We start from the raw sequence: 1,110,712 nt of genomic DNA, 5'->3' as shown, positions 1-1,110,712 counted from the left end.
ACCTTATCCTCAGAGTTGCCCCAATTCCTTAAGGTCATAGTTCAAGTGTTGGACACCATCTGTCTACCTTCTGCCTAACCAGGACTCTCGCTTTCCTCTACAGAAACACAAAGCCCCCTCCTTGAGGCTCCTGGCAATACTTCTTAGGGGAAAGTCTTACACTGAGTCATAAGCTTGGGGACGTCACCACATTAGCTGCCCAGGCCTCTGGCAAACTCAAGCTTAAAGTCTAGACAGGGAGGCCTACGGCACTGTTGGTAGCATCACAGAAGCAAGGGGGGCCCTTCAGTCTTTGGGACATAGAATCCTTCTGGGGCTGCCTACAGATGTGGACAATGAGACGCAGAGGGACCCGAGGACGCCAGCACAGGTAAGGCTGGCTTCCGGGCATGCTAGTAGAACCCCCTGCCCGATGGGAAGCTCAGGGTGGGCGGGGCAGGAGCAGGTTCCCTGTGATGCCTGCCAAGAGTAGTGTAGAGAATGTAGCACAGGAAAGTGGGGGTCTCAATGCAAGATTCAGTGACACGTCCACAAAACTAGACTGGAAACGGAGCTTTCAGCTGGGCGGGCAGCGGGGACCCAGGGAGGTGTAGGTCAGGCTTGTTCCTGCCTGGGGCCCCCAAGCCTCACATACCAACCTAACTCTCTTTCCTGCCTTATTTTAAAGCCCCTATTAGTTGGGCCTGATAGTATATGGAACATTGAGGAAGATTATGGGTTAGGCTAGCCTGGGCTACATGCAAAGACTGTCCCACGAGCCACAGAATATCCACACAGCCTTTATTAAAGGCAACTGGCTGTGTAAGATGTCTTGCCAGGTTGTGTGTACCAATGACTGCTGCACACACCTTTCTTTGTCCTTTCTGCTCATTCATTCATTCATTCAGTCAAGTCAGTCACTCAACAAACCTCAGACTAGAAGACTCTTCTGTGGATATGCAGGACACACTTAAACACACTGAGTGAAACCAAGACTTGGTCCTGGAACCCCTACCTCAGGGTAGTTCTGGATCAAGGGAATAAGACTCCCCCCCCATTTCCCACCACAGTGGCAGGATCTCTAAGTCCTGTGCTGGGGAGGAGAAAACCTTGCCTGCCCACATTATGCCGTCCCTGCATCCCCACTCCTATCCAGCAGCTCCAGAGACCGCAGCCTGAATGTGGCTCATCTCTGACACAGCCACCTCCACTTGTCCCTGGGGCACTGGTGTGGTCTCTTTGCTTGTGCACCAACCAAAGAAGAACAGTGAAGCTCGTTTTTCTTTGTTTTGAGACAGGGTTCCTCTGTGTTCCTTGGTTGTCCCGGAACTCACTCTGTAGACTAGGCTGGCCTCGAACTCAGAGATCCACACGCCTCTGCCTCCCCAGTGCATGTGGACCTCAGTCTAAAGCTCTTACTAAAGTTCTTAAGTCTCTGAAGCCATCTCTGCCTTACTTCCCACAGAGCAGACCTTCCTGGAAACCACCTTCCCATCCTTCAAAATGTATGACACACCTATGCCATTCCCCTGTGGTGGTTTTTCCTCTAACCAGTCCCCACAGTCCTTGTCCCTCCTGTGACTGACAGCACATAAACCTGCTGTGAACTCCAAATTCTCAAAGGGACCTTCTTTTCTGCAGTCTTAGCAGGGAAGAGGGGTCCTATCTTCCCTCGCAGGCTTTCCCCTGTTTTCCTGGCTACCTACACAGACAGGTTATTTGAAAGCCTCATCTAGGTTCAGGAACCAGGGCAACCGTCCTTCTGCCTGGAGCCTGGGAGCTCTTGACCTCGTGTGAGTTGAACCCTGCAAGCCCGGATGCTGCCCTGCACGCGAAAGCGCTGAGTCACGTTCAGGGAGCAAAAACCCTGGGGACCCTGTCCTTCAGTGCGTGGTGCCGCGTTTGTGTTGCGGGAGCGCCCCAGGGGCTGCACCGGGCTGCAGGAGCATGCCTTGAGGTGCAACTGGGCTGTGGAATCGCGCTGGGAGTTGCAACTGGGCTGTGGGAGTACTCCGGGTATTGCAACTGGGTTGCATCTGGGCAGAGGGAGCATGCCCAGGGTTGTGAGGGCGCGGCAGTCGAGGCCAGAGCTAGCAGCTGGCCTGCTTGCTGCACCGCCCGGACTAGGAGATCCGGGGCAGGCTTCCCGGGCCAGTCTGCAGGCCCACAAGTACTGCCCGGGTTCCCTACGATGTTCCGACTGCCTCGGCTCCGCCTGCACCTCCCTCTCCCGCTACCGGCGCGCGCCCCCTGGTGGTCGGCGTCCAGCTCTCTGCCTCCCTCTCCGGGATGGCCGCCGGGCTCTGAGCTGCTGAGACAGAATAGCGCAGTAGAGTAGTGCCCCCCTTCCCAGAGCCCCCACTGTCCCAGAGCCAGCCTAGGATAGAAGCATAGTGGAAAGGCCGTGGTCTAAAAAGATAGAGGTGTGAGCCAGGGCGCGCGTGTGTGTGAGCACATGAAATGATACATGTGTAAATAAATGTTGTGTATGAGCGGCTGGATGTGCACGTCGTGTGAGCGGACCCCGAATGGAGCGCTGGGCGGGTGGCTGGTGTGTACTTAAAATGATCGATTGTGATGTGTAGGTGCCGGACGTGTGTCTAGTGGCCTCCACTGCGTAGGGATGGTAGGGTAACTCCTGAATGCCTTCTTTCTTTGTGTGAAGCTCTAGAGATTAAAGCTAGGACTTTGGATGTTAGCCGGGCCAGGGTCTCACCATGAAGTCTTGCCTGGCCTGGAACTTCCTATGTGGACCAAGCCAGCCTCCAACTCACAGCGGGTAGCCTGGGGCTGCCTCCTGAGTGTTGGGCTCTAAAGGTGCTTGCCACCACACCTGGCCCTTTCATTCATGAGTACTGTATTTACACCATTCCCACCATCTCCTCCCCCCTTCAACCTCCCCCCAGGGGTGAGACCGTAAGAACTTTCTCACATTGGCATGCCGACCTGTGTCGTCCCGTTGGTCTTGTTTAGGCAGCCATATTGTTGAGATTTCATGGGTATAATGTTCCCTGTCGTGTCTACAATACACTGTCTAGCAGCTGTCTTCCTGGTGCTCAGGTTCTTACAACTGTTCTGTTCCCTCTCTGTGACTTTTCCTGAGGGGGGGGGGTAGGCTGCATTGCAGCTGTACCAGGTTTGGTTGTGCACCCCACAGGCACTAAGTCTCGCACTCAGACACAGGCAATTTGACACAAGCTAGAGTTGAGGAAAGGCCTCCGTGAGAACCAGCTATGTGTCTCTGTAACAGACGCCATCCCCCCCCCCCAAAAAAAAAAAAAAAAAAAAAAACCAAAGCAAAACGAATCATTCTTTGATGAAAAGCGGGAGCCAGGGTCATCTGTTGGTTTAACTATCTAAAAGTGATTTACTTTATGCATGGGTGTCATAAGTGCATGTCTGTCCATCACATGTATGCAGTGCCCATGGAGGCCAGAAGACAGCACTGGACCCCCTGAAAAATCATCGCTATGTGGGTGCTAGGACTAGAACCCGGGTCCTCTGGAAGAGTAAGCAGCCAGCGTTCTTAACCACTGAACCATCTCTTTAGCCCCTGGCCTACACATTTAGAATATAGTTAGAAATTATACTTGTTTAGGAAAACGGCTCTAGTAGGTTATTATTTAGGACCTATGACCATGAACCCATATAGCCTGGTCTTGAAGCCTTGTCCTGGCTGGTTTTGTGTGTCAACTTGACACAAGCTAGAGTCATCAGAGGAAGGAGCCTCATTTGAGGAAAGGCCTCCATGAGACCCAGCCGCAGGGCATTTTCTCTATTAGTGATCAGTGAGGGAGGGCCCAGCCCATTGTGGGTGGTGCCATCCCCTGGGCTTGTGGTTCGGGATTCCAGAAGAAAGCAGGCTGAGCAAGGCATGTAAAGCAGGCCAGTAAGTGGCACCTGCCATGGCCTCTGCACCAGCTCCTGCCTTGGTTCCAGCCCTGCTCTAGTTCCTGTCCTGACTTCTCCCAGTGATGCATTGTAATCTGGAAGCAGAAGGTGAATTCAGTGCTAAGAGCACTGACTGCTCTTCCAGAGGTCCTGAGTTCAAAGCTCAGCAGCCACATGGTGGCTCATAACCATCTGTAATGGGATCTGATGCCCTCTTCTGGTGTGTCTGAGGACAGCTACAATGTATTTTATATATAATAAATAAATCTTAAAAAAAAACTTTAAGTAATCCTCTGTCATTTAATCTCAGTACTCTGGGTGCAGAGAACAAGTGGATCTCTGTGAGTTTGAGGCCACCCTGATCTACATAGCGAGTTCTAGGCCCGTCAAGTTACATGGGGAGACCCTGGCTCAAACAACAACAAAAAGAAGAAACTGGGGCAGGGGCGATGGGTCAGTAGTTGAAGTACTCACCCCGGAAGAGTGAGGACCCACATTCAGATTCCCCAGAACCCACATAAATGCTAGCTGGGCATGGCAGCTGGCCTGTCATTCCAGCCTTCGGAGGCCTAGCTACACTATCCATAACCATGAAGCTCTGGGTTTGATTGAGAATCCTGCCTCAATGATGGCGGCTGAGAGTCAATGGAAGATGGTTCCTTAAGTCAAAAGTGGACCTTCCCAACCACTAGCACCCGTAGACATGGGCTCATGCACACATGCACACTGCACATACATGAAAAGAGAAAAGGGGAAGGGATTAGCCTAGGGTTGGCAGAGATGGTTCAAAGGGTAAAGGTGCTTGCCCCTTAGTGGTCCCTCGGGTTTGAAATAAACAAAGAGATGGCAGGAGCTCATACACTGGCCATTGAGGATCCCAGCTTCCTACCGCGGATGGTACTGCCCACAATTGAGGTTTGCTCTTCCAGAGGACCCAAGCTTCTTCACATAGACAGAAGCAACCAGCTCACCGCCCAGCCTCACATACAAGCTGTAGCCTCTACCAAAATCTGCCCTTGTATGTAATACTCTCCCAGATCACCACAGTTCCGCTTCAAAGCCACAGCATTTTTGTTCCACAGGCCTCCCCTGGATCTACCCTAAGTAAGCATGAAGGGTGAGGACTGTCTGTGTAGGAAGGCACACTGATCTGACATACACTGGACACACATTACTGTTGCTTATGGACTTGTGGTTGATTCTCTTGTCAGAGAGATCCCTGGATGTCTCAAGGGGGCACCCAGACTCCTCTGCCTTCCCTCTCTGGGACACAAATATCCCAGTGGACAGTCCCCGACACCCTCAGATTTAGCTTTTTATGCTTATCTATTAACCATAGATTTATTGAGCACCCTAAATTCCTACAGTGTAGGGTCAAGGCTTGGAGTTAGGAGGCAGCTGGGAAGGCAAGCTGGCTTTTTCTGGTTACCATGGTGACTCCATCAGCCCAGTGGTCTGGCTGACCTCCTCCTTGTGTTGGTCATCTGAGAAGACAGTGACCCTATGCTTGCTTTTGATCTACCCAGCAGGCTCCCACTGGCCTGGCCCCTCCTCATCCCAGCTCTTGCCTGCGAAGCCCAGGGAATTGTTTGCTGCCTTTGTGCCCCCTTCTTGTTGCCACAGCCAAGTCAATATCAGGATCATGGTCAGGCCCACGTGAGGGTTATGATTCATACTCCATCCATCCCTCAAGGAGTCATGATTCTTGTCATGATGTCCCCAACACTTGGACGACCTAATTTCAAACTACTTTGCTCAGAGAGCTCAATTTGTAAATACAAATTTAAAAAAGTTAATTGTACTTATTGTGTGTGTGTGTGTGTGTGTGTGTGTGTGAGAGAGAGAGAGAGAGAGAGAGAGAGAGAGAGAGAAAGAGAGAGAGAGAGAGAGAGTTTGTGTGTGTGTAAACTATATATGTAGAGATCAGAGAACAATTTGCAGGAGTCGGTTCTCTCCTTTCATCGATTCTGTGGACTCTGGGGATCAAACTCAGGTCCTCTGGCTTGACAGCAAGCACCTTTACCCACAGAGCCATCTTGCCTGGCCATAAGCACAAGTTTAAAGTGTACCTGTCCAGCCAGTTTGAACCTACAATCCCAGCAATCTCAAATCTGAGGCAGGAGGATCTCTACTTTGAGGCAGGAGGATAAATTCAAGATTATCCTCAGATACACAGGGAGCTGGAATTTTCAACCCGGGCTACATGAGGTTCTCAGCAATGCTGCTGTGTAATCATGAAGACCAGAGATCAGACCCCAGCGCTGTAACAAGCTGGGCATCTTTGCACACACCTAGAATTCCAGCTCCAGGGAAGAATAGAGACAGGTCACAGGGGCCTGCTAACTTCAGGCCTAGTCAAGAAAATGCAAACCCCAGATTTTGGGTAAGACTCTGCCCCAAAGGGACAGGCAAAGCTAGAGGTGGTGGTGCACATAGGCCTTTAGGCAGAGGTGGTGGGTCTCTGTGGATTTGATACAGCCTGGTATACATAGTGAATATTAGGCTAGCCAGGGCTACACAGCGAGAGCCTGTCACAAACAGGCATGAAAGGGACAGGCAGAGTGGTAGAGGGGACACTAGACATCTCTGGCCTCCAAGGCTGCACCCCAACCATGGACCCCCAGATACACTCACACAAACAAATCAACAAATGAGTAAGTCTTTAAAAACTAAAACTCTAGCAGGGAAAAATTCAGTGACAAAGAAAAACTATTCGTAAAAGGAAGAAAAGCTTTCATATACACTATGATTAATGTCTTTAAGCCTAAAGAATTCTGAATACCAACATGAAAATGTGATTTGTAGTATTAAAAAAGGGGGAGGGACAGAGTTCGTTATCTTACAAATATGAGAAAGAAATAAGATAATCAGGCTTGTTTTTAAATGATGAAAAACAAACGTGGCATTTGAATAATTCAGTTACAGTTTTTTTTTAAAGTTTTTTTTAAGGTCAGCCTGATCTACATAGAGTTTCAGGACCGACAGAGCTACATGGTTATTATTATTATTAGAGACTTATTATTTAAATGTATTTCCACTTTTGCTACAGGGTCAGGAAACATTAATTTGAAGAAATTATACAATTGATTCCCCAGGAAAGACACAGAGCTCACAAGAAGTTAAACTAAAGAACACACCATTGGTGGAGGGACCTCCCCTACCCTTCTTTCTCTCTTCTTCAGGGCCACCCACCTTCTTGAAAGAGACTCTCTGTGAGTCTCATGGTGCTGGAGCTATGCTTGGCGCTTTTGCAAAACTTGGTTTGGGGCGATTGTAATGTAGACTTACAATAGGGCACTGGGGTGAGAGTAATTTAGACCCCTCCACCCCTTTCTGTCCACTTTTGAGTAGTTAGGGTTGTAATGAACATAACCTGTTTTCCAGGACGGACTTTCTCAAAAGCCAGGGGGACGGGACGCTAGCAATCAAATTTCTGCACTATCTAGCTGGGGAGGCAGAGCCTCTGCTGCCCCCTCTCTGAGACAGCTGTGTTGACTTAGGACAACTGAAGGAACCAGCTTCCTCTGCCTCGGAAGGGAAACAGCTGGGCCTGACGCCTGGTTTACCCTAAGGATTACAAGAGATAACGAAAAGATGGCCTTTGTAAGGAGGATATGCAAACAGAAGGCTCTCAGGCTCTTGGTGCTTGGTAGTTGGCTGTCAAGTTACACTTAGACATTGAAGGTGTTTGAGAAATGCACAGAAAGGCTTGCACATCCTTGTTTTGTTATGTTAGGTCCAGAGTAAATATTTATTTAATTTGTGGTAGTCTATTATATCCCAGGCTCTGTTGGCAAGGATAACCCTGAACGTTGTGTATGTTTGTGTGAGTGTGTATATTTGTGTATTTGTGGGGGGGGGGTGGCTTGTATGACACAAATGGTGATCCTTCTACGTGGGAATAGCTTGAGAGACCAGCTGAAGGACAGGGGATAGTCAGACAGAAAAGGCTTTGGATGTTGCAAACGGGTTCCTGATTATGGTATCTAAGGTATACAGGTGACAAGGCTCAACATCTTTATGTCTAGCCCCCTGATTGTAAGAGGGGTAAGTTGAGGAGACATGGATGTCTCTGCAATGAATCATTTTTACTACTTCGTGCTCAGGACTTATTATTACGTGCCACGGGTTCATACGGTTTAGATAGGGATTTATAACATGCTATTACCGTTTAGTTATGCAGTCCAAACTGACTTAAGATGCCTTTCACCTGCTCTTGCAGAGAATCATCTTTAGCTGATTTGGCCACATGGCAGATTTCACACATGTGTTACTATTAAATGTTATTGTGTTACTTTTAAAAGCTGTATGTTTTCAGAGCAAAACAACCAGATGCCAGTGAAGTCAAAGTGGCCCTGATGAGATTCTCCCTCAAGGATGCTGAGATGGGTGCTGACTTGCTGAGACATAAGTTCCAGTATCCTGCCAGGTCCTAGTGTTTCCTCTAAATCTGCATCCAAGACAGCATCAAAGCAGCTAGGCCCAGATGGTCCAGCCTCAGTATGATTCAACCATATATGAGTACACTACAGCTGTCTTCAGACACCAGCAGAGGGCATCAGATCTCATTACAGATGGTTGTGAGCCACCATGTGGTTGCTGGGAATTGAACTCAGGGCCTCTGGGAAGAGCAGTCAGTGCTCTTAACCGCTGAGCCATCTCTTCAGCCCAGTCTTACCCTGCACGTTCTGAGTGGCAGATGACCCCACAGAGCCTGTACACTGAGTGTAACAGCTAGCTCTCCCAGGTCTTGGCCAGCATCCCAGTTTTCTTACAGTCCCAAAGATATTGTTGCTCTCAGACATCAGGAAGCAATCTAAAGAACACAACACCCTCGTTCTTGAGATGTGGGGTGGGTGGTTATTGGTTTCTTGGTGGGTTGTGGATGGTTGTCATTTCGGGGGGTTGGTTACAGGTTGTTAATGGTTACAGTCAAGGAAGAAACAAAGGAAAGTAGATTGGATTCAGGGGTCTTTCATATCTAGGAGAGTTAGAGGGTAAAAATGGAGAAAAAAGAAGGGTGGATTATTACATTATTGCATTTCCTTTTAGACTGAAAGCACATCAAGTCTCAAATATCTTAGAATGGTATGGATTTTTGTATGAGAATACAAATGTGAGGTTATATTTGCTACAACATACTGTATTTATGATTCGACTCTCGTTGAGGGTATATGTGTATATAATTTGAATTCAATTCACTTCAAATGTAACATAAAGCCTAGTCTTAGGAAAGCTACTATTGTAAACTGCAAAAAGACATTTAAGAAATAAATGTAAGCTTTCCGCGCTACCCGGGGACGGGTCCATACGGCGTTGTTCTTGGTTTCCATCGTAACTTAAAAGGGAAACTTACACAATGTCCGGAGCCCTTGATGTCCTGCAGATGAAGGAGGAGGATGTCCTCAAATTCCTTGCTGCAGGAACCCACTTAGGTGGCACCAACCTTGACTTTCAGATGGAGCAGTACATCTACAAAAGGAAAAGTGATGGTATCTACATCATAAATCTGAAGAGGACCTGGGAGAAACTGTTGCTTGCAGCTCGCGCTATTGTTGCCATTGAGAACCCCGCCGATGTCAGTGTCATCTCTTCCAGGAACACTGGCCAGCGAGCTGTGCTGAAGTTTGCTGCTGCCACAGGAGCCACTCCAATTGCTGGCCGCTTCACACCTGGGACCTTCACTAACCAGATCCAAGCGGCCTTCAGGGAGCCACGGCTTCTAGTGGTGACTGATCCCAGGGCTGACCACCAGCCCCTCACAGAGGCCTCTTATGTCAACCTGCCCACCATTGCTCTGTGTAACACAGACTCTCCCCTGCGCTCTGTGGACATTGCCATCCCGTGCAACAACAAGGGAGCTCACTCAGTGGGTCTGATGTGGTGGATGTTGGCCCGGGAGGTACTCCGCATGCGAGGTACCATTTCCCGTGAACACCAATGGGAGGTTATGCCTGATCTTTACTTCTACAGAGATCCAGAGGAGATTGAGAAGGAGGAACAGGCTGCTGCTGAGAAGGCTGTGACCAAGGCGGAATTCCAGGGTGAATGGACCGCACCATCTCCTGAGTTCACTGCTGCTCAGCCTGAGGTGGCTGATTGGTCTGAGGGTGTGCAGGTGCCCTTTGTGCCCATCCAGCAGTTCCCCACAGAAGACTGGAGTGCACAGCCAGCCACTGAGGACTGGTCAGCAGCTCCTACTGCGCAGGCCACTGAGTGGGTTGGAGCCACCACTGAGTGGTCCTGAGCTGCTCAGCAGACACCTGAAGAAAGAAAAAAAAGGTGGAAGGAAAATAAAGTTTCTAACAGAAAAAAAAAAAGAAATAAATGTAAGCTAGGCGTCAGACACCTAGAAATAATCAAATCTTAGTATGTTCAGAACTATACTTGTAGTCATGTTAGGAACTAGGGTAGTTAATTACAGGAATAAGCCTTATTAAGCCCTCTGTTGCATTTTTGAAACAAGTAACGAAAGGTTTTTGTAGTTAGATATGCTTTAGATAGAAAGATGGTCCTCAAATGCCTCAGAGATCTGCAGAATATGCCATTTAACATGTTTTAATAGGGCTGGGGAGATGACTCAGCGGTTAGGAGCCCTGACTGCTCTTCCAGAGGTCCTGAGCTCAATTCCCAGCAACCACATGGTGGCTCACAACCATCTGTAATGGGACCCGATGCCCTCTTCTGGTGTGTCTGAAGACAGCTGTAGTGTAGTCAGATATATGAAATAATAAATATCTTTAGAAAAAGGTGTTTTAATAAAAAAGGGTTTCCATGGTAGAGAGACACATCAGCTCGCACCCCAACCTCCTCCCAAGAAGATGACGGGCAGAGAAGAACACGGCCAGGAGCCTGCGTCAAATGTGGCAGAGCAGCTAGCACTGGGCTACAAACTGTCCCTTATCTCAGCTGTTGACCTCACACTGTGCAAACTGTGGACAGGGAGGACACTGGGGAGGTGACGGCCTCGCTTTGACCAGACAAGGCAGGACTGTCCCCCGAAGTTCCTGCTTCATGGGAAAGTCTGTCAATCTTCTGGCCTAGCAGAGGAAGACAGATGCCCCAACAACCATAGGGGAACCATGAGCGACTATCCAGATGGCCAGTAAGTCTCTTTCATTTTCAAAGAGTCGGAAGCTGCTCAGTCTGCACTTCCTGCTTACTCAGCTGAAATGTATCCTCAGGAGGCTGAAGACTGGATAGTTAATCAGTTTTTTTTTTTTTTTTTTTTTTAGTGACAACCAAGGCTTACACTGATATCTCAGTTATCAAGTTAAAAAAAAAAAAATGCAGGCCACAGGCCTCGCCCTTCTGGAACCATATGTCTGTCTTACAGTTCTCCTTGTTACCAGATTCAGAAAAGAGAGACTCACAAAAGAGGTCTAAGGATCTAAGAAAGTGTTCTTGGGTTGAAGAAGATGCTTTAAGGTCAGCTGATGCAAGTTATGAAGGCTGGAGGGCCTAAGGTGTTTTAAAGTTAGTAAATGCAAATAGGGGATGTAAAAGCTTAAATGGTGATAAGAAAATTACTTAAGGGGGCTGGAGAGTTGGCTCAGTGGTTAAGAGCACTGTCAGCTCTTCCAGAGGTCCTGAGTTCAATTCTCAACAGCCACATGGTTGCTCATAACCATCTATAATGAGGTCTGGTGCCCTCTTCTGGCCTTGCAGGAAGAACATTGTATACATAATACACAAATAAGTCTTTATTAGTAAATGCTGGTCCGGCCTCACCTGCCCAAAAGCAGGGTGGCTAGTGAAGGTCTCACAGCCCTCAGTGCCAAAAGGCAACACAGAGATATGGACTGGGTGCTTTCCTGCTGCTGATTGGCTCAGCCCGGATGAGTAAGGAGTGTGGTCTTTGAGAAATAAAGAGTTGGCACCTTGAACTGGGGCAGGAGGAGCCAGAGAGACGGAAGCAGAAGGCAGGGTGGGGAGGTAGAGCATGGAGAAAGCCACCTACTCAGTGGCAGGGAAGTCGGTTGAGAGGGACTGCCCCAGCAAACAGGCTTATTGTTGGGATTCTGTAAACCCCACCCCTCAATTACCTGGCAGTAGGCAGGTATGCTCCGCCCCAGTGACCTGACATTATAAAAGGGGCTGCTTGACCCCTCCTCTCTCTCGCTCTCTGTTCTTGCTCTTGCCCTTCTCTCTCTTGCTTTCCTACCCTTGCCCCTCCCCCCCCACGTGCTCATGGCCAGCCTCTACTCCTCTACCTCTATTCCTCTTTCTCTCTGCCTCTTCTACCCTCTTAACTCCCCTATGACCTGAATAAACTCTATTCTGTACTATATACTGTCTGTGTGGCTGGTCCCTCAGAGGGAAGGGATTCCCAACATGGGGCCCCCAGAGGCATCTCCCTTGTCCCCAGGCCTCAATGCACCCCCATGGGCCATATTCCCCCTCCATTTCATCCTTTTCCTAACATTGGTGCTGAAACCCGGAACATCATCTTTTAACAACACTTATACTATACAGATGTCTCTGTGTCTTTATTATTAAGCCCCATGTGGGATCCCCAAAAGCCCTTTAGTCTCTATCATGAACCACTCTGTGTGGGATCCTGTCTCCAGACTTGAACTGTTAAGATATGATCTGCGGAAACAAATCTGTCACCTCAGCTAGAGCTTTTATCACAAATCAGGGGTTGGCCAGCTGGAAAGATGGCTCAGCAGTTAAGAGAACTTTCCAGGAGGCATTGGTTAGGGTTAGGGTTCCCAGAACCCACATGGCAGCTCCTAACTGTAACTCCGGTTCTAAGGGCTCGGATAACCTGATCTTCCAGAACACCAGGCATATGACAGCACAGTCACACACGCGGGAAAAACATCTATACACAATTTTTAAAAATCCACATAAATAAATCATGAGCTGGTGAAATAGCTCAGCAGGCCAAGGCACTTGCCTGCAAGCCTGACACCTGAATTCAATCCCTCTGGGACCTACTCTCGGGAAGGAGATAACTGTATACCCTTTGCCTCCGGCCTTCCGCCCCCGCCTTGCTTTTTATCAGGTGAGCTGGGTTTGGTGGAGCACACCTTTCTTTAATCCAGCACACGGTAGGCAGAAGCTAGCCCGGTCTACATAACCTATTCCTGAACAGGATCTCAAAAAAAAAAAAAAAAAAAATTCAGGTATATTCTTGGTTTGTTTGATTTTTGGTTTGGGGAGCAAATCTGACTCTGTAGCCTAGGCTAGGCTGGAATTTACGATGTAACCTAAACTGGCTTCGAATTAGTGAATGGCCTCCTGCCTCAGTTTCCCAGTGTGAGAGTGTGAAGATGTGAGCCAGCATTCTCAGCAAGGGTCTGTCTTTCAAAGAAGCGAGCAAACAAACCAGCCGATGAGGAGGAAGGATCTATGCGTCAGGTGAGCAGCACTTCCAGCCACATTCAAGATGGCTTCGATCCTCAGCCCGTTCGCTAGCAATGGCAGGCACACACTTCCGCCTGCCACTCCCAACATGGCGCCACCGGAGCGTCCGGGGGCGGGGCCGAGGGAGGAAGTGGGTGTGACAGGGACGGAAGCCGAGCAGGGTTTGGAGCTAAGACAGCGGAGAGTGGGAACAGCGCTTTCCGCTGCGATGATTCCCCCGCAGGAGGCTTCCGCTCGGCGGCGGGAGATCGAGGACAAGCTGAAGCAGGTGAAGCTGTGGAGAAAGTGAAGGAAGGGCGCAGGAGCATCGAACCGGGGTGGAAGGGGAGATGGGGTTATGGGTAGGCCGTGGTGCTGGCTGTTGGTGGTGGTCTCCTTTCACCGTCGGCTTGTGGTGATGTCCTCCTCTCCGCTCCTCGCAGGAGGAGGAGACGCTGTCCTTTATCCGAGACAGTCTGGAGAAAAGCGACCAGCTCACTAAGAACATGGTGAGTAGCCCTTCAGCTGGGAGGCTGCAGACAGGCCCCCGGGCGCCAGAGGAGGGGCGTGTGACAGACGTGTCCTGCGCCAGAGTCCAGGGACTTTAGCGTGGGTAGTAAACTGTGGTAATATGTAGGAATCTCTTGGGGCGATGGGTATCTCTGCTCCCCAGTCTCCACTCACTTACTGAGGATACCGCTGGCCTGGACCGGTTACTGTCTGTCCTGCAAACATTAGTGATATCTTGTACATGGTCTGGCTCACGTCATTGTCAGATTCAAGAGATGCATGCTTGCCTGGGAGGTTGATCCAGTGAGATTCCCGAGGTAGAGAAGTCCCAAGGGTCTTTAGAAAGAGAACTAATGGGTCGTAGATCTAGCCCTTGTACCATAGCTTACTTACTTGGATCCTGGTGGGTGGGTAAGGCTTCAGTTATGGTTCATTTATCTGGTAAAACAGACAATGTTAGACTCCCGGTGTGTTTGTGAAGGGGCCTATATTTGCTCAACAGTGTCTGGTATATGAGAGATGCTTTAAAAGTGCTTGCTCTTTTCCTTAGGAAGTTTTGTTTGTTTGTTTGTTTGTTTTGTTTTGGTTTGGTTGTTTTGTTTTAGGTAACAGAAGGTAGTTTGGTACTTTCTGTTCAGTCTAGAAAAATTTCAGAGAGAGCAGAAATTGAGATTTGGCTTTCAAGGGTAGAAAGGAAGCTATCCTGAGGTGATATATATATATATATAGTTCTACTTCATGTTCATGTATGTGGGTACACTGTCACTATCTTCAGACACACCAGAGGAGGGCATCAGATCTCATTACAGATGGTTGTGAGCCACCATGTGGTTACTGGGAATTGAACTCAGGACCTCTGGAATCGCAGTCAGTGCTCTTAACTGCTGAGCCATCTCTCCAGCCTGATTTTTTTTTTAAAGATTTGTTTATTATGTATACTGTACTGGTTGTATGTGTGCCCACACACCAAAAGAGGGCACTAGATCTCATTATAGATGGTTATGAACCACCATGTGGTTGCTGGGCATTGAACTAGGACTTCAGAAGAGCAGCCTTAACCGCTGAGCCATTTCTCCAGCCTGATTTTTATTTTTTTAAAGAAAATTTATTTCATGTGTATGAGTGTTTGTGTGTGTATGTGTGTGTGTGTGTGTGTGTGTGTGTGTACCATGAATGGGCAGTCTCTGCAGAGGTCAGAAGAGGGTGTCAGATCCTCTGGAACTGGAGTTACAGACACTTAGTTGTGAGCTGGCTGATATGCGTGCTGACTAGTCAATACAGGTCCTCTGCAAGAGCAGAATCTTCTCTCCGGGTCCCTGGGAGTAATGATCTTAGGAAGAATTAGTTTAATGTTTATTTTGCCTTAAGATGTAATTTCAACCACATGCCAGGCTAGGGATACAATAGTAGCAAACAAGTGGACTATGTTCCTTCCTGTGTGTAGGTTATTGTCTAGAAAACCTAGAAAAGACAAGAAATGTCTGTGAGTACTTCCAGGGCAGCCCTGAGAACCATGAGCCAGAGGCATTCCTCCCACAGGTGTCTATCCTGTCGTCCTTTGAGAGCCGTCTCATGAAGCTGGAGAACTCCATCATCCCTGTGCACAAGCAGACAGAGAACCTACAGAGGCTGCAGGAGAATGTTGAAAAGACGCTATCCTGCCTGGACCATGTTATCAGCTATTACCACGTGGCCAGCGACACTGAGAAGATCATCAGAGAGGGGTGAGTTTCATGTAGAGGGTCACATAATTAATGTCTCCTGGACCCCTGGCCCTAGTCCTTAGAAGGAAGTAGAACATATTTGAGCGTAGAGCCCCTGGTATGGATTCCCTTCCTCTCCTGCAGACCATGTCTGTAGTCTGTGTATTTAATCCTGTCCTCCAAGGCTGATCCAGCATTTTCTTTTTTCTTTCCCAGCCCTACAGGTAGGCTGGATGAGTACCTGGGAAGTATGGCCAAAATCCAGAAGGCTGTGGAGTACTTTCAGGACAACAGCCCAGATAGCCCAGAGCTCAACAAAGTGGTAAGAAACCTACGGACTAGTGTGAGACAGACAGACGGACATCTTGAGGGACATGTGACAGTTTAAAGAAGTCTGTAGAAGCCAGGTGTAGTGGCTCATGCCTAGAACTTGGGAGTTTGAGGCCAGCCTGGGATATGTGGTATTCCAGTCTAGCCCTGGGTTATATAGTGAAACCATGTCTCAAAATGTTAAGCAAGCACAAAAAACGAGGACGATACATAACATTCAAAATGTACACATTAAATCCTGTGCCTCCAGACTTATAGTTTTTATCATACTATTTCAAATGGAAGTTTAGCGTATGATTTTTAATATATGCATTGGTTTCTTCACTGTGGTAAAAAATACAGGGCTGCAGAGACAGCTCAGTGGTTAAGATCACTGACTGCTCTTCCAGAGGTCCTGAGTTCACTTCCCAGCAACCACATGGTGGCTCACAACCATCTGTAATGAGATCCGATGCCCTCTTCTGGTGTTTCTGAACTCATATACATAAAATAAATAATCTTTAAAAAAAAAAATCCTATACGTAGGCATGGTGCCTCATACCTGTAATTCTTGGACTCAGGAGGGTGAGGCAGGAGAATTGCAGCAAATCCAGAGGGGCCTACATAGTGAGTTCTGGGATGGCTAGAGCTACATTGTAAAACTTAATACACAGACAAATCATATAAAATTAGCCATTTCAGCCAGGCATGATGGAGGGCAAGTACCTGCACTCTTGGAACTTGAGAGGCAGAGGCAGGAGGATTACAGCAAATGTGAGGCCAAGCTGGGCCACATATCATATTTTAGGCCAGAAAGGGCTTAAAAAGCAAAAACAAAACTGCATTCGTCCCTACTGTGACCCTTTGGGGTCATAGTTGGGTGGCATGGACACATCCCACAGTTCCCCTCCAGTGCCTGTCCATCACCAGAACTCAAACTCTGCACCCATTTAACACCAAGAGCCAGCTCGGCCTTCCCTCCAGCATCTAAATGTCCATTCTACATCACTTCTGTTTATAAAGGCTCTGAGAGAGAGAGAGAGAGAGAGAGAGAGAGAGAGAGAGAGAGAGAGAGAGGTGGGTGGGCGCACATATATATGCATGCTTATGCAGAGGCTAGAAGCTAACCAGAGGTATTGTTCCTCAGTAATAATACCTTGGTTTTTGAGACAGGATCTCTTGTTTGGGACCCATGACTCACTGTTTAGGCTAGAGCAGCTAACTACTGAATCCCAAGGATCTACCTGTCTTTATGCCCCCGGAGCAAGAATTAAAAACACCATCCATAAGTCATCCTTAGATTTCCACATATGCCATAGCACACGTGCGTACTTTCAAGACTGGACCCACGTAGAAATCCGTCTGACTCTGTCTCTCAAGTACTGGCACTAAAGGTGTATGCCACCACATCCTGCCTCATTCCTGGCTCTTTTTGTGGGCACCGAGAAGAGAGCGTAGGTTTTCATGTTTGTATGGCAAACAGATTACCGAACTGACCTGTGTTCCTAGGCTGTGGCTTCTTTGTTTTAGAATGAAGATTTTTTTTTTTTTTTTTTTTTTTTTTTTGTATTTTGTATTTTGGGGTTCTGCTTGTTCATTTCAAGACAGGGTTTCTTCCAGCATATGAGAGCCAGAGTCAGGTAGATCTCTGTAGTCTGAGGCCAGTTTAGACAGCCAGGGCTACACAGAGAAATCTGCTCTCAGAACTCTCCCCGACCCCACCCCCCAAAAAAAAGACAGGGTTTCTTTGTGTAGCTCTGTCTGTATTGTGTAGCTCTGCAGACCATGCTAGCATTGAACTCACAGAAATCCACCTGCCTCTGCCTCCCAAGTGCTGAGATTAAAGACGTGTGCTACCACCTTGGACAGCATAATGTTTCTAAGATTCATTGATTCACACCATACCACAACAGTACGGGACTAAATAAATACCTCTTTATTACCAAATAATATCGATATGCCACATTAAGAAATGATTTAAGGTGGAGAGATGACTCAGTGGTTAAGAGCCCTGACTGCTTTTCCAGAGGTCCTGAGTTCAAATCCCAGTAACCATGTGGCAGCTCACAACTGTCCGTCACTCCAAGATCTGACACCCACACACAGACATACATTCAGGCAAGACACCAATAGTGCACAGAAAAGTAAAATAAAAAATTTTTAAAGACTTAAATAAAAGAAAGAAAGCATTCATTCATTTCGTTTGTGTTGTGGACACACATATGCTATAAAAACAACCTACAGGACTTGCCTCTCTCCTTCCCCTGTGACAGTCATTCTCTGAGATCAAACTCAGTAGCTCAGGTGTGGCAGCAGATGCCAAACCCACCGAACCATGGACCATCTTGGCTGATCTAATATCCCACACGCGTCCGGCCATTTATCACCTGATGATCATTTGGGTTGCCTCTGCTTCTTGCCCATTGTGAATACTGCTGCATGAATCTTTGTCTGTATCTTCCATGCATGAAATATTTTCTCAGTCACTTTTTTTACCTTCTTGTGGGTAACATTTGACACTAACTTGCGATACTCCAACTGTCTTAGTCAGGGTTTCCCTTGCTGCAATGAAACACCGTGACCAAAGCAACTTGGGGAGGGAAGGGTTTATTTGGCTTAGGCTTCCACAGCACTGTCTATCTTTGAAGGAAGTCAGGACAGGAATTCAAGCAGGGCAGGACCCTGGAGACAGGAGCTGAAGCAGAGGCCATGGCGGGGTGCTACTTACTGGCTTGTTTATCGTGACTTGCTCAGCCTGCTTTCTTACAGAATCCAAGACCACCAGCCCAGGGATGGCTCCATCCATAGTGGGCTGAGCCCTCCCCCATTGCTCACTAGTTAAGAGAATGTCCTACAACTGGTTCTCATGGAGGCATTTCCTCAATGGAAGTTCCCTCCCTTCAGATGGCTTTAGCCTGTGTCAAGTTGACATAAACTAGCTAGTATACCGACTTACTATTTTCTTCTTTTTCAAATTCATTTCTGACAAGCACACAAATTAACAGTGAAAATGGAAGGAAAAAATTAATGCTTATTACGCCGAGTTTGGCCTGTGAACATCAAGTATTTTTTTGTTGGTTTTTAGGCAGGGCCTCACTGTGTTGTCCTGGCAGGCCTCAAACTCAGAGATCCACCTGCCTCTGCTTCTTCTTTTTTTTTTTTTTTAATTTTTTAAGGATTTATTTATTATATATAAGTACACTCTTACACCAACTACAAAACCACAGTGTACTCACATACATAAAATAAATAAATAAAATAATAAATAAATAAATAAATCTTAAAAAACAAATAAGTATACTGCAGCTGTCTTCAGACACACCAGAAGAGGGCATCAGATCTCATCACAGATGGTTGTGAGCCACCATGTGGTTGCTGGGATTTGAACTCAGGAACTCTGGAAGAACAGTCAGTGCTCTGAACCACTGAGCCATTTCTCCAGTCCCTGCCTCTGCTTCTTGTTTTAGGATTAAGGGTAGGTACTTGCTACCACACTTGGAATGACCATCAGTTTTGAAAAACGGAAGGGAAAGAAATGATTGAGTCAGGCTTTCCAATGTTTCCTCTGTGGGTAAAGGAGCTGCTGGGGCCTGTGGAGGCCCAAGGGCAGGAGAGGGCAAGGGGCCACAGAACAGGGCTTAGCACCAACAACCGGCCTCCTCTCGTCCTTAGAAGCTGCTGTTTGAGCGAGGGAAGGAGTCGCTGGAATCAGAGTTCCGCAGTCTGATGACCCGGCACAGCAAGGTCGTCTCTCCTGTGCTGATCCTGGATCTCATCAGCGGCGACGACGAGCTGGAGGTCCAGGAGGATGTGGTCCTGGAGCACCTGCCCGAGAGCGTGCTCCATGACGTGGTCCGAATCTCCCGCTGGCTGGTGGAATATGGTCGGAACCAAGGTGAGAGGGCTCCCTCTGTCAGAATGGCGTCTTTTCTCCCCTCCCACACCCCCAACCCTTTTCTCTGTATAAAGCTCTGATTGTCCTGGAACTCTGTATGCAAATCAAGCTAGCCACGAACTCATAGATCATGCCTTTGCCTCCCAGGTACTGGGATTATGAGGGTTCAGGGCCACACCCTGCCATTGCTAACGTCTTTTGACAGTTAAATCTGGATGTTGCCTTTGTTTTTGTTGTTTATTTTAGGTTTATTTTCCTTTTGTTTACATGTGTGTTGTGTGTCTGTGTGAATATGTGGCGTACATGTCACATGCATGCAGCTGCCCATAGAGGTCAGATGAGGGTCATGTCCAGGAACTAGAGTTATAGGTGCTTGTGAGCCACCAGCCATGGGTAATGGGGAGCACACCTGTGCGCACACCTTCCCCACCTCCCCCACAGAGAACCACAACAGAACTCAGAACAACAAAAACAAACACAGAAGAGAAGTAAAAGTATGGGTTGGTAGGGCAGGTGGCCTAGCTCTATGGAAAGGTGTTTGCCCGGCATACAGGAAGTCCCGGCTTTGAACCCCGAACCTGACAAAACAACAAAACCAGCGCTCACTCTGTTGGAGGATGGCTTCGTCCTCTGAGACTTCCTTGCTTTGAGATGAGGCCACATGAGTAGCAAGAAGCCAGAGCAGGCGTTAGGAAGAGATTAACCAGAGTCGTCTTCTTGTCGCCGTGGTCTCTGCTGCTGCCTTGTGCAGAAGTGAGGGAGGCGTGGGGCCCTGATGTGCCTTCATTGCTATCTCTCTCCAGATTTCATGAATGTCTACTACCAGATCCGCTCTAGCCAGCTGGACCGCTCCATCAAGGGCCTGAAGGAGCATTTTCGCAAAAGCAGTTCTTCCTCTGGGGTTCCCTACTCCCCCGCCATCCCCAGTAAGAGGAAAGACACACCCACCAAGAAGCCCACCAAGCGGCCAGGTGAGCGCCCACCTTAACGGGTTAAGTGACCAGCAGAGGGGTCCCTGGAGTCTGGATCATCTTGGTCCACTCTGGGGTGAGCACTCAGCCTTCTGTAGCTCATACCTATGAGCTATGTCCCACTCACAGGGACCCAGGATAGAGAGCAAATGTCCCCTACCCAGGAAGGCCCTGTAGAGTTCTTACACCCAGCAGCGGGTGATTTCTATGAAGTGGGGATGGGAGACTCAGGGCCACGTGTATTGCTTAGTTGTCTCTGAGGCAGGGTAGCAGAGGCCATAGGTCATTGGTTCCCTAAATCTCCTTCTCCTCACTGTGTGGTCCCACTGGGTGAGAAGCAGCAGGCACTCTACCTTCCAGAAAGCCAGAGCAGCACAATCTTCCACATAGCTGAGGTGGGTGGCTGTGCTCAGTGAGTCTGCAGTGTGCTGGGAGCAGCCATGCTCACCTCTCCCTTCACATCCACAGTCTGCCAGACTGGCAGACTGCCTCGGGAGAGTCTGACTTAGCTCTAGGAGAGACAGGATGCTCTAGAAGAAAGCTGGTGGGTTTCCAGCTGCCACTCAGATATGTGGGGTGACAAACTCTGCTAGCCGCAGGCCTTGAGCGGAGGTCACACCTCCCTTTCCAGTCCCAGCCCACCCAAGCCCTTCAGAGAGCAGCCAAGTCACTTGCTGCTCCTCAGGCCGTTGCCTTCAGGGCATGGGGGGCACAGCAGGAATTGCATGTCTTCTGTCCTTCAGAGACTGTCCTGAAGAGAACTTGGTACAAACAGTGACTGACTCTACTGACCCTCCCTGGTGGGCTTCATCTGCCTGCATGGCTGGCCATTCCATCTCTGTGCCTTCCTTGTGTGGGGAAGAGCTGTGTCCATGAGGCTGCCCGGGCTGCTCTCTGCTCTCTTCCTCTTCTTGCTGATCCTTTGACAAGGCCACTGAAGGCCCCAGAAGCCTCTTTGCCCCGCTCCAGTATTCATCCATGCAGGTTCTAGCCTTTCAGGAGGAGCGACCTGCAAGCTCACCATGTCCTTGGGGAGATCTAAAGCATTTTGGCTGTGAAGTCCCAGTAGTTTGGTAGGGTTTGGGAACGGGCAGGAGGGAGGGAGTTTAAGGTCCCTCCTTTTAAGTGAAGATGATGGAGTCAGGCCCTTAGGACATCTGTTCTGCTCTGAGGACAGAAGAAATGCTGGTCCTGTGGGTGATAGGCACTGACCTCAGCATCTGCCCTTATAATCTCTTATGATTGGGTACCTGATGGACTCGGTTGCACCAGGTCAGGATCTCCATGTCCTTCCAGCAGTTTGCTGGTCAGGACCCAGTTAAGCCCACAACCCATCTGCTCCTGGGTAGGCTGTGGAGCAGGAAGAACCTGACTGACTCATTACTGGGGTGCTGGTAGAGGAGGGAACACGGAGGGAAGCAATGTGAGCTGGCATGTCAGAAAGTTACCAGTAGCTAATTCCAGTGTGGTACAAAGAGAGACAAGCCAGCTGAAGCCTGCCCCACCCCAAACCCCCCTGCCTGCTGGGTACTGAGGACAAGAGCCTTTCTGGGGTCAGCTATGGTGGTGGGAGTCTCCTGGGTACAGTTTGCTAACTAGAAGCTTCCCTGTGACTGAAACACTGCTTATGTCCCCGCGTTGTGGGCTTTGAGATGTCTTGCTGCAGGAGCTGACTGTCCGGAAGGTCGGCTGCCGGGATTTCATTTGTACTCACCTGTGATACTGTTCTTTTTTCCCCACGACAAGAGCATGTCTTTACTGTGGCTCCCCTTGCAGGTGTTGGTGACTCCTGTTGGCCTCTCTCTAGCTTTTCAGTTTATTACCATTGCTGTGTGGGCTAAGTGACTTCCAGGGTATGGGAGCCTCTGCCTCTGGGTGTGGGAACCTCAATCTTGTTTACAGCTCCCCAGGAAATTTAGATCTTTCTTCAAACCCCGGGGGGCTGCTTACCCTGGACTGCTGTTTAGCTTATGTCCCAACACTGAGCATGCTCAGGGAACTCAGCCTGGGGTCTAGGCTGGTTCCAGAGAACCCACAGGTTTCCCTGTCCTGCCCTGACATAAGAGCTTCCTGTTAGCAAATCTACCCACTCCGTCAAGTGTGCCACTGAGTAGAAGTCAGCAGAACTTTCTGCTTTCCCTGGGGGTCTCTGTGGATCTTATTTTTATCACCTTCTGTCTCTCTTAAAGTGCCTCAGCTCCGTCTTCAAGGGTGTTTGGTGACCCTGGCAGAGCCCGCTGGCGGAGGTGTTAAGGGGCATGCTCGATGTTGGGTGGGAGAGGGTGGGCGCGGGCGGGGCAGGTGGAGGGCTGCTGCTGTTCTCTCTCACTCACTCCCTAGGTCTTCCTCTCTCCTCTCTGTGTGGCTCTGGTGACAGGGACGATCCGTAAGGCTCAGAACCTTCTGAAACAGTATTCCCAGCATGGTCTAGATGGGAAAAAGGGGGGCTCTAACCTCATTCCTCTGGAAGGTAATCACCCTGTGCTCCTTCCCCCCCTCCACTGTGTGTTCGCTCACTCATCGGGCAGGGCAGAGCCTCCTCCAGGAGGGCCATGGGACAGATCCTGAGGGGGCTGGGTGGGAATGGCAAACCCCTGATGCTCCTTGGGCTTCTGCAGGCCCGAGGACAAGTTTTATGGCCCTGATCCTGCCTGGCTCTGCCCTTCCTAAGGCTCCTCCTCCATGTCCCTGTCCTGTGTCCTGTGTAAACTCAGAGAACACTGTCTTGGGGCAGCCCTTTCACGCCCAGATCAGCAGGGCAGGACCAAGTTGGCCCGGGCCTCCTGGCTACCTGCCTCTTTACAAAGAGTACTTCATGTAGCTAAGGGGACAGGCTGCCCGAGGGGCATGTCCCTCCTCTCCTGTCAAGGGAGGGACAGCCAGATCTGCTGACCTGGCTGTCCTCACTCACTCAACAGTGACATTTTCACTGAGTCTCCCAGGGTCAGGAAACACACAGCCACGGGTGGTCCTGAGACTCCCTGAGAGTCAGGCTTGAAACGGCTGTTCCCAGTAGGGTCTGAAGCAGTAGAGGGGCTCAGAGCCCTCCTCAGTGCCCCCTTCCTAGCACCATTTTGTGCTCCGCTCCTGGAGATCAACAGCTTCTTCCCCATACCCAAGGGCAGTTGCCTGGCCCCGGCATAAATGCTGCTTGTGTTTGTGCGGCCAACCTCTTTTAGGTCCCGAGCATGATTTCTGAGTTAAGCACCTGTCGGAGGCCCTGTACAGCACGCACGGGCCACTAGCCAGTGAGTACTGAAGCCCAGCCCCAGGGTGGCCAGACACTGCCTTCAAAGCAGTTCCCCAGATGGCCTGCTCTGCTCTAATGATGGGCCTGGCCTATGGCCTAGCTCCCACTCCAAGCTCCTTTGGGAGCTAGGTCTCCTTGCCTCTTGTGAGATGGGACTACACGCTTGGTTCTTGGGCCCTGGCCAGAGGCGCAGCTGCAGCTTGAACTTGGAAGCAAAGAGGAAGGCAGGTGGCTCCTCTGAGGTCAAGGAGCCTGGATATCGCACTTCCTGAAACCTATCCATGCCACATAAAACCTGACTGTTCTGTCCTGGCACGCCCGCCCATCTTATAAGAGTGGAATTCTGTCTCCTGGGGCAGCTCAACCAGGAGACTCAGAGACTCGATTATCTGTTCTCACGTTGTTCTGTTCTGTTGAGGGAGAGCCTCACTGTGTACTTCAAACTGGCCTTGAACTCAGTCATCACACTCCAGCCACTTGAGTGTTGGGATCATAGTTGTGCGTCACACTTGGCCAACTAATTCTTCCTAGAATTAGCTCTCCTCTATTCACAGAACAGCCAGCCTCAGGCCATTAGCCCAGCACTCCCATACACTTTCAGGGCCCGATGCAGTTGGCAGTGACCTTCATAGGAACCACATCTCCCAGACTGAGGACCACAGTGACTCCCTTCTTAAAATGGGCACTGCCGTCACCTATCCTAGACCCCGCCCTCTTTCAAGCAGTTCAGAATCCTCAGACCTGCAGTCAGACTACCTTATCCAGGAAGTCCGTTTAGGAATTTTCCTTCCTTGGCGCTTTCTCCTGCCACCTCTAGTGTTTAATCTGGGGACATAAATGCTGCCTGTGCTGAGTGGAAAGTGACACCAGGACACTGGACTCAGCACCTGATCTCCAGGTCTGCCAGAACAGTTCTTATGGCTTCCTGTCAGCATAGTCCTCCTCTTCCTGTTTGCTGCCTGCCTGGGCTCAGCCCAGGAGCTGGGGAGAGTCATATCCCCAGTAGAGTGAGTGGTTTCTTCCAGACCAGCCACTCAGAGTCACGAATGTCCCCCTAGGGAGAGATGACATGCTGGATGTGGAGACGGACGCCTACATTCACTGTGTCAGCGCCTTTGTCAAGCTGGCCCAGAGTGAATACCAGCTGCTGATGGACATCATACCTGAGCATCACCAGAAGAAAACCTTTGACTCCTTGATACAGGTCTTACCCCCCCCCCCCATGCTGCTCTGAGCACTGACCCATGTAACTGTTACTGCAGAATTAGAGGGTGGGGCAGGCCTGCTACCCTAAGCCCTCAACTCCATTCAGTGTAGTCCCCTCCCTCATCCTTCACAGCATTCTGGCTTTCCTTCATGCCTCACAAAGTGTCCCACTGCCCCTAGGAACCAACTCTGTCCTCCTCCCTTGTCTAGGATGCCCTAGATGGGCTGATGCTTGAAGGGGAGAACATCGTGTCTGCTGCAAGGAAAGCCATCATCCGCCATGACTTCTCCACGGTGCTCACCGTCTTCCCCATTCTTCGGCACCTCAAGCAAACCAAGCCCGAGTTTGACCAGGTGCTCCAGGTATGTGAGCCGGGAGGTCCTGATGGCCTCTGTGTCTCACACACACACACACCACACAGATATACACCACACAGGCACCATACATATGCACGCACACACTCGAACACACACACACACACACACACACACACACATACACAACGTCCCTTTACTCCCTGCTCACCTACAGCTCTCATGAGTGACTCCCAAGGGGCTTTGGATAAGTCAGGATGCTCCCAAGGTAACAGAAGAGCCGTGGTTAATCTTGACCTGGAGAATTCAGCCTCCAGGCTGAGGGTTGGGAAGGACCTAGAAGGAATTACAGTCAGGGCTTGCTGGGGAGGGCAGTGACCTGGACTCTGATGACTCTGTCAGCCATGTCCTTCCCCAGGGCACAGCAGCCAGCACGAAGAACAAGCTGCCTGGCCTCATCACCTCCATGGAGACCATTGGGGCCAAAGCTCTAGAAGACTTTGCTGATAACATCAAGGTGCCTGCAACACTTTCCCTTCAACAGGCTCAGCTTGCTCACTGAGCTCTGGGGACTCCTCAGAGAGCAGGCCTTCAAGAGAGTCAGGTTTGCTCTTAGAAAAAGGCTCTTGCAGTGCCGGTTCCCTGGGGAGACCCTCTGAGTTCTTCTATTTCCAGACACCCCAGCCTGCTTCCTTGTTGGGGGCATCCTAACACCCATGTGCCAGTAGATGGCGCCATAAGCAGACCGATTAGGGCTCGGAGTGAATCAGAGGCTGTTTTTGTTTGTTTTCCCACAGAATGATCCAGACAAGGAATACAACATGCCTAAAGATGGCACCGTTCATGAGCTCACAAGCAACGTAGGTGTTACTCTCGGAGAGGTGTAAGAAAGCTCTCCAGCTTGGGCTCGGGAGACAGCATCAGTTGGGAACCCTGGCTGGCTGGCCCTGAGCCCCTGGCCTTCAAGAGCAGGCATTGGTGACACCTGATGTTCCTTCCAGTTGTTCTTGTCACTAGGCAGACTTCCCTGCTGCTTGGGAAGGGTACCTGTGGGAAACCATTGCCTGCCCCTGACCCTCTCGTGTGTGTCTCTCCCAGGCCATCCTGTTCCTACAGCAGCTTCTGGACTTCCAGGAGACCGCAGGTGCCATGCTGGCCTCCCAAGGTACACAACACCTGAGCGTGCCTGTGTCTGCTGTCCCCTCTTGCCTAGGGACATGGAGTTAGACTCCTAGGAGGCACTGCCTTGCTCTGGGTGAGGGCAGGGTGCCGTGAGGGGGTCTCCTCCAGCCTGTGGGGGACCCTGAGCGCCACGGACTTTGCAGGAATGAACATAAGGAGGGTCGGTTTGTCGTTCTTACGGGCCCTAACACTATGCTTGCTCCTTTGGCTGTCGGTGCTCTGGGGTGGGCACCGCGGGTGCTCTTCCCGCCCCATACTTCCTCACTCACGCCTGTGTCACCTGCCTACTCTGTCACTCTGTCTCCTCACACCATGCCCCCTGGTGGGACCAGATCCTGGAGGAAGGGGTAGTGTGTAAGGAAGAGTGAGTGCTCTTCTGGGTCATTCCGATCACCGAGGTCCCCAGCACCCCCTGTCTGCTTTTATTTTGGGGACAAGAAGCCAAGAATTGCCTGTTGTCTTGGGCTGCGCTTTGCAGGCGTTTTCTGGTCTTGAGTTAGTTCCACTTGGTGTGTGCCGCTGTCCGTGTCTGGCTGCTCTGGGGGAGAAGTCTGCTTGGCTTGGGGTGACACAGTCATTTCTAACCTGTTTTTTGCACTTTGCATCTTTCTCCCTCCTCTGTTTCCCTCCTCCCCCTCTGTGTGCACTGCCTGTCACTCCGTAGTTCTTGGGGACACATACAATATTCCTTTAGACCCCCGAGGTAAGCAGTGCGTCTCCCCAGTCCCATCCTCCCCTCCAAAACCCGGTGGGTGAGGTTCCCAGGGGACCAACTCTCAGGACCCACTGAGGGAAGGGCAGAAGTGCATGAGTTCCTTAAGGGCGCCCTCATCTCCCCTGGCTCCCTTCACGGCTGTCTTCTGTCTCTAAGCCTTTCCAGGCTGCTCCCTGCTGGGTCCAGCACCCTAGCAACAACCCCTGGCTAGTCTAGTCCCTCCCTCAGCCTTTGGTTTTATATCTGAAGGTCCCTATGCTGGGGGTGGCAAGGTGGCAGGGGTTTGTGAGAAGGTGGAAAGACTGGGTGGGAAGGAGCTGGTACCCCGCACCTCTCCTAACTGCCTACCCGCTACCATGGGCTGGTTCCTCAATCCATTCCTGTAGAGCTCAGCCCTGGGATGCAGAAAGAGGCGAACAGCATTGCTTACTGTGGCTCTGCAGGTGCCCAGCTCACTCTGCCTGAGCTCTCAGCTCTCACCTCAGTCCTGCCTGTCCCAACATTTCCTCCTCTGCCCCTGGGGTGTGGGAAGGGCCATCAAGGGTCTTGCCATTGCCACCATAGTAACAGCACATTTTCTCTCAGAAACCAGCTCTTCGGCCACCAGCTACAGTTCCGAGTTCAGCAAGCGGCTGCTGAGCACCTACATCTGTGAGTCCCCCACCCCCACACGGGGCGGAACCCAATCCAGCTCCTTCCCTTGTCTCTGCTGTCCATCTCTTCCTGCTCCTTTTCCTGGCCAGTTTCGTTTCAGAACCCATGGCTTTGAGAAGAGCTCCAGAGGCCTGGTAGTCAGAACAACAAGGAACAGTTGTCAGGAACTGGTTAGCAGGCCCAGGAGGTCGAGTGTCACAGGATATTTGATCACACTGTGAACCCCAAGATTGTGTCATTACTGAAAAACCCTGTTTCTAGTCATGGTCTGGTTCAGCCTTTAGCTCACGCCTTTAACCGCAGATAATGAGGATAAAGTTAGTTTGTAGAAGGAAGCACCGTGTTTGAAATCAATGTCTAATTGAGTGGCAGAGTGATAAATCAGAGAAAGATTTGACAGACTACGCTATGCCCAACTCATGAGAAGAGAGAGGAAGAGGAGGCTACTTAAGAGAGCATCATAGAGAGAAAGAAGGAAGAGGCAGTTTTATCAGGAGAGTTTTACAGAGATAGGTGACAGAGAGAACAAGCTAAACACAGGTGACACACACAGAAGGAGCCAGAGAAGGAGAAGGAGCCAGATGAGAACAGATTGCCAGAGTTAGTATGAGTTAGGTAGGACAGTTCAGGAGAGACAGACACACACACAGACACACACATACAGACACAGACACACACACAGACACACACATACAGACACACATGCATACAGACACACACAGACATACACACAGATACACACACAGACACACACATACAGACACATACACACAGACACACACACAGACACACATGCATACAGACACACACACAGACATACACAGATACACACAGACACACACAGATACACACGCAGACACAGACACACATGCATACAGACACACACACACAGACACACATGCATACAGATACACACACAGACAGACACACATGCATACAGACACACACACACACACAGACACACACAGAGACAGACATACATACATATACACACACATACACACACAGAGACAGACATACACACATGCATACACACAGACACACATGCAGACACACACACACACACACACACACACAGCAGATTGAATCAGTTAGCTTGGAGAGGAGTTTGAGCAAGGACAGCTGAGTTGACCAGCCAGCCAGAGCTCAGAACAGGAAAGGTGAGCTTACTCAGCAGTGTCTCAGGGGCCGAAACATTCTAGGCTTAGATTAGACTGTATGGAAACTAGAAGCTTCTAGGCCTAGGTTAGCAGACAAAGGCTAAGCCTCTGAGATGAAAATTACATCAGGCCAAATAAAAGGTACTTTTACAGTCGGGTCATTTGGATCAGACACTTTTGGTGGATGTAGCCCCATCTTTCTGTGTAGGCAAAGTCTTGGGTAACCTGCAGCTGAACTTGCTAAGCAAGTCCAAGGTGTATGAGGATCCAGCATTGAGTGCCATCTTCCTGCACAACAACTACAACTACATCCTCAAGTCCCTGGAGAAGTAGGTGGCCTTGCCTCCGTTGGGCAGTTATGGCAGCCTCGGGAGAACGAAGGCTTGGGATGGGAGGCCTCCTTCCCGGTGATGCCGCAAGGCCAAAGACTTCCAGGTCCCTCTTACTTTTCTTTCTTTCACCTTCACCCAGGTCTGAGCTGATTCAGCTTGTGGCTGTGACCCAGAAGACCGCCGAGCGCTCCTACCGGGAGCACATTGAGCAGCAGATCCAGACCTACCAGCGCAGGTAAGCGCCACAGCATTCCTGAACCCACACACTTCCTTCTCAGCCCCTGACTTTGAGCCTCGCAGCTACGGCCCGATCTCATAGGTGATAACCCACTTTTTCTGTCTTTGGAGTTTGTTTTTAGGCCAGGGCTCAAAGTCAGGGCCTTATACAGGCTGAATATGGAGTCTGCCAATGAATTGAGTCCCTAGCATTTTTCTCTTGTCTATTTATTTTTAAAATCTAAGTCATGGGGGAGGAGAGAGAAGCTCTGTCTTCCTTGCTTTGGCAGCTGCTTCCTGGAGACCACAAAGCCTCTTCAGAGTGGTCTGCCAAGCGTCCTGGCTAAGAATAGCTGAAGAGTGAGCTGTCAAGGATGTGAACAGTGTTTAGCCCTAGAGAGCAGCAAGCTCATGAGTGCTCCTGAGCTTGGAAAGGTTCTGGCTGCTTCTCTGGACCTCTGGTTTCCCCAGCCCGTTTCTTTCTGAGTGTCTCCCACTTCCTTCCTGTTTATCTGGCCTCTTTTCCCATCTGTTTCTCTGTTTTAATTTGTCACAATATTGATGTGAGCTGCAGTCGACAGCATTTGTTCAGTTTTACTGAGCACCTTCTGCTTCCTGTTCTTAATTGTCAGAGCGAGCAGCTTAGACACTGTCTGTCCCCAAGGGGAGCATCTCTGTTGTTTTGCTTACTCTTGACCCAGACAATTCCTACTGCCCCCATGTTCAGTAGATTGAGAGATTTGAAAAGCAAGCAAGCAGACTTTAGGGAAGAAGCAGCTGTCTGAAGCTGCCCCTCTCTGTCCTCCCACCCTGCTGTCTGGCAGCTGGTTAAAGGTGACTGACTACATCGCAGAGAAGACTCTACCCGTGTTCCAGCCTGGAGTCAAGGTAGAGCCCAAGGCTTGTGCCAAGGACGGGTGTTGAGCGGATGGGACACTGTATCTTAGGAAAGATGGGCAAGCATCTCTCTGCAACAGAGATGTTTGATGCCATTTGGACAGCAGGAGAGGGTGGGGCACGTAGTGTCTGGGGCAAGAGGGCAGAGTGGTTCTGTCCTGAGCAAAGCTCTCTCTGCTGCCTTCTGCTCTCTGGATCTCCAGCTTCGGGACAAGGAGCGGCAGATGATTAAGGAACGTTTCAAGGTGAGTCACGGTCCTCCCTGCACTGATGGTGGTGGCAGCAGTGGCAACAGAGGTGCAAAGCTTTTGGTTTTTTGAGACAGGGTTTCTCTGTGTATCCCTGGCTGTCCTGGGACTCGCTTTGTAGACCAGGCTGGCCTCGAACTCACAGAGATTCACCTGCCTCTGCCTGTTAAGTGCCGGGATTAAAGGTGGGCACCACCACCACCATACATGGCCTTAACTTTGTCTCCTGGTCCCTCCTTCCTACCTGTTTGGTGCTCAGGGATTCAATGATGGGCTCGAAGAACTGTGCAAGATTCAGAAGGCCTGGGCCATTCCAGACACAGAGCAGAGGGACAAGATTCGACAGGCTCAGAAAAACATTGTCAAGGAGACCTATGGGGCCTTTCTGCACAGGTGAGCCCGTCTTCTCCTTCTGTGCTCACTGGAGGTGGCTCACGTGCTCTTTCTCAGGAAAACAGAGGGGACAGGGTAGACAGCACATTTGGTGCTCTGGGTTTTGGGACTTTATTCAGGCCTACCCAAGCCACCTTAGCAGCAGTCAGAGGTGCCTGAGGTCGAGGGTCAAGACAACCGTCCCCTGACCTCTCGTCACGGTGCCTGGTCAGGTATGGCAGTGTGCCCTTCACCAAAAACCCGGAGAAGTACATCAAGTACCGCGTGGAGCAGGTGGGCGACATGATCGATCGCCTTTTCGACACCTCTGCTTAAGTCTGCCGGTGTTTCCGCCCAGTTCCACCGGCATGCCCAGCATGTCGCCGGACTCATAAACCAGTGCTAACACACTCCGAGCCGGGTGAGTGTGAAGTCCTTCCGAACAGAGACCTGTGTGCCCCACCCAGGAGCCCTGCCCCTGAATAGTCCTGGTGTCTGCATCTTCCCAGCAGACATCATCTCCTGCCACACCAGCACTCACTCAGAGCATCCTTTCATGCCTCGGGTTTCATGATGGAATGCATCCGGCAGGGGCCACAAGATGGTTTCTGAGGCAGAGATTATAAAGAAGACAGACAGACAGACGGGCGCCCCCAGCTGCCATGTGGATACCAAGAATAGGATGGCAGGCTCCACCCTGGTCTGCTTTCACAGCTCACGGATGTGAACGGGATCAAAGAAATTGGCCAAAGCGTAGCCAGCAGACGTAGGGGAAGGCACTCTCTTAAGTATAACATTGTCTGTATGCTGAGCTCTGGGCTGTTCTGACACCTGGGAGGCCACTGGGTGTCAGGGGACTGGATTGCTCTGTCTCTGGTCCCTTTGGATCTGGTACACCTCAAAAAGTGTTTAGAGAAATTCTGAACCACCCTCTGGGGCCAACCACTCAGGCACCTTGTCCCTGGTCCCCAGCTTCTGTGCTCACTGGCCCAGGCCGTACAGCAGTGTTTGAGGAGCTTTAGGCTGAGGTATGAGGGACAGGACCAGGAGGCGAAGCAGAACAATTCTGTATCAAACCAGAGGGTCATGAATGTAAAGTTGGGCCCTGCCACTTAGGGTGACACTGAAGGACTATGACAAGAAGGGCGGAATCCTAACAGTGCACTCGGATGATGTTTTAGTTTTCTTTTCTACACAGAGGGGAGAGTTCAGGATGCATGAGCCTCCTGTTAGAGAAGGGAGCTGGCACCTGTCTCTGAGACACTGTTGTAACCCTCACCTGGCTGTAGGCCTATACTGCAGCCCACTCTGTTACGGACCAGGCTGTCCACCGTGTGCACATACCCTGCCAGGGGCTGCGTCAGACTTGCACATGCTCACATGCAGATGGCCACGCACACGCGCCACATGCATGAGGAAGGGGGTCAGCGGCTGTAGCCCAGTCCCTCCGTGAACTCTTGCCTCCTCCAGGAGCTGCTGTCAGGGAAAGAACTGTTCTTGGCTGTTCCAGAATGTTCTTCCAGAGCAGACTAGTCAAAGACAGGAATTCTTGGTCCAGAGTCTCCCTTCTTTAGATGCTTAACTAATTAAAGTTCCGGTCTGGCCCATCCTAAGCTTCCTCCAGTGTGGGAAACACCCTCTTGGAGAACTTTGCCAGGCATGAGCTTCTCTCAAGCGCCATCTAGGCCTTTAGGGGGATAAATCTATCCTACTTCAAAGCGGCTTCTATGGGAGGACAAAAGGAGGCTAGAACCTGGCCCCAGCAGAGTAAGTGCTGGGGACCTGCAGTACAGCAGCCCAGCCGTCCAAGTCTGCAGCTGTGGGGGTGCCGCTTGTCACGCTGCTGAGTTAAATCTCTCCCTTCCTCGTGGTCCTCCACTACTGGAATGGTCCTTTGGCTTTGCCTACCTTCCATATTAGGCCCTGAGTTCACTCCATTCTCCTCTGGGCACAGGTTTTGGGCTGCTCTTGTCTCTAGGGCTGTATGAGGACAGCAGCCGTGGTGCTGGGGAAAAGCTGCTGCTGACAACACAGTCTGCCTGGGCCCGCCCCGCAGAGCCTTGGTCAGTCAATGAAGCCCAGAGTTGAGGGAGCATCTTAGTGAGCAGAGCCTGCCTGGGGGAGGAGTGGGAGACAGGGTGCCCAGGCAACACTGTCACTTTGTAGGCAACACACTCTGGTTTAGAGGGACAGCACACACATCAATTAGCAGTGCCTCCCTGGGACCCAGCAGCACCAGGATGGACTTGAGCTCTGTGTTCCGGTTCAGCTGAAGAAGAAGAGGTGCTTCCTGGGATGTGGAGGGATCAGATGAGAGAGAGACCACAGTGTGTCTGGGTGTATGTATACCTTGCCCCTCCCCACATCCTCCCAGTTATCTTTCTAGGTAGACCTTGTCACTTGGAGGCAGGGCATAGGTGCTGGGGTTGTAATCTCAAGTCTACCCCATAGGCCTGAAGCTCCATCACTGAAAGGGAAGGGATGCAGAAGGGGAGAACTAGGAAGAGAGATGGGAGCCCACAGAAGCTGCAGGCTTAAGGTAGCCTCTAGGGGCAGGCGGGAGGGGGAAGGAGCTAATCCATAGGTTTTCCCCTAACCTTTATTCATTTTATGTGACACACCAGAAGAGGGCATCAGGTCCCATTACAGATGATTGTGAGTCCCTATGTGGTTGCTGGGAATTGAACTCAGGACCTCTGGAAGAGCAGTCAGTGCTCTTAACAGCTGAGCCATCTCCCCAGCCCCTTCCCTAACTTTGGAAGTACATTAGATGGCTTCCAGTTAAAGAAGGGCCTTAAATTCATAGATGAGTTTTCCTTCAGAAATAAATGCACATGGCAGCACCTTGTGGCAGGGAAGCGACCACAGATCATCTCTGTTCCCCATTTGACACTAGAGACATTAGGGTCCACAGGGCAGCAACTGTGGGTTTCCCGGAAGCACTTTGCCAGTTCAGCTTCTGGTGGATTTGTACATATATGACTGGGTGGCTGCCTCTTCAGGTGCCTTTGGGAATGAGCCTCTGGGGCGAGCACTCCTGGTCCAGACACTGTAGCCTGCCTTGGCTGTGTAGAGCAGTCGATCTGAGGAGAAGACTGGAGTGACAGGAGGCAGCTGCTGGGACGCAGCTGTGAGAGCTGGGGCTGTGACACTGGAGCATCAGGAAGATCTCCTGGTGTCTGGAGATGGAGAGGCCGCTGCTCTGTGTACCATGCAGCTGCGATAGGGCAGAGGGGAACATCCTAGTCTAATAGACCACAATGCTCTGTGCCAGACTGGACTGGAGACCAGCCTCCCCTATGACATCCAGCCCAGTCTCCAACTCCAGGTTCTGTGAGTACCAGTGTTGCTGAAGGGGCAGAAACCGAGGCTACAGTTACTTTAGTCCCTGGGGAAATGGAAGACCTCACAGTTGTAGCTGGTCTCCGTTAGGGCCAGGTTAACTCCACATGACCAGAGCCCAGGCCGTTCTTGTGCTGGGACAAGGGAAGCCCCCAGTTTTGCCAGCCCCACCAGTATTCCAATGAAGCTTGGAATTCCAACTCCAACATATACGTGTCCTCAAACTCTGTGTTCATAAAGATTGGTGCTTTGGAGCATAGCTACACCCCTACATCCCCCAGGTGGGAGCTTACCAGCCTTAGCATCAACACAGAGGACACTAAACTGAAGAAAGTCCTTGGAGAGGGGGACATTGGATTGGATTGGTTACTGTCACAGGCAGCACTAGCAAAGGCTGAGCTCTCTCCCAAGTTCGGTACTAGGTCCTGTGCCTTCCAGCATCATCAGGGGATTGACCACTTTAAACATGGCAGGCACACCAACATGCCGGCCAGCGGTGCTGTGCTCCCAGTGCTCTGGATCTGAATGGTGAGGCCGATAGTCAGGCCCACCACTGGACCCAAACCCTAACACTTAAAACCCTGAGCCCTCTGCTACCAGCTGCTGGGACCCTGGGGAGCTGGACTACAACCTGCGTTCTGCCCATCCAATGGGGAGGCAGCTGCTCTGTGCAAGGACTAATAAGCCTCAGGACAAAGCATGCTTTCTCCCGCCCTTTTGTAGTAGCCTCTCCATCCCACATAAGCCCGTGCAATGAGAACACAAGTCAGTTAATATGAATGCAAAGCAGTGTGCCTAGATTGGGCAGATACTCTGTTCTCTTGCTAAGAAATCCCTTATAACTTGTGCTTCAGCTCTTCCATCTTCTTTCCTCCTCCAGAGAACCCGACTCCCTCTCCTCAACTCTCTGCCTCCACCTTCCCTTCCCCTGCTCAATCTCTGGCTCTCACCTTTATTTTATAAATTAAAACGAGAAGGTTCTGATGAAGTCACCTGGGTACGTGGCTAGGCAGCCCTTCTTGGGAAAGTGGGATTAGCATCGAAATACAAACACTTCTGGGACCATCCACAACACCACGGGTTCTACAAACATCCAAAGACAAGGCTTAGGGTCCAGCCCCAACTACTGCATCTGCCTACATGTCCATTTTTGCTCCATTTCCAGCACCCAGAACACGCTGTGCTGAGACAAGCCTTTATTTCTTTTCTAAATTTTACTTATTTATGCATAAATTGTGTGTGTATGTGTGTGGTACATCGCACTACAGATGGTTGTGAGCCACACTTTGGTTGCTGAGAATTGAACTCGGGACCTCTGGAAGAGCAGCCAGTGTTCTTAACTCCTGAGCCATCTCTCCAGACCCACTTTATCTCTTCATGACTCTAAGTGGAGTTGGGGTGCAGGTGTGTGCTTTGGCCAAAGTCAGCTCACTCCATGATGTGAGATGGAGGTATCTTTGCCCTTTTACTCCCTAAACACTGTTCTGATTTTATGCAAAGTCCCTTGGCTCAAGAACTCAGAGATAGATAGAGACTAACTTGGGGAAACTCATGTTCTGCCAAATTATGGTGCCCCAACCCAAAGGAACTTAGAATCAACCACTGTAGTGTATGAGGAATGGAACTTGCTGGAAGGTGACTTTTTGATCCCAAGAGAAAAGTAAGATGCTGGCTACTTGGTCCTGCCCAGCTGCAGGCAGGGAGGCAAATCCGAGGCCAGGAGTAAAGCACTGATCAGGCAGCCCAAACTTAGGCCCCAGGGAGCAGGAAGCCTACGAGAACCCCCACAACTTGTGCATGGACAAACTAAAACAGAGACACAAGTAAGTCCTGGCCATCTATCAGCTTCCACCCACTCAAATGTGTTGCTTCACTTCATCATATAAATTGGCTGATGACTTAGTAATGTGTGGCCACCTAGCACCTCCCAGTGACCATGTTAGGCATCAGTGAATCCATAGCTGCTAGAATGTAGCCACTCCATTCCAACTGCTGTCTTCCAGTAGTTAAGCTAAGAACCCTGCTCTGAGAAGCCTCCCTCACCCTGCAAAGTCCCAGAGACTTTTTTACCGTGGGGCTTGGGGTTTCACAACAGAAATCCTACACGTACCACAGCATATGAAATGGTTTGAGCTTTCAAAATTTTTTTATTATTGTTCAAACTGGGTCTCAGACCTCAAACTTCATGGCTTCCACTTCCTAGGTGCTAGGATTGAAGGGCTACGTCACCACTCCAGCAATCCATGCAGTTTAAGAGCAGGTTCCCTATAATCCCCAGTCTTTAGCTGCAACCCTGTAACATTCGAGCATAACCCCCATGTATCCTCTGGTCACACTGTCCACAAGCTGTTAGATGCTCTTTGGTCCTTTAACAAGCTGGATCGAAGGTTCTATTAGAGGCTGTGCAGTCGGGAAGTGCGGGTGCTGGGACAAGGGACCCTGCGGCCTCGCTCACCTGTGTCAGGTCTGTGGACTCCTGTTCCAGCATGCTGCCACCATGGTTCCCAGGCGCCAGGATGCACACTCGGCCTGAAGCTCGCCTCGGGGCACGGCGCAGCAGGCCCGCGCAGATTTTGCGGAAACCTTTGCGGAAATGCTTGGAGACCAGAGCGTAAACGATGGGGTTGACACACGAGTTGGCATAAGAAACTAGGTGTGAAAGGATGCGCAGCGCATAAGTGGCACGCGTGAGCGGGAAGCGACCAAACCATACGCAGAGGATAAGCGCGTGGTGGGGCATCCAACAGAGGCAGAAAAGCACAGCCACGATGACGATCATCCGTGTCACCTTGCGCTTGGCGCGCTGGGAACCTGAGCCCGCAGCCACTGGGCCGACAGTGCGCCAGAGGTAGCACAGGGTGCGCGCGTAGGTCAGGCTGAGGACCAGCACTGGCAGCAGGTAGCTAAAGACGAAGGTGCAGAGGTCCATGGCGCGACGTCGAGGTGCGCTCCACGCTGGGTGGCACACTGTCAGGTTGGCCAGCTGCGACTGACGGTAATAGCTCAGATAGGGACCGGAGAAGAGCAGTGCTAGCCCCCAGATGAGCCCGATGGCTCCCAGCGCGTTTCGAGGTGTGCGCAACTCTCGGGAGTGCAGCGGATAGCGGATGGCCAGATACCTGCGGGGACAGTGGAGGGGGGCTGTCAGCTAAGCAAGCTAGGCCATTGCTAACTCTGGGAATGTGGCCACTGACCTACTACGCGCAAAAGGGCATCCCTAAACCACCGAAGACTAAAAGTTGTAGAATCTGGATTTCTGGGGGCAGCGATTGTTATCCTGAGGAAGACCCGAGGCTCTAACAGACAACCCGGAGAAGACTTGGGTCAAAATACAGCAAGGAAACTCCTAAAGAAAGCTGAAATTGTATGCGTCCCTCCAGTGGACTTAGAACGCACACATTGCACTCAGTGGAAAGCGGAGGATGAGGACCACCGTGGCTTCTTCGCTGCTCTTCTATGGGAAGGTTCAAGTGATGTAAAGGGGAGGGAACTAAAGACACAGGACCAGGATTCAAGAGTCTTTTCCAGTCAAGATCCCTCCAGGGCATACCGGAAGTTTCTCTTTCTGGGCCCTTTAGCCAGGGAAGGAGCATCAAACTGCTGGCATCTCTGGGCGGAGAGCCTTGACCTTGAGGGCTTTGGGCTTCAAAGACGAGCTCACGCTCCCTGGGACTTTAGCATGGGTCTTCCCAAAGCACAGCCCAATCCTAAACCGATGGCGCCGGACAACGCTCCAGGTGCTGAGCTTAGTGCCAAGAATCAGACTCTTCTCTGCAGCTCCCAATTAGCATCTAGATCCTGGCAACTTAATTTTGCAAGCCAACTCCGGTCCGAGTACTGCAAGGTTTCATAGAGACGTTTATCTCAAGCCATAATAACGTGAAGACCCCAGGGATCCGATTTCTCGTCGAGGACCAACTTATCGAGGGACATTCTTAGTCACGGAGTCCTAATCCCCCTTCTGCTCGCGTTTCGCGGCCTCGGTGATTTCAGTGTTCTCACCCACTCTGCGCATCCCTTTAGGTCCCTGTGTAATGACTCCAGCCCGAGCCCCTACCTGCGTGCCCAGTTCTCAGACACAACAGAACGTTCACTCACCTATCCAAGGAGACGGCGGCCAGCGTGAAGCTGCTGGCGTGCATAGTGAGGAAGATGAGGAAATGAACGGCCTTGCAGAGCAATGAGCCGAACACCCAGTCGTCCAGGGTGTAGATGGTGGCCTGAAAAGGCACGCAGCACAGGATGAAACACAGGTCGGCCACGCCCAGGTTGAGGATGAACAGGTTGGTGGTGCTGACCGCCTGGCCACCGCGCAGCAGCACTGCCAGCACCAGCGCGTTGCCCACGGTGCCCACGAAGAAGATGAGCGCGAAAAATAGGGGTACGAGGACCGCCTCGGGCTGCCAGCCGCCGCCACCACCTTCCTGGCTAGAGTCCTTCGCCTCCTGGCTGCCTGAGCCATTCATGGTGTCACCAAAGCGGACGCCGCCCCCGGCTCCCGCAGCCGTCCGCGTCTTGGTGAGCGCGCAGCTCCCTCTCAGCAGCGCCCCAGCGAAGACTGCCGAGCTCCAATAGTCAGAGCAGGGGTGCGCGGGGGACTGGAGGAGGAGCGATCACCCAGAGTGTAGGATGGTACCCTGCTTCGGCCTGCAGCTATCGAATGACCCTGGCTCCATTCGCTTCCCGCACTCAAATCCTGGGACTCGCTCTTCTTTAGACTTGAGTCTCACTGGCTTGTCACACTGCCCCTGGAATTGTGGAGGGAGCAGGGTGCATAGGGTTGGGATACCCAGGGGGTGGGGGAGACATGGGGAACCTTAAAGAGATCCACGCCATTCTCTCTCGGAATTAAGAGGCTGACACAGATTACTGGCACCGTGGTTGGTTTCCCCCAAAAGGCCCCCAAAACACACAACTAGCAAAGAGGAATGACCAACCATAATTCTAGGCCTCTCCCGTTTCTAATTCCTTGGAATACCTCACCCTGCCACACTGAAACTCCAGAGGGCAGCCCAGAAAAGGAGAAAAGAGGAGGGCGTTTTGTTGTGGTTTTGAGACTGAGTGTCTTTGTGGAGCCCCCATACTGGTCTCGACTCACCCTCTGCATTGGTGTCTGTGGTGCTGGGATTATAGCCATGGGTCACCATGCCTGGCCAGAATGGAAATTTTCATCTGACAGATATTTTCCCTCCAGCTTAACCAGAAGGTCACTGATTATGCACTATTATCAGCCTGTCTGTGACCCTCACTTCCCTTTCGATGGACTGGCCTCGAAACACTGCCTTCAAAGAAGTATGAGATAAGAAGTATTGCAAGGATTGGAACAAGGCTTGAAACAGTTAAGAACACTTGCTACTCATGCAAAGGGCCCAGGTTCGGTTCCCAGCTCCACATGTCAGCTCTCACTGCTTCCTGGAACTCTGATTCCAGGAGGGAACTTTTATTTTTGAAGCATTATTTATTTATCTCACGTACGAGTCCACCGTAGCTCCTCAGGCACATCAGAAGAGCCAGAAGCCCTAGAGGGAACTCTTAATTAAGAAAATGACTCCAGAGGATTGTCCTGTTGGCAAGAGTGTAGAGCGTTTTTCGACATTAGTGATTAACTTGAGAGGTACCAGCTCACTGGAGATGGTACTGATCTTGAACCATAGAAGAAATGAGCAAAGCCAGTAGGTAGCATTCCTCAGTTCCTGCCGCCAGCTTCCCAGTAAACCTGCCTTTAATATAATCTCAAAAAAAGGGGGGGGAGCTGGAGAGATGGCTCAGTGGTTAAGAGCACTGACTGCTCTTCCAGAGGTCCTGAGTTCAAATCCCAGCAACCACACGGTGGCTCACAGCCATCTGTAATAAGATCTGATGCCCTCTTCTGGTGTGCCTGAAGACAGCTACAGTGTACTTATAAATAAATAAATAAATTAATTAATTAAAAAAAAAAGATTAAATGGCAAGTCATTTTTCCTGCTGAGCCATCTTGATGGCCTATTTTTTGTGTGTGTACACATGTATATGGTGTGTGTGTGTACATGTGCATGGTGTGTGTACATGTGTATGGTGTGTGTACATGAGTGTACACGTGTGTGGTATGTGTGTACATGTATGTGTATGTGTGCATGTTATGGTGTGTATGGTGTGTGCATGTGTATGGTATATATGGTGTGTATGGTATGTGTGTGCATGTGTATGGTGTATGTGCATGTGTATGGTGTGTGTACATGTATATGGTGTGTATGTACATGTGTATGGTGTGTGTATGTGTGTGTGCATGCCGGCTCATGCTTCACATCTCAGTATGTGTGTGGAAGTCAGAGAACAACTTTTTGGAAGTTAGTTTTTGCCTTCTACCTTTTGGAAGCAGTTTGTCTAACTTTTTGTTTCCAAAAATGTTAACCTTCATTTTTATTCTGTTATGACTATGAACGTTCTGTCTACATGGATGACTGTGTACATGCATGTAGTGCACTAAGAGCCCAGAAGAGGGTTGGATCTCCTGGGTCTGAGATTCTAAATGGTTTTGAGCCACGATTTGTGGGCTAAAAATTAAACCTAGATCCTCTTGCAAGAGCAACCAGTATTCCTAACCACTGGGCCATCTGTCCAGGCCCAGTCTCTCTTGATGCTTTTGCTCGAGAATTACATACTCCACACGACCTGAACTCTGAACTCTAATGGGGGTGGGGTGTATTGTAGACATAACTTTTTGCAACCTACTTTAACAACACAAAGAGATAGGCTGAGTTACTCATCCAGCATCTTTGCCCCTACAGCGATTGGCCCAGGACTGAGTCTCTTGGAATGCCCGACCTCAAAGATTCATAAAAGTCATCCTTGGATGGTCACACCAGCTAGACGAGGCCACAGGTCTCAAGCTCCTATTGGGGACATTGCCTTCTGACAGAGGCCAGTGCTTTTCACATCAACCTCAGGGGGAAAAATATGGAAGCAGTTAGTTACACAGAAGCCAGGAGTTCCCTAGAATGAGGAACCTCTTTTTCAGATTTACAATCAGGAATCCGAAGTGTTTAGGCTTTCGCTATTTTTTCCTCAACTCGAGGTAATACTCCAGCTTCAGCCTCCCCGATACTGGAATTAAAGGCGTGCGCTACCACTCTTCGGGTGCAGGGATGCACGAGGTGGGCATCTTTCTCAGGTCCTCCTACCCTTGGTGGATTTGGAGGAAGGCTAATCCAAGGTATAGCCACCAGTGCAACCCGGGACGCGCAGGCGCACACCAACACACCACAAAGGCAAGAGAAAAAAAAAAACCCCGAATCCGCGGCGGAGTCCGTCAGTGTACCGTCGGCCCCGCCAGGAAGGTGCCGCTCTCTCCCGCCGCTGGTCGTCTCGCCTCCTCCATCCCATCCTGCTTTGCGGCCCAGGGGCAAGATGGCTGCTGAGAAGCAGATCCCGGGTGGTGGTAGCGGTGGTGGTGGAAGCGGCGGCGGTGGCAGCGGAGGGAGCGGTGGTGGACGCAGTACCGGAGGAGAAGAGAATAAAGAAAACGAACGCCCTTCAGCCGGATCGAAGGCAAACAAAGAGTTCGGGGATAGCCTGAGTTTGGAGAGTATCCTAGAGCAGTGGCCTAACTCGCAATGACTACGTGTCGCTATGGAGGGCTGGGGGCGGGAGAGGCACCTGGGCTGCGGAGGCCAAGGCGTGTTGTTTCTTTTGCTTTTTACTTTCAGCATTCCCACGTCCATGGTTTGCCTCTCGTCCGGTCTTTCCTCTCAAGCTCCTCACTTTCCAAAGCTTTTCTTCTTCTTCTTCTTCTTCTTCTTCTTTTTTTTTTTTTTTTGCAAGTAGTGCAGAGATGTTGGGCAGGATTCCTTCTGTTGCCCCTCAGATGTCCAGTTGGAGGGCTGAGCTGGCATTGACACTCTGCCCACCCCGCAGAGCTCCTAGTTGGTACCTTGAGCCACCGGACTGTGGAGGGGAAACTGAAGCCTTAACATTTCAGCGTAGGGCTGTTGTCGGACAGCTGTTGTATACTGGTTAATAAAACGGCTAGATGCTTTGATGTTGGAGGTAGAGTGCTCTCCGGAAAAGCTTCTTACCTGTTTTCAATATGTTACTTTAGTTAATATCATGTGTATAGTTTTTTTTTTTTTTAAAGTAGGTTTGTAAGGCATTTTTATCTTGTTGGAGTCTTCAAGAAGAACTGGAGGAAAAATTTGAGTGTACGAGTCCGCGTGGGTGTGGATGTAGGCGCGCGCCTGTGCTGTGTGTGCAGGTCAGAGGTCGTCTTCCTAATTCACTATCTTTAAGACTGGGTTTCTAACCAAAAGTGGAGCTCACTACCTGGGGTAGACTGTATGGCCAGTAGGCTCCAGGAATCTTTCCGTCTCTTGCTATTCCAACGTAGGGATTGCATATGCAAGCAACGGTATGGCCTTTTTACATGAGTTCTGGGGAATCTTAACTTACGACCTCATACTTATACAGCAAGTTTTTTACCAGCTGAGCAGTCTCCCCAACCCTCAGGAATCATTTTCTAGTTTGTGTTAGATTATATATCATTAGTGTGGTTGCAATAGTAGTTAGTATGTGTCTTTATGTTATTTTAAATACTTTAAAATGTTTTTATTTTTCTTTTATGTGTGCCTTTGTCTGCATGCTTGTGTAACACGTGTGCCTGGTACCCACAAAAGCCTGAAGAACATGCAGATCCTTGAGAACTGAACTTACAGATGTTAAGCACCTCCACGTGGGTGCTGGGAGTTGAACCTGAATCCCGTTGGATGAGCAGCAAATGCTGCTAACCACTGAGCCATCTATCTCTCCAGCTGGTTTGTTTGTTTCTGAGACAAAGTTTGTCTGTGTAGCCCAGCCTGGCCTTGAACTGCTTCTCATCTCTGTTCCTTCTGAGTGCTGAGATTAGGCATAAGCCATTGCTGGAGTCCTTTGTGGCTTTTTGAGATGGGTATCAAATGAAAATGATTTAGAGGAATTTCTGAAGTAAAGCATGCAGTTTTTATGTGTGTGTGTAAATTCTCATGGATTCGTACTTTGCTTTTTGCTCTGGTGATATTGTTCTTACTGTGTGTTAGAATGCTCAGGAAGAAGATAGACATGGATTTTTTTTTTAATGGAAATTGACACGTGCTGATCGTATGTTTTGGAAGTGTTAACAGCTGTTGGAAAGTTAAATTTGGCAGGCGCTGTGGGCATATAGCTGTGCAGCTAGCACCTGACATTTATAACTGGAGCCTGCTTGGATGAGTGACGTGTGAGATCCAGGTGGACACCTCAGAGGCAGCATTTACAACACCACAGTTTTGTTTAATCTGCTGGATTTGAGACTCCCTACCAGCACTGGCCTCCCTTTCTGTCTGAAAATAGTAACAGTTGGGACAGTTCACAAAGTATAAACTTAGCCTTGTCCTTTGATAAGGTAACTAACTGTTGGAAAGTTACAGAGGATCCTGTCCCTGGCTAACATCCTCAGGCTCCCACAGGAAGTTGATGTGCTGTCGGTGTGGTGCTGCGCTTGACCTGCTGGGTTCTTGCCTTTGTAAGCTTTTCCTTGATCTTGGCTCTAGTTCTACAGATTATTAAGGAGTCCCAGCAACAGCATGGCTTACGACATGGAGACTTCCAACGGTACAGGTCAGTGTCCTGCACACCTTGTGTGGCAGTAATTGTGGCATTTTCTAACGTAGCTGCTTTTGTTAATCTCCTGATCTCTCTGAATGGGAACATTTACCTAGGTGGTTCAGCGTTATACTGCTTCTTCAAAAGATACAGATTCTAAGTTCACAGTTTTATGAGGGCTGCAGAGGTGGCTCAGTGTGAAAAGCACCAGAGGATCTAGGTTTGATTCCCAACACCCAGGTGGCTCACAACCATGTGTAGGATTCCATTCTCAGAGAGTTGAAAGCTCTCATTGGCCCCTGTCAACGCTCCATGCATGTAGTGTACAGACATCCATCCAGGCAAACACTCACACAAAAAAGAACAAGAATACTGTTACGGTTTGAGTGCTTGCTGAGGTCTGTTTGTCTTTGATTAAGGAGCTTGGCAGAGTCTTTGCTGCAAAGTCATTCATATATATATATATATATATATATATATATATATATATATATTAAACTAAGTATTTTACAAAAAAGAACTTTGAGGGGCTGGAGAGATGGCTCAGTGACTAAGAGCACTGACTGCTCTTCCAGAGTTCCTGAGTTCAACTCCCAGCAACTACATGGTGGCTCACAATCATCTGTAATGAGATCTGATGCCCTCTTCTGGTGTGTCTGCAGACAGCTACTGTGTACATATATATAATAAATAAGTCTTTTTTAAAAAAGCTATACCACCAGCCTACTATAATCTTAAAGAAAGAATGAATTTTGCAAGTCTGTGAATGTGCATTCTTGTTAGGCTCATAGTATGTTCATGTATATTCTGTAGTGTCCAATTGGTTTTATGACATATAAGCTAATATTATTTTGATGCTTAAGTTGATTCAGGCTTGGTCAGCAGAAACCCTTTCATAACCAACCCCAGTCTCCCCTAACAGGTATCCCGTAGTCACTTTTTTGCATATACTGGAATGTGCTTTTTTTCAAATGCAACTTTATTTTTATTGGGATAGAGCCCAGGGTCATTGGGTGTTTGGAAGAACTTATTACTAAGCTACGTTGCACCTCTGAGTGTATCTGTTTTAGATATGGCTTCTGGGTTAGCATCTGTGTCATCTATGCTGACCTCCAGCTTGCTCTCATTACTTGCCAAATGCTCAGTTTACTGGTGGGCACCTGGCTCATGTTTTCATCTTTTGAGAGAGTCTTAAAATATAATTCTGGCTAGCTTCAGAATTGCTATGTAGCCCAAGCTAACCTTAAGTTAGGATCTGCTTAAATTAGCCTGCCACATGGTGGTTATACAGATGTGACTCTCCATGCCTGCCAGTCTCAGGTTGTTTGTTTATTTTGTGGTCCTGAGGGTTGTGCCCAGAACCTTTGACACTTGGGCAAGTGCTCTGCTGTTGTGTGCATCATCCCTAGATCTTGCTTTCTTTAAGGCAGTATCTCATAGTCAGGCTTGGGCTGTCTTCAGAAACTGACTCCTGTAGCTCTGGTTCCAGGGAGTCTGATGCTTTCTTAGGGCAGGTGCCTGTGGAGTATAGAGAAAGGTGTTGGATCCCCTGGAAGAGTTACTGCTAGAGATAGTTCTGAATCACTGAATGAGCTGCTGGGAACTGAACTCCAGACCTCTGGAAGAGCAGAATTTGATCTTAACCACAGAGCCGTCTCTCCAGCCCCTTCTTTCTTAGTATCTTTTTATTTATTTTGTGTTCACATGTGTTTGCATATGGGTACATGCTTGCTGAGGCACACTTGTGGAGGTTGAGGGGACACCTTGAGTAAGTCAGTTTTCCCACCATATAAGTTCCAAAGATAGAACTCAGGTCATCTGCATGGTAGCAGATATCTTTATCCACTGTGCCATCTCCCTGGCCCCAATTTGGGCCTTATTGATGACATCGTAGGAAGAGTCAGTAGGGTCAGAGGTCAAGTAGAATAGAGTGGGGGAGCAGAGAACAAGAAGCTGAGGAAGTTCTATTCTACAGTTACAGGGAGAGTTTGCCTGTGTGCGTGCGTATAGAACACGTGTGTCCTGTCGCAGAATGAGTCTGTGACTCAGGTCTCCTGCACCAACATGACCTGTGAAATGTCTGTGTGTAGCTGCTCAATATTGCAGGAATTTCTTACCTCGCTCTCCCCTTGTTTAGGGCTGTGATTGTTTATTGTTTAGTCACATGACTTGCACATCCAGTTGTTTAATGAGGCGCTGCTTGATGACAGTTGGAGCAGCTCTCCTCCAACAGTTTTCTTGCACATCAGATTTCATGAAAATGTGCCTCCCTAGGCTGGCAGTTGCTAGTAAACATATGCTGATTATTGCTGTCCTTATGTTGGGGACTTGAGCAGCTCTGAACTTGTCTGGCACTGCAACTGCTGCCAACTGCTACCACTCCACAACTGGGCTCTCCTGCAGGCCACACCCCCACAGAGACTGTCTCTCCTGCAGGCCACACCCCCACAGAGACTGTCTCTCCTGCAGGCCACACCCCCACAGAGACTGTCTCTCCTGCAGGCCACACCCCCACAGAGACTGTCTCTCCTGCAGGCCACACCCCCACAGAGACTGTCTCTCCTGCAGGCCACACCCCCACAGAGACTGTCTCTCCTGCAGGCCACACCCCCACAGAGACTGCCCCTCCTGCAGGCCACACCCCCACAGAGACTGTCTCTCCTGCAGGCCACACCCCCACAGAGACTGTCTCTCCTGCAGGCCACACCCCCACAGAGACTGTCTCTCCTGCAGGCCACACCCCCACAGAGACTGCCCCTCCTGCAGGCCACACCCCCACAGAGACTGTCTCTCTTGCAGGTCACACCTCCACAGAGATTGTCTGTCATGCTCTCTTTTCTTTTCCTTCCAGCAATAAAAGTTGAGCTGTCTCTAGTGTGCTATGTAATGTCCGTCTCTTTGGGCAAAGATTGTGTGACACACCCCTTACTTGGTATTTTTCCCAATCGAAGGCTTTGGTCCTGCTGAGATGCTGCAAACCTTTATTAAGAAAGTCTGGGTCCTCATGAAGTCCTACTGTACAGGTTTACCAGGAAATTTGGGTAGGAATGGGGTTAATGACCCTAAAGACTGTGATTCTGGGGCTGGAGAGGTGGTTTAGCAGTTAAGAGCACTGACTGCTCTTCCCGAGGACTCAGGTTTGAGTCCCACCACCCACATGATGGCTCACAGCTGACTCTAACTCCAAGGGATCTGACACCCCTTTTCTGGCCTCACACAAGTGATAGACATACACGTAGGCAAAACACCCGTAAAAAAATTTAAGAAAAAAAAAAGAATCTTTAAAAAAAGACTGATAATATGGCAATACTTAAATATTTGAAGCACGGCATGTGGCTCACACATGTGATCTTAGCAACTGGTAAACAGAGGCAGGTGAATTGCCTTGAAATCTGAGGTGTACCCTGGACTATCTAGTAGGTTCCAGGCCTACTGTGCTGCTGTGTTAGACACCATCTCAGAAAAACCAGAAGCGGGGAAGTATTCTATTATGTCGTATTAGCTGACGTACGGGAGTGTAGAACTCCATAGTTTGCTGCCTGTGTGTGTGTTCGCTGTTAGGCGGATGACCTGATGTCAGTAGTCACTGTGAGCAGAGCTCTGACTTTACCCGTACTTTATTACAGAGTATTCCGTCCAGAGTACTACAGCTTGGCTGAATGGGTCTCATTTTGTATTTCACCTCAGGGGCTACTGTTCTCGAAGACAAAGACGCCTCCGGAAAACACTCAACTTTAAGATGGGGAACAGACACAAATTCACCGGGAAGAAAGTAACTGAGGAGCTCCTGACTGATAACAGGTGCAGGCTCTAAGTCCGTCTTGCTAACAATAGACTGAGTGTAGCGGTAATTATTAAATAGTTCTCTTTATCTGCACCGAGGTCTCACTCGGTGGATGCAGCTCTAGTGGGGAGCCGAGCGCACCTGGACACCATCACAGGCTCCACAAGCTGCCCTCTCCTCTCGGCTCCCTTCCCAGGCAGTTCACTCCGCCCTCTCTAGCTGCTTCCGTCCCAGGTGGCCTATCACTGCCCCAGCGTGTTGTTTTCACTTACTACTTACCAAACAAATTTATATGTTAAATTCTCAATCCATAATCCCTCTGCACAATAAGCTGATAACCAATTGACAAAGGTATAAACTGCACATCTAGATAAGATAAATAGACCCATGGAAAGAAACCATTAGAAATAATTATAACAACCTTATCCATCTAGAGATGGGCCGAGAGAAACATCCACTTCTGCTTCCATGTTGCCTCCTCTTGAATCACTTGCTTTCTCCTTCCGCTTTCCCAGACTTTTCCCCGCCTACCTTTCCTTCTCATCCAGTGATAGGCTCAACCTGCTTTGTTGTATAATGACATCAGAGCAAGACAGCACAGACAGCTCCTGAATCTCTCATATGCCCTCTGAGCAGCTCTGGGATGGCTGCACATATAGGTGAAGAGATATCAGTAGCTTGCTCAAAAGCTGTGCGGGAGTTGGGCTGTAGTTCCATAGGTGCAGCGCCTGTCTCGAATACACAAAAGCTTGGCTGTGATATACAGCAGCACAAAAAGTGGATGTGCTAGCATACACCCGTGTTTTCAACAATCGGGAAATGGAGGCAGGAGGACCAAGAATTTAGGATCATCCTTGGCTACTTAGTTACTTTAAGGGCAACATGAACTCTTCCACACCCTATCTCAAATTGCTCCTCTCTCCACCCAAGAAAAGATCAGTCTATGAAGTAATATGTATTGAGTGTCTCCAGGAAATCAGTTCCTGGAACTCCAGTTTGGCCCAGATGGTTCTCTGTCTGCCTGTTTGTATAAATTAAGTTTGTGGCTAGGGAGATAGCTGGTTGGTAGAGTGCTTGCATGTGAACGTGTGAACTTGAGTTTGCATCCCTGGCACCACAGTGAAAAGCTGGATTGTAACCCAGGACCAGGAAGGTAGAAACAGCATTATCTTTGGGGTTTGTTGGTTGACCATTCTAGCCAAGGTGGTGAGCTCCAGCTTTACCGAGAGATGTATCTCAAAAAGTAAAGTGGAGATAGACTATGGAGATGATACTCAGTGTTGACCTCTGACCTCCAGGTGCATGCACATGTATGTGCACACAGGTGTATATACCACACACACATACACAAATTGAAAGTGCACATTTTTAATCTTAGCACTTGGGCAGCAGAGGGTGGTGGATCTCCATGAGTTAAGGCCAGCCAAAGCTACACAGAGAAACATCTCAAAACAAAACAAAAAAGATTTGTTTAATTCATTTAATTATTCTTTATGTTTTGTTATGATAAACTGGGGTCTCTAGAACCTTAAGCATGAGTTCTTTCCAAAAACGTTCTACAGCCAGGAGTGGTGGAACATGCCTTTTATCTCAGCACAGGAGGCAGAAGCAGGAGGTCCTCTGGAGCCACACAGGAAACTCTGTCTTAACACCACTGTACTTCTTTTTTTAAACATTTATTTATTTTATGTATGTGAGCACACTGTCGCTGTCTTGAGACACACCAGAAGAGGTAGATCCCATTCCAGATGGTTGTGAGCCACCATGTGGTTGCTGGGAATTGAACTCAGGACCTCTAGAAGAGCAGTCAGTGCTCTTAACTGCTGAGCCATCTCTCCATCCCCTGACTACACTTCTTGAGAGAAAAAGAAGTCTTGTCCAAAGTATAGCCAAGGCTGAGCTAGATGCCATGCTGAACACAAGAGGGAGAGGAGGAAAGGCATGTTTCTCACTGAGAGCTCTGGGTCAGATGCAAAACCAGGGAGCACTTCTAAGCATGCCCAGAAGAGGAAACTCACACGGAGGACGACTGTCTTTGACTGGGTTTCAGGGGACAGAGAGCAGCTTGTGAGTCTGAGGGCTGAAGGAATGATGAAGCTCTGAAAGTTGCCCTGTGCTTGGGCGGGGGAGCACCTGGGGGTGGTGCATGGTCAGAAAGCTAGAAGTGGAGACCGTGATAGAAGGACTAGGACAGAACAAAGGAATCCCGGGAGCTCTAGAATTGCTGTTGATGAAGTTTCTTGGTTATTTTTGTGATTTCAGTTTAAACCCAGGGCCATTCTGCCACTTAGCCACTTCAGCCCCACAATCCTTTATTTTGGTTAGACAAGAGTTGTAAAAAGATTAACTAGCCAGGCCAGGTGGAGCAGGCCTGTAATCCCAGCTGTTTGAGAAGCTGGGGCAGAAGGATCTGAGATTGAAGAGTGTGGGCTTCAGAGTCAGGAGGCCTTGATAGCTCCTGCCTCAGTCAGTCAAACAAGCACATTGGTGGCTGGGAACCTACCTCTGCTGTAGAGAACACTTTACCACTAAGTGTAATCTCCATTAGAAGACAGGAAAAAATGAAACTAATACAAAGACTCCTGAGGAGCTGGCTGGAGAGATGGCTCAGTGGTTAAGAGCAGTCACTCTTCCAGAGGTCCTGATTTTAATTCCCAGCAACCACATGGTTGCTCACAACTATTTGTAGTGAGATCCGATGACCTTTTCTGGGGTGTCTGATAGCTACAGTGTACTCACATATAAAAGAAAGAAATCTTAAAAAAAAAAAAAAAAAAAGACTCTTAAGGATTGTGGCCGACTTCAGTGCTGACACCTTGGGAAGTGGTCGCTGTTGATATTAGTGTAGAATGAGGTGCAGAAAGACCAGTGTTCCCCCAGTCACACAGCTGAGTAAAGACACAGGTCCTCCAGTGTGGCCTCCAGTGCAGTGGTTTAACACTCCTCAATGTTAACTGTCTCTCTGAGGTTTTAGTATAGTCTTGTACTTGCTTGCTGTGAGATAGGGTCTCACTCTGTAGCCCAGTCTTTCCTGGAACTTATGATCTTCCTGCCCCAGCCATGGGAGTGCTGGGGTTCGCAGTGAGTGCCACCATGCCCGAAAGGACATGCTACCACTTAAGTACTTGTTTCTAACTGGGTTCCGCTCCTGGGGTGGCCTGATCTGAGGTAGTAGAGACTTTTCACTGAGATATATATATACCCTCTAGTGACTAGAATTGTGAGATATAGCCCTGGATGATGTCAGAGATGCTGACTTGGGGCCTGTTCTGTGAGGAGTCCTGAGGGAGGGGCAGGAGGAAGGAGAAAAGCTAAGAAAGCACATTATGCCTCAGAATGCACTGGGTTGTGTATCCTGGCCTTCATTGACTCCCAGCTCTCTGGTGTAGATACTTGCTGCTGGTTCTGATGGATGCAGAGAGAGCCTGGAGCTATGCCATGCAGCTCAAACAGGAAGCCAACACCGAGCCCCGAAAACGGTTTCACTTGCTGTCTCGCCTTCGAAAAGCCGTGAAGCATGCTGAGGAACTGGAACGCTTGTGTGAGAGCAACCGCGTGGATGCCAAGACCAAGCTAGAGGCTCAGGTCACTGTTCTAACTAACATCAGGTTTACTTCATTGTGGAAATTAGACACATGACTTCACAGACCAGTTTTTTACTAGGCACAAATGTCACTACTGAGCTCTAGTTCTGTTCTTTATTGAAAGCCTAAGGTAATGTATCTTAGTTTTCAGTTTTTTGTTTTTTATTAGTTCTAGTCTTTTAATAAAAATCAGACTTCTTCTAGTGCATAGGTAGAAAGGTGTATATTTTATATCTCAGAAAGTTCTAGGAATATTTTTGGCAATGAGTTTTTTTCAGAGATGATATATAATAAAAATTATGCTCAACTTTTAAGTTACTTGGTGGTGCAGCCTACATGACCGCACTTTCTCCATTTATGCTGAAGGTGAAAGGTGGTAAGGTTTATATTCAACTCGGTTTTGTTTTTAGTGATTTTTTTTAAAAAAAGATTTATTTTATGTATGCATACCAGAAAAAGGCATTGGATTCCATTACAGATGGTTGTGAGCCACCATGTGGTTGCTGGGAATTGAACTCAGGACCTCTGGAAGGGCAGTCAGTGCTCTTACCTACTGAGCAATCTCTGAAGCCCTGTTTTTGATTATTTTATGAGTGGCTATTTTACTTACATGTATGTCTATACACAGCATGCATGTTTGGTACCCCTGGAGGTCAGAAGAGAATGCTGGTTCTGAATTACAGACGGCTGTGAGCATGGCATGTGTGGAGCATTGAGCCTGGGTCCTCTGGAAGAGCAGCCGTCAAGAGTCCAACTCTTAACCACTGAGCCATCATCTCTCCAGCTCTACTTTTGTTTTTTTAAAATGGGCCTTAAATAGTCCAGGCTTAACCTGGACTCCCATAGCCAAGCCTAAATAAGTGCCAAGATTTTCCTCGTGGGAGAGTCCAGGTTTCCCATCCAGGCTGCAGTCAGGCTCACACTCCCCTGCCTCAGACCCTGGATGCTCGAGGATTCTAAGGTGTGCGCTGTCAAGCCTGTCAGTGTTGACGCTTAACAAAAGTGACTGCTGTGTGGTGGGTGTGGAATGACATGTTTGCAACAAAAGGGTTGGGATTTGGGTTCTAGGGATCAAACTGAGGCTCTCCAAGGCCCAGCATTGAACCTCTGATGCCTCTGTGTTGCTCTAGAAACCAGTTACTGTGTGAAATGAACATGTGTCCTTTAGAGTACAGTGCTCTGCCCTGAGCTGTGCCCTGGGAGACCTTTTTTTTTGAAGTTCTTTCCTGGGAAGAAGTGAACCATAAAAATTACCCATGTATCACACTTTAAGTTTTTCTCTTTAAAAGTCAACTTGATGGCGCTGGAGGGGTGGTTCAGTGGTTAGACCACTGGCTGCTCTTCTGGAGGTCCTGCGTTCAATTTTCAGCAACCACATGGCAGCACACTGCTGTCTATAACTTCTGTTCCCGGGGCTCTTATGCTGTCTCTGGGCACCAGTCACACATTTGGTGCACAGACATATGCTGGCAAAACATCCATACACATGTGAATAAGAAAGAAAAGTCAATCTGAGTCCAAAGCAGGGTGGCCACACCTTTTATCCCAGCACTTAAGAGGCAGAGGCAGGTGGAACTCTGAGTTCAAGGCCAGCCTGGTCTTCATAGTGATTTCTAAGCCAGCTAGAGCTGCATGGTGAGAAGCTGCATGTCTCCAGAAAAAGGGAGGGAGGGAAAGAGCCACCATGCACACAGTACCAAAGTTAGAAGCCATTGTGGACATGGGGCCAGAACAGTGGTCCTTTGTGCCAAAGCAGCTCTTTATGGGCTAAGCAGGAAGCTCAGTGGTAGAGCACCTGCCTAGTGTCACACATGTTCTTGCTTAGCAGTTCTTTCCATCCCCTCACAGGCCTACACAGCTTACCTCTCAGGAATGCTGCGCTTTGAACACCAAGAATGGAAAGCCGCCATTGAGGCTTTTAACAAATGCAAGTAAGTCTCAGGTCCACAGTGATGGCGAGTTTCAGTTACAGCCACAGTCAGGCTGCAAAACCCTGGTACTGACTTTGTGGAAGTTAGAGCATTTTCTTTCTCCCTTTTGTCCTTAGAATACTTCCCTCTGGTGGTCAGCAAATACCCTCAAAGTGCTGGGTTTTGATTTTGGCTACATGTTCCTCGTGAGGTTTTTTTTTTTTTTTTTTTTTTCCTTAAAATATGGCTTCCACGTCTTTGCTCGCAGAACTATCTATGAGAAGCTGGCCAGCGCGTTTACAGAGGAGCAGGCTGTGCTGTACAATCAGCGTGTAGAGGAGATCTCGCCCAACATCCGCTACTGTGCATACAATATTGGTGAGCAGGCTCTGGTGTGGTTCCTCACCTCGCTTGGCTTTCTGGGAGGCTTATGTGACTATCCCTGTGTTTCAGCATCTACCCATGGCCTGAGAGTGTTTGATTGTTTTTTTGCTTGTTTGTTTTTGGGTTTCACCATATAGGCAAGGCTGGCCTCACACTCAGAGAGACCCACCCGTCTCTGCCTCCCAAGTGCTAGGATTAAGGGTATACACCACATACTACAGCTGGGTTAGCCTTAGTTTTAATGATAGTAATAGTAGAGCTGTCTAATTTTCACTGTGTTACACACACACACACACACACACACACACACACACACACACACACGGCAATGATGAAGAGCTGTCTTTGACAGCTCCACTCTACTCTACAGACCTTGGCTGTTTGGCTTCAGCCTCCCTCTATCTTCTCCACTCCCCAGGAACAGTTTACAATTTCCAGCCAATGATATCTTTATATTTTTGGAGAAGTATACAGTAAAACTAAGTGAAAGATTAGAGAATCTTCATGTTGTACAAGCTCCCTTCCCCTTGTTTCTCACAGAGTGGAATCTTTTTTAAATGTTAATATTTTGTGTCTGTGTGCTGGCTTGGGTTTATGTGTCCCATGTGCAGGCTAAGGAGGTGAGAGGAGGGAATCAGGTCCCCTGGACCCTCTGTAAGATTCCGTAGGAGCAGTGTGCAGCCTGTGGTAGTGCTGTTGTACAGCAGAGCCTATGGTAATTGCTATAATAGCCATGGTTTCTCACAGTCCACAGTTAATCTTGGGGCTCAGCTTGACAGTGAGTGCTTTAGAACTTAGCCCCGTCAGAGGATGTGTGCCCATGTTAGCAGTGTTCCCACAGCTCCAGTCAGGCCATTTTGATAAGACTCACCTTCAGTGCAGTGTTGCCGAGGGCCCATGGCGGTGTGTTCATTTCACTAACGGGAAAGGAATTATCAGCAAAGCACAAAACCCTAAACGATTCCTCTGTGTCTGTCCCTCAGGTGACCAGTCAGCTATCAATGAGCTCATGCAAATGAGACTGAGATCTGGGGGCACAGAGGGGCTCCTTGCTGAAAAACTTGAGGTAATCTACTAGACAATACATAACCCAGTCTGGGGATGTTTACTATTACTATATGTATATTTATATTTATATCTGTATCTACATTAAGATGTTCCTTCAATATTTTAAGTATTTAACTTAAATGTGTGTTTACTGTCAACTTGCATATATGTGGGGGGGGCTCATTTTATAACTTATGCTGATCTTGAACTCATGGTAGACCTCCTGCCTTAGTCTTGTAAGTGTTGGGATTACAGATGTGAGTCATCATGTCTGCCAACCTATTTCCTCCCTGACCAAGTAACATAGGTTCATAGAAAAAGTAAGAAATTTAAAAACTGGGGGAAGAATTTTGATTTTTCCATCAAAATTCATGATATCAGGGAAAAATTCAAAATTAGGAATTTTGCATGTTTCTAAGTGTGTACTGTGTTGGTTGTAGAGATGGCTGACATTTTCGCTTGTCACTGAGCCACTGTTAGAGCATTAACTAGGACTACTAAAAACTACTTGCAGGCCTTGATCACTCAGACTCGAGCCAAACAGGCGGCGACCATGAGTGAGGTGGAGTGGAGGGGCAGGACGGTTCCCGTGAAGATCGACAAAGTGAGGATCTTCTTACTAGGCCTGGCCGACAATGAAGCCGCTATCGTCCAGGTGAGGAGGGAGGACTCTTGGTGTTCGCCTCTGTGTGAAGTCAGGTATGAAGGACAGTCATGGGGGAAAAGGAGCTTCAAGAGGTTGGCTCACCGCAGAGGGCCCTGTTAGGGCAGCGGGGCAGCTGCTGTCAGGCTCCTGGAGTCTGACCTGCTGTCCCCACCTCCTTGCCCTCAGGGCCACCCCTCATTCCTGGGCCATTGACAAGAGCCTGGGTAAACCAGAATATCGTGTTCTGTCTGTGGTCTGCACGTAATGGCCACGCAGAGCTGTACTTGAAGCTGCTTATTGACATAATTACCTGCTTATGGCTGTGAACAAGCAGATGGAGCCCCAAAAATAGAGATCCCAGAGTTCTCCTGAGGCAGCGGGGAGGCCCTTTAGAGCTCCTCCACAGGAGGTGAAGGGCATCTTTTCAAACAATGAGCTGCTAAAGCCTGGCACTTGCTGGACCCTGCCTTGCGGACTTGTGTTGGTGGGGATGCTGAGCACCCAGACTTAGCAGCCACTTCCCACAGTGGCTGCTGTGGTTCAGAAGCATTTACTCATGTGCTGGCTGTGCCGCATACTGCTCTGCCACCTTTTCCTTTACTTAAAGCCGAGTGATAGAACAGCACCAGAAAGCTCCTTGTTCTTCAACTAGAGGACTGGGGAGCTGACTTAAGTTTTATGTTTGTTTATTTTGTGAATGGAGTTTTGTGACTAAGGGCTGACATCTGGATAGACTCTCCTAAAGCAGCTCAGGAGCTGGGGTGAGGCCATGGGCAGGGAGTGTAATCATGTAGAGACCTCAGATCAGTCCCTAGTACCAGGAGGAAAAGACAGTTCAGGACTGGCCAAGAGTTTGATGATATTGGGAAGAAAAAAGGTAAAGTAACCATATTCCAATGTTGAGAAAATAAAGAAAATCTAGCCAACCACTGTCAGCTCCTTTTGTCTAGAGTTTAACTGTGTGTTTATAGAAGGAAATGAGTGTGTTCTGTTTACTGTCTATCTCATCGAGCGGGTAATAGCAGGTGTGCCTCTCAGCCTGCATGTCATCTGTTATCAGACTCACATTGCACATGGCTCATAGCATCCTAAGTGACAAAGCAGCAAAGCTTTGCTACGTGAAGAGGTTTTGTTGTCTGGTTGGTTCTGGTTCGTAGGGCTGAGGTCAGACCCAGACCCTAAAGCCTGCAAGTCAGCTGCTCTGCGGTGGAGCTCCACCTCAGCCCTGCGTGTTTTGTTTTGTTGGAAATAGGGTCTCATTCTGAAGCTTGGAACTTGCTAAGTAGACCAGGCTGGCCTCGAACTCAAAGAGGCGCGTCTGCCTGTGCCTCCAGCATGCAGGGACTAAGAGGCTTGGGGCACCACACCTGGCTTTCTACCTGCTTTGGGGGGGGGTTGAAACTGGGTTTTGTGTGTGTGTGTGTGTGTGTGTGTGTGTGTGTGTGTGTGTGTAGTTCTGGAACTCTCTTTGTAGACCAGGCTAGCCTTAAACTGCTAGAGACCTCCTTACCTGTCTCTGCCTCCCGAGTGCTGGGATCAAAAGGGTTTTTTTTTTTTTTTTTTTTTTTTTCCTGTCTGTTTTTAATTACTATTGAGAATAGATTTCTCAAACTAAGGACACTGTCTTAAGTTTAAACTTTTTTTTATTGTATTTTATTTTTTTACCATGTATGCAGCTACGTGTACACATGTGAAAGTCAGGGACAACTTCCAAGGAGTTAGTTTCTCCAGTCTCATTTTATATTCTTAATACTTACTCAGTCCTGAGTGGTCACCGGCAGTGGTGGAGGTTATTTTGGGGCATCTTGTTTTGAGAGATTATAAATATTTGCATTCTTGATCATTTATACCCTCATTCAATTCTGGGGGAAAGTCAACCTACCTGTTTCCATTTTGTTTCTTATATTTATTTATTATTACATTTTAAATGTACTTTTGTGGGCATGGGGGAGATGTGTGTGCAACAGAACACAGCTGGTTTCAGAGGACCACTTGAGAAAAAAGTCAGTTCCCTTCTTCCACAGTGCAAGTCCCAGTGATTGAACTCAGTTGTGAGGCTTCCTCTTCTCCAGATGACCTGGCCCAGCTTTTGGAGTCTGAATAGAAAGGAGAGCATTTCCCTTCCCCCACCCCAACCCCTCGTGCCTTTTTTTTTTTAATGAAGTTTTTTGTTTAATTAAAGATTTATTTATTTTATGCATATGAGTACACTGTAGCTGTCTTCAGACACACCAGAAGGGGGCTCAGATCCCATTACAGATGGTTGTGAGCCACCATGTGGTTGCTGGGATTTGAACTCAGGACCTCTGGAAGAGCAGTCGGTGCTCTTAACCACTGAGCCATCTCTCCAGCCCCACTCTCCTTTTCCTTGTGTTCTTTTGGACCTCTCTCTCAGGCTGGGTGGGACTTGATTCCTGTCCCCATGATTCTTCTGTGGGTGTGGTGGATAATGTGGCCAGGCTTGCCTGTTTGTCTCTTAGTCACACACTACCATCTCCCCAAAATTTCTACCAACCAGTGAAAACAATCTAGGAGTGTCAGTAATACTGGAAGACACTGTGGCTCCGTGTCCTCGAACTGGCTGACTTAGCGGCATCACTGGAGAAGAAAGCCTGAAACACACCCTGAACGTTTGGAGTTTCATTGATTGATTCAGACTTTAGTAGGCAGGGCATCGTTTCTAGGCTTCAGACACTGTGCCATTGGGAACAGTGGTCTAGCTGGGCACATGCTTTTATGCAGGAAGTGTGCCATTGTGTCCTGGCTGGGTAGCAGATGTGGCAGGCTGGGATATGGAGTGACTAGTCTTGTCCCTGCATGTTGAAAGGCGTGTCTCCTTTCGGGAGTCATCTTGGCATCAAGCATGGGTTCTGGAGTAAACGAGAGCAGTAAATACAGGAAGACTTCCTGTTTGGAGACATCTTGCCCCAGGCAGGAAGATCCGTGGCAACTTTTCAGATACTGGTGGTCTCTGAGTCACTCAGCAGCGTGGGCAGCACATGGAAAACAACCCACTAAGTCCTTCCCTTCAGACACACCTTTTCCTTGGTTGTTGTGGAATATCTTCTTAATTCCTTACTGAGAACGTGGGGGAAGTTTGTCCTCAGCACTGTGGTGCCGAGGCAGCCGCAGAGGCTGTGCCACGGCTTAGTGTTCTGGTATCTTTTGATCTTTAAATTTGAACATTTCCTACAGATAGGAAGAAGACAGGTCCTCATTTATTGCCCATTGCCAGACAGTTCAACCCCACCCATCCGAAGCAGTGCTGTCATTTATCTGTGGGTTTAGGGCTGACCCCTTCTGTGGTGACTGTCAGGTCGGTCCTTAAATGGCTCCATGGGGTTCACTTATCAGATTTCACAGTTCCACTGAAATCTCAGAGTCCAATTAGGTGATGAAGAGGAATCCTGCTGGAGTCGCAGCAGACAGAACAGCACCTTACCGAGCTTATTCTCTGTAAATTACCATGTTTAGTCCCAGCAGTACCCATGCTGATGCTGATTGTGGACCATGGCTAAGCACTTGTCCTTCCTGCAAGTCTGTTGGACAGCAGGCACTGCTCTGGTGGGAAGTGAGCTGATGGGGCCTTGTTTGCCTTCAAAGTACAGGAGGCCATGGTCCTGATTTGTTTCCCACGTTAGTAAGGGACAGGAAAGTTAGGTGGCCCATAAAGTGGAAGTGTCTATGTGGTATATATTGAGCAACTTATGGAGATTTCTTTACACTAGAAAGTAAGAAAAACATAAGAGATCTTCAAAAAGTTTTATCTGAGCTCCTTCACCCTCGCAGGAGTGGGCGGGTGTTCTGGGCGGTCTTCTGTGGTTCCTGAGAGGCCAGCAGAAGGCTGGTGTTTTTCAGGTTGCCTGTTAGTCCTGTGGAAAGTCAAACAACCGTGGAATGCTGGTGCTTTCACTTGAGTGGGTCTGCCGGTGGCACAGGGCCATCTGCTTTCTGCCTTTTGTGACTTCTCTGCTAGGTCAGATTCTTTAGGTCGGTAACATGGTGTGGCAGGCATTCAGTTAATGAGTCACTTGGTCATTTATCCAAGTGGTGTAGGGAGGGCGACGCCTAGTACTCTGGGAAGACTGTCTCTTCTCTTTTCAACCATTCCTGCCCAGAAGTTGTTCTCAAAGAGTTAGCCGTGTACAACAGTGGACCCAGAATGTCTAGAGAAGACAAGTTAGTCTTATAGTTAGGAGAACTATCTTCCTGGTTGGTTATTGATTAGACATGCCTGTCTCTTGCTCGAATCCAAAGAAAACATTAACTGCAGATTGGCTCGTATTGTAAAGCTGTGCAGACGTAGCCTCTGTGCCATATGACACTTCTTGAGGAGTTTAGCCAGGCCTGCTCACAGATTGTCATAGATGTGCTTGTTGACTGTCCACATTCCCTCATTGAAGGAGGATGCCAGTGGGGTCCTGGGAGCCTCACCTGAGTGTCCAGCTCCCCTCCTAACCAGTTGTCTGCCCTAATGGCGCTGGGTCTTGGGGAAAGGCTCAGGCTTGGAGGAGCCATTGGGTATAGACCTTTCTGCATGGTAGCTTTAAGGTCACCCATCCCTGTCTGTAGCCCCTCACCCATTGCTCTGTAGGTAAAACTGATAAGCTCCTTGGTTCTCCAGAGTGAGCATTGGTAGATCTACATCTGCTGGTCACTGGAATGGGGTAGAGGAGGATGAGGTGGAGGAAGGGGATACATGTTTTCATCCAGGCAAGGAGTTTTAGCAGCAAAAGGACAGTTCTGTTGGCACATAATAGCTTAACAATAGAAAAGAAAAACTTTGCTGCATCAGTGTGAGGAAGTACCATCCTAAGGGGATCTACAGGCTTCTCCAGGGCAGCCCTCAGCAGAGATGGAGTCATTGGAGGTAAGTTGTACAATGGAAGGCACTCAGGGCCCTGGCAGCTGAGGTGTGTGCAGACGTGGCTCTTCTCAGTGTGTTAGTTTTCATTCTTCCCATTGAATGATGGGTGAGAGCATCATATGCACGGTGACTTGTGAAGGGGCTGTAAGGGCTGGAGTTAAGATCAGCTGCCGTTCTGCTCTCACAGGACCCAGGTTCAAATCCTGGCACACTATTGGATGGTTCACAACTCTAACTCCAGGGGACCTGACACCTTATTTTGGCCTCCATGGGCCCCTGTACTCCTGCCCATACACACAGAGCCTTTTAAAGGATCTTGGGGAAGGGGAGCATGTGTGTGTGGGGAGGATGGAGTTACTGCAGTGCCTGCCCTCCTCCACTCTCCTCAAAACAGTCTGTTGCTCCATTTTGCCACTGTGTAGGCTGAAAGTGAAGAAACGAAGGAGCGTCTCTTCGAGACCATGCTCAGTGAGTGCCGGGATGCCCTCCAGGCTGTGAGGGAGGAGCTGAAGCCTGACCAGGTCAGCCCGTCTCCATCCTGCCTTGTGCTGGGTCTCCCCTCCCCCAGTCCAGACTGTGCTGTCCTAGGGGTCTCCAGTTTACACTTCATTCTTCGCACCCTCCTTCCACCATCCATGGTCTCAACGGCCTTTCCTAATGGTGTCATTGCTGAGATCTTTCCAGGCCTCCAGACCAAAAACCTAAGAACCACTTTATACCACACCATGGTGTCTCCCTCATGTAGTGTCCCCTGTACATGACTCTACTGGTTGGTGTTCTGTTGATGCACAATCTTAACTGTGTAGCCCAAGATGGATTCCAATTCATGCCTCCTGCCTCAGTCTGTGAAGTGTTGGGTTTGTAGAAGCTGAAGCCATGGCTGGTTTCCACCTTTTCTTAAATGGCTTTAACTTAAGCAGAGATGGCTGTAAAGATGAGGCGGTGCACAGCTGCAGTTACAGCATTCTGTAGACAGAGGCAGGAACACTTACATATTTACACCTACAATCTGCTACCATGTGCTGGAACATCTCCATAGATACTGGAGGTCAAGGATGCAGATTGCAGGGGGGCTGTAGTCTCAGAGCCTATAGTGGAGCTGTGGTCACAGAGCTGACAGCGGGCCATGGACTCATTGATTTTTGTTTTGATTTGTTTTTTTTGTTTGTTTTTGTGATTCCACATGTTGAACCCAGGGCTTTGTGCATGCTAGGCAAGTCTAATCTGTGGGTCTCTTAAAAAAGTAGTTTGAGCTGAGATCTCACTAAGTTCCCAGACTGTAACCAAACTCGGGCTCTTCCTTTCTCAGTTTCCTCATGGCACTGCAGGGGTGTGCCTGCACCCGCACCTCACGCACCTCACGGGACTGTCTGGTTGATTGTAGAGCTTGAGACAGGGCAGGGAGCCTCAGCCGGCTGTTGTTAACATTCTGTCAGTCAAGGCCAAGTACTGGCTGTCATGGCAACAGGGCAATCTTGTCCTTCTGTTAATTGATATCTGAGGGCATGACGGGCACTTGATAGAATTGTGGCTCCCGGTAGTTGAAAGCTACTGAGAGCCAAGGCCAAGAATTTTACTTCTTACCTTTTGTACTTTTTCAGAAACAGAGAGATTACACCCTCGATGGAGAGTCGGGGAAGGTGTCAAATCTCCAGTACCTTCACAGGTGGGTCTGACTTTTGTGTGTCTCTGTGTGTTGCATTTTTAACTTTATTTTATATATACAGTTGCCTGCACTTATCTGTCCCTGCTGCTTCCTGGGACCAGAAAAGGGTGTTGGTCCCCTGCAACTGGAGTAGCAGTGGTTGTGAGATGTCATGTGGGTACTGGGAATCTAGCCCAGGTCTTCTGTGAGAGCACCCAGTGCTCTTAACCACCGGTTTAACTCTTGAGCCTTTATCTTCCTTTGTGTTTGCTTGTTTATTTGAGGCAGTCTCTCTACCTAACCCTGGCTGTCCTAGAATTCACTGTGTAGATCAGACTAGCTTCAGATTCACAGAGGTCCCCTGTCTCTGCCATCTCCTCCTACATGAGGTGAGAGCACCTTCCCAGCCAGTCTCTCCTCCACCTGGTCTACGGCTCCAGCCTTGCTTTTGGTTTTTTGTTCTTTGCACAAGATCTCACTGTTAGCCTAGGCTGGCCTCAAACTCTAGGGACTCCTTGTGCCTCAGTCTTGAGTGTGGTGAAACTGAGGCAAGAACCGCCACAGCCTCTGGCAGGAACTTTAGAGTCTCCATGTCCTAGAGCTCACTCTCTTCTGCTCCCGGGCTCTGCACCTTTTGTCACTTTTGCATTTAATCATTTCAGCTCAGCTGAGTTCCACCTGCCAGCCTCCATGTCTGCATGGCTTCGTCCCTCGTCTGCCTGGTGGCCAGTTCTCCATCTCTGTGCATTTGCTGCTGCTGCTGCAGTGACACAGTAGTTGTCTTCCCCAGGGTGCTGTGCTTCTCTGCCCATTTGCTGCTTTTCTTCTACATTTTATTTGCTTAATTTTAGAGACAGAGTCTTAGTGTGTGGCCCAGCCTGGCCTGGAACTTGTTGTGCACCCCAGACCTGCCCCTGACCTCCAGCAATCTTTCTGTCTCAGCCTCCCAAGTGCTGGGGCTGCAGGCCTGCGCTGGGTGTTGGCCCTTTGCACTCTTCAGTGTGTGTGTTTAAATCCCCACCAGCTTCGGTGTTCCTTTGAAATGACTCCATTGTTCCGTGTAGTAGTAGGGCACACAAAGCCTTGGCATTTCGGCTCAGAGAGAGGCTCTTTCTTTAACACACTGCAGAGAAATATATTACTTGAGAAAATTCCACCTCCCACCCAGCTTTCCTTTGCATTGACTGTGAAGTGCTAGTGTCTTGCCCACTGCTAATAGAGCCATAAATACCAACCACAGTGGGCTCGTGTAGGTTGTACCTTGGTGCCACCAAACACAAACACACACTCCGTCCTTGTCACATTTGGTCTCCATTCTTGGGAGTTTGGTATTTGTGGATGTCAAACTGGCTGATGACTCAGGCCCTTGGCATATTGTACAGGGTTCACCATAGATGTTATCTGTTTAATCAGCCCGAGGAGAAAGAGGCTCCTAGAGAGTTCTACCTCTGCGTCTGTGGAGTTTAGAGCCCCAGAGTCAGAGGTGAGCTCACCTGACCTAGAGCAGGGCCTCAGTCTGAGGACACGTGGAACACCTTTTCACCTTGGGAGCTGGCTGGTTCAGGGTGTGGCTTTCCACTCTCCTAAGATGCCCATGGTTGAGAGGGCAGCTTTGGGGCAGAAGTGATGAGTCAGAAATCAGGTAGCTTTTGTGTTTTCATGGATGTTGTAAACCTATACCTGCTTGTGTGTAATAGGAAGATCTTTTAGGAACATCTCTCCCATAACCATCACCTGTTTCTCAAATTGAATGTACTCGGTTATTTTAACATTCTTTACATATTTACTTAGCTCTCAAAACGTAGCTGGTTTTGACTTGGTTACTTGTATGCCTAGTGTAGCTGTGGCCTCCCCTGCTCTGCACACACTCCACTGGGCTGTGTTTTCTGTGTGCCTTCTCACTTCTCACCCATGTGTGGTCTCTTAAAGCAACCCCTGTGACTAGTGTGAATGGGGCCACATGGTGACAGCACACTGCCCTGTGCCATAGCCCAGCAGCTGGCCCATCAGAAGTTGGCTGGGGCTTTCTGAAGACTAGCAGTGTCCTCTGAAACTGGGAGCTTGTGGCTTTGGGAAAGGGTGTGAAGGGCCAGATAGTCCTGCTCTGTGACTCTCCGCACCCCACCACCCTTTGTCAGTCTAGTGTTCTTCCCAGAATGAGAGCTTCCTTGAGTGTAACCTGAGCCGGCATGTGGTGTGTTGCAGCTACCTGACCTACATCAAGCTGTCAACCGCAATTAGGAGGAATGAGAACATGGCTAAAGGGTTGCACAGGGCTCTGCTGCAGCAACAACCAGAAGATGACAGCAAACGCTCTCCCAGGCCTCAGGACCTCATCCGGCTCTATGACATCATTCTGCAGGTAACCCTTGGGGACTAGAAAGACAGCTACCCTCTGCCATGTTGAACACAAAATGATTTGGATAGGGAAGGACTTTTGAGAGCCCAGGGTGACTAGTAGATGGTGGAAACCAAGGAAGTCGTGAGGTAACTCACAACCTAGTATTCCGTATTTCAGGCACTCAGAGGTCTAGATGCTTGTGCACCTTCAGGTGTTCTCTTAGTGCTTTCCCCATGTGAGATACTCTACTACAGGGGCAAGGGCGTCCAGAGACCTGAGTCCACGTTGTTCTACCTACTGGTCAGTTAGTAAGCTTGCCTTGTGAAGCCCGGCGTGGTGAGTCGTGCTGTACCCCTTACACGTGGGATCCATGAACCAAGCTGTGCAGTGGGTTCAAGGTCAGCCTGGGCTGTCTAATCTCCTGAAAAGTGAACAGAAGTTAGGGGCTGGGGAGGTGGCTCGGCAGAGGACTTACTATGAGGGCCTGTAATCTCAGCACTAGGGAGGTAAAGACAGGAGGACCCCTGGGACTTGGTGGCCAGTATAGCAAAGTGGGTGAGAGAGTGCCTCGAAAAATAAGGTGAGGGAAGGGTCTAAAGGGCCAGCTGCAGTTAAGAGAGCTGTGAGCTGGGGAGTGGGTCGGTGATTAGAGCATTGTCAGTTCTTGCAGAACAGGAGTCGGGTTCCCAGCACCAGTGTTCACAACTGTGTCACTCCAAGGAGTCCAACATCCTCTTCTGGCCTCCATGAGCCTCCACACACGTGTATATACACACAAATAAAAATAAAATTACTCTTTAACAATAGTGCTGGGCTGGAGAGATGGCTCAGTGGTTAAGAGCACTGACTACTTTTCCAGAAGTCCTGAGTTCAATTCCCAGCAACCACCTTTAGCTCCAGGAGGTTACATCACAACTAGCCCTCGCCTGACTTCCCTTGAATCTGAGGATAAAAGACACCCTCTTCTTGGTTCAAAGAAGATATTGATAGATCAGGAACCACCTTAGCATCAGAGCAGCCCCCTTCACCAGCACCAGTGGGTTCCACTGTCCTCTTCTGGTGTGTGTGAAGACACCCACAGTGTGCTCACATACATGAAATAAATAACTAAACAACAACAGTGCTGAAAACCAGTGCAAAGCATGGTGGCACACCTGTAATCCCTGCAGTCCTGAGGCAGAGGCAGTGGATCTCTGTGCTCTGGGCCAGCCTGGGCTACAGATGGACCGTGCATCCTTGCTCCTCTTTGGAGAACCTGAGCTTGGTTCCCAGACCTCAGGTCAGATGGCTCCCAGTTACCTGAATGCCAGCTCCTGGGGATCGAAAACCCTTTTCTGCTCTCTGGGCACTGTACATGTGGCCAACACATACACACAAGTAAAGAGCATCCTGAAAAGGAAAGATGACACTGGTGTGAGGTGTGTGCCTTTAAATCCCAGCACTGGGGAGGCAGAGGCAGCCCCCGGGGTCTGTCCACATAGTGAGCTCCAGAACAGCCAGGGCTACATTATAGAGAGGCCCTGTCTCAATAGAACAGGAAGAAAGGAAAATTAAGCAAAAACAGTTGAGGAAAATACCCAGTTTTGACCTCTGACCTCCATGTGTATATGCACACATGTACATACATGTAAGTACAAGCATACATACAAGCTGCCTGTCACTGTCAAGTGAGTGGACCAGTCTAAAGTGCAGGTTTTCCATCCATGTTGTCCAGGAAGTCTCTGAAGGTTGGTGAGGTGGGTTGAGTGATAGGTGAGCTTTTGGTGCCGAGAGGGAGGGACAGCGGTAAAGTAGCTGCTGCGCCGCACCTCGCTGTCTTCCAGTCACTTTGACTGTGGACAGTCCTTTTCTCTGCCCTCATCTGTTGAAAGGTCTTCTGACAAGGTCAGTCTGGGGCTTCTCATGGATTTTTTTATTCCATCCACTGTGCAGAACCTGGTGGAATTGCTGCAGCTTCCTGGCTTAGAAGAGGACAGAACCTTTCAGAAAGAGATAAGCCTCAAGACCCTGGTGTTCAAAGCTTACAGGTAACATCCTTCAGGATTACAAGGCTCTGCTCTGACTTTTAGCACTGAGCTTTGTGGCTCCCACAGGTCATTTACAGTTAGCTATGCTGCCTAGCTGTGCAGGGGCTCTTGGCCCATGCTCAGAGGAAAGCCTCAGCATAGATGGCAGCCAGGAGTTTCCAGAGTTCTTCATCTAAGTGTCAGATAGACTCTGGGGTTAGCCCTAGTTTCTGTTTCTTCTTCATTCCAGTAGAGGCTCTGAGAGCCACACGTTGCAAAGGCATTGGTGAAGTAGAGCAGCCAGGTCAGAGAGCCTGAGTTGAACTGGGGTAAAACCAAGCTCCTCAGATCCTCACACCAAGAGCTGAGTCTTGGTGTGGTTCACTTGAAAGTGACTGCTCGCAAGGACAGGGGTCTAGGCGGATGGCAGAGGAGAGTATGCATGTCCTCTCTCTCTCCGTCTCCTGTGGGGGCCCTGTCTTTGCTCATGCCCTCCTGTTATGTCAAGGGCAGCACTAAAGCTCTGTTGGCCCTATAGAATTTTGGTGTGATTTTTTGAAAAGATATGGTTAGAGATGAAAAGATAGTTATGGTGTAGACATGTAGACGGCATCAAGTCGGGTATGTTGGATGTAGCCCGCACTTCTCTCTCACCTGCCTGCAGAGCGTTAGGGTGGGGTTTCGCAGGCAGTGATCCAGAGTTTAGAATCCTGTTTCCAGCTTTAACATTAAGCCTGCCAGCAAGGACAACCCTGGTGTTGAGCAACTGTTGCTTTAGACGGCAACTCTCCCGTCAGGTGCTTCTTCATTGCGCAGTCCTACGTGTTAGTGAAGAAGTGGAGCGAAGCCCTCGTCCTGTATGACAGAGTTCTCAAATACGCGAGTGAAGTGAGTTCTCATGGGGGAGCCTTCAAGAACAGCCTAAAGGTGAGCTGCTGACCCCCCCACCCCCGTGTTTGCAAGCACAAGTGAGGGGTACAGGGACTGAGGGTTCAGCCAGTGGCAGCTTCTAAGGCAGCCCTTCTTCCCTCTTTTCCCCCGAGTCACTGTACTGTAACCTACCCTGCACTGGGCCTGAGGAGGGCTTAGTTACAACCGAAAGCCATTCCAACCATCTCTTGTAGGACACACCCGTAACCCTTGCCCTGAAGAGGCTGAGGCTGCAGAATCAGGAGTTTGAAGCTAGTCTAGTGTACAAAGCAAGCTCAGAGTCACAGCAAAAGCCTGTCTGCAGAAGTAAAGTGGGGAAATGCCACTGCTGGTCGAAAAGAAACAAACCCCACGTATTTCCTCAGAATCACCAAAATCACTAGCAAAATTTAAAAAGCTGTGTCTCCATCTCAGTGCTTCCAGCTAGTGTACGATCCGGAATTGACACTGCGGATTTCACAGTCTGACTCTACACCCACCTTCACTCTTGGGGGTGTGGCTGGCCCAGCCTTTGCTCTCACCATGGTTCAGGGCTCTCATTTGTCAAATGGCAAGTTCAGAGTGGCCACCCCAGATTGCTCATGAAGTTTGAATTAACAGGCGTGTACACTCTGGGTGTCAGCTTGTATTCAGAGCTCAACAGCAGAGTCTTGCTCTCTCAGGCAGTGTTGTTAAGCTGTGTCAGCCTTTTCTGCTTGAAAGAAACCAAGGTAGCGTCGGTATTGGTTCCTGATATTTGTGGGGATAGGGTCTCCAGGTTGGTCTCAAACTCACTGTGTAGCTTAGGCTGGCCTTGAACTATTGGTTCTTTTTGCCACTACCTCCCAAGGGTTAAGATTAACCACCAGACCCAGCATGTGTTGAGTTTTTTGTTTTTCTTTTTTATAGTAGAGACATTTTTTTTTTAAAAATAGAGACTTTTTTTTGTTTCATTTTTTTGAGAGACAGGGGTTTCTCTGTGTAGCCCTGACTGTCCTATCCTGAAACTCTCCTATGGACCAAGCTAGCCTTGAACTTACAAGAGATCTGCCTGTCTCTGCCTCCTGCATTTTTTTTAAGTCTAAAAATATAGGCTGAAACCCCAGTGGGATCAGCTACCCCAAGCCTGTGAGGCTCATTGTTCTGCCTGGCCTGCTGGTGAGTGTGTTCTTTGTTACTGCAGGACCTGCCTGATGTGCAAGAGCTCATCACTCAAGTGCGGTCGGAGAAGTGCTCGCTGCAGGCTGCAGCTATCCTGGGTGAGCCACCTCCCTGGTCTTGGCCATGTCCCCAGACCCCTTTCTGCTATTCTTCCACATCCAACACCACTATTTTACTATAAAAAGCATTGTTTAGGATTGCTATTTCTTAGCCTTATTGCCTGCTGTGCTAGGCACTGAACTACTGTGCTGAGGAATGTGAAAAACTGTCAAACTGTCTCTTCTCCTTAGCATCTTCAAAAAACTGCAGCTCCTGTGGGTTGGCCACAGTGGACTGTGTTCCTACTGACTAGCTTTACTTGGGGTTTAGAGCCCTGTTTACCACTGATGAAAAGCCACATTATGGCAAGAATGTGCAAAGTCCCTGTTCTTACTAAATCCCTGTGGAATTTTTAGATGCAAATGACTCCCATCAAGCAGACACCTCCTCCCAAGTCAAAGACAATACGGTAAGGCCAGCTGTGGAATCTGAGGGCTAAGGGAGTGTAAATATTAAATAGTGATAACCTTTTATCCCGAGCTAGAGCCCCCATTTCTGTGGGGCCACATGGCACTGCAGGGCATCTCTAAATGGCTCCATGCCACCTCTAAGAACTCAGGCGGTTCCCTTCACCCGCCCCTGTATGTCATTTTCACTCGCTTTCTTCCACCACTTAGTACAAACATGACTCCACAATCATTAAGTTATCAAACAAGTTTATATGTTAAATTCTCAATCCACAATCCCTCTACACAATAGGCTTACAACCAGTGGACAAAGATATAAGCTGCCCACCCAGATAAGATAAATTGACCTATGGAAACCCTTAGAAATAATCATAACAACCTTATCAATCTAGAGGTGCTTGGAGAGGAACGTCCACCTCTGCTTCCATCTTGTTTCCCGTTGAATCTCCGCCTCTTTCTCCACCTTTTTCACTTTTCTAGACTTTTCCCCACCTCACTGTACTGTCCAATCATGTATCGCCTTGACATTAACCTACAGGGGAGCATTCTGTCCTTGGGTCTAGGCACCCCTACTTCTTCCTTTTTCTCGTCCAGATACCCACAGACTACTCATGGCTTATTGGTGGTCCATATTCCCTAGGGAAGTAAAGGAAGGTCCCTCCAAGTTACTCCATGCTAGTCACTAATGTAAGACACGGCTGGAGAGATGGCTTAGCAGTTAAGAACACTTGTTGCTCTTGCAAGGGACCCAGGTTTGATTTCAGGTACCCACTGCGGACCTCTGATTAATGTTTTGATCTGTCTTCCAGCCTCTCATTGAACGATTTGAGACCTTTTGCCTGGACCCTTCCCTCGTCACCAAGCAAGCCAACCTTGTGCACTTCCCACCAGGGTTCCAGCCCATCCCTTGCAAGCCTTTGTTCTTTGACCTGGCCCTCAACCATGTGGCCTTCCCACCCCTTGAGGACAAATTGGAGCAGAAGACCAAGAGTGGCCTCACAGGCTACATCAAGGGCATCTTTGGTTTCAGGAGCTAACCAGGCTCCTCCACAGGGGCAGGGAGGTCCTGACTTACTCTGTACTGAGACAGACCCGCGAGTTCCATGGCATTAAACCCAGTTCTGCATTGGCTGGGGCAGAGCTCAGCACCCTCAGCCCTGTGGCCATTCATCTTGTGTGTTTGTGACTTACTTTTGTAGCCTGTCATCTTCCGGGCCCAGAGTCAGGGTCTCTGTGTCCCCTGTGCCTCCTGGGGACTACTGCTGTCTTGCCCTTGTAAGCCATGGCTGATCACTTTTGGTCAGTATGTGTTTGGGGTCTACACCAGGCTTGTGAGGCTTGGGAATGTTTGTCATGTGTCCTCAGTCCCATGGATTTGAAATGACTCCTTGCTGTGAGCGTCCAGAGTCTCCTGAAGTTTGTCAGTGACTGAAACATGGCAGTGTCACCCAGAGTTGTGGTCAGCCTTACCCCGTCTCCGAGAACAAGCAGAGTGCTCTATTTTTAACTATGTTACACTCGTAAATGATGAAACCAAATCTTCTATTAAAAGGCAGAGATGATGGAGACTGTGCCTGTTCTTTGCCTGTCCTCCTCACCCCACCCAGCTCTCCTGGTGCGTGCTGCCAGATGTGGCTGATGCCAGGTATGCCTTAGAGGCAGTTTTCAGTGTCCCTATCAGTGGGTTTAAATGCCGCCACATTTCTTCCATAGTCTTCCTCTTTACCTGTGGCTGTTTGCTTTGGAAATACTTTTCTTTAATTTCCATGACATCTTCAGTAACAGCCATCACAAAAAGCAATGTAAGAAGAATCATCGTAAATACGGGAATGAAGTATTGGTTCCATGTGGTTCAGACCAGAACAGGCTGGTAGTGCAAGGGCAGATGGAGGCTGAGGCTCTACGGGTGTGTTCTGGAGGATGTATGGGAGACATGCTGGGCTAGCCTAGGATGCTCAGAGGATGCCCTCTCCCTGGGGGATTATTGAAGTGTCAAAGCGCTTCACAGCTGTCTAGTACATGGGAGTTCAGCTGTCATGGAGCTTGTTTTAAGTTTTGCCATCTGCCTATGATTTAAGATCCCCCCCCCCCTTTCTCTCTCCTCTGTCCTTCCCAGTGAATACATAGCAAGATGGATAGCTACAGGTTAATAGCTGCATATAGTCCTGAAAGCTCTGGTCAATGTCCCAAGATGGACTGACAGGGTGCTGGGGACATTACTTAATTCATTTGGAATTGGTGACAAAACCCAGGCCTTGCGCATGCTGGGCAGGAAGGAGTTCTAACATCAACTGGTCACTGAAGTGCTGGGTCTTTATTCCTACCCTTCCTCCTACTCTGCCCTTGCAGCCCCCAGGCCACACTGGCTATGGCTCTGCACTGCTGTGCCAGAGTTTTATCACAGTGTGTGCGTGTGTAGAGGGAGAGGTTAGAGAGGTTCCAGCTGTGGAGCAGTTTGCCTCCTCTTCCTAGGAAGCACATCTCACTTCCTACAGCCTCATAGGAAACCACACTCTGAGGGGTCCATCAGTGTCTGCCCTCAGCACCCTGAATAACACCTGCCCATCATCAGCCTCATGCCGACCATGACATGATGTGGAATACTACATTTGGGACACGCATAGATAAGAAAATGGACCTGACAGGTCAGGGCTGAGGTCTCTAGTGAGCTAGGTCAAATGCTTCCAGACAAGCAGGACTCGTGAACGTTAAGGTAGCCTGTATCACAGACCTCAGGGTCAGGAGATGAGCCCTGTCCTGTTGTGGTTCCTGTCCCTCCATGGTAGGATTTCTGTCTCCCGGACTTGAAAGGACTCCAGGAGAGAAACTGCCCCTGTTAGCCAGCACTCACTGGCTTGTTTCTGTTTCTACCTGGTGGGACACCGCAAGAGGCAGTGAGTTCTGCTGGGACAAGGGACACTGGTGTGGGGGGGGGAGCTTTAGAATCCCTGGGTGCTTTTCCCATCATGCCCTCGGGTGGTAAATGTCTCTCCCTTGGTGTTTCATATCAAGAGTGATTTCTTGGAACTTCTGCTTGCCGTGGGATACTGCCAGGCTCGATCTCCGGGTCTTTCTCTGAAGCAGCCGAGGGTCTCACCAGAACAGTAAGCTGACAGCTTGCGATGACCGAGCAACCCTTGTCCCTCAGTGGCCTTGAACCACAGGAAGCACTTCTTCCTAAAAGCTGGGGTGTTGGCTTCATCCTGTCCAGGAGAGAAGGGCCCTGCTCACTCTCAGGCTATGACCATACACAGCTAATTACGCAGGAAAGCTAGTTGATTGCAGGATTCAGAGCAGCCCATTGCTTGCTGCCTGCAACTTGGAACATTCAGAGGGCTAAGAAAATACCCAAAGATAGCAAAGATATGTGCTGCTTTTGATTTATTAGGTGTTTTTTTTTTTTTTTTTTACTTTGAAGACAGTTGTTGCTACAAAGGAGATAGAAGGCAGATTTATCTGTAGAATTCTCTGAAGCTGGAGAAGATAAATTGGAAGCTGCCTGCATCCTGACAGCACAGATTGGAAGTCTAACCTGCTGTTCCTTTAGCATTAAGCACACTTGCCACTTGTGTGATGGCTGCCAGAGGTCTGTAGAGCCTGGGAAAAGCTATGGTCAGGGACACTTCTGGGCACGCCAGAAAACCACCAATCCAGTGTGGATGCATGCCAGACTCCCTCTCGATCATCCTCTGCACCGGGAGGGCTCTGCAAGTATCTACAGAGGGGTTGTTTGCTTGTAGGTTCCAAAACAAAACAAAACAAAAAAATAAAGACCAACCTTATATGACACTTTTAATTGACTCATACTGGGGGAGGGGTGCACACATGCTGTGGTGTAGGTGTGGAGGTAAGAGGACAAATTTCAAGGATCATTCTTCTACCCTGGGTTGGTCTCCTGAGTGCTGGGATTTAAACTCTGCTTCTAGTCCCTCAGTATAGAAGGCCCTAAAGGAAGAGCAGCGTCCGCCCTCCATACACTTCCTATGCTGCCCAGTCAGGAGGGCTGTGCCACCGTTGATTCCTCTGGCATTCCATTTTATGGACACACTGCCAAAAGAACATCCCCCAGGCAGCCATGTGGATTCCTGGGGCCCAACCTTGTGCGTCTGACTAAAGGAAGGAGGCTTCTCTCTCTGACTCCCCCACCTGGTTCTCCTCTCCAGGCCCAGTTAGTGGATGGCTTTGTTGGGGCAGAGAGCACAGGGAAAGGAAGGGCATTCAGGCTGTCCAAGGGTCAGGCTGTGCAAGCCAAAGGCAATTTCCTGCTTCCAAGGGAAAAAAAAAAAAGAATTAATTGCCACCATCTGCTTCCAGGGGCCAAGGAACGCTGAAGGGGTTCGTGAGCTCCGGGAGGCTTGAGGTGAGGCCTGGTATGTTTGCCAAGCGCTCCCCAAGGGTCTAGCTGGTCTTTTACTTAGCTGTGCTATATGGTTCCTCAGATCCCCTGGAACTGGAGTCAGGGAGGGCTTTGAGTCACCACGTGGGTTCTTGGTATTGAACCTGGATCCTTGGTAAGAGCAGCCAGTGCTCTTAACTGCTGAGCCATCTCTCCAGCCCCCTAGTTAGTTGTTTTTAAGACAGGGGCTCCTATAGCTCCAGCTGGTCTCAAACTCAATAAATAGGCAGAGATGGCTTTGAACTCGTGATCTCACCGCCTCTACCGATCCAGTCTGGAATTGTGTCACCATGCTGGGTTTATGCAGCTCTGGATACTGAACCCAGGGCCTCATGAATGCTAGGCTGGTACTCTACCAACTACACTACATCCCCATAGTAAAAGCTAAATTAAAAAGAAAAAGGGTGGGGTGAGGGATGGGAAGGATTAATATATTTAACTCAATATACTCAAAATATCATTGCAATGTATCGTTAATGTTGGGAACGAGTGGACATTTTGCACTTTTCCACCGAAAGCCTTTGACAGCCAATGTAAAATTTTTTGTACATGGAGTGTACATCTCAGTTTGGTTTAGGCTTGTTCAGATGCCGAGCAGCCACAACAAGGCTAGTGGCTGCCATGTGCAGAGAGTCACAGCTACTCCTGGGATTTAGTCCTGGGACCAATGTCACCACCCATCTGAGTGGGAACCCCCTGCTGCAAGGGTTCACTTTAGAGCTAGGAGGGACAGTCACAACAGGAAGTCAGCTCTTGTTTTTTTTTTTTGTTTGTTTGTTTGTTTGTTTTTTTTTTTTTTATTTTTTTATTCTTGCAGTGAGTCAATTAGGCCTTGAGCCTGGGAGCTGAGCTTGGCCCCCACAGTACTGGTCAGTACTGCCTGGAGGGCTTCTGAAGAGGTGTGAAGCCCTGTGGATCAGACCAGTGGCTGTCTGAGTACCTAACACCACCTCACCCCACCCCCATAGCCACTGCCTCCCGGGAAGGGCCCTGTCTCAAAGGTGAAGACAGCTGTGTGGACACCGGCTTGGAAGAGGTGGTAGTTAGTGTGAACCTCTGGGCCATGCAGTCATATAAATAGCCCCTTGGGAGAAGAGCTGATTGCAGGTGTGACAGTGTTTCGGAGGGAATTGTCACTGGGATTGATTGGAGGAGGGCTGGGATGAAGGTTTGTACCACTGATGACATCTCACTAATCAGTTTTTGCCTGGAGCAGTGGACATCATAGGCCACAGTGTTTCCTGTGGCTGTTTGCTCTGTCAGGGCCCCTCTCCACCTTCTTTAACGTGGCCCCACCTCTACACCTCTCCTGGCAGGGCGAGCTATGGGTGGGGGTTCGGTTGACAGTGGACCTCTGTGCAAGGGCCCTAGAGGTTGGTTAACCCCTGCTCTAGGACCCACTGAGCCAGGGCCTGAACATGTGCTTGGGTCAGTCTGGCTCGCGTTGCTCCAGCCTGGCCACTTCCCCATCTGGGTGTGATCGCTGCTCTCTGGCTGGGCATGTGTAACAAGTCCAAACCTCCGTGGGAGTCGTGCGGGCGCCCCGCCCCTGGGCCGTGCCCTCTCCTCCCAGACTGGTTGTGCAGGAGCTGGCTGCGCACGTCGGGGCGGGCGCTGGGGCATGCGCGGGCCGGGCCTGGCAGAGACACTGCACCTGCAGGGAGGAGCCTCCCAGAAACTGCCTTCCCTGACCGCCGCCCCACCTCCCCAGAGCCCGGCTAGTAGCCCGCGAGGACGCGCGTCGTCTTCCCGCCCTCCTTCCAGGAGAGAGAGCCCAGCCTGAGCCGGCACCTGCTTCACCACCATGTTCAAGGGGCTGAGCAAAGGCTCCCAGGGAAAGGGATCCCCCAAGGGCTCCCCAGCCAAGGGGTCCCCCAAGGGTTCCCCCAACAAGCACAGTCGGTGAGCGGGGCCGTGGGTAGCGGTGCTGGGATCAGGGTGGTGCAGGGCCCAGGTATGTTCCAGCTGCCTAGTTTTGGCATTTGGTGTCCTGAGGCCAAGGGCCCAAGGGTGGACTCTCTCCTGCCTGTGGCCCAGGTTGAGCAAGGGTTGACTAGCCTGCTGCCACCCTATTGTCCTGAGGAGGACGGGTGTGGGGGGACACAGGTTTCGGAGGTGCTGGACAGGGTGACTGGGAAGAGCAGAATCTGGCTCCGTTTGTCCTGATGGTCCAGTTGAATTGGCTAAGTCTTGGAGCGAGCGTAGATACAGGGTGGGCAGGAGAAAGGGGCTCAAAGAGGGTTTTTTGAGCTGACCTCCATCCTACCTAAAACCCTTTTCCCCAGCCTTGGCTGTCTCCTTCAAGAGTCAGGAGGCCTTTTTCATGGGGGTGAGAGGAGGTGGTTCCATGCCCCGGGTCAGTAGCTCTCTGCAGAGACTCGACCATGTTCCTTCTGCTCACTGGCCCCAAGCCCTCTCTAGGAGGTGGCAGCCTGCTTGGAGTCAGGTGTCGGGGTGCAGAGGTGTCAAGATAAGAGTAGATGAAAGGCTGAGATCCAGGTACCCATTACCTCGACGGGGATCAGGGTGCCAACCCAGAGGCTGGGCATCTGGGCCAACAGGAAAGACAGTGCTTAAGACTCTCGCTGGAGTGACCTGTCTCCCTGAGGCACGGAGCCCAGCCCAGGGTGGAGTGCATAGTTCCCAACCTGAGGCTGAGTTCTCCCTGGAGCTCCAGAAGCCTCCTGGCCTCCAGTCCCCGACTCCTGTAATTCATTCACACATCCTGCTGAAGGCTCCTTGTTCCCCTCAGAGGTGTCAGCTCTTCTTTATTGAGCACCTGTGGTATGCCCAGACAGCCCTAGCCTCTGGGAATGCCCTGCAAAACGCTGGTGTCCCTACCTTGAAGGTGCTCACTTCCCTACCATAAAAATTAACACATTGCCTTTAATCTCAGCACTCCAAAGGCAGAGAATAGCGGAGTTGGGGCCTAGGCCAGCTAGGCTGAGACTGGGGGGCTGGAACGATGGCTCAGTGGTTAAGAGCACTGGCTGCTCTTGCAGAGGACCTCGGGTTCAATTCCCAACTTCTACATTCACAGCTGTCTGTAACTTCAGGTCTAGGGAATCCTCTTTTGGTCTCCGCTGGCATCAGGCATACACAGGATACACAGACACACATTTAGGCAAAATACCATGCACATAAAAATAAAATGATACACACTGCATGCTATGTAAGAGACACTAAGCTGGGTGAATTAGTTCTTCAAGTACCTAGGAGACCTCTGTGCTCAGGGCCAGGCATGGTGGCGCATGCCTTTAACCCTAGCACTCAAGACTCAGACAGGCAATCGCTATGAATTTGAGGATAGCCTGGCCTATATAGTGAATTTGGGCTAGCCAAGGGTATATAGTGAGAACCTCTCTCAGAAGCAAAACAAGGCCCATGCTGAAGATACTAAAGCCCCATTTAGCCAGGCTTGGTGGCCCAGCCTGAGCAACATAGTACATTCCAGGCCAGCCTGGGCTATAGAATAAGCCTTGGTTGTTGTGGGTTCTTGTTGTTGTTTGTGGGAGGTTTTCTTTGAGGAGCAGTATTGGTTTTTTATTTTGTTTGTTTGTTTATTTGGCACAGGGTTTTCTCTGTGTAGCCCTGGCTGTCCTAGAACTCACTCTGTAGACCAGAATAGCCTCAGACTCACAGAGATGCTCCTGCTTCTGTCTCCCAAGTGCCGGGATTAGAGGTGGGCGCCACCACTGCCCTACCATCGTTTGTCTTTTTAAGGTTAATAAATAAATAAGTAAATCCAGATGTGATAGTATATGCCTGTGGACTCAGCACCTCAGGAGGAGGAGGCAGGGTGGCCAAGCCAACTTGGCTACATACAGAGTACTAGTAAGAACCAGACCTGTCTTGGCCACAGACATCTTCAGAAAGTAGGGGTGGGGAGAAGATGAGGCTGGGGATTTGCCTCTACTCCCTGCCCTCAGTCAGCACAACCGCCTCTCCTGGAGCCATACAGGCTGTTCTTAAGTGATTTGCTTTTTCTCTGGGCCATCTGCCACCACCCTAGGAAGAAGGCAGGCGCTGGGCAGGTACCCAAGGTATACATTAGTAGCCGCACACAGACCTAGACTCTCGCTTTCCAAACCCTCTACAGGGGACAATACCTTCCTCCTCTTCCGTCTAAGGCTGAGACTCTCAGAGCTCAGACCACAGACTCTTCTCTGTAGAAGGCCATGGTGGGAGACAGGGATAGTGGGTCCTACCTGACAGGCACAGGGGGCCTTTCCATAATTGCTGTCCTCTGCCCCTGACAACCCGACCAGGGCTGCAACCCAGGAACTGGCTCTGCTCATCTCCCGCATGCAAGCCAATGCTGACCAGGTGGAAAGGGACATTTTGGAGACTCAGAAGAAGCTGCAGCAGGTAGGGACCCTGCCAGGGCGGGAGGGGAGGGGCAAGGAGAATCAGAGTCAATGCCTGGGAGTCCCCAGAGGGTCTCCTGTAAAGAGAGATGTACAACCTAGTCCTCAACTGTCCACAGCCCTTCTGCACTGTGCTCCCTCATTAGGGGGGTCAAATTGAGGGACATTTTGCTATCTGACCTAGGTGTCCTTGCCACCTGCCACACGGAGGCCTTCTGCTTGGTGATCCCCAAGGTGGCCTGTACAACCAGTCACAGGGCCTGGTGGGGAGTGGTCAGTCCAGCGGGAGAATTGGGAAAAGCGTGAGCCTTTGAGGCCTGCACGTGGGGGTCCTGTCTCACCAGGATCGGCAGAATGCTGAGCAGCACCAGGCCCTGCAGTACCAGCAGGAGACTGGCCGCAACCTGAAGGAGGCGGAGGTGCTCCTCAAAGATCTCTTCCTGGATGTAGACAAGGCTCGGCGGCTCAAGCACCCACAGGCTGAGGAGATTGAGAAAGAGTGAGTGATCTGGGGTCTCACAGTGGAGGTGTGGGGATCCCCAGAGAACCCAGCCCGGGCTCTGACCTGGTGCCTCCTCCCTGGCAGCATCAAGCAGTTGCATGAGCGGGTGACCCAGGAGTGCGCGGAGTATCGTGCTCTGTATGAGAAGATGGTGCTGCCGCCGGACGTGGGGCCCAGGGTCGACTGGACACGTGTGTTGGAGCAGAAACAGGTCAGGGGCAGCCATGCATGGTTGCATTATCAAGGAGCTCAGAACCACAGCTGGTGCGGTCAGAGAGCAAGGCCAAATGGTGTGTCTACTGGAGCTTTAACTTCGAACCTGGGGGCGGGGGGAGGGGTAGCTCAGGGATCCAGGAGGAGTGGAAAGACTTAGCTGGGTCACACAGAGTCTGGAGCTCCTGGGAAGGCAAAGGCTTCCACTGGGAGGACTGAGGTTGGATGAACAGTGGACATACCAAGTCACAGGACACTGAGCAGTTGTGTTTGATGCATTGTGATGGTAACCAGGGACCTTGGGGAAGGGCAGGTCTTGGGTCTGGCTGGACATGTCCAGGTAGCAGTTGCTGGGGCTTGGGCTACAAATAGCACAGAAGCGGAGCGTGAGGCCTGAATTCTGAGAACCAATGGGACTCAGAGCCTTAGTTCTGATGGCCACATGAGAACAGTCATGTCCCCACTATGGAGAGCAGCTGTCATTCACCCAGGCTGCTTACCCGGCCTGTCTTCTCTTTGCCTCTGTGACTAACTCTGCTTCTCCTGCTGTGGGGAGGGCGCAGGTGGCTGTGGGGGTAGGGTGGGGGGTGGGAGGACACAGGTGGGGGTGGGGTGGGAAGGGTTCTCTGGGCTATAGGACACAGACCTCCCTAGTAGGACTGAGGACCTGGCTCTTCTGTAGAAGCTGGTCAGTGAGGGCCACTATGGGCCCGGGATGGCAGAGCTGGAACAGCAGGTGGCCGAGCACAACATCCTGCAGAGGGAAATCGAGGCATACGGGCAGCAGCTGCGGACACTGGTGGGACCGGTGGGTGCCTCCCTGTCCAGCCTGGTGTGGATCCCCCTTTCTCCCATCACAATCAGGCTAAATCTGGCCTTAAAGGGAGAGTCAAAGAAGAGAGATGTCTGTGGGGGTCAGCCTACGTGCGGGGAGCCATCACACTAAGCCCTGTTTCTCTCTTTGGTTGAGGCAGGACGCAAACGCCATCAGGAACCAATACCGTGACCTACTGGTGAGCTGGGGCTGGGTGCTACTGTTGGTGGGACCTCTTTGCCTCAACCCTTCCCAGGGTCACTGTTGCTGAGGCCCTGACACGACCTCTTGCCACCTCCTCCTCTCCTGAGCACAGAAAGCAGCCTCGTGGCGCCGACAGAGTCTGGGCAGCTTGTACACACACCTGCAAGGCTGCACCCGGCAGCTGAGCGCCCTGGCGGATCAACAAGGCCGCATCCTGCAGCAGGACTGGAGCGACCTCATGGCTGACCCCACTGGTGTGAAGCGAGAGTATGAGGTGAGGTCTGTGGGCACAAGCTGGGGCAGTAGGGGCGTCTAGGGCCATCTTCTTGCTCATGGAAGTCCCCGCTTCAATTGTTCCTAGCACTTCAAGCAGCATGAACTACTGGCCCAGGAGCAGAGTATTAACCAGCTGGAGGATGACGCAGAACGCATGATCGAGCTTGGGCACCCGGCCATTGGGCCCATCCAGGTGTGGAGGTCCCACCCCGACCCCCCCGCAATGTCCTTACCCCTGTGCTCCCCAAACAGAATAGTGGGCTGGTGGGTGTAGCAAGATTTCAGTGTTCACCCCGCTGTGCCCCAGGTTCACCAGGAGGCCCTCAAGACGGAGTGGCAGAATTTTCTAAACCTTTGCATCTGTCAGGAGAGCCAGCTGCAACGTGTGGAGGACTACCGAAGCGTGAGCCTGTGGGCTGGGACCCAGGGTGGTGACTTCAGAGGAGTGGGGGAGCGGGATGGGTTCCAAGGGCAACATAGCATATAGGGGCCACTGAAAAGACAGAGCTGGGCTTTATACCTAAGTCGCTTTGGGGGAAATCATGTCGAGAATGACATTCTCTGCAGGGTGGTTTCACCCCCTAGCAAGTGAGTTTATTTATTTTTTCCTTCTAATTTTTAAACTTGGGGAGCAGAGAGCAGAATGGTAAGCGTGAGGGTAGCCTGGGCTACTTACTGAGACTCTATTGCAGAAAAAAAAAAGAAAAAGAAAAGAAAATATCTAGGGGCATAGCTCAGTACTAGAGGATTTGACTGGCGTACACCAGACCCTCAAGTACAAAGCCCAGCATATTGCTTTAGGACACTAAAAGCTATTTCCAGGGAACCAAACATGTCCCATCTGTGGACACCCTCTTTTTAAAAAGGTCTCACTGTCTAGATAGATGTAGTCGGTCTTTGCTTAGCTGGTTGAGATTTAATCTGTTTTGGTTTTTGTTGTTTAAAACTGGTTTGCATGTAGCTGACCTGAGCTTAGCTTCACTTGAATTTTATCCTAGAATGAGTTTAGCCTGGTCTGTCCAAAATCTGGCTACTTTGCAGTGTCAGTGAGGAGGAGGCTGCCCCCGGCTTTGCCCTTGACCACCTCCTGACCTTAGTTCCAGGAAGAGGCGGACTCAGTCAGCCAGACCCTGGCAAAGCTCAGCTCCAACCTGGACAACAAGTATGGCGCTGAGGACTCCTCAGGCTCCCCCACAGAATTCCTGCTACAGCTGGAGGTGAGACAGTCCTACTGGGCCATCTGCATCCTGCTCCTGGGTTGGAGCTTTCTCTCTAGAAAAGAGGTCTCAGTGCAGCCCTAAACCCTAGGAGAAGAGGCTGTTCCCTCAGAAGCCCTGGCCCTCCTACACTTTGGTATGCTATCTTTAACGTGACCCAGGAAGCCTGGGCGAGCTCTGAGGTCCCCACAGCTTCCTCCTGAGAGACCCATGTGGTGTTAGCCAGCATCTGTACCCTCCGTCCATCTACAGTCTGACTTAGCTTCTGCCCTGATGAAGGCCACACTCCTCTTGGGAGATGGAAAGGAGGCAGGTGACTGCTATGGTGGCCTGCCCTGAGCTACTGTTGCCTGGATCCCCAACAGGCAGAGGAGAAGCAGCTGGCCATAGCAGAGAAGGCTGTCCGGGAGCTACAGCAGCGAAGCCAGGAGGTGGCCCCACTGCCACAGCGCAGGAACTCACCCAAGCAGCCCCTGCAAGTGAACAGCATCTGTGACTGGGACTCAGGAGAAGTATGAACTCTGACTGCCCTCCTCACCCGCCCCAGCCTCTGCCTCCCACCTCCCCACACTGCTTCAGTCTCTAACCCACCCCGCCCTGCTCCTCCCTCTCCTCACTCCTTCCCTGACCCAGCCCCACCCCCACTCAAACCAGTCCCACCTCTGATCTGTCCTTGTCTTTACCCCAGCTCCTCCTACCACTTCTCCAGCCTTGTTCCAGCTGCTGTCTCCACCCGGCTTGCCCCTAGCCACCTCTCCAGTCTCCACCCTCGATCCCACACACGAGCCTCTCTCCATCTGCCCCTCAGGTGCAGCTGCTTCGGGGAGAGCGCTACACACTCAAGGATAATGCTGACCCGTACACGTGGGTGGTTCAGGGCCCTGGAGGAGAGACCAAGAGTGCCCCAGCTGCCTGCCTCTGCATCCCAGCACCAGACCCAGAAGCTGTAGCCAAAGCCTCCAGGTGACTCACCCAGGACGCCCACAGGCACCAGGGCCAGTGCTGTCCTCTGAGGCAGTGGGTGCTAGGACTGGATAGGCAGAGAGACACCCTCTTCTTATCCTCCCCAGGCTGGCCGCAGAGCTGCAGACCCTGAAGCAGAAACTGTCTACAGAGAAGAGCCGCCTTAAGGCTGCTGCCGTACAACATTTACAGCCCGGCCAGCAGGGTACCAGAGAGAGGACGGCCAGGGAGGGCACTGATGGGTGGGCCATGCCCGGTAGGAGGTACTACGTTCTTCCCCCAGTTAGGCCCTGCCCATCCTCCAGGTCTTCCACACCCTGCAGGTACCCAGGGAGGGCCCATCTCAGGCAGACTTAAGGTAGGCGTGGACCCTCACTAGTGTTTCTGCTGCCAGCTCCGGCAGGCTCAGCCCCAGCTGACCCACAGGCTCAGAAGCTCCTGTCACAGATGACCCAGCTGGATGGGGATCTGGGGAAGATAGAGAGACAGGTGCTGAGCTGGGTTCGGAGCCCACTGAACAACTCTTCTCCACTGAAGGACCTAGAGGGCCGCATCCAGGGCTGTGAGGTAAGTGAGCGGCCTTGGAAACTTCAGGACAAGAAAGGGCCCTGCCCTGAGGGTGTACACACTCCAGGGGCCATGGACTCAGAAAACAGGGCTCTTCCGGCGGCTGGCCCTGTCACCGTGGACTAGAGGTTTTCTCACCCACATCCTTTGGGCATCCTGGAGGTGAATGTGTGACAGGCTGGCCCACAGTAGAGGCCCGACACATGGACATTTTTTCTAACGAGAGTCGGGAACAGCATGGGAGCCGGGGATATCCCATAGGGAGGAGAGTTCTCAGTGATAGAGGGAGAGCCTTCCTGGAGGGATGGAAACACTATTCAGTGATGACCATGTTCTCTTAACCATGAACCCCGCAGCCTGAAGGTACCGGAGCATTCTAGTTAGCCTTCCAAACTGGTTTTCTGTTCAAATACAGCATACCACTGATGTTTGGTTTTTTAAAAAATGTGAGCCATGTTCATTTACATTGTTGTCTAACCTGTTCTGTTCTGGTCCGTCTACCGTGCAGTGTGGACAGCGGGGGCGGGGAGGGGGCAGCATCCCAGGGAGGAAGGGATATGAGGTCAGGTGCTGCTTGAGGATACTCCTCCGGCAAAAGGGGAGGAAGCTGGGTACTCATTGTAAGGCCTCACAGATGGGACACCGGTGGAAGGAAGGGCGTGGGTCCAGGATGCCAGAGGCTGATGGCTGACCCTGCCACACCAAAATAGGTGAATTAATTGTGATGACAGACGGAAGGTAGCTGCCCTGCGTGAACAGGGCCAGGGTTCTGCCTGCTTAGCCTGAAACAACAGCAAGGTAGCGGGCCTGACAGTGACCAGGACACTGACGGATAATAGCAAGGCCAGGCCACACACATTGTGCCTGGTTCTTGTTGCTAAGGATCTCATTACACACACACACACACACACACACACACACACATCATCCATCATTCTGCAGATGAAGAGGCCTGGTGTGAGTGAGTGGAGACTGAGAAAGGTTGCCTTGCCTTAGGCTATCCACATAGGGACAAGAAGAGGCAGGCCTGGCCCCACACTTGTACCATGCCTTCACAGAGATAGGATTAGGCGACCCAGAAATCCCTGACTGTTCTCTGCCTGCTCCACCCCTGACGCAGGGCACTACACAGCACCTTCAGAGCCTGGGAGCCGAGAAGGAGACAGCCCAGCAGGAGTGTGAGGCGTTTCTGTCTACTAAGCCTACAGGCTCAGCTGCGCTGCAGCTGCCGCTCATCCTCAACAGTGTCAAGAACAAATATGAGGATGTGCATAGTCTGTGCCACCTGTATGGGGAGAAGTGAGTGCTCGGGACGGGGCCATCTGAAGGGCTTCGGAGTGTGTGACTGAGCTCACTGACTGTTGCTTCCTCATCGCAGAGCCAGGGCTGCTCTGGGCCTGGAGAAGCAGATCCAGGAGGCAGACGGGGTCATCCAAGGCTTTGAAGCCGCCCTGGCACAGGAGGGCCCCATCCCTGAGGGCTCCGGGGCACTGCAGGAGAGGGTCAGCGAGCTGCAGGTAGGGTTAAGCGGCAGCTTCCTAGTAGGAGGGAAAGTAAGGAGCGGTCTGGGTATCCAGAGGAGCCTGGAACGTGCTCCCATTTTCTCTCCCTTTCCCACAGCGCCAGCGGAAAGAACTCCTCCAGCAACAGACCTGCGTGCTGGGGCTGCACCGCCAGCTGAAGGCCACTGAGCATGCGTGCGGCGCGCTGCAGAACAATTTCCAAGAGTTCTGCCAAGACCTGCCGCGCCAGCAGCGCCAAGTGCGTGCCCTCACGGACCGTTACCACGCCGTGGGGGACCAGCTGGATTTGAGGTAAGTAGAAGGAATGGGCACCCCCTTCCCCTCCCTAAGGCTCTGGGGCTGTTTCCTTGCCTCTAAAGTGGGGTAACTATACTTTATTTTCTCCCTTATGAGTGCCAGGTAGGCACCGTTCATTGTGTCTCTGAGACACAATCTTCATTACCCGCAGGGCCTGTCGCTCAGGCCTTTGTTTCTGTCTGGGGGCATCCACCAGCCTCCTCTGCACCCCCAACCCTTCTCATGCCTGTATGGAACTCTTGCAGGGAGAAGATACTACAGGACGCCAGCCTCACCTACCAGCAGCTCAAGAACAGCAGGGACAACCTGAGCTCCTGGCTGGAGCAGCTGCCCCACCACCAGGTGCAGCCCAGCGACGGGCCAAGCCAGATTGACTACAAGCTTCGAGCACAGAAGGTGAGGGGCTGGGGCTATGGGGCTGGAACTTACTTACCTTGAATCAGGGCCTGGTCTAGAGCTAGAACCTCCAGCTACCTGTTTCTTTCCAGCCACCACCCCAGCAGGAAAAGCAAGAGGCTTCATAGGTCAGATCAGGAGGTGGTGTGTGTGTGTGTGGTGGGGGTGGCCCTTTCCCCTCCACGGCCTTCCCAACACCGCTTTCCTCTGGTGGTGTTCTCTTCATCCTCCTTAAGGCTGTCAGGGATAAAGCAGTAGTAGAGGGTGCAGAGCCACACCCTCAGGCACTCCACCTGTTGGGAAGTCCATCCCTGCGGCTGGTGAACACTTAGAGACAGGCCAGCCACCGGCTTGTTGTGAGCACCCCCTGGTGGACACATGTGGGAGTGAGGGCAAGTGACCTGTCGGGGGGAAAAAAAGAAAGCCCAGGAGTCAGGGAGATGAGAAATGTCCCCTCAAAGGACTCTGGTCCTGGGGAGGCAGAGACAGACCATCCAGTTTCTTCTAAGACAAGACGGAATCTGGGCTTGGCATTAAAGCATCTGGGGGCCTGGGGGGAGGAGGGTCACCCTCAGATTAAAATCAGATTGAAAGTTGTCTATGGAGGTCTCTGAGGAGCCAGAAGTCCAAGGGCGGGGGCAAGGCCCTTTCCAGAAAATCAGTCTCTCTGTCTCTGTCTTTCTCTCTCTCTCTCTCTCTCTCTCTCTCTCTCTCTCTCTCTCTGTCAGATTTCTGTGTATACCCTGGCTATCCTGGAACTCACTCTGTCGACCAGGCTGGCCTGGAACTCACAGAATCCTTGTCTCTTCCCTACTACTACCTGCCTTATTTGATTTCTTTCCTCCTTCCTTTCTTCCTTCCCCCCCTCTACTTCCTCCTCTTCCTCCTTCTCCCCTTCTTTTAGATTCCAGGTGAATCAGATGCATACCCAGGGTTCAGAATGACTGGATGAGCAGTGGTTTCCAGAGGCTGGTCCCTGGAAGCTTGTCCAAATTGTTCCTTCCCAGGGCTGCAGGGTCGCACTGGGTCGTTGTATCCAGCAGATCTGTGCCCTAACTGCACCAGATATACAGTGCAAGAGGCACTGGGCCAAGACAGACCAACAGGGCCACCAGACAAGGGAGGCATCCCCGTGTGCCGTGTGTACTGGCTGATTGTGGCGCTTTCCCCAGCCCCCCGTGACTCTTGCTTCCTCCTTGGCAGAGGCTGATAGAAGAAATCCTGGGGCGTGAGCAGGACCAGGCCGTGGTGTCCCGCCTCACGCGGGACCTGCAGGAGGCTCTCCAGGTGAGGACCTTTACTTCAGTTCCTCCCTGTTATCCCACTAGCCTCCCTCCCTCTTCCAGCCCCTGATCTCCCATGTCCAGTCTCTGCAAGTGACTTTCCTTCCTGTTCAGGACTATGAGCTGCAAGCAGATACCTACCGAGGCTCCTTGGAGCCCACCTTGGCAGTGTCGGCCCCTAAGAGACTCAGAGTGGTTTCCTTGCAGGAGAGCATCCAGGCTCAGGTGAGGCTGGTCCCGGCAGGGTTTAGCATCTCCTGGCACCAGCTCTACAGCTCCTCAGGCTGGAGCTGACTCCACTGTCCCTCTCCCCACTTGGCTCCCCAGGAGAAGAGCCTGGCTAAGGCTTACACCGAGGTCGCCGCAGCGGAGCAGCAGCAGCTGCACCAGTTGGAGTTCGCTAAAAAGATGCTGGAAAAGGTAAAAAGTCGGTGCCCACCTTGTAGGCACAGCAGCCAACCAAGTCTGGGGTGGACCCGGATGTCACCTTTCTCCCCTGCAGCCTCAGCCTCTGGACAGGCCTGAGCATGAAGATTTCTCCAGAAGTTCATACAGGCTGGGCCTATTTCAGGCTCCAGGCAGGCTCTGGAGGTGCCCTCCAGTCTTTGCTTAGTCATAAGCAGTCCTCTTATGGGGACAAGAGAGCCAAGGAATGCCCCATAGTCCTCAGCCTTAGGACCCGGTCACATTGGCAATAGGTGATCTAGGTCTCTACTGAGGGTTGAACAGAAGCCAGGAACTCTTCATGGTGCCTTTGGCTTGCCAGCTTGTCTCTTCTCCTCTCAGTATCTACTGGAGGTTAGCCCCATCCCCAGGGCGGGACTGGGGAGGCCCAGACACTGCCTTGTATCCTGATAGCATCTGTCTGAGCTCTTCAAAATCCTGTGTCCAAGTGTCCCCAGTCTTCAGCTCCATTGCCCAGGATCTACCAGGAAATCTAAGAAAGTGGGGAGGGGTGCCTGACCTCAGGGGTGGGGTGCAGAAAAATGAAGCTCCAATCTTTTCTCTGCTTACCCCAGGACTGTCTCTCTCTTTCCCGGTCACTACAGAAGGAGCTTAATGAGGACACCCAAGCCATCCACAGCGCAAGACAAGGATCTGGGAGTCCAGCACACGCAAGGACGGAGTCAGAGGTCCTGAAGACCCAGCTCGAGGAAGAGAGGAAGCGGGTGGCTGAGGTACAGCGTGAACTGGAGGAGCAGAGGGAGCAGCTGCTGCAGCTGAGGACCCAGCAGCCTGTGGCGCGGCTGGAGGAGAAGGAAATGGTAGAGTTCTACCGGGACCCCCAGCTGGAGAGTAACGTGTTTCAGGCGTCATCCCAGGTGGAGGAAGAGGCCAAGAAGCGAGCCCGCCTACAGGCCGAGCTGGAGGTGGTGGCCCAGAAGGTTGTCCACTTGGAGGGCAAGAGGAAGACCATGCAGCCTCACCTGTTGACCAAAGAGGTCACCCAAATTGAGAGGGACCCTGGCCTGGACAGCCAGGTTACCCAGCTCCACAATGAGATGCAGCGGCTGCGTGGGGAGAACACGGTCCTTGCAGCCAGGCTGGAAGAGCTGAAGGATGAGTTGCTAGCCCTGGAACAGAAGGAGATAAATGTGAAGGAGAAGGTCGTGGTGAAGGAGGTAGTCAAGGTGGAGAAGGATCTGGAAATGGTGAAGGCGGCCCAGACTCTAAGGCTACAGATCGAGGAAGATGCTGCACGGAGGAAGGGGGCGGAGGAGGCGGTTGCTAAGATACAGGCTCGTATCAAAGACCTGGAGCAGGCCATCAGCTCAGTGGAGCCCAAGGTCATTGTGAAGGAGGTGAAGAGGGTGGAGCAGGACCCTGGCCTTCTCAAGGAAGCCTCCAAGCTGAGGAGCCTCCTGGAGGAGGAGAAGAACAAGAACGTCCTGTTGGCCCGGGAACTGCAGGAGCTGCAGGATAAGTACAGGGTGGTGGAAAAGCAGAAGCCTAAGGTGCAGCTGCAGGAGCGCGTCAGTGAGATCTTCCAGGTGCACCCGGAGACGGAGCAGGAGATCCTGAGGCTCCGCGCCCAGCTGCAGGACACAGGCAGCAAGAAGAGCGGCGTGGAGCGGGAGGTGGAGAAGCTGCTGCCCGAGCTGGAGGTCCTGCGGTCTCAGAAGCCCGTGGTGGAATATAAGGAGGTGACTCGGGAGACGGTGAGGCACGAGAAGAACCCAGAGGTGCTCCGGGAGATCGATCGTCTCAAAGCTCAGCTCAACGAACTGGTCAACACCCACGGACGCTGTCAAGAGCAGCTCATCCGGCTTCAGGGCGAACGGGATGAGTGGAAGCGAGAGAGGTCCAAGGTGGAGACCAAGATGGTGAGCAAAGAAGTCGTAAGGCACGAGAAGGATCCCGTGCTGGAGAAAGAGGCCGAGAGGCTCCGGCAGGAGGTGCGGGAGGCTGTGCAGAAGAGGCGAGCCGCCGAGGATGCCGTCTATGAGCTGCGGAACAAGTATCTGCTGCTGGAGAGGAGGCGCCCCGAGGAGCAGATCGTGGTGCAGGAGGTGGTGGTCACCCAGAAGGACCCGAAGCTGCGTGAGGAGCACAGCCGGCTGAGCCGGAGCTTGGATGAGGAGGTGGGGCGGCGGCGGAAGCTGGAGCTGGAGGTGCGGCAGCTGGGTGCCAGTGTGGAGGAGGAGGAGGCCGTGCTCAGCTTCGAGGAGGACCGCAGCAAGAAGCTGGCTGCCGAGAGGGAGGCGCGGCAACTGACGCTGAAGATCCAGGAGCTGGAGAAGCGGCCTCCTGCCGTGCAGGAAAAGATCATCATGGAGGAGGTGGTCAAGTTAGAGAAGGATCCGGATCTGGAGAGGTCTACGGAAGCTCTGAGGCGAGAGCTGGATCAGGAGAAGAACCGGGTGATCGAGCTACACAGGGAGTGCCAGGGCCTGCAGGTTCAGGTCGATCTCCTTCAGAAAACCAAATCACAAGAGAAGACCATATACAAGGAAGTGATCAGGGTGGAGAAGGACCCGGTGCTGGAGGGCGAGAGGGCCCGAGTGTGGGAGACCCTTCATCGGGAGCGTGCAGCCCGCCAGGGCCGGGAAGAGGATGTCCGGAGCTTGCAGGAGCGCATCAGCCGAGCCGAGGCTCTGAGGAGGTCCTGGTCCCGTGAGGAAACTGAGCTTCAGAAGGCCTGGGACCAGGCCAGCCAGGACTGTGGGCGGCTGCAGAGAGAGCTGAGAGACCTGGAGCAGCAGAAACTGCAGAAAGCCCGGCAGCTACAAGAGGAGGGAAGGCTGCTCAGCCAGAAGAGCGAGAGCGAGCGCCAGAAGGCCGCCCAGCGGAGCCAGGCCCTCTCCCAGCTCGAGGCTGCCATTCTCCACGAAAAGGACAAGATATATGAGAAGGAGAGGACCCTCAGGGACCTGCACACCAAGGTGAGCCGCGAGGAGCTCAACCAGGAAACCCAGACACGGGAGACCAACCTTTCCACCAAGATCTGCATCTTGGAACCGGAGACCGGGAATGACATGTCTCCTTACGAGGCCTACAAGAGGGGAATCATCGACAGAGGCCAGTACCTCCAGCTGCAGGAGCTGGAGTGTGACTGGGAGGAAGTTACCACCTCCAGCCCCTGCGGGGAGGAGTCTGTGCTCTTGGACCGGAAGAGCGGGAAGCAATACTCCATCGAGGCTGCCCTCCGCTGCCGCCGCATCTCCAAAGAAGAATACCACAGGTACAAAGATGGCCGCCTCCCCATCTCCGAGTTTGCTCTGCTCGTGGCAGGGGAGACCAAGCCGAGTTCCTCCCTCTCCATTGGGTCCATCATCTCCAAGTCCCCAGTCTGCTCCCCAGGCCCCCAGAGTACTGGCTTCTTCTCCCCAGGCCTCTCTTTTGGGCTCACGGAGGATAGCTTCCCCATCGCTGGGATTTATGATACAACCACAGACAACAAGTGTAGCATCAAGGCAGCAGTGGCCAAGAGCATGCTCGACCCCATCACCGGGCAGAAGCTATTGGAAGCGCAGGCGGCCACGGGAGGCATTGTAGACCTTCTCAGCCGGGAACGATACTCGGTACACAAGGCGGTGGATCGAGGACTCATTGAGAACACCTCCACTCAGCGGCTGCTCAACGCTCAGAAGGCCTTCACCGGCATCGAGGACCCGGTCACCAGGAAGAGGCTGTCAGTGGGTGAGGCCATCCAGAAGGGCTGGATGCCCCAGGAAAGTGTGCTACCTCACCTGCTGGTACAGCACCTGACTGGGGGCCTCATCGACCCCAAGAGGACGGGACGCATCCCCGTCCCACAAGCCGTGCTCTGCGGGATGATCAGCGAAGACCTGGGCCAGCTCCTGCAAGACGAATCCAGCTACGAGAAGGATTTGACAGACCCCATCACCAAAGAGAGGCTGAGCTACAAGGAGGCCATGGGGCGCTGCCGCAAAGATCCTCTAAGTGGCCTGCTACTACTCCCGGCCATGTTGGAAGGCTATCGCTGCTTCCGCGCAGCCTCCCCGACCCTGCCGCGCTCCTGTGTGCGTTGAGGAGGGCGCTGAAGAGGGGAAGGAAGAATGCTTGCACCAGTCTTGTCCTGGAGCACCCTAATCCGGAGGCAGCGGGTCCTCCTCCTGTCCATCCACCCCACTGCGCAATCACTTGTGGTGTTGGGCTCTGTCCCCAAACATGGGACGCTCTCTTGTTCCTCCCCACCCCGTGCTTCTAATAAATGAATTATCTTAGTTCCGTGTCTTGCTCTAATTTGGGGTTGCAGGGTCGGTATGTCTAGGGTGTGAGCCCAGAAGCAGTGCCGGTTGGGGATTTTTTTTTTTTTTTTCCCAAAAATATGTGTTATGTGGAGTGGATGTGCCTAAGTCACCTGCTTGAGAAGCAGGTCATGAAATGAGGCCTTGGAAACCCCCTGGCTCCTCAGTTCCTACCAAAACTGTCTCTAACCCTCTGTCAAGCTCCCTTCTGTTGTCAAGCCACGTGCCCCCCTCCCCCACCCCCGAAGATTGACACCAGAAAACTCAGGAACAAGTTGCATTTATTTCCCATGAGTCACACTAAAAGGTATCAACAGCCTATTTTCGATGACGGGACTACTTAGAACACCCTCAGGTGCTGTAACCACTCCTAGGATCAGAGAACCGCCCTGCCCTGCTTCCTGTTTAACTAGGTCCTCTGAACTGGAATTCAACTCGGCCAACAGCTTAAAACAAAATCAAGACCAGCAGAGGGCACCCTCTCTCAGGGGCCTGGCTCTTTAGCTGCTTCAGTGAAGGCGAAGGGCTGGGGTCTCTTATCTAACTTGACACCTGGTAACTAACCCCACCCCATGCAGGGACCACCTGCATGCCTTTTGAAAGTGCACCATTAAGTCCAACAAACAATACAGGAACATTCCAACCTGCAGGTGACATGAACCCAAGCCCGTCAGGGTGTGTTATCCCCAGAAAGGCTTTCTTGGGAAGGGGGTGGGAGGCAGCTGGCAAAGGTATGAAGTGGTGGGCCCCACATACATGTTCTCAGTGGTACGCCACTGTACATTGTTGGGGTGGAGAAGAAAGGATGGGTGAGTGCTCAGTAGAGAAAAAGAAATGAGATCTGCTGACTGGGGTCAACTGTTAGAGTTACTGGGGGAGAAAAGACAAAAGACTGTTGGGGGGAATCAGGATAGAGAGGAATTCCCTTCAACAGGTCCCTGTGGGAAGGAGAGCCATGCCCCTGAAAGACTGCTTAACCTCAGAACTTTGTAAAGCTGCTGCCTGCCTCTTGGCTGTGTGTGTTGTGTTTTATAAAAAAAGAAAAAGAAGCCAGAAGCGTGCGGTATGGTGTGGGGAAAGGGGGCCTTTGTGGGCCCATGCTGAGGCACCCCTTCCCCCTGAAGAACCAGCCACACTATATAGGGCATGGGGAGGGGAGTTGAGGGGGTAGTAGAGACAGAGAAAGGGAGGGAGGGAGGGAGGGAAGGAGGGAGGAAGAGAGAGAGAAAGTGAGGAGTACAGGAGTAGAGGCCAGCCATGAACACATGGAGAGAGAGGTAGGGGAATGGGAGAGAAGGGACAAAGAGGAAAGAGAGGGAGTAAGAGAGCAAGAGAGAGGAGGGGGCAAGCAGCCCCTTTTATAGTGAGCTAGGCATACCTGGCTATTGCCAGGTAACTGGGGCAGAGTGTAGATGCAATGCCAATGGAGTGTGTGTGTGTGTGTGTGTGTGTGTGTGTGTGTGTGTGTGGTGTAGGCCAGAAGCATCAGGTCCCCTAGAACTGGAGTTATAGGTGCCTATGAGACACCTGGTATGGGTGCTGGGAACTGAACTCTGCAAGAGCAACCATCTTTCCAGGCCCCAAACAAGGTCTCTTTGCCAGCACTGCATAGGCCAGGCTAGCTGGCCTGTGAGCTCCAGGGATCCTGTCTCAGGTCATCCTGCCCTAGGAGCAGTGGAGTTATAGATTCCTGCTTCTGTGTTCATCTTTAGGTACTGAGATACCCCACCCCCTGGCTGTGTGGTTCTGGAGATCTGAAGTCCTCATGTTTACATGGCAAGCCTGCTGCCAACTGAACCATCTTAGCCTGTGTGTCCCAGCTTTTCAGCCGAGTCTGGGTGCTACCAGAACAGGTGCTACCTGCTCCTGGTTGAGAAGGTGTTTCATGGTAAGCAGCCATCCCTAATCCTGTCCAAAGAGTGTGAACTTGGAGCGGGGCAGGATAGAGCAAGTAAAAGAGGAGCTAACACCCCACAGCCAGGCCTCTGTAGTTCCCTCTCTGCAATCATGTATGTAACCCAGGCGGGATGCCAGGAAACAGCATATGAAAGACAAGGGGCTTAGCAGGAAGTACACGCTAGACAACACATACAGGCCTCTGGAAAGCCAACTATGGCCTCGATGGAGGTCCTGCCCTTTCTTCTGTGGTGCAACACGGGTGAACACAGAAATGGGGATTGCAGGCTTATGAGCAAACAGGGCTGGTTCTGAGGCCCAGTAAGGCAGCTGAAGGATCTGTAGAGCTCCAGAGGTCCAGAAGGTAGGGAAGAGCCTGCTCTGCACAGCCAGTCCTGTGTGAAGACTGGCCAAGGTACTATGGGGAACACTGAGGCAGGAGGGGGTGTGGCCTCCACTGCTCCACCTAGATGGAGCAGGAAGCCCACCAGAGAGTCAGATGTATGACAACTAGGAGAAAGGGATAGCAGCCAGGGCACAAAACCAAAGCTAATCACTTCAGGAGTTTCAAAAGGGAGGATGAACATTGGATTTATCAGGAGAGAGGCTCCTGACTGAACTTATACAGAGACAAGCCAAGTGTGTACAAAGGTCAGAGGAGTCCACTCTAGACTCAGCAAGTTGATGGCTTGAAAGAGGGGCATTCTGGAGCCACAGCTGCTGCTGCTGGGGTGCTGTCCTTGTTGCCTGTACCTTCCAGGAGCAGGTCCTTGCCTTCTGGTCCCAGTCTAGACATAATTTCCTGCAGCCTCTTCCTGTACCATTTGGGGAAGCTACTCTGGTAGTCAGGCAGCTGGGAACTCCCGGCCAAATGGCTTCACTGGGGTCCCCAGGGTACAAAAGATCCGAAAGAGCTGGTTGATCTCCGAGTCACCAGGATACAGAGCTTTGCCAGTCTCCTGGAGCAGGAGAAGTGTGTGTTCTGAATGATACTAGTGACAAAACTGACAACGGAAGAGGCATTTTTCTCGATGGGTGTGTTGGTGCAGATGGAGGAACTGGAGCTCTGAGTTTGAAGCCAGCCTGGTCTAATGGTGAGTTCCCGTCTGGCCAAAGGTACACAGCGAGGCCTTGTCTCAAAATAAACAAAGATGTCTTCTCCAGGGCTATGTTAAAATTCTCATCTTTTCTGGAACAAGACTTGCCTCCCCAGCCAGCCACATAAACTCTTCAACCCACCTCTAATAGAACCTCTATTAACCACAGTAGGATCCTGGTAGGCTGCCCTGGTTCTGTGTAGCCCAGGCTAGCCTTGAACAATAGGAAATCCTCCTGCTTCAGTGCACCCTATTCCCCCTTAACTCCTGGTTTTAATTTTTTTTTGTTTTTGTTTTTGTTGTTGTTGTTTATGCTAGGCAAGTGCTTAGGCTTTTTAGGCTGGCCTTAAACTCCATATTATCTTATCTTTCTAAATGCTCGAGTGACCATGCCCAGTTGGCTCAATTTTGTTGGCTTAAATTTTTTTATTTTTTTACTTATTGATTTAGAGAGAGAGAGAGAGAGAGAGAGAGAGAGAGAGAGAGAGAGAGAGAGAGAGAGAGAGAGAGAGAGCATGAGCGCGCACACATGTGTCACAGTGCATGTGTGGCAGTCAGACAAGAATTTCAGTTCTCTCCTTCCACCATGAGGGTCCTGGGGCTCAAACTCAGGTTGTGTTTTTGTTTTTCGTTGTAGTCTTGGGAATTGAAGCCATGGCTGTCAACAGCTTAGGAGATCACCCTGCCACTGAGACACACCCCTAGCCCAGCTGGCCCCTCTACCATTTCTGCAAAGATACAACCAATGCTCCAGACATCCACAGGGGGCATAGTACCACAGTGTCACCACCTGTGGGGATAAGAACCAGCATCCTTCATGGTGGCTGAGTCAGCTGGTGACAACATTTGGCTGTCCCTCTCATTCCCTGCCCTTCACTACCTCGTGGGCATAGGTGTGCAGGGGAACCCCGAAGGCCCAAGCCAGTCCAAAGTCAGCCAGTTTGATGGCCCCAAACTCATTGATGAACGGGTTCTGCGGCTTCAGGTCTTGGTGAATGACCAGATGGGAATAGCAGAAACTCACCCCCTGCAGCAGCTGGGAGAGGTAGTTCTGTGGGAATGACTAAGAGAAGCCGTGGAACAGAAGGTGGCTGGCAGGGGTCTGGGTTTGGCTTTACCCTGGGCACCCTGACAACTCACAGCAGGAGCTATGAGGTGGGGGTGGAGTCCATGTGCTTCTTCAGGTCTTGCGTTAAGAACTCAAACACCACACACAGCTTCTCTCTGTGGACCACATCCAGCAGTCTGCCAGGACCAGTCTCGGGATATGGCATTTAGGATCCCAACCCCCTACCTTCCTTTCCCAGCTCACTTGACGGTACTGGGGTGCCTCAGTTCTTTCAGCAAGATCTCCCTGATAGCAGTGCTAGGCACCCCCTCAGCCTCCCTGTAGGAAATGTACACAAGGAGTCACTTTTGGCTAGGGTATGCGTGTGTGTGTACCTCACTGCTGTGCTCCCCATTTCTGTACAGAGGGCCTGTCCTAGAGTGGGACCTGTGCTCCTCAACATACTTCACACCCACCAGGCTTTGTGGAGCTGGACCCAGGACAAAGGCTAGTCGGAGGGCAGGGAGGTAGGATGTCCCCTTCGTGGTCACCCTAGGAGTTGGGTGCCAGCCCCAGAGATGAGAACAGGTTTGAGTATTCCCTTGGGAGATAGACAGGGTGTTGGGGAGAGTCCCAACACTCACAGATCCAGCCTGATCTTCTTGAGGGCCACAAGCCGCCCAGTCACTTTGCTCCTGGCCTTACAGACCACCCCACAGGTGCCCTCTCCGATCTTCTCTACCTTCTGGAACACATCCATGTCTGGGGAGCTGCTGGGGGGAAACAGACCACATCTGGACATTTACGTTTCATAGGAGGAATCAATCCCCTCTGCCAGACTCCAGTCTACACATAACACCCACCACAGCCCCAGGCTCTCCCCAAGCACTGCCTGCCACCCATCTTGCTTGGGATGATGGCTCAAGGCTGAGTACTGCTTCTTGCCCAGCCCAGCCTAACCCAGCTCCAGTGCCTGCTTAGAGAATGCAGGAGAGCCCAAACTTCTATCTTGCCCCATGTGTGGATCCAGGCAAATCTACGCTCTGGGGCCACAAGAATCTGCCCATAAAAGCTGTACAGGGGAGGGCTGACAGCATGAAGCAGAGCTTAGAAGTTGGCCAAAGCTCCTGAGACCACAGTCCTACCCTGGGTCACCCTGGGTCACCCTGGGCCTCTGCCTTGTCCATTTAGTGATTCTTAGCCCCCTCTGAGGTCAGAACCTCAGTAATAGCGAGCCCTTTGAGTCCCGAGCTCCAACTCTTCCCCTGGGTCCCTAACATCTTCCCTCAGCTCCCTAGCCCAGAATTCACCAGAAGCCCTCAGCGGGCTGCAGCTTCTCTGTCAGGCAAGCTGTCTGCTTGTGGCGCCCCCTGCTGGCCCCTTCTGGTGGTAACCAGCTCTGCATCAGTGCACACACTATAGGCTCATACTCCTTATTCACGAGGCATCCAACAACCCTTCGTGTCCCTCACAAGCCACAGCTCCAGGGTCCTGAAGGTATCGTTTTATTTATTTATTTTAGAGAGAGGGTGTGTGTGTCATGTAGCTCAGACTGGCTTTAAACTCTGCCTCCTCTGGCCTTTCCTTCCCCAGCACTGGGATTGCAGGCATGGGCCACTTTGGCTGGCTTAGGTGGGCTTTCTGGTCAGTCTAGAGTTTGGGGAAGAGGCACCTGCTCCCTGCTCTCTGGTTCCAGATGAAGGCTGTCGTCACTGGGAGGAGGTTGAGGAGCAGGCGGAGGGTCCTGCAAGGTGCTGGCGTCTTCTATTGGCTGCTGCCTCTTCTGCAGGTGCAGCCTTTGCTCCAAGATGGCTTTTTCTAATAAGGACAGATCCATCCCCTCCACACAGGTGAGAAGTCTGGCCTTCACCACAAAAGCTCCACCTGAAAGACAGATGCCAAGGTGGCATTACAGGGACTTCCTGGGGGATCTGTGACACTTTACTGACCACTCTAGGTGTTTTCAGACTTGTTTACCCCGGAGGCACTAAGAAAGTGGCAATCTGTCTCCAGAAGACTCAGAACCTGGGCCTGCCATGTAGTGCAGGGGGCAGGAAGTTGGACCTCCACACATTCCACCCTCACTATTATTCCTTTGCCTTCCAAAAGCCCAGGGCTGAGAAAATACTGTCTGCCCTGGGAGAAGCCCTCTTTGGCACTCTGGGATCAGTGTCATTGAAATTGGGGTGAAGAGAAACCATGTTTGATAAATCCAAGGGACTGAGCTCCAGCAAGTTTGGCCTTGATGGGATTTGTCACCCCCACATGGTTCGTCACTTACATGCAGCTGCACAGTGTGCATGCAGTTCCCTGACAGGTCAAAAGGGCACTGGATCCCCTGAAAGTGGAGTTTCAGGTGACTGTGAGCCACCATGTGGTTGCTGGGAATTGAACTCAGGACCTCTGGTAGAGCAGTCAGTGCTCTAACCACTGAGCCATCTCTCCAGTCCCCGTACTTACTTATTCAGGTTCAGATTTATTTTATGTGTATGGACACTTTTGCCTGCGTGGAGGCATGTGTGCCCAGTGTCCTTGGATGACAGAAGGGGGTGTCATATCCTTTAGAATTGGAGTTATGGATGGTTCTAAGCCACTATATGAATGTTGGGAATGGAGCCAAAGTCTTCTGCAAAGTCAGTGAGTGCTCTTAATCTCAGAGCCATCTCTCTTGCCCCTCTTAGACAGGGTTTAATACAGTCCAGGCTGTCCTGAAATTTCCTGTGTTCTTAGACTGGTCCAGAACACTTGATCCTTTTGTCTCTACCTCCCTGTGATTATGTACTGTGACTGTGGATGCATGTCACATGCCTGTCTTACTGTGATTGTGGATGCATGTCACATGCCTGTCTTACTGTGATTGTGGATGCATGTTACATCCCTGTCTTTCTGTAACTGTGGATGCATGTCACATGCCTGTCTTACTGTGATTGTGGATGCATGTCACATCCCTGTCTTTCTGTGACTGTGGATGCATGTCTCATCCCTGGCTTAGGAGAACTATCTCCTCGAGTTCTCATTGCTTCCCAGGAACTTCAAGGAATAACTTGGTATTCCAGAGCATCACCACATCTGTTTTGGATGCACTTGAGACATCAGATTTCTGGCTCAAGTCTAGCCTGACTTTTCAAGTTTAGGCCATTTGCTCGTTGCAGCCAGTCTTGGGGCAGAACTTATCATCGAGATGACTAGGTTTCAACCACCTACTTAGGTCACTCATGAGAAAAACAGACTCATTTGAGTCTCAGTTCCTTGGTGCCAGGCTGCAGAGACGCTGCTGCTCACAGAGACATCTGCATCTACTGATGGGTGTTGACGGTGACCCCATTCTTTCAGCTCTTATAAACCCTTTTGAGGAGCTGGAGAGATGGCTCAGTGGATAAGAGCACTGACTGCTCTTCCAGAGGACACAAGTTCAAATCCCAGAAACCACCACATGGTGGCTCACAGCCATCTGTAATGGGATCTGATGCCCTCTTCTGGTGTGTCTGAAGACATCTTCAGTGTGCTAACATAAATCTTATTTTTAAAAAAAAATTGCTGCAAGAACAAGAAAAGAATCAGATGTTTGAAACATCAAAACAGATGGTTGGGGAGGGGTGGCTGGAGAGATGGTTCAGTGGTTAGGGGCACTTGCCCTTCTTCTGAGTTTGACTCCTAGCCCCTATGTCACGTGACTCAGCCCCTATGTCACGTGACTCAGCCCCTATGTCAGGTGACTCAGCCCCTATGTCACGTGACTCAGCCCCTAAGCATTAGAACAATGGGGAAAAAAGAAGCCAGGCGTGATGGTGCACACCTTTCAACCCAACACTGAGGAGTTATGGCTGGAAGAGCTCTGTGAGTTCAAGGACAGCCAGGATGACACAGATAGAGACCCTGTATGAACTGAAACAAAAATGGAGGCTATGGGAGGCATTTGTTGAGAGCCTTTGCTTATTGTGAATGAGGCTTTGATTTGATTGCGACGCTATGGGGGTGTGGCGGGGGACTCCACAATGAGATGTGGGAGACATAACTCAAAACAGGATCCTGTGTCAAATATTTCCAAACTTCTGGTGTGAGGATTTTCTTAAAGATCTGTCTAAATTTCAGAATCTTAAAAAGTGTTTGCTTACATGTTTTAGAAGATTTAAACTTTTAAACTGGGTATAAATGTGTGTGTGTTTCTGTGAAGGTGGGCCTGTGAGAACGGGTGCCTATGGAGAGTCAGAGAGAATACCGGCTCCCCCTGGAGGTACAGCTCCAGGTGGCTGGGAGCTGCCTACGTGGGTGCCGGGAGCCAGGCGTGGGTCCTGTGGAATAGAGGTGAGTGACCTCAGCTGCGGAACCAGCTGTCCTGCTCCTTCATTTCATCGAGATTAGTCATTCATTTCATCGAGATTAGTTGGCTGTATCTTTTATTATCTACAGAGTAGGTGGTCCCCAGAATAGATGGCTTAAGTGGCTCAATCAGGCCATGGCCGGCAGTCCAGGTGCTTCAGCCCGTTCTGGATGGAAGGTGGAAAGATGAGAGTGCATGGGTAACATTTGAGGATGGCAGCTTGTGGCTGCACTTTTAACCGGGGTAGAAGGTATGAGAAAAACTGGGCATGAAGGAGCTTGCCTAGAATCCAAGCCCTTGGCAGGGTGTGGCTGAGCAAAAACCCCATTCGAACAATAGAGTGTTGTCTACATGTGCAAGGACTTGAGTTTGACCTTCAGCACTGCCAAAAGCTTACATTAAAAAAATAAATAAATAAAAAAGAGGGACTGGGAGATGGGTTAGTGGTTAAGAGCACAGCTGCTCTTGCAGAGGACCTGGGTTCAGTTCCCAGCCACCACATCCAACTGCTCACAACCCTTTGACTCCAGCTCCGGGGGATCCGAGGCCTCAGGCTTCTATGGGTACTTACATACAGACAGGAACAGACACATACACACACATTTAAACGTAAAATAAATCTCCAAAAGAAGGGAAGAGACTGGCACGCAGCTTAGCTGGAAGAACACTTGCCTAGCACCCACTCAGCCTAGGGTCTGAGCTCCCTCTAGCACACATAAAACAGACCTGATAGCACATGCCTGTAACCCCAGCACTCAGGAGCTCAAGGTTATCCTCCAATGCACAGCCAGTTTTCAGGGAGTCCATCTAAGAACAGCAAAACACAACCATGTGCCTAGCATGCAGGAGGCCCAGGCTCAGGCCTCGGCAACATGCAATTGTCAGGCACCGCTGCTGCCCTGCTAGACCACAAGCGCTGGCCTGTGCACCTTAGTGGCAGCCACTCGATGACATCAGAGGTGGACCTTGTCTGTCACCCCAAACCCCACCAAGTTCTCCTCCCTGCCCACACTCTGTCCTGTGTCCTTATTATGCCCTCTGTTGGACCGTGTCTCCCTCTTCCAGTGTCTTATGACGTTCTCACCTTTTCTCTGGAACTTGGCCGAAACCTGGCTTTATCCACACCAACAGTCCTCCCACCCCACACTCTCCACTGAGCAGGGGGTGAGTCCAGAGGTTTCATGTCACACGCCTGTCCCCTTCCCACCGATAACCGTGCACAGCACTGTTCACCTCTGCTCCAGTTCTCCCACACCCAGCTTGCACCTTGGACTGGCTGGTCTAGAATCTTCTACCCCTGCTACAGAGACTTTGCTCTCGGTATCTTCCTGACCTCACACACCCACTGCAGCCTTCTTCAGCCTTTGGGTCTCATGGATTCTCTCACCTTCTCTGTCCCTTCAGCTGGCCCTAAGTATCTCCCTGCCATTCTCCTGGTACTGGAGAAATGAACCTTCACCTTCCATCCTGCCTGCTCGGGGCATCCCTACCCTCCACCCTCTAAGGTCACATCCACTGAGGAGAGCAGAAAGGTCCCAGGCCTCTGAACAGATTCATCTAACACAATGACTTCAAAGTCTTATCTCAATGAGCAGTTTCCCTTCTCTGCCTAGAAACTCTCCTGAGGCCTGGCTAGCCTGGCCTCACACTCTGTGACAGTTATACACTCCTTACCAAACATGTAACTCCCCTGCCTCACAACCTGTCTCTCCTAGAAAAATTCCTTTACCTTTGTGTTACCGCCACTGAGCTGTGCCTCCTTTCTCCAGCTTCTTTTCTGTTCTTTATCTTTTCTTTTTTTTTAAGACTTACTTATTTATTATATATAATTACACTGTAGCTGTCTTCAGACACACCAGAAGAGGGCATCAGATCTCATTACAGATGGTTGTGAGCCACCATGTGGTTGCTGGGAATTGAACTCAGGACCTCTGGAAGAGCGGTCAGTGCTCTTAACCACTGAGCCATCTCTCCATTCCTTTCTTTTCTAATCTTAACTTTCTAAGGTTTGGCCTTGCCAAGATATACAGGATGTCTCTGTACCCCTGGTAGGCCTTGAACTTCCTGAGTAGCTAAGATTACAGTCCTGCAACACCAGGCCTAATTGTTGCCAACTACTTGAATATTTTTTTAAAGATTTATTTATTTATTATATATAAGTACACTGTTGCTGTTCTTCGGATAAACTCAAAGAGGGCATGTAATGCCAGCATGAGGGAGGCAGAGACAGGAGGACCACAGTTCTTAGTTTTTCTAAAGATATATTTACCTATGTGTGTGACTATCTGCACGTCCGTGGTCTGTGTGCAAGTCTTGTGCCTGCAGAGATCAAACATATCACATGCTGTGACACTGGAGTTATAGACAGTTATGAGCTGCCATGTGGGTGCTAGAGATATGTATCAGAACAGGCACGGCCATCTGCAAGAACTGTTGAGACATTTTCCAGTTCCAGTCACAAGTCTAAGGCCAGCATGGGCTATACTACTAATTTGAGGCCAGCCCAGGATATATGAGACCCTGTCTCAAAAACAACACAAGTAAACAAATAAAAACAAATTTTAAATGTTTTTTTTTAAAGAAAAACCTTTAATCTTACTTAGAGGCAATTACTGTTACCAAGTTCCCTCCAGTTTTGTTTGAGACAGAATGGCCCATTACATTTCCTGCCCTTCAGCCTGAATCCAGCTGCTCCTTTTGCCTCAGCCTGCTAGGTAACTGGCACCTCAGGTAGTCAGTAGTCCGTTTGTCCGTCTCTCTCAGCAAGCAGCAAGGAGTTTCATTAAATACTTACATTTATTTATTTAAACAGTACAGGAGGCTGGAGAGACGTTTCATCAGTGTAGGGTACATGTTGCTCTCACAGAGGAAGGACCCCAGTTCAGTTCCCAGTACCCACATGAGGCCTCATAGCCATCCATAACACCAGGCCCTGGAGATCTGACAATTTCATCTGGCCTCCATAGGTACTGCATGTATGTGGTACACATGCAGGCAAAACACATGCATAAAAATAACAAAATAAACAAATCTTCAAAAATGACTAAAGAGAGAGAGAGAGAGTACAGGCTTAACTGCCAGGGAGCAGAAGGCCTCTTGGGCCGGAGTGTTCCAGAGTCTTCAGGATGTTTTTCTAGACCATGTCCTTTACGTGGTTAATAAATAGCGCACTGTGTTTTGTGTCTCTGGGTTGTTTTGGTTTTACATGCATGTGCCACTAGGCCTGGCTATGATGAAACCCTCCCTTTTCCTTGCTTTAAGACAGAGTCTCTCACTGTTTAGCCCAGGCTGGCCTTGAATTTGTGATCCTCCTGCCTCTGACTCCAGAGTACCAGGACTTTGCATATGTGTAACCACAGCCAATTTTTAGACCTTTCTTAACATTTTAAAATTGATTTTAGCCGCCAGTCAGTGATGACACACACCTTTAATCCAAGCACTTTAATTAATGTAATTGATCCATTAATTAAGTAGTGCGGATTTTAATTATTTTGGATTTAATAAAAGTTCCTCTCCCACAGATTTAAGATTTGAAGGTCAGAGCTCCTGCCGTAACTGATTTGAGAGACATGAGAGGAGGCACTAAGGTCTCTCTATGTAGCCCTGGGTGCCCTGAACTTACTCTGTAGCCCAGGCTGGCCTTGACCTCACAGAGATCCACCTGCCTCTGCCTCCCAAGTGCTGAGATGAAAGGCACAGGTCCCAGGTCCAGTGCATTCTCAAGTAACAGAAGAGTCCCCTATTCGGAGCCGGGGTGAAGCAGGTTGTAGGTAGCACAGCTTACCTTCTATGCGCTCCAGCTCCCCAAGAACCATGTACAGGAAGTTCACGTGTGCCTCAAAAGGCTCCACCAACTTGGTGCAGACAAGCAGTTGACACTGATCAGGTTTCTGTGGAGCTGCCAGGGTCACCAGGGAGCGTGCCATGTCATAGAGATACAACCTGGAGGGCACAGGAAATGTGATCATTTCTACTCACAGACAAGCCCACCACCAGCAAATACACGGAAGTCCATACTTGGCTTCAGTCTGATCTAAGGAATAAAATATAAACAACAGATCTGAACACATGTTTCCCACTACCATTCAGATGGGGTATCTTTTAAGTTCTCATTCTTGCTTTAAGCTTTTTAACCTTTTTTAAGAGACAAGGTCTAGTATGTATCCGTGGCTGGTCTGGAACTCAATATGTAGACGGAACTGTCCCTGAACTCACCTGCCTCTGCTTCCCAAGTGCTAGAATTAAAGGCATGAGCCACCATGCCCAGCTTATTTTTTTCTCTTTTGAGAAACTCCATTGCCAAGCTACCTAAGCAGGCCTTAAGCCTGAGATCCTCCTGGGGAACAGCATGTCCCATGCTTGGTGTCACTTTACTCTAAGGTAATTTGTGACATAAGGATATACAACTAAGACAGTGTGTATATGTGTTTAATTAGGCAAAATTATATATAACCATTTTAATAGAGTGTTTTAGGAGGGGAGATATTTATCTATCTCCCGCCACACAAAGGGATGAACCTTACCTGCCAAATGTCCGCAGTGTGGTTCCTTCAGGAACTTGGCCATCACTGACTTCCCAGGGAAAGTAATAGATCCCAGGTTTAGGCAGCATTGTTAGCACCAGGATCCAAAGAGTTGGGATGAAATTTTGAAGACTCCTGATAAACCAAGCCAACCACAAGACATGAGAGATTTTCCACATCTGGAAGACTAGGTGTTAGCATTTTTTTTTTTTCTAGGCTCTGCCCCACAGTTACCTGGCAATAGGCTGGTACCTCAGGGGGAAGGGATGCCTCAGCATGTACCCACAGGGGCACCTCCTTCCACCTCACTTCTACCTCACTTCTACCAAACATATCCTGGCTTTATTTATTTATTTTTTATAAAACAGAGCACTAGCCCTAGTAGAAGGGGCTTTGTTTTTGTAATAGGTTCACATGTTAATGTACATGCTTGCATCACACAGACCCATATACATTACACATAAATATAAGCTACAAATCACTGTTCCACTGCAATCTCCATTCTCCATCGATTTCATAAATCAGAGATCTGTAAAGAGGTAGACGTTAGCTGGGTGATGGTGGCATACACCTTTGATGCTAACACTCGGGAGGCAGGGGCAGACTCTGAGTTCGAGGCTAGCTTGATTACCAGAGAAGTTCCAGGACAGCACACAGAGAGGCCATGTCTCAGAAAATAAAACAAAACAAAAGAATGCAGGCATGTATTCCATCTTCATGAATGGGAGGGTCTCTATAGCTGCTCACCTCTACCATATGAGTTTTATTTTTATGTGTATGAGTGTTTGCCTGAATGGGCTTGTACAAGCAAAGACCCGAGGAACCCAGAAGAGAGTAAAGGATCCCCTGGAATTCAAGTTACAGACACTTGTGAGCTGCCATGTGGGTACTGGAAAGCAGCAGAGAGCTTACCTGCCGAGCCATCCAGCACGTATAGATAAAACAGGAACAAAGGAGCCTGACTCATTCTAATCAAACACTGGCTACAACCTGGTGTCCTTGTCATCCTGTGCCTTTAATCACAGCATGTCCTGTCTGCAAGTTACATGTAGCTCAGTTGGATGAATGTGGCCTAGCACGGGCTGGACCTCAGCACTTCAAACACTGGATGTAATCCTTTGCAGAACTCTGTTTTAAAGTTCTGATTTTATTTTTTTTAAGTGTGTATGCTTGTTTTCCTTGCATGTGTATCCTTGTACTGCTTGTGTGCCCATTGTCTGTGGAGGTGAGATGACATCAGATCCCTGGAACTGGAGTTACAGAGAGGTCTGTGAGCAGCTCTGTGAGTGCTGGGAACCTGGGCCTCTTAGAGAACAATAGTGCTCTTAACTACTTAGTTATCACTCTGGCCCTGTAACTTCTTCAAGATCCTATTTTTACTTTGGTGTGTCAGGTCCTCTGCATGAGCAGCAAGTGCTCTTCACTGCTGAGCCAGCTCTGCAGTTCTCGAACATTTTACTTGAAAGACTGGGTTTTACCCTGTGGTCCCACCTGGCTTCTAACTCCCCTCTAGCTCCTTCCCAGTGATAGCTCGCGCTATTACATGAAGCTCTGTGGACATTTTGACCCCAGATTTCCTGCTTTCAGACATGAGCCTATAAATGTCTGTCGTTTAGGTCACCCTGTGGCATTCTGTTGCAACAGCTCGGGGCAGGTAACATAATATTACTTCTGATGTTCGATTAGGTTGGGGTGAGTAAGACATCTGATAAAGGACAGAATCAGTCACAGCAAAGCCATGAAAAAGGAGTAGATCAGGAGCTCAATCAACACTAAGTTATCCTCACTGCAGTCATTCTGGAAATGGCCTTATTTGTAGGGAATGTGTACACATTTATTTGTAGGTAAATAAAGGAAGACTTCGGCAGTTTCCTCAAACAGTTCCAAAATAAAGCTGACCTACAGGTGACAGATAAAGCAACTGACAAATGCTAGCAGATCTGGGTGAAAGGCAAACACCTTAATCCTAGCACTGGGAGGCAGAGGCAGACAAACCTCTTAGTTTGAGGCCAGCCTGGTCCACAGAGAGAGTTTCAGGACAGCCAGGTCTATACAGAGAAACCCTGTCTGAAAACAAAAATGACCAACCAACCAGCTATGTAGCTCCAGCTGGCTTGCAACCCACATTATGTAGTAGACCAGGCTGACTTCGTACAGAGATCATCTGCCTCTGTTGCCCAACAATGGTCTTGTTTAAAAAGATAAACTGCATTTATTATTGCTGTGTGTGCATGTATATGCCTGCTATAGAGCACAAGTGGAGGGCAGAAGACAAGCTCCTGGAGCTGGCTCTCTTCTTTCAAAGCCTTTATGTGGGTTCTGGAGCTGACCTCAGGCCTGTGGGCCTACATCTCAGGAGGCAAGTGCCTTTATCTACTGTGCCGTCACAGAGGTCCAATGTGAACAGCTTGTTTTGTTTTCCAGACGTTCATGGCTCTTCTCTTCCAGGTTTTTTGTTTTTTTAAGATGTATTTATTTATTATATGAGTACAGTTCAGACACACCAGAAGAGGGTTTCAGATCCCATTACAGATGGTTATGAGCCACCATGTGGCTGCTTGGATTTAAACTCAGGACCACTGGAAGAGCAAGCAGTCAGTGCTCTTAACCATTGAGCCACCTCTCCAGCCCATGCCCACCACGTTTGGAGCATTATTAATTATGAATGGATAAATAGGTCCATGAAGAGAATAGAAATCAAGACACCCATCCCACACTTGCTGGGCACTGAGCTCAAGCCATACCTTATAACTACCCATATGAATGTTAAGCTGCCAGAGTCTGCCTTTGTCAGCATGTGTAGCTAGCTCTTCTTGGACTATCCACCCAAGTCAATGGCTTTAATATTAACTGTCAGTCTACCCTTAGAGGCTGTCTGGGTTCCCTCACCTTGCCATTTCCAATTCTGTACTGATTCTTTTGTTGTTTTTTGCTGTTTTTGTTGTTGTTTTGAGACAGGGCCTCAATATATAGCTTTGATTGGCTTGAAACTCACTATGTAGACCAGGATGGCTTGGAACTCACAGAGATCCACCTGCCTTGCCTCATGAGTGGTAGGAATGAAGGCATCACCACCCCCACCCAACGTGAACTGTGATTCTTATACAATTATAATTAAAACTCGTGGTTGAAAGTGTTGCCTTGGGGCTGGAGAGATGGCTCAGTGGTTAAGAGCACTGACTGCTCTTCCAGAGGACCCAAGTTCAATTCCCAGCAACCACGTGGTGGCTCACAACCATCTGTAATGGGATCTGATGCCCTCTTCTGGTGTGTCTGAAGATAGCTACAGTGTACTCACATAAAGTAAATAAACAAATATTTAAAAAAAAAAAAAGAAAGAAAGAAAGTGTTGCCTTAAACCAAAGGAACAGTTCTCTGCAACCCAGGTTGGTCTTGAACTTGTGATCTTCCTGCCTCAGCCTCCTGAGTAACTGAGATACCAGGCCTGTGCCAACAGGCCAGGTCAAACTCACGACTGTCAATAAATCTGACCATACCATTCCCTCTCTGAGACATTGCCAAAGGTTTGCCGTGTAGACTTTTTCCTTTTCCCTAGTAAGCAATAACCTTAGTTTTATGCCATCAATAACCTGCGTTAATTGTATCTGGGATCCAAGCTTTTGCTAAGAGGAATAAAATTCACAATAGCCAAACTAAACAGGATATCAGTGCCTAAGTGTCCTTGAAAATATCCTCAGTAACAGAACCTGGCTCAGGCATATGGAGCCTGAGCCAAAGGTACAATCAACAACGAAGTGGTCTTCATTTAACTTTTCAGAATTTTCCCCTTTCGAACTTATGCATTTTGTGGAGCTAAGGATATAGCTCAGAAGTCTATCTCCTGCATCAAGATAAAAAAAAGTACCTTAAATATTGAATTTGAGGGGCTCCCTTAAATTTTGTATTCAAGATGAAGCCTCCCTTTATTTTACCCATTCTCAGCACTGTTAACGTAAAGGGGTCTCACATATGTTGTTACAAGGGCAAGCTAGAGAGGTAAAGATGAAATGTAGTTCTTCGTGGCATGGAATCAAACAAAGAGAGAGTGCGTTTATCTTAGCAAAGGCTTTTGTTTGTTTTTGTTTTAAGATTTATTCATTTATTTAATGCATGCGAGTCCACTATAGCTGTCTTGAGACACACCAGAAGAGGGCGTCAGAGCCCATTACAGATGGCTGGCTGTGAGCCACCATGTGGTTGTTGGGAGTTGAACTCAGAACCTCTGGGAAGAGCAGTCAGCTCTTAACCTCTGAGCCATCTCTCCAGCCCCCAACTTAAAAGTTTTTTGAAACAGGGCATTATGAAGCCCAGGCTGCCTTCCTTCCGAGTTTATACAGCTGATAAGAAGCTTGGACTTGGAGATCCTCAGACCTCAAAGTTGCAAGTCTGTGCCGCGGTGCCCAGTTTATGTTGTGCTTTGAGTTCAGATTTTGGCTTTAGTGCATGCTAGATATCTCCAGCGCTCTACTTAGCGTTTTTAAAGGAATAAAAACTAAAAAACAAACTGGTGAGAACTGGCTGTCTCTGAGGCTAAGGAACTCCGTTATAAATCCTACACTAGAACTTCTTAGGCATGTGTACGTTTTACATCTTCAATGACGATGATAATGATACCTCAAAGTCTAGATTTCAAAATTTCTAGAACCCGCCCGTTTAGGAGCGAAAAGTCTTGGATTATAAAATGTAGAGAAACGACAATGGTCGGTTTCCCGAGCGTGACCTTTGTCCTGGTTCCCTTTTGCTCCAATTTGGTTAAGTTCCAGTAAAATCAACAACTTTCCCCTATTAGCCTCCTCACCCCGCCGGAGACCCTTGACACCGACTCCCTTCTGGTTTCTGGGGACAGTTTAGCGAGAGGATCCCTCCCCCTACCCCGCACCCCACCCCACCCCACCCCAGTCTACTCCACTCTACTACCCAAGCCTGAAAGTAGGTGAGTCCCACAGCGCAGGCGCAACCCCGCCCCTCAAGGCCCTGGCCAATCCGTTGCGCGCGTCTCCTGGGCTCTTTTCCGCCCGCAAAGATCACGTGAACTTGGAGAAGTGACGTCTGGAAAGAGCCCCACTCCCGTTCCAGTGCCACCCTGGTTTCTTGACCTTCTACCTTGCTCTCCTTGGCGAGGAGCCGCTCAGGGACCTCCCCTGGCCCGCAGCAGGGGATTCGTCCGTCCGGCGGGCGGTACCAGTGTCCGGGACAGCAGCTGGTCACGTGAGGAGTGGCGGCGGGGCGGGGCGGGACCTGCGTGAGGGGGCGGGGCCGAGGGCTGTCTAGCTCAGCTCATAGGGCCCGGGCGCCGCCTGAGCTTCGGACACAGGTTGTTGTTGCTTTTGGTGTCTGTCACTTCTGTCACCACCACCTCTGTCACCAACACTGGTTTCCGTCATGAACCCCGACCTGCGCAAGGAGCGGGCCGCCGCCACCTTCAATCCGGAGTTGATCACGCACATCTTGGATGGCAGTCCGGAGAACACCCGGCGCCGTCGAGAAATCGGTGAGGAGAGTAATCGGTGGAAGACCAGGCCTCTCTCTTCTACTAAACTAGGCGAAAGGTCCCCGTGAATGGGGATTTGGGGCCTTTGGAGTTTAGGGGAAACCGGAACCCCAACTTCAATAGACGTCCGGTGGCAGGATTGGCAGGGGATCGTCCTCCGTTCTAATCTGCTGGGATTCTGGGAGGGTGAATGTCTCTCTTGATGTCATTTAACTCTTGCAGAGAACTTGATTCTGAACGACCCAGACTTCCAGCATGAGGACTATAACTTCCTCACTCGAAGCCAGCGTTATGAGGTGGCTGTTAAGAAGAGCGCCATCATGGTGAAGAAGATGAGGGAATTTGGCATCTCAGACCCCGAAGAAATCATGTGGTTTAAAAAGTAGGTGTACCTTAGCACATTAGTGTATGCCCAAGCTACAGCTGCAGTCTGGGGTGGTCTTTTTAATCTTGCATGGCATTTAAAGGCTTAAATTGAACATTCCATGATTCAATTTTATGTGTGAAAAATAATACTACTTTTGCATCTAGATCTTTTTAGTGGGATAGGGTGGTTTATTTGTAAAATGCCAATAGTGAACGGTTGTGCCCCAAAATGTTTTTAATTAAAAAAAAATTTAAGGGCTGGTAAGGTGGCCACCCTAGCCTAATCATGATTGCAATTCTCAGAACCCACATTGTAGAAAGAGAGTCACCTCCCTCAGATTGTCCTCTGACATTTGCTGGAGGTGGCTTTGTACCCCACACACAATACAATTTAAATTTAATTAAAAAAATTCTTTTTGAACTGGGCCAAGGTGACCCATGGCTTTAATCCCAGCACTCCTGAGGAGGCAGAGGCAGGCTGATCTCTGATTTTGAGACCTGGTCTGCAGAGCCAGTTCCTGTTTGTTCTGTCTGTGCCTGTCTGCAGGACAGCCCAGATTACACTGTGAGGTTGTGAGAGAGAGTGGACCAGGGGCAGAACAAACACCAGTGAAGCCCTGCAGGTCAAGGGCGGAGACGGGCAAGCAAATAATCAAAAAGCCATTTGTTCCAAGCATCCCGGAGAAAGTTAATTAAGTGCAAGGTGAACATGAACTTTGTAAGAAAACTTCCTGATAGCAGGGGTGTGGCTCAGTGGGACACAGGTTGCCTAGTGTCACAAGGCTGTAGGTTTAATGCCCAGCACTGAAGACACACACACACACACACACACACACACACACACACACAAAGATGAGAGTGGATTAGGGGAGAAAGAGACCACTGGTTTTCCAAGGAGCTGTAGTGACAAGGCCAGACATTTAAATGTTTTAGAACATTAGCAGATTCTGTTTTTATGTCATGGGTATTCTGAGTATAGAGTAATAGGAAATGTGAGAGTCTGTGGAGAGCCCGTCAGACCTCAGAATGAGCTTGATATTCTCAGAACCTCACATTGTCGGATGTAATGATGGCAATTCCTCATGGTTGTCCTGCCTGGAAAACCCGCCTTAGTCCTGCTGTGGAGGAAAGCAGCTTTGTCCCGGACACTCGTTCTGTGGCACTTTGCGGTTACATATGAGGGGGCTGGAGACATGGCTCAGGGGTTAAGAACACTGTCTAATCTTCCAGGAGACTCAGGTTCAATTCCTACTACTCACATGTCAGTTCGTAACTGTCTGTAACTCCAGTTCCAGGGGATCTGATACCCTCACAGAGACATACATGCAGGCAAAACACCAGTGCACATAGAATAAATAAATCACTTTTAAAAGAACTTTAAAAATTATGTATAAAGACCCTCCTCAACCCTTAGCCTTTTTAAAAAAAAGCTTTATTTATTATGTATACAGCGTTCAGCCTGCATATATGCCTGCAGGCCAGAAGAGGGCACCAGATCTCATAGGTAGCTGTGAGCCACCATGTGGTTGCTGGTAATTGAACTCAGGACCTCTGGAAGAGCAGACAGTGCTTGCTCTTAACCACTGAGGCATCTCTTAAGCCCAACCCTTAGCCTTAATAGTCATTCTAGCACGGGTCATTGCCTGCAGCGTCTCTGCTGTTCTGAGCACTTCTTTGGGGTTTTTACATAGTAAAGGGACTCTCCAGTAGTTCATTAATAAAGATAAAGTTGGGAGGCTGGAGCTGTACCTCAACAGTAGAGCCCTTGCCTAGGATGCACAAATACCTTAGTTCAAAACCCAGCATAAAAAAATAAATAGATAGAGAGATAGTAAATGGGGTCAGTCAGCTGTTAAGAGCACCAAGACAGCAACTGTTAAGAGACAGGTTAGGAAGCAGCTGTTAAGAGATAGGTTAGTCTTGAAGTCATTACATAGTCCAAGCTAGTCTCTGAGTCCAAATATTCTTTCTGTCTCAGCCTCTTAACTACTGGGGTTACAGATGTGAGTCACCCTGCCTGGCTTAAAAAGATTAAATGCTATTAAGAATATGGTTTCAAGAACTAATATAAATATTGCAAGCCCTGTCCTCCTGTGGTAATGGTTACTTCTTTTTCCTTGGAGCTATAGATGCAATGCATTTACACAATGAAATGGTTTGCTCTGTTCCTTAGGCCTTCCTCAGAACTCCACTTAATCTTACTAATCAGAAATACTAGTTTAACGCATGTTAACTTGTGCCTGTAATCTAAGTACAAGAGAGGTGAGGAGGCAGACCAAAGCCGTCCTTACGCATATCCAGTGTGAGGACAGTTCAAGCCACATATACAAGTTTTAGTTTTTCAGCAGGCCAAATCTGAAGTTTGACACGCCAACTTTCCAATACTTACCTTTGTTTCTAAGGCTTTATGTGGGATTTGAGTAAATCCTAGGAAGGTGTTACGAAATGAACTGAGGTGGGTTCCCAAACAAAAATTGCCAAGATTTTATACCTTCTCAGGACATCATGGAGGAGTGCTGTTTTGTTCGGTAGAGTGGATGACACAGCATGTTTCATAACCCTTGTTACTCCATGACATGCCACCAGACTCAAGTGAGGTCACAGAGACCTAGAACAAAGTCCATCCTTTGGGCTGGGCCTTGTTTTCACATGAAATCCTAGCGAAAAGCTTCGGTGCCCTTTGAAATGAGAGGTGTTCCTAGGATGTGACAGGGACATCTGTTTAAGTTGGGGGAGGAGACCGGAGGTTAGTCTTGGTAGTGACTGCTGTCAAGGCTCTCTGTGAGTATAGAGGCCCATCTGCTTCTGGACCTCTGACTGCAACTCAGCATCAGAATTTTCTGTACCACCAAGAACAACTTAGCATTATTCTTTCTAGCCCAGTTTCTTTTTTTTTTCTTAATTAAAAAAAAAAGATTTATTTATTATATATAAGTACACTGTAGCTGTCTTCAGACACACCAGAAGAGGGCATCAGATCTCATTGCAGATGGTTGTGAGCCACCATGTGGTTGCTGGGATTTGAACTCAGAACATCTGGAAGAGCAGTCAGTGCTTCTGACCACTGAGCCATCTCTCCAGCCCCATCCTCCTTCTTTTAAGGCTTCTTTTTAAAAAATCTGTTCATCTATATTCTGTATATGTTGGTATTTTGCTTGCATGTATGTCTGTGTGAGGGTATTAGATCCCCTGGAACTGGAGTTACAGACACTTGTGAGTTGCCATGTGGGTGCTGGGAATTGAGCCCAGGTCCTCTGTAAAAACATGGAGTGCTCTTAACCACTAAGGCATCTTTCCAGCCTCTACTGTTTCTTTTTAAGACAGGGTCTCTTATGTCTTGTTTGGGGTTTCTCTTCTTTTTTTCAATGTGTTACTTTTACAGAATTGATTTTTTAAATATTTGATGTGAATGGATGTTTGCATGCATGTTTGTTTATATACCACTTTCTTGCCTGGTGCCAGAGGGGCTCAAAAGCATGTGGGGTCCCCTGGAACTGGTGTTACAAATGGTTGTGAACTACCCTGTAAGTACTCGGAACTGAAGCCACGTCTTCTGGAAGAGCAGCCAGAGCTTTTAACTGCTGAGAGTCCTCTTTCACCTGATTTACAGATGGAGTCTTATTTGCAGGTCACGTTATCCTTGGACTTTTGGAAATCCTCTTGCCTCAGCTTATTGAGTGCTTTTTTTTAAAGATTTATTTATTTCATGTATATGAATGCACTCTCCTGTCCTCAGACACACCAGAAGAGGGCGTCGGATCCCATTACAGATGGTTGTGACCCACCGTGTGGGTGCTGGGAATTGAACTCAGGACCTCTGGAAGAGCAGTCACTGCACTTAATCGCTGAGCCATCTCTTATTGAGTGGTTTTGACGTACCATTTGCTCTCAAGTTCAACAAGGGTCGGTTGGGTTTTTAGAACTGATGCATCGAGGCTGGTAAAAGTACACATCAGTTGATGGAGCACTTAGCATTTTTGAGGTCCTGGAGTCTATTCCCAGTTCCTATGTTAATTAATTAAACCTGATTTCTCAACAAGCATCTGCAGGAGGAATTAAGCATTATTAAAATATAAAGTCAGATTTTATTCGTTGTCTTCTTTTCTTTTGATGAGCATAGGGTCTCCCTATGGCAGGACTTTCTTGGATCCAGCAGAGGTGTAAATAGGATGTAGAGACGTCACACGGTTTAAAGCTTAGACCTTTAGGGCAGTCTCCCAGCTACTGTCAACATAACCATCCTGGCCATGACCTGTCAGTCACGTGGCTTGTTCTGTACCTCTTTACTCCACTGTTCCCTCTGTCCATTCTGTGTCTGTTTCCCAGGATCCCTCCTTTCTGCCTACCTCCCCTTGAAGTTCTGCATTCCACTTCCTGCCCAGCTGTTGGCCATCTGCTCTTTATTGCCGCCAATCAGATTCAATTCTAGATTGCCTCAGACTGGTGAGGAAGTATTAATATTTATAAAATATGAGGCCATTGATAGGCCATAGAAATAACAATACCAAGGTCCTGCCTGCATTTAGCTCTTTGCTGGTCCAGAGACACACCTTTGCCCAGTGCGCCCCAACATCTCCCTACGTAGCTTAAGCATTCACTTCCTCCCATCCTCCCACCCCCATCCCAGCTCTAGATGTTTGGATTCTCAGGTGCACACCACCACTCGTAGCTGCAGTTTGTTCTTTGGCTAGATTTCTAGTGGTTTAGAGAAGGGGAAGCAACAAAAATTGTAATTAAAGAAAAACAATAGCATATGTGTCTTATTTGTCTCCTCCTCCTCCCAGTCAGGGTCTCTGCAGGCCTGCCTGGAGCTCACTGTGTAGAACAGGCTGCCTTTGAACTCTTCGGTTGTCTGCCTGCCTCTCTGCCTTCTGAGTACTAGGCTTGTAGAACAGGCTGCCATGCCCAGCTCCTCTCATTTTGCACAGGAGCTTTTGGGTTAATATCTTTATAATTACGTTTTCCAGTTTTCAGAGTATTTTACTGAATTGCTCAGCCTTTTTGGTTCATTCATGGAAATGTGGCTTTATTATGTATTCACCAATTTTGGCTCCTCAATTACTCAATTACACCTTATTTCTTAGAACTTCCTGTGTTTTCTCCATCCATCCATCTATCATCCATCCATCCATCTGCAAGGGAATGGAGAGAATGTGTGTGACTACGTGGTGATTTTAGTGAGACTCAGATACTTTAGGACGCTGTGCGAGTCTTACCTTGGCGGTGATGTAAGCGTCTGTCCCTCTATTGGTGCTTAGCTTCTCTCTCCTCCAGTTTCCCATCTGGTTTTTGCTTTGTAGCCCAGACTGTCTTCAAACTCTAGGTCCTCCTGCCTCAGCGCCTTGCTGCTTTCCTGAGGTTATAAGCAAGTTCCACCCCAGCTTCCAGTTTAAAACAGTTGATGAGATGTTACAGAGATCAGAGACAAAAGGCACTTCATCATTTGGGGCTTTTTATTATCATCTATGTACTGTTTGCTTTGTTTTTCAAGATAGGGTTTCTCTGTGTAGGCCTGCCTGTCCTGGAACTCTCTGTAGACCAGGCTGGCCTCAGACTCACAGAACTCTGCCTGCCTCTACGTCCCAAGTGCTGGGATTAAAGGCAGCTGCGAACTCCCTCTCATCTGTGTACTTAGGTTGGCTACTCAGTTATCTCACCGGCTTTAGGGCGTTTGTGTCCAGCATGCCCGAAAAGTGAGTTATTTGTTTTGCTAGGCAGTGAACACAGTGTCTTCTGCTCGACAGAGCCAGGCAAAGCATCCTGCCCCAGCTGAAAAGTGACCTTTCTGCCCTAACCCCACAACTGAGGCGGCAGAGCAGGGTGGTCGGTCACTGAGCATCATCTGTTAACGGTCCCCAGGACCGAGGAAGCTGCTGAGCTCATTTGTGTTGAGTCAGCATCCATGTCTCGGAGTGGCTGTGTTGATGGAAAGCAGAGTCCAGGGCTGCTTTGTGTGGTGTTTACATCTGAAGTGGAACAGCAGGCAGTTGCTGTGTGTGCTGTTGTTGCTTTACAGCGATGAGCTCCGTGGAGTGACAGCCTTCTCTTCCCACCATAGTCAGTCCAGGCTCTGCTCCTTGTGAAGCCCACTTAGGTGACACATCATTGGTATTTCAAGTTCTCTCGTTGCACAATGGGCGAAAATATAAGGCAGACCCTTAGGGAACCTGTGGGAAGCACGTGACTGGTATGCTTAATTTGTGTCTTCACTGTTTCATGGGTTCTGTTTTCTGAAAAGGCAGTCGAGGGCCAGATTCCAGCATCACGTGCAGTTTCCTTAATGTGAAGCAGTGCTGGCTGGCCACTGCTCACCGTAGATGCCCTGGAGACATTTAAAGATTCGTGATCCTGCCCTGAGATACGTACTTATTCCCCAAGGCACTTGCTTAGGTCACCTGGGCAGAGACTGTTATACTCCTCACATCAGGCCCAATGGTGAGTGCAAGTAACCCCAACGCTTGGGCCTAATGGGTGAGGATTCCCAGGAATATAAGGCTACACTGAGCCATAAAATACATTCTGTGTCAGCCAGGCTTAGGTAGTGAGACCCTGTCTCAAAATTTTATTTTCTTCAAATCGATTATTTTCTGTTTGTTTTTTTTTTTTAACAGCTCTATAAAGAATGTTTTGTGAAGTTCCTTTTTTTCTTTTAAGGTTTATTTATTTACTTATATGAGTACACTGTAGCTGTTATCAGACACACCAGAAGAGTGCATTGAATCGAATTACAGATGGTTATGAGCCACCATGTGGTTGCTGGGATTTGAACTCAGGACCTCTGGAAGAGCAGTTGGTGCTCTTAACCACTGAGCCATCTCTCCAGCCCCCTTTTGGAGTTCCTTAACTTCAAAGCAAGTTAAACCTGAAAGTAACACAAAAGTTAGTCACACTGACTCAGAACAGCAAGCCAGTCAGGCCAGAGGAACAAATGAAGTCCATTGATTTAGATAAGTGTAGAATTTATACAAGACTTCTTCTTAAAAAGCAAAACTAGAAGTCTTGGGTTGTGTCAGGGGTGGAAGTAGACTGAGCCTGCCTGAGATGCTTGGTCCATCCCTAGCACCAGGGAAGAAACAAAAGGAATCTGGCCCTGAGGTGATGGGAGGGCAAAGAGATGCTGCAGGAGATCTTGCTCTTGGCTTGTAAAGTAGTAAATTTTACATTTCATTTAATAGAAGAGGTCTTCAGTTTTCCATCCTGAGGGGCAAGAGTTTTTGTCAAGAATGTGAGGTCAGGGACAAGCAAAGTGGCTCAAGGTGCTTACCACAACGCTTGACAGATCGGGTGGGGTTTCTGGAAAGTAAAGGTGGAAAGACAGCTGTTGTACACAGCTGTCCTCTGCCCTCCACATGTGTGCTGTGGCACACACACGCATACACACACACGTGCACACACACCCTAATAAAGTGATAATAAGAGAATGTGTGGTGGACACAGTCTGTAGCGTGAGGCTGAGACGCTTTTCTTTTCTCTCCTGTAGACTACATTTGGCCAATTTTGTGGAACCTGTTGGCCTCAATTACTCCATGTTTATTCCTACTTTGCTGAATCAGGGCACCACTGCTCAGCAGGAGAAATGGATGCGCCCGTCCCAGGAACTCCAGATAATTGGCACCTACGCTCAGACGGAGATGGGCCACGGTCAGTCCACAGCTGAGGGTCCTGGGGTGACCACTTAACAAGTTCAAGAAAAGTGACTCCTGCCGTTGGATTTTTTTTTCTTCCTCTGTTGCTATGTGTTTGGGATTTTATTTTTTAAATTGTTGCATCAAAATCCAATTTCTCTTTCTGAGCTTATTTCCTCATAAATTAGATCTAGGGCTCTGATGAGAATCTTTAGTGTTGCTCCTTAAAGCTTGTCATTGTCACAGAGACCTACTGTTAACAGCTGCTATGCAGCTTGGAGAGATACTTTAAGGTATCAGAGTACCCAGCTATGTTGGCATGTGTAATTGTGAAGGACTCTGTTGGAAGTTCCTTTGAGTGTTGATGTCTCACCAGTGCCTAGAGGTGACATCATGGCTGTAACGACGCGGTGAAGGCAGGGGACTGTTGCTTGTGCATTGCCTGCTAGCTGCTCTAAGGTTTGTGAAACTAGCTGTTTGTCGTTAGTTCCTCGGTGAACATCTGTGCATCCTTCACTCCCAGTTGGTTAAATCCTTCCTAAACGCTTGGGGATATTCAGCAAGTTGTAGGCTTAGTGTGGAATAGGATTGTTTTCGGAGACAAAACTCATGGTAAGAGTGTATGTTTTAGCGTTTGTTTTTTGCTTTGATTTTTTAAGATGAGGTTGCCCTTGTTAGCCTGGGAAGTCTTCCTCCCTTGGCCTCCCTTGTTTTTCGATGGTTTAAGTTTGCACCACGAGCCCAACAGATGTGAGTGTTTTAGATTTGAGATAGCCTGCCTCATACTTCACTGCCATGGCAGAGGGACTGTGACGAGAAGTGAGTTAGTGAGGCATGGTAGAGCAGTCTTACAGCCCAGCAGGAAGATAGCAAGTTTGAAGTGAACCTGGACTTCAAGGTTAAACCCTCTCAAGAGAACCTTACAGGGTGTGCAGGGGCGGATGCTGAACAAGTCTGCATTATAATGTCCAGGGGACCACAGATGGTGTGTATGATCTATATCACACGCACCCAAGGCTGTATTCAGGATGCCAACACTGAGAGGGCAGGCCAGAGGGGAGAAAGCTATAATATTGTGTCTTCCTTTCTGGAAGTACCGACCTGCATCCTTCATAGGAGGCCTTAGATGTGAAGTACAAGGAAGTTAATGTGTCTTTTTAGTCTTCTTGTTGGCTTAATGTTTCTGCTTTAAGTTTAGAGAGAGGACATACTGAAGACTTGAACTCTTAGCTGAGATGAGAAAGTAAACTCATACTTGTTCTAATTTGGGATATTTTCTTGTGTCTGAGTTAGTTCAGATGCATCTCTATAGAGCGCAGTCAGGGTGCAGTGGTAGAAGATTAAGTTTTGCTTCTTAGTGTTTTGTTCATTTTTGGTCTTTTCCACTCTGTCCTCATTCTGTCCTACAGGTGAAGAGGTCAAATCTATTGGTTAATTTGCATATGACAGTATTACCCAATAAAGAACAGGATAAAACAGTCTTTTCCCATCAAGGAAAAGAGAGATTCCTGTCAGTTTTGTCTTTTCTCTTTATGCCTTCCTGTCACTTCAGATGGACCAGGAAATGTTGACAGACCTGTTCCTAGGTCTGTGAGCCTCAAGCAAGGAGAGGGCTAGGCTAAGGAGGATGCTCTGCAAGGCCCTAGTGTTGAAGACACTGTGGGAATCAGGTCACAAAGCAGGTAGTCAATTGAAGATCCTGCCACTTGATAGGGACTGTGTCTTGTCATATTTCCCATTACTGCTTTGGTCTAAGAGGGTGAAGCCTCTGTAATACAGCGCTATCCTGGAAGACAGCCTGGCAGGCTCCTCTCTGAAGAAGCGTCCTTTCTCCTGTCAAACTTGAAAGATAGTAAAGTTGAGCTCATGAGTCTTTAATCCTCCTGCATTGTGTCTTCACTGCTGTCCCCTTGTCCTAGTCTGAGATGAGTTCCTGGATCCTGTAGGTTCCCATGAGTCCTGTGTCTTGGCTTTGGGTTATTGTAATTTTCTCAGCTTTATTCTGCCAGTCTGTCTGTCATTTGCCTTTGGTGCTGGGATGGAACCCAGTCTTTTTTTCTTTTTTAATATTTTATTTACTTTATGTACTGTATCTGTCTTCAGACACACCAGAAGAGGGCATCAGGTCTCATTACAGATGGTTGTGAGCCACCATGTGGTTACTGGGAATTGAACTCAGGACCTCTGGGAGAGCAGTCAGTGTTTTTAACCACTGAGCCATCTCCAGCCCAGGAACCCAGTCTTCTTCTTCTTCTTTTTCTTCTTTTTCTTCTTCTTCTTCTTCTTCTTCTTCTTCTTCTTCTTATTATTATTATTATTATTATTATTTTATTTATTTATTTATTTATTTATTTATTTTTCTTACAACTTTATTTAAAGAACCTGACGGAACCCAGTCTTAATGCTTGTTAGACAAGCACTTTGCCACTGATTGGAATCGTAGTCCCTCCTTGCTGCCATAACCTAATTTCTCTATAAGAGCAACACTTGCCTAGCACACAGGCCCTCAGTTCAACCCCCAGCACTGTAGTGGAGAAAGAAAGAAACTACATATACATAGATGTGTTCATAAACATATATAGTACTTGGGGTTATGCCTTTTGTCTGTTATCATCAGAAATGAATTACTTCATTGAAATCTTTATTTTTGAGCAGGCAGATTTCTGTAAGGTGGAAGCCAGCCTGGTTTACACAGTAAGTTCCAGGCTGATCAGGGCTACACAGTGAGACCCTGTCTCAAAAACAAAACCACCCAGATTTATTTTTGATTCTTTTGTGTGTGTGCCTGTGCATGCGCGTGCGAGCAGGTGCACGTGTGTGCTTGTGTTTGATTACAAGTGTGTTGGTATCCTCAGGAGTCAGAAAGCCATTCCCTGGAGCTAGAGTTACAGGAGTTGTGAGTCCTGGGTGACCCTGGGTGGTGTCCACATGGGTACTGAGACCTGAGCTCAGGTCTTGACAAAGCAACAAGTGCTCTTTCCAGCTCTCCAGCCTCTCCTTTGCTTTTTGTTTTGGGGAGCAAGCTGGCCTGGAATTCTCATCAGTCCTCACCTCTGCCTCTGCAGTACCTCAAAAGGTATAAACTGGGCTTGCTTCAACCTTTTCTTCCTCCTCCCTCACACAGCATTTGCCCTCCTAGGGTGCTAGCACCAGCCACTAACTTTGAACTCTGATTTCAGTTTGTCATATCCCCCCAAAATACTGCAGGGATTTGAGTTAGGGTTCTGGCAAAGCCTTTTATTTTCTTGGGAAGTAATTCTTTCCTGCTCCTCTCAGGCAGAAACTAGCTAACTTTTTCCTGTTAGTCAGACCTTTTCGAGGAGGGTGCTTGTGGGAGACAGGGCTTGTCACAGTCACTTTGTAGACCATCCTAGTCTCAGACTTGTGGGGCATTTCCTACCTGTTGAGATTATAAGCATGAGTCACCAGGTCTGGTTTTTCTTTGGATGGAACTCGGCTCCGTGCAGACTAGGTAACCAGTGTGCTAAAGGCTCAGCTGTGCTCCCAGCCAGAGCATCTTCCTGCCGATGGCTACCAGCCTGTCCAACTGTAGCCTATGGAAGGAGACTGAGGAGGCCTTGCTACATTAACAGCTGTAAAGAAAATGACTTTAACTTTGCCAAGTGAAGTGCTAATGCTTTATAACTTACAACGGATGACCTCACAGTAGTACGTGTCACTGTTGTGTGTCAGTAGAGAAGCTGTCATACTTTGTACATTCCTAAATGTTATCCACTGTGACGAATACTTAGTTTAGCTACAAGAGACATTCCAACAGTGTCTGCTTCTAGCACTTTCCTGCCTTCTCCAGTGTATTTGATGGCACAAGTGTCGTTCCTTCTGTGGCACCCTACACAGATACAAACGTTCCGAGTCTGAAGGGGATGGCTTCCAGGCTCCTCCTTCACCAGTCTCAGGTTGTTGGCAACACAGAACAGCTCTCCTGAAAGCAGAAAGCAGGGTGCTCCCAGCCCCCAGACTCCCTAGGTCAGGGTTACTGCTCTGGGGACCTGACTTTTTTTTTTTTTTTTTTTTTTTTTTTTTTTTTTTTTAAACTCCTTTTGGGAAGGGAGTGCTGAGAATTAAACCAGGTTCTAAGCCCACTGAGCATGAATTCTACCCTGGGTGTCACCCACACCCTGGTACCCTCCCCATCCCTATTTAAATCCAGGGCCTCCTGTGTGAGTTCTGGGTTTGGGTGTGGGGATTAACAGTGGCTTGGTTGTCTGTTTGTGACAGAACAGACTCAAGGTGCATTGTTTTCCCACTGTGATTCACTGCCATTCCCAGGATGGGCATTTTAAAAGCTTGCAGAGTTGATGAATGAAAAAGGCATCTTGGGGCTGGAGAGATGGCTCAGCAGTTAAGAACACTGGCTGCTCTTCCAGAGGTCCTGAGTTCAATTCCCAGTAACCATATGGTGGCTCTCATCCCTGCCTGTTATTCCAGTTCCAGGGTCTCAGGCACCTTCACACAGATAGTCAAAACACCAATGAACATAAAATAAAAATAAATTAAATATTAAAAAAAAGAAGAAAAAGGCCATTCAAGAATGCAATTTAGTAGGATCAGGGTGGGTGGGGAAAAAAAAAAAAAGAATGCAATTTGGTTGGGTTGGGTTGGCTTTTAAAGATAGGATTTTTCTACATGGCCCAATCCGTTCTTAAACTTGAATCCTTCTGCCTCTGCCTCCTGTGTGCTGGGATTACAGACGTGCACCATCACAACCAGTTCCATTGATTGGTTTCAATGTCTACAAATTCCTAGGGAGTCGCAAAAGCAGCACAAGAGTCTCCACAGACCTTTCACCCGCTCTGCCGCTCTGCCCGTGGCTACCCATTTGGGATTTCCAGTTTCTAAGGAACATGTGGATTTTGGATGTTCTCAACCCATATTGGACTTAAAGATTAAGCTCGATAACCAGAGACCAGAAACAGGACTAGGTTGCAGACCCTTGTCCTGGTCTGCCACCATCATTTTGATGCACATGGCTGTCCATTTTCCTTTATCCCCTATGAAGTGGGGGAGATTCACTGTGTCTCTTGTGAATGTTAGCTTGTGAGTGCAGCAGTTGCCCTGGAGAGGTCCTTGTAAGCCCTACTTGTCTCCTTCCCCCCCCTTAGGTGGAGCAAGCTGAGAGGATGAAAGGTATGTGGTCCAGGCTCATCTATAATAGCATAACAATGAAACACAGAGCCTGTCATTAGCAGCTATTGTGGTCATTGCTAGAAGTTGCTTGTCTTTAATCATTGCCATTATTGGGATGAAGAGCACTGTCAGTTTTTGTGTTAATTTGCTCCAGTAGATCCTGGCTGAATATTTGATCTGGTGAACTTGAATGGGTTGGTTATGTGAAGACTGGGTTTGTCCTACATATTTTCTGAGCGAACAGTATCCCAGTCTAGACCCTTCACTGAAATTGCATCCAGGAGAACCTTAGCCAGGGTTCATTTTTATCACTGTGAGAACTGCCGTGTTCTCCTGTTTCTGCCCCACCCAAGGGCACCTTTGTTCCCGTTCAGATCTCCTTTTCAAAATTATCATTTCCTTTCATTTAATTGCCAGGCCCGAGTCTTGCCATGTGCGTGTTGTTTTGGGCTATGTGGGTCTGGGTCTCCACTGCCCATCCCAGCTGCGTAAGAACAAAGCCACCGTTGGCTCTGCCATTGTAAGAAAGACAAACATTGTTGAGCATCATAAATAATACAGAAAAGGACAGTGCTCCCGTCCGTTATGAAGTGCACCCGATTGATTCATACTCACAGTTTTTTTTTTTCTCCTTCCCTGCTCTATCTGTTCGCTTCTCTGATTCTTACACCTGATGATACTTCCCTCAAATGCCCATCCTTGGTATTTCTTCGAAGCTCTGTGCACCGAGGGCATCCTGAGCCTTTGGACCTTCACTTGGGCATGTTCCTGCCCACCTTGCTTCACCAGGCCACCGCAGAGCAGCAGGAGCGCTTCTTCATGCCAGCTTGGAATTTGGAGATCACGGGCACTTATGCGCAGACAGAGATGGGTCATGGTACAGTGTGTTTAGTCTTCCTTCTGCAGGCCTAGGTGGGGCTGGAGGTGGCGATTTTTTTCATGGTCTCTGAATTGGTGTCTGTCCGCTGTTCATTTGCATCTGTCTGCTTTCTCTGTGTTCTGAGGAGGCCACGTGTGTTCTACCCAGCCTCCTTGATGCCGAATAGTATTTTATAGGTTCCTCAGAAGATGCAGCCTGTAAGGACAGTTCATCTTTACTGTGCTGTCTAATATGGCCCCAGGGGCTTCTTTACAGCAGAGTTTACTGACTGCCGGGTTTCTTCTGCTTTGAAAGCTGTGGCTCACAGACTGTTCATTCTGTAGCTCAGTTTGGAAATTTCTAGATGTTTCAGAGTGTTCAGTGAGGCCTCAAAGGTTCTCAAAGAACTTGTTAAAAAGGTCCTCAGCATTTATTTCAGTGTAGAATGCTACCCCATTTTTTAATAGTTCTTTTTCAAAGAATTACAATGTATAACAGTCCATCTCCAGCAACACAATAAGACTAAACAGAAACTTCCTCACTCATAAGCAACAAGCCCAGAGTGAGCCCAGGCCTTATTGGACCCATAAAATTATTAAAATGTTTTCAAATTCTTAGTTTCCACCTCAGTGGTCACTTTAGCATAAGTTGTATGGATGTGCAGAAAGTCTAACTGGCGTCTGCTTCTGTCACTCTGCTTAATGTCCCCGCAGTGCAGAGGTAAGAGTTCACTAGAGTCAGTGTTGTCAGGTTAAAACTTAGGAATAGGACCTAGTTTGGCAGGGTGGCTCTGTGGAAAGAACCAACTCGGCAGGTGACAGCTGACTCCCACAGATCGCTGTGGCTCATGTGTACACATGTCACAAATGTACACGGAGTAAATGTAGTTTTTGTTTGTTTTTGTTTTTGAGACAGGGTTGGTTTCTCTGTGTAGCCCTGGCTGTCCTGGAACTCACTATATAGACCAGCTGGCCTCGAACTCACAGAGATCCTCCTGCCTCTGCCTCCCAAGCACTGGAGTTAAAGGAGTGTGCCACCACTGCCCAGTGGAAATGTAATTTAAAAAAAAATGTAAAAGAACTGAGTTTAAAGGAAAGTAGGTATCTCTGTTACATAGAGGAACACAAGTTGCCTCTACATTTTTTTTGTGATTAGTCTCAATAAATCTGGCACATCCACTGAGCCACACTTACAAGTAGGATGTTCAGGACACCGCTGTTTTCGGCCTAGCAGGTACTGTCTAATGGAACAGTAACTGCAGTGCCTGTCACTCACATCTTGTATTTTGCTTCCCCTGAGGTCCGCCTGGTCTGTTTTTTTGGTCTTTTCCCTCTGTGTTATACTGTACTGAGGCCATGTGATCTCTTTCCTTAGGAACCCATCTTCGGGGCTTGGAAACCACTGCCACATATGACCCCAAGACCCAAGAGTTCATTCTCAACAGCCCTACTGTGACGTCCATTAAGTGGTGGCCTGGGGGTCGTAAGTGGATTCTTTTTTCTTTGAACATGTTTTGAATGTTTGTTGTTACTGCCTGAACATGTTGAGGACCTACGAGGTTGTGATGGAGATAGAGGGGGTTTATTGAAGAGAAGAAAGGCTTTCCCAGGGAAGGAAGTGAGGTAAAGAACAAAGACAGGTCCAGAACCAAAGTCTATATTGCACCAGAAAGTAGTAGAAATTAAAAAAAAAAAAAATTAAAGGACAAGAACATAACCAAATGTGATACATGCTTGTAATCCAAGTGCTCAGGACTTAGAGCTGGGAAGATCAGGAGGCGAGGCCCTACTTTGAGCAGAAACACACACTTCCTGATCCCTCTTCTTGCTCTTGCAGTTGGGAAGACTTCCAATCATGCAATAGTTCTGGCTCAGCTCATCACACAAGGGGAGTGCTACGGGTTACATGCCTTTGTTGTCCCTATCCGTGAAATTGGGACCCACAAACCCTTGCCAGGTAAGGATTGTTCATCTGATATCAAGGTAAAAATTAAAACTGCAAGGGGCTGGAGAAATGGCTTAACAGTTAAGAACACTGGCTGATCTTCCAGAGGACCAGCGTTCAGTTCCAACATTTACATGGTAGCCCACAACCATCTGTGACTGTAGTTGCAGGGGATTCAACACCCTCTTCTGGCCTCCTGGGGCATCAGGCATGCATGAAAAATACCCCCACATACAACAAATAATGAAAATAGGTGTAAGAAGTATAAGACACAGTTCAGGGAGCAGAGGGAGGCAAGGATTTCACGAGTATCACACTGCTTCCTGTTGTCTGTGGTAGGCATCACTGTCGGAGACATCGGCCCCAAATTCGGTTACGAAGAGATGGATAATGGCTACCTGAAGATGGACAACTACCGTATTCCTAGAGAAAACATGCTGATGAAATATGCCCAGGTCTGTTTGTTTACTTTTTTATTTTATTTTTATCTGGTAGTAGATTGTTATTGTTGAAGCAGGTTTTCACTGCGTATCCCAGATTAGCTAAGCTGAGGTCTGGAACAGTCCTTCCGGCCCAGTTGCAGAAGGTGATGATGGGCTTTTACTTCTGATAGTGACTTAGAAGCAGTTGGGATGTGTGTGTGTGTGTGTGTGTGAAGTCTCACCTACTTGGTGAACCTGTGGTTCTCAAGCCTTTAAGTAACTTAGAATCACCTGAAAGGCCAGTTAGACCTCAGATTATTAGCCAAGTATAGAGTGTACTTGAGAGGCAGGCAGAACTGAGTTCAAAGTCAGCCTGAGATAGCAAGCACATGTCTTTTTTTTTAAGACTTATTTTATTTATATAAGTACACTGTAGCTGTCTTCAGACACATCAGAAGAGAACATCAGATTCCATTACAGATGGTTGTGAGCTGCTGGGATTTGAACTCAGGACCTCTGGAAGAACAGTCAGTGCTCTTAACCACTCTCCAGCCCCAGTCCATGTCTTCAAATCTCTGACTCACAAGATCAGAATTGGGAGCTAAATTTAGTATTTCAGCAGGGTTGCCAGGTCCTAATGAAGCCAGGTTCCTTGCTATTCCAGGAAACACACATGGAGAATCAGTACATGGTCTCTTGGCCTCACAGAAAGACTCTTCAGCCTGTTTGTTTTTCCAGGTGAAGCCTGACGGCACGTATGTAAAACCTTTGAGTAACAAGCTGACATACGGGACCATGGTTTTCGTAAGGTCTTTCCTCGTGGGGAGCGCAGCTCAGAGTCTGTCCAAGGCATGCACCATTGCCATACGATACAGTGCAGTGAGGCGCCAGTCTGAAATCAAACGAAGGTGAGGGTGGGTTCTAAGATCTGCTTAGTGTTGAAGACTTTCCCTGACCCTGTTCCTAAGAGTATTAGGTATTAATCCAGGACCTCATGCACGCCAGGCGTTTTAAGGATATAGCAGTTAGCTTGCATGACAGGAGGAAGTAAGGGCAAGCAGGCTGCCTCTGTCATCTCCAAGATTGTGGTTAGAATGCAGTGTGCTGAGCCTTGTGGTAGGCTGGGCCTTTTATAGCATCCTCTTTACTTGTGAGCAGACCATTGGGTGTCTGGGTAGTTTGGAAATGTAGTTGTCTCAGTCATACTGGAAACACTGTGGCAGTTAGAGCACTGTCCTGATGTCAGTGCAGCAGAGTGAGTCAGAGCGTCACCAAGGGTGTGGTGCATGCCCTCAATCCTGGCATTTGGGAGGCAGAGGTAGGCAGATCTGAGTTTGAGCCAGCCTGGTGTACAGACTGAGTTCCGGGACAGCTGGCCTATGTAGGGAGGTCCTGTTTCAAAAAACAGAGAAAAAAAAAAAAAAAAGAAAAAAGATTATGACCTCACGGAGAGACAAACTGCCATTTTGAGTTGTGTGACTTCAGGCAGATTCCCTCACCTCTCATTTCCCCATTTGTAAGATGACAGCAGCGGGAACAGCATCTCACAGGGAGAGCCTGTGGAGAGGGCCTGTGGAGAGGGCCTGTGGGGAGGGCCTGTGGGGGGAGCATGGGGAGGGCCTGTGGAGAGGGCCTGTGGTGAGGGCCTGTGGGGAGGGCCTGTGGGGGGGGCCTGTGGGAGGGACTGTGGGGAGGGCCTGTGGGGAGGGCCTGTGCTCTTGCTATGTAGAACACTTGAACTGAAACCTGGAATGGTGCAAGTAAATAAACACTTCCTGTTTTTTCTCTGTCAGTGAACCAGAACCACAGATTTTGGATTTTCAAACCCAGCAGTATAAACTCTTCCCACTCCTGGCCACAGCCTATGCCTTCCACTTTGTAGGAAGGTACATGAAGGAGACCTACCTTCGAATCAACGAGAGCATTGGCCAGGGGGACCTGAGTGAGCTGCCTGAGGTATGCACAGGGTGCTTTTCTCACTTGCCCTACTGCCCCAGAGATACCCTTAGGTTTCATGTTTGCCTATGGCAAATGTCCAGAAGCTATCTGTTGGAATTTCCTGAAAGAAATTACATAATCCTGGAACTTTTTTTCATTAAGAGCTGACCAGATATCAAGGTGGGATTGTCATTCATAGAATTTAAAAGGAGGGAGATTACCATTTGTCCAAGTAGAGCCACCGAGAAAGCAGTGTGAGGTTATTACAGAGGGTCAGGTGGCTGCCTCCTGGGTTGTCGAGCACACAGCTTATTCTGACAGTGAGCAGCACACTTAGGACAGGATCTGTCTTCTTCGAAGGTAGGTTTGAAGCCAGGGTTCTCACGGCCTGTGCTTGTCCCGTAGCTTCATGCCCTCACCGCTGGGCTGAAGGCTTTTACTACCTGGACAGCCAATGCTGGTATTGAAGAATGTCGAATGGCCTGCGGTGGTCACGGTTATTCTCACAGCAGCGGGATTCCAAATATTTATGTCACTTTTACCCCTGCCTGCACCTTCGAGGGAGAGAACACGGTCATGATGCTTCAGACAGCCAGGTGAGAGTCACATCACTGGCTCCTCCCTCGCGCCTTCGTCACAGACTTGTGCTTCACTTTCTCACCATGAAAGACAGGCACGGTTTTGCTTCCATCCTGACTCACTTACCTTGTGGCTTGCCTTAGTCAGGGCCACTACTACTGTGATGAGACACCATGAACGGATTTTAAGTCATAACCTGTCCAGTTTCCCCAAGATCTCAGATTAATAGATACTACATATGTGAAACATAATTACAGTTTGAAAGTTCCCAAGTCTTTACCAGTTCAAATACTTTAAAAGTTTAGTCTCAAGCCTGTGAGATGGCTCAGCAGTTAAGAGCACTGACTGCTCTTCCAGAGGACCCAGGTTCAGTTTCCAGTACCCACATGGCAGCTTACAACTGTCTGTCACACCAAGATCTGACATCCTCACACAGACAGACATGCAGGCAAAACACCAATACACAAAATAAAATTTTAAAAAGTTTAGTCTCTGTAAAAATCCAAAATCTCTTAGAAATTCAAAGTCTCCCAACAGTGAGCTCCTATAAAATTGAAAGTAAGCTAAATCCTTTCTTACTAAGGAGGAAGAACCAGGCCATAGTCACAGTCTGAACACAGCAAACACAAGCTCCAGCAGATAAACAGTTTAATGCCCAGTGTCTGGGATTCCCTCAGGCTCTTCTGGGCTCCTCCAAGTGGCTTGGGTCCCTCCAGCTCGTCCCCTGCAGCACACACAGCTGCTCTTCTAGGCTCCAGCTGGCTCCACTCCACTGCTGTTGGCATTCTCTTGGTCATCCCATAGCAGTGGCATCTCCAAAATGTTGGAGTCACTTGCTGAAACTGGGCTGCACCTTCACCATTAGCCTCTCCTGGGCTCTACTCAGGGACTTTAGCTTTGTCACACAGTGCCAGACCTCAGCCGTTCCATGACCCCTTCCTGCCTTCAAAGTCACCACCTGGGTGACTCTTAAACTACCAAGTCAGCTTCCAGCACAAAGCACAGACCAACCCTGAGGAAACACCTCCCAGAAGGTTCACCTCAGTGATGCTGGCCTCTTCTTGATCACAGCTGAGTCTTCAGCCCCAGCTGACCAGACACCACAGACTTTTCTCATACAATGTGTGTAGAGTCTTTGCGTCTCTCCAAACCATCACAAGCTAGGCCTCCGTCGTCCGCCCTGCTCCCCACATCCTCACTGTCCAGGCTCCTACAGAACAGGAGTTCACTGAGCTCTCAACCCTCAATGGCTTTTCTAGATCAAAGTTCCACAATCCTTCTATAATCCTTCCAAAAACACGTGGTCAGATCTCTCACAGCAGTAGCCCACTGTCCTGGTACCACCTTCTTTCCTGGTTAGGGTTTCTGTTGCTGTGATGAGACACCATGACCAAGACAACTTGAGGAAAGGGTTTATTTGGCTTACACTCCCCTTTCACTGTTCATCATCAGAGGTCAGGACAGGAACTCAAGCAGGGCAGGAACCCGGAGGCAGGAGCTGATGCTTTCTTGATCTTTCCTCCTGACTTGCTCGATCTGCTTTCTTTTGTTTTATTTCATTAATCTATTTACTTTACATCCTAATAAAAGTTTCTCTTCTTCTCCTCCCAGTCATTCCCTCTTACCTCCCCTCATCCCTTCTTCCCTTTTTCCTCCTTGGCATAACAAGCTGCAGTAGGACTAGGCACATCTTCTTCTTTTGTAACCTGCTTTCTTATAGAAGCCAGAGGTGACCCCCACAATGGGCTGGGCCCCACATCAATCACTAATTAAGAAAATGCTCTAGAGCAGTGCTTCTCAACCTTCCAAGTGCTGCGACCCTTAAATGCAGTTCCTCGTGCTGTGGTGACCCCACGCATAAAATTATCTTCATCACTACCTTGTAACTAATTTTGCTACAGTTATGAAACATTACACAGATGTGTGTATGCATGTGCATGTACATGTGCATGTGTGTGTGTTTTCCAATCATCTTAGGCCATCCCTGTGAAAGGGCTGTTCAACCCCAAAAGGGTCATGATCCCTAGGTTGAAGACTGCTGTTCTACAAGCTTACCTACAGCCCAGCCTTGTGGAGACATTTTCTAAGTTCCTTTCTTTCAGATGACTCTAGCCTGTATCAAGTTGACATAAATTTAGCCAGCACATGGTCACCCTAGCAAATACCAAGTGTCTGTCATGTAGTGCGAAGTCATTTCAGTAGAGTTGCTAAAAGCGTGTGCTCTGGTGGTTTCTAGGTTCTTGATGAAAATCTATGAGCAGGTGCAGGCAGGGAAGCTGGTGGGTGGCATGGTGTCATACTTGAATGACCTGCCGAGTCAGCGGATCCAGCCACAGCAGGTGGCAGTCTGGCCAGCTGTGGTGGACATCAACATCTTGGACAGCCTGACTGACGCCTACAAGCTCCGTGCAGCCAGGTAAGCCCCCCGTCATGGGCAAGAGGCCGGCTGTGGGGGACCTTCTGGATGGGGCCAGGTAGAGCTGTGACAACCAGGGTTTGCTCAGCTCTCTGCTCTTCTTTCTTGTTTAACAGATTGGTAGAAATTGCTGCAAAAAACCTTCAGACTCACGTGAGTCACAGGAAGAGCAAGGAAGTCGCGTGGAACTTAACTTCTGTCGACCTCGTTCGGGCAAGTGAGGTCAGTGATAGCCTCTTCCCTCACCCCGCTCTGCTGCCCTGCCATAATCCTGGGTCACTGTTCAACCCCCAAAGGGTCATGATCCCTAGCTTCCTTTTGAGACTGGCCGGTCGGAATGCAGCAGGATGCTAACACTGACCTCCAGCTCCTGCGGTTCTGCTTCAGCTTCCCAAACGCTGGAATCAGAGGCATCAGCACCACACCCTCCTTCCCAAGGATTCCCACACCCTCCATTTCCCTTTCTTCTAGGCACACTGCCACTACGTGACCGTTAAGGTCTTTTCAGATAAAATCCCCAAGATTCAAGATAAAGCCGTCCAAGCTGTGCTGAGGAATCTGTGTCTCTTATATTCTCTCTATGGGATCAGTAAGAAAGGAGGAGATTTTCTTGAGGTCAGTGTTTTTGAAACAAGTCTTTGTGTGTGTGCTTGTTGTTGGGTTTAACAGTTGTCTATCTTATAGTCCTCTGTGTGTGATTTGTCTGCTCTCTACTTTTATTCATTCATTTTATTTGTTTTTCTTAGGGGAACATCATCACAGGGGCTCAGCTGTCACAAGTAAACAGTCGGATACTGGAGTTGCTCACACTAATCCGTCCCAATGCTGTTGCTTTGGTGGATGCCTTTGACTTTAAGGACCCAACACTTGGCTCTGTTCTCGGCCGCTATGATGGGAATGTGTATGAAAACTTGTTTGAGTGGGCCAAGAAATCCCCACTGAACAAAACAGAGGTAAGGCTATCAAAAGCATCGTCCAAGCTTCTGAATTTTTTCATTTAATTTTGTGTAGGTGCTAGGCAAAAGACTTTGTATACTCTAACTCCAGGAGATCAAACACTCTTTCTGACTTCCAAGGACACCCAAAGGAACATACTAACAAACAGCCACACACATAAATAAATGGTAACATTTAATACATTTATTTATTTAGATAGTGTCTCAAAACATGATTTCTCTGTGTAGCCATGGCTGTCCTGGAGCTGTCTCTGTAGACCTCCCTCCTGGGTGATAGCATTAAAGGAATACAACAACACCCAGCTTTTAATTTTCTTAAAAATAAAGGCCAGGAACAGTGAGTGGTGCACACCTTTAATTCTAGTGTGTGGGAGGCAGAGGCAGGTGGATCTCTATGAGTTTAAGGACAGCGATGTCTACAGAGTGAGTTCCAGGACAGTCAGGGCTACACAGAGAAACCCTGTCTCAAAAAAAAAAAAAAAGAAAAGAAAAGAAAAAGAAAGAAACACAAAAATATTTGAATTTGTTTTTGTATAAGGCTGATATATTTTTTCAATTAAAAGTTTTGGTTTTTTTTTTAAGAAAAATGTTAATTTACCAAGAACGTACCTTCCTCACAGTCTCCTCTTTCCCTGTAGGTCCACGAATCTTACTACAAGCACTTGAAGCCCCTGCAGTCGAAGCTTTGAAATTTTCCCTGGGACAAGTCTGAGCTCCACAAAGCAGCAGAAAAATCTCTCCTTGATTCACCAATCCTTGTGAAATCGTCATCAAATTTGTGTAGTTATAGAGCAAATGATGGGTTGACCTTTTTCTCTATATAAGTAAAGAGAAATGAACAGACTTTAGAGAAATTGAGCACTTTAAGTGCAGTCACGCAGAGACTTAGGAACTCAGAAGGCTTCAGAGCTGTGGCCTGACTTGGTTTATTTGTACTGCTGCTAATCTCAGTAGGCCTTGACTCTGGGGGATTAACAGAGTTTTAACTACTAAATACTTTATTATTTTCACATTTCTACTGCTAATCACTGGATATATGTTTTTTAAAGCAAAGGTGTTATATAGAATAGGACTTTACTGTCTTTCCTGCCTACCACCTTCTGATCTACCACTAAGAACAGTTTGGGGGCCCGAAACTAATAGAAACCCTGATGTGGGTGTGCGGCTATTACATATGCTGCTGCTGCCTGCTGTGTGAGTGTGTCACCCCTATTAACTGTCACATAGTCAACAAGAGGACTTCTCCAACACGCACCCACCAAGAAACCAGAGCTCTGGATGGGAGGAAGCACCCATTCCAGGCTCAACCTTCCTGGTAGTGGCCTTTGACCCACTTTCTGACACAGTTAAGTCACTTTTCTTTACCTCCAGGCTTCCGGTCATTGCCTGGACTTCAATCATGGTAGCTGAGCTTCCCTTTCTTGCTTGCCTTCTCCTAAAAGAAATGATAGAGACAGTAACCAGTCTTTCCTCATAGATTAAGTATATGCCCTCAGCTATGGTATTACTGTATTTTGGTGACTTTGTTAAGTAAATTTCCTGGGACAATCTGGTTTGGAAGACTCTGTGTTCTTGTTTTCATAAGCTATTAAAATGCTTGGTGATCAACAAAGTATTTGATATAAAAAATAAATCACAAAAAATTAAAATAAAAAAGAAAACCACTCAGAAAAATAAATAAATAAATAAAACAAAACCACTCAGGTCACTTTTCTCACCAGAACTACTAACAGGACAGGCTTGGCCACAGCCATCTGCTGAGTGTTGGTTGAGGAGATACTGAAGCCGGCTGTGGGGAGTTTTTTCTCGCTGAGTGGCGTTTGTGGTAAGCCGCTGGCAGCCTTATAAGGTGGTGAAACAGTCCCTTCAGATGCAGCGCCGCCTCTGTAATCATTCTGAGTTTAAAGGTAGAATACATACCTTTTGTGGTATGTGTGTATAGGGATATGTACCTTTTGTGGTATGTGAGTGTATGCAGTTTTTTTTTTTTTGTGTGTGTGGTGATTTTTTTTTCCCTTGAGACAAGGTCCAGAGTGGCCTTGAACTCTGATCCTCGGTCTCCCAAATGCTGGCGTTGCAGGTGCGCGCCAACATGCCAGCCTAATTGGAACTCTTTGTTCGTAAAAGCACAGTAGGGAGATCACTGAAACCCACTAAGTCTGTATCTGTGGCACTTGCAATGTAAGAACAGTTCTTTTAGAGCAGTTCGGAGCACACAGCATAAATGTAGTGGAAATGATGTTGACGTCTGACATAAAATTAAAAACATCATGTTTGTTGACACAAACCTTAACCTTTCTCCTGGAATGACTGATAATCCCCAAAGATTGACTGTAGGTATCATGTCACCTGGTCTGGGTTTCTATGGACAGTAATTCATAATCTAGAAAATAAATAAATTTAAATGACTGAATCTTGGCTGCTCCATGTAGATTTATTTCTGAATTTAAATACTGTATTCGGAGGTGAATGTTAGCATCTGCTGTGTGAACCCACCCAACGTATCCAGATGCATAGGCCTTGGTTCTTAGCAGGGCTGAAGAGGGGGTCTACACCACAGAACCAGCTCACACTAAACACTGAGTTCTGCTTTAAAAGTAAAAGTGTGAGGGCAGAGACAGGTAGATGTGTGAACTTGAGGCCAGCCATGTTTACGGACTAAGTTCCAAGCAGCCAGAGCTGGTTGTTTTGCCTTCATGTAATTTGTGCACTACATGTTCAGTGTTCTTGGAGGCCAGAGAGCATGATGGACCCCCCGGAACTGGAGTCACAGAGTTGCTAGTCCCCCAGTATGGGCAACTCTAGTTCCTAGGATCTGAGACCCTCTTCTAGCTGGCCTCTAAGGCCACTGCACACACATGGTAAGGAAGAAACCAAATGCTGTTGCTCAGCTCTCTCCACAACAGAATATCCTGCCCAGGAATGGGCCCACCCACTTAAGAAAAGTCTCCCACATCCATTGGCAGTTCCCTCCGGGCATACCCAGACCAGACTTCCAGATGTTTCTAGATTCTGTTAAGCTAACACTAGCTTCACAAGGCCCCTTGGTTTTCACCTTCTGGATTAATCAGCTTGGGTGCTTTGCTTATTGTTATGCCTGCAGGCTTCTCTATAGTTTCACAGTGCTTAGAACCTGCAGTGCTTCCTAGACCCTAAGACTCTAAAAGTCATAGTGGGGTTCTTGGTTTTGGTTTTTTGAGACATGGTTTCTCTATGTCGCCCTGGCTGTCCGCCGCCGTCCAAGGACTGGGATTAGAGGCATGTGCTCACCACCCAGCTTCATGTTTTTGTGGTAATTTCTGGCCTTCCTTCATGGTACAACTTTCAACTTCAGCCTAGTACTTTATAAATTCATCACCTAAGATATCTAAGCAGAAAATGGATTAGGTATAGGACCAGCGGCTTCCTCAGTGACAGATTTCCTCAAAAGGGAAGGATTAGGAGACCAGGACATATAGATGGGAACATTTGGGGTTAGTGTCATCTGTCCACCAGAGAAGACTGCTCAAACATGGGCTTAAGCCAATAGAAAGTCCTTATTAGCTGGCTGGCAACTCCACTGGGTGTTTGGGATCCTAATGTAGCCCTGAGCCTTTCTCAGAATGAACTTTTAAGCACACAAACCATGTTCTGGACTGATAGACTTCAGTTAAGAACAGTCAGAAGCAGAACTACAAGAATCCAAAAAAGCAAGGTTAGTACATTGAAACTTTCCCAGCACTCTGTGGACTTTGATGGAGTAGGTCTTTATTTTAGTGTTGGCAGGTGGTGCTGTATGCTCACTGAGTTTTACAGCCTGAATGGTACCCCTATCATGGAGTCACTTGTACTAAGATCTTGGGGCCTGTAACAGTTTAGAGGTCTTGTCCAAGCTCTGTCTTAACTCATCATCTAACCCAGAGGAAGTCTTCCCAGAGGCCCTATGAAAGGATTTGCAATTTCTTTTCCTTGCTTAGGGGCAGACTTGACAAGATCTGGTCCGAGGCTGTGGCCAGGGACTTGAAAGATTCGGGATTCAGTTTGTGGGAACTTAACTTTTCCCTCCTGAAGAGTCTCAGTTATCAGTCCTAACACTCTCCTGTGTTTGGTCTGTGGTACACCTGAGATAACCTGTGTTCCTTTTATGCAACACTGATTGATTAGCTTTCTGACCATTGTACGGTCCCTTTCTGCTGAATCTAACATTTTCCACTTACAAACTGTGTACAAGATTATTCTCCTCCTCCTCTTCCTTTCCCTCTTCTAAGACAGGTGGGTTGGCCAGTTTTGTGTATCAACTTGACACAAGCTGGAGTCAGAGAGGAAGGAGCCTCAGATGAGGAAATGCCGCCATGAGATCCAGCTGTAAGGCATTTTCTCAATTAGTGATTAATGGTGGAGGGTCCAGCCCATGGTGAATGGTGCCATGCACGGGCTGGTGGTCCCAGATTCTATAAGAAAGCAGGCTGAGAAAGCCATGGGAAGCAAGCCAGTAAGTAGCACCCCTCCATGGTTTCTGCATCAGCTCCTGCCTCCAGGTTCCTGCCCTGTTTGAGAGTTCCTGTCTTAGCATCCTTCAATAATGAACAGCAATATGGAAGTGTAAGCCAAAAAAAAAAAAAAAAAAAAGCCCTTTTTCTCCTCAATTTTGCTTTTTAGTCATGGTGGTTCATCACAGCAATACAAACCCTAACTAAGACAACAGGTATCTCTATATAGCCCTAGAAGTCCTGGAACCCACTCTGTAGATCAGGCTGGCCTTGAATTCACAGAGATCCACCTGCCTCTGCTTCCTGAGTGCTGGGATTAAAGGCATGCACCACCAGGACAGACAGTTTACTAAGCTTTTTTAACAGTCCTATAGTCTATGGTGGTAAAAATACAACAAACTATATTTTTGGTTATAAACTAGTTTTTTAGTGGTTGCAAATTGCTAGATTCTACTGCAGTTTGGTTTAACCATTTAAATTTGGGTTAACTTCATTAAAAGCTTCATTTTGCAATAGATGGCAGTTAATACAGAGACAACTGATCGATGTGCAGAGAGTAAGACACTATGAAAATGCAGTCCTGAATGGACCATCACATGCACACACACACACCCATGCACACACACCAAGGTCAGGGATCTTTATCAAAGTTGGGCAAAGGTAATGGGGAATTCCCTCACAACAGTGCGTTTCAAACGTGACAGGGTTGCGGCACACAGGAGCTCTCAGTGGCTGACTGATCTTTGAAAACCAAGCTTGCCAAGCTTTCAATGTGGTTGAGGAGAGGCTTACATAGTATCACCGCTAGCTGAGGAGCTATTGGCAATTGATGGCTGATGGGAGAGCAAGTGCTCCCCGCCCCCACACCCACACACGAAGAATTCTCCCCGTTAGAGAGCCCGTGTTCCAGTGTACCTGTGTACATACTCGAGGCAGAGTTATTCTCCATGAAGTTGGGAGGGAAAAGGCTATGGAAAGATTTGGCGCAGGTGCAATGGAGGGTGGATTTCATTTAAACACCGGCACATATAAAACAAAATTTAAATCTGTAGAGATTTGGAGCATCTGTGTTGGCAGAGCCACCACCATGCTTCTGGCTAAAGACCTATTTACTCTTTCTTCGGACTGCACCTAAGAAAGTGTGTTAAGTGTAGTTCTGAGACACTACTATGTAGCTGGCCTCAATTTTGTGCTACAGCCAGTTTTGACCTAGAAAAATTTACAGTCTAGGTCCAGCCTAGGTTACAAATGCTATGATTTTCGGAGTGGCACGTCCACTGTGTGCCTTTGTTGATGGTTCTGGGTTTTCTGAGCAGCTTTGACCTTATGATTGACCAAGAAGAAGATCATGGTCACCAATTAGCCCTCCGAGCTTGAGGAACTCGCTTGCACATAGTTGGGAGATGCTTTTCCTGCGTTTCACGGGAGTGACGTTAGGACAGCTCCTAGCGACTCGCGGAGTATCCAACTGACGCCTTGCCTCCGCTGCGAGGCATGCTGGGAGATGTAGTCCTTCCCCGCACCTCCCGTGATTCGGCCCGCTAGTGAACGGGCGGCAGACTACAGTTCCTAGAATCCTCCATGCCACTTTCTATTTGAGGTCGGAGGCGGGCGAGGTGGGAATGTCGCCGGCGCAGAGGTGGTAGGCCTGGCGGAACCTAGCGGACTGAGTGGAGTCGGAGCCCAGGGCTCTGGTTGGGCTGGATTTCTGTGGCCGTGTTTCTGAAAGGACGGCATTTAACAGGGCCCCCATGGACTAGGGAGAAGCCCTGCTGTGCCTGAGTCCAGATGGGATGGGCGCGCGGGGGATGGAACATTGAGGGGCACCAAGCCTGGCCTGGCGCCCGCTTGGCTGAGGGGCAGGCTCGCGAGTTTTAAAATGCCTTCAGGAAGTTGGTTGAATATGTGAAGACGTGACGTTATTCTGGGACACTTTGGCCTTTATAAGTCGCCCCTAGAAAATGTACCCCCGTCTGGGAAACTGCGACAGAATGCATAGGAGATAGCAGAAGTTCTTTGATGTGATACGAGCCAAAACGCGTTTGGACTTGTAGGTCGCTAAAGTAGCCATTGCACAGGAGGAACACAAGCATTCCCCTGTGTCCACAACCCCAGATACACTTTGCATTTTAGTAAGAGGCTAGGCACACCAAGAAGACAGATGAGCGCCGCAGCTGCCTTTCTTCCTAAGCATGTGAAGGTGGGTTTGGGTGAACTGAAAGAGGCAAGAAAGGAAATGCTGTTCCCTGTACGAAACGTTTATCGTCTGTGAAAGGAGAAACCAAAATTCTCTGGCAGGCTTTGTGCTGGATGCTGCTTACAGAGTTTCTTGGCAAGGGATTTGGGCCAGGATGTGGTTTCACTTTCCAAATGGCTTCTCACCACTTCCAGGGTAAAGTATGTGGACCGCTTTTAAAATACTCTCCAAGCCAAGGAGAGCCAATACCTCCCCCCTCCCCCAATCTGTTTCCTGAGACCGGAGCTCACCCAAGCCCAAGAACTCAATACATGGTTAAAGCTGGCCCCTAACTCAGAGATCCTGCTTCAGCCTCCAAGTGCTGGGATTGCAAGTATGAAGCACTGTGCCTAACTTTTTCTTTTTGACTAATTTTAACTTTATGTGTATGGGTGTTTTTTTCTGTGTGTCTGTCTGTGCACCACATGCATGAAATGTTCTGGCCAGTCAAAAAGTGCATCAGATTCATTCACCTATCCCCGATAGGAGTGACGGAGGTTGTAAACCCATGTGGGTGCTGGGAATCCAGTCTAGCTCCTCTGAAAGAGCAATAAGTGCTCAGCTCTGTCTTGTTTTGTTTGCTTGTTGTTTTGTTTGACAGGGTTTCTCTGTGTAGCCCTGGCTTTCCTGGAACTCACTTTATAGACCAGGCTGGCCTCAAACCCAGAGATTCACCTGCCTACCTCTTGAGTGCCACCACCACCTGCAGGCCACTTTTTCTATTACATACCTCAGGTTGGCCTAGAACTTGTGATCTTTCTGCCTCAGCCTCCCATGTTCTAGGGTTGACACTAAGTGTGTATTATCATACCTGTCTCAGGAATCTTTTTTTTTTTTTAACTTCACTTATTCATTTGGGGTAGTGCGGCACACACGCTCATGGAGGTGAAAGGAAAACTTGCAGGAGTCAGTTCTCTACCTCCATCATGTGTGTCCTGGGGGATCCAACTCAGATAGTCAGGCATGATGCCAAAAGCACCTTACTCACGGAATGGCATTCAGTTCAGAAATCCTGGGATTATGGAAATAGGTTTGATCAGTTCCTGGCTGTCCCGGAATTTGCTCCATAGACCAGGCTGGCTTCAAACTCAAGAGATCTGCCTATCTCTACCTGAGTGGCATGCACCACCCCTCCCCCACTGGCTTTTGACCTCTTAAGTGAAAGATCTTGGAGTCAAGCACTGGTAAACTGCATTTATTTGTGTATTTACTTGTTTGTTTGTTTTCGAGACTTAAGTAGCCCAGGCTGGCCTTGAATTTGGTATGTAGCTGAAGATAGCCTTGAATTCCTGGATTTTTTAAAACCTCTTCCCAAGTTCTGGTATTTCAGGATTATGGCACCATGTCCAGCTAAACTACATATTTTTAAAAAGATCTTATTTTTAACTGTATGAATGTATGTGTGCATGTAGATGCCCATGGATGCCAGAGGCCTGGATCCCCCTAGACCTGGAATTCTGGTGTGTGTGTGTGCGTGTGTGTGTGTGTGCGCGCGCGCGTGTGTGCGAGTGTGTGCAGGCGCGAGAGCGCTATCCAGCACAAGTGCTGGGAACCCAGCTCAGGTCCTCTGAAAAACCAGTTTGTGCTCTTGGCTCCTAAGCCCTCTCTCCAGCTTCAGCTTTTTTTTTTTTTTTTTTTTTTTTTAAAGATTTGTTTATTATGTATAAGTACACTGTAGCTGTCTTCAGACACACCAGAAGAGAGCATCGGATCTCATTACAGATGGTTGTGAGCCACCATGTGGTTGCTGGGAATTGAACTCAGGACCTCTGGAAAAACAGTGCTCTTAACTGCTGAGCCATCTCTTCAGCCCCTAGCTTCAGCTTTTAAACAGTCCCTTTAATTTTCTCTGTTAGGAAAGATGAACTTGCTGGTCAAGAGCACACATGACTGGACAGTGCTGTGAGGAGCTGCAGAGAGCCTGAAGCCCAGGATGGTAGGCAGAGTACAGCCCAAGACTCGTGAAGATAGGCACACCCCACTCCACCCGACCCGTCAACATCTTGACTGCATAGAAGTTTTGTGGCAAGGACCAGGAGATGGTCCCATGGTAGGGCAGCATTAGAAAAACTTACGCAGTGAACTGGGCCTTTAATCCCAGAATGTGGAGACAGGGCAAAGGCAGGCAGATCTCTTGTGATTCCAGGCCAGCCTGTTTTGACATGGCAAGCTCCAGACTCCTCCTAGTCCACCCCCTCCCCCACAAAAAAAACCCTTTAATCAGTGAGCAAAGTTTCCCTTGAGCCTCTATTATTGTTGTTTTGTTGAGGCAGGCTCTTGCTGCTGCTGTTTGGCCTAAAATTGCTATGTAGAAGACCAAGTTGACCTGTCATTCATAGAGATCCACCTGCCTCTGAATCCTACATGCTGGAATTAAGCAAGAGCCATGCTGGCCTATATCTTGAGCCTCTGAGACCTCTGAATTTCCTGTCAGAAACATTTTTTTTCATTATTTATTTACTTTATATTCTAATCCCAGGCCCCCCTCCTGGTACCCTCTCTCACACGGCCCCTCCTTCTTGTATCTGAGAAGGGGGAGGTGCCCTATGGGTATCATCACCCCATCCTGTCATACATATCAAGCCACTGCAAGACTAGGCCAGTCCTCTTCCACTGCGGCCAGACAAGGCAGCTCAGTTAGGGAAACAGGACCCACAGACAGGCAACAGATTTAGGGATAGCCCCCCCATCCAGTTGTTGGGGGATACAGAAAGTGTTTTTACACACCCTTCAGACACACAGAACAGAAGAGAAAGTTCTGGTTATTTCATCTGTCTGGGAAGCTTTTATGTGTGGTAACTGTAACTCGGAGGAGAGTTGTGGGTCCACAGCCTGGCTCTGCTGGCTAGTTAGGTCTTTTTCTGTGCTCTGTGTATATTTATTCTCAGAAGCTGCAGGAACACGGAACCGACTTCATCTACAAATGCTCCTTCTTCTGGGGGCCTGGAGAAAGGCAAAGCATATTTCTTGCCCAGTTCTAACACATGCTTATTTGGATTTTGTTGATGTGGTTTTTTTTCCCTCCATTTTAGGCACTGAAAACCAAGAAAGGATTGAAGGGTAAGTGGAATATCACCTGTAATCCAAGTACTCTTCCTTTTCCTCCTCTTCCTTTGTTTTTCCTTTTTTTTTTCTTCTTTTGTCCTAGAACTCACTCTGCAAAGCAGACTAGCTTCAAACTCAAGAGATCTGCCTGCCTCTGTCCAAGTGCAGGGATAAAGTCATCTCCACCTAGCTGAGATTCTTTTTACTTTTCTTTTTTTAACAAACAAAATAAAACAAGCCGGTGAGTAAAACCAGCAAGTAAAGGTGTCTGATGCCACATGACCTCAACCCCTAGGACCTAAGTGGCAGAAGGAGAGAACAACTCCTGCAAACTCTCCTCTGATCTCCACAAGAATGTCATGACACATATTCCTGCTCCAGTTTTAAAAGAAGAAGAGAAGCCGGTGTGTTGGTACATCACTGTGTCCCAGCGCTCAGGTGGAGGCAGGATGGTTTCTATGGGTCAATAAGTCTGCTCTACACAGTTCCAGGACAGCCAGGGCTGTGTAGAGAGACCCTTTCTCATAAAATAAAAGAACAAAAAGCTGGAGAATCAATTTGGCTGAGTCTGATAAAGCAAGACTTTGCTGATACACTCCTCCCAGAAAAAAAGGGGTGGAGAGAGCAGCCCTGACTGGAGAAAGCCACAGGGCTGACTGTACTGCCCAACATTTAAAATCAAGTGAATAAATGAAGTTTTAGAAAAAAATATTTCTCATTGCTCTGAATTCAGGGACATACCGTTTGAAGATAAGGGAGGTCAAAGCAAGTAAAGCTGGCTAGGAAAATCATTTCAAACATGCCTACCCAGTGTCTCCATCAGAAAGTAACTGGAAGGGTGCAGGGGTATGTGGGTGAGCCTGCCTGTGCGCAGATGTCGTCTCAGATCCACGCTGGCCTCCTAGAGGCTGGAAGACTGAGTGCTGGCTTTCGCGTTTTGGATGAGGTGGGTGAAAGGAGAGTTCACGGAAAACATCATTCTTTTGGGAAAGTTATTTTAAACTAGCCGAGTTTGTCAACAAGGTGTCATCGATTGTCACCATTAGAAATCATCTGTTGGCCAGGGAAGGCCAGTGTCAGCCTGAGGCCTGGGACTGGGGAGCTCTGGGACACAGAAGTCTTAGGCCTTCAGGTTTACAAGCACTACTCTTGCTTCCTGAAGTCCTGATGGCCCATTTGTTTTCAGGATCCATTGATGATGTCCTTGGTGACCTCCTGGGAGATGACAACAGTAAGTGCCCCTTGCTCTCCCTGGGCAGGAGGGAAGAGGTTCAGCCAGTGACGGTGCAAGCCTGAATGGTTGAGTCTCTCACAGATTGCCATAGCACTGCAGCACGTGGTACCCTGTTTTAATTTCACAAACTGTCAAATGGCCTCCCACAGCAGCTATGACATTGTATGGCCCACAGGGATGCAAGAAGCTGCTGCTCTGTTCCTGACGGCCAATGCTTATTTCCTGCCTGTTTTATTGTTTGTTTGACTGATTGAGTTGTGGTTTTTTTTTGCTTATTTATTGTTGACCTGGGGATCTACCCCAGGACCTGATTCATGCTAGGTAGCCATTGTAGCACCGAGCAGTGTTTGGCACTCAGACCCTGTTTTTATTATTTTCATTTGTGACATTTTCATTTTTTATTACTTTGTAACGTGGTGCCCATGCTGGTCTTGAACTCACAGTGGCTCAGGGAGCCACTGACTTTTCCATTCTCCTCCCAGAGCAGCTGTGAGCACAGGCTGAGTGTATTCCCATGCGACACTCACGACACTCTGTCATCTTTGCAGACATGTCTGTTCAGAGGCTTTGCTGGTTTGTAAATGGGGCACACAGCTGTGAGAGCCTTCACAGCCTGCCATTTGCACTCTTTTAGGTTTTCTGTACTGCCGGATGGAGTGGAGCTCAGGCCCCTCTGCTCTTTCACTGAGCCACTCCCTCCATCCCTAGGTCCCTTATATAGTCTTCCTTTAGACAGTTTCTTGGGTGTGTCTGTTTGTCTGTTTTTGGAGGGGCAGTGCACTGTCGTGCCCTAGTACACCTGTGAAAGTCAGAGACAACTGCTGTGTGAGCTCCAAGAATTGAACGCAGCCTATCAGACTTGGTGGCAATACCTGCTGAGCCATCCTGTCAGCTAATTCTTTTCTTTGAGGCAAGGTCTCACTTTTTACCCTAGGCTGGCCTCAAGCGCCTGGAAGCCCTCCTGCCTCAGACTCCCTTTCTCAAGCTCTCATGCCCAGCTTAGTGTTTGTGTCCATCCATGGTGCTGCACTGAGGAGCAGGGCTGAGGGCTGAACAGAGCTTCCTGGGCAGTACAAGGCTCCTGTTTCCAGGGAGAACTCCTGTGCTTGAGCCTATGGTTAGAGCTCTGGGAAAGCCTTTGTGTCTCTGCGCTTTCATGTGGCACAGGGAGGGGCTGACCTATCCGTGGCACTCCTGGCATCTGGGCTTAGCTTCCTACTTGGAATTGTACCCTCTTCCACTCATGTTTATCGGGTAGAATCAGGTGGTGCCTGTGGTGCCGACAGGCTGCCCTTTCTGGGGCGAGGTGTAGGAATCAGCTAAGTGGAGGAACCTCCACCTCTGCCTTGTTGCGTTGTTGCTTCCATGACCGAACAGCATGTCTTTTCTTGTTTTCCTTGCTTCAGCAACACTGTTTGAGAAGCCTGTTGAGCCAGCTTCACATGCCAAAGACACAGCAAGCTCACCTCAGTGGCCATCTTCAAAGACAAAGTAAGCATTGTTAGCACAATTCTGTCCAGCCCTCTGTCCCTCAACTGTGCTCTGTCTTGGCCAGTGGCCACAGTTGGTGTTTCGAGTTTCAATGCATCCCTTCATCTCTGATTATCAATGGAATCTGAGAGAGTCAAAGGACTCCAGACCTGGGGGTCTGAAAGCCTGGTTTCTAGTCTTCCATCTGTTTCTTGTGTTGTGCCGGACCTCTCTGAGCCCCCAAATGAGAGGTGGCCTCAGATTTCCCTCTTTCTTGAATATGAACACCCCATCTTTCTACTTCTTTTCCTCTAGGTAGGGTAGGGCTCACCTTTAACCCCAGAAGAGGTAGATGGATGGTTCTCTGAGTTTGAGGCTGGTCTGGTCTACATGGAAATTCCAGACCAGCCAGGGTTATACTGAGACTCTGTCTCAAAAGAAAAGAGACCAAAAATAAATAAATCCTCTCTCTCTTTTTTTTAACTTTGTTTGTTTGTTTTTGCTATTTAGTTTTATTGCTTGTTTTATCTTTGTTTGTTTGTTTGAAGACAGGGTTGTACTGTATAATTATGCCTGGCTTGGTACTAACCATGTTGCCCATAGTGAACTGGCCTCAAACTTGGAGCAATCCTTCTGCCTCAGCCTCCCAAATTCTGGGATTATAGTGTGCCACTGTGCCCAGTTTTAACCATAACTACCTAGTGTGTGTGAGTGTGCTTGTGCTTGTTTGTGTGTGTGCATGTGCATACGGAGCCCAGAGCTGGTCAGTTTTGGGGGGATTTTACACTATGGCTCTCCACCTTTCTTTGAGACATGATCTGCTGTTCTCGCCTCTTAACTAAACTGGTTGGCAGGGAGCTCCAGGGATTCTCCTATTTTCCTGCCCCTCCTCCATCCAGCACCAGGTCTGCACCACCCCAGACAAGACCACACTCCGCTTTTTCACATGGGTGCTGGGGATAGGGGCGATTAAGATGCTGAGAAGGCACTTCACTGACTGAGCCATTCTCTTGGCCTCAATAATTATTCATTTATTAACAACTTATATTTACAGAACTTCACTGCTTTAAAAATAAAAGTTGAAACACAAATTAAGTACAAAATTTTTATACTATGTGGTCTTTTTTTTGTTTTGAGACAGGGTTTCCTTATGTAACCCTGGCTGTCCTGGAACTCACAGAGATCACCTGCCCTTGTCTCTCAAGTGCTAGGATTAAAGGTGTGTGCCGCCGCACGCAGTTGTCTGAGATTCTATCTCCAAATTCATTTTGACTATAAGGTTGATCTACAGCTCTATGAGACAGGGTCTCATGTATTCTAAACTGGCCTAAAATTGGATATATACCTGAGGGTGGCCCTAAGTCATTCTAACCCTTCTGCCTCTACTTCCCAAGTGGTAGGATTACAGGGATGTGCCAGTTACCCGCAGCCTGCCTGCTTGCCTTTCATCTTTCCTTACCTCTTTCCTTTTCTTCTTACCTTCATTTCTTACCATCATCTTCCTTCTTCCTTCCTTTCTCCTCCCTCTTCCTTCATATTCTTCCTTCCTTCCTTGACTCCAGGATTGAACCCAGAGCCTTGCACATGCTAAATGTACACTTCAGTCTTAATTTTTAAAAATCTAGTGGTCTAGGCACAGGGACTGTTGCTGACCTCATCTCTTTGCAGGTTCCTCCCAAAAGACAGTGTTGAAGGACTGGCAGCCGCAGATGCTGAGGTAAGTCTGGTCCATTCCTCAGTCCCTGACCTTTGTAATGTCCTGCAGATAGTGAGCCTGGAGTGGCCTAGAGCTGCTCACAGAAGGGTTTAGGAAAGTCGAGGAGTTGGATCATTTTGTTTCATTCTGAGGTAGATTTTTCACCGTGTGGCCCTAACTTGCCTGTGCTGGAGCCTTCTGCCTCAGCCCCAGACAAGTCCAGGGTTTACAGATGCACAGGCTCAGCCCCAGACAAGATCGGAGATTACAGATGTAAAGCTCACGCACAGCCTGCACCTTCACCCCTTTTTGTTGGTTTAATTTTGTTTTTCAAAACAGGATCTTTCTGTGTAGCCCTGACTGTCCTAGAACTTAATGTATAGACCAGGCTGGTCTCGAACTCAGAGATGCACCTGCCCCTGCCTCCCAAGTGCTGAGATTAAAGGCATGTGCCACTGCCTGGCTCACTTTGTGGCTCTGGCTGGCTTGTGCCATATGCCACTATGCCACCAGCTTTGCATTTGATTCTTAAAGTAGAGCAATGTCCATGGACTGCTAAATGGACCCAAACTACATCCATTTTCTCACCAGAACAATGAGCTAGATTAGATGGTAGAGCCCTCCCAGCCACAGGAGTTGGGAATTGCCTCTTTCTGTAAGAAAGTCCAAGCTGTCTGGCTGCATGAATAGGAAGTAGTCTTCTCTAGTCCTGTGGTGGAAATGGTTTCTGCAGTTGGGAGGAGCAGACAATGGGAGTACTTTCTGGGTGGGTGCAGTTGGGAGGAGAAGCTTTGACTTCAAAGAGCTGGTCCCTGGAGGGTGGGCGTAAGAGACTCCTGTCTCTGCCCATCAATCAGGCTCTGCCTGAGCTCAGCAAAAGCAGAGTGACTAGGGCTGGGGACCCCCCACATGCTCTTGGGTCCTGACTGACATCAGTTCCTGTGTTTTCACTGCCTATGGACTCAGGTCTCCAGCGTCTCAGATGCAGATCCACAGGTCTTCTTGCAGAACATGAAGGTAGCACATAGCTTTGCCTCTTCAAGGCTAGGGTGGGGGTGGGGGATCAGCAGTTCATACCATTTGGAACTTCTTTATAGTTCCTCATGTCTGGACCCTGGAAAATCTATGCCACAGTTCTCTACTGGGAACCAAGAGACTTTCCTAGCTGGGTCTCTGACATCTCCTGCTACCAACTGGAGGCGTGGATATTGATAAAGTCCCCTGTAACATCTGTCCCTTGCCTTTCCTGGGTTTCACTCCAAACATCAGATGGGGCTGGAATGAGTCTTTACACTGGATCAGCACATAGGCTCGCGGTGTCCTGTAGCTTGCCTGCACCTCAGCCCTTCTGGTCCTCACGTCTCTGCCAGCAGCACTCATCCCATCTCACCGTGGTTTCCAGGCCAAGCAGAGCGCCTGGGTCCAGCCTTATGAAGCTCTGTGTCCATTGTCTTCTTGTCTCCATGTCCCCCCAAGGCCAGCTGACCGTGGTGATGGGCAGGACTTGCATGACCTCACATTGCCCTTGTGGTGACCTTGTGTCTCTCTGTAGTCTCATGATCCAGTTTCCATGGCCCACTTGCTTGCCTTTAGCTCCATGTTCATTCCTTTCTCACAAGTTTCCTCTTTTTTTTTTTTTTTTTCTTTCCTGTCCTTTCACAATTCTGTGCCTGGGCACAGCTGCCCTCAGCCCAGAATCCTCCTCCTCCTCTCTAAGGCATTCAGCTTTATGTTGCCACAGCAAAGCACTCCACTACAGATATTTCTTTTGCTTAGTTTGGAGGTTCAGTGTTCAAGATGAGGTTGGGAGCGGGCTTTGGTTTAGCCTTTGATGAGGTGGCAAATGGTAGTAGGGGAGAGAGCGGTTCTACAGTTCTTTTCAAGGGCTGCCACCAATGACCGGGGAGGTTTAGCAGCTCCCACTTCCTAACACCACTGCCCTGAAGCCAACACTTTTCTTAGAGACCTTGGGGCGGTCCCAGACAGGAAAGCACAAGGCCCCTCCCAGACACCAGATGTCACTCTTCCTGCTGCTCTAGGACTTGGACAGCATGGATGACGATCTCTTTGGTCGGATCAAGTCTCACCCACCCTCTGGCAAAGGAACTGCAAAAGGTTCTGGGAAAGAAGTATCTAGCAACCCCAAACCAGCAGACACACTAACAGCTAATGAGAAAGGTATGTGGAAGATAGCTCTTGTGAGTTTTCCATATTGTTTTAGTCAGCATTCTATTGCTGTGAAGAGACACCACGACCAAGGCAATTCTTATAAAAACAAACATTTCCTTGGGGGCTTGCTTACAATTTCAGAAGTTTCATCCATTATCCATTATCATCATGGCAGGGAACACAGAGGCACACATAGTGCTGCCAACATACATGAGAGCTATCCTGACCCACGGGCAGAGACCTACACTGGGCCTGGTGTGGGCTTTTAAGACCCCAAAGCCCACCCCCCTGTGACACCCCAGCAAAGCCACACCTTCTAATCCTTATAATTCTTTCAAATGTATGAGTCTATGGAAGCTGTTCTTAACTAAAACACCACCCATGCCTAGGATGAAGAGGCCAAGGATCAGACTGTACGTGTGTTTTTGTGGAGAAGGGTCTATTCCATTTCTTGTCTTAGTCAGTTCCTATGATGAAACACCATAGCCAAAGCAACTTGAGGAGGAAAGGGTTTATCTTGCTTACACTTCCACATCACTGTTTATCATCAAAGAAAGTCACAACAGGAATTGAAACAGAGCAAGAACCTGGAGGCAGGAGCTGATGCAGAACCTCTGAGGGGGAGCTGCTTACTGGCTTGTTCACAAGGTTTGCTCAACCTGCTTTCTTTTTTTTTTTTTTTTAAAGATTTATTTTTATTTATATGAGTACACTTCAGACACACACCAAAAGAGTGCATCAGATTCCATTACAGATGGTTGTGAACCACCATGTGGTTGCTGGGAATTGAACTTAGGACCTCTGGAAGAGCAGTCAGTGCTCTAACCACTGAGCCATCTCTCTAGCCCTAGCCTGATTTCTTATAGAAACCAGAATCGCTAGCTTAGGAATGACTTCACCCACGAGGTGTTAGGCCCTTGCTCATGGATCACTAAGAAAATGCTCTGCAGCAGTGTTTCTCAACCTGTGGGTCATGACCCTCTTGGGAGGCTAACAGCTCTTTCACAGGGGTTGCGTGTCAGGTAGCCTACATGTTAGATATTAACATTGCAATTCCTAATAGCAGCCAATTACAGTTATAGAGTAGCAATGAAATGGTGTTATGGTCTGGGGTCACCACATCAGGAACTGTATTAAGGCCCACAGCATCAGGGAGGTTGGGAACTGCTGCTCTACCGGCTTGCCTACAGTGCGATCTCATGGAGGCATATTCTCAAGTGTGGGTCCCTCCTCTCATATGACTTTAGCTTGTCTCAAGTTGACTGAGTCTAACATAGGCAGCTTCCAGAGGATCTCTTTTTACTTAAAATGGAAAGTTTGGGCTGAGGAATATAGCCCAGTGACAGAAGGCTTGCCTGTGGGTGGTGTCCTGGGTTCCACTCCTGCACTGTAAAAAGGGAGAGAAGTCTGTTGGCTGCTTGTGAATCTCCCAGGCTGTCTCTAGTGAGCAGTAGTGAGGGGTGGAGGGCGCTGCCAACCTCGTCTCCCCTCCAGGGCCAAGAACCTCAGCTTGTCAAAAGAAAGTGCTCACTGTCCTTGGGGCTCTAATACAAGCTGTGGAGGAAAACATGGAAACCTCAGTCCCTTTCTCTGTTCTTCCTGTAGGGGACACCATTCCCACTAAGAAGCCATCTTCCAGCAAGTTTGGGCTTCAGTACAAGAAGTTTTCCTTTGAAGGTATCAGAGTCCTGTCTCCCCTACCCCCACTTTCTGGAGCACTTGGCTTGAAATTTAAAATCTAAATCTCTGTGTTAAGTCTACAAAGCTGGTCACAATTTAGTCCTCAATAATTCTCAGAGGAACTAAGTGTCTGCTCACTGGAATGTTCGAGGAACTTACTTGCAAAGACTTTGAAGCCAGGAATCAAACTGAAGATTTTCTGGAATATAAGGAAAAATCCCTTTTCTTCACGAATGGATTCATGTTTTAAGGACATGTCTAGGAGTCCCGGAATTCACCCAATTCCCTACCCCCCTTTCAAGCCCTTCTGTGTCTACCGTCTCCCATACACCCTACCCTTGGATGCTCAAGAGCTTGTTAGGCATGAGTTTCCTAAGCAGTTTGATCTCTGTCTTTCTTTCTGGCCCCCAGATTTTGAAGACCCACTAGCTGGACTTCTCTCTGATGAAGAAGAAGAAACTGCCAAGAAGCCTCCTGCAATGGAGAGTAAACTTGCTTCCAAGAGCCCTGGCACAGCTGCAGGCCAAGGTAGGCTAGAGAGGCTTACTTATTCCTGGTCCCTGAGGTCTTGACAGCTTTCTAGTACAGAGCCAGACCTCAGCAGTGCAGGCCCTGGTGTCTTCCTGTCCAGAACCAAGAAATTATCAGGTGCTAGGCGTAAGGAGGTAAATGTGTGAGCCTGGAGCAAGGTTAGGGTCAGGGTCCCTGGACAAACCAGACAATTGTTAACCATTGCCACCACCCACCCCATTCAGTCAGGAGCCTTGGGCCTTGGTTCTCTTTCCTAGGTCCTTCTGTTCCTCTGACTCCTGGGGATACGCCCATCCGGAAGAAAGAACTGCTCTTCGATGAAGGGGATGACATCATGACTACCCTGGGCTTTGAAGACAGCCCCAAAGCAGAGAAGAAGGCAGGAGACCAGTAAGGGTCCTTATGAAGTGCGAACCCCTGACCAGGCTGATACCTAAGGCCCAGGGAAGAGCTCAAAGGTTTGGGCAGCATGGGAACCCCATGTCATGACACATTCCATCTCTAAACCCTGTCCCACAGGGAAGGCCCCCTCCCTGCTCGCTCCAAGCTGGATGAACTGCTGGGCCGAGGCACAGCGTCCAGGCTCCTCACTCGCCCAGGCACTGGGGAACGCAGAGAGTTCAAGTTAGACAAGAAATATCAGAAGCCAGAGGGTGAGGCTTCCAAGAGGGTGGGGGTGTTGGAATCTGTACTGGCTCCTAGGTGACTGCTGTCTCTCTGTGTCTGGCCTCCTGACCCCTTGGGTTTTGTTGTTTTGTCTTGTCTTGTGAAGATAGTGTCTCCCTGGCTAGCCTGGAACTGTTTAGACTAGGCTGGCCTTGAACTCATAAGGATCTGCTTGCCTCTGTTTTCCCAAGTGCTAGGATTAAAGACATGAGTTACCATTCCTGGCTTTTTCCTTTCTTTGAGACAGAATATTACTCTAGGCTAGCTTTGAATTCATGATAATTTTGTGCCAACCTCCCAAGTGCTGGGATAGTAAGTATGAGCAATCAGATCTAACTCAAACTACAGTTTTACCACAGCCTGTAACAAAAGCTTCACTTCCAAACACATGTTGCTGAACACTGTCATGAGATAATCTACCTGTGGGCTGTCTAGTACTCTGGATTTCTGTACCTGCTGTTTGATTTATGGCCACTACTTGTTTCATTGTCTTCCCTGGGCTGCAGACATTGCTCAATGGTAGAACACTTGCCTAGTGTCTGCCAGATCCTGTAAAAGTCTGGCTTCCCTTGTTCTCCATCTTGTCTATGTCCTTTAATTTACAGACAAGGAAGACAGCTGGGATGATGAAATCCTCACCTTTGGGGCTTACCAGCCTACCGTGGCCTCCTCCGAGGGCCGCCAGTCCCGCCGGCAGTCAGTCAGGTAAGTCAGCCTCGAAGACAGGACTGTTCCTGGAGCCTTCCCCAGCCCACCCAGCAGCCATGAGTCTACAGGTGCTAAAGGGAGAGAGGGAGGCCAGAAGCTCCCCATAGTCCAGGCATGGGGGGTAGACCAGCACCTCACTCCACCCCTAAACTCAGGAGCAAAAGGAGGAAGTGGGCCTACTTCTGCTTAACGCCCTGAATGTCATCAAGGCTGTTGCATCACTTGGTTTCTCAGCCCAAGGAGTAAGCACAGCCACCATTCTGCAGCAGCAGTGGTGCCTTCTCCAGGCCTTCCGGGAACCCTGCCTGCCACCGGCCGTGTCCTCACGCACACTCCTCATCTGCCACGGAGACAGACCAATGGCTGGAGTTGTTGTTTAAAAATGTATTTATTTAGTATATAGAAGTACACTACAGCTGTCTTCAGACACACCAGAAGAGGGCATCAGATCCCATTACAGATGGTGTGAGCCACCATGTGGTTGCTGGGAATTGAACTCAGGACCTCTGGAAGAGCAGTCAGTGCTCTAACCACTGAACCATCTCTCCAGTTCCAATGGCTGAATTTGTAATTTTTCTCAGAGTATATATCTTGTTTAAAGATGATTTATTTCATTATTTGTATATGTTTTGCTTGCATGTATGTCTGTGTACTATGCACGTACCTGATGCCTGAGGAGGTCAGAAGAGGATGTCAGATCCTCGTGCTTATGTGACAGCTGACCTGTGTTTTGAGACAGGCTGGCCTCTAACTCACTATATAGTCAAAGATGACCTTGAATTTATTGTCCTCCTGCCTTTCTCCTGAGCACAATGCTGGGTGAGCGGACGTCCAGCTCCGTGCCTGGCTGACTGTGGTGCTGACGATTGAACCCAGAGCTTAACGTATGTTAGACAGGCATCTGCCAGTCGAGATGTGCTCCAGCTGCTGTGGAAGTTTCATTGCCGTTATTCCAATATTTTCATATGGGGTCTTTGTAGCACAGGCTAGCCTTGCGGCAATGCTGCCTCAGTTCCTGGGTGCTGGGATTGTAGGTATGAGCTCTCGTGCCCAGTTTGCTATGGGTCAGATATGCACCCCCTAAAAAGCAGAGAGTAAGGCTGATAGTGGGCTAATGGGATGGGTTTCCTCCCCTGTCCAATACCCTCCTCTTTGCCTTGAAGCAGGTTCTTGGGAGAAGGTGGCCCGGACCCTAAGGGAGAAGCCCTAAGCTTTAAACAGAGCTCTCCACCTGCTTCGAGTCCTATCCACCCCAGGAAAGGAGGAGCTGACTGGTTAGGCCTTAAGGATGATGACCTGGACCTGCTGTCCCCCTCGTCCCTTCAAAAGGCCCAACAGGAAGACTCAGCCATCACACCCACTCTCCTGCCTTCTACAAACCAGCCCTCAGCCCCAGAGCCACACTCTGCCTCAACTGGACTTCCCTCAGCAGCAAAGCCACCAGCCAAGGGTACAAGGCCCTCTGCCAGAGCCAGCCAGACCTCCTCACTGAAAGCTGAGGAGAAAGAAGATGACTGGCTGAGCCGTGCCATGTCTCAGAAGAAATCCCACAATCCAGCCAGAGAAGAGCATGCTGGGCCCTCTAAGGATCTGAGCTCACTGGGGTCACCAGGTCAGACCCCTTCCAGCAGGTATGAGTGTGGGCTATGTTGGTTGACAGAAAGGATTTGGCAGGGTCTGAGGGGCTAGCCTTACCCACCTTACCTGCTCCCTTCTCTGTTAGACATACTGCTCTGGGCACCGATGCCAACTCAGCTGTTTCTCTTCCTTATGTGCATAGAAGAAAGAGTTGCCCAGGTGCAAATAGTCAGGGGCTGGTAAGACTTCACCCTGACTGTCATGGGGACAGGTACTAACTGGATTGGGCAAGAAAAAACAAAAGATGCTTTGTGGCAGCAGGATCCACTGTCCCTTCCTCTGAGCAGAGACCCTGTCCACAGCACCAGTCAAAGTGGCAAAGAGACCCACTGTACCAAGTTCTTCTGTTACCTTGGGTTAAAAGTGGCTAACACATGTGTGAGTGAAGCTTCCTTTGTCCTCTAGGAAACATTTGAGTAAACATGGACGCTGAGGGACACGGGCACTGTAGCTCCTGGGAACTACAAAATGGCAGTCCAGTGAGGGTGGGTGGTGGTGAGTCACCTTTGTAGGCAGGAAGGCAAAGGGGCTGACAAGGCCAAGGTCGGAGGAAGCAGAAACAGCCTCATAGCTAGAACAAGTGAAGGAGATGGTGTGACTTGTAAGGTCCTAGTTTTGGGAGAGCAGCTTTGACTTTGCCTTGAGACGGAGGGGAAAGCTGTGGTTCAGAGAGTGAAGGCAGAAAAGGAGGCAGAAGAGTGACCGCCGCGCTGTGGAGAAGCTGTGACCGCTGCGCTGTGACCGCGGCGCTGTGGAGAAGCTGTGAGCAGCGCGAGTCTAAGGCTGAGCAAAGGTAGACAAGCGTGAACCTACTCCAGTGTGTGTGATGCGCCCACTGTTGCTGTGTCGCTGAACCGTGACGTATACAGCAGCCACAGAAGACAAAGGCCACCCACCAACTCCAGGAGCCCAAGTGGTGGGGACAGGGGCACGGGAAGAGGACTGCCTGAAGCTTTATGCTAGGCACTTGTCTGGGACTGCCTTCTGTAGCTCACATGAGCTTTCTCCTTTTCCATGGACTTTCCTCAGCCTGCCTGTTGCTAGCACTCAGGTCCTTGAGCAGGCCACTGTTGGGGAAGCCTCGAGACCAACTCCACAAGGAACTGCAGCTGCCAGGCCTGGTGTCACAGGGTATGTCCAAAGACAGAACTGAGGGTGTGAGAGGTAGTGGGGCCAGCCCAGGCCTCCTTCCGTGGAGACAGACAGTGGATAGTTGTGCTGGGGCCCAAGATGGCTCATTGACTCTGACATATTGAGCATCTGTGCCTGGTCATCTGATGGCGGTGCTGTCTGAGGGCACATATCATGTTTTTTCCCAAACCACCAGTGCAACACTGGAGTGAAAGACCAGCCCTGCACGGTTGCCCCCAGGTTTCCCAGTGTCCTTTGCTTCCCCTTCCCTGCCTCTATATTACACAGAAGCTATTTAACACACCCTCATCTTTATGTCCCCAGGTCCTCCATGAGTTGGAACGAAGGTACTATTGTTCTCCCTGTAAATGACCCTAAGAGAGGAATGGCCTCTGCCTCTGGGCACTTCTCCAGCAGAGGTTTGTTTCCATCTTTGCTTAGGGTTTAGCCCTGGAGTATGAGGGTACCTTGAGCTCCTTTGGGGACTCTGGAAGATGAGTGACAAGGGACTCCCCCTAGAGCTTCCCTGGCGCCAAGCGAGTCCTGCAGGCCTCTGAGCCTCTTTTCTGTGTTGTGACTTTTAGAGCCTGCAGTTTACATTCCACAATCCCAGGAACCTACGGGGCTGTCTGTGCCTATGCAGGTAGGGAAGTGCATAAGCAGCTATAACAGGTATGGGTCATGGGCCCAGAGAACAATTCCCCTCTCAGAGGCAGCTAAGGACCTGGACCTGGACTTGGACTCTGCCTGAATGTGCAGCTATACCCAGTAGGACAGCACCTCCATTACACTCTGCTGAACATTAGCCTCACTACCCCGAGGGAGTTGGTGTAACTGAGCAGCAGTAGGGAACTATGGCAGCTATGCTGAACGAGCTTGGAATGTTCCAGTGAGAAAGCATCAGTACAAGCTTGGCATGGTGGTGCACTCATGAGGCAGGAAGAGTGCCATACGTTTGAGATCACCCTAAGGCTACATAGTGAGTTCCAACCCAGCCTGGCTTCAAGAATAAGGGATGGTGGTTGTTCCCTAAAGGAAATCTTGCCTGACATGTGCAAGACCCAGGATTCAGTCCCTAGCTTGGAAAAAAAAAAAAAAGAATTCTGTCTTAGTCACTGTTACATTCTGGTCGTCAGGCAGCAGAGAGAGAGAGAGAGAGAGAGAGAGAGAGAGAGAGAGAGAGAGAGAGAGAGAGACAGAGACAGAGACAGAGACAGAGAGAGACAGAGACAGAGAGAGAGAGAGAGAGAGACTGGGCCTGGCATCCTCCAGTGCCATTCATTCTCCAACAAGGCCACATCAACTCCAAAGAAGTTACACCTCCCAATCCTTCCCAAACAGTTCCACTAACCAGGAATTTAGTATATAAATATATGAGCCTTTGAGGGCCATTCTCATTTACGAACCATCATGCTCATTCCACACACCCCTGTAATCTAGTCCAGAAGACTGAGGTAGGAGAAGCAAGTTTGATGCCAGCCTAGGCTATAGTTTTATGCCAGGCCAAGCGAGAGAGAGAGAGAAGAAAGAGGGGTATAGAAACAGGCCTAGCAGGTATGACAGCTAGGAATGTGTCCCTGGGAAGCAATGGGTGAAGGGCAGCTTTTGGAACTGTCAACATAGGCCTTTAGGCCCAACCTAATGGGTTAGGGTCAGAAGCTTTGTCCTAACTGAGACTACAGATATCTCCTCACTGAGGAGGATGTTCTTGGGGAGGGAGGATGCTCAGTTTTCTGACTGGAGCTCAAGGGCACTCTGACTGCTTCCCTGCAAGGCAGAGGACTTGCCCAGGTCCTATCCTGCAGGAGCCACCTATAACAGATGGCTAAAAGGAGAGAACTTGAAGGGGGCAAGGCTCAGCAGGAGTCCTGTCAACTCCACCTCTGAACAGCTCTTATCCTGTCCCACAGACCCTCCTCCCAGAGTCCATGATGCAGAGTCTGCTGCCAGGCTCGGGATACCAGAAGCAGCTTCTGGCTGCCCCAGGGCAACTTCAGAGCAGCACTGCCCAGCTTCAGGTTGAGCTGCTGCAGAGCCAGACCAAGCTGTCAGAACTAGAGGCGCAGGTGAGAGCTGCAGGGCAGCAAGGACCACTTCCTCGTGGGAAGGTTGGAGGCATCACCAGGAGGAAGGGGGACTGGATACACAAGCGTGGAGTCTGGTTGTTGAAGAACCCAGTACCATTGATTCATCCATGCCTAGGTGCGGAAGTTGGAGCTGGAGCGCACCCAGCACAGGATGCTGCTGGAGAGTTTGCAGCAGCGGCACCAGGCAGACCTGGAGCTCATTGAGGACGCACACAGGTACTCACTCCAGCCTCAGGGGCCTGCCTGAGCTCAGGTTCAGATCTCCCTGGACCCAAGAGCATGCCGTTGTGCTCAGTGGGTGGGTGTTCTGTTGACAGAAGCCGTGTCAAGGTGCTAGAAACATCCTACCAGCAGCGGGAGGAGCAGCTCCGCAGAGAGAAGGAGGTGCTATCAGCTCAGCATGCATCATATTGCCGGGAAGCTGAGCAGGCCAGGGCTGAGCTCATAGCCCAGCACCAGCGGCAAATGGCCTTAGCTGAACAGGAGAAGGACCAGGAGGTTGCAAGGCTTCGAGAGCTTCAGCAGTAAGGACAAGAGGCAGGGGAGTGGTTTTGCAAGGACTGGCCAGAGGACAGGATAGGCCTGAGGAGTAGGCTTGTGAGGACTGGCTGACAGACAGCCGTGCCCATGAGACCACAGTGTGGCTCTGCAGCCTGTACACAGACTCACCCTTCCATTCAGCCCATTGAGATAAAGGCTCAAGGCTGAGCACACCAGTCTGTTGCCCCTTATAGGTGGGGTTCTACCCACTCTTCTGGGATGGGAGGGTCTGGGAAGTCATGCATTGAGCCCTTCTGAATGAGAAGGAAACTAAGATACCTAAGGGCTCCAGAGGACAGAGCAGCCCATGGGCCAGCACACATGTTAGGCACAGAGCTTCCTCCGGCCCTGTGAAAGGCATCTTTTGCTGAGCAGTAAGGTAGGTGCCTATGGCAATATATGAAAGAGAAGAGTCAGGGAAACTGAGGCATTTAGGCTATGCCTGAAGGAGGAAGAGGAGACTGTTCTGGTGTCATCCGTCGGGTGGTCCCTCACAGTGACCCTTGGCCTTCCTTGCCTCTGCACCATTTCCTCAGGGCATCCATCCTGGAGATGCGCAAGGACCATGAGCACCAGCTACAGCGGCTGAAGATGCTGAAGGACCAAGAGATCGACGCCGTCACCAGTGCCACCTCCCATACTCGGTATGTGTGCTGCCTGCTGCTGCTACCCAGGGTATCCTGGCCGTCCCCAGGATGAGATGCCATGACGATCCTTCAGGTCCCTGAACGGCATCATCGAGCAGATGGAGAAGTTTTCCAGCAGCTTGAACACGCTGTCCTCCCGTGTGGAGGCCTCCCACCTTACCACCTCACAGGAACGGGAGCTGGGGATCCGGCAGCAAGATGAGCAGTTGCGAGGTAGCCCCCTCTCTGTAACTGGGACTCCCATGTTGCGAAAGAGGGCAGTCAGTGACCACCCTGTGTATTGCCTTCAGCTTTGCAGGAGCGGCTGGGCCGGCAACAGCGAGACATGGAGGAAGAGCGTAGCAGACTACAGGAGGTCATTGGGAAGATGGAGGTGCGCCTGAGTGAGCAGAGCCGGCTCCTGGAACAGGTGAGTCTGTCTTGATGTGCAGGATGTCTGTACTTCAGGGCCACCTGGGACGAGCTCAGCCACTCTGCATTTGATCTTAGCCAAGAGGTCAAACCCATGGTCAGCTGTTCTCTGACATCCACTCAAGCACGCAATGCCCAAGGCCTATTCCTGTCTCTTCCTGCTCTGTTTTCAACCCTGGGTTGGGCCACTTAACACCGGACATCAGCTACCAGCCCCAGGGCCATCCTGCAGACCCCTGCCATCACCGTACCTCTGCCTTCCTCAGACCTGTCACGTCACCTGATACCTGTGGCTCAAGTGTGAGGATGTTTGAACTCTCTACACGTCACTCATGAGGAGTTAAGCATTAGGGTTTTTGATTTTTTGTTTTGTCTTGTTTTTATCTGTCTGCGTTGCTTTGCCTTTAGAGGCCAGAAAAAGGCATCATATCCTCTGCAGCTGGAGTTAGACAGTTGTGAGTCACTCTGGGGTACTAGGAGCTGAACCCCAGTCCCCTGAAGAGTCAGTGCTTTTAACTGCTGAGCAGCGACTCAGCTAAGGCTTAGTGTTTAAGGAAAACTAAACTTTCTGAACTTCTGCCCTCCTGTTGATGGAAACTGGGTTCCTAGCACTTGAGGCTGCTGGGTGATGGGCAGACCTGGTGGTTTAGGGCAGGGCACTCCTGAACTTTCTCCGAGGTGCAGTTTGACCTGAGTACTGGAGCCTCCTAATTCAGAATTGCAGGAGCTGGACCTGGACAATACTCCCCAAGTGCCTGTTGCTTCACAGTTTTTTTGAAATGAGTTTAAGACAGCATGAGAGAAGCCAGATTTGCACAGTCCTCTGGTACAGCCTGGCCTGCTCCCAGAGTGGGAGTCAACCCTCAGCCCTGCCCTGGGTCTTGCAGGAACGCTGGCGGGTGGCTGCTGAGAAGTCCAAGGCAGAGTCAGCCCAACGCACTCTGGAGGAGCAGAGGAAGATCATGGTCCAGCAGATTGCCATGGAGAGGGAGGAGCTGGAGAGAGCCAAGGTGAGTCCACACCCAGCTGCTGAGCCCACTCTTCCTGCCCCAAGACACTCTCTGTCCTCATTGCCCCCACACAGAGCGCCTTGCTAGAGGAGCAGAAGTCGGTCATGAATAAATGTGGGGAGGAGCGGCGGCGCCTGGCAGCAGAGTGGGCCGAGTATTTCACACAGCAGAAGCTGAGTAAGGAACGGGCGGAGCGCGAGGCCGAGAGGGCGATGCACGCAGACTCCCAGCGAGAGGGCACCATCATCAGCCTGACCAAGGTAGGCCCAGAGCCTCCAGGACTGAGCATGGCCAGGGTGTCCTGGACTCCCTCCTACCTGGGTACAAATGTTAGTTCCCAGGCCCAGGAACTAAGAGCACAGCTAAGACATAGTAAGGGTACAGAAATTGGACAGTGGTCAGCACCTCAGGTAGCTTGCCTTTTCTGAGGCACTTCATGCATATTTCTCTTATTTGCCAGCTGGTTCCTTTGACTCTGGTATTTAAGTAAGGAAACTGATACTCAGAGAAGCTGGACATGACAATTCGTGTGGCTTGTGCAGGAGCCTCTCCAAGCATGGCCCCAGGCCATTCTGATTCACATCAGAAGCCCCTTGCTCTACTGTCTACTTCTAGAGGTGGGGGAGGGAGGAGGGGAGGCAGGGACCCCCCAGTGGCTGCATAGGCTTGGTGTAGCTCTGGATCAGTAACTACAGCAATGGTTCTGGATTCTGCAGGAGCAGGCAGAGCTGACAGTTAGGGCCTGTGAGCTCCGGGCCAAGGAGGAGAAGCTGGTTGCCGAGAGGGAGGCTTTGGAGAGAGAGCGCCAAGAGCTCCGACTGGAGAAGGACAGGCTACACAAAGCCAGCCTGCGCCTCCAGGCCCGTGCACAGGAGGTGGAGCACATGAGTAAGGTGTGCCTTGGCAGGGCTGTGGTACAAGCCACCATTTGATTCTAGCCAGCCCTGACCCAGTTGCCTCCCTGCAGGTAGCCTCCAAGAAGTATAAGGAGGGTGAGCAGGCCTTGCAGGAAGCCCAGCAGATGCAGACTGAGCAGCAGGGCCGGCTGCAGGTAGTTCAGCGGCAGCAGGAGTGGCTGCGGCAGCAGGAGCAGCGTGTGCATCAGGCAAGGTTCTAGTCCCCATTCCTGTCCGTCAGGCCCACCTTTGTTCCCTCCCACTGAGTCCATCTCTTTGGTGTTGGCACAGGAACATCTGAGCCTAGCTCAGCAGAGGCTGCAGCTGGACCGTGTGCGGCAGGAAGTGCCTTCCAGCCTTCTAGGGCTGCCCTCCAGAGTCCAGGGCCCAGCAGCCTCCAGCCTGGATGGTAAGTGACTCCAGGAGGCTGGGACACAGCCTGGAACAGGAAGTAGCAGGGCCTCCTCCAGATACTCAATTTAGGGGCTGCCAGAAGCTATAGGTTTGGAGTTTTATTTGAAAATATCATTGTACTTTATTGCCCAGGCTGGGTTCAAAATCGGATCCCCCTGCCTCAGCATTCTGCATGCCAGATTACAGGTGTGTCAACTGTTGAGCCATCTCTCTAGCCCCACCTTCCTTTTTGAGGAGAGTGTATTTGTTTGTTTTGAGACGGATTCATGTATGTAGCCCTGGCAGACCTGGAACTCTCTGTGTAGAACAGGTTGGCCTTAAAGTCACAGAGATTCTCCTGCCTCTGCCTCTTCCTGAGTGTACAGACATTGAGCCACATTGCTTACTGTTGTTTGTTTCTCTGGAGTCTTACCTTGAAAACCAGGCAGGCCTTGAACTCAGAGTAATCCTGCTGCTCTGTCACCCTGTGCTGGGATTACAGGTGTGCTCTGCCACCACAGGCTCCAAGTTTTCTCTCTTCCTTTATCTGTTGTGTGGTTTGTATATGCACCTATGCATATGCAGGGCCCACAGATACTGAGTGTCCTGTGCTAGCACAGTCTGCCTTGTCCCTTTGAAAAGATGCTGCATGTGGGTTCTGTGCGTGGTGCCCACAGAAGCCAGAGGAAGCCATGAGATCCCCTGGACCTGCAGTTACATGGTTGTACTCTTCCACGTGTGTCCTGTGAATGGAACCTGGGTTCTCTGGAAGAGTCTCCAGGGCATTGGGCCTGGCTCCTCTCATGGGCAGTGTGGATGCAGCTCCTACAGAAAAAAGCCAGGCCCCTCAGTTTCCCCCTGACACTGCCTCCTGCCTTTCTCCTCAGCTGTCCAGGCACCTGCTTCCTCCACTCCTCAGTGTAGCCAGACAGCTGCTGCCCAGGTGCCCACACACCTTCTTGCCAAGCTGCTGTTGCTAAAGCATACAGCAGAAGAGGTAGGTAGCCCTGGGCCGGGTCTCACATTTACATTCACAAGCAGACTCCCTCCAAGGCCACAGGGAGCACACACTCTTGTTCATGAAGGGGAAAAATAAAGTAGACAGCTAGGACTGGGAATGTGGTAAACGGTAGAATACCTGTCTAGCTCAGACAGAGCCCTGATTGATACTCCCTGTTGAAAGTTGACTTTGAAGCTGGACATGGTGATGCCTGCCTTTAACCCCAGTGCTCAGGAAGCAAAGGCAGGCAAATCTCTTGTGAGTTCAAGGTCAGCCTGGTCTAAAGAGTTCCGGGACAGCCAGGACTACATAGATAAACCCTGTCTAAAAAAAACAAAAAACAAAAGGCTTTTAAGAGTACATTGTATAACTTTCTTCAGACACACCAGAAGGGGGCATCAGATCTCATTACAGATGGTTGTGAGCCACCATGTGGTTGCTGGGAATTAAACTCATGATCTCTGGAAGAGTAGCCAGTACTTATAACTGCTGAGCCATCTCTCCAACCTGGCTTTGAAATTTGAATTTAAAAAAAAAAAAAAAAAACTAAGCAGACAACCTTAAGCCCAGCACTTGGAGGCAGAGACAAGTGGATATGAGTTTCAGACCATCCTGGTCTACACAGCAAGTTCTAGGTCAGCCAGGGCTACACAGTGAAACCTGCCAGGAAAAAATAAAGCAGAGGAAGCAAACTCTGTGCATGGCTTGTGTGACCTGTTGTAGGCTCAAGAGGTTGCAATTCCCCCTTGAGCTGCAAATGACCTGTGACACAAGTGAGCAGCCCAGGGAACCTGTCCCACATGCTGGGCCCAACACTGAAGATTTCATGCGTCATAAGTGACCTTCTCAGCCCTGTGAGGGTAGCTGTGCCATTGAGGGAGACCCTTAGCGGTTTCTCCTCCCTTTTGTTTTTAGTTTGCTCATTTGGTTGAGATGGGAGTTTCACTCTGTAGCCTAGGCTAGCCCTGGGCTCCTCCTTCTGAGCTCTGGGATTGCAGGTGTGAACCAGCACACACACACAGGAAACTTTCCTATCTCCACTTTCCACACCAAGACACTGGGGCTCAGACACATGAGGTCATTGCTAATAAATTCCAAGGTTCTCAAGTCCTTGCCAAGACTGAGACCACGGCCCTGTCTCCATACCTCAGCTCCCACATAGCCCTCCTGCTTCCCAGTAGAGGGGGCTCCCAAGTGCAGGCTGGTTCTTCCGGTATCAGGAGTTCTGTCAGTGCACAAATGTGTGAGCACTGGTCTGAATCTGCCTCACAGGACCATGACTTCTTGGAGAATGAACAGTTCTTCCTGGAGACTCTGAAGAAAGCACCCTACAATATGGCTTACCATTCTGCCTGAAAATAGCCACTGCCTCCTCAGCGAGCATCTGGCCCTGCAGTTCTCTCCCACTGCTGCCCAGATCCCATCTCCATGAAAAAGGCTCCTAGGAAAGCACTGCACTACCCAGGCTCTGATTACAACCTGTTGTATGGACAGGATATCTGTGTGTTCTTCCCAGGCAGCAGGTGCCTCTCCCGGGGAGCAGAGACAGTAAGGCTATCTTACCACCCATACCCCCTTCCACAGCAGCCGCTGAGGGTCTTTATACCTGGGCTACTTTTGAGGCAGGCACTTATTTCAGGGCAGTAGGGTCATACACCAGGAACAGCCTTTATTTTCCCTGAGAGGGCCTTCACATGGGAATAGGGAGGAGGGTCTTCTAGCTGAGTGAGTGGGAGGTCTGGCCAGGGGCAAGGATGGCACTGCTGGGGAGCACTGTGTCCAGACGGATGCTTCTGGGCTTCATCCAGACTTCATCTCACCCTCTGGTAGCTCACACACAGCCCCATTACTTCCCAGTGACCACCTAACTCAGCCAAAACACTGGCTTCTTCCGCTCCCTCCAGGTCCCCACCAGAGGTGGGGTGGGGAGCTGTAAGAGTAGAGGGGTGTATGGAGAAGCAGAGGAGGAAGGGAGATGGTAAGAGCTAGAGACTCTGCCTGAAGAATAGAAAGGAGCACTGGGGGCTGCTGCTCTTCCAGTATCGAGCATGCCAAGACCCTTTAGCAGGGTGGCAGAGAGAGAGGGGCAGCGGAGCGGAAATGATCCAGCAGACCTAGGACTCAGTCTGCAACACAGACTGCTGTCACTACAGTGGCTTCCACTCAGGAGCACTTCCTCCCTTTCCACGTGAGAGGGCGTGTCCACAGGAGCAGCTGGGAAGAAGAGCACACCAGGGATGGAGCACGGCTGCTCTGCTCTTCAGAACTCTCCTGGAAGGACCCGCAACTTCGAAAACCACCCCATTAAACTGCTGTATACTTTGGAGTTGTTTTGGTTTTGCATTGTTGGGGATCAAACCTGGGGCTGTACACCCTAGAGGTAAATGTCCCTCCCCTGAGTTGTCCCTTCATCTTATCTGCTATGTTCCTAGTGTCTGGATTCTTAGACTTGGCCAGTGCCCCTGGAATGTATGCTTGGTTATTAGAGAAGGGTTGTCCTGCCCCGGTGTGGTGGCTCTCATGTGTGTTCTCTGTACTCAGGACTCTGAGGGAATGACATTGCCCGGGTTCAAGACAAGTTTGACCTACAGGAAGTTCCAAGCCATCAATCTGGCCTACAGAATGAGAGGTTGTGCTCACCTTTAACCCCAGCACGTGGGAGGCAGAGGCCAGCCTGTCAACACAGTGAGTTTTAGGACAGCCAGAGCTATGTAGAGACAGCTTGCTTGCCTCAAAAAGGAAAAAAACAAAAACAATACGGTATTTGCTTTCTGTCCCTGTTATTTGCTGGAAAACAAACTCCATAGAACAGGCAGGCACCTCTAAAGAGAGCTGACCTATTGAAGGACAAGGTGTCTGTGATCTTATGCCCTTTTCTCTGGCACCTTCAGGACACCTGGAGTAGGTAAGTCGCAATCCCTGCTTCAAGGGTGGAAAAGGAGCTTCAAGGATTGCAAACCCTGTAGAAAGGGTTTGAGTTGTGTCCAGGCCAAGATGTCAACCACATCTTCTTGATGTCCCATAGGGGAGAATGTGACACACAAGGCAGGTGTGGTGCCCACCAGGACTTGGTCCTCTTAACACATAAGCAGTCCCAAGTCAAACCTGTGGAGAATTGTGGGTCTAAAAGATCAGCTGGCATTATGGGACCACCTTGCATTTTTGCCATTTCCCGAAGGGAAATTGGGTGACTTCCAGCACATAGGAAGAAAGGCAATGCAAAGGGTCCCCAAAACCTTGGTCTTCCTGAGTAATGAAGCAAGCTTAGACTTAGCTGGGGAGTGGGCGGGGCCAGCTTTGTGTTGTCTTGTAAGAGTCAGTTTAGCTGACTGCTAGTCATACCTGTAATCCCATCACTCAGGCTAGCTGTAGGCTTGAGGGATTCAGGAATCTGAACTACACTGAAAGACTTTGTCTCATAAAAAGAATAAAAGAGATGCCAGGCAGTGGTCATGCATGCCTTTAATCCCAGCACTCAGGCAGCAGAGGCAGGTATATCTCAAGAGTTCATGGCCAGCCTGCTCTACAGAGCAAGTTCCTGGACAGCCAGGGCTACACAGAGAAACCCCGTCTCAAAAACCAATTTGAAAACCCATTGTGGCTGGGAGCAACGGTCCAGATAAGAGGGGCAAGAGTGTGTGTCAGGAGACTGCCGTGTCGGGGAGAGTGTGTGTAGTGAGTGTGTCAGGAGACTGCCGTGCAGGGGAGGGGCAGAGGACAGAACTGCACCTGACAGCATAAGGGGCACTGGAAGTGCTCCCAGGGACCTTAACACATGTCGGGAAGATGTGAAGAGGAACTCAAATCTCTGACATGAGACAGGGTGGTGTCACTACATGCCTGTAATCCCAGCATTTTTGAAGCTAGGGTAAGAGGAAGAGGGGTGTCTCTGGGGCAGGGAGACTGGGAGGAGAGGAGGGAGGGGAAACTGGTTTGGGATGTAATATACGAGAAAAGAATAAAAAGGATTGTCATGAGTTCAAGACTAGCCACACTATGAAAATAAGTGCCAAGGTAGGCAGGGGTATATAGCAAAACCCTAACTCATTTAAATTTAATATTGCTGGAGCCATTGCTTCCAGGCAGGACATGTGTGAATCCTTGTTAGACCTCTCAAGCAGTTGAAATACAAGCAAGACCCTCCCTTCAGAGCGTCCCAGACAGGAAGAATCAGAATGAAGAAGCTAACCTGGCTGAGCCATGAGCCTCCACCCCACTCACTCATGGAGACATCATGACTTTCCAGCAGTACAAGGGCAGAGTAGCAAGCTGGAGAGGCTCAGATAAGCGGTTCAGAAACAAAAGGATAAAACAGCAAGGGAAACCATATAAACCGTGCAGGCGGCCTTCAGGTCACCTAGCCCTCAGCAAGAACCTTCAATCAGCATTGACTCCTCAAGACAACGCTCTGGTGCCCTGACCTGAAACCCCAACACTTGTCAGGCAGTGGGTGCTCACTATTGGAGGAATCAGAAGGGACAGGTTTAGCTGTTTGGGAGCTGTGGCATCTAAGCTCTGGCCTTTTCTGCTGGATATAGAGACCTCGTTGCATTTCCCTGTGAGCTCAAGGGTCAGGCTTTTGCTAGCAGAACAATTAGCTGTCCTTGGCCTGGGTTTGGGAGGGAGCACTTCAGGGCAGCCAGGTCACAGAGGGAATAGACACAACAGCACTGCAGACATGCTGTGATCTGGGGAAAAACTGAGGAAGTAAAAGCTTTGCTATACTGGAATCTTGGGTTCCAGGGCAGAAGGGGCAAAAAGGTACAGATCACTAGAACTATAAATTGGAGATGATCAAGAGATAACAGATACACCAAGGTGCAAATCCTCTGAAGCGAGCACTATCGTTACCTGTTTTATTACCAAGTTTGACTCCAGAATCCTACTCCATCAATCCCTGTGTCAAAGGCAGAGGAAGTGAGATCCCTGGGGTCAAAACCCATAGTTATGGGGCTGGAGAGATGGCTCAGTGGCTAAGAGCACTGACTGCTCTTCCAGAGGTCCTGAGTTCAAATCCCAGCAACCACATGGTGGCTCACAACCATCTGTATTGAGATCAGATGCCCTCTTCTGGTGTGTCTGAAGACAGCTACAGTGTACTTATATATAATAAATAAATAAATCTTTAAAAAAAAAACAAAAAAAAAAAAACCCATAGTTATTCTTGGAGCTGTACGTATGTGCTGTCCCCTAGTGGCAGCTCTCAGCCCCGCAGTAGTCCAACAAGCCTCTTCTCTAGCCGGTGCTACCTGACCTCTTAGGTCCCAAGACTTTCGGAATTACGTCAGCGGCTTGAGTCCGCGGGGCAGGGCGGAGCCTCCCGCAGGGCGGAGCTGGGTGGGGGCGGAGCCTTCCGCGGGGAGCGCAGGCTTCTCTCTAGCCACCTCTGTCTGGGTCCTACCGGCGTCTTTGGCGACCTGGGGACAAGATGGCGGCGCCCTGTTTGCGTGCCGCGTTTTTTGGAATTGGGAGATGCCGGGGCATCAGCACCTCGGGTGAGTGTGGGGTTGTGGAGCTCTTGGGCGTCTCTAGCCCCAGTCACACCCCTAAGCCTGCGTGACTCCCCGATCTGTGCCCGCAGCTTCCCTCAGCCGCCGGACACCCCCGCTCGGGCCCATGCCCAACGAGGACATTGACGTGAGCAACCTGGAGCGGCTGGAGAAGTATCGGAGCTTCGAGCGGTACCGCCGCCGGGCGGAGCAGGAGGCGCGCGCCCCGCACTGGTGGCGGACCTACCGGGAGCATTTCCTGAAGGAGACAGGTGCCGGAGCAACGGGCTCGAAGCTTGGCGAGCTGGGGACCCGCTAGCGTATTCTCGTCAGCTTGTTCACTGTGTGTCCCCGGGACGAGGAGGAGCTGCTTGTCCCCCAGCCGTACAGTCCTGAATTGGCCAAAATCTGAATTTAAACAAACGTCCAAGTGATAATATGCATAGTTTAATCTGTCTGTAAAACAGATTCAGCCAAGTGGTGGAGGCCCATGCCCTTAATCCCAACACGTAAGAGGCAGAGGCGGGTGGAGCTCTTGATTTAGAGGCTAGCCTGATCTACAGCATGAGCTCCAAGACAGTCAGAACTACTAAGAAAAACTCTGTCTTGGGGATGGAGGTGGTAGTATGGAGTATAAGATGCATTTTTAAAAATTTTTGTTGCTTGAGATAGGGTCTTATTAATTAGCCCAGAGTGGCCTTGAACTCTATGTTACGGAAAATGACTTATTTTGCCTCCCAGCTACTGGGATTGCAGCTGTGAACCACCAAGGCCTGGCCAGAGACTATAGTCTCACTATGTAGACCGGGCTGGCCTTGACCCAGCTGCCTCTGCCTCCCAAGTTCTGGAATTAAAAGCATTTGCCACCAACTTGGAGTCCGATTTCCTTAAATCTGCCTGAAACTATTACTAACTCTTCCCAAGATTTAACCTCAGTCGGATTTCTACTCACCTTTGATCATTCAGTTCTTAGAAACAAGACATAAAACCTTAAAAGCACTAGAGCAGGGCAGACATCTACTCTCTATGCGATTATGTCTACGTCCCTGCCAATAACCCCCAGATAGGATGTGCCATGTTTCTCCTTGGTCGCTCTTAACTCCAGCTGGACAGCCCCTCATGGCCAGTTTCACCATCCCTTACCCCATGGCATCTTCTCTGTCTACCTTCTCTCTCTCCCTCCCTGTTAGTCTCCACCTCAGACCCACCCCCCCCCCCCCCAGCCCAGGAGCCAAAATCCCACCTCTCTCTCGCCTGCCCAGCTGCAGGCATCTTTATTCACCAATCAGGGATAACTTGGGGATCAAGGTTACATAGCATCACTTGTGTCTAGGGTCTACATGAGAGTCTTCTCTCTAGGGGCAGTCGGGGCCAACATTTAGCATTTACACACACGGCAACGGATCAAACCTCCATACCCAGCTACCTTTGGATCATTTTAAAGGTGATTCCGACAACCAGTTAGGAAGTCCATCTGCCTCAGTTTCCCATGCCGTGACCCAGTCTGGGGCCCAGCAGCCACGGTTTTTAACCTTATATCTGGTTTGCTTAATAGCTGAGCCCTGTTCAGGTCTGGGAAGCAGACTGCACAAGGTTATTATTAATTAGCCCAGAGTGGCCTTGAACTCTATGTCACCCTGGAGTGTCAGGATGACGGAACTAGAGACCGGCTGCTCAACAAAGATATTTGATTTGCGGCCAGGGGGTTGGACCAGGTCTGCCTGTACCCACCCCACCCTTAGAGCATGAGGACCTGAGTTCGGCTCTTCCATACCCACACAGAAGCCAGGTGTAGTGTCTGCTTCTAACCGAGTTCCATCTCAACACTGGAGTGTACGAACGCTGCTCAGGTAGATGGAAGGGAGGTGTTCGGCTACAAATGCAGCCCAAAATCTCCAGTCAGGCTGAGGTGCAGGAGACAAGGCTTCCCAAACCCCTGGGTGTCTGTCTGGTTGCCACTAGACATGTTATGGAGCTGTGAACAAGGGGCCAAGGGGGTGGTGCAGAGGTGAATCTCCTGCTTATCTGAGGGGTGAGTGTCTGGGGACACAGAGGGACCCTTTGTGGGAAACTTAGGTGGTACAGCTTTGTTTGACAAAGCTTTCCCTCAGGGAGGTTCTTAATGAGAGAGACAGTTCTTGCTTGTCCATACTGTTTGTTGATGGTGAAAATGGATGCAGTCAACTTAGAGTGGACCAGAAATTAAATACCTTTTGCAGGAAGGAATGTCTGGGAAGGTTCATTGGCTAAACCCTTGGGCCCAGCCCATCTAGATACCTCATTAGCACGGAGAACTCTGTGTCCTGTGCTATGTAACTCCTCATGGAGTGTTGTCACATACTCCAGGAACCAGATGGGGAGCAGATGAAACGCTCTCTGGTCTCATATATCACAGCTCCGAGGTTTCTGAATTGGTTCAGTCTTCCCAGTTTCTGTCTGGTGACACAGTTCCACTTGCATCCCACAAGGGGTAGCCTAACACACAGATTTTTGGAGCTCATTGGCCAGCTGGTCTAACAAATCATTAAATTCCAGCTTCAGTGAGAGACCCTGTCGGGGGGGGGGGGGGGGCAACACACCTTTAAACCTAGCACTCAGGATGCAGAGGCAGGCAGATCTCTGAGTTCAAGTCCAGCCTGGCCTACAGAGTGAGTTCCAGGACAGCCAGGGATGGAGGGTGGAGGCAGTGTGGAATGAAGGGCATTAGAGCAAAACACTTCACGTCAGTCTCTTGGTTCCACACAGGACATAGACAGCCACAGCCACACACACATTTAAGGACTCAGATTTAAAGAGAAAGATTTGACCCTGCTTATCCCAACATGTCTTACTTCTCTAGATCCCAAAAACAAAATTGACATTGGGCTGCCTCCGCCCAGAGTCAGTCGGACCCAAAAGCTACTGGAGCGGAAGCACTTTCTCCGGGAGCTTCGTGCCAACGTGGAAGAAGAGCGGGCAGCCCGCCTCCGCACAGGTGAGCCTCCCAGAGGAGGGGTGCCCAGTGCACCCTCTCCACACCGGATCCAAATGATGCTGTTCCTCCCCAGCTAGCTTCCCACTGGAGGCAGTGCGGGCTGAGTGGGAGAGGACGTGTGGTCCCTACCACAAGCAGCGTCTGGCTGAGTACTATGGCCTCTACCGAGACCTGTTCCACGGTGCCACCTTTGTGCCTTGGGTCCCCCTACACGTGACTTATGCCGTGGGAGAAGAGGACCTGATCCCGGTGTATCATGGCAATGAAGTCACTCCAACTGAGGTACTGCTCCGTGCCCTGCTCCCTGCTCCCTGCTTTGTACATACATGAGTACAGCGGTTGCGGGATCGTCACAGGGTCTACGTTTGAAGTTTTGTTACTGTCTGTGACTTCCTAGAAATCAGAGAAATGAAAGTTTTAGAAACAAGACAGAGAACCATCAGTGTCTGTTCTGTGACTGGCCACTGTCGAGGCCTCCCCAACCGTGTCTCTTAGAGTTCAGCTCTCAGGACAGCAGTTCAGCAGGCTTTATGGACATCTCTTTCCTGTCGGTTGTAAGGGGCTGTCAGGGGTCCTGGTTTGGGGATGCACACTCCTTTCTCTAGGCCCCCTGCAAGCTCCATCCCTCTACATAGAAACTGTACCCTGGTGAGGCTGAGCACTCCCTTCATCTCTCCCTGTTAGGCTTCCCGGGCTCCAGAGGTGACCTATGAGGCAGATAAGGATTCCTTGTGGACACTGCTTTTCATCAACTTGGGTAGGTGCACGGGGTCACCTGCCCCCCAGCCTCCCAATCTCCCTGTCGTGAGCCAAGAACTCGGGGATCTGGGCAGGGTGGCATCTGGCTCCTTTGAAAGGTTGTCTCTGTGTTTCTGTGCAGACGGCCACCTGCTGGAGCCAGATGCCGAGTATGTTCATTGGCTGCTGTAAGTATCCGGGTGGGAAGCCAGCTAGGGGTTTCCAGCCGGTCCTGGAAATGTCAGACCCTGGGGTTTACTTATGTATTTAACACAAGTACAGGAGAAAATGGCAGAAGACAGGTGTGGTGTTGCATGCCTTTAATCCTAACACCCTAGAGTCTTAGGCCAGCAGATCTCATCCTCATAAGCCTCTTCATTGAGCTGAGCTATTTTCTGTCCTGTGAAACTGTCGTGATGTTGTCCCATGCTTTACCTGCCTGTGGGTGGGGAGTGTCTGTGTGTGCGCACGCATGGCTGTGACAGTCAGTGGAGAAAGGACCAGGAGCAGCTCGTGGTAGCACCAGTATCTCCAGACACTGGACCCGTGGATGTTGCTGCTCTGAGCAGTCCTTGTTGGCTTCAGCTCTGAGCACAGGCTAGGGGGCAGAGGTCACACAGGTGCCCTGTGCTTTGTAAGCCCCCTGTAATTGAATCTAGTAACTGGGAAGCTGGATTCTGCCTCCCCCTCCCCCCTCAACTACATCAGCCATCATTGAGCAGGGCTCTCTGGGGTAGTGGCAGGTCGGAGGGTACAGTGGCTACTGCAACATCAGGTCCTACAGCATGGAGAGAAAAGCAGCCCAAGGGAAGGGACAGACATCTGCTTCCCTCGATTATCTTGCACGGGGTGGGGGGGGGATGTTATGCCTTTATTTAATCCCAGCACTTGGGAGTTAGAGACAGGCAGACTGTTCTCTGAGTTCTAGGTCAGCCTGGTCTTCAGGGTAAGTTCCAGGACACCCAAGGCTACACAGAGAAATCCTGTCTCAAAAAACAAATATTTCATGTGTACAAGTCTTTTACATGTGCAACACATATGTGCCTGTGGCTTTGGGTTCCCTGGGAACTGCAGGTGGTTATGAACCTCTGTGCTGATGCTAGAAATGGAACCTGGGTCCCCTGAAAGAGTAGTCTTAGCCACAGAGCCATTTCCAGCCCCTCTCTGGTTTCTGAACCACATCTGCCCCCTAATCTGTTTACAGCATGTCCCTGAGGTCCTGGAGGTCGGCCTATGTTTATTGCATGCAAGAGTGTTCAGGGTCTGTCTGGCCCGGGGAGTGACTACCTCGGGGGTGTAACATTGGGGTTCCCCTGCCACTTCATTGGCAACTAATGGGTATTTTCCTCCTACCAGAACCAACATCCCAAGCAACAGGGTGGCTGAAGGACAGGTGACCTGTCCCTACCTTCCCCCGTTCCCTGCTCGAGGCTCTGGCTTTCACCGCTTCGCCTTCTTGCTCTTCAAGCAGGACAAGCCAGTGAACTTCTCTGAGGACACCCGTCCCTCACCCTGGTAAGCTGCACCTCAAGCCAGCTCTCTGGGGTGGTGGCTGCTCCTTCCTCCTTGGTATGGGTCATGTGATTGGCAGCAGTCCTGCATGCTGAGTGGACTCCAGGGGCTTCCCAGGGTTGCCGCCCTGCTCCCTCCCACTCAGATGCTGCCCATCTCCTCATAGCTACCAGCTGGCCCAGAGGACATTCCGCACTTTTGATTTCTACAAGAAACACCAGGAAGCCATGACTCCAGCTGGTCTGGCCTTCTTCCAGTGCCGCTGGGATGACTCGGTCACCCACACTTTCCACCAGCTTCTAGGTAAGGGCTTGGTGGTCAGGCAGGCCTGAGGGCAGAGACCTTTCCTGCCATGCCAGGAGGTGGCCTTTGAAAGCCAAGGCGGGAAATCCCTGGCAGAACTCCAGGCTCAACAGGCAATGAAGGAGGCCCAGGTCAGCAGGAGGCCACCCTGTTCCTTTACTCTTCTTGCAGACATGCGGGAACCTGTGTTTGAATTTGTACGGCCACCCCCTTACCACCCCAAACAGAAGCGCTTCCCCCACAAGCAGCCCCTACGCTATCTGGACCGATACAGGGACAGTCATGAGCCCACCTATGGAATCTACTGAGAGGCATTCATTTCAGAGGGCGAACTGGCAAAGCTGGAAGGTCACATCTCGGAGAGCCATCGGAAGCCAACTGAGACAGTCCTTACAGCTCCTTCCAGTAGACCCAGGGGCTTGTTGTGAAAGTGCTTTGATTGTATGTGAATAAAATCCTTTTTTCCTGAAGTGCTATGGGTAAGAAGAGGGTGCCCTGCAGCCCAGTAGCTGGGGATATAGATGAAAAATGAACCTTTGCCCAGCCTGTAATCTTTCTGAGATAGCCTGGGGTATCAAAACCTCCTTGAGACATTCCTGTCCCCTAGCAACAGTTTATTTGTGACCTTAGCGTAATTTTAGCTCCAGCCAAGGCCTGGAGTTCCCACTGGGAAGCTAGATGTCTTCCCTGTGCCAAAGGAAAGGCCTTCTAGAAACAAGTCAGTTCTGCCTAACAAGTCAGTTAGAAAAGACGTGAGCTCTGATTCCCACTGCCTGAGGAGACCCTGGGACCCCCATCTCTGCTCAAGCTGTAGAGGAGATGATAGTCTTAGGGTTTCACTGCTGTGAGCAGACACCATGACCAAGGCAGCTCTTATAAGGACAACATTTAATTGGGGCTGGCTTACAGGCTCAGAGGTTCAGTCCATCACCATCCTGGTGGAGCATGGCAGTGTCCAGGCAGGCATGGTGCAGGAGCTGAGAGTTCTACATCTTCATCTGAGGGCAGCTAGGACCAGGGTCTTAAATCCTACACCCACAGAAACACACCTCCAACAAAGCCACAACCTCTAAGTAGTGCCTACAAACCATCACATCACACTATGAAATGGGAAACAAAGCAAAAGCTGGCCTGGTGACTTACAAGGGCCTTTGAAGAGGGGGTGTTTTATTCAGGTAGCTGGAGCCAGAGTCTACAGGCCACTAGGAGCTGCCTAGTGAGACCTTATCAAATAAAGGATAAGAGGTGTGTTTAAAAGGTTAGATGGGTTTTAGTAACAGGAAGTTTCCATGTCACTATTTTAAAAGAAGCATAATTACACATTTCCCAGAGAGGAGAGATACACCCCAATGCCTAAATCCTGTTACAGCAAAAAGAAGGGGGAAAAAAACCAAAAACCCACGGCCCTGCTTAGGTACTTCTACCAAGTATTACCAAGCTCCATGCGAGACAACCCTCACTCTGTCCAGGAAAACACGCCAGAGACATTAACGGCTCTGGGCCTGGTGGGGTTCTAGGCTTCTAAGGCCAGAGCTGAGATAAGGGTCTAGAGAAGGAACAGGGGTGGACCGGAGGGAGCCGCGCCCCAGCTCCCAGTGCGTCAGAAGGCGGGCAAGGGTGACTTGGATCCCTGCCAAGGAACACCAGAGCGCCACGCTCCCGGTGTCCTACGCACTCGCGTCGGTGGCCTCGGTCCCTTTAAGAGGCCTGCGCACCGGGCCTCGCTTTCACTATGGCCGCGCAGCTGCTGGAGGAGGACCTGGTGACTTGCTCCATCTGCCTGAGTCTCTACTGCGACCCGGTGACGCTGCTCTGCGGACACAGCTTCTGCATGAACTGTATCCAGAATTCGTGGCGCTGCGGCGAAAAGATCTGCCCTGAGTGTCGCCAGCCCTTCCCCGACGGCACCAAATTGTGCCGCAACGTGACGCTGAGCACCTTGTTGCAGGAGCTGCAGAAGCGGCCGGCCGCCACCCCGAGTCGGGAGTCCGGCACAGGCCACAGCGCTCGCTGCCCGCGCCACGGGAGGCCGCTCGAGTTCTTCTGTCAGACGGAGGGCCTCTGCGTGTGCAGCGCGTGCATGGTGCACGACTGTAGCCACCACGAGCGGGCGCTGCTGGACGTGGAGCGCCGCGTGCGCGAGGTGCGGGAAGGGCCTCTCGGAGGCCCGGCCGGGACTGTTTGTGGCCAGGGCCAGGGGCTGCTGTAGGAGGCTGTGGGTTCCCATATGAACCCCGAGGGCATGTGCACGCAGCTCTCTCCAGGTCCTCTGAATAAAGTAGAGCCAGGGTGTTAGGCCAGGGCTGGCAGCCGCATCCTCCAGGGAGGCCCGCATTCAGTAAGCGAAACTGACGATCTACTCAAGGGTCAGATAGTGTCTCAGCAAAACGTGACTGTCTCATTCTAAAGAGACAGCAGGGCCAGCCCGCTTAAGAGGAATGGGAGATGCTCTTTAGGTGACTCCTCAGGGGTGAGGAAGTGCCAGCCAGAAAAAGAGGAAGCAAGGACAAGCTCCAAGGAGCAGAGATGATGGGCCGGAGACAGGCTCTTGAGGTCTCCAAACAGGTTTTCCAGGCCATCGGGGACCAGACGATGATGGGTAGCATGGTGACCCTCTAGGGATGTGCAGAGCTTTCGCAAGCTTGGAACAGGGTGATGATGTCATCAGACTTCCACTTTCTAGAGGCTGAGCCCCAGCTGGGGTGTGGAGGGGGGTAAAGAGAAGAGGGGTAAGTCACAGCTGCAAAGCAAAAGAAAGGAGAAGTGAGTGGGAACTCGGTGCCCAGTGGAGCCGAGTAAGAAGTAGACACGGCTAGGGACAAGGGTTTCAGCGGGAGACTGGGCAACCGCGTGCTGAGGGTGGGTAGGGAGCGGCTGGTCTGGGGTATGCAGTGTGTGGATGCAGTGGGGCATCTACTGAGAGCTGGGAGGAGATGTAGGCAGTAAGAAGAAAGCCGGAAGTCGCTGTAGTTCCCTAGAAGGAATGGAAATTTGTTGGTCAGGGAGGTCCTGCCCGAGATTACATCCTGACAGCTACAGAGGTGGTGGTCAGGGCACAGGCCGTTACAGGAGGGAGAGTTCTCCAGGCGTTCCATGCTGCTGGGAGGTTTAGTTAAAGGCAAAAGTGACTGTGGAGTTGTGCACCATGGTGGTGGCCTGTGCCCTTGCCCATGGTCATCACAGCCAGGATGTGAGGCTGAGATTAGGAGACAGAGGAGACAAGCAAGCGGACCGGACCGTAGGCCATAGACAAGGAGCCGAGAAGTGACGGAGAAGCCTGAAGGTCCAGGAAGGAGGGAGTGCTAGTGGGGAACCAGCACAGGCCTGCTGGAACCAGTGAGGGATGGAAAGTGGGAATAAGGATAGATGCTTGGGGCGTTTTGGAGCTGGTGACAGGGCCAGGGTGAGACACTGCTGCCCTTGAGTGTAGGAGAGACCAAGCTGGCTACGAAAGTTAGCGTTGGAAGTCAGAATCCCACAGCACGGGGGACACCTCAGCCCGGGGCTCATGCTCTAGGGGACAGAGAGAGGATGTGCGGCACAGGAGGCCCAAGGGCCAGTGATGCTGGCACACAGTGGCAGACAACAAGAGACCCTGTCTCAAGGTAGAAGGCATGGACTGAGACACCTGAGGTTGCCCTCTGACCTTCACACGTGCACGCTGGCATTTGTGCATATACCCACACTCACATAAACACAAATATTAAAAAAAAAAAAAAGTTAGCTGGTGTGGTGGTGCATGCCTTTAATTCCATCACACTAGAAGGCAGGAGTAGGCGGATCTCTAAGTTCAAGATCAGGCTGGTCTATGTGGAAAGTTCCAGGCCAGACAGGGCTACAAAATGGGACACTGTCCTAAAGCAACAATGAGAAGGGGACCTCAACTCAAAATGGTGTTGGAAGGAGTAAAAACAGGTAGTGAAACTCTTAGCCAGGTTAAGCATCGGCTTTGAGCACATTAGGTTACCTCAGCTCCTATAACAACACATGTTGGTCTCCAGGGGAAAATGAACTCAACCAAATGATAATAATAACAGCTTCCCTTTGGGCTCTTAGGAGCTGAACTGATCACTGGTCAGACAGCTCTGGCCAGTCTCCCTTTCTACCCCAAGCTCTATAAGCCAGCGGTACCTCTCTCCTTTGTTGCCTGGGGAAGGCATGAGGTTTGGACCAGAGAAGGTGGGAGCCCTGACTAGGAGTGCAAGAGGCAGGAATGGGACCGGAAGTGGGGTCTTCAACCCAAGACCTCCACATTCCTCATATAGTATCCTGTTCCGAGTAGAGAAAGGTCCCTAGCCAGGCCTTCCTGGGACTCTGACCTGGTTCTGGGATTTTACTAGGCAGTTACCATCAGGGCCATGAGGAGAGTGTCCAGCATCCAGTGGGGGTGACTAGAAGGTTATAACCAATCCTAACCTTTTGTTGCTTGCCCTCTGGACGGGTGCCACAGGACCAGCTGAGAGCTAGGGTAGTGGTTACCCGGCAACAGGTCGCCCAGGCAGAGACCCAGCTTCAGGAGCTGCAGCAGCAAAGCAGTCGGATTGAGGTACTTCACCATGTGCTCATATCCAGCCTCACCATCTGGTCCCTGGACTGCAGGCCACAGATGTGAGCTGCCTGGCAAATGCCTCCCAGGGGCAGGGAGTGGGAAGCTGACCAAGAAGCCAGGCCCCAGTGGGGAAGAGGTTCCGAGGGCTCTAACTAACTCCCCATGTTCCCAGCCTTCAAGCCAAGTGGGTGATTTGAGGGCCTGGCTTGCCTCGTCACAGTGCGGAGACTGGCCACCCTGAGGTTCTTCCTGTACCCATGCAGAGTTCAGCCTGCACCCTGGCCTCGGTGGTCTCCAGGAGATTCAGTAGCCTGCTACAGGTGCTGGAGAGGCAGCAGGCCTCAACACTGAGAGATATAGAGGTAGCCAAGAAGCAGGCGCTGGACCAAGTTCTGAGTGAGAAACAGCGGCTGACTGACCACCTAAAGGCCCTGTCTCAGTATGACCACAGTGTCCAGGATCTCCTGAGGCAGATGGATGATTGCATCTTCTTCCAGGTACCAGGTATCAGGGCAGCAGGGGGCTAGGGCCTTGCTTCCACGCCGTGCACACCACTCACTGCCTCTGTCCCCGGAGCTCAGGAATTACAGCAGCTCTCTGAGCCCATAGAGTCCCTCGGGCCACTGACCTCTCCACAGTGGGATGAAGAGCAGCAGCGGAACAATGTGAACCAGCTGCTTAGCCCACTATGTAAGCTCCTCCTCGAAGAGACAAACCTCCCCAAGGCGGCCGCCAAAGCCGCTGATGCTGGCCCTATGGGTAAGACTGGTTTCTCCTTGCCCTCTGGGCCCGCCCCAAACCCCACTACTTGATAGAAGCATCCATCGAGTCAGGGATAATTCTTATTCCTTAACTCTTTTTTGTTCTTAAGAGGCCTTGGGTCCCCTGGCGCCAGTTCCCAGCACAGTGTGTCCACTGAGGAAGAAGCTCTGGCAGAGTAAGGAGATGCAATGTCGGTGTGTGTGCACGTTGTGTACACATGAGAGTGTATGAATGCATGTGTGTGTTTGTGTATGTATGAGGGGTTCTCTGTCCATGCTCTTCCCCGGTCCCGTCCCCACCTCTGCACACCTGCTGCGGGATGTGAACCTGGTCTAGATCTCCCCTGGGGCAGATGCACCCAGAATGGTGTTTAAAGGCACATTCTGGGGTCCGTCTCATTTCTTCCACTTAATAGTGTGAGAGCTTAACTCTCTGAACCTCAGTTTCCCATCTTGTCACATGGGGCAGGTAGAGGAATTCCAGCTCTGAGGAATTCACCAGCAAGATGGTGCTTGCTGTTCAGCCCACTATGCTGGTAGACATTTGAACCGTCCTTAGATGAAGCCACAGTAACCCTATGCTCTAGGGGGGAAAAAGACACTTTGCCCACCTCTGTTCATCATCTCTCTCCAATAGATTATCGAAATCTGACCTTTGACCCAGAGACTGCCAACCAGTATCTGCACTTGTCTCACAAGGACCAGCAGGTGACACACCATTTCCAGGCCCAGGGCCCGGCCAGGTCAGGCAGCTTTGAGCTGTGGCAGGTGCAGTGCACGCAGAGTTTTCAGACTGGACAACATTACTGGGAGGTACTTGCCTCTGATCACTCCGTCACTCTGGGCGTCACCTACCCAGAGCTGTCACGCCGAAAGCAGGGGACCCAGACGGATAACATCGGCCGTGGACCCCACTCCTGGGGTCTCTGCATCCAGGAGGACAGTGTCCAGGTCTGGCACAAAGGCAAATCTCAGCGCCTGAGTGGGGTACCAGGACGACTCCTGGGCATCGATTTGGACTTGATCTCTGGGTGCCTCACCTTCTATAGCCTGGAGCCACACACGCAGCTACTGTACACTTTCTACGAAGTTTTCAGCCAGCCCCTCTTCCCTGTCTTTTGGCTCCTTGAGGGGAGGACCCTTACTCTTTGCCATCAGCCTGAGGCCAAGCTCCCTCCAAGGCCCCAGAAAGAGGCCACAGAACCCAGCTGAGGAAGGCCCAGACAGGTGCCACCAGGCCTGTGTACCCAAAAGTGGCTCAGCCTCTGGCTTGGATACCAAAGGTCAATCTTCTAAAAGGAACAGCTGCTGGCCTCTCTGTTGACTCAGAGGACAGAGATGGGAGAGGAGCCCTAAATCAAAGTTTACTTTTTACTCACTTTGAAGGGGCCAGGGGCCAGAAAGAAATGAAATAGGAAGTCCCAGCCCTAAGCAAGAACCAAGTTCTTGGCACTGCGTGGACATCTACCTTAGTTACTGTTCTATTGCTGTGAAGAGACACCACGACTAAGGCAACTTTTATAGAAGAAAGCAGTTAACTCAGGGCTTGCTTACAGTTTTAGAATTTTAGTCCATGATCATCATGGCCGGAGGCAGACAGGCATGGTGTTAAAACAATAGCTAGGAGCTTTACATCCAGATCACCAGACACACATACAGGGGGTAGGGTGGGAGGCTTTTGTAACCTTAATATACACCCCAAGTTACACACTTTCCCCAACAAGGTCACACCTCCTAATCCCTCTCAAACAGTTCCACCAAGTGGAGACTAAGCACAGGCTGTAGACAGCCAGTGTGGTGATAGGCAGATGTGAGCTGCTTACCTTTGCTAGGCCCAAATGTGCTTCCATAAGAGTCCTGGATGTTTTTTTTATTTTTTTGCTCACATTTCTAGAAAGTAGAATTTTTTTCTTTATGCTGGATATAGAGCCCAGAGTGTTTTGAGTGCTAGCATTCAAAGTTCTGACCTCTCTCGCTGGTGACCTCTACAGCCTGGTATAATTTGTTTACTTGAGATGCGGCCATGTTGGGATGTTGTCAGTAGTTACAAGGATGCCCACTTTTGTAACATCTTATTCTTTTCCTTCATAATTTCTTAAGCATTTGTTTTGTAGCTCATGGGTCAACATCTCACAATAAAAGACTTTAGGAATTCTTTTGTTTACTTAGTGTGGGACTCCAGGTGGGGTGGCTTGTGTGCGCCATGGGGTTCATATGGAGGTCAGAGGAAGACTTGCAGGAGTCAGACCTCTTCTTCTACCATGTGGGTTCTGAGGTGGAGCCCAGACTGTCATGCTGACAGCAAGCATATTTACCTGCAGAGTTATCCCATTATCTCAACAATAGCAAGTTTGGGGCTTAGAACTATGTAGACCTGGCTAACCACCTCATAAAGATCTGCCTGCCTCCGCCTCCTGTGTGCAGGGACTAAAGTCATGAGCCATCATCAGTGGCCTCTTAAGAGTTTTTAAAGGGTTATATGTGCAATCATATATCCCCTAGGGAAGATGTAAATGTTTTATACAAATGTTTAAGCATTTCTTTCTTTAAATTTTTTTATGTATATATGTATTTTGTCCGCATGTCATGTGTGCACATGCATGAATGCGTGCAATGCCACATAGAGAGACCTGTTTTAAAAACCCAAAACAAAAGAGATTGCTGCTATGCTGGATGTGTGTGCCTATACACTCAGCTACTAAGAAGGTTAAAGCAGGCATTGCCTGGACCATGATTTCCAGGCTGGACCACACAGTGAGACCCTATCTTCTATCCTACTGGACCCATACCTAATAAATATGGCAGCCTGAGTCTTAGGCATCACAGAGATCAGGAGGATATCATAGGTATGGCTCCAACACTGGGTACACACTTACAAATTGTTATCTTTTTTTTGGGTGGCATATCTCACTGTATGGCTCTGATTGATCTGGCACTTGATTTGTACACCAGGCTAGCCCTGAACTCATGGAGACACATCTGCCCCTGCTCCCAAATTCAGGGATTAAAGGTGTGCACCAGAACACTTGCTGTTGCCTATCCCAAGTGGGAACATCTGGTTTCTTTGGAAAGTCAGTTATGTTCAATGATGCCTTGCTGGGGTATGTTGCAGTAACCTCTCCAACCCAAATAAGCCCATGCAAAGAAAATGCAACGCAATCATATAAGTACAAGCTGCACGCCTAGAGTGGGCAGATCCACCACTACACTACTCTATTCCCCTCATAGCTTATGGTTTCTCCAAGCCATGTGCTTCAGCTTCATCTTCCTCCCACCTCCTCCTCCGTCTGCCCCTTTCTCCCTCCTCCCTCCCCAAAACTCTTCGGCTCCACCTTCCCTTCCCCTGCCCTATTACCAGCTCTAGCCTTTATTTTACAAGTTAAAAATGGGGAGAAAGTTCCAATGAAGTCACCTGAGTATGTGATTTACTCCTCACCCTAGGCAGCCCCTCATGGGGAAGTGTAATTAGCATCAAATACAAACAGCATCAGGGCAACCCACAGAGGTAGACAGGTGAAAAGATGTCTTGCTAAAGCAGACATATGAAAGAATGTTTCCCTGCAGCAGACACAGATGAAAGGATGCTTTGCCTTAGCAAACATGTGAAAGGACACATGATGTTCATATGACCCCACAGACAGCGGGAGCTCCAGCACTCGTTCGCTTTGCTCCGCCTGGCTATTCTTCCCTAACAGCACGCATGTATTGATTTGCCTTACGCTGTGCTGTTGAGCTTTGCTTGTGATGACATCATAGAGAGAAACTTGCCAAAGAACTCAGGAGGTTCCTACGGCTTCTTGCCACTTTGGGCGGTTGGTGAGCCTTGTGGTTTCCTCTGGGTTGAACTTCCCTTGCTGGTTCGTGTGTGGTGTCTGCTGAGAGGACTGGACTGCAGCTGCTGATTTGAGTGTGATGTTGCGGTGTTTGCTACTGGACTGAACTCCTAATTTCCTGACAAAGAAGATTGAACTCACCTTCAAAGAACTATTTCTAAACAGGTCTACTTCACCCGTGTCCTAATAATTCTGATGTGTGGTAGGCTAGAGGGAAGGTTGGATACTTATTAAAATAGGTTAAAAAATTTATGTCTACCCACATTCCATTTTGGGGGACAGTCTTACATAGCCCAGGTTAACCTCGAACTTGCTAGTTAGCCATGGATGACCTTGAACTACTGTTTCTTATGCCTGCACTTGCTATTGTCTGGAATTACAGGTGAACACTACCATGACCAACTCTTTCTATATAAATGAAATATGCTACATAGAACTGAGTGACTTCGGAGAGCTCACTGCCTTCTTTAGATGAACACTGCTTTCATTGTCCTCTAGTGTCCAAAGGATTTGCAGTCATCATTATTTAATAAATCTCACTTGGGACTGGAGAGATGGCTCAGTGATTAAGAGGACTGGCTGCTCTTCCAGAGGACCCTGGTTCAATTCCCAGCAAGCACATGGTGGGTCACAACTGCCTACAACTCTAGACCCAGAGAATCAGACACATGCTTCTGAATTCCATGGACACCAACCACACATGTGGTGCCCAGACATACATGCAGGCAAAATATTCATACATACAAAATAATCTTTCTTAGGATTTTACTGCTGAGAACAGTCACCATGACCAAGGCAAGTCTTATAAAGGAAGACATTTAATTGAGATGGCTTACAGGTTCAGAGGTTCAGTCTATTATCATAAAAGTGGAAACATGGCAGTGTCCAGGCAGGCATGGGGCAGGAAGAGCTGAGAGTTCTACATCTTCATCTGAAGGCTGCTAATGGAAGATTGACTTCCAGGCAGCTAGGATGAGGGTCTTAAGCCCATGCCTACAACCTACTCCTACAAGGCCTACACCTTATAATAGGGACACTCCCTGGGCCAAACATATACAAACTATGACATAAACCTAAACAATTTAAAAACAAGGTTCTGGGCTGTAGAACAAATGTGTAAGTCGAGGAAAATTAGGAGTCTGACCATCAACTGTCTTTCAATTAGATGGCTCTGAATAGCTTGAACTGTCTTTAATTAGAATGTGTGTGTGTGCGTGTGTGTGTGTGTCTGTGTGTGTGTGTGTGTATGTGTGTATAACTTATTTATTTTACACTGTAGCTGTCTTCAGACCCACCAGAAGAGGGCATCAGATTCCAGTACAAATGGTTGTGAGCCACCATGTGGGTGCTGGGAATTGAACTCAGGACCTCTGGAAGAGCAGTCAGTGCTCTTAACCACTGAGCCATCTCTCCAGCCCCAGTGGCTAGCTAGTATGTTGCTTCTATATTTTTGCAGTTAGCAAAGTCTGAATTTTTATGCCCTATATTTCTTCCTTATATGTTCTATAAGTTCTTTTTTTTAAAGATTTATTTATTATGTACACAGTGTCCTGCCTGCATGTATGCCTGCACACCAGAAGGGGGCACCAAACCTTATTACAGATGGTTGTAAGCCACCATGTGGTTGCTGGGAATTTAACGCAGGACCTCTGGATGAGTAGCCAGTCCTCTTAACCACTGAGCCATCTTTCCAGCCCTGTTCTTTTTTTTTTTTTTCTTTTTTTCTTTTTTTTTGACCACTCACAACAACCTCATTCTTTTTGTTTTTTAAAGATTTATTTATTTTATTTATATGAATACACTGTAGCTGTCAGACACACCAGAAGAGGACACTGGATTCCATATGGCTGTGAGCCACCATGTGGTTGCTGGGAATTGAACTCAGGACCTCTGGAAGAGCAGCCAATGCTCTTAACCACTGAGCCATCTCTCCAGCCCCCCCCCCTTTTTTGACCCCATCCCTGTTCTATAAGTTCTTAATGTCATCTTTTTAAAAACCCATCTCCTATGTTCTTAAGATATAGTTCTCTCCCTCCCTCTCTCTCTCTCTCTCTTTCTCAAGAACAGTTAAGTAAGCAAGAATCTTTAACCTTAGTGAGTTCCTCCTGCCTAGTCAAGGCAGCTGCAGAGGTGGTCAGGGACCACCAGAGGAACATGTTCCCACAGTGCACTGCAAAAAGGCTTAATTTTCTTGTGGAAACTTTAGAAAAGTTATTAAAGACTCACCCAAGGGGCTTTTGTTCCAGGAAACTCTGATTACAGGCTGACAAAGCCAACTAAGAATTACCATAAGAATAAGCATATTGAGGGCCAGAGAGATGGCTCAGCAGTTAAGAGCACTGACTGCTCTTCCAGAGGTCCCAAGTTCAATTCCCAGCACCACGTGGTGGCTCTTAACTGTCTGTAACTCCTATTCCAGGGGATCTGATACCCTCACACTTGGTATACATGCAGGCAAAACACCAATGCACATGAAATAAAAATAAATTATATATATATATATATATATATATATATATATATATATATATATATATATATATATATATATAACTGTCTCAAAAACAAAGAAAAACAGGTCATTTTCTCATACAGTGTATCCTAATTACAGTTTCCCTTAGTTTTCTTTTAAATATTTATTTATCTATATATATGAATGCTCTGTCTGCATGTATACCTGCAAGATAGAAGAACGCATCAGATCCCAGTATAGGTGGTTGTGAGCCACCATGTGGTTACTGGGAATAGAACTCAGGACTCTGGAAGAACAGCCAGTGCTCTTGACCGCTGAGCCATCCCTCCTGCCCCCTTTCTTATACAGCCTTTAACCACTTGCTCAGGGAATGGTGCCTCCCACAGTGGACAAGTACAACCCCCTATAGATATACCCACAGCCAACCTGATCAAAGTAATTTCTCAATTGAGGCTTTCCTTCCCAGGCTGTGTCAACTTGACAGTCAGTTTAATTAATGTCATGAATTATGAGTCATGTAATGGTATATCAGTATCTACATATGTGATATTAAGATCTAACACATAAAAACTACTTCTACACATGGACATCAAGAGCACAAGCTAATGGTACCAACAACAAATACTACTAAAGGAAAGGATTCTCAACAATGGCATTAAACAAAAGCTTAACTTACAAAAGCCTCCTTTACAGACACATCAAAGCTCCGGAACTTTATCTCTTTTCCTTTGGGTTCTACAGGTGAGAACTTTGGTCCTCACGTGGTTGTACCACAATACTTGAACCACTGAGCTATCTCTCTAGCACTTAAAACTTAAAAGGAGAAAAAGAGAGAGGGGGAAAGGAGAGAAAAGGGAGAAAGGAAGGAGGGAAGAAAGGAAGAAAAGAAAAGTTCCCTTATTTTTTTTGTATGGGTGTGTTTGGCTACTTGTAAGTCGGTGCACAATATGTGTGCAATGCCCAAGGAAGCCAGAAGAGGAACAGCTAATCTTCAGGGACTGGGGTTACCAGATGGTTGTGAACTACCATATGAATGTGGGGGATAAAATCTGGGGACCTATGGAAGAGCAGCCATTGCTCTTAACTGCTGAACCATCTCTCCAGACCCAAGAATTTTAGATATGTTTAGCAATGTCTACCCTGAGCCAGCAAGATACTTCACTGGGTAAGAGTTCTTGCCATGAAAGGCCGATGATCCTGAGTTCAATCTTTGGACTCTGTGTCGGAAACACATGAAACATGTGTGCGCACACACAAACATGGAAAATTTTTTAAATTAAATAATACCAATATTGACAAATCACATCTCCAGGCTTGCCTTCTGGGGGAGCGAAGAGAACAGAGTGCCAGTGTATGAGAACACCAGGGTCACTTGGACACTTCTCTAAGGTCCATCCTCAGCCTACAAACACCTTCCTCCTCTTCAGAACCAGGCAAACCTACCATCTGTGCAAGCCCCAGCCGCCTGGCCACCAAACCACAGAGAAGGGCGGTGCCGCTCAGCCTCCCAGCCACGCCTGGAGCTTGGCAAGCCACAGTCATGATCAGGAGCTCCTGTGGAGGCCAACGTATGGAACTCATTATCTGCTTGCCTGCCAAGCAGGGTCCACCCAGGCCGTCTCCCACACAGTTCCTTCTGTCCAGAAGGCCTCTCCCACCCCTGTCCCTATCCGGCTGAGTCCCGGCAGTTTGTGACCCTGCAGCTCAGATGTCACATCACCAGCCCCACTGTTCTCGCCCAGGTCTCCACAGGAGTCACTGGGCTTCTGTTTTGGCTTTTGCTCCCTACCTAGGAATTATGAATTGAATCACCAACAGCCAGTGGCTCCCAACCACCTATATATATGTAATTCCAGGCCCTGGGGACCAGATGCCCTCTTCTGGCCTCTCCAAGCACGCACAGCATATACTTACCTAGAAACATACACATAAATAAAAACTAATAATAGAGGCTAGAGAGATATTGACCATTTGACAGCACTTCCTGCTCATCTATAATATCAGTTCTTCTTCCAGGAACCAGGGCAGACAGCTAAGAACCACCTTTTACTCCAGCTCCGGGGAGATCCAACATGCAGGTGCCTGCAAGCACCAGTCCTCACAGGCACAGATATGCACATATTCAAAATGGAGGAGGAGGAGGAGAAGGAGGAGAGGAGGAAGAGGAGGAGGCGGCTGTAGAGACAGCTCAGTGATTAAGAGCACTGGCTGCTCTTCAAGAGAATCTGGGTTCATTGAATTCCCAGCACCCACATGGTGACTCACAACTACCTGTAACCCCAGCTTCAGGCCCCCCCCCCCCCGAGGTACCAGGCATGCTCTCGATGCCCAGACATGCAGGCAAGCAAAACATCATACACACAAAATACAAATAAAGTTAAAAAAAAAAAAAAAAAAAAAAAAAAACTTTAGGGGCTGGAGAGATGGCTCAGTGGTTAGACCACTGACTGCTCTTCCAGAGGTCCTGAGTTCAGTTCCCAGCAACCACATGGGTGGCTCACAAGCATCTGTAAGGGATCTGATGCCCTCTACTGGTGGTTCTGAGGACAGCAACCAACAATGTACTCATATACACAAAATAAATAAAATCTTTAAAAAGATATCTGTTGTTGCTGTTATAAAGAAATTACAAAGGCTTTTAATTAAGACAATAATAATTCCAGCATAATGTCATCTGTCTGCAGATCTGGCCCTCCCCAAAGAGCTCAGCCTCCCAACCTCCCCAAACACAGAGCTGTAGTCTGTGAAGCATCCTACTGCGTTCTGTTCCTGTTGCCCTAACTCTTGCAGGCATGGTCTGTGCAACTCATGGCTTACTTCCTGGGGGACTGGCACCCAGCTCTGTGCAGAACATGGATCTAGACAGGCTTTGAAGGGTAAAGTCTTGTTTACACAGGGAAGTGAAGCTGAGGGGACAGTCACCTGCCTTCTCCTGAGATTGGTGGTGGTGGAAGGATAGCTTCCTGTACCAAGGAGAGGGAAAAATGAATAGAGACTTAGCCCTCCGTCGCCACTAGGCAGTGGCTGAGGACAATTTTGACTATAACGAATAGGTGGGTCCACTGTCATCCACTAGGTAGAAGCCAGGGATGTGGCTCACCATCCTATCTTGCCCAAAACAGCTCCAGAGAAATAATCTACTGAATATATATCTTTATCTATCTATCTATCTATCTATCTATCTATCTATTTATTTATTTATTTAGGGTATGAGTACACTGTAGCTATCTTCAGACATACCAGAGAAGGTCATCGAATCCCATTACAGATGGTTGTGAGCCACCATGTGGGTGCTGGAAATTGAACTCAGGACCTCTTGAAGAGCACTCAGTGTTGTTAACTGCTGAGTCATTTCTCCAGCCCCTGTTCTTTTGTTTTTGTTGTTTTTTTTTAATGAAATGTATATATTTTTCTCTTTATCTGAAGCCCTGTTTCCCTACATAGTCAAAACTGGCATTGAACTGGACCACCTATCCTAGCCCCTCCGGTGCTGGCATCACAGACATGTACTGCCACACTTTAACTTTATGCTTTTCTGAGACAGCCTATCATGTAGCCCAGGGTAGTCAGAAAGTCTCTATGTAGCTGAGGTTAGCCTCAAACTCCTGATCCATTTGCCTCTAGCTGACAAGTGCTATAAATTGTTGACCATGCCAGCTCTGGACTGCATGCTTCATTACTTTGTTTCTTTATGTTTGGCTATATGCTTGTGCACACACGTGTGTGCGTGAGGAGGTCAGAGCCAAGGTCAGATGCTTTTCTCCATCGCTCTCCACCTGAGGTTAGGTATGGGGTGTGAGTTTGGCTGCATATGTCTATTCACGTACATATAGTATCTGCAGAGCCAGAAAGGGGTACCAGATCCCTTGGAACTGCAGTTACGGACAGTTGTGAGTTATGTGGGTGCTAGGAGTTGAACTCCAGATTCTCTGGAGTACCAGTGTTGAGAATTAGCAACCATCCATCCATCCCCTCCACCTTATTTTTTGAGACAGGGTCTCTCACTGAATCTGCATCTCATCGGTTGGCTAGACCGAATAGCTAGCAAACTCCCAGGATCCTCTTGTCCCCGTCTCCCAACTCTGAAAAGGTGTGTACTATAGTGCCTGTCTGTTCTTTGGGAATTCAGACTCTCAGGTGATGTCTCCGCCATATTTCTGTAAACAGCAACCTGGAGTTTATTTTAGCTAACATCCATGTTCAATCATCCAGAGAAGTGGGGGCAGGGATGGATGCTGAGGCCATGGAGTGCTGCTTATTGCCTGGTTCTCCATGGTTGTCCAGCCTGTTTTCTCATAGCACCCCAAGACTACCTTCCCAGGGATGACGCCACCACAGTGGGCGGGAATCTCCCACATCAATCACTAATTAAGAAGAATGTACTGCCCGCTGCAGCAGGGCATGGTGATGCACGCTTTAACTCCTGCACTCACGAGGCAGAGGCAGGGGGATGTCTGTGAGCCTGAGGCCAGCATGTAGCCTACAGAGTGAGTTCCAGGACAGCCGGGGCTACACAGAGAAACTCTGTTGGGGGGAGGGGAGGAGGAAGGGAGGGAAAGGAAGAAGATAATGCACAGCAGGCTTTGCCTACAGGCCAGTCTGATGGAGGAGGCATTTTCTCAGTTGAGGTTTCCTCTTCCCAAATGACTCTAGCTTGTGTCACGTTGACATAACCCAGCCAGCACTGGGTGTAACTCAGTGGTAAAGTGCTTGCCTAACACACACAAAGAACTGGCTTCAATCTCCAGCAGGACCAAAAAAAAAGAAAAAAAGAAAAAAAGAAAAGAAAAGAAAAGAAAAAAAAAAAGCCAGCAGGGCAAACTGGGACATGTGTGTGTGTGTGTGTGTGTGTGTGTGTGTGTGTCTGTGTGTCTGTGTGTCTGTGTCTGTGTGTGTGTGTGTGTGTGTGTGTGTGTGTGAAGGGGCCCCGTTCTGTACTGCTTCTGTTTTGTTTATGTTTCCCCTTTGGTTTCTAACTTAAGTACTTACTAAAAATTTCCAACCTGGTCTCAGAAACTGAAGGAAAAAAATTTCATCTCTAAGCACAAGCAGCTGGGGAAACAGAGGTACGGATACAGGTCTGGCTAGAGGAGTGGACACGGAGTTGGGGTGGTGGCTGCAGCATGCCACTGAGATGTGCAAGGCGTGGAGCCCCAGAATAGAGAGAGATGGGAACCTAGGAGACATGAATGGCCACCTCTGGTGCCGCTGCCTTGAGGGGTGGCTCTACACTTTCCCTCAGGAGCACACCATCATGTGCCTCCCATGATGCCCAGGTCCTAACCCTCAAGCCCGGGGCTGGAACATTATTTGGAAATAGGGTCTTGGCCATTGTAATCAAGTTAGAACGAGAACATCCCGGAGTAGGGTGGGCCCTAACTTATTTTCTTGTGTCTATAAATAAAGCAGGATTTATATGGCTTATTTCTTTTTTAAAATGTCCTATTAGTAGAGTTTTTAGTCACAAGTACACATGTGTATGTCTGTATATGTGCATGTGCCTGGGGTTAGAGGCATCCCCTGGAGCTGGCATTATGGGAAGTTATGAGCTGCCTGGTGAGAGTGCGGGGAATTGAACTCAGGTCCTCTGCAGAAACAACACATGTTCTTAACCACTGAGGCAGCTCTTCAGTCCCTATTCATTTCTTTAAGAGGACATTTTAGGCGGGTGACATGGCTCATCAGTTGAAGGTGCTTGCTGAATTCCAGTCCTTGAACCCTCACGCTAAACAAAGGAAAGGGTTAGCACCAGTTGAGAGCACTGGCTGCTCTGCTCTTCCAGAGGCCTGGGCTTTGATTCCCAGCCCCCACATGGGTGCTCAACACTGTTGGTAACTCGGGGATCCAGTGCGTTCTTCTGTGCTGTGCACGTGGGGGAAACGCCCATACACATAGAGATTTTTGTTTGTTTTTGTTTGGTTTTTCCAGAACAGGGTTTCTCTGTGTAGCCCTGGCTGTTCTGAAACGAGCTCTGTAGACCAGGCTGGCCTCGAATTTAAAGAAAGCCACCTTCTTCCAAGTGCTGGGATTAAAGGCGTGCACCAGCCCTGCTCTCAGCATTTGGAGATCACCCAGTGGGAAGAACTACCTCCATGGCTTTACTATGTTAAATAAACTTGTTTTTACTTCTCTTGTGTGCACGAGTCTTTGCCTGCTTGTATTTATGTGCACCGCACTGGCCTCAGAGGCCAGAAGGGGGTGTTGAATTCCCTGAAACTGCAATTACAGATGGTGGTAAGCACAGTGGTGTGGGTGCCATGAACTGAGCCTGAGTCCTCAGTGACTGAGCCTGAGTCCTCAGTGACTGAGCCTGAGTCCTCAGTGACTGAGCCTGAGTCCTCAGTGACTGAGCCTGAGTCCTCAGTGACTAAGCCTGAGTCCTCAGTAAAAGTAACCAGTGTTTGTAACTGATGAGCCTTGTCTACAGCCTTGCAAATGAACATTCTCAGCCAGGTGTATGGTGGCAGTGGCGTAATGGTGACACTTGAGAGGGCATGTGTAGGTACTTGGGCAAGGTAGATCATTTTTCTCCTATCGTCAAAGACTCGTGGCTGACCATGGCTGATGATACCCTGACCAGCTGGGTAAGCTTTGTCAAATTTACCCACCGAGAGAATGCTTGTTCAGTGTCTTTATTATACTTAGCACACAGAGGAGAACCTACGGAAATTATTTGGGATTCCGCTGACGGGAAAGGTATCTACTGGCCCCCACTTATTCATTTACCCAGTTACTTATAACGGTCAGCATGGGCACATAGATGTTTATTCTTTTTAGGAATTATTTATTTATTTTATGTATGTGAGTACACTGTCGCTGTCCTCAGACACACCAGAAGAGGGCTTCGAATCCCATTACAGATGGCTGTGAGCCACCGTGTGGTTGCTGGGAGTTGAACCAGCCCCTGGGTGCTTATTTTTTTATTGAGGGTTATAACAACACTCTTCCACCCACTTTGTTTATTCCTTTCTTTTTGGACACCATGCTCAGCCTTTAACCAGGGGACAGATTCTAACACAGGTCCTCACACTTAACCACTGAGCAGTTATTTTCCCAGCACTGGGCTCCACTCTTTTTTAATGATGATGATGATGATGATGATGATGATGCAGGGGGCTGGAGAAATGACTCAATGGTTAAGAGCACTGACTGCTCTTCAGAGGTCCTGGGTTCAATTCCCAGCAACCACATGGTGGCTCACAACCATCTGTAATGGGATCTGATGCCCTCTTCTGGTGTGTCTGAAGAGAGTGACAGTGTACTCATATACATAAAATAAATAAATAACCATTAAAAGATAATTTTGACAATTTGAATTCTACATATCTTAAAGCTTAACGTTATTGCTTGTCTAAAGTATAGTTTACAATGTCCGTTTATGCGGCATGGTGGCATGCACCTGAACTCAGCACCGGAGAAGTGGAGCCATGAAAACCAAGTGGAGGCATGAGAGAATCAAAGCCAACAGAAGGAGCTCCAGGCTAACCAAGGCTATGTACGAAGAACAGCAGGAGGGTGGGCCGGGAGGGGAAGAAAATCTTGAGTGTAAAAATTTAATTTAAAAAAGAAAGACCCTTTCGTAAAAACAACACGAAGATGCCAGACATACATCATAAGGCTATGGTCCCAACCAGCACTCAGGAGTCTGAGGCGGGAGGAAGAGTTCCATTCACTCTGGGATAGACACAGACTAAATCTCAAACACGAGTCCTTACAACTAGACGTAGTATTCTAAATGCAGAGTTGGGCAGGTCTTAACCAATGCCGCCTTTGAGAGAACTACAGGCACCCGCGAGTGTCCATGAACGGAAGTAAATTCCTCAGACAAGTGATTTGTCAAGTGATGTCAGCTTCCCATTTCAGATCTCGACAAGGCTAGGTTCCCCAGCGCGGGTAAACAGAGTCGCTAAGGGGTCAAAACAGACACATACCAGCAGTAATTTTTCCTATATGTCAGCAACTCGAGAACTTTGCTGTCTGTGCCTGGGAGGGGTCTGGAGGGGAAAGGTGCTGGCTTTGAGGCTGTGCACGCACACCTCTCCCATGGCACTTGGCTGACCAAGGTGGAGGATGGAGGACCCAATGTCCTTTCAGCCTCCTTCCTTTGCATCCCTCGTATCCTCGCTCCCAGTCCTCTCCTTTTCACGACCGCCCACGCCCACGCTAGGTGGAGGGCTCAAGAGGGTCGTTCTCCCCTGGAAGACTGGCCTGCCCCGCGGCGTCGCTGACCTAAGGGTGCGGCGGAGCGAGCAGAGCTGCGGAAGGGTTGGAGGGGGCCGGACCCTTGGCCTGGGTCCCAGGGGGCGGTGCCGGGCGCGAACCGTCCCAGGTCCCTCCCAGGCGGGAGCAGCACAGGCGGTGCCCGGGTAGCGGCGGAGCCATGGACGGCAGCGGGCCTTTCAGCTGCCCCATCTGCCTGGAACCGCTCCGGGAGCCGGTGACACTACCCTGCGGCCACAACTTCTGCCTGGCTTGCCTGGGCGCGCTCTGGCCACACCGGAGCGCGGGCGGCACCGGTGGTTCCGGAGGTCCGGCTCGCTGCCCACTTTGCCAGGAGCCTTTCCCCGACGGCCTGCAGCTCCGCAAGAACCACACGCTGTCCGAGTTGCTGCAGCTCCGCCAGGGCTCGGGCCCAGGACCCATGTCCGCTCCGGCTTCAGGTTCGGCCCGGGGTGCGACGCCCGAGCCCTCCGCACCCAGCGCACCACCTCCGGCTCCGGAGCCATCGGCTCCCTGCGCGCCCGAACCGTGGCTGGCGGGTGAGGAGCCGGTGCGCTGCGACGCGTGCCCCGAGGGCGCCGCCCTGCCCGCCGCGTTCTCCTGCCTCTCCTGCCTCGCCTCCTTCTGTTCCGCGCATCTGGCCCCGCACGAGCGCAGCCCTGCCCTGCGCGGCCACCGCCTGGTGCCCCCGCTACGCCGGCTGGAGGAGAGCCTGTGTCCGCGCCACCTGCGGCCGCTGGAGAGCTACTGTCGCGTGGAGCGTGTGTGCCTTTGCGAGGCCTGTGCCACTCAAGAGCATCGCGGCCACGAGCTCGTGCCGCTGGAGCAGGAGCGCGCGCTTCAGGAGGTGGGGACCTTGAGCCGGCACGTGGAGATGGGTGACAGAGAGGGCAGGGTGGCTATTTAGTCCCTCACTCTAATCGGGGTGTGTCTGTTACATATTTGTTTTATCATTGTGGCTGTGCACTTGGAGATCAAGAAAGCAACTTGGTGGGGTTGGTTCTCTTCTCCCGACTTTACAGGGATTTCATCTCTGGGACTCAATAGGTTCTGCCTTAGTTTCCTCCTCTATCCTGAGGATCTTTGCAACCTCTTCCGGTCTACACTGTCATTTGCTGGGGCTGGTGTGGATGCAAGGGGAGTCAGAAGGGACCAGTGAGTAGATGAAAGAATGTCAAAAAGCCGAAAGTGTGTGTGGTGTGTGCGCGCGCGCGCGTGTACAGAAGCTAGGTTAATGTAGGTGTAAAGCCAGAGAGGGATCTGCATTAGGCCCTTGGAAGCTGTGGGGGGTCAGGAGCCGCTGGGTGCGGGCGGGGCCCCATGGCTGATGCCCTCTTCTTGCTGGTCCCAATTCAGATTTGTCCTGAACTGAGTCAGCCACTTTGGATGGGTGTGGCAGGCACTAGGAGAGTGACGGTGGTTGGGCTGGTCACACAGATCTCCTCTGTCCGAAAGTTCTGGGGCCGTTGGGAGCATGTGCCCAGCGTCCCCGCTACCTCCCGCCCCCAGTTTCCTTTGGCTTCCATCCTTGTCTTGGCGCCTCTGGCTTTGGGATTTTCCGCCTCTCCTGCCTGGAGCTGTGACTCATAAGACCCAAGGGATTTGCCCGGAATCCCCATTTTTCAGAGCTGGATTGGGGGTGAAGGCTCTTTTGAAACGAATCCCCAAAACTATGTAGTGTTCTCTCTCCAGGATCAGTCTCATCCCAAATGGAGAATCATAGGTGGCCCTATACTGGCTTCTCTGGTCAACAGGTAGTCAGATGCCCACAACCTGCTTTCTTGTCAGGCATTTGGAAATGGCACCAGCTTGGGCCAGAGCTGCCTTGGGCATATTCTGGGATATCATAGCTATTCCCAGTCCCTTCATTCACAAGTGTCACTGCCAAGCCCCCCACATTCTGAGATCTGTTGCAGGTCAGGGACCTGTGTCGGATACCAATCTCACAAAGCCTGGTCCACAGGTAGAGCAGTCCAAAGTCTTGAGCGCCGTGGAGGACCGAATGGATGAGCTGGGCGCCGGCATTGCGCAGTCGCGCCGTACCGTGGCCCTCATCAAGGTCAGAGCGCACCCTAATCGCCCTGTGCACCCCTGAAGCAGGCCTCTGAAATCACACATAAGCTTTCACTGTGGAGCCACCACTGTAGACGTGCCCTGATTGAGCGACTGCTCGGCTCAGGTCCAGAGCAGGCTGGGGCTGGTTCTCTGCCCTCCTAGTGGAGTGGGGGAGGGGGGCGGCGCAAGCCTGAGACAGCCGGCAGGCCTGGTCTTTGCCCTCACTGTTGCCCCCCACTGCCCTCTCCTGCAGAGCGCCGCTGTGGCAGAGCGGGAGAGGGTGAGCCAGATGTTTGCAGAGGCCACAGCCACCCTACAGAGTTTCCAGACCGAGGTGCTGGGGTTCATCGAGGAGGGAGAAGCCACTATGTTGGGCCGCTCCCAGGGTGACCTGCGTAGACAAGAGGAGCAGCGCAGCCGCCTAAGCCGGGCTCGCCACAACCTCAGTCAGGTTCCAGAGGCGGATTCGGTCAGCTTTCTCCAGGTGAGGGCGATTGGAGGGATGGGGTGGGGTTGAGAAACGATGGCAGACGATGAGTACCTGGCCTTTCAGGACAGTTGCTCGCTTCCCTGGCTGGGAGATGCTGTGGCTAGCAGACTTATTGGGCATTTGTCTGGCACAGGAACTCCTGGCACTGCGGCTGGCCCTTGAAGAGGGGTGCGGCCCTGGGCCTGGGCCTCCCAGGGAACTCAGCTTTACCAAGTCTTCCCAAGTGGTCAGAGCAGTGAGAGACATTCTTGTCTCAGCCTGTGCCAGCCAGTGGGAGCAGCTGCGGGGGCTGGGCGGTGATGAGGATGAGCTACAGAAACTTGGCTCAGAAGGTGGGTGCCCCTCCACGGATTCTCACTTCCCCCAGATAGGCCACATGGGCCCCCAGATCAGGTGTCCATCCAGGCATGAAGGAGGGAAAGCATCTGGTACTAGGGGAAGGGCCATAATCCTGCCGGGAACTGAAGCTATGCCTCCAGGGGGCAGAGGGCATTCTAGCTCACCCGTGGACTTTATAGAGCATGCAAGAAGGCGGGGAGCGGGGGGGGGGGGGATGTGCTCAAACACCACACATGCATGAGAACTTGGTCCCCTATGGGTGTCTGTCACCAAGTGGCTGGGGGCTTTGGGAGGGAGGAAGGATAGGAAGGAATTACATCCTCAGGCGGGGGTGGAGCACTACCAAGGGTAGGCCTGCAGCCAGCCACAGGTTTTCCAGAGAGATGACTTCCCCACCACCTCTTCTGTAGCTGATGTGGAGTCCCAGGACCCTGACAGCACCAACCTCCTGGAAAGTGAAGCTCCCAGGGATTATTTCCTCAAGTGTAAGTAGCCAGCCTGCAGCTACCAAGGGGCCTCCATTAGCTGCTAGGCTTCAGAAACAGGGCATGGGACCACAGGGCTTGGGAACCCTCTCCTTAGTTTCTGGGGTGAACAAGGTTACCCCCATGGGTGGTCTCCATTAAATCTGAGTCTCACCAGTCCTAAAGAAGGGCCATGGCTGTGTTTGGGGGAGGGTTAGCTGTGGGGGGCGGGGAGGGGAATGATCCTATCTGAGCTTGGCTGTGACCTGTCTCTCTCCCGTCCCTGGGGTCAGTTGCCTACATCGTGGACTTGGACAGCGACACCGCAGACAAGTTCCTGCAGCTTTTTGGAACCAAAGGTGTCAAGAGAGTACTATGTCCCATCAACTACCCAGAGTCACCCACCCGATTCACACACTGCGAGCAGGTGCTAGGGGAAGGTGCCCTGGACCGGGGCACCTACTACTGGGAGGTAGAGATCATAGAAGGATGGGTCAGTGTGGGTGTCATGGCCGAGGGCTTCTCCCCGCAAGAGCCCTATGACCGGGGCCGGCTGGGCCGAAACGCACACTCCTGCTGTCTGCAATGGAATGGGCGTGGGTTCTCCGTCTGGTTCTGCGGGCTGGAGGCCCCACTACCCCACGCCTTTTCGCCTACGGTTGGGGTCTGCCTGGAGTACGCCGACCATGCCCTGGCCTTCTATGCTGTTCGAGAGGGAAAGCTGAGCCTTCTTCGGAGGCTCAAAGCCTCTCGGCCTCGCCGCAGTGGGGCCCTGGCCTCCCCCGCTGATCCTTTCCAGAGTCGCCTGGACAGCCATTTTTCAGGGCTCTTCAGCCACAGGCTCAAGCCTGCCTTCTTCCTGGAGAGCGTGGATGCCCATCTGCAGATTGGACCCCTCAAAAAATCGTGTATATCCGTGCTGAAGAGGAGGTGACACACAGCTGTTTCATCCCGCAGCGGCTTTGCCCATATTTGCTGAGAGAAGGCACTAGCCTCAGAGACCCCCACAATCCTAGCTGCCTTCTCTAGGCTTTTCACTTTGCAAGGCAGGGATCCCCGGCCCCTGCCCCTTGCAGGACTTGTTTTGAGAATATATCTTTAGCTGGGACAATTCCAGTATGCTCCAGGCCCTTCTTTTCCAGGTCTCTAGAACTACCTGACACACAGTAGGTGCTCAATAAACATTTGTTAAATGAACGACTCTCCTTGTCATTCCTCATCTACCAGAAACTCCTATGACCTCTCAGTCTTCAAGATCTGAGAATAGGGGCAGGCAAGATGGCTCTGCCGGGAAAAGTGCTTGTGGCCAAGTTTCAGGACCTGAGTTTGTCTCCTGGATCATACATAGTGGAAAAAGAGAATTGACTTTTGCAACTTGTCCTCTGACTTCCACTTGCATGCCCTGGTGCCACAAACACATCTTACACACATACACAGTAAATAGATACAGATAAATGTAAAGCAAAGCAAAACAGAGCGGGGCTGGGAGACCGCACAGCTAGCTGGTAAAGTCTTGCTATGTAAGATCAAGAGGACCTGAGTTCGAGCCTCCGAGCAGAATCATACCTGTAATGTCCACACTGGAGAGAGACAGACAGACAGGCTACTGGGGCTCCCTGGGTGCTAGCCTAAGGTAATAAATAAATAGGTAAGCTTTGGGTAAGAAATTGTTTCTCAAAAAATAAGGTGGGTATTCGCAGAGGCGTGACATCGGAGACCTCACACACACACACATCAAAACAAACAAAAATAAAACAAACAGAAAAACGGAACAAGAAACCAGAATGAGCAGGTAGAAGAGAGTAGAGCTCCCTGACCCAGGAGGAAAGACCGAAACAGGCTGCCTGCCCCTTCAGCCGTATGCTGGCTCCAGGGAAGGCAGAGAGAGGTGGATTCTCCCAGAATCCAGCGCCACGGTCAGCCACCCCTGTTGCCCACATTTGCTTTAGATGAGGGTATCTCACAAATATTTCTCATCCTTGGTGCCACAGGCCAATTCTGGACCTACTTTGAGTGTATTATATCCAGAATCAAACACAGAAGTCAAGAGCTGAACAGGGTACTTGGGTGTGGGTAAGAGAAATGAATGGAAAAACAACCTGGGCTTCTAACACACACACAAGCACACACACACAAACACACACACAAACACACACACACACACACACACTCCACCCCAGTGTATGCAGAATGAAGACATCTACAGTAAAGTGGTCTGTGTCCTCTGATGTCACACCTGTGACAGCACTGTTCCAATCTCCTGTGCCTCAGGAGAAGCTCTGACTGGTTTCCAGGAAGGCACAGTGCCCTCCCTCCACCACCCCAGAAACTCTCTGCCCTGTCTGGGATAACCTGGGGCTATAGAGGGAGACTGTATTTCCAGGCCAGCTCCCTCTCTAGACTCTTTGTGCCCCAGATGCATCCCAGAGGGCAGGGGGCAGACAGAGAGGCTGCCCTGCGGCTATCCAAGGTCGGACAGGACAATGGGTGAGTTATGCAGTCAGACAGCAAGGCCATACAAGTCCAGCCCCAGCCGCCTGAACTGCTAAAAATAACCCCTCCCACAGAGCCTGCCTGGCCCCAGCAGCCAGGATGTTTTTTTTTTCCGGGTGGGGCCTCCCTGCTCCTGCTGGGTTGTGTTCTCAACCCTGTTCCCATGGCAGCCACAGGTCCCACAGGTCCCCCTGCATCTAACCAAAGGGCTGTCAGGAGGCTGCTCTACTGTCCCATACAGTGAGCAAGCTTGGGCTTCCACAAGTCTTTCCTCACCTGCAAAAAGCCTCCATCTTCCACAGAACCCTGGCATCCCTAGACCACCTATGCTGTCTTCTCTCTGCCCCCAGCCGGGCATGTTCCGCCCCACACATTCTTGTTGCTCCAAGCCTCTGCTCCCCAAGAGCAGGAGGCCCTGGCATGCCCTGGAATGTAAGCATGGCAGACAGGGCCCCCCCCCCCCCCCCCCCCCCGCCGCCAGAGCTTCCCTGGCAGACTCTGGCCCAACCACTCACAGCTATGGTTTCTGCCACTCGTGTGAGTGTCTTACTTGTAGAATGACTTTCAGTTTCCAAAGTCTGTCACGGAAGCCTGAGCTCAGTTGGTAAATGCTGCCAAGCCTGATGTCCTGAGTTTGAGTTCCAGAATCCACACGGTAGAAGAGAATTAAACCCTGATTCCCCATGCCTGGGCTGTGGCATGTGGGTGCCCACACACATGCATGTGCACATGTAACATAAACAGGTGTAAAAAAGGAAAACAAATGAGCCTCGTTATCCCAAGTCCCAGTGCTGCAGCTTTTATAGCTCAAAATGGCTGGCCCATGGCTACACAGGGAGCTGAGAAGCCCCGGGGTTCAGGCCACGTCCCCCCTCATCCCATCTGGAATGTGCTACACAGCTTTGCACTTGAAGCTAATGCCAGTGTGGGTTAGTGTCTGTCTGCATACGTGCATGCATGTCGTGAGTATATGCATATATGTACATGTGTATGTCTGCCTGGTTGAATACTTGTGTAAAGGGGGTGTGTCTAGCCCTGAGAATTTTCCAGCACTCCTCTGTGAATGTTTAGGAAGAAGTCCAGCAATTTGATGAGTCACCACCACCCAAGGCACAGGTAGTATGTCTATCCCTTTACCTGCTAACCAAAGCTTTAATCTGTCTTATTCAAAAAGGCTTGAAGCCCAGAGCAGCTCCCACAAAGAACAGCAGCACTGCAGACACTGGATGCTTGGCGTCTATACCAGCCTGAGCTACAGAGTCAGACCCTATCTTAAACAAAATAAAACGAAAGATTATTTAAAAAAAAAAATGTTTACAATAAGGTCTCACATTGTCTTGGGAATGAGCTATCTGGCCCAAGCTGGCCTCCAGCTCCAGGCAATCCTCCTGCCTCTGACTCCTCAGTGTTGTGACTGTAAAGATACACCACCCTGAGAAAAAAGAAAAGAGAAAAAAGCTAAGGAATTGAGGATCTGGCCCCATTACCTTTTATAAATGAGAAAGCCTGAATACTTAGACACCAGGGCAGGACTCCCTGTCCAGGATACCCCTGGCTCAGGTGAGCCTCACTGCAGAGAAGCTCAGAGGTAGGACAAGGAACCCTTGGGTTAGATCCCTAGCACCCCATGAAGGGAAAAGAAAAACAAAAGGCTTAAACGAAACTGACTCTCTGTGGCCCCAGTTCCCACAGCCCCAGAGCCTTGGCAGAGGTGCCTGTGGGTCTGTGGTCTTAGAGACTCCCACTGGACCCCTAGCCAGTCCCGGACAATGTGGAAGCGTGAAGGTTTGAGGCTATAGCTAATGAACTGAATACAATTCCTTGGAGCCGGGCAAGGAGCCAACTTCTATCCGAGCTTTGTTTCTGTGGGAAAGTAAGCTTCGGAGTCCAAACAACTGACTGAGGACGGCCTTCTGTCGCACTGGTTCTTGGCAACTGCACACTGCCAAGTCCCGCAGTCCTCACAGCCCTCTGGACCTCCTTCCTGGTGCTCCAGAAGGGAAGAGGCCCTCAGTCCTCATGAGCTCCGGGGCACTTGTTTCCCCTCCTCCCAGACAGAGCCTGTGGCTAAGCGACAGGGCCTGGCCAGAAAGAAGGGCTGAGCTGGGTGTGGCTGAGGTTTGCAGGAGAGCTGGACCAGGCTTGCAGCTTGTTGAGAGGCCCAGGAAGAAAAGTAACTTTAAGTTGCAGAGTCACTCACTGTTCCATCCTGCCGTACAGCCAGCACACACGTTCCCACGCAGTGCCAACAATAAGAACAGCTGAGGCTGTTCCTTTTCTGTACAATCATAGCCTTAGAGTGGGAGCCCAGGACCAGCAGGACAGGGCCCCAGGAAGTGGTTCTGATGGAGGATGCTTACCCAGTGTGTAGCATGTCAGAGATTCCATCCCTAGCACAATCGAACAGACAAAAAACCCTAAAGGAGGGCTGGAGAGATGGCTCAGCAATTAGAACCACTTGCTGCTCTCCCAGAGCCCCCTGGTTCAGTTCCCAGGACCCACACAAAGGTATGTAACTCCCATCCCAGAGATTTGAACCCCCTCTCTTCTGGCCTCCTCAGGCACTGCATGAACGTGGTACACAGACAGACACACAGATAAAATAAAAATAAACAAAATAAAAATAAAATAAAAATAAACAAAATCACAGGGTAATGGTGACACATCCCTCTAATCCCAGCACTCAGGAATCAGAGGCAGGCAGAACTCCACGTTCGAGGTCAGCCTGGTCTAGAGTGAGTTCCAGGACAACCAAGGCTACACAGAGAAACCCTGCCTTTAAAACGCCTAAATAAATAAAAGCCTATAGAGAAAGAGAAAAGCAAGAGTCTGTAGGTGTTTTTCTCAGTACAAAAAAAGTGTGGAAGTAGAAAGTCTCCATTCAAGGCAGAATAGATGGCCCAGGCAGCAAAGCATTCAACATGCTAACTACATCAGAAGGGGAGATTGGATCCTAATCGCCACTGAAAAGCCAGTGCTGGGGAGTGCCTGGAACCCCAGCACTGGCAAGATGGAGCCAGGAGATCCTTGGGGCTTGTGATTAATCAGTCTAGCTAAATCAGTGAACCCCAGGCTCAGGGAGAGACCCTGCCACAGAAAACACAAGAAAGCGTGAGGGACAAGGACACCTAATATCAACCTCTGCCCTCAACACATGCATACACTCCTGTGCAAACTTGAGCTCACACATACACACACACACACACACAGAGGACAGAGTCTCACTATCTTACTACATAGCCCAGGCTATCCTTGAATTTGTGGCAACCCTCCCTGATTTGCCCTGACTCTCCAGTAATGGGGTTGGAGCCATCTTTGGGAGTCACTCGCCTCCTTGGATTTTTGGAGCTTGGGGGGAACAGCAACGGAAATACACAGCATAAACACTCCTCCATCAGGAATCACTCAGAACAAACTCTGGCTGTGCCTGGGATTTGGAAGTGGACAGGGGTTCAGGCTGAGAGCCCAAGGGTGGGGCCTCTGTCCATAGCAACCAGAGAGAGCCTGAAACATGTGCCGGCCCTGCCCTCCGATGAAGGAGCAGGGACCTGGTGTTCCTCAAATACATGTGGCCAAAAAAGGCCTTGCCCTGAAATAGCTCAGATCTGCACGGCCATCCCACACGGCAACTGCCGCTCCACCTCAGCTCGGCCAACAGCAAAGGGCACTGTGGAGGCTCTTCCGAGAATTTTCTATTGTTAGCTTATTTGGAAGCTAACTGGCTAGGGAGGGGAAAAAGGAATAATTTCATAGCTCTCAGGTATAAGAGAAATCCAGACAGTAAGGCATCTTGACTCCAACTGAGTTCAACCACTGGAATCGACACGGTGGAAGGCTTCCTCCAACCTCTACATGCACTCTATAGCACCTGTGCACACGTGCACACACACACACATACTCACACACACACACTCACATGCACAAACACATACACAAATGCACAAGTGTACACACAAATGCACACACACAAAACTGTGCACACAAACATACACACACACACACACACACACACACACACACACACCACACAAACTAATTCAATAAAAATCTGCTTTTAGGGGCTGGAGGGATGGCTCAGTGGTTAGAGCACTGACTGCTCTTCCAGAGGTCCTCAGTTCAATTCCCAGCAACCACATGGTGGCTCACAACCATCTTTAATGAGATCCGATGCACTCTTCTGGTGTGTCTGAAGACAGCTACAGTATACTCATATAAATTAAATAAATAAATCTTCCAAAAAAAAAATCTGCTTTTAAGAGAGTTCATTTTGTGGGCTAGGGAAGTTGAGGGCTTGCCTAGGATACACAGACTCTTGGGTTTATCCCAAAGTGGGGCGAGGTATCCATTTTGTCCCCCCCCCCATATAAAAATAAGAGGTGAGCTGAGCACTAGCTTGCATTCCTTGCCCTCTGCTTCCTGATTTCATTGTGATGTAACCTTGACCTTCGAGCTGTCCCCTTGACTTCCTGCCAAGACAGACTACAATTTTTTCCTTGTCCATTTATGTGTGCCTGTGTAAACCTATGTACAAGGAGGTCAGTGTGGAGTTACAGGCAGCTGTGACCTGCCATCTGGGGTCCTGGGAACTGAACACCAGTCTCCTGCAGTAACAAGACATGCTCTAAACCACTAAGCCATCTCGCCAGCCCTGGGGCTATACTCTTGAACTGCGAGCCAGAATAAACTCCTTTTTACTTAAGTTGTTTATGTTAGAGAATTTTATTACAGCAACAGGAGAAGAAACCAAGAAGGCACCTCTTACCAACAGGAAAGGAATTTAAGCCCAGGTATGTTCTTTTGGGGACCATGTCTTCTCCTATGGGATAATAACCTGGGGTTCACATGGTATGGGGGAATTGGCAACAGTTCTCATAGTCTACCCACCAGGCCTGTTTCTTCGGTACCCTCTGTAGGAGCCCAAGAGCCTCTCGCTGGGTTCACTGTCCCACTTCCCTGGGCCAAGGAACAATCCACAACTGGTAGACGGCTTGCTGACCTCACTTGGCAATCCACAATCCTTGGCTCGTTGGTCTCCATCTTGATCTTTGCCTGGAACATTCCCTAGTGAGGAACTGTGTCAAAGGCTCTCTTCTTGGGAAGTGTCTTAGCTTTCCTATTGCTATGGCTGCCTGAGATCTGGAACTCTGGGAAAGGGTGGCTGCTTCCCATCTGAACACTGATTCCCAGGTCTTCACCAGGGCAGGTTCAATTCCCTGGCAGCTGTTGGACCCTGACTCTGCTTTCCTAGCTCCTGTTTATGATACACCCTGGTCAGCATCAGAGACATACCAACACTGGGCGCAGGTGCCTTCTCAGCGCTGGTGTTGGGAGGTGGTTCTGTAAGGAAGGTTCTGTTGCAAGAATTCCAACATCCCCTGTGAGCTTGGGAGTGCTGCCTGTTGTCTTCACAATCCTTAGAACACAATCTGGTTTTTCTATTTTAGTCACCTAAATAGCCCAGGCTGTCCTCAATCTCAGAATCCTCCTGTGTATCCCTATCAAACCCTGGATTGGACGTGTGTGTCATTACCTGCAACCGGTTTCTAGTTAATTCTTTACACAAATTCACCCTGCTCGAATAGCTAGCGGGAAGCTAGGTGTTACAAATGTCAAATCCCCACTGCCTCTCCTCTACCCAGATCCTTTGACATACTGCAAAACGCATCTCAGGGTCCCCCTAGCAAGTATATGCCACTATGTGGGAGCAAGACAGGAGGCTAAACCACTAGTGAGCCCCTAAACTCCTCTCCTGAAGCACTGTTAAACTTTTCCCCCTAAGTCTAGCCTCTTCAGCTATATATATAGGCCTTAGCTCCCAACAAAAGCCTGGACCTGTACACCTACTGAGTTTATGGCAGTCCTAAAGACCCATGAGCTGGCTGCAGAGATGGCTTAGTGGTTAAGAGCACTGGCTGCTCTTTTAGAGGACCCAGGTTCAATTCCTCCCACGTGGTGGCTCACAATTGTCTGTACCTCCTGCTCCAGAAGATGCAACACCCTAACCAAATATATGAAAAGAAAGACAGACCTCATGAAAGGTGAATTCCAACAATTTAACACCAAGGAGACAGAGGAGGGTAGGAGTTTGAGGTTAACCGAAGGCATATACTAAGAACCCATACCTAAAGAAAACGCAGGGGGCTGGAGAGATGGCTCAATGGTTAAGAGCACCGACTACTCTTCCAGAGGTCCTGAGTTCAATTCCAGCAACGAAACAGTGGCTCACAACCATATGTAATGGGATCTGATGCTCTCTCTGGCCTTCGGGTGTACATGCAGATAGAACACTCATATACATAAATATTTTTCAAAATTAAAAAAAAAACTTAAAAACTTACAGGCACACACACACACACACACACACACACACACTAAAAGCTGGTATTGGGCATGGTGGCATGTGCTTGTAACCTTAGTGCTCAGGAAGTGGAAATGAGAGAATCCCAAGTTCAAGGTTATGTTTTAGCTACAGAAGAAATTCTAAGTCAACTTGGGCTACATGAGACCCTGTTTCAAACAAACAAACAAAGGGAAAAAACACAAAAAACCCACAATGAGACAGAAAAGATAACTAGAAAAAGGCTTTATTATTATTGTTATTATTGTTGTTGTTGTTGTTGTTTTCTCTGGTTGTATTAGGGATTTGAACTCAGGGCCCCATACATGGCAAATTAGCACTCTTAACTAAGCTATAATACCATTCCGTTTTATTTTATGTGCCCGATGTCTGTGCACCACAGGTATGCAGTACCCACAGCCGCCATAAGGGGTGCCAGATCCCCTGGAACTGGAGTTACAGATAGCTGTGAGGGCGTGGAACCCAACTCAGGGCGGCTGGAAGGGCAGGAAGTGTCCTTAACCACCAAGCTGTTACTCCAGCCTCAAGATGAGAAAGTCCCATGGAAAGAAAAGTCTTATGACTTATTTTTCCATCCTCTGTAGCCCAAACATGTGTATCTCTTGGTCCTCATTGCATACTCTCCAACCATTCCTTTCCTCTTTTATTTCAAAAGGAACAAACAATGACCAAAAAAACAATTTAACAAACATTTAAAAAACTAGTTCTAGGGGTTGGAGAGAGATGGTTCAGTGGTTAAGAGCACCACCTGCTCTTCCAGAGGTCCTGAGTTCAATTCCAGCGACCACATGGTGGCTCACGACCATCTGTAATGGGATCTTCTGACATGCAGGTGTATATGCAAATAGAGTGTGCTCGTTTGTATTAAATAAATAAATAAAATATTAAAAAAGAAAGAAAGAGCTGGAGAGATGACTCAGTGGTTAAAAAAGAAAGAAAGAAAAAAAATTAGTTCCAAACTTGGCCCAGGGCAACGGTTTTATTGTTTTGCTTTTTAACTGTTGCAATCCATCGTCTCCTTCTGGCAAAAATGACATTCATGATAAAGTGTTGGAATAATTTTAGATAAACTGGAACATGATTACAATTGTTCTAGGAAGTCAGCTTTCCACCCAGCTGTCATTTGGTCAGAAGCCCAGTGACCTCTGGCCTAACTCTGGCTCTCTGACAATTCTCTATTCCTATAAAACATCTTTCCCAGGAGCTGGAGCAATGGCTCAGTGCTTAAGTAGGGGGCCTGGATTTGGTCCCAACACACACACCAACCTGTTCTCAGCCTTGCCTGTAACTTCAGTTCGAGATGATCCAAGATTGTCTTCCAGCCTCGGCGGACTCCTGCACACATAAATTCATGCAGGCTCACACGCATACCCATAAAAACAATCAATCTTTACAACAAAGATGAACAGAAAGAAAGACAGCAGACTTCTGAACAGGGTGTGTTCTGTTCTGTCAGCAATCTAGAGGCTGGGCAGAAGGACTGTTCAAGGACAGGATAGGCTAATAGTAAGGGCTCCAGCTCAAGACCAACCTAGTCTACAAGTGAGTTCCATGACAGCAAGGGCTGCACAGAGAAACCCTGTCTCAAAAACCAACTGTCGAGTCCCCCCTCCCTCCCGCTGCACACAACAGTCAGGTGTGGCGGTGTGAACAGCAGGGCGCAGAATGAATGGGGATCCCACTGAGTTCGAGCCCAGCCTGGTCTACATAGTGAGTTCCAGAACAGCCAGAACTACACAGAGAGACCCAAACAACAACAACAGCACTCTCTCTCTCTCTCTCTCTCTCTCTCTCTCTCTCTCTCACACACACACACACACACACACACACACAAAGGAAACATAGATTAGCAGGGCAGTACATAAAGGCCCTTCTACCAAGCCTGGGACCCTCCAGCCTCTACCTACACTATATACTATATAGTATCATACACACAAATCTAAAGGAATAAAAATTGAAAATGCCATGTGGTGGATAGGCCCTTTTACGAGTGCTCTGTGGCCTTGGGCAGCTTACTCTTCTAGGTCTTTCTTGGTTTTGCTCCCTTGGCTTGGCTCGTAAAGCCAGGCACAGTGGCCCACACCTGCAGTCACAGTTACTCTGGTAGCCAAGGCAAGAGGACACTTTAATCTAGGAGTGTGAAGCAAGTCTTGGCAACACAGCAAGGTCACGTTCCTTGGATAGCAGGGGACAAGGTCTTACACTATTGAAGATGATCACTCTGCCTTTCAGACACTGAGGTTATCCTAGTGGGCTGTAAAGCTCAGCTTGCAGGACCATTTCTCCTCTCCCTCTCTGTCACCTCACTCCTTTGCCCCCTTCATATATATATATATATCATATATATATATATCATATATATATATATGATATATATATATATATGAGCACACTATCGCTGTCTTCAGACACACTGGAAAAGTGCATCAGATCCCATGACAGATGGTTGAGAGCCACCATGTGGTTGCTGGGAATTGAACTCAGCACCTCTGGAAGAATGACCGGTGTTCTTAACCTCTGAGTCACCTCTCCAGCCCCTTGTTTTGTTTTTTTTAATGTGTCACATGGTCATCTTTTTCTCTAAAATTCCCCAAGTTGGTCACATTAGCTGATAAAACTATCTCTAACACCCCAACTTCCTCACCATAACACTTCCCGTGGGGAGGTCCCAGCATGGCTTTGTGACTGTCTCTGTTCAAAGTGCTCTGTGCTCTTAAAAGAGGACCTCCCACCTCTGTGAGCTTGAGGCACACAGAGCCAGGTTCAGCCTCTAACCCTCACTCAGGACAGACTGAGCTGGACACGAGTCCCCGTCCTTTTATAGACATTCTTGCAGAACCATGGCTGAGTGGGCTTCTTCTTCTTTTTGAATTAAATTTATAGTTGGAACTGGGATTACAGAAGATCATGCGTGAGCTACTGTGTGCGTGCTGGGAATCAAACCCAGGTCTTCTGGAAGGGCAGTAACTGCTGAACCATGTGCAATACATACATAATACATATGTATATGGAGTTTTTGTTGTTGTTTTGCTTTTTGTTTTGAGACAGGGTTTCTGTATACAACCCTGGCTGTCCAGAAACTCCCTCTGTAAACTAGGCTGACCTCCAGTGCACAGAGATCTACCTGCTTCTTGTCTACCTGCCTCCTCTGTGCTAGGATTAAACCACCTGGCTACATATGGAGTATTTTAAAGAACTTATAAACAAAAGTGTATATGGTGCTATATGCCTTTAGTTCCAGTACTTGGGAGGCAGAAACAAGCATAAATCTCTAAATTCAAAGGTGACCTGACTGGCTGGGCATGGGAGTGCACATCTTTAATCCCAGCACTTTGGAAGCAGAGGCAGGCAGACCTCTGAGTTCAAAGCCAGCCTGGTCTACAAAGTGAGTTTTAGGACAGCCAGGGCTACATGGAGAAACTATGTCTCAAAAAACCAAAAAAAAATTTTTAAGTGTGTGTGTGTAGAAAAAATGGCACTGGATCAAGTTTGATTCCCAGACCTTCTGGCCTCCATGAACACCAATGAGATACATTGTGTGTGTGTGTGTGTGTGTGTGTGTGTGTGTGTGTGTGTGAAAGCAAAATACATAAAAATAAGAAAATAGGGCTGGGGAGATGGCTCAGTGGTTACGAGCACCAGCTGCTCCTTCAGAGGACCCAGGGTCAATTCCCAGCAACCACATGGCAGCTCACAATCGTCTGTAACTCCAGTTTCAGAGGCACACATGTCGTGCACATATCTGTGCACGCAGGAAAATTACCCATATACATAAAATAAAGTGAATAAATCTCTATAAATAAGGAAACAAAGAAAAATGAGGTAGGATTTCCCTATGTAGCCCTGGCTGTCCCGGAACTCACTCTGTAGACCAGGTTGGTCTGAACTTCAGAGATCCACCTGCCTCTACCTCCTGAGAACCCAGGATGACCACCAACCTGGCACCACAGGTCCCAGACAGGGAGCTAGTCTTAGACGACCACCAATCTGACACTGTACAGACCCGGATGGCCAGGCCACACCAAGACAACCCTGGCTGGTACCACAGTGCTTGAGTAGGGCATAGCATTGCTGAAACCACTCCTGAGACAACCCCAGACACCCAGAAGCCTACAGATGGGTGAACAGGTGGTGGAGAGATGGAAGGGAAGGGTGTGGGCCCAATGAAGAGAGGCAGAACTGTAGACTTGAGGGTAGTGAGGAACAACCTGATGTGAGTAGCTGGTGATGTCACTTAAGGTCGTGGTGAAGTCCTGGCCATGGAGCGCCATATCTGGGCTGTGTGTCCCTGTAACAGCAGGGGTCTGTCCCTGGTCAGGACTGCCATCAGGGTCATGTTGATGTCTGAGGGCTGGCTCCCCTGGGCATTGTGAGACAGCTAGAGCTGAGGGCAGGAGAGCAGGAGAGCTGGCCCCGACCCTCACCAATTGCAGTACTGGGGACAGTGAACCCTGCACCTCACCTGGGCTGCAAAATCAAGCTGGCCCTGGTTACAGGGGTCATGAACCAGATCCATGGGTGTCAGAGCCTTGATTGCTACGGCCTACCCCAACCTCCAGCGGACCCTGCACCTCACCTGGGCAGCAGTTGAGCTGTTCCTGATGGTGTGGGCATGGGCGAGCTATTCAGAGGACATGCAAGCTGGCTCTACCCCTTGCTGACTGTGGCACTGGAAGAGCTATCAGGGCAGTGCTGGAGAGCTCACCCTGGCACTGTGGGATCACCAGCTCAGATGCCTTCCAGGCCCAGACCTGGGGCCTGGGGTCGGTCCACCCCGATGTCTATCCCATCTATGAGTTGCTAGAGCTTGTGAAGGGGCCTGTCTTAAAGCTGCAGAATCCAAAGATGCTTAATCCCCTTGACAAGGGCAGCAGCAGAATATCTAAGAAGAATCCATCGAAACTCCAGTACTGATGGTGTAGCGGAAGACCTTGAACCAGACCAAGGAACATTTGCAAGCAAAAAAAGTGTGGGCAAAAGGGGCCGGATGCATGATGGGGAATTCACAAAGAGCCAATGAAAAGTTAAAAACAAAAGCAGAACAAATAAAACCAACCAGGAGATTAAAAATGAAGGGGAAAAGAAGGTTGAACAGAGCTTATGCACCTTTAGTCCTTGCTTACAGGAGGCAGAGGTAGATGTTTGTGAGTTCAAGACCAGCCTGGTCTAGAAGGTGGGTTCCACACCAGCCAGGGATGCATAACAAGATCCTGTCTCAAACAAAACAAAAGGCATGGTGATTCATGCCTTTAATCCCAACACTCTGGTGTCAAAGACAGTCGGATCTCTGTGAGTTCGAGGCCTGCCTGGTCTACAGATGAGTTCCAGGGCAAGGTCAAGAATGAGCCAGGGCACAGAGAAACCTCTCAAAAATCCGAAATGACAAACAAACAGGGAAGTTTTAAAAAAAGAAAAAGTTGTAACGTTCTTAAGAGGAAGTTGAAATAAAGCAGGTGCCTATGCTACCCTACCCAGAGACATCCTATCTACAAAGAACAGACGTGTTGATCAGGAAACACCAGTCTGGCTAGACCAATCCAACAATCTACTCAAGGAAGCAGGCTTTTGGCTTTATCAAGTCAAGGGGTTGGAAACTGGCCCATACAAAGCTGTTCATAAACTGCCCATTGTAACGTTCAGGTTGAGTCAAAACCAGAGACTTTGGTGAGTCTCAAGCATTGCAAGATATTATCAGTGTAGAAACGTGTTCCTTCTTAAGAGACTCAGGTCCTGAGATGAAATCTGCACTGTCCTGTTACCAAAGCTCTGAGTGTCGGGAAAGAGCTTTAGGCCGCAGGAAAGGATTTCAATTTTTTCTTAGTATTTTTATTTGTGTGTGTGTATGTGTGCGCATGCACGTGCACACAGAGTGCATGAGCTAGTTCATGAGTGTAAGTACCCAAAGAGGCCAGAACAAGATATCAGACTTCCTGCAGAAGAGTTACAGACCATTGTGAACCACCTGGTTTGGGTACTGGGAATTGCTGAGATTAAAGGCTCGTGCCACCAGATCTGGCTATCGATTTTATTTTATGTATTTGTTGTTGCTTCATCACTGTGAGACAGAGTCGCTGGATGGTTTGGGATTGAATACGCACAAGGAGCAGCCGTTCTCTTACCTCTGATTCCCGATTGCTTTGTTACACTCAGCTTGGATTATGCTCTTTAAAAAAAAAAAAAAATGCTGGGGCTACGGGGACATAGTCCAGCTTAGTACAGTGATTTTCATGAGGTGCAAGAATTCTGGAGTCAACTGGTCATCATGACTTTGTAAAGCCAGGCTTGGTGGTACACACTTGTGATCTCAGGAATAGTGGAGCCAGGAGACATGAGTATCCTCAGCTACATTGCCAGTAACTAACCAATAATTACAGTAACTACAGGAGATTCTGTATATTAAACAAACAAACAAACAAACAAGCAAACAAATCTATCCAGGTATGATGGCACAAGCCTGTTCTGAGGCAGGAGGACCAGGAATTCAAGGCCACCCTCAGCTACAAAACAACTTAGAGGGGTGGATGGGCTACAAGAGACTCTTTCTCAAAAACCAACCAACCAAAAATTTGTAGCCATTTGACTTTTATTAGAGTGAACCCAGCCAAAAAAAAAAAAAAATCAAAGAGTACAGAAGTGTCCCTTGCACTGTGAGTCAATAATGTACCCGCCATTTCCCAGAACTGTGTCTTACTCTGTAGCCGAGGCTGGTCTGGAAATCATTACGCAGCCAAAACCAGCCTCAAATTTGTGACAATATTCCAGGCTGCAGGGCACCATGCTGTCTGCTTCAAACCAAACACTGATCTCCTAAGGTTAAGGATAGATAGATATACGCTAAGATGTCACCCAGAAACTGAGGAGCTCTCCTAACCCTCGCCAGCCCTGCAAAAGATTCATCTCAGAGATGGAGTTTAGATTCACTACAGCGCAACGGGGAGACAGCCACTAGCTGAAACGAGTCAGTGGTATTTTAAAAGCCCTACCTGGCCGTTGACCTAGCATTTTGTCGTTCCATTCAATTATTCCAAGTCTTGTTTAAACCCTGCAGTTTAAACCCTGCAACAGGATCCGCTAACTAGATCAGAGTAGGAAGCAGCGCCATCGCGAGGCTGCAGGCGGCAAGTGTTGCGCGGCGAAGAGGGTGGGGAGTCTACCATTCGGTCCCCATAAAGTCACATAATCGGACTCGTGGGGTCTGGGCCTGAGTCGATTGAAGCGACGTGTTTTTCTCGGGCTCTGCCAGTCCACTCTAGAAGGGATTGGCTCTCGCACTGCTCTATAAGTTTGCAAGAAGTACCCAAGTGTAAGCGTGAACTACTCATGACAGTTGCGGAAATGAGGGCGGCTCGTTAAGTGACTTTTAAATGTACCATACACCAAATCATCACATCTAAGTTACATTTCTTCGACTGAATTTGCTTAACACGAGGAGGCCGGGATGAGAGAGGCGTACAGATGTTTAAGTAGTTTTGTAAATATAATCTCGAGCCTGGCCTATAGTATAGACTACAAATTCCAGAATTCACTCGCCACTAAACGCAAGGAGAGGCCGCAGTTGCAGGACCATTGCCTGCCGGGAATTGTAGTTGGCTGCTTGTTTGTGATGCAGGTGCAACTTGGGGGGGGGGGAGCGGGAGTAAACTCTCCCCACGTGACAGTCCAGATCAGGTGGTTGGCCAGCCTACGCGCAGGAGCTATGATTGGCTGAATGTAATCCGAACGACGCCACTAGAGGCGGGTCGAAGGCCAGCGCAAGCGCAGAGCGTTGCGAGTCTCGGGACCCCTGTGGGAGAGACTATGGCGCTCAACAAGAATCACTCAGAGGGCGGCGGAGTGATCGTCAACAACACTGAGAGGTGAAAACACGGCGGAAGGATCCTGGAGACTCGAAGGGCGGGTGTCGGCCACTGTGTGTGGTGGGCGGTGGGATACGGTGGGGAAGGAAACTGATGGAGCGCTGGGGGGAAGGGGTGGTAACGGCCGGAGGCGGGGCTGGAGGGAGTGGGTGGGTCGTGGGGGGAGGGCCGGGGTGCTCATCAGCTGGGGTGCTGGGTGGGGGTGGGGCCGCAGAATGGTGTCAGGGTTTGTTTGGGAAGATGAGTGAGGCCCACGGGTACTTTCTTGAACCTCTTCCCAAACGAAGTCTTAAAAAATAGTTGATGTTTATTAGGCGTTCACTACGTCTTTACCACGCTGCGTCAGTTCTTCAGATAGTACATAATCTGGTGCCGCAGAAACTATTATACACATTTTACGGGTAGGGCAAGTGAGGCCTAGTGAGGTTAAATAACTTTACTTAGATCATAGTGCTGTGAGTAACAGTTGGAAATTGAAGGAAAGTAACTTGGCCCCAAAGTCAATAGGCTTAACTACTACTGTACAGTTTTCTCGTATATTCCAGAATTTCTCAGGTTCCAAAAGAAAGGCTGAGGCCCTCTAGGTGGAACTAAATGTCTTGTCAACTACTTAACCCAGTGACCCTTGTAAAGGCTTGTCTCTGGCCTTGTTCTCTTGAATTCTTAATGTCCTATGTTCCCAGAACAAAGGTCTCTCAACTTAAAGATTCTTTTTTTCTCCATCCTCTCCTGAAGTGCTGGACCTCTCTGTTCTTCTTGTTCCTTGATTGTTGAAAAGTGGACTCTTCCGACTTGCACTATGGGGGCTTGAGTGCCAGGGGAGACATAGTGGAGGTCAGAACCCACACCCAGTGTAGACAGGCACTCATCTTGGCACCTGCCACCTGGGAAGTTTGATGAGTCAGAGAAGGTGTGCAGAGACACAGCCAGGTTCTGCCGACTGTGTGCATAGGTCTTGAGAAGAAGCTGGCCAGCTCAAGTGGGTGGTGACCGTTTTAACCCGAGCAGCCCTCTTTTATTTCACCAAGAAAGGGTATTTGGGACAGGAGACAGACGGATGGAGCCATAGGAACTTGGATGTTTTTATCTTGTAATCGGAGAAACCTTACATGGTTTTCTGGTATACTTTGTCCAGTTCCTTGGCTGAGCCAAGTACTCTGATGCCATTTAATGACTACCTCCACTTCTACCAGACTCTCTGGTTTTTGAGGTATGGTTTCATTCTTGTAGCTCAGGTTGGCCTTGACTTTGAGGCAGTCCTTCTACCTCATGCTTTTGAGGGCAAGAAATTCAAGGATGTGCCACCACAAACCAGGACTATTTAGTTTCAATATTTGGGAGTGATTCCTCTGTTTGTTTTTCCAAGACAGTGTTTCCTGTGTAATAGAGCCCTGACAGTCCAGGCTGGCCTTGAACTCTTAGAGGTTCACTTCTGCCTCCCGAGTACTGGGATTAAAAGCATGTGCTACCTACCATCCCTGGAAGTTTTTTTTGTCTCTTAAACTGAGTCTTAACTGCCCTCCTGGGCCTTAGCACCTGGTTCATAGATCATTGCCCCCAGTAGGATTCTAAGGAATAACTTCAGCCACACTTCTAAAACATGTGTCAGCAATAAATGAAATTAAATTAGAACACTCAAACTTTGGAATTTAAATTAGTAAACATTAATCTTTAATTCACAAACCACTGATAGAGATAAAAGCTGTAAACTTGCCAGAAGGTGGTGAAATAAGCCTTTAGTCCCAGCATTTAAGAGTCAGAGGCAGGCAGATCTCTGTGAGTTGGTCTACTGAGTTCCAGGACATTCAGGGCTCCACAGAGAAACCCTGTCAAAAAAAAAAAGTTGTGAATTCTTCCCAGAGAATTGAGCGCACACACACACACCTACACCTACCACCTCAAGGGCTTTATATATATGCAGAAGTTTGAGGGCTAGAGAGCTGATTCAGCAGTTAGAAATACTTCCAAGTTTAGTTTCTAGCATCCATATGGAACAGCTTACAACCACCCGTAACTCCAGCTTCGGGGGATGCAATGCTAGTATAGTCATGTCTTTAACATTTTATTTTCTGGTACTGGGGATGAACTTAGAGCCTTGACCATACTAGATAATACTGAGCTACACCCCCAAGTCCCCTCTAGACTCTGTTTACATACTAGGTTTTTAATTATTTGGTTTGTGTCTTAGTCAGGGTTTCTATTTCTGCACAAACATTATGACCAAGAAGCAAGTTGGGGAGGAAAGGGTTTATTCATCTTACGCTTCCGTATCGCTGTTCATCACCAGAGGAAGTCAGGACTGGAATTCAAGCAGGTCAGGAAGCCGGAGCTGATGCAGAGGCAATGGAGGGATGTCACTTACTGGCTTGCTTCCCTTGGCTTGCTCAGCCTGCTTTCTTATAGAACCCAGGTCTACCAGCCCAGGGATGGCACCACCCACAATGGGCTGGGCTCTTCCCCACTTGATCACTAGTTGAGAAAATGCCTTTCAGCTGGATTTCATGGAGGCATTTCCTCGACTGAGGCTCCTTTGTCTGTGATAACTCCAGCTTGTGTCAAGTTGACACAAAACCAGCCAGTACAGTTTGAGACTTTTTCTGTGTATCTTTTGCTATCCTGGGACTATCCTGTAGACCAGCTGGCCTCAAACTCAGATCCACCTGCCTCTGCCTCCCCAGGGCTGAGATTAAAGTTGGGCCTCCACCGCCTGGCATAGATTAGGTTTTACAAACACTGACAAAGGAGTAGGTGGAGTGCTTTCATAGCATTCTCACAACCCCTGACTCCAGCCCTAGCACCTCAGGAAACCAGCAGCTTGGGAGGTAGAAGCAGGAGGAACTTAGCAAGCTCAAGACCGGCCTGAGCTGTACAAAGCCCTGCCTCCACAACACCCCCAGCCAGAACCCCACTCATGGGGCTTAAGAGCAAACTAAAGCGCAAGCCCAGGTAATATAATCCAGCTGCAGAGGGGGAGGGGTTTGCCTGGTTATATGGGGCTGCAGAAATAGGGTGTAGGGAGAGTCATAGACCTAGCTTGTTCCTCTGGAATGGGCTGTGTGGATGGTTTAGTCACAGCTCCTACTGAGACACTGTTTTGAGTGACTGTCTCATCTAGAATAACTGATAGGGAATCATCCGGCCCCTTTGCTTTTGTTTTTGTTTTTTCTTTGCAGCATCTTAATGTCCTATGATCATGTGGAGCTTACATTCAACGACATGAGGAATGTGCCAGAGGCCTTCAAAGGGACCAAGAAAGGCACCGTCTACCTTACTCCGTACCGGGTAAGTTGCACAGCAGGACAGTCGGCTTAGTCTCTGTGCTCTCAGAGGGTCATGTGTGTCTCTGCTCCAGCCTTTTGACACCAGTGGCCTCCGAACCCTGGGGACTGTTAGTGCCTTGTTCGGCCTGTTTCTCTGTCACATGATCCTGGATTCTAGAACCACCAGGCCCTTTGTGCCACTCTCCTGACCTGGGCCGTGCAAATTCCACAAAACTCTCTCTGAGGTAGGATCTAGCTGCCAGAGTAGCCCTTGAGACCCAGGCCCCAGAGTGATGAATGTGGTAAACAGGATATGGTAGCAGGGCCGCAACCTCCAGGCTGGGCAGAGAGCCCAGCAGAACCCTTCAGTGAAAGGTGCCAGGCTACAGAATTAGCCTCGTCTGGGAGTGGGCCCTGTGGGCAGTGAGTAATAAAAGCTTTCCACTGGTGGCATGAGGACGGCTGGAAGAAGAGCACACGTGCATGTTTTCATGATGGAACCTCTGAGGGCTGACATTTACATCTTGCATTAGGTTGAGTATCTGGTGGTTTGGAAACCCAGGGGTTGACCCACAAAGTGGAAGGGAGGAACTGACCTCTGACCTCCATATGTGTACTCTGGCATTTGCACACCCACCCACCCACCCACCCACATACAACATAAATTAATGTAATTAGGAGAACGATAAGCCAGGGTTTTCCAGGTATGGGACAGGAAAGTTGTGTGGCTGTCAGTAAAGTGTGGCCTACAGGAAATCGCAAGGATCCCTTCTCCTGGACTCTATGCCCTGTTCCGAATGAGCACAGGCTGTGCCTCCCACCCCCAGGAGCCTCCGCCTGCTCTGCCCTGCACCTAGCACAGAGCACAGGCAGGAGGCTCCTATGTGCACTGCGCCTGCCAACCTGTATCTGGAGGGATGGATGCCAGGGTGTCCTCTCATTCTGCGACCTGCAGGTTCCTTGTGTGCACACCCGAGTCTGGAGTCTCCAGGCTGCACTGAGGCTGTTTGTTTACAGCACTTGGGAGGAGCCACGGATCTGCCAGGGGTAACGCTACCTACTCTGGCACCAAAAAGAGATCGAGCTGAAAGTGTCGGAGCTGAGTGACTGAGCTGCTTCCGGCTCTGCCTCTGACAGCCTGGTCTCTTCTCCCACAGGTCATCTTCCTGTCTAAGGGGAAGGACGCCATGCAGTCCTTCATGATGCCCTTTTACCTGATGAAGGACTGTGAGATCAAGCAGCCAGTGTTTGGTGCGAACTTCATTAAGGGAACAGTGAAGGCTGAAGCAGGAGGTAGGTGACAAGCTCAGCATCTCTGGCTGCTACCTGGAAATATCCTTTTTAGATTCCTTGCCCAAGCCTTCTACTTCCTAGCCAAGATTTTTTTTTTTTAAGATTTATTTATGTACTATGTATATAACCTATATGTATGTCTACACACCAGAAGAGGGCACCATTACAGATGGTTGTGAGCCACCATGTGGTTGCTGGGAATTGAACTCGGGATCTCTGGAAGAGCAGCCAGTGCTCTTAACGTCCAAGTCATCCCTCCAGCTGTGAACTAACTTCTGATACCCAGGCTCATGCTGAGCAGCACATATGGGCTTCAGTTACCAAGAGCTGGGAAGTGCTGGGTTAAATCAGCCTTTTGTTCAGAAAGGGAGCCCAACAGAAAATTAAAAACTGAAGGTGCTCACATTTACCCAGGGAAGGCCCAGGTTTTAGGTTTGGAAAGGAGTTTTGTCCTATATCTGGGATGGGCCTTCCATGAAAGCTAGGGAAAGGCAGCTGCCTCACTAGAGGCTGGCAGTGCCTGGCATTGTGGCCATCTCCCAGGCTCCAGAGGGTTCCATGTGAGCCTCACTCCCCAGCTGGGCTGGAGAACTGTTTTGTCTTCATTCCCTTTACCAGGAGAGTTCTACCCCAGCCTTGATGTCAGTTACCAGGAGGGCTGCCATGTACACGTTAGGGGTGGAGAGCAACCTCCCCACCTCCCCTTGCTGTTAGCCCTTCAATCAACTCTATAGCCTCGGAACTGGGAGGATGAGACCCCCCAGCAGGGGCCAGGCCAGTCTGCAGCACGGTGTTATGTAGGCTCTGGGCAGGAGAGGACAAGTCATCTTTGCACTGAACCTGTTTTCTTCTCACCCGTTCACTGTCCTTGCCCTTCTCAGGTGGCTGGGAAGGCTCCGCCTCCTACAAGTTGACCTTCACAGCAGGGGGCGCCATTGAGTTTGGGCAGCGGATGCTCCAGGTGGCATCTCAAGGTATCCAAGGCCTTAAACACTAGGGGCTAAGGACACATCAATCATACGGGTTTTTTGTTTGTCCTTTTATTTTGTAGCATAAAATATCTGGGCCCAGCTGACAGGACTGGGAAGTTGGGGGAAAGAAACCTGTAATTATCATCTGTGGGCTTCCTCTACCCAGAGCAGGCATGCAACATTCTAGCAGAAATGTTTGGACTAAAAAGCAAACAAAAAACCCAGCTCCTAAAACTACCATCCAACAGCCATTGTCAATCACCCAGTGCTGGGGTCAACATCTATCCCCTCTCGTTCTTCACCTCCCCCCATCCCAACATCCTCCCTCCTCATTCCCTCTCGCCTGTCCTTGACCTCACCATGTTGCCCTTTGGCCTTTTTTTCCCACCCTCTCTTCACGTAGTGACCTAGGCAGACCCTACGGGGTGGGCGGTGGAATGGTGGTAGGGCACATCTGTGGGCACAGTCCTGGGACCCATCAGCCCCTGGGGCAGGTGGCACTCATGTCTCTCCCCTTGTACTTGTAGCCTCCAGAGGTGAAGTCCCCAATGGAGCCTATGGGTACCCCTACATGCCCAGCGGGGCCTATGTCTGTCCCCCGCCAGTCGCCAATGGAATGTACCCCTGCCCTCCTGGCTACCCCTACCCACCGCCCCCACCCGGTGAGTGTGTCCTCTGCTACCCGACTTAGCCTCTCCACCCACCCACTAACCATACCTTCGAGCTGCAGAGGGGAGACAGGCCCTTTCATACTTTAGGCCTAACAGACATTGGAGAGTTTAGAGGGCATCCCAAGGAACTAGATAGGACACTCCGGATGTAGCCTTGCAAGGGAACCAAATGGACTGCTCACTGTCTCTTTCACTCTCTTCCCAAGCAGAGTTCTATCCAGGACCTCCCATGATGGATGGGGCCATGGGATATGTACAGCCCCCGCCACCACCCTATCCTGGGCCCATGGAGCCTCCGGTCAGCGGCCCCAGTGCCCCCCCTACTTCTGCAGGTGAGGCCCCTCAGCTGCTAGCAGTCCTTCAGGACCAGCCCTCTCCTTCCTAAGGCCTTACAGAGAACTCCACACTGAGGTCAGAGACTACTGACCCTCAAATGACAAAGGGCCTCTGGGTTACAGACCACCCAAGGGCACCAGCACAGCGGTAGCTTGGTGGTAAAGAGCTATGTTCCAAGGGCTGGGTGTGGTTCAGTGAGCACTTGCCTGAATGGTCTGGGCCTGGGTTCTATCCCAGCTGCTACAGAATAAATCCAAAGGTACAATGAGATGAAGCCTCTGTGGCTTCTTGGCTTGTGGTGCTCTTTTTGGACCCAGGTGGTCACCCTCTGTGCCTTGTTCTCATCTACAAATGGTCCTAGGGACTCAGGTGAGGGCAGAGGAGGAACTTATCACTGTCACTGTCTCCCCATGTGTTTGCTTTCCCAGCTGAGGCCAAGGCTGCAGAAGCTGCTGCCAGCGCCTATTACAACCCAGGCAACCCACACAATGTCTACATGCCCACGGTGAGTTGGCAGGAGACCGCCTTCACAGTCACGCAGTCTGGGAGCTGGTATTGGAAGCAAGCACAGCTGGTCCTCTCATGTCTCATGTGAGCTTGTTTTTCTCTAGAGCCAGCCTCCACCACCACCCTACTACCCCCCAGAAGACAAGAAGACCCAGTAGACCTGCCCACCTCTTACCGAAGACCCCTTCCTGGGCCTCCCTTGGAGCTGCATCTGGGATTCCAGGACGCCCGGGAGGGCCCTGTTCTTCCCCAGGCCTGAGTATAAAATTAGCAGGAGCTAGCCCTGATAGAAAGGTGGAACTCCTGGCCTCTGAGAGGCACGTCCCAGCTTCCCACCCTAGCTCAGCTCTCGGCTCTGTTCCACCCAGCTTTCCTTTCACCATGTCCGAAGCTCACAGGAACACGGGGTGACCCCTTGTTCCTCATGATAGTAGCCCCCACACACAGAGGGACTCTCTGGCCACTCCTCCACTGCTGCCCAGCCTCATCAGCCTGGTGACCATTGTTCTTCGTCTCTTGGGGTCCAAAGACCAGCCATGCATCTCCCCAACAGGCCCTGCCATGTTCACATTCCTTACCACTGGTGTGTGCCTGGCCCCTGACTCGCTGTCCCAGCACAGTCAGTCCACAGTCACATTTCCCGGCCACCCTTGTTCTTCCTCTTGCTTTCAGGGATCTTACCCTGAGCTTCCAGTGGCTGGCATCAGAGGCAAAGCCACTGTGGCAGAGAGGAAGCTCCTCTGCTAGTACTTCTGAGAATCATTCACCCTCTTCTCCCTTTTACAAGGGGCTTCTCCACAGGAGCCATAGAGAATGCATGTCTGGGGTTGAGGGCCTCCAGCCACGTGACCCAAACCTGCCGTCTGCCCCTCTGTAAGCTTCATTGCCCCCTGGATGCACTAAGAATTGCTCTTGTTCGCTCCTGGTCTAGACACAAAATGAGGAGATGGATATTTAAAGAGAATTCCTATTTATTTGACACAAGAAGTCCAGTTAATATATTAATGTGAAATAAACCCTGTTCGCACCTTGATTTGTTTGCTACAACTGTGAAATAGTAAAAACGAAGTGACTGGATGCTCTCTTGACTCTGAGTGCTGACCTGGGTGAGGTCTTCCGGAGGAGGGGCTAATGGCTGCTCGGGGCGGGGCTAGGGAGCCGGTTTCCTCCTCTGAGTCATACTGTGGCTCCCAGCCTTCCTATAGAGGCCCCCCCACACCTGCCTGGGATGGTGCGAAGTGCCACAAACTACCAGTGGAGGGTAGGACGAGGCCGGTGTCCCATCTGCTTCCAATCCCCTCCTGAGCACAAGCATGCCGGGACTTCTGTGAGGGGGAGTCGCAGGGCTGGCTACCATAGTGTGTACCTTCATGCCACCTGACCTAGGGAAGAAGATGGTGGGATAAAGCAAAGTCCTTAGCCAGACCTGCACCCCACTCACAGTGAGCCAAAGAGCTGTGGGAAATCCCAGTGGCGAAGGATCCTCTCTTAACCAAAATGCTCCCGTGTGTTGAGACTGCTCTAAGGCCTCACTGCCTCTTCCTTCTGCCACTACCCTCAGGGGCTCTCAGGGTTAGTGAAATACCCTGATGTCAGTGGTAGGACAGAGCTTCATGTCCCTTCTGTCCATCCCTGGCTAACACAAAGTGGTTCTGTCCCTCGCCTGGAATGTCTCACCTGTGGGGTGGAGCAATTGGCTGAGGAACGCCTCTCACCTCTAGCCTCTCAGGAGCCACCGCCCTGTGCCTGCCCCACCCTGACCCAGATCTGGGGCTCATTCAGAAAACCCTAGGGTGAGAACACTACAGGTCTCGGTCGGCTTCCTTGGCCCAGGCATAGTTGAGGCAGGCAAGTTGCTTTAGCCTGGCCCTACCCCTTGCCAGGAGCTCTGGACTCTTTCCAGAGCTTCTGTGGGACAGTGGGTGGGGCTTACCCGCCCACTGGGTCCACTTTCTCCTGGCTGAAGAAGATCTGGCAGGGATCAAGGCTGAAGGAAGTTGCTGGGAGACTGGAGAAGGCCCCACCAAGGCTGTGACACCCTGACCCCTCCATCCCTCCACCCTCCTCGGCAGAGTGCACCCTGGGGCTCTTTGCATCACCCTGTGGCTTCCTTGTTTCCACCCGGCAGCCAGGGGGTGGCGGAGAGAAAGGCAGAGCCAACCACCATGGCGACACACCTCTCCCACCCCCATCGGCGCCCTCCACTCTTGCGCCAGGCCATCAAGATAAGGCGCCGCAGGGTCAGAGACCTGCAGGATCCACCACCCCAAGCCACCCCGGAGGTAGGAGGGACTACAGGAAGGGGTGAAGAGCCAACCTCGGGGTGCTCAGCAGTCTCAGGGGCTTAGAAGTGGGAGGTGGGCTATCTGTCCCCACCCACTTGCCCTCTATGGTCCTGGGCATACCCTTGTAGGTGGGCAAAGAGGTCCCCCTATTATTCTGTGAGCCACGGTGGGCTTCTCTAGTCCCTTTTCTTTGGTGGAACTGTTGTACCTCAGGCCCTCCCTGTTCCTCTAGCTTTGAAAGCTCCAGCCCCATGAAACAGAATCTCCAATGACAGTGGGCTACCTAGGGACCCTTCTGAGCTACCCGAGACCTGCCTGCCGTTTCCCCCAAGTCACCCACCTCTGCTACTAGGCCTCACTTCCGCTGCTGGGGTGAGCTGAGCTGGTGGCCGGCTGATAAGCAACGCTGTTTCCTCTGGGGAAGGGGGGCAGGTGCTAAAGAGCCCACAGCTAGGCCAGCTGAACGCCCATGGACCTCAGACATGGCAGGCCAGGGGGTGAGCAAGATGGCCCAGGGGTCAGCCCTTCAGGGAGCCTTATGTTAGAACAGGTGAGGGACATCGGTGGGCCCAGAGGCTGAGGTACTGGGGTTCCAATGTCTTAGGCATGGGCCTTCCTGCCTGGCTGGAGAGGCCTCCAGGGACACCGTGTCCTTCCATCTTGTCCCTAGGTTCAGGTCCAATCTCACCACCTCTCCCCAGAAGAGGTAAGGAGAGGGGTTGGGAGAGTGGGGGGGGGATGTGGGAAGCAGCCCGACATCCTCTCTGGGGGAGGTGCCTCAGCCCCAGAGTCTGAGGATGCAACAGCCTGGTAGAGATCACACTGGATCTCACTCAGCCTTCACTGCACATCTGCCGCTTTGTCCCTTTTCTGGGCCTGAGGTGTGGGTCTCAGAGAGGGCTGTTGGGTGATGATGAGGTGACCCTGCTTTGTCTCAGCGGGACCTGCTGTATGAGGAGGCCCTCTATACTGTCCTGCACCGCCTGGGTCAGCCAGAGCCCAACCATGTGAAGGAGGCCTCAGAGCTGCTGAATTATCTGCAGGAGGTAACCCAGCCTTTACCCTTACCCAACCCCCCACCGCCAAGGCTCAGCCCTCCCTTCCCACCACCTTGTGTCCCCAGCCTCCCACACCTCTGCCCCCTCCAGGCTTTCCAGGTGCAGCCTGAGGAGCACCAGCAGATGCTGCAGCGTGTCCGTGAGCTTGAGGTAAACTGGGCCCGGGTCACCCTGGGCAAGGACGGATAGTGGGAAGCCTGGTCCTCTCAGGAACTCAGGCAGCGCCCCTCCATCCCTACAGAAGCCAATATTTTGTCTGAAGGCAACAGTGAAACAGGCCAAGGGCATCCTGGGCAAGGATGTCAGCGGTGAGTGTGGTTGAGGTGCCCCAGACAACCTCTCCCTATCATAGCCTAGCCTTGAACTCTTCTCCAGAGTTCTTCCAAGGGTCCCCCAGCTGCTAGCCTCTGGCACTTAGATGCTGAGTTTCCAGGGACCTTATCCAGCTGTCTCAGGAGGAGGCTGGGCCCCAATGTGGCCGATGGGAATTCAAGGGAAGCTGGTTGACTCCTTGGAGTCTTGTCTCTTACTCCCTCCTAGGGTTCAGTGATCCCTACTGCCTGCTGGGCATCAAACAGACGGCTGGTGTTGTGCCAGAGGGCAGCCCGGTGTCCCGACGTCGGCAGAAGGCAGTGGTGAGGCATACCATCCCTGAAGAGGAGACCCACCGCACCCAAGTCAAGAGCCAGACACTTAATCCTGTCTGGGACGAGACCTTTATCTTGTACGTGGCCCCATCCCAGCCAACCTCTATTTCCTGCCCCCACCCCAGGCACCTCTGAGTACAAGGTTTCTCTAGATAATAGGGTCAGTGACCTTCCTGGGTTGAGAGACAGCTTAGTCCTTGGTTCTCAGGAGGAGCCGGAGGGAGGCTCATCCTCGCAGGACAGACCCATCACGTAAATACCAATTGTGTATTACCAATCGCGAATTTGCCTGATGTAGTACTACATACCTGTAACCCTAGCTCTCAAGAGGGTAAGGCAGAAAGAGGGCAAGTTCAAGGCTAACCTGGGCTACTTGGCATGACCCTGCCACATAAATATGTTCTACAGTAGCAGTGAGCAGGGAGAGTTGGCCGCTCGGGGTGAGTGATGGCCAGGGGACACTGCAGCCCTTCCTTGACAAAGGTAGTGTTTAGGAAGGAGGAACCGTGCTGGCTGGATTTTTAATCCCAGCAGTGGGGGGAGGGGTGCCGGGGGGTGGGGGAGGTAGATCTCTGTGAGTTTGAGGCCAGCCTTATCTACATATTGAGTCCCAGACCAGCCAAGGCTACATAATAGGATCCTGTACCCATAAGAAAACAATAAAAAGGGAGGAAAAGACCCTGGCAGTGGTGACACACACACCGTAAAGCCCCGTACTCAGGAGGCAGAGACAGGCAGACACTGAGTTCAAGGCCAGCCTGGTCTACACAGAGAAACCCTGTGTGGAAAAACCAAAAAAAGAAAAGAAAAGGGAGGGAGGAAGTAGGCAGGAAGGGCCTACAACTTCATAGTGGGTAATATTGGGGATGGCGTTTCTAGAGGGCAGGCTCTCAGAGCGCAGGCCAACCGTTGTGGCCTGGCCTGACATGGTTGTGCACCAGGCATCCTACCCTGCTAAGGCTCTTATGCATACATTGTGTTGTTTTTCTCCCCCCAAAGGGAGTTTGAGGACATAACCAACACAAACTTTCACCTGGACATGTGGTGAGTGCCCAGCCCTGACCCTGGGCAGGAGGGACAAAACTGGTGAGGTCGCAGGCCCCTCCTCTGCCCCTTGCTTTGGCCCACAGGGACCTGGACACTGTGGAGTCTGTCAGGCAGAAGCTCGGGGAGCTCACGGACCTGCATGGGCTCCGGAGGTGGGTGCAGCAGACTCATGGGGAGGAAGGTCCCTTGCCCTTCCTTGTGCACCCTGGTTTCTGGAAGGTCCGCTCTGCCCTTGGGTGCCCAGGTGGCCGAACCTCCTCCAATCCTGCCTAAAACAGGATCTTTAAAGAAGCTCGGAAGGATAAAGGCCAGGATGACTTTCTGGGGAACGTGGTTCTGAGGTTGCAGGTGAGGGGCCAGGACAGAGGCAAGGGTGGGAGATGAAGGGCCCTGAGGGACTCCAGGTCTGCCCCAACCCAAGCTAGGGACTGCCCCGACTGCTTCCCCATCTCCCCCTCAGCGCCACACACCCTTAATTTCATCGCCACGTGTCTTGCTTGCTCAGGACCTGCGCTGCCGAGAGGACCAGTGGTTCCCGCTAGAGCCCTGCACAGAGACCTACCCAGACCGAGGCCAGTGTCACCTGCAGTTCCAATTCATTCACAAGAGGGTAGGTCCAGGGCCTGGGCTAGTGGCTCTGTCATCCTTGATTGGTGGCCTTCCTTGGTTGGGGAGAACTGGCTGTACCTGGCATAGGGTCCTCCACTAAATCGTCTGCTGACCTCTTTGCAGAGAACCACTGTGGCCAGCCGATCCCAGCCCAGCTACACGGTCCACTTCCACCTACTGCAGCAGCTGGTGTCCCACGAAGTCACACAGCACCAGGTATGGCTGTCTGCCAGAGCCGGACACCACCAGGGCCACCTGTCAGGTCCTGAGATGCATCTACTATTCCTCTTAGGCCGGTAGTACTTCCTGGGATGCGTCGCTGAGCCCCCAGGCTGTCACCATCCTCTTTCTCCACGCCACTCAGAAGGACCTGTCAGATTTCCACCAGTCCATGGCGTGAGTACACTAGTCCTGCTCAGAATCCTGAGGAGACCTCTCTGCCCCCTGCCCGCCCTCCTTCAGGCTGGCATCTCGAAGCACCGCTTTCAAGAGTGTGCTCTGGGGACCAAACTGTGTTTTCCTTTCTTTTCTTTTCTTTTCTTTTTTACATTTGGAGTCAGTTAACAAACTTTCAAATCTGGAGATTTTTGTGCACAACTCAGATTCTAGCGATTCTATGAGCTAGGAGTGCTGGAATTATGTGTCCTTTTTTTGAGCACATCTCCTGACCTGCAGGTCACTCACTGAGCTTGTCTGTGTCTCTTAAGTCCTGGGCTTTTGTATTTACCTCTGTGGCAGCTCCGTTTCCCAAAGTCATAGGCTCATAGCAGCAAACAGCTGACACCCATTAGTTGATATTAAAATGACTTGGTGGCACACGTCTGTAATCAGTCCCAGCATTCAAAGGGCTGAGGCAGGAGAATTACAGCATGTGTGAGGCCCCCTTGGGCTGCACAGTGAAACCATCTTAGAGAACAAAACTCTACAAGTGACAAGTCTGTCAAGAGCCATTATGTTCCCTGGACTATGTCACCTTCTGGGAATGCCTAGAAGGGCCACTCAGGAATGACTGAAATGCAATCCTGTGTGGTGTAGGGAAGAGCAGTCACAGCTGGGTGCTGGGCAGGAGGAGAAAGAACAGAATGCCACCCAGCGCCCGGCTGTGATCTGGTCATGGAGCAAGAAACTGGTGGAGAGAGGAAGGTCACTCTGGGGCTTCGTGTCTTCTGGACTCTTAGGCACATGGGTGTTCCTGAAGAGAAAGCCCGGATAGAGATGAAGCCAGTGAGATATCACACAGTAAGGGGCATCTCATGCAAATAGTAATGTTCCAGGGGAGATCTCCTCCTGTACCTGGTTGATCCCTGCTTTCACCATAACCTCCTCTAGCCAATCACCCCTGTCAGGTCTCCCCTTACAATGTCTGAGGGAACTTCCAGCTGAGGATTGCCGTGTGAGCAAAACTTGAGTCTCTAAACCAGACTTTTCAAAAGAAACAAGACACCCTGAAGTTTTACCCAGGCGTGGTGGTTCACTCTTGTAGTCTTAGCACTTGGGGGGTGGAGGCAGAAGGATCAGGAGTTCATGGTCATCCTCAGCTATCTAGTGAGGAGGAGTGATGTCCACTTGCTCTGTAAACAGTAGGATATGAGTTCAGTCCCCAGTACCCCAACAGGCTGTGGCTTGGCATGCCTGAAATCCTGGGACTGGGCTGCGCTGGTGGTGACAGAATCAGGGGAGTTGGGGATCTTCATGACTGGTTGAAGGAGACCTTTGACCTCTGGCCTTCACACATATGTACACATTTATATGCACACCTTCACAAATATGTGTGGGTACATTCACAAACATCCTAAATTTGTTTTAAGAAGTATTTCATTTATGCATATGTGCCTGTGTGATCACATAACGCATGTGAGCAGGTTTCTCACCAGCCAGAGGAAGGAACTGGATCCTCTGTAGCCTTCGCTGCAGATGGTCGAGAACCTCTTGATGTGGTCACTGGGAACCAAACTCAGGTCTTTTGGGAGAGCAGCCAGTGCTCTTAACTGTTGGGCCATCTCTCCAGTCCCAACTGGTGCAAGCACTTTTACCCACTGAGTCGTTTTACTAGCTCCAGAAATGATGAAGGTTTTTTTTTCGGTTTTGGTTTCATTGATATTTGAGACTAGGTCTCTCTCTGTAGCCCTGGCTGGTCTAGAATGTGCTATGTAGACCAGGCTGACTTCTAACAAAAACAAATCCGCCTGCCTGTGCCTCCCAGGCTGGAGAATTAAAGGTGTGCTTCACCCTGCTCAGCTCTGAGGGTTTTTCCATACAGAGCACAAATTAAGAGCCAGGTAAGGTGGGTTTGGTGGTGCATATCTTTAATCCCAGCACCCGGAGAGGCAGAGAGAGAGAGAGAGAGAGACCCTGTCTTAAAACAACAACAAACAAACAAGACCAGTCAGGCAACTTAAAAAGCATCTGCAGAAACAAGAAGACCCTGTGAGTCTCACTGGCCTCCATCATGTTGGGAGATGCTCCCACTGAGGTCTTCCTGTCTCTGCAGGCAGTGGTTGGCCTACAGCCGTCTCTACCAGAGCTTGGAGTTCCCCAGCAGCTGCCTCCTGCACCCCATCACCAGCATAGAGTACCAGTGGATCCAGGGCCGACTCAAAGCAGAACAGGTGACTGGTGTGAGCCGGGTAGGCGGGGCTCTGGAGAGACATGGCCTGTAACATCTTCCTGGCTCTGCAGCGGGAGGAGCTGGCCACCTCCTTCACATCTCTGTTGGCCTATGGCCTCTCCCTCATCCGGAAGTTCCGCTCTGTCTTTCCCCTGTCTGTCTCGGACTCCCCATCCAGGCTGCAGTCCCTCCTCAGGTCAGTGGCTACCCTTTGGTTCTGCAGGGATGAGTGTGCAGGTGTGGCACCTGCAGGGAGGGGTCAAGAAGGTCAGTTGGGTAGGAGTAGGGTCGCAGACCCCTGGACAGAGTCCTCTCTATCGTCCAGAGTCTTGGTCCAGATGTGCAAGATGAAAGCCTTTGGAGAACTGTGCCCAGACAGTGCCCCACTGCATCAGCTGGTTTCCGAAGCTCTTCGGGTAGGCATCTCCTCCGGGGTGGGGGTAGAGGCATGTGCCTTAGCTCAGCCACCCCTCTTCCTCCCTGCCTGTCTTCCAACAGATGGGCACAGTTGAATGGTTTCACCTAATGCAGCAACACCATCAGCCCATGGTACAGGTAGATTCTGAAACAGGGGTTGGAGGTGGGTATGCAGTATCTGCCTCTGGAGCCCTGCTCAAACACCTGTATCTTCCCCAGGGCATCTTGGAGGCTGGCAAGGCCTTGCTAAGCCTGGTACAGGATGTTTTGGCTGATCTGTATCAGTGCCGTGGCACATGGAACAAGATTTTCCACAAGTGAGCATTTATGGGCCTGGAGCTGAGGGGCCTGTGCAGGACCCTAGTAGGTACCACTGTCACACACGCTGTCTTTCCTCCAGTGTCCTCAAGATAGACCTGTTCTCCATGGCCTTCCTGGAGCTGCAGTGGCTGGTGAGACCCTCTACCATCTCTAGGTAGCATCCCTCCATCCATCTCTACAGCCCTGCCCAACAAACTTTTTCTCATAGGTGGCCAAGAGGGTACAGGACCACACAGCGGCGGTTGGCAACCTTGTTTCTCCAGATACTGGAGAGAGTCTATTTCAGCTGTATGTCAGCCTGAAGGAGCTCTCCCAGCTGGGCCCTGTCCCTTCAGACAGGTGGGCAACAAGTGGCTTGAAGGTGGGCTTCAGGCACGCAGGTGGGAAAAGGTTGACTCACAAGGGCTGAGGCCCGAGGCCGGCCCATGCCTTCCACAGGTTAAGCCTCTGTTCTCCCCAGCCGTGAAGTCCTGGCCCTGGACGGTTTCCACCGCTGGTTTCAGCCCGCCATCCCTTCCTGGCTACAGAAGACTTACAGCATTGCCCTGGAGCGGGTGCAGCGTGCGGTACAGATGGACTCGGTACAGGCAGGGCCCTAGGTTTCGGATAGTGCGGTTGGGTTTCCTGCTGGGACCTCCTGGCTGATAGAAGCCTGTAATGTCTCTCAACATCTCATCGGGGCATTGGTCGGGGCAGCTGGGTGCAAAATATGGCCTCCTGATATCCTAGGGCTTGGTAGGGCTTCCCTGAACTTAGGGTGTCCTACAGGTTGAGGGACAGTGGGCCCAGCCTTGTTTCTGTCCTCTTTGGAACCCCCACTCAGCACTGTGTTTGATAGTGGCCTGCCTGCTCTGAACCTTCCTTTGTAAGCGTTTCCCTTTCCCAGCTGGTACCCCTGGGCGAACTGACCAAGCACAGCACTTCTGCGGTGGATCTGTCCACCTGTTTTGCCCAAATTAGTCACACTGCCCGGCAGCTGGACTGGCCAGACCCAGAGGAGGCCTTCATGATCACGGTCAAGTTTGTGGAGGTACAGCATCCTTTCCTCCCTTCAGGAGAGCCTCCCTTCTGTCCTTCCCGCTTCCTCCCAGACTCTCAAACTACTAGCCGCTCTCAACCCCCTTCATAGCTTGTGTCCTAAATTTAAAGTTTCTGAGACTCCTCTACTTACCCATGAAAGCTCCACCCATCTGTCCATCCGCTGTGATCCTTCCTGCCCTAGGATACCTGCCGGCTAGCCCTGGTCTACTGCAGCCTTATAAAGACCCGGGCCCGAGAGCTGTCTGCAGTTCAGAAGGACCAGGGCCAGGCAGCTGACATGGTAAGACCCAGAGCCGGGGCCGAGGGGCTGGCCAGGGTAAGGGTGGGTCTGATCATCTTGGTGCTTGCTGTTCATGAAACCTGCCTCTCTCTGTGCCTATGGCTGTCCCCAGCTCTGTGTGGTGGTAAATAACATGGAGCAACTCCGGTTGATCATCGACAAGCTGCCCACTCAGCTGGCATGGGAGATATTGGAGCAGCGGGTTGGGGCCGTGTTGGAGCAGGGGCAGCTGCAGAACACGCTACATGCTCAGCTGCAGGGCGCTTTGGCTGGGCTGGGACATGAGATCCGTACTGGTGTCCGTACCCTGGCAGAGCAGGTACTGTCTGACCCCCCCCCCCCCCCCGGAATGTTCCTCAGCAGGGCCTGAGCTGATGTCTCTCCCAAGACCCTAAACCTAAGCTCAAGCTTTAAGCCAACTCTCTGGGTTTCCCTGACTCATTCTATCTTCCTTGGTCTCCCTTGTGTCCCAGTTGGAGGTGGGCATTGCCACGCACATCCAGAAACTCATCGGTGTCAAGGAGTCTGTCCTGCCTGAGGATGTGAGTGACTGTCCTGTTGACCTTCACCTCTGCATCTGGGGTTATGACAGGAGTCAGACAGGAGTTGAAGGCTCTGAGGCTGTCAGAATCAGTCCCTCAACCTGGAGCCACGTGTGATGTCTTCACGGGCTTCAGCAGAATCCTCACTCATAGCACGGACTCTCCTGGCACTGATGGATGGTGTGGGATTACCTGGGGAGGCCCAGCTCCGTTTTGTAGCCCCGCCCTTCACAGCGCTGGTCATCTCTGCTGTCTTGCTGAGATGCAAGCCCGCTGGACCCCAACCTCTCATGTGTCACTGTGCTCTTGATTACTTGGGGGAAAGATGCCCACTAACTCCTGAGTTCACACATTTCGTCACATCCTGAGTAAACATGTTTTAGTTCCAAATACTGACTTAAGCACTGGTACTATAAGTCAGTGTGACCAAAACTGTTCTCGTAGGGCTTCTGCTCAGAGGAAATAAGACAGCTAGGTGCAGAGATATAGCTGACTACAAGCGTGGTGCAGTCTTGTGCGTGCTTGCACACACACTTACAGAGTGCCGGATAATTAGCACTAAAGGGGAAATAAAGCAGAAGGGGCTGGGAAATGTCAGTGTTGTAGTGTTTGAGAGTGGTCAGGGAAAGCCGTATCCTGAGTATGACAGCCGAGTCACGGCCCACAGGAAGCTGGAAAAGGATCTGTGCAGATGCCCGCAGGAGGAACTTGACAGGCAGTGGGATCGGGAGAGGTCCTGAGGAGGCACGTGTGGAGCAGGCAGAGGTGTAGTCAGAGGATGGTGTAGTCAGAGCACACAGACAGAGCAAGACGATGGAAAGACGGGAGGCAGAGAGCAACCGGTGCAGATGTTCTATCCAACACACGAAAGCCATCTTTGTTCCCTTACTCTGGGGAAGGGGACAGCTGGGTGGAACAGAGTGGGTGGGGTCAGGACTGAAACAGACCTGTCTTATGTCCTTCCCGCTCGCTCTCTCTCAGGCCATTCTGCCCCTGATGAAATTCTTGGAGGTGAAGCTTTGTTACATGAATACCAACCTGGTCCAGGAGAACTTCAGCAGGTATTCCGCAGCACCTGCGCTGCGCTCAGGCCCCATGTCTCCAAGGCCCCAGTGCTCACGGGTCAGTGGCATGCTGGGAATCCCTTTGGTGACTTCCTTGGAGGATGTAACCAGCTTCAGGGACAGGGAGGCTCACTGCTTTTCTTAAAGGTCCTTTTGATTCTGCTCAGCTCTGAGCACACAGCCTTTCCCTGTATACCCCAGGCCTGGGCCCGTCTTGAGGGCCTCTGACTGCTTCTCCTTCCTCTGCATAATGCAGACATCTGGGGTGGCCTATAGTCCAGGGTTGGGGGTGGGAGTGGGGTTTGGGGGAGCCTTCTGGTTGGGTTGTTGACACTGTGGGCTCTGAGTGACCTGGGCACGGGCTCCAGCTTCTTAGTTCCTCTTTAGTGGCCTCAAGATGGCCAAGTTTTATCAGTGCCAAAGCTTCTCCTAAGAAGCGAATGAACCACATGAGGAGCTGAGAGCAGGACTGTGTGGGTCCAGAGCCTCGCCTGTCTTCATGTGAAAGCTGAGCCTTCGATTGGCAGCTGGGATCTCCCTCCTAGAGTTCCGTTCTACTGAGCAGCAGGCAGGGCTGCTGGAGGCTTGGACTCCTTCCCATTCTATTTTGCCATTTATTGAACATTTGTTTCATTTTGTTCTGTTTCCCTCCACATAAGCAAGAATGAACTTTCCTAGACAGGAGCTTTGCTCAGGAACGTCTAGAACAGCGCCTGGTGCGCTGTGACCGCTTACATTGGTCTAGCTTTCTTCCCTCTCTTTGGTGGTTTGCCGTGGTCCTACTGAAGAGGGTTCACCACTGCCGCTAAGAGACACCTTGGGTGGAATTGTGTCTCCCTTGGCCTGGCCCCTTTACACTCTAGAAAGCAATCTTTCCTCTGTACATCACCTGCCAGCTCTAATTCAGCCTTACTGTGGACCAGGCGGACCAGGAGGGAGGGTAAGCCTGGGTTCTGGAGGCCTCTCCTCTCTGAAGAGCATCTTTGCTTCCTCCCCTGTCTTTCTGTCCTGTGTCTGGCACCTGTCTGCCTCCGGCCAGCCTTTTGACTCTACTGTGGACCCACACACTTACCGTGCTGGTGGAGGTGGCGGCTTCTCAGCGAAACTCATCCTTGGCTTCTAGCAGGCTGAAGGTCGCTCTTCAGGTAATTGTACCAGCTGTGAGAATAACAACCCCAGGGTGTATGCCAGGAGTCATCTCCCCTCTCTTCCCCAGAACCTGGAGATCTGCTTCCATGCTGAGGGCTGTGGTCTGCCACCAGAAGCCCTGCACACGGACACCTTCCAGGTAAGAGCACTCTTCCTGAGCAGTGCTGAGAATGAACCTCGTTCATTTGGATAAATAAGGGAGGGCCTTGTTAGGGTCTTCTGATGAACCCCTAGTTTGGAGGTCAAGGCAGGGATCCTACTTTGTGTATTCACCTGAATCCAGGACTAGCTACGTAATCCATGAAACCAAGCACAATGTGAAAAGTTAGGCTTCTTATCCAAAATTATTACAGATTTTGTGATTGTGGCAAAAAATAAATAATCCAACTGTGGTGTCCTTCAAAGCATTCCCATAGCAGACCATCTGGTGCCTCTATCTTGGGGTCTTCCGGTGCAACCTCCCCCCCCCCAATTCCATGGCCCCAGCACTTCCTATGGCAAAGCCACACCAAATTCTGAGTGCCTGCTGCCACATAGGCATAGATAGGCATGAAGATACCATTCCAGGCTCTGCAGAGAGACCTGGAGCTGCAGGCGGCCTCCAGCCGGGAGCTCATCCAGAAGTACTTCCATAGCCGAATCCAGCAGCAGGTGAGAAGCCCATCCTGTCCCGGGTCACAGTGGGCCTTGCCCCCGCTGTCCCCCAGCTGATCCCTATGCACGGTCCTGTGCCAGGCTGAAACCACTTCTGAGAGGCTGGGCGCCGTCACAGTCAAGGCGTCCTATCGTGCCTCTGAGCAGAAGCTTCGTGTGGAGCTGCTCAGCGCCTCCAGCCTGCTGCCTCTAGACTCCAATGGTGAGTGGCGGTTGCCCAGGGCCTCTCCCTACTAGGACCCTTGGAAGCTCAGCAGGAGCTTTGAGCACATTTCTTCCAGTTATCAGGAGGGAGCCACCCTACTGCTTAGGTAGGCAGGACAGGGAACATGGGGATGGCTGGAATTCAGTCAGTAAACCCTCCCCTGGGGCCATTTTCTAGGTTCCAGTGACCCCTTTGTTCAGCTGACACTGGAACCCAGACATGAATTCCCTGAACTGGCCCCCCGGGAGACCCAGAAGCACAAGAAGGAACTTCACCCACTCTTTGATGAGACCTTTGAATTGTGAGTGGGACCCTGCCCTTCCCTCAATCTCTCCTCCATCTTTCCCTCCCTGGTTACCCTGTGCTATAAGGAACCCCTGAGATGACCAGAGGGCTTTAAGGATCCTTGGGTTGAGACTTTGCTTCCCTGGGGGAACAGAATGGATTCCCATTACTTTAGAGGCATCCATGGAAGGATGCTGTATCCAAGATACTTGGGTACCTGTTCTTTGTTGAAGATGGACCTGGGGCCACAAGACCCCTTGTAAAATTCAGCCCGTGATCAGAGTGGATGTTATAATGTCACAGAGATCCAACTGCCACAAACCCGTTCTCAGCAAGGGGGTACTCTACATGTTTAAGGGAGGGAAGGTTGATGACACATTTGGGTAAGGCTGTCAACTAACTGAGCCTGACTCCCTGCCAGCCTGGTGCCCGCTGAGCCGTGCCAAAAAGACTGGGCATGCCTCCTGCTCACTGTGCTGGATCACGACACGCTAGGAGCGGATGACCTGGAGGGAGAGGCCTTCTTACCACTCTGCAGGGTACCTGGACTGACAGGCTGTGCAGAGCCTGGGGAAGCACCTCAGATGCGCCTGCCTCTCACATACCCTGCACCCAATGGTAGGCCTGAGTCCCAGGGCTGGCTCTCTGGCAGGGTGTCCAGAGAAATACCTTCTTGGGGGAAGGAAGCCAGTAGAACAAGCACCATGGCTCATGTTGCTGAGTATTTCAGTTCTGGTCTAATGGAGAGACCAGTGGAATTTAAGCTCTGGAAGTGTTGTGACTTCTCCTGGTGGGGAAACCCATTAGTTTCCCTGTGACAAGGGGCCTGGATCTGTGTGTTGGGCACACACTCTGTAGTGCAGATTATGGTGTCAGGAAGGTTCGTATGCCTCTGTCTGCATCTAAGTACCTGAGGGCTGGGTAAGATGGCGGGGCGCACCCTGTGGGCCCAGCACTCAGGGAGGCAGATCTGTCAGTTTGAGGCCAACCAGAGCGCCATAGTTAAGTACCCTGTCTCAAACAAAAACTATGGTACCTCAGATTCTCTCACAACTCTCTAGTGAGGTGGTTTCACCTGGACTGACAGACTATAAGGAACCTGGTGAAGCACCCCAAATAAGCCTGCCTCTCACAACAGTAGGCCTGAGTCCCAGGGTAGGGCTCTCTGGCAAGGTGTTCAGAGAGATGCCTTTTACAGGTAGAGGTGAGTAGGCTGAGACTTGAAGTTAGCTATCCAGCATTAGGTTTTCAAAGACAAAGGGAGCCGAGTCACTACCCAGTACACGTTTCCAAGCCTTGTTTATCAAAACAAATCTTGTGAATTTTGCTGGTCTGTATCCACCAGTTTCTTCAAGGTTGGCACAAGAATGTGGCAGCACTATTTTTTCAACCCAGAGTTTGACCCTCAAACCTTTCTCTCCACAGGGGATCCGATTTTGCGGCTGTTGGAGAGCCGGAAGGGTGATCGAGAGGCCCAGGCCTTTGTAAAGCTGAGGAGGCAGCGAGCCAAGCAGGCCTCCCAGCATGCTCCCACTACAGGGCCATAGCAGCTGAAGCAAAGCCAGAGTTCTGAGTTTGGTTCTTCCTTGTGCAGGGAGGCCCTTCATCCTGGTGTAACACAGGGAGAACCAGCAGGTGGAGGGCCCAGAGTTCTTGACAGAACAGCCCTTGGTGATTGAGTACCGTGACCAGAATTTATCCTTTCTTGTGCCCCGGCTGTGTTCTCTGCCGTATTCCAGAACAGAGGAACATCTGTCTCTGCTCCTCCTCCTCCCCCCAGAAAAGCTGCTTTTGGTAGGGTATCATAGCATCTAGGGCCATCTGCCTTTTGGAACTGCCAGTTCCACCTGCTTGGGGTAGGGCCATCTACTGGGACCAGAGCTGTGGGCACAAACTTGAGAGAGAGGACTCTGTCAAAGCCACCCTGATGCAGGAAGGGGGTGGGAAGAGGAGACTCTGGCTCTGAGGTGAGAGCTGGCAGGAAGCAGGGCAGGCACAGATGGATAGCCGCAGAAGGGAGTTTGGCTGTCTACAGAATAGCCTTCCTCCCTCAGATAACACCTGCCACCTAGAAATGTTCTCAGTGAAAATAAAACATTATCCACTGCCCTCGGAAAAATCTATAGTTGGTTTACAGTGGGCCCAGGAAGATCTGCCAGGCCCTGTGTGCCTCAGAATGAACTGCAGCATGCTCCCCCCATCCCCGGGGTGCATGAACACTACATGGACCTGGGGTGGCCAGCAGTATGTGTGTGCTGGCTTCTCAGGAGCTGGGTCTCCTTTTACACGGGTTCCAGCATCAAACTCTGCTGGTCAGACATGTGCAGCAAGGTCCTTTCCCTGTTGCTCCTCCTTCATGACTCCGAAGACACTTCACCTGGCACCAGTTACTGTGATTGCTGCCCAGGACGGTAACCTGGTGTTAGGGGACCATGAAGCTGACGAGCTGTTCTGGACAGCGAGTGTGTGTGGAGGGTCTCCTGAACAATGGCAGTCAGAGCTTCTGGCCTGGTGGTCTTTCAACTTGACCCTGGAAAGTTAATGCGCACACACTGACAGGGGGAGGGTGACAACTCTTGTGGAGGCCAGGCAGAGCACCCAACTTAGATGTGTTCTCAGGTGGGGAACTTCCTTGGTGACACCTCCCCTCCTTCCTTCTGTGTAAATGACCGGGCAGGACCATTTGTTCACTGCTTAGGGAAACACTGAAGGACCTATTATTACTCTTTGGAAACCATCAGCAAGGAAAGCACTCACAGCAGGTCACAGAGCGCTGAGCAGGAGTCACATGGCCTGGGAGGTCACTGTCTAAGGCTAACAGGCTAGCTGGGTCTGGCTTGGGGGTGCCTGAGTTGCCTTTGCACCTGAGCGATTCTAGGCTGCTTCAGCTGTCTCTTCAACCGTTTCCAGGCCAGAAGCAGAGCTCTCCCCGCGAATGTCCTTGTCCTTAGCTCCCCCACATAAACAAGCCACTGCAAGGTCATAGTTTATTTCCAATAAGTTTGTTGATTTTTGCATTTTTGTAAAAAAGAAGAAAGTTTTCACTTAATTCATTGAAAGCCCTTTCGTGCTGAGCCCAAGGGAGGGGCCTATGCTGGGGCAGATTCTCTGTAGCCCTCTCGAGCCCTCTGGACACCCAGTACTGGGAGCAGGGCTGCCTCCCTTTGCCCACTCTGCTTTCTGGATTCACTGCATCTCTGTACAGAACAATTTTTAAAATTGAAGCTAAACACAATATACATCAGACAGGCACGCACACACATGCACACACGTCTGCCCAGAACGGCAGTACGTCAGCTGCACTCAAAGAGCACCAAGGAATGCATACTACCTCCTCCCAGCTAGAAGGGCAGGGCCTGTGCCCCTTGGTCCTCACACTGCACTCCTCCCAACAATCGCCCTGCTAGCTGCCAGAGGGAGGGAGTTTGCCGGCTCTACAGCCGTGTGCCCGAGGGAAGGAGGTCGGGACAGGTGAGGGCAGTGCCAACCTGACAAGTGACTGTGGGGTCAAAGAGGCTACTGTAGGGATTCCGGAAGGAAATAATCAAGAAGCCCAGGCTTCAAGATCCTGAGGGACAGAACTAGGCCTTGACTCTTGAGGAGCTTCAAGAGCCCAGGTGTGGGAGTGGGGCTAGCCTGTAGCTTCTGCCTCCCTGCTCTGTGGCTGTCCCCAAAGTTAAATACATATTTGGTAAACCCAGGAGCTAGTCTGGTTTAGAGTTTCAGACCTGCCTGAAGCCCTCACAGCTAGGAAATGGGGGCCTGAGTCCACACTGACAGACCCTGGCCTGGAAAGGCAGAGTGAATGGAACCTGCCCTCCAGCTTCCCATCCTTCCCTGCTCTGGCCCCAGGAAGAAGTTAAAAATAGTTAGTTCCTACATAAAAAAAAGAGACAAAAACATATTCACTGTCAAAAGGCCAGTGGGAAAAGAGGGGACGTTGCCTTTGAGCAGAAAGGATGGTGAAGGGACAGGAGAGGACTGCAAAATAGTCTCTTCTTTAAAAAGTGCTTGGTAAGTCTGTTTTAAAGTGTGTGTCTATACCTATGTCCAGATATACACACAGACACTGTGCACGCTGGCACCACGCACACCTGCACACAGAAATGTATACATGTACATAATCATATACATATACATACATACGTACATACATACATACATACATATATATATTTTAAAAAGTCCTAGGTGAAAAGGTCTAGGCCCAGCTGGGCCTGGTCTGCAGGGTCACGACTGGAGGGCATGGGCCCGGCTGGGCTGGCAGACAGGGCACTCACTGCCCTCAGCACAGAGCTCACACAGCACAGCGTGTTGGCACGGCAGCACTGTCCGGGTCTGCTCCTGACACTTAAGGCATTTCACTGACTGCATGTGGAACACAGCCTGCGGGAAATATGACATCACAGTTACTGGAATGTTCTCTGTCACCTGCTTGGTCTAGAGTTGACCAAGCAGCTCTCTTGAGTCTCACTTCAGCATTCTTGGGAGGAGGAACGTTGAGGAACCAAAGCTTAATATTACCAGAGTCCCACTGGCAAATGAGAGTACCTCAGCTCCTGATCCACCTGCTGCCCCAGCTCTAATGGCCTGAAGGGGGCAGCTGGGTGGCAGCTCCCATTCTCAGGACTTTGGTTGGTACAGAGGTTAATGCCTCTTGTCATATTTGATTTTATCCTAGGCACCCAAGAAAAACCAATGAGGCTCAGGGGACATGTCAAGGGGACTGATAGCTGAGACTTTCCAGCTTCTATTAAGCAAGCTACTCCTAGGGACCTTTCTGAAATGTCTGCTGGATTGTGGAGAGCCAGAGAAGGCACTGTGGGCATGTGACAGCTTAGGTTAATAGCACTGGAGTGGACACACTACTGCCTTTCCTCTCATCATCCTCCTCTAACAGACTACCATTATCATCTCATCCTCCCCCAACAGACTAGCATCATTATCAGCTTAGTGGGGCTCCCAGGAAGGTCCAAGCACTAGGATGACTGTGTGTTGTGTGTCCCACCCCATACTTCTGACTGCCAGGGCTGACCTTGTCCACTTGTTCCAGGTGGACCCGCAGCTGCTTCTGGATGGAGTACAGGGTAGAGAGGGAGAGTGCCTCCAGGTCAGGGGCAGCTGGCAGGGTCTGGGCTTCCGGCACCGTGTGCAGCCGCTCCAACTCCTCCTGCAGTTTCTTCACCCGCAGCTCCAGGGCGTCCCGCTGCTCCCGGGCCAGCTCACACTCTGCTCCAGCCGCACTGGCCCGCTCACCAGCCTCCTCTGCTTCCTTCTTCCAGGCATCACAAGCCTGTGGGCCCAATATGGAGCACCTTATCACAATGGCCCCCTGCCCCCGCGCCCTTGCCCTCCCCACCTCTGAGCGAGCATCTCCAGGAGCCAGTGGGACACTCTGTCTACGGGGCCTACTAGGAAGCTGGGCCTGCTGTCTGGGGAGGGGGAAGGGAGAAAGCTGCTGTTGCCTGTGGAGAAGAGAGGTTTCGGGGCCTCAGCAGACCTTCCTTTAAACGACAGGGGCATAAGGCAGGGCTCACAGCTTAGCCTGCATCCCAGTTAGCTGGTGGCAGCTGGAGGTGGCCTAACTCAGAATCTAGAAGCATAGAAAGGCAGGAGGTCCTGGGGCCATTTTAAAAACAATTCCCAAATGGAGTCCCAGGCCTGTAGTGCCAGCCACCATAACATTCTGACTGGCAAGACCAGTCCTCCCATGTTGGGGGAAGGCGAGCACAATTTTGTTCTGTTCTTTAGGCCCCTGCTTCCCCCACCCGAAGCCTACTGTGTAGGATGGGCTTGGGCTTGATGCCACCAGGCACTGGGTACTGCAGGTGGGCGTGGGGCCCGGTACCTGCTTGGCCTGCTTCCAGGACTCCTCCCACTGCTTGATGGTGCCGTTAGCTTCATCTAGCTCTTGCCGAAGCCGGGCCAGCTCAGCAGCCCCTGGCCCTGATAGGAAGGCAGGGGAAGTGCCTGGGGAGAAGCTTCCAGAGGCAAAATGCTCCCAGATGCTGCTGTTCATCCCGTTCAGACCTGCCCCGGGGGGGAGGAACATCAGCTGTGCAGGGCTTAGGCCCAGGCCCTGGCCAGCCCCGCATGGGCTGCCACACGCTGGCTGAACACTGGTGTGTGAAGGTGTCCCTTGGCTGAGTCAGATCTAAACCTTAGTGTTATCTGGCACTACCTGTCAATCTTAGCATGCTTTTCTGTTCAGGGGATTCTTATCATGGCCTTGGGGCTTAGGACTGGGTGGGAGAGTAATTTGTGCCCTATCTTGTTGGACCATTGCATAGGTCTTTGTATCCCAGTGAGAGGTGGCAAAGGGTCCTGACTGACAAGATCAGATAGGACAAAAGCCACCAGCCAGTGCCTCCTGTGATGCTGCTAGAGCAGCAGTGCCAAGTCAGCCTGGGCCATCTCCCTTGTTTTTCAGGCTGGACAAAAACATGTCCTAGCAAGAGCCCCTAACAGAACAGGAGAGCCCGAGCGTCTGACTCCAGGAGCCTCTTTCCTGCCCATTAGCTTTCACAGGCTGCCAGGGCACAGCCTGTCTTCATGATCTCCTTATCTACTGATGGCTGTTCCAGGCACTTCTGCTTGCTCCCCTCCCTGCTAATTGAACCAGATTTCAGACTACCTCACCCCCACACCCCCTCTAAGCAATAGAGGAAAAAAGAAGACACTGGATCGGTGCACACTTCACAGACCTCTGAGCTTTCTTTTTTTAGGGGGGGGGAGGGAGGGAGGGAGAGAGGGAGAGAGAGAGAGAGAGAGAGAGAGAGAGAGAGAGGACACACCTTCAGTGTGCGATGTCTGACCCTGTCTGCTAGTGTGCATGGATCCTGTGTCACTCAGTACACTGTGTGCCCAGCACTGCTGGCAGTACCTGAGATGACACTTGCATTGATACAGCAGAGCTAGAGTCACCCAGCAAGGGGGCAGAGGGAGCCTGTGGGTAGGGCTCCAGAATGTGAGAGTCAAAAAGATACAGCATTTGCTTTTAACTGGATACAACCTTCTAACCCCAGAAGCCTCTTCTATACCGAGGACCAACTGTAAATTCCTGGCTGAGATGGACTCCCTAAGCTGACCAGAACTTCAAGGACTGACTGGAGGTCCGGGATCAGAGAATTGTTCATGAAAGCAGTGGCCTGTGCTGAGTGTTGTATATCTCTTAACTGACTCAGGGAAATCCCCACATAGCCTCCATCTGGGAGCCTTGCTCTTGGTGAGGTGGCCTAGTCTCTAGGTCTCCATGCCGTCCATCCCACCACTAACCCTGGAAAGCACTCGGGCTCTGGCTCCCTCAGTTCAAAGCCTGGGCAGGTTAGATGTCTCTGATGCCTCTCCCTGCTCTAACTGGTTCCCTTGTTCTTTAGTGATTCTCAATAGTGGGACCAGCTGCTAGGAACTCTGGGTAACCGGACAAAAGTGTGTGTGTGTGTGTGTGTGTGTGAGTGTGTGTGTGTGTGTGTGGCCTCTGCTGTGCTCACTAAACTAGTGTGATCAGGCGAAACTGAACTGAAGAGCAGTCCTCCACCCTGGGGCCTGAAGCCACTGCTTCTCCAGGTGCCAGAGTGTCCTAATACATGCCTTAGCAATTCACATTCTCCTCATGGGCACTGCACCCATTCCACAGTACAAGAAGCTAAGACAGAGGCTGGGCTTCTGCCTTCTGGTCCAACCATGTGGATATGGAGAAGCAGCCAGCCTGAAGTCCTGGCTCTAACCTGTAGCTGGGTGATGTGTCATGGGCAGAGCACACAGGAATTTGCTAAAAGACACCAGGTTCTTATCCAGTCCATTTCTTACCCAAAGATCCATGTGATGCTGAGGTCCCCAAAAATGTGTTTTCTGACTGACTCAAGTGGCCCTGGGGTTGCTGCAGAAAATGTGAGGAGAGGCTGACGGGAGGGGATGGAGAAGCGGAGTGGAAGGAGGCTGAGCTGCCTAAGGAGCCAGGGATGTTCACAGGCGCAGAACTCTGCAACAAACTGCCGCCTGTAAGAGAGACCCGGAGGGTGGGCTGTGTGAGGGCCAGGCAAGCCATGTGGGGAACAGGTGAAACCCCAGGGCACCCTTCAGGCCATCCTGGCCTACCCACAGCCAGTACCGATTGTGATGCTGCTAGGGTGGGGCACTGTGCTGTTATCAAAAGTCTTCTCCAGGGCAGCTACTCCAAACTCATTCAGGTCCAGGTCATCCAAGGCAGACTCTAGGGACAGAGACTGGAGTGTGGGCTCCCAAGGAGCATACCCTTGGCTCTGGGCTTCATGGCCCTGACTACCTCATTCATTCCTCAACCCTAAAGAAACCTGTCCAGTCCAGCCCAAGTGCCCCTTCTTTCTGAACTCTTCTTTGATGCCCCTAGGAGGAATCAAGATCCAACCCAGTCCAGTGTGGTTTGGCATGGCAGTAGTCCCTGCATTCTGAAGCCCGAGACCAGAGGACTAGCAGTTCAAGGCCAACCGGGGCTATATAGCAAGACCTCATCTTAAGGAGAAAAACTTGACTGAATTAAGACTGCAGCGCTGTCTACACTGTGAGTTCCAGAAGTGTACTGTGGTCTCTTTAGGCCAGGACACGTGTTCCATTCTGAGTTTCTCAGGGGTAGCACTCTGACCCTGTGAGGCCATGCATATTAGGTACCTGCAAAGGCCAGTCTTTTTGGAACTGGCCTGGTTAGGAGAAGGTACTGCTTCCCTCCTGGATGGCAGAAGCAGTTTGGACATGGGGCTGCCTGCCTCCCCAGTGCCTGGCACAAAGTGGGCACATAAACAACAATAGAAAGGGGCGCTGATTTTTTTTCCTCCTAGAGCTGAGAACCAAACCCAGGGCCTTACATGCTACCATCGAGTTACATCTAGTCTACAGCACTAGCTGCTAACTATCAGCACTCTGAGGATGGATACACAGGCGTTTACTTCCCGAGGATGCCTAGTTAAGGAACTAAGGCTGCACGACAACTTTCCTGAGGGTCTCCACAACCTAGTCTTGGCCCTCCATGATGAACTCATTCTCCTTTGGCTCAGAGGACCTGGGTGTCTGCCCCGACAAGCCAGATGTCTACAGTATGTGGTATGTTTATCCACGTCTCACTTGAGTACACCTTGTGTCTCTGACTCCAGGTCCAGTCCTAGGCTCGCAAACAAACCCTGCCTAGTTACCTATGACCGACTCTACCGTGTCGCTGGTTGGGTAGAAGGGCAGAGCATTTGCATTCATGCCAGGGGCGCTGCTGGTGCCTGCAGGGCTGGGGGGAGTGGCTGCCAAGCTGGAGGTAATACTGGAAGAGATGCTGGAAGTCAGGGGGCTGCCCACAGGGAGGATGCCCAGCACGTCCTGCAAAGAGAGTGGGAAATAGCAATGGGATGCTTGCCTACAGAAGCTTTGGCAGAGGCTAGGAAAGACCAGTTAGGTATAAAGGAATCAGGACTTTATAGGCCTGGGTGCTGTCCCAGGCCCACCCTGTTGAATGGCTATAGATAGAAAAGTGGAACCCGAAGGCCATTAGCTTCTTACCCTTGAGGCTCACAGTAGAGATGGGGATGGAGATGCTCTCCAAACATTACTGCTGAATGGGGAAGTCTCAGCGGAGATGGCTCCAGAGCCTGACCCCCGCCCTTTGTAGACTTGGGGTTGGATGCCCCTTAGTCCTACCTTACTTTGTGGAGAAACTACCTACTTGCTGACACTAGCTGGGGCTCTGGGCCTGTCCTAGCTACAGTGATACCAGAATAGGAGAGAGAGCTCTGTACCTGTTTGGGTTGAAGCAGGGGCTGCTCTTGACTCCTGGGCTCTAGCGAATGGGGTTTTAATTTAGCCTGAGAGAGAAAAATTAGGGAGCAGGAAGTGATTACAGTACCGGGCAGCTTAAAGGTTAGTGTCCACCTAGCCTTGCTATGTCCACTGAGAGGAGGGACAAGGAGTGACAGGGCTGGTCACCTGCCACACAAAACCTTCTCCTCCTCTTCCCAGCTTTCTCTACACATATACCCTCTCCCAGCCCCCTTCTCCGCCTCCTGGTCTGAACAAGAGACTGGTTCCTTCTCTAGGTAACAAGCCCAGGTTTGTCTCCTGCTATTAGAGACTCCTCTGTCCTGGCCTCCAGATCCTGTCTTATTAGGCTTTACAGTTTGGAAGGGAAAGGGGGACAATCTTATATCCAATGACTGGCTTAATGGCTCAAGGGAAGCTATGTAGCCTTTTGCAGAGTGAACACAGCTTCATAAAAGAAAAGTGAGAGATAATCCAGAAGAGGGTGAGGTGCGGTGCTGCCTCCTAGCTTTCAAAGCCTCAGCTGCTCGTCCCATAGGAAAGGCTCAGCTTACTGGTCTCACACCCTGTGCTGCTCCTTTACCTGGCACTTGAAATTCTTCAGGTACTCCGTCCCAACCTGGTCTTCCCTCTCGAAGCCAGGAGCCTTCTTGTAGCTGCCAGGGGCAAGGCTGGACTCCCCAGGGAAGACCAGGCCCTCCAGGTTTGAGGCCTTCCTGCTGGGGCCTGGCGGAGAGCTGCAGAGGTGAGATGGACTGCCCAGGCCACTATTCCTACAGAGGAGCTGCAGAAGAGGACAGGTTGGTGATGGGCAATGGGTACAGTGGGTACAGGGGAATGGCCACCCTCCAACCCTGCTTCAAAGGGCTGTGGTCAGGGGCATCAAAAGCACTCAAGGACCCTGTGCCTCAGAAGGAATTTGACAGACAGGAGTGACAGAGGCTTATCCCAGCCCTGCCTAGGCTGATCACTACTGGCTCTGAAGACACATCCCCACCTCCTTGCCCTTGGCCCCAGGTCAAATAACAGGGCGTCAAGCGCCTGGAGCAAAGAAAGACAGGAGCTGCTCCTGGGCAGGCAAGGTGCCCACCCACTCACTCCCACGACAGGCACGTACGGCGCTGAGGTCAGGGGCATGCGGGCTGGAGGGGCTCACAGGGACCGAGTCTCCGGCAGCAGATGGCATGTACAAAACTGGACCCTGCTGGGTAGGGCTGGATACGGCTGAGGAAGGCTGCACATCATCATTTAAGGGTGGCGCTGCAAGAAAGGATGGGGTCAGCAGGTTCCCCAGCCATGTCTGTCCCTGCGCATGTACCCGAACATCTCCATTGGCATTGTACATTCCACAATTAACTGGAGATACAAGTAATACGATGGGCTTCACTTCTCAGAAAAGAAAACTGAGGTTCGGAAAGGTCAGGTAACGTTCCTGAGATAACAGGGACAGGAGACAGAAGGGCTGGGGTCTCCAGCCCATTCTGAGTAACCCAACTCTTGGTGAACAGTTTCTCTGTACTGCTGCAAATGGTGGTCCCAGTCTCTACAGCCACCAACTACCTCTGAACCCTCCATCTGCTTCCCCTAGAGCTTTCTGTTTATTTTCTCCTCTCAGAGACAGAGCAGAACCTAGAAAGAGGGTGAGAAGATCCTTGATCTGCAAAGGAGAGGTATCAACCCCAGCACCCACTCCATGATGGAAGAGACAGCCTGGAGCACGAATGGTGTCCTAGACTTAGGCTGTTTCACAGTGCAACAGGCCACCTGACACCACTGAGCACCTGAAATGAGCTTACTTACACTGAAATGGGCTGTAAGGGTTAAAATGACTTGGGGAAGATGGCTCTAGGTTAAGAGCACTGGCTGCTCTTCCAGAGGTCCTGAGTTCAATTCCCAGCAACCACATGGTGGCTCACAACCATCTGTAATGGGATCTGGTGTGTCTGAAGACAGACATAGTATATTCATACACATAAAATAAATCTTTTTAAAAAATTATTTTAAAAAGTGACTATCACTTAAGACTCAGCACAAAAACAGTAAACACCTTGATACTTAATTACTTATTAAAACTATACTGGTTTTCAAAAATGAATCAATTAATTAATTAGTTGATTAATTTTGAGGCAGGGTTTCCCTACATAGTAACTCACCACATAGACCAGGCTGGCCTCAAACTTAAAGATAGATACACTTGCCTCTACCCACTCAGAGCTGGTAGTAAAGGCATGTACCAGCATAACCAGCTATGAAATCACTTTATATTCTAATAAGTAAAAATGTTAAAATTAATTTAACCCGTTTTTTCTTTTTTTAAAGAATGCCATATGAGACAACCTTATACTCTGATGGATGGCTCTGCTCAGAAAGACCAAGCAGGCTCACAAGGGAAGACCTCCATGCTCAGGGTAACTGAGCTGGCCGGTTGCTGTAGATGCTTGGTGCCTCACCTTTGCCTGGAATTCAAAACCCAGAAGGACCAGAGTCTCTGAATCTATCTTGGGCTCTTAGAAGCTGCACTAGGGCTTCAAGAGTGAATGGGAGTGAGTTCCAGAGTGACTGGGGAACTGTAACTTCCAGTGGGGATGAGACAAATGAAGTCAGTCCTGTGCACAGGGCACTGCCAGGAACTGGCCCCGTGCCTGAGCCTCAGCAGAGGTGAGGGGAAGGAAAGGAAGACAGGGAACTGCCCAGAGCCATGGGAACTACATACGTTCTATGTGGGCAAAGGCGCAAAAAGGTCCTCGGGGACAGCTGCCCGACTGCTGCATGTCGTTGCACTTGGTAGACTTATAGATCTAAAGCGGGAAAAACAGAGCAGAATCAGGCCAAGTTCAACCACAGGTGACACTTTCACTGAGGCAGGGCTAACTTAGAATCCCTCTCTACTTCAGTCCCTTCTATTCCTGCCTCTACCAACTTCTTTTCAGGGGACAGGGTACCAATACAGCCTATGGCTGCCTTCAACTCAACTGTCCTGCCACACTGTCTCATGCCCTGAGGTGACAGGCACACACCACACACCAAGCTTTTCATTACCAACCTCCTCCTCAGATCTCGGGGTAGCCTACACTACCAATGCCCTCCTTCTGGAGACACAGGTCTCACCAGGCATTACAAGGAGGTAGGCTCCTCTCAGGAGTGACTGCGGTGATTGCTATGAGCATGCCTCCTCATATTAAATGTGCCAAGACCCAGGAAGCACAGTCACATTCAAAACGTCCACCAGGGAACCCGGGCTTGTGAGCTCTATTGGGTTTACCTACACCCCTTGTGATGTCTACAGCCACAGAAACTGTCCTCACATCTGTCTGTCTTGCTGTCCTGGCTCCCACAGATAGGGCAGGCACAGGCACTCCAGAAGCAGGAGTACGATAATACTGTGCAAGTACACTATCCTTCTCTAGGACAGTGCCAGGATGTGCGCTTGTGGTCTCACTTCTGCCCTCCTCTCAGGACCCACCTCTGGGTGGAACTGCTGCTCTGTGCGCGTGTGGCAATACTGGCAGGCATCTCCATTTTCACACTTGCCAGGGTCTCCCCACTCGTCCCCATGCTTGACGTTTGGACACGGAGATGACCTGGTCCAACAAAAAGGGACCATACAACAGCAAGAGTGGAATAGGCTGGTACCTGTACTTGGATCCTGCGTGCCCCACCCCCGCCCCGTCTCCCTGTCTCACAAGTTCAGGTACAGAAATGGGTAAGAACAGCGATGGAGGAAGGGACTCACTGGGTTACTACATCAGGTTGCTCTTCTGGCCCAGGAGGACAGTTTTGTTCCCTTGAGCCAGGCACTAAACTTCTGACAGCCCAAGAAGCAGGCCACAGCCATATCACACTTCCCACACTGGCCTGGCCCTACTCCAGTATACACACCCTGAAGAAATCAGCAATGGATGGGCCTCATGCAAGAACTGGAGAGGGTTCCCACCATCAAGACATCCTTCATATCTCCTCCTTTCATAACGGGGCCCTATAAACCCTGGGGCTTGGCTTCCTGCCTCCTTGAGAACCACAATGGTGGCGGTCTCAGTCATGATTCCTTCCCTGCCACTTTTCCCTCCTATGACTGGCCTCTTAGGGCCAAAGGACCTGTATTTGTGCTTCCGAGGACTCCGGCGCCGGTCCTTGCTGTTGTGGTAGTAGGGACAGGCATAGCCCTGGCGGCACAGCCGAGGGGGCTTCTTGCACGGCTCTGTCTTATAGTTCCCCAGCACATACGCAGTCTCTGCACAGAAGGTCAGAGGGCAGGGGTCAGGGAGTGGAGTTGGAGCATCCCAAGAACAGCAGCAGTAAAGTGTAGGGAAGGCATGGAAGAGCTAATGGGAGGGGATCCCAGAGCTGAGATCCCATGCAAGGCATCAACAGGGCCTCTTCTTTACAGGCTGTGGACATGCATGGTGTGTGTGTGTATGGACGAGAGTGGATGTGGGAAAGCCCAGGGGAATGCAGTCTATCTGGAAACTTCCTTGCAAGCCTTTTGAATGACAGGTCTAATATGAAATGAAGGGGTAGAAATGGCTGAAGAGGGGCTGGAGAGATGGCTCAGTGGTTAAAAGCACTGACTCTTCTTCCAGAGGTCCTGAGTTCAATTCCCAGCACCCACATGGTGGCTCACAGTCATCTGTAATGAGATCGGACGCCCTCTTCTGGTGTGTCTGACGACAGCTACAGTATATTTTTATATATATAAATAAAATAAATAAATCTTTTTAAAGAGAGAAAGAAATGGCTGAAGAAATGGCTCAGCGGTTAAGAGCACTTGCTGTTCCTGCAGAAGACCTGGGTTCAGTTCACAGCACCACCATGGTGACTCACAACCATCCATAAGTATGCACACCGTACACAGAAACACATACAGATCAAACAGTCATAAACATCAAATAAATATTTAAAATGAGACAGTTAAATGGGATGATGAAGGACTAGATTCCTAATAGAAATGGCAGCTTCCACTGGAAAGTCGGACAGTTACCAGTCAAGGCATCGAGTAGCTATGGATAGGGGAGTACAGAAACCACCTGATGCTGCCTGTACCTTGCCACCGGGGTTCCTCGCCGAGGATTTTTTCTATCATGGCATGGCTTGCTGCCCCAGCCGACTGGCCCTCTATGCTGCCCTCTACTGTAGTCTGGCCATTTTGCAAGGCCTCCATGGCCTGGAGCTCCCTGGGAGAAGAGGAAAGGACACAAGGTGGGGAGGAGAAGCACAAGAGAATGGGAGTCACAGTACTGTTAGTTCTTCTGACTTGTTGAGGTGAGCTGCTCCCCTCCCCACAGCTCAGCATCAGCTTACCTGATGTCGTAAACAGGGGAGCGAAGGTCATGTGGGCCGTGGGCAAAAGCGCAGTGCAGGCCATTTTTGGTGCAGTTGCCTTTTGAGTCTGTCTCATGGATGCAGATTCCAGTTTTATAGTAACGGAGGTGGTACCTGCGCTCTGTGTCCCCTGTGGTCCTGTGCAGGAATGGGCACCTGGAACACAGCATCCCAAGTCAGTCAACTCTGCCTCCCAAGGCGCTGAGGGCTGTCACCATGATCCAGAGGATACAGTGGTGATAGACAGAGGAGGAGAAGGATGAGTTCTCTGGCCACAAGGGCTTTGTGTCTGAGTACTAAGATCTGAAGGGTTTGGAGCCCCCAGGCAGATACTTTAGAGGACATACTTCTGGAAGAACACGTTTGGATAACGATACCGCTGTAGGAAAAGCTCAGAATACTATACAGAACCTGGGAGTGCTTCCCAGTATTTTCTGAGAGGTTGTAACAAATGACGAAAAAGGTCAAAAATGGTTCTCCACCTCATTTATTAATGGTATAGCTAATTCCTGAACAGGGGATTATGAAAAGACATTTAAAGTTCTTGAACAAGCTAGGTGTGATGGCACACACCTTTAATCCCAGCCCTTGGGAGGCAGAGGCAGGTGGATCTCTGTGAATTTGAGGCCAGCTTGGTATATGTAATGAGTTCTAGGACAGCAGGATCTTGTTATGAGACCCTGCCTCAAACAACAACAAAGATCATCCAATTGGGAAACTGGTGAGGCAGGCCCTCTGTCTCTGTGTCTCTGTCTCAGCTGCCACCACAATGGGAATTACACAGGATGATGCAGCAGATGGGTACGGGACATGGAAGGTGAAAGAAAACCCAAGGAATCAGCTTTGTCCAAATGTGGTTCTGTGGGCTTAGTGGAAGAAAGGCTGATTTTTGGTTTTCATATAATATAGGCAAAGGAAAATGGAAGCCACTTCCAATGCTGTACCTTTAAGTCAGGGCAAGGATGAGCCCAAGTTTGACTTATAGGTTGTAGCCAGGAACCCAAAACAGCCTTGGCCTAGCTCTCTAAATGTCCCATGCTTATTCTGAGGGCATCTGACCCAGGAGACCTGGGCTCCTCTGAGGGCAGGCAGGGCACTCACTCGTCGCCCTCTGGGCAGAGGCCTGTAGCCTCGTCGTACTTGGTGCAGTAGACATCTGGACTGTAGTTGAATGTGCCATCCCGCCGGCGGATGGAGCGGCGGCGACGCTGGTTCACAAAGTGCCAGTGGAAGCAGGTATAGGGCCGATGCTGTGTGCATTTGTGCTGTACGAAGAGTGGGCACTGCTCTGTGCGGAACTCCTTCAGGTACCTGCAGAGAGACTGTCTATAAGGGGTGGGACAGGAGCAGAGTAAGCTCCTTGTTTCCCTGCAAAAAGTGAGCCACCAAGTCCCAAGGGCCCTGCTCTGGGGTGCCAATTCCACTGGGATAGCAGGAGAGGTCCAGGGCCGAAGCTGGACCTCAGATTTTAGATCTGTCCCAGCATCTAGATTCTACACAGCATGAGCCACAGGCCACAAGAGCCTTGTGTATTGTAGAGGCCAGCAGTAGCTTAGCTGAGTGAGCCATCTGAGGTTTCCCAGGCCCAGCCACTAATCATAGGGAAAGGGTTATTCACAAGAGCATGAACAGCCTCCCTGTGGTTCCTTGCTGCCCCCCAAAACCTGACCATCTGGAGACCTCCCCTATATCAAGAACCACACTGGTACTGTGGACTGAGGGGAGAAATATGGAGACACTGCTTTGGGCCCTGTTTGCAAAATGTTCCTCTGGACAAGCTCTAATCACTCACTGTCCTTGAGATGTCTTCACATCCACACAAATATTGGGAAGGAGGTCACATAGAGGTTCTGACCTTTTCCTTGGACTGAACTGTCCTGTCATCTCACGCAAGACGATAACTGGGGCTGTTCTCTCTCTTCTACCCTCATGTATTAATAGCAGAATGTCAAAAATTCTCTCCCATACTCCACACAGTAGAAGGCTTCATTCTGATGGGGCATTGTGGTTGTTATGCAGGTGAGGGCAAGCACAAGATATGGAAAGGCCTGTGATTGGGCAGTGAAAACGATAGGCGTGGGCAAAGTTCTAAAAGGCAGAGATAGGAGAGGAGGAGAAGAAGCCAAGATGGAGGAGGAAGATGATGATCCACCCCCTGTGGCTTTAAACAGCCACAGGTAGCTATGAATATCTTATAAGGGATGGGTTATTATAGGACAATCTGTCTTATCTAGATGGACAGTTGATACCAATATCAACTGGCTCTGAGTTTACTGTGTAGACTTTTTGTGGAGTGAGAATTCACTGATATAAATCTGACTGACAAATTACAAGTTTCTGGAGTTTTGATTTTTGTCAGGCTAGTGGGAGTTATGACAATAACCACAGGGGGTAGTTGCTGGGAATGTGAGCAGGGTCTGCAGCAGAGAGACTACCAGGGATAGAAAGTAGCTGGGGGTAGCGTTGCATGGTACACTCACTGGGACCATTTGCTGCTTTTATAATTACTACAGGACTGTGATGGTTTATTATATGCTTGGCCCAGGGAGTGGCACTATTTGAAGGTGTGGCCTTGATGGAGTATGTCACTGTGGGTGTGGGCTTAAGACCCTCACCCAACTTTTTGGAAGTCAGTCTTCAACTAATGACCTTCAGATAAAAATGTAGAATTTACAGTTCCTCCTGCACCATGCCTGCCTGGATGCTGCCATGTTCCTACCTTGATGATAATGAACTGAACTTCTGAACCTGTAAGCCAGCCCCAATTAAATGCTGTCCTTTTAAGACTTGCCTTGGTCATGGTGTCTTTTTACAGCAGTAAAACCCTAACTAAGACAAACACATACCTTGGGACAATTTGTTTTCTTTATTTAATCCCACCTAAGGTTTTCCTAGACTGGGGCAGGAACTGTCCTGTTGACTAGGCAGTCAGTGCAGTTTTCTTTAAATATTTCACGGTGTACAGTGTATGTATGGCGGGTGGGAAAGGAACATATGCCACAGCACATGTATGGAAGTCAGAAGACAACTCTGTGGAACTGGCTTTCTCCTTCCACATTCACATGGGTCCCAGGATTGAACTCAGGTCACCAGGTGCTATCTTCAAAACCATTGGCAGGCCATTTTCTTCAGGCACTCTCTCAAACGTAATTATACAGGCAATCAATGGGCTGGGAGGTGAGGAGACATGCAGAGTGCCCAGTGTAGGGAGAGAGACAGAAGCAACCTGATTTGAACTGGCTGTTGTTATTCAAGTGGAGCCTAGATCTGGAGGGCATAGAGATAGGGCTTCTGCCCAAATGCCTGAGGACTAAGCAGACCAATAAAAGCAGGGATCAGATAGAAGTGTCTGGGTCAGGGCCAAGCACTGAGACAGGAGCAGGTGTCTGTCCTGCTTGTGTTTTCATGGGAGAGATATACAGTACACGGGACTGATGGAAAGGTGGAAAGGGATGTAAGGGCTTTGCTCCTGCTATCTTTGGAACTAAGGATCCATCCCTGTGACCCAGGCTGGGATGGAAGAAGGGTTAAAGGGAGGGGTGCTAGCAGACAACAGTTCTGCAGAAAGGAAACAGGAGAGACACATGGTATCCAGTTCCATGAGTGCCATGTTCCTCTATAGGAGTATGTGCAGCAAACTCCACAAGCTGTAGAGCTACTGAGCCCCAAATACATCCTGAGACAATAGAGAAATCGGGGAGGCCATACGACCTGATGCTCTCCTGGTTCTTTGGCATTTAAACAAAAGATCTCTCCTGTTTGCCTGGCTAGAAAGACAACCTGCACACTAAGTTAGGTATACTCATGCTCCAAGCTACTAGGCTGATCCTTTGAGAAATACAATTCTTCCTACTCCTTGGGTCCACTATGTGAACTCATGTAAAAAATGGGGTGAAGAGGAAGGGAGGAAACTGAACCTTGAGCCAGAAGTGCTTAGGGCTAGCAAAGTACATACAGAACACCCACTTAAGTTGGTGCTCCAGATAAACAATGAGTACCTTCCTATATTCCATAGGACATACTAATACTGAAGAACTGAACCACTGTGTATCTGTGAGTCTATCTAGCTGGTATCCAGTATTTTACTATTCTCTTGAGGCTGTTGTTGCCCAAGCTGGCCTCAAAGTCCTAGGCTTAGGTAATCTTTCTGCCTTAAGACTCCCAAATAGCTAGGATTATAGGTGCAAGCCACACTAACCATTAGGGGAACAGGCTGTGTTTTTCTTTGTAAAATAAAATTTTGGTGCTTCTTTAAAAAAAAAGAAGCAAAAAGGAAGTTTGACAAGGTATAATGGCATAGTCTTTAACCCCACCACTTGGCACAGGCACCAGCAGGTTTGGGGTCAGCCTGGTCTATACAGTAAGACCCTGTGTCAGGAAAAAAAAAGCATTTGAGGCTGGGCTTAGTGGTACACACTTTAATCTCAGCATTTAGGTGGTAGAGGAAGATGAATCTCTGTGAACTGGAAACCAGTCTTTACAACATAGAGGATTTCAGGCTAGCCAGGACTATTTAGTGAGGCTCTGTCTCAATAATAACAATAAAACAAAAAGTTTGGTGTCAGCATCTTGGTGAGAACATCGGAGACAGGGAAGGGCACTAATATGTAGTCCCTAGCTTGGGCATAGTTGTTCTGACAAGCAAAAGCTATGCACAGGAGCTTCCATCCTTGGAGCAGAAATGTCTCCAGTGACACATGCATATGGCTCTACACATCCTGCCAGACAGGAATTCCTTAGGTGGGTTAGAGGCAACAAATCATTAAGTCACATGTCCACTGATACTGTCAGGTCCACCCTTTTTATAGGGCTCGTTATTCTTCCTAAAGCCTGGGTAAGCCAACACCACTCAGCCTCCAATTACCATCCATCCAGCAGGCCCACGGTGCTCTTCTGTCTCTTTTGTCTCCTCTTCACTCTGGCCTAACTAAGACAGGGACTGGGGTATTGCTGTGATAGGCCTGACCGTGCTTTTGTTTGGAAGAATGTGGATTTTGGGACTTTGGATTTGGAAAGCTGTGGAAGGTTTTAAATGGGGCTTAATAGGCTATTCTAGAAAGAATATGGAAGACTTTATTACTGAGAGTGATTTGAAATGTGCTGACTTGGATCAAGCGGTTTCAGTGGAGAATTTCAGTATGTGGTGAAGAACAAGGTTGCTTTTTGCCCTTGTCCAAAGAATCTGCCTAAATTTAAGATGAAGAGATTTAGATTAATCACTTTGAAAAGGGAAGTCTCAAAACAGCCTGGTGTAAGGTCTGTTGTGTGGTTACTAAAGTTCACCCTTATGAAGAGCATTTTAATGAAAAGGAACAAGTTGAGAAAGGAAAGATACAAAATATATGTTCGAGTATTAAAGGGACACCAGGAAGTGAAATGGAGCTAAATCCTGTGTTCAAGAATTTTAAATTGGATTATGGATGTAAGGACCTTGAGGCAAAATCCCACCCAGTTACATTAGCTCCAGGCAACTTAGTGCAAACCTTTAATCCCAAGAGTCAAAGACTAGCAGATCTCTATATCCAGGGCCAGCCTAGAACAGAGCAAGTTCTAGGTGAAGAAAAGCTTAAATCCAGGTATGGTGGTACACACCTTTAATCCCAGGAGACTGGCACACAGATCTCTAAATTCAAGGTCAATCTACAGAGAAAGATCCGGGGCAGCCAAGTTTAGGCAGTGAAGGAGTTAGAAAAGAGGAATCTAGTGATAATGTAACAGAACAAGGGGGGCATGTTCCAGCTTCTGCAAGCAGCAGAATTTGGCAGCTTCTGCCATGTGGCTCCGGCCTTATATTTAAGAGGAGAAGGAGACCACTGGGACAATTGATGCTGGTCAGCTGGAGCTAAGAAATCAAGAACAGACAAGCATCACTGAGGTGAAATTTACTGGGAAGTGTTTTCTGAGAGGACAAAACACTGTGTTCCAGAGATAGCCAAGGTTGTACCTCATGCTGCAGCTGTACTTGATAATGTGTAAGAATCACCCAGGTGGTACTGGTTTTGAAGGCACGAAGGCATCATGAAGAACAGCTGAGGCTTGGGACTGTAAGAGGCCATGGAAGGCCATTGGTGAAAGTTCAGCCTCAGTTGTAGTTGACAATTCAGGATGAAGGGGTCATGCAAAGGATTTGAGTCTTGGCACCATGAAGGGAGCCTATGAGAGGCTACTGGTGAAGCCTAGTTGCAACGGAAGACCCCAGTGTATTGGAGATGCCAGTACCATGGGATGATCACCAAGAACAACAGCAAAGGTGTAATGGGTCAACCTGAGCTTGAAGTGCTACAGACGGCAGAGCTGGAGAAGTGAAGCCAGCCCTTGGAGGAGCCCAGATCTTATGTGGATCCCAGACATTGAAACAAGAAGCTATAATATTGAAATTGCCTCAGAGACCCAAAGATGTTAAAGATGCCAGAGCTGCAGGATACCTACCAAGGAAAGCTCCTAACAGGGAGTGGAACCAGCCCAGGAGAAAGAAGTTTGTTGCAGTCAACAAAGATGAAAAAGGAGTTGAATCTGAAGACTGCTTTGACATCAGGCATGGAGATGGCAGAATTTGGAGTTTGCCTGACTTAATCCAAGGATTACAGGTAAGTGATTGGATGGATCTCAGAAGAGACTTTGAACTTTGGACTTTTAACACTGTTGATACTGCTACAGACTATGGGGACTTTGGAAGTTGAACTAAATGCACTTTTTATTATGCGGTGTTTAGGTATGGCCCCCACAGACTCATATGTTTGAACAAGCCTATGGGGCCCAGAGAGTGGAATGTGATGGTTTGTATATGCTTGGCCCAGGGAGTGTCTCTATTAGAAGGTGTAACTTTGTGGGGGAAGTGTGTCATTCTGGGGGTGGGCTTGGAGACACTCCTGCACCATGCCTGCCTGGATGCTGCCATGCTCCTGCCTTGATACTGGACTGAACCTGTAAGCCTGCCCCAATTAAATGTTGTCCTTTATATACTTTATAACTTGCATTGGTCATGATGTCTGTTCACAGCAATAAAACCCTAACTAAAGACACTTAACATCTGTTTAAATCTGGATACACACTAGGCTACCTTGGGAATAAAACATAACTCTATTCATGTTTTACATACATTTTAGAAGTATGAACTAGGCTTGAGAGGTGGCTCAGTGGTTAAGAGCACTGACTGCTCTTCCAGAGGTCCTGAGCTCAAATTCCAGCAACCATATGGTGGCTCAGAACCAACTGTAATAAGATCTGATGCCCTCTTCTGGTGTGTTTGAAGACAGCTACAGTGTACTCATATATAATGAATAGATAAATCTTTAAAAGAAAAAAGTATGAACTCCCGAGTAACCAGAATTATAGGTATGCACATCATACCCAGCCATACCTGTGACCCAGTACACAGAACGAGGAGAGAAACTTCCCACTTGGTTTTAATTTTTCTTTATTTTTGTATTTGCACATGTATGTGTGCATGAGTACATGGTGCACATGTGTGTGGAGGCCACAGTTGATGTTGGGTGTCTTCCTTTTTAGCTCTCCACCTACTTCTTAAGACAAAGGCAATTTGGCTAGACCAGTGAGCCAGCAAACCATCAGGATCTTCCTGTCTCCAATTCAAAGTGCTGAGATTACAGGCATGTGCCACCATGCCTAGCTTTATCTGGATGCTGGGCATTCAAAACCAGGTCCTCATGCTTAGGAGATAAGTGTTTTACTAATGAGACATCAAGCCTGGCCCTCTACTTGGGATGTCATGTCTGTGATCACAGTTCTGTACTTGAGGGTTTTAGGCTAGACCTGAGTTCACAATGCTCTACTATACGTGACTACATAATACTACTAACACCTCATGACAGCACCACGAGGCAGAGCATCCCAGGGAGCACCCAGCCTCGGGCTGTGTGAGATTTGCTAGTGAGTGACTCGGAACTTAGCACTCAGGACTGAATGAGACTGCAGAAAAATTCTCATAGGACAAAAGACCAAACACATAGTTTTTTAAAGGAGAACTTTAAGTCCTACAAGACGGCGCAGCAGGTCAGAGTGGCTGTGCAAGCCTGGTATGAGCATAAGCCCCAGAATTTAAAAAAAAAAAAAAAAAAAAGGCAAGAAGAGACTATTGATGCCACAAAGCTGACCTCTGACAGCCACGTGCCAACCCCCATCAGACACAGACAGACATAAATACACGCATACAAACAATACATTAAAAAAGTAAAGCTACTTTTGAAGGACTGAAGAGATAGCTTAGCAATTAAGAATACTGTCTGCTCTTTCAGAGACCCAGGTTCAAGTCCCAGCACCTACATGGTAGCTTTTAACTTCAGTAACTTTACTCCGGGATATCATATACCCTCTTCTGGCCTTTGCAGGTACCAAGTGTGCACTTGATATACACAAAATGCAGGACACACACACACTTCATACTACTTTTGGAGCTGCTGAGATGGCTCTGTGGACCTGGGTTTGATTCTCAGAACCACATGGTAGGTCACAACCATGCATAACTCCAGTTCCAGGGGATGACTCACACATGGTGCATTCACATACATGCAGGCAAATATTCATACACAATAAACAAATAAATAAACACACAAATAATAAATGCTACTTTTTAACTCACTATAATCAGAGATTTCTAAACTTATGCAAAAGCCATTTACTAATGACCAGAGTAACCTACTGCCTCTGTCCTCTGGACAGACAGGATGACAGATGTGGACCCATCCGACCTTGCGAGAGCTGAGTTTTCAAAGGATATGCACAGCTATGTCCAGTCAGCCCTGGTCCATCTTTGTACTTCAAAAGTCCAAAAGCATTTGGTCGTGGGGCCCAGGACTTTAATCCTGGGCCTCAGGAGGCAGAGGCTAGTGGATCCCTATGAACTGAAGGCTAGCCTTACCTACACAGCAGCTTTAGGTCAGCCAGGGCTTCATAGTGAGATGATGCCTCAAAGAAAAAGAAAAGTTCAAAAAGAACAAGATCTAAGAACTAAATGAATGATGATCCATTTTTCTCAGCCCTCCAGAAATCCAAGACTAAAAGTCAAGGGACACTTCCCTGGCTTCCCAGTTCCTGCAAGGACTGAGAGGAAGCAAGACTCTGGGACTACATTCTTTACACTGTAATCTCCCAGAGCCCCTCACTCAAGGATCCGTAGAAGCCAAGAAGCAGTGATCCACAGGGCACAGGACAACTCAACAAACTACTCAGGCACCTGAGTAAAAAGCCATCACAGCCGGGTAAGGGGTACACATATGTAGTCCCGACTCTTGGAAAGGTAAAAGAGACAGATCACTGAGTTTAAGGCCAGGCCAGCCACAGGCAAAAAGAAGAAAACAATGAACGTTTCACATAGTCACTGTTAGCCTTTAGAAACTTTTCTCCCAGAAATTTTATATACATTTAGTAATCATAATCAATTTGTAAAATGATTAGTGCTCTTCAAACTTAAACCAGATGCATGCACCTACTTAAAGAAAAATAACGCTGATTTATTTTCAACACTCACTGAATTATCTTTATTTTCTAAAACTGGGGGGGGGGTTGAAAGGCAGGCTACAGGCTACATAAAATCTAAATTCAAGGGCTGGAGAGATGTCCCAGCTGATAAGAGAATGTGCTGTTCCTGCAGGGACCAGAGTCACACCCACCTGTAATTTCAAGCTCCAGGGGCTCTAGAGCCTTCTTTTGGCCTCTCTGGGCACTGCACTTACATGGTACACATACACACACACCGCTCTACACACGTACACATAATTTAAAATAATAAGAATAAATTTTAACTCTTCGGGCTTGGGCTCCGGTTCCAGAGACATGGCTAAACACACCAAGAAGGTCGGGATCGTCGGGAAGTACGGGACCCGCCATGGTGCCTCCCTCCGGAAAATGGTGAAGAAAACTGAAATCAGCCAGCACGCCAAGTACACGTGCTCCTTCTGTGGCAAGACCAAGATGAAGAGATGAGTCTTTGGCATCTGGCACTGCAGTTCCAGCATGAAAACAGTGGCAGGCGGGACCTGGACCTACAATACCACTTCTGCAGGAGTCCTACCATCTGAGACTTGCCTGGCCTGCAATAAACGGGTTAGTTTACAGAACAAAAAAAAAAAAAAAAAAAAAAAAAAAACCAAATTTTAAAAATCTAAATTCAATCAGGTGTTGTGGCGCATTCCTTTCACCACTGCACTCATCGGATCTCTGTGACTTCAAGGCCAGCCTGATCTACAAAATCAGTACCACCAGGAAAGCCAGGGCTATACAGACAGAATTCATCTGGGAAAAAAAAACCAAGGAAACAAACAAAGAACCCAGAAATTCAGTCTGGAAAGGCTGAATGGGGAGAAAAGGTGAGCATGATCAAAACAGACGGTATACACGTAAAAAATTTCCCAAAGGAATACACAAAAATATACCAAAACCCAAAACAGGGCCAGCAAAATGGCTTAGTAGCTAAAGGCACCCCCCACCAAGCTTGATAATCTGAGTTCAATCTGTGCTACCTACACAGTAGAAGAAAACAGATTTATGCAAGCTGTCCTCAGTCGCAAATGAACACACATACAAATAGATAAATGTTAGCAGGAACGTGGCCTTACAACAGTGTGTGAAAGGCAGGCAGTCCAATGAGGGTTCTGCAATGCCTGGAGAGCAGATGTACAAAGAGCTGTTCTGTCAAAGACTGACCCACAGGTATCCTATGGACTTAAGACTTTATTTTGGTGTAATGCTGCCAAGGAAGGCGCCTGCTTAGGGCTACTGAATGAGGAAGTGACTTGGGCTGAGCTCAGAACCTAATAAGGGGTCAAGTACAGTGTACCATCCTGAGACTAACAATGTAAGGAGATCCTGTCACAAAACATAAAGCATTTAAAATGTATAAATGCCAGGAACTGCCCTTTGCACTGTGCCATCACCACCTCAGCTCTAGCACTCTAAGCCCCACCTGTATGAGTTCATAGAACCCTTTCAGCAACCTACCCTGTTCAGTAAACTATAGTGTGGCACAGCTGGGCTCACACACAGTAGACACAACCATGAGACAGGCCCTTAATCACCTTACTGACTATTAACCTCACTTAACTGAATCAAAGGAAAACATAAGCAACACCAAACAGGTAGCTGTCAGGCTGCCCTGTGTATGTATCAAGGAGCATTTCTGTCAGAACATACAATACCACAAGTTAATAAAAGGAAACAAGAACAAGGCATATGCCACACACCTTCACTCTCAGCGCTCAGGTGGCACAGGCAAGTGGATCTTTAGGAGTTTGGAGTCAACCTGCTCTACATAGCAAATTTCAGGATAGCAAAACAAGGCTACGTATCCAGACCTAACCTCAAAATGAATGAATGAAGAAAGATAGATGTTACCTTTAAATATGTCTACTAGGTATTTGCCCCCCCCAAGTATTCACTACAAAGGGCTCATATTAATAATAAATTATAAGTTAGTTTTCAAGTAGAAAAGTATTGATCTCTAATTTATATTTAGACAGATTTGATTCACACAGACTTAAACTAGTTAAAACTTTAATAACTCACCATATAAAAAAATTTAACCAACTCTTTTTTTTCTGAATCTATTTCTCTCGTGTGAGAGTTCTATAGATTAGCCATGATGAAACCTGAACCTTCCCATTCCTTGTTAAGAAGCCAATCTTTCAGGACTGATGGTGGCCATATGGGTCAATGTTGAACATGGGACGCACGCAAACTGTGATATAAAAAAGGAGTGGAAATTGAGGGATTTTACAGAAAAATTAAAAATTTGCTGTGGTTACCACAAGGAGTGCAGAGATAGTCATTAGATCAACCTAAGTGCCTGAATCCCATGGGCTGGCTGCCCTACATGCCCATGCAAACCTATAGACATGAGAAGGCCTTGTGCGCTCCTCTATCTTAGCAGACATCCTCTCCTACCCTTTCCAGCCCTGGGAAGGGAGCCCAGCTCATGTCATGAACCCAGTGGAGAAAACAGGCTTCTTCCTTTTAACAGTTGTCAATTTAGAGACAACACTTCTCAAGCTTTCTGTGAATGTCTACTTAGCTCAAAAGCTCTCTGACCTGCCCACATGCGGGCACTCATGGAAGAATTCAGATACTGAAAGGTTGGGGAGCAGGACACCTTGAAGCTTTTTGAAAATCAGTCTTTCCCATATTTGAACAGAAGGCTGCTGAACAGATCATATATGTTCAAAAGCCTCACTATGGAAGTAATCTTTATTTTGAGAAAAAGCCATACAGTTTAATCTCATTAAAGTGTATATTTGGTAGTTTTCAGTATATTTAATCATGTGCAATTCACTGGGCTGAGAATGTTCCTCAGTTGGTCAGGGGCTTGACTTTGGCTAGATGTCCTGGATCACATAAACCACAAATGGTAATGAACCCCTGTAATCTCAGCATGCAGGAGGTAGAGGCAGGAATATTGTAAACTCAAGGTCATACTTGGTAGACTAGCAGATCTGAGGCCAGCCTGAGCTAGCTGAGACAATGCTTGAGAAGGGGGTGCGGGGAGAATCGTAAGAGAGGTAGCAGGGCGGTGAGGGAGATGGGGGGGGGGAGAAACATTAGGATAACTAACATGTGTTGATTAAAAAAATTTTTTTTTAAGCAGAAAAATCAGTGTTGCTGGGCACATGAGGGAGAGGCAGGCAGATCTGTGTGAGTTGCCAGGGCTATGTAAAGTCCCTGTCTCAGAGAAAAACAAAAAAAGATGTAATCATCACAGCTGTCTAATTCTAGAATATTCTCATTGAACAAAAAAATACATCCCATGCTCATGATCACATGTGCTGTTTTACCCATGTTTCTCCAGGTTTCTCTGTTGTTAGGCATACTAAGAAAATTATCTAGGGTGAATCTATAGACCATATGCTATCCTATGGAATGCTGCTCATCTGGATAATACCAAACCAAAAGGCTTAGTGTTTTTAACAATCAGGTTAATATAACTTTATGTATTAGCTAAGGATGGCAGAAATTACATCCAGCATCCACCTTCACATAACTAACTCATTAGTATGCCCCCAAATTCATCCTCGTTAAAGGGGGCAGCAGAGGCCAGGCATGGTGGTGCTTGCCTCTAGCTATTAATCTCGGCACGCAGAGGCAGGAGGATCCCTGTGAGTTTCAGAACAGCCAGGGCTATATGAAGAGAGATCCTGTCTTAAAAATAAGGGGGAGGAAGCAGTAATACTTAGATTAGCCACAACTGTCGATAGTTGCAACTTCAAAATACATTAGATATTCTTGGCCAGTGGGAATACTTCTTTAGGATAAAACACAATTAGATAGCAAAACCTTTAATTATTAAACAAGTACTGTTCAGATTGAAAACATAACTAGAAGTCTTTCTCCTCCACCTCCTTCCACTACTGCAAGCAGAGCTGTAATGGAACCTGCTTTCACAGTTTCTGACCCAGCAGCTTCTAACATAAAATAACAGTCAGGCAAATAAATGCCTATCAAGAAAGCCTGCCTATGCACTTCTCGGGCTGCAGGACTCTAAGTGTGCACACGGCTTCTGAGACTCAGGAGTAGAGACCTCACCTTCGGGTATCAGGGTGTTGGAAGCGGGAAGTAGTAGGTCCACGAGGTTGTCTTGTTTGCTGCACTTACATGGGGTGCTATCTCCAGAGAAGCTCCTTACAGAGTGCCCAAGATGGAGGTCTCTAAGTTGTTCTCAGAGTTGTCCTGCCACCCTTAGCAATAGGTCAGTCTTTGTAGGTTGACAGAGACCACCAGTCAAAGCAGATGCATATGGACTGAGGGAGCCTTCTTAGGTATCTAACACCGCTGGATTAAAACAAAGAGACTTAACCATTGAGCAAATGGTAACTTTAATCACTACTTTAGGTATAACAACAAATGACAAGTAGGTACCAGGCTGAAAAGCCAGTGTCAGCATGGCACTGAATTAATGGAATTTAGTGAGCCTTGACTTGAAGCCACAAGGAGCCCTTCTGTTCTGCAGAAAATTAATTTGATTTGATAAACATGTAAATACAATCCAGAAAGGATTACTCAAGAGATTACTCAACTCTTCCTCTCTGATGCTGCTAAGCAATGAGTTCAGTGAGTGACTTCTGTTGTTCAATAAGCTGCACTCCAGTATGTGTGGCTTTACTGCAGTCTGCAACAATGATTTCAATACATGATTCTTCCAACACAATCAGATGAAATCATGTAAAGTTCATAACAGTAATGTAGAGGGGCTGGAGAGATGGCTCTGAGGTTAAGAGCACTGCCTGCTCTTCCAGAGGTCCTGAGTTCAAATCCCAGCAACTACATGGTGGCTCACAACCATCTGTAATAGGATCTGGTGCCCTCTTCTGGTGTGTCTGAAGACTCATATACATAAAATAAATTAAAATTTTATTTAAAAAAAGTAATCTAGCAACTAAAACTGCCTCAAAATAGCCTCCCTTTTTATACATAGTAGGCAATCATCCTACCAACTAAAGTACATCTGTAACTATGTCATCTTTCCTGAATAAAGTTCAAGAAATCAACCCTGGACTGGGAAGATGGCTAAGAGTTTGTACCTATGGGCAAGTCTAATAACCTAAATTCAATCTGGGAAATCCACATGGTACATAAAGAAAACCCACTCTTACAAACTGTTCTCTGATTTCCCCAGCCCACAAAATATATCCAATGTTACACCTACAACAACAACAAAAACAAAAAAAAACAAAAAAACCAAGGTCTAAATCTAGGAGATGCCTGCACAGACAGGATTATAGAGTATTTCTCTTCTAAGAAATCACCTAGAGGGCAGATATGTTGCATGCCTTTAATCCCTGCACTGGCAAGGAGACAGCTCTGAGTTCAAAAACTACACAATGAGACCTTTAAAAAATAAACAAATAAAATAACTCCAAAACCCTTTCAGTAACTTGAATTTCATTTTCCTGGATCAAGAGCATTAACAAGTCTGAGAATCAAGCAAAGCTGAAAGACTCAAAAACAGGTATGTCTGAAGCATACTTCCTCCTATAGGGGCAAAGTAACACAATGATACCTTCCTCAGCCCATCTGGAGGGAGAGGCAGGCAGATCTCAGCCTGGTCTACAGAGTGAGATCCAGGACAGACAGAACTACATAGTAAGACCCTGCATCTCACAAACAAACTTTCCTCCTGTCCTTTCAAGCAAAGCTGTTTAATATTCTCATTCTTCTCTCTCTCTCTCTCTCTCTCTCTCTCTCTCTCTCTCTCTCTCTCTCTCTGTGTGTGTGTGTGTGTGTGTGTGTGTGTGTGTGTGTATGTGTGTAGTAGGGGTCAGAAACTAGTAGAGAGGATTCTCTTTCCACCTTCCTGTGGGTCCTGAGTCAGGTCATCAGGCTAACCAAATTACTTGTACCCACTGAGCCATCTAGTCAGCCCTCAATTAACTGTCTTTTTTTTTTTTTTTTTTCATTTTTGAGATGGGGTCTCTCCCTGTATTCCTGACTATCCTAGAACTCCAGAGATCTGTGAGTGCTGGGATCAAAGGCACCATACCACACCCAGCCTAACTGCTTGGTTCTTTCTTTTTTTCTTTTCTCTTTGACAGGATCTCATATAATATATCCCAGGCTGTTTTCCAACTCACTGTAAAGACACTCCCAAACATGTGCCTCCTCACTGTGCATCCCAGGCTGCTGTAGGATTTACAACATAACCCAGGTGACTTTGAATCTGCAGCAATCCTCCAGCCTCAGGCTAAGGCCATAAATCTGAGAGTACAATCACTATGCCTGGTTCAACAAATTATTTTAAATTATGTTTTTTTTTCTATGTGAGTAGGTGTTTTGCATGTGCCTGGCGCTTGTGGATACCAGAAAGAGGGCATCAAACACCCCAGAACTGGAGTTGCAGGAAGCTCAGTGAGGATGCTGGGAACTGAACTCAGGCTCCCTGGAAAAACAGCAAATACTCTTAACCACTGAGATATCCCTCCCCAGCCATTGGCAAATTTTCTTGTGTGTGTGAGTGCTTGTGTTTCTTTGAGACAGTGTTTCTCTGTGTGCCCCTGGCTGTCTTGGAACTTACACAATGTAGACCAGGCTGGCTTCCAGCATTTTGCCTGCCTCTGCCTCCTGAGTGCTGGCATTTAAGGTGTGGGACACCACCTGGCCAACTTCTCATTCTTCAATCTGTTTTTCATAAAACTCTTCCAATATACAAAGTAGACTTGCTATAAACAAAGCTGTCTTAAATTTGCCCTTGTCAAGTAAAGAGATACAGGTGGTTCTCACGCTAGAAATGTCAACACATGTCACCATCATTTTCTAATGCTAATCAAATACTTGGAACTACATAACAGACAGAAGTCTAATATAATCATATTTTTCTATAAGGACTGATTCCTCAAGGCTAGCACAAATAACAGCAACCATTTGCTGATTATTTCAATTTTCCTTAATGCAAGATTGTTTAAATAAGAAAGGGCTGAAGAGATGGCTCAGTGGTTAAGAGCACTGACTGCTCTTCCAGAGGTCCTGAGTTCAATTCCCAGCAACCACACACATGGTGGCTCACAACCATCTGTAATGGATTCCAATGCCCTCTTCTGGTGTGTCTGAAGACAGCTACAATGTTATCATATATATATGATATACACACATATATATATACACATACATATACATATACATAGTTACAAAAATCTTAAAAACAACAGCAACAAAAACTTCTAAAATAAGATTAAAGGGAAATATCAACAAAATAACTATCTTTCAAACCATCTTTTCATGAACTTCTGACTACTAGAGTGTTCCAGCCTTCCTGAACACAGGTCTGTAATCCCAGCACATGGGAGGTAGAGGCAGAGGGGTCAGCAGTAACTTGGGGTCATCTTCCACAGAAAACCTTGAGTGAAACTAAAGGAACCTGCAAGTCAAGTGTTGGCAGCAGACACCTCAAAGAAAGATGGGTCCTGAGCTTGAGGCAGGCTGGGCTTGAGAACACTGCCCCAAAACAAACCCCCTTAAAAACAACAGGTCAGAAAGTTTTAAAAAACAAAACATTATGGGACTGGAGAGATAATTCAATGGTTAATAGCACTGACTGCTCTTCCAAAGGATGAGGGTTCAATTTCCAACACCTGCACGACAGCTCACAACTCTCTGTAACTCCAGCACCAAGGGGTCCGACACCCTCACAAATATACATGCAGGCAAAATACCAGTGCACATAAAATAAATATAAGTAAAAACAGCAGCAGCAGCAGCTCGGCATGGAAGCACAGCCTGTAACACCACACTTGAAAGGTAAGTGAAGGCCACGCCTACCTGTGTTATGTATGAAGACTATTCTAAAACCTTCTATCCACTAATCCCGAAGGACAGCAACTGAGTTCACCTTAGTAATAAGATCAGGAGCACCAGGTACGAGTACTTGTTCCACTGTCTCACGCTTGTGTACTTGGGCCTGGTGGATGACTTACTGGGGTCATCAGTTTCTAAGTGCCACAACAAACAGCTGGTTTCTCCATTTTTTGTGTAGATAAAAAGGTATATATACATATACATACATACATACTAGGTGGTGGTACACACCTTTAATCTCAGTACTTGGGAAGCAGAGGCAGGCCTATCTCTGTGCCTGTTCTACAAAGTGAGTTCTAGGACCACCGGGCTACATGGAGAAACCCTGCTTTGAAAAACCTAACGGGGGGGGGGGGGGTGGGGGTGAGAGAACTGGAGAGAGCTCAGTGGTTAAGAGCACTGACTGCTCTTCCAGAGGTCCTGAGTTCAATTCCCAGCAACCACATCCGATGCCCTCTTCTGGTGTGTGTCTGAAGACAGTGTCAGTGTTAGTGTACCCACGTGACATAAATAAATAAATAAATAAATGAAACAAGCAAACAATGACAATTATACTGTGTCCACTCCTTTGTCTGTAATTTCAAAATGATCAGAAAAGCATTCACAGTATCTCATGAAGAAACAGAGGCCACAACTCGTGCTGGCCACCTCCATCATCTCAAGAGCTCTAGAGAGTGAGGAAAAGAAAAGGATTCCCACGGGAGGCCAATCTGAAACACAGTGAGTTCCAGGCCAACCAAAGCAAAAAAAAAAAAAAAAAAAAAAAAAAAAAAAAAAAAAGATGGCTCTGAGTGCTTGCTGCAAGCATTTGGACCTGAGTTTGAATCCTCATCACCATGTATAAAGCCAGGCATGGCCACACTTGCTTATAAACCCAGTGTTGGGAGGGAGGGAGAGTAGATGGCTATATGGGTGTTTTGTCTACATGTGTGCCTGTATACCAGAAGGCGGCATGGGATCCCCATGGACACAGCTATAGACAGCCGTAAGCTGCTGTGTAGGGGCTGGAATTTGAACTCAGAACCTCTGAAAGAGCAGCCAATGCTCTTAACCACAGAGCCATCTCTCTAGCTCCAAAGAATCTATCTTAAGGAAGTTAGGAGGGATAAGACAACTGATGTCCTCCCCTGATCTCCAAATGACAATATGTACATTACACACATATTCTCAAAAAGAAACCAAGATTTATCCCAACTTGTTTGGAATTTTACCTAAAACCATGATCCAAGTAAGCAGAGATCATTAAAAAAATTCCAAAATGAGGCCCAGTGGTACAGATTTGTAATCCCAGCTACTCAGAAATCTGAGGTAGGAGGATGTTCAAGTCCTGTCTGGGTAACAGGAGTTCAAGGCCAGCCTAAACAACTTGGTAAGATCCTAGCTTAAAACAAATGGAGGTATGTGTGAAGATACAGCTCAATGGTAAAGGCGATCCCCAACATGCAAGAGGCCCAGGTCCTGTTAAACACTACAAGTTGGTAAACCACTTGCCAAGCTTAGCCGAATCAATTCCTAGAACCCATATGGTAAAAGGAGAAAACCAATTCCTTCATACTGTTTTGACCTCCACACCTGGGGATGGCATGTGTGTTCACATATAGTCACATAAAAATAAATACATGTAGTTTTTTTTAAAAGTTCCAATAAGTTTACAAATTTGCAAATCAAAACCATTTTTTGTGACCAGATAAAGTGACATTATTCTGATGTTAGACCTTCGTATCAAAAGCAATGGCAAGGCTGTAGAGAGAACTCCAGTAAAAAAGGACCAACAAACTGACGACCATATTTGAAAGGCTAACCTGAGTTATACAGCAGTCAGTCTGGATGGTGTCAGCCAACATTAGCGTCAAAGAAACCAACAGGGCTGGAGAGATGGCTCAACGGTTAGGAGCACTGACTGCTCTTCCAGAGGTCCTGAGTTCAAATCTCAGCGACCATATGGTGGCTCACAACCATCTGTAATGAAATCTGATGCCCTCTTCTGGTGTGTCTTAAGACAGCTACACAGTACTTATATACATTAAATAAATAAATCTTTAAAAAGGAAAAAAAAAAAAAGAGAAACCAAAAGTGTCAAGCCAGAGCTCCTCCTGCCTGACCTTAGTTCTCAGTATTCCCAACAGATGCTCCCTGCTCCTGGCTTGAGTGTTGTTCAACCTCTCAGGTTCTGAAATTTCCACGGGTTGGGATCTCCTAAATAGGCACATCGCTCAGGCACCCAATGGGGATGAGAGGCACTCCTGGCACAGCAGGGAACGGAAACCAACATCACTGGCCTTTGTCTCACAGAATGTAGGCCTACTCGGACCTGACAGCAAGAAGACAGGGACCTAAGCTTGCAGAGCATGCCGCTTTTCCATTTTGACAACCTCATTTACACCAGCCATATGAGACTCCCTTGCCTGCCAGATTCCGAAGGGGCCTCCATCATTTACACCCCGGATGTCGCTGACTCAAGCTGGACAGTAAAGCCTGCAAAGGAGTGATTTCATGTCTGCACGTTTGACTGTTTAAGGGAATTCAAGCATGGGTGATCCTCGTGGGCAAGCTAACAGGCCTTAAAGATACAAAAGACCTCCGGTTCCCAGAGTCTCCTCCCAAGACATCAGCAAAATTTCTAGACAGGTCTAGTGCTGGTTGGTACAGAATTCGACTTGTCATGTCGTGGACTTATCACTCCCAAAGAGCCTGGTACTGTGGTTTTATGTCTGAGGAATAGTCAGGCCTCCAAGGCCTAGCCTGAGAAGTGTAGATTCGGGACCCGAGGTCCTGCCTTTCCAACTCGGAGGCTGAGACCGAGTTTCCAGCCCCACTGCCCGACCAGAGGTTGGTGACAGTAGAAGGAAACTGGGACCGGCCCCAGCAGGTTGGAACCGGTCTGGGCCGAGCCGGAGGAAAGGGGGGGGGGGGGAACAGCCTCGCGCTCTCCCTGCGCGCGTGACTCACGCTGGCCGCTGACGTCAGGCGTGCGCGCGCGGCGGGGGGGGCTCTACGTACGTGTAGTGCTGCGGTTTCTCGGGCTGTGCCTGCAGCACCTGAGCGGTAGCGGCCGGGGGCGCCGAGGAAGCTGCCGAGCCGCCGGGCCCGGGGCCCTTCGACATGGTCCTGTCTTCCTGCCTCTTCGCCGCTCCCCTTTTATTATTCAGTCTGCGCGGTCCGCGCCGAAGACCCACAGCGCCTGCGCCGCGCCACGAGAACGTGAAGACCCCCCGCACGGCAGCAAAGGTTGCTGGGAGTTGTGGTCCTCCTTTCGGGTAAAATTTTACCGTTGGCACAGTGTCGCTGCTAAAGTGCAAGACCACAATACCCAGAGATCTTTGCGGACTGTGTCCCGGATGCTTAGGATCCGGGATGCCTTGTGGTAATTGTAGTCTAGTCACTCTTACTGTTACCAGTGCGTTTTCAGTGTGGTCAGAGGTGAACTCTACCTTGAAAGTGGACCCTCCAGAGGGCAAAGAACCAGTTAGGAAGGCCTGAAAGGATTCCACGGAAAATGTTCCAAATGTAACCATACTGCCAACAGTGCAGTAATTGCCTTGCCTCCGTACCTGTACGTTTGGCGCACCGTTTCTAAAGTCAGCCTAGAGCATTGCCCAACAAGCAAGCAAGTCAGCCAACATCTTCATAATATAGTAGCCGGCTAGCAGACAGTTTGAGGAAGCTTTGTTTGAAAGAAAAAAAAAAAAAAAGCTACAATACACCATATTGTTCCTGGGCTTCATTAACATTTACCAAGCCTGAAACCTGGAACCCCTCCACTTGGGCTCCTTCTGAACTCAGTGGTTGGCCCAAATACCTTGTTTCCAGTAGGTTAAGGTCCAAGGGAGAACTTAATCTCTGTCTAGAGTAGTCTCTCTCTCTCTCTCTCTCTCTCTCTCTCTCTCTCTCTCTGAGTAATCTCTTAAGTACATAAGTTAGTTATAATTCACTCTGGTTCTTTTCTAGGAAAACCTTTTTGTTCGGGGGGGGGGCGGGAATACAAGGCAGTTGCCTCACATTTAGGCATTTGGTTTTATGAAATGATTTCTACAGGCTGGATATAGCTGTACATACCCAAGTGAAGAAAATCACAAGTTCCAGGCCAAGCTAGGCTATATATCAGAACCCTATCTCAAAACAGCACTGTGGCACTCGTCTTGATCCCAACACATAAGAAGCAAAGATCTCTGAGTTCAAAGCCAGGTATATGTAGTTCTAGGTCAGCCAGAACTACTTTGTCTAAAAACCCCCAACAAGAACAATAAAATCATAGGACAAAGATGCATAGGGGTAAAAGTGCTTGATCCCAGGGCTGATGTGCAGGTAGAAGGAGAGTATATATTTTTGGTTTTGATGTAGGATCTTACCTATGTAGTCCTAGCAGGCTTGAAACTTGATAAGTAGATCAGGCTAGACTTGAATTTACATGGACTTGCAGGCCTCTGAGTCCCAAAGACTGGGTTTCCAGGCTTGTACCGCCACACCTAGTCAAATCCATTGTTTTCAAAACCCGCTTGTTTGTTAAATGAGATCCTGTTAGTTTATAATTGCCTCATTAAAGAAATGCAACTGAGCTGGGGATAAACCATTGGTGTAAGCAAGCACAAAGCCCGAGTTAAGTCTGCAGCAGCAAGTACGCTCACAAATCTATAATTCCGGCACTAACACGGGGTGGAAGCATCGGGATCAGGAATCTAGGATCATCTCAGCTATAATGAATCCGAAGCTAGGGCTACAGCAAAACCCTGTGGTTGGTGGAGGGGGGAAGAGAGCCACAGAGCTCAGGGTTAAAGGTACTGGATCCCAAGCATGCCTGAGATCTCAGTTTGATCCCCTGTATGATGGGAGAAGAGACCAGGCTCCATATTTGACCCATGGCACAAATAAATAAATAAAATATAATTTTAAAACCCTTTTGAATCCAGGCAGTGGTGGTGCACACCTTTAATCCCAGTGGTCGGGAGGCAGAGGCAAGTAGATCTCTGGGTTCCAGGCCAGCCTAGTCCACCATGTGAGTTTTAAGACAGCCAAAATGACACAGAGAAACCCTGTCTTGAAAAGCCAAAATAAATAAACAAATACATGTTTGTTTGTTTTTTTAATGAAGCTAGGTGGAGTTGTTGACGAACACCTTTAATCTTAGCAATTGGACACAGAAGACAAGGATCTCTGTGAGTCTGAGGCCAGCCTGGTCTACATAGTAAGTTCCAGGCCAACCAAATGCTATACTGAGACCCTGTCTAAAAAGACACATGGGGAGGAGAGAGAAGCTCATTTCAGAAAACTTTAAGGGTGAGAGCTGGTGGGGGGGGGGGGCACGTGGAAATTGTTGGTGTCCAAGAGTGCCACATCCTTTTTGGTTTGTTTTTTTTTAATCTAGTTCTGTGTAACCTCACACTAGAAGCTGATTTGTCAGTTTACGAAGCCGACAAACCGGTCCTCCCTAAACAGGCCACGTCAAATTGTTTTGCCACTAAAGCTGTTTGAAGATGAACAATTCCAAAAGGACAAATAGAAATGATCATGAACTGCTTTGTTCTTGTGACGAAATCCGAGGAATTGGTTTATGTCTTCCCTTGGAATCCCCAGGTGAAGTCACTGCAGAAACCTCATCTGGTAAATTTAATTTTTAATGATAAGAGTATAACACAGGCTTCCGAACGAGCGTGTGCTGTATAATTAGAAGATGATATCATCCGAATTGCTTAATTTACTAGAGAGGAAATCGAAACCCAGGAAACTTAGGTAACTTGCAGAAAGTTACTCAGGAAGTTCATGAAGGGACAGGACAGGAACAGGACAAAGGCCCAGATGGTGCTGCACTTACTGTTGCTCTTACTGCAGTGAAGCCCTGGGATCAAGCCCAGGGCTTCAACTCACCACCTCAGGCAAGGGCACTGAGCTCCGGACCCTCCCCTCACTTGTACTTTGTGGATCAGACTGTACTTTCAGCTCCTCCCCATTTCCTTTGCAGCTTCCCCTCCCATTGGTCAATTAAGGAAAAAAAAAAAAACCTATAACTATCAACTAATAGACAGATGTGCTTCTCCAGTCTCTGTTAGATGGATGATTAATTACATCTACATCTTTTTCTTTCCAGGGGCAGCTTTAGCTGACTGTTCTTCCAGAGGTCTTGAGTTCAAATCCCAACAACCACATGGTAGCTCACAACCATCTGTAATGGGGTCAGATGTCCTCTCCTGGTGTGTCTGAAGACAGCTACAGTGTACTTATACATAATAAATAAATCTTTAAAAAAATAACTGAGTAATTTTTTTCCACACATACATGTAGTCCTAGCACTAAAACAGAGGCAGGAGGATTGCCACAAGCTGAAGACTATCCTGGACTACTTGTGGTGAAGCCAGGCATAGCAGTGTGTTACTCTAACCCCAGAAGCAGATAGAGCACTGTGAGTCCAGCCATCATGGTGGTGAAGAAAAAAAGAAAAGGAGGAGGAAGGGGAAGGATGAGAAAAGAAAGAAAGAGAGAATAAAGAAAGAAAGAAAATGAATGAATGAATGAATGAATGAAAAAGGAAGGAAGGAAGGTGTGGTAGCATAGACCTTTAATCACAGCACTCAGAGACAGGCAGATCCCTGAGTTTGAGGCCAACCTGGCCTACTACAGAGCCAGTTTCAGTCCTGGCAGGGCTACATAGAGAAACCCTCTGTAGATAGGTAGATAGGTAGGTAGGTAAGTAGGTAGGTAGGTAGATAGATTGATTGATAGATTGATGTCAACCTGAACTACATGAAACCCTATCTCCGAAAACAATAACAAATTAGATATACTAATTAAAGTTGTATGGTACTTGTTAAGAGAACTTCAGAGCAAAGTGTGGTAGATCTCACAATCTCACCCCTCAGAAGACTGAGGCAGGAGGATAGCCACAAAATAAAGATATACTGGAATACATAGTGATTTTCAGGGTAGCCTGGGCTACAGAGCGAGAAGGGATGGAGTCTCAGAGGAAGGAGTGGGCACATGGCCTCACTCACACATCTGAAATCCCAGCACTCTGGAGGCAAAAATCATATCTCTCTTGGCAACATGAGGGGTTCCAGACCAATCTGACCTAATTAAGGAGACCCAGTCTGAAAAACTCAAGGAATCAAGATGTAGCTCAGTAATTAATCACTCAACCTTAAGCTAGGGAGCATTACCAAAAAAAAATCACCATCTAAATTTTTTAAACTTTGGTAGGAATTATCATACCAGAGATTGTGTCAAAGATGCTCCTCCTATCTTTTCAAATTATTCATTTTCTACACCAATACTGTCGGCGTAGCATGGTAGAGCCTGTCACTCACATAACTGATTCTTGAAATTCACCATGTCAAATGTTCAGCTGTTTCTACTGTGAAACAAGGAATGAAAAAGCCAACGGTGTTCATTTCATCCTGTGAGCTTCCGAAGTTAAGAGGACATGCTCTCTCTCTGTCTCTGTCTCTGTCTCTGTCTCTGTCTCTCTCTCTCTCTCTCTCTCTCTCTCTCTTTCTCTCTTTACACAGACCAGACTGGCCTTGAACTCACAAAGATGCCTCTGCCTATGAAGTTCTGGCCTCTGTTGAAAGCCTATGCCTTCAAATGAAGATCCTAACAATCTCAAATTACAGATGTGTAAGAAATTGGCTCTTGGTTCTATTTTCACAGGAAGGAACACTCATGATAATAGACATATGGTTTTAGCTTTGACTCCCCTCTTTCTAGAGTTATTGTTTATGGTTTTCAGACATGTCTGGTTATGGCAGTGCCTTTGAGAGGCTGAGGCAAGATCATGACTATAAGGCCAACCTGGGCCACATGTGAAGATTAAGTCTCGAAAACAAATAAACGAAGCAAAACTTGCAAGTGGTGGTCACATCTGTAAGTCCAGCACTTAAAACACCAAGGCAGTAGGATGGGAACTTGCAGGCTGCCTGTCTCGATTTTCTTGGCTTTGACTGGTATCCCTGAAGCTAGCTTTGGTGTCTTATATTTGAATATTTTAATATTCTGAAGAACCTTCATTAAGCCAGAGTAAAGACTGGGATTTTTCTTTTTTTCTGAGGCAGTGTTTCTTTATACACCCCTGGCTACCCTAGAACTTGCTCTGTAGACCAGGCTGGCTTCAAACTGGAGGATCTGCCTTGGTGCCCTGACACCTTCCCAACCCCTAATCCCTACCCCCAAGAGTAGTTTTTTTTTTTTTTTTAAATACTAGAGACAGAACTCAGCAATTAAGAGTACTCAATGCTTTTGCAGAGGACCTGGGTCCAATTCTCAGCATGGTGGCTCACAACTAACTATAAATTCAGTGCCCTATTCTGACTTCTGTGAGCGCCAGGCAAAACATTCATACACACAAAACAAATAAATCTAGCCAGGCGTGGTGGCATTCTCCTTTAATCCCAGCATTTGGGAGGCAGAAACAGATGAATTCCTAAGTTTTAGGTTAGCCTGGTCTACAGAGCAAGTTCCAGGACAGCCAAGGTTATGCAGATGAATCCTGTCTACAAAAGACAAAACAAAACAATCTAAAATACTAGTGCTTTTAAAATGTTAGGTTTTTGTCAGAAGTAATAATTACGGAGCATTACACAAGGACACCTAGTTTTTAAATTATCTTCTCCTTATGGACACGATGCCCTCTTGAGATTATTGCATCCTCTCCTGGTATATTTAGTTCAGGCAGTCGAATTAAATAGTTCAAGAAATATATAGCCAGGCAATTACATCTTTGGTTGTTTTTCTAGACAGAGCCTCACTAAGGACCTCTGGCTGTTCTGTGATTCCTGTGTAGATTCCTGCCTCTGTCTCCAGGTTGCTGGATTAAAGAAACATGTGTACCATGGTGCCTGACAACTTCTTATTTAACTCTTAAGTACACTGAAATGAAAATATTTTGAAATGGCCTGAATTAAACATGCAAAAAATAGGGCTTTGTTGTTTTGTTTTGAGACACAGCCTTGCTGTGTAGCTTTGGTCCTGCCCTTAAACTCACACGGATTTGCCTGCTGCCAGAGTGCTGGAATTAAAGGAATGATCCAGTTTCTTTTTTTTTTGAAAGTGTTTTATATATCCTGGACTGGCCTTGAACCATGTATCTGTGGGTGACCTTGAGTTTTGGATTCTGCTTCCATCTCCTGATATTACATGTGAGGACCTGGAGCTTGGTTTATGGAGTCCTGGAGGGGAAAACAGAAACAGAATTCATAAAGACAAGATCTCCGAAGGATAGGTATGCTTGCCTTGGAACCCTCCATATGGATCAGGCTGGCCTCATATTCGCAGGAAGCTGCTTACCTCTGAGCCTCCTAAAAGCTAAGACTAAAGGCCCAAACCACCACCCAATTCTGAAATAATTTTTTGAATTTTAATTTTTTTGTATCTATTACATTTCCCCACCAATCAATTGCTCTATGCTTTCAAATGTGTATTTACAGTGCAAAAAAAAAAACCCCACTATATGCTGTAATATGATTGACTGGATTGCATTTCTCATATTATGCTCAATGATCAAAATTACAAAAAGTAAATTATTCAGGAAATAATTTTATTCTGCATTAAAATAATAATTACTATTATATTATATATTTATGAAAAATCTATTTAAAGTGGCCTCTTGATGCAGAAAAGTCGTAGGCTCTTGCCGGCCGGACTTCCTTTAATTCTAGGAGACTAGTGCAATTCATTTGCATTGACTTTCTATTGTAGAGCTTTGGAACCAAGAGAAGGATCCAAACATAGCTCCATTTTATCCAATCAGAAGAGCTGCTTAGTGCTAAACTCTGATTCGTCTATTCCTCTTTGCATCCATCCAATCATGGAGCAACTTTAACAGCCAATCAGTGGCCTAAACACCAGCCAATCAGGAAACGAGCCCGAAGTACGGCCTTTGTGTCGGGAGATGTCAGTGCGTCGGCGAAAGCTCCCGCCAATCGAAAAAGTCGTTGGTGTATGCAAATAAGGGTTCTGTGACGCACTGACGCAGCGTGAAGCGTCTCTATAAATATGGAGGCGTCGGGGGTCTTGGAGCGCAGAGCGGTTTGGTCGTTCGTTGGAGGAGCATCTTCCCGTTCTGCTCGGCGACTGCGGAGCTTGTTCGAGCGCGTACAGCGGCGCGTCAGTCCCAGCAAGGGCCTCAAACTTCGGCTTTGGGTGAGTTCGCGGTTCCGCCGGCCGCTGACGGCTCCTTGGCTTTTGGGGCCGCGGTCCTTGGCAGCCGACGGCCGGATCGGTGAGGCACCCCGGGAGGTCGGGTTCGGCCGAGAGGTTGGGTTCCGCCACCTCCGTCCTGTCTGCTTCCCGGTGGTGACTCACAGGTCCCGACGCCGGGTTCCCGGCCGCCCGTGGAGCGGGAAGTGGCTCCTCCCCGCGCTCCCCCTCCCGGGGGAGGCCGCGGCTCGACGCAGCCTGAGTCATTAGGGGAGGGGGAGGAGGCTGTGGCCATCTGCTGCGGCGAGGAGGGGCGCCTGGCAGCGGGAGCCCGGTGACCTGGGCTTGAACGCCGCTTGTCTCGCAGGTGAAAGAAAATGGCCCGAACCAAGCAGACCGCTAGGAAGTCCACCGGTGGGAAAGCCCCCCGCAAACAACTGGCCACCAAGGCGGCCCGGAAAAGCGCGCCCTCTACCGGTGGGGTGAAGAAACCTCATCGCTACAGGTAGGCAGAGAGCCGGGAACAATGACTTGGCCGCCCTCTTCTGGAGCGGGCGCTATCTCCCTTCTCCCAGTCCGTTGACGCCCTCCTCTGGTGACTTGCAGGCCCGGGACCGTGGCTTTGAGAGAGATCCGTCGCTACCAGAAATCGACTGAGCTGCTCATCCGGAAGCTGCCCTTCCAGAGGTTGGTGAGGGAGATCGCCCAGGATTTCAAGACCGATTTGAGGTTTCAAAGTGCAGCCATCGGTGCCCTTCAGGTAAAGGGGGAGACAAGGCTTGGTGGCACTGGGGGCGGCGGCTTGATTGGTCCAGTGGGAGTGCTAATGCTGTGGCTCTTGTCCTCAACAGGAGGCTAGCGAAGCATACCTTGTGGGGTTGTTTGAAGATACCAATCTGTGTGCCATCCACGCCAAGAGAGTCACCATCATGCCCAAAGACATCCAGTTGGCTCGCCGGATACGGGGGGAGAGAGCTTAAGTTGAGGCGGTTTTTATGGCATTTTGTAGTAAATTCTGTAAAATACTTTGGTTTAATTTGTGACTTTTTTTGTAAGAAATTGTTTATAATATGTTGCATTTGTACTTAAGTCATTCCATCTTTCACTCAGGATGAATGGGAAGAGTGACTGTTCACAGACCTCAGTGATGTGAGCACTGTGGCTCAGGAGTGACAAGTTGCTAATATGCAGAAGGGATGGGTGATACTTCTTGCTTCTCATGCATGTTTCTGTATGTTAATGACTTGTTGGGTAGCTATTAAGGTACTAGAATTGATAAATGTGTACAGGGTCCTTTTGCAATAAAACTGGTTATGACTTGATCCAAGTGTTTAACCATACATCACTGTGATAGAATGTGGGCTTTTTCAAAGGTTAAAGATACAAGTTTTAGCCACAGTGTAACAGTTTTCTTTAAAAAAAAAAAGTAAACCTGGCAGCTATAGAATACACTATGTGCATTTATAATAGCTATTTTATATATTGTAGTGTTCAACATTTTTAAATTAAATGTTTTACATTCACAAGTGGTGGGGAGTCTTGTCATTAAGGTGCGTGTAATTTAGTCCAGTTGGTATTTCCTGACTAGACTGCATTTGTTTTTAACAAAATAGAGAAATGCTATGCGTATTAAACCTTGCATAAGTCCTCATTCTACCACATGTTCACTGACCCCTGACCCTCTGGCTGGGAACAACACTAACGGGGATTTTATTTATAAGGGCTCTAGAGTGAAATAACAAGCTATTCACACCAGCATCATCTGTTACCAATCTAGTTAGTGCAGCTTTTCATTGTGTTTGGTCTTATGCCTAGATTGAGTTCGGTTTTGTTTCTTTTTAATCTTTAAGGGGGGAAAACTGTACAAGGTTTGTTTTTCCTTGTGTAGTTCATAAACACGGCGGTAAGAGTACAGCTTCAGCTTATTTGGACCTCTGCCAATGAAGATGGGTTAGGTTACACCTGGTTACTATCCTGGCAAAAAAATTCTTTTATAGAGATGGCCTTCAAGTGGTTTTTAAAAGTATCCTATTGAAGTTTTTAGGTCAATTATGTATGTTGACTAAATTTACAAATAAACTTGTTTATTCAACTAAGTGTCAAACTTAAATTGAATATACAAAGCTTTTAATACATCTGGTATCTAGCTCTTAGTTTCAACTATTTGGTGGAAAAGAATATTTAAAGTAACTAAAGAAAGCATATGAACAGCCAATATACTAAGAATGCAAACATGTTGGCATGACATAAGTGACAATCCATGTTTGTGGTACATGGGTGGGCTTAATTGCAATACATATGTCTCCATGATGTTAAGTTCTGAAATGGCTTGTTACAGAAATACTTGGAATTTTAGGATTTGCTGTCTTGGGATCTTACAAACTAGTAGGTTCGGATTTTTCTTTTCTTCCCTGGGGAAACAGTTTTCTCTAGCCTTGGCTGTCCTGGAACTCCCTCTGTAGAGCAAGTTGGCTTCAAATTCAAAAGATCTTTATCAGTGGTGTGAGCACTACTTGGTGTGGAATTTTTGTTTACCTAATTTCATAAAGTTGGGTGTCATTTTACTTCATGTTACTCAGAATTGAGCCCCTTCCAACTACTAGTGTAGTTTCTACTATTGATGGTGACTCACTGATAAGCCACATTGTTAAGCAGCTAGTGTGCATTAGTATGAGAATGGACCCGAGTGTCCAGCAGAGCATTTTAGTGAAGCTGTAGTAAAAAAGTGCATGTACCTCAGAGTGGCCTGGACATTCTGCCTCCCCCTAAATACTGGGTACTGGTATCAGTGGGCATGGTCCTGATAGAATTAGTCTGTAAAAAGTCTGAGGCAGTCCTGGGGATTGGTTTATTGAGCTGCTACCTGTAGTAACCAAGTTTCTGGCTTGGAGCTTGTAGGTTATTGGAAAGTCTGAAGGCAAATGCAATTTGTACTTAGGGACTAAGCATAGATTATTTTTGGTCCAAGCCAGGTGCCTATACAGGATATCCTTGGACTGGGATCTAGTGAAAGGGAATGTTAATTTTTTTCTCAGAATGTTCAGAGAAGCTTTGTACCTGTATGTGCAATGCAGTTTGAGCCCTGGGCCTTGTTAGGTAAGCACTCTACCACTGAGTTACATCCCAGCTGTGAAGTTTGCCTTCTGACTCAGAAGAGATGGGCTGGTTGCTGGTTACAGTATACAGTTTGCCCAGGCTAGTGCAGTTGTCTCTTTGATACTCATCTGCCTGTATCTGGCAACTCAGCAGAATAGTAAGCTTTCAATGTAGGGGCAAAGGTCAAAAAAAAAAAAAAGCTGGCTTCAAGGGTTTATATTTGTTGGATGTCTTAGACACACCAGAAGAGGGCATCAGATCCCTATTCAGATGATTGTGAGCCACCATGTGATTACTAGGAATTGAACTCAAGACCTTAGAAAAAAAGCAGTCAGTGCTCTTAACTACTCAGCCATCTCTCTATAGCCCTTGTCCTTTAACATTTTTTATCTTTTTGTCTTTGAAATTTTAACTAGAAATGTTGCCTCAGTGTCTACCAGTAGATGGGAGATAGAAAGGGAGGCAGAAGAGAGACTGGGTGGGGTCTGGTTTCTGGCCTACCACATTTGAGTGCAGATGTTGCCTTCCAAAGGTGTACAAGCTAGGCCCTCCAGCCAAGGGCTAGCTTGCTCAGGACTCTGAATACTTCCTGTCCTCACCCACTCAAACTGGTTTGCCAGTGGCTGGCTTAGAAGTGAGGTACCAATGACCAGTAAAGATGGATGGAGCCATGCCCTTAGCCAAATGTCTGCTCTTCATTTCCTGGGTTCCTTGAAAACACTATTATCTGGTGGTGGTCATCCAGACTTGAGTCTGAAGATCTGGAATGAGGTGGAGGGAGGAGTATGGCAGATCATAGCTGTTAATTAGACAAACCCATGATCTGGTCCTTCTGTTTTTGACTCACTACATATTTAACCTACCACTGAGCAGGGCTGATTCTGGCCCTTCTGCAGCTGGGCATAACCTTCAGGTATCTGCCCTTACCCTTATCTCATGAGCCCCTTGGGTGAAAATATTTGTCACCTCACTAAATAAAACAGTTCTCTTTCTGCATCTTCCTTGGGTCCTCATTGCTTTTCTTCTGCCTTCACTCCAGTGATAGTTAAACCTTCACTGGGTCCCTTTAGAGAGATGTCACTCCCAAGGGCAACTCCATCTGGCTGAGCTGACTTCTGATCAATATTTTGGCATGAACAGTTCCTTACAGTGACTGTCCCATGGGCAAAGTTAGGAGAAAAAGACAACCCGAATCTGTAGCACTCTGGAGAAAAATTGAGGCTGGAATTTTGGTTTTTTTTTTTTTTTTTTTTTTCCAGTTCAAGACAAGGTTTCTCTGTGTAGCCCTGGTTGTCCTGGAACTCACTCTGTAGACCAGGCTGGCCTTAAAGTCAAAGATCTGCCTGCCACCTCCTCCCAAGTGCTTAGATTAAAGGTGTGCACAACCACCACCTGGCTTACCTTCTCTCTCTCTCTCTCTCTCTGTCTCTATCTCTGTGTGTGTGTGCACGTGCACATGTGCTCTAGGAACTTGCACTCTAGACTAGGCTGGCCTAGAACTAACAGAAATTCACCTGCCTCAGCATCCCAAGTGCTAGGATTAAAGGCCACTGCCCAGACAGTTGCGACTGTTCTCATGGGCACTCGACCTAGCGGTTGGTGGCTTTATTTATTTATTTTTTTCCAATGCAAATGCAAGAGGTTTATTTTCCAGCGCCTCGATCCTCAATCAGCCCCTTGTGGTGAGTGACTAGAAAGTGACCCCGAATGGCTATAACAAGCAGTATTTATACTTTTTAGGGGTACAGGTTACATCAGCAAAGGTTAAAGTTTAAACCTATTGACTAAGCATATTGACCTTTGAATCTATTGGCTAGCAAGCAGAGGCAGATTATGGTGGCTTTATATTCTTAACTCCATTCTGTGGGAATGTGGAAACTGCAGCCTAGTGAGTGCTGTGAGAATGTCTGATGGAGGGTCAGAAGATGGCGCTGTCCCTCCTTGTCAAGGTACTGCTGACTGGTCCACAACATACCAGCATGCAAAGGACCAGACCTTCATGTGACTGTGTCTCAGCTTGTCCTATTCTCACTCAAGCACCATGCAACTTAGAGCAATGGCCAGTCTTTTTTTTTTTTTTTTTTTTTTTTTTTACATGAGTACACTGAAACTGTCTTCAGACACACCAGAAGAGGGCATCAGATCTCATTACAGATGGTTGTGAGCCATCATGTGGTTGCTGGGATTTGAACTCAGGACCTCTGGAAGAGCAGGCAGTGCTCTTAACCTCAGAGCCACCTTTTCAGACTGCAATGGCCAGTCTTAACAGACCAGCCTAACTTCAGGGTGGCACTTCCACCACCTGTCCCGAAGAGAACCATTTCTTTTCCCCAGAAAGAAAGCTAGGAGGCTCTGCAGATAACTGTGGGAGAAGCAAGGGGAGAACGCTTCAGTGAGGCTGAACTGCTGGAGGAACTAACTCACCGATGATCTGAAAGGGGGTACAATGGCAGCACAGGGGCCAGCATCAGATCTCACTACTATAGAGAACCAGCCTCTTGGCTTACTGTCCTCTTCCAGATGCAGAACATCCTGTGGGCGCTGGAGCCTATTGTTCTCCACTGAGGGGAGGCTAGCCTTTGCATCTTGGCCATTTTGTAGATAGAGTAAAGGCTGCAGCAGCCTGACAATATTCATGAGACCAGGATGGCAGAGAGAATAGGCTTGGGCTCATGACTCAAGTTCAAACTTCAAAACCCTCTTCTCATTTATGTCTTTTTCTTTTTTTCCTTAATGTATATGAGTACACTGTCACTGTCTTCAGACACACCAGAAGAGGGCATCAGATCCCATTACAGATGGTTGTGAGCCACCATGTGGTTGCTGGAAACTGAACTCAGGACTTCCCGAAAGAGCAGTCAGTGCTTTCGACCGCTGAGCCATCTCTCGAGTCCCTCAGTTATGTATTTATCTGTAAAATTTCTATCCAATAGACTTGCAAGGATTTCATAAAGCAGTTTGTGCAAACTTGGGCACAGGAAGTGCAGGGCACAACTATGAAAGTATTTGATCAAAGAAGTCTGCTGTACTGAACAGAACACAACCCAGGTCTACCCTGTAGGTGCGGCCTAGCTGACTATCAGCCCTTCAGTCTGTGCTGACTTGAATCTTGTGCACCACAGGTGATATAGAAGCCCTTGTTCTACATATCACAGAAGGGCAAAGAGAACTTACCAGGAAATATGGCAACAATACTCTTCCAGAATACATGAAATGGTAGGCTCTTGACAAGGCAAATGTTTTCATGGACATTCATGTGACGGTTAAGGGGCCAAGTCCTATGTGGGGAGGCCAGGCTGTTCCTGTAGGGGAGAAGCCAGACTTAAGCTAAGCACACAGCTCTTTCTGACGAAAAGAAAAAGAAATTAAGTCTATTCTAGAATGATTTGAGGGGCTGGAGATATGGCTCTATACCGATCTATATAACTTCAGCTCCAGAGAATCCAACACCTCTGGCCTCTCTGGGCCCACGCACGTACAAATAGTTGCCCACACCTAAACATTATTCAAAAATGAAAATCTTTTAAAAAGAAAACCCCAAGAGATGCACATTTAGCTTTTGCTTGGAAGGCCAAAGATCTTCCATACAGAAGAGACATCTTTGGAGTGCCTGTCCTAGTCTGGACAAATAATCCTTAGCAACCTCTAGGTTGACATAGTCTATCAGCTAATGTGGACACTGTAGGCAGTGTTTCCATCCTGTGCTGTATGCTCTTGATGAATGGTACTATGTGATCTCACCCCTTAGCTGTGCTAATGTAAGTTCCTTGGCCAGCAGAGCAAAGGCTGTCCTTGGAGATGTAGGATCCAAGTTAAGATGTTACCTTTCTACACAGTACAGTGACATCTGGCAAGGAAATGGGAGGAAGAATCAAAGGTCAAAGCAGACTTCCTTCTGAACAAGTTTCCTGTAACAAGACAATTTTTAAGGCCCTCTCTATGTACACTTGGTTAGCCTGGAAATTCACCATGTAGCTCAGGCTGGCCTCAAACTCTTACCAGTATTACAGGGAATTGAACTTAGGACCCCTGGAAGAGCAGTCAGTGCTCTTAACTGCTGAGCCATCTCTCCAGCTCCCTGTTTTTTTTATTTTTGAGACAGGGTTTCTCTATAGCCCTGGCTGTCCTAAAACTCCCTTTGTTAACTAGGCTGGCCTTGAACTCAGAGATCTGGCTGCCTCTTGCTTCCAGTGCTGTGATTAAAGGCACGTGCTTCCATGCCATGCTCGACTACATATTTTTTTTTCTTTTTTTTAAAAGATTTATTTATTTATTATAAGTACACTATAGCTGTCTTCAGACACACCAAAAGAGGGCATCAGATTCCATTGCAGATGGTTGTGAGCCACCATGTGGTTGCTGGGATTTGAACTCCGGACTTCTGTTAGAGCAGTTAGTGCTCTTAACCACTGAGCCATCTCTCCAGCCCCTCGACTACATATTTTCAAAGCTACTCTCAATGATGTATTTCCTCTGGCTGACTCCACCTCCTAACTTCAGAACCTCCCCCAAATTGTGCAATGGAACTGTGAACAGATATTCAGCTACATGTGTGTATCCTCCATGGAGCAGATGCCTGTAATTCAAGCATTTGGGAAACCCAGGCAGGAAGAACAGGAAGTTCAAAGCCAGCCACGCAGTGGTAGCACAAACCTTTAATTCCAGCATTTAGGAGACTCTCTTGAGTTTGAGACAAACCTGCTCTACAGAGCTAGTTCTAGGGCAGTCAGGGCTACACAGAGAAACTCTGTCTCCTAAAACCCAAATCAACCAACCAACCAAAAAAATAAGAAAAACATAAAAATAAGAACAGACATGATATTTAATCCCATCACTAGGGAGACAGAGGCAGGTGGATGTCTGAATTCTCTGAGACTCAAGGCCAGTTTGGTCTACATAGTGAATTCCAGGTTTGCCAGGAGGACAGATCGACTCTCGAAAGAAGATCAACTCACAAAGATCCACAGGCCACTGCCTCCTGGGTGCTGGAATTCAAGGTGTTTAACACTACACCATACTTTAATTTATTTTATTTATTTGTGTTTGAGACAGGGTCTCACTATTGTAGCCCTGTTAAACAATTTTTTTAAAAAAGTTTTAGGCCAACCTGGGTTACACATTGTGATCCTGCCTAAAAGCTAAGGGCCCCACTCCTTAGCAAGCATAGGGTTTAATTCGATTAGAAGAGGTTGGGTTTGAGATTGTTTGCCTCCTAGCCAGATGCTAGGAGTCTTGAGGCGTCTTATCTTTCTGGCCAGTTGCACAAAAGAGAGTCTAATAATGTGGCTGAATTAATGAAAGTCCGATAATGAGAGCAGACAAACACCTAGGTGCATTGTTGGGCACTTTAGACGGAAAGGAACCAAAAAGAAAATCATGGCCCTGTTGCAGAAATAAGCAGCTGATGTTCGGTCGGGTTGAGCCAGTGACTCAAGGTCCACTGAGCAGAACTGTAGACTGTTGGATTTCGAAATGTGGTGGGCAGAGAATATGAGAAGAGGCCACCGCGTTCAACTCTGCCACAGCAGCATGGTGCCTTGTAGCTGCCCATGGTGGGTTTTTTGTTGTTATTTTGTTTTTGACACAGAGTCTTACCTCATATAAGCTAGTCTGGAATTCTTTATGTAGTTCAATAGAGACCTTGAACTCTAGACCTTCGTGCCTCCAAAGAGATTGGCCTGTCTTTAACTCCTGGGTTCTGGGATTAAAGGTATGTGCCACCATACCTGGCTAGAATTTGATGTTGTTTTGCCTCTTAGGTGCTGGGATTACAGGTATTTACCAAAGTCCTTCAGTTGTCCTGTCTCATCAGTTCTATCCCATTACCCTCCCAATCCCCCTTATCCTCCTTGAGACAGGGTCTCACCGTGTAGCCATAGGTAAGGCACCTTGGTCTTGTATTTGCCATAACCCTGCTTCTGCTTCCTGAGTGCTGGAATTACAAGCCTGTGCTAACATGGCCTGCTTTGTTTTCTTTTCTTTTAAAGATTTATTTATTATATATAAATGCACTGTCACTGTCCTCAGACACACCAGAAGAGGGCATCAGATCTCATTACAGATGGTTGTGAGCCACCATGTGATTGTGGGATTTGAACTCAAGACCTCTAGAAGAGCAGTCAGTGCTCTTAACCACTGAGCCACCTCTGCAGCCCCCTCTTTTGTTTCTTTAGAGACAGGGTTTCCCTTTGTAACCCTGACTGTCCTGGAACTCACTTTGTAGACCAGGCTGGCCTCCAAACTCAGAGATCCTCCTGCCTCTGCCTCTCAAGTGCTGGGACTAAAGGTGTTCACCACTGTACCTGGCTCATACCCTGCTTCCTTTCTTTTTTAAAAAGATTTATTTATTTATTTTATGTATGTGAGTACACTGTTGCTATCTTCAGACACACCAGAAGAGGTCATCATCAGATCTCATTACAGATGGTTGTGAGTCACCATATGGTTGCCGGGATTCGAACTCAGGAAGAGCAGTCAGTGCTCTTATCCACCGAGCCATCTCTCCAGCTCCCCACATTCTGTTTTCTTAATTTACATATCTTTTGATAACACAACCTATTTATTAGTTTTTCAGATGGGATCTTTCTAAGAACCTCAGACTGGTTTCAGACTGGAGCTTCTCCTGCCTGAGTCTCCCTTGTGTTGAGATTTTACACGGACTACTGTGCTTGGCTTGGAAAATATTTATTTTTTTGAAGAAAAATTACATTCATTTATCTTGTGTATTTCTTTGAATGTATGTACTCTCTGCCACTAAGCTACATCTCTCCACTTCAAGGTTACAAAGTCTTAGCCCTGTTTTTGCCTACTAGCTGATCATTTTTTAAAAAAAAATATGGCGTGGGGGTTTGACCTCAGGGACTTGAGCATAGTAAGTTACAGGCTTTTACCTTTGACTTAAATGCCTAGTCCCTAAGCTGCATTTTTTAATGCGATTCTGCAACCTGTGAACAGACTTCTGAGCTGAGCCAAAGTTATAGCCCGAAGTTACAGTTCTCCCTCCATAAAACTCCTACAGTAATCCCAGACAGGCCGCTGTTCTTACATTTTAGTCCTTCTGTTAGGTTTTACACAAGGTGACCAGATACGGACAGGAATCCAGACAAAGATTTGAGCCAGCACGAAGGATTTAGGCAGATGGTCATGTCTCTGAGACCAAGGCTCTCGTGGAGGAAGCAACTGCTGGGGGCCAACAACATAACCCAACTTTTCAGTAGCCTTTGGGTCATTGCAGAGGGCCTGAGCTTGCTTCTGGTCCGGCCATTGGATGAGATGAACTTCAGTTCTTATCGCCAGGAACCAGAAAAGAAGCCTGTAAAAGATGACTTCCCGTCACTTTGAACCTTGGCTCTCCTTGTTTATCTCTAGACTGTGTACCACAGCACCCTGCTAGAGACACAGGATCAAGGACTTAAGACTTAGCATAACTTCGCTCTAAAGACCTGGGAGGCTCCGGCTATTCCTGTTGCTCTGGCTGTTGATGATGATGATGGGGAGTGCATTAAGAGGCTCCAGGTTCAGGGATGGATAGAAAGTTCAGGTCTCCATTCCTGTTAGCTGCTACTCAAGTCCTTTGGGAGTCCCAAAGCCCTGGCTAGGACGTCACTGCTGGAGAGCTGAATTTCACCACCCCCGGGCCCCCCCCCCCCGCTCTGCAGGTGGGATGGGCGGGGCCATCATGGCGTAGGCGGGGCACCGCGAAGTACAGGAATGTAAGTCCGCGCCACGTGGCTCCACCCCCAGCATCCCGCGGGGCGGCGCGCCCAGCTGCAGACGAGCGTCATGGCTGCTTGGAGACCGCCTCGTCTTGAGGAGCTGCTGGCCGAGGCCCGGAGGGCCTTCATGGAGGAGTTTGGAGCCGAGCCGGAGCTGGCGGTGTCGGCGCCTGGCCGCGTCAACCTCATCGGGGAACACACGGACTACAATCAGGGCCTGGTGCTGCCCATGGTGAGGGGCCGCATGGGGGAAGCCTTGTGTGTGCTGGCTCGGCCTGCGGTAGGGGAGGGTTGGCATAGGGGATACGGGAGGGCGGGTACCCTCCGGTGGAAGGCGGAGTGAGGCCGTCTAGCGGATGTGAGGGACCCCGGGACGTGCAGTTGTCCACGTGCGAAGACAGGAAGCCAAAGATGGGGGTGGGGGGTTGCGTTTGTCTTCTCTAGCCCGCCTTCTGAGGGCATCGCCCTCAACTTGAAAGTATAAACTTCTTAAAAATGTGAGGACTAAGGTAGCAATATCAAAGTTTATTAGACATGGTGGCGCGCATTTCTAGTAGTCCAGTACTGGGGAAATTGAGGCAGGAGAATTGCCATGAGTTCAAGATCAGCCTGGACTACAAAGTGAGTTCCAGGATAGTTTGGGCTGTGATTAAGATTCTTTAAACAAGGGTGGGGGGGAAGGAGTCTGTTTAGTCCTCTGACTTTGGTTGGGCCCACAGCAGTGACCTAGACCTATGCAAAGTAAATGTACTCCCCCTGGCCCAGCCCTTGGAATTCACAGAGAAAAAACGGTAGATCCATAGGGCACTAATTGACTCGATCAAAGTCACATAGCCGGTTCTTGGATTGTGACTTTCAGCCTGAGTCTCTGTCAGTGCATGTGCAGCTCCTGAGCTGGCTCCAGGTGGGAGGAAGTCTGGTGCCCCTCTGGGCCTGTTTTTGCCTGAGATCGCTATCTGTCCCCTTTGGCCCACAACTGGAAGCCAGCAAGGGCAGAGTCCAGGTTCCCATTCTTATTGCCACTGGCCCCGCCCTTGAAGACCCAGGAGTCTGTGCTCTAAGCCCCCAAGGCTAGCTCTTAACTGTCCTGTCCTCAAGCTAAGCCTATTCCCTTCACTGTCCCTTGAATCCTGGTTGCTTCAGTTCCCCTGGGGAGACCTAGCAAGTTCTAGAACTTCAAGGGACATGAGTTTTCTATTTGCAATAGGATATTCCACCCGCATACTTTTATTAATCCTAGCATTCTGGAATAGAGGCACGTGGGCCTCTTAGTGTAAGAGTCTACAAAGAGAGTTCCAAGCCAGACAGGACTGTACAATGAGACCCTGTCTTGAAAAACTTTAAAAACAAAAATAAATGTGGCTATGATGTGGCGCTGGATGGACAACTTCTGTCAGGTGGCATAAACTACACGCACCATCTCTTTCCAGGCTCTGGAGCTTGTGACCGTGATCGTTGGGAGCCCCCGGACAGATGGGCTTGTTTCTCTCCTCACCACATCCAAAGATGCAGATGAACCCCAGCGACTGCAATTCCCACTGCCCTCAGCCCAGTGGTCCTTGGAGCCCGGAATCCCACAGTGGGCCAATTATGTCAAGGGAGTGATTCAGTATTACCCAGGTATGGGACTGGGGCTGCCTCTCTAATGTTATTTCACCCCTACACGCCCATTCATACCAGGTCGGAGCATCCCATTGTACAGATAAGGAACTGAGGTCCCAGAGGCTTGGAACTTGCCCTAGGATTCCTATCTATGATTAGAGGAGCCAGAATTCAGTTGCTAGCTTGCTGGTCTCTGCAACCCTAAACTAGGAAGACTTGAGCCAGCACACTCAGAGGGTAGCAGAATGAAGGATGGGTGGGCTCCTTGAGCTCAGCAAGATGGTGAGGCATGTGTTTTTCCTACATCCCCGCTCCCTGCATCCCATCTTTACCAACATCTTTCTTTCCCCTGCAGCTTCCCCGCTCCCTGGCTTCAGCGCGGTGGTGGTCAGCTCAGTGCCTTTGGGGGGTGGGCTTTCCAGCTCAGCTTCTCTGGAAGTGGCCACATACACCTTCCTCCAGCAGCTCTGCCCAGGTATCGCTTAGCCTCCACTTTCCTTCTCAGAGGCCTCTATGGTCAGAGCCTCTTCCTCCACGGGGCTTAGGGAGGAGGGTGGGGAGTCCCTTTGATCGTTGTTGGAGCCCTGCTACTCCAGTGTGGCCACCCCCTATGCCCTCTCCTGGACCCCAGCTTCCCCACCTCACCCTATGCTACAGACTCGGGGCCAATAGCTGCCCGTGCCCAGGTGTGTCAACGGGCTGAGCACAGCTTCGCAGGGGTGCCTTGTGGGATCATGGACCAACTCATCGCGCTGCTGGGGCAGAAAGGCTATGCGTTACTCATTGACTGCAGGTCAGGGGCTCCCCTCGTATCCCACTACCTCACCATCAGCTGCTCCCGAGTGGAGTGTGCCCACTCTTTGGTCTGGGAAGCAGACCCTTGGCTATGACATCTTCCCCGTCCCAACTTCATTCATCCCAGGTCCCTGGAAACTAGCCTGGTGCCACTGTCAGACCCCAAGTTGGCTGTGCTTATCACGAACTCCAATGTCCGCCATTCCCTGGGCTCCAGCGAGTACCCAATCCGTCGGCGCCAATGCGAAGAAGTGGCCCAGGCCCTGGGCAAGGAGAGCCTTCGAGAGGTGCGGATGGAGGAGCTTGAAGGTAAGAGCCAGCTTCCCGTTTTCTGTAGAAAAGGCCAGGCTCCCCACCAGGATGTCCATACAGCGTACAGTCTATTCCCGCAGCCCCAAGTCCAGTATGTTCTGCTCACACACCATACGCGCCCTCCCATCCCCCAGTACAGCAAACCTAGGGTACCAGTTTCAGCGGGGCCACTATTGAAATAGATCTCAGTGTCATGTCAATGAGCCACATCCCTGACTTGTTTCACATCTTAAGTTTTGCCCTTTTAAGTCAGGTGTGGTGGTGCACACCTTAATCCCAGTATTCGGGAGGCAGAGGCAGATGGGTCTCTGAGTTTGAGGCTAGCCCGGTCTACAGGGTCAGTTCTAGGACAGCCTGGACTATGTAGAGAAAGAGTGCTCTTTTCTTTCTTTTTTTTCTTTTTTTTTTTTAGTAGTACAGAATAGAGTTAATTCAGGTCATGGGGGAGTTAAGGGGGTAGTAAAGGCAGAGAGAGAGAGAGAGAGAGAGAAGAGGAAAGAAGAGAAGTAGAGGGGCAGAGGCTGGCCATGAGAGGGGGGAAGGGAATGGGGAGAAGTGGCAGGCGGGGGGGGGGGGGGCAAGAGAGCAAGAGTGCCCTTTCTTGATTTCAAGGCCTGTGCTTTGTCCCATTCATCTTGAAAGTGCCACATGTTAGGGGGCATCATGCTGCTGTGTATTGGTCTCTGTGCTGGTTGCTGTAGGGAGTCTTACAGGTCCTTTCCTGCAATGTTCTGTGGACCTGAAGTGATGGGGAGATGTAGTCCAGTTGTACAGGACAAAGAGAGAGCTCTCAGATGCTCTCCTGAGAAGCCAGTCCTGTCTGCCCCTGCCTTTACTGAGGAGGGCTCAGGGAACAGCTGCTCACGTTTCTCTCCCATACACTGGGGTAACAGGTGGTATGAGGTGGGGCTGCTAAACTCTGTTCCTCCTCAGCCGGCAGGGAGCTGATGAGCAAGGAGGGCTTCCGGCGGGCCCGGCATGTGGTCTGTGAGATCCGGAGAACAGCCCAGGCAGCAGCTGCTCTGAGCCGAGGAGACTACAAGGCCTTTGGGCGTCTCATGGTGGAGAGTCACTATTCACTCAGGTAGGCCTTCCGGGTGGCCCGTGCTTCTTGGGCATAGGCACGTCCCGGGTCTCTGTTCCTCTCACCCCTATATCCTCTTCAGGGATGACTTTGAGGTGAGCTGTCCTGAGCTGGACCAATTGGTGGAGGCCGCGCTCTCTGTGCCTGGGGTGTACGGCAGTCGCATGACAGGTGGCGGCTTTGGTGGCTGCACCGTCACGCTGCTGGAGGCCTCCGTTGCTCCCCTTGTCATGCATCACATACAGGTGGGTGTGCTCCCCAGAGCCCGGGAGGGCAGGCCAGGTGGGTGCCCAGGCCACCCATTCCTCAGCCTCACTTCTCCCGTAGGAACAGTACAGAGGGAAGGTCACCTTCTACCTCACTCAGGCTGCCGAAGGAGCCCAGGTGCTGAGCTTGTGAGGCGCCCCCGTGACTGTGTGACTGACGGACGCACAGGCATAAGGCAGAGGCAGCAGGTGTGTACTGCAGCTCTGCTTTGGGTGTCCTCCTCCTATATCTGGGTGCTTAATAAACGAGTGCCTCTCAATGGTGGTAGCCACCTGCCTCTAGAGGTGGGTATGTGCCCTGGGGGTGTCAAAGAATGGGGACCGTGGGAGTCATTGTTCCTACTGTAGATGGACATCACCCTGGTCTGTAAAAGATGGACAGGAGGCTAAGCAGTAGCAAAGTCTTTTATTAAGTGCAAACCAAGAGGTGGGCCCTTGTGCCGGCTCCGGTTTTTGTTTTTTGGTTACATGTGGGTTTGGATGCAGTCAGGAAGGCCCCGTGTCACCTCTGCCCACTTCACGCTTCCTGGACGGCACCCACCCTCCTCCTCTCCGACTACAAGTGCTGGCTCTGTGGTCAGCATGCAGATGGGTAGAACAGCTGAGGAGAGGGGCCCAGGTTCCTGGGGCGTCTCAGGTTTGGAAGAACTGTTGGTCCGTGTGAGAACTGAGAGAGCCACTAGCCGTCAGGGTCCGGCTCACAAATTCCTGGGTCACATGCCGGGTAAGAGAGCCCGCCACTTCCAGGTGCTGCGTCCCCAGGGTTAGTCCATCTGCAAGGGAAGGAATGAGAAAGGAGGAGGGGTACAGGTCCCAGCTCCTCTCCACACTGGCTATTCCCAGTCAGGGTCCCCTGGGCTTGGTGACTCACCCATGAGGAAGGGCTCCGTGGTGGTGCTGTGAGTGCTGGTGACGCTGCTGTACTCGCTTTGCAGTGGGTTCTGGAAAAGCCCAGGATGGCTGCCCAGCTGTGGGAAGGGCCCTGGAATAGGCAGAGGCAGATCAGTCAGTCGGGATGGTGTTACGCAAGGGCAAGGCCCGAGAGAGAGCAGGGTAAGGACCAGGGACAGCCCACCTCCATCCTGAGATTCAATGGTGATGATGCCCTCTCGCTCTGGCCCGAAGCCCTCAGTTGTCCTGGCCTGCACCTTGAACTTGTAAGGAACGTTCTCACTGAGGCCAGGCACAGTCACCCGGCTCTCAAGGTTGTCTCCATCCACCCGGAAGGTCCTGGCTGGTCCTGCATAGGGAAGATGTCTTCAGACTCCTGTGGTGCTTGCCCATCCCCCCACAATCACCTTATTTCCAGGGCAGGTGGCACCTCCTCCTTGAGCCGTCTCACAGGTCACCAGGTAGCCAAGGATATCTCCATTGGGCCTCCTTGGCCGCTCCCAACTCAGCTGCAGAGATTCTGGGCTTAGGGCAGTGAACACCAGGGGGCCTGGGGCACTGGGGGTGCTCAGGGTGAAGGCTGAGCCTGGAGGCAGCAGAAGGAGAGCGTCAGCGAGTGGGTAGTTGGGTGGGTAGTAGGTGGGTGGGTGGGTAGGTGGGTGGGTGGGTAGGTGGGTGGGTAGTAGGTGGGTGGGTAGTTGGTGAATGAATGGTAGGTGGGTAGTAGGTGGGTAGGTAGTGGGTGGGTAGTTGGTGGGTGGTGAACTAGGCAGCAGCAGGGGCAGATGGCTCACCTGGCAGTGGGCAGAGAGGGCTTTGTGGATGCACCTGGGACTCAATGGTGATGACACCCTCTCGCTCTCGGCCCCAGCCCTCCTGGCTCTGGGCTCGAACCCTGAACACATAGGAATGGTTGGGCAGGAGATCTTCTACCACCACCGAGGTTTGGCCAGCATTAGGGATGTTGAGCCGATGCATCTCGCCTGAGAGGTGGAGTAAGGGCAGGAAACACTGCCTTCACTCCCGGCCCTTGCCTTATCCCTCCTTCCCGTTAGGCTGCCATCGACACCAGGGGTTTGGTACATTGTATTACGGTGGGTTGTTGATTAAAGTGAGTAGGGGGTTATGGGAGTTGCAGCTCAGTGGGTAAAGCCTTAACACATAAGTCCCGCCAGTGTTCTGGTCAGAACCTGTACTCTGGCGACTGTCTGCCCAGGGCTGTTCCATTCCCTTTTTACAAGGTTGTTCCAGTTAGCAGAGGCCCAAGGCAGAAGCCTCATTAAGCAAAACCTTGTTTAAGAAATGGATAGTAAAGGGGGATGGATAAAGCCTCAGCTGGCGTGGAGGGGTCCCAGCCCAGCAGAGATGGCAGTATGCCTGGGAACATGGCAGCCAACAGTCACTATGCCTCACCGCCATTGAGTAGCTGGTATTCCACACTGTAGCCCAGCAGCGCTCGATCACACTGTGGCTCCTGCCAGCTCACCTTCAAAGATGTGGGCCCCAGGGCGGAGAACACCAGCCGTGTGGGCGTGTCGGGTACACCCACAGCCCCATGGGAATCTGGATTATTGAAGGCCACAGTCAGTCCAAGACAGGGTTTGGGGTCTGGGATGAGATATGGTCTACCCCTTGCCTCTCCAGCCATATTCTAACCTGTCCAGGCTGCCCAACACTTCCCACGTGGTCTTGAGGTCCCCTTGAGTCTGCTATACTCCTCAGCCCATCCCCTCCACAACTGGCCCTGTCCCCACCCGCCCACCACTCAGTTCTTTTGCTTTATACCCCAGGAGGGCAGATGTGTTAGGCTTCAGTACTGATGGGGGCAGGCAGGGCAGTGGTTAGCGCCTGTGGGTGGACTGGGGTTCTGAATGCAATGAGGCAGTGCGTGCACGGCACAGGCTGTGATGGTAGCTGGGTGACAAATGAAGCATGACAGCCATGGAGATGTGGTGACTACCCCCTGTACTACCTGTACCCCAGGAGGGTGCTGCTGACTGCCCGGCCAGGATTATAGAGTCTGGTGAACCCCTGGATGCGGGCACACCCTTCATCTGAGCCCGGCTCCAGGACCCAAGGGTCCAGGACAGCGGAAGCCTGCTCCTCCCATCTTCCCAGATAGGAGGGAGGCCTAGGGCAGGACAAAACAAGAATGAGAAAGGTGCGTGTGCTCGCTTTTGTGTGTGTGTGTGTGTGTGGCGGGTGTTCTGACTGGCGGCTGTCTAGTATTAGAGTGTAGGAAGGCCAGCGCGGGTCGCTCACCTTGAGAGGAAAGGGAAATGAGGGTGGAGTAGTCCCGGGGAAGTGTGCCTGAATGAGAGTGCTCCGTGCGAGTCAGAGAGTGGTAGTCCCGGGTAAGGGTAGAGGACGTGCTCAGCACTCGGTGGGACACGTGTGGGCTCAGATGCGTGCCGTAGGCCACGTTGGCTGCAGTCATTCTGTGCAGGGAGTTAGCACTGCCTGGATAGGCAAAGTCCATCCGGCCATTCACCAGGTGCTCTGTGGGGAGAGAGGTCATTCAGTGAGGCCCACAGAGGATGACAGGCCACATGGGGACAGGCCGAAGCCCTGGGGTTGCACAGGGCAGGCTTAATCTCAAACTACCAAAACCCTGGGTTTCCACAGGCGGAAGAGGAGACTACACAGGTCTTCCAATCCTTTCTTGCTCCATGCTGTCCGCCAGCCCAGCTAGGACTCTGGCTCGAGGTTTGCCTTCCAGTTCCTGGAGGTTGTTTCCCTTATCCTTCCTCCCTTGGGGAGAGCCCGAGCGCTTCCCCCTGGCCCCTTTGAGTTTCCGGGGCTTGTCTGGATGCACAGGCAGGAGTCTCTAGTGGGCGGCTTGACCAAAATTGGGAACCCAAAGCAACTCAATTGAACCTAGAACCCGAGAGGCGGTCGGGGAGGCAGTCACCTCCCGGGGGCCGGGGCGTAGCCCCACGGATCCAGCCGCCGCCCTCCCCTTCCACGCCCCCCGCAACGCTGCTGTCTTCGTCGGAGCGCCCGCTGCTGGCGGACAGGCGCGGGATGAGTTCCGGGGGTAGCCGCCACGTGACACGCCGCAGGTCCAGCTCCTCCCCGAGCAGGGGCTCGAACTTCCAGCCGCAGCCTTGGGAACAACGAAGGGCTGCGTTGGCACCGCCGGGGAGGGTCAGGAGGAGGAGGTGGCCTGCGGCACTTAGGCGGAGTCCAGGGGTGTGGTTATCCATTTAGACGACGATTGGGGAAAAAACCGTGCCCAGCTCCAGCCTTTCCAGATAAACTGTGGTTTGGGCCTCTGCTCAGACACAAAAGCCGGTCTGCTGCCAGAAGTCTTGAGAAAGCCTTGTGCTGCCTCCCAGCGTGAAGTTTCCCTGGTTACTAAACAACTCTGAGCCTGTTTCCTCCCTGTACAAAGGAAAGTAATCTCACCCCCGTCTGTTTTCCACGAATAGCTGTAGAAGCCCTAGGGTGCTAGTATCCAAGCAGGGGTTGCTGGTTCTCACAACTGTAACTTTGATACCAGATAGCTGTGGAAAGCAGCTGGCATGCCAACCTCTGCTCACTAGTGACTGCCCATCCTGCCCTTAGACTCAGAAAGGGACTTCTTTCTTCCCGATGGCATTGTGTGGTTTATATCTCATTTCTCAGAAGGCCAGTTAGTTTTGAGATGGACGAGAGACTCAGAGTCATCTAACCACACCATAGCCAGATCGAACCCTTCGGAAGGGTCCCAGCTAAAGCCTCAGCTTGTGAGAAATGAAGGGAATGAAGAAAGACAGTGGCTGTGTCGACCTTACTGGCTCCCCCTCCCTTCTCTGTCAGAGCTGCAGAAGGTGGCCTGAGTGTCCCAACTTAGCACACAGTAGGTGAACCTTCAAGTTGTAAAGCTGTTGTCCATGGGTATACATGCACCGTCCTGGGAATTTCTGTGCCCTGAAGTAGGCGTACACACATGTTGAAACATGTTGACCCAGTTCTGTCCCTTCAAAACCATGGGCTCTGGATACTTGTTTAAGGCTGAGAAGGCACTTTTGTTCTTGGTCTCCACGCCAGCACACACTGGCCTCTTTGATCTCTCTGGATACCAGGGACAGCCCCACCAAGAAACCCCCCCACACACACACACCTTTCTCTGGTGGACCCCACTCACCAGTGTCATCAGAGACGCTGGGCCTCTGGCTGCTGGCTGGGGAGCGCAGAACGTCGTCGCTGTACATGAGGAAGTTTTCGTAGTCTTCTCCACCCTGGGCATCCACTATGGGGATGTCTGGGATAATGGGGACTGCAAGGAGGAAAAAAAGTAAGCCAGGACCCTAGCCATGGCCTCCTGTTCCCCAGCTCTGCCCTTGCCTGTCACTCACTGGACATGGGCCGCTTGGGCTGGGTGGCCAGGTTGATGATAGCCTCTCTCTCTGGTCCCCATCCTGCCCCATTTCTCGCCTTCACTGTGTATCGGTATGGCTGGGATTCTCGCAGATTCTCAATGAGCAGCATCCGGTTCTTGGGGTTGTCCACAAGCACCTTCTTCATAGGTCCAATGGGTCCTGGGAAGAGGGACAGTACTTCAGGGGGACCACCAGGGTTCAGCCTGGTCCCAGATCCAGCCCTGGATCCTAGGGATGCTAGGGAGCATGCAGCTGCTGAGCTCTTGCCTCCTGGTCCCTAACACCATGTGTGAGATGTGTAAGAAAATAGCATCACCAGCTTCTTCAGAGACTCCCTGTTGGGTGGCAGAGCCAGTTATAGATGCAAGGTGAACGGGCGACAGCCCCTAAGGACTGCAGAACACCGGCAACAAGGAAAGCACAAAAGGGAAGTTTCCCAAGATGTTTTGGGAAGGGACAGTTTCGAGGTCCAATGTGCACCCTCAGCAGAAACTGCTCAAGAGGTGACAAGTGCAGGAGCTGGGACAGTGGCCTAGTGGATTATGAACTCGAAACACAACACAAGCCTGATGCCGTTAGTTTGGTCCCCGGAATCCACATGGTGGGAGAGAACTGACTCGGGAAAGTTGTCCTCTGACGTCTACATGTATGTGTGGCATGCATGTGCCTACACAAACACTGGTTTTTCGAGACAGCGTTTCTTTGTGTAGCTCTGGCTGTCCTGGAACTCACTCTAGGCCAGGTTGGTCTTGAACGCAGAGATCCACCAAGTTCTGTCTCCTGAGTGCTGGGCTTAAAGCAGAGTACTGCCACCACCCAGCAATAATTAAAAAAAACTTTTTTGTTTTTAAAGCAAGCAGGGGTAGAGGGGTGGACTAGACAGGGACAAGAGGATTTCTGTGAGTTAAGAGGCCAGCTTGGTCTACCGATCAAGTTCCACATCTGGTGTGGACTATCTGGTGAGACTCTGTTTATAAAGAGAGAGAGAGAGAGAAAGCAGGGCTGGAGAGGTGGTTCAGTAGTTAAGAGCACTGATAGCTCTTCCAGAGGTCCTGAGTTCAAATCCCAGCAACCACATGGTGGCTCACAACCATCTGTGATAGGACCTGATGCCCTCTTCTGGTGTGTCTGAAGACAGCTACAGTGTACTCATATATAATAAATTAAAAAAATAAAAAGAGCAGCAGGTAGTACCATGCATAGAATTACTCAGGAGGCTAAGGCAGAGAGAGGTTGCCCTAAGTTTGAGGCCAGCAAGGGTTAAAGAAAACAGACAACCCCCGAAGATGTCTAGCAACCATGACAGAGCAGCTGTCGCATCTGCATCAGCTCATGAGTGGAGGGAGAAGGGACATCCCAAAGTTCGGACAACCTTAGGTGGGGAGTCGGCAGCCCAGCGCATTCTTAACATAGCTGGGGCCTCAGCAGGCTGGAGCAGAGGAAACCATCAGAGGCGAGCTTTCACCGGGCTGCAGGCTTGGTTCCTGGCTGGTCTGTTTGGTAAGAAATGCCAAGGCAGCACACGCTTTGCCACATCTCTTGGTGGTGGAGGCAGTCCTCCCTCACTGGGCCTGGCCAGCTGACGGTGAGCACTTTTGAGTGAGTCTCTTCCATAGGTGGGCTACTCTCATGGTTTCACGTCGATGGCAGGGACTGTCCAGCCACTGTCTCCCTTCCAGGAACGGTTGCCAGATAATAATATAATAATACTGAAGGAAATCTGGGGTGACAGTGAGGGGAAATACTGGGGAATCGAACCCAGGCCCTTGCGTATGTGAGGCAAACATTTTGCCACTGAGCTACACCCCTAGTCCTTGATGGAGCTATTCTAAAAACGGAAATGTATTTGAAATCTAAGACTTTCTGTGTTTTTTCCTCGTGGTTTCTGGGCCGTCCAGTTTTTGTTTTGTTTCTGAGAAAGGTTCTTGCTACCTTACCAAAGCTCTTCTCAAAACTCTTGGGCTCATATGGCAATCCTGCCTCACATCCTGCTAAATTTGGTAGTTATTCTGGCCCGGAAAGAAGTGTGTAAAAATGAGTCACCTTGGTTCCCTGTACAGAAAGGTAACCCCTGGGCCAGTGACCCTAGGGAATACAGTAGGAAATTGTATTGGAATGCAAGCCAGCAGGAATCGGACCAAAATAGGGGAAAAAAAATTTCAGTGCCTCAGGCTTACTGCTTGACTGAGACAAAGAAGCCCAAATGCCCAGGAATGATCCAGGCCCCACACATCCCTCCGTCTCCATGCCCCTCCTCCTCCAGACAGCCAGGAAAATCTGGTCCTTACGGTTGTCCTCGTTGACCAGTCCATAGCAGACCTCATAGGCTGTGATCTCACCATTGGTCTCAGCTGGTTCCGCCCAGCTCACCTGGGTCACCGTGGAAGATACCACATTGAAAGCCAGCCTTCCTGGCTCGCTGGGTACTGGAAGGGAACAGGAAGAGCCATATTAGAGGGAGGAGGGGGCCGGGCACACTGACAGTAGGGTAGCTAAGTGGATGGAGTCGTCACTAAACTTACCTTCCTGGTGGGTGCGGCAGGACACCAGTGAGCTATAGGGCCCCTCGCCCTGTGCCCCATAGGCACACACTTTCATCTCGTAGTCGCAATAGGGATACAGGTTGGTGAGCTCCACCGAGGGCACCTTGCTGTCCAGCAGGTGGGCTTCAGACTCAGAGTCACCCTGGATCCAGTACTTCACCTGTGAGTGTTCAATGGGAAGCAGCAAGCGCTGGATTTTCCCTTTGTACAAGCGACATGGTGGCTCTCAGCAAAGCCTGGACACAGACCCCATTCCAGGAACGAAGCTGAGGAACTCAGGAACGGGTCTTCCCGCTCTCAGGGTCTCAGATGGTACCAACTGTGCCCTCCCCCCACCCCTGGGACAGTCCACTCACCAGTAGAAGGTGAATGACAGTTCCCCCCATCGCCCCTCACCTTACCCTGTACCCCATTGGCTTGCCAGGAGGGGGCAGCCAGTTGAAATGGATCTTCCTGGACCCGGCAGCCTTGGCATTGGGGTTCTGTGGGGCACCCAGGTCTCCACTGGGTGGTGGCAGCGACGAAAGTGTCTGATTTATGAGACTTCTGTCCATTTCATCTAGTTAAAGGGGTGTGGAGGTTAGGCGGCTGGCTCTGTATGTTACTACCAGAGTGCGCCATTAATTTTGTTAAACATCCCAGGTTCCCCAGCTTGAATTAAGATCAGCTCATTTAGCAGGGTGATGGTGGTGATGGTGGTGGTGGTAGGGGATGGTGGTGGTAGTGATTGTGGTGGAGAGGGTGTTGGTGGTGGTGGGAGGTTGTTGGTTGGTGGTGTGGGCCACTGCCGCCGCAGTGGCCCACACCTTTAATCCCAGCATTCTCTGTGAGCTCAAGGTCTACAGGACAGTCAGGGTTACACAAACAAACCCTGTCTCAAAAAAAAAAAAAAAAAAAAAAAAAAAAAAAAAAATCTGCTTGTCTACCCTCTGGGGGTCTGGTGCAGCAGGGAACAGCCAGGTAGGTGAATGTCCAGAGAACTCTCTGGAAGAGTAAGGAGAAGGGGCTGGTCTGCCTTATTCCTCTCTTAGCAGGCCAGGGAATGTTCCACAGAGAGCATCTGCTCCCCTTTCACTACCCACCTCCCCTGAGTACCTCACTGGTCACTAATAAGGCCAGGAAAGGGGGTGGGGGTTGTTTGGGGCCTACTGGCCACATGACCTCAACCTATGGTTGTCACGAGGGCAGCCGGCTCAGCACAGGATGCTTAGATAAATCTGAGTTCCAGATAATAGTTTTCTCATGGGTCAGCAGTTCAGAGCATGTGCTGCTCTTACAGCTTGGTTTCCAGTACTCAGGTCAGCTCACAACTGCCTGAACCCCAGCTCCAAGGGATCGAGACTTCTGGGCTCAGCAGGTACCAAGCAGTCAGGTGCACATGCCCACGCACAGGCACGTACTTATACACGTAATTTAAAAACAGTAAAATAAAATGATATTAAAAAATAAGTATGGTGCCGGCCAGAAGGGGCACTTGCTGTCATGCCTGACAGCCTGAGCTTAGCCCAGTGCCACATACTGAAGTACACACACAGACACACAGAAACATACACATAGAAGCACACACAGAGACACACACTCGGACATACACACAGAAAGACACAGATACACAGAGATATATACACACATACACGAGCCAAGGCCATATAATGAGACACTCTTTCAAAAGCCAAACCAAGACAAGAATACATATGTTCTAGATATTGCAGGAAGACACCTAGATGCGTATGGCCCTAATGTTGATTAAGTGACACTTGACCCAGTGCCCTGGCTGCGGGTTTGACAAGTGGAGTCTGGTTCGAAGGTCCTCTGGCCTCCCTCTCCACCTGCTTATGCTGACCTTCCTCACCTTGTTCCCCGATGATAACAGTGGCTGTGCTGGGCTGGCCCAGGCGGGCTCCAAACTTAGGGTTGCTGAGTTGGACTTGGAAGCGTCGGACCTGGCGGCCACGCAGGAGGGAGTCGACTTCCTGCAGCTCCAGGAGCTTCACCTGCAGTTCCTTCCAGGTCTCTCCGGGGTGGAACAGCAGCTCACCCTCCACAGGGACATAATCCTGCAACGGGAAGGATTAGAGTCAGAACCAAGCACAAGGAAATGTACAGGAAATCTCTCAGACAGGCAGGAGGTTAGCCCAGGGCAGCTGGGATTGAGGGCATGCCCAGGAGGGAAAGAACTGTCTGTCCCCTATAGTGTGGCACTGAAATCTGAGATTCTGTTGGGCCCTAGCCTGAGCTTTCATTCACCATAGCTTTCATTCACCATAGCTTTCCTATTTTTAAATTTTATTCGTTCTTTCTCTGTTCCCCCTCTGCTCCATGTACCTTCAGAGTGTTTGAGTCTATACTGTGGTGGTGGTGGGCAGTGTGTGATGGCAGAGGCCAGAAAAGAGAGGACATTAGATTTCACCTTCCCAAGCTGGAGTTATAGCCCACCTCATGTGGGTGCTGGGACTCAAATTAATGACTTAGCTATCTTGAAGCCCCCAGAATCTTTATTTTTCAAGACATGTATTTGGCCTGGCTGTCCTCACTTTGTACCAGGCTGGACTCGAACTCACAGAGATCTGCCTGCCTCTAACTCCCATGTGCTTGGGATTAAAGGAGCTCTCCACCACAGCAGGCTCAGCCCCCAGATGTTGATGTGAGCACCTGGGTGTATTTACCCAACTGCATGGGATGAAAAAGAATTTCTCCCAAAAAGCACTAGGTGGCGGTGCAGACTAGTGCTGGCTAGTTCAATTCCATAGTCTGATAGCTAGAGCAGAAAAGGAAGCCTGCAAGTGGGAGAAAAATAGGGAGAGGCAGGCTTGGTGGGACACACCTGTTATTACAGCACTTGGGAGGCTGAGGCAAGGGGTCTGCTAGTGTGAGCCATTCTGGGCTAGTAGCAATCACCCAAACGAAAACAAAAGAACAGAGTAAGAAAATCGATGGTGGTTCATTCGCCTGGGCTGGGTTTACTCTGTGCTGAGCAAACAGACCTGTAGGTCTCATGTAATAATCTTGCACTCCTGATCATTCTGCCTTCTGAATACTGTGACTGTAGTCACCGTGCCCTATTTATGCGGGGCATGAAGATTGAACCCCAGCTTCATGCATGCTAGGTAACCACTCTGCCGACTGAGCGACACCCCCAGCTCCATTTTTAAATTATTTTTAAATTGAGGATTGAATTCATAGCAAGTGCTGTGCAACCAAGCTACATCTAGGCTAGCCTGGGATTCACTGCGTCCAATAGTTGGCCTTTTGCCTTTGCTTTCTGACTGTTGGGTTTAACTGCTTGTACCAGTGCGCCTAACATTTTAAACACATTTATGTTGGGCGTGGTGCCATATGTCTCCAGTTTCTGCACTCAGGAGGCAGAGACAGGAGGCTCTCTGTGGGTTTGACGTCAGCCTGGTCTACATAGAAACTTCCAGGACAGCCAGCACTATGTAGAGAGATCCTGTCTTTAAAAAGCAAAATAAGATGGGGGGGGTGAGGGGGGGTGGGATAACATTTGAAATGTAAATACACAGACTACCCAATAAAAATAAATTTGTGTATGTGTGTGTGTGTGTGTGTGTGTGTGTGTGTGTGTGTGAGAGAGAGAGAGAGAGAGAGAGAGAGAGAGAGAGAGAGAGAAAGAGAGAGAGAGTTGGTTTTCTTCTCCCATGTGGGTCCCAGGGATTTGACCCCACTGAGCGACTTCACATGTCCTTGTTTTGTATTGGTTGGTTTTGTTTTTTGTTTTTCTTCAACACAGGGTTTCTCTGTGTAGTAGCCCTGGCTGTCCTGGAACTGGCTCTGTATACCAGGCTGGCCTTGAACTCAGAGATCTGCCTGCCTCTGCCTCCTGAGTACTGGAATTAAAGGTGCACATCACCACTGTCAACTTTTTTTTTTAATTGTGTGTGTTTATACAGGTCTATGTGTGGTCAGCTGCACCTAGGTGACCATGACTGACCACAGGGGCCGGAGGATCTCGAAACTGAGTCACAGGCTGTAGTAAGTCGCCTGAAGTGGCTTTGCAAGATCGGTGCACATTCTTAATTGTTGAGCTGTCTCCCCAGCCCTTATTTTGTGTTTTGGAGACAGGGTTTTGTTACGTAGCCTGGCATGGCTGGAACTTGTCATTTTCCTGCCCTGGTCTCTGGATCAGTAGATCACAGGCCACGTCCAACTAGATTCAGAATCAAAACTAAGAAAACCTACATGTTCGCCAGTACTGCGTGGCCTTAATCCTTCCCAGTACTGACTAGGGATTGAAGGGATCAGGCCAAGGCCTTCCCTGTTAGGAAGGGCTGCGTAAGCCCAGAGACGTGACAATGACAGAATTGGGGGGTTAGCTCAAGGACACAAGGTTTGTAACTCCATTTTAAGAAGCCCAGAGTATGGTAGCCTACACATTTAATCCCAGCACTCAGAGGGAGAGGCAGGCAGAACTCAAGTCCAGCCTGGTCTACATAGTAAATTTGAGGATAGTCAAAGCTACATATTGAGACATTGTCTTCAAAAATAGGTGTGGAGAGCGAGTGGAGAGATGGCTTGGTGGCTTGCACCACTGACTGCTCTTCCCGAGGACCAGTGTTCAGATCCCAGCACCCAGCACATACGTGGCAGCTCACGACTTTCACTCCAGCCCTAGGAGATCTGATACATTCAGCCGGCTTCCTTGAGCACACATGTGGTACACAGACACGCATACAGACAAAATCCCATGCTCACAAAGATACACAAATTAAAAAGCCCTTAGCTGGGCATGGTGGTGCCTTTAATTCCAGCATTCAGGAGGCAGAGGTAGAGGCTGGATCTCTGTGAGTTTAAGGCCAGCCTCATCTACAAATTAAGTTCTAGTTTGAGATCCTATCTCAAACACACACACATGTATGTATGTATTATGTATGTATATATGTATATATTATGTATGTATAACTACAAAGTCCACTAGATTAAGCAGACAGGTGACTAGGCTATTCTGGGACACTGAAGGGTACAATAAGGATGGTTTCAGTAGGCACCTGGTCCATCCGTGAGAAGTAATCCCCTTGCCCTGAGTTCCTGACAGTAATGGGACCATGCCAGGGTATTAGCACTTTGGGTGAGCCACTTCTCATGGCGGGGCCACCTTTGTCTATGGGCAGTTACCATGGAAACCACTGGATAGACCCTTTTGACTGAGCCTTACCCGGTGTCCATGTGCTGTGTTATCCTGTGTGCTGTAGGAGACCTGGGACTTGCCGTTATCCAGGATGTGCCGGATGACAGGGATGCGGGCCACTTGGTCTCCACGACTCACTGAATATTCCGGTTGCTCAAAGGACACTACCCCGCTAGCTGCAAGGAACCAGGTGCTGGTTAACAGGTCCTGGGCTCAATTCCTTCTTAGCTCCTCCCCTCCCTCCTACCCATCCCAGGCTCCAGAGGAATGGGATGGGAATTTCTTTATAAGGAAGTGAAGGGGTTGAAATAAAACCCAGAAGGCACTGGGAAGTCAGGTAGGGACAGGGACAAGCACCTAAGAGTCGGGGATTCCCACTTGGACTGAGGCTGTAGCTCAGTGGTCTCGACCTGTCATGTTGGGTTTCCACAAAGAAGGAAGAGGAGAGGCTGAGCAGTGGCTACTACTTAGACCAGGTGCTCTGCAAAGGCACAGCTTTGGCCTCTTGCAAAGGCCTGTGCCCATTTTACAGATGGAGATACTAAGGTTCTCAGAGAGAAAGTAAGTGGCCTGTCCCATTTCCACTTGGATATTAGGAGGATCAAGGAACCCAGACCTAGCTCCTCCTTCCCCTGACCAACCTTGTTCCTTGATAATGGTGATGTTTACCAGCCGCCGACCAAGGGTGGCAGTGCCCACAGGGACATCAATGGCCTCCACCAGCAGCTGCTTCTCATCATCATCCTCAGGCCGGATGAAGAGGGGCACACGCACATCCACCAGCTCTACACCCTCCTGGAACTCCACCATGCCCCGGGCATCTGGGGTACAAGTCACACGTAGGTCTCAGGGCCACGTGTGGGGGGAGGGGAACAGAGTGAGAAGCCTGTGAACCTACCCTGCTCGGCCGTGAGGGTGTAGTAGCCAGGGGCCACCTTGAGTTCATGGAAGGACCCCTGCTCCACCTGCTTCTCTGTCAGCTTCAGCAGTGTCTGCTTGGCAGAGCGGGGTGCCACCAACACTGTGTCCACAATGGTGTGGTCTTGCCTGGTTGTGTGTCCAAGTGGAGGAGGAGGGAGAAGATGTGAGTCAGTAGAAGGTGAAGGGTCTTTAGTAACACAACAATGCCAGAAGCTCACACTGGCTCCTCCTCCTCCCTGAAGCTAAACTACTGCTACTCCTGAGGAGGAAGGGGCTTCCGCACCCACCTCGCCAAACAGGGCTACTGATACAAGGGTTGGGTGCGGGACAGCAGGGAGGCTCAGGTCAGGTTCTAGGTTCAAATTCTGACTCTGGTCTTTGACAGCCTGCGGTCAGGGACTTAACCTCTGTGAGTCTGTTTTCTCTTTGGAAAATAGAATCCAAAAAGGTGACACTCCGGCAGTTACTGAGATGGCCAGGCACGTGGAGTCCATTGTGAGCACTCGACAGGTGCTGTTTGGAGCCTGGCCACGTGTGGCCCATCCCAGTTGTGACCAGCTGTAGGGTTCCTTCTCAAATGCCCTCCCCAGGAGCTACAGGACCTGCTGGTCTGTCTCTTTGGTAACCTGCCTGCAACTGAGGCTCAGCATGAGAATCTCTGTCCCTGGGGGAAGAGGGGCAGGGCCATGAGCCGGTGCGTAGGGACTGATTCATGGTAAGTGCATCCTACAAGTAGTTGCTTGATGAATAGCAAGGGAAGGAAGGAATCATGGGACTAGCCAATGGTGGACTTAGGTCCTTCCCTTCCCATGGTGTGATCAGAGGGTTAGAGTGGATAGGTAGGTGGTCAGAGCTCAGGGTGGAGGGAAGGAGGTGGGACTGCCCACCTTGTATTCTTCAACTCACTTTTTTCCGGCATTGGGCTGCTGTCTGTGGGGACAAAGAGGGGACCATGAGCCACACGTCTTTTGGAGTAGGAGCTCGAATGAACAACTCCCATCCAAACCTGAGCATCCGGGCTGCCTGATGGCAGGGCTCAGCGCAGGCAGGCAGCTCACCATCACACATACACCTGACCCGGGGCTCCCCAGGGCTCACCGGAACTTGGTCTGCTGGAGCTTGTGTGCGCCGTTGACCTGTCTGTAGACCTCATTCAGCTGCCAGGCAAGGGAGGAAGGTTAAGAATGAGCCAGAGGCTCTCCAGGTTAGCTGCAGTATGCCTGAGGGGTGAACCCTGAATCCCAGGCTCGGCTGCCACCCAAGATGACCCCATTTGAAGCACATGTCCAAAGAGCTCCTCTCCCTCCTGCCTAGAGAAGTCTGGGTTCTGAGGCTACAGCCCTAGGCTCTCCCACAGGAGGCCACTCAGCTGATTCTGGTCCTCACATTTTCCTCCACCTCCTGGCGTAGCTGATCACACTCCCGGGTGCCAGGCTTCATGAGGTTCTCGGTGCAGAGGCGGCCAAGGCGCAGGGATAGCCCGTAGGGTACTGGGTGGGAAATACGGACATTGTCACCCTGCTGTGCAGAGGGCACTGCAGAGTGTGACGTCTACACACCAGCCTAAGATGGAAGACAACGCTATTGTCTGTGCGCTAGGTACACACAGGCCCTAGAGTCTTGGTGCCATCATGATGGGACGTAAAGGGACCGAGTCCTGGACCTGTACCCAACCCCCAACGAAAGCAGGAATGGGATGACCCTGGGTCGGGGACAGAGATCCTAAGGGTAGTGCCGAGAAGGGCAGCATCCAGCCCTGGCTCTCACCGAGCTCCGTGGGGCTGGTGCTGGCGGCGTGGGCAGCAAAGCCAGGCCGCTGCACATTGTTGGTGATCTTCCAGCGGACTGTGTCTCGTCCCTTGAGGTTCCCACTTCGTAGCATGGGCGTGTCCAGGTGGTCAGAAGCCATCAGGTTCTCCCGGAGCATATAGTGATCTTCCTTAAAGCCCACCATGTGGCCTGCGGGGAAGGGTCCTCAGCACTGGGGACCCTACCTAGGCCTTCACAGCCACAACCCAGGGCCTCCCGCTCTCTCTGCGTCTGGCTCCACCGAACATCCCTCCAGCCCAAAGATAGAGCGGTCAGATACCCAGTGCTCACAGAGTGCCTGGCCCATACCTCGGCTGCAGCAGGGAAGAAGCCCCAGGCAGGCCTAGGAGATAAGGGGTAGAGTGAGGTTAAGATAGTTGTCCCAGGCTAGATAGGCCTCTCCAGGCACCTCCACATCTAGTCCTTTCACTAGAAGTGTGTGAGTGTGCTGTGTGTGTATACACATGTGTATGTGTGTGTAACCCAAACTTGCTATGTAGTTATATAGTTGAGGACAACTCTGAACTTTGGACCCTCCTGCATTCTTATCCCCAGATGACAGGAATATCTCTCCCCTCTTTCCCTCTCCTTCCCCCTACCCTTTGCCCCACCCTCCCTCCCTCTTTCTCCCTCCCTCCCTCCCCCCTCGATAGTGTTTGTTTGAGACAGTCTCATTATGCTGGCCTGGCTCTTGCTATGTAGACCAGGCTATCCTCAAACTCACAAAGATCCCCCTGCCTCTGCCTCCTGACTGCTGAGATTAAAGATGCTCACCTTCATGTCTAGCTATGCCTCAGTTTTGTGGAATGTTTGGGATCGAGTTCAGGGCTTCAGGGCTTCATACATAAGCAAGACCAACATCAACCGAGCTACACTTCCAACCCATTATGTAGACACTTAAAGGCTCTGAGAAACACATATTTCTCTAACGTATTTAACCCGTTTCCATGTATCATACGCACACATCCCACACTGCCATGGTTAGAACAGTGTGGTCTCTGCCCTTACAACCCAGCATCTCATGCTATGCACCCCAGACTGTCAGCTCCTGCCTCCCTGGTTCACAGGGGGCTCATGGGGAGTCGACTCCATGACAAGTACTCTTGGGCTCTGGTCACTGATGTCCCAAAGCACGAGACAGCAGCTCCAGGCAGATGCGGTCCACTCTGCCGTGGAAACTCTGGATCCTCTATAGATCTTCCATCCCAGGAGGGCCCTGGCCGGGGACTTACTTTGCAGCAGGCACAGTATTTCCAGCAGAGCAGCAGAAGCAATGCCAGGAGCAACAGGAGGAAGATGAGCAGGGGGATGAGCCACCAGAAGGAGCCGGGAGGGCAGTCTGCAGGGTCAGAGAAGAGAGGCAAGTGCGCATGTCCGCCCGGGCTGCCAGGGGACACAGGCTGCGTGCGCCCACCTGCCAGCTCACCTTTCTTCTTGTGGACCAGGACAGTGCTGTTGGGCCCAGGGCTGCCATCGCCCTCCACGGTGTAGCTGTAAGTGCAGTCGTCATCCTCGTCCCGGAAGGAGCAGTACTCCACCACCTCTTCCGCTGGACCCACAGACCGTTAGCATGGTACCCTGAACCCAGCCCTCCACTCCGGGGCACCCCAGGGCCCGGAGAAGTATTATCTCCTCCGTGCCCTAGCGTGAGGTCTGGGGAGGAGCTTAAGTGCCCCGCCCCTGACTGCCCTGCCCAGGGCTGGCACCACTAACAGCCTAGTCTGAAAGTTCATCTCCCCCACCTCCCTGCACCGCACACCATCATGAGTATGGTGTCCAGCCAGCAAAGCTGACTTCACAGGAGACAAATAATATCCCATCATCCAACAACATGCCCCGCCTGGGTCTCCCCAGCTGTGCGCATGCCTTGTCGCTCACTCATCCGACCCCTCACTCCCAGTTGCGGCTTCTCCGTTCCCTCCCGGCTGTGTGCTCACCACCAGGCTTCCGTGCCTCTTGCTCCGACTTTGTACCTGTACTAGGCTCAGCTTCCCCAGTCTAGGTCCTGAAGCCTCTCTCGGCTTCACTCACAAACCCAGTCTGGGATGCATGACCTCAAATCAGAGCCCAAGCCTTTTCCCCCCAGAGAGCGACCCCTCCTCCCCGCTGGGTTCTTCCCGCCTAGATTCAGTGGTGAGTCGCTATGTCTCTCAGACCCTTTACCCACCTCTCTCCCTGGAGACAGGGTTTACCCATGCTGCACTGGGACTCATTAAGTAGACCTGCTGCTGTCTCCCAAGTGCTGGTATTTAAGATGTGGGGTACCCTGCTGATGCCCCTACCTTTCTTAAGCTCGTCAACCATCTTGACCTTAAAGCTGCATTCCTCACACGTGCGCCCCTTCTTCTCCCCGGTGCCCCATGCCTGGCACTGCACACAGGAGCGGAGGTCCTCACAGAGGCCCAGGCGTATCTGGGGAGAGGAGAGGAAAATAGACACCATGCTGGGTGGACCGGGCTCCCCTACCCTAGTTCTCTCAGCCAGCTTCTCCTTCCCAGCCTCTGCAGTTCCTGGGCTTCTCTTGCCCACACCCCAGAAACCCTCGTCTCACCGCAGAGTAGTTGATCTCACAGGTGGTGTCTGTGTAGAGCGACTGCTGGTTGCAGTGACAGCGGCCACACTCACAGTAGCCTCTTCCGTTGCAGATGCCCTGAGGCAGGGGAGTCAACAGTGAGCCAAGCTCTAGCCTTGCCTGCCCCCTTTAATGCCCATGCCATCTGCCCTCTGCCCAGGCCTACCCCATTGCTGTCGATGCAGGTGGCATTGCTGAGGGGACAGTCACAGCTGCGGCCTGTCCAGCCAGGCTCACACACACACTCTCCCATGGAGCAGCGACCCCGGTCTGTAAAGAGAGGAGAGAAGGAGGAGAAGAACCATATTTATACATGCCATTCAAGATGGCCACCCGTTACAGTGGGCCTCTGGGAGCTCTGTGACAGAAGCTGCCCCTCAGTTTTTCTGGAATCATCTCCTTTCTATTCTGCCTTCTTCTGAAGGCAGAGTGACCTTCCCCAAACACAAATCTGTTCCTGTGATTTCCTTCTTCAAGGATCTCTAATGGGACAACAGGCTGGGAAAAGGTACGGATATAAATAAATAAGAAAGCAAACTGCAGGGGCTGGTGAGATGGCTCAGAGGGAAGAGGGACTTGCCGGCCCGGAGTGGAGTGTAATCTGAATTCAGTCTCCAGGACACACAAGGTGGGAGGAGAAAGACAACTCACAGGCCTGTTCAGTAGTGTGGGTGGTCCTGCCCCCAGTCAATCAACAATGTCTTCCTAAAGCCAGGAAGGCGGTGACAAAGTATCTAGAGACTCTACCAGTGAATGCTTCGGTTTCACAAGGGAGTATAGCAGGCAGGGTAAACACAAAACCCTAAGTGAAGCTCTCTGCTGACCCCCCAACCCAAGCTGCTTCTACACCACCCCCTACATCCCCCCAAATATCTTCCTCCCCTCCTCAATCCCACCTCTGCCTCTACTGTGTGTTCTTCTCCAGATACACCTACCTAGTTTACCCTTTCATTTCTCCACCACACTCTGGGATGAAGCCCCCAAAGAGAAGAAACAGTAGACAAAAGCCACACGGGGGAAGGGGGGGGGGCGCGTATCAAGCCTGAAAAGCCTGAGGATATGAGTCAATCTCTAGGACCAACAGGATGGAAAGAGAGAGAAGTAGCTCCTTTGATCTCCATCGATATACCACGACACACACACACACCACACTCAGACACACAAAGGGTAATAAAGATTAAAACACAAAAAACAGGATAGATAAAAGTACAGGAAAGCAAGAGCAGTATGCAGCAGGAGTTTAATAAATAGCTAATGGTTGGGTTTTCATTTCTGCGTCTCTAACTACCGCCTTGCCCATGAGCACAGACCTGTATGATCTCAGCACTCACGGCATAGGCAACACCGCGCTACGCCCTTTGGAAATATGGAGGAGACACAAATTTGTGGCTGCCACTAGAAGTTTTGCGTCATTGGAAGAGAAAGACTGTTCTGCCGTGCTCCTACCAGTCATTGGGAGTCCAACGGGACTGCCCCGGGGAAGGGAGTCTTGTGGCTGTCAGGGACCTTGGTCATGGACTTTGCAGATGAGGGGAGGGAGGTCCAGGTTCTGGCTGAACTTGAAGAGTGAGGGGGAGGCTCTGCCTCCACCAAGTACCCTCCCTGCCCATGGGGCTGGTCAGGGCTGCTGATCTCACCATTACACAGGAATCCAGAGGTGCGGGGACACTGGAAGTTGTCGTACTCGCAGAAGTGACCCTCGTAGCGGCCTTCACCGTAGCACACACAGCGTCCACACTGGCACTCACCATGGCCTGAGCATGGTTTGTCCTCACCCTCACGCAGGCAGGGCTGCGTGTCACTCAGAGAGCCGGTGGAGCAGTTGCAGGTTTTGCCGCTCCTGAAGAAGGAACTGGTTACTATTCCACGGCCTGGGAGGAAGCCTGGGATTTTTATGCTCCCATTTTACAGACCACAAAACTGAGGATCCCCAAGGGTGGAGGTAAAATCCAAGTCAGCACAGACAGGCTCAGGGTCCTGTTACCTGCTCACTAAATATCCCTCTTCAATGGTCATCTGTCTCAACTCATGACAGACTTGCTCAGTGTCTCGGGGTGATTTTGCTTGTCTTTGTTTTTTGTTGTGAAACAGTCTTTCTAGGAGGCCCCTGGCTGACTTGGAACTCACTAAGACTAGGCTGGTTCTGTCCAGATCCTCGCTCTGCCTCCCAGTATTGGGATCACAGGCGGGCACCACTGCACCTAGATAGGGTGGATTGGCTGCTTGTTTAAGGTTTCACTGTATTGCTCAGGATTCAAGCTGCTGGGCTTGGAAAATCCTTTTGCCTTAGCTCCCCAAGTCACCAAGTGCTCTGCACACAAATATCACTGTGACCAGCAAGTGTCTCGCAGCTTACCAACCCTTACCAACACTCGAGTACAAGCTGATTTCTTTTCTTTCTGAGTGAGACAGGGTTTCACGACACAGGCCTAGCTGGCCCGGAACTTGCTGTATGTATAGACCAGACTAGTTTCAAAGTCTCAGAGATCCACCTGCCTCTGCCTCCCGGGTGCTGGGAGGTAAGCCATCATATTTGCTACTAAGCTCATTTCAGATTAGGTGGTCTGTGTGTGGTGGAAAAGATTTGACGTGAAAAGTGAGTTAAACCTACCCTCAGCACCTAGTCCTGCCCCTGACAGCCATCTTGTCTTAGCAGAGAGACACCCAGAAATAGCCCATGTGTCCATATGTGGATGCGCCTCAGTTTATGATAGGGTTATGCTCAACAAACCCATTGTAAACTGAACCACATTTTCAGTACCTAAGCCAGTAACAGCTTAGCCCAGTCTGGCCTGCAGCTAGCAATTTTTGCACCATTGTAATTGAAGAAGAGGAGGAGGAGGAAGAAGAGGAGGAAGAGTTGGAGATCAGAGACAGATCTTGTAGCATAGACTCTCAGAACTTGTAAGTCTGAGACAGGATTGCGAGTTTGAGGCCAATCTGCCCTACACAGTAAGACTCAACACAACTCACCATTCAATCAACCAAACACAATGAAACAAGCCCCAAACAGACCAAGCCAGATTCAGTTAAGTAAGGACCATCCCAGATTGTTCTAAACTGGATCCGCCCACCAATCGAGTGTATCCTTCCTTCAGCTCTTTCAAGGACCTGAATACATACAAGCAATACCCCGTGGACAAACGTGTCAGGTTCCCTTCCCCCACTCACCAGCCCTCGTTGCACACACAGTGTCCACACATGAAGTCTCCTTTGTAGTGACAGCGAGGTGACTGAACTTCCTTTTGCTGGAACAAGATCGTGGTGTGTGCATGCACAGAAGGGACGGACAGAGCCACTGGGCACATTTGGTGGGTAGGGGACAAGGTCTCCCAATGCAGCTGAAGCTGGTCTGAAACTCTCTCTCTCTCTCTCTCTCTCTCTCTCTCTCTCTCTCTCTCTCTCTCTCTCTCTCTCTCCTGTTTTGTTTTGTTTTCCTTTTCCAGACTCCTAAACGCTTTAGTCACACCTGTTTCTAGTATGCCTGGTATTGCCACTGGGTATTTCCGCTGCTCTCCGTGGCTTGGGGCAGCCCTCCAGGGATCTGTATCCATAGGAGGTCCCGCATCTTTTACCCAGGGTCCTAGTGCGGGGGCTCAGTTCCTCCCTCCGTGACCCACAGCTGGCTGATTCTTACCAGCTCACAGGGGCACACATCACAGATGACGCCCACATCCATCTGGAGGCCGTCAGAGAAGGAGGGCTTCAGGTGGATATTGCCCTCTTTGTCTTCTTTGGCCAGTTGGCACACATGTGTCCCATCTATGTCCTCCACTGCCCGAAGCTGCACATTGTATGTGCCCTACGGGGATCCCAGTGTCAGCCGAGGCAAACAGTGGTTCAGCCACATTAGCCTGCTCGCTCAACTTAGCAACCTCACGGCTGCGCACTCTTGTTTACTCCCAGTGTATGGACAGGAATGTAGGCAAGCAGAGAAATGTGCCAGAAGAGTGGAACCCCAGGGTCCCTACGTGTCCCTTGTTAGAAGATGCCACTCCTTTAGGAAACCACACCTAACCTCCCATTCTCCTGTGTCCAGAGGAGCATACCACTTCCCCCCGCTTGATGTGAAAGGACCCAGTCTCTGTCTTCTGGAGAGTATCAGAGGTGACCTCTGTCCTCAGGCCTCTTGGGCTGTCCAGAGCCCGGATGTCCAGGTTGGAGCGAATTCGCTGGAGGAAGAGAAATGATCAGTGTTCTGTGGGGAGCCCGGGCTCAGACACCTTGGCCTGGCCTGGCTGTTCTTCACCTGACTGGAATGGAAGACAGATGGGGGTGATCTTGGGGGCACAGTAGCAGGCTCTGTGGGAGCCTGGGCCATTGCCAAGTAGACACTCAGGCTCCAGGGATGGCCAGAGCCCTGCTTCTTTGGATTATCCCAGATTCATCCTTCAACTGCTCGCCCACTCCTTCCTCCCTCCCTGTCTTAGAGGGGCTCAGCCTTTGCCATCCCCGCCTCTGCTCCTCACATAAAAGGCCTCCTCCAGCAGCTCCACGATGTTGGATGAATCCTCCTGCAGGACTCCCAGAGAGGAGACAGGGAAATATTTATGGAGCTTCTGCAAGAGACAACACAGGCCTGTGGGTTAAGCTCCTTCACTTTGTATCTTCCTTAGATACTATCTTACTAGATAGCTATCTTTAGATACTTCTAAGTGCTAAAACCAAGCACCTACTCTCTCTTCTGTCTGAGAGTTCAGGTAGGGGATGGGCAAGAGACCTTCCCATCAGAGCCCACTCCTAGGGACCCAGAAGCTTTGGGAAGGGGGGGTGGATGAAGAGGGAAGAATAAAATGAAGAAAGTTGAGAGGTTCTGTTTTCCACCCCCCTGCACTGCCCAAGGGGTTCAGGCCTCACACCTCGTAGTAGCTGTAAGAGTAGTTGGTGACCGCAAAGATAGGGATAATGTTATGCTTGGCCAGCAGGCGAACCAGTGTGGGCACGGATGGGTAGTCCTGTGTCTTGTATTGGGTGTAGGTGCCCGTGGCGTCCAGGTGGCACTTCTCATCGTTGCGGTTCATGATGCCAGACAGCACGTTGGCACCATCAGCCTCATAGTGGAAGGCAGACTCGGTGGAGAACACTAGCAGGTGGGTGCTGTCAGCCCTCCAGCCAATGTCCCTCTGCAAGGCAAGGAGGGGCCACGCCCACTAAGCAGGCTGCTTGCCGAGGACTGACATTCTTTCATGACCTAGGAAAAGGGAAGCAGTTCCCAACAGGGGGCTGGACGGAAGCCACAGGAGTCACAGCATGTGCTATCATGTGAATGGCAGAGAAGAGTGGGGAAGGGATGATGTGCAGAGTGTGCCCAGTGAGAGGGTCAAACCTGATACCCTGGGCCAGCTCCCCCTGACCCCAAGCCTTCAGCCACACTGTAAGGATAGTTTAGATGTATAGGACAATGTTCACAGCACCATGTTAAGTGAAATGCACAAGTTGAAAGAGATGGGGTGGTGTGGTTATGGTGGTTTCCAGAGGACAGGCTTATCTATCTGACTCAGCATCAGTGAGTGGCACTACATGAGAAGGATAAGGAGGCGTGGCTTGTTGGAGGCTTTGGGGTTTCAGAAGCTTATTCCTAGCCCAGTGTCTCTTCCTCCTGCCTGTGGCTATGGATGAAAACTGTGTTTCCCTGCACACTTCCATGCTTCCTGCCGTAATAATGGGCTAAACCGCTGAGACTGTAAGCAAGGCTCCAATGAAAGAGTTGCTGTGGTCATAGTGTCTCTTCACAGCAATAGAGCACTGACTAAGACAGCAGCAGATGGCAAACAATTTGAAAAATACATAGGTCGTCGTTGTTTTTAAGATAAGGCCTTGCCCTGTAATCCAGGCTGACCTCAGACTGGCCATCTTCTTGCCTTAGCCTCTTGAATGCTGGGGCTGTCGGCACAGACCACCACATCTAACACTATTTGAGAGGATTTTGTTTGTTTGTTTCTTTTTTATTTATTTATTTATCTTGAGACAGGGTTTCTCTATGTAGTCCTCATTGTCCTAGAACTCATTATATAAACCAGGTTGGCTTCAAACTCAGAGATCCTCCTGCCTCTCAAAAGCTGGAACTAAAGGCATATGCCACCACATGAGGCTTAGGCATGTAGCTACTGATGTCTTTGCAAACTCACTTTGTACAAGATCCCCAGCCTCTGCCCGCCCAGCACTGAGATTAAAGACATACTCCCCCAACCTGCAGTCTGTTTCCTTTTTTAGACAGGGTCTCATGTAGCCCATGCTGGTCTTGAACTCACTATGTAGCTGAGGATGTTCTTAGACTCCTGATCACCTTACCTCTACTTCCCAACTGCTGGGATTGTGGATGTGTCTGGCCCTGCCTGACTTTCTACAGAGTGCTTTCAAAAAGTGTGCATTACACAAACGTGCCTGTGATGGCATATTAAGTGAAGAAAAAATAGGCAAAGTGGGAGGGGTCAAGTTTCAGAATTATAGAAAAAAAATCCCACTATGTAAAGTAGGGAAAAGAAAAAAAAAAAAAACACAGACAGGCTATCAAAGGGATAGGTGCTCGTTGATTTTGGAATTATCGGCTATTTCGATCTTTGTTTTCTAATGTACCTGTAGTGTAGATAGATTATTTCCAAAATGCAAAAAAAAAAAAAAAAAAAAAAAAAAGACTGATTCAGGCATAAAAAGAAGTGGCCATTTTAACTGCCAGCCCTGGGCTGGAGAAAGGCTCTGCAGACAATGGTCCTTGTCTTCAAGCCTGATAATCTGAGTTAAACCCGCCCCTCCCCCAGGCATGGGGAAAGGAGAGAACTGACCCTCCAAAAGTTATCTCCTGACCGCTAACATACATAGATAAACAAACAAACAAACAAATAAATAAATAGGGCTGGAGAGAAGGTTCAATGGTTAAGAGCACTGACTGTTCTTCCAGAGGTCCTGAGTTCAATTCCCAGCAATCACATGGTGGCTCACAACCATCTGTAATGGGACCCGATGCCCTCTTCTGGTGTGTCTGAGGATAGATCTGGGAGACAGTCTGGTAGGCTACCGTCAGGGCCTTGAATATTCCAGGGCTACTAGACCCATGTCGGCCTCACTGACCAATATGAACACAGGTTGTGATAACACAGGTACAGACCTGGATTCCCAGCATCAAAACTACTATTGGAATTAGGGGCTGATGGAACATCTGATGATCTTAAGGAATGGGGTCCAAGCCTCTGGGGACTCCCTTCAGGGACTCTGAGCCTAACGGTTGTGGAGCAGGCCAGCAGACGTCTATGTCCTTCCCAGAAAGCTGCAAACCTGGCCTAGGCTGGCAGGGTCCCCTGGCACTCACTGTGCACACGGCTGTCTGCAGGATGGCATCGAAGCCCCCTTCAGGAGCGTCCAGGTTGCCTGAGATGCGTTCTCCTTGCAGTTTGTCCCAGAATTCTTCCACATTCTCTGTTAAGCTGATAACGTTCTTGAAGGAGAATGGGGGGTCGCTGTTGGGCCAGGGCTCCTTCAGCCTGGGCAGAGGTGGAAACAGAGTCAGCGTCAGAAAAGAACCAGGCCCCACATGCTCCAGTGCCTGTGACATACCAGTGAGAGGAGAACTCTCTGTGCCAGTGTGAGAGGACACAGGGCACGCGGCCAGGACCCCTGCCCACCCACACCCATTCAGCCACTCACTTCTCAGGCCTCATGTCTGTCTGAGGGACACTGACTTTGTCCACAAACTTTCCAAATCCAATAGTGTAGTCACTGGTGAGCTGGCGCAGGATCTTGGCTGGGCATCAGGAAGAAAGAAAGACAGTTGGGTGCCAGCATCCCTACAGGGGACCCTATGCTGGTTCAGGAAGGAGGAAGCTAGCAAAGGCAACCTCTTGTGAACAGTATTACACATCAGCTCATGTACTTTTAGCTCTTGTTCCTTTCCTTTTATTTCATGTGTATGGGCATTTGTCAGCATATATGACTGTGTAACATGAGGGTGCGTGGCATAAGGAGGCCCAAGGAGGGATCACGTCTCCCAGAAATGGAGCTACAGATGGTTATGATCTGCCCCATGGATGCTGGGAATTGAACCCAGGTCTTCTGGAAGGGCAGCCGGTGCTCTTAACTGTAGAGGCATGTCTCCAGCCCTCATTGCAGGGTGGGGAACATGGAGCGGAAGGGAACTTAGAATTATGCATTTAGAAACAGTGAGCCAGGGCTGGAGAGATGGCTCAGCGGTTAAGAGCACTGACTGCTCTTCCAGAGGTCCTGAGTTCAATTCCCAGCAACCACATGGTGGCTCACAACCATCTGTAATGGGATCTGATGCCCTCTGCTGGTGTCTGAGGACAGTGACAATGTACAGTGCACTCACAATAAAAACAAATATTCAAAGAGAGAGAGAGAGAGAGAGAGAGAGAGAGAGAGAGAGAGAGAGAGAAGAAATAATAGGACATAGTTTAGCCATGGCCTTGTGGTAAGGGGTTGTGACACGGGGTTGTGGCATGGGGTTCCCTCTTTGTCAGGGCTGGTCATTCGTGAGCCTCCTGTGAAATCTCAAATCTCCCTCTGTGAATGGAGGCTCTGAGGCGTATGTGTGTTGGGGGCTCAGATGTTTCACCTTTCTACTAGAGGTATGTGCAGCTGTCCCGTGCCGCGGCGTGCAGCCTCCTGAGCTAGCGGGGCGAGCCCCCCTCCACTCTCCCTTTACACTGCAGCCGTACCCAGGTTCTGCCCCATCTGCTTGAGGTTGTCCAGATCATCAGACATGGAGTTGGAGAAGTCCATGAGGATATACAGATCCACGGGGCTCTCCAGGGGCTCAAACACCTTGAAGACAAAGTTGCGCTCCTCACCCGGCCGCAGCCGCACGTGCAGACCTTGGGGAGATACCTGGCTGCGGTGCAGGCTGGTGTCAATCTGGGTGTTCTGTGTCCGAGGTAGAGAAGTGGTTTATTAGGAGGTCACTCTGGAGATCTGAAGGGGGTATCCCAGGTCTGCCACGGAGCACCATGGTCCCTTATAACCATCCAGCCTTATGCCCACCCTTCCACCCCACTCCAGGCACCTCTGTGATCTCAAGACTGCTCTCCATGACCAGCACGCTCTCTTCCCGGCAGCCTGCAGACAGAAGCTCTGCCTGGGTGTTGCAACGCCTCTCCTTGAACAGCTATTCAGAAAAGCAGATGGGCTCAGGGCAGGTGACAGCCAACCCTGGGCTGTCCAACTCCTGGTTTATTTCTTTCTGATACTCCCACCCCTCACCTCTTCTCGCATCCCAGGCTAGTCTGAGGCTAGGCTGATGGGATGGCAAGAGTCAAGTTGGCCAGAGCCAGAAGTGGGGCAAGGGGCGGTGGATGGAAGCTCAGGCTGGCCCACAAGTGGGATAAGGGGAGCTCAGGCTGGCCCAGAAAGCCGAGTGGCTGTCGCTCACCTCATCTGTGCAGTAGGCACAGCTCTTGTCCACCCGGATGCACTCTGTACAGCTCTTCACCTGAGCCTTCTTGCAGCGGTTGGCTGGTGAGCAGACGGTACAGGAATGAAGACCTCAGCCTTCCCAGCTGCCACTCTCACCAGGGAGAAGTGTGGCTTCTCACTCCCAAATTTAGAACATTCCCAAACTTAGAGAGGAGAACACGGTCTGTCTGTCTATTCCATACAGCTAGAAACGAGCAGGGCCAGGTCTCAAACCTGGAATCTTCTTTCTTTCTTTCTTTCTTTCTTTCTTTCTTTCTTTCTTTCTTTCTTTCCTTCCTTCCTTCCTTCCTTCCTTCCCTCCTTCCTTCTCTCTCTCTCTTTCTTTTTTTAGATTTATTCATTTATTTATCATATATAAGTACACTGTAGCTGTCCTCAGACATACTAGAGAGGGCATCAGATCTCATTACAGATGGTTGTGAGCCACCATGGGGTTGCTGGGAATTGAACCTCTGGAAGAGCAGTCAGAGCTCTAACCACTGAGCAATCTCTCCAGCCCTGGAACCCTCTTAAGTTGGGAGGATGAATAGAAAGACAAGGATGAAGGTGAAGGAAGGCTTTGCTGGATGGACCACCCTTGCTGCTACACCATCTCTTTAGCCCTCAGGCTCCTGCGACTAAACATAATTGTCAGTGCAGACCAATGCACAATTGTAGACTTAGGGAAAATACCATGAGATTTTTTTTTTTTTTTTTTTTTTTTTTTTTTTTTTTTGGTAACTGACTGCATAGTTCTCAAGCATGAACTTTGTAGACACCATCGCATCTCAGAGTCAAAAGGTTGGCTGTAATTGTTTGGCCCTACAGAAACTCTTCTCTGTCCAGTGTGGCTGTCATCCCTGTGACAAGTCACACCCACCATTCCCTCCCTGTCAGTCCCTCCTCATTATGGCTCGTGCCTCTTATATTGCTTCCAGGGGACTAGTCTGTCCCCTGACCTTCCTCTAATGAAGGGGCTCTGTCTTGTTTACCACAAGAACCTTGTGCCTAATGCTGGGCACACAGTAGGTTCTCAGGAGATGAATGGAATGAAAGACTCAGTTTCCATAGATGCTACTGGGGTTCCCCTTCATTCTAGTTAGTTAGAATCACAATAAGGCCCTACTACCTACACCAGAGCACACAGTAAAGGCTCTCTTAAACTCTAATCTATGGCTCCCTGGTCAGGGTTTAGGAATAGTTTTGATGAGGGAGGGAAGGGAAGCCCTGACTTCCTGTGATTGTCAATTTCTGTGGTGTAAATATTCCCACCACAGTCCTCCACAAATAATGACCATGACCTCACCTGAAGGAAAATGTAATCGGTAGGAGCTATCCTCCCACCAGGCACACTCAAGAGCATAGCTGATATGTCAGCAGTCTCCCAGGGGGGTCCACCAGCATCCTCAGCTCTGCCTCTAGGTAGGTAGCTTGTCTCCCTAGGACGTCTCCTTCCTTTCTACTCCAGGCTAACTCGCAGGGCCTACCGCTATTGGAGGTGAAGGGCATGGGTCCTCGGGTTGTCCATCCTGAGAGATGTACAGTATCATTTGACAGATTGATGCAGGGTCCTGCCTTAAGCTGCCTAGAGCGTGCTACAGGGATGTTCTGACTCACCCATGTTTCCAGGGAGGCTGACACTCAACATTGCTGCCAGCAACAGCTTCACCCACGGGCTGAAACAAGGCCCTGCCATCCTCCCCTTCCTCCTGCAAAACCACAGAGGACACATGATGTCTTTACAGCACTCGTCTGCAGTATGGGCTCCCGTGATCCCCACCAGAGCTCCACAGGTCCGGTGAGACACTCCAGTGTAAGTGTGGAGCCGGAGTCTCCAGCCGCACAAGCATGGTGGATCAATCCTATAATCCCATCACTTGGGAGATGGAAGAGATGATGGCTGTCAAGGGTTAGGTGGCCACTGGGAATGTTCTGCTTGTCAATGGAAGAGACAAGGAGTTTTATACTTGTCTTTTCCACTACTTCTTTCTTGCCATCCCCATAGCAACCACATGCCCTGATACCTTTGTCCTGTCTGAGGAAGAGCTCTCTGGCCTTTGTGGACTCTGGGGTCTGAGGATGATCCAGTACCAGGTCTCTTGGAGCTGGTCTCAGCAAAGGCAGGGTGGGCTTTTATTATTTCTTTGCCTGGCAGTTCCCAGTGGGTGGAGGTATGGTCTCTCAGTAGGTAGGCTTCCTCTACAGGGGCTCTGACTGTAACTGCTGCCCACTCTGTACCAGTTGCCTTGTTCTTTGTGCAGGCAGTGGGACCAAGAAGAGAGGCGCTGGCTTGGGAGTGGCTGCTGTCTGCGTTCTACTCATCCGTGTGGCTTCTAAACACTTTGCACCTAACTACCCCAGAGATCCAGGACACCTGAGCAGGACCCGGGGTTAGTGTAGAAGCCCCTGTTACCCGCTGTCACACAACGGTGGCCATTAGAGCACTGTTAAACTATCTCAGAGCATCAGAAGCCTTCCAGGTCTTTGAAAAGATGGGCAGCCCAAAGCCTTGTCAGGAAAGACCTGGCTCCAAAGCTACCCAGGCCTGCACAGAGGAAGGCAAAGGCCAGGGCTACACCTTTTTGTCTAGGGCCAGAACTTCCAGACAAGGCCACATCCATTGTCCCTCCACCTTGGATTCTTTCTTTGCACCCCTACGTTGTAGGGCAGGGACAGTCCCAGGTTCTGTAAGGCTGAGGCCTTCTGCTCAGAAAAGAACGTAGGCAGGCACTGTCCCCTGCATTCAAGGCATGGTCCCCAAGCAGGCAGACATCAGTCCCCTGCATATCCACAGTCAGAGCCAGCATGGAGAAGCCAACCTAACAGGGTAGTGGCTAGAGGAGAGCCCTGAATCAGCAGAGGCGTGACTCCGAGAAGAAATGAGTTTCTTGTAGCCTTGGGCGTAGGCACCGTACCCACATGCTCCATCATGCAAGCTATAGATTTGGCCTCCCTGGGGGCCCGATTACCTGGGCAGGTATGGGCACCAGAGGGTACCAGCTCTTTCACAGACCCATCATATGGAGCTGTCACAAATGGACAGGACAGTGACACATACCCAGTGCGTCACTTAAGGATTACCAAGGCATCTGCACAGGACTCCAGTGGGAGAGGCTCGCCTGTGTGTGTGGAGCCTCCCAGGCAGCCAGCAGTCAGCACTGGGAGGGGATCTGGGGACAGTGCAGATTACACACACACACACACACACACACACACACACACACACATGCCAATCCTAACCTTTGAGTGTGTGGCCATGGCAGGCTGGGCCAAGCAAACAGGACAGAAGTTCTTGAAGCTGTAACAGCCCTTTGCCTACCCTGTCAGCCATTGGAAATCACAGTTAAGGAGCCTAACGCTCATTTTCGGCTGTCTGTTCTCTCCTCGGCCCCCAGGAGACTCACTTTTCACTTTTAGTTCTGACGAGGACAGAAACAAACCACCTGGGTTGAACCTATGCTCAGGGTGTGGCAAGTCTGTCTCGAAGAAGGAAGAGGTCTGCCCCTAGCCTTGGGAGCCACCTGGAGTCCAGGGCCACAATGACAGCCAGAAGGCTACTCCAAGGACCGTGGGAAAGAGTGTATAGGGGGTGCGAAGGGGTGTCCTCACGGGGCTGCTGGGTGAGATTCTGAAAGCTCCCTGAAAAAAGGTGCCTGGAGCAGGCTTTGGGAAGAAAGCAGGCTGCGGTCCAGCCAAGAGGAAAATCAGGGACTCCCCATGCCAGGCATGCACCGGGTCACCACACAGCAGGTCCTGTCAAGCCAAACAAGAAGGGGGCTTGCTGCAAGGTAGTTGTTTCTCTACCGTCTTAAGATTGATTGCCAAGGAGAGGCAGACATCCAGGGGGCCGGTGAACCCCGCCTCTACTCACTGCTTTTACCCACCTATCCAATGTCTTCCTTTAGCAGGGGCATCTGATAGCCACCATCCGTCCCCTAGATCCCTACCACCCTGTTCCCAGCTGTCCCCTTCCCACATCCTGGCAGGCTTGGCACCTGCTCTGGCAGCATGGGCAGAGGGAGCCAGGGCCTGCCAATCTTCAGGAAAGAGAAGGGAAACAAAAGCCCGGGACAGGAGTGGATATTCACTTTCCTCTCCAGCCCTGCCGTCCTGGTACCCCGGGACAGGCGGCGTGCCCTCGGATATGCAGCGGGAGCTGCACCTACCTTAGTGGGACTTCCTCGGACTTGGGCTGCGTTGGGTCGAGTTGAGCGCGCGGGCGAGCCCGGCGGGGCAGCAGGGCGGGCGGCGGCAGGCGGGAGCCAGCAGCGCTTTATGGACGGGCGGCGCAGGTAGGAAGGAGGCGCTGGTGAGTCAGGCGGGCTGCATTCCTGTACGCTGCGCGCACCTGTCGGGGCAGGAGCCGGGGTGTCGCCGCAGACGCCAGGCCCGCCCCCCGGAAAGGGCTGCGTCTCAAGCGGCGCCGGCCCCGAGCCCCGAGCCGCTGCGGAGGGGGCTGGAGGAGGAGCCACTTTCTCGGCAGCACAGACCGGGGCTCCGGCCTCCCCACCCGTCCAGGTTCCTGGATCGGGTCCCCCGGCTGCTCCGGGTCGCGAGTCCCCTTCTTAATACACAGCCTCTGGGCAGTGAGCCCAGCTGGGCCAGTCCTCGCTGCCTCGACGGTCATCAGGGTCGTGCACCACCCTCTCTGTGTCAGCGAGAGGATGGGTTGTGCCCCGAACCGGTAGGAAGACTTAACGCTCTTGGGCTGCTGGCCCCTGAGCTCTCTCGGCCTCTGCAATGTGACTAGAGGAACCGATAGGCAAGGGCTGGGTTTCTCTGGGTTCCTTTAGGTACTCAACGCTCCTTAACCTGTAATAGTAGCCATCAAGAGGCCATGTGACTTAGCGTGGAGTAGCACTCATGGATTGTTACAGTGTTAGTGACAAGCTGATTCACAAATCGTACTCTTGCTGCAGGTTCTCAAGTGCCAATAAGCCCCGCTTCTGTTTGATAATGAGCCCGTTGAGGCGCTGCAAAGACTCCAACTCGATTTTCCCCCTTTAGTCTCACCGGGTTAACTAATGCTCGGTGGCACTCAACCTTCTCAAACCATGATGGCCTCAAGATTACCAAATGTCAGAGCCATAGAATACAGTCTGAAACTCAGTCCGATTTATCCTTACCCTTGAAGACCCTGGACTAATGTTACAAGATCGTTAGACTTCCTCGGCTTTGTCATATCCTCTGTTGGTTTATTAGTCCGAGAATATTTATTAGTCCGAGAATATGACCTTTTCTCACCCTGTAGCCCAGGCTAGTCTTGAACTTGGGGTAATTCTCCTGCTTCTACCTTGCAAGGGCTGGGGTTAAAGGCATTCGCTACCATGCCTGCTCTTTCATTATTTTCCTTTTGATTCAGTGTTTGTGATAGAACATAGGTCTTCATACATGTCAACCATGTCCTCTTTCACCAAACTAGACCTCTAGACCAGAGTATGGCTTCTTTCTGGCATTTGCTATACTGGTTTGAAATGATCATCCCACTGGACTGTGGACTCTGAGAGCCCATGTTTTCTGCCCCAACCTCGGGTGATCCAAGTCAGGAGAGGTGGAGAGGCCAGTGCGCATGTCTGTGCTAGAGAGAAGGGCGGTTTTTCTCCCAGCCCTGGTGGGTATATAGAAGGAGCTCAAAACAGTGTGACTGGGTGAGACGTCTTAATGGGTCAAGATGCTTGCTGACAAACTTAGTGACCTGAGTTTGATCCCTGGTGGAGCTCATTCTTACAAGTTCTCTGTGGTGTATACATCCATCCCACACTCTCGAACAAACAAACAAACAAACAAACAAACATAAAATACAGCAGTGCCCACTTTTCATCCAAGCACTCAGGAAGCAGAGGCAGGTGGAGCTCTGTGAGTTCGAAGTCAGTCTGGTCTACATGGAGAGTTTCAGGCTAGCCAGACCTACACAGACTTTGCCTCAAAAATAATACTAATAAAAATGAATTTAAAAATACCGTTGGGCTGGAGAAATGGCTCAGAGGCTAAGAGCACTCAATGCTCTTTCAGAGGTCCTGAGTTCAAGTCCCAGCAACCACATGGTGGCTCACAACCATCTGTAATGGGATCTGATGCCCTCCTCTGGTGTGTCTGAAGAGAGTGACAGTGTACTCATATACATAAACTAAATGTTTAAAAATATCTTTAAAAATTTTTAAAAAGACCTTTAAATAGCTCTGTCAGCCCTGCTCAACCACCCGAGAGCTGTTCTGTACAGGCTAGGTGCTCAGAGAGATTTGCTCTTGAATGTAGGGGCCCTGGGGTAGGAGCCCAGTATGCTTTCAGCACTCAGATGTATGAAAAACAAAACCTTTAGCCAGGAGGTGGTGGTACATGCCTTTAATTCCAGCACTTGGGAGACAGAAGCCGTTGGATCTCTCTGAGTTCCAGGGGTACACAGTGAAACACTGTCCCCCCCCCCCCAAAAAAAAAACCCTTTAGCATTGTGTGTTTATGTGTCCATGACAGATGTCTGGCAACAGCAAACATGTGGAGGTCAGAGGGCAACTTTGTGTTGTCATTTCTCTCCTACCATCTTCTGTGGTTTTCTGGGCTGAAACTCAGACCACTAGACTTGAGAGGCAAGTACCTTTACCTGCTGAGCCATCTTGATGGTTCCGCATGTTGGTTTTTATAAAAGTAAAAACCTATGAGGTTTAGTGGTCTACAATCAGCTGCTTGGGAGGCTATTTAGGAGCATGAAAGCTGTAGGCCTGCATGTAGGAAAACATGGCAAGTTTGAGGCTAGCCTGGGCAACATTGGAGACCCCGTCTCACATAAATGAATAATTTTCCTAGAATGCCTTGGCCCAATCCTTAATAATACACATGAGATAAAATTTCTTTAAAACTTACTTGTATGTACGTTGGTGATTTGATTACATGTATGTGTGTGAAGGAACAGGAGTTATAGACAGTTGTGAGCCATGTGGTTGCTGGGAACTGAACACAGGTCCTCTGGGAGAGCAGCCACTGCTCTTAACCACAGAGCCATCTCTCAGCCTCTGCAAAATAAAACTTTATTTACTAGTTCAATTACTTGCTTAGTTTACAAGTGTTTAATGAGCTCCAGTGTGAACTAGACACACCAACTGCCCACAGTGGACCACAAGCTGGATCCTGGCTCTCCGCCATGGTCTGAGCTATATTCTCCAGGGATGTGCTGAACTTTGCCACAGTCTGACCATGTGACCTAGACCCCCAGATCCTATGAAATTCAGGGTGAGGGTGGCAGCCCCTCCTATAGTTTAAGCCTCAGAAGGTGGAGAGAGGGGGTGGATCCTGGAAGCTGCTATCAGCAAGCCTAGCCCTATCAGGGAGCTCGGGGTTCGAGAGGTCCTGCTTTGATAAGTACAGTAGAAGGATGCTTCCTGACACCCACACACATGTAAACCCATACACGTGTAAAAATACGGGTACACACACATACATGTACACACGAATGTAAAAACATGCCAAAGGATGCAAAAAAGATTCTTTTTACCATCTATCCCCAAAAGTATGATTTTTCTACACTGCCATATGTTTATGTGTTTTTTTCCTATATGTCTTTGTGTGTGTGCTTGTCTTAAAAATCTCTATATCTGGGGCTGGAAAGATGGCCCACTGACTGCTCTTCTAGAGGTCCTGAGTTTAATTCCCAGAAACCACATGGTGGCTCACAACCATCTGTAATGGGATGTGATGCCCTCTTCTGGTGTGTCTGAGGACATCTACAGTGGACTCCTATAGGTAGTAAGTAAATATTTTTTTTTTAAAAAATTAAAAAAATAAAACAAAACCTCTGTATCTGTGTGTGCCCTGGTTTGTGGGGGTCAGAGGTCAACTTCAGGTCTTGGTTTTGCCTTCCGACTTGAGATGGTTTCTTCTTGTTTGCCACCGTACATGTCAGGCTAGCTGCTCTGTGAGCTTCTGAGATTTCTTCACCTAGGAGGATTGTGATTACAGACACTACTTCGTCATGCTGGGGGTCTGAACCCAGGTCCTCCTGTCTGCATAGCAGGCACTTTGCCCACATAGGGGGCCTCCTCCCAGCTCTGTACGTTGAACATCTCTCTTAGCATTTCATTCCTCTGTACTTCCGCATGAGCTGAGAAAACCCACTACCACGTCTCAGACTGATTCGCCTGGGAAAACCAACAGCAGTGGCTGTTAGGCAATCTATGACTCAGTCCCTGTTTACACTTTCCTAACTGCCCGGGCTTGTCTGGCATAATGGCTTCCTTTTGAATCCTAATTCCTGTTACACACAACATTTGACCACGTCTCCTTCCTAATCTAGTTTAGCTTTTCATTCTCCACATTGAGTTTTTTTTTTTTTTTTTTTTTTTTTTTTTCCTTCAGGATCAGAGTCTTGGATGAGTCTATTTTTGCCCATGCAAGCATGAGAAATAGTGTTTACAGAAAAGCTGGGGTGCTGGCATGTTCCCATAACCCCAGAACATGGGGGTAGATGGCTAGCCAGTGTAAAATACTGTCTCAAAAAGTGAAGGGCCTATGGACAAAGTTTAATCCTGGAGCTCACATAAAGGTGGAAGGAGAAAACTCGATCCACAAAGCTGCTCTCTGATTTCCACAGGTGTACCATAGTATGTGTGCATACACACACACACACACACACACACACACACACAAACATGCATCTATAGAACCACATGCCAGATCACTACAGAGGGAATTCCCACCATGACTTTCTGAGGACCCAGAACAATCCCTGCTGAGACATACACCTTTATCCCCGACTCCAGTGTGGTCTGCCTTCCACTCCCTGGTCATTTCCTGCTATGAATGTACACTTCTAGTTGTCTGCTTCTTGGAGCAGGGAGTGCCTTCCTCATCCACCTTTGTTGATTGGACCACTTGAGTCTGGGTTTCCCCGGGAGCCCACTTCCATCCTTGAATCTGGAATCAGACAAGCTGCTGTTGCCTCTTCCGTTTTCTTTTGTATCTTAAGCCCCCCCCCCAAACCAAACCACACCAAAACCCTTGAGAAACTGGAGCCAAGTTTTGGAAAGTAAACCCACAGATTCAGCTACTCTTCAGAGGAAATGTTATTAAAGATAATCACCATGGAGACCAACTCCAACGCTTGTTTGCCTGTTCCTCTGAGAAGCACACAGCTTTCCCTCCCGTTTTCTAAGAAGCCAGTTCCCTTCCTGCACATTGACCTCCGAAAAGGTATCTGTTCCTCTGCAGGGCCCCAGCTTAGTTCTTCCGCATGTAGGGATTACTGCTCTAGGACTTCAGGAGTGGATGCTCTCCTTCCACTGTATGGGGTCCTGGAGATCGAACTCAGTTCATCAGGCTTGGTGGGAAGCACCTTTCTAAAAATTTATTATTATTTATATACCATCGTTTTTAATTATCAACTTCAGGATTAGGGTTTGATAGTTTGCAGTTTTTTTTAAACTTTATTGTAAAAAACAAAGATAAAAGAAAAAAATTTTTTAACATTTTTGCATAAATGTATACAAATACAATTGTGTCAGTGCTTGGCTTTATTATTTTTTTTTTTTTTTAAGGTTTGATACTCTGCATTAAGGTCTTACTAGTTACAATGAGCAAAAAGTACATGTAAATAGGATGTAACCTGGAATTAGTCGTTTTCTTGGTGTGTAAGGATTGAACATGACGGGTTCTTTTTGTTTTTGTTTGGTTTTCTTTTTTCTTGAATTTCACACAGTCTGTGAGTTGTTTCTGGGGCAGTCCGAGCCTCTGGGGTTAGCATCCCACTACCAGTGACTGCATGTTATGTCTGTTCTTTTGTGTCTGGGTTATCTCACTCAGGATGATATTCTCTAGATGCAACCGTTTTCTTAAGAATTTGGTTAAGTCATTGTTTCTGATGGCTGAGTAGTACTCCATTATGTAAATGTACCACAATTTTTGTATCCATTCATCTACTGAAGGACATCTGGGTTCTTTCCAGCTTCTGGCTATTATAAATAGAGCTGCTATGTACATTGTGGTGCATGTATCTTTGTTGTATATTGGAGTGTCTCTGGGGTATATGCCCAGAAGTGGAATAGCTGGATTTTCAGGTAGTACTATGTCCAATTTGATAGTTTGCAGTTTTAGCAGTGGCAAATACATACTTCTCCCTCTTTCTCTCTCTCTTTTTTTTTTTAATTTTGTTGTTTTTCAGGGCAGGGTTTCTCTCTCTGTATATCCCTGGCTGTCCTGGAACTTACAGAGATTCCCACTGCCTCAGCCTCCTGAGTGATGCCGGGATTACAGACAGACACATACTTTTCTTTTTGAAAATATCACTACGGAACTGGGGATATGGCTCATGGGTTAAGAGGACTCTGGCTGCTCTTCTGAGGACTGGTGTTTAATTCTCACAGTCACCTGCAACTCCAGTTCCACAGGACCCAAAGCATTCTTTGGCTTCCATGGAGATCAGGTGCCCTCATAGTGCAGAGGCATGTATAAAGGCAAAACACCTTTATATATAATAAAATAAGAACCAAGTGAGAATATGAATAGATTTTTATTTATGCAAGTTTATAATTCATTGCAGTCCTTCCTTCCATTAAAAAAAACTTATTAAGTTTATATGAGTACACTATAGCTATCCTCAGACACACCAGAAGAGAGTATTGGATTCCATTATAGGTGGTTGTGAGCCACCATGTGGATGCTGGAAATTGAACTCAGGACCTCTGGAAGAGCAGTCAGTGCTTTTAACCGCTGAGCCATCATCTCTCCAGCCCTTCCCTTCCGTTCTTTCTTCCTTTTATTTATTTATTTATATTTTTAATTTTTTTCTTGTGAGTGCTGAGATCAAAGGACTGCACTATCATACTGTACAGGCTGGTTTTGTGTCAACTTGACACAAGCTGGAGTTATCACAAAGAATGGAGCCTCAGTTGAGGAAATGCCTTCACGAGATCCAGCTGTAAGGCATTTTCTCAACTAGTAATCAAGGTGGGAGGGCCCAGGCCACTTTGGGTGGTGCCATCCCTGGGCTGGTAGACCTGGGTTCTATAAGAAAGCAGGCTGAGCAAGCCAAGGGAAGCAAGCCAGTAACATCCTCCAGTAAACTGAATAAACCCTTTCCTTCCCAACTTGCTTCTTGGTCATGATGATTTGTGCAGGAATAGGAACCCAGACTAAGATACATACCCAGACCACTTTTACATTGAATAAAGTGAGGCATGTGGAGAAATCTATTCCAAACAGCTGTTTGATCCTGTCTCAACCTTCCCCACTTCTACCTCATCCCAATAACTTTGAGTCCAGCATTAGTACACTGTTGCTATCCTCAGACACACCAGAGGCCATCAGATCTCATTACAGATGGTTGTGAGCCACCATGGGGTTGCTGGGATTTGAACATCTGGGAGAGCAGTCAGTGCCCTTAACCGCTGAGCCACCTCTCCAGCCTAACTGTGATGTTCTTAAGCATCACAAATGCCCAACCCTCAAATGAACACCAGGGACCTTTCTTTCCTGCCTTTTATCTTCCTCTGGGAACTGACGCCAGGGTCTCCTGCTTGTTGAGTGGCATGCCCTGGCAGAGCCACAACCCCAGTCCCTGTTATTCTTCATACTCCTGTGTAACTTTCTTCCAAGGATTTAATCCTAAATTACTTGTGTCTCAGTGTGGACATGTGCGTGTGAATGCAGGTACTTTGGACCAGAGTATACAAAATGGGAACTGGCTCTAAGGGATAGCACACACCTGTAGTCCCAGCTGCTTAGGAAACAGAAGCATCACTTGAACCCAGTTGTTTGGAGCTGACCTTGACTGGTTGTGTGCAGGCATCCGTGTGTGTGTCTGTGTGTGTGTGCGCGCGCGCGTGCGTGCACAGGTGGAGCTTGATGCTGAGATGTTTTCCTCCATTGCTTCCCATCTTAATTTTTGGAGAAGGGGTTTTCTGCCCCCAGCACACTTCTAGCCCAGCTTCTGTGGGTGCTGGGACCCCTGTGCTTATGTGGCAAGTGCTTTAACCACAAGGCCACCTCATTGTCCCAAAACTCTAACTCAAAAAGGCCAAAACCAAAGGCAGGCATGGGTAGGAAGCTTTAATCCCAGCACTTGGAAGGCAGATGGAGGATTTCCTGTTCGATCAAAGCCAGCCTGGTCTACACATCTAGTTCGAGGACAACTAAGGCTGTTACATAGAAAAATCCTGTCTTAACCCCCCCACCCCCCGCCAAAAAAATCCCACCAAACCAAGCCAGATATGGAGGTACACCTGTAATTCCAGCACTTGGTCGGCAGGGGCAGAAAACTCATTTGAGGCTAAGTCTGGGCTATACATGGAAGGAAACACCCCTTCAGAAGGAAGAGGAACTGGGAACCTGGGTTTAGTTCTGTGGCAGAACAGGAAACCCGGGTTTGATTCTAAGCACTACGCTCTGCAACCTTAACATATAAAAGCACAAATTACAACAGCAGCCTGCCCATCTCCTGGCCTACAGCACAGGACCACTGGCAACAGTGGTAGGCCGGCCTTAAGGGAGGCTCGGCAATCCAGTCAGAGTGAACCTGAGGCAAGCAGTGTCAAGCTGTCAGGTGACCACAACTTGAGGTGCTGAACAACCCACACCACTCTGTGATGGTTGGCGCCCAAAGACTGGACTCACAAGCCTTCAGGCACTCCTGTGGGAATCTGTCCAGCTTCTGAGCATGCCCTTAAAAGATTCCCTTAATTAGGTTACCTAGAGGGCACACACCAAATGTGGGCTGCAGCAATCCCTTAGTGTGGATCCTGAACTACAGAAAGGAGAATGTGAACCGGTAGCAGTGACAGTCTGGAGATGCCCAGCCAACAGCCAGGTCCTCACCATCCCATCCCCACAGATCCCTGGTAGAAGGTGGGAATGCAGCTCTCTTGGTGTATGCCTAGCATGCGGGAAGTCCTGGACTCATTCCCTCATACCATATAAACTAAGTGTGATGATTCATGTCCGTAACCCCAGGCCTTAGGAAGCACAGGCAGGAGGACCAGACATTCAAAGCCCTGGTTGCGGGAGACCTTATCTAATTAGCCTGTGGTAGGGATGTGGCTGATCTCATTTTAGCTCTGCAAAGCTTGTGCTTCCTTATCTCAGACCCCTCCCAATGCCCTTAGGGAGTGTTACTGAGGCTCCACAGGACTGGTTCTGGGCTGCTGCAGACTGGACTCCAGAGCCAAGATGCTGGTGCCCTCCCACATCTCCTGAGTCGCCTGCAGGGTGGACCTTTCCAGAGGTGCTCAGGACACATGGAGTCAAGGTCAGAAGGGGACAATGGTGACTGGGTTTTCACTGGCAGCTTGTTAGTCCCCAAGTCACACAAATTCCAAACACCTCAGAGGCTTTGTCTCTATTGGTGCCATGGAAGCAGTGGGATCCTTCACAGCCCACTTCCTCATTTGACACTCAGCTCTTCCGCTAAATGGGAAGGAGAGCTGCCAGAGGGCATGGAAGACAAACTTTCCCTCCGGCGTTGGGCTGGCGAGTCTGTTTGGGCCCCAAGAGTGGCCACTGGTGCTGCCCAGGGGCTGCTGCTGGGTAGAGATAACAACATAGGAAGGGTGCGGTGGCAGAGACGTCCCAAGAGCACAGCCTTCACATAAACAATGAGCTGCTGCCCAGGCCAGAGCAGGAGGTGATTCATCCCCCCCACTGCGTGGATCCTGCTGGCCACACCGGGCACTGAGGGGCTGGGGCAGCCTTGGCCAGGTGCCCACACTTTGCTCCTGCCCTGTGCAGGTTGGGAACCACATCCCAGCCCTCGGTTATCTGGCCGGATTTCAAAAGCCTGGGTGTGTATGAGAAGCAGTGTGAGGAGTGTTTAACTGCACCCAAGAGAACAGCGGCCTCTGCTATTGCCTGAGAATTGCTGAGACCTGGTTTCAGGATCAGGAAAAATAATAGACAACAGGAAAAGATATGTGTCTGGCCCCTCCTTGTACCACCTGTCCACATACACTGGGAGTAACCATGGCAGCTCCCTGGGTACCCCTCTGAGCACTCTCACGGCTTGTCAAGCCATTGTTCATCCTGAGCAATAATCTTGTTACTGAGGGGCACTTGAGCTTCAGGTTTGCTTGAACACAGCGTGGGAGAAGCCAGCGCACCCGACATGCCAGGACCCAAGAAGCAGTACTTTTAATTGGGTGAGACCCAATAGGTGTATGGACAGACTCTGTCCAATGCACACCATTGCCTCTGTTGTAATGTCCTTCTGCTCTGAATGTCACAGAGGCTCCTCTTGGAAGGCATGTGGGAGGGCGTCTCAGTCCTAAACACACAGAGTGGCACCTCCCAGTGGGTGGAAGCTCCTGGGCTGCAGTCCTGGGGTGTTTTCTCTGGTCACTGCTTAGCCTTTTTCACAATTGTGCCCACAGCAGAGATGACAGTGGTCTTGGAGCCACTGGCACTGGTGGTGACAGTGACCACCGCTGGCAGGGTGGCTGTGGTGGTGAGGATGGTGGGCTGCGCTATTGTTGTCACGGGGATGGCCGAGTCCCACTTGCTCTTCCTCTTCTGGGCATCTAGAGGTGATACGAGAGAGGGGTCAAGATCAGCACCAACCAACATGACCCCAAGGGCAGGGCCCCTCTCCTGGCAGGCCAGAGGCAGGCTTAGGTCCAGGGACCCAGAGGCCCTGAGGCAGTGCAGGGACAGGATGAGCAGCCTGTACCTGCAACAGCTGTGCTGGCAGTGCTGCTGGTGGTGCTGGCCGTGGCGTTGGTTGTGGTGCCTTTCTTGGTGCCCGTTACAAACTCAATCTGGAGGGGAGAGAGGACAATGAGACCATTGCAGAGCTGTGTGTCCATTTCCTGTGCCATCTGTCTGTCTGATCCCAGGGCACAGGAGTTTGGCATTACACAAAAGAAGCCCTGAAAACCATCTTGGCTCGGAGCACCTGGAGAGGGGAGGTTCTTGAAGGGGCTTTCATCACGTTTCCAAGAACTTTCCCAGCAGATGTGGGATCCCTCCCAGCATCACAAGTTACTGCACATGCCTGACACCCCTGCCACTGTCCCCCTAAACCAGTTTCCAGGCCTCTCCTCCTCATATCAAGGAGGAGGTGATGCTTTCTGTACAGGGGAAGGACAGCTGTGGTCCCCAGACCTTCGATAAGCCTGGGGTTTGGAGGGAGGGAGAAAGAAAAAGAAGGGAGGAGATTCACTCAATAGTTAAGAATAAGAAACTAGGGCTGGAGAGGTGGCTCAGTGCTTAAGAGCACTGACTGCTCTTCTTCCAGAGTTCAATTCCCAGCAACCACATGGTGGTTCACAACCACCTGGCTCTCTTCTGGTGTGTCTGAAGACAGCTACAGAGTATTCAGATACCTAAAACAAACAAATAATAATAAAAAAAAGAAAAAACAAAACAAAAGAACAAGAAAGTAGGGGCTGGAGAGATGGCTCAGTGGATCTCTTCCAAAGAACCCGAGTTCTGTTCCCAGCACCCACACAGTGGCTTATAACCACCTATAATGAGATCTGATGCCCTCTTCTGTCACATAGGCATATATGCAGTGTACTCAGATACATAAATTACATAATGCAAATTTTGAAAAAGGACGAGAAACCTAGTTTCTTCCCTCACACCACTCCCACATTCTTGGCTACAAAGCCTCAGAGAGGGCCAGCAGCACACCCAGGTCTTGCAGCCCTCAGAGTGGAGGTAAAGGAGTATCTTGTGGGTCACAGCTGCTGTGAGGAATTCAGCCCAAACCAGAGTAGGAGGAGGTGGTGTCCTGATGTCCAGCTAATGGTCTTGGGATCTTGGAGTTAATGTGAAGCTCCTGAAAGACCCTCTCCGATGACACTGCTACAGACGTGGTGTTTGGTTCCAAAATGACGGCTTACGTGGTCTCAAACATGAGATCCACAGGGACCCACACAAGCTGGCTGCAGAAGTCAGCTCTGCAGGCCAAGAAATGCACAAACCAGAGTAGGCCTTAGCCCCACTCTCAGAAGGAATACTAACTTCTAATGGGGAGGCATCCATGAGCCGTATAAGAGGCAAAGCCACCAGGGCTCTGCAAATGGGGGTAAGGAAGGGCACGATGCAGGCAATGCCCAGCCTTCCACAACTGAGCAGTGGAGATTTCTATAGCTGAGTCAGAGGTTGGGCAGAGTCTGCCAAGAGCCTGGGAAGCTTGACTCTTCCACTCAGCCAGCAGAACCTGTGCACCCCACAGCACCTCCACCCAGGGTCAGTCATTACTTACTTTGGTTCGCTCCTTTTTGGCCTTTTCCAATTTGTCCATTTCAATCTTCTGGGCCTTGGCTGTGAAGACAGGCTGCTATGAGCAGTGTGTGACCGAGGAGGTCACTGCCTTGACCTTGTGTTCTTTATACTGGCCTAAAGGGTTGCATGGGCTCAGCAACCTTCTGTATTTGGTGGGATCAAGTACTAACTAGGCCCTGGTCAGCATGGAAGATGAGCCTGGACCAAGGGTCTGGGGGCTGCAATCCTGCTGGGAAGGGTAGGCTGCTCCTGAGCATCACAGTGGGAACTACCATCTACTGACTAAGAAACTCTAGAATCTTATTGCAAACAAAAATAGTGGTAACTAACTCAAAATAAGGCACAATTAGTGTGAGGTCCACATATATTCACACTAAAGAGCCAGAACCTGGTTTACAAACTTCTGGCTTGTGATGAGGACTTCCAGGCTCTGACTCTTGAAATTACTTCCAGTTGTCTGTGCTGTGTTTACTGGCCTTAGAACACATACCTCCTCTGCCGCGAGCATTCTGAGCCCTGCACTTCTCCAAACCTTAGCTCTAAGTCTCCTCAATAGGGCCTCCCCAGTCCTTTGGCCAGGTCAGGGACTCCGCTTGCCAAAGGTTTCTGGCTGTATCACAATTCTGCTCACATTAATTCAGTGCCATGGGTGTGGGAATTACTGTTCCAACTGCCTGTCTTCACTGTGTCCAAGTCTTGCTAGCAAGGGACACAGTCAGTCTTGCCAACAGTAGCCCTGTGGACATGACCTGTCATAGAGACCCTGAGATATGGGTCACCTAAGTCACTGACTGGATGGACAGATAGATGGGTGTCTGGATGAATAAACAGAAAGCTAAGAGAGGTTACCTAATGCCTCATAGTAGGAGTCTTCAGACCAGCCATGGGGATCAAACATATCCTGCAAAGAGGAGGTTAAGCTGCAGTCAGAGAAGCCTTCACAGTGCACGGGCCGAGACATGGAGCTCCCTAGGCCAGGGCCCAGCCCTCCTGAAGGCACAGAGAGCAGAGAAGGAGCATGTGCTCAGCTGGCGGCAGGCCTACTCCTGGCTTCTAATTGGCTGGGACCTAGAAACCAAGCTTGTTATCAGCATCTGCCAGACTACTAGCAGTGCAGCCATGGACCTGTGGCATGCAGTCACACCCACTACAGCAAGCTCCACCACGCTCCAGCCCTTTTGTATGGAACACACCTTTGGGTAGTTGGTGCCCAGCTCATCAATGGCACAGAACTGGATCAGTTTCTCGTAGATGCTAAAAAGGGAACAGAAGAACCCATGAACAGGCTCTGTACTGGTCCCACATTCCTGTATGGAACCAGGACCACCGGCCCCTGGAACGATGACAAAGAGATGAAGCCTTTACATCCAGCTCGCTTGCATCAACACAGCCTCCTGAGGGGACACCTGCCTCCTCCTCACTTCGGAGGCGGTCAAGACAGCATCTGAATGCTGTGTCTAGTGTAGATATTTCTGGCCTTCAGTTAGCACTGGCCTCCACACTCAGACCCACATAACTGGCTAGGATAGGTTCCTGCTGACACAGGGCACATTCTTCCCTGGGAGTTTTACTAGCTTGAACATTTGAAAGAATAAGCCCGGGACACAGCCAGGCCCAGTGATGCACACCTTTAGCAATAACACTCTAGTTCCAGCATCTGGAAGGCAGAGGCAGATGGATTCTGTGAGTTCACGGCCAGACAGGGCTACATAATAGACCCAGACACACTTTGTCCCTAAAACGCTTTACCAACAGGCAAAGCCAAGCGTTCTGAGTTGGAAGAATCTCTGGTGACTATCTGGTTGAATGTCCTCCTTGAGGACCAGGGTGAGGAACAGAACCCAACCAGGCCCCTTAGCCATCTCGGTGGAACCCAACCTGGCCCCTTAGCCATCTCGGTAGAACCCAACCAGGCCCCTTAGCCATCTCGGTAGAACCCAACCAGGCCCCTTAGCCATCTCGGTGGAACCCAACCAGGCCCTTAGCCATCTCTGTGGACTGGTTCACACCTTGAACCTGGTTTTTACGAGTAAATCTCTGGTGTGTCTACCAGGCACCTACTATAAGTGGAAGTCTGGGTGAAGCCACTTTGGGCTCGCCCCGCCTGCCACCTTCACAAGGTTTTCCTGGTCCCCATCTACCAAGCTCATGGGAACCTCACCTGGGGTTCCGGAACTCCTTCTTCCTCTGGATGATGTAGTTCATATCCATCCCCTCCTTTATCTTCCGCTCATAGAGCTTCTGGATCTTATCCTATGGAGGGGACAGAGGTGAGCTCGACAGGGCCTGTCCCCCACCATCCTGCTGTATCCCGCCATCCCACACTGGACTTCAATCACAGTCTAACCTTCCACCTGCCTCTGACCAGAGGTAAGTACAGGCAAATCAAGCCCAAACCCGTCAGTGTAGAGTGGGAGAAAGGTCAAGTCAACAGCCACTGGAAGCCAAGTAACAAGTACACAACTGGTTGTCATCTCCCAGACACAAAGAGGAGTGTAATGTCTTAAGAGCTGACCAGCAGTCTGAGGCTCAGGAGACCTGGGGAAGTGTCATCACCTAGAGGGAGGGAGACTGACTTTGTAGTTGGTCTCAAACTTTCCTAGATGCCTTTAAAAAAAAAATGATGGTGCTTGGGATAGATCTAGGGCCTCACTGTAGGCTAGGTAGATGCTTTGCTGCTGAGTCACACCTTTGGATGTCTTTTGTAAGGTGTCTGAAAGAGCTGGCTCATGTCAGTTAACTGAGGGTCACAAGCCAAGGGTCAGGATCTAATCTCTCACCCAAATCTCTCCATGGATTCCTGGCCTAGGAAAACAAACAAACAAAATCTATTGCCAGCATCTGAGCTGGTGATACAGGCCAAAAAGACAAAGCTGTAACAGATGCTGTGGTGGCTGGGTTTTGTCAGCTTGACACCAACCTAGATATACTTGAGAAGGGGGAAGCTTAATTAAGAAAATGTCTTCATAAGTCTGGCCTGTTTGTTTTTTTGTTTGTTGTTTGTTTTTTTTGAGCCCAGGCTGGCCTCAAACTCAGAGGTCTGCCTGCTTCTGCCTCCTGAGTGCTGGGATTACAGTTGTGAGCTACCAGTGCTCACTTACAGTTTTTTTTAAATCCCAGCAGTAGAATCCTTAAAGTTGATGGCATTAATGTGGCCTGCTGTGGCCAGTGAAGAAGCCCCAGACACTCAGCTCAGGGCGGAGCCTCCTCTGAGAAGAGCGTTCTGAGCCAGGAACATGATTTGTGGTCCAATTCAAGGGCCAACAGCGGTTTCTCTGCAGGGACACTGCCTGCTAGAGGGAAGGGCTAGGTCCTGGTAGTACCCCCAGGCACTTTTTATTAGAGGTGACCACTCCCCTGGTCAGAAGGCCAAATCCAACTTTCTGCTGAGACAGGCATGAGACAGGTTTGCAGGGCAGTTTGTTACAGGGAGTGAGAAGCTGGCAGTGTGAGCTGCTCTCCTTGGTGTTGGTCACCGCAGGGAGCCCTTCCACGGTGTTCGGCACCCTGCCTTACAGTGGCTATGGTCTACCTCAGGTGTTGCCCTCTGTTCAAATGCCACGGTTCCTACCCCCAATAAGAATAAACAAACATCAAGGAAGAAATATTCTGAACCTAGGAGCTCTGAAGGCGGCAGCAGTGGTGCACACCTTTAATCTCAGCACCTGAGAGACGGAGGCAGGTGCTGAGCCTCTGAGTTTGAGGACAGCCTCATCTACAGAGTTCCAGGATAGCCAGGGCTACAGAGAAACCCTGTTTAAAAAAACAAAAAACCAAACCAAAACAACAACAACCACCCCCCCCCCAAAAAAAACCCAAAATCCCATCAAAACAAAACAAAACAGCCGCTCTTGGGGTGGCGGGTTGCTTCTACTTGGCAGGCCTCTGGAATTGTCCTCACAGGCTTGAACTTGTTTGGCATGGAGAGTGACGCCATCCTGGGGGGTAAAGGGATGGGAGGCAACAACTTAGCCAAGGGAGGAGACTTCTGGGAAAGGAAGAAAATCCTTGGTGTGCCCTAGTCCTGCCTCTGGCCCTCTCCTGGACTGCTGCATTCCTCAGCCCTAGGAGCCATTAGTCACCATCCGTTTGGGTGGTGCCATAGGCTTGTTGGACAGCTGGAGGCACCAAAGGCAGGGCAGGTAGAAAAGGTTCACAATTATGTAGCCTCGGGCACCTGTCCTTTTGTTAACTGAAATGTCCCACTCACAGGAGAACTTACAGAGGAACAAGGAGAGACAACCATGTGGGTGAAATCTCAGATGTACTGAGCTCCTATGTCCCGAGTGTCAACTGCACAATCAGCTTCTGTTCTTCAGGCACTTAAAGCCTTGCTTAGGTCAGGGCTGAGGGCAGAAGCTGCTGAATTAGGAGCCCAAAGATGGAACCTGCATCTAAGCGCTGCAAGGTACACGTGTGCAATTTATTTGCACTCTGATGGGTCCTCGTTTCTTGGCAAATTTCCCTGAGAAGTGCCCTGGCTCAGTGAGGCAGATGAGGGACACAAGAGGGCAGCATATGGCAGATGTGGCAATGGCGTCAACTCCTGAGTTCTGGTTTACAGGAAGAATCCAGGACTGCAGGTTCCTGCCCACCTGGCAGTTTGACTTAGTCCCTTTCCCTACCATGGCACAGCAGACAATGTGACCCAGGCTATCTCAGCCGTCAGACCTGCGCTTACTTGTAAGTGATTCGAACATCTGCCAGGCGGTTCTGGTGGAATCTTGATTTCGTCAGGTGACATGTTGCGGACCCTTTCAGAAAAGGAGGCTGTCAAGAAAAGGGGAGATTGTGGTGTTGAGAGGAAAGAGGAGGAGCCACAATCCACTGCATTTGCCAGTTTCTACAGTGTGAATCCCGTCCTAAGCTTATCTCAGTTGCCAATGTGGAAGACACTAAACCCAGGGCTGGAGGAGACATGTGTCAGCCTCCTAGTTGGCACTGACCTTTCTGGTTGGTCTGGGTCTGTCCTGCCTATGAGAAACTGAGTTACTGGTTCCTAATGTTTTGGGCCCCAAATAGTGTGTGCATAGAAAGACCTGAACAAAAGGCCAGATTCTGACCCAAGAACCACAGCTCCCAAGGGCAATCAATCCCCTCAGAGAACCACTGCCCACCCAAGCCTCGCCCCCTCTCTCCTCATTCCCTTCCCTGCAGCCTAGGCCACCCCAGGACCTCGGAGTTGGCTCTGGAGCACACAGACAATGGGCTGATTGTTTTAAGAGTCTGCTGTGCTCTTTTGAAACATTCCTCATGAAAAGAACCATACAATGAGCAGACAGCACAGGGTGGGGCAGGAGAAGGCACACACCAAAACGCCACCACCAATAGCATCTAGCTGGGTTCTCTCTGGGGGACCTACTGTGTGCCAGGCCCTTACCTAACCCTTCCTAGGAACAGCTCTAGGGGCCTAAAGGGGATCTGGGGGAAGGTGCTGGTTGGCATGGCCTTCCTGGTCTTTAGTCCAAAGCTGATTTTTTAAGATCTTACTTTTTAAAAATCACCCACATGTCCATTTGTGGGTTCTTTGCACATGTGAGTGCAACCGCCCTTGGAGTCCTAAGAGAATATCAGATGTCACCCCTGGAGGTGACATTTTCTGGAGCTTGTGACCCCCAGACATGGGTCCTGTCCAGAGAGCAGAATGTGATAGCTGCTGAGCCTCTCCTCCAGTCATATTTTAAAACAATCCCAGGTTTTAAGAGATTAAAACAAAAATGAAAAACTAGGTATGTGTAGGGGGAATGCCTCATTCAGGGCCTCAGGCTGGTCCAGACTCCTGGGCTCAAGCGACTCTCCTGCTTCAGCCTTTTGATTGGCTGGGACTGCAAGTGTACACTGTGCACCTAGCATGGGGTTAAGGTTTTTTTCTTAGCAGATACGGTGCTTTGATCTCTGCATAGTTACCATCACTGTGATGAACCCAGTGCTGAGTAAACCAAAGACTAATGACTTCCAGGTCAGCTACTTCGGATTGGGCCTGTGTACACTATGAACAGGGGTCAGGCCTGAGGCAGTCTGAAAACACAAGTACAGTAGGGCTTCAGCACCACAGTAGGTTGTAACTAGACACACCCTAAGCACAGGCTGAGCAATGGATCAAAGGTTGTGCTGTGGGCCTGAGATGCAACAGCAGCTGAGAACAGTCTCCACAAGGGGAATACACACTTGACACTGCCCCATACCTTTCTGCCACCTCCCAACTTGCCCCCAGGTAGGGCACTACCTAGCTCTGGCAGGTTGTCAAGACAATTCTTGATTTCTTCCTTTTCCCCAGCCCTGGGATAAGCAGAAGGCCTGAGCTCAGACTAGCGGCCAGCTGAGACTGGATTCAGGTGGAAAGAGCTAGTTGGAGCATTTGTGAGCATTCACAACAAAACCAAGAAGGCCTTGGCAGGCGCTGGGCCACAGGCGCTGGGCCACAGAGGGTATATGTGCATGTGACACAGACAAAGAGTGCCCTTTGGCATTTGCCAGGAAAGCTTTTTAGAAAAACAGGGTGTGCCATGGTTACTGTAGCAACCCCTACCCTCTGTGACATAAGAGGCAGAGTATGCCGGGAGGAGGGAGCCCCTTACGCTGGGGTAGGAAGAAGAGTATTTCTGGGAAGTAAATGACAAGAAGGTGACATATTCTGGACAATAAAATAACAGTATACTGCAGAGACCTGAGGACAGACCTGAGTGGCTCTTCCCTGAATTCTAGAATACATCCAGCACAGAGAGAGCAGCCACCCTGCAGAGGGGCCAGAGCTCTAACCTCCTCTGCAAGTGTCAAGCAGTGTCCCTCAAGACACTTCGACAGTGCCTATGCTTAGCTGTGGCCCTGCTCTGCTAGGAGGAGCTGTCAGCATGAGCCACACCCTGCTAATGCCTCTGCCAGAAAACATCTGCAGTATCCAGATGTTTTCCAGGTAGGAATCTGAGCAGAGTAGTAGCTAGTATAACTTAGGCTATGGCGGGGATGGGGTAGGGAGTGGCAGGGACAGAAAGTCCAGTGGGGCTGAGGACGCCTGCAGGATACTTAACTGGCAGTAAGCAGGAGGCTCCTAGTGATGTGAAGAGCACTTTGTATCTAACACAGTTTCAGGCCTGTGGGGCAGGCAGCTGTCAGGAGCTAGCACAGGAGAAGACTGTGAGTTGGCTTTTTGGCTCTTTGCTCATTTTTTTTTTTAAGATTTATTTCTTTATGTATATGAGTACACGGTAGCTGTCTTCAGATACACCAAATCCCATTACAAATGATTGTGAGCCACCATGTGGTTCCTGGAAGGAATTGAACTCAGGACCTCTTGAAGAGCAGTTAGTGCTCTTAACCACTGAGCCATCTCTCCAGCCCTTCTTTGCTTATTCTTTTAAAGCCACTCTGCTAAAGGAAGGGCTGACTTACCACCCACTCCTCAAAGAGAAAAGGGTGCTAATCCTATGCAGATGACAATGTACTGTGTCCACAACCACAGAAGAAATAGACTGTCAGCTACACTGAGAGGTTCCTTAGCCAAAACAGACAAATGTAAAGCAATACCTATGGTCAGCAGTGTGCACGGAACCTACGGAACCTACGGAACCTGCATAAACAGAAAGCCAGGCAGGAAAGCAGCAATCTGCAACAGGCACTCAGCCCTCAAAGGGACACTGGTCAACAGGGAGCAGTTCTGCCTTACATTCTATCAAGCACAGGGATGGCCCTCAGGGCAGAATGACCCAGCCCAAGTGTTTGTCAAAGGGTCTAATTTACATGAAACTGCTAAAATAGGGCTGAATTTACCACAGCACAGGGGGCCTGAGCACCTGGAACCATTAGGTAGGAGGAGGTGTTTGCGTTGGGATTGATTGCTGGAGCAGCTCGAACAGATACCAATGGCACACTCAAACTCACAAGCTTTACTCTTTAAATTACACCTCGTTAATGCTATTTCAAACACATGGCACAGAAACTGAGTTCCTGTAATACCAGATCTAGGAGAGGCTAAGGCAGATGACCAGCCAGGTCAAAGCCAGCCTGGTCTACATAGGAAGAGGACAGCCAGGCCAAAGCTAGTCGAGGCTATGTAGTTTTGAGGCCAGTCTATGCTAGGTATATGAATCTTAAAAAAAAAAAAAAAAAAAAAAAAAAGTCAAAACAAACCCAGAGAAAAAGAGCCAAGCTGGTTATGGGAGAGTTCTGAGTGATGCCTGCACTTGTCTGACACTGCTCATGTGAGCTGAGGGCCAGGCCTCTGACCTCAACCTTGAAGTTTCTCAGTGGTCAACTGCAGGAGTGAAGTGGGACTCATGGAAGAGGCTTCAGCTTCCATGACACCTGGCCGTGTGTCCCCCTGCAGAGGCTGCCGGCTTCCGACTAGATGTGTGCCCCGCCTCCTCTGCCCTTTAAGCTGCCAGTCATATCCCAAGTGTCATTTTCTAAAGAACAAGTTCTAATGTTTAAGGAAGCCCTGGTTTTAACTTACATGTGTCTGCATGTTCCTACTGAGGTCTGACGGAACAGGGCATTGGATTCTCTGTATCTAGAGTTACATGAATGCTGGGAACTGAGCCTGGATCCTTTGCAACTTAGGAGTGGAGTGAGTGGTGCTCTAAAAGGGTTGAGTGCTGAGGCTAGCAGACGGCAGGGATGGAAATGGGTTTCCTGAAAGTTACTCTGCTCTCCAAAGTTACCAAGGGCCACACAGGTCAATGTTGTGAGGCATGTTCCTGCCTGGGGACAAGGCGAAGTGCCAGCAGAGGCCCCATGCTGACTACTTTAGCAACATGAATATGGTAGTGGGGTAAGGGAATATGAAGACATAGAGGTCAGGCCCAGGGCACAAGTGAGAGAAGCAAAGAGCAAGATGAGCTCCAGCTGCCAGGGGCTCTGAACTCCCTTGACAACACTGGCAACCAACCAAAACCCAGAAAAGTGCACACAGAATGCCATTTTCAAAGACTGTTACCCAGAGGTCTCACCCAGTCACCCTAGGAAATGCCAAAGGCCTTGGAGTATGAAAAGAAAATGCTCACAGCAGTGAGATAGATGCCCAAGAGAACAGAGGCTCCACATAAACAAGCCAGCCAGCTTGCTCAGGGCAGGGCTCAGAAGTATGAACTTAGGGTACTCACCTACTAATTCCTGGGGATCCCGCTTCTCTGCTTCTGTAGTATCCTGTGGAGAGAAAGAAGCACGCAAAGGTAAGGCTAGGCTCTTGGGCCACAGTCACTTTCTTCGCCGAGACACCTGAACTGTTCATGGAGGTTGAGCGGTGAGTGCTGGCAGTGTACTAACACTGAGCAGTGCTTCAAGGCTCCAGCATCCCACAACTCTGGTACCCCAGGAGGGAACAGCATTGAGCCATTTGGGTGAGCCACAGGTCGGTGTCTCTGCCACCTGTGTGACTGTTCCCTGCCCATGGCTCCCCTGGGTTGGGAGAGCTTATTCAATCACATCCTTCGGGAGACTCTTCTGTAAAGCCCAACTCTGGAGATCAATTGCTGCTAGGAGTTTGCTCTTGGGAGTTTTTCTATTTTATTTCAAACCTTCAGGGCAGATTTTATCATAAACATTAAGGGTAGCTCAAAGAAGCCCTTCAGTGACTAAATGAAGCAACCGAAACCCCCCAGCATGAGGTGCTCCTCTATGGCTTCTCCTGACCCCTTATCTCTCCTCACACTGGCTTTATATTCGGTCCAGAGAAACACTTAAAAACAAAACAAAACAAACAAACAAAACCCTGAATACAAATGTCTGACTTCACCACTTCTCCTAACCAAACCGAGGTTGAGGCTGACAGCTAAGTTATAGACTTAAAGCTGCACCCTCGCCTCTGCTGACCCACATGTCCAAGAACTCACTAAGATCAGGGATGTTTAGTGCCATGAGGAGATTATGTCTAAATGGCAGAGAAGTTCACTGAAGGTGTCAGGTCTGGTCTCCTTCCTTTGCTTGGTGAGGGAGAGCACATGAGACAATAGTCCTGCACCAGGATCTCCACATGAGAACAGCCAGAGCGGGGGGCACCAAAGAAGGAAAGGGAGGGAGATGGAGAGTCCAAACTCCCTCCCAAGTTAGGCATGGCCCTGTGCCAAGACCAGACCCCTTCCCCAAAAAGTCCCTCCCGATTCTGAGATAGACCCAAAAATCCCCTTTTCTGAACACTGCAGCTATTCATTCAAATTGCAAGGGCACAATGTAGAAGCCAGGCTGCTTAGCAACCTGTCCCTCCTCACCATCCACCTCCTGCCAATCAGGTGGGCAAAGAGGAGGGTTGGGAGGTGGTCCTGGAGGACTGCCACATCAAGTTCAGGCTGGAGTCATAAGTCAACTGTTGTTGAGACAGTGCCAATGTCTCAGAGACCAACAACGATTCCTTTGTAGCAGCAATGGGAGAATTCAACTTTAAGGAACATTTCAGCGGCCAGGCGTGGGACTGTAAAATTCCCTTGTGTTTTTCCACTAGGAGACAGCTTCCCGGGTGCTGATTATAGGAAAACGTCAGCTGGAGCTCTCGCCTTCATCTGCAGACACACAGCCCCACATAGGGGACTGGTCTATGAAGTCTCCACAGAGCTGAGAATAGGCTAGAGAGTCCCTAGAATTCTAGTCCAGTGTCTATCCACAGCAACAGGAAGTAGATCACATTTCTTTAAAGGAAAAAAAAAATTATTTCAGGGCTGCCTAAGAAGCCAGGAGATTCCCTGGGGCTTTTTTGTTATAGCTTTTGTGACCTTGGAGTTGGAGGGGACAACAGGGCAGGTGTGGGTAGGATGAGGGATGGAACCTGCTGTGTATCTTGGGTCTGGCCTAGTCGGTAGTTCAGCCGTGTCTGGGAGAAAAGATGCAATGCGGTTAGAAAGGAGGAACATGGTCTCCCTTTTTCTAGTCGAATGGTCTATGGCTCCTTGGCCTTTCTAAGTCCATCTTTCTGTCCAGTGAGGGACTTGGAGTCACACCAGCTGTTCTTCAGCAGCAGGGAGGGAAGCTAAGTAGGAAAGGGTCTTAGTGTCAACGAGGATCTAGAGCTCAGTGGCAGAGAGCACTGCACATTCCTGAGTTTGATCCCCAGCTGCAAAGGTAAGCAAACAACCAAATCTCCCACTTGCCACTACTCCAAAGTCAGAACTATTTGCAACAAATTATCCTTGAACAAGTTTAATACAACTAGAGACTCCTAAGGAGCCGCCAGTGGTGGGGTGGGCAGGACTGGGGAGGGACGCACATCACACAAAAGCAAAGGTCCAGAGAGACAGCCTCCAGTCATCTGAGTTCCATGACTCTGAACCCAGCACCCATGAACTACGGCCACAGCACCTGAACACAGGTGAGGAACACAGGTGAGGAAGTGCTGCACAGTCGAGGAGACGGAAGCTGACACCGCTAAACAGCAAAAAGGCTAAGAAAGCATCTCTACACACCCACTCACCAACCCTTAAAAGTGCCAGAAGAGGAGGGAGGAGCCACAAGGACACAGGTGGAAACAAGACCCCTCTGTTCTTTCCTTCCCCTAAAGCAGTGTTTCCAAGTGCTCAGGGGATTCCTGTCTGAACTTGTATAACTTTCACCCTCTGGCTTTCAATTAGTCAAAGTTAACTCAGGCGTGAGACCCATTTACCAGACGGTGTTAGCCAGAGCACCTGAAATCCATGGCAGAGACAAGGCCCCTTAGCCTGGGCTCTCACCTCTAAGAAGATGAAAAGATATCACTGTAGCAGCTCTGAGCTCAGTCACCAAGTCTGAATTCAGTGAAGATACAAGGAACCCTACAGCTTTGCAAATGAAGCTAAAGGAGGAAGGGAGGAGAGACTGACTAGGCTCACACGCTGAGCATGTATGTGTAGGCATGGTGGCATAATTGCACAGGCTTGTTGATATGGACAAGGGATCCCAGCATTCCAGAGACTGAGGCAGATGGAGTGAAAATTGTAGGTCAGCTTGAGCTATTTGCGGACATTGTGCCTCAAAACAAAGCAAAACCAACCAAAACCAAAAGCCCAGTATGATAGTGCACACCCAAGAATTTGAGGCAGGCAAGCCAGCATAATTAGTAAGACTCAGTCTGGTCTTAAAAAGAAGAGAGGAAGCCAAGTGTGATGGCACATGTCTTTAAACCCAGTACTTGGGAGGCAGAGGTAAGCGGATATCTATGAGTTCTAATCCAGCCAGGACTACATAGAGATTTAGCAAAACCCTGTCTCAAATAGACAAATAGGGAAGATGGAGGAGAGACTGAATACCAATTCTGAAGCAAGGACCTCTCTTCTGTCTGTATTCTCCCCCTCTCCTCAGCCTTCATCTGAGGCTAATGTCTTAACAGTCACATCAAGAGGTGGCCGCAGAGGCCAGAAAATAAATAGTGCTGTGAAACTGAAGATTGGGACTTTTCCAATGACTTTAATCCCACTTGCAGGTCAATGGAAGAAGCCTTGCTGTCCCCAGGGAATGTGGCTCCCATGCAAAGAATACAGGAACTCGGCCACGGATGGAGCTGACAGGCAGAGGAAGGAAGAGCCTCATGGCCCCACAGAGCTGGAGAGACTGGCATGTGGGCTGAGGATATATGTAAAGCAGCAGGTCCTGGTGAACAGAATGGCAGTTTATATACAGCCAACCTCTATCAGCCCTGTGGGAACCAGTTCCAAGGGGCACGCACAGACCTCCAGCAACAACCTTGAGTCACAGCATACAAAGCCTCAGGCACCTGGATTCTGCCAGTCAAAATGCCTTGTTGTCTTCCCAGCACTGGGAGCATTAAGCACTGAGAAGGCATTCTGAACAGGGCACAGGGCAGCATGCAAGGGGAAGGGGTAGGGCAAGCACACTGTTCCTGGCTGGACAAAGGAACCTGGCAGCTGGGGAGATGGCACCACACAAGCCCCTAAAGTTATAAAGTCCTAATATTCCACCTTATTTAATGAGCAGAGTTGAATTAAAATAACAAAAGCTCACACCTGCAATTCCAGCACTGAAGTAGAGACAGTTGTTGGATTGCTGAGTTCAAGGCTTGTCTAGGCTGACCAAAGCAAACCAAACGAACCATTATCTCCCTCTCCAAATGAAGCTTCACAGTAGCCACAGCCCCTACCAAAGGCCATACTGTCCTTGTCCCCTTTCCACAGGAGGTCTGCTCTCTGCTCTCCCTAATCTAGAAAACACACCCATACAAAGCTCAGACCTTGGCCTGCGAACTGTCCCTGTACCCCTGTCTAGCTGACAAGTGAGGACCTTCCACAACACTCCATGTGCTCTCAACATGTCTGGCCATCACAGGTGCTGCACACAGCAGGAGCTCCACACTGTTCTTCCGTGTGGAGCAGGGTTTCAGGGCTCCCTTCAGCTGCCATGTAATAGCCCAGGTACCAAACACGTCTAGCACTAGCTAGTTCTGATGTCTGGGCTCACTGAAAACATAAGAGGCAGAAGGTAGCTAAAAAGGGGTCCAAGCTTGCAATAAAGGCTGAAGTGGGATTGGGAGAGGCAAGGAGGGGTACTAAAGTTCACTTCTTGCTCTATACCCTTTATGCTTGTCTGAGACAGGGTCTTCTTGCCTTAGCTCAGAACTTCTGAACTTGTGGGCTTTCCCACCTCAGTCTCGGAGTACTGGAACCTCAGGCTTGTACCATGTTCTGCAGCCTGAGACAAAGCAGGGTGGAGGGGGACAGGACACAATTAAGCTGGGTGTGGTGGCACTTGCCAGAAGTCCCACCTACACTAAGAGGCTAGTCACTTTAGCTCAGAAGTAAAGCCAGTCTGGATAACTAGCAAAATCTGGCCTCAAGACAAACATACACAGATAAAGAACAAACCCATAAACAGAAAAAGACAATTACTAGACAGCTAGCTCACTCACTTACTCCATAAATAATTCACTGAAGATTTATTATGTTACAGACAATAGGCCAGGCAGTCTGGCTAAAATTAAAAAAAAAAAAATTGATAGTGGGGAACCGTTTTAGGTTTTATGGTAAGCCCTTCAACTAATGATCTCACTTAATTCTCACAAGAGCCCAGCAAAATGCTCTGAACTACCAGGCCACATGACTGTACTGTGGTGCCACCCTGGGAGCCCTCCTGGGAGTCACAGAACAGCTACAAATCTGTTTGGTGGCACACACCTGTAATCACTGTACTTGGGAGGTAGAGGCAAGAGGATCAGGAGTTCAATGCCAATCTGAGCTCTAAGAGGTCTCGTCTCAACCCTCTCCCCACGAACCCCTGAACCCCCCAAGTCTCCCCAAAGGGCATGATTGGGAATTGTAGAGGACAGCCCTGTGACTTAGTGACGCCACACAAATTGGTATTATTTGAACATTCCCACATGATCCATAGTGGGCCCCCACATAGGAGCGCTCTGAAGTATCATCTGCAGTGTATTTCCTTCACTCGTGTCCTGAGGGCCAGGGCGGGGTCCTTTCAGGGGGACATGGCCCATCCCAGCCAGGGATAGAAACACTGCACTTAGCAGGAAAATGGGCGGAAGCTGGTGGGGCCATTATGGATACACTGGAGTTGCCTTGACTCCAGACAGCTCAGACAGGAAGGCTCAAATAGGCTTCTGCCAATAGAAAGTAAGCCAGCTTCAGCTTGGCCTTGCAGCAAAAAAGCAGGGAAGGGGAAGGAAATGGCTTCTTTCTCTACTAAAAAACCTGATTAAAAACAAAGCTCAGGATCAGCTTGGCAGTATTTGTTCTAACAAATAAAACCTGCTGAAACCAGCCAGGCTTACATGTGAATGTCAAAGTGTGGCCAAGAGCCATTTCCAATGGGGAGGGTGGATACCGGACTGCTCCAAGTATACCTGACAGTTGTCAGGATTTTGTTTCTTGGAATTTGTGAAGGGTGGCTCTTCCTGACTCCTGGAGCAGTATAGGTGCACAGGTTACCTTCCATCAAGGCCTTGGGGGTGAGGCTGTACCACACTTCTTTTCCTTCAAGGCTACCTGTAAGAACAGGGTTTCTAGGCTCTGGGGCCTCGGGGAGACTGGAGCTACAAAAAGACAAAGAAGAGAATGCCTGAGCTAAGTGTGGAGAACTAAAGCCTCAGCCACCATGCTAGGGCCACAAGTCACAAAGCATCTCTAGCCCACCTCACCTGAAGATTGTAAGTTAACAGGAAACAGGCATACCCTAGAGCCCAGAATGATGGAGACCATGCAAACTTTTACCAATATGTATTGGCTGGGAGGGGATTCACTACTCTGGGAACCAGAAAGAAGCCTTATGGTGTGAATGGGAAAAAGGTTACCCAAGTCAAAGGTTAGAAATACAAATTTGCTGTGGGTACACCTTTAATCCCAATACTTGGGAGGCAGAGGCAGGAGGGTCTCTGGGTTTGAGTCTAGTCTCGTGTACCTAGACAGCCCAAACTACATAGGCCTTGTCTCAAAAAAAAAAAAAAAAAAAAAAAAAGGCAAAATCTTTTCAAACTCAGAAAGCACACAGCCAGTCACATTGTAAGGGGCAGGGATAAACAAGAGAACCGAGGCAGAGTGCTGGATTCCCCAGGACAGGCAATTTTCTACATCATATAATTTCAAAAGGATGAATCCCAGCTGGGAAAGGAGGGGCCCAGCCACACCTCAGTTAGCAATCCCCGGCATCTGGCCCTGAAAGAAGGAGGTATGTTGGGGCTTGTATGGCTGATGGGGGCAGACAGGCATGCAGTGGCTTTTTTCCTGGCTGCAGAACCATAGAGAGGGGTGGGGCTCCTAGAGTCTCAGCTTCAGTACACCTGGAGTGAGGGCAGCCAAGGTTCCTGTGGTGGTGTGCTAAAGCCAAGGAGAGGATCAGAGGAAAGCGCCGGGAGTCTCCCGCACCAGTGAGTAAAGTGTGAGTGGACTCAAGCGGAAGGGCTGGTCCTGAAGACTTCATCAATGGGAGATGGCACTGCGGCCCTGACCTTAGTCTAGAGGCTTCCTGAGAACTCACAGAAGAAAGTGCACCCCAAGCTCTACTTAAGGTCTACTCAAAGGCAGATCTGTGTACGGAGTGCAGAGGTCTCCCCCAGCAACCCCACCGGCAGCACTTCACTCAAGGTCAATTGCAGCAATGCCGTCCACTCGGGCCTGTGCAGCTTCCTAACTCACAGCTCAAAAAACTGGTGCATGGAACAGTGGGGGAAGGGTGCTGCTCACGGCAGCCACTGCTTTGTCAGTTTATTTTTACTTGCTGTGTATGAGTATTTTGCCTGTATGTAGTATGCCAAGTTTGTGCAGGAGCCTGCAGAGCACATCAGATCCCGACTGAAATTATGTACAGGCAGTTGTGATCTCAACAAGGGTACTGCTGACTAAACCCAGATCTTAACTACTGAGCCAACTCTCCAGTCCTCTTCTTTCTTAGAAAAACTCTCACGCTGTAGCCCAGGCTGACCCAGTAATTACTCCAGTGTGGTCCATGGCGTCCAGCTTTTTTTAAAAAATAATTTATTTAGAAATGTTTACTGCTCTATTTATTTTACAATTCTGTTTTTTTTTTTAATTTTTAAATTTAAGGTTGTTTCTTTGAGATAGTGCCTCACTCTGTAGACCAGGCTAACCTTTATTTTATTATAGTCCAAGCTGTCCTCTTATTCATAGCAATCCTTTTGCCTCAGCCTCTCGAGTTATGAGATTACAGCCTTGACAGATTTAAGGTCTAAGTCTTAGTTCTCAGAGTTTTCTAAGAGCAAAGCAGCAAAGGACACAAGTGGCCAATGAGGGTAAAGGGAGCACGGTCACAGCTAACCACCCTCCCAGATCACCCTCTGTTAGACTGCAGAGCCCTGACTGGTGTGCAGTAACCACACCGGAGCCCAGCCAGGAAGACCTGTAGCTCTGTAGAGCGCCTGCACAAGCCACAGACCTGGCGGTCTCCACCTGGGTGGTTGACAGAGAACAGACTCCACATTTGGTGCTGTCCCTGTGTAACTGCTGGTAGCTAATGTTCTTCCCATGGTTCAGTTAACAATGAAATCCCAGCAAATAAGCTCTTTACACACCGTTCAAGTCCTAGGTCTTTATTCAGATACCACAAAAGGGCAACAGTCAGGGGCAGGAGAGATGGCCCCAGGGTTATGAGTCTGCACTGTTCTCAAAGAGGATCAGAGTTTGATTTCTAGCACCCACATGCTGGAAACTTCAGCTTCAGGGCACCTAATGCTGCCTTCTGGCCTGCGAGGGTCCTGTGCTCATGAGTCCCCCACACCCTTTGCAATTAAAACTACAATGTGAAGTATCACTGCTTATCAGTAATAACGGGAGAGGAGAATGAATGACTGAGTGAATACTGCCCAATGCTGTCCATCGACAGTCTCGATCCTCAGGAGCGGCAGACCACTGCAGGACGGAGGCAGAGAGCCACTGGCATGGCTGAGCTGGGCCTCCTGAGGGCACCGGGGACTTACATCTCCCTCAGCCCCAATTCCAAGACCATCTACAGCTTCAACCTGTGCAACAAAGCGCCCAGCACCCTATGGCACACAAACACACTACAAGATACCAAAAGCTCTCATGGGAGCCCCCGACATGATACCCCACACGTATCTGTTTTTCAAAGTAGTAGCTGAACAGAGAAGAGTAATACTAAATGTCTGCAGCTAACGACTTAAGACAGAGACCCGTGAAGCACTTCTTTGTCTAAGAGGTATGTGAACAAAAGTCCGTGAGCTGAGAACACATGGCCAACAGGATGTCTCACCCTGTGTAACTAACATGCACAGCACACGACACAGCTACACTGAAGGCCATAATGGCCCCGACGACTCTGTTTCACTCTGGAAGCTCCCCCCTCCCTACTCCATCTCATAAAACCCTGCTGAGCTGGATGAGGTGGTGGGTGTGTGCCTGGGCTCCACAGCTGGAGGAAACCTTTCTTTGCTCACCTACTCCCCCTTCAATCTTGTCATTTTTAATCTTGTGACAGGGTCTGACTGTGAAGTCCCCATTAGCCTGGAACTCACACACCTACCAGCCTTGGCTGGAATTAAAGGTATATGTCATCATGTCCCGCCAAAGCTAAGGCAGGCTTTCACTGTTTAGACCAGTTTGACCTCAAATTTGTAACCCTCCTGCCTTCCCCTTCTACATTAGCCACCACACCCAGCTTGGTCTCTTGAGATTTTAAGAATGTTTTATTTTGATCTAACTGGGATCATACACACCTCTTTCAAAAATGCCATAACAATTTCCCCTACTCAGTGTTAGCACCTAGAAAGGCCAGGATTCTTTCCCTACCACAGAGCCTGGACCAAAGACCTCAGGGAGCTTACAAGCACAGGCCCTCCCTGACAGCTGGCAGCAGGCTGCTTGCCTTTCTTGTTCCAGGTCATCTATCCCGGATTGTTTTCAATGGAAGGGCGTTTCTGGGACAGCAAATGGAAATATCTCTATCCACAGGAACTGCAGGAGTGGAAGAAAAATAAACAAGGGGGAATGTTTCAGAGCTATGGAGGCAAAGCATGGACAGAGGACAGCGGCACTCAGGGGGCTCACGCACCAGGTGCAAATGGACAGAAGGCACAGTGGAGCCACTGGGTGCCTCTGAGGTGAGGTGCTGTCAGGGGACTGCCACAGCTGGTCTGACGGTTTCTAGGACAGCAGCACCACCTTCTGTTGAGTGATCAAAGCGTCTAAAGTCCAGACTGCTTCCCTAGAAGGTGAGACCAGAAACCAAGAGAAAGAAATTTCGGAATAGAAGCATGCCAGCGTTTAGCCTCCCTTGGCATACCGAGTTGCCTCCCCTCTGGCCTCCTCTTTTCTGATTTGTAACTCAGCCCCTTCTATCTCAAACTGATGAAGACCAAAGGCTCCTGTACAGGTGGATCTGGAGTCATTCAAACTCCAACGCAGGAGACTGCACACAAGAGCAACTCCAAGTATCAGGCTGATAAAATTAGGCCACAGTCCTCCAAAAGCTGAGGCAGGAGCATGGGTTAGACTGAGGCCAACCTGTGCTACAGTGAGACCCTGTCTCAGAACAAAGAACAAAAACAAGGGGATAAAGTCCTGGGAAAGAAGACATTTGCTGTTCAAGCTTAACAACCTGCATTCAACCCCCAGGGCATGTGCAGAGGATGAAGGAGAGAAGTGATTCTGAAGTTGTTCTGTGACCTCTGCATGTACACATGACACACACGTGCCCCTCCTCCACAGCTATCCACACATACAATAAATAATAACAATAGTTTAAGATATAAAAAAAGTAGAAAGATAAACAAAAATGGAATTTCTAGTCTTGGTACTTTTTTTTTTGTTTGTTTTTCAAGACAGGTTTCTCTGTGTAGCCCTGGCTGTCCTGGAACTTGCTCTGTAGAGCAGGATTTGCCTCACCTGCCTCTGCCTTCCAGAGTTCTGGAATAAAAGGCATGGGCCCTGGCCTTTTTTTTTGTTTCTTTTACTTTACTTCTTTGGAGACACGGTCTCAAAATGTTTTCTTGCTGTATAGAGCAGACTGGCTCAAACTCATAAAGACCCACCTACTTCTGTTTTCTGAGCCCTGAGACTAAAGGCATGTGTCACAATACTGGCTTGCTGATAACAGCAAGAGAATTCTCAGCCTTGCTCTTTTACCATAACCTCTCCTCTCCAGGGAGTCTTGAACCCTTTGGAGATTTGTCCAATCTCAAAACCCATAAACCAGAACATTAATGATAAGTAGTTTTTACTTTTTTCTTTTGGCTTTTTGAGACAGGGTTTGTGCAGGTCTGGCTGTCCTGGAGCTTGCACTGTAGACCAGGCTTGCTTTACATGCATCTAAAACTCTTTTACAAACAGTGAGAATACTACCTTATGACGAACTCAACCCATTTTGGCTAGAGATAACAGAAAATTCTCCATTATATGACAGTAAACCTCTTCCATGTAGCTCTATGCTGTTCCAGGTCTTCATTTGGCTGCCACTACCCTCCCTCCCAGCTTTTACACACCAGAACATGCCCGCCTGCTCTTTCCAAGCCCTCCCTCCCAGCTTCCTTTAGTACCCTCACCTTCATGCCTGGTCCTCTAACCACACTGAGGCTCCAAGCACAGGCCTCACTATTCTGTGGTCAACGACATTGGCCGACTAGCCTGGGAAGTGAGCAGAGGCACTGGCAGTTGTGCTGGGCAGCTGCTGTCTCTGATTGTAAGCACCCAGCACTGTTTTAAGCACTTCACTTTAACCCTCATCAAATGAAAGAGGCAGACTTCATTATAACACCCACCTCCCAGAGAGAAACCGAGGCTCGTAGATGTCTCAAGGAAAGCTAGATCTGAAGCCATGCTGGGGTGTATTGTGTTGCTCTGGATAGCCTAACCCCTGCACCCCAGCCATTGGCCCCAGGAACTCAAGACACCAAAGGGGGCCTGTGGAACTGACTTTCACAGAACGGTAAAAGCAACACAAAGCACTATTTGCTGTCACTGACCCATAGATTGCTTTAGAACAGGGATTCTCACAGCTGGTCTGCAGGTCAGAGACCAAGGTTGGAGCACCACTGTACACTGAAGGCCATACAGCAAGACATCAAACAAATGAAAACCACACAAGTGGATCCGTAGCCCTCGGGAATCTGCAGTTCACACTATCCCAACAGCAGCCAGTATTTGCTGTTTTGTTGGTCTTTGGTTTTTCAGAACAGGGTTTCTCTGTGTAGTCCTGGCTGACCTGAACTCACTCTGTAGACCAGGCTGTCCTCTAACTCAGAGATCCACCTGCCTCTGCCTCCTGAGAGCTGAGATTATGGTATGATCCATTGGGGGGAAAAAGCCAAATTTCATTTAAGAACACCCTTCACCAAGCCATAAAAATAATTCATTTTATTAATTCAACCTTTGAGAACTAATCTATTCACCACGTGTGATGACCTGAGGGTAAATCAAACACGTGGACGGTTCATCCCAACAGCTGTCTCAAGGAAAAGCACATACTGTGACTTGAAGTCCACATGGAAACAGCTGGTTTTTTCACTGTGATACCACTTTACATGAAAGACTGACTGGCATTCTGGTTATGCCCTCTTGATTCTCCAGACATTTTATCAGAAGTGAAGAACAGCACTTACTGGCAATAAGATCAAAGCCCCCCAGGGGAACTCACGAGAAACATCAATGTAAACCCGATAGCTTTCTAGTGTCTAACAACCTGTCAGATGACTCTGGTAATCAGGAACAAATGCAGTTTGGGGCTATTCCAGAACAGTATGTGTCAACACTAAAAACAATCTGTGAAGCTCAGAGGTTTTCCAGTTTCTGTCTGATCTGGTGGTGTGAAATCATGTATGGTAAAAGTTCTACTGAAAGTGTTTAGAGATACATTGTGGCTTGCCTTGGGAAGCTGAGGCAGGAGGATTACTGAGAATCTGAGAGCAGCCTGGTCATATAGGGCATTCCAGGCCAGCCTGGGCTTCAGTTGAGTAATGGTGCTCGTTTTTAATCCCAGCAGAGATAGAGGCAGGCAGATCTGCTCTACAGAGTGAGTTCCAAAACAGCCAGGGCTACAGAGACAGCCTGTTTTGCAGGACACACACACACACACACACACACACACACACACACTCACACTCACACTAGAATAGAGCAACTATTTTAGCAAACTACCAGTTGAGTTTTGAGTGTTCACGTGGTTGCATGCATGCGTGTTGTGAGTTTGCATGTGCTCCTGTGTGGTGCCTGCACATGTGTGCATGGAGGTCATAGGTGGGAGTCTGGGATCCTCCTACACGCTCTCCACCTGGCTTCCTGAGATAAGGCCTTTCATTGAACCTGGAGCTCACTAAGTGGCTACACTGACTGGCCGGTGAGCTCTCAGTCACCATCCTACCCAGTGCTGAGGGCAGAGTCTGCATTTTAGTTTAGCTTCTAAGATATCAATATATAAAATGAGCAGAAGCTCCTTGGGATCTGCATTTCCAAGTTGTGTCATGAAACCAAATGTGTGGAGATCCCCTACACAAGGAGTTAAAAACAGACCCTGAAAAGAAGTAGAGAGTTCCATCTAGTGGACAGACGGCCATAACACAACTCACATAAACTAAAAGGCCTGCTCTAGCAGTATGTCCTCTTAGAATTATTCAGATCAAAAACTTAGAATAAACTCCTCTCATATAAATTTAAATAAGATTTAAGTCCAACAGAGCTGGAAAGATGGCTGAGAGGTTAAAAGCACTTGCTGTTCTTGCAGAGGACCCAACTCCCAGCTCACAACCGCTGTAACTCTAGTTCCAGAAAGTGACACCTCTCTTCTGGCATCAGTGGGCACCCAAGAGTGTGTGTGTGTGTGTGTGTCCCATTTTTTATTACCTGCTCTTACAAAAAGCAGTAAGTCTTTTGTGTTCCACAGGGGTCCCTCTCTCACAGGATGTATCTTTCCTCAAGAATCTGTTGTTGGGATCGTAGCAGTATAGAAAGGGTGATAGCCAAGTGCATGCCAACTGCTCTAGGTGGCCTTCAGTCCTAAGCCATAAGTCTGCCTCATACTCTCCTGCCAGGCCAGTTCTTAGCGTGGGTTTTATACTCTGCACAGAAAGCAGTTGGCACCTAGTTTCTGGGCTCCACATTGTCTACTCTTGCATCCTCAGTAAAACCTTTCTCAGTTCATGCCAATGGCTCTACAGCTACATCTGATGATGGAATGGCACGTGCTATGTACTCAGCAGACACACTGCCCTCTTTTATATTTCACATCTACAAATTCAAACAGCCATGGGCTTAATTTCTTTTTTTAAATTGCATCTGCATTGAACATGAGTTTTTTTTTTTTTTTAGATTTATTTATTATATATAAGTATACTGTAGCTGTACTCAGACACACCAGAAGAGCATCAGATCCCATTCCAGATGGCTGTGAACCACCATATGGCTGCTGAGAATTGAACTTGGGACCTCTGGAAGAGCAGCCAGTGCTCTTAACCACTGAGTCATGTCTTTAGCCCTGAACATGAGATTTTTAAAAATCATTTTCTGAAAAACACAGTATATCAATAATTTGAGGTAACCTGGAACTAGCAGGGGGAGATACATATACATATATATGTATAATATATGTATATATATATAATATGTAAATATACCATTTTAAATAAAGGCTATAAGAAGCTCTGAATTTGCCTATCTATAGGGTGTGAAGGTGGGGTGTCCTGAATGAAACCCCAATCATGCATAGATCATGAGAGACTTCTGTTTTATGTTACAACCAGGTGTAAGCCTCCTAAATTTCACTTATGCAACCTTGAAGGTTTTGGCTCATTTCAGCGTAGTTTGTAACTGTGAAATGTGGCATCCATTCCTCCAAGGGGGATGTTTGCCTTGCAAAGCACAATTCTGCAGAAAGTACATTTCTAATATCAAGCACCTGGCCTTCGTTACCACAGGATCATTAGGACTGTGACAAGAGCCACCACTAATTATTCTCAGCTGCTACTAGAACAACCTATGAGAAGGAATGCTGCTTCAAAAAAGACCATGTACATGCTTGACTGGCACATACCTGGGATAACGGGCCTGGACTTAAGTGTGTACGGATTATTGGACCCAGACAGGCCTCTTGTGTTTTTATTTCAAGACTTAGAAAATCCCTAGTGATCTTAAGGGTCTTCATTAAACTGGCTTTATCCCAGGAAACGTCCACGTTCTGTGTGCTAGTGGGACAGATCCTGACCCCACATTTGACCTGAGTCAGAACGTTAAAAGCCTTGATTGAATCCAGCCACCCACCACAGCCAACACCAAATACCTTTGGGTCATCAGCCTCAGGTTTTTCAGTCTCTGAATCGTCATCTTCCTACAAGACAAAGAATTTAGAGGATTAAACTTAAAAGGATTGGGCCTGGGGAGACTCACATACACAACCAATGGCTGGAGTAAACAGGCTTCCCTAGCAGGAGTTACCCCACCAAGAATCCTTCCCTACCACACAACCCAGAACTAGAGAAAGAAAGGAAAAGGAGACGGTCTGGAGGGGGTGGGGGATCAGCAGCTCAAAATCAGTGTGTCATCATCTACATCGATGAAAATTCCTGAAGGAAACTGTAAACTGTAAAGAGAGGGAAGATGCAACATGCCCCACAGCTGCCAGGTCAGGCTGCAGTTATTAGAGCTAGGGTTATGAATTCTCTTACCACTTCTTCCACATTCACACCCACAACCATCACACTGCCCAGCACCTAGGTGCCGGCACCTCAAGCCAGCAGCACTGACACACTGGAAGGGAGGGCATCAAATCACCAGACCAAGTGACCCGGAGAGGGGAAAACTAAAGGGTGAGGGTCAGCCTTTTGGGGTGCTCACATTACACTCACTGTTCTCAGCCCTCTTCCTTACCCAAAGGAGGTCTGCCTTGGTCAAAACCATGGGAGTACTGAATTGTCTAATGCAAGCCCACAATTCCATGGGGTCAAAAGCTAAGAAGCAGATGTGAACCATTTATACACTGTAACCCAAACATGCCACGGCACTGCAGATGTTAATGCAAACAAACTCCTCGAAGGTTTTTAGACAAGTAACCTAGACGGTGCCAGGGGAGCAGAAACTTGCGATACCACCTTCACAGCTCTCTCAGAATAAAACCAACCTCACAGTCAAAGATGGAACTTGGCAGAATGCTCATAGTCCCCAATATACACATTGTGGTCTGAAGAAAGGTTAAAAGAAAAAAACTAAACTAAAATTATCATACATCATTTGAATATGACAGACAGCAGATGTAGGTTAGTATTTTAAAAACACGAATGCAAATACATGTGTGCACACTCGAACTTGTGCACACACACACACACACACACACACACACACACACACACACACACGAGGAAATCCAAAGAACTTTACAAAGCTTCCTTCCTTCCTTCTAGCTATGAATGACCTTGAACTTCTAATCCTCATTCTTTCATGCTGGGGTTTCAGGTCATGAACCACAACTAATTTCTGTGGTTGATGCTGGGGAACAACCCTTGGCTTCAACCCTGCTACACACAAACACTCTGGTTTCCACACACATTTTCTTAGCAATTTTACTCAACTTTGTATTATCACTAATGGGTGGGATAAAGGCAAGAAAAATTCTCAAAAGAGAATACAGAATACACCTGTGAAATATTTTCTTTGCTGTTGTTTTATGTGGTGTGGGGATCAAACCCAGGGTCCTGTGAATGTTAGGTCATCTCTGTACCGCTGAGCTCCATCGTCTTTAATTTTACTTATTTGAGACAGAAATACACTCTTGAATCTTCAATCTTCTTGCTTTAGCACCCTGAATGCTAAAATTGCAGGACATGGGCCATTACACCTAGTTTAAAAAGCATTCTAATGCTAACATTTATATATCAACATAGAACAAAAAATTCCAACGACAACAAAATAAGGCTTGTTGTGAGTGTTTCAATCAACAATGCTTCTAAGTGGCTAGATTCAATAACCAATAGCCTGAATTTCCTTGCCCCTTTCCCTTCCAGACTTTAAAATTCCAAGTTGCACTGTTCATGTGGCTACGTGCCATAAATGCTTCTGTCTTGATGACGAGGACACAGTCCTCTTTCATTGTTACCTACACCTACTTCCAGGAAGTTTTTGTGATCAAGAACCAGGGGACTCTGACAAAAACACCAAGTGGAATATAACAAAGAGTCAAAATGGATGATAATGAGAAAATGTCCCTTCCTTACCTTGTTAGAAAGTAAAGCATTTGAATAAACCCCAACCAAGATTAATGCAAAGTTGATTACAGATACATAAATGCCACACTAAATTAGGATGAATATTTATACAAGTGGGAAGATTAGTTAAGCTCACAAAGCAACATAAAATACCCATGGACACTTAAGGTTACAAAAGGTAACCGAACTAGACATAGTGCAGCATGCTTATATCCCCAGCTCTCGAGAGGCTGACACACAAAAGAAAACAAAAGACTGCCCCCCCCCAAAGTTCAATTCAAAAGCTAATAATATATGGTCCATGTTGGGGGGAGAAACCTAACTTTTTTTTTTCAATTTAATTTACAAAAAGAACTTCTACTACCCAACTAATTTAACTTTTCTCTTCTTTTGTGGTGCTGGGGATCAAGCCCTTGACAGGCTTCTGCAAAGCAGTCTCCCATGAGCCACATCCCCAACTGGTACCAACTGATTCCAAACCAAAAGGGAAAAGGGACAGAGTTAACCATGCAATGGAATAGTGTTTGAACAGCTCTGGATCTGGAAGATTTACCCACCGACTGTTTACTGTTCTCATCCTCCTCTTCTTCATAACCATCCTCATCACCCCCTGGTCGAGAGAAGTCATCTTCTCCATAGGCGTCAGATACCAAGCCACCTTTCTCCTCTGAAAAAAAGAGCAGAGGGAGAGAGAGGGAGGAGGGAATAAAAACATGTTCCTGAAAATTGGATGGCCAAGATTATTTCTGAAGATAAAAAAGGGACCTAAGTCTCAGGAAAATGACTACAGGCCCAGATTAGCTTTTGTACTTAGGAAGAACAGTTTTAGACCTGGGGTGGTACCATGAGTGGTGGCGCATATTTCTGAACCCAGCACCTGGGAGCAGACACAGGAGGGTCTCTGTGAATTCTAGGCCAGCCTGGTCTACAGACTGAGTTCCAGGACAGCCAGGACAAGAGAGATCCTGTCTCAAAACAAACAAGAACAGGAGTATTGGAGGATGGCTCTTATACTTGTGCATAATGTGCAGGGTTTGGTGCCTGCACATTAATCCCAGCACTCAGGAGACAGAGCCAGGCAAATCTCTGAGTTTGACAAATTTGGTTTCCAGTACCCACAACAGATAGCTCACAAATGCCAGTTTCAGAAGAGCTGATGCCTCCCTCTGCTCACCTTGGGCAGAACTCACATACATGGCCCACTTCCTATGTATCATTGTATATGGAAGAAAAATCAAACATTAAATTCATATTCTGGTATTTTTAGTATGGGCTGTGGAAGCAACAAAGTAGTGGGGTGGTTTCCTAACATGTGTCAGGCCCTGGGCTTGATTCCCAACAGTTCAAGGGGTGGGGTCTATTATATGCGGTGGGTCTATTATATGCGGTTGGTCTATTAGGCCAGTTAAAGCCTTCCCCTCTTTGAACCAGCCCAGTCAGTTGCTTAAACTCCTGCTTTGACATACCATACACATCTCTGTCTTGTGTCATATGCAACCTCAAAACTGCCTTCTATGAGCAAGACTGTTTTCCTCATTGTTTTACCCCCACTTTCCAGCTGAGAAGACCCAAAGCTCCTGTTTATTAGGTAATTGGCTCCCTCTATTCATTCCTTCAAGAAATCTGTTCCCATTGTGGTTTGCAGTCTGAGGGGAACAGGGTTACTGACAGGCTTTGAAAACTCACAAAGCAACAGAATCACCCTAGAGCCTTAAAAGGCTGTCCAGCACATTCTACAAAAAAATATCTACAGAATTAAGTTATCAATTTAACGAAACACAAACAACGGGACTGTGATGTCTCGACAAGACACTGATGGTCCATTCTCTGGTCAGCATGATGCCTTGTCCAGAGGATCGCAGAAAGAGAGATCATTCGTACCAGAGACTCTAACGCTATGTCTGACCTAGGACATCCACTGCGCTTTGGGGTTCCAGGATCTGATACCTGGAGCACAATGAGCATCGTTTCTTTCCAAACCCCGCTAAGAGAAGAGAAGCAGCATTTTTTTAACCATAGCAGATACCAATCCCCCTTTCCAGTTCAAGTCTCACCAGCTGCACCGCCCACAGCGTCGACTCCAGTTTCGCCATCAGATTCAGGGTCTGAATATTCCGCATAAATTGCTAGAGACGACAAAACATTCTTCTTCCCCGCCATCTTATTCCCACAGCACGGTGTGGCTCACACCTATGACTCATAAGCCGATTTAGGTACGTGAAATCCAACTTCTTCCGGATCCCAGGAGACCCCGCGCCCGAGTGAAAACCAATCAAAGAGCCGCGTCTGGGCGAGGCTCCGCCCCTTACGCTCAGCTCTTGAAAACGTCATCGGCACGGGACGGAAGTAAGGGTTTTGCGGCTTCTACTTCACTGAATTCTCAGGCAGTTTGGCTTCTGAGTTAGAGTTAGGGACTAGTGTTCTTTAAAAAGCCGCAGAGCCAGCCGAAAAGACTCTGGAGTCAGACATTTTGGGGAGCATTTGACTGGCGAAGGGCGATACCTGTTAACTTGGGGGCTCAAAGGAGGAAGGGGGGGTCGGCCTCTTGGAGGGAAGAATGGTCTCTATGGCTTTGCTTCTAGAACAAGGACCCTAGGGAAAAAAATTCCAAGTTCTCCAGTCGGGGTTGAAGACGTTTGTGGGCTTTGTTGTGGTCCAGTTTCAAGTTCTGTTCTCCTAGCCTGGAAAGTTCATTGTTTCTATTTTCTTCATTAAGGGGAGAAGTAATGTTAATTACTCAGGGATGTATTGTGTGAAGCCACTTAACCTTCACTTTTACTGTTTGAGACTGATATATTTAAATGCAACATAGCAGATTATACTGCAAAAGGAATATAGGCTGTATTTTAAAGTGGAGAAGAGGGTTTTTCGGGATAGCCGTTGACCGCCTTTGCGTTAATCTCTTGGCTGCTGCTTTTTGCAAAGATGAGCGCCCGTCCTTTCTCCACTCCCTTCGACCGGGAGCGGCGAGTCCGGAGCACCCTGAAGAAAGTCTTTGGGTTTGATTCTTTTAAAACACCTTTACAAGAGAGTGCGACCATGGCTGTAGTGAAAGGTAACATATCAAGCTACCTGTTTGGCAGATTGCAGGTTGACTCTATACTTCCTCACCCTGTATCCATTACTGGTTTGGAAATTTTTCACAAGTAAAGCTAGGGGGTGTTTATTGGTGGTAGGTATATATTTGTTTATTTATTGATAGTCTTTGAAGCCCTGGCTGGTTTGGAATTCTCTGTATACATCAAGTTGGCCTCAAACTTGAGCCAGTCCTTCTGCTCTTGGATTACTAAGTACTGGTATTACAGGTGTGGGCTTTCGTAACCTGCTACCAGTTTTGGACAGAACCACTCACACTTGTTCTGTTTTGTTTTTGTTTTTCCATAGCCAGACCCACAGATTGTCATTGACGTCTGTGTCTAGACTCCCGTTCTCGTTCCTGTGCAAAGTAATAGCAGGGGTGGCAGTAATGCTTAATCTTGTCAGTGACCTAGGTAATCCTCTTACATACAGATTGAGTAGCTTGAGTTCCAGGCAGAAAAGAAGGGACTAATACTACTGTAAGCTAGAGATAGGGTGACTGAAGTTGTCCAGATGGGAGCAACAGTGTCCTACCAATAACAGGCTTATTGACAGACTTCAGAGTGGTAAATAGCCTTGGATATCTACCCCTGGTGTGCCCAGTACTTTGCTTTCCTGGATGTTTAATACGAACACTCATATCCTAGCAGCTCAAGACTACTAAAGCCATGTTTGGTTTGTTTTTTGAAATCTGTTCTCATTATGCAGCTTTGGCTGCTTGTCCAGCCTAGAACTAGCTATGTAGACCAGGCTGCTCAAATTTCCAGAGCTCTGTCTTCCTCTACCTATACCTCCTGAATGCTTTCTTACTTTTTAATTTTTTGAGATATAGTTTCTCTCTGTAGCCTTGGCTGTGCTGGAATTCACTTTGTAAACCAGGCTGGCCTGAAACTCAGATCCACCCACCTCCGCCTCCTGAGTGATGGGATAAAAGGTGTGTGCCACCACACTCAGTGCTTTGTTTAAAATTTTTTTTTGTTTCCTTCTTATTACCCTAATTTTTTTTTTGTACTGTTAAGAAGTTCAAGACTACCATAAAAGACTCCCAGACTCCATTTAGATTGTAATTAGCCAAATTTAGTAAAGCTGACAGGGCCGCAGTCTCTAACCCAAATCAAGGACGTGCTGCCCAGAGGTGGGTGAAGTAAGTAAGGGCTTTTAAAGGCAAAATCCACAAAAACTATTTTGCTCTGCCAAGATTAGATCCACTTGTACCTTAATAGCTCTGTAGCACAGCACCCTCAAGGTGGCCTCTAAATAGTCCTTGAATGCCTGCATATGCAAGACACAGAAGCCACAGTCAGCAGCTAGTCAATACAGAACAAGCAAATGGTCACAGCTGCATGTTTCTGAGTTGGGGGTCTAGGAGTCAAGGTTTCGGGGAACTTATCTTCCAGGAACTTGAGTCAGAGACAGATGGGTATCTAGCACAAAATGGAGTTTCTTTAGCTGCCTTGGTATCACTGTTAGGAGCAGTTTTTTCCAAATGTCTAGGTCTCCCGAGGTCCTTTACATAGAAAGGGTTGGGAAGGGAATAAATGGAAGCAAAAGTTATACCAAGACATTCCCAAGTGCAAATGCTCTGCTAGAGGCTTTCCCTACATTCTCCTCTGATTTACAACAACCAGGGCCAGGCTTAGCAGTACAGGCCTGTAATCCCAGCTTTTGGAAGGCAGAGTCAGGAGGATCAAGTTCAAAGCCAGCTCAGTCAACAGAGCAAATTCCAAGCCAGCTGTGGTTAAGTAGTCAAAATTCTTCCAAAAAAGAAAGGAAGTAAAAAAAAAAAAAAAAAGCCAGGTGTGGTAGTGCATTAATCCTAGCATTCAGAAGGCAGGCAGATCTTGGGGTTTGAGGCCAGCCTGGTCTACAAATTGAGCTCCAGGACTGCCAAGGCTGCTACACAAAGAACCCCTGTCTCAAAGAAAAAAACCGAAATAAATAAATAATAACAAAGGAAACAAATTCCTCCTTCAAAGGCGTTAATGCAAGAGGCAGTCAGGATCTATTGAAATGTTCTCTGCTGTCTTTGCAGGTGACAAGGATGTGTTTGTGTGCATGCCCACAGGGGCAGGGAAATCTCTGTGCTATCAGCTCCCTGCCCTGTTGGCCAAAGGGATCACCATTGTAGTCTCTCCTCTCATTGCCTTGATTCAGGTGAGTCTTGCAGGGAGTGTACATGAAACCCCAAAAAGATCATGAGGGACGGGAGTGTTTTGCTTGTTTGCTTTGGCCATCTTCTTCCCCAGTTTTCAGATAAGCATGTGGAGCACATCCTCTTCCCTGCTCCCTGCTCTTGTCCTTCCCTCCTGTTAGTTCACTGTGTCCCCTGCTAATTTTACTTTCAATTTATTTCAGTGTGCTTTACTCATATACCATTACCTACAGATCCATCTTATTGGCATCATTTTTTAAGGCCTAGGCTGCCTTTGGACTTCCATTCTTGTCATCTACCTCAGGAACGCTAGGATTATGGGTGTGTAAAGTTTCCAGCTATAAAATCCCAGTTCTAGCTTGAAGAGAAAGGATTTTACAGCTGGAAATTTCACTATCTTGGGCTAGAGAGTTGGCTCACTATATAAGTGCACTTGTTGTTCTTGTAAAGGATCAGGGTTCACTTCCTAGCACCCACATGAAGGCTCACCACCTCAGGCACCAGGCCTCAGTACGGTACACCGACTTAAATACAAGCAAAACACACATACAAGTTAAAGAAATTTCACTTCTTTGTTTCGTCTTTGCCTCTTCTCTGATTTGCCTAGGTAACTATATTGAGTTTCTCTACTGCCCAATTGTAGAGTTCTTCACTAGTGCATATCACTGTGGTGAGTCACAGTAAGTTACTGCCATTTCGTTTTTCTTTTTTAAAGATTATTTATATATGCATATGAGTATACCATAGCTGTCCTCAGACACACCAGAAAAGGGCATCAGATCTCATTACAGATGGTTGTGAACCACCGTGTGGTTTCTGGGAATTGAACTCAGAACCTCTGGAAGAGCAGTCAGTTCTTTCTCTTAACCGCTGAAACATCTTGCCAGCCCCGTTTTTCTTTTTTTGAGATAGGATATTATCGTGCAGCCCTGGCTGGCCTTTGAGTTGCACATATAAGCTAGCTTTGAACTCACAAGAGATTCTCCTGCCTGTGCCTCCCGAGTGCTGGCTTAAAGGCATGTGCTGCTGCATCTGGTTTGAGGTTCCTTCCTTCTGCTATTGTTCAAAAAAGGATTGAGCCATATCTGTGCGTGCATATATTTCCTCCTGTGTGTACTCAACAGGAGAGAGGGTATGGGTGGACAGCTGGTGAGTTGATATGGGGACCATCTGGTGTTCCGTTCTATTGTGGCACAGTACAGGATGTGCAGCAGAAACGAGGTGGAGAGAAACTGAAACTCATCAGTGTCTGTCCTGCAGATGAGTTGGTAGGATCGGGGGAAGCACAGCCATGTGGGTAAGGGCCATGTACACACAGGTAGAGAGATTGAGAACAGCAATAACACTTTAATACTTAGTGGGTATTCACTACAGCAAGGCTTTGTGCCAAGAGTGTATGTGCACCCACTTCACTCATTTTTCTTTTTCTTTTTCTTTTCCCCAAGACAGGATCTCTCTGTGTAGCTTTAGCTGTCCTGGAAGTCACATATAGCCCAGGCTAGCCTCAAACTCAAGCAATCCACCTGCTTCTGCCTCCTGAGTTTAAAGGCATATGCCACCATTTTCACCCTTATTCTGTTCTTTTTTAAAAAAATTTTGAGGCAAGGTCATATATAGCCCAGGCTAGCCTCAAACTCAAGCAATCCACCTGCTTCTGCCTCCTGAGTTTAAAGGCATATGCCATCATTTTCACCCTTATTCTGTTCTTTTTTAAAAAAATTTTGAGGCAAGGTCATATATAGCCCAGGCTGGCCTCAAACTTAACATGTAGGTAGGGCTGGCCTCAGACTCCTGGTCCTCTCGTTTCTGTATCTGAAGTGCTAAGACACGAAGCCTATTCCATCATCTTCCATCTCACCTTTGAGGAGAAAAGCCTCATTTCATTCCATCTCATGTCAGGTAGTTACTGTGTGGGCAGCGGTGTGAGTGTGGTGAATGAGAAGGAACGGAGTCTCAGCATTTGGCAGTTAAATGAGCCAACTATAGGTCCAGGTCCTCTGACCCCAGAGCCTGTCCTCCCATCCATTTTGCCACCCTTTCTCCTGGCCAGAGAGGGTATTGGAGGGTAAATGGGGGCCATTATGGTCCATGTTTGAGATGCTGTGCTGATTGCCTGGTCCTGAGGGTTAATGTTGGTCCACTGCATGTTCTTCTCCACTCTCAGGACCAGGTAGACCACTTGCTGGCCTTGAAAGTACAAGTTTGTTCCCTGAACTCAAAGCTCTCGGTACAGGAGAGGAAGGAGCTGCTGTCTGACCTGGAGCAAGAAAAGCCTCGGACCAAACTTTTGTACATCACCCCGGAGATGGCAGCTTCAGCCTCCTTCCAGCCCACCCTGAATTCCCTCATGTCCCGGAACTTGGTCTCCTACTTGGTGGTGGATGAAGCTCATTGCGTTTCCCAGTGGGGACATGACTTCCGTCCTGACTATTTACGTCTGGGTGCCCTACGTTCCTGCTTGGCACACATCCCATGCGTGGCTCTGACGGCTACAGCCACCCCTCAGGTTCAAGAGGATGTGTTTGCTGCCCTGCACTTGAAGCAGCCAGTGGCCTCTTTCAAGACTCCCTGCTTCCGAGCCAACCTCTTCTATGATGTGCAGTTCAAAGAACTGATTCCTGACCTCTATGGCAATCTGAGGGACTTCTGCCTTAAGGCTCTTGGACAGAAGGCTGATAACGGGGTGAGGTGCTGGGGTGCAGAGGCCAAAGTGCTGTCTGAAGCACAGACACAGTTACTGTTTTCTAGATCTCTTAGCTAGACTCCTTAAAAGTTGTATACAGAGATATTTTTCCCCCTCTTTATTAAACGTAGCATTTACTTTCTTCACTGGGATTCTCTGGTCCCGGATCCTACTGTGAGAGGCAGGTGAACAGTTCTTGCATGTTTGGTAGGCCTACACAGGGTTTTCAGAGAGAGGTGTTATGGAAACCCCTAATTTAGATCAGGTTGGCTTTGAACTCAGAGATCTACCTTGTCCCTGTTGCTGGGATTAAAGGCATACACCACTATGCCAGGATTGGTCCTGCTTTTTTTTTTAAAGTGATGAGCCCTGTTGTCTGTCCAGCCTTAGAGAAGATAGGGACATTGGTGAGGGAAAGTGTGGAGCTTTTCAAGAGGGCTGTGCTCTAGTGAGTGGGCTGTTTGTTCCATCCTCCCCTGACTGACACTCTCCCACCTCTGATGCTCAGTCATCATCTGGCTGTGGCATTGTCTACTGCAGAACTAGAGAAGCTTGTGAACAACTGGCCATTGAGCTCAGCAGCAGGGGTGTGAACGCCAAGGCTTACCACGCAGGTAAGGGGTACACCCGACCTCTTGATCCTCTTCACTGTCCCATGCTTCTTAGAATTTCTTATGGATTCTGAATATCAGGTGATCTGTCACCTATTCCTAGGTACTCATATAGAGCTAACGTGATATACTTAATCCACTAAAAAGTAGAAGCTCTGAATTCTTCTTGTCCTGTGCAGAACAGCAGCAGACAAAGCTTTTGTTTTTATGTGAGTGCCTGTGTGCCTGCTTGTCTGTATACCACGTGCATGCTTAGTATGCACAGAGACCAGAGGAGGGCATTGGATCCCTCGGGATTGGAGTTAGAAAGTTGAGCACTGTAATGTGGGTGCTGGGAATCAAAACCTGGTCCTTTGGAAGAGCAGCTGTAGCCACAGGTGATTTTTTTTTTTTTTTTTTTTGTGGGCCCAGGTATTATTAAAAAATTAAATCTAGACCACAGACTTTTGAGACCTATGGACGTTAAGTTCTTAGGTCTCATTTTTATTAAATATTCTTTTCCAGTCATGGGCTGAGGTCTTTTAAAACAAGGTCTAACTATGTATCTCTGGCTGTCCTAGAACTCACTATGTAGACCAGGCGGGCTTTGAGCTCACAGAGACCCTCTTGTCTCTGCTTCCTAAGTAGTGGAATTAAACATGTACCACCATGCCAGGCTGTCTTAGTTAAGGTTCTGTGAGGTTTAGTGTCTATTATAATGTCATATAGATACGAAGTGATGGATTCAGGCAATATATTAAGTGTCCAGGACACTACCACACCCAGAATAACTCCAATGATAAACCCATGGGAAATGAGAGTTTTCCTCTGCCTTCCCCTCCCTTCCAGGCCTGAAGGCTTCTGACAGAACACAGGTACAGAATGAGTGGATGGAGGAGAAGGTCCCTGTAATTGTGGCAACGATCAGCTTTGGGATGGGAGTGGACAAAGCTAATGTCCGGTAAGCTCTGGTTCTTGCCTTTGTTCCCAGTTGGGGCTTGCCTAGTCCTGTGTACAAAGTCCCAAGTCCATGTGTATGCCTAGTGCCACTGAGGAGGGAAGCCTCCTGGGGAAATCCCTAGAATGCTGCCTGAATGCTTACAGTTTCTGAGCGTCGTGGTTCTCCTCCCCAGGGAACCGGGCTGCATGCTATCAGGTTGTTTATTAACAGAGTCTGGTTGACTCCATCCTTCAGGTAGAATTGCCAGGGGACTGGAGTAAGTAACTGTCCCCACCTTTCCCTATGGAGAGTCAAAGGTGAAGGTTCCCTTAACCGATTACTGACCGTCCCTAAGAGCTGGGGCTCAGCCGAGCCTCTGAGGTTCACTCTGGCAACTCTGGGGGAGGGTTGTTTTTTTCCACCCACGGTCTGACTTTGGGAAACTTTAGATGACTGCCCGAAGCTCTCTATCCTAGTGCCATCAATAAGGCCTTTATGGTTTTTGCACAGCATTTCTGCATATGTGCCATTAGGCCTCACCATGTCACCGGACAGGAAGAACTTGTACACTTGAAAAATCACAGGTTATGGAATCAGGAGTCGAGCCCCAGTTGGCTACGGCTTGTTAGGAGCAAACTTTGATCTCAGACACACTTAGACTCAGATCCTAGCTCTGTTCTTCCTTCCCTGGGTGTTCTTATGCAGACTTCTCTCTCCAGCTCCTTCACCATCTGTAGAGTCAGGTGATGCTAACAAGTTAAACGGATGTAGTAACTGATGCACTAGTACTTCATAATAAGATACAACTGAGGAGCAACAATTTTACCTTTTTTAGACTTTTATTTTTATCTTGTGGCGTTTGTGTGCACGTGTGTGAATGCAGTACGAGCAGAGGCCAGAAATGTCGGATCTGGATCTGGAGTGAGCCACTCAACATGGGTACTAATAATTAAACCTCGGGATGTCTATAAGTGAAGTACAGTTCTTAACAGCTGAACTACCTCTCTGGCCTCTGATCTTTATTTATTGAGACAGGGTCTAACTGTGTATCCCTAGCTAGCCTGGACCACCTCATGTAGACGAGGCTGGCTTCAAACTTTCAGATTCACCTCCTGAATACTCTAGAGGGTTTTAGAACACACCCAGCCTGTTCTTAATTTATTATTTGTTCTGGCCTCTGGCTTTAAGGGGTTTATTGTTTTTCCATTTTATTTTTTGTGTATGGGTATTTTGCCTGCATGTGTGTCTCTGTACCGCTGGTGTGCCTGGTACCTGCAGAGACCAAAAAAGATTCAATTTCCTGTATCTGGAGTTAGAGAAGGCTGTGAGCTGCCATGTGGGTGTTAGGAGTAAAACCCTGTATTCTGGAAGAGAAGCCAGTGCTCTTCACCACAGGATCCCTTCAGTCCTGGCTGTGAGCTTTTTAAATTTCCATTTTTACTAGAATTTTCCCATACTTTGTGCCATGGCCTCTTAAGTTGGGCTGCTCTATGGCAGAGAGGCCTGTGATGTACCACAGTTGTCTCACCCAGATGACTCTGGTTTACTTCAGAATCTGTCTCTCACTTGTTAGTTCCCTGTAGCTGACCACGATGGAGCAAACTCTTCTGACAGAATCACTGCTCCCAGAACACAGCTCTTCCATCATCATCATGTCCTTTTGAATCCTACAGGTTTGTTGCTCATTGGAATATTGCCAAGTCCATAGCTGGCTATTACCAGGAGTCTGGCCGTGCTGGCAGGGATGGTAAACCATCTTGGTGCCGCCTGTATTACTCTAGGAATGACCGAGACCAAGTCAGCTTCCTTATCAAGAAAGAACTAGCCAAACTCCAGGTAAGTCACCAGTGCATTTCATATAGCTCATTGCTGACCCCAGAGAGAGCTTGTGTAAGCTAGAGGAGGAATCCCAGCCAGGAACCCGTATCTGTGGGGAAATGGTGTGGAGGGTGAGTAGGCTGCTGGTGACAAGCTCGGTTAGATATGTCAGCATTCAGCTTAGCTGTCTACCATTGAGTGTGGGTGCTGCTAAATGTAGCCAAAATCATTCTTGCCTTCATTTAGTGAGCTTTGTTACATAAGTGTTTTCCCATGTTCTCTGGTTTTTCTTTAGCTATTGTCTTACTCAGGGTTTCCATTCCTGCACAAAACATTGTGACCAAGAAGCAAGTTGGGGAGGAAAGGGTTTATTCAGCTTACACTTCCACAATGCTGTTCATCACCAGAGGAAGTCAGGACTGGAACTCAAGCAGGTCAGGAAGCAGGAGCTGATGCAGAGGCTGTGGAAGTATGTTACTTACTGGCTTGCTCAGCCTACTTTCCTATAGTACCCAAGACCACCAGCCCAGGGATGGCACCACCCACAATGGGTGCACCAACACCTTTAATTATTTGGTGACTTTTTAAATGTACATTGGTGTGGTGGGATCACCACTGAATGCGTGTGGACGTCAGGACAGCTTGCAAGAGTCAGTTCTCTCGTTCCACCAAGTAGGTCCTGAGGGTCCATCTCATTTTGTCGGCTTTGAAGGCAATCAAGTCACATTTACCTGCTAAGCCATCTTGTCAGCACACATTTCAAGATTTTTAAGCAAAAGCCAGCAGGGCATGTTGGTGAACACCTGTAATTCTGAGCTCAGGAGATTGAGGGGTCAAAATCAACCAAGTAGTGAGTTCCTGGTCAACCTAGGCCTCAGAGCAAGGTCTTGTCTCAAAAAACTAAAGGACTGGGATGGCCACTGGCAGAGTTCATACTGCACATTTGTAACGACAAATTCAGTTCCCACACCACGGTAAACAAACAAGCAAATAAAACAAAGAACAAATCAGAAACCAAGACCAGTCTGTGTGCACTTATCTCAAGAAGGAATGAAGCATAAATCATGGTGGCAGCTTTGAAGAGAAGAGCAGTAAGATGACAATGTACGGAGGGGGCCGGAGCCAGGAGGTCCTGGGGCTCCCTGGTTAGCCAGAGTGATAGAGTAGACACTGCATTGACTTCTGCCATGCTTCTGTTGACTGAATGCAAGCCTATTACCTGATATATGTGTATGAAAAATCACAAACTTGTCATTATTTATAATAAATATATGCTAATTTTAAAAAGAAAAGCAAAAATGGGCTGTCGAGTTGGCCGAGAGTGCTTGCTGTTCTTGCAAAGACTTAAGTTTTTATCTCAGCACCCATGTCAGGCCGGTCACAACCATCTGTAACTTCACCTCCAGAGGGTCCAACCTCTTAAATAGTTACAAATTGAACACGTTTCTGATTCCCACCCAAATGTAAGGGGCTGACACAGGAGGATTGCTGTAAGTTATAGGCCAGCTTGTGATGAATTCAAGGCCAACCTAGAAGGTTGAATCATACTTTATCTCAAAAAAAAAAAAAAAAATTTAAAAACCCAACAAAATAAACCAAGAGAGAAAGAAAACGCAAATGTCTGCATAGAAAACTCCAATTTGCAAAGACTTCATTGAAAGACAAAGTGGGGGTCAGGGGAAGGCTGGAGAGATGGCTCAGTGGTTAAGAGCACTGACTGCTCTTTCAGAGGTCCTGAGTTCAAACCCCAGCACCCACATGGTGGCTCACAACCATCTGTCATGGGATCTGATGCCCTCTTTAGGTGTGTCCGAGGATAGCTATAGTGAACTCATACATAAAGTAAATAAATCTTTAAAAAACAAAACATACAGCAACAAAACAAAGCCTAGGGTGAGGCACTGCAGAGATGACTGCGTAACTTAAGTCCCAAGAGATTCAGCGCCCTCTTCCGGTCCCCTTGGGACAAAGTACAAAGAAATAGGTGCAGGCAAAACATCCATATACATTAAAAACAAAAAAGTAACACTCATAAACAAACGAATCTTTAGAAGATACATATACAAACACACATACACACAATCACACATATACACAAAGAACACTCACAACCCCCCCCCCCCACACACACACACACAGGGAGCTGTGAGAGGGCTCAGTACTTAGGGCACTTGCTGCTCTTGAAGAAGACCCAGGTTTAATACCCAGCATCCACATGGCAGCTCACAACTCCACGTTCAGACAAACGATGTAAGTGGTGCACTGGCCTGGAGCAGAATCCTAGATGCTTAGTTGGGGGCAGGAACTAGAGACTCAAGAATGTTTTAAAAAAATCAAATTGACCTGACAGCTTGAGGTCTTGTGAAATTGGTTATGTCACACTGAGATCTAAAGAAGTCAGGCAGGAGAAGCAACTGTTGTTCAGAGGAAACAAAGCTGTAACAAAAAGGAAATGTGATTGTGGCAAATGTAAGACTGTAACCATGTGGTTCAACTTGGAACTCTGTTGACATCGCCATAAGGAGGAAAAGACTGTTAGCACAAGACCTTGCAGTTTGGGGCCAGAGGGACCACTGTAGTACAACTGGTGCCTAATATGCATGGACAAGGCCCAAGTCGACAACCTAGCACTGCACATGAATAGTAATTAATATTGCTGGATTCTCATATGTGCTAGGCAAGCCCATGTCACTATTCTTGATCCCTAGCTAACATTCTTAAAAAAAAAAAAAAAAATCAGCAAGCTGAGAGGTGGTGGTGCCCACACCTTTAATACCAGGACTCAGGAGACAGAGGCCCGTGGATCATTGTGAGTCTGAGACAGGCTGGTCTTCAGAGTTTCAGGATAGCCAGGGCTACACAGAAAAACCCTGTCTCAAAAAAAGAAGACGACTCAGGCGGCTGCCGAAGATGGCGGAGGGGCAGGTTCTAATACTGAATGGCCAAGGCCATCTTCTGGGCTGTCTGGCGGTCACTGCCAAGCAAGTACTGCTGGGCCGGAAGGTGATGGTTGTACCCTGTGAGGGCACCAACATTTCTGGAAATTTCTACAGAAACAAGTTAAAGTATCTAGCCTTTCTCCAAAATGAACACTAACCCCTCTCGAAGCCCCTACCACTTCTGAGCTCCGAGCCGCATTTTTTTTGGCTCACTGTGCGAGACATGCTGCCCCACAAGACTCAAGAGAGGCCAGGCTGCCCTGGAATGTCTCAAGGTGTTGGATGGTGGTCCCTGCTGCCCTCAAGGTTGTGTGGCTGAAGCCTACCAGAAAGTTTGCTTACCTGGGTCGTCTGGCTCATGAGGTCGGGTGGAAGTACCAGGCAGTGACCGCCACTCTAGAGGAGAAACGGAAGGAAAAGGCCAAGATCCACTATCGGAAGAAGAAGCTCTTGAGGCTACAGAAACAGGCAGAAAAGAATGTGGAGAAGAAAATCTGCACGTTCACAGAGATCCTTAAGACCAATAGACTACTGGTGTGAACCCAATAAAGACTGTGCCTCAAAAAAAAAAAAAAAAAAAAAAGAAGAAGAAGAAGAAGAAGAAGAAGGAAGGAAAGAAGAAGAAAAGAATAACCACAAACCTGGGGCTGGAGAGATGGCTTAGTCATATTAGGGGTGTGGCTGCTCTAGCAGAGAACTAAGTTTGAGTCCTAACACCACCTGGCAGCTCACAGGTCTCTGTAACTCCACTCTGAGGGGAACTGATGTCCTCTTCTGGCCTCTGTGGGCATACAAATGGTGCACCAACATACGTGCAGACAAAACACTTACACAAAACTGTTTTGTTTTTAAGATTAATGTGTATGAGTACTGTAGCTGTCTTCAGACACACCAGCAGAGGGCATAGGATCTCATTACAGAAGGTTGTGAGCCACCATGTGGTTGCTGGGACTTGAACTCAGGACCTCTGGAAGAGCAGTCAGTGCTCTTAACTCTCCAGCCCTTAAGTTGCTGTTTTTATGTATATGAATGTTTTGCCTGATTGACTGTATATTTGGTCTTTTGCTGGCCTGAAGTGGGTATCAGATCTCCTGGAATTACAGTTACAGATGGTTGTGAGACATCATGAGGCTGATGAGAACTGAACTTTGGGTCTTCCACAAGAACAGCAAATGCTCTTAACACTGAGCCATCTCTCTGACCCTCTAGTCCTTTTTTGAAGATGAGCATCCAACTGAGTTTCATTATTACTTTATATGTTCAATCACAGCCTTTGCTTTCATACTCCTAGTGTTTTTATTGTTGCCTGTCCTGACAAAGTATACATTTGTATGTTGGGATGAATGACCTAAAAGCAAAAAGTTAGTATTGTCTCAGATACATATTTTATGTATTTCTTCCCCTGAGATCAGCTTTCTGGGCCTGTCTGTCCTGAAACTCTCTGTAGACCATGCAGGCCTGGAACTCGGAGCTCTACCTGCCTCTGCCTCCTGAGTGCTGGGAAGTTTTAAAATATTATTTGATATTCATGAGTATTTATTTGCATGTATGTATGTGTAGCACACGTGTGCCTGCTGCTCATGGAGGTCAGGAGAGGAATAGATCCCTTAGAACTGGGGTTACAGAACTGGAGAGATAGCTCAGTGGTTAGAGCACTGACTGCTCTTTCAAAGGTCCTGAGTTCAAATCCCAGCAACCACATGGTGGCTCACAACCATCTGTAATGAGATCTGTTGCCCTCTGCTGGTGTGTCTGATGACAGCTACAGTGTACACTTATATAAGAAATAAATCTTAAAAAAAAAAAAAAAAACTGGGGTTACAGGTGGTTTGAGTCACCATGTGGGTGCTGGAGAGAGAACTCTCGTCCTCTGTAAGAGCAGCCAGTGCTCTTAACCTCTGAACCATCTCTCCAGCATCTCTTGAGAATTTTTTCTTATATTTATTGCAGGTGAGCACAAATGTGCACATGCCCACTGAGCACATGTGGGGGTGAGAGAACAACTGTAGGAGTCAGTTCTCTCTTTCCACCATGTAGGTCCTGGGGTTTAAACTCAAAACCTCAGGCTTAGTAGCAAGTACCTTTACCTAGTAAGCCTCTCTCTGACTCTAAGTTGATCATTTTTAAAAGAAACTTTGGTAATATAGAAGAGGCCAATAATGCATAAACTTATTTGGTAGGGGCTAGCAGTTTAGTCTATCCTTTTATATGTACATTGACATATATGTTCATTCATATATATATATTTGTAAGAACCCAAAGCTTGTACATGTATTTACTGTATAGAACTTGGATAAGATCATAGTTTCCCATATGTCAGTCCGGGACCATTGCATGAGAACTGCCTGAGGATCCTTTTGGAAATGTTAGCTCTCAACTGCCCATTGAGAAAGTCCAACTCATATTATAGAGATGCTGACACGGTGTCTGGCCTAGGCCCCGGCTTGGGACCTGGCTTCAGTGGTGTCCTTTCACATTTTTTCTTCATTACTGACTGTGACAGCACTTTCTATGATTGTGGAGGACTAAGTGATCCTTTTCTCTCTCCAGGAAAAGAGGGGGAACAAACCATCTGATAAGGCCACCCTGCTAGCCTTTGATGCCCTGGTGACCTTCTGTGAAGAAGTGGGGTAAGTGCGGCTAGGAATGTGACATAGCCACTCGCTGGTGGAGCATTTGTCTGGCAGGAGCAGGCTCCTGCAGTTAATCCTAGCATTGTCTCCCTGCTCCTCAAAGGGAAGAAAGGTCAGTGACATGTTGGATGTGGAAGAGTGTCAGATCATGTCCTGTCCTAGCAGCCCTCACTTTATCGCTAACACACGTTAGCCCTTGGGCCACCAAGGGACCCCTGCTTGCAAAGCTTTTTCCTGGAGTCCACTGAAGCTCTGGCTCTCATGTGTGAGGATTTCTTCCATACTAGGATAGCCATCCACTCCCCTGCCTACTTCATGGCTACCTGGCTGTATGAGCAATTCCCTCCAGAGCAATGGGATCTCATCTCTACCACTTGAGTAAAGTCATGCTGTTTTGTTTGCTTGTGAGATGAAGTCTCCTGTAACCTAAGCTGGCCTCCAACTTGCCACGTATCAGAGGCTGGCCTTTGACTTCAGGTTATCCTGACTGCTTCCTCCTTCCAAATGTTAGGATCACAGGCATGTGTCACCACACCTAATGAGCTGTTCTCACTCGTAAACAGAGCCCAGACAGAAGCTTGGGGCCCACATATCTCTGGTGGTAGTAGTAGGGGGGTCGCACATGCTTTACTAAATCAGCTTTTCTAACAATACACCAGCCTGCGTACGTGGAACCTACTTAGCTATTTGTCTACATCTGTGGCAATGGGACAGGAGCTATAGGCCAGCCATGGAGAGCGACTGTTAGCTGTTCAGTGATAGGCTGTGGCTGGGCAAGTAGTCGTTAGAATCCTGTGTGAAGGATGCCCAAGAGGAGTCAGTGTGGAAAAATACATTCTTTCTGTTATGTGGAAAAATCCAGAGAGCTGACAAGGCCTTTGGCTCAGACTCCGAGATGAATAAGCTAAGCCCCAGATAGGTCATGGTCACAGAACTCATGACAGAACTAAACTTGGGCTTTTTGATTATCACACTGAGTATTCTTTTCATACATGTGTTATCTTGGGTTTTGTAAGACTAGTGTCTTTGGGTGAAGAGGGGATGTTTGCTTTTGTGCTGTTAGGGATTGAACCGGGAACTCGCACATGGTATATTAAAACCCTCTACCATTGAGTTACGTTCCTACCACAAATATTCTCACCTTGAAGCAGAGTGCCAATGACCAAGTACATAGAACTAGTGTCTACAAGGTGTACTTAGGCTCTCCTGCCAAGAGGGAAGTAGTCCTGCTTCTCTGGGTTCTATATTTGGATGCTCAACTTCCTCCTATTCATTGATTGAACTATTCTGGAAATGGCATCCTCATTTGGTCTCTGTAGCCAGACCACATGCCAGAAAGTGGTGGTTGCTGTGCAAGGCCTACCCATGGTTAAGGCCATACCACCAAAGCCCCTTCTTGCCACTGGTACATGCTAAATTCAGCCTCCTCAGGCTCTGAGCAGGGAGCTCTTTATGGTGAGGAAAGAAAGAACGGAGTGTTCAAGCTGTCATTCTTCTCTGAAAAAATCTTAGTAGGTTCTTGTCTGAGACCAGAGTGCTAACACCTGCCACAACATAGAACAGATCCAATGTGAGGCTCTGCCTTTTTTTACTCTGGCTCTTCTCAGTGCCTTGGTAAGCCAGTGGGTTGTACATCTGTGGGGCTGAGAAGTCCTGGCGATGCATCCCCAGTGTTCAGGCTCACACCTCCTAACCTGATGGCTACAGGGGAGGTTCTGGAGGCTGAAATTCCCAGGTCTTGGGTGCAGTAACCCTTGCTGATACATCTCTGTCACCACTGTTCTTTAAATGAAAGAGGATGTTCATTGTGTGGACAGTATATGCATGAAGGAAGAAAGTCCCTTCAGTAGAAGGTTGTTCCTTTTCTAAGAATAGTTCTGGTTTGAGGCTGAGCTGAGGTGGCACCAGCATCCCTTAAGGCAGGCACCTGGCAGGGAGGGATAAAGACCAGTGGGGTAAGCACAGCTACGTGGGTACATTTCTAAAAGGAAGCTGTTGTAGGGGTGTGTAGGGTGGGATATCGGCACTGGGCTGGGATACCAGAGAAGGTATTCAGGTTCTTTTCAAATGAGGCCAGGGTGGGGCAGCCAGTGGTTTTTAGCATGTCTCCTCCATGTAGCCATTTTCTCTGAGCTGCAGCCACAGAGAAACCTATTGGTGGTAGAACTTTAACCTTGCAGTTATTAGGCAGGAGGAGATTTCCATGGGACTGTGCGGAGCTGACTTGTGGGAGCTCTGCACTCAGGAGCTTAGCTGCTCAGCATCATCCAGTTTGTCGCTCCTGTGCCTTCACTGGCTCTGTCAAGCGCACTGACGGTGGGCTTGTCTCCTCGAGGATGTATAATCACATAAAATCTCTCACTGGTGCACTTTGAAGACTTTTTCTTTTTAAAAATGTTGTATTTGGATGTTTTGCCCGCATGTATATCTTAGTGCCACATGTGTGCCTGATGCCCACAGAGGCTGTAAGAAGGCATCAGCTCCTCAGCAACTGGAGTTACAAATAGCTGTAAGCCACCACATGGGTGCCACGGATTGAACCCGAGTCTTCTGCCAGAGCTGCCAGGGCTCTTAGCTGGTGAGCCATCTCCCTAGCCCTGTATGGTATTGTTTTGAGGGTAACAGAATGCCCTATCTCAGTCTCTGGGGTCAGAGGCAGGGAGAATGTATTTGGAAAGTCGGGTTTGGACTGAGATTTTAAAGGACAAGGAAGCATTATTCAAGCCACAGAGTGTGAGGTGTGAGACAAAGTATCCTAGGGAAGGAGAATATATGGGAAAGCCTCAAGGTCCTGCTGCAGAGCAGTGGAGGAACTGAGTCCTGTGGTGAACCTAGGGGCACATGTCAAACAGCTCATGAGAATGAGACTGATTTGCTGTTTTACAGGGTCAGACCCGTCTAGGACTTGTAGGTCTTAGTGAGGTTGCTAGAGAAGCTAGCATAGAGAAGAACCATGTCTGCATAAAAAATGAGCTCCCGTTAGTGGATTTGAAAAGGAATTTTTACTTCATTTGACATTTGTGTCCTTCTCTGTCAAGGACTTGAAAACAGCTGCTTGGGCAAGGACCCTTATCTTGTTAGCCATTGCTGCTCACCTGAGGTAGAGCAGAGCTCCTCTCCATGTGCTTACAGTGTTCAGCTGGCGACAGGGAGTGAGAGCCAGAGATGGTGTCACACCAGCCTTCCCACCTGGCTAACTGACCAGTCCCTAAGCAAGGTCCAGTGGTTCCCATAGATTCTTTCTTGAGCCTGAGGGACTGGAAGCTCACTGCTGGTAGCAGGTGAGCAGGTCAGTCTGTCTGTCTCTGCTGCCTTCTAGACTCCTCTTCACACATAGCCCTTTTCCACGCAGCCTTTTCCACACACCCAAACACAATAGCAAATAAGATGAAGAGCAGGAACGTGGAGGTGAACAAGCCAACCACTATCAGGCCCCCCACATCCCAGGGGTTCTTCCAGAAGTCTTCTTTCTGGATGGTCTTTGGGGCTACCATTTGGCCCATGGAAATCTGGAAGAGAGGAGACAGAGGCCCTGAGTGCAGAGAGCTCTGAAGGCCTTATCCCCAGTGGTACTCTCCATGACACCTCCCTGAACAACTGGGCACAGCTAGCCGACACTGCGAGGCGGTGAGTCTTCGGAGTCAAAATCTCTAACATCAAGAAATGGAAACTGGGATTTTCTGCTTGGAAGCCGCTGGGGGCTACCTCCTGAGTCTCTGGTTCATTCTTGAGAAAGTCTGCTATGAGCTAGAATATTTCTCCTGTCCCTGCGGGCTTCCTACCTAGAACCTAGAATGCACACCTATAGTTCTCTTATTCTTATTGTTCCAATTCTCACATGTTTAGGAGGCATTTTGAGAGCTCGGTATAGTGGCCTAGCTGGGTGATGGTGTATTTAGGTCTCAGCTCCTCAGAAGGCTGAATTCCTGCTTGAAACCAGGAATCTAATCCAGATGGGAACAGCAAAATCCTATTTCACAGAAAATAAATAAATAAATAAAAGTAGGGCTGGAGACACAGCCCAACAGTTCAGAGCACTGGCTGCTCAGATCACAGTCTTCTGTAATGCCAGTTTCGGGGCACCTGACAACATTTTTAGCCTCTGAGAATACCAGGAATGCATGTGTGGATATGTGTACGTGTAAGAACATACACATAAGTCTTTTTTTTTTTAATGTGGTGGCAGTGGATTGGGACAAAGCGTGGCTGAGGCAGTCAGTGTCCTTAGAGACAGCCGGGAGCAGGAGGCCTTACCATGTTAGGGAAGTAGAGCTGGTATCAGTGGGGCTGCAGCCATTTGAGGAATGGGGGAAGAAGAAAGATGTCATTACCTGGTTCATCTGCTAATAGTCTTGAGTCTTCTGAGGGCAAGGCAAGTCAGGCTGTCCTTCCGGCCTCAGACTTTGGGGTTCCTGGGTGGAAGAGGCTGCAAGGTGACCACAGCTGTGCACCAGCTCAAAGAAATTACTGTTGGCAGCCTAAGGTGTTGCCAAATACTCTGACCACACCTTTGCTGCCGCCACCAGAGCAAACAAGGGTGGGCTAGACTGGTTGCCTGGCAACTGCCACTCCCTCCCTCGTTCCCTCCATCAGTGTTCTGCCCTTCTGTGATGGCATTATAGGTCTTAAGTTTTAAGTCCTTGAGAGAGGTCAGTCTGAGTTAGGGTGGGAAAAGAGATTGGGTCTGTGCCCCAGGCTACCAGTCAGCCTCGCTGATGTGAGCTGGGTCATAGATCTCCATCTAGAGCTCTCAGAACTCACTGGGAGCATTCCTTCCTTCCTATGGCTTAGGTGAATGATTAACTGAAGTTCTGGCAGGAGCCTCCTGGAACAGGTTTCTGGGTAAGGTGGGGGTGCTTATCACACGGAGCCTTTCCCCTCAGTATCTGCCTCAGGCATGGCCTTAGCTGTTTCTGTGATTAGAGAGAGAAGCTGGAGGGGGATAACCACACATGCCTTGCTTGGAACTTGGCAGCCACTGTTGACTTCTCTCAAAGCTATGGCATGTGGATCTGCCATGGCCAGAGTTAGGGCCCACTGTAAGATGAGAGAGATGGGCCTTTCTCTCCGAAGGGCTTCTGTTCTAGTCCACAGCTCAGCAATCCTACTATCAGTTTCTGGGATGCCAGGGTGTCTATCATCCTAATCCTCTGGGGTATAACCTGTTGCTGACAGGCGATGAGCAGGTTCAGGGAAGTGTTGTTCTTTGTGGGGCTGAACTGACCCGTGGATCACCTGCCACTTGCCATTTTTTTGTGTAGAGCTCACTGGCTTCCTGACTGCCCAGTGCACCCGGCTAGGCGCTGCACACCCTGGCATGTTTGTGCCCTCAGTTCAGTCAGGTCTATCAAGAGTCAGCTGTTTGTTCCCAGACTGGTTTGTAGCAGTCGTGCTTGTTTCTATGGTCACATTGAATGTGACATCAAATAAACAGACGAGGCAGTGATGACAGCCACAACTTCAGCTCTATAGACAGAGAACAGACAGGTTCAGCAACTCAAGGTTGTGCAGCTGTTGCAGTTGGAGTTTGGAGCCAGCTGTGTGGCCTCAGCTTTAGGGCCCTATAGCTTAGAGCAGACAGCTGTTGTCACTATGAATATACCTCTGTGACCACTTTAGTATCACTCCATATTCCCATCGAAACAAGTAGAAACATAACTTTGGAACATCTTGTAAAACTCGTAAATGACATTAAATTTTGTGTTTGTGTGTATGCGTGTGTGCGCACACGAGTATATGCCATGGCCTCTGTGTGTATGGGGTGGAGGGGTAGTGGAAAACTTGTGGAAGCAGGTTCTTGGAACTGAACCTTTAGTTTGGTGGCAAGTACGTTTACCCACTGAGCCATCTTGCTGGCCCCTCTCTGATGACATTTTACACTGTTTCTTTTGCAGGTGTGTTCAAATAAAACAAACACTACAAGATAAAGACTCTAGCTCATTTCAGAGACTCTAACCCCCCTTCTGACCTCAGATTCCAGGTGTGCATGTGGAAGGCTTACAGGAATGTAGGCAACATCCATATAAAAACAAAGTTAAAAATAAGAGAGGACTTGAGGTGGGGACAGCATTCCATGGTATGAACCAAGGCCCAACGAAGAGGAGAACATTTTCTAGGACAAAATCTATGCACATATTTTATGATATGAAATTTGTAGTACTTATTTGTGTATGACAGTTTTTGTTATAAATTTCTGTGAAAATATTTCACAAAATTTGTCTGTGCTCTGCCAAGTGCTGCTGCTGCTGTGGTTGTTGTTTGTTTTGTAATCAGGCATAAAATTCAGGCAATGAAATGTGCAGGTCTCATCCTTCTGAGGAACTGAGGACAGCTACTGTTAGAACAGAGGCCATGTGAGAGGGAAGGTCATGGGGAAGCTAGTGAGGCCACTGTGCACTGAGGCGGCTTGCTCTTGAGTGGCATAGGATAGTGACAGTCAATTGGATCTTCCCTAAGTTTGATGCAGTCTGATAGGTGCATCTTCTGTGGCTACCAGCAATCTTATGACAGCCCAGCTTGGCGGGACTGTTTCTGTCTCCCACAGTAGAAGACATCTCCCTCCTCGCCAGTTAAGTGAACAGTCTGTTTGTCCATCCCTGAGTATGTCAGGCTGCTGTTGGTTATTTTAAGTATGGGCTGTCCTAGCATGGGACAGGAATGTGCTTTTTTAAATGTATATGAGTACACTGAAGCTGTCTTCAGACACACCAGAAGAGGGCATCAGATCTCATTACAGATGGTTGTGAGCCGTGATGTGGTTGCTGAGAATTGAACTCAGGTCCTCTGGAAGAGCAGTCAATACACTTAACCACTGAGCCATGTCTTGAGTGACTTGTGAACTGAGAACTGGCTTCTTGTGGTGTGTTTAGGGTCTCCATGGTACCCACTGCTCTGCAGCTAGACTAGGAACCAGAATCTTCTAGCAAAGAAGAGGCCTCAGTCTTAGCCACCTTACAGGAAGGCTATTGATAATGCTAATGAAATCCTGCTTAAAGAAGAGTCTAGAAGGAACTGGGCTGCTGCTCCTGAACCAAGGGCTTCTAGGGACTTGCAGTCAGCAGTATTTGGGAGTGAAGAATTTGGGGTTTCCAGTCCCTTCCCCTTTTCCTGGGGTTTTCTTCTGATGCCTGGTTGAGCCCTGTATCAGTCCTTAGGGGCTAGAGTCCCACCTACTCACACAGAAGCAATTTTGAGACAGCTTTGGTGTGAGAATTTTGATGTTGTTGATTAGTGGAGATAATAGAGTTAGAACCTTCTATCTCGTATCCCAGAAGCCTTGAGCCCTGGGTGTGGTGAGCAGGGGCATTGGAGCTGGGTAGGCTGGCTTTGCCACTTTTCAGCTGGCTGCTCAAATTATCTAGTATCACTCAGACTGAACTTCCTGTCTGTCAATGGAGCAATGATGGCATCCACAGGACTGAAGTATCATGACAGTTAAATGAACATCTGTAACAAAATGCTCAAGACAAGCAGGGTATGGTGGAGCATGCCTGTAATCCCAGCACTGCAGAAACAGAACAGCCAGGTATTAGGTGCCGAAGGATTCTGCATCTTGAGTTCCAGCCAGGGCTACTTAGTCAGATTGTTTAAAAAACAACACAAGAACAACAAAACCAAAAAAACAAGGGGCTGGAGAGATGCTCTTCCAGAGGACCCAGATTCAATTCCCAGCTCCCCACACGTGGTACTTAACAATAATCTGTAACACTCTAGTCCCAGGGGATCCAACACCCTTACACAGACATGTATGTTGGCAAAACACCAATGAGAGAGAGACAGAGAGAGAGAGACAAAGAAGAGTTTCCAGTTTCTTTAAAAAATAAATAAATAAATAAAAGCAGGGCGTGGCTAGTGGTGGCGCACAACTTTAGCCCCAGAACTCAGGAGGTAGAGGCAGACAGACCTCTGAGTTTGAGACCAGCCTGGACTATAGAGTGAGTTTCTGGGAAGCCAGGGACAGCTAGGGCTATATACACAGAAATCCTATCTGGAGAAAAGCAAAAAATAAATGATAAATAGAAACAAAGCAAAAGCTCAAGACAAGCTGGGCACATTTCCTGTAATCCTCACACTTGAGAGGTCACTGTGGGCTTCATGAATTGGAGCCTGGCTTAAGGCAACCTCTAGGGCCTGGGATGTGGCTCAGGGGTAAGGCACCTGCTTAGTTCTCACAATCATCTGGGCTGCTGCATGGCACCACAGAAAGGTTTTAAAGGCAGCATGATGAATTTTAGCTTCTCCATCATTCAGGCTTTGGTGGTGGTGGTTTGTGTTTGTTTTTGAGAAAAGGTCTTACATAGCCCTGGCCAATTGGAGCTCACATAGGTTGACCTGCCTCTGCCTCCCAGTGCTGGGATTAAAGTAAGGGCTTGTTTGAATCCCAATCTTTTGGGCCCAAGGACAAGTGGATAATTATGATGTTCTAAAACATGCCCTGCACTGTTAGACTGGGCTGTCTTGCTCTGTACTGCTAGCACACCCAGGAAGCAGGTGCCACGATTAATCATCTCACCAGAAGGAAACCTAGCTTAAGAGAATTGGGTCACAAAGCTAGCAAGTGTCAGCTGAGGGTGTGTGTGCCGAGTCCAGACAGCACACAAATAGGAACAGGTGTGATACAGAGTACCTAGAGCCTTTCTTCAACTGCAGAAATCCGGGAGGATCCATCCACCTGAGGCTGCTAGTGTGAGGTATACAGACAGATGTTAAGACAGCAGGAAAGGTTAAGAGGCATTCCTGGGCCCAGGACAACAACCTCTGTCACTCAACAGAGTAGGAGTCTGGAAGCCGGCACGTGATGGATGATCCAAAACAGGAATGTTGCCAGTGCCCCTCCTCTGGTTCCATGGCCTTTGCCCCTGTGGCATTTCTCCTGTGTGACTTTCCAGCTTTCACGGGCACACAAAGAGCAGTAGCCCGGAAAGAACAATCAATGGCCATGCCCCTGGAATTCTGGCACTGCCCTCCTGGTGCACAGAGCCCAGCCAAACCTCCTAAACACATAATCAAAGTGTTTCATTGGAAATAAGCAGACAAATTTCAACTAGAATACTGATATGTTCCTCCCCCTCAGCAGGAGGTTTGGAGTCTAATGAATTGCACAAAGTCCCTGATTAGCTTAACTTCTCTTTGGCATAAGTCAGCAGAGCCCCAAGAGCCAGCTCCCAACAAGTATGAGCTGTTCCTGATTGAAGTATGGGGCCCTCAAAAGGGTCAGCTTAGCAGAGCACCCAGGGGATGTTCTGAGTGTGAAACAGTCAGCTCCAACTAAGACTGTTCACTGGTAGACTGAGCAACACTTGTTTCCTTGATAAGGCTCCAGATGTCAGTCCTGTCACCTGGCAATGCCAGAACGAGGCCAAGGAACCTTTGTCTGGAAGAGTAAGTGGCATGGTGATAGCCTGTGCCACAGCACTGGAGGGCTCCTGTTCGGTTTCTCTTAAGGCATCTCACTGGTCCCTCATCTGGGTTTTCTGGGCCGCACTGGGATCTTCTGGTCTCTCCTCTCAGAGGAGCAGCAGCAGTGAGCACAGCAGCAGCTGCAGGCTATCAGCAGCAGCACCAGGACAGTAGCTAGAGGAAGAGAATGGCCTAGAGCTGAAAAGCCAGGGAAAGAAGTGATGCCCACCCTCCTCCTGGAGAACCTCCCCTGGTCTGGTACAGTGGTCAGAGGGAGAGACAGAGGGTCCTGTTCTCTCTCCACTGCCCCTTGACTGCTTTCGATAAATAGCTGCCACCTGGTGGTTTCCAGTTCCCAGCACTGCCTAGCAACTTAGGCGATGTCAGAGGATAACTTATCTAAAGGAGACTCGCCAGCCTTCCAGCTTGCACCATGGTTTGGTCTCCCATGTGTTGGGAAGAGCCTATGGGACACTGAGGGGACAGAGCTAGAGTTAGAGGACAGATGTCCCACTTACCTGTGAAAAGAACAATGATGGAGAAGGCCACAAGCTCCACGGGCTCCGCCTTGGGGAGTTCTTGCAGTTTCAGCAGCAGCCTCTCTCCCACAGAGCGAATCTCCTCCACAAAGTCTGTGGCTGCCATGTTGGTAGGGCTCCTGCCGGTCTATAAGAATGCAGAGACAGTGAGAAGCCTAGAGTCCCTGCCAAGCTGCTCCCTCTCTGGGAGGAAGCTCCAATGAACCAACCTCTCCCACCATAGCCTGCAGAACAGGTTTGTCTGTCTCAGCCCTGTATCACGGGTGCATCCCAGGCAGAGAGACAGGGAGTCATGGAAGTCTGCTCAGTGGTAACCTCAGCCCACACCTGGCTGGAACTACACCGGGAAAGGAAACCTTGTGATAACCATGACCTGGGGAGAGCTCTGAGCTCTGGACTATCAGGCAAGACTGCAGTGAAGCTTCCGACCATCAGATGTCATGACTATACTGTTACATTCCTTTCTCTTGAGACACTAGCACCAGGTTTTGCTGGGGTGCCTCAGCTGACACAGCTCCCTGGCCTGCCTCTGGTTTTCTCAGGTGCCTCCCTTAGATGCCCTCAGGGGGACAAGACAGGCCTTAGGATTCTGAGTAGGAGAGTCAGACTCCAAGAACAGGTTCATGAGGACTGTAGCTGGAATCAGCTGTAGTTAAAAACTGAGGGAGGGATTGTAGCTTGAAGGAGATGAAGCTGAGTCCCCAAGAGACCCTTCCCCTTCTCCTTTCAGGCCAATGTCTTCACTCATAGTACTGTCCTGTAAGCAAGAAAGGACCACACAGTAGTCTCTGGAGGCCTCATTTATCCAGATGGGTGCAGGAGTTCTAGAACTGGCTCAACCAACTCTTCCCCTCCTGACCTGGACCTGTTCTGTTGTAACCAGAAAAGGCCTGTGTGCAGAGCAGTGAGGTTCAGGGCTCCTGGAGAGAGATTAGGCAGAGTTCTCAGCAGAGTTTACGTTGGGGAACATTGAACATGTCTCCTCCCCTTACATCTGTCCTGTGAGTGAGAAGAACAGGGACAGCCTTGTGCCAGTGTGTCCAAACTGGTTCTTCCTGAGGAATGGGGGCAGGTGACCATGGGTGTGTGTCTTTGATGATTGCCACCTTGGCCCTGGTCTCAACCAGGTGGTTCCTTCTGCTATGGTATGTGACACTGGCCACTCCCAGCACTCCTGCCTGGCACATAGTCAGTCTAAACTACCCTGAAGGTCATGTGATAGGGTCATCCTACACATGTGCTCTCGCCCGTGTGCTGTGCAGCCTCTGAGAGTGAGAGGCCTGGCTGCCGATAGCTGCCCAGTACAGAAGGCCAGGTCCTTTCGAACCTCCACCAAGTCCTCCCCTAACAGTTCCTCAGGAACTGACCACAACTGTCAAACATTTGAATTTCCTTCCTATAAAGTATGTGGTGCCATCTCTGAATTTGTTGTCTATTTAGTTCAGTTTCCATTTTTGTGCTATTGGGTAGTGGACTTTGGGACCTTTCTTATGCTAGGCAAATACTCTACATCCCAGTCATGTGATACCTTCTCTAACTTCATCCTCCCTTCTCTGAACTGTTCCCACCGTGCTGTCTCAGTCCACCCCCTCCTGTGCCGTGGACAGGTCCTTTATCTCTGCTGTGGTGGACATGAGAAGCCCTAAGGAGGGGTTTTCTCAGGGTGGGGCCTGACAAGTGGCAGGAAAGACAAGGATGGGCCTAGCCAGTGTCCCTTCCCACTGCCCATATGCTCTTGATAGAGGCCTGCCTGACGTTGTGCGAGAACCAGGGTGTAGCTGTTTGGAAGCAGTTCATCACCACTAGCGTGGGGCACATCAGGCTTTTTGAGAACTGCATGTGTTATCACTAAAAACACAGATCCATGTGTCCTGCTGTATGAACCTAAGATCATTTGTTCTGGGGAGACCAAAGGAGATGCTGTAGTATATTTGCTCTCCTGCCCTGGGAGCTCTGTAACATTCCTACTCCCCAGAAATAGTGTACACTGGGTTCAGGACCAGAGCTGTTGTTTCTTACCCTCCCTCTTCATCTATGTTTGGTCTGGCTTGTTCAGCCTGACTGGCACTGTGCCCACATTGCCTCATGAGCCCAATGGAGACACTCCTTAAAAGCAGAAGCAGGCAGGAGGTTGGTGGTCAGGAGAGCTTTCTCACTTGTGTGCCACACCCTAAGCCCTAAACAGAGAGACAGTAGTTAGGGGAAAAGAGGCACCAGCTTTGTCAGGGTTGGTGGGGTTGGAACCCTAGGGCTAGCTGATCGGTCTAGCAATGTCTAATTCCCAGAGCAAGAAGGCAGTAGGCTGGGGCTGGGCCTGCTGTGCAGGGTAGTCAAGATTTATTGATCAGAAGGTCCAGCTATCAGGGTTACTTTGGCTTCTCTCATGTTTCCCCTCATGCCTTTCTTCTTATTCCCTGCATTCTGCATGGCTTGTGGAGTTGGAGAGATGCAGGCTTGTACCCCATGCACCCGAGCTCTTCTTTGTAAGAATGTGGACCACCCAGTGTGGGCAACCTCACAACTCTGTGCCCAGGGCTTCTACAGTCAGCCCCACTGGATGCTAGGCAAGACATGGCCACCTGTGCCAGCCTTGAGATGTGACCTGGGGCGTTGGGTCTTGTCTGCTTTACCAGCAGAAGTGGGCTGCAGAGTACGGCTCTGTGCCCTCACAGGGCTGAAGAGGAGCCCTCTTTGCTTGGCAGTTGATGTTATTTTAAGCTCTGACCCAACATAAAAAGCACATCTCAGAGGGGGAGCAAAGGGGTCTTGTTCTTCAGAGAGGAAAGGCACATTCCAGCAGGTCTCCAGGCATCTTCCCAGTGGTCTATTTAAAGCAGAGCCAACAGGCACTTGGTGCCCAGTATAACCAGGGTTGTCAGGTGACCTTGTTCCCCAGCTATGGTCGGGGGAGAGGGAGCTCTGGAGCTGGTCCCTGTTGACTGGATGCCGTGTGGGTTTGGGTGAAGCCAAGCAAAGGCACTGTTTGGTTTTCCAAAACACAAAAAGGTAATTTTGTGTTTCCTGGATGATCGGTCCCAGGTTCACCAGGTTCATAACCATACTTTATGCCCCCCAAACTGGGGGGAGGGGAGCCGGTCCTCTCTTAACGTCATGTTTGGTAGAGCAAATGGTAGCTTCCTCTGGTCCAGGAAATGGGGACAGGCTTGCTGCCACCGAGGCCTACCTGTTGTCCAGGCTGCTTGTGCAGCAGATTTGGAGCCTTCTGTGGATGCTTCATGAGCAGGGGACAGAGACATAGCCCAACAGAGAATGAAACTGGCCAAGCTAGGGGAACTGGTTGGTGTTCCTGAGTGTGGCAGGTGGCATAGAGGTTCTTGTTGTACAGTTAGTGGCTGTCCTGTAGGCCAGACAGCTGCAACTTGGTAACATAGCTTCTCTGCTTCCTCTTTGTAAACATGACAGTCCATCTCAGCTCCCCGTGTTGATGAGGGCAGGCAGTGTGTCCGTGCCTGATAAGAATGTCCCCAATGGCTTGTTCTACCTTGTCATTTTTTCATGGGGGGATCTCAGCCATTTTTGTCCTGTTTTGTCCTGTTGAGGAGCATCTCGAATGAAACAAAGCAGATGTGAGAGACCTGAGAAGTCAGAGGCCTGACCAGCAGGGCAGAGATGCCCACTGTGTACCCTCCTGAGTATTTGAGCAACTCTGTCTCTGCTGGGGCTCCAGTTTGAAGTCAAAAGTAGGTGCTTGAAGCCTTGGTGGTTCTGCTGCCCTGGCCTCCAAGCTTTCCAAACAATGGAGAGGACTTCCTGCTCTGGTGGCCATAAGAAACTAAGCGAGCTTCTCTCCTACAGCCAAGAAGCTGGGCCTCCCTCTCAGCTCAGAGACTGCTGAGGCCTCTGTTTCCCAGTTGTGGCTCAGCTGCAGGCCAGTCCCTGTTGCACACTTGTCAGTGTCACCACAGGAATTAGCTTCCCAGCCCCGCACAAGCCATAGTGCACTCCCTCTGCTGAGCCAAAGACAGTTGGTTTCCAAACCTGAATGATGTTTTTCTTTCTTACTGGATAACAGCGTGTTTGCTTTGGAAGGAAGGTCTCCCGGGGACTTGAACCCCAGTGTGAGGACAGGAGGCAGGAGGGGTGAGCAGCCTGCCCTTGTGAGGCTCTGCTCAAGAAGGTTGTGCTTGTGCTGCCCAAAGAATGAGCCGGAGAACTATCTTGGGGCAACCATTATAACGGAGGAGAGTCCCGGGCCCTTTCCCAAAACTCATTCATGCAGTCACAAACCCCTCTCCACACCTGGCTTTTGAACTAGGGGTGCATGTCCCTGATTCAGTTTTCAGAGATCATTGCCAGAGGAGGATCCAGGGGTCCTAAGAATCTAAGTGGGTGCAGAGGCTCCTCCCTAGGCTGATCCTGAGCTGAAAGCACATGGCAATGAGCAGGGCAGAACTCCGAAAGACATGGAAGCTGCTGCTTCTGTCCAGCACCCAAGGAGGCAATTCTGCTGCTTCCAATAGCTCCTGGGGCCAGAAGCCACTGAACAGGCTGGGCATACCTTGTCCTGAGCCTTGAGAACCAGAGAGGGCTCAACCCTAATCCTTGGGGAAATGGAGGCTGAGCAAGCATGGGGGCCCTATTTTAAACTCGCTAAATAGAAAAGATTTAAATTGATGTGTGTGTCAGCAGCCCCCATCCCCTGAGCTACAGAGTAAGTAGCAGTCCAGTTAGTACTGGGTCCCAGGGGAAGAGCGCTCAGGTGTACACAGGAGGTGACTAAATTCCCATAGGACAGGGGCCCACTGTATCCCCCAAGACATTCCTCTTTGAATATATGCTAAGCTGTGGCTCCTCACCTGAGGTATGAGACCCTGGCTGCCCTTTCTCTCCTTTCCTGATCCTGTTACCTCTAGCCAGAATGTCTTACCTGGAAGTTCAGATCTGGGGAACCACGAAGTGCCCAGTACCGAGCCTCTATGCACCTCCTTGAAGTCCTTTGACTTCTTCACCAGCGCTGCCACTTTCCTCCTGGCAGTGTGGCTCCTCACTCAGGCACCTCCTGGTTCCTGCTAGCTCCCGGTTGCTGACAGCCAGCTGCTGTCCAGCTTCAGCACTTTTTGTTGTTGGTTGTCCTAGAGATCTAGGTGTCAAATTACAATTGTGAGGAGGAGCCCTCTGCTGAGCCTGACTTGCCCTTCACACCCAGTGCCCTTCCCTGCCTCGGAGGTTCACTCTGCTCTCTAGATCCCCCAATGGCTCCCTCTCCTACTCTTCCTCCTGTTCTGCCCTCCTCCTGCCTTTGAGCCAGGGTGTAGGCGGAGAAAACTGGGGCTGGGCTAATGACAGAAGTGGTTGGCTGTGGTTCCCTGTGGAAATAACCCCAGGGGGCTCCCTCCATCTGAGGTTACCAGAGGAAGAGGGTGGAGTGACTCCCTCTTAAGTGCCCCGCCGCCCTCTGGATGGCCTTTTTGGCTTGTGTCCCTGACCACCCTAGCCTGTCTCCTGGGCCACTCTCTGGCTGCTCCCTCTGGCCTCTCCCAGAGGGGTTACAGGACCACCCAAGCACGTCAGCAAGCTTTCAGGCAGCCCTCTGTGGTGTTCTGCCATCAGTACCCAGGGGCATCTGAGGGGAATAGGAGGAGCCTAGCTATCTTTAAAGCAGCCTGCTTGTTTTGGTGAGGGGCCTTGTGTCCTTCTAAGAGAAAAGTCACTGCTCAGCTGTCTCCATGCTCCTGGCTCTGTCGGTCCATTAATGTTTGTCGGTCTTGCCACCTAGCAGACCAGGCTGCAGAGGGAAAACTGACCTCAGCTCTGCAGTCAATGGAGCCCTTTGAATCTGAGCACAAAACCCCAGTGAGCCAGAGCTTGGGGGCAGGGTGTAGACAACCATATGGCCACAGTGCCTAGATGCCAAAGCTTCTCAGAGACAGGACAGGCCACCACTGTACAGGCAACAGCCTTGAGCAGAGGGAACTAACACTGAATATCCATTTGTCATGGATATTCAGTGTTAGTGGGAGCTGGCTGCAAGAGCGCCCCCGGTGGCTGTCTCTTGCCACTGCTATGCAGTTTGAGGACTCTTCACTTTGCTGGAGGAACCCTAGATTAGAAGGCTTTGTTGCAATTTGCTTTCATTACATTAACCTACTGTTTGGGGTCAGATCTCCAACCAGTATTCAGACTAAGAAAACCCAATGTTCCGAAACTGTTAGTGACAGCTAGTCCTAAGACTGGGCACCCAAACTGCCCTGCCTTTGGCATCTTTCCTCTTGCTCCCAACCCCGTACCACTCTCTAGCACTAGAAATGACTGTTTGTAAGGATCCTGATAGAACAGTGGCCTCTCCCAGGGCCTCAGCCTGGGGATCAGAAAAGAGACAGGCCTCCCACACCAGGAGGCCGTCCTGCAATCCTGCAATCCGGGGGGAATATCTGGAGTTAGAAGGTGAGAGGGAGACTCTAGTGAGGCTGGATCTCCCTGGCTACGTGGACTCCTAGTGACTAGGCATGAGGGCCACCCTCAGCATTGCTATGCCTCTAGCACAGTGGCTCTCAGCCTTCCTAACACTGTGACCTTTAACACTGGTCCCCATGCTGTGGTGACCCCAGCCATTAACAGTCTATTACCACTTCATAACTGTGATTTTGCTACTGTTATAGTGGATAGTCTTAGGTAGACCCTATGAATGAGTCATTCCCCCAGGGGGCTTGAGAGCCATAGGTTGAGAATCAACTGCTTTAGGAGCTATGCCAGGTACAGCCCTCAGCCTAGGGCAAACGAGTTCATAGTGGGGGCTGAGGGAAGCTAGAGGTCTCTAAGGAAAGATCAAGATACAAGCAAGAATTGTTTGTGGGAGCTCATGCCTACAATTTGAGGACTCAGGAATCTGAAACCAGAAGCTCATGAGTTCAAGGCCACCCTGAATTGTAGTGAGACCTATCTTAAAAACAAATAAAAAAAACTAGGTGTGGTTATAGAGGCATATTTCTTTTTTTTTAAAGATTTATTTATTATATATAAGTACACTATAGTTGTCTTCAGACACACTAGAGAGGGTGTCGGATTCCATTACAGATGGTTGTGAGCCACTCTGTGGTTGCTGGGATTTGAACTCATGATTTCTGGAAGAGCAGTCAGTGCTTTTAACCACTGAGCCATCTCCCCTGCTCCCCTGGAAGATTTCTGAGTTCTGAGGCCATCTTAGTCTATTGTGATGAATATTCAGTAAGCTCTGGGCCAGCCCTGGCTATATAGTGAATTCTTGTCTCTAAATAAATAACTGGGAAGAAAAAGAGACAAAGTATTAAAGACAGTTGTATTAGGGTTCTCTAGAGTCACAGAACTTATGGGTAGTCTCTCTATAGTAAGGAATTTGTTGGTGACTTACAGTCTGTTGTCCAACTCCCTAACAATGGTTGGCAGCAGCTGTGAATGGAAGTCCAAGGATCTAGCAGATGCTCAGTCCCACAAGGCAAGAGAGAGAGCCTTCCTTCTTCCAATGTCCTTATGCAGGTCTCCAGCAGAAGGTGTGCCCCGGATTAAAGGTCTGAACCATCACACCTGGATCTGGAACTTGCTTTGTCCCAGGTGACCTTGAGCTCAGAGATCAGGATGGCCTCCCAACTCTGGGTTGTGGTTCATTCCAGACAGTCACGTTGACGACCAGGAATAGCCACTACAACAGGGTAGGCCCTCTCCTGTCCTTCCCTCTCTCCCACAGTGAGGAACACTTGAGTAAAACATGTCATCAGTGCTCACAGCCTGACAGTGCCTTCATGCTCCACTGTACACTGCCCCACCACTGCAGAAGAGAGGCCATGGCATTCAAGGTCAAACGCCTGCCTGATGTAGCCTGGGTGGCAGGCTACCTGGGCAAAGGAAAGAGCAGGGCCCTAGAGCTCACAGGGAACCAGACAGAACGAGGGTCACATCCTGAATCCCAGCCACCCAGTGTGTTAACATGACTGTTGGGAAACTGCTTCATCTCATGGACCCCAGCTCTGCAATGGGCAGCACCAGATGATGCTTCCCAAACCCTTTGGAAAGAAGGGTACAGGATGGGACTGGAGAGATGGCTCAGAGGTTGAGAGAGTATGCGTACTCATAGAGGACCCTAGGTTCAGTTCTCAGCACCTCATGGTGGCTCACAGCCATCCATAACAAATTCCAGGTGATCCGACACTGTTGACCTCCTCAGGCACTACGGACCCTGATACACATAAAATAAACCTAAAAGGGCTTTTGAAAGCTATGAAGACTGGGTGAGCAAACACTGCCCCCTTAGCCCCTCAGCCCCTCTGCACTGCCTGTTCTAGGTGCCGCCATGCTGCCATTGCTAAGTACTTTGGGGATGCACCACCCGCCTGCGCCAAAGGCTGTGACTACTGCCAGAGTCCTGCAGCCATAAGGAAGAAGCTCGATGCCCTGGAGCACAGCAGCAGCTGGAGCAAGACCTGCATCCGGCCCTTCCAGGGGAATGGCTTTGATCCCGAGCTGTATGAGGGAGGCCGCAGGGGCTATGGGGGCTTCAGCAGGTGAGGAGCCATGAAATGGATAGTCATTCACTAGCAGGTCAAAGGTGGCCTTCCTGCTGTTTGCCACATGATTTTCCTGGGGCCAGCACATCACTGTCCCATCAAGCGGCATCAGTGGGGAAGAGCAGAGCCCCGACTGTGGCTGCTCTCACCCAGCCTGTCCTCTAGGTATGATGAAGATTCTGGAGGTAGCGGTGATGAGGGCAGAGATGAGGCCCACAAGCGGGAATGGAATCTTTTCTATCAGAAACAGATGAGCCTACGCAAGGTAAAAGGGGCAGAGGCCTTGATGGGGCTCAGTGGCTCAATTTGGTTACTGTTGCTATGAGAAAACACCATGTGTGACCAAAAGTGACATAGGAAGGAAAGGGTTTATTTGGCTGACACAGTCCAGCATCGGGGGAAGTCAGGGCAGGAACTCAAGCAGGAACCTGAAGCCAGAACTGAGGCAGAGACCATGGAAGAATGCTGCTCCCTTGCTCGGTTTGCTGTTCATACAACACAGAACCATTTTATACAACCCACATTCATTTAAAAAAATGTCCCCAGACCAATCTGTGGGAGGCAGTTCCTCAACTGAGGTTCCATCTTCTAGTTTCTGTCAAGTTAGCAAAAAACCTATGCCAGCATGGTGGCACATGACTTTAATCCTAGAATTTAGGAGGCAGAGGCCGGAGTACAAGGCCAGGGACTGCCGACATAGCGAAACTCTTGTCTGAAATGCACTGTCCCCCCCCCCTCAAAAAAAAAAAAATGAAAACAAAAAACCAAAAAACAGCACACAGTGGCCCATGCAGGGTCCTGGATGGTCCTCTGAGCACCACCTTTCAGTCCCTTCTCTAGCCTTGCAGCAGGATAGATGTCTCATGTCCTTCCTGCTGTCTGTCTTCCAGGGCAAAGAGCCCAAGATAGAAGAATTCACACCCCCAGGTTGGTACAGAAATGCTCCCGGGGCTTGGTGAGGGTTGGAGGAGCTGGTCAGATGGAAAGCCTTTCCTACCCTTTTCTCAGATGAAGACTGTCCCCTGAAAGATGCTTCAAGCAGGAAGATCCCTAAGCTCACAGTGAAGGTAAGAGAGGGGCAGCTCTTCTCCTGCCCTCAGGGCCCCTCTCTGCTCCTGAGTGGGGATGACCACGACTTCACTCTCACAGGCCCGTGAGCACTGCCTGAGGCTTCTGGAAGAGGCTCTGAACAGTAACCACCAGGCTGCAGGGTCCACTCATGGGTGAGCATTCTGAGATCACCAGGGTATAGGGGCCAAGGCTTACTCCCTCAGAGAATGCCTTTGTACAGTCGATGCTCATCATACTCCATGAGTCCCAGTCCTTACAGCCCTACTGGGTGTGCACCAGAGGCTACTAAAGGACAGTAAGCCGCAAGGCACTTAGAATCCTCATCAGAGTCCATGTGCCCATCCTCACTAGCCCCGTCTGTTCTCAGGTTCCTGTTTCTTTCCACAGAGCTGACCTGCAGGCCAAGGCTGTGGAACTGGAGCATGAGACATTCCGAAATGCCAAGATGGTCAATCTCTACAAGGCCAGCGTTCTGAAGAAGGTAAGCCAAGGGTGCAAGCCAGGTAGGTACATGCTCATGGGCTTAGGATAAGGCAGGGCAGCCTCTTTGTACTCAGAGCCTGCTGGCCTTGGAGCCACTGATACCAGTAAAGCTCATCATTGGCTGGCTGAAGGTGTCACCATCACAGTGAGAGCTCATGCGTCCCCAGCATCCCCCCACCCCTGGCCGTGCTGCGCTGTGCATGAGCACAGCAGACCTGGAGGATTATGATTGGGTTAAGCAGTAGCTTGTGAGTGCCATGGTCTCTGCTGTTCCTCTTTAGGTGGCTGAGATCCACAAGGCCTCCAAGGATGGTCAGCTCTATGACATGGGAAGTGGCAGCAAGAGCTGTGAAGCCATGGCTGAGCCCTCAGAGCCCAGTGACTATGACATCCCACCAACCTCACATGTGTACTCGGTGAGCAGCGCAGGGACCCGCTGCCCGCCTAGGTTCATGGAAGGCTCCACTGCCCCATTGCCCTCTGGTGGAACAGACTTCTCTCCTGGCATCCAGCCCTGCCCAACCCAGATGTCAGGAAGGGTCACAGGGCAGCGGGGCTCTGCGTCTTGTGTATCGTCTGTCAGTCAGTTGAGCCTCTTCTCCCATCAGCCTGATCCCCAGTGCATCCTGTTCAGCTTCTCACATTCCTGAGAACCTCTCACCACAGCCATAGCTGTCCTTGAGAAGGTTTGGGGTTCTAAGTCTTGTGATTTCTTTCTCCTCACAGCTCAAACCCAAGAGAGTCGGAGCTGGCTTCTCCAAAGACCCCTGCCCATTCCAGACAGCCACAGAACTGTTGTGGAAGTCTCAGACCCAGAAGCAAGTCCCAGAGGCTGCGCTGGAGAGTGAACAGGAGCCCTCAGGCTGGGTCTGTGACCTTCAAGATGAGGACAGGAACAAGCCCTGCCTTGGGTACCAAGAAGAGGCTCCTGGAAGCAGTGTTAATTGTGGGGATCCCTTGCCTGAGAAGAGGACAAAAGGCTCTTCTCAGGGCCGTGCCAGGGCTAAAGCCAGCAAGAAACAGCAGCTCCTAGCCACAGCAGCCCGCAAGGATTCCCAGAGCATCACTCGATTCCTCTGTCAAAGAACAGAATGCCCACCTGTCCCTGCTTCGGTCCCAAGATCAGAAGATGCCAGCCCTTCCTGTGGGGATGTCCCAGGGAAGTGCACAGAAGAAGTTGGAGCCCAGGGACATTTAGTTGCTGTTTTTCAGACTGAGTGTCCCAGGGAGAGGCTAAGGTAAGAGTTTAGGTGTCAGGGAAGCCTCATAGTTCTTATGGCAGCATCTGACCCGTGCTGCCTGGCCTGTGACGCTCGCTCCACAGTGGGCCCTGCTGGGATGCCTGGCCTGAGAGAGTGGCTACACCCAGACTTCTGATGCCATCTTTCCTCTGACCAGCACCTGCTCACTCGGAGACCAGAGCTTCCCTGAAGGTCAGCCTAGCCCTCTAAAGGAAACCCAGGCAGACAAGAGGCCCAGACCACAGCAGGTACTGTAGGGCTGGGAGCACAGACGAAAGAGGAGACTGGCAGGGAGGTGGGGAGCTACCCTGCCCTGGTAAAGGGCTCAGGGAAAAAAATTTCTCATACTCTAGCCGCAGTTGGGATGGGCTGGAGAAAGGCACATGGTGCTAAGGTGTAGGCTTCCTTCAAGAAGAGGGGGTAGGGCTAGTAAAAAGGACCCTAAAAATGACCCCATGTAATGTGGCTCTATACAGGGGAACCAAGAAAGGAGGGCTCAGAAGAAGCTTCGCCACTCAACCAAGTCCTCCATCTTGACTGAGGCCAAGGGCAGTGCCTTGGCCAGTGACCCCAGCACAGAGAACAAAGTGCCTCAAGAACCTAGCCAGCTTTCAGCTCCTAGCATCTCCCTGAAAGAGGCTGCAGACATTGTGGTCAGGTACCTGACCCCCTTCTACAAGGAGGGCAGGTTTATGTCCAAGGTAGGGTGAGTGAACCTGGGGTACTTGGGTCAGTCAAGGGGAGTTGGGGGTGGCAAGGACTGTGTACCCCTGTATGAAGTAAGGCAGAGTAGCTGCCTTACCCATGAGGCAAGTAGCTCAGGCTCCCCTTCCTTTGCCTTCCAGGACTTGTTTAAGGGCTTTGCCCGCCACCTCTCACATTTGCTGGTTCAGAAGCTCTCTCCTGGAAGGAGTGGTGAGTGCCACTGGGCACTGTGGAGAGAGGTGGATGCTGCCCAGAGACTGGTCCTTACCTTCTGTGTCCCTTACCCACATCTGCAGTGAAAGAAGAGGCCCAGAGCCTTATCAAGCAGTTCTTCCACAATCGTGCCCGGTGTGAGAGGGAAGCTGACTGGCATGGCCTGTGTGGCCCACAGCGATGACCTGCAGCCGCCTAAGTAGTGCCTGCATCTCCCTGCGCCAACCGTGCCATAGGCACCAGCTTTCTCAGGGTCTTTCCCCCTGACCAAACCTCACCCCGCCTTCCTACTTAAGACCCTCCTGGTCCTCTCTTGGCCAGCCTTCATGGCCACTGCCAAAGGGGGTGGGGGGGGGCAATGGTCTTCCTGTCTTGTACCTAAGTTCCCTACCAGGGTGGGGCCCATTCTGGTCCTCCACTGCCCTCTTCCATGATATGCCAGCCTGTAGACCTTGTCCTAGCTGGGCTCACTGGGAGAGAAGCCATTCTCCAAGCCCTGAGCTCTGCTGGTCAGGAAGGCCAGGCCCGAGTGAGATGTTTTCCAGAATAAAGTCCTCCTTGTGGAGACACATGCTCACACACAGTCCTTTTCTTGGATATTTTACTTGTGCTGCTTTATTGAGAACTGAGTGAGCATTTTCCCCATGCTGGACATCAGATGCCCATACCCAGTTGTCCAGCCCACCTCAGGGAATGTGTCTGCTTTCCCAGGTGAAGTCACAACCCCTGCCTTATAGCCTCCACTTGGGGTTGTGCTGTAGTTTCTGAGCAGGACCAAGGCAGATGACCCGGTGAGAGGCTGCTGCCTTCTCTCTACTCTCCTCAGAGGAGACCTGGCCACTGAGTGGACATGCTGCCCAGCAGGAAGACGATGGTGTGATGCAACTCCTGGGCCTGCAGGCAAAGATAGCTCAGTGCAGCTCCACACATACCCATACACACCTCAGCTGAATAGACACACTTCCTTTCTAGGGACTACAGACGGCTTGGTCACTCACCTGTGGCAGCTCCAACCAGATGGTCTGGGGGTTGTCAGCAGAGCCATAGTTGAGTTCCAGGCCAGGAGGCCCATTCTCCTCCAGTGGGCTCAGCAAGTGGAGCTGCTGAAGGTCTTTTAGTGTGATGGAGCAGCAGAGTTTCTGGGGCAGCAATGGATTGTGTGAGGAATGGCCAGGGGTCCCAGCCAGTACGAGACCAAGAACTCTGCCTACCTGAGAGCTGGGGTCCATGAGGACAAGGTGTTGGCGGTTCAGCCCCAGGAGGACCGGCCCAGGGAGGACCAGCTTACTCACTCTCAGCACCACATACACAGTGTGGCCAAAGAGGGGCAGCTGGGTCGTGGTCTCTGTGGGTAGAGGAGGAACAGGGGCAAGGGTCTTGACTGCTGATCTCTGGGACCTGCCCCACTTTGCAAGATAGAGGCCTTCTCACCTTCCCATCTTCACCCCTACCCTCCTGGGCCTTGACACAGACCTACCGATAAAGCCAATCTGTGCTTTCTGCTTGCCGTACCCTTGCATCTGCCTCAGCTCCTGGTCCACCAAGCTCTTTATGTTGGCTGTGTTCACCTGCCGTTGCAGTGGCTTGGGAATGTAAGACAGCAGCTCTTGCCTAGGATGCACAGCCAGGGTCACTTGGGCCTGTACTCATGGACCACCTGGTGCAGGGTGGAGCATGTGGTGCCCGATAAAGACTGGCACCTCGGGAGCAGGTTGGGGAGGGGCAGGAAGAGGGGCATTCACTACTCCAGGTTAGTCTGGTCAGGATCAGGACAGGCTAAGTGAGAAGTGGTCTTGGCTCTGAAGGTGGTAGGCAGGAGCCGCCCTTCGGTTTGGGGAGGGGTTGAGCTGAGTTCACTCACTCTGATGGAGGACTAGTATTGTCTTTGTTGAGGTGTTGAAGGGCAGCAAGCTGAGCAAGTAGAGCCTCTTCCTGGGCACTGACTATCAGCTTCCCTTGCAGGTAGTCCCGTAGGACCTGGGTGGGAGGTCTGAGTCACAACCTCCCCAGCAGCTAGCGGCATTTTCTTGTCACAAAGCGTCATTGTGGAGAAGGGGAGCCTAGAGGTTGCCCAGACAGGAGCTCCCTGCTCTTAGCAGTGGGACCGCACAGCAGCTCCGGGCAGGGGGCTGACCTGGCCATAGTGGATTTCGATGTAGGTGGGGTTATCGAAGTGCAGTGGAGTCTCCCAACCCAGCCGCCGGCTATGTAGGCTTATGTCCTGGTCTTTCACCACATTGTTGATGTACTCGTGGGTCGACAGTGGCCGAACCAGCTCACCTGTATAGGGGACCCGTGCCAGCACTGACCACAGACACAGCACAGGATCTACATGTGGCCTGGGAAGATAAGGCTATCCCTCATCCTGGGCTCACCTTCCCCCTTGATGAGGAAGAGGGCAAATTCCTGCACTTCCTCCGAGTCTGTGATGCCCATCTGTCCACACAGTTCCTCTAGCACTTCCCCTGCCACCTGGGCACATGGACAGGACGTGATGATGGAAACTGGAGCCCAGGGCGTAGACAGGAAGCCCCTGTCCTTGGTAGCCCTCACTTACTGTGAATGTCTGTGAGTTCGTCCTATAGTCCACACCCCCAGGCAGGTGAATTAGAAGCAAACGAACTGTCTGCCCTTTCTGTCAATAAGTCATAAGGTCAGTATTCAGCAGCCAGAGGCCCCCGCTCCCATCAGCACTGCCTCCCCACCCATTACAGACGCGTCCCGAAAGGCCCATCTGTCCGCTCCTAGTACCAGAAAAGTGTGCATTTCACCAGGTAACGGCAGCTGCTGGCGTCCTCCATATTTAACCGTGCGCTGGAGGTTCTCCTGGCTCTTCCTGGCCAGCTCTGCAGAGAGCCAGAATGGTGGAGGTGACGGGTGTGTCCAAGCCTTCTATCTGGCAGGGCATTCTCAACCCTGGACATCCCTCTTCCCATCCCAGGCACCTTGGCTGGGGCTGGAATCTTGCAGGAACTTGGTCACATAGGGCATCAGAGTGGTAGATGGTGCAAATAAGCCTGTGAAGAGGCTGAGGATGCTCCAGCCCAGAGCACAGTGCTTTCTGTAGGGCAGAGCTGGGTCTCAGGCTGGCCAACTGCAGTGCTGTTCCCACCTGAGTCACTACCCCACAAGCCCCACTCACGGCTGGGGGTGTCCTGTGACTTGCTTGATGACCTGGCAATACATCTCGTCCCTGAGGTCCTCTTGGCACAGCTGTGCAGATGGGAAGAGTGTGTGGGTAAGGCAGGGAGGGGTGGGCCCACAGAGCCAGGGGGGGTGCAGCTGGGAATGATGACTGTCTGGGGCCTGAATGAAGGTGACATCCCAGGAGTCACCTCGTCCCTTCGCCCTCAACAGCTGCCAGCTTCTGCCCAGCCCAGTTGGTCACTTATGTCTTGCACTACACTGGAGATGAAACCCAGAACCTTCAGAATATTAGACAGTGGGGCTGGAGAGAGGGTGCAGAAGGCTTGAGTTCAGTCCCCAATACCCATGTCAAGCAGACCACCTAGAACTCCAGCTTCCGGGGCTCTAACACCCTCTCTTCCAGCCTCTGCAGTCACCTGCACATACATTACATGATTAAATCTTTACAAGAATGCTAGACAGGAGCTGGCAAAACAGCTCAGTGGGTGTGAGGACATTCCTGGCCAATTCCTGTGCTGCAGTTCACATGGTGGAGTGAGAGAACAGACCCTCCACAGGTTTTCCTGTAGCCTTGGAGCACGCAGAAGAAACACAATTTTAACAGTTCTAACCAAGTGCTCTCCAGCGCCACAGTAAAAGAGGCAGCCGTGACCACTGCCTTTTAACCTGCTTCTCTAAATGCTCCCTCCCCATCTCTGCTGCTCCCTGTGGCCTCTACAGCTCTCCTGCCTGGTTCGGTCCTACCTTTAGTCTAGAGTCTCTCTTGGGTCCCAGGCCACCCCCCATCCCCCCCACCCCCCACCGCTCAGAAATCAGGAACTTTAGACTTCCCGTGTCTAAAACAGGTCCTCTGCCAGCCCAGACTTGGTTGGTAAGGCTCTCTGCTCTCTGGCTTCACACCCACCCCTGCCCAGGCTAGCACCTTCCCTCACCTGGGGTCCTCATAATAACTTCCTGTCCTCTAAGTCCCTAGAATGCCTAGCAACAGCCAGAGTTATCCTGAGATAGAGCAGCGATTCCCATCAAGACAGATTTGACTGGAAAATCAAATCCCATGTAGTGGCCTGAGCCCCTCCCACCCCCAAAAACACACACACACTCATACACACACATATGCTCTCGTACATATAAAACGTATGAGTAGAGCTGGCACAGATGCCAGCGATGTGAACTCAGGAGCTAGGAGCCACATTAATTTGTTGCTATAGAAACTCCTTGGATATTGGCTTTAGTTGGACTTTGACTTTCAATCTAGTACACAAACTAAAGAGTGCACCCCTCAGCTCTTAGGCAGGCGTCTGCAGTTTGCATACTAGAATAGCCAGAAGAGTAGTGTCGAGAGCTGCTTTGAAGATAAAGTACTTTGAGAAACTGGTTGGAGGTGGGGAGGGCCGGGAGAGTCCCATTCAGGCCCAGGCAGGAAGGCAGGAAGGGTGTTCCGGGTCTTGGCGCACAGCTCTTGCTTACCTTCAGCAGCTCATAGAGCAGAGCTAGCTCATCCTTGCCCCGGGGCTTAGGCTGGTCCCCCATAAACTGCATCAGAGCTGCAGGCAGGATGTGGAGCAGAGTTAACAGGGCCATCCTGACTGGTGCCACCTCACAAGTCCCCTGCCATCTGGTGCCTCACTCCCCAAACACACCAGGCAGGACAGTTATCTCTAACTTGGTTGAAGAGGAAACAGACTCAGGGAAACCTCAAGGGTGCCAGTATCAGCAGGCCACCCCAGATGCCACACAGCCCATGGGGTGGAAACAGAGGCTGGTGGGGCAAACTTCCTAAATTGGCAGATGGACAGATCCAGGGAGAGCCCAAAGTGAGAGGGGAACCAGGCCCAAAGCACTTGCACATGGGGACCAAGGCTGCCTGCAGCTACTCACCCTTGAAGCCAGCCACAGCCTTAATGTTTTCGTCTTCACTGCAGGAGCTGATGAGGGATTCCTGGATGGGGTCCTATGGCCAGAGAACCTTAGCTGTCATCTAGGGTGCTGGAGTTAGAAGGCAGATCCTAGAGCCAGACTCCTCCCCCACTGGCCCCTTGCCTTAGTGTACTGGATCAGGTTGGCTACAGCCTTCTCTTTGGTGCCTCCATTCATCTGGGCCATCCTGTAGAGGGCAGAGGAAAAGACAGCCCCATTTGCTTGGTTCCGCCCTTGTCCCAGGTCTTGAAGCCCAAGGTAAGCCCAATGGCCTGGTGGCTCCACGGGACTTTTATTGGGGAGAGCTGAGGACAGACAGGCCCAGGGATGGGCTCAGGGCACTCACCAGGTATGAGGCTTCCGGAAGTAGCACAAGGCAAATTCCTGCATGGTATAGTTGCAGGAGTTAGCCGACAAAGAGCTGTAGGTTGTAAAGGAGGTGGCCTCCGAGTCTTCACCGGGTTCTTGTTTCCTGGGATGGGTGGGGCGCTGGGAGCACAGGAAATTTGGTACCACCCCAGTGCCCACTGTCTAACCCAGAGGCCCTGTCCCCACTCACTCCCTGGTCCCCATACACCCATTAGACCCAAGAGGAGTGATACCAGAAGCCAGGAAAGCCAAGGTTATTTATTAAGCATCCTCTATGGAGACACCGGACTAAGTACCAGAGTTAGAGGGTGTGGCTTACAGTCTCACGTGGCAAAGAGTCAGGAGATGGTAAAGGATAGGCACACACTGAGTACTGGTCACCAGGCCACAGGAAGCGGGCAGCACCCGAGGCAACCCTGCTCTTTCCTTCTGAGACTCCAAGTTAGGCGTTTTATCAGTTCACCTCTTCTGTCTTCCTCACCTCCTGAGCTGGCCCTGGCTTACTCTTGCGCTGCCAGCTGTTTCTCTTTCCCAGGGAAAAGGAGAGGTCGGGGGCGGCAGCAGGCTGCACCATGTCAGCAGGAAAGAGTCCGGAGCGGCCCCCGGCAGAGCCGAACTGCCAGCCTAAAAGGCGTTTGAAAAATGATGGTTCATCTACCTCGCCCCTCTGCCCCATGGCAGCCTCCCTCTGCCAGCCCTGGGGATACCTGGTTCCAGAGCAGCCACTGGCAGTAGCCTAATGATGTCCCCGCGGTGGAAACTGAGGAGGCTGTTGTCATCGGTGATGTAGCTGCGCAGGGCGATGACGTAGCCGGAGTCCTGCAGGCAGGAGGGTGAGCCACTACCTGCCTGGACATCCTCCCACCAAGTAGCCCAGGAGACTTAACTCCTCAACCCAGGGAAGCCAGGAAGCACCAGACAGCCCACACTTGCCTTCCTGAGCTCACTCAGGAACTGCTCCACCATGGCCTTGATGGCCCTCGCCCTGGTCGTGTGCAACATCAGCTGCTCATTCTTCAGTGACAGCTCCAGGGTCGAGGGGCTCCTACACTGCACAGCTAGCACCTCGGCATAGCTGTGTAACAGCCAGAGTGTGAGCTAGAGACCGATCCCAGGCCCCCCCCCCCCCCGGGTCCAGGCTCTGCACCAGCTCACCTGTAGGAGCAGAGTGTCTTCAGCTGGTCCAGGTGGAAGCTCGGGCCTTGGGTCACCTTCAGCAGCCTCAGTCCCCGGTGAGACACACCCAGCAGCTGCACATCACTGCCGCTCTCGCCCTGTCAGGAAGGCAAGTGGGTCAGCTCCAAGGTGTCTGGAGCCCCTGAGCACAGCGTTCCACAGCTGAGCTGAGTCACACTCCTGAAACCCGAGTCACTGACCGAGACTGGGAAGATGCGTGAGAAGTAATTGTCCCAGTTGTCCCGAGCAGCAACCACAATGCGTTTTTTGATGCTGTCTTCAGCAATGTCGAGGGAGTCCAGGCCTACCTCCAAGTCTCCTGTGGGCATCAGTGTCCGTGACATCCTTGATCCTGTCACTTTCCCTCAAAGGCAGGCCCAGTTCCCATACCCCAGCTCCAAGAACCCATACCTAGAAGGCCTTTCATTCTGTGCCGCTCATCCTGTGAGATCCGGGTGCAGGACTCTGTGAAGGTGTCCTGCAGGATCTGCGGGCAGAGCAAGGTGGTCAGCACCAGGTCCAGAGACCAGAACTCACTATAGCAGCTATGGGTGTGCAATGCACGACAGCCCAGTAGTGGCACATACATTCCCAGCAGTGCTGGCTGAGTCCAGCTAGAGACACAGGTGGGACAGGCAGAGGGATGGGGACAATGCGGAAGGCTTCCATAGCCCAGGATCATGTCTAAACCAGAGCTCTCCCTTACCCACCCCACATCCTCCACACTCTCTCCTCTGGCACCATGATCTGCTGCCGTTGGCACAGTGTAATCAGCTGAGATACACCGCCCTGCCAGAAGTAACCAACTAATGACCATTTATGAAGCACTTAGTGCGTGCTACAGCCTGGGCCATGTACACTTTGGCCTCTCATTGGTAAAACTACATTAGTCACTGTGCCTGTTTTGTAAGGAGCCTGTGAGGAGCTCTGCACAGAGGCAGTGCCCTCGGAGTGCCTGACTTACTATAGTCCTCACAGGCCGTTAACTAGACCCAGGTTTGAGCAAGGGTTCCTGGGATGCAGTAGATCCGTGTGGCGGGTGGCGGGTTGGTGGGTTGGTGGGTGTGGTGGGTTGGTGGGAGTGGCCAATCTCACCTGCTGGCAGAGCAGATTGAGGTAATAGGGATGACTGAAGTTCTCTCGGGGGTAGAACACCTAAGGCACAGTGAAAAGAGCCGAGATCACACCAGGCTGTGTCCTCCCATGCCTTCCCCTGCCCTGCCATGCCTCCCTCTGCCCTCCCATGCCTTCCCCTATCCTCCCATGCCTACCCCTGCCCTCCCATGCCTACCCCTGCCCTCCCATCCCTATCCCTGCCCTCCCATGCCTTCCCCTACCCTCCCATGCCTTCCCCTGCCCTCCCATGCCTTCCCCTGCCCTCCCATGCCTTCCCCTGCCCTCCCATGTCTACCCCTGCCCTCCCATGTCTACCCCTGCCCTCCCATGCCTACCCCTGCCCTCCCATGCCTACCCCTGCCCTCCCATGCCTTCCCCTGCCCTCCCATGCCTTCCCCTGCCCTCCCATGCCTTCCCCTGCCCTCCCATGCCTACCCCTGCCCTCCCATGCCTACCCCTGCCCTCCCATGTCTACCCCTGCCCTCCCATGCCTACCCCTGCCCTCCCATGCCTACCCCTGCCCTCCCATGCCTTCCCCTGCCCTCCCATGCCTTCCCCTGCCCTCCCATGCCTACCCCTGCCCTCCCATGCCTTCCCCTGCCCTCCCATGTCTACCCCTGCCCTCCCATGTCTACCCCTGCCCTCCCATGCCTACCCCTGCCCTCCCATGCCTTCCCCTGCCCTCCCATGCCTACCCCTGTCCTCCCAGGCCCAGCCATAAAAACCAGATTTGGAAAAGTGGTTCATGTGAAAGGGGATGCGCTGAGCTTTTGGGTCAGGATCTCACAGAGTTTGCCACTGCCCTGCCAGCCCCAAGAAGCCTGAGGCCCCACCCCTGTGCCCACCTCCTTTCTTAAGAACAACTTCCAGGGTGCATTGGCGTAGGAGAAGCACACGCTTCCAGAGGGTACAAGGAGCTTTGTGGAGATGCCCTTGTCCTCCATGGGCTCTGTCAAGGCTGCCAGTGGGAAGAGTGGAGACCCTTAAGATGAGGACCAATGAAGCCGGGACTGAGGTGCCAGAGACCCTCAGTTGGGCCTGTTTTCTTCACTCTCCAACCACTTCATCTGTGGCTCCTGGCATTATCTCCTCCTTCATTTCTGGTCCTGAGTTTTTCCTAGTGTCCCTGATCTTGCTACCTATAGCCATGAAGTCTCCACCCCACCCCCCAAAACACATCTACCTGGTCTACATCAAGGACAACACCCTATAAAGGTCAGTCCTTTGGTACCAGACAGGATCCAAGGTGCCTCTGCCCTACCCTAGATAGGAATGAGGAATCCAGGCCTCTAAGGCTCCAAAGTCCAGATGCCCAAACAGCTGGCCTCAGCCAAGTGGGAATGACTCCCGTCATGAATCCCAAGAAACTGTCATGAATGCTGCCACCAACCCAAAGAGGCTCAACACTGGTAAACGGATCCCTCACCAAGAGACTCTACTGAAGGGGTCTTGGGCTCCCCAGGCAGCGGCAGTGGGAGAGCTGGTGGAGGCAGGGGTGCTGGAGCTGTAGATGGGTTCGGACTACATGGGCCAAACAAGTCCCGCAGGGGTCCCTGCTTTTCCTGGATGGATAAAGAGGGCTCAAGGCGCTGTCGAGACTTGGGTCGAGGAGCCACGACTGGCGGAGAGCTCTTCCCTAGGTTGGGTGATGCCTGCAGGAGAGGTACAAACCTATGGTCAAGGCCACGTTTACCCTGAAAGCCCAGGACTCCTGAGCGAATCAGCCCATGCCCTGGAGAAGATGGATGGTTGGGTGGGGGAGGGTCTCACCAGTGGGGGCGGGTGGGCGCCATTTATTCCTAACTTTGCCAACGCCTCATCCTTAGGGTCGTTTTTCTTCTGAAAAGTTTTAACGGGCCTCATGGAAAAGAGAGAAAGTTAGTAATGCACTTAGGGCGATTCCCTGAGGAGAGAAACAGCTCTGGCCACATACCCCCCAGGGCTACCTGGTGGGTTGTACAGGCACAGGCACGGGCCCTGGGCGGCTCTGGTACATGCGGATGATGTTGCGAATTTCCCTGCTGGGTTGCGGGCGCTCGGGCGTGGAGTTGGAGCTCCGCACTGTGGGAGCCCCGCCCCGGGTCGGTGTCGGCACTTCCTCCTGTGCGGGTTCCACATCGTCGTCCTTTATAGCTTTGGGCTTACTTTGTTTCGGTGGCTTCTTCACAACTGGGGGAGCAGGAGGGGACAGCTCTGCCAGGAAGAGAGAAGACGATTGAACACTATGGTCCACAGGAGGCTCGGGACCACGAGAGCCACAGGCCACCACACCTACCCGGTGTTTCCTCCTCATCCTCCTTTACAGCTTTGGTCCTACTTTGTTTTGGTGGCTTCTTCACAACTGGGGGAGGAGGAGGGGACAGCTCTGCGAGGAAGAGAGGAGACACTTGAACATTGTACACGCACATACACACTACGGGAACAGCCACAGCCCACCACGCTTACCTGCTGTTTCCTCTTCATCCTCCTCTGACTCCTCCTGGGGGATCTGAACCTTGGCTGGAGGCTTCACCGTCTTCACTTTGATCGGCTCTTGCCCTGAAAATGCCGGACTGTCACCTGTGTCTGCTTCCCTGGGCTCCTGGTCACACTGGCAGAGGAGCAGAGTGTGCGGCCTCCCCGCCCTGGGCTACGGGCATCGGTTACATTACATGGCTGCCACACTTACCCATCTTCTGGAAATAGTCCCGTTTCTGTTGGAAGCTCCTGGGGCGCTGAGGCCTGCTTTCGGCCTCTTCTGGAGTGTCCTCCTGACAGAAGGAAGAAATGAAGAACAGCTCCCAGACAGCCATGCCCCCATCCTCACAACGCCACCTTCTGGTAGCCTCTTGAACCCATCCTGCCTACCTTCCCGAACCCAGCAAACAACAGACCAGACCTGACCCAGAGCTCTGCCTAGCCTAGGTTTCTTACTCTAGAGCAAACAGCCAAAGGTTCCGGGTCACTCTCTGGCTTCTCTTGGGGTGCGGGAGGCTTCTTGGCCTTGGGGGTGATGGTTGAGGATGGAGCCTGGGAGGTGACCCCAGAGGCCTGAGCTTGGTGCTGGTGTCTCTGATTCTGCCGCTCCAGGGACAGGCTCATGGCCTGCGCGGTCATCTGCTGGGCCTTGGGAGAAGAGACAAGTCCAATAAGAGCTGGGGCTGGCCCCACCCCCATGTCCCCACTGCTGGTTCTTACCAGAATCATCGCCTGCTGGTTGATGAAGTTTTGCTGCTCTACTGCCAGCCTCCTTGAGTCCAGGCTGGGTATCAGAGGCTGTGGCTGCGGTGGTACCATCATGGCTGTAAAGAACAGCAGAGGTCCGGAGCAGGTAAGTACCATGGCCGGATTTGAATTTCTTGGTCCTATGTACCAATCTGGACTCCCAGCAGGACCCTTCCCAACACCTTTAGTCCAGAGAGCTTCTCTCCTAGTTCCCTTAACCCAGCCTCACCTGGCATGGTTGGGACTGTGCCCATGGCTGGCATCATGGGCATAGGTGCCGGTACCATCGCTGGCTGGTAGCTGGGTGCCTGCACCATACCTGGGTACACTAAGGGAACAGGGTGTCTCAGGTCTGGACCTCTTTGATCCCCACATACCTCCTTCTCCCTCCAGCCCCAGGCATAGAGAACATCATTGGCTGCTGGGGACCTGGCCAGAGCTCCCACCTCAGCTGTCTGCGGAGATTCAGAGCGTCCTTGCCTGTGCTGCGGGGCCCGGGAGGCCCTAGAGAGGCACCATCTCTACTCACCCATGGGGTAGCCCTGCTGGGTGGGCCCAATAGAGCCTCCTCCCTTCATGCGTCTGCTCAGGGCCCAGCCCTGTTCCAGATCCTGAGGGGACAATGTGCAATGTCAGAGCTAGAACCCAACCCCAGTCCTGGCCCCAGCCCCACAGCAAAGGGGATGATGGGTAGACCACTCACACTAACGCCCGGAGAAAAGACTGGCTCAAAGATGTGGTCCAAGAAACCTTCTAAGTTTCCAGGCCTACTGGCCTCACCTGGTGGGCAAGAGTAAGTTCCTGTTTCTATCAGGGTGAGGGCCCCCCTTGAGCCTGTTCCCAGCACTCTGGCAACCTCAGTGTGCCTTACCTGGAGAGCGGCTGCTGGGCAGTATTGGGGCTGGACCTGGGGGGAGTCCTGGGGGTAAGGGGGGAGCCTGGACACCAGGGGCTGGAGGGATGTTCTCGGCTCTGTGGGAAAGATGGGGCTTAGCTAAGGAACTGCTGTGGGAGTCACCTCCAAGAGGAGTGCAGACTGTCAGGTGAGAGGCTTTCGACATCTATGGGCCACATGATGGCAGGGGGCTGTGAGGGTTATCAGCCAGGAACAGGGCAGAGGGGTGGTACATACAAACCAAAAGGAGTGATGGGGTAATTCTGGGGACCAGCTGGGTCTCCCAAGTCCTCGGTTTGGCCTATCAGGTCCAACACAAAGTCACAGCCAGGCATGTCTCTCCAAGCATCCCCAGAATGCAGTGACACAGACCAGCCACGAGGGGGCGCCTCCAGGCCTCTGGGTGTGAGAGAGACAGGGAGGTGATAGGGAATAGGCAGGTGACAACCCTTCAGGAATGGAGGGCAGTCTCTTAGGGCGGGAGCCCTTCCTAATGATGTCCCCACACGTGAACCAGGAGCTCCACCTCAGAAGTCTCAGACTGAGACTCCTACTTGTATCTCAAAACCCTTCTGTTTGTTTGAGGCTCTAATACCCATTTGCTTTCCTATGGAGTTAGGATCTGGGTTTTGTGCTGTCATTTAGAATCTGTTTTCTCTCTGGAACCTACAGTGGGAGCCCATTCACCCTAAAACCTTTTCTTTCTATTTACTGAGGAACAGCATCCATTCTTGGGCCCTAGCGGACATGCAGGGGAGCAGCAGTCAGTGGTCAGTCTGCTGTACTGTCCTACCCTGAGCTCCCCATACCTGCTCTGTAGAATCCACCCTGCCAACTGCTCTCCCGTGGTCCAGGATTCCACTTCCGCAGAATAGCTTTCCTCTGCAGAGGGGCGGTTAGAGGGAGGGTAAGACACGGGGCTCCACCCTGACAGTAAGTAGTTACTGTCCCCACACCAAACAGAGGACATGAGGGTCACAAATGGCGGAGGCAGGAGGAGATCAGGGAGCCAGGGCCGGGCTGGCTTCACTGGCTGAGGGAGGCGGGCCTCACCGTTGAACGTGAACACATCCAGCGTCATGCGGCCCCGCCGCAATCCAGCCTTCCACTCAAGTTGTGTGGGTGGGTGGGACCTTGAGGCCATGGGAGCCAGCGGTGTCTGCTCCAGGGCACCTAACAGCTTGTGCTGGCACAGGGCTGCCATGCCACTGGGGGCCTGGTCAGATACGAATCTGTGGGGACAACACAGGGCTGCTGCCAACCTGGTGGGGTAGCTGGTCCTATTCACAGGGCCCTACCCACTAGGCTTCTTACTTGAGCAATGGCTTCTCCAGGGCAGGTGTAGGGGGGAAGGAACTGAGCAGGATTGCCATTAGGGCCCAGCCACGCTGACTCTGCTGCTCATCCAGGTTGCGCCACAGCTGGGCCACCAGCTGGCTGAAGAGCTCATCTCTAAGTCCCGGCCGGCGCTGTGCCTGCTGCACCAGGAACGTGCCCATGGTTTGCTCTTGCCAGGACTGCAGGGATCCTTCCCCCAGAAGCCGCAGCATCTGTTGACACAAAAGCCAGAGCAGGAAGCACAGAGCTCCCCTGTGCCTTTTCTGTCCTTACAGTGGCCACCCTGTCCCTCCTGGAAGAGTCACTCACCACCCTATTGATCTCCAGAGCCTGCTGAGGGTTCTCGCCATCCATCCATGTCAGGGGCTCATCCAGTAGCTGCCCTGGTTTAGGCAGAAATGGCTTCTGAAGGGAAGAAGGATGACATAGTGTCTGTCTTCTGAGTTGACCAGAGAAACCACTCCTCAAGGACCCCCCCACAGGAGTGTGTACCCTGAGAGGAGGAAAGGCATGTATGTGTGTGTGTTACATGGACATGCATGTGCAGGTGTGCTCCAGAAGAATACCAGTCATCTTCCTTGCCCTGAGATCGAGTCTGTCACGGAACTGAAAGGTTTGCCATTTGCATAGGCCAACTGGCCAGCAAATTCCAGGGATTCATCTACATCTGCTTCCTAATACTAGGGTTACAGACATGCTTGATCATACCTGGCTTTTTACATGGGTGCTAGAAGATTTGCATTCAAGAGTGCTCAGGAAGCACTTTTGCCCAAAGAGAAGCTCCTCACCCTTTCTTTAACTGCTCTTTCATTAACTGACACTTAGCCAGGTGGAGAGCCCTGTGTCTTTAATCCCAGCACTTGGGAGGCAGGGGCAGGCAGATCTCTAAATTTGAGGCCAGTCTGGTCTTCAGAGTGAGTTCCAGGAAAATAGGCTATATGTGAGACCCCGTCTCAATAAATGAATTAATCAAAACAAATTTGTAAATAAAGTAATACAAGAATCTTCTTGTACGTGCTGCTGTGAACATTGCTTTTGTATTTAATCCTCTGACATGGAAGTTTCCCTGGTTGTTGAACCTTCTTTAAGGACACAACTCTAATGTAGGGCAATGCCACAGGTACAGTAAAAGGTGTGGCCGAAATAAGTCTGTGTCAGAGACCTCTGTGTAAGGACTGTCTTCCCGGCAGCTCTGCTGACAACAGGGATGGCCTGAGAGAAGGTAGAGGCCTGTTTCTGCCTGGTGGGTGTTACACAGGAGCTTCTGAATGCAGGAAGCCCAGAGAGGCCTCACCTGGAAGCTGGTGGACACAAAACTGGAGAAGGGAAACTGGTCAATATCCGGAGGGAGAGTCAGGCTGGGCCGGGCAGGAACCTCGGGTGGCAGAGACTCTGTGATGCTCCCGGTCAGCATGGCCTGGTGGTCTGGAAAGGAACACAAGAGGCAGCCTAGGACACTCAAGACTGCAGCTCTTCCTGTCAGGTTGCCAACCACCACGGGCAGAGTGCTCGTGAGTAGCTCAGGGAAAGAGGCAGGTGGGGCCAGCCAAGCAGCATAAGAGACCCATCTCTACACTAAGAGGACTCACCTTCTGCCCTCTCCAGCAGAGCAGCCAGCTGGGCTGGGATCTCCAAGCGCCCCAGGTCCTGGTGGAGTGAACCAATTATCAGGAACTAAAGGACAGCTGAGAAGGACTGGGTGCACCTCCCTCCCCAAATCTCCAGAATGATAAGTGTCCCTAAAGAACAAGGACATGCCCTGGGAACAGATGAACAGGTCTCCAGAGCCTCTGAGGAAAACGGAGAGAGTCCCAGTCTTCTGCTGAGGTGGCAAATAAGGGACAGGACCCCAATGGCATGTGACATGTCATACTCTTCCCCGTACTATACCAGGCTCACACCACATGGGACCCCCACTTCCAAGATCACTCACCATACTTGACATTTCCCCCTGGGGCTCCCCACTCTGCAGGCCACGGGAACGCTGTGGGAGAGATCCAGCAAGGGTTGATGTCCCCACTAGCACAGTGTCCCCCTCGTGTCCCCAGAAGACAGGATGGTAGCAAAGAAATGTCATAGACCCAAAAAGGGACAATCCCCTGACCTCACCCACCTCAACCCCCTCTCCAAGCTCACCGTCACCAGGCTGTGGGTGTCACTGTGTGTCTGTTAGGGCACCAGGAAGAGGTAAAGAAGAAGGGAACAAATGGTCTCAGAGGACAAAGTCCAGCTTGGGAGGAGTCAGGGAGGGGGGGCAGAATGTGGGCATTGACCTTTGAGCAGCTTTATGGCCCTCACATAGGAGTCATCAGGCAAGAGGGAGAGTAGAAGGGGGCCACGGGGGCCTAGAGAGAATAGGAGAAACTGGGGCTAAAAGGAAGAGGAAGGCCTGGTGGTGCAGGGGGCAGCAAGATGAACTAAGACATCAGCCACAGGGTCCCTCAGCCAGAACAGAAATTCAGGTAGTCAGCAAGCAGCATGTTCTGATATTTCAGTCCTTGCAAGTCCAGGTTGTCAGGATTCTGCCCACGTGGCTAGCCAGGGTCACCTGGCTTCTATCCTGAGCTTCCCACACTCCATAAACACTTCCAAACCCCTCTTACCTGTAGCTTACCTGTCGTCTCTGGAGCAGGGGCTGAGCCACCAGGAGGATGGTGTTCAGCTGTCCCAGAGCTGACCTCCGCCGGAGATACCGCTTCCTGGAGGCCATAGGAGTGATGGGGGCAGGACCCAAAACATAAGCTTTTCTTCTGGTACCTGAACCCTCTCTAAACCTAGACCTTGGTGTGAAAGAGAACTTGGATCGGTGAATCCCCTGATATTCAACAGCAAAGAACAGAATGCTCTGGCAAACCAGGAAACGTCTTGTTTTCAGACCATTTCACTACGTACACCAAGCTGGCCCTAAACCTGCCGCTGCCCCCCTATAGGCATGTGCCGCCATTTCCAGCTTTTAGGATTTTTATTTTCAATTATGCATATGTGTGTGGGTCTGTCTACATGCATGTGAGTGCAGGATTCATAGGTGGCCAGAAGAGGGCACTAGATCTCTGAGGTTGGAGTTATAGGCTGTTAAAGTGCCCTGACATAGGTGCTGGGAACTGGCCCCTGGTCCTCTGTAAGAACAACAAATGCTCTTAACTACTGAGCGATGTCTCTAGATCCCTAGGTTTATTTTTAATACTTATTCTGCTTGGGACTCCTTCATTGAGAAACTGATCTTCTCACAGCTTGGAAATTCTCAAAGTCATTCTGTTTGCATGTTCCTTTGGCCTCCAAGGGCTCCAGGCACACTTATTGTACAAAGCACGTACAATAAGTAAATAAAAATAAGCCTTGGGGCCAGGAAGATGACTTAGCCTGCAAAGTGCTTGCTGCACAAACGTGAGGAGCTGAGTTCCAGACCCCATCGTCTGCACACATAAAAGCCAGATGAGGCAGCACATCAGAGACCTCAGTGTCTGCAACCTCAGTGCCATGGAGGTAGAGGCAGACAGATGCTTGGAGCTCACTGGCTACCCAGACTAGCCAAGTCAGCCAATTCTAGGTCTGGTCTCATGAAAGAAAGGAAGAAAGAAAGAGAGGGGGAGAGAGAGAGAGAGAGAGAGAGAGCAAGGGAGGGAGGGAAGGAGGGAGAGGGTGGAAAAGGAAAGGACAGACAGAAAAAGAAAGTGCAGAATATTGTGTTCCAGCACATTCGACAGGACTGGAAGTGTGTGGCGCAGCTCACTTGCTGAGTCCTTCCCATCATGCTCAAGTGTGTGGGTTTGATCCCAGCACAAAAAAGTTCAATCCATTGACCAACCAACCCAGCAGTCAGTCCAGAACTTTCGTGTTCCGGAGGACGGTAAGAAGAAGGTAAGAAGACAATGCTCAGAACAGAAAACCTCCAAGTCACATGCTTAGTAGTAGCCTGATATTTAGAAAATACGGAGAATTCTTGCAGCTTATAAACAGAGACAGGGGAGGGGTGGGAGGGGTGGCTCTGTGGTTCAGAGCACCTGTTTTTGCAGAGGACTGGGATTTAGTTTCTGGTACCCACATAATGGTTCCCAGCCATCCGTAACTCTGGTATCGGGGAAGCCAATGCCCTCCTTTGAACAACGCGGGTGTCAGGCACGCACACAGTGCATATATACACAGGCAACACCCATAATCTAAAAAGTAAAGTAGCAGCCAGTAAGAGAGCTGTGTGTGGTAGATGTCCATAGTTCCAGGGCTCAAGAGGCTGAGACAAGAGGATGGTTGTGATTCCATGGCCAGCCTGGGCTACACAGCAAGATCCCGTCTCAAGAGCAAGCAAGCAAGAGCCTCGAGAATACTGGCTGCTCCTACAGAGGTCCGGGTTCCCAGAACTCACATGGTGGCTCACAACCACCTGTAACTAGTTCCAGGGGATGTGCTTCCTTCTTCAAACCTCCAAGAATAATAAAGACACATGCTGCCCAAACACTCAGGAAAATCACGCACAACACATAAAATAAAATACACTTTTCCAAAATGCCAGTGAAACAAAACAGCAGGCCATGGCTTAGAACAGACATTTCCATGAACTCGTGAGACTCACATGAAAATATGCTCAGAATGGCAAGTGGTTAGAGAAATCGAGTCAGAAACAACCCGAGCCGGGTTGGAGGCGCACAAATTTAATCCCAGCACTTAGGAGGCAGAGGCAGGTGGGTCTTTGAGTTCAAGGCCAGCCTGGCCTACAGAGTCAGTTCCAGGCCAGCCGAAGCTACACAGTGAAACTGTTTCAGAAAACAAAACCTGAAGTGTATTAGCAAAGATGTGTGGAACTCTTTACATTGGCAGCTGGAATACAGACTGAACACCGTGAGAGCCAGGGAGGCAGATCCTCAAAGAGCTTAACAGAGAATGACAGCATGACCGGGCAGTTCACTCCTAAGTGCAGACCCAACAGGGAAGGACAGAAAACCCAACAGATACTTCTAGAAGCCACCTTCATAAGGGATGGGAGCAACCCATGCAGCCATCAGCAAGAAGCTATGAACAGTGGAACATTACTCAGCCACAGAAAGCAGATGAAGTTCTGGTCCACTCTGCAACACAAACTCTGAAGGCATTAAAAGCTAAGTAAATTAGTCCAGCATAAGGGGAACAGACCTGTAAGATGGCTTACAGGAAATACTTAGAATAGGCAAATCTAGAGACAGAAAACATACTGGGGTTACTAGAAGCTGGCGGCTGTGTGGAGAGTCAGGAGTTACCGCTTCATGGTCACTGTGCCTCAGGTTATGTGATGAAAGTGTTTGGGGCACATGGTAGTGCTGGATGGTGGCACTACAAGCCTTTGATCCCAGCACTCAGAAGGCATTGGGATTTCTGTGGATCTCTGTGAGTTCAAGGCCAGCCTGGTCTACAAAGAAAGTTCCAGGGCAGCCAGGACTATTACACAGAGAAACCCAGTCTCAAAAAATACCAAACAAACAAACAAAAAGAAAAAAGAAAAAAAAGAAAAGATAGTAGCAATGGTTGCCCGTGATGGTATTCCTCAACATGGTGCTTGCTTCATCTTATTCTTACTCCTCAAGTTTGCCTTGGGCCAATGGCAGTATTGCTTTCCGACCCCTTCCCTGCAACTAGACCAAGAGGCCAAATCCCTGCATCTGGCCAGGATGGACGGAGTAGTTCTGGATGCCAGGTGTGGTGGTGGGCGGATATAATCTCAGATCCAGAAGGCTGAGGCAGGAGAATCATGGGTTTAAAGCCAGCCTGGGCTCCCCAGCCTCACCTTCCCACTTTGGTCCTGGCTCCAGTATCTGCTCACCTGGCCTGGAGTCCACGCACACGAGCCTGCATCCGGGGCAGGAGGCGTAGGCGCTGACGGGTGATGCAGGCTCGGAGGCCACGGTGCAGAGTGAGCAGGGCCTGTGAGCGCCGCTGGGCCCACAGCTGTTCTAGCTGCTGCCAGCCCTGCTCCTGCAGTAGGACCTGTGGGCAGAGGAAGGCTTTGGGAAGTGGGGGTGAGGTAGGGGGTGGAGTGGGGGAAGTAGACTGGGCATGCCTGCTCTTCTCCTCTGGCCTCAGCCTCCCCACATCTGGCCACACACTATTCTAGGGGAACCCTGGGTAGCCTGGTAGCCAGCCCCACTCCCACTGAAAAGGACGACCCAATGCAGAGTCGTCCTTGGATAGCCCAGCAGGGGTCTTTTCACGCATGCCTGTCCCACACACACTCACATGTACCTGTGTGGATCCAACATGATAGAGTGGTGACTCTGGCCCTAGCACATTGCTGAGGATGGCACCACACCTCTCCTGGTCAGAGGCAGCTTTCTGTGTCCCTGACCCCAGGGCACGGAACCTGTCCAGAAGCCACAGAAGAGCAAGGACTGTTGTTGTTGTTGTTGTTGTTGCTGCTGCTGCTGCTGTTGTTTCAGACACTTGATTCACAGCTGAATGTGAACACACTGATAATCACTCAATTTCTGGGTCAATCAACTTGGGAATTCCTGTGTTCTAGTTTCTGTTGCTGGGATAGAACACCCTGACACAAAGCAACTTAGGGAAGAAGGGGTTTATTTGGCTTCAATTCCGGTTCCAGTGCAGGAGGTCAAGGTAGGAACTTAAAGTCTCTGGTCACATCACACACAGTCAGAAGCAGAGAGCCAGGGATGCCCGCACTCAGGACTCCCTACCCAGGGAAAGGTGCCGCTAGGCAGGCCAGGTCTCCCTACGTTAATTAACAATCAAGAACAGTCGTCCACGGACATCACCACAGGGCCGGTGATCTGAAGACTATCATCCAGCTGGGTGGAGGGCAGTGCACACGCCTTTAATCCCAGCAGAGGCAGGCAGATCTCTGAGTTTGAGGCCAGCCTGGTCTATAGAGAGAGTTCCAGAACAGCCAGGGCTACAACAGAGAAAAAAAAAAAAAAACCAACAACAAGAAAAAACAAACAAACAAAACCCCAACAATCTTCCAGAGCTAGAGAGATGGCTCAGTGGTTAGGAGGACACGGGTTCAGTTCCCAGCACCCATGACTCAACTTACAATTGCCTATAACTACTGTTCTAGGGGATCCGCCATTTTAGGGGATCCAACTCCCCTGTTCTGGCCTATGCAAGAATGCTCATGGTGCACATACCCCCACCCCCGTCTGTCTTTCTCTCTGTCTCTCACACACACCCATAACAAAACACAAGTCACTTTCCAGCTGATTCTAGGGCGTTTCATGTTGACAGTGGAGTCACTTGGCTAGAGCCGGGTAGGGTGCTGACTTCGGGCAGAGAGCAGGGCAGGTGAGACCTCGGCAGGTAGGTGTTGCCAGGAGACAAGGCTAGAGAAGCAACCGGTGTGACCCAGTGGCTCTCTGGGATGCCAGATACTCATGAACACAGGAGGCTTAACACATGACTTCGGGGACAGGGCAGGGCAGGGCATCAAGAGGCCCAGACAAGGCTGGGAAGACAATGTCCTCCACAATCCAGAGCTCAGAGCTTCCTGGAAGAGGTGACGGTCATTGATTTGGCAACTGTCCCAGGGCAAGGGCTGCACCTTCTCACCTGTTACTATCTTTCCTTTGCTTAAGGACAAACACTACACTCATGTACTGCCAGCTTCAGGCTCCACCCCTCAGTCAGGCTGTCCCCATGCTAAGACAGTCACCAGCATGCTAAGGCAGAGGGTGGCTAGAGCCATGAGGGGAAGCCTCAGAGGGTGGCGAGAGGTGGGTCCAAGCCAAGGCCAAATAGGCCTCACATTCAGTCACCAGCTTTCCTGGGTGCTTCTGAGCTCTTCCTCAAACGCTGCTACACCCTCACCGTACCCCACAACCCGCCTGCTCCCCATACCTGCCCCTGCCCCTGCTATCCCTTAGTAATCTTAGAGGCTCTGCTAACTGTGTGCATCATCTGACTGATTCAGTCGCAGCCTCATGATCCTGGCTGTGCCCAGTCGGCTGCACGGTAAGGTCCCAGGGCAAGCAGGACCCAGGTCATCTCCAGCAGGGCATTAGCACTGAGATGAGGCAAACACAGAAAGGAGTGTGAGCGAGCGTGTGTGTGTGTGTGTGTGTGTGTGTGAGAGAGAGAGAGAGAGAGAGAGAGAGAGAGAGAGAGACAGAGACAGAGAGAGAGACAGAGAGAAGCAGGTGTGTGAGCGAGCTCGTGTGTGAGTGAGCGGGTATGTGTGTAAGGAATGGTGAAGGGAAGGCTGTTGAAAATCAGGCACACGGTCAATTCTCTGCCAGGACCACCTACCTGGAATTGTCCCTGTCAGGTGTTGGCTTCCGATACCTCACCATGGAATCCTACCTTGCCAGAAAGACTTGGAAGGGCACTCGTACAGGGAAGTGGGTACTTCGGGTGCCTACAATCTCCAGAATGCCAGCCTGATGCAGCTGCTCTGCCACATGTCCCACGTCCAAGAGGCCTGGGCTCTGGGAGCCAGAGGAGAGCTGGAGTCAGGAAAAGGGCTGAGGGGAGAGGGTCCCACGGGAGGCTGGGGGGGGGGCAGGGGTGAGGTTGAGGAAAGGGAGCTCACCTTTGCAGGGGTGGGGTTGAGACAGTGGATGACGTAGATGTGGCTCCTGATGAGTGGAAGGGAGTCAGATCAGACTACCCTCCCTCCCTTCCTCTGGGCTCCAGTGGAAGGGCGCAGCCCTCACCTGCCTAGCCGAGCTAGCAAGTCATCCAGGGACTGCTGGAATCGAGAGGCCAATGTGGGTTTGCTTTGCTCCGTCCCAGCCTGGGGCTCTGCTTCCTGGAACAGGCTGCCCATGAGCTGTGTGGGGTGAGATGGGTCTCAGCTGTTTCTATCCTGGGCCTGTCCACCCACAGCACAGACCCCTCCCCGGGGAGCAGGTAGCCCTAAACACCGACCCACCCCCACACTCATTCCTCCATCCAGGTGCCAAGGACTAGCCCCTCAGAGCTTGGTGGCCACCTGAAAGGAAGGTTAGGTCACCTGCAACTGGCTCTGCCTCAGCATCTCCAGCATGGCAAAGTCCAGCTGGTCCCTGTTTCTGTTTATGAACTTGTGCACCTGCAAGAGAGGAGGCCTCTGGGACAACCCTGCGGGGGTTGGGGGGGTCTGAGTGTGCACCATGCCTCAGAAACTGACAGGCCTTCTCGGTTTTGCATTCCTGCACCCTTTGCCACAATTCCATCTCAAGGGAAAGGCCAATGTGTCTGCGTCCCAGTGCGTCAGATGCATGCAGGCAAAACTCTCATACACAAAATGAAATTTGTTTGAAGGAGGAAGTGTTTTGTTAAGGGACAGGCGAGATGGTTCCACTGGTAAGAGAGCAAATTGCATAATAAACTGGGCCAGTAAGACACCTGCTGCTGAGTCTGAGGCCCCAAGTTGTCCTCTGACCTCTACATGTGTACACACTCACCCCCCCCACCATTAAACAAAAACACATGTAAAAAAAATTCCAGCAAGGATGGGAGGGGCTCACAAGGCCCCATCCTTAGCTGAGGAGCTATTAAAAATAATGAATGCTCAGAACTGGGTGTGGCCTGAGGCTCATGTGGAGATACAGTGCCACGTCTTGGAAGGGATCTCTCTGACGTTGTCATCTGGTAGGTGACTCAGCTTGGGAGGGACAGACACTAGAATGACATGACCTTACTGATTCACCTCATTCTGTGCCCAAGGACAAATACCTGGTAGGTGACTGTCCCAGCATAGTGCCGCACCGTGAAGATTGGCAGGGGCAGCTGAGGCTTGGCGTAGCTTGGGTGGTCACCATGGTGATAGTGGCACTTCTGGAGGAAGGTGTGGTCCGTGGCCTGGTAAGGAAGGAACCACACTTTCTCAGGCTCTGTACATACTTGCTGTTCACTGAATTCACCCTGCTCCTTCCTGAAGACCTCAGGCCCACACAACCTAGACATGGGGAGATTTGACTCCCCAAATCTCTTCCTCAGACAGGGAGAGCAGTCAGTTTAGTCTTCAGCAGAGTCTCTACAGTGTCCCTTTCTCCACCACTGTATGTTTTGAACGGCCAGGTGTCTATTTAAAGTCAGGACCACCTCATGCCCAGAAGCCACCTCCACCAAGCCCTAGATGTTGTTATCTCTGAGGAAGCCTAAAGGAACCAAAAGAAAATCGATTTGAAGGCTTTGACACAGATGTCAAACACCCTCTCCACAAGCTGTTACAGGTCACTTTATAACCCTATGGCGTGGCAAGATGGACCAGTGGTTACAAGCATCGGCTGTTCTGCCGGAGAACCCGGGTTCAGTTCTCAGCCCTCACACGGATGGTGGCTCCCAGTTTAACTCCAGGGGGTCCAGTGCCCTTTTCTGGCCTCCTCAGGACCAGGCACACACATAGTGCTCAGACAAATGCAAAAGAAAAATTAAAACAAAAACAAAACACCCATACACACAAAACAGATTTTTAAAAAAATGTGAACCTGTGAGGGACTTCTCTCATTTTGTTTTGGGGACAGTTCCCTAGGAAGACCAGGCTGGCTTTGACTTCACCTACATCTGCACCCAGAATTAAAGGTTGGGTTAAAGACACCAGGAACCACTACCCATGGCTGGTTTGTTTTGTTTGAGATACAGTTCCAACTCACTGTGTAGCTGAGGATGACCCTCCTTGCCTCTACCTCTAACGTGCTGGGACCACAGGTGTGCACCCTTTTCACAATCCCTTCTCAAGTGAAGAGCCACAATGGCTGTGTCCCGGTATATGCTCCTGTCTTACCACAAATGCACAGATGAGGCCCTCTCCCCTAGTCTTCCCTGGCTTATAAATGCAATTTTTTGGCCAGGCTGCAGGCAGTGGGGGCCAAGATCTTGTGACCCTCTCCACCCCTCTATGAGGAAATGTAAACAATTAACCGTCCACCTGGGGATGTTCTTTGCAAGGAGGCACAGCTGAACTCCCAAGACTAGTGCTTTGGCTTGGATTGTTCTGTAGAACAGCGTCACCACGCCTGATTTTTTTATACTATGCTGGGGATCGAACCTGGGGCTCTGTGCCTGCTAGGCAAGCCCCTCCTCTAACTGAGCCATATCAGCATCCCAGGGTCACTTTATTTTTGGTGCCCACCCTGCAACCTCAGTTCCCAAAGGTCTGGGTCTTACACGTGTTCCTGTGACTCCACAAAGCTGCCCACCAGATATCTGCCTGGGTCAGCCTGGTCTGTCTGTCTGTCTGTCTTACATCAGGCTGTGCTGGCTTCAAACTTGTTCTTCCACTGCTTCTGCCTTGTGAGTGCTGATAGACAGGTGTTTATCACTACATCAGGTGCACTTTATATTAGAACCTAGATAGTGAAATCATTATCCTTTTTTCTTCAGTTTTTGTTGTTGGTTTTTGTTTTTTTTTTTTTTGTTGTTGTTGTTGTTTTTGTTTTGTTTTTGTTTTTTTGAGACAGGTTTCTCTGTGTAGCTCTGGCTGTCCTGGAACTCACTTCATAGACCAGGCTGGCCTTGAACTAAGAGATCTGCCTCCTCTCAGATTAAGACACCACTGCCCAGACTGAATCCACTGCCTTACACGTAGCAGGCAAATGCTCTACCACTGAACATACACTACCCACCCACTACGAACAGGCTCCTCTCTCTGTCTCTGTCTGTCTGTCTCTCTCTGTCTCTCTGTATCATTCTTTCTTTGTTGTTGTTTTGAGACAGGGTCTCTCTGTGAAGCCCTGGCTAAACCAGAACTCACTCTATATAAACCATGCTGGCCTTGAAGTCTAAGAGATCCTCCTGCCTCTGCCTCTCAAATGCTAGGATTAAAGGCTTGCACCACCACATCCAGCCTAAATTTTTTAAATTAATCATTTACATGTATTTTCTTTTTAATGTGTGCATGTGATTTGCTTGCACACCTGTGTGTGCCCCACATGGGTGGCTGATGCCCATGGATGTCAGAAAAAGTCATCAGAGCTCTTGAAACTGGGGTCATATTAATGGCTGTGAGCCACCATGTGGATGCTGGGAACTGAACTTGGGTCCTCTGCTCTAACCCTCTAAGCCATCTCTCCAGCCTTTACCATTTCTTTCCCACTCTCCTGGGCTCCAGGAAGGGAAGAACTGAATCTTTCGTCTTGGACTTTTCCCCTCAGAATATGTGCTACACATAAATCCATCCCTCGAGGCCAGTACACCTCGGGTAGAGCTGGAGTCCTGTGATCAGGCCCAGACTGTCTGCTGCTCAGTCTAATGTAGAGAGGTAAAGTCACACTGACTGCCCCCGACAGTCAAGACTGCTCTCTCCAGGAGTTCAAATATAAAGAGGCAGATGCTGATGTGTAACAGGGAGTATTTACTCGTGATAGCCCATTACCAACCCAAGAAGCATTTTTAGCGTGTGTTGGTGGAGAGCATGCCTGTAATCCCAGCACTTGGAATGTGAAGGCGTATGGGTCAGGCGTTTAAGACCAGCCCAGGGCCTGGAGAGATGGCTCAGCAGTTAAGAGCACTGTTTTTCCAGAGGTCCTGAGTTCAATTCCCAGCAACCACATGGTGGCTCACAACCATCTGTAATGGGATCTGATGCCCTCTTCTGGTGTGTCTGAAGACAGCTGCAGTGTACTCATATACATTAAATAAATAATATAATTTTTTTAAAAAGGCAAGCCTAGACAACATATATAACTTTCTGTCTCAACCAAACAAAACACCAAAGGGGATAGAGAGATGGCTCTGTGATTAAGAGCATTTGCTGCTCTTCCAGAGGACCCAGGCTTTGCTCCCCACACCCACGTGCATGCACACATAACATGTAGGCAAAACACCTGGGCATATAATATTAAATGTTTCTAAAGTGCTCGGAGGGAGTATAGGGCGTCGCAGACTATGCAGAATGCTGCGTCTCTGACCCTATAGCCTCCTGGTCTCACAGGAAGTCCTGCTGGATTCATCCTGGTGACTTGGGCCCCATTCCTTATCCCTGACCCTGAGTGTCACTGACTGCTCTCACCTGGGATAGCCAGGTCTGCGTGTCCAGGATGTTTAGGAGGCTATGGGGCAGGCCCACCAGGAGATCCAGGCAGGACTCCCTTGGAGGCTGGGGAATGGACACCCATTTCAGCAGCTCCCGTTGGCACGCCTCCTAGGAACAACCAGTATTCGATAACTAACAGCCCACGTTTGCTGGGGCTGGGTGAGATCTCAGAGCTCCACAAGAGAGTATCCTCTTATATGTGTAAAGGGAGGTTAGGGACTGAGCCCTTCCCACCCACCAAGGAAAGGAGGCTTTGGGCGGCCTTCCCGGGAACCACTTCGGCCTCTGTTCAAGGCAGTGATCCGTGTCACCTGTGACATCTGAGTTCCACTCCGTACCTCCTCCTGGGCCAGCAGCCTCTGGCTGGAGAAGAGCTGCAGGCGCTCGCTGGCTAGATTGCTGCAGAGCTGTTCCAAGCCGTTCACCCTCAGTGCCTAGGACAAGTGAAAAGGAGGGGGATCTGCACAGGAGGTGGGGGGCTGGTAAATAGGGCTGCCCCTCCCTTGTCTCCCAGGACTCTAGAAGGAATGATATCCCAGAGCTGAGGCTGCAGCCAAGAAGGACAAGTCAAAAGGACCTGGTGCAGTCTATATAGACCATCATGGACCCGCCCTTAGCCATACATGAGCCCCCCTTTCGGGTCTCCACAGCCTTGCCCTCTGCTCCAATTATGAGCCTTTCGAGCTCTGATCACACCCATCCGGAGAGGGTCTGCAGGGTGCCACTTCCTTGATGGTACCCAGAATCCCATAGTTTCATGTTGCTGCTGCCTCCAGGAAGCCTTCCAGCCTGCCTCTGGTGTTCTCCTCCAAAGCCTCAGCACACAACCACAAGGCCAGAAGGCCTTAGCACAGCTGTGCACACCCACAAATGCACACCAAAGCAGATGTGCATACAACCCTTGCCTTCCGGAGCAGAGTAGTCACCGAAGACATTTAAAGAAGGGCGGGATGTATGGGGCAGTGAACAGTGCCCATCCAGGAACTGGGGGTGGGGATATCCAAGCTCAATTAGCCATTCTCATAAAGGGGGTAACACCTAGAAAAGGGGTGCACAGCTGTGACCATTCTAGAAGATCTGAGAGGCCCCATTTCTTTCCTCCTTCGTATGTGGAAGGTGACAAACCCAGTCCAGGGTGGTGGCCCTGTGTGTCTATAAAGCCAAGCGGGACAGAACTCTCTGAAGCCATGTCTCTGTGGGGTGCAAGGTCTGCTGACATTGCCTCCTGTCCTGCTGGGGACACTGACCTCAGAAGGACTAATTAGCTGTGCGAGGTCACACAGCCAGCAAGGGACTTGTGGTGGGCTCCAGATCCTCCCAGCGGGGAAAGCATTGAAGTCATCTTTCTCCCAGGAACATGCAGATGAGTCAGGTAGACAGACAGCCCCAAGATTCCCTGCCAGCCTCAACCAGACTCTAAAGACCCAAGATACAGGACCTGGTCCCTTTCCATTTCTACCCAGGGACACCCAACCCAGATTCCCCTCAGAAGCCCCAGAAGGAGCCAGCAAAGACGCAAGTCAGACAGGCATCTTAGGGAGATGCTGGAATGAGATGGGCCTGCCTTGCCCCTCCCCCTCTCGAGGGGTGACCTCAAAGCCAAAGGCATCCACGACAGCAATGGTGGTCACGCTGTCTGCCTCCCTCGGTGGGGACAGCTGCACATTGATCTGCTTCAGAAGCCAGGAGAACAGCCTCGTGTACAGGGTCTTGGCCAGGGCATCCCTGTGGGGACCATAAGTGAGCCTCGTCCGCAGAGCGCCACACCTGGCTCCACTCTCTGGTCCCCAAGACTACCTGGCATCAACGGCACCTTCCACTGGCAGAGGCCTGGAGACTGGGCCATAGGGTGTGTCCTGGAGACCAGAGAAATGCTCAGTGTTGGGCAGGTGCTCCAGGTTGCTCCTCCCACCTTCCCAGCACTCTTCGGACTCACCACGACCCTCTTGGTGACTGCCCCCTCTAGGCGCTCTGGTGGCACCTGTAGCAGTTGGGCTGCCACATGGATTTCAGCCCAGCTAGACACAGCAGCCACCTCTTGGGACTCCCGCTAGACAGAGAAGGGGCAGAAAGACCTTTGCTTGTGCGGTGGCAATCGTCCTCAAACAGGGACAGGAAGGGCTTTATCTAGCCATCTGCCCATTACTCAAAGGGCCAGCACAGGCCTTTAATCCCAGCCCTTGGGAAACAGAGGCAGGTGGATCTCTGTGAATTCCAAGCCGACCTGCACTGCACAGTAAATGTCTGCTTCAAAGTCAATAAAGAAATGAAGGAGCAAGAGCCTATGAAGTGCTCTGGACTGCAGTGAGCCAGCCTCTGCGGCTGATGGCCCCGAGTGTGTGACCTGACTGTCTTTTCTTAGTAGCTGAGCAGTTCTGACTAGTTGGACCCTCTGCTGTTTATTGCTAGGGGGGAAACACTACCTGTGGGACATAGTGTTATCGTGAGAATTAAATTTTTGTTTTTGTTTGTTTTAAAAATTTATTTCTCATATATAAGTAAATCATAGCTATCCTCAGACACACCAGAAGAGGGCGTCGGATCCCATTACAGGTGGTTGTGAGCCACCATGTGGTTGCTGGGATTTGAACTCAGAACCTCTGGAAGAGCAGTCAGGGTTCTTAACCTCTGAGCCATCTCTCCAGCTAGTACTCATAAGCCAGTAGCTTCTTGGTTAGCTCCAGGTGCTCTCCTTAGGGGTTACAGGCAAATACAAAGGGGGTATAAGGGGTGCAGAAGGGCTGGGGCTCACTGTCCTCATCTACGAAATAGGGGTCCGCCGGCTTTCAGAGGCAGCCCAGAGCACACCCAGTGGCTTGACATCATCATTGTCCTGACAGTGCAAATCATCACTGCCCATCCTGTGTGCTCCATGGTCCCACCCACGAGGGAGCCCACCTCCGAAGAAGAGAAGCAGATGTTGCCTAGATGCAGGACGGTGGCCAGCACAGCCCAGACTGCAGTCAGCTCCTCTGCGCACAACCCCAGCACCCTCAGGGCCTTCACCAGTCCTTTGAAGTCCTGGGCATCCTCCTTGCCCTGTAGCCTACAGGCTCGGCCCTGCAGAGAACAGCAGGCTTGTGGAGGGACAATGCCTGGCACCCCACAGAGTCCTGAAAGCCATGCCTGAGTCTGGGCACGCTATCTGTGAGCGCCTAGGCCCTACCTGGTTGAGGTAGTAGTAGGCCTCAGGTCCCTGCAGAGAGAGCTGCTCACGTTCCGTAGGATCCAACCCTGCCAGCAGCTCATAAAATACATGGAAGCTTCTCTCAGCCTGGGCCTTGGGTAGAGAAACTGGCTTGGTGGGGAGCAGGGTTTGAGGACTATGCCCCGTTCTCTTTCCCACCTTCAGAGCTGGGGAGGCTGGTCATTACCTGAAACACTACTCTGGAGGTCTCAAGCAGATAGTGGGACACAGAGGCTCCTACAATAACGTCCCTGGGGGGGAAAGAAACAGGATAAGCAAATACCCAGAAGGGCAGTCCAGGGGCTGAGGCTAAAGAGAGTATCCCTGCTCCCAAGAAGAGTAAGCCCATCACAGGCGCCATTGAGCCTACTGGTCCCGTCACTCACTGCTGCAGGCAGAGGCTTATCTCCTGGCCGAAGCGGCTGGCATTGGCATTGAGGATGGTCTTGGCATGACCAAAGCTGGTGAGTACGAGCATTATGTCCTCTAGCTGTAGGAGGGTTTGGAAGACTCATGGTATTCCTAAGATGGCCTTGACACCTGCCACCCACCGAGAGCCCCCCATACCGCTGGCTGTGTTAGCACCCTCCTGTGGTTCCTATCAGAACCCCACCCCCCAAATTCAAAGGGTTGAGGGTGTAGCTCAATTTGTGGAGCTGCTCATATTACATTCATGAGGCTCTGGGCTCAGTACCATATGAAACCGAGCATGGTGATGCCCGCTGTAGTCCTAGTAACGGGGGAATGTGCAGGCAAACAGGAGAGTCAGAGGTTTAAACTCATTCTCAACTACATAGGAAGTTCTAGGCCATCCAGGGCTACATGAATTGCTGCTTTTAAAAAGTAAAATAAAATATTGAGGCATGGTGGCACATGCCTTTAATCCCGGAACTCTGGAAGTAGAGGCAGGTAGATCTTTGAGTTTGAGGCCAGCCTTGGTCTACAGAATGAGTTCCGAGACAGCCAGGGCTATCAGAGAAAACCCATCTTTTTTTTTTTTTTTTTTTTTTTAAGACAATAAAAAACAAATAAAATAAAAAGGCCTAACCCCACTCCCTTGCATTAGGAAAACCGTGGGGGCTGACCCATGAGAAGCTATAGGCTTGGGGAAATGGCCTGAGAAATGTCCAGTTGCCGGCAGCCAGACCTCACCTGAGCCCCGTTGGTCCCCATTAGCTTCTGTCCTATGCTGCTTAGGAACTCCAAAATCTTCTTGGCAGCCTCAGTCTTCCCTGAGCCACTGTGGCCCCTGCAGGAGGGAGGGGCTAAGGATGGGAGGAAGCACACAGGACTGCCCCGCTGAGCCTGGGAAGTGGGGATATACCATATGAAAGTGATTCCTAAAATATAGAGGATAGACCTGGTTCATGGAGATGAACCAGAAAGAAGTGCTACCCAAGATGGCCTCAGTCCTGAGGATGTCCTCCTGAACTGCTGCCCAGGGTATCCTGTGGGCTCAGGCAAGTAAGTTAGCCAGGACTCACCCCAGGAGGATGCAGGAATCCTGTCCAGAGCTCTGAGACAGGCTATAGGCTGCTACCCCGATGGCAAAGATGTGTCTGGAGATGGGGAGAACATCAGAGAAGTGAGAAGGTGCCAGAGATGGTTGTCTGCGGCCTCCTAGGAGTCAGTGATGTGCCCCACAGGCCCTAGCACTCATTTAGTTAAGACAAATATTCAGGGAGTTAATCACAGAGTCAAAGGGGCCAAGTCACATACGGTGTGGTGTTTGGGGCCTTCCTGGGATGGTAGCTGGCCATGACATCTGATGAGAAGAGAGGCAGGGGCTGGTGGGGGTTCAGAGCAAGCAGGAGGGGACCCCCGAAAGTCTGATAAAGAAAGCAGAGACTCTCATGAGGAGGTGGGAGAATATAAATGGGGGTTCTGCTGCACCCCAAACCAGCCTATCATGCATGTCTTGTGGGGACCCAGGTAGAGTGACTTTACACCCAGTTTGAAGAGAGGCCTCAGGGATGCCAGGGAGCTCCTGACCCATGGGGAATCTGGCCCACAACCCTTCCCTGTGGTCCCCCTTACATAGATGCGGCCCAGGTGGAACCTCTTCTTGAGGCATAGCAGCACAGAGCTGTCACACACCAGCCTGTAGGGACAGCCAGGTAGAGGGCGAAGTTGCTGGGAAGCCCTAGGCAAGCTGTGCAGCTTCCAGCAGGGCTCTCCTGTTGTCCCCCACTCCCTGGGGGGATGCCTGTAATACCAACGACTTGGGAGGCTGAGATAAGTGTACCACATGTTCAACTCCTGATGGGCAACCTGGTGAAGATCTTTGACAACTTAAAAGGTAAAAACTTGCTTGGGGCAGGGAGCAAGATGCCCAGGAGGGTACAAAAATTCCCTGCAAATCCTGTGACAACCACTGTGAACCTCAAAAATACAGGGTAGCAGGATGGGCGGGTCAATGTCTGCAAGTGGTCCTCTGACCTCTGCATGTGTACATGGGGCTCAAGACTTTGCACACCCCTCCCACACACGAAAAGTCCTGGCTGTGGTTGGAATACATGCCTTTAATTCCAGCACTTGGGAGACAGAGGGAGAGGCAGACTGATCTCTAAACTGGAAGCCAGCCTGGTACACAGAGCCAATTCCTGGACAGCCAGGGCTACACAGAGAAACCCTACCTCAAACAACAAAACAAACAAACAAAAAAACAAACAAACAAACCCCCCCCAAAAAAACAAAAAACAAAACAATCACCCCCAAACCAGAAACCAAAATAAATAAATAAATAATAAAAAGGGCTGGGGTTATATAGATCAAGACTAACATGCAAGAGATAACCCTGTGTTCAATCCACAGTAAGCAGCGGGGCTGGATATTTGGAAGGCACCTTAACAAAAATCTGTTGATTCAGTAAGGGTTCACACGATTTTAAAGGGCCTGAGGGCGGGATGAAGTATGAGAAACTATGAACCAGAGGCAGCAGATTTGGCATTGTGCCCCTCACCGCAGCCTGGCGAGGTCCTCAATGTCTTCCAGGCCCACTGGGAGACTCCTGGTTTTAGCACCCAGAAAGGGTGCCATCTCTAGGTTCCTCTGGAGGCTCAACTCCAGGTCCCTTTCCAGCGCTGCCTCAGTGTCATCCTCTGGCTCCCACTTCTCCCTTGGTGACCTGCAGGGGCTATTCTGCCGCAGGCGAGTCTCTAGGGTGAGCTGAGGCAGCAGAGTGTCAGCGTCAAGCTCAGGGTCTTCGCACGGATTAGAGTCCTGTGCCCAGTGCACCCCAGTCATAGCTCCCAAGGTCTCTGGCTCTGCTGCGCTACGGCTCTCGTCCGGTGGGGTCCCATTGGGGGCAGACGGGAAAAAGCAGGGAGCCTGACAGGACCTGACCACCTCTTCTCCATTAGCCTCTTGCTCTTCCCTATCCTCTGAAGCCCCAGCAGGAGTCGAAACGCGGCCTTCTCCAGTGGGTGCGTCCGCGGATGCTCCTGAACTGCTGCTGCCCGACTCCTTCCCTGCATTATGGATCCGGGGGAAGACCACCGCGAATTTGGGATCTGGAGCTGGATCTTCGATGGCTGATGCATCATCAGAGACTGAGCTGCTCAGAGCCTGCGGAGGGCTGTGACGACCGCCAGAGGGAGCCCTCGGCGTCCCCCGGAGCCCCACCAGGCGACAGGCCAGGCGAAGGGCCCGCCAGCGCCGTGGCCCGCCTCGCGCCTCGAGCGCCCTCTCGCGGCCTCGCTCCTCGCGCTCCCGCGGGTTCGCGCCGCGCGCCTCCGCTCGACGTCGCTCCACCCGCAGTCGCAGCCAGCGCAGGAAGCTCAGGGCCTGCGCCACGCGCTGCAGCCGCGCCTTGAGACCCACGCGGACGCCACCCGCGAGCTGGGGAGACGCTCCAACTGGGAGCTTCGGGCGTAGCCTGCGGAGCACCACGAGCGTGGCCAGCGGCGTCCGGTCCCGGGGTCCTGGGTCCCCTGCACTTACTCGTTCTCTGGTTCCCACATCTCTCTCGCCTGCAACCACCTGCACCTTCCTCGCCACCTCTCCGACCTGGAGACGCTGAGCCCCCGGAGCCTCCGCTGTCTCATGCTCAGTCCCCGGCAGCTCAGTCTTTGGCTGCACCCCGACGGCGCTGGTGGTGTCTACGATCGCGCTAGAGTCCTGAGGACTCTGAGAGTCTTTGGAGACGCTGGAGGCTGCAGCTTCCCCGCCCAGGTCTAGCTCCTGGGACTCAGGGATGCAGCTTGAGGTTCCTGGGATCTTCTCTGGGAGACATCTGTGCCCAGCCCACCCAGGGCTCGAGTCTGTATCTGTCCGGGAATCATCACTCTCTCTCTGAGGCCCTGTTCCCGACGACCCTTCCCTGCTCTGGAGCTCCAAGGCGTGTCCTTCGCTGCCTGGATGGTTGCTGCCAGGACATTTGCCTTGTACCAGAGTTAAGCTGGGTCCTATGATTGGGGCGCCTTCCGAGGTGGTATCCGAAGGCTCCATCTTGTGTGGGCGATCCGGGGCTCCACCACCCTGGCTGCTGCTGTCCTGGGCCTCGCGGGCTTCACTGTCTAAGCACGAGCTGCCACCATCCCCGCTCGACGTGTCCCCATTCCTGCCAGGAGTCTTTCCATGGCCTCGTCGAGTCGAAGGTCCCCGATCCTTTCCTTTCCTGCGGCGGCCGCGCTTGACTGTCCTCTCTTCTTCCCCGGGGATTCTCTGTTCCTCCGTGTGCTCCCCACAACTGTTCCCGGACTCACGGGTCTCCGTGGGTCCGTGTCCCAGACGCTGCGAGGTGCCCTGCCTCTCCTGTGACGTCCCAATTTCTGCACTTCTGCAGCCGTGGTCCCCCTCTCCGGTGGGCTTCCGGTGGCCTCCAGCGGTCCCCCTGTCTCCGGCGGGCTTGGTCTTGCGGGCTTTGCCGAGGGCAGGCCTGTGGTTCTGGCTTGGGGCGCAGTCAGCGCTGGCGGACCCGGACTCCCGCTCAGCTGAGGCTGGTCTTCCGGGTCTAGCCTGGCGCTGGGGCGCTTTGCCCTTCCTTCCGCCCATGTCTGTCTTCCCGGTGGGTGTCCTGATCCTTTTGCCTTCTGATCTCACTGCCCACGAGTGCCCTGAGGTCTCTGTTGCTAGACGCTCTCTGCTCCTGCAGGGTTATGGGCTCAATCTGTCTCCCTTCTGAGGTCTGCCCTCCTGGACAGCAGCATCAATAATGCAGGAGGCAGAGTCCTGACCCCCTTAGCCAATAATGGAGAGGAAGCAGAGGAAAGAGGAGACGCTGCAGCTGTGGACAAAGGCCGTGGACAGGGCAACGACACCAGGCCTCCCTGCCAGACAGGTCAGCCTGGCACTAGGCCAGACTGAGACCAGGCTCTACTTCAGCCTCACCACCGGCCTGGCACGAGGGGCGGAGCAAAGCTGTTGTACATGGGGGCTTCTCCAGGAGACGGGGCTTGTGGCTCTGGGACTGGGCAGGGGACACTTGGGTGTTCTTTTCTTTGTGAAATACAACTTACTAAAAAGTGGGTTGTGATGAGTATACACCTCGAACCACGGTAAAGCCTGTGCACCCTTTTGGAGTCACGGATCGAGACTAGACTCAAGGTGGGTAGGAATCAAATCTCTGTCCCCTAGAAGAGAAGCCAGTGTTGTCCAGCACTGTCGTGGCCTGCTCACTAGCCCCCAGAGCTACTTACTATCAGTGTTAGGAGACCTTCGTGGGGAGAGCCCTGTGGATTCCAAGCAAGTCCTCTGCTAATCAACACATGCCTAGTTCTCCCCACTGCTTTTCCAATTAGCAATAATCATGTCTTCGATAAACCTCATTGGCTATGACACTGCCAATAATTGCTATTTTATTCAAGTGGTTTGCCTAGGAGGTATTTATGTATGTATGTACATAAGTATGTATGTAAGTATTTCAATACAGGGTTTTGAAACTCTGAACTCAGAGATCTGCCTGCCTCTGCCTCCCAAATGCTGGCATGAAAGGCCTCCCCACCACTGCCTGTTCCTGAAGTTTTATTACACATGTAGAGCATCTCTCCTCTGCCGTCAGTCAGCCAGATGAATCCATGCACTTAACCAGTTGTTACTGATTTTGTTTTCTTTTACATTTTTAAATATTTACTTTATGACTGTCTTCAGATTCACCAGAAGAGGGCGTCTGATCCCATTACTGCCTCCTGAGTTCTGGGATCAAAAGCTTCCACCCTCATGACCTGGTTAGTGGTAGGTTTTTAGTTGTATTAGTGTGTGTGTGTATGTGTGTGTGTGTGTGAGTGTGATCAGAGGGCAGCCAGCTTGCAGGAGTCAGCTCTTTCCTTCTGCCCTGTGTGGCCTGGGGAATTGAACCCAAGCTTTCAGGCTTGGTGGCAAGTGCCACTGAGTTATGTATCTTGTAGGTTCTTTAGTGGATATTTATTTATTTACATATTTTTAATTAATTTATTTTATAAAATATTATTATAGATCACAAAATTTGTTACATAATACATAAAGAAGGCTTCCACATTTTGGCCTTCTTTTTGAGCTTCATATGGTCTGAGAGTTGTTTCTTGGGTATTCATAGCTTTCTAGGGCTAGTATCCAATTATCAGTGAGTGCATACTGTGTGTGTTCTTTTGTGACTGGGTTACCTCACTCAGGATGATATTCTCTAGTTCTATCCATTTGCCTAGGAATTTCGTAAAGTCATTGTTTCTAACAGCTGAGTAGTACTCCATTGTGTAAATGTACCACACTTTCTGTATCCATTCCTCTACTGAAGGACATCTGGGCTCTTTCCAGCTTCTGGCTATTATAAATAAGGCTGCTTATGAACACGGTGGAGGATGTGTCCTTATATGTTGGTACTTTTTTTTTTTTTTTTTTTTTTTTTTTTGAGATAGGGTCTCTTTACATAGCACTGGCTGTCCTAGAACTTAGGATGTAGACCAGGCTGGCCTGGACTGCCTCCCAAGTGAGTGCTGGGACTAAAAAGCCTGTGCTACCAAGCTAGTTCTGATGGACTTCTATCCATCCATCCATCCATCCATCCATCCATCCATCCATCCATCCATCCATCCACCTACCTACCCACCCATCCATCCATCCATCCCTTCCTAAAACTGAAGTTTCTGGGCTGTGGTGGTGGCACATGCCAACAATCCCAGCACTCAGAGGCAGAGGCAGGTAGATCTGAGTCCTGGCAGGCTGGTCTGCAGAGTGAGTCCTAGGACAGCCAGATCTAACTTGGCACCGGTGGGGCATGAGATCCTGCCGCCAGCTGTGCCTTAATGCACGTGACCTGAGGGAGGGGATCTCCCCCTCCCCCCCAGAGTGTATCACTACAGAGAAGTTCTCATCCCTTCTGGGTAAAGACTTTTCAGGCGTGGCGTGGTGAGGGGAGGTTACCCCTTACCTGTGTTTATTAGGAAGTCCAATAAAGCCATTTGTCCCCCCAGGATGAACTCTGGCAGACCATGCCTCAGTTTGTTACTGGGACCTTAGGGGGAGGGGTAGATACTGTTTATCCACCCGAGAGAGTTCTCTGAACATCTCTCTCTCTCTCTCTCTCTCTCTCTCTCTCTCTCTCTCTCTCTCTCTCTCTCTGAGGCTGGAGATGGACCAGAACCACTAAAAAAACGCAGGTCCTCAGGTCGCTCCAGTGAAGACGAAACAAGGTGCTTATTAAAAACTCAGCTTTACTCAGAGGCAGTTAAAATTTATAATTTAAAACCCAGCCCACTACAAAAGGGGTGGAAATAAAAACTGTGCAACATTGATAAAAGTTTCAAGACAGACAGGGCCCAGGAGGGGCGGCGGTCCAGGTGGGAGCTCCCCTGTCCCGAAGCCTGGAGCAGCAACAGGAAGGTGGCCAAGGCACTGGCAGCCCCTGGCCGGCTCGGGCTGGAAAAGCCCTCAGTAGTGTGTGTTCATCCCACAGCCTGGATGCTGTCCCGTTCACTCTGCTGTGGAAGGACGAGAAGACAGATCAAGGTCATCCTGGGCAGGGAAGGTGCCTTAGTCATCCACTCTGTACCACTGGTAATCTCCAGGGCTCCGATGGCCCCGGAGGCCTGCTGGGCCCTGGAGGGACGGCAGTGATCATCTTCCCGTCCCTCCCTGGCAGCAGGCCCTCCCCTCCTCTGGAGTGCCCACAGTCCTACCTTCCCCATTGCTGAGCCTGCAACCCACAGCGACGTGGTGAGAACGCCAATTGCCGTAGCTCCTGAGATGGGGAAAGACAGGGAGTCACCACACATGGATGGCCTCATCCTCCAGGTCCCCACATCTTCACAGTGCTGCAGTGACTTACCCCTGGTCCCCCTCCAGTGTGCTCTGGATTTCCTTTAGGACCCCTGCTGGGTAGGAGAGACCCAGTGAGGCCTTCGGAGGTGAGGCCAGACACTTTCTCTTTTACCTATGGGGTTCCAGGCAGGCTTATCCCTGGCCCACAAAAATCATTCCTGGCTTCCTCTGGCTTTCGAGCTTTCCTCTGTACCTTCAGACATGCTCCTCCTCCCTCACGTGAGCCTCACCAACCCCCATACTGACTCACAGGCGTCACTGAGCAGAGCGTGTTCCATCACTGGGCCAGGCTTCTTCTCTGGAAGGCAGGGTGGTCAGGTGGGCCTGTCCTGGGCCCTCTGCCCAGCCCTCTCATTACAGGGGTTAAGGGAGTGAGTGCTGGAAGCCAGAGCCTCAGATGCAGGAAACCATTCATTCCTGCTCCCAGCCTATCTTCCCTCTCATTCACCCTTTTACCCCAGGCTAGCCAGCTGTGTCCCAGGGGTGCCCCACAGAGCAGCCTGAGAGGACATCTTACCATCTCCTTCACTCTGGCTCCTCGAATTCCTGTGGAGGGGCAGATGATGAGGGTTAGGGACCACTAGGTTCTGAAAATCTGTGAGGAATGAGTGAGGCCAACCTGTCTGACTAGGTCTGCGCAGACGGGTTGGAGGTCTAGACTGGCAGCTGGCATGGAAACGAGGGCATCTTGGCCAGTTAGCAGACGCCTCAGAAGGAGCAAGGCTGTGGAAAGGCCTCTGGGACTTCGTCCTCACCTGACTTGGCCTGAGGTCCTTTTGGGGCCCGTGCCATTGCCATTACTGGGCTGGTTGTGGGTCTTGGCTTTGGTTGAATCCACCAAACACCGGGGCTCAACCAGCCACTTGGTGGAGAGAGAAAAGCGCTCGAACTCCGACGGAGATATCAGATAGAAACCTGAGGAGAGGCAGAAGAGCCCTGAGTAAAACCCAGTCAAGGCTCCTGGGCCCCATGGCTGTGACAGGGCCTCCCTCCCAGGGGGCTGGAGACAGAGCCTGCCAGGCAGAGCTCCATCCCTGGCGGTGCCCGAGAGACCCTTTCACCTTACCCCAACCTCACCGAGGCACTAGTCCGTGCCCACACACCTTGGCCATATTTGGTGAAGACGCAGGAGGCTATGCCGCTGACGTCCTCCCGGCGGATGCAGCTGTACCGTACCTGGGGCTTGAGCAGCGGCATTGAGACCACCTGGATGTCACCCAAGTTGGTGAGCACTGCCAGATGGTGCTCCCCATAGTCCTCAGCCCTGCAGCTGCCGAAGTGGGCAACGCCGACTCGTCGAACCCGAGAGCCTTCCAGGGCTGTCAGCTTCAGCTTCAGCTTGGCGCTCACCTTGGGCAGTGTGAATACCTGGGCACACATGGCATCTGGACGTGAGTTGCATCCTAACCAACAATGGGTTTCCCCAGCCATTCTGACCACTGGGACCTCGTCCTCTAGCAGATGCCGCAGGCTGTCCTGCAGGCGCATCTGGGTCTTAATGCTCCCCAGCCCTGAGATGCAGCTCTTGGGTTAGGAGGATGCAAAGCCACCGTCATCCGGTCTGGGCATTCTGTACCTCCTACGGGCTCAGGTCCTGCCTCGGTGTTCCCACCTCTGACCTTTGGGTCTAACTAAAGTTGACACATACAATATCCCTTCCTTATTTCCTGTGACCCCCGTGGCCCTTACTCCACCTCAAACCCAGTTAACACTATTTGTGTCCACCCAGGGTCTGAACTGTACCGATGTCTTTGGGACATCCGGGGGACCCTGTTATGTGGCACCTTGAATTGCTCCTCTGACACCACAAGCAACTGGTGGCTCCCTTGCATGTCTGGGCTCTTCGACAGGTCATGGGCGACTTCCAGGGGCTCAGGAAGGGGTACGTTGTGTCCGTCGAGCACCAGGATGCCCACCACAGGTGCACGATGCATTAGCTGGATCTCCTTGGCTACGGAGGAGGCAGGTTGGGGAAGAAGCAGGTTGGGGACAGGGCTGTGATGGCTGGCTCGGTGACACCACACTCCCCAACCCAAGTAGATCGGGACCCTCTGTCTTTTCTATTCACTACTTACCCTGCTCTGCCCGGACAGGTTCATCGGTTCTCCTTTCTGCAGGAGGCACACGCAGGGAAAAGGCATACACGGTGCCTCCGTTGGTGCCAGCCCACAGCGAGGGACAGTGGCGGGAGTCTGCCGGAAGAGGAAAGGTTTGGGAATCTAAGCCCTGTCCCTGGAAGGTGAGCAGAGCTGGCAACCCGGGCTTCCACCCAGCCTTGCTCCCGAAACTTGGCGAGCTTCTAATTTCAGCTTCAGTTCCCTCCTCTAAAAAAAGATGTGCCGTGGGCCTCGCGGCCTCCCGGGAAAGAGCTCCTACAGTCTCACGAGGCTCCACACTCTGGTGATCCTGAACCCAGCTCAGCCCTTGCAGGAACACGGCCGGCACCACTCCCAGCCAACAGGGAAGACCCAGGCAGGGATTTAACACTTCTACATGCTGTCTGGGTGGCAACATACAACTGAGGGCCAGAAAGGTTAGGCGACCTGTCTAAGCCCATACTTCTAGCAAGCAGAGGAGCTTGACTATCATACTAGGCAGCCTGACGGGCAAGCCCAGGGGGAGGGGGGGAAAAAGCAGGTGTTGGCTTGATTTCTGTCTTTGCAATGGAATGAGAACCCCTCTGAGGGCCCCAGGCAGCAGCACTGTCCACCTGATTTCACACTGGGGGTACCCATCTAGCCGTTTCCTCATGTCAGAGGGCCCATCTATCCGTGGCTTCATACCATGGGTGTCTCCCACCAGGGATGTGCTCTACAGCCCCAACCTCAGGCTGACTACTCACTGTCCTTCAGGTAGGTATCAGCGAAGTAGAGCGTCCGAACAAAGCCGGTGAAGGAGTCCTCTGCTGAGCGGGCCTCAATCTTCCGCTGCACAGGTGCCAACTCCATGTTCTGCAGGCCTGTCCGCTCAACCTTGGTGTTCACCGCCTGGGCCTGGGCCTGCAGGAAGTTGGGCTGGGCCTCAGGGTGGGCTCTTGTCTCTGCTCCTCAGAACAATGACTCGATCAAGGGAAGGGCTGGCCATAACCATGCCAATCTGACTGCTTGGACCCCAGAGGACTTTGTTCAAGTAAGAGATTCCCTGAGGAGAACTTGTCTGACTTCCCAGCATTTCATGGAGGGAAAGGGACAGAAAAATACGAAGACAATTGTGCTGGCTAATTTTATGTCAACTTGACACAGGTGAGAGTCATCTGAGAGGAGGGAACCCCAGTTGAGAAAATGCCTCCATAAGATTGATTGGTAGGCAAGTCCACAGAGAATTTTCTTAGTGACTGATAAGGGAGACTGTGGGCAGCGCCATCCCCTGGGCAGGTGATCCTGGATTCTATAAGAAAGCAGGCTGAGCAAGCCATGAGGAGCAAGCCAGTAAGCAGCACCCTCCATGGCCTTTACATCAGCTCCTGCCCTGTTTGGGTTCCTGTCTTTACCTCCTTTAATTATATGAAAGTGTAGGTCAAATAAGCCTTTCCTCCTTTAGTCATGGTGTTCATCACAGGAATAGAAACCATGACTAAGGGGGCTAGAGAGATGGTTCAGTGGTTAAGAGCACTGACTGCTCTTCCAGAGGTCCTGAGTTCAAATCTCAGCAACCACATGGTGGCTCACAGCCATCTGTAATGAGATCTGATGCCCTCTTCTGGTGTGTCTAAAGACAACTACAGTGTACTTATGTGTAATAAATAAATCTAAAAAAAAAAAAAGAAACCATGACTAAGATACCAGACTTCCTCCAATTCTATGGGCTGTTATTTTATTTATTTATTTGTGTGGTAGGGGGCAGTGTAAACCAAATAAACCCTCTCCTCCACACACGCTTTTGTCACAGTGTTTCATCTCAGTAAGGGTGACCCTAAGACAGCAATTGTGCATATTTGCTTGGGACTTGCCTCTAACCTAAGTCTCACAGCTATGGCTTTCTGGATGTAGGAAACTGAGCCACCATGGTAGTATGGCATATGTAAGGTCACTTGGTAGGTGGTGAACCTACTTGATCTGGATTCAGATCCTGAACTAACAACCTAAAGAGGAAGAGCTGTATGATCCTGCCCGGGGCCTCACCTCGCCTGTGGGGCCACCAGGCCGCCGTTTATGACTAGACACCCTGCTGCGGCGCATTCGACGGAATGACTGACGTAGAGACTTCTTGAGGGACTTCACTCGAGACAGTGGGCCCTCCAAGGCCAGCTGGTCACTGGGGTGAAGTGTGCACCTTGAGGAAACGGGAAGTCATGTCACGCTATGGGACCCGAGGTCCTCACAAGGTCCCAGACCCAAGCCCCAGATGCCCTGCTCACTTGACAAAGACCTGCCGCCGCTGCTGGTGATCGAAGAGGCCGAAACCATGGCTGGTGCCAAAGGCCACAAGCCGCCACTCAGAGTGCAGAGCTAAGGAGGTGACCACAGCTGGGGGCTGGCACTGCACCAACACAAAGGGCTGAAAGCCCGCCTCAAAGCACACGGACCCGGAGCGGGCGGGGAGGCGCTCGTGGCCCTTCCAGCGGTAGCCCTCCTGGTCCTGCAGCAGGTCAGCCTCCACCTGCTCCACAGCATGCTCTGCCGCCTCATCGTTCAGCTCCAGCACCAGCACCTGAGGCGGGGGCGGCAGAGAGCTCAGAGGGCTAGACAACAAGCCCAAAGGATCCAGGGGCCAAGCCAGAGTCCAAAGCCTCTCGGTCTGACTCTGGAGGCTAAACAGTAGTCACCCTGGGGTCCCTCGATAATGGAACTGAGCGTTCTGCATCCTCTGGGTAAAGCTCCTAAAGATGCTCTCGGACAGGGGTTCCTGTCCCCCCACCCCACAAAGCCACCCAACCCCTCTGCCCTCACCACCACCCTGCCCAGCCTGCTACCTGCCCTGCCGTGCCTGCCACAGCCAGGTAACCACTGTATTTACAGAGGAAAATCTTCTGGATGCCCAGCCGAGGATCATCACTGTAGGGATCAAAGGAGCCCACCTGCCAGGGAAAGGGGATGCCTGTGAACGCCCCCGTCCTTGCTTGGTTCCCCGCACTCCTGGTTCCCAGGCTCCTGGCCTCACCTTGCGGAGTGGTGGCCACTCATCCTCACCCTGGGCACTGAGGTTCTCACTGAGGTCTGTGTCTGTGAGGAACACCCTCACGGTGCTGAGTTTGTACAGCAGCCGTAAGCAGACACCCGAGGCATCCCAGAACCGCACTGTGCCATCCTCGTGCCTGCGGGCAGAGCCTGGTGAGGTCTACGTCAGCCAAAGGTGCCTGGGGTCTGGAGTGCTCAACCCAGGGTTCCGCTCTCACTACCATGTCCTTCTTGGAAAAGGGAAAGTAGCCACTAAAGTCACCTACCCTGTGAGCAGCAAGTCCCTCTGGGGTGGAGGTGGGGCCAGGCTGGTGCCGCCATCTACGGGCCACTCCTAGAAGAAGAGAGCAGGAAGTCCAAGAGAACCTGGGCCCAAGACAGGAGCGGGCTCGGGGCTCGGGCTGGTCCTACCATGGTGGAGAAGTGTGAGCTCTGGCGGCTGCCTGCGGCAATGATTCGTTCCCACAGCTTCAGGGGGATGTTGGAGACGTGATGGGAGCAGGTAATGGCGGAACAGTGCAGGGAAGCCAGGTAGGGCAGCTGGACTGGTGGCCAGCCTGGTGTCTGTAGGTCAATCACCACCAGTTCCTCCTCGGCTAGCACCACCAGGGCGTAGGGGTCATCAAAGGCTGGAGGACAGGTAAACAGTCAGGGCTAGGAAGGGGCAGCCGCCCCATCTGGCCTGTAGACAAAGCTCCAGGCAGGCAGCTGGATCCATCAACCCGAACTGCTTGTCTTGTGCAAAATAAGACCCGAGGCTGCTGCACAGATACCAGTGACCCTCGGAGCCGAACAAGAGGCCCCCAGTTCAGTCAGAAATGGGAGCAGCTACAAGTCGCTGGCAAATTCTTCCTAACGTTTGGCTTTGACTGACACCCTGATGTCAAGGGAGGGACGGTATTTTCTCTGCCATAGGGCACCTTGGTTTGTCCTGTAGGCCCAAAGCAAGGACAGGCGGCCAGTTAGAGAGTATGTCTGTGTCCCCACAGAGCGGCCTCCACCTGTGAAATGCTTATCAAGGACGAGATGAGAGGGGTAGCTCTAGGTAGCCAGAGCAAGAAGAGGGGAGGAGAGGCTGAGAAAGAAGGAAACACGGGCCTAGGGTCTCCCTGGGAGTAGGAAGCTCAGTAGGAAGATGGCACCTCCTAATCCCTGGACAGATGACCGGTGTCCCTGTCTCTACACCAAGACCCTAGCTGGTCTTGTCTGTTTTCTCATTTATGAGGCTGACTCAGGGCTGGCCCCATATGGCCACCTGCGACCTCACCCACATCTAAGCCATGACCCTCTTGCCAAGCTGGACTGGCATAAATCCAGTAATACAGATCTGCCCGAGGTGGGCCAAATCCCTTAAAGAGAGGTTGGGACAGGCAAGAGGTGTGGCCTGGAAGGATGGCATTCCAGACCGGGTCCCCACCTGGGAGAATAGCAAGGGAGGCAGAACAGGCTTCACAGATGTCATTGGCCTTACAGAGAAGGATATAATAAGGTCAAGGGACCCGGAAGGGTGGCAGGTTTGGGAACATCTACCCAGCACCCCAACTTCCAATGCTCTCCTACCCGCCGCAGGGTCGGCCTCGGTGAGAACAGTGAAGTCGATGACGCGAGAGGTGAAGTCGAAGGCCGTCTGTTGGCCATTGTGGACCACTGAGATGCAGTGGCGGTCCCCATAACTGGCCCGTGGCATGCCGCCCTGGAAGATGGTGAAAGCCAACCTGTAGGCACAGGAGAAAGGTGGGCTGGGGCTTCTGTACAACTCCAGACAAGAGCTGCGTTGGCATCTGAGACCTGATGGAGCACACAGGGGAAAGTCCCAGCCTTTGTGGCAGGTTCGGAGGCCAGTCTCCAGCATGACTTAGAAGGGCAGAGTAGACTCGCAGTGAGGGGGGACACCCTGGCTAGGAGCCTTGGGCTTCTGCAGCCAGCCCTGCTTTTGCACAGTGGCCTCCAAAACTGTCCCCACATCAGGCCTCAGTACATACAATTCTTTCTACAGAAATGAGGCTGTGGCTGTGGCCACAACAAGAGTCCAGAACTCCAGTTGACAGCATCTCTCTGGGAAGGTTGGAAGAAGGGATGGGAAGGGATTTTGCAGAAACCATCCACTGAGAGGTCTAACGAATAACCAATCTGGCCCCACCCGGGACCAAGATCCTGGAAGGTCCTCAGTAGGCACTGTCTCCCTGGACAGGAGTCTGGGGATGTTTCTAGGGAGGCCATCTATACACAGCGGGAGGGATAAGTACCAGCACTTACCCTTGCCTGGTGGTAAGCCAGAAGATTTTGGTTATAGCTTTGCAGGGAAAGGGACCTAGAAGAAAAGGTGTAACCTTGAGCAGGTCTTCCACAAGGCCTAGATCCCTTACTTTAACCACAAGTCAGCCTGTAACAGGGAGGATTTCACTGTGTTGTTCCCCGAGGCAGCCACAGTGCGTACCAGAAAGCCAGCTGTGTGGCTTTGGACTAAGCCCTGAATCTCTCTGGGCCCAGATTCTACTTCTATGAGCTAAGCAGCCCATGCCTGAGCCCAGGAAAACAGATGCTTCTCAGGCAGAAGACAGGGTCAGACCCTCTACACAGAAGCACTCACCGTAAGGTATAGAGCTGCGCAGAGGCTCTGGGTTCTGGGCGTCACTGGACACGGGCCACTGGCAGTGGCTGCCGTCGGAGTGGCAGGTGACAATGAGGCAGCCATCCCGCTGCCAGCTAACATTCTCCAGTTGCTTTGGAGGAAGAGAGGAAGCGATCAGAGGCTGGGACCAGAGCTGCGGTCTGCACATGCGCCTGCCTGGGAGAGCCATTCTTCCAGACGGCACCCACCTGGCTGCTGAGGAAATAGTTGAGCACTCGACTGCCCCGAAGGTCCCAGATGACGACGAGGCCTCGGCTGTAGCCAATGAGGATTTGGTTTGGGTCACGGGGGTGTTCCTGCAGAGCCTCAACCATCTCGAACACTCGCCGGTGGCGGGCCTCCTCTGGCAACCTAGGCAAGGGAGTACCATGAACCCATGCAACAGTGGGACCTCACATGCAGGCCTGGGAAGATGGTGGGGCTGGCCGCATCACAGTGGGGGTCATAGAACAAGATATGGTATTTATATATTACACACACACACACACACACACACACACACACACACACAGACACACACACAGACACACACACACACACACACACACACACACACACATGAAAACTCAAGGGGCAGGTATGACAACAGACACTATAATCCCCAAACTTAGGAGGTAGAAAAACCAGCAGCTGTATACAAGTTCGAGGCCAGTCTGGGCCACAAGAAGCTCCACTCTTCACAGATAAGTTGAAAGTAGCTGAGTGTGGTGGTACACGCCTTTGATCCCAGCACTGGGAGGCAGAGGCAGGAGGATGGATCTCTGTAAGTTCAAGGCCAGCCTGGTCTATTTAGCAAGGTCTGAGACAGTCAGAGTTGTATAGAGAGATATAAACCCTGTCTCAACCCACACCCGTAAGAAGATAATTTTATTGTTTTTGATCATGCATACACGTGTGTGCCCGTGTGTAGGCATGTGCACATGACCTCAGGTGTTCTGCCCTAGCCTCATCCTGCCCTGCAGTCAGAAGACCCCACCGTACACAGGAATCCTAAGCCAGCATGGGGAAACTAGAAGAGTCTGGTCCATGGCTCCAAGGGCTGAGTCCTAGCCCACTGGCCAACTACCTTGGAAGTGTAGAGCACGTTCCACCATTGTCAAAGTGGTCTGACAAGCTCTTGTCCAATTCCATTGTCCCAGATTCCTGTCCCTCTCTACATCCGAATTCCTCTCTGAGGCAGATCTTGTCATCAAGAAGTGATGTTAACAAACCTCCAGCCACGGCACAGTGCCCCAAGCCTTTGTCAGCTGGAGCCAGTTTGATACAGTACGTTTGAGCCTGGGCTCCCTCATGGAACAAAGTCTTCAGAGCTTTGAGATTTGTGGTCCTGTGAGTTGCTGACACACTGGAATTTTGGCCTCACTTCCCTTACTTACTACTACTACTACTACTACTATTATTATTATTATTTTATGTCTGGGTGTTTTGCCTTCATGAATGTCTATGCACCATATATATACAGTACCTCTGGAGGCCAGAAGAGGGTAATAGATCCCCTAAGACTGGAGTTACAGACAAGGTTGTGAGCCATTAAGTGGAGATGAAACCCTGGTCCTCTGAAAGATTATCCAGTACTCTTAACCCCTGAGTCATGGCTTTAGCCCATTTTCTGTTTTGGTTTGAGACAGGGTTTCTCTGTGTAGCCCTGGCTATCCTAGAACTCACCCTGTAGACCAGGCTGGCCTTGAACAGAGATCTACCTACCTCTGCCTCATGAATGCTGGCATTAAAAGCCATGCACCGCCACTTCCAGCCACTTCCCTCACCTTTAAATGAGTTGACAAAATCACTTAAGGGTCACCATGTTAACAGATATGGGGTTGACTGAGACACGGTTGGGGAACAGGTGAAAAATGGAGGGTTTTACTTGGAAGCCCCTTATACTTCTTAGGATAGAGATGGCAACTAGCCCTTACTGGGGCCCAAAAGGAGAAGGCCATGGCCCACACTTGAGGCTCTGGGTAGCTCACCACTGCAGCACCGCGTCTGAACTGATGGTCCTGTTTTCCAGTGCACGGAACCCCGGTATCTGCACCACAAACACAGTGCCGGTCTCCGTGCCTAGGTAGAGCAGCTCTCCCAAGGAGTGAGGTAGGATCTCAGTGATCTGCGTGGCACTGGGGGCAGCCCTGCAACAGGGACAGCTGCTGGTGAGCTGTCAGCTGTCCGGAAAGGGAGGACCCCAGGGGTGCAATGTCTTTACCAGCCCCGGGAATAGCCTTGTCTAGGGAAGCCAGGCCACTGAAGGCCTTGGCTGGCTTCAGAGCATCCCGAACTATGACATAACCATTTTATGCCCTACCAAGGTGAGAGACGGGTGGCAGGGAGCTGAACTGGGAGTGGAGGGAAGGGCATGGCACTCTTATGCACAGGAAGACGTGGGTATGGGAAGGGCACAGCCATCACTGCCTAAGGGAGCCAGAGCATGAGACACAGCTTTAGCTCCATATAGAACTGAGGGAGGATAAGATAAGGTGAGCCCGGGGAAGAAAGGGGGCCACTACGCTCTTACCCTGGGGAAGAAAGGGGGCCACTACGCTCTTACCCTGGGGGGCCACGTAATGTGAAACTCTCTTCTTCCTGCAGCTCTGACACCCCACCCTTGACCTTCAGGCTCCACAGGTGCAGGCTGTTGTCATCCAGCAGGGTGACCAGCTGACACTGGGGGAGAGAATGGGGACAGGAACTTGCTAGCTTGCAGGGCCTTTAAGTCCCCAGGAGGCCCAGCAGGTGTTGGCTTTTTCAAGGAGCCCCAGGACAAAAGCCCCTCTTTGGTTCTCAGGGTGGACTGTGAGCTTCTAGGTCAAGGGAAGGAGTCCAGCCCCCCCCACTATTCCTTCTAGAAGATAGGAGGGTTAAGAAGGCAGCAGGGGGGCCCCTCCCTGAGCAGGTGCTCACCTGACCAGGCAGGAAGTGGATCTGCAACACAGCGTTGTTCTCCTTGTGAAGCCCCATGAACTCTACCCCGGGGGCACCATATCTGGAAGGCTCAGGAAAACCTCAGAAGGCTGATAGCAATCCTCCCCAACCTTAGTGTGGTCTGTGGCCTGGGCAGCAAGTAGCCCACCCAGACAAGCATCTGTGCACCCATGTCCAGGGGTATGGGGTGGAGGTAGATAGAAGTAGTCATGGCTGGGTCAGCAACCTGACCCTGGGAAGAGTTGCCCCAGCAGAACAGGTGTGTGTGCTGGGGGTTGTGGGGGGCAAGGGGAGGCAATTAGCAACTGTTAGGCTGTCACCCTTCACACCACCCCTGCAACTTGAGCTGTAACAACAGGCCTATCACCTGCCACCTGGTGGCACCTATGAGAACATGGAGCATGGCAGGGGGGCACCTCCAGCAGCCTTGCCCTGAGAGTTGGCACCAGCAACTGGCAACCAGGATGTGATCCTGGCTGGTAATGATTAACCAGCGGTCCTGGCTGGTAATGGTTAACCAGCTGGAGAAAGGCTGGACTATAATAACAAGGCTTTTGCCAGGGGCCTCCTGTGTACACACCAGCCCCGCCCACCCAGTTGTCACTCATGCTGGCTCAGAGTAGCAGGAGCCCAGGGGGAGAACTCTGGGAGGAGGTCTCAGCTCAGCTACCCAGGGTGGTCCCCTGTCTCCCAACTTCTCTAGGCTTCTTAGCAGTGGGTGTAGGTTAGACATCAGGAATGCCAGACGTTTTCTAGGACTCAGGGCCCAGCTTGTCCAAGGTTAGCTGGAGGAGTTGTCCCAGGGTGGGGCTTCCCTGCTGAAACCACCTGTATCCCAGTTATCCACGGCTGTGGACAAAAGACTATACAACTAGGTAATGTCTGGTTATAGGTCAGGGAGGGCCTGTCTCTGCCAAGCAATGTCCCCTTTGGCAGAGATGGGGGGGGGTAGCTAGCCCCTGATGCCTGCCTAAGACCATCCCACCTTCACCTGTGGGTCCAGAGCGCAGGGCTAGTGTGCCCCAACTCTTATGGGGGAGGGAGGTAAACAATGAAAACACACCATTACCTCTAGTCACTGCCTAAGAGAAGACGTCTGAGTGGATGCACGTCTGTGTCAGTCCCAGGGACAAGATTGGTCACATGACACTTGCATCAAAGGAACAGAACCCCGGCCTCCCTAGAGACATGCCCACCAGGGTTTGAGATATCGCATGAGTGCTGCTACCCCCACAGCCTGAGTGGCATATTGGGAAGGCATCCTCAGTTCCCCACTGGTCACCTTTTTACACAGCGATTGGACACAGCCTTCTTTGGGACTACTCCTTCAGCGTAGCCCTCTAAACCAGTTTCTAAACTCATCTGGACAAAGTGGGGAACATGAGTAGCCAGAGAAGAGAAAATAAACCCACTCCCTTCTCTAAAGGACACAGAGTTCACCATGCTAAGCGCTCTCCCTGCTTTTGGACCAAGTGGCCAAGAAGAAGCAGGGTAGGACAGGCCCTCTCTGGAGCTCACCTACCTCATCCCCCAGAGACCACCTTGGTCTCTCCCATGGCAATAGGCACTGGAAAGGATACAGTTTGACGGCTCCAGAGCGGGTACCGATGGCCAGGATGCGCAGTGAAGGACTGTAACCAAGGGCACTGGGCTGGTGTGGGAAGCCATGCTCCACTGTCTGCAAGGAGAGGCATTTGGGCTGGGCCTATAGATGTCCCTCAAGTCCCCATTTCCCCATAGGGTTGGGGCTAGGCTGTGGTGTTCAATCAGGAAAAGGGGCCCTGAGCTCTGCACCTCTTCAGCTTGGAGTGAAAACAGGACTCACTCATTTCTGTAGTCCATAGCTCTAGATGTCCTCTGACCACTACACATACACCTACACGCAAGCACACACTATATAACTATACACGCACATACATATAAACTGCACACATATAATTTTGAGGGGTGGGGAGACAGGGACTGTATTTTATGTAGCTGTGGCTGCCCTGGAACTCACTATGTAGGTTATCAGGCCGGTGAGAGGTCCACTACCACTGCCTCCCTAATGCTGGGATTAAAGGGTGTGCTGCTACACCCGGTTATACACAATTTTTGAAGAAAGACAGAGCCATCAGGAACACCCCCAAGTCCGTCCACCCCCCACATACAGCTTTCCAGGTTGTTCATCTGTGTGCAGTCACCCAATGGCTAAAGGCTTTAGAAGGAGCTGAAAAAGGCTGAAGAACATTCCTGACGGGTCACTGCCTCCCTCCCAGGGTTCCCAATGCCAGCCACCCTGGTGATCAGGTCTAGACTTCTGTCCCTGCCTACAGCTCTGGGTCTTTTTCACTATAGGTGTGTGAGGAGCTGCAGATCGGAGGTGTGGGTACAAACAGCAGATCCCTCAGGAGATTTGGGGTTCTGCTTCCCAGTCAGCCACTGACCTCACCGGGCACGGACTCTGCTGAAATAGGTTAAAGCCGGGTGCACTGCCAACCAGTTGCCTTTGAAGTTACTTACTAAATGTGCAGCGGGGAGAAGAGTGAAGAGGCGGCCGGCGGGCTCTTGTCAGACCGCTCTATCACACCGCCCTCAGTACAAAGATAAGCCCTGGCGACATCGGAAACAAACTCAAGGGCCACACCTCCCCACAGTCCAGCCCAGTGGCTCATGGGAGGAGGTCGGGCCAGGGAGGACAGCTCTAGCAAATGCCTCCTTGGGGAGATCACTGAGGCCAACTGGGTGGGTGGATGGGGCAGGAACATAGTCTGCCTTACAAGTGGCCATACCTGGATGGTCAGCCAGGAATGCAGGACCCCAGGCGGAGGGGCCCAGCCAGCCCCGGTTTCTGTTCAGCTATGTGAAAAATGCAGAGCCTGAAAGGGCTTGGGTAGATAGCTGAGTGTCTGGAATGCAAACATTCCCCAGAAAAAGGAGAGCAGAGAACTCACACAGGTTGTGTGGGACAAGCTTTTGAGGGGCCCTGCTAGGCCTTGGCTGATCCCAGGCCACTAAATCCTGGAGAAGGCCAGGAATAAGCTCCAAGCTCCTGAAATTAGTATTTTCCTGGTACCACCAGCAAGGGTAGCTCAGGCCAAAGCGGTGGAGTTGGAGGGATAAACTCTCAGGAGCTAGAAGCCCAGTAGGAGGCCCTACACCTTGAGCTGCCAGGACAGTGGCCATGTGTGACCATGGCTCACTTGTAGTGTGACAGCTACCACACCAAGGAGATATTTAAAGTTTTTTTTATTTCAACCAATTTAAACATATGAATGGATACTCAGACTGTGTGTAGGTTCCCACCTGTAATCCCAGCACTAAGAGTTAGAAGTTCAAGGGCAGACTTGGTTATACAGTAAATTCCAGGCCTGGGCTACAGGAGACCTTGCCTCAAAAAACAAAACAAAACAAAACAAACCCCAAAATCAAAACAGGAAAAGAAAGTACATCCTGTTCTGTCACAAGGAAATGTTTCAGGTGTAGTTACCGAAACAACCTGAAGGGGAGGCCAACCTCAGGCCTCACCTGAGAGCCACAGTCTCCAAACTCTTTAAAACAGAGCTTTTCAAAGAGTTTATTTTACAACTGAGAAAACTACCAGAATTTAGAGACTTAGTATCAACAAAACAAATCAAACCAGAGGCTGGAGTGATGGCTAGGCAGTTAAGACACTGGATGGCCTTGCAGAGGACCTGGGTTCAATTCCCAGCACCCACATGGTGGCTCATACCTCTCTGACTCCAGTTCTGGAGGATACAGCGTCCTCTTCTGGCCTCTGTGGGCAGTGTATGCATATGGTACCCAGACACACACCTAAAAAACTCATACACATAAAAAAAAATCCTTCCCCAAACACACATAAATCAAAACATCTTACTAATAACTGTACTGTCTACATGTAAAGATAATATTTTGAGTATATTAAGCAAAATTCTTATCCAAGTTAATTCTGATTATTTAATGCTAGAAATGTTAAATTATATACATGGCTCCTATTATATTCTTTCTTTGTTAGTTTGTCTTTCAAGACAGTTTCTCTGCATAGCCCTGGCTGTCCTGAAACTCACTCTGTAGACCAGGCTGTCCTGAAACTTACAGAGATCCTCCTGCTTCTGCCTTCCAGGTGCTGTGATTAAAGGTGTACACAGCTCAGCCTCCCATTGTATTCTTACTGGACCAACATACTATCCCAGATGGTTTTGACTTCTTATCATCAGTGAAGTCAAAGAGAGACAGATCGGCAGCTTTTCTTGGACTCTGAGCACATGCCGCCCCATGAACTCTCAAGCACTCCTGCAATCCCACTTGAACCCTTCCTGCTGCAAAGGTTGGGTAGCCCCATCTCCTGCAGGTACTCCTCACGTCCTTCAGGATCTGGTAGACACTGGCCAGTTGAGAACAGGCACTCAGTCAGGCTCACTAGGCCTCACCAGAATGACAACCATGATGCCCTGAGCAGTGTGTCCTTGCACTGAACACGAGGCATCTTGGGAATAAGGACAGAGTGTGAGTTCTCATTGCTCACCTCAGTGTGGGAACAACTGTCCCCAGGCTGGCTGGCTGCTAGGTTCCTCAGTTTTCTGCAGTGTCCCCCCACCCCCAGGGCATCTTGTCTAGCTGATAACACTGAGGGACCAAGGCTCCCTCAAAAGCAAATTAAGGGACATAATTAGGACTTTCCCCAGACAGGGCACACGTGAGCAGTGACTGCTCGGGTTGGTGGTGTTTCCGTGAAGAGGCAAAGCCAGGCCTGATCCCTGTGGGAAGGGGCACATGGAAAGCTCAGTGGCCCTTACTGGGACAGGGAGGAAGAATGTGGTTTAGAGCCAAGGGAAGAAACAGGGAGGAACTAAGAAGCCTGGGTGTGTCCTGGGGAAAGCAGGTAAAGGAAGGAGCGTCTGTCCCAACCATCCTGTCCCTAAGTGCCCTGCCCACACTGGCTGTCCCTTCCGCAACAGCTAAGCCTCCTGTAAACTTTGGAGCTTTGGAGTCCCCTGAGTGTAAGTTCTACAAGATGGTAATTCCCCACCTTAGCTAGGTCCCTGGAAGGGAGAGATGGCCTTTTCAAAGGAGGCGCCCACAGGGTCCCAGCCACAGAGCATGTGGACAGCAGGTACAGCCTCGGGGACACCTGGAGCACAAGATTCCCAGACCCCAGAGATTCAGGGTAAACGAGAAGGTGGGCCAAAGCTCAGCAGCTCTCCCTAGGTCTCCTCAGCCCCTGTCCTGTCCTGCTACCTGGGCTCAGGTGACCTCTGCCAAGGGAGAAGAGAACAATGAGCTCTTTTGACAGGGAAAGGAGAGCAAAGATGAACAGAAGCCGCCAGACTGTAATATTAGCCCAAGTCCCTGTCAGACTGTGAGACATGGGGGTGGGTGGGTAGGGCTTGTCGTCCTTCATTCGGTACTCAGCTGGGAAGGAAGGACTCTCCTCAAGACCAAGGCAATCTGTAGTGTCTGGGGTGGGGGGCTGAAAAGAGAGCCCCTGGAAGCTGCTTAGGGTCACAGGAGGAGGGAGGAGGGGCACATCCACCTGACCGAGGTGGCTTTACCAGATACTGGGTGTGGTGAGTTCAGATTCCTGGCCCAAGCAACTTGGGCTCTCTGTGAGGTTGTCATCTGACACTGGTGCCCATGTAGGCAAAAGCCACAACAAAAGATGTGGTCTGGGCTGGGCAACCGGTCAGGAACACGCCATTTATTGGGGGCGGGGGAGGGGAGACAGCTAGGTCTGCTCAAACCCGGGTGTGGCTATTGTCCGGTGCCCCGGTTTCACCAGAGGAGCAAACAGGCCCTAAGCAATGTTCAAAGAGCAGAGAGGGTTTCACTTTGACTAGAAAGTGAAGCCCCTGAGGTAGTCCCTGTTCCCTTAGCTAGTCTTCAGTGGCTAAGCTGTCTTACAAGGTTTGAGGTAAATGTGGTAAAAGGTCAACACAAGTCGTAAACGGCAGGCAAAGACATTGAGCTCCAAGAGGTGAAGTCAGCACCCTCAGGCCACCTAAGCAGTAAGCTGATGGGACAAGACCTTAATCATCCCTGGGAGATGCCCTAGGGGATATGCTTAGGCTGCCAATCACTGAAGACCTTGGTTTCCTTACCTGTGCAGTGGGGACCATCGTGAGTACTTGTGAGAAAGAACTGAACGTGCTACGCAATGCTACCCACAAGAAGGGATTAAACACGGGGCTGGAGAGATGGCTCAGCCGTTAAAAGCCCTGGCTGCTCTTGCAGAGGTCACAGAATTAGTTCCCAGCATCCACATGATGGGACACAACCATCCCTAACTCCAGTTCCAGGAGCTGCCTGCCCTCTTCTGACTTCTGGAGGTACCAGGCACTCGGGTGGTGCCCATACATACATGCAGGTAATGCATGCATACATATAGGGAAAAAAAACTAAGATAAATAAATAAAGCAATTAAACTTGTTCACTACACCAGCCTCCATTAGGGTGTTTAGCAATGTCCACTTCATGGAAGAGAAAACTGAGGAACAGGCAGAATAATCAATGTCTACACAGTCAACATGGTAAGAGATGAGTCAGAACCCAGGCCCAGGCGGTATGGCTCCTAATCCCTGCCCTAACCACTGTAACACCCAGCCCTGATGCCAGGCACCTAGCTCTTGACCTAGACTGGGTCCTCTGGCAGCCAGCCCTTTTTCTGGTTACAGTCACGACTCCTGCCCAAGCACAGAAAACCCTCATGGTCCTAGGGCAACGTTCATCCCTGTTTTGTGTGACATCTTGCTGGCACTGGTATAAAGGAGTTTGGCTGGAAGAGGCTGGAAGGAAAGGCCTAGAACTGGTTTAGAAGCCAGAATCTGTCAGCTGTTTGGGCGTTAGGCTTGTTGCACCCTAAGCCCACAACAGGCTGCCTGACAGCCTGACCTTCAGGGTGGTGCTCCCAGACGTGACCACACTGTGAGTAGCCACAGTGCAGGAACGGCCCCTAACCTATACATGAAGAATTCCTGTGTGTAGTCTGACAAGCAGACCGTGCTCCGTTTGATTCTGTGGCCTTTAGCCATGTACTCTGTGGACACGTGTGTACAGCCCTTCACATCACACTGGATCGGTTTACTTCTCACTCAACCCAGATCTAAATCTAAAATCCTCTCCACTCTAGAGATGCATTGCCTGCCAAGGCCTCACAGAGAGTGGGTGGGGCCAGCAGGAGCTAGGTCAATACTCACTGTTGGAGCAGATGCTTCTCCATTCGGTTCTAATCAAAATGTCCAGTGACCGTGCATGGTGGGGTACACTTTAATCTTAGTATCTGGGAGGGCTAGGGCTAGGGTTAGGCAGAGGCAGGCAGATCTCTGAACTGAAGGCCAGTCTGTCTGGTCTACATAGCAAGCTCCAGGCTAGCCAAGGCTATACAATGAGATCCTGTCTTCAGAAGCGTCCAGGTGCAGCACTCCCCTAAGTGGATCCTTACTGCTCCTGGCCGAGACCCCACCATCCTCCTGGATGCCCACTTCCCTTCTGTATCTGCCTCCCCCCCCCTTACACTGCACCCTCCCATTCTAGCTTTTCTTAACCAAGAACAACTGGAAGCCCTGGTGTCAATTGACAATGGCTGGAGACACTATGTGGTCACTTCCGGGCAGAGGCGTGAGACTGGCATCTAGTCAGAACCAGGGTGCTGCTGACTACAATGCCCAGGCCGGTCCTCTCAGCACAACTGGCCCCCGACATCACAAGTGAGGAGAATGAGAAACTCTGTTCAGGTCATCCTCTGACCGGAGAGAAGAAAACCTGGCTTACCTTTTCTAAACTATCACAGGACGCCTGCTGACATGATCAAAGCCACTTGGAGGGTATAGTATCCCCCTGGACCACGGGCAGGTGGTCACCATGGTTATGACTTCAGTCTCAAGTCTTCCAGAATCTGACTTTACTTTCAAAGCCCACCCAGCTTGGTGTATCCAGTTTCTCCCTCTTATTTACCCCCTAGACAGAGAAGCTGAGGCCATCAGCCCTTCCCGTCCCTAAGTGTGAAGGGCAAAGGCCTTATCAATTCAAGTCTTACAGAGCTAGGCCTTGGGCTGTATAGATCGAAGGTTGTTAAGTTAGAGTAGGTGGAGGAGGGAAGAATTCCAGCCCACTCCCACAATGCCCTGGGATCCAGGAGTCGCATTATTTGGGGACCACCCATGGGGTATATTAGAGGTAGGGGTAAGATTCCTTTACCCTAGCCCCACCCTAGCCTCACCCACAGCACACAGGAACTGAGGCCTGGGTTTATCCCTTTGCTAAGCCAGTCTGTCTGGTTTCTGCTGGAATTGGCTACCTTTTCCGAGTGAGAGATCCTAGCATCACCAAGGACAATAGTGGCACCTGGGGGTCACTCAGGACAGCTGACAGGTACTGGCTTTATGTCCCACCCAGCACCCGTGACCCATTCCCTTAGGAATGTGGGCAGCAAAGCCCAGGTGTCACTCTGCTCCTAACACCTACACCAGCTGATGACCTGTGGCTTCAAAGCCAGCCACTGAAAAAGGCACTAACTTAGAAGGCCTGCTTCTAGGGGCAGGCGTCACCACAAACTCCAAGGTGACACCCCCACAAGTGAGCTGGGACCCTACACCCAACTTCTGGACACAGATCTAGGAGGCGCCCACCAGCAAACAAAACACAGCAGCTAAGTTTCCTGAAGCACCATGCTAACCACAAAGCTGTCCTATTCTGGGACACTGTATTCAAGCCCTCTGCATAGGTGACAGATGACATTCTCCTGGTTCATAAGCAGAAAAGATGTCTTTGGATCTGGGTAAGCCAATTTCTATAGTTCTCAAATGGGAAAAGTAGTACAGAACCCAGAAAGGAGGGTTCTTCATTCACTAGCTCCTTTCGGGGTGAGAGGAAGCCCAAACCGAAGCCCCAGTAAAAGGCACAATTCCTGGCTGGGACTGAAGCTCATTGGTGGAGGGCTTGGTTACTTAGATGGCTTGGGCTCAATCCTCAGTACCAGAGTCAGATTTCCACCTATAGACATGCCCTGGAGATTCGGACCCCCAGGGGAAAGGATCATGCGTGCTGTCCCCTACCTATAGTCTACTTCGGACATAGATCAAAGCAGAGGAGAAGGCTAATTACCCCCAAGCAGCTCCAGATTGCTGGGTGTAGGGAGTTGGGAGCTAATGAGCCCTGTCACACACACTCTTTAGCCTTCAGAGGCCCAACTTCCTTGGGCAAGCCAGTAGCGCTCCTAGGGTTTCAGATGCCACTCTGTCCCCCTCCCTCAGATGCTGGTCCCCTCAGGCTGAATGCAGCCCGTGTAGCCTGCAGGGAAAGCCAGTATCAATAGGAACAGCCCTTGAGGCCGCAGGGACCACAGCGTCAGCATCTCAGGACTCAATGTGCTTTCATCTCTTCTGTCCCTTAGCCTCCTTGGCAGCCCTGTGACAAAGCAGGTAGGACTGACTGTTTTGAGCCTGTCATAGGTAGAAAGACAGGGACTTGGTGAGGTAACTCTCAGAGTCATTTGTAGCCAGGGAGAGATCTGGAACAAGGAATTCCAATTCCCAGGCCCAAATGTCATTTCTAGATAGCATGGTGACACAGACATGTCGATCCCAACACTCAAGAGACAGAGGCAGGTGGATCTCTGTGAGTTTCAGGTCAGCCAGGGCTACAGGGTGAGCTACACTGTGAGACCCTGTCTCACAAACAAACAATAACAATATAACTCTACCTAGGAACTGTCACTCTGTTTCCCAGTTAAGATTCCCAGGGGGCTTTTCAGATAGTGTCATTCCCCAGCCACAGCTCCTGGGGAGGAGCTCAGGCCAGGGTTCTCCCCCACCCCTGCCCTGCCCCCAACCCCTTACCTTGTTAAACTGGAATAGATCCCGCTTAAGCCTTTCCCGGGCGGGATCATGTCCAGTTCTCAGGAACCGCCTCATCTTGCTTAGTGTGCGGCCCTCACCACAGACCTGCAGAAACCAAAAGTGCCCTTGAGCCCAGGCCCACAATTGTCCAGGCCCAACATCACCTAGACCCAGAGCTTCCCAGGGCCAGGATCGCCCAGAACACAAGTGTCCAAGGCCCAAGATCACCCAGGCCCAGGCCCACTCAAGGCCAAGATCATCCAGAACCAGCTGCTAAGGCCCCGGTCCAGAACCACCCCTGCCAGGCAGCCACCAGCCTCTCTTAAGTCCACCTGCACTTTCCTGAACTTCCTCCACTGCAAGGGTCCAGGACAGGAAGTAAGCGAGGCCCTGGTTCCTGGAGGCCTGGGCCTGGCTCTCTCCCTGGCTGATGCTCTAATGCCACCAGTTACCATAATGGGAGCAGGAGAAACTGGGGGAAGCCATTTAGCCCAGTTTTACAGGATGAACAAAGAAGACCAGCAGGCCCTAAGGTTAATTAGCTTAATTGTTAACCTGTTTTCTAGGAAAAAAAAAAAAAACCCATAAAAATCCAGAAAGAGAAACTTCACAAGCCTCCCTCAGAGCCGATGGTCAGTGGGAGTGGGGCTGTCCTGTGGAATTCCTTGGTCAGTGCCTCAACTGGACAAGCGGGGGAAGGACCTGGGGCAGTTTTAGCAGAAATACCCAGGAAGGGGTAAAATCAGCACAGTAGGACCAGCTCTTCAGGAAGACTATCAAAGACTCATTTAGTTAAGCCCATAGTGCTGGGGACACAGGTGTGGGTCTGTGAGGCTGCTGGGGTCTCTAGGTTAATCCTAGCTCTACCTCCTAGCTCTACCTCATTGTTAATCCCATCAGCTACCTGAACTCTGATTGGGTGCCTAGAAGGAAGGGCTCCTTTTCAGATGTGCGAGGTGCCACACATGTAACCCAATTGATTGGGGAGATAGAGAATCAAAAGTTCAAAGCTGTTACGGGGTACAAAATGAGATCCTATTTCCTGCTACCCCCTAAAGAGGCCTCCTTTCTCAGGGGCCCCAGTGGAGCCCAAATCAAGAGAAGACATCTATCTGTACTTAATAAAGAAAACAGCTCGAAGGCCCTAAACCACCCACCTACCAGAGAAAGCATTCCCAGTCCAAAGGGGAAGCTATTTCTGTACTCTCCTTGGGGGAGGGGACATGAGTGGGTGACTGACTTTCGGCGCCCAGTAGCAGCAGCCTCTATTGACCATCTCTGGCACTAGGCATGTTCCTGGGAACACAGGGGCTCAGGCCCATTACAGAAGTGGCTTCCTTCTTTCCAGTCTAGATGAAAAGAGAGAGCAAACCTAGCCAGCCCTTTTTATCGAGGAGCTCACTGAGGGTAGGGTCAGATAGACAGACAGACAGGCCAACAAAGTGTGCTAAGTACTTAAACTGGAGCAGGGACACCCAGCCTCAGCTGGGGGAGGGGAGGCACTTCCTATCTAAGTTGAGGCCTGAACATTGGGGGTGGGGGTGGATATAGTTTAGTGGTAGAGCACTTGGCAGCAGCACACAAGGCCCTTGATCCTCAGCTCTGTAATCAATTAAATGGCCAGGACTTTGCTTATGAAAGGACCCTGTGGATTTAAGACTGGGACTCCCTAGTTGCTGGAGGCAAATTTCCACGGCCTCTGGGGACAAGACAGTGTTTTGTGTGTTTGTGTGTATGTGTGTGTGTGTGTGTGTGTGTGTGTGTGTGCACGAGAGCTCGAACATGTGCGTGCATGTGTGTAACTAGGGCTTGCCACATTGGGTAAAGTCACATCACAATTAAGCTGTGAAAGAAGGGTAGAGCTGTATCCCCTGCAAATGCAAAGTTCAGCAGGACATGTCACTTCCAAACCAAACACCAGGAACCAGTCCCTGGGGAACTATCACCCTCTGGGGACAATCAAAAGGGCATGGTTTGCAGTGGGGGTGGGGGGATAGAGAAGAAAGACCACTGCAGAGCCTCTCACTCTTGGGGTGGAGGGGGTGGGGGTGGGGATTGGGGGTTGGTGGGAAAGTCTGGGAATCTACCTGAGGCCCCACAACAAGCCAGAGAACAAGCACGGAGCATCAAGTACTAGGGGCTCCTGGGACTGGAAGGAAAACAGGCCCCAGACTTTGGCCATCTCTGCTTCTGAACAGACAGCTGAGCTGGCTAGCTGACATTCCAGCTGTGGGGGAGGGTGGTGCAAGCTCGTAACTCAGCAGCTACCGCTCCTGGGGTGCAGGCTCTCCCCTCCCCAGCCGAGGTCACTGGGTCAGAAGGCACAGGAAGCTGGGAATGACTCCCTGGGAAAGGAAAGAGACTAGCAGACTCCAAGGAAGGGACAGAAGGAACCAGGGCCATCTGTGCTAAGGACCCCATAGGAGCTCAAAGTGACACAGCAAGGCATTGAGTGGCAGGGGAGAGGGGGCGTGCCCCACTCAGTGCTCGCTACCTACCCAAGCGCCCCTCTGAGCACTTGCTGTTTACTAGATCTGAATGTACCTGTTGCTATGTTTTAAAATTTTTTGTTCAAGTTGTCTTGAACATCAAACCACTCACAGAGGATGAATCCTCCTCCGGAGGACTTCGTACTATGTGGGTACAGGTTCTGACCACCTCTGCCCTGTTGTTTGTGAGCTCAGGGTAAACACTACACATCAACTCAAGCGGAATCCACCTGTGAGGCCAAGCAGAACCTGACAGAAGAAGCCAGGCCTCGACTAAGCAACTTACCCAAGGTCACAGCTACATAGGAAGCGGCAGAACTCAGATCTGACCCCAAGCATGACTAACACCGGAATCGAGGGGCTTAGGAAGGCGTCGATGAGGGATGGCTATTCCAGGAGAGCAGATGCCTAATTATAAGGCTGCAGTTAAAAGGCAGGGACACGAGTACGCACTCCCAGAGGCGTGAGCTCAAAGCTAACCAAGCAGTTTGGAACCAAATGCTTGGTCACGGCTTTCAGTGTTCATAAGAACTAGCTGGCAGGGCCCAGCGACCTTGCACGGGACCTGCTGCTCATCTCGGCACCCCATAGCCCAGGGAGACAGAAGAATGACCTAGGAGCTGGGTCCAAAGTAGAGGTAGAACAGGCTTGGGCCAGTGTAACTGCCCCAAGAGAAGGCATAAAAATATAGCACCACTGCTTAGAGGAGGACAGGTTCCTGGCCTGGCTAGGCTCAGTTCAGGAAGCCCCTCCCCCACCCCAGGCCATTTACCTCAGATAAGCATGTGCTCCTGAGGAGCCTAGACGTCAGGCTGGGGCTGTGAAGTCTGATGGGAGGTATGGGGGGGGGGGTGTAGATCCTGCCTAGCCTACGGCTGGAAAATGGGGAGGTAAAAGGCTAAATGCAAACCTACAGCCCCCAAGTGTGCTGACTCCCTAGGCAGACAGGCCATGAGAAATGCCCTCTGGAAGGAGGGAGTGTAAAGTGGGAAGGAGAAAACAAAGCAAGATGCTGAGGTCAAGGGGCCTGGGGGTGGGAAAGCCTGCTGACTGTCAATGGTCAGTGAGCATCTTCGCATTATGCATACACAGTACTCTCTTACCCGGGACACTTTGCTAGGGTACACCCACACAAATGCTCCCTCACCCCAGTCTAAAGCTGTCCCCTCCCTGCTATTGTCTCTTCATGTCCCCTACTCAGGACCTCGGTGACAGGCATTATTGGCCACATAAGGTGTGGGGCAGGGCTAAGGGTCAGGCGGGTGGAAAAGGCAGGGTGTCCTGCGCCAGGACAAGGAGCACATTCCAGGAGCAGTGGGGCAAGTCCAGGCTGAGATCATGGAGAGACTCCCACAGCACCGCACAGCATGGATACCGGAAAGACAAATAGGACAGCCAGAGGCAGGGCCTCAGGGAAGAACGTTCCAAAAGGTCCCACCACACCACAGCCTCCTTTCTCCTTCTGCCCCTTACTGGATCCTCTGGTTCCCATTGCTCTGTCTGAAGTATCTTCTCAACCCTCTAGCAAAAGAATTCAAAAAAGCCTTCCTCAACTTGACCCCGTCCAGATCGTAAATACTTAAAGTGATCATATTTTAGGCTGGGGCGCAGCTCAGCCAGAAAGGCAGCTGTCTTGCAAGTCTGAGGACTGGTGCCTGACCTCCAAAGCCCCGGGGAGGTGTGCGCCTGTAATCTCAGCGCAGAGGTGGAGAGAGGAGGGTCCCTGGGGCTCACTGCACAGTCTAACGTATGGTGACTTCCAGGTCACTGAGAGATCCTGTTTCAAAACAAACCAAGGTGGCCGGTACCAGAGGAATGACACCTGACCTGCCACCCTCCCACCCGAATGTGCACATACATCTAAAAATTAATAAAATAAAGTTTCTTAGAACCACACGGGTGGGTCAGCCATCCATCTCTAGCATTAGTCAGCTCTCAGGAGAATAAGAAGCAACCTTAAAAGAGCAGTGACAAGGAGCCGGTGAAGGAGGCTCAGCCCTGCAACAGAAGGTTTGCTGTGAACAGAAGTCTACTTAGTGAGAAAGCAGTGTACAGGGTTTTGAAGCCAGGTAGCATATACTGGAAATATTGAGACATGTGGTTAGCACGTCAAAAAGGTTATGACATTAGCATTTGGTTTATCTGCAGGCTACATAGGATCAAAGGGAAGAGATAGACCCCCCCCCCCAGAAGAGTGTCTCCATGCTGGTTCAGGATCTCCCTAGGGTCAAGGAGCCCTCAGACCCCTACATCAGCCACCAAGAAGGAACTGAGTCACCACGTGGCTATTCGAGACTGGGTTTCTGCAGGGAAACAGCTCCTCCACCCCAGCTTCTAAAGTCTCAATCCTTGCTGGTCACACCCTCTGTCCAAAACCAGACCAGCCTGTGAACCATCTCCCTATTCTGATCCTACGGGGGCAGAGTCGGGACTCAGGGTAGCTCATGGGAGTTTGGCTGACCATTTTCCACACAGATCTACACTCTGTGTGTGAAACCAGCCTGAGAGCTACCTATGAGTAGTGATCTGGTCGTTTCCTCTTCTTACCACAATCAGTCCCCATAATTCCCCTGTCAGGAGAACATTCCTGGGCCCAAGATTGTTCTAATCCACCTCTTGACACTTGCCTGAGAAAAAAAGAAAAAAAAAGACTTGAAGACTCCCCCTTTCTTTCTCATTTTCTGCTCTACCCCCACAGGGCTATACACTGGCCTTTGCACGCTTCCATCCTAACAGGAAGCAGTGAACGTGTGGAAAGAGCAACTACACATGGGTACCCGTCCCATGTGGCAGATCTGACCATGCCTGGAGATCTCCAGGTTAAACAGCTGATGGTCCCCTGAGCTAATCTGTCCCCCATGCAAACAAGGTGTGGCCAAGCTGGGCCTGTCCTGGAGCCGTGGACAGGACAGTCCTCTAGAAGAGAGGCTTTAAATAGCTCAGGCACTTAACCGATCTGCTTGGATGTCCTCACACTGCTGTGTACTATGCGTTGGCCTAAGGGACAGAAGGTGCTAGAACCATGCCCAGTGACCCTCCTGCATTCTAGGAGCATAACGGTGGAACCCAAGCTTTCCTCTCCTGTCCCCACTGCTTGGGCTTCCCAAACACTGATCTGGTGACTGCCCCGCCTCCTTCCCCAACATCCTGTGTGAGGCCAGTGTTTGTGTGGCTTTAGCCTCCTGAGTGGCGGATGTGAGACCACCCCTGCACCTCCCACAGCTTGAGTGACAGGGCAGGGCCCTAAGACTCCTCAGCAGCTGCTTTTGTCTGTGCCAACTCAGATGTCTGTGGCTACTTTGCAAAGGCCCCTGGCAGGTCTGACTCACCAGCAAACCCCAAATAAAGGATACTTTTCATGTAGATGGGACCTAGGAGGTCATGGGGTGGAGTCAGGTAGCTGTTGTCAGGTCAAGAAAGGGAGAGAGCTACTAGCTATGGCTAGATGCTACTAAGCCCCTCCCCTCCTGTCCTGTTTGGTTCCTGCAATTACTGACATAGGACTGATTCAGAACTGTATCAAGTTCCAAAGACTAGGAGCCTGAGTCCTAATTCGTCTAGACTCTGATCCTACTCTGACTCTAGAAACACCTGCTCACTTTCAGCTACTTTTCCAGGATGCTGGGGATGGGAAGTCGGGGGTGGGGTGAGTCAAGCTTGGGCTTGGCCTCCAGTCCTACCTTCATCTTACCTGGTCCCACAACCCTGAGATGAACCCAGGATCCTTTGGGTGTTCTACCCAGTGCCCATGAAGGGGCCCCTGAAAGCACAGGAAGCCTAAACATAAAACCTCCCAGATGCCCACTTAACCCTCTTCTGCCATCTAAAACCAGGCTCCCCAGAAATGCAGTAAAAATGCACCAGAAACAGACAGGCAGCTTGACTGAGTTACTTGACTCCAGGCCAACCTCACCCTAGGGCCTCCTACCAGCCCTTAAACATGAACAGTGCCCAGCAGTTAGTGACAGGAAGAGGGGACCATGCCGGTATCATCCAGCTGTAGCCCCAGGGCCACACGTTGAGGTGCTCCAATTTTATTCTCAGAACTGTCTTGCCTTCTGGAGTCTTTAGCTCCTCTCTTGGCAAGTCTAACCTCATCGAGTGATACTCAGCTCTATCCCATGACAGCATATCCCAACCTCCTATTTGGTTCTTCTTACCCTACAACTGGTGTCATCTGCTAATGCATGATTATTAGCTATGGTATTTCATGCCACTCAGGATCTCCTAACCTTTTGAAAGGAGGAAAATGCCATGGCAGAGACCTTGCTTTCAAGCTATACATCCAGTACCCAGGACCAAGACACAATAAGAACCTTCTGTTTAATCAACGATTAAACAGATGGACATCCAGGGATTAGCTAGGCATGGCATTCTAGTCACTGACCTTAAAGATGCTGAGGTGTAATCTACATGGTCCTAAGAGAATGTCCCTATCCAGCTCTCAAAACTTGGGTGAGGACCACGCAGATGGCATATACAACATCCTCTGAGGTAGCTCTCGAGTCCTGCCTCAGACTGTGGCTTCAGGATATCCAACTCCTTGACAAGATCCCAGAATAATATTATTAAATATTAATACTATTTACCCAGAGAATCCCAAGCCAAGTCCCTTAAGAGAAGGCTCTAGTCTCTTGCTGAATTCCTAAAGAGTAGAGTCAGGTACCTCTTAGCTTCCCTGTCCCCACACCCAAAGGAGCCTCTCCTAGCTCAAGAATTCTTCGTGGTTCCTGGGAAGGGCAAGTGACTCTTCAAAGGGCCAGTTTTCTCTGAGGCAGGGCAGACAGAGAAAGCCATCTCAAAGAAAGCTGGGCACAGCTACTGAGTGGAGACTGGGGAGGGCAGGCAGTAGAGGAGGCTGATGGGTAACGCCCATCTCCTCTCCATCCCCTGCCTAAACTGTATCTGGGCAGAGGGAAACAAAAAGTTGCCAAGCAGACCTGGCATGCTGGGGCTCAGGAGGAGGGAGAGAGCAGTATCACAGGAGATAAGAGGGCCCCTGGGAACCAGAGCAGGGCTAGCTGCCAGAGCTGCTCTGAGGAGCCACCCTGCAGAGGCTCCAGCCTCCTGTGGTACCCAACTCAGGTGCCTCCACAGCTGCCCCTGGTTGTCTTAAAAAACTAGGAAGCTAAGTCTCCCCCACAAGGTCCCAGAGGGTCTGTCAGACCTACTCCGGTTCTTCTCCAGGATGCCAAGTGGCTACCAGCTGAAGACTCCAAACACCCCTTGTACTCCTTTTTCTCCCAGAGCATGCAGGAGAGGGGAGAGAGGGAGGGAGACCTCCAAGTGTGACTGGGCTTGTATGAGAAAGGGCAGAGCTGCACTGCAATGTCTCACTTCCCTGCCCTGCCCTACCCCTACACAGGGTGCAGAGTGGATAGAGTAAGCCTGGGTGGAGAGCAGAAACAGATCAGGTTCTATACTCAGAAGACACAGACAGACAGACAGACAGACAGAGACTCTCAACCCTTAACCCCAGCTTTCCCAAAGAATAAGGAAAATTTCAAGTGTCAGGGAAAGAGGATGTTAAAGCTAGAAGAGACAACACCCCTTCCATCCTTCCCCACCGCAGGCATGGCCTCGGATAAAATTCTGATCTTCAGCTTCGGTGACTTCAAAAGGTCACAAAGTCATGACAGCACTGATTTTTCAAGTCCCCTCCTAAGAGCCTACATGGGGCTAATTGGGCCCTTTTCATGCTTCTAGGGAAATTAACAAATTCTGCATTGTGGATGCCTGCTATGTACTAGGTCATCTGAGCTCATGACTTTATTTATGTTCTCAGCAACTCTGGGAAGCCCAGGCCCAGCGTGGTTAAGTGACAGGCCTCAGGCTATTTAGCAAGACCTGTAAGGTAAGGCTCAGTCATCTGATGCCAGGGATGAGGTACTGAGTGAAGAAACAGACAAAAGAGAGGATCTCTTTCTGCCTTGCTTCCCACCTTCTGAGTGCGTTTGTTTTTATAATTATAGGTTTCCATTCCCTCTTGTTTTTGAAAAAGGGTCTTGGGGCTGGGAGATGGCTCAACAGTTAAGACCATTTGAAACTTTTCCAGAAGACTCAAGTTCCAGTCCTAGCACCCACGGTGTCTGTGGCTCGGATGCCTTTGTCAGGTCTCTGGAGGCACCTGCACACATGTGGCACACGCTCACACACACACAGGAATTTAGAAGAAAATATGATCTAGAGGCTTGTCTTGTAGGCCTGTTTGGCCTCCCGGTTTGTAGGAATCTTCCTGCCTCAGTCTCAGGAGTGTTGGGAGCATGGGTGTGAGCCACACAACTCCACGTCTTACCAAACAGGGATCATTTGAGCCTTCCCTTTATTTATTTTTTCTGATACGGATGTTGGTTCAAGCCTCAAGGTCTGCACGGCGGAAAGAAAGCACTCCCCCAACCTGTCCCTTGGCCTACACAAATACACACACTATATATAACACGCACATTCCCACGAACATACCCATGCACACACACAAAATAAAATCTAAATGTAATAAAAGAGACTAAATTCTGTCTTGTTTTTTTTTTCGACACAGGGTTTCTCTTTGTGTACCGCTGGATGTCCTGGAACTCATTCTGTAGATCTGCCTGCCTCTGCCTCCTGAGTGTTGAGATTAAAAGCATGTGCCACCACTGCCCGGCTGAGACTAAATCATTTAATGTGATTAAAATTATACCAATCTGTAACCAAAGAGGAGCCACTGTTGCCTCAATTAAGAAGAGTAGAGATACAAAATACCCTAAGGAGGAAATGCTCTCCAGGGAAGTGGTCCAAGCTGATCAGAGAACAGAAAGAGTCCTATCAAATATTCTGTGTGCATATGACTCAAGAAAACTACTTGAGGGGGGACAAAATACTCACAGGAGGAAATATGGAGACAACGTGTGGAGCAGAGACTGAAGGAAAGGCCATCCAGAGACTTCCCCACCTGGGGATCCATCCCATATACAGTCACCAAACCCAGACACTATTGCAGATGACAAGAAATGCATATATCTGACAGGAGCCTGATATAGCTGTCTCCTGAGAGGCTCTGCCAGAGCCTGAAAAATACAGAGGTAGATGCTCACAGCCAAACATTGGGCTGAATTCAGGGACCCCAATGGAGGAATTAGGGGAAGGACTGAAGAAGCTGAAGGGGTTTGCAACCCCATAGGAAGAACAACAGTATCAACCAACTGGACTCCCCCCCCCCAAAGCTTCTAGGAATTAAACCACCAACCAAAGAGTACACACCCGTGGCTCTAGCTGCATATGTAGCAGAGGATGGCCTCATCAGGATCAATGGGAGGAGAGGCCCTTAGTCCTGTGAAGGCTGGATGCCCCAGTGTAGGGGAATGCCAGGGCGGGGACGAGGGCAGAGTGGGTGGGTGGGTGAGCACTCTCATAGAAGCAAGGGGTAGGGAGGGATGGGATAGGTGGTTTTAGGAGAGGAAACCAGGAAAGGGAATAACATTTGAAATGTAAACAAAAATATCCAAAAGTTAAAAAAAAAAATAAGAAAGAAAGAAAAGAAAACTACCTGAGCCCGGTGTCAGCGAGGAGGGTGGGGTGTCGTGGTGAGGAGGGGTGGAAGCAGCAGTTTAGCACACCTTTAAGCTCAGCACTTGGGAAGCAGAGGCAAAGTGGATCTCTGTGAGTTCAAAGCCAGCCTAGTTTACGAGTGAGTTCAGGACATTTAGTGCTACACAGAGAATCCCCGATCAACCAATAAACAAATAAGTAAGTAAATCATTTAAAGAGAAAAGAATATTACCCGATTCATTTGTTGAGACATCTTTCCTTCCATCCTCCTCCTGCCGCGCACTGACTTACACGGACCCAGGAGATATCCTTCCAGAGGCGCTCTAACTTTGCCTTCTTTTAGGCAGACCACAGTTCAGCTCTGTTCTTCCACAAATATTTCCTTGTTACCCTGACACACCTAGCTCAGAATGGACTTTACAAAGGGTCTCCAGGGGCTACATCGACATAAGGGTCCCCGTGGGAAGGGACGCGGTATCTAAGCCCCGCCCCTCCTTACCGGAAGTTCACCTGTTTCAGGCGAAAACCCTCTAAGAGCTACAGCGCGGTTACCCCAGTTATGGCCACGTCCCACAGCTAAGGCCCAGTGTGTCCACCAACTGTCCAAACCGAGCAAAAAACCATAGCACACTTTCTTTGGCCAGAATTTCCAACTCTTTGCCAAGTTTCACAGTACAACCCCCACCCATCGGTGTGCAAAAGAGACTGGGTCTCAATACCATCTCCTAAAGGTGTCCAAAGTCGCTCCGGGAATATAATGCGCACCCCCCGCCTTCTTCGAGAGAACCAAGTCCCCACTCGCGGACTTCCTGGGTCGGAGGATTAGGAGGCACAAGGGCGGGCAGGGAGAGTGCCCAGATGGCAGAGGTAAGAGCTAAGCCGCCAAGGTAACGCGCTCCAGACGCCGGGTCACAGGAAGCCGGGTCTCCGGGCTCTGCGTCGAGGCGCCTCGCACAAGGGTTCGGGAACCACCGGTGTGTCTGTTCACTGTATCCCCCGCACCCAGCCACGCCAGACACCTGTTCCCTGCTCCCGAAAGCCAACACGATTGTGCAAACCCGAGTCCCAAGTTTGGTAATCCGGGGGGCGGAACAGGAAAAGACAAGTTCTCAGCGCCACTTTCTACAGGTGTCTTTCTCCGGGTCGAGCCAAGCGTTGACGATCTGGGCGAGCAGGGCAGACCTGGGCGCTGCCCTCTCCGACCCGCCTGGGAAACCTTGAGGACTCGGATCCTCGCGAGCCGCGCCTCCCCTAGTGGTCCGCACCCCCAAAAGATCCTGTAAAGCCAGGTGGACTCACCTGCAATCGCGGGCCCGGCCCTGCCCGAGGCCTCGGCGTCCCTCAGCGGCCGTCACCCACCACTACGGTTCCCTGCTCCGGCCCACGGGCTGCCGGGCGTCAGCCTGCTTCCTGCTCACCTCCGGCGCGGCGAGCGGGGGGAGGCGGAACCGCCTGGATTTACATACAGGACAAGCCTGCTGAGCAGTCGCCCCGCCCCGGTCCCGCCTCCTAGGCTGAGCCGACGGGGCGGGAGCGCATCCTGGGAGTCGTCGAGGGCGGGGGCCGCCCTCCAGCCAATCACGGCCCCAGTAGTGTGGGGCGGGGCACCGATGAGAAGCCGCACCTAGCGCAGCGTGCGGGCCTTCACCTGTGCGCACCTGGTCACAGGACTGATCACAGCTCTAGGTGTCCCACCGCCTCTGGGAAGAGGAAATAGTTCCTGGGTGCTTTCCAGGATGGACGCGACTCAGTGTAGGCAGTGGACTTGAAAGCACAAAAGCCAAGCAAGAGCGCATGGGACAAGGCTTCACTCCCCTCCCGTGGCTGTCTAGTGAGGGGCATAGCTAGGCCGGATTCTCAAGAGAGCTTTCCATACAAATAAAATGACCGGCAGATGCAGATTTCAAACCCACGAATAAAGTGGTATGGGAAAGAAGACATAATGGCGAATCCCCTAACCACTACTCAAAAGCCCCCGACTTCTGTCTAGCAGGGGCTGCTGGAGCCTGAGATAGGGGGCAGGGGTGGGGGGTTGGGAGGGATTAGCCCCTGCAGCCAAGCTAGTTTTTGGCTCAAACTAGGGAGGAGGGGCTTAAAGAGCTGGGGACTAACCTAACCGTGGGTGTTAACCTCAGTGTTTGGGGTATAATCCAACTGATTCAGGACTCTCAGCCACCCTCCTACCATTCAGCTGTCGGTCCTCACAGCAGGACCAACAGATTGGACTCTTGTCGCATTGGTATTCTCAGAAGTCCATCAACTCTGTGTTCAAAGTCCTGGGCATGCTCTCCCATGGTCCACTAGGGCTCTCCTCCCCAGGAATGGACAAATGAGGAATGAAGGGAAGGGGTAGTCCAGTAAGTATATTCAACCACCGCAGGAAAAAAAAATTTAATGGCTTTGGCTTTATGGCATGAAGCAAGCACCCCCTTGAATAAAGGCACAGAGTCCTCTCTTCTAACCCAACACCTGGGCCTCTGAAAACAAGTCCTGAGTTCCAAGGGGGAGTCACTACCAGGCAGCACTTCCAGGCAGTGAGCTTGAAAGCACAATAGCCAGGCAAGAGGGCGTGCACTTCCCCACAAACAGAAGACACCTGGGACCACAGACCCCAATGGCCTGGACAGTTCCAGGTGAGTCCTGTACGAGAGACAGCTGACACGGTTCCTGAGAGCAGTCCAGGTACCCCAGAGAAAGCCATCTCCAGAGCTGTATTCAGTGCTCCAGATCCCTGGGCAGTGTGAAGTCTCTGAAGCTGTAGAAGGAAATGTCACCGTGATCCACCAGAGCAAAGATCAGGGGAACATCCCCACTCTGGTAGGTCAACCGCTTGAGGCTGCAGAGGTCTGGGACGGGTTCATCAAACCTGTGACAATAAAGGTTAGACTGAGACCTAGTCATAGCCCATCCATGGCCTTCCAGGGCAGGGATACAAGAATTCTGAGCTCTGCTTTCTGCAAACTCCACGGCTGTGAAGTTCAGAAGAGCCCAGAAGAGGGATAGGAGGTACGGGTTCTTGCCACTCTTAGCCAGTAAACCCCTCCCAATCAATTCCTTTCTGCTGAGTGAGTCAGGACTAAGGTAGAAGAGGAGAAAGACTACTCCAAAAAGCTAGTAACATGGAACCATGGATGGGGAATCTTGGGTTCCCATGACACCGGCCAGCCGTATGGCCTTAGATAGGGGCACTTAACCCCTGTGGGCCTCAGATTCTTCCCAGGGACTGGCAAACTGGTGGCAGGGGTCAATCATTTCATACCCACTAATGCACATTCGCACATAGGGTTTGCCAGGGCTGTTTTTCCGGAACGTAGCCACAGCGTCAGCCTGGTAAACGTCGAAGCTGATCTCCAAGCCTCCGGACTTCTCCAGCAGCCTGCAAGCCAAGTGAGAAACTTTAAGACAGGGACTCTCCTCTCCCACCCCAAACACTGAAACTTATTAATCATTCTACAAAGCAGCGTCACCAGGGATATAGCCACCATCTAGTCATTCTTCCCTGTCCCCTGTCACTGGGAGCTAAGTATGTAGGCAGGTTTCCCAGGGGTGATCCTCTGACTCACACCCAACTCCAGGGATCAATCCCCAGCTGTTGCTCCACCTGGCAGCCAGTGTCATGGAGACAGTGAGCAGGGCTGAAACTCACCTGTAACCTCCGTCAGCAAGGTGTGTTGTCTGCAGGACAGAGAGATGGTGCAGGGCCGCGGCTACGAGATGTTGAGGAAGGGAGTCAACCTTCTACCCACTCCTGTGATACTGACAGATCTGCTTACCCAGGTTAGGATCACCAGGTTAAGTAATGCTCCGCACAGTGGCAGTACTTAGGACATGTTTATCTGGTAACTCTACTCAACTCACCTACCATCTACCATGTTCCCATGATGCCTTTACAGAGTTCTGTGTCTGCTGCTACACTTAGCTCAGGCCCCATACTTAGTTCCATGTCTTTCTAACCAAGAGCAGACAGTGAGCTTTTCTATTATTTGATTAGGGCTTCTCACTGTGGTGTCACCACTTTCTGGCTAACAGGCTGTTAACCAGAACTGTTAACGAGGGGAGGCCCAGAACTGGTTGCTGGCAAAGCCATTCAGCAATCTTGGGTACAGTCTTAAGGATGCAGGCGCAACTTTCATCTCCCACTGGGCAATGACTCATCAGGAAACTGTCCCAAGTGGCTGCTGCCACCACCTACACAATAGCCAGTGTAGGTCCCTCTCCACTGCACAACCTTCTCCCACACCTCAGGCCTTAGCCAGCCCTGGTCTAACCATCCACTTTCAGTCTCTCTCTCTGCTCCCAATAGTGAGGGGATACCTGGAGAAGCAGCTTTATCAGGGTTCAGCAAGGGGGTAACGGCCTGATCCCACAGGTGTGGAGGTCGGGGATGGCTCTTCTGCATAAGCCGTTTCTGCAACAGTGCCTTGTACTCCCGCCAACTGGAGCAGCCCTGCACCTCGGGATCTGCATTAACATCCTCCCGGAACTGCTGGGCCTCTGCTTGCTGTTCCTGGTCTCGCCGGGAAAGCTTCTCCCTCCGCTGGTTCAGCTTTTGGCACCAGGACTCAGCATCTGTCCCTCGCCCAATGACATTGGCTGGGAGCAGCTCTGGGGCTGGAGCAGGCAGGAGTGTGTGGCGACTATCTGAGGCCATGTTGGGGAATGAGATCCTCTCGAAGTCCCAGCGTAGCTTAGGGGTCCCCTTGGCACCATTCTCTGTTCTGTCACTCTCCTGGCCACACCCCACATCTTCCCTGGCCAGATCAGGGCACGGTTCTGAGGACTCCAGAAACTGCAAGGGGAGCTCTGAGGCCTGTCTGGGGCTTGAGTCCGGAGGCTTCTCCTCTGGGTATTGGCTACTCTGGTCACAGGCAGGTGGGCTGGAAGCTGCCAGACTGTCAGGCAGCAGGGAGTTCTGCAGGGCCTTGACCTTCTTATTAACAGACCTTAGAGACACAGGAGGAAAAGCAGCACATTTGCCCCTTGTTATTGTCCCCAAGACATGTATGTACCACTGGAACTGAGGTAAAACCTCTGCTGTCTCCTCAAGTCTGTGTGAGAGCCCCTCAGGACCCTTCTTAACCCATGTACATCCTGTGGTCAGGACACTCCCTGGGGGTTGCAATAGCAGGTGCATTACCGACAGCTAGAACTCCTCTTCCTCTTGCCAGACCCGTCCTCCAGACACTGGGCATAGCCATCCAGGTTGAGCTGCCGCTCATAAGGTGACACGACAGAGCTGTGGGTGAGAACAGGAGGCGGGCAACAGGTCCGTTCTCTCAGTTTGCCGCTGCCACAGATAGGATTTGGGAGGGCTTGGCCAAGAGGACGAGGCAAAGGTCAGAGGCAGAGCCATACCAGAAGGAAGGGTACCTGGGAACAGCCACTAGGGCCTAGTCACGCACCTTTTCTCAGGTCCCTAACTGTCACAAATAGTGTCTCTGACCAGATGCTCCTGAAGAGCTGACAGTACATGACTCACAGGGAGAGCTTTTGCCTTGGAGCTGCAAGGCCCTGGCTTCCATCCCCAGCGTCACAGAAGACAAATTATTAAATCATTGGTAAGAAAAACGTGGAAAATACAAAAAAAGCTAAGATGAAAATAAACACCTTGAGGCAGGTGATGGAGGTTCACGCCTTTAATCTCAGGAGGCAGGGCAGGTGGGGCTCCTAAATTTGAGAGAGTTCCAGGCCAGCTAGGACTACACTGAGAAACCCTGTCTCAAAACAAGAAGAAGCCAAAACAAAAAGGAAAAAGTAAAAGAGGAGAAGGAGGAGGAGGGAGAGGAGAATGAAGAAAGGAAAACAAAACAAAACCACTTGGATTTCCACAGGTTACTTTTATTTTTTGACTTTTTTTTTTCAGGGTCTCACTGTATAGGACTCTGTCTGTCCTGGAACCAGAATGACCTTGAACTCACAGAAATCCCCCTGCCTCTGCCTCCCAAATGTCAAATGTTTCGATTAAAGATGTGTGCACTACTCCCAATAACTTTTTATTTCTTGCACTCACTTACTACGACTGTTTCTCTGTACGTTTTCTTCCCCCTGAAAAAGCTGACACTGTACTGACATGCTGTTTTCAAGTCTTTTGTCCCCCGCTCGGTCACACAGTATGGTCTCAGACCCTTACCACTCACCACCATAGCATTCTTCCCTGCCATGAGGTAGGAAAGAGGGTGTGTGACAGAGAGGAAGCACGTGCAAGTGGGCCTTGGGAGCTGTCAATCTTGTTTATTAAGACAGGGTCTCCAGTTGGCTTGCAGCTCACTGATTAGGCTGGGCTGGCTGGCTGCTGATCCCCAGGGATCTACCTGTCTCTGCCTCGCCAGCACTGGGAATACGGAGATGAACACATAGTGTCTGAGGGACTGAACACAGGACCTTTGTGCTTGCAGTGACAGGACTGAGCTCCCCTTCCCCACCACTGTGAATTTTTATAGCTCCCAGTGCTGCAGGGTTCGGGTGTGGTACAGCTAAGTGTCCATTCACATTATGTCTAAGTCAGTTAAAATTATGAAGTGAAACTTTCGGTCCTGTTGTCACAGAACCTCACCCACCGGACAGCACAGTACATCTTTTTTGTTAGCATTCTGGGGCGGAGCTTAGACAGAATGCTAGCATTTTTACTACAGCAAGTTCTGTGTGATGGCACTACTTTAAGGGAGAAACCAGTTTGTGTGGGTAGGCCTCTATGGCTGAGCCTTGAAGCTTTCCAAATACCAATCTTGCAAAGTGATGCTATTTTGTGGGTGTTCCTTACTACATAAAAGGTGGGTAGAGGCTGCAATTCAGCTCTGGTCTTCCTCAGCCATGAGGTCAGGGCCTAGCTCAGGAGGAACATCTATACACAGCCATGCCTGTTCCCCTAGGATAGATCCCACTTTTGGGAACTTGGTGTAATTGTATAGGCTACACCAGTCTCTAAGTCTGAAGGTGGCTGTGGCATTCAACAATGCTGGACTGCTGAGGTATTGAGGGGATGTCTAGCCCAGCACAAGAAATGTGAAACCACCTCAACTGTCTCTCACTCATGCCGGTGCTTCCCAAACTGACCTGCAATCTGCACACCGCCCGATGGCTATTCCGGTTCTCTGCCTCTGTGCTCTGTGAGCTGAAGGGACCTGGTCATTAGCTGAGCTGGGCTCCAGTTTAACGACCCGGGCGAAAATGGCAGTAATGTAATTCGTCCCCACACACCTCTCTACTGATCGCCTCTAGCTCCAGGGAGCTGCACTCAAGCCAAAGGTCCCAGGACCACAGTGAATGGGAATCAGGGGAAGGGACTTACCTTAACTGGAATCGACGAACCACATAGCCCAGTCTCTTCAGGTGGCTGAAGACCTTAAGAGGAGAAAAAGGGAGATCTTAGATGTCCTTTCTGTTTGTATGTTCTTTGAGAGGCTCTTGGCCATGCAGCCCTAGTTATCCTGGAACGATGCACGCCAGATCCACCTCAAAACTACTTAGGAATAGTTTTTCTCCCTCTCCCTTTAAGCACTACAATCATAACACAAGTCACCATGCCTGCAGAGATGTCCCCTCACTAAAATTAATAGTTTCTTTAAATACAAGTTGTAGTGATGATTCTGGAATTTTGGCCTTAAAAAAAAAAAAAAAAAACCATAAGAATATTATGGTATGGGGATACAGGGCTGCTTCAGACCAGCCACAGCAGCTATGGTTTGCTTGGGGCTCTAGCAGAGGCGTGGTTTTGCCAGCTGCAGACAGCTTCCACAGTTCTGTGATACTTGGAATTCTGGGAACTTTACAGCGCACAGACAAATGCTAGGGCTCCAAGAAGTGAGGGGTTGGTGGTTGTTGATCATTCAGGGAGATTGGATGCAGTTTGTCAGTAATGCTCAAAGAAGAAACGAGAGAAAAATTACAAGCAGAGATCTGTCCTTCTCCCCTATCTAGTGGAAAAAAGAACCAACAAAGTAGCAAAGACATTCTACATGAAGTCATTTTGTCTACACCCTCCCCTCCAAACCTCCCTTCTATATAACCCCAGGTTCCAAACCTTGGCACCACTTGGACTACATTCCATTATAAATACTATCCTCACCAGGTCTGTTGGTTCAAGCTCGTCATCCCAGCTACTGGAGAGGTTACAGCAGGAGGATCACAAACTAATGACCAGCCTGAGATACAGAGTGAATTCAAGGACAGCCTGTGCAATGTGGAAAGTCCCTGCCTCAGAATATAAACAGGGTAGGGGCTACAGCTCAGTGCAAGAGTGTTTCCAGCAGCACTAAAAATAAATAAAGCAAACTCGGTCTTCCAGGGAGAGTTCACTTGTCAGTTCCGTCTTCTATCCTGGACATGTGTGTCCTTTAATAATTGGACAATACAAATCCCCCAGACCTCAGTCTCCATCAGAATATAAGCCCAGGCTGTCTCTGCTATAGCCCTTGTATGTGGCTCTGTGCTTGCAGCCTCAATGGTACCTGTCAGTACTCACTGACTTGGCAAATGGGAGGCACCTTGGGAGGCAAATGATACCTGATATTGCAGGAAACTCAAGGTGTCCTCGGTCAGCAGCAGCTGATAGGCTTCTTGGATAGACAGTGGTAGGTCTTGGTAGAAGAGCTGAATCGAGCCCTGGAAGTGGACCAAGAGCTTAGCTGTGTACCCTTCCTGCAGTGCCCAAGCCAAACAGGGTCAACGTCTTGGCTCCAAGCATCTCTCCATACACCTAGGCATCACTGCATGACCATGACTAACAACGAGAGGATTAGAATCCCTGCTGCCGGTGGGATTTTCTGTTCTCAAAGTCTGCCTTTGACTCTGAATTCTTCCTGGTTCACCAAACTGTATCCTTCCCGTTCCTTAGTCGGAATCCATTTCCCACGTCTCCAGGACCCCACTCACACACTCCAGCAGATACAAGGCCTCTTCGGGGTGAAGCCGCTGCCGTCCTTCCTCTGAGTAACCCATGGTCTGCCAGAATTTCCCCTGTGCAGTGGCAGACCAAGTGTCACAAGGTAGTTAATGGGACAGAGAAAGGAGGTTCCCCCAGCCATGGAGATGCCCGTGCCGCTCACCGCAGGAGACGTCAACTCCACAAAGCCTTCTTCTGGTCTCCATTCCGCGGCCACCAAGCTGCCCCTGGCGATGAGTGGGGAAGGGGCGTCTCGGTCTGCACGGGCTCTCCCCGGCCTCCGCCCACCCGGCCCGGCCCGGCCCAGCCCCTCTCACAGGCGCTCCACGCGCTCCTCCGCCAGCAGCTGCCACAACTCCTGGCGACACAGGCGCAGCCGCTCGGCCTGGGCCTCCGAGCCGTCGGGGAGGAAGTCCTTGGGGCCATGCGACCGCTGGGGCAGCTTCTGGGACCGCGAGCGCGCCGCGCGGAGCTCCGAGGCGCTGGGGAGAGCCGGGGACACGTGGTCAGCACCGAGGCCACCCCGCTAGGTCCCGGGTCCCACGCACCCCACGCTATCTCCAGGGCCGGGCAGCACCTGAGCACACGCCCCGCGGGAACCTCCACAGACGCGGGTTCGGGTTCGGGCTCCATCTGGCCGCCCTCTGCGGCTGCGCGCGCACCGAGAAGCCCCGCCCACTCCCGGCACTCCGCGCGGTCCTAGCGCCCGCGTACTGAACCCGCGCGCTACTCCGGATCATAAACCCACCCTCGAGCCTCGCGCCTTCCTCCCTGTCCTGTGTGTGTCCTAACACCTGTCTGCACACAGGGACCTCGGGCCGCGGGAACCAGTTCGACGTGCAGGTTTCCAGATGTGCAAAAACTCACCTATTCTGTTTCCAGCGCTTCTGGGAGCTCCTCTTTAGTAAAACTTTACCTGGGATCTGGATGTAGTATGAATAAACAAATACGTGACTCTCATCTCTGCAGCTCTGAATAGCTTTGTATCCTACCACCAGCAGGAAAGAGAGATGCATAGAGACCAGTGCGCCCTAAAATACCAGCTTTGCAAACTGGAGGCCATATGGGAATGTTAGCAGTGGTCCAGAGACTTTCGGAGTTCCTTCACGGTGGGCCAAAAAGAAAAAAGAAAAAAAAATCCCTTCTGAGGTGCTCGGAAGCAGGGGTTCAAAGGCCAGGGGTGGGAGCGCTGTCCGGCTCATGCTGGTGCTGAATCGCCACCCCAGCCTCCGAAAGCACCTCCTCGAGGTTGGGGTCCTCACCGTGACATCGTGGGTCGCTCTGATGTTCACCACTAGGTGGCACCGTTGCTCCAGCCAGCAGCTATGGGTCTCTGAGCGCGGTCGAAGGTCGCTGCGGGCAACCCGGGAAAGGATGGGGCAAAAAGGAAGTGATTCCCCGCCCCTAGTGGGGGTCTTCAGGTTCAACTGCCAAAACATCCCATTTTCTCTCCTATACATTCACACCTCATCTTTTGGTCTAGACCAAAGCCCAGCTCTCTCAAGATCCCCAGACAGGACACAGCAGCACGAAGCCTCATTCACCTCCCCCCTTTCACCCGCCACTTTGCAGCTTCACCTGCGCGCATGCGCTGATCCAACCAGTGGCTCAGATCTGGACTGGCTGGCGAGGGCGGGGCCTAATGAACATGGGGCGTGCACCAGGGCGCTGATTGACAATCCAACTGTGCGGCCCGGACGGTCCCCAGCTCCCGATCCGGCGGGAGGGAGGGGGGAGGGGCGGGATTTCCTGCGGGAGGCGCCGAGCCGGCCCTGGAAAGGAGGAGAAAGGGGTTGAGGGGGACAGTGGAAGCCAGAGTCCAGAGTGCCTGGGACTGAGCACAGCCAGCCGGACCCCCAGCAGGGCGGCCGGGAGAGGTGAGACTGCGGGGTCCGGGCCAGGGTTCAAAAACCTTGAGAGCAGACACAAACTAACTTTTCTTGTCCGATCGGCGGGCTCCTCCATCTCTCTGCTCCTTCCGCCTTCCTCGAGCCCCCCTTTTCGTTCTCCTCTATCTATGCTTCGGACTCCGGACTCTCCGGGTCCCTCTTGCCGCTTTGTTCCCGGGGCCGGCCGTGGCTGGGCTTAGCTGCGGGGAGCTGCGCGGCGCTAGAGGGGCATTCCGAGGGGCGGGGGAGCCGGCCGACCCCAGGCACTGCCTGGAGCACTCTCTCCCGGTGCGGGTCGCGGGCTTTGAGGGGGAGTGCCCTCCGGCTTGGACTTGGAACTTAGGAGGAATGAGTGGTTCCCCACCTGGGCCCCAGGCCTGCACGAGTCTCATACCACAAGATTCTGGCAACAAAATCACCGCCACTGAGAAAACTGAATCACCGTCACTGAGAAAAAGGTTTTGTGCGGGAAGTTGGGGTTTTAGGTTTTAGTTTGGGAGGTAGCTGGCTAGCCTGTCCTGGATCTCTCTCTATCCAGCTGCTCTCTCACTGCACAGAAGCAGAGAGGAAGGGTTATTAGCAACAGGTGCTGTAGAGCTATCCTACCCAACAGGTAGATTTCCCCAGAAAGTGAGGGACATAAGCACCCAGCCCATAAGTACCCTCTAGGTACCTCATAGTGAGAAGTGTGTCCTGCAGACACCTTGGACAGGGAGTGACCCCTGCCATCTGCCTGCGCCACTCTTTCAGGCCCTACCTCTTGGCCCCGCCTGTTGTCTGTGGGTGTCAGAGCCTGGGGCTGTGGAGAATGGGCTGCTGGCCCTGCCTACCCCAGTGTCTCCTGCTGCCAGGGCCCCTCCTGCTCAAGGTTGAGGTGCTGCCCAGTGCCATGGGGCATAGGCAACCCAGCCTCTTCCTCCTTGACTGCCATCCCTCTCCTCTTTGCCTGTATCTATTCCTCTCAAGTACAGCAACTTTCACCCCTCCCTGAGTGGCTTAGACCTTCCACGACTCCTAGGGTGTCTAGGGTGGTTTGGGGCTCCCTAGAGGTTCCATCTTGCTCATCTGGTTCCTGGCCGTAACCCAGCTTTTCAGCAGAGGACATGTACCTTTTCCAGACCCCCAGGATTTGTCCATGGCTGCTGCCTCATGCCAGAAGGAATGCTGACTGCTCTCTGGGTGGACATTGGTGCTTCTGAACTAACCCAGGAAGACTGGCGGGCCCCAGTCCCAGCCCAGTTCAGGGCTGTCGGAAGCTGCAGGCTGATCTCAGTCCAGATTTCCACACAGCCTCCACCCCACCAGGGACCGGCTTTCCTGCCTGTGGTGGCAGCTCCCAGAGCACCTTGAGGGACTATATCTCCGCCTGACAAGGAGCCTATTGCCTGAGACACCAGTCTTGTTCCTCCAAGACCAAGAGTCCTCCAAAGCATTGAGGCATGGCGAACTGACACTTGACTGGGCCGGTCCCCTTGTTTCTTCCTGAACGCTGAAGTCCAGAGCCTGGCCCGGTCGTCAGAATGGGTCGTGAACAGGACCTTATCCTTGCTGTCAAGAATGGAGACGTGACCTGCGTGCAGAAACTGGTGGCTAAAGTGAAGGCTGCAAAAACAAGTGAGTCCTCAGTGGGGTGGCCATCTAGCTGAGGGCCTGGGCCTTCTGAGTACTGAGGTGACAGAGAGAGGCTGGGGGGAGGTGGACGCGGAGGCTCACTTTGATTTGCAGGCTTGAGGAAGAAGGACTGTCCTGTTGTAGACAAGAAGTGCTTCTGTATAAGAGAGCCAGGGAGAAAAAAGGGTCCCTTCTAGCTCTGTGTTTCCAGGCAAGTCACTTAACAGCTCTGAGTCACAGAGCCCTTGCCTACAAAGTGACCACATTGAAACACATTCAGCTTCTGCTTTTATTGTTTGCCAGGCTCTCTGTCCTAAGCTCTGGACCAGAGCAGAGAGCAAAGCCAACCAATGCAATAGCCCCGGAGGTTGCCTGTCAGGAGGCAGATTTGCGGATGGGTCGGGACAGTGCGTGACCACCCCCAGTCCCATCCACATACTCGCTTCCCTGTACTTAAGCCTGCACTTTGTGAGGATATCTGTAAAACCTCCTTTGAAGCAGTGGTTGAGTTTCTGGTGGTGGTGGTTGGTTTGGGGTTCTCCGAGGCTTAGAACCCCAGATCTCGCTCTTGCTGCACAAGTTGCTTTACCATTGCTGGTGGCATAGCCCCTGTTTCCCAGGAAATCTCTACACTTCGACTGTTAACTAAAGCCCTTTTCTCCCCAATTCATATTCTTGCATTCCTTGGGAGGTTGTAGCTAAAGCTAATTTTCTAGAGGTTTCCGCAGCCTGAGGACTGTATCCCTGATAGGACAGTCAGGGCTGGAGGCATAGATGGCTACTTAGCCCCATCTCTTAGGACCCTCTGTGGTAAGAGGACCTCTCACACCCACTCCAGGAAAATAAACCTCTGGACTCAAGGGCAAGCTCCCTGGGCTCTTCTAGACCTTGAAGCTGTCTTCTCCAGGTCTAAAATCAGCAGGTGGTTCTTTCAGCTCCTCTGGGGATAAAGAAAGCGTTCCCCAAGGAGAGGGTCTCCTTTTGAGCATTGGTACTTTAACTCCAAGACACACCTGGGTCTTGTACACAGGACTCCCCAGGCTACTTGGAGACATCTTATCCCCACCCACACCTTAGTGTGCCGGTGCCAAAAGGAAAGACGTTAATGGCGTGCACCCACCTGCACAGCAGGGTGGAGACCCAGGCATGAGGTGGAGCTGGGCTCCTAGGTCCTTGTGTCCTAGAGAAGTGAATGAGGGCGAGCCAGATAGAAGGAAGGTACTGAGGCGGTCGCCAGGAAAGGGCCCGATGGTCTAAGTGTAAGCCACCCTCCTCCCCCTCACCTCTCTGTTGCTTTTGGCCACCTGCCCGGTGGGGCCTTGGTCACACTGCTGCTGGCCTCACAGCCCTGGCTGCCTCAGAGAGTGAGGCCCACTGGAGGGTAGGAGGGGTTGGCTGATGGCGGGAACCTCACAGCTAGGTGCGTAGGCTCCAGAAAAGGACTAATATGTCCAGTGGTGAAGTCTCTCGGGAGATCAAGTTTATTCCCTCAGTCCAAGGTGGGACTCATAGCATACAGGTGGACACTGGGTGAGAGGCCTAAGCCTTCTTAGGAAATGCCCGCACTGTACCTCCTTTCTTTGTCCTCTTTGAGAAGCCAGAAAGGCTGGTGACAAGGACAAGGTCCCAGGTGACCTTTGTAAACCTTGGAGTTTATGAAATATTGCAACCCCTTGCTTCCTGTCAGATCCATTATGAAGATAAAGAAAGTGACACTCAGAGGTTAGTGACTTGCCCAAGGTCACACAGCCGTCGTCGGGTCAGTTGAGAAATAAACCCTTGCGTCCTCCTCTGGGTTCCCATGGTAACCTCCACCGGTTTCTGTTCGTATCAGAACATCCAGGGGTCGTTCGAGAAGCATAGAGTCCCCGAAATTAAAACTATGAGAGTCTGGAGCTCCGTGGATGATCTCAGAGAGGAATGGAGGGGCCTGTGCACCATTGAAAGGGAGGCATTGGGGTGCCTGTTTTTTCCTCTTGCTGTGCTGACTGGAAGCCTCTAGCTGATGCTTCTTTCCTTTGGCCTCCTGATAATCCAGACCACATACTCCCCCTCCCCGGTCCTCTTCATGAGCTGGCGCCTGGGAGGGGTGCCTAGGAGGGGTTGCCATGGGCCTTGCCCCTTCCCTCTGCCCCTCCCCATCCATCTCCTCTTTCTGAGGTCTCCTTCCTTGGCCAGAGGAAATGGATGGGCTGAGGTGACCAGCTGAACTCACATCCTTTGCTTGGGCCTGTGACAGGGGTGATCCTTCCAGCCCCAGAACCCAGCTGGGGAAGAAGGTTAGGCCACAGCGGAAGCTCCTGGAGCCCCTGCCAGGAACCCGGACCCTCCGCCCTCCCTCCCACCAGGGCCCCCCAGCCTAGTTTCTGGGCCTCTCCTCTACCACCTTTCCGGCTATTGTTCTGGAAAGAACAGAGCCACCTATCTTGCCCTGCCCCTGTTCCTGTGCTCCTCTTGTCAGATTGTCAACCCCTCCCTAGAGAGGACACAGCCAGCCACCCAGCTGCCCCATCCCAGACTCTCCCAAGTGGACAGCCCAGCGAAGGGAAGGCTCCCTGCCGGACAATGGTTCTCTTCTCTTGGGACCTTGCTGTCTGCACTGAGGCTTAGAGAGGCACCTTGGTGGCCAAGGTCATGCAGCCCAGGAAAGGCAAAACAGCCTCTGAACCGTGAACTTCCTGCTTCTGTAGCTCCAGCCCCACCCCCAACCCCCTCAAAATGGTTCAGTGTTACAAGAACTGTCAGAGGGGATGAGGGGGAGGCTGAGAGTTCCATGTTTTCCTCCCAGCAGCCCCCCTCCCACACACACACACACACACACACACACACACACACACATTCCCTCCACTGCCCCACCTCTTCTGTATTTACCTGTTAAATGTGGAGTCTGTCAGCTCCACCCATCAGTCTTCCCCCTCCCTGTCCCTTGCTTCCCACCCTGATGGAATGAGGCTGTGTCTTTTCCCAGGCTGCTGGGGTATTTGGGGGCCCACCAGGGCCTGGGGGGCAGGCCTGGACCAGCATGTTTGGCACCCTGCCCAGCCTGGGCTGAGCTAGGCGCCCTCCTTCCCGGCAGGGTGGGTTCCAGCAGGAGGCAGGGGCGGCTTGTAACAAGGCTTCTCCTTTCTCAACACCTCAAGGACCTCCCGACATGGTCAGACTGCTACTGGGCTCCCACCCATATGTATCTTGTCCCAAGGAAGTGTTCACTGCTTCTCTAGTGAAGTCTGAATAGCCCAGTCAGAGCCTGTGGGTATCAAGTCAGCAGGTGGGCTAACGGAAATCCCAGGAGACAGTTTGGGTATGGCACCTCAGTGTAAGGGGTGCCCAGTGGTTATGGTTGCCATTCCATGTTCACAAGGGACAGACCCTGTCCTGGCAACTTCTAGGGGGCAGATCCTGTGGTCAGCCTGTTTTCGAGGAGGAGACAAAAGTCCTGTAGGTCAGATGATCTGCGCAAATTGGTAGGGCTGGCAGATGGAGCCGGGGCCAGTGTCAGTATATCCAATATGGCTTTGCCCACCAGGTCCAGCTGAGGGAATCTCAGAGCCTTGTCAACCTTCTCTCTGCCCTTGGATACTTAAGCTCCCACCCTGCTTTGCATGTCTGTTCCCCTTGGCCCAATTGGACAATATGACTCCCATTCAGGCAGGAATGCCAACCATGCACCCCGTGGGCCTGTCCTATTGAAGGCATGTCAGGCCGATACCCATTCCCGCCCCCTTTGGCTCTATAAACAAGCTGGGCAGGGGCTTTGGGGGAGGCAGGCCACTGCTGCAGTGGCTTCATGTGCTCCGTGCCCTCCAGCTGTAGGAACAGAACCTGTCAGGGGCCATGGGGCAGGTGCTTTTCTGTGCACCGAAAGGTTGGTTGGGGCCTTGGAGGTGGAGTGGGGTGCCAGGTGAGGGAATGAACAGGGCAGTTGGTGGCATGTGCCCTGATGTCCCCTACCCTGTCTCCACAGAGCTCCTTGGTTCCACCAAGAGACTCAACATCAACTACCAGGATGCTGACGGGTATGTGCTGCTTGGGAAGGAGTGAAGTCCTGGGGAGGGGTAAACAGAAAGGCCCCGGGCTCCACACTGTGCTCTCTTTTAGTAGGTCCTCCAAGTGTGTTTGCCTAAAACTCTGGGTCCTGCCTGTGTAGGGCCAGAGGGAGGGGGTCCTGCCCACCCACCCACCTGCCTGTGGAGTTAGCCCTGAGCAAGAGAAGGGGCCGGGCCCCCTTGGGTCAGATTCTTCCTGGGCCCCTTTCCTCCCTGGAGGGTAGGAACCCTCGGGCTTCTGCTCCCACGGCCCCCTCCTCTGGGCAGGCTGGGTGGGGGATGCTAGACAAATGAGCCTCTCAGCCAAGACACTGAGTCCTTTCATGCTGTGGTCCGGCTGCTGTGCGCGCTCCCACGGCAGGGCTGGCAGGCATGGGGGGGGGGACTCATCACTGCTGGCCCCCAAAATGAGTTTGGGGGTGGAAGACTACTCATTGATACCCCTATTTTGCGTCCCCCATGCTAGATTCTCTGCTCTCCACCATGCGGCCTTGGGGGGCAGCCTGGAACTCATAGCCTTACTGCTGGAGGCTCAAGCCACTGTGGACATCAAGGACAGCAATGGTGAGAGCCCAGTGTATCAGTGGGGAAGGTAGGGCCCCTACTGAGGCCCTTGTGACCAGAAATCCTTCCCTGGATATATAATCTAATAAGTTAGAATATACTTATGGGTGCTCCGGTTGCTTCTCGAGACTGTGTAGTTCAGATTTCCCGTTGTCTAGACAAGGATGCTCAAAGAGTTTTTAGCACCATCTTGGGGGGCGGGGGTGGACACAGTGAGAACTCTGACTTTCTGACCCAACCGGGATGAAGTTAGTACCGTTCGCCATGTAGATCCCCGTGACCTCTCTCAGAACTTCTTCCTCCCGTCAGGCATGCGTCCCCTACACTACGCGGCCTGGCAGGGCCGGCTGGAGCCCGTGAGACTTCTGCTTAGGGCTTCCGCGGCCGTCAATGCTGCCTCGCTGGACGGTCAGATCCCCCTGCACCTAGCTGCACAGTACGGGCATTATGAGGTGGTAAGTGAACCAGCCTGAGGGGCTGGGGGCCCGAGGAGCCGGGGCGTGGCTGGCAGGCTCCCTTACTTGGCTCTCCCCCCCAGTCAGAGATGCTTCTCCAACACCAGTCTAACCCATGCCTCGTCAACAAGTTGAAGAAGACACCCCTAGACCTAGCCTGTGAATTTGGGCGGCTCAAGGTGAGGCCTACAGCCCCACAGGGTGCTGGATGCTAGGTGCTGGGTGCTAGATTCTGTTCGGTCTCAGGAGGAACCTCTAACTGGGTGCTGCGTACTGTAGGTGGCCCAGCTGCTTCTGAACAGCCACTTATGTGTGGCATTGCTCGAGGGAGAGGCAAAGGACCCATGTGACCCCAACTACACCACACCCCTGCACTTGGCTGCCAAGAATGGCCACAGAGAAGTCATCAGGTACCCCGATGGGCCTACCCACTGCCTCAGCCTCCTCCTGCAGGACCATTAGATTCTAATCAGCACCTCCTTGCTGCTTTTGAAGAAATAATGCATATGTTCTGTGGCGGGGCTGTTGTCCCCGGGAGTGATGCATCTGTTGGGGGTGCTCGTGAGTGACGCATGTGTTCTGTGGTAGGGTGTATGTGCATTTGAGCGATGCATGTGTTCTGTGTGTAGAGCATATGTGCATGTGAGTGATGTATGTATCTGGAGGGGTATGTGCACATGAGTGATACATGTGTTCTATGGAAGTTGTGTGCATGTGAGTGATGCATGTGTTCTGGGGGGTTATGTGCATGTGAATGATACATGTGTTCTGTGGGGGGTATGTGCACACGAGTGATTGAGTGATACATGTGTTCTGAGGGTATGTGCACATGAGTGATACATGTGTTCTATGGAAGTTGTGTGCATGTGAGTGATGCATGTGTTCTGTGGGGAGTATGTACATGTGAGTGATACATGTGTTCTATGGAAGTTGTGTGCATGTGAGTGATGCATGTGTTCTGTGGGGAGTATGTACATGTGAGTGATACATGTGTTCTATGGAAGTTGTGTGCACGTGAGTGATGCATGTGTTCTGGGGGTATGTGCACATGAGTGATACGTACAAGTGTTGGGACTGGTGTGTGTGCCTGAGCGCAGTTCCCTGCAGAGGCAGTAGAGCTGGAGATGTGGCTGTGAGCTGCTGGGGGTTGAACTGGGGCTCTGAGAGCAGCACACTCAGGTCCACTGCTGCCGTTTCATTCTTGCTTTCAGGGTCCCAGTCCCCACTCCGCTCACTGCCCGCTTCTTCCCCTAACCCTCCACCTCACAACTCCCGCCCTCCGCAGGCAGCTCTTGAAAGCTGGTATTGAGATCAATCGCCAGACCAAGACAGGCACTGCGCTTCACGAGGCTGCACTTTACGGCAAGACCGAGGTGGTGCGGCTGCTCCTGGAGGTGGGTGTGGGCACAAAGGGCCCACTGTTACATGCTGAGGGCAACGTGGAAGGCCATGGTGTTCTGTGGGTCTCACTTGTTCTGCATGGTGCTAAGGGCTTATGGCTGGAGTGCAGACCTGTCTGGCTTAGACAGAAAAGTCTGCCTCTTACTAGTTCATTCTTGACCTGATGTCTGAAACTTGATGCTTCTCATCTCTGAGGCCTGAAAGCATCTGCCTGGGCTGTAGGGAGGACTGAGGAGAAATGCCAAGCAAAACGCTTGGGACACACCTCTGTGCTGCTGTGTACTCCAGGGAGGCGTGGACGTGAATATCCGGAACACATATAACCAGACGGCGCTGGACATAGTGAACCAGTTCACCACCTCCCAGGCCAGCCGGGAGATCAAGCAGCTACTCCGGGGTGAGTGGGAAGAAGACCTAGCCAGGGGCTGGCAGAGACACCTTTCCAGTAGATCCCAGAGCGTGGCGGAGAGTCAGCTGAGGCGTTCACATTCCATAACTGACATCTGCTCATCCTGTTCTCAGAGGCTTCAGGGATCTTGAAGGTCCGAGCGCTTAAGGATTTCTGGAATCTTCATGACCCAACGGCTCTCAACGTCCGAGCAGGAGATATCATCACGGTGAGAGGCCCACACAGACATTCCTTTAGAAGACAAGCAGTTGCAATGACTTATTTGGGCATAATAGTCTTGCATACATCTCATTCTTTTCCAACTCGAGGGTTCATAGGTTTTATTAGGTTTTTCTTTGTTTTTTTTTTTTAAAGCATAACAAAGTTGAGGCTTAGAGAAATTAAACTGAGTTGCCGGGTCACATACCAGCGAACAGTAGAGACTAGAGCATCCTCTGTATGCCCTGTAGTGCACGGAGACTGGGCTGGCATTGGTGGCCGAACTTGGATAGAAGTATGCTTCGTGGACTAGAGGTGGACCAGCCCTGCTGGACTGTTACTACAGAGACAGTCACGGCCACTTGCTAGATATAACAAGTGACTGTCCTTTCTGCCCCTGCCGTTACAACAGGTGCTTGAACAGCATCCAGATGGCCGCTGGAAGGGCCACATCCATGAGAGCCAAAGGGGCACAGACCGTGTCGGCTACTTCCCCCCGGGCATCGTTGAGGTGGTCAGCAAGCGGGTGGGCATACCGGTGACCCGTCTCCCCTCCGCCCCCACCCTGCTGCGACCAAGCTTCTCCCGAATATCACAGCCCTCGGCTGATGGTCCCCTGCCATCTCTCACCTACGGCCAGCTTCCTCGGGTGGGCCTCAGCCCAGACAGCCCAGGTACGTCATCCCAGAAGGCACCATGGGGCACTGGGTGCTGGCAAGTTTCCAGTCAGCTGTTAGCAGTGCCAACTCTGATCTTTGTGCTTCTGCCCCTCCCCCCGCAGCAGGTGACAGGAATAGCGTGGGCAGCGAGGGTAGTGTGGGCAGCATCCGCAGCGCTGGCAGCGGGCAGAGCTCTGAAGGCACTAATGGTCATGGCACTGGCCTCCTGATCGAGAATGCTCAGGTAGGAGGGGGATACCTGGGCCTGCTTGGGGCCTGCCTACTGCCAGTTTTCTATGAGCTGAGTAGGTTCTTTTTCTGTCTCTAGCCACTACCCTCTGCCAGTGAGAACCAGGTACTGCCAGGCCTACATGCCCCATCCCCAGCAGGTGAGAAGGGTAAATGACATCGGCTTGGTCAGTACAGGTGGGGATGGTGGCCGTGAGGGCTTGCCCCCGTCCATCTCTCCTCCAACCACGTCTGATACCATTTGTCTCCCTCTTTGCAGACAACCTGAGCCACCGCCCTCTGGCCAGTTACCGCTCTAGGGAGATCTTCACTCAAGATGTGAGACCAGAGCAGCTGCTGGAAGGCAAGGTGAGGTCTCCAAGGGATGTACACGGCAGGCCTTGGCCCAAAGTGGAGGGCTTTCGTCTCCACTGAGACCTCGTGTCTCCATCCCACCTCTCTCCCTGCCCCAGGACGCACAGGCCATCCATAACTGGTTAAGTGAATTCCAGCTAGAGGGCTACACTGCCCACTTCCTGCAGGCTGGCTATGATGTGCCAACCATCAGTCGGATGACACCTGAGGTAGGTACTGCATCAGGGGAAGGGAAGGAAGGCCAAGCGGACAGAGGATGGCCCTGATGCCCGTGCCATATGTAACAGGATCTGACGGCCATCGGGGTCACCAAGCCTGGACACAGGAAGAAGATCGCCTCAGAGATTGCCCAGCTTAGCATCGCTGAGTGGCTTCCCAACTATATCCCGGTGAGCCGGTGTCCAGGATGGGGCCTCTGACTCTCCCTCGGGACTGTGGCTTTCGGAGGCGGGATGCTTCCTTTCCAGCACGGGGCAAACCTGGTTTGACGGTGGCGCTCTTCCAGGTGGACTTGTTGGAGTGGCTGTGTGCCCTGGGGCTGCCACAGTACCACAAGCAGCTGGTGAGCAGCGGTTATGACTCTATGGGGCTGGTGGCCGATCTCACCTGGGAGGAGCTGCAGGAGATAGGCGTGAACAAGCTGGGTGAGGATTACTTTCAGGCCCCCTGGCTGCTCCTGACTCCAGATACCTCTAGCCTCTCTGAGAGAAGAGAAAAAGGAGTCTATCCAGGGCAGACGGATGACCCGTCCTAGACCCGGCTAACCTCTCTGATTCTGTCCACCCTTCCAGGGCATCAGAAGAAGCTTATGTTGGGTGTGAAGCGGCTGGCAGAACTCCGGCGGGGCCTGTTGCATGGCGAAGCCCTAGGTGAAGGAGGACAGCGGATGACCAGGGGTCCGGAGCTGATGGCCATCGAAGGCCTGGAGAATGGGGAAGGTCCAGCTATGGCTGGCCCTCGCCTCCTTACCTTTCAGGGCAGTGAGCTGAGCCCAGAGCTACAGGCAGCCATGGCAGGGGGTGGTCCAGAACCACTACCCCTGCCCCCTGCCCGTTCTCCTAGCCAGGAGAGCATTGGCGCACGTTCACGGGGATCTGGTCACTCACAGGAACAGCCTGTTTCCCAGCCCAGTGTTGGGGACCCCAGTGCCCCCCAGGAGAGAAACCTTCCAGAGGGTACAGAGCGCCCCTTTAAGCCTTGTTCCCCACTCCCTGGTCAAGGACCTGCCCCTTATGTCTTTATGTGCCCACAGAGCTTACCCTCTAGCCCAGCCCCAGCACCACCTCCTGGTGTTCCCCGGGCCTTCTCCTACTTGGCCGGCTCTCCTGCCGCTCCTCCAGACCCACCTCGACCGAAACGCCGGTCTCACAGCCTGAGCCGCCCTGGCCCTGCTGAGGGGGAAGCTGAAGGGGAGGCTGAAGGGCCAGTGGGCAGTGCCTTGGGCAGTTATGCCACACTTACTCGAAGACCAGGACGCAGCACCCTTACCCGGACTAGTCCTAACCTGACCCCAACTCGAGGGACTCCCCGAAGCCAGTCCTTTGCCCTCTGTGCCCGTCGTAAAGGTCCCCCACCCCCACCCCCAAAGCGCCTCAGTTCTGTCTCTGGCCCCACTGAGCCGACTTCACTAGATGGAACCCCAGGGCCCAAGGAAGGGACTGCAGGTCCCCGGAGGAGAACACTGAGTGAACCAACTGGACCCTCAGAGTCCCCTGGTCCTTCTGCACCAACTGGCCCTGTGTCGGACACAGAAGAGGAACCTGGCCCTGAGGGAACACCCCCATCTCGGGGCAGCTCAGGGGAAGGGTTGCCATTCGCAGAGGAGGGGAACCTGACTATCAAGCAGCGGCCGAAGCCAGCTGGTCCCCCCGCCCGTGAGACACCTGTGCCCCCTGGCCTTGACTTCAACCTCACAGAGTCAGATACTGTCAAACGCAGGCCCAAATGCAAGGAGAGAGAGCCACTACAGACTGCACTGTTGGCCTTTGGGGTAGTGGGCAGTGACACCCCTAGTCCCTCCACTCCCCCGTCCTCCCAGGCCCCGTGTGAATCTCCTTCAGCTTCCTCTAACCCTCCACGGTCAGAGCCTAGCAGCCTCCCATCTCAAGAAACTCCAGCCCCTTCTCTCAACCCCAAGACTCAGCCCCCTGGGAACCCGGGGCCCTGTGCCGCACCAGCTCTAGAAAACTCAACAGGCAGTAGGCCGAGTGTGGAGACGGAGCCTCCAGCTCCTCCTGCTGCCCTCCTCAAAGTGCCCGGAGCAGGTAAGAAGTTAGGCCTGCAGAAGAAAGGTGCTGTGGGCAGGGTCACACATACCACTTCTCATGGTAACCTTTTGTCTCTGAAGGAACGGCTCCCAAGCCTGTGTCTGTGGCCTGCACTCAGTTGGCATTTTCTGGCCCAAAGCTGGCTCCCCGGCTCGGCCCCCGCCCAGTACCCCCTCCGAGGCCTGAGAATACCGGGCCTGTGTGTCCAGGTCGGGCCCAACAGAGACTGGAGCAGACCAGCTCATCCTTGGAAGCCGCACTGAGGGCAGCTGAGAAGAGCATTGGCACTGAGGAGCGAGACGGGTAAGCTGGGAGACGGGAGGGGAGATGGTGGGGGAGGAGGGAGAGAAGGCTGTGCTTGGGAGCACTGGAAGGAGATACTGCGCAAAGCATCTTGAGCTATGGAGGCCTCAGTGGGACCTAGGTTTTAGAGCAGCCTATGGAGACAACTGGTGACTGTCACAGGCACATTGATTTGGGTAACTCCTTGTCCCTGAGCCTCTGAGCTCATCTGTAAGGGAAGGACAGTAAGCCCCACCGCTGGGAGGTTGTCAACAGTAAGATATGAGGCACACAGTGTTTGACAGGAGACGGGAGTGCAGCGGGCTGCGGACCTACTCGCCCATCTCAAGGTTTCTTTCCCTTGACGTAGCCCCACAGGGACGTCTACGAAGCACATTCTGGACGACATTAGCACCATGTTTGATGCCCTGGCTGACCAGCTGGATGCCATGCTGGACTGAGCGGAACGTGGCCTGACTCTCCCTCCTTCCGCAGCAGAGGCCTCCTATGGCTCCAGGCAGTGGCTGGCAGTCCCAGAGAGGCTAAGGACTTGTCAGAACCTGACTGAAGGGCCTCCGCTGTGTGGGAGGAAAGCCTTCCGTGTGCAGCCAACTGCACAGCCATGGCCCCTGAACAGGGACCCTTGTAGAGAGCATTCTCCTCTAGGAGGAGGTGGTGACAGGAATTTGGGGGGTGTGCCTCCTTGCCCTTTCTAAAGTTCTTGTGGTCTGGGAATTTGTCTGGCTACCCACTGGGTTATCCTAGGGCTCTGTGCTTGGCCAGTCCCCTCCATGCAAGTGTCCATAGGTCATGTAAATACGCAGTAGGGGCGTGCCTTCCTGCCGGTGGCCTTATCTTCTGCTCCTGTCTGGCCATCCCACGCTGGGAGGCAGTGCTGGCCAGGATCAGGGGCAGTGAGAGTAACAGATCCAGTGTCCAGACTCTTATAAATGTACATATTTTTGAAGCAGAGAGAAAGGCATATATTTTAAATGAAATTTATTCTGTCTATCAACTGCCTGAGAGGATGTAGTAGGGGAAGGCCTTCGGGCCACAGAAGAACCCACCTCCTGCTGGAGGACCCAGTTGGTCTAGCCTGGGCTCTGTAACTATTAACCTCTTCCCCCAACTAACACCAATGAAAGAGTCATTCCATGTGACTGGGCTGTGTTTGCATCTGTGGGCAGATCTCTAATCCAGGGATATCCCTTCGCCCAGACCTGGGGCTCTCATTGGTGGAGTGCCAAGGGCTACAGACTTAGGAGGGGAGCCTTCCCTGGCTGGCTTATGGATCCACCACAGGATGTTTTTTAAGCAATTTACAATTTTAATATAAACCAGTTGACACTCATTCCCCCCAAAGGCTCATTTTTCCAGTAAAAAAAAAAAGTTAAAAATGTCTCCCAAAACAAGGACAAGGGGCCACAGTGCCTGGCCAGGGTCCTCTGGATGACTATGGTTAGCTGATAAGGGGCCCCAGGTGAGGTGGAGCATTCCCATCTTCAAGGTTAGAGGAAAGGGAGGTAATTCAGACTGCAGCCAGGCCCTTTCCCAGGAAGATGGGATATGAGGCAGGAGAACACAGCGTCTTGTACGGCGGCAGCCATTGCTTTCCCAGCAAAGACTGAGAGGCTGCTGTAGGTGCAAGAGCAGAGGGTGCCAAGAGGAGACCCCTAAGAAGGGAACCCATGGGGGATGGGGACTAAGGATCCCTTTACCAAGGGCCTGAGGTTATACATTCAAGAGTGCCCCGGCAAGGCCAGGGGAGAGCCAAAGCAGTCTCTCAAACCATGGCTACAACCCGTTGGCTTCTTCATGAAAAGCCCCAGAGACAGGAAGACAGTAGTCTCCAGTGCCCACAGCTGAGTCTCCGATGCCGTGAGGCACTAGGACAAACCCTGAAACGTTTGTGATATCAGCTTCCCAGTAGGTCTGGCTCTAGCCCTGCTAGACGACTATGGCCGCCATGGCCAGTGGCTCAGAAAGGAGAGTTCATGCCCAGCTTAGTCTCAAACTGCAGCTTCTGGCGCTTCTGGTAGCGGACACGGACCCTGGTAAAATAGATGAAGACACAGTTGACTACTTGAAGGCTAAGGCAGGAGGATTATGAGATAAAGACCTATCTAGGTTACTTAGTAAAGAGTACCAGGGCTATAGCTGGGGCAGAGTTATTGTGGGAGCTGGCTCAGTCCAGTGCCAGGAAAACAAACAGGCTGGTGTACACCTTCAGACGAGAGGACTGAACAGGGTGCCAACACTGAGGTGACAGGTTCAGGGACAGACAGCCCAGTGGAGCTACAAGCTCACCGAATCTCATGTAGCTTTACGATCTCATTGGTGACAACCACAAGGACCAGGGACAGGCAGCCCAGGAGCCATGTTAGCAGGGGCACATCTTCTAGGCCAAAGTGGATTCGTGAGTCCCTGTGTGTCCATAGCTGCAGGTCCACCACTGTCTGGACCACCTGACCAAGCAGCCTATGGAAGGAAACAGCACTGTGTGACCCCAGAGTCCCCTTGCTTTCTTCTCTGCTTTCCCAATACTTCTAGTTGAAGGGGGCTGTCAGACTCATCTTCCTCCCACCTGTGACCCCAGCACTGCCCCACAGCCCCCATTGAACACTACTCACACCACAGGTACGGTCACCGCCCACCAGAGGTTTGTCAAAGGGCTCTTTCTCCACAGAGGCTTGGTGCGGTGTACATGGGTGATGGAGATAAAGACTAGAAAGAGTGGCCAATGGGGTGTCAAGGCTTCCCAAAGTCTTGCCTCCCACCTTGAGGCCTCCCCGTTCACAGCAGCCTGCATGATGCAGTCCTTACCAGTGTGCAAAACAATCAGGGCAGCTGTGAGCTTCTGAGCCGATAGCAACCCGTTGGCAAAATCCTCAAACCAGGCTGGAGCTCTGTCATCATTGCTGCCAAAGGAAGACAAAGGCTCGGCCTCCTGAGGGCCCACAGCCGGGCGGGGTGGTGAGGAGCAGATCCCTAAGACCCACCTGCAAAGCATGACTGAGGAGCAGTTGGTGAGGTTGCGGGCCCGGGCACTGTCACAGAAGCTCTGCAGTGTGAAGCCAAAGCAGATGAGGCACGAGCTGATGGTAAGGCTGAACTTGAGCAAGAAGCAGAGCAGGAAGTAGTGCTGTGTCTGTGGCGTACGAGAGGACAGTCATTCCTATGGTGGGTGGCCTTTCTGCTGGCTACAAGGCAGGCAGGCCTGGCCCCTGTTCATCTTTTCTAAATGTTTAGCAAGCCCAAATGGTCACGCATTGGTGGGGTGCGGGGGTTTGGGGGGGGATACAGCCCAGGGACCACATTCCCAGTAAGGCTCTTTCTCGGTTTTGGCCACCACCTCTCTAGATGCCTGACCTACTCCCAGCCACAATGCTCAGCCCCTCTGAGAAGCCCCAGTGACCAGGGCCTGCCTTGCTTACCTTCTTAGGGATGGACTGAAGGTTTTTGCCTGTTGCCATAGACATGATGGAGCTATGTGGTGGTTTCCCCAATAGAGAGATGCTGAAATTAAGTGTGGGTAAAGGGACAGTGGTTACTACCTGTCTTCCCAACTCTCAGAGGGAACGCCTACAGGCAATCTTGGCAGTGAGATAAAATCAAAGGGACCTTGCATCAGTGCCTCCTTGCGCCAGAGGTGAGCCCTGAGCCATCCTGCCAGAAAGCTCTGGGCTCCATGAGATGCCTACTGACACCCCAAGCTCACTAGCCAGACACAGAGGGGCTTCCGGCCTCTCACCTGAGCAGAGGGTAACAAAAGCAGGACAGCCATAAGATGTCTGTGGTACTCAGAAGCGGTGGCAGCTGGACCAGACAAGAAAGGAACTAAAGCAGGAAAGAAAATGTCACCAAATTTGTAGACCCCAAGGCTATCCACATTGCCCTGGCCCAACAGACTCAACATCTTGACCCAGACAGAGGACCAGGAACAAGAGGACACTTAAACAAGTTGGGTCATCTCAAAGGCTAAGGGTTACACAGGCTCCTGACTACACTGCACCCCCAGACTCCTCAGACTTGTCACTGTCCCTTATGAAGAGGGGCAGTGCCTGTACAGGCACTGGCTCACCTGAATGACCACGAGCGTCAGCTGGCACTGCAACAGGAAGAGGAAGCACTTACGGATACCATAGGTAGCATGCCGAGCCTGAGGATCAAGGGGGACAGATTGTGATCTGGGTATGCCTGGCCCCTCAGCCCTACAACAAACAACCCTCAGCTAAGAGCCACGTGCCCATGATGCTCTCATAAGGAAGAAGCAGAGAAAGAGTCAAGTGCCTTGGGAAGATTCTCTTGTCCCTCCAACACAGGCCACCGAGGCAGGAGGCATGAGGTCTGGAGGGCCCAGAATTATCATGTTCTGCTTTCAGGGCCACTCCACAGGGCCCTGTGCCACCCCCGATACCTACTGAGACCCACCTGCTCAATGAGCCGGATGATGCTGATGGTTTCTTCTTGGCGAAAGGTCAGGGAGCAAGGCAGGCTGTTGAGCTGCCCCGACAGCTGCAGGGGGGAAAGGCCATCCGAGGCCTGGGCCATGGTGGTGCTGGTGGCATAGCCAAAGGTCTCCCAGGAGCAGCGGGATGGGTACAAGGGATCCAGGGCAATGCTGCTCAGTGGAGGGAAAATCCACCCATGAACTATACTCTACAACTGTACCACAAGATGGGAGCATCCCATTCCTCTTCCCCCAGCAGACCCAGGTCCCTGGATTGGAACCAAGGCAAGCCCCTAGCTACATGCATGCCTTCCACCCAGGGTCTGAGAAGCAGAGCTTGGCCCACAGTCCCAGTGTCTATCCCTCACCTGACATCGCTCTGGAGGAAGAGGCAGCTGTTCCGCAGGTTGGCCGAGCTGCCCAGGCAGCAAGTCACCTCCCCATACTCCTGCATGATCTTTATCATCTCACACATGGCTGCGGGCAGTAAGAGTCACAAGAGTCAGGCAAGCGGAGCCCGGAGCAGGTGCCACTAGAAATCCACAGGCCAAAGCGATAGGGAACGAAGGAGAGCAGAGCCCTCTTTGGAGCGATCCTACCCAGGAGCATGCACGGCGGGCTGCCAGAGATGCCCACGGCATCACCCCACTGGATCCCCAGCCAGTCTCAGCCCAGACTCCTCCACTCTACTCTCTGAGGGAGGGGTGGCACAGCACTCACTGTCAGGGGTACAGTCGGTGAAGAGGGGCACCAACAGCGGTACGTTGTCGATGTTCTGTAGGTGGGGCCGTACCTGGTGGATGCCCCGGGGAAGCTTGGCCTGGAGGAAGCGGAGATGTCAGTAGACTGAAGACAGGAAGCAGAAAATCACCTCTCCTGCCACTGCTGCCACTGCCTCCTCCTCCTCCTCCTCCTGCCCTTTTCTTCCTCAATCAGGTCAGCCCACTTCAGGGACAAGGGACCGAGCCCACCGTCTTACCCGGTTGCAGTCCTCCAGGAAGCTGGGGATATCACTGTCGGTGGGCTGGAAGCTGATGAGGTCTGAGTGACCCTCCTCCTCTAAGAGGAGAAGACCTTCTGCGTCATCTCGGGACACTGTGGGGAAGAAAGCCAATTCTAACCTTGGGACAGCCTTCTAGAAGGCTGAGCCATGCCCGGCAAATGGTACGCAGCCTCTTCCTCCAGCTCTCTGCCTGAAATAGCCCACAGTCACTGCCCACAGGGATGTTGGGGCTATTTCTTGAGGGAGTGCTTACAGAAGGGATCTATGCACGTTTCTATTCAGTGTACTTCCCAACAAGGGGCTCTTTCCACTCTCCCCGTCCCTGACACAAGCCTTTGCCCTCACCCTGATTCAGGTCATCATGGAGAGAACCAGCATGGCTGGGGCTGGAGGGAGGGATCTCAGAGCCAGGCATGTCACCGTTGGGCGTGAGGGAGATGTGGCAGTTCCAGCCTGTCTCCAGGCCCATCTTTTCTGCAAACACCTGTGAAAGCAGATGTCAGTGAGTGGAAGGCCTCACAGTGACCAGGGGGACAAACAGGAAGGCTCTCCCCACCTTGCTCCTGAGCTCATCCTCCAAAGAGAAGTAGACAAAGCGGATACAGGCGTTGACCAGCCCATCGATGAGGCGCACGATGTCCAGCCGGGCCTGGTACTGGGAGGACACCATGCCCATGAAGATCTGACCGCTCAGGGCCTGCATGCAGTCTTCCTTCTCCAGCACCTCCCCGATCCCTTCTTCAGGCAGGCACAAGACACAACCAGGACACAGCCCAGTCAGGACGTGGAGGAACCAGCAGATTCCAAGAGGCAGCCCAGGGCCACACACATAGAGACCGCACCCAAATCAATGAACAGAAGGGCCCCAGGGGACCACACACATAGTCGCACAGGTGCACACAGAGCCAGAATACATAAAGAGCCAATGCACATAAGAGAAAAGACAGGAAGTACTCATCAATGAGGTGACCAGACTGGGGAGCCTGGCTCAGCTTCAGCCCAGCCACCTAGTCCTGGAGCATGGTCTCCTAGGCTTGTAAGACATGGCCAAATGTGTGTGCCTGGGGATGTGACTTCAAGTCTATGCCGCTCTGTTCTAACAGTTTGTATCTAATGCCAGTTTACAGCATTCTAAGAAAACACCTTTATATGCATTAATCCTCTTGAATATCTTAAGAAACCCATGAGGAAGGGAGAGAAGGCACCTAGTTTTAGTTGAGGAGAAACTGAAGAATTCCCCATATCACAAGCTAGTGAGTGCCATGCTGGCATCGAGATTCCTGTGACTGCCCATGGCACTGTTTGCTGAGTGACGCCATGGCCCTCTGAAGCCCCAGGAAACCCCGTGCCAATCCCGTTGAGACAGATGGGAGTGCACAGTACCATCAGAGCTCCAGCTGCTGCGGCGGATGTTTGGCTTGATGGGGACAGTGCTGGGCAGCTCGCACATGGTGGATATGCTGCTCTGGCCGGGGACCTGCACCAACTCGATGCACTTGCCATTGAGCTGAGAGGACAGCGTGCAATTCATGGGCTTGTAGGCAAAGGCAGAGCAATAACCAGAGAGGCAGGCTCTCTGGTAGAAATCCAGCACTTTCTTTCTGTCAGACAAGTAGGGAAGGAGTAGGCCAAGTGGTCTTGAGAGGCCCATGACTGTCAGATAGGCAAGCAAAGCGGCCAGGCCCTTCCCTCACCTGTCCGAACCCGACAGAGGGTAGATGTCAGCGCCATCCCAGAAGTCTGTGCAGGCCTCCACGACCACATCGGCACTGCCGTGGGACAGCATCTGCTCTGTGCCTGTGGTGGGGAATGGACCCCATGAGGTCACACACCGTCTCCTGCCTTCCCCGGACCTAGCACCTTACAGTCCGTCCGTACAGAGGACACAAAGGTATTCCTGACGGAGGGAGGAACACTGACTGACTAGGAAAGTAGGCACTACCACCCATATCTTTTGGAGAATCCCATTCCCTGTAACTCTAGGCTCCAAGCCCAGTCCCTACCACGTCAGAGGACTTGGAGAGTGGTCTGGCGTCACCTGACTTAGCCTCCCTCCCCTGAATACCTGGGATAAGGTATGCTCTCCTGCATACCAAACCTTGGAAGGTTTGTCTAGATGCCAGCTGAGCTGAGGTGAAGCTTACTGGTGGCAGTGTCTTTGATGAAGAGGCTGATCATGTGGCTGAGTGGGGGACGCCGCTTGGTGACACAGGAGGGCCGCCCCAGTGACGTCTCCTTCACAGTCTCGGCACTGGGGAGGCGGTAGAGCGCCAGGTGGTTCTCCTGCTTGAAGAGCTCCTTGGCCCCTGGAGTGAAGCCTGTGAACAAGGACAGCACTCAGGCTCTCTGGCCACCACACCGGGGGACAGGTAGAAGGACAGAACCTAGCTGGCCTGGCCAGCTCCTCACATCTTTATATCCCAACAATGACACATCTTGCCTGATGAGAAAGTAAGAGTGGCCAATGCTCATAACAAAGGAATGTCATGCCAGGGACAGTCAGTGCCAGGCCTGTTCTGAAAGGTCAGCAGTCACTCAGGTGGCCCCACCCCAACACCTCAGTGCCGTACCAATGAGACGGGCCAGCTCGCAGAGGCCCCACGGCACATGCACAGGCAGCACAGCGCTGTGGCTCTCCTGAAGGGCGATGTTGCACAGGTGGTCGGAAAAGCGGCACAGGCGCTCGGTGACGCTGGCGTTACACAGGTTCAGCAGCACATTGAGGCCCAGGGGCTTGAGGGAGGTAAGGTGTAACTGCCAGTTGGAGTCATCGAACTGGATGCAGGAGGGGTTCTGTTGGTCTTGGGACAGGCTCAGCATCTCCAAGTGGTAGTCACACACGAAGTCCTCGGCCTCATAGGGATCACCCTCTGTCCCAGGCTGGGCCTGGTGGAAATGTGAGGTTAAGGAAAGCCCCAAGCTGGGAGGAAGTGGGGGAAGGCTCTGATACCCAAACAGGCCCAGAATTAGCCTCGCAAGAAAGCTCATCATTCTCAGAAGGGGGCTGGTGCCTACACTCTTCTGTGGCTGCTGAGGGCCTTGCTGTGGCCTGCGGCTTCTATTGAGGATCAGTACCAATTCTTTCTGGCCTTTTGGTTCAGACCAACAGTAAGACCTACATCCAACAATCCCGGCAGTGGTGATACAGAGAGAGGACAAAGGGTCTGTGTTAACCAGGGATGACACCTGACAGGGACTTACAACTCCATGTGTTTAGAAAATCCAAACTAGGAAGCTGCTAACCTGGGGAAGAACTGGGTGGGGAAAAGCCCCATCCCAGAGAAGTCTCCATCAGACCTCAGGGATCAGTCATCCCGCTGACCAGGCCTGAAGCTACAGGAAGAAGGCTTCCCCACCCTGTCTCCCTCCTCGCACCTTGCTGGGCTCTTCCTCTCTGCCTTCAGTGTCCCTGCTGAAGCTCACGTTGGAACCAGACGGGTGTTTGCTGCGGCCATGTCCTTTGTGATGACAGTAGGGTTCAGAGGGCTTGGGACCATCGCCAGGCCAGTCACCATGCTCCTGCTCGTTGGAAAGGTGCAGGGTATTGTTCAGGGAGCCAGCAAGCAGGGCATCGCGTTCATGGGGCTGAGGAGAACAGGAGCACAGGTCTAGGGCCAGAGTCCCATGGCTCCCTAGGACCAGGGAGGTGCGAGGGGCAATTCTGGGCTTCTTGCTGTCTTAGCCTTCATGATTTTTTTTTTTTTTTTTTTTTGAGGCAGGGTTTACTTTGGAAACCACTGGCTGTCCTGGAACTCACTGTGTAGAACATGCTGGCCTTGAATTTAGAAATCCTCCTGCCTCTGCCTCCTGAGTGCTATGATTAAAGCCCTGCGCCACACCCTTCATTTTAAGCAGGCGGAAGAAGCGGCCAGGAATCCTGAGATTCCTTTTCCCTCCTAAACCTCACTCCCAAGGCCACAGGCCTAGTTCTCAGGCTAAACAGCCCAACCTAAACACATGAGAGCTGGTCATACCTCCTCCTCTACCTCAGGATGGCAGAAGGAGCGGGTAGACAGGTCATCTGTGAGGTCCTCGTGGCTGCTGTGAGGGGGCTCCACCTTCCCACTGAAGAAGAGTACAGTCTCTGGGCTGGGATTTGGCCATGACAGAATCCCCTGTTTATCTACACAGCACAGTACCTATAGGGAGAGAAGCAGGATTAGAAAGACTCAGTGTCAGTCTAACTGCCCAGTGGCCACACGCATAAGAGATGAACAGTCCAGACCCAGCCCAAAGGTCTAGTGCAGCAGGACAGCCTCCCAGCAGAGCCCACTCACCGTGACAGAGCCCAGGCTATGCAGCAGACTGGCACTGTGGCTCAGTGTTGGCGATGTGCCCTGGATCACCCTCAGAAAGTGACCCCAAATGCAGCGTAGCATTTCCTGGTGGGAGACAAGACAGTCTGTGAGGCTATTGGGGGCTCAGCCTCATTTCCCTGGAGATAGCCCACAGGGTCCATATTAAGAAAAGGGGGATGCTGGCAAGTGGGGTTCTAGGACAAGATATTAATATAGGATCAGGCCTAGGCCATGGCCAACATGGAGGATCAAGGCCACAAGCAGAATCACAGAGATCCAAGGAGGACACAGTACTTCATGCCTGCAGGGCCCGGAGGAAACATCTATCTCAGCAGTTTACCTGCGAGGACACGGCTTCAGTATAGCTGCTCAGAGTGTCCTCTGAGAACTTGGCCAGCTGCAGAGACAGGGTGAGCATCAGTGAGGAAAACCTGCCTTCACACAGACCTCTGCACCTATCACCTTGCACTAGCGAGGCTCCTGACCTTCTGGTAAGAGCATCAAGCAATCCCCACTCCCCATGGATGGGATCTACACCTAGGCCTGGCCTGGAACCCAGCTGGTAACAGAAAGTACCTGACTGAACCCACACCGGGCTTCCCAGAAACTCAGCATGCTAGAAACAAGGGGCAACTGGACTCCTGCCCCACCTGCTGGCACAGCCAGTTAACTGTTTTTGTTCCTGACACTGTCCTCCAGATGCTTTGGAACAACCTACCAGGGAGCTGGGGGAAGCCTTGCTCATTTGGGCCAGGACACGAGCTTCTCCACAGGCGGTAGCCAGGACCCAGAGGACTGGGAAGAGCAGAGGGAGGATGGGCAACATGCCATTTACCTGAGAAAGAGTGAACCATACCCAGGGATCCTAAGGAGCTGCTGTCGCAAACTGGGGAAGAAGGGGAGGGAAGCCCTGCTACACAGCCATCCCCCGGGGAGAAAGAAACAGCCATTCAGCTAGTTCTTGGAGCTGAAAGGAAGGGAGGCAAAGCCAGAATGGCTCAGCAGGGAGAGGACCATCCTTGCCTGGAGCTGGAGAAGGGTATACTGCCAGGAAGTGACCCCAGGTGCCTTGAACATGAAGCGCAGGGCATTGGTGATGAGAAAGCCAGCCTGTGATGGGGACAGGGTGGGCACGGTCTCAATGCCTTCCCCCAGGGAGGCTCTGAGCTGTAGGTCTTTCCTTTGCTGCTCACACTGCTGGCTCACACACCCTTCTACATGAACTCTCTCCTGGACTGGGGCTCACCCATGCTGCCCTCTCCCCTGCCCTGCAGCCCCTCACACACCAGGACCACGGGCACGGCATAGTGAAGCATCACCGACTGTACTGTGAACCTTTCATTGTCCAGAGCAGTGACCGGGCGGGACAGGGCTGTGTCCAGGCACCACCTGTAAGAGACAACCCCCAGGCTCTCTTCAGGAGGATGCCTGACAGCGACAGCTCAAAAGGGTTCTGGGCCTCCCTCCTGGACAAGCTTTACCAAATACCTCCAGGTCTTGTCATTCCCTAGTTGGCCTTGGCCCCAGCCTGGACCATACAGTGCCCTGAGAGAGGGGATATGACCACCTCCATAGGCATCCCTTCAATCTAAAAATGCTCACAAGAGGCCGAGGAGGAGCCTGTTATTGGCAGGGCCAGGAATAAACGAGGCTCCTTCCTTGTCATGGGAAGCACTAGAGAAGACAGCAGGACAAAGAAAGTGACAGAACTACCTGATGTTGTCAATCACGGGCGTCTCCAGGACTCGGAAGAGCCGGTATTGCTGGGGGTTCTGTGGCCCTTTCTTTACTTCTCCCCGGGGTGAGGGTGGTGGAGAGAAGGGGGGGAACAGGTCTCCTGGCTCCAAGACAATGTGCTCGTCATCCTGTGAGCATTGATGTGGAGTGGAAGGGGTCCATCAGAGTGCGTTGGGATGGACTGTTTAGTTTCGGGTTTCTTGAGACAGTCTCACTGTGTGGCTCATACTACCCAGGAACTCTCAGTCCTGCCTCAGCCTCCACAGTGTTAGAATTACAAGTGTGTACCACCATGGTTGGTATGCACCACCATGGTTGGCAAGATCACGATTTCTAGACAGTGCCAGCTAAGTAGCAATGGCTCCCAAGGTCAGCTAACTTGCAATGAGGCTGCTGGGTTGGACCCTATGGGACTTGGTTTCTAGGGCTTAAAAATCCAGGAAAAGACAGAGCAGCGGAAAGAGGCGGTTCTAGTCCTGCCCAGGTGCCCTTGTGAACCCCCAAGCTGGCCAGGAAGATTCAAGATCTAGCCTAAGGACTCCTAATTAATTTTAGGTACTCCCCCAGCTGTTTCCACTACCTTGATACCTCTCAGGGAGGCAAAGGACTCCTGGCCAGGCCTCAGGGCTATGATGTCACCTTCTACCAGCAGGCTAACTGGCAGGTTCACTAGGTGTCCATCTCTGTAAGCCCAGTGCAGGGACCAGGAAGGTGCAAAGGGCATATGGAGGTCTGGATACATGGAGTTAGGCCACTTGATCTCTTTTCCATCCTTGAGAGCATCTGATAAAAACAGAAGCAACAGCCCCAGGTCTGTACAACCTATTCTATGCATGCACATACACCCCATATTTCAACAATGCCTTCCCTGAGCATCCTTCCCTAGTGCCAAGTACAACAAGAATTACTCCAGCACTGTGGGAGGGAGAAAGGAAGACTAAACCTGTGTGCAGGCAACGAGAGATGGGAACAGGGGTGGAGGGACAGCATGGGGACAGGCATGGAGGGACAGACATGGAGGGGCAGCATGGGGACAGGCATGGAGGGGCAGCATGGGGACAGGCATGGAGGGACAGACATGGAGGGGCAGCATGGGGACAGGCATGGAGGGGCAGCATGGGGACAGGCATGGAGGGGCAGCATGGGGACCAACATGGAGGGACAGCATGGAGTTGAATGTCCATCTGGAATGTTCTGGAGAAGGAGGAGGGAGCCACAAAAGGCACCTGACTCACTGGGTCTAGACTGTTCATCTGTTACCTGTGTAGCCACTAGGTAACCGGATCAATGGCGAGCCTCTTTCTAATCCTGCCTCTCTCCCTACTGGTGCTCCACTGTATAGACAAGGTGAGGATCCTATCATAGTCAAAAAACTAGGCTGGGGACTGTGCTTCTGAGCAAGAGAGACTGAGCTCACAGAGAACACAGCCCATCTCTCTTCGTTCCCTTGTATTGCTGGTGCCAGGTACATGGTTACGTACAACTAATTCATCATGTCGGAACACATAAGTAAACAAATAAGTTCTTGCCGAGCACTTATCAACAGCCTGTGCATTTCAGAGAACAACGCACAGAGAGCAAGTGCTGCAGCTTCTCTGACATCATCACATGCCCCCTGGGGAGCAGAAGCCACAGTCTCTCCAAACAAAGCCTTGAGCTACAGCCAGACTCAGTACATGATGTCTGGACAGAGCATGGGCAGTACCCTCTCCTTTACAACACTCCTTTGCTTGAGTGTTGACTGCTCATCTTTGGGCCCCAGCTCTCTGCTCATCCCTGTTTCCAATGGGCACTGTAGCTCCTCACTCCTGTGGGCCAGTACCAGAGACAAGACAGATGTAGGGGGAGGAGAGACCTCTCGACTTCCCTCTCACCAAAGACAGGGTGCTCTCTACCAGTCTCCCAGTGTCACCATCACTTCCCACCTGCCCATGTCGCTGCCTGATAGATAGCTATCCCACAGTCCTCCCCATCCTGCGCACAAGGGCAGGACTATCCTCCAGCTCCCAGTGGTCACGTGACGGCCTGAAGGTGCTCTGACACATCACAGGGCATCTTTCCTCCAGACTGATCTGACCCTCGGCCTCACCTTGGATTTGGTCAATGATCCCCCGGAGCCTGCGCTCCACCTCCTGGCGCTTCAGCCGATCTTGCCGCCCAATAAGGATGAGGTTGAGAAGCAGCAACAGGAATAGAGCAGAGGCATTTACCAGCTCCACTCCACGGCTGGTGATGAGGGACACAGAGAACACCATGTGTTTTCCATGGAGAAAGCCTCCCAGACAGCTCCACATCCCAAGAGGCCCCATTCCTTAAGCCACGTTTGAAAGCAGTCTAGGTTGCTTCCTGACTCTAGGCAGGTCTCTGACCCCGTCAAGGGAGAGGGTATTCTTCTATACCCAGGTCAGTACAGCCCCCTCAGAGCCCTGGAATAGCCTAGGGGTTGGAACAGCACTTACAGAAGTCATGGCCCCTGCTTACCTCCCAGCTGGCTGGCCCCCACAGCAACACAACAGCAGCAGCACAGCCAGCAGCATGAGGGAAGCCCCCGGCCAGTGGAAACAGGAGCAGCGGTTATTAAGGTGCAGGAAGCTGCTTCTCCATGCCTCCTAGAGTGGTATGACAGACAAGCAGGCACTGAGCATCCCAGCCAGCCCCAATCCACCTCTCATGCCTTGGGCCTGCCAATATCTTATGGCCACCTCCAGCAAGTAGAGTGGGACATCACTCCCAGCAAGCTGGACCTTCAGACTGTGTGAAGTCTCAGTTGAGTCTTCCCAATTCAGGGAGCAAGCACATCACATCCATGACAAGGCTCCCTGCTTCTCTGCCTATCCAGCCAAGCTCCAGCCACCCCTCCCCACCACCACCCTCCACCCCCGAGGAAGCTTTACCTTCCAAGTAAGACATTTCTTCCGTTCTTTGAGGTGTTTCTCCAATACAGCCTCCAGCTGCTCCTTCAGGACACTGAGGGCCTTCCGGGTAGACAGGCCCAGGGCCAAGGGGGTCTCTCCCTGCAGGGAATCCCAAGCAGTCAGCATCTCCCCAGGGCCTTGCTCAGACCTTTGACCTCAGGTTCCCCCTGCAGACCCCTACACTTCTTAAAGCCATATTATGAATAAAAGAAAAAAAAAAAGACTTTCAAGTTAAGTTTCAAACCCTGGGACAAATGGCTAGGAGCCTATTTAACATACCAAAGCAAACCTGGCAGCCAGATTCTCCTAGCATCTCTCAGCCCACACCTGTTACAGGATCCTCCTGGCCTGCATACCCTGCCCATACCCTCCCAATTTTGATTACTTGCCCCTTTTATACCTTTGCCCTCCCAGCTGTAGCATCTGGTTCTCCTCTCTCCCCTTTCCCTTTCCCTCCCCGTTCTCCTCATGTGACTCTGGACATGTCCACTCTGGACTGTACCACATGTCTCTGCCTCTGCCTGTGCTCTCTCTTTGATCTATAATAAACTTTCTCCTCCACCACACCTAGGAGCAGCTGTGCCCTTCCTTTTATTTCTTTTTTTCATTCACTCTGTCCACTCAGTCTGCTCATTTAGTCCTTGACCCACTGAGCTGGACAGTCTTCCTGCCTCATCAGACTCTTCTTGCTCCCACCCCCATTGAGGTAATTATTAAAAAAGAATCTGTGGCTACTGATCCCACACACTCTTACTCAGTGCGGATCTGTGGGAGCCGCTCCAGCGGGAAGCCGCGGGCCACCAAGCCAGATCTGCTCGGCTGTTTCTCCCCGGTTTTCTCCACAACATAGTCTGCAAGCCTCCCCCTCCCAGCTGTCTCCCTGCCAGCCAGGAACTTAGCTCACATTCTCTACAACCAGGTAAAATCATGATTCAATAATCAATAATTTAACAATCAGATTTATATGTTAAGTTCTCAATCCACAATACATCCACACAATAAGCTTGGAACCAGTTGACAAAGATATAAACCACCCACCTAAATAAAACAAGCTGACCCATAGAAATCCTTAGAAATAATCATATCTACCTATTGCCAAGTAAAACCACTTGGTCCTGGAATCTCCTCCTCTGGCTCCATCTTGATTTTCCTTCCTTCCCCCTCTCTCACACCTTACAAAAACTTTTGTCCTCGCCCTACTCTCTACTGTTCAATCATGTATCACCTTGATATCAACCCACACATCACCCTGTTTACTTTAAAGAAAAAAAAAACCTTCCCTCAACTATAAGCTGTGCACAAATATTACCATCTGAAAATCATATAAATGACTATGCTTTCTCAAAGTTAATTAGCTTGAGTAGGCTATAAGACAAAAATTAGTCTTCAACTCCATCAGAAATCTAAGAATGACCAAGTATCTATAAACACAGGAAGCCTAACACAGCTTCTAGAACTGAGACAGGTTGTAGAGACAAATCTCCACTAGCACAGTCCCGTTAGCAACATGTGAGAGCAGGTCTTCAGCCTTCTGGCCCAGGATAAACTAACAGACCTTTAAAATGCAGAAAATTTGAAGGGCTGATAATTCTGGCTCAGCAAACATTACCAGTCGACTATTCTGCAATGTGTCCCTTTGTGGACAGAAGTAGGCTGAGGATGAAATAGGCAGTTTCTGCCCAGGGGCTGCTTAACCACAAGGTATAACCTCACCTGGAGGTAGAGATGATCAATATTTTCGTTAAATCCACCAAAGGGGAACTTTTAGGACCAGATATGTCTCAACAAAAGATAAATAAGAATAAATGTAATCATTTGTGAATTTCTGACATTTTTGAGAACCATCTCTCTATATAAGGTAATCTGGACTGTTGTCAGTTAACTATTCTCAGCTATCTCTGATGAGAATATTTTAAAGTACCCTAACTATGAACTAGGAGCCATGAATTTGTTATTTGACCCCCCCCCCCAATTCCTATATTTACTCAACTCAGAAGTTTGCAATGACATCAACAGAAGGACTGGGTCCAACCCTTGTATTTTTAAATATTTTCTAACAAATAAGTTCTATACCAATGTAAAGATACTACTTTAGCTTAGTTACCATCAGTCTTTCAAAGGCCAAAATCTCTCTATTTCTTTTTTGTTGTTGTTGGTTTTGTTCTGTTTGTCTCTCCATGTATTCGTGGCTGTCCTGGAACTCAGAGTGTAGATTAGGCTGGCTGTGAGCTCACAGAGCTTCCTAAGTGCTCGGATCTCACAGGTGCGCATCTCATACCCTGTGACATCTACTCCTCTAAGAGAACTAATTCAGAGCTTTAGTTAACTGTTTCTGGAGGAGGCATTTAAGAACTCAGAGCTGGTGAAATGGCTCTGCCAGGCCAGCTAAGCATGATGACCTGAGTCACTTGTGGATTCACCAACCACCTATGTGCTTCCAAGTCTACTTCTCACCCATGACCAGTCCCGTCCTAGATACAAGCCAGTCAGTCTACTGACCTGCTTCACGGGACACAGTAAATATCCAAAGCCCCAAACTCACCCCAACCCTCCCTGCCAGAATCCCCTCTGCAACATCCCAGACTCGAACCTTCCTCTGCCTACACACATCCCTTTCCCTCCCACCTTGCCTTTAACCTTCTGCAAACCACAGCCATACCCCAGCCAGAGAAAGAGCCTTCAACAGCTGACTCCCTGTATGTTTCCATTTGGATTATGTTTAATAGATTGTATCAAAGGACAACTTTTAGGGGTCAGTTCTCTCCTTCTGTAACATGGGTTCCAGGGACCTAGCTTGAGTCATCAGCTTGATGGCAGGCACCCTTATCCCCTGAGTTACCTCTCTAGCCTACTCTCCTTTGCTATTAAAACCCACTCCACACCCTTGTGCCTGCTCTGGGAGGCCTTAGGCTCTGTAGCCACCCAGCATCTCCAGTCTGCAGTCCTTGCTCCTGTAGCTCACAAGCAAAGGCCTTTGTGTACTTCCTAGCCAAGGGCGTCCTTGCCATAGACAAGTTCAAATTTAAGACAATTCAAATATCACCTCCTGTGGGCAGGGCAACTCCTTAAAGCCCAGGGCTTCACTTCAGCTCTGTACTCTGGTAGCAATGGCACGGCATGGTGCTCAGCCTGCAAGTCTGGCTCTACTACTGTACCTTAAATTCCTTGAAAATAGGTACTGAATTCTCTCGTTTCCACAAGCCTCCCCACTGAAGCACAGCAGAGGGTACTAACTCACACCTGTTGGATGGATGTGAGCATGGATGACCACACAGGTAGTTTCATCAACCCCAGTGACACCTTAGTCAGGGATGTCAACACAAAACCTGTATCAGTACCTGCACCTATCTGAGATACACCTGTCCAGGCAGTACCCTGACCCCAGTAAGACGGAGAAAAACCTCTGAGGAGAAGCCAGAGAACCGGAAAGGCATCCCTCCTCTAGCCAGGCCTGCAGCCCATTCATTGGCTCCCTGGGCTACATGGTGGCTACCCTGACGTCGCTGCCTCCTTCTCTGCAGCCCCATGCTCAGGATGTGTGTACAATCATCCCTTGGTTTTCCTGTCCCAGGTAAGGCAGGCATGGTCAGAGGGTAACAGATGTCCCCTGGACAGGACACCCTCCAGAGCTGTCTGCACATTTCTGCCCCCACATGTTGTGTCTGGCTGGGGGCACCAACTCCAGACAGAGGATTAAAGACAGTGCAGCAAAGGGAAAATAAGCTATTCTGTAATTACATGCTGCCTAAAGGAAGTGCCTGCCCACACAGGCTGGCCTTGTGGTAAGGATGCGGCCTTCTGAGCGAGTCTACTCCCCAGATTTCAACCATGTCAACTGCTAAGCCTATTCAGCTCACCTCTCGGTGGCAGATGGGCCGGAGTAAAGGGTCAAATTTCTATTTCCCTCATTGTGTCTTAGCTTTTCCAGAGCCAAGGAGCTCAATGGGAAACCATACTTTCTGAAGGAGATACAGAACAGGTTGGAAAGGAGCAGGCAGGCAGATCGAACTTCTTAGCAGAGGGAGACAGGGTACTCCATGTTCCTGAGCACCTTGAAGAGACTGCAGGAAGTTCCTATTATCCAAACAATAAACAACCTAAGTCAACACAGGCTACATACGGTCTGTTTCTCTTTACCTGCTGAGGTTGAAAGGGTGAGGAACATTTTGATGTGCCTTAATTACGTTCCCACGACTAACGAGATCTCTCCTGCTTCTTAGATGCTAAAACCTCACAGCTTTCCCTGTTGCTGGCACCTCTGGACAAATTGTTGGGGCCAGGAGTGAGGCTTCCAGCCCAGCGCAACCAGGACAGAAGGACAGTGAAGTCTTTCAGGCAAAACCAGTCTTTTCCACTATTGGAGCTCACATTCAGACAGAGCAAAGGGAAACCGATCTGAGCCAAAAAGGCAGGGTTTGGTTTGGTTTGGTTTGGTTGAGTTTTCCAGACGAGGTCTCACTCTGTAGCTCAGGCTGGCCTGGAACTCACTATGTAGATCATGTTGACCTCAAAGTCAGAGATCTGCCTGCCTCTGTCTCCTAAGCACTGAGATTTGCCCACCATGCCGGGCAAAAAGGAAGTCTTTGCTCAGGGGAGGCTAGCTGCCATCACAAGCGGGGCTGCTCCTCTGTTTCTCGGCTAAAGTACTAACTGGACTTAGCATTCGTGGGGACGATGGCAGTAAGACGACTCACAACTCACCAACAGTAACCTAGTGCTGAGCAGGACCCCAGTGCCAAGGTGGATCAAGTTGTCTAATGAGTAATGAGCCTTCCAATAGCTGGGCACTGGGGTTCTTTCTTTTTTCACCCACCTCACGGAGAAGCCCCCAGCACCTCGCCTGTGTCCCTGCAGAGCACACCCGAGGTTCTCTCCACACATTAACTGTTCTTCCTACTCTACCTGTCTCAGAAGCAACACAATCATGGGCTTACATTCAGGCAGGCAGGTTACAAATTTAGACCTTGACTGGTAACCTTGACAACAGGATGACCACCAGCTATAGTTTAGCTGGACCCCCTTCACCAGGCCACCCCATCACAGCTTCTTTAATCAGTACGGATGGAGAGGAGTCAAAGTTGAGCTCAGCACAACCCCGAGACCCTGAAGTATAGTCAGCCACTCCCCATCCCTCTGAGTCTGGCTGGACTCATTTGTAGCCTGGTACTCTTTCTCACACCAACTCACCTACCTCAGCAGCCACCAAAACCCAGAAGAAACCATCCCAACCCTGGCCCCTGACTCTGTTACCTGAGTGATCCAGCAGAAAAAAAAGTCCCCTCACTATAGAGAAGTAATGGCATCCAGGCCCTGAGTTTTTGTTATATATACATATACATACGGGGGAGGGGTGGGGGGAGGGAAAGCGCCTTGGGTCCTAGTATCCTTTGGCAGGTCTTAGCATCCTTTTCTCCTCTGGGAAACTCAATCCCCAAAGCTGCTCTGGGTAACTTGAAAACCTCGCTGGCCATTCCAAGACATGCTAGCTTTTTTTGGCACTCAGTCCCAATCTCCTTCCAGAGACCTGGCTGTCTCAGGCTCAGTCTAGCTGCCTCCTGTTCTGCAGCATCTTCAGGACTCCACCGGCAACCACGACCAAAGACGCTTTCGCTTTCGTAAGCAGGGAAGAAGGCATTGTTAGAACTCACCGTGCTGTGCTTGCCCTGCTGTGGTATCCATAGCTCTGCCTGCCTGAAGAGCATGGGGCAGAGCCTGAGGAACAAGCAACCAGGTACAGTAAAGCAGAGAGGAGGAGAGAGCAAGAAGAGGGAGACTGGGAAAGACAAGAGGGGGGAGGGCCGTAAGGTGTGTGAGCGTTGAGGCTGGTGCTGCAGAGAATTGGGCACAGCAGAGCAGAGCTTCAATCTGCTGATTAATTCAGCCTCTTTCCAGTCACGCTGCAGATTCAGAGAGGGAGGAGGAGGCAGCAGCAGGCAGCAACAGCAGCCCTGAGAGGGAGGGAGGGAGGGAGGGAGGGAGGGAGGAAGAGAGGGAGGGAGGGAAGAGAGAAAGGAGATGTCCCTTCGAAAGAGGCCAATGCAGGGCGAGCACAGAGGCAGGCGAGATGCAGCTAGAGGACAGCCAGATGGATGGAGGGGCATTTGGGCAGATGAAAGAAGCTGTCAAGGGCTTGGGACCCTTCGAGGGCAAATGCTGCCTGCCATCCAAGTACCATGAGGGACACAAACACTGGCTCTCTTCCCAAACTACCTGTTCACTGAGGCCCACATCACTGGGCAAGGTTGGGAGCCCCACTGTGACTGAGCGTATCATCCACCAGAGTCCCCTGCCAACCCAGTCAACAGCAGCTTCTCCCCATGCTGAGAGCTGCAGGAAGGAGGGCAAGGAACCAGCAGGGACTTCTAGGAGGCTCAGGAGTTTGACGGGAGGAAGAACCCAGTAGCCTCTCAAGAGCCAGATAAAAGGGTTTCATAGGATTTCAACACCTTTCTTCCAGGTAACATGGAGATCCACTAAGGGCAACCCTGCACTGAGGTACACCAGGGATCTGAGGGTACCTGGATCTTTTCTTGGTTTGATTTGCTTGTTTGTTTGTTTGTTTGTTTGTTTGAAACAGAGTCTTTCTATATAGCTCTGGCTGTTTTGAAAACAAAAAACCAAAAAGCTATATATGGAGACCAGGTTGGCCTCAAACTCAAGTGACCTGCCTGACTCCTGAGTGCTGAGGTTAAAGGAGTGTGTCACCAAGCTCAGACACAGGCAAAAGCAGGGCCTAGGTGACTAGGGCTCTAAAAACATGGCTCTGGGCCGCTAGTTTGATATAAAAGAAGTCAGCACAGGTACTTGGGTGAAGAAAGAGGTAAGGCACTAGGAGGGGGTTGGACATTCCTCTGCTAATGGGCAGGCCATCTTCAGTATGACACTATGAATAACAGTCCATGGAGTGGGGACAACCTAATGGGTCCCTTGGCTTGAGAGCAGGCTGGAGGCTGAGCGTGTTTCTCCAGGGCCCTCTGTCTCCTAGACTACACCCTCTCCAGCTGCTAGAAGGGAACAGAGAGCCTCCCAGCTCAGGCCAGCCTCTCCCCTCCCCCAGCAGGCCTGTGTACCTCCCTGCGGGGGTGGGGGGGGATGCCAAACCGTTGAATGGGGACAGAAAGGAGGGGCTGGGCAGTCCAGAGGTTAAGGGCAGGAAGTCTTTGTTGGGAGCAGGAAAGAGGGATGGGCAGGGTCGGCTTCTGTGCCAGTCTCTGTGAGGACTGTCAGCTGAAGCCACTGAGAAAGAAGTCACTGCCAGTGTGGAAAGTGCACAGGCAAAGCTCTCCCAGCTCCACAGCACACCTCAGAGGGCACCGACACAGTGCTTTTCCCGCTTCACCCACTGTCCCTGCTGACTACAGACCACCCGAGCAACAAATGTCACCATATAAGCTCTTCCTAACCCCTTTCTCTAAGGTTCTTCCTGGGCTGGCAGGACTTCTCAGTGATAAAGTACTCCACTCACCATTTATATCTGATGACCCAAGTTTAATTCCCAGAACCTAAGCAAAGAAGAAAGAAGAGAACCAACTCCACAAAGTTGTCCTCCGACCTCTACCTGCATGCTGTGGCCCTCCACACACCATTACATGCGTATTCATAATGAAGAAAGAAATTTAAAAACCTCAACTAGACTGCAATCCTCTACAAGCTGGGAGCCATCTTCCCAGCTTCTAAGGCCAATGGTCTATAAACATGGCTGTGCTGGTATGTGGCTTTCTAGTCCAGGACTCATGTGCTCGTAAATTCCCTAGGGGAATGATCTGGTGAACAGGTATCAGTAGGATACCCTATGGGAGTTGGGGGGAGAGTCTTAGCCATAGGAGAGAAATATTCTAAGTCTACTTCCGTCCAAAGACTGTGCCCCTGTGTAGGGTCAGACTTCAAGGCTGGCTGGTTTAAGGGGCAGAGAGACGACCCACAAAGTTGTCAAAGGCAGCCTTGAACTCACTTTGTAGTCCAGACAGGTCCTGAATTTGCAATTTTCCTGCCTCAGCCTCAGCCTCTAGAGTAAGTGGAATTACAGACCTGCACCACTAGACCTAGCTCAATCCTGTTGATTAACACACAGCTGTGTTTGGAATCTGATGAGGTGCTTGTTCCTAACCACAGACAGGGTGCCCAACAGTCTTCAACACGGCCAGGCAGGTTGGGGCACAGCCCTAGCACAGCACAAACAAACCAAATTACACAGCTCTGGGCAAGTCTGGCTTGGGATCAAACCCAATCAGAAAGCCTGCTGTCATGCAGCTGTGTTAACTAGGCCACCTTTAAACCCTGTTCATCCCAGCCAGACAATGCTAAATGTAAGAAGGGGTCATAGTTGTATCCCTGACAATTTTTAGAGCTCCCTGCCTCCCACTCACTGTAAAACCCTGAGCTGAAGGTCTCCCAGCAAACCTAGGTGAGGAGAACCCAATAGAGATACCCCCACAACAGTCACAGGGCAACAGAGCAGGGGCCCACCAGATGCTTCTCCTTCAGGTCCATGGGCCCAGGGTACTTCAGACATGCCCAGATGAATGTGGTCACACCTGGAAGGAAGATTCCTCCCCAACATGGACAAACCCCGGTGAGTGTGTCACAGTCACAGCATCTGGGGGAAAAGTGGAAAGAAATCCTGTAAGTGAGGTCACAGGGCTAAGAGACTGTTGTGTAACACCTCAACTATGCCACAGCCCACCAGCACCCCTCTGGCCTGGCCCTCCCTCCAGCAGCACCCCTCAGGCCTCAGCCCTGGGTGGGAGAGCCAGTCCTTGTCTTTCAACCTTCCTTTTCAGAGGCATTGGCTCCCTGTGTGCTCTGAATCACTGACACCCGGCAGACAGGTGGAGCATTCATAAGAATATCAGTCTTAACACTGGGGTTGAAGTCAGTAGTAATGTCATCCAGAGTCTAACACGAGTCAGGTAATCAGGGACACTGCAGGGCAGGGGATGAAAAGAGACCTCACAGAAGCAGGCACACTTTCCACGTGCACAGACACAACTGACAGCACACACACATGCCCCTAGGTCTTCTGAGCCTCTTGTGTAGGTGACAGAGACACCATGGGCAAAAGTCTGCAAGGAACAAGCAAGCCACCCTGACAACCAGTGTGACAAATGTCAAGCAGGTATTTGGGCATACACATGTGACAGAAGGCATGCTGAGCATGTGCTGTGCCCTGGGTTTGATCCTCAGCAGCCTGCCCCACCTGAGCCCCGACCCTCACTCTTCATCCTGGCAGCCAACACAACTTGCGTAACCTCAGAGCAGGGCATGTCCTCAGTAAAAAGTGGTACTGAGTAATCTGGTTTGGAGCCAGAAGCCTCCTCTCGGAGAAAGCGCTAACCTGCTGATGAGGGCAGTTCTCTCTGGGGCCTGCAGCCAGCCTTATTACGAGAAAACCAGAGGCCCAGGAAAGCTGACCCATAAAAGAGCTGTCGAGAAACAATTAAAAATCTACGTCCAGAGGGCCAGCCGGGAAGCTCAGGTCTGAAGCCACCAACTTCACTCCCAAGTCCCACCCAATTCTTCAAGGCGGGACCCAAGCCGATGTCACCTGCCAGGCTGCCAAATCTCTCCCTACCCCTTCCTTTCAGCCTGGCCCTTCAATCAAAGCTGAGCCATCCCCTCAGGGTCAGAGATAGTGACGCTGGACATGGCCTCACAAAGCAGTGACATTCAATCTTTGGCAGCTAACTAAAACTGGATCCTTAGAGGCCACACCACTACTCCCCAAGGCCACCCTGACCAGGCAGCCTGAACCATGGTCACAGCTATGGCTGAGGTCCCCATACCGCTCCACCCCTCTAGGGGCTGATGAAGGTATGAAACGCAGAGAGTCACTAGGATCCAGAAGGGGATTGTTCCTATTACCTTCTGCCAACACAACCAGAGGGAAATAACTGTGGCCAGCTGGAACCACAGCAGTGCAGAGGGCAGCCAGGAACATGACATTTTTCTAAGAGTCTCTGTATTCCCATCACTCCATACATGGGATTCTGGAAGACTGTTCTTAACATCTGACCTGAAATCAGGAGCAGAATCCTTAAAGGGCCATCCCTGCCTACAGCTCACTGTGAAAAAACATAAGTGTCAAACTAAAGGAGCGCATGTGGGTTCAAATCTCGGCTCCAACACGTATCAAACGCTGAATGATTTTGGTAACTGGTTTGTCCCTCTCAGCTTCCACTACTTGTCCTTAGGATGGATGTGGTAATGTTTCACAGCAGTGTCGTGAGAATTGTGTAAAAATAGTACATGTAAGGGGCACAATAATTTGGTACTTGATAAATAGTAGCTATTACTCTCATTAGCAACAAGAAATGACGATCAAGTCCACCTAGGTTAGGAATAAAGACTCACACTGTCAAACCTGAGTCTGAACCCTGGAACCCACATGATGGAAGGAGAGAACCAACTTCTATGAATTGTCCTCTGTCCTCCATGTGTGCACGGTGGCCATGAGTGAACACGCACACACGTGCACACACACATACAACACATACACACAAACTTGATAAACGAGTACGTATTAAGTTATCTAACAAGAAAAAATAAGAACTCAAAGCCAAGGTGGAATGAGATAAACAGAAGGTGTGAAGACTGGCTTGAAATGTCTCCTTGTGACTGATGGAGGCCATTCTGGAAAACGGCAACAGATCCAAATGCAGAGAACTAGTATCCTGAGACAGATGTGGTGCGGCTTCCACACCCCGGGCTCGGGGCTCACAGCGGATCAGTGGGTGAACCGTTATAAGACCAAAGAAACAGGAAGTTCGCTGTGAGGTTTCATCTCTTGGGAATGTCAGGGAAGTTGCACCCATGATGCCTCACCAACATGACTTCCTAAGCAAGACCTGATCACGGACACCAGTAATAGACATGCTAACATGGAAAGGGGAGATCTCACGGGGGCCCAGCCCTAGAACTGTAGGAGACTAAGGATCTCTGAGAGTGAGAGAAACAGTATTCCCCAGGGAAGAATCCCCAGACTGGTCATCCGATACCAAATAGCCCTAAAATTATTTACATACAAGTAAACTGAGCAGGTTATATGTATTTAGGAATGCATATTCCCATGTCTATACTGTGTGTGTGTGTAACAACAATTTGAAGAAAAAAAAGGCTTTATTGTGAAGCATGGCTTTCATCCAAGTACTAAGGTTGTTGAGGCAGGTGGGTCTCCATGAGTTTGAAGATGGTCTGGTCCACATAGTGAGTTCCAGTCTAGACAGGGCCACACAGTGAAATCCTGTCTCAAATAAAACAAAACCAACAAACCAATAAAGGAGGGTATGAATTTGAGAGAGATTGAGGAAGGGTACATAGGAAGGGTTGGAGGGAGGAATAGGAAAGGGGAAAATGATGTAATTATATTTTAATTTCAAAAATATTTTTTTAAAGGAAGACCGCCTCTGTGGTGGATTGAATATGCCCGGCCCAGGGGAAGTGGCACCATTAGGGGGTGTGTCCCTATTAGAATAGGTGTGGCCTTATTGGAGGAAGGTTGGCACTGTGGAGGTGAGCTTTGAGGTCCTGTGCTCAAGTTCTGCCCAGTACAGAAGTAAGACCCTCCTCCTGGCTGTCTGCAAAAGATAGTCCTCTCCTGGCTGACCATGGATCAAGATGTAGAATTCTCAGCTCCTCCAGCACCATGTCTGCTGGATGCTGTCATGCTTCCCACCATGACGATAATGAACTGAACCTCTGAACCTGTAAGCCAGCCCCAATTAAATGGTGCCCTTTATAATAGTTGCCTTAGTCATGGTGTCTTTTCACAGCAATTAAACCCAAATTAAGACACTGTTTACAGAATAAATAATACAGAAAATGGCAAGGAATCTACAAGTACAAAGTTGTAAGGATAAAATAAAAATTAGGTTTCTGCAGCCACCAAACCCATGCACTATTGCTGATGCCAAAAAGTGCTTACTGGCAGAAGCCTGATATGGATGCCTCCTCAGAGGCTCTGCCAGAGCCATACTGATACAGATGAGGATGCTTGCAGCCAACCATTGAACTGAACACAGGGACCCCAATGAAGGAGCTAGAGAAAGGACTGAAGGAGCTGAAAGGGTCTGCAACCCCAGGGGAAAAACAACATTATCAACCAACCAAACCCTCCAGAGCTCCCATGGACTAAAACACTAACCAATGAGTACACATGGAGAGACCCATGGCTCCAGGTGCATATGTAGCAGAGGATACCATTGTCTGGCATCAATGGGAGGAGAGGCCTTTGGTCCAGTGAAGGTTCATTTTCCCAGTGTAGGGAAATATCAAGGCGCTGAGGTGAGAGAGGGTGGTTGAAAAAGGGAGCACTTTCCTGGAAGCAAGGGCAGGGTGTGGGGGATGGGAGTGGGGAGGGAGGGATTAACATTTGAAATGTAACTACAGAGAAAAATCCAAGAAAAAAAAAAAAAAGAAATTAGGTTTCTAGCCAGCCAGATGGCTCAGTGGATGGAGGGCCCTTGCTTCGAAGGCTGGTGAGCTAAGTTCAGTGTCTGCTACCCACATATAAAAGGGGAACGGACTACTTTTACTGTAAGCTGTCCTCTGACTACCATAGTTCGATTCCCGGCACCCATATGGTGGCTCAGAGCTGTTCTTAACTCCAGCTCCGGATCAAGCACCCTCTCTTGATCCCCAAGAGTACATACATACACATAAGCAAAACATTTCTGCATAAAAAAAATCCATAAGTCTTCAAAATGTAAGTGTAAAAAATTTTTTTCCAAAGGGAGCAGGAGAAATGGCTCAGCAGTAAAGAACACCTGCTGTTTTAACAGAAGAGCCAGGTTCAGGTCCCAGCACCTTCATGGGGCAGCTCACAAACACCTGTAATGTAGTTCTAGGGGAACAAACTCCTTGTGGTATCCGCAGGCACCTCCGTACATATGGCACATTCAGGCACAGTAAATAAATGAATAAATAAATCTTTAGAAGTTAAGTTGGTTGGTTGAGTTTATGTTTATGAGTTTTCCTGCATGTGTGGAAGTGTATTATGAGTATACTTAGTGCACTAGGAAGTCAGAAGATTCCCTGGACTGGAGTTAGGATAATTGGGAGCCACCATGTGGGTGCTGGGACCCAAACTCTGACTCCCTAGAAGACCAACAGGTGCTCTGAACCATTTTGCCATCTTTCCAGACCCAAATCCTTAAAACAACAAAGCAGACATGGCAGGGAGATGTCTCAGGTTAAGTACCATGTAAGTGTGAGCTGGAGTCCTGACCCTCAGGATCCACTTAGATGCCCAGGTGAATGTGGCAACCCACCTGTGACCCTGGCACTTGGAAGGCAGAGACAGAGACTCGTCAGAACAAGCTGGCTAGCTAGACTAGTCAAACAGCCATGCTTTCGGCTCGGTGAGAAACTCCTCTTCACTATGTAAGGTGAAAACTGGGTGGTGTACATCTTTAATCCCAGCACTTGGGAGGCAGAAGCAGGCAGATCTCTGTAAGCTCAAGGCTAGCTTGGTCTACAGAGTGGGTAGGATGAGTTCCAGGACAGCCAGGGCTAAACAGAGAGACCTTGTCTTGAAGACACTCAACATCAACCTCTGGTACACACACATGTGTGTATGAATATACACATGCTCTCACACAGATGAGAGCATCCATATACACATGCACACACACACAGATATGCAAAATAGTTACCTTAATTTTTATTCAAAATAGCCCCAAACCAGTTCAAGTGTCCATTCACAGGAGGGTGGATGAACAAATTCAGTCTCCTGATGTAGGAGAACTACCCTGTGGTAAGGTGGAAGGCAGAACTGAGTGGTTAATACTCAATGGCTTAACCGAGTCTCAAGGCACAAGGCAGACATAAAGGAGGACCTCGGATAAGAGTCCATCCGTGAAACCACGAGCCACAAAGAAACCTTCTCTCTATTCCAGCAACAGGAAGCAAACAACATAGGAAAGTCCATGAGGATAAGGGATGGTGGCTTCCAAAGTCTAAGACATAACATCTCTTCCTCAGGAAAGAGAGCTGCTTGGTTTGGTTCAGTTTCTCAGGGGCTTGGGAATGTGAGCACATGTTCCCACACACAGGGTCACACAGAAAGCATCAAACTCAACCCTCCATTCTTGGCCTCCCAAACGGATGGGACAATGAGCATGAGCCACAGAGAAATTTACGATATAAACAGTTTGGGGGCCACTAGAAAAACAGATCAGTAAGGGCTAGTGAGATGGCTCAGCTGATAAGGAACCTGCTGGCTAACCTAAGGACCTGAGGACCTTCGTGGTAGGAGAGAGCTGTCCCACAAGTTGTTCTCTGACTTCTACGTGCACCATGATACTCATGCATACATACACATGCATAGAAAGTCAACAGATAAAAGTGTAATTTAAAAGACCAGGAAGGCCTCTTCGAAGGACTGAGGCTGAGCCTCCCAGGAAGCCTTGAGGAATCGCTGACAGTTACTAAGGTGACTCCCAAGATTTTTCAGAGTTTAAAGAAGAAAGAAAGATGAGAGGAAGAAAGGGAAGACATGACAAGCAAGAGAGTTAGAAGACAGTGATAACATTTTGAGGTAATAAAATTGTAACGTATGAAATTGTTGGTTTGCCACACAAGCAGCAAAAAACAAAAACAACAACAAAAACAACAACAAAAAGCAAACAGAGCTGCAGCAAGAGCCAAGGGAAAAAAGATGGTTGTTCTTGCTACTGAGCTCAGAACCAAGGCCACAAAACCAAGTCAGGTCCAAGGCTCTAGTTGAATGTGATGTAGGAAGTTGTCTGTCCATCTAGACCCTTCTAACATAATCTCCATTAGCTAGGCTTGCACAGTGGCTTTGCTCAGCACACCAATCAACATTTGATGGGCCTATATTTAATTAAATATCAGTAAACAAAGGGAACTAATTGGTGTGTTAACGCTATAGCGAATCTAGGTTTTCAACAGCAAGCTATCACGGTTTATCCTTTGCATTCTAGTCAACATTTTTGCCAATGGCTTAAGTAAGGAATCAGATGGTATGGTAGTCAAGTTCTTAGAGAACATACATAACCCTGGGAAAAACGTCGAAGTCCACATCCAAGGAAGGCTCAACAGGTTGCAAAGATGAGCCAGATCTGATAGGGTCAGGTTAACCGGGAAGAGTATTAAGTCCTCAGCACAGGCTTGAAAACCACTGGACAGAACTACCACAGATGACTTAGTCAAGTGCAATTCCAGTATGTGAGCCTAGCTACCCAAAATTCATTATCATTCAGTCTATATAACAGACTTGTCTTCTTCCCAACAAGAAAGAAAGATATCCGACCTCTGTCTATAGCACAGCGTGCCTGGAATGCTTTGTTCAGTTGCACAACACACATCTATTTGCTTTCTAGTTTTGTTTTTGAGACAGCACTGGCTGGCCTAAAACTTGCAGCCATTCACCTGCCCCTCCACCCAAGTGCTGGGATTAAAGGCACGGGTTGTCATTCCTAGCTATGACAGACATGCATGACATACACTTGGAGGTCAGGACACCAGGCAGGAGTTCACTCTATCTTTCCATCATGTGGGGCAGGAATTCAAATCTGGTGGCTGGGCTTGAGAGAAAAGCTCCTTACCTGATGAACTGTCTCACTAGCCCCCACGACACAGAACAGAGAACAAGGCAGATCTGGTGGTTTACCTCTATAATCTCAGCACTAAGGAGCCTGAAGCAAGAGGATCGCCATGTGTTCAAAGACAACCTGTTCTGCATTACAAGGTTCAGGCCAGCCTGGGCTGCAGAGTGATACCTTGGCCAACAAAGACATTTCAAAAAAAATGGGGAGGGGGAGAACAGGATGATACAACAGGCTTCCAAAGAGCAGCAACCAGATGTGGAAACATGAGAAGCAGAAAGAGAGACCAGCCTCATCTATCAAGTGAGACTGAGACTCAGAGGAGCAGAAAAGGAAGAAAGTCAGAGGAGGAGAAGAGGAGATGTGGGATGGGGGAGAGTGAAGGAGAGGGAGGAAAAGCACACAAAAGTTCCAGGAGCCCTCCTTACGTCAAGGACTGTAACACTACAGTACTCAAAGCATTGTGGTATTGGCTTGGTATTTCAGAGTCCCAAAAATAGATCCAGACATTTCTGGACGATTGATTTTTCAAGAAAAGTACAAAGAGAATTCAGTAGAGAAAGGAAAGCTGTCTTTACCAAAGGCGACCAAATATTCCAATGCAGAATTTTTTTTTTAAAAAAAAAAAAAGGATGCCAGCAATCACACAAGGGACCTCATGACCTTCAAAGGCCCTTGTGCAGAAAAGACAACACTAAATGGAATAAAAGACAAGCTTGAGGAACAGGAGAGGAATCTTTGCTAGCTAGGCCTCAGACAGAACATTAACATAGAGAATATACAAAGAACTCAAAAATCTAGCCAACAGGAAACCAAACCACCAAGCCAATGAAAGGCTTACAAAACAGACAGCTAGTTCTCTAAAGATAGGATGCAGATACCCAATAAACATACGGAAAACTAACCATCAGAGAAACGCAAACCAAAACTAGATTGAGACTCCATCTCTCCTGAATCAGAGTGGCAGTTGTTCGGAAAGTAAGTGACGGGGAATGCTGACCAAGACATGGACAAGGAACCGACATCCACTGCTGGGGGATAAAAACCACTCAGCCACTAAGGAAATCCACTATGGAAGCCTGTCAAAAGATTGGAAATGGCCAGGCCAGCTGTAGTGGCAGTGCCTTTTATCCAAGTACTGAGGAGGCAGAGACAGGCAAGTCTCTGAGTCTGAGGCCAACCGGGTCTAGAGTAAGTCTCAGGGCAGCCTAGAGCTACAGAGAGACCCTGCCTTGAAAAACAAAAAACAAAACAAACAAAAACCTCAAAACGGATCTAACACGTGGGCCAGCTAGATGGTATTTTATCCTGAAAGACTCCAAGTCAAGACCAAGGGCACTTGCATGTCCCCGTTGACCAGCACTGTTCAAAACAGCTGAGTTAAGGGACCAGCCTCGGTGGCCAACAGCAGGAGGAGGGAGAAGGAAACTGCGCTATGTAGACACCAGGGGTTTTTTTGTTTTGTTTTTTTTTTTTTTCAGCTGTGAAGAACAAAGTTATTTTGCTTGCAGGAAAATGGATAAAATGGATATAACTAGAGAGAATCGTATTAACTGAATCCAGCCTGTCTCAAATACTGTATTTTTCTCTTGTTCTTAGCTCCTAAATTTTGCAGATGCAAAAAAAAAAAAAAAAAAAAATCACGTGAGGAATTGTATTAAAGGGCCGCAGCATGAGGAAGGTTGAGAACCACTGCTCTAGAGGATAAGGAAGAGAAATGAGAGAGGGATGGGGTAGGGTGGGGTAGGGGGTTGCTCAAATCTATGACAGACACAGACATTTATGTGAGCTCACCCTTATGTGACACAGATTAGGTACAATGAATTTATATTTTTTTTTTCTTTTTGGTTTTTCAAGACAGGGTCTCTCTCTGTAGCCCTGGCTGTTCTGGAACTTGCTTTCTAAACCAGGCTGGCCTCGAACTCACAGAGATCTGTCTGCCTCTGCCTCCCAAGTAGTGGGATTAAAGGCATAACCACCACCACCCAGTTTCCAGTGAAAACTAAAAATGTCAAAGTCTCCTAGATGAGTTTTCCAGAACATTGAAAAACAACAGAGACAGAAAGTGTAAGGCAAGTTGCCAAAGGGTAGGAACAGTGGCAAGTAGAGAGTTAGAATTCAATGGTAATTTCAGGCTAAGAAAATAAAGACATTCTAGAAATGGGTGGTCGTGATGGTAGTACAAGAATCCAAATGTGCCAAACAGACCTTGTGCTAAATCTCACGAAATGTATATTTTGCCACCACTAAAAAACAAACAAACAAACAAACAAAAACCCACAGCAAACTCTAGCTCTGCCTAACATTACCAAAGTGGTGCTGTCTATTGAGTCTGCTGCAGCTCAGAGCAGGTTTATGGTCTGGTGTTCACTGCTGTGTCTCTCTCCAAGAACATCTTTCCTTGTTTCCTGGTAGGTTTTTTTTTTTTTTTTTTAGAACCTCCTTTAAAGGCTGCATATCACAAGAGACTTCTTCAAATGGATCCCGAAATTATAGAACCGTGGTCACACAGTTACATTAAAACTCCACCGGTGAAATTTACCAGAGTGAGGAAGGATCGTCAAGATTGGGTGGAAATCTGGCCCTTAGTCTTCTTCCCACACCACGTGACCAGCACTGTTTACTACCAACCGGGCAGCCACAGGTCAGGCTGATTAGTAAACAAACCCCTGACCACCAAACCACACCAGCTGAGTCTTCATGAAGGAAAACATTCCAGTTTCAGCCATGGCCTAACCTTTACTTCACCTAGGCCTGCTGGCAAACTAGACTTTCAGACCATTTGAAAGAAACCTATCATTTCAGCCATGGATAACCCTGCTGGGAACAGAACAGACACAACAGCAACAGAACGAGAAACACCAACATTGGGTTACCGGTTACCTGAAGGTGCCGGGGGGAGACCAGGGGAGCCCTCTCACTTGGAAATCAGGGATGTCCTTAGAGGCCCTGCAGGTCTTTCCAGCTTACACCTGACTGGCCAGGATGGGTTAAATAAATACCTTGGGTGTAGGCAGTAAGCATTTGAGTGATGTATAGAAATTGGTTCTGAAGTCCAATTTAGGGGAAAGTAGCAGGGAGGAGCCAAGGACTGTGACCTTTACTGTTAAGGTAAGCCTTCCAAATGGTTGATCCCAGGGAACTGGCACTGCCTCGTCACTTAAAATAGAAGTGCTTTCTGGTTTCTCTCCATCTCCCTGCCTGGTCAGCCTCTTGTCTGTCTTCTAATCCTCATCTGTGAGGTCTTCTACCAAATGGAAATGAGCAGAGGTGGACACTCAAGGCCAGTTACCTCTCTAACGACCTGGGGGACTGGTTATCAAAGGGGTGACTTGTTAACGCAGCCTTAGTCAGAATCTAGGTTTCCCCGCTTGTAATTCTGCCAAGAGAGAACCTAACAGAAATGACGGCCCCTAAGAAGCGGGTGAAATTACCCTGCAGAGTGTCCGTGGAACCTGTCTGAACTGCTCCAGGATGCGCCTACATTGTACAATGGTCTGATTCTGGAAGCGATTGTCAAACTTGTTTTTTTCCCTCCCTCACTCTTATTTGACGTTATAGAAAACTAGGCTTTTGACTTTAGGGTTTCCAAGTAAGGAAAAAAAGAAAAGAAGAGGGCTTAACAAGGAAATTGCTTTAACAGAACTGCAAATGCTGTGGTGCCATGCATGTTTCCGAAGCATCTTTATGTGACTCTAAAAGCAGGGGGGCGGGGAGCACACCCCAACTGCAACATCGCAGCCTTGCAATGAACTGGAAGTCCCTCACAGTGTCTAGCAGGGCGGGCAGGCGGGCGCAAAGACTCTGTCAGCTCGGGGCGGCGAGCACAGCACGTGCTGTGCGAGAAAACTGTCTTTATTTGGGCCGGGGACACCCAGAGGCCTACAAATAAACACTCATGGCATCAGGACCCGCAGCCCTCTGGCCCGAGGCCCAGCCACAGCGAACCTGGGCCAAGGATTCTTTGTTGGACACAACCTTTATTTCTGAGGAGGGACGCCGGCAACCAGCAAGCCAGGACAGAGAGGGGAAATAAGAAAACAAAACAAAACAAAAAAACCCGTGAGGACCTGAGGGAAGGAGCCCAACAGGAGTTGGAGGCAGGCGCCGGCCGGCCCCTCCACTCCACCATAGAGGGACACCCCCCTTTGGTGCCACTTGCTAGGTGCACACCCCAGACGCTCCTCGCCTTGGGTAAGTACTCAGAGGGCGCATCAGGCCGAGCCCCACGCCCCCTTGCTCCCCACTTCGGACCGCGGGCCTTCTCGTACTTACCCGGGCCCCCTCGGACGGTCTTCCTCGCCCGCGTCCTTTCCCCTCCCTGCCCCCTCCTCACTTCACATCCCCGCCTCCAAGGGCCGCAGCCATGTCCGTTGTGGGCAACGCTGAAGAGGCTTGCCGTCTTCCCCCAGCAACAGACGCGCCGGCCAACCAGCCAAAGTTCCCGAAGCTGATTGGTTGAAATTTGAGGTGGGAGAAACTTTCTGATTTGTTATTGGCTTCTTGGTGCGCTCAGCTGTAACTTCAACAGGTCCTCTGGGAGCCTGGCGGAATTGTGTGATTATTACTCTATAAAGTGATAAGGGGAAGCCTGGGTCCTATCGACGTTCCCGCGTTTTCAGTTCTAGAAAACCTGACTATAGGTGATCACACAATGTCCTTTCCATTAGTTACCCACTAAATTTCTCTAAAGCAGGTGCTACTTCCTCCTTTTTTTATTTTTTAATAAGTCCCTTGCAAAATCGCCTTATCTGTATTTTCTTTAGTTCTTCCTTATTTTTAAAAGTCCCTCACGACTTACACTATGTACAAGCCAAAGGTGGAGAATCTAAAGCAAGACTGTTATTTCACCCTTAGTTCATTTGAAATCTAAAAGGAAAAGCAAGCTTCAAAACAATTTTTTTTTCCTAGACTAATTAGAGAAATCGCTTGGGAACCCTCTCTTGGGAAAACAAAATAAGCCTGTGTCAGTATTTACTTCCATTTTCCCAGAGATCTAAGTCTGGAAGAACTGCTTTTTAAAAAAAGAAAAAAATTTTTTTTCTGTTTATGAAGTCAGAAAGGGTCATAACTGGCCCTGGGAAGGAAGGGCCCTTTCTTTATATTAATGAATTTAATCATGTAATTTAAAATTCCTCTTTTCACCCAGACAAGAAGCCATTTTACTGACTTAACTGTTTAAACTAGTTCAGCTGCTACCTTAAACACTCACAGAAAGACGTTACCTTCCTTCAACACAAACATCTGCAGTTTATCATTACAGATGGAGAAGTCCAAATGTCTCCACCACAGATGCTCAGACATCATGGAGACATGTATCCATTTTCAGGCCTCACTACCCCAATGAATTCACTACAGTCTTAAAGATGCTGGAGAGCTTTGTTCAGTAGCTCTGGGGGCTTTTCCTGTCTGAAAGTTTGCCCCTAGCACTCCCTTCCCAACACTACTTCCCTGTTGGTTAAACAGAACTGGTTAATTACCTGTGTCTTAGGTCTTTCTACTTCATTCCACAAAACATGGAGGAAAGGCTTGATTCAGCTTACACTTCCATATCACAGCATCATCAAGGAAGTGAAGATAAGAGCCCAGTCAGCACAAGAACTCAGACTGAGCAGGAACCTGGTGTCGGGAGCTGATGCAGAAGCCATAAGGAGGTGCCACTTACTGGCTAGCTCCCTATGGCTTTCTCAGCCTTTCTTATAGAAGCCAGGCCCAGGGATGGCCCCACCCACAGTAGGCCCACCTTCTCCAAATGTCCTACAGGCTTACCACTTACCTACGCCCAGAACTTATGGGGCTATTTTCTCACTTAAGGTTCCCTTCTTTCTGATGACTCTAGCTTGTATCAAGTTGACATAAAACTAGCTCATAGGGCTAGAGAAATGGCTTGGTGGTTAAGAGCACTAACTACTCTTCCAGAGGAACTGAGTTCAATTCCCAGCAACCACATGGTGGCTCACAACCATCTGTAATAAGATCTGATGCCCTCTTCTGATGTGTCTGAAGACAGCTACAGTGTACTCATAACTATAATAAATCTTTAAAAAAAAAACCTATCCCATATAACTGATCCCTTGTCAGTTTGACAGACAAATATCACTTTTGTTTATCCCCAAGATGACATGTTACCAATATCAAAATATAAAACAAATTATCTCCAAAATAAATAAATACACTCTTCCTTCACGGGGGAAGAACCAGGGCCCAGGCACAATCTGAACAAAGCAAAAACAAACTCCAATACTATAAATAACTCAGAGTCCAATTATCTGGGATTCACTCGGGCTCTTCCAAAGCGCGTGGGTCAATTCTCCAGTTCTGGCCCTGCAGTACAAACGGCTTCTTCTAGGCTCAGACTGGCTCCACTCCACCGCTGCTGCTCTTCTCGGTGGTCACGGCACCGGCATCTCCAAAATGCTGGGGTCTGCACGACAACAGAGATGCACCTTCACCAATAGCCTCTCCTGGGCTTTCTCCCTGGTGCCAAGTTGCAACTTCTCCATAGGACCCTTTCAATCCTGCGCCTTTAACTACCACTGAGGCTGGTGCAGCCTCAGAAGCCTCTCTAAACCTCTCACGGTGCCAAACCTCGGCTGCTTTCCACGACCCCTTTGTGCTTTCAAAACCAGTACCACCTGGGTGACTTAATACTAGAAAGTCCAGCTCTTGTGTTCCTGCTTTTTACTCTCCCGCTCTCCCTCCCCTTCTCTCTCTTTACCCTCCACGTGCTCATAGCCCCCTCTCCTTCTCTACTCTCTTCTCTCTCTGCCCCTAACTCCCCTCCTCATGCCCTGAATAAACTTTATTCTGTACTTAAAAAAAAAAAAAAAATCCTAGCAAGTCCAGCTGCCAGCACAAGGTACGACCTGGGCTGCTTCTGGAGCACAGCTTCTGTGTTCTCTCTGGAAACACTTCACAGAAGATTTCAACCTAACGGCATTAGTCTCTTCTTAATCACATCTGATTCCTCAGCCCCAGATGATCAGCATCCATTGTCCCAACAAAGCAAAGGTCTTACTTTAGTGGTTCTGCTCCCTTGTCAATCACAGCTGATTCCTCAGCCCCAGCTAAGCAAACACCACAGATTCTTCATACCAAAGACCCCAAAGTCTTTGCTTCCCTCCAAACTGTCACAAGCCAGGCCTCTGTTGTCCGCACTGCTCTCCACATTTTCACCGTGGGCTCCTACAGGACAGCTCACTAAGCTCTCAACCCCCAATGGCTTTTCTAGCCCAAGTTCCAAAGTCATCCTTCCCAGGCCTCTCAAAAACATGTTCAGGTCTGTCATAGAAATACCCCACTTCTGATACCAGCTTGTTTTAATTAGAGGGTTTTTTTTTTTTAATTTAAGATTGATTTATTTATGTATATGTGAGTATTCTTTAGCTTCTTCAGACACACTAGAAGAGGGCATCAGATCCCATTACAGATGATTGTGAGCCACCATGTGGTTGCTGGGAATTGAACTGAGGACCTCTGGAAGAGTAGTCAGTGTTCTTCTGAGCCATCTCTCCAGCCTCTTACTTAGAATTATTATAGCTGTAATAAAACTCATGACCAAAATAACTTGAGAAGAAAGGGTTTAATCGGCTTCCACTTCCACATCACAGTTCATCATCAAAGGAAGTCAGGACAGGAACTCAATTAGGGCAGGGACCTAGAGGCAGGAACTAACGTAGAAGCCATGGAGAAGTACTACTTACTGGCTTAATTCTCATGGCTTGCTCAGCCTGCTTCTTTATAGACGCCAAGACCACCAGCCCAGCGACAGCTCCAGGCACAATGGGTTGGGCCCTCCCCCATCAATCACTAAGAAAATGCCCTCTAGTCTTGCATACAGCCTGATCTTATGAAGGCATTTTCTCAACAGAGACTCCCTCCGCTCTGATGACTCTAGCTATGTCACATTAGCATAAAACTAGCCAATACATTACTCTACTTCATACTGTTTTGTTTTGTTTGAGATAGGTTCACTATGTAGCCCTAGTTAGCCTCGAACTCACTATGTAGACCAGGCTGGCTTCAGACTCACCATGATTCACCTGCCTCTGCCCTTCAAGGGCTGAGACTAAAGGTGTGCACCACCACGCCCAGCCTCACTTCCTATTGCATCGTGGCCCCTCTGAGCCATGTATGTCTCTGGGCACCATTTACAGACTTTTTGAATATTGCTTCAGTGAACTTGAACTGAGTGTCTGCCAGTTTAAAGGTCTGGGAGATACTCCTTTGCTCCTGACATTCTCCCCAGGTCAGTCTCTCCCGCCCCAAAAGACATTGCTGAAAAAGTAAATGACTCATGCTCAAACCTGCCAATGACTCCAGAGCACCCTGGACAGCCTTCCCAAGGCCTTTTAGCCATTCAAAGCGGCTAGCTATGCAATCCTTCATTTTTCTAAAGCATCTTCCGTCTCTCCAAAATGGCCCCGGAAATTGGCCTGAGGCCTTCCACCACCTGTCTCTCTTTTTCTCCCTCAGTGTTCTGATGAGGAGGAGCCATCACTGTGTCCTTAGTTTCTTGCTTGCCAACCTCATGGGCTACTGCTGTCATCTTGAGGTCTTGGCTGACCTTGTCTCTGAAATGCACTTCCTGCCCTCCTGACTTCCCGATTGGTTCCTTATCACCCTTTCAGATCAAGTAGGCCTCTTCCCTCTGTCTTCTCACAACTGCCTGTGGATAATTGTATCACCTTGCTCACCGCCTGGGTTATACTTTGACAGAAAACAATATTAATAATTCATGAATGTACAGTCTCTTTCCCTCCGCCCACCTGCTGGGGACACTGTTGCCAGGGCCAGGTCAGGAGAGAGGCAGAACTGAGGAGGGTTGTCCCTGGAACCTTCCTCAGTTCTGACTGACCTGGGAAAGGATAGACAGCTACTAGCCGGTAGGATGCCTGCAGTTTTCGAGTGGTTAGTTTCCAGAGCTGTGAACATTCTTTAGGGTTTTGATGTGGTGATGATGATTTCTGGTTTTGTTTTGTTGGTGGTGGTCTGGTTTTTAAAGACAGGATCTCACCGTGTAGCTTTGGCTGTCGAGGCACTGACTTATAGACCAGGCTAGCCTCAAACTCCTAGAGATCCACCTGCCTCCTGAATGCTGGGATTAAAGGCGTGCACCTCCCGCCCTACTGGTGGTGATTTTTAAAATTTAGTTGGTTATTATTTGGGGTGCTCATGAACTCCATAGTACATGTTCTAAATTAAAATAAATAACATAACACAACAAGGAATCGGTTGTCTCATACTACCGTGGGTTTGAGAACTGAACTCAGGTTATCAGGCTTGCCTTGTAGGTTTGGGTTTTTGTTGCTGGTAGTGGGTTTTTGTTATTGTTGGTTTTTGTCTTTGAGAAAGGGTATCTCTATGTAGCTTTGGATGTCCTGAAATTTGCCTTGCAGACCAGACTGGCATTGAGATCTACCGGTCTCTGCCTCCTGGGTAGTAGAATTAATACGCCACACCACCACACACACTCATTGTTTTTCTTACTTTTTATTTTTGTTTCAGTTTCATAGCATAGCTCAGGCTGGCCTCTTATTTACTATGCCTAAGATGACTGTGAATTCCTCATCTTCCTGCCGCCATTTGCAAAGGCTGGGACAAGTATGTGCAGCCAAACAAGAAAAGGATGTCCCTTAAAAGAAGGAAGAGGGCTGTGGGCATAGCTCAGTTGGTAGAGTGCTTGCCTAGAATGACCGAAGCCTGCGTTTTGTCCACCCCCACCCCATTCCCATCCCATCCCCATCCCCACCCCCACCACAGAAGCCCATAGTGCTGGGGCAGATCTGTGATACTAGCAGTTGAATCAGAAGACATGATCATCCTTCAGTGACACAGTGAGTTAGAGGCCAGCCTGAGCTACGTGAGATCTACCTCAGAGAGAGAGGGAGAGGAAAGAAAGAAAGACAGAAGAAAGGAAGAAGAGTGAGGGGAAAAGAAGTAGGAAGAAAAGGGGCCAGAATGCTCTGAGTTGGAGGAAGTTTGGAGGGAGAGAAAGAACAACTTTAGGACAGAGTGGATAAGTATTCTGACCAGGAAGTGGAGAGATGGCTCAGCACTTAAGAGCACTTAAGCTCTTCCAAAGGACCCAGGTTCAATTCCCAGCACCACATGACAACTCACAAGTGTTTGAAACTTCAGCTCCAGGGGATTTGACACCCTCACACAGACATATATGCACTAAAAACATCAGCGTACATAAAATAAAAATAATAAAGCATTTTTTAAAAAGCATTCTGGCCGATTAGATTAGGTGAGATAAAATTTCTTTCAGATGCCTCTCTGCTGCTGTTAATTTGAGAACCAAGCAGGTTAGGATGGCTCAGTGGTTAAGTCCTTGCTGATCTCACAGAGGACCAGGGAATCAGATCCCAGCATCCACATGACAATTCCCACCTCCAGCTAGAGAGATGGCTCAGCGGTTGAGAGCACTGACTGCTCTTCCAGAGGTCCTGAGTTCAATTCCCAGCAACCACATGGTGGCTCACAACCATCTGAATGGGATCTGATGCCCTCTTCTGGTGTGTCTGAAGACAGCTACAGTCCTCTTCTGGTGTGTCTGAAGACAGCTACAGTGTACATGAAATAAATAAACAATTCTTTAAAAAAAAAAAAAAAGAAAAACACCTCATGTAACATGTAACTTCAGCTCCAATCCCTCTTCTAACCTCCTTAAATGCGTACACACACACACAATTTTAAAAGAGACAGGGAAAAATAGAATTCCTTTCAGGTAGAGCAGCATGTGTCATTAATCCCAGCACTGGAGAAGTAGAGGCAGGTGCATCTCTGTGAGTTCCAGGCCAGCAAGGGCTACATGAGATAGAAATAAAAAAGAAAGGACTTTTCTTAGAATGGGGAGAGAAGAAATGAAGTACAGAATTTTTGTTGTTGTGTTTGGTTTGGTTTTTTTCAGGACATGGCTTCTCTGTGTAGTTCTGGCTATCCTAGAACTCTAGACTAGGCTGGCCTCAGACTCAGAGATCTGCCTGCCCCTGTCTCCTGAGTGCTGCGATTCAAGGCATGGTTCTGTGTAGGGACCGGTAGGGTCCAGTTGGTGCCCATTCCGGCATCTCTAGTTCCTTCATGTCCACTGGGTATTTCTCCCTAAATATAGAAACATCCACAGATCTTCTCTCCCCCTAAAACAAAGGAGAGCAGAAAGAAGAGTGGGAATGTGGGAGGTAGAAGAGGAAAAGACCCTTGGGAATCACATGATCTGGTCCAGGTGACATGCCTCTGTCGGACTAGCCAGCTGGGCACCCAACAACTTCAGCTCAGTTTGCTAAACAGAGACCTGCTGCTTTCTCCATTGGGTGTCCTGGTGCTCACAGGATATGTTTGGAAAATAAGTGTCTCATGACTTCAGAACATGTGGCTCAAATGCTGGTAAATCAGTGGAATGACCCTTTCAAAATCGACCTGTGGAGGCTGTGAGTAGAGGTGAGTTTGTGCCTCTGCATGCAGAGGTTCAAACCCCAGGGACTCACACCACCCAAAACATATACAAGAGGCTAGAGAAATGGCTCGGAAGTTAGGAGCACTTGCTGTTCTCCAGAGACAGAGTTTGGTTCCCAGCACTCACATCGGATGGCTCACCACTGCCTTTAACTTAGCTCCAGGGGCTCTGATCCTATCTTCTGGCCTCTGTGGGAAGGTGAATGAATGCATACACACACCACCACTACCATCACCACCACCTCCACTAGCAATAATAATAATTATCATTATTTTTAAAGAAGTATACATAAAGCTGATTAATAATAGCTGGGGTGTGGCTCAGGAGTTAAACCCTCTCTGTTCCATCCCTAGCACTGAAAGAAACCTAATGACAGACTTCCTTGTTGTTCCACCTGACAGTCCCTAGGAAGTGCCAGCAATAGGCTAGACACTGGGAATCCAGTAGTGAACAAACTGAGAGGCACTCTATTGTCTGATTATTAATATTCTGGTGGAAACGACAGTCCCTTAAGCAGACCAATATTCTGCCATAGCAAGTGTCCAGAACGCTGCAAAGAAGCCACAGAAACAGCCTTCTCCCGATTTTGAAGACCCTGTCTCCAGAAAAAGGACAGTTAGGTTAGAGAGATGGCATCCAGTGGGAATCTCTGTGCTGGGATGTGCTAGCCACACTAGTAGTTGACCCAGGTTCAATTCCCAGAACCCAGGTAAAAAGCTGGATGCTATGGTGCACTGACTGTAAGCTTAGCAACCCTCCAGGAATATAGGAGGAAGAGGCAGGAAAATTGCCCAGAGGCTGGTGAACCAGCTGGCCTGGAATTCACAGCTCAACAGAAAAAAGAGAAAACCAACCTCCGCACCGTGGAGATGGGAACGGATTCCCCGGGCATCCATATTTGTGCTACGGAACGTGCGATGGGCTAAAAGAGTAAGAACATGTCTCAAAAAGAAATGGTAAGCAGTGAGTGCATCAGGTAGACAACACCCTTGGTAAAGACCACACCACAGGGAGTTAAGAAGTGAGTCAGAAAACACGAGTGATTCAGGCCTGATTCAGAGATTTTTAGCAAGGATCGACACGCTGAGCCACCTGCAAGCTGGAACAAGCCCCGCCCCCTCCCCCCGCCCACCGGAGCATCCTTCATCATTGCGCCATCTTTTCCACCTAGTCATTTGCCTAAACGTAACAGGAGGGATGGTTTAATATCTTTGCGCTGCAGGACTGTAAAAACGGCACGGCAGGGCACGTAAGAGCATTTGTCTTCCAGGGGTCCTGAGAGGTGGCTCCCAACCACCTGTAACTCCAGCCTCGGAGTATCCAACACCCTCTTCAAGGGCACTGAGACACACAAAGACACATTCATAAATAAAAATAAATTTTTGTTTATGTTAAAGATCTTCATGCTGAAATGCTTTTAATTCAGCTGAGCTAAAACGACGAGATCCCTGGTCAGAAACAGCCGGGTGAGGATCCACGTGCCCCGAATCGCTGATACTGTGCCCTATTGTCACAGTCGACGTTTCAGGCACTTTCTGGCTCTTAAAAAAAAAAAAAAAAAAAATCAAATATCAAAGGACAAGTAGACAGCTGAGAAGAAAGCAAATGTAAGGAGTTTTTTTGGAGGAAGAAAAGGTTTTATTTTCCTAGCAAACGAAGAACATTGAACTGGAAAGACCTCAGAGTTCGTTTCCCATCTCTTCAGTCACATGAAATAATAAAACTGAACAGTGCCGAGGCCTCGGTGAAAATGGTACATTAACACGTGACTCTCGGAAGGCAGTGTGCAGTGTGAGGATTTCTGTACTGGGCCAGATGACATCAGATAACAAAACACAGAGTGATTAACTCTTTGTCACGACTACCATTCCTTATGGTAATACAACTCCAGGAAAGAAATCCAAAGCTCTGTGTGTGCAGAGAGTATTGTGCACAGCCGTGAGTAAGTAGATAAACATCCGAAGGGGCCTGGGGAGATGGCTCAGTGGGTTAAAATACTTGCCACCAAGACAGGGAGTCAATTTCCTGGACCACATGGTAGGAGAGAACCAATATCCACAAGTTGTCTCCTGACCTCCACATGTGCAAAAGTGTGCTCAAATACACACGCATAATAAAAAGTGCAAAAAGAACAAATAAAAAAATAAAAATCAATTCCTCTCAGGTACCGGAGAGATGACTCAACAGTTCAGAGCACTTGTTGCTCTTGCAGAAGAACCAGGTTGGGTTCCCAGCACTTACGAGATGGCTCACAACCACCTAACCCTAACCCTAACCCTAACCCTAACCCTAACTCTAACCCTAACCCTAACCCTAATCCTAACTCCTGTCCCAGAAGATCCAGTGTCCTCTTCTGGCTTTAACAGGCACCAGGCATGCATGTGGTACATACAGACATGGACACCAGGCATGCATGATGGTAATATAAACATGCAAGCAAAACACTCATACATGAAATAATCTAGAAATAAATACATCTAATTAAACATTTTATTGTTTTATTTTGATTCTTGGGACAGGATTGCTCTGGGTAGACCTGGCTGTCCTCAACCTCACTCTGCAGACAAGGCTAGACTTGAACTTGAGATCTGCCTGCCTCTGCCTCTGGAGTGCTGGGATCAATGCTGTGTGTGCAGTCACTGCTTGGACTACCATCACCAGACTCACCTAAAATTTTAATGGGAAGAGAGGAAAGAGAAAGGGAAGCTATGGACTGTAGGAGAAATTTGGAGTCTCAAACATGTAAATGGCAGAGGCCTTTAGAGCAAAATTCTCTGACGTGGAATTTAAAACTTCTTGGGGGGGGGGGCTAGAGAACCAGCTGCTCTTCCAGAGGTTCTCCCAGCAACTACATGGTGGCTCACAATCATCTACAATTGGGGGTCTGACACCCTCTTCTGGTATGCAGGTATACATGCAGATAGAGCACTCAGATACATTAAACAAACAAAAATAAATCTTTTTTTAAAACCTGCTTCTGTTTCTTCTGTGTAAATCCTTGCATCTCCCTGCTCTGTAGAGATGGTCACTTAAGCAGGCTCCTTGTGTAAGCAGCTGGGTTTATTGAAAAGAGATGCAGGGATGTATGTATCCCATATCTCGATCAATACTGTTGGACCAGTAACTGCATCAGAGGGGTTGTGAGAGAATCCCTAAAGCATCCAATTTAGCTGGGAGCCAGGACCTGTCATGAGTACCAAAGACCCTTCAAAGATATCTTTGGAAAGAAAGAAACAAACAAAACATAAAAAACCAAGGGATTTCCCCTGTGCTATCAAAACTGTTTTTTTTTTTTTTGTACAGTTGTCACTAAGAATAGGGCCTCTAAAACTGAGTTGGTCTGACTTGGTAGATGTGTGCTCACTGGAAGAGGTAGTGAGCTTCCTGCCAGTCCAATGGAACACTGAGTCATCTATAAAGGGAGACATGCTAGTCAAAACAGGATGGAAGACATCAAAGGGACAAAGAAACATCCTGCTGCGGAGTGCTCTTTGTCCGTGAATTATCTGGTCCATGCAGAACAACAGCTACAGTTTCTGCAACCAAAACCATTATTTTGGGACAGAGGAAGATGGGAAGATCGGGTCTCACAAGCGGAGGGAGGGAGGGAGAGAGCCTCAGCTGAGAAAAATGCCTGGGCTGTGTGGGTAGGCCTGTAAGACATTTTCTTTATTAGTGATTAATGAAGGAGGGCTCACACCATTGTGGGTGGTGTCATCCCTGACCTGGTGGTCTTGGGGTGTACGAGAAAGCAAGCTGTGTTAGCCACGGGAAGCAAGCCGTAAGCACACCCTTCCATAGCTTCTGTATCAGCTCCTGCTCCATGTTCCTACCCTGCCTCAGTGCTTCAAGTCCAGCCCTGATTTTCCTCAGAGATGAACTGTGCGGAATTAACCCATTCCTCCCCGTGGGGTTACATTACCGCAATGGAAACCATGACTACGCTCACTCCTCTCCCTCTTAGAAAATACTTTCTCTGTTGGGTGTGCCCATGCATACCTGTAATCCCATCACTTGGGAAGCTGAGGCAGGAGTATTGCCAGGAATTCAGCCTGGGTGGTATAGGACTTGTTAAATTAGGAAGGGTTACAGATTGAGACATTGTCTCAATTGGTTTATGAGGGAGAGTTTTTTTAGATTACTCCACTCCTGCCACCTGGCTGTGTGTGTGTGTGTGTGTGTGTGTGTGTGTGTGTGTGTGTGTGTGTGTGTGTGTGCAGGAGCCTGTAGAGGTCAGATCACCTAGAGCTGGAGTCAGAGGTGACCCTGAGCTCTCCACTATGGTGCTGGGAACTGAACCTGGGTCCCAAGCAAGAGTCGATTGCTATCTTAACCACTGAGCCATCTCTCTAGCCCCAGCTTTTCTGTGTTTCTGTGTGGAGGTGTCTGCCTGCGGGTGGAGGGCAGAGGAGAACCTCTCATGTTCCTCCATCCCTCTATCACCACCATCTAGGTTTGTGTTTGGTTGTCTCTCCCTGGCCTGGAGCTACAGGCCAAGCTACACTGGCCCTGGGGCAGGGGTCTGCTTACCTCCCTATCACTGCCAGGTTTATATGCACACGTAATCATGCCCAGGTTTTGTTTTTGGTTTTTGTTTTAAAAAAAAAAAAAAAAAACAAGGTTCTAGGGGTTGAATTCTGGTCTCCATTGCCAAACACTTGACCAACTGAACTATGACCCTAGCCCTGGTTTTAGCTTCTGGGTACCACTTACCCTCCCCCCTCCCCCCTCTCCATGATATGAGCATACTCCAGGCCCCTCTTGTCTGCTGCCATCTCTCTTATTGAATAAATCTACTCTCACGGCGTTTATAAGTGTTTATTTTGGAGACAGGAATGTGTGTGTGTGTGTCTCACTCTGTAAACTAGGTTAGCCTAGAATGCCCTACGTAGCCCAGGCTGGCTTCAAAATCATAGCAATCCTCCTGCCTCAGCATTCCCAGTGCTGGGATTACAGGTGTGAGCCAGCACATCTTGTTTTTAGTCCCCCGCTCTTCAGATGGTGAGCTGCATATTCTTGGGTCCTGTGTTCTGTCCTGCAGCCCAGATCCCCACGTGTCCAGCTACTCCTCATGTGTCCAGCTACTCCTCACGTGTTCAGCTACTCCTCACATGTCCAGATGCTCCTCACATGTCTAGCTGCTCCTCATGTGTCCAGATGCTCCTTTGACATCTCCTCTTGCATGTCTTAACCAAGCAGATAAAGCTCTCACACACAATCCACAGCTTCTTCCCTGGAAGAGCTCCTTCCAGTTCTCCCCTTTGCACAAATGGCACTGTGAACGCCCAGCCCTGAAGATGAAACATGACATCTTAGGTACCTTTCCTTCATTCATTTAAAAAAAAAAGAAAAGTAAAAACAAAAGACAAAAACCCAGGTGTAATAGTGTGTTTATAATCCCCAAGCTGAGGAGTCAAAGACAGCTGGATTCCTGGAACTCTTGGCTAACCAGTCAGTCTGGCCTGTTAGGTTGAGTTCCAGGGTGTTGAGAAACCTTGTCTTTAAAAAAAAAAAAAAAAAAAAAAAAAAAAAAAGAAGGCAGATGGCACCAGAGGAACAAATGACCCCAGAGGTTGTCCTCTGACCTTCACATGTACACTCGTGCTCAAGTGCATGCAATCACATGTGTGTGTGCACACAGATACACACACACACACACACACACACACACACTGACATGAACGCATACAAAAGATCAAGGCACAGTGGCACATGCCTATAAGCCCAACAATGCAGAGATGAAAACAAGAAGCTCAGAAGCTCAAAGCCAGCCTCAGCTCTCTAGGGAGTTTGTTTGTGATCAGCCTGGGCTACATGAGACCCTGTCTCAGAACAAAAGCCAAATAATAAGATGTTAGCAGGGCTGTAGTTATCTGAATGCTCCTCCTGAAAAATAAAAAAGTAAGGTGTATTTTATGTGTCTCTGTGCCCCGTGCGTACATCAGATCCCTTGGAACTGGAGCTCTAGGCAGTTGTGAACCACCGAGGGTGGGTGCTGGGAATCCACCCTGGGTGTTCTGTAAGGAGCAGTAAGCACTGTTAACCACTTAGTCATGTTTCCAGCCCCAGCCGGAAAGCTTGTAGAGGCTGGAAAAGCCAGTTAAAATCCATATGGAATGCAGTTAGATGACCAGAAGCCTCTGTTCCCATTCATGGCCCCTCTGTAGAGTTGTCTGACCCCAGGACAGAGCTACAGGCTCCTCTGAGAATCCATCGAGTGAGGGAGAGCAAAGCAGGAAGTCAGGGTATCTTAGGATCTACCCTAAGGAATTACACTCTGTCATTGGATGCGATGCAGAACTATCCCTACTGGTGCAGTGGAGGACCCACTCATGGGTACCCAGAGGCACTGTCTTGGAGGATACTCCAGCCCCCAGGCCTGGCTGTGTTTCCACACTTCCTGCCCACCCTCCCTCAGCTCACGTTTCCAGCCACCGGCTCGTTTCCTTTTTTGTAGCAGTTACTCCGATGACCATCGCTGCCTCCCCTGGGAGTTTTTCATCTCAGAATTCCCCCTTCTCTGAGAGGCCTCCCCTGACCTCCTGCCTCACACATTCCCAGTCACCCCAGTCTCCCTAAGGCTAACCTTTTCTTTTCCAGAACCCTGATCTCCGCTTGCCACGCGTTTTTTTGTGTATTCCCGAGATCCGAGCTTCGTATGAACAGGAAATTGCAAGCATTTTAGTGATTGCTGTTTCCCAGCATGCAGAGCGGTGCCGGGCACAGTCACAGTGCCCAGCACACTCATATAGCTTTGGCAAGCGTGGTTTTCTAAGGTTGGATGCAAACGAAATCTACATGGTGGCTAATTCCTATAATCTAAACACTTGGGAGACTAAGGCAGGAGGATTACTATGAGTTCCAGGACAGCCTGGGTCATATAGTGACTTCCAGACCAGTGCGGGCTACAGAGTAAGCTCCTGTTTCAAAAACAAATAATAAACAAATTCCAAAACAATGCCCCCTGCTAACAACCAAATGTTGAGACAAGTGTGCAGGCACCCTACATCCAATCCATACTGTCACCAATCTTGCGTTCCTCTCTTCTCCTTGGTCATTCGCAATGATCACTCTTCCACGCTCAGACCAACTTGGCTTTCACTGTGGCATACGGCATTTGTCTCTCTGTAAGTAACCAGCTTATTTCAGTTAGCGCACTGTCCTCTACCTCAACGACGAGGCAAATACCAGGATTGTATTCTTTACAGTTAAATAAGAACCCGCTAGCGTAACTACAGCACATTTTATCTGTCAGTGGGTATGAGGCTGATTCAGTATCTCAACCCTGCATAGTTTAACCCTTATTCTGGGTTACCAGGTACTCACGCCATGCTCCAAGTGTCTACAAAACCACTGTCATCCTCATTTCAGAGATGAGAAGATGGAAGTTCAGTAAGTGTAGAAGCACACTCCATGCATCGTGTGACAGGACTCAGAGTGGTCAGTGTGATGTGAAAGGCCAGGGCTATTCACATGGACCGTGTGGCTGTCTATGGGCCTGTAAAATACCTTTATTGAGGGGCTGGAGAGATGACTCAGAGGTCCTTAGTTCAATTCCCAGCAACCACATGGTGGCTCACCACCATTTGTAACAGGATCCGATGCCCTCTTCTGGTGTGTCTGAAGATATCGACAGTGTACTCATACATAAAATAAATAAATAAATCTTTATTTAAAAAAACAAAAAACAAAAAAGGTTAATCGCAAGAAGCCCAAGAGCCAGGACATCTACCTGTGGCTGCCAGTCAAGCCGTACAGGTTTCTGGACAGACGGACCAACTCTGCCTTCAGTCAGGTTGTATGAAAAGGTTATTTGTGAGCTGCATTAGCCCTAACCTCTGTCCCTGTCCTGAATAATCTGATAGATGAAGCTTCCTGACTGAGAGAACAAAACCGCTGTGGCTGTGGGGACCGTCACAGATGATGTCTGGATTCTGGAAGTGCCCAAGCTGAAGGTGTGTGCGCTGCTGGCCCCGAACTCCCATCCTCAAGGATGGGGATAAGATTCTCACCTTTGACCAGCCGGCCCTGGAGTGTCCCAAGGGCCGAGGCACTGTGCTCCTGTCTGGTCCTCGGAAGGGCCAAGAGGTGTACTGACTCTTTGGCAAAGCCCCAGGAACTCCACACAGCCACACCAAACCCTATGTCCGTTCCAAACGCCGGAAGTTCGAGCTTGCCGAAGACCAAAGGGCCAGCTGAGGCTACAAAAGCTAACCCTGGGTCTTACTGTTAATATAAAAGCTTTGGATGTTGAAAAAAAAAAAAAAAAAACAAAAAACAAAACAAAACAGGACATTTATTTTATGATGAGCCAAAATCCTCAAGATGAACTGGGCACTGCAGCTGTTACCCTCTTGAGTTTAGGTGTTCCGTCACAGAGTCGATGAGTGACAGGTGTTATATATTCCACTGGCCCGGGTGGCCTCAGTAAGAGTGTCATTTACCACAAGCTGACCTCTGAAAGTGGCTGCAGGGTACATGCAGTTGACACTTCCTAAGGGATGACATTTCCTGTCACGTTGCTTCTGCCTCAGGACCAAAAAAGCCTTCCCTAGGATTTGTTCATTAGGGTTCATTTATTTTGAGGTAATACATGTGTGTCAGTGGAGGCCAGAAGAGGTTGTCGGATTCCTGTGACCTGGAGATGCATACCTGTGACCTGCCTAATATGAGTGCTGGGAACTGAATTCCAGCCCTCTGCCAGAGCAGCGCTTGCTCTTAACTGTAGAGTCGTCTCTCCAGAGATTTCTTGAGTAGCACAGTCAGCCCCTCCTTGGTCCAGGAGTCCTGCCAACTTCTAGTGCACCAAGTAGTGAGGAATGATCTCTGAGACTTGGTGGGTGATGCCTCCCAACAGAGGAGAAACTGTTGCCAGTGGCAGCCTGTATCAAAGCTCATTCCTAGTACTTCCTCTTTTCCTAAGAGAGCCAGTCAGTGCATCCATCTGTCACCTGCACCATTTTGCCCTGCAGGACTTCTAATCAAGGGTGGGAATTTTCAAGGGGACAGGTTGGTGGCTAGAGGTGTCCTCAGTACCTAGCGTTATGATATGCTTATTGAAAACAATTAGGATTTCAGAAGTCAAGCAAACAGAGGGCTAATTAATACCTTTCCCAACCCTTCAACTGTTGCAAAGTCTTGCTTTCGGGTTGAGTCTACATCCTGTCATAGGGATGGGTCCCTCCTCCCAGAGGCCTTTTTACCTTCCAGATACAGGGCACATAGACTGGAAATTGGCTTGGGAATCTGCAGGACCAGAGAGTCTCAGAACAGGGGCAGGAAGCTGAGAGAGGGACCTGTTCTGAGGACAGGTTTGAGGACAGTACCTGAGACCTCTCAAGTTCTTAAGGTTGTCCTGTTTATATTTTGACAACCCCTTGCCAGGTTGATTGTGTCAGATGTCCAAATTGTCACTATTTTCTCTACCCTTGCCACTTTCTCCCACAAAAGGGCTGGACCCAAGGGCCACTTGGCAAAGTCCTGGCTGTATGATCAGTGTCAGTAGTAAACAAGGGAGTTAGGCTGGGAGACCAGAGCACCCGTGCAGTGCATACTCCTGTCCTTGGGAGGAGACGACAGCCAGGCAGTTTTCTTAGGTGAGAAGGCCAACAAACACGCTTGTTGCCGTGGTTTTGTTTTGATTTTATCATGGGGTGTGGCCAGCACGTTCAGAACCACAGGAACTTTACAACTCCTGAGTGACTTTATTGGGCTGAAGTTCAGGTCTGTTTACAATTCTCAGACTAAATCCCGGAATTGACACTCATTTCGTTAAGATCCTCCAAGGCTCTTTGCCAAAGCCGGCCCCTCGTCTTTCGCCCATCAGTGAGCTGCAGATTAGTGACATTGTATCTGCTTTCTAGCAGGCAGGAATGTGGGGCAGATAGGCAAAGGGCTTTACTCGGGTTCACGAAAGAAGTGGACCTTGGGCTGAAAATAAACTCTAAACCCATCATTCATCAATCCCTTCACTATGGGAGAGATGAGGAGTTGATTTCTGTGTGTCTGGGTTTATAAAGGAAGGACATTGCAATTTAGAGAACGGGTGCCTACCACACCCACCCTGGATAATCCTAGAGGATTCAAATGTTACCATTCTGACTCACCGGCTATGAAGGGAAAGCCAAGCTTATCTTGAAGGTACAAGACTTCACCTTCCTTCTTTCCTTCCTTCCTTTCTTCCTTTTAAAAGGTTTGTTTATTAATATATATGAGTCCCCTATCTGCGTGTATACCTGCAGGCCAAAAGAGGGCATCAGATCCCATGATAGATGGTTGTGAGCCACCATGTGGTTGCTGGGATTTGAACTCAGGACCTCTAGAAGAGCAGTCAGTGCTCTTAACCGCTGAGTCATCTCTCCAGCCCAACACTTTGCTTTCTTATCCTTGGTAAACAGTTGGGTCAGTCCAGGGTTGTAGAAGAGACTCTTCAGCAAAGATGTCTGTATCACTTGTCTTTTGCTACTTGGTAGGTTCTTCTTTCTTCCACCCTTATCCACCCATTTCTTCCACTCTTCCAACTCCCTAACACTAGATGAGAGAGAAAAAGTATAGAGAGGAAAAGAAAGAGATCCCTGAATAAAGCCCAGGGGCAATGTTATCCTTAGACTACTTCCTGTTGATTAGGGGTGTCGAGTTCCTTGAGGCAAGTTTGATCTTAGCTGTCAGGATATCTAATTTCTTCTTTTTCTCCTTCGAGCAAGACTACTTAACAAACTGTGACCAGTAACAACCAACAACCCACCCACACCACCTATTGGGGATCTAGCATTTATACCCTCTGAAAAGTTCCCAGAGTTCCAAATGGCAAAATGGCAAAAATACGCCTCTGGTGGTGCACGAAGCAAATCATAGTCAGCTGACACGGAACATGGGAAGCAGCCCCGCACCCCCACACATAGAATTAAAACAAAAGCACATTCTTATAATATTTCTGTGTTTTTCAAAGAAACCAAAATTCCAGAATTCTCACTATATGTCTGTCTGTAGGTGCCAAAGTAATTGAGCTTTTGTTGGCAGTGTCTACCCCAGAACCTGCCTGACCGTAAATTCTCTGGTATATATATATATGCCCCGCTGGTATCCTCTGGTGGATTTATTGGAAAAGGGGAGCATATGTTAACATCAGAATGAAACCAGTGAGCTCCAATCTGAAGATTCATTTAGTTTTATGTATATAGGGGTTTTACCTGCATGTATGCATATGTACCATGTGAGTGCCTGGTATTCAGAGAGGCCAGAAGAGAGCTCTGTATTCCCTGGAACTGGAGTTATGAATAGTTATGACCTGCCATGTAGGAGCTAGTATCCAAACTCAGGTCCTATACAAGAGTACTGGGTACTTTTAAGCACTGAGCCATCTCTCCAGACCCAGTGAAGTAAATTTTAAAGAAATTCCTCATGGTGGTGCGGTGCACATCTTAGTCCCAGCACTCGGGAGGTCGATCTCTGTGAGTTCGAGGCCTGCTCGTCTACATAGTGAGTTCATGGTCTTCTGGACCCCAAAGTGAGACCCTGTCTCAGAACAACAAACCTAAATGAAGAAAAGACCAAATTACTTAGTTATAAGCATATTACTTAGGAATAAGGGGAAAGTTACTAAATAAAATATTCTTACACTCAACCAATGGACAGAACCAATGGTGACCCCTGTGGTTGAATTAGGGAAAAGCTGGAAGAAGCTGAGGAGGAGAGTGATCCTGTAGGAGGACCAGCAGTCTCAACTAACCTGGATCCCCAGGATCTCTCCGATACTGAGCTACCAACCAAGCAGCATACACCAACTGATGAGGCCCCCAACACATATACAGCAGAGGACTGCCAGGTCTGAACTCAGTCAGAGAAGATGCACCTAACTCTGAAGAGACTTGGGGTCTCAAGGTGTAGGGAGGTCTGGTTGAGTGGTGGAGTAGATATCCTGTTGGAGACAGGAGAGGGTGAAGGTGTGAGATGTGGAATAGTCGGAGGGTGGACCAGGATAGGGTTAAAGTCTAGACTGTAATAAAGATTAAAGAATAAAAGTTTTAAAAAGAAAAATGGGGGCTGGAGAGATGGCTCAGTGGTTAAGGTCACTGATTGTTCTTTCGAAGGTCCTGAGTTCAAATCCCAGCAACCACATGGTGGCTCACAACCATCTGTAATGGGATCTGGTGTGTCTGAAGACAGCTACAGTGTACTTATAAAATAAGTAAATCTAAAAAAACAAAAGAGAAAGAAAAAATTCAAAACAATACTGGATTTGTTTTTTTGTTTGTTTGTTTTGTTTGTTTAGTTTGGTTTTGTATGACTCATAATTTTTGAATTAAGAATAATGTGTGTTTGGGGGGCTGCATATGTACCTCAGTTGGTAAATGCTAGCATATACAGGATCTGAGCCCCAGCACCCCATAAACCAAGCTTGGATGTGTGTGTTTGGAATAATAATACTCAGGAAAGTAGAGGAAGAGATACCCAATGTTCAAGGTAATCTCTTAACTATTTAGAGAGTCCAGGCTATCCTGGGCTGCATGAGACCTTGTTGGCTAGATAAATAGCTCAGAGGTTAAGAGCACTGGCTGCTCTTCCAGAGGTCCTGAGTTCAATTCCCAGCAACCATGTGGTGGCTCACAATCATCTGTAATCAGATATGCTGCCCTCTTCTGGCTGCAGGAGCACATGCAGGCAGAACACTATACATAATAAATAGATCTTCAAAAAGAGACCTGGTCAAGAAAGAAAGCAAGAACAGGGGGAGGGGGAGGGGCTGAGTAGGGGGTATAGTTCAGTAGTAAAGGTCTTCCATGCTTACAAAGGAAGAGGAGAAGATGGCCACCTGTCTGTTTGTACTGGTAGCTGGTTTTATGTCAACACAGGCTAGAGTCATTGGAGAGGAGAAACCCTAAACTGAGAAAATACCTCCATAAGATCTGGCTGTACACAAGCTTGTAGGGCATTTTCTTAATTTGTGATTGATGGGGAAGGCCCGAGACCATTGTAGGAGATACCATCCTTGGGCTGGTGGTCCTAGGTTCTGTAAGAAAGTAGGCTGACAAGCCATGGGGAGCAAGCCAATGAGAAGCACCCCTCCATGGCCTCTGCATCAGCTCCTGCCTCCAGGTTCCTTGTTTGAGCTCCTGTCCTGACTTCCCTCAGTAGTGGACTGTGATGTGGAAGTGTAAGCCAAATAGACCCGTTCCTTCCCCAGTTGCTTTGGTCATGGTGTTTCATCACAGCGATAACTACCCTAACTAAGACACCATCTAAGATGACAAAGTGGATTCCCTGAAGACAAATATTTGAACTTCTTCTAATATACACATTCTTAATAAGAGAAATATTAACCATTAAAAAGAGAAAAAAGTGGGCTGGAGAGATGGCTCAGCAGTTAAGAACACTGACTACTCTTCCAGGTCCTGAGTTCAAGTCCCAGCAACTACATGGTGGCTCACAACAATCTGTAATGGGATCTGATGCCCTCTTCTGGTGTGTCTGAAGACAGCTACAGTGTACTTATATATACAAAATAGAGAAGCTGTATTATATTTAGAGAGAGAGAGAGAGAGAGAGAGAGAGAGAGAGAGAGAGAGAAGCTATTCTGAGAAGATAAAAGCGTCCTAGACAGTTCAGTAGCTTGTGGCCCTCCAAAAGTCACTACTTTCTCGTTTCTTAGCAATTAATTTGAACACAATGTGCTTTTTTTTTTTTTTTCTCCTTGAGGGAAGTTTTTTTTTTTGTTTTGTTTTGTTTTGTTTTTTGTTTTTTTTTTAAGTATGAAAGCTTAAATAAAAAAAGAAACCTTGACGTATGAGCTAGTCTTGATTCATCAAAGAAAGTCTGTCAGCCATTATGGACCTGAACTCAAATGTCTGGAAGTCCATGTATATGGGCAGTGGGATGGCACAGCCAGCAAGGAAAGGTGCTTGCTGTTAACCCTGACATCTGCAGTACAGTCCCCAAAACCTACACGTGGGGAGCAGAGAACTGACTCTCAAACTCTGTTCTCTGACCTCCCCAGTTTCTCTCTCTGACCCTGTCCCTGTCTCTCTGCTATCTCTTTGTCTTTCTCTGTCTCTGTCTCTCTGTCTTTCTCTCTTTCTCTCTCTCTGTCTCTCTGTCTCTCTCTCTGTCTCTCTCTCTGTCTCTCTCTCTCTCTCTCTCTCTCACACACACACACACATACACGCACACACAAAAACAGACTTAAGCTGTGACTTGAAAGCCAGATATCCAGGGTCATGAGAATGGCAGTGTCTGGAGGTGGAGATTTACTGTCTGGGGACAGGTGGGCACTTGTACAGAACATAACTCCCATCCCATGCACATCTCACCCACCTAGCCCATGCAAATGGCTGCTTGTGCTAGGATGTAGTTAATTCTCTCTCTCTCTCTGTGCCTGTGTAAGAGAAAGAATGTTCAGAGCCCAGAGGAGCACATCAGATGTCTTTCATAGCTTTCCACCTTTGTATTTTACTTTAAAATTTTTTATATATATTAAGTACATCATAGTTGTCTTCAGACACACAGGAAGAAGGCATTAGATCTCATTACAGATGGTTGTGAGCCATCACATGGTTGCTGGGATTTGAACTCAGGACCTCTGGAAGAGCAGTCAGTGCTCTTAACCGCTGAGCCATCTCTCCAGCCCCCTGTATTTTACTTTTTAATAGACTCTCACCAAACCTAACGCTTACCAGTTCAGCTGGGCTAGCTGGCCTGTGGAAACTGGGGTTGCAGGAATGTGTAGCCACCCCAGCTTTCACACAAATGTGTATTTGACCTTAGATCCTATTGTTTTCTTTTTAAAAAAAATGTTTTTCAAGTCAGGGTTTTTCTGTGTAGCCCTAACTATCCTGGAACTCACTTTGTAGACCAGGATGGCTTCAAACTCCAAACTCACAAAGATCCCATAGCTTTTAACAGTAAGCACTTTTGTTAGCCATCTTGCTAGCCTGTATATGGTTCATCCCCCCCCCCCCACTTTTGTGTGTGTGTTGTATGCAAGTGCTCGAAAGTTTTGTGTATGTGTGTCAGGAACCACCCTGATTACTCTACCATCTTACTCGCTGAGACAGAGTCTTTCAGTCAACTAGAGACCCACGGATGTGGCTAGTCTAGCCAGCTTGCTTTGGGGAGTCCCTGTGTCCACCTCCTTGAGGCTGGAATTATAAGAGGCCTGCCTCGCTTTTACGTGGATTCTAGAGATCTGAAGTCTGCCCCTTATGCAAGCAGTTAACCTCTGAGCCATTTCTCCGCCCCAAATCTTTGTAGTTAACTTTAGCACAATATGCAGAACTGGAGAGATGGTGCGGCCACCAGGAGCTGCCTGTTCTCCCAGAGGACCTGGGTTGGATTCCTAGCACCCACTTGGTTACTCACGATGTTTATAACTTGAGTCCCAGGACATCAGATGGCATCTCCTGGCCTCTGTGGGCACTGCATACACATGCTGCAAAACCACAGGCAGTCAAAATACCAATAATAATAATAATAATAATAATAATAATAACAACAACAACAACAATAATAGTAATTCATGAACATTCTGAATACAAATGTGGAAAGGATGGTAGACAAAATCTCTCTCATCTTTTATTCTGAATTGCTATGATTAGTTTTTGTTTTGTTTTGTTGAGACAGGGTCTTACTATGTTTCCCTGGCCAGCCTAAAACTCAATATGGAGACTAAGCTAGCCTCAAATTCACAGAGACCTGCCTGCCTCTGCCCCTCTACCCCTCTGCCCCCTGCCCCCTGTCCCTCTGCCCCCTGCCCCTCTGCCCCCTGCCCCCCTGCCCCCCTGCCCCCTGCCCCCCTGCCCCCTGCCCCCCTGCCCCCTTCCCCTCTGCCCCCTTCCCCCCTGCTCCCTGACCCTCTGCCCCTGTCCCTGCCTCTGCCTCCTGCTGGGATTAAAGGTGTGAGTCACCACACCTGGCCTGGCTTACTAAGACTGTTTCAGCTCAAGTGTGTGTCCTCTAACACTCTACTCTGGACAGAGCCTACTGACCTAGAACCCTCTCCCTTGCTTCCTGGGTCTGCTCTTCAAAGGCAGCTTCCCTCCCCAAGATGCTTGGTAAGGACCTGTGCTGAGAGAGGTTATATCTGACAGCCAGACGGGGCCGGGGGTGGTGTTCAGCCCTTGCCTGCTCTGTGCATGTGGCAAAGCTTTAGAAATAGTAAAGTTTATCAGGGACATTCTAATAAAGCGTCCCCCTGGCAGTGAGAGCAATCTCCATGAAGGAGGGGACAGGTTTATTTAAAGATAATTTCTAGATTCCTGCCTGGGTTGTCACCAGGGGGAAAAAAAGCTGATGTGATTGAGGCCTGTTGATAAAATGCCCTTTCTATCTTGGGGTAGCAGGGGCTTTGTGAGAACGCATGGCAGACCGTCAGCTGTTACTCCACCTGGCCTACCCTGATCTCATCTCAAATTGCAGGCTTCGTGGTTATTTCTTTCTTGTAATCCTGTCCTTTCTTCTTGTGTCCATAGCAACAACCAGGAACGCTTGTTCTGTGTGGGGTCCCTGGGAGTCTCACAGCTTTTCTCTGAGCCCTTAAACCAGACCCACCCGGGGCTGGCAGGTCTCTGGGTGGTGTCTTCAAGCTAAATCCAAAGGTCCCTCTGCCATTGATTATGGCTTCCAGTGTATTCCCCTGAGAAGGCCATGCTCAGGGTGCACTTCTACAGGGGTCAAAGGCCCCATTCTTCTACAGACTATGCAGCAAACCCTGGCTTTGTCATCATGCCTTAAATAACGTGTTTCACAATTTTAATGCTCTTTTGTTGCTGTCCTATTGAGATGGAGTCTCGCTGCACAGCCCTGGCGGTCCTGAAACTTGCTAGGTAAACCACACCGGCTTCAAACTCACAAAGATCCAACTGCCCCTTCCTCCCGAGTACTGGGATTAAAGGCATCCACCACTGCACCTGGCTTTAATGCTTCTTTAAAAAGATTTTATCTTTATTTTATGGGTCTGAGCATTTTGCCCGTGTTCATATAAATATACCACATGTGTGCCTGGTGCCCAAGAAGGCCAGAAGAGGGCATCAGAGCCCCTAGCACTGGACTTGCAGACAGCTGTGAGCTGCCATGTAGGGTGGGAATCAAATCCAGATCCTCCGAAAGAGCAGTTAGTGTTCCTAACCACTGGGCAATCTCTCCTTAGTGCTTTTAGAGGTTTGGTAGATAAATACATGCACCTAATTTTGTGAGGAGCTCCCCAGTATAGTTAATAAAATGTGTTCTTATAACTTAGCTTCAGCTAAGCAGATCTGAGTCTGGATTTTAGGCAGGATATTCCTATGTGGCATCTTCCTAAGGCTCCAGTTCCTTTTAGGTAAGATCCTGGGTGACGATAGGGCCTATGGTACTGTTCAATAAGATTCTCATCACCTAGTCAGTGGTCAGCAAAGGATGTGTTGTGGTGACTAGTAAAGCAAGGGGCTAGAGGTAAGGAAGGAACAAAGTAGGGGAGGAAAGGAAGGAGGGAGGGAGAGAGGAAGGAAGGTATGGAGAGAGGAAGGGAAGGAGGGAGGGAGAGAGGAGGGAAGGTATGGAGAGAGAAAGGGAAGGAGGGAGGGAGAGAGGAAGGGATGGAGGGAGGAATGGAAGGAGGGAGAGAGAAAGGAAGGGATGAAGGGAGGAATGGAAGGAGGGAGGGAGAGAGAGGGGAGAGACTAGCCTGGTAGAAAAAGAGCTAAACTAGATTTCACACAGAGTTTTACAAGTATCAGAAGATGTAGAAGACAGTGAAGACAGTTGTACATGGCTGCTGAGGTGCTTTGTGAAGAAAGGCGTTAGCATGAAGCCTGATCGTCTGAGTTCAGTTTTCAGGATCTACGTGGTAGAAAGAGAGGAGGCAACATACTCCTGCAAGTTATAGTCTGACCTTCACACACACACACACACACACACACACTCACATACTCACACACACACTCACACACTCACACATACTCACACACTCACACACTCACACACTCACACACACTCACACACTCACACACACTCACACACACACTCACAACTCACACACACACTCACACATACACACTCACACACACTCACACACACACACACACTCTCACACACACTCACACACTCACACACACACACTCACACACTCACACACATACACACTCACACACTCACACACTCACACACACACTCACACACACACTCACACACACACACACACACACACACTCACACACCAATAAATAAATGTAATTTTAAATGTATCACTTATTTTGGAATAAATACGTTAAATTTATTTTAAACTAAATATTTTATTTACTGAATAATAATAAATCAAATAAATAGTAATAATAAAATATTAAAGTTAAGTATTTAAAAAATAGAAAGATTGGCCAGCTAGTGACGGCGCTTGCCTATAATCCCAGGCCTCAAAGGCAGAGGCAGGCAGATTTCTGAGTTTGAGGCTATCAAGTCTACCTAGCAAGTTCCAGGACAGTCAAAGCTACAAAGAGACACCTTGTCTCAAGAAAAATAAGATAAAATAAAATAAATTTTAAAAAAGTAAAAGATTGGTCCCCTCCTGTCCCCTGTCCCCGAGTTCTTCATCTCTGTCTCCTGGGGCTTGTCACAAATATACATTTCCTGAGTGTCCTTCCAGAAATTCTCATTAAATTTTGTTTTGTTTTTTTTAAGACAGAGTTTCTCTTTATAGTCCTGTCTGTCCCGGAACTTGCTGTGTAGACCAGGCTGGCCTTGAACTCACAGAGATCCCCTTTCCTCTGGCTCCTGAGCACTGGGATTAAAGATATGTACTGTCTGTCACCTTCACCACACCATCTGGCTTCCATTAAGTTTTTTAAAAGCATACCATGCTAAAAGTTGGAAGCCCCAAACTGCCCATCAACTGAGAGTTTGTCAAATGAACCACAGAAATCTAACCCTCTACTTAATGAGTTCTCTGTGACTACTGAAAAAAGATTTCCACTTGGGAAAAGATTCACAATATACCACATCAAATCAGTGAGTTTTTTTAAAAAATCATCTTTGGAAGGAACTTACTGTTGAAGAGCACTGGATAGGAGTTTCCTCCCAAATACTCTGCTCCAAGGCCTGTAGTCTCAGCTATTTTCGGAGCTGAAGCAGGAGGATCTCAAGTTCAAGGTTGGCTTGGGCTACAGAGCGGGTTCCAGGCCATCCTGGGCAAATTAAAGAGATACTACCTCAAAAATAATAAGTAAAAAGACATTTGGGGTTATAACTCAGTGGCAGAGTACTTGCCAACCGTACCCAAGGCCATGGGTTCCACCCCCTGTAACAGAAAAACAAAGGCACAAACAAAATGCCTCGCCAAGCATATGGTTGAGTGGTTTGATAATAAAAACAGCTGACTCTGCAGTCCCATTGGGTCCTATGTATAGGGAGTATTTTGACAGTATGTTTGCTTCGCTGCAGCCTCTGCAAGACTGGATGAAATCTTTCTAGCTATAATAAGACACATGGGCTCAGAAAAGCAATATGATTCAGAAGCAGAAATCATAACTCCCAAAGCAACGAGCCCCTCTCAGGGAGTCTCCTAGCTTCATCTTTCACGAAGGGTGTCAGGGAGGGGCCAAGGCAAGCTTGCAGATCTGAACTCTGGACCGCAGCTCATTCCCAACATTCCCCCCTCGCCAAGCCCACATTGTCTACATTCTCCTCCATTTAGGTTCTCTCTTGCCTTCTGAGGTCACATAGTGTCTCCTTCAGCTGCTTGAGGGTCCCAAGGAGAGGGTAGAGGGGACAATAATTGGAGAACTTATAAAAACCCAAGGGTTCATTCCTTGGCTGTCTGGGTCCATTTCTGCTGGGCAGAATGCAGTTTGTTGAGATTTTTTTTTTTTAATGTGTGTATGTGTGTGTTTGTGTGTGCTTGTGTGTGTGAGTATGTGTGTGTGCTTGTGCATGTGTGTGTGTTTGTGTATGCTTTTGTGTGTGTGTGTGTGTGTGTGTGTGTGTGTGTGTGTACCATCATCACAGCATGTGTAGAAAGGTCAAAGGACAACTCAGGTGACCTGGCTCTCTCCTGCCGTGGTAGGAACTGAACGCAGGTTATCAGGTTTGGTGAAGAGCACCGTTATTCAGTGAAGCGCCCTGCTGGCTTCAGAGTGCAGATCTTAATTCTGGATGGACTTGGTGAACTTAACCAGCTCAGCCCTAAGGACACATGTTTACTGGACGAACAGGGCTATGTGCTGTCATGCTGTTAACGGGACAACTGCATGCATGTGTACAGGAAGCTAAGAGAGTTCACGTGTCTCCAGCGTTCTGCCAAGCAAACAGGTATCTAATTACCCCAATGAAAGAGGATCTGCTACTGCAGAAACATACTTCAGTATTCAACATTTATATTTTAAAAAAGAAAGGGGTGGGCAGCTATGGTACATGCATGCACACAAACATGTGCATACATGTGCACACACCAATAATAAATTTAAAAAAAAAGTCTCCCCAAACAAAATCCTCCGTAGAGCTGCCTTAACCCACTGAGATAGAATATGTCCAGATCCCAATAAGAAATAGGCTGGTTGGCAGTGGTCCACACCTTTAGTCCTAGTACTTGGGAGGACAGCTAAGGCTACATAGAGAGACCCTGTCTCCAAACCAAAAACAAAGAAACAGTGCTGACCCTCTTTACCAACTACTCATACACAGACATGCTCATTAAAGCTTTGTCCATTCATTCATGTGTGTGTATGTGTGTGTGTGTGTGTACATGTAAGCCACAGGTTAATGCTAAATGCCTGCTTTTTTCTTCCTGTTCTGGAGCTCACTAGACCAGGCTGGCCTTGAACTCACAGAGATCTAGCTGCCTCTGCCTCCAGAGCTGGAATTAAAGGCATGCACCACCACACTGGCCAATGCCTTTTTTAGGTTGCTCTCCACCTTCTTTTTTTGAGAGACAGAACCCAAGGTGAACGATTGGACTAGCCTGCTCAACCAGCAAGCCTCAAGGCTCTTCCCGTCCCTGCTTCTCCAGATATGAGGTGATAGGTGTGCGGTTCCTTGCCTGGATTTTTATATGTGATCTAAACTCAGGTCCTCTTTTTTGTATGGCAAGCCCTTTTTAGGAGCTGGGCTATCTCCCCAGTGCACCCTTTCCCTTTAATACAAAACGACATCCCATCCAGCTCTTCCGTCCTTCATGGATGGTCTTGTCTAACTCCTAACTCTAACTCTGTGGTTCAGTCCTCTTCTCCATATCTCTCTCCTTCCTTCTTTCCTTCCTTTGTTCTATCTCCAGAATATCCTGCATTCATTCTATAGCATATCCCAAACACACACACACACACACACACACACACACACACACACACACTACAGTATCATTGGCACCAGGCAGAATGCTCAGTGGTTAAGAGCACTTGCTGCTCTTGCAGAGGATCTGGGTTCCGTTTCTAGCTCACACATAGTGGCTCACAACCATCTGTAAGTTCTTTTCTTTCTTTCTTCCTTTCTTTGTTCATTTTTGTTATTGTTTTTGAAACACGATTCTCTGTGTGGCCTTGGCTGTCCTGGAACTTGCTCTGTAGAACAAACTGACCTCACTCAGGGATCCCCCTGCCTCTGCCTCCTGAGTGCACCACCACCCAGGTTCATCTGTAATATTAATTCCAGGAGATCTGGAGCCTCTTCTAACCTCTGCAGACGCCAAGCAAGCAGGTGGTGCACAGACAGATGCACAGGCAAAACACTCACGAGTAAAATAAAAATTAGTTAATCTAAAATATCGAATTATACATCCCAGGCCAACCTCAAACTTGCAGCAATCCTCCTGCTGCAGCATCCCAAATGATAGAATTTTAGATGGAAGACACGATGCCTGCCTCAGAAGTAAGGGCTTCCACTTGTCCAGAGGATTTTCATTATTCGACCAAGAACTGCTTCTCACCTCCCAAGTCCTCAACTTCATATACATTAAACTTAGTAAAGCCTCGGTTCTTTGAGATACGGATTCTTCGGTGTTCGGAGAACTTGAACTTGGTTCTACAAATCGTGTGTTCCTTTGTCTTCAGCTCAGTTCGGATGGGTTTGATGACCTGGCCCAAACACCATGCCCCAGAGCTTCCCAGAGACCCTGAATACCTGTCTAGAATCTAAATTAGGACATTGTGATCCTAATTTCAGAGATATGAATGTCCACCAAACTACAAAGGCCCCTTAGGACAACTTAGAAAGACAGCTGCCCACACTACCGAGGAGGTTGCTGTTTGTAGACCACGGCACACCAGGACCCCACGAGGAAAGGAGCCTGGAGGCCTCATTGGCTGCAGACGTGGACTGTGGCTGTCTCATCTGTCATCTTCCGAGTATGGAAGGAAGCTGCTTGCCCAGTACATCTTTGCTCGTGTGTCCGTAAGCGCGGCTATATAAAGGGAAAGGCTTCTCCCGTCTGCCACACATAAATATCAGGGTGAGTAATGCTGTCTCTGGTTGCCAGGCAGTTCTGGTATTTATATCGATTTTCAGCTCATGATACTTAAGAGAGATTTAATTATCCCCCAAATCTAATGTTCGTGTTAATTTGGGAGAGGATGGCGGTTTCTTTTCTCAAGCAGAGCCAAACATTCGAGACCTGCTTGATTTGTAGCTGCAGAGAAACTGCCAGCAAAAGCCTAGAGAGAACTGTTCTACCCTTGCAGCTCGAGGCAGAACGGAGCGGGGACTTCTGCCTTCCCAAAGGCATGTGGGGTCTCCTAAGATACCTAACATATTTAGCTAGATAAAAACCAGAGGGTTAGAAAAGCATAAAACCATGGAGCCAAGAGGTAAGCAAGCCTTCGATTGTTGAATTCCTAATCCCCCAGCCTCTATCCCTCATCTCTAGTTTATTTTCAGATGAAACAAACCTACAAATCAACCAACCAACCAACCAACCAACCAACCAACTAATCAACCAAAGAGTCTGGACAAGGCGACCAACCAACCAACCAACCAACCAACCTACCAAAGAGTCTGGACAAGGCGACCAACCAACCAACCAACCAACCAACCTATCAAAGAGTCTGGACAAGGCGACCAACCAACCAACCAACCAACCAACCTACCAAAGAGTCTGGACAAGGCGACCAACCAACCAACCAACCAACCAACCTATCAAAGAGTCTGGACAAGGCGACCAACCAACCAACCAACCAACCAACCAACCTACCAAAGAGTCTGGACAAGGTGTCCTGCCTTTAATCCCAGCACTCTTAGAGTCAGACACAGGTACATCTCTGCGAGTTCGAAGGCAGCCTAACCTATATAACAGCTTTCAGACCAGCCAGGGCTACCATGTGAGACTCTCAAGGGTTTAAAAACAAGCAAACTGGTGAACAGGCTCAGCAGTTAAGCAGTTAAGAACACTTGCTGCTCTTTCGGAGGATCTGGGTTTTGGTCCCAGAATTCACATGGCGGCTCCCAACTGTCTGTAATTCCAGTCTGTCACTCCAGGGGATCCAATGTTCTCTTCTGCATGCTGAAGGTTTCAGGAATGCATGTGCAGGCAAAACATTCACACACATAACACAAATATAATTGTAAAATTAAAAAAAAAAACCCACCCCACACATAGAACCTGATATAGTTAGTTCACTCCCTAACGGCACTGTGGCCGTAAGGACAGTTACAGGCCCCACGTTATGGGCTTGACGTTCTAGCTGCTGATTCAAGCCTTTAGCCATCGTCTTATATAAAGCCCAGCCAATAAACCGAGTCTGTCACCACCAAAGTGATTGGTTTTCCTTATGTCCCATCTGTTTCTGTGACCAATCTGCTCGGGCAAGCGTGAGTCCTAGCGAAGGCCTGGTTCAGGTTGCTTGGTTTCCTCAAGATCCTGACTGACCACGTCATGCCGTGACCTACTTGTAATAATAATGAGGTGATTTTTTTTTTAAATTGAGGCTCCTCCCTTTTTGTAGACAAGGGTCTATTTATTCCAGGCTGGCCCTTAAACCAGTTGCAAAACCAAGGATGGCCTTGAACTTCTGATCTTCTTGTCTCTACCTCTTGAACACTGGGATTATAGGCCTGTGCTGTAATGGCTAGGTTTGTGGTGCTGGGGATAAAAACCAGGCAAGCAATCAACTGAAGCATATGAGATGCCACGAACAGTTTTTCAAGAACTTATATTGGGTCAGGGTCGGTCCCTAAATGAACGTCAAAATATGTATTATTTCAGTTTATCATAAAACCTTCAGACATTGAAAAACCTTGCCAGATAAAAGGACACTAGTCATGGTGGTACTGGCCTCTGATCCCAGTTCTTGGGAGACCCCGCCAGACAGCAACCACTTCCACGGAGAGAAACTACAAATTTGAGGTCAGTTTGTGTGTGTGTGTGTGTGTGTGTGTGTGTGTGTGTGTGTGTGAATAAATATAGAGAGACTTTTCTCAAAAGAAGAGGAGGAAGAGAATGACAGACAGGCAGGCAGGCAGACAGGCAGACATGCAGGGAAGGAAAAGGACACTAGATGTATATCTCACCACTGTGGTTTCTAGAACCTGTAACGACTGAGACTCAGTCCCGCTCTGGGGCTGAAAGCCAGAAAGACCAAACAAAGCCGTGTTTCATTCGCTCCCGCAGGCAGGGAAAATGCAGCCCCGGAGCTTATTAAATAAATGGGGGAAACATTAGTTCTGTTCTTTAGGAACCACAAACTATTGAAGCTGTGGTGAACAAAGATTCCGAGGTGAGGAGAGCAAGAGGGGAGGGCCGTTCATCTCGTTTCTGTTTTGGTTCCAGGGAAATCGGGTTTCCATTGCATGGGATGCAACTGGATATTTCCTCCGTCCTCCGTGGCCGGGACCTGGCAAACACTGTTTCCTGGCACTCGAAGGGCGGCAAGTTCCAGCAGCGAGGTCAAATCCATTTTTGGAGCCAAAGAACAGCATTCCTTTACAGTTAGTTAGCGTTACAACCGCCAAGGCCGCTCCTGCCCACCTGGTCTAGAGCGACATCTACTGGCAACAAAGGGAACTGTCCCAATTGCCCAGGCCTGCGAAGATTCCGTGTTCTTACAAATTGTATCTCTCACTAATTACACTCTAATTGATGACGCTTTTGGGTTTCTATGGCCTCGCTGAAGCATCATGACCAAAAGGCAAGTTATGGAGGAAAGGGTTTAATTGGCTCACACTTCCACATCACTGTTCATCACCGAAGCAAGCCAAGACATGAACTCAAGCAACTCAGGAATCCGAAGGCAGGAGCTGACACAGAGGCCAGGGAGGGGGCTGTTTACTGGTTTGTTCTCCATGCTTTCTTATAGAAAGGACCACTAGCCCGGGGTGGGGCACCTCAGTGAGCTGGTTTCTCCTCCTTCAGTCATGAATTAAGAAAACTCCCAGCTGGAGGTGGTGGTTCACTCTCTAATCCCAACACTTGGGAGGCAGAGACAGACATCTCTCTGAGTTCAAGACCAGCCTGGTCTACAGAGCAAGTTCCAGGACAGTTAAGGTTATGCAGAGAAACCTTGTTTTGAAAGAAATACAAAACAAAGAAACAAAATAAAGGCAAAAAACCAAAAAACAAAAAACAGAGAGAGAGAGGAGAGAGATGTCCTACAGCCCTGTTTATAGCTCAATTGTATGAAGACATTTCTTTATTTACGGTCTTGCCTCTCTAACTTGTGTCAAACTGACATAAAACTGTCTAGCACCGTGAGCATCTTTTTTTAAAAAAAATGTTTATTTTATTTTATGTGTGTGAGTGCATTGTAGCTGTCCTCAGACACACCAGAAGAGGGCATCAGATCCCATTAGAGATGGTTGTGAGCCACCATGTGGTTGCTGGGATTTGAACTCAGGACCTCTGGAAGGCAGTCAGTGCTCTAACCACTGAGCAATCTCTCCAACTCCCACTGTGAGCATCTTGAAATTGTTCCTCTAGTACTTCTGGAGGGGCCAGGAATGTAGCTAACTGGAAGACTCTTGTCACACATGCCTGCCTTCGGACCTCAACACTGACAAACAAAAAATGTATTGTCAGGTGTGGTGGCACATGCCTGTAATCCCAGCACTTGAGAGGCTGTGGCAGGAGGGTCATGAGTTTGAGGCTAGCCTTGGTTACCTAGTGAGAGTTTGTCTCAATAAAAGAAGAAACAACAAGAAAAGCTGTTGCTTTGAAATGTGTGCTTTTAAAAGTGTGCTTTAAAATGTTTCTGTTTGTTTGTTTGTTTGTTTGAGAAAGGGTTTCTCTGTGTAGCCCTGGCTGTCCTAGAACTCTCTCTGTAGACTGGGGTGGCCTTGAACTGACAGAGATCCACCTACTCCTGCCTCCAAAGTGCTAGAATTAATGGTGTGCACTAGGACATCCACAACATAGGGAAATGCTTTGTTTGTTTGAAGACAGGGTTTCTCTGGGTACTTGCTGTTATAGCTACCCTAGACTCACTGTGTAGACCAGGCTAGCCTCAAACTCAAAGATCTGCCTGCCTCTGCCTCCTGAGTGCTGGGCTCAAAGGTGTGCATTACCCGACCACAACCCGGCTTAAATTTTTTTATTACTTTATGTGTATGAGTGTTTTGACTGCATGTATGTCTGTGTTTCATGTGTGTGCAGTGCTCTCAGAACACAGAAGAAGGAGTCCGAACCCCCTGATGCTGTAGGTATAGACTGTTTTGAGTCCCATGTGGGTGCTGGGAATCAAACCCAGGTCTTCTGGAAGAGCAGCCAGTGCCACCCCCCCGAGTCAGCTCTCTAGCCCAGAAAAGTGTTTGTATATAACTCACGAAACGAGACGCACCTAACTCCAGGTGAGTTGCTTGTCTGTCAGGAGCGGGTTGCTTGGCTATGGGTGGGCAGTGGATGGTGTCCTCTCAGAGGGACATGGGAAAATAATAAGAAATAATGGAGCTTTGAATGGTGCTTTAATGAAGTGCTTTAATCCCAGCACATGGGATGCAGAGGCTTCCCAATCTGTGTTCTAGGTCAGCCTAATCTATTTAGTGAGACTGTGTCTAAAAACAAACAGCAGCCAAAAAGATAAAGGATAAAGAAAAGTAAAAGACATAAAGAATGGGGTGCCTGGTGAGGTGTCTCAGGGGGTAGAGGAACTTGCAGCCAGGTTTGATCCCTGAGACCACATGATAGGAGAGAACCAGTTCCTGCAAGTTGGTCTTTGACCTACACTTGCACTGTAAATAAATACTGCTAAAAAAAAAAAAAAAAAAAAAAAAAAAAAAAAAAAAGGAAAATAGAGGGCTGGAGAGATCGCTCAGAGGTTAAGAGCATTGACTGCTCTTCCAGAGGTCCCGAGTTCAATTCCCAGCAACCACATGGTGGCTCATAACCATCTGTACATCTGTAATGAGATCTGGCACCCTCTTCTGGCCTGCAGGCATACATTCAGGCAGAATGCTGTATACATAATAAATAAATGGGCAATCCTAAATTAGCACACAGAAAGTTCTAGTTCTATTCCCAGCACCAAAATAGCAACAACAATGGAGAGATGGCTCAGTGGTTCAGAGCTCTGACTGGTCTTCCAGAGGGCCTGAGTTCAAATTCCCGCAACCACATGGTGACTCACAACCATCTGTAATGGGATCTGATGCCCTCTTCTGGTGTGTCTGAAGACAGTGTACTCATACATAAAATCTTTTTTAAAGATTTAAGAGATAAAAGTCTGAGCTATCACCTGTACTTTCTTAGTTTATTTTATCACATTTTATCTATGTGTCTGTGCATATGTGCTCCTACATGTGGGCTTGCGCCCATGCCACAACATTAATGCAGAAATCAGAGCTTAGCAAAGTATTCCATGAACATATCCTCCTGTGGATGATGAAAATATATCCAGGCTAGTAGTCTAGTGCCGTCTTCTGGCCTGAAGACACGGATGCAGGCAGAACTGTATACACGATAAATAAATCTTAAAAAAAAATTTTTTTGATTCCTGTAATGGGAGACACACAAGGATTCCCAAGAGTCACGTACTCAGAAGGCACTGCCATTCAGAGGAGGCTCCAAAGGCGACAAGCCCGAGCCACCTGAAGCTACTTGTTTAAGTTCATATTGCTGGGACCTCCTCAGAACTAATGCCTGGAAATCTCTAGGATCCTGGGACCTCAAACAAATCGCAGCCTACACTCTCCATTGGAGATTTATTGTTGGTCCTTCTCTCCACCTTAGATGCTTACTGCTTTATCTAGAGGGGCTCCAGCCTGGCTCTTCCTGTGGCTACACTTGCTATTCTAAACGATTCAGACACCATCTCCTCTACAGAGCCTTCACAATCTCTCTTTCTCTTTTTAAAGATTTATTTATTTACTATATATAGGTGCACTGTAGCTGTCTTCAGACACACCAGAAGAGGGCATCAGATCTCATTTCAGATGGTTGTGAGCCACCATGTGTTTCTGGGATTTGAACTCTGGATCTCTGGAAGAGCAGTCAGTGCTCTTGACCTCTGAGCCATCTCTCCAGCCCCCTTTCTCTCTTTTTCCTTCTCTATGCTTTGTTTTGTTGTTTGGTTGATTTTGGTTTTTCAAATCATGGTTTCTCTGTATAGCCCAGGCTGCCTGGCACACTCACTCTGTGGACCGGGCTGTCCTTGAACTCAGAGACCCACCTGCCTCTGCCTTATGAGGGCTGAATTAAAGACGTGCACCACCACTATACCTGGCTCCTTCTCTCTGTTTTTATTAATTTCTTCTGAGACCTGGTCTCAGTGTGTAGCCCTGGCTGTCCTGGAACTTACTTCGTAGACCAGGTTGGCTTCAATCAGACTACCTCTGCCTCCTGAGTGCTGGGATTAAAGGTGTGCATGCATTTCTGACTTCTACCCGTCCAGGGCTCCTAACACTTTGCTCTGGTATATCCCACTGTTTAGCAGTGAGACTTTATTACAACTACCGTTAGTTTATAAAGCAATTGGGAACAGTGACTTATTCAAAAGCAGGAGGGTCTGAGTTCGAATCTCCATCCAGCAGCCATGTGAAACCTGGGCATAGCTTTGTGTGTCTGTAAGTCCAGCTTTGGGGAGTAGAGACAGACAGAGCCCTCGAACTCACTGGCCATCCAGCCTAGCCGTAACCTTCAGGTTCAGTGAAGTAAGGAGAAGAAACAGAAAGGAAGAATGGGGGGGGAGTGGGTGAGGATGAGCTTCCAGCGTCAGCTGGGCAAATGCGAGCAGAATTCTGAACAAACCACTAAGGAGAAGCAAGGTGATATGGTTGATTCAGGGGATGCCTGGTGCAATGCCGGCAGCAAAATAGTAAATTTCAGGGCAATGCCCAGGTCTCACCTGCAGGTGGCAGTATGACCGCTCATAAAAGTCACAGAAACCTTTCCTGTCCTCTAAAAGTTACGATGTCCCCCCCCCAACAGTAACAACAGGGGTGGGTGTTGCCCCGAAGCTGGAGGGCATGAGGGACGCACCAGACACACTTCTGGTGATTAATTTACACCAGAAGTGGTTGATTTGGTCAGCAATTCCTGCTACAGTTTCCGTGCGGGATCTTGGCACAATTACTATTCCTTTAGAATATTATTTTCCAGATCTGATATACTTAGATGTATTTTTACAGAAACTGATTTTACACTCAGAGTATGTTTTTTTTTTCTTTAAATCACAACTACAGCTGGAACAGACATATGTAAGGTTTTTGTTTGTTTGTTTTTCTTAAAATCTTTTCCAGGGGCTGGAAAGATGGCCCAGGGATGAAGATCACCGAGTGCTCTTCCCCGGTTCAATTCCCAACACCCGCATGACAGCTCACAACTGTCTGTAACTTCAAGATCTGACAGCGTCTCACGTAGACATTCGCGCAGGCAAAACACCAGCGAAAAATAAGATAAAAGGAAATTGGGCTGGAGAGATGACTCAGAGGTTAAGAGCACTGACTGCTCTTCCAGAGGTCCGATGGCCTCTTCTGGTGTGTCTGAAGACAGCTACAGTGTACTCACAGACATAAAATAAATAAATAAATCTTTTAAAAAAAGATAAAAGGAAATTTTAAAAACCTACTGTTTTTCTGAGCTCTCCTTCATCCACCTCCTTAGCTCTGATTATTGCCACAAAAAAGCAGCCACGTGCTTTTTTTTTTTTTTTTTTTTTTTAGCAGCCACATTTTTACCTCCATTTATCTGCCTAGCCACTTATTTACTTCATAATGGGCACCAAGAAGACCACCAAGGACATGTGGAATTGTGCCTGTCCCAAAGTTCTGGACCATGTCAAGTTAATGAGACCAGAAGTATAATGGCGACCCCACTTTTAATTTTATTTTGTTTTTAATTATGTGTGTGTACTGGATGTATACATGTGAGTGCGTGTCTGTGGAAGTCAGAGTCTTCATGTACCCGTGAAGCTGGAGTTGCAGGATGCTCTGAGCCGTCCTATATGAATGCTGGGACTCAAACTCGGTTTCTTTACAAGAGCAGTTCACACTCTTAACCAATGGACTATCTGCCCAGATCCCCACCTCGTTTTACTTCTGAGAAAGGGTCTGATATAGCCCAGGTTGGCCCTGGACTTGCTATGTAGCACAGGATGACTTGACCTCCCCGACTACCCCCTTTATGTACTTGAATTATAGGTGTGCACAGCCACACCTGGGTGTAGCAAGAATTTTGGAGAAAACACCGACGTGGGGACCTAAACATAGGGGAAAAGACCAACTGAATAGAGGAAATTGCATTAGCGAAGATATGGATGTTCAAAAGATACGGCACCTTCCGGAAACCACAATGGCTCAGTATTAAGGGAGTGGGTGCTAGCCATAAACTGAGAGGGGAGAGCTTACAGGAAGCAACTGATCCCTAAAAGCCTTGCAAAAGACTTTAAACATCATCTTGTAGATGATAAATATCTTGGTTCTAATCGGCTTTCTACTCTGCACTTGCACTGATAAGGTAGTTAGACGATGAAAATCAGGCTGAGGCGCGTTTTTGGTACACCAGAGAGCGGAATGCCCCAGGGCTTCTCCAACAGTCTCAACCCCCATACTGCATACTTCTTTATCCTAGACCCCTCACTTCCTCTTCGGCTAACCAGAGTCCCCACAGAAGCCTCGGTTCCTCTGCCTTCTTTGGTTCTGGAAGAAGTTCCCAGTGGTTGCGTGCTCCCAAAGCCACCAGCACAGCCTGTGTCATATTTTTAGAACTATGTCTTTTACATTTCGGTGTCACTGAAGAAAGATACTTAGTTCATGTCCACAGAGGACAGACAGACACATTTTGGATGTCGTTCTACAGTATTGCTTTCTCCACTCGAAAGTCAGCTCACTATCACTTCTTCCCCTCTCCCCGCCCCCTCTTCCCTGTACCACCCACCCACTCAGAGACTTCTTTTTTCCTCTAACATCCTCTTTGACTGTTTGGCAGTACAGTCTGCTATAAGCGTAATTGCAAACATTTGCCTAGACAGAAGAGAAGTTAATGCTCAAGTACTGATTGGAACCATGATTTTTTCTTGTTTATTGCTTGGAACAGGGTATTTTATTTTATTTTATTTTATTTTATGTATGTGAGTACACTGTTGCTATCTTCAGACACACCAGAAGAGGGCATCAGATCTCACCACAGATGGTTGTGAGCCACCATGTGGTTGCTGGGAACTGAACTCAGGACCTCTGGAAGAGCAAGCAGTCAGTGCTCTTAACCGCTGAGCCATCTCTCCAGCCCGGAATAGGGTCTTATGTTGCCCAGGCTGGCTTTGTATATCCTATGTATCTGAGGATGGCCTTGAACTACTGATTCTCTTGACTCTACTACCTGGGTGTTGGGATGATAGGAATGTACCACCACAGCTGGCTATTTATTATCATCAGTTTATTTTATGTATATATGTGTTTTATTTGCATGTATGTGTGTGTAATTCGTGTATGCTTTGGAGGTCAAAGAGGGTGTTAGATCCTCTGGAACTGGAGCTAGAGAACAATGAACCACACGTGGGTGCTGGGGATTGAGCCCAGGTTCTCTGAAAGAGCAGAGTGTGCTCTTTACCTCTGTCACCTTTCCAGACTCTGTTCTTATTAATATTTAATTTTTAGTATGTGTGTGTCCATGTGTCTGTATGTCTTCCAGTGTGAGTGTGTAAGTGAGCAGGTATGTGTATATGTAAATGTGTGTGTGTGTGTGTAGATGGGTGGGTATGTGTGTGTAAATGTGTATGTAAATAGGTGGGTATGTGTGTGTAAATGTGTGTGTAAATGGGTGGGTATGTGTGTGTAAATGGGTGTGTAAATGGGTGGGTATGTGTATGTAAATGTGTGTGTAAATGGGTGGGTTTGTGTGTGTAAATGTGTGTGTAAATGGGTGTGAGTGTGTATGTAAATGGGTGTGTGTATAGATGTGTGTGTATGCTGATACGTATGTGCATGTATGAGTGTGTGTGTGTATAGATGAGTAAGGTTGTGTGTGTGTGTATTTGTAGCTCTCAGAGATCAAGGGCATTGTATCTTCCTAGAGTTGGAATCCCAGGTTGCTGTGAGCTGCCTACTGTGAATGGTGGGAACCAAATTCAGACTCTTTACGGGAGCAGTGTGCATTCTGGGTCATTTCTCTAGACCTATTCATTCATTTAGATACAGGGTCTCCTTATTTAGCTCTGGTGATCCTGTGACTTACTATATAGACCAGATTGACCTCAAACTCATAGAAATCTACTTACCTCTGCCTCCTGAGTGCTAGTACCACAGTTGGCTCTATTTATTTATATTTATTTTACATATATACATTTTATTTTATATATATATATATATATATATATATATATATATATATATATATTAGAGGATGACTTTGAACTCTTGATCTTTCTGCTCTGACTTCCCCATGCAGTCACAGCTACTATGCCCAGATAAGTACACACGTGGTCTCATCTCCTCCCTTTCAATGTCCGAGGTAGAGCTAGGATCTAGGGTCTTACACTTGCCAGTCCAGTTGGCTGTTATACCACTGAGCTCTCTCCAGTTCCGCCTCCCATATTCTGTCCTACAAACGTTTGTCCTCTAAGTCCGCATGGTGGTGTTGCTTTACAAATGACATCATGGGATCCAGCAATGGACGGGCAGGCGGGATGGCAGTGTGCAGGTTTCCAGGGTTCTCGCTCTGTAAATATGGTCTGGTCACGCCGACCATTTAGAATGTCTTGAATATGAGGGGTCCTAACATGACAGTGTTGTGTGAGAATCTACGCGTTCCCAAGCCGTTGCTCTTACCATTGCTCTTACGTGACAGATTTCCACGTTGCTCTTTGGCACCCAGGCACACTTAACAGATTAAAACTGACTCTTTGTTCCTTCCCCTCCTTTCTGTTGAGCAGTGAGTTCGTCCTTCTCCTCCTTAAAGATGTATTTACTTATGCATATATGGGTACTTTTCTGTATGCACATCTGCACACCAGAAGACAGTTGTGAGCTGCTTTGTTGATGCTGGGAACTGAACTCAAGGGCCTTGGGAAGAGCAGCGAGTGCCCCTAACCACTGAGATATCCCTCCAGCCCTAATTCCTTCTCCTTCAACTCTGTCTCCCTCCTGCTCCTGCCCCCAATTAGAATAAAGTGGAGAAAGAAAATTGAGTTTTAGAGCAAAGAAGGACTGGGTTAATTTTGGGCATACTATATTTTGTATTCCTTATTAACATCTTTTCTTCCAAATTTTTTTTTTTTTTTTTTTTTTTAGTAACAGGGTTTTGCTATATAGCTCAGGATAGACCCAATGTCCCTTTAAAATGATCTTTTATTTTATCTGTATGAATGTTTTGCCTACAAGTATATATGTGTACCATGTGTGTGCATGGCGTCAGAAATGGCCTTGGATTCCCCGGAACTGGGGTTATAGATGATTGTTGATGCTGAGGAGATCCTGGGAACGAAGCCCAGGTCTTTTGCACGTGCTCTTAACCACTGAGCCATCTCTCCAGTTTTATGGCCTCAAAAGTCTTAATCCTCTTGCTTCTGAACTCCTGGTGAAGGGCTAGCAAGTGGTGGGGCACCACATCTGTCTTCTCACTGTATCTAAGAATGAAATGAGGGCTGGAGAGATGGCTCAGCAATTAAAAGCACTGACTGCTCTTCCCAGAGGTCCTGAGTGTAAATCCCAGCAACCACATGGTGGCTCACAACCATCTGTAATGAGATCTGATGCCCTCTTCTGGTGTGTCTGAAGACAGATACAGTGTACTTACATATAATAAATAAATAAATCTTAAAAAAAAAAAAGAATGAAATGAAGACATTAGCTGTCCCGTGGAGTCGCTGAGACTCTGGTATTCCGGTGGTATATTGTCACTTCCTACAGATATCTACTCCCAAGCCTTCCAGGTCACAACATCACCTGACACTGAAACCTAAGATGAGCATCCTGGCTTCACCTCTCATTGTTCCAGCACCAAATGATGTCCCGTCCTCTGTAACTGGTCATTCTAATTAACTAGGTCCCTGATACTCAGGGCCAGTGTTCTTCTCTTCGAAACTAAGTAACTCTATCTAGATTGCAAACTGCTGGAATCTGCGGCTCGGAAAGGCACTCTCGATGCAAATGACGTTCAGCAAACATTGGTGAGAGAACAGCTCACTTTCCTCATTTTAGTGGACCCTTTTCCTCTATTGTAGCAGAGGCTTGGGCACTCTTAGCTGTCTTTCCTTGGTTTCTAGAGCATGCCTTACCAGTAGATGTGTTCGTGCTCTCCTGTAATTGGAAAGAGCTTTTGGAACTGAGAGGCGCTTCTCCAAGCTCCATCTACCACTCCCCCATAACCGGCAGCCCTGCATAGGAATCTATGTACTCTGCACACGGAACACGACTTTCTCACGCCTCCTCCATCCATCCCTCTGTTCTTCTGTGCCATTCCGGTTGCCGGCTATGCGCTTACCCTGGCTCCTGTGCTGCGGAACTCCTACTCACCCTCTAGTACTCAGCTCCAAATCACCTTCTTTGTTAAGTCTTTTATGCAGTGGGCAGAGGAACAGAGCAAGCATTTCTCCATCTTTTTGGCTTCCTCAGCATTCCCCCAGAGAGAGCTATGTGTAAGTGTTACAGTTGTGTGTGTGTGTGTGCAGGTGAATGCTGATGCCCTCAGAGGCAGGATGCACTAAGTCTCCTGGAACTGGGGATACAGACAGTTGTGAGCCATCTGGTGTGGGTGCTGGGACCCGAACGCAGGTCCTCTAGAAGAGCAGCAAGCATTTTTTTTTTTTTTTTTTTTTTTTTTTTTTTAAATCTCTGAGAGGTCTCTCCAGCCCAAGACATTACTTGTTTACTATTCTGGTGCTTCTCTGGACTGAACCGCTTGAAGGCCAGGATCTCGGCTTCTCGGTTCATCTTCTTTTCCTAGCGCAGTGCTTACCTACGCTAGGTACCTGGTTTACTAGGTAAACAGACTAATCAGAGTTCATCGAACACTGCAGGTTGTACGAGCCAGATTCCCAAACGTTTCTAGAACTGGTCCTCTATTTGGGTTGAGCCATCCTCAGATCTCTCCCTCCTCCTCGAGGCCTCTTTGCTTTGCTTCGGTAGAAAGAACGTGACTGGAAAGTATGGAAAGCGGTATTCCTCTAGAGCTGAGCTGTAATTCACTCGCTCCGGCACGCAGAGGGTTACAATGGCCCAGGGGCGGAGCCGAGTCCGTGCCACCTGCTGCGGGGCGAGCTGACGCATGCGCGAGGCCCCCCTCTAGACTACCTGCCGGCGGAGCGGAGGAGAAGCGCTTGCGCTCTGGTCCTTTTCCGCCGGGGCGTGGGGGGGGGAGTGGGAGGGGAAAGTCTCGCGGGGGCGGGGCGCGGCGGGGCGGGGCCGCGTGGGGAAGTTCTCGCGGGACCCTGGCGAGGAGCGGAAGCTAGGCTGCTGTGCTGCTTCTGCGATCGGGCGGCGGCGGCGCGAGGGAGGCTGCGGCGGGGTCGGCGGTCGGGGCAGCGGGCGCCGCAGTCGGGGAGCTGCAGCGAGGTTGGCGGCCGCGGGAGGCAGCGCAGGGCGGGCGGGGCCGGGCGACGGAGCGGACGGCGCGTCACGGTGAGTGCAGGAGAGCGGGCGGGAAGTGAGCGGGAGCTCCGTGGTCCCCAGCGCCGCGGCTAGCAGCTCGGGCCCGGTCTGCTCGGGGCTACCGGGGCGGGCCGCTCGCGGGCCGGGGAAGGCTCGGACCCGAACGCAGCGGCTGCGCAGCCGTCTCCTCGTTTCCCCTTTTGGGGCGCTTCCTTCCTGGTGCCGGTCTTCCTCCCGCTCGGGGAAGAGACCCGGTTCGCCGGTGAGTTCTGGTGCGGCGGTCGTCTGGCTGGACGCAGAGGAGCCCAGAGCTGCCGAGAGGCACAGGGTGCTGCTCTGAGTCAGGCTGACTGAGCCCGGGAGGCGGGGGATTCGGTGCCGGCTGCTAACGTGGTGATTGATGCTTTTTTGACCTGCAAGGCAACCACGTCACCGTCTCTTGGCTTCTTGCGGTCGAATTGTGTGCGGGAATCCACCGTGACTTAGAATGATTGTTACCCGGACCCATCGACGGGTCTTTGTGACAGAGTTGGGCGCTTCGTTTTTAGAAGTACTTGAGAAATAAAATACTTGTGTGTGGGGGGGGGGCAGCAGCAGCTGATGGGAATGATGTGGAAGGAAGGATTTTTTGCGGAGAGAGCCCTGCTGGTTCATGACCGTTTGCAACGTTCTTAGGTCGTGTGGGTTTGTAAGAAAGTGATTTTAGGGTGTCTTCAAAAGCTGCAGCAGTGCAGTTTGCTGGGGAGCCGAAGCGCATTCAACGTCCGACCTTTGATGGTGTTGACACTCAAAAAGAGGCTAGAGAAATTGGTTTTCTTTACCTCTCTTTCACTTTGCTCTGTAGTTTTTTGTCTTCTCAGTCTCCATTCCACTCTACTAGGGACACAAAGTGCATTTGTAACGTCAGCCACTGGTCCCTCCACCCCCCCTTTAAAAAATAATCTACTTCCCCTTCTTGCTGTTCCTCCGCTATAATTTTCGAAGTTTCTGCCGGTTTGGGCACTGTTAAATTTCTCCGTCATTCTTAGACCCCCTTTTCTGTTTGCATTCCTTTTAAACGTCTACTGTATTCTTCAGCCAGCCAGAAGGGAGGGGGGTTTAAGTTCTCCCCTTGGGAACTAGGGAACTCAAAGGACTGAATTCATTTCTAAGTAATCGATAATGCCATCAGATCCCAAGTAGATTTGCCTGTTTGCTTGTTTTATTTGTATTTTGGTGTTTTCTTCATAGACCATGTTTTGTGTGCCTACTATTTTCCTTCTTTCTCCCTCCTGTCTGTCTCTCTTCTCTGTTAGTAAGGGAGATTGAGCCAGTTTGGGAGCTGAAAGACTTTAAGTTTTTAGGGAGGTCAACTATTATTAAATGAGAAATTGTCCGTGGAGTTTGTGAAGTAAGATAGCTTGAAATATAAGAGAGGAGAACTCTGGATTTGTGGATATTAACATCTATCCTAATGATGTAGTCCTAACCAGGCTTTTAAAATGATTGTTACTTTTTTAATGTGCTTGAGTGTATTTTGCTTGCATGTATATATTATGTGCAGCGTATGCATGCCTGGTGCCCTCAGAGGCTAAAGGAGGACAAAACCCTTGAACAGGAGTTACAGAGGGTTGTGAGCAGCCACATATATGGGTGTTGGGAGTTGAACCCAGGTCCTAGAAGAGCAGCCAGGGCTCTTTAACAGCCTGAGCTGTTACTCTCTACAGTCCAGTAGTTGGGTTTTAAGCACTGCTTACTGGTGGTCCTGAGGGTTTTCTCCATGATTCCATTATGTTGCATGTGTACAGCAGCCCTTGTGGAGGATTATGGACTTACTTAAGAGACAGCACAACAGAGCTGCCCCTCTTCCGAGGTGTTAGTGGTAGTTGCCTGCTGAACTCAGGAGCACTACACCTGTGGCCACGGTTATCCAGATTTATTGTTTTGTGTAAAGTTGATTTTCCTCTGAGTTGTGCCAAGTCTAATATACATCATTTTCATTTTGCTCAGACATAGCGCACTATCTGAAATGCAAATTTTAAAATTTGCTTAGTGCTTCCTCATTTTAGCAGTGATTCTTAAAATTTATATGTATAGACATAACCTGCCAATTAAAAAATTATCCAATTTTTTTTTTTAACTTTTACTGGCAGTTAATATTTTTTAAGGATTTATTTATTTATTTCATGTATGAGTACACTGTAGCTGTCTTCAGACACACCAGAAGAGGGCATCAGATCTCATTACAGATGGCTGTGAGCCACCATGTGGTTGCTGGGAATTGAACTCAGAACCTTGGGAAGACCAGTCAGTGCTCTTAACCCCTGAGCCATCTCTCTAGCCCCAATTTTTTTTTTTTTTTTTTTTTTTTTTTTTTTTTTTTGAGACAAGGTCTTGTTATATTGTGCAGGTTGGCCTTAAACTATTTCTTTATTAATTTATTTTGAGGCAGGTTCTGTTTAGTTCTGGCTTTCCTGGAACTGTATCTGTAGGCTACATAAGCTGGTCTTAAACTCACAGAGGTTTTCCTGTCTCTGCTTTCCAAGTGCTGAGATTAATGGTGCGCACCAACATTAGCCCTGGTTTCACTTTGAGTCATCCTGCTTCAGTGTCACCCCAGTGCTTCTGCTACCATACTTGGTAGGGGATCCTTTTACAGTTAAGTAGTGGCACAACTCCAACAAGATTGTATAATGTGAATGAAACAACTCAACTAGCTGCAGGAAGTCCCTAAAACTGACCAGATTCACTAGGCCCCCTCCCTACCAGACTAAGCAATGAAAGCTGAGTCTCTCCAAGTTGTGAAGAAGATTCTCAGACCAGCAAAACTTCAGAGAAGATTTAAGACCAGGCCACCTGTTTGGAAGGAGCAGAAACCAGGCCACCTGTTTGGAAGGAGCTTCTTGAGAGGTTTATACTAGAGTCACTTTGAAAAGGCACTGGCTAAGCTGTTGAGCTGCCTGCAGGCTGTGCAGTGAGCTCCAAGTTTTCCAGCTTTTGTGAGCTGTCACCCAAGCTGGAGTGGAATTTGGTTGATGCAGCTGTCTTTGAGTCATTTCTGCTCCTGTAAATAACCCCTCACCCACATTCCTGTAACTCACTCCAGTAAAACTCTTTGGTTCACCAAGTTGGACTTTGGTGGGCTCCCTGTCTGGGATGAGTACAGGTGTCTTCCCAAGAAAAGTTTTGTCATACAACGAGCAGGCACCCAACAATAAATTAGTGCCTGAATAGGCTGATTGAAAAATAGGTTTGCATACAAATACTTGGATTTAGCACTACCCCCTTCCCCAGGAGTTGAACTAGAACCCTATACATGATGGTGAAGCTCATATTCTCCTTGGAACCAGCTCCCATAACAATGGCTGCATCTCATTCTAGTTCTGGGGAGTGGTCTTCGGGCCTTTCACATGGTAGATAGATTCTATACCACTGTGCTATATACCTCAAGCCCATGTTCAGCTTTTGGGGCTCTATTATCTTCCTGTCCATTAATTTATCTTCTAAAACCCAGCTAGTTTCAACATCATGTGGGTTGAGTGTGACCTTGAATTTCTGATCCTTTGCTTCTACCTCCTGAAGTGCCAGGATTGCAAATGTAAGCCACCACACCCTGTTTACATAATGCTGGGAATCAAAATCAGAGCTTTGTGCATTCTAGGCAAGTACTCCACCAACCTGGCTACATTTCCAGCCCCCATAATTAGTTCTTATGCATGTAAAGTAGTATTAACTTTGAGGTGAAGTGTTTTAACTTTAAAACATGTATGCTTCCCTGGTGCTATGATGGAGTGAAGCCTCAAACATAGATCATGCTAAGGAATACTTTACCACTCTCCCTTAAACTTGCTGTGTAGCTTAGACTGAGGCTGACCTCTCCTGGTGCTGAGATTACAGGCATATGCCTTCACATCTTGAACTCAGGGCCTTAAGTATGATAGGCAAGTACTTTACTGAGGAGTGTTATCAACAACTCCATGCTCAGCCCTAGTTTGTAATTAATAGGGTTGTTAATGTATCTGTCATAGAGTTCTGAGTTCATATATGTGGGTACCAGTTCTAGATTTACTGTCACATGTAGACTTCATATTTGAAAAGGAACCCATGATACTAACTAGCATCTTAATCATCAAGGTGGTTTATTAGGTAGGTGCTTGTTAGCCTTATTTTTCAGTTGAGGTGTTAACTAGGATTTAGAAAATGTAAGTTGCTTCTCATGCCTCACCTTTTTTTTTTTTTTTTTTTTTTTTTTTTGGCAAATGCAAAAGAGATAGTTGGATCTGAGCCTTATACCAAAGTATCTATAGGTTTGTGATCTCAATATAAAGGTATCTTAGGGTTTCCATTGCTGCAAAGAGACACCATGACTGAGGCAACCTTTATATAGGACAACATTTATTGGGGTTGGCTTACAGGTTCAGAGGTCCAGTTCATTATCATCATGGCAGGAAGCATGGCAGTGTCCAGGTAGACATGGTGCTGGAGGAGCTGAGAGTTCTACATCTTGTTCTGAAGGCAAATAGGAGAAGACTGGCTTCTAGGAGCCTAGGAGAAGGGTCTCAAGGCCCACCCCCAAAGCCGTACACTTCTTCCAACAAGGACACACCTCCTAATAGTGCCACTCCCTGGGCCAGGCATATTCAAGCCATCACAAAAGTAATATCTGCTTACTGCTTACTGAAAGAACAGTGAGGGTAATGCACAGAAAGTAATAGTATTCTGTTGTATATTAAAAGAATAATTGTCAGTATCTATTCATGTTGCTTTATACAAATTGGATGAAGAGCTAGGATCTTATTGTTGTCTTTGAAAAGTAGGAATCAATAAAACTAAAAAAAAACCAAAAACCTGTCTTTGTCAAAATACCATGTAGCAGAATAGCATGCACTTGATGTCAATCAGAACCTGAGACAGACACCTCCAGCACAACTGTGCAGCTGTAGATAAAGCACAGGACCAGGTTTGTTAGTACATACCCTGTGTGCCAAGTGTTTAAGGGCCCTAGATTGGATCCCTGCACTACTTTAACAGGGTGTGGTGATGCAAGCCTGTAATCCCAGCACTGAGATTATGTATCATCCTCTGATACAGAGTCAGAAGCTAGCCTGGGCTACAAGAGATGCTATGTCTCAACACAAACAAAGGCAAGGTAGTTCTCAGTATTTGGCACCACATTCAACTCAATTTGTGGTAGGTCCTGAGTAGTCTTGCTAACACTAAGCACTGTGGTTTATACTTGTAGTCCTAGCACCTAAGAGGATAAGGCTGGGGATTGACCTGAGTTCAGGACCAGCACAAGCCACAGTACAAGCTGGTCTTAAAAGACAATTCAAATATCTAAACTAAATGTAGACAGTTTAAGTAGTCGATCACATGCAGAAAATCAAAGCAGAGGCTATTGAGAAAGCTCAGCAGGTAAGAGTGCTTGCTGCCGAGCCTGGTCACCTGAGTTCCATCCCCAGAGCCTTTGTGGTAGGATTGAGAACCGACTCCCAGACATTGTCCTGACCTCGTGTAGGTGGGCATATGTGTGCAAACACACAGATAAATGTGAGAAAATTAAATCAATACTTCCAAGTATGTGACAGATAAGAGTTAGCATTTCACTTAGAAAACCTGAAGGGATTAGGTTATCCATAACAAAGGAATTCCAATCTTCTATCAAAGATGACAACGAAAATCCTACGATATACATTGTTAAAGAAATGATCTGAAGGTGAGCGTGTACATGATTTTCACACACACACACACACACACACACACACACACACACACACACACGCCCTCTGATGACTGAGCCAGGGTCCAGTGTTTAAGTACATACTTTCCCACTGAGCTGTTGCTCCAGCTCCTATATAGCTGACAGTGCTGTGCTCCCTAAGAAGACAAAGTGACACTGGGAGCACTAACAGCTCCCAGTGAGAGCTCTGAGCTGTGTAGCACACATGTGTGAAGTCTAAGAAAATTGTTTTAATTGTTGATGTGATAGGGGAATTATATCTGAAAAGTAGCCTAAAGGAGTTTATAAGATTGGATTCTCGTTTTCTCTAACTTCTCATAGTCTTTTTCTGTCTCCCTCTCCCAATTTCTCCCTCTCCTCATGGAATTAGGCCAGTGTAGCTAATGTTGAGTCTTCGTGGTGTAGGAAGACAGGAGAGATGCCATTCGTTCAATATTCTATCTGTTACACCTCTAATACTGAGTACGCCTTTTAAACAAGACCCACTTTTCTAACCAGAAAAATGTTATTAGCCAGCGTCTAAGATACTCTGAGCATTAAATTATATATGTGTATCACATATACATAAATATTTGTTACTTTTGTGAGTGCACATGTGTGCTTGCCTCTGTGTGTGTGTGAGAGAGAGAGAGAAGGAGGGAGAGGGAGAGACTGGAAGTTTAAAAAAAGAAGTGCAAATCAAAGCGATGAGGTATCAGGACTGGAGAAACAGTAGGAGGTTAAGAGCGCTCATTAATTCTTCTAGGAGACTCATGTGTGGATCCCAGCATTTATGTAAGACATCTTACAGACACCTTTGATTTTAACTCCAGGGGATATAGCAGCCTCTCTGGTCTCCTAGGGCACCAGGTATGCACTTGGTGCCCAGATGCACAATGCACTCAAAGGATCCAGATATATTAGAATTTTTTTTAGAAAATTGTAGATATAATTTAGTATCTATCAAAAATAACCACAGAAAGCATATTGGGAATTTAAGGATACTGGGGCACACTTTTGTATTTAATACTAGTATTTAGTACTAGGACTTTCTCTTTCTCTTGAGAGGTGGTACCACATAGAATATCTGAGGCCATGAAGAACAAGGCACAGTGTGGTTTATTGGGATAATAGTCTTCAGACTTTGCTAAAGGACTTCTACCTTTGACAACATTCATGCTACCGAATACTCCAGGGTTTGCTGCTTAGCCTATTTGCAGTTATGCTTGATGAATGCCCCAAATGTTAACTTTAGAACAAACGAGTAATAGTCACCCATGCCCCTCAAATGAGCTGCTAATGTAGTAGTAATTATCCATAAAAGGTGCCACTATAAATAATCTGCTCCCATTCTGCTGGGGCCCTGTTGTCTACCTATGTTTAGATTGTATGAGAACTGTCTGCAAACAAGAATGGGGCCTCATTTTCCCCTAGGTATGCCCCTGCCCATGATCTCACTGTCCCAGTTCAGTGTCACTGGATACACCATGGAGGAAAGCGAGTTGTCCACCTACCGCTTACTTGGTGTAGGACTCTCCTGACTGAGGAAAGCAGTCGTGTGAAGGGAACTGGATGAGGCTGGGTGTGACCATCCGGCACCAGCCTATATTTACCTGTCCCCAGAGAAGATACTTGAGGCGGGAGACTTGATATGTATGTACTACTTGTCTCAGCACTCCAGGGGCGAACTGAGCGAATCACCTCAAATTCTAGGGAGTCTGGTGTACTTACAAGGAGTTCCGGGCCATTGTGAAACCCATCCCCTTAAAAAAAAATGACAGCTCAGATTCACTGAAACAGATTCCTTTTAAATATAAATGAGGATTTCAGACTTGTTCTTGTGCTGTGTAAAAATCATGCAGAGACAGGCTATTCCTGGATGTTAAACTCGGGCCATCCATTTGAAAAACTAAGCAGACCCGGAGAGTCTTAGGTGTCTTGTACAGGAGTGGATTTCCTCCACCCTCCAGCAAAGAGCTCCGAGCTGTCTTTCTCTGACCAGCTGACCGGTCGGGTGTGAGTGAAGCTGGTGCTCATTGTATTCCAGTCAGTGGAGTTAAAAAGGTTCCAGGCTTGCTCTCTCATCTCCTCCTAAGAACAGATCAAGGTTTAGTTTTAATAAAGAGTAGAGCTGCTCAAGACCCAAGTCCTGCATGGTTTCTGACAGGAGGTGGGATCATCCTGGTTCTCAGGACGCCAGCTGGTGGCAAGGGGCAGGAAGGAGTGTAACCACCTCCAGGGGCCCGCCTTTAAGTGGATTTCAGGGACTGACTTGGGTACAGGATGTGTGAAGGGCTGCTGGAGGGAAGGCTGAGACTGAAGGAGGCTCTTCCAGCTCCTGAGTTTACACCCTGCGGGAAGGAAGAGGAAGTGTATTCTGACATAGTTTAGGCAGCTGCTGCTATTGGCTGCTGGGTCTGTCAGTCGCCTGGGGCTGAGGTTGAAAAGAGGAAGGAGAGCTGTTGCCTGGAAGGGAGAAGGAGGGGGCCGAGCCCTGCAGAGCCAGGGGGCGTGGGGGCTGGGAGTGTAGGCCAATTGGCAGGGCGGGGCTGCCTTCGATCTGGTCACTTCTCTTAATCATCGCTCTTCTGATCCAGGGTGGCATTGTGTGTCCCAGTGTGCAAGAATAGCCACAGAAGAGGGAAGGCTGAGCCCAGAGCTCTTCAGCAGGGAAGATTCCCTTCCCCCTGCTTCAGGCTGCTGAGCACTGAGCGGCGCTCAGAATGGAAGCCATCGCCAAATATGACTTCAAAGCTACTGCTGACGATGAGCTGAGCTTCAAAAGGGGGGACATCCTTAAGGTAAGAGCTCATGTGGTTGCTTCTTGTGCTTGGCTGCCTTCCCTCACCGTGGTAACACACAAAGAAGCTGTGCTTGCTCTTTTGTCAGTGCACACTTTCAACATTTGTCACCAGGTCTGATTGGATAGCTTGCAGTAGATGCTGGGGGGATTATTAAATGTGACATAAGAGAGTTGCTGTGATGTGTTGTCCTTAACTGCCTTTGTGTGAATGTCTGTTTTTCTGTTGATTCAGAAAGTCAAAGGAAAGGAACAGAGTGGCAGGCTTTACCTTGTGAAGTTGCATTAAAAATAAAAACATGGGATTTAAAAAAATCCTAAATGTGAATTATTGATGTAAGAGCATTCCTCTCCTCTTGAAATTGTGCATAGCCAGAAGAGTCTGCATTTTGTGGTCGATCCTAGTGGATTAGAAGATGCTTAGAGAGGTTGGGAGTATATGCTCAACTCACTGAAGAGTTCGGTATCTTAGTTCTGAAAAAAACTAATAGTGTTTAACTTGCCCTTATACAAGTCAGATTTTGGCTTTCTTTAGAGGAGCTTGAGCAATTACTGCACATTGAAATCTAACTGCATAAAAAATTGATCCAGTTTAGAAGTGAGTCACTTCACAGTTTGCAGCATCTTGAGCCCTGCACTGACATGAACGTTGGCTCCCCACCTGCACATGGTGGTTTACCCAATTGGCTGGAGCAGGTCGCCCTTCTGGCTGTCATTTTTCTTTATAGGGGTGAATGTTGTCTAAGTGTGTGAATTTAGGTGAAGAAAAAAACGTACTGTGTGCTGCCTGTGTCTCTGTTTTGCTGTTCTTCCTCTGAGCCTCAGCCTGTGTTGGGACTTGCCGGCTCTTTACTCCCCTGACTGATGCTCTTCTATTTATGGAGGAAGAAAGGGAAGACATGATTTTATACTTTAGGAAGAAGAATAAAGATTCATGTGAACCTATCAATAGTTAATGTTTGCCCTCAGTGCTCAGAGTGAGAGAGTGTTGTGTGACAAAGCTTTTCCAGGAGCTGCAACACACAGCCACTCAGCTCGGATAGGGAGCTCACAACAGACTAAAGTATGGACACTGTAAAGTTCAACTTAGTGAGCCAGTGGGTTTTACTGGAGTGAGTTACAGGAATGTGGGTGAGGGGTTACTTACAGTAGCAGAAATGACTCAAAGACAGCTGTGTCATCAGGTCCTACCCCAGCATGGGTGACAGCTCACAACAGCTGGGAAACCTGGAGCTCACTGCACAGCCTGCAGGCAGCTCAATAACAGGTTGAAGAGTGTGTTTTCAAAGTGACTCTGGTCTAAACCTCTTCTAGGCAGCTGGTCTGGTCTCAGTCTTTTTACAGCTCTTCTTCCTTGAACCTTTTCTTGACTGCTCAGCTTGAATCTCTGAGAGGGGATGTTGAGATTTTATTGCCAGGGAGGGGCCTAGTGAATCTGGTCAGTTTCAGGGACTTCCTGCAGCTATTTTGAATGGTTTACTTTCTGTCTAAAGAGCTGATCGATGAGATGTTTCAGGTTCAGTTCCCACTCCAGGGAATGGGGCTCTGAAACTTACAAATTAGGGAGCTTGACTTTGACGTCGTCCCCCCCCCCCGTGATTAGACTGATCCAGTCATTCTAACTGCATTAGAAATGTCAGTTGAACTTCACATAAGGTAGTGCTGGAGGGCTGTTCCCAGAGTAGAAACCTTGGTTGTGACACAAAGCTCTTTGAGTTTCAGAACTTGAGAGTCAGTCATGGTTTTAGAGCACCAGTGTCCTTTGTTGCTGGCTTCTTAGAGCAGTAGACCTTGGAGGGGAACGCTGGCCATGAAGTGATTGTGCCATTGGTACAGAGGTCAATTGCTCTGTGGTTACTGTGTACAGTAGATAATCCACTTGTGCTATCTCATAATGAGGCTGTTTACTCAGGCATGCAACATTTGAGCCTGTACAAAAACTCTTTAGAACCAGTTTTTTGTTTATTTGGTTTGGTTTTTTTGGAGACAGGATCTCTGTAGCCCAGGACTGCTTAGAACTCACTATATAGCCCAAGATGATAGGTGAGGCCCACCATGGCTGACACTGTTTTTGTTTTAAATGCATAAAGGCCCCACTTAACTTACTCTATAACTTGAGCCTGCGTAGCTGGCAGTTTATATTCTTGTTAGTGTATTCCATTGCCTGTTAACACTGGATCAACACATTAAAACAAAACCAGGGACTCTAAGTAACAGCACTCCCTGATGACTGTCTGATAAGTTGACAAGTTGATCGTGTCCTCCTGGGAGTGTTTATGATGAACAAGGTGAAGCAAAATGTTCACATTTACTTTCACATTCTATTTGGGGAGAGAAACCCATACATTTGAGTCTTTCCAATTTGGTAGATAACTGGGATATGAAGTCATAATGCCAGTATTGCTTTTGAACAGTGGCCATTAGCTGTTTGTTAGTAATCTTGTGGCTTTATTCCAAAAAGTGAGAGAGTGAGAGTGAATATGAATGTGTGTGCTGGTACAGTGCTTGCCCTTTGTCTTAGTTCTGAAACAGCTTGGTGAAGAGGAGGGAGATGCACTGGGAAGCGTTGTTGGTAAAACAAGCAGTTTTCTCCTTTCTGTGTGCAGTAAGCCAGCTTCATCACTGTATGCCATTTGACAGCTTGTGAGCCCAGACACATTTAAAGGTGGCTGGAGGGGTATGGGTCCCTTTAACTTCGGTTGAAATAAGAAGACAGTCTCCCCCCCCCCCCCCTTGTGTCTTTGCTTGCTCTGTTTTGAGATTATATCTCTGTTGCCCAGGCAGGTTTCAAATTCATCTGTCTTTCTTGTCCTTTTATGAAAGTTTATGTTTTGCTTGCAGAGCAGGAGTACTGGGGCTTAAAAATGAAAGGACTGTTCTTGGAACTTGCAAACTTCAAGCCCTCATACGATTGAATGAATGCACTTACATTTCCCATTGTTGTGCAGAGGTTTGGAATAGCCCTGAGTAAGGGACTGGGGTTGTAGCTCAGTGGTAGTGTACATGCTAGGTGTGTGCAAAACTTTGTATGTTATAGTTTTGACCTTGACCCACATAAAACTGCCATGTTGGGATGTGTAAGTATGTACCTCAGGTACTGTTGCATTGGGATCCAAGAGTCATTTTAAGCCCACACACCTTTGAATTCTGTTAGAGTTGCTTCCTCGCCTTCATTAGTTCTAGAAGGGAACTTGCATTCACTCACTACCTTTACTGTCTTCCGGAACCACTTGAGAAATAGGTTTTGGGTTCACTTTCTATTCTTTGAGCTTGTATGGTTTAGTGTCACATTTATTGAGCATGTCTTGAACCAGAATCTCTCTGGGTTGGTTGCCTTTGCTGTTGGGGAAGAAACAAACTGTATTTCCTCTCTTCAGCAACTCTGAAAGAAAAGTGCATTACTGTGTGCTAAGGTACTCAGCAGCCCAGGGTTGTCAAGTTACAGGGATTGAGAAGAAGGAAAAGCTCTTTAAAAACCTCTTCACTTAGATTTTTGTTTTTACATTGTTTATTTGTGTGTGTTGTTGGAGGTGGGTATGTGAGTCACAGCACACACGTGAAGGTCAGTCATTTTCTCTGTTGTGTGGGTCCTGGTGCTCGAGCTCAGGTTAACAAGTGTGTGTGTGTGTGTGTGTGTGAGAGAGAGAGAGAGAGAGAGAGAGAGAGAGAGAGAGAGAGAGGAATATTTACCTGTGAAGACATGTCATCAGCCCCAACATCTGCTTTTATTAGGGGAGGTGTAGAGACCCAAACCTGGAATCCTCCAGTCTTCTTTGTGTGAGCTAAGTACCTGTGTTAGGGGTGTTTGGCTGTTAGGAGTGGAGGGGATGAAATGAGAGACCAAAGGGAAAATCGTGGGCTTTCTGCCTGGCGTCTAATGGTGTCTGCATCTGTTGTGTGGTATTTGAATAAAAGTTATAAAGAAATAGAAAGTAGAGCTGCTTTAAATTCTGTGTTGGTATACTGAGAAACCCACCTTCGGGTAGAGTGTTGTGCTTTAAGTACTTTTTTTGTTCTTCAAAAGATTGTAAACCAGGTGGTGGTGCAGGTCTTTAATCCCAACGATTGGGAGGCAGAGGCAGGTGGATTTCTGAGTTTTAGACTAGCCGGGTCTACAGAATGAGTTAAGGCACAAACAAACAAACAAAAAAACAAATAAAAAGATCTTTTTTGTACCTGTCTTTATTATTATACAGTGTAATGGAAGGCTGTTCTTGTGCATGTATAGACTGTACCTTGAGCATATTTCCTCCCTTAGTGTGTTCTTTGTTACTTTTATGTTATAAGTATATATTTATGTGGGTATATGGTTTTTATGTTTCTCTAAAGTTAGAATCCACAAATGAGAGAAAACACTTGGTATTTGACTTTCTGACACTGACTTAATTCCTTTAATATAATTACCTACAGTTACACCCATTTTCCTGCAAACCATATAACTTCTTTGGTTGAAAAAACAATTTGTGTGTGTGTGTGTGTGTGTGTGTGTGTGTGTGTGCGCGCATGTGTATTCACAAGCTATTTTTTCTTGATTCTGTTATTAGACATCTACATTGGTTCCATGGCTTAGCTGTTATGGCTAGTGTTGTGGTAAACACTAATCAGAGGTCCAAGTGTGGGGGTGTGTTGTGAACATGTCACAGCATGCGTGTGAGTCAGAAGACATTTGTTGCTATTGGTTTGCTTCTTCTGTCATGTGAGTCCTGGGGATTGCATTTGGGTCGTTGAGCTTGATGGTTAGAGCTTTACCCACTGAGTCGTCTCATTGGCTTCGTCCCTAGTTTTAAAGGAATGCCCACACTGGTTTCCATAGTGGCCGGAGTAGTTTGCAGTCCCATCAAAAGTGTATGAAGGGTTTTCCTTTTTTTAAAAATCCCTAAGTATTTATTGTTACGTCTTTTTTAGATTTTTAATTTAATTTTTATTTTCTGTATATGAGTGTTTTACCTGCATGGGTGTCTTTGCACCACATGTACATACAGTGCTTCTTGAGGCCGGAAGAGGACTGTCATTCCGACAGCTGTGAGGTGGAATCCCTAGTTTTAATTTTCATTTCTCTGATGGCCGGTGAGGTTGAATACTAGTTGTTCATATTTTTATTGACCATTTGGGAGTTATTTCTGTCATCTTTTGAGAACCATTTGCTCATTTTTGTTGGCCCATTTGTTGACCAAGGAAGTTGTTAACGTTTTGCTTTTTTTTTTTTTTTAAATTAAGCTATGTGTCGGATCCTCCAGAACTGGAGTTACAGACTGTTGTGAGTGCCCACGTGGGTGCTGGGAATCGAACCTGGGTCCTCTGGAAGAGCAGCCAGTGCTCTTAACCTCCAAGCCATCTCTCCAGCTCGAGAAGCAAAATTTTCACTGTACAAATATCCTGTGATCCATATACAGTCCTCTTTTGGAAGGAAGAGTCCATTACTTTAGAACCATGAATCAGTTCTCACACAGTCTCAATTACAGCAGCAATTTCCTTGAACTGTCTGTAGAAATTCTGAAACTGTGGAATTGTCATTTCCATGGACTTGCAGTTTACTTGGCTAGCATGATCTGTCACCTTTAGCATCACTGCCATGTAAAGATACTTGAGAGAACTCACAGCCATGCCCAGTTTCCACTGAAAATCCATAAGCTGGCCGGTGACCTCCAACTTGGTGTCCAGCACGGGTTCCATGACCAGAGACTTCTCCATGGCCAGAGTGGAAATCCAACCTTTTGCATCTTAATTTTGCTTTTGTTTTTAGGTATGAGAAAAGGTCTCATTCTGGGATCTAGCTTGGCCTGGAACTCAGGATAGTGCAGGTAGCCTTGAACTTGAGGTTTTCCTCTTGTGTTAGCCTTCTGAGTACTGGATCCCATATGTGAAGTACCTGGATGTGAACTGTGCCTTTTTTCCTTCTTTTATTTTTTTATTTGAGACACTGCCTTATTTTGTAGTCTAGGCTGTTACAGAAATCACTGTGTAGTCAGTCTGGCCTCAAACTCACGGGTAATCCTCCTGCCTCAGCCTGTTAGGAATTCAGATATGAGCCACTGTGCTCAGCTTAGTTTTTAAGTTACCAGTTTGTCATTTGAGCTCTTTCAAGGCAAGTAGACTCCTGACCCTTATGTTCACTTTGTCAGCTGAATGTCACTTTCCACATCAATGCTGAGAAAGAACTTTCAGTTCCTACATGTCTTGAGGAGCTGGGAGAGAGATCCACTTCCCTCTTCTGGGAAAAGAGATGACTACCAACCTGTACTGTTCCCCTACGGCTTCACAGCCTGCCTCTGACAGTAGGTTGAACTTGCTGTTAGCAGACCATTCGTGAAGCTCTTGCTGGATGTCTTGACCTTAAGAACTTTTCCAGTGTTTCCTGCTCTGTGAACGACTGTCCCATCATATAGGAGCAGAAGTAGCTCAGAAACCACGGCCAAATAGGATGCTGCTTTCTCTAGAGCTGTGAACCAACACTCTGGTTATTAGGAAGAGCAGTCCACACTCTAGAGCAGAGCCATCTCTCCAGCCCTGGTTTGAAAACTTTTGGGCGAGAGTACACCATAGTCTGTGCTTCGTATCAAAACTTTGAGACCTTAAAAAAATCAAAAAAACAAAAAATCAAATGACTGAAGAAAGTCTTGCTCTACTTGGCAGATACTCTCTGATTTCACCACCTCCTGCATGTGGAATGAAAAACAACAGTTTCTCTGTATTCTAAAGAGTTAGACTCCAGGCTAGCTTCTGAATCGTAGTTCTTCTACTAACTAGCCAATAGGACTTGTGATCGTGGACAGTTTGCTTAGCAATTTTGCATTTTGGTTATATCTCATCTGTAAAATGTGAGTAACAATACCTGCCTTTGTAGGGCCACCATAAAGTTTAAAAGAGCTCACACATTAGTGTGCTCAAAGCAATGACTAACATACACAGACAGTAATTGGCTAGCTGCTGTTAATTTTACTAATATTCAGGACCATAGGCAGTGTTGGGGAACTCCTAAATCCTGTGCCTCTACCCACTGAACTGGTAAATGCTTGTTTGCAGGATTGCAAAACCCTGTCCAAGAGCTCAGCTGAAATATGGATATTTATTTGATTTTAGTTTTGGCTTGTTTGAGTGTGGGTCTCACTATGTAGCTCTGGATGTTCTGGAACTCTGTGTAGACCAGGCTGGCCTTGAACTCACAGAGATCCATGATACTTGAGTTTTTTCTGCCTCCCAAGTGCTGGGGTTAGAGGCTTGTGCTACCACACCCAGCACATTTAAACTTATTTTATTGTACATTATTTGGGTGAAAAAAATAGGAAACTTCAAATGCTATATAAATCCCTTTTAGTATTACTGTTTTAGAAATATTCTAAGTTTTATTACTGCACAGTTTAGCCTGTTGAGATGGCTGCATGGGTAAAGGTGCTTGCTGTAAAACCTGGTGAGCTGAGATCTGTTCTTGGAACCAACATGGTAGAAGACTGACTCCTGAAAGTTGTCCTCTGACCTTTACCTGTGAACCTTGCTTGGCAAGCACGTGTATGCATGTGTGTGTATGCATGTATATATGTTTATATGTATGTAAAACATACTTGAACAGGGAGCTGAATATGTAGCTAAGGGGCAGAGTGCGTATCTTGACATGCAGAGTTTGTGTGCCTAATTTCCAGAACCCTGTATGTAGTCTCTCTACAACACCTGGGGGAAAAACACCACAAATACATTTATTTATTTATGGTTTTTTAGGTGGGGTTTCTCTATGTAGCCTTGGCTGTGCTTGAACTCCCTCTGTAGACCAGGCTGGCCTTGAACTCAGAGATCTGCCTACCTTTGTCTCTCGAGCATCAGGGCCAAGGGCATGGGCCTGGCTAAAACACATGAGTTGGTATTTTCCATATTTTACTAATTATTTTTAGTGGTTACATAATACATCAAGATAGTGTTCTATAATTGACTTTCCTAGTTCCCTGTTGCTCAGTTTCTTGATTGTTTCTATTAATAATTTAGTTCTTATTCTCATGGGGGGAACATTTGATACTATGTTGTTCTGTTGTCTGATGCCTGGACTGATGATTACCTACTTTAAGACAGTTCCAGAGAATGACCCCTAAATTCTCAGCCAGAATAGATCTAACAGCACCTCACCCTGCTCATTCTTAGCTCTGGATAACAGTAAGGCATTATTTCAGAATTTGCCAGTGTGTTATGGGACTACGATAATCAGATTTGTCGAATGTGTAAACAGCTTTTGAGATCTAAAATACTTGTTTCCTGAGGCATGTTTTATTTTCTGCTGTTGTTTAAAGTGATTATTCACCTTCATAGCTCTGTCATTAAGTTAACAAGTAATTATGATACTAGAGGATTTTTCTAGATACACTGTAGTTGTTTTTTGAGACAAGGTCTTTCGATTATATACCTGGTTGGCTTGACCCCAACCATGTAGATCAGGCTGACCCTAACTCAGAGATCTGCCTCTGCCTCCCCAGTGCTGGGACTGAAGGTGGGTGGGTACCAGTGCTCACTCTCTCTGTTCTGTAGTTTTATGTTTTCCTTCTTTGAAGCAGATGAATCTCTTCTGACAGATTCCTAGCTCATGTCTAGAAAAAGATAGAAAAACAAACTAGGTTAAGTTTATACTGCAAATGTGCTTTTAAGTTCCAGATCTGTGCTAGAGGATTTTGAGAAACCTCATTTTCATGTACTCGAATTTCCAGTAGTCTGGGTGCTGGCAGAGGGGGGTGGGGGGACTTTTACTCTTCATGGCCAGCTTTCTAACAGTAGGTGTGGTGTATTTGTGGATATAACTTGTAATCTTAAAAGGCATAAAGTGACAGTTTTCCAGACAGTAGTAGTTCACTAATAACTTTTATTTATTTATTTTAAGAAAAGATGTTTCTGTGTTGCCCTCTCTTGTAATCCTCTCTAGATCAAAAGTTACATACTCCTGCCTCAGCTTCCCAAGGGCTAGAAACATAGGCATGTGTGCCAGTTAGAGCCCAACTGGTTCTACTAATAATTCAGAGATTTCTTTATCCTATTTTGGGGTCAGTTTTTAGTTCTAATCAAGCCTCTGGTTTACTGTATGTCAATTTTTGCAGAATGTTTGACTTTGAAATGTAATTCGATGATTTGGAATGATGTACAGCTCCTTTTTAAAAAGATTTTTAAATTATATATACATATATATATGTATACACACACATATACATATATATGATGAATACACTGTCACTGTCTTCAAACACACCAGAAGACAACCTTAGATCCTACTACAGATGGTTGTGAGCCACCATGTGGTTACTGGGAATTGAACTCAGGATGTCTGGAAGTGCTCTTAACCACTGAGCCATCTCTCCAGCGCCCCTCCCCCATACAGCTTCTTAACAATATGTTTAGAATCAAATGATTTTATTATTTTTAGAATGGTTATTAAAATAATTTAATTGGAAAATGTAAGGAAAGTGAAGCTATACTCCCTCCTGTGGCCAGATAACTTTTTTGAAATTAAGTAAGTAAATCTCAAGTCCTCACTGAGAAGTTTATAAGAGCCCCACCCACCTCATCAGTGTTTCTGTTTCTAGAGCTTTTCAGGAAAAAGCATTTAGTGTGTACAGCCTCCATTGCTCTTCACTATGTGCCATCACAGTTACTGTGCTTTCTGAAAGGGCAGTCATGAAAATACCAATTAAACTGAATTCCAAATACATGAAAAGAAAGTAAACAGGTTCTTCATCACTGAGTCTTTTACCTCTCTAGAACATGATGGTTTAGTGACAGTCAGGTTGTTAGAGATGATCACACATGAGATTTGTCAAAAGTTGCTATAATGTCATCTACATCAGACACCTATGCCAAGTGAGTCCATGACTGAGGGCCTCCGCTAATACCAAAGTCCAAACTGATAGACCTGATGAATCTTACTCTGAAGTTAATTACTTACCTGCAGGAGAACCACCTGTGCTTTCAGTTGTCCCTGGAGTTGGGAAGGGGAAGTAACACTCAGTCCTCACCTGTGCCTCAGTCTCCCTGTTGCTTGCTGTGTTGCAGCCTGTAGAAAAGCAAAAGGCCCAGCAGGAAGGAATTGCTCCTCAATTGCGTGTCCTCAGGTGTCCCAATTGCAATGGAATCTTGATGTACTATTTAGATTGCCTTCCTGGTAACTTCAGTACCCCCACATTTGCCACCCTACCTGGCTTTTGGAACCTTTGTTTTTGTTTTCTGTTTTGAGGTATACTCTTACTTTACATCTCAGGCTAGTCTCAATTCTTGGTTATACTTTTGCTTCAACAGTGCTGAAATTGTTGGTGTATTTTTTAGTTTTTGAGACAGGGTCTCACTGTGTATCCCAGTCTGGTCTGAAACTCACCAACTACACCAGGCTACTCTTGAACTCACATTTCATCTGCCTTTGCCTCTTTGAGGATTGAAGGTGAACAGTACTATATCTGTCTTCAACTTTTTTTTTTTTTTTTTTTTTTTTTGGCGATGTGCTGTTTGAGATATGGTCTTACTATGTATAACTGGGTTGCCTGGCTCTCACACTATAGACCAGATTGGCCTGGAACTCAACTGCCACATGCCTCTTCTCCTGAGTGCTATGCTTAGGGTTGTGTGCCACTACACTCCTTTCTTAAAAGAAAGGCATAGCCCAGGCTGACCTTGAATTCACCACCTTTCTCAGCCTGCAAGTGCTAGGATCACACCCATGTTGCACTGAGCCCAGTCTGCACCCAGCTTTGGAACAGCAGCACCCTGAGGGTCTAGGCAGGTAAATGAAGCCATCGTGTCTTCTGGTTCTTCTGTTTTTATTTAATTTTTGGTTGTTGGGATAGTTTGTATATACTTGGCCCAGGGAGTAGCACTATTAGAAGGTGTGACTTTGTTGGAGTAGGGGTGGCCTTCTTGGAGAAAGTGTGTCATTGGGGTGGGGGTGGACTTGGAGGCCCTCCTCCTAGCTGCCTGGAAACTGTCTGTTCCTGGCTTCCTTTGGATGACAATGTAGAACTCTCAACGCCGCCAGCACCATGTCTGCTTGTGTGCTGATGTGCTTCCTGCCATGATAATTACAAACTGAATCCCAGAACCTGCAAGCCAGCCCCAATTAAATGTTGTCCTTATAAGAGTTGCCTTTGTCATGGTATCCCAACAGTGGAAACCCTAACTGAGACAGTTGTGTAGCTGAGGACAGCCCTGAACAACTGATCCTCCTGCCTTTCCTCTCCAGTGTTAGGACCACAGGAATGTAACAGTATGGCTAACTGGATTGTCCATATTCTCTTTTAAAAAATACTTAGTTTTTGCTAGGTGGTGGTGATAGTGTCATCGGTGGCCCACAACTTTAATCCCAGCACTCGGGGCAGAGGCAGGTGGGTCTCTTAAGTTCAGGGCCAGCTTGGTCTACAGAGGGGGTTCTAGGATAGCCAGAGCTACACAGGAAAACTTGTCTTTAAAAAAATTGATTTTGATTATGGTGTGTGTACATGTGCATGTGTGTGTACACATACAGGCACCTTCAGAGTCCAGAAAGTGTCAGATACTTGTAGCTAGATCTGGAGCTGTGACTCAGACATAGGTCCTCTACAAAAGCAGTGTGTACATGCAAGACCAAAGGTGTGGACTGACGTCAGAGCACAACTTGCTAAAGTTTATTCTCTTTTTCAACCTTGTGTTCTGGGATTCTAACCCAGTTCTCTGGTCTTGGTGGCAAGTACCTTCCCTGCTTGAAACCATCTCATTGGCCCCTGGTTTTATTCTCATCTCAAATTATTTTCTCATTTCTATATCTTCTTTTTTAATTCTGTGTTGGCTGTTACACATTTTGTATGGCTTTACTCTGTGTAGATTATTGAAGTTGTTTTGTGATTTATATAACCTGACCTTTGTGACTGAGGAGTGTCTACTCTGGTGACTGAGGTCTCCTGTAGATGACTTCACCTCAGTAATAGCTGGCTTAATACTTTTCTTTTCTTATATACTTGGGTTCTATTCTAGCATTTTGGTGAATTCTTAAAATTACCTACCTTGATAAATTATATCTACAAATACCAATAGATTATAGAGCTGATGAGATTCATAAAGGCAATGTTGCTAAATCTGACCACCTGCGTTTGATCCCTGGGGCCTATGTGGCCAGGAGAGAACTGACTCCTGTAAGGTGTCCTGTGCTAACGTGGCACATGGGCTGTGGCTTTCGTACACATTGAACAATGTTTTCTTAAAAAGGCTTTAAAGAAATCATTGGGCACTTCTTAAACGTGTTCTGTGTTTAGTGCTAAGATTGATACAAAGACCAGGTTTCAAGTTCTAAATAATATTTAATGCCCTGTTGTAAGAACTTACTGAAGATAGTTGGATATTTTCAATGGAACAGATTTTTGAGTTAATTTAGAAGTGCTCATGACTGCATTTTGGCTGCCTAGCTGTCCATGACTTACTAAGGACTTGCTTCTAAATTTAGCAAAGCCCTGAAGTGTTACTGGAGCTGTCCTAGAACACTTCAACTTGGAGTTATCTTGGAGAAGTGTATTTGGTGGTTATGAAAGTAGGTATGAGGGCTGGAGAGATGGCTCAGTGGCTAAGAGCATGGGCTGCTCTTCAGAGGTCCTGAGTTCAAATCCCAGCAACCACATGGTGGCTCACAACCATCTGTAATGAGATCTGATTCCCTCTTCTGGTGTGTCTGATGATAGCTACAGTGTACCTATATGTAATAAATAAATCTTTAAAAAAAAAAAAAAGAAAGTAGGTATGAGCCATTGATAGCATTATGGAACACCCAAAAGCCTTGAACTTACTATGTTTCTGAGAAATACTTCAGTTCAGTGTCTTTAAATTCCTTGCATAAATTTCCTTCCTCTCTTTAAGGAAATGCTTTATGAAACGACTCTATATAGAAAATGTAGATTAGGACTGGACTGTGGGTCTGCACTTGCTTTGTGAGCCACACAACCTAGGTTCCATCTCTATACCCTGCTGTTAGGAGAGAGCCAATTCTGAAGACCTTGGCATATACATATCCACCCTCCCATCCCACGTACTTTCATACAAATTCATACATTCTTTTGAGAGAAGAAAGTTTGGGATAGATGCTTTGGTGGGACTACTAGTTATTTATTCACTTATTCAATAGTGTGTCACTGGGGATAAGATTGAAGCCCTGCACATGCTGGGCAAACGCTAAATGCTCGATTTACCAGTGAGTTACATCTCCAGCCCTGGAGCTGCTTTTAAAAACTAGAATTCTCTTTATGTTATAAATATCCCGGACCAGGCATGGTAACATAAGCCTTTAGTCTTAGCACTTGGGGAGGCAGTTTGAATTTTAGGCCAGCTTGGTCTACATAGTGAGTTCCAGGTCAGCCAGGGCTGGGTAGTGAGACTGTGTCTCAGACAGACAGACAAACAAAACCCAACAAGCAAACAAACAAAATAAAAATAGCCTGAACTTCCTTGGAACCCCCCCCCCTTAGTATTTTCTTATCTCTCTTTTCTTTGCTAAAAATAAATAAATACTAATAGACTTAGCTTCACCACCAATGTTTTAGTAACTTCAGAAATCTAAAGGGGTAAGTAAGCCTTTATTTCCTTTATCACTAGAATGTTCCTCTATTTTAGAAGTGTGGGCATAGACCAGAGTGGTTTAAAAACTAAGTCTGCTACCTGCTGATAGGTGATAGTACCCCCTTCCTCCCTCTTCTTCTCTCCTATCCCCCCCCCTTTTTTTTAAAAATAAGGTGTCACTCTCCTGAAATCACAGCATCCTCCTACTTCAGCTTCCTGGGTATATGAGCCTCTGCTACTCCTGGCTAGATATGATTTTCAAAATTGAGATCAGTGGCAGTGGAGGTGAGATCATGGGTGTGATCAGGGTGAAGCATGCCTGGTTCATATGTGCAAGGTTCTGTTTTTTTTTTTTTCTTTCTCTCTTTTTTTATTATATCTATTTATTATGTATATCATACAGCTTTCTGCCTTCATGTATGCCTGCAGGCCAGAGAGGGCACAAGATTCCATTACAGATGGTGGCTCACTGAGCCATCTCTCCTGCCCAAGGCCCTGGTTTCTATCCTCAGCATTGTAAGGCAGAAATTGGTCAGAGTTCATAAAAACTAAACATATTTGCTAAGATAATGCTATTTATTTATCATATATAAAGCACTCATCTTCCAAGACCGTGGCTGATCTAGGACTGAGTTACTTAGCAGTCACCCAGGTTCCCCTCAACAGAAATTAGCATGTCATCAGAGGACTGTTGGGAAGGAGAACATCCAGAGTCTTGCCACATGGTAAGTACATGTTTTACCACTGATCACTTCTCACAGTCTCTGACATAGGTTTGTTTTTTTGCTTTGAGATAGGGTCTCTCTGTGTAGTCCTGGCTATCGGAGAACTCAGAGATCCTCTGCCTCCTGAGCAAACCCCACCACACATAGATGAACCTAGAGTTTTAAATTTTAATTTGCTCTAATGTGTGTGTGCTCACATACAGGAGAGCATGTGTCATGGCAGGTGTGGGGAGACTAGAGGACAGTTGTCCATCCACAGCTCCTTTCATCCATTCTGGTCCAGTCCCAAGCCCAGGATGTTAGCTTACAGAGGAAGAGCTCTGTACCCATGGAGCCATCTTTCTTGTCAGGCCCTGAGCACATGTGGACTTAAACGTGTTTATTTTTGAGGCAGGATCTCACTATGTTGCCCTGTCTGGCCTTGAATCCACAGAAGTCTGTCTGTTTTTGCCTCATTTTTAAGGAGAAACTTTATCTTCAAACATTTAGTTTTGGTAAAGTCAATTGCAGTTTTGTGTACCTTATGCCAAGCTTCCTGTTATTAGCCTCTTAGATTAGTGTGACCCCTTTGACATAATGAATGAGCCAGTGTTGATGCATATCCTTTTCAGACTTTCTTAGTTTGTATGTGTATGAAGGGTGTGGTGTGTGTCTGTGTGGGTGAGGTGTGATATGGGGGTGGGGGTGTGTGGGGAATTTGTATGTGGTGGGAAGGGGTTAGAAACCAGAGGTCAACATCAGGTGTATCTTCCCCAATAATGCTCTCCACCGTATTTATTGATACAGGGCCTCTCACAGACTCTGAAGCTTGCTATGTTGACTAAACTGAATAACCAGCTAGCCCCTGAAATGCACCCATCTTTGCTCTAGCAGGAGACATAGCCACACCTAGCTTGATTATCAGTCAATTTATCTATCTAGATAATTACTTATTTACTTATTTATTTTATTTTATGAATACACTGTAGCTGTCTTCAGACACACCAGAAGAGGGCATCAGATCTCGTTACAGATGGTTGTGAGCCACCATGTGGTTGCTGGGAATTGAACTCAGGACCTCTTAACCACTGAGCCATCTCTCCAGCTCCACACCTAGCTTACATGGCACAGCATGGGTTCTAGCTCAGGTCCTTCTGCTTGCATAGCACACACTTTACCCACTGCGTAGCCCAGCTTCCTTTACCTTGTTGCTTGCTTGCTTTTTTGCTTCTTTTTTCTTCCTTCCTTCCTGTTTTTCTTTTTTTAGACAAGAAGTCTATTGTGTAGTCCTGGGTGACCTGAACTCACTCTGTAGGCCAGGCTGGCCTCAAACTCAGAGATCCACCTGCCTCTGCCTCCTGAGTGCTGGCATTAAAGGGGTGCAGCCACCACTGCTCAGTCTTTTCCCATTTAAAGTGTCACATTGTTGAGTTATGTCCCTCCAGGCTAAGCAGTGACAGCTGTGCATTCAGGCTTTAACTGCTGTGTGTTTTAATTGTAGCCGGGCCTGCAGTGACACAAGCCTGTATGCAGCTGGGAAGTTGAGGCAGGATTATTAAGAGGACTCCCTGGCCTCCATTGAGTTGATGGGGGTGGCTTGGGCAACAAACTATAAATGGGAGTTGGGAGAAGGCTTAGTACTTTTTTTTTTTTTTTTAAGCCTTGGCTATCCTGCTACTTGCCCTATTGACCAGGCTGGCCTCGAACTGACAGAGATCTGCTTGTCTGTGTCTCCCCAGGGCTAGAATTGTGCCACCACTGCCCACTGTGCAGCCATGCTTGCTGTTTTTTGCAGAGGACCTGTTTTCTGTTCCCAGCACCCACATAGAAAGCTCATAAGAGTCTCTAGCTCCAGTGCTCAGGGCTCATACTTCCTCTTGGCTGCCTGGCACCAGGCTTGCATGTGGTACACAGACATACATTTAAGCAAAATATTTATACAGATAAAATAAAAATTAGTTCTTTAGTCATGCTGGCTGAATTGCCAGTGCTTGATAGCTGGGTGGCTCTGGCTGTGGTAACACGTACTGCAGAGCCCTGTTGGTGGTTTGTAGACTTGGAGGTGTTGCTGTGGACTGGGTGGAGAATAGAGATTTATTTCTTCTTTCTTGTAGGTCTGTTCTTGTCCACACTCCTTGCCTTTGGACATTGAATTTCTCATACCCTCCTCTCAACAGTGCTGCTCCTCTCTTGCCTGCAGCCTGTTCAGAGGCTGGTATGAAAACTCACCATCACCTAGCCCTGTATCTTCACCACCAAATAAAGTGGCAAGACCAGCGAGTCTCCCCGTGGCCCTCTTTGGTTGCTCCCTGTGCAGTCCTCCTGGAGTGGCCTGAGAGGGCTGCTGCTTCTCAGGTGGTTGTGTCCCAGCCTGTGTAATGTCCTGAGCTGAATGTGCAGACAGCAGCATCTGAGGCTCATCCAGAGAGCAGAGGCAGCATTTCTTTGAATTCACCAAAACCATAATTACTGTGTTTTCATTCCAGAACTATCTCACAAAAGCAAGGCACAACCTTACCCTTACTGTAGACTTGTTTAGAGTGGGGTTCAACATGCATCCAAAATTTGCAGTTTCATATTCTCAGTCACAGTTTCATATTCATATTCACTAGTCACTCTAGTTTTTCACCAATTAACACCTTTGTCAGTAATTCAGAAATGGTGTGTCCAGTGATACACAGCACATGCTCACAGTTAGTGCTTAGTTTCCTGGTTCACCAAGTGATCTCACAATCGTGGTCTTCAGCTGTGTTGCTCTTTGTCTGTGCAGCTTTTCAAAGTGTCCTGTATGTTGTAAGCTTAGCCCATCCACACAGCCAACTGTGACTAACTGTATCTCATCCTTCACTCAAAACTGGACCTCAGCCAAGCTCCCAGTGGCCTCTACAGGATTTCTCTACTGCTCCAGTACAGGCATCCCTCTTGCCATTACATGGGTTCCTTTTCACTGGATGAGCAAGGTCCTGTATCTGGAAGCCTTGTTAGATGCTTTTTAGCATAGTAGTTTAACCTCTGGAGGGAAGGAGGAAATCTGTTCATATCCGCCCGGCTCATCCAACCAGCATGAGTGACTGTGGAGTTGACACCATCCTTTTGTCATGCAGTGTTGCTGGCCAGAATTTGGGTTTGGTTTGAATGGTAGCAGATAGAAAATAAGAATTCTTTGGGTGCAGTGGTTCACCTCTTTAATTCTAGCACTTAAGAGGAAAGTAGATCTCTGTAAGTTCAAGGCTAACCAAGTCTGCATAGTGAATTCCAAGACAGCCAGGGCTATGTAGAGACCTCATCTTACCCTACTTCCCCCAGGTCCCCCAAAATAAAATAAGAACTCTTGAATTCTCAGTAGAAGATTTGGGTCGGCCGGTTGCTTTTGAAAGTGGGTCTCATTCTGAAGCATAGGGATCCCACAGCAGTCTTGACTTTGCCCCTGAGTACTAGGGTTACAGACATTGGAATTTGTTACCATTTTTGTTGTTAATACCACAGTTACCTTCTTAGCTACTTTTCATCTTAATTTTTATTTTTTTTAAATAAAATTCAAGTATACTTCACACTATTAATTACTAACCACATCAGGAGCACAAGTTTATCAATTCTAGGTCATGTAATTATATATCAATTATATAACTAATACTAGGCCAGCCCCACCTTTGACACCTCTGGCCTTTGTGGTCACTGCATTCACATGGGTGCATAGGCATGCATACAGGCAAAACACCATACATACATATAAAATAAAAGTAAAGGCTAAAACATTTTAAATAAGCTTTAAAAATAAATATCTATATCTGTGTGTCTGTGTGAGAGCTGATGCCCCCAGAGGCTGGAGGCATTGGATTTCTGGGTCTGGAGTTACAGAGGGTTGGGAGCTACTCAGCATGGATGCTGGGAACAGAATTGGGTCCTCTGCAAGAACAGTACGTCTTTCTAAAAGCCTCTTGAGTTTTAAAATGATTATGTATATGGGTGCTCTATCTGCATGTACACCTCCAGGCCAGCAGAGGGCATCAGATCCCATTCCAGATGGTTGCGACACATCACGTGGGTGCGGGATTGATCTCAGGACCCTGGAAGAGCAGCCAGCTCTCAGCTGCTGAGCCATATCTCCCCTTGATTTTTTTTTTAAGTTGTTACTTCCTTAATAAACACCCCAAATTTTCGTCCATTTTTATTTTGGACAATGATCCAAAATAGCGGCAGCATTTTACTTCAGTTCTCTTCCAGCATGGATGAGAAAATACCACTGTAAAACAAGTGTCTAGGATTTAGCACCCCACTCAGCCCCCATCAGTTTCTTCCTTTTATTCCTTAGGTGTAAACAAATGAGAACAGTCCCAGGTGGTTCCAGAAGCTCTGATGACTTGTGTGATGCAGCCCATGGCCTTGGGAAAGAGCAGCTTTGCTGGAGACTGGGTTGAGGGAAGAGGAGTCTGCTCTTGTGTTCTGTTGTTTACTTCACTGCTTTAAGTGAGATGGGTTGAAGGGAAGAATTTCCCCCCATGTTTCTCAGGCCTTGCCAGAGTGCCAAGGTTAGTTGACAGCTGTGTGAACTCTGAGTTGTGTCCCCGCTTGCATGCGTGCTCTTTGACCTCTTACTGATGTGACTAGCATTGCATGGTCTGTGGTGCCAAACATAGCGTAGTCAGCCTGGACCGTGTCTGTATGAAACAAGAAAGGACGGGTGGTGTACGCTCTGTCTTGGTCAGACTCATGACATCTTCAGTGACTGTCACAGAGGAAGGTCTGATGTGCTTTTCAAAACCTGTGTGTGGAAAAACTTGGGTTTGGATTCCACAAGACAGACTTCAGGCTACAGGATGCTTTCGTTTCTACTAGGAGCCAGTTCTTGGAGTGAATGTGTTTTGCTGATAAGGTTGGAGCTTGGGTGCTTTACTTCCATGTGGTGATCAGCAGCTGTAGAAGGAATTAAATTCTGATTACAGGAGTCAGTGTAAGCAGCTGTGTGGTGCATTGCTTTAACTATCTGGACTTTGTTCAAACTGTGTTGGTCTATGCTCTATCTAATGCCAGGGCTGACCTTGACTGGCCTCAAGTTCCTTTTTGTTTCAGCCTTTTGAGTAGCTGGGGCTCTTTTTAAGTTTTTAATTTTGGCTCTTGGCCTTGTGATATAAAGAAACCTTGAGTTTTACTTTTAACTTTGCAGTCCTTTTTCTAGCTAAACTATTTCAGTGGATTAGCCTTGGTATATGTTCTCTCACCTCAAGATTGAGCTGAAGCCTCACATAGGTTTTCTGTGCTCAGCTGTAGCCCCAGTGGCTATGTTGAACTCTTGACAAGTTGATGTGATCTCAGTCATTGCATCCACACTTCTAAAGTGCTTTCTATGAGTCAGTCAGCAAGCTTTGGGTCTGCTGTGAAGACCAGGCTAGTCTGCTAGGAATTTGGAGAGCCACTATGGCAGTGTGACAAAAACTTTAAAGGCAGAGCTCACTCAAATACCTACTACCTGTCCCTACTTCGGTGTATGACTTACACTAAAGATTATAAAACTTGGTATTTTCTTAGAAAACTTTGATTTTATTGTCACACCTCCTTACAAAACTCCTTGGGGTTTTAGAACATGGTGCATATAAGAGCTCTGTCTGCAAAGAGTTAGGTGATTGTAACGTAGCAACTTTTGAGATTTGATATTAGTATTGCGTGAGGCCTTAGTTTCTGCCTTCTGCTCTCCATGGACTTCTCCAGTTCCAGCATGAGCATCTGGATAGGCAGCAGATGGCGCTGCAGTGGGATGGATTGGTGTCAGACACCTGGCAGCTTGTGAGGCTCACACACTTATAGCCCCTGCTACTAGAACTGCCAGAGAATGTACAAAATAAAGATGGCCAATAGAGAGGAAAAGCCAACATTAGTTTGATCCTTCTTCATGATCTGCTGTGAGAAGTGTTAGATACAGGCACAAATCTGCCAAGAATGGCAGAAAAGCTGGGGTTGCAGCTCACTCATGAGAGTGCTTGCCCAGCATCCGTGAAGGACTGAATTCAGGCCCAGCACTGCATGAGCCGTCAGTGCTGTAAGTGGAAATGTTGCTTTGATTTCCTCAGATGATGTGAGGAGATGAGAGCTGAGCCCAGGGCGTTTCTCTCTATCCCTAGGCTGAGGCCTGGCTTGTGGCCTCCACACCGTCTAATTGTCTCCAAGCCCCAACTTTGGAGGTTTTAATTTCCAGCCTCTTTGTTAATGTTTCAGCCTCCAATAACTTGCTGTAAATTCACTCTAGCTCTTTCTGAACTCTGGCTGGCTGGTTCAACTCAGCTGTTCTGGGTCAAACTCCTCTCCAAACTGACTGATTCAAATTGTCTTCTCTTGGCTTCTGGCTGAATTGCTCCAGTCTGCTTTGGAAAGACTGAATTCCATGCCATTGCCTCCCTCTCTTACACTGCTCGTTAAGTAACCTCTTTCCCGTCTGTTCTCATGAGAGGGGCATATCCTGTCTCTGATTCATCACTTTATGTGCCTCTCAATTAAATGTCATTGGTTGGGATTCTGGCCAGAGGATTAAAGGTGTGTGCATTCCAGCTGGATCACATCATTTGCCAGAGCAGCCATGTTGCTGGATTAAAATTTCTCTACACAGTGGTTCCTGGGAAAAAGAAAACACAAAATACTAATTGTGATACATTTAGACTGATTTGCCTTCCAGAAAGTAAAAAAAGTACTCCCTTTTCAGGTTGGGCCTGAATAAATGATATATATGTGTCACACACATGCACACCTGTGACTCTCAAAAATATAAAACTACCAGAAAACTAGCCAGGAGATGTTCCCTGTGGACAACAGTCTTCAGGGACAGGATAGGTGGAGGGACTGTGACAGTGGCTGCGAACCATGGGCTCTGGATACAGATCTTGGTCCCCATCTGCCTCGCCCATTTACAAGTTACTGGGCCTCTCTGGAAGAAGTTTCTGTTCCTTCTTTCTTTTTCTTGTTGCTTTTTACTTATGTGTCTCTCCCTTTGCACACGCACAGATGCACATAGCACAGCCCATAGTAGAGGTCACAAGACTGAACTCAGGTTATCAAGTTATCTTCACCTGTTGAACCATCTAACCTGCCCCAAAGAACTTTAGATTCTTCATCTGTAGAAACAGGATGCTACTGCTCACTTTACAGAGCCTTGAGGATGCAACTGCCTAAAATGTCATGAGTTCTGCTCATGATAAAAATAAATGGTGTTTCTGTTTGGTTCGAGACAGTATTTCATACTATAGCTGCTAGCCAAATGTGTAGCCATGGTTACTCCCAAACTTAAATTTTTATGTCATAGTTTTAAGTGCTGGGATTACAGTGTGTACCACCGTGCACAGTATAAATTATATTCTTTATTACAAGAGAAACCAATTCATTCTTCTAAACTGCGTATGATTAGGTAAAGAGCACTGTGGAGAATGACTGCGGTGCAGTTGGGTTGACTTCACTGACTGTGGTACGTGTGGGCTCTGAAAGGGAGAAGTGATAGTGGGTGGTGGGACTGAACAAACACCAAAAAGAGCAGCATTCTAGGTGGAGATGCCAAGGTGCAGATAAGACCACGGGCTGTGTCTTTAGGAAAGCAGCTGCAGTTGGAGAGGCAGGAAGTTTACCATCTGGGTCCCAGGAAGAGTTCTTTTGTTTGTTGTGTTCTGTTGCCAAGTGGGCCTTCAGTTTTGTTCTCCTGCTTCCCAAGTGTTAGGATTTTAAGCTTGCTTCATGGTACCCACTGCCCCCCACTTTAAGAAAAGGTCTCACTGTAGTCTGGGTGCCTCTGCCTTAGAGGGATGCAGTCATCAGCAGGAGTCACTGCACCTAGCTGGGACCTGACTCTTTAAAGGTGAAGTGTGAATTGAAGAATTTTAAGTATAGAAATGATAACACACATATTTAAAGAAAACACACACTTATATTTTAAGTAAGAAATTGTCACAGCAGAATGATAGGGGCAGGAAACTACTAAGAATGATGTGTTCTTCCTGTGGAGACTGGTCATCTACTTGCAGGATAAAAGGGATCAGTCTTGGAAGGGGTCAAGGGAGACTGGCAAAGACTATGAATTCAGAAAGGCATTTGGAGAGGGATTCTTTGGAATGTCATGCTTTCTGATTGGTTGCAGTTAAACTTGAGCTGCTTGTCAAACAGGAACAATGCATGCATACGTGCTTGTTGGTTTGAGCTGGAGAGATTTAGGCATATTTATATGGAGTGTAAACAATAAGGGATGGTTGTAAATGGCTGAGCCTTTTCCTGTGTGTGTGTGTGTGTGTGTGTGTGTCTATCTGTGTCTGTCTGTGTGAACTGTAAGTTTCACCTGACCCACCTTGCTGAGTATAAGCATGTGCTCCCCATCACACCTGGCTAAAGTGAAATCACAGAGCAAGAGTGATACCCAAGAGAGAATCTGGGGTTGGTCATGTGGCTCAGCAGAAGAGCCTCTGTCAAGTGTGAGGCCTGGACTTACAAGATAAGGGACGTGTCCAGAAGAGGTGAGGGCGCCATGGAACGTTCCTCCTTACCCTCATATAGAAGTAGATCATGTGACTTCGTTGTGTCATCACAACACCCCTCATAGGACAAACTCAACAGAAATTCATACCTGTGATTTTATAAGATCAAGATGTAGTAAAATGTTTTGCAAAAGTAATTCCTGTATTGATTGTACTTTGGGATTCCTAGAACAATGGCCAAGCGGTTCTCCTGCCTTCCTTTCTCTCTCTGTCCTCACCACAGCACATGCAGTGCCTAAGTGGAGGCTGTACTGCAGCTAATGGCTTGGTGGTGAAGAGCACTGGCTGCTCTCCCCGAGGACAAGAGTTCAATTACCAGTACCCACTTGGCAGCACACCACCGTCTGTAAATAGTTCCAAGGACCGTGCACTCTCTTTTGAATACCAAGGCACTGAGCATGCATGTGGTGCACAGACATTCATGCAGGCAAAACTCGCATATACATAAAAAAGCACAAAACAAAAAAAAAAAAAAAAAAATGCAGAAGTGCTTCTGCAGGGAGACCAGTGACTTCCCCTTTGTCACTGGTTTAGAGTTTACCTGAAATCACATGTTTATGGCTGAGCATTAGGGTATACTTTGACCAGATGGGAAAATTTATTTGAGGCAGTATGCTTAAAATATTTGCAAGTGTCTCTTGACTCTTGAATTAGAAAACCACCTCTGGGGCTGGAGAGAAGGTGCATTGGTTAAGAGCACTGACTGTTCTTCCAGAGGTCCTGAGTTCAATTCCCAGCAACCACATGGTGGCTCACAAGCATCTGTAATGAAATCTGATGCCTTCTTCTGGTGTGTCTCACATAAAATAAATAAATTGTTTTTAAAAAGCAAAGAAACTACCTCTGTGCCTGGAAAGTATTTTCTCTGTTCCCTAAGAACCTGTTTTATGTGAGGGTAGAGTATGGATTGAGCTGTCCTGGACACGCCCACCAGGCTTTTAAAGGGGAACAGCGCTGCACTTCCTGTTGGGCACAGAGCAATCACTGTATCACTTCTCCCTGCTGTCTTTTATTATCTATCTCAAACAGCTCTGGTTTCCTCCATCCCCTAGACTTACTATTTTTTCCTTCCTCTACCCTCTATGTGGGGAGCAGTTAGCATTTAATTGTGGTACTTCAGGCTTCAGCAGTTGTCACATTAGTAACTGGGTGAGCCCAACTGGAGGTGGGGGGCTGTTCTGCCCTTTGATGATCGGCCCCCTCACCACTGTACTTAGGTACCCACGCTGAAGCAGAGGCAACTGGCTGCATCCTGAACTCAGACGTTTGATGATGTGCGTGGGGGCAAGCGTAGTTTAGAATATTTAAATTCAGGACAAAGCCTGTGCACCTGATAGGCCAGTAGAACAGAGGCAGACAGAGCTTTTGTTCCTGTTCCCTTGGTCTTCACACCCAGCAAGTTATTTATTCTGCTTGTAAAATAAAAAAGTGTTCAATACTTGTATCTATAGCATCTTGGTCAAATCAACATGTTTAAAAATATCTATAGGAATGCTTCCTGACTGTGTTCTGAGTAATTTGGCAGTGAGTGAGTTGGAGCTTGCCTTCTTGGCGAGGGTTGATTTCTTCACTAAGGGGTGAAATCTGCTTCTTAGAGTTTGGAGATGGGAAAAAAAAGATTCATAAGCAACGTATTCAGCAGTATATAAATAGATCAGTAGTATACTTTGATAGCTGATTTTTATGAGATGGTGTAAGCCCAACAGTCAGTAGGTAGAAGCATGCAGATCTGAGTTCAAGGCCAGCCAAGGTTACATAGTCAGACCTTGTCTTTAAAAATAAAACAAGGCCCAGGTGGTGGTGGCACTTGTATTTAATCCCATCACTCGGGAGGCAGAGAGCATGTAACTCTCCGTGAGTCCAAGGCCAGCCTGGTCTACAGAGTGAGTTCTAGGACAGCCAGGGCTACACAGAGAAACCCTGTCTTGTAAAAACCAAATTGAATGAAAGAATGGACAGGAAAAATGTAGCTCAGAGAAGACCTGGGTTGGATGCCAGCACCAACCACATGGCAGCTCACTACTACCTGGAATTCGAATTGCAAGGGAGCCGGTAGCTTCTTATAAGGGAGCAGGCACCCTTGTGTTGGACATACATACATCCATGCAGACAAAACACTCACACACATAAGTAGATATAAAAAACAAACTTAAAGGTGCTCTCCTTTTCATCTGTGAAAATAAGAAAGATGAAAAACACCATAAGCTGGAAGTGAGGGTTGGTCACCTCGTTGTAATCATTCGTTTGCTTTTGTCCTGTGCTTTGGCGGTATTAAGCTGGAAGTCAGCATTGGTCACTGTATTGTAATTCTTTGTTTTTGCTTACTTGCTTTTGGGGTGTTTGTGAATGTGTGTGGCAGTGGGAAAACTTTAGGGCTCTCTCACCTTCCTTCATGTTGGTTCCAGGGATTTGAGCTCAAGTCTTCAGGCTTGGCATCGAGCGCCTTTACTCAGTGAGCCATCTCACCAGCCCCTAACTCTAGTCATCTTTATAGATAGATTGCTTGGTTCATGGCAGACTTAGGATGGTTGGCTCTTAGACAATTGAGCACATCCATGTTATGTGAGCCTTGACCTGCATGGGAAGCGGTGGCAGTTCTTCCTGATAATCAGGCGCTGGTAATAAACTGAACTGTGTGGGCATCTTACAACTGTAATCCTACATTCTGGAGACTGAGGCAAGAGGATTGTTTTGAGCTCAAAGCCAGCCTGGGCTACAGAGTGACTGTCTCAAAAAGAAAGAAAAGAAACCTGGGGGTGGAGAGATTGCTCAGTGGTTAGAGCACTGACTGCTCTTCCAGAGGTCCTGAGTTCAATTCCCAGCAACCACATGGTGGCTCATAACCATCTACAATGCGATCTGATGCCTTCTTCTGGTGTGTCTGAAGACAGCTACAGTGTATTCATATATAAGAAAGAAATCTTAGAGAGGGAGAGAGAGGGAGGAAGGCCCAACAAAGTCAAGTTCTCTGGCCCGTTCACTTCCCTGCTCCTTCTTCCCATGACACAGGCATCCCTTTGTCCTGGCCCCTTAACAGCTTAGTTTGTTTTCTCCTTTAAAAAAAAAAAAGTTTACTTTTGTGTGGTAGGCATTCACCTGCATATATTTATGTGCACCAGGTACATGCCATGCCTAGTGCCTGAGGAAATCAGAAAAGGGCATGGATCCCAAGACTGCAGTCACAGACAGTGCTGAGCTGTGTTGATGCTAGGAACCAGAACTGTGTCCAGCCCCTTTCTCCTCTTTACATGAAGCCAGTTAGCAGACTTAGTTTGAGGCATGGTCTGGTTATGTAAGTTCCTGCCTCATCCCCAGAGCCTTCCTGCTGCCCACTCTGGCAGGTGTCCTGTGCCCATCCAAAACAGTCCTTTCATGTATGTACATTCATGCAAGAATTTAAAGTGGTCCTGTGTGGGGGCCACAGAACAGCCTCTGGTTCTACTTACTGTTTCTTTGTGGTTTTGTCGTTGTTGAGACTTTCGTGAAGAATCTTTACATTTTTTTCTAGATATATTTGTGTGTGTGCTGTGAGTGTTGAGAGTGTGTGTGCTGTGAGTGTTGAGAGTGTGTGTGCTGTGAGTGTTGAGGTGGTGTCTTTATGTAGCTCCCATTGGCTTTGAACTTACGGTGGTGATCCTCTTGCTTCAGCCTCACTATGTTGCAGGATATTTGATCACACGGAACCCAAGACTGTTATTTACTGAGGGAAAAAAACCTGTTTTTAGTTGTGGTGTAGCTCATCACATAGCACATCCTTTTTCTTTTTTTAAAGATTTATTTTTTTACATATATGTAAATACACTGTAACTGTCTTCAGACACACCAGAAGAGGACATTGGATCCCATTACAGATGGTTGTGATCCACCACGTGGTTGCTGGGAATTGAACTCAGGACCAGAGACAGGTGAAGAGACTAAACACAGGTGAAGACAGAAATATGCTCGCGCTCACGTGTGCACACACTCAGAGAAACAGACAGAGACAGACACCAGATTGAATCAGTCAGCTTGGAGAGGATTTTGAGCCAGAACAGCTGAATAGAACCAGCCAGCCAGAGCTCAGAAAGAACAAGAAAGGGTGAACTTATTCAGCAGTTGGTCTCAGGGGCCAAAAACAGACTAAGTCTAGGTTAGCAGACAATTGCTTCAAGTGAATAGAAATTAAATTTAACATCCCAAGACATTATACTCCCTACCTGAAAACTGTAATAGCTTGAGAATATAAGGCCAGAAAAGAAATGGCCATTGAAATCTTAGAGCACAGAAGGTCGTGGAAGCACAATTTAAAAAAACAGATTAACTCTTTCCCTCTCAGTGCTGTAGGCTATAAGCCTAATGATGAATATTGAACTAAGTCTCCTAAAAATAGATATTCATTACACAAAACCTCCTTCTGTCTGGAGGAAGGGCTACAAAGGCTGAGTGGTTCTGTTCTAAGCAGCTGGACACAATAGTCACATCTTAGTTGGTCATACTGTATCTGATCCCTATAATTTGGGAAACTACTTGTTATTTGGGTCAAGAGAGTGAATTACTAGTGCTGGTCATCCTTTGCTTTTTCAGGCCTTGTGGCTGTTCTGTTGAGCACTGTAGCCCACCCAGAGAATGGAATGGCACAAACAGTTCCCTTTCAGACCCACAGAGATCAGGGCATTGTTCTTGTGGCCTAGAATTGAGGTTCTAACACACCATTGTTTGCATTAACACCTCCTGTTATTAGTGTTTCTAATCCTTGTCTTCTCTGTGGGTTGTGACATTTCTGTGCACCCAAAGTGCTGATTTTCTCCACTTCCCAGTGTGTAGGTGCTCGGAGAGAACTATAGGCTGAGCAGAGATGCTAGTTGTATCTGGGACGTGCCAAGTGCAATGTGGTCCTCTGGAGTCCCTGCCCCCAGCCCTGTCAGGAACTTTGTTCTTTCTAAGCCTTCTGGCCCTGCAGCTGCCTGCAGGAGGCCCTAAATGTGGTAATTAGCAGGACTGCCTCCACTTCAGCAATAAAAGGAGGTGTAATTTAACCTGCCTAGCAGTACTTATATTTGTCTACAGTCCCACCAGAGACACTGGGAGGAAGGGTTGTAACAGTCTGATTTCTTATACCTGTTACATTCATTGAAAAGGGTTTGTGCTCATGATCTTCTTACAAGCCTTGAGTGACCTTTTTTGGAAACAGACTATTTGACAAGATACAATGTGAATTAGGGTGTGCTCAAGGGGAGCATTCCAGAGATATATTTTAAAGGTGTTTCAAAGCATGCTATGTCTTTTTTAAAAAATGCTTTAAAGCAGTGTCAGAAGGCTGGAGAGATGACTCAGTGGTTAAGAACCCCTGTTTTTGCAGGGGTCCTGGGGTTGGTTCCAAGTACCCAAATGAAGGCTCATTCATAACTGTTGGTAACTCCAGTTCCAGGGGGCTCTGATGCCCTTATCTGACCTCCTTTGGCACTGTAAATACACATGCATACATACGTATATACATAGGTGCAGGCGAAGCACTCATACATATAAGTAAATAGGAGAGGATGTATGGGTGTAATGGGAAGGGTTCATACTGCCCACTGTTCCTTGAGGCTTTATGTGAATGGTCGCTAAGGAGGGAGAGACATTCTCTTCATTGCTGTGGGCCTTGACAGGTATCCAGGCTCCTGTGAACCAATACCAATGAAACACACTGGGTCACACCCACACCCTCAGACAAAAAATGAAAGTAGGATTGGGGTTAGTTGGTGTCGTGGGTAGTGTCATTTGTCAGCTTGACATACCTGAGAAGAGGAGAGCCCAGTGAGGTTGTCCTGTGACCCGGCCTGTATGAGCAAGCCAGTAAGCAGTGGTCCTCATTCCTCTGCTTCACTTCCCTTTACCATGGACCCTCTTCCCAAATTGCTTTAAGTCAGTGTTTTCTCTTAGCAAGAGGAAGCAAACTAGGCCAGGGGAGGAAGAGGGGGCTCAGCAGGAGTAGGAGAGAAACGAGAGGAGGGGTGCTGGATATGCCAGAATATATCGTGCACATGGGAAGATGCATGTAGAATCCATTACTGTACATAATTAATATTCCAGTTTGTTTTCTGAAGTGTGGTGTGTTAAAGCACAGAGGAGAACACTGGGCATGCAGCTCAGCAGCAGAGCAGGTGTCAGTGTGTCCATGGCCCAGCACACTGTCCTCATTATAGGTAGGTGTGTTGGGTTGTTGGGGAGAGAGAAGCAAATTTAGATTCTTTAAACACTGCATATATGTTTTTAGTGTTAACTGTGGAGACTTAAAAACAGGTAGAGTGGCCTCTGCCTGGTCAATTTCTCATTTAAAAAACCTTATTTATATTTTGTCTACATATATGCATGTGTACCATGATGTGCCCACTACACTCAAGAGTTTGTCAGATGCTCTGAGACTGGAATTACACAGGGTTGTAAACTACCATGTAGGTGCTGGCAACTGAGCCTGGGTCCTCTGGAAGAGCAAGCAGCCAGTGAGATCTCTCTCTTGCCTAGTTTGCTGCCGTGGACGCTTACCTAATAACCTGGACTTCCTAATGCCCTCCTGGCCCCCAGGTCTGTGGGCCGTACGCCAGCCAGGGGCATCATAAATGCTGAGTCTTCACTGTCTTTCTGTTCCCTGGGAGTTCCTCTTGCTGCCTGCTCACTTAGATTTACCATTTCAGTCCCTAGGCTGTGCCACTGTGTAACCCTCTTACTGCCGAGAGACTTTTACTTGGTCTATTCCTCGGTAAGACTGTTCTCATTGCTCTCACTTAATTCTCTGTCCGTGTTGCCAGACTAAACTACATAAGTCATCCCCACAGCATCTGCCCTGGAGAGATTTCTTTGGACTCCCACCTTTGTGTGTGATTAGGTCTAAAGTTCTCCACCACTCCCTGACTTTCTCATCACAGAGTTCATTATACCTGAAGGTTTCTTTATTCTTTTACTAATTATTACTTGGGAGATGGTGTGTGGGTGCGAGCCAGCAATCGTCCACTTCATGTGCATTTCAGGGGATAGCATTGTAGCTATAGGGCTTGCAGTGGGAGGACTCTCTTACAGCTCTCTCTGGCTTCTGAAGTTGTGATTTGTTTATTTTTTGTGTGTAGATGTTTGGCCTCCAGGTCTGTCTGTACACCACATGCATTGACTGATGCCCTCAGAACCATAAAAGAGCTTTAGATCCCCTGGGACACTTATAGTTACAATTATGAGCTGCCATGTGGGTACTGAGGAATTGAACCTGGGACTTCCAGAACAACAGCCAGTGCTCTTAACCACCAACTTCTAATGAGCCCCATCTAAATAACTTTCCATAAACTTAAATACTGCACACTCACATTTTTTAATTTGCGTGAGCTGGAGAGATGGTCCAGCAGTTAAGAGCATCTATTTCAGGTGATTCACAATTTAGTTCTAGAGGATCCAGTTTCCTCTTTTGGACTCAAAAGATACCACATACACATGGGAAATACACCTATAAATAAAAACACATTTGAAAGTGTGTGTGTGTGTGTGTGCGCGCGCGCGTGCGTGCGCACATGCATGTGTACTCACATGCTATGATACACAAGTCAGAGTCAGAGGACAGCTTACAGAAATGTTCCTTTCCTTCCACAGTGGGGGTCTGGGCATCAAACAAGTCTTGAGACCTGACAACAAACATGTCCACCGAGCTCACTGGCCCTCATAACACTTGCCTTGCTACTGACTATTGATTTATTTTCCCGTTTGCCTGTATCATCACCTGGGGACAAGTCTCTCAGATGTCTGTGTGGTGGAGACAGATCTGAAGTGAGCTCCTTTATCCAGATGTAGGAGATGGTGCCTTGTGGTGGGTGCAAGGTGGACAGCCTGTCTGTTAGGCAGGAGCCTCTGCAGTGGAGTGACATTACCAGCTTTATTTGTGAGAGATGCTGGCTGCTTGATCCAGTCACAGCCAGCTGTCCAATGGCAGGTACTCAGTATTTGTCATTTAAACCCCGAGTGGCTCTGTCACGGGAGGGCTGTGTAGCCTGTGTAGCAGCAAACAGAGTGTGGTCAGGCATCTGTTGTTTCTGCACCAGAGCAGCAGCTCTCAACCTGCGGGTGGTGACCCTTTCACAGGGGTTACCTAAGACTGGCAGGAAACACAGGTATTTACATATTTATTCCTATCAGTAGCGAAAATATAGTTATAAACTAGCAACAAGAATCATTTTATGGTTGGTGCCCAGCACAACATGAGATGTGTGTTAAAGGGTCACAGTGTTAGGAAGGTTAAGGATGCTAGAGGGGTGACTGTTTAGCCTCCTGGACTCCCCACTCACTGAGCTGCCCTGCCTCTGTCCTGCTCTGGTTTGGACTACTTCTAGTTGTTCCTGCATGTGGCTGATTTGGTGTCATTAATCAGAATTCATATTCAGCTCAGATTCAGTAACTCCTTTATCTCGTTGTTTATTCTTTTATTTTTCCATGTTCGTGAGTACTGAGATCAAGGGTTAGCTTTTCTTCTTCCTCATTTGCATTGTAGCTTCCTAAACATATAGTTAGTTCAAAGGAGATGGCTAATGGAATCGTTACGTAATGTAGCCGTCCATTAATAGTTGGGTTACACTTTCCAAGGCTTTGTACCCTCACCCACTTACCAACCTGACTTCTGATTTTGGTGTGTCTGAAGACAGCTACAGTGTACTCATATAAATAAGTAAATAAATAAATAAATATTTAAACAAAAAAAATTTGGGGAACCTCAGGGTTTTTTTTTTAAAGACTCCTTTTCTCAAGTGCCCCCCACCCCAAAAAAGCTTTTGCTACTATCCTCTCCCTTGGGCAGTGACTATAGTGCCTACATATTAACCTCACAGCAGAAGCTGTGTTTGAGGATGCAAAGCTCATGGCCCTCCTGGGTGACTTACCCACGCTTGAACTCTCTCAGCTCACTAGGGTAGGTTCTTGGTTTGTAACCATGACCCACATTTGTACTTGAGGGTTGACTTTCCCTGCTAACCATCTGCTTTCATCTCCACCCCGGGAGAGGGGCTAGATACCCACCAGTAGCTCTCTTTGCTAGTACCGTGACCACAGGAAGCCTGCACTGATTACACTATCCTGCTTCAGCAGTAGCCCAGGCTGGCCCGGGATTTACGACCTCTCTCCCTTTGTTGTGAATGATGGCTGTCTGCTGTTTGGGCTTTAAACCCTGGTTGAGTTTCTCATTGTAAATCAATGACTGAATGGACCATTTCTGTTGTTGTGGGAGGGTTCTGCAGGGTAGAGGGAGTAATTGACAGATGAGGTTGTCAGAGTCAGAAAATGTGTGCTTGCTCACCTTTTACCTTAGTTTTAAGACCCAGAAAGGTTTGCATAAGACGAAAGCCTTGTGTTTGAGAGCAAGATGAAAAAGAGCAGTAGCTAAAAATAGGATGTTTAAAAACCAGACATGGTAGAGGCAGGCAGATCTCAGAGTTTGAGGCCAACCTGGTCTACATAGTTATCTATAGGACAGTCAGGGCCACACAGAGAGACCTTGTTTCAAAAACAAACAAACAAACAGAAATGCTATTGAAGAGTTAAACTGTGGTTATTTTGGTGCCCCCCACCCCCAGCATTTAGGAAGGTCTTGATGCCATTCATTAAGGAAACTTTGCTGCTAACTTTGGCCAAGAGGTCTGTCCTTCCACTTGCTTGACAGCAAGCTAAGTCTGCACATTACTTCCACGCTGTGTCTTTGCACGGACTGAGCAGAACAGCAGTTGAGGTTTTGTGGAGGTTTGGGGTGGACTTTCTTTGTGGCCATGGCAACCATTACTGTACCACCCTACCTGGTACACTTGGCAGCATGTGATTCTAGAGCCCTGGGAGGGTGTCCCTCCTGTCAGTTCACCTCAGTCTCACATGACATTGGGGTTGTGCAGAGCTTGTCTAGTACGAGCTGTGGCAAGATTGACTTTCAATTTTTGAGTATTGAAGATTGAACAAAGGGTCTGGAACATTCTAGGCAGCCAGTCTTTGACTGAGCTCTGTAGCTCCAGCACCCAGGGGTTCATTTTGTCCTCCTGAAACTCCCAGATTTTTCTGTTTGTTGCTGTCTCCTTTGTGTGTTGCTCCCCTTTGTCCCGACCCCCGACCTCCACTGCTGCAGTTGAAGTTCTAATATTATGAGAACAATCTACACAAATATCAGGCCCTTCATGTGTTTAAAGAGCAAGAAACAACAAAAAAGAACCACACCACTTTAAGTGGAAACTGTTTGTAAAAGGTCTGTTCTGTGTTGTTTGAGCATCTGGGTTTCACTGTCTGCAGAATTGTCTGTGTAAACTAAAATCACCTAAATGTGAGCCATTTTCCTGTTTTGTCAAGTATCATGAGCAGCTATCCTACATGACAGCTGAATTGGGAGGAGTAGAGGGAGATGGCAGTTTATATTTTGAGTACTAAACTGTTTCTTGGAGAAAGAAATATTCTGTAGTACACTGATTTGGCGATTTTTTTTCCTGTTAGGTTTATTTTAGCGATACCGTAAAACTCAGACGAGAAGTCTGCAGGGTCCTTGGGCTCAGCAGCTGTTAGAGGCCCAGGGCCAGCTTGGTACAGCACAAGGCACTCACAGGGACACAAGCTATTTCAGACAGCTCAGAGACAGCAAGAATGTGTCTCATTAGTGCCCTAACCCAACACACACTGTCCTCATGAATCTTCCAGTAATAGTAACTCTTAATTGTTCAACTCTGACATCTTTAATCTTCTTTTGTTGATATTATTGTTTTGTTTGTTTTACAGACAGGTTTCTCTGTGTAGCCCTTGTCCTGAAACTCATTCTATAGACCAGGCTGGCCTTGAACTCAGAGATCTACCCTTTTCTGCTTCCCGAATGCTGGGATCACCACTGGCTGTCTTTGAACTACTTAAGGGGCTCTTAGATTCCAAAGCTGCCTGTGTGGTCCTGGTTTCTAATGTGACTGTGGGTATCTGAAGCACTTACAATTCAGTGGAAGAATAAAAGCTCCAGAGTCTTTCAGACTGTTGATGGAGGCAGCCAGCCTGTGTGTGGCCCCCTAACACTGAAAAACTGCAAAAGCTAGTCACAGGCTACACTTGCCCATAGAAGATGGCATCTTCAGATGTCCAGGAAGCACCCTGCCCCAGAAGGAAGTGGGATTAGGATTCTGGTAGAAGCCGGCACACTTCCTCTGCCCTGAGCTACTCAAAGCACTGCTTCTCTATCTATGTTGTGGTCACCTGTTCTTACCATTCTCACATCTCCATCTAGAAACCTTTCTGTCACAGAGACAGTGCACGCGAGCAGGTATGTAACATAATTCTGTGTCCTCCCACTTGGAGGTACATGGTGACCTTTTGAGTGACAGCAGGCTGATTACCTGACTGTCTCTTTATTTTACCTCGCTCTCTGTGGAACAAATATAGGAGAGCTGTTTTCTTTCTAGGATGTAAGAGGTTCTGCTGGCCCTGTGGCCCTGCACCTAGGAGAACGAGGCCGGAAAAGTGCTGTGAGTTTAGGGCCAGCCTGGGCCATATAGCAAGACTCTGTCTTCCACCCACCTACCCACCCCTGCTCCCAGAAAAGCGATTGTTGTTTCTTGTCAACTAGTGAAGAGTATGTGCTGATCTTCTGGTAACCCATGGGTCCCTCTGCTCTTTGTGCTGTGGGCACCACTCAGAACAAAGCCCATATATACACCGTCACTACCTCAAAACACACCATATGCCATTTTGAGAGGAACCCAGTTGAGCATTGAGTGTTGAGCGCTAGCTTCAAGACACTGACAGGTAGTTTGAGAGGGGCCATGGCCTGCCAATACACATTACGGAGAAGTAGTACATGAGACATTCTAAACAATCGTGTTGTTACTGACTAATCCTTAACTAAAACTGTAAAACTATAAAGCTGAGAGAGGAGGCTAGCTAATGTTTTATGTGCTCTGAAATGAGTCTAGATAAGAGCAAGGAAGCCACACCACAGGACGAAATGAAGGTGCTGTGTGCTTGCAGATTGAGTTACCTGGTTTGCCTGAACCAAGGATTGATTCTTTTGGAGAGTTAGTGGGTAAAATGCTGTGAAGAGACACTATGACCACAGCAACTCTTACAGGAAAGCTTTTAATTGGGTTTGACTTACAGCTTCAGAGATATAGTTCATTATCATGGTGGAAACCATGGCAACAGGGAGACTTGGTGCTGGAGGAGCTGAGAGGTCAGCATTGGACATGATCCAGAAGCAGCGGAAACCAGGGCAACACTGGGCTTGGTTTGAGCCTTTGAAACCTCAAAGCCTACCCCCAGTACCCCATTTCCAAAAGGTTACACCTCCTAATTCTTCTCAAATAGTGCTACTCCCTAAACACCAAGCATTCACATAGATGAGCCTGTGGGGCCAGTTCAGTCTTGCACCTTGATGCCTGAACATTGGTGGGCCTTGCTGAACTGAATCCAGCTAAGTGGGCTGCTTAGGAAGTTGATGGTTATGGGGGAAACACCGAAAATGATTTTAACAGTAAGAGTTTGGGGGTTCTTTCTGGGCTCTCTTTCTTTATTATTGGATGACATTGCATAATTAACCCGTTTTAGTGAATAAGTTACTAAAAATTGTTTAGTAAAACAACATAGTTTGGGAGAAAAACTACCAAAGTTACATAAATTTAATTTTATCAATACCACAGTCAGGATAGGTTGGGGTTTATGTCTGTTTATTATTATTTAATTTCATGAAAGGTCTGACCTAACTGAGAAGCTGAACCCTGCATCTTCTCATAGGGCTGTGGACTTGCAGGTCAGACTGGAGGTGTTGACCTTTGTGTTTAGTAAGCACACAGATGCTTCTGTGAAACCTGGAACCTTTCTTTCCCAGTTTTTCTAAGTTCATCATCACCTGATGCTCCAAAGTGAACCACAGTGTTGTGAACTATGCTTGAACATTTAATCCTAGCACTAGGGCACAGAGACAACAGGGTCTTGAGTTCAAAGCTTATCTGTGATACATAGCAGTACTGTCTTGGAGGGCTGGGGGGACAAGGGGAGGAAAGAGAAAAAAACAGAAAAGGTTCATAATGACTTATCTGCAATGTGGGTGTTTTTCATGGTTTGGCACCAAGATATTTCTCCTACTGAGCAAAACCTGGAGCAGATGGATATGGTGATTGCAAGGCACTTACTCAGTGTTGGTAGTGAATCAGTGTGGCTCAGGACTGAGTCAGTGCCCGTGCTGTGGAGCTTGGTGAGCATTCCCACCGTTTCTATGTAAGATGTGACAGCAACGGAAAGGAACTCATTTTTAATAGCTCTCGGAACTTTTACTTTTGAGAAGAGCCTATAGAGATTGCAAGGGTAAAAATCTTTACAAAGCTGTTTGTGTTCTGTTGAATGTATGCTAGGTGAGGCTGGGGAGGTGACTCAGTGGGTAAGAGTGCTTGTTTGCAAGCCCAAGGACCTGCGTTCAAATCCCATTGCTCATATAAAAGGTTAGGCATGGCTGTGTGTGCCTAGAACCCAGCACTGGTCAACAGCAACTAAGATCAGGGCCTTGCTGGCCCCACTTCCACTACAGTGAGGCCCCTTTCTAAAAGGAATCAGAGGACAACAACAGTAATGCCTTCCTCACCTCCACATGTCTGTGAGTGTGAGCATATGTGTGCACAAAAGCATGTGTGCGTACAAACATACAATAAGTGTCTCTAGATGTCATGGTAGTCAGTATTCTTCTGTTGAGGTTGCTTGATTGGTTGGTTGGCTTATAAATACCTAGATTGAACTTCTGATGTTAAGTTTCTGCAATTCAAGGACTTGCTGTATCTGTTTGGTTTTTTTGTTTGTTTTGGGGTTTTTTTGTTTGTTTGTTTGTTTGTTTTTTGGTGTTTGATTTTTTTTTTTTGGTTAAGATTTATTTATTTTATGATTACACTGCTGCTGTCTTCAGACACACCAAAAGAGGGCATTGGATCCCATTAAAGATGGTTGTGAGCCACCATGTGGTTGCTGGGAATTGAACTCAGGACCTTTGGAAGAGCTTCAGTGCTCTTAACCATAAGCCACCTCTTCGGCCCTGTATCTTTGGTTTGATTTTTTTGAGACAGGGTTTTTCTGTGTAGCCCTGACTGTCCTGGAACTCTAGACCATGCCTGCCTCTGCCTCCCACGCTTCTGTTGAGCTAAAGTGTGTGTGTGTGTGTGTGTGTGTGTGTGTGTGTGTGTGTGTGAAGTCATAAGTTAAAGCAGTGCAGAGGTTAGACTAGTGCAGCCATGGCTACTGCCAGACAGACTCCCTGGAATAGGCACATTGGAGCTAAGTGTAGCTGCTGAGATATCCTGTTGAGGAGATAGATGAGCCATCCCTAAGTGCCTTCTGCAGGGAAAGAGTGGGAGAGACAGTTCTTACTTTTGGAGCTCAGAACAAGCCTTTAAAGAACAGACTTTATCTGTAAGGGCTCCAGTCTAGTTGAAACTTGTTCACCTTGTAGCCTTTGCTAGTGTATTTATTCAAATTTTGGATAAAAGTTAATTTGGAGCTGGGTGTGGTATAAGGTACCTTTTTTTGAAGCCAGTTTAGTCTGCAGATAAGTTCCAGGCAACCAGGGCTATGTAGAGTCTCTTTCTCAAAAAATAAACAAACAAAAGCTAATCTGGGGAGACTAGAGAAATGGCTCAGCAGCCAAGAGTATTGCTCTTTCAGAGTGCAGTTTGATCCATTCACATTGGGCTGTTCACAACTGCCTGTATGTAACTCCAGCTCTAGAGGATACAACCTGATCCAACATCTTCTGGTCTCTACTGCCACCTGCACTTAAACACATACCCACACATCTAAAAGATGAAATCTCTCTCCCCCCTCCCCCCCCCATTTGTTCGTTTCTTCATTCGTTCCTTTGTTTATGCATGATTGGCCTGCATGTGTGTCTGTGCTCCACATTTATACCTGGTGACATCATCTAGGTGGCATTAGATCCCCTAGAACTGGAGTTACCGACTTGTGAACATCCTTGTGGGTATTGGGAATAGAACACAGTCCTTTGAAAGAGCAGCCACTGGTCATAAATACAGAGTCATCTGTCCGTGACTAACATGTTGCTTTTTGAGTTAATGTTATTCTGATGTCCAGCTTCCCTGGGAAAGCTATTACTTGCTTAAAGCAGGAAGTCCTGACCTGTCTCCCAGTGACTTCTGTCCCCCCATCCCTGCACAGCCAGCTGGTCTTAGATTCTAGAGTGCACGCAGAGTAGTACCCTGGTAGTTTGGTGTTTCCAGACAACTGAAATTGTAATTATTCATGTGCTAAGCTTCATATTTCCCTGCCATCTGGGCGACAGAGGTGTAATAACACCAAGAGACAGTCGGTGCTCTAGAGAACTGTGGCTGCAAGTTGTCTCCAGATCTGGGAGTTGCCTTGGTATCTCATGCTTCAGCAGGGTACTTTTTAGGGGACTGGCCTCTTTATCTTGGTAAAGGTGGCAATAAGAACACGTAGCTTTGGGGACTCTTGGCATGTCATAGATGTCTTAATGTTGTTTGTTTGTTGGTTTTGCAAGGCTTTCAGGTGCAGTCAGACTGGCCTTTGCTAAGTGAATCCCTTACTCTGATGATGGATAGACAGATGACAGTCAGTGCCTTGTCAGCCTGACTTATCTGCTTTCCCCAACTCCAGAGTGTGGGTTCACCCCAGCAGCTCTTGCCAAACCTTGTATACTGCTTTGTCATTACCAGACAAGCCCTTATTTTTTTGGTTGATAATAGTACTGGCCTAAAGCAACTTTTAAAAAAAAGAAAAGAAAGTAGTGCCTCTCTTGGTGGGCTTCAGAGACCTCTGTGTTTCGTAGATGGCTGCTGTGGTCTGGAGCCTTTGGTCTCTAACCCTGTATTCAGTGTACCTGTTCAAGCAGCAAAACATGCTTCTGCTGGCCGTTGTATAGGTCGGTGTTTGCTACTGAAGGCTTTTAAATTATGCATGTGCAGAATACAGTGCTTTATCCCAATCTTTAATAAAATGGAAATGATTGTTTTAAAGATGTTATTTTATGTGTGTGTCTGGGTGTGTGTGCATGTTCCACACACATACAAATGCTCTTGGAGGCCAGAAGAAGAGTTCAAATCCCCCAGAACTAGAGTTACAGGCAGTACGGGAGCTGCCCAGTGTGGATGTTGGGAATCAAACATCCTCTTTAAGAGAAGCGGGTGTTCACTCTAACTGCTGAACCATCTGTCCAGCCGTTTCCCTCTCCCCTCTTTTATTCACAGGATTTCTCTGTGTAGTCCTGGCTGTCCTGGAATTTGAGTATAGACCAGGCTGGCCTCAAATTCAGAGATTCACCTGCCTCTGCCTCCTAAGTGATGGGGTTAAAGGCGTACACCACCACACCATGCGTAGCCAACCCCTGTTCCTGATCTTTAGTATTGTGTCTGTGTGGAAGTGGTTGTGTGTATAGAGAAAAGCTATAGGTATTTGTTTCTCTCATTTTCATTTTTTGGTTTTGGTTTTGTTGTTGTTATTTTGGTTTGTTTGTTTTGAGACTGGGTCTCTATGTTGTCTATAAACGAGGCTGACCTTTAACCTACAGAGCTCCGCCTGTCTCTGACTCCAGTGCCATTCTGTTCTGGAGCTCCAACTCATCAGGTTTGCATGGCAACTACTCTCACCCATTGACCATCTCCCCAGCTCATGAATGAATGAATGAAGGTCTGACTGTTTTAAATTTGGTGTAGTCGCTTATACTTCTAATTCCAGTGTACAGGATGGCGACATAATACCCCCTTAAGACCAGCCTGAGGTTCATAGTTCAAGGCCAGCCTGGGCTATAAACCCCTGTGGAATAAAATAAGGTGGTAATGTGTCACTATTGCACTGTGGAGTGTGACACTGCAGTGCAACCACGTTAAGCTTATTCCTGACTAGCTTACAATGAGTGAGACTTGGACTATGGTTATTCAGTTTTGACAATTACTGGGGGATCACCCCTGATAATTCTGTAACTGCTGGCCTGGTACCTCCCCAGCAATGTACCCCAGATATTTGTTATTTCCCCTGGCCATATGCTTATGGTACATCTCATAGTAGCTTCCTTCTCCTCCTTCTCTTTTTCCTCCTCTTCTCCTTCTCCTGATCTCTCTTCTTTTCCCAAACCTGGTAACTCAAAACCCACTGATCTCTAATCTATACAGTAATTAGTTATAGTCAATTTCATTTACCCAATAGTTTTAAATTAAGGAACAAGGTTTGTACAACAAAAACTTGTAAATGTGAGGATTCACTTGTAGGCTGAGACCTTCAGATACAGAATTTGAGGCTCTCTCATTGAGTTGGGTGATTATTGTTAATTTATTAATGTTTGCAAAATTGTCCATGTGAGTTTTGTTTTTTGGGACAAAGAGCTATGTAGCTCTGGCTGGCCACAAACTCCTAGAAATCGCCATGCCTCTGCCTTCTGAGAGCCTGTGCTGCCATGCCTGGCCCTTGTTGGCATTTACACAAGCAAAAAGCCAGTGGCTGTCTCTGTGACTAGAAGCTGGCCAGCATGGCACACGGGCAGCAGCTCCTTGGCTTGCCACCTTTGATGTGCATGGTGTTGCAGCTGACAGCTGTTCCCTTTGATGTTTTATGTCACTTTAAAATGTCACATGCAAATATCAGCTAGGTTAAAGTTTCTGATTTCTAACTTAACTGATGTTCAGCATCCCAAAGTCACTTTGTTTTTTTAAAAAAAAAAATCTTACCAACTTCCTTTTGGAACGTAATGGTTTGTAGCAACCACCACTGTTTACAAGTTTCCTTTGCTCCCATTTGGAGTGGAACTCACACTGGTGTTTTCTCTTCCTCCACTCTTTTGCCTCAGAACTTGCAGCAAACTGACTACTTCTACTCTTCATTTCTATAATTAGAGGTGGAAGACACACACGCGAGTGCGCGTGCACACACACAGAGACAGTAGCCCTGGTTGTCCTCACACTCACAGAGATCCTCTTTCCTCTGCCTCTGCAGTGCTGGGGTTAAAGGTGAGCGCCATCACCACCAAGTTCCAGTTTCTTTCTTAATACCAACTTTAAACCAAGCATGCGGTACAAACCTGTAATCCTAGAATTTGGGAGGGTGAGGATGGGGAGTTCTAATCAGCCTGGTCTACAAGGCAAACCTTAATCTCAAAAAACAACCCAACAGTTTGTGGTCATAGCACTTGGGAGATGGAGGCAGCAGGATCAGAAACTCAAGGTCACCTCTACCAGGTTCCAGTTTAACCTAGGCTGTCTTTAAAAAAAAAAAAAAAAAAAAAAAAAAATCAAAAAGCTAGCCTTCCTTTCACTTTCTGCCTCTCTTGGAAGTCTAGACTTTGCCTTGAACCTTGAGCCTGAGTTCTGATGGTTGCTCTGCCTCCAGGAGCACCTGACCTGAGCACAGGGTTGTAGGATTTGCTTGCCTGCTCATTTGAATAGTTTACTATACATCTGTGAACGGCAGCATTTGGAGCTGCTTGGTGGGAGACCATGGAGAAGCTGCTGGGAACCTGGTGTTGGGAATTTTGTGCTTGGCTCAGGCTCCCTCTGCTCTCTTGACACTAGCTTCTCTGTCTACTAGAGCAGCCTCCTTAAGAAACACTGATCCTTCTGCCTTCCCATTGAGGGTTTAATTCTAGGTGTTGAGAGTAAAGCCTGACCTTTCATTTCCAGAGTTTCTTTTTCTGTAACTTAAACAGTTTAACTTAATGCTGGCTGTTGAAGTTTAAAAAAATTCTGATACTCAAATAACCCTTCCACAAACCCAGACAACATAGTTGTCTCTAACAGTACAATGACTGATTTCTTTTCTTCTCTTATTATTTTTCAGGTTTTGAATGAAGAATGTGATCAGAACTGGTATAAGGCAGAACTCAATGGGAAAGATGGCTTCATTCCCAAGAATTACATAGAAATGAAACCACATCCGTAAGTCAGACTCTGCTTTCCCTGAGCAAGGGCTTACCTGCTTGTCTCAGTACTGCTTCGATTTGGGTTTTTGTGGGAGATGATGGAGAGAGGGTCTCACTATGTAACCATTGTTGCTCCTAAGCGTGTACTGTAGACCAGGCAGACCCACCTGCCTCCACCTCCCTACTGTTCCAGCATGCCTGGGTTGTTTGGTTTTGTGAGACAGGCTTAAAGTCTTAACAAGTCAAAATCAGTTCAAATGGCAAAAACATGTTAGGTTACTGAACCTCTGTCATTGGTTAAGAATGCCCCTTGCCTGAGGTCTCTGCAGCCTAAGATTGGGGGCCAATGTACAGCCAGTCCAGGTTACTCAGAGGCAGACTCCAATGGGAATAAACCTGGAGAAGTTTTGAGACTCCAAGCATGAAGTCCTTACAGCGTCCTGTGGTGTGAATGCACCCATTTCACATTTCTGTGGCCATTTAGTTGGGTTTTTTCCTTCTTTCTTTCTTTCTTTTTTTTCCTTCAGGAAGTTTTGTGGGTTTTTACAGACAAAACAATTACATGCTGGTGAGGAAGCATGGAGCAGTGGGGACCACCCCTTGGATCAGGTCACAGCCTATCCATCCCACCAAGGAATCCCTGTACTTGTGCTTGCTTCTCCCGTGTTCAACAAAGCCTCTGCACTACTTAGTAGCACACACCGTGTCCCACGAGCAGAGGCAGGCAGATCCCCAGCAGTTGAGACCAGTCTTGTCTGTAGTATTGAGATTAGGGGTGTATAGTGAGATCCTGTCTCTCTCTCTCTCTCTCTCTCTCTTTTTTTTTTTTTTTTTTTTTTAATATGGACTGGAAGGAAGGAGGGAGGGAGAATATGGGAATAGACCACAGGCTGGAGAGAGAGCACTGGTTAAGAGCATTGGCTGCTCTTCCGTAGAATTTGGGTTTGATTGAGTCCCAGCACCAACATCATGGCTCACAGTCATCTGTAATTTAAGTTCTAGGGGACCCAAGTCCTTTTCTGACCACCAAAGTCATCCAGGTACTAGCTACAAGCACACATGCAGGCATAACGCTCATGTAAATAAGATTTTTTTTTTAATAAGAAAGACAGACAGAAGGTCAGTAGATACGTAAGGATGAAGGTTTTCTTTCTTTTCTGTCCACCCCTCCCCCTTGTTTCTCTTACTTTTTTGTCAAGGCATGACTATGGGGATCTGTTGACCATGCTTGGCCTTAAACTCAAAGATCTGCCTGCCTCTGCCTTCCAAGTGTTTGTATTGTTAAAGATCCATGACAACTCGTGACCTCCTTTCTTTTAAAAAGTAAACTGTGACCAGGCAGCAGTGGCCACAGCTTTAATCCCAGTGCTCGGGAGGCAGAGGCAGGTAGACAGTCCAGGATACACAAACAAACCCTATCTTGAAAACAACAAACAGTACATTGTGTATATGTGTCTCTGTGTGTTTCGAGTGCACGAGCCCACAGACATCAAAAGGCGACATCATCCCTCTAGAAGTGGAGTTTAGGTGGTTGTGAGCCACCAGTGTGGGCAATGGGAACTGAACCCAGGTCCTCTAAAAGAGCATTAGGTGTTCTTAAACACTTGGCCATTTCTTTACCTGCTCTCTTCTTTTTCTTCTCCCTTCCTTTCTTTCCACCCCTTCCTGGAACTTGAATAGTAAGTGTTTATCATTGGACCATACACAATCCCTGAAAATTCATGTTGCAATGATCCATTAAGGCCGAGCTTGCTTCAGCATGCACAAAGCCCTGGATTCTACCTTAGCACCATAAGAAAAAAAATAGTTTTTAAAAATAAATAAAAACTGTAAAGGGATGTGGTTTCATGGTAGAATGCTTGCCTCAACTTCATGAGGCCCTCGATTCCCAGCACTAGAGGAGAGAAGATGGTGCAGTAGAGAGAGCTTCTATCTCTTGGCATTCCACAAATGCTGGGCCAGCCTGGGGGCTTACAGGCCTGACAGCTGAACTACAATTCTTGAACCAGGGTAGATAGAAGAGGGAACTGAATCTCAAAAGTTGTCCTCTGACTTCCACAAGCACTTCGTGTCATCTGAGTACCTGTGTATGTGCATCCATATACAATAATAAATTTTTAAAAAGGGCAGCCTCAAATTAAACAGTTGGTGGACATTAACAAATGGGGTACATTTAATCTGGGAGCCATGGTTTGTTTTCTGGCTGCTGCTCAGGCATAGCCGTTTCCCCTTTACATAAAGAGTTTTGGGGTAGGAGTATATTTGGGGTGGGGTATATTTGGGGTAGGGGTATATGTAACTATGATTCTGTCACTTGAGGTTGAGGTCATTTGGGGCTAGCCTCTACTATTGGAAGGGCCTGGGAGTGTTAGCTCAGTGCTAGAACACTAAGCCCTGGAGTCGGCCCCTCCCTGCTCTCAGAAAGTAACTAAGCAGGAAGCTCAGTCGTCTGGCTGAAGGACAGTCGTGGGCTCCATTCCCACTCTGAACTCTGCAGAAGAAAGTTGAACACTCAGGAGCCTTTTTCCAGGTCACACTGCTGTGAAGGCCGCTGCTTCTGATTGTTTCTGTGACTTCACAGGCTCAGCTCCTACTCTGGATCTGCCATGTGCTCTAATAATGTACGTGTTGCTTAGTGTGACGCCACAGTGCAGTGAGGCCAGCCACCTCATGATGCACTTGAGTCCAATGGAAGCCAGCTGCAGTGGCTGCCATTGCAGTGCTGCAGTGGGAGTCATGTGTGCCCAGCAGAGACACACACGCTTCATAGTAAGTGCATGCGGGCGGGGCCTGTGACATGCTATAAATACTGCATTGGAAAATACATCTCTTCTACCCTTGGTGTCCTTGCTTGCTATTTCTAGGGTAGTACACACCAGTCCAGTCATTTTTAAAGATGAGCAGAACATTTGTCTGTGGGCATGCAGTCATAAATATCATCACTAAAGAAACCTGTTGGGCTCGGAGTATAGCCTGGTGGTAGAGAGAGAACTGGCCTAGTCTGCACAAGGCCTTGGCTCTGCCGCTAACACTGGTTTGTAACTAGCCTGTGGAAGAGTGTTGGGACCAGATGCTGGGTGCTGCTCCTCCTGCTGCTGCAGAGTCAGACTGTGTGCACTTGGTGAGCCAGGAGCAGGCAGGCAAAGTTTTCATCTGTGAAATGGTTTACAAACTAGTGGGTTTTTCTGTCTTAGTTTTTGAGACAGGGCTTTACTGTGCAACTCAGACAGGCCTTGAAGTTACAGTAATCCTTCTGCCTCTTCCTTCTCAGCACTAGAATTACAGGTATAATTCTAAGAACTAAAATTTTTAAATTGAAAATAAAAATTTTCTGATTCCTGAGTTGGGAATTAGAAATCACTGGGGATAACACAATGTAGGATTCATGTCCATGGGGAAAGGTCTAGCTGTGCACACTGCCTGTCGCCAGCAGTTTCTGCCAAAGGACTGGGACTGAGGGAAAGTGGTCCTTCCCATCTCCTTAATGCACATTGAGGCCACATTAATTTAAGTCCACTGCTTTATAGCTTAAGTATGTGCTGGACTGGAGAGGTGGCTCAGTAGTTAAGAGCACTGACTGCTCTTCCAGAGGTCCAGAGTTCAATTCCCAGTAATCACATATTAGCTCACAACCATCTGTAATAGGATCCAGTTCCCTCTTCTGGTGTGTCTGTATACAGCTACAGTGTACTCATACATGAAGTAAATAAGTCTTTAAGAATAAATAAATAAAAAGTATATGCTGGTAGTCTGGGAAGGGTGAGGAACATTATTGGGAACATTGGCCCTGCCCTGGTGAGTGTGGAGGTGAGGGAGCTGTCACTGGGGATTATCCTGTGGCCATGGCAAGATGCTGCTGTACCGTATGTACAATGATCCCTTAAGAGTACCAGAGACCACAAAAACTGGGCTGTATCCTCAAAGCTTCTCTGGTCTCCTTTGAGGTGGTTCTGTCTGTTATTAGGGAACTTCCTTTGTGTAGTCTGCTTCCTGGGCACTGTAGGCTTCATTCTTAAGCATCTGTAGAAACAGGAAGGTGAGTCTCCACAGCCTGGCATCAAAGATGCAAAATGAGAAAGACTTGAAACCTAGATTTGGGTGTGTTTAGATTCATTCGGCAGTTTCTGGGTCATCCCTCCTAACAACTTCATGTCTTCTACCTGGATTTTAGTTCTAATCTGGTAGAATTGTTTTCAATACTTTGCAGGATAGTTGTTTACTAAGATACCCATGAGCTCTGCCTGTGGCCAGTGCCCATAATTCTCAGTACTTGTGGACCAGACACAAAACCCTGTCTCAAAACAAACATCAGCCTTGGTGGCTTACTCTTAAAAATCCTACCTCTTGGATAGCTAAGCAGGAGTGGGAGAATTCCAAGCCAGCCAGATTGGACCACAGACTTCCAGGACAACATGGGCTACCACGTGAGGATGGGCCCTGCCTCAGAGTAGTGTAAAAGATAACAGTCAGACCAAAAAGGCTTTCAGCAAGCAAAGCTCTTGTCACACAAGCCAGATAACCTGAATTTGGCCCCTGGAACTCACAAAAAGCTGTAAAGATACAAGTGACTCCCCAAGATTGTCTGCTTACTCCCACTTAGATATATGATGGTTTCAGAAAATGAAAAGATGATTATAAAGTTAGCTTTAGGTGGCAGTAATAGCAAATAACCTTTAAAACGTTATTATTTTATGTATATAGGTGTCTTGCAAGTGCTGAGCTGTTTTTCTAGCCTAAAATAAACAATATGATTTTGAATGTTAGGTGTATGCTCTGTTGAGATTATCATGTGCATGTTAAAGAATTCCAGATACCATAAAATAAGGTAGGTAGGCCTTTGGTTTTTCAGGACAGTTTCACTATATAGCTCTGATTGTCCTGAAACTGTAGACTAGGCTGACCTTGAACCACAGAAATCCACCTTTGCCTCCTGGGTGCTGGGAATAAAGGCACGCACCACTGTCACAACCCAGAGTTACTGTCTCACAATCCTAGCCTCTCTCTGTGCCAAGTCATAGGCCTTCTCAGCCTTCCCAGCCTTCCCCTGCACTCCTGTTATGAAATGGCTTTGAAAGGCTGTTTCCACCTCTGCCCTCATCCGGGTGTCAGGGCTTTCCTAGGTCCCCTGATGAGTGAGCGAGAGGCAGGAGGGCTTTGGCCTCTTAGCCGGTTTCAGATTGCCTGTTGGCAATGGTCTCCTGTGGACTGAAGAGTGGTCTGTGTTGCTGCCTTGATCATGGTCTGGACGGTGGAGTGGGCGAAGCTATTTGAAAGCTCCATCACTCAGGAAGGCCCTGAGCCAGACAATATAGCCCCAGGGAGCCTCAGGCTAGAGGCTGGCAGGTAAAGCTCCGCCCTCTGTCTGATCTCAGTGCGCTGCTCATTTACACGTCGGGCTGGGCGTCCTGTTCCTTTGTGGGGAAGCAGATGTTGACCAGCTTGCCTTCCTTCCTTAGGTGGTTTTTTGGCAAAATCCCCAGAGCTAAAGCAGAAGAAATGCTTAGCAAACAGCGGCATGATGGGGCCTTCCTAATCCGAGAGAGCGAGAGTGCTCCTGGGGACTTCTCCCTGTCTGTCAAGTAAGTATTTCCTGCTGGAATTGCTGGAGAAGCTGCTGCCATTGACTGGACTGTAAGGCTGCTGGGAAGATGTTAGCCTATCTTTTCCTGTGGAAATCTTAGTGTTTGCTCTAAGGTCTAGTTGTAGCAGATGTGGGCTTTAGGCTCACATTGTCATGAATCTAAGGGAACTGACTGCACCCCTGATCCCACCGCGCCTCCATCCCTCCCTGCTGTCACTGCAGTGCTGCTATGCTAATGATAAACTGTGTGCATCTTCCCACCCACTGGTCATCTGGACCCGACACTTGGTTTCCATCTCAATACTCCACGTAGGAATTGGACATAATGTCACATGCCTTTAATCTCAGCACTTGAGAGGCAAAGACAGGCAGATCTCTGAGTTCCAGGCCAGCCAGAATTACACAGTGAGATCCTGTCTAAAAGAAAGAATGACTTTGCATATCTATCTGACTGATGATCCTTTCCTAGTTACTGTATTACTGCAAAAGCCCACCCCAAAACATTTTTTTCAATCACAGACGCTTCTCTGCACCCCAGGTTGTCCAGGAACTTGCTAGGTAGCAGAAACTGCCCTCAAATTGATGGCAGTGCCTGTCTCTGGCTTCTGAGTACTGGGATTACAGGCACAGGCAGCTACATCCTCCTTCATTGTTAATATGTAACGAGGTTAGGGAAGTGAGGGGTAGACTGCCAGGAGTCTGATTGCTTTCTCTGCTGCCTTGTGGGGCTGAGGTTTAAACCCCAACTTGTCAGGCCTGAGCTCGAGGGTCTCTGCCCACTAAACAGCCCCAGCAGTCCTGGCTGTTGTCTTTTAAACACACCAGGCAGGGTCTCACTGACTGCCACACTGGGAGCTCAGGTGTAGCACATTGAGGGACCTGGCTTCCATCACTAGCACCACAACAAGTGAGTCTTCAAATGAAGTGAACTACCCTGACCAGCCTTGAACTCGAGTTCAAGACGGAAGGAATGACAGGCCTTCAGCACTAGGTACCAGAACCAAGGTGTACTCTCCGTCTGAGGGCAGAGACAAGAGCTTTGAGTGAGGTTTGATGCCTCAGAAGGTTTGTAGTACTTTTCTTTATCCTTTTTTGGTTTGTTAAGACAAGATTTCTTGTGTTGGCCTGGCTGTCTTGGAACTTTTAAACACATGTAAGTAAGGGTCACACAGAGCATCCTCATCTGGGTTTGTAGAATTAACATTTTTAGGCTTCTCAGTAGCTTGTATGTCATCTGCTTTCCTTTGCCTGAATTGCTCCAAATAGCAGTAAAACAGCTCAGGAAGGGGAGAGACGTGATTGGTCAGTAGGTAGTGGACAGACCCCTGGGCAATGCTGGGCTGAAGACCAGCCTGTGGTCAGCACCAGTACATGTACCCATGCACCTGCTGTGATGTGATGAAGACATGTGGAAGGCCGGCTATTCCTTCCGTCAAAGAAAACCTTGTAGGGATGGAGCCCTAGGACATCAGGTAGAATGCTTGCTTAGCGTGCGTGAGGTCTGAGGTTCCATTTCTAGCACAAGCACTGCCAACAACTGAGTGAAATCTCAGCACTTAGGAGGTTGAAGCAGGAGGATTATAAGTTCTGGATCATTCTTGGCTACATAGGGAGTTCAAAGTCAGCCTGAGCTACCTGAGACCCTTGCTAATGACATAGCTCAGTGGGTAAAGGTACATGACCTGTGTTTGATTTACAGGAGTCCGTCTGAACCTTCCCAGTGCCCACCACACCACATGCATTCCTAGAGAAATGTAATTTTAAAGTCAAACAAAACATTTAAGATACTAATATGTCATCACTTTAGGAATAAAATAGAAGGTTGGTAACTACCATGCAAACAAGGGGACCTGAGTTAGGCTCCACCGTGCAGAGGCTGTAGGAGAGAGAGGGAGATCCTGGAGCTGTGGCCAGCTAGCCTCATCAGTGAGCTCCAGTTCAGTGAGAGACATACTTTAGACATCCAGTCCTGACATTAGGTTTCCACACACATGCACATTACATGTGCATTCACACCCCATGGACAGGGTACACAAGGAAAACATAAACATCTGCACAGAGGGCTTTGGTCAGCACCAGACTCTAAGGTAGTGTACTAGCTCCAGTCTTGGGAGTCTGCTGGGAAGATGTGGTAGAGGGACGCTGCACTCCAGAAGCAGGTACATCACAGAAGGCTGCTGGGCCTTTGGAGCTGGACAGGACCTTTGGATCCTGAGCCACAGTCCTCTTGAAACCACCTCCATTGCTTCTCAGGGAAACATGAAGTTGCTGTCCGCTTTGGTCTTGCTTTCTTCCATTTCAGTTACCGCAGGCCAGCTGGAAGTTCCAGAAATAACTCCTGGATTTTAGATAACTTTTCTGATGGCATATTGTTGTAATTGTTTCAGTGAAAACAAACTGAATCGGATTATATTTGTCTATAGGGGGAAACAGTGCATCTGGAGTTTGGTATCTGGTTTCAAACTTGCCCTGGGTGTTTGGAAGCACTAGGGCCTTACAATCCCCAGCTGGAAGCTCCGTGCTGCCATCTGCTGGTTCGTCTTAGAACTCCTTTACCTTCTTTAAGCCTTAAGACTGAAGAAGAGGTTTGGCAGTGAACAGGAAGCAGGGTTCTGTCCATATGTCACCAGGGCAGAACCACCCAGCACCAATCAGTCACATTGGACAGTCCTGCTGACCGGTGTAAAAGAGCGTGTTGTTCCATGATGGAGCATTTGTTTCTTGATACTAAGTCTTGTTACTGTGAGAAAGAAAAATGATATGAAAATTCCTCAGTGAAAAACATGCCTTTGACATAGCTGTAATCCCAGCAGTAGAGGGCTGACTAAGGAAGATCACCATGAGCAGCTTAGATTCTAGAGCAGCTTAGACAGTTAGCTCAAAGTCAACCTGAGCTAGTGTTTGGATACCACACTACTTTCTGATGCAGATAAAGCTGTAGCTTCATAGGTGGGGTGTGTTAGATCCACAGATGTGTCTGAGTTAGACTAGTGGGTGGACTTCCACTCTCTGAGTGCTAGTTCTGTAACTAGTGACCAGCAGTCAGGAGGGGTTCAGGGGAGGCTCCTGGGATGGTCCCCATTCTCTCCAGCTGTACACTCAAGGTGCTGTGCAGCTGTTGTGTCCCCAAGCTCTGAAAACCTACGCTAGACTGCAGAGCCCCGTGGCTACCTCATGCCTGTTACTCCGTCCTCAGGTTTGGAAATGATGTGCAGCACTTCAAGGTGCTCCGTGACGGAGCCGGGAAGTATTTCCTGTGGGTGGTGAAGTTTAACTCTTTGAATGAGCTGGTAGATTACCACAGATCCACATCCGTGTCCAGGAACCAGCAGATATTTCTACGGGACATAGAACAGGTGCCACAGGTAAGCAGAAGGCAAGTGTGAAGGCCCAGGCATGGCCACCACAGCAACTTCCTATGTGTTCAGGCCAGCCTCTTGGCGGTGATTGTGTCCCCAGACAGCCTGTGGGGGATGCTGTCTGCATTCATTCCTCCTTACATACAAGCAGGAGTTCTGCTTAGGACTGCCTCACTTACAGCCTGAGTGACTGGAACACAAACCTGTTAAGAACTCTGGCTCACCCAGCCCAAAGTGTTTGCTGCTCCCCATTAGCCAATATTAGCTATTCATAGTGACATAGATGTATATACCCCTGTAGGTTTTAAATATTAATAAAGCATTCCTCTAAGTCCATGTCAGAGTGGAGGGAGTGAGATGGGAGGCTGCTTTGGGAAGGGGGCGGGTTTGAGCATGCCTGCCCCTTGCTAGGAGTCGGCTTACAAGGCAGCGGGCAGCATGAGAAATACCGCTTCCCTGCTCTCTCTTGCAGCAGCCAACGTATGTCCAGGCGCTCTTTGACTTTGACCCCCAGGAGGATGGCGAGCTGGGCTTTCGCAGAGGAGACTTCATTCATGTCATGGATAACTCAGATCCCAATTGGTGGAAAGGGGCCTGCCATGGGCAGACCGGCATGTTTCCCCGCAATTATGTCACCCCAGTGAACCGGAACGTCTAAGAAGCAAAAGAGATTATTTAAAGAAAGTGAAGATTTGAGACCATTCACAAGAATTACACCCACATGCTGCCTGTCACAGCCTGTGAGGGAACACAGAACACCTGGCTGGGTCCCACAGGTGACCCTATCACTTGGGTCGCAACTTTGGGGGGTGGGAAGGGGTGTTTGATTTCATAATGCCAAACCTTAACCTATTGAATGAATTACAATTTTTATTACGAATCTCGCCACTATTCCTATTCCCCTCCTATGTCCTTTTTCTTGTTCTTTCTTTCCTGTCCAGTGCATGATGTTTAAGGCCACATATAGTCCAGCTGATGCCAATAATAAAAGACAAGAAACCAAGTGGGCTGGTATTTTCTCTATGCAAAATGTCTGTGGAGATAGATGGACTAAAGGAGCCGGATTTTTCACATACAGGGGCAGCCAGTGTATCTGGGGCCCTTGGTTGGGGTTCACTGGAGATACCCAAGGGCATCTGCCTCCAGCCTCAGACCTGGAGCATTCCATCAGAGTTGGAACTAGGGGACAGAGGCCTGCTGCCCATCCATGGTTTCCTGAGAGTCGGACTGCAGACCTGTCCCTCCCCCACTGCTTCCCTTCAGGTGTCTTAAGACGTTGTTTTCATAGTGCCTTTGTCTGATTTCAAGGGTGTTCATGAGTGGTGTTTTTCTTTCTTCTTTTTTTTTTTTAATAAGTTAAAAACAGTCCAGAGCTTTTCAGTTGATTAGTCTTCTATCCTGTGTAAATACTTTCCTCTCAGGACAGGGGAAAGAGGACAGAAAGGAGCAGGTAAAAGCAGAGGATGTATTTCCCATCTTGAATGGGCCAGAGGTCTGGAAGGTTCAGCTTTTACGTTGTGAGCTGCAACACTTGCTTCAGCTCAGAGTCTTGCCCTCCAGGTCTCGGTTGCAGTCTGCCCTTTCTATGCCTGGAGCCACTGAGCGTCAGAACACAAGACGGGCAGAGGCGGGTGGCACCCTTCGCTCTCATGGGCCTACGCGCAGATGGGAGTTGAAAATACTGGCCTTTAATTTTTCTTGCTCTTTACAATTAAGTCCTTGTTCTCAACTGTATATTTTCCCACCTGTCTAAGAGCGCAGACAGCAGGATTGTGGGGTCGGTGGTATCTCCTCACTGGTTGTTAGCAGCTGCTCTGCTGTCCCGTCCCATGAAGCCTTTCGGAGGCAGGAAAGGCCAATGCAAAGCTTTTTAAACCTTGTCTCCTGTGAGCTCTCGGTTTCTGTAGTCGTGTGCCTGTACACCGTCTCTCCACGCGGCCTCCTCCCCAAGCAGAAACAAGGCTACTCCCAGACTCTTGCGGGTGGGGGTCTCCCCGGACTCTGTTTTGTGAGATGGACTCAGCTCGGAGCACCCCTAAGGCCCCGAAGACGGCCTTCTGGGTGGAGTGTGTTCCCACCCCTCCTGGTTCTGCTGCTGCTTTCCCTGCTGATGATAAAAGTAATCTCTGGAGTTACACCTGGGCCATTTGATTGTTTTATTTTGAAATTGGTGTATATCATGAAGCCTTGCTGAACTAAGTTTTGTGTGTATATATTTAAAGACCAGTGTTTAAATAAAAACAAAAAACAAACAAAAAAAAAAAAACAAACTATGTACTTACTCCTCTAACTTCTGCGGATAGCAATTTGGTAGGTAGTGATTAACTGTGAATAAACATACAGTGACTTCTTAACTGTGTATCTTCATTTCTCCCTGATGACGTTTTGCTTTTAATTTATAGACAGGGTCTCACATGTTGCTCTGGCTGCTCTGAAACTCACAGGTCCGCCTGCCTCTGTCTCCCAAATGCTGGGATGAAAGGCTTGGAGTGTGTTAACACCGGTTGGCATATCCAGACCCTAGGATGAGTGATGTTGTTCCCTATCTGGAAAATAGACAAGAACTTTGGAGAACCCAGAGTTGGGATTACGGGGCTCCTCCTCCATGCTGAGGAGGAGGAAAGGCTAATCTCTGAGGAAGTAGCTGAGGCAGCTGCATGACACAGTCCTGACAGCACTTTTTAGGGTGAGGCAAAGCTGCTAACTACACAGTACTGGCTGTGACGCAGTAAAGGGTAAAGCTTGAATGAAAGAATTACACTGAGCAAACCACCTCAGCTGTTGCAGCTAGGAAGCTTCCAGGTGCCACCTCCTTCCCCTCCCAGGGATGTGTATGCAAGAGGGAGCTGTGGTCGTCTCAGCCAAGCTGCAGAAGTTCCAAATTGACTTTGAACTCCATTTGTGTCCTTGGTCAGTTTAACCTTTTCCCGATTTGGGGGGATTCATTTTGTTCCCCAGTGCTGAGAACCCAGGGCTTTCCACTTGCTACCTGAGCCCCTTTTGTCCTTCAGCTAGTCATTGTGTATCACAGATTTCCTGATGTGTGTATCCCTGCTCGTCCATGGGTCAGATTTCTAGTGAGGTGCCCAGGGCCAGCTCAAATATCGTGATGAAGGCTAGACTATGTAAGACCTCGAGAGTACCAGTAGCCAACCTGGTCCATCATAGTGGCCCTGCTGGTCCCTCCTAGTCCTAAGACTTCAGCAGCAGGAGCCAGGTGTAGAGTGAGGTTGTAGATGCAGAGATGGACAGATAAATGCCTCTAGGTCATCTTACAGCACCAGCCAACTGTGTGAGCACACTGTCACTGTCTTCAAATACCAGAAAAGGGCGTCAGGTCCCATTACAGATGGTTGTGAGCCACCACGTGGTTGCTGGGAATTGAACTCTGGACCTCTGGAAGAGTAATCAGTGCTCTTAACTCCTTAGCCATCTTTTCAGCCCCCTAGACCCAAATATTTTATTTGGGAAAGTTCCTAGATGGGTAGGGGAAAGTGTAAGTGGGTTCCTGTGAATGTGTCTTCAAAATCCTGAGAATTTCCCAGGTCTGAGCCTGTTTGTCCTCAAAAAAGGGTATTGGAGGGCTTCCGTATACCTTCTTTAAGGAGCAATTGGGGGCTTTGCTTTTATTTTTTATATTTTTTGTCTTTATTATTTCATGTATATTTAACTTTCTGGTTTTGTTTTCAATTTTTTGGATATTTTTTAAAGAATTGTTTATTTTATGTGGATGAGTGTTAGAATATATGTGTGTGAGTATGGTGCCTGCCCGAGAAGATCAGACCTAAAACATGTTACAGAAGCTTGTAGGCTGCCACATGGGTCCTGGGAACTGAAAGGGTCCTCTGGAAGAGGGCCAGCACTCTTAACCACTGAGCCATCTCTCTACATCCTGACCTGTGTTTTGAGTGAAGGTGTCACATAGTACAGGCTGGCTATGTACTTGCTATGTAGCTGAGCCTTGCCTTGGATCCCTGTTCCTGTTACCTTCCTTCCCCAGGTGCTGGGATTATATCCATGGACTACTATGAGCACCTCATATAAGAGCCCCAACCTCACCCCAAATAGTTTTTTTTTTCTTTCTATAGGGAAGTAGGTATATATGATGTTGGCTCATGTGTCCCGGGCCAGGCTTCAGACTAACTAAGCAACCAAGGCTGGCCTTGAACTCCTGAACCTTCTGCCTCCACTTCCTAAGAGCCAGGACTACAGGCCTATACTGTGAGGCCCAGTGTGGAATCCTGGGGTCCCTTCATCCTCTCTGATGGTTACCATTACAAGCCTAAGAAAAACAGGGAATGGCTGTTCAACCCAGCACTCCAAAGGCTGAGGCAGGAGGATCAGGTTACGTTCCAGGTCACTCTGGGCTACAAAACTGAGATACTCCCTTGTCTCCTGCAAATATTTAAGGGAGGAAGTTGGTGGTGGTTGAGATGGTATTCTCGTGTGCCAGGGACTCTGATTACTGGTGTTGGCCAGCCCATTTACAATTGGGCCCAGTTGAGTTGGCTGGGCAGGTGAAGGTACTTGTTACCAGACCTTCAGAACTACCTGATGGGAGGTGGGAACTGTCACATGTTGACCTCCGACTCTTATATACTACGACGCTCATGTGCCCCATACAAAAAACACACTCTTAAAGTAAAATACAAGATTTCCAGACAGGATGACTCACACCTTGAAGCACAGTAGTCCAGAGACAAAGGCCAGTGGAATCCCTGAGTTCAAGTCCAGCCTGCTCCCTTTGTCCATCTCCAGGCCAGCCAGAGTTACACAGTGAGACCTTGTCTACAAGTAAAGGTTAGAGGAGCTAGGGGAGATGGTACTTGCTGATAATCCCAGTACTGAGCAGGATGGAGATTTCTAGGCCAGCCTGGGCTACATGAAGTTTCAAAAGCACAATTTAGCAAGCCAGTTTATAAAACATACTGTACCCTGTTCAAATAGAGACCACTGAGACTGGACGCCTGCCCTGCTGTAAGCATGGTTTGGGGTTCCTGAAAGTCTTTTCAGTATGCTTGGCATGGGGTTTCGAAAGCACAGTACTCTCAGTCTGAGTCAGCATCTCAACCTGTCTGCCTCCACTTCCCTTCCCTGTGCTGCCCAAGGCGAAAGGACCTGACATGCATCAGCTTCTCCCATCTCCTCAGGGCATCTTCAGGACTCCTGGTGATGGTGTCCTCCGTGGGGAAAGGCCTCTTCTGCTCTGGATCTAGGGGACATGCCCCTATGAGGAACAGGCTGAGGAGAGCCACGTTCATCCCCCACAGATGAGCAGCCTCCTCCACTTCTGTCCTTCAGACGTCACTGAGTCATCCTAAGACTGGAAATTACCACATTTGGGTCTTTGACGGCACCGCCAGAGAGGTCTTCTTTACTCAGGTTCTTAAACCGTGTGAGCCTGAGCTGCGTGAATTCAGACAGGAAGTGGGGGATGCAAATGGGGTTAGGATGGGTGGTTAGGGAAGAAGACACCATCAGATCAATCTGTTGGTATAGTTACTTGGACAGTTACTAGTAGGTGGAGCTGGAGATTTAACTTGGTGGAACACATGCTTAGTGTAGGCAAAGCCCCGAGTCCCATGCCCAGCACCAAACAGACAACAGACCCACAGAGCTGGTGGGGGTGTGCAGGTGAAAAGGCTGAGTGCCTTGGACTGGCTCAGAAGTGTCCTGAGCTGCCCTGTGCAGGGCAGACTGTCTGGCTGGGGCAGTGGAGCTGTGATCTCAGCTGCCCTGTGTCTATCCTGTGCACACCAGAGGCTTCCTCTGTCCTGAGAAAGTGACGTCAGAAGTGACATCAAGATGAAAGCTGAGTTCTAGAACACCGGCTTACAACAGTTCACAGAATAAAGTTAGGGAAGCCCACACGATGCCAAAGGTGGCATTCGCTTAGGATGTAGGGAGGGAGGGAGGACTGCCTGTCTCCTGGCTTGGTTGTCTCTCTTGGATAGTCAGGCTGGACTGCACACTTGGCCTTGTGGGTTCTGAGTGGCAATGTCCTGGGGTGCTGGTTGTCCCCCAATGTTTTGGGGGAAGTGCTAACCATGTGACACTCTACTCCTGCTTGTGACTGAACTCAGGAGAGCTAGCCCAAGACAGATTACCTCTGGGGCATTCCATTATTCTTCTCAGTGCCTTTGTGTGATAGTAGCTACCTTGTCTTAACTGTCCAGGGGCCACATGAGGAAGAGGTGGGAGAAGCCTGAGAGGTTCCTTCACAAACAGTAGATGCTAAGCCAGGTATCAGGGCTAGAGATGGCTCAGTGGTGAAGAACATCAGCTGCTCTTGCAAAGACCCACGTTCGAATCCAAGTACATGGTGGCTCACAACCACCGTAAGTCCAGTTCCAGGGAATCCAACACCCTCTCTGATCTCTGCAGGCGCTAGGCACACAAGTAGTGCACCGATGTACATACAGGCATCAGGAGTTCAAGACCAGTTTCATTTTCATGGCAAGGAAAAGGAGATTGGGGGGCTGGGAGCTGAGATAACTTGGTGGTAGCACAATTAACTAGCATGTTTAATGTTTAAGGCCATAGGTTTAAAAACAAAATAATCAAAACCAAAACTCTGTAAGTGTGGTGGTGGTTTATGCCTATAATCTAGGAAGCTGAGGCAGGAGGATTGCTAATTTGAGGCCAGGCCAAATTACATAGTAAGATGGAGATCAGCCTAGGTTGCAGTGTGAAGCCTTGTCTCAAGAAGGTGAGGGCTGGTTTGTCAGCATCTTGGTCTGGTATACAGACATGTAGCTTACATGCCATAAAAGGAGGCCATCTTGGCATTCAGTCAGTACCTGGACCAATTCTCCCTCCATCTCTCACTGCCAAGTCCTTCTGAGGCCTAGGCTTCAGCAGCCTCACCTGTCTCTCAGATCCTGTCTCACTGACCCTTAAGCTCCTCCCACCTGCTCATCTACAGATGCCTAACCTGTTAGGAGACCTTACTCTGCAAAGATCATCTGAGAACCCTACCACATCAGACTCCAGAGAATTGTCCCCTGCAGCCTCCAGACCCCAGGACATGTGCCATACCCCTCACAGCTGTGTGTGTCTCTATCAACTTCAGGGCCCTGCCTGACCTGTGTCCTCTGCGCTCTTGCTCCCAGAGCCCTTTGCCCTGCATCAGCAGTCTTTCTTTATCTGCAGCTAGGAGCCATTGCAAAGGAGCCACGCCCCAGCCTCAGCCATGCCCGAGGCAGGTTGCTTCCTGGTTTAGTGCTGGGCCTGTAGCCTTGGGTGGCTGACAAAGTCACACAGCATAAGTCCTGTGATGTGACTGGCTAAAGATGGGCTCATTTCTGCTGGTGCCTACATTTGGTAACTCACCCTAAATCTAAACCTATCACCCAAACTTTATTTTCTTATATTGATTTGTTGATCCTGGGGATCAAGGATGGCTTCGAATGCGGTAAGCAGCGTATGCTCTAACTATCTCTGAGCTACAGCCCAGCCCATATTGGTTTTGGTTTTTGAAACTGGGTCTCACTATGTAGTCCTGGTTATGTTGACCAGGCTAGCCTTGAACTCAGAGATCCTCCTGCCTCTGCCCCCTGAATGCTGGGATTAAAGGCACATAGCACCACACTGGCACTATTTGTTTTTACTGCTTAGATCTTTGCTCTAGCTGGGAGTGGCAATTCTAGCACTCAGAAGACAGAGCAGGAGAGTCTAGGCTAGCCTGTTGTACTTGGCGAAGATCCAGGCTAGCCAGAGCTCAGACTGTCTCAAAAACAAAACCGAAAACCAGGCCAAGTGAGACACACAGTTTTAATCCCAGTACTCAGGAGGCAGAAGTGGGTGGAGCTCTGTAGTCCCGAGGCCAGCCTACAGAAAAGAACTCCAGGCTAGCCAGGGCTACACAGTGAGACCCTGTCTAAAAAAATACAGAAAACCAGCCTGACCCAGGCATGGTGGCTCATGGCTCTAATTCCAGCTCTTCAGAAGCTAAGGAGAAGTGTGAGACACTGTTTCAGGAAATAAAATTGAATAGCCAGACTGGTCCGCACACCTATCTAAGCTTAGCACCTGGGAGGCTGCAGAGAGAACCCCCCGTCGGCTGCACGGCCAGGTGTAGCCTTTAAATACGTACAAAGCAAAGGTAACCCACAGGGAGGTGTGTGCTTGGGACACAGGGTGCTGGGGACTCCGGGGAGCTTGAATTCTTGAGGCTTCCCTGCAAGTTTGGGTGGCAGTACAGGCGTCCTCTCTCTTCTCAGAGTTTCCCTGGCTCAGTGTGTTCACGTTGTCAATATAAATGTTCGTCTTGTTCCAGGAAAAAAAATCAAACAAGCCCTCTACATGCTTTTGTTTGGATCCTGTGAAATTTATAAACTGTGTTCAGGAGTGTGGGGAACTTCCCAAAGCTGGGTCATGGCCTTTGGGGCTCAGTCACTCTGCCAGAGAGCTTGTATGTTTCTGATGCTCCCAGATGTCTAATCTGCTTTGTCAGGTTGTTTTTTTTTTTTTTTTCTTTCTATCGTCTGGGACAGGGATTCATGTAGCCCAGGCTAGCCTTGAACTCCTGACTTTCCTACCTTCACCTCCCAGGGCTTCGAGCAGTCTGCTGCTCTCCGATAGAAGTACATTCTGAATGAGGTGTCCAGTGAGTTCTGGAAGCTTCTCCACTGCCTTAGCCCTCCCTGTAACGACAATGCTGACAGAATTCTATTAAGCTATGCTCACAGCCCTGTAAGGAAATTGTTTAAAGCTCATAAAAAATCTGACAGGCCAGGCAATGGTGACACATACCTTTAATCCTAGCATGTCGAAGGCAGAGACAGCCAGATGTCTGAGTCAGAGGCCAGCCTGGTCTACAGAGAGAGTTCCAAGACAGCCAGGGCTACACAGAGAAACCTTGTCTATCACAAACTTCCCCCGTCCCAAGTCTGACAAAAAAAAAAAATTTTTTTTCCTAGAAGGGATATACATCCTCTTTTAAGAGAATTCATTTTGTGGGTGGAGATTACATCACAAGCTTATGCCGCAGTCTACCCATAAAAGAGGTCAGATGACAGCTCTCAGGGGTCAGTTTTCTCTTCCGACCTTGCTGGTCCCAGGGATTGAACTCAGGTAAAACAAAGAAAACATCTGAGCATGTGGTCAGATGTGGTGAGGCACACCTTTAGTCCCAGCACTCAGAAGGCAGAGGCAGGCGGATTGCTGTGAGTTCAAAGCCTTGCTCGTCTACAGAGTGAGTTCCAGGTCAGGCATGGCTATACAGAGAAACCCTGTCTCAAGAAAAAACAAAACAAAACAAAACAAAACAAAAAAAAAACAAAAAAAAAAAACAAAATCTGGGCATGGTGATATACACCTATAGTCCCAGTCCTTGGGAAATGGAGGAGGAGTTCAAGGGCATCTTTTCTATGTAGTGAGATGAAGGCCAGTCTAGGTTATATTATATGAGTTCCTGCTCTCTATGTATATGTGTGTGTGTGTGTGTGTGTGTGTGTGTGTATAACATAAAACACTTGCTATTTCAATCATTTATCCACTTCTGTTTTATTTGTTTTTGACATAGTACCTCACTGCGTGACCATGCCGTCCTTGAACTCGGTATTCTGCCTCAGCCTCTTGAGGAGACATACTGGACAAACATCTTTACCCACTGAGCCATCTTGCTGTCTTCCAAAGACATGCATTCAATCCCTGGAACCCACATAGTAGAAAGAGAGAAAGGATTTGGCAGATTGCTCTTTGCCCTCTGTACTAAAAGTGAGTCAGTTAATCAAATCAATAATTTTAAGCTGAGTGTGGTGATGTGTGGCCCTTGAGTGGCAGAGGCAGGGGGATTACCAGATGTTCAGAGCCAGATAGGGCCATGTCTCAAGCAATAAATAGACAAAGTTGTTTTTTTTTTTTTTTTTTTTTTCAAATCCAAGTAGACTGAGCCTGACCCCTCCCCAGGAGATCTAAGTGAAGGAAGCTGGACTCTCAATAAACCAACTCTTCCAGGGCTTCCTTGCCAGATGCTGCAAGAAAGTTCAGCAATGTTGTGGGAAATGCTAACCAGCAGTGCTCTCCAGATGTGTGTACACAGCTGGGAAGCCAAGAAAAGGTCAGCTGACCCAGCCAAAGGGAAATGGGGAAGGGGCTGACATGAGAGACTGATGGAGGAGGCCAGGGCGAGTCTGATGGAAGGGTCCAGGGAGAGACTGATGGAGGAGGCCAGGGAGAGATTGATGGAGGGAGCCAGGGAAGGACTGATGGAGAGGCCCGTTTTCTGGAGGAGAAAAATCCCCTGTTTTAGGAAGAAAGGATTCCTTCATCTACCAAGGTTTCAGGAGCTTCCAGGCCTTGCCCTCTCCACCTCTGTGTGTGTGATGTTCTTTGGCTGTATACTCCACAGACCCTGCACGAGGGCCAGAGAGTCAGGTCTCAGGTGTAGACAGCAAGTACCCTCACCAGTTGAGCCACCTCACCCTTTTCTCAGAGTCTCTTTACCTCATGCTGGACTTGGATTTGTTTGCTCTGTAGCCAGAAAAGACCCTGACCTTCTGATCCTCCTGTGTCTAACACCTCCCAAGTACTAGGATTTAAGGTCTGTGCCATCATCCCTGGTTTATGAGATCTTGGCCTCAAACCCAGGCAAGCCCTCTGCCCACCAAGCTATATAGCCAGACTGTCTTTTCCAAAGCTGTTTTCTCTGTCCCTCTCTGTCCCAAGATTCTCCCAACACTCCCTGCCCTCCATCCCCTTAGAGTTTCCTGGAAATATGGCAGTAGCTACAAGCCGTGATCTTAGGTTGGGAACACCTCAAAGCAGGTCTTGATATGTGGGGAGAAGTAGGAAAGAAGACATGGTCTGCAGCTGCACTGGGCAGGACAACACCCCCATATACCCCTCCCTGGTCCCAGCACTGCCTGAGACAGGGCTCTACTGCCCTTCCTCTGTGCCAGCAGCGTGGAGACTGTTCCTACAGGGACCAGAAAACAGTTTAGGGACCCAGAAATGGTGATGGGAAGGTGCTGTTACCCAAAGGCAGATGCCAGAACCCTGGGAACCGTGACACCCTTCCCCTTTCCCACTGGCTGCCATCATCTGCTCTTGAGGGTTACTGGACAGTGACTCCCCTTTTCTTTTCCTTTATCTAGTGTCTGGGTTTGCAGATATGTGCTGAGTGAACCTGAGAAAAGGAACCATAAGAATCACCAGTGTCGGCTCTGGTGCCCATGAGAACTTCCTCTAGAATATTTCGAAAGTGTTGGTTTTTTTTTTTTTTTTTTTTTTTTTTTTTCATGAGTTTCTCAGTAAAAACACCAAACGTCTGAAACAAACAAACAAAATAAATAAATAAAAAAAATACACACAACCGTGCAAACGCCTGTGCATGAAGGTTTATTCACAGTGACATTTTTTTTTATGTTTGTATATGTGCCATGCTACACATTGTGGAGTCAAAGGGCAACCTGCAGAAGCTGTTCTCTCCTTCACCTTGTGCGGCTCAGAAATTGAACTCAGGTCATCGGCTTGATCACAGGCGCCTTTGCCCACTGAGCCATCTGTTCAACCCAGAAACGTTCCTGGTAAACACTGAAACCTGCAAACAGCCAAGACGGGCTAGACCATCCGGGTGGGGAGTCACACATAACTTTGTGTGTTTGCTTGTACTGCGCTTGTGCGCATGTGCGTGATCAGCTCCTAGGTCACGCCCCAGCCACGCAGGTAGACGCCAGTCATTCCCGGGAGAAGCTAAGGAAGGGTTTTAGAAGCACCTTGCTGAGTGGAAGAGAACTCCAATAGGGAGTTGCTATATCCCAGGGTCTGAAACAGGGGTCAAAACAGAGATCAGCAGGTGACTCTGATCTCGTGGTGACTTCGAGAAGAAAAGCTGAGCACAAGGAACATAAGATACAAGGCTATCATCGCACTCTGACTTAGATGAAAACACAGACGGGACGGCCCGGCAGCCTGAGCCTGAAGTCCCTGCCCTCAGAAAGCAGTAGCTGAAGAATTACCATGGAACAGAATCTAACTTGATCTACATAGTCAGGCCAGACTAGTCAAGGCTCCAGTGACAACCTGTCCCAAAACAAACACAAATACAAATTCAGAGGCTGGAGGGCTGGCCATGCATCACAGGGTTGTCTATAGGCTGGAGAGATGGCTCAGCAGTTACCAGCACTGGCTGTTCTGGAGGCTCCGGGTTCAATTCTTATAACCCACATGGCAGCTCACAGTTCCAGGGGACCTGATATCCTCACACAGACTTACATGCAGGCAACATATAAATGCACGTAAAATACAAATAGTAAAATTAAAAAAAAAAATTAAAAGTGTATTGCTCTTGCAAGTTTAAACTTTCAAGAACCCACATTCAATTCCTGGTCCGTCTAAGGGCAGCTCACCACGACCTGTAATTCCAGCTTCAAGACATCCAGTGCCCTCTTCTGGACTGGCTGGGAACTGCACCCATATGTGCACACTGTCCTCCCTGCCCAACAAATACATCTAATCACAAAACAGTTCTTAGCTGGGTGGTGGTGCCGCACACCTTTAGTCCCAGCAGTTGGGAGTCAGAGGCAGGCGATCTCTGAGTTCCAGGACAGCCAGCTCTACAGAGTGAGTTCCAGGACAGCCAGGACTACACAGAAAAACCTTGCCTCAAAGGGAGGGGGAGGGGAGAAGGCAGCTTTTAAGTATTGGCCTAGGCTGACAGGTTTTTGTCTATGCGTGGATCTCCAGAGGCAGCGTGGAGAGCACCCTGAAGTCTACCTTCTTCATCGCACTAGATGGAGAAAGTGAAGCCTGAACTCCCTTTCATCAAGCTCTTTCTGGCATCTCACTGGGAGCAGATTGCTGGGGGCCAGCTCCCCTCCCCCAGAGCGGCTCAGCTGTGAGCGAGCAAACCTATTTGTTCAAGACCATGGAGACAAAATTGACTCCAAGGAGGTGGGGGAAGTCCAGAAGAAGTCTTAAGCGGTCGGTTTTGGGTGTGATGAGGTCACAGAAGGCTTCACTTCCCCAAGCTGACGGGAACTAGCTTTTTTTTTTTTTTTTTTTTTTTTGGTGTATTTTTTCACATGACTGGCTTTACTAAATATATTGAACTTAAATGACCAGATTGTGAATATGCAGAAGTCAGAACTGGAGAACATGCCCCAAGAATCCTGGCACCTGTTCTGGTAGTGTGTGTGTGTGTGTGTGTGTGTGTGTGTGTGGTCTGTGTATACAGTGCTTATCCACACATATTGAGTGAAGACAGCGGAATCAAACTGTACACACATGCAAACTGTCTTAACAGGTGGAAAAGGGGACAAACACACCTGAGAGAAATAGATTCTTCAACAGTAGTAACAGTCCATCTGCTGAAATAACTTCTAAACCAGGGGTTGGGGCAGAGCTTCAATCTATGCCTCATAAACACAAAACCTAACTCACACTGGGGCTGAGAAGATGGCTCAGGGGCTGGAGAGATGCCTCAGAGGTTATAAGCATTGCCTGCTCTTCCAGAGATCCTGAGTTCAATTCCCAGCAACCACATGGTGGCTCACAACCATCTGTAATGGGATCCGATGCCCTCTTCTGGTGTGTCTGAGGACAACTATAGTGTACTCATGTACATAAAATGAATAAATAATTCTTTTTTAAAAAGATGGCTCAGTGGGTAAGAATACTGACAGATATGAGGACATGAATTAAAATCCCCATCACTCAGTAAAAGCTGCCTGGCTATGCTGATGGAGGAGAACCAGGAGGACAGGACAGAAATAGGTGGGTTCTGGGAGCTCAGTGGCCAGTTAGCATAACCAAAGAACAGCAAGATAACCCCGAGAGACTCTGACTCACCGCAATAAGGGAGGGAAACACCCTTTCTCGGGCCCTCATATGTACACAAAGATGTACACGCCTGAGGAGGCACCTGTAGGCAAAACACGCAACATACACCCAACTCAAATTGGATCAAAGACATAGGTGCATAAAACCACAGTACATGCATTAGAAAATATAGTAGGAAAGAAGGGTTTGACCACAGAATCAGTTATATGGGCCAAATTGGAATTCAATCTGAACTTGAGGTTTTCCTGTTTCTGAGTGCTGGGATTCGAGGAAGATCACAGCATGCCTGCCTGGAGAAAGTTTTTAAAGATTTATTTATTATATATAAGTACACTGTAGCTGTCAAGACACTCCAGAAGAGAGCACCAGATCCCATTACAGATGGTTGTGAGCCACCATGTGGTTGCTGGGATTTCGACTCTGGACCTCTGGAAGTGTAGTCAGTGCTCTTAACTGCTGAGCCATCTCTCCAGCCCAAGAAAATTGTGTGAACCTTTGCCTAGGCATGACCCACTCCTCCCACCCAAGCAATTTGACTAGAGTTCATTAAAAGTAAAATCTTCTAGGCTAGGCATGATGGCTCAGACCAGAAGAAGGGACAATCAGAAGTGATGGATCATCCACGGCCACGTAAAAAGTTTGATGCTACTTTTTTTTTTTGTTTGTTTGTTTCTGAAAAATTTAATTCCCAATACTCGAAGATGTTTTGAAGATGTTCTGGAGATGACTCAGTGGATTGTGAACCACGTTCACACACACACACACACACACACACACACACACACACACACACACACTTCTTTTAAAAACTCATGCCATTTCTGCTACTTGGAGAACAAACAGAAAAGCTATCTAGAGATTCATTACTGCCCAGCCAGCTGTCTCTTGAGGTGTATTTAAAAACAAAAAACAAAAACAGGCTGGAAAGATGGCTCAATGGTTAAGAGCACTTCCAGAGGTCCTGAGTTCAATTCCCACAACCACATGGTGGCTCACAACCATCTATAATGAGATCTGATGCCCTCTTCTGGTGTGTCTGAAGGCAGCTACAGTGTACTTATATACATAAAATAAATACATCTTTTTAAAAAGAAGTGTGACAAATAAACCATTGATTGAAAAGCATGTAAGAAATGGTACGTTAAGAGATTGCAGCAAATGATTTAGATCTCAGTTCAGATAAACTTGTTTGTTTTAGGGGACAGGGTCTCACATAGCTTAGGCTGGCCTTCAACTCTATAGGAGGGGATGACGTTGAACTACTGATCGTCCTTCTGGTGCCTGTTTCCTAAGGGGTACAACCCCCTTAAAGGTTCTTTTCCCAAAGAACCCATCTAACCTCGACGCAACTCCAGTCCTCCAGGATAATAATACCAGGCTTCCTGCCATCTTTTCCAAGTTTAAATTATATGGATTCTAAGACTACATTGATTTGGGGGGGTGGGGAGGGATCAAGTTCAGCGAGCCTTAACGTTCCATAACCTGGCTGACTTCAAAGGATCGCGCCAATGGTAGAGGCCACCTAGAAAGTCGTAAAGGCCAGTCTCGCCATCCTCTTTTACGACGTCGGGAATGCGCACGCGCTGTAGAACTACACCTCCCAGGAGTCTCTTCGCTGCTTCTTAGGGGGTGGGGCTTAGAAGCGGAAGACTACATTACCCAGAAGTACCTCGGAGGTGACATTAGATGGGCCCTCCGACCTGCAACAATTCATCTAGAGGCGGTCAGAAGCTGCGCAGTGATTGGCCCAGAAGCCCGTCAGTTACTGGCAAGTGCAGTTAAGTTTTGCTGTTGGGCTACATTGAGAGGGAGAGAACTGAGCTTGAGGAACCCAGCCGAGCCTCAAGTGTCAGGTGAGTTAACCTCTGGCTTTGCTTTCTTTCTGGTTCTCTCGGGGGGCCGGTACCCCGACTCCGTGTGTCCGAACACAGAAGGGCAGGTATCCACGGGGGCTGTGACGGATGCTCACATGGCACATCTAACCCCAGGAGCATCTTCAGAAACTCGGAAGGCGAATCCTTCCCACCACCGCAACCATCGTAGGCATTTGCACATGGGGTGTCCTCTGTCCTGGAGTCACGGAGAAGCCGTCCTCACCCCACCCCACCCCCGGTACGCCTGGACAGTGTACTCTCGCGGGGCCGTCAGCAGAGCTCCTCACCAGAGCACATGTGGAGCCTGATGTAGAAAAGGGGCAGGCAGGGTGAAGAAACTCGCTTGCACCCCATCACTGCCGCTCAGGTCAGCAACCGACCTGCCTCAATCCCGCATTTGTATTTATTTATATCATAAGAAATTTTTATCTGTTTAGATATCAAGACTATTAGTGCACGAAGATTTTTTTTTAATAAACAGGAGATTAATTTCCCCCTTACTTATTTTTGTTATTGGTTTGCGGCCGTGTGACCCAGGCTAGACTCGAACTTGTTGTGTTATTAAGGATGACCTTGAACTCCTGGTCCTCCGGCTTCCAACCTCCCAAGTGCTGGGATTACAGACCTACACTGCCATGCTGGTTTGTGCTTCTTGTGGGGACTGAACCCAAATGTAATACTTTTCTAGTCCGGGTTGTAACGATGTTTGTGTTTTTGTAGTTTTCTGGAAGACAAAGACTTTATACTTGTATTTTGCTGTGACTGAGCGTTCGGCCTGCGTGTATTTCGCCACATGAAATGGCCAGAAAGAGTTTCAGATCCCCAGAGGCTGGAATGAAGACTTCTATGAGCCTTCTGTGGGTACAGGTTAAAAACCTAGGTCCTTAGTAAGAGCAACAGCCAAAGAGCCTAGTGGTGGTGGTGGTGGCACATGCGTTTAATCCCAGAACTCACGTAACAACCCAGAGACAGGTGGTCCTCCGAGTTCAAGCCATCACTCCAGACCTGGAGCTGGTATTTGAAAAGCTGCTTGTAGTTTGTGGGAAAGCCTAGACTTGAACACCAGTTTTATTTTATTTACATTTATTTACTTGTGTGTGCGTGCGCTTGCTCACACACATACGGCCACACACATAGCACTCGGAGCATGTAAAGATCAGAGAGAGCCGGTTCTGTCCTTTCACCATGTGGGTCCCAGGGAAGGTTCTCAGGTCTTCCGGCTTGGCAGCAGGTCCCCTCACACCTTCTGTAGATACAGGTTTGTGTGTGTGTGTGTGTGTGACAATGGGTTTATAAACTCAGGGCTTTGTGCATAAAAGGACTCTACCCCCGAGCTATGCCACGATCAAACACACACCCTTCCCCTTGTGGTGCTGGGGAGTGGAACCCAGGGCCTGGGACATGCTCAACTAGAACTTTGCTTTTTGTCTGAATTTCTTGGAATGAGGTCTTTTATAGCCCAGGCTGGCTCCTGGTCCTCTTGCCTTTGCCTCCAGTGTGCTAGGTTACAGCTGTGAGCCACAGCTTTCCTCTTACCCTTTATGCTAAGACAGGGCCGCACTGTGGTCCTTCTGCCTCAGTCTCCCTAGCAGTCAAAATCCAGTCTTGCAGATGGACTCACTGTCTTTTCAGCTTCTGTGGACAATGGCCAGGACGCCTGTCTCCCAGACTGCAGGACCGCCCTGGTTTAACCCGATTCTCCCAGGAGAACCTTCTGGAAAGGTTTCAGGGTGGATGAGAGGAGGGGAACCTTCTGGTCACTGTGCTTGTTGTTGCAGCCGAGGGTTAGGTTGATGGTCTTTCTAAAAACTTCCCTTTGTGGGTGTTTTGTTTGTTTCTTTTGTCTCTGCTGTGAAGTGACACCATGAGCACAGCTGCTTGTTTTGTGTTTCAAGTGATTTCTCCATGGAGCCTTGGTGTGTGTGTGTGTCTGTGTGTGTGTGTGTGTGTGTGTGTGTATGTCTGTGTGTGTGTATGTCTGTGTGTGTCTGTGTGTGTGTGTGTCTGTGTGTGTGTCTGTCTATGTGTCTGTGTGTGTGTATGTCTGTGTGTCTGTGTGTGTGTGTCTGTGTGTGTGTGTATGTCTGTGTGTGTGTCTCTCTGTGTGTGTGTCTGTGTGTGTGTATGTGTGTCTGTGTGTGTGTGTATGTGTGTGTGTGTGTGTGTGTATGTGTCTGTGTGTGTGTGTATGTCTGTGTGTGTGTCTGTGTGTGTGTGTGTCTGTGTGTGTGTATGTGTGTCTGTGTGTGTATGTCTGTGTGTGTGTCTCTGTGTGTGTGTGTGTGTGTGTGTCTGTGTGTGTATGTGTGTCTGTGTGTGTGTGTATGTGTGTGTGTGTATGTGTGTCTGTGTGTCTGTGTAGGGGAGGTGATTAAAGCCATGTGCTGGGACTCATAGCAACTCTTATAAAGGGAAACATTTAGTTGGGGCTGGCTTACAGTTCAGAGGTTCAGTCCATTGCCATCGTGGTGAGAAGCATGGCAGTGTGCAGACAGATATGGTGCTGGAGAAAGGAGCCCAGAGTTCTACATCTGGATCAGCAGGCAGCAGAGAGAGACAGACAGAGACAGACAGTGAGACAGAGAGGAGGAAAGGGACAGAGGCTGACTGGTCTTGGCTTGAGTTCCCCAAGTGATACACTTCCTCCATCCGACAAGGTCACACCTACTCCGTCAGGGTCACACACCTCCTAATAGTGCCACTCACTGTGGGTCTTTGGGTGTCATTTTCATTCAGAGCACCACAGGAGCGTGTGTTTGCTACATTAGTTGTTGCTGGCCTAGAATTTTCTATGTAAACCAGGATGACCTTGAATTTGCAATGATCCTCCTGCCTCTGTCTCAGGTGCTGGGTGGGATTACAGTTGAAGGAAACATGAAGCAGGTAGTGACTTTGGATAGTAGCAGCTTGTTGAAGACTGGATTAAGATTTTAATTTAATAAAAGATTTACATTTATTTATTTCATGCATATGAATGTTTAGCTCACATACCATCTTCATGCCTGTTGCCTGTGGCGGTCAGGGGAGGGTATAGGAAGACCCAGGATTGGAGTTACGGATAGTTGTGAGCCACAATGTGGGTGCTTGGAATCCAACCAGGTCCTCTGCAAGAGTAACAAGTGTTTTTAATCTCTAGGCCATCTCTCCAGCCCTAATTTTTAATTTTGTGTGTGTGAGAGAGAGAGAGAGAGAGGAGAGAAAGAGAGTTCCTGCACAAACATATGTGCAGGAACCCTCAGAGGCCAGAAGGGCGCTGGATCTCTTGGCGCTAGAGTTACAGGTGTTTGAACCATGGGGACACTGGGATCTGAATTCCAGTGATTAAGCAGCAAATGTTTTTAACTGAGCCACCATCCTTGGTTTATGATTGATCTTGTCTGTTACTGGTTGTAGAAGGTACAATGTTTAAATAAAGGTCATGGGCTGGAGAGATGGCTCAGCAGTTACGAGCACTGTCTGTTCTTCCAGAGGTCCTAAGTTCAATTCCCAGCAACCACATGGTGGCTCACAACCATCTGTAATGGGATTCAATGCTCCTTTGTATGTCTGAAGAGAACAACAGTACTCAAATACGTAAAATAAATAACTATGTCTTTAATAAAGGCCATGTTTCCACAGGCTTGCATGGGGGGAGGGGGTTGGAGGGGAGAGGGAGTTTTTGGGTTTTTTTGTTTGTTTGTTTGTTTTTGAGACACGGTTGCTCTGTGTAGTCCTGGTCATTCTGGAATCTGTCTTTGCCTCCCAAGTTCTGAGGGTGTGTCCCAGCACTGTCCTGCTGCACAGACCTCAATTCTGATTGTGGAGGACAAGGAGCAGCAATCCCAAAGGGATGAGGCTGGGCAGGGAGGGCTGCAGCGAGGCAGTCCCTGAGAAGAGGCCCTAAGGAGGTGTCTTTCTCTGTGGCCTTTACACTTAGCTTGACACTCATGGACGTTGGACGGACCAGAGGCAGGGATGGTTGGCTATGATGCCGAAGGAGATGTCAGGAATAACTCCAAGTTGGAGGTGGCGGTGGCGGGATCAGTGTCAGGATTGGTCACTCGTGCCCTGATCAGCCCTTTAGACGTCATCAAGATCCGTTTCCAGGTACCCTTTCCCTACTATTCCTCGTAATGGGCTGGGGGCAGGGTTAGTCCCAGCAGAGACAGTTCTTAACACTTGAGATTCTGTCAAGGTGAAATATTTCTTTTCCTTCAGTTTCCTCTTGCCAGTTACTCCACCCCCCATCCCTGACCTTTTACACTTCAATCCTTAGCTCCAGATTGAACGTCTGTGTTCGAGTGACCCCAATGCCAAATACCATGGAATCTTCCAGGCGGCCAAGCAGATTCTGCAAGAGGAGGGCCCAAGAGCGTTCTGGAAAGGACACGTTCCAGCCCAGATTCTGTCCATAGGCTACGGAGCTGTCCAAGTAGGTATTGGGGAGCCTAACCTGGTCTGGTCCTTGGGGTCACATTGGCAATGCCTACTCTGCCCATCTGCCTTCATGGGAAATCTGTTCTGACACCTGAGGACATTATCAGTTAGCTACACCGTAGGCCTTCCCTCCCCACATCCTCTTGGATTTCCCCTCTCCTGACCCTGTCCCAAGTGGCACTAAGTGGTACTCCATTTTTCCTCTTTAAAGTTCAGACTGCTGTTTGTTTATTTCTTCAGGGGCTAAGCATGGAGGCAGGCTTGCTAAACAATTCCTGCCAGGGGGGCAGAGGGCAATTTACAGGAGTCCAATTCTTCTTCCACCCCTCTGTCTCTCTCCTTCATCCTGTGAGGCAGAGCCTATTGTCTTTCTGATTCTCCAGAAGAGAAAGCTATGACAGAACAGGTCCTGGGGTTCACTAGGGTTTTTGTTTGTTTGTTTGTTTGTTTGTTTGTTTTTGTTTCGTTGGAGACAGGTTTTCTCTGAGTAGCCCCGTGTATTCTGGAACTCTATGTAGATCAGGTTAGCCTACAACTCACCGAGATCTTTCTGCCTCTGCCTCCCACGCTCTGGAATTAAAGGCATTCAGCACTGTGCCTGGTTAGGATCCAGGGCTTCAAATTCAGGTCTTCAGGCTTAGCTGCAAGCACCTTTACCCACTGATTCATTCGGTTTTGGAAATAGCACCTTCTCCGGATGCTCCACTTGCCTCACTGGAACACAACAGGGACATCAGCAGGTACCACAAGGATTGCAGGACAGCTGCCATGACCTGGCGGCTCATGGGGAGGTGAAGAGCAACACACGGCTTGTCACTTCTGACCCTCCGCAGTTTAGCCAAGCACCCTGTATGTCATGGTGTCCGTGGGAAGGTTTGGCAGGAAGGACAATTGCTTTTCATCTCAGCCTGTGGGCCCATCCTATGAGGTAGATCTTATTGTCTCTGCGTTTCTACAGAAGAGGCTGTGACTGAGGCTGTGTCAGCCTCAGGGAGATGACAGATGGATGGTCTTGTCTGTGTTGTCCCAGGTTCTTATCTGACTCACAATTAGACATGGCACCCTGTGCAGGAAGTCAGCATCATGGTCTCAGGAAGCCTGGCTGAATGACGGTGTTAGGGGAGACTGTGGTCTGAGGGAATGCACTGTCAACAGAGACGAGCGCAATTGTGCCACAAATCACATAGCTCTTCCTAGGTTGCAGTGGATTAGTGGAGTTTCCTGTATCTTCCAAGCCTGGCATCATGGCACATACCTGTAATCCTAGTGTTTGGGGACTGAGGGAGAAGGAGCAAAGTAAATCCAAGGCCATAGCTCTATATAGCAAGCTCCGGCCAGCTAGGCCTCCTCCTCAGTGAGGCCCTAACTCAGAAAGTGACAATAAAGCAGTTCTGGGTATTTTCCTTCTTTCTCTCTGTGGTGTGTGTGTGTGCATCTGTGTGTGTGTCTGTATGTCTGGGTATATTTGTAGGCCAGAGATTTGCACCGATCCACCTGCCTCCGCCATCCCAGTGCTGGGGTGAAAGGTGTGCGCCACCACCTGACTGTCTACTGTATTTGTTTGTGTTTTGGGTTTTCAAGGCAGGGTTTCTCTGTGTAACAAGTCCTGATTGTCCTAGACTCAATTTGTAGACCAGGCTGGCCTAAAACTCCCAGAGATTTGCCTGCTTCTATCTCTGCCTTCCAAATGCTGGGATTAGTGCACCGCTATGCCCGGCTCTCTGCTGTAGTTTTTGAAACAGGGCTTCGCCCTAAACCTGGAGCTCACTGACTTGGTTAGACTGTCAGCCCAGCAAGCCATGTGGATCCTTCTGTCTCTGTCTTCGTAACCACTGGCACTGCAGGCATGCACTGTGGCACCCTGCTTTATTATTTTTTTAAATTAATGTTTATTTATATGAATACACTGTAGCTGTCCTCAGACACACCAGAAGGGAGCATCAGATCTCATCACAGACGGTTGTGAGCCACCATGTGGTTGCTGGGATTTGAATTCAGGACCTCTGGAAGAGCAGCTTAACCGCTGAGCCATCTCTCCAGCCCGGCACCCTGCTTTATATATTTAAAGCTCCTGAATGCTGGAGCTTTACCAAGTAAGCTGCTGGTGTTGTTGCTGTTGCTGTTGTTGTTGTTGTTGTTTGTTATGATAGAGGAGATGGTGCTCACAGCCTGTGGTGGCAAGTGATCTCCTACTGAATCTCATCTTAGGCTGGTCCACATCTTCTCTCTCTCTTCTTTTTTTCCCCACGTGGAGAGGTTTAATAGAACAACAAGACAGGGGTCAGGGTTGAGAGAAGAGAAGAGGAGAGAGAGTGCTCTTTCTTTCATTTTTAAAGATTTTTCGACTATGTGTATGTGGGTGGTGTGTGTTCGTGTGAGTGCTGATACCTACAGAGACATCAGGTCCCCTGGAGCTGGAGTTACAGGCAGTGGTGAGTTTCCAGATGTGGGTACTCGGAACTGAACTCTGCTCTTAAGTGCTGAGCCATCTTTCCAGTCCCCTAGACTGAATACTTGGCTTGACTCAAGTGGCAGGAACTGCATCTTTCTAATTCTGCCCACTAGGTGAAGGTAAGGCATCTGAGCACACAGAATGGTGCGATTCTCCTTCCAGGGGGCTGTTTCCCCGGCATGTCCTCACTGGCTTTCTGTTTACTTCTGCAGTTCTTGGCATTTGAAGAACTGACTGAGCTGCTTTACCGAGCCAACTTGTATCAAACCCACCAATTCACAGCGCACTTTGTATGTGGTGGCTTGTCTGCTGGTACGGCCACCCTCGCCGTGCACCCCGTGGATGTCCTGCGCACCCGCCTTGCAGCTCAGGGTGAACCCAAGGTGAGCAGTCAGGACCAGATGGGGGTGGGGGGTGGAGGGTGGGGAGGCTAGATACGGAGAGTGCTCAGAAGTTGGGGCTCCTGTCCTTTAGGAAGCAAAGCTGGGGCGCCTTGCATTCTCAGCACAGCAGTTAGTTTGCACGGCTTGTAAATAATCTGCAAGGTGCTCTGAGTCCAGCTCTCCCATAGCTCATAGTCTTCCTGGGGAGATACAGCCAGCAGGGCCAAAACAGGACAAGTAAATGTCCAGCCCTGGGCCGAATGAAGGCAGGCATCTGGGGCTGGGACTCAGGAAAAGGCCATAATGACCTCAGGGTTTCCTCACTGGGTTGAAGGAGATGGTGTGGCTGAGTGAGTGTCTAGGAAGAACTTACTGACAGCATCAGGTCACGCCTTATGACCTAGGGAACGTTTCCTCTTGCTGTGACCAAATACTCGGACAAAAGCAACTTAGAGGAGAAAGGGCTCATCATGGCTCACAGCTGGAGGGTGCCGTCCATCCTGGTGGAGAACCCTGTTGCTCTTGTCCTCTGACCACCACGTGTGTACAAAGTGTGCCTAGGCCCCGACACAGGAAATAAGCACAGTGGCTGCAAAGATGACCTAATGGTTTCGAGCCACTGGCTGCTGTCCTAGAGGGCTCAGGTTCAGTTCCCAGCACCCACAGACATTTCACAAACATCTGGAACTCCTGTCTCTGGGGATCCAAAGCCACTTTCTGGCTTCTGCAGGTCCTGCATGTGAGACAGAAATACCTAGAGGCAAAACACCTGTCTCAGCCTTCTGTTGCTGCAGTGAACCCCATGACCAAAAGCAAGGTGTGGAGGAAAGGGCTTATGTGTCCTGTATTTCTACTGCACTGTTCATCACTGAGGGAAGTCAGGGCAGGAACCTGGAGGCAGGAGCTGATGTAGAAGCCATGGAGGGGTGCTGCTTACTAACTTGCTACCCCTGACTTGCTGAGCCTGTTTTATAATAGAACCAAGGACCACCAGGGATGGCCCCACCCACAACAGGCTGGGCCATCCCCATCAGTCACCAAAAAAAAAAAAAAAAAAAAAAATGCCTACGGCCTGATCTTTTCTCCATGGAGGTCCCCTCCTTTCAGATAACTCTAGTTATCTAGTGTGTAAAGTAAACATAAGACCAGCTAGCACAACATAAAGTCAAAACTGTAAAAGTTTAGAAATACTGGTATGGCTGTATTGGCGGCAAGAGGACATTTTGTTTAGAAATGGTTCTGGTTTTGCCTGGCCTTCGTGTTACTCAGGATGGAGACTCTGGTTGGAAAACATTCTGATAATATTTTGGTTGCAAAGCAAAGTCCTGTAGGAATAGCCTGTAAGACAAGGGTTGGGTTAGAAGAGCCAGACAGACTTATCCATATGATAAGTCAATGGAGCCTTGGAGGTTGGGGTGACTGCCCTGGGGGAGAAACGGGGTGAGGGTTGAGTTGGTCTCAGCAGTGTGGTGGCTCCTGGGCTAGAGGGAAGGTGGGTGATGACAACCCAGCTTGTCCCGTACTTCCTGTTACTTCCTGACTTTTGGTGAAAGATCATAGAAAGAAAAAGGTGGCCACAGTATCAGGCAGGAGATCGGCGCAGTACCTCCGCTAATTAAACACAGGGCGTCATTCTGGGCTGACCTGCTCTGAGCCCCAGCTGAGAAGCAGAGTCACACAGAAGGCCTGAGTCACCAAATTCTCAAACAGGCCGCCTTCCCCTGGCGTGTCCTGCAGTCCTCTCCCAGAGTAACTTGATGCTGGCCTTTGGGGCATCTGTCAGTCTTCACCCTGCTCGCTACCTTACTGGGAAGGATTTTGAAATGAACCACCCACTCTTGTGTTGTTATTGTGATGTCCGTGGGAGACCTGGGCAGGTCTTTGTTGCCAGGCTTTCTCTTGGGGCCTGGCACAGTGACCTCCAGAATTCAGCTGGCTCCCTTTGAGATTATTTTATTTTATGTGTATGTGTATTTTATGCCCGTGCATTTATGTGTGTTGTGCCCGCACACTGGGCTCTGGAACAGGTGAGCTGCCATTCGGGTTCTGGGAACTGAACCTTGGTGCTCTCCAAGAGCAGAAAGTGCTCTTTTCTGCTTGCTTGGATACAGGGCACATCTGTTTATATGCACATGAGAAAATAACAACCATGGAACTTTCTAGAAGGGAAGTTGTCAGAAAGCCACAACTTTTTAATTGCTTTGTTCAGTTTGGAGGCAGGGTTTCCCTAAATTGCCTTCTTCCCTTTCTTCTTCCTCTTCTTCTTCTCCTCCTCCTCCCCCTCCTCTTTCTTTTTTCTCCTCCTCCTCCATTTTCTTCTTTTAAGACAAGGTCTTGTTATATAGGCCTTGCTGGCCTAGAACTTACTAGGTGGACCAGGCTGGCCTTGAACTCTTAGAGCTCTACCCGCCTCAGCCTTTGACTGCTGGGATTAAAGGTGTACACTACCAGCTATGCTCAACTGGCCTCAAACTTTTTTCTTTAAGACTATGTTTGTGTGTATGGATGTTTTACCCACATGTATGTCCATGTACTGTGTACATGCAATATTCACAGAGGCCAGAAGGGGTTGTTGGGTACCCTGGAACTGGAGTTAATAGACAGTTGTTAGCTGCTATGGTGGTTGCTGGGAACCAGACCTGGATCCTCTGGAAGAGCAGCAAGTTCTCTTAATCAGTGATCTGTCTCTCCAGTCCCTGGCCTCAAACGCCAGATTCTCCATCCTCCTGCGTCAGTCTACTAAGTGCTTGGACTATGGCATTTGTCACCATACCCGGCTGTCCTTTTGAAGTTTTGTCTTGAGATCGGGTCTCATTTAGTCCAGGCTGCCCTTAAACTCCTGATCCTCCTGCCTCCGCCCGTCAAATGCTAGGACAACAGCATGCACCATTACACCCCACCCCACCCCCTTCCTCTTATCTTCAGTTTTCCTAGACTGAATCGGAAAAGTTACGCTCCGGGAAGCTGGGTTTTAGATAAGAAAAAGATGCATTTGGGCTGTTCTTGGGCAGAAAGCATCTCACAAGGTTCACTCACACTGTGTATGGGCAGATCTATAGCAATCTTCGAGCGGCCATACGGACCATGTATAGGACCGAGGGCCCCTTCGTCTTCTACAAAGGCTTGAGTCCCACCGTGATCGCCATCTTCCCCTATGCGGGCCTGCAGTTCTCTTGCTATCGCTCCTTGAAACACGCCTACGACTGGGTCATACCGCCAGACCGGAAGCAAACAGGTGAGATGCCCCACAGCCAGGCCTGGGACTCAGCTTCCGGGAGCCTTAAAGCAATGCGGTTCCTGTCGGAAGCTGAGGCCAACTGTCAACCCCTGGCTCTGCGGCCGAGCTGGCAGAGCAGGTAAGTCCTGCAGCAAAGAGGGAGCTTCCTTCAGGCTTTCCACAGCTCCCCTGGTCTTCCGGAGGCAAGCGTACTTCCAGTGAATAGTCCTGCTTTCCTGCTGTCCAGTTTTTTTTGTCAGAAGCCCAACTTACAAATTGTGGGTTTTTTGGTTTTGTATTTTACTTTTTATTTCGGAGGTTCTTGTCTGGTGGGGAGAGGGGCACAGTGTCCCACTCTCATTTTGGGACTCACAGGCTTGTGCCTCCTGGTGAGAGTGACTGCACAGCGGACAGCTCCCAAACTGCTGCAGTGCCTGTTGTCTTGCTGCAGTGCCTGTTGTCTTGCTGCAGTGGCTGTTGTCTTGCTGCAGTGCCTGTTGTCTTGCTGCAGTGCCTGGTGTCTTGCTGCAGTGGCTGTTGTCTTGCTGCAGTGGCTGTTGTCTTGCTGCAGTGCCTGTTGTCTTGCTGCAGTGCCTGTTGTCTTGCTGCAGTGGCTGTCTGGTCTGATCTGGCCTGGCAGTGCTCAGGCTCTTTGAGAAGCAAGAGCAGAGCGCTGTGAGGTTCCATTCTGTGATGGAGTGTGTGCGTGTGTGCGAGTGTGTGTGTGTGTGTGTGTGTGTGGTAGGGTACCCAAGGAGGCCGAAAGATCCCCTGGAGTTGTAGTTACAAGCAGTTGTGAGCTGCTTGATGTCAGTGCTGGGAACAGAACTTGATTTTTCTGGAAAAGCAGTAGGTGCCCTAAAACCAGCAGTGCCCCCGTCCCTGGCCCTCCCCACCCTTCTTCCCCTATCCCTGTCTCTGTCCCTTGCTCTGTCACCCTTCTTCTCAACATGGTGTCTTTGGTTCAGGGAACCTTAAAAACCTGCTTTGTGGCTGTGGATCTGGAGTCATCAGCAAGACCCTTACGTATCCCCTGGACCTCTTCAAGAAGCGCCTGCAGGTGGGCGGGTTTGAACACGCCCGATCTGCCTTTGGCCAGGTAAGCCGTCCCGTGCGCTGGGCTCTGGGGGAACTGGCAGTAGTGACCTGTCCCTGCTCTGGTCCCTGTAGCTTTATTTCTTTGCATAAACACACCTGCACAGATTTATAAAAACAAGGTTAGCCTGGTGGTGGAGGTGCGCACCTTTAATCCCAGCCCTTGGAAGACAGAGGCAGGATTTTGAAGCCAGCCTGGTCTACAGAGCAAGTTCTAGGACAATCAGTGCTATGCAGAGAAACCATGTCTCAGGGGGGAAAAAAATTAAAACTAAAGTTACACAATGTGAGGTTTTGTAACCTTATTTTCCATTTACTAGTGTGTCCTGAAGAGAACATTTGAATTTAGATTGGTAGAAATGGCAAGAGCCCAGGACAGAGGCCCTTTTCCTGCTGGAAACTAGTGTGATCTGGCTGGCTGGAGGGAGGGGGGGCCATGGAAGACCAGTGGGAGCCAAATGTTGAAATGCCTTGAACTTGGACATGATGCTGGATATTGTCCTCATTAGATGCTCTTGGAGCACAGCACAGGGAGGGCTTTGTCCTGGGGACATAGGCCAGGCTAGAAGTGGACACTGATCAGGGAAGCCCTAGTGCTGGCCCTATTCAGACCTGCTGCCCAAGGGGAGCAAGATAATGAGGTAAAGACGGTCCAGAGCTAACACTGCACCCACGGGAACCAGTCAGGTATGTCCTTATCGGGAAGGAGAACTCCCCGTCTGCTGGCCCCGGGCCCTGCATCAGTTGCAGCATGCACTAGAAAGAATGAAGAACTCCCTCATCCAGGGCCTCTTTAATCCAGCAAGCAGTTGCCCGGAGTTGCCTTGCGCCAGGCAGTCCTTGTTTTAGTTACTGCTTCCTCCTCAACCTTCACCTTCCTCTCCCCAGGTCCGGAGCTACAGGGGCCTCCTAGACCTCATCCAGCAGGTGCTACAAGAAGAAGGCACCCAGGGCTTCTTCAAGGGCCTGACCCCCAGCCTGATGAAGGCTGCACTCTCCACTGGCTTCATGTTCTTCTGGTACGAGCTCTTCTGTAACCTCTTCCATTGCATAAGGAGGGAAGACAGATAGTTGTGAGGCAGGAGGGGCCTAAGGTCTGCACTGGAGGCACCTCCCCCAACAGGACTTGGCTCTGAGCTCATCCTGAACAATGGCTGTTGCCTGGTCGGCCCTCTAAGCCAGCTGCCGTGAGCATGAAGGGTCATCCAGAGCTGAAGGCAGAAGGCGGCAAGGGCCTTTGCTTGAGCAGCAGGAAGAGAGAAGGGAGTGCTTGCACTGAAGAAAGAAGGTCCTGGGGAAGGAGCCTGGTGCGTCTCACCTCTGACCAGCCCAACCCAGAAGGAATTGCCCATCTTGTTTTGTAGTCCTGGTTTTGGAGAGAACACTCCTAGTCCTGGTAGGACCACACTGGAGTGCAGACAGAGGGGGCTGGGCTCTTTGCAGAATTTGTTCCTCCACAACTTGGTCTGCTTCTCCGGCCAACTTATTTAATAGACATTAAAGTACAAGGTGTGTTCCTTGTGTCACTCCTGTAGCTTAGGAACCACATCCCAGCTGGGGGAGGATGATGGGAGGGACCTTTCTGGCTTGCAGTCCTGAGGTAGACAGCTTAGGGGAGAACCCTGCCATGTGGGTAGCTTCTGAACTCCCAGGCCCAGACCTTTGTTCCCGTGAGGATCTAGGACAGGTCAGGAAGGAAACAGACAGAACCAGCTTCTAGGCAGAAGGCACGAAGTGAAGGGGATGTGCTGAGCAGCAAACGGGTGGGAAAGTGCCAGCCCTGATCCTCAGTCTAGTCAGGCCCCCTCACTGGGCGTGGTTGGCTCTGCTGGAGTGCAGGGTGCTCAGGGCTGGGGCCGTCAGCAGCTCTGCGTGCATCACACTGTGCCCTCTAACCCCAGATGGGCCTCAGCCCCAGAGCATGGGGATGTCAGATAGCCTGATGAGACATGGTTGGCACCTGTTAGCAGAGCCAGGGATCCAGATGAAGAAGGGACATGGAAGAAGAAACATGTGACTGCCGATTTTTCCATGCTCCTGCCTAGCAGTGGGGTTGGTCTAGAGAGGGAAGGGAGGAGAGAGTTCTCCTCTCTGTGGGACTCCAGCCTCTCCACCATAAATTGAACTGGAATGCCTGCTGGAAATGGGCTGGTCACAGGAACTGGAACTCTGTCCGTCCACTCTCTGCCTCTGGCCCACTGTAACCCTCCCCTCCTGGTTGAACATTTTCTGACCTTGGGTCCTGATTCTGAAGGTCCCAGGGTCGCTTTGGAGGACTTCTGAGGTGGGTGGGCTGTTGGCTTCCTGGGTTTGGAGCAGCAGGAGTGTTTTGTGACCCTATTCCTGAAGAGGTGTGAATAATATATACCAGACCATTGTAAGGACCTGTCTTAGGGCCTCTACTGCTGTGATAAACATTGTTACCAAAAAGCAAGTTGGAGAGAAAAGGGTTTATTTCCATCACATGGAGTGGGAGTGGTGCTGCTTACTGGCTAGTTCAGCCTGTTTTTGTTTGTTTTTTAATAGAACCCAGGACCACCAGCTCAGGGATGGCCCCACTCACAATGGGGTGGATCCTTCCCCATCAATCACAAATTAAGAAAATGCTCTACAGGCATGCTTGCCTGCAGCAGGATCTTAGAGAGGCGTTTTCTTAGTTGAGGTCTCCTCCTCTCAAATGACTTTAGTTTGTGTCAACGACATAAAACTACCCAGCACACTACCAAAGTCCAACTTGGTGAGCCGATGAGGTTCCTTGGGGTTACTTACAGGAGCAGAAATGACGCAAAGACAGCTGCATCACCCAAAGCCCAGCACGGCCTGCCGAGCTCATGAAAGCTGGAATCTTGGCGCACACCGTGCAGTCAGTCTGCAGGCAGCCCAACAGATTGGAGGGTCCTCCAGGCAGCTCTGTTGGGCTGAGCTTTTTCGGAGCAACTTGGGCAGTCTCAAGAGTGTGCTGGGCAGCCCAGCTCAGGGTGCTGCTTCCACAGGGGTGTGCTGGCCCTTTAGGCCACTCAGCTCGTCTGAGTTATTCACTTCCCCTACGTAGAACATCCTGTATCTTCCTGTGCTTCCTTCGTGGTGGGATGTTGTTTCTCCTTTATCTTAACCTGGAAGATTCAGAGTCCGCTGCCTGAATCCCCCCAACCCCCCACCTCGGAAGAGACCCAGGCTACTACATCTTGACTGCCCCTTTGACGTTAAACTTATTTTGCCCTAGAGGCAGCAGAGGGAGTTGCCAGGGTGTGCCCCAGGCCTTACTCAAGGCTTAAACAGAACAAACCCCAGACGGCTACGCCCCTCCTCCTGGGAAGGCCACGCCTCCCCGAGGCTCCTCCCACGCTGCACGTCCGGGGAGTCTCTGACCCAGTTCACCTGAGCCCGGCAAGGGACATGGTGACCCCGGCGTGGAGTGCGACCTGGCAAAACCAAGAACTTCATTCGACGCGCAGGGTAGGTCCGGCCCAGCGCTCCGAGACTTTCGCAGTCAGAAACAAGGTGGAGGTGCGCTGGGTGAGAAGGGGACGGGGCCGGTGAGCTGGCGGCGGTGCCGGTGTCGCAGTTGTCGGGTGCTAATCTGTCTCCGCACCAAGTGAGGGAGCGGCCCGGGGCGGCGGCGGGGTGCGGAGGCGAGGGCGGGCCGTGGCCGGTAGGCGGCTCTAGCGAGTCGCCCAGGCGCTGCAACGCGAGAAGAGCTCCGCCGCCGCGCGGTACCCCCGGCGCAGCGCCCGAGACGCAGGCGCCCTTCCACGCAAGCCAGCCCTGTCCCAACGGCTGCAGGGTGGGCTTTGTGGGCTAAAAGAACTGGCAGACGTTGGGAGAGAGGGGCTCGGAGCCCTGCTGGTATCAGGATCTGCGGCTTGGACTGAGCCAGCATCCTCCATGCTGGATGATACGGGCGAGTCTGACATTCACCTCTCTCCACACCCAGTTCAGTATTTGCTCCCTTAAGTTTACCCGGATACTGACTGCTAATAACCCAGATCCTGCTGCGACCGTAGGTGAAATATGTAATCCCAGAAGCTTGGGTTTCCTTCAGCTGAGCAGCAGGTGCCTACTTGGTGCCCAAGTCGTCCACCCGAAGCCAAGCTTGGTGGGAACTCAGCCTACCACTAAACGTGACAGAAAGTCCAGTCCCACCCGTCCCAAGACCTGGTCTGCCGGGCCCAGTGCCTGCAGGACTAGAATCCGGAGCTTTGTGATTCACACTTGAAGCCTCAACCGTCTTTGCTTCTCAGGTGCTGACATTAGTTTCAGGCCAGTGAAAAACTCTGAGGCTAGACCACCATGGGCGAGGCCAGTAGAGATGAATATAAAATCCAGTCTTTCGATGGAGAGACCCAGCAGCTGCTGAAGACCGCGCTCAAAGGTGAGCCTACCACCTACCACTTAATTTGTGTCAAGTTAACCTAAAACTGTCCAGCACACTACCAAAGGCCAACTTGGTGAGAGCCAGTGAGGTTCCCAAACGCATGTTCTGTCTGGGTAAGAGCTGCAGGAGGGCCAAGGCCCAGAGCCAGGCAATGCCCAAGATCTTCCTTGGCTCTCAGAGAGTAATTCACAATCTAATCTTTGATCTGGAAGACACGCTACGTTTATGCTAGTATTTTGGAGAATGAATCACAGTTATGTCTAAGATCATAAAGCTTTTAAGTACCCATTAAAGAGAACAAACACTGCTTTCTTCTTAAAGTTTGCATCTGGTGCCGTCAGTACCCTTGAATGGACAGAGGTTGGAGGATTGTGTAATTAATTGCCTGGCCCTTCCCTTGTAACACTCAGGGCAGAAATTTGACAGATCAGGTGCTAAGTCTGTACAACTACTCATGTCTGGAGCCTCTGTGTTTTGAGAGCACACAAGCCGTGGTCGCAGTGCATGCTCGTAATCCCAGCAGATTACAGAGGCCGGAGGATCCGCACCAATTCAAGGCCAAACTGCTCTACACAGAGAGTGCCTGGGGGAGGGGAATGGCCCATTTGTGTGCAGTACTCTAACCCCAACAGTCAGGAGGCAGAGGCAGGTGGATCTGAGTTCCAGTATAGCTGGGGCTACATACTGAGATGCTGTCACCAAAACAAAACAAAGCAGAAAACCAGAGAGAACACTTGCAGAGGACCTTGAGAGGTTTAAGACCCTTGGTAACTCAGTTCACTTCCCAGAATCCCGTGCGGTCTTCTGACCTGATACCAGGCAAACACATGGTGTGCATACATACATGCAAGCAAAACATTCACACATAACACATGAATGAACCTTAAAAAAAATAATGTTGAGCTCCAGGCCAGCCAAAGCTAAATAGCAAGACAAGACTACAAAAAAAAAAAAAAAAAAAAAAAAAAAAAAAAAGTCTTGGCATTCAATGACATCCACCAAGGTAATGACAGAAAATAAAAGATGTGTAGCCTAAGAAAAAGATAATACGCCTGTACTTTGGTCTCCTGCAGCCTCCCAATCCCACATTCCTTTATTTATTGGCACAGGATCTCTCCCTGGCTGGCCTACAACTCAGAGATTAGCCTGCCCCTTCTACCTAAATATTGGGATAAAAGGGTTGCACCATTCCCAGAAGAATACAAATGCATTTTGTTTATGTGCATACCTACTTGTCTACATGTGAACCCCACATATGCTGTGCCTGTGGAGGCAAAGAAGGTGTCAGGTCCTCTGGAACTGAAGTTCTAGGCACAGCGCAGAAGCTGGGAATCAAACCTGGGTTCCCCGAAAAAGCAAGTGCTCTGACCCACTAAGAACATTGCTTCAACTCTCCCTTTTCTGATTGGGCAGCCAGGGTCCTGACGGAACTGCCCTGGGCATGCTTACAACCACCTTCTCTGGAGAATATATTTTTAGTGGTTTGGTTGCTTTGTCTCCGATCTCTGATCTTCACATTGTGGGCATAGTGCTTGATCCCTTAACACCTTCAACTTTGAATTTTATTTTTTAGATAGGATCTCGCTATGTAGCACTGGCTGACCTGGAACTTGCTATGTAGACCAGGCTGGCCTATCTCTGCCTCTTAGATCATAGGATTATATAGGTGCACACTACTCAACTCAGTTCCTTTCTTTTGAGACAGCCACATATAGCCCAGACTATCCTGGAACTCTTGTTTTTAGCCAAGGATAACCCTAATATCTTGGTAATTCTTGCTTCAATCTCTTGAATGCCTTCTGGATGGTTTTCCCTTTATCTCTTAAGCATGTGATGGGAGTGCTCTATTTATTACAAATATCTCCAGGCCTTGGATGTGGGAGTGTGTGACTTCATTCCCAGTACCCAGGCTGCAGAGGCAGGTGGATTTCTGTGGGTTTGAGGACTGGTCTACATAGTGTGCCAGGCTGGCCAAGGCTACATGGTGAGACCCTGTCTCAAAGGAAAACATAACCCACTTCAATCCTTAGCAGATGGAGGTAGATGTGATTAATCAGGCAGCTGTAGACTCCCCACCTGTCTCTTATCAGATCCAGCTGCTGTGGACTTGGAGAGAGTAGCCAACGTGATTGTGGACCATTCTCTGCAGGATTGCATATTCAGCAAGGAAGCAGGACGGATGTGCTATGCCATCATTCAGGTTGGGGGTCTGGCAGAGAGGGAGGCTTCCCTGAGGATGCTACCTCAGGGTCAGGCACAGGCTGGCCAGCAGAAGACACAGAGACTGGCCAGGGCCCTGCTTACTATCCTTTCTTCTGGCTCACAGGCAGAGAGTAAGCAAACAGGCCAGAGCGTCTTCCGTCGTGGGCTTCTCAACCGGCTGCAGAAGGAATATGATGCCCGGGAGCAGCTTCGAGCATGCTCCCTGCAGGGCTGGGTCTGCTATGTCACCTTTATCTGCAACGTCTTTGACTACCTGAGGGTGAGGCAAGGGAAGTCACCAGCGCAGCAATGAAGGCCTGTGTCCCAAGGCCAAGGTTGGATCGCTCCCCACCGTCACCAATGCGGCTTCCCTGCTGCTTTTGCTCTTCCCACAGGTGAACAACATGCCCATGATGGCGCTGGTTAACCCTGTCTATGACTGTCTCTTCCAGCTGGCCCAGCCTGAAAGTCTGAGCAGGGAAGAGGAGGTGAGTGGCCATTGACAAGGCCTTGGAGGGCACTGCTCCTCAGCCAAGACCCCAGCAGGGGCATGTAAGGCCTGTAGACAAATTACAGTGGCTGGAATTTATCCACAACACAGAGCAGCCAAGGCTCCCATATTGGAGCCTAGTGCTAGGAATGGCAAAAGCTGTGGCCAGCTGTGGGTACAGATGGCCCAGAAACCATCTGTGAGTCAGGGGTATACAGAAGAGGCAGGTTAAGAAAGTTTGTGGAGATAGGCCTGGTTTGGAGTTCAGCCTGGTCAGAATGTTGTGGACAAGTTCCTTTTGGTAAGATCTGGGACATGCCCACTGGTGTCAGAATGAGGCAAGGAGCAAAAGCACAGTAACTCAGCGGGTGCTGTCACCTCCATGTGCTATGCTGGCCCCCCTCTGGCTGACCAGGCCTTCCCGCTGCCCCTGCAGGTGGACTGCCTGGTGCTGCAGCTGCACCGGGTTGGGGAGCAGCTGGAGAAGATGAATGGGCAGCGCATGGATGAACTCTTCATCCTAATCCGGGACGGCTTCCTGCTCCCCATAGACCTTAGCTCCCTGGCCCGGCTGCTGCTGCTGGAGATCATTGAGTTCCGGGCAGCCGGCTGGAAGACCACGCCTGCTGCCCATAAGTATTATTACAGCGAGGTGTCTGGCTAGGCTCCACAGGTGCCCATAGCTGCACACATCTTCCTGTGACCCTTTCAAGCTGGCACCAGAACCCTTGCTTCAGTCTCTCCTAGACTTTCCTGACTGCTGCGGCTCTGCCCTCGTCCCTCACTCTGGAGTATGAGGGAACCAGACTTGTCTCCTGGCTGAAGACCATCCTGTCTTCCTCTGCCTTCAAGTCCTTTTAGCTTCCCACTACCTTCCACCTGGGCTGGGCGGGGAAAATCAACTAACAGCCACTGAAGTGCGTAACCACTGGTGCAACCTTGGTGCCTCAGTTTTCCCATCTGTAAAAATGGGCAGTTATAGCCATTGGTGGAATGCTTTGGGATGTTAAGGGCAAGTTACAAGAGAAATGGTGTTTTATATATTTTATAGATGTTTATGGAGATAAGCCTATTTCCTCCAGTCTGTTTTCTGAGTGTCTGCCTCACCAGGTTGGGGTGAGGGTTTTCTAATAAATCTTTCCTGAAACCAAACTGCATGTTTCCATAGCATCCAAAGGTGTGCCCCAAGATGAAGGAAGAGGTCTTTATTTTAATCCAGATAGGATCTGAGTTTCTTGAAGAAAATTTCTAAGGAGACATGTTCTGTCTTTATGGAAGTGTGGAGCAGGGGAACCAATTTAGATTACAGCGCAATACATAATCCTGAGTGTGTCACACTATGTGATAGGCAGCTTCACTCAAGTTTTAGCCACCAACTTCTAGCCGGTATGGGTCAAAGAGCTTCACAGGATGGAGGATCACATTACAGTGTTCTCCATCCTTAACTTCCTCCCAGAACTTTCCAATAGGACCGCAGCTCAAGTGTTTAACATTTATTAGTGGTACTATATGTATAGATGCTTTGTCTGCACATATGTCTGTATACCATGTGCATGCCTGGTGCCCACAGTGGAAAGGTGTCTTTGGAACAGGAGTTACAGGCGGTGAGCGAGCCTCCACAGGGGTGCTGGCAATCAGAGCAGGTCCTTTGGAAAGAGCAGGACTTTTAACCACTGAGCCATCTCTCCAGCCCCTCAGTGGTTTCTTGTGGTAGTGTCCTTTGCCCACCGCTCCTTTCCTGCTACACCAGCGGTAGCTACCACCAGCGGTAGTGGGCCAGGGCACGGTTGGCCTCTGCCATCTTATGCATGTTGTGCTTCCTCTTGATCACGGGACCCCTGTTATGAAAAGCCTCCAGCAGCTCATGTGACAGCTTCTCTGGCATCAGCGTCCGCCGAGGTTTATTCTCTCGGCACTCTGTGATCATCCATTTCATGGCAAGGAAGCGCCGACGCCGGTCAGCCAGAGGCACAGGGACCTGGATTGAGAGGCAAGCAAAAGCTGAGTTGAGCCTAACAGTGTGAAGGCCATCTCCTTCCAGAAGTTATGGTGTACTGTCTCTGGACTATTCCTGGGATGGGCCCTGAGGACAGAAACCTGTCTCGTCTCAGACTTTTCTTGTCTCAGGGAACTGTGACTAAGAACATCCACGTAGTAAACAACAGAAGATGCTTTGTCAAGTTGACATAAGCACCAACAGGAAACCCCGATACCCAAGCAAAGCCAGCTACTTCAGACCAAGGTGCCTAAAGATGCGGCTTTCTGTACAAGAACCACTTGCCTGGCACCCACTTCATGCCACACACCAAAGACACAGTGAAAAAAATCCCCTGGTCTTAGGAGCTGATACTGAAGGGATAATAACCTAATATAAAGTAGTTAACTGCTGAGATAGGGACCTCTACTTCTGTTCAGTAAGGATGAATGGTTCTGGGTTAAGGATTATTCCAGACAGTGGCAAGTTAAGCACAGTCAAGAGTTCATAGTTTAGGCTACACAGGACACTGGACAATTTGTCCTCTTGCCTGTGGCATTTACACTTTGAGCCTCAGACAAGCAGATTCAGACTCTAGGATTATTACACGCGCCCAACTCTGGACACTCGCCCTCCGACCTGCCTCCCATGCGGGCTGCCCTGCTTTACGGACCACTCACCTGGTAGAAATGGCCCCCTTTGAGGATAGGCACCAACCCAATCACAGGCTCACAGTTTTTCAGGGCCTCATGGAAAATCCTGTAGGGGTTCCGTTCAATGGTGGCCTGTTCCTCTGCGGAGGCAGCATGGTACTTTTCAAACTGCTTCCTTTTCACAGCTTCCAGAGTCTGCAAAGAGATGCAAGAGGCTACTTTGGCGCTAAGTCTGCCCAGCTCACTTGAGAGTGGTGCCGCACACCTATGACTGCACTTGAAAGTTGGAGGCAGGAGAATCAAGACTTGAAGGTTATCCTCAGGTGAATGGCAAGGCCCAGGCTAGACTGTGCTCCATGAGACCCTCTTTCAGAAAAAAAGTGGCTGCCTCTTGCTTTGCTAGACCATAATAACAAGAACAGGCTGATATTATCTTTTCTTGTTTTGAGGCAAGGTTTCCCTGTGTAGTCCTGGATATCCTGGAATTTACTGTGCAGATCAGACTGGCCTCAAACTCACAGAGATCCACCTGCCTCTGCTTCCTATGTGCTGGAATTAAAGGTGTGAACCACCATAGCCCAGCCAAAAATTTTTTTTAATGTCAGAATGGCAAATTCTGGAGGGAGGACTTTGTGTACCTCTGGCCGGGGTGAAACTAGCTTTTGACTATCCTGACCTCAAACTTTTCCTGACTCTGCTTTTTTTGTTAGGTTGTGTCCCTCCCCACACCCCTACTCCCAGGAATGGGTCTCACTATATAGCTCTGGCTATCCTGAAATTCGGATCTGCCTACCTCTGGCTGTTTTTTATTTGTTTTCAAGACAGGAGGATCTCACTATATAGCTCTGTTCTAGAACTCACTCTGTACTTCAAGCTGGCCTTGAACTAAAGAGATCTGACTTGTCTCTGCCTCTTGAGTGCTAGAATCAACCGCCTCTCCAGTGATGGGATTTGAGGTGGGCACTATCAACCCCAGATCTTGGAAATTTTAATGACAGGAATAGAAACCTGTTCTCTAGTTTCGAAGACACAGAACAAAGCCAGAGGGAGAAGAAAAGCCAAAGAGGAAGAAGCGGGCTCACCTGGGCCATGAGGGATCGGGCCAGAACTTTGTTGCCTCCTTTCATCATCATGTTGGTGAATTTGCTTCAAGAAGAAAAACATGCTTAGCTTTCGAAGGCTGGACTACGGGTCCCTCAGCAGAAACCTTCCCCGGGCTAGTTCCATCCCAGAGAAGAGAAGCATTTGCACCTCACCTGATGAGAGGGTCTGCAAACACCGAGCTAGTTTCAGTCGCAGCCGCAGCTTTGAAGAGCTGGGTTTTCTTGAGTTCCTGGTCATACTTCTCCTCTTCGGTGAGTTCCGCCACCGGCTTGCGGTAATATTCCTTGTCAATCAAGGGATCCTTGAATTCGGGGGCATAGCGGCTCCACCGCACCTGTGTGATCCTGGGAGTGGGAAAAGGAGGAAGCAGACAAGAGAACTCTAGAGATGAATTTGTGACTCCACAAAAGTGAACAACCTTGACTTAACAGTAAGCCTGTGACTGTTTGCCATCACGTTGACGAGGGACAGTAGTGCTGGGACCTCAAGCTAAATCTGACAGCAGTTTTGACTCTTGTCCCAAGAGGTAGGAAGCTCTCTCCGAAACGAAACTTGTTCCTTTGCATGCTCTACTTTAAGAGTCGGTTCTCCCCCAACCGCCTAGGCAATCCCATTTCTGAGATCTCTAGCATGGCCGCACTTTCGGCTCTGGGTAGAACCGGTCTAGGTTAAACCAGCCTGTCAGGCAAAGGGCAAGCTACTAAACTCAACCGGCCCGATTAATGGCTTGAGTCCGCCATCTCGGTGTCCCGAGTTAGTGCTCTGGCTTGACAGGACTCTGCGCGGCTTGTCTATGGCTCTTTTCCTTTCCCCAGGTCCTCCCGTAAAGGCCCGAGCGGCAGTCCCGACTACGCGCGGCCTTCTCACCCAGGAAGGTTCCAGACAGCACACCTCACCCCCAGGGCCAGCCCAGACCACCGACGCGCTGCGCGCACTGCGGGCGCAGCCATCTTGGCCGCTCTCAGGACCTTGGAGGGCTGTCCACAGAGCGCCTGAGTGACGGGATACGGATGAAAACTTGCACAATTTGCTCAAGTGTGGGTTTTACGTCAGGGGTTCTCTCGGGGAAAGAAGCAAGAAAAAATTCTCGTCCTTCCGGTATCCGACACAATCTGGTGCACCTGAAAACCGCCACACTCAGCTCTCTCAGGTCCCCATGCAGGCCCCGCCCCGGACCTGCTCGCGCAGAATCTCGCGAGATTTGAGGGCTCAGAGCCTGACCGGGCGGCTTCAATATGGCGGAGGCGGAAGGGGAGAGCCTGGAGTCCTGGCTGAGTGAGTATCCGGGGCTGACTCTGCCTGACCTCCAACCACCGGCCGCCCTCCTCCCTCCCTCCGCCATCCCCTCTGCGGCGGCGGCGGCCTGTGGCTGTCCGCGCCCGGCGTAGTCTAGCCGCGAGCATCCTGCGTTCACACCCCTTAGCGAGCAGGGGCGCTTCCCTGCTGCGCGTCCTCAAGCTCCCGCGGATGACACCTGCAGCTCCAGATCTAGCAGGCCCGGGAAAGCGACCCCCGGGGTCTTCGGGCTGACAGGCGGGCGCGTTGGGGAGGTTGAGGTGGGACTGCTCCCAACCTGTGCTCTGGGACCTTGTGCCCCCTAATTTGGGAAAGCTCTGGATTTGGGCTGGTCCCTCCAGGAATGTTGAGTGATGCTACGCGCGCGCGCGCACACACAGCTGGCAGCTCCAGGATTGTGACCGTGGACTAGATATACCCGATTTCCTCAGCCAGGGTGCTTTGAAGTGAGAATTATTTTCCAAAGCGCGACCACAGGGAACAGTACCACATGGCTTGCTAAATATGTATTGAAGGGATACACAAACACAGTCATTTTAATGAGATAACTAGCTCTTGAGGAAATCAAAGCAGTGAATCTGTTGCTAGCCTTACTAACCTATACATTGCTGCGAAGGAGTAAGGTTTAACATTAGCAGACAGTTCATACTATTTATGTTTAGTAAGGGTTAATCACGCCTTATCAAGGGTTAATAAGTTAACTTTACTAAGGGCTAGCCTCTGGGGAGCCTCTTAAGTGGAGACAGAAATTAGATAAGATGCCTTTGTAGAGCCTTGAGTTAGAGATCCTTGGCTGAATACAGTTGCCTCTTTGATGTCTTGCATGGCCTTCCTTAAGAAATATCCTCCAGGAGATTGAAATTAAGCTTTAAGGGGAGCTTAAGAAGAAAAGTAAGAGCACATTTGCAATGACTGATGTTTGCAGGCAGGCCACAGAGCCATCTCCCTATATGGAACAGTTCTCTGAGGAGTACATGGTGCTGGATGATAGGCATTGGTTAAAATTATGTACCCAGGGAGCCCAGTATAGAGTCAGCTGAATAGTCCCAACTGTTGTGGGCGGTAAGCCAACACTAAATGAGTCAAATATTAGACCCTCTCTCTGAAAGTGAAAATGCTGACTAGAGGTCACTGTAGAGCACCAGACTCTCCTGGAACCCTCCTCGTAGACCAGCCTGGCCTTGAATTCAGAGATCCTCTTGCCTCTGCCTCCCCAGTGCTAAGATTAAAAGTGTACACCATCAGGCCTGGCTCCCAGTCCCCTTCTTGAAAGATGAAAATAATTAAAATTGTGGACCAAGTATCTCACCTAACAAAACAGGTTCTGTTGCCACAATTCAAAGAGGACATTCTGACTCTACTCATTGTTTTCCTAGAACCATGCAACTGGGTAATAGCCAGAGCAGAATTGCTTAACTGCACAGATGGTAACAGGAAAATTGGAGTAATTTAAGTGACCTAAGCTGGGCTGAGTAGGGTTGATTTAGTTGTTTTGTTTTGGTGAGACAGAGTCTCAGGAAGCCTAGGCTGCCCTCAAACTTGCTATAGACCTGAGACTGGCCTTAAATACCTGCTCTTTCTGCTCTGTCTTGAACTGCTGGGGTTTCAGATGTGCTACTTTTATAGTTCTGACTAACTGAGTGATATAACTTTTACCGATCCATTGAACCAGTCAGTGCCATCTTAGTGAAGGTCTTTGTTACCTATGGTTTGCCTGAATTACTGCAGCAGCCTTTCCTTGGTCTCCTAAGAGAGCAGTTGCAGTTTATCACTATTCCAGGGCTGCCAAACCTACTACCCTTCTTCCAGTCTGTCTCTGGCCATTACTCCCCTTATTCTTTGATGGCCTTCTGATGTTTTTCTCACCAGCACACACTGTTATCATTAATCCTGAAGCCCTTCTCCCCTTGCTTAGTTATATGCTTCAAACCTATCTCAGAATATTTTTCATTACAGTCCATCTCTTGATGATTTCAGCCCCTCTTTGAGCCTCTTGACACATTCAGCTAGTGTTTAGTAAGTATGGAGAAGTTTATTTTAGCCAGGCATAGTGGTGCATCTAATCCCAGCACTTGGAAGGCAGAAGCAGGCGGATCTCTGTAAGTTCAAAGCTAGCATGGTCTACAGAGTGTGTTGCAGGACAGCTAGAACTACATGGTGAAACCTGTTTGGAAAAGGTGGGGAGGCGGGGCAGCATTTCATGAATTTGTCATCTTTGCAAAGGGACAGTGCTAATCTTTTCTGTATCGTTCAAGTTTTAGTGTATGAGCTGGTGAAATGAACACAAGAACAACAAAAGTTTAAACACTTGTTCCTGTGGTTTTTTTTTTTTTTTTTTAACTTATTTCGTGTATGAGTACACTGTAGCTATCCTCAGACACACCAGAAGAGGGCATCAGATCCCATTACAGATGGCTGTGAGCCACCATGTGGTTGGTGGGATTTGAACTCAGGATCTCTGGAAGAGCAGTCAATGCTCTAACCACTGAGCCATCTCTCCAGCCCTCCTGTGGGCTTCTTACTTAACATGTGCAAGGCACTGGGTTCCATGCTAGCCTTACAAAACAGAAACGAAGCAGAAAGGAAACTCAAGCAGTCTTTGCCTTAGTTTGATGGTTCTAAGTGACAGCCTAAGTACTGGTTCCGTAGGTAACCGCAGAAGGGGAAGTGGAGCATGACATAAGACAGAAGACGGCATTAGCTAGGCCTTAAGGAAAGTGGGAACCCGCCAGGAGAATGCTGGGTGGCTTCATGGAGAGCACACCAGCTAACAGCTGTAGGAGCTTGCACATCAGGGCATCTGAGACATGGGCATTTTAACTTGACAGCAGTTAGCAGGCCCCCATTCTTCACCTGATGAGACCGTCCTGGGAGGAGGATTGGTGGAGGACTCAGGATGATGAGAGTTAGCTGAGTGTGGTAGCTCACCTCTACTGTCCCAGCACTTGGAGGGTGAGGCAGGAGACCTCCCCAAATTGAGGCAAGCTAGGATACATAAAAAATTAGTGCCATTAAGGGTTTCAGGGTGAGACCATTTCCAAAACCAGACAAACCAAACAACATAGGCAAGCTGGCTCAGAGCACACTTCCCGAGCTAGCCTGGCTGCACGTGAGTCCATCCACCAGAGCCATGTAAATGTAGAGGAGAGAAGCTCCCCGTGCGTGTTGTGGCATCCATGTGATACAATGTGAGATATGTGAAGTGGGGTAGAGGAGAAGTTCTGGGAGGGCATGACTGAAAGATTCATGAGGAGACACGGATTAGAAAGGTGACTCCAGAGGCTGAGATGGTTCAGCAGGTAAGTCACTTGCTACTGAGCCTTAGGACCTGAGTTTGATCCTGGAGAACCACATGGTGGAAAGAGAACCGACTATCACGTTGTCATTTGACTTTCACACTTGTGACATGCCACACATCTCCCTTCTTACCCCCTTCCCACATAGAACAGTAAGCAGATATGTGCTAAAAATTGAAGGTGTGGTGAACTCCGGAATGGGTAAGGAAAGGGAAGGACAGCAGTAAGGTTTTAAGACCTGGGGCCCCTGAGCAGATGCCAAGTAGTGGCTCTGTATGTGGAAATAGGGAAGTTAGTAAGGAGTGTGGGTCCTCAGGCTTATTTTTGTATCAAAGTAACATAGAAACAGTCTTGCTTAGGAGCTGATTTCTTCCTCACATGCTCACACAGAAGCACAACTTCTCACAGACTGAGGCAGTTTTGTACTTTGTAGTTCCTCCAGCGAGATAGGTGCAAGCTTGAAGCATCTCAGACAACTGCAGTGGTTACAGCATTCATTTTCCACAGGTGTCTCTTCCAGCAATTTGGAGGCAGAGGCAAGTAGATGCCTGTGAGTTCGAGGCCAGGCTGATCTATAGACACAGAGCTGGTTCTAGGACAGCCATGACTGTACAAAAAAAAACCCTCACAAAAGGCAGAACAGCAGCATCACAGGTTAACCTTAATCCTTCCTTTGCTCTGCCCTTGGGTCTGCTTACTTACAGTCATTGCTGTGTGCAGCTTGAAACCTTGGAGAGGCGCAAGCCATGAGGTGTTAAAGTAGTCAGGGCTGGTTATCTTCATCCTTACCTTCTGATGTCCTGTAGGAGTTGAGGCTATCTGGTTAAGCAGAAGAGAGGGGTAGGAAATCTTGGGGGATGGGAGCAGCAGAGAATGAGGCTTCTACCAGAGACCCAAAATAGACAAACTGTGAGTCAGAGCAGGACCCAAATGGGTGGTTCAGGGCCAGGTTTGCAGAAGAGAGCTCCATTGTTGCTAGTCCTCTGAGATAAGGAAGAGTGTGGAGTGGGTGGAGGTACTGGGCACTTGGAGAGCTAGAGTCACCTTGTGCCACCCTCAGGAGTTGGTGTGGGTGATAGGTGTGCCATGTGAGCTACCCACTGGAAGGTGGCACTATGTCTGCCCAGTTGTATTTTGTGCCCTGTGCAGGCTGCGTTCCTACACACACAGTGAAAGAAAAGAAGGGAAGTGCTGTAAGAAGTTGAGCAAGCTTGTAAGAGAGTTTGCTTTGCAGGCATGTTTTGTGGAAAGAGTCTTTATGTTACTTTGGAAGATTGTTTTCCATTGTCCACAGTGTTAAGTTTTGTGACAGTTAAGAAGAGAAGCACTGGGTATGGGACAGGTTTCTTTGTGTCTTGCTTTTGAGTCCTATAGCTTCTTGGTGTCTTGAAACATCCCAAATGATAGGGATTAGCACAGCAAAGCCAAGTGGACACTTAAGAAGAGTCAGAATCTTGGGTTGGGGGAGACCTTGGTTTCATCTAGTGATAACTAGCCATTTATTTTTTTCTTTTTTGTTGTTTGTTTTCCAAAACTGGGTTTCTCCATCTGTAGCCCTGGCTGTCCTGGAACTTGCTTTTGTAGGTCAGGCTGGCCTCGAACTCCAGATATCTACCTGCCTTATATCTTAAGTGCTGGGATTAAAGATGTGTGCCACCAAACCCAGCTGGTCAACCATTTCTTGACCAGTGGACACTGTTGAATAGAATGATCCCATAATCCCTCTTCTTTTTTGGTTGGTTTTTTTTTTTTTTTTTTTTTTTTTTTTGTTGTTTTTCAAAACAGTTTCTGTGTAGATGTGGCTGTCCTGAAACTCACTCTATAGACCAAGCTGGCCTCGAACTCACTGAGATCTACTTGCCTCTGCTTCCCAAGTGCTGGGTTTAAAAGTATGCACTACTACTGCCTGCCCAAGTGGTGATTTTTAAAGTTAAGAAGACACAGCTTAGTGTGGTGATGCATACCCACAATTTTAGTGCTTGAGATTCCAAGGTAGAAGGGATGCTTGCCAACAAGTCTGAGATTCATTTTCAGAACTCAAATGATAAAGAGAGAACCAGTTCCTTTAGGTTGTCCTTGGACTTTAATCTTCACAGCACTTGAGCTCCACTGCCATCCCCCAAATAAAACAATGTAAAGAAGAGAACAGTCACATTTAGAACCAAAATCCAGAAAGTTGGGAGGTTAGCCCATGTAGTGATAGCCAGGTCTGTCCGGAGAAGGTGTGTGCCTCGGGCTTTTGTTTTTGTCTGAGCCTGAAGCCCTAAGTAGCAGGATTGGATTTCTGTCAGACCAGAAGCCATTTCACCTCCCTCAGCTGGGCCGTCTTCCTTCAGCACAGGTGCCAGAGTAGCAGAGAAGGCCAGAACACATGTAACTGGGCTTTACCTTTAGTGCTGGAATTCTAGAACCCCACACTCCTCAGGATGCTCTCAGCATCTGTCTGCACTTGACCATTGAAGGCCATTTACACCTGAGGGCGCTGAGGTCACTGGTCAGAGCTCTGTTTATGCAGGAGAAGATTGCACAAGATTGGAAGATGTTTCATTGCGGCTGAATGCATTTGTAGAGGGTCCTGTGCAACTTCAAACGTCTTTAAAGAATTAAAGATTTGGTCTTGAAAACCTTTATGAGGGACCCGTAGAAAATACTCATTTTAACTTTGTTTCTGACCTAATTCTGCCTATCTCCAGCTTCTCAGACACTTGCTGACCCCCAGCTCCATTTGTTAGCAGTGGCTGTGTAGTGCATGCTTCTTGAAGTGTCGCAGCTACTTGGGCCATTTTTTAAAAATGAAACTTTAAAGCAGAATATTTGCTTGAATTTACATATGAGTGCATTATAGCTGTCTTCAGACACCAGAAGAGGGCATCGGATATCATTACAGATGGTGTGAGCTACCATGTGGTTGCTGGGGATTGAACTCTGGAACCTTTAAAGTGTCATTGAGAACTCTGATCATTCAAGTTTGTGTTTGTCCTCTGGATCCCGATGTGCTCTGACCTCCATGAGCTTTTTCTTTTTTTATTGAAATTTCCAAAAATATTGGGCAGAAAACAAGATTTGTATTTGCTATCTGAGTGAATTCTGGAGGTATAGTTATGAAACAGATTTGTAAGTAAACTTTTGTTTAAAAATTGAGATGGATATCCTTGTGTTATGAGTTGCTCTTTTAACAGTCAGTTGGCCTTTGTGTTTTGTTCTAAGATAAAGCTACCAATCCTTCCAACCGCCAGGAAGACTGGGAATATATCATTGGCTTCTGTGATCAGATCAACAAAGAGCTTGAAGGGTGAGTCCCAGAGACAGGGAGAGGGAAAGAGAGAGAACTGGCTAAGGAAATCTGGCCAGTTGGCTGTCCATCTTCAGATTGACTATAGTGTGCTTGTCTACCAGGCCCCAGATTGCTGTGCGACTCCTGGCCCACAAGATCCAGTCTCCACAGGAATGGGAGGCAGTGCAGGCCCTCACGGTAGGTCTTTGCTATCAGAGATGACAGCAGCAGGTGTTGGCTTGCTCAAGACTTTCCTCTCACACACATTAGGCCATATACAGAGTTTGGTAGGAAGTCCCTGATATAAGTTGGGTGTGTCTAGAGCATTGTAGTCAGCTGGTCCACAAATACTCACACTTCCAGAGCTAGCGTGAAGCCTGCACAGGTCCCTGAGGGATGCCAGTGCAGAGCTCAGAGAGAACCTAAGTAGTCCTGACGCTTAAAAAAGTGTGACACTACAGTGTGTGGTATAGCTGGAACCACTGCCTGTACTGTGAAGGTGCCATGCTTATAGTCACAACCACAAGGGCAGAGGTAAGTATTTATTCAGACAGTGAAAGGAACATTCAGGTGCTTCCTTGCTCCTCAGACAACAGCCAAGTGTAGAGGACTCAGGCAATCTGTTCTGAACCTGATTTAATTTGGTTCCTAGAGACAGAAGAGCAGTGGAGCTTAGAGGCTAGGTGCACTGCTCCTCCATTTTAGATCCAGGACCTCTAAAATGGGGATTTTTCCCCCCAAGGGCAACCAGGCCCATTGGTTGTTTTTGGTTTCATTTAAAAAAAAAATTTTTTTTAAAGATGTTTTGATTCTTTTGTCTTCATCTCTAAAGTATTAATACTAAGGCGTGTGCCACCATAGCTGCCTTGCAGGGGACAGTCTTGGTCTCCAGAAGACATTTAATAATGTCTAGAGATGCTTTTATTGTTGGGGGTGGTGTGACAGTGGTGACTAGAGAGTAGTAGCCAGTACTGCAGCTAAATGTCCTTGGATACACAGGAGAGCCCCACAGCAAAGAGGGGATAGTCCAAAATGTCCACCAGCTGCAGTTGAGAAGCCTCACTTTAAAGGAACCACGTATTGGAATTTGGGGAAGATGTTTCATAGTTAAGAGCACTGGTCACTCTTCCAGGGGGCCTGGGTTCAATTCCCAGCACCCACATGGAGGGATTCCCAGAACCACATGGAGGTGTGAACCATCATTGATTCTTGTTCCATTCATTCTATTTATTTGTTTATTGTTTTTTAAGGCAGGATTTGTTTGTGTCCCTGGCTGTCCTGGAACTCGCTTTGTAGATCAGGCTAGAATTCTGTATCCCGAGTGCTGGTATTAAAGATGTGTGCCACCACGCCTGGCATCACAATTATCTTTAACTCAGGTTTCAGGGTATCCCATGTTCTCTTCTGGGTTCCTTCAGCACTGAACATATGTGGTATACAGATGTGCAGATAGACAAACACACCTATAGACATAAAATTCTTCCCTATGTATGTGTGTTTATTTTGAAACCACTGGGCATGTTCACACATGCTATTTGTCTCAGCACGTAATTAGACACTTAACCCCAGCACTCTGTATACAGAGGCAGGCTGATCTCGGGTGGTAATCTGCTTTGCAAGCATGAGGCCTGAGTTCAGTCCCTGGGTTCTACATAAAAAGCCAAATGTGACTCTGGATGGCCAAAAAAAACAAAAGGCAGATTCCTGAGTCTTATTGGTCAGCTAGCATAAGCAGGCCAGTGAGAATTCCTATCTCCAAACAAGGTGGAGTTGCTTACAGGAAGAGAAGCAGGGTATCTGAGGTTAACTAGGCATGAACACCATGTATTCATACCTGAATGTGCTGTGTATAAGCTGAATGAATGATGGGGCCCTTAGCAGCATAGAAGCATGCCAACCAAAGGAAGCAAGAGAAATGTCATCATCTAAACAAAAACAAAAACAATAGATTTAGATGTCTCCTACACCTGCAGAAGTGACAATTTGTGGAAAGGACTTGGGACCATCTAGGACTCAGAGGAACTTTCTCTTTGGACTTTCATTTTCCTCCTAAGGTTCCAAGACAGAATCAGGTCTGGCAGCAAACTTCCTGGTGTCTGGGACTCAGCTTTCTACTCTAACCTGTGTATAGCAGTCTCTATGGAGCATGCCATTAGGAGGGTTTTGTGATGACTGCTTCTGTGGGTGAACCTCTTCTCTAGGGGAGTGCACCAAATAGTGAATCCCTTTACTTGGAACTGGTTTCTTAATATTTGGTCGGGACCAGGGTCTTGTTCTATAGCCCCCATCAAGAACTGCCTCTCTGCCTGCAGGTGCTGGAGGCATGTATGAAGAACTGTGGCAGGAGACTTCATAATGAAGTGGGCAAGTTCCGCTTTTTGAATGAATTAATCAAAGTCGTGTCTCCAAAGGTCAGTTGGTGGCAGTTTCTGCTGTTCTCTTATCTCTCATAGAGATAGCTCTGTGTGTCTTGTACTTGTAAAGCTGGTTCCTAGCCTGGCTGTGTGTGTCCAGGGAGAGTGTGGGCAGCTGTGCTCTGTGTCCCTAGCCCCTATCAGCTAAGGAGTTTGCTTGTTTGCTCTGCTGGCCAGAGTCAGTTGGATAGCTCTAGACAGAGGGAAGCAGTTCTTACACTGCTGGCATTCTCAGGTCCTCAAAGAAAATGTGCACATGGGGCCGGAGACATGGCTGGGGTGGGGCATGGGGAGTAAAAGTACTTGCTGCTTTTACAGAGTACAGCGCTGACAGGATCCAGTACCAACTTCTGGCCCCTAGAGGCACCCACACATATATGGTGGACACTCACATAAATAAAATAAGTCTTTATCATATTTGCTTTTTAATGTCTCGGCAGCTTCTGCATGGAAGCACAGGATGCAGCCTTGGCCTGCTCTGGCTTCAGGCTCTGTCATTCCCTCCCCGCTCGGTCACACTGGAGGGTGTGCTGGGTTTGATTGTGTAGCGTGGGCCCTGGCATGAGGGCACACGCTGTGAAGAACTCGATCCTTCCTTGGTGTCTCAGATATTAGACTCTTATTTCATTTTACCTCCTAGTACTTGGGAGACAGGGTGTCTGAAAAGGTGAAGACTAAGGTCATCGAGTTGCTTTTTAGCTGGACACTAGCCTTGCCGGAAGAAGCAAAGATCAAAGATGCCTACCATATGTTGAAGAGACAAGGTATGTGTTTACCTCTCCATTAACCTCAGGGTGGCAATGAAGGTGGAAAGGTAAGGCAAAGAAGACAATGCCGGGAGTCTCCAGGGTCCTGCCAAGGTCTTTTCCTGTAGAGTGGATTTGTCATGAGGGCTCAGCTAGGGTTCTAGTGGGTAAAGATGAGACTAGCCTGCCCTTTTTTCTGCTCATCATGGGGATTTGGCCCTTGTTCTGTGAAGGACAAGGTGACCATTGCCTGAGCACATGCTCTGTCATTTGTGTCTCCTCTCAGGCATAGTGCAGTCGGACCCCCCAATCCCCATGGACAGAACGCTGATCCCCTCTCCCCCACCTCGTCCCAAAAACCCTGTTTTTGATGATGAGGAGAAATCCAAGGTAAAGTGCATCTTGGAGTTGAAGTTTTTAGATGAGCAGTTGCAAGTGGAATGTGTGGGGGGATGAAATCGGAGGGTGGGTGCCTTTTGTCTTTCAGTTTTTGAGGCAGTCTCTCACTCTAACCTTAGCTGACCTTGCACCTGACTTCTTCCTGCCTCTGTTGCCTAAGTGGTGCTATTGTAGGCATGAGCCACCCTGCCAGGTGTGAAGTGGGTTCTTGCTTGGTTTGCAGTTCCTTCAGGTGCCTAATGGGGCTGGGTACGTGCTGCCTTCCTTCACTTGAGATACCTTCTCTTCTAGCTGTTAGCCAAGCTGCTGAAAAGCAAGAACCCAGATGACCTGCAAGAAGCCAACAAACTCATCAAGTCCATGGTGAAAGAAGTGAGTGGGTCCTGGTTCTCTGGGCATGGCACACAGAAGTCCTTCCCAGAGACCGTAGGCCCACGTTGTTCACCCCGCCCTGAGCCTGAGCTAGGGAGTTTAGGAGGAGCCTTGTCTTTCCTACGGGAGAAAGCATAGAGGAGTGGTGGGTGGCGGCGGTAGTGGAAATGAGAGGCCTCACTCTAAAAGGACAGCTTGTGCTCAGTAAGCTCTAGGAAACACATTGAGCCGTGCTCTGGGGCTTGGCCTCTGCCTTGTGCTGTTGGATAAGGAATGAACCCTGCCTGGTTTTTGCAAGACAGGCTAGGTGAACTTGCTTTTTACTGCACCCTCTTGGCTGAGGCAGGATGAGGCACGCATCCAGAAAGTGACCAAGCGCCTGCACACATTGGAGGAGGTTAACAATAACGTCAAGCTGCTCCACGAGATGCTTCTTCACTACAGTCAAGAGTACTCGTCAGAGGCCGACAGAGAGCTCATGAAGGTGAGCGGACAGCTCTGCCCCAAGTGGGTCCTGTGTGGTGAGGACCGATTGCCTTCTGTGTGCTTGTTCACTGGGGAGTGAAGGGCAGTGTCTGTGCAAGTGCTGTCTTGACTGCATGTCCTAGGTGCTCACTCCTTCCTACGCGCTGCCTTCAAGCTTTGGGAGACGTCCTGAGCCCCTGATGTTGATATAGCTTAGGCTATGGCTTCTGAGACACATCTTTTCCCCCCTTTTTATTTCTTTTTCTGTCATATATTACATCCCTACTGGAATTTCTCCTCCACCAGTCTCTCCCCCCCCCCCCCCAACTTCCCCTCCTTCTTCCAGACCTACCTCCTACTTTTTCCCCTTAAAAAAATAGCAGGCCTCCCAGGGACATCAACCAAATATGCCCTAACAAGCTACAATAGGACTGGGCATATACTCTCACATCAAGGCTGGCCAAGTCATCCCAATAGGAGGAAACGCATTCCAAAGGCAGGCAAGAGTTAGGGACAGATTCTGCTCCCACTGTTAGGAGTCCTACAAGAACTCCAAGCTATGAAACCATACATGCAGAGGATGTAGGTCAGACACATACAGGCTTGCCACCACAAGAACATGAATATGACCAATAGAATCAACTGACTAAGACACATATTTTACATAACAGTTGGTACAAATGACTTAGGCAGTATCATTTGGTAGATATTGAAGACACAAAGATGCATTCTCTGCTCTTATCCCCGGCAGTAACTCTGTGATCTATTGGGGCATCCCACCATTTTCTGGGTATAAACATTGAATCATATGACTTCTGAGAACCTCTTTAGTTGTGACTTTTATATCTGGGTCTCTCTCAGGAGCTCTTTGATCGTTGTGAGAATAAGAGACGGACATTATTTAAACTAGCCAGCGAGACAGAGGACAATGACAACAGTTTGGGTGAGTATGAAGGAGTAACTTGGCAAGGATGAGTCAAAAACTTAAATGTGTGAGAGTTGCCACAGCCCATACAGTAAGGAATCTCTTCTACTGTAGGGGACATCCTGCAGGCCAGTGACAACCTGTCCAGGGTCATCAACTCTTACAAAACAATTATTGAAGGGCAGATTATCAATGGTGAGGTGACCACCTCAACCATGCCTGACTCTGAAGGTAAATATTCTGATTTCCATTCTGGGACCCTCAAGACCAGCCACGCACATGTCCTAACCACTGAGCCACAAGTGGTAACACTCAAGAATTCCTGAGGGGACACCAAACCATTTCATGTAGCACTTCCCAGAGGCCAGGAGCTGTGCATGGAGACTTCCTTGCCTTCTCAAGCCTGGTTTTCAGTGTCCCTGGAGAAACAGCACTGAATTGTGCCAGAAGGTAGAGCCATAGCAGCTATGCCTGGGTCCCACCTCTTCCTGCATGGACACTAGATTCACCCCAATGCTCTTGTTCTTATGCCCACCCATCCAGGAAACAGTCACTGCAGTAACCAAGGCACCCTCATCGACCTTGCTGAATTGGACACCCCCAGCAGCTCATCCCCAGTGTTGGCCCCAGCACCTGCCCCACCCACCTCAGGCATCCCTATCCTTCCTCCACCCCCCCAAAGCTCCGGACCTCCACGAAGCCGTTCATCCAGCCAGGCTGAGGCTCCCCCAGGGCCTGACAGCATGAACAACACCCTTTCCTTGCTGGATGAGGAGCTCCTCTGTTTAGGTACATGCAAGCATGGCATTGGGAAAGGAGGCATGTGCACTAACTAGGCCTAAGTAGTCTCTGTGTGCTTTATCACTTAACTCTCTGGAGACCACCAGGGCCCCTTCCTAAGGATTGCAGGGTAAAGGTGGTAGGCTCTGACTTAGCTTATCGCCTCTCTGGGAAGTCCTTTAGTCATGCATGAAGGGTGGATTTGTGTCCCCAGTCTAGCTGCAAGTGAACACTTTTTCCTTACAAGTAATGTCTCTCTCGTCAAATGACCATTATTGTGGGGATGGAAGGTTGCTGCTTCAGCCCAGGAACTCATCTCATTGAGTTTTCTTTTGTGTTCTTAGGCCTTACTGACCCAGCACCCACTGCTCCTAAAGAGTCAACTGGAAATAGTCAGTGGCACCTGTTCCAGGTAGAGGCACAGTAATGACATCACTAATGTGCCCAAGTACCAAACCTCCTCACCCATTCCTTCTTAGGGTCTGCCTGGCTATACTTTGCTAGAACCAGAATTCATTACATTCTCTATAGAGTATGGTCTGCTAGAGCTGGGACATGCTGCCTCCAAGGATTCTTCCCCAACATTTAGTTCTGTGGGTCATGATGGGTACCTCAGAAGGGCGTGGTCAGTGGTAAACTCTTCCCTTTTCTGCAGCCGCTTCTAGGTCTTTGCTCATCTGATGTCTGTTTTGCAGAATGAACCATCATCAGATCTGGACTTCTTCAGTCCCAGGCTAGTGTCTGTTGCCTCCTGCCCCTCAGATGGACCCCTGCTTCCTCCCCCAGTTTCTACCTCGAGTATGTCCCAAGCTCCACTACCTGCTGCCTTCCCAGCTCCTGTTGTCCTAGCAAGTGCACCAACCCACAGCACTGGTTCCTTTATGCTTTCTTCTGGACCTGCCCCAGCCTTGGTTCCAAAGGCTGAGCCCGAAGACCCAGAATATCCCATCTCACACCGCCTAGATGCCCTTGATCAGCTTCTGGAAGATGCCAAAGTGTAAGGACTAAAAGAGGGTGGCTGAGGGTGGGGTGTCATATGCAGGCCCAAAGGGAGTCTTGAGAGGATGGAGTGTGTGGATCTCTTTTTGTCCTGTTAGGCTAGAAGCTAGTGGCCTGGGGTAGCTAGGAACTGGCCTTGGTTGAGGGGTTGTGTAGCAGTTCTGACCTGCTCTCTGACATGCCTGCCTTCCCCACAGGACTTCAGGCTTGGTGAAACCTGTTTCTTGCTTCTCTCCTGGGCCCACTGCCTCCCCACTGCTTCCCACCTCTACCCCAGCCAGGCCTCTCCTGCCCTTCTCCACTGGGCCCGGAAGCCCTCTCTTCCAGTCACCGGCCTTCCAGTCCCAAGGCAGCCCTCAGAAGGGCCCAGAGCTCTCCCTGGCCAGTGTTCATGTGCCCCTGGAATCGATTAAGCCTAGTAAGTGTTGGGGAAAGGTAGCCTCGCAGCCATAGTGTTTTTGGGATGATCAGTGGTATCTGTGCAGATTCCTGTAAAAGAGTCTGCTTGCCTACTGTTTCGACATCTTTTTTAAGGACTGTGTTTTTTTTTTACTTAGGAATGTTTTTGACATGGCCTTGGTGTATGCATGTGCTTGACGTATATACAAGTACACAAAGGTCAGAGGTCAGGCCTCCCAACTGGAGTTGCAGAAGGTTTTGAGCCGACCAGTACGGGTTCTGGGAACCTAGTTCCTCTGCAAAAATGACAAGTGCTCTTAACCACCGAATCATTCATCTCTGCAGCCTCCTCATCTTCCTACAGCAGCTGTGTGACCTTGGTCCTTTCTTGTACTCCACTGGGCAACACTGTTGAGCCTTACTGGCTTTCTTCCATCCTGTTGGCGTTAGTAGTGCCCCTGGGACTCTGCAGGGCCATGCTCTCCTACCACACTCACACATGTAACACCTTCTTGCAGGCAGTGCCCTCCCTGTGACAGCCTATGATAAAAATGGCTTCCGCATCCTTTTCCACTTTGCAAAGGAGTGTCCTCCAGGACGGCCTGATGTGCTAGTGGTGGTGGTTTCCATGCTGAATACAGCTCCCTTGCCAGTCAAGAGCATAGTGCTGCAGGCCGCAGTACCCAAGGTATCTTTGTCTTATCTTGAACCCACTGTACTGACTGCCTTCCAGTAGCCAGCAGGTGACAGCTGGTGTCTCAGACACCTGGACTGTTCTCTTCAAAGGAGCTTCTTTTTTATCTTCAGTCAATGAAAGTGAAGTTGCAGCCGCCCTCTGGGACAGAACTTTCTCCATTTAGTCCTATCCAGCCACCAGCAGCCATCACCCAGGTCATGCTGCTGGCCAATCCAATGAAGGTAAGCTTGGGAGAATCCACAATACCCACCTGGGATGCCACTGCCCCAAATTAGAACACGGAGTGCCCTCTGAGGTACTCTCTCAGGAAGCCTTGACATGACTTGTAGCAGTAACCCCTCTCGTGTGGTGGTGGTGAAGGGACTAAACATGGGTGGACATGGTGAGGCAAGAGTCCTGAGTGTGGCAGGGGTGACATGTCTTGCAGAGGGAACTCCTGGACTGATTCTCATCTGCAGCCCTCTCATTACAGGAAAAGGTGCGGCTTCGGTATAAATTGTCCTTTGCTCTGGGGGAGCAACTGAGCACAGAACTAGGTGAAGTGGACCAGTTTCCTCCTGTGGAGCAGTGGGGGAACCTATGACCCCAGCAAATGTTGTCATCTCTCCTTGGAAGGCAGGCAGCCCTGAGACAGGCTCTGGCTAGTCCAGCCACTGAACACCCTGGACAGTGTTTATAGCTTGGTGTAGATCGGGGCCCTGGACACGTCTGTCAGGAACCAAGCTGCTGCTTTGGTCATCTCTTCTGGGCCCCTAAAAGGACCTGTTTTATCTACCTGTGTGACTTGAAGTAGCTGTACTGTGTGGGTGGGGAGTCCCCTGAGGCTTCACTGGCCGCTCTGGGATGGTGGACTCTGGGCCCAGAGTAAGATTTCCCTTTTTTAGTGGCATTCCTTGATACTAGGAAGAGGGCTCTGTACAGTGGCCCTCCAACCCCTTCAAGAACTGTGTCTTTACACCCTGAAGAGGCATGGCTGGGAGACTATACCTCCCCTCAGCGTTCCATGGTTCTCTGCTGGCAGGCACTGCTGCTCCCTGCAGTGAAGTGGGCAGCATTGGCCCAGAGTGAGAAATGTGGAGCTCTGTAGCCTTCACTCCACTTTCTGCAAGCAGCAGCAGCATCCTACAGCAGCTCCGGAGTGAGTGGTGTGCTTGTGCTTACAGTGGCAGGTGGTGTCCTATGGACATCTTAGCAGGACAGGGAACTTGGCCTGATAGCCTCAACTAGGGACGCGAAGGGAAACGGAAGTGCCAGTGTTTCCCTTCAGAAGCAGGTACTGCGGCTTTCTGGAAAAGGCGCACCTCCTTGCAGTGGGAATGGGCCATCCTACTCACTACCTCTTGCTTGGCATGACATAAACTATAAACTGCTGTGCTCCCCATGGCCTTTCAGGGGAAGACACCTCTTGCCACTCTGCATCCCGCTTTCACTCCCTCTCCCTGCCACACAGAATGTAGTGTGGCACCTATGGCTGGACCCATTAAGTCTCAGGGTCACACACATTGCACTAGACTTTTGTCCTTTTGTGCTGCTCCCAAACCCACTTTTCCCCAGCTAAAGAGGGGCACTGTCAGCGACATGTTGGGTCTGGAGGTGATGAGAGAGGTCTGCTTGAGCTGAATCACCAGACCCTATTGCTTCCACAGTGCTGTGACCTAGCTGCTCCAGGCCAGAAACTTTCATAGCAGCTGGTGAAGGGTAAACAGCTGTCTGTTGCCCTTATGAAAAGGAAAGGGTCACAACTGTATTCTCTGTTCTCACTACAACTTTGGAGCATCCTTGCTTTGTCTGGAGTTCATCTGGCCTACCTCCTAGCTACTGTCCTTAGCTAGCAGGTTTTACAGTTCCCTTAGGACAGGTCAAAAGAGTTGTTTTCACTGATGATGGAATAAATCCAGGAGCTTTCCAGAGACTGGTTACTTCGGTGCTGGAACACCTATGGGATTACTATATCAATAGTCTTTAAATATTTAAATTATGAGTGTTCACAGTCAACAGCTATACTAGATGTACAACCTCCTGCCCTTGTTTTGCTGCATGTAAAATAAAACCGTTTCACCTTGCTTGGCATCTTTCAATACAGAACACAGTGGCAGAGCACCATGTATAAACTCCAAACTGGTTATCTTCTTTCAACAAAAGCCTTCAGAAACCTAAGAAACTAGATGGAAGGTGTTCCAAGGTCATTGGCTGAATCATCATAAGAAACAAAAACTAACCCCACACTTCCCTTGCGCCAGCCTCAGTGAGTTCATAAACCAGGAGTGGAAACATCTTATCTCAAAAATAAATACTGTTCATTTTACCATGTCAGGTTCAAGATTGACAATTTAAAAACCTCCTTGGTCGGGTTAATGACTGATCATATTTGCAAAACAATTTATTCATTTAAAATCTATTTACATTGCCATACAAAGTTACTATATTGCAACTGTCCTCAGCTTCTCTCAGGAACCCTCCAGTGAGCCTTCCCTTATAATTGCGCGAGCAAGATTCCGGGCGAGAGCCAGTCTCAGCATCTCCACCTTGGTGGTCTCTATGTCGTCATCCTAGAGAGCAGAAAAGCAGTGTGAGGGGTGACAGCATTCCAGGAGAGCACAGAGCAATCACAGGGTCAAACCAAGACCAGTATACTAAATCATTGGGAAGACTTGCTCCTAAAAACTGGTGTTACAAAATAGGAAGAGTCTGTTTCAGGATCAAAGGATAGTGGAAGGAAATCCCAAGACAAATCTTTTCCCACTTCAACATGGAATCATCTCCCCAGAAGTTAAAATGACCTGCAATCGCTGTGTGTCAGGCTCGCCACACTCTGGCCTCCTGGAGGCCAAGTCTTCCAGGCATCGCATCAGCTCATATGTCTGCTCTGCTGAAAAAATCACCTAGGGGAAAGAGGCTGCTTCACTGACCCGTTCCACAGGCAGAACCTATGCTAAGCCTAGGAATGGGTCCAAAGTCTTTGGAAAGAAATATTTGGATACAGAGCCTGGGCTGCTCTGTGGCTCCTAGTCTCACATCCATCCCTGTAGTGAGGCTGAACACTTGGTAGATGGCATCTCTCAGCTGTTCCTAAATGAATACTGGACACACAGTACTACTTTGGAAGCATACATGAGCTACAGAACCAAGCTAAGGAAGACCACCAAAGGCACAGAATAGACTTAGGTTAGATGTGGTGAAGTCTTACCTGCTTCTGTTCCAAAAGAGGAAGGGCATCTGTGAGCAGAGTCATCCAGAAAGAACGGGGTGCAATCTGAGAGGTCATGAGGGACAGCAGAAGAGAAGCAGCGTCACCAAAGCGCTTCTCCCCGTATAGTCTGTGGAACTCCCGGTACTTTCCTGTTGAGGGGCGTGAGTTCACCTGAAAATTCCTCTCCACTTACCTGATAGTAGCAAAGCTATCCTGGCTTTACACTATACATGAAATGTTTCTAGAACAGTCTCAAGTTTACAGAGAAATGAAATGTAGGATTCAAGGACTGATCCTTATGAGTACCAAATCTGGGGGAGTATCAGTAGAGCAGTAGACTGTAAGAGATTAGTTAAAATGCTGGAAAGATGGTTCTGTTGCTCGTACTAACTGTTCTTGCACGGAAAACCTGAATGTAATGCCCAACACCCACATGCCAGCTCACAATCAACCAACTCCAGTCCCATGAGACCCTCTTCTGGCTTCTGCAAACACCAGGCCTATATATATGTGGTGAACACCCATACACAAAACAAAAGTTTAAAAAATTTAAAATACTCCATGAATCCTGGTGATATACATGAGGTAGAGGGAGACATTAATCTTTTTCTGCATGAACTGCCATCTCAACGAGAAACTCTGGTGGAGCGTGATGGGACATAGGACATGGAAACTATGCCAAACTCTCTCCAGGCCTATAACCCCAGCCTTAAGGAGGTAACGCAGACTTCTCTGTGTTAGAGGCTAAAACAAAACAAAAGTCCACATAGGGATTTCCAGGGCAGCCAGAGATACATAGTGCAGCCCTGTCTTCAAAACAAAAGTGACCATGAAAAGTGGTTATAAATATGTCCCTTTCTCACACTATTCTTTATTTCCCTTATTTTAGAATTACTGGGAAATAAAATGTCACCAAACTCTGTTAGCTGTCTTCCATCTTCCTAAGTGTCCACTCTGGCATGCCTAGGGAAAGGAATGAAGAGACTCACCCAGAAATGTCAGCCGGTCACTAAGCATCATGGCTGGCCCCAGATTGTCAATGAGATCCAAGTCAGAAAAGCAGCCTCTCTCACAGTAATCCCGGAGGAATCTGCAGGGCCCAATCCCAAGGTTACAGCAGCAATACTAGGCCCTCTCAACTCTAGCCAACCACAAAACTTCACCTACCTGTCAGACACAAGTGTGGCAAAGGCAGCATCTTTAGCACGGATGCTCCAAGAGAGGGCTGAGCCCAATCGATTATTGCGAACAGCCTTCATGGCCAAGATCTTACAGATGCTTCGAACTTTGCAGAAGAAAAAAACAAAAGACAAAAGTTTACAGTTTATAATTCCTCCTGTGAAGAGTCCCGTGGACACAGGCTTGGTCTTCCTACAGCCTCACTACAATCTAAAATACTCAATATACTGCTGAGAAAACCAGAAACTTCAGTTTATTCTTTTGTCTTTCCTTTGCTCACACCACAAATGACCCACTCACTAGACTGGCTTTCTCAGTGTTTGTGCTTGGGTGGCAAAAAAAGTATTTGTTTTCCTCCATATTAATAGTCCCACCGTTATCTGTCCTGAAACCTCAGAAATCTTATCTTCCTTTTATAGATCTTGAACACCATGGGCTTCCAAGAATGGTTTGAGTGTGCAAGCGATTCTCATTAAGCAGTAGTGGGAGGATGTGTACAAAGCCGTAGAAACCTATTCCTGTTGCTGTGCTCCTGCCAAACTTCCCCACTGGTCCAACCTCCCACCTGCATAGGACTCTCAGCTCTGACCACAGGCTCTGAAAACCTAAAAGTCAAAGGGCCTGATTTTTCTGTTTTAAAGACCAACACCTGCTCTTCGGTCGCTCCCTGATGATGTCTTGGCATGTACTGACACCATCTTTCCAGTGTGCAGAAGTAAGCTGTCACAGAATAAGCACTGCTCAGCCTAGGGATGCCCTGACAGCCCAGAAGACAGGCTGGGGAAGTGCTTTATCACCTTGTTCAGTCATCTGCCGCTGCTCACAAATCCTCAGCACCTTTAAGGCTTTCTGCTCTGTGTTGAGAGGAATCCGCTCAATGTGCAGCTCCAAGGAAACTCGGCCTAGCTCCGGGCAGTAGTCAAAGTAATCCACACCCAGCTGCCACAGGCTAAGGTGGAAGGAACGTAGATGTTGAGAGGCTATGTGGGCTGCCCTATGGCTCTGGGCATTACCAGCTGAGACTCATCTTCCTGACCCCTCTGAGCCCTCAGACCAGTGTAGAAGAGTGAAGCTTCCTGGCACCCACATCCTACCTGTGATGAGCGAACAGTCCTGAGGCATATTCCAGCAGGAGGAATTCTCTCATGTTAGAACCAAAACTGGAAAAAACAACAACAACAACTGCAAGCCTGCCCACTTTGTGGCTTTTACAACCTACCTGTTCCTGTTCTTCTGGTGCCCCTCACAGGCCTGGTGATGTGAGAAAGAGTGCATCTGGCCAACTTACTAGAGATTGTGTGACTGGAGGAGTCTGCAGTGATCCAAAAGGTCTGTGAGGTGAGCTACGAACCACCAGTTGCTCAGGGCAATGCTGCAAATCCAGACACCAAGGCAAAAAGGTCAGGGGAAGTGAAAGAAGTCAGCATCGCATGACTCATGAGGAAATCCATACAGCCCATGCTTTTAGAAGACTGGAAAGGGTGAACAGAGAAATGGCTAAGGGAAAAGGGACCTGATGGCAAACATGATGACCTGAGTTTGAGCCTCAGAATCCAGATAATAGAACCAACTCTCAAAAGCTCTTATCGGATCTCTACTGGCAACAAAAGAGCATGAACACACACATTAAAAGAATAAAGCCAAGTGTGCCACCCATGTAATCCTTATTCCTAGAAAGTAGAGGCAGGAACATCAAGAGTTCAAGGCTAACCTTAATTATGTATCAGATACAACTTCTGCCCGAACTACAATGATACCCCCTCAGAAAACCCACATGGTCGATGGAGGGAAATCCAGTCAGGAACCTTAGCACTAAACCAGGCTATCTGCTGCCACTCCTAGCTTCCCCCGGTCTTAGCAGGCTGCAATACAGTTCTCAGCACAATACAGGTAACCAGAAGCCTTAATACTACATATGGGGACTCTTGGCAGATTTGCTATTTGATTGAGATTATGTAGCTCTGCCCTGACTGAGAACTCCCAGAGATCCCCTGCTTCTGCTTCCCAAGTGCTAGGATTGAAGGCATGTGATACCTCACCTAGCAGTTTTGGTTTTCTGAGGTACGGTTTCATGTAACCCAGGGTTCAAACTCACTATGTAGCCAAGGTTGAACCTGAACTTCTAATCCTCCTGTCTCTACTTCCCAGGTGGATGAACTACCCTACCAGCCAGAAAGGCTTACTTTTCATTTGTTCTGTTGGACATTCCCTAATTCAGTTAAGGTTCACTGCAATGGAAACACACTCCAGGAAAGGGCTCTCAATCCCAGGGATGAGTTTGACCACCATCTCACTAAAACTAAGTTGTTGGGAAGCACTCTTCTCTGAAGTGGATGCAGGCTCAGCAGGGGCTTACTAGTAAGTTCACTACTCCTAGATTTTTTAAAAACATTTATCTGTGTGTTTGAGTGCAGGTGCATACAAATATACACCAAGAGCCATAGCAGAAACAGAGGTCAAAGGACAATTTCTGAAGTCAGTTCTCTCCACCATGTTTTCTGGTAGTCAAACTTCTCAGGCTTGGTGTAGAACACCTTTGACCTGCTAAATGAGCTCTTATGCCCTTTATACATTTTCTTTTCTGTCCTTTTTATTTTTATTTTTAGATAGGGTCTCACACAGCCCAGGCTATCCTTGAATTTCTAATGTAGTTAGGCTAGCCTTTGAGCGCCTGATCCTTCACTGCTCTGCCTTCAGGTGGCAGGATTATTATGAACATGAGCTATCTCCTGTCAATGTCATTTCCTGCAATGCTAGTTTGAATATCTCTGAAACGGAAACAGGTATAAACAAGACAGCTCTCAAATCCAGTGAAATCCCCAACTCATCAGAAGAACCCATTATCTGTTTGCACATGGTCAAGCAGAAATCCTGGGGAGTCCTAACTGTGACTATGATGACAGTAATAGGGTTTCAGGGGTGACAATGGTCTCTTCCTCACAAATAAAATGCTAAGTCTTGTCTCTCCCTTTGCACCAACTGAGTCAGGGCATTCCTCCTCTCTGACTCAGACCTGTAATCATAATCCTAGCACTTGGAAGGCTGAGGTAGCACTGCTGACCTGCCTGGCTACACAGCGAACTCCTTTACAGCTAAGTAATGGCAAGAGAGGTCTTACAGTGTTATCACTAAAGCAGGGCACAACCATCACAAGAAAATGCACCTCCCAGCTGTCACCTTAGACTTCCAGCCTCCCGAACTGTGAGAAAATAAGTTTCTATTCAACAAAAAGTACAAACCAACAGACCTACACAAATACAGTGAAAACTCAGGGATAGGTGCTCCCTACCTCCCTGGAGATTTTTTGAAATTTCAAGGCCAACCTGGGTTACATAATAAGTACCAAGCTAGCCCAAAAACAGCAAACAGGCCAGGGAGATGGTTGGCGCTAAGGACACTTGATCTACAAGGATGAGGGACCATACCAGGAAATAGGCCAGGGGAGCTGTGGATGCCTCCCACAGGGCACAGAGGAATGGACAAAAGTAGATCCTAGAGCTCGAAAGCCAAAGTCAGCCTGGGAGAGACATCAAGCTTCTGGTTCGATAAGTCAATGTCAAGAAAATAAAGCTGAGGCTTTCACAAGGCACATCAAGCATCACAGACGCACAGAGCACACGCACACTCATATGAAAACAAACCAGTATAAACAAGCCCTGCACAGAAAAATAACAAAATCCAGGAAAGAAAGTGAAAGGAAAGAACAAGCCCACGTGGAAGTGAATGAGAAAGCTACGGTGTCTAATGACTGAACTGGACCCCTAAAAACAGTGCCAAGGAGCCGGAGTGGTGTGCACGCCTTTAGTCCCAACACAGAAGGCAGAAGCAAGCAGAACTGGAGGTCAGCCTGATGTACATAGAAAGTTCCAGGATGGTCAGAAATACATAGAGAGACCATGTCAAAGAAACAAGAGGTTAAAATGGTGTCTTACCTGCACTCCTTGATCACTTGGTGAATGTCGAACTCAAAAGCTGCCATCAGGATATTGTCCAGTGGTTCTGGACTGCTCTCACCTCCAAGAAACATGTCCAGGCTGGACTGTGGAAAGGGGATAACCAGTCAGTTATGGTTATAACCAAGATGGAAGAAGAGATTTGAGGGGAAGGGAAGGGCAAGACTGCTGTGTGGGGAGTCTAGAGAGGAATTCCTTCCCAAAGGGCTGAAGTAACAAGCCTTCCTGTTACATGGAGACCACACAGAGAATTAGGGAGCCAAGAAGTCCCCTACACACTGTCACTCACCTGGGCATAGAAGTGCAGGTCAATGGGTTTCACTGTGGGGTTAGAATACAGCAGCCTAGTCACTAAGAAATGGTACCAGTTGCTCAGAAGATCCTTCTGCTCCAACAAGGTAGCCTCATCACCCAGCATGATCTAAAGAGAGACATTCTCTGAGCTCTGTCCTCACAAGGAAGATTTCCTATGACTCATCTGGAACCATGGGTCTCAATTAGAGAAGTGCAAAGTTCCCTCTTTGACACCCAAGTGACTTAACAGTCCTCTCCAAGGAGAAGCCAGTTCCTCAATGCCTGGGTCCCAAGACAGGTCCCCAGCCCTGACCTGACCTGTCCCACACCTTGCAGAGAGACTCCAGATGGGGGTTGGCTGCAAATGTGTTGTCTTGCAAGTGTCGTTCACACTCCTCACGCCAGTGCTGCCACTTCAGCTCCAACTCTGTTAGTGTCTGAGTGTTGCCAGGCTGGGGGAGAGATTGGCTGTGAGACTCTAAGCTACCCAGACCTCTATGCTCTCTGATCCCTACCTCCCAAGACCAGGTGACAAGGCAGCTCCCACATACGCTGAGAATGGGCATTGTCCTCATCAGATCCCCAAGGACACGGCACATGCCTGCAGAAGAGGGGTTGGCATCAGCTTCTTTGGATAGCATTTGTCGTGCCTCATCCAGCCGGCCCTGAAGCACCAAGACAGTCACCTGCAAAGAGATGTGGAACCATGAGGCTCAGCAGAAGGCTCAGCACTAAAAGTGCTGAATTCTCCAGGCTGTCTTGACTCTAAGTCAACAATAACTCCTCCTCCCTTCTAGAACTAACTCCCAGTGATTCCCTATGCTGGCTGGTTTTATGTCAGCTCGTCATAGCCTGTAGTCAGTCAGAAAGGCAGGAACCTCAACTAAAAAAAAAATATGTCTCAATAAGATCAGGCTGTACACAAGCCGGTAGAGCATTTTCTTAATTACTGATTGATGGAAAGGGCCCAGCACATTGTGGATGATGTCATACCTAGGCTGGGGGTCCTGGGTTTTTTCAGAAAGAAGACTGAGCAAGCTATGAGGAGCAAGCAAGTAAGCAGCACCCTCCATAGCCTCTGCATCAGCTCCTGTCTCCAGGTTCCTGCTCTGACTTCTTTCAATGGCCAAATAATCTATTTCCTCCCAAACTTGCTTTGGTCATGGTGTTTAATCACAGTACTAGAAACACTGAGTAAAGCTGGGCAGAGATGGGCCTTTAAGTCCCAGCAGTAGGAAGGCAGAGGAAGGTGGATCTCTGTGAGTTTGAGGCCAGCCTGGTCTCCAGAGCAGAATAGCCAGATACCACTTGACACAAACAACAACAACAGAGAGAAGAGACCCAAAGCTGGGTTACCTCCTTAGTGTCAAGTGTTCTCTACAAGAGAATGAGAAAACATTTACAAATCGTGTGGGAAACACAAGAGACTTAAAACACATGTCCACACTAAAGCCCAGACACAAAGCAGGAGGTCACTTTCCTCAGTTGTACCACCCAGTACGTTGTCCATATGCAGTAAATAAGCCCTGCCCTGCCCACATATACAAGCAGCCCTAATGAAACTCAGTGAGGCAGACACAAAGACAGGAAAGTAAGAGGGAGACACGTCAGGAAGAAGGGCTTCGATGAGAGAGAAAGACAATGAGAGGGAGCAGAGAAGGAAAATTACTAAAATTCCAGCCAGGTGTTGGTGCTACCTTCAATCCCAAGACTTAGGAAACAGAAGCAGGCAGATCTTACTTTGAGGCCAGCCTGGTCTACAGAACAAGTTCTAGGATAGTTAGTGCTACAGGGGAAAACCCTGTCTCAAAAACAAAAAGCAAAAAGTGGATAAAGAAAAATAAAATTACACAGAAAAACCTTGTCTCAAAGAAAAAAAAAAAAAAAAAAAAGATTTTTTTTCCCTGAAAGTATCTGTATATGTGCATGTTGCTGGAGAGTTGGGGGCATATGCACATGAGTCTATAGGTACCTGCAGAGGCCAGAGGAACTGAACTTACAGCCACGCCAACATAGGTGGTGACCAACTTAACTTGGGTCCTTTACAAAAGCAGCCATTACATGCTCTTGATCACTGAGCAGTATGTGCAACCCCAAAATTCATCAGAAACATATAAAACTGCCAAAAACCTTTTCATTGGAAAAGAAGAAACCAGGGCTGGGAGATGACTCAGGAAAGCTCAAGGACCTGAGTTCTATAAGAAAACCAGGGTAAATATGTTAGTTGTGGGGTACAAAGCTACAATGACAGCACCAGGGTAGGTCTACCCAGAAATGTGAAGAGATAAGAATACTTCCCACTCAGAGCAAAGTAAAATTCATAGAAACATCCAGGGTTATATAAGTAAGTATGCACAAGGTTAGGCTTAGAGCCCCACAGTGGGGGAAAATCTGTTCATATCAGTGGCAGAAAGTCTATCCTAACACCTAAAACCCGAATCTATCTAACACACATACACCCCCGCCCCCACTGAGAGCCAAACATGGTGGCTTACATGTGTAATCCTAGTATTTAAGAAGCTGAGGAAGAAAAATTGCCGAGTAGACAGCATGATGTGAGACTATCTCAAAACAACAGAAACTAACACAAGCAGACAAGTAAACACAGGCCCTGCACAGGGGTCTCCTGTAAGCAGAAAAACACACCAAACAGTGCTATAGGCCATCAGCTAGTAGAAAGCCTCCACCAGGTCCTGATCATTCCCGTCATCTAACTCAAAATGGTGGCAAATGCTTGTAAGCAGAAAAATCAGAACTCAAGCCCCTGCTTGTCTCAATGGTAGTCAAGGCCATACAAGTTCTATTCAAAAAAACAAAAACAACGGGCTGGAGAGATGGCTCCGTGGTTAAGAACACTGACTGCTCTTCCAAAGGTCCTGAGTTCAATTCCCAGCAACCACATGGTGGCTCACAACTATCTGTAATGGGATCTGATGCCCTCTTCTGGTGTGTCTGAAGACTACAATGTACTCAGATACATAAAATAAACAAGCAAAATTTTTTAAAAAACAACAGGGGGGTGGGGGGGTTGGACAGAAGGCTCACTAGTTAAGTGTGCTCTCTGTCCTTGCAGAAGATTCAACACCTACATGGCAGTTCACAATTACCTACAACCCAAGTTTCACAGGCTCAGACACCCTCTATGGCCCACAGAGCCACCAAGCACACATATGGTTCAGATACATAACATACATACACTCATACGACTAAAAACACATTAATCTTTTTTGTTTGGTTGGTTGCTTTGTTAAGACAGGGTTTCTCTGTGTAGCCCTGGCTGTCCTGGAACTCTGTAGGCCAGCCTGTCCTTGAACTCACAGAACCACCTGTGTCTGCCTCCTTAGTTCTAGGACTAAAGGTGAGTGCCACCATCACCCAAAACTGATCTTTACAATGCAAAAAACCCAAAGGTTAGTATGTAACAGTGCTGGCTGAGGTATGAGCTCACAATATTTCCCAGGCTGTCTCTGACCCCTGAGTTCAAGTGGTACTCCAACCTCAATCACCAAATAATTGCAAGTAGGTGCTCCCATCTCCCCAAGTTGATTATACCATGACCTAGGTCTGGAGATGAAGTTCAGTAACAGGAAAGCTTTCCCTCTCCCTGTGCATAAGCAAGCACTTGCCTAGATTGTCAAGGTCCTGCGCTCAATCCCAGCTCTCCCAAATATAAGGTGAACAGAGACTCAGTGGAACCCAAATATAAGCAATGGTCCAGTGTTTAGCAGTTTGGTTCAGGAAAGCTCTAATTCCCAAAAACAATGAACATCAGAACAAGTGAATTTATGTAAAACATACAAAACACTACCAGTCACACACATCACCTGAGCATATGTACTCCAACCCACAAATTTCCCCTTCTGATAGACTTCCCTCCTTGAATTCCAGACTCATCTCTATGACCCAGTCAGCACACACCAGTCCCTCTCCACCAGAAGCACCCACCTGCCCACCTTTCTCTTACATCCTCCTTGTCAGCTACATTCTTTTTGTGGTGGTGGGAATCAAACATAGGGACCGGTGCATGCTAGGCAAGTACTCGACTACTAAGCTACATCTCTCTTCCCCCTGACCAATTTTATGTTTTGAAAGAGTCTTCCTATATTGCCTCAGAAAATACAAGGAAACAGAGATCTATATATCTGTCTCAAGACTAAAAAGAAAGCTAGGCACAGTATGCACATATATAAGTTCAGCATTCAGGAGGTAGGATCATGAAGCCAGCCAGGTTTAGAAATGAACTACAGGTCAGCAGGGCTATAGAGTGAGACACTGTCTCAAAAAGCAAACCGACACAAGTTCTAGGACAGCCAGGGCTACACAGAGAAACACTGTCTCAAGGGGGAAAAATGGGGTAGTGGTGGCCACACCTTTAATCCCAGCAGTCAAGAGGCAGAGGCAGGTAGACCTTGGTGGGTTAGATGCCAGCCTAAGACAGACAAACCTACACAAAGAAACCCTGAATTAAAATATATAAATTCAACAAAATAAGCCATCAAATAACCAAAAAGAACACTTTCTCTTCTTGTGGTGCTAAAAAAATCTTGGTCTCCCAGATGCTATGCAGGCATTCATCAGAATTGCACCCCAAGCCCGTCAGTGCACCTCAACCTTCCCAATGCCCAGACCTTTAATAGAACTCATGTTGTAACTTCCAGCCATGGAATCATTTCATTGCTACAGTCATGAATAGTAATGTTAAGTATCTGATATGCAAACCTTCCAGGGGCTTGAGCCACAGGTTGGTAACTGTTGCCCTAGAGTATCCTCCTACCTCGAAATGACCACTTGTGCTCAAATGCACCCCATATCCCTCAGTCCCCATTAGCCACTTAGTTGTTGTAGATTGTCCTGTAGCTGTTTATAGTTTGATGTAAATTCCACTTCCCCAAGAAGGGCTGCCTAGGCTTCATTAGAATTTTCTTCCCATTTTAATTAGTAAAATAAAGGCGAGAGCTGGTGATTGGGCAGAGGTGGAGAGGGTCTGAGGAGAATGAGGAAGGAGAAGGGACAGGAGGAGGATCAAGATGGAGCTCCGGAAGGATGAGCTGGATCCAGGTGGACTTAATTGGTGTTAGGTAGCTATGAACATTTTAAGGATTTTATAGGTCTAACATCTCATATAGAAGGACAGTTTGTATCTTTGTCCATTGATGTAATCTTATTGTGTAGAGGGTTTGTGGATTGACAGTTTGAGATATAAACCTGTATGAAAAGCTATCAGGTCTTAGAGTCATGTTTGTTCTGGGGAGGGTGGTGATTCCACCCGGGAAGGAGACAGTCAGTCATGTAGACAGTGAAACCTCGGGGGCAGCTGTGACCGAGTGACAGAGTCCATGCGCCGGTTCCATACTAGAAGCAGCAGCGCCTGCGGAGACTGCAGGGCCCTTCCATCTTTAATATTTACAGCAACACTTAGCATCATTATACCTTCTCTTCCTCAGATCTACAAACAAAACCTTCCTACTCCATTGTCATAAACTCAGAGAGCAGAGCCAGGACTGGAGCAGGATGTCATCCCAGTCAGCTGACCAGCGAGTCCAGGCACTCACCAAGTTCCAGAAGCTCTCATGTTTGCTTGGGTTGTCACTGCCCAGGACATCTGCCGACAAACTGTCCACCTCACACACGTGCAGTCGGACCCAGTCAAGAAGATGGAGGAGGAGAGGGCCAGCTGAGGAGAGACTCATGTCACACAAAAGAGCCCAGCTTCATCTGCAGCACATTCCACTATACTCAAAGTACAGACAGTGATGTGAATTTAAAGCAGGAGACCTGACTGCAGAGAGGCTTATTCCCTGCAACTAGGAAAGACAGAGGACAACAGGGACCCTGTGACACTATAGCAGAATTAGCCTGGGCTAACTGAGGCTACATGAAACAAACAAATTGGGGTTACCTGGAGCTACTTCAATAAAAAGAATCTCACACAGGTTCCAAATGAGTTCCATGGCTGACAAAATGGAAACCTAAGGAAGAAATGGGAGACCAGTTTTAAATGAAAATAATACTGAAACGTAAACAGAAAACAAACACAGTAGAGCCTGAGTCACAACCCCTGAGAACCGATACTCCTCCAGCAGGATTTCCCACCAGGCAGCACAGGAAAGGATTCCAGATAGGGAGATAAAAACTGCATGATTCTGGGGCTGGAGAGATGGCTCAGAGGTTAAGAACACTGACTGTTTTTCCAGAGGTCCTGAGTTCAATTCCCAGCAACCACATGGTAGCTTACAACCATCTGTAATGGCAATGCCATCTTCTGGTGTGTCTGAAGACAATGACAGTGTACTCATATACATTAAATAAATATTTAAAAAATAAAAAAATTAAAATTAAAAAATAAAATAAAATAAACTGCATAATTCTAACACTGGTGATTTTCTTTTAACGTAACTTAGAGAAGTAAACTAGCATTCCACACTGATGCTCTTGACAGATTCTGGGTTAAGAAGGCACCTTATTTGAGTAAAAGGAAAAAATAATTTTGAGAAAGTTTGTCAAAAAAAAAAAAAAAAAAAAAAAAGTTAAAGAAAATTGTGAAGTTGGAACCAGGACAAGTGGCATGCACACCTGTAAACCTGCCACCTAGGAAATCTAGACAGGAGTACCAAGGGTTCCATGCCTGCCTGGCCTATATAATCTCAGCACTTGGAATGGAGGGAATCAGGATTTTCAGGTGGGTTGGTCGGTTGGTCCATATGCCAAGGCCTGAAGCTTAGGAAAGAAGCTATTAAAGGCTGAGTCCAAATGCTGAAGAATATCTAAGCGGTGAAGAGCACTGGCTGTCTGACTGCTCTGGCAAAGGACCCTTGCTTTGATTTCCAACACCCAAATGGTAGCTAACAACTATTTGTTACTCTGGTTCCAAAGGATCTGACACCTGCTTCTGACCTCTGCAAGAACAGCACACACACAATGCACAGATATGTAGGCAAAATACCTATACACATAAAATAAAAATTAAATTTAAAAAGAAAAGGGCTAGAGAGATGGCTCAGTGGTTAAGAGCACTGACCTCTCTTCCAGAGGTCCTGAGTTCAAATCCCAGCAACCACATGGAGGTTCACAACCATCTGTAATGAGATCTGACGCCCTCTTCTGGTGTGTCTGAAGACAACTACAGTGTAAAAAGCAAAGACTAGGGCCGAATAGGTATCTCATCCCCAGCATTCAGGATTCTACAACACAAGACCGTGGCCATCTTGGGCTAGAGTGAGACTCAAAACCAACAGATGGCAAGAGAGATGGCTCAGAATATCGGCTGTGCAAACATGAGGAGCAGAGTTTGTATGGTAGAACACATAACAAGTTGGAGACCAGAGCACATGTGAGGCCTGAGTTTCAAAGGGAACAGAGAAAGGAGGGTCAGTGCACATGCTGGTGTCCAGCCTAGCCTAGAACACAGCACCCCAGGTTCAAGGAGAAAGAGGATGAGCAGAGTGAGCGCAGACATTCAGCATCCTCTTCCGCCCGCCACACGCATGCACGGGGCAGGGGTATGCATGCACTCAATAAGCACACAGGCGCTACAATATTCTTAAGAAAGGAGACATGTGGGCTGAGGGTATAGCTCAGCAACAGTGTACATTCTTAGCACACCTACGATACTAGAACCAAGACCAGGCACTGCAAAAACTGAAAGAACAAAGCCTGGTATAAGATGCCCCCACCTAGGAAAAAGGAGACCTGGACCCTGCCTTTAGGAAGATGAACATCCCCACGTCACCCTATTCAGTTCCATCATCACCCCTTGTTCAAAGGGAAAAACACTGTGCCAATCCAAGACAGTGTCTTTTCCCTGTTCATTAGTTAGAAAAGCGCTGGGATCCTACTAAGGAAAGACTCCTATATGTCAGTTTCTAGTCCTGCTGAATTGTAACCACTTGCTGCTCAGCAATATGTCTCGTTCATCAGACTGGGTTCTTCATCTCACATGACAACTCACACCACGGTTAGGACTCAGCTTTCCCACAAAAAGTGAAAACCCAATATTTATCAAGTAGATCCTGTGTTCCCATGGGCTAGAACTTGAAGAGAAGACCAACTTTCAAAGCCATGCTTGCCATCCTAAAGAGCTGCTGGTCTCCCTGGAAAGGAGAGGCCCTCCTGTAACAGTTACCACAATGCCCCTAGGCACCAAGGACACAAAAACCCACAATGTTGCCAATACAGTGTGAAAGGGCCACCCCTTACCTGACTGCTGAACTGCCGGCCACTGGCTGGATCTTTAGCAGCAACTAGCAGAATACAAAACACCTTAAGTCAATCACCCTGAACTGATTGTATTCCATCTCTTAGGCCCTCAGAAGCCCTGTATGGCTTCCACCTTTGTTTCTTTTACCACCCACCCATTTTCATGTGAAATGCTTATGTGTCACACATCGAAACAAGGCCCTTTTATGAAATGCATAGCAGCCGCTTTAAGGCCTCTGGGGAAAACAGCACCAGGTAACATACTTCAAATATACACAGGATCCTTACTTGCAACCTGGTGCATCTCTTCCATACAGGCACGTATGACTGACCGGTAATTTTTACTCACTCGAACCAATCTACAAAAAAATGAAATGACATACGAGATGACATTGACCTTATCTTGATGCAAGAAAGAGGAATCAAAAGACAGAAGAGGGCTGGAACAAGCAGATTTGGTTCCCAACACCCACATCAGGTCGTTCACGTGAATCTGCAACTCCAATTCCAGGAGATCTGAAGTGCTCTGGCCTCCAGTACATATAAACTCATGTGGGCACACCATACCACACACACACAAACAAATGGCTGGAGACTTGTCACAATGGTTTGAGAGTGCATCCGACTGTTGGAAAGGACCAGAGTTCAGTTCCCAGCACCCGGATCAGATAGGTCACAAGTGGCTCTAACTCTGGTTCCAAGAGATCCAATGCCATCTTCTGGCTGTCTCAGGTACCTACACTAATATGCACATAGGCATACATAGTTAAAAATAAAATAAGTCTGGACTGCATAGATGGCTCCGGTTAAAAGCACTGGCTGCTGTAATCAAGCCTGTAGCATATTTTCTCAGTTGATAATTGTTATGAGAGGTGCCATCCCTAGCTGGTGGTCCTGGCTACTGTAAGAAAGCAGACTGAGCAGGCCCCAGGTAGTAAGGCAGTGTGCAGCACTCCTCCACAGTGTCTGAATCTATTTCTGCTAAACTTGGAGAGGGCCTGGCCCAGAGTCCCGAGCTCGATGTTCCCAGCACTGAATGAAACATGCCTGACAGCCGTGTCTGTAACCCTGAGCTTGAGAAGTAGAGACAAGAGGACCAAAACCTCAAGAAAACGCACAGACTTGAGTATACACATGGCCTGAGTCCCGAGTTGACAGAGAGCATGCCAGGTATGCAAGACCCAGCTTTACTCTCATCTGATTCCGGAGCTCAGGCAAGAGGCACCCAAAAAAAAAAAAGGAGGCAGCTAGCTTGAGCCCTGCCACCTCAAAAGGAAGCAAGAAAACAAATCCTGATTCCTTGTCAAAAACATCAGCTTCAGAAGCAATTCTTTACTTTTTCATTTGCCTTATCTGCTGACTCCTTGTCTTGAACCAAATTCTGGCTTATGCAGCTCTGGGTAGCCTGGAACTCACTATGCAGAGAAGGCTGCCCACTAGCTCTTAAAGATCTGCCAGTCTCATTTTTACTCTTCCAAGACTGAGATCTAATTCAAGGGATTCTTTGGACTAGCCTTCCTTTCAAGTTATTTATATTTTTTTAATTTTGGTGGGTGGTGGTGTTCAAGGGACACATAAAAATGAAGTAGGGATCTAAAACGAAGAAATGATATATCAAGCCATTAAGTCTTTCAACAGCATTTACATAATCCACAATCACATCTGGGAAGATACACAGGAGAATGGGAATCCCAAGATGCTCCACCCCTCACAAAGATAAGGATACCTCTCACAGCTTCAGGACCAAACACTTACTGAGCTTTCCTGGATTTCCCGGACAGTTCCTCCTCAATTTTTTGCAGGCCAATGAAGATTCCATGGGACTCATTGAAGAGTTTTCTCAAAATCTGAGAGTAAACATCCACATCTTTCCGTATGATATAGATAAAAGGGCAGCTTGGCACCTTCTCTGATTTGTCTGCAACAAAACAGGGAAAAAATTAATTTAGCATCTATCATTTTCCCCCAAAGAGGAAACACTGCAGTATTTCTAATTCTTTAATAACAAAAACTGGCTGTGCAGAGGGGCAGGTAGAAGAATGAGACAAGAGTATTAAAATCCAAGGGAAGACCAGTGCACGAAATAGGCCAAGGAAGCCAGGTCTACATTAAAAGAAAATAAGATTTTTTTCATCAGGTGGGGCAGGCTGAGATTGTTACAATCTTAAGTCATACTACCTAAGCCACCTGAGTGCTCAGAACACAACACAAGCAACACAACAGAAATTCTTCTCTTTTGGTGATACTGAGGATCTAATTAAGGATGTCGCCCATGTAAAGATATTTACACTAAGCCACTGAGTCATATACTATGTTGTTGGTTTTTGAGAATGGTTCTGGCAACATACCTCAGGCAGCCCGGAACTCTCCATCCTTGTCAACTATTCTGCACAGTAAAAATCCTAGGATTGCAAGCATTGCCTGAACCCAAAAGTTTGCCTTCAGCTGAGGCAGGCAACATAGTCCAACTCATTTGTTTTTGTTTGTTTGGTTTTGGTTTTTAGAGAGATGGCTCAGTGGTTAAGAGCACTGACCGCTCTTCCAGAGGTCCTGAGTTCAAATCCCAGCAACCACATGGTGGCTCACAACCATCAGTAATGAGATCTGATGCCCCCTTCTGGTGTGTCTGAAGATAGTTACAGTGTACTTACATATAATAAATAATCTTTAAAAAACAAAAAAAGAAACAAGGTTTCTCTGAATAGCCCTGACTGATCTAGAACTCATACTGTAGATCAGGCTGGCCTTGAACTCACAAATACACCTGCTGTCTCCTGAGTGCTGAGATTAAAGGTGTGCATCACCACAGCTGGACTATATGGCTCATTTGTAAGGGTCAGTTATAGGAAGGGAACTGAAGAAATGTTTTAAAATGGCTTGGTGACTAAGACCACTGGATGAAATTTCATGCCTTTAATCTTAACACTCAGGAAGAAAGGACAGGTAATTTCTGAATTTGAAGCCAGCTTTGTATAAAGATAGTTCCAGGACTGCCAGGCCATCTCAAAAAAACAAAACCAACCAAACAAGAAGTATGCAGGCAGCTCTTCCAGAGGACCTAGGTTTAACTCCCAACATCCCATGTAACAACTCACATAAATATAAAGTTCTAGTTCCTAGAATCCAATGATCTCTTTTGGCCTCTTCAGGCACCAAGCATGAAGTGGTGCATCAAATAGGCATGTAGAAAAAAATACCCATACACAGACTATAAAATTTAAAGCAAATAAAAAAAACTTAGTGTTGAACATCATACCTCAAATCCCAGCCCTCTGGACATCAAGGGAGGAAGATGTAGAATTCAAACTGAATCCTAGAAATGCTGCACAAAGACAAGCCCACTATGACTATACAGGGGCAACTTGTCTCAAAATAACAAAAAAAAAAAAAAAAAAAAAGTTTCAAAAATAAGTGTTGCCAGTAACTTCAGGTTCCTGTCCCAGAAAGTCAACAAATGTGACAAGACAAAAAAGTGAACAAGAGCCACCTACCCGTTTTGTTGAAGGAAGTTTCACACAGGAGCATCTCCCCAGGGCCCCAGTCAAAACACATTTGCTTCTTCTTGGAATTCACACCTGGAATCCACTAGTAAAACATAAAGCAAAGGAGCTGTTAGCCCTAGGAAGGGCGTTCTTTTCATTCAACTTCTAAGTGTAAATGCGGACACCATAGACCAGGCAGGCAGCCTAGGTAGGTCGTATCCAATGGCTCCGTGCACATTTCTAGACATATACACACACTTTAAATATTTTCTAAGTGCAAGAGGAATAGAATACAAAGCGACAGAAACAGCTAGCCTATTCTCCCGTGAGAATAAATTACACATGTATTTAAGCTTCGGGCCAAGACTACAGGACAACTGAGCTCTTGGAGCGACGATGCGGGGCTTACACCAAGCTCATTCAAACGCCCAAGGAGAGAAACTAGAGAAGCAGAAAGGTTAGAAAAACGAGGGATGATGCAGTGGGGCCTCCGCGGCCCGGCCAAAATTCACGGGACCTCAAGCCTAGGGACCACCACCGCCCTAACCTAGTTCCCAGTTAATCTGACATTCCGGATAGTGGCAACTGTGTCCAGGGAAGAAGCATGCGTCCCGCGTGTACGGAGGCAAGCCTGAAGTGACTACAGAAACGTTAACCCTCACAGTGCTACAAAGCAAGCCTCTCCGGACGCCCTTACAGTTACTGCGGGTTCGCAGTCGAGTTCTTCCATACTGCCGTAACCCCCGCGGCTAAGACCCTGCCGCGCTGCCGCTGCTCTCTGCTCAGGCCTCCCGCTCCCAGCCAGCTGCCAAAGAGGACCCCTCCGAGGCGGCTTCCGCAGAGCCTGCAAACCTCTACATAACCGATCCCTTTGTCTCAGCCGAAAACAGCCCTCTGCAGCCTTTCACACGTATCCTACTATTCTAATGTAGGCAATACCTCACGAAAACGTCACCAGGGGCTACCGGTCCTCACGGAATGTTCCCACCAGATCAGGCAGCGCCGCGGACAGTACCTCTCTAGGACAGAGGAAGGCCCCCGGAGATGGCGGGAGAGCCGCCGGCTGGGAGGGTGTGCGCATGCGCAGATACTTGCAGGCGCATCTATTGGTATTGCACAGCTGCTTGGCCTCCTTAAGCTTACCTTATATCTTAGCGGTAGTTGTGATCCCTCCCTCCGGGCCTATGTTATTAAGTATGCTCAGTGCCTTTTCCGAACTCCGATCGGTATAACGCGCTTGTTTTGGAATTAGTCGCGGACACTTGACACCCCAAAGCAACAGGACTTCTTAGGTACTGGCAACTTTTATTTCCTTAGGATTATTCTAAACTACCCTCTACCTTAAATTGTTGGGCACGCATGACTTGGAGGTAGGGCATGGTGGCAAAAACCGGCAGTTGCAGCACTTGGGAAGTGGAGACAGAAAAGTGGAGTTCAGAACCACCCTTTGCTATCTAGCAAGGTTGAGTTCACATCAGGGCCAAGTGAGACCCAGCCTCGAAAAACAAATTCCCACAAGTCATCAAAGAAATAAAGACAAATCTCTCTGTCAAATTGTTATCCAAATCTTAATGACTGAAATTACTGATGGGGGTGGGGTGCTGGACTGTTGGCTCAGTGGTTAAGAGCATACACTGTTCTTCCCAGGAAACTGGATCAATTAAAGCACTCACACAGATGTAGAACAGTCCTCCTCAACCTGATGCCCTCTTCCGACCTCTGTAGACACCAGACACACATGTAGTACACGGACATGCAGACAGGCAAAACACCAGTATACATGCAATAAAATAATTTTTAACAGATTAAATTTACTATACAGTTAAACAGCACATAACTGATCTACCACATGTGATCAGATCTTGCTGCCCTTCCCCCAGAGTTTCGAAGCATAATCACCACTAACTTCAACAGTATATTAAGACGTAAAAATAGTAATTCATATCTTTTTGTTTGTTTTTGAGATAACCCAGGCTAGTCTGGTCACAGAGGTCACCCAAGTGTTGGAATTAAAGGTGACACCAGATAACCCTGATTGACAATTTTGGGGTTGTTGTGGTTGTTTTGATTTTGGGTTTTTTTTTTTTTTTTTTTCCAGTTTTAGTTCTTCAAGACAGGATTTCTCTGTAGCTTTGGAACTCACTCTGTAGACCCAGACTGGCCTCAAAGTTAGAGATCTGTCTGCCTCTGCCTCACGAGTGCTGGGATTAAAAACCTGTGCTACCACCACCCAGTGAGAATATTTACTTGAATATTTACTTTTGTTTGTTTGTTGATTTTTCATGCATGATGTCTGTGTGAGGATGTCAGAAGACATGGATCTAGAGTTAGAGTCAGTTGTGAGCTGCCAAATGGGTGCTGATGATTGATCCCAGGTCCTTTGGAAGAACGGCCAGTGCTCTTAATGCTAAGCTATCTCTCTAGCCCCAACAATATAATTTTTTTCTTTTATGTATATGAGCACACTGTAGCTGTCTTCAGACACATCAGATCTCATTACAGATGGTTGTGAGCCACCGTGTGGTTTCTGGGACTTGAACTTAGGACCTCTGGAAGAGCAGTCAGTGCTCTTAACTGCTGAGCCATCTCTCCATCTTCAGTCCTGTTTCTATGTGACAGATGGCCACAAACCTCTCTACAGAGAACTGGGAGGCTGGGTGGGGGGCAGCCTATGAAAGTGGCCTGACCTCCTGGGAGGTTAGGGAAGCGCCTACCATCCCTTAGGGTCACCTGGACTTCAATCGCATTTCAAGTGGGAACCAGGATACCTTTCATGGCCCACTGCCCCACATCCAGATAATGAATACTTAGTTTAAAAGTTGCTGTTTGGTGAGCTGAAATGACAGCTCATCAGTCAAGCATGCATACTGCTGGGCTGGAGAGATGCTCAATGCTTAAAAGCACTGCTTGCTCTTCCAGAGGTCCTGAGTTCAGATACCAGCAACCACATGGTGGCTCACAACTGTCTGCAATGAGATCTGATGTTCTCTTCTGATGTGTCTGAAGACAGCTACAGAGTGTTCATATACATAAAATAAATAAATATTTAAAAAAATAAGAGGATGTGGGATATATTCAACTCACTTTCTCCTTTTTTATATAGTCCAGTATTGCAGCCTAGGGAATGATCCACCCTAGGTTGAAGTCATCATTACATCTTAATTAATCTAATCAAGATTATTTTCCATACTTATTCCCAGACAAGGGCTGGTTTCCAGGTCTCCCAAATGATTCTAGATCTCTTCCAGTTAATAACTGAGAGCCTTTTCTTTTCCTTTTTCTTTCTTCTTTTCTGTTTTATTTTATTTATTATTTATTTTTGAAACAAGGTATAACTATGTAACCCTGGCACAACCATGGCATGAAACTCTCAGCCTTGGCATGACCCTGGCATGAAATTCTCTCTACAGACATGAAATCTCTGCCTGTCTCACCTCTCAGGTACCAGCTGATCACAATTCTTTTCTGACATTTTGTAATACATATTTATAAGACAATGTTTCAAGCCAGGCATGGGGGCCTATTTCTTTCATCTCAGCCCAGAAAGACAGAAGCAGGTAGAGCTCTGTGAGTTTAAGGCCATCCTGGTCTACAAAGTGAGTTCCAAGATAGCCTGGACTATATAATGAGACCCTGACACACAATAAAATAAAATAAAATAAAACAATGTTTCAGTGATAATTAGAATATTCTGTGCCAGTAAGAAACCATATTTTGGAGGCTAGTTCAATGGTTAAGAGCATGGATTGTTTTTCCTGAGGGTTGAATTCCCAGCACCCACACGGCAGTTCACATCTGTCTGTAACCCCAGTTCCAAGGGATCTGACACCCTCACACAGATATACATACAGGCAAAACACACCACACATGAAATAAAAATAATATATTCAAGAAAAAAACAAGCCAGAAACCATATTTCACAAAAAAACAGAAAACCAAAAGTGGATGAATTCTGTAGAATGACACTCCAGCATGCCCTCTGGTCTCCACACATACAGGCTCCACATGTACACACACATACACACACACACACACACACACATACACAACAAAAACACATGCTCACACAAGTGTACCCACAGACACATGTTTACACACATGTATACACACACATGCTCACACATGTGCACCCCACACGTTCACACACAATCACATACATTTACCCACACACATGCTCACACACGTACCCACACACACACTGACACTGTGAATACACACACACATTTACACAGATGTACCCACACACTTACAAGCATGTACCCACACACACATTCACAGGAAAGTAGCCATTTTTACAAACATGCACATATACACAAATCAATACATGCAGCAACTCTAGAAAACAATGAAGATAAACTTCATCCTATAGTGTCAAACACTTAGTGATAATTAAACTCTCTACATTAAATATCACCATTATCAACACCCTCATCTATTCGGTTAATATGCAAATTTGATTACCTCTTTAGTAAATGATGAACTTACATGTATACCAAAGATTTGTTTTCAAATACATTTTTGGTTTTTTTAATCAGTAAATGTTTCATTTGTACATTTGTTTTAGAGGAATATATACCCTAAATCTTATAAAAATTTCAAAGGCAGGGCTGGAGAGATGGCTGAGTTCAAATCTCAGCACCACATGGTGGCTCACAACCATCTGTAATGGAATCCGATGCCCTCTATTGGTGTGTCTGAAGACAGCTACAGTGTATTAATATAAATATAATAAATATTTTTTTAATTCAAAGGCAAAGAGCTAGTAAGATATTCCAGTTGGACCTGAGTTCAGTCCCCAGCGTGGAACTCAAGCTACAGGTTGTTCCTGAGCTGCCTCGTGTGAGTGCTGGGAAGTGAACCCAGGTCCTCTATAAGTTCAGCATGTGCTCCTTAGCTCAGAACCCTTTCTCTCCAGCCTCCCAGCTGTTGCATTAAATGGCTTTAAGCTTGGGTCGTGCTGCTGACCGACATTGGGATCTTAAGCTTTCCGTCTCTTTGAATGGCCCAGGTACAAAGTTGGAAGGTGTTTGGAATACCATCACCATCTGCCTGCAGACTTCCCACAGGACTGAGGACCCCAGCACTCTGTATTCCTGCAGTGTTTGCAGAGGCAGATGAGGACCCCACCAGACTTTGTTGGAACCGGGAGACAAAGATGCCCAGCTAACATTCACAATGTAAATTTATTTATATGTGTTTCCAGGCTGGACTGTGGGGGAGGAGAGGTCAAAGCTCTAAATGGGCCAGGTATAACAACCATGTGCAACTTTAATTCCAGCACTCAAGACAGGAAGCAGAGCCAGGGGAAATCTCCGAATTTCTCTGTAGTAGGCCAGTCTACAGAGTAGAGACTACTACAGAGAGGCTAGTCTACAGAGTAAGTTCCAGAACTGCCAGGGCTACAGAGAAAAACCGTGTGTGTGTGTGTGTGTGTGTGTGTGTGTGTGTGTGAGAGAGAGAGAGAGAGAGAGAGAGAGAGAGAGAGAGATGGGATATAAATTGGAGCTGGTCTTTTCTACTTTATGGGTTCTTCTTTTTCTCACCCTTAGTCCTCCCATTTCCACACCCTATGACTAGAGAGGAGAGAAAAGGGGTTAGGGGAAGAAAAATAGAAATCCCTGAATCTAATTTCTTTCTTCTCCTTTCTTTGTTAAGTATGACTATTTACAAATGGCAGTCAACCCCTCTGAATGATCAAAACCCACCAGCCATGCTTCTCAGGGCCCTAACATTTACAGCCTCTGAATGTGCCCAGAATTTAAAATGTCACATAATAGCAAAAACTATCTGCAGCTGGCAACACCACACCTCTGCTAGAGCACTAGACAAATCATAGTCAGCTGTTGCAGACAGTCCTAAACAGCCCCAGAGTTCACACATGCGATTAAAACAAAAATATATTCTTATATTTCTGTGATTGTTTTTAAGAAATAAAAATTCCAGATTTTTTAAAAGATATATTTATTCAATATGTGTGAGTACACTGTCTATGTCTTCAGACACACCAGAAGAGGGCATCAGATCTCATTATAGATGGTTGTGAGCCACTATGTGGTTGCTGGGAAATTGAACTCAGGACCTCTGGAAGAGCAGTCAGTGCTCTTAACCATTCAGCCATCTCTCTAGCCCAATTTCTGAATTTTAAAAAGTCACTATACTGAATGGCTCTGAAATTCTCTTTCTCTAATCCCGTCATTAAATTACCTTTCATTGTATGTATGTATGCATATATTCATGTGTGTATGTATGTTGTGTATGTATGTGTGCATCTGTATATGTATGCATGCGTGTATTCATGTGTATGCATGTATGTATATGTGTGCAGTGCATATGTTTGTATGTATGCAAGAATTTAGAGAGACAAATTATTTCTACATATCCCAGATTGGCTTAGACTAACTACATAGCTCACATTGGCCTCAGACTCAGATCTTCTACCTCAGAATTCCTCCTCAGTGCTAACATTATAAGTGTACCCCATCAGGCTGGAGAGATGGCTCAGTGGCTAAGAACACTGACTGCTCTTCCAGAGGGCCTGAGTTCAAATCCCAGCAACCACAGGTGATTCACAACCATCTGTAATAGGGTATGATGCCCTCTTCTGGTGTGCAGGTGTACATGCAGACAGAGCAGAAAGAGCATCCCTCAGCCTTCTCCCTTTTAGGTGTTTGTGCCAGGGTTTGGTTTAGAGGGTCTTGTTATGTTGCTCAGGTTGCCCACACCCTTGTAACTCCTTAATCAGACCTCAGCTTTCTTTCTTTTTTAAAGTATTAATTATTTATTTCATGTATATGAGTACAGTGTCACTGTCTTCAGACACACCAGAAGAGGGCATCGGATCCCATTACAGATGGTTGTGAGCTACCATGTGGTTGCTGGGATTTGAACTCAGGACATACGGAAGAATAGTCAGTGTTCTTAACCACAGAGCCATCTCTCCAGCCCAGGCCTCAGCTTTCTGAGTGCTGGGTTTCTGGGTGGTCTGTACAGCCATGTCCAGCTCCCATTTGATCCATAAACTATATTAACTGGTGGCAAATGACTGGTGATTATGTTAGTCATGTAACCTGAGCTGGACTCAAACTTGTTATGTAGCTGTTAACAAACTTGTCATGTAGGCTAACCTTAACACTTATTTTCTTCTGAAACAGCTCAGGCTGGCCTGGAACTCACATAGACCTGCATGTTCCTGTCTCCCAACTTCAGGCATTAAAGGTGTATGAAGTGCTGTTTTTTCAGATGATCGAACCCAGAGTTTAGCACAGGCTAGCCAAATACTCTACCAACTGAGTTACATTTCTGGTCTTCTTTTAGTTTCTTTTACTTTTTTTTAACTTTTTTTATTCATTTGTTTTTGTTTTGTTTTGGTACTGGCTGTTCTGAAACTCACTCTGTAGATTAGGCTGGGCTTGAACGCAGAGATTTGCCTGCCTCTGCCTCCCAAATGCTGGGCTTAAAGGCATGTAGGAGCAGCTGGCCTTTATTTTTGGTCTTCTGCTTCCTTCTAAGGAAATTAAGGTCTGGGTTACAAGGTCACAGGTCACTAGGTCACAAGGCCTGCATGCCACCTGGTGGAGAGGCTTCTGGAAGCCTAAGGACTTGCTAGTTCCTGACTTAGTAATCACTCGGTGAGTGTCAACTGCTTCTGTTCTTTTCTGTCTCGACTTACGGCACTTCCTTTTTCTTGAATATTTGTTAGATTCCCCTGGAGCTGGCGTTACAGGGGTTTGTGAGTCAGGAACTGAACTCTGTTCTTCTCCAAGCACACAAGCACTTTCAACCGCCAATCCACCTCTGCAGCTCTATTGTGTTATTTTTGTTATTGTTTTATTTTTATTTTGGTTTTGCAAGACAGGTCTCCCTGTGTAACCCTGGCTGTCTGGCAACTCGATTTGTAGACCAGGCGAACCTAGAACACAGAGACCCACCAGTCTCTGGTATTCAGGCAATTCCACTGGCCTGCTCTCAGGGACCTAGCAACTGCTTGCGTCATCACCTGGGGCCATCACTGGCCACACTTGTATCGGGTGCTCTCTTGTACCTGTGTGAGCTGTGGATAAAAGAACCACCAGCTACCCGGCGCCCCCTCCCGCTCGCTCCCCATCCCCTTGCTCCCTCCCTCTGTGAGCCCCCTTCCCTCTCTGCCCTAATGGTTTTTTCCCTGCTCCCTGTCTGTCTACATGTCCACTTGTCTGTCTCTATCACTACCCCAGGTCCTCACACCTCTCCTCTCCCTCAGTAAACATATTTTACACCAGATCTGCTGCATGACAAAATTTCTCAGGGGTACACCTTGACATGAGCCAGGCAAAGATACCCCTACTGCCACATTATATTTCATAACATTTGTGCTGAGACCTCGTAGGGGCGTTCGTGGTGTCTAATGGCACTGGCATCCCACCTTCTTGCGACATATCTGCTTTCTGGTCCACCGAAGGCTGGGTACATTTTAAGCCCAACAATTGTTAAGTTTTTTCTCCAACTCTAGGCTGAAATGCTTCTCTGAGTCCCGGGATGAGACTGCATTTTTCCAACACGGTTTCTTGCCTCCTTGACTTCTGGCCCCTGTCCATGGATGACGATTCACTGGACAGCTTGTGCATTCTCAGTTCCGTCACCCCTCGGTCTCTGGAATGCCTCGGACCCAGGCCTGGGACTGCTCTTCGTATCCATGGAAATGTGTCCTGGCACGCCTAGCTTCTGAACCTGGCCTCAATATAAATTCGCAAGCAGTGGGGGTTGGGGGTTGGGTTGAGGGGGAAATGAAAAATTTCTTCCTTCTTTCTTCACTCCAAGCCCAGTTTGTTTCTGTCTGGTCTCCATCTCCAACTTGATTTGCTTGTAAGTTTGTAACAAGTTGGAGCCAGGTAGGAGCAGAAGAAGTTACAGCTCACCACACACACACACACACACACACACACACACACACACACACACACACACACACACACACGCTCGGTTCCACCGTAGTATCTGCTCACGGAACCAAATCAGCGGTATGTGCGATCTGTGAATTTGATTGTAAATTCTGTCGTCCAAGTATTTAACCATTGGTGTCCTCTACGTGGAAATCTGCCCAAGTGGACCGCATGCTCTTCACCTTTCCTGGCTTTCTGCAAGCAGCCTTCCTTAAGCTAAGCCCTCGAGTTCTCTCTTCCGTCACGGACTCAGATTTTCTGAAGTTGGCACACCTGATTTTGAGATTCTCACCGCCAAGGACAAATGATTCCCAAACAGCTTATGTCTAAACTTGTTTAGCTCTACACTTAAGGTGCTGCTTCCGAGCTCTTAATCTTCACCTCTGACATCTTTGCGCTCTGTTCTCAAAGGAAGAAAAGGCCATTTCTTAATATTATGCTGGGAAAAAATGTTTTAAAAAGGTTATGCTCAAAACTCTTATCTAAGCATTTGTAAGTTTCTCATTGTTTATAGCTTAAATCCTCTATGATCTGCAGCAAAAGGGCTTTCAACTTATACCAAAAGGCTTATAATTAACGATGTATACGTAAGTATAAATACATGATTCAACTTTTTTTCTTCTGAGACAGGGTTTCTCTGTATTCTTGGCTGTCCCGGAACTCACTCTATAGACCAAAGCTAGCCTCAAACTCAGATCTGCCGACCTCTGCTCCCCCACTGCTGTGATTGAAGGAATGCTCTGCAACCACCTGGCTTATGATTCAATTTTTGCTTATGGAATATATATGGGTGCATGTGTATATACCTCAAATTCAACTCCATATGTGTGTATATAACTTGTATTTAGCTCTGTGTGTATATTCGCAGGTAACTTTGGATGCAATTCTCATTTGAAAATATATGTATCTACCAAAACCATGAATGTGTTTAAACAGCAACCATGTGGCTCTTCTTCATCTTGGTTGGTGACCTCACCAGGATGTAAATGGCCACAAGGCTTGCAACCTGCTGTGTGATTTCACCATCTGTCTTAGTTAGGATTTTACTGCTGTGAACAGACAGAACAGGTACCGTAACAGACACCATGACCAAGGCAACTCTTATATGGACAACATTTAATTGGAACTGGCTTACAGGTCCAGAGGTTCAGTCCATTATCAAGGCAGGAACATGGCAGCTTCTAGGCAGGCCTGGTGCAGACAGAGCTGAGAATTCTACATCTTCATCTGAAGACTACTGTAAAGAGACTGACTTCCAGGCAGCTAGGATGAGGGTCTTAAGCCCATACCCACAGAGACACACCTACTCCAATGGTGGCACTCCAAATTAGTGCCACTCCCTGGGCCAAGCATATACAAACCATCCCACCACCTTAAGATGACCACATGTTATAAAGCAACAATTGTAAAACTTCTCAATTCTACTAAACCCTTATTTTATTATTGTATCTCCTTTTAGACTAAGAGAGCAACACTTCTCAGATATTTTAGATTGGTATAATTTTTTTTCAAGATGATAGAAATTCAATGTTATATTTGCTACAACACACCTTATGTGTGAATCGACTCTGGTTTAAAATATTCTGTATGTGATGACGAGATTTCAAGGTTGTAAGGGTCTATTCAGATTAACAAAGCTAAGATGTATGTCTAATAACTTATGAATTTGCCAATCTCTCCACAAACTATGCCTATGATTAAAGTTTTATTCTGGTACTAACGAGCTTGAGTTCAAAATCATGATTTTTTGAGGCTTAAACCTAAGAGGCTAAACCTGACGCCCTAGTCTTATGAAAGCTACTATTGTAAACTGTTGAGAATAATTTAGAAATGCATGTTGGTAGTTAATTACCTATAAATAATTCAGTTTGAAGGGTTTTGTTTTGTTTTTGTTTTTGAGGGAGTGTGAGAGATGGGATTGCTTCTGAGAAAAACATTTCGTGCTTTCATGTATGGCACCACCACAAAGACCGAGAAACCATGCTAGTGGTGGACAAACTGAGAAGTCATACAATTTGGTAAAACACCTGAGAAGCCCTCACGGAGAGAGTTAGGTAGAGAGAATATGTACAGAACCATTGCTTGTCAATAATAAAAGCCTATGGCCTATAGGAAGGAGTAGCACAGGAGGATTTAGTCCCTGGAGACCTCAAGAAGGAGGATATGTGGAGCCTGCACAGAGGTAACCTGCCATGTGTCAGGACTTAGATCAAAATCAATGGGATATTGGTTTTTGAGCTAGTTGGAGAGTAAGCCAAAGCTATGGCTGAGGAGTCTGTAAAGATATTTTCAGGAGCAGAGTCGTTATTCTACGAGCTTAGGGATAGGAAGAAAACTTCGCTTTCACAGAGTCAGGTAATATTAACAGGAAAAAAATGTCCCCATGTTAAGGATGGGAAATATCATAATACAGGGCATTAGGACCCTAAAATGCTACTTTGGTTTGGTTTGAAATAATAATATCGATCATAATTACGATCAGTCTGGAATTAGAAATATGAATTTATATTTTATCCTTAGTAGCCACGGTAGGCTTTTTTTCTTTCTGCCAAACATGAAAAGTGTAATAACAAGATACAGCCTTAGAAGAACTTATAGATGAAAATAATAAAAATGCTCAGACGCAGACAGAGGAGTTTAGACAAGAACCTACTGTGCCCCATATGATGGAACTGGAGATAGGCAACCATAGGTTGTTAGAAAACCAACCTTGGTTTATCTAGTTACTATACAAGACCTACCAGTGGATGCTAGGTTCCACCAAGGTTATGATGAAATTAAATGGAATAATGCAGACATACAGATTTGAGGAGGCTTAAGGAAGCTATTATTTCGTATGGTGTGCATTCACCCTATGTGAAGCCAATATTAAATTTGTGGCTAGCTCAGATTAGAATTGTCTCCCACGACTGGAAAGATTTGGCAACAACAAAATTGGAAGCTGGTTCTCAGTTACAATGGAGAACATGGCGGAAAGAGGATGCTAGGGCTATGGAGTAACAAAATGGGGCTAGAGGAATTAATATTTCCCAAGATCAGTTGCTAGGTAAAGGTCAATATGCTAAGATACAAATATAGCATGAATTTGGACCTACATCATTCAGCAGCTTTAAATGCTTGGGACAAGGTTGAAAAATTAGGAACGAGATCTGAGTCATTTAGTAAAATCATACAAGGGCCAGGCTGGAAAGATGGCTCAGTGTGTAGGGGCAAGAGGACCTGTTCAGTAATAGTTCTTTGGGGTGAGCTGCTTGGTTCACACTTCCTGATTACTTATGTAGAATTCATCCTTCTCAGGTCTCTGATGGGTTTGAAGGCTGAACCAATACCTTCTCAGTCCTCTTCATGGGTTGTAGCGATCGCTTATCTCGCCAGCAAGAAAGACGCACCACAACAGGATCCTTTTACAGGCGTTTATTGCGGGTTTGATTGCAGTTGGGAAAGACCCCCAGCCCAGAAACCAACCCTCCTTATATATGCTTAGGAAGAATGTGTCACTACCTGATTGGTGCATTCTGTGCGCCCTAATTAGCATACTCGGGACTAGAGACCGAGTCAGCATGAGTCAGCAAAACAGGCATATGTGCATGTGCACTTAGGTTGTTTATCTCAAAACTGGCCATCCTCCCTTCGGGCTGGGCGCCATCTTGTAATGGCGAATGCAGTGGCTTCCCACAATGGGTAACAATCAGGCCTCAAGCCTCACTCTCCTAAAGCTGTTACTACTAGGTCTAGACACAGTTTACCTTGTTATCTCCCTCAGAAAACAGGTTTCAAAGTAACTTCTTACTATTCCTTAAATACAGGAACTTACTGGCACAGCTCCCAGTCATCAACCACCTGCTTCTAGTCTCCTGGTGAATAATTGGAGAAGAAAAAAGTGTGAAGTTTATTTAAGGTCTGAGAATACAGAAGGTCACATTGTGAGGGAACTTGAGGGTCTAGGAAAATTTTAGAATCTAAGTTTTAGGATCTAAGAAGTTGTTTCAAGATTGGTAAATGCAAATGATGAAGGTTGGAGGAAGGTAAAGCTTAAATGGTGATAAAGTGATTTAAGGTCTTCCCAGTGCTGCCTTGTCACCTTCCCAGAAGGCATCTGGGTTGGCTGAGCCTCAGAGGAAGTGAGACCACTAAGTACAGAAGCAAGGCAGCCGGAGACTTGACTTGGGCGTTGACAACAGGACTAATGAACTGTGTGTTCACAGAGGCTGTGGGAGCGGGCTCAGGACCTGCATGGGTTCAAGTCCAGTGCTGAGAGCAGAAAGGGGACATGGGCTCCCATCCCTAAGGAAGAAGGCGAGAACTCCAACTGATTCCTGGCAACAGCATCCCTGCTGATGCATATTGATGTTCTGAAGCAGCGGGCATTCCCACCTGTGGAGAGGGCAGTGGGTGTAGAGACTTTGACCTTTGAGGATGTGATTGTGATCTTCACTCTGGAGGAGTGGGCTTTGCCGGATCCTTCTATGATGAAACTCTACAGAGATCTGAGTGAGGAGACTTTCAGGAATCTGGTCTCTATAGAACAAGTACAGGAAGGCCAGAACATTGAAAATGAGCACAAAACTTCCTGCAGACTAAGAAGTGAACTGGTGCCCAGTCTAGGCAAATATAAGGTCACGATGTGGAGAACTCTTCAGCCAGATTGTAAGCACAGTTTTGAACAAGAAACATCTTCCTGGAGGAAAAGTATTTGAGAGACCAAAAATATACTACTGTTGTAATAAGACTTTAAAAGTTCAGAGTGTTAACATTTTTTTTAAAGATTTATTATATATAAGCACACTGTAGCTGTCTTCAGACACACCAGAAGAGGGCATCAGATCTCATTACAGATGGTTGTGAGTCACCATTTGTATTTGAACTCAATTTGCTGGTATTTGAACTCAGGACCTCTGGGAGAGCAGTCAGTTCTCCAGCCCCAGATTGTTAACATTAATCAATGGAGTTCTGATAACCATTGGTTTAACCCTGGTAAAGCTGTCTGCTTTATGACTGACTCCCTATCATCATAATCAGAAGCTCAAGATTATAAATTTCCTTTTGTTGGCTTCTAAATATAGATCTAAAAGTGCTTCTCAATGTGCTAAATTTATATCCATTCAGTCTTCTGGATAAAAGGAAGAAGCTCCTCTTCCACGGTCTGAAAGTCAAGATCAAGTGAGCATTTGGCCCTTCTGTTCTATGGAAGGTTTCTGTCTTCTCCAAGCTTGCCCTAAAGAGTATTCATATTTTAATCCAAAATCATTTCGCAAGCAAGCCTCTACTAGTCTGTCCCGTCTCAGATTATAAACGACGGTGACTGTTATCTCTTTCTGTAAACTTAGATTCTTGTAAGCTTCAGGAAATCAACTTGAATCCATCTCATATGGGTCAAGTGGACTCCATAAGTCTGTCAATCAACAGCCTAAAGTTCCCCCACTTATTGCCTATTCCAGAGGATGGGATTCTTCCCCCTTTCCCTGGTTTTGGGACTCTCTTCTCTGAACTTTCAAGACTGTGAGCCTAAAATAATGTACACCCAGGAAAAATTATTTTCTTTCTAATTGAATTAACTTCTCTATGTATGTATGTATGTGGTATATATGTATGTATGTGTATGTATGTGTGTCTGTATGTGTATGTATGTATGTATACATCCATCATCCTGCCAAGTCCAGGAGTTTCCTCAAAATCTGCATCTAGTACAGCTCAGAAGTGACTGGCCTCGGATGAACCCACAGAGCCTGGACGCCGAGTGAAACAGTCCCAGGACTTGGCCAGCATCCCATATCCTTAGGGTCCCCAAAGATGTTGATGCCCTAGGTGGCAAGAAGCAGTCTAAAGAACACAACACCTTTATTTCTTCCCATAACTTCATCCTTCCTTTAAATTAAGCAAAAGGGGAGGACTGTCGGTATATATTCCATGGTCCTGCTCTCAGGGACCCGCAGCAGCTGCTAGGTACACCAGGTGTGTGCTGCCAATAGTAAGGACCACCCCAGCTCTCTCTCAGTGTGTGGGCCCCCGTTTCTTTGTCTCCTCTTTCTCTGTCTTCATGGTTCTCTTCCTACTCCTTGTCTGTCTACATGTCCACTTGTCTGCCTCTATCTCTTCCCCAGGTCCTCACACCTCTCCTCTCCCCCAATAAACCTCTTTTACATCAGATCTGTTGCATGGCATAATTTCTCAGGGGTACATCTTAGCTCACTGAAGATACCTCCCCCAATCATGGTATATTTTATAGCACTCTCCAGCCTTGTTTTGTTTATTTATCTTTTTATCTAGTTGGGCAGTTTGCACATGTGCCAAATAATGACAACCTGTAGGATTTGGTCGGTCTCTCCTTCTACCAGATGGGCTCTACACAACTGGGCCATCAGGCCTAGTGACAAGTGCCTTTGCCTGCTATGCCATCTCTCTGGCCTTTTGTAGATATTAAATCAGAGGTTATTCAGTGTGTTATTTTATGGTGCTGGGGACTACTCCCTAGGCATAGGGTATGCTAGGAAAGTGTGTATGAGAGATCCTCCCTCCCCAATCCTGTTTCCTTCTTTTCCTTTCTTTTTCTTTTCTGAGCTAGGCTGTCTCTGAATTACCTAGAGTGGGCTTAAACTCTTGTGTAGCTGAGGCAGGCCTCAACCTTGTGATCATCTGGCATCCTTCCAAGTACCTAGGATTACAAGACTTCCTTGTATGTCCTCTTCCTCCCCCCCCCCTTCCATGTCTGTGTGTGCTATGTGCTGGGTCCTTTGGATGCTGGAGCCCTTTACCAGTGAGCCATCTCTTCATCTCTCTGTGATTTTAGTAGTTCCCTAAATCCATTTTGCAGAATTCTCAAGTGCTTTTATACACATTGCTCACACATTTGAATATGCATTTTATATAAACCCCTCCTCTGCCTGAAGGTGGTTTTGTAGTTTGACGCAACCTTGGTAGGGAGTGGGTATATTATAAAGAGATTCTGTCTTCCTGGTGGTAGCATTTAAACAATCTCTGTATGCTAATGAGGGTGAGTTAAACAACACTCGTCTCTGCAGTTCTACAAGGTGATATGTTTGGTGGCAAAAGGCCTGAAGTTTAGTAGAGGCACACAAAGTTGAGAAACATCCTTTTCTCTTTCCTAGGGTCTGTCAAGGCATTCACCCTCTTCACCCCTGCCAGCTCTGTGGTTTTGTACACGGAGGTGTTTCAGGAAGATGTCTTTAATCCCAGCACTTGGGAGGCAGAAATAGAGGCAAGCAGATCTGAGTCTGAGGCCGATCTGTTTTCTAAGTTAACCAGGGTTACATGAAGAGAATCGGTCTTGTGGGCTGCAGAGAAGGCTCAGTATTTGAGAGCACTGACTGCTCTCCCAGAGGTCCTGAGTTCAATTCCCAGCAACCACATGGTGGCTCACAACCATCTGTAAGGGATCTGATGTGATGCCCTCTTCTGGTGTGCCTGAGGAGAGCAACAGTGTATTCCTATATATAAAACAAAGCAAAGCAAAGCAAAACAAAAAAAAAAAAAAAAAAAAAAAAAAAACCTTTGTCTTGAAAAACAACAACAAAACGAAAACATTAAGACCCTCTTGGTGGCTCGTACATAGCAAACACCAGACAATCGTTAGTGATCTTCACTTTTTGTTCCTTCTGTACCCTGCCTCCCCCACCCCCATTACTGAGTTATTAGAACTTTCATCTTTTATTTGTGCCTTTTGTACCTCAAGTGCCATATCATATGGTTTTACATATAGTGATAATTTCTATTCATTCACTCAAAAGAGAAAATATCTACAATGGAGAAATATATATGTGTGTGTGTGTGTGTGTGTGTGTGTGTGTTACCTAATATCTATTATATATTAGGTGAATAGACATTAACCTTGTTTTAAGTCAGGGTTTCTCTGTATAGCCCTGTAGACCAGGCTGGCCTTGAACTCACAGAGATCTGCCTGCCTTCTTCTGCCTTTTCAGTGCTGGCACTAAAGGTGTGCACCATCACTGCCTGGCTCACACTGTAACTCTTGCTAACCTGTAACATGTTGTATAGCCCTATAGACCAGGCTGGCCTCTAGCTCACAGAGATTCTCCTGCCTCTGTAGGACATGTAGAACTAGCTAAAATGAAGTTCTTTTGTTGGTGTTTCAAGGTAGGGTTTGTTGTAGTTGGTTAATCCACTCTAATTTCTGTTGGCAGAGTTCTCCAATTCTGTCTCGATGTTGTGGATTCTTGAATGAAAGATAACATACACACACTCACAGATACACATATACATACACACACTCACAGACACACACACACATAGTCTTTTTTAAAATGATTTATTATTATATGTAAGTACAATGTAGCTGTCTTAGACTAACCAGAAGAGGGCAACAAATCTCATTACAGATGGTTGTGAGCCACCATGTGGTTTCTGGGATTTGAACTCAGGATCTCTGGAACAGCAGTCAGTGCTTTTAACCATTGAGCCATCTCTCCAGCCTGTTACGAGCATCATGTGTGTGCTAGGACCTGAACCTCTCTGTAAGAGCAGTCAGTGCTCTTAACTGCTGAGACATCTCTCCAGGCCTCACACATAGCCTTATATTTAATAAACCTTAATCAGCTCAATGGCTGGGCCACTACCAAACTTCCATTTGCCAACACCACCCCCATACTCCTGAATTATTATTAAAATCTATATTACATTCTTGCTCTCCTAGGCCCTAGGCCCAATGGGGATACCACTTGAGGCCACTCTTTCTGAGTTCTTACACAATTATACGTCTTCCCTTCTGCAGCTCTCAAGCCTGGATCTTACTTCTTTCCCTGGCAATGGCAATTCTGTTGCTTTGCCCATCCCCTTATCCTTGCCCGTGAGTGAATCCTCAAGTCCCACCTTGGTTACTCTCCTCAGCCATTGGCTGCTGGTAACATTATTCACCAATCAGAACCAGCATGACGATGTCTCTTATGCTGGATTCTCGAGGGCTTTTAGGAATCCATAATGCAAGCATTAAACCAAATCAATGTCAGGCTTTCTCTGTGTAGTCCTGACTGTCCTTGAACTCAGAGGCCCACCTGTCACTACCTCCCAAGTGCTGGGGTTGAAGGTGTTTGTGGCACCACTGTCCGACAAAATGAAGCATTTTTGTTCATTAGGATCTACTGAGGTTTGTTTTAGATTTATTTATTTATTTACTTATTATATATGAGTACACTATAGATGTCTTCAGACACAGAAGAGGGCATCAGATCCATTACAGATGGTTGTGAGCCACCATGTGGGCTCCAGCCTGATGGGGTACACTTATAAAGTTGGCACTGAGGAGGAATTCTGACGTAGAAAATCTGAGTCTGAGGCCAATGTGAGCCCCCTAGGCAGTACAAGTTTGATGTGCATAGGGGACATATGAATAGAGCTGTTTAGAAGTCATAGCTTTAGGGCTGGTGAGATGGTTCCTTGAGTAAGGGGGCTTGCCACAAAACCTGATGAGCTAACTTCAGTCCCTAGAACCAACAAGATGGAAGGAGAAAATCAATTTCTTCAAGGTGACCTCTGACCTCCCCATGGGCACCCTTCTATGGCATGTGTGCACACTGGCCCTACCAATAGTAAAACTTTTTTTTTTTTTTTTAAAGACAGTTTGGAGCTGGAGAGATTCCTCAGCGGTTAAGAGCCTTGACTGCTCTTCCAGAGGTTCTAAGTTCAAACCCCAGCAACCACATGGTGGCTCACGACCATCTGTCATGAGATCTGATGCCCTCTTCTGGTGTGTCTGAGGACAGCTACTGTGTACTCATGTGATAATAATGATAATATCTGTGAAGCCTTGGCTGTCTGCCTAACAGGAATGCAGGCAGATCTGCTTATCTCGCCCCTAGTATAGGGATTAAAATGATTTAGGCCCGGGCCAAGAGAAGGAATTAAAAAATATTTTTTTGTTTTTTAAGACAGGGTTTCTTTGTGTAGCCCTGCTTTTCTTGGGACTCAGTCTGTAGACCAGGCAAGCCTTGAGCTCAGAGACCCACCTGCCTCTGCCTCCTGAGTGCTGGGGTTAAACACCTATGCCATCAAAGACATGCAAGGAGGTTTTGGGTTTTTTTTTTTTTTTTTTTAAGTTAGAAAATAGATGATTCTGGAAGGGACTAATACATCCCTGTAGAGGAAAAATAGTCATTTTTAAAAAATCTGTACCAAAACTCCAAGAAACAATTAAAAAAAAGTTTAATAAAGAAAAAAATTACGGTGTGCTACAGGCCTAAGGTGACAGAAAAAAACTGTTTTCTTCCAAGTTGAAGGGAGTTCAAGAGGGTGAGAAACGGAACACATTACTTCATTCAGCAAAGGTGACCTTGTGGAGAGTTTTAGTGGAGCTGGGGACAGCAACAGATTGCTCTGGATTGAGGAGTGAGTGGGAGTTGAGGGGGTGGAGGCAGCTGGCATGGGCACTTTTTCAAGCTGTTTGGCCGAGAAGGAGCGTTATGGTGGTAGTGTAATAATGTTGAGCTATTTCCCCATCTGTGGTAACGCAGAAGTAGAAAATACTGGGGTACAGGAAATTAAAAAAAAAAAAAAAAGTGAGAGGCACAGAATGAGATGCACAGCGTAGAGGATTTTCTTGGAATCCTTGGGTCCTACACTTATTTTGTACTGGATAAAGGGGCGAAACGATTGATTGGCCCGTGAGCTTTATGTTGGGTCCTTTCCCCTCATAGACTGTGTTCTCTTGATGTTGGGAGATAGGCCACAAGCGAGGAATTCCTTGAGGGGATAGAAGAACATTTTTCCTCAGCTAGAGCAGGGTTACCAACAGGTTGGAAGACATTTGAGGCTACCTGGTGGGATGGGGAAGGACGAAGGAACTGGGAAGTTTGATGTGCAGGGGGTTGCATTTGTCCTACTGATCAAGAGTTTTTTTCTCAGAACCTGATGCTGCTTTTTTGACGTAGGTGCTCCCTTCCACGTGGAGTTGGCCTTTCTTTCTCGACCTAGGCTCACCTCACGTCTAAGGCCACAAGCCTCACTGTCCTCGCCGAGGACCAGCTGGAAGCCATTTTGATTACGCTCCACCACAGAAGGAGGACAATACAGCCCCGCCCAGAGCCAGGCGCGCCCCCGCGGCGCGATTGGTGCGCGTGTCCGCGCCTCTTCCCGCCGACCTGGCGGGCGCCTGGCCCAGGCGGCGGAGGCGCGGGCTGTGGGGGGGCAGGAGGGGTGGTTATGTAAGCGTTGCGCGCTCCCGCGAGGCGGCAGCCAATGAGAAGCCCCGGCCACTCGTGCTCGCGCACGCAGGGCGGGGGGAGGGAGCGCACGACGTGCGCGCGCCCTCTGCCTCGTCCACCGCTGCCGCCTCCTTCTTCTGCCGCTCCTGGTGCTGCTTGTGTGCTCCTTCAGTGCGGACCTGGTGCCTCTTTTGTGAAGCGGCAACTGAGGAGACTCCGGCGCTCGCCATGGCCGACGAGAAACCCAAGGTGAGCTCCGGGCGGCCGTCTGCGCCTCTCCGTGCGGACCAGTGGGTGGCGCGGCCCGGGGTCCGGCCGAAGCCCGCCGCAGGCTTCCCTGCCTGCCCGGGGCCCCCCACGGGGCCAGCCGCGGCTCAGGCCCGGCGCTCCGCGCCATTTTCCTCTCTCGCTCTCTTCCTCCCGCCCGCGCCCGAGGAGGCCCGCCGCCCTCCCCCGCCCCCAGGTCCTCGGAGCGCGCGCGGCGCGAGGCGGGCGGCGCGAGGCGGGCGGCGCATCGCGGGAGCCCGCGGGCCCGGCGGCCCCGCGCTGGCTCTTTGGCGGCGCCCGGCGCGTGTTAGAAGAGCGTTGGGCGCGCGGGGTCCGGGTCGGCGGCGGCGGCGGGAGTCTTGCGGCCCGGGGTTTTCCTCTCCGGGCGGGGGCCGCGGCGGATCAATGGAGTGTGCTCGGGCAACCCCGAGCGGGGGATTCCGGAGTAGGTCCTGTTCGAGGCCCAAGGGGCCGGCGGGGGAGGGGCAGCGCCGCTCCGCCGGGGGCCCAGAAACCCGCACCCTGGCGGGAACCATGTGGCTTGTTGTGGTTGGAGGCCGATGGCGAGCAGAGACATGGGCTCAACTTGAGAACGCGCCTTCGGAGGCATGGGGACACTTGGCCGCGGACGAGGGGACGAGCATCAGTCTCCAGGCAGCCTCTGGTCCCGACTATTCCGAGGGGCGGGGGAAACAGGATGAAGAATCCTTGGACGTAAACATTTGATTTTGTTGGACTGCGGTTTGGGTCGCAAGGTTCTGAAAGACTTGCACGAAGACTGTATTCGAGCCCTGACAGCAAAGGAGAGGGCGAAAATAAGCTCTGAACTAAAAATCAAACAGTTAATACAGTCGAACGTTAATCTGATGTAAAAAGGGAGAATCGGGGTATCCCTCAGTTGAGTGTTAGTTTTGTTTCGTTTAAAAGATATGTTCATTTCATATGGTCACTCAGCAGAGTTTGCTAACTTTATCGAGAAGGTGGCAGTGAATTTTGAAATAAAAGGTATGGTGTGTCTATTCTCCTCTTCCCCCAGTAGTTGTATTTATAACGCTTTGAAAAGAGAAAGGACACCGGTGTTGATAGGAAGCAACAAATTTGGGCGATGACAGGAAATAATGCCATTTTAGAAGATTTAGCCTCAAAAGCATTACAGTTAGTGGAATGAAAGTGTCTTGTTGCCACTGCTAGTATCAGTGTTTTTGTAACAACCTAGTAACACTTTCTGTAGGGTTTCTCATCTTTCAGACCAGTGGCTGGGAACAGCTGTATGCTGTTTGAGAGGATGGGAGAAACCTGTTGATTCTGAAACATTTGGGCCTGTTCCTGCTTTAAAGGTGTTTGTGTTACACATTTTCCAAATTACACTCTTATTTTTCTTTCAACAGGAAGGAGTCAAGACTGAGAACAACGATCATATTAATTTGAAGGTGGCGGGACAGGATGGTTCTGTGGTGCAGTTTAAGATTAAGAGGCATACACCACTTAGTAAACTAATGAAAGCCTATTGTGAACGGCAGGTGAGGAATTGATAAGTGCATAATCACTTAATAACCCATTTACACAACGGAATTAGGAATGGAAGATATGCTATCACAGGTTTGCATGACTATTTTTGTTAAGGTACATGTGACTTGTACTCTTTGCAGGTAGGTTTAGTATTCTGATTCTTGTGCTAAACCAGTAACACCTCATTAGGTCCATAAGACTACAAGTTCCCTAGGAGATACAACTAGTTTCAGGAGGGAAAAAGTGGGTTAATTTTTGGTGTTTTTTGTTTGTTTGTTTGTTTTTGTTTTTTTGTTGTTGGTTGGTGGTTATTGTTTTTTTCTTTTTATTACTTAGAGGTTGCTCTCTGTCAAAATATTTGGGTGTGGTAGTACACGCCATTATTCCCAGCACTGGAGGCAGAGGCATGGGGATCTTTTGAGTTCCAGGCCAGCCTAGTCTACAGAGCTAATTCTAGGGCAGAGCCAGGGCTACCCAGAGAGGGAGGGAGGGGGAGAGGGAAGGGGAGAGAGAGAGAGATAGAGAATTTTAGCCAATTTCAGTTTGGGTATTTCAGTTTTTCTGAAGCATGTCCATTATAGCCTTCAAAAAAACCTCTTTTTTTGCAGTAATCGCAGAGGTTAGAGTATGGTGTGCCAAGCCAGATTTGTGTATCTTGAGGAAGTTAACTACCCAACCCCAGAGATTAAGAAATTTTAATCATTTTTGATTAAAGCATGAACACTTCCTTTTATAAAGAAAACTCTTACAGGTGTCAAGAGGAAATAGAAAATTCTCTTTGTGATTTGGGTGTTGGGTTTTTGTCCTTTTTGTCTGAAACAGGGTCTTCCTGTGGAGTACTGGCTGCCAAGGACATACTGTGTAGACTAGACTGGCCTAGAACTCCATCCTCCAGCCTTTTCCTGCTCATCACTCGGATAACAAGCTAGGCTCATTGGAAAGTCGGTGCAAGACTTATTAGAGCTTCCCTTGGAATGCTAAGTTAATAAGCAAGGGGAACTTTAAAGATGACAACTCTGTTTCTTATACTAGTTCACTAGCTGTAGTAATAGCAGAAGTAGGATTTTTCTTTCTTGTTTTTTAAGATGTGAAAATTGTGGAATTCATTTTGATTTTCAAGATGGCCTTATTTGTGGTCAGATTGGCCCTGAAGTCTACTCCAGTGTTAGTGTCAGCCTCCCTCTGTAGGATTACAGGCCTGTGCCATCATATTTATGATATAGTTTATGATATAATAAAAATCTACTTCCAGATTTGTCTAAGTTCCTGAATTAACATTCATTTTATTCATGTTTGACCTGAAACTCGCAGAGATCCACTTGTCTGTCTCCCAAGTTCTGGGAGCAAATGTGCGCTGCCACACTGGCTCATTGCACATTCTATACTCTTAACTTTTGGTGAAACAATCTCCCTAAAGAATTAGTCAACAAAGACATTTGGGAGAGGGGGTCCTTGAGTGGCTCTGCAATCCTGACTACCCAGGCCTGAGACCCGCAGTAGTAGGAAAGGAGCACTGACCCAAGAGTTGAAGTTGCCCTGGGTACCGCCTCCATTCTATAAGGTGGTACATGTGCTACTTCATACTTAACGAGTAGAATCTCAGGTGCTACACCAGCACATAGCACGCTTCCACACACACAGATCCTTAGTAAAATTTACAGATTAGTCTGGGGAATATGCATAGCGCAGTGAGAGCATTTGCCCATCATGGCAGGACCCAGAGTTCTTGGTAAGAGGGTTAGGAATGGTTTATTATGTGGCATCTTCCATTGAATATAACTTTAAATTGTTGAAAGTCCTGAGTCTAGGATTATAGACATACCTTACCAGTTTTTGTGGTGCTAGGGATCAAATCTAAGACAGGATTTCTACAAAGTGAACCATGTTTGCAACACAGGTTTTGTCCTTTAAATATGTTTTAAGATATTATAAAAACTTCCAAATATTAGGTATTAGAAAAGTAATGCAAGGTACGTTGTTAACACAGCCTATGTTTCAACATTCAGCAGACCGAGGAAGGAGAATTATAGAAAATCAAGGCTAGTCCAGGCTACATAGCAGCAAGGGTTTGATAGAAAGGGAAGCAGAGGGGTTGGAGAGATGGCTCAGTGGTTAAGAACACTGACTTGTTTTTCCAGAGGTCCTGAGTTCAAATCCCAGCAACCACATGGTGGCTCATAACCATTCATAAAGGATCTGGTGCCCTCTTCTGGTGTGTCTGAAGATTATACTTAAATATAATAAATCTTTTTAAAAAAGGGAGGGGGAAGCAGAGGAAACTGGGTGTCATCCTGTGCCATTTGGGGCACATACCTCTATCCCAACACTGGGAAAGCAGAAGAGTTCAAGGCTAACCTGCTCTATAGAGTGTTCTAGAACATCTAGGGCTACACAAAGAGAAGCCTTGTCTTAAAAACCAAAAAAAAAAAAAAAAAAAGGTGTGGGCATGGGGTGAGATCCTTAGTCTTACTATGCCTAGATTTTTATTTTTGGTAGTACTGGGTATTGAACTTAACTAAGGTCTCCTGTCTGCTGGTCTATCACTTTTTAATTTCAATTCAGAGGGAGTTATGAGTCACATAACTGGTTCTTTAAGAGTTAGGGTAGGGGTTGGGCATTGTTTTGAACACCATTAGTACTAGCACTTTGGGAGGCAGAGAGGCAGGTGAATTTCTGTGACAAGGCTAGCCTGGTCTATAGAGTTAAGTCCAGGACAGTCAGGGCTACACAGAGAATCCCTATTTTAAAAAAAAAAAAAAAAAAAAAAGGATGGCTCAGTGTATATGCACTGGTAGTTCTTCCAGAGGACCTGGGTTTAATTCTCAATACCATATGGTAGCTCACAACTTTGTCCCTCCAGTAGCAGATCTGACACCTTTTTGCAGGCAAAACAGTGCATACAAAATAGAAATGAATAATTTTTAAAAAATGAGTGTTCCTGGAGTCTGTTGATAAGAGTTGCACAAAGCCTTGGGTTTGATCTGCAGCACTGAAAACTTTGATCCAGCACTAGAGAGATGCAGGCTGGGTTAGGAAGCAAAATGTTATTCTCTACTATAAATTGAGTTTGAGGGCTGCCTAAGATCCTGAAGTAGGTTTGCGCTATCAAAAGTCTAATTTGTGGTGCTGGAAATAAAACTTAGAATGTTTGCTCAGCAGACATAAAGCCTTAGCTTCAGTCCTCACCACCAGAAAACCAGGAGTTTTAGGTCAGATTAATCTTCATAGTAAGTTCCAGGCCAACCAAAACAGTACAGTTAAACTGTCTTTTTATTTTTTTGGTTCGATTTCTAATGCTGGTGATTGAAGGGCCTTCTGTATTTACATCTTACAGTGAGCTGAGCTTCATCTTCTGTCTAGATTATGCATCCTGTCAGACCCCAAGTTTATCCATTATAGCTCCTTTTTAGTTTGCCTTTATATATAAACTGTGTGTGTGTGTGTGTGTGTGTGTGTGTGTGTGTGTGTTTTGGTCCCCCCCACCCCCCAAGACAGGGTTTCTCTGTGTAGCCCTGGCTGTCCAGGAACTCTATATAGACCACGTTAGGAGATTATCCTGCTTCTGTGTCCCCAGTGTTAGGACTGAGAGTTAGTTCATTCCATCCACTTTTATGTGGGTCCCAGGGATTGAACGTGGGTTGCCAGCTTTCATGGCAAGCCTTTTACCTACTGAGCCATACTGCCTGTCCAGACTTTAATTTTTACCTTGAGAAATCTTTCTGGAATCTCCATTCTGTACTGTTGAAGCCAAAACATTGGGATCCTTGGTATTGTTAGATCTATCAGCAGATACTAATCAGTACTTCCCATCTGTGTTGATAATAATGGCCAGAAGCTAGAGGATACATTGAGAGGTGCTGTTAAAGTGAATACCCACATTTTGAAAATATAGTTTAAAAAAGTTAAATGCCTTAATTTCTCCATTTTGTTTTGTTTGGTATGTTTGTATTTTCAGATGGATCTCGTGTATCCTATGCTAGTCTATTTGATACTCCCCAGTGCTGGTACTATTACAGGCATGTATGTACCATCTTGGTTTTAAGATTGTGTCAATAAGACACAAAATGTCTATCTGCATAGAGAATGTTAGCATTTTAGTGAAATTTCATGGCTGCAAAAGGAGAGAATGAGTTTTTAGTGATTATATACTATTTGCTTTTAATCTCTTGGTAGGGTTTGTCAATGAGGCAGATCAGATTCCGGTTTGATGGACAACCAATCAACGAAACAGACACACCTGCACAGGTAAAAATCTCTCTACTTTTAGGAAAATTATGTTTTATTGTGTGTGTTTGCAAATTTTTATGCATGGGCATGTGTAGAGGCTAGTGAGGAGCTCAGGTGTACTGCTCTATGGCTGTCAGCTTTTAATCCTTTGAGACCTATTGCTGAACCTGGAGGCTGGCTCCATTCGACTGTCACTGAACCTTCAGTCCCTGTCTTTAGAATCTAAACTCAGGTCCTTATCCACTAGACTATCCAGCCTTGGTTTTGTCATTTTGTTTTGTTTTTTTCCAGACAGGATTTTTCTGTGTAACCTTGGCTGCCCTGGAACTCTGTAGAGTGGGCTAGCCTAGAACTGACAGAGTTCCCCTGCCTTCACGCCCACCTCCCAAGTGTTGGGATTATTATGAATTTGGTGTTGGAATAGTGGATTATACCTTTTTTTAAAAAATTATTATTGTACCAAATGATGGGTTTCACTGTGGTATTTCCCTCCCTACCCCCCGCTTTTTTTAAAGAATTCAGTAATTTATGTATTTTATTTTATGTGTTCTGTATTTTGCCTACATACATGCATGTGTGTACCTTGTATGTCCTTAGTGTCTGAGGAGGTCAGAAGGGCATTGGATCCCAGGATAGTTATGGATTTGTATACTATTATGTTGATGCTGGGACTTGAACCTTTGTCCTGCAAGAGCAACTTAACCTCTGAGCTGTCTGTAGCCTGTTATTGGCATTTTCATACACGTTTATTTTGTTCATTCTTGCTATATTGTCTGTGTTTCCCTTTGTTTATGCAAAGTTGGGTTTGATTGTTTTGTTTTTCAGACAGGGTTTCTTGTATCCCAAGCTGACCTGGGAACTTATATAGCTTAGGACAGCATTGGCATTGTCCTGCTTCTCCTGTTTGGCCAGGCAGTGGTGGTGCACACCTTTAAGCAGAGCAGAGGCAGTCTGGGATCTCCTGAGTTTGAGGCCAACCTGGTCTACATAGATCAAGCTCCAGGACAACCAGAAAGAAGTACACAGAACTGTGCCTCAAAAAAACAAGAAAAAAAAAATTTTTTTTTGTTGATAAGTAAACATTGTTTTTCTAAAGTGAATTTTCTTTTTTTGTCTTTGCTGTTACAGTACTTGTCTAAATTAGAATTACCATGCCTAGAAGAGTTCTTCATGAATATCTGGCTGTTGCCTGTCCATTTAAATATTTACTTAATGTCTATGAATGCACCATAGCTGTCTTCAGACACACCAGAAGAGGGCATCAGATCCCATTACAGATGGCTGTGAGCCACCATGTATGTGGTTGCTGGGAATTGAACTGAGGCCATCTTGAAGAGCAGTCAGTGATCTGAACTACTAAGCCCTCTCTCTTGCCTGGGTTTTACTTTTTTTTTTTAGCTATATGCATGGGAACTGTAGTATGTACTCATGAGTACAGATGCCATGGAGGTCAGAAGGTGTAAAGATACTCAGGGATGGAGTTGCAGATGGTTGTGAACTGCCTGATATAGATGCTGAGAAATGAACTTGGATCGTGGCAAGAGCAACAAGTGCTCTTAACTACTAAGCCACCTCTCCAGTCTGTCCACTCTATTGCTCTTGTCAGCTGGATTTGACTATGTATAAGTAGGTGACTTTTTACAAACGTGAGCTATGAAAAAGTGATGCTCTAATCTCCCTTAATTTACACTAGCATTGTGGATCCCCTGGCCCCATAATTGTATAGTAAAAGGTTTTCTATCTCAAGCACTGTATCCTTTAACTTTACAACTGGTAAGGGGGCAGGGGGCTTTGGTTCACTGAAAAAGTTTTTTCTCTTAAAGTAGGTTTTGATTGTGTAGCCTTGGCTGTCCTGGAACTAGCTTGAACACCTGCCTCTGCCTCAAGAATGTTTGGACTAAAGGTGTGCATCACCACCACCCAGCTTTACGTCACCTAATTCTTGTGAGAGGAGAAGCTTAACTTCGATCCTTTGGGCTTTTCACTTTAATATTTTTGTTTATGAGTTCTGTAGTGATTGTGCCTTGACATCCTGGAAGTTACAGAAGCATATATCCAAGCTTCACCTTTCTTAGAGACATAAATCTATGCTATTTCCTAAGCTGGTATTGCAGAACACTGAGCAGATCTTCAAGGATTACAAAGTGTGATCCAATGCCTGATTTGAATTCTAGCTTTAATTCTCCAATCAAGTTGGAGGGGAGCTGGGCTCAGGAGGCAGAGCAGTCTACGTAGTGATTTCTGGAGCAGCCAGAGCTAGACATAACCCCTGCTTCAACCTACACTTCCCCACCCATCCCCTACACACACAAAACAACTGGAGGGGAGTGGACTGAAGCTGGTAAGAGCACTTAGTGTTCTTGTCCAAGAGAAGGGATTGCTTCCCAGCACCATAGGCTCACCTATTGTAGCTCCAGTTATATATAATCTAATGCTTTCCTCTGTCTCACATGGGCACCAGGCTCACCTGTAGTAAGTCACATGTAGGCAAAACTCATGCACATAAGTCTTTTTTAAAAATCGGGGGCAAAGGTTAGAAAGATGGCTCAACAGTTAAGCACATTGTTTGCTCTTCCAGAGAACCTGGGTTCAATTCACAGCATCCACATGGCAGCTCCCAACCATCTGTAACTCTAGTTCCAGGGGATCAAACACACATGCAGCATTAAATAAAACCAATACACGTAAAAGAAGTCACTGATAAATTAAAAATGCAGTGTTGGAACTAGAGAGATGGCTCAGTGGTTTAAGAATAATAGCTGCTCTTCCGGAGGTCCTGAGTTCCATTCACAGCAACCACCTATAATGGGATCCTCTTCTGGCATGCATCATATATGAACACAGAACACGCAATACATATGTACATTTTTTTCAAAAGGTGAATGGCTCCCATTTAAGAGAACCCACACTCCTTTCTCAGCACCACTGATGGCTCATACATCTGTACTGGAATAATGTAACATTGACTCTTAGCTGGGCATGGAGATACTCTCCTAGCACTTTGGGAGTAGAGACAGGCAAATCTCAGTTTGAGACTAACCTGATATACACAGGGAATTTCAGGGTGGCCAGAGCTACTACACAGAAGCCCTGTTTCAAATCCTCCTACCCCCACTCCACACCCCAAATAATAAAGGTTTTTTTTTTTTTTTTAAATGAAAATAGTGGAGAAGGCTAAATATGTTAGGAACTTAGGTGTGATTTTACAAGTAGACTTCAAGACTTGCCATATCCAAGTTGTAATCAAGGGATAAGACTGAAGGAATTCTCACCAGTGACAGTCTCCAGTTAATGTGTTTTAACCAGGGGTGTGTGGAGAGATGGCTCAGCAGTTAAGAGCAGTGACTGCTCTTCCAGTGGTCCTGAGTTCAATTCCCAGCAACCACACAGTGGCTCACAACCATCTGTAATGGGACCCAATGCCCTCTTCTGGTGTGTCTGAAGATAGCTATAGTGGACTTATAATAAATAAATAAATAAATAAATCTTTTTAAAAATGTGTTTTAACCATAAGGAGGTGGTATGTTTTCTTGTAAATGATGGTAAAACTGATACATTGCCTTGGAACATTGACATTTTCAGGTTGAATTTGAAATTCAATTTATGATTGTTCTCTTCTGCTGTCATAAGACTTTAGAAAACTTACATGTTTGTGTTCCTAGAATTGAGAGTTTTTGCAGGGCAGTGGTGGCTCACACCTTTAATCCCAACACTTGTGAGGTAAAGGGAGGTGAACCTGAGTTCAAGGCCGGTTTGCTCTAGTGAGCAAGTTCCAGGAGAGCCAGAGCTACACAGAAAAAGAAACCCTGTCTCAGAAAAGTAAACAAGCAAGCAAACAAAAAACTTGCAGACCTGTAGTGGTGCCTTTACTCCCAGGCAGAGGCAGAGGAGCTCTGAGTTGAAAACCATCCTGGTCTCCTGAGCATTGTGTTCCCAGAATGAGTTTGGTGGCTTGTTTTTCTCTCAGGTTCCCAGACTTACCAAGCACCTCTACTTACTCAGCCATCTTACCAGCCCACCATTTTTGAGATAGTCTACTTTTATAACCTAGCTTGCCTTCATCTCATTACATAGTCCAGTCTAAGCCTGTCATCCTCCTGCTTCAGCCTCTGAATAAAGTGTTTAACCAAGTATTGTGGAGATAATAAAAAGATTTTCTTATAGACTAAATATGGTGGCCTAAGTTCCTTTTTACAAGTTTTAGGACATAACATGTCCCATGTCCCCTCCCCCAAACCACCCCTCTAGAGCAGCTCATGTAGCCCAAACATGTCTTGTTGAGGATGATCTTAAGTTCTTGAACTTCCTGTCTGTATCTCCCAAAAGCTAGGACTATCAACCTCCATTGTTTTTCTTTTGTGTTTTGCTTTCTGTTGTTTTAGCATGTATGTGGCAGGGAATGTGGGAAGATCAGAATAATTTCAGATTTCAATTCTCTTTATACTCTGTTCTGGAAAATTAAACTCATTGTCAGATAAGGTAGTTGGACTTGCAAGGCAAGTACTGCTACCTACTGAGCTGCCTGACTTGACTTAAAAAGAGCCAGTTCGCTTTCTACAGTGTTGCTTTCTGTGTTAAGACCTTACTCGGGATGCAGAGGCAGTGGATCCATGTGAGTTTGAAACCAGCCTGGTCTATAAATAAAGTGAATTCCAGGACATACAGATACAGTAATACAATTTATTACTGTGTACTTAGGGGCTTTTGCTTTTTGAGATGGTCTCATTGTATTCCTGGTTAGCCAGCAATGTTGACTAGACTAGTCTCAATCACTGGGGCAAGCACTATAACTGGCTACTGCATGATTTCAAAAATCTGAGTTTGGTTTAATACTTAACAAGTGTGTTATTTCCTAAGAGTTGTCCCTTATTTAAAACTTACTTCACATATTGTAGTCTAGGCTGGTGTCAGTCTAGAGTCTTAGTCCCCTGGAGTGCTGATACTACAAGTGTGTGTAACCATGTGTGGTGATGATGATTGGGCTAATCAAAACATTTGTTTGAGTTGCAGTGCTTGGCAGACCGGAGGTTGGTTTGTAAGCCTATGGCTATCACTGCACTTATTTCCCTTTCTTGAGTTCCATAATGCTGGGGTGTTAGATGTGTTTTACCATACTTGGTTTTCATGAAACGGACATCTATAATAGTGAAGCCTGGAGTGGTGTGGGACATGTGTTTTTTGTAAATTTAATATGAAAACTAGACATTTAAATTTTTTTCTCACTGGTCTTAAATTTGTTTTCTTTTCTGTGCTAGTTGGAAATGGAGGATGAAGATACGATTGATGTGTTCCAGCAGCAGACAGGAGGTGTCTACTAAAAAGGGAGCCTGCTACTTTACTCCAGAATTTTGTTATAGACCAAGAACACATTCTCAATTAGAACCGCAATTTGGTCCCGCCACATCCTGACTACTACAGTATAGTTTTCTCTCTTCTTCCATCTCCCTGTCCCCATTTCTTTGTTGTACATAAAGTAACTGGTGTATGTGCACAAGCATATTGCTCTTTTTTTTTTTTTCCTTTTTTAAACTAAATGGCCAATGTTCTCTTTTGGTTGACATCAGATGGAGATGGTCTGGGGAAAGTACTGGTTCTGTGAAAATACCCCCTTCTCCATTAGTGGCATGCTCATTCAACTCTTCTCTTTATATTCCAGTAAGTTATTTTGCTCTCACTGTTTTAACAAAAGAACCCAACAACACAAAATCCTTGCATACCTTGTTCAATTGGAGAATTTTAATGTTTTTCATTTATCATTGTAAAACCAAGGACAATTTTATAACTTTTTTGTACGTAGCTGTTACATGTAGGGCAATCTGTCTTTAAGTAGGGATAAATTACTCTTGAACAAAATGATCCTAGATAGTTTTCCCTTCAAGTCAAGCGTCTTGTTGTTTAAATAAACTTCTTGTTTAAAATGAGCTGTTTTCTTTATTCTGAAGAATATTAAATAGAAATGTTGTTTTAAGGCCAGGTGTGTTGGCTCATACCTTTAATCCTAGCACAAGGAGGTAGAGGCAGGTGGATCTTTCTGAATTTGAGGTGAGCCTGGTCTATATAGCCAGTTCCGATACAGCTACATAAAGAGACCCTGTCTCAGAAAAACTAAAGCAAAGTCAAGAGGGTTGTCACATGCACTTGAAGCAGAGGCAGGCAGATAACTCAAGCAAACATGGTGTTTTGGACCAACTGGGACAATATAGAGAGCTTTTATTTCCATAAAAAAAGACGGGAGGGCTTTGGAGTTGAGCATGGGTTTGGTTCCCAACGTCTGTTTGGGGGCTCACAACTAATTCTGGTTTGTCAGATTAGATTGACAGCCTTCTCTGACCTGAGGACAAAACAAGCAGTGTATACAAAATCACAAAACAAACACATCAAGTATCTGGAGAAAAATGAGGTTTTTTTTTTTTTTTTTTTTTTTCTTTTAAAGGAGTGTTCTACAACTCTATGTAGACTTGTAGACGAGGCTGGCCCAGAACTCTGTCTTCTAAATGCTAGATTAAAGATATGTACCACCATACCTAGTCTGGTTTTTAATTAAATACATTTTGTTGTGTGTGCACATAAAAATAGGTGTGCTTGTGCTATAGTGCACATGTCAGGACAACTGGTCAGTGTTAATTTTCTGTGTAAGATCCTGGGATCAAACTCAAGAGCCTATGTGGCAAGTGTCCTTACCTGCAGAGCCATCTCACTATCTCACTGGTCCATTATTTTCATAAAGTGGTCAGGCATAGTTGAATGCACCTGTAGTCCTAGCACTCAGCAGGTGATCTGCATAGGATGCAAATTTTAGGACTGCCAGGGTCATGACATCACCTTATGGGGGCAGGGAGTGCGTGGGAGGGTGTAGAGTTTGCTTCTGCTCATGTTAGTAAGGATGTTTTTGAGTTCAATCAGAATCATTGTCACCATCTAAAAATTATCACTGGTGTAATTTTAGGTTTGAGGTAGGGATTAGGTCTGTAGTAGTGTACTTAGAACAGGAGGGCCTGCCTAGGTTTGAGACTGTTGACTAAACAATGGAAATTTAGACCCAAGAATTCATCCTGGATGATGCTGTACAGGGCAGCCTAAGATAGAGTAAGATCTTGTCTTGGACAAGGTCTTGTGTATTCCAGGCTAGTCTAATTTGCTGTGTAGCTGATGATGACTACTAGTGAGCTTTCGTCTTCTTCCTCTAGAGCATGTGGATTAAACTGTACAGTAGACCTGGTAGTACTGGTCTAAGGCAGGCTGGGTATTAAATGCCAGTCTTTCAACTTATTTCTAGCCCTTTCTATCTGCTGTTCATGTATGTTTCTTGGGAGGCCTGGATGTCCTGGGAATACTATGTAGAGCAGCTGCCCTTGAACTACGACTGCCTAGTGTTGTGTGACAAAACTTCTGGGGAGATAGGGAACACACAGTACACCAAAGTATGGAAGCCACCAAAAGTCCAAGTTGGTGTGCCTAGTTGAATTTTGTAGGAGTGAGTTACAGGAATATGGATGAGGGGTTACTTACAGAAACAAATGATTTAGAGACCGTTGCATCACCAAAGCCCATCTCGTCTGGCAAACCTGGGATAGTGGAGAAGCACAGCGAAGCCTGCCAGCAGATTCAAAGCATCCTTTCCAGATGCTTCAGTTGATCTACACGTCTTAGAAGGTAGCTGGGCTGTTGGCTGCTTTTTGCAGGTAGCTAGTCTGAGAGGCACGCTTGCTTTGGCAGGGAGGGGCCTAGTCAGTTTCAGGGGTTGCCTTTCAAATGGCTTCTCTTACCTTCTCGTTTAAAGAGCTCTCCAGCTGGAGAAACTGGATCTCAGAGGAAACTGCCTTAGCCGCCCATGAGTTGGGATGACAGGCATGAGCTGCTTTATCCCAATAGACTTCTTGTTGCACTACAGCAAGAATGAGAAGTACCTTCTGGTGAGATAGGCAGCAAGAGAACTAAAGGGAATGCTAGTCAAGTTTGTGTGTTTTAGCTTGAAAGGGTGAAATGAGGGCAGCGCCAGTGATATGCTCACGTTCTGAGACAGCTCTGCAGTAAGAGGGCTTGCTGAACAACCGTGAAAGGTGTGAGTCTGGATCCCAGCATCCACGTCACAAGCTGAATGTCCCATGCATGCCTGTAACCCCAGCAGTGTGTTCTGGAGGATGGAGTGGGGGGCTGGAGATAGGATCACTGGAGCTTGCTAGCTTCTAGCTTAGCCAAGAAAAGGCAAGTTCTTTGTCTAGGGAGAGGACTTCACAGGAATAGGCCGATTGATGCCAAGGACGCATTCACAGGGCGCTTTAGCTTTCTGACTATTGAGGTGGGCCTCAGAAGGTTGGTGTTCTATATGTCAAAAGGGCATGTGTTATGGTGAGACTGGTATTAAACAGCTCCTTGGATAAGACATAATTAGAACATAGTGAAACAGGTTGGAATTTAATCTGTTGTTTGGAATGTGGAGTGTTATTTCCCAGTAAGCAGTGACATGTGACTACAAGATCAATTTAGGATTTAGTATGCTCTTGGGGTTTTATAAAGCTTCAAACTTCAAGAATCCTCTCTCTTTTTTTTTTTTTTTTTTGTTTGTTTGGTTTATCTTTATGATTAAGGTTTTATTTATTTTAATTTCTTTGGTTTTTTTGTTTGTTTGTTTGTTTTGTTTTTAGGGCTGGGTTTCTCTGGGTAGCCCTCAATGTCCTGGAACTCACTGTGTAGATCAGGCTGGCCTGGAATTCAGTGCTGGGGGTTAAAGGTGTGTGTCACTTGCCATCTGGCCATGGCTTTTTTTTTTTAAAGTAAATGTGAGTGTGTGCATGCATACATGTATGTAGAAGCAGCTCTGGATCACCTGGAATTGTAGTTACAGAAGATTGTGAGCCACTCTACTGGTGTTGGGAGAACTTAGGTCTTTTGCAAAAATATGTGTTCTTTTTTTCTTTTAAGATTTATTCATTATATATAAGTACACTATAGCTGTCTTCAGACACACCAGAAGAGGGCATCAGATCTCATTACAGATGGTTGTGAGTCACCATGTGGTTGCTGGGATTTGAACTCAGGACCTCTGGAAGAGCAGTCAGTGCTCTTAACTGCTGAGCCATCTCTCCAGCCCAAGAATATGTGTTCTTGACTTCGGATCCTTATTTTCTCTTCAGCTCTTTTAGAGAAACTGGGTCTAGCTTCTAGCTCCCACAACCATCTGTAACTCTGCTTTTAGGGTATCAGTTTCCTCTTCTGACCTCTTTGGGTGCCAGGGCATGTATGCACTGCACAGGCAAAAACACTTATATAATCAAATATAAGTAGATAGATAGATGATTGATAGATAGATAGATGATAGATAGATAGATAGATAGATGAATAAATAAGTCCCAGCTTGGGATGCAGGAGGCTCAAAAATCCAAGGTTGTCGGCACTTGTGGTGCACCCTTTTTTTTTTTTAATTATTTATTTATTATATATAAGTACACTGTAGCTGTCCTCAGACACTCCAGAAGAGGGCATCCGATGTCGTTACAGTTGATTGTGAGCCACCATGTGGTTGCTGGGATTTGAACTCAGGACCTCTGGAAGAGCAGTCGGTGCTCTTAACCACTGAGCCATCTCTCCAGTCCCATAGCACACCCTTTTAATCTCAGCACTTGGGAGTCAGAGGCAGGCAGATCTCTGAGTTTGAGGCTAGCCTGGTCTACAGAACGAGTACCAAGATAGCCAAGACTACATAGATCTACGCTGTCTCAAAAAGAGTCCAAGCTCATCATCCACTATAGAGGGAGCCAGTATTCTATGGGACTCTGTCTCAAAGGAGAACCCTTATTTTTGTAAAGAAGGCGAAATCCATCCACAGAAGTGCAACAAGACGGGAAGGAAAAGGTTGTTCTGTTTGTCTTTGATGGCATTTAACTCCTGCCTCCACCTCCCAAGTTCTGGGACTATGCAAACATGTATCTCCAGTGCCCTCTGCCCTGCAGCTTTCATAGCAGGTTTGGTCACTGACTTATTTCAGAGGAATTAGTTGAAGCAAGGGCAGTACCTAAAAGCATTGATCTCTGCTTTTGGTGAAGACACAGCTAAGAAAAGGACTGACAGATGGTTACTAAATTTGGCTTTAGCAGTGATGCGTGGGACGTGTTTGAGGAGGGGAGGTTAAGGAGTGGCACATTTAGGAGGTACCCTCAGTGGTGGATCAAGAATAGTGCCAAAGGGGTCTGGAAAACAGCACGAGCCAGCCTGCTGTAAGGAGCAAGTTCCGGAATAGCCAGGGCAACACAGAGAAACCCTGTCTTAAAAAACCAAAACCAAGCTGCTGGTGGTTACACAGTCTTTAACCTCAGCACATGGGAGGCAGAAGTAGGTAGATCTCTGGGTGTGAGGCCAGGGCTATGCTACACAGAGAAACCCTGTCTCACAAAACAAGATAACATAAAAGGAGAAGAAAATATCTTTCATAGTTTCTGCCACCACACCCTACTTATGATACTATTTTAAGATCCAGGTCATTTTGGTGCCAGAGAGGGAGAGGCAGATGTAGGATCTTCAAGTTCAAGGCCAACTTGGTCCAAATAGTGAGTTCTAGGACAGCCTAAGCTAGATAGTGAGACCCAATCTTACCACACACACACACACACACACACACACACATGAGAGAGAGAGAGAGAGAGAGAGAGAGATTAATAATAATGATGATAATAATAATAATAATAATAATAATAATTCACTTTTAAAACCACTACATTCCATGGCCCATCATGTTTCATGCCATAACCAAGAAGTGAAGAGAAACATAAGCAGTTGCTACTTTCTTCATGACTTGTGACTCAGCAACTGTTCTGTTTTCCCTAGAGCCAAACTGCTTTCTCAAGTATTCAAGCTGTCATTTGTAATTTAGAAACTGCAGCTCACCCAGGTGCCCTCTCTTTCCACAGTGGAACCCAGGACCCAAGGCATGGGTTCTCTCGGGTTTTGTGAACAATACATTTTTTTTTTTTGTCTTTTTAAAAAAAGATTGATATATGCACTGTAGCTGTCTTCAGACACACCAGAAGAGGGCATCAGATCCCATTACAGATGGTTGTGAGCCACCATGTGATTGCTGGGAATTGAACTCAGGACCTCTAGAAGAACAGTCAGTGCTTTTAACCGCTGAGCCATCTCATCTCTCCAGCCCCTTTGTTTGTTTGTTTGTTTTGTTTTATTTTATTTTTAAGACTGTTTTTCTGTATCTCTGGCTGCCCTAGAACTTGCTTTGTAGAACAGGCTGTCCTTGAACTCAGAGACTTGCCTGCCTCTGCCTCCAGAGTGTTGGGATTAAAGTGTGCCATCATGCCCAGTTTACATACTTATTTTATCTGTGTATATATGTGCATGTGTGGCTGTATGCATGAACACACGTGTGGATGAAGGTCAGAGAACAATCCCATCCATCATTTTGTGCCTGGGGATTGAACTTGAGTCTTTAGACATGGTAGCAATACCTCTGCCCATTGAACTATCTTGCCTGACTCTGAGCAAATATTCTTCCTATTCCTTCCAATTCAAAACACTAGAAGCAGGTGGTAATTACTCTTCTTTGCTCAAAGGCTGTCCAGTTGACAGGGTGGTACACCTCTTTAATCCCAACATCCATGCTGGAGATGGAGGATAGGAAGAGTTCAAGGCTAGACATGACGTATCCTTTATGCTTTCTTGGTTGGCACAGACGTGGCGGCTGACTGTACTTAGAGAAGGGAGTTCTGGTTTTCTGTGAAAGTACAGAGTGACAGTAGTTAGGTTAGATTGCTGAAGACACTAACCAATTGCCTGAAGGGGGCCACAGGAAGAGGCATGTTGTTGAGTTTTATGGAGATACCGAGATAACAAGGTTACAAGAGTGCGGGAGACATCTACTTTAAGGGGTTAGGTTTGTCATGAGAAAAGGTCACCCTTCAGCTGCTTACATGCTTTTACCTAAGACTTTGCCTATTAAGATACCATGCTGCAAGCCCTCCAAGTGTTGTCTGCATTTGTTGCAGGGATAAATTTACCCAGACAGGTGGAAGAATCATGACTTAAGAGTTAGAAACAGCTGCCGGGGCTCCAGCAGCTCTGACAGTTTTAGGGATGAGGCCATTCCTTTGCCAGGCATTAGCCAGCTTTAAAACAGCTTCTGAGGCCAAACCATCACTTGGGTCTGCTCATGTACCAGCCTTTGGAGCCTAAGGAGTAAGACTAAAGTTTTTTTTTTTTCTTTGTTTTATTTTGTTTTTAAGTTTCTTGAGATAGATTAGGCTGGTCTCGAACTCACTGAGATCCTCCTCCTTCTGCTTCCAGAGTGCTAGGATTAAAGGTGGGCTTTATCACTGGCTAAAAGATTAATATTCAAGGGATTCCAGCCTTTTCCAGGAATGTTGGCCACGGGCCTTTAATTGGCAGACAGAGGCAGGCAGATGTCTATGAGTTGAAAGGCAGCCTGGTCTACAAAGGGAATTCCAGACACATAGATAACATTTAAAACAAAACCAAACCCCCATAATTTCAACATTTTTCCTGTTACTCTTTGAGATTGCTTTGTTAGGTGTCCCAATGGGACTCAAGAGTAGGTCTTTTTTTTTTTTTTTTTTTTTTTTTTTTTTTTAAAGTCAGGTTGTAGAAATGATTTTCAACCCTGAAGAAGATTGTCCTAGTGAATGATCTCATCTCCATCCAGAGGAGTGGCCAGTTGAAGGATTATTTGGGGCATGGGGAAAACAGTGTTATTTCCTAAACGTCGTAGGTCAGGTTAAAGAGCTTATCTAAGGTTTTCACTAGCCATCTACCCTGCAAAATAGGGGCAAAGGGGAGCGTTGGTGTAACCAAACACTGGGAAGGTACTGAAACCAGGGCAGTAGGATGTGGGATGATGGTGTAGCACAGGTTAATTCAGCAACTCTCTTTCTAGACAGAGTTTCTCTGTGTAGCTCCGGCTGGCTTGGAACTCAGAGATCCATCTTTCTCTGCCTCCTGTGTCAGTGTTCGGACTAAAGAATTAAAAGCATGTGCCACATTGCCTGGCAAAGATTTCTTTGTGTATTTGTGTGTGCCTGTATGTAACTGTGCCCAGGTCAGATCCCCTAGAACTGGAACTATAGTTTGGACCGCCCTGTGAGTCCTTTGCAGTACTAACATATGCCCTTAACTCCATCCCTCTTCTCTCCTTCCTTCTGTCTGTCCCTCCTCCTTCCTTTTTGACCCGGTCTCACTGTATAGACCAGGCTGGCTTCAAACTCAAAGTGATCCTCCTGCCTCAGTTTCCCAAGTGAAGGCACTTCAGGGAAGTGTCAACGCACTCTGGTGAAGTAACTTTTTTCATTTAAGTAGCTAGGTTGTGTGTGTGTGTGTCTCAGTGAGCACACCTGGAGGTCAGAAGTTCAAGAGTTGGGTTTCTTATACTTTGTGGGTCCTAGAGATTGAACTCAGGTTGGGCGGGAAGAGTTTTTCCTTCTGAGCCACCTCAATAGCCCCTCAAGTAACTTTTTAAAGTGACAGTGAACACTTGAAAACACCACTAGATTGTCGAGGTCGTGGAGGAGGGGAGACACAGCAGCCAGTCCCTGTACGGGAAGAGGGCGGGGCTTAGGCTGAGCCGTGGCCTGCGCAGCCAGTCCTGACGCCGGACTATGATTGACACCATACACACCCAATAGAAATGAAGAGATATTTTAAATTGCCCAATGGTGGCATGTGGAGGGTGGGTCCTATCGACCCTATAAATTAGGAATCCAGCGAGCCCCGCGGCGGCAGAAGCTCGTGGAGCCTGGCAGTTTGTGCTAGTGGTGTCGTCTGCGCCGGTCCCAGTTTCCCCTTGGCGTTTTCAGGGCCAGACTACCTCGCCCCTTTGCGCCATGACCACTACCACCACCTTCAAGGGTGTGGACCCTAACAGCAGGAACAGCTCCCGGTAAGGCGTCGGGGTAGAGCTCAAGCCCTTCAGGCATTGTGGGGGCCGCGGGGCGTTGGTGGTAACGGGCCGGGAGCACCGCGCTCGCGCATGGGGGAGGGTGGCAGAGTGAGGAGTGGGCGCCGCTTTGTGCGGCAGGACTGCCTCGGCTTGTGGCCCCGCCCCAATCGTCGACTCTATTCATTTCTCCCCGGGAGGGATGGCTGAGGGGACCGTGGGTGGCCGCCCTTTGGTATACGGCAGGTTGGAGTAGGTGAGAGTGTGCCGGAGGATCATCTTTTAGCTACCCGCCGCGATACTGGTCGGATCCAGGATGGTGGGTCTGGTCTCCCAGGAGCCCAGGGAGCCTGCAGGACCCTGAATCCTGGGCCCATTGTCCCACTTGAGGGCCATGCGCTCCCGCTTCTGGCTCGGGCGTGTGCTGGCCCCGGCCTTGGGCGCTGCGAGCTAATCTGCGCCCCGATCCGGTTGGTCTGCAGGCTCCTTTTCCTCGTGGTGGCCCGCTGGGTGTCCGGGTCTGCGCAGCAGGTGCACCTCTGGTAGGGCGGGGCTGGTCATCCTCTCCCTCCACTTCCAGCCCTGGATCAGAGTCCTCTTCTCAAAGTGCCTGCCTGCTCCTAACAAAGGAGAGATCGGGTCTCCTCCCCCTCCCCACGCCCACCTTCGAGTGCGCGGGGCCGAGAGCCTGCTCAAGTGGGTTTTCTGCGCTCAAATACTCGGACCTCAGTCCGTACAGCCACCTTCTTTACTTCTCCCATTGACTTTGGCCGAATGTGTTCACCCCAGATCAGGCTTCTCTTGGAGGAGGAGGTTGTCTGTGCTTGGGCGGGGCTAGGAAGCCATCCATTGTCTCTCCAGCCGTCTGTAGTATCCATCCCTTCCTGGAAACTGGGACCTTGCTTGCTAGTAGACTGTATTTTGGGGAGGAGCTGTGTGTCTGGACTTGGACCCTTTTCCTACCCCTCACTTTACTTGGTGGGTTTGTATTCTGAGGAGGGAGTCCATCCACATCGTCTCAGCTAGTGGCACACCGTCCCTAAGTTGGCTTTCAGGATCTCTTGGATCCTCCTAAAGGCTTGGTTCCATGTTCTCAGGCTATCTATTTTCCATTGATGACCCATAGATGAGTGTGACCAAGCCTTGGGGTCCTGACCAAGTAGCACAAAAGGGAGCCATCTTGTGGGGCTAAGAAGACAGCGTGGAATAGCAGTATCTCACAGGGGCTTGACAACTTAACAAAAAGCAGCCTCTGAGTGTTGTGAGGAAGCTCGGGGCAGGAACAGGCAGACTGCTTTCAGTTTCAGGAAGTAGTAAAAGCATTGGTGAGATGGAACTAAAGGGGCAGGGAGCAGGGTGGGGCAGATCTGGAGAGTAGACCTAGGAGACAGGGTCACTCCCTCTTGTTGTCATCGTCACATGAATTTGTTACAAAGGACACAGGGACAGATTGAGCCCTGGGTTTTTGTTTTGTGTGATGAGGACAACTTTTTCTGATCTGACGCTGGTTCCTGGCTTGATAATGTGTAATCTGGGTTTTATCTTTAGGGAGTCAAGCTCAGCTTGAGGCTTTGTAAAGCATTTCAGAGCCCAGGGCCAGCACATGCATGTTTGACATGTGACACAAATACAAAGTGTTTCCAGCCACTTTTGCCATCGCTTGCCCTCCGGTGTGGGTGCTAAGGGTCTGCCCGATTCTCCTGTGATCTCCCCCCACAGATGCTCTTCACCCCCTTTCCTCAGTGCTGTGCTGCTTGCTCTGCAACCTCAGGTGGATGCTGCCCTAGAGTGATGGGTTGGGACTAGAAGAAAGGAGTTATTTTTTAAATTGCTGTCTGTGCTGTAACATTTTTGGGTCTTAACTCGGCAACCTTGAAGCAGTTACTATCTGTGTGGCTCAGAAAGAAAGAGTCCAAATCACAGCTGAAGTACTTTGTCTTGCAAGCAAATCCTTTGTTTGGGAATGGCTTGGTTTCAGATGGTCTCTGTAACACTGACGTCATTGGGGAGGTAGTACCTGCTATCACAGGACCAGTAAAGTTGGACTAGGTTTGGCAGATTTGTAAGCTAGCTGGGTGCTAGTGCTTCCCTTCCCTTGTTTTTTTTTTTTTTTTTTTTTTTTTTTTTTTTTTTTTTTTTCATGGCCAAAAACCTATTTACAAGTCCATTAGAGTTCTGAAGAATTACGTGAGCTTTTGATTCCCTGGGGAATAAGTAAGGGAGGGCAAAGAGACATGTTATTCTAATATTTCAGGTGTTCTCAGTCATTTAAGGTGAAATTTTAAAACAATCCTACCCAGTAAGAACCTTTCGGGCTGGAGATGTGATGCCTTGTCCATAGCCTGCAGCTCCCTAGTCCCCTTATCCCAGAAAATCATTCCAGAACTTATTAATTACCTGGGAAGCTGGATGGGGGTGTGTGAGCCTGTTGTACCTGCACTAGGGAGGCAGAAGTGGGAGGGTGGCTTCAATCAGGTTCCAGGCTGGCTACAGCTATGTAGTGATATCCTTCTTCAAAAAATACATTTAATTTAATGCATGATTATCATCTTTATAAAGTATATACCTGAACACATTTAACTAGATTTAACATATAATGAATTTATACTGAGTGTGTTTAATATCTGAGACTCTGTGTGTATGTGTGTTTAGGATCTCAACCATGTGGCTTTACAATAGTTTTAGATGTTTACTGTTTGTTTTTGAGACAGCATCTTACTGTGTAGCCTCACTTGCTGGCCTGGAACTCAGGCTGTAGAACAGGCTGGCTTAATCTCACTGAGATCTACCTGCCTCTGCCCCTGGTGTACTGGGATTTAAGGCGTGGCTACCATAGCCAGCTGGCAAGCACTTGTGTTTGTCCCTGAAGACAAACACATGGAGTTACTTTAAGGTTTTCTTGTTTTCTAGCCCTGGACTATCTCCCTAGATTGTGATGTTAGAGTCTCAGGCCTGTAGAGTATTATGTGTAAGTGAGTCTGAGTATGGATATGTGTACATGAGTTACAGATACCCGTGAGGCAGAGGCATCCAGTCCTCTGGAGTTACAGGAAGTTACATGTGGGTCCTAGGATCAGAGCTCTGGTCCTCCGCTAGAGCAGCAAATGTTCTTACTGCTGAATCCTCTGTTTCTCTAGTTGGTTTCACTGTGTGTTCCTCATTTCTTTTTCTAAAAAAATATCCTTTCATTCATTTTTATTTTATGTGTATGAGTGTTTTGCCTGAAACTATATTGGGGCACCACATGGGTGCCTGGTCCTCACAGAGGCCAGAAGAGGGTGTTAAATATCTTGGAACTGGAGTTGTAGGTTGTTGTGAGCTACCATGTCAGTGCTGAGAATTGGATCTGAGTCCTGCAAGAGAAGCCAGCCAGCATTCTTAAGCTCCAGGCCATCTCTTCAGCCTTTCTCCCTCTTGTAAAAGAGTGGTTTATTTTATTATCTGTTTGTTGGAGGGGTGCCTGCAGAGTCCAGAAGGTGTTGAAACCCTTGGAGAGTTACAGGTGTCTGTGAGCTGCCTGGTATGTGTGTGGGGAACTGAACAAGGCTCAACTACAGGAGCAGCAAGCTCTCTCTAGGCCTGAGCATTGCATCTTGCTGAGAGAGACACTAATGTCATAGTCTAGGGAGAAGGCAAGGAAAACCTAAAAAAATCCCATGTGTTTGGCCCTGAAGACAAACATACTATTGTTTGATTGCCCGTTGATTGATTTGGAGCACTTGCTACAAGTATGGCAGGCTGGAGGACTTTAGGCCTGCTGTCAGTCAGTGGGCAGCTGCTTGGAGCCTCCAGAATCAGGCTCTGCTCTCCTGATGAGGAGTGAACTACACAGAGCAGAGCCCAGCCAGCGCCCTGCTTCGGCCTCACTTCCCTTCATAGGCAGTAAACTATGGGCAGTGTCTGTTAGGAAGTGGTTGTGGAACCAAGATTTCATGACCGAGAAAGTCCTGAGAGTAAAGCTTCAGGGTCCAGAAGTCAGGTTTGTTGTAGACAGTCCTGTGCTGTAGGACAATGAAGATTAAGGAAGACATCCGGGAGTACTTGTGGCTTCCCTCCTCAGGAGCAGGAATACCAACCTGCCTGGGCTCCTGGAGAAAGCAGGGGTAGGGTGTGGAAGTGAGGTTTAGAGATCAGCTGAAGATTAAAGGGCACTGAGGGGAAGGGTGGAGCATGCTTGAGCCAGAGGAGATACACCAGGAAAGTTTCCAAGTGGGGATGACTTGCAGCAGTGAAGGAAGTGGAGAGGAAGGTGGCTGGAAGGGTCTTGGTTTGTTTGAGAAGAGGCCATATTTTTAAACAGTTGGACAAGGCAGGGGAGGGCAGGGGTCACTGCTTACTGCAGAAATGGGCAGTGCATGAGCCAGTGAGGAGGGACAGTGTCTGAGTACTAGGCCAGGAACCAGCCTGAGGGAGTTTGAGGATCGAGGATTTCTATCAAGGGATCCAGTGTAGACAGAAAAGAAAGTAACTCTGGTCTCACAGCTTGATGGCCCACATCTGTAATATCCCAAAGTAGAATGGCAGTCTCATGCTGGCCGAGGCTGGACTATGAGATCCTCTGTAATCCAGTCTTTGCTGTAGTCCAGCACTGCTTCTTAAGTGTGACCTGTGAGTGCAGGTGCCCTTGGAGGCCAGAAGAGGGCATTGTATCCCCTGGAGCAGAAGTTACTGGGAGCAGCCTGACATGAGTGTGGGAACTACACTCCGGGTCCTCTGCTTCTCCACTGAGCCATCTTCTCTCCCTTAGCCTTTGTGTGTGTGTGTGCATGTGTGTTTTCTCTGGCGTGTGTATGGAGGTTAGAGGATAACTTTTAGGACTCTGTTGTTCTTTTCATTCACTATGGGCTGCTGGGATCTAACTCAAGTTGCCCGGCTTGGTAGCAAGCATCTTTTACCCACAACAAGTCCAGAAGTGGTCTTTAAAATAATTTTTAGTTAATAGCAACACAGAAAAATAGGATATTATTCATCTGAAATTCATTAGTGAGAGGGAACACCCAATAGCATTGTGGTTACATGTAGATGGTTTTAATGATAGTTGTGCACATGATTGCTATGTTCCAGATGATATGTATGATGTTCCTATTAATAACAGTCTGATGGGACAGAAACTCCTGCAGGCCCTCATTTTATAGAGGAGAAACCTGAAGCATAGAGAGGTTAGGCAACTCCCACTGTGTCCCTTAGAAAGTTTGTACTGAGCTGATCATGGTGGCTCACTCCTGTAATCCCAGAACTCAGGAGGCTGGGGGGAAGTTTTGTGCATTCGAGAAAATTTGTTTAAATATATACCTTTATTTTTATACCATTTTGCCCTATTAACTCTTTTGTTCTAAACTTCATTTATTTTCTAGTCTGAGGGGGAAAACTCAGCAGACATCTGTCACTTCAGGTGTGAGGCCCCTGGTGGCAGATGCAGCATGGGTAGGAGATACTGTCACGGTAGGCACCTACTGGTTTTTCTAATCCGACTGAGTTGGGTCACCTGGAATGTGTGCCTCCCATAGGTTGAGGGTGCCCTGAGTGCCTTGTTTATGCTGTCCTGGGAGTCAGCTATGGGCAATTATTATGTATGCCATCTGAACTATAGTGGTAATCATTTTCTTTTTTGAAGCAGGATTTTGTTTCTAGCCTAGGGTAACCTTGAGTTCACTTTAGTCCAGGCTGGCTTCAAATTCACAGCAGTCCTACTGTCCCAGCACCTCACTCACCTCCTGGGATTACAAAAGCATGAATTACAGTACCTGGCTTTTAGGTCTCCCCTCCTTTTTCCCTGTGCTCTTGACCAACTGGCTGCCTCCTGTAACCTGCCCCTAGGTTTAATTAATTTGCCATAAAATTCAGGGAAACCTCCCACTTTTATGGGTTTATCATGAAGGGTATAATTAGGTATAGAGTAAGTTTGAGAGAAAGGTGCAGGGCTTTGGCCACCACAGGTACATCTCTTTCTGGAACCTACAGTTTTGCCACCCAGAAGCTCATTTGTCTTTCTTTGTTCCTTGAGGCAGGGACTCTCTGTGTAGCCTTTGCTGTCCTGGAACTATGTAGACCTGGTTGGGCTAGGGCTCAGATCTGCCTGCCTCTCTAGTGCTGGGATTAAAGGTTTCCGTCACTATATCTAGCTCTCTCGGGTTTTTACAGAGACATTATTGCTCTGTGCACAACTGCACTTGAAGCTGTGTAATGTGCTTGGACAGAAGGCACATTCCAAACCAAGGGTTGTAGCAAAAGAATCCATGAGTTCCTGGCCAGCCTGGGCTACCTGTGACTCAAGAAATGGAGCTTGTGGTTTAACAAACAAGTTTTTCTGCCTCTCCTTTTTGGTCAAATGTTTATAAAACCCAGGCCGACCTTGAATTGTAATCCCTCTGCTTCTCCTCGGCAGGGCTTGGTATTAGAGGTTTGTGGCCTCCTAGTATCTTCCACCATCTTCTTTCTTTCTAGTTTTCAGGGAGTCAAATATAGGGCCTCACATAAGCTAGGCAAAGGCTTTACCCGTGGTTTTGTTTTTCACACAAGGTCTCACTATATAGACTAGGCTGGCCTCACAGAGCTCCCTGACCTGGAGTGCTAGGATCAAAGGCAGCATGCACACCAGTGTATGCTCTGCCAGTGTTGTCTTTGTGGCCAATGTTAAGGTAGATGGGATACCATCTGAATTTTAAAAAGCTAATTTGAGGGCTGGAGAAATGGCTCAGTCCTTAAGAGCTCTAGATGCTTTTTCAGGACCCAGGTTTCATTCCCAACATCCATATGGTGGCTCACAACTGTCTGGATTTCAGCAGTCCCAGGAGCCTCGACCTCTTTGACCTCCTAGCACCAGGTACACACCTGGTGAACAGATACCACATGCAGATTAAAACACCCACACACACAGAACAAATAACTTTTCAAAATGTTGTTTAGAAAAAGAGCTCTAGTTAACTTTAGTCCATCACGGTGCTGGCGGTAGGCATGGTAGTGTCTGCCTTGTCAGTGTTTTTGTGGCTTCTCATGGGGAGGGAGCTGTGTCCCAGGAACCATGGACACAACACAGGCACACAGACTGCCATAGCTAATGGCGCTGTTTCTATGATGGCTGAGGTAGTACTGACCTGGACCCTTGACTCTCCTGCCTTAGTCTCCCTGAGGCTGCAGGCTTGGCTCATTGCCCAGCTGCGGTTTTTTTTTTTTTTTTTTTTTTTTCTTCTTCTTCTTCTTCTTGTGCTGCTTTTTAGTATTTTTTATAGCATTTTGTATACTCATGGTACTATTTTCTGTCCTACTCTCTCTGCCACTCTCTAACTCTGGCTGGCTTCAGAAGCCTTTCTCACTCTTGCTCACCCCTCCCATCCCACCCGGTCATGTTAGATCAGGCTGCCTTCTTGTTTCCCTGGGGCTGGGATCACTGGAGTGCACAGCCACACCTAACTCCCCTCTCACACAGTCCCGAGTAGCCCGAGTTGGCCTTGAATTTAACTGTGGTCCTTCTCTTTGGGCCTCTTAAATGTTGGTATTACAGGCATGAGCCACCAAGCCTGTCAAAGAAGCAGGATCCGGAACAGACAGACACAGCAAGAATCGGTGAATACAGACTCTTCAAGCACACATGGCTTTGTAAAATTTGACACCTTAATTAAACCATAAGGCAAATGTCAAAGGATTCTTGTCATAGCACATTTTTACCTGTTTGTTGACTTTACAGCTAGAAATGAGAAAACTAGGAAGACTTTTGGGAACATACTTTATTTTTTGGTCTTTTGAGACAGTCTCAGTGTAGCCTTGGCAAGCCTGGAACTGAAATCTCCCTCAGCTTCCTGAGTGCTAGGAGCATGAGCTCCATACTTAATTAGGTCTTTAAAAAAAAAACATTAAAATCTAAACATTTTTCAGACTTTTATGTGTCTTGCCCACGTATATGTGCACTGCGTGCACGCCTGTGCCTCTGGAGGTCAGAGAGCAGTTGTCAGATGCTTCAGGACAAGAGTTAAGCTGTGAAGCCAGGCAGTGGTGGCACACACTTAATCTTAGCACTTGGGGCATCTGTGAGTTCAAGGCCTGTAGGGCTACAAGGAGAAACCCTGTCTCAGAAATGAAAACAAAAAGAATGGTCATGGAACCGCCATGTGACGCGACCTCTCCCCTGAGCAGAGCCGAGGTCCCTGCAGGAGCAGCGAGCTCACTTCACTGCTGAGCCGTCTCCAGCCAGCAGGTCAAAACCAAGGTATTGACATGTCTTTACTGCACATACTGATGGGTTTCATTAGGTAGGACAGATAGATGGTTTTGGTTTTGGGACAGGTCTGAATTCTCCAGCAAATCTCCCTCAGCCCTCTGAGGCTGACTGGAGCACCAGGGAACGTGTTTTATTTTCAAGACAGGGCTTCTCTATGTAGCCCTGGCTGCCCTGGAACTTGTTTTGTAGGACAGGCTGGCCTTGAAATCACAGATATTCCCCTGCCTCTGCCTCTACAGTGCTGGAATGAAAAGCGTAGACCACCACCTCCCTGCAACTCCATGTAGCTTGTCTTGCATGCTTTCTTCGTGGTGGGCCACCTGAACAGTGCTGCAGTGAACACAGCTGCTTATGCCTCTCAGTAACGCGCTGATGGCTCTTCAGCAAGACCATGCCAAATGTATGTTTACATTCTACTTCTCTGAGACAGTTTTCACATGGTAGCACTGGCTAGATTGCAATTCCATACACACACCAGGCTGGTCTTGAACTCTGCTTCCTAAGATCTGCCTGCCTCTGTCTCCAGTGTTGGGATTAAAGGCATATACATGCTACCACACCTGGCTACGATTTTATTTTTAATTTTAGTTAAGTGGATATCTGTGTGCTTGTGCAGGTGAGTGTGGTTGAATCACAAGTGGTGTGTGTTGCGGCAAGGTTGCTGGAGCCAAACCGAGGACCAAGAGCAGCACACAGTGCTGAGCCATCACTCTAGCCTGGGGCTCTTCGGTCCTACGTTAAGGTTCTGATAACTTTTTTGTAACGGGTGAGTAATAAGGATCTGGTTTTCTTCTGAAGGTGTGGATACTCAGGTTTTTCAGCAACATTTATGTTGAGTTCTTAAAGATTGGATTTGTGTTTATTTATATCTGTTTCGTCTACATGTGCTTTGTCTACATGTGCATACGTGCACTGTGCACTTGCCTGGTGCCCATGGAACCCAGGGCGGGAGCATCAGGTTCCTCAGAATTGGAGTCACAGATTTTTTTAAAATTATTTATTTATTATATATGAGTACACTGTAGTTGTCCTCAGACACACCAGAAGAGGGCATCAAATCCCATTACAGATGGTTGTGAGCCACCATGTGGTTGCTGGGATTTGAACTCAGGACCAGTGCTCTTAACTACTGAGCCAGAGTTACAGATGTTTGTGAGCTGCTGTATGGGTGCTGAGCCATAGACTTGGAAACTGTAAATACATCCAGTCCTAGACTAAGGCTATCCTGGTGTTGAACCCATAAAGATGCTCTGCCTCCCAAATGCTGGGTTAAAGGCTAGTCCCAGATAGTTTAACATGTATATGGTATGCTTTGCCTGTGCATATATGTGCAGTGCCTGCAGAGGCCAGAAGAGAACGCCAGAGCCTCCAGAACTGAAGTCACAGATGGGTGTGAACCACGGAGCAGTGCTGGGGTCCTCAGGCTTAGTAGGCTGCCCTTTGCCTGCTGAGCATCACTTGCTCTCAAGGCAGCTTTTCTATCTATATTCTTTTTTTCCATTTAGTTGAGAATAAATATGGACATTCTGCTTTTGGGTGGCGATGATGCTGTCTGTAGTCCAAGGGGACCAGCAGTCCTGCCTCAGTGTCCCAAATTCTGATTGCCGGTGAAATAACAAGAGGTTGTTCTGAACTTTGTAAATATATTTAGCAAAGTCCAGAGAGACAAGGTTCCTTCAGTCATTTACCCTTACTCAAAGAGACTCGAAGTCTGTTACCTGTGATGACACTCAGCTGCTGCAGCTTTCGAGGGTGGTGGATGGTCTTAATGCAGATGGATAAAGCACTGTTGGTATCTTGACCCTCCAGAAATGTCTACATCTGATGATTCAAGCCCTCCTTGAAAGTGGCAGTCTTGGAGGAGGGGAAGGGAGAAAGGTCGGAGAAGTAATGGTATTTGGGTATATTCATCCAGGGGATGTTTTGGTGTGATCTGAAGTTAACATCTTACCATTGTTTCTAGGGTTTTGCGGCCTCCAGGTGGTGGGTCCAATTTTTCATTAGGCTTTGATGAGCCAACAGAACAGCCTGTGAGAAAGAACAAGATGGCTTCTAACATCTTTGGGACACCTGAAGAAAACCCCCCATCTTGGGCCAAGTCAGCAGGTGCTTGTTTATTTTTTGGTTTCAAGACATGGTTTCTCTGTGTAGCCCTATACCATCCTGTATACCAGGCCAGCCTCAAACCTGCCTTTGCTACCTGAGTGCTGAGAGTAAAGGTATGTGCCACCACACTGTCAGCAGGTACTGGTTTTACAAGGCAGTCTGTATTAAAGTCACCGATTTAGCTGGATATAGTGCTGATTACCAAAGGCTGAACCCAAACAAGCAAGAAATGCAACACTGGCTGGGTGTGGTGGCATAGCCTGGAATCTAGTACTTGATGGTAGACTCATGCAAGGTGCTTGGGAATTCCTGAGTTCTGGATAGGTCTACAGGACTCTTGAGAATCTACATCAGAGGCAGAGTGGCCCTGTGGTAGCTTTCAGTCAGCCTGCATTTGACTGATATAAAAGTTTTTTTTTTTTAGATCAATTTTATATGTAAGAGTGTTTTGCCTATGTACCATGTGGATGCTAGGAATGGAACCTGGGTCAGCCCATGATCTACTTATTTATTTGTGCATCTGTGTTTTGCCTGCATGTATGAAAGTGTCAGATCCCTGGAACAGGAGTTACAGATAGTTGTGAGCTGGGAATTGAACCCAGGTCCTGGAAGAGCAGCTGAGAGCTGCTTAACCACTGAACCATCTGTCTGGCTCCTGACTGTTGTATATATTGGTTTCTAGGAGCCAAGTCTAGTGCTGGCAGGGAAGATTCGGAGTCGCCTGGAACACAGAGAAGTAACTCTACTGAAGCAAGCTCTGGAGATTACTTAGACCTCAAGGTCAGTGTGACGACAAGACAGCCTCATGGGATAGCCAAGGGCTCTGTGCTTAAACATCCCCCCCCCTTAAAATAATTTTTTTCTGTTTTCTTTTTACTTGCTCAGTTCTTAAGAGAATGTGCTGAGTAGTCTTGGTAATGATAATTAAAGTGTAAAGTCAGACCAAAAGCCAGACAAGTAGGCTGAAGGTGGAGCTCAGTTGATGTGCGTTTTCCTAGCTTGCCAGAAGACCTGGGTCTCCCCCAACACTGCTACATGAGACCAGTATGGTGGCTCCCACCTATAATCTCAGCACTTGGAAGCTGGTGGCAACAAGATCTAGCTACACAGGGAGCTGATACCTGAGACCCACCTCAATTAAAAAAAAAAAAATCCTTAGGGAGTTCAGAAAGTCAGATAAGGGAGTTAACCTGGTCTGATTACATGTCTCTTAGCATTAGCTTAGTCTTAAACCCTCAGCATTGCATCGATCCTGTGGCTTCTGACCTCTGACCCTCAAGTATCTAGCTAGTATCTTGGAGTTGAAGAGCTATGTCAGTTGTCTGAATGCTTGAGTTAAACTTCAGTGGCTGCACTGTCACAGTGGGATATGCCTGCAGACCACTGCCACTAAGTCCCCTGGGCAGTTCTGGGAGGGAGCTCAGCTAGGTGGAGGGAGGCTGTGCAGCAGCTGTGGAATAGCCAGGCCCTGTGGAGTGGCCATCTGCCTGGGGAACGAGGGAGAAAAGGGGAGCTAAGGCTCATATTCCCTTCTGAGAAAAGATCCTCTGGTTCAGTGTGTGTGTGTGTGTGTGTGTGTGTGTGTGTGTGTGTGTGTGTGTGTGTGTGTCTGTCCTTCCGTCAGCCTGCCTGCCTGCCTGTTTGGGTTGGTTATTGTTCTGGATGGCTGTACAATGTGGCCCCAGATTACATTGAGGTTGTTGCTGGATGATATACTTAAAAAGAAAAAAATTCTTTTGGAGTCAGGGTTTCTCTGAGCTCTGGCAGTCCTGGAATTAACTGTGCAGCCCAGACTGGCCTTGAACTCAGATCCCTTTCCTCTGCCTCCCAAGTGCTGGGATTAAAGGTGTGTGCCACCACCATCCAGCCCAAAATGGGATTTAATTTCAACTGGATTAGTTTCTCTTGAACTATGACTGTTTTATGTTGCAGAATTAAAACAGGAACTAATTCTGAAATTTTCTTTTCCAGGGAGAAGGTGATATGCATGGTGAGTATATCTTAGTGCTGATTACTGTTTTTATAGTGCTGTCAACATTCAAATCATGTTTAGGTGATGTCATAGCCTATAAAAAAGGGAAAGTTGAATCTGGGGAATAGTCAGTGTGGCCATATTTATTTTACTTATTTAAAAAATATATGTGTATGTTGCCTCATCTTGGGCCGAGTCAGCAGGTGCCAAGTTTTGGTTTTCCTGTCTTGCCTGGAACTCAAGCAAGGGAGCACTCTGGTGTGCTCTGACATTGCAGCTCAGTGCTTTGAGGGCTCGGCGCTGTTAGGCCGCACTTAGCAGAATCTGCTATCACAGTCCCTCCCACACAGCCCACCACCCTGTTACTGCTAAAAACACAGTCACTGAGCTGTGCCCCTTAGCCTGCTAGTCTGATTTGGCAAACCCTGGAGAGAGCCTTGAAGACAGCAGTGTGTCTTGTATGGTGGTTGCCTCCTGCTCCCCTACCCTCGCACAGCTGCGGTGTGTGCAGGAAAGGGCTCAGTGTGGAGTCCTCTTTAACAATCAGCAACCTGTCCTGGTTATTCTGGATTTCCGACTGCTGTAACTTTTAGCCTATTTGTCATAAAATAACCACTATGCTTAGATTAAAGGTCAGCTCCAGTTTTCAGTTAGCTTTGAGGGGGGTGTGCATTCAACATCTTTGAAGTAAGATAGGCTTTGTTTTGATATGAGGCGCAGTGCCATGACCTTTGGGTAGTCAAATACAATGGCTACAAGGAGGAACTTGGCCCTGCACTTGGGAGGATCGGGCCTGGCAGCCCTGTAATCCATATTCCTAGCACAGCCAAGGTTAGGCAGAACTCTGAAGACAAGTTCAAGGCCCAGTTTGGGATGTAGGCTACAGAAATAGGTTGGGGTCTGGGAGAAGGCAGGTGGTGGCGTGAGCTGGGTGTGTTAGCTTAAGTCTTTAACCTGTCAGCTATCTTTATTTAATTTTGGTTGTTAATGAATTGTGTGTACTAGCTTGTTTTAACCATTCTCTTTTTATCTTGGTTTTTTGAGACTTGAGTTTTTCTATATAACAAGCCTCTGGCTGTCCTGGACTACTTGCTTTGTAGACAAGGCTTGACCTCACAGATCTGCCTCTATCTACTCTGCTGTGATGAAAGGCATGCACCACCATGCCTAGCTATGTTTTTAAATTTTAATACCAGCTCTTGGGAGATAGGCAGGAGGATCTTTCCTAGTTCCAGGCTAGCCAGGGCTACATCGTCAAATGCTGTCTCAAAAAAAAAAAAAAAGGAAAAAAGTGAAATTAGGGGGATAGTCTGGAGGCTAACTGGCAGTGTTGGCCTTTGCAAATCTAAACCCAGATGTATGTTTGGGAGAAAGGGAATTTAAGGCAGCAGTCTTCCCTACCTGCAGGCTAGGTAAAGGTAGTTACACGTCTTCTGTTTGGACACTGAAGCTTCTTACTATGAGTCATTCTTTCCATTTCAGGCAGTAGTATTTTGTTCAGTTATTTTGCTGATGTTTAAGTAGCAAGTTAGTAAATATGTTTACTTTGATGTACAAGGCCCTGGGTTTGATCTTTTTTTTTTAATTAAAAATTTTTTGTTTAAAAGACTTTTTTTTAATGAGTCCACTGTAGCTGTCTTCAGACACACCAGGAGAGATTAAATTAGATCCCATTACAGGTGGTTGTGAACCACCATGTGGTTGCTGGGAATTGAACTCAGGACCTCTGGAAGAGCAGTCAGTGCTCTTAACCACTGAGCCATCTCTCCAGCTCCCTTTTTTTTCTTCTCTTTTTAAAGACAGGGTTTTTGTGTGTAGCAGAACAACAGGAGCTGTACATCTGATCCTGTTTCATAGATAATGGGATTGTAGCTAGATACTTGGGGTTTTTTCTCTCGAACTTTAGGGGGAAATGCTTCAGGATGGATTTTACATGTAGCTGAATAGTTATGTCATCCCATGGCTATTGAGTTGATTCATAAATGGAGTTGCCAATTATGGTGCCTGGTCCTAAACCCCACCATCTAGGAGACAGGAAGGTCACATGTTCAAAGCTCTTGGTACTGAGCAAATGGCACGGCCAAGTAAGAGCCTGCTGTGCCTGATCCTGGATCTGAGCAGGGCCTCATCCTCCTGTAACCCGGTGCTGATCAGCCTGTAGCCCTGGCTGGCCTCAAATATTCTATATAGCAAGGTCTGACCTTGAACTCCTGATTCTCCTGCCTCCACCACATAGATTTGGAGGCATGTATTAACCATACCTGGCCTGTTTGTATAAATTTGAAAACCACATATAAAACGAGTAGGCAACACACTGACAGGTTCCATTTCTGGGTACAATTACCTCAACTGGTGACTGTTGGTACCTTTTTTTTCTCCTTGTTGGAACCATTTTGAAACTTTGTCTTCCTAGAAAATTTGGACACAGACTTTCAAGCCAACCTGGCACAGATGGAAGAGAAGCCGGTGCCCGCTGCTCCTGTGCCCAGCCCAGTGGCTGCAGCCCCAGCGCCATCCAGGAGAAACCCCCCTGGCGGCAAGTCCAGCCTGGTCTTGGGTTAGCTTCTTCTGTTGGAACTCTGTCCTTCTGTTTGTTTGTTTTTTCATGCTTGTGAACTGCACAACGTGAGCCTGACTGTACATCTTTTGGATTTGTTTCATTAAAAGAGAAGCACTTTATGTACTGCTGTCTTTTTTCCCCTGCTTTCTCTCTTTTTCTTCTATCTGTCTGACTCCTAGGTCTGTGGGCCATGGCATGAGTGTTTTCTAGTAGTAGACTGGAGTAGTAGCCTGTTTTTAAGAGCAAATGATCTGGTTCCTCATGTGTAGACTCTTATGTACCAGGGTTTTGATGCTGTACTTGGCTTACTGTGGGCAGCAGCTGTCCACGGGGCAGCACTCTGCTTTCCTTGCTGTTGCACCGCCAGTGTCCTTCCTGTGCCATGTGGAATGATCAAAGCAGCTGTACCTCATATCTTGCTGCCTGCAAAGCAAAGGATGCAGTGGCCACTGTGACTGGCCTGCTGCTGGGCAGAGCCACCCACTGCAGAGGATGGCTTCAGGTATACAAGCAAGCTGCCTGGAATTGCAGGGTGAAGCACACAGGGAAGGCCATCCCAGAGTGGGGCTGTAGATGCAGATCCCACAGGGACACCCTAAGAAGAACTCTGCCATGTGCATGACGCTGGTGCTTGACCATGAAGAAAGTCTCATCCCTGTACTTCTTAGTCCTGGACTGTTGCTTAAAGTAAACAATACCCACATTTTGAAGCACTGTGTTTGTCTTATTTTTTTTGATGAAGGGGGGGTGGAATGTGTGCATGCGTGCACATGTGAGTGTGTGTGTGTGTGAGTGCGCACATGCATGTATGTGATTGTGACTGAGTGTCTGTGTAGCTTAAGCTGCCCTTTGGACTCCTGACTCCCTTCAAGAGCTGTATTCTAGGTATGTACCACCATGGTGTTTATGGAATGCTAGGGATGGAACCAAGGGGATTCCAAGGGTTCCCTGCCTGCTAGTGGAGTTGCATTCCAGTCCTGTCTTTCTGACAATGTTTGTCCTTCCTGGACCCTTTCTTTCCTAGAGATAATACCGTCTAATGGCATTTGATAATAAAGCATTGAGAGTTGAGCCTGTGGGCCGGGGAGAAGGCACAATGGTCAAGAGTGCCTGGGATTCTCTTCCAGAGAATCTGAGTTCAAGTCCCAGCCCCCAGGTGGCTCACTTCTGCCTGCAATACAGCAGGAGGCCCGGGTGGGATCCCCTCCATTTTCTAGGATTCCACCCCCTCCATATACATGGCATATACCCATAAAGACACATGTGGGTAAATAACAAGTTAAAATTGTTTTTAAAAAAGTTGATCAGTATAATAAAGATCCAAGGGGAAGTGGAATTTTCTTAAAATACAGGTTAGATTCTTTTAAGACAGATTGTCACTCTGTAGCTCTTGACTTTGAGTTCATGTACAATGTCTGGCAGGGTGGGCTTTTCTACCTCTGATCCTTTGTATAGGATCAGACTGACATTTAAGTCTGTTGTGGAGTCAGACCAGATGTAGGAGGTCCTGACTTCGAACCCCTGCAGCCAGTCTTTGTGTGGAGGTTCTTTATGTTCCCTTGTCACCTTCCGTGTCATCCCGTCCCATCATTGCTCCCACCCCCAATACCAAAGTAGGTTTCTACCTTGATATCCATAATGGCTAATGTTCAGAGATGCAGACTACAAAGGGAGAGTGTATAACTACAACAGGCTGCCCCACAGAAGAGATGGCAGGAATCTTTGTGGGCTGGATGGACAGGAAGGTTCAGATCAGCTGTCAATGTCATGTGACTTCCAAATCTGCCTGTAGGTAAACTTGTGTTTCTGACAGGCCGGGCTCCCTTGCCTGTCATTTGAGCCTAGTACTTACTGGCAGAGCCAGACCTTGGGACTACTAGGTTTAAGAGTAGAAATTACAGGGCTGGAGAGATGGCTTAGCAGTTAAGACTGCTTACTGCAGGGCAGGAGCAATGGCTTAGCGATTAAGTGTACTAGCTGCTCTTCCAGAGGTCCCGAGTTCAATTCCCAGCAGCCACATGGTTCCTCATAGACACCTGTAATGGGATCAAATGCCCTCTTCTGGTGTGGCTGAGGAGATGGGGACATACACATATAATTTTTTTTTTAAAGTATAAGTTCTAAAGCATTTTTTGCATGTTTAACAGCTCTAGCCTACAACCACTTCTGTGTACCATAACAGGCTAGCCTGAATAGGGCTATGGCTTTTAAAGACCCAATTTCCTACAGTGAATTTCACAGGGAGTAAACCTGTATCCATCTTTCTCAGCCTCTTAGCAGGGGTGGGGCTCCTGGGAAGGGAGTTCCCTAGTTGGTGTTCTAACTTGATAGTTGGCCTTAAGCACTGGGTGGCAGGTGTTCTGAGGGTGTGGAGGTTCAATCAGCCTCAGCATTATTGGAGCAGATTTCAGGGGACTGTCTGGAAGGGGTTTAGCACCCTAAGTTAGAAAAGTCACACCTTGAAACCATTTTCTAAACACTAAATGGGGTTGTGCTTGGAGGATTGCTTAGTGCTTAAGAATATTTGCTGGGCCAGGCAGTGGTAGAACACAATCCCAGTCTTAAGGAGGCAAAGGTAGGTGTGTCTCTTGTGAGTTTGAGGCCAGCCTGGTGTACTAAGGGAGATCCAGGACAGCCAGGGCTATTCAGAGAAACCCTGTCTCAAAACAAAAAGAACATTCATCTTGCAGAGGACCCAGGTTCAGTTCTCAGCACCTACATAGCAGCTCACAACGACTCTAATTCTAGTTCCATGGCCTGGAAGCTGGCTGGCCTGTGCATGTTTGTATGTGGTGCACATATATAAATGCTGGTGAAATATTTGTGAAGTCTTTAAAATGTGGGGTGCAGTGGTGCATGCATTTAATCCCAACACTTGAGGTGGGGGCAGGAGCATCTGAAGTTAGTGGCTAGCCCAGGTAGGTAGTGAATTGGAGGCAAACCTGGGTGTATAAGAACTCTGTTGCAAAAAAAAGGTGGGGGGAGTAGACGTCCAGGAGATGTTGGGGGACATCTGGGGTAAGTAGGGTAAAAATACATGGTAAACATGTATGGGATTTGCAAACTATTTTTAAATAAAAGTTACTAAAAGGGAGGGAGAGAAGAAACCTGCAGATGAGCCTTTTAACTCAATCTGAAAATTGGCTTGGCTTAGTGAGAATTCAGCCCCAAATAAGAACTTACAGAATTTGTTGTTGTTAATGGTTTTTTTTTGGGGGGGGGGCAGTTTTTGCTTTTGTGTGTGTGTGTGTGTGTGTGTGTGTGTGTGTGTGTGTGTGTTTTAATTTGTTTATTTTAAGATAGGGTCTTCACTATGTAGTTCTGGCTGTCTTGGAACTTGGAGGCCTGCCTGCCTCTGCCTCTGAGTACTGGGATTAAAGATGTGGGTCACCATACTCGGCTCCTTTGTTGTTTTAAACTGGCTTTTCTTCAAGTGAGAAGTTGGCTCCGTGTTTACATACTTCTGCCAAGGTTTAGAAGTCATGTCATAACGAGGTGTAGCAGTGTCCACCTTTTTAAAACCCAGCACACGGAAGGCAGAAGCCAGCCTGGTTCACATAGTTTCAGGACAACCAGGGCTGCGTGGAGAAACTCTGAATCAAAAGTCATTACACAAGAAAGACTGCCGGCAAGAGGGCTCACTCAAATCTGCATTTATAGGTCTTAAATCTACAAGAACAGATGTGCATACCTGCATGTATGTCAACGTTTAACATTTTATAGAAGGATATAAAAGCTTTCAATTCTACAAGAGACCTCGGTTCCATGGAAAAGAGTAATGGGCTCAGGTTGAAAACGATGCTACTGTTTCAAACCAATTCTGGCTTGTGAGGCCTGTCTCTTGAGAACCCAGTTCATGCCCACGGTTGGCTTTAAGGGGTCCTTCTCATCCATTGAACTGGGATACTCATGGTCCTGTCAGCTTCCAGCCTGGACAAGCATGGGACAGGCAGCATGCACAGAAAGTCCCCATTGCAAAGTATTTTGGATATTGGAGGTCACTGGAGAGGGAATCTGGCGCTGCACAGTAGCGGCAGCTCCACAAGGGACGCAAGACCATCCTGGGCACCTTATTGGTCACTCTATGCAAATGATCAGAGTCGGGCCCGCCCCTACCCACCTCCCGGAAGCTTGTTTCCGGGTCTGGCACACTCCTTGCTTGCTGTGGTGCTCCGCGGAGACTACAGGCGTGGCAATGGCGCCGAAGCGGCCGGTGCGCGTGCTGGTGGACATGGATGGCGTGTTAGCTGACTTCGAGTCTGCCCTCCTGCAGGGTTTCCGCCGCCGCTTCCCTGAGGACCCGCATGTGCCGCTGGAACAGCGCCGGGGCTTCCTTGCCAACGAGCAGTACGGAGCCCTGAGGCCGGACCTGGCGGTAGGAGACCGGATGGGGAACCTCTAGTCTGAGTTCTCTTCTAGGCAGCCAAGCTATATGAAATCACAGTTCATCCCCGAACCATGAAAGCTTGTACATGCACACACACGCACACAGACACGCGCGTGCACGCACACACACACAAACGAACAGAGGTCTCCTGCAGAATCTGTGTGTGTGTGTGTGTGTGTGTGTGTCCTCTCTGGGGCTTCCCCTGCTGGAAGGCAGGAGCGGGACCAAGATCTTTCTCTTTCAGGAAAAAGTGGCTAGTGTGTACGAAGCTCCAGGCTTTTTCTTAAACTTGGAGCCCATCCCTGGGGCCTTGGACGCTATGCGAGAGATGAACAACATGCAAGAGTAAGGAGGGTGAGGAGGGGTCGGCGGGAAGACGGCCAGTGCCTCAGGCCTAACTGTACCCCTTCTCTGCAGCACCGAGGTCTTCATCTGCACCAGCCCTCTGCTGAAATACGACCACTGTGTGGGCGAGAAGGTACATTGGTCGAGGTGCTGGCGCCTGCGCAGACTTGAAAGTGGGGGCTGGGTGAAAGGGGTCCTGCGCGTTTGAGGGCTTAGTCCCACTTAGCCCCCATGCCTTACTGTTCTTGCATTCAGAGCACTGACCTTCCCCCTCCCCATCTGTACAGTACCGCTGGGTGGAGCAGTACCTGGGGCCAGAGTTTGTGGAGCGGATTATCCTGACTCGGGACAAGACACTGGTTATGGGGGACCTGCTCATTGATGACAAAGACAACATTCAAGGTTGGGCCAGTTAACCTTGGCAACTTCCAGGCCTGCTGGGATTAAGGAGAGGAGTTAAAATAACCAGATTACCGACCGCGGTGCTTTGTTTTACTGCCCCAGGCCTAGAGGAGACCCCAAGCTGGGAGCACATCTTGTTCACCTGCTGTCACAACCAGCACTTGGCCCTGCCCCCAACCAGGAGACGGCTGCTTTCCTGGAGTGACAACTGGAGGGGGATCATAGACAGCAAACGAGCCAGCCTGTGAAGAACCCTGAGGCGGGTCATCAGGACCCTGCCTGGACAGGTGACTTTCTTTAACCAAGGAGCCACTGTAATGATACTTGAACAAACTGCCTTCCAGTCCCTCCTGTGAAGCCTGGACCCAGAAGGAACGAGGGCACATACAGTGGGAAAATCAGGAGGTTTTTAATAAAAATAAAAACCAAATCCAAGGCTTTGGTTCTTTGAAGGCCCTTTTCCTGGGACAGGAGAGGACTAGCGTGCCTGGGGGAGAGACGGCCACACTGATGGTCCCCTCCCTTCCATCATCCAGTGGCTGTACAGACAGCTCCCCTTCCAACCCCCTGTAGATCTCCCTCTAGCTTTTCCTTGCCCATCTGAGGACAATGCTCAGTGATCAGGGCCCCCATTTTTTCCTAAACCTCAATTTCTCTTCAGGCCCTACTCTTTTCACATCTCCCCAGGTGTCATTTCTTTCTTCTCACTGGCAGAGAGGGTGGGGTCACCAGTTACAGGATCTTGCTGTCTTTGACACTGTTAGGACCTTTGTGACAGGAACTCACTAGGTAGGCTGGACTCAGACTCACTGCTGTCCTCTTGCTTCTGTCTCTCAAGTGATCAGATTATAGGTTGAGCCGCTGTGGTGCACAGACATCTAGTTTCTAGATGTCTTTACTAAAGATCTGCATTCAAGCTCTAAAGGTTAACAGCACCTACTGGAGGCTCATGGCTCCTGAGAGAATGGCAGGAGGTAGACTGGGATAGCCCAGGAAGGGTTCATATGCAGGGCTCCCACCCAAGTGTCAGGAGATCTGACCCACAGGCAGAGGGGCCAGAGCAACTCTTAAAGGAACAGGGATGCTTCACTTGGCAGCTGGTCCCCGAGAGGTCCACAGCCTGGTAAAACAGGGATCTGAAGTCACCGTCTTGCTGTCTACGTCCTAGGATCCTAAGTAGGGCCTCTCCAGAGAGACAAGGCCAAGCGCCTGAACACTCAGCTCTCAACACCTGCAGGGCCTTGCTCCAGGGGCCTAATGACCATCTAGTTAATGACCAATAAGATGTGACGCCCAAGGGAAGAAATTTCATCTCTGCATTCCTCACATGGTGCCCAGCAGAGAGCAGGGTTGTGTGACAGTTGTTTCTGGTCTGCAGAGTTATCCAGGTCAAGGTCTACTGTGACCACATGCTTAGCCTCAACCCTGGAGGAGTTAGCCCACAGCATTTTTAACAATGGAGGAGTTAGCCCACAGCACTTTCCCAGCCAGTGAACCTGACTGATCTCCAAACATCAAAATTACCCAGAACACAGGGTACTGGCCACTGTCTCAGATATGCAGCTTTTTACACGAGGGTATTAGCAGGGCACTGGGGGCAGCAGAGGTGGTCTTCCGTCTGTAGTTTATTGAGGGCCAATCCATGAAAGCTATACCAGCTTTGCTTTTCCCCTCTAAGCATCTCAAGTCTGGCTTCTTTGCTCCTACTGCTTTCCCTAGATGTAAATGCCTGTCATGCCAAGACTGCAACTTGTAGCAGCCAGACAGGCACCACTTGGGCAGGATGGGCTCAGGATGCTATCAGCTGCTTCCTGTACCTGTACCAGGACTACTCTCGGGCAGAAAGTGGCAGAATCTTTAAGTCTCCTTGGATCAGGGCTGCTGTGGGGCCTCGGTCTTTGGCAGTGGGATACCCAGGGCAGAATGGGCCTCCTGGCTGTGGGCCTCAGCCACCTGGCTTGGGGAACAGAAGTCCTCTAGGAATATCTGGGCCAGGTTCCGGAGCCTTGTGTTGGTTGAGAGAGAAAAGCGCAGCATGCACTGGACTACGGGCAGGGAGGTCAGTTCAGGATGGGAGCGGGTGCCTGATGAGCTCAGGTACATGAGTGTGGTGACAGCCGATAACACGGTCTCCTCGTTAGGACTGGACAGGCAGCTGATGATGAGCGGGACGCCTCCTGCCTGCAGGATGTGCTCCTTGTTGGCCTTGTCCGGGCACAGGTTGCAGAGCCCCCCTGGAGAAAGGCAAAGATGAGCCTGGTGCTTGGGTCCTGGCTTCCTCTCATCTCCCCTCCCAGTTTCTCTCTGGGTAGTGAGTCTTGGGGAGAAGTTTGTCCATGGACAAGGACTGCAAGGTCACCAAGCTCCAGTCCTCTGCCAAGGCTTTATAAGTCCAGCCTGCCACTATACGTATCCCTCAGTGGAGCAGACACAACACCATGTTTCACCATTACCCTGAAGAGTAGGAAAGTCTAGGGTGAGAGACCAGGGACTCTGCACTTTAAAAACTGTCAAGAGATGGCTCAGAGGTTAAGAGCTTTGGGTGCTATCTTAGTCAGGGTTTCTATTCCTGCACAAACCATGACCAAGAAGCAAGTTGGGGAGGAAAGGGTTTTTCAGCTCACACTTCCACATTGCTCTTCATCACCAAAGGAAGTCAGGACTGGAACTCAAACAAGTCAGGAAGCAGGAGCTGATGCAGAGGCCATGGAGGGATGTTGCTTACTGGCTTGTTTCCCTGACTTGCTCAGCCTGCTTTCTTATAGAACCGGCCCAGGGATCCACTTGGTGGTGGGCCCTCCCTCCTTGATCACTAGTTGAGAAAAATAACTGGATCTCATGGAGGCATTTCCTCAACTGAGGCTCCTTTCTCTGTGATAACTCCAGCTTGTGTCAAGTTGACACAAAACCAGCCAATACAGGTGTTCTTCCAGAGGATCTGAGTTCTGTTTCCAGCACCCAACATGATACCTCACAATTACCTATAACTCCAGTTCTAGGGGTGCCAATGCCTCTTGTCTCCAGAGGTATCAGGAATGCATGTAGAACATGCCCATACATGCAGGCAAGAACACTGATACAAGAAACCAAACCTGTATCTGCAGGAGAGGATGAGCAAGACCCCTCCCTCCATTCTCTCAGGTTAGGTCCCCTGGACTCACTAACCTGTAGGCCTTTTCTAAGAGGAACACTTTGCTTCATACTGGCTCCTCAATGCAGGAAGACTACTACTTCCTGTACTCACTGACTCGGCTTCCGGTCCTCAGGGCTCTAGTTCCCTCTGCTTAGTAGACAGCATCCACTGGAGATAAAGAATTGGGTAAGGGCCCAGGAGAAGGACAGAGTTTCTGAGACAAGAATGGGCTGAGCATCAAGACCAAGTAGCAGATCCACCAGAGTCCCTGCCTCCATCCACCTCCCTTAGCCTGCCTGCTGTGAAGAGGGAAGGACTGTGGATCTTGGCAATGGTGGCAAACACCTTTGGCCTTAGCGCTCGGGAGGCACAGACAGGTAGATCTCTGAGTTCGAGGCCAGCCTGGTCTACAGAGAATTCCAGGTTAGCCAGGGCTACACAGAAAAACCCTGTCTCAAAACAACAAGACCCAAAAACGAATCAAAAACTGTCTCAAAACCAATCAATCAACCAACCAACAATCCACGCCTACCCCTAAAAAAGAAGAGCTGTGGAAGAAAGAAACACAGGACTGAGGTTTATTCCATGGAAGAATGCTCGCCCACCTTGCGAGCCACCTTGACTTCTGTCCTCAGAATCCTCCCTCTCCCAGAATGATAGTGAGAAAGAAAAAGAAACCAGAAACTTCACAACATGCTAAACATAAGTAGCAAACCTATCCAATAAGTAAATTACAGCAAGTCTATTGGATGAAAAATATACAGAGCTTTAACAATGTTTCTAGGCTAGGAAAATGGCTCAACAGCTAAGAGTATGTACGCACTGCCCTTACAGAGGACCTGAATTTGGTCCTAGTGGGCAGCATGAATTCCAGCTTCAGGGGATCTTAAACCCCCTTCTGGCCCCTATGGACATCTGCATTTATGCGCACACATGCATAGACACATAGACACACACACACACACACACACACTAATAAAATGAAAGGTAGGATCTTCAAGAGAGTTTTAGGAGCTAGCTTTGAGACAGATTCTTGCCCTGAAGCCTAAGTCAGCCTAGAATAGTGTCCTGTAGAGCCACGGCCTCCTGAGTGCTGGTAACGGGTTTGCACTAAAACACCAACATCAAAGTTTGCTTTCCCTGCTAGGCGTGGCTACGAAATATAGCACCATCTCAAAGGCAAGACAAGGGGGGTTAGAGAGATGGCTCAGTGTCTGAGACTACTTTCTGTTCTTGAGGACACAAGTCCTGTTCCCAGGACCCATACCAAGCAGCTCTGAATGGCTTAATACTCCAGCTGCAGAGAATCCAAACACTGGCCTCCACAGGATCCCATGGTACAAATACAGTACTCACACAGCCATCCTCCTAAATGTGAATAAACAAACAAGCCCCACAAGGACTGGAGAGAAGGCTCAGCATACACTGCTCTTGCTCCTGTAACTACAGCTCCACAGGATCTGACGTCCTTTTCTGGTCTCCATCAGCACCTGTGTCTCTCTGCCTCCTTAAAGGTAAACAAAAGATGTATACATCTTGGAGTTTGGGAAATGGCTCAGCTGTTAAAGTACTTCACTGAATTTGATCCTAGCCCCATATAAATAAGCCAGACATAACTGTGTGGGTCTGTAACCTCTTCATTGTGGGGACAGAGAGAGGAGTGTGTGTGTGTGTGTGTGTATTTGGAGAGACACAGAAGATAACCCTCAGCATTCACCTCTGGTGAATACTCAAGAATACACATAGAATTATTTGTGTGTGTGGGGTGGGGTGGGTGGTGTATGTGACAGGATCTCACAGTGTAGCTTTAGCTGGTCTGGAACTTTCTATGTAGACCAGGCTGGCTTTGAGCTCATAGAGATCCATCTGCCTTTGCCTCCCAAATGCTGGAATTAAAGTCCTGTGCTACCACACCTCCCTACGACCCTTTACTTACTTGTTTATTTTATTTTTTTAAGAAGCCAGATTAATGGGGGTAGAAGGAGAGAAAATACTAGCAGAAAGGACTGAAATCGGAGGAGGGCATTTCGGGGGCAAGGTGGAGATGTAGTGCATTGGAAATTCCACGGGATCTAGGTCAGAAGCCCTAGCAAAGACTCCTAGACATAGAGCCTGGTCTTCTGTAACTTGGCAAGGCCTCAAGGAGAGGGATTGGGACACCAACCCTTCAACCTTCGGTTGGTCCTAACCTGCAGTGTGTTCTGTGTTCTGTGACAGGGGCCTAGCAGAATCATCACCAGAGACCAGAGAGACTTCATCCAGCAGCTGAGAGGAGCAGATACAGAGTCCCACAGCCAAGCATTAGGTGGAGCTCAGGGGCACAGCAGGATAACATGGCTCACAGAATCAACTGACCAGGATTCAGGAGGGCTCACAGATTAGGGGGCTTATAGGAGTCTGACCTAGGTCCTTTGCAGATACTATGCCTGAGTAGTTTGGTGTTCTTATGGGAATCCCAGCAGTGGGAGCAGGGCTGCCCCATTTCCTCCTTCTGGGCTGCCTTGTCCAGTCTTGATGTGCTGCTGTGTGCCTTGGCTTACTGTAGCTTGTTATGCAGTGTTTGGTTAGGAAGCCTGCTCTTTTCTGAAGGGAGGCACAGAGCGGAGCTGGTGGCTCTGGGAGAGAGGGGAGAGGGGAGGGAGAGGGGAGGGAGGGAGGGGAGAGGGAAGGGAGAGAGGGGAGAGGGGAGGGAGAGAGGGGAGAGGGGAGGGAGAGAGGGGAGAGGGAAGGGAGAGAGGGGAGAGGGGAGGGAGAGAGGGGAGAGGGGAGGGAGAGAGGGGAGGGAGAGAGGGGAGGGAGAGAGGGGAGGTGGGAGGGAGAGAGGGGAAAGGGGAGGGAGGGAAAACTGAAGTAGGATGAGAATATATCAACAAAGAATTTTTGTTTAATTTAAAATGTATTTTTAAATAAAGACCAGGTTAAAGCAATCCATAGAGACGAAGGTAAGAGCTGTGCTTGCCTGGGGCATGTGGGAGAAACAAGACACATCATGACCAAGCAACTGCTGGTACATGTAGGGGCACATACCTGAATGAATTTAAGGATTAATTAAACTGCCACTTGCATGTGTTTTAACTGTACATTCATCATACTCCGTTTACAAGATAGTTACAAAACAGAAAAGGGGGACTGGGTGTGGCTGGGGTGGATGCAGGCTCCTGGGCTCACTCCTAGCACCACCAAAAAGAAAGAAGAGAGAAAAGCAAGTCCTGATTAGCTAAAGAATTTGCTTTGTACAGACAAAGATAGGGGAAGGGTAGAAGAGCTAGAGGCAAGAGGCAAAGGCAGGGTTCTGCTGGACGTCAGTAACCATAGAAACCCCTGGAAGGTGGAACCTGAGATGAAGAGAGCTGGACTCAGAGAAACAGGAGACTGATGTGGAGTCACAAAGTAGGAGCTGGTGCTGGAAAGGGGTTAAAAAAGGTGAGCGGGCAGTGGTAGCACACGCCTTTAATCACAGCACTTGGAAGACAGATGCAGGCAGATCTCTGAGTTCAAGGCCAGCCTGGTCTACATACTGTGTCTCAGGACAGGTATACAAAGAGACAAAAAAATTAAAACAAAAACAAAGACATGCCAGTGAGATTGCAGGTAAAGGTACCTGGGCATGCCTGGTGACCAAAGTTCAATCTCAGGAACCCACATAAGGGTGGGAGGAGAGAACTGACTCCATAAAGTTGTCCTCTGACCCCCACATACATGCAATAGCATGTATATACACCCCTCCCACATCATATGCACAAGAATGCAATTTTGTGAAAATGTACTAATCTGTTCTTGGGTTTTACTCCAGCACCCTGAAAATGTCACTAGCTGTAAGAGGAAAATACATATACGTACATACATGTGTGTGTGTGTGTCATCTGTGAAACACTTAAGCAACATGGAAACTGGCTTCTATAGGTTACAGCAGTATATGGGGTCAGTGGGGCTTCTCTTCAACTCTTTCCTTCTGATAGTTAGGGTCTCACTATGTAGTCTGGGCTAGTCTTGAACTCATGATTCTCTTGCCTCCACCACTCAAGTGTTAGGAATACAGAAGTGCCACCACTCTTGGTATACAATGCTGTTGTTTGTTTGTTTTGTTTTTTCATTATGTTGGCCAGGCTGGAAAGATATATTGCATGCCAAGGATATGCACCAAAGTATGTAAATACATTAAAGAATTCTAAACTAGGGTATGGAGGCTCATATTTACACTTGGAAAGCTGGAGCAGCATGTTTGCCCCAAGTTCAAGGCCAGCCTGGTCTACAGAGTGAGTTGCAAACTATCCTGGGTTATTGAGTATGACCCTGCCTCAAATAATCACACAAACATATGTAGATAGATACAGGCTATTTAAGCATAGATTATAAAAAATTATCCAGATACTGTCTTAGTCAGGGTTTCTAATCCTACACAGACATCATGACCAGGAAGCAAATTGGGGAGAAAAGGGTTTATTCAGCTCACACTTCCACATTGCTGTTCATCACCAAAGGAAGTCAGGACTGGAAGCAGGAGCTGAAGCAGAAGCTATGGAGGATGCTGCTGACTGGCTTGCTTCCCCAGTCTTGCTCAGCTTGTTCTCTTATAGAACCCAGGTCTACCAGCCCAGGGATGGCACCACCCACAATAGGCTGGGCCCTCCCCCCCTTGATCACTAGTTGAGAAAATGCCTTAGAGCTGGATCTCATGGAGGCATTTCCTCAACTGAGGCTCCTTTCTCTGTGATAACTCCAGCTTGTGTCAAGTTGACACAAAACAAGCCAGTGCAGCTACTTACATTTACATATGGATTTATAAATCTGGGAAATATCTCTGGAGAATGTACTAGAAGCCAGCTGTAGAACTGTTACCCAAGAGTCTGGAGAACACAGAGCAGTGCTGGGCAAACACACTGGAGGCCTTGGCATCCACAGGAAGTGGTGGCACACACCTTTAATTCCAGCATGTGGAGGAAGAGCCAGGTGGATCTCTGTGAGTCTGAGGCTAGCCCCATCTACATAGTGAATTCCATACCAGCCATGCCTACATTGAGGCATTATCTAAAAATAACCAAGAGAAAAGAAAAAGCAATGTACTTTTATTCATGAATGTGTGTGTGTGTGTATGTGTGTGTGTGCATGACAAGGCCTTCCTGTGTATCCCTGGAAGGCCTGGAATTCCCCATGTAGCCAAGGCTAGTCTTGAACTTCTGGAGATCTGAGTGCCTGTCTCCTAGTGCTGGGATTACAACATACACCACCATGTTGGGATCACTCTCTTGAATTCTGTAAATCTTGTACTACACAGTCAGCTGTAAGTCACATAATTAAAACACACACAACTGTTATGCCTAAATTAAGCCTGCTTGATATCAAAGGAGAAGAGACCCTCCCTCTGCCTAGGACTCTCAAGTAGCTGGGACTGTACACAGGACACTATATTTTACTGGAAAAGAAAAAGACAGGGTGGAGAGGTGACTCAGAGGTTAAGAGCACTGGCTGATCTTCAAGGGGACCTGGGTTCGATTCAGCACCCACAGAGCAGCTCACAACTGTCTATAATACCAGTTCTAGGAGACCCAACACCTTCACACAGACATACATGCAGGCAAAATACCAATGCACATAGAAAGAAAGAAAGAAAGGAAGGAAGGAAGGAAGGAAGGAAGGAAGGAAAAAAGGAAGGAAAAAAGGAAGGAAGGAGGGAAGAAAGCTAGAGAAAGAAGAACTCTTCCAAATGTCAATAACATTAATTACAAGGGAAATACACTGAGGCTTTCCAAAGAGGCTGTAGCCGACTTAGCTGTTGAGCACTTCCACCACCTGGTGGCAGAGATATGTATTGCAAGATCTAGGATGCCAGTTTAACCTGACTTTTCAAAGGAAGGGATCGGCTTCAGCAACAAAACTGCCAAGTACCGCGTAGCATCCTGAGAATCAGTTTTCAGAGAAGCAGAATCCTCCTATGGTTTCTCTGCATCTCCATGTTGCCCTGGGACAAGTATACAGGAAGTTTCCAACTGGGGTTCTGCTCCATTCTTTCACTCACTCTTGAGCGTTCCTGAGATCCTCCTGGCTTTAGAGCTGGTGCCTCGTAATCCATCGACTTCTCAGCCAAAGTTGCAATCACGGGCAGCTTTCTCGTGACTAAGACCGCTGCCCGGTGGCTGCTAGTTCCTCTGTGATTAAATGTGACCCTGAGCCTTGGGCACCAAGCAAACCCCTAACTGGGGTGGAGGAGACACATTGCGGCAGAGACAAAGGTGGATGAGGCCTTGGAGCTGAGTTTGGGCTGTCTCTGCTGGGTGCCCCGGGTCTAGGAGACTAGGGCTGCACCTGGCTGTAGTTACTTCAACTCTCGGGAGTCAACCTTGCTGAGGAGAAGTATCCCGAGGTGCAAGGAGGGCTCAGCCCCATTTGCTTCACAGGGGACAATGCCACTTACCCCTTCCCCTAAACGACAGCCAGACCAGGCTGTGCTGGCAGGGGCTGACTGTGGCTCTCAGGCTACTACCACAGCTGGTGGAATAACTACAGCCAGACTGAGGCTGGGGCGCCTCAGAGGCAGAGGCTAATGTCCATCAGGATGACTTGGGGGAGTCAGTCACCTCCTACAATGTGGGTCCGGATTAGAGGGCCGTCAGGCTGGGCAGCCAATGCCTCTCTCTGCTGAACAACTTCACTAACCCCTTTCACTGAATTTTTAAACATAGTCCTTATACTCTGCTAAATCTCTAAACATGGATGTGAGATCCTTTGAGCAATGCAACTTCAAAAGACACATAATCACCTCACTTGCACCCACGTCTTGGGTGTGTACGACTGTTCCTAAGTACCCCCTCTCTGAATGCCCACACTTAGACCTACATCATGGAAGATCTCATTTCTAGTTACTTGCTAACTTTTCACTCGGACTCATCTTGAACTTCTTTCCAAGGACACAGCTTTATCTGGGTGGAGGTCCCTCAAGCCACCAGTCAGAGTCCACAGGTCTCACTGCATCCACTAGCTGCTAACAAGGTGACCCTCTATCTCCAGGGTGAGAGGTGACAACACCCACACTGACCAGCAGCACACCCTCACTGAATGCCAGTGCCACAGGCGCTAACAGCCATGGCCTGGTGTAGTCAGGGCAGATTACAGCCAGCAGGCCTAATACCAGGCTTCTTTTTACCCAGCTCTGCCCCGACACCTGCTGTGGGGCAAAGGATCCACATTCCAACCATTCCCTATTACACAAGGTACTTTTCTAGAGGGCAAGAATCCCTGAAGAGAAGGGCAGTTCCCTAATGGAACTTGTCCCATCCTACCTGGAAGAAGAGAGGTTGCCTGTAATGCGATCTAGATTCAAGTCCATGGGTGGAGGCCTAGGGGGTCCTGTACTTGCACACGATGACTCTAAAAGGCCAGTTACTTTATTCTCCCAGCAAGTAGCTACTAACAGTCTCCCTCTGACAGATGCCTAAAGGGAAATTACACACCCAGACAGTGATGGAGCCTAGGCCTGTCTGATCCCCAAGCCCAGCTCATTCATATCAAACTCACTGTGCTGCTTGCCATCAGACTAACATTGGTTTGGGTTCTGGGAGACATGGCCCAGGGCAGTCTGAACCAGTCCTTCATGAGGCCTCTGCCTCTCACCCTCTCTTTCCATCTTCCTCGCTAGGCCAAAGCATGAGGCATCTTGAACTGCACAGCCAGGCTTGCTTCTCAGGGAGGTCTCCACCTTACGTGCTCCCACCAGGCACAGTGCTCTCAGCAGCAGAGCAGGTGCGTGGCAGTGCTCCCCTCTCAGTGCCAGAGGCAGTCCGAGGTTGGGAAATGACAACAGCCATCGGATCTGTGTCTGGGTCCCACTGGGACTCTCCTTTTAAGTTGCATACGATAAACACAAGAGCAATCAGATCCACACATCGCCTCAGAGATTCAAGGATGAGAGCTGGAGCCGCACTTGGGACTGGAAACTTAGACTTCCTGAAGATGGAAAGGACAGGAAAATAAGACAGCGCTGATACCGACAGATCCTGAGGGACAGGACAGTCATTGCTCAGGGAAACTGCCCAGAGAGCAGACGTCTCCCATGGAGCCTCCAAGCTGGCAGGGGAGCATCTCAGGGGCCCAGTGCTGGGAGCACTGCCCTCTGGGGCTGAGGGGCCAGCAGGGCAGATGCTGTCTGGAACCTGGAGGAACATCTCTGTAATGGGGCAATTTTCTCCAGAGTCGGAAGTCTACTTTGGAGGAGTCTATGGCTCCCAGGCAGAAGCATGGCCACTGTCACCATTCAGAGGGAAACAGTGGGGCAGACTTGGTTTAAGACAGGATTTCTCTGTGTAGCCTTGGCTGTCCTGGAACTCACTCTGTAGACCAGGCTGGCCTTGAACTCACAAAAATCCAACTGCTTCTGTTTCCTAAGTGCTATAATTAAAAGTATATGCCACAACCACCTGGCTATTTTATTTGTTTATTTAATGTATGTGAGTGCACTGTAGCTGTCTTCAGACACATCAGAAGAGGGCATCAGATCTCATTACAGATGGTTGTGAGCCACCATGTGATTGTTGGGACTTGAACTCAGGACCTCTGGAAGAGCAGTCAGTGCTCTTAACCATTGAGCCATCTCTCCAGCCCCTTCTTTTTTTTTTTTTTTTTTTTTTTTTAAGACAAAGTACTCACTATGTAGACCCTAGCTAACCTGGAGCTTACAAAGATCTCCCTGGCTCTGTATCCTGAGTGCTGGGATGAATGGTGTGCACTTGTAGAGTGTCATGTTTGAGGCTTACATCAAACTCATTATATAACTGAGGCTGACTGTAAACTCCTGATCCTACTTCCTCCTAGTCTAGAACCAATTTTTTGACTCCTTAGTTTATCTAGTATAACATACTTCTAGAAGAGCATGGGTATAATCTAGACAACTGGGCTCCAACCTTACTCAGGGACAGAGGACCCCCATAGGGATGTTCTGAAGACCTCTAGATCCACCCAGAGCCCACCATCCTCCCCGACCCCCACCCACATCTGAGGCTCCATCTCTCAGCTTACAGCAGCACCAGCCTCTTTGAGTCCCAACTCCTACAGTGAGTTCCCTATTGCACTTAATAGAGCAGCTGCTTGTGGAGGGTGAGGGCACCCATGCTTTGTAAGCAGGCCCAATAAAATCAGTGGCTACACAGAATATACTCTAGTGGGATCTTTGGTTGCTGCTGGCACCCTACAGGGAAGGTGGATATTTGCTTACATTTCCCCTGGCACAGAATCTCCCAAACATAAGGACTAAAAGAGATTTAAGGGGCTGGAGAGAAGGCTTATTGGGAAGAACGCTTGCTGCCAAGCCCAACAACCTGAGCATCATTCCTTGATCCCACACGATAGGAGAGAATTAACCCTACATTATATGTTGTCCCTGGACCTCCATGTTCCCATCATGACATACACATAAACACAGACACATAGCTGTAAAAAAATTTTTAAAAGAGATTTAGGATAATTTATGTAACAACCTCTGTCCCAAAAGTCTACTGCGGAAGGGGAGGGGGCAGCTTTGTAATGGAGACTTCTGACAAACAACTGCTCAGCCAGGTCATGAAGGTGAATCAAGAGAGCTATGTCCCACTGTCACTAACAGATCCTAACATTAGAAGCAAAAACAGAAACATCTAAGTAAGACCTGATAATTAAGCCATGTATGTCATGTGGGATCTTGGGCCAGAAAAAAGTGTATTAGGAAAAAAAAATGAAGATCATATGAATAATGAATATACATAAAGACTGCCTAATGTCAGCTCCAACTCATTAATTACAGCAAACGAACCAGACAATGCAAGGAGTTAAGAATAGAAAAAAGTGGGTGTGAATATGTGGGAACTCTTTGTCTTTGGAATTGTTTCTTTTTCTTTCTTCTTTGTGAGAAAGTGTCTCAGGCTTGGACTTGCTATGTGGCTGAAGGTATGCTTGAGCTCCTGTCCCCACCTCCTGCGTGCTGCGATTGCAGGCACAGGCCACCACGCTCTCAACTGAGTTATTCTCCCAGTGTCTTCAAGTTTTCTCACCTTGTTATAAAACAAAAAGTTTACTTGGAACATAAAGGTCTCTCTAAGGAACACAGTAAGAAATATGCAGGTCTTTGTGGGGTGGTGGGCCATGAGAAGAAGCCTGGTAAGGCTGAGCTAGGGCCAGAAGCCCCGGAGACTCTGAAGGAACAGTAGGAGCTTTGCCTGCTCCCAGGACCAAGCCCCAGTCACATAACCACTCCCCTTGCCACCCCCCATTGAGGTTTGTGGTCATCCATCAAGTAGGGGCAGCACCCCCAAGCCCTTCCACATGTAGATGAGGCATCCCTAACCTCTCAGACCAAGCCAATTGGAAGAACATACTGTTAGACCGCAACCCATTCCCAAACTGTATGTAAAGATTCTATCTAGAAGGAATAGAAGTGTGTGAGAATTACTCTGTCGTCTGGGAGCTTCTGTCATAAGAGTTGTAACACTGCCGCCAGGGAAGAGAATGGCTCACCCGAAACACAACCAGAAGCTCCCCTGCACCCCTTCTCTGGCTAGTCAGGCTTCCACTGTCTTAGCCTGGCTCAGCTCAGCCCAGCCAGTACAGCATCTCGAAGCAACAGAAGTGGAGACAGCAGCAGAAGTGGCGGAGGCAATCCCCACTACCTGCTCGCACCCTTTACCACTTCCCTTGAACTCTCTCACCTGGCCTGGCCAGAGATCTCCATGGAAAGCCTCTGATACACAGGCCCACAGGTCCTGGGCTGGATCCTAGTTATACAAACTGTACTGGCTGGTTTTGTGTCAACTTGACACAAGCTGGAGTTATCACAGAGAAAGGAGCCTCAGTTGAGGAAATGCCTCCATGAGATCCAGCTCTAAGGTATTTTCTCAATTAGTGAGTATCAAGGGGGGAGGGCCCAGCCCATTGTGGGTGGTGCCATTCCTGGGCTGGGAGACCTGGGTTCTATAAGAAAACAAGCTGAGCAAGCCAGGGGAAGCAAGCCAGTAAGTGACATTCCTCCATGGCCTCTGCATCAGCTCCTGCTTCCTGACCTGCTTGAGTTCCAGTCCTGACTTCCTTTGGTGATGAACAGTGATATGGAAGTGTAAGCTGAATAAACCCTTTCCTCCCCAACTTGCTTCTTGGTCATGGTATTTTGTGCAGGAATAGAAACCCTGACTAAGAAAACAAACCAACAACCACAAAATGTCTTTTTAGGCCTGCAAGATGGCTCAATGGGTAAAGGCACTTGCCATCAAGTCTCATGACCTGAATTCCAACCTTGGAAATGGAACTCTACCACATGGTAGAAGGACTTACTCTAAAATTACCTTCTGAAAGTCAGGCACAGTAGTACAACCTTTAATCCCAGCACCCATGAGGCAGACAAGTTTTAGACCAGTCACAGCTACATAGTGAGACCTCAAATGCCCTCTCCTTCCCCATAAATAAAAAAGAATGTTCTTTAGAGTATTTTAGAAAAATTTGCATGACTAAATATTAAATGATATTGGAATTCTCTTCTTTCGGTGCTGAGGACTGACCCACAGAGCCTTAGGCATGTGGTACATGCACCATAATACAGTTGCCCCATCACTGAGCCACATTCCAGCCCTGAAGTTATTCTTACAGATGGTTTCTTTCTCTGTGTTCCTAGGGTTCTTTTCAAACTATATGGGGGAAGGTTATTTTTAAAGGTATGTGCTGAAAGAATTTGTTTGTTCTTAAATTCTAAACTTCTTCCTATGACCTAGATCCAAAACCCTTGTGCCAACCCCTGTAATTTCACACGGTTCCATCCGCCTCTTCACTTGAAATACTCCTAACAGGTCTGCCTTCCTTCTAACAGCTTCCTGCTTCCCTTGGTCTATATCACAGGATTCGAATGTCCAAGATGGCTGAAACCGGAGTAGCAGAAGTAGCGCCTCCTCCTCTGGCTCCATCCGAGTTTGCTGCTTATTTATTCTACTGTTTTATTCTCCACCTAGCTCCCCTTCTAGACCACAATCCCCAACCTGTTCACCATCTCCAGAACCCCGGCAAGCACCTTCCTTATAGAGTATCGGATAATAACAGTCTATCGTGGGGCAGAAGAGATGGCTCAGTAGGTAAAAGAGCTTGCCACACAAACCTGAAGACTTGAGTTCAATGCCAGGAACCTACACAAGAACACCAGATGCAGCAGTGAACATCCGGAACCCAGCACTCTTAGGAGAGATGGGACGTTGGATCAGCTGGAAGCTCATGTGCCAGCTATGGAGAACACTGCCCTACTTTGAAGACACAAGAGATCCTGCCTTAGCAACGGGAAGGGGAGAATGCTACGACTACTATTATTACCTTATATTTTAGAGACAACATCTTACTACGTAGCCGTAGATGGCCTAGAACTCCATACTCTAAGCTGGCCTGGAACTCAGAAAGATCCACCTACCTCTGTCTTTGGAGTGCTGGGATCAAAGGCTTGTACTACTGTACTTGTGAGAACTGACTTTTGAAAAACTTCATGGACACAGCTTGGTTCACATGCATATCCACACTCATTCACACATACACACCAACACACACATACACAGCAAATTTAAAAGAATCTACCTTGAATAATTCAAATGGCTTTACAATAATCCAACTGCAGGGGGGTCCTAAGGTACTACGAATTCCAATTCACCCTGACAGTAAACGATACAAGAGCAAGCTTCATACTTCTTTCAAAGAGGTCTCAACCCATTTCCTTGCTTATCTCTTTTCTAAGAGGAAGGAAAGGTCACAACAAGCTGTGACACGGGAAATGTGTGGAGGAGGAGGTGGTCCACACATGGAAGGTCTGCCCTAGCAGGTGAGATTCCCATCCAGTTTGTTTACTGACAGTGTCTTACTCTGAATCCCAGGCTGGCCCCTAAGTCGAGGCAATCCTCCTGCTTTGGCCTTACACAATGCTCGTTTTACAGGTGAGTGCCAACACGCCTGACTCAAGTCACTCTAGTCCATATCTTGGGGGTGGGGTGGGCAGCCTCTTACCAATAGCAAACTTGATTAGAGTTTCATTCTCTTCTGACAGCGAATCGAGGAATAAGTCCAGGACTTGCAGTTGCCGTAGATACTGATAGTTGCCCGGGTCATAAGCGAAGTTGGCAAGGTTGGCGAGAACCTGCTCCTTGGCGTCTGCAATGGGAAGCGGCACTAGGGTCGGGCCTGTGCGGCTATTGCCGGGTCAGACCCCTGCCGGGTCCCTAGCGCCCATCCCACACTTCTCACCTTGGCTCTCGGTCTCCTGGAACTCCGTGACTAGCGCTTGCAGGTAGCCTAGCCGCCCAACGTGGGGGTCTATCTTGGGTTTCTGTGCCATGACTGGGGCGGCGGACTTGGGAGGTCGAGTAGGAAGAAAGAGGTCCCACGGCTGAAATCCTCGCCTAGATCCCTGAACCGTCCTGGTGGCGACGGAGCGGCAAGCAAGCCTACTCTGGTCCTGAGATCCAAGTCTGCAGTAATTGGCAGCTGGGGGTCTGGCTAGGGGTCTCAGGATCCTTTCAGAACCGGGTTTGACAACCGAAATTCAACCCGGGTGACAAGCCGTGGCATTTTGCAACCGAAGGCACGCCCCTCACCGCGCTCTCCACACCGCTTCCGGGTTTAGGGCGGAAGTCGCTTTAGCCCCGCCCCAGGAAACGGAGTGGGCAGGACCAGGACAGGATTGGGCGTGGTTACTAAAGAGCCTTTTGGGCTTCCCGCTCATTTCTAGAGCTGGAGACTTTAGGCATCAGCTGCGCAGCCGCTGCGGTGATGCATAGACGGAGGAAGAAAGGGAGAGAGGAGGGAAAGAGGAGAAAAGGAGAGAGGAGGGAAAGAGGAGAAAAGGAGGGAGAAGGTAAGAAGAAGAAAGGAAGGGAGGGAAAGATGGATGGACTAACAGCTGGGCATCTAGACCTGGTGGTAGTTTAATCCCAGAACTCGGAGTTTAAGAACAGCCTAGTCTGCAAGGCAAGTCAGGGCTACGTGGCGAGACCCTGTCAACAAAACAGAACACCCGTCAAACCCAAAACAAAATCTTAGAGTCACAGGAGCATCAGGGAGGAAGACAGCTTTGTCATGCTGTCATGGAGGTGGAGATGTAGGCAGTAAGGGGTTTTTAGGACAAGGGTCATATACTTAGCTCTATGCTTGCTACCAGGGGCCTGAGTCACAGCAGAATGGCTTATGCACTTCACTTGTCCCTGGCCCTCACCTCTGGAGTTCAAGTCCCGGTGATTAATCCATGCCCGGTAACCACCCGGAGCAAGAGTTTCAACCTTAGTTTAGGTGCCGGAGTACCGAGGTTGCTCCGTGAGAACTCCTTAGGTTTTGTAAAAAGCCATTCTAGCCTGGCTTCTTACATATCAGCTCAAGATGGCCAAGTGTCTGACTAGTTAGAGCATCAAAGACCCCGGGGACCAGGAGCCTTTGAGATCTCATAACACTTTGCTGATTCCCCTCAAAATCTTCCAGGGATGGTCCAAAGTAGTTCCTGGCCACAAAAGAGTAGACCTTGCTTCCATGTTGACCGGGTGGTCAAGCTCAGTTCTGAGTTGGGATCAGGAAAGCAATGGGGGGCATTAGATATAGAGGCAGACTTTTCAACTGGAAGACAGTGTTTCATACTTTAAAAATTTTTTTAAATTACATTTATTTGTGTGTGTGTGTGCCACAGAACAACTTGTGGTAGTGGGGCTTCTCCTTCCACCATGTGGGATCCAGGAATCAAACTGAAGTTGTTTGCCTGGTAGCAAGCACCTTTACCTACTCAGACATCTCCACCCAAGTTCTGGAGACAGCGAACATGATGCCCAAAGCAACTCAGCAAATGCACTGCTTCAGTACTTCCTTTGACCATGAGGGGGCACTGGTGACAGCACCTCAGAGGAGACAGAAGAATCCTAAAGATGCTTATTCATGCCAGATGGACTTGTGGAGGAGGAAGGCTGGCGTCAGTCATGAAAATAAAATCATTTTTCCTGATAAGGTTTTCTTGCTGGAGCCTGGTTGAGCCTGAACCAACAAACAAGCCTGAGAAGGAAATGGAGGAAATTTACTCAGGCCTGTTTTCCTGCTTTATTAGTCCGGAGTTCATGACCCGCGGCAGGGAATGTTTTTGTGTATGATTCAAACAGACTGTTTCCCCATTCCCTGGAGTACCCCGCTGGGACAAGCCTGGGCTGATGACAGCCAGCCTTATGTGATGACCACAGAGACCAGCACCAGAAGTGTTTATGTGGACATAGCTCTAGGTCATCAACTCAGGCTAGCAGTAGCAGCTGAGTCAGCCAGTTACTGCCTCGGGGTTGATACTTCCAACACCTCCTGGAGAAAGGGGATGGAACCTCAGAGGCCAAGAGCAGAGCACAGACTACAGGTTGCTTATATAGGCCCAGTTTTTATAATGTTCCTTAAGTTACTGGCCTCCTTGTCTCCTGGTTAGTCCACGGTCTGCCTTCTGCTACATGAATACAGAATTCGGCAAAAGAGAAGATTCTGGCTCAGGCCCTGCTCAATGGCTGAAGACTCTTCAGACTTTATAACTTCTGAAACCCAAGCAGGAGGGCTCCTTCCAGAGAAGTTTCTTTCCCTGCTCTCTGCAGAGGTGTCAGGACCAGTTCCCCCCAACAGCCAATTGGTCCTAACCTTATACCTCGGCCAGTTTCTCATCCTGGCCCTTCATCTCTGCCTCAGGTCTGGTGCCAGTTAGCATGAGACTCAGCTTCTCAAAGCAAGCACCCTTAATCTTCCTGACCTGGGGGGGTCAGGGTTGGGTATTTGGGAAGAGAGGAGGAGTAAGTTCTTGGAGGAAAGGCAAATTCTTCAAAATTTGTGTGAGGCCAAGAAGGACAAAGACTGGATAAAAAGCCCCAGAATGTTGTGTTATAGGAGTAGCTGGGAGGAGCCAGCCAGGGTAACTAGCCATGACTGCTTCCAGCAGGACTCAGACCAGTCTTCTTGGGATCCAAGGAAGAAGGCCAGGAAGGCCCACTTCTACACCCTACTTCCTGTCAGGAAGGTTCCCCCACTGACTTCAGAGCTCAGAGGCAGGTCACATGTGATCTCTGGAGTTCAGACATTGGTCACATAGATGTTTTCAGGGTACGGTTGCTTCTTGGCACTATCTTTGTCTTCTGAGGTAAGACCGTGCGCTGAGGTAATCTCTGAGGTGGCATCCTCCATCTTGGCTTGCTCGTCTTGCTTCCGTTTCTTCTTCTCTGCGGCATAGAAGCCCACACCCATGAATATGGAGGCTGAGATGAGGAAGCCACTCGACATGTAGAAAACATAGTTGAAGTTGTTGGTCGTGTCCAGCAGCAATCCTGGGGGACAGAGAACAAGTTAATCTGCCGTGCAGACTCTAGAGGCTCCTCCAACTAGCTCGTGATTCTAGGAGGGCAGAGATTTTAGTTTTGTCTTCCCTCAATAGGAAGTCATGGCTGGCACCTTGGAGGTACACAACACAGCCTGGTCTATACAGAGAAACCCTGTCTTGAGAAACCAAACCAAACCAAGCTAAGCAAACAAATAAAACAAAACCCTCACACAGCTGAGCTTCAGGGTCTGACTGTAATAGTGACCCCTGTCGCACTTACTTGCTGACTAGCCCCCTAGCTCAACTCCTCTCATCCATTCTAAAGGGCCCTCTCTCCCCTGCAGAATAACCTTCCCTACAGGTCTTGTCTTACACATCTGCTGGTTTCCTTCCTAGCACCAATCCCCACTTCCATCCCCTCTCCCCCGCCTCCTCCCCCATCCCTGAAGGTAAGTCCCAACAGTGTAGATTGGATGGCGTGCACTCAGTAACTGGTCTGGGCAGATGTTATGCACATGTTCTCTTCTGCATTCTGTAGCTGACATTCTAGCTCAGAGAAGGAGAGTGATCTTCCTGGGACTCACGGGTGGGAAGTAGGAGAGCCAGGATGTTAATGACAGTAAACACGGGTGAAGCTCTTATCTTGAGTCCTGCTCTTTGCTTGAGACCCTTATAACAACCACCGTGCTTCAGTGACAGGAGCAGAGGTCCAGACAGGGAGAAAGCAGACTCATGCAGTCTGGAGTGCAAACTCTTTCTCTCTTTCTCTCCTTCCTTCCCTGCCCCCTCCTTAAAAACAATCTTTTACTTAAGTGTATGAGTATTTTATCTTCATGTATGTGTATGGGCCTCATGTATTCACAGAGACCAGAGGTGGGCATCGGTGCCTCTAAAACTGGAGTTACAGATGGCTGTGAGCCACTCTGTGGATGCTAGGAACTGAACTCAGGTCCCCTGTAAGAGCAAAAGTGCAATCAACCCCTGGGCCACCTACCTCTCCAGTCCCTCTCTCCCTTAGAACAAGATTGATTTATTTTATGTGTAAGGCCTGCATGTATGTAAGTGTACTGTGAAGGCCTAAAGAGGGTGCTATGTTTCAGGAAGCTGGAGTTATGAACAGTTATGAACCACCATGTGGGTGCTGGGAATGAACCTGGGTCCTCTGTAAGGAGAGCAAGTATCCTTTGCTCTCTCTCTCTCTCTCTCTCTCTGATAGTAAGATTGAGACAGGGTCCCATATAGTCCAGGTTGGCTCCCAACTTGCTAAAGATCTTCCTGCCTCCATTTCCCAACTGGCAGAATTACAGGCGTGTATCACCATGCCTGGCCAAGCCTATATTTTTATACCTTGAGGGCCCGGCAAATAACACACTTTAGCATGGTCACTGAGCTGTTGGGGGAAGGGGAAGATCACAGATTCCAAGTCCCTTGTGACAATGGTACACTGGGCTCAAATCTGTCCAGATGGTCTCCTTTGCCCAACTTATACAGGCCCCATTGGGCATGACTGATTGCCTTCCTTCCCAGGCCCTCACCAGCCAATGGTGGAGAGAAGAGAGAAGCCACGCCACATAGGATGGTGAAGAGGCCCAGGGCACTGGGGAACCGATCCATCGGGACAATGTCCATTAGAACCTGGAAGATGAGGATCCCGGTTCCACACATGGACAGGCTGTACACCAGGCAATAGCCCAGGAGCACCCGGAAGTCTGCTGACACTGTGCAGATTAGATTGGTGAGCCCATTGATGAGGACCGCCATGGCAAACAGGTACTTCCGGTAGGCAGCCAAGCTTTTCCTGCCTGCCAGCAGCCCTGCTATTGGCCGCAAGAAGATGTTGCAGAAGCCGACGATAGACATGAGCATGGCTGCCCAATATTCATCCATCCCGTGATGCATAGCGTATGGCACCAGGAAGATGTGCGGCAGTGCAAAACCCAGGATCATCCATGTCACACCCGTGACGTATACGCAGAAGCCCATATTGTGCTGAAGGATGTCAAAGGCCAGGTGGTACTGGATGGTTGAGACACATGTTGCCAGGCAGCTGCGTGCAGGTATCTTGGGAGGTAGAAGGGGATCTTCTTTGGGCTCGGGGACCACATTGGTGGCAACAGGCCTCAGGATGGATCCACATACACAACAGTGGAGAAAGATGCCACCGAAGACAAGGAAGGCACCCCTCCAGCCCAGGGTTTCCAGAAGATATCGGGCCAGCAGTGGCCAGAGGGTGACGCCCAAGGAGATTCCTATGGAAGCCAGTGCATTGGCTAGCGGCCGCCGGCGGACAAAATACAAGCCCACTACTGTGATGCTTGACTGGAAGCTGAAACACATGCCCAGGCCTGCAGTGCAAGAGGGGACATCAGCTCAGGGACCTTGTAGGACTTCACATGGAGTAGGGGGGCTTGGCTCATGTTCCATGTCTGCCTCCTTTGGCCCTAGGACAGACACACTTCCAAGTTTTCATGATGGAAGGTACCTGACCAGCTCCCTATACACACCTCACCCAGCTCTTCCTCCCAGCTCCCCTCTGCAAGGACTTCCTTCCTTCCTTCTTCCTTCCTTCCTTTTTCCTTCCTTCCTTCTTTCCTCCTTCCTTCCTTCCTTCCTTTTTCCTTCCTTCCTTCCTTCCTTCTTCCTTCCTTCCTTTTTCCTTCCTTCCTTCTTTCCTCCTTCCTTCCTTCCTTTTTCCTTCCTTCTTCCTTCCTCCCTTCTTCCTTCCTTTCTTCCTTCCTTCCTCCTGAGCCAGGTATTATTGTGCTGAATGACTTTAATCCCAGAACTCAGGAGGCAGAGGCCTATAATTCCAGGCCAGCCTGGTCTCCACAGTGAGTTTCTGGCCGGCCAGGGCTATATAGTAAGAACTTGTTTCAGCAAAAATGTTTAGAGCTATTCATTTTATGTGTATTAAATGTTTTGTATTTATGTGTATTAAGTGTTTTGCCTGCTTGTATGTATATGCCCCAGTTCATTTCTGGTACCCATGGAGATCAGAAGAGGACATAGGATCTTCTGGAACTGGAGTTGCAGATAATTGTGAGCCACCATATGAGTCCCAGGAACTGAACACAGGTCCTCTTGTATGAGCAACAAGTGATCTTACTTGTTGAGCCATCTCTGCAGACTCTCAATTTATTTTTATTTTTAATCATGTGTGTGTGTGTGTGTGTGTGTGTGTGTGTGTGTAAAATTGAGTTGAGTGCCTTCAGAGGCCAGAGGCATCAGAACCTCTGAGCTGGATTGACCTGTGGTAGTGAACCACTTTACATGGGTTCTAAGAACCAAACTCAGGTCCTCTACAAGAACAGTACACACTCTCAACCACTTAGCCATCTTGCCCTTCACACTGACATTTTAAACATCACCCTAATGCCTCTCAAAGATGTCCTGTCACATTTGAAGAACATCCCAAGTGTCTTCTATGTCCCAGAAGACTGTGTGGTTTGGCTTTGGCTTAAGCCCTGGAATCTGTCTCAGTCCAGTCCTTGCCAATCGCCGGGATCAAACCCTGTCAACTCCTTCTTTAGACAGCAAGCTGCTTTTATACTTTGTGACTTCTGCCAGGGCTACATCTTCTGTCTGGAATACACTCCATTTAGCTGAGATGCCGCCTCCCCAGAGGGGTCTCCCTGCTTCTTTGCCTCCTGTGCCCCACAGTGGCCAGTGCTAGAGAACAAACTTGAAACAAAAAGAGTCCTATGTCCCTGTCCCTGCCTGTTCCCCGCAGGTGTGTGTGTCTGTGTCTGTGTGTCTCTGTGTGAGTCTGTGTGTGTCCCACTGCAATGCTGCTACAGTGTGTTCAGTCACTCACCTGCCCTCTAGGTGGCCTTTTAAGCTTTCTTCCTCTCTGCACTCCCACACCTCTCTCCTAACTTCTCACTCAGCTGTCTCTCAGGACAGTGCCCCACCCATGCCTTCAGGCCGACTTCCTATTCCCAGCCTTCAGTCGGTCTCCTCAAGCCTCCCTCTGCAGTTTCTCCACTGTATCATTCTTTCCCTTTCTCTCTCTCTTTTTTAAGATTTAATTATTTATTAAATGTGAGTACAATGTAGCTGTCTTAGACACACCAGAAGAGGGCATCAGATCTCATTACAGACAGTTAGTTGTGAGTCACCATGTGGCTGCTGGAATTTGAACTCATGACCTCTGGAAGAGCAGTCAGGGCTCTTAACCGCAGAGCCCTTTCTCCAGCCCTCTTTCCCGCTCTTTACTGGGCCTTTTTTTGTGGTGGCAAATGAACCCAGGAGGCTATTCAAGCACAGTTCTGTGAGTCTGAAGCCAGCCTGGTCTACATAACCAGTTCCAAACCAGCAGCAAGGGGTACCATGTCCAAAGAAAAGGTGAGGGGGCTTGTCTCAAAAACACAATCATAAGCAAAACAACAAATAAAAATTCCCAAGAATGCAAACAAACAAATTCTCCTAACACTACGATTTCTGGTTCCAAGTCCAAGTCGCTGCTTCTTTTACACAGGTGCTGCCGATGTAGCTGGTAGAATGCAGCTGTAACCTGCGTAAGGCTCTGGATTTAAATCCTAGCACCAGGAAGGGAAGGAACCGCATGTGGTACACTTCTGTAATCTCAGCACTCAGGAGGCTGAGGCAGGGGGCTTGCTATGTGTCCAAGGCCAGGCTGAAGAACACAAGTGAGACCCTGTTTAAACCCTTCCAACTTTCTAGCCTATGACCATTTTCTGGTGTGTGTGTGTGCAGACACACTTGTGCCTCACTGGTAAGTGTCATCCCTTTATGCCATGAACCTTATTTTGAGACAGTCTTTCTCTGGCCTGGAACACACCAAGCACGGTAGGGTGGCCAGCCAGGGAGCCCTAGGGATCTGTCTGTCTCCACCTCTTCAGCATTATGATTAGAAGACGGGCTACAGTGCTTGGCTTCTTTAGGTGAGTTCTGGAGGACTGAACTCAGATCCTTGTACCCACAAGATAAGTTCTTTACCAACTGCCCTCCCTGTTCCTCAGAGATCTTTCTGCTTGCTCTTCCCTCTAACTGGACCTCTCTCCTTCAGAGAGCCTCAGTTTCTCCCTGACATTGCTTTGTTTGCTGTCGTTTTAATAAGTGTCCCTGAAAAGCTCACATGGTAGCTTCAGGTGTGGTGGCAAATGCCTTTAATCCTAGCACTCAGAAGCAGAGGCAAGAGAATCTCTGAGTTGATGCCTATTTTATAGGGCTACAAAGAGAAACCCTGTCTTCAAAACTCCAAAACCCAACCAACTAACCAAACAACCAAACAAACAGAAAGTTCTCATAGCAAAGTCTTGGTCCCTAGCACAGAACTATTGGCAGAGGGAAAACTTTAAGACATGGGGCCTAGGGACTGGAGAAAGAACCCAGTGGCCCAGCAATCACATGGTGGCTCACAACCATCTGTAATGGGATCTGATGCCCTCTTCTGGTGTGTCTGAAGACAGCGACAGTGTGCTCACATACATAAAATAAATAAATCTTAAAAAAAAAAAAGAGTACCAGCTGCTCTTCCAGAGGCCCAGCACCCACGTGGTGGTTTATAACTCTCTGTAACTTCAATTCTAGTGGCTCTAACGCTTTATTTTGGCCTCCTAGGGTACCAGACATGAGTGTGGCATACAGACATGCATACCGGCACACATGAAATGAAAATAAATAACTACATTTTTTAACTAAACGAAAGAGAGACTTGGGGCTTAATGGAAGATCTTTGGGGCAGTGGTGTATGTCCTCACTGTCCTCCAAGGGTTATTGGGATCCTCTGCTTTTTCTCTCTTGACCATGCAGTGAGTAGGCCTTTTTCATTGGCTCGTTTGTTTGAGAGAGGGTTTTTATTCTAGAGCTTTGGAGCTCATGTAGTCCAGTCTGGCCTCCAACTCATAACGATCCTCAAGGCTGGGTTTCATTATGTAGCCCTGGGCAGCATCCTTCAAGACTCCTTTCATACTTGCCGGCATTCTCTCAGGCCGGGATGCTGTCACACTCCCAGCCCTGACCTCTCATATACTCTCAAGCATCTAAACATTCTTATGTACCTGACTCCCCTGTCTGACTTCTCTAGACTATAAGCAGTCCCACCTACCCGGCACTTTTGAGAGAGTGACTGTTACCTGTGATCAGTCCTGCGGTAAGGAAGAGCTCGATGAGCGAGCCAGAGAAGGTGCTGGCCACCATGCCTAAGCTGGCCAACACACCCCCCAGCATCATGGTCACTCGGCAGCCGAAACGTTTGACTAGGATACTGCAGAGGGGTCCTGTAGGCAAGAAAGGTAGCAGTGGGTGAGGAGGTATGGAGTCAGGGCACAGACGAGCAGGGAGAGGGGTTCTTTAGGAACTAGCCAGGGCAGTTAAGAGATAACTAAAATCTGCAACGTGACTTCTGGACACTACCTTGTCACAGTCTGGCCACGTGGTCCCAGCAAAGCTTGATGCTCTTTTCTGCCTCCATTTTCTCTGCTACAGAATGCTACACTGGCTGCTGTGTGGTGTGACCACAATAAGGACATCTGGAGGGCACAGCAAGCCCTTCACCAAGCTAAGCAGAGAACAATTGCAGTGAAACATCACAACCTTGCTTGTGGCTTGCTCCAGAAAGAAGCTCAAGTATAGAGAGCATGTTCAGCATGTAGGCCTTTGGCTCTTTTAGAGAGAGAAAGATGGTGGGGGGAAAGGGAGGGAGAATGGAACAGGAGAGATTCTAGGAGTGAGAAATAGTAAGATGTCTAAGAGACAGAGGTTGGAAGAGGGAGAGTCTGAGAGATTCAGAGGAAGAAGACTGAGAGAAAAAGAAGGGAAGAAGGTAGGAAGGAAGGAAGACAGGAGGCTGCCAGAGCAATCCAACCTGAGGCTTCCTGAATCGATAACTTAAACAGTTGGCTTCTTGTTGAGAAGGGCCTGTGTGCTGTGAGCCAGGGTAGATCTGAGAGCAACAACGGGAGAGAAACTGACTGGTGCTCACACACAGTCAAGCCAGTGCTGCAGCCTGCTCTTGCAGAGAAAAAGGAGGCTTTGGTTGGGTATGACTGCTGGCACAGGTCTTCCCCACCTCTGAGACTTCGCCAACCTCAGGAAGGTGACCTTGGGAAGAGCTCTGAGTCACAGGGAGGGAGTAGAGTTGGGGTGGGGATCTTGAGCCACCTGTGCCCGCTGCCTTCAGTCTCCTCCCCAGTCCCTGAAGGCCCGGCGCTTGACACTTGCTGGCTTCCACTCTCCCACACTCTGGGTGAGCAATGGGATCAACGTGTGCCTGAAGCTACAACAAGGTGGTAAGCCCAAAGCTGGCTGGTAAGTTGGGGGTGCTGAGAGGTGTTGAGGAGAGCTCACTTAACTCAGGGCACAGACCTGGAACTCTGATCGTTGGGGTTGCTGGTGCCAACTGGTGTAGTTGGACAGCAAGGAGAAGGCAGGATGGAGTCTGCCTTCTCTCTGAGCTCCAGACTCGTAGAGGACCCTCAGGAGGACAAGGGGCTTTTCCTGTGGTGTCCCCTCTTTCATGGCTCTCCTATTCTGAAGCCATGGTGAGGGTCTCTAATTTAATAGTTGACATTCCTGTGTATTTCCTAATTCCTCCTAGTTCCAAGATTCATGAGGTCTCTGCTACCAGATCACACTGAAGCCAGATCTGGTGATGGATGTTATCTCCTTATATAGGATACAAAGTAATGGGTGATGGCTCAGCCTGTGTCCCCTGGTCCCAGTACCAGCTGACACTCAGGGTATTGCCGAATGCCTTTGCTGCAGCTCAGTCACCAAGAGGGCTCTGGGATCTTGGACTGGCTTTGTGCCTCAGGTAGCCCTCCATCTCCCATCCCTAACGCAGACTACCCTTCTCCGGACAGGACTCAGTATAGCTGTGATTCTAGCCAGGTGGGCCATACCCTGCTCAGATCAAGTAACTCTCAAGACATTCAGGTGAAGCCTACGGCCTTAGGAAGATCGTACCCCTCCCCAGCCCCCAACGGTCCCTTCTTCTCTTACCCCTTCTTCAAGCTACTCACCCCCAGCATGGAGCATGGCCCCCATGACTGAGGGAAACCATGAGGTCTCACTGTTGCTGGCCTGGAAGTCACGCTGCAGATCAGTGAAGAAGACGCCAATGCAGGAAGGGAAGCCCACGGTGAGGGCCTGGGTCACCAGGGAGGCTAGCAGGACTACCCAAGCCCACCTGCCATCCGCTTGCTCCAGGGCCTGGGGCATTCTCAGCTACTGGTATTGCCACAGCCCTACTGATACTTTGTGACCGCAGCCCAGGAGGAAAGAGACTGTAGCTTGTGGTTGGCAGGCTGCCAGCCCTCCTTTCAGCCCACCTGCTGCTGCTCTGCCTGTGTGACTGAAACGGTTTCTTCCTTATGTTCCAGCCCTAAGTATCAAGGAGGGGCACCACCCCCTGGGAGGTGACAAGAAGCCTTCACAGTGGCCTTGGCATTTCTTTCCAACTTTGCAGGGACAGCCTAGCTGAAGGTGGCAGGGGGTGGGGCTGGCAGTGACCAATGGTACAGGTAGGGCAGCAGAATTCTCTCTAGTGATTACATCATCTGACAAGCACCTTCAAAACCACTTGATAACTGTTTCATGAGGATTGAGCCATGGACCAGGAAAGTCCTGGTGTCTCCCAAAGTGGATAAAGATCTGTTTCCAAACTTCCATGATAGAACTGCTTGTATACCAGCACCAACTTTCATAACACCAGGAGATCAACTAAGTTCACCACCAGCAAGCAAACTGGTGCAGAGGGCACACACAACAGCCTGGCAAGGACAGCTGACCTGCAGATTTGCAGAGAGAGCCCTTTGAAACCACCTTACAACACACCTTTTATAAGGTGTTGAAGATCAAGAGTCAGGCTCCACAGCTTTGCCTGTTGCCTGCAAGGGACTTTTTCTGAGCACTCCCATGCACTCACACAGTACGGAGACTGGCATACAGACTCATTCCAAGATACACACGGGCATACACCTTAATATCTCTCTCTCTAACACACACACACACACACACACACACACACACACACACGCACGCACACACACATACAACCTACCCCACCCCTAATCACACAAAATATATACAGATACATCCAGACCTGTCTCAGTTAGATATCACCATCCAGACCACATACCCAGCCCCTGATGCAGAAGCCTCAGCAGTTTTAAGCCCCCCTCACCAACACCGCCCTGCCCCAGTGACATTCCTTTTCTGACTCTCCTGTTCCCAGGTCTCCCCAGTCCCTTCAAACTCTGGGTGGTGGGCAGGCTGTGAGGGGAAAGAGATTTTGTTCAGGTTTAAGCAACAGGTCGCATTAGCTCCTGGTCCCAGAAGACACCCTCCCTCCCTTTTTATTTTTGGAATCTGGGACCTTCAGGAGCCCTCAGAAGTAGGAAAGGGTCTCATTCTGTCTCTTCCTCTGTTGCCTTTGCTTTGTTCATCCCATTTTCTTTCTTCTTCCTTCCTTCCTTCCCTCCTTTCCTTCTTCCCTCCTTTCCTTCCTTCTTTTCTTTTCTCCTTTTTCCTTGAATTGGGGTCTGGCAATGTTGCCCACATGGGTACGGAATTCCTGTTCACTCCGATCGATCACCTTCCACCTTAGCCTCCTGTACCAACCAGGGTGCCAGCTGGCCCCGGAGTTTTAAAACCGCACTCTACAGAGAAGGGGACCATGCCCTGCTCTGAGCTCTGTATTTTACATGGCACCAAAATTTGGAATGGAAATGCTAAGTTGGGGTCTGGAGATGAGATGTAATTGGGGGTACAGCATGTGCCTAGCGGCACGAGAGTCACCAGCACCCAGCGGGATTTTTAAAAATGCTAAACTGGGATGACTCAGCACCCTGGTCAGAGCTCCTGTCTGTGTGTGCCCTTGTTTTTGGACTCTTACTAAAGTTTATTTTTATTTTATGTGTATGGAGTGTTTTGCCTACGGGTATGTCTACATACCACTTGCTGGCTGCCCTTGAAGGCTGGAAAATGGTGTTTGAACCCCTGGAACTAGAGTTTCAGTAGGTGGTGTGGTACCATGTGAATACTGGAAATTGAACCTGACATCTCTCTATTAAAAAGATTTATTTACTATTTATTTATTTGTTTATTTATTTATTTATTTAATGTATATGAGTACACTGCAGCTGTCTTCAGACACACCAGAAGAGGGCATCAGATCCCATTACAGATGGTTGTGAACCACCATGTGGTTGCTGGGAATTGAACTCAGGACCTCTGGAAGAGCAGCCAGTGCTCTTAACCATTGTTGGGCCATCTTTCCAGCCCTGATCTGGCTTCTCTAAAAGAGCAGCTCCAGGCCTCTTTCTTGCTTTTGTCTTTGTTTTCATTTTGAGACAGATCCTACTGTGTATCCTTCGTTGGTCTGGAACTTGCTTTGAGACCAGACTGGCCTCAGACTCTCGGAGATCCACTTGCCTCTACTGTTGAGATTCTGTAAACCCCATTCCTCAGTTAGTTAGCAACAACCAGGTATACCCCACCCCTCAGTTACCTGGCAATAGCCAGTGACCTGAAATTATAGAAGAGCTGCTTGCCCCCTCCCCCCTCTCTCTTTCTCTCTCTCCCTCCCGTCTCCCTCCCTCCCTCTCTTTCCTCTCTTGCTCTTGCACTCTTGCACTCCCTCCCTCTCTCTCTTGCTTTCTTGCCCTTACCCCTCCTCTGATCCTTCCCTTCTCCCCTCTCTAAGTGCTCATGGCCGGCCTCTACTCCTCTATTCCTCTTCTCCCTCTCTCTCTCCCTCTTAACTCCCCCATGACCTGAATAAACTCTATTCCGTACTATACTGTCGTGTGGCTCAGAGGGAAGGGATTCCCAACATGGGCCCCCAGAGGCATCTCCCTTGCCCCCAGGCCTCACCGCACCTCTATGGGCCATATCCCCACCCCTACTATCTTCATCCTTTTCCTAACATTGGTGCTGAAATCCGGGACGTCATCTTTTAACAACATCTACATCCCAAGTTCTGGTATTAAATGTGTGCATCACCATGCCTGGCTTAGTTTTATTTGATTGTTTGTTTATACTGTGTGGAAGAAGATCTTACTCTGAACCTCAGGATAACCCAGAATTCACTGTGTAGTCCATGTTGGCCTTGAACTAGTGGTGGTTCTGCCTCGGTGTCCCATGTGCTGAGCTCCCCAGCCCAGGCCTCTTGTTAACACACATGAACGCCTTCATCTATGCCCAGTACAGGCACAGGGTCATAAGTGACTTACTCACAACAAATGACCTTCTGGGAGTCCTGGGCACACCAGACTGAAGAATGACCGCCTCATCAAAGACACCGGAAGAGCAACAGCTTGAAAGTGTGACATGAGCCCCAGCTCTCCGCTCTTTGTCCCACCCTCCGAGGGGCCTCACAGCCTCTGCCCAAGAGATTGCCAGATGAACAACTCTGAGGCGGGGGTGGGAGGGAAAGAGAAAGGAAAGAAGGGGGAGAGAGAGAGAGGGAAAGAGGGAAAGAGAAAGGGAGAAAGAGGGAGACAGGCAGGGAGGGAGAGGGGGAGACTCTGCTTTTCTGTCTCCTGTTTGTTGCTGACCTAATACCTGATTGCCTGCAATAATGACTCAGTATATTGCTGTGCTGAATTGGCCTATGTGCTATGACTCTTGACTCATTAAATCTTACAGCCTGCTTACTTTCTCTTTAATACCTTCTGTGACCTATGGGTTATATGTAGTGTGCTGTTTAACTTGAGTCTTTTTTTTTTTAAGATTTATTTTCATTCTTTTAAAATATGTGTATAGACACATGAGCGAAGGTGCTTGTGGAGGCCTGAGGCGTTGGGTTCTCTGGAGCTTGAGTCATAGACAATTGTGAGATGCCTGATGTGGAGTCTGTAAACTGGACTTCGGCCCTCTGCAAGAGCAGCGCTCTTAACTGCTGAGTCAGCTCTCCAGACCCTAACTTAAGTCTTTATGGTTTTGTTTTTGGAGACAGGGTTTCTCTGTGCAGCCCTGGCTTTCCTGGAACTCCTTCTGTAGACCAGGCTGGCCTCAAACTCAGAAATCTGCCTGCCTCTGCCTCCCAAGTGCTGGGACTAAAGGTGTGCACTGCCCCCACCCTGCCTAACTTGAGTCTTATAGATACCAATAGACTGGCATGGATTGAGGAGGTGGCTCAGAGGGTACAGTGTTTTCTATGCAAGCTGAATGACCTGAGGTTGGATCCACAGAAGCCACATAAAAAGCTGAATGCTGGGCCCATGAGATGGCTCAGTGGGTGAAGGCACTTGTGGCCAATACCGATGACTTCAATCCCCTGGGAGCCATACGGAAGAAGGAGAACAGAGAATGAACTTGAAAAAGTTGTCTCTGCCAAGTACACACACAAATAAATCAATGTAGCTAAGTTATAGAAGCAGACAGGACACATCTGTAACCCCAGCCCTCAGGCTGGGACGAGATGTGAGCCAGAGGTGGGAGAATTACCCAGAAGCAGAAGCTTGGGGACCTGCTAGTCTGAAGCATGTGAAGAAGCAGAAGAAATGGCAAGAGAGAGATCCTGTGTCGAAAACAAAACTAGGGCAAGGCCTGACTCCTACAAGTTGTCTTATAACACCCACTCGAGTACTGTGGCGTGTGTGTGGGTCCCCCGTCCTTCTGACAGTGTGGAAAGACACAGACACATCGGTCTATGTCAACAGCACAGCGGCTCTTGATTAGCCTAAAGTGAATCTACCCTAAGTGGTCATCCAGGCTCCAAACCTCCTCCCTACACAGAGAACCCCAGAGGCTCTGCCAAGATGGGCATCCCATCCACCTCTGTCTCAGGATGTGTGCGTGCGTGTGTGACGCTCTGTGCAGGATGAAGGCATCTCTTGCTTCCTCCCCCTCCTTCTGCTTGGGATATTTAGTGTGAACATTGTTCCTGGTCCATCTATCTTTCTCTTGGCCTTCTACAGGCCCCAGAGATAGAACCTTAGATGGCCACTGCCTCTAAGTGGATGGAGACTGGTTCTGGCCTTTCTCAGTTCAGTTCTTACAGCCAATGGAAAAGCCATGGGTTTCTGGACCCTCCCCCAAGGTCAACCCCTCCTCCCCACATCATCCAAACTTCAAGCCTTCAGATCTGATCTTTCCCCAGTATATTCCTCCCTGTCTCCACAGTCCCCTCTCCTCACTGGCTTGTTCCTGTTCCTTCTGGTTCTCCTCCTTCCAGGCCTCTAGGAAGAAGAATCAGTTTTAGTGTCTTTCTCATGCCTTGGCAGCGTTATTGGGAGACTTTGCACAGGTACCTCTGACCTTCATTCTGTTCTGCACCTTCTTCAGATCTGTCAGAGGCGAGGGTTATCTCTCCCTGGCCATCCCTTTCCCCAGGACTTAGGTCATCACTGTGTGAGGGGCCAATAATCTCCAGGTCTGTTAGAGCCAGGATCTCTGCTCTGTACTCAGGGCTCTTTGTGTGTGAGCTCTGAGACCCCAGTGTCCTCTGAAACCACTACCATTCTCTGCAAATTCCCTGTTCCATAGAAGAGAAATCTTCCCCCTATACCCTCAGATCTCCAGGGGCACACATGCGCCTTTGTATGGAGCTGACTTTTCAGCCCCCTCTCTGCTCTGTCTGGTCCACTTTAGGACCTTGGCTGCTCTAGCCCTGAAGTTCTTAGCCAAAGAGAAGACTCACCTGGTTCTCCTTTTCTTTCTTTTTTAAAATAAATTATTTATTTTTATTTTATGTGCATTGGTGTTTTGCCTGCACGTATATCTGCATGAGGGTGTCAGGTGCCCTGGGAGTGGAGTTACAGTTTTGAGCTGCCTGCCCCCAGTGGATGTTGGGAAATGAATCAGAGTCCCCTGGAAGAGCAGCCAGCGCTCTTAACCACAAAGCCATCTCTCCAGCCCCTCTCACCAGATTTTTCAAGATGTAGTCCAGCCAACACCATTAATGAGCACCTTGAACACTACCCTAGGCTAGCCCTTCTTCTACCCTAGGCTAGCCCTTCTTTTCAGTTATACTCTTTACTAGCGGTCTTGGGCTGGGTAGATAACTCAGTAGGACAAAGCGCTTGCTGCGCAAACCTGAACGCGTAAGTTCAATCCCCCAGAGCCTCTGACGGATGGTTGAGAATTGACTCTTGAAAACTGACTACCACCCTCCTGCTATGGGACACACATGAACCCTCCCCAAATAATGAATAAATAAATAAATTTAAAATAACAATGAACAGTCTTCTTGCTAACTGGAAAGGGTCATTCTCCCATTTTTTTTTATTCTCTCATTTTTTAAACTCCTCTTTATCTCTTCTCCTCCCCTCCCCCCACAAGCCTTAGGCCGAGCACAGAGATAGTATTAATGTGGCCCACCTGTGTTTCCCAGGGGACAAGAGAGCCGGAGACCAAAGGTGATCTGGTTTCCTTTCATGTTCACAGATCATGGACTCTCTGGTGAATACTCTCCAGAAAATGGTGGAAACAGAATCAAGCCTCCCATTCCCACTTTCTCTAAGTGTGGATGAAGTTGGGCTAAGGGAGCTGTCAACATCAGCTCCCAGGGATGCCTACGATTGGCCTCAGAGCCATGCCAGAACCGCAGGGGCTAGAGCTACTGGAGGAAGTGCATGTTTGTAGGCATGCTTTTCTTTTTAATCTGTGAGTGCACATTTGTGTTGGGTGCACCTGGACCTGTGCACACACGGTTGGAGGCCTAAGGGTGATGCCAGAATCTTGGCTCCTCCACCTTATTCTCTGGGGCAGGTTCTGTTTAGCAGACCCAGGGTCACTAATAAAGCTACTCTTGATGGCCAGCTTGCCCTGAGGGTTCTTGGGCTCGGCTTTCTGAGGCTGGACTTACAGGTGTTGCCACCAGGACAATCTGGGATTTACCTGGGTTTCAGGAGATTTGAACCCTGGTCCTCATGCTTGCTCAGAAAGTTCTTTACCCTCTGAGCCATCTCCCATCTCCATCTACTTTCGTGAAATGGGATGCCCCAAGGCAGGACCCTGCCACTGTTCCACACAATATGGCCGTCACTTAGAGCAGAGCAAACATGGATCTCCACACACCCAACTGCACGACCTTCTCCCTTTCTGGCCTATCCTGTTGTTCCCGGGGTATGGGGTTTCTACTGCATGTTCTTGTCTGGTCAGAATTTCCACTGGATACAGCTCTGCAATTCTAGCTAGGCCCAGCCTTGCTATTTATCCCCAGAGATCAGGGACTTGCTTTGGAAAATGCTCTCCTCAAAGTGCCAGAGTTCTCAAAGCACCCCAGGCTTTGGAAGCCAGACCTAGGAAAAGGCTTTCCTCACTTTTTGTCTCCATTAAGGTCTCCACAGTCAAGAAGGAACCCTGTAGACCCAGCAGCAGGGGCTCTGCAACTGTTCTATCAGGGGTAGCCACTTTCTACAAGGTAGGAGAGATACTTTGGAGGCGAGACCCCAGCCTGCCTACTCATCCTCTCCTCTGGCCTAAGGAGACTAGAGGCTGCTCCACTTCCTATAAGCCTATTGCCAGCTGCCCCACCCTCCTGCTGCAGGGACACTGGGTTACTGGGAGGGTTAGGTAAGGAGACACACTGAAACCTTTTGATGGGTGAGGCAGGGACAGGTGCTTGGGAGGGATGGACTACAAGTTATAGTGGGTGGAGCTTACCTTCCAACCACCCCAGGAAGTTCAGATGGGATTTCTGGAGGAGATTTGGTCTTATGGGAATTTAGGGGGGCAACTAGCCAGGGACCCTGGTGACTGTGACTGCCCAATGTCCAGATTCAAGTACATCTGCATATCATTATAATTTGCATACTCCTGGTTTCTGTATGTCTCTCTCTTTTGGCTTCGGTGCCCAAGAGTAAGAAAGCCCTGAAGAGACAGGTCTCTGGATTGCTAAGATGGCACCAAGGGTAAAGTGTGCTGCTAAGCCTGCTGATCCAACTTCCGTTCTCAGGTCTGACCTGAGGTCTGAGAAGAGGAAACGAGTTTCCAGAATTGTTCTCTAACTCAGACACATGCTGCTCTTCCAGAGCACTCCAGTTTGGTTCCCAGCATTGACACTGGGCAGTGCAGAACCATTTATCACTCCAACTCCAGGACAACCCACATCCTCTTCTGGCTTCCACATGTGTGTGCACTCGCACACACACACACACACACTAAATCTTTTTTTTTTTTAGGGTGAAAGGTCAAGACTTTATTGTCTTCATAACAAAATCAGCTCGGAACTGGATCACTTGGCCCTTTCTCTTCTTGTCACCTCCCAGTTCAAAATGCTTGCATCTCTTAATAGCCAGCATCCTCTTAGATCTGCATTTGGGCTCAATGCACTCCAGTTTCAGCACCATCCTCTTTGTAGTTTTAGCCTTCTTTTGGAAAATGGGCTTAGTCTGCCCACCACAGCCACTCTGTTTCCTGTCACAACGATGCTTTCCCTGGGCAGACAGAGAATCCTTGCCCTTCTTCTACTGTGTTACCTTGTGGGGTCTGTGTTTCCCACATTTCTTGCAGAATGTCCAGGGGGTCTTAGGAATGTTCACCATGTTTGCAGGAACGCTATCAGCTCAGAAAGAAAGAGGATAGAGCAGCAATGGACGTTTTATCACACTAAATCTTAAAAGGAAAAAATAGAAAAACCTCACAAAACAAGAAGGGTGATTCCTGAGAAGCACCCAAAGTTGACCTCTGGTCTCCACATTCCACATGAGGGGTACATTACACCTGCATGCACAAACATGCACACAGACACACTAATTAAGTAATCAAACAAAACTCACAAACATGGAGAACTCTCCCAACTCTGTAGAAGAAAAGCAGATAGCCCCATTAAAAACTAGACAAAGTGGATGTGGTGGCCCACTCTCAGCCCTCAGGGCACTAGCCTAACAACTTCAACCCTGGAAGAAACAAAGAACCAAGAGACTTGTGCAAACACCAGTCCAGAGCAACATAAATGTCTCACAAACGCTTAGAAAGATGTTCATCCTCCTTAGTTGGCAAAAAAAAAAAAAATAATAATAATAATAATAATAATAACGAACCAACCCACAAAAGGGTATCACTTCACACCAGCAGGGTATCAGTGGGGATAGCCCCACCCCAGGGGTAGCTTCAGTCACACTAGCAGGGTAATGTCTCACCAGCCAGGTAGCTTTACTCTAGATGACTGGAAGTCGCTGTCCTTATACAGACTGCAGCCTCTTACTTAGAGGTCACCTCTGGGCTCACGCTTTATTATTTGGTTAACAGTCCCCATCTTTAACTGTGAGCATTCTCAGCTTACCCCAAGGCTCCTCAGATACAGGGTTAGGAGAAAAGAGATGGGACCAAGTAAGATTTGCCATTAGTCCCACAGAAGAGAAATCGGAGGCTGGAGGCTGCAGTTGCAGGAAAATTACAGCGTTCTCAGGATTCCCAAGTCCTCCAGGAAGCCCCACCCTAAACTTTGGCCTCCTCTCAATCAAGATGAGGTGGTTAGAGCTCCCACTGGGCTGGGGCATAATCTCTCCATGAGTGGTTTTATTCCTACCTGTGGGATAATTTACTTCATGATCTTTCTCTTTACCTAGCCAGCCTTCAGATGTCAGCTTCAAGGCCTCCTTCTGTCATGCACTGTGTCTTGCTCACTGAACTCCATGAAAGTTAGCAGTTTCCCAAGGGACTTAAAAATGGACAGTGACAAGGACCAGGAACTGAGCTCAGTGCCAGGGTTAGGTGCATTCTGGTTCATGGGTGGGATAGAAAATGGAATTCTGTCTCTTCAGGTTACTGATGAATTACTGGGTCCTGGAGTCCTTTGGAAATGTTCTAGTCACTTGAAAACTGCAGGTGAGCTCCTTACCTCTGTGCCTGTCAGCCCAGCTCTTGGCCCGTGACTCTGATACCCCTGGTGCATCCAGAGCGCCCTCTATTGAGGCATCAGAAACACAGCCTGTCTGGGCTTTGGTGAGGTTTGTGCAGGGGTGTCTCTTTCTGTATGCTTCACCCTTCTGCACCTGTCCCGGGGAATGGTTCTTTGTCCTTCCCCTAGAGTTAAGAAGGCCCTTTCTCTCAGACCTCTGTCTGCATGGCAGCCCCCAGACCCACTTTCTAAAACTGTCATATGCTTCTATACATTTTTATAAACCATACCAAGTGTTGGTCAGGAAAATGCTTGAGGCCTCACAAACCACACTACTACCAAAGCCACTGGCTGCATGCCAGAACCGGATGCTACAATCCCATTGCCCAAATACAAGTTTTGATTCAGGGTGTCAAGAAATCATGCTGCAACTAAGCTAATTAGAGTAGAGGCTCAGGGCTGGAGAGATGGCTCAATGGTTAAGAGCACTGACTGCTCTTCTAGAGGACCTGAGTTCAATTCCCAGCAACCACACGGTGGCTCACAACCATCTGTAATGGGATCTGATGCCCTCTTCTGGTGTGTCTGAAGACAGTGAAAGTGTACTCATGTAAATAAACAAATCTTAAAAAAAAAAAAAAAAAAAAAATAGAAGCTCCTTGACCCCCAACCCTCACCCCATTCAAATTGTATCAGTGACTCACCCATTCAACTTTTACCAGGGCAGAAAATGAGCCTCTTGCGCTGAACCTTGGGCCACCTAAAGATCATGGGCCCAGAAGCCACCTAGGGTCTATGGATGTGTGTGAATCTCTGGAACAAACTGAGCAGTAATCTAACACCCGTGACACATCCAGCTGTGTGGCTTGTTATGGGAGACAAAAGCATCATGGACCTCAATCGCCAGGTAGGCAGAGTCCTGTAGCCACAAATAAGACGTAAGGAGGTGGCTTCTAGAAACACCTGGCAGGAAGCCAGAAGCCATTTAACTGGTGGCCTCATACTCCTGGTAGTTTATTACTGAGCCGATAAACAGGTGTCCCTGTAACAGTTCGTTCCGGTTGATGGTTACCTGAGTAGTAGGCATGCTGTCAGGGTCTCAGCCTGGCTTCTAAGAACTGAAGACATTCCCTCTGCAACCTCCAGGCCTACACCTCCGAATACGGTGAGGTGAGAAGACCTGCCTGGGGCTCAAAACCTGAGAAGTCAGCTGAGTGGGGTGGCTCACACCTTTATTTAACCCATAACCTGGAAAGGCAGAAGCAGGGAGATCTCTGTGAGTTCAAGTCCAGCCTGGTCTTCATAGCCAACTTCAGGTTAGCCAGGGCTACACAGTGACACCCTGTCTCAGACCAAAGACAAACAAAAAAAAAACCTTAAGAAAAGGCAAAAAGCTCAAGTATTCAGGTAAAAGTTTAAGGAAATATCTTTAAGGAGTATGACCAATGAACCATGGCCCATGGAGTAGTTTACCTAGTTTTGTGAATACAATTTTCTTAGCCTCAAGGTTCAGGTTAGAGGCAAGAGGGAGACAGGAATGGAAACATTGTGGTGGATTTGCTCTTTAGTTACCACTTTGCTACTCTGTCCTAGGGTTTACATCAATGTTGGGGAATGTTACAATAAAGTATCATGCAGCTTGGTGACTGAGTCATACCTCTTCTTGTCTCATGGTTAGTGTACCTTACTCAAAGCTGGTCTCTCCACTTGCTGACATGGGAAGCTGGGTGAGATTCCTCAGCAGATATATATGTATCCTAATGCCTGCTGTTTTGTAGATAGGGAGAAGGGATGAGAAGGATATCTCCCACACCACCTGTGGATGGGCACGCTTCCTTTCAGGCTCTGGGAAGGTGGGAATGGAGACAGACAGACAAACATCTCAGGTTGTCAGGTTTGAATGGCCAGCGTCTTACCAGTTAAGCCATCTCTCTGGGCCCAGGCTTGATTTTTTTTTCTTTGTTGTATTTTTAGCTTTTGGTTTTTCCAGACAGGGTTTCTTGGCATAGTCCTAGCTGTCCTGGAACATGCTCAGTAGACCAGGCTGGCCTTGAACCCATAGATCCACTTGCCTTTGCTTCTGGAGTGCTGGGACTTAAGGCGCACACTGCCACCACCCAGCCAGGCTTTGTTTGGTAATGTTACTACAAGTTTGGCCAGAGTCAAGAAGGGCCAAAAAATGCCAGTGGCAGCTCCCATAGGTGGGAAAGGGGAGAGAATTGGAACGAGAAAGCCAGAGTCTGGAATAGAACCTTTTCCCTCTTCCTCCACCAGAGGAGGGGGCTGGTTCTTTGGGATGCCCCTGTATAGGTCCTTCCTAGGGTGGTAATTACAAAGTCTCTGGTGCATTTTCCCTGGAGGAAAATCTGGGGGAGGGCTTTCCAGAGTGAGTTTCCACACTGGCCCCTTCACCTGGAGTGGGAATGGGGTTGGGGGTAGGGGAACGGTCGTCTTAGAGTACCGATGTCGTCACCTCAAGTCTTTTTCTATGTCACATGGTTAAACTGACTTGTGCATTTGTACTTTACTGGATATGGTATGGTAATTCGTGCTCAGTGATTTTTTTTTTCTTGTGCTTAGGACCGTGAGTGTGCTAGGAAAATGCTCCACCACTTTGTCGCACCCCAAGCCTGGCACCCGTATGATGCCCACTGATCAAACCGGAGGAATTTGGATCCAATACTTTCTCCAGTATTATCCCTAACCTGTGACACTTTCTCCTGTGAAGCGGGTGCTGAGCCGTGGCCAAAGGGACCTCAAGGTTCTACTGATTTGGGGACACTCCCATCTGTGATACTCCTAAGGAGTCCCCAAATAAGGAGCAACTGTTTAAGAAAGCAATGCCCCTGTGTGAATGTCCGTCCCAGGCTTCTATGGCTTGTCACACACCATTCTGTAGCTAGCTGTATGTCCTGGGATTGCCAGAGCAGTTGGTTAGCTCCCTAGAGGAAGACGTTGTCAGCCCACTGTCTGTGTGGGTTGCACAGTCACCGTCTTCACTGTCCCTGCCCTCAGTACAGCTGTGAAGGACACACTTAGCTCTCTAATCCCCCCCACATTTGTTTTGTCATTTCTTTTTGTTCCTTGAACTTGCTGTGTTCATTGAGGATGCCTAAATTTCCCACCATCTAGAGCCCTGGGATTGCAGCATGTGATACCAAGACCTGACCGACACTCCCCACCCCCCTCGAGTGCGCTTTTTTTGGAGGGGGGAGGGTCTCATTATGTAGGCCAGACTTGCCTCTAGAACTTGCAGCCATTCTCCTGCCTCGGCCTCCTGAATTGCAGGGATGATTCTCTACTCCCAGCCAGCTCCCTTCACGACCCAGAAGAGTGAGTCAGGTGTGAGACATGATCTAGGTCTCAGGAATAAGAAAAGGCTCTCTCGGGGCTGGAGAGATGGTTCAGTGGTTAGAGCACTGACTGCTCTTCCAGAGGTCCTGAGTTCAATTCTCAGCAACCACATGGTGGCTCACAACCATCTGTAATGGGATCTGATGTCCTCTTCTGGCGTGTCTGAGGACAGCTACAGTTTACTTATATAAAATAAATCTTTAAAAAAATTTTTTTTCTCCTCAATTCGGGAGACATTTCATAGCCTTGTCCCCTACAGGAACAGCAGCCCATGGGAAATAAATGCAGAGCCATCAGAAGACCCTAGGGAGAAAGGTCATTATTTGGTCACAGCCAGATCTTCAAAGCACATTATTACTCTCCCCACCCCAAAAGAAGTGCCTCAAGGAGAAAACAGGGTTACTAATTTCTCCAGGAACTGGCAGGGCAGGGGTTGAATTCCCAAGTGCCCTCGTGGTGGGGGTTCCTCCTAGTCTAGCTGCCAGCTGCCTGGCCCTAGGGGCTTTCTCTCTTGTGACCTTTATCAGTTCGTGGATCATTAACTTGGTTAGGGCCCTGCTTTAAACCCACAGGAACTGTGGCCGGCTGAGTCTGGAAATTCAGAATACAGGAACCCCTGGCTTGGGGGTGGGCAGGGCTTCAATCCAACAGTCAGGGGCCTGGGCCTGGCCATGGACAAAGTTGCAGACTCCCAGGACCCACACTGGGAAAATTAGATCCTAAAGGCCTGGGTGTCCCACACCCCTGCCTCCTCCACACCCACTGGAATGAGTGGAATAGGCTCACCTCGGAAGGCAGCGGATCACGCACATAAACCATACAGATGAGGATGGAAGGTGTAGATTACCCATCCTGTATCCATAGCCTTCCATGCTGTGAGACATCGAGGTACATATTTTACCGAGGGTAGCTGTTCTGCCCACCACACCTCTCACTAGCCTGGACCTCAGTGCTCAGTCCACCAGTCTTGGATCTAAGGCAGGGCTGGGTCCCTCAGCCCCAACTTTCCAGTCCCCAGATAAGCTAGAAATCTGCCAATCCTCCTGTCTCTGTCCAGAGCTACTTCACAATATGGCTACCTAGAGAAGTCGGCTTGACTCAATCCCTGCCCGGTCTGAGAGTGGGAAGCAAGGGTGGCCAATGGGGTAGAGGAAGAGGTGGTATTTACATCAGGATTTTAGCCTCTCAAAGACATGGGCTATCCCCATCCCCAGAGCCCTTCCAGTGTCATGGAGAAGGTCCTGCCCATCTGGCTACATAGAGTCTAACTTTATTGGCAGCCAGCCTGGGCCGGCGGGTGCTGCCTATGCCTCGGGGTACTGCTTGAATGTGAGCGAGGCTCCGCTGCTGACCATGACCGCGGGGTACAGAGGTTCGAGGAAGGAGGTGAGGAAGCGGTAAAGGAGGCTCACGTCGCCCGCCACGCCATAGAAGGACAGGCAGCCGGCCCCGAAGTCCAGTGCCACGCCGAGCGTGTGGTGGTAGGAGCCGTGTAGCACCGTCTGTGTGTTGTTGTGCCAAACGGAGAACTTGAGCGAGTCCCACTCCAGACACCACGAGTAGGGGTTGCGGCCCAGCAGGTAGACGATGTTGCGCCGGGGGCGACTGCTCAGCGGAGGGCTGCGATGGTAGGTGACTCCCAGGCATATCCACGAGTTGGACACCTCGGCCTCCCAGTAGTGACAGCCTTCGGACAGGCCTGGGCAGCACAGAACCTGGGGCCACTGCTTGAAGCCCGGTAAAGGGCTGTTGGTGGTCGAAGGTTCCAGAAGGATGCCCAAGTTCAACACCGAGTGGGTTTCCTGGAACAAGAACAGCTCTTCGCTGGCCGTGGAGGGGTCAAAGTTCAGATTGCAGTAACCTGGGGTTGAAGATGGAGGCACAAGGGAGCCAGGGTCATTGTTCCCAGAGCAGGGCGCTGGCTAAAAGCTGATTTTTTTTTTTTTTTTTGCAAAGATGTTTGCAAAGATCTCACTGGATGCTTCTGCCCTAGGTTCTTAGAAGCGGTACCCTATCTACTGGTTGATTTTCATGAGCCTAGGTTAGCCCCAACTGACCTTGAACTTGTGGCAGCCGCTCCGTCTCAGCCTCCCAATTGCTAGATTAAGAAACCTGACTTTATCTACTTCTTAAAATAGCCCAGCTCCGGTAGGGCTGCACCAGACAGCTAGAGGAAGCGAGTCCCTTTTCTGGAGGGGCCGGGGAACAGGGGTCCCCCCTCCTCCTTCCCACCAGATCACCTTTCTTATTTGTACAGGACAAGTTTGAATGAGATGTGGGGAGAGTGAAGGGTTCCTGGCTGAGGTGAACCAGAGGTCAGAAAATGTTCCATATCTGACCCTCAATATTTCAGAAGCCTTGGGATTTGATCCTAGAGCCAAGGCCAGGGAGAGGGTTTATAGGGACATCACGTAAATGGAAGCTTGGAGACTGAGGAAGAAATAGAACTTACTCTGGTTGACTTGGTTAACCCTCAGGAAATTGGCAGCCAACCAGATAAGAGCAGAAGCTATGGTACCCAAGGTCCAGAGAGCCATGAAAGAGCCACCTCTGAGGTAGGAAAAGACAGGTCCCTCCCCCTCTTCCTAAAGGCCTGGAACCCAGACTAAGTCTCCCTGAGGTCCTCAGTCTGCAGTGTGTGACCAAGAAAGTGAACAGGAAGTGCCCTGGAGGGTGGGATGCAGGTGAGGCAGGAAGTCAAGACACCTAGGAGTCCTCCCTCTTCTCCTCCCTCAGGTTGGCCTCTGGTTCGAGAACTCACACTGGAGTAGCGTCTTTCTGTCCACAGTTGCGGGCAGCACCTCATAGGAGTTCATCCTGATGCCTGGGGGAGATGGACAAGCTTTGATGAGGACATTCTTACAGTCCAGCCTCCTTCCAGACAGAGGCTTGGCCCATCCCGGAGCCCATGTGATCTGGGAAGGGTTCACACAGGCAGGCAGGGCACCACAACCACTGGAGGTGAGGAGGTGCCACTCCCAAATGACAGGACTCCAGGCCTCTCAGAGACTGACCCTTCAAGGGCAGTTGGTTGAGGAAGCTAAGACCTATGTCCATCAGCCTGATGCGGAGCTGGGCCAGGGTCTCTGGCAGCTGAAGGAAGTTCTGTGTCTCCTCACAGTTGGTGCCTAGCAAGGGTTCCACGCAGGCAGGGAAGTGCTTCAGTCTGGGGATCTCCTGCTATGCAGAGATGGGCAGCTAGTACCCCATTAGCCAGTGCTGAGGCACCTGCCAGGGGTGCCCACCTCCATGGGGCAAGGTGAAGGAAAAGTCCCATTTTCAAATGTATGGATGGCTCAGGTTAGGGTTTCAATGGTAGTCCAGCTGCTGTAGAAAACAGGAGGGCTTGGGTGGAGCCTTTAATCGCTCATAAAGATCATTGCTAAGTTCATCCTGTTGCCCAGAGAGGGACAAGGTCAGCAACAGTGTTTGAAATCTGTCCAGGGGTATGAGGGCAGCTGAAAGATCAGCGGTAGGAGGCCCCAAACATAGGGGTTGGTCCCTGGGCATAGAGAAAGTCACTGCCACTTTCTAGTCCGCCACTGTGCCTAGCCTAGCACTTCCCCATCTCTGCCTTGGCTTCCTACCCCCACCCTTTGGCAACACCAGGAACGGGGCTGAGGAGGAATATGGATTTCAATACATAGACAGACTTTGCCTCACTTCTGCCTGTGATTTTCGGGGGACCCCAGGGCACTGCCCCATCCTTTCTTGAGGACAATAAAGGGATAGCTGGTCTCTGCAGGCAGCACAATAAAAGCAGAGGGTGCTGATGAGAGTTTAGGATGCTGACCTGGGGTTCAGTCAGAGAATAGGCAAGGTGATGCAGGCCATAGTGATTTCCTTGTCCCAGGCCTGGTGCATCTCCCCCCCCCCTCTTTGTCTGTCTCTGTCTCTCTGTCTCTGTCTGTCTCTCTGTCTCTGTCTGTCTGTCTCTGCTTGGTCTAGAGGGGGATCTTGCCTGTAGAAACTCCTCATCATTCCTGTTGGCAAGCAGGTTGTGAAGCCAGATGCTGTCCCCCTCCAACTTCAGGAGCCGATTGTGGCTTTGCTGGATAGACTTGCCCAGCTTTCCCAGGGCAGCTGCCTCCTCTTTCTCCACAAAATCCAAGACCTTCATCTGCAGCTGTTTAATCTCATGGAGGATCTCTGAGAAGCAGGCGTTCACCTCGTTTCGCATCGTCTGAATCACTTTCTGGGGTAGATGTGGAGGGAGGTATCTCTGAACCGTACTCCTGTTCCCCACTATACTGGTCCTAAGACACCGCAAGCATCCTGCCTCTGTCCACTATCTCCCTCCTCACAATCTCCCGAATTTCTGGGAGGTCCCAGGGGCCCCACGGAAGATGCTGGGACAGCCAGAGTCGGGGCAATGGTAGCCCGCCGTACCGAGAGAAAATTCACTCGTCCCTGGTGTTTCTGGTTGTCTGAAGCAATGATCAGCATTTGGTTCTCCACATCGGCCTGAATCTTCCGCACTTCCACCTGGAAGGGGTGGGGCAGAAGCGAGTAAGCATCCGGATTCAGAGTGTGGGTCTTGGAGAGACCCCACTGGCAAGTCCAGAAGAGAATTGCCTCATGCACTCACAGGCGTCAGTGAACCTGAGACCACGGTAGAAGAGCAGGCGTATCTTTTTTTTTTCTCTTTTCTTTTTTAAGACAGTATTTGTCTGTGAAATAGCCCTGGCTAACCTGAAACTGGCTTTGTAGACCAGGCTGGCCTCTAACTCAGAGATCTGCCTGCCTCTGCTTCCTCTGCGTGCGCCTTTATGCTTGGCTGGGTTTTTTTTTTTTTTTTTTTTTTTTGTTTTTTTGTTTTTTTGTTTTTTTGTTTTTTTGTTTTTTTTGTTTTTTTCATTGCCTGAGATTCTGGCTCCTCCTTTTTTGGAATCAGTTTCTTTGTTCTTAATAGTGATGACCTCAGGGCTTCAGGACACAGGAAGGAGGAGCTGGGAAGGAATGGATGGATTGAGCTAGGTAGGAAGTGGTGACGTCTTATCAGGCAGAACGTGGATGTAGCCACCTGGGTACCACGGGGCAATGCCGCCTCACTCTACTTAAGCCACAGGTACTTGTAACATCACAGTACAGGGACAACAGTTCTTGGGCAAGTTCCTATATGGAAAATGGTGCTTGCCCCCTGTACATCCAAGGCAGGGGTCCCTTGCTTTGTGAGTCTCACTGAAACAAACAAGGGTTTAGTGATATGATTGCCCCTTTTCTAAGTTCCTGTCTGCCAGACTGATGGTAGTCAGTACGTTGGGGTAGCAAGGTTATCGAATGTACTTGACGGGCTAACCAAAATATAATGACCTCAGCCAGATGGTGGCGGCGGCGGCAGCAGCGGTGGTGCACGCCCCTAGTCCCAGAGCTCGGGAGGCATAGGCAGGTAGATCTCCGTGAGAAAAACCAAACCAAACCAATCTATATTCGAGGAGCTCACTTCTGAAAGCAATACAAATACATAAAAATGTGAAAGTAGAACAAAAAAAAAACAGGTACTGGAAAGGTGGGCAGGATTAGAAATTCAAGGTCATCCTTAATCTCATGGGAGGTTCAAGGCCAGACCGGGCTACTGGGGGCCCTGTAGGACTTGATGAAAGGAAGCTGGCCAACTTAAGTCGGTGTGTGTGCATATATGTGTTTGTATGTGTGTCATGTGCGAATACCTGCATGCAGGGGTACATGTGTATGTGACTACATGTATATGTTGAGGCCAGAGGACAGTAGATGTTTTAAAAAGCCAGCCAGTGTTGGGATTTTTGATCTCAGTATGGGAGGCAGAGACAGATGAACTTCTGTGTTCAAGTGTTCAAGGCCAGCCTAGTCTACAGAGGGAGTTCCTGTCTTGAAAAACCAATGTGTGTGTGTGTGTAAAAGTTTATGAGTTTTGCCTATATGTATGTAGATTCACCACATGTGTGCCTGGTTTAGATCTCCTGGACCTGGAGTTACAGAAGGTTCTGTTGCTAGGAACCGAATCCAGAGACTCTGCAGGAACACTGTTCCTAACCGCTGAGCCATCTCTCCAGCCTTCTCTTCCTTATTTGCTGAGACAGGCTCTCTCACTGAACCTAGAGCTCATTGCTTCAGCTAAACTAGCTGGGAAGGGAGCCCCAGAGATACTCTTGGCTCTGCCTCCGAAGTGCCACAGTGCCAGGGTTTACTAGGGGTGCACCACCATGCATGTCTTTTTTTCCTTTTTTTAACTTGGGGGTTAAACTCAGGTTCATGTGACATAAAAGCAAGTGCTTTACTTATTGAGCAATCTCCCCAATCTTTGTGTGTGTGTGTGGGGGGGCAGAGTTTATTTTATATAGCCCGGGCTGACTTTGAACTTGGGGTCCTCTTGTGTAATCCATTTGTTGCTAATGCTTCAGGTATGCCATGTGCCACTATACCCAGTTTTGGCTTTGTCCTTCCATTGCCATTATTTTCTGTGTACACAGCTGCCTTTGCCTAGATGTAATAATAATGTTTGTGTATCCTGTGCACGACAGTATTTGATCCCCTGGGACTAGAGTTGTGAGTCACCATGCAGGTGTTGGGAACTGAGCCCAGGTCTCTTAACCACCGAGCCTTTCTCCAGGCCCTTGTTTTGTTTCTGAAATGACTTTCTGCTATGTAGCCCCATGGCTTGAAACTAGCTTTGTAGACCAGGCTTACCTTGAACCCAAAGCCATCTTCCTGTTTCAGCCTCCCAAAGGTTGGAAACAGATTCACTACAGGGGCATGTGCATTGTGTTTAAGTCTTGATAGCCTGGAAGTACTTTTAAAAAAATGCTTCTTCTTCTTCTTCTTCTTCTTCTTCTTCTTCTTCTTCTTCTTCTTCTTCTTCTTCTTCTTCTTCTTCTTCTTCTTTTTCATAATAACCTGTTCCTATATCACCCGTTAAGGCTAATTTCTCAGAAGCCACCACCACTTCCTCTGAAGACTGCCACACAAGTACATGGAGCCCTGGGTGTGAGGCTTAATGAAAGGTTTGGGGACCTCTGTTTCTGTGACGAGCTACACATGGTAATAAGAAGGGAAGACTGTTTGAAACAAAACCAAGGAAAGAAAATGTAAGGAGTTAGGAACTGATCATGTTTCTGAGTTCTTTCTAAAAAAGAAAAATTCTGTCCATTATGGTTTGTGTGTGGATGTTTTGCATTATGGTTTGTGTACGGATGTTTTGCATGCTCCCAGGGAAATGGAGTTACAGTTGTGAGCTACCGTGTGGGTGGTGGAGTCAAACTCAGGTCCCCTAGAAGAGCAGCCAGTGCTCTTAGCTGCTGATCTGTCTCTCCAGCCACTGTCTTCAATGGCTTCTTGGGAGGAGTAAGGCACAGGCACATCCTGCACGGGTGTTTCCTCAATGCGTCTCTAAGGGAGACTTGTAAACAACCTTTTCTACCTCATACCACACAACAGCCTTTCCTACCTCATAACCACGCATCATTTGCTACTTCCGACAAGCAGTTCTGTAACCTTCCTTACTAACTTACCAATGCCCTCTCATGCCATAGCATACCCCATGACATTAGCAGCAGCCTAACTTCTAAGAATATTATTATCGTAGGCGCATGTGTGAGTACCAAGGTTCTCACCTGTGGATGTCAACAGACAACTCTAAGGAATTGGGTCTCTCTTCCTTTTCTTCTTCTTTCTTAAGACAGTCTCACTATGCAGCACTGACGATCCTGAAACTCACTATATAGACCAGGCTAGCCTCAAACTCTCAAAGAACCATCTGCCTCTACTCACATGCTAGGATTGAAGGCAGGCACCACCACACCCCACTCTCCTTCCACTTAAATGTAGGTACTGAGGATGGAACTTAAGTCAGGGTAGCAAGCACCTTTACTCTCTAATTCATCTCACCGGCCCAGCCTCGGTGTCTTTTCAGACAGGTCCTCCTCTCAAACCCCTGCCTTCCTCATTTCAGGCATTTGGTGCCATAAAGCCTGGCTTGAGCTGTGTTCATTTCCCCCACGGAAACGTGATGGATTCCCAGAGCCTGGAGCGTACCCTTCTCTCGGCCCTCCTCACCTCTTTGCGGGCCCGTTCATCCTCCAGGGAGGTGGTGTCATGGTTCTTGTGCTCCTCCAGTAGGCAGGCTCCGCACACGCAGCTGCCCTCGGTGCGGCAATACAGCTGCCGGAGCTTGCGGTGTTTGCGGCACAAGCGGTTCTTAAGGTCCCACAACGGGTCCAACAGCTGGTGGTCCTGGAACAGCTGATCCTCAAAATGGCTGCGCAGATGCTTCTCACACAAGGAAGCCATGCACTGCAGGCATGACTTGACTGCCCTCAGCTTCTGCGGAGAGCAAAAGTCACAGGGCACATCTGTGGAGCCAGCCAGGCTCCACACAGGCCCTGCGGCCTGGCTCTTGACCTGGGTAAAGCACGCCACCATCTCTCCGAGGACGACGTTCTTGCAGAGGCGGGGCCTGCTAGGAAAGGCCTCTCTGCACTGGGGGCAGTAGTTAGTCTCTCCGATGGCAGCCTGGTGGTCCCAGAAGTTCTGAAGGCAAGTCATGCAGAAATTGTGGCCGCAGGCGGTAGTGACCGGATTTCGGAACACCTCCAGGCAAATGGGACAGAGGACTTGGTCTTCTAACAGGTGTGGACAGCTGCTGCTGCTCATCAGGAGCTGGAGTGGGGTTCTGGAGGACTGGGAAGAGAGCTGTGAGGGGGTGTTGTCCTGGGCTGGTCCTGAGAAGACAGAGAAAAAAAACCCAGGCATGGCAGAGGGCCAGGGCCTTTTTACACCAGGGGCATAGTCTTTATGTATTGCTTTTACATCTTTCTTTTGGAAGCAGCTGTCTGACCTTAGGGTACCAGGGCTGTGCTGTCAACCAACCCCCATGGGGCTGGGCACTGAAAATCATATTTCCTGGTCCTGGCCCCAGCTGTCGGGAGGATGGTGAAAGGCAGAAGAAAGGATAAGAGGGTATGGGGAGCCTGAACTCACGTGAGATCTTCTGCATGTTAGTGATAGGAGGTATTTTGCTGCCCTGTGCCAAGAAGGAAAAGAGCCATGGAGACTCGGGTACCAGGACCTGCTGCAGCCTCCCTCGCCAGCTTTTGGGGGTGTCCCCATCCTCTTGTGCCCTACCTGTGGACTGATGATCATGTTCTCATCTTTCTCTGTGGCTGCTGTTTCATGGTCCCCCTGTCCAGATGCCCTCTCCTTGAGGATGACCCAAGTTTTGCTGATGTCATAATTCAGGTGCAGCCAGTCCCTGCATCCTGCCTGTGACGTCATCAGGGCACAGGTGTCCCACGGGGCAGCTCACAGTGCTATGCAGTGCCAATGCACTCTGTTCTCACCCCCATCTCTTCAGGCCGAGAGGCTGCTAGCACCTAGGGCCACGTACAAAGTGATGTTCCTATTTCTGACCAAAGAGGGAAAATGGCCACTAAGCAACAGGAGGTTCTGGGCTAACATATGATCCAACCACTATTTTAGTATTTTCCCTCCCCCTTTCCTTTTCTTCAAAGTTGTATTTATTTTTATATATGTTAAGTTTTGTCTGCATGTTAGTGTCTGTGCACCATGTGCATGTAATTCCTGAAGAGGCCAGAGATGGCATCAGATCCCCTGGAGCTGGAGTTACAGATGGCTGTGAGTCGCTGTGTGAGTGTTACGACCTGAACCCTAGTCCCTTCCAAAAGCACCAAATGCTCTTAATCGTTGATCCATCTCTCTAGCATCTCCCTTTCCTCTTCCTCCTCATTCTTCATCATGCAGGTAATCAAACCCAGGGTCTTACACACAGGAGGCAAATGCTATTCCACTGAGCTGCATCCCCAGGGTAGCCAGATTCGGTCTGTTGCTTTCACGTTGTTTCTAACCCGTAGAAAGAGAAGCCAGGGATTGGGAAGCTGGAGGGAGCTTGCTTGCTCTGATTCAGTGGCTTTTGTCTTATTTCCTGACCTTCTGAACCCTACAGGAAAAAGCTTCTAAAAAGTTTCAAGCTGTCAAGTCTGTCTGCGTCAAAAGACTAGCCTGACTACTCTTGTTGATCAGGTGGGGAACAGAAGGCAGCCTTTTCTTATCCTGGGGATCCAGAGAAAGTATTTCAGCATTTTCAACTAATTACACGGCCTGCTGCAAGCTCTTTGTGCAAATCTTTCGTGAGAGTAATAGAGTTCCTTTTCTTTGGGTTCTGGGTATCAAACCCAGGGCCTAGTGTACACCAGAACCCAGCTTTTCACACTCTGGGTCTTGAAAAGTTTCTGGATTCCTACTGACCAAACATTAACCCCAAATCAAATACACAGTATATCCAGGGTGTCTTGCGTCAGCAACAGCAACCTCATAGATGTCTACACACACACCACGTGCACTTTGCCTGATGCATGGAGCCACACCACGGAACCACAAACACTGCCTCACATGCCTCTGCTCCGGCTGAAGACTGTGTATGTTGTGAACTGCAGTGTTTTGACTGTACATATGACGTTGTTCTGCTCTTATGGAAACATAATGGTCTAATTACAAAAATACCAAGTTTTACTACTGTGATCCTCAGCATGTATCAAACTGGGGTTCCACTAGAGCTTGGTGTTGAGGTTTGAAACTGTGATCTTGCATGTGTTGAGCAAGACCTGGTCAGCTGAGATATCTCCTCAGTGGGTTACATAGGTTGCCCAGTCTGGCCTTGAAACTCATTGCATATCTAAAGATGGCCCTAATCCATGATCTTTCTGCCTTAGTCCCTGAGTAGATAGGATTAGAAGGACACTAGTCTTGGGCCCAGCTCCCCTATTCCCTTATGCAATAGTTTGTCTCACTGTGCTATCTGGCAGGATCATCTTGTCTTAGTTTGGCACAGACAAACTTGGCAGCTTTAGGGTTTTTTTTTTCCCCCCCAAGGAGATTTTAAAAAGTGCACTGATTTTCATGTTTCATGTGTATAAATGTTTTGCCTGCATGTATGTATGTGTATTCTGTGTATGTGTGTGTGTTGCCTAGAGAGGGCAGAACTCCCCAGGAACTGGAGTTAAATTAAAGCAAGTGTGAGCTGCCTTGTTGGGGTTGAGAATTGAACCTGAATCCTCTGGAAGAGCGGCCAGTGATCGTAACTGGCTGAGCCATCTGTCTAGTTCCATCTTTAGGGTTTTGTTTTTTCCCTTTGCTTTTTAAAACTCTGCAAGAGGTGGCTGAAGACAGAAGGATCTCGGGTTACAAGTGGAAGTGATCTTACACATGCCAGATCACAGTTTCAAACCTCAACACCAAGCTCTAGTGGAACCCCAGTTTGATACATGCTGAGGATCACAGTAGTAAAACTTGGTATTTTTGTAATTAGACCTGCCAAAGGGGAAAAGTCAACACCCTCCAGCTCCCATTATAGATTTTTAAAAAGCAAAGGTAAAGAACAAAAATTGAGGGCTGGAGACATGACTCAGCAGTTAAAGAGTATTGGCTGCTCTTCCAGAGAACCTGGGTTGGCTCTCTGTACCCTCACAACTGGATGGAACTCCAATTCAAGAGGATTTGATTCCCTCTGCTTTTCCGGGCACCAGGCATGCACAGGGTGTACGGATTTACAGGCAGGCAAAACTCCCAATGCACATAAAATTATGTGTATATCAGCTTTTAAGAAGTTCTGAGGCTGAAGCAATGGCTCAGAGATTTAGAGGGCATGTTACTCTTGCAGAGGACTTAGGACTGGTTCCTGGCCCCCAAATCAGGTTACTCACCACCGTCTGTAACTCCAGCTACAGGTATTCAGTGACCCTCTGACATTCTCATACACAGACCTGCACAAGTACACACACACACACACACACACACACACACACACACACACACATACAAACTTCAACAGAACATGGAGCCTTTAATCCCAGCACTCAGGAGGCAGATGCAGGCAGATGTTGAAAGGAAATTAAATTCAAGCTCTAAAAAACTCAAGTAGGTTGGGGCAAAAAAAGGTAGTCTGTAAGCTTAAAGGCCTAGGACTGAGAACGTTGTAAAACAAGTCCAAGGCAGGCCTAGCTAAGCCCATTGTTAAAACATTCCTGAGGCTAAGTTAACTGACCTTAAAGATAAGAATGCAGAAGCTGGCCCAGGTTGTCTTTTACAACTGAGTAGTCAGTCAAATGAGCCCCTCCGGAGTCTATTCAAAAGTAAATTAGATGTTCACCAAGTGTTCCCTGACTCAGAAAACCATCCGCTCCGCCAGTCTCCAGACTTCCTAACTTCATGGTAAGCTATGAGTGTAGGGTAAACTTTGTACTTCTTCCCAGCCCCCAACCCTCTCTCCCAAACCCCTCCCTATAAAACCCCCAGCTTTCGAGTCTTGTGGTCGTTACCTCTGTCTCCTGCGTGAGATACATATCAGCCCGGAGCTCTGCCATTAAACTACCTTGTGCTTTTGCAGCAAGAAGGTCTCCCGTGTTTCATTGGGTAACCCCGTGTCCCGAGGCTCGAGTGGGGGTGCCCGAAAGGGGGTCCTACAATGTTTCTGAGCTCTAGGCCAGCATGAGTTCCAGGACAGCCTGGGCTACATAACTCCCCCCCCCCACCAAGTAATGTAAAAGATTCAAGGGGATAGACATATATGTACAAGTACTTAGTGTGTGTGAGAGTCTAGAGTTCCCATCATCACAGAGAAAGAGGGGGAAAAATTTCAGGTTCATATTTTTAGGAAGCATCTCTCATACACTGCTATACTCAATGCTATACTCTTCCTATTGCTAGGCTGTAGGAGGCCCCCTGTGGCTGACTGGCTGGCTGTGTCTAGGTCATGGTCATTGTGTACAGAGCAGGGTAGGGGAGAAATGGAGAGGACCATTTGAATCTGAGGACCTGGATTAAATTCCTAACACCCACATTAGGCTGCTCACAACTACCTGTAACTCCAGTCCCAGGGGATTCCAATACCCTCTTCAGTCACTGTGGGCACAGAGCACACACAGGGTGCACAGATATGTATATGTGTACATGCATATATGTATGTATATATGTATATAGATGTGTGTATATATACACACGTATGTATGCACAGAGTGCACACACAGTGCACAGATATATATATTTGTGTGTATACATATGTATGTATGCAAGCACTCATACAAAATCAAAAACAAAACAAAAAAGACACTAGCCAAAGTCAAGGGGAACCGGGAGTCTGAGGCACCTTGGTCCAATTAGAGACCAGTAAAAACCCAAGACTCCCTCCAGCTCTGGCATAGGACTCACATCCTTTTCTGCCTCACTCTGCCTTAGCTATGCTCCCCAATGATTTCAACCCACAGAAGAGGCTCTTACCAGTGCCTATTCCGTGGCATACATGGGCCTCCAGCATCTCTCTGTACATCTGTGGGAGCTAAGGAAAGCTTTGTGGGTCGCGTGTTAGAATCTCCAGACACCACTAGAAACTGGGACTCTAAATACACGGTGAGCCGCTGAGTTTCCTTTTGGACTGAGGCCTTGTAATTCTTTGTTAGACCAAGTGGGAACGTACATACCCCCTCCGTCCAACAGCGGCCATTTTCAGAATGAATGAATAGTCAAAGTCATCTGGTCCTTGATTATCAGTACCTCGGGATCTACTATTTCCCCACCAGCCCTGCTCCCTCTAATGCAGCACTGCCTGTTTAAATCCCCACTCTGAGAGCCTCAAAGCCCTGCACCAACAGATGGCTTGCCCTTCCCGCTGGGAGCCGGACGTGGTCCCTGCACAGTGGGTGCGCCATCACTTCGGATGCTCCCGTTAGCGCGCAGTTTACTGTTTGTTTTCCATTCCCGAGCTCCTGTTGCTGCTTCCTCCTTTTTCTTACAAGTTTCTGTCCTCTTAGAATTTCATCCTGGGGAGCCGCACACATCAACCTCGATGGCGCCAGTCTGTGTGGTAGAGGATTTCAACGCCCCACTCCTACCCCCACCCCCGCTTGAGAGGCAGCCAGACCCAGAGCAGAGAAATGAGAATCGCGCCCACTGTTCCAGACCCCTTATGGCAGATTCAAGAGCCTTCATGAGCCACCACTCAGCTAACCTCCACGGTAGGCTTGGTTTTGTGACTAACCAGGAATTTGGTGACCAAATACTGAGAAAACAACAGCACCCCCCCCCCCCCCCGCAGTACCCACTCCATTCCTCCCCGCTTTCTGCTGTGTGTGCACCGAGGAACCCGGACCTGACATAGGCTGACGCTGTGTTTGAGGCACAGCAACAAAGAGGAGGAATCACTTTTTTTTTTTGATGGAGCCACCATAAAACCAACCTTGGCGTGGCCTCGGTGAATGCTAAGAGAGAAATTGCTGTCTTTGTTTTTTATGAAGGTATTAGAACTACTGTCTCAGCTAAATAACAACCCAAACAATGCTTTTAAAAAAGCTCTGTTTGGGGCTAGTGAGAGAGGGAAGGGGTGGGGGCGGCGTAGGATGGTGCGGCCGGTACAGGGACCGTTTGGTCCCTGGAATCTTCCTGTTGGAACAAAAGGACTCCTGCAGGTCCCGTGACCTCACATGGGTACTGTGGCAGGAGCCTCTTCCCCAAACAACACTGTCAAATAAATAAACAAGTATCAATGTGATAGTCTACAAAGTTATTATTTTTTTAAGTGATCAGAGATAGTTTATTTGCTTGGATTTTTTTTTTTTTTTTAGTGAGTTATAAGGACCTGTAACGTGGACCGTGGATAAAGGTGGGGTATGCAGGCCTGGTGACCTGAGTTCATCACTGGATCCCACAGATGGCTTATGTGTGCCATAGCACACACACGCTTGTGTGTCCATAAAATGTCAAGAAAAATTGGGATTTGGTGTGAGAACACTGATTGGATTTTGGCTTAAAGAATCATCTATAGGGCTGGAGAGATTGCCCAGTGGTTAGAGCACTGGCTACTTTTCCAGAGGACCCAGGTTCAATTTCTAGGTTCTTTACGCTAGCTCACAACTGTCTGTAACTCCAGCTCCAGGGAATCTGATGCTCTGTCTGACCTCTGTGAGTACTAGTCATGTGGTGGACAGATATATAAGCAGTCAAAGCACACATAAAAACAGAATACTTTAAAAAGCACCCAAATGTTTAGACAATGGGAAAAATTTGAACGAGAACATGCTATTTAGGTGATGTTGTGGGTTTGAGGTAGCCCAGGCTGGCCTCTAACTTACTGTGTAACTGAGGATGACCATGAGCTACCAGAAGCTCCTGCTTCCATTTTGAAAGTGCTGGGATGACAGGCTTGTGCTACTGTGCCCAGTTTTGTGCTGCTGGTGAACAAACCCAGGGCTTCCTGCATGCCAGGCAAGCAGTCTACTGATCAAGCTCTCTCCCGAGGCCCAAATACTGTGGAACTTTTATTTTTATACCTGTGATGTTGCTCCTGTATTTGAGAGAAATGCTGGCCGAAGTACTTAAGGTCGAAGGAAGACAGTATCTACAATTAGTTTCAGCAAAAGTGCCCCGATGACATGTATAAGGCAGAGACAGACGTTAACAACGGTTGCCTTCCAGCAGACGGTAGGTTAACTGCTCAGTACTTGTTCAGTTCTAAGATTTTTTGTTTTTATGTAATGTGTGTGTGATGGCACCCACAGAGGTTTAGAAGAGACTCTGGGAGTGTGGGCCTCCTGATCTGCATGCTGGGAAAAGTGAGTTTTTTCCCTATTTATTGTTTTACATCCCAATCCCAATCTCCAAAGCCTCCCCTCATCCGGACTCTCCCTCATCCCTTTCATTTCTGAGAAGGGGGAGGCCCCTCCTAGGGAACCAACCCATCCTGGGACCTCAGGTCACTACTGCAGGACTAGGTACATCCTCTCCCACTGAGGCTAGACAAGGCAGCCCATTTAGGGAAGCAGGGTCCAGAGGCAGACAAGAGTCGGGGTAAGCCCCTGCTTCCACTTCAGTTGTTGGGGGACCCACATGAAGACAGAGCTGCACAAGAATTCTTGTTTGCTTCTCACCAATGATAGCCTTGTTCTCTGGTGCCAACAGCTGGTTCCCAGGTAGGACTTGTTCACTGTGGTATTTCCAGCCTTACCAAGCTCCGGGGACAGCACCGAGTGGCCCTCCACAGTACCTGACTCTCTGCTTGTTGCTAATCCAGCCTTTTCCCTCTGCTCTCACCCCGGGGTCAATCCAGAGACAGCCTTACCTGATCTGTATCACATGTCAGTTTAAAGTTGTCTAGGGGGCTGGGAGGATGGCTCAGTGGTTGAGAGCACAGACTGCTCTTCCTGAGTTTTTAAGTTCAAATCCCAGCAACCACATGGTGACTCATAATGGGATCTGATACCCTCTTCTGGTGTGTCTGAAGACAGCTACAGTGTACTCTTTAAAGTTGTCTAGGATAAACAGACAAGACCCTGGTCCCTCTGTCCTTCATGAGATAGGAGGACGTGCAGTTGTGAGTTCTGGGTTGATGACCTCAAGAGGTTTTGCTGCATCCTTCACACAAACTCGGATCCCTGCCTGCCAGCATTGTAGATGCTGCCACCACACACTCACACACACACACACACACACACACCCACATTCACACATACACCCACTCACAATCACATACATTCTCTCACATACACTCTCTCACACACGCACACATACACACTCACACACACACACTCACACACATTCTCACACAGCTAGGGACGATGATGCTGTTGAGCTAGATTGCCACAAAATGAAGGAGAGACACAAGTATCACCTATCAGTGCATGTTCAAGAGACAATCACAAAAACACCACCACTTTTAGCTATGACAACATGACACACTTGGCAGCGTCCACAGAAACAGCCTTCCTCACCCCAAGCCATCACAGAGGGTCCACAAAGTCCTTTCTCTTTGGTCCAGTTCAAGAAGCTGGGGGAGGAAGACAGGGGTCAACCAGGTAAGAAAAGTCTGCAGAAGCAATTACACCGACTGCTTAGTGCCGCTGTTCATCTAGCACGGCTTAGGACGCCGCGGCCTCAAACCTCCTCAGTGAGGATGGGCTGTGAGAGGTCCAGCTATGAGATGCCGGGTGATGCCACTCATGGGAACAGGAACGGCAACCACCACGCTCCAACCACACAATACAGGACACCATATCCTCCTGCCTCTGAGGCTCTGTTCATAGGATTGTGGGTCCTTTGGTAATTTTATTCTGTCCAACACATTAACATGGACTCCCCTGCCAATCTCGGAGAACGCTTAGGTCAGGGAAGAATGGTCCAAGCAGCTGCTAACGTCCGTCATGGTACACGCAGGCTGAGACCCGGGCACGGCTCAGGACAAGCCTTCTTCCTCTGCTCCAGCTTTTAGCATCTAGACTGTTTAGGGAGCTAGACCATCCTCTCTTTCCCCCAGCTCCTCACAAGGCTCCAGCCAGGGACCCATCCCAGATGCTGTTGTGAAGGTCTGTTCTAACACTGGCTAGAAAACAAAAGCGGGTTTCTGAAAAGGGGCCGTGAGGCCAGAGGCACACTGTCTTCGTCCAGGCAGGTGGGGCTCCCCCAGTTTGGCCGGACTCCACTTCTCGGGACCAGGCACAGCTTTGCTTTGCAGTAGCTGGGTTACTGTACAGGTGCAGGATCTCCCTTCGCAGCTGTTGGCCGATTGCTCTCTTGCCTTCAGGGTTCTGAAACTTCAGATTCGCTGTTTACATTCGAGAGCCTCTCTCCTGAAGAATCTAAAAGTGCATGGGGGAAGACAGAGTCAGCTGAGTAACTGCTGAGGGAGCCAAGGGCCATGAGGTTGAGGTGCAGCTCAGGGATAAAGCTGTACTCAGCCTGGGTAAGGCTGAGTCTCCAGCACCAGTGTGGCTGCAGGGGTTTAAGTCATGGCACAGCTGATGATAGTGGACAATTTAAAATTGATTTTAAACTCCTGTAGTTGCTTCCTCTGGCCCCTGTGGACAGCACACAACCTATTGTCAGCAAGTCAGGCTCAGAGCCTCTACCTCACTGGGTACCTGAGTACAATGGGCTCTTTTGCAAAATGAAGATGGACTGGAGGGTTGTGTGCTAGTAGACCAAAGTTTTGCAAGTTAAAGAAAGCTGTTCACAGTCAGCACACACTCAGGTTCTTCATGAGTATGTAGTGTGGAGGGAAGAGAAGGGAAGAACGAACTGTTGAGGAGCAAGGCAGATATGCCTGGGGCTAAACACAAAGAAGAACCCTCACCATCCTGACAGGATACAAACCTGTCCTTGTCCAGGCTCAGCTCCTAGCCGCTTTATGAGTCTTGAATAACTGACTGCTTTTGTGTGCATGTATGTTATATGTGTGTGTGTGTGTGTGTGTGCGTGTGCGTGGGAGTGCATGCTGAGGTGGTGGCCAGAGTGGGAACTGTGCCCCTTTCTCCGTCACTCTCTACCTCATCTGTTCTCCTTTGGAGACAAGGTCTCTCACTGGAGCTGGAGCTCACCAGTCTGGCTGTGCCCGCCATCTCCCCAGACCCAACAAATCCTGATTTAAATCTAGCATCTAAGAGGCTATGATGAGAGGAAGCTCGTAGCTGCAGAAGGAGTGGAAGAAATTCAGCAGCAGCCTGGCAGAGCCGGAGAGAGGCTGGGTACAAAGGCGGCCGGGGACAGCCTGGGAAGCAGTGTCCTACCTTGGCCTTTTCGCTTGGCTCTATGACGATGCCATTGGTAGAATTATTTAGTTCTCTGGAGACAACACAGAGGAATTCTGCCTGGTCTTCATTTCCATAGTTATAGGAGGAGCCAATGCTAATTAACTGACAAAACACAAAGATGGTGACTGTACAACCAAATAGACAGAACCTAAAAACACTCAAGTGCCAAGCCCGGCGTGCTGGCGCACAGCTTGCATCCCAGGGCCCAGGATGTGGAGTTAAGCAGATCTCTCTGAGTCTGAGATTACCCTGATTGATCTGCACAGTAGCAGGAAAGTCAGGGCTATATAGTGAGTCCCCGTTTCAAATGCCCCCCCAAACCAAACCAAAAACACTTTGATGCCACAGAACCCTCCCCTTCTTCAACTGGACTTTGTAACTTTATCTTTCAAAGAATAAACATTCTCTGGGGCAATCAAGGTCCAGGGGATTAAGTGGATCCGAATCCAGGAGAAGAAGGCATCGGGAGTGTGAATGTGGCCACTGCCTGCATGGACAGGAGGTGAGGCGAGCAGCTCTCCTCAGCCCTACCTGCTCCCACTCGTACTTTTTTTTCTCTAGACAAGAGACTGGAACAGAGACTTGGTAGCCACTGAAAGCCATAAGCCATGGTATTCTTAACTGTCTTGAAGAAACAAATCTAGCCTTTAACTCTAAATTGGAAGTCTGCACATGGAGAAGCTTGGCAGAGAGCAAGTGCAGTCTCATAAGCACTCAGAGCCTCAAGCTGGGGCGCCCCCACAGTCCCCTTCCTCATCTATACCTCGGAGGCAATAAGAACAGACTTCATTCTCCCTCAGGACATTAGCAAGACCCATCCCAGGACACCTCCCTGAACTGCACCAGAGAGACCGTGACAACAGGAGTAACGCTGAGACTGTCTTCACCTTCACAAAGAAAAGTCACACCTCTGTCTTTACTTTTAATGTTTTTACATGTAATTTATAAAAACAACCTCTGCTTAAGATGATGCACCAGGAAAACCAGCCATGACTATAAATGCTCTGCAGCATTTGGCCACCCACAGCTCCTGATCCTGAAGGGAAGACAGAGGTGGATCTCTCCCTCTAGCTATAAAGTAAGAGCATTTAGACAAGCGGTGGCTTTTGTTCTTTAAGTGAACTTCTGGTGACAGTTCAGCTGGCTCTGCGATTCCACATAAACAGTCACCTCCAGACAAAACCACACTCCATTCAAGCTCTGCTTCTGTGGAGTTGAAGCAACAGAAGATGAACAGGCTGCCATCTAATGGAAGAAAGTGGTAAAACCCAGATTCTCAGGGGCTTTATTTTCAAATAACCCCAACTCTAAGCACAAAAGGACAGGAAGGGAAAGAGAATGCTGGGAAATGACCCTGGCATACTTGTGTGTCTGATCCCCTCCTAGCACTCCTGAGATGCATACACCCAGAACTGTAACGCTCTGTTGAAGCCAGCCTTCTTTAGGACCAACAGAATGGTGTCAGCAGAGCACTTCCTCACAGGAATCTCTCTGAGGCAAAGAAAGGCAAAAGGAGGTCTTCAGAGTCTTTATAACCCATTGGCACTGTCAAGTTCAAATTCTGGGTGTGACTCCAAAAGACATGGTCCTCTTCCCAACCCTTTACAGCCTCCATACGCCACTGAGCAAGTAATGCACACCAAGGAGCTCTTTCTTAACTGTGAAATGAAAATGGGGTCACACTGCCTCCCCCAGCCTGGGGCTACTGACTGGCTGGCTGTGGCTCCCTAGGATGAGGTGCTGGGGTTGCATCTCTTTGAGCAATATACCTGTTCAAATTTCCAGCCATCAGACATGGTGGAGACCATCTGAGTGAGCTCTTCCTCTTGACACTGCAGGACCCGGTACACGTGCTTCACGGGGCCCTGCAACAACAGGCAGACTAGGTCAGCACCCTGGGGATCCCAGCAGGACCCCACCCCCACAGCTGTCTAGAGGTGGGTTCTCAGACCACCCACTACTTCATTCTCCAAATAGCACCATGGGTTCCAGAAAAGCTCATCAGCTAAAAAAGAACAGATAGCAAGGCCAAGGGCATGAACCAATGCATGCAATAAACCTGAACTCCAGAGGGACAGCTCATGTGACAACAGGAAAGTTACTTTTTATACAGGACTTAGATGCTAAAATGCACAACGCGATTTTGGTGCTCCAGACTGAATATCAATTGTTATGGAAATTACCTTTCGGAAAAACTATTTTTATTTATGTGTATGTATGTATATGACATGTGTTTGTGGGTGTCCATAGAGGTCAAAGGATGATGTGGGACCCCCCTGGACCTGAAGTGAAGTTACAGGTGGCTGTGAACCACTCAACACAGGTCCTTAGCCAGTCCAGCGGGCGCCCTTACCCACTGAGCCAGCTGTTCAGCCTCACACTGTCTTTGTTTTGAGACAGGGCTCACTCTGTAGTCCTAGCTGTTCTGGAACTCATTAAGTAGAACAGATTGGCCCTGAACTCAAGACTCCTCCCTCTTCCTCTGCCTCCCAAGCACTGGGATACTGATGTGTACTATCATGCCTGACATGTTTGTCCAAAATGCCCTGGAATTCACTCTATATCCCAACCTGGTCTCAAACTCCTGATTCTGCCCCGTTGTTTCCCATGTGTGTGGGGACTACAGCATGCGACCTGCGAATGGGAACAGCATATGAATGTATTCGCATATCAAGAAGAAAACACACACCATACAGATACTCCTTAGTTTCCCTTTGCTGACGCTACCAATGTTTAGCAGTACATTCCTGTTACAGAGGTGTGAGACAGCAAGAAAGGAACATTTCTTTTTCGTCTACATTCCTGCCTAGCTTCCCAAGCGCCTAGGATCTCCTGAGTAACTGGTGGGTGAGGAGCACGTCTGTAATGCTCTCAGAAGGCTGAAGCAGGAGGACGCAGAGTCCGGGCCAGTGGGGGCTGTACAGAGGCTGCATGTCAAAACACTGAGAAACAAAAAAGTGTCTTTTGGGCCTGGGCATGTGGCTCAGCAGTGAAGTCAAACACAGCTCAAAGACAGAAAATGCCCTTCCTTGTAATTACAGACAAATCCACTGATACCCCCTTTGGTTCTATGTTTTTGCCTATAAAATTTAGAAACAATCAGATTTACACTACAAAATTCAGGGCATCCCAAAAAATCTGTGATACTGGTCAGAGTAGGCAAAGTCCTTAGGATTTAAGCTACCACTGGCCTCCCTTTTTCCTCTTCTAGAGCCAATCTACCTGTGCTCCAAAAAGCCAAGACTAACTATCAAACAAGCAAACAAATATATATGAACAGAAAAGTATTGAGAAATCTGTCAGATACCAAAAGAGACAAGAGACCACAACAAACAGGCTCAGGGCCCCCACACCTCAGGCTCTGCCTGAATGCCTGCCATGTATGACAGAAACATGTCAAAGAGGTAACATCTAGAAATCTACACAGCCAACTGTATCTGAGAAGACGTAGACAAGGGAAGAGGGCATCTTTCAATATAAATGTCATCCTATTCTCAGAGTTCTCTTCACGAGGAGGACAGATGCAAGATCAATCAACCTAAAAGGTTCTGACATTCCTGGAACAAGAAAGCTTCACCTGGGTATTGATGCTGAAGCCTCAGAGCCTGGAACTCATTCAGTTAACTGCTGCCATCAGATAGAAGTCCTAGGATGCTCTCAAGGGGTTAATTAATGGACAAAAATGCAGAGCACTCAGGATCTATGATTCGAGTGGCTTCAGATTACACAATTCAGGGTACCACTAAAATTTCTACTAAGCACTCTTTTTATAATACGGACAGAATAAGTCTCCTATCTTTGCAAACACCTAAGAGGAGAGGCTAAGCAGCTCTGATCCCCTTTTCCCCCACTGTGCCATCAGACAGGTGAGCTGTGGCCTTTTGTACACAAAGAAAAAGTCTTTTCTTTCTTGCTAGACTTCAAAGTTCCTGGGAGGAAAGACCTTCTTCTGTTACACAATCACAAGGGCTACCACAGAATGGATGAATGGCACGGTAAGAAGCTGAGTTTGCCCTACTGTCTGCCCTCCCCTTACAGGAAGCATGTTCCTTATCACAGCTACTGAGTTAATACAAAAACCCAAAGTTGTGATAAAATGAGGCTGCACATCATTTTCTGCACAGCACCATGCAGATGTTCCAAGTGTCTGGCAGACGCGGAAGGGCAGGTGCAAGTGAGACTGTGGGCCTTACACTGAAGGAGCAGATGCTCATCAGTAAGAACAAGCTTTCTGGGCCTGGCAATCCAGCCCTAGGGAAGCTGAGGCAGGAGAGTGCAAGACCTGGCTGGGCTACAAGCTGGAGAACAAACATTGGCTCTGTTGGCCCCAAAGTGGCCTGGGTTCTTCCCACAGCCATTGTTGAACAGTAACACTATCCTGAAGGGCAGGGGCTGCTCCGTTTCCTCTGTTACTCCTCAATTTCCCCTCTGAACCAGTCTAGCCCTCCAGCCCCGAGGAAAAGGCATCCTTTTCACAGCACAGACAGACAGCCGCCTGGACAGGTTTGTCCTTAGCAGTTGTAGACACCTTACTTGTGAAGTTCTGTTCTCATTGTCTCGTATCCTTTCCTTAACCAGCCGCACGAGAGATGCGATATTGTAAAACTCTGCTTCTTCCAGCACACCTAGAAGGAGGACCAGGCTGTGGTCAGAGGTGTGTGAGCCCATGAGAAACGGCAAGGCCAGCCTTGCCTTCTAATAACTACATTTTCCAAATACAAATCTTATCTCTCCTTAAGCCTAGGAAACTTAAGAAATCTGACTCTGTTCTTGAGGGTTTGCCCATAACCTTCTCATAACGATTACACAAAGTGAATCAAGCACAGGCTGTCCACCGTCCACCTCACCCCTCTGCCTTCCTCCTACACCTGCCCGTATGTCACCTAGTTCCTGGAACCTGCCACAGTGGACAATTCCCAACCCTGCAGTATTTTCCCTAAAAAGAGCAGGTTGATAGATAGGTACATGTATATAAACTTAGGAATTTAATAGGATAATTATTTCAGTCAGAGCTAGGCAGTGGTAGAATGCCTGCCTAGCAAGGTTTTGATCCTCAACTAACAAAAGTGTATGTGTGTGTGTGTGTGTGTGTGTGTGTGTGTGTGTGTGTGTGTGAGAGAGAGAGAGAGAGAGAGAGAGAGAGAGAGTGAGCAATCAGCGACTCCTCTCATGGTAAACAAAATTAAATGTTTTAGATAGAATAATTATGTGATGTCTGCTCTTGCGCTAGGGAAAAATGCTCTAATGAACATTAGTATGACTGAGAAACTGGGAAGAGGATGCAGATAAACAATACCACATTTCCTGAGCTGTTAGGAAGATTATGCCAAGGTCCTGTTTTTAGAGTAACACAAAGAATTATTAAGGAATGAAATTTGCAATCTAGCCTCAAACAGTTCAGAAATAAAACCTTATAGGAGAATGAGGGAGGAGAGGTAGGGGTAGAGACAAAGTTCAGTGATTTAAAAAAAAAAAAAAAAACATATATATATATATATACATATATATATATACCTTTATTCTCCAAAAAATGTCCAAAACTGGTGAGTCTTAGTAAAGTGAACTTTGTATTATTCATGCTTTTTTTCTCTAAGTCCGAAATTGTTTCAGAATAAAGTGTTTTCAAATTATTTTTGTCAAATTATTTATTTCTGTCAGGTGTGATGGTTTTAATGCTTTTAATCCCAGCAGCAGCAGATGAGTCTGTGAGTTCAAGGTCAGCCAGGACTACATACTGAGACTCTTTCAGAAAAACAAACAAAACCGTATTTATCCGTTTGTGTGTGCTGGTGAAAAGGACATGGGGACAGTTTACTGTAATTGACCTTTTCCTTCTATTGTGTGGGTGCCAGGGATTGAACTCAGGCTGTCAGGCTTGGCAGCAAGAGCTCCTACCTGGTGAGTCACCTCGCTGGTTCAACATAGTTTTTCTTTTTATTAAAGACATGAAAAAATTGTAAGAGGCTGGCGGTTAGGATAATGAGTGCATGGAATTTATTATGCTTTTCCCTATTACTTATGCATGCATCTGAAATGATTTTTCCCACATAGGGTTTTTCTGTGTGCCCTGGCTGTCCTAGAACTCACTCTGTAGACCAGGCTGGCCTTGAACTCAGAGATCCACCTGCCCCTGCCTCCTGAGTGCTGATTACAAACATTGGCCACCACTGCACTTTGTGATTTGTTTTAAAAGGTCGTTTATAGACAGACTCCCATCAGGGAGAAAGAGTAAGCAAGGAAAGGAATGAGACGGAAAATGGTCGAGAATGCACAGCTCCTCTCTTTCCTGATAAACGGAGCTGTTTTCCAGCCCCTTCTTTAACGAGGATTGCCATTACAAGCTGTTCTATCCAGAGGTGAGGGTTCTGGATCAGGGGCCCTGGATTTAGGAAAGGACACTGAATTTGTACAGGATGCCTCCAGAGACCAGGCAGGCTTTTACATGGAGGCCTAGACCCACTTACGATCCAAATGCCCTACAAAGCAGAATGACAAGGAGCCAGCGAGGCGCCTGCCAATGAGTTGAGGAGTGAATCAGGTCAGCTGCACGGCTTCACAGAGAAGCATGAGACCAGAGTCTTAAGAAACGAGGTCAGGCATTTATTAATATTATTTTTGCAAGTCCAAAGGAAATTGGAAAAATTAGAATACCTGACAGAGACGTGGTGCTTCGGGCTGCAGGCACTCACTGCCAGCGAATAAAATACGTGGAAAAGAGGTCTGTGGCAGTCCTGCAGGTTCCAAAGCCTAAAGTATAATCTGCAAAGTGGGGCAAGCCAGCTCCGTACCACACAACCCCGCGCAGCCTCCTTCCAGGCCCTCGAAGCCCAGGAGCTGGAGGCTACCTGCCTACTCTCACTAACTCTTACACCTGCGCAAGCCCAGTGAGGACCCCAGACAAAAACTCAAGTCTTCGAAGCGACTTTAAACAGCTGCAGGTTTGAAACCAGCCAGGCATCCTTACCTTCTTCTGCCAACTCCTTGGTAATGATGAGTTTTCCATGGCGGAGGTAGTTTAGGATAGGACCAAAGTAGGTAGGGTCTCTGTCAATCAGATATGCTCCGGTCTCATCCTGTCAACCAAGCACAGCTGGCTGTGAACCTTTCAGCAACGTTTTCTACATAGCATTTCCCTTGTCCACCAGGGCATCTAGGCAACAGTCTCACTGTCAGCTAAAAACCATTTATTTATTTACTTATTTTTTTCTGAGCTGGTTTTGCTACTGTCTGCTTAAGCTACTGGCCTGAGGCTGGCTTTTAAGATCGTCATACATCTTAAACCCACAGGCATCCCCATTGCGAAGCCCTTTGTTACTGGGTAGACCACAATCTTTTAACATTCTTCTGTAGGATACCAGCTACAGGGGATGAAGGAAATTCTATATCTGTGTTAAACATTCTGACTTTTTCATTGCCTCTGGACTACATCCCTAATTCTGAGAAAAACCTCTATTCTATTGGCAACTCTCCTGAGCCCAAGGCCAACATCAGTGGGAGTCCACACTGCCCACTGCAATCTCACACACTAGCTCTGTGCCCAGAGGGAGCAAGCGTGGTACTGCCAGGACTTGGCTCAGAGCAACTTTAACCCTACTCCTCTTTACAGTAAAAGAAACAAGAAACAGGCTTTTGTGGCCATAAGGAAGATTTAGGGCATATAAAAATAATTCCCTATAACAGTTCTGGAATCTCTTTAGTTAGGAGGGGTGGTGAGGTTCCCATCAATTTGGTATCAGAGAACAGATAAAACTGATTAAGTGTTTACATAAGTCTGCTAACCTCGGGAGAGCTTTCCCGTATGGAAAGCGGTGTTAGCTACTGCCAAAGAGAGCCAAAGGTGAACTTGCAAAAGTTACAGTCCAAACTGGAAATAAACGACTTGTCTTGCACTGCTAAATCCTGTGTTTGACTCTACACATTCGCTGACTCCTAACCGATTCCTGTCTTTCCAAGGAATGCATTTACTTCCAAAAATGTACGGAAACGGTGATTGTTACCGCTCACAAGATCTGGGACCAGGATTTTATCACCACCACAAGCACTTCCTGCAGCTTTCAGGAGTGGACGCTATTATTAAACCCCAAGTTTAATACCACTTTGCACTGGGATGGAACAGGACCTTAGACCTCGGAAAGTGACACAGATGTGGTCATTCACCCTGACCCAGTTCTGAATGCATCTGGCATCAGCAGCGGGGGGCCATACGGGGACCAAAGAAAAACTCATGCAGATCTGAGAGGGGGGATCCTCAGGAGGGGCAGAGAATGTGAGAGGAGTACGAAGGGGGCTTCCGTGGGTGCAGGTAACCAACTCCAGGAAGGAGCAGGTGAGAAAAGGGCGGGGTGTGAAGGGGAGGCCGGAGTGTGCCTGAAGATGGGGGAGAACGGGGATGGGAGATCATTCTGAGGTGGCTGGTGCTAACTCGGGGGAAGAAAGTGGACTGAAGTCCGGGTTTGCAGGACCCGCTGGAGGGAAACGTGTCCCAGAGATCGGAACACCAGCCTAGAATGGGTCCCAACGCCCGGGGGCGCGCCCGAGGGCGGGGCGCACCTTGTCCGAGTCCAGCTCCGGGTCCTCCTGGCAACACAGGCGGCAGAGGAAGGACTTGGGCTCCCGGCCTAGGGTCTGTCTGGTGGTCACGAAGTAGGTACCGCCCACGTTGAGCCGGACCCAGCGGGCCGCCCCGCCGCCCCCTGTCCGCTCCGGAGGTCCGGGCCCCGGCTCCAGAGGCTGCGCGACGGCGGCGGGCTGACGGCCGTGTCCGCGGGGTGTGGGGCCCGCAGGGCGAGGGCTGGGAGGTCCGCGGCCGGAGCCGCCCCCATCGCCCACCACACTCCCACCACCCCCTCCCAGCCCCGCCATTGCCGGGTCCAGCTGCAGTTCCGCCATCTTGGGCCGCTGCTGCCCGCGCGCCGCCGGGCCGGCCCATTCCTCGGCAGGGAGAGCCGGGCTAGCCCATCGGCGGGGGTGGGGCAGGGGGAAAGGGACCGGAGCGCCCCCCACTAGCAGAGACTCTGAAGGCGCAGGCGCCGCACCCGCCTTTCAGGGCGGGACTTCCTGAACGCGACCCCATGATCATTGGCTGATATGTAAAATAAGGTCCTCTCACTGCGCTTTCGGATTGGCCAGAGAGAACTTCCGGAAACACACTTCCGTTTCTTGCTGCAGGAGACAGCGCTCCGCCGGGGGTCGGTGAAGGTGAGTGTTAGAGGTATTGGGTTTGATCCCCACGGGCTTTTTAAAATTATATTCCAGACCTCGCTCCGACGCTTGTTCCAGCTCCGCGGAAGACGTCGGGCCTTCGAGCTGACCCGCTGGCAGAGCGCCCGAGGTCACTGCTTTGCCCTGCTCGCCTCTCCGCCGGGAGAGCCTGGGGCCTGGCAATGACTTACTTGGCCAGTAACCTTTGATTTAGAGGTTGCCACAAACTATTGTCTCACACTGTATGGCGATCTTGCATTTACCCTTCAAATGCTCATGCTGATCTTACTTGATCTCTTGCCCTGTATTTCCCTGGAAGGATTGCCTTCAGGGCTTCTTTGTAGAGGCACTGTTTAATCTGACCTGTTTTGTTTTCTAGTATCCCAAGATGGCTGGGCGTAAACTTGCTCTAAAAACCATTGATTGGGTATCTTTTGTGGAGATCATACCCCAAAACCAGAAGACAATTGGAAATGCCCTAAAGTCCTGGAGTGAGACCCTCCACACCAGGTCAGTATGTTGTGAGGAGCACCCCCACCCTTGTCAGTGAACCTAGAAGCAACGTTTTGACATTTATCCCGTCTACTTAGTATTTAGTAAGCATATGAGTTCGTATTTGCTGCTGTGTTTGCCAAATCAAAAGAAAACTTGTGGGGTTGGCTCTTTGCCTTCCACTGTGTGAGTCCTGGATACACAGGTCCTCGGTTTAGCAGCAAGGGCCTTTACCCACTTAGCCATCTTGCCAGCCCTAGCTAGGCGTTTCTAATAGTCTGACAAGAGTGTGATGGATGTGTTTTGCAAATGAAAGCGTTTTTTTTGTGGTGGCCCTTCAGGGAAAAGTGTGTTTGTCATCCCAGTGTGTAAGGAATGGGGAGACTGCAGTGTGAGTAGTGCTTGCTGCACGTTCTAGTCCGGGAATAAAAGTCCTGACTTACTTTCCATATGAGCAGGTTGGCTAGTCTGCCCGAGAAGCCACCAGCAATTGACTGGGCTTACTACAAGGCCAATGTGGCCAAGGCCGGCTTGGTGGATGATTTTGAAAAGAAGGTGAGTCTTCAGATAACTAACTAAAGTCCCATCTTTAAGGGGCTGGTAGGGGGAGGGGAAGGAGGTATGGCCAAAGGTCCTGGGGTGGATTTAGTGAGCACCTGTGGAGAATGAGGGATCTGCCGCTCAGTGGTTCAGGTAGCCATGCTCCCAACAGCTAGCTCTCTTCCCAAGTTCACCTTTAGTTTTTACCTGCCTTCCTTTTATAAACTAAAAGTTCCCTTCTTTCACCCTCTGACCCTTCTCCAACTTCTATAAAAAGGTGTATTTCATGTCTGTGAGTGTTCTTCCTGCACATATTTCTGTGCACCACTTGCATGGCTGGCGGCAGAAGCAGCTTGATGCCAGATGCCACAGGATTAGAGTTATAGGCTGTTGTGAGCAGCCATGTGGGTGCTGGGAATTGAACCTGGGTCCTCTGCAAGAGTAGCCCAAGCACAAAACTGCTGAGCTGTCTCTCCAGCCCCGTTGGTGACCTGTGTTCTTTGATAGTTGCATATTAAGTACAATAATATAATGTCTCAGTATCCAGAGTTCATTTGCTTATTATTTGAAGATGCTTCTAGAAGACCTGCTCTGTGTGGCTTAGCATACAGTGTCAGGGCTGTGATACTAAATAGTTTTCTTAACCATCATTTCTACCTCATAATGTAAATATGATTCCTGTCAGTCAGCCCTTGAGGGTTCTGTGAGAAAAAAAATTTCTTAGACTGCAAGATGCTAAATGGTTATTATAAAGATTCATAGTCCTTTTCAGATGGGGTCAGCAGAGTAGTGCTTGTTGTGATAAGGAAATATGGAAGGGTCCTGATTAGTTATGGGCTGAGGAGGCCTTCAAAGTCTTCCCACCAGCCACCAGAGATCATAGGAAGTGAGTGTTTCCATGTGGCCTGTGAGAAGCAGAGGCTTTCAGCCTTTAGGCTCTTGGGCTATTAAGAGTGAAGTCTCTGTTCCTGTTTATAGTATAATGCCCTGAAGATACCTGTGCCTGAGGATAAATACACAGCCCTGGTGGACAACGAGGAGAAGGAGGATGTAAGTAGTGGGTGGGCATTTTTGTTGTTTAGTTTTTTGTTTTGGGTCCTCCCCCTCCAAAATTTTCTTGGCTTTTGTTTGTTTTATTGTAAGGTTTCACTGTGTAATCCTGGTTAACCTCAAACTCATGGTGATCCTCCTGCTGCAGCAAGTACCACTATGGTCAGATCCTGAAGTTTTCTTAATTCGTAGTAGCAAGGGTAGATAGTGAATTAACTGAAGATTGAAGTGTGAGAGTCAAGAGGACTGGAATGCTAATAAATGCAGCAACATAAATTACTCTAAAAATAATACTGGATAAAAGAAGACCGCAAGCCGGCCTGGCGGCGTGCACTTTCATGTCCAATCTCTGAGTTTTAGGGCAGCCAGAGCTGCATAGTGAGGTCCTGCCTTTATAAATCTCTGGGAAATACAGGTAATCTTTAGTGACAGATGCCTGAGAGGTTCCTTGGGGGAGAAGTGAGTGGAACCTGATAAATAGGTCACAGTTCTTGAATATGATGACAGTGTGGCCAGTGAATACATGTTTCAGTGGAAGCTCTGTAAATATGTCTCGGTGTCGCCTTACACCCAACAGGTCTGTTAAGAACAGGACATCAGTTTTAGAACATAACCATTCAGTACTCAAATACGTGTTTGCCTGAAAATACCTCATGCCAATATTAGAACCTGGAAGGAGGGTGCGTGCGTGCGTGCGTGCGTGCGTGCGTGCGTGCGTGTGTGTGTGTGTGTGAGTGTGTGCGGCCACATGACTTTTCTCGACTCTTCAGTGATCAGTCCTAAGTTGCTTTTCTGCCTCACTGCTTTATGGATGTTGAAAGGTGTCGCTTGTCCTCAACAAAAGCATCCAGGACTGGGCCGGATGACCTTCCGTAGCTGGCAGCAGGGAAGGAACAGACCTGAGCCTCATGCCCAGGGGTCAGGACACAGTTTGGCTTCAGGACAAACTTTCTTCTTTCTCTTAAAGGCGAGGAACTGTGCTGAGTTCGTGTCTGGATCTCAGGCCAGGATCCAGGAATATGAGAATCAGGTGAGGATGAAGGAACTGTGACCTCTTGTCTGTGACTACATGGCAGTGACCTTCCTTAGATTCTTGTTTTGATCTCAGTGGCCTTGCCCATTTCCTATAGCTAACAGGTTTCTGTTCTTTGTAGCTGGAAAAAATGAGGAACATAATTCCCTTTGACCAGATGACCATTGATGACTTGAATGAGATCTTCCCAGAAACCAAGCTAGACAAGAAGAAGTACCCGTACTGGCCCCACCAGCCCATCGAGAACCTATGAAGCAGCTCAGGGGGGAGCCCCGGCTGACATGAAATAAAACATTTACATTGTGCTTGCTATTGTCTTTAAGTAGATGAACACTTCTAAGGTGGCCCCACCAGAAGCATTATATGAACCCGGTCTATGGGGCAGACAGTAGGAAACCAGTTACTGTGGCTTCCAAGCTGCAAGAGCTTGGACAGAGCCTGTGACCATACTGTGGGGAGGATCGTTTTTTTTGCAGATTATCCTGTGTACTGGACTACATCACACACACACAAACAGAAACAAAGAGGTGGTGGGGAGAGATAACCCTAACTCACTACCTGTGACCAGCACACATTGGGATTCTACTGTTCACACCTGCATCAGGATCTCATCAGCATGAGAATGAGGAAGCCTGGGAAGCTTCTGTATCTAATCGCCCATCTCGCCTGCTGCAGTTAAAATCCTGTAGGGGGCGTATGAGGGAGGGAGGGTTTGCATACTTAGGCCAGAAGGAGCAGCAGGGGCTGGCTGAAGGTAAGGGCTGGGTGAAGAAACAACAGCTCTGCAGTGGGGTGCTAGTGCCATAACTTAGGGGTAACTCAGTGTGGTACGCTGCTGTTGTGGACATTAAAGGCAGCATAGCTATATGTGAGCATCTGTGAGCTCCAGGGACAGACCTCTCTGTCTACACTGGGGAAATCCACCTAAGGAGACCTATTATCAGTCTTAAACGTTCTTGCCTCAAAACTCTAGAAACTATTGCTGTTGCACTTCCAAGAAAAACAACAAAACATCCAAGTGTTAGGGTGGACTCTAACCCCAGCACTAGGGAGGCAGAGACAGGTGGATTTCTGTGAATTTGAGGCCAGAACTTTCTACAAACAAATCTTTTGCTAAAGGAACATACAATGAAGCAAGAAAGGGAGGACACTGATGTATGTATCTTTGTTAAAAGAACAAACCTTTGCCAACCTCTGGAAGCCGTGCCTTTGCCCCCACCCCTGGTGACACTTCCCACCTTGGCAACGCAGGGCTTACTGTAGCCTACCCCCCTAACAGCCCCTCATCACTGTAAGGGTTGTGAGGGCTGTGTACGGAAGCACGGAGTGTGCTGGGGTGAGAACTCCTTTCCACTACTCTGGCTGGGAGGCATCCAAGGGTATATTCTCTTACTGGAACACCTCAGCAGCAGGAGAGGATGAAGTTGGGCTTTTCCCCTGGTGGACTGTTTCGTTCAAGAGTTAAATAGACACGTAAATACATGATTTAAGCCCGCAAACCAGACATGGTGACACATGCCAACAGTCCCAGCACTCAGGAGGCTAAGGTGACCATGGATATCACAAAAATGTATCTAAAGGAAGCAATTGCCATCCGATGGGACTCTGAACCCCCAAATTCCGTTCCAGTGCCTTACACATTAGGACACTAGAACTTCTGACCCAGTGCTCCATAATTCGCCTCTTAAAAGGTAGTTACTGGTATCACAAATGAAGGTCTTAAATGCCCAATCCAAGAGTCCTCCTTGGAGTTTGGATACATTTCTTTCTATTTAAGACGTGGGAACAACCTAAGGTCCCTGAAAGCTAAGATTCAATTGAAAGTCGGGATGAAAATATTTCGACCACGAAGGGACTCGAACCCTCAATCTTCTGATCCGAAGTCAGACGCCTTATCCATTAGGCCACGCGGTCTACCTACAACGGTAGCTTCACTGGAACGTATTATTTGATGAAGAGCAGGCGCTGCTCGGACGAGCGACAACGGGCGGCGTTTGTGGTTTCTGTGACTCCCGAGCAGCGGCGCTTGGGAGCCGGGTATCACAGCTACGTGGCTAGGCGGAAAGTCCTTCCAACTTCGGCCAGTTTGAATCCTCTCTGGTCAGCCCCTGTGCCCGCGGGTTGGATTGCGACTCTCTTCCGTCTCGCAGGACTCCTCGATGCATGGCGTCATCGTCCGGGTCGGCGAGATATCCGTATCGAGTCCCCAGATCAGAGCGGAGGTACTCGGTCTCTGTTCCGGGATAGGGTTAGTCACGTCATCGCGTCGCGCTATCACAGACCACGTGAACGCAATTTTTTATCGCGCCCCAGTGGCCTAATGGATAAGGCACTGGCCTCCTAAGCCAGGGATTGTGGGTTCGAGTCCCACCTGGGGTGATGGCCTCTTAATTTTGGAGGCAGAGTCGTGCGCCAAGCTTTGTTTGGCTCTCTCGAGAGACCTATTTGTGGACAGTCATTTAGCTCGGTTTGTCAGCACAAGGCTGTGCTGACCGCCTGTGGGTGACTTTGTACCCTAGTTCTTCTAGGCCCTCCCCATCCCGAGCATGTGCATCCCATAGTCTTGGAGGTTAGTGTGACCTCCATTCACCTAAGGTGAGATTTACAAAAAGAAAACAGAGGGGAAAAAAAAAAAAAAAAAAAAGGAACCTTCCGTTTACCCCAGGTGGGACTCGAACCCACAATCCCTGGCTTAGGAGGCCAGTGCCTTATCCATTAGGCCACTGGGGCCCATGGCACGTGGCGGCTGCCTTTTTCATTCTAATGGGCTCACTGCTCTATCTCTGAACGCTCCGATTTATAAGTGCGTTTTGGTGGTTGTCTTAGGGAGAAGCTGGGACCTGAACTAAACCACCCGAGCTGCCCAGCTGCACAGCAGGCACAGGGTAGAGCCAAGGGGGGCGCCTGGAGGTCGCCTGCTCATCCGGGTGCGGAATGCGTGAAAGTTTCCGGGGCGTCAATTTTCTACCCCTCCCCCGATCCCCAGCGCTCTCTTGTGCCTTTGTGTGGCTCCAAAGAATTAACAGTGAAACAAGAAAGGTCAAGTATCAGTCATAATATGGACATTGTAGAAACATAGGCAATGGCAATCTTCCGGATCCAGTAACGGTAGAAACATTTAGACACTATGTATGTCCTTTGCAAATATGTAATATACGAGAGGGGAGAGGGCGGGCGTCAAAGGGGCGGAAAGAAAGAAAAAACGACGGACAAAAAAAGAGGCGGCCAGTTTAGTATAATGTTAAAATGCTCTTAAAACAAAACAAACCCGAGGTAATGGAAGCGCTAAGCATTCTGGGAGGTCTAGCTTAGCAATGGCTTCATGGTAGGTTGTAGAGGTTTCTGGGAACGGGCTGAGGCTTGAAAGGAGGTATGTATGGTTTTAACTATGAAACTGAGCACAGGAAGCATTTGTTTAATGAATGGCTTATCCGTGTAGAATAATTTGTCACTGCAGTTAACCCTACACTTCCCTGCTGTTTCTCAGTGCTGACTCCACTATGCTTGGAGCTAAAGCTGAAGTTTGAAAGCATTTGGAGCAATGTGGCGATTGGACAATTGTAGGAAGCTGCGAAGGAGGAGCCATTGGGATCAGCAATGACCTGAGAACTGCTAACTAGATTCATAATGAAACTGGTATAAACCCCACCCAAGCCCAGTGGCAGCTCATATCAACTTGGAGGCATTACATTTTAGGCATGGATTCTCTTGCATGGCAGAACCCTGGAGCAGAATAAAATGACGACAAACCAAATTTACCGAACTTCCATGCAGCCCAACATGATGTTTTCCTCCTATAGATATGACAGACTCCAGCCCAACACCAATGATCTTCATTTTCAATCTAATATGGAATCCAAATTTGGATTTGTGTCTGGGAAATTTGACCAGGGCAAAGCTTATTTGATTAAAGAAATTAAGTCATATTTGTGTGCACATGAATGTTTCACAGAGCTTGTGGAGGTCAGAAACCAACTCTCACTGGTCGTTTCTCTCCTACCACGAAGGTACCAGGGATCAAACTCACGGCAGTCTGGTCAGCAAGGTCTTTTCTCTGGCCTTCATTTTTGGTTTTTAAAAGTAAATACATTTGGGGGTTGGGGAAGGTATAAAAAACAACCTACAGGGGCTGGTGATATGGCTCAGCAGTTAAAGGTGCTTGTGGCCAAGCCTGATTGGTCCTTGGAACCTACATGGCGGAGGAAGAGAACTGACTCCCATGCATACTTCACCTGGTGGTAAATACAGCTGGAGTGAAATTGGCTTGGCACTGCAGCTGTTTGTCCTTGAGCCTGACACGTTCCAGCCCCAGGGCAGAAGAGGTGACGGCCAGCTGTTCTCTAACCTCTGCATGTGGCAAATACCCACTATATAGATGAGTAAATACCCCCAAACCTCTGGCCTAGGGATGTAGCTCAATGGAGTATAAGGCTCGGATGTGCCTAGCTGCCTGCGACACCTCTCAAGTCTCCCGAACAATCAATCTATCATTAGGCAACCCTGGCTTATGTTTCCTCCTGCCTCCCAGCTTCCCCCAGCCCACTGTGTTCAGTCTGTCTTTCCGAAGGTCCAGCTCGAATGCCTGCTAACCTATCTCAGCCCTCCTAACTGTGTGCTCCTTGTGGACCGACCCACATCCTCTGTTGGTAAGTGCTCAGCTAGGAGGTGGGCTTAGACTGGAAGGTAAGAGCCCTGTCAAAGCTCTCACTAAAAAAAGGCTCCGGTGCTTAGAAGTTTATTGCAGCCAGGAATTCATGAGGTGGATAATGGAAGGAACTGCTCTGGATGACCTGCAGCCTTCCCTCCAAAGGAACGTTCTGGCAGGGCTCCAAGCAATCAAGAAAAGTCTCCCATGGTGTGTCAGCTCTCCGCTGAGCTGCACTGACACTCTGGTCTTTGCCAGCAGGGTTGGGTGACTTCAGTCCATCGTCGTCCCCCTGCTTGTCTTTATGGCAGAGTTTATTCTTTTCTGTCGTAGCCTCTCCCGATTCATCTTTTCAATCCTGAAAACAAAGGACAGCAATGAGGCCCAGATGTGCAATCAATGCTTTTCAAAGGTGGAAGCTGAGGGGAGCAGAGCAGCCCAGTCAGCAGGAGCCAGATGTGTACCTGGGCTGGGTCTGCACCTTGCTCCTTAGCAGCTTCCCCGCTGCCCCTGCTAGAGGCTCCTGGACTCCCAGCCCTCTCACCTGCCCAGCCCTGGTCCCTACAAACCTGCTTGCTGCCAGGGTGTTTCTGTACCTGAGTCTCTGAAGCTGAGCATCTTCTTTGGATGGCTCCTTGGGCACCTGGCTGGCCTTGGCAATCATGTCTCGAATTTTCTGTAGGCATTCTGCCAGATTGCGGAACTGATATCGGCTGCTCTCGGAGGTAAGTACCAGCTCTCCTGCCTTGTTGATCTTATTTTTATGCTGCCAAGGAGGAAAATGAGGGATACCTGAAAGGCCCACAAGCCTGTGCCCACCCCGGGGACCACAGGGACAGAAGAGGGAGGTACCGTGAGGGCAATCTTCTGGCGCACAGGCTCCGCAATCCAATCTGCACTGGCCAAGTGAAACCTTACTTCAGCCTTGGAATTCACTGTGGATGCGGAGGGAGGAGCATAGTTCCTGAGACTCTTAGGAAGCCATAGTGCCCAGGCCTCAGAAATAGTCCTGAAGCCAAGGGCAGCTAAATCACGCAACCACGAACATTCTAGTCAATATCAAAACTGGCCATGGAGCAAGCCTGCAAGGCTAATAAGGTTCTTTGGTATAAAAATGTCTAGTATGCAAATACTTCTAGTATGTGAATTTCCCGGGCTCCCCATAACAGTTTTACTGGACTCTGAAAAGAGCAGGGGGGTGGGTTTCTCAAGAGCAAAAGAAACCTGCTCTCCAAGGACCAAGCAGGCTGCCTCCCATGCTGTGAATTCTTTGTTTACCCTCAAAGCCAAGCCTAGTCTTAGCAATCCACAGCTGAGAAGCAGACAATCAGGCACATTCAGAAGAATAGAAAGGCTTATTATAAGCTGGAGGTGTGTGAGCAGAGCAGACCCCCCACCCCCACCCTTTTGTCCCACAGGAATGTGAACTCAAGAGTTGCTGAGTTCCCTTAAAGCGACAAGGTGCCAGTACCTTTGTTAACGTTCTGCCCCCCAGGACCGCTGCTCCGACAGTAAGATATGTTTAACCGATCTGTGGAATGGAAGAGTACACACTAGGATTCGTCATAGCTGAACACGTGGACTTCGAAGTTAGTCAGTGTGACTAACACACACACACACACACACACACACACACACACACACACACTACAGATCAGTAAAGCTGGCTGGTGATGTCAATACTAAAATCAGAACAACTGACTGTCCCAAGGCCTCCTAGAGTGGGAGAAGTACAATTATGCCCCACGGAGTACACGCTAACAAATCCTTCTGCTCTATTTGTTTTAAAGTGAAGACTCTTTCAGAGGCTCAAGCTAAGGGACAGATTTAGTTTCACACGGTTCAGTGCACAGTGGACATGGAATCAGATGGGCTAGAAGCTGAAGAAGACAAGCGGAAGTGGAGGAAGGCACATTCCTTGTAGAGCTGCTACTTGGAAGCTGAGGAAGGAGAATTGTGGAGGAAGGAGAATTAGACCACATAGTAAGTCCGGGACTAGCCATGCATTGTTTCTGGCTGTGTGTTCTTAGGGCTTAGCCCATGGTCTGGGTTAAAATTATTTGTTGGATGGCCCTTCACCCTGAAGGCAGTCAGTGTGGCCACTAACTATATATCCACAGCTTGTTGCTTGCTTTTTTTTTGTATAAGATTAAACTGTAGCTGTCTTCAGACACACCAGAAGAAGGCATCTGATCCCATTACAGATGTTGTGAGCCACCATGTGGTTGCTGGGAATTGAACTCAGGACCTCTGGAAGATCAACGCTCTTAACCACTGAGCCATCTCTCCAGCCCATCTTGTTTCTTTTTAAACCAAAAGTTGAGGTTCTTTCCTTCCATTTCTATAGCTCATGCAAAGGCCTTGAAAGGGTCTAGGTAGGGAAGACACAGAAGCAGGAGACTGAGAGAAGATCAGCAGACGGAGCACAGTAGTTTGGGTGTTGAAGTACTGTGGTCCTTCAATGGCAGGAAGTGGCATCTTGAGACCACCTTCAAAATCTCCCTCCTTTGGAAAAGCTGGTTGAATCTTGTTCTGACTAGATAATACAGGTTCCTGGTACTGCAGGGGAATGGAGCCTAGCAACCCTGCATTTAACACATGAGGTTGTGCTGGCTGCAGCTGAGCCTGCTGAGGCAGAACACTGCAATCTTCCAGCACAGGAGGGGCAACTGCTGTTCACTGAGCAGAACCTCTGCCTTCCCAGACTGTGAAGAGGCACTTCCCTTGGCTTCCAGTTCTGTGGAGCAGCTTCCTGCCTCTCCCACCACAGGCACCCCAGACAGCTGCAGGGTATAGGTCTGCCTCCATGCAATGGTACCTTGGCTCTGTAGCCACTGGGCATCCTATGCCTATGCTGAAGTCTCTGTTTCGGCGCCGTCATAAACAAGGACCATGGAGAGACACATCTTTGCCTATCCTCCATTTAACAGCCCAGAAGAGCCATATACCTTTTGATTTTAAAGAGATCAGTGCTGAGCAAGATGGCCAACTGAGGTAGGAGGACTTTATGAGATAGCCTGGGCTATACAGTGAATTCCAAGCTAGCCTGGGTTACATAGTGAGAACATATCTCAAAAAGAACCCAGACTGTTGGGAGGAGCTCAATGCTTTCTAGGCCACATCTGTGAAATCCTGTCTGTTTGGCAAGTACAGAATTTGTAGTTTGTCTGTCCTACAACAGGGTCTCATATAGCTCCAGCTGTTCTTGAACTTGCTATGGAGCCAAGGCTGGTCTTGAACTCCTGATCCTCCTGCCTTTATCTTTCAAGTGACGGAGTTATAGGCATGTACCACCCACACCAAGCTTTGACAGAGAATTCTAAAATTATTCAGTGGCGATCCTCTGGTATCTGTCCCCTAGCTACCCAGTTTCCTTTTCTTTCTTTTTAGATAGTAGTCTTTCTTTTGTTCTCTGAAGACCTCACCCTAACAATGTTTTGTTGTTTCTAGACCTCACTGTTTAAGCACATCCAGCCCTATATATAGGTTTTGTATGACTTTTTGGATACATATCTAGATACCGAATGGACGATGGAAATAGAGATACTCAGTAGTACAAGAAACACACAGGGCGGCTGGTCCACTCTCCTGCACCTTCCTTCTTCCCACATCACTCAAGTGCCTATCATGAGGGCAGTTCTGAATCAAGCACATCCTATGTGTGGTAAGCAGGGTAGCCCACAGATGTGGCCGCACCACTGTTTATTTGCTATCTAAGCTATGCTGTAAAGAGTCTCCTTCCACACCCACAGCTTGTCTCTCTGGCTTTCACAGGTCTGGAGAGATCTAGAAGGAACACATAAGAAATTTGGTAAATAACTCTGTGTATATGTGGTGCTTGGGACTGACCCCAGGGTCTCTCTCATGCTAGGCAAGTTAACGGCTACAGATACCTAGCCTAAAATGTCTGATGTTCAATAAAATTACTTACCTAGAGGGATGTCACTGCTGGCTTGTTTTGCATGCTCCTGTAATGTGATATACAGACTGTCAAAGAATGAAGTCACTTGAATAATAAAATGAAGCCACAAGTCAAATGTTATATATTTTGTGCTGAAGAGATGGCTCAGTGGGTAAAAGCACTTCCTAAAAGTCAAGCCCAACAACCTGAGTTCACCTGTGGGTTCCCTGAAATCCACATGGTAGAAAGGAAGAACCAACTCCTGTAAGTTATCTTCTGATTCACACACACACACACTCACCCACTCATATACTCACACACACTTATACACACATGCACACTAAGTCCAATAAACACTTTTAAGAAGCTATGTGTTATTGTTTTCAGGCCTCCAAATCTCGCTGTCAAACCTGTCCCGACTCAGGTTCTACCTCTGAAGCACTTCTCTAGGAAGATGGAGCCCATGCCTCCAGCTGTCCCTGCCCTGCCTTCAGCTATTGCTGGGTGCTATCAGTGGCCTGCTTCATGGGGAAAGGAATGGATGAGACAAGACAGAGAACACATACACGAGAGAGGCTAAATACCAATAGTCTCTGCCACCCTGGTACAACCATCCTTGTGAGCCTCCCTGTTCCTTCTGGTGCCCACAGGAAGCTGGCAGCAGAGGCAGCTGCCTTGAACAGGTCCTGGCTAACCTGCCTGGAGGGCTGGTGTCCGACTGAGCTAATCCTATCACGCCTCCTCCTCACCCAAGCTCTTCATTCAGCAGCAATGCTCTCGGGACCACAAAGTTCAGCAAAACTGAGCCAAAGTGTGTCTGTCTGCACCTCTCCCTCTCCATGACTTCATCACTTGATCTCTAGAATCCTCACCCTGCTCAAGCCGCTCTCTCTAAAGACTACACCTCTTTGCTAAGTCAAGTCGCCCTCCTCAGGTTTTCCTCTTGCCTCTTCCTAATATTCCTTTATTAGCACCCTTGTGATAGCTGAAACTCTGCTACGCCACTGAAATCTTTCTACCCCCCTACCCCCAAAATCCTTCTGAGCTGATGAAAATGGCATCTATATTGGTGACTCCCAACTTTTGGGTTCCAGTTGACCTCTTTGCTCAACTACAGTCCCACAGACCCTGCCTGTTCTCGCTTTACTTCCAATCCAGTTTAGAATCCTAGACTTCTCTTCAAAATATGCCTAGGACCTAATTATCTTCAAGGCTCCTACTGCTTCCAGCCTGCTCATCCTGTCTCGCCCATATCACCGAAATCTCCTAACTCACTTTCTAGCGATTGCCATTCTCCAGGCTACTGTCTATATAACACTGTGTAACAGTCAATCTTGTAAAACCAGGCTGTGTCATTCCGTTCCTGGCCCCACCCACTTCTCTCCTCTTTAGCTTCCCTTCATCAGACTGCCACACTTGCCCAGCATGCTACTGCTCTGAAGTGATTGTACCTGCTCTGCTTGGGTCATTGATCTCCCCAGCAGGCTCATGTCTTCCTTCTTCCAGGTATGTGACAAGGTCTCATATAATCCAGGCTGCTCCTGAACCAATTTTCCTGCCTCTGATTCAAGTGCTGGGGTTACAGTTACAGGCCACCGTACCCCACTTCTTCCAGGCTTTCCCAGATCACTTCAACTCTAAGCCAGGTTTCTTGGTGCATGATTGCAATCTCAGTACTTGAGAGGCAGGAGGAGCACTGCAAATTAGAGATCAGCCAGGGCTTTTAAAGAGCCTTTCTCACAACAAATAATAGGCCAGTATAGTGACACATGCCAGTAATCTTACACTTGGGAAATGAAGGCAGAAGGATCAGGAGCTCTAGCCATACATGTAGCAAGTTCGAGGACAGCCTAGGTTACATGAGATCCTTTGTCAAAGCAAACAAGAGATACAAATGTATCTCTAGCTTCATCTCTTCTTTCTGGGTTTTACTATCTCTAAAGTATCATATTCAGTGTTACTTGGGTTTATTCATTTATTTTTGTCTGTTGCCTTCCAGTACATGAGCACCACACTTTTAGGATTTTTGTTTTACTACTTACTCTCTGCCCCAAATTAGCACTGTGCTAACAACATGCTCTCGAGTCTGCTGAATGAGGTGCGAGTGGATGAATGAAAATATCTGATGCTCTTCCCATCCTAAAGGTGCAGCTCAATAGACGCCCTCTTCCCTGCTCAGGCCCCACGCAGTGTGACTACACGCAGCAGACTAAACATGGATCCTTAAGGACCAAACTGTGTCTCAGGCTTCCTAACGTTGCTAGGGGTAAAAGACGGGATAACATTCCAACTTGAGGACCTCAGCTTTTACTGTCCACTTTCAAGGTCTATAATGCACATCTCTTCCCATAGAATGTGAGCCTGAGGGCCGAGAGGCAAACGTGGAAAGAAACATATTGTGGCGGGTTCTCTCCCAGGGCCTGTACTACCCGAGTCACGAGGGTTGTCATCATACCCTACAGTCCCAGTCCCCCGGTTGCTAGGACGACCAGTTCCTCCCGGGGCAACCAAAACGTTCCACGCCGCCCGGCTTCCTCGCGTCACCTAGCAGCTAGAGGAGCCGCCCTTTCCGTCCCGCCTTTCTCGGCTCACCGGGACCTTCCAGGCGGTATCCACACCCTTGGACTCGGGGTACAGCTTGTCCAGGCTGTAGATGCTCTGGAACTCGGTGCCGTCTACCTGTCTGTGCAGAGCCCGGTGAGCACAGCGCGCGGGCAGCGCGAACAACAAGGTTCCAGCTCGGCCCAAGCCCCAGCGTAGGCCCCAGGCGGCCGCCATGTTCACCTCCCAGGACCGCTTCCGGTGCGCACTCTCCTTGCGGTCCGTCAGCCTTCGCTGAGCTCGCGATTTGAGTTCCTCCTGATTTCTCGCACTCCCGGCTGGCCACCTTGGCCGTGATGGTGGTGGAGGTGGTGGACACCCAGCTGGCATCCGGTAGAGGTTGAATGGCCGATAGAGATCACCTACGGGAGATTCTTCTTTAAAAGATTCCTATATGGGTCTGGGTGAGTGGCGCTCACCTGCAGTTACCTAAGTGAGCCCCTGTAAAAATAACAAATACATGGCAGGTCTTGGTGGCGTATGCCTTTAATCCCAGCACTTGGGAGGCAGAGGCAGGTGGATCGAGGTTAGCCTGGTCTACAGTGAGAGTCCAGGACAGTGTGTGTGTATTTCACAGAGGAAACTCTGTCTTGGAAACCTACTAAAGTATGTTGTGTGTGCCTGCATAAATACATAAACAAACACTGGATCATACGTCCCAGAAACACCTTTTCTCCTTTTGAGTCTGTTCTCACTCGGACCCTTCAACAACCTAACTAGACACAGCAAGAAAATCCTACCTGCTTAGCTTATATTATTCCTGCCCTCTCCTATTCCTTTCTCGGTGTGTGAGCCACATCCTTAGCTTGCTTTAGATAGATGGGTGGATAGACAAATAGACAATCAACGAATCTTTGTGTGTATGGTATTGAGTTTAATGGTTGTTTTGTGGTATTTATTTAGGCAGGTTCTCAATTATGTAGCCCTAGCTGCTCTGGAACTGATTATATAGAGCAGATTGCCCGCCCCCAGCCCCCTCTCCAGAGCATTGGTATTAAAAGCCTACCCAACCAGGTCTGTCATTTGCTTATGTTTTGAGACAGTTTCCTATTTAGCTCAGGCTAACCTTGAACTTCTGACCCTTCTGCCTCCACCTCACAGGTGTTCAGATTAGTACCACCACGAAAGGCCCAGTCTTCCATTCTAACACATTGCCTGTCTCCTAGCTAGAATGTAAAGTCTCTTCTGTATCCCAAACATGCAGAGTGTGTCACAGTCATAGACATACCACAAATGTGGATCAAGTAAATTCAATGCTAGTTCTTTTTTTTTTTTTTTTTTTTTTTTTTTTTTTTTTTTGTTGTTGTTGTTCTTTGGTTTGGTTTTTTGTTTTTTCATGACAGGGCATCTTTGTGTAGCCTTGACTGTCCTGGAACTCCATGTGTAGGCCAGGCTGGCCTCGAACTCTCAGTGATGCACCTGTTCTGCCTCCTGAGTGCTGGGACCAGAGGCAAGTGCCATCAAGGGCAGCAGCAATTCATTTTTGTAAGTTGAGTTTCAGTCAAGTTAAACCAACTTCAGGGTTTTTTTTGTTTTGTTTTGTTTTATTCACATAACAGCCTTACTAGCCACCTCTCCCATGTGAGAATTGTGATGGATGGCTTTGCTTACACCTAACCAGGGATGGGAGGCAGATCATTGGAGGGAAAGTGGTTCTTAACACAGGCCTCTTCCCTCCCTCAAGCTCAGTGGATTCTTCTAGCCACTAAAGACAAACGGGAGAAGTGGGTACAGAATTCAGAAGACTGCAGGCTAAGTAGAGTCGTTTCGTAGTGGTGTTAATGGTGCTGGGGCAAGAAATTCTAATGCTAAGGCTTCAAGTAAGACAAGCAATGTTTGGAGGTGACCCATCCTTGGCTAAGTCCCTTGGTTGAGGTTGTGTATAGATAAAAATATATGTCAATAAATGTTAGTAATTGTTACTAATGCTTGTGGTTAAATCGTTATGGAGAGTTTTTTTTTTTTTTTTTTTTTTTTTTTTTGAGACAGTATCATCACCTAGAAAAATACACCCCTGGGACAATTTCAGTATTATCTAGGGACACTGGCTTATTGAAACAGGAGACTGTCATTGAAGCAAGCCTCTACAGTCTCCGCATTATTGGAGAGATAAACCAGCCCCCAGGCACGCTGGATTGGCAACTGACATCTTCCTTTGGGGCTCCGGGTTGGAAGGAGTCTCCTGGGTCCTTTCCTGACTGACTTATTCCCAGAACCTCAGAGGGCGCGGAGACGTTTCCATAGTGACTGGAAGATGCTGCTCAGGGAGCAAGCCCAGGCATCCACTCGGGTTGTGGATTATGAATAATAAAATCAGAGCATCTTTGCTCTGAGGTGGGCTCCAACCTGTGCCTGACCCACAGTCGCAGGAAAAAGAAGCTGCACGTTTCTGTGGCTCCAAATAAACACAGACTGTTCAGGCCATCTGGTGGCCTGGATTCTGCAAGAGGTCGGGGTAGTGGGGGGGGGGGGGTTGAGACAAGTTGCCCTAGGGCGGGGAGCTGCTCTTTTTACTGGCTGCTGCCAGGAACCATTCAGTATTGGAAGGGGGAGGTGACAGGAGGAAAAACAGGCCCAGGAGGTGACACTTGGATAGGTGAGTACTAAGGGGTGTGGTGGAGCATGCTTGTCATAGGAGGGTGAGACAGGAGGGCTACTGTGCTGAGGCTAGTTTACATTACACAGTGAGTTTCACGCCAGCCTAGGTTACATAAGACCTCCTGTTAAACAATAGTGATAAGGCTGGCCCTGAAAGTTGAGAACAGCTCCCCCTCTTCCTCTCATTGGTCCCCCAAAGGCTGGATGGCAGAGATGGTGTTTCAGGAAGGGGCCATTCACTCAAAATAGGGAAAAAGAAAGAAAGGATTATGAATCAACAGGCCAGTCCTGTAAGCAGAGGAATTTGTAGACCCAGCCCTGCTCTATAGCTTGTGAGACCCATGGGATTTTCCTTCTGATTGCCCCAAGTCAGCCAACCCATTAAAACTCTCCACATTGTGGCCATAAAGAACATTCAGTGAAGTGTGGGGGTATCAGAACTCAGTCAAAATAATTCTAATACATAGTATGTGTGTGGGGGGTGCTGGGGATAAACCACGAGGGCTTGCACATGCTAGAGAAACATTCTGCTATCAGCTACAGCCCCAGCCTGAGATGGAGTATTTCTGGGTGACTTTGAATGACTCACTTAACCTCCAAGCTTCAGAATGTTCTTCCATTAATGAGAGCTTTTGTATTTGTCTCATGAAGTTCCTGGGGAGTTAAACAGACTGGAACCACTTGCCACAGAGCCAGAGAGTCAACACACACAAAAGCCAGCCGCCACTCAGAGACACTGCACACAGGCCCCTTGAAGAAGATTCGATGGTCTTTCTCTGCAGCCCTAGGGTAGGAAATCCATTTCGACCTGCTCTCTAGACCCTTTTCCTTCTCCGGAGGGATGGGCAGCACAGAACATGCTCCGTGGCTTGAATAAATGGGCAAAGCTTCCTTGACAACTGCTTCCTTCTCTACCTCCAGTTTCCTGCTTGATCTCCTAGAAACAGCCTCCGTGTGCGTGCGTGTGTGTGTGTGTGTGTGTGTGTGGTATGTGTGTCTATGTGTATCTATGTGTATCTGTGCATTGTCCTCTGACCTCACACGTGCTTCACATGAAACCACGCACTGACGTAATCACCCACTCAGAGCCCAGCTCTGTGCTCAACACACTGCATCATCTTCCTTCCCCTCCAGAGTTCCACGTAGGCTAAGTAGGGTCTTGGTGATGACAGGCCTCCTAGGTGACAAGTTCACAATGCTGTGCACGGTCCACTCTACACCATTGGGAGGAGTCAGGTGCCTGGGGATGGGTGGGGGCTAGGAGCATCCTGGGCATGGAAAGTAAGTTTTGAGAACACCAGGAGACAAATGGCCCTCTCGTTCTTCCTATGGTCTTATGGTCTCAGTGGGCTACTTCCCAGGGGCCGGGTCTGATTTCTCTTTCTTTGTGGCCCTCCAGTCTCTTTCCTTCCACCTATCACTTACTCAATCTTGATGTTGCAACCCAGGAAAACCTTTAAGAAGCCCAGGGTTAGAAAGATGGCTCAGCAAGCCTGATGACCACAGTTTGATCCTTGGAACTCACATGGTAGAAAGACAGTCAATTCTTGAAAGCAATCCTATGGCCTCTATATCTGAGCCATGGTATGGGGAACCCCCTCACACTAATAATAAATAAGGATAAAAAATGGCGACTGAGGCTGGATAGATGACTTAGCAGTTAAGAGCTCTGGATGCACTTCTAAGAGAATGGGGTTCAATTCCAGAATCCCCCTGGGGGCTTGAAACTGTCTATAACTCCAGTCTCCATGGGATCTGATGCTTTCTTCTGGCCTTCTCAGGTACCAAGCATCCACCTGGTACATAGACACACGCAAGGGAAAAGTAACCATACATGTTTTAAAACAAAAAACAAACAAACAAACAAACAAAAAAAAAATACCAACCAGGGTCTCTTCTCCATAACAGTACCAAAGTAAGGAAGAAATCTCCCCTGACTCCTGACCCCCTTCCCAAGCCTCCCAAGCTAAAGCCAGAGCAAAGGTTTTGAACTCTAAGAAGTTCATGTGGGATGGCTGCCAGTCACGTGCTGACATCACCCATCTGCCAGTAGCCCAGTCATCCTGGGCAAATGTCCTCTGGTGAAACCAGGCTGACTATGAACCATCAGCCTCCCTGGCTAGGGAGTCAGTCATGAAGAAGAGCAAAGTGCCATGTTGGTGGTCCTCATGGAAGTCAGGGTTAAGTGCTAACTTGGACACGCTTGGAAGAAGCTGTGTGTGGTTGGTGTTGAGCAAGGTATCACCTTCCAGCTGGATTGAAAGAGGGCATGTGTTCAACTGGCTCCTCATCATGGGACTTTGGATATTACCCTAAATGCAAAACTGGGATGGTTCAAACAGCCCCTGCTGGCTAGTTCTAAATATGTATTTTTTGCAGTTAAAAAAAAAAGTAGGTGAAAAACTGTCTAAATAGGTTTGAGATTGAAGAGGATATTAAAAAGGGAAGGCAGAGCCAAGTGTGGTAAACTGCACACCTAAACTCTCAACACTATGGAGGCTCAGGGATCCCAGCGGATTCCTGCAAGGCTAGAGGAGCTAATATCACGGTCCAGTGTACTTAGTTACATGATAAACCCTGCCCCCCCCTCCCCTGGATTGTTCAAGGTAAGATTTTTCTATGGAACAGTCCTGGCTGTCCCAAAACTCCAGGCTAGCCTCGAACCCACAGAGACCTGCCTGCCTCTGCCTCCCGATTAAAGGCACGTGCCACCTTTCTTGGCAAAAACCATTTCTCAATAACAATAAAGGAACACTGGACGAGAGTTGTCACATGCATCTCCTGTTCTGTGTGATGATGCTAAGACCCAAGATTGGGGTAAGGGGACCTTAGGAGTGTAGGGATCAGGGATGCAGGCGGGGACCAAGAATTCTAGGTCTCTGAAGCTTTCAGAAAGGCGTGCTTAAATGCAATAAGAAGCGAAGGCCTGGTGTAGAGGCACAATGCCTGTAATCCATGTACATGTGGAGGTCAGAGGACAACTTCATAGAATGGCTTCTCTCCTTTCAACTTTACAGGGATTCTGGGGATCAAACTCAGCAGGACTGTGGCAAGAACCTCTACATGCCGAGCCACCTTACAGCCGGCCTCTATGACTTAAAACAATTTTACATTTATTTTACATGCCGTGGTGCCAGTGCAGAAGTCAGAGGACGAAGAGTCATTTAAACCTATCTTCTCAAATATCATACATCGATGTTAGCTACGATCTGCACAGATTAAGATGAAAAGGGGGGGCAGGGCATAGTGGTGCAATCCTTTTTATTTTTAAAGATTTATTTATTTATTATATGTAAGTACACTGTAGCTGTCTTCAGACACACCAGAAGAGGGCATCAGATCTCATTACAGATGGTTGTGAGCCACTAGGTGGTTGCTGGGATTTGAACTCAGGACCTCTGGAAGAGCAGTCAGAATTCTTAACCACTGAACCATCTCTCTAGCCTGAGGTGCACTCCTTTAATCCCACTATTTGGGAAGCAAAGGCCAGTGGAGCTCTGAGTTCCAGGCCAGCCTGGTGTACATAGTGATGGTCTCTCTGATTATTTGTTTGTTTGTTTTGCCTGCATGTATATATGTGTACTGTGTGCATGATGGTCTGTCTGATTGTTTGTTTGTTTTGCCTGCATGTATATATGTGTACTGTGTGCTTGATGGTCTGTCTGATTGTTTGTTTGTTTGTTTGTTTGTTTTGCCTGCATGTATATATGTGTACTGTGTGCACGCCTGGTGCCTGCACAAGTCAGAGGAAGGCACTGGATGCCCTGAAACTGGAGTTACAGATCACTGAGATCCTTTACCTGGGTGCTGGCAACTGAGCCCAAGTACTCTGCAAAATTAAGAAGTACTCCTTACTGCTGAGCCATCTCTTCAGCCCTGAAACCAAGCCTTGATGAATAAGAAAGAAGGAGAGAGGGAGAGGCTGGGGGTGTGGCCCAGGGACAGTATCTGACAAGTACAACTCCCCCCCCTTCAATCCCCTGTAGCAGGTAAACTGGACGTGGTGTCAAATGCCTGAAATCCTAGCATTTGGGAAGGAAGAAGGGTCAGAAGTTCAAGACCACCCCCAGCACTTACCACATAGCAGGCTTGAGTCTAGCGTGAGGTCCAAGAGATCCTGTCCCAAAAAGACAAAGAACACTCCCCCACACTGTTGATCATGAATGCTATGCCTGACATAGCTCCACCTCCCTGCCCCCATTGTTAGATTACTTACTTCTATTTGTAGTTGCTTTGGGGGAATCTCCCCAAGCCAGAATGTAAACTCCAGGGCAATACAGACCTGTTGTGTTTTGTTCAGGGTGCTTGGCATACTGGCTCTTCATAGACACAGACTTTCCCAGGGGCTGATCGCAGGCTGTCTAATCATAGGTAAGTAGTCATAAGAAAGCTGAGATTTCAGGGCAGAGAGTGACCTCAAAGGACGCACCCCTCGTCTGCAGTGCAGGAGGCAAGGGGCCCGTGAGATGCGGAGACGCAAGTGTGGATCCTCTTGTGTTTTTACAGTACTGGTGCATTTTTTATTAAAGAAGAGAATAAAGCATTTGTAAATATATTTCTCTCATGTATACTTCAAAGGTGACGCTGATCAGCTGCTACAGAACTGGGGAAGTGACCAGACCTGAATTCCTCCCCTATCCCCAGATGACAGGGACACACAAGAGAGCATGGAGGTGCCCAGCCCCAAAGGACAAAAGGTTCCAAGTCACGTGAATAGAAGGATCCAGCTGCTAGCTGGCATCTCAGTGCCTCTCCGGGGATGCCAGACATGCGTGGTAAAAAAGCCCATTTACCCGTTAGAAGGAGGTAAGGCGTGACGGTTCCTACTGGGCTCCCGGCATTGAGGCCTGAGTCACTGCCTCCTGCTGGATTATATGGCTCCACTGATTCTAGGATCTTCGGAAGGGTGGTGGAAGGAACCAGAAGCCCTGAAAGACTGCTGAGGGCAAGCCGGGGCCCCAGACATGTCTTCCATGATGCTTGGCTTTCTGAAGGTTTAGACTAAAATATTGAACCCCTGACCCAGGTGGGGGCCTCAAAAGCCACCCCCACAGAGGCAGGAAGTAAAGAGCAGGTGTTCTGTAGAAAGGTGGAAAAGGAACAATTTCTTCCTCAACTTAAGAATACAACACAACATGAGGGCCCGGCAGTGGTGGATCCCATTTTTAATCCCAGCACTTGGGAGGCAGAGGCAGGAGGATCTCTGAGTTGGAGACCAGCCTGGCCCACAGAGCGAGTTCCAGGGCTACACAGAAAAGCCCTGGGTCAATAAAACAGAACAAAACCCAACCAAACAAAACCAGCAAGGATCCTACAGTCCCTGGTGAAGGACAGGAATGAACACTTGGACCTGGGTTGGTGACACACAGGACATTCTGAAGGCTGCAGATGTGAACTGTCCCAGGGGTGGCCTGAGGAAGAGAGGACTGGATGAGACATCATGGTCCCTGAGATGGGGGCAGGAGCAGAGAAAGGAAGGAAAGCAAAGGTGGTTCAAAGGCTCAGGAGAACTCCCTGCCATCTCAGCCCCTGGAAGGCTTCATGCCCAGAAGGTACTTCCAGGAATGGAACTTGGCTCTTCCATTCCTGAGAGGAAAGGGACACGACCCGTGTATGGCTGTGGAGAAGCTCCCTCTTCCTCTATTCAGATTGGCTACTGGTCTGTGGTGAGCGGAAGACCTTTGCCAGGGCTGCACGGGGAGGTACACTGGAGTCTGGCTAAAGCTTCCTTGCTCTGTTAGGTGGGAGCTATCTGTGTCCTGCTCGGAATTCTGGGAGTGGTACACCTGGCGCTAAAGGAATGACAGTCGTGACTGGCAAGAAGCAGTGGATGGTCTAGGAGACCCCAGACACCAACAATGGCTGGCTCCGAGGCCCCCGTTCAAGTGTTTCCAGTTGTGACAAGGCTTCAGGCAGCCCTGCATTGCAAATCTCTCAGAAAAACAACTTTGGAGGGCGAAGCCAGAAAGGCTTGCAGATTGGCAGCAATCTGAGGGTGAGGCCTGGGGTCCAGAAGCCAAGGGCTGAAGGAGCTGAAAAGCTGGGGTACAGTGGTGGGGTGGCAGTGGCGGGGCGGGGTGTGAGTTTGGCTTTTAAACTGAGCTGTGCCTTCAAGCTGAAGCAAAGTGGCCAAGGGAGGCAGAACAGGTGAGTCAGGCCACCAGCAGGAAATATGCTATGTCCCTCAGATCAGAAGGCCTTCCTTGCTCATGTTCCAGCCACCAGCTATGATATATTGTTGCGTGAAGGGCTTTCTCACTTGCCAAGAGGCATGAGAGACCCCTCTGGTGGGGAGGCAGACGGAGGCTACAGGCCTAGAGAAGGGGTCACTTGCTGCTGTGTGTCTTGACTTTGGTGGCGTTGATGTCGGCCTTGGTCTTCTGGATCCTGGCAAAGATCTCTTTGAAGAGTGCTTTGTACTCGGGCTGGCTCTGTTCCAGCCGCTTATCCACGGCCTCCACGTGTTGGCTTAGGCTCTTCTCACCCGCCCTGCCCTCTCCCTGGCTCTCCTCGCCCCCCAGCAGGTCCCTCCATGAGCTATCGCGGGAGATGGGCCGTGAGGTCTGCACCCCCGCATGCCGTACCCCGGCACCGTGCTGCCGGCATTTGCTCAGCAGCTCCTCGTATTTCTCCAGCAGCGCGTGGTACTGCTCATCCACCTCCCTCAGGATAGACATACCGCGCCTGCGCACACTGTTGGCATGCAAAGTGAGGTTGCCAGCATGGCGGCTGGCTGGGTCTTTGGCCACTATGGCATTGAGTGCTGTGTCACTGCAGCTCTTGCGCACTGCGTGGCTGGGGGAAGCTGCAGGCGAGGAGACGCCATCCTGGGCATTGGAGTCGTTGCCACTGCCTGGCTGGGGGTCATCAGTCTCAGGGGCCTGAGTGAGGGGCGCCAGCAAAGCCTCGGCCAGGTGCTCATCCCGGGCCAGCAGGTAGGTCTTGGCCTGCTTCATCTGCTGCAGCTCCAGCAGCTCGGCCTCCAGCTCCTGCACGCGCAGGCGGCAGCCCTCCATCTCACACAGCTGTCGCTCCAGCTCCGTGTACTCCTGGAGCACCGCCGTGTACTCACGTTCAGCTCGCTCCTTGCGCTGTCGCTCCTGGCTCACCTGGGAACGGAGCACCCCAACCAAGGTCTGCAGTCGTTCGTTTTCCTGCTCCAGCGGCCGAGGTCCCAGCTCCATCGAGGAACTGTGTAGGCGGAAGGCGTCCTCGCATCTGCTAAGGGGCAGGCAGCGGTCATGGCCAAGGCCCTGGACCAAAGTGTCAGACACTAGGCTCTCTCGTCCATTGGCCTAATTCTTCCTTGTGCCCCCCTGAGTCACCCTGCACCCCTATGACTTTCTCTCCTGGCTGTGTCTGAGGATTCATCAGCGCCAAGCTCAAGGCCTCCTGCACGTCAGACAAGCAGGCTTCTCACTGGGCCATATCTCCAACCTCACCTTGATCTTCATGAAGCCGTCTTTCTCCTAACTAGGATGGGGATTCATTCCAGCATAACACACATTCTAGGCAAATACCTGTCCAACCACACTCCTGCTAGGTTAGAAGCCTGGCTGTGCTGAGTAATAACACGTGACCTTGGATGAGCCACGTGACCAGCTATGGCGGTTCTTAGCAAGCATCCTGAGGGCTTAGACCAGACACTGTAGATCTCCCTCATCCCTTAGCCAGCTAGCTCTCTTGGGACTCTAAGGTAACACACCAGGGCCCTTGCCTACCGGGGACTTGTGCACAGTTCCTTCAGGCAGGGGAAGGTATGGATGGTTCTCCTGCGTTCCCGCTTTTCTCGGCGAACCCGAAGTTGCTCCAGGCCTCGAAGTTGCTCCACCTGGGCCTGTAGCTCCTCGACCTGGGACTGCAGGCGTTCAATGGTCTCTGTCAGCCTGGAATAGGATGAAGATATGCATGGGAGACATTACTAATAATTATTATTTTGTAAAAATTATTAGGACTGGAGAGATGGCTCAGCCGCTAAATGCTAGGCTCACAACCAAAATGTTAAGATTGATTTTTAGGTGTGTGTGTGTGTGTGTGTGTGCAGGTGCCTAAGGAGGCCGAAAGAGGGAGTTGGAGACCCTGGAACTGGAACTAGGTGATTGTGAACCATTCACTGAGGGTGCTGGGAACCAAACTCTGGGCCCAGATCAGCAAGCACTCTTAACCTCCCAGCTATCTCTCTCACCCCCCCTCCGGGTGGGGAGACACAGACGCCTCCTCGCTGCAGCTCGGGATCCTTGTCGATAGAGGATGCAGAGTTAGAGACAAACAGACGACCTTGAGCTTGATGTCTGGGGAATCCAGAGAACGTTCCGCTCTTCACCCGTGGCCAAGTGTTTGGAATTTGGGATTCCAAATACACGTCATTGTGTCTTACATTTTACAAAGGGGCTTGAACTCAGGTTCTCAAGCCTGTGCAGCAAGCACTTTAGCCAACTGCACCCCAGGTCCTTGCACACGCCTCTGTCACTACCACGGTGCACTGCAGGGACACATCTGTGAAGTCCCAGAGGGCAGGTCAGGGTCACTGAATCCTTTAGTACCTGAGTCTGGTGCATAACTGGAATACCCAGAGGTGGGAGGTCGTTTGCTGGAGTATAGGCCGTGCTTCACCTTTTGGTTGTAGGGGGCTGGAGAGACGGCCCCGTGGTTCAGAGCACTTGTGCTTACTGAGGACCTGGGTTTAGTTTCCAGAGCCCACACGGTGGCTCACAACCATTTGTCACTGTAGTTCCAGAGGGATCCCACACCCTCTCCTGGCACGCAGGCAAAACACCCACCCATATAAAATAAAAACAATCTTAAAATGAGGGGACTGGGTGGTGGCGGTACAGGCCCTTAATCCCAGTATTCGGGAGGGAGAGGCAGGCAAACCTCTGAGTGTGAGGCCAGGCTGCTCTCCGTAGAGAAACTCCGCCTTGAAAAACGAAAAAAAAAAAAAAAAAAAAAAAAAAAAAAGGGCTGGGGACACAAACGAGTGGTTTGATGGTTTGACAAGGATGGCCTCGTTGTCACTCCAGTCTCTAAAGCCCTGTCTTCTAGGACTGTGTGAATCTCCCCACCAGTCACATGCAACACCCTGGGCCTCTCCCTCACCATCCCATCCCTCACCCATGGATCTTCTGCTGGGCAGCCTTACTCTCCAACACCAGCCTCTGATTGGTCAGCTCCAGGTCTCTGGCCGTCAGGTCCAGCTGTTCGTACACTTTGGCATGCTGCTCATTCACGAGCCTCAGCGTGTCCAGCTGCTTGGTCAAGTACTAGGGGCGGAGGTAAGGGTGGAATAAACCTTTACAATGAGGCTGGGACAGGTATCACTGGCTGTCCCTCTACCGCTCCTAGGCCGATTGGCTCTGAGAGGTTTAGGAGCTGAAGACCACTGTGCGGTGGGCTGCCTGCGGCTGGTGGGCAGGTGGTGAGCTGTGACCATAAGTTGCACAAATGCTCGCACAGGCCAAGGCCAGAGGTACTTGGGAGATGGGAGAAGGCAGAAGCCCCTCACCTCGATCTCCTGCACCTGCTCCTCATTGGTGGAGTACATCTGCTGCAGGGACTCCTCCAGCTCCTTGTTCCTCTCCAGCAGAGTCTTCCCGAGCTCAGCGGCTAGGTGCAAATCTGGGGGTGGGGACGGGCAAAGAGCACAGTGAGGAAGTCAGAGAGCCCTCGAAATTACAGAAGCCCTAGCATTCACCGCTGGCTGGGATCTGGGTGACTTCAGCGGCACCCTGATGCGCCCTGATGGGAGCTACTCTCAGAAGCCCCAGCAGGCAGGAGGTTAGCCTGTGGGCATTTCCCAGCATGCTCCGGGCTCACTCCTTTCTCTTCCTTCATGACTCTGCTTTGGCTTTGGTTGGACAGAATCTTACTGTGGAGCTCAGGCTACCCTGGACTCACGATCCGAATGCTGAAACTGAAGGCGTGTGCTACCAACCAGCCTGGTATTTCTTTCTGATTGTGGTTAAAAAAAAAAACAAAAAACAAAAAAAAAAAAAAAAAAAACAACAGTGTAGAAAGGTGGAAAGTCAACGCTCAAAGCTTGATCGAGCCGCCCATGGTGGTGCAAAACCTCTAATCCCAGAACATGGGAGACGGAAGCAGGCGGGTCTCTGTGAGTCTGAGGACAACCAGGGTTATGCATTGAGATCCTGTCTGTTGCAAAGAGAAAAAAACAGGCTCTGAAGAGGTTGCTCAGCAGTGAAGAGCTCGTTGCTGTTCTTAGAGAACCAGAGTTTGCTTCCCAGCAGGTAAGGTTCTATAACTCTAGTTTCAGGGGATCAAACATCGACTTTTAGCTCTCGTGGGACACCTGCACACACATCACACACACACACACATCCACACACACCCCTAAAAAACCAAAACTGAACCAATGAGATGTCCAGTCGGTAAGAACAATTTCTGCTGAACCTGGACCCTCATTGGGAAAGAACAGAATCAACTCCTACGAGATGCCCTCTGACTTCCACATGCATGCCCATACACATACATATATGCACACAACACACACAGTGTAATACAAATACACTTTGTGCAAACAGCTGTATTTTGTCTGCGCCTGCTTTTCTCCTCTAGCAGTATCTCACCGTAGCTTTCTGTGGGCAGACCTATATATGCACTATTAGTGGATGCAGTTCAGGCTCTCAACACGGTTGTCTAAATCATCTCTGGTGATTGTCTTTGATTGGGTGGAGTGTCTTTGAGTACTTTTTTCTCTTAAAAGTGAAACTGATGGGCCAAGTGCGGAGTGCATACATGCCTATAACCCCAGAACTCAGGAAACCGAGGCAGGAGGACCAGGAGTTTGAGGCCATCCTGGGCTACATGAGATTCGCTCTGTCTTGAAAACAAACAAAAAAACAAAACAAAAGAACCAACAGAACAACAATGACGACAACTACAAACCCCAGCAAACTAGGACGGGGCTGAGCTCAGACAGCGCTAGTGTAGCGTGCAGGAAGCCTGACATTCAGTGCCCAGCGTGACAGGAAGTGTGCACCTGTAATCCGGTACGGAGGAGGTACAGGCAGGACCTGGAGTTCAAGGTTGTCCTTTGATATATAGGCTTTGTTCAAGGCCAGCCTGAGTTACTCGGGACCCTGCTTAAAAACAAATAAACCAATAAAAAACAACAATGAAACTGTGCCACAGGCCCAAGACCCAAGCCACTCAGGAGGCTGAGGCAAGAGGGACCATAGTTTGAAGCCGGATCAGACAACCCAGAGGTACTGTCTCAAAATAAAAGAACAAAAGTAAGGATTTGGGCCTGGTAGCTTACTTATGTAATCTGGCAGTTGGGAGGCAGAGGCAGGGTTGCACCAAATTTCATGTCCAGTCAGGATTACAGGGTAAGACCCTATCTCAAAAACTGGGCCGTGGTGGTGCGTGCCTTTAATCGCAGCACTCGGGAAGCAGAAGCAGGCGGATCTCTGAGTTCCAGGACAACCTGGTCTACAGCGTGAGTTTCAGGACAGCCGGGACTACACAGTGAAACCCTGTCTCAAAAGCAAAACAAAACAAAACAAAAAACCCAAACAAACAACAACAAAAAAACCCCCACAAAACAACATAAAAATCCCAACCAACCAAAGACAAAAACAAAAAAGTTATCACTACAGTGCTAGAGAGATGGCTCAGTGATTAAGAGCACCTTCTGCCATTACCGAGGATCTGGGCTGGGCTCCCAGCACCCACATGGCAGTCCAGAGATAGAAGCAGTAGTGTGGTTATCCAGCATGTGTTAAGATCTGGACTTAACTAGTGACTCATGTGACTATGACTGAAAAATAGGAGCCAAACTAAGGTTAACTTCATAGTATGAAACCCTTAGATCAGGGTTGGAGAGATGGCTCAGTGGTTAAGAGCACTGACTGCTCTTCCAGAGGTCCTGAGTTCAAATCCCAGCAACCACGTGGTGGCTCACAACCATCTGTAATGGGATCTGATGCCCTCTTCTGGTGTGTCTGAAGACAGCTGCAGTGTACTCAAATAAGTAAAATAAATAAATCTTAAAAACCAAAAACCATTAGTGCAAACCACCACTTTTTGTGAGAATGTGTTCCTAGAAACAGGATTCTTGGGGCAAACAGTGGGCCTATGAATCCATTCTGCCCAAAGCAGGAAAGCCCTGGTTTATTATTATTACTTAAAGTTACGAGGCCGTTTTTTACATTCTAGGCCGATGGTGTAAATCTGGATAAAGATTTGTAAGAGCAACTCTTCAGGGCCAATAAGACCTGGTGCTATTTTTAGACATAATGATAGTTCGGCCTTCCCTCAAAGACAGATGGGCTTTCTGGTCCGTCCCCCTCTCCCCCACCAACCTCCAGCAAGTTTTAGATTGGTTGTTTTGGCTACACCCTCTGCTATGCAGCAGACAGGCCCGGTGAGGCCTTCCTCTTGGACCCTTATAGAGCTGGGATACTGGTTAGGTAGAGGGCAGAGCATCCTGTGTGGGTTTCCTTGTGAAAGCCAGAGTGACCTGATCAGCTACTGTACCCAAGCAAAAGGTCAAGTCTTATCAGGAACAAGCCTAGAGTCGCTCCCACAATGAGGGTAAATTATTTTTCTTCTTTCTTTAAAGACAGAATATCTTGTAGCTCAGGTTGGCCTCAAACTTGCAATGTAGCTGAGGGTGGCCTTGAACTTTTTTCCTTCTGCTAGTACCTCCTAAGTGCTGGCAAGGTGGGGAGATGCCGTAGGATCTGCTTTCATGTTGGGGAATTAAACCTAGCACTTCCTGCACGCTAGGCAGGTGCTCTACCAACTGAGCTACAACCAACTTTTGTTGCTGTTTTGAGGTAGGGTCTCAAGTGGTCCAGGTTTTCCTTGATATGTGAGCAAGAATGGACTTTAAACTCCCCATTCCCATTGCTTCTGCCTCCCAAGTACAGGATATAGACAAGCTCAGAGTAAGGATGAGGTTTAAAACAGCCTGAATGAGGTCTCTAGAGCTAAATTAATCGGAGCTGCGGGCTTCATGTCCTGACGTCACCGGGAAGCAGGTCTCTCTAGCTAGACTGTAATGACAGAGCCTACAACAAAAAACAGTTTTCCTGAAGGAAACAAACCTAAATCAGATACAAACTCCATAGCCTGGGGCAAGTAGCCTGTCCGAAGAAGGTGTCAAAAGGTTGAGTCACCTAATATAAACCTAGCATGAGTTTATATATGTTGGGCCAAAGTCTGGAGGTGTCTACAGAGTTGTACAAAGTTTGAAGCCCAGTGTTCTGATTATTGAATGACAGTCATGTGCGTGGGAATAACAGAGGTGGGAGGAGGGGAGGTTGGCTTTGAGGGAACCTCACAGTCTTCCCAGTCTGTTAACAGGCTAGTGATGTTCAGCTCATCCCTTTCCTAAAAGTTTCTGGCCTTGGTGTTGGCATTTTGTCTAGGCTTCGCCCCACAGTTACCTGGCAACAGCCAGGCATGCCGACTCATTATAAAAGTGGCTGCTTGCTTCATCCTCATTCTCTGACTCTCTTACTTTCCTCTTTCTCCTGCTCCCCTCTCTTTCCCCACACCACGTGTTCATGGCCGGCCTCTACTCCTCTATTCTCTGCCTTTCTCTGTCTCTACTACCTCTTCAACTCCCTCCCCACGCCTTGAATAAACTCTATTCTATACTTGTGTCTGGTACCTCAGGGGGAAGGGGTGCCTCAGCATGAACCCGCAGAGGCACCCCATTCCCCTACACAGTACGGTGCCTCCACCAAACATATCCCTGGCTTCTCTATCTGTTTGTAAATCACAACACTTGGAACTGTTAGGTGGTCTAGGAAGTAACCATATATCTGGGTGGCCTGTGACAAGACCCTGTAGCCCAGCCAGAATTCAAAGCCAGTAGAATTAGAAAATGTCAAGGACAATTTCAACACCACGCTCCTCCTCCCAGGAGAGTTGAGATGTGTGAGTTCTTGCTGCTCATAGCCTGGGATCCCAGTGTGGGGGTATACCACACTGTGAACAGAGAGACATCGAAGGTTGTCTTGCAAAGACTTGACCACCTAGTGATCCAATGACTTTGAAAGGAAGGAAGAAAGAACGGAGGCGGGAGAATCTCGGGGGAAACTGGATCATATTGCAAGCTAAGCTGGTCAGAGCTGCCGGGAGTGAGGATGGGTGGGGTCTAGAGGCTCTAGAGGAAAGGACTGAGATGAACTAGAGGAGGCAGCTTGTGGAAGGATAGTTGGCAAATCTGGACTCAGGAGCGGGTGGCCTGCATGCTGAGAAACGTGGAAGCTAGCTGAGCAGGATCACAGAGCAACATTAACAAGCCTGTTACTGGCCGCTCTCAACCAAGCCAGGGAAGATACTGAGTCTGCGTTGCCACGCCCCCTGCCTGGCCCTCGGGGCTCTCTGGGGCTTCCTTCAGGGGACTTTAGTGGTTAGTTTAAGGCAATGCCCCAGAGAAAACAAAAGAATCCCCCTGCCCCGAAATCATCACCCATTTGGCTGGGCGTCAGGGTGGAGCAGGACAGACTCCTGACAGAGGCAGGAGAGGTTCAGGCCAAGATGGACTGAGGTGGAAGAGAGCAGCTGGTGGATCTGGGCGTCCCGCCGCACAGGGCACAAGAGTCAGGAACTCAGAATGGCCTTTGGGGGTAAGCAGGGCGGAGGAAGGACATCCCTTTCCTTCCCAGTCAGCATTCCCAGGGGTGGGGAGGACTCAAGGTCAGGCTAGGCAGGAAGGGAGGTCAGGTCTCAAAATCTGTGACTCAGCAGCCATCCCTCAGCCTGGACAGAGGTGGTCACAGGTGGAGGAGGGGAAAGGCAAAGAAAGAGCCAGTGCTTATAATTAATTCACGACTTTTTCTATTTTTACAGGCGCTCAAGTTAGTGGGCAGAGGGAACCTAGCAAATCTAAGACCCCACCTGTCCTGCCTACCTCCTGCCTCTATGGAGCCACACTAAAGCCAAACACAATCTCTGGGGACAATGTCTTTGGGGAGTGAAGTTGGGGCTTGGCTCTGGGTAAGGGAAAACAGGCAGGAAGGATACTCCATGTATGGGGTGAAGAAATCACCTTGTGTCAGAGCTGATTGGAAGGACAGATTTGTGGACTGAGTTCAAAGAGGAACACAAACGGGCCCTCTGGCTTGACTGTCTTCTTGGCAGATGCTCCATCAGTCACCCAGCTCTCCTGCCTTGGCATGCAGCACTGAGAGGCTAGACTTCCTTTGTCCCCTACTTCCCTGTCCTTCATTTGGCCCCAGGCCTCGGTTACAAACATCCCTTCTCCCAGCGTGCCTTCCTTCCTCCAGCCTCCAGCTCAGAGCTCTTTCTTAAGGGGACAATGCTGTCACACAACTGTTACTTTAACTTCCCACTTCCGTCCCCTCCGCTGGAATTGAGGATCAGGGGGACAGATTCCATCCTTAGACTCCGCAAAGCCTCTGGCAGGAGGAGGGTCCTCTTTCTTCATAGAGTGTTTCATCACTGGGTGTCCCCGTGGTTCCTGGGCTCTGTCTACACCTCGAGCTGCAGGCCTGATCCACAGGACCCGAGAAGCAGGCCATGTCTGGAGCTCTTCAGTCCTGCTAGAATGGCAGTTCCTGTCCCTTGGCAGAAGCCACACATCTCCCACCCCTACTCCAAGGCTTCTTCCTCCCACATCTGGGCTGGGCACGGTGCCAAGCCTTCATTAGGGGGTGCAGGAACTAAATGAGACCGCCATGGTATTAGCATCTGCCTCCCCTAGAGGCTATCTTCGCCAGAAATGAGCTTTTCATCTTTCCGTCTGTGCTAGCCTCTCCCAGGAAGCCATCCCATAATCACTTACACTTAGAGCATACAAGTGGGCCTCCCTCACCAGCCCTTGTGTATCCAGAGGGTCGGGCTGTAACTGTGCCCAGGACCCAGAATGCTGTCTGGTTCTCACATGGGGCCAGTAGGTGTTCATAGAGTAGGAAAGTTTTAGGGGGTACTAACTAGGACTGAGAAGAGTTGCCACAGAAACATGGGGGGAGCTCATTGCAATGTCTAGCCCAACACCCTCCATCCCACAGAGCTCTCCCACAAGTACAGGGACAGCCTCTCATCTGCAGGTGAAGCTTGGCTGCATGGGGAAGTGGATCAGGAGACAAAGGCGCCAGGATCCAAGTGCAAGCAAGGGAAGCGAGTTGGGGAAAAACCAGGGCTCTGGGCCCTGAGGATGGAGACCAGGCCTTCGTGGCACACACACTGTGCCAGGCTTGGGTTTCAATACCTCGGCGCTTGCAGGAGACCCTGACCCTCAGAGTTTCAGTAAGAACTGGCAAAGAAGAGGATGGGACCTGACTACTCCAACAGGCCTTGGCCTTGACCCTCTTGGGCCTCCTGGTCAAGTCGGCTCCACCTCTCAGCCACCTCATCACCAGCTTCTAACCCCCTTCTGGTCATTCTCTAGATCCTCGGATGAGAGCTCACTCTTTCCCCGGGGATCTCATTAGGCAAGAAGGCAGAAATTGCTAAAGGACCCCTTAACATCCTGAGCCACTTGGGTGGAAGCTCCGTGCAGGGGAAAGGCCAGGAAGCGCCTCTCTCGAGAAGGCAGATTGGAGACTTCCAGCTTCTTCGCAGGCATGAGCATGCACCACCCCCTTTCTGGGCAGAGGGAAGCGAGTTGGGGAAACTTTTTGGAAGTCTTAGAGCTCAGAAATTCTGGCCCCGACAGATGCTGTTGATCTGCAGAGATGAATTATCTCAACATACAGTGCATTCTTAGCAAAAGTACCAGGAATCCCTTGTGGGCCCCAAGACTTCCATTCCACCTACTACTCGGGCCCCTAACAATACCCTACTGAGGCACGAGTGTAGTTGCTGCTACTAAAATGAGAAGGGCAATGATGCCCTCTCAACTGGACACTTTTGAAAGTCTCTTCCTGCGTCCAAATCATTCAGGGCAGCGCCCTTCTCCGTCCACGTCCCCATTCTCAAGAAGCATCATGCTCTACTGGGCGCACCAGGTCCAGCCCAGCCCTTTTCTAGGTGATACCGCCCAACAATGGAATAGTGGCCAGGGGTCTCGGGGCACACGCTGTTTCCCTCCCCGCCGCGCTCACCCTGCTCCAGGTCCTGATGGTCGTACCAGGACTCCTCCTCCTCTGCGGAGAAGTCCTCCATCCCCGCGGCTCTCCGCATGGCCCCGCGGGTGGCGGTGGGCGGGCGCTGCGGCAGCTCAGGGCCTGGGCTCGTAGCCCGGGACAATGCGGCGGAGGTGGCCCGGGCTTCCAACGTCGCGGACTCGGGCTGCAGCGCCCCTGCGCCCGCCACCCGCGATCGCCATCCGCTACGGGCCGTGCGCTCAGCGGGGCCTTTGGCTCCCGCGCTCCCCGGGTCCCGCCGAACTGGGGACGCCGGTTGGCGGCGGCACAAAGGGCGGAGGGGTGGGGACTGCAAAGCTGGACGACAGCTGGGACCACCCGGGACCGCCTGCAGGGCTGGGGCGTCAGCAGAGTGTGGGTGCAGCGGCGGGTACCCCTTGCCCGCCTCCGGCCCGCAAACAACCCGGCTCGCGTCGCGACACCCGGAGCCGCCGCTGCATCTCCGCCCCGGCCCGCTTACAGCTTCCCAGGCCACCAGCCTTGAGAGGTGGGGCCTGCCGCCGGAGACCAATCATAAGACGTATGCAAATAAGGGGCGGGGCTGAAGGCGAGGACCTTCCTAGTGTCCTGGTCCGGGAATTGTTGGCTCAACGCTCTGTCCTGCTTTTCCTGCACGTCCGACTTTTATTTATGTCCATCTGGAATTATTTTGTTTGCTTGTTGTCTGTCCTTCTGGCTCTACTGAGAGCAAGGGTCTGTCTGATGTCCACAGTGGTTCTCACCCGCGGAGAACGTGCTGACCCACTGAAATATTTCATGAGCATTCTTTAAAAATGGTATTAAATTACAAACATCTTTAAGAACCTTGAAGACTGCTGGGACACTTGAGGTTAAGAGTTCTTGCTGAGGATCTGAGTTCGGTTCCCGGCACCCACATCAAGCAACAACAGCCTGTAACTCCTGCTCCTGGAAAATACGACACCTTTGGCCTCTGTGGGCACTTGTAATCACATAAATTCTCACACATAGAAAACACACACACACACACACAATGACTAGAAAGAGGCATGCACAGTGGTTCCCTCCTCTAATAACAGGAGGTGGGAGGCTGGAGCAGGAGGATTGTCTTGAGTTCCAGGCTAGACTATTTTACACAGCTTGTTCTAGGCCAGAGTAAGCTACAGTGTGGGAGTTTTCCCATAAATTAAACTAAGCAAAGCTAAACACTACCTTAAGGGGGTTGAGAAAGTGACTCAGAACATTAAAAATGCTTACCAGGTTTCAAAAAACAAAACATAGTGCTCGGCTTGTTCGTGTAATCCCAGCTCTGGGGGCGGGGCAGCCAAGATAAATGGGTCTATGGTGGCCAGTCAACCTAGGCTACTTGGTGAGCTTTAGGCCAGTGAAAGGTCTTGTTTCAAAAAACAAGGTGTACAGTTCCTGAAAAATAACATTTGGAGGTTGTCCTTTGCCCTCTGCACACACATGAACACACATGAGTGAACACACACACACACACACACACACACACCAACTGTAACTCTGGTTCCAGGAGATCAATTCTCTTCTGACCTCCTTGAACACCAGGCATGCTCATGGTGTAGATACATACACACAGGCAGACACTCGTATACACAAATATAGGATAAATCAATATAGAACTAGAACACATTTTTAAAAAGAACCCGGATGTTTAAAAACCTGTATGTCTAGAAACAGGCAGGAAGGAATGGAATTTGAGCATGTGTTACTTGTTTCTTACTGCCTAAGACCCAAATCTGGTATCCAGTTGCACCCATAAAAGCCATGATGTAATCCATCCAAGCATTTCTTTCCCTAAAGGAGTTTTCCAGTGTTCATGTAACTTGTTTTCGTTGGGACCCATCATGTGTGAACATCCTTGAAGCACTCAGTACATGTTGTGATATACCCAGAAAAGGACCTCTAGCCAGACTATGGCAACACCTGAAAATCCAAAGGAAAAAGGCATATGGCCAGGAGAAAAATGTGTAAAAATCTGACTAGACAATTTCCAAGAAAGAAAAGAAGAAGAAGAAGAAGAAAAAGAAGAAGAAGAAGAAGAAGAAGAAGAAGAAGAAGAAGAAGAAGAAGAAGAAGAAGGAGAAGAAGAAGAAGAAGAAGAAAACAAATGGCCCAGTCAACATGTGACTAAGATACATGTTTATTTAGTCCTCAGGAAATGCAAATTAAATCCACCGTGAGGTACCCCTATTGCCATACTGGGACCTCAACCGTCTCCCAAGGCTCATGCATTAAATGCTTCACTCCCAGTGTGGTGTTATTGGGAGATATATACACTTTTGAGAGATGGAGCATACTGTGTGAATGCACGTGTATGTGCATGTGTGTGTATCTGTATGTGCATAAGTGTGGTTGCATATGTGTATATATGCATGTGTGTATACATGTGTGTATGCTTGTGTGTATGTATGTATGCACGCATGTGTATGTGTGTATATGTGTGTATGTGTGCATGTGATTGTGAATGCATTTATGGGTATATGCATATATGTATACTTGTGTATGCATGAGTATGTATGTAAGCATATATGTGTATGCATATATGTATATATGTGTATGCATGAGTGTGTATGTAAGTGTATATGTGTATACATATATATATATATATACATGTGTATGTGAGTGTGTATGTGAGTGTATATGTGTATGCATGTGTATGATCTTTATACCATTGATGGTATAACCTGTTTGTAGAGCCCTGGCCTCTTCTCACTTTCTGTGCTGTCTGGCGATGAAATGAATGCTCACGTTGTGTCTCGTGCTCCTATTATGAGGAGCTGCCTTGCCATAGCCCTCAGAACTGATCCTCGGCTGAAATCCTCCAGAACTGTGGAATAAAATATACTCTTTATAACTCATGGGCTAGCTCTCCAGCCTTATGACAAAATGCCAAAGACAAAACAACTTACAAGAAGAAAGGTACGTTTTGGCTCAAGGCTTCAGTTCATCATGGCTCCATTGACCTGTGGCAAGGCAGCCAGCCCACTGTAGTGAGTACACAGCAGAGCGCATGGTCACCTCATGGCAGCCAAGGCTTGAAGAGAGAGAGACAGGGATGGGTTCCAATATCTCTCTTCAAAGGGGTGCCTGCCATGACCCAACCTCTGGCCATTAAGCCCTAAAGGTTCAACCAGTTCCCCCTGGCACCATGGACTGGTGACCCAGCCTGTCACAAGGGTCTTTGGGACACCTGGCTGTGTGCTTAATGAAAGCCATCTAACATGCATGCTCAGCAGAATGGTTGCAGCATTTTGTTTTAAATTTAAAAGACAGAAAGTAAATAGCATTGTTAAGAATACTGGCCATCTGGAATGGTCCCTACTCCTGCAAACCACCTTAGAAAACCGTTTGATAGGGTGACTAAGATGGGTCCGTAGAGGAAGGTACTTGCTGCCAAGCCTGATGATCTGACCTAACAGCTGCTGTTTTTCTTCTTTGTTGGTTTTGCTTGTTGTTCTGAGATGGGATCTCTCTGGGTAATTCTGGCTGTGCCGGAACTTGCTATGTAGACCAGGCTGGCATCGAACTCAGGGATCTACCTACCTCTGCTAGGATTACAGGCATGGGCCACCACGCTCAGCTGAATACCTACAGTTGTGGTTTGTAAGTCTGATGTGGATTTTGATGCCTCAGGGGGTTGGCAGAATAACTTGCTTCTCGCTTCAGCTGATTCCTAAAGGCCACCCACAGGCCTTTGCTGGTGGCTTCTCCCTCAAAGACAAGAACAGGAGCACTATGTCTTTGTCACATTGCATTGCTCCAACTTCTGCCAGCACTCTCTTACTTGGACCTTTGCTTTTCATTTCTTATTAATATTATTTTTGGATGGGCGTGATGTATATGTGTGGGCACGTGTGTGGGCCGTGTGCCATGGAGAATGTGTGGAGTTCAGAAGGCAACTTTGTAGAATTCGTTCTCCCCTTCTATCTTTATGTGTCTTCCAGACATTGAACTCAGGTTTCCAGACTTGTGACTCAAACTCCTTTACAGGCTGAGCCTCCTTGCTGGTCCTTGTTTGGACCTTTGTAACGGTTCTCCTGAGCAATCCAATAACCTTCCTGTCTTGAGATCTTTCCCTTAATAATGTCAGCAGGATCCCTTCGACTGTGCAAGGCCAACCCCTTAAAGAACCCGAGGATTGCATTGTGGGTCATGGTTTTGCCTGTCACAATACTGCATTAGTCTAGTTACCCAAAGTTCAACACCGTGGCTGGAGAGGTGGCTCAGCTGCTCTTCCTGCAAACCCAGGTGCACATGTGACTGCTCACAACTTTTAATAACTCCCAGGGACTCCAACACATTCTTCTGACCTCAGCAAGCCTTACATGAGGTCATTTTGAGCGATAGAGTACAAAGAGGAGGAGGAGGGAGTGGGAAATGACAGGAAGAGGTGATTTCTGCTCTTGTGTAGCTTCGAACTACAGTGTGCTAAGAAGGAGGCTAATCATGTGTTGAGAGTCTCTGAGCTACTCAGATCCAGCCTGCAGAGGTGCTTCGATCAGAAGGTGATGTCTAAGGTAATATTTAAAGGATAAAGTGGCAGCCGAGGTATACTCTTTAGGAGATCGATTCGGGCGTAAGAGACAGCAAGGTCAAAAGCTCTCAGGACAAAAGGATTCGAGGGAAGTGCAGCGGGGTTGGATCTGAGTGAATAGAAAAGTGAGCTTAGAGCCAGAAGTGTAGACACCAATCCCTCAACAAACCCATCAAACGCCTTTTATTCTCACTTGTAAAAGTAAATATCAGCTTGATAATGTGGGAACACATGGCAGAAAAGCAAGCCCCAGAGGTTAGCAAGGACTGAGAGGACCAGGTCTGAGGATGGCAACCTCAGTTTCCCCAGCCTGGGTAGTAAGGATGCTATAGGGTGTCTCCCTTGATAGAGAAAAGAGAAGACAGATTTGTTTTACTTTATTTATTTTTCCCTTACCCTCAGATTTATTTTATTTGTGTGTATTAGTGGGGGATTATCCACAGATGTCAGAACGGGGTGTCAGATCCTCTGGAGCTGGAGTTAAAGGCAGTTGTGAGCTGCCTGATATGGGTGCTGGGAACCAAACTCCAGTGCTCCGAAAGAGCAGCAAACCCTTCTTAATCATCCTTTCTCTAGCCCCTTGCTCAGGCGATTAAAGGCAAACTCCAAATGTGAAAATTCACTCCACACTTTGGCACTAACTCGACTTCCAGTGGTAACTTAAATGCCTTCTGTGTCTGAGAGCTGCCCAGCTCCTACCCATCTCTCAGTCTTTAGCCTTGCCCACACTGACCAAGCCCTCCACGTGGCTCCCAGAGGCAGGGATGGGCACGGTGTGTGACAGCCTATGGAGGCTGGGGTTATGCTGGCGTCTGTTTTTTCCAAACGTTCTGGTAGAAGGAATCTCAGTGCACATCCCAGGCGGCTGGCACGAGGGTACGGCTGAAGCTGGACCGCTGACCTGGAGCCTCTCGGGTCTGTCTACAGAACACAGAGAGTATGAGCATAGGATGTGAGCCGGCTGTGGGAACGGGAATACAGGACGCATGCCAAGCCTGTGATATGTCTGTTGCCTATTCTGGCTCATAGGCGGGGGTGGTTACACTTCCAACTCTAAACTAGTCTGTGAGGAGCTAGGTCTGCCTCCCGAGATCAACTTCAAACCTGATCCTGCCACATAGTCAAAACCAGGTGGATATCAATGTCCAGGGTTGGGGTGGGAGGACAAATTTCCTGACCCCATAACATCCTGAGCCTCTTGTCTCAGATTTGGATCAGAAGACTCGTGCCTCGGGGCATCAAAGTGCTGCACCAAGGCCAGAGTCTTTGGTAGCTTGGATGCCTTCCAAATCTCGGGCAACAGAATTTCTTAGAGGCTATGTTGACTCCTAATAGCAAGATTTACTTCTCTGCACCCTGCCCTCGATGCTCAGAAACCTGAGCACGCAAGCTCAGAGCCCGAAGTTAAAAGCCCAGGTCGAGCCTAGACCCTGACAGTGAAATGCGCCACCAACACCAATCCGACTGACTAGGAGCCCCGCGAAAACGGAACTTCCTGGCCGCCAGCTCAGCTCCGACTGGGGTGAGGCTCTGGAGTCTGACAGCTTGGAGTCGCACATTCGCCACTGCCCAACCCTCAATCTCTGTCCTCCACCTCCGCATCCAGAGCAGCACAGCTGGCCGGAAATGACGGTGCGTACGCTGGCAGCGCTGACGTTGGCAGTTCTGCCGCTCATAGTCGCACCAGCTTCCCTGGAAAAGGATGAGGGCGTGTCAGTCACTCGCCTCTCTGTGCCCTCCTGGTGCCAGCAGACGCCCTGTATCTTGCCCTGAAGTGAAAGAGGCGACACTCGGGATCTTTCTTTTGGGTTCTCATCTCTCCTGCAGGCGATGCTCCCTTCCATGTCCTTATTCCTGGTCATTTTAATAAAAGGGACAAATGTTACCCAATGATCTCTATTTGTCCTTCCTACCAGTATGAGGTCAGCGCCTGGCAGAGTAAAGCACTGAATGAGTGAGGTCATCTGGCGTCCCCCCCTCCACACCATCTGAGTTTGTCCCAGACAACTGTCGTCTCTGAAAGGAAAATTTTATAATCTCGGGTTGGAAAGAGCTTCCACGTGTCTGCCTGAGATTCCTTCAGTGCAAACCCTCCAAGCTTCTCACGAGTGGAGTGACTTTTAGGGTGTGCTAATGGGGACAGTATCTACCTTTACTCAGGGGTTAGAGGGAAAATTCAGAGTTAGTATGAAGCCACGTGCTCAGAACTAGGATAGGTTCTGAACTGTGTGGTTGGTATTAGCATCTTACACTCAACCATCCATCCATATTTTGTTTTGTTTCAAGTTGAGGGTCACATATGCAACCCTGGCCAGCCCGACACTTCGATGGGGGTGAGGGTGTGGATTACTTTGCCAGACTCCACTTACCCTTTTTCTAGTCAGGATGTTGTGTATCTGAGGCTTGCCTCAAACGGTAGTCAAGGATGACCCTGAGCTTCTTGATCCTGGAGTCTCTACTTCCCAAGTGTTGGAGCTGCAGGTATAAGCCATTACTCAAGCGAAATACAAATTACCCAGGACTTTATATAATTAGTCACGACTTTCCTCGATCTGATACATGTGTGTTGAGAGCCCCTGTGCCACTTAGATTAGAGACAGAAGTAGAAAAGTAGAGGAAGACATAAAACACAAAATGCAAAGTATCTCTTGAAGGTATCAGTGTGTCCCGGGGTGGCTCAGAGTCAGGAATAACTCCCCTTGCAGAGGACCTGAGTTCTGGACTGGAGTTTAGTTCCTAGAGCACTCGTTGGTCAGCTCACAACAGCCTGTAACTCCTAGGAATCTCGAGCCCTCTTCTGTACTCTGTAACTACTGTACTCACAAATGCACACAATACCACACTGACCCCCTACATACATACATACATACATACATACATACATACATGACTTAAAAATAAATTTTAGTGGGGCGATGGTGAGACATGAGTTTAATTCTAGCTCTTGGATGGCTAGCCTGGTCTACAGAGCAAGTACCAAGGCAGCCAGGTCTATACAGAGAAATCCCATCCTGAGAAAAAAAAAAAAAAACCATAGACAAAATAAAATAGGGCCAAAACATGTTTCTAATTCACATCCAGGGGTCATAGTGCATATCCCCAAGCAACTGGGAAGCTGAGGCAGGAGAACCAGGAATTCAAGTCCGGCCTTGGTTTACATAGTGAGTCTGAGGTCAGTCTGGACTACAGGCTGTTTCGAAAACAACAAAGAAACATGAGAAATGAGAGCTGAGAGCTGGCTCAGAGCGCTGGCTTCTCTTCCAGAAGACCCAGGTTCCATTCCCAGCACCCACATGGCCCCTGCAGGCAGGCACTGGGGCACAGACATGCTAATATAGACGAAACACTCACATATGTGATTTTTCACATATGTAATTTTTTAAGCAAAACAAGATAAAAAAATAGTGGTTAGAGTTTTAAGGAAAACACTAGGGGCCGAAATAACGTGTGGGGTATGAAGAATCTCTCAGGGGAAAAAAAAGACTTTTAAGATGAGATGCCAATGGACAAGGAAGGGGGCAGGCACCAGAACAGAGGACAGAGGGATGTAAGAGGCTTTGGAAGTGAATTGTGCAGAAAAAGGTGTGTGGGCTTGGGGAATCAGTAGCTGAGAGAACAGGGCTTGGACTGTTTGCTCAGGCTGTGGAGGTTGTGCAGTGTGTGTGTGTGTGTGTGTGTGTGTGTGTGTGTGCACGTGCACTCGTGCATGTGTGTATTTAAAGACACAGTCTCACTATGTAGCCCTGGTTGGACTGGAATGTACTATGTAGAAAGGCTGGCCCTGTATTATTCACAGAGATCCACCTACCTCTGCCTCCTGAGTGCTACGATTAAAGTTGTGGGCCACCACACTGACAGCGATGTGGTACTTTTAAATGTGGTGCCAAAGGCTGGGCATGGTGGCACATGCTTGTAATTGTAACACTTGGGAGATGGAGGTAAGATTGGGTGTTCAAGATCATCCCTAACTTAGCCCCCATCCCCTTCTTGGAGAACAGATGACAGTCCTGGCTTCTGAGGACATTTGTCTGTGTGTGAGTACACGCTGTGTATGTAGGGCTGAAAAGGGTGTCGGGTCCCCTGGAGCTGAAGTTACGGTTGTGTATGCGCCCTGCTGGACATGTATAGTTAGAACTGCACTCAAGTCCTCTGGAAGAGCAGCGAGCTCTCTGAGTCACACTGAGGCCTTTCTCTCCAGCCCCTGGTGTCAGAATTTTATCTTCAGACCCAGCTGAGCCCAGTGTCGGGGCTCCGCTCTGGCTTGGGGTGTGTGGATGAAGAGGTTCCCAGCTGGTTCATGTCCAGCTGTTCAGAGATAACACTTCCCCAGCCTTCCCAGCTGAGGCCCAGGCAGCCGTGTCCCAGGGACTTAATCACGAACCCAGGGAATTTAAGAGACAATGAAATGACTATTGTTTTATGGTGTTTGGTGGGGGAAGTTGTTCTGTGAAGTGCTCCCTAAAACCTCCATCTGTCTGACACTCAACTTCTAGGGTTCCAAATGTTTTCCTCCCGCCCTCCCTCCTTGCCACTGCCTTGGTTCAGCCACCTCCCCACCTGCTCACAGCATTCGGGTCTCTGTCCCTCCTGCTTCAGCCAGGACGGTTTGCTGAGACCTAATGTCACCTGATGACATCATCTCTCCACTTCAAAGACCTTTTTGATGTTGGGCAATGAAATTAGAGTTTATTAGGTTGTATGTAGTCTTCTAGAGTTGGCTCCTGGGCCACCTCGGATGTTATCTCTCATCCAAGTCTCTATTTTCCCTCCAACCAGGTCTCTGGATATGGGGCTCCAGGCCTTCCCGCTGCTGGTTCTCCCTACTAGCTGGAAGCTGAAAATTTTCCACTTGTCTGTGTAGATTTCCTTCCGTTTTTCCCTTCATATCTGACGTCCGAGCTCTCCTGGGCTCTGTCAGTGGTTTTTCTCAATCTTCTGCTTTCTGTGGGTTCACCTAGTTGGCAGGAAGTTGAAGGCAAGGCAGGGGTGAAGTGGGGGGTGTTTATTCCAGCTCTCCTTTTCTTTGGGGGAGATTACCCTTTCCTGTGCGAATTCACCTAGGGTGGGCCCCCTTTCCCTGGGCACAGGCAGCCCTTTGCCTCTTAGGGGTCTCGGTAACCCATTCTGACCCCATAGCACTCTCCTATTCTGTCCCCCCTCTGCTTCCAGCCCACACTAACACTCTCAGTCACCCTCTAAGCTCCAGCCTGGACCTCTGTCACCTTCTTTCTTCCCTACTTCTACTAATGCCCCGAGGAGACATTTTCAGTGTCCTAGCTTAGCTCTCAGTGTCTTGTTTTCTTGGTAGCAGATACATGTACAGCTTAGGCCCTCACCCCTTCCTTCAGTGGTACCTGGCACTTAGGGTCTGAGTCAGTGTCTATTAGATGAATGATGGCTGAACATAAAGAAAGGACTCCAGAGAGGGCCACAGGAGCCACCGACCAGTGAGTCTTTTATTCTGACCACAAAACAAGGACGTGACACGATTTCTCATAGCCAAGAACCTTCAAGAAGAGCGTCACATTGATAAGAAAAGTGAAATTTCTCTACTCGTTCAAAAGTTCTATTTTGTTTACTGATGGTATGTTTATGCACACAGAGACTGTTTTCTTAAAATGTTTATTATAGCTCTTGCTCTCTTGCTCCTCTCTTGCTCTTGCCTTCTTGCCCCCACCTTCTCCCCATTCCCTTCCCCCACTCTTTCTATGTGCTCATGGTTGGCCTCTACTTCCTCTCTCTCTCTGTCTCTCTCTGTCTCTTTCTCTCTCTTCTCTCTCTCTGCCCCTACTACCCTCTTAACCTCCTCCCCATGCCCTGATAAACTCTATTCTATTCTAAAAAAAAAGTTTACTATGAAAACGTTTGAATATATACAGTAGTAGAGAGACCGGTGTGTCAAGTTACTTTCTTTGCCCCTACAACTTTTATTTTTCATTATTTTTGTAGGGCTGGGGGTGGAACCCAGGATCTCCTGCATGCCGAGCAGGCAGTCTGTCAGCTAAGCTGTATCCCACGTTCCTTGGCCTCCATTTTAAACGTCCTGTTTACTGAGGTGCAACTTATGTCCCAGAAAGCTCCCTCCTTAGCTGCACAGTTATGAGAACAATCAAGCAGAAGGCTTTCACTGCCCCACTAAGTTCCCTCGTTACCTTTCTTACTTCACCCTTCCCACCTCTAGCTCACAGCAACTGCTGGCTTGTCTTCTGTTTCCACCGTCTCCAGAATGTCTATAAATGATAATGTAGTTTATTATAACCAGGAAGGGCAGTGCACAGCTGTGGTTCAGCATTCAGGCGGTGGAAGCAGGAAGATCAGAAATCCAAGGCCAGTCTCAGGTACATAAAGAGTTCCAGGCCAGCCAAAGTTACACAAGATCCTGTCCCCAAATAAGCAAGGAAACAAGAATACTTTGCATTCAGCTAATACCTGATCCCAGTAACCAGCTGAGCCAGAGGCAGATTAATTTCTATTATCTTAGGGCAAGCTGAAGATTTCGATTTGATGGCCTGATTGGGAAGTCTCTTGAGAAGCCCATGGGTCAGTGACATTGGTGCCAAGTGCTGGTCCACAGAACATCTTGTGGACGATTCTCTGGTACTGTTCATTTGTTTGACACAAGGTCTCCTGGTGTAGCTTGGATGGCCTGGAACCAGCTGTGTAGACCAGGCTGGCTTTGAACTTACAGAGAGACCCACCTGCCCCTCCCTCTGTGTGCTGGGATTAAAGGCCAGGTGTTAGCATACTTGGCTAGGTAGTATTTTTTTTTAACCGAAGAAAGAAACTATTCATTATCTCAGAATGATAAGAAAAGCCCGGGGCACACCCAGAATTTTGTAGGGACAACGTATCTCTGGAGAAAAGCTAGAGCTAGCTACCCAATGCTGTGGCTTGTTCTGTGAGGTGGTGACACCATGCCCTCTCTCTCTACCTCTGCACCTGCTCCAGCTGCCTTGATGGATTCTATCCAGGGTTCTCAGAAACTTCTAGGCACAGTAATTTGATTGTGTGTGGAGTGGGGGACATAGCCCTGGTTGTGCTGGCTTGCTATGTTATATATATATATGTTATATATTGGTGCCATATATATGTATATATACCAGGTTATGGATATGTTGGGTTTTGCTAATGATGGCCTCCAACTCACTATTCACCAAGGATGACAGTGGGCTGCCCTTCCTGCCTTCACCTCCTGAGTTCTGAGATCTCCTGCCAGCTACTTTTATTAAGTAGCCAACTATTATTCTTAATTTAATAATTAGAGTGCTTGCCTAATATACAAGAAGCCCTTGGTTCGATCTGCAGCACCTCATAGTACCAAAGGTGATCACTCAACTTGTGACCTTGGCACTTGGGAGATGGATTAAAAAGTTCATAACCATTAACAGTGAGTTCGAGGCCAGCCTATGATAAACTCCTCACAAAATACACACAGTGTACTAGGCTATATACAGTGGGTAGGTAACTCCTTTCTTCTGAAACCAGGCTCTCTGATGTGAATGCGAGCCCCTTCATATGAGCACTTCATAGTTCTCAGGGAAGCCAGGGACCCAGGTAGGGGTTAAGACAGGAGGGATTTTTTTCACTGCTAGGCAGGTGCTGAGATGCCTTCCTAGAACAGGGATAGAGTCAGCCCATCCTTCCACACAAGCAAGGGCTAAGCCTGCAGCTGTGGTTAGAATAACTGTAAGGCCGGACACATGGATTTGATAGGTTAGAAAGAGAAGCAAACAAAAAGAAAACAAAAGAAAAGAAAAAGCAAGCAAGCTTAGTAACAATAATAGAAAAACATGAACATCAGGTAGAAAAGACTGGGGGAGAGACTGCAGGTAGGAATGAAGAATGAAGGTGGAGGCAGGAGATGCGATATCAGGAGGGGGTTTCAGTCTTGCGGACTGAGTGACAGGAGGGGGAGATGGAGCGGAGACAACACTCGGTTGCAGAAAGAAGGACCAGGAACTGGGTTCCACGGAGAACTCCAGACCCCCATCTTCGAGGCCAGAACGGCAGGTGCAGAGGCGGGGCCTCGTGGGGGTGGTTCCAAAGGCGTGGCCACAGGGGGCGGGGCCGACGCCGGCGGCGGGCGGGGTTCGCAGCTCTGCTCCCCGGAGAGCAGCCGGGGCTGCGGAGCTGGAGCTGGAGCCACAGCCGGAGCCCGCGGCAGAGTCGGAATCCGGGGTCGGGCTGGAGCGGGCTCCATCGACATGGGGTCCGCAGACTCCAAGCTGAACTTCCGGAAGGCGGTGATCCAGCTGACCACCAAGACGCAGGTGCGCTTGGGGGCCCAGCCTCTTCATCCACCTGCCCAGCTGGGGGGAAGGGGCAGGGCAGGGCCGGGGGCTGGGTGAACACGGTTTACCCGAGGGTGGTGTGACCGGCTAGTCCAGAGGGGGGATGCTGAGACCAGCACCGGAACGGGACCTTTCCTTTGTAACTAGGGCTCCATCCCTGCCTCTGGGAGCCCACCCTATGCCTACTCTCCCCTGGGAACACTCTCCCGGGCACTGCTGCTGCCACCTTAGGCTGACGTGTGCCTACTCCTGGAACCGGCAGCGACAACGTTATCCGCCCCCTGTCCCGCCCCCTGTGCCCGCAGCCTGGCGTAGCCAGCCTCTTCGCGCTCCCACCTACCCATCCATCGTCCCACTCTTCTCCCTGCCCCACAGGGCCCATGGTCCCGGACGCATAGCCCCGGGTGACTCAATGCAAACAAAGCCGGGCCGGCGCCTGCTTGGGTCGGGGAAAACAGCTGGTGCGCTGTGGCAGCGGTGGCCTTTTTGGGCCCTGGTTGATGCCTGAGGGCAAGGAAGGCCCAGGTCTTCCTGGGAGCTCATAGAGTGGCAGGCAGCGGCAGCTGGGTAAGAGGAGCTGTCCTCTGGCCTAGGGAAATCAGCTTTCCAGCTAGTGATGATCCAGGGGCTTCTCCAGGCCCGGTGGAGCTGATTGGCTGTCCTTTTTGGCACCAGGAATCGGGATTCGGGATTCGGGGATGAGGAGATTATCATTGGTCTGTTGGAGAGAGAGGGAGCCCTGGGTAACTCCAGCCCAGTGCACACTCACATTTTTACCAGAGTCTACAAGTGTCACGGAAGCCTCCACCTGTCTCCAGCACACACCTCTTTACCCAGAAAGGTTCCTTCTCTGTCCTCCCTTCGATCTTTATTGCTAGAACCAGGCTGCTGTGGTTGTGGAGATGCCCCGCCATGCCACTCTCCAAGGCCCTGACTGTCAAAGGGCTCTGGACCTAGAGCCATCTGGAACCCCACCCCCATCCTGCTGTTGTCTGAGCTCTATATTGTTCTTGGCCAGTGTGAGTGGGATCAGGAGAGCTGTCTTTTCACACCCAGCCAGGCACAGCCTCAGAGGGCAGACCACTACTCCCACTCCCTGTTACCCACCTTGGAAAGGTCAGAGGCTGAGGAAAGATTGCAGGGCCCCCAGAGAGCCCATTTCTGTCTGAGAGGCACTTGGCGAAAACCAGAGCCTCTTCTCTTTGCTTCCGGAACGTCAGAAGTGAGACCGTAGTCTATGGGTGGCAGGAAAGGGTGACAGAGGGAGGGGAGTCTCCCAGGTTTGCCAGCCTGGGGAGGAGCTGGCTTATTGAAAGGTGGTACGGTGGGCTCAGCAGATCCTTTGGATGTGGGATGAACCCAACCTAGATCTAGAAAGGTGGGCAGTGATCTGCTTAGGACCCCTCCCCAAATACACCAGTAAGTCTGTACCTGGTTGAGACAGTCTGTTCTCAGTTGAAGACAAGCAGTTGCTTGGATCCAGGCTTAGTGTATACTGGAGACTCAGTGTGGGTTACTCCCCTTCTTCCTCCATCTTCTTCTCCCTCCTCCCCCTTCTCCTATCCCTCCTCTTCTTCCTCCTTTCCCTCCTCCTCCTCCTCTTCCATCTGCCTCCTCCTCCTTTTCAATTGATATCGTTATTATTATTGGTGTGTGTGTGTGTGTCTACACATGTGTGTCATGGGATAGGTGTGGAGGTCAGAGGACAACTGTGCGAGTCAGTTCTCTTCTCCCACCGTGTGGATCCTAGGGATGGAACTTAGGTTACGTTTACCAAGCATTTTTACCAAGTGCCTATACTGCTGAGCCCTCTCACTAGCCCGTGGGCCTTCTTGTAAGCATGGGACTCTCACAGGTGGGCGGGGCCAAAGCCTTGAGCACATAGGATTCAAGAACCTGGTCTTAAAAGGTGTCTTCCTGGGCCTCAGAATTCAGTGTCCCCAGGGGTGTGATGACCACAGGATGACTTTACTTCTATGCCTTCAGAGGCTGTGAATGTGACAGCAGACAAGCAGACCCCTTCTTGTAGCCTGGGCCTGAGCTCTTGCAGGTCAGCTTTCCCTGCCTTCCTGCCCTGTATCCTGTTTTCTTCCTGCTCTGTTGGCCAGCCCTGGGCAGGGCTTAACCCTAACTCTGAGGCCAGTCACATTCTTGACTCTTTCCGCACTTGGCTGGGGCCCCAGAGAGGGGCATTACAGGTCAGAGACTCCCCCAGATCCCGCTTCTTTGAGGATGCTCTGCCGCAGGCTAGGGTAACAGCTGATAGGTGTGTGTTCACACGCATGCACATGTGTGTGTGACTAGAATAATACTTGTCAGGCCATCTCATCCTTACTGGGCTAGCTCAATGCTGGTTTTACCCCTTACCACCCCCACCCCAGGAGGAGACTGTTAAAGCCTCAGCTTGGGGCTGGAGAGATGGCTCAGTGGTTAAGAGGGCCCGCTACTCTTTCCGATGAAGAGTTAGGTTCATAGCACCCCACATTGGGTGGCTAACAACTATTTATGACTCTAGCTCTGGGGAGATCCAACCCTTTCTTCTGGTCTCTAGGGACACCCTCATGTATGTGTACACACATACACATAAATAAAAAATAAAATTAAAAAAATCTCAAAGCTACAGCTGGTCCCTCAGCCAATGTAAATGCCTAAGGCCCAGTGGGCTCAGAGAAGGAAGTGCAAGCTGAGGCTAAGAATCATAAGGTCTCTATAATGAGAGAGACTGGAGGGGGGGGATGTGAAGATGTGGGTGTTTGATTTCCACAGCTAGGTATGGTGTAATCCCAGGACTTGGGAGACTGAGATTCGAGGATTATGATTATAAGGCCAGCCTGGTCTACACAGAGAACTCTAGGCTAGTCCTGGCTACAAGAAAAAAGTAGGGGTGAGCAGAAAGACAAATGCTTGTTTAAGAAGGGGTTTTCTCCTCTGCTCCTAGGTTAGACTTAGGTTAAGGTGCCTCTTAAGTCTCATTTGGATTTCAGTCCCGAGGTGACGCTTGAACTAGGTCAGTGGTCAGCACCATTTGTATTTAGTGGGGCTTCCACCCCTTTAAGGGATGCAGACTATGTGGGAGGTGGGTCAGAGTATTAGAGGTGGCAAATTTCCAAAGGTGCTCCCGATGAGGGGGCTCCACAGGCCTTTTTTCTGAGCTGTCCTTTCCCACTGCACTCTGGCTCCAGGCCACCAGGACTGGGGTCTCCTGATCCTGTCCTCCACTGCCCTGTGTATCAGATGGCTGGCGAGGCTGAGGTCCAACAAACTCCAGCTCCAGGGCCTCTCCTTTGGCCTTTGTTTACCTTCGGCTAACTTGCTCTACCAGTTCTGGGACTGAGGGTGCCGCCACAAGTTTCCCTGGGGCTCCCCAGAATGGAGTGGAGGGAGAGGGTGAGCACTTCGGTGAAGCCTGCTGCCCCAGCTTTGGGTTTGGGCAGCCCCCCTGGCCCTCAGCCTTGTCAGGATTCAGCTTCTGCATCTCAGCTCCATCTGCTTCAACTCCGAGAGCAGGGGCAGTGCTGGGCTGCTGGGCTGTGAGGTGAGTGGTCTAGACATGAGTCAGGAATGTGATGTGTAGAAGTTGGGGCTGGAGGTTCCCAGGCAGGAGCATGAAATACCACCACCATGCTCCCCATGGCTTGCTCAGGCTGATTTCTTACAGAACCTGGGAGCACCAGCTCAGGGATGACTCACTCACTATGAACTAGGCCCTCCCCCATCAGTCACCAATTTAGAAAATGCCCCCAAGGCTTGCTTACAGCCTGATCTAATGGAGGCATTTTCTTTTATTTATTTATTTATTTATTTATTTATTTAGCCTAACCTGGAACTCACTGTGTTGACCAGGCTAGCCTCAAAATCAGAGCTCCACCTGCCTCTGCCTCCCAAGTGCTGGGATTAAAGGCGTGGACCACCACTGCCCAGCTGGAGGCATTTTTATAATCGAGGTTCCCTCTTCTCAAATGACCCCAGCCTGCATCAAATTGGCACCAAACTATCCATCACAGAGGAGGAGTTCTGTAATTGAAATTGACCGTGGAAACTGGTTGCCTTGGTCATTTACCTGTATGACTGTCTTATGATTCAAAGACCATATGTTATATATTTTAAATTTTCATATTTATGTATGTGTATTTCTTTCTGTGCATGCCACAAGTGTCTACACATGTCTGCAGAGGCCAGGAGTGGGCATCAGATCCCTGGAGTTACAGAGAACTAAACCCGAATCCCCTGGAAGAGCAGCACATTCTCTTAGCCACTCAGCTGCCTCTCCAGCTCCCATAAACACATGTATTTTTTTTAATTAATTAAGTTATTTATTATGTGTAAGTACACTGTCTTCAGACACACCAGAAGAGGACATCAGATCCTATTACAGATGGTTGTGAGCCACCATGTGGTTGCTGGGATTTGCACTCAGGACCTCTGGAAGAGCAGTCAGTGCTCTTAACCACTGAGCCATTTCTCCAGCCCAACTACATGTATTTTTAATATATAATATTATATATTATATATTATAATAATAGCTTGTCTCAATAGGACCTTTGAGACTTTGTTTATCACCTTAGTTTGTGTGTTTTGAGGCAGGCTCTCACTATGTAACCCTGGCTGTCCTGGAACTCACTATGTAGACCAAGCTGGCCTCAAACTCACAGAGGTCGGGCTGCCTTTGCTTCCCAAGTGCTGGGATTGAAGGTGTGTGCTGTTAACATTAAAAATTAAATAAATAAAAAATAATCTCTCTCTGTGTGTACTTGTGTGTATATGAGGAAGGTTTGCATTGGTTCAAGGTCATGTATGTGGACAACTTGTAGAAGTTGGTCCATTCCTGATACTCAGTTCAATACTCAGGTCATCAGGCTTGGTGGCAAGCCCCTTTACTACTTGAGCCATGTCTCAAGCCCCAAACCTGTAGGACTTTGTAATTACTGCTGAAATGAAAAGAGTGTTGTGGGAAATGAGGGCAGCCCAAGCAAGACAGAAGAAATTTACTGTGGGGTTATGTCCAGGGGTAGTAAATACAGGAATGTGTGTCTGTGTGTGTTTGACACGAGGTCTGTGAATCCCAGGCGGTCCTTGAACTCAATCACTATGTAGTTGCAGATGACCTTGTACTTCTGATTTTCCCAAGTGCTGGGATTACAGACCCTCACCCCCCATCCTAATGTACATGGTGCTTGAGATTCGCTCCAGGGCTTTGTGCACCCTACACAAGGACTCTTATCAACTGAACTTAAATACCCCAGCTTCAAGAGGTATTTAAGATCTTGGTTAAGTGTTGAGCTGATGTTTTAACTTGATCCAGCAGACGATGGGGAGCCCCAGAGGCTTTTATGTGAAGGCACTGTGATACGACCATTGCATGGGGTGGGGGCACTAGAGGGGGGTTCGATTTGGAGGCTGGAGCTACAACATGGACCAGCACTGGGTGCGGAGAGGAGCATGTGAGGGTGGGTGGGTCTGGCACTGCTGGATGTGCTGAGAAAGGGTTGCTTGTGCGAAGACATCATTGGTGAGTGTAAATAGGGTGGGCCTACGGGTAAGCCTTGGGATGCGGCCTGGTGAGGATGTCAGCTTCTCTTTCAGGGGAGGATAGGGACTTAATCAGAGATGCACAGACTCTCAGGGACACAGTGGGCTTTGGAACCTAGAGGACCCTTGTCCATGCACACCTATCTTGCGGCAGCTGAATAAGGTCCCTTGTCCAGATGAGGAGGCTCCTGGATGCTGGCTGGGATGGAGGATAGTCACTATGGCTTCCCTGCTGCCAAGGTTCATCTGTGACTCTGTTGGGAAAGGTTGTGTAACTTTGGACACTGTATTCCCCTGTAGCCTGTGGAAGCCACCGACAATGCTTTCTGGGACCAGTTCTGGGCAGATACAGCCACCTCGGTGCAGGATGTCTTTGCATTGGTGCCGGCAGCAGAGATCCGGGCTGTGCGAGAGGAGTCACCCTCTAACTTGGCCACCCTGTGCTACAAGGTATGGGCTGTCTGGTTCCTCACAGCTGTTCCCACCCTTCCCAGAGCGGCTGAATGGCCTAGTTCACAGTAGGACACTCTTACTGGGAACAAATGTGGCACTCATTCGGAACATCCCATCCACAGGTCCCAGATGGCCAGTCTCTTTGCCTCCATTTCTCCTTGGTGGCGGTGAGGGAAAGGTAACCACAGCAGCCACCATTTAGGAGAGCTTTATCCTGTCTTTCCGCACAATACCTCACTTAGCTCTCTCCGTGAGGTGTTCCAGCCTCCAAACAGAGGTTTCTCTATTACAAATGAGGCCTTTTAATTTTTTTTTCAAGATTTATTTTATTTTATGTGCACGAATGTTTTGCCTGAATGAATCTATATGTTCCATGTACATCCCTGATGCTTGTGGAGAGCAAAAGGAAGCTGGAGAGATGGCTCGGTGGTTAAGAGTGCTGCCTACTCTTCCAGAGGTCCTGAGTTCAATTCCCAGCAACCACATGGTAGCTCACAACCATCTGTAATGGGATCTGAAGCCCTCTTCTGGTGTGTCTGAAGACAGCTGCAGTGTACTTATATATACTACGTGAAAAGAGGAGAGCAAAGAAGGCGTTGTATTCCCTGGAACTAGAGGAATGGATGGTTGTGAGACACCATCTAGGTGCTGGGAACTGAACCCTGGGTCCTTGGCAACAAGTTGGGTTTTATTGTTGTTGTCTTGTTGTTTGCTTCATTTTTATTGAGGCCCTGGATGCCCTAGAACTTACTATATAGACCAGGCTGGCCTTGAACTCATGCCCACCGTCTCTGGCTTACGAGTGCTGGGTGTAAAGATGTGGGCAACCAAATGTGGTTAGACAATGTCTTCTTAACAGCAAAGCCACCCTTCCAGCCCTGGTCTGTCTGTCTGTCTGTCTGTGTCTCTCCTTTTAAAAGGGTACTTTTATGAAGGGTTAAACAAAACGATTAGGAGAGGATGGGGCTCTCAGAAGAAAATAAGATGTACCCAAGTATGGGTACAGACTCCTTAAGAGAGGGGTACCACAGATGAGGTCTCGGCCATCCTGTGATCCAGAGATGAGGACTCTGCTCTCTTGCTCTGGGCTGGATTTTTCCAGGTCACAACCTCCCTGAGCTAGCTGACCTCTGCAGCCAGGGTGGCCTGAGCCTGGCTACTTCACATACTCTTCCCTTGCTGTCTGTCCCCACAGGCTGTGGAGAAGCTGGTGCAAGGAGCGGAGAGTGGCTGCCACTCAGAGAAGGAGAAACAGGTCGTCCTGAACTGCAGTCGGCTGCTCACCCGAGTGCTACCTTACATCTTCGAGGACCCCGACTGGAGAGGCTTCTTCTGGTCCACAGTGCCCGGGGCAGGGCGTGGAGGGGTCTGTGGGCCTGGCCAGGGGTGGGGTGAGGTGGGAGGACCCTGGTAGAGGCACCTGTATTTAGGAAGTGTGGGGATGGGGACTAGGGGTAGGGTACCACTGAGGGGGAAGGAGTCAGTAGCAACTTTTCAGGCTCTCAATTTCCCTCCTGAGGGACCTCTTGCCTCCTACAGCCTAGACCAGGGGTGCAGGGAAAGGGCCCAGCAACTAGGACTTTAGAAGGACCATACTGTCTTCTCCCAGACCCCATCTGCTCTGGGGTTTTTTTTTTTTTTTACTTTTTATTCTTCAGGTGAGAGATATCTGGGTTGTTTCCAGTTTTTTTTTTTTTCCTTTATTTTTTTCCTCTTTCAACTTTATTTAAAAAAAGAGAGAGAGAGACATGTACAGATTTTTAAAGGCATTTTGGCATAACGTTATATGAATATATTTTTGTCAGTACTTGATTCTTTTAGAGGTTTGATAGTATGCATTGAAATCTTACTAGTTACCATAAGCATAAAGTACATGTAGAACAGAACGTAACATGGAAACAGTCAGTTTTCTTGGTGTGTATAGATTAAACATAAGGGAGGTTTGGGGTAAGCAGGAAGTTACTTCCTCTTTCCTTCCACATTCTCTTCCTTCCTCCCTCTGTCTACACACGCCTGCTGAGACCCAGTCCCTTGTCTATAACACCCTCAAGCCCTGGGGCCACCTCTCTTTGGCCAGCATCCACTGAGCAGCCTACATCCTTAGCAGGGTGAGGAAGATGAGAACGCCCGTCCCTTGGCTGAGTCCTTGCTCCTGGCCATTGCTGACTTGCTCTTCTGCCCAGACTTCACTGTGCAGAACCATCGGAGGAACGATGTGGTGAGACACCCAGGCTGGATCCTGCTGGGGCCAGCGGAGTTAAGGCTCCCCTGGGTGCAGGGTGTGGGGCGGGGGAGGTGGTTCAGAGGGCAGGCCTCCTAAGCATACGTATCCTGGGTGGGCTAGGGGGTTGTACCGTTGGAGAGGAGCCAGCTGGTGTCCAGCCTGCCCCTGTCTCCTAGGCAGCAGCACACAAGCGCCTATTGTCTTCTCTGCTTGAGGTGGGAGGGATGCAGGGCTGCGACTCAGGGATTCTACCAGGAATACTTTCTCCCCTCACCCCCCCCAACCTTCCCTACCTCCCCTCCCTGCCTCAGACTGAACTCAGCAAGTAAAAGAATCAATGCAAGGCTGAAGGAGAACTAGTTTCTAAAAAACTCCCAACAGCCTTTGCTTCTCTCCTTGTCCATTCGGAGATTGACAAGGGAGGGGAGGGCTGACCTTAGGAGACTACTGGGGTATGTTGCTGCAATTCGGGACAACAGTGGGAAGCCTGGGGAGTCAGGGCCTACCTCACGGTGCTATTTGCTTTGTGACACACCCGTTCCCTGCAACCACTTTCTGTTTCTAGGACTCAGCAGAAGATGTCCATTCACTGGACAGCTGTGAATACATCTGGGAGGCTGGTGTGGGCTTTGCCCATTCCCCCCAGCCCAACTACATCCACGACATGAACCGGTGAGCTGGTCCCACAGGGTCTTCTAAAAAGACAAAGCCCTCTTACCATCCCTCCTCGGCCTTACAGGGTGGAGCAGGGGTCATCTCCCCCCCCCCCCGTTACGCCCCCTCCTTGGACCTTGGAACCCCTTCTAGAGCGAGACTGGGGTTCTAATGTAGCCTTTTTCATCCCTCCTGCAGGATGGAACTGCTGAAGTTACTGCTGACATGCTTCTCTGAGGCCATGTACCTGCCCCCATCTCCAGAAAGTGGCAGCACCAACCCCTGGGTTCAGTTCTTTTGTTCCACAGAGAACAGGTAAGAGGTGGCTGGCTCTTCTAGTCTGGTTCTCTAGGAACCCAGTGCCAGCCCTGATGGTTTTTGTTTGAGATGTGCTGCCCCCTGGTGGCATGAAACTGTAACTTAGACATACATTTAAAAAGGATTTTTATTTTATGCACATTGGTGTTTTGACTGCATGCGTGACTGTGTGAGGGTGTCGGATCCCCTGGAACAGGAGTTACGGATAGTTGTGATCTGTCATGTGGGTGCCGGGAATTGAACCTGGGTCTTCCTAGCCATACTAGCAGGGCCCCAAACCTCCTGGGGGCTCCAGGGCTCAGATCCAGGCCTTCCATCTAGAGCCACATTGTTTAGTAGAAATATAGTGTGAGGGTCTTGAGATGTAGCGTTGTGTGTAGAGTGCTTGTCTAGTACGCAGGGAGCCCTGGATGAACTGGTTGTGGCGGCACACGGCTGGAATCCTAGCATTCTGGAGGCAGAGGCAGAAAAATCAAGACGTTTAGGGTTATCCTTGGCTCCTGGTGAGTTCTGGGCTAGCCTGTGGTACATAAGACCCTGTCCCAAAAGCAAAACAAAAGGAAGGCAACGTATCTATTTTGTTTAACTCGGTATGGATTTCCTTTTCTCATGCTTCTTTTCCCCGAATCCAGTGTGTGGCTGATACTGCCAGCGTGCTTCAGCTGGGCCACCCACTCAATAGTACTCACTCAGCTGCCAGCCACACGTGGCTGTGGTTGCCCTTTGGGACACTGGGTGGAGAAGAGGGTCTGAGGACCATCCTGATAGATGGAGAAGCCTGGATCGTGCAAGGCACCCGAGGAATATGGGGACACTTACGAGTACACGTGGGTGCCACACAGCCATCCCTGGGACAGAGTACTTAAAGCGCACACCCAGCTGTGCCCTGTGTGGACACAGGCATTAGTATTCTAAACTTTTAACCTTCCTCCTTCTGAATCCGATCCCCGAATGACATGGCTCCCCTCCTCTGGGTTTTGCTGGTTCCCTGCTTTTTAATCCCCACGTTTGAGAGGAGGGCTCTCAAGTGCCCCTCCAACTCTGGCCGCAATCAGAGCTGTGCCAGGCTCACGGCAGCCTTTTGTCGCTTGCCTGCCTAACCTCTTAGATCTCACGTGTGAGATGAGGAGTTTGAACCCTGACATCTATCCTGTGTCCTGGGAGCTAGGAGAGGGAGCTGGGCTCAGCTCCCCAAGGGGAAGCTGTCTTTTCCTTGTTCGTCTAACCTCTTGCCTGAAGCCCCAATGGAGGGTGTGTGACCCCAAGCAATGAGAAGGGCGTGAGCACACTCTCCACAAGGAGTTCATCCGTGTAACCAGCTCCCGTGCTCTTGGCCCAGCTTGGCCCTGGTCAGAGTCGGCTGCATGCATGGAGAGGGAGGGCATCCTAGATCCCAGCCGACTGCCTGACAGCACAGCTCCCCGTCTCTGGCGACCCCTGTGGCCGTGGCTGGAGAGGCAGGCCGGAGGGAGCATCCCAGCAGCCTCTCTGTGCTCTCCTGCAGACATGCGCTGCCTCTCTTCACCTCACTCCTCAACACCGTGTGTGCCTATGACCCTGTGGGCTACGGGATCCCCTACAACCACCTGCTCTTCTCGGATTACCGGGAGCCCCTGGTGGAGGAGGCTGCTCAGGTGCTTATTGTCACCTTGGACCACGACAGTGCCACCAGCACCAGCCCCACCGTGGACGGCACCACCACGGGTACTGCCATGGATGATGCCGATGTAAGGACCGGAGGGAGAGCGGGCTGGGCACCTCCATTAGCACAGGCCCTGGGTGAGAAGCACACCATAGGCACCTCGGGGTGTGCCTGGGGGTGTCCAGCTTTGGAAAGCTCACGGCTGCTACCCAGGCAGACCTGAGCCAGGGATCTGCTCACCAAAGCTCCTCCCCTTGGCAGCCTCCAGGGCCTGAGAACCTGTTCGTGAACTACCTGTCCCGCATTCATCGGGAGGAGGTGAGTTAGGCACAGCAGGAGCGATTCTGGCTTCCCACCTTCCGCAATGGCTGTGGCAGTTGGGGCGGGGACTGTGTGGCTCAATGGGCGGAGCACTCGCCTGATGCACACAAAGCCCCCGTTCATCTCAGCGTCACACGTGGTGGTGCATGACTGAAAAGCCAGCCTCCGAGAAGTGGAGGCCGGGGCGGAGGGGGTTAGAAGTTCCGGGTTTCTCTTGGCTAGCCTGGGCTACAGGAGACTCTATGTCCCGCCCCATGAAGATCAAAGTTGAGCACAGCCCAGCTTGTGGTGTGTGAATGATGACAGCTCTATGGGGAGGACTTCTGTGTGATGGGGATGAGGGAGGAGCAGAAGGACAGCAGCTGTCAACAAGAGTTTAGATGGTCAGGGAGCCTAGTTCAGGGGCCCATCTGGGCGTTGCCAGGAGCCAAAGCCTTGCATAGGGAATCTTCTGATGTGCTGGAGAGGGGGCCAGAGGCTGAACTTTGCCTCAGGGTACTAGCAGGAATACCCAAACCTAGGTCATCTGGGCTCTGCAGATTGGCAAGGCTATGGGAGAATGAGGAGCCATTTATAGGGGTACAGCTGGAGGGAGCTGGATTGGAAAGGGGTTTTTCTTTTCCTCTTAGGACTTCCAGTTTATCCTCAAGGGGATAGCTCGGCTCCTGTCTAACCCCCTGCTCCAGACCTACCTTCCCAACTCCACAAAGAAAATCCAGTTCCACCAGGAGTTGCTTGTTCTCTTCTGGAAACTCTGTGACTTTAACAAGGTGAGTGAACCCCAGGGCCCAGCAACAGTCACGAGGGAACCTTGCTGATGGATGAGTGAAGGTCCAGAGTCCAAGGACTGGGGTAGCATCTGAGCCTCCACAGCCTAGGTGGGAGAAGGTGGGGCAGAGCTAGTCCTCTCACTGATGCAGCCCACCTGTCCCTCTTTCGTCCCTAGAAATTCCTCTTCTTTGTACTGAAGAGCAGTGACGTGCTGGATATCCTGGTTCCCATCCTCTATTTTCTCAATGACGCCCGGGCAGATCAATGTACGAGACAGTAGTGGGCCTGTGATGTGGGTAGATATGGGGTCTTAATTTCGGGTGGGGTCCAGTCAGTCTGTCCTACCTCACAGATGCTCAACCCTGGTGCCCTGACCTCCCATAGGGGGTTACCTTTAACTCCTAACCTCCAACACGGGGTTTCCTCGAACCCCTGAAGATGGATCTTTGCTCCTCCCCTCTCTCCTCCCCTCCCTGCTCTGTGTGACACTTCCTGTGTTATATACCCCAGCCCGGGTCGGCCTGATGCATATCGGGGTCTTCATCCTGCTGCTTCTGAGTGGGGAGAGGAACTTTGGGGTACGGCTGAACAAGCCCTACTCAGTGCGCGTGCCCATGGACATCCCCGTCTTCACGGGCACACACGCAGACTTGCTCATTGTGGTAAGGGGGTGTGCATGGTTAGCCCTGGGGGTTTGGGGTGACATTCTCTTCTTGGCCGGGTCTGGAGGTGGTGGGAAACTCATGCGGTCCCTCTCTCTCCCTGCACAGGTATTCCACAAAATCATCACCAGCGGTCATCAGCGGTTGCAACCCCTCTTCGATTGCCTGCTCACCATTGTGGTCAACGGTAGGAGCCTAAAGCCTACCTTCCCCCTGATTACCAGCAGGTGGCGCAGGTCCACCAGCCACCAGTCCCCGGGGTGTATGAGCTGGAATAGGAAGCTACGTATTACAGCCAAGCTTTCTAGTTCAGTGTATGGGGGAACAGGGACAGAGCGCCTATGCCTCAGCAGGCAAAAGCTCTTGCCATGCAAGACGGGCATGATAGTGAAAGGAAAAAATTGGCTCCCCAAAGGTTGTCCTGTGACCTTCACATATACAAATTATACACACAACAATCAAAACAACTTCTAAAACAAATCTTTAGAATATACCTTATCTAATCACTAAATTAAAAATATTAAATTACATATGAGTAGACTATAAAAATCATCGAGGTAGTTTATGTTCTGTTTCATACCCAGTCTTCAAAATTGTGCATGTGCCTGTTCCTGTGGGACATCTCAGTTGAGCCTGGCTATATTGCAGACATTTAATGGCCCCATGTAGCTGCCAGCTATTTATTGGTGGTAAAGGTTTGGGCTGTCACAGTTACAGTGTGGGAATATTGAGAGGCTGCTTGTTCTCTGGGAAAAAAAGACAGGAGGGTTTAGCTTGTCTGGGGTTGGGGGCCCAACAAGGTGGGTAGCAGTAGGCTGGAACAGAATGACTTTTGTGGATGTCTTTTGGCCAGTTGGTTCATTGATGGGTCTAGTTTACATCCCTGTTGCTGTAACAAATGCCCGTTAAGTTTATTTGTTTTATAATTCCAGATTACAACCCATCATTGAGCAGGGAGGGTAAGTCAAGGCAGGAACCAAAGCAGCTATTCACATGACATCCATAGCCAGGAACAGCGAAGCAAACAGATCATTGCTTGCCTGGCTAGCTGCATATACTCAGCCATCTTTCTTTACTCTTAACTGTCCAGGGCCCAGCATAGGGAATGGTGCTGCCACATTCATAGTGGATCTTCCCACTTCAATTAACAATCTAGATAATTCTTCACTGAGTTCTCTTCCCAGGTGATTGTGAGTTGTGTCAGGTTAACAGTACAAACTGATCTTGATGTGATTTGAACTTCTGAGTGTCTGGGGCGACTCAGGGGACCTACAGGCTCTTGCTGGGTTTTGGGCTTTGTACCTTGATTCTATTTTACAAGTCCTAACTGAGACCCTGATGAGCAAGGCCAGCTTTGAGAATGCCTCTGTAAACAAGAAAGTCCCTGTTCCCATCCTCTGGGACCTTCATCTGAACCGGGAGAAAAGGCAGACAGCAGGGTTGCACACAGGTCAAGCCACAGTTTCCTTTCTGACCGCAGTCAGGAAGCTGCGCTGAGCAATATATATCTAGTGACAGCATCATGTCACTCTTGAAGGATGTCACGTCCCCAGTTAGCACCCCTGTTCTGTCATTTTATTGCAGGGGAACGTGGCTCAGTTTATAACCTTCTCTAAACTCCGATTTTTTTTTTTAATTGTTCTTCCCTCTCAGTTGGGGAGAAGCTCGGAAGAGACGAGCTGAGTGTGCTTTTGAGGTTATGGGGCAGTGGGAACACTGGAGCCTCAAAGTCTCCGGGGGCCTCTCCGGGGCTGGGGGGGCAGTGGAGGTGAACTACTCCACCCTGGCCTGCCATCTGCAGGGATGGCCCATAACAAGCTGGCTCCTCCCTTACAGTGTCACCCTACCTCAAGAGCCTGTCCATGGTGACTGCCAACAAGCTCTTGCACCTGCTGGAGGCCTTCTCTACCACCTGGTTCCTCTTCTCAGCGTCCCAGAACCACCACCTGGTCTTCTTCCTCCTGGAGGTCTTCAACAACATTATCCAGTACCAGTTTGATGGTGAGACGCTGGCCCGAGCCCCTGTGTGAGGAAGTCCCAGCCCAGGCGTTCTGCCTGTGCACTTATTGAGCACCTGCAGTGTACCTGGGTATAAGGACATGCAGTGGGGAATCAAGGTGCGCCTTGTCCCTTTTGGAGCTCACAGCCGGGCATGGAGTCGCAGTCACAGGGGGCGGGGCCTTAGGCCAACAACCTTACCCACTGAACAAAAGAGTTCATTTAGAATTGATTGGCTGGACAACTCAGAGTGGGAAGAGCCCTGCTGACTGTCACACAGGTGCCTTACCAGTGTCACAGGGACAAATCTAGGCCTCACCAACCATGCGCTCTGTGGCCATGAGCATGTCAGTCTCTAAGCCTTGGTCCCTCATCTGTAAGAGGCTCATAATGAGGTTGCCATAAGTCCCTCTTGCAGGGCACACATCTTTAATCACGACCTTTGGAAGGCAGAGGCAGGTGTGTCTCTGAATTGGAGGCCAGCCTGGTCTACAGTGTAAGTGCCGGGACAGCCAGGGCTACGCAGAGACACCCTGTCTCTCAAAAAATAAATAAATTAATTAAATAATTAGAAAAAAAGCCCTCTCTTAGAGGATATCGAAAGGCTTAATAATTCACAAAAAGAACTTGGCACAGCAAATATTATCAATTACTGTTACTATTTCCAAAATGCGTAAAATTTAGGTGTATATATGAGTGATGGATGAGAGAAGTGTGGGCAGAAAAGCATGTGCAAAGGTCCTGTGGCGGATGTTAAGCTAACAGCACTATGGTGTGACACAGGACTAGACAGGTAGATGGGGGCACTGAGAGTTCTGCAAAGCGTCTCATCTTCCCCTGACAGCTGTGGGAACTCGGAGGGAGATGATGGAGCACAGACGCATACAACAGTGTCCTCCTGGACGTCCCTGTGGCTCACTGAGAGGGTTACATGTTTAATGTTGGATTGGTGTAGGGCTCTGGCTATCCCACCATGCCGGATGATACCCAAGGAGTGCTCAGCTACAAGGGGATTTCAAGACACCATAAGAAGGATGCTGAGGAGCTCAGGGCTGAGCTGTTTCCCCACAGCCTAACTTCAGGCATCATCACAACCTAACTTCTCAGTATCTCCAAAAGCCTAACCATCCACTATTGCCACTGATACCCATACAGCCGGGTCTGCCCCACTCCCTCTCTGGACACCCCGTCCAGTCCTTACCCTTGGGGAAGACGTCTTCCTGTCTCACAAACTGCCCTCTGGTCCTGGAAGCCAGCCCAGATGTGGAGGGGGAAGGAAAAACGGCTTCTCTGAGGGCAGACATGTTTCTCCCACAGGCAATTCCAACCTGGTCTATGCCATCATCCGCAAACGTGGAGTCTTCCACCAGCTGGCCAACCTGCCCACTGACCCACCGTCCATCCACAAGGCTCTCCAGCGGCGGCGGAGGACACCGGAGCCCCTGTCCCGTGCCGGTTCCCAGGAGGGTGCTTCCATGGAGGGCTCTCGCCCTGCCGCCCCTGCAGAACCAGGCACCCTAAAGACTAGCCTGGTGGCCACTCCAGGTCTGGATGCTGTCAGGCTAGGAGAGTGTGGGGCTTGGCTGGCAGTGCATTGTCAGGGGGTGGGTGTGATCTCAGGGGTCATTTCTGTCTTGGAAGCCGAGGTACCTCATCTGTGAATGGGGAGCCCTCAGCTTACCAGGCCAGAAAGGGTACTATGTCATGTCCCCCTCTCCTTCCTGTGTCCCACCCAGGCATCGACAAACTGACAGAGAAGTCCCAGGTATCAGAGGATGGTACTTTGCGGTCTCTAGAGCCCGAATCCCAGCAAAGCTCAGCAGAAGGCAGCCCGTCTGAGGGGGTAGGTACTGGGAACACTTGGGATGGTGCTGAGTGTCACTTTATTTTCTTTCTGTCTGAACCCTGAAATGTGGGATTGTTTAAGGCTGGGGCGCTCTGGGGTCACCATGTTAGAACAAAGGAATCGGGGCTGGCATCGCTAAGCCAGAGGGAGAGGGGCCCATTCACAGACCTCTCCCTTTTGTTTATCGGTTACAGCAAAGCCCTGTGACCTTCGGGTTTCTCATCCATCAGCCTTATCTGAGGCTGGCCTTTACCCTGCCCTCTCTGTCAGCCCCTGGCCCTAAAGCTGTCACTGGGCTGGGTTGGGCTAGACTGGCCCTTGGGCCCAGGGCAAAGGGTATAGGTATGAACCAACCCTCTTGTGTAGCACCCTCCAACCCCAGTCCTGTAGTGGGGCCTGAGGAGACATGTTGCTTTATGGCTGAACTTTTGTCTCTGTTTGTATCCATTCCTTCCCTGGTCACTTTCATTTCTTTCTGGGAAACAGGAGCCCAGTCAAACATGGAGAGAGCAGCGGCGATTGTCCAATGCATCAGCCAGTGGCCAGTGGAACCCAACATCAGATTGGGTGAGGGGCACAGCTGGAGGAGGATCTGGAGCTTGGGTTTGGGCGGACGGCGCTGGGCAGGGGCTGTCAGAGCTCCGGCTTGGGAAAGACTAGGATAAGAAAACCAAAGACGGGGGCTGGAGAGATGGCTGAGAGGGTAAGAGCCGCTTTTGCAGAGGTCCTGAGTTCAATTCCTAGCAACGTGGTGGCTCCCAACCATCTGTAATAGGATCTGATGCAAACCAAAGACTTTTGACCACGCTGGAGACTGCCCTTCCGGTGGAATGACCTTGCCTCCTGTCTGCACATTTCAGGAGTTGCCCATATAACCAATCCCTTTGTTAATTACCCTTGCTGAGTTCCTCCCCAAATCGCTTCCACCCCCCTCCCGTGTGTTTCCTTCGAGCCCCACTGATTACCCTGGATGGGCATAATAAACAACCTTATGATCGTGACATCCAGCCATCGGAAGGGGACATATCTTCCGGAAGGGGACATATCTTCCGGAAGGGGACATATCTTCCGGAAGGCACGAGGCCCAGCAGCTGGCCTGTGGCTGAGCTCAGCATAGCCTGGCCCTTCCCATTAGCAACAGTTCCCCTTTGCAGGCCCTGCTTGGTGCAGGCCATGCTGTGCCTAGGGGAAGCAGGCCTGTGGCTCTGGGTCCAGGACAAGCCTGTTCCATAACTCTGGTTGTGTCTCTCCCAGATTTTGTCCTGGAAGTCAAAACTGCCACTGCAGACCATCATGCGTCTTCTGCAGGTCCTGGTTCCCCAGGTGGAGAAGATCTGCATTGACAAGTGAGTCCAGAAGCCGGGCGGGCAGGTGGCCATGGAGAGAGGGGACAGCCCAGGTTAGGGGTGGGTGTGTTGTGGAGCACCTGTGTGCATGCTGGAGGCCCCACCTTTTTCTCCAGGGGTCTGACGGATGAGTCTGAGATCCTGAGGTTCCTGCAGCATGGCACCCTAGTGGGGCTTCTGCCTGTGCCCCACCCCATCCTTATCCGCAAGTACCAGGCGAACTCAGGGACTGCCATGTGGTTCCGTACCTACATGTGGGGCGTTATCTATTTGAGGTAGGCCCTGTGAGGGGTGGGGATGTTACAGCCTGGGGTGGATCTGGATGTCTACTTGAGACTGCCCACAAGGGCCTTAGCTCTGGATTCCTTAAACCATAGCGGGGCTAATGTCCAATCAACCAGGCTGAGGGCATCAGGATGGGTGGGGGCCCTGTAGCTACCTGGCTCTTCCCTGGGTGGGGAGGCCTACAAGGTACCCCCTTCGAGAAGGTGACAGTGCCCTCCCTCTGTAGGAATGTGGACCCGCCCATCTGGTATGACACTGACGTGAAGCTGTTTGAGATCCAGCGGGTGTGAGGATGGACACCCGAGGGAATGGGGCCCGGAGAGCTGGTTCTAGTCCCCACTGCTCCTCAAACCCATTGTTCTGAGCTCAAAGGTCTATTATCAGAGTGCGGGGCAAGCAGAATGGTTGGTCCTGGATGGCAGGTCCCAGGTGTCCACTGTGGCTGGAGACAACAGGGAGTTTTTTGTAAAAGTGCCCCCCTGAGTCTAGGCTGTTCTCCTAGGAGCCTCTTGTCTCTAGAGATGCAACCCCATCAGAACCCCTGCCCTCTCTGGCTCCTCCTTCAAGACCTGCTCTTGTGCTGCCTGCCCTCAGAAGCTGCCAGGTCACTGTGCCCTAATAGGTTTTCTCAAACAGGAACCATGTGCTGCCCCATGGGAGTCCTGGCCACCTAGTCTGAGACTGCTGTTCCAGGCCTTCTCCTGCCTGCACCCGTGGGGAAGGCGTGGCTGAGCTGTTGGCCAAGGAGGCTCGAGGCTGGTAGCTTATGAAGCAAGGCTGTGGAGTGTGCTTCAGGGGCTTGGAGTAGGGTATCGAGGGTGCTCTGGTCGGGGGAATTTGCCTGGCTGGTGGACCCTGGAAGGTGTCGGTGTCCCTGTGGCCTGAGTGGTAGGAGTCACACACTCTACGAGCCCCAGCTTTGGCCTCTGGGTCTCCCTTGCCTCCCCTGTGTCAGTACAATCTTTGCTCTGTACAATCGGCCACTTTACACAATAAAAGTCCCTCCCTGTGCAGCTGTGTCTCTATGCCTGGAGTTGGGGGAGGTGTCTGGCTAGGGCTCTTATCTTCAGGGCAACTGGGGACTCTGTACCCCAGAGGTCATCTCCGGAGGGCTCTTGCCCCATGACTGAGCCATTTTTCAATGTGTGTGTGTGTGTGTGTGTGTGTGTGTGTGTGTCTGACTGCAGGATTGTGCTCTGTCCCCCAGGGTTTACCTAGAGAAAAGCCCACACAGGAGAGGCCAAAAGCCTAAGTTCTTTGCCCGGCCTCAGGTAGCCAGAACCAGTGTTAAGGAAACCTGATCATCACTCCTGGGCTTGACAATGTATGGCTTCATAGGAGCAGGGGATTCTGGGGGATTCTGGCTGCACTTTTTGGGCCTTACCCTGGGCATACTTTTTCTGGGCTCAGAGAGATGGATGGAGGGTTGGCGTTGCCTGCTTACTCACCTTCCTGCCTCACCCAGTGGCTCAGAGGACCAGGCAGGCCTGGGCACTGGACAGGCAGAGGCCACAGTGACCACCCATAGTGAACCAGTTGCAAAAATGCCTCTAAGGCTCTAAGAGACAGCACAGCTGAAGAGTAGAGGTCGGGGCTATACAAGCCCAGACCCATCTCTTCCTGCTTGTCCATAGATGAGACAGACATGATCTGGGGTACACCACTCCTGGCTGAGGAACAGGACTGTCTTGCTGGAGAGGACTACCCTTCTCACCACACCTGGAGTGGCAACTCTGTCCCCAGGAACAAATGCCACAGAGGCCGAGTGGAATCGATCAAACAAACAGGGTTTATGGAAGCAGGAAAGAGCTGTTGGGCCCTGCCTGGCAGCTAATTAGTGAGCTCATTAGGAGACGGGGTGTGTGTGGGGTGGGGAGGGGCAGGGCCGCCTGCCAAGCTTGGAGTGCTGGGTTCTGAGCTCCCAGCTGGAGTTCTGAGCTTCCAGGATGTCCCACAGAAGGACTCAGTCTCTTCCAGCTCCCAGTCTCCACAATGTCATACTGACCCTCACAGCCTTTGGCAGTCACCGGGGTACATCCTCGACTACATGAACTATCCTCCTCTCAGTCAGGTTGAGGATAGGTCACTTTGGGAACCCCAGGCAGGTTTCTGCACTTCTTGATGTGATGTGTCTTGTCCAGATACTCCAAGTTTCTTTTTCTGCCTTGGCATTTCCGGGGTTCTGCTGTGGCTGGATTCCTTTGGCACTCAGGCCCCCAGGTAGACCTCCACGAGTCCCCCAACAGAGTGCATTCGGTAGAAGACCCCCAGAGGCAGGCCGAAGTTAACAATGGTGAACCAGGCCCTGTAGCCGTAAAAATCCTTCTCCAGCCCATTTTCGAACTCTGGGTGTATGCCAAAGGCAGGCATCATCCACAGCTGAGGAGAGAGAGAGGAAGGAGGGGAGGTTGCTGGGTGAGGGAAGGCGAGCTCCTAAATCTTAGGATGCTCATCTCAGGGGAGACTGACCTAGAACCAGGAGTTCCTGTAACACTATGCGTCATCATCCCGGGCCTTGCAGAGCCAGGTTCATAGCCAAGAGTCTCTCTCAGTCCCTGACGCAGAGGGCCTTGGCCACCTTGGCTTACCTGAGGCCAGGCTGAGCCCTAGAGGGCTGCCTCCATACATGTCACTTGGCAGGACCTCCCAGCTAGCAATCTGTGCCGCCAAGCTGGACTCTTTGTGCCTTAGGCCCTGAGCACAGGTTTTACTATTTCCACTAGTTACAGCCACCCGTGTCTTCTCCTGCCCACCTGTGAGAATTCTACCCATTTTCCAAAGTCCACCTGATCAACCTTATCAACCTCCCTGAAAACCTTGGGACCCATGCTTCCGTCTCTGAACTCCTGACACAGCTTAAAGCCAATTTATCACTTCTCTGCATGGGCCAGCTGTTTCACATCTGGAACGTGTTTTCAGTGCTTTTAGAGGGTTGGAGCTAAACAACCCTGAGGTTGTCCCATGGCTGCCACTTACTGGCTGTGAGGGGGGACTGATCAGAACCATTAGCTTCAATCTGTCGGTGGGGGGGGTGGGCAGTGACCTTGCCTGGCATTTGGAGACGTGGCGATGAATAAAGGACCAGGGACCTTGTCTTAGCCACTAGAAGCTGAGGTCAATGCAACCTCTTCCACTAGGGATCAATAGAAAACAAGTCGTTCTGGGCTGTCCCTTTGGCCAAAGTCAATGGATAATGAGTTCAGTGGGCATTTTCTAACCAGCCCCCTCTCATTTCCCCCACCTAGACAGCAAGTCAGAATCTCACACATTTGTAAAGAGCACTTTGCAATGTGCAGAGCACATTAATTCGTGGCAAGCAGCTTGCAGGGAGCTGCTGGAGATACTCCTGGCTCTCAAGAATCATACAGGTAGTTGGAAAGAGAAGCAACTTCCTAAATCGGGGGCTCCAGATCCACATACCGCGCCCCCACACCGTGCCTACGCTCTCCACACCACACCCCCACATCACCCCATGCTCCCCACGCCCACACACCGCTCCCACGCCCACACACCACGCCCACGCCCACACACCACGCCCACACCCACACACCGCTCCCACGCCCCCACAAGCTTCTGCCCAGACACTCACTGTGATGTTGCAGAGGATGAGGAAGAGAGAGATCTCCTTGAGCATCCTGCGTTTCCAGTTGAGGTGACTGAAGGAGTGGATGTAGGCCCTTGAGGCTCTCCGCAGGTCCTGACCCAGCTCCCGCAGGGATCCTCTGCGGGGTAGCTCAGCTTCCTGCTGCTTCTCCATCACCCCGGAGACCACAGGCTCCCAGAGGGGGCGGCGGTGCAGGCCCTCGATGATGAAGAGATTCTGAGTGATGTGCTGCAGGATAAGCAGCAGTGAGTAGGCCAGGATGAGCTGGTTGAGTAGCTCATGAGGCTGGGTGGCCACGATAGCCACGATGGAGAAGTAGGCGATGCCCATCTGGCCCAGAGCAGCTCCCATCAGCAGCACCACATCCAGACTGCGTGTGGGGTTTTTGAGTGTGTCCAGTTCGCGTTCCTCCAGCCCATGGATGGCTGTGCCTGCCAGGCACGCCAGGCTCATAGTGGGCAGCATAGCCACATAAAAGGCGTAGTAGAGGGTGAAGTACTGGCGGGCTATGTCAGGGCCACTCGCTTCGATCTGGAACAGCACAAAGACGCACACGCCGGCCACCAGTGCCAAAAGGCCCAGCAGTGGCCCAAAGATGGCCCCGTGCAGGCGGAAGGGTGGTCTGTTGGGATGGGCACCTGAATGGGCTGCCAGGCTGCGGCCCACGTTCTTCCACATGACGAAGAGCACAGCGCAGCAGATGAGGCAGTACTCGGTGCTGAAGGGGTAGAGCATCAGGTAGCCCTTCCGGAAGACCTCACACACTGTGGCGTTGAGGCACAAGCAAGTATTGGTCCCGTTACCTAGGAGGAGATAGGACAGAAAAGACAGCTTATCGGGCAAGTCCTGCATTGAAGAACTAAGTGGCCCCAATCACTCTAACTCACTCCTGGAACATTCTGGATTTGGACAGGACCCAGGTAGATGTTCGTTTTACAGATGTGGAAACATCTGAGGGTAGAACGTAGAAATTGGGAGTCACAAGGCGATTACCGTTTTACAAAGGAATGCAAAGGCTCTAGGTGTCAAAAGCATTTCAGCCATGCTGCCCCCAAGACCAAGCATTATCTCCACATAATGCTTAGCTGGCAGGGCAAACCCAACGTTTGCAATAAGAAATCGGGCTGCCACACCTGAATGTAGCAACTAACCCCAGTAGCCCATACTAGAGTAATCAGAAGGCAGCCCCTCTGGATGAGCACATGACGTCACTGGGGCATGCTTGAGTTGAATCCAAGTCACAGCCTGGGCTATACACCCAGTTCTAGGAAGAGCAGGGGAGAAGGAAGGAGCTAAATGCTACCACTGGGAAGCAAATGAAGAACCTTAAGGTTATTGTGGTGATTTAAATAGATATACTCCTCATACAGTCATGTGTTTGAATGCTTTGCCATAGGGTGTGACTTGGTTAGTGTGGCCTTGTTGGATGAAGTGTGTCACTTGGGGGTTGTCTTTGAGTCTTCTATGCTCAAGCTACGCCTAGTGTGGCACACAGTCCCCTTCTGCTGCCTGTGGATCAAGATGTAGAACTCTCAGCTCCTTCTCCAGCACCATGTCTGCCAACGTGCTGCCCTGCTTCCTGCCATGATGACAGTGGACTGAACATCTGAAACTGTAAGCCAGCCTCGATTAAATGTTTTCCTTTCTAAGAGTTGCTAGATCATGGTGTCTGTTCACAGCAATAGAAACTAGGAAGCTGGAGAGATGGTTCAGTGGTTAAGGGCAGTGTCTGCTCTTGCAGAGGTCCTGAGTTCAGTTCCCATTACCTACTTGGTGGCTCACAACCATCTACAACTGTAGTCCCATGGGATTTAATGCCCTCTTCTGGTGTGCAAATGTACATTATATATATATATATATATATATATATATATATATATATATATATATATATATAAATCTTCAGAAAAATAACATAAAAATAACATAAAAATAACATAAAAAATAACCCAGGAGGGCTGTTATCATGATGTTAAGTGGATTAAAAAATTTAAAATAAAAAAGAAATTCTAATTATTCTTTGAAGAAGAAGAAAGAAGAAAAGAGGGAGAAGAAAGGAGGAGGAGTAGGAAGAGGAGGAGGAGGGAGGAGGAGGAGGAGAAGAAGAAGAACAAGAACAGGAGGCTGGAGAAATGGCTCAATGATCCCTGTACAGAGAACCCAGGTTCAGTTCCCAGCATCCACATCAGATGTTCACAACCACCTGTAACTCCAGTTCTAAGGAATCTGATGCCCTCCTACCTCATAAGACACCCACACACATGTGCACAGTACCCTCACACACATAACAACACACAAAAACGTATAACTAAGAATGAAATAAACGACTAAGCAGATTAGAATCTTAACCGAAGTGCCAGGCATGGTGACACACACCTGCAATCTTGGGAGGTCAGAGCAGAAGGATCTCAAGTTCAAGGCCAGCCTGGGCTGCAAAGCTAAACTCTATCTCAGAAAGCCCAGGGTTGGGGGCTGGAGAGATGGCTCAGTGGTTAAGAGCACTGGCTTTCTCTTCCAGAGGTCCTGAGTTCGAATCCCAGCAACCACATGGTGGCTCACAACCATCTGTAATGGGATCTGATGCCCTCTTCTGGTGTGTCTGAAGACAGCTACAGTGTACTTGTGTGTGTGTATGCATGCGTGTGTGTTGTCCTGCTCTCTATGCATGGGTAGGCTTAATGTTTGTCTCCCTTAATTGCTTCTCCACGTAATGCTTTGGGACAGGGTCTCCCACTGAACCTGCAGCTCACTGTTTTAGCTAAACTGACTGGCTACTGAGCCTCTGGAATCGAGCAGTAATAATTGGAGCTGTGGGTGTGGCTCAGTGGTAGAATGCTTGCCTAACATGAAAGAGGCTCTGTTCCAACCCCTCGCCACAGACATACACATTCGAATCCATGACATCACTGACTAAAGCTCCCTCTTTGCACATTTTGTGCAAAGTACAAACAGAAGGTGAGGGGTGGCCACATATACAGGCGTGCTGTGATTCACGCCCAGGGTGTGTGAATTCGTGCAAGCCGGTGCACACAGGTCCCAATGCCACCTATGGGTGGGGCTGACACAAAGGTGTGGTTGAATCCCACAGTCTGCAAGCTCCTCATGTGGATTTATGGGATGTTGCTTTAAGGGTGGACTGTACAGGTTCAGGATTGACTGGATGGGATAACCTGGGGAGCGTTTTCTACACACAAGTCTCTCTCCTGGTATGTTTAGATACTAAAATTGCATGAGGACAGTGTTCCTTTCATCCCAAGGGCTCTTTAGTCTCTTACAAGTAAATACAAATACCATGGTCTGGATTCACACCTGAAAGAGTTCTCAGTAAGTGACCAACTCAACCAGGATTAGAGGCTACCAGTTCCTGATGGCGCATGAAGGGACCATTGACTCCGGAACTGTGTGTGTACAGGCAAACAGAGACCAGAAGACACCCAGCTGGGTGTCATCCCTTAGAAAGTATACGCTTTTTTTTTTTTTTTTTTTTTTTGAGACAGTCCAATTAGGCTAATCTACACTAGCTGGCTTGGAACTCACTAGGTAGACTAGGCTGGCCTTGAACTCACAGAAACCTGCCTTCCTCTGCCTCCCAAGTGCCAGGATTAAAGGTATGCACCACTATGTCTGGCTCTGCGTAGCTTTTTAAATGTGGGCTCCATGGGACCAAATTCAGGTCTCTGTGTTTGTGTGACAAGCACCTTGTAGACTGAGCCATCTCCACGGCCCACACAATGACCTGGTCTTGAGTGTGTTCATGAACTCTCACTTGCACATACACATAAATGTGATGGGGGAAGTTCTGGTCCCTTTCGTACCTGAGAACTTTTCCATGAGGGCGTCGAGCTCAGCCTCAATCTCACGGTGCATGGAGTCATTGGTCACAGCCAAAACCCACATCAGCAGGTTTGTGGCCAGAGTCAGCATGAGCCCACACCTGGAGGAAGGGTCACATTCTGCTCACAGCTTGAATGGCTCCCAGGGTTCCGTCCTCACCCTCTATCCCCTCTGGGGTGACCACTCAGTTTCAGAGGCAGAGGTCCCAGATGGTGGTAAGATTCCAGGAGCCCTTAGGGGGTCACTTGGGATGCAGCCCACACTAACCCATAGCTTCAGGCTCCTCCTGTCTGGGGAAACTGGACAGTGGTGGAAACAGAACTCTGGGAGACCCCATCCAGAGGGACATCTTACCTGGTGAAGTTGGTCTGCACCTGAACACAGTCCTTACAGTGTCTCCAGAGTACCCAAGTCTGAAAGAGACAGGGCCTTGAGCCCAGGTGCTAATGATGTGGTACATCATAAGGGGACACCTCACTCAACCGCCCCCGCCGTGTGTGTGTGTGTGTGTGTGTGTGTGTGTGTGTGTGTGTGTGTGTGTTTATAGTGAAAGACCCTGTAAGGGAGCCTGGGTTGGAATCCTGGCTTAGCCATTTTCTTTTACTGTGTGGTATTAGGCCAGCAGTAAACATCTCTGTGCTGTAGCTCCTTCAGCTATGAAAAGGGACTCAATTGCTACTAGCAGAGGAGGAGGAGATACCTATGTAGCCAGAGAAATAAGGGTTCTGTGCCTGTAACACAGCAGAGACTCAACAGAGGGAGGAGCAGGGACATATGGGAGCTGGGCTTAAGTGTATGCAGGCACACATAGCCAAGTGTGTTTATAGGTGTCTCCATCTGGGAGACAGGTATGTGCGGAGGTGCATGTGTGTGCAGAGGTGTGGGTACACGGAGGAGGTGGGCTGTGATTGATGTGTATCTACACTCTGGGGCATGGAGACATTACCTATGTGGTGGTTGGTTTTAGTATAGGTTGGGTAGTATTTGTATCCGAGGAGGTATGGGGGTGTGAGAGACCCATCACCTGGACGACCATGAAGACGATCTCAATGGCTGGGAAGACGAGTTCGACTTCTGACTTGCAGTGAATGTGGCTCACATCGTAGCCCATTCGAAATACATTCAGGCAGACGGTACAGCTGCCGAAGAGCACCAGGGAGCCTGGCAGGGAGAGGGGGCGAAGATGGGGATAGACGCTTGCTCCTGGGAGGGTTCTCCTTCCCCACCCCCCTCCACCCACCTAGCACTGAGCACTCACCCCTCACCCAAATGGGTCCCGCGTGAGGATCACGGTATAACACTGCACGGGGCTTCCGTGTGGTGCCCGCTGTGTAGTAGAGGAGCCACAACAGAGAGAGGACCTTCAGTGCGGCTAATAGGATCCACACGTCCCCCAGAGTGACAGCCACCTTGTTGAAGATCATGCTACAGATGAAAGCCCCACCCAGGAACACCACATTGAGGGCCAGGAGCCCCGAGAAAAGCTGCCCGGCCTTCTGGGCCTGTCGGTCTCTCCGCAGCAGCAGGGAGAAGTGCCGAGCCAGCCAGGACTTCCGCTTTGCGGGGCATGGGGGCCCTGCGTGCTTGGTCTCCATGTCTGCTTGGTCATAGGTAGATGCTGCCTCGGTGGTCTCTGCTTCTGAAGAAGGAATAGGTGCAGGCTCAGCAGGGGCTGGAGAGGGAGAGAGTGTAGATAGATCGGGACCTGGGTTAGAATCCAGCTCAGCTCCTGTGGAGCCTCTCCAGTCGGGACATTAGAGCTCCCTATATACCTTATGGGATGCAGTAAGGGCCACTTGAGTACTTCCCTGTCACTGGGTCTTTTTCAGAGCTGGGATTTTTCACTAGCAAAAGTCAGTGTGGACCTGCTAACTTGTGGAGGAGTTCCACCCATGAGATCCAGAAGGGTGTAATCAGCCACAGTGTTCTGTTGAGTTGGATCCTGAGGCTGAGGCTGGGCTTGGCAGGAAAGAATTCTGTGGTCTGGAATAATACTCTATTATGGAGTGTCTATAGATACTGGCAAGGTCTAGATGACACCCACTGGGTTCACAATAGAGTTTCTTCTGGGGGAGGGATGAAGGGAAGAAGAGTTCCCTTTAGCTTCAATGTTCTTAAAATATTTTTACCAGGCTGGAGAAATGGCTCAGCAGTTAAGAGCCCAGACTGCTCTTCCAGAGGTCTTGAGTTCAATTCCCAGCAACCACATGGTGGCTCACAACCATCTGTAATGGGATCTGATGCTCTCTTCTGGTGTGTCTGGAGACAGCAACAGTGTACTCATATAAATAAAATAAATCTTTAAAAAAGTTTACCACTCTCCTTAAATTTATCTTAAAACTCCTGAAAGGTGGAAGAAAAGCTCTGTGGCTGACTTGCAGTGTCTGCTACATGGTCAGGATGGGTGAGGACCGGCACAAATGCCACGCAGGTGACATTCACTGCCTCAACTTCTGTCTGTCCCCCACTCTACTCCCGGCTGCACGCACAGCAAGAGGCTACTACATCGACTCCTGTCTTTCCCGGGACGTCTCTTGTCATTCCCTTGCTCATCTGAAGCTTTCTCACAGGCCAGCCACTTGCTTGGACCCAATCTCGGGTCACTCAATAGCTGCAGTGCTGTCCCTGTGGGCCACTTGAGCACTGCTTCTCCCCAGTGGGTCTACTGCTCCTGCCAGTTTCCCAGCTCTGCTGCCCCAACAGAGCTCCTGCCACCAGGCACTCCGGCCTCGGGGCTCTGAGTTCATACCAACCTACCTCTTGCTTCCTAATGCTCACGATCCCAGGGGGCTTCTGTGTTCACACCTCTTAGCAGTGAGCTGAGCTTCATCCTTGTTTCTGTCCAGACTCCGCACCCCAGCAGACCCCAAGTCTGTCCATTCCAGCTCCCGAACTGTCTGCCTCTCTCTCTCTCTCTCTCTCTCTCTCTCTCTCGGTTTCTCTCTTGTTAGCTTTCTTTCTTTACAGACTGGCTCTGTAGCCCAAGCTGGCCTTGAACAATCAATGTTCCTGCTTCTGCCTCCCCTGTGCTGGGATTACATATACCTGTACATGCCTGTGCCTCTCTGCCTCCCTGGCTTCTCAGATCAACTGCTACTTTAGTCTGGAGCCTATCTGCTCTCTCCTGGGCTGGCCTTCCTGATCATGGGGCCTGTCTCCTAATAAGAGTCCTGCAAAGACAGCCAGTTGCCCTCAGTATAAAGTCCAAGACTTGCGGGGCCTTTCTGAGTGAAACGAGACAGTGTGTGCTAACGAAAGCCTGGTGCACATGATGTTCAAGGAACAATGGTTCCTGCTCCACTGATGCTTCCTGCTCCTGCCTTTACCTACCTCCCCAGCACAGCCTCAGGACCTTGTTGCTCTCCCCATGGGCTGCTGCATCCTGCTGTAAATCCCAGAATGCTTCGACTATGCTCACCTCCCTATCTTTGCACATGTCCCCATCCTTTGTTTACCATCTCCACCCTCTTGCTCTTTGGTGATTCCAGCTGGTCCTTCAGGCTGGGTGAGGGTCTTTGCTTGCCACTCCCAGCATCCCTTGCTCATAGCATTGCCCAACATATTCTATCTTCATTAATGGAGATTTGTTCTGCTTGTTCCTTAAGAGCAATGGTTTTCAACATTCCTAATACTGCCATTCCTTTTTAAAAATTTTTATTTTATATATGTGAGCACACTGTCACTGTCTTCAGACACACCAGAAGAGGGCATCAGACTTCATTACAGATGGTTGTAAGCGATCATGTGGTTGCTGGGAATTGAACTCAGGACCTCTGGAAGAACAGTCAGTGCTCTTAACTGCTGAGCCATCATCTCTCTAACCCCCACACTGCCACTGTTAAATACAGCTCCCCATGCTGTAGTCGCCCCCAACCATAAAATTACTTGTGTTGCTACTTTACAACTCTGATTCTGTTACTGTTATGAATCATAATGTAAATATCTGTGTTTTCAGATGGTTTTAGGCAACCCCCGAGAAATGATCATTCGACCCCCCCTCCCAAAGAATTCATGGCCCATAAGTTGAGAATCACTGCTCAAGGCCCTACTAGGAGATTCTCACCACACTGGCTGTAACCACAGCCCGTCTGGGGTCCATTTCTCCACCTGCTCCCTGGAGATACTGAGAACTGACACCTTCCATTGTTCTTTGTTGGAGAGTGAAGAGCTAAACTTGGGACCCTTTTCAAGATTTTTAAAACAACGTCCTCTCTTTTGCCAGGCCATGTTGTCATCTTCCCTGGCCAGCCCCTGGCCACACCCCAGGGTCCTCATATCCACTCAGACCCAGATAGAAGATTCCATGTTCTCCACGTGGTCTCTTGGCTCCTTCTGTTGTTCTTTCTTTCTTGCCTGCCCGCTGCTACCAATGATCCTCAATCAGCCTCCCCATGGGGACTCCTTTCCTCTGCCCGTGCAGACTCCTGGCTACTTTGGTGGGCCATCCCTCTGCTGATCATGAGTGTGGACCATCATGGGTTGGTCCTCTCAAGATCGGGGACTCCTCTGGGCAGAGATAAGGTTCTGTTTCATTCACCTCCCTAAGGTTGGCACAGCCCCAAAGCCCTGGACTCTGGCTGTTCGGGGAAGGGGTGTATTTCAGCACCAGAGCTGCGGACAGAGACCCTGCCCATTAACCCTCTCCATCTCTCTACTGCAGAGGAGGAGCTCCAGATGGTTATCTTTTGCTTCCCTCGCCCAGGTTGAGCAAGGTAAAGCTCCCAGGACACCTCCCTGCTCCTTTTCTGCCCGCCCTGACGGCTCCACCTCATCCTCCTCACAGCCTGTCCTTCCTTCCCCACCCCCTTACTGATCAAGAGCACAGATGGCGTTAAGCATCTCTGTGATCTTGGTCAAGCTACTTAGTTTTTGTAGTCTGGATCCTCCGTCCATCCGTGAAATGAATGAGTAACTACGGAACAGGGATGCCTCACATTCTGTCTGGCTCCCATCCCCCCATCCCGACCTCCCCATCCCACCGCCACCCATCCCCCAGCCCTGTGAATGTTAGACCCGTGCAGGACCACTGAGCTGCATCTCCAGCCCGACAAGTTATTGAATAAGTAAAAGAGTTGATACATGATATCTACCCTCAGGAGCTTTGTCAGACTTTCCTGATTTGATGCGTGAACATACACGAAGAGCCGTGCCTGATAGAAATGTGTGAACTTTCCTATAGATCAAGATCTTAGAAGGACGAAAGGATTGGAGTTTTCGCTCAGGCCTTGGGAGTGGGGGAGGGGGTGTGGCGATCCTGGAGCACAGAGTTCCAGGTCCTCTCCCTTCCAATGCTTTCCCCTGTTCCCATGGCAGTGGGTCGGTGGTTCAGTGCTCCGCCAGCGGTTATTAAGGAGGCAAGTATGGGTCATTGCTAGGCAAGGTGTTAGGGCGGGCATCAAGGGGTCCAGAAAAAAAGAGCTAGAACGAACCCACTTGGGACCAACTAGAACTCCGCCACCCTTGGCACGCCTCTTGGCACGATGCCAGTTCAAGGAAAGACCTAGACACCAAACTGGTTTATGGGTCGCGTTCAGAGGCGGCCGACGAAAGACGAACCGTCGGGGCCACGGACCGGTAGCGCAGGACCAGCTCTGAGGGAGGCTGCGGAGCTGGAGCGCTGGCAGGGAAACTTCGGAGATTTAGTTTGGAGCAGGGAGTTGGAGAAGGCCTAGGCAGCCCAAGTACTGTATTCCTTTAACCAACCATATGTCCAGGTTTCTGGCTCGGTTCAGGCCTGGGCACCTCTTTGAGCTGTGAGGACCCTTGAACCCAGGGGCGAGGTGGGGAGGATGTGGGCTCAGAGCCAGAGCTGGGGTGTGCGATACAGCCTAGGGCCTCCCCACTCACTCTGCCCTGCCCAATATTTGCAGCACCCGATTCATGAACCCCACTTTGGAGCAGTGAGTGTAAGGATGGGCTTCCAGGAAAGGTTCAGTCAGCTGCCCCGGGCGCTCAGAGGTGTGCCTGTGTGTCCCCAGCTCGAGCTAAGGAACCTTACCTGAAGTCTGTGAAGCCATGGTCGCGGGATCCCCACCGCTTGGTTTGCAGCGCGGATCCTCCGTCATGGTAAGGTCCCAAGTGCCCTGGGACAGATGCCTCGACGCTCTTTCTGCCCTCCGACCCCCCCGCGAGACTGCGCAGTCGCCGCTCGGGCTCCAAGGCCCATCGATTTTTCTGTTGACATTGGGAATCTCATTAATCCTTCGTTAATTACTCTGTCGGGGGCTCGGGCACAAGTCGGGAAGCCAATGACTAGAGAGATAGGCGGGAGGGCGTGGCAGGAGGCGTGGTGTCTGGGTGGGGGCAGCCCCTGAAATGGAATGGGGTGCCTTGTCCTTGGGTCCGCACAGAGAGCTACCTGGCTTCAGGCCATACTTGCTTGTGGCGGCTGAGCTGTGAATGGGAAACTTTCCTCTCCTGGTCGAGGTCGCATATTTTCTACACCCGGTCTAGCTGACCAAGTACCAGAGCGGCTTCTCAGAATCATCTTTTTGTGCACATCAAAACTGAAGTTAGGGTGAAAGACACCCTAGGTGGGAGATGGGATTTGGGGAGCAGAGTGGGAGGAGGTAGTCCTTAGGCTCTTCTCTGGTCTCTCCTTCTTGGCTCCTTTCCCTCTCTGTCTCACATCCCCAACATCCCGCCCAGTCTACAGCGCCTCAAAGACCTTTTGCTGATGACAGAATCCAAGCCTGCTTTCTTCTGACGTCTTCTGTTCTCACCCCCAAATGTCATCACTCCCACCTGGCTCCCCCTCCCTTCTGGCTGTTAGACCCCTCCATTCAAATCTCTGAGTCTCATGAAAAAAACAAGCAAAGAAACAAAAAAAACTGGCTGGCTGGTGCCCGTGAGATGCCTCAGTGGGCAAAGGCACCCGACAAACCTGATGACCTGTGTAAGGTGAAGAGAATTGATTCTGAAAATTGTCCTTTGACTTCTAGTGGTGTGTGTGTGTGTGCACACACACACACACAAATACAATAAAAATTTAAAATAAACAAAACAAGCTTAGCAATGCACACTTGTAATCCCAGTACTTGGGTGGGGTATGACCATCTGGAGTTAAAGGTCATCCTTGGCTACATAGGGGGTAAGAGGCTGGACTCCATGAAACTCTGTCCAAAAAAAAAAAAAAAAAAAAAAAAAAAAAAAAAAGCCCACAACAACAACAAAAACTAAAACAAAAGCAAAAACAAAAAAAATCCAAAAACAACAACAACAAAACCACCAACCACCACCACCACCATAAAGCAACAACAAAAACCAAAAACCTCAATGTAACACAAAACCAACTTTGACCCTCTACTAGCTTTCGGAATCCCTCCTGCCTTCCTCCATCTCTGCATACAGCTGTGGCAATGTGGAAGTCTTGTGGCTTTGGAGAGGGTCTTCAAGGACCCCAAGCTGAATAAGTAAAGGGAGGTCCCTGGAGGTAAGGACCTTCCCAGCTTCTGTTAAGTTGGTAGCACCTGCTTCTACCTATAATATGTCCCTGTCTGTACTCATGACCCTGACATTCCTGGGACGCTTTGAAGGAAAAATGTCTGCCTTGGGTTAATGGGGTTAGGTTCGGTTGGGCGGGAGGATTACCTTCCTGAGATTTTGTAGCACGGGAGGGCAACAATGGCTGGCAATGATCCATTGTGTATTTCTCAATAAGGAGAGGAGACCTTGAATGTTCCCAGCACACAGACACAGTAGTCTCCGTCTGAGGTGACCAACATGCCAGTACTCAGGTCTAAAAAAAAGAGGCCACATTTGCTATGTATCAATCTAAAGAGGACAACAGAAGCCTCTGCTGCTTGTTTAAAAAAAACATCTGGAGGGCTGAGAACACTCAGTCATCAGAGGATTGCCACATAAGTGTGGAAGCCTGAGTGTGCTTGCCAGCACCATATGGAAAGCTGGCTGTAGCAGTACACATGTAACACAAGGGCCAGGAGGAGGAATGGGAGGGAGCCTGTCTTAATGATAGGGGCTGGAGAGATGGCTCAGCAGTTAAGAGCATTGGCTGCTCTTCCAGAGGACCCCCATGGTGGCTCACGAGTGTTTGTAGCTCCAGTCCCACAGGATCTGATGGCAGACGTGTGAGCAAAAGCAATGCTGGCTCATGAGATAAAACACCCGTGCCGATCCACAGAACTCAGAAATGGCAAATGCCCCGTGGCTGTGGCCATTCTTGTCGTTCCAGCCTTAGAAGGCAGAGATGGAATTCCCAGAGTTAGCGCGCTACCAAGATTAGCCGTATAAGTGAGTTTTGAATTTGATTGAGGGACCATTCCTCAAGGAATAGAATGCCTTCACATGCTCTTGTGGACACTCGCTCATGCATGTGTATACACACACACACACACACACACACACACACACACACACCAAAAGGGGGGGGACAACATGGAGAGCTCCTGAGGTTGACCTCTGACCTCTACACCCACCTACATGTATGTATAAGTGTACAGACATACACACACAGATGGCACATTATCCACAGGTTTCCTTCTTTGTAAAGCATTCGATGAAATCAGTCCTCCCTAACTTCCCTGCATCGCAAGAAAGATGATCACATTCACGGGCACTTGCTGGCCCCTCCCAGTCACCCTGTTATTCACCGTTTAGAAAGCCTGCTGCATAGGCTCAGCTCATCTCACCCACTGAAAAGGGGAGTGTCTGAAAACAACCCTGAAACAGCTCATCCCATGCAAGGCTGATACAAGAAGAGGGGGACAAAGGGGTCGCTTGCAGGTTTATTGGTCCCATCTCCAGAGAGTACACAGGCCATGTGGCTGAGATTAGAGATAGAGCCAGAGATGCTATTTCCAGATCCTGTCTAGTCCTGGGGGATGCTACAGGAAGCAGGTTCCCTGCCTTGGTCTCCCCAGGCTCCAGGGTCATGCAGAAATAAATGGGCATGTCTTGATTTTGATTTAAAAACTCATCCTGGAAAAATAAACTTTAGTGAAAATTCTAGTCTGGGCAGGCAGGGAATGAGTGGCAGCCCGATTTCCTTCCAGGTGCTGGGGGAGTTTCAGGACAGCACGTAGACCTCCAGCAGACTGGAGACAGCGTGCATTCGGTAGAAGATGCCGAAAGGCAGGCAGATGTTGACTATGGCCGCCCAGAGGGAGTAACCGTAAAAGTCCACCTCCACGGTATTGCTGAAGTGAGGGCGAGCGCCGAAGGCAGGCATGATCCACAGCTGTATGGGGAAAGGCATGCATCAGGAGCCCTGCTTGTGACTTCTGGGAGCTTTGCTGAGCGTGAGAGAATGGGATCCCTTCCAGCCTTCTTCTAGTTTGGTGGCCATCAGGGACTGAGGGTCACCCAGGGCTGGGATCCATCTGAAGTCACTCTTCCCGCCCTCTTATCCTGGCCTTCCTATCACAGAGAAGTTTCAGTGGGTGATGTAAGGAATTAATACAGATGCTGGACCGGCTGGGCAGATGTTCACTCCAGTGTTAGCGGTAGACTAGAACCAGTCAAGTCTAGGGCCACCCTGCTCCAACCCTCCTCTGGGTCACATCTACTCCCCATCCCTCCCATGTGTGTGAGAACTCTAAGGCTAGACTCCTACTTCACCCCCAGATAGGAACTCAGACCTTATGGGTGTGGGATATGGGACAAAGGGCCAAGTGTTCAAGACTAGCCTCATGCCAATGCCAATTAACTCCATTCTCACGGGACGTCATATCCTCTCCTGAGTCTGTTTCTGTTCTAGAAAAGGGGTGACGGGAAGGATGCTGCCGAGAGTAATTTGCACTCAAGATACTTGGAACAAAACCAGCTCCCAACCAAAAGGCCAAGGTGAAGGTGGAGGAAGGGCAGAGGCAGAGGGGTCACATCCCAATGTGAGTCCCAGACACAGTGAGGTTCTGAGCCTTATTGCTTTAACTGTTAAGGTCGGGGGTTGATGACTGAAGTTTTTTTTTCCCCCTTTAAAGTGAAAGACTGTTGCAAGTCGGCGTTGGGTGGTGTCCAAACTACTGTTTTGTACGGAGATAGATTTCATTAGAGGTGGTTTTTGTCCACCTGAGATGTGCAGTGTTCCATTGGTGTGATGGGTATTGGTGGAAGATCTCACTCCGGAAACAACATTTTGGGGATCCATCACACAGCTCATGTCTCTTACATAAAACGATACATAAAATGACTTACACTTCCTTTTGTACACTTCAAATTACTGTGTTCACGATATAAGTGTTGTGGAAATTTTTGGTACTTTGTTCTATTTAGGGCATAATGACAAGAAAAAAAAACCCTGTTCAATAGGCTCTGACATTTTTCCTATTATTTTCTGTTGGAGGGTTGGGCAAATCCTGGGGCATGGGACCCACAGGTTGACGGTTCTGTATCAGTTATTTCTGTGTTGGGGAGTGTGTGTACCACTGGGGCATGGCTATGTTGGGTGTGGCTGTGTTAGAAATGTTTCTCTTTGGAAGGTACCCTCTTCTTATGAGGGCTTTTGCTTGGGGTGTTTCCTTCCAGAGGACATACTTTCACAGAATGACGTCTCTAACTCTTTATAGTTGGCTTTGCCAAGTCACCTGGAAAGGGGGTGGCTGTCGTATACACCCCTCTTCCCAGCTGGCCTTCCACTGCACCCTGCCAGCGGGCTGCTCACACTTACCCCGGTCTCTGCGACTTCCTGAGGCTGTTCCAATTATTCTGAGAAGCAGGCAGGTCACAAGATCCCAGGAGCTGTCACACCTCCCACGGGAGGGGGTTGAAGGCCCTTACCCTCCACATCAGCTTCCAGCTTCCTCTCATATCCACCCAGCCCCCATGTCAGCCTTCCCTGGGATCTCTCTATCAGCTCGCCAACAGGCCGGAGGGCTGGGGCTGCCTTCTGTCTCTGTGCCCTGAAATTCAGTGTGCCTAGAAGCTACGGTGTTCCTCTCTGGACCTGTTCTTCTATGAGGTTCTAGAATGAGTTAAGCGGTCATCAATTCTCCCCCAACCTAGGGGAGCCCCCCAACCTATTCACCCTCGACTACTCACGATGACATTACAGAGCAGGAGAAACAGAGAGATGTCCTTTAGGCACCGACGTCGCCAGTGGCACCTGGGGGCTGAGATGATAACCACCGCTTCCTGAGGGCTTTCTGGATTGGGACTGACCAGCCTGGGGGTGGGCGGGCAGGAAGGCAAGGTGTGGATGGCATCCAGGTTGGCAAAGGTGATGCCCTGACAGGGCTCCTTGGGGCGCATTTCACGAGGCTCAGCCCCAGGAGGTCCCCGATGGAGGCTCTCGATGATGAAGACATTCTGGAAGGTGTGCTGCGCAATCATGAGTAGGGCATGGGACAGGTTGAGTGCCCCCTGCAGGTCTCTGGGTGAGCCCACCACCACAGCCACAATAGAGTAGTAGGAGATAGCATACTGGCCCAGGGCAGCGCCCATCAGCAGGGCCACATCCAGGGTCCGTGTTGGGTTCTTATGATGGTCCATAGCCCGACGGTCAAATCGATAGATGACTGAACCACTCAGGCTGACCAGAGTCATGAGGCCCAGACAGACAATATTAAAGCTATAGTAGATGACCAGGGCCTGTTGAGTGTGGCCTCTCTCTCCACTCACCTGGACCTCATAAAGGATGAAGACAGCCAACCCCACCACAAAGAGGAGCAGGCCCAAGACTGGGCCAGCAAAAAAGGTCTCCCGGAAAAGGCTGACCCTGGACGGTGTGTGGCCGTGGCCGTGGGTGGCGGCGAGCAGCCTTCCCACGTTCTTCCACATGACGTACAGCATGGTGGAAGCAAAGAGGCTGTACTCGATGTTAAAGGGGTACAGGTAGAAATAGCCTTGCTGGAAGATCTGACAGATGGCCGTGCTGCAGGGGCACGGGTCTCCTTCCGCTGTGCCTCCTGCACGCTCTGCTGCGAAGAGAACATAGTCTGTGACAAGCGAGGCCAGGGGTGCTCTCTACCAGCCCAAAGGACTTCATGGTGCCTGGCATTTTCTTTTCTTTTCTTCTTCTTCTTTTTTTAATACAGAATAGAGTTTATTCAGGTCATGGGAGAGTTAAGAGGGTGGTAGAGGCAGAGAGAGAGAGAGAGAGAGAGAGAGAGAGAGAGAGGAGAGAGAGAGGTGAGAGAGAGAGAGAGAGAGAGAGAGAGAGAGAGAGAGAGAGAGAGAGAGAGGAGAAAGAAGTAGAGGAGTAGAGGCCGGCCGTGATGGAGGGGGGGGGGAGGGAAGGGAAAGAGGAGGGGTAGGAGTGGGAGAGCAAGGCTGCAAGAGCACAAGAGCAAGAGCTGGCATTTTCATTCAGCCCCATAATTAGTCATTGTGCCAGACACTGCAAGACAAGTCTGTGGTAAATATACAAAAATCGCAGAAGTGTGGAACAGGGATGTGCCCCTCGGTTTGGAAGACCCTTAGCATGCAGGCATGAGGACCTGAGTTTGATGCCACAGTACCTGGGGCCAAAAGAGCATTTGCTGAGGCCCCCGGGTATCCTAGACAGCACATTCTGAGCTGCCCTCGGTATGGCACAAATGGAAGGGACGGGAACCGTGGTGGGGGCCTGGACACAGCCGCTGGCATGCTAGGCTGTCACATGTGGGGAGAGTGGTACAGAGTGGCCCTGGGGAAAGTCTGCTTGGCACAATGACACGGAGGTATGTGCCTGGAATCCCAGCGCTGGGGAGGCAGAGGCAGGAGATCCCTGGGGCTTGCTGTCCAGCCAGTCTAGCCGAAGCTGTGAGGTCCAGGTTACTGAGATAAGAAAGCAAAGTGGCAATCCAATGGGACGGTGGGTAAAGGGGCTTGCTGCTAAGTCTGATGACCTAGGACCCACATGATGGAAGGAGAGACCCAACTCCTGAAAGTTGTTTTCTGACCTCTGTGTATACCCACCACCACCACCACATGCATGTGCACCCACACACACAGGAACATGTACATAGACTGCACAGATTAAAAAGACAACCAGAACCACAAATCTGTCCCCCTCTCCATTTCACCCATCCCTCCTCACCCATGACCCTTTGTTCCCCGAGATAGGCAGGCTCTGTCTGGGGGAGGAAGCATGTCTGTCAAATGTGGGGAGGGCTGTAGAGAGCCCAGAGCTCTAGTTGCTGTGCCCAGGCTCCCACCATCCCTTCAGTCTGTGCTGCATGGAGGGGAATTCAAAATGTGCTGTCTAGGACACCCGGGGCCTCAGCAAATGCCTCTTGCGGCCCCAGAATTACCCCCTATCTATGGATGAAGAAGCTGAGGCTCAGAGAGGTCTGAGGGTTGTAATGAGTGAGCCAAGAGGAAACGCCAACTCCCAACGCTTTGGCCTCACTCTGGTTTCGTCTGTTAAGGTGACTGCCTGCCTGGGGCTCTGCCCCCATCAGGATTCCCTGTTTACACCAGGTTGCCCCTTATCAGCTCTTCTATGCTGGGGTCTCCTTGCAAGCTAGGGCCATGTTTTCCTAACCTCAACCCTTCCTCTCCAGGCTGGAAAAGCTAAATCATTCCTTCTCTTTCTTCAGCTTCCTCACCCTTACCCTTTCTGAGGAAAGCCCGGGTTCCTTCATGGTCGGATGGAGACCTGGACAATATGGCCTAGACTGTACCCTCAAGGATGAGGAAACACTATATACTCTTGTTGTCACCTCTACCCACACTTCCAAAGGAATGCCAGGAGCGGGAGGAGGCCCCCAGAATCTACCTTTACCACCATGCCCTGGCAAGGGCATGGTTGACTGACTATGACTATATACCCAAAGCGTCCATCCAGTGCCTGGCAGCCACAGGGCCAGTGCTAACTGGGAACTTACAGTCAGGGGCGAGGCGGGTGTGGCTGCTGTTGCCATGGGAGCCACTGTAGGAGTGGGCCTGGTGCACGGACTCATCCACTACGGCTGCCATCCAGATGGCTAGGTTGGTGGCGAGAGTGAACATGAGCCCACATCTGTTTCAGGGTAATGGACAAGGAGAATAAAAGGCTCATAAGGTCTTGGACTCATTATGGGTCCCCGGCAAAGCAAGGCAGGGTCGGGAGCCTCCTGAGAGGTGGGCTTATGAAGTGAGATGGCAGAAGGGCCCACATGAACAGGGGAGTTGAATTTGGAAGCAAGGCTCAGCCCAGTGGGATGTCAGCTAAGATAGTGGGTGTCCCGTGGCTCAGACCCCACTAGGGAAAAGGGCACACTCTAGGCAGCAGAAGGCAAGAGGGCAGAGAGGGAAGAATGGCTTGAAATCCCACCCAGGGCTTAAAGAGAAAAGCCACACCCAGGATGTCAAGCCTGCTCTCTCATGCCAGGCGGGCCCTTGGCCCACAGACACTGAACTGTGGTTCTTACCGGGTCAGGTCCAGGTGGGTGTGGATACAGTCTTTAGCGGATATCCAGAGAAAGTAAGTCTGCACAGAGAGAAAGAGGCAAGCTCAGGACTTCTCTATTTCTTAAAGGTTGGGAAAATGTCACCTGTGAAATATTTTCACCCTGTGAGATGGGGTCAGGCAGGGCTGAAGTGTTAGTCTGGCAAGTGGAGTCATGGGTACGAGTGATATATTTTGGGGAGCAAGGTCAGCCTCAGACCGGGCCTTCTTCAAGTCTCAAGATAAGAAGGTCTTTGAGGCTTTTGTTGTTGAGACAGATTTCCTCTAGGCAGCCTTGGAACTCCATCTGTAGCTGAGGCTGGTCTCAGATTCAGATACCTGCCCACCTCAGCTTCTCAAGGGCTGGCCTTGAACTCATTATGTAACGGCGAATGACCTTGACCTCTTGACTGTCCTGTCCACATCTCTGGCTTCTTTGCCCACATCCCCTGCCATCCTCTTCCTTTGGGTTGGGAAGGTCTCGCCCTCATCTAACCACCACTGAATCCCTGCCTCAGGACTTGCTGACATGGGGGTATTTGTGTTTTCATTTTTTTCCCCGGAGCATTCTTCAGACTTATGAAATGTTAAAGACTAAAGTTACATCAAATGCTGCAGCCACACGTGCAGGGCAGGGGGATGCTCCAAGGCACGCCACTGTCTCTGTGGCCACCTTGCTTACACTAGGTGAGCCTCTCTTCTGGTTCTGTGCAAAAGCAATCCTGCCTCGGCTTAGTCAGCTCTTTCAAAACTGTCTTTATGTAACACATTAAAAGAAAAAAAAAAAAAAAAAAAACCCTTGGGAAAGCCAGGTGTGGCTCATTCCTGAAATCACCTAAGTTGGGAGGTGAAAGCAGGGGTTCAAAGCTAGTCTGGGCTGCATGAAGTGAGTCATCAAAGGAAAAAGAAAAGAAAAGAAATTGATTTGAACTTGTCTGAAAATAACTGAAACTTACGGGATGCCCTGCCTCCTAAACAAATATCAAACATAGAGCTATGACTGAGACCAAACAAGCCCCAGCCATGGTCATGACCACAGGCGACAGTAGGCAGAGACTGATGCTATCCCGTAGACATCCAAGGTTCTATCAGACAGGGCCAGCTGTCACAACTTGCACCTCTCAACGTGTTAATTATTGACACCACTTAGGTCAAAATAAAATTGCAGCACACCTAAGTAGAAGCTCACATTTAGGTGCCACTTCATGAGTCAGCATCCCCTTGTCTATAGGATCATATGATCTCTAACACAGTCCAATGCCATTTGCGGAATTGCTCAGAGCTGTGGGGAGGGGGGAGGGCGGGTATGTGTGGAGCTTACATCTCCAGATTTCTTGCCAAGCATGAGGCTTTTTCTCACACGGGGACATTCCTTCTACCCACCTGGACAATGACAAACACGGCTTGGATGATGGGGTGCAGGATCTTGATGGCCGACTGGCACTCAAAGAAACTGGAGTAGTAACCAGTCTTGAAGACATCCATGACAAGGGTGCAAATCCCAAACAGCACCAGCCCACCTAGGGATCGGGGCCAGCAGGGGAGTGGTATATCAGATAGGCAGGAGGCAGGGCTTGCAGGGTGGAGAGGAGGTTCTGAAGGTGAGGGGTTAGTCTGGTGGGAATAGGGAATGAGTGGATAATTGGATGGAAGAAGGGATTGAGTGGAGAGGTTAGGAGGGTAAGTGAATGGACAGATGGATATATGAATGGGCAAATGTGTGTCTGGAAGATGAAAATGGGTGGATCAAAGGTTGAGTGGATAAATGAACAGATGGATGAAGATGAGTGAATGAAAAGATAATTCGATAGATGGACAAATGGATGGACTGAGAGATTACTGAGTGGATGGATAGAGAGAGCATAAACAAGTGGATGAATGGATGGATGGGTGGATGGATGGGTAGGTGGATGGATGGATGGATGGATGGGTGAGTGGGTGGGTGGATGGATGGGTGGGTGGTGGATGGATGGATGGATGGCTGAGTGGGTGGGTAGATGGATGGGTAGGTGGGTGGATGGATGGATGGGTGGGTGGGTGGATGAATGGATGGACAGACAGATGAATGGAGAAGGTGAGGGACAGATAAACAGATGATGAATAGGTGAATGGATAAGCTAAAGGGTTGAAAGATGAGTAGGCAAGTGGAAGATGGTGCAGGATTGACTGGGAAGAGGGGGACATCCAATGTGCCCCCCCCTGCACAGGTAAGGGCAAGGCCTCTGACAGACCTTACCAGCTGCTCATGTCTTTGCGTTTCTCCTCACAAAGGCCCTCTCTATGATCATCTCTCCAATCTCTACATAAGGCAAAGAAGCTCCCTCCACTTGTCTCTGTCCTCCACGATCCGCTTCCCTCCCTGAAGCCGCATTTCATAGCAAGAAGCCTTCTGCCCTATTGCTCTTCCCAGGGAACTTCACATCTGTCTACCCCAAAGTCACACCCTGCAGGTCCCCCATGAGCTTCCCACCCTGCCTACCCCACTCTCGTCCCCATTTCCCAGGGCACCTCGGAGCCAGATGGGGCCAGCATGAGCATCCCGGTAAGGCACGGCGCCTGGACGGCGTGCAGTGCGGAGGAGGTAAAAGACTATCCACAGCGCGGCCAACAGCATCATGGTGGTGAGCAGGGCGAACACGTCGGTGTCATACACAGCCACCTTGTTGAAGGCACCACCACTGATGAGCGTGCAGGCGAGCAGCAGCACATTGACAGCCAACAGCACCGACAGCAGGCGGCCGCCCTTTTTCCACACCTCACGGGGGCTGGCCCGAGGCCCCGGCAGGCTCTCATTGGGATGCGGGACCAATTCCTCCGACATGGTGGGGGCGACTGGAGGAGGTTGAGGGGATCACTGCGAGGTCCGGGTGGGGGGGGGCAAGGATAGGATTCTAAGTCAACCCAGGGGGGCTCTTCTTTCCTCCCATGTGATCCCTGGATTTGGGAACCCGGGAATGTGGGGACTAAGGGTGCTGGACCTAGCACTGGGGAAAATGAGAAAAATGAAAGGAACACCTTATTCACCTGGCCCAGAAATATTGCACAGAGAGAAGAAGCAGTGGCCCCTAGGCCAGAGCCCTTACAAGGTCCCACTCCCCAAAGCTGACAGTCTCCTGGCCAGGGGCACGCACCTGGCTGAACCGGGAGCCGACAGCAAGTTGGGGGTCAAGGGGCAGCAAGCGATTCCTCTCTCCCACGCCGGGCTGGACCGGTGCTTTATACCGGAGAGGGCAGAGTGATTTACAGCCACAAGAGCTCGGCTCCATAAACCTCTCAGTCCCACTCACATGATCCATCTTTTCTCCGAGCTGAATTTAGGGAAGCCAGATAAGGTGAGATTTATATTTACCTGTTAAGATCCCCTCACCTTGTCACGCTGGTGCAGCCAGGGTTCGGACACGGCCCCATATCGCAGTACCCAGAGGGCCCTCTGCCCCCAGCACCCACTGTAACCTGGTGCTTAGAGATCACACCCACCCACCCAAAAGCCTGCAGAGCTGACCCCCCACCCCCGGTACCTGCCTGCACCTAGACACCGCCGTCGCAGATCAGGAACCACCTATATTTTGGATCGTGATTGCTGTCCCGAGATCAGGATAACAGTTCGTTCCCCTTTCCCCACCTGCCCCCAGAGTGATCCAAATTCGGTCTTCCCGTATCCCTACAACTGCTGCCCAGAGATGCTGGTTGGATGCTGCAAAGTCTGGTTCCCACGCGGTGCCCTCAGCCGGCCTGTAGTCGTGCAGCGCCTCCTGCTGGAAAACTGTTGTTTGACCCCATGCGTGTAGGCTAAGGGCAGGGACCGCTGCTCTGTTGGAGGATGCTCTTGGGGTGGGTCCTCCTGCTTCTCTAGGCCCACAGTCCCCCAGATCAGAACCGCCTCTCCACCCCATCCTCACGCGCCATTCTCCAACCCCCCGACCTGTCCTTTTGACTGGTGAAGAAATCAGGGAATCCAGCACCTGCAATTCTATATATGCGGGCTTCAAGGACCGCAACGCTAGAGTGCATGCTTTTGGCGCAAGAGTGCTGAATTCTACTCGACTCACATCTGTGTGCTGAGAAGCATGGCGCTTAGGACCCAGGGGAAGCTCCTGGGCGGTTCCCTGGGCAGTGAGAGATCCCCCCTCCCTCCCCGGGTGTGCAGCTCAGATGTCCCAGTAGACTAAGTCTGTAGTCTTCTGTAGTCGCGGCTCTGGCGCTCCGCATCCACCACCTGCGGCAGCAGGGGCTGGCGGCCCAGGGCCCTGCCCAGCCCCTTCCCTCAACTCCATGTCTCAGCTCTAACCCGGCTGCCCTCCCCGTCGGGGGGACATTTCTCCGTGCCCCTTGCCCATCCCTTCTAACTCGGGCGCCATGAATGACCAGTATCACCGGGCCGCCAGGGATGGCTATCTGGAACTCCTCAAGGAGGCCACCCGGAAGGAGCTGAATGCCCCTGACGAGGATGGCATGACCCCCACCCTCTGGGCTGCCTACCATGGCAACCTGGAGTCGCTGCGCCTCATTGTGAGCCGTGGGTGAGTATCCCTGAATCCTGTGCCTTAAACCTCATGGCATTGCTTATCCTCTTGCCTGAGCTGCTTCCCGCCCACCCCCCCGCTATAGACAGACACTGCAGCCTGCCATTCTTTGGGAGACACACATGGAGGGGACATAAGCTGAGCTCGTGACAGTTGTGGACTCGATGCAGGGATTAGAGAAGGGCTTCAATTTGGGGGTGAGATCCAAGATTATGGGATGGGGGCTGCAGAGTTATTAAAAAATCAAAGACATGTTTGGGAGTTGCCTGGAAGCAACAGTGAAAGGTAGGTGGGAACCCGAAAGAAGGCTGGGAAATCTCCAGGGGCCTAGAACTGGAGGTGGAGGGGGTGGGGCGGGAAGGAGAAACCTTCACTGCCTACTTCCCAACCTGGAAGCCAAAAGGCTGTCCTTACAGCACCAGTAGCTCCCACGGGCCTCGGGTTCATGCTAACCTGTGCCTTCCCTCCACTCTTCTGGGATTTACGGGCACTGTCCACACTACCAAATGTCACTGGTTCAGCCAGTGATTAACTCTCTGCACCCCTCCCCCTCTGCGGGACCCAGCATTGGGAAACTGTAGTGTGCAGAAAGAACATCTTCACCCCCCCATCCTTCCTCTGTCATTGTCCTGGGAGGAAGGGTGGGCACAGAGCCCAGGGGTTTGGAGGAGGAGCCAAGCAATGTGGATCCAGGATCACTAAAGTGGCTTGGGTTTGAGGGAGGGGACTAACTCACATTACTGAAACCATCCTACCTATTAACAGTTTAGTAGGACTGGCCTCCACAGTGGCCTAGACAGGAAGAAGATGCCCCAAGAGGGTTCATGTGGATGCCTCAGGCTCTATGGAGGGGTCAAGGTCAGGGGCAGAAATTGTGCTGACCATGGTACTGGAGTAGCTGGATATGTGGGAAATGTTTCCCTCTTCCTCTGTGTCTGCACCTTTGGTCTAGCAGCAGGTGGGAACAATGTGGAATCAGACAGTTGAGACAGAGCCCAAGACTCCAGGAGGGCACACGGTACTATATCCCCTGCCCTATTTATTCCAGAGGTTTATGGGAGTCTCATGCGGGGGACTGGAAGGAAAGAGAGCTGCCCAAAGCCCTGAGATTCTACAGAGGCAAGGATTTGTGCTTGAAGAGGGAGGGACTGTTGCTGAGCCACCCTTCCCTACAGCATCCTACGGGACTTGGTAATCAGAGGGGGAAGCTGGGGGGAGGGGCAGTGTTGAGATGAGGAGTGATTCTTCCCCAGACCTGAGCTGGCCTTGTGGCCTCATGAGTGAGGGATAGGGCCAAGTGCTAGATCCAGAGAGAGAGACAAGATTCCTACAGAAGCCAGCAGAGCTGGGTGGGCTATAGTCTGAAGTCAGATGTGGAGGTATTAGAGAGGCCTGCCGGAGGGGCAAAGCTACCCAGCTTCACAGGGCAGCCTGAACAAGAGAGAGCAGCAGGACCACATCGCCGCCCTCTTCCTCTCTAGTTCTGGCTGTCCCCACAGTCCCCTTCTGGCCCAGGCCAAGACCCGACACCTGCTCTAACACTGGCGTTGCCAGGCCTGGCCCCGCTCCCTGTAGATATGGCGGTGCCCACTGTAGACCAGCATGCACCCTCTGACGTTCATTCAGGCTTACGCCCAGCGCCTACACACAACCACCCTCTGGTCCTCTTGTACTGTCACCCTGTAACACGTGGCATCGCAAACCACCACACCTGCCTAGGGACCCAGACCCAGGTCTGGCCCACCACCTCTCTGGCCCAGCTCCCCGCAGGGCCCATGAATAATTCACTCCTTTCTCTCAGCGCATCAAATATTTATCCCCTGAGATTCCCAGCTCGGCCCGCCTCACCCCGCCTCCTAGGTCGCCCCGCCCCTTTGTGGGTTGGGTCACTCTCCACACACACACCTGGTTGTTGTGCGTAATTCTGACGCATCTGTTGGCTCAAGTCCGCTGGCCTCCTGGAAGTCTAGGTCTCAGCTCCCTGGGTTTATTTTAGGGCAATGGTTTTCAACCTTCCTAATGCTGCGACCCTTAAATACGGTTTCCTCATGTCATGGTGACCTCCAACCATAAAATTATTTTGTTGCTACTTCATAACTAATTTTGCTACTGTTATGAATCATAATGTCAATATACGAGATACAGGAAGTCAAATATATGATGACCAGTGAGGGTCTCGACCCACAGGTTGAAAACTTCTGCTTAGTGGTTGCTACGTAACAGATCCAGGGGGCTCGCAATGTCTGTGGGCTTTCTTTCTTTTTTCTGCTCCTCACCTCGCAAGATTCCTTATACTTTCCAATCAGACCCCAGGTCTGGCTTGCTAAAAGGACTCATCCTACCTCTCTACGTGCTGTCCCTACAGAGGCGACCCGGATAAGTGTGACATCTGGGGAAACACACCCTTGCATCTGGCGGCTTCCAATGGGCACCTGCACTGTCTGTCCTTCCTCGTGTCTTTCGGGGCCAACATCTGGTGCCTGGACAATGACTACCACACGCCGCTGGACATGGCCGCTATGAAGGGTCACATGGAGTGCGTGCGCTATCTGGATTCCATCGCGGCCAAGCAGAGCAGCCTCAACCCCAAGTTGGTGGGCAAGCTGAAGGACAAGGCCTTCCGCGAGGCGGAGCGGCGCATCCGTGAATGCGCCAAGATGCAGCGCAAGCACCACGAGCGCATGGAGCGGCGCTACCGGCGCGAGCTGGCCGAGCGCTCCGACACGCTCAGCTTCTCCAGCCTCACGTCTAGTACCCTGAGCCGCCGGCTGCAGCACATGACGTTGGGCAGCCAGCTGCCCTACTCGCAGGCCACGCTGCACGGCACGGCCAAGGGCAAGGCCAAGATCCAGAAGAAGCTGGAGAGGCGCAAGCAGGGGGGCGAGGGCACCTTCAAGGTCTCCGAGGACGGGCGCAAAAGCGTCCGGTCGCTCTCGGGCCTGCAGCTGGGTAGCGACGTGATGTTTGTGCGCCAGGGCACTTACGCCAACCCCAAGGAGTGGGGCCGTGCCCCACTCAGGGACATGTTCCTCTCGGACGAGGACAGCGTCTCCCGTGCCACGCTGGCTGCCGAGCCTGCCCACTCGGAGGTCAGCACCGACTCAGGTCACGATTCCTTGTTTACCCGCCCCGGCCTGGGTACCATGGTGTTTCGAAGGAACTATGTGAGCAGCGGGTTGCACGGGCTGGGCCGAGAGGACGGGGGCTTGGATGGGGCAGGCACGCCGCGGGGTCGGCTGCATAGTTCCCCCAGCCTGGACGACGACAGTCTAGGTAGTGCCAACAGCTTGCAGGACCGCAGTTGCGGGGAAGAGTTGCCCTGGGATGAGCTAGATTTGGGCTTGGATGAGGACCTGGAGCCCGAGACCAGCCCCTTGGAGACCTTTCTGGCCTCGCTGCACATGGAGGACTTTGCCTCCCTCCTGCGGCACGAGAAGATTGACCTGGAGGCCCTGATGCTGTGCTCTGACCTCGACCTACGAAGCATCAGCGTGCCCCTGGGGCCTCGGAAGAAGATCCTGGGGGCCGTGAGGAGGCGAAGGCAGGCTCTGGAGCGACCCCTGGCCCTGGAGGACACAGAGTTGTGAGTGTCAGTCTGGAGGAGGGGTGGGGTTGGAGTCAACCTTTTCAGGAATGGGAGGTGGCTTAACACCATAAAGCATTAAAAAAAAAAAAAAAATCAGAGCTGTCATCAACTACGAGAGGCCCCATTTTTTTTATTTAACACCAGATTAGGGGGGAAATGAATAATTGGGGACTTTCTTATCACAGTCCTGGGGTAATCCAAATGAGGGAAAATGGGCATTTTAGTGTGGATTCGATACATTTACAGTAAGCATAGGTAGGATTTTCAAAGCCGGCTAGACAGGGTCTTATGTAACCCAAGCCGGCTTTGAACTTGCTATGTAGCTGAGAAAGATCTCCTGACCCTCTGACCTGCCTAGTACTGGAGTCTGAACCCAGGCCTTAGCCCATGCTAGGCAAGCACTCTCTACCCACTGAGCTATAGCTCCAAAGCTGAGGAAGTTTCAGAATCCTCCAGATCCTTGCACTTTTTGTTGAGTCCTGAGCTCTATTCCCAGTGTGCCACAGGTGAGCAAGAGGAGGATTAGGGATTAGATTGTAGCTCGCCCCAGGCTTCACCACTTCCCTGTGCCAAGATGACCTGATCTTAAGTTAGCCTTGGCTCTAGAGCCTGGGGAGAAGGAGGCCACATATCAGGATCCCATCTCAACTGCCCGGAAGCTCAAGGCAGATACGTTCTACCTACTGTCCCCACACTGTGCTCCCTTGTGTGTCCTTGGAGGCACAATTGGGTTTTTAGAAGTAATCTTTGCTGCTCAAACCATTCCCTACACCAGTCCACTACAGCTTCCCACAAGCCCACTGCCCTTCCATTTGGTATGTAAGGACTTTACCCCAAAATGGCTGGGGTGGGGGTGGCCGTGGGAAAGCAGTATGACTCACAATTCAGGGAATGGGGGAGTCAGTGTCCCCCATTCCTGACCACCCCAGATCGAGGGGTGGCTAAGTCATCAGAGTGGTTGGTCATGGAAGGAAATGAGCTCTTTGAAGGCTGTCTTCTAAACCTAGGCTCTGTCTGTCTCTCCACAGATGAAAGGGCTCCTCTCCTCAGACCAAATGAATTGCAAGTTGCCACAACCCACGGTGGGGCCAGGAGGTCCTCACAACCGCCATTCCAGCTGTCCCTTCTCCAGGAGCAAGGGTCACATGAGTCATTTTCCTCTGAAACCCTGTCCCTACTCTGAAGCAGAGGTGTAGCCTAGAGGCATCCCGAGGGACCACAGCAGTCCAGAGCACCACTCCTGAGGGATGTTGGAGCCCCCCCCCCCAAGTCACCTTCTTTGAAAAGCCCTGACTTACAAGAGGATTGGTGGAGGCTCAGCCCCGGATGGAAGGAGATCAGGGACTGATTGGCCCTGAGGACTTGATGACATCACAGTTGAGGTAGAAATAGAGCAAGGGGGAGCTTGACCAGTCACAGGTCCATCACCTGCCCCACCTGTCTTCTCTAGCCTTCTTGGGGTGTGTGGGGGTTCCTGTTCTTTCTTAGGCTGGAAACCTATTGCTTCCTACTAACTAGAACAGAAGAGTTTGGGTACCCCCTTCTCATGCACCCAAGAAGGAGGTTCCTCAGCCAATTCGCTCCCCAGAATACCCCCTCCTACAAAAGGCCAGTCCCCCCTTTTCATCCACTGGCCATTGCCACAGCTGGAAAGCTGGGCTGTGGTAGGCTGGAGTAATGAGGATTCCGTCCAGCTCACTCTGGGGGCCCAGACTGTCTCTTTAAGCTTCACTCCACTCCACTATGAAGCCTGGTCTCACCAGCGCTTTCAGAGGACCAGGGCACCTAGATGCAAGATATAATAGAATCATAGTCCCCAGGCCTGGAAGTCACAGTAGAGTGTCTGTAGAATGTCATCTGTTAACTGCCTCGGGGTCTCCCAGGTCTAGACAGGTGGGGGCTAGACACAGTCTGTGTCAGGCCTCATGTGGGAAAGTTCTGTGAAGGAAGATCTTTGGGGATGTAGAGAACCTGAGGTCCTGGGTCCTGATTGTGCCCAGGCTCCCAAGGTGTTCTCTCTCTCTCTCTCTCTCTCTCTCTCTCTCTCTCTCTCTCTCTCTGTGTGTGTGTGTGTGTGTGTGTGTGTTGGGTCTGATTAGAGGATTCCCTTAGGATCTGGAAGGGCCCCAGAAGCTCATGAATCATAGGAAAGAGTGAATTCACTGTGTGTTCAGCCCTGGAATGGTATGGAGGTAAAAACCAGAGCAAAGGCTAGCCCAGAGGTCCTCAAGCTGTGTCCTCACAGCAATATCACCACACCAAGGAATGGCTATGGTTAAGGTTCTCAGGAGCCACGTGCATACAGAGTCACATCCTTCCTTCCACAGATATGCCCCTCCTGTCAGCAATGGACCCCCATCCCAGACTCCTGCTTAGAGAGCAGGGAGTGTTCACAGCCTCTAGCTCCTCCTCGGACTCCCCAGACTGGGCAGAGGGAAGAATCCCCAAAGACCTCTGTGTTCTGTCTGGAGGTACTCTGTCCATGTGTACCCAGTTCTGAGTGTGGAGGAGGTGGCTTTTGTCCCACCACCACCCTGAGTCTACTCCCCCCCTTCTTGTTTTATGAGCCCAAGCCTGGGGCCGTCTCCAAGTGCCGACACCCCTTTTCCCAGAGCCCCAGGTACTGCTCTTTCTCACCACTCCTGACTGTTTACTGCCTCGGCCCCTCCTGGTTCTCTCGCCAGATGCTGTGACCCTCATCATTGTACTCCGAAACCTTTCCTCAGGCTAATTACAGTTTTTGTACAGTATGTTCTCCACTGTTGCCACGTCTGTGTTCTGTTCGGAAGGCGCTGGGGAGGGGGTGGGGGAAGGGTGGGGGATAAGAGAGGTTGGGGTAGAAGGTGGGAATATGGGAGATCTATTTATCAGAGGGATCCTTGAACCCTCACCTCTGCACACCTGCAGCTGATGAGGGCGGGATGGCATTGCCTCTTCCCACCAGGCCCACCTGGGCTCTTTTGGAAGTGGGCAAGAAGCCATTCTCCTGAAGTTTCTGCCTGTCACCCAGGAACTGAGCTTTCTCATCCCTGGAGAATCTTCAGTGGGGGTCTTGATTTCCTTAACTATCCCTGTTAAGACTTCTTGATGTACCATATTTGGTACTTTCTTCTCTCAAGGATGTCTTCCCAAACAGTAGTAGGCTCTGCTTTCTCAGCCAAGTCTGCGGTCATCTTTTCTCTGACGATGTACCCAACCCAGCACCAATTAGAAAGGTACATAGGAGGCAGGTGCTGTGTGGGTTGCTTAGCAACCATTTAGTGGTTGTAGGGCCACCTGTCTCCACTTTACAGATGAGAAAAATGAGGCTCTGGGAGATGAAGAACATAGGTGTTCTTGGCCACACAGTCCTCACACCCAGGCCACCCAGGGAACCAAGATACCATTCAACCAGCCAGGGTTACAGAGCGTGTGCAATTGTGACTACTAGTGGTCACCTTAATTATTGCACCTATGTCTGGAAAGGCACCCGTCCTTGCCCAGACAGTCCAGGGGAGGACCTAGCGGGTGAGAAAGACTCTCAAAGACAATGCGGAGAGGGTTGGAGTGTTAGTGTTCAGAGTCTAAACTGGAGGCAGTAGGCAGGAGTTTGAGTCTTCAGAGGCCAATGTGACCCAAGGTTCCTTGGCATCAGTAGCAGGTAGAATCTAAGAAACCTGAGGGAACTTCAGACACAGATGAGAGAAAGAATTTTACAACTGTTTCTCTTCCTCTTCCTCCTCCTTCTTCCTCCTCCTCCTCTTCTTCTTCCTCCTCCTTCTCTTCTTCTTCCTCCTCCTCTTCTTCCTCCTCCTCCTCTTCTTTCTCTTCTTCTTCCTCCTTTTCTTATTTTTCTTCCTCTTCCTCCTCTTCTTTCTCTTCCTCCTCCTCCTCTTTCTCCTCCTCCTTCTTTCTCTTCTTCTTCCTCCTCCTCTTTCCCCTCCTCCTCTTCCTCCTCTTTTCTTTCTCCTCCTCTTTCTTCCCCTTCTTCCCCTCCCCCCTTTTCTCTGAAGACTAAATTGTCCTTGCCTCATAGACCTACATCTAGCCATAAAAATATGTGCTCATAAAATCTGGGGTCCAGTGAGATGGCTTCATGGGTAAAGGTGCTTGCTGCCAAGCCTGGCAGTCTGGGTTTGGTTCCCAGTATCCACAGTAGAAGAAGAGAACTAGCTCCCCGTAAGTTGTCCTCTGACCTCTACATGTGCACCATAGCACATGCTGGTACACACAAGCACACACACACACACACACACACACACACACACTAAATGTAATCTAAACAGAATCTGTTCCTGATAGATAAAAGCTGCAGAATACAACACTGTCTCTTGGACTGGAAGGGAGTGCCACGTTCTTACTCTGTTTTACAAAGGGCCTGCAGAACTCCCTGCTCCGTTGTGCATAAAGTCTTGCACTGAAAAATGGGGAAATTGTACAAGTTTAGAAAAACTAGGAGTTCTTAGTCTGGGGATTAGAATCTGGTGATGTTTCCTGGAAAACCTACACAAAGCACATGTATGTTCACAAAAAACATGCACATTCGTAATCAGCCTTACTCACGATTCTAGACAGTTGATGGCCAGAGTCTGAAGAGACCCTGGGACCCTGGATTAAACAACTTTAAGTTGGGGGCTGGAGAGGTGGCTTAGTAGTTAAGAGCACTTGATGCTCTTGCAGAGGATCTGGGTTTGGTCCCCAGCATCCACATGGTGGTTCACATTCCAGTCTCAGGGTGTCTTAGGGTTTCACTACTGTGAAGAGACACCATGACCAAGGCAAGTCTTATAAAGGACAACATTCAATTGGGGCTGGCTTTCAGGCTCAGAGGTTCAGCCCAGTATCATCAAGTCAGGAAGCATGGCAGCAACCATGCAGGCATGGTGCAGGAGGAGCTGAGGGTTTTACATCTTCATCTGAAGGCTGGTAGTGGAAGACTGACTTCCAGGGAGCTAGGGTGAGGGTCTTAAGCCCACGCCACAGTCACACACCTACTCCAACAAGGCTACATCTAATCCTGCCACTCCCTTGGCCGAGCACACGTAAACTATCATACAGGGCATCCAGCATCTCCTTCTGGCCTCTGCAGACACTGCACGTATGTGGTACATAGACGTACAGGGAGGCAAAACACTCAAACAAGTAAAAATAAAAATATTTTTGAAAAGAAGCTTTGGATTGGATGGCTGTGAATTCACTGCATTACTGTGAGGGTCGTGGTGTGATGAAGGTGGGGTACTGGAGTGAATCAGCGTCCGAAGAGCTCCATCATATGTGGTTAAATCTCTCATTACAGAGAGACAGAGAGGGGAAGGGCTGATCAAATGCCGTGCCACAGACACAGGGCAACAGCTCAACTCGTGATGCCGCATGTGACACTCGGCCACCCGTCTCCAGCTGTGACTGACCACGGACACCACAATTTCCCTTTCTCCACGGTGCCTACTTGAACCAAGTTCTTTTGAAACAGATCAGAGTGAGAAGACATCTAGGCTCAGAGGCTAGCCACATATGTACAGTAAAACTGACCTGCCTCTTTCAGCTGTGTGCCTCCCTGAGTCTGTTTCCTTATGTATAGAATGGGCGTTATAATCATAGTTGTCACCCACAGGTTATTAGAGGGGGTGTGTTAATGCTGATGAAGTGCCTCGTGCAACCTGATACTTAGTGCACCCCAGTTAACAGTGGTCATAGTTACTGCTGGTCTGAGCATGGCCCGGGGCACTACTCACGTCTGTGATCTGCATGGCTACCCAGTAGACGGGTCCTAGACAGTCCCAGGGAACAGCCTTCCCTTCAGGCTCACCCTGGCTTCCAGTGGAGAGGATGCTAGAGGCACCTTTATAACACCGGTAAGGGGTGCTGTCATCCCCGCTCAGGGAACAGAGCCAAAGATGGATCTGCCCATCCAGTGGGAGAACCCTAGGGAAGGTCAGAGGTGTTTTGGGGTGTCCAGGGAGCTATAAAGATATTTCCTGGATAGGTTTACCATCATTATGCCAGGAGCTGAACCCTAAATTTTATCACAAGAATCTCCTGGGAGGTATGAAGATTGGGGTAAGTGTTAGCTTCAGTTTGTAGTTGAAGGCATGGAATTTCATGGAAGCCAATACATGTATTCCCAAGACAGAATCTTTCTATATAGTACTGGCTGTCCTGGAACTTGCTATATAGACCAGGCTGGCCTTGAACTCAGAGGTCCACCTGACTCTACCCCCTACGTACTGGCATTATAGGTATGTGCCACCTGGTTGTTTTCAAGTTTTTTAATGTTTTGTTGAGATTTATAAGGTGTCTGGAACGTATGTTAAGTATTGTGTACCCATTTAAACCAAACGATTAAAAGCCTCACCCTTGAGCTGGAGAGATGGCTCAGTGGTTAAGAGCACAGGCTACTCTTCCAGAGGGTCTGAGTTCAATTCCCAGCAACCACATGGTGGCTCACAACCATCTGTAATGGGATCTGATGCCTTTTTCTGGTGTGTCTGAAGATAGCGACAGTGTACTCATATACATGAAATAAATAAATAATAAAAATGGAGTGTGCTTCCAGAGAAGCCTGGTTCTCAGCACCCACATGGCTGCTCACAACACTTAATAATTAGAGTTCCAGAGGATTCCATGCCCTCCTTTGCCCTCCATGCACACATGTGGCACACACACACACACACACACACACACACACAGAGGCAAACATTTGTACATATAAAATATAAATTAAACCTTGATGTTTGTTTATCGAGCAAGAAACGCCACTGTCGTTACCCTTGTTTTAGAGGTGGGAAGGCAGAGGCAAAGTCACACTTCCCAGATGCAGTCTGAATGGAGCCTGCAGTTGGTAAGGGCCATCTTTGACTTGAGACTCCTTGATCTGGGCATGCTTGAGGTCCTGGCAGGTGTCAGACTCAGCCACAGACCAGGTGAGGGATGGAGACGAGGCAAGATGGATTGTGGGTCCACAGGCAGGATGCTGGGGGTAGGTGTTTGGAAAGACAAATGCATCTCAAGTCTGCTGAGGTGGGGGAGAAGGCTCGAGAAAGAATTTTGTCTCAACATGGGAGCCTACTTCTTTTCTTTCTGTCACCATTCTCTTTGTCCCATTTCACTCTAGGGTATCAGGCCTCTTGGGCTTTCTCTTTCCCTTCCCATCCCCAAATATTTCTCTGTTTCTGTCTCTTTCTCTGTCTCTGTCTCTGTGTCCCTTTCTGTCTCTGCCTGTCTCTGTCTCTGTTGCTCTGTCTCCCTTCCCCCTCCCTCCCTCCCTCCCTCCCTCTCTCTTTCTCTCTCTCTCTCTCTCTCTTTCTCCCTCTCCCTGTCACATGTCTTACTGCATTGCCCAGGCTAGCCTGTGGCCTCAAACTCATTGTATAACCCAAGCAGGTCTTGAATTCATCCTCCTGCCTCAGCCTCCTCTCAGGTTGCAGATTACAGCTAGACACAGTCACGCAGCTCTCTTGCTGTCTTCCTTCTGTCTGTCTCCTACTCGCTCAGGCTTCCTGTTCCCCTTGTCCTGTTCTGATTGTCGCTGATTGAGCCGGAACCTGTAGCCCAGTCTCACCTCCAAGCATTGCTTCCTTCCCCTTCCCTTGACCTCACCCCTTGACAGCCTTTTGGGGCCTCTCCGGGAGAACCCACGGTGCCCCCAGGGGGACCAGTGTGCAAATGCCTGAGATCCACCAGAAATGGTCTGGGGGCTGTTCATACCCCAGATCTGATCCTAAATAGCCATGACCTAGTCCAGCTACATAATTCTGCAAAATGGATCTCAGGTTGTTTTACAGGGGGAGGCTTCTTGATACATCGAGTGTATGGGGAACCCAGTCTGGCCTCCCATTGCTGGTGAGACACACATCTAACATGACCCAGCTGTATTGGTAGTGATGCTCCCTCTGTCTACTGCTACAGAACAAGTGGAAGGGCTGCTGTCATTTCCATTTTTTTCCATATGAAGAGATTCAAGGGCAGAGATATTTGTGAAAGGTACTAGATTTGCACCATTGGGAAGGGGTAGTGTTAGAATACCAACCTAGGCAGCCAGGCCCCTCAAAACTTATCCCTAACCTTTCTCTGGGTTCCCAGTCCTTGGGAGGAGGTGGGCACTGGAGAAGCAGCCAGTCTAGTGATGCACCCGAGTAATCAATCCTAGTATTACAAGGCCAAAGCAGGGTGGTTGAGAGTTCGAGGCCCACCTGTGCTATGTAACGAGCCACTGTTTAAAACAAAATAGAGCTGGTGAGATGGCTCAGTGGCTAAACCACATTTGCCACACTTGCCTAGTGACCAGAATTGGGTCCCTGGAATCCATCTAAGGAAGAGAAACAACTCCATAAAGCTGTCTAGTCTCCACAACACGCCCCACCTCTGTGGGTAGAGGTACCAGAATTTTAACAGTTAAATCCCAGACCCTGAGTTTTTCTCTGCCAGTTCCAGCATCCCTTCACCCCACTCCCCAACTCCTCCCATTCCCCTCTATACAGGCTCTTGTCTAACCCATTCACTTGACTCAAGCCAGGAGCCTGGGCTCAACTAGCCAGGCCTGGAAGCCAGGAGCACAGGCTCTACTGGCCAGGCCTGGGGAGGTCTGGTGGGCTCTGCTGCCTGTCACCAACCTCTCTGTGCAGCTGCCCTGGAGAGAGCACAGATGGCCCCAGAGAGTGTGTGAGTGCCAGAGTGAGGGCTGTCAGGGTTCTCTGAGGAAGAGGCAGGGTCCAGAGCTCTCCTGGAATGGCTACGTTTAATTGTGAACCCAGCATGTGTGTGTCTATGGTTTTGCTCATTTGACCGTGCCTTAGTGTCTCCAGCTTCCCAGGAGGGGAATGTGTATATGTGTGTGTGTGTCTGTGCATGTAGTGTTTGTGTGTGTATGTGTGGCATGTATGTATGTATGTGGTATGTGTGTGTGTGTGTGTCTGTGCATGTAGTATTTGTTTGTGTGTGTATGTGTGGCATGTATGTATGTGTATGGTGTGTGTGTGTGTACACGTGTCTGTGAGTGTGCATGTGTGCAATTCTCACAAAAGGCTAAATCCATACCACTTTGTTTGGAGTCTATTTTTAGACTCTTCTTCCTGCCTCTTATCTATTTTTAGGGCCCCAGACTCCTTCCAACTGGAAGATCCAAATTCCACCTGTTTCCACACCTCATCCTGAGTCAGGGCCCCACAAAACTTATGCTCTAACCTCATTCTGGATGGTTAGCGTGTGTGTGTGTGTGTGTGTGTGTGTGTGTGTGTGTGTGTTCAGTCCTTAGGAGGGTATGAGCACTAGACAGAGAAGAGCCAGTGTTCTAGAAGTCAGAGGTAACAATGGGGACCAATATGTTTTCAGGGTCACACATGCTACTGAAGGCTTGGAGAAGGTGTCCCCCATGTTAGTGTATCTAGTCAGGGGACTAGCCTGCCTCTCCTTAGGATAATGAATCCTCTTTTCTAAGCTCCCGTGTTCCCACCTGTGAATGGGGATAACTGTATCCCCCCTTCACAACCAGTTGTGAGGTTAACAAAGAGTTCTTAGCCTAGTCCTCAACCCTATCCATGTGGAGGATCAGCCTGGAGACCGGGAGGACAGGAGTCTGGGCATCAGTGGGAGCAGGCACAACCGAGTGGTCCCCAAGTCCCACCCATTCGCTCTGAATCGAGTTTTCAGTATTACGAAACAGAACTGGGAAAGGGAATCATTCTCCTGAGGACCCAGCTTTCTCTGTGCATACGTGTGCACCTGTATGCATGCATGCATGTACACACAGGGAAGTGTGGGCAAGGAGAAGGTCTGGAGGACCGCACACATCTCCTTGCTGTGAAACAAGTCTAGAATCGGTGTTTGTACAGTGCGATAGTTAAAACAATTGGACAACACTGTGCTACCTTCACAATGGCACAAGCATCAATGGATGAAATCTGCCTCAAGTATGAAGCCAGAGCACTCTCGATGGCCACTGTCATCTCAACTCTATCCAGGGACCCCCATTTCATACCTTCCGCCTGAACTTTCTTAGAAACCCAAGGCTCAGAGAGGTTAAGGTCACATATCCAAACCTTGCTCTAGAAGCTGTTCTTGGTTTTCCTCCACGGAACTCACAGCCCTTGCTCCCCTTCTAGCCCAGCTACTGCACCCGCCAGTGGGCACACTGCTTCAGCTCATCTGTACCTCACGGAGCCAGCCCCAGTGTGAGGAGAGGACACTAGTCGTCCCTGAAAGAGTTCACCGACAGAGAGCCCATGAGGCCAGCAGTTCCAGCTCCGGTTCCGAAGGGTCTAACTCGTCCTGAAATATTGAGGGGGTATCCTGGGCAACAGATCCTTTCTCTACGAGGTGGGAGAGGCTGAGAGATCTTGGAGCATCAGCAGAAGCCCTGCTGGCTTCAGGCCTACTTTCTTCTCTTCCTTCCTCCTCCCTGATTCCCAGAGCCACTACTCACCGGTCTCTGTTCCCACGGAAGGGCTGGCAGCCAGGAAGCCTGGCTGGAAGTAGAGGCTTGAGCCAGTGGCTTGGAGGTGAAGCTGGTACTGAGATGCTGTGGGTATAGTCCTACCAAAGCTGGGGGAGCTTGGGGTGTCCGTCCCACTCTCAGCTGGCTGGGATCTGAGCTGTGAACCCCATCACTTCTTCCCAGGCTTGTGCAGCTCCACCCTGGTGAATAATTCCAGCCGCCTGGGGAGCAGGGCCTTGCTGGCTCTTTGATAAGTTGAAAGAAGTATAAATTGGGCGGGGACAAGGAAAGGCCAAGAACTGAGCCAAGGCACAAACTATAGAAATGGTTAAATTGCTAACACTAGGTGCCACCCCAAGCTCCTCGGGGCTCTGTGTCCTTCTGACACCCAGTAGCCCCCTTTGGGCTCTTGGCCAGAGTTCGCCCCACCTTGGCCACAGCAATAATTAACCCCATGAACTCAGAGCATAAAGATCCAAATCACAGAGGGGAGGAATCACCAGTGCCTCAGGAGGGGGAACTCCAGGGGCCCCGTGAGGGCTTCCTGCTTCACCTGCCCCACCATCCTGGCCTGGCAGGCACCTCCACCCCATTCAGGGAGTGTGGGAGTCCCTGAATGTCTAAGTCAGAGTCTCTGACTTAGATGGCATCTTCTCCATCCTTTGATTTTTGTTTATTTTGGGGGGGGGGCAGAATTTCTCTGTGTTACCCTGACTGTCCTAGAACTTGCTTGGTAGGCCAGGCTGGCCTTGAACTCAGAGATTTGCCGACTCTGCCTCCGGAGTGTGTGCGCCACTACACCTGGCTGATTCTCTTCCCCCATCTCTGATCTCTTTCGTTCTCTAGAGCTTGTTCATCCACACCCTCCCATGTACTCTGCAAATGCCCGCTGAACAGCTCCAGTGTGCTGAGGATAGCGTGAGGTTCCAGGGAGGCAGGGTACCTCCCAGACAGGCAAGGCTTGCTGTGTGCCAGGCTCCAGTCCCTCCTCTTCCTAGCAGCCTGCTTTCCTTGCCTGCTGCTGAGGCAGGGTACTGGCCCTGATGGCTAAGGGCGCATAAGCTGGGAATGCCTGGGATGTCACTGAGGAAGCCAGGTAAGTAAGGAAGGCCTGGGGAAGTGCAGTCCTCGGCCTCAGGAGTGAGCCCACTGGATGGCTGGCTATTGGGAAGGACAGGAGGTGTGGTTTGCTTTCATTCATTTTGAAAGATTTCATTTTACACTATGCATATATGTGTGTAAGGAGACGGTCATACACATATTTAGAGACAGAAGATGTGGTCAGAGGGAGTCACAGGTGGTCCTGAGTCTCCTGATGTGGATCTGGGACTAAACTAAAGTCCTCTGGGAGAGTAGGACGAAAACCTCTAGCACATCTCTCCCTTCCTCTCTCCCTTCCTCTCTCCCTCCTTCCTCGCTCCCCCCTCCTCCTTTTCTTTCTTCCTTTCTTTTCCTTTTCTCTTTCTATTATGGCACATTATTTTATTCTCATTTACTTATTAGACAGGATCTCACTTTGTAGCCTTGGCTAACCCGGAACTCATTCTGTAGACCATACTGGTCTTGATCCATTCGCCTGCCCCTGCACCCTGAGTGTTGGTGATTAAAGATGAATGCCACCTTGAAGGGCCAAATTTAGCAAGTTTACTTTAACAATGATCTCTAGCCTCACCATTGCCTTGCAAATAATGTAATTTCACCCTTTTTATCACCGAATAAAACTGCACTCTGTCTCTCTACCGCTTTCTCTAGCCACTCATCTGCTGAACATCCAGGCTCTCCAGGATCTTGACTCTGGCGAACAGGGCTAAACCCGAGTGTGCAAATCCCTCTGCAGAATGCTTCAAGCCCTTAAAGGATAGCTTCAGGAGTGACGCAGCTGGGTCTTAGCTTTTGAAGAATTCTCCATACTGGTTTCATACTCCTATGCAGCTGGGTATGTGAGGGGCGGGGCACAGCTCCAGGTCCACATGTGACTCATTTGGGGATGTCTGCCTGGGTTCAGATTCATGGGGTCGTGGGTGGAAGTTTCTTGTGCCATTTCTAGGTTCCGGCTGCCTTTTCTCTCTCCCTTCTGCTGTGCTGATTCTAGTGGCCCAGGGTTGGGGATCTAGTGGCTGAAGAATAGAAGGGGACCTGTCCTACAGCCCCATTGTCTGAGCCAAACTGCTCATGTTGTGACATGAAAGGAAGGGATTGGAAGAATCATTGACCATCACCTGAGTATCCAGGCACCCTTTCCCGCTGTTGGGACGCGACGTGGTGTAATTGTTTGGGGCCTTGGGGCTTCAGAGAGAGCCTGGAGTATAGAGCTGGGGAAGAGAATTCTACGTGCGCAGCCATCAGCCATGCTTGGGATAGGTTTCCTAATGCAGCTGTTTCACTGTCGCCTCCCTGGACCTCCTTACCCATGCTTTGTGAGTACGCCCGACAAACTCGTTACTTCCTTGGGGTAAGATTTGGTGGAATTTACTTGCCATTGGAAGCTTGAAAGGAGGCAGGTAGACATTACCTATAGAGAATCCCCCAACCAGTAAGAAAAGTCTCCCAATAGGAGCGAAATGTCTGTCACTACTAAGAGGAGAGCCACTTGATTCACATCTTATTGTGGAGTAAAAAGAGGTTGCTCTGTATTGCATTTAGCCAGTGAGATGCTGGGGGTGTTTGTTATGACAGTTTGTGTACTCACTAATACAGGCAGACCACACACACACACCCTTGATTCCTACAAAGACTCATTGCTATGTGACCACTGAGACCTACAGCTAGCAATTAGACAGCATGAGGTCAGAGGACAGCGATACTAGAAGCCACATATGGTAAATATTCAATAAAAACAGGTTGAATGAGCTGGGCGGTGATGGGACACACCTTTAATCCCAGCACTCAGGAGGCAAGGGCAGACAGACCTTTGTGAGTTCGAAGCCAGCCTTGTTGTACAGAGCTAATTTCGGGACAACCAGAGAAACCCTGTGAGGGGTTGGTGGGGGATTCGGGGGGGGGGACCAGAAAATGGGTTGAAAGAGCACAGGAAGCCAGACCAACCCAAGACTTTCTCTGAGGCCCCGATGAAAGGAGAACTGGATCACTAGTTCTGTGTTTTTGTCCAGGAGCGGACTTGGCAAGGCTGTTCTGTGGCCGGATCTAGCCGGATCTAGCCGGTGTCTTGAAGGTATTAAGGTTGCGGTTTCTGAGGGCTTGACTCTCCTCCCTGGGCTGTGGTCATCAGTCCTAGGACAGCTGTGTTTGAAGTGTCCTGTATCTCTTTGCCAATATTGCAGATTTAACTCTGCTGACTCTGGACAGTTTCCCCTGCAAGCAGTATATAAGATACTGTGGTTATTAATAAACTTGCTTGGCATAAGTCATCAGCTTAGGCAAGACTGCCCGGTCCCAGCTATTGATTTTTTATTTATCTGTCTTTTTAAAAAATATTTATTTATTTATTTGATGTATATGACTACACTGTCGCTGTCTTCAGACACACCAGTAGAGGGCATCAGATCCCTTACAGATGGTTGTGAGCCACCATGTGGTTGCTGGGATTTGAACTCAGGACCTCTGGAAGAGCAGCCGGTGCTCTTAACCACTGAGCCATCTCTCCAGCCCTCCCTACCAGGACCCTGATTCCCAAGGGTCATTGGGCCAAATGAGCAAAATACTCTTGTGGGAGGGCTGTGAACACTGATGGCTGAAGTCTCAAAGCCCAGAAGATAGGCGGGTGCCAAACAATTATCCTGAGAGTAAACACCTAGATCGGTGAGTGGGCAAGCTGTCCGTGAGTCAGAGGTCAGCGAGTGGCCACTCTGACGCAAGGAGAACGTGACTGAAGATGATCCAACCATGTAAAGGTCAGGCTGACTACTGCAGCCTGAGGTCTGAAAGTCCTTATGTCTGTGAAAAATATCAACAGTCAAGGCTGGGGATGCAGCCGAGAGGTGGAAGACCTGGCCTAGCAGGGGAGGTCTGGGTTCAGTTCTCAATACTTCATGTTGGGGTGGAGTGGCCAGCAGATATGTGCGGTGTAAATATTGTTGATTATAAGTAGGAATAAAATAAGACCCCCTCATTGGTATTTGCTCTACTTTGCTTTTTGTTTCTGTGCTAAAACACTGAGACAAGTAACTTGGGAAGGAAAGGGTTTACTTGGTTGGTACTTCTATTGAAGTCCATCAGTAAGGGAAGTCAGGACAGAAACTCATGCAGGAAGAACCTAGAGGCAGGAATTGAAACAGAGACCATGGAGAAATGCTGCTCACTGACTTCATTCCCTTGGCTTGCTTAGCCTGCTTTCTGATACAACCCAGGCCCACCTGCCTAAGGGATGCAACACCCATGGTGGACCGTGCCCTTCCACATCCATCAGTCATGAAGAAAACACCCCCCCGCCAAACATTCCCACAGGCCAGTCTGATGAAGGCAATTCCATCAGACCAGCATAATATTAATCTTACCTTTTTTAATTTTGTATTATTTGTTGCTTGATAATACTAAGACTCAGAGAGATAAATATCTCCTGGATATAATACCTTTATAACATCTGACGCTTCTGAGGCCATGCACTGTTGACTTCATGGCCCACTTATGTATTTCACCTATGCTGGGGTACACAGACAAGTTGAAATTTGAAAGGGTAAAAGCAGGCCAGAGGCAGGCATGGCCATACTTGGCTCTGGCTGTCTCTAGATAGCCACAGGCCGGGAGCCCATTCTAAGCAGAGGTACACAAACCTGCTTGGGTATCTTCACTGGGCCCTTCAGGCCTGTCACGAGGAGCCAGAGAGATGGTTTAGATTAGCATGGACCTGTGGCCAAACCCTGAAGCCAGTCAGCTCAGTCTTATTAAGTCTGCCATCCTCACCTTTATGAAAAGAGTCACAGGCAGGAAAGGGAGCAGAAGGCTAAGAAGACAAAGGCATGATGAAACGGAATGGGAAGAGGCCACCTCCCTCCCCCTAGCAGCAGTTTCTGGGGGAAGGCCAACCTCTTAGTCATCCACACATGACCCACAGCCAACACCCACAGCCAATGGAATCCATGCCCCCTGTTTACCAGGCTTCACTGAACTGAATGGACCAATTATATTTCTGATGTGTGCTGTAAAAAAAAAAAAAAAATGTGGCTTCTTAGCCTTTATTCCACTTGACACTTCTGATACGCACTGTAAAAGAACTTTGTATTTATTGATTTATTTTGGGGTTTTCAAGACAGGGTTTCTCTGTGTAACCTTGGCTGTCCTGGAACTAGCTCTGTAGACCAGGCTAGCCTCCAAATCAGAGATCTGCCTACCTCTGTCTCCCAAGTGCTAGGACTAAAAGCCAGCACCACTGCCCAGCAAGAATTTTATTTATTTATTTATCTGCATTTATTCCATTTAATTATAGGCTAATTGTCCACTCTCCCCTCTGACACCTCTGTATCAGGGATTAAACTCAAGGCCTCATGCATGCTAGGCAAGTACCTTCCTTCTAAAAACTTTATTTTAAAAATACTTTTAGGGCTGGAGAGATGGCTTAGCAGTTAAGAGCACTGGCTGCCCTTCCAGAGGACTGGAATTCAGTTCAATCTTCTGGTGTGTCTGAAAACAGCTACTGTGTGCTCATAAATAAAATACATCTTTAATATGAGCATTTGGTTTGATGTATGTTTGAGCATGTATGTGTGTGTGTATGTGTGTGTGTGCATATGAGAGAGAAAGAGAGAGAGAGAGAGAGAGAGAGAGAGAGAGAGAGAGAGAGAGAGAGAGAGAGAGAGATGTCTTTGGAGCTCAGAGAAGAAAATTAGATCCCCTAGAACTGAGCCACCATGTGTGTGCTGGGAACTGAACCCAGGTCCTCCGCAACACACAGAATTGTATGGGCTGGAAAAAAATGGCTCAACAGTTAAGAGCTTGTATTACTCTTTAACTAACACCCTAGTGTTGCTAGTGCCCTCTACTGGTGTCTGAATGTATCTGCACTCATGTGCACATGCACACACACACATGCACACACACATGCACACACACAGACACACACATGTACACAGAAACACACGTAGTGTTAAAAAAATAAAATGAAATCTTAAGAAAACAGACAGAGTATAGAACTGTAGACTTAATGCTAACTAGTTCCTGTACCATGCTGGAGGCCTTGAGTGTGGGTTCCAGCATCACAAAAAAGAAACATTTAATTAAATCAATCCAATTAAAGTATAACATGCATATATAACCTGCTAGTTTGATCTGTGTCACTGTGTTTTGGTCTGGGCCCATCCCTACACTTCCTGCGCAGTCAGTCCTACAGGGAGGATTTGAGGCTGGCTTCTTTCGGCACAGGTCTGTGCGATTCAACCTGTCAGATTATCTGTGCTGTTGCCTGAACCAGTGGCCCCATTTCATAGCTCACACCCTAGAGCTGCATCATGGGTCACATGTCCATTCAAACCATTTCCAGTTAGCTGTGACCAGCCGGGCAGAAGACTGTATGGACATGCGTTTGCGTTCCTGCAGGGCAGCTACCTGGGAGTTGAGCCACTGGTCACGCGGTGGGTATATATTCACTCTTCTGCAAAAACTGCCATTGAGTTAGTGACACTTATTTGTAATTCCAGCACTTGAGAGGCTGAGGCAGGAAGACTGTGAGTTCAAGGACAGCCTCAGCTACTTGGTGAGATTCAATCTCAACACACCAAGGGTTAGATAGACTTTCCCAGCAGGTGCAAGGCCCAGGTTTGGATTGTCAAGACACGAAACAAAATAATACCACAAGGACCTGCCAGTGGGTAACCTAGTTGCTGTGTGCCTTCTCTAGCACTGAGGTATTTTGTCATTCATTTTAGGTTTCCTGGAAATGTTTGCATTTCCCTAGACTGCTGGTCTAAAGCCTGTTGGTCATTTGTGTATTTCTTCCTCTTCCTTCCTTCCTTCCTTCCTTCCTTCCTTCCTTCCTTTCTTTCTTTCTTTCTCTCTTTATTTATTATTGTAGCTGCTGTCTTCAGACACACCAGAAGAGGGCATCAGATCTCATTACAGATGGTTGTGAGCCCCCATGTGGTTGCTGGGATTTGAACTCAGGACCTCTGGAAGAGCATTCAGTGCTCTTAACCACTGAACCATCGCTCCAGCCCCCCCCCCCCCATCTGTGTATTCCTTTGATTCGCAGGCTGTTGACATCTCCTCTGTCTCTGGATATTCTACAGCCTCTGCCTCTACCTGTGTCATGGTGCCTTTTTGTTTGGGCATCTTGAGACATTTCTTAGGCTTTTCTTTGTCTATTTCTGATATAGGCAAATCTCCCTAAACACATTACACAACCCCCTTCCCTGATCTAAAGCCTGCGGTGGCTTCTGTAGCCTCTGGAGGTAAGCCCTAACACCTATCTCTGCCTGACAGTCAAGATACCTCCAGCTCCTGGTACCAGTATTGTCTCCTGTCATCCATTGTCCTTTTCCACTTTTGCCTCTCTGCTCCCATGCCTTGACACTGTAAATTACCCTGTCCCCTTTCCCAGGTCAAGGCCCTTCAAACCAAGTCTAGCTGTCTCCAGAGAGCTTTGGGGCAGCTTCACCTCAAGCTGTCAGCCTCCTCCAAGCTCTCCTGATGTCTCTTCAGACCTTTCCCCCTTTAGTTTGTTATTGTTGATGTATAATACCAGGTAGCTGGAGCTTGGCAGCAGGTTTAGCAGTACCAGGAACTTGCTCCCATGTATGATAAAGGCAGCAGAAAGCCCCCAGTACACCCCATATTAATATTCTTACACTTTCAAAAATTGTTCACCTTCCTCCCTAAAAGTCCTAACCTGGTGGTGGGGACTCCAGGTGTGAGATAGGGAGGGAGAAGGGCAGCACCCTTTCTCTGTCTGAGACCATCTGTCTACAGGAGAACCAGACTTGGAGTTTAGCTATTCGATAACTGTGGGGCCTGTCTGAGTTTGAACCCAGGAGCAAGATGTCGGAAAGATCTGAACTACAGGAGGGGTTGTCCTTTCTACAGGGTTACACAATGCCTTTTAAGTGTATAGAAGTCAAGGACACTGGCCTGCTCAGGAGATCTTGATCCTGAACCTTCAGAAAGAATTGCAGGTCACAGTATGTGGGAAGCCGGGCAGAAGGACAGTAGGTTTGAGACCAGCCTGGGCTACAGGGTCAGTTGAGAGGACTGTGTAGCCAGACCATGGCTTCACACATGCATCTCTGAAGGAGAACAGCAGGAGAGGAATCCAAGCTATAGCTGAATTCCTCACACTTCCCCTCCTGCCCAAGGGTCTCCCGGGAATCCAACCGCTGCTGTCTCCAGCACACCAGACTCAGGGTTTTGTTGTTTGTTTGTTTGTTTGTTTGTTAAGGGTTTGAAATGAGATTGGGGGAAGTATCGTGAATATGTAAAAGGGGGCAGAGAGGGGAGTCAGGGGCTTATCCTCAAAGGACCACACTGGTCACACTGGACCAGCACTGATGTGAGGGGAGGAGACATTCTCAAATCTCAGGCTTGTTCCAAATCCTGCATCAGACCTGGCTGTCACCATCCAGTGGAGTTGTAGAGATATTCTAGCAGTGTGTCCGCCCACCCAGTGGTGACCTCTAGACGTGTTTTCACCATAGCTATCTATCCCATCTCCCTACCCGTTGCCCGGCTGCAAAACCAACTCCCTAAAAGTCACTTCTGCTAAAAACCACACTCAGAGCGAGCCCCACCCACCCACTCGCTATCCTCTGAACTGCATGTGGACACCATACAAATCAATAGTTTAGTGAGATAAAATTTAAAAAGAGAAATACTCAAGTTTTGGGGCCAAGAACTCATAATGAACCCGAGATGGAGACTGAGAGGAAGTGGATGAACATTTAAAGCATTCAAGGGTCTTCTACATTGCCCCAGTCCTGTTCCCTCTACACCTTGTCTCAGGGTCACCTCCCCACCCCGTGCACCGCTCTGGCTCCTCCCTCCCCAAGCTGCTCTGTTGCCACGGGCTGGCAGGGGAGGCTGCTTCTAGGCCCCGCCTAGGTCACGGGTCACGGCTGTGCGTGGCAGAAGGTACCCCGCGCCTCGCACGGTGACCTCGGGCTAGTGGTGTCCCAGCCCGGTGCGTGACTCCGCCCCTCCACCCCTCCCCTCCTCCCCGCGCGTTTTGTCTTCTCTCGGGCGCCCGCAGCTGCGCGCACACCGAGTCCTCCGGTCCTTCCAGCCCAGTGCGTCGGGGGAGCCCATGGAGCCTGTTCGCAGGGCGACTCCGGGGGACGGCGCTGCTGAGGCGCTGTTGAGAGAGCTGGAGCGGCAGGTGCAGGATGTGGTGCGGGCGAGCTCGTGGTGGGAGCGCCACGGTGTGGACTGCGCCATCCTCGCTCTCAGCCTGCTCGCCTTGCCGGCGGGTGAGACGGAGGCACGGGCTGCGGATGGGGGTGGCGCGTGGCTGAAAGTGGTGTAGGCTGGAAGGGAACCTTAGGACTTCGAGATCCTGGCTCCCACCTCACTCCCCAGCGTCTAGCTGGGGGGTGTCCGGCTCATGCCCCATTGGAGGTGGGGGGAAAAGTCCGATGCTTCAAAGTGGTGAAGGAAAAAGTTGCACCAGGAGTCGTGAGTGGGTGGAGAAGGGGAGAGTGACTCGGGAAGAAGGGAAGAGAATGTAATGTGGGGACACTGGAGGCTCTGGCTGGGGCTCAGGAGGGTGACCTGGCGGAATGAGGACAGCAAAATATCTTTGGAAAGCCCAGTGGGGATACTTTGTGTCCCAAATCCTACAGAGAAAGTCAAACCATCCCTCTCAGGCCTTAAAGGAACCTGCCACAGGCCTCTTTGGCCCGGGATTTGGGAAAGTGGGGGGTGGGGGTGGGGGGGCGCTCTGGACCCATATTTTCAAAAGATGACAATATCCTGATTCCTGGTCCCTCCTCATTGCAGGGTTCCTGTGCCTACGCTTCCATAATGTCCTGGCCTTTGTCACTGGCATCACAGTCTTGGGTGTGTGCCATTATACACTCACAGTCAAGGGTAGCCACCTGGCTACTCACAGTGCCCTCACAGAATCCAAACGCTGGAGCAAGATCTTGATGGTTTTCTTTGTGGAGGTGAGCCGGGCGGGACGGGGCAGTTACTGGACCACACTGTGTCCATTCACATGGCCAGGGAGCTGCCAAAGTGGGTAGGTAGACCCAAGTGTGCAATGTGCAGTACAGTGTGTGTGCGTGCCCTTGAGAGGAAGTTAGTGAGTAATCCTGCATCCTATGTAGCCAACGTCTGCCTGTGCTGATGAACGTGGTTTATCTTGTGATAATCTTCATTGGCTGAGCAGCTGAAACTTTTCTCGCCTCAGGGCATTCCTTGTCCTCTGACTCCTTCCTTCCTCTCCTTACCTCTCTGTAGCACCAGGCCAAAGGTGGATGGAGTTTCTTCTTCCAGGATGCCTGCAACTGGCCAGACTTGCTCCGGGGCTGTGTTGCCTCAGAGAAGCCTCTGGGTTCTGCAATCAGGGCTTGTTGTCTGAAGGGGGACAGTGTAGGCGGAATCGGGGCGTGTGCCGGGTGTTGGGGACCCGTGTCACGGTACTCCAGCTCTGCAGCCTGCTCTTCTTACAGCAGCTGATGGCTAAGCCATCTTGAGAAGCTCACTTCTGTAATCTCCAGAAAGGACTTGGCTCTCTTTCCCCACCCCTCCTTGCTAGGCCTTCTCATCTGTGGGCCTACAAGGAGGGCAAAGGCCTCTGGACAAGTTGTTCTTCAGGCCTTCCCAGATTCTCTACCAACTTTGTTTTCTCTTCTACTCCAGAGGACCCTCACCTATCTACCCAGCCCCTTAGAAATAGACAAGGAAGCTGCTTATGAGGACCAACCAACCTCTTTTTATTCATGTAGCTATTTTTAATTTTATATAATTTTATTGCATTTGTTTTGTATGTGTGTTGGGGATGCGGTTTCATGAGCCATGGCATGCCAGTGAAGGTCAGATGACAACATGTAACAGTTCTCTGTTTGGTTTTTTTGTTGTTGTTTGTTTTATTTCATGCATGTGAGTACACTGTACCTGTCTTCAGACACACCAGAAGAGGGCATCAGATCCCATTACAGATGGTTGTGAGCCACCATGTGGTTGCTGGGAATTGAACTCAGGACCTCTGGAAGAGCAGTCAGTGCTCTTAACCGCTGAGCCATCCCTCCAGCCCTCAGTTTTCTCTTGCCACCATTTAGGTCCTGGGATTCCAACTCAGGTCCTTAGGCTCGACAGCAAGTTTAACTTGCCGAATGATCTTGAAAGTCCCCTCCCCCCTTTTTTTATGTGGAGATGTGTGCAACTGTCTGTCTATACGTGCACTACACGCACACAATGACCATGAAGGCCAGAGAGGGCATCAGATCCCCAGGAGCTGCAGTTACATGTGGCTGCGAGCTATACAGCATGGGTGCTGGGAATGGAACCTGGGTCTTCCGTAAGAGCAGCCATTACTCTCAGCTTTTGAGCCATCTCTTCTGTCCCCTGAATCATGTAACTTTTTCTGTAACTTTATGTATAACACACACACACACACACACACACACACACACACACACACACACCTCAGGATGGGGGAACAGACTCTAGGGAGACAGGCATCAGTGAAACAGCTTGTTTAATTGACCACAACAAAGGCTATTTAAACCTTTGCGGGTGAGTAGGAGCTATGGGGTGAATGTACATCATTGGCCAAGGCCAAGGTGCTGAGGATGCCTCATTAGCATGAAGAGGAATTCCAGGTGCTGTTGGCCATGTCCTTATAAGGGGAAGGGAAGGTTAACCTGGCTACTGGCTACTTGACCTCCTCAGGTGGGAAGTGGGCACAGGACTGCATGTTCCGGGACATGCAGGCTGGTCTCAGGACAAGAGTTCCAGGACATTCCTCAACCCCACTCTTGCTCCATGCCTGCTTCCCTTGGTCCCATGGCTCCCTGGCCCCACCTATTAGGAACATGGTAACTCTCGAGGAAAACATTTCATTGGGGCTGGCTTACAGTTCAGAGGTTTTGTCCAATCGTGTCATGGTGGGAAGCATGGAGGAGTGTGGGCAGACATGGTGCTGGAGACGTAGCTGATAGTTCTATATCTGGATAGGCAGGCAGCAGGGAGAGGGAGACTGGGCCTAGCTTGAGCATCTGAAACCTCAAAGCCTGCTCCAAGTGACACACTCCACCACCAAGTCTACCCTTCTGAATACTGCTACTCCCCACAAACCTGTAGTGCCGTTGTCAATTCAGACCACCATACACACACACACAAGAACCCCCACACACTTATACACATACCAATCACACACACACACAGACACGCACACACCTTTTGATATGCCACATTGACTATGTGGTGGCAACATTCTTACCTAACATTCCCTTTCCTCTCCTTTCCTCTCATGCCTTCTCTTACCAGCCTAGGTTTCTGAAGGGCCAAGGACATGAGGGACCCATAGGCTGCTGATTCTTATGGTCAGTTTTAAGATACTCCTCTTTCCAGGAAGCTCTTGGTCAGCCCAGACTAATAGGCACAGGTTGGACCCTGGAGTCAAGGTCTGTAACTTGCCAGGAGAGGCAAGGGTGACACACCCCTGCATCATTTGTATAGACAGCATCCTAATGCTGGGACTCAGAGCACAGACTGAGTTCTGCTTGGGTTTTCTAAAGCGGTGCTGAGTGCTAGGTGCCTACGGCAGCTAGGGACTAATAAAGGCTATCAGTCTTGGACTACAAGGAGTTTATTGTGCAGGGGTTATTCTGAAGTGTTCTTCCCAGGTTTCTGGGCTACTGGTGCCTGATTGAGCGTGAGGGCTTCTGACATGGCCTAGGGGAGAGGTGGGGGGGGGGACGGGACAGAGGAGCTGTCTTATGTGCTGAGTGGAGGCAAAGAACTGAGACATTGCTGTTGAAATGTCTTCCTGGACTGCTCAGACTTCTTCAGAACCCCAGCACAGTGACCTGCAGGAACCTGAACCTTTCGGGCTGAGTTCTGAGTTCTGTTTGTTGCACAAGGCTTTGTCCCGTGTGAACTCCTGTCCAATGGCCTCATGTTTGCTTCTTCTTTTTCTTTTCCACCCAAGTTCTTAGCAGCTCATCGGTTAGTATTTGTCTACTGTGACCTTGCATTCCACTTGGGGACAAGGTCTAGGGGAAAGTTAGCCAATGGGGCGTGGGGGGGGGGGATGTACCGTGACACTGTACTGCTGGGCTTTGGTGAGCTGTGGACAGAACTAGGTTTTTTAGTCAGGAAGCACATCCATTTTCCAACCTTAGGGCATAACTCGGGCTCCTCTCCAGGACTGACTCCCACTCAGTGGCTCAGCCCTGCCTAGCTGGCATGTGTGGGGTGATATCTTCGTAGCCTTGTGCCTTAATTGGAGTCCCAGGCCCAGTGGTTGCCCTGACCTTGAGCAAGGTGGTTAACTCTATATCTGGGGTTAGTTTCTTCATGGAATCTACGAGAATGATAACACTGCCTCCTTGTTAACCCTTTGAGGTACAGATTTGCCAGGCCTTCCATGAGCCATAGTGTGGCCTTACGAATGTTCCTGGGGAGACTCAGACCCACTGACAGCTGCAGGGATGGGTTGGCACGGGGCTGTTTTCCAGTGTTTGTTTTACTGTTTTACGCTTGTTACCTGAGAGGCTGCAGAGCCTGGCAGGGTGGTGCAGGGGTTCGTATTGTGTTACCTGACAAAAAGGACAGGCTCTCGTGGCCTGGGAACCTCAGAGGATGCATGAGACCCTTCCTGGATCCTTGGCTGTCACTTCTAATCCTTCCGTCTTCTCCTTTCATCCTTCCCTTGTCACCTTGACCCCTGGTGACACCATCTCTTAGAACATCTGGTCTTAGGTCCTGCATTCCTTACGGGGTTCTAGAGTCTGCTGTTCCAGGCATCAGCTGAGTACCTCTGGTTTTCTTTGGCAATCCAGCACTTGGTAGTATTGGCTTAGGACCTACCAAGTCTGAGCTGGAGTGGGACCAGGCTCTTTCTCCAGTGACTCTGGGGAGCTGGAACAGATCGGACAGATTAGGGCCACTACTCTAGGCTGCATCCAAAACTATGGACCCCTACTCACATCAGAGGAGGTTTCACTGAATACCCCTTACTGGCCTACCTGAAGAAGTTCCCTCCCTGCCTTACCTAGAAAACATTCTCTACCTCAGTTACATCACTGAGGCTGCTAGGCATGGATCCTTGGAGTTGGCCAGGGAAGGATGTCATGCTAGGATGGCCTGAAAAGGCTCTGGGCAACGTAGAATAAGCAGGCCACCATGGTTTAAGTCCTGAATTTGAGAAGGACGTGAATTAAGGCCTGTCACGTCACAGCCAAGGATGCTCCCCTGAGTGGGCGGGAACCAGCCATACCTGTCTCAAAGCTCTTCTTTAGGCTTCCTCTTCACGTCCTCCTTGTAAACTCAGTGGGGTGGAGTCACCGGTGGCGCCCACTAGGAATCACGAACAGCTCGATGAGCCCTTTCGGGAGGGGTGTCACACAGGGGAAAACATGTTGCCATCCACAGGTCCCCAAAGAATCTCAAGGCTAGCCATGATCCTCTTTTTCTCCGCACCGTCGTTCAGTAGAGCCCCATCGAAGCTGTTCCCTCTGGCACGCCTCTTACCATCTTGCTCCCATCCAGGACTCTTGTTTGAATAAGGTCAGCCATGATGGATAATTTTTTTTTCTTTTCTGGTGCAGAGGATTAGATAAAGGGTCTTGTGCACAGCAAACACCTGCACCATCTTTGAGCTGTACCCCAGCCCTTCCTTTCCTTCAATTATTCATTCTCTCTCTCTCTTTCTCTCTCTCTCTCTGTCCTTTTGTTTTTTTTTTATTTAAAAGACCAGTGCAGTACAAAATACACCACTGTGTATGAACATTCATATCTTATAATTACAGGCTCACAGGACATCTCAGTGTAGGACAGAGAAGTCCAGTGGATTGGATCAGTCATCCTTGTTTAATTCCAGTAATTATACTTACAGAGGGAAGCTGATGTTGGCAGCTGTGTGTGCTGGGTTCTGTGCCTTATTATCACGTGTGTAGACTCTCACGGTGCACTATGAGTGATGTGAGAAGGCTGTGGGGATGGGTGTTTGACATGCACAAGGATTGGAGATTGGACCTCAGGAGTTCCATAACTGATGAGGAGATTTGGCAGCCCAGAAATTAGAGATGGTGTAATCCCCAGAGCAAGATAGCCATCAAGACTGGCTGTGTTTATTGGCAAACTCTGGCTTGGTCTGAGAGACCCTGCCTCAAAGGATAAGGTGGAAGAGTGATTGAGGATGTTTTATGACATCATCAACTTCAGGGCTTCCACAGGCACACTTACCGTGTACACATTCAGCCACGTGTATGCATATGTAAGCACCACACATAATGAAACACACACACAAAATGAAAAAGTGGGGGTGGAGTAGTGACCTGGTCTTTAATATCAGTGGTGTGGAGGCTGAGGAACTCTAGAGGAATTTTAGAAGAGAGGCTGGTGTGATGTATGGAAGTTACTAGACTCTCACAGGGGCCCAGGTGAAGGAGGCCAAGAAGGCCCGTGTGCCAGGCTGAGGAACTGGTATTTTGTCTTGTAGCCAAATAGACTTAGTTTTAAATTTTAATCTATTTTGTGATTAGGCAATAGTCTGTCATGAGGCAGAATTTAAAAAGCCCAGAGGTAGAGCCAGGATGTGGTGGGCGTTGCACACCTTTAAACTCTGAGTTCAAGGCCAGCCTGGTCTACAGATCGAGTTCTAGGACATCCAGGGCTACAAAGAAAAACCCTGTCTCAAAAGAACAAAACAAAACAAAAAACATAACAGAAGGCCCAGGCCAGGCATGGTGCCACACTCCTTTAACCCAGCACTTGGGATGCAGAGGCAGGTGGATCTCTGTGAGTTCAAGGCCTCGCTGGTCTACAGAGTGAGTTTTAGGACAGCCAGGGATACACAGAGAAACCCTGTCTAGAAATATCAAAATGAAACAAAAGCAAGTATAAAATTACATCACAGCCTAAATTAAGTTGAAACTAGGTCAACTTAATTTGATTTGTAGTAAATCAAGCAGGAAACTAACTGGTAAGAGAAACCAGGAGGAAGATAGGAGGGATTGCAGGGCCAGGCTGGGGTGAAGGGAAGTAGGGTGGGGGTGGGGTGGGGGTAGTGTAGGAGATGTTGGCCAGGTGCTATCTAGTGAAAGACAGGAGGAGCAAGAAGAATCAAGGGCAAAATCTAGGTCTCCAGGTGGAAGCCAAGGCCATATTGAGACGGGCCACTCCTGAAACGGGCCAGCAGTGGGCACAGCAGCAGGGGCAGGATGAGAAAGCAGGGTGTAGAGCCGGGGAGTGGTGACACACTCCTTTAATCCCAGCACTCAGGGAGGCAGGTGGATCTCTGAATTTGAGGCCTGGTACACAGAGGCAGTTCCTGGTGAGCCAGAGCCACACCCTGTCTCCAAAAACCAGAAGGAAAAAAAAAAGGAACGCAGAGAGAGAGGGGCAGTAATGATTGTCCCTCCAGCAGGAAGACCACAGGCTACACATGCCCAGCTTCCTCTTTCCCCTAGGAGCCCTCTGGCTGGCTCTAGGGAATAGGTGGTCCCTTCCCAGCTCTGGGTGGCGAGGCCTGAGCAGTAAGTTTGTCAATTGATTGATCAAAACAATCAGATAAATCTCAGCTTCAAGGAAGTCCACCAATATATTTTTAAAAAAATAAATATATGCCGAGTATGACACGCATATCCCTGCCATCTGTCTTTTCACGTGCTATTCAGGAAAAGTGAGTGCCTGGGTGTGTGTGCTGGGGGTGTTAGGTGTGGACAGAGTGTGCTTTAACGGCTCTTAGGATACGGGAGGGACAATGGTGAGGTCCCAGAAGATAACGCTTTGAGTTTTGATCTGGCAGCAGTGGGGTCCTATAGCTTTCAGATTTCCCTCCTGGTATTCCTGTGGGCCTAGCATGAGGCCTTTGACACCCTGTGGGGCTGCAGGATGCTTAAGACAACAAACAAGTACATGAAAAGGTTAGTGAGTGAAAGTTTGGAGGCCCCCCCCCCCCCGGACTGTGAATGAAGTACTGTCTAGGGGAACCCATCCCCACTTGTACCTCTCTCATCGGGTCTTGGGTGTTCAGGGTGCAAATGCTATAGAGATAGGGAGCTGTTGAGTCTTCCGGAAGGCACCCCCTGCCACAGAGCCTGGTGAGTGTTATTAAGAAGCCACATCAACCTGGAGGTTTCTGGAACTTTCTCTGGGTCTGTATGAGGAAAAACATCTTGGGTAAGACTTATAAATGGTCCTTTACAGCTGGCTGTGGTGGCACATATCTGTAATCCCAGCACCCAGGAGGCCAAGGCAGAAAGACTGAGAGTCCCAGGCCAGCCTGGGCTATATGTCAAGACCCTATCTCAAACAGTAACAACAACATGGAGGCAGTTTACAGAAGGAAAGTCACCCATTTTACAAAGAACTCAACAGCATGTATCCATTTCTCATTGTTCTTGGGTGAATAGGAAATGGGCACACAACACATGCTACAACTCACCTTTCTTCTAAGTCACTCCTTCTTCCTGTCAGGAGGGACCATCTAAATGATGCTGAGGGGGCTGGGTTGGGTTAAGAGCCCTTTGACAGTTCAGATACCAGCACCCATGTTGGGCAGCTTACAACCCCCTCCCCCGTCTTGTAACTCCAGCTCCCGGGAATCTGATGCCCAGTTCTGGCCTTGGTGGACATGCATACTCACATGTGGACACACACATGCACACAAAAAAGAGGGACCTAGATAGGCTCAGATCAGTTCTTATTCGTAGCACAAGGCAAAAATCACTCATTGACTCTGCAAGTGGGCATCGGGTCACAAGTCACACCTGAGGGCCTGGGTCTGTGCCTGGGACCTTGCTGAGAAGCCTTTGGGTACCTGATGGTACCTTTCTTTAGATATACAGTCCTGGTCAGACACCAGGCTGGTTCTGCCACTGATTCTCTGTCTTAGGTTTTATTGCTGTGAAGAGACACCATGACCAAGGCAACTCTTATAAAGGACATTTTGTTGGGGCTGGTTACAGTTCAGTGGTTCAGTCCATTATCATCATGGTGAGAAGCATGGCAGTGTGCAGGAAGACATGGTATTGGGGAGTTTTACATCTTGATCTGCAGGCAGCAAGGAGGAGACTGTGTCAGCACTGGGAGTAGCTTGAGCATATATAAAACCTCAAAGCCCACCTACACAGTGACACACTTCCTCCAACAAGGCCACACCCACTCCAGCAAGACCACACCTCCTACTCATGCCAAGTCCCGATGGGCCAAGCATTCAAGCACATGAATGTCTATTTAAACCAGCACACTCTCCAAGCATAATTACTATTGGTCTTTGGGGAGAGAGGGAACTGGTGCCACAGAGATGACTCAGAAGATAAAACCATTCACCATTCAATCCTAGTAGTGACCTGAGTTTGCTCCCTGGAACTTGTGTAAAGGTGGGAGTACTAACTCCACAAAGTTGTACTCTGATCTCTACACGTGCATGACATTTATGTACACACACACATTAATTAGTTAGTTAACTAATAATTAAACAAATAAAAGGAATTAGCTTTTTCCATTACACGGGACAGCCTCAGGTATGAAACATACACTGGTGAGCCAGTAAGCAGGGCAGGCCTGACTCTGAGACCTGATGCTCAGGGCATGTCCCTGCAGTTAACTCATCTCACAGCAGCGGGTACTGGGCAGCTTTCCCTTCTCCTGGAAACAGGAAGCCATCTTCACTAAAGTCTACAAAATATTCTGGCCTGGATCAAACTCTTGAAGCCCTACATCTGCATATATTTGCATAAGAAACCACTTAGACCCTCTTTTGTATTCAGAACCTTTGCTCTCCTTGGAGTCAGAGCTGGAGGATGTGCTGAGCTTTGGTGAGTGGCATCAGAGAATCCCTCCCATTGTGGACCTATACCAAAGAGAGTCACTTTAGGGAGGCATTGGCCCAGTGCATACTAGTGCCTCAATGCCCCTCCCGCTTGCATTGTGAGCTTTTTAGGACCTGACTTCCATGCACCATCCAACCCACCTTCAAGCCCTGGAAACCTTTCCTTGCTGCTCTGAGCTCAGGCTGCCAAGGAGTGTCACAAAGGCACAGCTTTTTCCCAGGTCTGCACACAAAACTGGCAGATTCCAGCTTTGCCTGCACTGACAGGGAGAGTGGCAATCCAGGGTTCCAGCCTCCTTGTTCCTAAAGGCTTCGCAGAGCCATGCTGAGTACAAGACAGTATGTGGCCAATCTGGGGTCACGATGCTTGAGAGATGGTGGATTAGCTGTGGATGCAGAGGAGGAGGGCTAAGGAGTAACAGGGATTGGGTTCTGCTTCTTTCTGTTGTGTCCATGGGTCCCCGATGTCCTTTGTCTCCACCTCTAGGTATGCACAGCCTTCCCTGCAGAGTTTGCTAAGTTCAACCATGTCAATATGCACCACAGTTACACCAACGTGGTGGGTCTGGGAGACTCGAGCACATGGAAGGCGCCTCTCCTCAACCGCTATGTCTACATGTTCCTTGGACCACTTTTGGTCCCCATCCTGACACCACTGGTGGCTCTTGGTGAGTACTGGATTTGAGTGTCCTGCAAAGACCTGCCCTGCCAACCCCTCTCCTTCCTCCGACTTGGTGGATCCTGCTTGTGAACATAGCTCGGAGCTGTGAGTCAAGCCTGTCAAAGGCAGCCAAGCAGGTTGGAGAGAACCGAGGACCAGGTCAGTTCTTTGCTTACTGGCGAGTGGGGGGGAGGGTAGGTAATTTGACCTGCCTGCCTCAGGTTCTTCACTTTGTTCCAGGGTGTGAAAACACAAGGAGACCACAGATGTGAGAGAGTGTGTGTGTAAGGGCTAGAGAGATGGCTTAGAGGTTAAGAGGGCCCTCCTGCTATGCCAGATGCTCGGACCTCAGCTCTTAGCATCCATACTGGGATGCTCACAATCCCATGTAACTTCCAGCTTCAGGGGGAATCAGTCAATCCCTTAGATTTCCATGGGCACCAGCACTTACACACACACAGACACACACCCATTACACACCCCACGTTTATAAAATCTTAAGAGAGTGCAGGAGGACCACTTTGTAGGTGTCCCATACAAACCACACTGCAGGCTGTAGTAGTTGCTATCAGAGGACAATGCGCAGGGGTAAGAGAACAGGGCTATAGAGCAGACATTGACCTCGGCCAGGGTGCTTGATATTCCCCATCCATTCAGAAGGCAGACATCCCTCTCATGTTATCTGAGTTCGCTGAGCACACATAGAGCACCCCTTTATCTTAACACCCCTGCTTACCAGGAAGCCAGCTCATGGTTGTTCCTCCTTATGTTACTTCTTGCCTCTCCCACAGAGCATTTGAGGAAGGAAGAGCTGAAGACGGCACTGCGTGCTTTGGGCTTCATTTGCCTGGGCCTTTACTCTCAGTACTGGCTGTTCATGAACGTGTCGGGCTTCAAGAACCCTAGTTCAGCACTGGCCTGCATGCTGCTCGTCAGATCCCTGCTGGCCCACCCCTATCTCCATGTCAACATCTTTCAGGTAAGCCCCGGGTCCTGGATTCAGCCAGTGAAGAGGAACATTTAGTTACAGGGTTCTGATAGCAGGCTAGACCCAACGTTTAGGGAGAGAGAGGTCACCAAAGGAGGCTTCTCCCAATTCCTGCCCCTCCCCTGTCACCGTGGGTCATCACAGGAAGTTTGGGTTTCAGTGATGCTGCCTTTGCCTGGTCCTGGCAAGCCCCTCCCTGCTTTCTTCTCTAATCTAAACCCTGTTCATCATCCAGGTCAGATGTGTGCCTCCTCTTCTACTGTTTCATTCAAATGGTCCGTACAAGCACCTTATCCACTAGGCACCACCCTGGGTCTAGAGTACTTGGAGGTGAGCAGGTGCCTCACCTGAATCAAGACAGGCAGATGGGACACAATGAGAGAGTGAAGAAATTGGCTGTGTTGAGTGCTGGGCATAGAGAGATCTAACAAGAGCCTTTATTCGTAGTGCAGTAGGAAGATCTCCTTATAGAAATGATGCCAGGGGGCTGGAGAGATGGCTCAGTGGTTAAGTGCACTGGCTGCTCTTCCAGAGGTCCTGAGTTCAAATCCCAGCAACCACATGGTGGCTCACAACCATCTGTGATGAGATCTGATGCCCTCTTCTGGTGTGTCTGAGGACAGCTACAGTGTACTTACATAGAATAAATTTTAAAAAATGATGGCAGAGTTGAATGCCGAGCTCCTGGCTGTTCTCAAAGACCTTCCATCTCCTGCTCTGCCCTTGACCTGCCTCATGGTTCCTCACTTTGCTCTACCTGAGCTTGGTCACACAGGTAGAAGCAAGCCACCGGTGTGAGGTATATAGGGTCGCAAGAGCAAGCAGTGGGTCACAGACGTCTGAATCCCTTCACTGTCCAGATGGGGAGAGGCCTAGATGTGGGAAGGACTCAGCTCACTGCAGACTGGGTTAGCACAGAAGCTGGGCCAGAGCGCCAGACTTTCACACCTGTAGGTGTGTACGCTTGGTGAAGGTGACATAGGGTTGCCCAAGTCCCTGCAGGGTGTGACCCCTATGTGTGTTGCAGCACATCGGATTGCCTATGTTCTCCCCGGAGAAGAAGCCCAGGCGGATTCACATGATGACCCTGGGGGTTCTGAACCTGCCACGGCAGCCGGTGCTGGACTGGGCATTCGGCCACTCCCTCATCAGCTGCCACGTGGAGCATCACCTCTTCCCTTGGCTCTCTGACCACATGTGCTTGAAGGTAGCCAAAGGCTGGGCGGCGGGCAGTGGGAACCTCCGTGTTCATCTGTACCCCGAGTCCCATCATTGGCCCCTTCGAAAGTCACCCAGGAAGGGCAGCTTGGAGTCACCTGGGTTTCCTAGTAGCAGTGTGACTCTGGGCAAGTTCACTGAGCCTTAGTCTGTAAAATGGGAAGGGACAGGGTTCATCCTGATGGCTTTGTGGATGAAATTAGATTTGGAATGTTTGATTGGGGGGAGGGGTGCTGGTTGTCCCTTGGGCTGTGGCGGGTGGGCATGTAGTCATCAAGAGTCTTGTGGGGGATGAGGGTGAGAGACCATCCTTCCCCTCTGGGGTATGGTAGAAGGCTGTAGAAGCTCTCCTATACTTTCCCAAGCAATGGCTATGGTTGAAGGAAGGGGAACTCCTGAGGTGGGCAGGCCGGTGACTCAGAGTGCTCTCCTGCAACTGTCTCTCAGGTGAAGCCCTTGGTATCGAAGTTTCTCCATGACAAGCAGCTGCCCTACAATGAAGACTCATACCTGGCTCGGTTCCAGCTGTTCCTCAATCGCTATGAGGAGTTCATGGTGCATGTCCCACCCATCACTGAGCTGGTGGGGCTGCAGTGAAGGCTGGGCCCCCTCCCTAGCCCAGTCCTGGCCCTCCTGTACTGCTGGCCCTTGGGGGGGGGGGTTGGCGAACCTGAAACCGTCTGGGATTTGAGTTGGGGAAGAGTGTTGGGAGAATTGGAAGCAATCCAGAGGCTGTGTGTCCTGATCTACCTAGGCCTCAGCTGACTCCAACTCAGGATCCTTCTTTCTGCTGCATCTGAGCCAGAGGGTAGGGCTGAGGGGGCTGGTGACGGTGAGGTGGGATCCTGTGTCCAGGAGGAGGGGGTACCGTGATAGAGCCAGCCTCCTCAGCTCAGACCTCCTTGGTGCCCAGGCTGCTGCTCCCTCCTGTACCTTCTGAGGTTCTAGTCCCCCAGGGCCCTCTCCCTCGGGTCAACAGGGTGAGATCATTTTTTAGAGCAGATACTCCCCTTCCCCCGCCCCTCTCTTCAACTGAAGGAGCCTGTGCCACACTGGGCTCAGCAGCTCCAGGACCCACAGAAGCAGTGAGATAAAGGGGAGCGTATTTCCAGGGAAGTGCTCCAGAGGGGAGCAAATGCATGCACAAAATCGGAGAAGGCACTGTCAGCTTTGAGTGTGACCTTGGCTAGCTCTAGACAATTCTGCTTTGTTCCATGTTCAGAAGACTCCAACCTGGGTGATTACTGGGGGGCGGTTGAGGCTGGAGGAGGTGACCTGGACCTGGGCTAGGGGGCAGGGAGGGATGCAAATTGGGGTGAGGGGTGAGGGAGAGTTGAAAACAAGGGCTAGGCTTGGCTGCGGGAGGGAAGATTGCAAGCTGGGTGGGACTATAAGGGAGCCACTGATGCCAAACCTCGGAGGAAGCCAAACTGGGGAACAACTGAGATCTAGCCAAGGGCAAGCGTGAGAGGCTGGGTACAGCCTCAGCCAGACGACAGAGCAGAGAGGTTCATGCAAGGGCCCAGCAGAGACGGAAGGAAGGACAGACGAGGTTAGACCTGCATACGCCAGGAGGCCAGGGCCTTGTTAGGTCAGAGCCTAGCTTCTCACCTCACCCCTACGGGCATTTCTTTGGCTGATTCTTGGCAGGCTTTTACTTAGTTTTACTGTTGATTAGATGTTGGGAACCCAAATCATGACAGTCAAAAATGTCTCCTGATATGGCCAGCTGTTGCCTAAGTGACAAAACCATACTTGATTGAGAACATGCAGGCCATTCTTTTAGTTGGAGGAAGGGTGTGCTTCTCTGGTGACAGGAGGGTAAGCTGGGATGGGCTGACCAGCCTGTTGGAACCCTCTCTGGGGACTGATGTGGCCTAGACAAATGCATCTGCCACTGGTCTGACAACCCTTCCCCTATCTCTCCTGGCCCTCCTCTAGCTGAGAACACAGCTTCTAGGGCCCTTTTTTTCCAGCTGTGGCTCTTGCGCAGCCGCTCCTTTGGGCTTCTGGGCAGGGCCTCGCCTGGCAGAGGCTTCTAGCTGTTGCTGGCCCCTTGGTGCTTCTCTGGCTTCTTATCTCTGCTCAGGGCTCTTCATGCTCTTCACACGTTCCTGTTGAGCGTGTGCCATCTGCTTATTGCTGGGACGCTCGCTCACAGCAGTTTTGGATCCAAGCCACCCTCTTGGAATGGGGTAGGCTTGGCCATCGCTGCCATCTCCTGCTTTGCTATAGGTTATTGCTGCTCATTTGAAATGCATTAGCAAGTTCAGAAGGGGCCTTAAGGTCTGAGTGTGTGATTCATCAATGGCAAATTCTCCCTCTGAAAAATGCAGACAGAAAAGGGTCCTGGCGGCATACCGTAAGCTAATGATTAAAACTATCCAAATATACAACCAGGGACTCATTCTTACTGATTTGGGCCTGAATGGGGTTCATTCCAGGGCAGCGGCTGGAGGCCCTGGTATCAGACCGGACTATACGTACCATGGGCACACCAGGAACAAGTCATTTAGGTTCTCTGAAAAGGGACTGTTAGTCTAACGACGTGGGCAGGGAATACAGAAGTAAGGGTTGGAGTGCCCAAAGTACCTCTAGGGCTCTGAAGTCCATGGTCTAACAGCAGCAGAAAAAAACAGCAATGCTGGTGAGCAGTCATAGCTAACATCTTCTTACACAAACACAGACTTGTTTGGTTCTGTTTTTGCTGCTGTTTTGTTTTTTGTGATATGGGTCTCATTATATAAGCCCTAGCCTTGTTTGAAACTCAGCTGGTGGGTGGCTGGCCTTGAACTCACAGAAATGCACTTGCTTTTTACCTCAGTGGCTCTCAACTTTCCTAATGCCTCATACCTGTAATTTGCTGTGGTTATGAATCCTAATGTGAATATCTTCTATGTAGGACCCCTGTCAAAGGGTCGTTTGACCCCCACAGGGTTACAATCCACAGGTTGAGAATCTCTGCTCTTCCTCTCCCTCCAACGTACTGGGATTAAAAGTATCCCACTAGGTCAGGCTAGACATTTGTATCTGTCATCTAATTTTAATCTTACAAGTTAGAGAGATGGCTCAATGGTTAAGAGCACTGACTGCTCTTCCAGAGGTCCTGAGTTCAAATCTCAGCAACCACATGATGGCTCACAACCATCTGTGATGAGATCCGATGCCCTCTGCTGGTGTGTCTGAAGACAGCTACAGTGTACTCATATAGAATAAATAAATAAATCTTTTAAAAAGTTAGAATATTTTTTTCATATTATAAATGGGGGGAAAAGCTGAGATTAAACCTCTCAGTATCATGACTGTGAAAGTCAGACAGGGATTTGAACTCAGTGACTCCAGAACCCATGCTGGTGACCCTCAGAGATGCTGCTTCTGAATGGGAAGCTCTGTTGAGATTTTGGGTGTTTGAGCCTAAATTTCTATCTCCTTTTTCTATATGACAGAATATCTGGTGGTTTCATCATTAAGATTTTTTTTTTCTGAGTTAGGGTTTCTCTCTGTAGCTCTGGTTTCCTGGAACTCCCTCTGTAGACCAGGCTGGCCTCAAACTTGGAGATCCACCTGTCTACCTCCTGAGTGCTGGGACTAGAGGTGTTGTCACCACACCCAGCTAAGATAAATTCTTCAGGGACTGATGTTAGGCTCAGTTGATAAAGTGCTTGCTTAGCATGCAGAAGACCCTGGAGTCAGTTCTCACCACCGCTTAGACCAGGTCTGGTGGTACACGCCAGTAACTCCCAGCACTCAAAGGGTAGAGATCAGGAGTTCAGGGTCATCCTCAGCTACCTACCAAGTCCAGACAGCTTGGGCTACATGAGACCTTGTCTAAGAGAAAAAAAGAAATAAAAATTCCTTATGACTAGCCATTGGATGCTAGGTCCTGTGTGATACTCTGGGGATGAGTGAAATTGCCCCTGTAACCCACCACCTTCAAGAAGCCTGCAGTCCAGTGTAGGGTATCAAACTGCACTGGCCCTACCCATGCAAGATCAAGCCAGCGAAGATTAGAGCATAGAGGTGCATCTTAGTTGTGAAGAGACACTATGACCACTCTTACAAAGGAAAACATTTAGTTGGGGCTGACACACTTCCTCCAACAAGGCCACACCTCTTAATAGTAACCCCCCTCCCCCACCCTCCCCCCTCCCCATGAGCCTATGGGAGCCATTTTCATTCAAATAGCCACAAGGGGAGAAGAGTTTACAAGCCCCTGCTGCTGAGGTTTTACTGACAATTGATATAAATTTTTCTGGGGCTAGTGAGTCAGTTTTCTTCAAGGGTGTGGCTCCTGGTGAGTCCACCTTGCCTTGAGTATCTAGGCAACAACAGGAACTGGATTCAGTGGGTTATTAAAAAAAAAAAAAAAAAAAAGAGGTTGCAGTTGTGGGGTTGGGGGAGAAATGGGGAGTGAATAGTAGCAAATATATAAATTTTTCTTCAAAAAATTAATAAAAATATATTAAAAATGAACATGGTAATGTCCCAATAAAACTTCACTTATAAGCAGATAATTTTCATGTCACAAAATGTTAACTATATTACCATTTAAGATGAATCAGTGGTTAAGAGCACTTGCAGAGGATCAAAGTTTAATTCCCAGCACCCATGTCAGATGGTTCAAAACATCACGTAACTCCAGCTCTGGTGGTTCCAAAGCCCTCTGATCTTCAAGAAAGCAGCCATGGCAGAGAGATTTATATATAAAATATATAGTTTATATGTGTAAACTATGATGGTGCAATGATGGTGCACAATCTTAATCCCAGAATTTGGGAGGCAGAGGCAGACAGATCTCTGTGAGTTCGAGGCCAGCCTGGTCAACAGTTCCAGGACAGCCAGGGCTACACAGAGAAACTCTGTCTTAGAAAACAAAACAAAACAGCAAAGTCTTGCTGGAGAGATGGCGCGGTGGTTAAGAGTATGCAATGCTTTCTTCAAAGGTCCTGAGTTCAATTCCCAGCACACACATGGCAGCTCACAACTGTCTCTTGCCATTTTCTGGTGTGCAGATGTACATGCAGACAAAATATCCACATATATAGGTTATATAAATAAATAATTTATGTAGGCCTGTGGGCAGCATTTAGCTTACTTACTAGTCTTCTGGAGCAGTATAAGACACAATGACATATTAGAGAATAATATTTACCTCTCAATAAGAAAGTGGTAGAGCTGGTCAATGGTGATAAAGCCTTTGGTCTCAGCACTAGGGAGGCAGAGGCAGGCAGATCTCTGTGAGTTCAAGGCCAGCCTGGTCTACAGAGTGAGTTCCAGGACAGCCAGGACTACACAGATAAACACTGTCTCAAAAACCAAACAAACCTAAAACAATAAAAATGGGGAATGATCAGTAGAGCAGGGGATTCTGGGATACTCACTGTGTTCCAGTTCTCAGTCTGGGTGTGGATCACATTATTATTATTATACCTTACAGTCTCATAACCCATCAACTATAGGCATAATGTATGCACTTCTCTGTATGTTAAGCTTCAACTAAAAATAATCTTCATTTTTGTTGCCGTTCTTTTGTCTTCTCTCTGTAGACCAGGCTGGTCTTGAACTCACAGATCTGCCACCGCCTTTGCCTCCCAAGTGCCATGGCAGCCTAGCTAAAAACATTCTTAAAATAGTGTCAAAAATATAAAACAGGGGAAACTTCTGGATTATTAAGATCCTATACAAGGCTCCAACAGAGCAGCCTAAAAGTCGAAATGGACTCACTCACCATGAAGTTCATCAAGCTGACACTCAGCCATTAATGCATCTGGCCCAAGAAATCCAGATTAGAGTCAGGCCGGTCAGGCCAGTTTCAGTTGGTATGACAACATTCCCACTTACCTCTCACAGAAGATGTGGCATGCTGTTTTGTGAGACCAGGCATCACTCTGTAGCCCAGACTGTCTTTGTAGCTGAATTATGGAATAGAAAATTCAGCTAGGGGGAGGGGTGCAGTTAAAAGGTAGAGCAATTTCATAAGTCCCCGGGTTCAATCTTCACCAAGAATAAATAAGAATCAGATGTTCTGGGGATGACAGTCTTCCACGAAGAACCCTCAGAGAAGCACTGGGCTTGTCTGGTCAGAGGTGACAATGGATCCTGCCCTTATTCTAATCATATTTTTGGTGGTGTGATAAAACCCAGGGTCTTGTGCACATTAAGCATTCTACCGTCCTTTTGCAGAAAATATTTGTGGATTGGCAAGAGGGTAAAGTTGCTTTCCCCAGGCCTTAAATGAGTCTGATACCCAGGAACTCACGTAGAATAGAGAAACAAATTCTCTGACTACCTCATACCACGCGAACGCTGTGGCACGGGTACGTCGGTCCCATAAATAATGTAAGAAAATATATACATGTAAAAAAAGACTTTGAGAGATATTTTTTAGGTATTTGCATCAAGTTTCTTTTAAAACATGGAATATGACCGATTTACCTTGATTACTGAGCTTTTAGGGTGTCCCTTAAGGTACGGTCTCACCGTTGGACTAGGGTTGAAGGTCGGGCTCTGTTCTCAGTGCCAAAGTGGAACCTCTTCGCGTGTTTTCTCCCCCATAATGGGAAGAAAGTGACTAGAAACAAGCTCTTGAGAGTTTAATACTTTTCCTGCTCTGGCACGCACAGCAACTGTTTCTGGACATATCAGTTCAACATTCAGACTTTAAAATCCAGGACCGCAGACTACGGAACACGACAGACTTCCGGGCCCTGGTCTCCTGATTGGCTGATACAAAAATCACTCAAGCAGAAAGATACCCTATCAAAAGGCAACAGCAACGATTATGCGTCATCAGAGAGCGGCAAGCTTTACGTAAAGTAACCTCCTTTCTAATTGGCTCGTTTCTTCAAGAGCAACTAAAACAGCACAGAGGATTCGCGTTTCTTCAAATCTAGACTTCCGGCATCTGAAGGGACCAGGAAGACGGGAGAATTTGTTAAGCTTTTGAGGGTTGGACGTCCTGGGGGCGGGGCCTTAGTAAGGTGGGGCGTGATTTTGGGGGGGCGTGGTTATTTCGGAAATTGTGGCGAAGTCTCAAAGTTGAACTTTCTAAACGGGAGGCGAGGTTTGGGGCGGGGCTACAGTGATGGGCGGGTCCAGAGGAGTCTCTCGGGCGGGCTGCAGGACCTGCGCTCAGCACTAAGCTGTTTCCCCCGCTGGTTGCTGTTCTCACTTATGGCTCCTCGCTGCTGGGGCTGGTGGCGCTGGTCAGCATGGCCTGGGGTTCGGCTGCCTCCCTCCAGGAGCACTCCGAGTAGGAGCAGGGATTTTGGGGCTGCACCAGGGCGAGGGGAGGCCTGTGATCAAGAGTGGGGGACAGAGTGGGGGTTCCGAGCAGAGTTGAGGCAGGGCTGGAGAGGAGCAAAGCTGAAGGTGTCTACTCTTGCGGGGGGGGGGGGGGGAATGGTGTAGAGGGGACGGTCTGTGCAATGAGATGTAAGGCGTCCTTGGTAAGACAGTAAAGGCTGAAAGGATAGACTATGAGGTCTTTATATACGAGGTGAATGGAGGTGACAGGCAAATCTGAGGTGAGGATATGAACAATATAGTTTTATGGGGAAAGAAGGGATAGGGAAAAAAAAGCAAGATAGAAACGTGATGGGGATATGAAGATATGAGGTTCCCTGTGTGGAATCACAAGAAAAACTAAGTGCTGTGCAGGACAGCTTCGGGGACTAAGGGGGTCTGGGGCAGATTGTCGTTATTGTTCGTGGGTGAGGCATGAGGTTCTGGATAAAGGCAGCTCTGGCATTCAGATGAAATGGTGATGCTTTGAGGAACAGAAAATTTTAATTGCAGGTGAGGGGGAAGGGCAAACTGCAGTTAGACAGATTTGAGGTGGTAGAGTGTTGACTTGCTTTCCCCTGTTCTGCCTAGCCCCAGGCTTCTGCCAGCGGTTCTCCACACAGGAGAAGACCCCTCAGATCTGTGTGGTCGGCAGTGGCCCAGCTGGCTTCTACACAGCCCAACACTTGTTAAAGGTAAGTAAGTCACTCTCTCCAGCCTCATTTCTTGCCCCAATTCTGGGGGTAAGCTCTCTGGTTTGCCTGACATGGAAGGGGCTTCCGACGCATGTAAGCTGTGTCCTTTCTACCTGATTCCCCAGGTGTCGCTGAAGTTCTCAGCTGTGAGAGAAATGTATTTGTCCCATGGATGGTGGTCAGGGACAGATAGATGGGCTGCTGTCTCCTGCTTTGCAGGGAAAACTTTTCAGGGATAGTTTCATCACCAGCATTTTACATTTCAGGGCCATCTTGTCTGAAGCTTTGTGGCCTCCCTACAGCCACAACCCTCCCCATGCCCAATGTTTCCCATTAAAGGCCAAGGTCTCAAAGCTTTTGGTATTAGTCTTGCCAGACAGGGCCTCAAGGCTGCCAGATGTACTGAAAACTATCTCGGACCTTAAAGCAAAAGAGGAAGGGTGGGGGACTGCAGAGAAGGCTCTGTGTTTGCTGTCTCACAGAGGACCAAAGAACGAGAATTGAGTTCCCAGCACCCACACAGTAGCTCAAACCTCAGCTCCAGGGAACCCAGTATCTTCTTCTGGTCTCTGGTTGGCCCTTTATTCTTGCACATACGCAACATGCATAACTAAAAATAACAAAATAAGTATTTTTAAAAAGTAAGGGATACCGAGATTGACTGAGACGAGACCGTGTCTGAACTTTAGAGGGTCTTGTACTACCAACAGGACAGAAGAAAGGATGGCGATTATATTGATAACACATGCAGATATTTGAAAGGCAGAGTGACCCAGTGGCCTGAGGGTCTCATGGGGACCTCTGACTGAGAAGTGACTGATGCATGACTCCACAGCTACATTCAGTGACATACACAGGTCAGCATGATCAGAAGCTGTCCCCTTGAGAATGTACATTTGTGATGCACTGAGGACATGTGTGGGTTTCGGCAAACTCCCCGGCCCTGGTGTGAGTCAGCCTGGAGTGCAGGGCCACTGATGAAGGATAGCCTGGACTCATGGATGGAGACTCAGGGGATAACCTGGGCTCATGGATGGAGGCTCGGGAGTCCTCAGGGTTGGAGTGGGTAGGAATTATATGGACAAAGACTAGAAGAAAGAGAGTGGCCCCTGAGCCTATTCCAGAAGGTCATTGAGTATCTGAGGGGTAAAGAAGTGAGAGCCCAGATCATAAAGTACCTCGAAACCCCTGACCACGTTGTAGGCTTGAATGGCTTGCTTTGAGCACTCCTCATATCCCCGGCTGAAATAAGCATTTCTGGGTCCAACTCAGATTTAACCAAACTCTATGATTGGGACTCTCAGAATCAGCCATCTTAAGCAGACACTTTGGAGGGGGGTGGGATTCTGACACTCACAGATACAGGAAACAGGCCTCAGTGAATCATCTCAAGCAAATGAGGATGGGGAGGTGAGGGAGGATGTCGAATGTTAAGAGTGAATACCACTCTTGAAGTTCTGAGTTTGGTTCCCAGCACTCACAACAGGCAGCTCACAACCATCTGTAACTCCAGGGGCTCTGAGCACATTTTCTGTCTCTTCGGGTGCCTGTACTTATGGGCATATGCCCCATGCCCACATACAGGCAACTTAAATAAAACAGATTTAAGGAAGGAAAGACAAGAAAACTCCCATTAGGGATTGAACTCAATGATAGATGGGCTACTTCCCCGGCCCATTCTTCATTGGGAATGTTCTCTCTGATGGGTAGACTTAAGGGCTGTTTGCCCAGAGAGGAAGAGAGTGGAGGAAGGGATGAGCACCAAAGAGGTCAGAGTGGAAGGGGAGGCTGAGGGCTGTGACTGGAGCTCCAGGGATGGAGGTGAAAGGAAACATGGAGATACAGGGGAAAGGGCAGGGGACAAGGAATGGGCTTTGACGTATGGAGTGAGGCATCCTGGATCTCAGATGGGAAAAGAGATAGGGGGAGGGGAGGGGAGATAGAGAGGTCACATCAGACCTAAAGGATTCAAAGTCACAGGAGGAAGTAGGTAAGACTTCCCTAGGACACAGTGAGTATGTGTTCAGAAAGAACAGGGGCACTTCAGGGACTGTCCATCTTAGGAAAAGGGCCAGAGAAGCAACAGTTGACAGGAGGAATGAAAGGAGGTTTCTTGGAAGGTGGGTCTGTGTGTGAGATCAGGGCTACTGTGGAGAAAGGCTGGGAGAGAACCTCCTGTCCGGAAGGGAGACTTCCTCTGCGGCGGGATGGAGTGGAAGATGGAGAGGTTGTGTCAGGGATGGCCAGCAGGCTAAACAGTGTGAACTCTGTCCTGTGACCCTGAGAAGCACGGAAAGGCCTTTAAACAAGAAAAGCCATGGCTGTGAGGCTCCTGAGTGAGTCCAGGGTGAGTCCTCACACTGGAGGAGCCGCAGGCTGAGCTCTAGAGCATTGCTCAGCCTTGAGTGTGACCCAGAGGGACAGGACATTCTACTGCACAGGACTTTTCCCCCATGACACTGCAGTTAGCGGTGGGACTGAGCTTGGCTCTGTGGCTGTGGACGTCATGGTGAAAGTTCGCCATAGCTTCAGTTCCCATGGAGGCCACTTAGGGGCTAGCCAAGGACAAAAGGACAAAACGGGCTAGAGGGGCTGGACTTAGGGCAGGCGGTAGAATAGCAGAAAGGAACATCTGGACGAAGGCCATGGGAGATAGGCAGGAACTCATCCACCTCGAGTCCTCCTGAGCTGAGTGGAAGAAGTCAGGGCAAAGGTCGGTGTTACCCTGACTACACTCTTCCCTGACTCACCTTCCCCAAGGCCTCTCCGTTCACAGAGGAGACTGAGGCCCAGGGTTGTTCTGGGACTTACCAGGCCCATGCCATTGGCGGTGGCAGAGCCAGACCAGGCTTGTTTGGTTAATTCCAATCTTATACCTTCCCTAAACCCTGCAATGCGCCTTAGGAGGACAGGTGACATGGAGCAGCTGAAATAGCCAGACTGTTTTTCTAAAGCTGGGAGTAGTCCCACTGCCACTCCACTCTGTTCCCACATGTCCCAGCTGTGCCCCCATTTTCTCTGTCCCTACATGATCCAGCTGTGTCCCCATTTTCTCTATCCCTACTCCCCATCTCTTTTTTAAAAAAAGAGTTATTTATTTACTGTATATAATAAGTACATTGTAGCTGTTTTTAGACACACCGGAAGAGTGCATCAGATCCCATTACAGATGATTGTGAGCCACCATGTGGTTCCTGGGATTTGAACTCTGGACCTCTGGAAGAGCAGTCAGTGCTCTTAACCACTGAGCCATCTCTCCAGCCCCCCTACTTCCTGTCTGATCCCTGTCCCAATGGCATGATCTGAGGACAGATGATCACACGGCCATCATTTCATGAAGGTCTTGGAAGGTCTCCATCCTACCTTCTGTCTTGGGAAGGGTGGCCCTGTAAGGGCCCAGCCTCCCCCTTGAACCCACCAGCTGTGTTTCTTCCCCAGCACCACACCCGGGCCCACGTAGACATCTATGAGAAACAGCTCATGCCCTTTGGCCTGGTGCGCTTTGGTGTGGCACCTGACCATCCTGAAGTCAAGGTGGGTGTCGCCTGGTGTGGAGGGTGGTGTTGGAGACAGTAAAGAGGAGGGTAGAGAGGCTCCCTGACATGACAGAATGACCCTTGGCTCTCTGTGATGGGTCCCAGGCTCCATTCTGGGGATCAGGGCTGAGCATGGGACTGGCGTGCTCTCAGGAGCTACCCTACCTTCTAATGTTCCTCTCCCCATGCTGTTGGGCAGAATGTCATCAACACGTTTACACAGACAGCCCGCTCAGACCGATGTGCCTTCCGAGGCAATGTGGTGGTGGGTAGGGACGTATCAGTTCCAGAGCTCCAGGAAGCCTACCATGCTGTGGTTCTGGTGAGTGCCTACGTGGAGGGGCGTGGCTATGATAGGAGGGGCTGCTGGGAGGCAGGAGGCTGGTGCTGAGGCCTTGGGCATGCATGGGTGGTGGCCCGCATCTCTCCTCAGAGTTATGGAGCCGAAGACTACCGACCCCTGGAAATTCCTGGCGAGGAGCTGCCTGGAGTGGTCTCAGCCCGGGCCTTTGTGGGCTGGTACAATGGGCTTCCTGAGAACCAGGAGGTAAGTTTGAGGGGTATCCCCGCTGCTTCCGTCTGGAGTCAGAACACCCCCGAGGTGTTTAGATTTTGAGGTCAAGACAGTGAGGAGAAAGCTGAGGTTGATGTGCGATGTCAGTGACTGAGTCAGATCAGCTGTGGAGACGTTCTGTGAGGCTGGGGGAAAGGGAAGTGGGGTAGAGTGGACTGCCTAGGGAACCCCAGGGGACACAGCAGACATGGCCTAAGGTGTCTGCAGATGAGATTAGCCTTAGAAGGACTGAAGATAGGGACACCTTATCAAGACCCTTCCCTTCCAGTTGGCGCCGGATCTGAGCTGTGACACAGCCGTGATTCTGGGACAGGGGAATGTAGCTCTGGATGTGGCCCGGATCCTGCTGACCCCACCTGAGCACCTGGAGGTGAGGGGTCAGTCAGAGGCTGGAGGGATGGAGGTGGGCACACACCGAGGAAAGAATGCTCCTGCCGGTGGGATTCGGGTCTCATCCCCCTCAACAGCCCAGGGCAAGATACCTTCACACCTCACGGTTCCCTGGGCATTTACATACATACTCTCCTGTTTTGGGACATCTAGACTGACTTCCAGCTAGTTGAGAATTTACATTCTTGGCTCACATTCCTTCTGCTAAGAGGTCCTCCAGGCTGTCCTGTGTAGGCGTCCCTTCTGCCATATGGGCTCAGCCACTAGTTGCCTTTGCTTTCATTCCGTACGTAGCCTGGCTTCACAACTGCAGGTTTACAATGATGAGATTCGATGAGTATCTCTCTCCCCACAAAATAAGAACTATGTAAGGTTCCAAAGTAGCCTGTTTAGCTCACACAGACCGTTCTTGTCTGTTCAGCTCCTTGTCCTGTTCAGGACATGTGATAGGCTGTCAATAAAACCTTACTGGGTGGAAGCGTTTTCCTGAAGTACTGTTACCTAGGAGCCATTTGCGGATTGGCGTCGATGCTCTAAGTGGCCACCAGGGGGCAGTAGCGGTATAGGTTTTGGGCTGATGGTTTTCTCTGAATCAGAATGGGAATGAGACCAACTAGCTTTGAAAGTCCCCTTTTCCAAGTCAAGCCCTCCCTCCCCTTCTTTTGAATCAAGGTCAAATATATAGCATTGGCTGGCCTGGAACTCACTGTGTGGATCAGGTGGCCTTGAATTCACAGAGATACACATGCCTCTGTCTCCTGTTCCGCTCTGCCTGGCACTAAGAACCTCCTTTTGTGCCAGAAAACAGACATCACAGAGGCAGCATTGAGGGCCCTGAGGCAGAGTCGGGTGAAGACTGTGTGGATAGTGGGCCGGCGTGGACCCCTGCAAGTAGCCTTCACCATTAAGGTACTGGGTCCAGAAGAGGAGGAGCCAGGGTTCTAAGTAAAGGTTTACACTTCATGTATGTTGGAGTTGCTGCAGAGCCCTTGGGGGTAGCTATTTCCCTGGATGAAACTGGGGGGTGGGCAGGGCCCAAAGGCTGTGGTCTTTCCCCACACTGCTGTTGGTCTCTCCCACTAGGGCTGAACTCTGGTGGGCCCAGGAGTGCTCAGTGCTCTGGACCTGACCTCCCCCCTTACCCCATCCCCTCAAGGAACTTCGGGAGATGATTCAGTTGCCAGGAACCCGGCCCATTTTGGATCCTTCAGATTTCTTGGGCCTCCAGGACAGAATTAAGGGTGAGGGGCCAGGTCCAGCCCCCCCCCCCCCGCATCAACTCACAAGATGGGGATGTCTTAGGTTAAATAAGGCTTGGGGAAGGGTGACCATAGGGACATCCCTGTAATATTCCATGTTGCTGACAGATATCCCCCGTCCAAGGAAGCGGCTGACAGAACTGCTGCTTCGGACAGCCACCGAGAAGCCAGGGGCAGAAGAGGCTGCCCGCCAGGCGCTGGCCTCCCGATCTTGGGGCCTCCGCTTTTTCCGAAGCCCCCAGCTGGTGCTACCCACTCCAGATGGCCGACGGGTAGCAGGCATCCGCCTGGCAGTCACCAGTCTGGAGGTGAGTCTCATGCTACCCAGACTTCCCCTTTCCAGGCTTCCCCCATCCGGCCTGGTGTTACCCACATTCTCTCCAACAGGGTGTTGGTGAGTCCACTCGGGCAGTGCCCACAGGAGATGTTGAGGACCTCCCTTGTGGGCTGCTGCTGAGCAGCGTTGGATATAAGAGCCGCCCCATTGACCCCAGCGTGCCCTTTGACCCCAAGCTTGGAGTCATCCCCAACACTGAGGGCCGGGTTCTGAATGTACCAGGTGAGATGGTAGGCGAAGGCGGGGCATCTGGGTACCATTCGAGGCTGGAGTGCCAAGACCATGCAGTGTACACTGATGTGGTCTGAGACACAGCTCTTGAGACAGGCCCCGTTCTAGATCAGAGCCCTCACTCCCCCCACCCCCTAGGCCAAATGCTCAGGCAAGCTGAGACGTCATTCAGTAAAAGTTTGCTGAGGCCTTCCCTGGGCCAGTGCTGACACTGGCGGGAGATCACCCCACCCCCCATCTTTGGGAAGCATCGTCGGCTCACTCATGTGTTCCTCCTGTCCCCAAGGAGCGGCTCTTCCACACGGAAGCTGAGGAAGAGAGGGTGGTGTGCTACAAGACTCCCTCATGGGCCAGGCATAATGGCTCACACCTGTGGTCCTAGCACTCGGGAGGCAGAGGAGGCAGAACTCTGAGTTTGAGCCCAGCCTGTGTGATCTACGGGGAGACGTGGAAGAACACTTACATGTGTATGTGTGTATAGTTGGGGATGCAGATTTGCCAGGCAGTGTTTAGCCATGCTCTCTCTGTTGCCCTTGTCAGGCCTCTACTGCAGTGGCTGGGTGAAGAGGGGACCCACAGGTGTCATCACCACAACCATGACAGACAGCTTCCTCACCAGCCAGGTGCTGCTGGAGGACCTGAAGGCAGGGCTGCTGCCCTCGGGCCCCAGACCGGGCTATACAGCCATTCAAGCCCTGCTGAGCAGTCGAGGTCAGAGCCTAGTGCTGAGGCATGGGGGTAGGGTGGGTGGCTTGCCTCTGGAACTTTACCCTTTGGGAGGAGGGCCCTAAGGGGCTGAGAGGAGGTGATGGCACTAGCCCATCTTCCTGTCCGCCGCAGGGGTCAGGCCAGTCTCTTTCTCAGACTGGGAGAAGCTGGATGCCGAGGAAATATCTCGAGGACAGGGCACTGGCAAACCAAGGGAGAAGCTGGTGGATCGGAGAGAGATGCTGAAGCTTCTGGGGCACTGAACCTGGACCCCAGCCTGGACAACGTGGAAGAAATAAGCTTTGCAAGAGGCGGGGCCTGAGGCCATTACAGTACTGCCTGCCCTGGCTTGGAGGCCGACCTGTGGCTTTCCAGGGGCCCCTGAGCTCTGCCTTCAGCAAGTTGACCTCCCAGTGTGGGTTTAGGCCAAGGAGGGAACCTGAAGCTAGGGATGGATGGAGTTACAGACTGACCCTACTGGTCCTGCTTCCTTCCTGCTGGAGGATGGAGGGCCTCTGGAACTGAACACGGTGGAAATAAAACAGACATGCCCAAGACCCGTGCTTAATGCCTACGTTTTTTTGGGGGGGTGTCACTTTCTGGCCCCAGTTTGCCGATGGCTGTCATATGGAAGTAAGGGAACAGATCCTTGCTCAAGAGTCTCTTGGGGACAGCCTAGATGAGGTGGGGTGGGGGCATGCACCTACCCTCCCTTTCCTGTCTAGTCTCTGCTGCTCTGGCCTCTCAATCCCCAGTTCACATTCCAGTCACTGGTGCTAAGTCCCTTACAACTCTGACCTGCTGACCTCGATGCCTGGTGCCCCTAGGATAGAGAAACAATGACAAAAGGTGCCCCAGTCTCTCCTGGGTACTGGCAGGCTTGGCTTGGCCCTCCAATCTCCACACACTCTGTGCCCTCCCATTTTCAAGCTTCCGGACAAATCCACAAGCCTTTTCAAAAAACTACTTCAGCCTACGGCAGTTGAAGGCCTCTTATGGGAGCAAGATGCTGGCCTTACTTTATAAACTGAAAGAGTCTCGAAATTAACTGGCCCAAGGTCACACAGCTAGGGAACTGAGGGCTCAAAAAGCAGGGCTCCTAGCAAGCTGGTGTTTTTCTCTGAGGTTGCCTTTGCTTCTGAGCATCGGGTCTGGGGACAGGGTCCCTGAACAGAAGAAAGGAGAGGGGGCTAGCTAGGAGCACAGACTGGCAGGGAGTGGCCTGGATGGGCCAGAGGGGCACGGGTGGCCAGCTGGGGCGGGCCAGGGCGGGGCGGAGGCAACCGGCGGTGGCGAGCTCCATCACAGTAGGCTGGTGAGCCCTGAGAACGGGAGGCGCGCCTCTGCGCAGCCCGGGACACAGCCCCGCTACGGGGCACGGGCCGGGCGCGGGGGCGGGCGGCATCCAGGCCGCGCCACCCGCACTGGTCCCGCCGCGCCCGGCTCCGGTGCCCGCCGAGCTCGCAGCCAGCGTGCCAGCTCGCGGGGGCTGGCGCTGGGACGAGCACCGCGCGGGAGACAGTCGCGGGCTCTGGGCGTGGGTGCAGCGCCCCTTCCCCGGTGAGTGGTGGCCGAGGGCTGGCGGCGAGCGGGGGGCGCCAACTTCGTAAGCAACTTAAGGGGCTCCAGCGCCGCTCTGGCAAGGACGGTGGAGACAGACGCGGGACACCTGAGACAGTCCGGCCAGCTCAGGGGTCTGGGGGGGACCACGACCCTCGGGAACCGGACTGGTGGTGTGGACCTGGGCACAGAGGAGACGAGGAGAAACAGGCTGGGGAGACAGACTGGCCGCGGGCACGAGGGAAGGACACGGGCAGAAAGCCCAAGGCGTCTGTCCCTAGGGTCCTGGAGCTTTCTTCCCTTTGCCTGGAACGGTGGCCCGGCCAGGCTGGGCATAGTCCCCAGACGCGGGAGTCTGGATTGCCTGGTCCAACTGTTGCAGGTAGAAGCCGCTGGGGCAAGAAACCGGGCAGGGGCCAAGAGCCAGGGCTGAGGCTGGGTACGACCAGAGAGCGGGGAACTGGAAAGGACACAGAGCTCAGAGAGCAAAAACGGAGCTATAGCAGTTGGTGAGCTGGTCCCTGCTGGGTACCTGCTGCGCTCATCTACCTTCCACGGACCCTCTTTGGGGTGAGTCCTCCCCCCAGGCCCTCCGCTTCCCACTCTCTTTCTTCCACCTCCCTGTAACACCCCATCGCCTGACCTCTGACAATCAGTGGGTTTCTGGGGTGACAGGATTTTCCCAGACGCCGACCCCCATGTCTTGGTTCCCCTCAGCTCTGAGGGCTCCAAAAGGAGGATGGGAGGAAAAGGCGATGGGAGAGCCTGCGCTCTGGTACCCTGGGCCCTGGAAGCACCAGCTGGCAGCTGTGGTCTCCTGGGGCTCCAACCAGGATCCCCGACGGCTGAGCGAAGCCTGAGCCTCTGGCCGCAGAAGGCGTTTTGTACTTGGCCTAGGCGAGTAGGGGGGCTCTGACTACCAAAGACGAGGGCACCTAGCCGGCTGCAAATCTCCCAAGGGCTGGTTTTGGCGACTCTTCAAAGGTCCTGCTGGGAGACAGGCAGAAATTCCCGCTGGGTCGGGCGCTGACCCCATTTGCTCACTGTTTCCCAACCCTCCCTTCCCAATGAGACATCTGGTATAACACCCTCGGTCTTCAGATGGTGGCCCAGTCCTGGCCCCATAAGCAATCCCCCACCACCAGTGGCCACAGAAAAATTTGGAGAAGATACCGTGCTACTGGCTTTTTTTGAGCAGATCCAGTGTCTGCCTTTGAGCTAGTTTCTAAACTTGTTAAAAATAAGAACGTGAAAGGGACAGGTCGACAGGAAACTGGCCGCCTGGGGGTTCACTCTGGAAAACCACCTGGGTTGGGTCTTGACCCACAGGCCCCCCTGCCAGGCTATCTCGGCCATCCCCTGCCCAAGGGCTTGAGATCCAGACCTAACTTGGGGTTGTGGGGTGAAGACCTAGAACTGGGGCTGGGGTTGTGGAGAGGGTTCAGGGGTCAGTGACAAGGTTGGGGGCTCAGAGTGCATGGTGCTCAATTTGGCCGCCAGGAGGCGTGGCGCGGGTCCCCGCGCCCGGAGTCACCGCCACTGCCGCCGCATCGCGAGTGTCCTTGAGCGGCGAGTGATGGTAGCTCTTCGGTGCTTGCGCCCCCTCCTCCCGCAGGGGCAGCCAGATGCCACGTTCCCTATGAATTATTTATCGCCGGCCTAAAAATACCCCGAACTTCACAGCCCCAGAGTAAGATTCCTACAAGGGGAGGGGGCGGGGCGCCCCCGGGGGCTGAGAGGGATCAGCCGGGAGGGGGCAGGTATTATTGGAAAAGGCAGAACTCTGTGTTCCCACCAATGTGGACCACAGAGGGGTTATGTCTTTCCCGGCGCTTGGGGTGTTAGTGGGGCAGAGAAGGAAAGAGACAAGGATTAGAGGAGGGGTCATCACGGTGAGGGTCCCTCACTGGCAAGAATCATCAGCCTAGCTGAAGGATATGCTTTGGTACTGGAGCTCCTGGACCTTGGGAGTGGGGCGCCATTAATGTCCCAAGTTAGGGAGTGTGTACGTGTACCTACGGCCTTGTCAAGGAGCCTGCGTGTGACTGGGGGTTGGTGGAGGCAGAAGAGAAGGTCCCTGAACATGTGCGGTTGATAGAACCTTTCAAGGGGTGAAGAATGTTCTAAACGACTGGTCACTGCCAACCTCTCCCCTGTACTTGGGGACCAGGTGTTCAGCAAATACGCCCCTAAAGACCCTTTAGGAAAGAGTGTCATCAGAGATACACAAAAACCCAATAATGATGGGGGAGGGGCCTGAGGAGGACCAGCTCCCAGCTCCACACCCTGCATGAAGGATCAGTGGGACCCAAACCCTGTCTTTTTCCTGGGGGTCCAGCGCCGATGAGTCAAGATTAGGCACAGAAACCTACAGAGGAGGGACTCAGGTTGTGCTCTGAAAGACAACAGACTCTTGTTAGGAAGAGGTTTCTCTTGCAGGAGGAACAAATTAAAGACGGCTCACCACTAGTTTAGCAGGGGTGAGTATCGAAGAAGAAGACAGTGAAGTTGGGTTGGCTTGTTGGGCATTGGTAGTTCATTTGTGGGTACCAAAGAGCTTTCCCACTTGACCCTTGTCACAGGGACCAGGTGGGAGTTGTAGCAGTTAGGAGGCAGGAAGCAGATGGGAAGGAGAGGTTGGGGGCCAGGGACACAGGATGGGAAATGTGCCATCTTGTGAGGAGATGCCCTGTCACACGTTTTTTGTAAGCTCAGGGACCTGCTGGCTTTCAACCTGCCTCAACTTTCCCCTCTCTCCAGCCTTAACCCAGGAGGGTATTTTTACAGCGGAGGGAAGCTGGCGAGGAGCAGCCTCTCTTTGGAGTTGGGAGAGAACCCAAGCCCTTCCTCCAGACTCTCATTGTTTTGAGGAAATAAAACAGGGCACTTGTGTGATTTTAAAATTACAGGTACCGATACTAATAAAAATGGAAAGTCCCAGGCGCGATGCACACATGTCTTTAATCTCAGCGCTCTGAAGCAGACAGAGGCAGCCAGGTCTCTGAGTTCTGGTCTGCGAAGTGAGTTGTAGGTCAGCAGGGGCTGCATACTGAAACCGTGCCTCAAAATAAATAAGTAAATGGAAAAAGAATCAGGTAACATTCAAATAGAATAGTGTTGATTTGTTTATTGGTTTTGTTTTCCTTTTTATTTTGAGGCAGGGTTTGTCTGTGTCGCCCTGGCTGCCCTGGAATTCTTACTCTATAGATCCTGCCTCTACCTTCTGAGTGCTGAGCATTAATGGCATGCACTACCATGCCTGGCTTAATAGTATCATTTTATTCAACACATCCCCAAAATACTATTTTAACATGTAGTGACTATAAAAATAGTAATGAGAAAAGTTGGAAGGCTGGCTCAATGGGGAGTTTTTCAAATAAACATGAGGACCAGTGTGTTTAGATCCTCAGAGTGTGTGTAAATTTTGGATGGGCACTGTAGCTCGCCTGAATTCCACTGCTCTGGGATCAAAGGAAAGACTCAGCCTTATTGAATAAGGTGAGGTGTAAGGCAGGCTGACTTCTGATGCCTCAGGCCTACACACACACACACACACACACACACACACACGTGTGTGTGTGTGTGCGTGAACACTCACATGCACAAATATTATTGAGATAGTTTGCACACTTACATACTTTCCACACCATCTATGATGGACAGTGTCATGCTTGGAAATTGAACAGTCCAGGCCAAATGGTGTGGTGTGACTTAGGATCTCATCCTAGACCCAATGATGCCTCCAAGCTGCTGTTCACAGACACGGAGAGATCTCACGGGTTTTAGTAAATCCAGGGCATTCCTTCCCCAGCTGCCAATTCCTCCTTCTACCACCTTCGAGCTCAAAGCCCTGACCTGTTAATTTTCTTCTCACCTGTCAATAATAACACTCTTTGCCCTTATCAGCTCCTTGTACCTATGTGAACAAGTGTTAGATCCTTAGCTAGGAGAAGGCATGCTGGGAGGAGAGTAGGGATGGCAGGGTCTGATGCAAAAAGAGTTTAGAGAAAAGAGGTGGGAGGAGCTAATGACAGTCTGCTGGTTCTGCAGCTTCAGCTTCCATATCTCCCCCACGTTACATCTTACCACGCAGCAACTTATCAGAGGAAGGTGATCCGTACGCATGTCACACTTCCTAACTAGAAAGTTCCCTTTTGTGGTCTCCTTCAAAGTTGTCTTTTTAGCCAAGAGGAGAGGTTCATTCATGCACACTCCCTGGAGACCCCTTAGAACTGGAGACTGGTGGGAAGTTTCTGTGGAGTGTCACATAAGACATGAGTCTTGGGGGCTGGAGAGATGGCTCAGCGGTTACTGACTGCTCTTCCAGAGGTCCTGAGTTCAATTCCCAGCAACCACATGATGGCTCACAACCATCTGTAATGGGATCCGATGCCTTCTAGTGTCTGAAGACAGCTACAGTGTACTCATAGACATAAAATAAGTAAATCTTAAAAAAAAAAAAGAAAGAAATTAGTCTTGGAACAAAAGGGAGCAATCTGCAGAGCAGAGGAAAGGAAGGTCTAGAAGAAGCCAGGGCTGCTCTGTGGGTTTCCAGACTCTATCCCTGGAGGGTGTCAAGTGCCTCCTGGGTAAGCTGCTTGGGTTGAATCTGAATCTCTGTGGCAAAGGTGTGCAAATTTCCTGCCAGGGGGCTGGAGTGGCAGGCCCACTGCGATCCTTTTTCAACTCTTCCTGGTTGCTTTTGTTGGGGGTGGGAAGAAGATGGAGAGGATGGTCACGGGCTGCATCCGCAGGTGCCCAAGAGTCAGGTTTCTCTCACCTGCTTAGCTCTTGGTCTTGATCCAGAACGAATCTGGTAGCAGACACACTCTGCCCCTTTGCTTAGATTCTAACGTACCAGCAATGGGATGGGAAATGTGGATACAAGTTGGGCAGCTCAGGGCTTCTGGTGTCCTGAACCCAAGGGAGTTGTCCTTGGTCACCCTGCTTCAGCGGGCTGTTTTAAATGAGCTGGCTGAGGGGAAGGTGGCAAAAGCATATACAAGCTGTAGAGGAGAAGATCTGCCAGGCAGAGCCACACGGCAAAGATCCAGGGGCTGTCACAGTGAGTGGGACAGTAGTCACTCTGATGAGAGATAGATGGAAGCTTCAGTTTGGTTGTAGAAGTGCACTGAGCTATAGGAGTGCTCAGCTAACCTGTCTTCTTTTTTTTTCTTTGTCTGTGTCTGTCTGTCTCTGCCTCTCCTGTGTAGGGAGGTTCTCTCTTCTCTGTCCTCTGGCTGTGTGTTCTCTGTCCCTTACCTTCTGTTTGTCCATCTACCTCTCTCTGCGCCTGCTCTGATTTCTCTGCAGGACCCTCCAGTGGACATGGGTGGGGCCCTGGGGCCCGCCCTGCTGCTCACTTCACTCCTCGGTGCTTGGGCGGGGCTGGGCACAGGGCAGGGAGAACAGGCCGTGACCGTGGCAGTGGTGTTTGGCAGCTCTGGGCCACTGCAGGCCCAGGCCGGGACTCGCCTCACCTCCCAGAACTTCCTGGACCTGCCACTAGAGATCCAGCCGCTCACCGTTGGGGTCAACAATACCAACCCCAGCAGCATCCTCACCCAAATCTGTGGGCTTCTGGGTGCTGCCCGCGTCCACGGCATCGTCTTTGAGGACAACGTGGACACCGAGGCGGTGGCCCAGCTACTGGACTTCGTCTCCTCCCAGACCCACGTGCCCATCCTCAGCATCAGCGGAGGCTCTGCTGTGGTCCTCACCCCCAAGGTGCCTGTCTGATTTCTCATCTCTTCCTGAGCCCACAGCTAGACTGGAGCTAGAGTGTAGCTGTGGGGGGAGGACGTTCTTTGGTTACAAAGTATCAATTTGTGTCTGGGTGAGGTGGGCAGATGGCTTTCCGGCAGTGTTGGCGAAGTTATCTCCTCTGCTTCTCCACCTCTCATTGGTCAGGTCTCAGGACACTGAGAATTCACCTGCAGGGGATGGCACTACAGGGCTATGTCTCTGCTCCAGGCATGGAGAAGACAGGCATACTTGATCTCCTGAGGAGCACGTTCCCAACACATATTCATATGTAATTCCAACTGACAGGCGTTTTGAAGGAAAGACAGATGCCCCCAGGGAAGGAGTCTCACAGGGCCTGTTTGGATAGGGTGTTAGTCAGATATGATTTAAAAATATATTGTATTTATTTATATTCCAGTCATTGCACCCCCTGGCTGCCCCTCCCACAGTTCCTCATCCCATTCCTTCTCCCCCTTGCCTCCGAGAGGGTGCTCCCCCACCTACCAGGCCTCCCCCTTCCCTCAAAGACCACGGAGGCCAGTGTGATCCTGTGTGTGATCCTTGCTGGTGGTTCAGTCTCGGGGAGCTCCCCAGGGGATCCGGGTTAGTTGAGACAGCTGGTTTTCTCATGGGATTGCTCTCCAGATATGAGCTTTTAAACAAATGATGTCTGCTCTGAGACCCGAGGCTAAGGGGGACTTAGAAGGGTAATAGGATCTGCTGGGATCTTTTTGATGACAGAGAGAAAGAAGCCTGGAGAAGGAGGTGGGTCTCGCCACTTAGGAAGCATTTAACTTTAATCTAAGTAAGGGCAGTCATGGGAAGAGTTGAGGGGACGACTGGTCTGATTTGCTTCTATTTCATCGCCACTCCATCACAGAGAAATTTGCGAACACACAGGAAAAGTATAAAGGCTCACCACCCATCTCCTGTGCACCTTGGCTCGACCCCCCCGCCCCCCTCCCCCCATGCTCACCCCTGTCCACTTCTGCCTCTGTTGAGGTAAACAGAAGCAAATGTCCACGCAGCTTATGATCCACCCAGAAATATTTCAGTGTGTACCTCCAGCAGACGAGAAAGCTTAAAAAAATAAAACCGTCATACATTATCACGTCTAAACTAAATAACAAAAATGCCTCAGCCTCCTCAAATATCCAGCCAGGGCCCACATCTCCCCACCATCTCATAAATGTCATACATGTTTATTTTTAAGTCTGGTTTTGCTTGGAACAGGAGCCAAGCAATGAGGTTCATTCATGGTGGCCAGTGGCTATGGCTTTAAAGTCTCCATCTTTGCATTTTCTCTGAGATAGGGAAATCTGCTGCCTGGGCTACAGTCTAGAACTTACTATGTAGACCAGGTTGGTCTTGAACTTGTGGGGACCCTCTGGTTTCTACTTCCCAAGTGCTTCGGTTGCAGGCATGTGCTACCTCACCTTGCTTCTCCCGTTCTCTTTTAGTTGAAATGCATCTACAGAAGAAATGGGGTTTGGAGCCTATAGTTTCCCTTTTTAATGGGATGGCAGTGAAGAGGCATCTTGGGAGCAGCTATAGTGGCCCCAAGGAGACCTTATTCACCAAAGCTGGCAGTGCCGGGACTTTGGGGTGTTAGAGTGGATGTGAAGGAGCAACTTTCTCACTCTGGAGGCTCTGGTTATCTTCGGGCGGGTCTGGGCCTCCACGTCCAGAATTTTGTTTTTCCAAGACTCACGATTCAGTTGGTTTGGGCCTCGCTTCTCAAATTTCGCGGGTTCAAGGGAAACCCGGAAGAGCTTGTTCATATAGGCAGATTTCAGGAGTCACCCCGAAATTCTAATGGATGCCGTAGGTGTTGGGGTGTGGCTCGGACTTCTGCGTTTCTAATAAGTTCACTGACGGTGCTGAGGGTTCTGGTCCGTGGTCCAGCAGGGTCAGGTTGGGGGCCGGGATTTTAGTTGTAAAATTCCCCAGGTGACTCCAATTGGCTTCAGGGTCCCCGGGACACTGAAGCCCCTCCTACTTTAAGGTTTCAGGAGCAGGGTAGGGTGGAGCAGGGGAGCAGGACGAGGCTCGTTCTGTCCCGCCCCCTGCTGAGGCCCCGCCCCACCCCCAGGAGCCAGGCTCCGCCTTCTTACAGCTGGGCGTGTCCCTGGAGCAGCAGCTGCAGGTGCTGTTCAAGGTCCTGGAGGAATACGACTGGAGCGCGTTCGCTGTCATCACCAGCCTACACCCGGGCCACGCGCTCTTCCTCGAGGGCGTGCGCGCCGTCGCCGACGCCAGCTACCTGAGCTGGCGTCTACTGGACGTGCTCACGCTGGAGCTGGGCCCGGGTGGGCCGCGAGCGCGCACTCAGCGCCTGCTGCGCCAGGTCGACGCGCCGGTGCTGGTGGCCTACTGCTCCCGTGAAGAGGCCGAGGTGCTCTTTGCTGAGGCTGCACAGGCTGGCCTTGTGGGACCCGGGCACGTGTGGTTGGTACCTAATCTGGCGCTGGGAAGCACCGACGCACCCCCTGCAGCTTTCCCGGTGGGCCTCATCAGTGTGGTCACCGAAAGTTGGCGCCTTAGCCTACGCCAGAAGGTCCGCGACGGTGTGGCCATACTGGCCCTCGGTGCTCACAGCTATCGACGCCAGTACGGTACTCTGCCAGCCCCCGCTGGGGACTGCCGAAGCCACCCGGGACCTGTCAGCCCTGCTAGGGAGGCCTTCTACAGGTGAGCACCTACCTAGTCATGTGGGCCACTTCAGGGGACTTGAATGGCAGTGAGCTTAGAATCTCTATCCAGTTACCACTAGCAGATATGTCTGGGGTCAAATTCCTTCAGGTCTCTGGTTCTTAGAATCCTTATCTAAACAAACAGCAGGTTTTAGGGTATGAAAAGGCCAGTGAAGTCAACAGAGGGAGACTTTTAAAGTAATCACACGAATGCCCCATGATGGTGGTGCTATGGGGTGGCCTAGTCAGAGCCATATCCTGGGGTTCTGGGACACCCTGGCATCTCTCCGCCTCCCCTCCCCAGGCATCTGCTGAATGTCACCTGGGAGGGCCGAGACTTCTCTTTCAGCCCTGGTGGGTACCTGGTCCAGCCCACCATGGTTGTGATCGCCCTCAACCGGCACCGCCTGTGGGAGATGGTGAGGAGTGGGTGAGCCCAGGGGCCCTCTGTCCTCTGCTTCCTGGTGTTTCCCTGCAGCCGAGCAGAATCCCTCTGTCCACGTCCTTCACTGGGAAACCTTTGAGCCCCCCCTCTCCCCCTACTCCCACAATCCCCTGCTTTCTTTGCACTACTGAACTTAAGCGTTTCTGTCACATAGTCCTGGCTCTAGAGGAGTGACCAACATCTCTGCCAGTCAGCTGGACATGTAAATAACTAGAAATCTGTGCTTGAGATTGAGTACAGGTGTATGTGAAACAGTGTGGGTGCAGGGTTATTCATGCCTGTAACCCTAGTATTCAGGGGCGGAGGCAGGAGGATTGCTTCAAATCTGAGTCCAACTTGATCTATTTGATCTACATTGGGAGCTACAGGCCAGCAAGTGGCAAGAACCTGTTTTGCTCCCCAATAAAACAACAAAACAAAACAAACCACAACACAACACGATCCCAAACAGTAAGTGAGTAGAGAAAAAAGACAAGAATTTGTTTGCTTTCTAATGAGGGGACCAGGGAAGGTATTACTAAAGATCGGATGTCCAGTTGGACTTTCAAGGACTGAGAAGGAGCCTGGTAGGAAGGGGTGCTAATCTGGTGCAGACAAAAGGTTGTTCAATGATGTGGCAGGTGGTTCGGGGGTATGCGAGACAGTCTGAGCTTTAGGAAGGTGTTTTGGGCCAGCAGCAATGTGGTGAAAGCCTTGGAGATCACGGGGTCCAGGGCCTGGAGGAGGATGTGGGGAGCCTGCTCTTGTGTCTGGGTTCAGTCCTTGGCCTGTATTTCTGTCCTCCAAATGCCTTTGCCCCAAGACTCCCTCATCTGTCTGCCCTGGGTATCTTTAGGGTTCTTGGCCTCAGCAGATGGTCCGCAGATGCCCTGTCTAAGGGTAGCGGGTGGGTAACAGTACTTCGGGTCCTGGCTGAGGCTGGCTGTCCTCTGCAGGTGGGACGGTGGGATCACGGAGTCCTGTACATGAAGTATCCAGTTTGGCCTCGCTATAGCACTTCTCTGCAACCTGTGGTGGACAGCCGGCACCTGACAGTGGCCACACTGGAAGAAAGGCCCTTTGTCATTGTGGAGAGCCCCGACCCTGGCACAGGCGGCTGTGTGCCCAACACTGTGCCCTGCCGTAGACAGAGCAACCACAGCTTCAGGTCTGGTGTGAGCTGGGTGCTGTCATGGGGTGGGGGGTGTGGGGGCGGAAGTCAGCTGCTGCGCATGTGTCTCATGCTCAGGTGGGGGGTGGGGTTCCTATGGCAGGCTGGGAGGACCAGGTGGGGTTGAGGACTGTGAAGGGCTCTGACTCCCCGTGGTGGCTGCAGCAGCGGGGATGTAACCCCCTACACCAAGCTCTGTTGTAAGGGCTTCTGCATCGACATCCTCAAAAAGCTGGCCAAGGTGGTCAAGTTCTCCTACGACTTGTACCTGGTGACCAACGGCAAGCACGGCAAGAGGGTCCGTGGTGTGTGGAATGGTATGATCGGGGAGGTAGGTCCACCCCGGGGCTCAGCCAGATCCAACTGGGGCCACCCTGCTTGCTGCCAGATTTCATGTTTCCCTTAGCCATGTGGTCATGCAACTGGGCCGACAGCTCTGCATGATGAGCTTCTGGGAACTGTAACTCCGAGGACCCAGGGAGGGAGCAGCCAGTTCCACTGATGGGTGCTGGATGTACTTCCTGGATGGGGACTGGCGAGAATGCAAAAGTCCGTGGGGGGACCTCTCTGATGGCCTCCCGCCCTCTAGGTATACTACAAGCGGGCGGACATGGCCATCGGTTCCCTCACCATCAATGAGGAGCGCTCTGAGATTATAGACTTCTCTGTGCCTTTTGTGGAGACTGGCATCAGTGTAATGGTGGCAAGGAGCAACGGCACCGTCTCCCCCTCGGCTTTTCTGGGTGAGGTCTGGGTGGCCAGCGGAGACTCTGGGCACCAAGGGGTCCATGGGTGTGTGGGGCGGGGCTATGAACGGAAAGGTGAAGTTTCAGGTGGAGCCAAGCGTATTATGCTTGGGAGTCTTGGAGGGGGGTAGGAGGTGAGTGAAGAGGAACTGGAAGGAGTGATGTTAACGTTAGTGGGCTCTAAGCGAGGGCAGGTGAGAAGAACCGATCAGACAGGCCAGCAGAGCCACCGATGTGAGGGCAGATTGGTAGGCTGGCTACTTACTGACTGTGCTGAAGGTTAGACCGCAGACCAAGGATGAAGCGTGTAGGGATCATGAGAGAGGTGCTAGTGGTTTTCTTACTGCATTAGGAACCCTGCATTTTGAGAATCAGCCCCATGTTTCAGGCCCCCAAGCCAGGTTCAGGGTTGGACAGTACAACTATGTCCCTTCCCTTTCCAGAGTGACCGATGGGACATCAGGTGGGGTTTGCAGTGGGAAGTAGCTCAGAGAGGTGGGGACAGGTAGGATGCTGGGAAGGGGGTGAGACTCCAGTGTGAGACTCCAACTGCCACCTTTCCGGGGTGGCTTTAAAGAAAGACACAGAGCCAAGAGTGGTGTCACAGGGCATTTTAATCCCAGCATTTGGGGGGGCTGAGGCAAACTGTACAAGTTCAAGACCAGCTGGGTTTGCACAGTGATAGTACACACACACACACACACACACACACACACACACACACACACAAGACCAGCTGGGTTTGCACAGTGATAGTACACACACACACACACACACACACACAGAGAGAGAGAGAGAGAGAGAGAGAGAGAGAGAGAGAGAGGCAGGCACAGAACCTCTCTAAGTGAATTCTCCAGCCACAGAAAAGAGAGACACCTCCATCCAACCCCACTTCCTAGGATGATGGCATTTCCAGCAAGGGAGCAAGGGCTCCAGACAGCACCTGGTTCTTAGTCCAGCAGACAGTCTCTGGAGGGTCTTGAATTTGCAGTAAGACCTGACCTCAGAGCCTCGCCCTCCAGGAAGGGATCAGAACCCTCTCCAGTAACAGGCCCTGCAGGGGATGTGGGAGCTATGCAGAGTTACAATGGAGTCATGTGTGCTCTCAGGCAGAACACTATACACTGTCCTTCCTTAGGCTCTTGGGGAGGGGGGTTCTGCTGCTCTGAGGGTCAGGGACCTGCTCTGCACATGTCTCCAGATGTTGCTTCTTGGTACAGTTGGAATGGGGTGGAGCCCAGGTCTCTGAGCCACTTGCCTTGGTCCCCAGAACCCTACAGCCCTGCCGTGTGGGTGATGATGTTTGTAATGTGCCTCACCGTGGTTGCCGTCACTGTCTTCATGTTCGAGTACTTCAGTCCCGTCAGCTACAACCAGAACCTCACCAAGGGCAAGAGTAAGCTGTCACATGGGCCTGGATGGAGGGACAGGGGTGGACCGGCCAGTGGTGAAATTTCCTCATGAGCCAGGCAGGCTCCAGTATCCCCTTCTTCTCACTCCCCAGAATCTGGTGGACCATCTTTCACCATTGGCAAGTCTGTGTGGTTGCTGTGGGCACTGGTCTTCAACAACTCTGTTCCCATCGAGAACCCCCGGGGTACCACCAGCAAGATCATGGTCCTGGTGTGGGCCTTCTTCGCTGTCATCTTCCTCGCTAGTTACACAGCCAATCTGGCAGCCTTCATGATCCAGGAGCAATACATCGACACTGTGTCGGGCCTTAGTGACAAGAAGGTTCCTGGGCCACAGCCAGGTGGAGGGTGGGGGCACACTATGGGTGGGGACAGACCTTAGAAGGGCAGACACAGGACAATCAGAGTCTGGGGGATTTGAACCAAGGCCGGAGTGGGGAGAATTTAAGGGTTCAGGGAGAAGGACCCATGATGACTGTTCAGGTCCACAGACTGAGTGGCCTTGGCTAAGTCTTCTGTCCCAGGCTTTTGAGTTTCCATTTGTAAAAGATAGGAGAGGCCTGGGCTGTGTCTAAGGCTGTGCAGGACAGACTTGGGGCTGGGGCTCTGGTACTCGGGGGGCTAGACGAAGAGGGTGGGAGTGGTTTGCTCTCTGCCTGTAGTTTCAGCGGCCTCAAGACCAATACCCACCCTTCCGTTTTGGCACGGTACCTAACGGCAGCACAGAGAGGAACATTCGCAGCAACTACCGTGACATGCACACCCACATGGTCAAGTTCAACCAGCGCTCAGTGGAGGATGCTCTCACAAGCCTGAAGATGGGGTGGGTCCCCAGCCCTGCATCCTCCTCTGCCTCTGGCTCCATGTCTCCCCGGAAGGCACCCTTAGGCATCCCTTCCTTAGAGACCCAGGGTGGGGACAGTGGAGCTGGCATGTCTTGTGGGGCTCCTGGGTAGGGATGAGGAAGTCTTGAGGCAGAGTTGGAAGGGATAGTGGATATTTACCGTATGAGCCAGACGTTTGAGGTAGTGGCTAAAAACTTTGCAGACTTTTAAGAGCAAAAGGGGACAAGCAGAAGAACTGTAAACTCTAGGGCATTCTCTATCCTTTCTGAGGCACGAGAAAGAGGTCCTTGCACTTCCCTGGTGGTGGGTGCAGGCTCCTGTTCTCAGAGCCTTGTTCAGGCTCTTCCCTCTCATCTGCATGAGTCCTTGGCCCTTCGGCATGTCTCTAGGAAGCTGGACGCCTTCATCTATGATGCTGCTGTGCTCAACTACATGGCAGGCAAGGACGAAGGCTGCAAGCTGGTCACCATTGGGTCTGGCAAAGTCTTCGCTACCACCGGCTATGGCATTGCCATGCAGAAAGACTCCCACTGGAAACGGGCCATAGACCTGGCGCTCCTGCAGTTCCTGGGGGATGGTGAGTACCACCAGCTTTAGGATCCAGGGTGGACCACAGCTCTGTGGTTATTAGCATCTTAACTATCATTCTTGTGTGCAAAGAGCCTCTGCAGGGAAAGGTCTCTGGGAGTGAGGTTGGGGCAGTTGAGGTACAAGTATGAAGAAAAGCTCAAGACCTAAGGAAGGGGTGACCTGCAAGGGGGAGCAAGGACTAGAACTGGAGGTTCCCCATAGGGTAAGGGAGGCAAGAAAATACTCAAGTTGCCTGGTGGGGGTTCTGAGTGGCTGAGCATCTCCCAAGAACCTTCTCATGTTATTTCCTAGATGGGTTCCTCTCTCCTGTCATCTTGAGACTACCCAGGTTAGGGCCAAACATCTGCCTACTCCCAAGCTGGAGGCAGGCTAGCCTTGGCAGCAGGGATCACTGGTTGGAATGGGCAGCCCAGCCTGTGCTTAATCCAGAGGAAGCTCAGCTTTCAGGACTTCTATCCTTAGCGGCAAATTGTTGTCTGAGCTCAGTGGACACCTGTAATTCTAGCAATCATGGGACAGAGAATACAGAGATCATGAGTTCAAGGTCAGCCTGAACTACAAATCCAAGAGCTTGTCTCAAAAGGAACAAAGCTGCAGAGACAGCTTAGTGACTAAAAGCATGGGTTATTCTTACAGAGAGCCTGAGTTTGGTTCCCAGAACCCACATCAGGTAGTTCACAAATGACGGTAACTCCAGCTTTAGGGGGACTGGATACATCTGAGATGGCTCAGCGGTTAAAGGCTCTGACTGCTCTTCCAGAGGTCCTGAGTTCAATTCCCAGCAACCACATGGTGGCTCACAACCACCTGTAATGGGATCTGATGCCCTCTTCCAGTGTGTCTGAAGACAGCTACACTGTACTCATAGACATTGAATAGATAATAATTAAAAAAGAAACAAAATAACAAAACCAAAACTTTACTGGGCATGTAAAGGGAGTAAGGCTGGCATTAATCTTGCAGCTAGCTTCTCTCTGCTCTCTCTTCTTGCTTACTGGGCAGGTTGCCCCTGTCCGGCCTCTGCTGGACTTCTTCCCCACTAGGAAACAAGGATGCATGACTGTCCTGTTCCCAGGCTTCGGGCAAGTGTTGGCAGGGTTGGTTAGAGGCATTCCTGAGTGGTGTATGTGCTCTGACAGGAGAGACACAGAAGCTGGAGACAGTGTGGCTCTCAGGGATCTGCCAGAACGAGAAGAACGAGGTGATGAGCAGCAAGCTGGACATTGACAACATGGCGGGCGTCTTCTACATGCTGTTGGTGGCCATGGGGCTGGCCCTCCTGGTCTTTGCCTGGGAGCACCTGGTCTACTGGAAACTTCGACACTCGGTGCCCAACTCATCCCAGCTAGACTTCCTGCTGGCTTTCAGCAGGGTAGGTGCCTGCCTCACCCGATATCCGTCTCAGTGTTAGACACAGCTGGCTGTAGATTCATTTAGGTGTAAAACAGATCGTGGGAAAGGTCCTGGCTTGTCAGCAAGGTGGGGCTTTGAATCCTCCCTGCCATTTGCCAGAAAGTGTTAGAACAAGTAAACCAGATACCTCATTCATCTGCACAACAGCACGTTGCCTGACGCACAGGGAGCAAGCACACAGTCGGGCTGTTAAAAAAGCTGTTGCTTAGAACAAGGCCTGGGACAGTGGTGGCAGGTCCCTGAGAAGATGGCTCAGCTCACGACCTGTCTTCCCTTTATTGACTAGGGCATCTACAGCTGCTTCAACGGGGTACAGAGCCTTCCGAGCCCTGCGCGGCCGCCCAGCCCGGACCTTACAGCAGGTTCAGCCCAGGCCAATGTGCTGAAGATGCTGCAGGCGGCTCGGGACATGGTGAATACAGCGGACGTGAGCGGCTCTTTGGACCGCGCCACTCGCACCATCGAAAACTGGGGCAACAGCCGCCGCACACCTGCTCCCAGCACCTCCGGCCCGCGGTCATCCACTCCCGGTCCTCCGGGACAACCGAGTCCCAGCGGCTGGGCGCCTCCCGGTGGGGGTCGCACCCCGCTAGCGCGCAGGGTCCCGCAGCCTCAGGCTCGCCCCGCGACCTGCCGGCCGCCTCGGCCCGACGAGTCCCGAGCATCCTGCAGGCACGCTTGGGACGCGCGGTGGCCGGCGCGAGTCGGGCATCAAGGATCGCACCTCTCGGCCTCCGAGCGGCGCGCGCTCCCGGAGCGCTCCCTGTTGCCCGCGCACTGCCACTACAGTTCCTTCCCTCGAGCGGAGAGGTCCGGGCGCCCCTTCCTCCCGCTTTTCCCGGAACCCCCGGAGCCCGACGACCTGCCGCTGCTCGGGCCAGAACAGCTGGCTCGACGGGAGGCTCTGCTGCGCGAGGCCTGGGCCCGGGGCCCGCGCCCTCGCCATGCTTCCCTGCCCAGCTCGGTGGCAGAAGCCTTTACTCGATCCAACCCTCTGCCTGCCAGGTGTACCGGTCACGCCTGCGCCTGCCCATGTCCCCAGAGTCGGCCATCCTGCAGGCGCTTGGCTCAGACACAGTCATTGCAGCTGCCGACCTACCGGGAGGCCTGTGTGGAGGGCGTACCAGCCGAGGTGGCCACCTGGCAGCCCAGACAGCACGTATGCCTGCACACCCATACCCACCTGCCGTTCTGTTGGGGGACTGTCTGCCGTCACCCTCCACCCTGTGCCAGCCACACCCCCTGGCTCACTGGAACCTGGGAGCCTCGGTCACACAGAGGCAGGACCCTGGGGCTAGGCACAGGGTACCGGGACAGTGGGGCGCTGGAAGAGGTCAGCAGGGAAGCCTGTGGGACACAAGGTTTTCCAAGGTCCTGCACCTGGAGGCGGATTTCCAGCCTGGAATCAGAAGTGTGAGGTACTGGCAGCTCTGGTTCTGGATTCTGTGGCTGGCCTTGGCCAGGTTTGGGGGACAGACAAGCTTGGACTCCTCTGGCTTTTACTTTGAAATCCTGGCCATGGGACCCCTGTGAAAAGGATATCTTCCATGGCCAGCTTATGACCTTAGCAGCGTAGGCCTTGGTGTGGGCTGGGATCTTGCTCATTACGTGATGTCTTGCAGTCACAGGGAGTAAAAATGTGTCCCTGTCCTGTCGTCAGCCAGTTCCTAGTTGTGGTTGCTGTGGCCTTGGGTTGGGGACACAGAAACTGGAAATGGAGGTTGAGGTGGGGCCATCCCACTTCTTTGCTCCAATAGGTTGGAATTTCTTTTCATAGGGGCACTGGAACATTAAAGCAACGTTTTACAACCCAGCTGGTCCCAGCTGCCTCATTCTGCATCCTGGAGAGTGCACAGTCCAGCCTCGGGTGTATTCTGGGCTGGGGCGTCTGAGTATAGCATTTGGACAACTCCATCTGGGGAAGCCTTAGGTCCAAGGATGTCCAAGAGGGAGGTGGGAATAGGTGAGGCTGGGGGAGGGGCTCTGGGCAGTGGAAGCTATTTGGTATTCAGGGCTGGTTCCAGGTATTCTGTGACAAATGTACTCAGTATGGGGGCTCTAGGAGTGGAGGATTGAATTCAACACTCAGTCTTCTTGAAGAGAGACTCTTGCTGGGAACAGCGGCTGTCTCAGCAGGCTAGGAGATGCCACTGGGAGTCCGACAGTGTCAGTGTCAGGCCTGTCTGGGGCATGGTCTGGGGAGTCTGGTCTGGGGCCTGGCCTATGGTCCCTAGAAGCTGGGCACAGGTGCCATCCTGGGTCAGGCACGGTTCGGCCTCCCATATGTCACCAGTTCTGGGGACCTCCGAGTTTTCCTGTCAGCAACTGTATCTGTTCTCCAACAATGACTGTGAAGCGAGCGAGTACTGGTTACCATCCGACTGTCATTCCCAGTCAGACTCATTCCTGTGCCGCTAAGGAAGTAAAGCCGAGTCCTGCTGCTCCCCGTAGGCTAGATGAGGATGAGACTGGCAGACATTTTTTCCCCCTTGTGACAAAGAGGGAGGCGAAGTTAGGGGAGCGGAGTGCTGGGTACAGTGGCCCCTGAAGCCAAACCTGTGTCCTTTGCTACAGTAGCTTGCGTTACCTCTTCAGGCTTCACTGCTTAGGTGGGAGCCATGAGAAGTGGGCCCTTAACAAGCTTTGTTTTGGGGGGAAAATGGCAAGGCCAGATACATTTCCATTTATCTGGTTCACTGTCTGCCTCAGGGCTGCTCACAAGATGGAACCGGGCAACAGCAACAGGTGGAGATCCTGAGTATGGGGGGGAGCACAGATGACAGCTACCTCTCTGAAAGGGCACTGGACCCAGACACAGCAGCGACAGGGTTAACTAACGGGTACCAGTTTTTGGACCTGAGTCCTTGTTGACCCCGCTCACCCCACCCCCCGTGTGCAGTGGGGGGGGGGGGAGGTTGCAGCAGGTGAAACCGGGAGGAGATGGGAGGTCTAGACTGCTCTGCTCGCAGCCCAAGATCATTAATAACCAAGAACGGTTAAGATAATTAAGAGTCAAATGCGGAACTGAGCCTGCTGTTGGCTGGCTGGCCCTGGTGCCAGCAGTCTGCTTCTGTTCTAGGAATGTATGAGGGGGGCAAGAGGTGCAAGGACGGATGTCTTAGCTTGTCTTCATGGTGGAAGCGTCCCTGGCTCTCTTGTACCTCTAAGAAGAGGTGGAGAGCCTGGAGGGGGAGGAGAAGGGGGAGGTCACAGAAGGGAAAGCATCTAATGCAGGCCCTAACAAACCCCACCCCCAATGCTGTTTTTTTTTTTTTTTCCCTTTTGATGCGACATGGGAAAAGCAAGGCCCTGCCACTTGTCTCACAGTGGGACAGGCTTACGGTCTGACCCAGTTCCCTCCCGTGGCTGTCCTAGCTGCTTTCCCTCCATCTCTTTAGTCAAAGGCTTCACATGCACACCAGCATTTCCCAGAGAGCCAGTGCTCACAGAGGGGGTGGGGATGGAGGTGACATGGCATCTCTAGCCATGACCCTTCTTACCTTGCAAGGGGAGGGCAGTCCTCAAGCCTCCTTTGAGAATTAGGGAATCTATAGCAGGTACTTCTCTTCCCAAAGCCTCCTAGATTTGGGTGGCTCCAGGCCCGTATGGTATCCTGGTTTGGGAACGTAGCAGGCAGCAGCCACAGGATTACTGCTTCACTAGGAAGTGACAAAGCTAAGCAGTATCTGGGAGACTCAACCTGAGCCCTGTCAGTCCTGGGCTACTGGTACAGTCATGGCTGGCAAATGACAGAGGAGACGACCGTGGGTAATAGCAGCTTTATTAAGGACTTTGGTGCTGGGATAAGCTCAGTCCTTTAGTTTCCATAACTTGTGATGTGGAGGTCCCTACAAAAGGGAGGGTTACAGATGCTTGCTGCTTAGAAGCCACAGGGTATGGGGGTTATGAGTTTGGACCTCTCAATGTGCCAGCACTGTGCCAGGCTTGCAGCATGCCCCCGGGGAAGGCTGCCAGGGCTTGCCTCCACTGGCTATTGTCAGTCAGCTTCTCAGCAGGCCCTGCACTTAGACAGATGTCAGCCTTCCTCAGCCCCTGGGTCTGGAACCACCAGCTCCTTCTCTTCAGCCGGAGCGCCCCAGGAGACATTCACTGCCTGTTGCTGAGGCTGCTCTCGGCCCCATGCGGTGAGGACAGCTGTGTGGCTTTGGGCCTGGCCTGGTGCCCACTGCCACTTTTTACCACCGCACAGTGCCTCACAGCCTGTCACCTGCCATCTGCCCCATCTACCGGCCTCAGGTGAGGCGCAGCCAGAGCTCCTGGCACAGGGCTGATGCTCAGCTGGGCCTGGTGCTCTGTGGAGAACGATCCGATCCTTCCCACCTTGACCTGCCCTGCCCTCGGAGCAAGGCAGACAGATAGCAGTGACAACTCCTAAGTGTCAGAGACTCGGATCGGAGGCTAGGCTGGGCGGTTCGGTGCTGTTCCCTGGACCACTAACCCCAGGGCCTCTTTGCAAACAGATACCATGACCTAGCCTATCACCTTACTCAGGTGACATACACATATTTAGTGTGCTTGATGCCTGTCTGTGAGGGGGACAAATGACACCCACAAATGCTAAGCCCTTTGAGTCCTCTCCTCTTTGTGCCCAACTCTCATGGCTACCAGTGACGGAGGCCTAGTGTGGTAAGACCTCATATGACTTCTAGCAGGAGATGAAGGAACACAGAGACCAGATAGTGGGCAGGGTTGGCTTGGCATCAGTGATGTGGTCAGCCGGTCCCTCCTCCTGCCTAGGCTGGGGCTTCCCTAGTGTGGCGGTGGGGAATGCAGCAGCCACTGTGTGGCTCCAGACTGCCACATAAATCATCTTTATGATGCTAATAAATTTCCCACCAAGATTCAGTTTGGAGCCTGGGGGTGGGGTGAGGTGTGTGTGCTGCTGTAGGGAGATTTAATCTGCTTTGTCCTTAAGCAAGAGGGAGAAGGTAAGTACAGATGTTTTAATTGAGTTCTCAGCGAACAGCCTGAGACAGGGGTGGGACGAGGCATGGAGGATGATGGGCAGTTAGCTGTCCCTGGACCCGCTACTGTACTGCTTTCCTTACTCAGCTCACTGTGGGGCAGGGTCTCCTGGGAAGATGCTGCACTGGCTGACCAGCATAGGGGACCCCTGTCTTCCGTGTGGCTGGAACTACTGACGTGCGGACAGCAGCCTGGCCCATCTCTACCTGGAGACGCTGAGAGGCAGGGATGCTGGGGCCAGAGGTGGCAGTGGGTCCCACATTCTTGGTAGGTTCTGCATAGCCCGGCCCTTGGGTTCTGGGACATCCAAGAACATAGCAGAGTTCAAGCTTTAAATATGGCGAGACAGAAGGGAAGAGGTGGCTGGCGCAGGTTCCCTCACTAGGGTGGAGCAAGGCACTGAAATCAAGAGGGAGGGGCACGGGTCCGAGACCCTCTACCCCAGAGGCAGTTCTGTCCGGGACAAGTGGGACTAGGCCCAGGGCTGGGGCAAATCAGGGTCAGGACGGATCCCTGGTGCCCAAAGCAGAAGGCACATCGAAAATGCAGTTCATCAATCACTCATCATTCCCAGGCACTGGGCCTAGCGGGTGCATGCATGGAGGGAGCCTGGCCTCCGTCCACAGGAATGGTGGTAAGCACCCCCTCCAGCTCCACGGTAGCCAGGGACCTGGAGAGTGTGGCCACTGAGCACCCAGGACCAGGCTCCTAAGGGCACCACCTCAGTGTTGCAATGCAGCATGGGAGCAAGCTGGGCTGCACAACGGCAGCCTGACCTTTTGCAGAGGGTCACCCTGTTCTCTCTCTGTTGTAAGTCTAGAGTGGTCAGCCACTGTGGGTGTGGGTGAGGTGATGAGGGCAGCTTCTCAAGTGGTCTCCCCACATTTCAGGGGTTCCCAGGGTTCCAAGGGAGAAGCCAGAGGACACAGGGCCCCTTTCAGGCACCCAAGCAAAGGGCTTTCAACCCCGTGGAAGGACGTTCCATCCTTCCTCTGTGCTGGAACTAGCACCCACAGCAGAAGCTCTCACGGCTCCTGCCCAGGGACCCTGGTGCCAATTAGCACTTCCTGTCCTTGTCACTAGAGCTGGCCAGGCCTCCCATAGTGGAGGGAAAAACAAAACAAGAAACAAAAACAACTTAGCAACTGTCAGGATTGGTCGGGAAGACGGCCCTGCCCTTCACACGCAGGCCAGGTTGGGAGAGTCAGGGCCTGGGACTCGCCTTTGAGGAGGCAGCAGCTGCTAGTGGCTGGTCGAGGATGCAGGATGGGGCACGGGGTCTAGTATAAATAGCAGCAGGGTCAGCACTGTCTCCTCCACTGTAGAGGAGGGAGCCAGCCTCCAGTGGCGAGGGTGGAGGAGTGTGTGTGACAACCATGCTCCCACGCAGGAGGGCTGTCCTGCAGGGTGACGTCCTGGGTGGGGAGAGGACAGCAGCTAGAGATGTAGACAGCCTTCTCCGAGAGCCCCAGCCCGGCACCCTCGTGTAGACCTGGGTGGCAGCTAAACCCAGCTCAGAGGTGCAGAGAGGCTGGAGCTGGGCAGTCTCTGCCTCCTGTTGTGAGACACATCTGCTATCAGAGCTGGGTCTCCTTGAGGACGATGTAGGCTGTGACAAAGAAGAAGCAGGAGAAAGCCCATAGCAGCACGAAGGCCACCCAGAAAGTGTGGCGGAACGGGGACCTGTGCTTGTTGATGGTCCCATAGCCGAAGGTCAGCTGGGTGTCCTTGCGGCAGAGGTACACCAGGAAGGCAGGGATGACATACTGGATGCCAGTGCCCGCGTAGGCTCCCGTAATGGCCACCAGGGACTCAAGGTCATGGGTACAGAAGGCCACCAGAATGGGAGGCACCAGGGTGATCGTGGGGAACACCACGCGGTCTACCACCCATGGGTAGGTGCCACCTTCGCGGTGGAAGAGTGTCTTCCAGTTGTTGCGCAGGGTCACCGCGATGATGGGGAAATTGGTGCTGATGGTGAACACAGGGAAGAGGCCCAGAAAGTACCGGACTGCTGCAAGGCCCACGACGTCACACCTTGCAAAGTTGAGGGTATACATGTCCATGAGGCTGTCGCCGCGGAAGCAGAAGATGGCCGTGAAGGAGAGGAGTCCGTAGAAGGCCAGGATCAGCGCGTAGTCCAGGAACAGCAGTCGCGTGATGTGGCGCTTGGAGGAGATGGGGGTGATGAGGGATGGCAGGGAGTGTTGGCACATGAAAGAGTAGACACACACCCCAAACAGGTTCTGGACCCCCAAGAAGTTGGCTAGGGGTGGGTGCCCCTCTCCTTGTCCTTTCCCGATGCGTACCAGGGCCAGCACAATCATGATGGCAAAGGCTGCAAGACAAGGAGGGTCGGTGAGGATGGGTGGCATCCTCAGTCTGCCCGCATTCCCTGAGACCACGCAGGGCTGCTGAGCCTGTGAATGTCTTGGGTACACACATCCTGTTCTCCCCCCTCTTCCCAGAAGCAGGGCCTGGGTGTGATCCAGAGAAAGGAGGTACTGGGGTGGCAACCCCCGGTGACATGCTACCAGCTTCCCCTTCAAGGTCCCTCTCAGGGGCTCTGTCAGCTTCCTGTCAGAGGCAGATCTGGCCGGCACCATTCCTTCTCTTCCTTGGTTTAAAGGTTCTGTGCCCGTGGAGCCAGGTGTGGGATGTGAGGAGCTGAGGGTTACAGGCACGGCACATTTGGGGGGAGACATCTCCTGGGCATGAACCCCCTGCTGCATGTGTGTAAGAGGGCAGGAATGCTGGGTGACCAGGGTCTGCTAAAAGGAGGCTATGGTGAGTGAGGGGTCACTGCAGGGAGGAAAGGGCACCCTAGGGCAATGCAAGTCCCACGTTGCTGGTCCTAAGGCCGGCAGCAAATGGCATGTGGCTCTGCTCTTCTGGGCTTGGTGACATAGTTAGGGGACAGGGAGTTTGCTGTGGAAAACTCTGTGACCTTATGTGTTCAGGACAGTCAGGCTCTGTGGAGACGGATGATTCTACCTGGCAGCCTCTCGGGAGAACTCTTGAGCCCCCCACTGTGGGCTGGCTCACCGTCCCTGCTTCTAGAACCTGAGTTCCTAAAGATGTCCAAGTCGAGCACCCATGCTTCAGCACAATGGACAAGATCCCTACTGGTGAAGATATTTCTAGATCTCTCTGGTATCTTCTCCAGACATCACCCAGGGTTGCCAGTGGTAACTACTCAACACACAGAAACCTCAAGTCTCTGTCTTCATTTTAAATGTATACATTCCTGTTGTCTCTGTGCAGAACAGGTCTTACTACAGGACTGACTACAGATCCCCTGTCATCTAGGACAAGTCCATAGGGCATATGAATGACATTTCTCTGTGAGTGGACGGACAGAAGAACCTAGCATGACCTGTCTGTGGGCCCCATCAGAGGATCAAGGCTCTTCCTCAGTATGAAGCTGGGGGACTCTGTATTAATCCCTCAGGGCACCGGGACATTCCTTGATTCTTGAGAAAGGTTGTTCTGCTGGGACCCACAAGCCAGGCCACGTCTCTTCCCATGATGACACCTGGGAGTGGGCTGGAGTCATTTATTGCTTTTAATCAGAGTTGTCTGACATGGCAGGGGGGAAGAGAGGCGGGAAAAGCTTGGAGGGGCCTGTGAAAACTGCCAATAAAGATGATTTGTTTCAGTTCTCACAGTGGCTCAATTCCACCACCTCCTGCTCCAGGGCACCACAAATCTTTGCAGTCCTAGCCAGTCAGAGGAAGCATTGATCTAGTTCCTCTCTGAACCTCAGCCTTCCGACCCCGGGATGCTAGCTCATCCCAGGGGTGTAGGAAGCTGCTGGTGTACAGAGGCGTGGTGTGGGGAACCCTCTAGTTGGCTGGAAGTGGTGTCATGTGTGTTGGTGAGGGTTTCGGGACAGCACAGCTGCTGGATGGTGGCTCAGGAGCGTGGTAGCCAGTTAGTTATTTTGGTGGTGGGGGCAGGTGACTATGCTACTGTAGGGAGGACACTGGGTGAGAGCCAAGGGAGTAGCCATTGCTTGGCAAGATTTAAAATTTGTTTGCTTTCACCGTTTGGGTTGCTACCTGTGACCTGGCCCTGCTCCAGGCCTTGGCCACAGCCAGCATGAATCTGGAAAGAGGCCAGTGGAGAAATCCTGCAGCTGTCTGTTGCCTGACCTTGGCCTTGGGTCTTGAGAGAAGGCAAGACCAGAAAGCTGGCTGTTGAGATGCTCATGGTTCATGGCTGGGTTTGGCCTCAGGTGCTAGTTACTCCTCTGCTCTCTGGGGAGGGGGAACTCTCAAGTCCGCAAGAGCTGTGAGCCTGGGCTACACAGGGAGTTCAAAGCCAGCCTGGGGAAGTAAGTTTCAGTCTTAAAATAAGTCTGTGGCTAGAGAAATGGCTCAGCAGTGGTTAAGAGCACTTGCTGCTCTTCCAGAGGATCTGAGTTCAGATCTCAGCACACATTTCACAACTGCCTGTAACATCAGTTGGGTACACACACGTGGCACACACTTACACAGACATATATATTTATCTTTAAAAAGGGAAGGTAAAGAGAGCCACAGTTGGAACTCAGTGGGAGACTGCTTGTCTAGTATGCACAAGGACCATACTAGATATATGGGGATTACACACACACACACACACACACTCACACACTCTCTCTCACACATACTCACTCTTCCCCTCTCCCTCACACTTTCCCAAAACTAAATCTGCCCTGGAAGGTCACTTTGTGCAGTAGCAGCTCCTTGACAATCACCTGAGGGGGACAAACTCATTTGTGTTCCCTTTTTCCCTCCCTCTCCTTAGCCATACTTGGCACTATCTGTCAAAAGTGCCCCAGCTGTGGGGACAGCATTAAAGGCCGCTGCATCTGGTTAGGGGAGAGCACAGCACCCATGTCTAAGCGGGGCCTAGTGTGCCTCCAGGGAACACAAGTCAGCCAGAGATAGGGACACTCGTGGAGGCAAAGTAGGCGCACATAGGCCCAAGAGAGCCCCAGGTAAGTCCAACAGAAGAGTCCCACTGACTGCACACTTTCTGGAGCACACTCAGAAGGCACTGGCCCTGGGAACACAAAAGAGAGGGGAGTGTTGGCCTGGATTCCAGAAGAAACATTTATGTCTCCAACTGGACAGGCACCATGAAAGAAGGGGGGGGTGCTCTGACCTGCAGAGATACAAGATTAAGCTCCACTGTCCTGGAGCCAGACTCCTTTGTCCCTAGAACCTCCTGCCTTCCCTGGGTGCCAGGGGAGCAGCAGAGTTCACCAGCTATCTCCTAGATTGATCGCCCCATCCCTGGGGAGGCGGCTGCTCCGAAAACTCATTAGGTCTGCTAATAAATCAAGGTGAAATAAGATGACAGGCTGTGAGGGACAGACAGTGCGGACACACGGAGGGGACTGCTGTGCCACCCTGGATGACACTCACTGCTCACCTCCAGCTGCGGGGCAGACACAGATGGATATGGAGATGCCGAGTGTCCCCATCAAGAGGTGCAGGGGTCTGCCTTTGAGCAGAGCCTGCAGCTCCTGGGTGGCAGTGCCAGGTGTCCCTGTGTCTCCCCTATCCTAGGCTAAACTCTGAGAAGTCTATATGCGCTGGCTTTCCACACCGGAAGTCACACTCCAAGGGGTGTGGAGAAGCATCATCAAGAAGCCAGGGAGGACTTGGGAGGCTGGTGAGAGCTTGACATCAGGTCACATGGGGACAGTGGACCTGGGCCGATCATCTGTATAATGAGGGGGCAGGAGACTTATTTATAGAAACAACTGTGCTGGTTTTGTATAACCTGAGACTTGGCCTTTATCACTCACTCACTAACAGACTTGCCGAGGGTCTGCTGAGTGCCGGCACTATTCTGGTCACTCGGGGGGACGTGTACAGGGCAGGCACAGGCCTTGTCCTTGTAAAGTCCAGATCAAACCAACAGGTAGAAGGTACCAAAGTCAATTACAACAGAAGAAGGAACTGGATAGTGGTGCCTTCGGAGGACCGCATCCCCGTGGGGAGAATGGTCCAAGTTCAAAGGTGAAACCCCCCCATTGTGGAGGAGAGGAGGCAGGTGCCAGCACCAGAGGGCACATGAAGACCATCCTAGTTGCTCTGCGACACTTGCTCTTGGTGTAGGAGGGCAAGGGGTGATACAGAGCGGTGATGAGGAGCCGGCTGCCCTTCCTGTTTCCAGGCTCATGGTTCCTGACTCTGCCTGAAGCCACGAGCTGCTTACAGGCAGACTTCTGACAGCTGATCTGAGTTCTACAAGCTGGCCTTGCCATATTGATTCACCTTGAGGCACAGCTTGCTCCTTCAGCATCTAACTCCTTGGAGGGGGGGAGGAGAAGGAGACGGGTGCAGAAAGCAAGCCATTATCTGAGGAGCCGAGACCAAACAGGTGCAGCTTAGGCGCCCTGAGTGGCTAGCTCAGAGACGCCACACACATCCCTATGTCGGGAAGTTAGGGTGAAACCAATCCAGGCACCGAGCCGCCCAACAGCATCTGGGTGGCTTTCTTCCCTCCTTTCGGTTGTCAAGGGCCAGATAAATCCCCATGGGAGCTGTCTGTCGGTCTGACCTCAGAACATCTTCTGGGCAGAGAGAAAAGGGCAAGCCACGCCCTCCTGGATACGTGCCAAGGACAGAGGGATGCTGATTCCTAAGAACCTCAAAATAAACATCATCTCTCCTGAATCCACACTTTGCCAGTAGGGCAGGGAAGGTGGCCAGGGATCTACTAGTCAGGTGAAGTTTCGGGAGGAGGTGCAGACTTGTTGGGGCCAGATGGGGGTTAAGGGGGAGTCTGACATTAGGGCAAGGGATGTCAGAAGCCATTCTTCAGGCACTGGGAACATAGCCTGGGGCAGCCATCTAAGAGCTAGCTTGTATCGGAGGTGTGGAGAGGGGAGGTCCTCCCTCTTCCCCAGCTCTCTGTACAGCAAGTGACCTGGCTGACATCCCCCTGTGTAGAGCTTCCTGCTTTCCTTTGTGTGAAGCAAAGGAAGACATTGGGACACCTGCCCAGATGTCACTGATGGTGGAGCACATGGACCATGGCTCCCTCCCCCATCCCCGAGACATCATGACTGTGAAGGTGGGGCCTGGAGTCCTTCTTAGTGGCTTTTCCATTTCCCTCTTCCCTGAGACTAGCTTTGAAATTGCATGGGGGACTTGTGAGCACGCTGAATGCTGCCCGTGTGTCTTCTGCAAGCTGACAACAAAACCACAGAGCTTAGGTCAGCAGGCGACCTGGGTGGGTAAAGGAGCTGAACGGCCTAAGTTCAATTCTTGGGGCTCATAGGGTGGGGAGAACTGGTTCCTACAAGTTGTTCTCTGACCTCCACATACGTGCCATGGCATGCACATACACAAGCAACCACACAGACCATACAGCCCAGGATGGTCTCCAATTTGTATGTAGCTGAGGTTGGCCTTCGACTCCTTCTTCCCCTGCCTCCACCTCTCAAGCACTGAGATTACATGTGTGTACCGCCTTGCTTAACACTATTCATTTTTTATACTGATTACAGCTAAAAGACACTTTGAATGTCTATAAGTATGTGTTTATATGTGTGTATAAGCGTTGGTTGTCCTGGAACTCTTTGTAGACCAGACCTAACCTAGAGCACATGGAGATCCACCTGCCTCTGCCTCCCAAGTGCTAGGATTAAAGGCATGAGCCACTACACCTGGCCCAATCGAGTATATTCTTAAAGATTTATTTTTATTCACAAGTAATCACATATATGTGGGTGGCTGAGGAGGCTGGAAAAGGCTGTCAGATCCTCAGGGGCAGGAGTTACAGGCAGTTTTGAGCTGCTGAATGTAAACTGATGCTGGGAACTGAACTCGGGTCCTCTGGAAGAGCAGGAAGTGCTCTACCAGTTAGCCATGTCTCTACTCCAAACTATCTATAGTATAGTCCTATGGGGGTAACAGGGATTCACTGTGACCACGTGTTCTTTGTGGGTGCCTGTGATGTACTGACTCGGTGGAGATTGGAACGATTTCTGCCTCCTGCCAGGACCTCAACCTTACTGTTTAAGCAAGAGAAGAGCTGAGTCTCCTCACTAAGCATCTGCCATCTCTCATGATTTGCATGGAGAAACGGGAAAGGTCTGGGCCAGCTCACCTGGGAGAGCTTCAGCCTGGCTTGTGCAAGGCCCAAGTACAGTCCCTAGTATCCTGAAGGAAGAAAAGGTGAAAGGCTGGGCAGGCTAAACCCCCTTGGGCCATGACAGCCAAGTTGTCCTGTCCTGCAGAGGAGGTTCTGGCCTGGCCTAGGGGGCTGGAAAATAGCATGGGACCTCAGCCACCAGCCTGTCCAATAGCAGGGCCCAAAAGAGCAGGAAATAGAGCTATGGTGGGAGAGGAGGGTGTATGGCCATTAGGGCCAGACTATATGCTACAGTCCTGCCTTAGTCTGAGTGCCCAAGATACTTGAAACCACGACTCTCAAGAGTCAAGGATGACTCCAGCAAATAATGACCCGGTATGTCAAGGCCCCGGGTCTTTTCCACAAACAGCCATTTTCCTGGACAGCCCCCCTCTCCAACCCTGACATCAGTTCTGGTCCTAGATACCCACTCTGGGACAGTGTCAACCTGTGCCGTTTCCCAAGTCTTGTTCGTGGCTCTGGCTTCAGCTCAGCACATACCAGGAAGCAGCCATCCGTCCAGGTGGCCATCCATCACGGTGGCTGTCAGGAGGACAGCACTGTCTTCTCTAAGCAGAGAATCAACATGCCAGAGCTGATGATAATGGATGACCAGCGACCATGCATCAGTGGCTGTCCCGGTGCTCTGGCAGGGAGCGGGGTCTGTGTGGAGGACCTGGCTACGGCTTTGTCCTTCATCAGCACAGTGCCCTCCCAGGACACAGGGCCATGTGTCTTGCCTGAAGCTGAGTCACAGGGGGCGGGCGGGAGAAAGACATGAGCTGGAGCTCAGAAGGGAGATGGCTCCCAGCCCTAAAACAGCTGCAGGTGATTGGCATTTGTCCTTTCCCCAAAAGGGCTAACTGCCGGCAGAAGAGAGCCACATTCAGACACAGGCAAAGAGCTTGAAGGGTGGGGGTGGGGCGTCAGTGCTGTCCCAAGAAGCTGCTGTATCTTATAGACAGCTGACGGACAGGCTTAAAAAAAAAGCCTCAAATTTCAAGTTACACTGGGCTCAGCCCACGTAGCTGTTACCTGTTCATCTTGAGCAGCTTACTGTACTGCCTCTAAAGACAGAAAAGGCCGGAAGGCTGGCTGGCTGGGCCAGCAGACAAACACAAGCCTGACAGCTTAGAACCCACGAAAAGGTGGAAGGAGAGGAAGGGCGCAGTGGGGCATGCCCTACCCACCCTTCTCCCTCACACAGATGCGGACACACACACACACACACACACACACACACACACACACAATACTAATAACATTAAATGGTGGTGCTGGAGGGCTAGTGCTGAGCAGAAGGAAGCAGCCGGCACAGTTGCTGGCATGGGCAGGGCCCGGCAGAGACGTCTCTGAGAAGGTTGTCTCTTCACAACCCACAGCCTTACTTTCAATGCTGGGGTGTGGCTCCCAACACCAGCACACAGGGCACATTTCTTCTTGTGAAGGAGGACACTGGGATCAGTCTGGTGGCTCCACCTTCCTTACTGGTCCAGGAGCTATAGGAGCTTGCCCTGGACACCCAGTGCGGGTACCAGTTAGTACTGGGGGGCTCTGGATCTGGATGTCAGGGGAGTGGGATGGGGGCCCGGAGGTCGGCAGATCACACCTGCTCTACAAAGATCCTCGGTGTCTCTTTTTACCCCATCTAAAGTAGTTAAAACTACACAAGGTACAAGTGGCCTCCATTGTGTGTGTGTGTGTGTGTGTGTGTGTGTGTGCGTGCGTGCGTGCGTGCGTGCACGCGCGCACTCGAATGTGAGTTCTTTCTTCACAGATTCTTGGTCTATCCTTCCTGGCAGTCACTCAACTACCTGAGCAGTGGCCAGAGGCACTGAGAGCAGGGAATTCAAGCTAGCCTGGTCCTGCTTCAGCCTCCAGGGCAGCCAAGCTGCTGGTAGGAAGCTGGAGTTCTGGCCTTGTCATCCTTCAGTCCCACCCCCACCCAGCAGCACACACAGGTGGCGCCTGGGAACAGAGTCTCCATTTTTCATTTCTGAGTCATCAGGGCAGCTTGGTTAGTGACCATGGGGACAGCAGAGTCAGGAGCCTGGCTGTGAGCCAGCTAATCTCCTTCCTGGAGATTGAAACATAAAACTTCAGGCACGGTCACCCTCCCCACTGAAGGCTGTTTGGTCTTCCCTCCAGAGTGGCCAGCTAGTGCAGAGAAACCGAGGAAGAGGAGGGGAGGTGACAGATGCCAGGGCCTGGCGATTTTGTGGCCTCTGGCCTGAAGGAGCATTTGTTCTGGGGCTGCAGGGGTATTGTGGCTCTGAGGTGGTGGCTATATGGACAACCCTGTGCAGAGACTATGCTTATGACACAGGTGCTGTCCCTTGAAATGTCCAGGTAACTGTCCCACCAACCTCCTGGGTGGGTCGGCAGTGGTCTAGTGGGTAGACCTGCATGTGGCTGAGATTCATGCAAGTCAGGGTTGTGGACAAGAAGAGCTGCTGAGGGGAGGCTGGAGCAGGGCACTGTGCTCTGGCTGGTCTTGACTGGTGCTTTGCTAAAGATGCAATTGCCAGCCTATAGCTGGCTCCTCTCTAGGAAAGATTAGCGACATGTCTGCTTCCTCCCAGTGGCCTGTCCACAGCAACCCCATGTACAATGAGGACGTCCGGATAAATCGGCGAACAAAATGAACACCACCATGGGCGCATCTGGTCCCCTCTACTTGTGGAGTAGCCACAGAGAATCCTGAAGAGTGGCCACTGGGCAGGACAGTGTTAGTGAAAGGAGGTCAGCTGCCTCAGATGGGACTCGGCTTTTTCTGGACTCCTGGGTAGCAGTAGTTGAGGTACAGGACAGGAATTCAAAGGCTGCTTCCAACGGTGCAAACAGATGACCCCAGGCTTACAAGACCCCTGATTGCTGGCTGTGCCAGATCCCAATGGCTGTGACAGCAGCCACTAGGAGACTCATCACTGGGACTATCACTGACTTGGGGCCAGTGGAAACTAGAAAGCCCCCTTATTCCCAGGTGAAGGTGTCTTCTTGGGGACCTGTGGCCTTGTTTGCCATTGCTGCTTAGTTGCATCCCGCCTGCTGGCTTAGAAAATAAATCTGGGGCACTTGTAGGGGGTGGGGTGGGAGAGCAGGGCTGAGCAACTTCCCGGGGCAGAATGGCCCTAGCTCCTCTATGGATGCCTGGCGAGGATGGTGTCTGACCCACTTTGAGGGGAGCGTGGAGCTGGAGAGTAGGAGGTGTCAGTTCTGAATACAGAGGGGAGGAAGCCCTCTGGGTTCATGACAGCCCAGAGGAGGGCCGTGGTGCTTTACAGCAGCCTTTATTAGAAGGAACTGCGTTTTTCTAATAACCCCAAAGGGGTGCCTGAGCTGAAGTGGGAGGCATCTGTGCACAAGCAGGGGTGAGTGGGTGGGAAATGGGACTGAAGTAATAATGCCAATGCCGGTGTGGCCCCTTCTAGCCTGAGAGCTCCCATGGGCAGCCAGCTGCATAGGGAAGGAGCCACCAACAGGTCTAAGTCTTGTTGCTTAGGGCTCAGGACCGAAGGCCTGGCTGCCAGACCTGTGGGAATGAAGGACAGTACTCTGGCTGACTTGTGCCCCTGGGCCACCTAATGCTCGCCAAGGGCGAGACTAAGGATAATTCCTTGCAGTTTGTTTTTGAACATGGCTGAGGTAATGTCCCTGACTTCAAAACCAGTCCCAAAGGCGGTTCATTCTGGGACAGGTGATTGTGCCAGCAATGAGGGTGATGCCCCTGTCTCAGTGCTGAGCAGGTGCTAAGCATGGTTCTAACGAGCACCTTTTACTCAGTCTCACTGTATCTTTACAGCCCGCGCCGAGGCAAGCCTTCCTTGCCACAGTACAGAAGAGGGCTGCAGAGGACCAAAGCTTGGTCCGTGCACAGTGGGAGAGGATGCTATTGGCCATTTTAAGGAGCAAGGCCAGTCTGTGATGGCTGCCTGGGAGAGTCAGCTGGAAGACCAGAGGCTGGCAGGGAGGTGTATGCTGGCCTGGAGGGATAACCTCCCTTATTGAGACAGCAGAGATTTTCCCTGGTCCTGGCGAACTCAGAGGCATTTATTACCCAAGTACCCTCAGGGCTGAAGTGACTGCTCATTGCTCTTTGCAGAGGACCCAGGTTTGACTCCCAGCATCCAAATGGCTGATAGTAACTGTCTGGAACTCTGTTCCAGAGCATCTGATGGCTTTTTCACGCCCTCTGGAAACAGGCATTCACATGGTGCACATACATACACATGCAGGCAAAACGTTCATACACACAAAAAAGGAAAAACCAAAGTTCCCCAAATTGGCCAGTGTGGCATGAGCAATGAATCCACGCTGGCATTTGTCACCTATATCCTGACATTTCCCTGGACCACTGCAGGCCATCTAAGCCTGCAGAGCCCACGGTAGAAACACAAGGAGACTTAGGTAACCACTGAAGTGAGGGGAGGGCAGAGAAAAGCCCCCAGAGAAATACACCTGAGGCTCCTGGGTACAACTCTGGGGGCCCGGGATCGACACCGGCTTCATTTCAACAGATGGCAGAACAAATTCCTAATTAAGCGCAAGAAACCTTCTGGCTCAGCACATTTATTCCCGATTTTCCGGTCCCTTTGGTGCTATTCTTTCTCCTGTCTTCTGGAACCCGGGCCAGCTTACTGCCTCCCCGAGCTCCCTGCTCAGCTCTTGAAAAGGAACAGCCCTCATTTGGGGAGAGGGGAGAGGGAGGGTGAGTGTTGGCAAAGTGTGGGAAGGAGGGAGGGGAGGACGGTCTTGTGGGGCCACACCATACAGCTGCTTCTCACAGGCAGAATGACAACTTGGCAGAGGCGCCCGGAGGACTTCTGAAGGGAGTTTTAGAAACACTCCCAGGGGATGAGCTTGGCTCCGGGGAGAGGCTCCCTTACTGTGTCCTGGGGTTTGGTTTGGTAGGCTAAGGTCCCTGCCTGTTTGGTGTGGCTTTGGCGACTTCTGGGGGATTCTGTGCTTGGTTCTCCTCCTCCTCGGAGCAAGACCTAGGGTGGGGTGGAGGGAAACGCCTGCTTCTCGCTGTGAGGAGCCACCCTGGCATGTCCTCTGCTGCAGCTGGGAGCTTAACCACACTCACTACAGTTTAGCTTACTCAACAGACATTTTCCTTTTCCTGGGCGGCTGTCATTGGGAGGCCCAGCCTTTTAAGTTCAAAGGTCTGACTGAGTCTCTCACAGAGAGAAATGACTGCCTTGTGCTGTCACCCACAGCAGTGTGCCCGGGAGACGCCTGACATTTGATTATCTCAGCTCCAAGGGAGAAGAGAGGCGAAGGCAGTGGAGGCAGCAGCGTCCCTAGCAGGAGACAAGTGTGTGTTGTGTGTGTGTGTGTGTGTGTGTGTGTGTGTGTGTGTGTATGTGTGTGTGTGTGTATGTGTGTGTGTATGTGTGTGTGTGTATATGTATGTGTGTGTATGTATGTGTGTGTGTGTGTATGTGTGTGTGTGTGTATGTGCGTGTGTATGTGTATGTGTGTGTGTGTGTGTGTGTATGTCTATCTGTCTGCATGTGGGTATACCCACATATATGCAGGTGCCAGTGGGGCAGAGACATCAGACCCCACCCCCCACCTGGAGTTACAGGAGGTTGTAAACTACCCACAGGAGATGGGAACATGTAACATGCACTCAGGCTTGTTCCTGTGAATGTTGGCAGCAAGTGTGATACCCAGTTTTAAGGCAGTCTCTCTTGTTTACTGCTGCATAGACCCCGAGTTTCTGGAGATCCTGTCTCTAGCCCCCAGCTTTCCATAAGAACTGGGATCCCAGACCTCTGTGCTGCTGTGTCCAGCTTTTAGGTGAGCTGGGGGGAGCCAAACGGAGGCTTTCAGGCTCATGTGGAGTGTGCTTTTTACCAACTGAGTCATCTCTCTGCACAGCCAGGGTCTGTCCCTGTTGATCTGGGGTAGGGGGTGGGGGGTGGGGGGTTAGAACAGAGGGAAGCAAAGGTGGGCTGGTGGAGCTCTGCTGATCCTCACAGATCTAGTGCTTACAAGAGCATTTTATTTACTCTTTGCCTCTTCCCTCCCTCAGGAGCTCCCCTTCCTCTTCCTCCTTTCTCTTTCTGAGACAGGGTCTCATGAGCTCAAGATCCTTTTTCTATGTAGTTGAGACTGGCCTTGAACTCCTGACCTTCCAGCCACCTCCTCCTAAGTGTGTGAGGTTTATAAATGTGTGCCACTACACGGGCCCACACTTCCTTCTTTAGATGGAGACTTTGTTAAAAAATATAGAAGACAGGCTGGAGAGATGGTTCAGTGATTAAGAGCGCTGACTGCTCTTCTAGAGGTCCTGAGTTCAAATCCCAGCAACTACATGGTGGCTCACAACCATTTGTAATAAGATTTGATGCCCTCTTCTGGTGTGTCTGAAGACAGCTACAGTGTACTTATATATAATAAATAAAATAAATAAATCTTTAAACAAATATAGACGTTGTATTGGCTGGTTTTGTGTATCAACTTGACACAAGCTGGAATTATCACAGAGAAAGGAGCCTCAGTTGAGGAAATGCCTCCATGAGATCCAGCTGTAAGGCACTTTCTCAACCAGTGATCAAGGGGGGAGGGCCCAGCCCATTGTGGGTGGAGCCATCCCTGGGCTGGTAGACCTGGGTTCTATAAGAAATCAGGCTAAGCAAGCCAGGGGAAGCAAGCCAGTAAGTAACATCCCTTCATGGCCTCTGCATCAGCTCCCGCTTCCTAAGCTGATTGAGTTCCAGTCCTGACTTCCTTTGGTGATGAACAGCAATGTGGAAGTGTAAGCTGGATAAACCCTTTCCTCCCCAACTTGCTTCTTGGTCATGATGTTTGTGCAGGAATAGAAACCCTGACTAAGAAGTTAAACTGTCCTTATCAGGGCTGTTGTCTCCTTATGAACTCCATTAATCTGGCCAGAGCATGTGCCACTGGCCTCCATTCCCTCCTGCCTGTTTCTCAGTGTCATCTCAGCATGGCAAGAAATGAGAAGGGGCTCAGCATCAGGCCAAAGCTTAGAGAATCCTTCCTAGGCCAAGGACAGGCACATACCAGCAGGATGGGGCCAGACTTGCAGACCCAGCCATAGGGAGTGAAAGGAACTGCAGACTTGCAGACCCACCCAGCCACATGGAGTGAAAGAAACTGGGCAAGAGAGATAGGTAGGTGGGGGCAGAGAACATTCCTCTCCAAACCATGCCCACAAAAACATCACCACCCTAGCTGGACCTCTACCACATCATATGAGACAAGATACAAGAGCGGACGGATTGTGTTCTGACCCGGACTTCTAGGCACCAAGCACTCTAGGGCTCCTGGATTAGAGAGGTGTTGGGGGCTGCCCCATGCCCATGCTGCTGCAGCTGGGGCAGGCCAGGCTGTTTGAGAGGTTGACCTGCCTTCCCACTGTGGAAACCAGGGCTCCCATTGTTTCTCTACTGGGGAGAGAATTGTAGTGTGACTGACATCGTTAGTGTGAATGCCCTTAGCAGGCACAGCATGGAATCAGTAGCAGCCTAAACCCTGGTCCTGATGGGGGTTAAGGAAGATGGCTAGGAGGAAGGAGCCCAACTCAAATGGCTCTGGAAACTCTGTGCCAGGGGCCTGGGGTGGAGGCTTCTAGACCTGCCCCATGTAGCCAAGGCTGTCCTTACATTGACTCTGTAGCTATGTGAGACCTTGAACTTCACTTTCTCCTCCTGCTATCCCCCGACCCCGCCACCCCCGGGCTAGCATACAGGGGACTGCCGTATCTGGCTTTCTGAGGTGCTGGGGACCAAACCCAGGCTCCGCATACTAGACAGACCCTTTGCTGAGCTATGTCCCCGCCCCACTCCCTTTTAGCTTTCACACCAAGAAAGTCAGATGCACAACAGACAGTCAGAGGAGACGCAACAGCAGCACCACAGCTGATCGCCCTCGGTCCTGCCTCGGCAGCAGCTGGCTCCTCCCGGATGGAGGTGGCTGGCTGGTACGGCACAAGTGAACACATTCCTGCTGTGTACCCAGTTTGATGGGGAGAACCCCCAACATCTACCTGAGGCCAAGAGTGCTGCCACTTGGGGTGTCAGTTAGCTAGAAGCTACTATAGACGGCAGGAGCGAGTCCAAGGCTCAGAGTAACTGCTACTGGGGACCACTGGGTTTTATGGCTATGCCAGACATTATATCCTTGAGAAGGCAGGAATGGTGTTGCTGTCCCCTCCTCGGGGTAAAGTGTGACCTCGCATGCTCATGTGAGGGAGGCTGAACCAGCATTAGCAGTTCAGGCCCTAGCCCAGGCCTGTCCATTCAGCGTGACCTGGCAAAAGTCACTCCTGGTTTTCTGGTACTAAATCTCCCCAGCAGTAAAAGGGCCGCAGAGCCTGCTCCTTCTTCCTCGCCCCCTGGAGAGGTCAGAGGACCAGGCAGGCCCACTGAACTGAGCCACTGCCTCGTCCCGGCTAGGAGTTGGCCTGGCTTTTCAGCAGAGGTGGAGGGAAGGGCTGGGGAGAAGGGTAGGCACTTGGGAGATTTCTCAGACTCACCGATCCATCTCATCAGAGAGGTCAAGATCTGCAGGTACTTAGTCTTCTGGACATCGAAGAAGGTGAAGGGACCAAGAAGAAGGGTGAAGACAGCCTGGGGGTGAGAGGAACAATGAGAGGGTGTGCAGAGGCAGACACGCAGAGCAGGCTGGGAGGGGACAGCCTGTGCACAAAGCTGGACTTACTGACAGCCTCCCCGGAGCCCATCAGCATCCAGAGTTTCCTGCTCCAGTGTTACTGTCATGTCTAGGCAAGGCCCAGGCTTCATCCTGGGACCTCCACTCGATCCATTCTGCTGGCTTCAGCAGGTACTGAGGGAGCCTCAGGCCCAGCAGCGTGCTGCCTGGAGTGTGGGTCAGGAATGAAACAGCAGTGGGGTACCAGACAGGCCCTCGCCATCACAGGGGCAAGAGGACAGAGGGAACGGGGAACACAAGGCAGGCAGAGGCAGCTGGGAGGATAAAGAAACCATCTTTCAATAAGGACTGGAAGGCAGAGGACAAGAGCTAGGGCTGCTGGGGCGCCGTCTGGCATGGGAGTGGGGCTGGGAAGCAGCTTAGCTGGTTGAGTTCAGTTCCCAGGCCTGATGCTCCAGCGCTGAGGGTCATCCTCATCCACACAGAGGTCAGGGGTGGGAGGTGAAATGCCCCAGACCTGGGTGTGTGTGGTACTGGCCCCTTAGTTTCCTTTTCTTTGGAGAACAAGGGAAAATGCTTAAATTAAAAAAAAGGAACCCTGCTATAGACTGCTGGACTGTGGGGTATGTAACCCCTTTACAAAGGAGCACGGGGGTGATGGTGGTGTCTCAGAGGGGGAGGGGTGTGCTTCCCATGCCAAATTGGCTGCTCAGGAAGTAGAGGGATTAAAAGCTGCTCTTTGGAGTGAAGATGGTACCATTTCCAATCTGCCACTCGGAAGCAGGCGAAGCATCAGCCCTTATTAACATTTACTCTGCCATTTCATCACGCGGATGCTAATGACACTCACCAGAGATGCAGCATACGGCGGGGTGGCGAGGAACCTGCCCGCAGAACCGGGTAGAGCAGAGCGGCCTACCGTAGGGAGCTGGGCTCCGGCCCTATGAGCAGCGTGACTCCATCACGGGCTGCCAAGTGGGGGGGGGGGGCGGACCAGACAGTTCCTGTGACAGGCAGGAGGGAGCTCCTGGGGGAGGGGAGCCCACTCCACCCTCTCCACAAGGAGGGCAGGAAGTGGGGGAAGCTGTGACCTCTTATCCAAGTCCATTATCTCTGTGAGAATGAATGACAAGATTCCAGAGCCGCCTGAGGAAGGCTCTAATTAGCCGGGGTGGGTGAAGGCACCCTGGTAGTCACCAGGGCTGGGAGAGTTCTGAAGGAAGGTCTTTCTGCTAGGGGCGAGACCAGCCCTTCTCTTCAGGAAAAGGGGGATAGAGAAGCATTTGTTTAGGTCTGGGTGACAGTGAAAGTCAGGGGAAGGGACTCTCTGTGACGGCAAAGGCAGGAAAGCTGGACCATAGTAAGAAACATGCACACCAGCCACCACCCCTCGTCAGACCTGTCCGTATGTGGCACCATTAGTAAGTCATTAGGAAAATGACCACTTCGGGGAATTTCCATTGATGAATTTCTCTTTTGAAGCAGAGAAGGGCTGACAGGGAGACGCATAAGCACGAAACGTGTCCAGGTGACTTCGCTCTGTTGGGAACTGGGCTCTCGGGACGCCTGGGGTCTGGGCAACTCAGCTCTGACCTGAGATGTCTCCAGCTGCAAACATGGTGTCCAGCTTGGGGTGGCTCATGTGGAAGGTCAGATGTCATATAGAGCACGAAGCCCGAGGTTTACAATGTTCTATTGCACCTCATCTACCTTCTTGTAAAGACTCAAGGACAGGAGACAGCCCATCCTGTGAAACCCTGTGGGTGGACTCCTAGGTGCAGAGGGTCCCTGGGGCCAGCTGAGTGACAGAGTCAGAATGAGGGCTCGCCTGCTCAGGGTTCCATGCTTAGTCCTGGGAACGGGCCTGGTGGCAAAGCATTCCAGTAGGACTGAGCACCAGCTGGGACACTAATAGCCAAACAGCGGCTGTCAGGAGCGCAGACCAGCCTCACTGCTGGGGAAGTTCAGGGCCCACAGAGTCGCAGGCAGCACACACAGACTGCCAAACAGCAGCCCTGGCACTCACTCTGCAGGGGGAGCCCAGATGAAACAGAAGCCTGGGAGCTGGGCTAATTAATGAACAGGTGTCCTTTGCAAATTAGCTCAAGCCAGAAGCAAGCAGGAGTACGCCATCCCAGTGACAGAGGGCGGAAGTGGGAAGAGAGAGGTTTGCGGGGGTCCAGCAGGGCAGAGTCTACCACTGAGTGATCACCGGCCAGATGACGTGCGCCCTCTTTTCCTTTTACAGAAAGACAGACAGAGAAAGCCAAGAGACAGCCTATCCTCTTGGGGCTTCCAGTCTAGCCCGTATGACATTATAAATTAGCTAGCTCCTGAGCAAATTTTCCAACCCCCAAATGCCATTGATCAGTTCCAACTCAGTCTCTGTTCAAGGACTCTTGTTACCCCCTCATTACAGAAAGCTGGGACACTGGTCATGGCAGCCAAGTGTGTTTCTTAAAAAAAAAAAAAAAAAAAAAAAAAAAGAAGAAGAAGAAGAAGAGAAAGGACCAGCAAGGCTTTGATTTCTAATGAAATCTTCAAGCTGGTTTCTGGGAATAAAGTCTGAGACAGCCTGGGAGGGGGCAAACGGGGCCGCTCGAATCGCTCTTTCTGGGTCAGTGAGTTTTGCTGCGTACCAAAGGCGGCACAGCAGCCTCGCTGGAGCCTTGATGGACATGAGGCAGCTCCTGTTCCCAAGGCACTGCAGGCAGCTCTCAGCTGCTGCTTTTTCAGAACGTTCTGGAGTCTACTGTTTATCAGGGTTGTCTGCCTCCCATGTCCCCAAGCAGGTGACACCCATCAAAGCCCGCTCAGATGCCAAGCGTCCAGCTACCTCTAACCTCTTCCTTGTCTGAGCAAGGCTGCCATAAACAAGCCCCCCAACTGAAAAGGTCCAAGCCAGTCTTCTCAAAGCCAGGGGGTCCCAGATAGAGCTCAGCCAGGTGCCCGATGGTGCCACAGAGCGCCCCCTGCAGGACAAAGCCACACTCAGCACACAGACCAAACACAAGGCTGCCAGAAGCTAAATTTCTCCAACCTATGTTAGAAATAAGCCTCAGTGACAGAGAAGTCCTGGCCTGCACCCTGGCCTCTGTCCCCTGGAATACCTGGGACAGGTTCTGACAGCCTTACATGGGTTGGGCCAGGCTGTGTGGTCCCCCAACCCCCTACCTAATGTGGAGTTTTGTTGAATCCAGAAGTGCTTAGGCTTTAGCCTCGAACTCCGTTTCCCTGTTTCCTTTGTTCTTCATGTTGTGGTGACCCCCAACCATACGATTATCTTCATTGCTGCTTCATGACTGTGATTTTGCTATTTTATGGTTTGAGTTTGCCCGGTACCTTCATTGCAGCGCTCCTGCCTCAGGTGCCGGCTCTGGAGCAGGGGGTAAGATACTGCGCTGTTGACTGTGGACCACTGAACACAGCTGTAACTGAGCCTTGCTCACCTCTGACCTGATCTCACCCCACCTGGTCTTGAACAGAGTGGGGGCACTGTCTGCTGCTTAGAAGGAAGCACCCGAGTGGCGGTCTACACTGCAGCACCGGCTATGTGGTGTGATACGTACTTTCCCTGAGACAAATCTCCCTGGCCAGAGAAACGAAACAGACATACACTTGGTGTCCATCACAAGTTGCCTCTCCCATAAGAGCTTGCAGACTCTCTCAGGTCCCACAGCCAGACAAGAATCTGTCACAGCCTCGGCCTTCTGGTCCCCGTTTTCATCACTCCACCTCTATCAAAGTCACCCTGTGATGACGTCACTGCTCAAGGCCACAGGCGCCTTCGTGGCAGCCAAGCGCCCACATGTGTGGCTTTCCTCACTTATCTGCAAGGTCATCAGGACAGGTGGTGACCCTGCGTCTGACAGAGGAGACAGAGGGACTGGAGGGGTTCAGGGGCAGAGGAACAGAGTTGCCGACATCTCCCCACACAGCCCAGTGTTCTCTGCAGACCCAGCTGGCTGTTTTCCTCTGCCCTCTCCTGTGCCTCACCAAGCTAACTTCTACCTTGGTGCCTTTGCCCTCTGGACCCTCCTGGTGACAGGGAACTTCCTTTCTCTGGCCCCACCTCCAAAGCTCATTCAAATGCCAGCCTCCTCTGCGGTTCCTCCAGGCTTCTCTAGGGCTCGTGACTACATCAACAGTGCTCGGGTGGCACCGCATGACTTCCGTCCTGCAGGGAACAGGGCTCCCGCATCCCCCGCAGGAGAGTCAGCATGCCGCGGATCAGGGCCAGATCCTTGCTTGTCTAACATCTAGAGAAGACTGCACACTTGACATTATCAGGCATAAACGAGTATTTGCGGACTATGCTGTGCTTGGTGAAGTGCTCTGGAGGAAGGTGCCACCATTGTGCAGGGCGAGGGGCATCCCTGGTTTGCTCATTTTTTTTTTGTAACCCCATCCCCACCCTATAGCCTTCTTGCCAGGCAGCTATGCAGAAGTACACCTGCTCTGTTGAAAAATCCAAACACTGTGCTGGGGAGGGGAATCTCCTTCTCAACACAGTTTGGAGCACTGGGGGTGTGGCTCAATGGGAGTGTGTTTGCAAGGCCCTTGGGTCCACCTCAGAATTGAGGGAAGGGTCAGGGTGTGAAAGAGAGGAGCCTGGCACTTGGCTCTTGCCATCAGTACAGTCACCAAATGGTACTCTACGGTGGTCCCGAGAAGAGGTGACATCTCTGAAACCCTAAAGAACTAAAGCCTTCAAAGGGGTTGTGGTCTTTCTGAAGCACCGACATCTTGGTAGGATTGATTCCCAGTCACAGGCCCAGCCATCAGCTCTTCATGAAGAAAGCCACCCCTAAACCTGCTTGTCATCTCTCCCTTGCTAAGAGGAGAGGCGGCCTGCAGCTTCTGATGCAGATCTTCAGTTCTGGCAAGGAGATGATGGGAAACACTCAGAGGCAGGAGTCAGCCCCTGTCCAGCCAGCCAGGGAGGGTCCTTCCCATCCCTGCCATCTCTGTGCATGCACACGACAGATGGTGTAGGAAATTCCAGAATGGCATGCTCACGAGGTATCCTGCATTCCCACGGAAGGCTTGGGACTGACTGGGTGTGAAGGACCCTGCTGGCCCTTATGTGCCCTGACATGGAGCACTGAGCAACCTCCTCACCAAGTGGGCAGTTCAGGTGCCTGTTTATTTACATGCCTCTAAAGGTGAGTTTTCTGTTTGCTTATGGTACCGGCAGAAGAGGGGGATACAGCTCTCAAGGTTCCAGCACTTTCCATCCCCCATGTCTGCGCATGGGGTCTCAACACAAAAGACCAACAGGCTCTACTCCCAGCCTTCCTGCTCCAGGGCTGGTTGGTGTCTTCGCTTTCCCTGTTAACTCAGCATGGGTGATAAAGGAACTTCTTAGAAACCTCACTGTGGTAGCACTGAGTACCAGGGCTTTCCTAAACACACAGGATCTGCAAGGGCCGAGGGCAGAATTCACAAGCATAAGAGAGCATCTGAGGCCAGGAGGAGTGGGTTCAAGTGGCGATGGCCACGTGCCAAGTGCACAGCTGAGCTGTCTGTATTGATCCTGGAGGGTATTTCAGATGAGAGAGGGAGGGATGCCAAGCTTGCAGGGCTGCTCCTGTTGAGTGCTAGGGGTTAAAAGCTAATTGGGGTTAAGAGCATCCTGGCACGAGCCCATCCCTAACTGAACTTGCAACATGTCCTTGACACGTAGTGAAGAGATGCTCGAGGATTCTATTTTTATTTCTCAAGTGGCTGTGAACATTTCTTTGCCTAACTGGATCGCAACTTCTGGGGCCTCGTGTATAGCAGGCAGGTGGGCTCTGAGTCGGGGCGCAAAGGGGCACTGAGTTCAGAGAGCTGAGATGGGGTAGGGGTCAGGATGTCCTTGCTGAGCCAGGTCTGTGGGGTGGCTCAGCTTCTCAAAGTACATCGTAGGGCGTTTCTCAATTACTGATCGATTGGGGAGGACCCAGCCCACGGTGGGTGGGGCCATCCTAAGCTGGTGGTCCTATAGGAAAGCAGCCTGAGCAAGCCATGGGGAGAAAGCCAGTAAGCAGCATCCTCCATGGCCTCTGCATCAGCTCCTGCCTCCCTTAAGTGACAGATCTTTACCTGGATGTGTAAACTGAAATAAACCCTTTCCTCCCCAAACTTGGTCATGGTGTTTCATCACAGCAGTAGTAATCAGACAGGCAGAAGTTGGTACCAGAAGAGTGTAGCATTGCTCTGATACCTGACCAGGTTGTTTTGGAGACAGTAATGTTGAGAAAGATGAAGATGAAGGGCCCAGTCCGTTATGTGTGGTGCCACCAGTAGACTGGTGGTCCTGGGTTCGATAAGAAAGCAGGCCACCTTGGTCATGGTGTTGCATCATAGCAAGAATGACCCTAAGTAGGACATTCACTCTCCAAACATCCCAGGTACGGGACTATGGCACTGCCAAGGCCAGCTGCATGCAAAGGAGGCTCTGTCAACACTGTTCATTTGTTTTTCTTTGAGACGGAATCTCGCCATGTCTCTCTTCTTGTAAATGATCTTCCTGCTCTGGCCTCTTGAGTAGCTGGGACTATATCTACACACACTACCCCTCTGCCACATGTTATTTTATTTTTATTGCCCACGTGAGTTTAATAATAGTCCAAATACTCATGAGAGTTCAAGTACTTCTGATCATGCAGCAGAGGGCCAACCACCACGCAGATGACCGTCAGTGAAGAAGCAGACGCTACACTGGAAACCCTGTCAAAAATGCCCAGCCCAGTCAACTGCTGTCACGACGCATTCGCCAAAATTCTAGGACAAGAGCTTTATGTTGTGGAGAGGAGGGCTTTTTTATACCAAACCAAAAGTGACCTTCCCTGGGACAGAGGGTGAACTGTGACCCTGATAAGGATCAGCCCAGGGGTGGGCAGGCAGAGCTAGAGGTCGGGAAGGAGAAACTGCCCCTGTCAGGGCAGGGCTCGGCACTAACCCGATCACAGCGGAGACGCTATAAAGTCTTCCTCACTGACCCTTTAGTTTCTGTGGTGCAGGGAAAATGAGGCAGGCGGAGGAGGTTGGAGCATCTCTTTCAGTACACTGAGCCCTCCTAGCAGTGACTGGCATCAACCTGTCCCCGGCAGAACACACTACTTGACAGAGGCTATGTCTCAGGGCCTTGCCCTATCCTAGTCAGTGCCAAGAAGGATGCACGCAGAATAGACTGATGGTAACGCAAGCTGATGCCCAGCCCATTCCAAAGGGGCATCCTGTGCTACCTGTGCCACCTGACCACTGCTGGTCAAACCTTGCTTTTGTTTTGCCACACCCTTTGGTAGAAAACCTACCCTGCTGCTGCACTCTGGCTTTGAAGAGTCAGGAGGGGAAATGCCTGTGGCTGGCTGGAGGACGCTGAGGACGCTGAGGCCTCGAAGGTGGTAATAATGGGCCGAAAGGTAAAAAGTCCAAGAGGAGGGAGCACTGAGCTGCAGAACGGGATGGACAACGGGGCCTCCCGTCACTATCCAGCAGTAGTCTAACAATCAGGAGCTGGTCAGGAGGGTCATGTGGTTTCAGCTGGGTAGCTAAGGTTAAGGAGGATGCTGGAAACCTGTTTGAAGTGTCTGGTACAGGGTCAGAACGGCCGATGCCAGGGCATTCTTTAAGATGGGGGAAATGACATTCCACCTGAAGCTGGGGAGCCTGCTTTGCCTTAGGAGCCGTGGACCATGGGGACCTCAGGAGCAGCTCCTTCATGACCACTGCCTCCTTGAAGGTGTGGACCTGTCCACAGGGAAACTTCTAGAAGCGACTGGAAAGCAGTTTTTAGGGCCACTTTTTGAATGTTTGCCTCACCCTAGATCCCTTACCGAACTTTCTGCCCCCATTCGTTGCAACCTATTTTTATTCCTTTCAATTGTGTGTGTCTGTGGACACATGTGCAAGTGCCCACGGAGGCCAGAGGTATCCGATCCCCCGGAGCTTGAGTTACCTAACATGAATGCCAGGAGTCAAGCTCAGATCCTCGGAAAAACAGCACAGCTCTTAGCGGCTGCTCACCCTCGAGTTCATTCATTTACTTCATTACTTGTTTATTTGCTTTGGTGCCATGTCACAGGTGTAGAGGTCCTGGGGACCAAGCTCAGGTGGCAGTCTTGTATAGCAAGTGCCTGGGCTGCTGAGCCACCCCACCCTGGCCTGTTTCCCTTCTCATAGTCACCAGTATATGAACAGGAGGAGGAACCCATGCAGTTCACGCTCTGAGTCACTTCCTGACCCTCTTCCAGTCCCCACTTAGGTGAGGTACTGAGGCACTGACTAAAGACTCGTGGTGGAGCCTTACTGATGCCCTTGGATGCAAACCAAACAACCAACCACCCGTAACTCCAGCTCTGGGGTATCAGATACCTCTGGCCTCTATAGGCACTTGCAGATGTGTGCAATGCTCTCTCTCTCTCTCTCTCTCTCTCACACACACACACACACACAACAAATAATAAAAACAAATTGCAAGGACAGGGGGCAGAACCTTTGATAAGAGACCTGGGGTGAGACAAACATCCAAAAGTGAACCTAAGAAATGCTTTCCCATTGCTTCTGGAAGTTTCCCTGTGAACAAGCCCAAGTCTCCCTGACCTCTATATGAGGGGACAAGTGGTAAAGAGGAAGAAAGTCACCCCAAGCAATCTGGGAGGACACTGTGAAGGGCACCTACAGCACCAAGCTGATGGTCCAGAAATTCCACATCCATCCCCCCTCAAAGGAGGACCATATCTGCTCAGAACACAGTCCACAGTCCCTGGCAGCTGACTCAATGTCACACCACCAACCCACCTGGTCTGACCTTTAAAACCAGGGCAAGGCACAACGCTTGCTACAGGCAGCATCCCCAGTGGCTAAGAGGCCTGCAGAAGGGAGGTGTTTCTGGGGCTGCATTCTGAGAGGTGCTGTTGGCACTCTTTCTGCCCAGAGCTTTCGTGTGTGGCTGCCACCTATTACTCTAGAGAAGCTTGGGTTTGGGAGCAGGAGGAAGGGCTTTGAGAGCTGGCAGGTGAACCAGAGCTTTGGAGGCCTCCCAGGTGGGACCTCTTTCTAATCCAGGCTACTGTTTCCACTTCAGAAAACAGGTGTTGAGAGGGATTAAAAGCTTTGTCCAAAATCTCAATTACTTAGCTGTATCTGGGATTAGAGCCCAGGTCAGCTGTATTCGAAGCCTATTTCCTGCTTAGAGCTCTCAAGTGCCTCCCACAAGGGCCAGTTCTTCCACTGGCCCTCTCCTCTCCTCAGACCTCGCTCCCTTCGGGAGGACTGGACAGGTGGGATGCTCTTAGCCTGGCACAGCTATTGTTTCTCTGGCCCTGGCATTTGGGGACATGCCTGCACGCCTGTGTGGTCTTTCTCAGCTGACAGACCAGATGGCGCCCAGTAGTGGGCAGAGTTCCAAGAATCTGATGCCAGAGCTACAACCTTTGTGGTTTGGGGGAAAAGATAAATATTGTGGAAAACCCACACAGTCATTCACTTAATGACTGTAAGTCATCAGGGCTTTTAATGGATGGCTGTCTGCTCACAAGTGAGGCAGGGGTGGGACCCAGCAACACCAGGCCCAGCTGAACAGATGGAACTGGGAGTTATGGCAGGGCAGGCTGCAGGCGTGCATGCCTGTGTGTACACAAATGGACATGCATATATACGTACAACTGGCTGTGGTAGTGGAGGCCAAGAGCTCAGCCTAGAGGAACAGCACTGACTTTGGAGGTGACTGCGCTCTTAACTCCCTGTTGGCAGGTCAGGGGGGCAGAGGGGAGCTGGCAGGGGAGCACAGGTGGGACCTGCAACTTCCAAACATGTGGACGGTGGCTTTTAATTGCTCCCCAAAGATGTTCTAGCCCCTGCTGAGGAAGTCTCTGTCCTGGTAGTGAGGACCACAGGATGCTGTCCCATGAGGAAAAGAAGAGCCAGCAATATATATGGAGTTGGGTTCAGTGGCTATTCAAGAGTAGCTGGCCCTAAGGATCCAGTAGGCCCAAAGGATCCCTGAGTCCAAGCAGGACAAGGGGCTCAGGAGCCCGGGAAGTGATGCAATGGTTAGTTTAATTGTTAACTTGTATAATTTAGAATTACTTGAGAAGACTCAGTGAGGGATTATTGCCTACATCAGTTTAGCCTATGGGCATGTCTGTGAATTGCTGTCTTAATAGAGTTGATATGGAAAAACCTGGTCCCCTGTGGGCAGTACCATTCCCTAGGCAGGGGCCCTGGACTGGGAAAATGAAGTGAGCCAGACACAAACAGGCATGCATGCATTCATCCTCTCTCTGCTCTTGACTATGGATGTGACCAGAGACTTCAAGTTCCTGTTTTGACTTCCCCGAAGTGATGGGCTGTGATCTAGATTGTAAGCTGAATAAACCCTTTCTCCCCCAAGCCACTTTTTAAAGTTTTTGTTTTCTGAGACAGGGTCTCTCTATATAGTTCTAGCTGTCCCAGAACTCTTTGTAGAGCAGGCTGGCTTTACAGAGATCCTCCTGCCTCTGCCTCCTGGAGGCTGGGGTCAAAGGTGCGCGCCACTATGCTCAGTTCTCTAAATTGCTTCTTTGACTCGGTGGTTTTATCACAGGAACAGAACTAAAACCGAGGATGGGTTTGGTGCAGGGTGGTAGGATTTAGAAGCACCAGTGGAGAGCAGTGTGCTTATGTTCTAGCTCTTCGGGGCCAAGTTGACAGGTACAACCCCCAAAACTTGCTGAGCATTTACAGACTTGGGTTATTGTCCCTCACTGTAACTACTAAATCCCGAGCTCAATTTGGAAGTCAGGGAAAGGCAAACAGGACTGCCATGTTGCGACTGCACAGAAAGCTGGCTCCAACCACTGTGGAGCTGTGCTGAAGGTCACCTTGGTTCTGACAGCTTCAAAGAATCAGAGATTCCTAAGGAAAGGCAGGCTATGTCATGAGTAATGAGGGCACGGGGACCCCCCTGGGGCATTGATCCAGCCCCCAGCTCCTGTGGCAAAAAGCCCATACACTCCAGCTACCTGATTCTGTCAGGATGGACCTGCTCGGGTAAAACTGGTGGTGGGCAATACAGGTATGTGGCTGTTCCAACCTCCCTGGCAAGCTAGAATCCCAGAGCTCTTGGGCCAGGACCTGGCTCTTGATCTCCTGTAGCTGCCTCACTGTCTGATGCTGAGCTCCACAAGAGGTATCAGGTGACCACTTGAGAAGCGCTCAGTACCCTCCCTCCCTAGTTATACTCTCTCCTGGTAAGAGGGATGGAGGAGGGAATGCTGGAGCTAGAGGAAGTGAGAGAGGGAGGGAGGGAGAGAAGTCAGGTGCACAGGGTATGGGAGCCCTGCAGAGAGGAACACACAGGCTAAGCTGGTTTTACCTCTTTTTCCCTGCTGATGTCTGACCTCGAAATAGACCAGGAACTGAGTAACCTTGGAGGCAGGGAGGAGGGAGGCAGCACATCAAGATGTCTGCTGAAAGAGCTCTGTGAACTGGGGATGTGGTATCACACTAGCAACCCAACTTCCTCCCCAGTGGCCTGTCAGTGGGAGGCACCCTCCTTGGGGAGCCAGCAAACTGTGGGATCTGCAGTCTCCAAGCAGCAAGTCCTGAGGAAACTCAGAGTACCTGTCTGAAAGGTACCTGTTGCTTTCAGGTAACACAACAGCCTTCTGAAGACTTACGCCCATGAATGTAGACAGAGCCCGGCACAGCCTGTGCAGTCAGATACTGTTCCTTGTGGGCACGGAAGCACCGTAATAACATTTCAGGGTGTCACTAGTGACCCCAGGCTGGGGATCCGTGGATGGTCTGGCCATTTTCCTTTCACTGGAAGCCCCTGACCACCCCTTCCATGATAGTACTTGGGAAGCAGGTCCATGAGGAAGACCAGAGTGGCCTGTGTGCTGACAAGGTTATCAGTGTGAAATGCGGATTCCTGGGCTTTCTCCATGAGACCTAGGCATCTGCTAGGTTAGTCTGATGAGGCTTAAGGCCTTCTGCAAGCTAGGCAAGTGGTCTGTTTCTAGCCTAGAGTGCCAAGACCATAGTAACTACAAAAAAAAGTATTAGTGTTTATGTGCGCATGCCATAGCATGTGTGTGGAGGTCAGAAGAGCACTCTGGAGTCCTTTCTTGCCTTTCACCTTTATGTGAAGTCTCAGGAATTAAACCCAGGCCACCAGACTTTCATGGCAAACATCTACCTCCATCTTGCCTCCCACCCGCCTCCTCTGCCAGCTCGTGTTTTTGATAACGGGCATGTTGGTCATCGGTCGAGGAACCAGGCACTGAGGAGCATCATCAAGGCCCTCGTCCCTAATCTGGGGAAGGGACATCTTAGAGGGTCTACCTGCTGCTGGGGTTGGGGAAACACACTCTGCATCAGTGGTGTGGGGGCTACATGGCTATCATAAGGTGTCAGGACCTCCAAGCCCTGGGCCCATCAAGACTTCTCGGAACCATTTTTTTTGATCCATGTCCAAGTAAGCTATTGCCACAGGTGGAACAGAACACCCTGAGCGGCTTGTGACCCTGCAGTCTAGATTCACACTCCCTCTGTGCTTGAAGGCTTATTAAGATGTCCTCCATCTCCTCAGCTCCTGCTCAGTAATCACACGGCATCATTAATCTGCATCTCGTCCTTCACACTGGTGCACCACAGCTTTCTGCTGCCTCCAGCCCCCCCCAGCCCCCCCCCCCAGTTCTATGGCTCCTTCTGCCTCTGCAGGGCCAGCCCTCATGTGCACAATGCGCCTGGACTGCTTTGGGGACAGCGTGCAGGGCCAGTGCTGGGACACAGTTATGCGGAGGAGCACGCTTAGTGCTTTAGAGGAAGAGCTTCGTCTCATTAAGCAATTACTGCTGCTCCCAGGGCCACTGTGCTGGACAGTTTTATGTCAACTGGACACAGGCTAGAGTCATCTGAGAGGAGAGAGCCTCAACTGAGAAGCTTCCCTAAGATCTGGATGTAGGCAGCCTGTAGGGCATTTTCTTAATTAGTAATTGATGAGGGAGGGCTCAGCCCATTGTGGGTGGTGCCACCCCTGGACTGCTGGTCCTGATTCTATAAGAAAGCAGGCTGAGCAAGCCATGGGAGCAGGCCAGTGAGCAGCGTCCCTCCATGGACTCTGCATTAGCTCCTGCCTCCAGGCTCCTGCCCTGGCTTCCCTGGATGGACTGTGATTCAGGATAAACCCTTTTCTTTCCAAGCTGCCCTTGGCTACAGTGTTGCATTGCATTGATAGTGACCCTGACGAGGACAGCCAGGGTTTAGAAGGGTTCTGCTTACAACACTGCATCTGGTAACAGAGAGTGACACTGCTCAGAGGAACAGTCCCAAGACAGCAGGGTCAGCAGGTGTCATGGCCTGATCTCTAGGGCAGAAGGAGTACACCCAGAGAAGAGTAATGTGGCATAGGTATAATCCTAGTTAGTAGGTTTGGTAAGCTGGTCTAAGAGACTGCTTTTTCTCCCTACAGAATAAAGATGGTGTGTGTGTAAGGGCTAGGGACCCACCTGAAATCACCAATTAGGACATTTCCTTAGAAAATAGGAGGCAGGTATCATGGCGCATGCTTTTGATACCAGCACTTGGGAAGTAGAGGCAAGAAGATCATGGATTCAAGCTAACCTGGGCTAATGTAGTAAATTCAAAGCCAGTCAGGGCGACATAGGAATGCACTCTTAAACAATTAACAGGGCTGCAGAGATGGCTCGGTGGTTAAGAACGTGTTTTTGCAGAAAACCGGAGTTAACTGCCCAACACCCACACTGGGCGGCTTACAACCCCGTCACTTCAGCTCCAGGATGTTCAGTGTCGTCTTCTGGAATCCACAACCACGTGCACTCACACGGACACACACTCCCTGCCCCCAACATATACACATAATTAAAACTAAAAACCTCACCCAAAACCTAAACCAACTAAACAACCACATAATCAGCCAAGCAACCAGAGTTAAGAAGTGATTTTTAGCCCTGTGCCCAGCCATGAGAGTTCTGGAAGCAGAGGGCACACAGAACAGGGAGTGGCCTGGGTTGACTGGGAGGCTGCCCAGGGCTCTGCTCTGCTACAGGAAAGGCTGGAAACATCACACATGTGCCTACGTACACAGAGGCAAGGGCAGCCTGATGACTGTGGGAATACGGCACACCAAGTCTTCACTCCCTGACTTTGCTGCTCACAAACAGGGTTCAAGTGTCCAGCTTGGGGTCTGTGATCAGTGTGCACACAAACAGTACTGAATAAACATGGTGCAGAAGGCCCTCGGCAGGGAAACACTCCCCATAGAGACCTACTCAGAAGCTCCCCAACCAAACTGGTGAGTGTGTGTGTGTGTGTGTGTGTGGGCGTGGGGATAAGCCATGGCTCCGGATACTTTTCTAGATCAGGGGTCCATGTGTAGGCCCGGCTGGGGATGTCCAAGACTGCCCTTTGGTGGGATCTTAATGGTGACCACCCAGACCTGGCATCTGCCTGCTTCTCTAGATACACAGCTGGGCTTTGAATTTCTGTACCTGTGTACCTAAATGTGTTTCTCTTTACACAAGAGATAAGTCCTGAAAGTTCCACTTCCCAAAGCTCAGTCTTCACAGGACATTTTAAATCCGTCGGGGACTACGGCATATTCTCTTGTAAGGTAAGAAACAATTAACAGTTCCTCCGGTCTGCTTTACGTTTGTGTTTTCATGTAATGGGAGTCGTTGGGGGTAAGACACCAGGACGCCTGTCTCCACACTCCAATGCATCCCTGAACTGGGGAATAGGGAGAAGAAAGAGCAGGACAGCTAGGTAAGGCAAGCCACTATCTCCCCAGGTGCCCCAGAATGAACTGCCTCACTCTGGGGACATGCTGTCTGCAAAGCTGTACTAGTTTCTAGACAAAAGAGCCAGATTTGGGACACATGAGACATCCTAACAGGGGCAGGGTGTGTGTGTGTGTGTGTGTGTGTGTGTGTGTGTGTGTGTGTGTGTGTGTGTGTGTGTGTCTGAGTGGCCCCTTTGACTCCTGAGGGATTCCAACTCAGAACTCATGAGTGGCTGGGTGAGGAAGCACTTGAGGCAGAAGACTTGCTCCATGTCTCAGGATCCTGCATCCCACAACTGGGTGGCCCCAGGATCACACACTGTCCCCAAGCTGGTGAATCAGGTACTGGATGTGGCAGCAGGGAGACACAGGCCATGATGGATTATGGGTTTATGCCACTGGACAGAGCCAATGTCTCCGAGAGTGCCATTAAAAATAAAAACAACAGCATTCCCACTGAGCAGGAGGAGGGCACTCAGGCCCAACACCCAAAGGGCTTAGTGGAGAAGGGGGAGAGGGGAGTTGTTATAGTGTCCTCAGGAAGGAGAGGGTGAGTCTGGAGCAACACTGGACAGCAGGAACAGAGAGATCTGGAGGTCTGAGAGACCAACAGTGGAGTGACAGTGGCCTGGTAGGGTCCATGATGTCCCATGAGAGGGGATAACAAAACAAGCCAGTGCTGGAAGCAAGTGACAGGTAATCTGAATATCGTTTAGAGACAGGGTGGGGAGAGCACACTAGAAAAATAAATAAATAAATAAATAAATAAACAAATAAATAAACAAAACAAAACCACAAGAGGCGGTTCCTGTATGAGATGCAGAGCTACTTCTGGGAAGGAAACCACAGGCCTGTTTCTGTGTTATTGATTCCCTTGTGAAGGAAAGAGACAAGTTAATCCTTCCACATCCATCATTCCAACCTGAGCATGGCCGCTGCCAGATGACAGGATTCACTTCACATTAGGCCTGAGAGCAGGCATCTGAACTTGCAGGGTGCAGGTAAGAAATTCACCCTTCCTTCTCTGAGCCCCTAACTCCTGGGATGAAAGCAGAAGGTTCAGCACCAGTGGGGATATACTGGGTCTGGGGGTGACCCACTCCCCCCGAGATACAGAACTGGGTCCTGGTCATGACTGCCCTACTCTCCATACCTGTGGGGCCCCCTGCGGTGTGGGCAGCATCCTTTTGGGGGTTGTGGGGGGAGAGTGGGATGGGTGAAACAAATCCAAGTTTGCAGAGCTGAATGAGGCATGCTGGGAGGAAGGGAGGGGAGATGGGCATCCCTCACTATGCCCATAAGGTCTCTGTCTTTTTAAGAAGTCACTGAGATACCCTAAATCTGTACGCACTGCCCTTCCACCTCAGGCACCGGCAATCACCCAGTCCTCTTTCCATCTTGGGTCACCACTACAGTTGGGGGCAACGTCAACCTGTTTTCCCCTGGAGCCACCACCACCACCACCACAGAAAATGGCCTGAGTGAGTGACAGCTTAGAGGTGCAGCACTGTGACCAGGAGAGCGGCTGGGTCCTGTGACATTGCTGCTACTCCCAAGGTTTACTTGTTTCTGTTAGTGTTCCATTCTCACTGGTCCTGAAGGCCTCTAGGCCACCTCCTGCCCCAGAACGGGTGAGGATGAATATTCAAGGGATCCTGGGGGTGACCCACTTATTAGCAGATGCTAGACAGCCCCAGGGCACCATGGCCGCTGTACAAAGTACAAAGCAATTCTGGCAGGGGAAGAGAATGTCCTTGGGAAGAGGCTCTCACTTCCAGCCCTACTTGAGGTACTAGGAAAAGTCCACTTTGCTTCTGGGGAGCAAGTGGCATCTAGAGAGAAAGAACGCCTCAGAATCCACAGGAAAGTCAGGCCACTGCAGCCCAGGCCCCGGTACAGGTCCTGCTCTGGGGATTGGCAAACTGGTATTTCCCAAGCTGTGCAGAATAGCCAGGGCTGCCCTGGAAACAGAGTACTTGTCCTGAGCCTGCCAGAGTCCCTGAGGACAGCCTACTGAGCTGGACTGTCTGCCTCAGTCTGGGGACCCTGCGAAGCCATTCTCTGGGATGACAGAATGTCCTTGACAGTATGACTGGGAGGCCTAAACCAGACACACACAGTTAGCCGCTGCTAACAGTGCTCGGAAACACACTGCCTGAGGTGTGGTGGCGCACTCCTGTAATCCCAGCACTCGGGAGGTGGAGGCAGGAGGATGAGGAGTTTAAGATCAGATTCTGTTATATGGTGAGTTTAAGGATAGTTTACACTACAAAAGCCCCTAGCTACAAAACAAAACAAAACAATCCCTGAAAATCAACATTGAACAAGCCTCAGCAAGCCAAGCAGAGCTCAGCAGAGCAGAGCTAGGGTACAGAAGAGCTTTCAGAGCTTGGGCTGTAGGGTTCTGTCCTTGTTTGTCTGTGCCTTCAATATTCTTGGAAGAAACATTTGGGTTGAAAAGAGGAACCAACCACTGTTTTCCATGTTGCAGAGGACAGACAGCGTACAGCTCGGGGGCAATCAGAAGACAGAGGGCCTGGGCGGGGCTATTGAGACAAACCCTCTAATGTAACCTAGCAGGGTGACTGGCAAGCAGTCTTGCTTTTCCTCGAGGAGGTATCTGGAGGGGGTCTGGGGAAGATACCCCTCACCCACAAAGACAGGCGAGGTATCTGCTGGTTGTAAATAGACTGCATCTCCTCCCAGTCACCTGTGCCCCAAAGGAGGATCTCACAACAACAAACTGAGGTCACCTTGTCCTGTCCCAAGATGGCCAATAAAGGCCCCCTGTTCAACATGGCCAGTTTGTGGCTGGGTCTCCAGCAGGCTAAGCTCCGCTCTGCCATCTGCGCTCTGGCTCTGTTGGGGTGGTGCCTGTTGGTCTGCTCGTGACCCGGCAGCATCTGCCCACCTGTACGCTGCGGATGCTGCCAGCTTTCGGCTCTTAGGGAGTCTCCACTGACCCGTGATGGTCTGTGGGGGGAGGGGTGGAGCTGCAGAGATCCCGATACAAAGACAACAGAAGCAGAGCCTGTTAATGCTCACGGGCACTAACAGGAACCCACAGGCCACTCCTGTGGCAGCATGTGAGGACACCTGAGAGCACACTCGAAGCAGCGGGTGACTCAGGGCTCTTGGCATTGCCAGCACCGTGTTCTAAGGCTAACACAGGGATGAAGAAGGAGAAACCGACTCATCACCCACACTGGGAATCACGAGAAGAGCCATGGACAATGGGAAGGGAGGAGGAACTTTCTGTCTGTTAAGGGAAGAGGCTTTGGGAAGAAACTGGTGGCTGCTGGTGGGAAGGCTTTCTTCTTGATGTAATCATGATGTTACTCACAGGCCAGCCTCAGAGGTAGATATTAGCCTGCCTATTCTCATTCTTTGTGGGCTTCTCAGGGGCTTTCCTGAGCTGGTTTTCAGAGGACTCTCTGTAAATTAAGCCACAGTATAAAAGCCTGTTTCTTTATCCCACAAACAGTGTTCCAGAACAGCAATGAAGGCAGTTATTCCTAAATCCCTTTAAAGATGCAGGCCTGGGATGGCATCGTTTACCTGAGGTGATTTATATGTGGAGTGGGAAGATGCTCTCAGCCTACTCCCACCGGCTTGTGACCTGCTAACATTTTGGGTGGACCTCAATGAACAGCAAAATCAGACCAGTCAGTGGCGAGAGGCATGCTAGAGCCTTGGAAGGAACAGCCGAATTCAAATTCAAACTCTTGAATTTGAATGGCAAAGAGGCCAGGTTACAGGATGTTGGACCTACTTCTGAGATCCAAAGAGGCTACTTGCTAGGGTCTACCTCCCCTCATTTGGGAGGGAAAGATGCCCCAATCATCTGTCAGGAGACTGGAGCCTAGGGAAAGACGCCAGCATTTTTGCTATCTTTTCTCTTGCTCCTCGGTAGAGTTGGGTATGAGGTGGGGGCAGACAGACAGACAGACAATCCCTGGTACTTGGTGTCAGGAGGCTAAACAGCTTTACTGGACCACAGGCCCTGGGAGCCGCGTGCAAAGCTGCAAAGCAACGTCCAAGCTGAGTCCTGAACGGGCAGCCCTCTGAGCTGGGAAGGCGCATGCAATCAACTGAAGGCTCTGGGCAGGCTGGGGCTCTGCTTCTGATCACGCCTACTGCCCAGAAAGCATGCTCCTGGGGGCCGCTAATCTTCCCCTTCCTACTCTGAAGGCTTGGCCTCTCAGGCCCGGACTGCCTGCAGGCACCAGGACAGTTAGCTCCCTGAGTTATAAGCACAGCATCTGGGAGATGAAGGCAGTAATTAATGCCTGTCTGCTATCCCGAAGGAGTCCCTCTGTTCCGTCAGAGTTATTGAGACTCGGGAAGGGAGGCTTCCATCATATGGAAGATTTAGAGAAAAGACTGAAGGCACAATTTACCACAGCAATAACAATGCTTCTGAATAATTCACCAAACAAATGGCAGTGACCAATATTGCTCAGTGTGGACGATGCTGTGGGCTGGGGAGTATACCAGGTGGAGGCTGAGGACTGTGGTGGTCTCCCCTTGTGAGAACCCATCAGAGCCCCGCTCCTGTTGTTTCTCCCTGGAACACCCAGACACCTTCCTCTGTCTCCCGCTCACACCTGAGGAGGAGCAGATTCAGGGGTCTTAATGAATACTTTTTTCTCAATCATGGAATGCTGAAATGCTAAGAGGCTAACAAAGCCTTGGCCCCTGCCTGCCTGGTGGGTTCATGTGCCCACTCCCAAGGCTGTCGAGGTTTTTGCTATCAAATACCTGTCGACTTTTGAGAACAGAGTCAGGGATGAAATTCTTTGAGTACACAGAGTCCTGGCCAGGGCGTCATGCCCCAGAGGTGTCACAGACCATGGAGTGATAGCTACAGATACAGACAATTCTGCTCCTGAGCCCCAAGCCTCAAGGTTCCTTCAGGTGTCTACTTGGCCAGAAAGATAAAACCCACTCAGTGGTCCTTAGGGTTAATAAATCCAGACCACAGCAACACAGCTGACAGAGGCCATGGAACCCCGAGTCAGGATGGAGACGAAACAAGTCAAGAGGCCACTAGCAGAAAGACCCTACTCTCTCCTCGGCCCTTCACATCTGCACGGCAGCCATGGCCAGGACTGAGCAGATCCCAGTACACCTGACCACATGCCAGGGCTGAGAAGAACCAAGCGGGGGCACAAAGTACTAAGAGAGGATGCAAAGGCTGTAGGGAGGTGTTTCCGAGCCCGCCTCTGAAAGCAGGCAGAGACAAATGGCCTATAGTGCTGTGTCGTCCTATTATCTGAGTCCTGTCTAGTGTATTAGTCAGCTCCACCCCCACCGTACCACAGCACGAAGCAATCAAGAGTAAGGCAGGCAATTCATCTTCTTCCCTCATCTGTGGGAAGATAGGAAGAAGGCTGGGCTGAGCCCAACCTGCCTGAGCAGGCTGTCTATGGTAAGGGTCAGGTCAGCTGTAAGATGGCTGGTCTTATCTACCCTGTCACAAAACCTAATACCTGCTTGTGTGTACCTCGCTGGCCTGGATTAAGGTCAAGACATGGGAAGTCTCCGGAACATAAGGCCTTTGCAGAATACCCCCTCAAACTGCATAAGCTCACAAAAACCTGCTAGCCTGAACCTGGAGGTCCATTCCATGCCACATGTGACTCGGCGGCCAAGACTCCTGAGCCCGAGTATGGCAGAGTGCAGGACTCCTCTCTGGACAAAGGACTGAGCCAGGAAGAAAGGCATTTGAATGCTTTCCTCTGCTCACACTGGCCTTGCGTGCCCCAGCCCGGGAGAGGACACTTACCAGATAGATCCGGTAGACATCCACCCGGCGCAGGGGCCCCCAGCACAGATCAGTGTCGTTGTATTTGGCGTCTGTATCCACGCCACAAGAGTCATTTCCAGAGACACTGCTGAGGAAAGCAACAGCAAACCGGGCTCAGCATGGGCAGGGGGAGTCCGTGGGGCTGAGGCTCCCACTTCCCATAAACCACCTCTTAGGACAAACCCCACTTGGTCATGCAGCACAGTGGCTCACAGGTCTGGGAATACAGAACGTGCCGTGGGAGGACAGAGGGCCCGAGGTGTGACATTCCTTAGGCTGTGGGTTTGTTTAGGGCTGTGCTTCTATGGGAGACCCTCTGTACCACTAGTGGAGTGGGCTTGTGGGCCGGCAACCAACATGGGGACGGAGGATGAGGGATGCTCACCAGGTCACCTGCATGAGGGACACGGGCACAGCTGCTGCATAGATGGCGAGGTCTCCATACAGGTAAGTAATGATGCAGAAATAGAACAAGTTGACCCCCACTGAAAGCAACAAAGTCACAGGTCAGGGAGCCAGAGGCAGACACGTTTGCGTTCTTTTTTGACGCCTGAGTCTTTCTTTACTGCTTCCGCTGTTCTCAGTTCTTCAGGCCATTTGCCTTCTACAAAAAGTGGGAAAAAAAAATGACCCCAAATTCCTGTTTCTTATTCTGGCTGGCTAAACTGTGAGGTTGGCAGGAGATGCATCAGCTTGGGACTGGTGCCTGAGAGATTTGTTGAACCTGAAGATCAGAGAGAGGAATCAAATCTACACTGGCAGGCCCAGAGAGATGGCTCAGTGGGTGAAGGCGTTTGCTGCCATGCCTGGTAATCTGAGGTTAGTCCCTGAAGTCTGCATGATAGAAGGAGAGAACCAACCTCGGCAGGTTGCCCTGAGCCCCACCCCCAAACAAAATAAATAAATAGTGTTGACAAATAAACAAATGGATCTGAGTTCAAAGATCCAGTCACTGCCCTGTAGAAGCTTAGGCTCAGGTAGCTGGGGCTAACACCCAAGGGCCACGAATCCAGACAAACCAACTCCAAACTTGCCTTTGGACTAAGTGCTCAAGTTCCCGAGGTCAGGCTGCCGGTTTCTCTGAGAACAGGCAGAAAAACAAAGTGACAGTTCCCTTCTAATCCTGGTGGCTCAGAACAGCCTACAGGTCCCCAGGGGAAAGCCTGGGCTATGTGAGGTCAGCTCTGCTCCTCAGAATCCTGAGAAAATTCTGGCCAGGAAACTAGAATTAAAAAAAAAAAAAAAAAAAAAAAAAAACCAACCCACAAGGGCACAGCACGTGCTTTTTAAATGACAGGTGTCCTACCCTTTCCTGACATGTAAGAACTGGCTTTGATGTGGCTTGAAGCTCCTGGGGCTGTCTGTCACCCATGACCTGTTCTAGGTACAGGCCACTCCAGCCCAGCTTTCCTCTCTGATACCAACCCTCTCAGTGGGAAGGCATTACTGCCTCCAGCCGCTTTCTGCCACCCGCTGACGGCTACAGTGTTAGCTGTTTATGAACTGCTGTCAGCCCTCCTTGATCAATAAAATTTCATTACTAGACATAAAGTAGAAGGATCAATGAGCTTCCCGAGAGGACATTAATGTCTGGGTCTGGTATTTCTGATGACAAGAAATGAGTGTGGAGCCCTGGGGAGTCTTTTGTGGAGGGTGCAGCTCGGCCACAGGTGATGGAACAACCTGGCGGTCTAAGTTATTGAACAGAGCAGAGCAGGGTGGGCTCTGGAACTAGGAGCTAGAAACGCTGTCTCGCCGTCCGGTATGCTCAGGACCAGCTGCCGTCACAAAGGGTTGCCAGCCCAATGTTACCTGTGCCAGGCCTGACAAGTCCTGCAGTAGGTCCAGGGGGGCTCTTCCATGGCTGGGGCTGACCCCACATGAATGTGCTAATTTTTATGAGATGTGGGTAGACAAGATAATACAAGCCACTGGTGCATAGAAATCAGGGCAGGAACATGGGGACCTGAGTTTGGCTCTCCAGCACCCCATAAAAAAGCCAGTCTCCTGTAATCCTAGCACTGGGGATGAGATTGGCTAGTCAGCCTTGCTGAATCAGTGAGCCCCCCCCAGGTTCAGTGCAAAATCTTTTCTCAAAAAGTACGGAAGATGGAGGGGGAAGACCCTGACGTCAGCCTTGGGCATCTACACACAAGTATATGTGTCACGTGGGCACACACACACACACACACGCACACACACACACAAGAACAGAAATCAGGACAGGCTACAGAACACACCGACTAGCAGGCTGGTTAGAACGTGTGTGCTCCCATGCGTGTGCATGCGTGTTCTCCCACTGAAGCACAGTCGGGTTTTTCAACCTTGAATTTGGAGAACTCTGAGATGTTTATGTGCTCCCCCTTGTGGGGGGCCAGTGACAGAAGGGGACAAAGGCACAAATGTGGCCTCAACACAGCCACGCTGGCTTTGATGAATCATGCAAACCTTTATTAGGCTGGCCCGGAGAGGAGAATGGAGCCGGCTGCAGCCAGCCTGTGCCCAATCACCCTCCCTGGACCAGTCACCGACCTGCACCCTGAATGAGCACCTGGTGTCCGGTTCCAAGTCAAGCAGATTTCTGCAGTCCTCCCCTCACTCCACAGCCACGCTCAAGACCAGAACTGACAGAGATGACACTTGGCAAATGGGGAGGCTTTGGTCAAGGGGCATAAAATTTTCTAAGACAGCTTTCCATGCTTGCGGAAGCAGGGATAGCAAACGTTTGGTCACTAAATAGTAAACTTACAGCAACAGCTCAGTTTCTAAAAAAAATAAGATTTACCACGGAGGCAGAAAAGGCTATCCCTGGCAGATCCTGGAGTCAGGTGGGCACCTGCAGGTTGCAGCAAATGCCAGCCAGGAACAAGCAGAGCCCGGAAGGCACATGTTGCCTCAGCTCTCCAGTGCTTGATTGTCGCTGGACAACAAGGATGTGGGCTTCTAGCTCCCTCTGCTGGCGGAGAGGGGACAGATGGCTGTGTGTCACTGGCTCCTTTAGCTGGAAGGCGAGGACACGGGACTCCTGACCTAGTCCAATGGATGAGCCTTACTCTTTACTCTTCAGGCCAGTGTGCAAGGAAGGAACCCCAGGAAGGCGATGGAAAGCTGTGGAAAGCTGGCCGGGGCTCTCAGAAAGATGGCTGCTCAGCTCTCGCCCACCCACCCGTTCCGCACACTTCCCAGAATGACTGTTACCTTTATTGAAGAACATGGAGGCCATCTGTCCCATTTCCACCCGGTCTGTGATTTCAAAAAGGTTGGCTGATGAGCGTCTCTCTGTAGGGCAGGAACAGACGGGGCAACGGTTTGTTTACCAGAAGAGCCCTGAGGGGGTGCTTGAACTCTGGGAATCCTCAAGAACAACTATACCATCAAGCTTCGTCAACTTTTGAAACCTACACTTCCCCAGCAGTTTTAATCTTCCTTCTAACATTTCTTGTTTCAAGCGTTTAAAGTCTTCTTAATTTATTTAGTTATTTGTGTGTATGGGGATGAAGTCTGAGCTCAGGGCACACTGGGGAAGTGTATAACCAGCAAGCTGTACCCCCATCCCCAAGTCTAAAGAGAATTCAGGCATGCTCCTTATGGGAACAGCAGGTGCCCCTAACTCTGGCCAGCACAGGCCATACAGTGAGGTAAGGGTATATGTGTGTGTGTGTGTGTGTGTGTGTGTGTGTGTGTGTTTTGGGTAGGGGTGGGGGTATGAGATATGAAGCCAGAGAAGCACGTGGACGTAGGCAGACCCTGATTATTTCAGTAACCGTAGAAGGGCGGGAACTGAGGCACAGAGCTTAGGTAATGTGCCAATCTATCCACAGGAGGCAGAGGTGTAGCCAGCAGAGGCTAGGCCTGCACTCGGGATCCCTACACCACTGCCTTCAAAACTGACACTTCAGAGCCTGTCTGCAGAGAAACTCCCTAGGAACCTCTCTACAAAGACAGGGAGCCCTGCTGGTCAGCAGCCCCAGACTTACGCACAGACAGGATGGGGCGTTTCTCTGCCCTCTCATAGTTGTCTTGGCTGAGGAGGTCACTGTCTGAGGCTGTGGACGAGTCTTCGTCATCCTCTTCCTGGTAGACAATAAGATGGATGAGGAGGATAAGAGAGGAGAGAGTGCAACATTAAGAAACCCCAGCTGACACTGGCCCTTCCTTGCTCATTCCTTCCAGAAGGTGACCCTTGGAGGCCCTTTGTGTCCTGTCCCATCAGAAGATGGAGACAGGAGCGTCTCTGAGACAGAGGTTCAGAATGAATGCGTGAGCTCTGGGTGACATGTCAGGGACCAAGGTTGCAATGCTAAGGCAGCAGCCGCTACGTGTGTCCTTTGAGCTATAGATGGCCACTTCACTGAAGCTAAATCTTGGGCCAGGGCTGCTGGGCAGGCCTACAGAGCCTGTGTGCACAACTCAACAGAGGCACCACCTTGTGGACGAGGACAATGCACGCACCTTGTGGATCTCCATCCTCTTCCAGCGGAGCTGGGCATTGGCTGCAGCCATGGCCTCCATTGCAAAGGTGGTTGTCACAAAGCTGAGGGGAAGTCACATGTTAATGGCATGAGAGGCAGCAGGAAGAACAGCCAACAAATTCTCGGCCACAGCATTCTCTCCTCTGAGAGTTATTCTCCACAGAAATTCTGAGATGGTCTTCCCTGGCTAAAATCCATGGTTTGGGGCCAGCGAGATGGCTCAGTGGGTCAAGATGTTTGCTGCCATGCCTGATGATCTGAGTTGATCACTGGGACCCACATAAAGGACAGAGAGAACCCATTCCTAGAGAAATGTGTGTGCGCATGCGACACACACACAAAAAATGTAAAAGAGAAATTACAGTGTCACTGTGCACACCAAATGATTGTCTTGCTTCAAAGTCACAACCAACATAAGTGTCTATCTCCTGCACAGGAGAGGGTCATAAAACCAGCTGATGGGAGGGTGTGCGGGCTGCTTTTATGTCAACTTGACACAGGTTGAGTTAACTGAAAAGAGAGAACCTCAGCTGAAAAAGCCCTCCATTAGATCCAGCTGTAGGCACTTTCTTATTCAGTGATGGATGTGGGAGGCTCCTGCCCATTGTGGGTGGAGCCATGCCTGGGCTCTTTCTATAAGAAAGCAGGGTGGACAAGTCATGGGAATCAAGCCAGTAAGTAACATCCCTCCATGGCTCCTGCGTCAGCCCCTGACTCCAGGTTCCTGCCCTGTTTGAGTTCCTATCCTGACTTCCTTCCATGATGAGCAGCAGTGTGGAATTGTAAGCCGAACAAACCCCTTTATCACAGCAGTAGTAACCCCCGACTAAGACAGAGGGTGACTGCTCAAGCGGCAGTGGAGGCAGGTGGCACTCAGGTAGGTGAGGCAATCCTGCTACCCAGAAAGAGCCTTCTGGGGCAGACACTAAATGGCGCTCTGAGGTGGCGGGTTGATTCACAGAGGGGCTTCTTACAGCTTCTGGAAGGACAGCAGGCAGCTTTCACTTCTTGCCAGAACACAGAGCAGTGGCCATCTTTCAATTACACACTAATGTGAGGACCACGGGGACAGAGGCTAGGCTGAAAGCGCATCTCTACTCTGGAATCCAACTCCTGCTCCTTGGGCACCACTTTCATTTCCTAAATCATTTGGCTCAATCTTAAAATGAACTTGCATTCCTGTTTCTCTAAAGGGAGACTGGGAAAAGGTACTAGACGCTTACCCACAGCCTACAGGGTAGGCTATGCTTCCATTCACAGTGGACGCAGGGTGCTGCCTTCGGCTGCTGCAACCCTGGGCTTGAATCTGCTGGGGCTAACATTTTTCTCCAGATGTTCTGAGGACTGCACAGCTCTGTCCCCACACCCTCCGGTACTGACAGCAGCCAGCAGTAAATGCTAAGCCCTCCAACCAGGTAAGAAAGGACCTGCTGCTGCTGCTCACAGTTAAACCCACATCCACCAGAGAGGGTCAGGGACCAGAGGCAGGGAATGAAGCTTGGGGAAGCCCAGAAAGGTTTCTCATGGTCTTGCTTAATTGCGCCTTCTAAAGTCTCTGCATTTCCACGCATTACTGGAAGTGAAACTGAAATCAATCTTAATTAAGGCACAAGAAAGCTTCTTACGATTGCAGAGCCAACTCATTGATCACATTCAAGCAAATGGGCTTAGCAGAGTGGGTTGTAGCAGCCCATACCTGGGGGCATCCAATAATCATTCCCCATTCAGATGGCTGCCTGTACTGGGCCTTTAAAGGGGACACAGTGACTTGGGCAAGAACTCTGAGAGCTCTTGGTTGCCAGAGCATGAAGTATGTCATGAGCCAACAGGACTCAGAGGTTCACCCCCAAGGTTCCCCAAAATAAGTGCACAAAGAAACCTCAAACTTTGGGTGTGATCCCCTCCCAGGAGCCTCTTCTGCGCCTGTTTCCTTCAGCTTTTATCTCTGCTTCATTCTTTCTAGGGTGTTCTCCTCAAGCCTCTGATGTGGGACAGCTCCTTCTCACTCCCTAAACCCCACACCCCACATTTAGGCTCCTACACCCCAGGTCTCCATGCTCCCACACCCCAGGTCCCGACGCCCTCACACCCCAGGCCCTACTTAAACCTGCAGTGTCCCCACCTCCCCAGCCCCTCTGCAACTATCTTTTTCTCTTATCACCTTGTAACTTGCTCTCCGTTAAGCTCTGCCTTCCCTACTCCGCTCCCACCCAAGATGTGGTCAAGTCCACAAGGGCAGAGAGATCTTCACCTTATTCAGTGGAAAGTCCCTAACATGGAGGATGGCATAGGATGGAAGTGTCTCCCAGGGGAGAAACTCCTTGGAGGAGTCTTCATGTTTCTTTCCCACTTTGTGTATGTGTGTGTGTGTGTGTGTGTGTGTGCGTGTGCGTGTGCGTGTGTGTGCGCGCGCGCGCTCGTGCATGAACACAAGGGTGGGGGTGAGAGAGGGGGTAGGAGGTAGGGGGCATCTACTATGTAGTGGAGGATGACTCCTTCCATTCCTGTTTGTCCGGCAGCTACCTCAGCTCTGGTTTTACTGGTGTGCACCACCCCAACTGGCTTCCTTCTGTTTTTAAGCTTTATTTTTATTTTTTTGCCTGCATGTATGTATGTGTACCATGAAAACTGTACGCTGCCCATGGAGGTGAGGGCATCTGATCCCCTGAACTGGAGTTACAGATGGTTGTGAGCCGCCATGTGGGTGTCGAACTGAACCCAGGTCTTCGGCAAGAGCAACAAGTGCTCTGAACTGCTGAGCAGTCTCTGCAGCCTGACTTCCCACCTCTTTAACATGGGCTCCGACCTGCTGGAGGGGCTGGACTTGCTGTGTTCTAATTACAGCTTGGACCACCATGATGGGACTTCAGAGTGACAGAGAAATCTCCAAGAGGAGGCTCTGTCTGCTCTGAAGTACCAGCTACCGACACCCCCAACAAAGCCGGTATTTGTGAAAGCCTGGGCAGGTGGGGTTGACACAAGGAAGGTTCTTAAAAAACTGACTGGCCCATATGTGTGTATGCGTGTGTCCATGCATATATACATGCATGTGTGCGTACATTTGTATGTATGGGTATATCTGTGAATGTGTGTGCCTGTAGTAAATTATTTTAAGCAAATCTAACGTGCAAACTGATTCTCTAGCTGGCCTTTTCAGTGGTTGGGTGCTGTCTTCTCAGAGAGTACGGACTGGTGGTTAAAGAGGTAAAACTCAGAGGAAGGAGCCTGAGAGAATGTCAGGGCTAGCTGGCTATTGCCCCGTGAGACACCCCCAGGGCTTGTCTGCTGTCCTGGCTTAACTGCTTAGGGGTATTCCACTGCTCTAGCAAAAAGGCCCTGGTGACCTTTGGATCCGCTGTCCTTGTGCTGGGCCACCTCGCTTAGGGCCCACTTACCTACATGTATGGGAACAGCAATCTTCCTACCCCTCAAGAGCTCTCCTGCTAATTAAGAGGCTCCCTGGGTGGACTTTCCTCCAGTTTTGTCCCCAGTCCCCAAGTGACAGCCTCCCGCTCCCACCCCTTAGCTCTTACCTCATGAAGCCTACGAATACCAGCAGGACGAGGCTGACGAGCCACCCAGCAGTGGCAAAGGCCTTGGGCATGGTGAGCGCGCCTGTGCCCACAATGAGGTTAAACATGTACACCAGCCCGACCTGGAACCAACAGGAGCAATGGTCAGCGAGGGAATTAGTTAACCTAAGGGCAGCTCTGGATGACATTACCACTGTGAAGGCCTTCCTAGGTCTTCACCAGGGAGACAGATGAGGGATGGCACCTGAGTCGTAAGGAGTCACGATCTCTATCCAGGTGTTGGGAAGCCGCGCATTTGCATGGACAACCAGAGAACGACAGCCCCTCCATCTCCATTCTTGTCAATTTCGGTCTGTTTCTGGGCTCCACTCAACCTGGCTGGGGCCTCCTGAAGGCAGAGTACCACAGCCTACTGACCTCTAGAGAACCTCTCAGAGGTGGCTGATCCCTTGATTTGCTCTTCTTCTGTACCAGCTCTTGCCACTGTCCACTTAGCAGTGACATCCACAAACTGGGCTATTATAGCCTTCTCCCCATACCGACTTCAGGATTGTGCTTTTTCGTTTTGTTTGTGACAAGGTCTTATTATGTGGTCCTGTCTAGCCTGGTATTAAGTAGCCCAGGTTGGCCAGAAACTCATGGCAATCTTTCTGTCTCAGTCTTCCAAGTCTTAGGATTACAGTCATGCACTACTGCAGTTGACTAGCAAGTTCGGGATTTAAAACAATAGCGAGACCTATAGGGCCAGAGAGATGGCTCACTGGGTAAAGGTGCTTGCTGCCAAACGTGACAACACAAGTAGACCCACTGACTCCTGCAAATTGTCCTCTAACTGCCACCCATGGGTACATGCATATGCATACACATACTGTATAAATTAAAGCAAATGTAAAACCCGACACAGTGGACATGCTATAAAGTTAAAGTCAAAGGACCTCACCAGACCCTGCTCAGGTTATCTTGGGCTTGACAGTACACCTTTGGCCTTCTGAACTGTAAGTCGGGCTTTTTACAAGTGACTTTCGACAGCAGACAAATTCTTACCTTGACTAGGGTCAGTTTCATCACTGGCACTTTGAAGCCTGTGTGTACCTGGCTAGAATAAATTAGCAAATTCAGCTCACTCCCTCATTCAACCATTACAGAGCCTCTGGCCTAGGCTGTGCCTGGAAAAGAGGAGTCAACAGTACTAGACAGACACACCCACTTCATCCGATAAAGCTACAGACTACAGACAATGGGAACAGAGACATCTATTAAGTTGAGAGAGGAAAAGAATGAAGAGAACTGTAGGCTTTGTTGCAAGAGATAATGTAAAGCAGTTTAAGTAAAGTGCTCGGAAGTCCTGTTCTGGCAATCCCAGCATGTGGGAGTCTAAGGAGAGGAGAATGTGGATCTGGCCAACCTAGGATTCACAATGAGGAGGAGGAGGAGCACGGGCTGACGAGATGGCTCAGTAGGTAAAAGAATTTGCGGAAAAGCCTGAGCCAGAGTAACGGAGGAGAGAACCAATAGAGTTGTCTTCTGGTTTCCACAGATGGGCTACATCAAGTGCACATCTCCTGCTCTGTGTGCCTCCCCCTTCACAAGGAAAAAAGCTCAAGGGGAGGGACTTCCAGGTACAAAGGCTTATAGTGGGAGATGTCGGGGCCTTGAATGTGGGGGTCCAAAGGGACACTGGGACAGATGGGGTAAGGACTTTTTATTAAGAGTTACCAATGCATGGCCAGACAAACTGATAAATGACAGCATGGCTCTGAAGAAGAGAATCCAGTCCCCCATGGCATGAGTGTGTGTGTGTATGTGTGTGTGTGTGTGGGGGGGGGCATCTCACAGCTTTTAGAATAGGACAGTTTCACAGTGTAGTCTGCAGCCAGGCTCTCTGCCGGCCACGCTGCAAGGAAAGAGAAATGCATGGCCACCCTCTTGTCCTCAGGGGAGAGACCCTAGCACCTCGAAGAGTTTATTAGCTAGGGGTTCACAATGTCTGGATCTGTGTGAGGGGAGGAGCCCTGCAGGAGCTGTGGACTGAGCAACAGCTGGATTCTGATATCACAGTCTTACAGGACTTTCTGTGCGTAGGGTTTTCTGGCAGCCGGACGTTGACTGCAGTGGGTAAACTGAGCCACGGGACACAGGCCCTAGTGGAAGTGAGGGGGGTGCCATGGTTTGGAGGGTTTGAAGTAGGGGTGATAGGCCAAGACAGTGCAGAGGTTCCTTCACCTTGTATTCTTGCTGAGCCCGCTTCAGGTTTAACAAGAATCTGATCTTGATAGAGAATTTCAGGGAAAACCACGTAATTCTATTCTAGGAACCAAAGGTCAAGATGGCTTAACTAAGTTATCTTAGCCTGTTTGTGCGGAACCTCCTCCAGATAACTGCTTATCTTACCGTCTTAGTGTCTGTCAAAACTGCCTGCTTCAAACTGCTTACTCTGTGAAGCCCCCAGTCCTAGCTGGTGAGCAAAATGTCTGGACGAGGTCTTTGCCCTTTAAAATCCCATGATCTGCAGATCACACTTGGGGCCACACCTAGGTCCCTGTCCTGTTGTCACCCCTCCACCCCCTCAACACTTGGGTGTGGTCCCAGTCAGATGGCATAAAGACTTTTTGACTGGCCATGCACCACATCTGAGTGGCCATTTCTGGTGGGCTCCCTATAAGGCACTGAGAACAGACCCCAGCTAACCCCCTGACATTTTCTAGATCCTGAGCAGCTTTGCTCTCTGCCTAACATTTTGAAGAGAAACAGTAAGCAGGGGTAAGAACTTTATAAAAATGAGAGGCTTTTTGTGGTGCAAGCAAGGCAAAGGGCTTAAGAACGTGACATGGGCTGGAGAGATGCCTCAACGATTATGAGTACTGCCTGATCTTCCAGAGGACCCAGGTTCAATTCCCAGCACCCATGTGGCAGCTCACAACTGTCTGTAACTCCAGTCCCAGGGAATGTGACACTCTCTTACAGACATACATGCAGATAAAACTCTAACACGTATAAAGTAAAAATAAACAAATTACTTTAAAAAAGGGAGAGTAGGCAAAAACTTTATGGGAGAATTAAGCATACGCAGCATTTGTAGAATCGAGGTGCAGCACTCAGGAGGGAGACAGGCAGATCTGAGTTCAAGGCCAGCCTGGTCTACAGAATGAGTCCTGGGACAGCCAGGGCTACACAGAGAAACCCTGTCTAGAAAACAAACATTTGTAGGGTTGAGGAGATGGCTTAGTGGTTAAGAGCACTGGCTGTTCGTCCACAGGACCTGGGTTCTATTCCCAGCACCGCGCAATGGCTCACAACCATCTACAGATACGGTTCCGGGGGATCTGACAGCCTTTTCTGGATTCTGTAGGAACTGCAATCATGCACATATATGCGTTCAGGGGAAACACCTAGCAATTTCTGATTTCTAGACGTTGTTTGTCCTGCTTTGCTACTATTTTTAGATCCAAAGTAAACACTGTGTGTCCGCTGGGAGCTCAGAGGTGCGAGGCAGGGTTCCTTCGCCATCTGTGGGCCGCGGCAGTCTGGGTGCACACTCAATCCTCTTTACTTCCAGGGAAGGTGAGCATCGGTCATGAGGAGCAGGCAAAAGGAAGCCACTCTCAACTCTGCCAGAGGCCAGGTCAAGAGGAGCTGTGGAAGGGGAAAAGGAGGTCACATGACCGTGGGGGCGGGGGGGGGGGTTCTTGGAAGGGTGACAGAAAGTGGAGGAATGAGGCCCTGCTGTGTTCTCTGAAGATCGACCTTTCTGTGCAGGTTCCCCTGGCTCCTCTGTGTGTGGAACTGTGAAAGGCACAGCCCTGCAGCTCCATGCCCTCGGGAGCTTAGTATGGTGTTCTATCTGCCTGCATCCCAGGACACCCACGCACCATCTCCCAGAAGGCAGCAATGGTGTCTCAGCTTCAACCAGGATTTAAGACTGTAGGGCTGTGGAGATGGCTCAGTCAATAAACTGCTTGTCATGCAGACCGAAGGTTTTACTCCTGAGCGCCCACATAAAAACATGGGGCGTGGTGGTACATTACTTTAATCCTAGCACTCCAGGAGGAGGAGGAAGCAAGTGGATCTCTATAAATCTGAGGACAGCCTGGTCTAAATAATGAGCTTCAGGCTAGCCACTGTCTCAAAATAACAAACGCTCAAACAAGCCTGGGGATGGAAGCTTGCACTTGTTAGCCCAGCACTATGGAGGTGGATATAGAGGGACCCTTGGAGCTTGCTGCCCAGCTGGCCTAGCTGATCTGGCAAAGTACCGGTTAAACACTTACTACTCTGGCAGAGGACCAGACCTGGTCCCCAGCACCCATGTCAGGCAGCTCACAACCCCTAATAGTTCACTTCAGAGGATCTAACACCCTCTGCTTGCCTATACAGAGACATGCATAACACAGTTAAAAAAAAAAAATCTAAAGAGACAGGGGAGAAGATCTAGAAGAAGAAGGGGAGGGGAAGGGGTGAAAGGCAGTGGGGGCAGTGTGCCACTGGAGAGATGGCTCAGTGGTTAAGAGCACTTGCTGCTCTTGCAGAGGACCTGGGTTCAGTTCCCAGCACCCACATGACAGCAACAACCATCTGTAACTCTAGTTCTAGAGGATCTAATGTCCTTTTCTGGTCTCTGTGTGCACCAGGTACATGGTACACAGACATATGTGCAAGCAAAATGCCCATACACATAAAATTTTAAAACAATAACCATCCCCCCCCACACACGCACACTAGACTTATTCTTCTAGGACGGTAGATTAAGAAACCCTAAGGTAATTCAGAAGGCACAGTGGAAGTGGAAAGAAGTGTAAGACCTCAGGCTGTGGATGACCACAAGGAAACAGCATCTTCTAGCCACATTAGGGTAACCACCCATAAACTCACAGTGGTCGTGACAAAAGGCAGCTCAAGCCAGACCAAGTCCCAGAATAAAGGGGAAAGGAGCCAAGTGGCTATCTTCAAATGAAAGCTACACACACACACACACACACACACAGAGAGAGAGAGAGAGAGAGAGAGAGAGAGTAGCCCCTGGCCACCTGTCCCAGCGTACATTAGCAGTACAAACTAAATTTGATGGCCTTTTGTTTTGCTTTTGTTCTAAAAGGACACAAAGTTGAGGGGGTAGGGAGGTAGGGTGGATCTGGGAGGTATTGGAGGAGTAGGTCAGTATGTTCAAAGCACATTGTACAAAGTTCTCAAAAAAAAAAAAAAAAAACCTAATTAAAAAGAACCTTAGAATTTGAAGAGATGGCTCAGGGATAAAGACTACTTGCTGGTCTTACAGAGGACTCTGGCTCAGTTTACAGCACCCACATGGTGGCTTAAAACCAGATATAGCACCAGTTCTAGGGGATCTGATGCCCTCTGAGGGCACTACAATGCATATGATATATACATGTATATGTGTACCTATGTATATACAGACACACATGTATACGCCTATGCATAAATATGAGTACATACGTACGTTTATATATACATAAACATATATGAATCCCAAACATGCATACATATAAAAATTAAATCTTCTAAAAAACATTTATTTTATTTATGTGTACACTGTCACTATCTTCAGATACACCAGAATTGGGCATTGGATCCTATTACAGATGGTTGTACGCCACCACATGGTTGCTAGGAATTGAACTCAGGACCTCTGGAAGAGCAGCCAGTGCCCTTAACCACTGAGCCATCTCTCCAGCCCCAAAGAAGATAGCCACTTTCTTCAGAACCCTGACCTTAATTTAACACTACCCTGTCGCCACCAGCACCCATCTTTCCCCCACATCTCTCTTCCTTCTCGATTTAAGGCAGAAATAAAACCACAGCACTTGTTTATGGCAACCGCAAAGACCATAAAATAAAGCACACACAGAAAGGGAAGGAGAAAAGGGGGTGGGGCGGGGCGGGGTGGGCAGAGCAGAACTCCTGAGGCATGCAGGCCTAACCGTCCAGTATATGTACAATCATAAACTGTGTGAATGATTACGTGGTAGAGGCACACAGTCGTGGCCGTAGCTCACTTCCACGTCTCTGAGTTTGTAGTCAGTGTCAGAAAAAGCAGGAACTGTGGCAACTTGCAGGGACAGTGCAGATATCTTCCTGCTGACAAGGGAGACTAGGAACTATCACATGACTGCACAGTCAGGGCCACCGCCCACTCCAGCACTCCAGAGGCTTTTCCTGGTGAGCTGCAGTGGTGAAGGGGGAGCTCTGTGGCTGCCTGGGAACAGCAGGGCAGCTGTTGAAACCAGAGACATCCTTAAGAGGCCCGTGGAGAAGAGCCGCTTTTCCTGGTGACGGCCGGTAGCCATGTGACTCAACCCAGGTTATTCACGGTTACCTCCAGTGACTTAACCTGTGAAGGCCCCGTGATGCAAAAACCACAACCAACTGGATACTGCACACAGAAGATAAACTACGTGTGTGGGGAAGTGAGGGGGCCACGGAGCTGAGACAGAGAGAAATCAATCGCTGTAATTGTCATAATTGCGCACTCAACCAAACTGCAATTGGGAGACTCTGCAGTTCACCGCCTCTTTCAACATCCAAGACCACAAGAGTTGTGCAACTCAGAATTCAGCAAAAGACGAAAGAAGGCTGCAGACAACTGAGAGGAACACAGCTCCACAGCGTCAGCTGTCTGTGATGCCCATGTGACTGGCAGACCGTGAGATCTGTAGGAGCCCAGAGATAGTTATTATGGAAGACGAGCAAGTTAGTTATGTTCTGCTTGACGCTACCCTGAGAGGCATCTAAAAGGAGAACTGACCTGGAGAAACAGCTCAGCAGTTAAGAGCACCAGATGCCTCTGCAGAGGACCTGAGTTCACTCCTGGCACTCACACTAGGAAGCATGCAAAACTACAACTCCAGGGCATCTGGTGCCCTCTTTTGGATTTGACAAGCATGCACGTATTCCACACACAGACACATCATTTCAACTAAAAACTAAAATCAACAACAACAACAAAAACCAATGGGAAAGAAGCCTGATATAGTCTGAGCCAAGACAGCTGAACCCTGCCTGGAGCTATGCGGAGCTTCAGTCTTTTTCACCGGGGGTCTATTTAAACCAGGGCCACAATTAGTACAGTCCACAGCCAGCAGTGGGCTTCTCCAGAAACCAGGAGCATGGTGGTGAGCAGAACACATTTATGGAGAAAAACTCACATAAGGAGAATAGAGCTCCCCGGTCTCTGTGATTTCGCCTGCCATCTCCAGAGAGGAAGGGCTGGCCCAAGAAGTTACAGTGTCAGCAGCTGCTGCAGCTCCTAAGGAAAAGGGTAGACTTTAGTTCTCTAATGGCAGAGATGGGAATGGGGAAGACTTTCAGCCTGCCCCTTTCACCTGTTGCCCTTTTATCTCAGACACTTTGGCCTCAGTATCTGCCAAGAGACAGCCTTGGTGGGACGCAGCTTCCTGGACAATGCCTTCAAACTTGACTCTTGCTACAAAAGGCATTTCTCTGTGCCTGGATGCTGCTCACATTCCAAGTGACTGAGAGAGGCCTTCCAGGCTACTAAGCCTCACTAACCCTCACAGCCTCCTTTACCTTAAATGCTTACGTCCATTTCATTCAGTACGAATGAGCTCACTACTACACAGGACAGCCCACACAACTGTCTGCTTCTCCATCCACAGCAGGGAGTCAGCTTTTCCAAGGTCGCCCCTCCATACTAACTCCTTGCCCCAAAGCCTCTTGGATTAAATGGGGCCTCTCGCACTCACACCTGCCTTAGGGTTTCCCACCTTTAAGCCTCCCTCTCTTCTCAAGAGCCCGTCCCTGAGCCTCTCCTTCCCTTCCCCATCTCTCCAGATGAGACTCCAAAATTCACATCCATCTCTACCCTAGCCTACCTTCCTGCCCGTCCCAGACCTGCAGCAGAGCTACACCCGGGTACAGTGGCCACCGCCTCCAGCTCCGCAGCTGCCACCCGGCACCAGCGGCCCCCTGCACCAGAGTCCGCTACGCGCATGCGCACGTTTCCCAGTCCACCTTCCAAGCGAGCGCGTGGGGAGGGGCGCAGTGCACTGATTGGGCGCCTCTCGGGGGCGGGGCCGGGATTGGCCTCCGAGGCTGCCGTCTGCGTGGCGGAAGTAGACAGTGCACACCGACGCGCATGCGGAAAGCCTGGGTCTCTGGGACCGTAGCGTCGTTGGGGACGCCTTCCTCGGCGGGGGGTGGTTGTGAGCTTGCAGTTTGCAAACTACGGCGCTTGGACGAGTGAGGAACCACTGTCGTGCCACGCAAAGAGCTGAGAAGTTTGAGTGGGCTTGGGGACAGGAAAGCGGAGGGGCCGGAGCCGAGTGACGTGGAAGCTAAGGTTGGAAAGAGGTTAAAAAGGGTTAACAGAAAATTTGGGGGTGGACTGGGGTACGTTGGGTAGGAATGGGATGTTCTTTCAGGTAGTTGTGAGGGAAAGGCTGGACGCTCTTCTGTCAACATAGCCTCACAGGAAGCAACAGGAAGAGTTGCGTGGAAAGACACTTGGGGCTCTGAAGTCTTTAGCTGTTCCCACTTGCAGGCAGCTACAATGAAGCTGAATCAGAACACCATGCTGCTGGGCAAGAAGGTGGTCCTGGTACCCTACACCTCCGAGCATGTGCCTAGGTAACTTTACCTGACTGGTTGTAGCATGGAGGGCTGTTGGAAACAAGGTGTCCTAATCTAGGAGCCTGTTTTAAGAAACATTACATCTTTGATTCTGGCACAACACTTGGGAGGCAAGGCAGATGGGTTTCTCAGTGAGATTGAGGCCAACTTGGTCCACATAGTAAGTTTCAGGCTAGCCAGGGGTACTTAAAGAGACTATGTCTCAAAGTGGGGGTGTGGGGTTTACACGCAGGAAGAATAAAGCTGATTTCTTTTTCTTTTATCCATATCTCAGCTTTCTTTTTGGCATTCAATCAGTAATTACATCATCTAGATGTGTGTAGCATTGAACAAAGACATGTCTTCCTCCCTCGTTCTAAATTACTGATGGTGGCATTCCCTAGTATCGTTATAGAGACTTAGCATGGGCTTGTCCCAGATGTTGAATTCATTATTTTGATGCCTACTGTTTAAAGGCCGGAAGTGAGATATAGGGACTCTGTGAGGTTAGTTGGCAAACATCAGGTAGATTGAGAAACTGGCTGTGTAGGGGACAGTAGTTTTATTTTAAAGCTGGGCACCTAGAGCTACCCTCTGACTAACCATATCCACTTTATCTCAAGCACAAACTCATACTTTTTGTGTGGGTGGGTTTTTTTTTTTTATCAATTATATATTAACTGAATACCTACAATGTGTTTTGACACAGAGTGAAAACGACTAAGGTCCCTACCCCCACAGCGCTTATCCTGTGTGGGCAAAACCAGAGAAGAGCAGATGTCAGATTCTTATTTATTTTTTAGTGTATGTATATTTGTTTAGAGACGGGGTCTCACTGTGCGGCCCTAGCTGGCCTACAGCTATATAGGCTAGGCTCACCTCAAGGCGTGTGCCACCACACCCAATGTCAGATTCTTGCTTGTTTGTACCTCAGACTTCAAAGCTGCTCGGAGTGGTACTGTTGAGAGCCTGGCATAGAATTCTCCCCAGATTGAGCTTAAGCACTCTATCCTCTTCCTGTTGATTTGCTCTGAAGAAAGGGTCTCCTAGAACTCAGGGTGGCCTTGAACACCTGATCCTCCTGGCTCCCCTCCCAGATACCGGGCATCCAGGCCTGTTCCTCCACACCCAAGAAACCCAATGCTGCTGAATCAGTGTCTCTCATCTAAGGCAAGCCTTTGCCCCTCCCCACCGCCACAGGTACCACGAGTGGATGAAGTCAGAGGAACTGCGGCATCTGACGGCCTCCGAGCAGCTGACCCTAGAGCAGGAGTATGAGATGCAGTGCAGCTGGTGTGAAGATGAAGACAGTGAGGAGCCCCCCCACCCCCAGGCAGCCCTTGCTCTTCCTTTCTCCCACTCCTCAGCTACTGCCCCTCTGGGGGCGTCGCTAAGCCTCGATGGTAAAAAGTTCAGAGGTTGCTTGTACTTGAACCTCTTAAAGAGGTCCCGGAAGCTGACTCCTTTTTCCTGAGCAGACACTGGGCTTGGAGGGGTTTAGAGAAAATAAAGCAATTTGATTTCTAGCCGTTCGTTCAGGCCATGCTCTCACCTCCACACCATAACTCCTACCCTTTGGGTCCCTCATTCCTTCGAGTACAGATGGCCTTGTTCCCTATTTCAGATCAAGGGTGAACTTGAACTGTTTACTAGGCCCTGGACCCCTGTTTGTTTGGGTTCAGGTGAAAACACCAGCCTCACCTCTTTTCTTGGAAGTCTGCAGGCGCTAACTCTGCTGCCTCTGCCCTCAGAATGCACCTTCATTGTGCTGGATGCAGAGAAATGGAGGGCCCAGCCTTCCCCCTCTGAAGAGAGCTGCATGGTGGGGGATGTGAACCTCTTCCTCACAGACCTAGAAGACCCTACCTTGGCGGAGATCGAGGTCATGATTGCAGGTTTGTCTCACCTGGCCCAGACAGAATCCCCAGAGAGCTCAGTGAGCCACTGTCAGCTAGCTCTGTGGCAGATGGTTCCCCTGTCCCACATTCAGCATGGTGATTAACCCTTGGGTTCATCACTTTTCTCCATATGCCGTGTGTGTGTGTGTGTGTGTGTGTGTGTGTGTGTGTGTGTGTGTGTGTACCAGTCTTGGCTTTTGTTCCTCACATGCCATCAACCTTTTTCTTTTTAAGTCTTTGTTTTGTTGAGACAGGGTTCTGGCCAGCTTGGAAGTTGCTAAGAAGCCAGGCTAGCTGGCTGTGCCCTTCCCCAGAATGCATTCCACACCTAGCTGTTTTTGACATGGATTCTGGGCATCAAACTCTGGCCCTCCTTGCAGGCACTTTACTACTGAGCCATCTTCCCAGCCCTCAGCCCTTGAGTTTGCCATCTTCGAAAACTCGCATCTGTTCCTTGCTCAGGAGGGGATCCTCCAAAGAGCGAAGGTTCGGGAGATGTCCCGCCATGCTGTGGAGGAGCCCTGTCTGCTTTGCATCCTTGGTCCTTAGCCTCTGCCCAGAGCTCCCTGGTGAAGGGAACAGGGTTCAGATTGCTGGGAACCTCTCCTGTCCCGTACTGTGCACCTGTCTTTTTTCCTTGGCAGAATGCTAAACCAGTGAGCCAGTACGTCAGGTATACACACTGGAGCCTGGGGTCTGGTACCAGCTAGTGTGCTCTTTCTTCTAGAGCCCAGCTGCAGACGCCAGGGACTCGGCACCGAGGCTTCTCTCATGATCATGTCCTATGGTAAGACAAACAGAGCTGACCACATGGATAGAGGTGGGTGGGCCTCAGCTGAGCCTTTTTGAGGTGGGGCTAGGGGAGCAGATAACAGGCCCTATACTGCAGACTTGGACAAGAGTCTAGAAGAATGGAGTGTTTGTTTCTCTGTTGTCTCTGTCTCCCTTTCTCTCTCCCTCTCTCTCTCATAACCGGAGGAGTGACGAAGCTAGGTCTGACCATGTTTGAGGCCAAAATTGGGCAAGAAAATGAACCTAGCATCCGGATGTTCCAGAAACTTCACTTTAAGCAGGTGAGGGCGTTGGTGGGGAGGCCTAGGGAAGCAGAGGTGTTGGTGTTGGGGTGGCACTCAGTAGGTCTGCTCTCTGGCTTTTACAGGTGGCTGTGAGCAACTTCTTCCAGGAGGTGACACTCAGACTGGCAGTGAGCGAGCCAGAGCGCCAGTGGATTCTGGAGCAGACCAGTCACACGGAAGAGAGACCCTACAGAGCTCGGAAGGCAGAGCCTGAGACGACCACCCCGAGTGAGCAGAGGAGTTGGAACTACCCACTCCCAAAGCCAGACAGCTGCCTGGGAGATGAAAGCACAGTGTCTTCAGTCTGCTCCAGGCCCTCCTGAGCTTGCCATGGCCTCCCCTGACTAGTGGTCAAGAGCACTCCTTCCAACTCTGAACCAGACGCTGACCCTGACTGCACCGGAAGGGGTGGCTGGAGCCCATCAAAGTCAGGGTGGAGGATGTGGAGAACCAGCCTTTCCCTGAGTAAAGCGCGCGTTTGGGCTGCTTCCCTTGTTTCTTCATGCATCCTCCCCTTGGGGAAGGGGAGGGCAGGAGCAGTCAATCAATCCCGTTCTCATCCAGACAGAGTGACCTAGTGGGTTGGCCCCTCTTTCCGGCATCTTTGGCCTTGCTTTTAGCTCTTTAGGACCAGACAGGTCTGAGGGAAGAATGGCTTGTGAATACAGCTCCTGTGTCTGGGAGCATCCCTGTAAGCACCTGTAGCCTGCTGCAGGTAAGAGAAGCTGAAGACTAGCCACTCTCAGCCCTTCCTGCAACAAGGGCTTTTCCCCTTCACCCTGTCTCTGGGCAGCTGCACCCAACCTGGTCATTAGGGGGCAGCAGAGCAACGGTTTTGGGATGGCCGGGCCGCTGGCAAAGTTCTTTAGGCTCTGCAGGAGGGTATCATATCCTCCCCCCCACCCTTCGTTATCTGAAGAAGTCATGAAGAAAGACCAGGCATGATTTCATAACAGCTCTGACAAGTTAGAAGTGCACTGTGAGAGAGATGGCTCCAGATGAGGTTACTGCCGAGACCTAGAGTCCCCGGTCCTGGCATCTTACTGAGACTGCAGGAAAAAAAACTGTTATATCTGTAGCTCCTGAATTTGAAGTAAAGTGTATCTGGTTCCCTTTGGACTCTACTCTAGACCTTAGCGAGGAGTTCTGGTCTACCTTAGAGTCAAAGGTTCTCCCAGGGCTTCTCCACCCAGTAGGTGAGGTAGGGAGGGGTTTCTCTAAGCCCTTTAGGCCAATCCTTGGGCCTGTTACACCAGCCTGGGGGCCTCCATCTGGGGTCAAAGGGTAGAAATGTGGGTGGATGAGGGAGGCCAGAGCCAGCCGAGAAGGCAGGCACAAGATGACAGGTACTGTGATAAAGGCTCTGGATGGGCTCTTCTAAGGAATCCAGACCGTAATGCTAAGATGGCCAGATAGTGACTGGTCCTTCTCCCAACCCAGAGGGCTCCAGGGCTTCTCAACCAGATCCAGTCTTTACATGTCCTTTCAGACCAGTGGCCTGGTTTTGGGTCTTCTTTCTTTCTGTAGAAGAGGTGAATGGGAAGTTGTCTGGACCATTTCTTTCTTAGACACTGGTTGGTCCTAGGACCTCTTGTCCTGCAGCCTGGGCACTCGAGCCAGTGTATTTCCCTTTGCCAAAGCCCTTCCATCCCACCTTACCACATGGTGTGTCCTGAGGCTAAGCAAGCAGTCTACTCTTTTGTGCTGGGTATCTCTTCCCATCAGGCCATTGGGGGATGTGGGCGTCTGGGGCAGGCTCAGATCCCTGAGAATCTGTACCCCTTGGTGGGGATGAATACACAGGGGAGACAAGTCCTCACATCCGGAGCCCAGCTCTGCACTAAGGTACCACTTGTAGCTCTTAGAAGCCCAAGAACCCCCCTTTCCCTTTTCTCTTTCCAGAGTCCTATAAGCATCCCTATGGTCCAGTTCTCAGGGCACACTTAACATGGAACTCAGGGCCTGGTGGGCCCCAGAGTAGCTGCCAGATCGATCCCTAGACGGGTCCTCCAGGAGTGTGTCCTGCCTCTCGACCAAAGGCCAGCCACCTGGGAACCCATTACCCACACTACCAGCCATGTAGGAGGCTGGGAAGGCAAAGCTACAAAGGAAGACACAGAGGCTCAAGCACTTTGAAGGAACCAGTGAATTTCTGAAGGCATTTCCTTACAGTGGTGGTACCTGGCTCAGGACAGAGGCAGTCAGGCTTTCCCATGCTGCCCAGGTCTCTCAGGGTGAGAGCAGAAATAACATTTTAAGGATGAGGCCACTGCCATGCCCTGGGTACAACCAGGAAAATCACAAGAATCATGAAAACAAGAACTCTCTAAAATCTCAATGCTACACTCTTAAATCCAAATGGACCAAAGATGCCAAGCCATAGCTCTGAGGACCTTGGGCACTGTGTCCATTATGAGCAGCAGCTGCTATAGACAGTCCCTGGTCAATGCTAGACTTTGTCATCACAAGTAGTTGAGGGAAGACTTCTTGTCTGGTCCAAAGGTCCTTGCTTAGTGAGGGTCCCAGTGATGTTGTAGGTGGGCTGGTGAAGGGACACTTTGGTAGGAAGAAGCCCTCAGGGAAAAGTAGGGAGACAGGACAAATATTCGCCTTCCCCAAGGTGAGAGAAGAACGGAATTCTAAGAAAATCAGATTTGTCAGGTGGGATGGGTGCTGGTGTTGATTTGAATGTTGATTGGTGGGCACCTGGGGAGAAGAAAAGGGGAGCTAGGTCGGGTGGGCAGCCCCACCCTCCAGCACAAGCCGGAGGAGGCGGGACACTCAGAGGTTGCTGAAGAGTTCATTTTTCTTGCTCCAGTCCATCTGCGGGGCCCGCTTGCTACTGCGCTTCTGGTGGGCCCTCTCTTTAGCCACAGCCAGGGAGATGTTGAAGTCCAAGATGGGGTCAGAGGAGGAGGAGGTAGATGAGGGTTCTGTGGAATCTTGTCTCTTGGGACTATCTTGAGAATTTAGCTGTAAAGAGAAGAAAGGAGTCAGATGTCCACCCCTGAGCAATCCCTGGTCCTTGGCGTGAGAGGTGGATTAGATCCCTGGGAGCAATGACCAGGGTAGTCAGGTCACAAGAACAAACTGCACCTCGGCATGTGACCTCAAGGGCAGGCTAGTGTGCCAGAAACCAGAGTAGCCTGGAAATGGCTTCCCGTAACCAACCCCCATGGGGCCAGCCTACCTCCTCACTGGTATCACTGGAGGCAGATCTTGCCAGGGCTGGCCTGGGGCTCTCTGAAGCTGGCTCTACTAGGGCTTCACGGCTGCTCTCCTGGCACAGAGAAAAAGAAAAAATAGGTTGGCTAGGAACGGGAAAGGAAAGTCCTGATGAGAGAAGGGTCCTCGTTCAGGCCTTGGCCATCCATCCAAATTCCAGATTTACATTACTGCATTCCGAAAAGAATTGGGGCAGCCTGGTTCCATCCATCACCTAGGCAGGGGGTGGAGAACTGCTGAGCGCTCATCCTCCCCAACACTCCTGAGCACTGACTCACTTGGACCAGTGACCCAGGAGAGGCTTCCTGGAGCACAGGGCTACCTGGGCCCACCCTCCCAGTTTGGCATGAAGAACACATACGATCCCTTAACCCTTTGCAGCTCTCTCCATGCCCTAACTCCAAATAGCCAACCAGGGTCTTTAAGGGATAAGATGGAAAGAGTGTTCTTGTACCACGGATGGGGAGGCAGAAGACTGGGGTCATGGCGTGATTCTGGCCTCCACTAGGTCCCTGATGAGGAAGCCTTCAAGCAGATCCTGCCAACTCCTGGCTCTATGGTCTGATTCTGAGACAGCCCATGCCTGAGTAGAGGTTTTGGCTGGGGTGTAAGCCTGGCACTCAGCCCCTTCCTGGGTCCTTCCATGGCCTCGGCTGGCTCCCAGCCTCACCCCCTTCCCTTCTGCCCGAGGAGGAGGGATTGGAAGTGGCAGGACCAGCAGCCAGACACTAAGGTTCTGTTCTTAGGGGGAAGAATGGCCTCTTCTGTATGGTGGGAGTTGGAGGCGGGGGCTGCAGAGGGGCCCCAGGCTAGCCTTTCCCAAGTGACAGCTTTGCCCCCTGACAGGGGCTGGGGTATTCTGGCAGACCTACGGCTCAGAACTCAGGAAGAAATTGGAACTCTGGGCCCTGATGTGTGAGTCTGAGCCAGACTCTCATCCATGCCACCATTTGCCCTGTCCCTAAAGAGGAGTGGGTAGAGGACCCCTTACCTTCTGTATCTCTCCATTACTGAAGGGCTCCGGCAAGGGGCCTAGATGAGGAAGAGAGCGGAGGTCAGTTCAGAAACTTTGCAGGAGGAGAACAGAGGAGGCTAGAGAGCTACGCTATGGCTCATACTGGAGGCCAGTGGCTACAACTTTTTTGGCTGCAACTCAGTGCAATGTACATTTGACATTTTGCTAACCCAGTACACAGAAAGACTGTTTGACAATTTCAGAAAACAAGGCGACTGCATCCCTCCTCCCCACTACAGTGCAATACCTTACTTTCGACTAAAATTTATTTTTAAACTATCTCAGTCGGCAAATGGGACACATTTTGGGGGAGACTGGGAAGGATCATACTTGAGGAGGGCTACTTGATGCTGACTAGCAATGTGCAATGGACAAGATGGGTCCCTATAAGAGGGTAAGATGTGCAATGCCGGGGACCAGATACACCACGCTCCATACACTAATCAGGTGCCTGACCACCGGACTCGACAGCTGACCCAGAAAGTTAAGTTGCCAAGCTTGTTAGAGCGTTAAGATGGGATGGGATTCTAGGGTAGCCAGTCAAAACCAGGTTCCCTTGTGGCCAGAGAGACGGGTCAGCGGGTAGATCCTTGCTATCGGGCTGGATGACCCGAGTTGGATCCCTAAGACCCAGATGGGGAGCACTGGCTCCTGTAAAGTTGTCCTCTGATCTCCCATGCATACCCTAGGGCAGGGCTGGACCTAGGTATTCACTTATCCCAAGGGTTACCACTGTGACAGCAGATTTGGGGCCACACCTCGGATTATATAGCCTGGCACCTGCTGCCTTTGGAGAGAAAACAATACCAACTACCTGCCACCTGGAAACAAGGGGACAAGAAGGTTCAAGGACAGTGTCCTGGGTGGAGTCAGGAGAGGCCCGTGGTAGAGAAAGCCAGGCCTGGGGTCACCTCCCACACGGCCTGTGAAGGCAAGCCCTGTTCCACGTTCAAAGACGAGGAAGGATGGGTGGGGTGCTTCTGTATACTTAGGTTATGATGCATGTGAATCTTTCCCCCTCGGCCACTCTAGCCCTCCCCTTGGGGAACGGAGTTATGTGGACCCTGACCTACTGCTACAGTTCTGATCCCCAGAGAGGCCCCACCCACTGCAAAGTCCAGAAAGGTTTCACTTTCAGCACAGCACAGATCTCCCTCCAAAGCTGTTTTCCCAGGGAAAAATCTGGACTAAGGAGAAAGGGGTGCTCGGCCCCTCCTGCCTGGTGTAGAGGTTGGGTCCTACTCACTTTGGCTTGGCTTAGACAGGAGGAGGTGCCAGGCTTGGCAAGATGAGGGTGGGGGAGGGCAGGGGCCCCAGGGACTAAAGGGGATCCACTGCTCTCTAAGAGCCAGCAGGCCTGAGTTTCCAAGGTAACTTGACAGAAGGGGGAGGGGAGCACTGGGCCCCTGTCCCTGGACTCTGATCTAACCCAGCAAAGGCTGGAGGCTGCCCCGGAGTTAACTCTTTCTTCTCAGAGAAATAGCTTCTGAACTCACTGGACCAGGGAGGGACTCAGGCCTTGCCTTGGTACTGACTGAAGCCCCCACTCTCTCCTTCATGTCATTTAATTGCTGTCACCTGCCACCTTCAGACACTCCTGGGCCACCGCTGCTACCCCTGTCTACCAACCCATGGCTGTTGGGAAGGAGAAAGATCCGTTTGAGAAACTATCCCCCATCTCTGGCCAGGCCTTAGGCACTGGCTACACCCCTGGCTTGGGACACCCAACTGTGAACTCACCATCCAGGTGCTCCTGGGACGGGGTCACTTTGCACTTCTTGAAGAACTCATCTGTTTCCTTGTCTACCACCAGCAGCTTGGCCTCATCACCTCCAGCCTTGATGGCAGACACCACATCTCCGTGCTGCTTGCCCTCCATGCAGACACCATTGACCTGCGAGGCAGGGCAGAGATGGGGTGCTGGGGAAGGTAGGTGGAGGGAGTCCCCACCTAAGAACACTGCCTCCCTCACATGCCCCCCAGTGATTCTGTGACAGTCAGCTGGGAAGCAGGACATATGGGAAGAGCCAAAGGAAATACCCAGAGGAGACTACACAAACACAGCTGTGAGCAAGGAGAGGCCTGGGAGCCTGGGCTGGGCTCTCCTCTGACCTCCGGCTCTGGGCCTTGGTTTTCTCACGTGTAAAGTGAGAAGTCTTGGAAAGGCTGATCTGCGGCTCTAAGGTTCTCAGACTGTGATTCTGGGAGCAGCCCAAGCCTTTAGTTCACATTTCCTCTCGAGAGCACAGCCGAAGAACAGGGCGTCTCGAAGTTGAGCTCAGGAGAGGGGTTTTAACCTCTCCTCCCTCCGGGCATCAGGAAGGCCGTGAGGGTGGCCTGTGGCATCTGTCTGGATGTTCACAGGTAAATCACGAGCACCCAGTGTATACGTGGTGGACCAGAATCCAAGATGGGAAAAGAAACCAGACAGCCAGCCTGTGCGTGTGCCCACTGAGTACTTAATACTTGCTACCTCCAGTCTTCACTCCCATCTACCCTGCTCTGTCTGCGCTGGCCATTTCCCATGGGTTAACCAGACCACATATGGAGTAAGGCTGCCCCAAAGCACCAAAGATAAGATAAGCCGAGAGAACACTAAAGGTAATCACCTCCACAATTCGGTCCTGGGCCCGGAGTCCAGACGCCTCTGCTGGCGAGTTTGGGTCCACAGCTCGGATGAACTGGCCTGGCTTAGACTTGTCACTGTGGAGGTTGAAGCCGTAGCCATTGGGGCCTTTCTTCATGGTGCAGAGCCGGGGCCTCAGCTCCCGCTGTGGGGATTTAGGAAGTGTCCTTGTCATCCCATTTTTGTCCCGACCCTGTCTTCTCGGCTCCCCCTGCTCCCTGCCCAACTCTACCTCCTCATCTAGGATTTGGAAAGATCCAATGGTGACTGGAGACTCTAGAGGAATAAAAGAGGATCTGGTCCATGGTTCAGAAGATGTGAATGGACATCGAATTGAAGCACACTGAGTGGCTCTGGACAAGCCACTGTCCCCTGCCAAGGCTAGTTTCCCTCTGTCATTCTATTACATGTTTTGGTCTTACTGGGGTGGAATCCTGCCCCACCCCAGGCTCATCTGGCTCTCCTAGGCCTGGCTGGATACTTGAGGCTCGTGAGTGGGCACCTGGCCCATGTATCTGTTCTTTGTTGTGAAGGCAAGGATAGCTGTTTCCTGAAAGCTGGGCAGCTTGTTTACAGTAAAGCCTTTCTTCTCTCTAGTGGGTTCTCTTCTTGACCCCTGTGAACCAGATGGCCCAGCCAAATGTGAGACTGATAACCTGAAACCCTGTAAGTGTCAGGGAGAAGGGTCCCAGGGTGGATGGGACCATCCTCAGGAGCTCTACACACACCCCAGGACATAGGGAGCGATAGGATGGGAGTGGGAGGAGGTGGGAAGCCACTCACCAATCCCCAAGGACTCATACTTTTTAATTTAAAAGTACTTTGTATGGGGAAAGAGAGCATGCATACTCCACAGTCCACAGCAGATGGGGGTCTGAGGACAACTTGTGAGACTTGGTGTTCTTTCACCATGCGGGGGTCAGGTTGTGAGACTTGGTAGCCATCTCACCAGCCCTGCAAAGGACACAAACAGCTGACCTTTGTGCAGTCAGCTGGGAATAATTTTCACCATTCTTCAGTCTCTTCAGGCAGGCTCAGCTCAAGCCATAGCCTTGAACGATGCGCACACTGACTGACAGAGGGACCCTTTGTTTTATATCTATTTATTTATTTTTATGAGTATGGGAAGAAGGCATTGGATCCCATCACAGACGGTTGTGAGCCACCATGTGGTTGCTGGGAATTGAACTCAGGACCTCTGGAAGAGCAGTCAGTGCTTTTAACCACTGAGCCACCTCTCCAGCTCTGACAGAGGGACTCTTCATACTCACACTAATTGACAGGGGCAGAAGATGGGTGCAAGACTACAGAAGTTCGAGCCAAAGCACTACTCTGATCCCTAAGTCCAAGCCCAGGCAGCCTCTTGGACACTGGCTGGCTGGGTAACCCTGGTTTGTCACTATAGGGCAAAAAGGCTCCCCGACTTGGGGCAAATAATTTCTGTTTCTGAATGAATGGGTCTTCCTTTATAGATGGTGCTTACTGCTACCTGCCTGTCCCGTTGGTTGTCTCTGAGGCTCAAGGACAAAAGTACACAGTGTAAAGCAACACTTTGGAGTTCCAGGTCCCTCCTCGAGATGTTGCCATTGTTCTTACTAAGTCCCTCAGCATACCACCAGTTTCCCATTGTTCCTGCTCGGAAGGAACAGTCCCTGCAACCCTGAGATGCTGAGTGGGGGAGGGTAGTGTGCCAGGTTGCTCTGAAACCCAAATCCTTAGCTGGGTGGTACAAAAGGCACGGGAGGGTGGAAAAGAGTGAAGGGAGGGCCCCGCGTTCCACCTATCAGCATTGCAATTCTAGTTTTTCACTCTTGGTGGGTGGGAACCTGCGAGACAGTTCATCCAGTGCTTGCTACCAAGCCCAACTAAGTTTCATCTCCAGAGCCCCACATGACAGAAGGAAAGAAGTGACTCCTACAGGTTGTCCTCTGACCATGGCACTCCCCCACCTGCCACACACACACACACACACACACACACACACACACACACACACACACACACAGTAAATTTTAACGGTAGGAAAAGAACGCTCAGGCAGGCACTGTGTACCTGTTTCTGGGCGTTGGTGGGATTTATAGAGAGGGTACAGAAGACAGAGGTTGACACTCGGGATTTTCCCCAGTGGCTATATACCTCTCACCTCAAACTGCAAAGACAACCACAGGGGCAGCAAAGAGAAGGTAGCCACAGGAGGCCCCTCCTCACTCTGCTGGGACCGAGCCCCTCCTTCCTGCAGCCTCCCCCCCACCACAGAGTTCTGAGTGAGGATTCACTTCCTTCCAGCTAATCCCTCGTACAAAGCTGCCATTGGGCCCTGCCCCGGGGCTGCCTAGGTGAGCCGGAACAGGTCTGACCAGTTGTTGCCACCAGGACGGGCTCAACTTTCTGCCTCAGCCACACACCTCCTGTGGCCCTCAGTTTGCGGAATCTCAGTCTGCCTCAGGTTCCTCCCCGTCCTCCCAGACTTCCCACGGCAGCCTGGCTGAGGCTGCTTAGCTGTGTTTGAGATCTGCCTGCCTTACTCCCACCACAACATCCGAGTGTCCGTCCTTAAGCATTGGGTCCAGAACCAGGCAGCCTATTTGGAGCGAAGCCCAGTCACAGGCAGACAGTGGAGACTCTCCTCACACTGACCAGGTGTCTGGGAGCTAATGAGACCACAGGCTTCCTTCCGGGAGCTCCACACCTCTTTCAGCCAAAACCCCAGCCTGAGTGGAGGGACAAAGCCTAGCCCGGGTGACGGGGCTGCGAGCATGCCCGATCTGGCACTGCGGTTAGAACCAGGCTGAGGGTTCAGGGGAGGTGGCTTCCGAGTCGGCAGGGCTGGGCTAGGTTCCCTTGTTATGACCATCTTCCGGTTTCAAGTATGTGCTTTGGGTTTTCCCCAATGCACCTCAGCACAAGTGTCACCTCAGTGTCACCTTTTTCTAGTGACGCCCGACCATCAGAATTCAAAGGTCCACTTTGCAACCTTTTGGCAGCAGGAAGACCAGGAAGACTGGGAGGATCCTGCCTAAGGGGATAAGACATTCTTTACTCTGTTCCCTCTGGGTGGCTCCGGTTGGTTGATTCAAGGTCTGTGGGTAGCAGGGTAGGGTGGGTGGTATTACCCAGAAAGCCGTACTCTGTGCAGCACTCACACACCTTCAGTACTAACGGGTCCCTTCCAGAAGTCTCTAGAGCAGTTCTTAACCTGTGTGTCACGACCTCACTGGAGGCCGAACAACCCTTTCACAGGGGACACGACATATCCTACACATCTGCACCTCATATTTATGACTCATAACAATCGCAACAGTACAGTTATGAGGTATCAAGAAAAATAATGTTACATGGGGGTCACCATGACATGAGGAGCTGGGTTAAAGAGTCTCAGCGTTAGGAAGGTTGAGAACCGACGCTCCAGAGGGTCTCTTCCTTCGCAAGCAGGGGAGGGGGAACGTTTTAACCGTTCAGAGAAACTAGCCTGTTCCCTTCCTGTCCTCAGGAGCTGTCACTCACTGTAGCTGCTGAGTCAGCCCATCCATCCCAGCTTGGAGGAGTCCCCTGGGGACAGGCCCCTCGTTCCCAGGCCTAGAGCCAAGTAGAAATGGGGGAAGGGCAAGGTATCAGAGCTTGGGTTCTGGCTTTGGGAAAGGGGATAAAGGGGGAAAACGCCACACTGCCCCCCCCCCGGCTTAGTGTGTGTGCCCTGTACTTGTGGCAACCCGGGGGATCCATAGCGTGGGACCTGGGGGTGTGAGGACACCTTCATGGGAGCACGGAGCCAGAGGCTGTAGATGGAAACCTTCACATGTACTTCCAAGCTGGAAATAAAAATCAGGACTGGTTCAGGAGGGACTGCAGACAGGGAGGCAAGAGCCCCCAGGCGATGGGGGCAGAGGGGGGGTGTCGACGGACTAGAATGGTCAAGGCTGGACTGACTGAACCTCTGTTTTCCAGAGAGGACCAGGAGCACTGCCTTCAAGGCCTGCTCCTTTCTTCAGTTCTCAGGCTGCCACTTGACCCTCTGACCCAGGGTCTTAACCCCACCCCCAGTGGCCATCACCTCCACCCAGGCTCTGCCAAGCCAGGGAGAGGATGGGGGCGCGGAATTCAATAGTCACCACTGCAGCCACCTGGAAAGCTGGGGAAAGTTGATACCCCAATCCTTGTGCTGTCTCTGGGGAGCGGGTCCAAGGCTGCTCCCTGCTCCCCATAGGTTGTACTACTAGGGGGACCAAAGCCCCTTTGGGCCCAGCCCCCTCCCTGGCTGATGCCATGGTGATGTGCTCAGGAGAAACAACCCTGGGGAGTTTCCACCACTTCCCAAAGGCTAGCCAGCACCAAGCCCAGTAGGGAGTGGGCACCTAGAGTCAGAAGACCACCCGGACAGCCAGGGGACACTTTCTAAGGCTGTTCTTCCCCAGCCTAGCTCAGGGCATTTATTTATGAAGAGATGCCTGGTTCCCTGTTGGTCCACACCAGGGAAGGAATCCCAGATAGAGGTGAGGGAGGCAGGGAGGAGGAGCCCTGGGAGGGAAGGGGGGGGCATTTCTGCTTAGTTGCTTGCGGGACATAGCTGTTTTGTTTGTCCCCCTGTGGACTTAGGCTTAATTCTGCCTAGGTTTGCCAGGTAATGCTTGGGATGCTATCCTTCAGGCAGGCTGGGAAATGACCAGGGGCTTATAACACTTGAACCACTATCGGCTCAAAGTGTTGCCTGCTTACTTCAAGATGGCGCCTGTAGGACCCTTCCTCTTTCATCTCTACAGGCCAAGTCATGCAGAGAAGGATGCTACTCCTGGTCCTTGATCTTGAGGCTTCTTGGGATCAGACTATGTCTGCCAGTGTGTGTGTGTAGGAGTATGTGTGTCTGTGTGTGTGAGTGTTGGTTGGTCTTTGTAGGAGCCAGGTAGAAGGAGGAACCAGGAGAGCTAAAGTGGGTGCTGTTTCAGAGACACTGACACTCATGAGACAGAGACTTGGAGCCAGGTCCTCACTCTGACTAGTCAGTCCCTCGGTGTCTCCTCAGTGCTGGCCAGAGAGACAAGGTGAAGCCCAGTTCCTCTCAGTTCTCTCCCACGCTGGGGAGACCTGAGACAGAGCGGACTGGTACCTGGGCTGCTGCCTAGCTGGACTCCATCCAAGGCTAGCCGCCAGGTGCCTTCTGCTGGCCCTGCAGGCAATCAGTCCATCATTAACAACCCCCAAGCCTTCTCCCAGAAGTTACCGATTTTATGGGCTGTCCCAAGAGACGAAGCAAGGACATTCAAGGAGCTCATTGTGAAGCTGGAGCTCGTTACTGAAGAAACAAACAGCAGCTACCATCTAATGAACGAATGTTCTGCATGTACTAGGCACTATGCTGGGGGCCACATATAGTTTTTCTCATATGAACCCCAATTGTAATTCTGTGAGATATACCCACATTTCACAGAGGAGAAAGCCGGGTTTAAAGAGTGAATTGCTCAACTATACACAGTTGACAAGAGGAGAGGGCAGGATTTGAACTCAGAGCTGGAGAAGCACTGGAGTACAGAATTACCAGATGTGGGGAATTTCAACAAAACCACACATGTATGGATTTGCTTAAAAATCTGAAATAGTGTGGAAGGTGCACACCTTTAGTTCCAGGGCTTGAAAAGGAGAGGCAGGTGGATCTCGGCATTCAAGGCCAGCCTGGTCTACAAAGTAAGTTTCAGGAAACAGTCAGGGCTACATACCAGAGAAATGTTGTTTCAAAAAAACCAAACCAAACTAAACAAACCCAGCTCCCTCCCTCCAAAAGTTTCTCTCTCTCCCCATCCCCACCCCAGAAGGGTTTCTCTGTATATCCCTGGCTGTCCTGGAACCTGCTTTGTAGAGCAGGCTAGCCTTGAACTCAAGAGATCCATCTGCCCCCGCCTCCTGAGTGCTGGGGTTAAGGCTGTTTACCTCTTTTTATTTTTGCAGGCTGAGTTTTCCTACTCTAAAAATCTAAAAGTACAACTTGATCCAAAAAATCTGACTTCTTATCTTTTTCTAGGCAGGGTCTCCTGTAACCCAGGCTGGCCTGGCCTCAAAGTCATTAGAGATTAAAGAGCGACCTTCTGCCCCTACTTCCCAGAAGAGCAGGGATTACAGGTGAGCACCACCATACCCAGTTCCAGTTTTATGTGGTAACTGTGGCTAGAACTCAGGGCATCAAGCCTGCTAGGCAGGCGCTCTATAAACACAACTATGTTCCTAGTCCCCAGATCTGAAGCTTTTGGCATGATATCACAAATGGAAAATTCCATCCTAGGATGCTTGGGTTCCTAAACAAAATGTGATTTCCACCAGGCTGTGTGTAGATGAGACACAGGTGGTGAATTTTGTGCACAGACTTGGGTCTTAACCCTATACCTCAGGTTTGTGTAAATTTTCCAAAAGTTGGCAAACACCCAAAATTCTGAACACTTCTAGTACCAAGAATGACAGATAAAGGTATCAACCTGAACAGTTCCCATGTCCCCGGCACTTCTGTTTGCTCACCCCATGTGGCCAGCGGCTGACAAGTCAGTTACCAGAAGGCCCCAAACATGCTCCACTCTGTGAACTTGCTATGGGCCTTGGGCCCGTGACCTGACACATAGTGAGGCCACTTCTGTCTGTGATCCGAGTGAGATTTGAACCTGGCCAGTGCTCTCCACATGTCACCATGCTGCCTTCTGAAGCCATCTGACCTCAGGGGATCTACAGAGTCCTTGTTTAGAAAACAGGGACCGAGACATTTTCATGGCCGGAGACTTGAAGAGTAGCTGTTCTACCCGGAAGGAAAGGCTCCGGCAACGTTCAAGGCCAGCCTCCTGGAATCTCTGTGCCATGCTGGGGTGGGGGCGACTAGCAAGGGAATGTAGGGTTGGGAGAGGGGACCCTACCCTTTAAAGGATAGGGAACCCCTTCTGGACTGAACTACTAGGAGGAACCTATCGTTTTCTGAGGGACAGAATGCCTAAAAGCTCTGGCTCCAACAAGAGCTTCTTACCCCAGCTCCTGCGCATCAAGCGGCCCGAATCGCCAACTTTGTATGTCTACGTTGCTGGGGTGTGAGCCTGTAGCCTTATGTAAGCTAGACAAATTATCACTGTGCACAAAGAAGCCCAAGTCCACTGTAATGGTCCCGATGGGGTCCAGGTTTATCTGAAGAGCCAGGTTCTGAAGCACAGCCCAACTGTGTGGCCAAAAAAAGGTGCACAAACTTTTTTGGAGTCACGGCTGGGAACCAAGGCACCTTGCTTGCTAGCTGAGAACCGTTTTAATAGCTATTTCCACCCCACAAGAGACCCACTTGTGGTGATGGCGCTCACATGCATTAAATAAGTTTCCTTCCCAAAGTCCACTCTGCTTTAGAAGGGCAGGTTGGGACCTATGGTCAGCATCTATAGTCCATCTTCCTCAGAGAAGAGGCCACAGCTCCAACAGACTTTGACACTGCTCCTCGGCCTTCATTCCCTCACTTTCCCAGAGGCTCCAAGGGCGGGACGTTCCTTCCCCCATCAGTCTGAGGATTTCCCGAGAAACCCCTTTCGGTCCCTAAAACAATCATTCCGGACAAACTGGCCTGAAGCTAGTAACTAAGAAGCAGGACCTCTGCCATTTAACCCATAGAGAAAATGATCCCAAGCATGACACGACCTATCCATTTCTTTTTCTTTTTGAGAGGCAAGGGCTCTCTGTGTAGCACTGGCTGGCCCAAACTTATAGAGTGCCAGGATTTGGTCACACTGGGCCAAATCCAAATACCCAGAGGCTTCCTTCCAAAACCTGCCCTTCTGAAGCTTCATCTTAGCCAAAGTAAACCTGTCAGCTGCCTGCGGAGAGGAGTCAGCTGCCTGTCAGCTTACCTTGACACCCACCTAATTGAGCTTCCTGGGGTAGCTACACCGTCTTTGCCTCTAGACCAGAGTCAAAGCTGGGGGGAAACCGGATGAACCTGGTTCATGCCTGTCACCTTATCGAGCTCCCTAACAGCCCTGCAAGCTGGGGACTGGTACCCTACCTTGCTGCACGGAAGTTAAGGTTTGCAGGGACTGAGGAACTTCCTGTGTTTCAAAGCCAGGAAGCGGCAGAGTGGAGACTCCCCAAGCTACTCTGCCTGACCCCAAAGCCTAGACTTTTGGCCTCCCTGTCAAAAGGGAAGGTGCTAGTCGTCAAGGAGTAGGTTGATTCTATCTGGAATTCCATCTCTGGGTGGACTGGTTGCATAAACAAGCCCAGGTGTGCTGGTCCGGGGGATGAACTGGGATACAGGTCCCTTTATAGCTACTATGTATTCGTTCATTAATTCAAATAACATTTACAGAGCAGTGTTGGCAACAGTAATTAGAATAACCCAAGCGGGGCTTCCCGTGTAGTTGAGGTGGGAGCTAGAACACTAACAACAGCACAGTGTGCAGAGAGCCACAGGGGTATACACAGCTTGCCCCGGGGGCACTCGGATCTTTAGTGTAGCTGGGAGTAAAAGAGTGGGAAGGAAATTTGTGGAGGACCCGTAGACCTACTGTTGCTGTTATTAAATACTGATGAAGAATCCCATCCTGTAGCCCGGGCTTGCCTTGAACTGGCAATCCTCCTGCCTTTGCCTCCCATGTGCTGGGTTTATAGGTCTGAGCCACCACACCCAGCTCTGTCACATAAACATCAAACAACAGTGATCTTTGAGCACTTCTGAGGACTGGGCTTGGCCACAGCTGTACCTGCCTAGGTAGGGAGAAATCATCACTGTGAACTATTTATTACTTCAAATGCCAACAATCAACATTTACTGAGCACTTACTTAGTGCCAGGTATTGAGTGACTTAGACACATCCTTATGTAATTCTAATAACCTCATGAGGTCACCGCCATCATCCCCAACTTACACAATAGGAAACAGAGGCTTAGGGAGATGAAGAAACTGGGCTCCAGGCAGTCCAGCTAGTACAGCTGAGCTGGCTCAGGAGGTCTGCCCGGGCCCCACTTTGGGCCAAAGCTCAAGGATTTAGGCCTTGTCCCATGTCTGGCAGTGAACAGGAAAAGACAGTAGGAAGGCAGGTAAAGGGCTGCAGAGAAAGGAGATGATAAAGCTCTTACTGTGCGAGCCTGAAGACCTGAGTCTGATGCCCAGACCACCCCCCTCCCAAAACCCAACAGTGAGGGTTTAGGTTTATAATCCTAGCGCTGGGAGGTGGAGACAGGAGAATCTCTAGGGCTTACTGCCCAACCCAGTTTAGCCAGATTTGTAAATTCCAGCCTGGTGCACCTTTAATTCCAGCACTCAGGAGGTAGAGAGGCAGGAGGCTCTTCTGTGAGTTCAAGGCCAGCCTGGTCTACAGAGTTTCAAGCCAGCCCGAGATGGCATAGTGAGTTTGGTTTGTCTCAAAACAAACTAATCATCCCTACAAATCTAAAAGTCCCAGGTCTTAGTGAGGGATATTGTTTTTAGGAACAAAAGGGAGGCTCAGGGTGGCAGAGCACGCCTGTGACCCCAGCATTTGGGATGTAAAGGCAAGAAGAGAACTTCTGTGAGTTGAGGTCAACCTGGTCTACATACAGAGGAGCCAGAGAGTCATCATAAAACCCTGTCTCAGGAAAAAAAAACAAAAAACAAAAAAACAAAAACTTCTACCTCCTGGGCCTCAGTAGGCTACTAGGGATGGCCAATGGTCTAAGCGCCATCACCAAACCAGTCAGGAGACCAGTCAGTCCCTACACCAGCTTCCTCCTGCTCACCCTTTGAGATCAACAGAGCAGTTTTCACTCTGCAAACAAACTCAGGCTAAAACGGTCAAATCTCAGTTGGGTGCTTTATATTTAGAGGAAAGGGATGCCTCGGTGTTTATTGGCATATTTTGCAACATTGGATGGGGTGTGTGGGAGACTGTCGCCTGCAAGCTCCTCATCTCAGGACATGGGAACTCTATACTAGAGAGAGACACTTAGCAGAACAAAGCTGAAGAGATTGGGGTTTTCATGGCCTGGGCAACAATGAACTAGCAGGGCACAAGTGCTCCGCATCAGTTCCATAGCCACTGAGCAGACAGGCCATGCAGTGGCTGCTCCTGTTTCAGAGATGGGGAAAATCAAATTCCGAAAATGACTGACATGTCCCACGATGGTTCTAGAATCTCCTGGCCCGAGGAATCTACACAAATTTAGGTGTCCCACTACCGCCTAGGGACCCCCTGATTCTATGTTCTCTCAGGAAGACAGATCTCCAAGCAGGCAGCCCCAGCCCCCTGCCTTTTTAGATACAAAACAGTCCGATACAGATCCTTCCACAACAGTCTCACCACAAAGCTGCAGCACCCAACAGTGCAACCAAAGAAACTGCGGCTTGGTGTGTCTCTGGAGTGAGGGGAGGCCGCAAGCTATCTCCCTGTTCTGGTGCTAAAGTCCAAAGGAAATAGGAGGCGGGGGCAGGGGGTGGAGGCGGAGGGACGGGTGAATCAATGGACCGGGCAAAGTTCAAACTGGGTTTGTGCCTACGAGCAGAGGTCACCAGTTCCGACTTGCTGCCAGGGGCTCTACTACCGCTTACCAGTGCCAATTTGGCACTGGCAGGAAGTGGGAACTTGGTGGCCCTGGCATTCCCAGCGCCAAACTCTGGCAGAACAGGGCTTCTGGTGACCTCACTTCCACCAAACCAGTTGGTACTCTCAGGCTCCGCCTTCAACCTTACGGCTGCACAGTGCCCTTTCCCCGTTGAGGGAGGATCTGCCGGGCTCCATGGATACCGCTCATCTACATGTGGCGGCGGTATCGATCAGGTGGAGAGCCAGTGAAGACTGAAGGGACCCTGCTCCCATAGTCTGCGTCTCGAACCTGACCTCCCTCCTTCCTTGCTCTCTAGGGACCGGGAGGCTCAGCACAACTCCTGTTTTGCCAACTGCCCCTCCAGCAGCTGATCCAAACTGTGGTTGTTTGGGGGGGAAATACCAAACAAACACTGGCAAAACCCAACCAGCCGGCTTGCTATCATTGGAGCGAGCAGCGACGATCCCAGGCCAGACCACCTGCGGAGGGTCCGCAGAACGCTGCCTGGCCTTAATCCTGCACCCTCCCCCAGCCGTCTTTCTCCTTTTCCTCCTCTTCTAAAGTCCTCCCACCAGGCTCCCAGATACCAGCTAGCGAGCGCTTACTCCTCACATTCCAAAGGACCATAAATCCTCCAGGGTGGCAGAGCCACCACCCCCAAGGCGCTTCTGCGCCTCCTCCCGGCACCCCACCCCCACCCCTCGCTCCGAGACGTTTGGGACTTCCTCTCTTTCTTAGAAGTCACTTTAGTCTTGAGAAGGATGAAGTCCAACCCAGGCGAGTTAATGATGCACAAACTAGAAGACACAGGAGGTGCGGGTAGGGCTGAAGGGGCCCTCCCGGGGACCCTTTGTTACTCAGCCTTTAAGCCACTTTGAGATATCATCCACAGGGACTGAGGAGAGGAGAGTAGAAAGAGGGAGGGAGGGAGAAGGGGGGCTTTTAGCTTAGCTGCAGGCAAGGATAACCCAGGAATGAGTCCGGGTTGTGGGGCGGCATCTAAGGAATGGGAGCAGAGAAGGGGACTGGGTTTCTTTGAGCCGCCTCCCCAAAGTTCAAGGAGACAGGAGATGCAGGCGGCAAAGGCACTCGGCTCCCCAGCCAGCACGGACAAGGCGATGGGGTCGCGGGTCGCACTCCGAAGTTTGCCTTAGAAACTGCGAAGGCGCAGGGTCAGAGGGCGGAAGCCGTTTCCTCCTGGCTGCTAGTTTCAAAAAGTGCTTGGACGTCCGGGGCGCCCGGGTCTCTCCGGAATCCTAGTCCCACACCCAGCCCAACCCGCACTTACCCGCTCCAAGTGACTCTTTTTGGCCTCATTCTGGTCCCCAGCATCCGGAGTGTCGGCGGTCGCTGGCGGCTCGGCTTGTTCGGACTTCTCCTGGGCGCGCAGCAGCTCTTCCCGGATCGGGACGCCCAGCTTCTTGAGGTGTTCGTCGGTGTCAGGGTCGACCACCAGCAGGCGCACAGCGTTCAGCGCCGCGCGGATGCGGCTCACCACCTGCTGATGCGTCTCCTTCTCCACATTCTCACCGTTCACCTCCACCAATCGGTCCCCGGCCAACAACCCCGACTTCTCGGCCGGCGAGCCAGGCTCCACCAGCCGAATAAACTGGCCCACCTTGCCTTTCTCCCCGTGCAGGTGGAAGCCGTAGCCGTTTGTACCCTTCTCCAGGCAGCAGAGCCGGGGCAGATGCTCCCCGGCCGCTGCGTCCGAGCTCATCTTGCTCTGCGAAGGCTCAGCGCGGGTCCCGTCGGAGGCTGGAGACTCGCGACCTTTCTCCTCGAGCCGCAGAGATCGAGTGGGGGAGCCGAGGACCGCACTGGGCACGGCGAACAGGTGTCCCGGGAACCGCGGTTGTGAACGCACAGGAAGGGAGCCGGCCAATCCCCGCCCTGCTCCGCGTCTGAGCGTTCCAGAGCCCGCCCCAGCTCCTAAACCCGGGGGTGGGGCCGTGCGGTGGGTGTGAATCACAGTGAGCCAATCAGAAATCACGAACTGGGGCTATTGAGCGGGTGAACTAACCTAACCAATCAAGACATAGGGGCGTGGCCTACGCTCGGCGCGGCACCCCGCAGGGAGAGAAGAAAAGAGAGCCCAGGAAGTGGAAGTGTTTGTTACCAAGTGCTGTGTTGGGCCGATCGGGCGGGGCTGGGGCTGGGGCCGAGTTCCAGGTACTGAGCCCAGAGGCCCCACTGACTCCGCTCTGGTTTCCACATCATGGAGGGGGATTTAGAGAGCCAGTCTTGGGGTAAAGGATTCTCAACGCGTTAACCGCCTTCAGCCAAAGCCTGTTGCATAGTTTGGCTCGAGGGAGAGGAGCGACGGTTGTCGGGGAAACCACCCCATTACCCCCCCAACACACTCACTCCTCCCCCTCCCAAGGGCCAACTTAAGAACCAGACGGATGTCTTCTGTAACACAGTAACACTGTAACGGGGTAACTGTAACAGAATAACTCCGGAGTAGAGTTGTTTAAATAACAAAGTTTCTACTAGTGGAGTCACCACGCTATCCCTGGACTTGGTGTATAGACAGAGGTTTGGGCTCTGATCCATTCTAGAAACTTGTAGGTCTGAGTAGAAAGAAAGGCTGAGGCTCCTTGCAGCCCACCTGGAGGACAAGCTGCCTGAGAGCAGATAAATAATAAAGAAAGGGCTTAGTTTGGGCAGTGGCCTTAGCCGGGGAGAGAGGGCGGGGGAGACAGCTAGGTAGTCAAATCTCAGGATTCACTCCAGAGCGAATGGAAGACTGGCTGTTTTCAACAGAAAGAAAAATGACATGGATTGAGAGATAAACGTTCCAGCTCCCTCTTGCCAGCGCAGATGTGGCCACGGAGCCTGGGGGTGGGGGGGTGGTGGTGGCGGGCGGTAGTCAGTTAAGAGTCGAGCCTATGAGGGACGAGGACGCCAAAGGGTGAGGATTGAATGATTTGAACATTGGGTAACAAGTTTCCCACAACATGCTACGTAACAAACGCTCTAACACGATCCTTCTTTGGGAATAAACAGGGGGGGCGGGCGGGAACCGGTCGGAGTATATTTTCCAAAATACTGCAATTTAATTCTGTAAAACACAAACGCCAGAGGCCCAGAGCTATGTGACTCTGGCAATCTGCTCAGAGCCCCAAAAGAGAACCCAGAGTCCAGGCTCCTCCCTGATCTGCCTGTGAGAGGTCACTGAGAGCTTCCTTATCAACCCAAGTACGGAGTGCTGACTCTGCGCTAGGAGCAAGATTTCTGCCTTGAAAGCAAATACAATAACCTCAGAAATGTGCAATGAATACGTTCTTGGAGCCTCAGTCCCTGCCCAGCCTACAGAGATATAGTAAAGCTTCCTGTAGGTCACGGACCTGCACATTTCCAAGTGTCCTTGTAAGGGTGAGGTCAGTGCTTTGGGAGATACAGGGCTTCCTTGTTGCCCCTCTCTATACCCCAGGCTTGCCCACACTACCTTGTTTTGCATTACATCAGCTCACCCCCAAATGGACACCTTCCTACCTTCTCAAACCTGATTTGATGGAAGAGGAAGAGATAAAACCATTCTGCCCTAACATTGGCCTGAAGTTAAAGAGTAGAGTTTGCGGAGAGGGCAGACTGCTGGGGCTTAATGGGGGGAAATGAACTAGGGTTTGTTCAGTTCCACCTCCCACTCATTCTAGGAGCCAGCAAGTTCCTTATCTGGCTCTGACCTCTGCCTTAAATGGCTGCGGTGCTGTGCAGCTTGTCTCAGGATTGGGAGGGAGGGGAATTTTTTTCCAGACTCTGACCTAGGAACCCAGGTGGAAAGGTTCCATGGGAGAGCAGGGCATCCCCTGGGATGTGAGGTCCAAAGAACTGGAAGGAATGTTTTCCAGTGCCCTACCGTGCATGTGTGCAGGAGAAAAAGCGTGTGCACTCTTCCAGAAGGAGGGTTGGAGCGGGGGAAGCCAGAGGTAGCTGAGCCAACTCACCCTAGTAATTGCTATTCTTCTTATGACAATCTCCATGTTTATCTCTCCAGAGGCTTTGTGCTAGCTCCCAGCACTAAGGCCCGTTTTCTTGGAAAAGGCTGTCTTTCTGGGAGCTGGAGGAAGAGAAGTCTGGGGTCTCCTTCACCTCCTTAGTGAAGATTGGTGAGGGGGGGGGTCACAACCAGCTCCCACACCTTAGCAGGGCTTTGGCGCCCCCTGGTGCCATAATGATGCATTAACACTCTTACTAGGAGAGAGGCCCAGCCTTTTAGAACAGTCCCAGAAGGCAAAGGACCACCAAGTCCCTACCTATTTTGGGTTTAGGGGGCACGTTGGTACCTTTTGTGTGATTAGTTTATGTATATTAACATAAAGTATGAGTATTTAATCCTTCCCATGATGCAGGGAAGCTAAAGAAACTAGGGTAACGGCTACCTCCCTGGCAGAGGTGGCCCACTGAGTCCCCAGCTTCTCCTAGTTAGTGTGGTGGTTGGAGTAACTGCATCCCCAAAGGTCTCTGGGCCTCCTCTTGGCCCCTCGGGATTCACGCAAAGGAGCAGCAGCTGGAGCGCTTCTTCTGGGACTCCACATAGTCTCGGATCTGGAAGCTGGGTTCGTCAGGTTGTCTCCCTGCACGGTATTTCAGCTCCCTGGAACAGGAAGAATCATGGGGCTGGGAGTGTAGCTCCAGACATTCCCCTCTCCCACCACTGGCTTTCCAGACTGCCCTCCATCCCACCTCAGGCTCCCCTTCCCTGCTCAGTTCTTACTTAGCAACTGCCAGGAAGGCCAACTCCACGTTCATGCCAGTCTTGGCACTGGTCTCCATGAAGGGGACACCATACTCCTGCTCCAGAGAGAGAATCCTCAGGGCCTGCTTCTGGCCTCCCTCACCATTCACTCAAGCCCCCCCTGGCAGTCACTTACCCTGGCCAGTGTCTCTCCATCCTCAGAGCGGATCACTCTTTCGCTGCTTACATCCGCCTGTCAAGCCCCGGTGGGTCAATCAACTTCCGGGAAGAAAACCTCCACCCCAGGAAGCCCATCTTTTACCCCAGGAGCAAGCACTACCTGCCCTCTTCTGGTAGCCCGAGGGAATGCAGGCAGGCGTCATTGGCCTGGGGCCAGGGTTTTCTGAGTTGCTCAGGCTGTGTGCCCGATGCCAGCCCTGAGTACTTGGGGAGGTGTGTAACTCTAGCAAAGGGTGTGGTGACCCAGCTTCATCAGGTGACAGCAACTGAATTAAACCCTTTGTACTTAACCCCTGACCCTCACCCTGTCTGTAATGACCTAAGGATGGATGGCAGCTGAATCACCTGGCATCTCTCTCTCTGGTGGCAGTTGTTGCTGCTGGGGGAAGGGGCTACTTCTAAGGCTTTGGGGCAGGACAGGCAGAAGCCACAAGACATGTCTGACTCCCGCACTGAACACCTCAGAGTCCTCTGCTGGAAGGATTTTAGGTGGCTATGGAGCTGGGTGGGGCTGGTGCAGAGGCAGTGGGAGAGAAAGGCCAGAGTGCACTGACTGTACCACAGAACCACTCACCTTGTTGCCTAGCAGCATGATCACCACATCCCTCTGGGCATACTCATGAATCTCTGTGAGCCAGGCCTGTGGGAGAGGGGAAGCTGAGCTAGGCTGAGGCCAAGGACCAGGGTATTCTTCTCCTAGAGTGCTCTGTCGGGATTCTAAAACCACAAAAGGGCTCAGTATTCAAAAGCCATGCGATCAGCCGTGTGCAGGGGACACAGGGTTTTATACGCCCTGCACAGAGGCAGAATTGGAGGTCAGTCTGAGCAATCTATCTAGACTCTACCTCAAAACCAAAACAACCTAACAACAACAAGTAGGAATTGGAGGTGGAGATGACTAAGCGTGACTGGGGATGCAATACAGTAAATACTTGCCTTGACTATACAAGGCTCTCAGTTCCATTATTCTGTATTGCCTTTCTGACTGATAAGTACTATGATTGATTAGTGATGTCTGCCAGGAGAATGGGCATAGAGATGGCCATGCTATCCAGTTTCTATCCTTTTATACCTATCTGTATTATCCCCTCAATCTGCTTGTCAGTCCTCAAGGTCTAGAAGCACACAAAACAATAGCCATGTTGTGCACTGAGTAGTGTTTGTATTTATTGGTTAAGGCCTCTCTAATGGTTTGGCTGTGAGGACACAGCCACTCTCTCTTCTTGAGTTGCGACTTGGCCTGGACGCATGTGGAGTTTTCTGCTTGGGTTTTCCCTGTGGAACCACCCAGGGTGGAGCTGGGACTGTTTTGAACACTCTGCTATATAACACACTCATGAATCCCAGTCAGGGCTATACAGGGCACATCGGTCTTCTCAGTTTCCATGTCTACGTGGCAATCACATAGTCACTGCTGAGTATCTTTCAAAGGTGACAGGTTCTATGGTCTACCTGTTTTCATGGAACTGCAGCAATTTGGTCTTCAGAAGCCCTGTTCTGGCTGCTTAATGTAGGCAGGGTTGTTGGGGTGGGGGAAGGACCTTGGGGAGGGGAGGAGGGGAGGACCTACCCTGATGTTGTCAAAAGAAGATTGGTTGGTGATGTCATACAACAGGAGCAAAGCTAGAGGGGGACAGATATAGAGGAATTCAGGGTCTCTGCAGAGATGCTGCAAATGGGGAGGGGACAGAGGACAGGGGGACTTACCCTGAGCATCTCGGTAATAAGCATGGGTCACACTGCGGAAGCGCTCCTGTCCTGCAGTGTCCCAGATCTAGGAAGACAGAGAGAGAAAGAGAGAGAGGTGGGAAGGAGGCAGGGCTAGCTGCTGACTGGAGGGCTCATGCTGTGGTGAGAGAGCTGTCGGTGAGATTGGGGAGAAGGAGGGAGCCATTTCCTTCTCTGGGTTTCTCACAGGCTCCTGAGCATCTGATGACCACCTAAATGGCTTTTTTTTGGGGGGGGGGCTAAATTCATTTACTGCTGTTTCCTTTTCTCCAGTCTAGGGGTTGGGGATTCTTAGAGCAGTAGAGACTCAGAAAACTGGGGGATGGGAGTAGGGCAATGCGAGAGGCTAAGCCAGGCTAAGGGCACTTTCAGTTGCCTTTGATAGGAGAAAGGGTGCCTGGGAACTGCTTTTTCTGCAGATATCAAACAAAGAAAAGCAGTTTCCTCTCATGGGCCCCACAGGAAGTTACCCCAGGCTGAGGCCAGGGCTGCTGGCCTGTGGTTCAGGTTGAGAAGCAAGAGCAAGCCCCTCCCCCGCCCCAGCTTCTCCTCCTACCTGAAGCTTCACCCTGGCACCATCCACTGTCACTACTTTATTCTGAAAGAGAAAAAGGGCAGAGGGTTGGGACGGGAGGGAAGGAGAGGCTGGCCCCTGAGTTCTGCAGGGGAGGTTGGCCCAGAGTTCTGCCAATTTCCTGTCCTGGTCTCTTTCTCCTGGCCTGCAGGCACTGTGGTGAACCTGAGACATCTTCAGTGAATACAGCAGTGGGGGACCTGCTCCAAGATTCCTCCGTTCATTGTTCTCATAACCCAGACGGGCAAGGAGAACCTTCAGACCTGCCTGGTCCTCTGTTGGACTCAGCAGGCAGCACAGGGAGGGTGTGGGCAGCTCTGCCCCTTCTCCTCTTCAATCTCTGTCTCCTAAGGTTCAGCTTTAGCGACGAGCCACCCATTAACAGCATCCCAAGGCCTTCAGAGGTTTGACCTGCAGGACCATCTTTTCCCCAGCTACCCATAATTCTCTCAGTGAAGCCTTAGCCCTCCATCCACTGGGAGAAGCATACTTCTTCTGCAGGCCCACCTGCTAGGGTTAGACCCTTGCCCTCTGGGATCCTTTGAAATGCAGTAAACCCAGTGGTCCCACTTGCACACCGATAAGGATAGAGATTGGTAGATACCTGGGCATGGGGAATGGGTAGGAGACAGCCCTGAGATCTGTTGTCTCTGAATCCAGACCTTCAGCTACTTGGCCATTGCTTCTTGAAAACTGACCCAGCTCAGATGGTCACTAGCAAGGGGGCTCTCAGGACTTAGACCACAAAACTAACTTGTTTTGGGGACATTATCCCAGAGCAGAGAAGAAAGTGGGCAAGATGCCAACCCTACCCAGACTCCTTTGACCTAGCCATCTTTTTCAGTTCTGGTGGGAACACCTCTGGGGCCTTCCAGGCCGTAAGCCCCAGGTGCCTTCAGGATTCAGAGCAAAGAAAGGGCACCCTTCCTGAGCCTGAGCTGCAACCCAGCTCACTGCAGGAGGAGCCTGCAGCCACCTCACCCTGAAGTCTATGCCGACGGTGGCTATGAAGGTTCCGGACAGGAAGGCCCCGTCTTTGAATTGGATCAGGAAACAGGTTTTGCCGACACCCGAGTCTCCAAGAAGCATCACCTAGGAGATGGGGGCAGAGGTAGTCAATGGCAAGTGGGAAGGAGAAAGGGTCTTCTGGGGTTTCAAACGCCCCGAGAGGAGAAAGAGAAGGGTGGAGAAGGATGCCGGAAGGACAGAGGGACACTTGCCTCCAGTGTGCCTGTCCCTGCCATCACCATGCCTCTCTCTGTGTCCTTGCCTCAGACTCCTAGGTTCTCCCTGTGAGCTTCTTGTAATAGTCAATGTCCTTGAAGTGGAGCTGAGACTCCCAAAGTGCCTGGAGCTCTCCAGAGAACTTCACATTCTGTTGGTCTGTACCTTGGATATATATTTGCCCATTGTTGCCCAGTGCAGAGGTTACCACTGCTCTGAGTGTATGCTCAGTTGGGTGGGTCTCTCACACAGGGAAAGGACTTCTCCTCCAGTAGCCTCCCGACATTTGATGGGTGGCTAGGAGCATGGTGGTTCAGGTCCTTCATCCCAGCACTGAGAGGCAGCCAGATCTCTGTGAGTTTAAGGGCTAGCCAAGGCTAAATAGTGAGAGCCCCCTCCCTCCCCGTCCCATATATATATTTTTAAAAGACTTGATAGGCAGGGCACTCTCTTTAAATTACTATTGTTTGGGTTTCTTTTTGGGTCAGACATGTATTTGGAAGTGTCTAATGAGGGCTTATGTTCATAATAGGCTTGCAGGCATTAGGGAAGGCTGGAATTTATTCTGAGATGGAGAGACAGTTAGTCTGAAGTTTTTAGCAGAAACCTCCTAAGAGGGACAGATGGCTGCAAACTGGCACCTTTGGGGTCGCTATGGAGAACATGCAGGTGTGGTAGAGGGAGCTCTTTGCACGGTCGTCTTAGAGAATAGAGGTGTATATCCCCAACTGCCTGGTTAGACTGTTAATAAGGTTGGAATTGCCCCAGGCTCTCTGAACTTGATAATGAAGCCAAAAAGTTAAGAAGCTTTTCTTTAGCTATGGGGTCTTGAGATCAATTAGTTGATTTTAGTTCAAAGATGTCGGAGTGGGCCAAAGAGGAAGAGATAGAAGTTTATATTATAAAAACCCCACAGTGTGCTTTGGGGAAATTTTCCTAACTTTTCTGCAGCTTGCCCACCGGAATAGAAAAGTGGGGGTGGGGCCGGTAGAGTGGGACTCACTCCACCGAGGCCTTTCTAGAACTCGACAATGTCTAGGGCCAACAAGATCTGAACCACTTAGGACTCAGAGAAGAGTGTCCTGGTGTGGGTATTGCTAGCCCGAGACCCCAAACCTAATGCGCTCCAAGGAGTTTCCTCCCCGCCCCCCCAGCATGCTCTTTTCCCACAGCTACAGACTCAGGCCGGGCTAAGCCTGGCACGCTGGGGGTCAGCTATTTTGCAGGTGCTGCTGGCAGGCACTCCGATGGCTCTGGGGCCCCAGCTCCACGTGGGAGGGAGGTGAATATGGTACTTGTGTATTTTACAGGTCACAGCTGCCTTGAGCAAATGATGCAGACGGTCACCCAGCCCACGAAGTCCACCAAACACAAACAGCTGCTCAGCCTTGCCACCTCCTAGGTAAACAGTTCAGTTGTCCCACAGGGCAAGGAGGTCAGGAGATTCCCCATCAGCCTGGGGGCTGGCCATCAGCGGCTCCCCTCCCCTGAGGACTTAGAGCCCCATTTCCTGCCACAAGCCCACACAGGACGCCTATCTCAACGTCTCTGGCTGGGTAGGCTGGCTGACTGGCTTCCCCTGAAACCCTTGGGGGAGGTGTGAAGATGTGAGGCTCCTAGTGAGAGTGAGATCTGGTATTGGGCAGGAATCAAGACCCTGAAAGAGGCAGGCATCTTTCAAGACCAGATCAGCTCTACCTCGCATAGACGTCACTGATCTTTCTCTAACCCTGTAGGAGTGCAAGCGACTGGCTGGCTCAGCATCTCTTTTTAGAGTTCCATGTACTTGCTCAAGCCAAGGACACAGATGAGGGAGGTGGTGACAGACCGGCGCTCACACTTCTCCCATCTCCTTTGGTGTGGGGCATTCCTACAGAACGTAGGCACCCCAGAGAGTTGTCTTTATGGCCGTCAGAGGGGGGGGGGTGGGCCACTGTCACTAATTGCCATTGTCTTTCTTAGCTTCTGAAAAATTCCCAAGTGGACTTGTAGGCTGACTACACACAGCCCCGGGGTGTTGGGAAGGAGCCGTGAGTCTGTCTGGAGGCAGTGGGGAGGGAAAGGGTGGGATTTGCTGCTGGGGGGTGGGGACCGAAAGCATTGAAAATGTGACAGGTGTCACTTTCGGAGGCTTAGCTCCAAAAGGGCAGTAACCTTGAGATGCCTCTGCAGGCGGGGATGCCCTGTCTGTGTCTTCAGAGGGTCTCCATCCCTTAGCACTCCAAAGTGTGGCAGAAGAGGACTGAGTTTTGTCCCCAGGGTGGAGAGTTTTTCTGCTCTGCCTTACCCAACACCCTTCGAGGTTAGCCTAGACACTGGGATGAACCCAGGGGTTATGCCCCAGACCAGAGACCCAGTCGACACTTCCAGAGAGGGGTGGTAGACAGGGAAGGACAGGGTTCTAAGGCAAAGGACATCGGGAGGGATGTCCCTAAGTGCCGGCCTGGGGGTCCCCAGCACTGGGCACAGAGCCCACCCACCTTGCCGGTGAGATCGTAGTTCGGACTGAAGGGCGGGGAGCGCTCAGGGGCCTCGCCATCCCCAGCGGTAGCAGCTCCTGGTGTGCCAGTCATGTCCCCGGACAGTCAGAGGTGAGCCGGGCTCGCAGCAAGCGAGGGAGAGCGCGGAACCGCCCTGCCTTAGGCTCCACCCACTCCTCCCTCCCCATCCACCAACCGGCTCGGACCCTGATAGACTCCTCCCCCCGTCCCGCCATCCCCTCGACGACGCCAGCCAGGACGTCTGAGACTCTCAGAATGCACGCCGGAGGGACTGGCAGTTCCCCTGAGAGACATTAGCCTAGTTTAGTGCTCTTACAGCACGAAATGAGTCCTAGTACAGAACCCGCCCATTAAGGTCGCAGTGGCGGGGTTAGGTTGCCATCGAGGCAGCGGCTCCGGGAGACCCAGCTAGCTGCAGAAGGTGTGGCGCTTGGTTTCCTTACTGCGGCTGTGCAGAGTAACCAGCAGGGCGCGCCCGAGCTCCAGCCAGCTGACAGTCCCGTACTTACCTGCAGGAGAGAAGCTGGGGATGTCCCTGAGCAGTGTTTGACAGGAAGCTGCATTCTGAGGCTAGCACCTAAGTAGTTCTGGTTTTGGTGATGGACCTCAGCTCATCTGAGTCTACTATTGTTCACCGACACTCACCTTGGAGCGTACTGACCATCTAGGGAGCTTCTGGGTGGTGCTAACACTTTGGGCTCTTCGCTGCGTTTATCCCTTATTTGTTAGTCTAAGCCCCTAATGTTCCGCCACGGAAACGCGGGGTTTTGAAGTCCCTCTTTCCAAGGGGGCAAGGTACGGCCAGCATTATTCAGGTAAGGCCTAGGTCTAGCCACCGAGTGGGTGCCACATGAATTCATGAAGTCGTGGGTCATTTAAAGCCGTTTTCAGGACAGCCCAGGAGCCCAGCAGCTCCTGGTGACAGGGGGTATGGAGAATCTGGGGTTGCACGTACCAGAACTCAGTGAGTAGCTGTGGGCCAACCTTTCAATATCCCAACGTTGTACAGAAGGGGACAGGATGGGGGACTGGATGCAGGGTATAGGAAGGGGAATGGGCCCCTCAACTTTCTAGGTTAGGGCATTCAGGGCTGGCTTTTTAGTGATTATGACTTGGGAACTGGCTGTGTGTGTCAGCAGCAACTACTTCCTGGCAGCTGAGAGCCCAGATGGAGGTGACTTTGTCAAGGTGGGAACTGAAAAGGGGTAGTGGCTTGCCCCTTGCTCACCTTCCACTGGAAACTAATGTCATGGGGGTACATTGTGTCCCCCAAGAGATATGCTGAAGCCCCAGGCATTGGTACCCAGAATGTGTGTGACCCTCTTTGGCAACAAGAACATTAGAGATGTAGGTTAGAATTGGGTCATACTGGACTAGGGGCCCTGTGCTGGTTAATATTGATTGTCAGCTTGGCAGGCCCCAGACTCATGCCTGTGAGAGATTAATTAGGTTAACTGGGGTGGGAAGACTGAGGGAGGACAGCATCACACCTCTCAGTTTTCTCTGTTGCTGTCTGTGATGGCTGCGCTATGATCAGCTGCCTCAGGCTCCTGCTGCTGGGACATCCCCCGCCATGATGGACAGTATCCCCGAAAACTTCCTTTCTTAACAAGCTGTTTGTGTCAGAGCAACAGGAAAAGTAACTGAGACAAGCCCCTAACCCGGTGTGACTGTGTTGTAAGGAGAGATTTAAAGCAAATGGGAAGAAGACAGCCTCCTGAAGACAGAGACGGGAATATTTGACGATTCCAAGGAGCATAGACAGTCACCAGAGCTAACAGAAGCCGGAAGCGGAAGGGAGAATTCTACTGGGATACTGGTGACACCTTGGTTTGGGACTTTGGTGTGTGTTGTTGGCTCCGTATTATTTTGGGAGGAGGCAGAAGCTTCGGGGGTTGAGGTTTTGCTGGTGTTAGGGATTGGTTCTAATGCTGTCTCAATTCAATTTAGCTCCCAAAGGTTGCCGTCCCAGACGCTGAGCGTCTCCGCCCCCAGCTGGATTTGATTGGCAACAAAGAATTGCCATACAGCCAATAACTAGGCAGGTAGACTGAGGCGGGACTTGGATGGATCAGATTTAGAGCTGCGGAAGGAAAGTCATCTCAACTGTAGGTGGAAAGGGAAAATGGTCCTATGGGAGTGCGCCAAGAAGGCGACAGGGCAGCGAAGATAGAACTTAGATTTAGAAGGCGTTGAGTCAGGCGTACTGGAGGGAAATGTATGCTAGTTGGGCGGAGGATTAGAACTGCTCAGACTTTGAGCTAGTCAAGGATATATAAAAAAATAAGCTAACGTGTGTGTGGGGGGGGGGGTGGGTGGGTGGGAAGGGTCTTGAGAGGAAGAGACTTTCTCGAATCCAGAGGGCTCTGGCGGGTGGGAGCATCTTGCACCGGGAGCCAACGCAGTTTAACTAAACTTGCCACTACAGCTGGAGCTAAGCTGCTAGTCACAGTTGTTCTCACTTTAGAAGGATGGGTTTGGGTTGGAGCAAACCAGGAACCTCCAGAGACAACAGAGGTAAAAGCATTCTTACAGAGAACCGGGGAGAGTACAGTCCTGTTTTTCTGGGCAATGCTTGTTAGCATCTTTGGGTTATGGGCCTGTAGCATGCAGGCAGTGAAGATTGGATGAGCCATGCCTTGTCCCCTGAGATGCTGTTGTATCCTGTGGTGTGTTTGAGGGCAGTCCTGAGACAGACAGAAGCAAGAGAGCCGTAAGGACCTTCAGAGTAGGGCTGTGCAGAAGAGAGGCTTACGAAAGGGCAGGGAATCATTAGATGTAGCCTTCAGGGCAGAGGGAATGATCTAGAACAGCGAGGCTTTCTGACCTCTGCTCTGCTGTGTGCACGCCCCGGCAGCCCGTGTCTTTCCCATAGCTGCGTACATCTCATGTCTTAGCACAGTCACACACTCTGGCACTGACACTGTAGGACAGGCAGGCCTAACAGGCACACCTCACACAGCCCCTTACCACACATGCTTCACACCGCAAACACACTCTCTGTATCGAATGTCATGAAACGTCAGAACACCCATCTCCTGGTGTAGCACAAGCATGACCCCCAGACACAAACCCCACGTCACTACAAACAGATGCAGGCCTCTCAGCACATGGAAACCACAGATATAATTTGCATTATACCGAGAACACATTAAATACATCAATGCCCACATGCCCTCAAATTGACCCCATAACTCACATCCTCAACCGATGACCAAATCCCTCTCACATATAAAACACTATAAATTACCCAACCTCTCTCGTGCTCCCCGGATGTGAAATGTGCACGCACACCACATCACCCTCCAATCAGAACCCCTTGCCCTACTGTGCTATGAAATATTCACACAGCCTTCCTGATACAGGGTGGGCTAGTGACACCGGCTCCTTCCCTGCCTATTTAGGGGAGCCCGAGGCCTCCTCCCAGACATGCAGGTGGACTGAAGAAAACCCTAGGCTGTGAAGCACATCCCCCACTGACTGCAGGGTCCAGACGTGGAGGGAAGACTAGGGTAGAAGCTAGAGCAACAAAGTTGACACTGGGGTTTTGCATACCATAGTGCATACATAGATCACCCCACAGCACAGCTCCCAGGTCATGTCAAAGTTCCAACTCTATGTCCCGATGATGACCTTACTCAAGCAGCCTCTGCAGGTTTTTACATATACCCAGTGACTCAGTCATGTGCTCCTTTGGCCAGTAGATGGGGAGTTTAGACTTTAACAGGCAATAGTGAGATGGTGGGAAACAGACAGAAGAAAGCTTTGGGAGATACCTTTTGCAACATGGTTTGGGTAAAACTGGAAAGTCTTGGGAAAGTAAAGACCTGTTGTAACAAGGAAGATCTGATTTGCAGTGGGACAGGGGTTGGTTGGAAAGGGTAATGTCTTATGGCTTGAATATGAAATGTCCTTGTATAAGTTTCTTTTTAGAAAATGCTCAGTGCCCAGCCCATGGCATTATTATTTGTTTTATGTGAGTACACAGTAGCTGTTTTCAGACAGACCAGAAGAGGGCATCTGATCCCATTACAGATGGTTGTGAGCCACCATGTGGTTGCTGGGATTTGAACTCAGGACCTCTGCAAGAGCAGTCAGTGCTCTTAACTGCTGAGCCATCTCTCCAGCCCATGTTGACAACTTTTAAACTAAAGTGATGGGAAGTTGAGCTATTGAATTGGTGCCAGGAGTGGGGATACTGCTGTGACTAACCTAACTGAGAGGGTCTTCGCCTTTGGAACTGGTTTGCAGGAGTAATTTGGAAAGGTTTGGAGATGTGGGCTAGCAAAGGCCCTAGAGTGACCTCAGCAGGTGACTGTGGTGGGAGCTTAGAAGACCAAAACGGTGATAAAGAATGTGGATAGTGAAGATGATTCTTGAGGTTTCAGATGGGAACAAGAATTTTGAGGGACTGGACTAGGAGCCATTCATGTGACAATCTTGCAAAGGACTTTTAACATTTTGCCTGGGCTCTCAGACTTGGTAGGGGGCAGTGTTTAAAAGTAGAAGACTGATCAACCCAATGGAGAAAGTTTTGAGGCAGTTCAGTATCCAGTCTATGGCATAGTTACTGTCAAGTTGCCTTCAGTGATGTTTATAGTGAGACTGAAGAGTAAAAGGCTGAACAGAAAGTCTCAAAAACTCGCAGTCTGTGAGTCAAAGACTCCTTACAAAATAGGGGCTAACAAAGGTAGGGCTTCTAGAGAGACTGGTATATCAAAAGATAGGAGGTCTGACTAATATCTCTGTGAATTCTAGTAATGTCACCCCTTCATTAAACCAAGCAGTAGGACTCTGCATCCAGTATGACAGAATCTTGTGGGATAGAATTTGGGGAAAACCAGAGTTTGAGAGGTGTCAGCTTCATGCCTGAGAAGCCATAGACCTGAAATTTTTTCAGTGAAGGCCAAGTCCGTTCTGTGTTTCCTTTCCTCTCTTCATGCCCAGGCCAGGGCCAGTAGTAGCTCGGTGGCCTTTTCTGCCTCAGTTATGGGCAAAAGTCTGATGTCCAAGCCCAGAGCCAGGGCACTTGCAAATCACCCTATGTGCTTTTTAAAAACAGTCTCACAGTTGTGGCTTGAGATAGCTCAGTGGCTAAGAGCATTGGCTGCTCTTTCAGAGGACCTGGGTTCAATTCCCACCACCTACTTGGCAGCTCACAAGTGTCTGTAACTAGAGTTCCAGGGGATCGATGCCTCCTTCTGGCTTCCATGGGCCCTAGGCACACAGGTGGTGCACAGGTAAACCAGCCATACACATAAAGAATAATAATAATAATAATTTAAAAATTTCTCACTGAGTGATGGGTCATTAAGCAAGGATCTTATACCCAGCATCTCTATGGACAGGTATTAGAAGAACACCCAACGTCCTTCAGCATCCTTGCACGACAGGATGTGGGAAAGTAGTTGCTGTGCAAAGATCCAGCTGTTTTGGGCAGGGGGATTGACCAGGAAGGAGAGGCGGGTCTCTGACACTAAACAGAACAGAACAAATGTGAGTAGGCATTGTCACAATCATGCTATGTCTGGGCCCCATCCCATTTCCTCTATATGGTTCCTGTCACATGTGGTTCCTGCCCGCTGTTGCCGGTCGGTATTTCCCATCAACTTGTCTAGTTTTAGGAGCAATTGGGTGTGGATTTGGGTCCCAGCTGTGGAATATGGTTGTGCTTGTTTGTGGCTCAAGGTCCTGCTCTTGACCTGAGTGTCCCCAGGCTCAAGCTTCACTCAAGCTGATGACTGTCTGGATGCTGGCCTGGGCTAAGCACAGTTGAGGCTGTAGAAGGCTGTCCCAAGGTTAGCAGGAGACTTCTTTCACCCTGGCTGGGCTACTTGTCTTTCTCTGACTGACTAAATCCACTCCTTGCTCATAGATTTGCATTAGTTTTCTTGCTGAGTTAGTAGCTGAGTTCAGAGAAGAGACCTCATGGGCTGTTGGGGTGCATATCAGAATTTCCAGAGTCTGGATCACCTACTCTCTGCTCTGCAAGGGTAGGTGGAAAGTTGTGGGTGTGACTGGGAAGGAAGAGGGACATTGCTTGGAGGAGGCCATCCTAGCACATAGACACATATCTCTCTTCCAGACAGGCTGACCCCAGGCTTTAGGCATTATCCAAATAGCCTTGGCTATTATCCAAATAGCCCTGGCTGTCTGGGACTTGTCCCTCCCTTGTTCTGTCTTCCTCCTAGAGAACACTGGGCCTCAACTTGTCTAGTTCAAGAAGCACTTGGGTGTTGATGTTTCAAGACAGATTCTATGTCAGACAGCTCACAGCTCACAGATCTCTCTCTTCCCATTCACTTCCTGGGCAGTTACCTGTATCTATGCACAGGCTGGACCCTTGCTTTCTTCCCTATGACCTCTTGGGAAAGATGGTTTTTGGGTTTCCTCCCTTTCTTCCCACAAGTGTAGATACTGCGTCCCAACCACAAATGTGACCTCACAGATCCCATGCTTTGGTTTGTCTAGAGGTCTTCAAACTTTCATATGGTCTAAGACCTGTTCTCCTGTTCTTTTCAACACTGGTTCTGGAGGCCAAACAGCATGAGAAAGGGGGAAGCTTTGGGAGGGGCCTTTTCAAGAATTCAGGGGAGTCAGGGAATATCTTCAGGCATGGAAAGTTAGGGAGGCAGGGGTGAATGGCAGAGCAGAACTGCTAGTCTGTGTCAAATTGTGAGGGAAGGAAAGCCTAAACCCACTTTCTAATCGGACCTCACCCACGTGCCCACACCCAGGTGCTGTGTCCCAGGAGAGAGCAAGTGCTAAAACCCAGACTTCAGTCCTTGCCTGCTGGCTTCCAACCCATGTGGCCATGCTGAGTTTACATTTTTTTGCAAGGTCATTTGTCACCCCTAGCAGATTCATTGCTGCCTTGGGGTTGACCTGAATATCTACACCCCGTTTTGTCTTTAGACTCAGAGTGGAACGGAGCCTCCACAGCACCTAAGGCCAAAGCTCATCCTCTTCCAGCCCCCTTCAACTCGCCTGCATCTCTGGAGCTTGTCTGTTTACTGATCCTTCTAATGGCCTCACCTGTTTCTGGCTGACACCCTGGCACACGTGCAGAGGCTCAGCGATGGCAGAGGCAACGAGTACTTACTGTGAATCCGATGCCCACGGTGGCTGAGAAGGAGCCGGGGATGAACTTCCCTTGGTCAAACTGAACCAGTAGAGACGTTTTCCCAACGCCACTGTCACCAACCAGAATGGTCTGAAAAAGCAGCAATAGAGACAGAGGGTTTCAGGTGGTTTAGTTGTGACTGTAGGAGGTGACTTTTTCTGAATACACACAAACACCACACACGTACACATGTACATATACACATGACAATACCACATCCCCACACACACCTACACATGTACATATACATACATGCACACCCCACACATACTGAGTATAAATATACATACATGTACATGTATACAGTACACAGAGATATACAGACAGATGGGCACACACATACATACATATATAATACACAAACACATCTAGAATACACACACACACACACACACACACACACACACACACACAAGCACACAGATAGGCCCAGGTAAAGATGACTGCCACCAAGCCCAGCAACAGCCTGAGTTCAATCCCTGATGCCTACATGGTAGAAAGAGAGACATATTCCAGCAAGATATCCTTTGACCTCCACATGCATACTGGCATGTGTCCCAACCCTGGTAACACACACAAAACCTCACAAATAAATACATACCCACTGTACAGACAGTGGCACTTAGCTTAGACCTAGATTACATACATGTTCATGCATGTGCACACACACACATGCATGTGCACCCCCACCTCTTGATTTTTTTTATTGAAGGGTTTAGAGAAAAACTATTCCAAACCAAGTTCCTGAGCATCTGAGCATAAGAACCTGCTGCATGGATTCCCTCCCATCTCCAGGTTTATCCGACCTGCACAGGGTTACATGGCTCATGGAAAATACTGAGGCAAGGGCAGAGAGCATGGCAGGGCCACTGTCCGTCCTGTTCTTCGGGAACACTAGACTCCTCTACCAGCTGACTGCAGCTTGAGGAATCCCAGAATCCTCTGGGATTCTGAGCCGTGTCAGAGACGGACACTTCCCTGACCCCCCAGCTTGTTCGTCATACAGTTGTTGTCCCTCAATAAAATCCTTGCGTGTTCCATTTCGTTTTGGTGTCTGGATCTTGAAAGATCAGATAACTTGATGGATCTCCCATGTGTGCTAGTCCAAAAAAAGACCCAGGCGTGCAAAGCAAGATCAGGATGCCTAGGGCGAGCCTTGGGAATATTTCACAGCTGGCACCGGGACAAAGCTTGGAGAGGACAGCATCCCTGAGAGAGGAGAATTTTAGGAACCAAGGCAAAAGTCACCCTCCCTTGGGAGGTCAGTACTGAGAGGAAGCAGGGTGAGAATCAGTCTGGAAACTTGGGCGACATGTTTGGAAGGGAATCAGTCCTAAGCCAAGCTCGGAGGCTTCCGTGAACTGTACCCATGGGGCTCTCAGTGCAGGGGTGAAGGATGGATAAGAAGACAAAGGCCTTGATCTCAAGGTGTGCAGTGGCCTCTTTCTAAAGATAATCACTGGGGGCTGTTGGAAGGCTCAAGAGAGGCAAACTTTATGTGCATTCACAAAGACACAAAAGCAGAGAACCTTCCAGAACCTCCTGGGGTCAGGTCCAGGGGCCCTGGCCATTTTGGGGACTCTGAATGGCATGGAAGGAAATCAGTATCAGAGTAGGTTGAACCCAACATTGCTTGCATAATGTTGACCCTGGACGTCCCCACTATGCCTCTCTACCAGCCAAATGATATTGGGCTGGGCTTTCATTTCCTCCTGGGTTAAAGAGCACCATTTTCTTGTTATGAATAGTGGCTTTGTTAATTTGCATCTCACATTAAACTTCCCCCAGCTTCAAAATGTGCTTCCTAGAGAGAACAGTCTGGAAGAGCCGGCGTGCCCTGGTTCACTTCCTAGAGGGCACGACAGACTCAATCCTTTCTTCTTATGCCCCGTTTTCTTTACAGGGTGAAAAAGCCCGTGTCTTCATTTACTTGCTCTGACAGTAGTCCTGTCTTGGGACCGTCATGAACTTGGTGGGGACTGGAATTCAGCTTTTCAAACCCAAACTGAACTCAGCCTTGGGGTAGGGCCTGCTCTGAGTTGGTCCTTTTAGTATCAAAAATCTACTGAGGGACCTGGAGAGGTGCAGTTAAGAGCACCCACAAGGCAGCTCACAACCTTCCATAACCCTAGTTCCAGGGGATTTGATGCCCTTTTCTGATCTGCATGGGCACCAGGCATGCCTGTGGCACACACACACAGAGAGACAAAATACTCATAAAATAAAATACACCCTAAAAAGAATATACTGACAGTTGTGCTGAGAGATTTTTTTAATGCCTTTTAGAAAGTGTCTCCTTATGTAGCTATGTCCTAGAACTCATTATGTAGATTAGGTTTGCTTCAAGCTTTTAGGGGTCCTGGCTCCACCTCCTGAATCCCGGGGGAACAGACATGTACCTGGTCGTCAAGGATATTTTTCTTTTTAATCTGGGTAATCATAGAGAGCTCTGAACTCATCAACAACAAGCATTGTTAATTACTTTCCCTTAAACCCAGAATCTTCCTTAGCCCTGTTAATTATCTAGATTAGAAAGTTCTGGGGTTGGGGATTTAGCTCAGTGGTAGATTGCTTGCCTAACAAGCGCAAGGAAAAGAAGAAGAAGAAGAGGAGGAGGAGGAGGAGGAAGAGGAGAAGAAGAAAAAGAGGAGCGGGGAGAAAGTTATTATAGCTGGGCAGTGGTGGTGCGAAGTTTTTAATCCCAGCATTTAGGAGACAAAGGCAGGAGGATCTCTGTGAGTTCGAGGCTAGCCTGCTCTACAGAGCAAGTTCCAGTACAGCCAAGGTTACACAGTGAAATGCTGTCTCAAATAAGCAAAATATAAAACAAAAAATTACTTATACTTTATTTATCTATTTATCTAATTTATTTAGTGGTGTGTGTGTGTGTATGTGTGTGTGTGTGTATACCTGCACATGCTCTGATGCATATGTGTGGAGGTCACGGTACAGCTGGCAGGTGTTGCTTTTCTTCTCCCAACCTGTAGGTACCATCTGTCCTGCCATGTTTTGCTCTGAGATATCAGGCTTGGCAGCAAACACCTTTGTCTGCTGAGCCATCTCTCTGGCCTCCATTGTCCAGAAATTTTTTTTACTATGATTTCTTTCTTCCAGAGCACATTCTGAAAAATTAATTAATTAAGTTAATGAAGCTGGGCCAGCAGGATGGCTCAGTGGGTAAACTGCTTGCCTTGCTAATCTGAGAAGCCAAGTTCGATCCCGGGAACCCCTGAAAAGGTAGAAAGAACTGACTGTACTTTGATCTCTACATGTGTGTCTGAACTTGAGTGCACACACACACACACATACACACATACACACTAATAAATAACAAAAAGTTAACCCCAGTTCTGGCCCAAACCTTGCTGTTGACTGTCTGCATTTTCTCCCTTTCTTCTCTTCTACTTTCAGAAAGCATCACTTGTGTCTCAGGTGGCTTGGGATTCTGATCTTCCTGCCTCTGCCTTCTAAGCTGGAGTTTGGAGTTGCAGGTGTGCACCACCACGGGCTGGGTTACTTTTCTTAAGTCATTTTATTAATGTCTGTCTTTGAGTCGTCCCCATTTACAAAGGCGATATGAGGTAGTTTATATCAATGTGCCAAAGGGTGGTTAAAGATAGTGTCTGAGAAAGGGCATAGGAAACAGAGGAAAGAAGATAGATGATAGATGATAGATAGATAGATAGATAGATAGATAGATAGATAGATAGATAGATAGATAGATCGATCCAGGATGAGATGGCCACCTGAGCATTACATTGATTTCACCTTTCTGGGTGTCAAGACAAAATGGGGAACCAGGTATTTTTCTGTGGTATTTGTATGACAAAGTCTCTCTGACTAGTGACCCTTCTCTCCAGATATGTAACATGAGTCACCCCCAGTGACAATGTAAGCAGTAGCCTTTTTGCCCAAGGTGCAAAACTTTTTCTTTTCTTTTCTTTTTTTAATACCTCCTGTGGGGCAGACCTTTCTAAAGCCGGAGCCCCATAGTAAACCACAGTGAGGTAGCAGCTTCCCTGTGCCCTGAGCAACACTGAATGCTGTTATCCTGGACTCCACTCAGAGGCAATGCTTAGATACTAGGTGAATGGGTGGTCCTCTTGTGGCTTCAAATGATCTTAACCACTCAAGAAATTCAGACGCCATCAAGATGAATTAATTCATCTGGGGCCAGGGATGTGGCTCAGTGGTAGAGTGCTTGCCTGGCATGCAGGAAGCTCTTAGTTTACTACCCAGCAGGAAGATGAAAAGTTCAAAGTCATCCTTATCTACATAGTGAGATCAAGGCCAGCCTGGGATGCATCAGAATTGTTAACAGACACCCAAGGGGGGAAAATCATCAACACATGTAGTTAGGTATGGTGGTAAAAATTCCATAATCTCAGTGCTTGGGAGGAGTTCAAGGTTATCTCCGGCTACATATCAAGGTCAAGGCCAGTCTATGCTATATGATACCCTGTTTCAACAAAACAGAGCATAAACAAAACCAGAAACAAACAACAAGTACTACACACAAATCCCAGATGTTCAGACCTCCTGGTGTTCCCCAGACATTTGAAACAAAGACAATTGAGAGAAAAACATTGTAACTTCTCAACAAACTAAAAGTTAACATTCTTCACAGCATAAATGGCTCTCAGAAAGAGAACACAATAGGAAGTGAGCAAAGCCTGTGAACAGGCATGTGTATGTGTATATTGGAGGTTTTATGCAATACAGCTAGACAATAGTTCCAGTTTTTCAGCCCCTCTTATAAAGTTGCCTTATAGGAACCTTGATCTGGTTCACATTTCCATATGGCTGACCTGAAGTCTGATAGTTTGTGTGATCCTCAACTGCATAATTAAAAGACTCTAAAAGCAAAGCTGGTTTTCTTGGGGTGAGGGTGGGAAATTTTTGTTTTAAGATTGTAACATCTTGGCCTAGGTGTGAGGGTGCACACCTCTAATGTCAGCCCTCAGAAGGCTGGGGCAGGAGGATTGCAAGTTAGAGCCCAGACTGGAGTCATATAGTGAGTCAGAGGTTCAGCTGGGCTGCTTAGTACACACACACACACACACACACACACACACACACACACACCTGCAGCCTCAGCCCCCAGCTGAGAATGTCCAGGTTTTGTTGGCATTCACTATTTTGGACTTTGGACTAATCAGGACCCACAATCATGCCCGACTGTTCCTTGGAACAAACCGCTGTAGGAGGGTCAACTCTGAACTGAGATACACTAGAACTACTAAAGCACATGTTTGGGTGTGCCTGTGAGGAAATTTCCAAGGAGGACAGACTGAGCTCGGAAGGCCCATTCTGAATGTGAGGGGCATGACTCCTCAGATTAGAGCCCAGACAGAATGGAAGGGAACCGGGAGAATGTTGGGTGGGTTCTGGTATTCGCCAGCTTCCTGTGTGGCCATGTCGAAATCAGTTACCTCTTGGTTTGGGTTCCCACCACTTGAGGTTCTATCTAAGCACAAGGGACCAAGTGGTCATGGATTCAACTCTACAAAACCATGAGCCTAAATAATTTCTTCTTCTCTTAAGGATTTCCTCCTTCCTGTCTTCCTCTCTGTTTCCTAAAATGAGTGTGTTACTTTAGTAAGTTAGACAAATGCATAATTTTGAGGTATTTATTTATTTAGTTCCTTTGAGACTGGGTTTCTTTGTGTAGCCCTGGCTATCCTGGAACTTACTCTGTAGACTAGCCTGGCCTCATACTCAGAGATCCACCTGCCTCTGCCTTCTGACTGCTGGAATTAAAGGCATGCACCTGGCTTTGTTTTAAATTACATGTATGTGTGTGTCTGCTCGTGGGTATGTGCATGTGTGTGTGCTTGCATGTGGAAGCCAGGAAAGGGTGTTAAATACCCTAGACTTGGACTTACAGGTGGCTGTTAGCCACTCACCACGGGTGCTGGGGACCAAATTCAGGTCTTTGCAAGAACACCTGTGCTCTTAACCCTGGTCCATCTAGACAAATGTATTATTTGCATTCAGAAGCCACAACAGCTCCCCAGTTCCATGGCTGGCTGTAAGGTGGGACCTAGGGGAAGAAAGGCAGGAGAAGCCATGGGCAAGTGCTATAAAGAGACATAAGAGCCCGGGATAGCTGCCGCTTTAGAGCAGAAGGGCCAGTCTTGCTTCCAGGGGCTCTTAGCTTTTCTCTACCAGCAATATGCTCCAACCTCAAGGGCACAATTCGAGTCAGCCCTTGGTCTGGGTGGCCATTCTGCCCTCGGCTAGGCTCTGGGTATCACTGGGGTCTGCCGGCTGGTGACTAAGGCAGCTCAGCTCTGCTCTCTTTGTCTCCGCTGTCTGTCCAGCAGGCCAACCGGCTCCTGGCAGAAGCAGAAAGTGTAGGAGGAAATATGGGGACACTAAGCTAGGGCCAGGGACTGGCACACCCCACTTCTTCTGTACTGTAGTAGGCAAAACAGGTCACTTAGTCTGTCTAGGTTCAAGGAGAAATAGACTCTCTTTAGAGAGAGAGAAACTCTGAGGTAAGAGGATGTGAATCTAAGGAAGGAGTCTCGAGAGTTACGTTAGGGCTGAAGCTGATGCAATTCTGGGACCGTTTGCAGAAAAAGATTTCCAGGTTATGAATACCAAATTTGTCATGGGATCTTGAAATGAGCCCCATCTAGCTAGGGGTGTGACAATTAAGCTTCAGTGTCTAAAGGACAAAGTTCCAGAACCCCTACTAAGTGCAGCTGGAAATAGAAGCAGGAGGGCAGGGAGCCCTAGCCCAAGCAAGGTCAGGATTTGAGGGAAAAGTTCAAGAAAGTGTGACTGACAGCTGCTTCTCATTCCTGCAAGACTTAATTCGGTGGGTTATTTTCAGTTGTATCAGGTTTAGGTTTTTTTTTAAGATTTATTTATTTTATTTATATGAATACATTGTAGCTGTCAGACACACCAGAAGAGGACACTGGATTCCAGATGGCTGTGAGGCTGGGAATTGAACTCAGGACCTTTGGAAGAGCAGGCAGTGCTCTTAACCACTGAGCCATCTCTCCAGCCCCCAGGTTTATTTTTTAAAAAGATTTATTATTTCAGGGTGGTGCTGGTGGTGGTGGCAGAGGTGGCTCACACCTTTTATCCCAGACTGCTGAGGCAGAGGCAAACAGATCCCTGAGTTCGAGGCCAGCCTGGTCTACAGAGTGAGTTCCAGGACAACCAGGGCTACACAGAGAAACCCTGTTTCAAAAACCAAAACATGACTTTTTATTTTAATTCATGTGCATGTATGTGTGTGTACACATGTGTGATTGCTACATGTGTTTGTATGTGAAGTCCAGAAGAGTTCACTAGAGTCCTTGGAGCTGGGGCAATAGATGGTTGTGAGCTGTCTGACATGGATACTGGGCACCAAACTCAGTCTTCTGGAAGAGCACTATTGCCCTATTAAATACTGAACCATTCCTCCACCCCCTATTTTTAATTTTGCACGTCTCTGTATGTCTGTGTATGAATAGTGCATGTTAGTGCAGGTGCCCATGAAGGCCAGACAAGGGCCTTGGGTTCCCTCAAGTTGTAGTTACAAGTGAATTAATGTAGGTGCTGGGAACTGAACCTGGGTCCTCTGTCAGGGCAGTGTGTGGTTTTAACTGCTAAGTTATCTTTTCAGCCCCAGCCCCAGCCTTTGGTTATTGATTTCCAGAGTCTGCTTTTTTTTTCTTTTTAAAGTTATGTTTGTTTACTGATTTATTTACTAGGAGACCCCTATGAACAGCACACAGACGCACACAAACATGTGGGTTTGTGTTGAGGTGATACATGATTCGACATGGAAGAGGAGGCAGGAGGTAGAGATTGTGGGAGGAGGAGATCAAGGCAGATGTGTACGTTTCTCTCGGCGCATCTCTAGCTTAATGAGGTTGTTATTATTTTAAGGGTCTCTATGAGTCTTTTATCTCATATAGATGGGCAGTTTATATCTTTGTCCATTGGTTGTAAGTTTATTGTATAGAGGGGTTTGTGGATTGAGAATTTAACATATAAACCTGTTTGATAAGTTACTGGATTGTGGAGTCATGCTTGTCCCAGGGTGGTAGAGAAAAGAAGCATGCCAGGTTGGTTTATCCACCTGGGACAGAAGCAGCAGGGGTGGTAGGGTGAACCATGTCTGAGTTCTTAGAGGCGGCCTGGAGCACCAAGCTAGAGATCCCCGCAGTGCCAGATGGCACCTCAGGAGCTGGTAATAGCGTGGGATAAAAGGCTAAGCCACATTTTTAATATTTACTGCAACACATGTGTATATATACATATACATGATGTACACATAGCATTACATATCACATACAAGCACTCTATGTGTATACACAGCTCTCTCCACAAATAATAATATATACAATGTGTGTGCGCACACATGTACACATACTTTGAAAACAGTGCTTTAGGGAATGGATCATCTTCAATGTTCTGTTCTATAGGAACTCATGTCTAGCCTGGAACTTACTATGTAGTTAGGACTGGTCTTGAATTTCTGATCTTCAGGTATGCACCACTACGGATGGTTTCAATGCCCTGTTTCACTGATGGGCACATGGTAGCCTGGGGGGTGGTCACTGAGTTATGCAGAAATCAATGACCTAGCCAGATCTGGGGCCTCCAGTGGGTCTTTGAGGACACAGGGCTCTGGAATATCCTGACTCCCAGAATCCAGAGGGCCCCTGTTTAAGGGGCAGCCTCAAGCCTCACTATAACTCACAGTGGCTCTAATAAGACTGTGTTTCTGATTCATAGGGTGGCCCTCCATCTAGGACGGGCCAGTTTGAGAGGACCAAGATCAAAGGATCTGGCCTTGGGCTCCTGTCAGACAGCTCTGCCTTTTTTTTTTTCTCCTACTTTTTACCTTTGCCCAGTAAGTCCTAGACCCTCCATAAACATGTCCCTTTGGTTTACAGGGTTCCCTCAGCCTATTGATAACTCCCCTGAAAACTATTCTATATGTTGCAGAGGAGGAGGGGGAGTAGGGGGAGGATTCCTATCTCGGTGCACCCTGGGAAGAAACCTGTTTGATGGACAGTACTGAGTGAAAAGCTCCCACCACCCTTGTTGGTCTTTCTTTATGGCCTAGAAGGATGTAAATTAAGTGGCCTTCTCTGGCCACATCCTGGAAAAGCTGTGGCTGGTGTTTTCAGTGTAAACAGCCCTCTAGCACACCTCCTCCCTTCTGATTAACCTGACCAGGCTTGAGGGCACCATGAAGCCAGGTATCCCAGGGTGTATATGGCTTGTACTCAAAGTGACCTTACCCTAAGGGCTTGCTGGAAAGGGCTGTGTGTGAGATGGAAGCCACAGTGTCAGAATGAGGCCTGACCATCAAGGCTGGCCTTCCTTCTTTTCTTATTTGGACAAGTAGTTACTGTGGGGAGGGTGTGGGAGCTCGGGTGAAAGTCATGAGTAGCAAGCTAGTTTCCTGCGTGGAAGGGTAGTGGTGGGGTAGCCCTGGGATAGTCGCTAAATTTCTGGAGAATACAGATTGAGTCCATATCTATTACCCAGTCTAGGACAGATTAATAAAAGTGCTCTCGAAGCAAAGACTTCTGGGTATGTAGACCCCTGTTCATATATTCTGATTATCTGAGCCTCTCTCTTTGTAATTTTGTAATGGGTGGGGGTGCTGAGGCTCAGACTCAGGGCCTTGCTTATGTTAGGCAAGAGCTCTGCCACTGAGCAATACTTCCTCCCCTCCTCTTAGACAGGTGTCACCATGTAGCCCAGGCTAGCCTTGAATTTACCTTGTAGCTCAGGTTGCTGTCAAACCTTTAATCTCCCTGTTTCTGCCTCTTAAATTCTTGGATTACATGTGCCTGCCACCTATGATGAGGTTGGCTTTTGACACCTCCTCAGTTCCCTCTGCTCTCTTCCCATTCCAGCCTCTCCTCTGGCCTATGAAGCTCTGGCCTGGAGCTGCAGCACCTCTAGCTGAAGCAATTCAGAATCACCGGACCCACATGGACAGAGTGGGAGGCTCCAGTTCTCTCTCCAGAGAAGCCACTATGGTGCTGAGGAGGGCTGTGTTCCTCAAAGCAGAAGGCCCCCAGTTCCAGAGAAGCCACTCTGGTGCTGAGGAGGGCGATGTTTCTCAAAGCCCTTTTCACAAGTCTGGCTTCTTGCATTACATTTCTCTTACCCTGCCTCCTTCCTCTTTTGGTTTTTCTCTGCCAGAGGGAAGTGGCCAAAGGAGGAAGTGCCAGAGTGAGTGAGAGTGAGGGAAATCAGAGGCCCAGGAGGCAGGAGTGGAGCATGTAGCCTGCTCCTGCTGGCAGGCTCCACCAAGGTGACCCGGTCTGAGAAGATGCATTTGTCTTTGCTGGTCCCCTTTCTTTTCTGGATCTCAGGTGAGCATTACTCAGGCAACCAGGGGAAGTGGCTGCCCAGCAACAAGAGGTCATCCCTGTCCACTATCCCATTGCTGTACTTTAGTGGTAGTAATATTGAGCTTTTAAGCCTCATCCTAGGCACAATTCTAGACCACGGCAGGACTGGTGGTGTTTAAGACAGACGCACTGGCTTTTTAGACAGGAGAGCCCTGGTTGCTCAGGAGTATATGTTGGGGCTGGACTGTCATCATGTGATTGTGTTCCAGCAAGGGGGGCAGGCTTTAGGGGAAGAAATGATTGTGGGAGCCAGACGCTGAAGGAAAAAAAAAAGAGTTCTGCTATTCAGAACTGCTGGAGGGGTGATTCATAGCGTCTGGGAGAGAAGGAGCTATCAGAAGTGACTGAGGACTGAAAGGTGAAGAGGGGACAGGAGGCAAGGCCGCAGATACAGGGCTGACTATGCTGTCTTGTGGTTTGAGATGGAGGGGGAAGAGGCTCCCTATGATGTAGCCAAAGCTGGCTAACTAATAATCCTCCTGCCTCTGTGTCTACCTCCAAAAATATTCACAACGCAACTCATAACAATAGCAAAATTACAATTATGAGGTAGCAACAAAAATAACTTTATGACTGAGTTAATTAAGTTTAACTGTGTTAAAGGGTCAAAGCAGTAGGAAGGTTGAGGACCACTGCTTTAGTGCATGCTGAGTTAGACCATGGAAAGGGATATTTCTGGTACTGTGTCATGACCCTTGAATCGAGGTAGCTTTAAGTGGATGGATACATTTTTGATTTCAAAGAAAGAGAATTTATCCTTGAGCACAAAGATGCACACCTTTAATCTCTGTTCATTTGGAAGACAGAGGCAGGTGAATTTCTGTGAGTTTAAGAGACATCCTGGTCTACATAGCAAGTTCCAGGTTAGTCAGGGTGCAGGATGAGACCCTGTCTCAAAATAAATTGCACCAAATTTTAAGTTCTTCATGCCATTTTTTTCATGTGTGCCTATCATGTACTTAGATGACCATCTTCTCCCCCATGTCTACTGATCACCTTCTTCTCCCTAAATACCCTCTTCTATTTCCATGTTTTTTTTTTTTTTTCTTAAATCTGTAGTTTGTGTAGGAGACAAGACATGTGATATTTGTCTTTCTGAATCTGGCGTATTCTATTTAACAAGATGGTCTCCAGTTCAATGTGTTTTCCTGTAGGCGTAATTGTGTATTTATATGACATCTCCTTTACTTTTTCACCTGTCAATGGACCTTGATCCATGGCTCAGTTATTGGGGTTAGTGGGGCAGTATAAATGTGTATGCAGATACTCTAGTATAAATGTGTATGCAGATACTCTAGTTCAGTGCATAGCAGTAGCAAAATTACAAAGTAGCAATGAAAATAACTTTATTGTTGGGGGGTTACCACCACAGGAGGAACTGTTTTAAAGGCTGAGAATCACTGCTCCGGGGCATGCTGAGTTAGACTGACAAAGGGTGTTTTCTTGCTTTGCATTCAGGTGGTTTCCACTGTGCCCTTGAACTTCTTCTCTTGGCTTGAAATAGTTTTAACAGATGGCTTTCAATTTCATACCCCTAGAGAAGGCGAAGGCTTGCTTCTTTTCCTTTCCCAGAGGACCCAAGTTCAATTCCTAGCACCCAGCGCTGAGTTTCTCACAACCACCTGTCACTTCAGCTCTGATGTCCCTTTTGGGCTTCATGGGAACCTGTAGTCGTTTGCACACACCCATAAGCACATACTCATATACATATACACCTAAAAAAAGAAGAAAGTTGGGAATAGTAAGACCCTGACTTAAGGAGAGAGAGAGAGAGAGAGAGAGAGAGAGAGAGAGAGAGAGAGAAGAATGAAAGTGAGGAAGGAAGGAAGGAAGGAAGGAAGAGACTTCACACATGCCTTATCAAATCTCCCCAGATCACCCTCTTTCTCGGTCTGCTTCATCTTAGTGCTTGGCAACTCCACATTTTCTTACTGCTCAGCCAAACCTGGGGCACAGCCATCTCCAATGACCTCCTCAATTTTGAATTAGAATCCTAAGTCCTCACAGAGGGCTTATGAGGTGCTGTGCAACCTGATTGTTTCTGCACAGTGTCTCTGGTTCTCTCTTCCCTTGCTTCCTCGCTTGGTTCAGCTCCCTCCCCCGCATGGCTTTGAATGCTCTGGGTTTGCTTGGCCTCCAGAGCCTTGTGTTCCCCTCACCCTGAGAGCTCTTGCCTGTGTGATCTCTGGCTCTTCACAGCCCCCCACCCCCCAAAGGCTTTATTTCATTGATGATCTTAATTCAAACTGCTGTTCCTGCCAGGGTCGGCCAACTCCACTCAGGAGGCATAGACAAAAGGAGAGGGAGTTCTAGATTATTCTTGCCTACAGAGTCCAAGGCATGAGTTATGTGAGACCCTGACTCAAAAAGAAAGCAGACAGGAAAAACAAAACAAAGGATTCCTTTTGCTCTGTCTCCCATTGCCTGTGCCTCACTCCCTCACCTGAGTAGAATGGAAGCTTCCAGAAGGCAGAGACGTTTGTCCCTAAAACCACAGCAGGTACTAATTAGACAAACAGCAAACTGCAGCTGCTTGAATGAATGTATCCATTAGAGAGAAAGTGGTTGTTCTCAACATGACTCCCCCCCCCCCCCCCCCGTTTCTGCCTTTCTAGAACTGAACGCTATATATGGCTTTGCTTGCGTTCAGTGTAGTGTACCACACAGCTTCAACAATGATAATAAAAATAAAGACAAGTACTTAGAAAAAAATAGTGTGAGATGTGTGTGCCTGTGTGAGAGAGAGCACACATGTGTGCAGTTGCCATAGGAGGACAGAAGTGGGCGTTATACCCCCTGGAGCTGGAGTTACAGGCTGTTGTGAACTGCCTGTTGTGGATGCTCAGAAATGAACTCAGTTCCTTTGCAAGAGCAATGCATGCTCTCGATCTCTGAGCCATTTCCCCAGCTTCCGATTCTTCCAATGAACTGTAGAGGTTGTACATTGTTGATAGAAGTGTGCAGTGATGAGACCAGTCTGGAATACAATTTGATGGCTCTTCAGAATATTAGCTATGGCATTGCCACATGACCATAATGAACTACAGGCACACATCCATGTAGGAGCTAGGAATACACCAGGTGGTGGTGCACACCTTTAATCCCAGCACTAGGGAGGCAGAGGCAGGCAGATCCCTGAGTTCAGGGTTATTAAAAGGTGGGAACAATCTAAATGTTTGACCACACAGTGGAAGACCACACTGAAGCACTTAGGGACACAGACGACAGTAAGGATGGAATTCGAAAGCAGATGCCGGGAGGAAGAACCAGAATATCACTGTATACTAACTATATAGTGCTGGTCTTATGAAATGTCAGAGTAGCTGAGTCCGTGGGGTCAGGAGGTAGATTAGTGTCAGTGGTGAGAAGGCAGGGAGACAGCCACCAAGAGAAGCAACTATCACTAGTGTGAGGCAGCTCTTCATGCCGATGAAGGAAAAAGAAAGGTCTGGGATTAGACAGCAGAGGTGGTCATAAAGTTGTGACTGTTCTAAACCCCACTGAGCTGGGTGTGTTCAAAGTGTTAAATTTACCGTATGTGAGTTACATATCAGTTTTAAAGGCGGGACAGAGTAAATCCTTAGCTCTAAATGTGCTTCAGCTAATTAACACTTGCTCATTAATCTTCCTCCATCCTGAGAGGACTGAATCCTAAACATCATGTTCGACAAGAGGGCACTCTACTAACCAAGTTGTAGACTCGGTCCCCATGTTTCTGCTCTTTTTTGAGATGAGGTTTCCCTATGTAGCCCAGGCTGTCCTTGAACTGGCTGCAGAGGTCACACTGGGTTCTAGTACTGCTAATACTGCAGGCATGTGTCACCAACTATGCCTGGAGCACAGGTTTTTATTGTTGTCTTACTTTTGGTGTGTGTGTGTGTGTGTGTGTGTGTGTGTGTGTGAGAGAGAGAGAGAGAGAGAGAGAGAGAGAGAGAGAGAGAGAGAGGGAGACAGAGACAGAGACACACACAGAGAGAGACAGAGACGGAGAGACAGACAGTTTTGGTGGCAGGTACCTTTACCCAACGAGCCATCTTGCTAGTTTTGGAACAAGGTTTGCTAACAAGGCAACCCAGAAAAATGATAGCACCTAGTAATCCTAAGGAAATAGGAAGAAAATTACACGGATGGGAAATTAACTTAGGAAGTAAGGCCATAACATATACCCATTGTAACAGCTGATGAGGCGATTGATACATGATTAGGAAAGCATGCCTCTAAAGTGTGTCTGTGAGGGCATTTCTCAGGGATCAGCTACTGGGGAGACCCACGCTGGTGTGGGCAACACCATCCAATGGGCTGGGGAGCCAGATGGAATGAGGGGAAACTGACAGTTGGTACAGCCTCTCCCCCCAGCCCCTCCCCTCTCTCCCCCTCCCCATCCCTCCCTCCTTCCTCTCCTCCTCCTTTCCCTCTTCTCTCTATGCTTGCCCTCTCAGCCCTCACCACCCTTCTAGCTGATTGTCAGGATGTGAGCCACTTGCTCTGTTACCCCCTCCCTGCTGTGATGAGTCAGAAGAACCCTTCATTTCTCAGGTTGATTCTGTCAGATATTTTATCACAGGGACAACTACAACAAAAGACTAATGAAGCACGTGTCCCAACTCAACCTCAGAACACCTCTTTGATAAAGACAAAAGGGAAGGAAGCAATAATTAAGTAGAAAACTCTGCAGCTTAAGGACAGCCGTGTTTTAAAGAGTGCGGTCAGTATAGATTAATCGAAGGATATTTCGTAAGTGCTGAGCTACCTCCCTCCTCCTTTCTCTTACTTACTTATGTGTGTGTGTGTCTGGTGTGTGCATCCCTGCGAGTGGCTGTGCACGTGGACATCAGAGGACAACTTTCAGGAGTTGCTTCTCTCCTTCTATCATGTAGGTCCTGAGGATGAAACTCAGGCTTGGTGGCCAGTGTCTTTACCCACTGAGCCATCTCTCTAGCTCCCAAAAATTATGCTCAAAAAGAAACATTTCAGTGTACCCCAAATCTTTCTCTTTCTTTGTTTCTTTCTTTCTTTCCTTCTTCCTTCCTTTCTTTCTTTCTTAATTATATATAAGTAAACTGTAGCTGTCGTCAGACACACCAGAAGAGGGCATCGGATCCCATCACAGAAGGCCGTGAGCCACCATATGGTTACTGGGATTCGAACTCAGGACCTCTGGAAGAGCAGTTAGTGCTCTCCAGCATCCCTCCCTCCCCTCCCCGAATCTTTCAAAGGTGAGAAAGCAGAAGGAAACCCCTCTGGCCATGAAGAACATTCTGGGGCAGGACAGTGTGAAACCAGAATGGGATGGACACAAATGTCAAGGGAACAGAACAGAAAACTCCACCTGGAAATCACGAGTTTTCCCGTTTGGCAAATGCACCCGTGCAGTTCATACAGACACGGGACTTGTGTGTGAGGGGTCAAGGAATACAGAAACCAGAGTCAGTCATCCAAGGCGGGAGACGGTAGGAGCCCCACTGGAACCTCCGGCAACAGCCTGGAGCACTTGTTCTCACAGAGGACTCTAGTTCATTTGTCAGCAGCCACACTGTGGGTCACAGTCATGTGTAACTCTAAGTCCAGGGGATCTGACACCCTCTTCTGGCCTCTGAAGGCACATGGCATTCATGTGGTACACAGACACATAAGCAGGCAAAACACCCATACAGATAAAATAAAAGTAAATCTTAAAGGGGCTGGAGAGATTGCTCAGTGGTTAGAGCACTGACTGCTCTTCCAGAGGTCCTGAGTTCAAGTCCCAGCAATCACATGGTGGCCCATGACCATCTGTAATGAGATCTGATGCCTTCTTCTGGTGTGTCTGAAGACAGCTATAGTGGACTCATATAAATAAAATAAATGAGTTAAATAATTCTTTTAAAAATAAATACAAAATAATAGAACAGGTTACCTGAACCTCCTTTGCTGTTTGGATATTCACGTGATCAGCCTCATGCATCGAACATGCATGTGCTCCCATCCGTCTCTCTCTCTCTCTCTCTCTCTCTCTCTCTCTCTCTCTCTCTCACACACACACACACACACACACACACACACACACTGGGGGGAGTAACTGGTTTTTGAGTCAGAGTCTCACTATGTAGCCCAGGTTAGCTTTAAATTCAGAATCCTCCTGCTTCAGTCTCTTGACTGATGGGTCTAGGTGTGTGCAGCACCACACCTGGATGTTGTTTATGTGGTGGTGGGGGGAGGGTAAGTGTTAGATAGAAGTCACAGTCTCACCCACAGTAGGGTCTCTATGTAGCCCTGGGTATCTTGGAACTTGCTATGTAGGCCAGGCTGGCTTTGAACTTAGAGACTTTTGTCTGTTTCTTTTTTCTTTTCTTCTTCTTCTTCTTCTTCTTCTTCTTCTTCTTCTTCTTCTTCTTCTTCTTCTTCTTCTTCTTCTTCTTCTTCTTCTTCTTCTTCTTCTTCTTCTTCCTCCTCCTCCTCTTCTTCCTCTTCCTCCTCCTCCTCCTCCTCTTCTTCTTCCTCTTCCTCTTCCTATTCTTCCTCCTCCTCCTCCTCCTCCTCTTCCTCCTCCTCCTCCTCCTCCTCTTCCTCCTCCTCCTCCTCCTCCTCCTCCTCCTCCTCTTCTTCTTCTTCTGTCTACTAAGGACTGGAATTAAAGCCTGTGCCACCATGCTTGGCTGTAATTGTTTCCTCCAAAATTTTCCTAGCTCCTCTGACTCAGCAGGATGTTGAGGGGTGGCAGGCAGCCTGTCTTGGAGAAGAGGTGTCTATCTTTTGACCACTATTCAATTAAAGATGCTTTTAGAATTGGCACTATGCCCTGCCCTTAGAGTAAGAGATTAGTGGTCCACGGATTTGTATTTTCCAGGATGCTGTACTGCTGAGGATTCAATCACAGGTCCAGAGGAGGTGAGGGGTCGGGAGCAGGGCTCCTTGACAGTGCAGTGCCGATATACCTCACAATGGAAGGATTACATCAAGTACTGGTGCCGAGGGGATTATTGGAAATCATGTAAGATTCTTGTTGAAACCGATAAACCAAAGTGGTTGTTGAAGGAGAACCGTGTGTCCATCAGTGACAACCAGAGAGACTTCATCTTCACTGTGACCATGAAGGATCTGAAGATGAGCGATGCTGACATTTACTGGTGTGGGATTACGAGAGTTGGATATGATCCCATGTTTAAAGTTAAGGTGGACATTGACCCAGGTAAGAGGTGTGTGAACATCTCTTTAAGTGCCCTTTCTGGTCTCTGAGGTCTCAGAATTAGCTGTCACTCAATAGAGCTGTTGCCCTATGGGGGCAGCAGAGTCCTAAAGTCTCATATATCCTAAATTGACTGCTTGAGATTAGAAGAGACAGTCTCTCCCCCCCCCCGCCAATATTTATTCATTTATTTTATGTGTACTGATGTTTTGCTTGCATGCATGTCTGTGGAAGTTGCCAAACCCTTTGGAACTGGGGTTATAGACAGCTGTGAGTCAACATATGGGTGCTGGGAATCGAACCCTGGACCTCTGGAGAAATAAACAGGGCTCTTAACTGCCCAGCCATCTTTCCCTCTCTCCTTTTAACTGCCCCAGAGAGTCCATGCATTTCTCCCTCCTCTTCACTACAAAGCTCCATCTTGAGTCTATTCCTAAGAGAGGACAGGGTGGTCGTTTCCATCTCTGGATCATTGGCCAAGGATACCTCTTCCAATGGTCCGCAGTCTCGAGTTCTGGCCAGTGCTATCCTTGAGTTCCATGGGAAATTTGCCTTGCTCTTCGAGGAGCTTCAGGTGTTGCTATCACACGATGCTGTTCTCCATCCCTCTGTATCCATCCTTAGGGAAACGGTACCAGCTTAGTTCTGGTGTTGTGGTCTAACTTGCACGCTCTAGAAAAGCCACCACACATAGTTGTATTTTTGATGTCTGCAATGTCCTGAGGAGCCCATTTGTGCCCATTGGGTTAACAATGTTCCCTTTGAGAGTCTTTCTAGAATTCAGAGCTCATGATGGTGGTGCCAGCTCAAAGGTCTTGGTATATTGGCTTGGAGTAGTTTCTTTCTTGGGTTCTGCTTGGCCAACCTCAGACAGGCAGTACCAGGGCATTTGGAGGATAGAGGTAGCAGATGAAAGTTGTCACTCCACCATTACCAGGACTCAGTATGGTGCAAACCTTGCATTAACTTGCTGAACCCTGATCTTTGGAAGTGGGTTGTCCTCATTATTGAACTTTCTTATTTCGTCTCAAGCAACATGTCCTCCTGACTATTAGGATTTTCTTTTCGCTATTAAAGGATTTTTATTTATTTTATATACATGGGTGTTTTGCCAGCACACACGTTTGGGCACTGTGTGTGTCATATGCCCATGGAGTCCAGAAGAGGGCATCAGATACCGTAGAACTTGAGTTACAGATGGTTGTGAACCACCAGGTGGGTGCTGGGAACTGAACCTGTGTCCTCTGCAAGAACACAGCATGCTTTTAACGGCTGGGCCATCTCTTTAGTTCCAATATTAGCTGTTGACCTTAAAAGTATCAAGTCTAGGTTTTGTTAGCGGCTCTCCAAGAGACAGCTCCCTATCAGCGGAGGCACTGTCTTAGCAGTTGAGATACGAAGTTGTCCTTGCTCACCATCCTCCTTGGACTTGATTCCAGCCTTACCTGCCTCAAAATCTCTGGGTCCTCTTAGATCAAGAGGATCCTATAGACCAGCTATACTTGCTTGCCACAACCTTGTTCCGGGGTCCCCTGGCTGGGATGGCTCACACTCCCTCACAGGCTCAGAGCAAGTGCACACCGTGAGTGGGTGACTGGAATAGTGTTCTAATCTGTCTTATGCCAAGCGACCCAAGCACCCATTACAGTGTCAACCACAACCACCATCACCTCCACCACCACCATCTTCACAGTGACAACAGCTGTGACAACTGCTGTAAAAGAGACCAACATGTTTTCAACGCTGACCAGCCACTACTCTGATAACAGGTGAGTTGTTTCGAATTCTGCTGCCTTCTGAGACCCAGTTAGCCCAACTCTTCCAACAGTCTCCGAAGTCTCAGGCTCCATTTGTAGAGTTTAAAATGCTGGCCCTCCGGACTTGCCTTCAGATCCCAGTGAGCCCTAATCCTGGAACAGAAGGTGGCTTGTAGGTTTGTTTGTTCCTTTGTTCATTCTTTCATCCTACTTTAACCAGAACTAGCTTATTTCTGTTAGGCATGTGTGGTGTTCTAGAGGCGTCAGTACAGTGCTTAGTGGGGAGTCAGCAAAGATAGAATCACTAGGATGTGCGTGTGCGTGTGTGTGTGTGTGTGTGTGTGTGTGTGTGAGAGAGAGAGAGAGAGAGAGAGAGAGAGAGAGAGAGAGAGAGAGAGAGAGAGAGCTTGTAGGGCCACAGGGATGGTTCTTGGTCCAACTTCTAAGAGGCCATGGATAACTGTGAAGGACTTGATCCCCTAGAGCTCCTCAAACAACTGCTAAGGGGGCTAAAGAGAAGGCTCAGTGGTTTGGAACACTAGCTGCTTTTTAAAGATATATTTATGTATTTCATATAATGTACACTGTAGCTGTCTTCAGACACACCAGAAGAGGGCATCAGATCCCATTACAGATGGTGTTAGCCACCATGTAGTTGCTGGGATTTGAACTCAGGACCTCTGGAAGAGCAGTCAGCGCTCTTAACTGCTGAGCCATCTCTCCAGCCCAATGCTAGCTGCTTGTATAGTGGATTCTCAGCATCCACATGTTACTACTGCCTCTGAGGACACTGAACGCATGTGCATAGACTCTCTCTCTCTCTCTCTCTCTCTCTCTCTCATTGGTGATATTGGTAGCTCTTTGATGATGTCACTAGCCAGAGTAGCATCTTTTTCTTTCTTTATTTCTTCCTCTCATTTTTTTTTCTTCCTCACCCCTGACTCCTAACAGCTTCCTGCAGCTCAGGCTGACCTTGAACACTCTGTGTAGCTGAGGATGACCCTGGACTTCTGGTCTTTCTGCCTCTGTCTCCTGCTTGCTAAGATTGCAGGTGCTTGCCCCCCCATCCAGTTTGTGCCTGCCAGGGATTGAACGCAGGACTTCATGCATGCTAGGCAAATACTCTGCCAGCCGAACTGCACCTCATCTGATATCATCTTTGATCCTGCCTAGAATCATCCTATGAAGAGGAATGGACAGATGCAAACGCACCCATTTTACAGAAATGGAAACACAGCCTAGGTGACTTCCCAATGAATCTTGACCTAGATCTTGTATAGATTTTTTTTTTTTGACAGCAAGGTCAGAAGCTGGTTTATTATTTAGTAACCTGCCCAGATACCTGCAACTGAAGCACTTTCTTGAATCTGAGTGGCCTCTTTTCGTTTCTAGCTTTTGGTCTCTTTGCCCCCATAACTTTGTGTTCACCTATTTGCTTTGAGTTAATCAATCAATCTATTTTATGTGTAGGACTGCTTTGCCTGTATGTTTGTCTATGTTCTACCATATGTGCCTGATGTGCACAGATGTCAGAAGAAGGAGTTATATTCCCTGGAACTAGAGTTACAGTTGGTTGTCACCACCATGTGGTCACTGGGAACCAAACCTAGGTCTTCAACCAGAGATATAAGTGCCCTTAATTACTGAGCAATTTGTCCAGTCTCTTGACTTTGTTTTTAGTTTTTCCTAAGGGCCCCCATTGATGGGCACAAAGCCCCATAGAAGATGCCCAGTCTTTCTACCACCACGAGCCCTGCCACCCTACTCCCTGTTTTGCCCTCTGTCTTGAGGCCTTTGTTTTGCAGTTCTGAGGACTGAACTCAGGTCTCATACACGCTAGGCAAGGGCTCAACCACAGAACCACACCTGTGGCCTTCCAAGTGGCTTTTAATATGTAATATCTCACTTTCCTCTTCTCCTTCTGTTCATTATTGTCCCCCCTCTCTGTCTCTCTGTCTCTCTCTCGTGAGTGTGGTGTGTGTGTGTGGTGTGTATCCTAGACAACTTCCAGTGTTGTTCCTCAGGGACTGTGCATCTTTTTGGTTTTGCAGAGCCATTCATTGGCTGAAGCTCACCAAGTAGTCTAGACTGGCTAGCCAGGAACCCTGGGACTCCCCCTGTTTCTACCTCCTGAGCACCAAGATTGCAGAAGCATACCGCCATGTCTGGCTTTTTAATGTGGGCCCTAGGGCTTGAACTCAGGTCTTCCTACTTGTAAATCAAATACTTCATTGCCTTGGCCATCTCCTAGCCCCCAGTTTCTTTTTGTTAGGACCCTGTTTGCATTAGAGTAAAGCCCATCCCAACGACCTCACTCAGAGATCCTATTTATCTTCAAATACAGCCACCTCTACAGGTTCCAAAGCAACAGTTGTTCCAAACCTTCCTTCTAGCTTCTAGGTTCAGCAGCAGTATTTTTAAATTTATATATTTGGGTTGGGTTGGAACCACCCTAGTACAGATGGTTTTACCTTAACTCAATCACATCTCCAAAGACCTCCCGTGCACATAGGTCACAACCATAGTCTCCTGGTGAACGCAGCTTTTGACAGACACTCTTCAGTCTGTAGAGAGCGCACACACAGACTCAAGGAATCCTGACCTAAGCCTCTCCCTGAGAAGTTCTTGTTGAGCTTCCACACACAGCCATTGAAAGGTGTTCAGAGTGAGGGTCCCCTGGCTGGAAGCCGTAGTTCTGTAGGCCATACGATGTTTGGCCTTCTCCTGCTATCAGGTTGCTGGGTTGGGCTCAGAGGAGAGAGGCTCAGGCCTGGGCGCACATGTCCCCTGCCCTTCCAGGCATGGCAGTGATGATGATGGCAGTGGTGACGAACTTCTGGATCTCAGCGTGCTCCTCCCAGTCATCTCCGCAGCCCTGTTGCTTCTCCTACTGGTGGTCTCGCTCTTCGCTTGGAGGATGGTGAAGAGACAGAAGAAAGGTGAGTGTGTCTGACCCTGAGGCTGGGGCTGGTTGCATGGTAGTGTGGGCTAATGGCCGGCACTACCTTCTGAGGAGGGGGGTTTGAGGGACCATCCATCCATGTAGTCTGGGAGAGGCTGTTCCGGAAAGGCCACCAACAGTCCAAGGGCCGGCTGAGAGCTGGAGTTTGAACCCCATGTACCAAATCCTTGCTCCTCTCTTTCTGCATTTCCTAGTTCTGGTCTCGGTGGCTGAGGTAACGATGGTTTTAGAAGAGCAGCCCACACTAGGGATATGTGGTTGTGGAGGAGCTGCTGAGCTCACATGGGAGAAGAAAAACACACACATAACAGATGCAGGCACACGGACACGCAGACACACGGACACGCAGACACACAGTTCATGTACACATGTGAATGAGTACTGTGCCTCCAGGCATCAGGAGCATCGATATGACCCTGGCTTTTGCTTCTCTCTGCCCATCAACTCCATCCCAGGCTGACCTACTTGTTCTGGGTCCCCCTGCATTATAGGGAAGAGCCCCACTCTCAGAATGACAAGATTTCTCTGAGATCACCAGGTCAACCAAGCCCTTTCCTGTCTGGTTTCACTTCCACATTTTCAAGTAATTGTAGAACATTTCTCAGAATGCTCTTGACCCGAGGTGTTCCCCGCCACCCAGACTTCATCCCCCAACCCCAGACTAGGAGGCTTACAGTCTCAGAGGATAGATTAGGATCTCATTATGTAGCTGAGGCTGTCCTGGAACTCACTACATAGACCAGGCTGGCCTAAAACTCACAGAGATCCACCAGTTTCTGCCTCCCAGTGCTGGCATTAAAGGTGTGCACCACTATGCCTGGCTAGAATAGACCTTTTTTAAAGAAAAAAGTTACACAAACACACACACACATTCATGCACCTACATGTGTGTGCCATAGCACAAGTGTGAAAATCAGAGGACAACTTCTGGGAGTTTGTTTTCTCCTTCTGCCCTGTGGGTTCTGAGAATGAAACTCAGGCTGTCAGGCTCTGTGGCAAGCCCCTTTACCCACCTAGCCGTCTTGCTGGCCCAAGACCCTACATAGTATTCATCCTTTCTTCTCCTGGGTGCATTGACCATGACTAAGTTCAAGTATTCTCTCTGTTCTTAAGCATGAGGTCATTTAATACTAAAAACTGAGGGTGATCCTTTCTTTGTTTGTCTCCAGAGCTGGGCATGGGATGTGGGCAAGGAGGAGGGTCAAGGGTAGAAAAAAGACCCAACTTACAAAACCCAGCAATCCCTCTTTTCTCTGCTTCCCCCCTCAAAAGCCATTGTCCCTGCTGTGCTGGACAAGCTCAGGCAGCTGAGCTGGGGGCAGAGCACTCAGCTGTCAGGCACCAGGAGAGGACAGGCCTAGCCACCCTGTGGCTCAGAGCCTTGCTTAAGTTAAGATGAAGTAGAATTTAGTTGAAGGAGGAGGGACAGGGCCGTGAGAGGAAGGACCGGGTGGTTCAGTTGCAAAAAAAAAAAAAAAAAAAAAAAACTTGAGGTGGCCTTGAAGGATGTGTCAGGTGGAGAGATAATCAGAATACACCCAAAGTTACGAGTGAAACCCAGGATCCTGCATGGAGAATCTCATCTCTGGGAGCTGGCAGGGCTGCCCACCGATCCTTGGTACAAGTCTATGAAGTTGGGCACAAGCAGGTTACAAGTACTTTCCCTGGTGGAGAAATGGACCTCTCGCCTCAGAGATGTCCAGTGTCTCAGGGTGTGCCTCCTGAAGAGTCAGGATTGAAACTATATCTCTTGTCTGGTCCTATTTGTACCCCACCCCCTCCCTTCCTTGCATGTAGGGACCTCACAAGTCTCAAGAACGGGCCTTCTAACTTAAATTTTTTTTTCTTTCTTTTTTTTGACTTTTAGCTGCTGGGCCACCCTCAGAGCAGGTAAACATGTCCCAGAGACCAGACAAAGAGACCAGCAGGCTTCTCTCCTCTTTCCTTCATTTTTACCTCCTGGGAGCCTCTATGTATCAGATAAGCCACATAACCAAAGTCTCCTTAGATTCCTGGCCCTGCAGAGGGGTGTGTGTGTGTGTGTGTGTGTGTGTGTGTGTGTTTGTATGGTGGGTGGTGAGGAGCCTAGAAACGGCCAGAGGATGGGGGATAAAGGGTCTAGAAACAGCCAGACTGGGGAAAGCCTGGGTAGGTAATTGGTTTGGGGATGGGGAGCAGGGGGACCTGGGGAGGGGTGATCACAGGAAAGCAAAGGAAGGTCGAATCTGTTTCCATAGGCTGATTCTGTGACTCACGACTTGTGTTCCCCAAATCCCAGGCTCAGTCTCTGGAAGATGATCTCTGTTATGCAAACCTGTCGCTGCAGCCGCCCAGAATCTCCCCTGGCTCCTCTTGGAAAAAGGGCTCCTCCATGTCCTCCTCTGGCAAGGACCACCAAGAGGAAGTGGAATATGTCACCATGGTATGTCCTTCATGGGGCTGTGAAGGATGTGAGCCTGCCGCTGCCTCTCTCTCTCTTAGAACGTGAACTCCAGGTCCATGTGGACACAGCTAATGAGGGTGGGGTCTGAGCAGAGGGATGGGATTCAGAAGTGTCTCCACATCTCAACCCCAGGACTTGGTCCTAGCACTGGGCAGGGAAGAGCCAGACTGCCCATGTGGCTCAGGATCCTGTAGGAAGTGCTTCTCCTGGGGACAGAGGTGGGGGCTCCATTGTGTTGTGGCTGAAGGTTATTTGGGGTTCCTACCAGAATGGGAGACCTGACCTCCCTCCTCTAAGAATTTTTTTTTGTCTCATCGGATGGCTACTGCTCCCCTTCAGCCTCTCTGACTTTGTGACCTTCTGTATCCTAGGCCCCCTTTCCCAGGGAGGAGATTTCGTATGCCGCTCTGTCTTTGGCGAGCTTGGGTCAGGAGCCTACTTACAGCAACACTGGCTGCCTTGTCACCCACGTTCCCAGTACAAGACCTGAAGGGGAGACTACAGAGTACAGCAGCATCAGGAGGCCCTTGCCTACAGCCATGCCTTAATCTTGGTCCCTGAAGGTGGCCTGGGAACATGTGTCTGCACATCTGCCTTGTACCTGCTTCCTTACCAGGCCTAGCAGGTGACTAGAACTCTGTCCATCCATTTCTCAAGGCCTTCATCTCTACCTTGGGCTTGGAGTTCAGCCTCGGGGGACTCCAGTGAATTAAGGCTTCTTCCACATCCCCACTAATAGCCAATGTACCTTGGAAGGTACCAGGCAGGCTGCTTCAGGGATGCTGCGTAATTCATAAGGTGTTGATGATAATAATAGCAATCAACCTTTATTTATTGTTTTTCACAGGGGTCCCCCAGGACTTTTTCATCTTCATCCCCTTAGTCTGTGAATTATTTTATACAAAGGAAGACAGGTCCATGTGTGCTTAAGTTAGGGTTTTGAGATGAGTCTGTATTATCCATGTATGCCCAAAATAAAACTGCAAGGGTCCCTTTAAGGGGACATAGAGCAAATCAGAGAGAGGGAGAGGGAGGGGGGGGGGAGAGAGAGAGAGAGAGAGAGAGAGAGAGAGAGAGAGAGAGGGAGAGAGAGAGAG

The 1,110,712-nt window shown here is 49.5% G+C and overlaps 56 protein-coding genes, 1 long non-coding RNA gene and 3 pseudogenes across 98 annotated transcripts; 33 read left to right on the top strand and 27 right to left on the bottom strand.

Moving 5' to 3' along the window:
- Nucleotides 1-9,167: 9,167 nt before the first annotated feature.
- LOC308425616 (small ribosomal subunit protein uS2-like) lies at nt 9,168-10,154 on the top strand. Its single transcript, XM_080923024.1, has one exon. The coding sequence runs from the start codon at nt 9,230-9,232 to the stop codon at nt 10,115-10,117; it is 888 nt and encodes a 295-aa protein (XP_080779150.1). The 5' UTR covers nt 9,168-9,229; the 3' UTR covers nt 10,118-10,154.
- A 3,239-nt stretch (nt 10,155-13,393) lies between these two features.
- On the top strand, nt 13,394-32,915 carry EXOC7 (exocyst complex component 7). Of its 4 annotated transcripts, XM_080924576.1 has the most exons (20): nt 13,394-13,510; nt 13,665-13,730; nt 15,271-15,455; nt 15,651-15,756; nt 19,416-19,638; nt 20,442-20,609; nt 22,987-23,079; nt 24,918-25,063; nt 25,276-25,428; nt 25,799-25,897; nt 26,178-26,240; nt 26,479-26,545; nt 27,227-27,265; nt 27,863-27,928; nt 29,300-29,420; nt 29,563-29,658; nt 30,464-30,527; nt 30,740-30,781; nt 31,044-31,177; nt 31,390-32,915. In XM_080924576.1, the coding sequence occupies exons 1-20, from the start codon at nt 13,451-13,453 to the stop codon at nt 31,490-31,492; spliced, it is 2,094 nt and encodes a 697-aa protein (XP_080780702.1). In that variant the 5' UTR covers nt 13,394-13,450; the 3' UTR covers nt 31,493-32,915. The 4 variants fall into 4 exon arrangements, with proteins under 4 accessions (XP_080780702.1, XP_080780704.1, XP_080780703.1 ...); XM_080924578.1 differs by lacking the exon at nt 22,987-23,079; XM_080924577.1 differs by lacking the exon at nt 27,227-27,265.
- Nucleotides 32,916-36,866: 3,951 nt separating this feature from the next.
- GALR2 (galanin receptor 2) lies at nt 36,867-38,964 on the bottom strand (the record flags this gene model as incomplete). The annotated part of the gene is made up of 2 exons (XM_080924662.1): nt 36,867-37,617; nt 38,597-38,964. 2 exons carry the CDS (start codon nt 38,962-38,964, stop codon nt 36,867-36,869), a joined length of 1,119 nt encoding a protein of 372 aa, XP_080780788.1.
- A 2,905-nt stretch (nt 38,965-41,869) lies between these two features.
- On the top strand, nt 41,870-70,447 carry SRP68 (signal recognition particle 68). The gene is made up of 16 exons (XM_080922993.1): nt 41,870-42,062; nt 44,038-44,104; nt 47,777-47,890; nt 51,263-51,458; nt 53,306-53,388; nt 53,636-53,745; nt 54,735-54,817; nt 55,313-55,453; nt 60,734-60,832; nt 61,913-61,977; nt 64,162-64,318; nt 66,230-66,324; nt 67,101-67,230; nt 68,396-68,471; nt 68,829-68,881; nt 69,689-70,447. The coding sequence occupies exons 1-16, from the start codon at nt 41,885-41,887 to the stop codon at nt 69,914-69,916; spliced, it is 1,875 nt and encodes a 624-aa protein (XP_080779119.1). The 5' UTR covers nt 41,870-41,884; the 3' UTR covers nt 69,917-70,447.
- Nucleotides 70,448-75,050: 4,603 nt separating this feature from the next.
- On the top strand, nt 75,051-90,390 carry EVPL (envoplakin; the record flags this gene model as incomplete). 3 transcript variants are annotated; one of them, XM_080922577.1, is made up of 22 exons in its annotated part: nt 75,051-75,177; nt 77,544-77,643; nt 77,987-78,141; nt 78,229-78,355; nt 79,040-79,165; nt 79,332-79,370; nt 79,488-79,649; nt 79,737-79,844; nt 79,959-80,054; nt 80,749-80,868; nt 81,234-81,380; nt 81,677-81,831; nt 81,939-82,036; nt 82,226-82,398; nt 83,519-83,697; nt 83,777-83,915; nt 84,019-84,212; nt 84,464-84,614; nt 85,818-85,901; nt 86,012-86,122; nt 86,225-86,317; nt 86,947-90,390. In XM_080922577.1, 22 exons carry the CDS (start codon nt 75,080-75,082, stop codon nt 90,388-90,390), a joined length of 6,099 nt encoding a protein of 2,032 aa, XP_080778703.1. The 3 variants fall into 3 exon arrangements, with proteins under 3 accessions (XP_080778703.1, XP_080778702.1, XP_080778701.1); XM_080922576.1 differs by having other exon boundaries at nt 75,080-75,177; nt 82,247-82,398; XM_080922575.1 differs by having other exon boundaries at nt 75,080-75,177; nt 82,211-82,398.
- Nucleotides 90,391-91,536: 1,146 nt separating this feature from the next.
- On the bottom strand, nt 91,537-95,428 carry CDK3 (cyclin dependent kinase 3; the record flags this gene model as incomplete). Its single annotated transcript, XM_080922478.1, is given in 11 exon segments — nt 91,537-91,547; nt 93,259-93,363; nt 93,366-93,386; nt 93,389-93,464; nt 94,326-94,365; nt 94,367-94,392; nt 94,483-94,665; nt 94,743-94,753; nt 94,756-94,847; nt 94,915-94,989; nt 95,295-95,428. Coding segments are annotated over 11 exon segments (756 nt in total). The 5' UTR covers nt 95,411-95,428.
- Nucleotides 95,429-96,158: 730 nt separating this feature from the next.
- TEN1 (TEN1 subunit of CST complex) lies at nt 96,159-108,697 on the bottom strand. Its single transcript, XM_080922659.1, has 4 exons — nt 108,598-108,697; nt 103,495-103,629; nt 102,756-102,913; nt 96,159-96,534 (listed from the first exon to the last, which is right to left on the bottom strand). The coding sequence occupies exons 2-4, from the start codon at nt 103,581-103,583 to the stop codon at nt 96,296-96,298; spliced, it is 486 nt and encodes a 161-aa protein (XP_080778785.1). The 5' UTR covers nt 103,584-103,629; nt 108,598-108,697; the 3' UTR covers nt 96,159-96,295.
- An 89-nt stretch (nt 108,698-108,786) lies between these two features.
- ACOX1 (acyl-CoA oxidase 1) lies at nt 108,787-132,792 on the top strand. 2 transcript variants are annotated; one of them, XM_080924531.1, is made up of 14 exons: nt 108,787-108,985; nt 109,208-109,367; nt 122,841-123,001; nt 124,358-124,465; nt 124,820-124,939; nt 125,267-125,382; nt 126,088-126,257; nt 127,143-127,305; nt 127,693-127,883; nt 130,103-130,282; nt 130,399-130,504; nt 130,754-130,897; nt 131,029-131,235; nt 131,877-132,792. In XM_080924531.1, exons 1-14 carry the CDS (start codon nt 108,877-108,879, stop codon nt 131,925-131,927), a joined length of 1,986 nt encoding a protein of 661 aa, XP_080780657.1. In that variant the 5' UTR covers nt 108,787-108,876; the 3' UTR covers nt 131,928-132,792. The 2 variants fall into 2 exon arrangements, with proteins under 2 accessions (XP_080780657.1, XP_080780658.1); XM_080924532.1 differs by lacking the exon at nt 122,841-123,001 and adding an exon at nt 116,832-116,992.
- A 7,037-nt stretch (nt 132,793-139,829) lies between these two features.
- Nucleotides 139,830-163,217, top strand: FBF1 (Fas binding factor 1; the record flags this gene model as incomplete). The annotated part of the gene is given in 30 exon segments (XM_080922568.1): nt 139,830-139,863; nt 139,866-139,879; nt 140,976-141,003; nt 142,175-142,219; nt 143,629-143,713; nt 145,361-145,409; nt 146,355-146,405; nt 147,428-147,566; nt 149,163-149,234; nt 149,649-149,765; nt 150,026-150,158; nt 150,288-150,421; nt 151,040-151,139; nt 152,309-152,773; nt 153,810-153,911; nt 154,236-154,330; nt 154,496-154,554; nt 155,822-155,977; nt 156,114-156,214; nt 156,316-156,522; nt 157,075-157,182; nt 157,259-157,398; nt 157,476-157,594; nt 158,484-158,606; nt 158,681-158,866; nt 159,323-159,499; nt 159,574-159,711; nt 159,794-159,911; nt 160,783-160,892; nt 162,168-163,217. Coding segments are annotated over 30 exon segments (3,489 nt in total). The 3' UTR covers nt 162,252-163,217.
- Nucleotides 163,218-166,258: 3,041 nt separating this feature from the next.
- On the top strand, nt 166,259-172,381 carry MRPL38 (mitochondrial ribosomal protein L38). Its single transcript, XM_080922323.1, has 9 exons — nt 166,259-166,390; nt 166,477-166,656; nt 169,224-169,358; nt 169,432-169,640; nt 170,043-170,115; nt 170,239-170,284; nt 171,453-171,611; nt 171,775-171,911; nt 172,083-172,381. Exons 1-9 carry the CDS (start codon nt 166,324-166,326, stop codon nt 172,217-172,219), a joined length of 1,143 nt encoding a protein of 380 aa, XP_080778449.1. The 5' UTR covers nt 166,259-166,323; the 3' UTR covers nt 172,220-172,381.
- A 1,234-nt stretch (nt 172,382-173,615) lies between these two features.
- Nucleotides 173,616-179,349, top strand: TRIM65 (tripartite motif containing 65). Its single transcript, XM_080922289.1, has 6 exons — nt 173,616-174,054; nt 176,362-176,457; nt 176,724-176,957; nt 177,042-177,219; nt 177,332-177,397; nt 177,859-179,349. The coding sequence occupies exons 1-6, from the start codon at nt 173,644-173,646 to the stop codon at nt 178,431-178,433; spliced, it is 1,560 nt and encodes a 519-aa protein (XP_080778415.1). The 5' UTR covers nt 173,616-173,643; the 3' UTR covers nt 178,434-179,349.
- Nucleotides 179,350-191,869: 12,520 nt separating this feature from the next.
- TRIM47 (tripartite motif containing 47) lies at nt 191,870-196,250 on the top strand. Its single transcript, XM_080924093.1, has 6 exons — nt 191,870-192,594; nt 193,711-193,806; nt 194,056-194,286; nt 194,426-194,624; nt 195,042-195,116; nt 195,389-196,250. The coding sequence occupies exons 1-6, from the start codon at nt 191,908-191,910 to the stop codon at nt 196,027-196,029; spliced, it is 1,929 nt and encodes a 642-aa protein (XP_080780219.1). The 5' UTR covers nt 191,870-191,907; the 3' UTR covers nt 196,030-196,250.
- A 15,435-nt stretch (nt 196,251-211,685) lies between these two features.
- Nucleotides 211,686-219,917, top strand: WBP2 (WW domain binding protein 2). Of its 2 annotated transcripts, none has more exons than XM_080924627.1 (8): nt 211,686-211,802; nt 214,976-215,084; nt 216,220-216,355; nt 217,237-217,329; nt 217,854-217,988; nt 218,207-218,329; nt 218,762-218,838; nt 218,945-219,917. In XM_080924627.1, exons 1-8 carry the CDS (start codon nt 211,744-211,746, stop codon nt 218,996-218,998), a joined length of 786 nt encoding a protein of 261 aa, XP_080780753.1. In that variant the 5' UTR covers nt 211,686-211,743; the 3' UTR covers nt 218,999-219,917. The 2 variants fall into 2 exon arrangements, with proteins under 2 accessions (XP_080780753.1, XP_080780754.1); XM_080924628.1 differs by having other exon boundaries at nt 211,745-211,855.
- A 1,073-nt stretch (nt 219,918-220,990) lies between these two features.
- Nucleotides 220,991-234,599, top strand: UNC13D (unc-13 homolog D; the record flags this gene model as incomplete). Its single annotated transcript, XM_080922477.1, has 32 exons — nt 220,991-221,122; nt 221,796-221,831; nt 222,064-222,171; nt 222,274-222,333; nt 222,425-222,491; nt 222,724-222,907; nt 223,830-223,874; nt 223,961-224,029; nt 224,156-224,225; nt 224,383-224,487; nt 224,610-224,702; nt 224,779-224,882; nt 226,978-227,095; nt 227,166-227,290; nt 227,420-227,510; nt 227,593-227,649; nt 227,731-227,828; nt 227,912-227,963; nt 228,041-228,171; nt 228,293-228,413; nt 228,719-228,862; nt 229,055-229,153; nt 229,266-229,472; nt 229,627-229,695; nt 230,677-230,756; nt 231,799-231,904; nt 231,976-232,047; nt 232,476-232,559; nt 232,644-232,764; nt 232,945-233,068; nt 233,474-233,670; nt 234,478-234,599. The coding sequence occupies exons 1-32, from the start codon at nt 221,006-221,008 to the stop codon at nt 234,597-234,599; spliced, it is 3,276 nt and encodes a 1,091-aa protein (XP_080778603.1). The 5' UTR covers nt 220,991-221,005.
- A 1,473-nt stretch (nt 234,600-236,072) lies between these two features.
- UNK (unk zinc finger) lies at nt 236,073-268,795 on the bottom strand. 2 transcript variants are annotated; one of them, XM_080924604.1, is made up of 16 exons: nt 268,438-268,795; nt 249,247-249,456; nt 248,125-248,301; nt 247,867-247,997; nt 246,922-247,057; nt 246,290-246,407; nt 245,540-245,624; nt 243,944-244,086; nt 243,410-243,610; nt 242,808-242,873; nt 242,217-242,391; nt 241,163-241,264; nt 240,862-241,050; nt 238,901-239,082; nt 238,088-238,345; nt 236,073-237,438 (listed from the first exon to the last, which is right to left on the bottom strand). In XM_080924604.1, exons 1-16 carry the CDS (start codon nt 268,539-268,541, stop codon nt 237,283-237,285), a joined length of 2,433 nt encoding a protein of 810 aa, XP_080780730.1. In that variant the 5' UTR covers nt 268,542-268,795; the 3' UTR covers nt 236,073-237,282. The 2 variants fall into 2 exon arrangements, with proteins under 2 accessions (XP_080780730.1, XP_080780729.1); XM_080924603.1 differs by having other exon boundaries at nt 243,983-244,086; nt 268,438-268,654.
- On the top strand, nt 268,598-271,673 carry LOC308426709. The gene is made up of 4 exons (XR_013975224.1): nt 268,598-268,694; nt 270,527-270,619; nt 270,800-271,035; nt 271,520-271,673. It is a non-coding gene; the product is annotated as an uncharacterized lncRNA (long non-coding RNA).
- A 3,765-nt stretch (nt 271,674-275,438) lies between these two features.
- H3-3B (H3.3 histone B) lies at nt 275,439-277,651 on the top strand. The gene is made up of 4 exons (XM_080924605.1): nt 275,439-275,562; nt 275,927-276,064; nt 276,166-276,319; nt 276,411-277,651. Exons 2-4 carry the CDS (start codon nt 275,937-275,939, stop codon nt 276,537-276,539), a joined length of 411 nt encoding a protein of 136 aa, XP_080780731.1. The 5' UTR covers nt 275,439-275,562; nt 275,927-275,936; the 3' UTR covers nt 276,540-277,651.
- An 8,786-nt stretch (nt 277,652-286,437) lies between these two features.
- GALK1 (galactokinase 1) lies at nt 286,438-290,678 on the top strand (the record flags this gene model as incomplete). The annotated part of the gene is made up of 8 exons (XM_080924509.1): nt 286,438-286,602; nt 287,801-287,990; nt 288,328-288,447; nt 288,630-288,765; nt 288,895-289,076; nt 290,013-290,163; nt 290,246-290,408; nt 290,491-290,678. The coding sequence occupies 8 exons, from the start codon at nt 286,438-286,440 to the stop codon at nt 290,560-290,562; spliced, it is 1,179 nt and encodes a 392-aa protein (XP_080780635.1). The 3' UTR covers nt 290,563-290,678.
- A 152-nt stretch (nt 290,679-290,830) lies between these two features.
- ITGB4 (integrin subunit beta 4) lies at nt 290,831-322,589 on the bottom strand. 3 transcript variants are annotated; one of them, XM_080922360.1, is made up of 40 exons: nt 322,238-322,589; nt 319,689-319,780; nt 318,049-318,131; nt 317,683-317,784; nt 317,339-317,543; nt 316,311-316,407; nt 315,976-316,147; nt 313,529-313,792; nt 313,139-313,228; nt 312,719-312,841; nt 312,307-312,471; nt 311,841-311,917; nt 310,307-310,509; nt 308,836-308,939; nt 308,649-308,747; nt 308,380-308,509; nt 307,524-307,646; nt 307,330-307,436; nt 306,407-306,440; nt 306,056-306,247; nt 305,675-305,778; nt 305,387-305,445; nt 305,195-305,218; nt 304,266-304,414; nt 304,009-304,188; nt 303,395-303,543; nt 300,077-300,281; nt 298,629-298,786; nt 298,207-298,387; nt 297,973-298,110; nt 295,661-295,843; nt 295,450-295,581; nt 294,232-294,426; nt 293,583-293,819; nt 292,734-292,883; nt 292,115-292,303; nt 291,751-291,906; nt 291,505-291,669; nt 291,301-291,411; nt 290,831-291,202 (listed from the first exon to the last, which is right to left on the bottom strand). In XM_080922360.1, exons 2-40 carry the CDS (start codon nt 319,765-319,767, stop codon nt 291,063-291,065), a joined length of 5,454 nt encoding a protein of 1,817 aa, XP_080778486.1. In that variant the 5' UTR covers nt 319,768-319,780; nt 322,238-322,589; the 3' UTR covers nt 290,831-291,062. The 3 variants fall into 3 exon arrangements, with proteins under 3 accessions (XP_080778486.1, XP_080778484.1, XP_080778485.1); XM_080922358.1 differs by lacking the exon at nt 294,232-294,426 and adding an exon at nt 293,293-293,451 and having other exon boundaries at nt 322,238-322,588; XM_080922359.1 differs by lacking the exon at nt 294,232-294,426 and having other exon boundaries at nt 322,238-322,588.
- Nucleotides 322,590-330,264: 7,675 nt separating this feature from the next.
- SAP30BP (SAP30 binding protein) lies at nt 330,265-362,034 on the bottom strand. The gene is made up of 11 exons (XM_080922301.1): nt 361,905-362,034; nt 360,408-360,517; nt 357,933-357,980; nt 343,373-343,415; nt 338,956-339,044; nt 336,436-336,527; nt 335,468-335,528; nt 335,124-335,175; nt 334,255-334,313; nt 332,713-332,800; nt 330,265-332,563 (listed from the first exon to the last, which is right to left on the bottom strand). The coding sequence occupies exons 1-11, from the start codon at nt 362,008-362,010 to the stop codon at nt 332,382-332,384; spliced, it is 930 nt and encodes a 309-aa protein (XP_080778427.1). The 5' UTR covers nt 362,011-362,034; the 3' UTR covers nt 330,265-332,381.
- A 263-nt stretch (nt 362,035-362,297) lies between these two features.
- RECQL5 (RecQ like helicase 5) lies at nt 362,298-399,321 on the top strand. 2 transcript variants are annotated; one of them, XM_080923089.1, is made up of 19 exons: nt 362,298-362,905; nt 364,961-365,082; nt 367,245-367,763; nt 368,272-368,377; nt 369,203-369,314; nt 370,967-371,129; nt 376,601-376,680; nt 394,898-395,116; nt 395,285-395,384; nt 396,010-396,046; nt 396,128-396,186; nt 396,269-396,342; nt 396,578-396,671; nt 396,955-397,089; nt 397,400-397,911; nt 398,072-398,162; nt 398,391-398,615; nt 398,760-398,829; nt 398,916-399,321. In XM_080923089.1, exons 1-19 carry the CDS (start codon nt 362,776-362,778, stop codon nt 399,014-399,016), a joined length of 2,949 nt encoding a protein of 982 aa, XP_080779215.1. In that variant the 5' UTR covers nt 362,298-362,775; the 3' UTR covers nt 399,017-399,321. The 2 variants fall into 2 exon arrangements, with proteins under 2 accessions (XP_080779215.1, XP_080779216.1); XM_080923090.1 differs by having other exon boundaries at nt 398,391-398,620.
- LOC308425871 (large ribosomal subunit protein uL13-like) lies at nt 374,022-374,590 on the top strand (annotated as a pseudogene). Its single transcript has one exon. The product of its transcript is annotated as a large ribosomal subunit protein uL13-like (transcript).
- Nucleotides 379,974-380,396, bottom strand: ERLN (endoregulin; the record flags this gene model as incomplete). Its single annotated transcript, XM_080924006.1, has 1 exon — nt 379,974-380,396. Exon 1 carries the CDS (start codon nt 380,184-380,186, stop codon nt 379,974-379,976), a length of 213 nt encoding a protein of 70 aa, XP_080780132.1. The 5' UTR covers nt 380,187-380,396.
- Nucleotides 386,122-391,574, bottom strand: SMIM5 (small integral membrane protein 5). Its single transcript, XM_080923910.1, has 3 exons — nt 391,510-391,574; nt 386,601-386,748; nt 386,122-386,256 (listed from the first exon to the last, which is right to left on the bottom strand). Exons 2-3 carry the CDS (start codon nt 386,725-386,727, stop codon nt 386,144-386,146), a joined length of 240 nt encoding a protein of 79 aa, XP_080780036.1. The 5' UTR covers nt 386,728-386,748; nt 391,510-391,574; the 3' UTR covers nt 386,122-386,143.
- A 333-nt stretch (nt 399,322-399,654) lies between the features above and the next one.
- MYO15B (myosin XVB) lies at nt 399,655-433,110 on the bottom strand (the record flags this gene model as incomplete). Its single annotated transcript, XM_080922476.1, is given in 64 exon segments — nt 399,655-399,726; nt 399,831-399,971; nt 400,044-400,177; nt 400,310-400,443; nt 400,694-400,809; nt 400,967-401,112; nt 401,208-401,304; nt 401,390-401,467; nt 401,584-401,678; nt 401,778-401,893; nt 401,975-402,045; nt 403,447-403,523; nt 403,858-403,930; nt 404,020-404,083; nt 404,243-404,385; nt 404,747-404,889; nt 404,973-405,084; nt 405,199-405,340; nt 405,421-405,539; nt 405,642-405,760; nt 405,853-405,928; nt 406,537-406,596; nt 407,403-407,515; nt 407,984-408,209; nt 408,328-408,415; nt 408,504-408,750; nt 409,003-409,095; nt 409,226-409,307; nt 409,471-409,662; nt 409,735-409,838; nt 409,991-410,089; nt 410,291-410,372; nt 410,465-410,541; nt 410,633-410,733; nt 410,894-411,055; nt 411,466-411,538; nt 411,710-411,888; nt 411,971-412,206; nt 412,304-412,399; nt 413,289-413,419; nt 413,584-413,641; nt 413,928-413,978; nt 414,609-414,693; nt 417,783-417,946; nt 418,202-418,319; nt 420,272-420,396; nt 420,501-420,546; nt 420,625-420,740; nt 420,924-421,001; nt 421,628-421,753; nt 424,905-425,036; nt 425,267-425,362; nt 426,521-426,653; nt 426,726-426,784; nt 426,865-426,978; nt 427,827-427,988; nt 428,095-428,290; nt 428,292-428,366; nt 428,502-428,605; nt 429,268-429,364; nt 429,600-429,674; nt 429,835-429,944; nt 430,153-430,216; nt 431,078-433,110. Coding segments are annotated over 64 exon segments (9,126 nt in total).
- A 2,649-nt stretch (nt 433,111-435,759) lies between these two features.
- On the bottom strand, nt 435,760-468,265 carry LLGL2 (LLGL scribble cell polarity complex component 2). The gene is made up of 26 exons (XM_080924575.1): nt 468,146-468,265; nt 456,834-456,938; nt 448,599-448,696; nt 446,998-447,079; nt 446,645-446,760; nt 446,070-446,228; nt 444,288-444,450; nt 444,058-444,190; nt 443,724-443,778; nt 443,028-443,182; nt 441,879-442,096; nt 441,734-441,801; nt 441,451-441,604; nt 441,263-441,367; nt 440,708-441,000; nt 440,472-440,622; nt 439,193-439,349; nt 438,426-438,542; nt 438,135-438,301; nt 437,454-437,718; nt 437,106-437,265; nt 436,868-436,896; nt 436,601-436,648; nt 436,358-436,400; nt 436,209-436,270; nt 435,760-436,010 (listed from the first exon to the last, which is right to left on the bottom strand). Exons 2-26 carry the CDS (start codon nt 456,906-456,908, stop codon nt 436,003-436,005), a joined length of 3,081 nt encoding a protein of 1,026 aa, XP_080780701.1. The 5' UTR covers nt 456,909-456,938; nt 468,146-468,265; the 3' UTR covers nt 435,760-436,002.
- Nucleotides 468,266-469,250: 985 nt separating this feature from the next.
- TSEN54 (tRNA splicing endonuclease subunit 54) lies at nt 469,251-476,363 on the bottom strand. 2 transcript variants are annotated; one of them, XM_080923244.1, is made up of 11 exons: nt 476,305-476,363; nt 476,045-476,209; nt 475,891-475,954; nt 475,718-475,801; nt 475,349-475,447; nt 474,135-474,187; nt 471,984-472,082; nt 471,161-471,789; nt 470,493-470,553; nt 470,106-470,222; nt 469,251-469,712 (listed from the first exon to the last, which is right to left on the bottom strand). In XM_080923244.1, the coding sequence occupies exons 1-11, from the start codon at nt 476,358-476,360 to the stop codon at nt 469,562-469,564; spliced, it is 1,578 nt and encodes a 525-aa protein (XP_080779370.1). In that variant the 5' UTR covers nt 476,361-476,363; the 3' UTR covers nt 469,251-469,561. The 2 variants fall into 2 exon arrangements, with proteins under 2 accessions (XP_080779370.1, XP_080779371.1); XM_080923245.1 differs by lacking the exon at nt 471,984-472,082.
- Nucleotides 476,364-477,487: 1,124 nt separating this feature from the next.
- CASKIN2 (CASK interacting protein 2) lies at nt 477,488-490,618 on the top strand. 2 transcript variants are annotated; one of them, XM_080923266.1, is made up of 20 exons: nt 477,488-477,604; nt 478,735-479,230; nt 483,192-483,243; nt 483,740-483,837; nt 484,147-484,292; nt 484,376-484,471; nt 484,572-484,702; nt 485,578-485,686; nt 485,982-486,090; nt 486,216-486,310; nt 486,713-486,974; nt 487,082-487,203; nt 487,288-487,348; nt 487,468-487,556; nt 487,661-487,771; nt 487,850-487,951; nt 488,068-488,206; nt 488,354-489,826; nt 489,910-490,132; nt 490,482-490,618. In XM_080923266.1, the coding sequence occupies exons 2-20, from the start codon at nt 479,137-479,139 to the stop codon at nt 490,570-490,572; spliced, it is 3,603 nt and encodes a 1,200-aa protein (XP_080779392.1). In that variant the 5' UTR covers nt 477,488-477,604; nt 478,735-479,136; the 3' UTR covers nt 490,573-490,618. The 2 variants fall into 2 exon arrangements, with proteins under 2 accessions (XP_080779392.1, XP_080779393.1); XM_080923267.1 differs by lacking the exons at nt 477,488-477,604; nt 478,735-479,230 and adding an exon at nt 483,028-483,092.
- TMEM94 (transmembrane protein 94) lies at nt 490,586-524,433 on the bottom strand. Of its 9 annotated transcripts, none has more exons than XM_080923257.1 (32): nt 524,353-524,433; nt 512,981-513,110; nt 504,494-504,613; nt 504,081-504,208; nt 503,689-503,825; nt 502,180-502,382; nt 501,576-501,727; nt 501,149-501,251; nt 500,886-500,972; nt 500,581-500,697; nt 500,203-500,259; nt 499,842-499,946; nt 499,539-499,703; nt 498,940-499,149; nt 498,135-498,450; nt 497,709-497,882; nt 497,259-497,361; nt 496,948-497,165; nt 496,121-496,302; nt 495,910-496,048; nt 495,541-495,656; nt 495,282-495,381; nt 494,930-495,038; nt 494,543-494,732; nt 494,193-494,270; nt 493,863-493,948; nt 493,546-493,627; nt 493,111-493,259; nt 492,935-493,029; nt 492,742-492,835; nt 492,419-492,589; nt 492,026-492,162 (listed from the first exon to the last, which is right to left on the bottom strand). In XM_080923257.1, the coding sequence occupies exons 2-32, from the start codon at nt 513,002-513,004 to the stop codon at nt 492,090-492,092; spliced, it is 4,083 nt and encodes a 1,360-aa protein (XP_080779383.1). In that variant the 5' UTR covers nt 513,005-513,110; nt 524,353-524,433; the 3' UTR covers nt 492,026-492,089. The 9 variants fall into 9 exon arrangements, with proteins under 9 accessions (XP_080779390.1, XP_080779391.1, XP_080779383.1 ...); XM_080923260.1 differs by having other exon boundaries at nt 496,121-496,299; XM_080923261.1 differs by having other exon boundaries at nt 498,940-499,083.
- GRB2 (growth factor receptor bound protein 2) lies at nt 524,143-628,790 on the top strand. Of its 2 annotated transcripts, none has more exons than XM_080923269.1 (6): nt 524,143-524,271; nt 575,729-575,932; nt 617,444-617,541; nt 622,982-623,104; nt 626,303-626,471; nt 626,938-628,790. In XM_080923269.1, exons 2-6 carry the CDS (start codon nt 575,855-575,857, stop codon nt 627,121-627,123), a joined length of 654 nt encoding a protein of 217 aa, XP_080779395.1. In that variant the 5' UTR covers nt 524,143-524,271; nt 575,729-575,854; the 3' UTR covers nt 627,124-628,790. The 2 variants fall into 2 exon arrangements, with proteins under 2 accessions (XP_080779395.1, XP_080779394.1); XM_080923268.1 differs by lacking the exon at nt 524,143-524,271 and adding an exon at nt 567,306-567,463.
- LOC308425257 (large ribosomal subunit protein eL18-like) lies at nt 539,235-539,734 on the top strand (annotated as a pseudogene). The gene has a single exon. The product of its transcript is annotated as a large ribosomal subunit protein eL18-like (transcript).
- LOC308426591 (COMM domain-containing protein 6-like) lies at nt 581,374-581,622 on the bottom strand (the record flags this gene model as incomplete). The annotated part of the gene is made up of 1 exon (XM_080924424.1): nt 581,374-581,622. The coding sequence occupies one exon, from the start codon at nt 581,620-581,622 to the stop codon at nt 581,374-581,376; it is 249 nt and encodes an 82-aa protein (XP_080780550.1).
- A 13,174-nt stretch (nt 628,791-641,964) lies between the features above and the next one.
- Nucleotides 641,965-655,204, top strand: SLC25A19 (solute carrier family 25 member 19). Its single transcript, XM_080923828.1, has 7 exons — nt 641,965-642,103; nt 646,041-646,210; nt 646,380-646,535; nt 649,205-649,375; nt 652,427-652,610; nt 653,561-653,691; nt 654,576-655,204. Exons 2-7 carry the CDS (start codon nt 646,079-646,081, stop codon nt 654,756-654,758), a joined length of 957 nt encoding a protein of 318 aa, XP_080779954.1. The 5' UTR covers nt 641,965-642,103; nt 646,041-646,078; the 3' UTR covers nt 654,759-655,204.
- A 1,819-nt stretch (nt 655,205-657,023) lies between these two features.
- Nucleotides 657,024-661,906, top strand: MIF4GD (MIF4G domain containing). Of its 2 annotated transcripts, XM_080923302.1 has the most exons (6): nt 657,024-657,143; nt 657,929-658,059; nt 660,153-660,262; nt 660,389-660,544; nt 660,660-660,752; nt 661,191-661,906. In XM_080923302.1, exons 2-6 carry the CDS (start codon nt 657,978-657,980, stop codon nt 661,416-661,418), a joined length of 669 nt encoding a protein of 222 aa, XP_080779428.1. In that variant the 5' UTR covers nt 657,024-657,143; nt 657,929-657,977; the 3' UTR covers nt 661,419-661,906. The 2 variants fall into 2 exon arrangements, with proteins under 2 accessions (XP_080779428.1, XP_080779427.1); XM_080923301.1 differs by having other exon boundaries at nt 660,153-660,544.
- A 326-nt stretch (nt 661,907-662,232) lies between these two features.
- MRPS7 (mitochondrial ribosomal protein S7) lies at nt 662,233-665,641 on the bottom strand. The gene is made up of 5 exons (XM_080923303.1): nt 665,354-665,641; nt 664,639-664,830; nt 664,465-664,528; nt 663,410-663,577; nt 662,233-662,732 (listed from the first exon to the last, which is right to left on the bottom strand). The coding sequence occupies exons 1-5, from the start codon at nt 665,434-665,436 to the stop codon at nt 662,511-662,513; spliced, it is 729 nt and encodes a 242-aa protein (XP_080779429.1). The 5' UTR covers nt 665,437-665,641; the 3' UTR covers nt 662,233-662,510.
- A 76-nt stretch (nt 665,642-665,717) lies between these two features.
- On the top strand, nt 665,718-682,611 carry GGA3 (golgi associated, gamma adaptin ear containing, ARF binding protein 3). 2 transcript variants are annotated; one of them, XM_080924600.1, is made up of 18 exons: nt 665,718-665,761; nt 672,286-672,370; nt 672,475-672,550; nt 674,665-674,763; nt 675,407-675,530; nt 675,799-675,902; nt 676,203-676,283; nt 676,630-676,767; nt 677,610-677,691; nt 677,788-677,904; nt 678,217-678,462; nt 678,798-678,865; nt 679,149-679,251; nt 679,360-679,450; nt 679,650-679,870; nt 680,370-680,539; nt 680,659-680,769; nt 681,021-682,611. In XM_080924600.1, the coding sequence occupies exons 1-18, from the start codon at nt 665,722-665,724 to the stop codon at nt 681,129-681,131; spliced, it is 2,067 nt and encodes a 688-aa protein (XP_080780726.1). In that variant the 5' UTR covers nt 665,718-665,721; the 3' UTR covers nt 681,132-682,611. The 2 variants fall into 2 exon arrangements, with proteins under 2 accessions (XP_080780726.1, XP_080780725.1); XM_080924599.1 differs by having other exon boundaries at nt 679,149-679,450.
- Nucleotides 682,612-682,958: 347 nt separating this feature from the next.
- Nucleotides 682,959-701,638, bottom strand: NUP85 (nucleoporin 85). Of its 3 annotated transcripts, none has more exons than XR_013975200.1 (19): nt 701,540-701,638; nt 700,852-700,945; nt 699,116-699,278; nt 697,649-697,719; nt 697,361-697,404; nt 695,064-695,133; nt 694,717-694,838; nt 689,716-689,850; nt 689,494-689,616; nt 689,160-689,291; nt 688,850-688,956; nt 686,206-686,289; nt 686,012-686,077; nt 685,715-685,866; nt 684,906-685,023; nt 684,728-684,828; nt 683,736-683,801; nt 683,329-683,430; nt 682,959-683,097 (listed from the first exon to the last, which is right to left on the bottom strand). XR_013975200.1 is itself a non-coding variant. In XM_080924080.1 (19 exons), the coding sequence occupies exons 1-19, from the start codon at nt 701,570-701,572 to the stop codon at nt 682,996-682,998; spliced, it is 1,971 nt and encodes a 656-aa protein (XP_080780206.1). In that variant the 5' UTR covers nt 701,573-701,638; the 3' UTR covers nt 682,959-682,995. The 3 variants fall into 3 exon arrangements, 2 of the variants coding, with proteins under 2 accessions (XP_080780206.1, XP_080780207.1); XM_080924080.1 differs by having other exon boundaries at nt 683,736-683,887; XM_080924081.1 differs by lacking the exons at nt 697,361-697,404; nt 697,649-697,719; nt 699,116-699,278; nt 700,852-700,945; nt 701,540-701,638 and adding an exon at nt 696,183-696,318 and having other exon boundaries at nt 683,736-683,887.
- Nucleotides 701,639-721,011: 19,373 nt separating this feature from the next.
- Nucleotides 721,012-732,855, top strand: SUMO2 (small ubiquitin like modifier 2). Its single transcript, XM_080922897.1, has 4 exons — nt 721,012-721,180; nt 722,587-722,718; nt 726,881-726,952; nt 732,190-732,855. The coding sequence occupies exons 1-4, from the start codon at nt 721,160-721,162 to the stop codon at nt 732,250-732,252; spliced, it is 288 nt and encodes a 95-aa protein (XP_080779023.1). The 5' UTR covers nt 721,012-721,159; the 3' UTR covers nt 732,253-732,855.
- Nucleotides 732,856-740,678: 7,823 nt separating this feature from the next.
- Nucleotides 740,679-756,372, top strand: JPT1 (Jupiter microtubule associated homolog 1). The gene is made up of 5 exons (XM_080922795.1): nt 740,679-740,828; nt 751,004-751,146; nt 751,829-751,926; nt 753,118-753,136; nt 755,532-756,372. The coding sequence occupies exons 1-5, from the start codon at nt 740,773-740,775 to the stop codon at nt 755,678-755,680; spliced, it is 465 nt and encodes a 154-aa protein (XP_080778921.1). The 5' UTR covers nt 740,679-740,772; the 3' UTR covers nt 755,681-756,372.
- A 3,501-nt stretch (nt 756,373-759,873) lies between these two features.
- NT5C (5', 3'-nucleotidase, cytosolic) lies at nt 759,874-761,206 on the top strand (the record flags this gene model as incomplete). Of its 2 annotated transcripts, none has more annotated exons than XM_080922234.1 (5): nt 759,874-760,053; nt 760,310-760,410; nt 760,483-760,543; nt 760,698-760,805; nt 760,880-761,206. In XM_080922234.1, the coding sequence occupies 5 exons, from the start codon at nt 759,874-759,876 to the stop codon at nt 761,015-761,017; spliced, it is 588 nt and encodes a 195-aa protein (XP_080778360.1). In that variant the 3' UTR covers nt 761,018-761,206. The 2 variants fall into 2 exon arrangements, with proteins under 2 accessions (XP_080778360.1, XP_080778359.1); XM_080922233.1 differs by having other exon boundaries at nt 760,698-760,812; nt 760,915-761,206.
- Nucleotides 761,207-762,483: 1,277 nt separating this feature from the next.
- On the bottom strand, nt 762,484-777,507 carry ARMC7 (armadillo repeat containing 7). Of its 2 annotated transcripts, none has more exons than XM_080922235.1 (3): nt 777,170-777,507; nt 776,933-777,076; nt 762,484-763,046 (listed from the first exon to the last, which is right to left on the bottom strand). In XM_080922235.1, the coding sequence occupies exons 1-3, from the start codon at nt 777,258-777,260 to the stop codon at nt 762,685-762,687; spliced, it is 597 nt and encodes a 198-aa protein (XP_080778361.1). In that variant the 5' UTR covers nt 777,261-777,507; the 3' UTR covers nt 762,484-762,684. The 2 variants fall into 2 exon arrangements, with proteins under 2 accessions (XP_080778361.1, XP_080778362.1); XM_080922236.1 differs by lacking the exon at nt 762,484-763,046 and adding an exon at nt 765,343-765,452.
- Nucleotides 777,508-779,995: 2,488 nt separating this feature from the next.
- On the bottom strand, nt 779,996-788,423 carry SLC16A5 (solute carrier family 16 member 5; the record flags this gene model as incomplete). 3 transcript variants are annotated; one of them, XM_080922348.1, is made up of 4 exons in its annotated part: nt 779,996-780,246; nt 781,775-782,584; nt 786,338-786,481; nt 788,225-788,423. In XM_080922348.1, the coding sequence occupies 4 exons, from the start codon at nt 788,421-788,423 to the stop codon at nt 779,996-779,998; spliced, it is 1,404 nt and encodes a 467-aa protein (XP_080778474.1). The 3 variants fall into 3 exon arrangements, with proteins under 3 accessions (XP_080778474.1, XP_080778475.1, XP_080778476.1); XM_080922349.1 differs by lacking the exons at nt 781,775-782,584; nt 786,338-786,481; XM_080922350.1 differs by lacking the exons at nt 781,775-782,584; nt 788,225-788,423 and having other exon boundaries at nt 786,338-786,434.
- A 7,919-nt stretch (nt 788,424-796,342) lies between these two features.
- On the bottom strand, nt 796,343-796,696 carry LOC308425256 (large ribosomal subunit protein eL42-like; annotated as a pseudogene). Its single transcript has one exon. The product of its transcript is annotated as a large ribosomal subunit protein eL42-like (transcript).
- Nucleotides 796,697-802,652: 5,956 nt separating this feature from the next.
- Nucleotides 802,653-810,597, bottom strand: LOC308425255 (E3 ubiquitin-protein ligase TRIM65-like; the record flags this gene model as incomplete). The annotated part of the gene is made up of 8 exons (XM_080922475.1): nt 802,653-803,209; nt 804,110-804,172; nt 804,363-804,525; nt 805,310-805,543; nt 805,738-805,833; nt 809,380-810,044; nt 810,304-810,346; nt 810,448-810,597. The coding sequence occupies 8 exons, from the start codon at nt 810,595-810,597 to the stop codon at nt 802,653-802,655; spliced, it is 1,971 nt and encodes a 656-aa protein (XP_080778601.1).
- Nucleotides 810,598-818,014: 7,417 nt separating this feature from the next.
- KCTD2 (potassium channel tetramerization domain containing 2) lies at nt 818,015-829,048 on the bottom strand. The gene is made up of 6 exons (XM_080923062.1): nt 828,462-829,048; nt 826,876-826,984; nt 824,445-824,536; nt 821,681-821,776; nt 819,888-820,013; nt 818,015-818,960 (listed from the first exon to the last, which is right to left on the bottom strand). Exons 1-6 carry the CDS (start codon nt 828,798-828,800, stop codon nt 818,931-818,933), a joined length of 792 nt encoding a protein of 263 aa, XP_080779188.1. The 5' UTR covers nt 828,801-829,048; the 3' UTR covers nt 818,015-818,930.
- On the top strand, nt 829,041-832,537 carry ATP5PD (ATP synthase peripheral stalk subunit d). Its single transcript, XM_080923063.1, has 6 exons — nt 829,041-829,109; nt 829,492-829,622; nt 830,063-830,159; nt 831,123-831,194; nt 832,162-832,224; nt 832,349-832,537. Exons 2-6 carry the CDS (start codon nt 829,501-829,503, stop codon nt 832,478-832,480), a joined length of 486 nt encoding a protein of 161 aa, XP_080779189.1. The 5' UTR covers nt 829,041-829,109; nt 829,492-829,500; the 3' UTR covers nt 832,481-832,537.
- A 4,409-nt stretch (nt 832,538-836,946) lies between these two features.
- On the bottom strand, nt 836,947-843,570 carry MRPL58 (mitochondrial ribosomal protein L58). Of its 2 annotated transcripts, none has more exons than XM_080923851.1 (6): nt 843,453-843,570; nt 840,804-840,840; nt 838,344-838,403; nt 837,725-837,807; nt 837,469-837,638; nt 836,947-837,230 (listed from the first exon to the last, which is right to left on the bottom strand). In XM_080923851.1, exons 1-6 carry the CDS (start codon nt 843,549-843,551, stop codon nt 837,146-837,148), a joined length of 534 nt encoding a protein of 177 aa, XP_080779977.1. In that variant the 5' UTR covers nt 843,552-843,570; the 3' UTR covers nt 836,947-837,145. The 2 variants fall into 2 exon arrangements, with proteins under 2 accessions (XP_080779977.1, XP_080779976.1); XM_080923850.1 differs by having other exon boundaries at nt 843,366-843,561.
- Nucleotides 843,571-850,556: 6,986 nt separating this feature from the next.
- Nucleotides 850,557-863,455, bottom strand: CDR2L (cerebellar degeneration related protein 2 like). Of its 2 annotated transcripts, none has more exons than XM_080923396.1 (5): nt 863,012-863,455; nt 855,475-855,587; nt 855,084-855,232; nt 853,694-853,858; nt 850,557-853,193 (listed from the first exon to the last, which is right to left on the bottom strand). In XM_080923396.1, the coding sequence occupies exons 1-5, from the start codon at nt 863,088-863,090 to the stop codon at nt 852,299-852,301; spliced, it is 1,401 nt and encodes a 466-aa protein (XP_080779522.1). In that variant the 5' UTR covers nt 863,091-863,455; the 3' UTR covers nt 850,557-852,298. The 2 variants fall into 2 exon arrangements, with proteins under 2 accessions (XP_080779522.1, XP_080779523.1); XM_080923397.1 differs by having other exon boundaries at nt 850,557-853,190.
- A 12,304-nt stretch (nt 863,456-875,759) lies between these two features.
- HID1 (HID1 domain containing) lies at nt 875,760-894,874 on the top strand. 2 transcript variants are annotated; one of them, XM_080924612.1, is made up of 19 exons: nt 875,760-875,839; nt 881,690-881,839; nt 883,038-883,208; nt 883,950-884,060; nt 884,632-884,738; nt 884,919-885,035; nt 886,543-886,765; nt 886,942-886,998; nt 887,631-887,771; nt 887,948-888,038; nt 888,283-888,434; nt 888,543-888,621; nt 890,271-890,435; nt 891,750-891,977; nt 892,169-892,275; nt 892,765-892,845; nt 893,533-893,624; nt 893,741-893,899; nt 894,136-894,874. In XM_080924612.1, the coding sequence occupies exons 1-19, from the start codon at nt 875,774-875,776 to the stop codon at nt 894,197-894,199; spliced, it is 2,361 nt and encodes a 786-aa protein (XP_080780738.1). In that variant the 5' UTR covers nt 875,760-875,773; the 3' UTR covers nt 894,200-894,874. The 2 variants fall into 2 exon arrangements, with proteins under 2 accessions (XP_080780738.1, XP_080780737.1); XM_080924611.1 differs by having other exon boundaries at nt 883,947-884,060.
- Nucleotides 894,875-896,117: 1,243 nt separating this feature from the next.
- OTOP3 (otopetrin 3) lies at nt 896,118-907,364 on the bottom strand (the record flags this gene model as incomplete). The annotated part of the gene is made up of 7 exons (XM_080922473.1): nt 896,118-896,288; nt 897,499-898,316; nt 901,329-901,447; nt 901,702-901,760; nt 902,372-902,508; nt 902,606-903,019; nt 907,346-907,364. 7 exons carry the CDS (start codon nt 907,362-907,364, stop codon nt 896,118-896,120), a joined length of 1,737 nt encoding a protein of 578 aa, XP_080778599.1.
- A 3,008-nt stretch (nt 907,365-910,372) lies between these two features.
- OTOP2 (otopetrin 2) lies at nt 910,373-918,473 on the bottom strand (the record flags this gene model as incomplete). Its single annotated transcript, XM_080924144.1, has 6 exons — nt 910,373-910,543; nt 912,343-913,220; nt 915,111-915,244; nt 915,636-915,694; nt 917,036-917,172; nt 918,161-918,473. The coding sequence occupies 6 exons, from the start codon at nt 918,471-918,473 to the stop codon at nt 910,373-910,375; spliced, it is 1,692 nt and encodes a 563-aa protein (XP_080780270.1).
- A 1,535-nt stretch (nt 918,474-920,008) lies between these two features.
- Nucleotides 920,009-923,762, top strand: USH1G (USH1 protein network component sans; the record flags this gene model as incomplete). The annotated part of the gene is made up of 2 exons (XM_080922267.1): nt 920,009-920,172; nt 922,541-923,762. The coding sequence occupies 2 exons, from the start codon at nt 920,009-920,011 to the stop codon at nt 923,760-923,762; spliced, it is 1,386 nt and encodes a 461-aa protein (XP_080778393.1).
- Nucleotides 923,763-943,286: 19,524 nt separating this feature from the next.
- FADS6 (fatty acid desaturase 6) lies at nt 943,287-958,949 on the top strand. Its single transcript, XM_080922630.1, has 6 exons — nt 943,287-943,516; nt 944,046-944,212; nt 953,540-953,720; nt 954,505-954,692; nt 955,729-955,908; nt 956,367-958,949. The coding sequence occupies exons 1-6, from the start codon at nt 943,354-943,356 to the stop codon at nt 956,514-956,516; spliced, it is 1,029 nt and encodes a 342-aa protein (XP_080778756.1). The 5' UTR covers nt 943,287-943,353; the 3' UTR covers nt 956,517-958,949.
- A 4,087-nt stretch (nt 958,950-963,036) lies between these two features.
- FDXR (ferredoxin reductase) lies at nt 963,037-971,488 on the top strand. Of its 2 annotated transcripts, none has more exons than XM_080922890.1 (12): nt 963,037-963,171; nt 963,795-963,898; nt 967,337-967,432; nt 967,634-967,756; nt 967,868-967,981; nt 968,277-968,378; nt 969,200-969,307; nt 969,555-969,639; nt 969,766-969,965; nt 970,045-970,216; nt 970,766-970,936; nt 971,090-971,488. In XM_080922890.1, exons 1-12 carry the CDS (start codon nt 963,093-963,095, stop codon nt 971,194-971,196), a joined length of 1,461 nt encoding a protein of 486 aa, XP_080779016.1. In that variant the 5' UTR covers nt 963,037-963,092; the 3' UTR covers nt 971,197-971,488. The 2 variants fall into 2 exon arrangements, with proteins under 2 accessions (XP_080779016.1, XP_080779015.1); XM_080922889.1 differs by having other exon boundaries at nt 971,066-971,488.
- A 974-nt stretch (nt 971,489-972,462) lies between these two features.
- On the top strand, nt 972,463-988,950 carry GRIN2C (glutamate ionotropic receptor NMDA type subunit 2C; the record flags this gene model as incomplete). The annotated part of the gene is made up of 13 exons (XM_080924224.1): nt 972,463-972,493; nt 977,807-978,220; nt 980,331-980,929; nt 981,236-981,350; nt 982,312-982,523; nt 982,692-982,857; nt 983,116-983,269; nt 984,543-984,668; nt 984,777-985,006; nt 985,347-985,507; nt 985,919-986,106; nt 987,260-987,492; nt 987,820-988,950. The coding sequence occupies exons 2-13, from the start codon at nt 977,822-977,824 to the stop codon at nt 988,948-988,950; spliced, it is 3,714 nt and encodes a 1,237-aa protein (XP_080780350.1). The 5' UTR covers nt 972,463-972,493; nt 977,807-977,821.
- Nucleotides 988,951-991,313: 2,363 nt separating this feature from the next.
- Nucleotides 991,314-1,045,838, bottom strand: TMEM104 (transmembrane protein 104). 2 transcript variants are annotated; one of them, XM_080922662.1, is made up of 10 exons: nt 1,045,736-1,045,838; nt 1,045,049-1,045,149; nt 1,037,889-1,038,010; nt 1,034,336-1,034,417; nt 1,033,861-1,033,957; nt 1,033,082-1,033,162; nt 1,030,269-1,030,368; nt 1,029,863-1,029,971; nt 1,009,165-1,009,258; nt 991,314-994,857 (listed from the first exon to the last, which is right to left on the bottom strand). In XM_080922662.1, the coding sequence occupies exons 2-10, from the start codon at nt 1,045,091-1,045,093 to the stop codon at nt 994,097-994,099; spliced, it is 1,491 nt and encodes a 496-aa protein (XP_080778788.1). In that variant the 5' UTR covers nt 1,045,094-1,045,149; nt 1,045,736-1,045,838; the 3' UTR covers nt 991,314-994,096. The 2 variants fall into 2 exon arrangements, with proteins under 2 accessions (XP_080778788.1, XP_080778789.1); XM_080922663.1 differs by having other exon boundaries at nt 1,029,863-1,029,968.
- Nucleotides 1,045,839-1,046,008: 170 nt separating this feature from the next.
- NAT9 (N-acetyltransferase 9) lies at nt 1,046,009-1,049,922 on the top strand. 2 transcript variants are annotated; one of them, XM_080923299.1, is made up of 7 exons: nt 1,046,009-1,046,202; nt 1,046,404-1,046,489; nt 1,047,672-1,047,781; nt 1,048,223-1,048,366; nt 1,049,097-1,049,156; nt 1,049,348-1,049,442; nt 1,049,529-1,049,922. In XM_080923299.1, exons 2-7 carry the CDS (start codon nt 1,046,413-1,046,415, stop codon nt 1,049,766-1,049,768), a joined length of 726 nt encoding a protein of 241 aa, XP_080779425.1. In that variant the 5' UTR covers nt 1,046,009-1,046,202; nt 1,046,404-1,046,412; the 3' UTR covers nt 1,049,769-1,049,922. The 2 variants fall into 2 exon arrangements, with proteins under 2 accessions (XP_080779425.1, XP_080779426.1); XM_080923300.1 differs by lacking the exon at nt 1,046,404-1,046,489.
- Nucleotides 1,049,923-1,051,589: 1,667 nt separating this feature from the next.
- NHERF1 (NHERF family PDZ scaffold protein 1) lies at nt 1,051,590-1,068,719 on the bottom strand. The gene is made up of 6 exons (XM_080922910.1): nt 1,068,121-1,068,719; nt 1,056,295-1,056,456; nt 1,055,426-1,055,579; nt 1,053,662-1,053,702; nt 1,052,636-1,052,725; nt 1,051,590-1,052,418 (listed from the first exon to the last, which is right to left on the bottom strand). The coding sequence occupies exons 1-6, from the start codon at nt 1,068,550-1,068,552 to the stop codon at nt 1,052,227-1,052,229; spliced, it is 1,071 nt and encodes a 356-aa protein (XP_080779036.1). The 5' UTR covers nt 1,068,553-1,068,719; the 3' UTR covers nt 1,051,590-1,052,226.
- A 2,607-nt stretch (nt 1,068,720-1,071,326) lies between these two features.
- RAB37 (RAB37, member RAS oncogene family) lies at nt 1,071,327-1,077,852 on the bottom strand (the record flags this gene model as incomplete). The annotated part of the gene is made up of 9 exons (XM_080923334.1): nt 1,071,327-1,071,432; nt 1,071,553-1,071,629; nt 1,071,710-1,071,766; nt 1,072,328-1,072,393; nt 1,073,324-1,073,376; nt 1,073,461-1,073,527; nt 1,074,038-1,074,079; nt 1,075,037-1,075,147; nt 1,077,760-1,077,852. The coding sequence occupies 9 exons, from the start codon at nt 1,077,850-1,077,852 to the stop codon at nt 1,071,327-1,071,329; spliced, it is 672 nt and encodes a 223-aa protein (XP_080779460.1).
- A 17,310-nt stretch (nt 1,077,853-1,095,162) lies between these two features.
- Nucleotides 1,095,163-1,110,163, top strand: CD300LF (CD300 molecule like family member f; the record flags this gene model as incomplete). 3 transcript variants are annotated; one of them, XM_080923329.1, is made up of 7 exons in its annotated part: nt 1,095,163-1,095,249; nt 1,102,115-1,102,456; nt 1,104,102-1,104,222; nt 1,107,010-1,107,149; nt 1,109,040-1,109,062; nt 1,109,451-1,109,594; nt 1,109,987-1,110,163. In XM_080923329.1, the coding sequence occupies exons 1-7, from the start codon at nt 1,095,207-1,095,209 to the stop codon at nt 1,110,161-1,110,163; spliced, it is 990 nt and encodes a 329-aa protein (XP_080779455.1). In that variant the 5' UTR covers nt 1,095,163-1,095,206. The 3 variants fall into 3 exon arrangements, with proteins under 3 accessions (XP_080779455.1, XP_080779454.1, XP_080779456.1); XM_080923328.1 differs by having other exon boundaries at nt 1,104,081-1,104,222; XM_080923330.1 differs by lacking the exon at nt 1,104,102-1,104,222 and having other exon boundaries at nt 1,102,115-1,102,463.
- Nucleotides 1,110,164-1,110,712: the final 549 nt, after the last annotated feature.

Source organism: Micromys minutus, assembly GCF_963924665.1.
Source record: "Micromys minutus genome assembly, chromosome: 10".
NCBI classification, from domain to species: Eukaryota; Metazoa; Chordata; class Mammalia; order Rodentia; family Muridae; genus Micromys; species Micromys minutus.
Note: the sequence above shows the minus strand (reverse complement) of the source record. Positions and strands in the feature narration are given on the sequence as shown.

Bases quoted from the DNA above. Each gene is read 5' to 3' on its own strand.
- LOC308425616 (XM_080923024.1), top strand. From the start codon at position 9,230: ATGTCCGGAGCCCTTGATGTCCTGCAGATGAAGGAGGAGGATGTCCTC.
- EXOC7 (XM_080924576.1), top strand. From the start codon at position 13,451: ATGATTCCCCCGCAGGAGGCTTCCGCTCGGCGGCGGGAGATCGAGGAC. The intron at 13,731-15,270 runs GTGAGTAGCCCT...TTCCTCCCACAG, and splicing joins ACCAGCTCACTAAGAACATG to GTGTCTATCCTGTCGTCCTT. The intron at 23,080-24,917 runs GTAATCACCCTG...ATGTCCCCCTAG, and splicing joins TAACCTCATTCCTCTGGAAG to GGAGAGATGACATGCTGGAT.
- SRP68 (XM_080922993.1), top strand. From the start codon at position 41,885: ATGGCTGCTGAGAAGCAGATCCCGGGTGGTGGTAGCGGTGGTGGTGGA. The intron at 64,319-66,229 runs GTAACCCTTGGG...TCCACTGTGCAG, and splicing joins TCTATGACATCATTCTGCAG to AACCTGGTGGAATTGCTGCA. The intron at 66,325-67,100 runs GTAACATCCTTC...CTCTCCCGTCAG, and splicing joins CTGGTGTTCAAAGCTTACAG to GTGCTTCTTCATTGCGCAGT.
- TEN1 (XM_080922659.1), bottom strand. From the start codon at position 103,583: ATGCTGCCTAAACCTGGGATCTATTACTTTCCCTGGGAAGTCAGTGAT. The intron at 102,914-103,494 runs GTAAGGTTCATC...TGTGCCCTCCAG, and splicing joins ACACTGCGGACATTTGGCAG to GTTGTATCTCTATGACATGG. The intron at 96,535-102,755 runs GTAAGCTGTGCT...TCTGTCTTTCAG, and splicing joins GGAGCTGGAGCGCATAGAAG to GTGGAGCTTTTGTGGTGAAG.
- ACOX1 (XM_080924531.1), top strand. From the start codon at position 108,877: ATGAACCCCGACCTGCGCAAGGAGCGGGCCGCCGCCACCTTCAATCCG. The intron at 108,986-109,207 runs GTGAGGAGAGTA...TAACTCTTGCAG, and splicing joins CCGGCGCCGTCGAGAAATCG to AGAACTTGATTCTGAACGAC. The intron at 130,283-130,398 runs GTAAGCCCCCCG...CTTGTTTAACAG, and splicing joins TACAAGCTCCGTGCAGCCAG to ATTGGTAGAAATTGCTGCAA.
- MRPL38 (XM_080922323.1), top strand. From the start codon at position 166,324: ATGGCGGCGCCCTGTTTGCGTGCCGCGTTTTTTGGAATTGGGAGATGC. The intron at 166,657-169,223 runs GTGCCGGAGCAA...TTACTTCTCTAG, and splicing joins GCATTTCCTGAAGGAGACAG to ATCCCAAAAACAAAATTGAC. The intron at 169,641-170,042 runs GTACTGCTCCGT...TCTCCCTGTTAG, and splicing joins ATGAAGTCACTCCAACTGAG to GCTTCCCGGGCTCCAGAGGT.
- TRIM65 (XM_080922289.1), top strand. From the start codon at position 173,644: ATGGCCGCGCAGCTGCTGGAGGAGGACCTGGTGACTTGCTCCATCTGC. The intron at 176,958-177,041 runs GTACCAGGTATC...CCCGGAGCTCAG, and splicing joins ATGATTGCATCTTCTTCCAG to GAATTACAGCAGCTCTCTGA. The intron at 177,220-177,331 runs GTAAGACTGGTT...TTTGTTCTTAAG, and splicing joins CGCTGATGCTGGCCCTATGG to AGGCCTTGGGTCCCCTGGCG.
- TRIM47 (XM_080924093.1), top strand. From the start codon at position 191,908: ATGGACGGCAGCGGGCCTTTCAGCTGCCCCATCTGCCTGGAACCGCTC. The intron at 193,807-194,055 runs GTCAGAGCGCAC...CCTCTCCTGCAG, and splicing joins GTACCGTGGCCCTCATCAAG to AGCGCCGCTGTGGCAGAGCG. The intron at 194,287-194,425 runs GTGAGGGCGATT...TGTCTGGCACAG, and splicing joins ATTCGGTCAGCTTTCTCCAG to GAACTCCTGGCACTGCGGCT.
- WBP2 (XM_080924627.1), top strand. From the start codon at position 211,744: ATGGCGCTCAACAAGAATCACTCAGAGGGCGGCGGAGTGATCGTCAAC. The intron at 217,989-218,206 runs GTGAGTGTGTCC...CTTCCCAAGCAG, and splicing joins CTACCCACCGCCCCCACCCG to AGTTCTATCCAGGACCTCCC. The intron at 218,839-218,944 runs GTGAGTTGGCAG...GTTTTTCTCTAG, and splicing joins ACAATGTCTACATGCCCACG to AGCCAGCCTCCACCACCACC.
- UNK (XM_080924604.1), bottom strand. From the start codon at position 268,541: ATGTCGAAGGGCCCCGGGCCCGGCGGCTCGGCAGCTTCCTCGGCGCCC. The intron at 249,457-268,437 runs GTACGTAGAGCC...GTCTCTCTGCAG, and splicing joins GAGAAACCGCAGCACTACAC to GTACCTGAAGGAGTTCCGCA. The intron at 247,998-248,124 runs GTAAGCTGATGC...CTCTTCTCCCAG, and splicing joins TCCCCTGTTTACGACATCAG to GGAGCTCCAGGCCATGGAGG.
- H3-3B (XM_080924605.1), top strand. From the start codon at position 275,937: ATGGCCCGAACCAAGCAGACCGCTAGGAAGTCCACCGGTGGGAAAGCC. The intron at 276,065-276,165 runs GTAGGCAGAGAG...GGTGACTTGCAG, and splicing joins AAGAAACCTCATCGCTACAG to GCCCGGGACCGTGGCTTTGA. The intron at 276,320-276,410 runs GTAAAGGGGGAG...TGTCCTCAACAG, and splicing joins CAGCCATCGGTGCCCTTCAG to GAGGCTAGCGAAGCATACCT.
- ITGB4 (XM_080922360.1), bottom strand. From the start codon at position 319,767: ATGGCAGGGCCTTGTTTCAGCCCGTGGGTGAAGCTGTTGCTGGCAGCA. The intron at 316,408-317,338 runs GTACGGCTGCAG...CCTGATGCCCAG, and splicing joins GCAGATGGGGCAGAACCTGG to CCAAGATCCTGCGCCAGCTC. The intron at 291,670-291,750 runs GTGCCACCTGCC...TTCCCTATGCAG, and splicing joins TGAGACGGCTCAAGGAGGAG to GACCAGCCAGGACCTTCCGG.
- SAP30BP (XM_080922301.1), bottom strand. From the start codon at position 362,010: ATGGCGGGGAAGAAGAATGTTTTGTCGTCTCTAGCAATTTATGCGGAA. The intron at 336,528-338,955 runs GTAAGCGCAGGT...TCCCCTCCATAG, and splicing joins GATGTTCGAATCACTTACAA to GATAAGATCCAGAAGCTCTA. The intron at 335,529-336,435 runs GTGAGGTTCCCA...TTCCCTTTTTAG, and splicing joins AAGGAGTTCCGGAACCCCAG to CATCTACGAGAAACTGATCC.
- RECQL5 (XM_080923089.1), top strand. From the start codon at position 362,776: ATGAGCGCCCGTCCTTTCTCCACTCCCTTCGACCGGGAGCGGCGAGTC. The intron at 362,906-364,960 runs GTAACATATCAA...CTGTCTTTGCAG, and splicing joins GACCATGGCTGTAGTGAAAG to GTGACAAGGATGTGTTTGTG. The intron at 368,378-369,202 runs GTAAGGGGTACA...CCTCCCTTCCAG, and splicing joins CGCCAAGGCTTACCACGCAG to GCCTGAAGGCTTCTGACAGA.
- SMIM5 (XM_080923910.1), bottom strand. From the start codon at position 386,727: ATGGCAGCCACAGACTTTGTGGAGGAGATTCGCTCTGTGGGAGAGAGG. The intron at 386,257-386,600 runs GTAAGTGGGACA...CTCTTCCTCTAG, and splicing joins CATCATTGTTCTTTTCACAG to CTACTGTCCTGGTGCTGCTG.
- LLGL2 (XM_080924575.1), bottom strand. From the start codon at position 456,908: ATGAGGCGGTTCCTGAGAACTGGACATGATCCCGCCCGGGAAAGGCTT. The intron at 444,191-444,287 runs GTGGGTGCCGTC...CTTCCTCCAAAG, and splicing joins ACTATTTCCTCAGCAGCCAG to CAACTGGAGAATGTTAGCTG. The intron at 441,802-441,878 runs GTAGGACCAGCC...CTCTTCTTCTAG, and splicing joins GCTCACACTTCTCCACCATG to GAGTGGCCCGTAGATGGCGG.
- TSEN54 (XM_080923244.1), bottom strand. From the start codon at position 476,360: ATGGAGCCCGAACCCGAACCCGCGTCTGTGGAGGTTCCCGCGGGGCGT. The intron at 474,188-475,348 runs GTATCATTTGCC...TCTCCTCTTAAG, and splicing joins TGAGTTTCCTGCAATATCAG to GTCTTCAGCCACCTGAAGAG. The intron at 469,713-470,105 runs GTATGAAATGAT...TTATTGTCACAG, and splicing joins GTGCGAATGTGCATTAGTGG to GTTTGATGAACCCGTCCCAG.
- CASKIN2 (XM_080923266.1), top strand. From the start codon at position 479,137: ATGGGTCGTGAACAGGACCTTATCCTTGCTGTCAAGAATGGAGACGTG. The intron at 483,244-483,739 runs GTATGTGCTGCT...CCCCCATGCTAG, and splicing joins AACTACCAGGATGCTGACGG to ATTCTCTGCTCTCCACCATG. The intron at 484,293-484,375 runs GTAAGTGAACCA...TCTCCCCCCCAG, and splicing joins AGTACGGGCATTATGAGGTG to TCAGAGATGCTTCTCCAACA.
- TMEM94 (XM_080923257.1), bottom strand. From the start codon at position 513,004: ATGGACCTGAAGGAGAAGCATCTG. The intron at 504,614-512,980 runs GTGGGCCCCTGC...GATTCCCTGCAG, and splicing joins ACCTGAAGGAGAAGCATCTG to GGAGAGACCCCCTTGGCCCT. The intron at 496,049-496,120 runs GTGGGGAGAGCC...CTGCTTTCACAG, and splicing joins AGGATGAGCTCAGGAGCAAG to GTGTTTGCAGAAAAGATGGG.
- GRB2 (XM_080923269.1), top strand. From the start codon at position 575,855: ATGGAAGCCATCGCCAAATATGACTTCAAAGCTACTGCTGACGATGAG. The intron at 575,933-617,443 runs GTAAGAGCTCAT...ATTATTTTTCAG, and splicing joins AAAGGGGGGACATCCTTAAG to GTTTTGAATGAAGAATGTGA. The intron at 617,542-622,981 runs GTAAGTCAGACT...TTCCTTCCTTAG, and splicing joins ATAGAAATGAAACCACATCC to GTGGTTTTTTGGCAAAATCC.
- SLC25A19 (XM_080923828.1), top strand. From the start codon at position 646,079: ATGGTTGGCTATGATGCCGAAGGAGATGTCAGGAATAACTCCAAGTTG. The intron at 646,211-646,379 runs GTACCCTTTCCC...TTCAATCCTTAG, and splicing joins TCATCAAGATCCGTTTCCAG to CTCCAGATTGAACGTCTGTG. The intron at 646,536-649,204 runs GTAGGTATTGGG...TTACTTCTGCAG, and splicing joins TAGGCTACGGAGCTGTCCAA to TTCTTGGCATTTGAAGAACT.
- MIF4GD (XM_080923301.1), top strand. From the start codon at position 657,978: ATGGGCGAGGCCAGTAGAGATGAATATAAAATCCAGTCTTTCGATGGA. The intron at 658,060-660,152 runs GTGAGCCTACCA...GTCTCTTATCAG, and splicing joins GCTGAAGACCGCGCTCAAAG to ATCCAGCTGCTGTGGACTTG. The intron at 660,753-661,190 runs GTGAGTGGCCAT...CTGCCCCTGCAG, and splicing joins GTCTGAGCAGGGAAGAGGAG to GTGGACTGCCTGGTGCTGCA.
- MRPS7 (XM_080923303.1), bottom strand. From the start codon at position 665,436: ATGGCTGCGCCCGCAGTGCGCGCAGCGCGTCGGTGGTCTGGGCTGGCC. The intron at 664,529-664,638 runs GTGAGGTGCAAA...TTCTTCTTGAAG, and splicing joins TTTGCAGACCCTCTCATCAG to CAAATTCACCAACATGATGA. The intron at 663,578-664,464 runs GTGAGCCCGCTT...ATCTCTTTGCAG, and splicing joins CCCGATCCCTCATGGCCCAG to ACTCTGGAAGCTGTGAAAAG.
- GGA3 (XM_080924599.1), top strand. From the start codon at position 665,722: ATGGCGGAGGCGGAAGGGGAGAGCCTGGAGTCCTGGCTGA. The intron at 676,768-677,609 runs GTGAGCGGACAG...GGTCTCTCTCAG, and splicing joins CCGACAGAGAGCTCATGAAG to GAGCTCTTTGATCGTTGTGA. The intron at 680,540-680,658 runs GTATCTTTGTCT...TTTTATCTTCAG, and splicing joins TGCAGGCCGCAGTACCCAAG to TCAATGAAAGTGAAGTTGCA.
- NUP85 (XM_080924080.1), bottom strand. From the start codon at position 701,572: ATGGAAGAACTCGACTGCGAACCCGCAGTAACT. The intron at 697,720-699,115 runs GTAAGTGTTTGG...ATTTTTTTGTAG, and splicing joins GGGAAATCCAGGAAAGCTCA to ATTGGTTCGAGTGAGTAAAA. The intron at 689,292-689,493 runs GTGTGGGACAGG...GTCTCTCTTTAG, and splicing joins ATCTGGAGTCTCTCTGCAAG to ATCATGCTGGGTGATGAGGC.
- SUMO2 (XM_080922897.1), top strand. From the start codon at position 721,160: ATGGCCGACGAGAAACCCAAG. The intron at 722,719-726,880 runs GTGAGGAATTGA...ATCTCTTGGTAG, and splicing joins AAGCCTATTGTGAACGGCAG to GGTTTGTCAATGAGGCAGAT. The intron at 726,953-732,189 runs GTAAAAATCTCT...TTTCTGTGCTAG, and splicing joins AAACAGACACACCTGCACAG to TTGGAAATGGAGGATGAAGA.
- JPT1 (XM_080922795.1), top strand. From the start codon at position 740,773: ATGACCACTACCACCACCTTCAAGGGTGTGGACCCTAACAGCAGGAAC. The intron at 740,829-751,003 runs GTAAGGCGTCGG...CATTGTTTCTAG, and splicing joins AACAGCAGGAACAGCTCCCG to GGTTTTGCGGCCTCCAGGTG. The intron at 751,147-751,828 runs GTGCTTGTTTAT...ATTGGTTTCTAG, and splicing joins ATCTTGGGCCAAGTCAGCAG to GAGCCAAGTCTAGTGCTGGC.
- ARMC7 (XM_080922235.1), bottom strand. From the start codon at position 777,260: ATGGCACAGAAACCCAAGATAGACCCCCACGTTGGGCGGCTAGGCTAC. The intron at 777,077-777,169 runs GTGAGAAGTGTG...TTCCCATTGCAG, and splicing joins CCAGGAGACCGAGAGCCAAG to ACGCCAAGGAGCAGGTTCTC. The intron at 763,047-776,932 runs GTAAGAGGCTGC...GCCTTTCTCCAG, and splicing joins TCTAATCAAGTTTGCTATTG to GGGGGCTCTGCAACCTGTGC.
- KCTD2 (XM_080923062.1), bottom strand. From the start codon at position 828,800: ATGGCGGAACTGCAGCTGGACCCGGCAATGGCGGGGCTGGGAGGGGGT. The intron at 826,985-828,461 runs GTGCGCCCCGCC...CTTGGTTGACAG, and splicing joins CGGAGCTGGACTCGGACAAG to GATGAGACCGGAGCATATCT. The intron at 824,537-826,875 runs GTAAGGATGCCT...TCCTCCTTCTAG, and splicing joins CAAGGAGTTGGCAGAAGAAG to GTGTGCTGGAAGAAGCAGAG.
- ATP5PD (XM_080923063.1), top strand. From the start codon at position 829,501: ATGGCTGGGCGTAAACTTGCTCTAAAAACCATTGATTGGGTATCTTTT. The intron at 830,160-831,122 runs GTGAGTCTTCAG...TCCTGTTTATAG, and splicing joins TGGATGATTTTGAAAAGAAG to TATAATGCCCTGAAGATACC. The intron at 831,195-832,161 runs GTAAGTAGTGGG...TTTCTCTTAAAG, and splicing joins ACAACGAGGAGAAGGAGGAT to GCGAGGAACTGTGCTGAGTT.
- MRPL58 (XM_080923850.1), bottom strand. From the start codon at position 843,551: ATGGCGGCCGCCTGGGGCCTACGCTGGGGCTTGGGCCGAGCTGGAACC. The intron at 838,404-840,803 runs GTAAGTAATTTT...TCCATTCCACAG, and splicing joins CAGCAGTGACATCCCTCTAG to ATCGGTTAAACATATCTTAC. The intron at 837,639-837,724 runs GTACCTCCCTCT...CCTCCTTGGCAG, and splicing joins GCCAGAAGATTGCCCTCACG to CATAAAAATAAGATCAACAA.
- CDR2L (XM_080923396.1), bottom strand. From the start codon at position 863,090: ATGCGGAGAGCCGCGGGGATGGAGGACTTCTCCGCAGAGGAGGAGGAG. The intron at 855,588-863,011 runs GTGAGCGCGGCG...CCCCACCCCCAG, and splicing joins CCATCAGGACCTGGAGCAGG to ATTTGCACCTAGCCGCTGAG. The intron at 855,233-855,474 runs GTGAGGGGCTTC...CTCCGCCCCTAG, and splicing joins AGCAGGTGCAGGAGATCGAG to TACTTGACCAAGCAGCTGGA.
- HID1 (XM_080924611.1), top strand. From the start codon at position 875,774: ATGGGGTCCGCAGACTCCAAGCTGAACTTCCGGAAGGCGGTGATCCAG. The intron at 885,036-886,542 runs GTAAGAGGTGGC...GCTCTCCTGCAG, and splicing joins TTTTGTTCCACAGAGAACAG to ACATGCGCTGCCTCTCTTCA. The intron at 891,978-892,168 runs GTCTGGATGCTG...TGTCCCACCCAG, and splicing joins TAGCCTGGTGGCCACTCCAG to GCATCGACAAACTGACAGAG.
- FADS6 (XM_080922630.1), top strand. From the start codon at position 943,354: ATGGAGCCTGTTCGCAGGGCGACTCCGGGGGACGGCGCTGCTGAGGCG. The intron at 944,213-953,539 runs GTGAGCCGGGCG...CTCCACCTCTAG, and splicing joins TGATGGTTTTCTTTGTGGAG to GTATGCACAGCCTTCCCTGC. The intron at 955,909-956,366 runs GTAGCCAAAGGC...ACTGTCTCTCAG, and splicing joins CTGACCACATGTGCTTGAAG to GTGAAGCCCTTGGTATCGAA.
- FDXR (XM_080922889.1), top strand. From the start codon at position 963,093: ATGGCTCCTCGCTGCTGGGGCTGGTGGCGCTGGTCAGCATGGCCTGGG. The intron at 967,757-967,867 runs GTGAGTGCCTAC...ATCTCTCCTCAG, and splicing joins CCTACCATGCTGTGGTTCTG to AGTTATGGAGCCGAAGACTA. The intron at 967,982-968,276 runs GTAAGTTTGAGG...CTTCCCTTCCAG, and splicing joins GGCTTCCTGAGAACCAGGAG to TTGGCGCCGGATCTGAGCTG.
- TMEM104 (XM_080922662.1), bottom strand. From the start codon at position 1,045,093: ATGGCAGGCGAAATCACAGAGACCGGGGAGCTCTATTCTCCTTAT. The intron at 1,034,418-1,037,888 runs GTAAGAGCTAAG...ACTTCCCCTCAG, and splicing joins GTATTCGTAGGCTTCATGAG to CTTTGTGACAACCACCTTTG. The intron at 1,033,958-1,034,335 runs GTGCGTGCATTG...ATTGTCTACCAG, and splicing joins AGAGGATGGAGATCCACAAG to GAAGAGGATGACGAAGACTC.
- NAT9 (XM_080923299.1), top strand. From the start codon at position 1,046,413: ATGAAGCTGAATCAGAACACCATGCTGCTGGGCAAGAAGGTGGTCCTG. The intron at 1,047,782-1,048,222 runs GTGAGGAGCCCC...CTCTGCCCTCAG, and splicing joins CTGGTGTGAAGATGAAGACA to AATGCACCTTCATTGTGCTG. The intron at 1,048,367-1,049,096 runs GTTTGTCTCACC...TCTTTCTTCTAG, and splicing joins GATCGAGGTCATGATTGCAG to AGCCCAGCTGCAGACGCCAG.
- NHERF1 (XM_080922910.1), bottom strand. From the start codon at position 1,068,552: ATGAGCTCGGACGCAGCGGCCGGGGAGCATCTGCCCCGGCTCTGCTGC. The intron at 1,053,703-1,055,425 runs GTGAGTTCACAG...TTCCTCATCTAG, and splicing joins GTCCCAGGAGCACCTGGATG to GCCCCTTGCCGGAGCCCTTC. The intron at 1,052,419-1,052,635 runs GTAGGCTGGCCC...TTCTCTTTACAG, and splicing joins CCAGTGATACCAGTGAGGAG to CTAAATTCTCAAGATAGTCC.